Below are 1,153,433 nucleotides of genomic sequence, written 5' to 3'. Positions count from 1 at the left end.
TGTGTGCCTGGGCCTGTTTGTGTATTGACTGTCTGGTCTGAGAGTGACAGGGGCTGGGAAATTCCCCAGGAGGCTGGCTGAGTCAGCCCTAGGCTGAATGACTGCCTTTGCAACTGGAGTGGTGGGAGGAGTTAGCACTTGGGCTGAATAGGGCTGTTCCTGCCTTCCACAATGGTGGCTCCACCCCCTGCTGGGCGGCTGAGGACCCTGCCCCTCACTCTGAAAGGAAAGAAGCAGACAGCAAAACAAAGTACTCAGGAAACACCCAGAACTGGTTCAGACCGGGCTCAGGGCCCACATGCACAGAGAGAACAAAGACTTTAGGGGTGTAAGTACAGGACCCCTGACAACAGAAAATTAGATCATCCTGGAATCAAGAAGGAACCTCTGCCAAGGAGAAAGCTGAAACTGAAGAAGGAAGATTGTCCTGCTGTTGCTCTGCTGGACTGACCTGCTGTTGCTTTGCTGCCAAGGAGAGGGGAAGGACTTTGCTGTGTGCTGTGTCCCCTGTCTTGAAGGAATCTCCAAGGGCCTGAGAAGAGCTGGCTCCCTGTTTTGAAGTCCCAGGAACAAAAGGACTTCACCCCCAGCTTCCCTGAACTCTGCTGAGAGAGTTCTCTCCTTCCTAGAGTGCTTGATCCAGTTGTGGGGCCTCTGGAAGTTGTACCTGTGCTGGGAAGCTTGAAACTAAGCTTGAGAGACTTTTGAAACTGAAAAGTGTTGCATTGCTCGCTTGCGGAGCGCATCCCCCGACAGTGCGAGAAGTTTCCCGCCGCTACGAAGGTCGAGATCGTCGCAGCGCCTGACGCCGCTGCCAGAGCCGTCGCATCCTTCGTTTGCGGGACGCACCAGACCGGTGCGGGAAAATCGAACATCGCTGCGAGTGTCGTCGCAGAGCCTGTCGTCGCTGGGTGAGATCGCCGCACCGCTTGCTTGCAGACCGCATCACGTCGCTGCGAGCATCGTCGCAGAATGATCGCATCGAGGAGCTGCGAGAGAGAGGATCACCGCTGGACCGCGCATCGTCACCCCGGAGATCGTCACAGCCCCTACGAGATCGTCGCATCGTGCCTTTGCGAGAACAGACTTCCTATGGAACCTACGCACCGGAATCCATACAAGTGGCCTTCCTCCCCATACAGACCGGATTCGTCGCAACACGCCCACTGCTGCAGCGGGGCTGTTGCATCGCCTCCCCAGGGTCTCAGGAGCAACGCATCGCTTGTTTTCCACCGCACCAGCTTCTGCTTTTGGAACTTTGTTGCAACTAAAAGGTACTGTGAGTAAACGTGACGCAACTGTGAACTTTTCACGCATCAGTAGAGAATTCTATCGCAACGTAGAGAATTCTGTTGTAACCTAAAGAATTTTAACGCAACCTTAAGAACTCTTTTGAAATCATATTCTTGAACTGTGTATGTTGGATTTTTGTCGTTTTGGTCTTGTGTAGTTTAGATTAAAAATACCTTTATTTTTCTAAACTGTTGTGGAGTCATTTTGTGGTGTTTTCACTGTGTTACTGTGAGTGTTGGTACAAATACTTTACGCATTGCCTCTGGTTAGCCTAGACTGCTCGTGCCAAGCTACCTAGAGGGTGAGCAGGGGTTATCTCAGAGGGTTATCTCCTTGCCCTGACTAGAAGCAAGGGTCCCTATTTGGACAGTGGTACCTACCTCTGCCAACTAGAGACCCCCAGTTCTAAGATTGGGGATCCACAGAAGGCCCAGATATTCCTCTCTCAATGCTCGTTACACTTCATGTGCCGTCCTTCGATCTTCCCAGATGCGCAATCTAGAGTGGCTTTCATACTCTTATATCTAAGTGGGGATGCGGCTTCGTGGTCCATGCCCTTAGTCTCAGGAGATGACCCTTTGTTAAGGAATTCTGAAGATTTCAAACGAGAATTCTTACGGATCTTTGACCGACGGAGGATATCTCAAGTGGTGGATAATGAACTGCTTGATTTACGACAAGGAAATCGAGAATTGATCGCATATCTGGCTCAGTTCAATAAGTTGGTAGTGGAGACTGATTGGCCAGAAAGTAAGAGGGCTGCGGTGTTCTATCGTGGGTTGAGAGATGAATTAAAGGACACCTTAGCCCAAATTCCTAATCGGCCCACTGAGATTTCAGCACTCATAGATCTGGTGTTGGAGATAGATTTCCGCCAAGGAGAGAGGCGAGGAGAAAAGAAGAAAGACTTTAAGTTGATTCCTTCAAGATTTGACAGGGCTCGGTCAGATGGTGCTACAACTTCAGAGACTAACTCAGGAGCCGAACCAATGCAGATTGGAGCAATAAGAGGCCCTTTAACCAAAGAGAAGGATAAAAGAAGGGCAAATAACCAATGCATTTATTGTGGATCGGGGAGTCATTTTGTTCGAGATTGCCCAAAGAAACCAAAGGGGACCTTCAACCCGAAGGAAAACTAATGGCACCACCTGCGGGAGGAGTTGAGCAGGTGGGTGCGATTCAAAAAATAACTCCGCACGAACATCAAGTGGCGAATACACTACAGTCAGCGGCTCCGCACTTAGTTCTGACCATGGAAGTGAAATTCGGACAGACCACCCTAACGGAAGTATCTGTTATGATTGATTCGGGAGCCACCGGAAATTTCTGTGATTTAAGATTTGCCGCTACGGTTGGAATCCAGGCAATCCGAAAGGTAAAGAGCCAGCCTGTTCGTGCAGTGGATGGGACGAACCTATCTTCGGGACCAGTAGTGAGCCACACAGAAATAATCCAATTGACGGCCAATGACGGCCTTCAGGAGAAAATCCAGTTTAACTTAATAGATGCTCCCCAGTTCCAACTAATTCTTGGTCTTCCGTGGCTTATGGAACATAATCCTACGATTGATTGGAGCTCCAGAACTATAGTAATAGATTCAAGTTATTGTCATGAAAATTGTTTTAATCCGGAGACTGGACGAGCAAGGAACAACCCAGCCATGTCCTTGTGTTCCACTGGGCATTCCGTGTGTGTGATCAACATTCAGGAAATTCCCGAGGAATATAAAGAATTTGCGGATGTGTTTAATGAAGTGGAAGCAGAACATTTGCCACCACATCGAGCTTATGACTGCAAGATAGAATTGGAGCCTGGATCTAACCTGCCATGCAGTCGTGTCTATGCCTTGACCGAAAAGGAGCACCAACACCTCAAGGAGTACCTAGATAAATATCTTGCCAACGGGTTCATTCGGCCGTCCCAGTCGCCTGTCTCATCTCCCTTATTTTTCATGCCAAAAAAGGAAGGAGAATTGCGGACGTGCATCGACTATAGAGCCATCAACATAATAACCAAGAAAAACCGGTATCCCTTACCATTGATTTCGGTGCTCCTAGACCAAGTGAAAGGAGCTCAAATCTACACCAAGCTCGACCTGAGGGGGGCCTATCATCTATTTCGAATGCACGAAGGAGATGAGTGAAAGACGGTATCAGGTGATGCCTTATGGACTGTGCAATGCCCCAGCAGCCTTTCAGCATTTCATCAACGACATCCTGAAAGAATTTATTGATCAGTGTGCGATTGTGTACATTGACGATATTCTAATTTATTCTTCTGATGTGACAAAACATCATGAGCAAGTGAAAGGGGTGTTGCAGAAGCTACAGGAGAATAAGTTGTTTATGAAGTTAGAAAAATGCGCATTTGATGTATCACAGGTGGAGTTCTTGGGTTTTGTGCTGTCGCCTTCTGGAATCCTGATGGATCGACGCAAGGTGGAAGCGGTGACGAACTGGGAATCTCCGAGGAGTGTAAAATAAGTCCAAAGCTTCATTGGATTCGCTAACTTCTACCGGAGATTTATCAGCGAGTTCTCCAGAAAGATTCTTCCTCTCACTAAATTGCTGAGAAAAGGAACCAAGTTTGAGTGGTCAAAGGAGTCAGAGGAGGCCTTTCAATCTTTAAAAGACGGTTTCACCACTGTGCCAGTTCTGTTGCAAATTAGTCTGTCCCTGGCCCAGTGCATCATGGGAACAGGGCAGACCAAACTACCAAGCCAATTCTTCACCAGAAAGGAGACAAGCTACCGGGGACCGGTTTCTGGCATTTCAGCCTTGTCGGCCCGGCTTGCTTGAATCCTGATGGAGCAGTGAGACAGGAACAGACTAATTTGCATATAGCCAAGTTCTGAGCTGGGATGGTGCAGTGAGCTAAAAAACGGTGATGGATCAAGCCCTGATCTTTGGACTGGGTAAGAGTGGTCTGCTTAATTCAGGCACTCTGTTCATCACCACCCCCTTTTCTGAATCATTTTGTCCACCATAAGCGTGGAAGGGTATACTCAGATGTGAGTCCCTTGCTCATTGCACAATCAGGATTCAAGCAAGCCGGGCCGACGACGCCTGAAATGGCAGAAACCGGTCCCCGGAAGCTTGTTTCCTTCCCAGTACAAGAATTGGCTTGGTAGTTTGGTTTGCCCTGTTCCCATCATGCACTGGGACAGGAACAGACTAATTTGCATATAGCCAAGTTCTGAGCTGGGATGGTGCAGTGAGCTAAAAAACAGTGATGGATCAAGCCCTGATCTTTGGACTGGGTAAGAGTGGTCTGCTTAATTCAGGCACTCTGTTCATCACCACCCCCTTTTCTGAATCATTTTGTCCACCATAAGCGTGGAAGGGTATACTCAGATGTGAGTCCCTTGCTCATTGCACCATCAGAATTCAAGCAAGCCGGGCCGACGACGCCTGAAATGGCAGAAACCGGTCCCCGGAAGCTTGTTTCCTTCCCAGTACAAGAATTGGCTTGGTAGTTTGGTTTGCCCTGTTCCCATCATGCACTGGGACAGGAACAGACTAATTTGCATATAGCCAAGTTCTGAGCTGGGATGGTGCAGTGAGCTAAAAAACGGTGATGGATCAAGCCCTGATCTTTGGACTGGGTAAGAGTGGTCTGCTTAATTCAGGCACTCTGTTCATCACCACCCCCTTTTCTGAATCATTTTGTCCACCATAAGCGTGGAAGGGTATACTCAGATGTGAGTCCCTTGCTCATTGCACCATCAGGATTCAAGTAAGCTGGGCCGACGACGCCTGAAATGGCAGAAACCGGTCCCCGGAAGCTTGTTTCCTTCCCAGTACAAGAATTGGCTTGGTAGTTTGGTTTGCCCTGTTCCCATCATGCACTGGGACAGGAACAGACTAATTTGCATATAGCCAAGTTCTGAGCTGGGATGGTGCAGTGAGCTAAAAAACGGTGATGGATCAAGCCCTGATCTTTGGACTGGGTAAGAGTGGTCTGCTTAATTCAGGCACTCTGTTCATCACCACCCCCTTTTCTGAATCATTTTGTCCACCATAAGCGTGGAAGGGTATACTCAGATGTGAGTCCCTTGCTCATTGCACCATCAGGATTCAAGCAAGCCGGGCCGACGACGCCTGAAATGGCAGAAACCGGTCCCCGGAAGCTTGTTTCCTTCCCAGTACAAGAATTGGCTTGGTAGTTTGGTTTGCCCTGTTCCCATCATGCACTGGGACAGGAACAGACTAATTTGCATATAGCCAAGTTCTGAGCTGGGATGGTGCAGTGAGCTAAAAAACGGTGATGGATCAAGCCCTGATCTTTGGACTGGGTAAGAGTGGTCTGCTTAATTCAGGCACTCTGTTCATCACCACCCCCTTTTCTGAATCATTTTGTCCACCATAAGCGTGGAAGGGTATACTCAGATGTGAGTCCCTTGCTCATTGCACCATCAGGATTCAAGCAAGCCGGGCCGACGACGCCTGAAATGGCAGAAACCGGTCCCCGGAAGCTTGTTTCCTTCCCAGTACAAGAATTGGCTTGGTAGTTTGGTTTGCCCTGTTCCCATCATGCACTGGGACAGGAACAGACTAATTTGCATATAGCCAAGTTCTGAGCTGGGATGGTGCAGTGAGCTAAAAAAACGGTGATGGATCAAGCCCTGATCTTTGGACTGGGTAAGAGTGGTCTGCTTAATTCAGGCACTCTGTTCATCACCACCCCCTTTTCTGAATCATTTTGTCCACCATAAGCGTGGAAGGGTATACTCAGATGTGAGTCCCTTGCTCATTGCACCATCAGGATTCAAGCAAGCCGGGCCGAAGACGCCTGAAATGGCAGAAACCGGTCCCCGGAAGCTTGTTTCCTTCCCAGTACAAGAATTGGCTTGGTAGTTTGGTTTGCCCTGTTCCCATCATGCACTGGGACAGGAACAGACTAATTTGCATATAGCCAAGTTCTGAGCTGGGATGGTGCAGTGAGCTAAAAAACGGTGATGGATCAAGCCCTGATCTTTGGACTGGGTAAGAGTGGTCTGCTTAATTCAGGCACTCTGTTCATCACCACCCCCTTTTCTGAATCATTTTGTCCACCATAAGCGTGGAAGGGTATACTCAGATGTGAGTCCCTTGCTCATTGCACCATCAGGATTCAAGCAAGCCGGGCCGACGACGCCTGAAATGGCAGAAACCGGTCCCCGGAAGCTTGTTTCCTTCCCAGTACAAGAATTGGCTTGGTAGTTTGGTTTGCCCTGTTCCCATCATGCACTGGGACAGGAACAGACTAATTTGCATATAGCCAAGTTCTGAGCTGGGATGGTGCAGTGAGCTAAAAAAACGGTGATGGATCAAGCCCTGATCTTTGGACTGGGTAAGAGTGGTCTGCTTAATTCAGGCACTCTGTTCATCACCACCCCCTTTTCTGAATCATTTTGTCCACCATAAGCGTGGAAGGGTATACTCAGATGTGAGTCCCTTGCTCATTGCACCATCAGGATTCAAGCAAGCCGGGCCGAAGACGCCTGAAATGGCAGAAACCGGTCCCCGGAAGCTTGTTTCCTTCCCAGTACAAGAATTGGCTTGGTAGTTTGGTTTGCCCTGTTCCCATCATGCACTGGGACAGGAACAGACTAATTTGCATATAGCCAAGTTCTGAGCTGGGATGGTGCAGTGAGCTAAAAAACGGTGATGGATCAAGCCCTGATCTTTGGACTGGGTAAGAGTGGTCTGCTTAATTCAGGCACTCTGTTCATCACCACCCCCTTTTCTGAATCATTTTGTCCACCATAAGCGTGGAAGGGTATACTCAGATGTGAGTCCCTTGCTCATTGCACCATCAGGATTCAAGCAAGCCGGGCCGACGACGCCTGAAATGGCAGAAACCGGTCCCCGGAAGCTTGTTTCCTTCTCAGTATAAGAATTGGCTTGGTAGTTTGGTTTGCCCTGTTCCCATCATGCACTGGGACAGGAACAGACTAATTTGCATATAGCCAAGTTCTGAGCTGGGATGGTGCAGTGAGCTAAAAAACGGTGATGGATCAAGCCCTGATCTTTGGACTGGGTAAGAGTGGTCTGCTTAATTCAGGCACTCTGTTCATCACCACCCCCTTTTCTGAATCATTTTGTCCACCATAAGCGTGGAAGGGTATACTCAGATGTGAGTCCCTTGCTCATTGCACCATCAGGATTCAAGCAAGCCGGGCCGACGACGCCTGAAATGGCAGAAACCGGTCCCCGGAAGCTTGTTTCCTTCCCAGTACAAGAATTGGCTTGGTAGTTTGGTTTGCCCTGTTCCCATCATGCACTGGGACAGGAACAGACTAATTTGCATATAGCCAAGTTCTGAGCTGGGATGGCCCAGTGAGCTAAAAAACGGTGATGGATCAAGCCCTGATCTTTGGACTGGGTAAGAGTGGTCTGCTTAATTCAGGCACTCTGTTCATCACCACCCCCTTTTCTGAATCATTAGAACAATATCTGCGGCTGTTCCTTATAAAAGAAGAAGGAAATTGGTCAGATTATTTGTGGACAGCGGAATTCGCTCACAATAATGCTAAAAACAGCTCAACAGGGTATTCCCCCTTTTTCCTGAACTATGGCAGGCACCCAAATGCTACCATTCGACAAATGGAAACAGCAGTACCCGCAGTAAAGGAAGTCATCTCACACCTGCTTCAAATTCAGCAAAGGGCTGTAGACAATCTACGAGTAGCCAAAGAAAAGTATAAAAGATATGCTGATCGAAAGAGACGTGTGGGGCCGTCCTTGGCTAATGGAGATCAGGTTTGGTTGAGTACCAGGAATTTGAGGTTAAAAGGAAACAGGAAGTTTCAACCTCGATTTATCGGTTCATATCCTATCGAGGAACAAATCAACCAGGTTACTTATCGTCTAAGATTGCCACCCAAGTTAAAGATACACCCAGTTTTTCATGTATCATTGTTAAAAAAGGCTCCTGCAAATCTGAGAAGACAATCACCCCCAAAGCCAGTTCAATTAGAAACTGGTACTGAATATGAAGTAAAAGAAATTTTGGACTCCAAGAAATCTAGAGGAAAGTTGTACTATTTCATAGACTGGAAAGGCTATGGCCCAGAAGAGCGATCCTGGGAACAAGAGAAGGATGTTCATGCACCTAGATTAATTAGATCATTTCATCAACGATTCCCCACCAAGCCAAGAAAGAGAGGACCTGCTTTGTTGGGGGGTACTGTCAGGACCCAGATTCTGGGTTCCATTCATTGCTGCCCAAACGCGACACTGACGGGACGGGCTGCTGCTGGTGACATGTGGGCGAAGAGAGTGCGGATCTGGAGACACAAGATGGCCACCGCTGCTGCCAAGAGAGATGCCAGTGGGCTTTCTAGTCTCTCGAGTCACAGCGGCTGGGAACTCGATGTGTAGCGCGAGCATCCTGTGGAATGCGCACTTCACCAAGAAGAATCCGTCCGGTGAAGTTCGTTCTGTAAAATGCCAAGAATCCAGAGTTTAGTTTTAATAGTTTAGTAGTTGAGCCCATTAGGCGGAACACCTTGAGGACTGAATCCAGTTCGGAACTCGGCGCATTAAGTCAAGCGCGAGTTCCGAGTCCAGTGAAGCACATCAGTGAGAATTTTGCCACTTGTCGGAGAAGAAGGTTATCGAGTGGCAGCCTGAGGAGAGCAAATCCAGTTCGGAACTCGGCGCGTGAAGTCAAGCGCAGGTTCCGAGTCCAGTGGGAAACTTCAATGAGAAACTGCCGCTCGTCTGAGCAGAAGGTTATCGAGTGGCAGGCTGAAGAGAGTTAAACGCGCTGGAATTCAGAGGCATAAAAAGGAAAAGCTAAATGGAGAAATTATCAACTTGAGCAATTGTAAATTAACTGTATACTTACCTTGCTGACAAGAATTCCGTGTCTCAGCAAACCTGTGAAATAACAAGAAAAGAAAAAAGATTAAACTAGGACAGAATGAGTGATGCCAGAAGAATGTAAAAACTGTATATATATATATATATATATATATATATATATATATATATATATATATATATATATATATATATACTCACTCAGAGACTACGCAGCAGCAAAAGCCTGCAAACCTGAATAGGACATTTAAAAAGAAAAAGAGTGTTAGTTACACTGAAGAGCACAATCTGATTACAGAGAAATACAGAACCCCCATTAGAGAAAGACTCCGCTATTAGTGAAGTAAGTGTCTACTACAAGTAAAGATAATACCAGTTAAGATTCATTAGGGACAATAACTAATACATTGTGTCTTCTTTCTCACTAGTGACAACTAACTAGAGGAGAATAAAATCACAACCACTAATTAGAAGAGGAGCTAAGGTCCAGCAGTATAAGGGTGGGTGAGAGAAGGTTATAGAGCAGATTTAGTTAGATAGTTGGAGGTTAGGATTTTAATGATGTGATGTCGTTTTAGGTTTCCTTCAGAAGAAAATAACAGCACAGAAGGCAGCTGACTGAGGGAGCCTACGCAGGACCAGTCTCTTCTCTGTTTGTTATTTTATCCAATTTCCCCCTTCCCTTAAGGTAATGATGGAGGGTTCTGTGTAAGACCCACCAGAATTGCTAAAAGGGATTTGGGTCCTAGCATCTCTGTTCCTGTGCAATAATCGGTAAGCCAAGAGCTAAAGTATTTATTTGAGTTTCTGACACCAACCGAGAGCAGTTCCACCAAAAGTACCCTCCCCTATGGTCATTGAGCCAAAGGGTGGTGGGAGGGCTAATGGTCCGTTAGGTATTCCCAGGTCCAATGCTGACTCTGTGATCAAAAGCTTACCAACAGGGTCCATCCAGGGACGAGTTTCACCCATAAAAACCAAGCAATTAATGGCCCGTTCCACCCTAGATCCAAACTGGTTTCCACCTCCCTTAGGTGCACGCAGTTCCTTATCATCCCGCTCTGCGGTAAGACCAGTCGTGTACATGACCCATGTCCCCAAACCGGCCGCGGTAGGGGGTTATGAAAGCAACGAGTCATTACATAATAAATCAATCCATTGGCTAAGGCACGTCAGAGGGTGCAGATCTATCATTAGAGATGACATGACGAGAGTAAGGCGTATATCTAGGGCCGACTCAACAACAGATTGTGTGGAGATAGAATTTTTAGATCCAATCATAGCTGAGAACTTATTAACTTTGGACTATAGAACATCACCTCCTGAACACTTCTATCCAGATCCGCCGGCTCCCCCTCTGGACGCGGGCCCGAGCACCACAGGACTCCGGTTTATGCCAAAATGACTGACTAGCAAGCACACACATTCTCCCTTTGGGTTCTGATCTACACACACTAGGTGGTAATGATTGGAACCTGGGCCCTCCTGACAGAGCCACTGTTGTCTCACCGACCAGCTGGGAGCTGGTCTTGGACAAGGCTGATATAGAGGAAAGAGGGCCAGCTAGTAATGACAAGCCCAGTAAGGAAACATCAGGGGCAATCAACTTCATATCCTGGAATATTGCAGGCCTACAAAAAAACCTAGCAGACCAGGACTGGAATGATTTCATAGATACCTATGACATCATCTTGTTCCGGGAGACATGGAGTCTGTTCCCCCTCCATAAGCAAGGGTTTACTACATACTGTATCCCTGCAACTACATCAGGCAGGGGGCGCCCATCAGAGGGACTTATTATTTGGATGAAGCTACAAGTATCACAACACAACACCCCATCTCAGGACGCCCTCCATATTTCAGTCAAAGGGAAGGAGCTGAACACCCATCTAGAATTTTTAACATCTATGCTAGAGGGTCTTCGGGTGCACAGGCCAGCTACACCATATCAATTCTTGATATGGAACGGTCAGCTATTAATACCAATACAGGGATTATTGTCGCTGGTGATTTTAATAGCACCTTCGAGCCTTTGAGCAATGAAGACATTTTGGATGTTGGGGCCGTGGACTCCAAGTGGGCTATTCCCCAACTAACCCTGGCCCCTATTAAGAGATGGACCCAGAGAGCGGTCCAAATTAACGCCTTAACACTGGAGCATAATTTGCGAGCAGTGAATGGGAGAACTAGATCTGATCCACTAGGAGCTTTTACTTATAATAGCCCTAGGTCTCCATCTTGCATCGATTATATAATGCTGGACGTGGGCTCATGGGCCGACCTCATTGATATGGAGGTGGTCCCCAGGTGTAACAGCGACCACAACCCACTATGCATGCAGTTGTGGCGTGCACAGGATATCACTTCTATCGAATAGTCTGACCATCCGATGCAGCTGACTAGGGAGATAACTCCCTCGAACAGCAGTCGTCGCCTGAGATGGACCAAGGTTGCAAAGCAGGAAGCAACCCTGGAAAGTATCAAGGATGCTATAAATCTCAGCATCTCGGATCTAGATTAAATAGCGAGTCTTCACCCAGCTGCCCAGGAGTCACAGCTTACGATAGTTTACAATAGGGTTATGGAAAAGATAGGCAAATTCTTCCTGTTTAAAGAAAAAGACGGTCGCAAGGCCCAGCGTCCAAAGGCTGCAAATCCGTGGTATTCCGAGGCATGCAGGTTAAAGAGGCAGGAACTGACAAAGGCCTTAAAAACAAAAGATCAACCAAGCATAGCCACAGCACGTAAAACCTACTATCGGACGGTTGACATTGCCAAACGTCTATGGGAGGAAAACCACTGGCAAGAATTAAAATCTGCTGCCCAGCTGAAAGACTCCACTAGATTTTGGGATCTTATCAGTTTTTTTTTTTTTGTTGAGTTTTATATAGCGCGAACTAGAACCAAACCGAATCAGTTATCAGAGCGCTTTACACAGCACCAGTTACGTTACATGAGGACACATTTTTAGGCACGGGGAGATTAAGTGATTTGCCCAGAATCACAGGTTTTTTTTTTTTGGGCGTCGTTACCGAGACTCAAACCCAGTTCCCCAGGTCCGAGGTCGAGCGCCTTAGCCGTTAGGCCAACCCCTCTCCCCATTCCCCTCTCGTATTAACGCCAGAAAAGGGGTAGACCCGATGGCAAACCACACAGCGCTGGGCGCCAATGGTTTGAGCATTTTTATGGCCTTTATTCCAGTGAGGACGAGAGTGTACCCACGGAGCAAGCATCAGGGCCTTCCCTCCCCGAGCCATATACTCAAGGGGAATCATTTGGGTTAAGTGAGGTGCTATCGGCAATCGCAACAATGGCCCCGGGTAAAGCCGCTGGCCCTGACGGTCTTCCTGGTGACCTCATGTTGCATGATAAAAATCTCTGGGCTTGTTATATACTTCGGATCCTCAACCTTGTCGCGAGCAGACACCCAGTGCCCGACTCGTGGAAGGGGGCAGTGGTGGTGACCATCTATAAGAAGGGGGACCGGGAGGACCCTGCCAACTACAGACCAATCAGCTTGATTGATGTAGCCCAGAAAGTGGTTGGTATGGTCCTCCTGACTAGAATGAGGTCATGGATTGATGAAGAGGGCATCCTGTCACAATTCCAGGTGGGGTTCAGGCAGGGAGTTGGCACGATAGACCAGGTCTTCAGATTTCTTGCACTCTATTGGAAGTCTGTTACGATCAAGAAAGGCAGCCTCTATTTGGCTTTTATTGACTTAAGAACGGCCTTCGACCTGGTCCCTCGTGCCAAGCTGTGGCAGACAATGCAAGACCTCGGTACTCCCGCCCCAATTCTGGACCTCATCAAACGACTCCATGAGGGGAACTACGCGGGAGTGAGGTGGGGTAACCAGAGCCAACTGACGGAGAGGATAGCGGTCAACAGAGGGGTCCGCCAGGGTTGTGTTATGGCCCCGATCCTGTTCTCCCTTTTTGTCAATGGGGTGGTGGACCATTTGAGGGAGGACGGGGCCGATGCCCCAACCCTGGCAGGGGAAAAAATGCCCACGCTGCTTTTTGCGGACAACACCCTGCTGATTTCGAAAAGCCCTATGGGGCTACAAAAACTACTTGACCGCTCCACCCAGTTTTGTGATGCCAGAGGTCTAATCATAAACACATCTAAAACTAAATTAATGGCCCTGGCACCATCGAAAAATTTCAAAAATAACATCAGACTGAATGATGCCCCCCTGGAACTCGTTGGAGCCTTTGACTATCTAGGTGTGAGGCTTAATAGTCGAATGAACTGGTTCTCGCACCTGGCTAAGATGCTTCTCAATCACAAAAGAGTAGCGGGCACCATTGCCAAACAACAGCGCCTTTCCTATAGTCGACGAGTGGGACCTGCCATCAAGATCTACGAGGGAAAGGCCTTGCCTTCATCTTTATATGGAGCGGAGCTGTGGGGCTTCGAGAGAGTCACAGACATAGTCAAGTCAGAGAATAAGTTTTTTAGGGACTTGGTCTCGCTTCCTTCTTCGACCCCACTAGTTCCGCTCCGTTACGATCTTTGGAGACACCCTATTAACGAGGTGGCGAGATTGCGTCCCTTGCTGTTCTGGACGCGCCTCAGAAGGACACCGGAGTTGCACCACTATGCTGCTGCATTGTCCGAATTAATAGAACTCGATACAGGCCACAAATTAGCTTGGCTAACTAATTTAAAACAGCTAGTGGGGGACATTGGTTTGGGAGAAGCGTGGGCAATCCAGGACCTGCCGCCCAAACTAGTTGTGAAAAAGGCATATTGGGATTGGGTGGCGGCAGCCGCATCTAGAAGTCCGAATTGTGGCACCCTGATAGAATCCTTTTTGAGTGCCAAGCCCGCGCCCAAACTAGAATCCTTTTTGGATTTCATTGAGTCCCCGAAAGATAGGGCCTTGTATCTGAAGTTCCGGTTTGGTACCCTTCCAGTGAACGATTTTAAAGCAGGTTGGAGGCACATGAGGGGGACCGAGTTGGGGTGCCCATGCTGTGCTTCCCCTACGGAATCAGTTGCTCATTTCCTCTTTGCCTGCCCAGCGTATGGCCAGGCAAGGAGGAAATGACTGAAACCCGTCTGTTTTATCCTGGGTTGTAGAGATCATGGGGCAGCGATGCGCATCCTGGCATCCGAGACCTCTATCCCCAGTCTGGTATGTGGGTTGGCCAAATACTTGGGATGTGCCTGGTTGAAGAGGATGAAACTTTATGATAAGACCCAAACACTGGCTCTGGAACCGTAGACTGCTATCCTGTAATGATGTGTACCGTGTCTTCTATGATGTTTCATCAGTTTAAATTGATATATGATACAATTCGTATTTCAAATGTTTGTACTGCATACCATGGATAAGACTTTGTACACATTTTAGTTTTCTGTATATACTGTGCTGTTTTTTTTTTTAAACGTCATTTTTATGCTTTTTAAAAAAACTTTTATGATATTGTATATCGAGTAAAGTTATACAATATTCAATAAAGATCGTTATGATATTTTTGTCTGCCATTAAGCAACTAATATCATCCTTGCATTCTGTCATTTTTTATAATACTGCTAAAATTCTGGTTTACGTGGACGACATTGCAGTTGTTACAAGCTAGCCCTATTGCGCTGTTTGACTCATTAGCATCTGACTTTGGCATATGTTCTGATTACAAGCTTAATTGTTATGAAACTCAGATCTTACTCATCATTATTAATCCTGGAAAGAGATGTTGAATATTTAGGGACAACGATCCATTTCATATTATGATATCTTTACACATCCTCATCCACATTACACATACACTTACACATATTGGTTGCTAATTATGAACCGTTCCATTTAATGGTCAAGTGATTTTTAAATAAATGGCAAAACCTCAACCTGTCCTTAGTAAGTAGCACCAACTCAATGAAAATTCCTATGCTCCCAGGCTTCTTGAAGTTTTTTGAGCTTTGACCCGTGCAATCCTTTTCATTGTGAAACAAAAATATTGGGAATTTTTATGCTTTTATGTGACATTCTTGACATCAAAAAGAAACAAAGGGGGGGGGGGGAAGAGTAGAGGTTTATCTGATAGAATCTACCTCCTGTACAGATTTTTGTAATCAACAAGACTATCAAATTTTTTATAGGTTTTTAAATTCAATAAATTATGAAAAAATGGTGGTATGTGTTGCTAGACCGTGTTTGATGACAAGGAGAAGCACTATGTGTTTTTAAAATAACCCTCACACACTACGAATCCCATAGTGTCATGCTTCATCATGGGGGTCTTCCCGTCCCTCTACGGGGCGGGGCGTGCTACTACCTACGAACTACACAGGAGCACTTGTTGTTTGTGTAGTCAGGCTATGTGTGCTGTGAAAAGAGTGAGTGGTAGGGGTGAGGATATGTGAAAGAATTAAGATGTTAAAAATTCCCTGGCTAGTAGAAAAAACAATTTATTCACTTCTCTAGCTGAGAATGTTAAAATGGAGTTGTGGTAGGGATATTTACTATACCCTACTTGGTCGACATGTTTCGTAAGCAGTCCCCACTGCTTTACTCATCAGGACCTAAGTTGATCCCTACTACACTCAAAAAAATTCTAAATCTATATGTCATATGCCTAGTTTCCGCCGTGAGGGAAACGGCCAGCGGCAGAGGCAGCACGTCCAGGCTCCCGGGGAACCACAACTCCCAGGTGCCCCGGCGGCGGGTGTGACGACGGACGAGCGCCCGGAGGCGCCTAAAAGCACGGAGCGCCCAGAGCTCCTTGGGGGACATACCTTGAGCCGTGAGGTGAACGGCCAGTGGCAGGCTTCTGTTCCGCCGTGAGGGAAACGGCCAGCGGCAGAGGCAGCACGTCCAGGCTGCCGGGGAACCACAACTCCCAGGTGCCCCGGCGGCGGGTGTGACGACGGTCGAGCGCCCGGAGGCGCCTAAAAGCACGGAACGCCCCTCGCACCCGCGAGTCGCACGCGGGAGAAGCCCGGGACAAGGGCGGGACCGTCTGTGGCCGTCCGGGGCTGTCAGAGGCTGGGCTGGGCCACGACTCTTACATTCAGCACCGAGCACAGGTAGGCCGTGTGTGACACCCTAGGGTTTCACCCCCAACCATGTCTACCCGTTCTGGCAAACTGCTCAGGAGTGAGGGCGAAAGGGGAGTTGCGGGTGGGAACCCAGTGATCGGATCTATGGACCGTTTTATTACCAGAGTGACGGCTGTCATAGAAAAGGAGATTGCTATGTCCGAACGCCGTCTATCCGAGGTCTATCTCCCGTCCAGACGCTCATCCTTGGGGGCCGTTGCACAGGCCTTGACTCCGGCTTGTGAGCGGGACCAATCTGCCCCCCTTATTGGTGTCCCGGGCTGCTCTATAGACCCCCCCGAGCTGTTAGAAGTAGGGCACAACATAGACAGGTTGGAACATTTGGCCGCGTTTCTACCGAGTGGCATTGAGGAAGAGGGTGGCCCTAGCACTCCACCTCTACCTGCATTATGTACGCCCCTAAATAAAGCTAAAACCCAGCCACCATTGCCAACATTGCCCACTCCCATCACAGTAATCCCACTTGGGGTGCCTTCGGTAACTGACGCAAGTAGGCAGAATAAAAGGGCTAAAAGCAAAAAGGCAGGTAACCATAACAAGGGCAGGCTGGTGAGACAGGCCGCGCTCTATAAACGATCACGTAAGCCTTTTGGCCAAGGCGGGAAAGACGCAAAGGGCCTGGTCCTAGAGGATAAGGCTGAGGAGGAGGGGGACGCCGTGGTTTCACACATGGGTTCAAATAACTGCCCACCTTTTAGTAATGGTACTGACAATGTCCCCAAATTGATTGATCCCATGACTATTGATTCCATTTTGGAGAGGGTAAATAGTCTCTTGATGCCCTTGCTGACTCGGGTTGAGGGCCTGGGGGCTAGAATAGACAAACTAGAGCAATCAACCCTCTATGGGTTTTACTCACTTAAAACTATATTTAAACAGCAAAAAAGAGTGAGTGGCAATCAGGACATGGGACCAAAGGGGAGTGTGCCCCCAGTAGTTTCCTTACCACCACAGGTAGATTCTAATCCTCCAAACAGAACAAATAAGGCTGAAACCAGCAGAGTGCAAGCTCCAGCACCTAAAATTCCTTCCCCACCTATAGTAGGGCCAAAACCCAAGGGAATGTCAACACCCACAGAGGCTGTCAAGACTACATCTAAGCCACATCCGCAAGTGCAGCCCTTGGCAAGTAGTGGGAAAGCTAAAGCTAGCCAAACACCTGGCATACAAGATAAAGCAAAGGGAATAGGGACAGGAATGGTCGCCAAAACTGCTCCTCAATCTATAACCCCAGCTGCTACTACAGTGGCCCCTCAAAACTTCACACGGTGGATCCCCCCTGTAAACCTTCCACCAGATTGCCAACCTTTTGTCGCTGTTTTAGTAAATGTTCCTCTTCTGAAGGAAGGCCAGTTGGAAAACCACCAATCTCTTAAGAATAAGTGCATCCACTGGTTAAAGTCAAACAAGCCAATTCCGCCTGGTGTGGATGGGCTCATTCTAAGTGTTCGCAGAGTAGGGTGGGTAGGGCAAGGAAAAAAATCAAAGGAGGGGGACTGTATAATAATAAACTTCCAAGATCCCAGAGTAGTGAGCGCCATCTGTAGTTCGATAAAAAGTATGGATTCAGTAGGGGTTAAAGTAGTGGACTTAACCTATTTCTACCCTAGGCAAATTTCTATGTCACCAAGGGAGGGTCCTAGTACCCTTGGTTTTTGTCAAAACTGGGATACACGCTGGGTTGGGAACCTTGGGTGCAATGGGCTGAACCCCTCGTGGGTGCCGGGGAGTTGCTGACTGGACGAGGGCGACATGAGGGAAAATACAGCTGCAGATATGGCAGCTGTTAATAGAATATGCCCAATGGTAGCATCACCACCCCGAACAGTCTCACCCCCAACGGCAAGCGCTAGTGGGTTGGTAGCCTCCCTGCCCCTTTCTTTAGATTGTTGTTTGCATGTTCCTCCTGTGAGGCCTGCGGATAGTAGTGTTCTCGCGACCAGCGACACATCAGCTGTGACGGACCGAGTCTTTAAGGTTTGCAGCTGGAATGTCGCAGGGATCGCAAGAAAGCTGGCCCTCCCAGATTGGAATGCCTTGGTCGATGAGTACTCCTTGTGCATCTTCCAAGAGACCTGGAGTTTGGAGTCGGTACATAGGGTGGGATTCTCCTCCTACTCTGTGCCCGCGCTAACCTCGGAATCAGGGAGAGGACGCCCCTCGGGTGGCTTGCTTATATGGGTAGCAGCCTCCCTAGACTGCAGAATAGAGGAACCACAGACAGGTAGTCCGGACATTCAAAATATTATTTTAAGAGACCCTAGGGGGCGAATAATATTAAACGTCTACAATGTGTACGCCAGAGGGACTAAGGGCGGGAGGAAGTCTTCTGTATTATCTCTCCTAGAGACCCTTTTGAATATAACTCCGCACAAGTCATGTATCCTGGTCGCGGGGGACATGAATTGTACGTTCGAGCCCTTGGGCTCGGACGCTGCCCTAGACCAGGATGAGGAGGATACTAGGATAGGGATCCCTGTTTTAGAGATTCTACCCATTAGGAGATGGTCACAGGTGGCGTTACAGTTATACTCCCTGAGCCTTGAATTAAACCTAAGGGCAGTGAATGGAAGGACAACTTCAGATAGGGGGGGGGGGGCCCATACATATAATAGACCAGGACACACCTCTAGAATAGACTATATCTTACTAGATGTATGTCTCTGGAGCCAAGTGAGGGATATGGTTGTGGTCCCGACGATTGAAAGTGACCACAACCTACTTTCCTTAACCATGGCCCAGTGGTGGTGCCTTCCTAAAAAGGGTCCCATTAATCCTGTAGTATCTCCCCCCGATGAGTCTGTAGTCTCTCTCTGTGGTAGGCGCTTAAAATGGGCCAAATTGGTCCTCTCTGAGGAAAGGGTTGGAGAAATCTCAACCCTCTTAAATCAAGCAGTATCAAACCTGGGGTCTCTACCTGAAGGGGTGGGTAAGGCGAGTGGGGTCTTTGTCTCCCTAGTAGAGGCTCTGACAAAGGTGTTTACAATCCCCTCTAGTAAGTCAGGAAATAAAAGAGGTAAAAAGCAAGGCAATGGTTGGTACACTCAAACATGCAGGGTACACAAAACAAGTCTTGTAGAGGCAGTGAAGTGCAAATCCCACAGCGACATACTGGAAGCAAGGAAGGCTTACAATAGATCCCATAAAATTGCGAGGATGGAGTGGGAAGAGAAATTTTGTGAGGACCTACTCCTTGCTAGCAAAAGTAAAGATTCAAGGGGCTTTTGGAACCTTGTAGGCTCCCGGAACAGGCCTGAGGAAACTATGAGACCCTGTAATATTCCCCCACAAAGCTGGGTAAAACACTTTGGGGCTTTATACCTCCCGGCGGATGGGGAACTAAATGTCAGGGTGACCTCCCCACTGGTATCCGAACCCCATACCTGTAATCTCTTTACACCTCTTGAGATCGAAAAGGTAATTGGGTGGGTAGCCCCCTGCAAGGCAGCAGGCCCAGATGGTCTACCGGGGGATCTCATGCGGGCACATCCAGTGGTGTGGGGAAGGGTTATTGCAGCTCTCCTTAATGACATTATGAAGGGAGGGCCAGTGCCCGGTTCCTGGAAGGGGGCGGTGGTGGTCCCGATCTATAAAAAAGGATGCAGAGAAACCCCGGGGAACTACCGCCCCATAAGCCTGATAGACTCCACCCAAAAGATAGCAGGAAAAGCTATACTTGGCAGGATTCTCCATTGGGTGGAGGAAAATAAAATATTATCAGACTTCCAGGCAGGCTTTCGAGCAGGAATGGGGACGATAGAGCAGGTGTTTAGGTTGGCACTTCTTGGGTGGAAGGTGGTGGAGCTAGGCAAGGGCAGTCTATATCTGGCCTTTATAAACCTGAGGACTGCCTTTGACCTAGTTCCCCGGGAGGAGTTATGGAGGGTGCTTTATGGGTTGGGATTGCCTCCTTACATCTTGTCCCTCCTTATTAGCCTCCACGCCCACACCTTTGGCCAGGTCCGCTGGGGAAGAAATGGAGAGCTATCAGAGAAAATACCAGTGTCCAGGGGTGTGAGACAGGGATGCGTTCTGGCACCCACCCTTTTTTCATTATATGTAAATGGGGTGGTGGAATATCTCCAGCAAGAACCAGCCGACGCCCCCTGTCTCGGAGGAGTGCGGATCCCCACCCTGCTTTTTGCGGACGACACGCTCTTGATTTCTAAGACCCCGCAAGGCCTCCAGAAACTGGACAAAACTAAGTTTCTAGTCCTAAATCCTCCAAGGAAACTGGGCCGCCCCCCTATTCTTAATTCTGTCGCCTTGGAGAAAGTATCCGAATTTGACTACCTCGGAATTCGGATCACGGACAGCATGAACTGGTCGCACCACATTGCTAAAATGGCCCTGAATCACAAGAGAGTTGGAGGTGCCCTCTTGAGGGAATTCTGTGCATCATCGAGGAGGTCGCTCGCCCCAGTAATTGACATCTACAAGGCTAAGGTAGTAACATCAGCCTTGTATGGGGCTGAACTGTGGGGGCATTGCTGTCTGGACTCCCTGGTATCAGCAGAGAGCAAACTCCTGAAATCCTTAATTGCCATCCCTCCGAGCACTCCAACAGTTCCTGTGCTACTGGACACAGGATGTAAGAACATTAAAGACCAAGCCCGGCTCCGCCCACTCCTCTTATGGACACGTATCTGGAGGGGTGAAGAGTTAAAATCATATGCTGAAGGGTTGGCGGAGATAATGAGCTTGGGCGGTTGGGCAAAAATAAGGTGGCTGAGAGATACTAAAAAACTTTTGGAGGAAATTGGACTGGGGGACTGTTGGTTATCAAGATCGGCCCCACCAAAAGAGGTTCTGAAGAGACTATACTGGAACTGGGTTGCGGAACGGCTAGTTACACATTCCGAACATTGTAAATCTACAGCTGCCTTTTTAACAGTAAAAGATGCAGTAGTCTACGAGCCTTATTTGGACCTTATTACTCTTCCAGCTGATCGAGCTCTGTATTTTAAATTTAGAGTAGGCTCCCTTCCAGTTGTGGCTCTGGTGTCAAAATGGAAATCAGGTGCTCATATGTCCCCTTTTTGTGCATGTTGTCCCACCAGGATAGAGTCCATTACGCATATCCTATTTGAATGTCCCGACTATGCGAAGCCCAGGAGTTTTTGGCTTAAACCCATTTGCCGCAATATGGGCACACGTAGTTATTTAGTAGCCCTGCGTATTTTAATGACGGACACTTCCCCCCCTATTGTTTGTGGTATTGCCAAATTTTTAAAACAGTTTTGGTTGATTCGATGCAAGAGATTGTCAATAGCAGTTTAATCTCTTTTTAGCTAATTTATTCTGGCATTATATGTCCTTTTATCTTTTTTTAATGTGCATTAATATTGCTTCTTAAATAATGTCTTTTTTAGTTTTGTAAATGGCTGTATTCTGTGTACGCTTACAAGATATCTTGCATATCGAATAAAAGCTCAATCATCATCAGAATAACAAGGGGCATTGTTGTTTAACCTTGAACATCATGTGCAGACTAAACCTCAGAGCACAGCAAAGAACTTGCAAGGTAGACAGTTCACATGTGAAAGGAGCACAGACAGAGTCTTGCAAAATATATGCATGCAGTGTTGTGCGCAAAAGCAGCATCATGGCAGCGAAGTTCATGCTAACTTAACAAATGTCGACAATGCACCAATAAGCCTTACTACATTACTCCCTATGCTCCAGCCAGGAATCTGAATTTGACCACGACTAAATTGGCCTCCATTCCTAGATTTAAAATAGCCAGAATTTATGGATTTGCCTTCAGTCACCTTATTTCTAAAATCTCGAACTCATTAGCTGTGGAACTTCGGCTAGCCCCCTCTCAATTGATTTTCAGGAAAAAACTGAAAACCTGTCTTTTTGTTTCTAGCTAGGCTTTTCATGCTGTATGTAACTCTTCTTCCGTATTCAGCCTCCTAGCGCTGGGCCACCATGCGCTTTAGAAATGGCATTATTAATATTATTATTATTTAAATATTTAGTATCACACTCAGCTTCACACCTTCTTCACTCTTGTTCCGATCTATTAACCACCTCAATGGCTTCAAAAATGGAGATTTAAGGATTGTCAACTTTTGCTATATGCAGAGGACCTGAGATGGACTACTCCCACATCTTTGTTGTTTGCTAGGATCTATCAACATATTGGGAGATTGTTTTTCAAATAAATTATACCTTTCAATCTAGCTATCAGCAAATGCCGTCAATTTGATGGAGATTCTGAGGTTTTAATATTATCTAGTATTAAGTCTTTGATAGTTAATGTGATTGGAGTCACTTGGTTAATTCGGTGTGAGGACTGGCATGACTGAAGCCCTCCCATTTTTGCACAAAGTTAGGAGGAATTTGTTTCTACTGTGAATAGTCTATTGCTCATGGATCTTTAGCTTCACATGTTTGTTATTCAAATGGCATCTGTTTATACATTTTAACATTCCATACAACTACTAAAGGAAATGGGCTCTTAATTTTCGTTTTTTAATAACTGTTACAAAAATCTGTTATGTGGTGCCCACAGAATTACTTTACTGTAGTCTTATTTCTAATTAAAAAATAAAATATGCATTCAGGATTTGGCAAATTTGCACTAGTTACCAGGCATAACTAAAAACACTTTTAAGTTAAATGCGTTGACTAAGGGTTTGATAGTGGCTATGCCACAAAAATGAGAAGGCCTCGAAACCGAAATGTATAGATACCAAATTCACATAGTCATCATCTTCATCGTTCTCAGACAAGTTCAATTACAATCGTGTACCAAACACTATTACTAATGTCAAACACATTTTTACAAATAAAATAATACAGAACTTACTTGGCAATATGATAAATCCCATGTACTCTTATTACACATGGATATAATCAGGAGAACAACTTAAAACATCACAATACAATACTCAAATATATTGGAACTTCGATCCGACCACCATACCCTCCAAACAATGTTGTTAGAAATGGGATTCCTGGTTGGCTGAGGTATGTACACAGGTGAGACAGGAACAACTACTCTAGTCAGGGTAAGCTAGATACACAATAGGATAACCTGTGCTCACCCTCTGGTAGCTTGGCACAGAGCAGTCAGGCTTACCTACAAAGGGAATGTGTAAGGTATTTGTGCAACACACACACAGTAACACAATGAATGGACCACAAAAACACTCCAACAGGTTTAAAAACATAGATTTAATTTTTATGAATAGAACAAGCAAATAGAGCGTGGCTACTGATGGTCCTCCGGGCGTGTAGAGTGAACTGTGCTACAAGGACAACAGACGGCAGACGGAGTCTTATTGTTGCAGGCCCTGATGCTTGTTGTATGAGGACTTAATGCTGCAGCATTTTGCACTGATCCTTTGAGTGAGCGGCACAGTCCCAGTGCAAACGGCTCCTTTTGCGGTCGCAAAGAGCCAAAAAGCTTGATCTCAGGGGCCTAGTAGCTGTAGATGATGAACGCAGCTGCAAAACCAACTTCTGAGGGTCAGAGCTTAGAGGACGCACCTCAGGTAAGTGTATGATTCACAGAAGGTAGAGTTCAGCAGCACCAGTAGAATTGTACAAAGTCCTTTGTGTCCCTGAGACTTCAGAAAACAGGAGGTAAGCCTGCAAGCTCTTGGAGATCACTTAAAGGGAAGGGAGAGTCCAGCTCTCCTTCCAGCAGAGTAAGGAAGCAGCAGGTAGCAGGGCAACAAGCAGAAAACAGTCCTTCCAGAAAACACTCCAGATGTGTCCTTTCAGCAGCACAGCAGTCCTTCTGAAAGCGGTTCAGTTCAAGATCCTGAAGTGTCTAATTTTAGACGTTTGTAGAACCAGTTATTATTATTATTATTATTATTATTATTAATTTTATTAAGCGCACAGCTACCCAAAGGTTTCCCGGCGCTGACCAACAAGGAGTGAAAATTGCAACAATTACTGGTTGAATAGCCATGTCTTCAAATTCCTGCGGAACTTCAGATAGTTCGACTCAGTCCGGAGACCGAGAGGAAGAGAGTTCCACAGGGAGGGACCCAAGAAGGAAAATTAGCGGCCACCCATTCTTGCTCTCTTGATCCTAGGAATCAAAAGCTTAGATTGGGAGGATGATCTAAGAGTGCAGGAAGGGACATAAGAAGTTATGTTATGTTATGTTATATTTATTTTTTTATAGCGCACGGCTACTCAAAAAGAGTGTCCCGGCGCTTTAAGTAAGGAGAACTACAGCACAATAACATAACACAGTAAAAAAGGAGAAGAAAAGAACACAGAAAGAGCAAACAACTGGACAGCCTACTGGGTAAACAGCCAGGTCTTGAGGCCTTTCCTAAAAACAAGTAGACTGGTGGCTCCCCGGAGTGTGAGCGGCAGTGAGTTCCACATCTGTGGCGCCAGCAATCCGAAGGAGCGGCCTCCCAAGCGGGCTCTCTTCACTCGCGGGACAGCCGCCAGAAATAGAGATTCTGATCTCAGAGAACGAGCCGGGAGGTAAAAGGCAAGTCTCTTTTGGAGGTACTTCGCTCCCACCGCATGGAGAGCCTTATAGGCCAAAGTCAACGCCTTAAAAGCAATCCGTTTGCGGATGGGAAGCCAGTGCAACGTCTGCAACAAACCCGACGCACTGGCTCGTCTGTTCAGACCAAAAATGGCCCTCGCGGCAGCGTTCTGCACGACTTGAAGCCGCTGTAGCAGATACTCTGGTAGGCCCAGGTAAAGAACGTTCGAATAATCTAACCTAGAGCCGATCAAAGCCTGCACAGTCAGTATCCTATGCTCCTCAGACAAAAGGGGCAAAAACCTCCGCAGCATCTTTAGGAGGCCGAAGCACGTACCCGTCACACCAAGGATCTGGGCTTTCAGCGTTAGCCCCTTGTCCATCTTGACCCCCAATAGAAGTAATAAAAGATTTAAGGTATTGGGGGGCATTGCCCACAATAATTCTGTGTATAAAACACAGAGACTTAAACTTAACACGACTCTCAATACGGAGCCAATGAAGACTACGTAGAAAGGGGGAGATAGGAGACCTGCTAGGGAGTTTGCCAAGAAGGCGAGCTGCCATGTTTTGAACAGTCTGAAGTTTCCGGACCATCTCCTTGCCGGCACCCAGAAAGAGAACATTCCCATAGTCCAGGCGGGAGGTGATTAGTGCCTGGACTACCGTTTTCTGGGTGTCAGGAGGGAGCATCCAGATGATTTTCTTTAACCACTTGAGAATGACGGTACAAGTGGCGCAGACTTTCACCGCATGGTCCCTCATTGATAATTGGTCGTCAAAAATGATGCCCAAATTTCGAGCGGTTCTGGAGGGCGAGGGAATAGTGCTCATTTGGTCAGGCCAATGAGAGGGGCCCCATAAATCACATTTAGTACCAAACAGAAGAAGCTCAGTTTTCCCTCCATTCAGTTTTAATTTGTTCTCGTACATCCAAGCAGAGATTTTACTAAGCCCGAGACGTAAGGAGGAAGGGAGGGATGTGTGACTGGTAGATAATGAAAAGATTAGCTGAGTGTCATCAGCATACGAGTAAATAGAGAGCCCCGCTTGCTCTGCAATCGTAGCCAAAGGTCTTACGTACAGATTGAAGAGAAGGGGGCTCAAGATGGAACCCTGTGGAACCCCGTATGCTGATGTGTGAGTTTTGGATGCTGATGAGGCTGAAAAGACCTGGAACGTCCTATTACTCAGGAAACTAGTAAGCCATTCTAAGGCGCGGTGGGAGATGCCAATAGATCTGAGCGTGTTAATGAGGATAGAGTGGGACTTTCTTACCTTTGCCGCCACCGCCGAGAGTCAGTCGGAATTAGCAGCAGGGAGCACCTGGAAGCTCCAACAGCCACCGCCGCCACCGCCAAGAGTCCTAAGGCACCGGACTCCGCGCCGCCGCTCCGGGAGACCACAAATCCCGGCAGGCAACGCGGCGGCGCGTGCAGAGTGACGCGCCTCGCGCACAGAGAGCGCCAACGCGGGAATAAAGGCCGGCAGACCCGGCAGAGCGGGGGGACTTTCTTACCTTTGCCGCCACCGCCGAGAGTCAGTCGGAATTAGCAGCAGGGAGCACCTGGAAGCTCCAACAGCCACCGCCGCCACCGCCAAGAGTCCTAAGGCACCGGACTCCGCGCCGCCGCTCCGGGAGACCACAAATCCCGGCAGGCAACGCGGCGGCGCGTGCAGAGTGACGCGCCTCGCGCACAGAGAGCGCCAACGCGGGAATAAAGGCCGGCAGACCCCGCGTCGCGGGACGCGAGCGGGACGCCCGGGGCTAAGCCCGGGCAAAGGGCGGGCCCTCTGAGGCCCTCAGAGGTCTACAGTGGTCGGGCGGGCCACCCCACTAACACTACTGGAAAAGGTTAGTCCCTAAATAGGTTTCCCATAATGGCGGATTGTACTGCTACATGCATAAATGTTGACATCCTTACTCAAGATGCAGAGTCCCCTGTAACATTGCTAACGTCGTTTGAGGCATTGATAGACACTGCATTCAACGAGATTGTTGAGACTGAAAGGAGATTTTCTATGGGGCCATTGAGTACAAATCAACCACATGCCGTGAGCAGACTCAACGGCAACACCCATACCCATATAAATCCCGAAATAATTGTCGTAAAATCCTCACATCCTACTGTTGAAATACCTATTGTCTTAGACGATGAGGACACCGTTACGTATATAGCACCAGAAGTGACTCTTGGCCATGCCCCAGAAACAACATCTACTGAGGCCGCTAATAAGGCACCTGGTAAAGTTGCAGCAAAGAGAAAGAGGGGCCCTGCTAAAATTACCTATAATAAACGGAAGCAGTCACTAAGGACTGTCAACCAACCAACTCCACAAAGCATGTGGAATAAGGGGAAGAGACAGAAGTTGACCCAACACATAGCACCTATACAGGATCAACCGCATTTGGGTGATATGGTTGTTATAAATGATGAGGGGTCAAATCATATATCTATCTCCACCCAGACCGAGCCTCCCCGTGGAATTGACAAACCTAGTCATTATGCTAAATCAGAGGGGAACCTTATCGAGACTATTGCAGAGACAATTTTTAAAAATTTGGAAGGTCAAATGATCAAACAATTTAATAATATTTTTAAAAGACTTGATAAATTGGAGAATTTAATTAAAAACGAGGATGCAAAGAGAAAAGGCATAGCAAACCTGGACAAAATGAGAGTAGAACGTCTGTTAAAAGACCTTGAATCCACTACTCGTGCCACCACCACTGGTGACCACGGTAATATCAGGACAGTGGAACAACAAGTTATTTTTAACCCCACACAGTCTGCTACACCTAAGGCTTCTAACAATAAGGGTACAACTGGCCGTAATTTGCCTGATTGTCAAACCAACATTCCCTTATTACCATGTAACCCCATACATGGGAATGTTACTTCATCCAAACCTTCTGCCTCCACTAACGATACAAGCGGAGTATTTACTAATTCTATAAAAAAGGGTATTATAGTGAAGCAGACCTCACTAGTACAGAAGGGCCCTGTTAATTCCAGCCAGAACGTTAAAAAGATCACGCATGAGGACAATAGACCTAATAAACATCAAGGCCCGGCTCTACATCTTCCACCCGAGGCTTGTCCCTATGTCCTAGTTCTGGCTGGTATACCACCGCTTAAGGAAGACCAAGGAGAATCATGGGTTCAACTCCACAATAAGTGTATAGACTGGTTAACGAAGCACAAGGGAGTGGGGTATGATATCTCAAAAGAAATCATTAGCACAAGGCGTGTAACCTGGATCGGTCCCCTTTACAAAAATATTAATGGGGACTGTATTGTAATCAATTTTAGAAACCCGGGTACTGCAAAATTCCTGTTGAACCATAATCATGGTCGTTACGGCCCATCTACTGTGGTGACACCACTACCACTAAAATATTTCTATCGTCCTCCACACAAGATGATGCAACTCCCTCCAGTTTTCCCATTGCAGAACAGGTTTGGAATTTTCCAGGACTTGGATACATTGGACTGACTGCCCACTAAGAAGACCAAATTATTCTCGGTATGCCCTGAGGTAGCTCAGTTAAAGGAACCATCTCGAGAGGCGGAACCGTTAACACAGGAGATTTTTCCATCTAGTCCATTATGTGTTCAACAGGGTCATGTTGAATCTAAATCCGCCTCAAGTACTTTCCAGGGTCATAGTTCGAGGAACAATAAAGATAATAACTTAAGTATCCTCAGCTGGAATATTGCGGGCCTGAAGTCCAAGCTGGGAATTCCTTCATGGAGGGATTGTGCAAATTGCTATGATATATTGATGTTTCAAGAAACTTGGTGTGTGGAGGATCTATTGTTTGATGGGTATAGCTGCCATAACAGGACTGTCCCTGCCCCTTTGGTTGGTCGTGCTAGTGGTGGATTGTCCATTTGGATAAAAATATGTGCTGGAACTAAAATTGACGCGCTACAGACAAATTGTCCAAGTTTTATGGCACTCTCGTATACCGAGCGGATAAAACTGTGTTTAATCAATTTCTATAATAATGATTTTTCGTCCCAACATAACCAAAATTTTATTCTTTTATTTGATTTTATCAATGAAATCATGGATGGACAGGTATATGGGAAATTTGATGGCATTTGTTTAGGGGGGGATTTTAATGCACATGTACACCTCAGGAACCCCCCATGTAAAAGAGGAAAAGAACTGTTAGATCTCCTTGCTACTAGCGAACTTGTCAACTGCATGGAGCATGCAGGTATGGAAGACTATGCATCCCCATTCCCTACTTTTATTGGACATGGGGGTGGAACAACAATTGATTATGTTTTCGTTTCACATGCCATTGCAGATTCATTAATAAGGGCAGAGGTAGTGTGTGAAATTTATAGTGACCACTATCCAATTGCCATCCATTTATTATTGCCGAATGGCAAATGCCCAAGACGTGAAATAGGTGCAATGGGACTGGAAGTCTCTACAGATAAGTTAAGGGTAATCTGGAAGGGGGTGGACAATAAGGGAATCCTGGCAGGAGTTTGTAAAAAACATCCAAGTTTGATCAATGACTGTCTAAGCACTGAGGAATATGGGATTATTGTGGTTAAAGCGTTCTCTGAACTCTGCACCACAATTAGAGCGGAAATTTCCAGACCATCCTCAAATAAGGCTGCGGAATTACCTAGATGGTTTGATGCCCCATGCTCAAAAGCAAATAGGATGCTTAGAGCTGCCCTAAAAGCTGAACCGAGGGATATACCACGGGTAAGGTTGCTCAGAGCAGAGTACAAGCGTGCTTTACGCATTAGATCAAACGATTTACTGAAAACCCACTGGGATTCCCTGGCACGATCTGCTGACCTAAAAGATACCACTGGGTTCTGGAAGGAGGTAAAGGAAATAAGATCTATCGGTTCGACCCTGACCGAAATTAATTGTAATATTACTGGTCCTATCTGGGTTGCACACTTTGGTAAAATCTATGCAACACCAGACAACCCTCCTTTACTATTACCCCCCCCACACCCAATGTCCATCTCCATATCTGAGGTATTTGATGCCATTTTAGAAAGTGCCGGGAATAAAGCGCCCGGATCTGATGGGCTCTCTATAGACCAGTTAAAATGCGAGCCAGATTTTTGGGCCCCATTGCTGTGCAATGTTTTTAACAATTTAACGGAAGGGGAGATCCCGGAAACATGGTCACGTAGTATTATTGTTCCTATTTTTAAAAAGGGCGATAGGCTGGACCCTGGGTGTTACCGCCCAATTTCTTTAATAGACAATACTGTAAAGGTATTGGGGCGGATCTTATTTAAAAGGATAAGAGCATGGACTGATGAGAATAACATCCTCCACCCGAGCCAGTTTGGGTTCCGTAGCAGCATCGGAACGGTGGAGCAATGTCTGAATTTGAACCTGATCATGGCAAAATACAATATCGCGAAGAAATCCCCTTTATATTTTGGTTTTATGGATTTGAGCTCGGCTTTTGATTTTGTTAATCGCTCCCGGCTTTGGGCTACTCTTCTTGAATATGGTTTAGATGTCCATCTGGTACATTTTTTAGCTTTTTTACATCGTGATCTTAAAGCTTGTGTACGTGTGAATCAAACGGGTGAAGTTTCTGATGATATTAGCATTGGTAGGGGGGTCAGACAAGGGTGTGTGCTGGCCCCTCTCCTGTTTATTTTGTATATCAATAAGCTAAGCAGCACTTTGAGCACCCTAACTAGTGATGTGCCTTACATCAATGGAGTCTCCATACCCACACTTCTTTATGCGGATGACGCGGTCCTGATGGGCCGCACTCCTAAGGCACTCCGTATTTTAATTTCAGGTTTTGTCCTTTTTATGGCCGATTTAGGCCTAACAACTAATTTTAAAAAATCACTAATTATGAGCTGTGGTCCAAAAAATCACAAAATTCCCCAGATCATTTCAGGGTCAAATGTTTTAAAAAGCACCAGCACTTTTCCCTATTTAGGGCTGCTATTTTCAAACAGTGGTACGTGGCATGCACATGTTTCTTATGCCAGGAACAAGTTGGGCAAATCTATTAATTGTGTAACTTCTTTGAGACAGCCCAACCAAGCTGATGTAATACCTTCCCTGGCCAAGATATACCAAACCCAATGTATGCCAACCGGCACTTACGGCGCTGAGGTTTGGGGCTATACCAACTGCTCCCCTATTCAAACAGAAGAGAATAGATTTTGTCGTAAGGTATTGGGTGGGGTTATCTGTTCTTCAACCTATGTATGCCATAATGAATTAAATATCCCTTATATTGAAGATTTTGTGAAGTCCAGACCAGCCCTATTCTGGATAAAGATCTGGAATAACACGGCTGCTACATTAACCCGTGAAATCATTTTGGATTGTTTAAAGTGTGATAGGGGACACCATATACCATGGCTGAAAGCAGTGAAAGAGTGCCTTATAAGTGTGGGTTTGGTCTCTCTGTTTACATCACCAAACCTAATAAATCGCTCCCATAAAACCATCATTTCTAGGGCACTGTATGACTTATATAGAGAAGAGCGTGACAGAAAGAACCTGACTAAATGCACGGTTGTAAAATATTTGGCCAATTCTGAACCACACGTTAAAAAACCTGGCCCACCGTATAGATATTTGTGTTTGCATCTTGGTAGATGGGTAAGGGGTTTACTGTTTCGCTTCCGAGACGGGAGCATAGTCAATCTATTGAACTTCCCGATGGGATACAACAAACATCTCGAAACTTTAAATTGCCCCTGTAACCCTGACCTGAAGCAAAGTCTCATGCATTTCTTGTTCTTTTGTGGTTTCTATAAAAAATTCACCGTACATTTTCTTATGCCCTATTGTAAGAAAAACGGATTAACCAATTTTAAATTGGCACTTCGGTCCTTTTTGGTATTGGGATCAGATGAAGTCATTTTTAGGATGAGTTGTTTTCTGAAAGCTGCTGTTAGATCGAGAATCACCCTTAATATTGATGTTTAACCATCGCACACTGCACTTTCTATTTTTGATACCTTTTTTATAATGGTTTAATACTGGTTTTAATAATTTTAATAATGTTTTTATATAGTGTTTTTAAATAATACTGTAAGATATTTTCCTCTTGATTTATCACCACGGATGGATATATGTTGTATAGCTGGGACATTTTAAATGGATTCTGATTTTGCTCGTTTGTTCGGATAATTCTCCAATTGCAACTTTTGATGAATGTTTTTAAAAATGTATTGTGTTTTTTCTGTTTGTACTTTTATGGATGTTATTTTACTCCGAATAAAGATCTTTTGACTTTGACTTGAGTGGGAAAACGTGTCAAATGCGGCACTTAAATCCAGCAGGATAAGTGCCACGGTTTCCCCTCTATCTACCAGAAGCCTAATTGTTTCCGACACTCCCAATAGTGTAGATTCGGTGGAGAAGCCTGAACGAAAACCCGACTGAGAAGGGTGTAAGATAGTGTGGGCTTCGATATAATTAGTAAGTTGTTGATTAATGTGTTTCTCCAAGATTTTTGAGAAAACTGACAGAAGGGAGATAGGACGGAAATTAGTCAGATTATTCGGGTCAGCATTAGCTTTTTTTTAACAGTGGTACAACCATCGCATGTTTCCATGATTGGGGAACCTTAGCCTCCCTAAGTGAGGTGTTAAGTGGCTCCAGAATAAGATTAAGTGAAGGGGAATCAAGGATAGACAGAATTTGAGGGGGGATAGGATCTAGAGGAGAACCAGATTTGATGGTACTAATGATGTTGCGTAGAGTAAGTATGGTCAAGGAAGTCCAAGCGACAATTCCCGATTCTAATACTCCAAGATCCGGTTCTGGGGTTTGGGAATTAGACAAGGAGGGAAAGGTGGTAGGAACAACTGGAGTATTGGAGCCAAAATCAGAGTAAATGTTATCAATTTTAGAAACAAAGAAATCGGCTAAGGCATCACATTGCGTCTCATCTAAGCAGGGTGCCTTTGGTTGCTTAGTGGCGCCCGAGAGTTCTTGAACCACCTTAAACAAAGCTTTGGGGCGGTTCTGAGCATTAAGTATAGAGAGATTCACATATTCCGTTCTAGCATTTTTACAAAGGGCATGATAGCTGGATAGCGCAGCTTTATATTCTAATTTGACTAGAGGGTCATAGTTGGAGCGCCACTTCCGTTCAAGATGTTTGCAGCCGGATTTAGCTATTTTTAGCTGGTCATTAAACCAGGGGGCCGGGGGGTGATGTAAATTAAATTTTTGTTTGCGAAGAGGAAGACAGGAGTCAACAGCAGAGGTAAGCCAGTTATTAATAATGTCCGACTGCGCAAGACAACTGACCTCACTAAGTGGTGTAGAGACCAAGAGGGCAACATTCAGTTTGTTCGTATCTAAATTTTTCCAGTTTCTAGTCAATCTAGGTCGATCTGGAACAACTGGGGTGGTTCGTCCGGGTTCGGTACTGATAGAAAACTCCACAAGAAAGTGGTCAGACCAGGGAACCGGTAGAGCTGGCTTACACTCAATTGCCGCAAGATTGGATAAAGCAGGATCAAGTAGATTACCGGCTTTGTGAGTGGGGCCAGTATTATGCAGGCTAATATTGAGGGCAGCTAAGTCAGCTATCAGAGTAGGGCTACTGGGACAAGCTTTGTCATTAAAATGAATGTTAAAATCTCCAACGAGAACAAAGTTTGTTGAGTTCAGTAGTGGTGGAGCTATATACTCAGCAAGTGAAGACGCCCATGAACCAGCTGGGCCCGGGGGGCGAAAAATAAGGACACCAGACAGCGTGAAGTTGGCAGATAAAGATATTTTAAACAACCCAGCTTCACAGTTGGGAATGTCTAGGTCCTCCCATTTGCATGAGTAGTGTTTTTTAAAAACAATCGCAATCCCTCCAACCTCCTTTTTTACTCTATTCCTGGAAACATAGGTATAATTATCCGGAAGAGATGCAGCAATGTCAGGACCGGAATGGTCATTTAACCAGGTTTCCGTCAGAAACAGAGCGTCGGGTTGAGATGAAACCAGGAGATCAAAAATATTTCTACAATATTTTGGAAGAGATCTGCAGTTTAAGTTGATAAACTTCATTGTGTTAAAGGAGAGTTTCAGTTTGTTTTTACATGGAAACGTTGATGACGAAAAGTCTAACTGGGAGGGTAGTGCTAAGAGGCTGAAAGGACAGTCAGGACAGGAGCAGGGGGAGGATTGAGCATCCATGGGAGTAGTGTGCAAACATTGGGGAGAGTTAAGAGCCATAAGGATATCTCTGGAGTATGTCATAATAGAGGCTGTGTTTTTACTAACAAGGGATGTGGCCCATGGCCGCGACTGGTCGCGGACGGGCGCAGACGGGCTGGACTCTGGCGCGACTCCGGCGCGCCATCGTCGCGCCCGCTGCGCTCGTCCGCTGCGTGTCGACCAGCACATTGATTAATAGAGGGAGGCGGCGGTGTGCTGACTAGACCGCTCACCCCCGCTTCCGCCGGAAGTGGAAAGGGATAGAGAGACCTCCCTCCACCCACGAGCAAGGCTCGGGGAGGGAGGGGGAAGAGCAAAGTTCAAACAGTAAGTGTTTCTTCTGTATTTAAAAATGCAATGTGAATAAAAAGTTTACATAAACACACAATGCCTGCTGCCGGAGTCCCCCTGCCCTCTCACAGCAGAGTACACACCGGGGCCTCAATGTTAAGTATTTTCGTTAAAGAAATAAAACACAATGTGCGGAGCACCTCAATCGAGCCCCACACAAGTTAAAATAATCAGAGCAACACAATTCGGTGCAAGCACAAGTCGTTCCCCCCGCAGAAAAATGCTTCAAGAAAGATGCACAGTTGTCAGGCGGTCCGACACAAAAAATCGTGCCCCCCGCAGAAGATCTTAGGTCAGCAGTATTGCAGGCACGTACCCTTGTTCATAGGTCCAGAGCCTGCCTTTCACCTGCATTAAGTAGGGAGGCGGCGGTGTGCTGACTAGACCGCTCACCCCCGCTTCCGCCGGAAGTGGAAAGGGATAGAGAGACCCATACCTTCAATGTAGGCAGTAGGAAGTACCTTCAATGTAGGCAGTGACTTCAAAAGAACTCTCTGAAGGGCAAAATGATCCCTTTCAACATAGTCCTGCCTGTCAGGCTAACCCTGGGGTGTAAATCAGTGCTTTGTGTAAGGATAGGGCACAGTGTATTCAGATATGTGTGAGCCACCTCTCCCCCTTCCTGCCCAGTCAGAATATAGATGAGTGCTCAGTCACATTCCACCCTTCCTGCGCTTGCTGTCTAGAGGGAATACACAAAGTGTAGCAGGCACCCAACCCAGAGGTGTATTGGAGATGTGAGAAGCTGGCCTGGTATATGCTGTCCACTAAGTAAAGTGGGCACCCTGCACCAGTCCAAACAATCATTTTGGTGATTTAAGAGGTCAAAGATAACCTTAAAAAGCTATCCAAGTGGTAGCTGTGGGGAGCAACCTTCAGGTTTAGTCTTGAAGGAATGTTAAGCAGCTTGTTTTACCAGAATGCAACCTTATTGTATTGGTTAAATAAAAAGAGAACTACACTGTAGTTATAAAAATATGTATTTATTTATATGACACTATCTAGTATGACACAGTATCTCCTACAAGAGATAATCAGAAAGCACGCAATACTTAGGTACAGAAATTACAGTAAATAGCACTAATACACGGTGGGCCTCGGGGGGACCAAACCATATACTCAGAAAGTGGTATAAGAACCGCAACTCGAGTCAAGACAAAGGCGAGAGGATGTCGAATCGCTAGGACCCCAAGGAACCACCGAAGGTGAGTAGATGGGGACCCCACGCAGTGACCAGGGGCTCTGTAGACAAAAGCCCACCGATGTTGGGTGCTTCAGGTTGGTTGATGGAGCCCCTGACTCTGCAGCTGCGGGGATCAGGAGATGTCGAGGATGACTAGGAGCCAGATGCGAGCTGTCCCACCAAGGATGTCAAGTGCTTTGGGGTCAGTGTCCGGCGGGAGCACCAACAAGCCTTGGCAACGGCAACCCACGTAGAAGGTCAAGAAAGTGTACGGTTTGGACCAGCAAGGTCCAGGAGACTCACCACACAAAGGGGAGTCAGGGCAAGCCTGGAGCAACCAGGGGAGACCAAAAAAAGCAAAGTTGACCCTCAATTGGACCCACAGGCTGGAGGCACAGGAGTAGCAAGAGGACCTCCAGTGTTTTCACCAAACAACAGGACACGGAGCACTCATTATGAGGAGGTCAAAGATCATGGAAGGGAATGGTGCCAGAGGATGGGGCTACTCATTGCCCAATGCACCTATTCAGGAACTGCCAACAAGCACATGAACTTGCAAATATATGCAGTGCACAGGGGTACAGATATTGCAGCCCCCAAGCGGGATTCTGACCTCAAACTTGGTAAGAAGGCAGCTCGGGCCTTGAGGGACATAAAAACCTACCTCCTGTGTTGCTGTACCCTTCAGAGTTGATAGGAGCTTGGGATCAGCAGAGTAGACAGCAGTGTTGAGGTGCCTGCAAATGCAGGGGAGTGACTTCTTCACTCCAAGGGAGATTATCTTTAGTTGTCCTTGATGCTCCACAGGTCCTGCATGGATCCTGTATGGTGCATGGGCACAGAGGGTGCACAGCATAATATTGAGTTTTTTATCTCGACCTACATAAATATTGAGGTTTAAATATCATAGGGATAGAATATCAACATCAAGAATATCGGTGACCAGAACATCGACCTGAAGGTAAGAAATATAATTTTTGTTAATATCAAAGTTAGTAATATCAATAGTGTTAGACCCGGGATCCCTGGTTGGCTGAGGTAGGTACCTTAGGCCGAATAGGTACCCTCGTTTCCACATCATAGAAAGGAAAGACACCTTCTCAGATAGCCCCCGCTCACCACCTTGGTAGCTTGGAACGAGCAGCCAGGGTTATCTTCAAGGCAAATGTGTAAATTATTTGCAACCACGCTCACAGCAACCCCATGATGACACCACAAATGGACTCCACACGAGTTTCATAAAAACGAGTATAAATGTATATAAAAAGATATGCAATAAGACCACACAATATAAACCCAACATATGCATGTTTGTGATATTCCTCCTGGCCGGTTGTTAGGCCAGCCAGCCCTCGTAAGTTCTGGCGACATTAATGAGCACTTCTAAACGTTCCACTGTAGTCCTAATACAATGGTATGCAGTTCGTAATGCTAGAATCAGGCACTCTGCAATGTAAAAATAATGCACCGCGTAACATAACAATCAGGCACTCTGCAATGTAAGAATAATGCAATGCGTAACGCAACAATCGGGTATTTTTACCTTTCTGAAGCATGATGTAATGGGGGGGGTGTTATCTCTTTTGTCAAAAATCAGCCGTTTTTGCTTGAACATTAAATGCCTCCAAATGGTATTTAGTTCACTTACCGGGGTAAAGAAACACTTTTTGAGACCTCAGAGTGAGTAAATTGGCCATTTTCATGCACTTTTAACCATTCAGCAAAACTTGCGTTTAGGGCCCCTGGAAGCATGAAAATCACCTTAAACATACTCATTTTAGCTCTAAAAGTGATGATCCACCTACAAATGTGAACTGACGTTCAAAAAAGCAACATTTGAAAACGGACCATTGTTCACCTTTCTGAACCATGACGTAATGGGGGGGGGGGTGTTATCTCTTTTGTCAAAAATCATCCGTTTTTGCGTGAACATTAAATGCCTCCAACTGCCATTTAGTTCACTTCCTGGGGTGATGAAACACTTTTTGAGAGCTCAGAGTGAGTACATTCGCCATTTTCATGCACTTTTAACCATTCCACAAATCTTGCGTTTATGGTCCCTGGAAGCATGAAAATCACTTTAAACATGCTCATTTTAGCTCTAAAAGTGATGATCCACCTAAAAATGTGAACTGACTTTCAAAAATGCAACATTTGAAAACGGACCATTTTTCACCTTTCTGAAGCATGACGTAATAGTGGGAGGTGTTATCTCTTTTGTCAAACATCATCCGTTTTTGCTTGAACTTTAAATGCCTCCAAATGGTATTTAGTTCACTTCCTGGGGTGAAGAAACACTTTTTGAGACCTCAGAGTGAGTAAATTGGCCATTTTCATGCACTTTTAACTATTCCACAAATCGTGCGTTTAGGGTCGCTGGAAGCATGAAAATCACCTTAAACATGCTCATTTTAGCTCTAAAAGTGATGATCCACCTACAAATGTGAACTGACGTTCAAAAAGGCTAAATTCGAAAACGGACCATTTTTCAACTTTCTGAAGCATGAAGTAAGGGGGGTGTTATCTCTTTTGTCAAAATCATCCATTTGTGCTTGAACATTAAATGCCTCAAAATTTTATTTAGTACACTTCCCGGGGTGAAGAAACACTTTTTGAGACGTCAGAGTGAGTAAATTGGCCATTTTCATGCACTTTTAATCATCCCAAATATCTTGCATTTAGGGCTCCCCTGGAAGCATGGAAATCACCTTAAACATGCTCATTTTAGCTCTAAAAGTGACGATCCACCTCCAAATGTGAGATAAAGTAAAAAAATGCAACATTTGAAAAAGGACAATTTTTCACCTTTCTAAAGCATGACGTAATGGGGGGGGGGTTGTTATCTCTTTTGTCAAAAATCTGCAGCTTTTGCATAAACATTAAATGCATCCAAATGGTATTTAGTTAACTTCCCTGGATGCTGAAACAGTTTTTGAGAACTCAGAGTGAGTAAATTGGTCATTTTCATGCACTTTTAACCATTCCACAAATTTTGGGTTTATGGCCCATGGAAGCATGAAAATCACTTTAAACATGCTCATTTTAGCTCTAAAAGTGATGATCCACCTACAAATGTGAGATGACGTTCAAAAATGCAACATTTGAAAATGGACAATTTTTCACCTGTCTGAAGCATGACGTAATGGGAGGGCGTTATCTCTTTTGTCAAAAATCTGCAGTTTTTGCTTGAACATTAAATGCCTCCAAAAGGTATTTAGTTCACTTCCCGGGGTGAAGAAACACTTTTTGAGACCTCAGAGCGAGTAAATTGGCAATTTTCATGCACTTTTAACCATTCCACAAATCTTGCATTTAGGGCGCCTGGAAGCATGAAAATCACTTTAAACGTGCTCATTTTAGCTTTAAAAATGATGATCCACCTTTAAATCTGAGATGACATTCAAAAATCCAGCATTTGAAAACAGCCCATTTTTCACCTTTCTGAAGCATGACGTAATGGGGGGGGGGGGGGGGGGGGGTATCTCTTTTGGTAAAACATCTGCAGTTTTTCCTTGAACATTAAATGCATCCAAATGGTATTTTGTTCACTTCCCGGGGTGAAGAAACACTTTTTGAGACCTCAGAGTGAGTACATTGGCCATTTTCCTGCATTTTTAACCATTCCACATATCTTGCGTTTATGGCCCCTGGTAGCATGAAAATCACTTTAGACATGCTCTTTTAGCTCTAAAAGTGATGATCCACCTACAAATGTGAGATGACGTTCAAAAAAGCAACATTCGAAAATAAAAATTTTTCACCTTTCTGAAGCATGACGTAATGGGGGGGTATCTCTTTTGTCGAAAATCAGCCGTTTTTTCTTGAACATTAAATGCCTCCAAATGGTATTTAGTTCACTTCCGTGGGTGAAGAAACAGTTTTTGAGACCTCAGAGTGAGTAAATTGGCCATTTTCATGCACTTTTAACCATTCCACAAATCTTGCGTTTATGGCTTCTGGAAGCATGAAAATCACTTTAAACATGCTCATTTTAGCTCTAAAAGTGATAATCCACCTACAAATGTGAACTGACGTTCAAAAATGCAACATTTGAAAATGGACAATTTTTCACCTGTCTGAAGCATGACATAATGGGAGGGTGTTATCTCTTTTGTCAAAAATCAGCCTTTTTGCTTGAACATTAAATGCCTCCAAATGGTATTTAGTTCACTTCCCGGGGTGAAGAAACACTTTTTGAGACCTCAGAGTTTGTAAATTGGCCATTTTCATGCACTTTTAACCATTCCACAAATCCTGCGTTTTTGGCCCCTGGAAGCATGAAAATCACTTTAAACATGCTCATTTTAGCTCTGAAAGTGATAATCCACCTACAAATGTGAACTGACGTTCAAAAATGCAACATTTGAAAATGGCCAATTTTTCACCTGTCTGAAGCATGACGTAATGGGAGGGCGTTATCTCTTTTGTCAAAAATCAGCCGTTTTTGCTTGAACAATAAATGCCTCCAAATGGTATTTAGTTCACTTCCCGAAGTGAAGAAACACTTTTAAAGACCTCAGAATGAGTAAATTGGCCATTTTCATGCACTTTTAACCATCCCAAAAATCTTGCATTTTAGCCCCTGAAAGCATGACAATCACTTTAAACGTGCTCATTTTAGCTTTAAAAATGATGATCCACCTTTAAATTTGAGATGACATTCAAAAATCCAGCATTTGAAAACAGACCATTTTTCACCTTTCTGAAGCATGACGTAATGGGAGGGGGTGGTGTTATCTCTTTTGTCAAAAATCTGCAGTTTTTGCTTGAACATTAAATGCCTCCAAAAGGTATTTAGTTCACTTCCCGGGGTGAAGAAACACTTTTTGAGACCTCAGAGCGAGTAAATTGGCAATTTTCATGCACTTTTAACCATTCCACAAATCTTGCATTTAGGGCTCCTGGAAGCATGAAAATCACTTTAAACGTGCTCATTTTAGCTTTAAAAATGATGATCCACCTTTAAATCTGAGATGACATTAAAAAATCCAGCATTTGAAAACGGACCATTTTTCACCTTTCTGAAGCATGACGTAATGGGGGGGGGTATCTCTTTTGGTAAAACATCTGCAGTTTTTCCTTGAACATTAAATGCATCCAAATGGTATTTTGTTCCCTTCCCGGGGTGATGAAACACTTTTTGAGACCTCAGAGTGAGTACATTGGCCATTTGCCTGCATTTTTAACCATTCCACATATCTTGCGTTTATGGCCCCTGGTAGCATGAAAATCACTTTAAACATGCTCATTTTAGCTCTAAAAGTGATGATCCACCTACAAATGTGAGATGACGTTCAAAAAAGCAACATTCGAAAATAACCATTTTTCACCTTTTTGAAGCATGACATAATGGGGGGCTGTTATTTCTTTTGTCAAAAATCTTTTGTTTTTGCTTGAACATTAAATGCCTCCAAATGGTATTTAGTTCACTTCCCTGGGTGAAGAAACACTTTGAGACCTCAGAGTGAGTAAATAGGCCATTTTCATGCACTTCTAACCATTCCACAAATCATGCGTTCATGGCCCCTGGAAGCATGAAAATCACTTTAAACATGGTAATTTTAGGTCTAAAAGTGATGATCCACCTCCAAATGTGAGATGACGTTCAAAAATACAACATTTGAAAAAGGACAATTTTTCACCTTTGTGAAGCATGAGGTAATGGGGGGTGTTATCTCTTTTGTCAAAAATCTGCAGTTTTTGCTTGAACACTAAATGCATCCAACTGGTATTTAGTTCACTTCCCTGGATGAAGAAATAGTTTTTGAGACCTCTGAGTGAGTACATTGGCCATTTTCATGCACTTTTAACCAGTCCACAAATCTTGCGTTTAGGGAGCCTGGAAGCATGAAAATCACCTTAATCATGCTCATTTTAGCTCTAAAAGTGATGATCTACCTCCAAATGTGAACTGACGGTAAAAAATTTAACATTTGAAAAAGGACCATTTTTCACCTTTATGAAGCATGACGTAATGGGGGGGTTGTTATCTCTTTTGTCGAAAATCAGCCGTTTTTTCTTGAACATTAAATGCCTCCAAATGGTATTTAGTTCACTTCCGTGGGTGAAGAAATAGTTTTTGAGACCTCTGAGTGAGTAAATTGGCATTTCCATGCACTTTTAACCATTCCACAAATCTTGCGTTTATGGCCCCTGGAAGCATGAGAATCACTTTAAACATGCTCATTTTAGCTCTAAAAGTGAGAATCCACCTACAAATGTGAACTGACGTTCAAAAATGCAACATTTGAAAATTGACAATTTTTCACCTTTCTGAAGCATGACGTAATGGGGGGGGGGTGTTATCTCTTTTGTCAAAAATCTGCAGTTTTTACTTGAACATTAAATGCATCCAAATGGTATTTAGTTCACTTCCCAGGATGAAGAAATAGTTTTTGAGACCTCAGAGTGAGTAATTTGGCCATTTTCATGCACTTTTAACCATTCCACAAATCTTGCGTTTATGGCCCCTGGAAGCATGAAAATCACTTTAAACATGCTCATTTTAGCTCTAAAAGTGATAATCCACCTACAAATGTGAACTGACGTTCAAAAATGCAACATTTGAAAATGGACAATTTTTCACCTGTCTGAAGCATGACGTAATGGGAGGGTGTTATCTCTTTTGTCAAAAATCAGCCTTTTTGCTTGAACATTAAATGCCTCCAAATGGTATTTAGTTCACTTCCCGGGGTGAAGAAACACTTTTAAAGACCTCAGAATAAGTAAATTGGCCATTTTCATGCACTTTTAACCATCCCAAAAATCTTGTATTTTAGCCCCTGAAAGCATGAAAATCACTTTAAACGTGCTCATTTTAGCTTTAAAAATGATGATTCACCTTTAAATCTGAGATGACATTAAAAAATCCAGCATTTGAAAACGGACCATTTTTCACCTTTCTGAAGCATGACGTAATGGGGGGGTGGTGTTATCTCTTTTGTCAAAAATCTGCAGTTTTTGCTTGAACATTAAATGCCTCCAAAAGGTATTTAGTTCAAATGTCTGACAAAATATCGATATCACAAATATCGATATACAAAAATATCGGAACAAAATTATCGAAATCAAAAATATAGGAATCCTATCCCTAACAAGGTAAGTGCAAATATATCGAAAAAAAATATTGAATGACAAAAATATCGTTTTTTGTAAAATATGTTTTTTTTATTAAATAAAAATCTAATATAAACAAAATATTATTTATAAATGTAATAAACATATTTAAAAATGTACTATAATATTTCAAATTAATTCATAATGTAATACAAATTAATATTAAATATATAATACATCATATATTTTTTATTAATATTAACTCTAAATTAATTATTTTCATAACTTATAAAAAAATAAAAATATAATAAATTACTAATACATTTATATACATAAAATAATCACATAAATAACAATTAATAACAACATAATACTAATAAAAAAGCTAAATACATTTTAGATAGTGTATGAGTAAAAATTACTATTCCCACTCCAGAGAGTGCAACAGTAGGGAAAGTGTTGGATAGCGCAGGGGTAAAAATTACTATTCCCACTCCAGAGGGTGCAACAGTAGGGAAAGTGTTGGATAGCGTAGGGGTAACAATTACTATTCCAACTCCAGAGAGTGCAACAGTAGGGAAAGTGTTGGATAGCGTAGGGGTAACAATTACTATTCCCACTCCAGAGGGTGCAACAGTAGGGAAAGCGTTGGATAGCGTAGGGGTAAAAATTACTATTCCCACTCCAGAGAGTGCAACAGTAGGGAAAGCATTGGATAGCATAGGGGTAAAAATTACTATTCCCACTCCAGAGGGTGCAACAGTAGGGAAAGCGTTGGAAAGCGTAGGGGTTTAAATTACTATTCTCACTCCAGAGAGTGCAACAGTAGGGAAAACGTTGGATAGTGTAGGGGTAACAATTACTATTCCCACTCCAGAGGGTGCAACAGTAGGGAAAGTGTTGGATAGCGTAGGGGTAAAAATTACTATTCCCACTCCAGAGAGTGCAACAGTAGGGAAAGCGTTGGATAGCATAGGGGTAAAAATTACTATTCCCACTCCAGAGGGTGCAACAGTAGGGAAAGCGTTGGATAGCGTAGGGGTTTAAATTACTATTCCCACTCCAGAGAGTGCAACAGTAGGGAAAACGTTGGATAGCGTAGGGGTTTAAATTACTATTCCCACTCCAGAGAGTGCAACAGTAGGGAAAACGTTGTATAGCGTAGGGGTAACAATTACTATTCCCACTCCAGAGGGTGCAACAGTAGGGAAAGCTTTGGATAGCGTAGGGGTAAAAATTACTATTCCCACTCCAGAGAGTGCAACAGTAGGGAAAGCGTTAGATAGCGTAGGGGTAAAAATTACTATTCCCACTCCAGAGGGTGCAACAGTAGGGAAAGCGTTGGATAGCGTAGGGGTTTAAATTACTATTCCCACTCCAGAGAGTGCAACAGTAGGGAAAGCGTTAGATAGCGTAGGGTTAAAAATTACTATTCCTGCTCCAGAGGGTGCAACAGTAGGGAAAGCGTGGGATAGCGTAGGGGTCAAAATTACTATTCCCACTCCAGACGGTGCAACAGTAGGGAAAGCGTAGGATAGCGTAGGGGTAAAAATTACTATTCCCACTCCAGAGGGTGCAACAGTAGGGAAAGCGTTGGATAGCGTAGGGGTAAAAATTACTATTCCCACTCCAGAGGGTGCAACAGTAGGGAAAGCGTTGGATTGCGTAGGGTTTAAATTACTTCCCACACTACTCCCCCTGTAACACACAACACACTACACATTATAAAAAAACACAATTAATAAAAGTTTCAATTAATCAATTAATAACAATAAATATTATTAAATTAATGTAATTATAAATGAACTATTTAACACTTATTAATTACCAATTAATTAACAATAAATACCAATAAATAAATACAATCTCTTTAATTAATTACATGTAAATATATAACACCCTACTCCCCTATAAACACACAACCCACTACACATAAATAAATGAAATCATTTAATCACCTAATAATTATTAATTACCAATTAATTATTATTTAACAATATCAAAAATTAATAAATTAAACATATTAACACATTAACTCTAATTATTTCAATATACTACTTAATATTATTTAATTACAAATTAATTATTAATTAACAATTACACTAAATTAAATATATTAGCACAATAAATCTAATTAATGTAATTAACTAATTAACATTAATTAATTACTAATTAAATATTAATTAACAATAACAATAAATTATATATCTTAGCACATTAAATCTAATTAATTTAATTAACTAATTAATATTAATTAATTACCAATTAATTATTATTTAACAATAACACTAAATTAAATATATTACAACATTAAATCTAATTAATGTAATTAACTAATTAGTCTTAATTAATTACAAATTAATTATTAATTAAAAAAATATTTAAAAATATATATTAATTATTTAATTATGATTAAATTACTTCCCACCCTATTCCCCTATAAACCCACAACCCGCTCTAATACTAAAACGCAAAATGTTAACATAATTACTAATTTTCAAACATACATTTCTAAACATATTTAGCAAACATATAAACAACATAATAAAATACTTAACACTAAACAACAAAATTTTGATATTACTAACATACATACCTTAATCTCGATATTCTGTCTGTCGATATTATGGCACATCGATATACTATGTACCTCCTAACTTGAGTGGACTCACCAATCAACCTCTGTGCGCTGTTGCTTTTAGTGAAATATTCACAACAATCTCAGATATTAAACCATTATACACAAAATACATTGAGCTTAACATTGAATTTTTCTCAATCTTATTCCTGAACATATACTCAACTTTTGCTCTGCAAACATAATTTTAATTTGATTGTAGTCATCAATTCAGAAAAACATTAACATATTTCTATTAGTTTTACACATTTGTTAACAATGCAATTTTGCAATTCATGAAGGTGATGTTGCCCGATGCATTTCGAGTCCCAAAAGACTCTTCCTCAGGGGCCTGAAACTAAATGTATACATAACATGAGTTAAAACACTGTCCACTTTCAAAAAATTCTCTCAAAAGATTCTCAAAATTCTAAATGTAGTAGGCAATACAAGAATTTCCTTGTAGGTGAAAATAATAATGAATTGTGTTTAGATTCCACCACCTCACCACAAACTGTGGAAAACAATACATAAATGTACTCACATTCCAACAATGTGTTTTGACACCGCCTGTCAAAAGTATAAACAAAAACACCAGAATAAAACTACGTTCTATTTGTTAACTAAATCGACACTGGTTCTCAAAAGACGTCACCACGTCTTACCTTGATCTTTCCTGAGTCGCAATAAATCACCTCTGCCTTCAAAACGGCAAGCTTCTGTCACCTGAAAAAACGGAACACGCTATTCAGCCTCACTCCTCCCTCGCAATGTTGGTGTCTATCCTGCCCATGACCCTCCTACGTACCTTGTCTACACCGCATGGGTGCTCACTCTGGGTTCCCTTGACATCACGGCCGTTCGCCACAAAGCACTCACAAGCTCTCCCTACTTTATTGCTGTCTCCGCCATACTCACTCCGCTGTTACTTCCGGGTTCAAACATCGAAGACGGACTATTCCACCCGCCGTTTCGGCACATTCGCATACCTCCCGCCATCTTAACCTCGCTGAACACAAAGATCTATCTCTCTACAACGTGAGGCCGCCTCACCTATCCCTACCTATAATGAACCTGCCATTCAAAACACAACACCAAACTTTACTATCTTGACCCAATACCCTGTGCATGCAGATCGAAGACCTTTTACAACAACGGTGAAAAATAAATAAAATAAAATTAAAAAAGGACAAATAATCTAAAAAAATAAATAAAAAGAAGACAGATGGTGTGAGCTTAATAATAAACACAATATGAGATAGACATTATGCAAGATGCATGTTTGTACAACAGTATATACAGAACTCATTTGGTCAGTCAAAAACCTACAAATACACTCCAGGTGCATCCTTCTTACAGAAAACATGAATAATCAATTTTTTCATTGAGCCCTTTTGGCTCTTTTGTTCCTAATCTTTTTATCCAAAATATTTCTCTTTGAAGGAGGGATCTGGTCAGATCCCCTCCTTCTCGTGGCTTAATTTTTTCCAGGACTGAAAACTGTATCTGGGAGATGTTATGTTTGTTTTCCAGCCAATGTCTTGCAAGATTACTCTTGATGTTAGCATTCCTAATGGTACTCTTGTGTTCTGATATACGAAGTTTTAGTTTTCGTTCTGTTTTTCCCACGTAGAGTTTTCCACATGGGCATTTGATATAATATATCAAATTGTTGGAGTTGCAATCACAGTCATAGTATAGTGATAATATTTTACCCGTTTGTGGATGATGCAGATTTGCCCCAATAATGACATTATTACAATGTACACAGTTCATGCAGCGTTTCATCCCCTTCTGAACTCGCTCTTGTTGTATTGCTGGTGTGTTTAACAATTCTTTCAAGTTTTTTGATCTTGTATATGCAAGAATTGTTTTTTGCGAAAAAATCCCTTCGAAATCTGGTTCATTCTGTAAAAGTTCCCAATGCCGTGTGATGGTATTTTTGATTTTCACGGAACTGGTAGAGAATTTTGATACAAATACCTGCCTATTCTGGGTTTTCTTGGGCTTTTGTTTCAACAGTTTCTCTCTGGCGTATGCTTTAATCCGTTCTTCGATTTTTTCAAGGATTTTTTGGGGGTACCCCCTTTCCAGGTATTTGGAATGTTGTAAATTTAGGTGCTTTTCCAAAGTCTCTGGCTCTGAACAAATTCTTTTTATCCTCATATATTGAGACATTGGTAAATTGTCTTTCAGATTTTGCGAATGGAAACTTTGGTACAAAAGTGAGTTGTTCACATCTGTGTCTTTTCGAAATACTTCAGTGCAAATTCTTCCCTCCTTTAAACTTATGGCCACATCCAAAAATGAAATTTCACAATCACTGATGGTGTGAGTGAACTTGATTTGTTCAATGTGTGTATTAAGAAGATTGATTTTTTGTTCCAGGGTTTCTCTGCTGCCTGACCATAACACAAAAATGTCATCAATAAATCTTTGATACAAAATGCTGCTTTTTCGCCAATCATCATCTGTGTATATAAAATCTGATTCAAACTTTGCCATAAATGTATTGGCATATGCTGGAGCTCCAGCAAATCCCATCGAGGTTCCACTCTTTTGTAAAAAGAACTTGGAGTCCCATTCGAAATAACTGTGGTACAGGCAAAAATGTAACAGTTCCAAAATAAATGTTTTTTCTGCTCTGATGTCTGTTTGGTTCAACAAAGCCCATTCCACGGCTTCCAGTCCTGATTGGTGGGGAATAGATGTATATAAAGATTTGACATCTATAGTACAGAGTAACAGATTCTGGGTAGTTGGGATTTCCTTGAGTTTCAATAAGAAATGATTCGTATCTTTGATGTAAGAGGGCCAATTCTGCACGAATTGTTGCAAGAATGTATCAATGTATTGGCCCAATGGCTCGAAAATGGTACCACATCCTGTTACAATCGGTCTCATCGGTGGATTATATTTGTCCTTGTGGACCTTGGGGAGCATGTATAGGCGAGGACGCCTGGGATATTGTACTGTAAGGAATTGTTTCGTGGCATTTGAAATGTAACCTAATTCATAGGCTTGATCTAAGATTATTTTTATGGTTGCTTCCAATTCTTTAATAGGGTTCTTCATCTAGTAATTCTTTAATAGGGTCTTCAAATAGGTGATTTCATCAGAAACATGTTCATGAACTTTACGTAAATAAAATTATTTATCCATAATGATAATGGCTCCTCCTTTATCAGCTTTTTGAATGAAAATCTTTTCATTGTTTTGTAAACTTTTCAAGATGTTTCTGTCATGATCCGAAAGATTTTTGGTTTTGGATTTCCGAAAACTCAATTTGTCTAAATCATTACGAACTGATTTTTCAAATGCTTCCAGAATTTTATGTGAAACTGGGGATTGGTATTTAGACTTAGGTTTAAACTCCATAAGTTCTGCTGGTTCTTTGTCAGGTTGTTTTGGAACCACATTTGTGAAGAAATGTCTTAGTTTGAGGACTCTCATGAATTTGAAGAGAGATACTTCACATTCCAAAATGTTCGTGTCATAGGTGGGAACAAAGCCCATACCTCTGTTTAAAACTCTCAGTTCATCTGATGTTAATTCCGTTTTAGATATGTTTATTACTAGGTTTGTTTGGTGCTCCGTGTTCGTGCTCCTTCTTTTACCTCTCCGGGTTTTGTTTTGGTTTTTCCAGGTGGTTGGTTTAAATCCCCGACCTGGGGAAAAGAAGATTTGGATGTTCCAGAGGCTGAAGCACTTTCTTCAGTTACTACTGATCCAGATGTTCCTGGTATTTGGGTTTGTGCTGATGGTCTGTTTGCACTTAGGTCGGTATCTGACACTAAACTTTCTTCAGATGTTGTCGGTGCTTTCTTTTTGGTGTATGCTCTTCTTTGGGCGTATTCCTCGGCCCAAGTGTAAACTTCATTTAGCTTGTATTCAAGCGTATCTCTTTTGAATTTCCTTAGTTTACCCTCTTGGATTTCTTTAGAATATATATCTAGTTTTGTGTTGATGTCATTCAAAACTTTCTCCCAGTCTTCCTTATCCATCCTACTCTCCAAATTCTGCTTAATTTCATCAATTTCGTTGGTTAATTCCGTGATGACTCTGGCCAATTCCTCTATTAACAGTAAAATCAAATCTAATGAGCACTTATTCAGGATACAGTGCCACTTTTCCATAAACTCCTTATTCATGTGAAATCTGTATAGCATCAGTTTTATGGACATTCTCAACCCTCGTGGAATTCTCTTTACCCTGTGGTACTGCACCAGGGTTGATGCATGAAGTCTCTGACTGACTTGCCGTTTTGCCAAAAATTCTAATTGTTTCAACTGCTGCGCAACTGTGTTGCCTTGTACATTAGAAGATTGTACTTCTTGTATTAGAGAGTAAATATCAGTTGCTTCTTCTGATGTATAGGCTAAAGTTTTAGCCCTATTGTCTGTAAGACTGGAAATATGATCAAACGACATGTTTTACGGATGCGGGTGCTTAACTCCTTCGGATAATGTAACAAAATGAACTGATTTGAGTTGAGAAGCACACCTAATTATTTTCTATGTTTTTTAGAACCACTATCTATTGTGGATTTAATTGTTTATTTACAAGCGTGCTGCAGAGGTGGCACGTCTATCCGCACACCGTGCCATAAACAATGTACCTCCTAACTTGAGTGGACTCACCACTCAACCTCTGCGCGCTGTTGCTTTTAGTGAAATATTCACAACAATCTCAGATATTAAACCATTATACACAAAATACATTGAGCTTAACATTGAATTTTTCTCAATCTTATTCCTGAACATATACTCAACTTTTGCTCTGCAAACATAATTTTAATTTGATTGTAGTCATCAATTCAGAAAAACATTAACATATTTCTATTAGTTTTACACATTTGTTAACAATGCAATTTTGCAATTCATGAATGTGATGTTGCCCGATGCATTTCGAGTCCCAAAAGACTCTTCCTCAGGGGCCTGAAACTAAATGTATACATAACATGAGTTAAAACACTGTCCACTTTCAAAAAATTCTCTCAAAAGATTCTCAAAATTCTAAATGTAGTAGGCAATACAAGAATTTCCTTGCAGGTGAAAATAATAATGAATTGTGTTTAGATTCCACCACCTCACCACAAACTGTGGAAAACAATACATACATGTACTCACATTCCAACAATGTGTTTTGACAGCGCCTGTCAAAAGTATAAACAAAAACACCAGAATAAAACTACGTTCTATTTGTTAACTAAATCGACACTGGTTCTCAAAAGACGTCACCACGTCTTACCTTGATCTTTCCTGAGTCGCAATAAATCACCTCTACCTTCAAAACGGCAAGCTTCTGTCACCTGAAAAAACGGAACACGCTATTCAGCCTCACTCCTCCCTCGCAATGTTGGTGTCTATCCTGCCCATGACCCTCCTACGTACCTTGTCTACACCGCATGGGTGCTCACTCTGGGTTCCCTTCTACATCACGGCCGTTCGCCACAAAGCACTCACAAGCTCTCCCTACTTTATTGCTGTCTCCGCCGTACTCACTCCGCTGTTACTTCCGGGTTCAAACATCGAAGACGGACTATTCCACCCGCCGTTTCGGCACATTCGCATACCTCCCGCCATCTTAACCTCGCTGAACACAAAGATCTATCTCTCTACAACGTGAGGCCGCCTCACCTATCCCTACCTATAATGAACCTGCCATTCAAAACACAACACCAAACTTTACTATCTTGACCCAATACCATGTGCATGCAGATCGAAGACCTTTTACAACAACGGTGAAAAATAAATAAAATAAAATTAAAAAAGGACAAAAAAATCTAAAAAAATAAATAAAAAGAAGACAGATGGTGTGAGCTTAATAATAAACAAAATACGAGATAGACATTATGCAAGATGCATGTTTGTACAACAGTATATACAGAACTCATTTGGTCAGTCAAAAACCTACAAATACACTCCAGGTGAATCCTTCTTACAGAAAACATGAATAATCAATTTTTTCATTGAGCCCTTTTGGCTCTTGTGTTCAAGCTACATGAAGTTTACACTTGGGCCGAGGTATACGCCCAAAGAAGAGCATACACCAAAAAGAAAGCACCGACAACATCTGAAGAAAGTATAGTGTCAGATACCGTCCTAAGTGCAAACAGACCATCAGCACAAACACAAATACCAGGAACATCTGGATCAGTAGTAACTGAAGAAAGTGCTTCAGCCTCTGGAACATCCAAATCTTCTTTTCCCCAGGTCGGGGATTTAAACCAACCACCTGGAAAAACCAAAACAAAACCCGGAGAGGTAAAAGAAGGAGCACGAACACGGAGCACCAAACAAACCTAGTAATAAACATATCTAAAACGGAATTAACATCAGATGAACTGAGAGTTTTAAACAGAGGATTGGGCTTTGTTCCCACCTATGACACGAACATTTTGGAATGTGAAGTATCTCTCTTCAAATTCATGAGAGTCCTCAAACTAAGACATTTCTTCACGAATGTGGTTCCAAAACAACCTGACAAAGAACCAGCAGAACTTATGGAGTTTAAACCTAAGTCTAAATACCAATCCCCAGTTTCACATAAAATTCTGGAAGCATTTGAAAAATCAGTTCGTAATGATTTAGACAAATTGAGTTTTCGGAAATCCAAAACCAAAAATCTTTCGGATCATGACAGAAACATCTTGAAAAGTTTACAAAACAATGAAAAGATTTTCATTCAAAAAGCTGATAAAGGAGGAGCCATTATCATTATGGATAAAGAATTTTATTTACGTAAAGTTCATGAGCATGTTTCTGATGAAATCACCTATTTGAAGACCCTATTAAAGAATTACTAGATGAAGACCCTATTAAAGAATTGGAAGCAACCATAAAAATAATCTTAGATCAAGCCTATGAATTAGGTTACATTTCAAATGCCACGAAACAATTCCTTACAGTACAATATCCCAGGCGTCCTCGCCTATACATGCTCCCCAAGGTCCACAAGGACAAATATAATCCACCGATGAGACCGATTGTAACAGGATGTGGTACCATTTTCGAGCCATTGGGCCAATACATTGATACATTCTTGCAACAATTCGTGCAGAATTGGCCCTCTTACATCAAAGATACGAATCATTTCTTATTGAAACTCAAGGAAATCCCAACTACCCAGAATCTGTTACTCTGTACTATAGATGTCAAATCTTTATATACATCTATTCCCCACCAATCAGGACTGGAAGCCGTGGAATGGGCTTTGTTGAACCAAACAGACATCAGAGCAGAAAAAACATTTATTTTGGAACTGTTACATTTTTGCCTGTACCACAGTTATTTCGAATGGGACTCCAAGTTCTTTTTACAAAAGAGTGGAACCTCGATGGGATTTGCTGGAGCTCCAGCATATGCCAATACATTTATGGCAAAGTTTGAATCAGATTTTATATACACAGATGATGATTGGCGAAAAAGCAGCATTTTGTATCAAAGATTTATTGATGACATTTTTGTGTTATGGTCAGGCAGCAGAGAAACCCTGGAACAAAAAATCAATCTTCTTAATACACACATTGAACAAATCAAGTTCACTCACACCATCAGTGATTGTGAAATTTCATTTTTGGATGTGGCCATAAGTTTAAAGGAGGGAAGAATTTGCACTGAAGTATTTCGAAAAGACACAGATGTGAACAACTCACTTTTGTACCAAAGTTTCCATCCGCAAAATCTGAAAGACAATTTACCAATGTCTCAATATATGAGGATAAAAAGAATTTGTTCAGAGCCAGAGACTTTGGAAAAGTACCTAAATTTACAACATTCCAAATACCTGGAAAGGGGGTACCCCCAAAAAATCCTTGAAAAAATCGAAGAACGGATTAAAGCATACGACAGAGAGAAACTGTTGAAACAAAAGCCCAAGAAAACCCAGAATAGGCAGGTATTTGTATCAAAATTCTCTACCAGTTCCGTGAAAATCAAAAATACCATCACACGGCATTGGGAACTTTTACAGAATGAGCCAGATTTCGAAGGGATTTTTTCGCAAAAAACAATTTTTGCATATACAAGATCAAAAAACTTGAAAGAATTGTTAAACACACCAGCAATACAACAAGAGCGAGTTCAGAAGGGGATGAAACGCTGCATGAACTGTGTACATTGTAATAATGTCATTATTGGGGCAAATCTGCATCATCCACAAACGGGTAAAATATTATCACTATACTATGACTGTGATTGCAACTCCAACAATTTGATATATTATATCAAATGCCCATGTGGAAAACTCTACGTGGGAAAAACAGAACGAAAACTAAAACTTCGTATATCAGAACACAAGAGTACCATTAGGAATGCTAACATCAAGAGTAATCTTGCAAGACATTGGCTGGAAAACAAACATAACATATCCCAGATATAGTTTTCAGTCCTGGAAAATATTAAGCCACGAGAAGGAGAGGATCTGACCAGATCCCTCCTTCAAAGAGAAATATTTTGGATAAAAAGATTAGGAACACAAGAGCCAAAAGGGCTCAATGAAAAAATTGATTATTCATGTTTTCTGTAAGAAGGATGCACCTGGAGTGTATTTGTAGGTTTTTGACTGACCAAATGAGTTCTGTATATACTGTTGTACAAACATGCATCTTGCATAATGTCTATCTCGTATTTTGTTTATTATTAAGCTCACACCATCTGTCTTCTTTTTATTTATTTATTTAGATTTTTTGTCCTTTTTTAATTTAATTTTATTTATTTTTCACCGTTGTTGTAAAAGGTCTTCGATCTGCATGCACAGGGTATTGGGTCAAGATAGTAAAGTTTGGTGTTGTGTTTTGAATGGCAGGTTCATTATAGGTAGGGATAGGTGAGGCGGCCTCACGTTGTAGAGAGATAGATCTTTGTGTTCAGCGAGGTTAAGATGGCGGGAGGTATGCGAATGTGCCGAAACGGCGGGTGGAATAGTCCGTCTTCGATGTTTGAACCCGGAAGTAACAGCGGAGTGAGTACGGCGGAGACAGCAATAAAGTAGGGAGAGCTTGTGAGTGCTTTGTGGCGAACGGCCGTGATGTCAAGGGAACCCAGAGTGAGCACCCATGCGGTGTAGACAAGGTACGTAGGAGGGTCATGGGCAGGATAGACACCAACATTGCGAGGGAGGAGTGAGGCTGAATAGCGTGTTCCGTTTTTTCAGGTGACAGAAGCTTGCCGTTTTGAAGGTAGAGGTGATTTATTGCGACTCAGGAAAGATCAAGGTAAGACGTGGTGACGTCTTTTGAGAACCAGTGTCGATTTAGTTAACAAATAGAACGTAGTTTTATTCTGGTGTTTTTGTTTATACTTTTGACAGGCGGTGTCAAAACACATTGTTGGAATGTGAGTACATTTATGTATTGTTTTCCACAGTTTGTGGTGAGGAGGTGGAATCTAAACACAATTCATTATTAATTTCACCTACAAGGAAATTCTTGTATTGCCTACTACATTTAGAATTTTGAGAGAATCTTTTGAGAGAATTTTTTGAAAGTGGACAGTGTTTTAACTCATGTTATGTATACATTTAGTTTCAGGCCCCTGAGGAAGAGTCTTTTGGGACTCGAAATGCATCGGGCAACATCACCTTCATGAATTGCAAAATTGCATTGTTAACAAATGTGTAAAACTAATAGAAATATGTTAATGTTTTTCTGAATTGATGACTAAAATCTAATTAAAATTATGTTTGCAGAGCAAAAGTTGAGTATATGTTCAGGAATAAGATTGAGAAAAATTCAATGTTAAGCTCAATGTATTTTGTGTATAATGGTTTAATATCTGAGATTGTTGTGAATATTTCACTAAAAGCAACAGCGCGCAGAGATTGAGTGGTGAGTCCACTCAAGTTAGGAGGTACATTGTTTATGGCACGGTGTGCGGATAGACGTGCCACCTCTGCAGCACGCTTGTAAATAAACAATTAAATCCACAATAGATAGTGGTTCTAAAAAACATAGAAAATAATTAGGTGTGCTTCTCAACTCAAATCAGTACATCGATATACTATACCATCGATATTAAAACATCGATATTATTGTATATCGATATTTTAATTTCGATATTTTGTCTGACTACCATTTAGTTCACTTCCCGGGTGAAGAAACACTTTTTGAGACCTCCGAGCGAGTAAATTGGCAATTTTCATGCACTTTTAACCATTCCACAAATCTTGCATTTAGGGCTCCTGGAAGCATGAAAATCACTTTAAACGTGCTCATTTTAGCTTTAAAAATGATGATCCACCTTTAAATCTGAGATGACATTCAAAAATCCAGCATTTGAAAACGGACCATTTTTCACCTTTCTGAAGCATGACGTAATGGGGGGGGGGGGGTATTTCTTTTGGTAAAACATCTGCAGTTTTTCCTTGAACATTAAATGCATCCAAATGGTATTTTGTTCACTTCCCGGGGTGAAGAAACACTTTTTGAGACCTCAGAGTGAGTACATTGGCCATTTTCCTGCATTTTTAACCATTCCACATATCTTGCGTTTATGGCCCCTGGTAGCATGAAAATCACTTTAAACATGGTAATTTTAAGTCTAAAAGTGATGATCCACCTCCAAATGTGAGATGACGTTCAAAAATACAACATTTGAAAAAGGACCATTTTTCACCTTTGTGAAGCATGAGGTAATGGGGGGTGTTATCTCTTTTGTCAAAAATCTGCAGTTTTTGCTTGAACACTAAATGCATCCAACTGGTATTTAGTTCACTTCCCTGGATGAAGAATTAGTTTTTGAGACCTTAGAGTTAGTAAATTGGCCATTTTCATGCACTTTTAACTATTCCACAAATCTTGCGTTTATGGCCCCTGGAAGCATGAAAATCACTTTAAACATGCTAATTTTAGCTCTAAAAGTGATAATCCACCTAAAATGTGAACTAACGTTCAAAAATGAAACATTTGAAAATGGACAATTTTTCACCTGTCTGAAGCATGACGTAATGGGGGGGGTGTTATCTCTTTTTTTCAAAAATCATCCGTTTTTGCTTGAACATTAAATGCCTCCAAATGGTATTTAGTTCACTTCCCGGGGTGAAGAAACACTTTTTGAGACCTCAGAATGAGTAAATTGGCCATTTTCCTGCATTTTTAACAATTCTATAAATCTTGCGTTTGTGGCCCCTGGAAGCATGAAAATTACTTTGAACATGCTCATTTTAGCTCTAAAACTGATGATCCACCTACAAATGTGAGATGACGTTCCAAAATGCAACTTTTGAAAATAACCATTTTTCACTTTTCTGAAGCATGACGTTATGGGGGGTGTTATCTCTTTTGTAAAAAATCTGCCATTTTTCCTTGAACATTAAATGCCTCCAAATGGTATTTTGTTCACTTCCCGGGATGAAGAAACACTTTTTGAGACCTCAGAGTGAGTAAATTGGCCATTTTCCTGCATTTTTAAGTATTCCACAAATCTTGCGTTTATGGCCCCTGGAAGCATTAAAATTACTTTAAACATGCTCATTTTAGCTCTAAAAGTGATGATTCACCTACAAATTTGAGATGACGTTCAAAAATGCAACGTTTGAAAATAACCGTTTTTCACCTTTCTGAAGCATGACGTTATGGGGGGGGTGTTATCTCTTTTGTCAAAAATCAGCCGTTTTTGCTTGAACATTAAATGCCTCCAAATGGTATTTAGTTCACTTCCCGGGGTGAAGAAACACTTTTTGAGACCTCAGAATGAGTAAATTGGCCATTTTCCTGCATTTTTAACAATTCTATAAATCTTGCGTTTGTGGCCCCTGGAAGCATGAAAATTACTTTGAACATGCTCATTTTAGCTCTAAAACTGATGATCCACCTACAAATGTGAGATGACGTTCCAAAATGCAACTTTTGAAAATAACCATTTTTCACTTTTCTGAAGCATGACGTTATGGGGGGCGTTATCTCTTTTGTAAAAAATCTGCCATTTTTCCTTGAACATTAAATGCCTCCAAATGGTATTTAGTTCACTTCCCGGGATGAAGAAACACTTTTTGAGACCTCAGAGTGAGTAAATTGGCCATTTTCATGCACTTTTAACCATTCCACAAATCTTGCGTTTAGGGCCCATGGAAGCATGAAAATCACTTTAAACATGCTCATTTTAGCTCTAAAAGTGATGATCCACCTACAAATGTGAGATGACGTTCAAAAATGCAACATTTGAAAATAACCATTTTTCACCTCTCTGAAGCATGACGTTATGGAGGGGTGTTATCTCTTTTGTCAAAAATCTGCAGTTTTTACTTGAACATTAAATGCATACAAATGGTATTTAGTTCACTTCCCAGGATGAAGAAATAGTTTTTGAGACCTCAGAGTGAATAAATTGGCCATTTTCATGCACTTTTAACCATTCCACAAATCTTGCGTTTATGGCCCCTGGAAGCATGAAAATCACTTTAAACATGCTCATTTTAGCTCTAAAAGTGATAATCCACCTACAAATGTGAACTGACATTCAAAAATGCAACATTTGAAAATGGACAATTTTTCACCTGTCTGAAGCATGACGTAATGGGGGGGTGTTATCTCTTTTGTAAAAATTCTGCAGTTTTTGCTTGAACATTAAATGCCTCCAAATGTTATTTAGTTCACTTCCCGGGGTGAAGAAACACTTTTTGAGACCTCAGAATGAGTAAATTGGCCATTTTCCTGCATTTTTAACAATTCTATAAATCTTGCGTTTATGGCCCTTGGAAGCATGAAAATTACTTTAAACATGCTCATTTTAGTTCTAAAAGTGATATTCCACCTACAAATGTGAGATGACGTTAAAAAATGCAACATTTGAAAATAACCATTTTTCACCTTTCTGAAGCATGACGTTATGGGGGGGCGTTATCTCTTTTGTAAAAAATCTGCCATTTTTCCTTGAACATTAAATGCCTCCAAATGGTATTTAGTTCACTTCCCGGGATGAAGAAACACTTTTTGAGACCTCAGAGTGAGTAAATAGGCCATTTTCATGCACTTCTAACCATTCCACAAACCATGCGTTCATGGCCCCTGGAAGCATGAAAATCACTTTAAACATGGTAATTTTAGGTCTAAAAGTGATGATCCACCTCCAAATGTGAGATGACGTTCAAAAATACAACATTTGAAAAAGGACCATTTTTCACCTTTGTGAAGCATGAGGTAATGGGGGGTGTTATCTCTTTTGTCAAAAATCTGCAGTTTTTGCTTGAACACTAAATGCATCCAACTGGTATTTAGTTCACTTCCCAGGATGAAGAAACACTTTTTGAGACCTCAGAGTGAGTAAATTGGTTATTTTCATGCACTTTTAACTATTTCACAAATCTTGTGTTTATGGCCCCTGGAAGCATGAAAATCACTTTAAACATGCTAATTTTAGCTCTAAAAGTGATGATCCACCTACAAATGTGAAATGACTTTCAAAAATGCAACATTTGAAAATGGACCATTTTTCACCTTTCTGAAGCATGACATAATGGGGGGCTGTTATTTCTTTTGTCAAAAATCTTTTGTTTTTGCTTGATCATTAAATGCCTCCAAATGGTATTTAGTTCACTTCCCTGGGTGAAAAAACACTTTGAGACCTCAGAGTGAGTAAATAGGCCATTTTCATGCACTTCTAACCATTCCACAAACCATGCGTTCATGGCCCCTGGAAGCATGAAAATCACTTTAAACATGGTAATTTTAGGTCTAAAAGTGATGATCCACCTCCAAATGTGAGATGACGTTCAAAAATACAACATTTGAAAAAGGACCATTTTTCACCTTTGTGAAGCATGAGGTAATGGGGGGTGTTATCTCTTTTGTCAAAAATCTGCAGTTTTTGCTTGAACACTAAATGCATCCAACTGGTATTTAGTTCACTTCCCAGGATGAAGAAATAGTTTTTGAGACCTCAGAGTGAGTAAATTGGTTATTTTCATGCACTTTTAACTATTTCATAAATCTTGCGTTTATGGCCCCTGGAAGCATGAAAATCACTCTAAACATGCTAATTTTAGCTATAAAAGTGATAATCCACCTAAAATGTGAACTAACGTTCAAAAATGAAACATTTGAAAACAGACCATTTTTCACCTTTCTGAAGCATGATGTAATGGGGGGGGGGGGGGTTATCTCTTTTGTCAAAAATCATCTGTTTTTGCTTGAACATTAAATGCGCCCAAATGGTATTTAGTTCACTTCCCAGGATGAAGAAACAGTTTTTGAGACCTCAGAGTGAGTAAATAGGCAATTTTCATGCACTTTTAACCCTTCCACAAATCTTGCGTTTATGGCCCCTGGAAGCATCCAAATCACTTCAAACGTGACCCTTTTAGCTCTAAAAGTGATGATCCACCTACAAATGTGAAATGACGTTAAAAAATCCAGCATTTGAAAACGGACCATTTTTCACCTTTCTGAAGCATGACGTAATGGGGGTGGTGTTATCTCTTTTTTTGTCAAAAATCAGCCGTTTTTGCTTGAACATTAAATGCCTCCAAATGGTATTTAGTTCACTTCCCGGGGTGAAGAAACAGTTTTTGAGACCTCAGAGTGAGTAAATTTGCCATTTTCATGCACTTTTAACCATTCCACAAATCTTGCGTTTATGGTCCCTGGAAGCATGAAAATCACTTTAAACATGCTCATTTTAGCTCTAAAAGTGATAATCCACCTACAAATGTGAACTGACGTTCAGAAATGCAACATTTAAAAACAGACCATTTTTCACCTTTCTGAAGCATGACGTAATGGGGGGGGGTGTTATCTCTTGTCAAAAATCAGCTTTTTTTGCTTGAACATTAAATGCCCTCAAATGGTATTTAATTCACTTGCTGGGGTGAAGAAACACTTTTTGACACCTCAGAGTGAGTAAATTGGCACTTTTTATGCATTTTTGACCATTCCACAAATCTTGCGTTTAGGGCCCCTGGGTCTGGGGGGTTCATAATGGACCCCCAAATAAAAAACTTAGTGCCCCGGGGAGGTGGCAGTCCCTGGGGCGTGTGGGGGGGCTCAAGCCCCCCCACGCAGGTTCATTTAATTTAAAAAAAGCCCCAGGCGGCCATGTGCCCCCGCTACACAATTCATTTTAAGCCCCAGGGATGGCTGTCCCTGGGGCTGCGGGGGGCCATGAGCTCCCCGCATTTAATGTCATAAAACCCCGGGGGTGGTGGTGGTCCCGGGGCTTGGGGGACCTTTGAGCCCCCATCCATGTTTTGTAAAGCCCCGGGGGTGGCGGTCCCTGGGGCGGGGAGGCTGGGAGCCCCACACATATTCCACACAAGCCCCATGGGTGGTGGTTCCCGGGGCTTGGGGGCCTCTCTGGGCCCCCCATTACTATAATATATTGTCCAGGTATTTGGCCCCCCGGGGGCTAATTATCAATGAAGCACCGGAGCCGGTGTTTTGTTTTTTTCTTCAGCAGCGGGATGCGCGGATCCTACGCGCATCCCGTGATTTAAAAATATATATAATTGGGTGGCCTTGGGGGTCGTTGTGGGACCTCTGAGCAGGCCAAGGGGGTCAGGGTGTGTCTACCCTTCCCCCTTTGCGTGTTTTGCTCATTTGTTTTCTACTTTCTTGTGCCTCGGTTCTACCGAGGTACAAGATGGCTGCCAACACTTCCTACTTTGAAGTGTTAACAGCCAATTAGCATAAAGCTTGCGCTCGGGAGGATCCGAGGCCGTAGATATATATGTACTTTTAATTGTGATTTTCTCAGGAACTACTGAACGGATTTACACCATTTAAGCAAAAGGCACGAGTCTGAACTAAGGACTACCTCTTTGCCAAATTTGGTATAATTCCGTTCAGCAGTTCGGGCTGTAGCCACGATGAACGGTTTCTACGGAAAATTGGATGGGAAAAACACGTTTTGGGACCCCCATTTTTTCTCTTCCCCTGCTTGACGAATCATCCGAGACTTTCAGGATAGGAGTGGCCCGGAGCTGGCCATTAGGTTTGAAGATTCGTCAACCAGCGCCAAAGTTATTCCAAATAGAATGTTGCGGATTTCCTATGGAAAATAGGTCCTAACTATAAAATGTATGGGTATATATATATATATATATATTTATATATGTGTGTATGGGTGTAGATATATATATATTCACTGAAAAAACCATAGGTTTCAGGAGTTATATAGTTAGTAATTAGCTTTTAAAAAACCTTTGAAATTCACTCAAAAAACTATAAGTTTTAGTGGTGTTATAGTTAGCTGGACATTTTACTCCAACAAAACCATTGAAATTGCTCCTATATAGTTAGTTGTACTAACTATATTTCGCGCACCTGCAATTCACTGCTGATGTCACATCACTGATGACATCTCAAATGACATCACTGATGACATCATCCAGTGAATGTGGTTTGCTTCGTTATTTAAATATGCATTATATATATAGCAATTTGCATTGAAGAATAAGTGGATATATATAAATAAATATTTGGATGGAGGATTTAGTAGCAGTGTAACTGACTGTTTACTTGACCAATTTATAATGTCTCACTAAATATAGTGGATAGTGGCTAAACTGTGTGAATATCTGTATCACTTTGTCAGTTGTTGTGTAAACTGATTCTACAGTTGGTTACCAGCTATGTGAAAGTCTATATTAGTTATTGATTAGTTAACTGAGTATTTGTATGGGAGTGTGAAAGTGTGTGTGGTTCGGTGAGGGGGGTGTGACTGTCCAAAGATGTGTGAATAGTTGATTCAGTAGATATATGGAAGTTAAAACTACATGTTCTAGCAGTTGTTTGGGTGAGTGAATATCTTTATGGGTGTGGTGATGAGCAAATATATTTCTCAATGGAACAGGTCCAACAAACTAGAAAAATAAAAGGCAGTGTATGTGTCAGTTGTTGTATATAAATAAGTATACATAAGACACAATGATTGTGTGAGTGACTGTATGGATAACTGTATACTTGTAATAATGATTTTATAATTCACTAAGTATGACTTACTATCTAAATGAATAGAAGAAGTGGTGTTTGTATAAGTGTTTTGCTAAGTAAATATGTAAGTATGATCCATTGTTTGCATAAGTGAGTAGGATGACTTCATATGTGAATAGGATGCGTGCTGTTGTTTAATGTCGATATAGATGTATAAGTATTTTTGATAGTGTTCTATTGTTCATTGACAGCATGTATGAGTGAATCCATATGTAAGTGATTAGATGTGTGTATACATCTATGAATCACTGAGTGGATTTTTAGATACTTGTATTGCTGTGACAATGGATTTAAATATGATACTCTGTATTTTACAAAGAGTGATGAAAAATTGTAATAGTGTATGAAAAGGTGTATGTGATTGTCACGTGGATGATGTCATCAGTGATGTCATCAGTGATGTCATCAGTGATGTCACTGACCATGTCATGAATGATCTAATATGTGACATCATCAGCAGTGGATTGCGGGTGCGCAAAATATAGTTAGTACAACTAACTGTATAGGAGCCATTTCAATGGTTTTGTATGAGTAAAATGTCCAGCTAACTATAACACCACTAAAACTTATAGTTTTTTGAGTGAATTTCAAAGGTTTTTTAAAAGCTAATTCCTAACTATAAAACTCCTGAAACCTATGGTTTTTTCAGTGAATTTCAAAGGTTTTTTAAATGCTAATTCCTAACTATATAAGGCCTGAAACCTATGGTTTTTTCAGTGAATTTGCAAGGTTTTTTAAATGCTAATTCGTAACTATATAAGGCCTGAAACCTATGGTTTTTTCAGTGAATTTCAAAGGTTTTTTAAATGCTAATTCCTAACTATATAAGGCCTGAAACCTATGGTTTTTTCAGTGAATTTGCAAGGTTTTTTAAAATGCTAATTCCTAACTATATAAGGCCTGAAACCTATGGTTTTTTCAGTGAATTTCAAAGGTTTTTTAAATGCTAATTCCTAACTATATAAGGCCTGAAACCTATGGTTTTTTCATTGAATTCGCAAGGTTTTTTAAATGCTAATTCTATTAGCGGATAACGTTTTTATATATTAAAACGTTTTTTAAATCTCAAATGCCTGCTTTGCTAACAGAGTTTTTAAGCACAGGCTCTTTTGTCTCTGGTGGCCATCTTGGGAGACTGCATATCAGAATTTTTTTAATGAAATATAAGAGGATTTGAGAAGTCACTCAAAATGTGCCCTAATTTTTCTTTCTTCAGCACTAATCATAATTTCTATGGCAAAATGAACCCCCTCATTTTGTTCCTTTGCAAATTAAATGTTTTAAGTGTTAACACTTTATTCCAATCAAGATGACTTCAGGTGTGCCATACTTTTGTCATAAGTAAGACTGTTAGCGCTCTAGTTGTTCTTTAGAACACTCTGGGACATTCTGTCATTGTGCTATAGTTGGGCTACATCTGGCTGATATTTGGGCTACATTTGTTTTTTTTTGTCTCTGGTGGCCATCTTTGGGCTACATTGGGCTACATTTGGGCTCTAACATATATATAGCCCAATGTAGCCCAATATACAATTTTTCAAAGTAAATTTTCGTAAAAACCACTGGAGCACATATCTTGAGACATAGCAAAGGCACATCGGGCTACCAGTCCCTACAATTTTGCCAAGTTTGGTGGAAAACCATTCAGCCGTTCGGGCTAAAAGTGAGTCCAACCGCCCTATGGAAATTAAAATGTTTTGGGACCCCCCTTTTATCTCGGCCCCCGCTTGACGAATCCCCCCCAAACTTTCAGGGAAGGACCGGAGCGCCGCGAGGCAAAGTTAAGGAAAATTTCAGGAAGATTCCTCAGCTGGCGCCAAAGTTATTCCCAATAGAATGTTGCGATTTCCCTATGGAAAACAATCCTAACTATTTTTTAAATCTCAAATGCCTGCTTTGCTAACAGAGTTTTTAAGCACAGGCTCTTTTGTCTCTGGTGGCCATCTTGGGAGACTGCATATCAGAATTTTTTTAATGAAATATAAGAGGATTTGAGAAGTCACTCAAAATGTGCCCTAATTTTTCTTTCTTCAGCACTAATCATAATTTCTATGGCAAAATGAACCCCCTCATTTTGTTCCTTTGCAAATTAAATGTTTTAAGTGTTAACACTTTATTCCAATCAAGATGACTTCAGGTGTGCCATACTTTTGTCATAAGTAAGACTGTTAGCGCTCTAGTTGTTCTTTAGAACACTCTGGGACATTCTGTCATTGGGCTATAGTTGGGCTACATCTGGCTGATATTTGGGCTACATTTGTTTTTTTTTGTCTCTGGTGGCCATCTTTGGGCTACATTGGGCTACTTTGGGCTACATTGGGCTACATTTGGGCTCTAACATATATATAGCCCAATGTAGCCCAATATATATTTTTTTAAAGTTAATTTTCGTAAAAACCACTGGAGCACATATCTTGAGACATAGCAAAGGCACATCGGGCTACCAGTCCCTACAATTTTGCCAAGTTTGGTGAAAAACCATTCATCCGTTCGGTCTAAAAGTGAGTCCAACCGCCCTACGGAAATTAACATGGGGAAAACACGTTTTGGGACCCCCTTTTATCTCGGCCCCCGCTTGACGAATCCCCCCCAAACTTTCAGGGAAGGACCGGAGCGCCGCGAGGCAAAGTTAAGTAAAATTTCAGGAAGATTCCTCAACCGGCGCCAAGGTTATTCCCAATAGAATGTTGCGATTTCCCTATGGAAAACAACCCTAACTATATATACACCTACTGGCTATCGCCAGTAGGATATATATATATATATATATTCACTGAAAAAACCATAGGTTATAGACCATATATAGTTAGGAATTAGCATTTAAAAAACCTTATTTTACTCACACAAAACCATTGAAATTCCATATATAGTTAGTTGCACTAACTATATATTGCGCACCCGCAATCCACTGCTGATCATGTCACATATTACATCATTCATGACATGGTCAGTGACATCACTGATGACATCACTGATGACATCACTGATGACATCATCCAGTGACTGTGTGTTTCTGTAAAGTTTAAATATGTTTTAGATATTGAAGAATGAGTAGATGTATAACTGTCTGGACGAAGGATTTAGTAGGTGCATGACTGAATGTATGAGTGAGTGATTAAATGTGTCTCACTGAGTGCATGGGTTAGTGACTAAACTGTCTTAATTTGTGCATCATTATGTCTGTTGTTCTGTAAACTACTGCATGTGTTGATCAGTAGCTATATGATTAACTATATGGGTTATTGATTGATTGTCCAAGTATTTGTATGGGAGACTGAGTGTGTGTGTGGCTGGCTGGGAGGTGTGTGACTCTGTGCAGATCAATGTGTACTTGTATCAATGATTGTATAAGAAAGTAAGTATGTGTTACTATATGTTTGAAAATGTAAGGTGCTCTATGTTTAACTGTATAGACAAGAAAATGGAAGTGTGATTGATTCTTTACAGGACTGACTAGGTGTGTGAGTAACTCCATGGATGAGTGGCAGAGTGTGAGTGTCTGTATAGGTGTATGAGTGCATATGATAGTGTTGTAAAGATGAGTGATTGTATGTATGAATGATTGTATGGGTGAATGAGTGAATGTGTGTGTAGACGTAGGAATCAGTGAGTACGTATGTAGTAACTAGTATTGGTGTGTCAATGGTTTCAAAAATTATACTCTGTATTTAACACTGGGTGAAACAGAGGTTATATTAAAATGTGAGGAGATGCATTGTATTGTCACATGAATGATATCATCAGTGATGTGGTCATTGATGTCAAATGAGATGTCATCAGTGATGTCATCAGTGATGTCATTTGAGATGTCATCAGTGATGTCATCAGTGATGTCACTGACCATGTCATGAATGATGTAATATGTGACATGATCAGCAGTGGATTGCGGGTGCGCAATATATAGTTAGTGCAACTAACTATATATGGAATTTCAATGGTTTTGTGTGAGTAAAATAAGGTTTTTTAAATGCTAATTCCTAACTATATATGGTCTATAACCTATGGTTTTTTCAGTGAATTTTCAAGGTTTTGTAAATGCTAATTCCTAACTATATATGGTCTATAACCTATGGTTTTTTAAGTGAATTTCAATGGTTTTTTAATAGCAAATATCATAAGCTGTCGAATGTCAAGTACGTGGTAAGTGAAAACATTTTCGTGTTTATGCACACTGATCTGCTTTGAATGGTGCCCCCCCCCCTCATTTCTATTAGGAGTACTCTCTCTTTGCAGATAGTGAAAGGTAGTTAACGCAGGCCTTTGCCCCCGTTGTAATCCGTCGTGCCTGCTTCTCTCTCCATTTGATTGATTGTTATCCAAGTATTTACTGTTTTAGAATTAGTTCTCTTTGGTTCATTCTCTATTTACAAACAAACACAGAGTCGCAATACTCTGTTTAGTCTTTGCAGATAACGAAAAATCGTGTAAAAAAAAAGAAAAGGAATCGAGCAAAATCAGTAGGCCACTAATGGGATCTCTTTTTGACCTCGCTAAAATAGAAACATTAGGAACAACCCCTCATGACAAATACAAAACTAGTGAGATGAACTGAACTCCACACAATGATGGCTGCAAAACAGCTCGGCTCCGCCACCCACCCCGCCCAAAATAACGATAAAGAGCGGCTGCCATGATTGGTTGCGGAATGGCCACAACGGAGCTACGAAATGGTGCTGCTCTCATGCTAACCCCAGCTTCGGTCTGAAACATCCAGAAACACTGTAGACTACCAATTCGATCAGTTCCGGTAGCGCCCCAATGTAACCCGGTAGAGAAGAACTAGCCCTCCCCTCTTTGACTGATGGTTCTTGTTGCCTGTCCCTTCTGTTGTCATTTAACAGAACTATTTAGCCTGCTGAAAGGGGTTGTGTTTCGACCGCTGGTTGGTGGAGACATTTTGACTATATTCTGGACCTGCGTTGTCGCGTAATGCGTCATATGACGCGCCGCGTTAGCGCATCCGGAAGTCATCCGGGGCGCGCAGCGCGTAACGTAAGCATAACAAGTCATGTGACTTGTTAATAAAACTTTTCATTGGTTCATTTTACTTTTCTTATTCTAATGATGAAAGCCTTGGTCATATCACCTAAAAATTACGCTTTTAATTACTTCCGAACATTATTTTCTCTTAAATATATGTTATAATGTTCCAGGCTAATGTACTTTCCCGGAAATTTTACAACTGTCCTGCAAGTAAAATATATTCTTTTTTCGAGAAAAAGAGCGTTTCTTCGTCCCATGACGGAGCCGTTGAGCAAAAGAGGGTCGACCTGCTGTCTTAGTCGCCGATACGCCTGAATATGAGATTCTTATCGATCACTTTATGTTGCAGGAATAGAAAACACAACAGCCCTTGACCATTTATCTTTACTGCTTTCCTTCGTATTATACCTTTTACCCTTCATGTAATTGGTCTGCTTTATTTCACTTGCCTTTTACTGATTCTAAAACAGTGACTATTATTAAAAACTTTACCAATGTATACACTACTACCATGTTTTCTTTTAAAAACCTTTATTGTGAAAATTTCATTATACAAATACGAGCCTATAACCACGTGGGCCTGCCACGGAGCAAACTGTAATCGTATATGATGAATAGACATTTACACTGTAGAGGAACGTAACGGGCGGGCCATTAGGTTGCAAAAACTAAGGTGTCTAACAGCTACGGAATCGGTGGACGTACATTTTATAATTAAAATACGACAGGGCCAGTTACAATAAAATTATCTAGATATACATTTGCGGGCAAGTACCATGGGTGACGTTAATTCGAATTTTCAACAGTACAGTAATCAATAACACATCAGAACTTAATATCAATAGGGATGTCGAAATATTCAATCAATTCTCGTCCCCGCCCGCCATGTGCTTCAAAACTGCATACGTATCTCGTGATATCAAGGTTGTGCAACCAGTACACAACAAGGAGTTACGAGTCCCATTTATTCCGGCGCCATTTTGGGCGAGGACGGGCAGGTCCAGGATATAGTCAAAATGTCTCTACCAACCATCGACTATGATGATGTTCATATGCTGTATTTATTAGAGTAACACTCATCTGCCCACATGAAATTAATTTACCACAATCTAAACATGTCATTTTAATCTTTCCAAAGTTCTTCTAAATATTTGGGACCGTTTCCCTTGCCTCTGAAGCTCTCAGTGCCACTTCTTTAATGAATGTACTAGCAGGTCAGGGGTTCTCCTCCAAATCTCTCTTTTATGCAGCACTATAATTAATTGGTGCCACCTCTCCATATGACGATGCATGGTATAGTTACCACAACTATATATTTTTTCGGTTCCTCTGGAGAGTTCATCGTGGCAGATGAAGCGTGTAACATACCGGGCATTTACCTTTTTTTGCATGTACAGGAAAGGAAAAAAAAATCGAGCGTTCGAGTTCTTAGGTGTCCCAGGGCCATTTTAGTGGACCAGGCCCAAATCCAAAGAACAGCTATCTCACAGGCTAATGGGGCGACCCACGCCGAGTTTCAGCATTGTAGGATGACCACACAAGTACAGCAACTTGCTAGACATCACCTCGGTGCCATCCGGATCTCGGCGCCCCACTGCAGATGAAGTGCCTCTCAACTATGAAACCACCACGGTGACATCCGGATCTTGGCGCGTTGTGCTGCCTTCGGCCTATTCGCACATCGGTCCGCTACTGACGCCATCTCACAGGCTAATGGGGTGACCCACGCCGAGTTTCAGCATTGTAGGATGACCACACCAACTTGCTAGACATCACCTCGGTGCCATCCGAATCTTGGCATCTCAACGCCTAGTGGTATCTTCCATACAGAAAATATTGTTACGCTGCCTTTGGCCCCATTCGCACATCAGTCCGCAACTTAGACATCACCTCGATGCCATCCGGATCTTGGCATCTCAGCGCCTTGTGGTGTCAGTCAGAAAATATTGTTGCGCTGCCTTTGGCCCCATTCGCACATCAGTCCGCTACTGACACCATCTCACAGGCCAATAGGGCGCCCCACGCCGACTTTTACCATTGTACGATGGCCACACCAGTGGCACAACTTGCTAGACATCACCTCGGTGCCATCCGAATCTTGGCATCTCAACGCCTAGTGGTATCTTCCATACAGAAAATCTTGTTACGCTACCTTTGGCCCCATTCGCACATCGGTCCGCAACTTAGACATCACCTCGGTGCCATCCGGATCTTGGCATCTCAGCGCCTTGTGGTGTCTTCTACTCCGAAAATATAGTAGAAAATATTGTTGCGCTGCCTTTGGCCCCATTCACACATCAGTCCGCTACTGACACCATCTCACAGGCCAACAGGGCGCCCCACGCCGACTTTTACCATTGTACGATGGCCACACCAGTGCCACAACTTGCTAGACACCACCTCGGTGCCATCCGGATCTTGGCATCTCAGCGCCTTGTGGTGTCTTCTACTCCGGAAATATAGTAGAAAATATTGTTGCGCTGCCTTCGGCCCCATTCACACATCGGTCCGCTACTGACGCCATCTCACAGGCCAACGGGGCGCCCCACGCCGACTTTCAGCATTGTAGGATGGCCACACCAGTGCGGCAACTTACTAGACACCACCTCGGTGCCATCCGGATCTTGGCGCGTTGTGCTGCCTTCGGCCTATTCGCACATCGGTCCGCTACTGACGCAAACTCACAGGCCAACGGGGCGCCCCACGCCGACTTTCAGCATTGTTGGATGGCCACACCAGTGCGGCAACTTACTAGACACCACCTCGGTGCCATCCGGATCTTGGCGCGTTGTGCTGCCTTCGGCCTATTCGCACATCGGTCCGCTACTGACGCAAACTCACAGGCCAACGGGGCGCCCCACGCCGACTTTCAGCATTGTAGGATGGCCACACCAGTGCTGCAACTTGCTGGACACCACCTCGGTGCCATCCGGATCTTGGCGCGTTGTGTTGCCTTCGGCCTATTCGCACATCGGTCCGCTACTGACGCCGCCTCACGTGCCAACGTATTTTCTCCGCATTTTATACCCTATGCCGCATAACAGGTCATGTGACTTGTTTATAAAACTTTTCATTGGTTCATTTTACTTTTGGTTTCCTAATGATGGAAGGCATGATCATGTGACCTAAAAACAACACTTTTCATAGGATGAAAACTTTTTTTTTTTCCCAAACGATGAAAGCCCCACCTTGTTTCTGGATGTTTCAGACTGAAACTGGCGTCAGCATGAGAGCACCACCATCTCGTAGCTCCGTCGTGGTCATTCCGCGAGCAATCATGGCAGCCGCTCCCCACCAGAAGCCTGCAGGAGTCGGAGCCCCCAAAACTTTTGATGAATTCTCAAGGCGGAGGGGACGCTTTCGAGAATGGGGTCCAAGACCTAGCAGACAAGCGTCCGATTTCCAAGGTGTCCCAGGGCCATTTCAGTGGACCAGGCCCAAAAAGGAAACAGCCTGCCGCCATTTTGAGAGTCCTGTGACAGCCGCCTATCGCTGCACCGCAAGAGTGGGCGCAACTCAGCTGAATTGCGGCTTTTGACACAGTGGACCAAAAACGGACGGAATGGCAACTGAAACGGTAAAGGGGCGCCCCACTACAACAGATGACACTCCACCTGGAGAGGCCCGTTCACGCCGCCTCCCCCGGGGCGCTCCACGCCGTTATTCGGAGCAGCATTGTAGGATACCAAAACCAGTGCGGCAACTTACTGGACATCACCTTGGTGCCATCGTTCTGCTGCCTTGGAACTATTCGCGCAACAGTTTGCTACTGATGACCCACCCCCCGCGACGCCCCATGCCGTTATTTGCTGGGTGGCAACTTACTAGACATCACTTTCGTGTCATCTAGATTTCGGCGCGTTCTGCTGCCTTGGAACTATTCGCACAACAGTTTGCTACTGATGACCCACCCCCCGCGACGCCCCACGCCGGAAATCTGGACGTTGTGCTGCGTTGGGACTATTCGCACAGCCGACCGCTACTTCGTTGTTTTTCCCTAAAAATGTTTATATGTTATTACTATTTTTGTTTTCTTGTATATATTTATAAATTATTAAAGTTTTATAATCTTACTACTTTGTCGGAGTGCTATATATTTTTAATGTGACACATAATTGTAAAAACTTTGATGTACAAACAGTCATCCCTGGAATCTTCCGCTTCAGGCTCGGTCCCCTCCCCAATCACAATACAGGATGGTTTTCAGATAATAGCAACGCTTCTGCTGTGACGGATCTCATCGAGTGTGGGCCTTGATCTACTATAACTCCTTTGAAGAGGGGTGATTCTTTACAGCTGTGGCCATAAACTACATCTGCAGGGCTAGCTGATAGCCTAGGACCGGCCTGGACAATCGGACACAGAGGAAAAGGAGTGTCAGAGGGTGCGGTAGTGAATAGGGCGAAAGGGAGGTGTCGGGCGGGCACAGGGTGTGATTCTCAGGGAACAGCAGCGCAGATGGGGGAGGTTTATTACCCATGCATAAGACAGAGAGCGGGGGTGACCACTGCCTGGGGGAGATGCTTGCGAGGGTGGGGAGCCATGCTAAGGATCGACAGCGTGCACAGAGTGGGTCTGGTCAAGGCATCTAAAATGGCTGCCGTGCACGACAAAAGTGTGGCATTTGAAAAAAGACAAGATGGCGCAGACAATGTTTTTCAACACTTCCTGATTTCCTTCGAATCGAACGTTAACAGACGTTGGGGCATATTACCAAAGTTAAGCGATATTTATCCCTAACGATGCTTAGCAACGATTTTTTTACCGTCAGAAATTATCGCAGATAAACCTTGCTATTATCAAGGTTTATCGGAAATACGATAAAAAACGACCGCAATGCATTAATATCGCTGAAAACTCAGCGATATTCATGCATTACCGAGCTAATGCTCTTAGCCATGTTATCCACCTCCCATTGGATAACATGGCTAAGAACTGCTCAGGGCAGGTGGTAGCTTTTGGAGATATTCGCCCTTATCTCGAATATTTCCAAAAGTTGATAATAGGAGATAGCGATGTTAGCGACTGTTTCCAGTCGCTAACATCTTGGCATGCCCACTTTGCATGTCATTAGTGATAAATATCACTCACATGCAAAGTGGGGCCCAAGATGGTCGCTATCTTCTACTAGCCGTCGCTAACTGGTGTTAGCAACAGCTAGGTAATACACATATAATTTTATCTCCGCGAAGCGGAGCGCTGTTACAGATATATATCTTGTTTCTGAACGTTAATTTCTCAAAATGCACTGAAGCACATATATTGAGACCTAGCAAAGGCACATCGGGCTACCAGTCCCTACAATTTTGCCAAGTTTCGTGCAAATCCATTCAGCTGTTCGATCCTACCGAGAGACAAGATGGCGGCCGCTACGGACTGTTTGGAATGTTTACAGACACCGGAGAGCCAATCAGCTTCGCTTCGCAAAGCTCCGTAACGCGAAAAGTACGCGAAGCGGTGCGCTGTTACAGATATATACCTTTTTTTGAACGTTAATTTCTCAAAATCCACTGGAGCACATATATTGAGATCTAGCAAAGGCACATCGGGCTACCAGTCCCTACAATTTTGCCAAGTTTCGTGCAAATCCATTCAGCTGTTCGATTATTATTATGTTTATTTTTTTTTGCCCCGCGGGGCCCTTTTAAAACTTCCACATCAAACCTAGGGGGTGAGCGACAATGTACTATGCCCCCTTATGGTCATTTGCCCCTTCGCTTTGGCCTCCTCTTGTCTCTCGATCCTACCGAGAGACAAGATGGCGGCCGCTACGGACTGTTTGGAATGTTGACAGACGCCGGAGAACCAATCAGCTTCGCTTCACAAAGCTCCGTTGCGCGAAAAGTACGCGTAGCGGAGCGCTGCCCAGTCCGCTGCTACAGATATATATCTTTTTTTGAACATTAATTTCTCAAAATCCACTGAAGCACATATATTGAGACCTACAAAAGGCACATCGGGCTACCAGTCCCTACAATTTTGCCAAGTTTCGTGCAAATCCATTCAGCCATTCGGGCTAAAAGTGAGGCCAACCGCCCTATGGAAATTAACATGGGAAAAACGTGTTTTGGGACCCCCCTTTTTTCTCGGCCCCCCCTTGACGAACCCCCCCAAAATTTTCAAAGGCTGCTCAGAAACAAAATGTGCCATTTTCCTGAAAATTTCAGCCAATTCCGTCCACAAACGGCAAAGTTATTAGACATAGAATTTTCAAAAAACCCATAGAGAAAAAATCCTAACTATATATACCTACTGGCGACCGCCAGTAGGTAATATATATATATATATATATATATATATATATATATATATATATATATATATATATATATATATATATATATATATATATATATATATATATATATATATATATTCACTGAAAAAACCATAGGTTATAGACCATATATAGTTAGGAATTAGCATTTAAAAAACATTATTTTACTCACACAAAACCATTGAAATTCCATATATAGTTAGTTGTACTAACTATATATCGCGCACCCGCAATCCACTGCTGATCATGTCACATATTACATCATTCATGACATGGTCAGTGACATCACTGATGACATCACTGATGACATCTCAAATGACATCACTGATGACATCACTGATGACATCTCAAATGACATCACTGATGACATCACTGATGACATCTCAAATGACATCACTGATGACAACATCCAGTGACTGTATTTTTCTGTAAAGTTAAAATATGTCTTGAGTGGATGTATAAGTGTCTGGATGAAGGATTTAGTAGGTGCATGACTGACTGTATGAGTGAGTGATTAAATGTGTCTCACTGAGTGCATGGGTTAGTGGCTAAACTGTCTTAATTTGTGCATCATTATGTCTGTTGTTCTGAAAACTGCTGCATGTGTTGTTCAGTAGCTATATGAGTAACTATATGGGTTATTGATTGGTTGCCCAAGTATTTGTATGGGAGACTGAGTGTGTGTGTGGGTGGCTGGGAGGTGTATGACTCTGTGCATAGATGTGTGAGCAGTTGATTCACTAGATGTATGGGTTCAAAATTGCATGTGGAAACAGCTGTATGGGCGGTTGACTGTGTGCATCAGTGTATTGGTGAGTGAATGGATATCTCAGTGCTACATGTCAAAGTAAGTACATATGTAAAGCACAGTACATGTGAGACTTGACATATATAAATAACTGTGCATAAGAGCCAGTGAATGTGTGAGTGGCTGTATGCATCATTGTGAACTTGTATCCGGGATTGTATAAGAGAGTAAATATGTTTTAGTATATGTTTGAATAAGTAAGGTGTGTATAACTGTATAGTTGGGAAAATGGAGGTGTGATTGATTGTTTGCACGACTGACTAGGTGTGTGTGTAACTTCATGGATGAATGACAATCTGTGAGTCTGTGTTTACACTGAGTGTATCTAAGGTTATATTAGAGTCTGAAGAGGTTCATCGTATTATCACATGAATGATGTCATCAGTGATGCGATCAGTAATGTCAAATGAGATGTCATCAGTGATGTCATCAGTGATGTCATTTGAGATGTCATCAGTGATGTCATCAGTGATGTCATTTGAGATGTCATCAGTGATGTCATCAGTGATGTCATTTGAGATGTCATCAGTGATGTCATCAGTGATGTCACTGACCATGTCATGAATGATGTAATATGTGACATGATCAGCAGTGGATTGCGGGTGCGCGATATATAGTTAGTACAACTAACTATATATGGAATTTCAATGGTTTTGTGTGAGTAAAATAAGGTTTTTTAAATGCTAATTCCTAACTATATATGGTCTATAACCTATGGTTTTTTCAGTGAATTTTCAAGGTTTTGTAAATGCTAATTCCTAACTATATATGGTCTATAACCTATGGTTTTTTCAGTGAATTTCAATGGTTTTTTAATAGCAAATATCATAAGCTGTCGAATGTCAAGTACGTGGTAAGTAAAAACATTTTCGTGTTTATGCACACTGATCTGCTTTGAATGCTGCCCCCCCTCATTTCTATTAGGAGTACTCTCTCTTTGCAGATAGTGAAGGGTAGTTAACGCAGGCCTTTGCCCCCGTTGTAATCCGTCGTGCCTGCTTCTCTCTCCATTTCATTGATTGTTCTCTTTGGTTCATTCTCTATTTACAAACAAGCACAGAGTCGCAATACTCTGTTTAGTCTTTGCAGATAGCGAAAAATCGTGTAAAAAAACAAAAGGAATCGAGCAAAATCAGTAGGCCACTAATGGGATCTCTTTTTGACCTGGCTAAAATAGAAACATTAGGAACAACCTGTTGAAAATAGCAATGTGTATATACATAAGCGGCGTTCATTTGTGTTCACAGTACCCCTTGTTGATTGTTTGAATCGAGCATTGAATTGTTCGAAGTTGGTTCTCTTAAGGATCTTCTCTGACTGCAAACGAGGAAGAATAGGAATATTCTCTCTCCCTTTGCAGATAGTGAAAGGTAGGTAACGCAAACCTTTAACACGTCGTGCCTATTTCGATCCTCATTGATTGATTGTTTGCCCGAACATTGACTGTTTGGGAATTGGTTCTTTTTGAAGGTATTCCCTGTTTGCAAATAAACGTAGGAAAATCTTTGCAAGTAGTGAAAGGGTATGTAATGCGGACCTTTGTCCCCCGTTGTAATCTGTCATGCCTATCTACTCCCCACTGATTGATGCACCTGTTTCACCCGGACCATTTACTAGAGATAGGTCATCTGGCCCGACCAGAGAGCACCCCTAGTGAAAAGGACATATGCAATAATAACGAAGTGATCACTGTATCCTGTTAACAGAAACTTTAGCATGAAACAACCTGGAAAGAAAGGAATAGGAAAACGAAAATCAGTAGGCCACTGATGAACTTTTTATTAAATAACAAACAAAGAAACGACAACAATACGTAATGATAAAACCTATTATTGTCCTAGAAACAAGAAACGTTAGAAGTAAGCCCGTAATAAGAAACCTGAAAACAGTAAGAGAAACCAAGTGTGACATTGCAACGGCCACAAGGCAACGAGGCTTCATCGCCCCTCACTGCCCCAAAACGTGTCTGTCCCACCGCCTGCCACGCCCAAATAACGGCAAACTGGGAAAGATACAAGTCAGCAGACATCCGCCCCATTCTGGAAACTTTATCGGGATTGTACTTGATTGAGTGTGATGTCACAAACATTTGTGCGGATCTAGATTGTGTTAAGGAATACAATAGGTTAAGAAGAGAGTATGCGCCACATTTGCCTCAATATCCTTTGTTTGAGAAACAGGTTTCCGGCTACGCCCAGCCGGAAGCAACACATATAAGGCGGGTCCTGCTGCCAACCGTCGGCCAGGAGATCATCACGTAGGGTGTAGCCGGAGGAGAGGCCGAGGCCAGCGGGACCCGGCCAGGGGGATTGCTACGACCACTCTGGAGAGTTGCAGGGGGGGGAATGTCCGTGTCCTCGACCCTCCCCTCTCTCTCCCAGTCTGGCCACCATCAACCAGAGGCCGAGGCCGACGGGATCCGGCCGCGGTGGCGGTAACCCTGGAGAATTGCAGGTTAGACCCTCTCTCTCCCAGTCTGGGCCAGCATCCATGGAGGGCCTGGGAGTGGGGAGGCCACTGCACGAAAGGCCCAGGAGAGGCACCACACGCCAAGGCCTGCCCCACCGGATGAGCCAAGGAACCCGTTCATGGGGCCAGAGCAAAGGGCGTCCGGCCGCCATCCACCGGAGGTCCGGCCCAAAGACGGACGGGACATTTCTTCTTTCTTTTATAATGGCTGCGACAACACTGGGGGGGGATGTCTTGCACATGCCTCCGACCCCCCCCCCCCTCGTCCTCATCGCCTGGTCCGGCCATAACAAATGTCAAGCGAGACGCCGTGGGGTGCACTGGGTGGGAGAGACGGTGCGAACAGGCCTCTCCCGCCTCCCCAGGTGGAGGCTTCCCAGCTGCACCCTCAGCGCTCCAGGCGCCCGGAAAAGGGTTCTTCCACTGTGGCGATGCTGCAACGTCTCGCCCGGCAGGGTGGAGCCCGTCCGCTCATTTGACCCCACGATCGCCAGTAGCTACCGAACTCTCAAAATGGCAGTCGACCTGGCAAGAGCGGGCCCAGCATGAAGAAATGGCCCGGTCACTGGTTGACTCCACCACCATAGTCCTCCACGACCTTGAAGATTCTAGAGGAGCCGCGGGAGTCCCCGACCCCCGCAGACACCCCCGATGGGGAATGACTGCCATGATCGCCCGTGGAGTGCCGAAACTGTAGCCGCGGGACGTCGGCGCTCCCATGCTGGCGCCAGCCTCAGTTTGAATGACTAGAAACCTGCAGACCTCAGTTCCGGTGAAAGCACAGTGTGACCCGGTAGGAAAAATTGTTGCACCCCCTCCCCTTTTTGACTGATGGTTCAAACCACCGATCCTTTCCTTTGCCCTTTTAACGGAACTTTGGACTGCCTCCCCCCCCCCCCGCGGCGCCCCACGCCGTTATTTGCTGGGCGGCAACTTACTAGACATCACCTTCGTGCCATCCAGATTTCAGCGCGTTCTGCTGCCTTGGAACTATTCGCACAACAGACCGCTACTGACAACCCACCCCCCGGGACGCCCCACGCCGGATACCCAAATCAGTGCGGCACCCAGGCAACATCTTCTGAATTTTCATAATTTGAAAGAACTAGTAACATGTCCTCATCAGGAATTTCCTCTTCAATCATCTCATCAGGAATCTCCTCATGAAAAGTCTGCAATGATGATTCTTGTAACTCTATGGTCTCCAAACATTCGATAAATTCGCCATCAAGAGATTGATCAAAAAAATCATTCAAGTCATCTCCTCCTTGTGAGAATATTTCATTATTGGTGCTGTCAATTTCATTAAATGTAGTGGATAATTCAAAAGAAATTGCCACGGTCTCTTCATTGTTTAAATGTTTTTACTGTTTTTGTTTTGTTGTATATATTTATAAGTTATTAAAGTTTTATATTCCTACTACTTTGTTGGAGTGCTATATATTTTTAATGTGACACATAATTGTAAAAACTTTGATGTACAAAGAGTCATCCCTGGAATCTTCTGCTTCAGGCTCGGTCCCCTCCCCAATCACAATACAGGATGGTTTTCAGATAGTAGGAACGCGTGTGGTTTGACGGATCTCATCGGGTGTGGGCCTTGATCTACTATAACTCCTTTGAAGAGGGGTGATTCTTTACAGCTGGGGCCATAAACTACATCTGCAGGGCTAGCTGATAGCCTGGACAATCGGACACAGAGGAAGAGGAGTGTCAGAGGGTGCGGTAGTGAATAGGGCGAAAGGGAGGTGTCGGGCGGGCACAGAGTGTGATTCTCAGGGAAGAGCAGCGCAGATGGGGGGAGTTTTATTGCCGATGCATAAGACAGAGAGCGGGGGTGACCAGTGCCTGGGGAAGATGCTTGCGAGGGTGGGGAGCCATGCTACGGATCAACAGCGTGCAGAGAGTGGGTCTGGTCAAGGCATCTAAAATGGCTGCCGTGCACGACAAAAGTGTGGCATTTCAAAAAAGGCAAGATGGCGCAGACAATGTTTTTCAACACTTCCTCATTTCCTTCGAATCGAACGTTAACAGACGTTGGTGCATATTACCAAAGTTAAGCGATATTTATCGCTAACGATGCTTAGCAACGAATTTTTTACCGCTAAGCATCGTCAGAAATTATCGCAGATAAACCTTGCTATTATCAAGGTTTATCGCAAATGCGATAAACAACGGCCGCAAAGCATGAATATCGCTAAAAAGTCAGCGATATTCATGCATTACCGAGCTAATGCTCTTAGCCATGTTATCCACCTCCCATTGGATAACATGGCTAAGAACTGCTCAGGGCAGGTGTTAGTTTTTGGAGATATTCGCGCTTAGCGCGAATATCTCCAAAACTTGGTAATAGGAGATAGATATCTTGCATGTTGTAATGCAAGTTATTGTGGTATATGGAACTCATACCATAATCTCTCAGGAAAACAGAAACTGATCCTTTTGGGACCGCCTGAGAAGGCCTATGGGGTGAGGGGTACTCTACTTTGCCCCCTTTTCACGTTCCGAACTATTTTATTTTACTCTCTTCTGTAATTACACAAAATGGCAGCGATAAGATGCATCAGACACAGACAGTGAGAGAAAGGAGGCCGGAGATGAAGAAGAGATGTCAAATACACATTGGAGATAATATAGTGGGAGAAGGAAAGTAAATATGAGTAAACTTACCATGTAACATAAAATTGTTGCACTCTATACTATAAGTCTCATTTTATACTACAATCACTTCGCTACAACCTCATAAATTAAACATAAAAATGAATAATGTCTCAAACAATTTTTGATTTCTAAATATAAATTTATTCTTCTGAATTTTCAAAATTTGAAAGAACTAGTAACATGTCCTCATCAGGAATTTCCTCTTCAATCATCTCATCAGGAATATCCTCATGAAAAGTCTGCAATGATGATTCTTGTAACTCTATGGTCTCCAAACATTCGATAAATTCGCCATCAAGAGATTGATCAAAAAAATCAATCAAGTCATCTCCTCCTTGGGAGAATATTTCATTATTGGTGCTGTCAATTTCAATAAATGTAGTGGATAATTCAAAAGAAATTGCCACGGTCTCTTCATTGTGAGCCATTTTATTTTGAAATTGCTTGCTGTAAATTGCAGAAAAAAATAATCACTTTCATTTATCGTTTTTAGTAATACATAATATAAAACTAACTTTATCAAGTATTTAGTATAACAGAAGGACTGTAAATAAATAACAGAAAACATTTTTCAAATTATCTTAAAGTGTACAACATAGTTCCCCTTACAAATTAACAACTCACCTTTTTAAAAGTAGGAGAAGTGTTAGTACTGTGTAAATCAAACACCAGAAATTGAGCACCAAAAATTCCTCACAAATATACCTCAGACAGTAGTATCACAAAATGGCTGTGGTTTCCTCTCATTTTAGATATATACATAACCAATTAACTTTCATCACACACAAATACAAAACCAAAGTAACATTTTAATTGGTTCTAAATTTCAACACTTTCAAATGTGTTTTCCCCATGCAATTTTCCATAGGACATTTAGATACGTCTACAGCCTGAATGGCTGAACGGAATTACACCAAACTTGGCAAAATGGTACATCAAACCTAAGAGGTCAGGGAGGATCTACTATGCCCCCTTATGGTCATTTGCCCCTTCGCTTTGGCCTCCTCTTGTCTCTCGATCCTACCGAGAGACAAGATGGCGGCCGCTACGGACTGTTTGGAATGTTTACAGACGCCGGAGAACCAATCAGCTTCGCAAAGCTCCGTAACGCGAAAAGTACGCGAAGCGGAGCGCTGTTACAGATATATATCTTTTTTTGAACGTTAATTTCTCAAAATCCACTGGAGCACATATATTGAGACCTAGCAAAGGCACATCGGGCTACCAGTCCCTAATATTTTGCCAAGTTTCGTGCAAATCCATTCAGCCGTTCGATTATTATTATTATTTTTTTTTTTTGCCCCGCGGGGCCCTTTTAAAACCTCCACATCAAACCTAGGGGGTCAGGGAGGATCTACTATGCCCCCTTATGGTCATTTGCCCCTTCGCTTTGGCCTCCTCTTGTCTCTCGATCCTACCGAGAGACAAGATGGCGGCCGCTACGGACTGTTTGGAATGTTTACAGACGCCGGAGAACCAATCAGCTTCGCTTCACAAAGCTCCGTAACGCGAAAAGTACGCGAACTGGAGCGCTGCCCGGTCCGCTGTTACAGATATATATCTTTTTTTGAACGTTAATTTCTCAAAATCCACTGCAGCACATATATTGAGACCTAGCAAAGGCACATCGGGCTACCAGTCCCTACAATTTTGCCAAGTTTCGTGCAAATCCATTCAGCCGTTCGGGCTAAAAGTGAGGCCAACCGCCCTATGGAAAACTCAATGTTAAAAACACGTTTTGGGACCCCCCTTTTTTCTCAGCCCCCCCTTGACAAACCCCCCCCAAATTTTCAGTGGCTGCTCAGAAACAAAATGTTCCATTTTCCTGAATATTTCAGCCAATTCCGTCCACAAACGCCAAAGTTATTAGACATAGAATTGTCAAAAACCCCATAGAGAAAAAATCCTAACTATATATACCTACTGGCCACCGCCAGTAGGTAATATATATATATATATTCACTGAAAAAACCATAGGTTATAGACCATATATAGTTAGGAATTCGCATTTACAAAACCTTATTTTACTCACACAAAACCATTGAAATTCCATATATAGTTAGTTGCACTAACTATATATCGCGCACCCGCAATCCACTGCTGATGATGTCACATATTACATCATTCATGACATGGTCAGTGACATCACTGATGACATCACTGATGACATCTCAAATGACATCACTGATGACATCTCAAATGACATCACTGATGACATCACTGATGACATCTCATTTGACATTACTGATCACATCACTGATGATATCATTCATGTGATAATACGATGAACCTCTTCAGACTCTAATATAACCTTAGATACAATCAGTGTAAACAGACACTCACAGACTGTCACTCATCCATGGAGTTACTCACACACCTAGTCAGTCATGCAAAGAATCAATCACACCTCCATTTCCTCAACTATACAGTTATACAAACTTTACTTATTCAAACATATACTAACACATATTTACTCTCTTATACAATCCCTGATACAAGTTCACAATGATCCATACCGCCACTCACACATTCACTGGCTCTTATGCACAGTTATTTATATATGTCAACTCTCACATGTACTGTGTTTTACATATGTACTTACTTTGACATGTAGCACTGAGATATCCATTCACTCACCAATACACTCATGCACACAGTCAACCGCCCATACAGCTCTTTCCACATGCACTTTTGAAACCATACATCTAGTGAATCAACTGCTCACACATCTATGCACAGAGTCATACACCTCCCAGCCACCCACACACACACTCAGTCTCCCATACAAATACTTGGGCAACCAATCAATAACCCATATAGTTACTCATATAGCTACTTATCAACACATGCAACAGTTTACAGAACAACAGACATAATGATGCACAAATTAAGACAGTTTAGTCACTAACCCATGCACTCAGTGAGACACATTTAATCACTCACTCATACAGTCAGTCATGCACCTACTAAATCCTTCATCCAGACACTTATACATCCACTCATTCTTCAATATGTAAGACATATTTTAACTTTACAGAAACATACAGTCACTGGATGTTGTCATCAGTGATGTCATCAGTGATGTCATTTGAGATGTCATCAGTGATGTCATCAGTGATGTCACTGACCATGTCATGAATGATGTAATATGTGACATCATCAGCAGTGGATTGCGGGTGCGCGATATATAGTTAGTGCAACTAACTATATATGGAATTTCAATGGTTTTGTGTGAGTAAAATAAGGTTTTGTAAATGCGAATTCCTAACTATATATGGTCTATAACCTATGGTTTTTTCAGTGAATTTTCAAGGTTTTGTAAATGCTAATTCCTAACTATATATGGTCTATAACCTATGGTTTTTTCAGTGAATTTTCAAGGTTTTGTAAATGCTAATTCCTAACTATATATGGTCTATAACCTATGGTTTTTTCAGTGAATATATATATATATACATACATATATAAACATATATCATCTGTATATCTATATAAATACAAACATAAATGCATGCATACATATACTTATATGCATACAGATGCATGTTATGTACATGAAAGTTGAAAAAACACTAATAAAAGCAAAGCTAAAAAGCCACCTCATTACAAACAGAATGGCTTTAACTTAAACGAGGGCGAGATCTATTGCATTTTCAATGCTTGTTTACTTTGGTTCCATCAAGAAGGCATTCAGATGTGTCACACATTTTCCATAAATTCTGAATGTTAGCACTCTAGTTGCACATTAGATCACTGTAGTAAAGCTACTGCTCACCAGGGACGTCTGCTGCTGGTATTCAAAGTGCATGTTTCAGTCTGCATGTCAGAATTTTTTTAATGAAATTGAAGAGGGTTTGAGAAGTCACTCAAAATGTGCCCTAATTTTTCTTTCTGCAGCACTAATCATAATTCATATGGCAAAATATACCCCCTCATTTTGTTCCTTTTTAAATTAAATGTTTTAAGAGTTACCACTTTATTCCAATCAAGATGGCTTCAGGTGTGCCATACCTTTGTAATAAGTAGGACTGTTAGCGCTCTAGTTGTTCTTTAGAACACTCTGGGACATTCTGTCATTGGGCTATACTTGGGCTACATCTGGGTGATATTTGGGCTACATTTGGGCTCTTTTGTCTCTGGTGGCCATTTTGGGAGACTGCATGTCAGAATTTTTTAATGAAATAGAAGAGGATTTGAAAAGTCACTCAAAATGTGCCCTAATTTTTCTTTCTGCAGCACTAATAATACCTTCTATTGCATAATATACCCCCTCATTTTGTTCCTTTTTAAATTAAATGTTTTAAGAGTTACCACTTTATTCCCATCACGATGGCTCCAGGTGTGCTATACCTTTGTAATAAGTAGGACTGTTAGCGCTCTAGTTGTTCTTTAGAACACTCTGGGACATTCTGTCATTGGGCTATACTTGGGCTACATCTGGGTGATATTTGGGCTACATTTGGGCTCTTTTGTCTCTGGTGGCCATTTTGGGAGACTGCATGTCAGAATGTTTTAATGAAATAGAAAAGGATTTGAGAAGTCACTCAAAATGTGCCCTAATTTTTCATTCTGCAGCACTAATCATACTTTCTATGGCAAAATATACCCCCTCATGTTGTTTCTTTTTAAATTAAATGTTTTAAGAGTTACCACTTTATTCCAATCAAGATGGCTTCAGGTGTGCCATACCTTTGTAATAAGTAGGACTGTTAGCGCTCTAGTTGTTCTTTAGAACACTCTGGGACATTCTGTCATTGGGCTATACTTGGGCTACATCTGGGTGATATTTGGGCTACATTTGGGCTCTTTTGTCTCTGGTGGCCATTTTGGGAGACTGCATGTCAGAATGTTTTAATGAAATAGAAAAGGATTTGAGAAGTCACTCAAAATGTGCCCTAATTTTTCATTCTGCAGCACTAATCATACTTTCTATGGCAAAATATACCCCCTCATGTTGTTTCTTTTTAAATTAAATGTTTTAAGAGTTACCACTTTATTCCAATCAAGATGGCTTCAGGTGTGCCATACCTTTGTAATAAGTAGGACTGTTAGCGCTCTAGTTGTTCTTTAGAACACTCTAGGAGGCTGCAGTAGAACACAAAGGAATCAACTGACAGTCTCTGTCCTTGTTGGATGTACATGTTTTACTGAGAATGTCAGACTTCATTTTCACATGACTGAGAAAGATAATGTGAATTTACAGAAAATATGCTTTCAGTTTAGCTTATAGATCCCCTTCCAAACCACTGTGGGAAAATCATGAGATATTAGTTTTCTTTCAAACAATATTCATGATATCACAGCAGAAGGTTTTTTCACATGGTAAAATCACCTTAGAACCCACCACAATTCCTAAAACGAGTATGGTACCATCAACAAATGATTTATAATGTAACTAAAGTCCTAAAACCCTCTATTAACTACAATGCTTTTTAATGAGGTGCTATCATGTATATTGGTCCCAAGATGGCTGCCAACACTTCTTGGATGAAGTGCTGACAGCCAATCAGATCAGATGTGTGGTTAGGCTCCGCCCAGATATATATCTTTTTTTTAACCTAAATTACTCCAAATCCACTGGAGCACATATATTGAGACCTAGCAAAGGCACATCGGGCTAACAGTCCCTACAATTTTGCCAAGTTTCGTGCAAATCCATTCAGCCGTTCGAGCTAAAAGTGAGGCCAACCGCCCTATGGAAATTAACATGGGAAAAACGCGTTTTGGGACCCCCTTTTTTCTCGGCCCCCCCTTGATGAAACCCCCCCAAATTGTCAGGGGCTGCTCAGAAACAAAATGTTCCATTTTCCTGAAAATTTCAGCCAATTCCGTCCACAAACGCCAAAGTTATTAGACATAGAATTTTCAAAAATCCCATAGAGAAAAAATCCTAACTATATATACCTACTGGCGACCGCCAGTAGGTAATGGGTGTACATATATATTCACTAAAAAACACAGGTTTCAAAGACATTATAGTTAGTTGGACATTTCACTCGTACAAAACCATAGAAATTCCCCTGTCATAGTTAGTTCAGCTAACTATAACTCACACCCCGCAATGCACTGCGGATGACGTCACATATTACATCATTCATGACATGGTCGGTGACATCACTGATGAAATTCGACTGTTATAGTTAGTTGGGCTAACTAGAACTGCCACCCCCGCAATGCACTGCTGATGATGTCACATATTATATCACTCATGACATGGTCAGTGACATCACTGATGACATCACTGATGACATCATACATGTGATAATCTGATGCACCTCTTCACACTATAATATAACCTTTCATAGACCCACTCTAAAATACAGACTGCCATTCTTGAAACCATAGATACACCAATACCAGTTACTACATACCCACTCACTGATTCCTAGGACTACACACACATCCACTCATTCAGCCATACAGTCACTCATACATGCAGTCACTCATCAATACAGCCCTATCATATGTACTCATACACCTATACAGACACTCATACACCGTCATTCACCCATAGAGTTACTCACACACGTAGTCAGTCATGGAAAGAATCAATCACACTACCATGTACTCACCTACACAGTTACACACACAACATAATTTATTCATACAGATACTAACACATACTAACTCTCATACAATCACTGACACAAGCACATACTCATCCATACAGCCACTCTCACAATCACTCACTCTTGGTTTTACTGAATCACAAGATGGCTTCCAAAACTTCTTGGTTTGGAGTGTTGACAGCCAATCAAAATGAAGCTCGTGATCAGGAGGGTTCGCAAATCCTCCCCGGTTACCAGATATCAATATTTTTTTATTTTCATTTTCTCAGGAATAACTGAACGGATTTACACCATTTAAAAAAAAATACGCTTTGTCAACAAAGATCTACCTTTTTGCAAAAAGGGGTATAATTCCGTTCAGCAGTTCGGGCTGTAGCTTTGTCTAAAGTTTCCTATGGAAACTAACATGGAGAAACGTGTTTTGGGACCCCCTTTTTTCTTGGCACCCACTTGATGAATCACCCTGAAACTTTCAAAAGAGGAGCTAACCTGGGCGAACCATTAGTTTTGAAAATTTCGACAATATTCATCAAACAGGGCTAAAGATATTGGCAAAAGAAAAAAAGGTCCTAACTACAAACTGGTTACCGCCAGTAGGTAATATGTAGGGGGTGTGTGTGTGTATATGTGTGTATATATATATATATATATATATATATATATATATATATATATATATATCCAACGTAAAAGTTATCCCAACTTTCAAGGAGCCAGCAATCAGGTAGGTATAGATATTAGTTTTTTATTTGCAGGTTTGTCAGCGCAGAAAGGAATCAACAAAGTTCTGTTTAAATTTGTTAGCCTGACGCGTTTCACGCTCTCACGAGCGTTTCTTCAGAGGCTTGTTAGACATTTGAAAGGAGCCACAGAGTTTTATAATCATTAGTCCCTGCCCCAGTGGGCGTTGTCACTCGCAAAGCATAGTGGTGCTTGTAGTCATCCCTTCACGCAAATGTGCGCTGCTCCCCACATGTCAATAAATCAAACATTAAAACTCCAGTGAGCCAGCAAATTGTACATCTCTTGCCTGCGCCGTGATTATTCACCTGCACAACGACCTTCCTTCCAGTTTCACGCTGTTAACTATGTAGCTGCAGCTGGACCACTGCCATGTGGTAGGGCTCCTCACCGTCTGAGACCAGCCGGTAAACATATCCAACGTAAAAGTTATCCCAACTTTCAAGGAGCCAGCAATCAGGTAGGTATAGATATTCGTTTTTTATTTGCAGGTTTGTCAGCGCAGAAAGGAATCAACAAAGTTCTGTTTACGGGCTGATATCTGTCGCAATACAGCAAACCTGCCTACTGCTTTGAACTATTTGCAACAATGGTGCTTTCTGATACTACGGACTTTGCAGTGACCCACTAGGGTATACGGGACTCGAGCCTGGCTTAATATTGTTGGACTATCAGAACCACAAAGCCTTGGGGTAAATCGACAACGCCCATATGGGCGGGGCTTGTAAATCACAATAAAAATGACGTCCTGAAAGTATCTGCTGATTCCGTGCACTATTGCTGATAAATTGCCTGCCAGTGACCAAGGGTTTGTTAACTCGAAACGCGTTTGGCTTTCAAATACGCAGCGCGGCAGGAGCGCTGTGTTGCTACTGCCTGTGGCAGCTGTGTAGTCTACCCCCTCGTGTGCGACTGTTTCAGTGGGGCAACTCTTTTTGATGCATGCATGCATATATATATATATATATATATATATATATATATAAATATATATCCTACTCGCGGTCACCAGTAGGTAGTTATAGTTAGGACCTACTTTCCATAGGAAATCCACAACATTCTATTTGGAATAACTTTGGCGTCGGTGGACAAATCTTCGTGAATTTCTCCAAGAAAATGGCCTGCTCGGTTCTGCTCCTTCCCTGCAGGTTTGGGGGTGATTCGTCAAGTGGGGGCCAAGAAAAAAGGGGGTCTCAAAACGTGTTTTCCCCATGCAATTTTCCATAGGGACCTTTAGCCAGGGCTACAGCCCGAACGGCTGAACGGAATTATAGCAAATTTGGCAGAAAGGTAGAGTTTAGTTCGCAGATTGTGCTTTTTGTTAAATGGTGTAAATCCGTTCAGTAGTTTCCGAGAAAATTACAAGTAAAATCATAGCGATATCTAGAGACGGAGTCCGACACGCGTACCGAAATTCGTACAATTACGAGCACGAGCTGCATGCCGATTGGATGTCAGCTATCTGTGAACACTGCAAACCAGGAAGTGTTCGCAGCCATTTTGTTCGTCGCTAGAAGCGAGTCACAAGAAAACAATAAAACAAAGTTGAGAAATAAGGAAGGAGGGCAGGGTAGAAATATCCTGACTCTCTAGCCTTGCTCATGGGGTCGTACATGGATTTTTAGGGTCAATTTTTAAATAAAAAATCGCGGCGTACACGTATGATACTCGTACGCGGTGGAAAAGGGAAAAAAAACTAGGCGTCCATTTTATTCATTAGGTCTCGGGGGCAAATTCCGGGGGCAAATTTTAGAGCTATATTTCTATGACAGTATGTAAAACTTTCCGTTTTTTTCCCCTGCATCAGTTGTACTCTCTACGCATGCGCTGCCTTGTTTGCAAGTGTACTTTTTTTAACTTTTTCTTCAAGTTCGCCAAGCACACCTCTCCTGATTTTAGGTATTAAATTTGCCTCTTTCTTTTCCCGGGTCGTGTGTGTCATCCGGTGCTATACTTTTGTAATATATTAATAAACATATTGTATGTATATTTATTTGAAATGTAGTGTTGAGGCGCCAAAACATTGATTACATACTCCGTCCAACCGCCATTCTAGTAGTTTTCCTCCGTTATTTTTATTATACCGGTTACTTTTGTTTTACCCTGCGCAAATTTTCTCTGTGATCGATGAGATTTCCTGCCACAGACACCACGGTGTTAGTCCTTGGCCTCCGATCTTATCAGACTTGGTCACACATATACCTAGAAACTAATTTGAAGGACATAAGCCACAGCCATTACAACGCGTGTTCGTCAACAAAAAAACATTATTAAGATTATGCGTTTATCATGCGTGGTAAATGCATACTAGTTGTAAAAGCATGTGTGGTAAAGCGATATGCATGCTAATGGTTTTGTGGTGACGATCAAGCGTGCTTATGAACCGGGTCTGGGCTTGGTGGAGTCTAGGGCACCAGGCGGAGGGCCACGCAGCTGCACTCATAAAATATAGAAGTAATATAGGATTTTTAAAGGTTAAAACAAAATTATTTCATAATTATCCTAGATTAAGTATTCTGTTAGTATGTTCATTAAATACATGAATATATGTTTTTAAACAATTTAAAACATTCGAGTCCTTCACGTACGTGGCGACGTACATGATGTCACACGGAAGCTTTGATGCGACACGTAATGTCAAAGCTTATTTGTAGCGTATGCTGAGAATGATTAGTAGTACAAACTATGGTGCGATCACTCTCTCACTGTCAAATCAGAGCACAGGGCGCGCTATGAGAATGGTTAGAAGTGGTCACTCATTGGAGATCCAATTGAGGTGTGTGGCTTATCCACAGTATCATATCGTTATTTTCTAACCTGTTTAAGTTTGAGGTTTGCATGAAATACTATGCTATACGCAGATATGGATGTTTATGCAGCGCTTATCTCCATGACGCTTGGTTAATGCCATTTAAATATAGGTGCCTGAGGGAGGGAAAAGAAGTCTATGTGAATGGCGAGGATTGCACAATAGCACCAGATCACTCCTCAATTTGTAGACACATACAATTACATGGCTCTTGTAAACAAGATGCGCCTAATTTGGACTGAGTTTTGATAGGTAGTCCGACACCTGCTATCATAACAACGTTCAGTTTACTGGAAACGGGAGTTATCTACTTTGAAATAATGGAGATTGTTGTGCAATGTTAGCAGGCATCGCTTACATGATTACGGTAACTGAGCGTGTGGTTTGATTAAAAAAAAGTTGTAACTTCTCTGCATGGGAAGCTGGATGTTTCCATCTGGCTGTCGATTTCGACCTTGAAAGCAGAGTCAACCCAATGAGTCGTATAAGAGCGCTATTGTCTCAAAAAGAGGTCGCTCTTATATCTGCTACAGAAACATTTGTCCTTCATGTAGCACACACCCGCACAGAAGTGCATGCTTTATTAAATACAGACGTGCTCTTGAATTTTGGGGAGTTAATTTAGAGTATCTTTAATGTGTCCTTGACTACGGGGTTACCTTACTTTTTTAAAGTTAGAAGCAGTGGCCTTGTGAATTCTGTAGAAAGTATATTTGGTGTCTTTTCGGGATTTTTTCATTCTATTTTTTCCAGCATCTTTGGTGGATTCCGCTTAATACTCGCATTAGTTGCCGGTGTGCTTTTATTAATTTGTTTACATAAATATGGATGCACAGCCTGCAGCAGACGACAATATGTCCCTGCTGTTGATGTTTCGCAATCGAATGATTAGTTATTACGGAGCGCTGCCTCTGGCTACATTGAGTGCAGTTTATGGATTATCGTTTCGATTTTCCTTTTTCACATGCGTTCAACCGGTGTTCCATTGCCTGAGCTGCGATTTCAACTAGGCCCTGGATTTGTGTGTCTGCAGTATGGTGTCTCCCAACGCAGATTATGACCAGCTGATGAGCCCCTTAGTGGTTCATGACGTGCTCTGTTCTGGCAGCGGGATTATGGCCTTAGCAGCGATACATGGAATAATGGGACGTTGGAATGTTTTAGCAGCGGCGCTTGAGTTCTTGGCACGCAGTTACATTGAAGATGACCCGAGTTTTCCTCCGATGGTGATAGAGGCTCCGATCGTTGAGGAACATGTATGTTCATTCCCACTATTGAATTGGATGGCTGAAATGTTTTCAGATGAGAACAATGACTTCCTGTTGGAGGCTGTTGCTACATACTGTGCTTACACGCTGTTGGATTAAGACTCTTTGATTTTTCTACGTATTCTTTATTATTTAGCTACTGCTTTCTATCAAAGAGCGAATAACTTGTTTTTGGAAATGTGAACTTGACTCTGCTTGTTAGGCTTGGACTCTGCGTTCCTAATTCGCCCACGTTTATATCACGTGCTTCGATCAAGGAAGGGTGCCGTGGGGCTGAGCCTTGCACTCACACCCTGTTAAGTTAGCATGGGTTTATTAGAAGCCTACACGCTATTTTTGCTTTCCTGCTCTGCTTTGCACACGATACGTACTTGTGATATTGTTTAGAGAAGGCTGAGTATTTTGCTTCATATGAGAATAATTTGTTATGCTACATTTCTAGACTGCCTCGATAGTTTAGTGTGTATAGTGAGAACATGGAACATCAAGGTTATCTTGAATACTGTGTCTGTTATTCAGAATGATCCTCGCACGTTCGAGCTATAACACATATGCAGCTGTGGCCACCTCTGATACTTGCGCGTTTCATAATGCATTGTGGAGGCAAAGTTACACACAGTTGGAGAACATTCGTATCTTGACAGTTTGTGGAGAACTGAATGTGATCCACTACTGCTGATTACCAGAGGTATGGGTCTGCCCATGTAATCCTATGAGACTTCTGTAGTTATAAACTAATCTGCTATGTAGGAAGCGTGAAATGTAGGTATATTTTAAATTTGTTTACCTTTAACATTATAGGATGATTTTTCCGTTTGTATTTCATAGAATAGTAACAATGCTGACAACCTGGTTTCTGATAATATGTTTGGTTGTATTATCTAAGGTACTGTGCATGAGGTTATGGTGTTAGAAATAAACATTTCAAAGTTGCACGTGTCTTTATTTACATCTTGTTTTGGACTGGTGTAAGGCTATAACGAAAGAGTGCTCTTATTATCCACCTTACTTGAGGTAATCTAAGTCGCATGTTCTGGGTTGACTAGTCATTGGTGTTTTTGCTATAGGACAAAGAACCAATGAGTCACTGATTGCTAGTCTGGTACGGGGTTTGTGTACTAAGGTGGGTTTTGGTACATCATAATTCACTGAGGTCCTAAGTCTTTATGCACAGTTCTGTGTATGAGCAGAATTCCTGGAACAGTAGTTATAACAAAAAGGCTTGATAAAGGGCTTGCATTTTTAATATGAATATCAAATAGAAGAATAGTTGATAATCACAGCTAAGGAATGCAGCAATTAGATGTGTGTATGTGTGGATGATGTGTAGATTGAGTGGAAGATGAAAAACTTGAAAAATAAGAAAGGCTGGAGAGATGCAAACTACCCACTGCATTGTCAGTGAAGTGGATCTTTGAATTTCCAGGTCATTACACAGATAGGGTGTTGGATTCCGCAGTGGGAGCAAAAGAAACTAGTACCACATCTAAGGAAGAAAGCTAGTGCATAAAGTACACACAGTTGGGCAGATTTACAAGCTTGTGGGAAAAATGATGCAAAAGTGGCACAAGGGGCTTGTAAACCTACCCCAGTGTGTGGTAGAAAAGACGCAAGAAAGGACGGAAGTGTGCAAATTACCCACTGCTATTCACGGGTAGTAGTTACCAAGAAGACTGAATAAAGGGCCTGCACTTTGCATTTGAATTAAAGAAGAAGAATTGATAAGCTCAGCCAAGAATGGTAGCAAGTAGGTGTGTGTATTTGTGGTTGTTGTGTTGATTGAGCGGAAGATGACTAAGGTGAAAAATTAGAGAGGTTGGAGAGATGCAAACTTTCTATTTCTTTGTAAAGGAAGTGGGTGTTTAGTTTTCCAGTACATATATATATTCACTATAAAAACCATAGGTTTCAGCCACGTTATAGTTAGGAATTAGCATTTAAAAAACCTTGCAAATTCACTGAAAAAAACATAGGTTACACACACTTTATAGTTAGGAATTAGCATTTAAAGAACCTTGGAAATTCATTGAAAAAAGCATAGGTTTCACACATGATATAGTTAGCTGGACATTTCACTCATACAAAACCATTGAAATTTCCCCGTTATAGTTAGTTCAGCTAACTATAACTCGCTTGCCCGCAATGCACTGCTGATGACGTCACATATTACATCACTCATGACATGGTCAGTGACATCACTCATGACATCACTGATGTCATATCAAATGATATCACTGATGACATCATCCTTGTGATAGAGTGGCAGACCTCCTCTCACCATAATATATCCTTTGATACATACATTCAAAAATAGAAACTACAATTTTGAAAAGAATGGAGATACCAATACCAGTTACGACAACCTGTTCAGTAATTCTACCATCTACATACACATCCACTCATTCACCAACAGTTCTATATAGTCACTCATAAATGTACTCACTCATTACATGTAGTCATACACCTATACATCCTGTTACACACTGATACTCATCCATACAGTTACTGACACACATACTCACACATGCAAATCAACAATCAAACATCCATTTACTTGCATATACAGCTATACACACACCACTACACTTACTTTTACAGAAACGTACACATACTTACTCTCTTAAACAATCACTTATAGAAACACATACTTATTTATACAGGAACTCTTCCATTCTGTCACACTCTCACATATAATCACTTATATACATGAATACTCACATAGAGTAGATTAAAACATATGTAGTTACTCATAAGGATACTATTGAGACAGTCATTCACTCACTAACACACTCATGCACACATTCATCCACCCATACAGTCCTGCACACTGCTGTCTTCAAAACACATGCAAACAGTGAGTCACTCATTCATGCATCTATGCGCTAAGTAATACTCCTGACCGAACCATACAGACACTCATACTGATACTCAAAAAACCAACTAATAACTCTTACAGACACTCATGTAGCTACTCACCAACCCATCCAGCCACTTATAGACAAAGTGAGACACTGATACAGCTATTTACATATTTAAACATTAGTCGGTAATACATGTATTCACTAGGATACACTTAATAAGTCAGCTATGCAATCATTTTTACAAAACAAACATACATTTAGACATTTATTTACCCATTTATTTTTCTAACAACCTTTAGATATACATATATAAAAAATACTTATTTTTCATTAAGACACACATTCACTGGATGGTGTCATGAGTGAAGTCATCAGTGATATCATTTGAGATGTCATCAGTGATGTCATGAGTGATGTCACTGACCATGTCATGAGTGATGTAATATGTGACATCATCAGCAGTGCATTGCGGGCACGCGAGTTATAGTTAGCTGAATTAACTATAACGGGGGAATTTCAATGGTTTTGTATGAGTGAAAAAGCAGAGGGCCAGGCCCGATGGCGTCTCAGGGCACGTTTACACAGTGGTGAAGGGAGGGGAAGCGGCAGGAGGTGGCGTGTGCAAACACGCCCTGTGGCATGTTTTAAGTTGGGGAAATAATTCCGCTTCAATCCTGAGGGACCCTGGGGGCCAACGAGCCCACCAGGTGCTTCCAGTAAGTGCCACTGCACTGCGTTGCAGAGAGGTGGTGCAGGCCGTGCCCCTTTTTACACCTCTCTGCAACGGCGCTTACTGGACGTACCTAGTGGGCTCATTTGACCCTAGGGACCTTCAGTATTCAGGGGACTTATTCTCCCAACTTAAAATGGCCACAGGGCGCGTTTACACAGTGGTGAAGGGAGGGTATGGGGCCTGAGGTGATGTGTGAAAACACATCCTGAGGTGCGTTTTAAGTTGGGGAAATAATTCCCATTCAATCCTGAGAGCCCCAGGGGGCCAACTAGCCCACCATGTGCTTCCAGTAAGCGCCACTATGCTGTGTTTCAGAGAGGCGGCCCAGGCTGTGCCCCTTTTTACACCTTTATGCATCGCAGCTCTGTGGCGCTTACTGGAGGTACCTAGTGGGCTAGTTTGCTAGTTGGACCCAAAGGACAAGGGGACTTAATCTCCCAAATTAAATTGGACACAGGGCGTGTTTACACAGTGGTGAAGGGAGGGGATGGTGTAGGAAAGTGGCTGTATATATACTGGACCAAAGTAAGGTACAGTGTGTATAGAGTCCCCAGTCCCCAGAGGTTTGGCAGAGGTTAAAGTTAGATATAACCTTACTCTCTAAAGAGGTAGCTTGGTCGAGCAGTAAGGCAGTATCAGAGGACGGTGTAAAGCATTTGTTTTACACACTCAGTCAGCAAATGGTCTCACACACTCAAGAACTGAACTGTAGGCCAATTGTTTTGTATCAAAAGATATAGTTTTAATTTAGAACCAACAAGGTATCAAAATATACTTTCTCAGGATGAGTTACTTTAGTTAAATACTTTTCAAATAGACAATAGACCTTTTGACTGCAAAAGTTACAGTTTGTTGCAATAGGCAACACAATTTCAAACACAATGCAACATTGAGCTCAATGGGAATTTCTGGTTAAATGCGAGTAGTTACTTTGTAGATTACTTTTCTAACCACAGGACTGGATCCTAGATTCAATCCCGGGACATGAGCTGTAAACAGTTAAGTAAGAGTGTTTTGGTAACAGTAGTGATTTTTAAGGAATATTATTGTATTTTAAAAGTTGACAGAAACTTTTTCAGTTGGAATTACCAATGTTATCCTATGGAAGGAAATTCAATTTGCAGGTAAAGTATGTTCACGTTACTTTTGTTATCTAGTGCTGGACTTGAAGGTTCAGCACTGGGACCAGGTACCTCCAGTAAGCACCACAGGGCTGCGTTGCGGAGAGGTGGTCCCAGACCACGCCCCTTTTTACAACTCTCTGCAACACAGCTCTTTGGCGCTTACTGGAGGTACCTGGTGGGCTAGTTTGACCTCTGGGACCCTCAGGATTCAAGGGTAGGTAATAGCCCAACTTACAACGCACCAGAGGGACTGTTTGCACAGTAATGAAGGGAGAGGGTGGGACCAGATGTGACTAGTGTGCAAACGCGCCCTGTGGCGCATTTTACGTTGGGGGATTAAGTCCCTTTGAATCTGGAGGGTCCCTGGGGGACAACTAGTCAACCAGGTACCTCCAGTAAGCACTACAGAGCTGCATTGCAGAGAGGTGTAAAAAGGGGAGTGGCCTCGGACCACCTCTCTGCAACACAGCTCTGTGGTGTTTACTGGAGGTACCTGGTGGCCTAGTTGGCCACCAGGGACCCTCAGGATTGACGGGGAATTAATCCCCGAACTTAAAATGCGCCACAGGGCCTGTTTGCACACATGTCACATCAGGCCTCACCCCTCCCTTCACCACTGTGCAAACGCACCCTGTGGTGTGTTTTAAGTTGGGGGATTAAGTCCTGTTCAATATTGAGGGTCCCGGGGTCCAACTAGCCCACCAGGTACCTCTAGTAAGAGCCACACAGCTGCGTTGCAGAAAGGTGTAAAAAGGGGCGTGGCCTCGGACCACCTCTCTGCAGCGCAGCCCTGTGGCGCTTACTGGCAGTACCTGGTGGGCTAGTTGGCCCCCAGGGGCCATCAGGATTGAAGGGGAATTAATTCCCCAACTTAAAACGTGCCACAGGGTCTGTTTGCACACATGTCACATCAGGCCCTGGCCCCTACCTTCACCACTGTGCAAACTCACCCATGGCGTGTTTTAAGTTGGGGGATTAAGTGCCCTTCAATCTTGAGGGTCCCTGGGGTCCAAAAAGCCCACCATGTACCTCCAGTAAGCACCACAGAGCTGCGTTGCAGATGTGTAAAAAGAAGAGTGGCCTCAGACCACCTCTCTGATTGTATGGGAATTAATTCCCCAACTTAAAATGTGCCACAGGGCACGTTTGCATAGTGTTGCTGGGAGGGGGCAGGGCTTTTTACAGAGGTTGTCTTAACCTACTGATCTAGCTGAAGTCCAGCAACGGGCTGTATGAAAATGAAAAAGTACATGTTTTCTGAAGCATTTGATTAATCTTTACTCACTCCCGGAGCACTAAAGGGTTTTTAACAGCATCGCTTAAAACCGATTCACTTTATAATAACCTGCTGTAGTAGCTTCACACGAGTCTTTCATCTTTATGGGAGCAGAAATATCTCGCGCACCACGGGGCATCCACAGGATACAGACGCTGTGGAAATCAGCGGACAGATGTGGAAACTACGCATTTCTGAAATAGCATCTCAACATTTTTCCAATTATTTAAGGGAGCATCTGCCTTTTGCCTTTTTTATGAGCAAAATTTTCAAGCACGTCATATGCGCTCATTTGATCTCACAAGATCAGACGGCATGCAACACAGGCTGGCTGGTGCTGAGGTGATTACCGCCATTTACCTGCCCATTATCCGAACATCGGGACCGGTTACTAGAGGAACTTGCAGGGCATAAGCACATTCACTCTTTAAAGGCGGCAGGTCTCCAAGGATCTAATGAACTTGTCTAAAATGGAGTAGCTCGAAATGCTGTCCAGGTCTACTTCCGCTTACCACGTCCTGAGTTTAGACAAATGTATTTATTTATGTTGTGGTACATCACAGATACTGAAACCCTCTCGCAGCTTTGATGTTTTGTCGGCCCAATAACACTAATGGGATGTGAATGAGGTTAAGGGAAAGGTTTAAAACTTTTTATAATGGACAGTGATGCGTTGTATTTGAAGCTGTTGTCAGAAACTTGACTTTATAAGACAAAGTACTCAAAAGCAGCACAGCCTCATTTCTTTCCGAAGCTCTTTAATCGCACAATAATTTACAAGGCTGCACCCCTAGTGTTAAACTCTCTTAATACAAATTGCTATGTTGCCCTGTCACGTATCATCTGTTACTGTCTGGCTTTGAATGAATCACTTGTTGGCACGTAAAATGCAAATGGAAAGGGCGCTTTAATAGTGTTTACATTGCTGATAACTGTAAGGATTCGCACACTTCGATTGTTTGGTCACTTTGTAAGAAATGTAATTTGGGTTGTATAGATATTCTTCAGAAAAAGGCCACTTGAGTTATGGCTTCTTTCAATTAGATGGTGTAAAATGTAGTGCAGTAGAGTGAACAAAAGGAATATTCAACCAAAACATTGCAAAAAGCACTCAAGTGAAATGTGTTAATGTTGCCGAGTGCCCCAGGGACCTGGTCCACCATTTAAATTCAACAAAGCGGGGGAGCCCTCGCTTCATTTTTTTTTATTTTTGGCTGAAATTCACGCTGGTTGAGCAAATCTCACCATTCTTTTAAAAAGAAAAACATTTTTTATTGGCCTTGGGGGTCCCTGTGGGACCCCCTGAGCAGGCCTAGGGGGTCAGGGTGTTTCTACACTGCCCCCTTTTTTTGTATCACCATTTTCCCCTGTTTTCTTGTAACTCGGTAGTGTTGGCAGCCAATTAGCATAAAGCTTGTGGTCGGGAGGGTGCGCGGATCCAAAGCGCCTCTATATATATCGAAACTTTTATTTTTTTATTTTCTCAGCAACTACTGAACTGATTTACACCATTTAACAAAAAGGGCACTTTCTGAAGCAAGCACTACCTTTTGCCAAATTTGGTGTAATTCCGTTCAGCAGTTCCAGCTGTAGCCGTGTCTAAAGTTTCCTATGGGAAATGCATTTTTCAACCTCTGTTTTTTTTACTTTCTCAGGAACTACTGAACAGATTTACACCATTTAACAAAAAGAGTTCTTTCTGAAACAAGGGCTACCGCTTTGCCAAATTTGGTGTAATTCCGTTCAGCAGTTTGGGCTGTAGCCGCGTCTAAAGTTTCCTATGGTAAATAACATGGAAAAAACAGGTTTTGGGACCTCCCTTTTTTCTTGTCCCCCACTTGGCAAATCACCCCGAACCTTTCAGGATAGAAGCTGACTGGAGCGGGCCACAAGTTTTGAAAAATTTCCCAAAGAATCGTTAACCGGCACCAAAGTTATTGGGAAAACAAAAATTGCTTTTCCTATGGAAACTAGGTCCTAACATTAACTATCTACTGGCGACCGGCAGTAGATAATACACACATACATATATATATATATATATATATATAATGATCAAGCCAGTTGTTTGGCGGAACGCGTAGCGTTACCTAAGAATAAAATATTTGCGGCAAAGATTAACCACTGAGTGCGCGTTTGCTTGCAAGCAACTTGTGGATTTGGAATATGAATATATATATATATATTCACTGAAAAAACCATAGGTTTCACACCAGTTATAGTTAGCTGAAAGTTTTACTCGCATAAAACCATTGAAATTCCCACGTTATAGTTAGTTGGACTCACTATAACTTGCGCGTGCAATGCACTGCTGATGACGTCACATATTACATCACTCATGACATGGTCAGTGACATCACTCATGACATCACTGATGACACCATCCAGTGAATGTGTGTCTTTCTGAAAAATAAAGAAGTGTTATATATGTATATGTTATTAAATATCTTAGTGAATACATATATTAGTGAGTAATGTTTAAATATTTAAATATATGGATTAGTGTTTCACTTTGTATATAAGTGGCTGCATGGGTTGGTGAGTAGCTACATGTGTATGTATATGGGTTATTAGATGTTTTTCTTAGTATCAGTATGAGTGTTTGTATGGTTTGGTGGGGGTATTACTTAGCACATAGATGCATGAATGAGTGACTCTCTCTTTGTATGTCTTTTGAAGACAGCATATGTGCAGGACTGTATGGGTGGATGAGTGTGTATATGTGTGTGTTTGTGAGTGAATGACTGTTTCACTAGTGTCTTTATCAGTAACTACATATGTTTTAATCTAAGATATGTGAATATTGATGTATATAAGTGAGTACATGTAAGAGTAAGAGATTGTAAGAGTTCCTGTTTAAATAAGTATGTGTTTCTATAAGTTATTGTTTAAGAGAGTAAGTATGTGTAAGTTTCCTTAGAAGTAAGGTGGTAGTGTGTGTATAGCTGTATATCAAAATAAATGGATGTTCAATAGTTTATTTGTATGTGTGAGTATGTGTGTGAGTAACTTTTGGATGACTGGATGTGTAACAGGATGTATAGGTGTATCACTACATATGATGAGTGAGTATATGTATGAGTGACTATATAGAAATGTTTGTGAATGAGTGGATGTGTATATAGTTGATGGAATTACTGAATTGGTTGTTGTAACTGATATGGTATCTCCATTTTTTTGAAAATTTTAGTTTCTATTTTTCAATATGTGTTTCAAGGGTTACATTACAGTGAAAGGAGGTCAGTCACTCTGTCACAAGGATGGTGTCATCAGTGATGTCATGAGTGATGTCACTGACCATGTGATGAGTGATGTAATATGTGACGTCATCAGCAGTGCATTGCACGCGCAAGTTATAGTGAGTCCAACTAACTATAACGTGGGAATTTCAATGGTTTTATGCGAGTAAAACTTTCAGCTAACTATAACTGGTGTGAAACCTATGGTTTTTTCAGTGAATTTAATAGGTTTTTTAAATGCTAATTCCTAACTATAACTGGTGTGAAACCTATGGTTTTTTCAGTGAATTTCATAGTTTTTTTTAATGCTAATTCCTAACTATAACTGGTGTGAAACCTATGGTTTTTTCAGTGAATTTCAATGGTTTTTTAATAGCAAATCTTTATAGGTATAGAAAGTGAAAAATTTAAAAACGGATTTTATATTGTATAAATATGTTAATTAAAAAAAAAAATTTAACCCCGGGGCGCGTACCGGTGAACGCACGGGTAAGCGCAATATTACGGCGCGCCCCGGGGGTGTACCGGGGAGCGTCCCGGGAGCGCTATTCCCGCGAACGAATACTACATCGTGACGTATCGCGTAGACGCGTGATGCGTCATATGACGCACAGCGTAATCGCAACCGAAAGCACGCGATCGCATACGATCGCGGAACGTCCTGACGCGTTTACGCTACGCACCCCAGGGCGCGCCCCAGAGCGCGACTACGGGCGCGCCCCGGGGCGCGTAGCGTAAGCGCGTCGGGTCATGTGACCTGAAAATAACACTTTCTATTGGTGCAGAACAGTTTTGGTTTCCAAATGAGTAAATACTGGGTCTTGTGACCTGAAATAACACTTCTCATTGGTTCAGGACAGTTTTTTTTTCCAAATGATGAAAAACCCCACCTTTCTTCCTTATTCTGACTTTGTCCTTTGACTGAGGAAGACCTGTTTCACCTATAGAGATAATTCTTTTGTACTTTGAAATGGCTACTGTAGCAGCAACAGCTGGAGCATCTGCACCACCACCACCACCACCACCACCACCACCAAGAGGACCACCACAACAATACATTGGTGGTGAAGAAGAGGAGGAGGAAGAGGAGGAGGAGGAGGGAAGAACATGGCTGCCTGAACAAAATACCCCATACAAGCCAAGGCCACACATTGTATGGGAGTTTTTTTTACTTCTAGAGGGCAAGAAAAAAGTGAATGCGGCCAAGGTAACTTGTCGAATCTGTGGCGCAGAACTCTCAAGGGGCAATCCAAACAAAAAATATTCATTTGGTAATAATACCATGATTCGACATATGACCCGGAAGGATCCTAACAACTATTCTCGTGCAGAGATCAGGGAACTGGCCAGTAACCTCCCCCAGTGTTCAAGGACCACCTCCAAAAGAAAGCAAGCCACTCAATCGGGACCAGAAACAACGGAGATGATGCCTTGTATTCAACCACGATTTGCTGATTTTAGAATCACATGTATTGAATGTGGCAAGCTCATCGCCTATGGTGAAAAGAGCGTAAAGCTCGTCGTCCTTGCTGGTGACAATCACAATTGCCCCAAAAAAAAGTAATTTTTTCTGTTTTTTGTTTTTTGCTCCAGTTGAGCCATTTTCAATTCCCTTTTTTTTGTTTCTCCCCATAAAAAATACAAAAAAAATATAAAACTTTTGAAAAGCCTAAAAAAGTACAAAATGTTCTAAAAACATTAAAAAAAATATAAAACAACAAAAAGAAGAAAAAAAACAGTTCTTTTTAGAACTACCTTTCATTTATAAAATTAAACCTATATTTTTAAAGAATCTCAGTCAATTTTTTTTCCTTAGGGTACGCGTACTGGGGCGCGCCCCCCAAAAAAAGAAAAAAAAAATTAATGAAGCAGTTAGCATGAGGAAAGAACACAAAGAGAGTTATGTTAAGAGAAAAAGAGCTACACGGTGAACACAGAGGGATTGTTTATTACATAGTAAAAAATAGAGAAGGTGTAATTGGATGAAAGTGAGAAAAGTAAAATGACTAAAGGAGCGAAAGAAAGGAAGAGAGAGGAAGAACACTAAAGTAGAGATAGTGGGAGAATGTGAGTGGCTGTTAAAAGAAAAAGAATGGACAGTAAAAAATGGAGAATGAAGGGTAGTGGCGGAACCAGGATAAATGAAGAACGGTGAGGGAGGGTGAGAAAAGACCAGTTAGTATAAGTAAAGAGGGGTGAAAGAGGGGGAAAAATTTAATTAGGATAAGACATGGGGAGTGACAAAGAGAAAGGACAAAGAGAGTAAAGGAAACAATACCTGAATGGGTTTGAGTGAAACAGCAAAAAAAGATAAGTAATGCAGTGTGTGTGACTTATAGGGAGTCAGTGGGTGTAGGTCGGGGTGTGGGTGTGTAAGGTGTGTCTGTGGGTGTGGCTGTGTGGGGTGTTTCGGTGTGGGTGGAGGTGAGGGTGTGTGAAATATGTGTGAGGAGTGTATGAGTGTGGGGTGTATATGTGTTCGATGTATGTGTGTGTATGGAATGTGTGTGGGTGTGTGAGGAGTGTGTGTGGGAGGATTTTTTGTGTGTATGAGGTGTGTGTGTGGTGTGTGTGTGGGGTGTATTTTAGAGGTGTGTGTATGTGTTGGGAGGGGGATGAGGTGTGTGTGTAGGAGTAAGGTAAATAATTAAGAAAAAGAGAATGAGTGAAGAAGCAAAGGAAGGGAACAGAGGGTAGGTGAAGTAAAGAATAGGGATTGAAAGAAGTTGAATATGTGAGGGGAAATAGGGAAAGGGGAGTAAACATGTAGAATAAGAATAAGTGAGGGAAGCAGAGTAAAGACACAGGAGTGAGGTTGGATGAGAAAATGTTAGTGAGCTTAAAGCAAAGAGTAATGACAAAATACATTTTTTTTGTCATACTTACCATATAATAAGTGTAACTTTAATTACATTTTTTAACTACACTTTGTATCTGTGAAAGACAGAAGAACAAATAAGGTATAATCACTAAAATGCGTATTTTACATTAAAAGATACAAATGAAGAGGTCAAAAATCATAACAGTGTATTTAGAAATAAAGTAAGAGTGAAGGACACAAAAAGGGAAATAAAGTAAGGTAGAAGGATAAAAAGAGAAAAAAGAAATAGAAGGAGAGCAAATTACTAAGAGTAAGGCATATAGATTCACTGACAGAGAGGAAGAGAAGAACAGAGAAATGAACTGAAGGTAAGAAAGATACTAAAAGAATGTGAGTTAGCAAAACTAAGTCAGGAAACAGTAGTAAGTAAAAAGATAATGACAGAGATGGAAAAGAGTCTAATTAAGAATGCATTTAGAAGAATGAGGAATAGAAGATAACTAAGAGTAAGTGAAGAACAGTCATAGAGTGAAGGGATGAAGAGAGAGAGAATAATATACAATGATTGAGGGAAATGCAGTGAGGAAGTTAGTAAAGAGACACACTAAGAGAAATACTGAGTGAGGTGGAGTACAATGAGTGAGCAAAGGAAATGAGTAAGGGAGAAAAAAAAGAAAACAGAGGAGAAAACGACTAAAACAGTGGTAATGAGAGAAACTAATTTGGTGATGAAAGTAAAGAGAAGGACATTGAAAGACAGGAAATGAGGGATACTAATGGAACCAGAGTAAAAGAAATAGGATGAAGAACGATGACAGAGGAGCAGTGAAGTTGTTGTAAAAGAAATGATGGAAGGTAGATAAACACAATTGAACATAACACAAGGAGAGTGAGGCACTGAGGACATAGAGGTAGTGAACAAAAAATAGGGAGAAGAGGTCAAAAGAAAAGAGCAAACAAAGATAAGTGAGGGAGAGTGGGTGATTTATAGTGATAAAGTGCGACAATACTGCTGAGTGAGTAAAGAGGAATTAGTAAAAGAGCAAAGTAAGAAAATACGGAAAAGGGAAGTAAAGTAGAGAGACTGAAAGCTGAAAAGTTATGCAAGGGAGAGAAGGGATGCAGACAGTTGAAATGAGAATGAGGGGTTGTGAAAGAAGAGGAGAAAAAGAACGGGGTTCAAAGAGAGTGAAAGAAAGACATTATAAGTGAGTAAAAAGAGCTTAAAGAGGGTGGAAAAAGAAAAGTGAGTGTGAGATAATGAGAATATAATTTAAATTACAGAATAAAAACTATAGATTAACTTGTACAACATGTTACATAGTTTATTTTTGCTGTTCTCAGAATATATTGAATTTCACTTAAAAAAGTGAGTTCAAACTACTCATCATATTACAGCGGGGAAAAAAAAAACACAATCACAAAGATTGTGTTTTAAAAAAACCCATCCAAGGTTACAAATAACAAATATACACTAATCTTTGATTTACTTACTTTTCCTTTAGGCCAAATAGTATATCATGAAGGTCCGCTTCTCGTTGGAAAGTACTCTGCTGTTTACTAAAAATTCCATTTCATCGACTTTCTAGAAGAAAAGCTCCAAGAACATCTGAAATATTTTCATTATTTTCATATACTCTTTTTTTTCACTCATGACTCTTTGCTCATTCCTTAACATTTCCTTAAGGCCAAATAATGTTAGATGTATGAGCATGTTAATATATTTCTTCACTTCTTGATACATCAACTTTTTCAATTTGGCCAGCTGAACAATCACTGTCTTCATCTGCAGCTGTTTCTTCTGCCTCAACACACACATGTTTGTAGTACTCATTGTTTTTGACCAAATACAACATTGCCTTTTTGACTTTCCTAACATCCACTAAATCTTGCCAGATTTTCTTACTCTTTGTCGGAACCCCATTAACTAGAATAACCAGAGGTTCCTCTTCCACTTTCTCTACACCAATGGTATCAATATTTTTCTTGAAATCTAGAGGCAAATAAACAACTCTTCCCTTTAATCCTCTCTGTAAATCTGAAGGAGGCAATTTCCCTATCTTAGGCTCCATGCGAACAATAGCCTGAAAAGGATGGACACATTGTATCAAAATAGACTCATATGTATTTATATCCATCAATTCAGGAGGAATGTCTATCAACTCCAGATTATTATGAACAGCTCTAGCAGGCATTCTGTTTTGATTTAATTTATCATAACAATATTTACAAATATGCTGATCAGAACTCAAATCAAAACAATTCTCCACCCACAAATAAGTAACAAAATCCTTCCACTCATAATTATTTATCTTTTCACTTTTTACGTATAAATCAACTAATCTAGTTTGATGCTTATAATGAGTTCGTCGACAACACACACAAGTAAAATTCGGCCTTTCACTTGATTTCACCTTAAACCTGATAACTTCCTGGTCAAACTTTTCTGTACATTATCTTCCACAATACTTTGAATTTCTGTGTCAATTTCTACACTGTCCTCATTTTCACCAAAATAAGAAATCTCAATTTCTTCACAAATCTTCTTCACATCTAATTCAGTTCCATGCAAAAGAGCACTGTTTAATTGTTTAAGCTTAAGTGCTGGGCTTTTTGCATAATACAACATTCTCACTAATTTCCTCATTTTGGTATGATGCACTGCTAACATCCTAAAATGATGAAAAACACTTTGACAGACTGTTCTAGAAAGACAAGCCAGTGAATGGCCTTGCAAACCTGTCTTTTCTCTCACTCTGCAAGGATCTAAATCTTGCAACAACTTTATTTTCTGCTTCAGACTTTTCTTACAGTATGTATGTAAGAAATTACAAAACAAATCAATTGATTCCTGTCGCACACTACAAATACGACTACACTTCCAAGTGTACACTGGACCCTTAGTACGTCTCCCTAAAACTTCATCAGTTAACACCTCTTCTGGTTCTCTAGGCACAAGTTTCTCTTTTTCAATCGGACAACCGTCTTTCACCTCATATGCTCGACCACTGGTGTCAACTGCATGCACTAAATCATTCTCCTGGAAGTAACTCTCCTCATTAAAAAATGGCTCACAACTTGAACTCTGCATCCATTCTCCTGAAAAAACTTTACAAAAATTAGTCTGATTAATTACTCTTTTCCATCTACTGTTTGATTTAAAAACATCAATTGTCTTGTTAAGTGTCCTAATTCTATTGATTATTAAAATAAATAATTTTTTCTTAACTTCAAAAGCCTGATCAACAATCTTCTCTAAATTTTTCTTTTTTTATGAAAAGCAGCTCTCTGTTTGCCTTTCCTAATGTTTTTTAACAAATTTAAAACCACCCTATTGCGAAACATTCATTTACGAATGTCTCTAAACTGATTCAGCCTTCTATTCCGATACATATTATTCTCTCCTGCTCCAGTGTTATCATTTTTTGAGGGCCTCTCCTTCCTTTTCAAAATTACTCTCTCCTTCTCTTTTTCTACATGCTGTTCAACATTTATTTTTGTTCTACATACGTTCCGTAAAAAAGATTTGGTTATCTTACCAGGAGCTTCTTTCCTGTTTTTTGAAGTCTTTGTTGTGGAGGACTGCTGTAATTCCAATGCTGTTTTTGTTTTAAACCGTACTTCAATTTTTTTTGTTCTTTCCCTTGAGGGCATCGTTCCTTACTCTTGAAATCTTGTTTTCAATCTGTTTTAAAGAAAAAAATAGCACATTATAGACCACTACTATCAAACAATAAAGCAATGACAAAAAGCAAACAATCTATTCAGGGTTACAGATCAAGTGAGGATTCTTCAGGGGTGCAGAAGAAGTGAGACATGCATTGAAGAGTGTAGTGGAAGAGAGGTATGTCCACAAGTACAAAGAAAGTGAGACCTGTGTCTACGAGTGCAGTAGGAGATAAGCTTCATGAAGTCTAGTCCACTGGACTCTTACACACAGGCTTCACCACTTATGTTCTCCAGGAAAGGCCTCTCTCCCACTACAGTCTTGAACACAGGCCTCACCTCGTCTGTCCCTCTGGACAGGCCTCACCTCATCTACACAATCTACTTCCTAATCTAAGGTAACACAGGTGACATTTTTATGAAAGGATGACATATGTATTTAATCATGCAGACACTATTTATTCCTTCTCAAAAAACTAAAAGTCATTGTTTTTCACTAAAATCGTTTTTTAAATAACATTTTAGACACACAGTGCAGGTCCTATGTACAAGCATTCAGTGTCCATGACTACAGAGGAGAGGACTAACCTCCTCTCACCCTTGGACAAGCCTTACCTCATCTATGTCCTCTGAACAGGCCTCAATGTATTGAGTATAATTGATAGTAAGTAGGTGCAGATGAGGTGACGCATGTCCAAGGGTGTAAATAAGCTGAGGCCTATCTAAGCATGCCAATTAGTTGAAGTCTTTTCAGAGTTGCAGATGAGGTAAGGATTGTCTACGGGTGCACAAGAGGTATGGCCTCTATTGAAGAGTGTAGTATAAGAGAGATCTGTCCACGGGTGCAAATAATTTGAGACCTGTGTCTAAGAGTGCAGTGGGGGATAGGCTTCATGAAGCCTAGTCCACTGCACTCTTAGACACAGGTCTCACCACCTAGGCTCTCCAAGAAAACCCTCTCTCCCACCACAGTCTTGAACACAGGCCTCAGCTCCTCTGTCCCTCTGGACATTCCTCACCTCATCTGCACAATCTACTTCCTAATCTGAGGTAACACAGGTAACATGATTGTGAAAAGGTCAAATTTTTTTATCTAATCATTCACACACTATTTATTCTTTCTCAAAAATGTGAAAGACATTAATTTGGCCCAAAAATGTTTCAGTAGTGTAATGAAAAGCTTATACATATGACCTTTTCTCTGTTTTTCAAATCTTATTCTAAAAAAAGATTGAGGACTAAGCAGGAATGCAGATGTAATGAAGCCTGTACAGGGGAGCTCAAAAGGTGAGGCTTGTGTCCAAGAGTGCAGTGGACAGGACTAAACTGGAGTAGTGTACAAAAAAAAGATGAACCTCATTTATAAAGCCCTGCATCAGTTTTCCACTGCTGATGCGTCACTTTTTGTGACGCATCGGCGGCATAAAACATATGCCTTGTTGCGCCATATTTAAAAAGTGACGCATGTAGGTAGAAGCGTCACTTTTTAAACCTCTGCGCCACATTATACCTTTATCAGGTGTAATGTACACAGAGGGGTCATTTCTCAGCAGAAAGCCTCGTAATAGTGACGCAGTGAAATCAATAAGAATTCACTGCGTCACTTTTAGGACACTGTTACGTCAAAATCTTGCGCCTGCCTCACAGCAGACATAAGACTGAGGAAAACGCTTTCACATGGAGCTTTCCCCATGTCAAAGGATGCATTGCTGGACTACAAGCATTCCATTTCAGTACTGAAAACTCACTATTTTACAAAATACATTTCCTCTCTCTTGCAAACAATCCTACCGCATGTCCAAGGGTGTAAATAAACTGAGACTTGCCTAAACATGCCAATTAGTTGAAGTTTATTCAGGGTTGCAGATGAAGTAAGGATTGTCTAGGGGTGCACAAGAAATATGGCCTCTATTGAAGAGTGTAGTAGAAGAGAGATCTGTCCACGGGTGCAAAGAGCTTGAGACCTGTGTCTAAGAGTGCAGTGGGAGATAGGCTTCATGAAGCCTAGTCCACTGCACTTTTAGACACAGATCTCACCACCTACGCTCTCCAAGAAAAGCCTCTCTCCCACTGCAGTCTTGAACACAGGCCTCACCTCCTCTGTCCCTCTAGACATTCCTCACCTCATCTGCACAATTTACTTCCTAATCTAAGGTAACACATGTGACATGATTGTGAAAAGGTCAATTTTTTTTATCTAATCACTAATCATTCACACACTATATATTCTTTCTCAAAAATGTGAAAGACATTAATTTGGCCCAAAAATGTTTCAGTAGTGTAATGAAAAGCTTATACATATGACCTTTTCTCTGTTTTTCAAATGTTATTCTTAAAAAAGATTATGAAGCCTAAGCAGGAGTGCAGATGTAATGAAGCCTGTCCAGGGGAGCACAAAAAGTGAGTCTTGTATCCAAGAGTGCAGTGGGCAGGACTAAACTGGAGTAGTGTGCAAAAAAAAGATGAACCTCATTTATAAAGCCCTGCATCAGTTTTCCACTGCTGATGCGTCACTTTTTGTGACGCATCAGCGACATAAAACATGTGCCTTGTTGCGCCATATTTAAAAAGTCACGCATGTAGGTAGATGCATCACTTTTTAAACCTCTGCGCCACATTATACCTCTGTCAGGTGTAATGTACACAGAGGGGTAATTTCTCCGCAGAAAGCCTCATAATACTGGTGCACTGAAATCAATGAGATTTCACTGCGTCACTTGTACAACACTGTTACGTCAAAATCTTGCGTCTGCCTCACAGCAGACATAAGACTGAGGCAAACGCTTTCACATGGAGCTTTTCCCATGTCAAAGGATGCATTGCTGGAGTACAAGCATTCCATTTCAGTACTGAAAACTCACTATTTTACAAAATACATTTCCTCTCGCTTGCAAACAATCCTACCGCATGTCCAAGGGTGTAAATAAGCTGAGGCTTGTCTAAGCATGCCAGTTAGTTGAAGTCTATTCAGGGTTGCAGATGAGGTAAGGATTGTCTAGGGGTGCACAAGAGGTATGCCCTCTATTGAAGAGTGTAGTAGAAGAGAGATCTGTCCACGGGTGCAAATAATTTGAGACCTGTGTCTAAGAGTGCAGTGGGGAATAGGCTTCATGAAACCTAGTCCACTACACTCTTAGACACAGGTCTCACCACCTATGCTCTCCCTGAAAAGCCTCTCTCCCACTACAGTCTTGAACACAGACCTCACCTCCTCTGTCCCTCTGGACATTCCTCACCTCATCTGCACAATCTACTTCCTAATCTGAGGTAACACAGGTGACATGATTGTGAAAAGGTCAAATTTTTTTATGTAATCATTCACACACTATTTATTCTTTCTCAAAAATGTAAAAGACATTAATTTGCCCGAAAAATGTTTCAGTAGTGTAATAAAAAACTTATACATATAACCTTTTCTCTGTTTTTCAAATGTTATTCTAAAAAAAGATTATGAGGCCTAAGCAGTAGTGCAGATGTAATGAAGCCTGTCCAGGGGAGCACAAAAGGTGAGGCTTGTGTCCAACAGTGCAGTGGACAGGACTAAACTGGAGTAGTGTGCAAAAAAAAGATGAACCTCATTTATAAAACCCTGCATCCGTTTTCCACTGCTGATGCGTCACTTTTTGTGACGCATCGGCGGCATAAAACATGTGCCTTGTTGCGCCATATTTAAAAAGTGACGCATGTAGGTAGATGCGTCACTTTTTAAAACTCTGTGCCACATTATACCTCTATCAGCTGTAATGTACACAGAAGGGGCATTCCCCCACAAAAAGCCTCGTAATAGTGACGCAGTGAAATCTTTGAGATTTCACTGCGTCACTTTTAGGACATATATATGTCAAAATCTTGCACCTGCCTAACAGCAGGCATAAGACTGAGGCAAACGCTTTCACATGGGGCTTTCCTCATGTGAAAGTATGCATTGCTGGAGTTGCGTCATTTTTGTGACACACTCCAGCAATTCGTCACTTTTGCGCTTACAGATACATCACAAATACTGACTTATCTGTAAGTCCTAGAAACATGATGCGTCATACATTAAATGTAATGCATCATTGGTGTCACAAGGAATGCACAGTGAAAAGTGATGCATCACTGTTTTCATAAATAAAGCTCTCAGTGTGCTTCCTAATGTGAGGTAACACAGGTGACATGATTATGAAAGCTTCAAATTATTTTACTTAATCATGCACACATTATTTATTTTTTCTCAAAAATGTAAAAGCTATTAATTTGCCCCAAAATCGATTTTTCAATAACATTTTAGAAACACAGTGCAAGTCCTATGTACAATCATTCCATTTCAGTACTGAAAAGTCACTATTTTACAAAATACATTTACATTCCTACCAAGCATTACCCAAAAAATTAAGCAAACCAACAGCAAAGACACTCAATCTGCTTCCTAATCTGAGGTAAAACAGATAACATGTTTGTAAAAGATTCAAATATTTTTATGTAATTAAGCACACACTATGTATTCCTTCTTAAAAATGTTAAAGCCATGGATTTGCACTAAAATCGTTTTTCAATTACCATTTTAGGAACAGAACACAGGTCCTATGTACAAGCATTCATTTTCACTACTGAAAGCCATTAATTTGCCCTAAAACCGTTTTTTATTTAATATTTTATGAACCGAGCACAGATCCTATTTACTGGCATTCATTTTCACAAGTAAAAACCATTATTTTGCACTAAAAACCTTTTTCAATTAACATTTTAGAAACAGAGCACAGATCCTATATACAAGCATTCATTTTCACTACTGAAACCCATTGATTTGCACTAACATAGTTTTTCAGTTACCATTTTAGAAACAGAACACAGGTCCTATGTACAAGCATTCATTTTCACTACTGAAACCCATTGATTTACCCTAAAATTTATTTTTAAAATAACATTTTAGATACTGAGTGCAAGTCCTATGTACAACCATTCAACTTCACTACTGAAACATCACTATTTCACAAAATAAAAATCCTCTATTTTGCAAATATAGAAACCATGTATTTTTTAAAAGCATCACACAAACCAAAAGCAAAGAAAATCAATGTGCTTCTGAATATAAACTCTCTATCTAAATGAATCATAACTCACCTTTACAAATGCTTTGAGAGATTCAGAACAGTGTCAGATACACACACCAATATTTCTATAGCAGAGCAAAAGGTATGTTCTCCAGGCACTGCAACCATTAATGGCACAGAAAATCTCTAATTCTACACACATATTGCTCATGGTAACCAATCAAAACTCTTCCCTCTTTATTTTCAAACCAACACCCTTCCCCCCTCAGCCCTTTCTACCTGTTACCATAGCAACTCCCTCCTCACTGAGCTCCCAGGGTTAAAAGTTTATTCTACAATGTTGCAAATCACCTCAGCAAGGATGTTTGACCTGTGAATACACCAGCTTATCTGCTGCAATCTTTCTTTAAATGACTGTTTTTTAACCATTCAAATGACTTCTTTCACACAACAGAACCAAGCACCCTAACTTTCAGTTTTCAACTATCTGAATCCACCAATCATTGCTTGTGATTCAAGAGCACTGAAACTCCACAGGTTTTTTTGCAAACTCCTACTGTTCCAACTACCATTTCATTTCTACACTTCATCTGACTGCACCAGAACCTCCTCTCACCATGTACTCTGTCTGGATTATTGGACATAGCTACATTCACTGGGCTCAAAGGTATGCAGCTAACAGAAATTTTCACAACCTTGATTTACCAAATGTGCACATAAAATGGATTGGCCAAAGAGGATTGAGATGTCATCAATTGATACCATTGGTGAAAACCTTTTACCATCTGCCACACCCTAACCTCATAATTTTGTACTGTTGTGGAAATGACCTAGGCACTTTGACTGGGGTAGGTCTGGAGATGCTTTTAAAGGACACCTTTGGGCAATTGATGACACTTTTTCCACAAACTGCCATGGTATACTCCAATATATGCCAAAGACAGAAATGGAACTGGTCCAACCAATTTTGTCCACAATTTGAGAAAGCACGGAAACATGTGAATAAATCTGTTTCTGCTTACATGAGAGACTATGGAATGGGTTCAATATACAACAACAACTTGCGTTACAACATGCAAGATATCTACAGAGCAGATGGTGTGCACTTCTCAGATGAGGGGAATAGAATATTCCTCCTGAATTTAAGACTGAGCATTGGTACCTACTTGTAGGTACCTAAATCAGCCACAGAACCCAAAAGCTCTTTTCAGGGCTACCCTACCTCTGATCACTCCAAATGATTATCTTTTTCTAACTTTTTTCACTATTTTTCACCAAAGTACGCTCCCCGGTACGCTTCCCGGTGCGCGTACCGGGCGCTCCCCCCGCGAAAATTTTAAAATAAAATTTTTTTGGGGCCTATATGGGCCTCCTAAGACCCCCTCAGAAAACCTAGAGGGTCTGGGAGGGCCTACCGTGCCCCCTTATACCCATTCCCAACGTTGTTTTTCCTCCATTTTCTGTCTCAAATCTACCGAAACACAAAATGGAGGGCTCCCGTAGCGCTGCCGGTACGCGTACCGGGGCGCGCACCGGGAAGCGCTCCCAAGAAATGTTAAAAGTTAATTTACATAAAAACCACTGGAGACACTTTCACCAAATATAGAATAGCTCATACTACATACCAGTCCCTACCATTTTCCTAAATTTGGTGGAATTCCATTGAGCCATTTAGCCTGTAGACCTCTCTAAATATCCTGAGGTAAATTACTTCACAAAAACACATCTGAAGTGTTAGAATTTACAACCAATTAAAATGTTACTTTCATTTTCTACTATTATTTCATGACATTTGATTGGTTATGTACATGAATATATATAAACAAAGAGAGGGAAACACAGCCATTTTGACTACTACTTCCTGAAGTACATTTCAAAAGCATTTCCACTGAGAACTTAAACTTCTTTTTGAAAGGTAAGATGTTATTTTGAAAACTGAAGTATGTTGTGCACTTTAAGTTAATTTGGAAAACATTTTCTGATAGTTATATACTATCCCTCTGTAATAGTTATAGATTGAGATACGCTTCTCTGTTATAGTTATGGATGGAGTTAGGCTGGTCTTGTATAATTATGAATTTACTTAGGCTTCATGATATACACTTTTTTATATTTCTACTTCCAGCCTGATACCATACACTGCCCAAAGATAACTTCACTGTTAAAAAATCAAAACTACCTGTCTGAACTTAAACCCAACAGTGCCCTATCTCTACTGAGATATTTATTTTTTATGCAAATTACAGCAAGAAAATGGAAGGAGAGCAAAATATTTCCTTTGAAATTGTACTGGAGAGCAACAATGAACAAGTTATTGAACCCAATGAAGACTTAGAACTCATGGATGAATCACGGGACTATGAATTAGTTCAATGTGTGGAAGCGGTAGATTCGCTAATTCAAAATGAGGACATTTCCGACAATCTGTTATTAGAAGTTCTGTTAAATTTGGAAAAAGAATCTGAAAAATAAATGTATATTTAATAATTCTAAACTTGTTTGAGACATTATTCATTTTTATATGTAATTCATAAACTAGTACCAAATTGATTATAATGTAAAGTCAGATTTATAGTATACTGTGCAACTTTTTTATGTTACATAGTAATTTTGCCCATAGATACTTCCTTTCTCCCAATATATTATCTCCAATGTGTATTTGACATCTCTTTTTCATCTCCTGCCTCCATGTTGTTTCTGCTTTCCTGACAGACTATGATATGGATTCCATATAGCACAATAACTTCTGTAACAACATGCAAGATATCTACAGAGGAAACGGTGTACATTAAATTTAAGACTCAGCATTGGTACCTACATGTTGGTACTTAAAACACCCAAACAACACAACAACTCTATGCAGAGCTACCCTACCTCTAATCACTTTAAATTATTATTTTCCTGTTTCACTGGGTTTTCCCAGTGGTACGCTCCCCGGTGCGCGTACCGGGCGCTCCCCCCGCGAAAATCGAAAAAAAAATTAAAAAAAATTTGTCCCGCGGGACCCTTATATGGCCCCCACATCAAACCTATGGGGTCAGGGGGGGTGTACCCTGCCCCCTTTTGGTCATTTCCCCCTTTGTTTTTAGCCACCTCTTATGTCTTGATCCTACCGAGACACAAGATGGCGGCCGCTGCGGACTGTTTCGAATGTTTACAGACACCCGAGAGCCAATCTGCTGTCCGTGCGCAAGTCGCGTAGCGCGCCCGGTGCGCTCCCCGGTGTGCGTACCGGGGCGTGGCTATAGATATATATTTTTTTTTGAACCCAAATTACTCAAAATCCTCTGGAGCACATATCTTGAGACATAGCAAAGGCACATCGGGCTACCAGTCCCTAAAATTTTGCCAAATTTGGTGAAAATCCATTCAGCCGTTCGAGCTAAAAGTGAGTTCGACCGCCCTATGGAAATTGACATGGGGAAAACACGTTTTGGGACCCCCCTTTTATCTCAGCCCCCGATTGAAGAATCCCCCCCAAACTTTCAGGGAAGGAGCGGAGAGCCGCGAGGCAAAGTTGAGGAAAAATACACGCAGATTCCTCAACCGGCGCCAAGGTTATTCCCAATAGAATGTTGCGATTTCCCTATGGAAATCAATCCTAACTATAACTACCTACTGGCGACTGCCAGTAGGATATATATATATATACATATATATATATATATATATATATATATATATATATATATATATATATATATATATATATATATATATATATACACATATATATATATATATATATATATATATATATATATATATATATATATATATATATATTACCTACTGGCGGTCGCCAGTAGGTATATATAGTTAGGATTTTTTCCCTATGGGATTTTTGAAAATTCTATGTCTAATAACTTTGGCGTTTGTGGACAGAATTGGCTGAAACTTTCTGGAAAATGGAACATTTTGTTTCTGAGCAGCCCCTGGAAATTTGGGGGGGGTTCGTCAAGGGGGGGCCGAGAAAAAAGGGGGGTCCCAAAACGTGTTTTTAACATTGAGTTTTCCATAGGGCGGTTGGCCTCACTTTTAGCCCGAACGGCTGAATGGATTTGCACGAAACTTGGCAAAATTGTAGGGACTGGTAGCCCGATGTGCCTTTGCTAGGTCTCAATATATGTGCTTCAGTGGATTTTGAGAAATTAATGTTCAAAAAAAGATATATATCTGTAACAGCGGACCGGGCAGCGCTCCGGTTCGCGGACTTTACGCGTACCGGAACTTCGCGTAGCGAAGCTGATTGGCTCTCCGGTGTCTGTCAACATTCTAAACAGTCCGGAGCGGCCGCCATCTTGTCTCTCGGTAGGTTTGAGAGACAAGAGGAGGCCAAAACAAAGGGGGAAATGACCATAAGGGGGCATAGTATATCCTCCCTGACCCCCTAGGTTTAATGTGGAGGCTTTTTTTTTGTTTTTTTGCGTGGGTAGCGCCCGGTTCGCGAACCGGGAAGCGTTCTGGGCAGCGTACTATAATGAAAAATGAATGATAGACTTTTCAAATACTGTATGTTAATTGATTGTTGGTTTTGTTGATTATTTTCTAATTTTTTTGTTTTTTAAGCAATTATTTATTATTGTGATTGTGTTTCAAAATTTAATAACATTTCTAACATTTAACTAGTTTATGAATTACATATAAAAATGATTAAAGACTCAAACAATTTTTTAATATTACATACAATTTTATTTTTCAGATTGTTTTTCAAAATTTAATAGAACGTCTAGCATTTGACTGTCCGATATGTCCTCTTGTTGAGTGAACATAAGTTCCCACATTTGACCGTCATCATAATGGAGTAAATGATCGACAGATTCTACACATTGAAGTAATTCATAGTCCCGTGACTCATCCATGAATTCTAAGTCATCAATGGGTTCCATAACTTGTTCATTGTTGCTGTCCAGAACAATTTCGAAGGAAACATTCTGCTCACCTTCCATTTTATTGCTGTAATTTGCATAAAAAATAAATATATCAGTAGTGATAGGGCACTGTTGGGTTTAAGTTCAGACAGGTACTTGTGAGTTTATAACAGAGAAGTAATCTATGGGCACTGTATGGTTTCAGGCGTGAAGTAGTACTATTAAAAAGTGCCTGTGAAGAAGCCTAAGTAAATTCATAATTATACCACAGAAACCTAAATCAATCCATAATTATAATAAAGAAGCCTTTCTCAATGTCTAACTCTTACAGAGGGATAGTAGAAGAAGCCTAAGTAAATTCATAATTATACCACAGAAACCTAAATCAATCCATAATTATAATAAAGAAGCCTTTCTCAATGTCTAACTCTTACAGAGGGATAGCATATAACTATCTGAAAATGTTTTCAAATTTATAAAATAATATCTCACCTTCTAAAAACAAGTTTAAGTTGTGAGTGAAAATGATCTTGCAATGTAATTCAGGAAGTAGTAGTCAAAATGGCTGTGTTTCTCTCTCTTTCTTTATATATATTCAGGTACATAACCAATCAAATGTCAGGTAAAAAAAGTAGAAAATGAAAGTAACATTTTAATTGGTTGTCAATTCCAACACTTCAGATGTGTTTTGTGAAGTAATTTACCTCAGGGTATTTAGAGAGGTCTACAGGCTAAATGGTTAAATGGAATTTCAATCAAATTTGTGAAAATGGTAGACATTGGTATGTAGTATGAGGTAATCTATATTTGGTGAAATTGTCTCCAGTCGCTTTTCTGTAAACTACTTTCCCACCTTTTTTGATGGTGCGCTTCCCAGGGAGCGACCCGGTACGCGAACTGGTGAGCGCCCCGGTTCGCGAACCTTAAGCGTTACGGGAGTCCACCATTTTGTGTTTCGGTCGAATTAAGATACAAGATGGAGGGCAAATAATGTTCAGAATGGGTAGAAGGGGGCACGGTAGACTTATCTTGACCCCCTAGGTTTTCTGAGGGTGGCTGAGGAGGCCCATATGTGCGAAAAAAAAACATTTTTTTAAAAATTTAGCGAGGTTAGCTCCCGGTTCGCGTACCGGGTAGCGCCCCAGGGAGCGTACTTTGTTGAAAATTAGTGAAAAAAGTTAGAGTAAAATAATAATTGTGAGTGATCAGATGTAGGGTAGCTCTGAGAAGAGCTTTTGGGTTTATGGTACATTTAGGTACTTATAAGTAGGTACCAATGCACAGTCTTAAATTCAGAATGAAAACTCTGTTGCCCTCATCTGAGAAGTGAACTCCATCTCCTCTGTAGATATCTTGCATGTAGTAACGCAAGTTATTGTTGTACAGGGAGCCCATTCCATGGTCTCTCATGTAAGCTGAAACAGATTTGTTTACATGCTTCCTCGACTTCTCAATTTGTGGACAAAATTGGTTTGACCACCTCCATTTCTGTCTTTGGCATATATTTGAATATACCAAGGCAGTCTGAGGAAAAAGTGCCATCAATTGCTCAAAGGTGTCCTTTAAAAGCATTTCCAGACCTACCCCAGTCAAAGTGCCCAAATCATTACCTCCACAGTGCACAATTAACAGGTCAGGTTTTGGCAAATGCATAAAGGTTTTCACCAATGGTATCAATTGGTGACATTTTAATCCTCTGTGGCCAAACCACTTAATTTCCACATCTTGTAAATTGAGGTTAGGTAAATTCCTGTTCTCAGCATACCTCTGAGCCCAATAGATGTAACTATGTCCAACAATCCAGACAGAAAACATGGTGAGAGAAGGTTCTCCTGCAGTCAGATGAAGTGTGGCAATGAAATGGCAGTTGAAAAAATAAGAGTTTAAAATGAAAAAAACTGTGGAGTTTCTGTGTTAATGAAGCAGTAACAGTGATTGGTGGAATTTGATTGCTGAAAACAGAAAGTTAGGGTGCATGGATGAGTTGTTTGAAAGATGTATTTTGAGTGGTCAGGAAAAAATCATTAAATGAAAGAATGCACTGGATATGAGGTGCACTGAGAGTTCAGAGTTCAATTGCAACATTGTTGTGTGAACTTGCAAACACCAGAAGTCTTCCAAGAGGTGGTTGCCATGCAGAAAAGGCAGAAAGGGCAGAGGGGGGAAGGGTTTTCATTTGAAAAAAAGTGAGGGAAGAGTTTTGATTGGGTGACATGAGAGATATGTGTGAAGAATTACAGCATTTCTGTGCTTTTGATAGCTGCAGACTCTGGAGTGCATACCTTTTGCTCTGCTGAAGACAAATTGGTGTGTTTCTGAGACTGTTTTCAAACTCAAAGTATTTGCTAAGGTGAGAAAATATTTCTTTAATTTAGATAGAGAATAGTGTGCTTTAAGGAGAAAATTATGAAGAAAGTTGTGTTTTTCAAATGTTGCTTTGTCTCAAGTGTTTTACAAATAGATTTTGTTTCTTTGAGAAAATGTAATTGGAGAAAATGTGAAGTATTAGTACTGACAGGGTGTTTTTCTGCATAGGAGCTGTGGAGACTTTTCAAATTATGACTAGAAAATCGTTTTTGAGGAAAATTAATGGTTATAATATTTCTGACAAGGACATAATGGTGTATGCTTCTTTATAATGCAATTGACTGTCTCTGATGTTATTTTTCCCATTTTAATGTAAGACCTTTCTCTGTGGCGCAAATTGCTTGTAAATATGCTCCCACCTGTGCATGGCAAATTTAGATTTTGAATGTTTGTGTTACATAGCCATGTTAAAAGTGATACAAACATGCTGCAAAGGCAATCAAAAAACGCTTTTATGTGTCTTAAGGACATTTCAAGTAATTTTCCCATGTGCAGTGTTTTGAAATTATGATTTGAAAATCGTTTTTGGGGAAAAGGAATTGTTTTTAAATTTATGACAAGGACATAATGGTGTATGCTTCTTTATAAGGCAATTGACTGTCTCTGATGTTATTTTTCCCATTTCAATGTAAGACCTTTCTCTGTGGCGCAAATTGCTTGTAAATATGCTCCCACCTGTGCATGGCAAATTTAGATTTTGAATGTTTGTGTTACATAGCCATGTTAAAAGTGATACAAACATGCTGCAAAGGCAATCAAAAAACGCTTTTATGTGTCTTAAGGACATTTGATGTCATTTTTCCCATATTACATTAAAAGACCTTTCTCCGTGGGGCACATTCCTTGTAAATATGGTTACACTTGTGCATGGTAAATTTAGATTTTGACTGTTTGAGTTACATAACCATGTTAAAAGTGACCCAAAAAAATTGCAAAGGCTTTCAAAAAACACTTTCATGTGTCTTAAGGACATTTTAAGTCATTTCCCTGTGGGCAGTGTTTTCAAATTATGAGTTGAAAATCGTTTTTGAGGTAAAGGAATGTTGTTAATTTTTATGTGCGCCATATGCTCCAAATTTCTTTTTCAGGGGTGCAGCAGGGTGTTCTTGAGACACCCCTGCACCTTTGGAAAAATTCCTAATTTGCGATGAGCTAATTGCTAATCGCAAATTGCACCTTCATTCCTATGGGCATCCTGGCCCATGGAAATGAATGGGTAATTTGCAATTAGCAATTTGCTCATCGCAAATTAGGAATGGTAAAGAATCGCTATTTATTCTTTAAAATTCGCTATTTTGGAAATGCAAAATAGTTTGATGATACATATGGCGGTTGATCTCTAACAAGATAAGAAGCTTAGGGATACATTTATGATGACTGGCGCAATGAAGTGGACATCACTTACTTCATTGGTAGAGCTTTACATGTATTATCTCCTCTGTATTCTTCATCAAGCGTAACTTTAATCTGCAATCCTGAGTAGGCCTCACCTTAAACAAACCTCTGGATAGGCCACACCTTATCGTCATCATGAATTAATCATTTAAAATGCTAGGGACAGATTTATGATAGGTGTATGCCTCTTTTGCGCCACTTACAAAACACTGCCCATGGGGAAATGACTTAAAATGTCCTTAAGACACATGAAAGTGTTTTTTTAAAGCCTTTGCAATTTTTTGGGTCACTTTTAACATGGCTATGTGACTCAAACAGTCAAAATCTAAATTCACCATGCACAGGTGGGAGCATATTTACAAGGAATGTGCTCCATGGGGAAAGGTCTTATAATGTAATATGGGAAAAATGACACCAGAGACAGTGAAATGCCTTATAAAGAAGCATACACCATTATGTCCTTGTCATAAATTTACAAACCATTCCTTTTCCCTAAAAACGATTTTCAAATCAAAATTTGAAAACACTGCACATGTGGAAATGACTTAAAATGTCCTTAATTCAAAATTTGCTATTCCTTATTTTGCGATTGCACTGAAGGATTTGCAAATTTTGCGATTCCTTAAATGCAATGTATCAAACAAAAAAATGACATTAAGGATTTGGAAACTACCACCAACTTCTAGTTTGTGGTAATTTGCGAATTCTTTTCAAAAAGCTTTTTTTCCAAAAAACAAAAGGTGCCATATGACGCCAATACATGTCCTTAGGGCATGTATGTGCGCCATATGCCCCCAAATTTATTTTTCAGGGGTGCAGCAGGGTGTTCTTGAGACACCCCTGCACCCTTGAAAAAATTCCTAATTTGCGATGAGCTAATTGCTAATCACAAATTGCACCTTCATTCCTATGGGCCTACTGGCCCATGGAAATGAATGGGTAATTTGCAATTAGCAATTTGCTCATTGCAAATTAGTAATGGTAAAGAATTGCTATTTATTCCTTAAAATTCGCTATTTAGGAAATGCAAAATAGTTTGATGATACATATGGCGGTTCATCTGTAACAAGATAAGAAGCTTAGGGATACATTTATGATGACTGGCGCAATAAAGTGGACATTACTTACTTCATTGGTAGGCCTTTACATGTATTATCTCCTCTGTATTCTTCATCAAGCGTAACTTTAATCTGCAATCCTGAGTAGGCCTCACCTTAAACAAACCTCTGGATAGGCCACACCTTATCGTCATCCTGGATTAATCATTTAAAATGCTAGGGACAGATTTATGATAGGTGTATGCCTCTTTTGCGCCACTGTGCGTCACTTTTATGATGCAGCGGCGGTGCAAAAGATTTGCTATGAGGCGACAAAATTACAAATTGATGCATTTAGGCAGATGTGTCATGGTGTAAAAAAAACGTGCCACATGAAACTGATGCAGCAGTGATGCAAAAGATGCACCATGTTGCAAGACAGGCCTCACTTGGGACATATGTATCAAGCTAATTAGCATTCGCAAAGATCAAAATTCTGCAAATTTCGGCCTTTGCGAATGCTAATTAGACAAATGGTATGTATCAAACAAGTTTGATGCAAAATAAGGAATAGCAATATTTGCTATTCCTTATTTTGCGATTGCACTGAAGGATTTGCAAATTTTGCGATTCCTTAAATGCAATGTATCAAACAAAAAATATGTAAAAAATGACATTAAGGATTTGGAAACTACCACCAACTTCTAGTTTGTGGTAATTTGCGAATTCTTTTCAAAAAGCTTTTTTTCCAAAAAACAAAAGGTGCCATATGACGCCAATACATGCCATTAGGGCATGTATGTGCGCCATATGCCCCCAAATTTCTTTTTCAGGGGTGCAGCTGGGTGTTCTTGAGACACCCCTGCACCCTTGAAAAAATTCCTAATTTGCGATGAGCTAATTGCTAATCGCAAATTGCACCTTCATTCCTATGAGTCTCCTAGCCCATGGAAATGAATGGGTAATTTGCAATTAGCAATTTGCTCATTGCAAATTAGGAATGGTAAAGAATTGCTATTTATTCCTTAAAATTCGCTATTTAGGAAATGCAAAATAGTTTGATGATACATATGGCAGTTCATCTGTAACAAGATAAGAAGCTTAGGGATACATTTATGATGACTGGCGCAATAAAGTGGACATTACTTACTTCATTGGTAGGCCTTTACATGTATTATCTCCTCTGTATTCTTCATCAAGTGTAACTTTAATCTGCAATCCTGAGTAGGCCTCACCTTAAACAAACCTCTGGATAGGCCACACCTTATCGTCATCCTGGATTAATCATTTAAAATGCTAGGGACAGATTTATGATAGGTGTATGCCTCTTTTGCGCCACTGTGCGTCACTTTTATGATGCAGCGGCGGTGCAAAAGATTTGCTATGAGGCGACAAAATTACAAATTGATGCATTTAGGCAGATGTGTCATGGTGTAAAAAAAACGTGCCACATGAAACCGATGCAGCAGTGATGCAAAAGATGCACCATGTTGCAAGACAGGCCTCACTTGGGGCCATATGTATCAAGCTAATTAGCATTCGCAAAGATCAAAATTCTGCAAATTTCGGCCTTTGCGAATGCTAATTAGACAAATGGTATGTATCAAACAAGTTTGATGCAAAATAAGGAATAGCAATATTTGCTATTCCTTATTTTGCGATTGCACTGAAGGATTTGCAAATTTTGCGATTCCTTAAATGCAATGTATCAAACAAAAAATATGTAAAAAATGACATTAAGGATTTGGAAACTACCACCAACTTCTAGTTTGTGGTAATTTGCGAATTCTTTTCAAAAAGCTTTTTTTCCCAAAAAACTAAAGGTGCCATATGACGCCAATACATGCCCTTAGGGCATGTATGTGCGCCATATGCCCCCAAGTTTCTTTTTCACGGGTGCAGCAGGGTGTTCTTGAGACACCCCTGCACCCTTGAAAAAATTCCTAATTTGTGATGAGCTAATTGCTAATCACAAATTGCACCTTCATTCCTATGAGCCTCCTAGCCCATGGAAATGAATGGGTAATTTGCAATTAGCAATTTGCTCATTGCAAATTAGGAATGGTAAAGAATTGCTATTTATTCCTTAAAATTCGCTATTTAGGAAATGCAAAATAGTTTGATGATACATATGGCGGTTCATCTGTAACAAGATAAGAAGCTTAGGGATAGATTTATGATGACTGGCGCATCACCAGGGATGTGCCAGTCATCCTGCGCCGCTGTTCCGCCACCCATGGTGTGCTGCATTTACAATGCGGCGCAGCATGGGGCAAAAATGGCACAGATGCGTGACGTATCTGTGCTGTAAAGGTGGCGCATTGCTGGAGTTGTATTGCAAGTGTGATGCAGCTCCAGCAAGGCTCAGAGGTGCCCCATCTCCACAATGTTGCGTCAAGACCTATGCCTGCTTAAAGCAGGCGCAGGGTTTTGACGCAGCTTTCTCCTATCTGATTGTACATGCGGCACACCATGGGTGGCAGAGCAGCGGTGCACGTTAACTGGTGCATGCCTGGGGATGTGCCATTTAACATAAATCTGCCCCTTTACATTTAAGTATCTGCAGGGGACACAGAGTCGGTGAGGCTTATCCAAGGTTAAGAAGAGATGAGTCCTGTTCACTGAAAAATTAGACATAGGCTTCACCTGCTCAGCATCGCTGGGCATGGCTAAATAATAGCTGCAAAATGTTACTCTTGTTAAACAATTTTACTATTATAATCTCTGAGATTTGTCTCTTACTCTGCAACATCTCATTGTTGTTATCTTTCTTTAAAGATAAAGACAACATCAACATGAGCGATAATCTGCAATCAGTTGATTTTGACCTCATCATTGAACTTGTAATTGAAACATCAGTGGATGTTGATCCCTTGGATAATTTAAATCCTGAGGATGAAGAAGAACGTGATGAGGATGCAGATTTGTCCGAATTATATGACATAGGGTGGGAAGCTGACCTGCTTGAGCCTATGGAACTATAAACATTTATTTTAAAATGTTATAATAAAAAAAAAGTAAAAATGTAAACCGTTTAATTTAAAAATAAAGACACCTTCAAAAACAGGTTATGTGTAGTGTCTTCAATAAAATATTAAAATATGCTCATAAAATTAGATCAGATTCACATATAAGATAGCACAGGTAACATGATTATAAATTCCATTTCTTTTCTGCTATTTCTGTATTCTAAAATTGCCATGCACTAAAAAATCTTATATGTAAAAATGTAAAGTAGTGTTTTAAGTTTTTGATTACTGTTATTGATGTACTGTTGGGTAATAGTGGTTAATAACATTTTTTAATATATTTTACCACAGATTCAACTGCAGATCATTTCAACATTTCACCATGCCAACGAAAGAAAGACTGAGAAAGGCTGCAAAACGTCAAAGACAGCAGGTGATTGAAAAAAAGCAGCAGTCCTCTAACAAAAAGATTTGTCAAGTCAACAAGAAAGCACCGGGTAAGAGTACAAAAACATTCATAAGAAATATTTGCAGTAAAAAAAATATTACTACAGAAAATGTTTCAGTCCAGAAAAAGAGAACCAATTCAAATGGAAAGGAAAGGCCAATCAAAAATTTTACTGCTAGAGCAAGAGATAACTCTGTGCATGATAGTAGAAGGAAACAACAGTTTAGGGACATTCGTAAACGAATGTTCCGCAACAGGATAATTGGCAATTTGTTAAAAAATATTAAGAAAGGTCAACAGAAAGTGGTTTTTTATAAGAGAAAAAAAAAAGTTGAGAAAGTTATTGATCAGGCATTTGAAATTAAACGTAAGTTATTTATTTTGATAATCAATAGAATTAGGAAGCTAAACAAGGCAATTTATGATTTCAAAAGAAATAGTAGATGGAAGAGAATAGTTAATCGTAGTAATTTTTGTGAAGTTTTTTCTGGAGAATGGATGCATAGTTCAAGCTGTGAGGCATTTTTTAATGAGGAGAGTTATTTCCAGGATAATGATTTGGTGCATGCAGTTGACACCAGTGGTCGTGCTTATGAAGTGAAAGATGGTTGTCCAGTTGAAAAAGAAAAACTTGTGACAACAGAGGCAGAAGAGGTGTTAGGTAATGAGGTTTTAGGAAGACGTGCTAAGGGTCCTGTGTACACCTGGAAGTGTAGTAGTATTTGCAGTGTGCGACAGGATTCCATCAATTTGCTTTGTGATTTTGTACATTCATTTAATAAGAAAAGTTTGAAGCAGAAAATAAGGTTGTTGCAAGAATTAGATCCTTGCAGAGTGAGAGAAGTGACAGGTTTGCATGGTCATTCACTGGCTTGTCTTTCCAGGAGAGTATGCCAGAGTGTTTTTCATCATTTCAGGATGCTAGCAGTGCATCATAATAAAGTGAGGAAATTAGTTAGAATGTTGTATTATGCTAAGAGTCCAGCAATTATGCTTAAAAAATTATGTGCTGCTCTTTTGCATGGTTCTGAAATAGATGTGAAGAATATATGTAAAGAAATTGAGTTTTGTTACTTTGGAAGTAAAGAGGAGAATGTTGAAATTGACCAAGAAGAAGCGGGTAATGTGGAAGATAGTGTACAGGTTTCCAGTACAGATAATTTCCAGAGGGAAATTGCCACGTTTCAGGTCAAATCAAGTGAGAGGCCCAATTTCACTTGTGTGTGTTGTCGACGCACTTATTATAAGAATCAGACTAAGTTAGTGGATTTATATGCAAAAAGTGAAAGGGAAAATAATAGTGAATGGAAGGATTTCGCAACATACTTGTTGGTAGAAAATTGTTTTGATTTGGGATTGGATCAACGTGTGTGTACTTATTGTTGTTGCAAATTAAATCAAAACCAGATGCCTGCTAGAGCAGTTCATAATAATCTGGAATTGGTTGAGATTCCTTCTGAATTGAAGGATTTAAATACTTATGAATCTATTTTGATTCAAAGTATCCATCCCTTTCAGGCTATTGTAAGAATGGAGCCAAAGACAGGGAAATTGCCTCCATCAGATTTACAGAGAGGATTAAAGGGAAGAGTTGTTTATTTGCCTCTAGATTTGAAGAAAAACATTAACACAATTGGAGTAGAAAAAGTGGACGAGGAACCTCTGGTTATCTTAGTTAATGGGGTTCCGTCAAAGAATAAGAAAATATGGCAAGATTTAGTAGATGTTAGGAAAGTTAAAAAGGCAACATTGTATTTGAAAAAAAATAATAAATACTATAAGAATGTATATGTTGCAGAAGAGGAAGTAAGTGAGGAAGAGGATAGCGATTTGTGTGCTGGTCAAATTGAGAAAGTAGAAACTTCTACTAGTGAAGAAATATATGAACATTATAGTGTTCATCCTTTGCATTCCAAGGAAGTCATGGGGAATGCTATTGAGTTGTTTCAAATGAAACAAGCCAAAGGGAGTCCCATTAGTGTTTGGGAGGAAAGTTTGGAAGCTCGGTGTTTCCCACAGCTTTTTCCAACAGGTCAGGGAGGAAGATATGATGAGCGACCTCATCAAATTCCTGCTTCTGAATACCGGACTTTGCGATTGTATGCAGGAGATGCTAGGTTTCGACAATGCATTCCTTATTTGTTTTATCTCCTGTTTGAAAGCGATCTGTCTGGACTGTCATATGCAGTGAACCACATCTTGAAAAGTGGTATACACATGCAAAACATCTCGGCAAGTGACTTTATGGATAAAGTCAATGTCCAAGACAGTATTTTGGATTCTCACCTGATTAATCTCATGGCGTGTCAGCGTGGTACTAATGAGTACTGGTACCGTCGTCATGGTGATTTAAAATGTATGCTGAGGAACTTAGGTACTCCCACATGGTTCCTCACTCTGAGCTGTGCCGAGTATGGCTGGGAAGACTTACTTGAATTTCTACGAGAGGCAAATGCTAACGTAGAAAACATCGAATTCAAGACACCCGGAGAACTGTGCTCTTTGGATCCAGTCAATGTATGTAGGTACTTCAATCATAGATTTGAAGCTATGATGTCTTTCATCATGAATAAGAAGAATCCACCTCTTGGAGAGGTGTTGGATTTCTTCTGGAGAAAGGAGTACCAAGCAAGAGGTGCTCCTCATATACATATGTTGCTGTGGATCAAGGATGCACCTAAATTTGGAACGGATCCAGAAGACTCAGTGATGAGTTTTATACAACAGTATTCTACGTGTGCTGTTCCAAACGCAAAGGAGAAGAAAAGCCTAAGAGAAAAAGTTCTGCGTTTCCAAAGCCATCGATGTGGAAAGTACTGTCGTCGTAAATTCCGAAACAAGGACAAGTTCTACACCAAATGTCGTTTCGGTTTTCCACGACCGGTGATTTCTAAAGGAAGAGTAAACAGTTTGATGTCTTCGCTGCGACATAATGTGATGAAGACCTAAAAACACATACAATTTGAAGAGGAACGAAGAGTCCAAGTACATCAACGACTACAACCCGGTGATTTTGTCCATGTGGAATGCTAACATGGATATACAGTTTGTGGCTGATAACTGTATGGCTGTGGCTCGGTATGTGACGTCTTACATCACCAAAAAAGAGAAGACAGAATTGAAGGATATGTGGGAGGACATTTCCCATGAAAAGAGCCTCAGCAAGAAGTTGTACAGTTTCAGTCTGAAGATGTTGTCGCATCGAGAAATCGGAGCGTACGAATGTTCTGACCGGTTGTCTTCAGCAAGTCTCTATGCCAAGTCCAGGAGTATCATTTGGGCGAGTCTTGGTCTTGCTGCAACGCGTAATCGAGTTCTCAAACCTGTGCGGGAAATTGAGTATTTGGCGGAAAAGGAGCCAAACAGTACCGACATTTTGAAGACCAACATGTTGGATACATATTATCCAAATCGAAGCAGTCACCTCGAGAATGTTTGTCTGTATGAGGTTCTGCAAAATTACATATTCAAGAGGAACATCAAAGAAGATACTGAGAAAGGAGTGTATGCTGTAATAGGAAGTGAGGGATGTCTGGTCAAGCAAAGAAAATGCCACTTGGTAAACCATCGAAAATTGAGTGGCGAATCTCCTGAAAAAAAGGAGTTTTTCTATTTAGCACTTTTGCAACTTTTCAAGCCTTGACGTGCAGAAGAGGAACTGCTTGGAGATTTTCTCTGTTACGAAGACTCTTTCAATGCCGCCAAGGAGACCATAGAATGTCCTGCTTTTCCCAAATATGTAGAAATGTTGAATGCGGAAATTGAGCAGGAAGCAATGATTGCAGCCGAGATTGCCAGAGACAGTTCTCAGGACAGTCAGAGTTCTGCTTCATTGAGTCAGGATCCACTAGGAGGACCTGTTATCGAAAATGAAGCTGCCACTGCTATGAATGAAGTGGAAAGAGCCATGGCACATGCTCAGGAGGATGCAGTTAACTTAGAAGAGTTGGAAAGACAACTCAACGTTGAGCAGAGGAAAATATATGACGAAGTTACCATGCAAATTGATCATGGATTAAGTCATGACAAGAAAGAGTGCTCATGTACGTCGTTGAAGCCTGTCCGACTGTACGTGAGTGGAGAAGCGGGAACTGGAAAAAGTTTCCTCATTAAAGCAATTTCATGCTATTTGCAGGAAAGGACAGAGTCATCGCTGTCTTGTGTTGTCACCGCTCCAACTGGACTGGCAGCACATAACATTAAAGGGATTACTTTACATCGTTTACTGATGCTGCCAGTGGAGCATGACAACAAATTACAATATCACAAGCTATCTGGAGATGCTTGTTTTGAAGTTTCAAGAATCTTGAGGAAAATGAAACTTCTTATCATTGACGAAGTAAGCATGGTTTCCAATGTCATGCTTGCCTTTGTGCATTTGAGAATGCAAGAAGTTCTCAAAACAGAGTATGATGTGTTATTTGGTGGCAAACACATCATTGTTTTCGGAGATCTTCTGCAGCTGACACCAGTGAAAGGGCAACCTGTGTTCAAAATGCTCACGCATGAAGATACCAGGAAGTGCCTAGGCAGCATTGGCAACGTCAATATATGGTTAAACTTCAATTATGCTGAACTGCATGAAAATATGCGTCAGGCGAAGGATGAAGTTTACAAGACTATTCTACAAGATGTTAGAATTGGAAAAGTGACCGAGCATGGGAAAGAAGCTTTACATGCACGATTACTGTCAAATTTATATCCAGAACAAGATGTTGTGCCTGAGAATATTTTTCAGAAAATTACTGAGAAGAAATCTGGAATATGTTTGATGCCAACTCTTGCAGAATGTGCCAAATTCAACAACAAAATGTTGCATTTAGAAAAGCAAGAGATTGTGAAACTGGAAGCTATTGAGAGAGTAGAGCATATGGGATCAACAATTATTTTGTCTGAGAATCTGAAAACAAAATTGGATTCATTAGAGAAGAGTATATCTAAAACTGCAGGTTTTGAAAAGACTCTGAATGTGTGCTTGAACTGCCGTATAATTTTAAGAAAGAATTTACATGTTGAAAGAGGTCTGGTAAATGGATCAATGGGTAATGTTGTTGATTTTGTAAAATACAGAAATAGAGATGGAATTGAATTTTTAAAAATTAAATTTGATGGCATTGAGGAAGTACAGCTAATTGGTCGTTGCTCTGCTAGATTTTTGCTTGTAAAAGACTTATATGTTCGCCTTAAGCCGTTTCCTGTTTGCTTGGCATATGCGGTGACAATCCATAAATCGCAAGGTTTAAGTGTAGACAGTGCATTGGTGAATATTGGCAGTTCTGTGTTCAAGGAGGGTATGGCATATGTGGCATTGTCACGAGTTAGAACTTTATCGGGATTGTACTTGATTGAGTGTGATGTCACAAGCATTTGTGCGGATCTAGATTGTGTTAAGGAATACAATAGGTTAAGAAGAGAGTATGCGCCACATTTGCCTCAATATCCTTTGTTTGAGAAACGTGTGGTAGGCCGGAAACGAAGAAATGTAACCAATACTGGGGAGGTTGTAGCAAAAAGACGAAAAGTCGATGAACCTGAAATTATAAGCAGAAACAAAAAGAATTCTGTTGAAGATGTTGTTGGTTTTCAATTTGAAAACAGTTCTGGTGTCAACTGCTATGCTAATGTAGTGGTTAATGTTTTGTTTTCTCTAGAAAATGTAAAAGAAGAGATTGTGGTCAATTCTGATCAAAGATTTTGCAGTTTGTTAAATTCTGTGTTAGAGAAATGTAGCACTGATAGAACAAACATAGAAAGTGTGTCTGAAATTCGAAATCTGTTAGACAGATGTTCAGGCCAAACACAATTCTCTCAAAATATTCAGCAAGATTGTCAGGAGTTTTTAATGTATATGCTTGATGTATTGCATGCTGAAGGTGTAGATGTAGATCAGCTGTTTGGGCTTTCTTATCAATGGCAGCATGACTGCGAGAACTGTATGGTATCAAGTACTACTAGTGTAGACTCAGAAAGATTTATATATTTAACTTTGCCAGACAGTAAATCAGTCTCCTTTAATAAGCTAGTAAAAGCAGCTGATCACAACATGGAGTGTAGCCAATGTAAATCTGAAATGATGTCCACATTATTTATACGAACATATGGCCAGTATGTCATTTTAATGTTCCAACGATGTAGGCCTGATGGAACAGAATTGACAACTTTAATTAAAAATGTTGTGGCTTCGCAGTTGTCAATATCAGGAAGGACTTTTGTAACTGCAGCAATTATATATCATGACGGTCCTTCAATAACATCAGGACATTACACAGCTTATTTAAAGTCTAGAAATGGCTGGTCATTCTGCAATGATTCTGTTTTAATTTTCAAAAAGAAAATTGCCGTATGACCTTAAAAACTCTTACCTGGTGTTTTTAAAACCAACATTTTAGGGAAAGAATCTCGGGATGTGCTCTGTGGAATTTCAAGAAGTTCTAATGGCTCCTACACGATTTGGCCTTGAGGATAAGTGTAGTTCAGAGACATAACTTCTAACCATAAGACTGGACGTCATGGAGAAATAAGTGCACTTTGAATGAGTTCAGAAAAACTATTTCTTTTTATAAGCTAATTGAAGCAGCCAATCAAAACATAGAGTAGAGGGAATGTAAGTCTGCAATGCTGTCTACTGTTTTACATTGCTTTGTGATTAAAAGTGATGTAGAGAATTAAATAATTGTAGTAGTCATAGAGGTAGTGTAAGTCTGCTTCATAGTAAGCAGTATCAGTGTCATAGGAAATGTAGAACATGACTGAGCAAGAAGGGGAAGATATTACTATTCCAGGATTGTGAAAATGATCTTCAACATTTTAATTCTGAAAGTTGCAGAAATGCCAAATGACGGGATTGGCTTACAAGAAATCCAAGAGTTATAAATGGCTCTGACAAGATTTGGCTTTGTGGAAACTTGTGGTAGAGAGCAAGAAGTCATTTATTGCATGTAACATGTTTTTAAAAACGATGGAGGTTTTCTTTCAGAAAGTGGCGGGCTGAAAGTAATAACAGCACAACAGAGTGTAAGCTGTTCATAGGACATCCTTTGACGTCATGGAAAGTAAGTTAACTTTAAGGAGTTCTGAATTCTGATTTGTTATGTTGTATGGGTTTTTTAAACACAATCATTTTGATTGTGTTTTTTTTCCCCGCTGTTATATGATGAATACCTTCAAGTCACTGTTTTTAGTGAATTTTGATACATTCTGAGAACAGCAAAAATAAACCATTTAACATGTATAATTAATTCTGTACTGTTTGCATTTATGATGTATATGTAGAACTGTGTAGGAGGCATGGAGAAGGTGAGGCTTCTGTAAGTGTCAAAGTTGTTGCATGCAGTGCTGCACTTCTGCGTACTCTTTCATATGCTGGACTACATCTGCACAATGAGATACCTAAGCAAAGGAAACACAAGTGATGTGATTGTGAAATGAGCAAAAGAAATTGCATGTATTTCAATTACATCACCTGTGTTTCCTATCATTACGAATCACATTGTGCAGATCAAGTTTAGGTCTGTCCAGGGAAACATAGGAGGTTTGGACTTTGTTCAAGAGTGCAGTGGACATGACTCACTTCATTGGTAGACCTTCACATGTATTATGTCCTCTATTCTCTTCAACAACTCGAAATTTCATCTGCAACCCTGAGTAGGCCTCACCTCAAACAAACCTTTGGATAGGACACATCTTATTGGCATCCTGAAGCAATCATTTAAAATTTTAGTGTCTTGCGACACTTTTCTGAGACAACAGCAATGCAAAAGATGCACCATGTTTTAAGACAGGCCTCACTTCATCTGCATCAAGATACTGTTAGTTTAAAATGTATATCTTTAGGACTGTGTAGGGGGCCTGGAGAAGCAGAAGCTTCTGTAAGTGTCAAAGTTGTTGAAAAACTGTTTGTCCTTCAATCTTTTCCCTTGTCTTTTGTAATTTTTAAATACATGTTTTAATATTTTTCAAATGTTTGTTCTCTCTTTCACAGATTGAAAGTATAAAAACAAAAAGTGAGTAATTTAACGACAATTATAAGGTAAATGTTTTGTACTCTTTTCGTTACATTTCTATCACATTTAACTTCTATTAGTTCCACTGCTTCATTTCTTTAACCCTCAGTTTCCTGCCTTTGCTACTTCCCTCATTCCTTTCTCTATTACCTACTTACTCAACTCCTTCCACTCTTTTTCTCAGTCCCTCTCTTCTCATAGTTCCTCACTCTTGTTCACTCACTCCGTCTCTATTACTCTTAGTATCTTTGACTGATCACTCTATCACTATTTGTTCATAATGCTTTCTCTGTGTAGTTGAAGCACACTAAGGGGCATATTATGAACACAGCCAATAAAATTATTGCTGTTTTTATTGGCAGAAAACTGGTGCAAAAGTGGTTTTAGCGGCAGTTTTCTGCCGCAAAAGCGGCTTTAGCGACACATTTCTGCCAATAAAAGCTGCAAAACTTTTATTGCCTATGTTGATGATATGGCTCTATGTTACTTACATTTCTTTGCTGTTTCAATTAATCTTTTTCTGTTATTTTTTGTTTTCTGTTTTCTATTTTTTCTCTCTGTTATTCCCCATGTTTTAATCTTATTTTGAACATTCACTCACATTCTCCAAGAAACTCTTCTTTGTTAATGTTATACTCTCTTTTTTTTTCTTTCACTTCCTTATCTATTTTGTTTTTCACAATTATACCCTCTTCCGTCTTTTCTTCGGTAAATAGATCTATTAAACAGTATCTCTTCTTTACTCCCTATAGCTGTCTTTCTTTTAACATCACTCTCTGTTTACTTTCCTTATACTTACTCTTTTTTTTTTTTTTTTTTTTTTTGGTTAGCTCCCGGTCCGCGTACCGGGAAGCTAACCGGGAAGCGAACCAAAAGAAATAGAGCTTGCCAGAGTGCTAAACATTCTAGCAATTTTTTTTGAAAGGGGAGGTAGTTCTGAAAAGAACTTTTTTTAAAAATATTTTCGTTGTTTTATATATATATTTTTTTTGGGAACATTTTTTGTTTTTTTTGTATTTTTTGAACGATTTTATATTTTTTTTGTTTTTTTTGGGGGGGGGAAACAACAAAAAACAGGCATTGAAAAGGGCTCAACAGGAGCAAAAAAAAAATTACTGGGGGCGGTTAGGGCAATTGTGATGTTCATAAGCCAGGTTGATAGCATTTATACTCATATTGCCACATGCTATCAACGCACCACAGTGCATACAAGTATGTTTCATGTGGCCAAAATTCTCTTGTATGTTTGGCACAGTTTCCCGTGCCTCTGCTGGTGTCAATGAAATTGACGATCTTGATCTGGCCACAGGAGTTGATGTAGGATTTTCCTCCAAATCCCGTATTTCCGCCCAGCTGTAATTAAGTGGATGCTTCCTGGTCATGTGCCTGTGCATAGTATAGTTCCCATAACTATACTTCTTATCCGTCCCCCTTGATAATTTATCTTTGCAGATGAGGCAGGTGACATACCTCGCATTCACTTTTTTTTGGCCAGGAGGGATTGAATAAAACTGCCAGATGAAACTGGCTTTCTTATGGGAAACCCGGGGCACCTCTTCGAGGAACTGTGGTTCTTCTCCCTCCTCTTCCTCCATTTCTTCCTCTTCCTCCTCTGTGTTGGTCATGACCTGGGGAGGTGGTCCTCTCTTCCCATGAGGAGGTGGAGGTGGTGGTGGGGGTGCACCAGCTGAAGCAACTACTGAAGCCATTTCTGAAGTATTGAAGTACTAATAAAGGTCTTCCTCTCACAATGATGAAAGTCAGAGTGAGGAAAGAAGGAGGGGTTTTCATCATTTGGGAAAAACAATAGTTCTCAACCAATGAAAAGTGTTATTTTTAGGACACCTGACCTAGCCTTACATGATTATGAAACCAAAAGTGAAATGAACCAATGAAAAGTTTTATTAACAAGTCACATGACCTCTCACGCTCATGTTACGCGCTGCGGAACGCGCCCCGGTTAGCTTCCGGGTCGCTGCGCTTCGCGCCTCGGTCCACGCCCCGGAGAACTTCCGGGTGCGCTAACGCGGTACGTCACAAGACGCATTACGCGGCAACGCGATACGTCGCGCTTTCGCGACGTGCCGCGGATCGCTTCCGGGGAGCTGCGTTTCGCACCTAGGTCCGCGCCCCGGGGCACTTCCGGGTGCGCTAACGCGGTACGTCATAAGACGCATTACGCGGCAACGCGATACGTCGCGCTTTCGCGACGCGTCACGATGTTGATTTCTTACCGGTTCGCGGACCGGGTCGCGGCATCAATTTGAGCTAACGGAAAGCTTTCCGGTTCGCGGACCGGGAGCGAAACAAAAAAAATATTTAAAAAAAATTTATTAATAAACATATAAAATATATTTTTGGATTTAAAGAAGAATACATTTTACAGCTATAGATATTAGCTTTTAAAAAACCAATGAAATTCACTGAAAAAACCATAGGTTATAGACCATATATAGTTAGGAATTAGCATTTACAAAACCTTGAAAATTCACTGAAAAAACCATAGGTTATACACCATATATAGTTAGGAATTAGCATTTAAAAAACCTTATTTTACTCACACAAAACCATTGAAATTCCATATATAGTTAGTTGTACTAACTATATATCGCGCACCCGCAATCCACTGCTGATCATGTCACATATTACATCATTCATGACATGGTCAGTGACATCACTGATGACATCACTGATGACATCTCAAATGACATCACTGATGACATCACTGATGACATCTCAAATGACATCACTGATGACATCACTGATGACATCTCATTTGACATTACTGATCACATCACTGATGACATCATTCATGTGATAATACGATGAAGCTCTTCAGACTCTAATATAACCTTAGATACACTCAGTGTAAACAGACACTCACAGACTGTCACTCATCCATGGAGTTACTCACACACCTAGTCAGTCATGCAAAGAATCAATCACACCTCCATTTCCTCAACTATACAGTTATACACACCTTACTTATTCAAACATATACTAACACATATTTACTCTCTTATACAATCCCTGATACAAGTTCACAATGATCCATACAGCCACTCACACATTCACTGGCTCTTTTGCACAGTTATTTATATATGTCAACTCTCACATGTACTGTGTTTTACATATGTACTTACTTTGACATGTAGCACTGAGATATCCATTCACTCACCAATACACTCATGCACACAGTCAACCGCCCATACAGCTGTTTCCACATGCACTTTTGAACCCATACATCTAGTGAATCAACTGCTCACACATCTATGCACAGAGTCATACACCTCCCAGCCACCCATACACACTCTCAGTCTCCCATACAAATACTTGGGCAACCAATCAATAACCCATATAGTTAATCATATAGCTAATGATCAACACATGCAGCAGTTTATAGAACAACAGACATAATGATGCACAAATTGAGACAGTTTAGTCACTAACCCATGCACTCAGTGAGACACATTTAATCACTCATACAGTCAGTCATGCACCTACTAAATCCTTCATCCAGACATTTATACATCCACTCATTCTTAAATATGTAAGACATATTTTAACTTTACAGAAAAATACAGTCACTGGATGTTGTCATCAGTGATGTCATCAGCGATGTCATTTGAGATGTCATCAGTGATGTCATTTGAGATGTCATCAGTGATGTCATCAGTGATGTCACTGACCATGTCATGAATGATGTAATATGTGACATGATCAGCAGTGGATTGCGGGTGCGCGATATATAGTTAGTACAACTAACTATATATGGAATTTCAATGGTTTTGTGTGAGTAAAATAAGGTTTTTTAAATGCTAATTCCTAACTATATATGGTGTATAACCTATGGTTTTTTCAGTGAATTTTCAAGGTTTTGTAAATGCTAATTCCTAACTATATATGGTCTATAACCCTATGGTTTTTTCAGTGAATATATATATATATATATATATATATCTCAGAGGTTTTGCCTGGGGAGCTCCTGCAATCCCCCAATCATCCAGAGCCACACAGGAACAGACGAAGACCGACACAGTTAAAGGTGCAAGTGAGTAGTTTTATTTAAATCTCTGAATGCCTTCCTGCATGACGTGTTTCAGCCTACCAGAGGCCTTGATCACATGACACCTTGAGAGTTACAATGCCGCATTTAAAGTGCATAGTGCAAAGTACACAATGACACGATTGGTTGCCTGGCAAAGGAATAATGGACATAGACAAAATACATATTTGTTTGAAGTCACATTGAAACCGACATAATAAACATCGGAACACAGCTGGCAACATCATAAATAGCTTCAAATACTTTAAGAATATAAGAACACAGGATAAGTGTAATTAATCCTTATTAAAATTGTGAGCTATATAAAAGGAGAAATACAATTTTTTTTTTAATTAAATTCATCCCCCGCATGTGCAATATGAATGCTATTGTGCAAACTGCACATGTTAAGAATATAACCCTAGTGGGTAATGTCTCACTTAAACAACCTGGCCAGCTCTTGAATATCTGTCCGAATGGACACCAATGTGTCTATGTCCAGATAGACTTGTCAGAGCAAGGTAGCGTGCAAAAGTGCAAAAAGTGATCAAAAAACGGTGTAAAAATGTTTAAAATTACAGTGGATTCAGGAGGCATGGCCAAAAAATGGATATGTAAAATATACATGGGGACCAACCTACAGACATGTATAAAATAATTTGCTGGAGTTCAAGCCCTGCGGTGTCTTGGTGTCATGCTCCAGGATGTATTTGGTTTCCAGGGCACGCAAAAGGGACTCCCCGTTACCTCCCCGTCTGAGGGGGAGCACCTAGTCAATGACAAAGTACTTGAGAAGCTCACTCTTGTTGTCATGTCGTTCTTTAAAGTGACACGCGACCGGATAGGAGGCATCACTACCATTGATTGCCCTGATGTGCTGAAGTATCCGTTTGTGGACCTGCAACTTGGTACTGCCAACATATTGCAGGCCTCACGGACACTTCAGCATGTACACGGCAAAGTCAGTCTTACAGGTGAGCAGTCTAGTAATGATGCATCAGTGATGTCATTTGAGATATCATCAGTGATGTCAATGACCATGTCATGAGTGATGTAATATGTGACATCATCAGCAGTGCATTGCGGGGGCCAGGTTATAGTTAGCGGAACTAATTATAACGGTGGAATTTCTATGATTTTGTACGAGTGAAATTTCCAGCTAACTTTAACTTTCCCTAAAACCTATGTTTTTTCAGTGAATTTCTAAGGTTTTTTAAATGCTAATTTCTAACTATAATGTGCCTCAAACCTATGCTTTTTTTAGTGAATTTCAAAGGTTTTTTAAATGCTAATTTCTAACTAGAATGTACCTGAAACCTATGGGTTTTTAAGTGAATTTCAAAGGTTTTTTAAATGCTAGTTTCTAAATATGCCTACAGAGGTAGGACATGTGACAAAAGGAGAAAAAATGCACAGAAGCAAAAGAAATGCAGAAAGAAGCAACAGAAGTTCACAAAGACGAAGAAAAGTGCAGGAAGAGGCAAGACATGTGCAGAAAGAACCAACAGAGGAGCAGAAAGAGGCCTTGTTGCAAAATCATCCGGTGCCCACAACTTTTTCAGACGGGTACTGGTGGTAACTGACTTTGACTAACAAGGCCTAGAGCCAGTGGTATGCTGAAAGACACTTAGAAAACAGTTAAAACACCTTCATACACTAGGGAACACTATGTGTTGGGGTACCCCTGTGATTAGTATGACCTCCTATGTAAGGCCGTAGTACATACTAGGGTAGGGGAATTAAAAGTACCTCCAAGTCAGAGGTGCAGAAATATGTTACTTTAACTAGTAGTCGTGTTTGCAGAGTGGTGGAGAAAGGGTGCTGGGCGTCCAACCAATGCTCAGGAATTACGCTGCATTGGACTTCCAGGAGGTGCCAGCAGGGATTCTTGGTGCCCAAACTCCCTCAGGACTAAATTGGACTTCATCCCCCATCCCGTAGTCTGCCATGAGGCACATTTGCAGAGTTGTAGAGAAAGGGGGCCATGGCCTCCTTAGCAATCCCACTGTGTGAGACTGACTGGAGGCAACAAGAGGGATAGTTGGCCCTCAAGGACATCCTTGGGGGCCAACTTCCCAAACAATTACCTCCAGTCAGTCCACACAGCAGCATTGGTAAGTACTCGTACCAGGCCACGCCCACTTTGCCCACCACTCTACAAAGGCGCTCCCTGGAATGCTCTTGGTTAGGGAATGAAGTCCCGTTCACTGCTGGGGGTCCTTTAGGGTCCAACTAGCCTACCTTTCACCTCCAGTAAGCCCCATGCAGTGGGATTGGTGAGAGGTACACAAAGGCCATGCCCTCTTTCTCCACCACTCAGCAAACACGCCTCCTGGCGCATTGTAAGTTGGGGAATTAAGTCCCCTTGAATCCTGAGGGTCCCTGGGGTCGAACTAGCCCACCAGGTACCTCCAGTAAGCGTCATAGAGCTGCGTTGCAGAGAAGTGTAAAAAGGGGCATGACCTGGACCACCTCTCTGCAACTCAGCCCTGTGGTGCTTACTGGAGGTACATGATGGGGTTGTTGGCCCCCAGGGACCCTCAGGATTGAAGAGGAATTAATTCCTAAACTTAAAACACGCCACAAGGCGTGTTTGCACACATGTCACCTCAGGTCCCGCCTCCACCCTTCACCACTGTGCAAACTCGCCCCGTGGTGCGTTGTAAGTTGGGGGCTTAAGTCTCCTTGAAGCCAGAGGGTCCCTGGGGTCCAACCAGCTGACTAGGTACCGCCAGTAAGCACCACAGAGCTGCATTGCAGACAGGTGTAAAAAGGGGTGTGGCCTGGACCACCTCTCTGCAACGCAGCACAGTGGCGCTTAATGGAAGCACCTGGTCGGCTAGTTGGCCCCTCAGGATTGAAAGGGAATATTTCCCCACCTTTAAATGTGTACCCAGGGTGTGTTTGCACACATGTCACCCCAGGCCCCGCCCCCTCCCTTCACCACTGTGAAAACGCACCTGTGGCGTGTTTTAAGTTGGGGGAAAAGTCCCCTTGAATACTGAGGGTCCCTGGGGTCCAACTAGCCCACGAGGTACCTCCAGTAAGTGCCACAGAGCTGCGTTGCAGAGAGGTGTAAAAAGGGGCATCGCCTGGACACCTCTCTGCAACGCAGACCTGTGGCGCTTACTGGAGATACCTGGTGGGCTAGTTGGCCCCCCAGGGGCCCTCAGGATTTAAGGGGAATTAATTCCCCAACTTAAAATACACCACAGGGCGTGTTTGCACACATGCCACCTCAGGCCCCGTCCCTTCCCTTCATCACTGTGCAAACACACCCGTGGCGTGTTTCAAGTTGGGGGATAAAGTCCCTTTGAATCCTGAGGGTCCCTGGGGTCCACCTAGCCCACCAGGTACCTCCAGTAAGTGCCACAGAGCTGCGTTACAGAGAGGTCTAAAAAGGGGCGTCGCCTGGACACCTCTCTGCAACGCAACCCTGTGGCGCTTACTGGAGGTACCTGGTGGGCTAGTTGGCCCCCAGGGACCCCCAGTATTGAAAGGGAATTAATTCCCCAACTTAAAACACACAACAGGGCGCGTTTGCAGAGTGTTGCTGGGATGGGGCGCCTTGGCAATGCCGGTCTTTTTTCATTTTTAAGAAGGGGAGCTGTGTGGCCCCCTTACTTTTTTATTTTATGGGCCCTGGGGACCCCAGCCCCCAGGGCCTGACCTCTATTTTATTTTTTTTTTTATTAAAATGGCAGGGGGCCGCGAAGCCCCCTTCCGGAGGCCATATTCGGCCTCGGGGACTCCATTCCCTGGGACATGGCCAGTGTTTATTTTTATTTAAAATTTATTTGGAGGGGGGCTGCGTGGCCCCCCTCCTCAGGCCATTTATAGCCCTGGGAACTCCATCCCCCAGGGCCGGCCTTTGCATGTATTTTTTCAAATTATTTTTATTATGGAGGAGGGGGGCTGCGTGGCCACTTCTCTCTGGCCACTTCTGGCCCCGGGAACCCCATGCCCGGGGCCTGGCCTCTCGTTGGGGACCATAGGGGAGTCCCAATGCCCCCACGGTCCCTGCCGGCTCCCCGCGTTTTGCGGGAGCCGGCATTGCTTTTCCACATGGGAGAGTTGCTGACATGCAGCTCCCAGTGTGGAAAAGCAATCTTGTTTGGATTTTGGAAGAGAAAGCAGGCTCTCTCTTCCAAAATCCAAACCACAGTTTGCTATGGCAGGGCGGGAGCCGCACGGCTCCCGCCCTGCCATAGCAAACAGCAGGGTCCCGGGGTGGGCACCCCGGGACACTGCAGGAGCCGGCCCTGAGGGGTAGTGGTCCCCAGGGCCATAACTGGCTCCAGGAGGTAGGCCGCGCGGCCCCCTCCCATCCAAAGCACAGCCCCGGGGAGGTGGTGGTACCCGGGGCTCCGGGGTCAGTCACGGACCCCCAAATTTGAATATTGGTGCCCCATGGAGATGGTGGTCCCTGGGTCATGTGGGGGGGCTCGAGCCCCCCCACACAAGTGTATTTTCTTTTAAAGCCCATGGGGTGGCGGTCCCCGGGGCAGTGGGGGGGGTGCATGTTCCTGCTGATTCATTTATAAAAGCCCCGGGGGTGGCGGTCCCAGGTGCTTGGGGGGCCTCGAAGGCCCCCACAGATTAAAAAAGAAGCCCCGGGGGTGGCGGTCCCCAGGGCTGTGGGGGGCTGTGTGCCCCCCACAACTCAATGTTGCCCCGGGGAGGTGGAGGTCCCCGGGGCAGTGTTGGCCCCCCACATTTTTTTTCTCAGCCGTATTAGCTCACCCAGCACGAATTCGGTTGATTTGTTTTTTAAAAAAATGCTTTTTAGGGCCCTGGGGTCCATGTGGGACCCCCTCAACAAGCCGAGGGGGTCAGGGTGTTTCTACCCTGCCTCCTTTTCTTGTTTTTTGTGTTTCTTTTTATCTGTTCTTGTGCCTCGGTTATATATATATATATATATATATATATATATATATATATATATATATATATATATATATAGTATCACCAATTGCCACAAGCGCTCACTTACTTCCCAGCACCACCCGCACCAGAGTTGGACACGGACCCAGTTTAGTGCTTTAGAGTGGTTTGGTTACGTATATATATATATATATATTCACTGAAAAAACCATAGGTTATAGACCATATATAGTTAGGAATTAGCATTTACAAAACCTTATTTTACTCACACAAAACCATTGAAATTCCATATATAGTTAGTTGCACTAACTATATATCGCGCACCCGCAATCCACTGCTGATGATGTCACATATTACATCATTCATGACATGGTCAGTGACATCACTGATGACATCACTGATGACATCTCAAATGACATCACTGATGACATCATCTAGTGTCTGTGTGTTTTTGTAAAGTTTAAATACGTTTTACATATTGAAGAATGACTGGATGTATGGAAGACTGAGTGTGTGTGTGGCTGGCTGGGAGGTGTGTGACTCTGTGCATATCAATGTGTACTTGTATCAGTGATTGTATAAGAGAGTAAGTATGTGTTAGTATATGTGTGAAAAGTATGGTGTTCTGTGTTTAACTATAGATGAGGAAATCGAAGTGTGATTGATTCTTCACAGGACTGACTAGGTGTATGAGTGCATATGATAGTGTTCTAATAATAACTGACTGTATGTATGAGTAATTGTATGGGTGAATGAGTGAATGTGTGTGTAGACGTACGAATCAGTGAGTGCGTATGTAGTAACTGGTATTGGTGTGTCATGATGTCATCAGTGATGTCATTTGAGATGTCATCAGTGATGTCATTTCAGATGTCATTAGTGATGTCATCAGTGATGTCACTGAAGTATGGTGTTCTGTGTTTAACTGTATAGATGAAGAAATGGAAGTGTGATTGATTCTTTACAGGACTGACTTGGTGTGTGAGTAACTCCATGGATGAGTGGCAGTGTGTGACTGTCTGCATAGGTGTATGAGTGCATATGATAGTGTTGTAATAATAAGTGACTGTATGTATGAGTCATTGTATGGGTGAATGAGTGAATGTGTGTGTAGACGTAGGAATCAGTGAGTGCGTATGTAGTAACTGGTATTGGTGTGTCATGATGTCATCAGTGATGTCATTTGAGATGTCATCAGTGATGTCATCAGTGATGTCATTTGAGATGTCATCAGTGATGTCATCAGTGATGTCACTGACCATGTCATGAATGATGTAATATGTGACATCATCAGCAGTGGATTGCGGGTGCGCGATATATAGTTAGTGCAACTAACTATATATGGAATTTCAATGGTTTTGTGTGAGTAAAATAAGGTTTTGTAAATGCTAATTCCTAACTATATATGGTCTATAACCTATGGTTTTTTCAGTGAATTTTCAAGGTTTTGTAAATGCTAATTCCTAACTATATATGGTCTATAACCTATGGTTTTTTCAGTGAATTTCATTGGTTTTTTAACAGCTAATATCTGTAGCTGTAAAATGTATTCTTCTTTAAATCCCAAAATATATTTTATATGTTTATGAATAATTTTTTTTTAAAATATTTTTTTTTCTTCGTTCCCGCTTCGCGAATCGGGAAGCTTCCCGTTAGCTGACCTTGATGCCGCGAAATAGACCGCGAGCCGGTAAACGTTTCTTTACCGCAAGTGCCGCGTTAGAAAACAACATCGTGACGCCTCCCGTCCGCATGACGTTTCACGTTGTCGCGTGATACGTCATATGACGTGCTACGTTAGCGAACTGGTACGCGAAGCGAGTCGCAAAGCGCAGGTTTCTGGAAGCAAACCGGGAGGCCCTGCAAAGCGCTTAACGTAAACACAGCAAGTCATGTGACTTGGTAATAACACTTTTCATTGGTTCATTTCACTTTTGGTTTCCTAATGATGTAAGACTAGGTCATATAATCTAAAATGAACACTTTTGATTGGTTGAGAACTCTTGTTTTTCCCAAATGATGAAAATCCCTCCTTCTTTCCTCACTCTGACTTTCATCATTGTGAGAGAAAGACCCTTTGTGATCACTGAGCAATGGCTTCTTTAGTAGCTTCAGCTGGTGCTTCCCCACCACCTCCACCACATCCAAGGAAGAGTGGACCACCTGCTCAAGTTATAATTCAGCAAGAAGAAGAAGAAGAGGAACAGGAGGAAGAGCACGAAGAGAGGCAGTTTTTGCCCGAGGAACCCAAGACGTCTCACCGGAAAGAAAACTTCATTTGGCAATTTTTTAAAATTCCCAAAGGTCAGAAAAAAGTAAATGCAAGATACGTAACTTGCCTTATATGTCAAGATAGACTGTCCAGAGGAACCGAGAAAAAATACAGTTTCGGAAACTACACAATGCATCGCCATATGACTAGGTGGCATCCTAACAACTACAGTGCTGCACAGTTTCGGAACGACCTAGATAATCTCCCTATTATGGCCAGAAGATCTGTTGTACCGGAAGTAACGGGACCAGAGGGCAGGGAGATGGTGCCAAATATACAAATGAGATTTGGTGAAGTAAAACACATCTGCGTATTTTGCGATGGATTCATTTGCTACGGAGAAAGAAGCATCACTCTGATCAACAGAGCTATTGACTATCATATGCAAGTTTGTACGAAACGCCCAAAATAATAAATACTTTTTTTTTGTTTTGTTGCTCCTGTTGAGCCCTTTACAATGAATCGTTTTCATTGCCCCCTCCAAGAAAAACCCCAAAAAATATAAAACTGTTCAGAAAAATTCAAAAAAAGTAAAAAAATGTTCTGAAAAATAATAAAAAAAATATAAAACAACAAAAACAATTTAAAAAAAAGTTCTTTTCAGAACTACCTCCCCGTTATTAAAAAATTGGTACAATATTTGGAACTGTGCCAACCTCTATTTCTCTTAGTTCGCTTCCCAGTTCGCTCGCCGGTACGCGAACCGGAAGCGAACCAAAAACAGTAAGTATAAGGGAAGGAAACAGAGACTTATGTTAAAAGAAAGACAGCTATAGGGGAGTAAACTAGAGATACTATTACCCGTAATCCACTGCTGATGATGTCACATATTACATCATTCATGACATGCTCAGTGACATCATCAGCAGAGGATTGCGGGTTTTTTGACAACGTGCCTTATCCACGGTTTAATAACGCTGCCTTTTGCTTTATATAAGTTTTCAAATTGTATGAAATATATACCAATAGGTCGTTATGAACCTTTAGGTAGTGCTTTTCTTCATGAGGTCTGGTCGCTTCCATACACATACAGATGTTTCAAAGATGATCAAGAAGTTTATCTGAATGGAGAGGAATGCACTGAGACGCCAGATCATTCACTAATGTGTAGGCACATACAGTTACACGGTTCATGCAACAAACACCGACCAAATATGGCTTGCGTGTTGCAAGGCACGCCAGTTCCTGCTATCATCCCCACGTTCAAGTTGTTGGAAAATGGTAGTTATTTGATGCTCAATAATGAAGATTGTTCTGAGTTAATTAAAAGTATTCCTTTTATGGTAACAGTAAGTGAACGGGTTATTTGCTGCAGAAATGTTCTATTTCCTCCCACACATGAACATAGGGAGTTTTCAATCTGGCCACAAATACCAACCTTGGGAGAGATTTCAACGGCATGGCAAGAATAAGAGCTCTTTTGTCTCAGAGAGAGGTGGCCTTGAGTTCGGCCCGTGAAACTTTCGTGCTTCACATAGCGAACACCCGTACAGAGGTGCAGACCCTTCTCAATTCAGATTTGCCTTTCAATTTCAGCAAGATGGTTCGGACTATCTTTAACGCATCCTCCACAAAGGCCCTGGCGCACTTTTTTAAAGTTGTTACCAGTGGTCTCGTGACTTCATTTGAGAAAATCTTTGGAGTCATCCCTGCTTTCTTTCATTCTATTTTCTCCACTCTGCTTCGTGGATTGGCATTTTTACTTGCATTACCAGCGGACGCTCTTGTGCTTTTTTACATTTTTAAATATGGATGTCCCTCCTATGCAACCTCCCACCCTGCAGCTGCTGACACTGTTCCGCAATCGCATGCTAGAATATTATGGCACAATACCGTTGGCGATATTAAGCACGGCATATGGATTATCTTTTCGATTCTCCTACTTCACCTGTGTCCAGCCTGTATTTCACTGCCTGACCTGTGATTTCGATTGGGCCATTGATTTGTGTCCCTGCGGACCGGTTTCTCCTGACGTCGACTTTAATCAGCTGATGACTCCTATCATTACTCACGAGTTGGTTTGTCCTGGCGAAAGGATTATGGCTGTGGCATTGATGCATGGACTACTTGGTCCCTGGAATTTACTGGCGGCAGCACAGTCTTTCTTGGAACAGAGCTTTCTTGAAAACCCACCGAGCTGTCATCTGATGGTGATAGAGGATCCGGTGCTGGGAGAGCACGTATGTTCTTTTCCGCTTTTAAATTGGATGGCTGAACTGTTTTCGGATGAAGACGGTGACTTCCTATTGGAGGCTGTTGCAGCTTATCTTGCATACACAGTTATGTCATAGACCTTTTTCATGTTTGATATGCTGAGTACTAGCATTTCATTGACAATTCATTGACTTATTTGTCAAGTTTTTATTATTTACCTTGCCTATTGGCTTAAGACTCGATAAAGTACTTGGCTGTTTTATTTTTCTTTAGCATTAAATTTTCCTAGTTTTTAATGCTTTACCTCGCGGACCGTCCACATATAAACTTGCAATCTGCTCTCATGAGATGGCACTTCTATTATCTTATTCAGTTCGTTTCCGGATCATGGGGAGGTGTCATCTAGGTCCTGGATATCTTTACACCGTGTTAAGTTAGCATGGGCTCATTACCGGTTTAAACGCCATGTTTCCTTTTTTGCAACTTCTGCACACGACACTTAGTTGTTGCTTTAGCTTTCCACCTAGTAGTTCATCGTGGTTTACATGAGAATAATATGTTATTGCTCTACTATCTGCTTTGCTTGTTAAACTATATCTGTACAGCGAGTGCTAAAGTTTCAAGAACAACACGATACAGAATTGTTATGAGGTCTGATCTCCACGACTTCATACTCATAACATAAGTGCAACTTCTGCCAATTCTGGGCATGAGGCGGGTTTTATATTGCTTTGCCGAACACACATACACAACAGTTGATGCGGTTCACATGAAGAGAGAGCTGGTGTATGCTGATGTGATTCCTTCAAATCTAAGACACTAAAGTATGGGCACGCCCTAAACCAACACAAAGAGACCTTCTTAGCAAATAATATAATATGTGTATTAGGGAGGGTGAGATATAAGCAGCCGCGGGCCGTGGAGGGAGTTACGGTGAGGCAGGGAGGCGGGGAGGGGGAGAAGCAGGGTGGAGCCCTCTCTACCCTGCCCCTCCCCCTCCCCGCCTCCCTGCCCCACCGTAACTCCTTCCACGGCCCGCGGCTGCTTATAAGTGTTGCTAACTCTTATTCATTTACAGCATGTTAACATACTGTCACCATTCGCTTTTTATGTACTAGTAACTATGCTGGTAATTTTGCTACTGATAATATGTGTACTTGTATTCTCCACCCTGCTTCTCCCCCTCCCCGCCTCCCTGCCTCACCGTAACTCCCTCCACGGCCCGCGGCTGCTTATAAGTGTTGCTAACTCTTATTCATTTACAGCATGTTAACATACTATCACCATTCGCTTTTTATGTACTAGTAACTATGCTGGTAATTTTGCTACTGATAATATGTGTACTTGTATTATCTAAGATACTACGCCTGAGAAGACGGCATTAGTAAATAAACATTTCAAATACACATGTGTTCTTCTTAACTCCATGTTCTGGTTTCTAAGAAATATATAACGACCGACTGTTCATGAGTTCCACGTATCCTGAGGTACTATAAGTTCATATTCTGGATTGTCTAAACATTGAGAGTTTGTTATATCCAATGTGACACTGTACCTAGCTTGCTAAGGGGTTTTTGATTACTAACGTGAGTTTTGGGACACCCTAATTCGCCGAGGTTCCAATCCTCTGTCCACAGTTCTGTGTGAGAACAGAAACCCTGCGACAGGGGCACCCCCGACCCTTGCTGGAGCTTCATCACACTTGCGATACAACTCCAGCAATGCGCCACCTTTACGGCACAGATACATCACGCATCTGTGCTGTTTTTGCCCCATGATGCGCCGCATTGTAAATGCAGCACACCATAGATGACGGAACAGCGGCACAGAATGACTAACACATCCCTGGTGATGCGCCAGTCATCATAAATGTATCCCTATGCTTCTTATCTTGTTAGAGATGAACCGCCATATGTATCATCAAAGTTTTTTGCATTTCCTAAATAGCGAACTTTAAGGAATAAATAGCGATTCTTTACCATTCCTAGTTTGCGATTAGCTATTTGCTAATTACAAATTACCCATTCATTTCCTTCATTTCCATAGGGCGGTTGGACTCACTTTTAGCTCGAACGGCTGAATGGATTTCCACGAAACTTGGCAAAATTGTAGGGACTGGTAGCCCGATGTGCCTTTGCTATGTCTCAAGATATATGCTCCAGTGGTTTTTACGAAAATTAACTTTGAAAAATATATATTGGGCTACATTGGCCTATATATATGTTGGAGCCCAAATGTATCCCAATGTAGCCCAATGAAGCCCAATGTAGCCCAATGTAGCCCAAAGATGGCCGCCAGACACACAAAAAAACAAATGTAGCCCAAATATCAGCCAGATGTAGCCCAACTATAGCCCAGTGACAGAATGACCAATCAGCTTCGCAAACCTCCGTTACGCGAAGCGGAGCGCTGTTACAGATATATATCTTTTTTTGAACGTTAATTTCTCAAAATCCACTGGAGCACATATATTGAGACCTAGCAAAGGCACATCGGGCTACCAGTCCCTAATATTTTGCCAAGTTTCGTGCAAATCCATTCAGCCGTTCGATTATTATTATTATTATTTTTTTTGCCCCGCGGGGCCCTTTTAAAACCTCCACATCAAACCTAGGGGGTCAGCGAGGATCTACTATGCCCCCTTATGGTCATGTCCCCCTTCGTTTTGGCCTCCTCTTGTCTCTCGATCCTACCGAGAGACAAGATGGCGGCCGCTACGGACTTTTTGGAATGTTGACAGACGCCAGAGAACCAATCAGCTTCGCTTCACAAAGCTCCGTTGCGCGCAAAGTACGCGTCCTGGGACGCTGCCCGGTCCGCTGTTACAGATATATATCTTTTTTTAAACGTTAATTTCTCAAAATCCACTGGAGCACATATATTGAGACCTACAAAAGGCACATCGGGCTACCAGTCCCTACAATTTTGCCAAGTTTCGTGCAAATCCATTCAGCCGTTCGGGCTAAAAGTGAGGCCAACCGCCCTATGGAAAACTCAATGTTAAAAACACGTTTTGGACCCCCCTTTTTTCTCGGCCCCCCCTTGACGAACCCCCCCCAAATTTTCAAGGGCTGCTCAGAAACAAAATGTGCCATTTTCCTGAAAATTTCAGCCAATTCCGTCCACAAACGCCAAAGTTATTAGACATAGAATTTTTAAAAATCCCATAGAGAAAAAATCCTAACTATATATACCTACTGGCGACCGCCAGTAGGTAATATATATATATATATATATATATATATATATATATATATATATATATATATATATTCAAGTCCACAAGGTGCCTGCTGTGGAAGGACACACCAAACAGGTAAGACTTAGTGCTGAAAAATTTATTTTTGATGAAGGATGCTGAGCAAAAGGAAAAGCTGAGGCAAACACTCTGGATAACAGTCTTGTTCCCCGACACGTTTCGTGCTGGCGCACTTAATCATGGGCTGAAGGCTGAGTGTTTTGGAGAGACGGCATCACATGTTTTTGAAGCGCTGTACCTAATTGAAGTCCCGCCCCAGTGGGCGTCGCCACGGACCGTGGCATTGTGGTCTTCATGGTTCTTCGTTTCCCCATGTGGGTAGTGAGCCATATCCCCAAGATTAAACAAAGTTTTACCCAAGTGGGTCGTGCTGCATCACACTCCTGTTTGCACCAGCGTCTTGCTCCTTCCAAAACAGCTACCCGTTTCCATTACTGCAACGCCAGGTGACGCTGCGTCTGGCCTGCCGAGACAGTGGGGTCCTTCCGTGGTCCAGGCAGAACCGCTAAACATTCAAGTCCACAAGGTGCCTGCTGTGGAAGGACACACCAAACAGGTAAGACTTAGTGCTGAAAAATTATTTATTTTTTTGTTTTTGTTTTTTGTGTGATGCAGCACGACCCACTTGGGTAAAACTTTGTTTAATCTTGGGGATATGGCTCACTACCCACATGGGGAAACGAAGAACCATGAAGACCACAATGCCACGGTCCGTGGCGACGCCCACTGGGGCGGGACTTCAATTAGGTACAGCGCTTCAAAAACATGTGATGCCGTCTCTCCGATACACTCAGCCTTCAGCCCATGATTAAGTGCGCCAGCACGAAACGCGTCGGGGAACAAGACTGTTATCCAGAGTGTTTGTCTCAGCTTTTCCTTTTGCTCAGCATCCTTCATCAAAAATAAATTTTTCAGCACTAAGTCTTACCTGTTTGGTGTGTCCTTCCACAGCAGGCACCTTGTGGACTTGAATATATATATATATATATATATATATATATATATATATATATATATATATATATATATATATATATATATATATAAATAAAGTATCACCAATTGCCACAAGCCCTCGCTTTCTTCCCAGCGCCACCCGCAGCAGAGTTGGACACGGACCCAGTTTAGTGCTTTAGAGTGGTTTATTCATCTGGCAACGTCAAGACGCGTTTCCCAGCCTCAGCCGCTTGTTCACTCGACAAGTTAAACAGAAACGTGAGTTACATTTAAAGTGACAGACACGTAGTGAATTGAATCATGTGACTGCCCAATACAATGAAGCCAGAGGAAATACTATCGTGTTAATCACACTTCGACAGATAAATGTAAAATACACTTTTGTCAACACTGAGGTGAGTAATATCTTGTTACATATACAAATACTGTTTTATCAAAATAAAACCATTTTAAAATTTATGTTTGAAATCATTGTTCATGCAACATGATCTGTAAAATACAAATCTCCGAACAAGTGCTATCAGAAGGTATATGCATAGCACTTTGTCAACTTTATGTATATATATATATATATATATATATATATATATACACGCACACACATATATATATGCATATATGTATATATATGTATATATATATATATTCAAAAAGCAATGTTCGCCGATCCCCCAGCCTTCTTGTTGGCGGCGATCCTCAAAAATTCGTCACACCAACCTTTCGTTTTCAAAGAAGGAAACTCGAGCCTCGGATTCTTAAGCGTGATGATTTTTTAAGCAAAATGGTCACATACGCCCGACGCGTTTCAGTGCAGCCGCACCTTGGTCACGGGTGACTTCAGTTAGTTCATTTGTGCTTTTTAAAGTGATTAAAAAAAATTTGAAAACATAAAAGTAGGACTACCCGTTCTTAACACGTAAGTTCAGGACCTGACATGGCGGCTATCTTTGAGTGTCTAACAAAATCCACCAGTGTCAATTTCGTGCATTTTACATTGTGCCTTAGTGATGCAACAGTTTAAATGTACTGCGAATACAAATTATAAATATAACGCGATAGCATGAAAATATACAGGCAATGAACAACTTACATATAAGTCCATTAGAATTTCAAAGTGACTTTATGTTGAATTCATGTTAAGTTAGTTTCGCCCCAGTGGGCATGTTCAACGAACTTTTAAAGTCACTTTGAAATTCTAATGGACTTATATGTAAGGACGTTGTTCATTGCCTGTATATTTTCATGCTATCGTGTTATATTTATAATTTGTATTCACAGTACATTTAAACTGTTGCATCACTAAGGCACAATGTAAAATGCACGAAATTGACACTGGTGGATTTTGTTAGACACTCAAAGATGGTCGCCATGTCAGGTCCTGAACTTACGTGTTAAGAACGGGTAGTCCTACTTTTCTGTTTTCAAATTTTTTGGAATCACTTTAAAAAGCACAAATGAACTAACTGAAGTCACCCGTGACCAAAGTGCGGGTGTACCGAAACGCGTCGGGCGTTTGTGACCATTTTGCTTAAATAAAATCATCACGCTTAAGAATCCGAGGCACGAGTTTCCTTCTTTGAAAATGAAAGGTTGGTGCGACGTATATATATATATATATATATATATATATATATATATATATACACATATATATACACATATGTTCGTATATATATATATATATATAACAATGTAAATGTATTACATTATGATAACTTACACCCTCTGACGCGGGGCAGTTACCTATTTGTAGGTTAAATAAGTTTCATTGATACAAACTGTGTATTCAACACCATTATATGATGGCGCCCACAGTGTCTATGAGGGGTTAATGTCCTATGTTTATGTCCATGATATGCAGAGATGTAATGAAAAAACTTTATTATCATGCCTGACACTAAGTGCTTTACACACTGACGAAGGCAGCACGCCGAAACGCGTCTGTGTAGCTCCTGCACATGAAATAAAATGTGGTTACCCGTACCCTCCTGAGTGCTGCAACTTTTTCTGAGGATTTCAAAAAAAATTCTGAGCGTAATATATATATATATATATATATATATATATATATATATATATATATTCACTGGGGAAAAAAACATAGGTTTCAGGCAGGTTATAGTTAGGAATTGGCATTTAAAAAACCTTAGAAATTCACTGAAAAAAAACATAGGTTTTAGTGGTGTTATAGTTAGCTGGACATTTCACTCATACAAAACCATTGAAATTCGTCCGTTATAGTTAGTTGTACTAACTGCAACTCTCGCACCTGCAATCCACTGGTGATGATGTCACACATTACATCATTCATGACATGGTCAGTGACATCACTGATGACATCACTGATGCCATCTCAAATGACATCACTGATGACATCATCCAGTGAATGTGGTTTGGTTCGATATTTAAATAAGTATTATATATATAGCAATCTGCATTGAAGACTGAATGGATGTGTAAGTGTCTGGATGGAGGATTTAGTAGCAGTGTGATTGACAGTCTAAGTGACTAATTTAAAGTGTCTCACTAAATATATGGGATAGTGATTAAACTGTGTGAATACCTGTATCGTTCTATCTCTTGTTGTGTAAACTACTACATAAGTTGGTTACTAGCTATGTGAAAGTCTATATTAGTTATTAAGTACTTAAGTGAGTAATTGTATGGGATAGTGAATGTGTGTGTGATTGGGTGGGAGGTGTGTGACTGTCCAAAGATGTGTAAATAGTTGATTTAGTAGGTATATGAGGTTAAGACTGTATGTGGAAACATTTGTTTGGGTGAGTGAATCTCTTTATGGGTGTGGTGATGAGTAAATATTTTTCTCAATGATACATGTCCAACAAAGTAGAAATATAAAAGGCAGTGTATGTGACAGTTGGTATATATAAATAAGTATACATAAGACTCAGTGATTGTATGAGTGACTATCGAAAACTGTATACTTGTAAAAGTGATTTTATAACACACTAAGAATGGGTTACTATCTATATGAATAAATAAAGTGTTTTTGTATAAACATGTAGCTTAGTAAATATAAGTATGATATATTGTTTGCATAAGTGAGTAGGATGACTGCATCAGTGAATAGGATGTGTGCTGATATGTAATGTCGATGTATGTGTATAAGTACATTTAATAGTGTTCTATTGATCTTTCTTAGCATGTATGAGTGAATATATAGGTCAGTGTTTAGATGTGTATGTGTGTAGATGTAGGAATCACTGAGTGGGTTTTTAGAAACTTGTATTGGTGTGTCAATGGTTTCAAATATGGTACTCCATATGTTATAATGAGTATTGAAGGGTTACCCTAGTGTATGATGAGATGTATCAGATTGTCGCATTTATGATGTCATCAGTGATGTCATTGAGATGGCATCAGTGATGTCATCAGTGATGTCACTGACCATGTCATGAATGATGTAATATGTGACATCATCACCAGTGGATTTCGGGCGCGAGAGTTACAGTTAGTACAACTAACTATAACGGATGAATTTCAATGGTTTTGTATGAGTGAAATGTCAGCTAACTATAACACCCCTAAAACTTATAGTTTTTTCAGTGAATTGCTAAGGTTTTTTAAATGCCAATTCCTAACTATAACCTGCCTGAAACCTATGGTTCTTTCAGTGAATTCCGAAGGTTTTTTAAATGACAATTCCTACTTCTAATGTTGACCACTTCCCCATATTTTCAACAACTAATGCAATGCTACCTAAAAAATCAGGCAATAGATCCACTTACCACTAACAAATTAACATCAACATTTAAGTACTGTAAGAACGTCGAATATGTACTGCGTGAATTACATTCAACTCACACCCATGTTTAAAGAACAATATGTGATAGAGTTTCTAATTATACTTCACAAAATCACAAAACCCAGCACTATGATCACCACAACCATCCCCACGGACTCCCCCCTACTACCTCAGAGGCAGCGCAAAACAGTTCTACGGGCCTTTCCAAAATAATAGATCTCCTCAACAGTACACTACCTTGATCTACAGAGATGTGGCAACCAAGTGTGTATAAGGGAAAGAACTCGAACTTCAACAATAATGTATACAACGCTAAGACTACCTGTGAAATACTATACACAATTCACTACAGAAATCAAAAACTTTTCAGTGTGTACATATACCATTGATATGTGTAGTGTACTGAATAGTGGACGCAACCATATTATCTCAGACACTAGGGAATATTTCGCTCATGGAGCTGTGTTCACCCCTCCCCCCTTTGAAACAGAAGCGGAGTGGGCTACAACAAACATACACAACGTCACCGTAAGACTATAAATAATTAGGCTACGCCTTAGGCGTGGTTTACTTCTGCAAAGAGAAGAGACCCTGCCACAGCGAAGGTCGGCACCCTGCCACGTGGCTGCCGCCATGACCGCGTGACTCTTTGATACAGGCCCATTGCAAACTCCGCGCCACAGCACCGCAGACTTATGTCTGTATCGACTTCTGCCTTCGATCTCCATTGCGGACAGGAGGATTCACAACTTGAATTCAGATTTGCATCTGTACTACGGACAGCGTTGAATCCAGCCTTGCTTTATTTAAGGTAGAGACAAATGGATTGTATGTCTTCCGATTTTGTAAAAGAATGTGACAAAAAGCATTCACCTATAACTGTGCTCACTACAGTCTTCAATCTACACTGCGGACAGCAGGGTTCACAACTTGAATTCAGCTTTGCATCAACACTGCAGACAGCATTTAATCCAGCCTTGTTTTATTTAAGGCAGAGACAATTGTACTATGTCCTCAGATTCTGTTAACTGTGACAAAATACCATTCATCGATCTTTGTGTCGACTACTGCCTTCAATCTACACTGCGTACAACAGGGTTCAGAACTTGAATTCAGCTTTCTATCTACACTACGGACAGCATTCAAGTTAGCCTTAATTTATGTAAGGCAGAGACAACTTTTATTAATGGATGCCACAAAAACATTCCTCAATGTCTGCACAAAGTACTGCCTTCAAAGGTACACTGCGATCAACAGAGTTCACTACTTGATACCAGAAGCGGAGAAGCACTACAAACAACATTTAATTCAGTCTTGATGTATTTAAGGCAGAGACAATTGTACTGTGTCCTCAGATTCTGTTAACTGTGACAAAATAGCATTCATCGATCTTTGTGTCGACTGCTGCCTTAAATCTACACTACGTACAACAGGGTTCACACCTTGAATTCAGCTTCCCATCTACACTACGAACAGCATTCAAGATATCCTTGATTTATGTAAGGTAGAGACAATTTTGTTAATGAATGCCACAAAACCATCCCTCAATGTCTGTACTAAGTACTGAATTCAAATGTACACTGCGGACAGCAGGGTTCACAACTTGATACCAGAAGCAGTTAGGCTCTACAGACAACATTGAATTAATTCTCGATTTATTAAAGGCAGAGACAATTCTACTGTGTCATCAGATTTTGTTACATGTGTGACAAAAAAGCATTCATCGATGCTTCTGTGGACTACTGCCATAAATATACTCTGCGGACAGCAGGGTTCACAACTTGAATTCAGCTTTCCATCTACACTACGGACAGCATTCAAGATATCCTTGATTTATGTAAGGCAAAGACTATTTTGTAAAAGGATGCCACAAAAAACTGTGAGTTCTGTTTTCAAATGTACACTGCGATCAAAAGAGTTTACAGCTTCATACCAGTGGCGCATAAGCAATACAAACAACATATAATTCACTCTCGATTTATTTAAGGGAGAAAAATACTACTGTGTTGTTATATCAGCAATGAGGCATACTATCACTTTTAAGTGGAATTCATGCAGAATCCAAATCGACAAAACACATTACTTCAATTACTTTCCCTCCTCCCCCCAGACCACGCATCATCGCAGAATATGTACACGCTAAGCACCAAAGATACTAGTAACTCAGTGCACCAAAAATGATTATCACATGCCCTTACTGAGGCACCATTCACAACACAAAACATTACTATCAATACAGCCTGCTTGGACCACGCATCATCGCAGGCTCCACAGAACCTTCTTGTTTTACATATCACTAACTCAGTGTAAACCAAAGCAAGTATAACACCTATCAAACCCTACACAATATCCCTTTATTATGCTTCCTAGAAAAACGTATTTTATATCACTTATAAATTTAGTTCAATAATAAAATGCACAGGAGGAGGAGCCAAGATGGCGATCGGAACAGTCGCATAAACTCTCGGCTCCGAGGGCCCTTCCTCCCCGCACGTCTATCCTGAAGATAATCCTGAGCGGGGCTTGCTGATCTAAGTTGTTGAAGGGAAGCGATTACTTACCGTCTGTTTCTGGAGCTCCACCGTGCAGTAGATCCGAAGAACCGTCCCCGTCTGCTTGCCGGCCTTCGTGGCGCTGAAGCCGGGGCCTCGAGTGCAGACGTTGCCGGGCAGTGATCGTAGTGTTGGCGGCCCTGGTCGGAATGAGAAGCCGGTCAGTGGGAGCCTGAGAGCCGCGAGCCGGGAGAGTTGGTGCCAGCCCACTCCCCATAGTGGGCTGCCCCGTGAACTCGAGATATTGCCGAGCCGGAGAGAGCCCATGTTGCCCGGTTCCCCTTGGGTGAGACGCCCGGCCATGTTAATAGTCCCGTCCGGGAACCAGCGGGTGGCTCCCGGCGAGCTGCGGGGAGCACGTCCGGCCTTTTGGTGACTCTCCTTTCTGCAGCAAGTGCCGACTGTCGCGGTCCGGCCGTGGGACCTGCTGACTCTATTGGTCTAGACCGGACTCGGAGGTGGAGGGGAAGTGAAGGAGACCGAGATGGCTGAAATGGCGGATGGCGCCTCGGAGTGCACCCCTCCCAGGGACGGAGAAACCGCTGAACTTGAGACCCCCGGAGTTCGGCTACGTGGGGAAACGCTTCCGCGTAGCCACGTAATGGCTGCACTGACAACCTTGCGGACTTCTCTGCTCCAGGGAGCCAGGGACTTGGAGGGAAGGATCGCCGCCATTGCTGACCCGCCATTTTGTAGCGGAGTGGTTCGCTTCCGAGTCGGTGCCAATGCGTCTCCCTCTGCCGCAGTGTCATGTTCCCCGGATGAGTCTACAGTTTTGGAGGCGCGAATAGATTTGGTTCCTGAGCTTATTGTCGTCCCACCTGTTCCACAAGTGGTTGTCACATCGGGGCCTTTTTCTGACCAGCAAGTGGAGAAGCTACATCGATCCATGGTACATGAGGCCCGGACTGTGCTGCGGTGCTTCCCACATACTGTGCTTTCCTTTCCGTGCTTGGCGGACCTGTTCCTGGACTTGGAACTGTTGGTGGTCTGGGTATTGTTGCATTCCGGCCTCCGCCATGCATCGCCAGTTGTCTCTCGGTGGCTAGGGCCATGTTGGGTGGCGGCGCTACTGGGTTTGCCTGGAACGATTGAACCTTTTGCATCGAAGTGTTTCCTGACTACATGGCTGTTTAACATTGCTATCATTGACAGAAGTGGCCAGGGGTGACCTCGCTTGGGACTCGGAGGGACTTTTTGCTGGTTACTGGTGATTCAAGGGCACATTTTGTGGGGCTGTAATTGATTGCGTTTTATGTGCCTGCTGATATTTGTACTTTTCCATTGCTTCTGTTCATACGATTTTAGTGTGCGGGGATGGGAGGGACTGGGCAACCGAATCACAGGCCCTTCTCACTTTTTTCTTCTTTTTCTCTTTTCTTTTCTATATTTCGGGTTTCTTATTTAGGTCGACAGGCACGCTGCTGGGGGGGTAGGCCGTAGCCTTTTGCAGGGGTGCAGGGTGGGGGGTTGGGGGATGGGTTTGTATTCTGTCCTTTTTTTGTTTCTATGGCCCTTTGCCCTTTCCTTTTTCGATGTCGACGTCTTCATGTCTCCCATAGTACATTCCCTTTAGGGGTGGGGCTCGCATGCCGTGCTTGGCACGTTACTATTGCATTTATCCTGACTTTGGTACTCTTCTCCTTTCCCACTCAATCTATGTTCCTCATCGGAGTGATAATGTGTTTTAACTGCCTGTGTTGGGAGCCGGAATGACAATGCGATATTCGATTTTTTATTTTATTTTTGGTTATTTAAAAATGAACCGTTTCTAATCCTTGTTCTCACGTACTATTTTGATTCTTTGCTGTATCCTGTATGTGGCTTTGCTTTTAATCGCAGGATTGATGTGATACATTTTACTTACTTCTGCTCGATTTACATAGCGGCCGGCCACACTGGTTGTAGGCCCGTGTTTGTAATTTCATGCTAATGGAAATAAAGGTTCTTTAAAAAAAAAAAATAATAATAATAATAATAAAATGCACGCTGCATATTTATTCTATCTTCCACTTCAATCATAATTGCAGATGATGCACTCCACCCTAAGATGTACACTGTGGACAGCAGGGTTTACAACTTGAATTCACCTTAGCATATATACTACAGACAGTAGGAAATTCAACATTGATTTATTTAATGCAGAATCAATTATACTGTATGTATTCAGATGTTGTTTTAAAAAAAGTGAAAAAAGCATTGTTCTATAACTGTACTGACTACTAGCTTCCATGTACACTGTGCACAGTAGGGTTCACAACTTGAATTTACCTTTTCATCTACACTATAGACAGCATTAAATTCAGCCTCAATTTATTTAAAGCAGAGAAAAAAATAGTGCTGTTGCACTGCTAGTATGCGCAACCACCTTCAATCGTTGCATTCTGTGAACTATGATAACAAAGAATGTAGAAGATTGCGCCAAAATGTACCTCCACCACCGGCAATACCAAGTACCTCTGGGGTATCACCTTCAACATCGCCACCAGACATGCGTCCACAATTTGAGAAAGTTAGAATGCACAAAGTGAAGTGCAATTGTTTAATTTGTTATGGGGAGCAATCAGTAGACCCAGTTTACAGACCAATTGATAACCATCAATGCTACTTTTTTCCCCCTCAAAGTTCATATAGTCCAGTATACAACAGTGAATGATTTCAGTACAGCCCGCTCAGACCACGCATCATCACAGGGTGAGCACATGATAAACGCCAGACGTACCATTAACTCAGTACACCGTAAATAATCGCCACATGCCCTTGTTAAGGCAAAATTCAATAGTCAAAACACATTTTTACCAGTGCGGTCTGCCTGGACCACGCATCATCGCAGGCTGCACAAAAACCGCCCCTACCTCAGTGCACCACAACTCATGAATCCTTTACGATAGAATGTTCTGTGTATTATTTCACAAACAATGCTCCTACATTTGTATAACAGAAGTCATAAACCGTTTATGATTATATATCTGTGTATGATATCATGATTACTATTCTACTTGTTACCAACAACAACGTAATAAAATGGAGTTGAGCACACGTGCCCGTACCCACTTCAACTATCTATCTGTGTCTGTGTATTTATTATGTTTCTAAAATGCTTCCCCAGGGTCCTACCACATTATATTGTACTATAAATAGCGTATGCAATCATCTTACCTGTGACAGTCAGTGTGGGCTATTCCTCCTTTTTTTTTTTAAAGCATATTTATATACCTCAAAATCAACCCAAAAGTATATCAGCAATTTACATAAGCACCGTATTTACAGTACATTTCCAGGTACACTGCTCCATCTATAACTTTCTCTCTCTCACACTTTTAATGTCGTTTTTTTCTCTCTTTCTCTCGCTCACTTTCGCTCACATCGTTTCTCTTTCTCTTTTAAAGTTATGGACGCTGCTGTCCACTCTGACATGTAGAACCAAAGCTGAGTTCAAGTTGTGAACTCTGTTGCTCACAGTGTTTATACAAGGTAAGCAGAGTGGCCTACATATACAATCCCTCCGATTGAATGCATTAGAATGAAAAGACCTTATTTACAAGCCCCACTTTTGCGTCACTTTCAACATGAGAAAAGTAACACAAAAGTGGCGCAACAGTCTTGTAAATAAGCCCTAAAGAATATTGTCCTGCATAATGACTTGATCACTCACCTAATTCTGTCTCATCTCTGAATCATTTTAAAGGCCTGTTGAGCTGTAATGTAAATCTGACGCAGTAGGCACTTCCATACAGACACCGCTTGAACACGGGCCTATTAGACAAGTAAAATGTATCAGGCACACTGCACACGTACAAATAAGGAAATATCGTCAAGTGTTACTTTGAATTGTAATGTTTGACCTCATTTAGTCACATCTATCTAATTTTAAACACTGATTTTCTTTTTTGTTTTGCAGATTACCTATCGTACTTCTATTGGAGTCCATATCACATTTTGTTTATTATATATGTTATGTTTCTAGTTATTTATTATATTGTTATCTTTAAGTTACTTTTCCAGGTATTTATTGTTTTAATAAAAGTTAATTTAAAAAAGTGGATACGTCTTTTTTGGGGGGGTAGCGGTCCCCAATAGAAATGATATTTATATAATTTGAAGTATAATTCTGAGGCTAACCCTTTCCCAGCTCTTTACCAGAGTCTATAGCTACGACTAACGGTTCCTATGGAAAAGTTTTAAAACTCCAGCACAGTAACATTTTCCATTAGCAACATAGTGTGGTGAACTTCTAACCTCTATGCTCATGTAAGTGTTCCATGAACTGTTACTATGGTAACAGGCAGAAAGCTGTTTGGGTGTAGGCTTGAAAGGTACTGGCTGTACAAAAACCGTTATATTAACCCTGGATCTTCTACAAAACAAAAAGGAAAGCAAAGTAAAACAAAACACTGTGTACCAGGTTTACAACCCCCTTGCACCACTTTCGCGTCCAATGCACCCCCCAACAAAATTAGAAGTGTGTGGGCCTCAACGACACCCCTCAAGCCCCGGGAACCACCACCCCCCGGGGATTTGTGTATTGTGGGAGGCAGGCTACGTGGCCCTCCGCCTGGTGCCCTCGAGGGCCCAGGGGACCACCATTCCCGAGGGCCGGCTCCTACAGTGTCCCAGGGTGCCTACCCCCGGGACACTGCTGTTTGCTTTGACAGGGTGGGACTCTCACGGCTACCAGCTCTCCCATAGCAAACTTAGTTTGCATTTTGAAAGACAGAGCAGAAAAATCTGTTCTCACTTTCAAAATCCAAAGCAGATTGCTTTTCCACGTGCAAGTTAGCATATCCCCTTGCAGAAAAGCAATGCCGGCTCCCGAAGAACGCGGGAAGCCGGCAGGACCGTGGGGACATAGTGGTTGCCCTCACGGTCCCCAACTTTTTTTAAAACCCGGGGGATACGATCCACGGGAATCTTAAAAAGTACTGATAGGAGCTATTTTTTAACGGAAAAAGTAAAAGCTGCGCACCCAGCGCAGCGCTCAAAGCGTCCCCCTGTTGTGCACGCCCTGGATGCACGACTCATAATCTGTAGGGTGCGAGACTCCAGCACCTTTGATGCACAACTTCTACGCGTTTGGGAGCCGGCATTACTTTTCCACATTACGAGCTACTAACATGCAGCTCCCCATGTGGAAAAGCAATCTGATTTAGATTTTGAAAGAGAGAACAGATTTCTTTGCTATGAGAGGGTGAGATGGGCACCCCGAGACACTGCAAAAGCCGGCCCTCCCACAATACATAAAGCCCCCAGAGAGTGGTGGTCCCCAGGGCTTTGGAGACCTTACAGATTTTTTTGTAGCCCTGGGGAATAACGGGGCCTTCAAGTGCTCCAGGAGGGGGACCACGTAGTCCCCCTCCCACAATACATAAACCCCCGAGGGGTGATGATCCCTGTGACTTTGAGGACCTTTGACCCCTCACCCCACCATATTTTTCTTTTTAGCCCCAGGGGCTGACGATCCCCAAGGCTGGGTGGCCCCTCTGGGCTCCACATAGCATTTAATAATTTTGCCCCTGGTATTTAACCCCCCGGAGACGAATTATTTAAAAAAAATCTATTTTGTTTTATTTATTTTACGGCACAGTCCACGCACCCTACACGCACCTGCCGTTTAAAAAAAAATAATTAAATGTGGGCCCTGGGGGTCCTTCTGGGACCCCTAAGCCGGTCTAGAAGGTTAAATTATTTCTACCCTGCCCCCTTTCTCCGTTTTGAACAAATATTCCACTAACTTCCTCAGCCAAGCTTCTAACGAGGCACAAAATGGCTGCGAACAGTTCCTGGTTTTGAATGTTTACAACTGTTTGACAGCCAATTAGCATGGAGCACGTGATCGGGATGGTGCACTTATGATACGGTGACAATCCTCACACAATCCGCGGATCCCCCCCACCCATAGATATATAAATGACTTTAACCGTAATTTTCTCAGGAACTACACAAACCCCTTATTGTCCAAGCCGGTGCTGGCATTGCAATTATTCAAGGTCCCTGATGCGTTTTTGAGCTGCTGCTCCTTAATCATAGGGAAAAGGCTTGCAGTCACGGGAGACACCCAATTTGTATTTCCTCTTTTTTGCATGCACAGATTGATTGCCCTTCGGTGGGCCTCCCAAATATATTTCTGATGCACCTGTGTTTTTTTCAATGAATTTCTAAGGTATTTTAAATGCTAATACTAACTATAAAGTGCCTAAAACCTCTGGTTTTTCAGTGAATTTCTAATGTTTTTTTAAAATGCTAATTTCTAACTATGCTTACATAGGTAGGACATGTACGGAAAGAGGAAGAAAGGTGCAGAAAGAGGCAAGAGGAACACAGAAAAAGGCAACAGAAGTCCCAAAAGTGGAAGAACGTTGCAAAAAGAAGCAACAGAGGTGCAGAAAAAAGGCCTACTTTGACTGTACCTTATCACAGACTCATACACAGTAGCCTAATCACTGATCCTTCTCCCAAGATGTCTTAAACCTCACGTTTCAATTGAAGTTTCACTATTCATCGACTGCACAGAATGTTAGGCCTACCACATGTAATAGAGAAATCCTAACCATATCACTGTTGTAAGTCTGACCAAGGCATGCATGCGTGTGTCTCTGCTTTTACCTAGTGACATGTTACATAAAAATAAACATACAAATACTTGAGTACCTGTGTTTCAAACACCATACTCTGTAAATGTGTGTACAAAAAGGTATATCTATTTCTTTCTGCTCATAATACAGAGCACATGGGTATTCAATAGTATATTTTGAGGGGCTCTATAACACCTATATACATAAGATATGTCTGCCTGGGCAACCAAATGACAGAGCAGAACTGAGGACATTTAACCACCTAAAAGAGAACCTACCGGTTTTAAAAGCAACCATCTTCAGATGTGTAACAAATATGAGAATAAATATACAAGAAGATATATACCTCCGTCACAAGAGCACGCTGACCTTTAAACTTTACAGCTTGCACTTCCCATTTGAGTACAGAAAGAGGTGAGAGAAGTACAGAAAAAAGCTAGAGTAGTGCAGAAAGACTTAATCCCCCAACTCAGAGTGCGCCAGGAGGTATGCTTGTAGAGTGATACAGGGAGGGGCAGAGCCTTAGGTGAGTTACCGGTTTCTTTTTTTTGTATTTTAGGAAGGGGATCTGTATGGCCCATCTTCCCTTCACCCTTTTGGGCCCTGTAGACCCCATCCCCAGAACCATTTTATTTTTTAAAATAAAAAGTTATTGAAAAGGGAGGGGCCATGAAGCTCCCCTCAGGCCAATTTCACCCCGGGGACCGGCAACAACTATTTATGGAAGGGGGGCCACGTGGCCTCCCTTCACTGGGTACCCCAGGACATTGCTAGAGCCAGCCCTGGGGGATTGCGGTCCCCACGGCCAAGAAGGCTCTTGGAGGGGGCCAAGTGCCCCCCTCCCAACACGTTTAAAGCCCCGGGAAGGTGGTGGTCCCCAAGGCCAGGGCTCTGCTAAGTAACTCCGTATTTTAAATAATCCATGTCCCTGGGAGATGGTTGTACATGGGGTAGTGTGGGGGGCAGGAGCCACCCCATACTTGATTTAAAAAATGAAAGCCTCGGGGAGGTGGTGGTCCCTAGGGCTGCGGGGGGCACAAGGATCCCCCTGCATTTAAACATTAAAGTCCCAGAGAGGTGGCGGTCCCCGAGGCTTGGAGGGGCCTGTAAGGTACCCAACCATAATAAAGGAGTGCCCCGGGGAGGTGGTGGTCCCTAGGGCAGCGTGGGGAGCAGGAGCCCCCATGCTTTTTTCTATCAAAAAGCCCGGGGAAATGGCGATCACCGGGCTGTGAGGGCCCACAGTGGGGGCTTAATTAAAGGAAGTGAGGAGACCACTCTTCGTTTAAAAAACAAAAACGGTGGGATTCGTGCACCGTACGCGAATTCCACTGAAAAATGCTTTTTTGGCCATTGGGATCCCTTGAGCTGGCCTAGGTATTTAATACTTTTGTTTACCTTTTATCTTGTGACTCGGTTCAACCGAGTCACAAGATGGCTGCCAACTCTTCCTGATTTGAAGGGTTGGCAGCCAATCAGAATCAAGCTTGTGCTTGGGAGTGTTCGCAGATCCAACGCGGTTGCCAGATACTAATATTTTTATATATATGAATATCTCAGGAATTACTGAATGGATTTATAGCATTTAGAGCAAAGATTTCACCCCAGACCAAGAGCTACCTTTCTGCCAAATTTGTTGTAATTCCGTTCAGCAGTTCGGGCTGTAGCTGCGACAAAGGTTTCCTATGGAAATGAACATGAAGAAAACTCGTTATGGGACCCCCCATTTTTCTCTGCCCGTGCATGATTAATCATCCCACAACTTTCAAGACAGGAGCTGTCCGGAGCGCCCCATTAGATATGAAAATTCCACCAAGATTTGTCAAACAGCGCCAAAAAATTGTTCAAAGAAAAAACACTTTTTTAATAGAAACAAGGACCTAACTATAACTACCTACTGGCGACCGCCATTAAGTAATATGTATGGGTGTGTATGTATATATACTGCTAACTGCCAAACATCACAATTATCCCAGTGACACGAGCACTAACTCTGACACTAGTATCACTGGTACTGTTGACACTTGCCTTATAACTTACAGTAAGGAAGAACGTGCTATCAGATCTATAGTCAACAGGCGCATCAAGACTGACCCGGTTCTGGGTCCTCTTGTCACGGTCGGACCCACCATCACTTACCATCGGACATGCTCGATGAGAGATGCTCTAGTCAAGAGCAGACTGGAAGTCATGACTAAAAGCAATTAGCTTTCCGACATCAAGAAACACTACCCAGGTCACTGCTAAGTTTTGCACCAAACCTATCATACTAAGCACAGATACACATGCAGAACTGAATACGCAGTATATGTACTACAATGTAGTTGTGGCCTTAAATATGTGGGGAGCACAAAACTCCAAGTTCATTTGAGGATCCTACAACACCGAAAAGCAATAGATAACAATGATTCCTCATACACCATAGTGAGACACTTCAAAGAAGCACACAACAATAATCTTGAACACTTGAAATATTTTGTCATCGATAGTGTGCCGACACTGAAAAGGGGGCACAAGTGAAGAAGCTCAGACAGTTAGAAACATGCAACATCTTGGAGCTTGACACAAAGACACCATTAGTTCTCCATATTAGTGAGGATATAAACAACTATCTGTGATCCGTATTGTTGGCCCTCACATTGTCATTTATGCTTTCATGGATTCTGTCAACACCTTTTCTCTTCCATATTTGTATCTGCATGTACTTTCTCCTTTCTCTATCTACTGTAGACAGGTATCTAGAAACTTACTCCTTCTATTCCATTCTGCCTTGGACTGCCTAATCATATTTCCTATATGAGGCCCCACTGAGGCACTATGTTGTGCAACACCTTTCAGTCCCAGCAGGGAAAAATGGACACCTGAGTTTGATCCCTGGTATTCCCTACCAGAGATCATCTGTCAGTAATATTCTGTATTTCTACAGCAATTTTGGTTTTGCTTTCGACATTTTTTTTTGACAATTTTCAAAACAAAATATGTTCACTTGAGCACAACGTGTATATACAACATGTGCACTTCATTGTGTGTCATCCACTCTGGATATTGTACCCACTTTTAATCTATTTTTATATAGTCACATCACGTCCCGATCTGCATTTAGTCGCACAGAAATGCATCCTGAGCACTGCCTAGTTCCAGCTTTTAACAATGGTTATATAGTTTTACAACTTACATATGCTATGAGCTCCCTTCACCCTGGGGTTACTTCGCTCAATTAGTTCTGCACGCTGTCGGCCCCTTAGCCGTGATTCAATCTTTGTTTGGCCATCAGAGAGTATCTCGACACGTCTTCAACGAGTGTTCTGAGTAATATTATTTATCAGAGTTCTAATATTACTATTCCCGCTTTTGGTGTAGTCAGTGCTGTCATTTAGCATTTTGCAGTTATATTAGTACATTTGTATTGAATGTCAGCCCTAGTATTAGATACTCTGTCTCTACTATATTCTACTATTTCACGCACTCGCTGGCCACTCTATAGCCGTTTTTCCATTGTTATGTCTGTCGACCTACCTGCTTGTCATTTTCTCACATAAAGACTTGTTGCATTCATGTACGTCACTCTGTGATGTAACACTTGTGTAAATAAAGTAAAGCAAATTAATGTAAAACATGTAAAAAAAAATCGTAAAGCAATTCAACAAGTAAAGATAACGTAAAGCAACTCACCTGCCTTTATATGACACAACTTGCACGTACCTTGTTATGTGGTCAAGGCCACAGGTCGGCGGCTGAAATGCGTCATTTGGACCATGTAACAGAGGAATAATGTCTGTGCCCGTGTGATCTATCTCTTTTGCTAGCACTGCAGGATTTCCTGATGAGATATATATATATCTGATATATATCTGTGTGTGTGTGGAGATATATATATATATATATATATATATATATATATATATATTCACTGAAAAAAACCATAGGTTATACACCATATATAGTTAGGAATTAGCATTTAAAAATCCTTATTTTACTCACACAAAACCATTGAAATTCCATATATAGTTAGTTGCACTAACTATATATCGCGCACCCGCAATCCACTGCTGATGATGTCACATATTACATCATTCATGACATGGTCAGTGACATCACTGATGACATCACTGATGACAACATCCAGTGATTATGTGTTTCTGTAAAGTTTAAATATGTTTTACATATTGAAGAATGAGTGGATGTATAAGTGTCTGAATGAAGGTTTTAGTAGGTGCGTGATTGACTGTATGAGTGAGTGATTAAATGCGTCTTACTGAATGCACGGGTTAGTGACTAAACTGTCTGAAAGTGTGCATCAGTATGTCTGTTGTTGTGCAAGCTGCTGCATGTGTTGATCAGTAGCTATATAAGTAGCTATATGGGTTATTGATTGGTTGCACAAGTATTTGTATGGGAGACTGAGTGTGTGTATGGCTGGCTGGGAGGTGTGTGACTCTGTGCAGATCAATGTGTACTTGTATCAGTGATTCTATAAGAGAGTAAGTATGTGTTAGTATATGTTTCAAAAATGTAAGGTGTTCTGTGTTTAACTGTATAGATGAGAAAATGGAAGTGTGATTGATTCTTTTCAGGACTGACTAGGTGTGTGAGTAACTCCATGGATGAGTGGCAGAGTGTGAGTGTCTGTATAGGTGTATGAGTGCATATGATAGTGTTGTAAAGATGAGTGATTGTATGTATGAATGATTGTATGAGTGAATGTGTGTGTAGACATAGGAATCAGTGAGTGCGTATGTAGTAACTAGTATTGGTGTGTCAATGGTTTCAAAAATTATACTCTGTATTTAACACTGGGTGTAACGGAGGTTATATTAGAGTGTGAGGAGATACATTGTATTATCACATGAATGATATCATCAGTGATGTGATCATTGATGTCAAGTGAGATGTCATCAGTGATGTCATTTGAGATGTCATCAGTGATGTCATCAGTGATGTCACTGACCATGTCATGAATGATGTAATATGTGACATCATCAGCAGTGGATTGCGGGTGCGCGATATATAGTTAGTGCAACTAACTATATATGGAATTTCAATGGTTTTGTGTGAGTAAAATAAGGTTTTTTAAATGCTAATTCCTAACTATATATGGTCTATAACCTATGGTTTTTTCAGTGAATTTTCAAGGTTTTGTAAATGCTAATTCCTAACTATATATGGTCTATAACCTATGGTTTTTTCAGTGAATTTTCAAGGTTTTGTAAATGCTAATTCCTAACTATATATGGTCTATAACCTATGGTTTTTTCAGTGAATTTCAATGTTTTTTTAATAGCAAATATCATAAGCTGTCGAATGTCAAATACGTGGTAAGTAAAAACATTTTCGTGTTTATGCACACTGATCTGCTTTGAATGCTGCCCCCCCCCCCTCATTTCTATTAGGAGTACTCTCTCTTTGCAGATAGTGAAAGGTAGTTAACGCAGGCCTTTGCCCCCGTTGTAATACGTCGTGCCTGCTTCTCTCTCCATTTGATTGATTGTTATCCAAGCATTTACTGTTTTAGAATTGGTTCTCTTTGGTTCATTTTCTATTTACAAACAAACACAGAGTCGCAATACTCTGTTTAGTCTTTGCAGATAACGAAAAATCGTGTAAAAAAACATAAGGAATCGAGCAAAATCAGTAGGCCACTAATGGGATCTCTTTTTGACCTCGCTAAAATAGAAACATTAGGAACAACCCCTCATGACAAATACGAAACTAGTGAGATGAACTAAACTCCACACCATGATGGCTGCAATACAGCTCGACTCCGCCACCCACCCCGCCCAAAATAACGATAAAGAGCGGCTGCCATGATTGCTCGCGGAATGGCCACGACGGAGCTACGAAATGGTGGTGCTCTCATGCTAACCCCAGCTTCAGTCTGAAACATCCAGAAACACTGTAGACTACCAATTCGATCAGTTCCGGTAGCGCCCCAACGTAACCCGGTAGAGAAGAACTAGCCCTCCCCTCTTTGACTGATGGTTCTTGTTGCCTGTCCCTTCTGTTGTCATTTAACAGAACTATTTAGCCTGCTGAAAAGGGTTGTGTTCCGACCGCTGGTTGGTGGAGACATTTCGACTATATTCTGGACCTGCGTTGTCGCGTAATGCGTCATATGACGCGCCGCGTTAGCGCATCCGGAAGTGATCCGGGGCGCGACGCGCAGCGCGTAATGTAAGCATAACAGGTCATGTGACTTGTTAATAAAACTTTTCATTGGTTCATTTTACTTTTCTTATTCTAATGATGAAAGGCTTGGTCATATGACCTAAAAATTACGCTTTTTATTACTTCCGAACATTATTTTTTCTTAAACATATATGTTATAATGTTCCAGGCTAATGTACTTTCCCGGAAAATTTACAACTGTCCTGCAAGTAAAATATATTCTTTTTTCGAGAAAAAGGGCGTTTCTTCGTCCCATGACGGAGCCGTTGAGCAAAAGAGGGTCGACCTGCTGTCTTAGTCGCCGATACGCTTGAATATGAGATTCTTATCGATCACTTTATGTTGCAGGAGTAGAAAACACAACAGCCCTTGACCATTTATCTTTACTGCGTTCCTGCGTATTATACCTTTTACCCTTCATGTAATTGGTCTGCTTTATTTCACTTGCCTTTTACTGATTCTAAAACAGTGACTATTATTAAAAACTTTACCAATGTAAATACTACTACCATGTTTTCTTTTAAAAACCTTTATTGTGAAAATGTCAGTATACAAATACGGGCCTATAACCACGTGCGCCGGCCACGGAGCAAACTGTAATCGTATATGATGAGGAGACATTTACACTGTAGAGGAACGTTACGGGCGGGCCATTAGGTTGCAAGAACTAAGGTGTCTAACAGTTGCGGAATCGGTGGACGTACATTTTATAATTAAAATACGACAGGGCCAGTTACAATAAAATTATCTAGATATACATTTGCGGGCAAGGACCATGGGTGACGTTAATTCGAACTTTCAATAGTACAGTAATCAATAACACATCACAACTTAATATCAATAGAGATGTCGAAATATTCAATCTATTCTCGTCCCCGCCCGCCATGTGCTTCAAAACTGCATACGTATCTCGTGATATCAAAGTTTTACAACAAGTACACAACAAGGAGTTACGAGTCCCATTTATTCCGGCGCCATTTTGGGCGAGGACGGGCAGGTCCAGGATATAGTCAAAATGTCTCTACCAACCATCGACTATGATGATGTTCATATGCTGTATTTATTAGAGTAACACTCATCTGTCCACATGAAATTAATTTGCCACAATCTAAACATGTCATTTTAATCTTTCCAAACTTCTTCTAAATATTTTGGACCGTTTCCCTTGCCTCTGATGCTGTCAGTGCCACTTCTTTGATGAATGTACTGGCAGGTCGGGGGTTCTTCTCCAAATCTCTCTTTTATGCAGCACTATAATTAATCGGTGCCACCTCTCCATATGACGATGCATGGTATAGTTACCATAACTATATTTTTTTTCGGTTCCTCTGGAGAGTACATCGTGGCAGATGAAGCGTGTAACGTACCGGGCATTTACCTTTTTTTGCATGTAGAGGAAAGGAAAAAAAATTCAATTCTAAGGTGTCCCAGGGCCATTTTAGTGGACCAGGCCCAAATCCAAAGAACAGGCCGCCATTTTGAGAGTCCTGTTGCAGCCGCCTGTCGCTGTAGCATCAAGAGCGGCTGAAACTCAGCTGAATGGCAACTGAAACGGTAAAGGGGCGCCCCACTACAGCAGACGAGCCTCCACCTGGGAAGGCCCGTTCACGCCGCCTCCCCCCCCCCTTCGGGCACCCCACGCCGTTATTCGGAGCAGTATTGTAGGATGGCTACACCAGTGCAGCAACTTGCTAGACACCACCTCGGTGGTAACCGAATCTCAGCGCCTTGTGGTGTCTCCTATTCAGAAAACTTTGTTGTGCTGCCTTCGACCTATTCGCCGCAAGTGCGCACGCAACTCAGCTGCATAGCTTGCTAGACACCACCTCGGTGCTAACCGAATCTCAGCGCCTTGTGGTGTCTTCTATTCAGAAAATATTGTTGCGCTGCCTTTGGCCCCATTCGCACATCGGTCCGCTACTGACGCCACCTCACAGGCCAACGGGGTGCCCCACGCCGACTTTCAGCATTGTAGGATGGCCACACCAGTGCGGCAACTTGCTAGACACCACCTCGGTGCCATCCGGATCTTGGCATCTCAGAGCCTTGTGGTTTCTTCTATTCAGAAAATATTGTTGCGCTGCCTTTGGCCCCATTCGCACATCGGTCCGCTACTGACGCCATCTCACAGGCCAACGGGGCGCCCCACGCCGACTTTTACCATTGTAGGATGGCCACACCAGTGCGGCAACTTACTAGACACCACCTCGGTGCCATCCGGATCTTGGCATCTCAGCGCCTTGTGGTGTCTTCTATTCAGAAAATATTGTTGCGCTGCCTTTGGCCCCATTCGCACATCGGTCCGCTACTGACGCCATCTCACAGGCCAACGGGGCGCCCCACGCCGACTTTTACCATTGTAGAATGGCCACACCAGTGCAGCAACTTGCTAGACACCACCTCGGTGCCATCCGGATCTTGGCGCGTTGTGCTGCCTTCGGCCTATTCGCACATCGTTCCGCTACTGACGCCGCCTCACGTGCCAACGTATTTTCTCCGCATTTTATACCCTATGCCGCATAACAGGTCATGTGACTTGTTTATAAAACTTTTCATTGGTTCATTTTACTTTTGGTTTCCTAATGATGGAAGGCTTGATCATATGACCTAAAAACAACACTTTTCATTGGATGAAAACTTTTTTTTCCCCCAAACGATGAAAGCCCCACCTTGTTTCTGGATGTTTCAGACTGAAGCTGGCGTCAACATGAAAGCACCACCATCTCGTGGCTCCGTCGTGGTCATTCCGCGAGCAATCATGGCAGCCGCTCCCCACCAGAAGCCTGCAGGAGTCGGGGGCCCCCAAAACTTTTGTTGAATCCTCAAGGCGGAGGGGACGCTTTCGAGAATGGGGTCCAAGACCTAGCAGACAAGCGTGCGATTTCCAAGGTGTCCCAGGGCCATTTCAGTGGACCAGGCCCAAAAAGGAAAGAGCCTGCCGCCATTTTGAGAGTCCTGTGACAGCCGCCTATCGCTGCACCGCAAGAGTGGGCGCAACTCAGCTGAATTGCGGCTTTTGACACAGTGGACCAAAAGCGGACGGAATGGCAACTGAAACGGTAAAGGGGCGCCCCACTACAGCAGACGAAACTCCACCTGGAGAGGCCCGTTCACGCCGCCTCCCCCCCCCCCCCCCCGGGGCGCCCCACGCCGTTATTCGGAGGGCGGCAACTTACTGGACATCACCTTGGTGCCATCGTTCTGCTGCCTTGGAACTATTCGCACAACAGACCGCTACTGATGACCCACCCCCCGCGACGCCCCACGCCGGATACCGAAATCAGTGCGGCACCCAGGCAACATCACCTGGGTGCCGTCCAGAAATCTGAACGTTGTGCTACGTTGGGACTATTCGCACAGCCGACCGCTACTTCCTTCATTTTCCCTAAAAATGTTTAAATGTTTTTACTGTTTTTGTTTTGTTGTATATATTTATAAGTTATTAAAGTTTTATAATCTTACTACTTTGTTGGAGTGCTATATATTTTTAATGTGACACATAATTGTAAAAACTTTGATGTACAAAGAGTCATCCCTGGAATCTTCCGCTTCAGGCTCGGTCCCCTCCCCAATCACAATACAGGATGGTTTTCAGATAGTAGGAACGCGTGTGCTGTGACGGATCTCATCGGGTGTGGGCCTTGATCTACTATAACTCCTTTGAAGAGGGGTGATTCTTTACAGCTGGGGCCATAAACTACATCTGCAAGGCTAGCTGATAGCCTGGGACCGGCCTGGACAATCGGACACAGAGGAAGAGGAGTGTCAGAGGGTGCGGTAGTGAATAGGGCGAAAGGGAGGTGTCGGGCGGGCACAGGGTGTGATTCTCAGGGAAGAGCAGCGCAGATGGGGGGAGGTTTATTACCCATGCATAAGACAGAGAGCGGGGGTGACCAGTGCCTGGGGGAGATGCTTGCGAGGGTGGGGAGCCATGCTAAGGATCGACAGCGTACAGAGAGTGGGTCTGGTCAAGGCATCTAAAATGGCTGCCGTGCACGACAAAAGTGTGGCATTTGAAAAAAGGCAAGATGGCGCAGACAATGTTTTTCAACACTTCCTGATTTCCTTCGAATCGAACGTTAACAGACGTTCGGGCATATTACCAAAGTTAAGCGATATTTATCCCTAACGATGCTTAGCAACGAATTTTTTACCGCTAAGCATCGTCAGAAATTATCGCAGATAAACCTTGCTATTATCAAGGTTTATCGCAAATGCGATGAAAAACTACCGCAATGCATTAATATCGCTGAAAAGTCAGCGATATTCATGCATTACCGAGCTAATGCTCTTAGCCATGTTATCCACCTCCCATTGGATAACATGGCTAAGAACTGCTCAGGGCAGGTGTTACTTTTTGGAGATATTCGCGCTTAGCGCGAATATCTCCAAAAGTTGGTAATAGGAGATAGCGATGTTAGCGACTGTTTCCAGTCGCTAACATCTTGACATGCCCACTTTGCATGTCATTAGTGATAAATATCACTGACATGCAAAGTGGAGCCCAAGATGGTCGCTATCTCCTACTAGCGGTCGCTAACTGGTGTTAGCAACAGCTAGGTAATAGGGAGATAATTTTATCTCCGCGAAGCGGAGCGCTGTTACAGATATATATCTTTTTTTGAACGTTAATTTCTCAAAATCCACTGGAGGACATATATTGAGACCTAGCAAAGGCACATCGGGCTACCAGTCCCTACAATTTTGCCAAGTTTCGTGCAAATCCATTCAGCCGTTCGATTATTAGTATTTTTTTTTTTTTTGCCCCGCGGGGGGCCCTTTTAAAACCTCCACATCAAACCTAAGAGGTCAAGGAGGATCTACTATGCCCCCTTATGGTCATTTGCCCCTTCGCTTTGGCCCCCTCTTGACTCTCGATCCTACCGAGAGACAAGATGGCGACCGCTACGGACTGTTTGGAATGTTTACAGACGCCGGAGAACCAATCAGCTTCACAAAGCTCCGTAACGCGAAGAGTACGCGAAGCGGAGCGCTGTTACAGATATATATCTTTTTTTGAACGTTAATTTCTCAAAATCCACCGGAGCACATATATTGAGACCTAGCAAAGGCACATCGGGCTACCAGTCCCTACAATTTTGCCAAGTTTCGTGCAAATCCATTCAGCCGTTCGATTATTATTATTTATTTTTTTTTTGCCCCGAGGGGCCCTTTTAAAACCTCCACATCAAACCTAGGGGGTCAGGGAGGATCTACTATGCCCCCTTATGGTCATTTGCCCCTTCGCTTTGGCCTCCTCTTGTCTCTCGATCCTACCGAGAGACAAGATGGCGGCCGCTACGGACTGTTTGGAATGTTTACAGACGCCGGAGAACCAATCAGCTTCGCTTCACAAAGCTCCGTAACGCGAAAAGTACGCGAACTGGAGCGCTGCCCGGTCCGCTGTTACAGATATATATCTTTTTTTGAACGTTAATTTCTCAAAATCCACTGGAGCACATATATTGAGACCTAGCAAAGGCACATCGGGCTACCAGTCCCTACAATTTTGCCAAGTTTCGTGCAAATCCATTCAGCCGTTCGGGCTAAAAGTGAGGCCAACCGCCCTATGGAAAACTCAATGTTAAAAACACGTTTTGGGACCCCCCTTTTTTCTCGGCCCCCCCTTGACAAACCCCCCCCAAATTTTCAGGGGCTGCTCAGAAACAAAATGTTCCATTTTCCTGCAAATTTCAGCCAATTCCATCCACAAACGCCAAAGTTATTAGACATAGAATTTTCAAAAATCCCATAGAGAAAAAATCCTAACTATATATACCTACTGGCGACCGCCAGTAGGTAATATCTAACACACAAAGTTAGCCTGGAGAGAGGGAGCCCACGCAGACAGGTAAAGTATTTGCCTTTATTCTGTGGAGATTGCGGTGTAAGAACAGCAAGCCGCCTCATCATGATAATGTCCTTCCCTTACGCGTTTCATGCACAGCACTTCGTCAGAGGGTGACGGACTCGCAGAATTGAACAAGCTGTGTTTTCTCCATGCACCACTTTAAATAAAGTTCTTTCAGCCTCAGTGGGCGTGGCCATTTGCATGGCCCGATGGTTCATGTAGTGCTGAGGTTATACTCCTGTGAGTTGCCGGTTCAATCCTCGGTACTTAAAGTAAAATCCCAGGTGGGTCGTGTGGTCAGTTCTGCTGTTAAAAACACTTCCGTTAATTTCACCACAGGCACTATCTGCTCCTCGCTGCCTCGTCGTTTGGCGCTGCAGTGCTGACTGTTAACAACAGCTGGGCTCTCCTCGTGGCTCAGGCAAAAGCCGCTCAATATCTAACACACAAAGTTAGCCTGGAGAGAGGGAGCCCACGCAGACAGGTAAAGTATTTGCCTTTATTCTGTGGAGATTGCGGTGTAAGAACAGCAAGCCGCCTCATCATGATAATGTCCTTCCCTTAATGAATTATATTTCATCAAGATTCATAATCACAGCTGTAAAGTGAATCAAGTTAAAAAAATAAATCCAATATCAATATTAAAAATCATTAAAATTTTTCATCCGAAAAGACACGTTACGTGGGGCGATACAGAGAATAGATTATCTAGCAATCTCTGATCAACTAGGCAGAGAGTAGTTACTCTACTAGCAATCTCTGCCTAATTACCCACGCCCACCCCAGGTACTTTGCAATCGCAATTATGATCCAGGTCAAGGAGGTAGATTTGACAATGCGCAAAGCTACCATACTACTTTTAGTACCCAGGTTTCTGCACATAGGTGCCAACCAAACACGTCTTGGAGCAGAATATACATGGCAGGAGAACAAAAAATGACCAAGCGTTTCCTTTCCTTCCCCACATGCCGGGCAAGTAGCTGGTCCTCCGTCTCTCCACTTTGATGTTAAGTTGCGGAGAGGGAGCGAACCGGCCCTTAATTGGAAAAACAGCTTCCTGTCCATGGGTTTCGATATATAATTCCAATACAATTCATACATAGGAAACAGTTTAACCTCAAGGAAGGTGGTAGTCATGGACCCGTTATTAATGCTGAGCAAACACCTATTTTTAACCCGTTCCCAGAATAAGTTTTTTAGGGTTGCCTTAGAGGGGAAAGATGACCCAGCAGGATCGGACCATAATGCATTTAGTCCTAATTCACATAATGCTAATTTTAGTGATTTGAACCATCTAATTTTGTTAAATCGGTCCGCTTTAATAACATCAGCAAACCCTTCTGCGTAATGGGAGAGCTCAGGCGTAGTCCAAATCCTACGCCAATACAATATCGGTCGTAGTTTGCCCATTTCCGAGATTTCTTTCCTGCCAAGCTCATATCTCAGAGGCAGAAGCGGACTGCTCTGTGGGGTGCCTGTAAGTTTCCTTAGGAAATTATTCTCCGATGTTTGTAACTCCTGCAGGTTTTCTTGCCCCCACAACTCAGCCCCGTACAGTGCTGACCCTATTGCCTTGGCCTCGTATATGATCAAGGGTGGTTTGATCGGCTTGGTCAATGATTTCCTATGTTCCCTAACGATGGTGCCAGCCAATTGCTTATGTCTTAATACTGCAATATTTATGTGTTGGTTCCATCTATTGTCATTAGAGATAAGAATCCCCAGGTAAGTAAAGGAATTTACTAATTCAAGGTAGCGCCCACTCATGGATATTTTGGATTTAAAATTTTTATGAGGATTAAAAGCCATGAGTTTTGTTTTAGAAGCATTCACCTCCAGGCCGTGATCACCACAAAACTTGTCAAAAATTACCAGTGCTTTTTGCAGACCACTAGGGGATTTACATAAAATTAAGGTGTCATCGGCAAACATTAAAATAGGAACTTTTACACCTGCGAGAGAGGGAGCATCCACAGCCTGAGATTGCATGCGGGGAACAATGCCATTAATAAAAAGGGTAAACAATGTTGGTGCCATTGAGCATCCTTGTCGGACCCCACGCTCAACAGGAAATTCGACAGTGTCATTTCCATAGCCACCCCATTGGATTTTAGCGTAAGTGCCTTCGTGCAGTCTCATGATCATGGTCAGCAGGATCCCTGGAACCCCCAGAGCCGCCAGCACGTACCACAATTTTGCCCTTGGTACCAGGTCGAATGCAGCCCGCAGGTCAACAAATGCTGCGTACAGACTACCTCCACCCAGTACCACAGTCCTCCACTGAATTAATTGAAAACGGAAGACCTGGTCCACAGTGCTGGTTGCTCTGCGGAACCCAGCCTGAAAAGGGGATAAAATATTGTGGTCCTCCGCCCAGTCAAGCAAATTGTTAATAATCACTCGCCCCACAACCTTTTGAACAGTGTCAATTAAGCTGATTGGGCGGTAATTACAAGGTTCGGCACGGTCTCCCTTTTTGTATACAGGGATAATTACCGCACCCCGCCATGATACCGGGATTTCAGCGCCTTTGGCAATATAATTTACTAGTAAGTAAATATATTTGCTCCGCCTGTCGATGTCATTTAAAAAAACATCCGCAGGGACCCCATCAATGCCTGGAGCTCGGCCACTGTGTACGGATTTTAGGGCAGCCAGTACTTCACTCTGAGCAAAGATGTTGTCATCTGCAAACAAGTAAATAGGGCTAATACTATTTACAAGCTGATCCCTGGTAGAATATTGTTCACTAAAAAATTTAACCCATGCATCATGGGGGACATTGTTATTAATAGCTTCTGCAGACCTTTCATGACCCCATTTGACAATATGCCAAAATAGTCGTGAATGTTTGCGATCACTTGCACATTTCAACTTCTGCCACCCACGTTGTTGCTCTTGATAGCGACTCCTAGATTGGATCTTGCCACCTTACAATCGTGATTATACCACTTTGCAGCTCTGTATGCACATACCCTCTTTTTATTTACCGGTTTTAAAAAATAACCTTTGATTTCGTTAAAGAGAGTCACATGTGCTTTGGTTATGTCGTCATGGCCCAGAGGGGTCCCTGCGCCGCACTCCAGGGCCGCAATAGCCTTGTCTGTCGCTACTCCTATTTTTTCAAGGACCTGCTGGTCTGTCCTGACACCTGACCACCTTAACCTGCGCCTATCATTAGTTGGTACAATTACCGGAGGCAAAGGTTGATCACAGGGGGTCGGTACAATGTCTTCAGACAGCCACCATTTGTGAGAAACACATAAAGGGTCATGATCGCTTTCTGGCCTTACTGTTACCACCATGTCGCTAACAGATGGCCATAAAGATATGCTACAGATGACATAATCAATGCGGCTTTTGTTTCACCCATTATTAAAAGTCATGGCTGGAGCTCGATCTGACTTGGTTCGACCGTTCAAGGCTCTCAGCCCATACTCCAGGCACATTGCATTTAAGCCTAATATATCTGCCGTCCATCGAGTTATCGGAGAAGTATCTAATGTGGGAATACCCCATAGCTTGTCTTCCTCTTCCCCCAGAGAGGCCTCACCAATAATGAGAGGTTCAAATGTGCGATTTAAATCGCCTGCAATTAGTATATTTTTCCTTGCCGAATGTATCTCAAGGGAATTAAACAGGCTTGAGAGAACCTCAGATTTACCTTTGTTCCCACCTCTAGCATAGATGTTATAAATGTCAATGGAGATCGATAAATCACTAGAGAGTCTGATGAGCTGGATATCTCTTTGTTGAAGCTCCACGCATTTTACTACAATCTTTAAAGACTGCCTGACCCATATGGTAAGGCCCCCCATCGGACGCCCTTTGGGGCCCTTGGTAGCAGGAACATGAAAATGTATGTACCCCAATGCAAAAACAGGGTCACAGGCCCAAGTCTCTTGAAAGATGCAAAGATCGTACTTATTTATAAATCCAAACCAGTCTGCACAATCCAACTTGGAACACAGTCCAGCCACATTCCAAGACAAAAGATTCCCCATATTAGTTACCGTGACAGAACTGGGGCTTACAACAATCTCATTCATCACTTTGTCAGCAATATCATTACAATTAGCATTTTCATTGATTGAACCAGCTAGAGCCTCAGTGGGCGACCCCTTAGTTCTATCTTTAATTACATGACTGGTCTCCCCAATGGTGCTTACATCGCAGACAAGTTGCAGCTTAGAGTTGTAATTAGATGGTTGTCAATCACAACTATCCAGGTTTGAAAAAGCAGAGAATCTATTTTCCAGCCCCAGACCCCACACTGTAGAATCAATATCCTTCCTCCCTCTCTTGGTTACAATATTCCATTTTGTTCTTAGGATACTTGAGTTCGGACCACTTCCCGTCCTAGGATATAAGAAATCCAAAGTCAGTGGAACAATTGAAGTTGATCTATGCTGTGGTGGTAAGATGTTGGGCAAGATATTAGGCAAAACCCCAGGGTCTGAAAAATGAAGGACAACACACTCCCCCTTAAACTTTTTGACCCTGTCCCCAATCCACTGGACCCTTCTCGCATTTACAAGCTCTTCCGAGAGTTGCTGCTTTCCCCAGGGTGAAATTACCATGTTGTTGGTCAGCCATGATAAAGATTTCTTTATTAAAGAGGATGATGATTCATGTTCGCCTTGAGCCAATGGAGGGACATTGGCAAGGACAAGAACCAATGGGGAGGCTTCAACTACAAGCTCAAAAGTCCCTTTCCCAGCGTTAGAATCAGCAGCGACGGGAGCTGGTATGGTAGCATCCAAAACACCACCTGGAAAATTAATCTGAGCTGCCATCGGTGGATTTAGTGCAGGGATAGGGATAGATCCACTATTTACTACCGTGACTTGTTTGCTCAAAGTGGGCTCGATCCTTGATAGAACAGCTTCCGGGAGTTTGCCTACTTCCCCCAGAGTTTTTTCTAGTAAACCTTCTAATCGACTAACCTCAGAGGTTAGCTTGTCTATTTTACTGACCAGAGGTTTAACTATACCCTTAATTTTTGTATCCATCATGATCAGTAATTTATTGAATTGAGCATTTGAAAGACTAACGTAGGCCTCGCTGGTCAAATCATCCTCCTCCATCTCTATTAAGTTCCTCGGTGGGGTTACGACTTTATTCTTAGCTGACCTTAAACCCTCCCGTTTTGACTTAACCTTTTGGGTAACACCTATAATCCTCGGGGCTAGGATGGGTGCTACAGGGGGGATTGGGGACTCTTTACTAGTGGATATATCTATTAAAGCTTCATTAACACTAATATCTTCAATACCAGCGACAATACCACTAGGCTGGATGATGTTAGTATCATGGAGAGAATCATGTATTTCACCAGATAAGCTACTATTTTGCTGATGCTCAAAGGGATCGTCTGGCTCAATATCAACGAAGGGAGATTGGATAGGTGAATCTAATCCCAATGAGGATCTCCTATCACTGTTAATTCTTTCCACAACATGTACAAGATAGTTATCGAGAGTGTTATTAGGAGTAATTTGCTTTTTCGCAGGCATGATTCAATGGACAATTTACTCAAAGCACTCAAAGCAAGATATTTTCCCACCAGGGACTACAGATGAAATGTGTACACTGGATAATAATGTCCAAAACGAACAATGAACTGCAGCTAAATATATATAAAATCAAACAGAGTCCCAGGCCCAACCCAACCTTGACCAACCTCGGACGGCCTCAGACGGCCCGCCCTTTGCCCGGGCTTTCGCCTGGGCGCTCCCGCGCGCGACTCGCGGGGCGAGAGGCGTTCCTCTCTTTTCAGGCGCCTCCGGGCGCAGAGGTGGCGTCAGGGACGCGACTCAGCCGCCGGGGCACCTGGGAGGTGTAGTCCTGACCCCCGGTGGCTGCAGGCACAGTGACGGTGCAAGCGCGTCGGCCGTTCCCCTCACGGCGTCACACTCGCGCTGGGCAGCAGAGATGAAGGCGAGGGCAGAGGAATCAACAGCGGCCGTTCCCCTCACGGCAGGTAGGAATAGTTTATGGCGTCCCACAGAGCGCTCGGCGCTCCTCTCTTTTCAGGCGCCTCCGGGCGCAGAGGTGGCGTCAGGGACGCGACTCAGCCGCCGGGGCACCTGGGAGGTGTAGTCCTGACCCCCGGTGGCTGCAGGCACAGTGACGGTGCAAGCGCGTCGGCCGTTCCCCTCACGGCGTCACACTCGCGCTGGGCTGCAGAGATGAAGGCGAGGGCAGAAGAAGCAACAGCGGCCGTTCCCCTCACGGCAGGTAGGAATAGTTTATGGTGTCTCTTTAACACCAAAATTCGAGTTAGGATTATTTTTATCTTCAATGCAGACTGTTTATTTGAAAATTGGCTAAGTGCATTTTGTTGCTGCCACTTAATATTATTTGCACAGAGAACGGAATCTCCAGAAAGAGGAAAACCTCCCTCTTCACCCTTTCTCACCTGCGTAATTAATATTACCATGGAAGTCCTATGCTTGGGGCACAGGCAAGCAGGTCATGCCCCCTGGTTAGTATCCACAAAAAAGAAGTCCATTACCGGGGGCCTCCAACCCTGGAGGGCGGCTTCTGCCATCAGGAATGGAGAATCCTGTTGAAACATGCAATGCGAAGAAATTTGCAGAAGCCCAACTCCGATTTAAAACCATGCTGTTGCTTTATTCATCATAAAAGTGGCAGCCAGTTAGGTGATTCAATCCGGGCGCGTTTCGGCGATCGTGCCTTGTTCACAGGTGAGTTCAAAATGACGTAAAATGTCACTGCTTAAATCCATGTGGTCATGTGTCCTGAGGTTATCTCCTAAAGGCCCCAGAATGCACCCATATTGTTCATTCAAGTTTGTTCAGTGGTGCGCTTTTCAATCTGTGCTTAATAACACTAAAATTCGAGTTAGGATTAGGAGATATATATATATATATATATATATATATATATATATGATGGAAATGGCGACAGCAGGCTGCTACCAATGCGGGAGAATCCAAAAACCGGAGCACACTGAAGTGCTTGTAAATCACAGCGAATGAACATTAAATAGCGCTGTGAAAGTCTTTAATTCATTTGGACTAACAGGACCCACCGTGGGTTTCACTAATGGCAGCAATGACTACAAGTCCCATAAGTGTCTGGGGATCACGTGCTACAAAGCACCCAGGCTGCATTACTTAAATGTTAGCTTGAACTGCCTTCAACACTGTTTTGCCAATTGCCCCTGAGGAAAGTGCGAAGTGCACTGAAACGCGTTGGGCGGACTGCAAGGAATGACGGAGATTGGTATTCATCCTGGAATGCAATAAACAACAGTTTTTTAACTGACCTGCTGCCGAGTGATCCTTCGCAAGCTGAGCTTTTGAAGAAAAAAAAATATATATATATATAGATTGATATAGATATAGATATATATCTATATATATATATAGATATATATAGATATATATAGATATATATATATATGTGTGTATATTACCTACTGGCGGTCGCCAGTAGGTATATATAGTTAGGATTTTTTCCCTATGGGATTTTTGAAAATTCTATGTCTAATAACTTTGGCGTTTGTGGATGGAATTGGCTGAAATTTTCAGGAAAATGGAACATTTTGTTTCTAAGCAGCCACTGAAAATTTTGGGGGGGGGTTCGTCAAGGGGGGGGCAGAGAAAAAAGGGGGGTCCCAAAACGTGTTTTTCCCATGTTAATTTCCATAGGGCGGTTGGCCTCACTTTTAGGCCGAACGGCTGAATGGATTTGCACGAAACTTGGCAAAATTGTAGGGACTGTTAGCCCGATGTGCCTTTGCTAGGTCTCAATATATGTGCTCCAGTGGATTTTGAGAAATTAACGTTCAAAAAAAGATATATATCTGTAAGCGCGCTCTGGGCAGCGCTCCGGTTCGCGTACTTGAATTTATCTTTGGGCAGTGTATAGTATCAGAGTGGAAGTAGGAATATAAAAAAGTGTATGTGATTTAACGTAAGTAAATTCATAATTATACAAGAGAAACCTGACTCCATCCATAACTATAACAAAGAAGTCTATCTAAATCTATAACTACTACAGAGGGATAGTATATAACTATCAGAAAAAGTTTACCATATTAACTTATAGTGCACAATATACTTCAGTTTTTAAAATAACAACTTACCTTTACAAAGAAGTTGAAGTGATTAGTGAAAATCCTATTGAAATGTACAACAAGAAGTAGTAGTCAAAATGGCTGTGTTTCCTTCTCTTCCTTTATATATATTCAGGTATATAACCAATCAAATGTCAGGTAAAAAAAGTAGAAAATGAAAGTAACATTTTCATTGGTTGTCAATTCCAACACTTCAGATGTGTTTTGTGAAGTAATTTACCTCACGGTATTTAGAGAGGTCTACAGGCTAAATGGCTAAATGGAATCTCAATCAAATTTGTGAAAATGATAGGGATTGGTATGTAGTATGAGCTAATCTATATTTGGTGAAAGTGTCTCCAGTCGTTTTTCTGTAAATTACTTTCCCACCTTTTTTGATGGAGCGCTTCCCGGGGAGCGCCCCGGTACGCGAACTGGCGAGCGCCCCGGTACGCGAACCTGAAGCGTTACGGGAGTCCACCATTTTGTGTTTCGGTCGAATTAAGATACAAGATGGAGGGCAAATAATGTTCAGAATGGGTAGAAGGGGGCACGGTAGACTTATCTTGACCCCCTAGGTTTTCTGAGGGTGGCTGAGGAGGCCCATATGTGCGAAAAAAAACATTTTTTTAAAAAATTTCGCGAGGTTAGCTTCCGGTTCGCGTACCGGGTAGCGCCCCGGGGAGCGTACTTTGTTGAAAATTAGTGAAAAAAGTTAGAGTAAAATAATAATTGTGAGTGATCAGATGTAGGGTAGCTCTGAGAAGAGCTTTTGGGTTTATGGTACATTTAGGTACTTATAAGTAGGTACCAATGCACAGTCTTAAATTCAGAATGAAAATTCTGTTGCCCTCATCTGAGAAGTGAACTCCATCTCCTCTGTAGATATCTTGCATGTAGTAACGCAAGTTATTGTTGTACATGGAGCCCATTCCATGGTCTCTCATGTAAGCTGAAACAGATTTGTTTACATGCTTCCTCGATTTCTCAATTTGTGGACAAAATTGGTTCGACCACCTCCATTTCTGTCTTTGGCATATATTTGAATATACCAAGGCAGTTTGAGGAAAAAGTACCATCAATTGATCAAAGGTGTCCTTTAAAAGCATTTCCAGACCTACCCCAGTCAAAGTGCCCAAGTCATTACCTCCACAGTGCAAAATTAACAGGTCAGGTTTAGGCAAATGCATAAAGGTTTTCACCAATGGTATCAATTGGTGACATTTTAATCCTCTGTGGCCAAACCACTTAATTTCCACATCTTGTAAATTGAGGTTAGGTAAATTTCTGTTATCAGCATACCTCTGAGCCCAGTAGATGTAACTATGTCCAACAATCCAGACAGAAAACATGGTGAGAGAAGGTTCTGCTGCAGTCAGATGAAGTGTGGCAATGAAATGGCAGTTGAAAAAATAAGAGTTTAAAATGAAAAAAACTGTGGAGTTTCTGTGTTAATGAAGCAGTAACAGTGATTGGTGGATTTTGATTGCTGAAAACAGAAAGTTAGGGTGCATGGATGAGTTCTTTGAAAGATGTATTTTGAATGGTCAAGAAAAAATCATTAAATGAAAGAATGCACTGGATATGCAGGTGCACTGAGAGTTCAGAGTTCAATTGAAACATTGTTGTGTGAACTTGCAAACACCAGAGGTCTTCCAAGAGGTGGTTGCTATGCAAAAAAGGCAGAGAGGGCAGAGGGGGGAAGGGTTTTGATTTGAAAAAAGTGAGGGAAGAGTTTTGATCGGGTGACATGAGAGATATGTGTGAAGAATTACGGCATTTCTGTGCCATTGTTGGTTCCAGCCTCTGGTGTGCATACCTTTTGCTCTGCTAAAGACAAATTGGTGTGTTTCTGAGACTGTTTTGAAACTCATAAAGTATTTGCTAAGGTGAGAAAAGATTTATTTAATTTAGATAGAGAATAGTGTGCTTTAAGGAGAAAATTATGAAGAAAGTTGTGTTTTTAAAATGTTGCTTTGTCTCAAGTGTTTTACAAATAGATTTTGTTTCTTTGAAAAATTGTAATTGGAGAAAATGTGAAGTATTAGTACTGACAGGGTGTTTTTGTGCATAGGAGCTGTGCAGTGTTTTCAAATTATGACTTGAAAATCGTTTTTGAGGAAAAGGAATGCTTTTAAAATTTATGACAAGGACATAATGGTGTATGCTTCTTTATAAGGCATTTGAGTGTCTCTGATGTTATTTTTCCCATTTTAATGTAAGACCTTTCCCCGTGGTGCAAATTCCTTGTAAATATGCTCCCACCTGTGCTTGGCAAATTTAGATTTTGATTGTTTGAGTTACATAGCCATGTTAAAAGTGACTCAAAAATGCTGCAAAGGCAATCAAAAAACGATTTCATGTGTCTTAAGGACATTTTAAGTCATTTCCCCATGTGCAGTGTTTTCAAATTATGACTTGAAAATCGTTTTTGAGGTAAAGGAATGCTTTTAGAATTTATGACAAGGACATAATGGTGTCTGCTTCTTTATAAGGCATTTGTGTGTCTCTGATGTTATTTTTCCCATTTTAAATTAAAAGACCTTTCCCCGTGGTGCAAATTCCTTGTAAATATGCTCCCACCTGTGCTTGGCAAATTTAGATTTTGATTGTTTGAGTTACATAGCCATGTTAAAAGTGACCCAAAAATGCTGCAAAGGCTTTAAAAAAACGCTTTCATGTGTCTTAAGGACATTTTAAGTCATTTCCCCATGTGCAGTGTTTTCAAATTATGACTTGAAAATCGTTTTTGAGGTAAAGGAATGCTTTTAAAATTTATGACAAGGACATAATGGTGTATGCTTCTTTATAAGGCATTTGAGTGTCTCTGATGTTATTTTTCCCATTTTAAATTAAAAGACCTTTCCCCGTGGTGCAAATTCCTTGTAAATATGCTCCCACCTGTGCTTGGCAAATTTAGATTTTGATTGTTTGAGTTACATAGCCATGTTAAAAGTGATCCAAAAATGCTGCAAAGGCTTTAAAAAAACGCTTTCAAGTGTCTTAAGGACATTTTAAGTCATTTCCCCATGTGCAGTGTTTTCAAATTATGACTTGTAAATCGTTTTTGAGGTAAAGGAATGCTTTTAAAATTTATGACAAGGACATAATGGTGTATGCTTCTTTATAAGGCATTTGAGTGTCTCTGATGTTATTTTTCCCATTTTAATGTAAGACCTTTCCCCGTGGTGCAAATTCCTTGTAAATATGCTCCCACCTGTGCTTGGCAAATTTAGATTTTGATTGTTTGAGTTACATAGCCATGTTAAAAGTGACTCAAAAATGCTGCAAAGGCAATCAAAAAACGATTTCATGTGTCTTAAGGACATTTTAAGTCATTTCCCCATGTGCAGTGTTTTCAAATTATGACTTGAAAATCGTTTTTGAGGTAAAGGAATGCTTTTAGAATTTATGACAAGGACATAATGGTGTCTGCTTCTTTATAAGGCATTTGTGTGTCTCTGATGTTATTTTTCCCATTTTAAATTAAAAGACCTTTCCCCGTGGTGCAAATTCCTTGTAAATATGCTCCCACCTGTGCTTGGCAAATTTAGATTTTGAGTCTTTGAGTTACATAGCCATGTTAAAAGTGACCCAAAAATGCTGCAAAGGCAATCAAAAAACGCTTTCGTGTGTCTTAAGGACATTTTCAGTCATTTCCCCATGTGCAGTGTTTTCAAATTATGACTTGAAAATCGTTTTTGAGGAAAAGGAATGCTTTTAAAATTTATGACAAGGAAATAATGGTGTATGCTTCTTTATAAGGCATTTGAGTGTCTCTGATGGTATTTTTCCCATTTTAATTTAAGACCTTTCCCCGTGGTGCAAATTCCTTGTAAATATGCTCGCACCTGTGCTTGGCAAATTTAGATTTTGAGTCTTTGAGTTACATAGCCATGTTAAAAGTGACCCAAAAATGCTGCAAAGGCAATCAAAAAACGCTTTCGTGTGTCTTAAGGACATTTTCAGTCATTTCCCCATGTGCAGTGTTTTCAAATTATGACTTGAAAATCGTTTTTGAGGAAAAGGAATGCTTTTAAAATTTATGACAAGGAAATAATGGTGTCTGCTTCTTTATAAGGCATTTGAGTGTCTCTGATGTTATTTTTCCCATTTTAATTTAAGACCTTTCCCCGTGGTGCAAATTCCTTGTAAATATGCTCGCACCTGTGCTTGGCAAATTTAGATTTTGAGTCTTTGAGTTACATAGCCATGTTAAAAGTGACCCAAAAATGCTGAAGAGAAATGAAATGAAGAAGCAGACACCATTATTTCCTTGTCATAAATTTTAAAAGCATTCCTTTTCCTCACAAACGATTTTAATTTAATTTTAAGCCATTTCCCCATGAATGTAGGTATACAATTGATTTATATGTTGTGTTTAAAAACGTTTTTTGAAATCAATTACATTTCAGGATATGTACTGCTAGAGCTTTATGCACCTTAAACAAACCTCTGGATAGGCTACACCTTATCGTCATCCTGAATTAATCATTTAAAATGCTAGGGACAGATTTATGATAGGTGTATGTCTCTTTTGCGTCACTGTGCGTCACTTTTGTGATGCAGCGGCGGTGCAAAAGATTTGCTATGTGGCGACATATTTACAACTTGATGCATCTAGGCAGATGTGTCATGCTGTAAAGTCCTGTGCCACATGAAACCTGCGTCAGTTTTCATATAGGTGTTTTGTTGCAAGGTATGCATTAATTTGCAAGAAAGCCCTGTAAAACTAACACAGTGAAATTTAGAAGATTTCACTGAGTCAGCTTTATAGCATTGCTGAATGAAATCCTTATGCCTGTTTGAAACAGGCATAAGAAGTGATGCACCATGCAATGTGAGGGTTCCTCCTGTGCATTGCAGTAGACATGTCGCGCTTATGATGTGATTCCTGCAATGTGCTGCTTTTGTGGCACAGATGTGTGACGCATCTGTGCTGTTTTTGCTCAATGGTGCTCCACATTGTAAATTCGGCACACTATGGCTGGCAGAGCAGCGGTGCACATTAACTGGTGCATCCGTGGGGATGCGCCATTTAGCATAAATCTGCCCCTGTACATTTAAGTATGAGCAGGGGACACAGAGTCGGTGAGGCTTATCCAAGGTTAAGAAGAGATGAGTTATGTTCACTGAAAACTTGGACATAGGCTTCACTTCCTCAGCATCGCTGGACATGGCTAAATAATAGCTGCAAAATGTTACTCTTGTTAAACAATTTTACTATTATAATCGCTGAGATTTGTCTCTTACTCTGCAACATCTCATTGTTGTTCTCTTTCTTTAAAGATAACGACAACATCAACCATGAGTGACAATCAGCAATCAGTTGATTATGACATTATCATTGAACTTGTAATTGAAACATCAGTGGAAGTAGATCCCTTGGATGATTTAAATTCTGAGGATGATGAAGAAAATGATGAGGATGCCGATTTGTCAGAATTGTATGATATAGGCTGGGAAGCTGACGTGCTTGAGCCTATGGAACTATAAACATATAAAAATTTATAATAAATGAAAAGTAAAAATGTAAACCGTTTCATTTAAAAAGAAAGACACCTTCAAAAACAGGTTATGTGTAGTGTCTTCAATAAAATATTAAAATATGCTCATAAAATTAGATCAGATTCACATATAAAACAGCACAGGTAAAATGAATATGAATTCCATTTCTTTTCTGCTATTTCTGTATTCTAAATTTGCCAAGCACTAAAAAATATTCTATGTAAAAATGTGAAGTAGTGTGTTAAGTTTTTGATGACTGTTATTGATTTACTGTTTGGTAATAGTGGTTAATAAATTTTTTTATTATATTTTACCACAGATTCAACTGCATATCATTTCAAGATTTCACCATGCCAACCAAGGATAGACTTAGAAAGGCTGCAAAACGTCAAAGACAGCAGGTCCATGAAATAATGCAGCAGTCCTCTAACAAAAAAACTTGTCAAGTCACCAAGAAAGCACCGGGTAAGAGCACAAAAACATTTATCAGAAATATTTGTAGTAAAAAAAATATTACTACAGAAAATGTTTCAGTCCAGAAAAAGAGAAGCATTTTAAACGGAAAGGAAAGGCCAATCAAAAATGTTACTGCTAGAGCAAGAGATAACTCTGTGCATGATAGTAGAAGGAAACAACAGTTTAGGGACATTCGTAAACGAATGTTCCGCAACAGGATAATTGGCAATTTGTTAAAAAATATTAAGAAAGGTCAACAGAAAGTGGTTTTTTATAAGAGAAAAAAAAAAGTTGAGAAAGTTATTGATCAGGCATTTGAAATTAAACGTAAGTTATTTATTTTTGATAATCAATAGAATTAGGAAGCTAAACAAGGCAATTTATGATTTCAAAAGAAATAGTAGATGGAAGAGAATAGTTAATCGTAGTAATTTTTGTGAAGTTTTTTCCGGAGAATGGATGCATAGTTCAAGTTGTGAGGCATTTTTTAATGAGGAGAGTTATTTCCAGGATAATGATTTGGTGCATGCAGTTGACACCAGTGGTCGAGCTTATGAAGTGAAAGATGGTTGTCCAGTTGAAAAAGAAAAACTTGTGACAACAGAGACAGAAGAGGTGTTAGGTAATGAGGTTTTAGGAAGACGTCCTAAGGGTCCTGTGTACACCTGGAAGTGTAGTAGTATTTGCAGTGTGCGACAGGATTCCATCAATTTGCTTTGTGATTTTGTACGGACATTTAATAAGAAAAGTTTGAAGCAGAAAATGAAGTTGTTGCAAGAATTAGATCCTTGCAGAGTGAGAGAAGTGACAGGTTTGCATGGTCATTCACTGGCTTGTCTTTCCAGGAGAGTATGCCAGAGTGTTTTTCATCATTTCAGGATGCTAGCAGTGCATCATAATAAAGTGAGGAAATTAGTTAGAATGTTGTATTATGCTAAGAGTCCAGCAATTATGCTTAAACAATTATGCGCTGCTCTTTTGCATGGTTCTGAAATAGATGTGAAGAATATTTGTGAAGAAATTGAGTTTTGTTACTTTGGAAGTAAAGAGGAGAATGTTGAAATTGACCAAGAAGAAGAGGGTAATGTGGAAGATAGTGTACAGGTTTCCAGTACAGATAATTTTCAGAGGGAAATTGCGACGTTTCAGGTGAAATCAAGTGAGAGGCCTAATTTCACTTGTGTGTGTTGTCGACGCACTTATTATAAGAATCAGACTAAGGGGCCGATTAGGATGGAGGATTTTCCGCCTCCTCCGGGCCGGCGGAAGCCACCTCCGGCCCGGAGGAGGCGGAAAATTCTCTGCGGAGGCTCCAAAGACCCACCGCCAAATTAGGATGGCTGGTGGGTCTGGAATTCCGTCCGCCGCTTTTCCGCCGCGGTCGGCTTCCGACCGCGGCGGAAAAGCTATAACATGGCAGGCGGTGTCTATGAGACACCGTCCGCCATATTATGATGGTTGTGTAAAACTGCTTTTCCACGGCGGCTTTTCCGCCATGGAAAAGCATACGGACATTCACTTTGGGGGCCCGTTGCGGGCCCCCTGGGTGAATGGGGGGTGGGGGTGCACATGGGGGGTACCTATGGTACCCCCCTGCATTTGCGTGCACAAAGCAGCAGGCACCGTGCGGTGCCTGCCGCTTTGTGCATGTAAATGTAACACATGCTTTTTTAACATTGCGGCGGGTGCAGCTTGTAGCTGCACCCGCCGCAATGTTAAATATAGAGGATGTGACCGCCACCCTGGCGGTCACATCCTAATCAGCACGGAGGGAACGCCGCAGCCCTTGCGGACGTTCCCTCCTCCTCAAGGGTGGCGGACGGACGCAAGTCCGTCCGCCATCCTAATCGGCCCCTAAGTTAGTGGATTTATATGCAAAAAGTGAAAGGGAAAATAATAGTGAATGGAAGGATTTCGCAACATACTTGATGGTAGAAAATTTTTTGATTTGGGATCGGATCAACGTGTGTGTACTTATTGTTGTAGCAAATTAAATCAAAACCAGATGCCTGCTAGAGCAGTTCATAATAATCTGGAATTGGTTGAGATTCCTTCTGAATTGAAGGATTTAAATACTTATGAATCTATTTTGATTTAAAGTATCCATCCCTTTCAGGCTATTGTAAGAATGGAGCCAAAGACAGGGAAATTGCCTCCATCAGATTTACAGAGAGGATTAAAGGGAAGAGTTGTTTATTTGCCTCTAGATTTGAAGAAAAACATTAACACAATTGGAGTAGAAAAAGTGGAAGAGGACCCTCTGGTTATCTTAGTTAATGGGGTTCCGACAAAGAATAAGAAAATATGGCAAGATTTAGTGGATGTTAGGAAAGTCAAAAAGGCAACATTGTATTTGAAAAAAAATAATAAGTACTATAAGAATATATATGTTGCAGAAGAGGAAGTAAGTGAGGAAGAGGATAGCGATTTGTGTGCTGGTCAAATTGAGAAAGTAGAACCCTCTACTAGTGAAGAAATATACGAACATTATAGTGTTCATCCTTTGCATTCCAAGGAAGTCATGGGGAATGCTATTGAGTTGTTTCAAATGAAACAAGCCAAAGGGAGTCCCATTAGTGTTTGGGAGGAAAGTTTGGAAGCTCGGTGTTTCCCACAGCTTTTTCCAACAGGTCAGGGAGGAAGATATGATGAGCGACCTCATCAAATTCCTGCTTCTGAATACCGGACTTTGCGATTGTATGCAGGAGATGCTAGGTTTCGACAATGTATTCCCTATTTGTTTCATCTCCTGTTTGAAAGCGATCTGTCTGGACTGTCATATGCAGTGAACCACATCTTGAAAAGTGGTATACACATGCAAAACATCTCGGCAAGTGACTTTATGGATAAAGTCAATGTCCAAGACAGTATTTTAGATTCTCACCTGATTAATCTCATGGCGTGTCAGCGTGGTACTAATGAGTACTGGTACCGTCGTCATGGTGATTTAAAATGTATGCTGAGGAACTTAGGAACTCCCACATGGTTCCTCACTCTGAGCTGTGCCGAGTATGGCTGGGAAGACTTACTTGAATTTCTACGAGAGGCAAATGGAAACATTGAAAACATCGAATTCAAGACACCCGGAGAACTGTGCTCTTTGTATCCAGTCAATGTATGCCGGTACTTCAATCATGGATTTGAAGCTATGATGTCTTTCATCATGAATAAGAAGAATCCACCTCTTGGAGAGGTGTTGGATTTCTTCGAGAGAAAGGAGTACCAAGCAAGAGGTGCTCCTCATATACATATGCTGCTGTGGATCAAGGATGCACCTAAATTTGGAACGGATCCAGAAGACTCAGTGATGAGTTTCATACAACAGTATTCTACGTGTGCTGTTCCAAACGCAAAGGAGAAGAAAAGCCTAAGAGAAAAAGTTCTACGTTTCCAAAGCCATCGTTGTGGAAAGTACTGTCGTCGTAAATTCCGAAACAAGGACAAGTTCTACACCAAATGTCGTTTCGGCTTTCCACGACCGGTGATTTCTAAAGGAAGAGTAAACAGTTTGATGTCTTCGCTGCGACATAATGTGATGAAGAAATCACCTAAAAACACATACAATTTGAAGAGGAACGAAGAGTCCAAGTACATCAACGACTACAACCCGGTGATTTTGTCCATGTGGAATGCTAACATGGATATACAGTTTGTGGCTGATAACTGTATGGCTGTGGCTCGGTATGTGACATCTTACATCACCAAAAAAGAGAAGACAGAATTGAAGGATATGTGGGAGGACATTTCCCATGAAAAGAGCCTCAGTAAGAAGTTGTACAGTTTCAGTCTGAAGATGTTGTCGCATCGAGAAATCGGAGCTTACGAATGTTCTGACCGGTTGTCTTCAGCAAGTCTCTATGCCAAATCTAGGAGTATCGTTTGGGCGAGTCTTGGTCTTGCTGCAACGCGTAATCGAGTTCTGAAACCTGTGCGGGAAATTGAGTATTTGGCGGAAAAGGAGCCAAACAGTACCGACATTTTGAAGACCAACATGTTGGATACATATTATCCAAATCGAAGCAGTCACCTCGAGAATGTTTGTCTGTATGAGGTTCTTCAAAATTACATATTCAAGAGGAACATCAAAGAAGATACTGAGAAAGGAGTGTATGCTGTAATTGGAAGTGAGGGATGTCTGGTCAAGCAAAGAAAATGCCACTTGGTAAACCATCGAAAATTGAGTGGTGAATCTCCTGAAAAAAAGGAGTTTTTCTATTTAGCACTTTTGCAACTTTTCACGCCTTGGCGTGCAGAAGAGGAACTGCTTGGAGATTTCCTCTGTTATGAAGACTCTTTCACTGCCGCCAAGGAGACCATAGAATGTCCTGCTTTTCCTAAATATGTAGAAATGTTGAATGCGGAAATCGAGCAGGAAGCAACGATTGCAGCCGAGATTGCCAGAGACAGTTCTCAGGACAGTCAGAGTTCTGCTTCATTGAGTCAGGATCCACTAGGAGGACCTGTTATCGAAAATGAAGCTGCCACTGCCATGAATGAAGTGGAAAGAGCCATGGCACATGCTCAGGAGGATGCGGTTAACTTAGAAGACTTGGAAAGACAACTCAACGTTGAGCAGAGGAAAATATATGACGAAGTTACCAAGCAAATTGATCATGGATTAAGTCATGAGAAGAAAGAGTGCTCATGTACGTCGTTGAAGCCTGTCCGACTGTACGTGAGTGGAGAAGCGGGAACTGGAAAAAGTTTCCTCATTAAAGCAATTTCATGTTATTTGCAGGAAAGGACTGAGTCATCGCTGTCTTGTGTTGTCACCGCTCCAACTGGACTGGCAGCACATAACATTAAAGGGATTACTTTACATCGTTTACTGATGCTGCCAGTGGAGCATGACAACAAATTACAATATCACAAGCTATCTGGAGATGCTTGTTGTGAAGTTTCAAGAATCTTGAGGAAAATGAAACTTCTTATCATTGACGAAGTAAGCATGGTTTCCAATGTCATGCTTGCCTTTGTGCATTTGAGAATGCAAGAAGTTCTCAAAACAGAGTATGATGTGTTATTTGGTGGCAAACACATCATTGTTTTCGGAGATCTTCTGCAGCTGACACCAGTGAAAGGGCAACCTGTGTTCAAAATGCTCACGCATGAAGATACCAGGAAGTGCCTAGGGAGCATTGGCAACGTCAATATATGGTTAAACTTCAATTATGCTGAACTGCATGAAAATATGCGTCAGGCGAAGGATGAAGTTTACAAGAATATTCTAGAAGATGTTAGAATTGGAAAAGTGACCGAGCATGGGAAAGAAGCTTTACATGCACGATTACTGTCAAATTTATATCCAGAACAAGATGTTGTGCCTGAGAATATTTTTCAGAAAATTACTGAGAAGAAATCTGGAATATGTTTGATGCCAACTCTTGCAGAATGTGCCATCTTCAACAACAAAATGTTGCATTTAGAAAAGCAAGAGATTGTGAAACTGGAAGCTATTGACAGAGTAGAGCATATGGGATCAACAAATATTTTGTCTGAGAATTTGAAAACAAAATTGGATTCATTAGAGAAGACTATATCTAAAACTGCAGGTTTTGAAAAGACTCTGAATGTGTGCTTGAACTGCCGTATAATTTTAAGAAGGAATTTACATGTTGAAAGAGGTCTGGTAAATGGATCAATGGGTAATGTTGTTGATTTTGTGAAATACAGAAATAGAGATGGAATTGAATTTTTAAAATTAAATTTGATGGCATTGAGGAAGTACAGCTAATTGGTCGTTGTTCTGCTAGATTTTTGCTTGTAAAAGACTTATATGTTCGCCGTAAGCAGTTTCCTGTTTGCTTGGCATATGCGGTGACAATCCATAAATCGCAAGGTTTAAGTGTAGACAGTGCATTGGTGAATATTGGCAGTTCTGTGTTCAAGGAGGGTATGGCATATGTGGCATTGTCACGAGTTAGAACTTTATCGGGATTGTACTTGATTGAGTGTGATGTCACAAACATTTGTGCGGATCTAGATTGTGTTAAGGAATACAATAGGTTAAGAAGAGAGTATGCTCCACATTTGCCTCAATATCCTTTGTTTGAGAAACGTGTGGTAGGCCGGAAACGAAGAAATGTGACCAATACTAGGGAGGTTGTAGCAAAAAGACGAAAAGTCGATGAACCTGAAATTATAAGCAGAAACAAAAAGGATTCTGTTGAAGATGTTGTTGGTTTTCAATTTGAAAACAGTTCTGGTGTCAACTGCTATGCTAATGTAGTGGTTAATGTTTTGTTTTCTCTAGAAAATGTAAAAGAAGAGATTGTGGTCAATTCTGATCAAAGATTTTGCAGTTTGTTAAATTCTGTGTTAGAGAAATGTAGCACTGATAGAACAAAAATAGAAAGTGTGTCTGAAATTCGACATCTGTTAGACAGATGTTCAGGTCAAACACAATTCTCTCAAAATATTCAGCAAGATTGTCAGGAGTTTTTAATGTATATGCTTGATGTATTGCATGCTCAAGGTGTAGATGTAGATCACCTGTTTGGGCTTTCTTATCAATGGCAGCATGACTGCGAGAACTGTAGGGTATCAAGTACTACTAGTGTAGACTCAGAAAGATTTATATATTTAACTTTGCCAGACAGTAAATCAGTCTCTTTTAATAAGCTAGTAAAAGCAGCTGATCACAACATGGTGTAGCCAATGTAAATCTGAAATGATGTCAACATTATTTATACGAACATATGGCCAGTATGTCATTTTAATGTTCCAACGATGTAGGCCTGATGGAACAAAATTGACAACTTTAATTAAAAATGTTGTGGCTTCACAGTTGTCAATATCAGGAAGGACTTTTGTAACTGCAGCAATTATATATCATGACGGTCCTTCAATAACATCAGGACATTACACAGCTTATTTAAAGTCTAGAAACGGCTGGTCATTCTGCAACGATTCTGTTTTAATTTTCAAAAAAAAATTGCCGTATGACCTTAAAAATTCTTACCTGGTGTTTTTAAAACCAAAATTTTAGGGAAAGAATCTCAGGATGTGCTCTGAGGAATTTCAAGAAGTTCTAATGGCTCCTACACGATTTGGCCTTGAGGATAAGTGTAGTACAGAGACATAACTTCTTACCATAACACTGGACGTCATGGAAAAATAACTGCACTTTGAATGAGTTCAGAAAAACTATTTCTTTTTATAAGCTAATTCAAGCAGCCAATCAAAACATGGAGTAGAGGGAATGTAAGTCTGCAATGCTGTCTACTGTTTTATATTGCTTTGTGATTAAAAGTGATGTAGAGAATTAAATAATTGTAGTAGTCATAGAGGTAGTGTAAGTCTGCTTCATAGTAAGCAGTATCAGTGTCATAGGAAATGTAGAACATGAGTGAGCAAGAAGGGTAAGATATTAGTAGTCCAGGATTGTGAAAATGATCTTCAACATTTTAATTCTTAAAGTTGCGGAAATATAAAATGACGGGATTGGCTTACAAGAATTCCAAGAGTTATAAATGGCCTTACATGATTTGGCCTTGTGGAAACGTGTGGTAGAGAGCGAGAAGTCATTTATTGTATGTAACATATTTTTCAAAACGATGGAGGTTTTCTTTCAGAAATTGGCAGGCTAAAAGTAATAATAGCACAACAGAGTGTAAGCTGTTCATAGGACATCCTTCGACGTCATCGAAAGTAAGTTAATTTTAAGGAGTTCTGAATTCTGATTTGTTATGTTGTATGGGTTTTTTAAACACAATCATTTTGATTGTGTTTTTTTTTCCCCGCTGTTATATGATGAATACCTTCAAGTCACTGTTTTTAGTGAAATTTGATACATTCTGAGAACAGCAAAAATAAACCATTTAACATGTATAATTAATTCTGTACTGTTTGCATTTGTGATGTACATTTAGAACTGTGTAGGAGGCATGGAGAAGGAGAGGCTTCTGTAAGTGTCAAAGTTGTTGCATACAGTGCTCATATTCTACGTAGTCTTTCATATGATAGACTACATTTTCACAATGAGATACCTAAGCAAAGGAAACACAGGTGATATGATTGTGGAATGAGCAAAAAAAATTGCACGTTTTTCAATTATATTACCTGTGTTTCCAAACATTACACATCACATTGTGTAGATGAGGTTTAGGCCTGTTCCAGGAGACAGAGGAGGTCTGACATTTGTTCAAGAGTGCAGTGGACATGACTCACTTCGTTGGTAGGTCTGCACATGTATTATCTCCTCTGTATTCTTCAACAAACCTAAATTTCATCTGCAACCCTGAGTAGGACTTACCTGAAACAAATCTGTGGATAGGTTACACCTTATCAGCATCTTGAAACAATCATTTAAAATGTTAGGGTCAGATTTATGATGGCTGTGTGCCTCTTTTGTGCCGCTGTGGGTCACTTTTGTGTAAAAGATGCACCATGTTGCAAGATAGGTTTCAGTTCATCTCCAGCAAGATACCATCAGTTTAAAATGTATATAATTAGCACTGTGTAGGGGGCATGCAGAAGCTGAAGCTTTTGTAAATGTCAAAATTGTTGTATACACTGCTCAACTTCTGTGTACTCTTTGATATGCTAGACTCCATCTGCACTATGAGATACCTAAGCAAAGGCAACACAGGTGATGTGATTGTGAAATGAGGAAAATAAACTCCACATTTTTCAGTTACATCACCTGTGTTTCCTAAGTTTACGAATGACATTGTGCAGATGAAGTTTAGGTCTGTCCACGGACACAGAAGAGGTCTGGCCTTTGTTCAAGAGTGAAGTGGACATGACTTACTTCATTGGTAGGCCTTCACATGTATTATCTCCTCTGTATTCTTCAACAAGCGTAAATTTGATCTGCAACCCTGAGTAGGCCTCACCTTAAACAAACCTCTGGATAGGCCACACCTTATCGTCATCCTGAATCAATCATTTAACATGTTAGGGACAGATTTATGATAGGTGTATGCCTCTTTTGCGCCACTGTGCGTCACTTTTGTGACGCAGTGGCAGTGGAAAAGATTTGCTATGAGGCGACAAAATTACAAATTGATGCATCTAGGCAGATGTGTCATGCTGTAAAAAACCCATGCCACATGAAACCGATGCAGCAGTGATGCAAAAGATGCACCATGTTGCAAGATAGGACTCACTTCATCTGCATCAAGATACTGTTAGTTTAAAATGTATATTTTTAGGACTGTGTAGGGGCATGGAGAAGCAGAGGCTTCTGTAAGTGTCAAAGTTGTTGAAAAACTGTTCGTCCTTCAATCTTTTCCCTTGTCTTTTCTAATTTTTAAAAACATGTTTTAATATTTTTCAAATGTTTGTTCTCTTTTTCACAGATTGAAAGTATAAAAATAACAAATGACTAACTTAACGACAATTATAAGGTAAATGTTTTGTACTCTTTTCGTTATATTTCTATCACATTTAACTTCTATTAGTTCCACTGCTTCATTTCTTTAACCCTCACTTTCCTGCCTTTGCTACTTTCCTCATTCCTTTCTCTATTACTTAATTACTCTACTCCTTCCACTATTTTTCTCAGTCCCTCTCTTCTCATACTTCTTCACTCTTGTTCACTCACTCTGTCTCTATTACTGTCACTGTTTCTGACTGATCAACATTTTTTTTTAAAAAAGAACAGTAAGTATAAGGGAAGGAAACAGACAGTTATGTTAAAAGAAAGACAGCTATAGGGAGTAAACTAGGGATACTGTTAACCGCAATCCACTGCTGATGATGTCACTGACCATGTCATGAATGATGTAATATGTGACATCATCAGCAGTGGATTGCGGGTAACAGTATCTCTAGTTTACTCCGTATAGCTGTCTTTCTTTTAACATAACTGTCTGTTTCCTTCCCTTATACTTACTGTTCTTTTTTTAAAACACATTTTTTTGGTTCGCTCCCGGTTCGCGTACCGGCGAGCGAACCGGGAAGCGAACCAAGAGAAATAGAGGTTGGCAGAGTTCCAAATATTCTACCAATTTTTTTATAACGGGGAGGTAGTTCTGAAAAGAACTTTTTTTTAATTGTTTTTGTTGTTTTATATTTTTTTTATTATTTTTCTGAACATTTTTTTACTTTTTTTGTATTTTCTGAACGGTTTTATATTTTTTTGGGTTTTTTGGGGGGGAAACGAAAACGATTCATTGTAAAGGGCTCAACAGGAGCAACAAAAAAAAAAGAATTTATTGTCTGGGGCGTTTCGGACAAACATGATTGTCGATAGCTCTGTTGATTAGCGTGATGCTACTTTCTCTGTAGCAAATGAACTGATTACAATGCACGCACACTTGTTTCACTTCCCCGAATCTCATTTGTATATTTGGGACCATCTCCCTCCCCTCTGGTCCCGTCACTTCCGGTACAACTGATCTTCTGGCCATAGAAGGGGGATTATCTTGCTCGTCACGTAACTGCGCAGCACTGTAGTTGTTAGGATGCCACCTACTCATATGGCGATGCATTGTGTAATTGCCGTAACTGTACTTCTTCTCGGTCCCTCTGGACAGTCTATCTTTACATATAAGGCAAGTTACGTACCGTGCATTGACTTTTTTTTGGCCCAGGGAAATTAAAAAAATTGCCAAATAAAGTTCTTTCAGATGAGACCTCCTGGGCTCCTCAGGCAAAAACTGCCTCTCTTCCTGCTCTTCCTCCTCTTCCTCTTCTTCCTCTTCTTGCTGAATTATAACTTCAGCAGGTGGTCCTCTCTTCCTTGGATGTGGTGGAGGTGGTGGGGAAGCACCAGCTGAAGCTACTAATGAAGCCATTGCTCACTGATAACAAAGGGTCTTTCTCTCACAAAGATGAAAGTCAGAGTGAGGAAAGAAGGAGGGGTTTTCATCATTTGGGAAAAACAATAGTTCTAAACCAATGAAAAGTGTTAATTTTAGATCACATGACCTAGTCTTACATCATTAGGAAACCAAAAGTGAAATGAACCAATGAAAAGTGTTATTACCAAGTCACATGACCTGCTGTGTTTACGTTACGCGCTTTGCGCCGCGTCCCGGTTCGCTTCCGGGAAGCTGCGCTTCGCGCCTCGCTTCGCGTACCGGTTCGCTTCCGGGTACGCTAACGTGGCGCGTCATATGACGTATCACGCGACAACGCGAAACGTCATGCTGACGCGACGCGTCACGATGTTGTTTTCTAACGCGACAGTTGCGCAAACGGAACGTTTACCGGTTCGCGGACCGGGTCGCGGCTCCAAATTGAGCTAACGGGAAGCTAACCGGTTCGCGGACCGGGAGCGAAACAATAAAAATATTTTTTTAAAAATTGTATTAAAAACATGTAAAATATATTTTAAGATTTAAAGAAGAATACATTTTAAAGGTTTTGATATTTGCTATTAAAAAAACATTGAAATTCACTGAAAAAACCATAGGTTATAGACCATATATAGTTAGGAATTAGTATTTAAAAAACCTTTTTTTACTCACACAAAACCATTGAAATTCCATATATAGTTAGTTGTACTAACTATATATCGCGCACCCGCAATCCACTGCTGATCATGTCACATATTACATCATTCATGACATGGTCAGTGACATCACTGATGACATCACTGATGACATCTCAAATGAAATCACTGATGACATCACTGATGACTACATCCTGTGACTGTATGTTTCTGTAAAGTTAAAATATGTCTTACATATTGAAGAATGAGTGGATGTATAAGTGTCTGGATGAAGGATTTATTAGGTGCATGATTGACTGTATGAGTGAGTGAATAAATGTGTGTCACTGAGTGCATGAGTTAGTGACTAAACTGTCTTAATTTGTGCATCATTATGTCTGTTGTTCTGTAAACTGCTGCATGTGTTGATCAGTAGCTATATGAGTAAGTATATGGGTTATTGATTGGTTGCCCAAGTATTTGTATGGGAGACTGAGTGTGTGTGTGTGTGGGTGGCTGGGAGGTGTATGACTCTGTGCATAGATGTGTGAGCAGTTGATTCACTAGATGTATGGGTTCAAAAGTGCATGTGGAAACACCTGTATGGGCGGTTGACTGAGTGCATTGGTGAGTGAATGGATATCTCAGTGCTACATGTCAAAGTAAGTACATATGTAAAACACAGTACATGTGACAGTTGACATATATAAATAACTGTGCATAAGAGCCAGTGAATGTGTGAGTGGCTGTATGGATCATTGTGTACTTGTATCAGGCATTGTAAAAGAGAGTAAATATGTGTTAGTATATGTTTGAATAAGTAAGGTGTGTATAACTGTATAGTTGAGGAAATGGAGGTGTGATTGATTCTTTGCATGACTGAGTAGGTGTGTGAGTAACTCCATGGATGAGTGACAGTCTGTGAGTGTCTGTTTACACTGAGTGTATCTAAGGTTATTTTAGAGTCTGAAGAGGTTCATCGTATTATCACATGAATGATGTCATCAGTGATGTGATCAGTAATGTCAAATGAGATGTCATCAGTGATGTCATCAGTGATGTCATTTGAGATGTCATCAGTGATGTCACTGACCATGTCATGAATGATGTAATATGTGACATGATCAGCAGTGGATTGCGGGTGCGCGATATATAGTTAGTACAACTAACTATATATGGAATTTCAATGGTTTTGTGTGAGTAAAAAAAGGTTTTTTAAATGCTAATTCCTAACTATATATGGTCTATAACCTATGGTTTTTTCAGTGAATATATATATATATATATATATATATACTATCTACTGGCAGTCACCAGTAGATAGTTACAGTTAGGACCTAGTTTCCATAGGAAAAGCGGTTTTTATTTTCCCAATAACTTTCGCGCCTGTTGATGAATCTTCGCGAAATTTTCAAAACTAGTGGGGCGTTCCAGTCAGCTCCTATACTGAAAGTTTTGGGGTGATTCGGTAAGCTGGGGCCTAAAAAAAGGGGGTCCCAAAACATGTTTTCTCCATGTTATTTTCCATAGGAAACTTTAGACACGGCTACAGCCCGAACTGCTGAACAGAATTACACCAAATTTGGCAAAAATGTAGCCCTTGTTTCAGAAAGAACTCTTTTTGTTAAATGGTGTAAATCCGTTCAATAGTTCCTGAGAAATAAAAAAAAAAGGTCAGAAAATTAATTTCCCGTAGGAAACTTTAGACATGGCTACAGCTCGAACTGCTGAACGGAATTACACCAAATTTGGCAAAAAGGTTGTTCTTGGCTCAGAAAGCACAATTTTTTTAAATGGTGTAAATCTGTTCAGTAGTTGCTGAGAAAATGAAAAAATAAAAGTTTCGGTATCTAGAGGCGCGGTGGATCCACGGACCCTCCGGACCATGAGCTTTATTCTAATTGGCTGTCAACACTCCAAACCAGGAAGTGTTGGCAGCCATCTTTTGACTCAGTAGAACCGAGTCACAAGAAAACAGGGAACAAAGGGGGAAAAAAGAAAAAGGGGGCAGGGTAGAAACGCCCTGACCCCCTAGGCCTGCTCAGAGGGGCCCACAAGGACCCTTAGAGCCAAAAAAGCATTTTCATTAAAAAAAAAAAAAACAGTGAAATTCGCTCACCCAGTGCGAATTTCGCCCAAAATTTTTAAAAAATGAAGCGCGGGCTCCCACGCATTGTTATTATTTAGCCCCCGGGTGGGCCAAGTCCCGGGGGCATGCAATATTGTTATTGTGGGGGCCCAGGGAGGCCCCCGGGACCGCCACCCCCCTGGGGCTTTCCTTAAATACCCACTCAGCCTCAGGGACCACCACCCCCGGGGTTTTTGAAAAATATTTGTGGGGGCACATGGCCCCTCTGCAACACCGGTGACTGCCAACCCCAGGGCTTATCTTTTTTAAAAAATAAGAACCTGCGTGGGGGGCTTGAAACCTGCTCTCGCTTCAATGAAGCAAAGCAGAATTGCTTTTCCACAAGGGGAGCTGCATGTCAGCAGCTCCCCATGTGGAAAAGAAATGCCAGCTCCTGCAGGACGTGGGTAGCCGGTGGGACCATGGTGGCATTGGGGCTCCTCCCCACGGTCCCCAACAGATAGGGCCTGCCCCGGGGATGGGGTCCCCCGGGGCTAGAAGTGGTCTGAGATGGGGCACGCGGCCCACCCTCCCAAATAAATAAATAAATAAAGGCCGTCCCAGGGAGATGGGGTCCCCTGGGCCAATAGAGGCCTCAGGAGGGGGCCCACACAGCCCCCCTCCATAAAAATATATATATATATGGCCATGCCCCGGGGGATGGGGTACCCGGGGCCATGGAAGGGGGGCCCACGCAGCCCCCATCACATTCATACATATATATTTTTTTTTAATGGGGGTCAGGCCCTGGTATTGGGGTCCTGAGGGACCAAAAGAAGTTAAACGAAGGAGGCCACACAGCCCCCTTCTAGAAAAAATAATTTAAAAAAACACCACTACCGTGCCAGAGGCCTGCCCCCTACCAGCAACACTCTGCAAACATGCCCTGTGGTGTGTTTTAAATTGGGGAATTAATTCCCTTTCAATACTGGGGGTCCCTGGGGACCAACTAGCCCACCAAGTACCTCCAGTAAGCACCACAGGTCTGCATTGCTGAGAGGTGGTCCAGGCCACGCCCCTTTTTACACCTCTCTGCAATACTGCTCTGTGGAGCTTACTGGAGATACCTGGTGGGCTAGTTGGCCCCCAGGGACCCTCAGGATTCAAGGGGACTTAATCCCCCCAACTTAAAACGTGCCACGGGGCGTGTTTGCACAGTGGTAAAGGGAGGTGGCGGGGCCTGAGGTGACATGTATGCAAACACGCCCTATGGTGCGTTTGAAGTTGGGGAATTAATTCTCCTTCAGTCCTGAGGGCCAACTAGCCCACAAGGTACCTCCAGTAAGTGCCACAACCTGTGTTGCAGAGAGGTGGTCCAGGCCACACCCCTTTTTACACCTCTCTGCAACGCAGCTCTGTGGCGCTTACTGGAGGTACCTGGTGGGCTAATTGGACCCTAGGATTCAAGGGGACTTAATCCCCCAACTAAAATGTGCCATCGGTGTGTTTGCACAGTGGTGAAGGGAGATGGCGAGCCTGAGTTGGTGTGTGCAAACACGCCCTGTGGTGCATTTTAAGTTGGGGAATTAATTCCCCTTCAATCCTGGGGGCCAACTAGCCCTGCAGGTACCTCCAGCAAGCGCCACAGGTCTGCGTTGCAGATAGGTGGTCCAGTCCACGCCCCTTTTTACACCTCTCTGCAACTCCTGGTGGGCTAGTTGGACCCCAGGGACCCTCAGGATTCAAGAATCCCCTAAGTTACAACGTGCCAGGGGGCGCGTTTGCAGAGTGGCAGGGAAAGGTGCATGGCCATTATCTTCCTCTCACCAATCCCACTGCGTGGGGCTTACTGGAGGTAAATGGTAGGCTAGTTGGCACCTAAAAGACCCCCAGCAGTGAAGGGGACTTCAATCCCCATCGAATAGCATGCCAGGGAGCGCATTTGTAGAGTGGTGGGCAAAGTGGGCATGGCCTGGTATGAGTACTTAACAATGCTGCTGTGTGAGACTGACTGGAGGTAATAGTTTTGGAAGTTGGCCCCCAGGATGTCCTTGGGGGTCAACTACCACTCTTGTTACCTCCAGTAAGTCCCACACAGTGGGATTGCTAAGACATCTTCGGAGGCCATGGCCCCCTGTCTCTACCACTCTGCAATTTGCCTCGTGACAGACTACAGGATGGGGGATGAAGTCCAATTTAGTCCTGAGGGAGTTTGGGGGCCAAGAATCCCTGCTGGTAACTCCTGTAAGTCCGACGCAGCGCAATTCCTGAGCGTTGGCTGGACACCCAGCACCCTTTCTCCACCACTCTGCAAACACGACTACTAGTTAAAGTAGTATATTTCTGCACCTCTGACTTTAGTTTTAATTCCCCTGCCCTAATATATACTAGAGCCTTACAGAGGAGGTCATGCTAATCACAGGGGTACCCCAACTCATAGTGTTCCGTAGTGTATGTAGGTGATTTCACTGTATTTTAAGGGTCTTTTAGCATAGCACTGGCTCTAGACCTGCTTAGTCAGAGTCAGTTATCACCAGTGCCCGTCTGAAAAAGTTGTGGGCACAGGATGAATTTGCAACAAGGCCTCTTTCTGCTTCTCTTTTGGTTCTTTCTGCACATGTCTTGCTTCTTCCTGCACTTTTCTTCATCTTTGTGGACTTCCGTTGCTTCTTTCTGCAGTTCTTTTGCTTCTTTCTGTGCATTTTTACTTCTTTCGTCACATGTCCTACCTCTGTAGGCATAGTTAGAAATTAGCATTTTAAAAAAACCTTTGAAATTCACTGAAAAAACCACAGGTTTCTGGCATGTTATAGTTAGAAATTAGCATTTAAAAAACCTTAAAAATTCAATTAAAAAACCATAGGTTTCAGGGGCATTATAGTTAGTTGTGCATTTCACTCGTACAAAGCCAGTGAAATTCCCCCGTTATATTTAGTTCAGCTATCTATAGCTCGCGCCCCCGCAATGCACTGCTCATGACATCACATATTACATCACTCATGACATGGTAAGTGAATGAACATATATATATATATATATATATATATATATATATATATATATATATATATATGTGTGTGTGTGTGTGTGTGTGTGCGTGTAAACAGAACCATATAAAGATACATAAATATAAGGTACATATTGTCAGATATGGGGGGTTTGAACTTCATGACATCCATCATGTTTTAATGCATTTATGAAACAATGTTTTTTTTGCACACATAAGAGGAATATGTGATGTTATATTCCATGATATGCAAATAATTATAAGACATGATAAGAGTGACGCAACTTGGACATATTTTATGGTAATTCTATTTCAAACAATTTAGTGTTTGACAATAATCCATTATGTTGCACAAGCTGCCAAATTATTAAAGACGGGCATGTATTCCAAATATCATACCTGCCTAAATAATATGTGAACAAATACTGTTATGAGTTGCCTGATGTGATAAATTGTGATTATGGTTTCACTGTCTTGTGATAAATTTCACAACGCACCTGTCACTTTAAAAATGGAATCAAAATGAACTTGCCATGTCATGTGAACAAGGCTTGGATGAGCCGAAAAGCGTAATGGCAACGGAGCAATAAAATAATAGCAAGCACTCATTGTTGGGTCAGTGTTTGGAGAAATCCTGGAGGTGACGGAATGAAGTAATATATGGGTGTGTGTATATATATTCACTGAAAAAACCATAGGTTTCAGGGACGTTATAGTTAGTTGGACATTTCACTCCTACAAAACCATAGAAATTCCACTGTTATAGTTAGTTGAGCTAACTATAACTCGCGCCCCCGCAATGCACGGCTGATGACGTCACATATTACATCATTCATGACATGGTCAGTGACATGACATCACTGATGACATCATCCAGTGAATGTGTGTTTCTGTAAAGTTTAAATATGTTTTATATATATATATATATATATATCCCAAGATGTATTGAAGAATGAGTGGGTCCCGCATTGTCTTGGAGGACTTTGGTGGATCTAGTGGACTTTGCCGGGGTATTCACGGGCAAGGCAGGGCTGCGAGCTACAGCGCGGGGACTCCATCACCCAAGAGTCCCTGCTCGGCCAATTGAAGACACCTGGCCCGCTCTCCCTGCTAGCCCCGCCTCCCCGAGTGCCGGACATCTGTAAAACCCTCCTTTCATTTCCAACAGGCGGGATCTCTTGTGTAGAGCTGTGCTACCGACCGTCATACCGGGCTGTCCTGTGTCCTGCATTTACAGCTACAACTCGCGGTACGCGCTTCGCGGGTCCCGCATCGTCTTGGAGGACTTTGGTGGATCTAGTGGACTTTGCCGGGGTATTCACGGGCAAGGCAGGGCTGCGAGCTACAGCGCGGGGACTCCATCACCCAGGAGTCCCTGCTCGGCCAATTGGAGACACCTGGCCCGCTCTCCCTGCTAGCCCCGCCTCCCCGAGTGCCGGACATCTGTAAAACCCTCCTTTCATTTCCAATAGGCGGGATCTCTTGTGTAGAGCTGTGCTACCGACCATCATAACAGGCTGTCCTGTGTCCTGCATTTACAGCTACAACTCGCGGTACCCGCTTCGCGGGTCCCGCATCGTCTTGGCGGACTTTGGTGGATCTAGTGGACTTTGCCAGGGTATTCACGGGCAAGGCAGGGCTGCGAGCTACAGCGCGGGGACTCCATCACCCAGGAGTCCCTGCTCGGCCAATTGGAGACACCTGGCCTGCTCTCCCTGCTAGCCCCGCCTCCCCGAGTGCCGGACATCTGTAAAACCCTCCTTTCATTTCCAACAGGCGGGATCTCTTGTGTAGAGCTGTGCTACCGACCGTCATACCGGGCTGTCCTGTGTCTTGCATTTACAGCTACAACTCGCGGTACCCGCTTCGCGGGTCCCGCATCGTCTTGGAGGACTTTGGTGGATCTAGTGGACTTTGCCGGGGTATTCACGGGCATGGCAGGGCTGTGAGCTACAGCGCGGGGACTCCATCACCCAGGAGTCCCTGCTCGGCCAATTGGAGACACCTGGCCCGCTCTCCCTGCTAGCCCCGCCTCCCCGAGTGCCGGACATCTGTAAAACCCTCCTTTCATTTCCAACAGGCGGGATCTTTTGTGTAGAGCTGGGCTACCGACCGGGCTGTCCTGTGTCTTGCATTTACAGCTACAACTCGCGGTGCCCGCTTCGCGGGTCCCGCATCGTCTTGGAGGACTTTGGTGGATCTAGTGGACTTTGCCGGGGTATTCACGGGCAAGGCAGGGCTGCGAGCTACAGCGCGGGGACTCCATCACCCAGGAGTCCCTGCTCGGCCAATTGGAGACACCTGGCCCACTCTCCCTGCTAGCCCCGCCTCCCCAAGTGGACCAAACCTAACAATACTAAGCTCAATCACCGCTGCGCGGGAGCGTCCCGGGAGAAGCCCGGGACAAGGGCGGGACCGTCTGTGGCCGTCAGGGGCTGCAGGAGGCTGAGCTGGGCCTGGTCCCTAACATTTGTAATCTGTTCATTTCTGTTAAAGGTTTGTTGGTTTCGGGGGTACCTTAAGTATCAAGGATGTCTTCGGACATACCTAGTTCTTTACCCTCTAGTGTTGGGGTCTCCATCCTTGGCCCCCTTGATAAATACTTTGCAAAGACAAATAAAGAAATTGACAAAGAACTCCTGCTAGCGGAGAAACGTGCAGAGCGTTGCCGCTCTATAGAATCGCTAAAAAAGAAACCACTGATTACCTCCCAAAATTTAACTATCACCCAAGAACTGGGCAGTACTGGTAGGTTGGATGTAGATGCTGAATTATTCAGCACCGACCCTATACCTAGCATTTTTCAAGACCATAGTACAACTCCTGTTCATTTTGATAACATTAGTAATGGTAATATAATTAGCCCTCCTGTTGTTTCTAACAGTCTCATTGATCTAAACTCTTCAGCTCCCCCGATTCCTGTCACGCAACTTCATTCAACCTTTTCTAATCTTTCAATCGACATTGTCGAATCTCTTGAGATTATTTCATCACATACTGCTAGCAAGACCAAAATTAATCCTAAGAATCCACGGAGGGCACTTCATTCTCCGCCAAGGAAAAAAAGGCGGGGTAAAAAGAAAAGGGGAAAATGTATTGAGTACTACTCCTCTTCTATAAGGCCCAAAAACAAAACCAGCTGGCCCACTAGTGAGTGATGTTCTACCAGGTTCTCAACTATTACCACCCCGCCCAGGAGATTCATTAACTATGTCTAATAAAGACCCAATAGAATTATTTGAACAGCTTCTAAAATCTTATATGCTCCCACTTATGGAGAGTTAGAATTTTGGGGGGAAAAATGGATTGCCATTTGGCAGCTGCTCATCTGAGCACAACTCCTGATCTTGTGAAACCCAGAGACCAGCCCCGACCAAAATGCCAGCTAAGTACAATTACATCGAACCCAAATAGTACACACAAAATAAATGGAAACGTAACATCTAATAATAAAAGTGCCCCCCCAATTTCTACTAAGACGACGGCTGTACATAAGCAAGCCAAAGAGAAGAAATTGTTGGTCCCGAACAAACCGCCGCCCTCCTCCCCCCCCCCCAACGATTAAGCCTACTATGTTCCCGGGGGTAGCTAATACCCAAAGAACCACCTTAAACTGTAGGACTACAGTGGACTTACCCCCAGAGTCAGCTAACTTTGTGATCCTTTTAACAGGTCCCCCCCCCTATTCACAATGGAAATTTCGAACACAATGACAACCTGAAAAATAAAGTTATTTTTTGGTTGAGAACTAACAGACCCCTTCCCGCCCATTTAAACGGAGATATAATCTCTGTAAGAAGATGTAATTGGGTGGGTCCCCGACTGAAAGATATCGAAGGTGACGTTGTGATCGTTAACTTTAAGGATCACAGAGTCGTTACATTCATAAGCGACTGGTATCCAGGAAAAAATGAGGGTGGAGTCTCAACTAGAAACCTGAGCTATTTTTATCCAGAGGCCCTGTTTAGACCTCCTACTCATTTCAGAACTGATAGAAATTCAAACCCTCAGAATTTAGCTCACTGTACACCTCTTTTTCCTCGCCCCGCTAATAATTTAAATATTCCTTTTTCCCTCCCTTAACGTCAATATCCCCCCAGATGCATTCCCCTACCAAATAAGTATACCAATCACACTAATTACAATGAGTACTGGAACATCCCGCTGTATAATCTTTATGAACCCATCTCGGGGTTGGACTTAAATGAATGACTTGACCTGCCACCCATTGATCTAGAGTTCATTCAAGATTGTACGGGTATTTTTGCTACCCCAGTTTCAGCACCCTTTTCTGATGAAGTACAGAATGCAATGTCTTTTAATATAGGGAATGAGAAACTCGATCTTATTGGAGGGGATAGGGGCGAGAGTTTGGTAGTAGATGAGGTCGATGGCCAGGATGTGCTGGCATCAGAGGATGTAAATAAGGAGCTTAGCACATATAGAGGGATTCAAGATAGTACTCAGGAGGCTGAGATGGTTGTTTGTGGAGTGTATGAAAACGATAAAACCTGTTTCCAACTCAGGAGGAATGATGTACCTTTAAAGGATATCCAAAGTCCAAGGGGGGGAAACCCTTTATCATCTAGCATGAATATTTCCGCAGGGTCGGGCTCGGCCAACCACACAACATTATTGAGGCTTACTTCGTGGAACATAGCTGGCCTGCGAAGTAGGCTTCAAATTGAGGAGTGGGTGGAGCTGGTGAACAAACAGGACATTTTGATTTTCCAAGAGACTTGGGTAATTGATCCTATTTTCCAACCTGGGTTTTTAAACTTTTATAAACCTGCTTGTAGGACTAGAGTGGGTAAACCCTCAGGGGGTCTATGTGTCTGGTTAAGACAGTCATTGTGCTATCACATTACAGAGATGTCCACTACTAATCTTGATATTCTTTTGCTTAAGCTCTCAAATCCAGGCTCCCAAACAATAGTTATCATAAACGTCTATGCTAGGGGTATCCCAGGCGGACGTAGCCCAATTGGCATATTTAAGGATCTGGAGCTAATACTTAATCAAATCAAAAGGGAATCCTTTGTTATTCTGGCAGGTGATTTTAACTGCATTTTTGAGCCGTTTTCTGATAGAGAGATGGACTTCCAGGCAGAAGAGGACAAACTTTGGAAGATTCCGCCCCTAGAATTATCTCCTATCAAGAAGGGGACAGAAGCAGCCCACCATTGGCTGGGATTCTGCCTTGAATGGGGATTGAGAGCCGTGAATGGGCGAACCCCGTCAGATAAACAAGGGAAGCACACCTTTGATAATGGTCATAGGACGAGTAGGATCGACTACTTTCTTATCAAGGCGGAATACTGGTCCTCTCTGGTCGATATGATGGTGGAGGACCGCCCAGAGAGTGACCATAACCCCCTAGTACTCAGGTTAGCTCTAGACAGCAATTGCCGCTTGGGAGCACCCCATAATTGTGCTACAGCAGATGTGTTTCTGGAGAATGACAGCAGAAGGGTACAGTGGAGTAGAGTAGCTGAGGAACCCGCGACTTTAAGTTTAATTTCACGGAAAGTGGTGGAGGCTTCGACCGCCATGGAGACAACGACTGATTCAGTTGAAATCTGCAGGCTACACGATAACCTTTTCCTTTTCTTGAAATCGTTTTTTGCAAAAACAAATAAATATGGGGAAAAAACCCGAATACCATTGGGAGGGGGAAAGTGGTATAACCAATCTTGTCGCAAAGCCCATATCGACTTACTTGCAGCACTTAAATCGCGTGACAGTGTCGACAAACGAAAGTCCAGGCAGGAATATAAAAGGCGCCAGAAAGAGGCCAAATCGGCTTGGGATGACAAACATTGGCAGGATCTCTATGAGGCGAGTTTATCCTCTAATCAATCGAGGTTCTGGCATGTTCTTAAGTGGGGGAATTCTTATGAATCACAACTTCCCTCCAACCACGTAGCTGAAGATGGATGGGTTGTACATTTCGGGGCTCAATTTAGCAATCCTGGCCCTCTAGTAGTCCATGTTGCAAGCATATGGGAGGCCCCCTAAGATCCCTGAGTCATGATCCCCTTTTTGATCGTCTAGATGTAGAGTTGGCCTTAAACCAGACTAAAGGGGGGAAAGCTCCCGGCATAGATTGCATTCCTTCAGATATCTTTAAATCTGATCAGGCAGCCTGGGTCCCTTACATATTGAAGATAGCGAATGCGGTGGCAGACGGTGCCCCGATACCAGACTCTTGGCAGGCGGCAGAAATTATCCCAATTTTTAAAAAGGGGGATCGCTCCCTGCCTACTAATTACCGTCCAATTAGTCTCATAGACGCCATCCAAAAAATCATCTCTCGGATGGTGGTGTTTAAGATCACAGCATGGATGGACGAAAAGTCTATTTTATCACCCCTGCAGGACGGCTTTGGGCCTTGTGTAAGCACAATAGATCAGATCTTAAGATTCCTATTAATCTATTGAAAGGTGGTTTTAAGTGAAGGTGTGATTTATGCGGCCTTTGTGGACCTTAGGTCCGCCTTCGACTTGGTACCAAGAACCAAATTGTGGGAGGCTCTATCACAAATGGGTCTGCCATTGGACCTGTTGGATTTAATTATAAGACTCCATGAGAAGAATTATGCACAGGTTCGTTGGGGCATGCAGGGCCAAGTCACCAAAAAGTTCCCAGTGACTCGAGGGGTCCGCCAAGGATGTGTCCTTGCCCCCACCCTTTTTCTCCTTTTTATTAATAGAGTTGTTGATTATTTTTCGGACACTCCCACAGATGCTCCTAGCTTGGGTGGTATGAAGGTTCCGCTTTTAATTTTTGCGGACGATACGCTTTTACTTTCGAAAACCCAAAAGGGGCTACAATTGGCACTTAGCAAATTTGTCGATTTTTGTGATGTTAATGACTTACAGGTTAATACAAGCAAAACCAAGTTTATGGTTTTTACCAAAAATAGACCAAGATTGGGACATGTTAATCTTAATGGTGTAAATTTAGAACAGGTAAATGAGATGACTTACCTGGGGGTGGTTTTGGACCATAGATTAAGATGGTCTGCCCAGCTAGACGCATTGTCATTAAAATTTTCACAGTTAAGTGGGACACTGGTTAAGGAGCAGAGATCCTCTCTAACTAAGAGAGTGAGCCCAGCACTGAAAATATACAATATTAAGATTAGATCGGCAATTGTTTATGGAGCAGATCTATGGGGTTACGCTAACTTGTCCCAACTTGAGAAAATACAAAATAAATTTTTACGAAACTTGGTGGGTCTTCCTCAATCGACCCCCATGCTTCATCTAATGTTGGACCTGGGTTGTTATCCAATTGTGGAATTAGCCAAACTGAGAATTATCCTATTATGGAGGAGAATATGGGTAACTCCTGAAATGGCTTCCTTTGCTGTGGGTATAGAAGACCTCAGACGAATAGTGGGTAGTGGGGATCTTCCTTGGTTGAAAGCGGTCAAATCCACCCTGTCAGATATGGGCCTTATCCAGCTATGGTCCGACCCCAGGACCAGCGTGTTCCCCGGAAAAAAGGATCTTAAAGACCAGTTCTGGGCCGCATATAGAAATAGACTGATTATGGAACATAGCTCATCAACCCTCTCTGGTAGATTTTTGAGCCATAAAGTGGATACTAGTTTGGAGAACTACTGGGATGCCATAACAAAGAGTATTGACAGAAAACTCTTCCATCAATTTAGAGCAGGAACGCTACCCTTGAGGTCGTTCACACACAAATGGAGGGGGGGGTGTAGGGGATTCATGCCCATGGTGTCAAGACCAGAAGGAAACTTTGAGTCATTTCTTCTTTGTATGCCCTGCGTATGTTGGCCCACGAAAAAAATGGCTAAAACCGATTAGCCTGAAGCTCAAGACGAGAGGGGCAGACGAGGCTTTAAGGTTGTTTGGGATGGTAACATCTCTCCCGGTGGCCATATCAGTAGCCAAATTTCTAGGCTGGTCCTGGCTAATTAGAGTCAAATATATGCATAGCATTAGCTAGCCTGACAGTTTATTTTTATTATTATTATTATTATTATTATTTTTATTATTTAACAGTCAGTGATGAACCGCGCATTATGTAATTTATGTATTATGTTGGTTTTAATGTTATATTGTGTGTTTTATTCTGTGATGTCTTTTATGGTTAATTTTACCGAAATAAAGACTTATGAAACGGAAAACGGAGTGGGTGTATAAGTGTCTGGATGGAGGATTTAGTAGGTGGGTGACTGACTGTTCAAGTTAGTGATTAAATGTATCTTACTGAATGCATGGGTTAGTGACTAAACTGTGTGAATGTTTGTATAAGTCTATTTATTGCTGTGTAAGATGCTGCATTGGTTGGGGAGTAGCTACATGAGTGTCTATATGGATTATTGATTGGTTGCGTGGGTATTTGTATGGGTGCCTGCGTGTGTGTGTGTGTGTGGATGGATGGATGGATGAGAGGTGTATGACTGTGCATAGATGTGTGAGTGCCTCATTACCTGGGTGTATGGGTTTCAGAGTGCATGTGGAAACAGCTGTATGAGTGGGTGAGTGTGTGTAGGGGTGGGTGTGTTGGTGAGCGAATGCATATCTCAGTACTACATGTCCATAGTAACTACATATGTAAAACACAGTGCATGTGAGAGTTGGAGTATATAAATGACTATACATGAGAGCCAGTGATTGTGAGAGAGACTGTATTTGATCAGTGTGTACTTGTATCAGTGATTGTATAAGAGAATAAGTATATGTTAGTATCTGTATGAATAAGTGAGGTAGTGTGTGTATAACTGTATAGGTGAGTAAATAGAAGTGTGATTGATTCTTTGCATCACTGACTAGGTGTTTGAGTACTTCTGGATGAGTGGTGGTGTGTGAGTGTTTGCATAGGTGTATGAGTGCCTATTATAGTGTTGTATTGATGAGTCACTGCACCTGTGAGTATAAGGATGAATGAGCGGATGTGTGTGTAGACCTAGGAATCCGTGAGTGCGTACGTAGTAACTGGTATTGGTGTATTTTAGAGTGGGTGTATTAAAGGTTTATTAAGGTATAAGGAGGTGCATCAGATTTTCACGTGGATGATGTCATCAGTGATGTCATTTGAGATGTCATCATTGATGTCACTGACCAGGTCATGAATGATGTAATATGTAACGTCATCAGCAGCGCATTGTGGGGGTGCGAGTTATAGTTAGATCAACTAACTATAACGGCGAAATATCTATGGTTTTGTATGAGTGAAATGTCCAACTAACTATAACGTCCCTGAAACCTATGTTTTTTTGAGTGAATTTCTAAGGTTTTTTAAATGCTAATTTCATATTTTAATATTTATAAAACCTATATTTTTTCAAATTGTTTTAAATAGTTTGCAACTCTATCATCCTTTTTTTAAACTTTACAAATTATGTAATCTTTTATATCTACCCCACAAAATGTGTATTTTTTTTTTGTTTTGGAGAAAACAACAGTCCCGTACCGGTAGTCTACCAAGCTCAATGAATAAGCGAATCCTATCCACCACATTTAAATGATTCGCATTTCCTATCCGATGGGTTTGTGGCACCGCGCAACAACATATACGTATGAGGTCGCTCCAGCTGCTACTTTGGTACGCGACGGGGACGCACTACCAAGCCGCACGCTACCTCATGTACATATGGGGTCACGCCCACTGCGCGTTGCGAATGGGACGAATGCATGCTGCATTGCCCTGTGTTACGTCATAGACGTACTATGTCGCGCCGCATACGCCATTCCCTCATTTTTTTTGTTTCAAAACTATATCTATAAAACTTTAAAGTTTATATGAGAGCAAGCGCTAATTAAAAATATTTTAAACAAATATTTATTTCCAACTCTAATAAACTTATATTATAGTAAATATATTTTCTCAAAATCACATCGGGTGCGGTCTCATTGCGCACTGGCTGCGCGATTGCCATGTAACCATAAAAAAAGCATTTCATTAGTCTATAACATTTCCCATTGTAACAGTTCGAAAACGCCACACTTTTAGTCAATATCTGTACTGCATTTCATGAGACACACCTCTTCTGCTTAGAGAGCTTTGTTCAAAACTTTTTACAATATACACATATCTTATACTACACACAACATGCAACCATCATTATCTTCAATATTAATGCTCTGTAAAGTAGCCTTCCACCTATGATAGCCATACACCTAAAAGCTACATTACCGACTTTTTCTCCAATACCACAGGTAACATGGTTGCATACGCTGTCCACAACATAATGTAATATAGTATGGCCCAGAGACAGTATCATGCATAGATAATGAACACACGGACACAGATAGATAGTGGTAGTGGATACGGGCACGTACGCTTGACTCCTTTTTATTACCATGGTGACATATCCAGTGACATCTGTGCTGGATGTGTGTGTGGTAAGTATAAACCTGCCTTCAGGGAATGGTTGCTGCTAGCATCAACTACAACAGTAATCATTGGATCACACACAGAGATTCAATATTAAAAGAATCAATAATTTATGCTGCAGTAAGGTAGGGACAGTAGATGTGAAATATTACAGAAATAATTCCATCGTAAAAGAACAACTTGTGGTATACTGACACACAATCAATAGATCTGAATTAATACACAAAAAGATGTTATCATAAACGCTCCATCAGTTCTAGTGCACTCACATAACCACATCAAAAGCATTCAGCATGTGCACAGCCACCGATAATGGTTGCTGTGGACAGGCAGTACTAGGAGCAATATCTGTTGCCATCAACACTGCATCATCTGCAATAGCGACTCAATCTGAATTATGAACACTGCTGTCTGCAGTGTAGGCCACAGAGAGTGGTCACAAAGGACCCACAGATACATAAAGTGACTTCACCTACCCAGTTTGTCGTCAACGAAGCAACAAAAAATAGTGTGCAAAGCCTGCAATGATACATATGCATGGTGCAGACAGTACACACTGGAGCAATGTCTTTTCCTACAGGACTACCTCATCTACAATAGCGACTCAATCTCAATTGTGAACACTGCTGTCTGCAGTGAAGGCCAGAGTGAGTGGTCACAAGGGCCCAGAGCCACATGGCATTCACTTGAACTCTACAGTTTGCAATACACAAACTAAAAAAAAAGCGTTTGCAGAGCCTGTAATGATGCCAATGAGTGATGCAGACAGTACACACTGGAGAAATATCTTTTTCTACAGGACTACCTCATCTACAATAGCAACTCGATCTCAATTGTGAACATTGCTGTCTGCAGTGTGCGCCAGAGAGAGCGGTCAGCAAGAGCCCACAGCCACATGGCATTGGCTTGAGCTCTACAGTTTGCAATACGCAAAGCAAATAAAATGTGTGCAGAGCCTGCAATGATGCTTATGAATGACGCAAACAAAGCGCACTGGAGCGATGTCTTTTTCTACAGGACTGCATCATCCACAATACCGACTCAATGTCAAATGTGAACACTGAAGTCTGCAGTACAGGCCAGAGAGAGCGTTCAGCAAAGGCCCACAGCCACGTGGCATTGGCTTAAGCTCTACAGTTTGCAATACACAAAGCAAACAAATCGTGTGCACAGTCTGCAATGATACATATGAGTGATGCAGACAGTACGCACTGGAGGAATGTCTTTTCCTACAGGATTACTTCATCAACAATAGCGACTATCGCAATTGTGAACACTGCTGTCTGCAGTGTAGGCCAGAGAGAGCGGTCAGCCAGAGCCCACATCTACGTGGCATTCACTTGAGCTCTACAGTTTGCAATACACAAAACAAACAAAACATGTGCAGAGCCTGCAATGATGCATATGAGTGGAGCAGACAGAGCACACTGGAGCAATGTCTTTTACTACAGGACTGCATCATCTACAATACCGTCTCAATGTCAAATGTAGACACAGAAGTCGGTAGTATAGGCCAGAGAGAGCATTCAACAAGGTCCCAACGCCACGTGGCATTGACTTGAGTTCTACAGTTTGCAATACAAGAAGCAAAAAAAACGTGTACAAAGCCTTCAATGATGCGTATGAGTGGTGCAGACAGAGCACACTGAATCAATGTCTTTCCCTACAGAACTACCTAATCTACAATAGCGACTCCATCTGAATTGTGAACACTGCGGTCAGAGAGAGCAGTCAGCAAGAGTCCACAGCCACCTGGCATTCACTTGAACTCTACAGTTTGCAATACACAAAGCAAAACAACGTGTGCAGAGCCCGCAATGATGCGTATGAGTGGTGGTGACAGAGCACACTAGTGCAATGTCTTTTCCTACAGGACTGCATCATCTACAATACCGACTCAATGTAAAATGCGAATACTGAAGTCTGCAGTATAGGCCAGAGAGAGCGTTCAGCAAGGGCCCACAGTCACGTAGCATTGACTCGAGGTCTACAGTTCGCAATACGCGAAGCAAAGAAAATGTGTGCGGAGCCTGCAATAATGCGTATAAGTGGTGCAGACCGAGCACACTACAGCAATCTCTTCTCTTCCAGGACTGCATCATCTACAATAGCAACTCGATCTGAATCATGAACATTACTGTCTGCATTTTAAATTAAAAGCAGCACTCACACACACAACCATCAATACTTTTTCTCACTCCCTCTTTACAAAATAAAACAACATAAATTACAGAGAACTCTACAATAAATAAATTAAAACAATTCGAATTGGGATTTCATCTCTCCACAGTCTACACTATTCACTGTTCCTTTGGACTTGCAAGATGAATTTGGTCATATCACTAAACCTATAACTGATGTAAAAAAACTTCTTGAAGCAAGTATACTAACACAATATTGTGTATGTTTCAATAGACGTTCTAATTACTTAACGACTGGATTCTGTAATTAAACAATCACCATGCCAACGAAATTGTGATCCATACGAACCGCAGTCTAGACCAAATCCAGTGGTCATTCACAACTCACAACCACATACCGTTGGATTCGGAAGCACGGAGTTGGATGCACCTGATCAGAGGGGGTACACAGAAATCATCACAGACTTTAATTTACGACATCCTCAATCATAGAATCAAGACCTCATTTCACTGTTTGTATACTCCACCGACTACTGTCAACCAAGCCCAATAATCTTGTGCAGCTGTTACCTATAGAAACACAGACTGTGATGTACCTCAACACACGAACTTCTGAGAAAAGCCAGCAGAAGTTGATATCGGACATCGTCCATTGTGTGATTAAGACACCGTTCCACTGTTGGGACCTAGAGTTTCTTACACCTACTCGAAGAGAGTACCTTCATCTCCACTCACAGGTCCACTTCTAACATCGTCCATTGAGGGATCAATACACCATTCTACTGTTGGTACCTAGAGTTGGTTGTGCCTCATCAGAAGCTATACACAAAAATCATCACACACTTTACTTTCTAAGATCCTCAATCATAGACTTAAGACCTCGTTTCACTGTTAGAACATGCTATACCGCTGTGTACTCGAGCAACTGCAATAAACCATGCCTAATAATCATGTGCAGCAGTTAACTACAGAAGCACAGAGTCTAATCCACCTCAACGGAAGGAGTTCTGTAAAAATCAAGGAGAATGTAATATCGGACATCTTCCATTGTGGAATCAAGACACTGTTCCTCTGTTGGAACCTAGAGTTGGTTCCACCTGGTCAAAGGGAGTACCTTCATCTTCACTCTCATATGCAGTTCTAACATAGTCTACTGTGGGATCAATACACCATTCCTCTGTTCAGACCTAGATTCGGTGGCACCTGATCGGAGGAGGTACACCGAAATCATCACAGACTTTAACTTCTGACATCCTCAATCATAGAATCATGACCCCGTTTCATTGTTCGGACCTGCTGTACCGCTCTATAGCCCAGCAACTACAGTCAACAAAGCCAAATAATCCTGTACAGCAGTTAGCTACGGAAGCACAGAGTGTGATGCACCTCAAAGGAAGGAGTTCTGTGAAAAGCAACCAGCAGGTATTATCGGGCCTCATCCATTATGGGATCAAGATACCGTTCCACTGTTAGGACCCAGAGTAGGTTGCAGCTGGTCGAAGGAAGTACCTTCATCTCCACTCTCAGATACAGTTCTAGCATTGCCTACTACGGTATCAAAAACACTGTTCCACCGTTGGCACCTAGAGTTGGTTGCAGCTGGTAGAAGGGAGTACCTTCATCTCCACTCTCAGATGCAGTTCTAACATCGTCCATTGTGGGATCAAGACCCCGTTCCATGGTTGGGACCCAGAGTTGTTTCCACCTGCTTGAAAAGGAGTACCTTTATCCCCACTCTCAGATACAGTTCTAGCATCGCCCACTATGGTATCAAAAACACGGTTCCACAGTCGGACTACTGTGTTAATAGTATAGAGAGCACTCCGCACTCCTCGGCCTCAGGCTGGGCGTTGTGTGCCTGTGTCGCGTTAACCAGCGTTAATCTCAGGAGCCTTCCGAGCTCGCAGACCTCGGGCCAGGAGCTTCCGCCGGCACGTGGTGGGCTCTCTTTCACATACAGCAGTGTCGAAAGGTGAACTGTGGGGCATATATGAGTCACAGCGGCCATGACAGTTTCTGAGTACCAGCAGGCTGAGAGCATCATTCACGCACCCACCTTCCCTCACAGAGTCAGCCTCGTGGCGGTGTAAGCTGCGCAGACCTGACAGACACGTTCGCCAATCTGGAAGAGAACCACACCCAAAGAAACGTGCCTTTTTTCATACCCCTATGCTAGCCTTGCGTACGTTGAGCCAGCCCACTTTCCTAAACTTTGGGAGGGGGAGGTACGTACACACTACCATTCCGTAATCTTCCCTACCGACTGTACTATCATGGTTGCGTCTACTGTCCACTTCACTCAATAGTCTATCAGTGTATGTTGACATGTACATGTCTGTGCTCAGAAAACTCAAGTCTGTCCGGCACATCCCCTCATGACTTTCCATTGTATAGTTTTATAATCGAAAATTACTTGCCACCTTCGCACATACTTTGCTCACATCTCTCCCCGCATTCTGCATAGTGAGGCAGAGGTGCCATGCCATGTTTAGTTTGTATACATGGCTAGCCACAGTTCCCACAGTATGCAGTGTCATTGTGTCTGCTACGTGCACATGTTATTTGTCATGTTGAATGTCATTACATAAGTTAGCACGTTTATTCACGAGCAGTGGTTTATTCCAATTACATAGCGCTGTCTTAAAGAGCATACAAAAGTTTTTCTCACAGGTGAATAGAGCGACCACAATGGCAGTCATTCATTACTATCCAGGAATGTCCAACTACACGGCACTTCTAATCTTACAGCCAACAATCTTGCTTCCTTTCTTAAAAGGACGCCAATTCCAACAATAACACCACCATTGACACAGCTTTCTAACCACAGTTATCTGCTTCTAAATAACATACACTCCTACAGAATATGAGCTGGCATACCACATGTCCTTACTGTTTCAAACAAAGTAACTTCCTGTGGCAATATCTATTCCCAAACACACAAACTAACTCCCAAACTTCAACTTGGCCTTCAATTCCTAGTTTGAAAACACATTTCAAGAAACAAAACAAACTAATAGCACCTTTGTTCAGAACAGAAGTCTCCCTCACTTCTGCAAAAGAAATGTATCGACTGCAGATACCACAAACTTCAGATAAAATACACTCCCTTTTTAAATACAAACCACCAATTACACTTTGTGAATTGTTACACAATTTGCAACACATGTCACACTCAAGGTCTGGCACACGTTTTTAACACGGTCTCCTACAGCCTTCTAACACGCTTTCAAACTATTCTTCTTTTAATACCAGACTAAATTCAGACATTCTTTCGATCATCTCTGGAATACCAGGAGCAGTGACCATAATTCTCGCCCTCTTTGCGCCATCCTACTACTAATTCTACTTCTAGAAATGGCTACGCTCTCTTTGGTAACAACTATGTCTGACAGAATACGCATCTATGCCAAGCTACATCAATACTGTAAAAAAACGGAAACACTTTTCAGCTACCTGCCTCTATTATCGGAGCTAGCTACAACATAACATTTATCTACACATATGCAATATGCGTAAAACCATCGTTTGATTGCAAAACTTGCCCATTCGACTGGCGAATGGATGTATGCCTTTCCAACAACTCAACAATCGCTCCCGATATCCAGCAGGTAATGGAGTATCTTGAAAACCATGAACGGGATTGTTCTGGCAGCGGAGCAATGGCTAATGCAATGCAAAAAGGAATTGGAGCGGAATGGGATTTCTTCACAGCCGCGAAAGATCTCTTGCAACGTGCAACCTTTCACAACATCGCAGATTGCCTGCCCATTTAAATTACTGCTCCAACATTCGAGGAACATTACTGTCCCTTCAAGGATATGAATTGGATCACTTTGCTTTTTTCACACAATAGCAACAATAGCCTCTAGGAACATTATTCATCTCAAGCCGCTGAAGAACTCCTGGACTGCAATCTCCAAGACTTGTAAGAAACTCACTTTATCTGTACATGGAGCACCTCCCGCCCATGTAGCGGCTCCCTCCCTTTGGGAGAGTTTTGGAGATTGTATCTCCTTAATTGCCGGTCGCTACCTAAACACTCCACAGAGTTGCATCTGTTGATGGATGAGCTTAATCCTGACGCCCTATTTTTAACGGAAACTTGGCTTCAGATTGACAACGACCCGTCCTTAAATATGGGCCACTCCTCCAGGCTACACCCTTAAGCACCTCGACCGCCAATCGGGGAGAGGCCGGGGCTTAGCTATTATATATAGGGACACCTTTAAGTGTCGGGTCACTTCTAATTCCTTGCTGACCTGTGAGAGCTTACACTTTGCACTTGATCTCTCCTCTACCACCACTTTTTCTGGTATTCTACTCTATCGACCACCAGGCTCCCTCAACAATTTTATCACTCAAATTACTGATCTCACCGCTAACGCAGCCGTGACCTCATCTAACCTCACTCTGCTTGGGGATTTTAATATCCATTCAGATGACCCCCAGGATACGGCAGCTAATAACTTGCGGGCCAACATGCAAGCATTAGACCTCTGCCAGAGAGGCTATCAGGCGACCCATAAGAAGGGACATCTCCTCGATCACATATACAGTAATGTCAACCTTAATGTAGAGTCCCCGGTTCCTCTGCCTTGGACCGATCATTTTTTGATACCGTTCACCTGGCTTTCTAACTCTTGTCCCCCTCCTGAAGCCTCTACAAAGTACATGGGCAGGAAATGGTCCTCACTTCCCCTCACCGATTGGACAACGGCCCTTACTCAAGACCCCCTGAGAAAGGCCTTGAACCCTGCCTCTGCTTCTAGCAACTTTGATCACTGGATCTCCAGCACTTTAGACCAAGTTCTTCCCAAACGCCCCTGTAATCTCATCAGAAGACCTAAAGTTGCACCCTGGTACACTCCTGCTCTGAGGTTATTAAAGCTTGACTGCCGCAAACTAGAGAGCGTGGAGGAAGGACCATTCTCAGTCTAGGAAAGACGAATACATGTCCGCAATGAGGCTCTATAAATCAGAGATTAAAATGGCGCAAACCTCCTTCTATGAAGGTAAAATTAGTGCTGCAGCAAACGCGCCTAGAGAAATCTTTAGGATAGCTAAGTCCCTCATTTCAGCTCCGGCTGAGCGTCCTTCTGTTGAAGGGGCACAAGACCGCTGTAATGAGCTAGCTGCCTTTTTTCCAAGAAAATCTCGACCATATATTCTTCTTTTAGTAATCCTACGGTCAACACCCCCTCCGTCCCTCCTAGGCCAGCTGACTCCTCGGCTCCCTGCAAACTGGACACAATTCCGCTTCTTGATGCCGCCAGCCTGGATAGATTAATCTCCAAAGTTTCTTCTGGCTCTCCCAATGACCCGGCACCCCCCCGGATCCTTGTCAAGGCACTGGACGTTATTCGTCCTGTGATCCTGGAAGCTTTAAACACCTCCATTGTGTCCAGGTCGGTCCCACTCGCTTGGAAGTGTGCCATGGTGAGGGCGCTTCTCAAGAAACCCTCCCTGGACCAGAACAACCTGTCCAACTACCGCCCCATTTCGTTGCTTCCGTGGTTGAGTAAACTGCTGGAGAGGCACACCAACAATATCTTAACAGACTATCTGGAGTCCAACTGTCTGTTGCGTGCCTCCCAGACAGGTTTTCGCCCTCAACATGGCACAGAAACTGCCATGTTGGCGGTCACAGAGGAAGCAAGAACAACTTTGGATCGGGGAGGAAAGGTGGCCATTATCCTGTTAGACCTTAGTGCCTCGTTCGACACGGTGAACCATGCCACGCTAGTATACCGACTGGCGGGCATGGGCGTGTCGGGCGCGGCTCTGGACTGGCTCACCTCCTTTTTGAGTGAGCGCTTTTTCCGGGTCTTTGAGGGTGAGACAGTCTCTCCTAAACATCCTCTCAGGTGTGGGGTCCCTCAGGGCTCCTCCCTGAGCCCGACCCTCTTTAACGCCTACATGGAACCTCTGGACAGGATAGTCCATCCCTTTGGTGTGCGTATAGTCACCTACGCGGATGATACGCAGCTGGTGGTCTCGTCAGACCACGCAGATGGATCATCCAACACCTTAGGCCCCTGTCTAGAGGCTGTTGCCAGTTGGATGCAAGCCTCCTGTCTCAAGCTTAACGGGGAGAAGACAGACATCATTCTCGTTGGAAATCCCTCCCCGTCTGCTCTTGCACCCGTCTGGCCACCATGTCTTGGCGCTCCTCCTGCGCCCAAGTCCCAGATAAAGAGCCTCGGGATCTGGCTTGACACTGCCCTTGATTTCTCTGTCCAGGCTACTAAGACTGCTGCCACTTGCTTCGGACTAATGAGGATGCTCCGGCGGGTGCTCCCTTTGCTCCCTTTCCAGGCGAGGAGGATCATGGTCCAGGCCCTCATTCTCTCCCGCCTGGATTACGGGAACGCTCTCTACCTGGGAGCACCGGCTTCGGTTCTTCAGAGGCTTCAGGTCACACAAAACAGTGCGGCCTGCCTATTGTTCAATCTGTCCCGGCGGCAGTCGGCGAGGAAGGCTCTGAAAGACCTCCATTGGCTCCCAATGGCTGCCAGAGTGCAGTTCAAAGCTCTGTGCATCATGCACAAATCCTTCCACCGTGTAGGCCCAGCGATTCTGCACCCTCTGGTTACACCTTATGTCCCAACACGCCCCCTTCGGTCTGGTACCCTGCAGCTGGCCACCTCCTCTAAAATTAACAAAGCCCGTTGGGGTGGCCGCTCTTTTTCCCATTCGGCAACCAGACTCTGGAACGCCCTCCCCTTTGCCATCCGGGGTAACAGCAACCTCCTCTCGTTCAGAAAGGCCCTAAAAACGCATTTGTTTGCTAAATCTCGCTGAACTGCCCCGAGCCTGCGCTAAAACCATTTTATCTTCAAGCGCTGCGAGGCCCCAGGGCAGTTATGCGCTATACAAATGCAATTTTTCATTTCATTTCATTTCATCCTTGAATGGATTTTTTTCCATCTTTTTTACTTTTTCCTTTACATTTTTTATAATACACTTCAATCATACTACTTTGATATAATAACTTCCTAAGTATACTCAGACATTTGATCTCTATCTTCATTATTGCCCTTACGTCTCCAGTCTAACCAGGAATCGGTGAGGTATGGCCTATGCAAATACGATATTTACTTCCATAATTAACCTAAACCCGACACCGATTTAGAAACCACGTCTATTCTTTGTGCACACACCTCTCTGCCTGCCTGTTATTCACAAAGCCCTTTCACACAATTTTACTCAAAGTCAGCCTCTGCATAGAACCTCATGATAAAAATGTAAAAAGACGACTTTATTTAGGAACTGGTTGGCACAGTGTGGTAATCGTAAACTACCTCTATTTTCGTTATACAATTTATTTATTCATGTCTAATAGCTATTCTGTAGGTCACCTAGAACTGTAACATATAATGCGCAATTCGTGATGCAGGAGCTTCGATTTGATTACAGGAGAAGCGTTTGGAGTTTGTCTAAGCTTGATGCCTTATCTCTCCACACAAGAATGTTTTTTTGAAACAGCTGAAGACAATAATGTACGGTTTGACTACAAAGGTACTGAATGTGCTTCTCAGAAGCAAAATGCTTGTATTCATCCTCAAGGTTCCAATGTGGGTAGAACTAGTACCAATTCTGACACGCACCACAATGAATCTACTGTACAACAGATTGCTAACTATTCTACTGTTGTTAATTTTTCTGTTACAAAAAAAGCACTGCCGAGGTACATAAAAAGTTTTGCAATTTCTTTTTTATTTCTTTCTTCTCTTAAATGATACATGTGGTAATCGTATCCTACCTTTATTTTCCTTATATAATGTAGAGTCATTCAAGTGTAATAGCTATTGTTTATTTCACATGCAACTGTAACATATAATATACAATTCACCGATGCCGGAGCTTACGTTTGAATACAGCAGAAGTGGTTCAACTTTGCATCAGCTGGATACCCTAGTTCTTGCACCAGTGGGTCCAATTATGGCACTTAAATAAAGGCACTTTGTATATAATTTTCAAACTCCGTCCCTTTATTACACACAACCACTTTCTTAGACACAACTAATTTTACCATTTTCCTTCTCTGGCATTGCAAAATTCTGCATTATATTCTTCCTGATTATTCCTTTATTCCTGCTTCCTAAAACACTACATTAGTTTCTTCAGACCAATAGGGAGGAGTAGTTCATTTCACACTCCCTGTATAGGAAAATCGCACACTAACACTACTTACACAGGTATGCTACAGCGGCCAGTATCCTACAGCACCCACAGCAATAAACTCACGACTTACACTCACAGTTTCATCCCAGAGTCTTCATACCGGTACCACTAAGTACTTTGCTTCCCACTCCTGCTATACTCTAAACGCATACTAACACCACCTGCACAGATATGCTACAGTGCCCACTATGCTACAGCACCCAGAGCACATCACTTTACAGCACTCAGCGCACAGTTTAGATGCATGGTTTCATCCCAGAGTTTAGCAGTCCCTCACCTCTGCACCATCTCACTCTAGACAAAATAGCACTTTCACACCGGTAAGGGTAAATACTTCACTTCTGCCAGTATACTACAGAGCACTCAACTCACAGCTTAGGCACACACTTTTATCCCTGAGTGTACTACCGGCACCTCACCTCCGCACCATCTCACAGTGGGCAAAACAGCACTTTCACACTGGTAGGGGTAAATACTTCACTTCGGCCAGTATGCTACACCGCCCAGAGCACATCAGTTTACAGCACTCAGCTCACAGTTTAGGCGCACTGTTTCATCCCCGAGTTTAGCGGTACTTCACCTCTGCACCATCTCACTCCACACAAAACAGCACTTTCACACCGGTAAGGGTAAATACCACTCAGCTCACAGTTTAAGCACACGGTTTTATCCCAGCGTGTACCGGCACCTCACCTCAGCACCATCTCACAGTGGGCAAAACAGCACTTTCACACCAGTAGGGGTAAATGCTTCGCTTCACACTCCCTCTATAGCACACCCTACCCACCCTACAAACCTCACAGCGCTCCTACCCTCCTCTTTCCCACTTATTTCTCCTTTTTTCCCCTTACTTGCTTCAACGGAATCACAAAATAGCGGGCAACACTTCCTAGTTGCAACCACTTGCACCGCTCACAGCCAATCAGCAGCAAGCTCGTGCTCATAACGCCTCAGCCAATCAGATGGCAGAATTCCCAAATATCGATATCTGTAAATTTCAATATTTCTCAAAAACTACTGAACAGATTTACACCAAATAAACAAAAGAGTGCTTTCTAGACCAAGACCCTTCTGCCTGCCAAATTTAGGGTAATGCCGTTCAACCTGTAGCCTTGTCTAAAGTTTCCTATGGAAAGTAACATTGAAAAAACACGTTTTGTGACCCCTTTTTTCTCTGCCTCCCCCTTGACGAATCACCCCCAAACTTTCAATATAGGAGCTGATCTCAACAAATAATTCGTTTTTGAAATTTCACGAAGATTCGTCAATCGGCGCCAAAGTTCCAAAGTTATTGGGAATAGAATGTTGCCATTTTCCTATGGTAACTAGGTCCTAACTATAACCACCTATTGGCAACCGCCAGTAGGATATATATATATATATATATATATATATATATATATATATATATATATATATATATATATATATATATATATATATACCGGAAAAACGCACGAAATAAACAACGCTGCACCAAACAAGTGGAGTCCGTTCCGTTATTTCTTCCATTGATTCAGAAGAAAGGAGGTATTGAATATATATATATATATAAATATATATATTTATATATATATATTAATTGGAAAAAACATAGGTAGCTAGCTGAACATTTCACTCATGCAAAACCATTGAAATTTCTCCTTTATAGTTAGTTGTACTAACTGTAACTCTCGCGCCCGCAATCAACTGGTGATGATGTCATATATTACATCATTCATGACATGGTCAGTGAGATCACTGATGACATCACTGATGACATCATCGAGTGAATGTGGTTTGGTTTGTTATTTAAATATGTATTATATATATAAATCTGCATTTAAGAATCAGTGGATATATACCTATCTTGACGGAGGATTTAGTAGCAGTGTCATTGACTGTTTACTTGACTAATTTATAGTTTCTCACTAAATACATTGGATTGTGAATAAACAGTGTGAATATCTGTATTACTTTGTCAGTAGTTGTGTAAACTGCTACACCAGTTGGTTACTAGCTATGTGAAAGTCTATATTAGTTATTGATTAGTTAACTGAGTATTTGTATGGGAGAGTGAATGTGTGTGTGGTTCAGTGGGGGGGTGTGTGACTGCCCAAAGATGTGTGAATAGTTTATTTAGTAGGTATATGAGGTTGAGACTACATGTTATAATAGTTGTTCGGGTGAGTGAATATATTTATTGGTGTGGTGATGAGCAAATATCTCTCTCAATGGTACATGTCCAACAAAGTAGAAAAATAAAAAGCAGTGTATGTGACAGTTGTTGTATATAAATAAGTATACATAAGACTCATTGATTGCATGAGTGACTGTATGGATAACTGTATACTTGTAATAGTGATTTCATAACACACTAAGTATGAGTTACTATCTATATGAATAAATGAAGTGCTATTTTTATAAGTGTGTAGCTGAGTAAATGTAAATATGATACATTATTTGCAAAAGTGAGTAGGATGAGTTCATAAGTGAATAGGATGGGTGCTGGTGTGTAATGTCAATATAGGTGTATAATTATATTTGATAGTGTTCTATTGATCATTGACAGCATGTATGAGTGAATCTATAGGTAATTGATTAGATGTGTGTGTAGATCTAGAAATCACTGAGTGGGTTTTTAGATACTTGTATTGCTGTGTCAATGGTTTCAAATATGATACTCTGTATTTTACAGTGAGTGATGAATGGTTATACTAGTGTATGATGAGGTGTATCTGATTGTCACGTGGATGATGTCATCAGTGATGTCATCAGTGACCTCATTTGAGATGTCATCAGTGATGTCACTGACCATGTCATGAATTATGTAATATGTGACATCATCACCAGTGGATTGCGGGCGCGAGAGTTACAGTTAGTACAACTAACTATAACAGAGGAATTTCAAAGGTTTGTATGAATGAAATGTCCAGCTAACTATAACAACCCTGAAACCTATGTTTTTTTCGATGAATTTCTAAGGTTTTTTAAAGGATAATTCCTAACTATAACCTGCTTGAAACTTATGTTTTTTTCAGTGAATTTCAAAGGTTTTTTAAATGACAATTCCTAATTATAATGTTCACCACTTACCCATATTTTCCACTAGAAGCCAAATCTGCAATGCTACCTAAAAAAACAGGCAATAGTTCCACTTACCACTAAAAAATTAACATCAACATTTAACTAGTGTAAAAACGTTGACTATGTACTGTGTGAATTACATTCAACTCACACCCATATTTAAAGAGGAAAATGTGATAGAGGTACTAATTATACACATCCGACACCCAACAAAATCACAACACCCAGCGCCACCACCACTACAACCACCCCTCCTGACCCCTCCCCCTCTAATACCTCAGAGGCAGCGCAAAACAGGACAACGGACCTTCCCAAAATAATCTATCCCCTCAACAGTACACTAGCTCAATGTTCAGAGATGTGGCAACCAACTATGTATAAGGGAAGGAACACGCACATCGACAATAATGTACACAATGCTAACACTACCGGTGATATGCTATACACAACTCACTATAGAAACCAAAAACTTTTCCGTGCGTAGATATACTATTGATACGTGTAGTGTACTGCACATTGGACGCAAACATATTATCTCAGACACTGGGAAATATTTCAGTCATGTAGCTGTGTTGTCCCCCCCCTTGAAGCAGAAGCGGAGTGGTCTGGTCCAACGTACGCAACGTCAGCGTAAGAGCATAAATAATTAATCTACGCCTTGGGCGTGGTTCACTTCTGCGAAGAGAAGAGACCCTGCCACAGCGAAGGTCCTCACCCTGCCACGTGGCTGCCGCCATGAGCACGTGCCTCCTCGATACCACCCATTGCAAAGTCAGCGCCACAGCACCGCAGACTTATGTCTTTATCGACTACTGCCTTCGATCTACACTGCGGACAGCAGGGTTCACAACTTGAATTCAGCTTTGGATCTACACTGCAGACAGCATTGAAGTTAGCCTTGATTTATGTAAGGCAAAGACCATTGTACTCTAGGTCCTCAGACTTTGTTAAAATAAGTGACAAAAATTATTTGTCGATATCTGTGCTGACTACTGCCTTCGATCTACAGTGAGGTCAGTAGAGTTTACTACTTGATACCAGTTGCGCTTAAGCACTACAGACAACATTGAATTCAGTCTCAATTTATTTAAGGCAGAAACAATTATACTATGTACTCAGATTTTGTTAAAGTATGTGACAAAAAAGCATTCCTCGATGTCTGTGTCAACTACTGCCTTTGAGCTACACTGCGGACAGCAGGGTTCACAATTTGATTTCAGCTTTCCATCTACACTACGCACAGCATTCAAGTTAGCCTTGATTTATGTAAGGCAGAAAGGATGCCGCAAAAAACATTCCTCAATGTCTACACTGAGTACTGTCTTCAAATAGACACTGCGATCAACAGAGTTCACCATTGATACCAGAAGCGCATCAGCACTACAGAAAACATTAAATTCATTCTCAATTTATTTAAGGCAGAGACAATTGTACTGTGTCCTCAGATTTTGTGAACGTATGTGACAAAAAAGCATTCCTCGATGTTTGTGTCGACTACTGCCTTCAATGTACACTGCGGACAGCAGGGTTTTACAACTTGAATTCAACTTTGCATCTACACTATGGACAGCAGAGAATTCACCTTTGATTTATTTAATGCAGAGACAATTGTACTGTAGGTGTTCAGATTGTGTTAAAATAAGAGACAAAAATAATTTGTCCATATCTGTGCTGACTACTGCTTTTAATCTACAGTGCGGACAGCAGGGTTCACTACTTGAATTCTACTTTGGATCTACACTACGGACAGCATGAAATTAAGCCTTGATTTAGTTAAGGCTCATATAATTGTACTCTTTGTCCTCAGATTTTGTAAAAGGATATGACAAAAAGAATTTCTTGATGTTTGCGCTAACTACTGCCTTCGATCAACAGTGAGAACAACAGGGTTCAGAACTTGAATTCAGCTTTTAATCTATACTACGGACAGCATGAAATTCAGCCTTGATTTAGTTAAGGCTCATATAATTGTACTCTTTGTCCTCGGATTTTGTTAAAGGATACGACAAAAAGAATTTCTTGATGTCAGTGATGACTACTGCCTTCGATCTACATTGTGAGGGCTCACGATTCAGGTAGAATGGGGATTGCACATGATGCATTCCAGTAGGCAAGAGACATTATACCACTGCGAACCACCCCAACCACGAATCATAGTAGGATGGGCACAAGCTAAGTTCTTCAGGTACCACTATCTCACTGCACCACAAGTCATCTCCACATGGCCTTATTAAAGCAGAATTCACTAGGCAAAAAACATTGCTCCCAGTGTGGCCCACTGCACTAGGCATTATCGCAGGATACGTACAAGCTCAGCGCCAAAGATACTACTAACTCAGTGCACCATAAATCATCGCAAAGACGACTGAACAGTTTCATGTCACAGTGAGACATACTGTCCCTTTTAAATGGAATTCATACAGAATTCAATCAACAAAGCACATTAGTCCAATTACTGTACCCCCCGACCACGCATAATCGCAGGATACATACACGCTAAGCGCCAAAGGTACTAGTAACTCAGTGCACCAAAAATCATTGTCACATGGCGTTACTAACACAGAATTCACAAGACAAAAAACATTACTGTCAGTATGGCCTACCCGGACCACTCATCATCGCAGGCTCCACAGAACCTTGTAGTTTCAGGTGCCACTAACTCAGTGCAAACCCAACTAAGTATAACACCTATCAAACCTGCACAATATCCCTTAAGTATGCTTCCCTCTAAAACTTCTTTTATATCACTTATAAATGTAATTGAATAATAAAACTCACGTTGCACGTGCAAAGACACACTGAATGTCAGTCTGCACTGCGGACAGCACAGGTCACAATTTGAACTATAATTTCCCTGAAACATACATATTTCGACAATGCATTGCATACATGTTCTATCTTTCATTTCAATCATGATTACAGATGATGCAGTCTAACCTAAGATCTACACTGCGGACAGCAGGGTTTACAACTTGAATTCAGCTTTGCATCTACACTATAGACAGTAGGGAATTCAGCCTTGATTTACTTAATGCATTGACAATTATACTGTATGTTTTCAGATTTTGTTGAAATAAGTGAAAAAAGCATTCTTGTATAACTGTGCTGACTACTGGTTTGGATGTACACTGCGGACAGTAGGGTTCACAACTTGAATTCAGCTTTCGATCTACACTACAGACAGCATTAAATTCAGCCTCAATTTATTTAAAGCAGAGACAAAAAAATAGTGCTATTGCACTGCTAGTATGCGCAAGCACCTTCAATCGCTGCATCCTGTGAACTATGCTCACAAAGAATATAGAAGACTGTGCCAAAATGTACCTCCACCACCGTCAATACCAAGTACCTCTGGGGTATCACCTTCAACATCACCACCAGACATACGCCCCCAATTTGGGAAAGTTAGAATGCGCTGCGGGAAGTGCAAGTCATAAACTGTTTGCTATGAATATCTGTGTAAGATATCATGATTACTATTCTATTTGTTACGAACAGCAACGTAAACAAAAATGGAGTCGAGCACACGTGCCTGTACACACTTCAACTATCTCTCTGTGTATTTATTATGTTTGTAAAATGCTGCTCCTGCACCCTACCACATTATATTGTGCTATAAATAGCGTATACAACCATCTTACCACTGGCAGTAAGTGTGGGCTATTCCTCCTTTTAGCATATTTATATAGCGTGAAGTCAACCCAAAACTATATCAGCAATTTACATGAGTACTGTATTTACAATACGTTTTCAGACATGCGTAGATTACATCATTACTCTACAATAACAGGATGTGGACGCAACTCTGAGCCTCGAACACTGATTTCCAGCACCAAGTTCAACAGTATACCTGAATGACCACATACGTATATACATTATCTGCCCTTCATGTGCCAAAAAATGCAACCTAAACCTTTCACAGGCATGTATTACTACAGCTACAACACTCCACTGAATGTACAACAAACATTCATATTCGCAGAAATGCGTCATGTGCACCATCTTTTATGTGTACAACTATGGATGAATATAACGTCAATGATACTCCGTACCTTCCATGTTAGACATATTGTGGGACATAATGACACATTTAGGTGTAAGATCCGGGTGACGGCAGCACTACAACACGGACACCCGAATCAGTTGATTTCTCATATAGCTCATGACAGAACCACACCCATAGCGCCAGAGTCATCGTTCACAGCCTCGTGCAGCACTGGTATACGTCAGGCCAGCCCACTCCACTTAGGCTTCCAGGAAAACACAACGCTACAATGCCCAGATTTCCATTGTAGTGATTTCTTACTTCCAGGTCTAGTTGTTAGAACGGCATACACACACTCCCTCATGGCTGGTATACACCCACACCCATCCAGCACATACGTCACTACACAAGTGACCCTACCAATAAAAAAGACAGAGCGCACGTGCTCTACGCTATTTTAGAGTTGCTCCCACCGCAAGCGCTGAGATGGCCTGTCCTAGTGGTTCGGACACCTCATGTAGACCCAAACCACGGAGCAGGGGGACCCACTACTACATAAGTGGCATCTTTGGTCACTGAGTTAGTGGTACCACAAGGATTGAGTGGGTGAGCAACCTGCGCGGATGATAGGAGCACGAGTATGTCCTTAACCATAGCGATATCAAGACTCAGCACCATATGTGAGACTTCTTGGTGGCAGAGCGGGACTGCATGATGTAGAAGGTGCCCTGTCCACGAAAAGGTGAGCAGTGAGGCCTGGGTGCGCAGCGGAGGGAGTACATGGGGTGCACCAGACTGGATACAAAAAGGTGACGCAGCGATGTAGGCATACGTATCTTATTGTATTTTTTTTCCCAATAGCAGGAACGTTTTTATAGTCGGTCAAATGTCCATCGCTCGTGATGATTGAAACCCTGTGTATCACTGTACACCACTTGCTCTCACAACCGGATGGAAAATATTACTAGTTAATTAATTGTTCAGAAATCAAAGCCTATTAAACAAGTTGGAACTGTACAAATAGTTGTATTTTTAATGCAGGAGGGAAGGTGTGTGAAAGGGCAATGTAATTCTACTCCACATTAAGATAGTAACAATTACCAATCATAACAAATTTCTTTTACTATCTTTTAGATGTAGGACTTCAGGGTGCAACATGTCCCGGCACGTGGTGAAAGACACACCGGTGACAGAAAGGTGAGCTGCGAATATTCTTTTCAGTCACTCTCTCACTTCCTCTGTCCCTTGATAAAGAAATGATGCACAATGTTATCTTCCTTTTTATCTAACAGGTTGTGTTTCACAAATTGGCGTCCCCCCCAACACCTCCAAAGCTCAACGTCTGAGGATTCTGCGATGATGCATGGCCATCGTAACAATGCCTGAGAAGGTTGCTTCGACACGTGGTGGACCCTCTTTGAATACGCCAATGGCACAAGGTGAGCAAAGAAGCTTGTTTCCGAAGCAACGAGAAGTTACCTGTGGGCAGAGAGAGTGGGTACCGTGCAGCAGCTTGACTGCATACGAATGTACAATTACCTCCGGGCTGTGAGAATGTATAGGTTGGAACAGTCTGAGTGAGCAAGAAAAGGCACTCACCTCTGGAATCTGGGAGTCAATGGGGTGCAACAGTCTGGGTATGCAGTAATGAGAACTCACTGTTATGCAGTGGGAGTGCATGGGGTATAGTACTCTGGGAGAAAGAGAGCGCACAGACACCACCTTGCAGTATAAGTTGATGTAATACAGTATCCTGTATGTCCAAAGACATAAAGCAGAAATCTACTTGTGCAGTTGTATGTACTCTGCTATTACTAAATCTATACTCTATATCACCTACGGACCATTCTCCTGCCGAGAATGCAACTTCACCTGCCTCCGGACCTTCCCCCACCCTCAGCACCAGGCAACAACCACCACCTCAAATGCATCCTGCTCAACACCTGCTCCGTCCACAAGCACGCCGTCGAACTTTGGGACCTCCTCGACACTACAGCTCCGGACATCGCCTTCCTCACGGAGACCTCGATGAACGCCTCCTCAGCCCCCAACATCACCATAGCCATCCCGGACGGCTACAAGATCACCCGGAAAGACCGCACCAACAAAACCAGAGGAGGAATCGCCATCATACACAGGAACACCATCAGCGTCTCAACCAACACCGAGGAAACCCTCACCACTGCCGAACACCTACACTTCCAGATCCACACCGACCCAAAGACCACCCTCAGAGGAACCCTCATCTACAGACCCCCGGGCCCACGCACACAATTCAGCGAAGCCATCGCCGACTTCATCAGCCCACACGCCCTCGCCTCCGCAGACTATATCCTCCTAGGGGACCTGAACTTCCACCTGGAGAACTTCAACAATAACACCACCACCACCACCACCCTGCTCGACAAGCTAGTCAACCTCGGACTCAAACAGCTGGTGACCACCCCCACCCACTACGCCGGACACACGCTCGACCCCATCTTCTCCGCCAGCAACCACGTCACCTACAACCACACCACCTGCTTCTACTGGACCAACCACAGCTGCATCCAGTTCACCTTCAAGAAGACTACATTCCACCACCACCCGCAGCAGATCCCCCGCAGAAGCTGGAGAAAAATCACCACCGACCAGCTCACAACGTCACTAAGCCAGAACCTGCCATCTGACACCACTGACCCAAACGCCGCCACACGCAACCTCGCACAGTGGATCAGCAACTGCGCCAACACCCTCACACCACTGAAGAACCCTCCTGGCAAGCCTGGCAACAGAATAGCCACCTGGTTCATTGACGAACTCAAGGACTCTAAGAAATCCTGCCGAACCCTTGAGAAGACCTGGCGCAGCGAGCAGACAGCAGAAAACCATGCAGCTCTCAAGAACGCCACCCGCATACACCACCAACTGAGCCGCAGCACCAAGAGGACTTCTTTCAAGGAACACCTAGACAACAACGTACACAACAGCAAGGAGCTCTTCAGCATCGTGAAAGAACTCTCCAACCCCAGCACCAACTTCAATGACATCCCACCATCGCAAGACCTCTGTGACGCCCTCGCCACCTTCTTTCACCGTAAAATCACTGGCATACACGACAGCTTCGGCACCCAGACTCTACCATCAGCCACAGAACCATCACCCCCCACCGCCACCCTCAACACCTGGAACCCCATCAGCATTGAAAACACCACCCATGTCATGAATACCATCCACTCCGGCTCACCGTCTGACCCATGCCCCCACCACATCTTCAACAAAGCAGACGCCGTCATCGCACCCCACCTCCGGAACATCATCAACAACTCCTTCTCGACCGCCACCTTCCCAGAGAGCTGGAAACATGCAGAGATCAACGCTCTACTGAAGAAACCCACAGCGGACCCTAAGGACCTCAAGAACTTCCGGCCCATCTCCCTTCTTCCCTGCCCGGCGAAAGTCATCGAGAAGACTGTCAACAAACAGCTGACCGCCTTCCTCGAGGCAAATGGCTCCCTCGAACCATCCCAGTCCGGATTCCGTGCCAACCACTGCACCGAGGCCGCCCTCATCGCAGCCACCGATGACATCAGGAGCCTGCTTGACAACGGGGAAACAGCCGCTCTCATCCTCCTTGACCTTCTGCCGCCTTCGACACCGTCTGCCACCGTACCCTAAGATCTCGCCTCCACAACACAGGGATCCAAGGAAGAGCCCTGGACTGGATCACATCATTCCTCTCCGGCAGAACCCAGGGAGTCCGCCTCCCTCCCTTCCACTCTGCGTCCACCAAGATCATCTGCGGCGTACCCCAAGGCTCCTTGCTCAGCCTGACTCTCTTCAATGTCTACATGATCCCCCTTCGCCGCCATAGTCCACGCACACAACCTCAACATCATCTCCTACTCCGACGACACCCAGGTGATCCTCTCCCTCACCAAAGACGCAGCTACCGCCAAGACCAACCTCCAGGAAGGAATGAGGGATGTCGCAAACTGGATGAAGCTCAGGCGCCTGAAACTGAACTCGGACAAGACGGAAGTCCTCATCCTGGGACTATCTCCATCCGCCTGGAATGACTCCTGGTGGCCCACCGCGCTGGGCACCGCACCGATAATCACGGACCATGCACGCAACCTGGGATTTATCTTGGACTGCACGCTCACAATGTCCAAACAAGTCAACGCCATCTCATCTTCATGCTTCAACACCCTGCGCATGCACTGAAACATATTCAGATGGATCCCCACCGAAACAAGAAGAACCGTCACCCAAGACCTCGTCACCAGCCGGCTGGACTACGGGAACGCCCTCTACGCAGGAACCACAGAAAAACTCCAGAGAAGACTCCAGCACATAAAGAACGCCTCCGTTCGCCTCATCCTCGACATCCCTCACCACAGCCACATATCCGCCCACCTGAGAGACCTGCACTGGCTTGCAGTCAGCAAGAGAATCACATTCAGGCTCCTCACCCACGCACACAAGGCTCTCCACGACATAGGCCCCGACTACCTCAACAGACGCCTCAGGTTCTACACTTCGTCCCGCCAGCTCCGCTCCGCCAGCCTCGCCCTTGCCACCATCCCACGGATTCGCGGAACCAACACCGGAGGAAGATCGTTCTCCTACCTGGCCGCCAAGTCCTGAAACTCCCTCCCCGTCCAACTTCGACTGACCCAGGACCACCTCACCTTCAGGAGACACCTCAAGACCTGGCTGTTCGAGCAGTAACAGCACCTCCCTCCCCCCCCCCCCAGCGCCTTGAGACCCTCACGGGTGAATATGGTGCTTTACAAATGCAATGATTGATTGATACTATCTTTCAGGTCACTAAACTTGAGGGTGCACTATGAACTGGCACGTGCTTGGACACACAACGGAAGCAAAAAGGTGAGCTATGAAGATTTTCTCCAGTATTAACACTACCTCTCCTGCTCCAACTATTACTTTCTCTCTCTCACACTTTTAATGTCGTTTTTTTCTCTCTTTCTCTCTCACATTGTTTCTCTTTCTCTTTTCAAGTTATGGACGCTGCTGTTACACTCTGCCGATAAATAAATCAAGGCTGAATTTAATACAGTCTGCAGTGTAGAACCAAAGCAAAAATGAAGTTCTGAACTCTGTTCGTCACAGTGTTTACACAAAATGTCCTGCATAATGACGTGATCGCTCACCTAATTCTATCTCATGTCTGAATCATTTTAAAGACCTGTTGGTCCATACTGTAAATCTAACACAGTAGGCACTTCCCTACAGACACCTCTTCAATGCGGACCTATAAGAGAGGTGGAATGTATAAGGCACAATGCAGATGTGCAAATAACCAAATATTGCCAAGTATTACCTTAATTTGTGATCTTTGACCTTATTCAGTCACAACGATCTAATTTTAAACATTTTTGTTTTGCAGGTTACCTACCCTCCTTCCATTGGCGTCCATCTCACATTTTGTTTATTATATTGTTATGTTTCTAGTTATTTATTATATTATCTTAAAGTTACGTTTCTAGTTATTTATTGCTTTAATAAGTTAATAAAGTATATACATCTTTTTTCTGACAACATTTCACTATTATTTAGTGTGATAATCATGCTTAGAAAACATTAAACAATTAAAAATAGAAATGATGTTTATAATTAGAATTATAATACTGAGGCTAACTCTTTACCAGCTCTTTACCAGAGTCTGTAGCTGCGATTAACGGTTCCTATGGAAAATTTTAAAAACTCCGGCACAGTAAGTGTTTGGATTAGCAACATTGTGTGGTGAACTTGTAAACTGTGTGCTCACTTAAGTGTTCCATGAACTGTTACTATGGTAACAGGCACTAAGCAGTTTGGGGGTAGGGTTGAAAGGTACTGGCTGTACAGAAACCGTTATATTTAGCCAGGAGCCTCTACATGACAGAGAGGAAAGCAAACAAAGACAGAACACTGTGTAGCAGATTTACAAGCCCCTTGCGCCACTTTCGCGTCAATTTTTCCATGTTAAAAGTGATGCAATAGTGGTGCAAGAGACTTGTAAATCTGTCCCTATCTACATTACGAGCAGAAGAAGTACAGAACTCTTCAAATTATTTATCGATCACATTTAGACAGTGTTGCTTCACGATTCACAATGCACTTCAGTAAATACTTTGTGCCTATTTAAATGTGAAACGGGATTGTCGACATTACAAAATTTAGGGGCATATTTACATGGAAGGCATTAAAATTGTGGCCGCTTTAACGGCAGCAAACTACAACTAAAACTGCAATAATGGACTTCAAAATCCTTTATCTTAACAGAAGATGTTTTCAACATTGCTGTTTGCAATGAAAGAGTGAGGGCCAAGGCTCTCGTCCTGCCATAGCAAACTTGGGGACATATTATCAAGGACAGCTTTAGAATGTTCTGGTGTTCTGGTTCTGGCTCAGTGATACCACGTACCTTCCTATGTTGCCATGTTGTGGGACTTTACAGACATAATGAAACATTTGCGATTAAAACCAGGGTGACGGCAGCACTACAACATGGACACCCGAATCAGTTGATTACTCATATAGTTCACAACGGAACCACGCCCATAGCTCCAGAGTCATTGTTCACAGCCTCACACAGCACTGGTATAAGCCAGGCCAGCCCACTCCGCTTACACATCTTACACTTAATGTGCCTTTGCCCGAACCTGGAAGCGGAAAGAAAAAGTATACTTAAGAAACTGTTTAATGAACGAGGAGTAAGGACTTGTAGACAGGCTCTAATGGCAACCTTAGATCCAGATGACCTATCAATTAACTCCGCTTTCGTGAAATTTCTTATATTGGCCCAAAAAAAGGTGGAAGACTGTTTGAATTGACTATAATCAGTGTCACGATGATTCTACTAATTAATAATTTTAAAGGACAGAATATTTTATTGTATTATTAGTAGTATTTGAATATATGCATTGTGTTAGCATTTTATATTTGTATACGTTTTAGCTGTTATTTAAGATTTTAATTAATCAAACAAATAAAAACAAATTGAATATATACACTCTGCTTACGCTACCAGGAAAACACAACAACGCTACATGGCCCAGATTTCCATTGTAGTGATTTTGTAGTTCCAGGTCTAGTTGTAAGAATGGCACACACACTTTCTCATGGCTGGTATACACCCACACCACACCGATCCAGCACATGCGTCACAACACACATGACCCTACCAATAAAAAAGACGGGCGCACGTGCTCTATGTCATTTTAGAGTTGGTCCCATCGCAAGCGCTGTGATGGCCCGTCCTAGTGAATCGGACGCCTCATGTAGGCCTGAACTACCGAACAGGAGGGGCCACCACAACATACATGGCCTCTTTGTTCACTGAGTTAGTGGTACCGCAAGGACTGAATGGGTGAGGAACCTGCGATGAAGATAGGTGCACGAGTATGTCCTTTCCCATAGCGATATCAAGACTGAGCACCAAAGGTGAGACTTCTTGGTGGCAGAGCAGGTCTGCATGATGTAGAACGTACCCTGTCCGTGAAAAGGTGAGCAGTGAGACCTGGGTGCGCAGCGGACGGAGTAGATGGGGTGCAGCAGACTGGATACAAAAAGGCGAAGCAGCGATTTAGGCATACGCAGTCCTATATACCTTATCTTATTACATTTGTTTTTATTTCCTATAGCAGGAAAGTTTTTATAGTCGGTCAAAAGTCCGTCGCTTGTGATGATTGACACCACGTGTATCACTGCGCACAACTTGTTTGTACAACCGGATGGAAAACATTACTACTGTACTAATTGTTCATAAATCGAAGCCCATTAAACAAGTTGGAACTGCACAAATAGTTGTATTTTTAATGCGGAAGCGAAAGTGTGTGAAAGGGCAATGTCATTCTACTCCACATTAACATATATATCAGAAGAAGGGTAGGCGAGCCCGGTTCCAAAGCATAACACGTCCTTTATTTTCATTCAGCCACTCGAGTCCTAATGCATTTCGGCTTAATAAAGCCTTGATCACAGGTAGGAATCATTGTAATTAATTACGCAAGTGCTCAATTTAAAATGTCATGTGACCTTCATGCTGGCACTCCAAGTTCCAAGATGCACCGGTATTCACAGTGTAAACGTGGGCAATTTGGTATTAATGCTGCATAGCGTTCATAAGCCTACATTTGACACTATTTTCAAATTGCATCCAGGAATAAAGTGTCGAGTGCACAACTGCAATTTAATGAATTCCAATGTGGCAAAAATAGCTTTGCAAGGGCGAGTTATTTTTCAGAACTGTCCAAATGAGGTGTACCCTCACTTTTCTCCCTTTCTCACCTCTGCTGCCAGAAATACCACGGCAGTCCAACTGGTCTGGCGCAGGGCGAGCGGGTCATGCCCCCAAAGGTGTGAGCACCACCAAACAAACAGACTCCATGCTGGGGGCCCCCGACCCTGCAGGGCGGCTCCGGCGGCAACAGGAATGGAGAGTCCTGTCATTTAACATCAGAAGAAGGGTAGCCGAGCCCGGTTCCAAAGCATAACACGTCCTTTATTTTCATTCAGCCACTCGAGTCCTAATGCATTTCGGCTTAATAAAGCCTTGATCACAGGTAGGAATCATTGTAATTAATTACGCAAGTGCTCAATTTAAAATGTCATGTGACCTTCATGCTGGCACTCCAAGTTCCAAGATGCACCGGTATTCACAGTGTAAACGTGGGCAATTTGGTATTAATGCTGCATAGCGTTCATAAGCCTACATTTGACACTATTTTCAAATTGCATCCAGGAATAAAGTGTCGAGTGCACAACTGCAATTTAATGAATTCCAATGTGGCAAAAATAGCTTTGCAAGGGCGAGTTATGGTTTTTTCAATTAATTTCTAAGGTTTCTTAAAGGATAATTGCTAATATATATATATATATATATATATATATATATATATATATATATATATATCCAAACCTTGCAGGAAACCCCTTTGAAGAAGGCCACAAGAAGAGTTCAAAATCATCACTTGGATTATTGACAGCATGCAAGCAGGCGACATGGAGGAGCATGCATCACAGAATCCTTACGCCAGACGCGTTTCGAGAGTCTCTGCCTCTCTTCTTCAGTGGCGTGCTGTTTGCAGACAAATGAAAGCACTGTTTTACTGCGCACCCTTGATTAAACACCTGCCGATGTGGGCGTTGCCGACCCCACGGCCTTCTGGTTGTTGTGGTGCGCTGTGTCAAAACTCCAGTGAGCGCGCTGTTCAATGTCCCAATAACATAAATCAATTGTCCCAAGTGGGTTTGATGAAAGCACCAACAGTCGCATGCCCCGCTTTGTTGCTGTCAATGTGAAAGGACAGGCACCACCCTGCAAAGGTGCCTACCCGTCTTCCTCCTCGCAATTCAAGCACCGTGATGGGCACTTAACAAGACCCGCACAGCGGCGGTAGACCTTCTTTCACGACCGGGACCGGCCGTTGTAAATCCAAACCTCGCAGGAAACCCCTTTGAAGAAGGCCACAAGAAGAGTTCAAAATCATCACTTGGTTTATTGACAGCATGCAAGCAGGCGACATGGAGGAGCATGCATCACAGAATCCTTACGCCAGACGCGTTTCGAGAGTCTCTGCCTCTCTTCTTCAGTGGCGTGCTGTTTGCAGACAAATGAAAGCACTGTTCTACTGCGCACCCTTGATTAAACACCTGCCGAGGTGGGCGTTGCCGACCCCACGGCCTTCTGGTTGTTGTGGTGCGCTGTGTCAAAACTCCAGTGAGCGCGCTGTTCAATGTCCCAATAACATAAATCAATTGTCCCAAGTGGGTTTGATGAAAGCACCAACAGTCGCATGCCCCGCTTTGTTGCTGTCAATGTGAAAAGGACATGCACCACCTCGCAAAGGTGCCTACCCGTCTTCCTCCTCGCAATTCAAGCACCGTGATGGGCACTTGACAAGACCCGCACAGCGGCGGTGGACCTTCTTTCACGACCGGGAGTTGTAAATCCAAACCTCGCAGGAAACCCCTTTGAAGAAGGCCACAAGAAGAGTTCAAAATCATCACTTGGTTTATTGAACAGCATGCAAGCAGGCGACATGAAGGAGCATGCATCACAGAATCCTTACGCCAGATGCGTTTCGAGAGTCTCTGCCTCTCTTCTTCAGTGGCGTGCTGTTTGCAGACAAATGAAAGCACTGTTCTACTGCGCACTCTTGATTAAACACCTGCCGAGGTGGGCGTTGCCGAGTGTAGGCCAGAGGTAGTGGTGAGAAAGGGCCCACAGCCACGTGCATACGTTGGTGGCCCCACCGGCCTGCGTAGTACAGGTTCAGTGGCATCACATGTCACTGGCCTTCTATATGCAAATATTACTCACTGATTGAAAGGAGACTGGTGCTATGGTCGCTGCCACGAAGTTGGGGTTGCTGCCATTCAGGACTCGGGACACAGTTACACATGGGGGATCGGCTTGTGTTGAACAGGGTTAGTTGGCACCACGTATCGCCGGTCTTCTACAGTGTAGTCCGGAGGCAGCAGTCAGCAAAGGCCCACAGGTACGTGACGTTGACTTGAACTGCACAGATTAGGAGCATTTGGTCTTCTTAACCCATTATAGTCTCTTACACAATTTGCGTCGCTACTAATCTTGAATTGTTAACCGTGGTTCCCCAGTGTAGGCCGAGGCAGTGGTCAGGATGGGCGCACAGCCACGTGGCGTTGAGTTGAGCTGCGCAGTTAGTGACACCTGGAGCACTCAGCGTGTGCACACACTACGATGATACGTGGTCCCGGCGGGCCACACTGGGAGCAATATCTTTTGTCTAATGAACTCTGCCTTGATAAGGCCACGTGGCGATGACTTATGGTGCAGTGAGTTAGTAGCACCTGAAGCACACAGTGTGCGTGCAGCCTGCGATGATACGTGGTCCAGATGGGTCGCACTGGGAGCAATGTCTTTAGTCTAATGAATAAGGCCATGCGGCGATGACTTGTGTCCCAGTGAGTTAGTAGCACCTGATGCACACAGCGTGTGCGCAGCCTGCGATCATGTGTGGTCTGTGCGGCCCGCACTGGGAGCAACGTGTCTTGCGTACTGGAGTGCGTCATCTGCAATCGCCACTGCATCTGAATTGTGACCCCTGCTGTCCGCAGTGTAGATGGAAGGCAGTAGTTGGTACAGACATAAGTTTGCGGAGCTGTGCTACTGGGTTCGCAGGGGGCCTGTGTCGAGGAGGCCATGGCGGTCATGGTGGCAGCCACGTGCCAGGGTGAGGGCCACCACTTTGGCAGACTCGTTGGTCTTCCCACAAGTGAACTACGCCCAGGGCCTGGCCTATTTATCATACTGCTACGCTGGAGTGGCGTGTGTTGGACCAGCCCACTCCGCTTTCGTTTCTAGGAAGGGACAACACAGCTACATGACCGAGATCTTCCCCATTGCATGAGGTAACATGTTTGAATTCACTGTGCACTACACTACAAGTATCAATACTATATCTCCACATCTCCTCAGATAACGGACTCCTGAGGCGGAAAGCCGGGAGTTAGGGCTAAGATTTTAACTAAAGCAATCAGATTACTTGTTGCACTATTTTTAATCACTGCTGCATTCTGCACTTTCGATATTTTATTTACTTGGCCTTTTTGCACATCTTAAAACTCATTCTGTCCCCCCTCCTTGCCGTTTCTCCTTACCTGTGGGGGCTCATTTCCAGGGATTACCGGGGTCTCAGGGAGCCGATTTGGGGCTCTTGCTGACCTCCGCCCTCGATCCCTCTCGGCATAGACGACGGGCACCATCTTAGGTGAGCACCAGGACAGCGCTCTAGTGGTCGGCCGATTGGGGGCCCACTCACGATAAAAGAGCGTCTGATCCCTCATCAGATCACGGACTCCTGAGGCGGAAAGCCCACTCACGATAAAATGAATCCCTCTTCCCGTCCGCGCAGCGGGCGCGCCGATGGCGCGCCAGAGGCAAGCCCGTCTGTGCCCGTCCGGGCCTGTACTGGGACCAGGGCCACTCCCCCTGGCCCTCGGCTCATCGATATCCACAGCACTCCCCTGTGCTATTCCTCATCTCAGTTGCGGGAACTTAATACTGCCATCACTAATACGCGGTGTCGACACTTGCCCCCTCCTAGCTGCCTTGTATCCAATCCTGCCCCTTGTCCAGGCTGTAATTACACTCTCCCTTGTCCTATGCCCTCTGCCCATACTATCAGCCCCACACCTAAGCGTTATTTCCGTTTTGGCACTTATCAACGTCGCTCCCTCCCGAAACATAGTTTGGAACTCAGGGAATTTATTATAAGTCAGGAGCTGAACATCTTGTTTGTAACTGAATCTTGGGGAGATGCTGCCTCCGGCCCGGATTTCTGTTCGGCCACACGAGAGGGCTTTTGTGTGGTAAGACAGGACAGAACTACGGGGAGAGGAGGTGGCTTAGCCATTATCCATAAAGGGGTTTTCCACTCCAAGATCGAACCTATTCATCGACTGATTGTGAAGCCTGTACCTTCTCCATTTCACTCAATTACAATCAAGTTTTTAAGGGAATTCTCTTATACCGCCCCCCTGGCCCGCATACGAGTTTCCTTTCGGCTCTTGATGATTTCACTGAACTCTCCTTAGGCCACTCCGACTATACCATCTTGGGGGACTTCAACTTTCATCTGGAAGTTGCAGGTGACAAAGACACCATTCAACTCATCGCCGACCTACGCGCGGTATGATTACAGCAGTAAGTAGCAACCCCTACTCATCAAGCAGGTCACACGCTTGACGGTCTGTTTGTTCACTAACAACCCCAACATTTCACTGTCCACAGTTCTTCCTTTAGTATGGTCGGACCACCTTGCAGTCATTTTTTCCATCTTGGCTCACAACCCCAACCCCCCACAGTCTACATCTCGTACCCCCATTAGTACCAGAGCATGGAAAAATCTAGACTACCCTTTACTGTCCAATATCTTGGTTGGTTCGCCTTATGAGGCATCATCGCACCCCAGTCTTTTGTCCAGCAGATACCAGGAATGGATTCTGGATGCAATCAATCAAGTAGCCCCGGCCAAATCCATTATCTCTAACCGGGCCACGCCTTCTGCCCAATGGTTTACGGAGGATCTTCGACTACAACGGCAGTACTGTAGGAATTTAGAAAGGCGCTGGCGCAAGCACTACAATCCTCCGGAAAGGCAAACCTACAAAGATGCGCTAGCGCTATAGAAGAGATCTATCATTAAACAGAAAAGCACTTTTTTCTTGCCCAGATTGAGTCTGCTCAGAATTCCTCAAGAAAGCTATTCCAAAGGAGTCGACTCTCTTTCTAACCCTCCGACAGGACCTCCCATTGAGCCATCTCAAGATCTGTGTAATGCGGTAGCAACTTTCTTCTCCACCAAGGTCATGAATATCTATTGTTCTTTTTCCTCCCCCAAAGGCGTGGATTGTCCTGACCCTCTCCCTCGGTCCCCTTCACTTACACCTACCTTTCCCAACTTTCATATGGTCGCGCCAGGCCAGATCAGCAAGCTCATCACCTCTATTAAATCTGGGTCCCTGTTAGACCCTTGCCCCCCTTCCATACTGAGCGCTCTCACTGAGGTTATCACTTCCCTGCTCACGGACTTATGCAATCCCATCTTCCAGACAGGCATTTATCCTGAAATCTGGAAAAAGGCAGTCATCAAGCCCCTGTTAAAAAAACGTCCCTGGACCACGCTGACTCAGCTAATTACAGACCTATCGCCTGCCTCCCATTCCCGGCCAAAATGTTTGAAGCTACAATGAACAAACAGCTCTCGGACTACATCGATGCTCACCAACTCCTAGATGATACCCAGTTCGGGTTTAGGAAGGGCCATAGCACAGAAACCGCTTTGATAAAGGCCTCTGACGAGATCAGGACTATAATGGACCAGGGTGGGGCAGCGGTCCTTGTACTCCTAGATCTGTCCGCTGCCTTTGACACGGTCGATCACTCCATCTTGATCGACCGTGTCACATCCTTGGGGGTTACCCATCTTGCCAGGGACCTCATTGCTTCGTTTCTGGCCAACCGCTCGCAGGCAGTGAAACTGGGCACTTTCTATTCGCCCACCTTCACCCTTCCGGGCGGGGTACCCCAGGGCTCCTCGCGAAGACCCATATTTTTTAATATATATGTGGCGGATTTGGCGAGGGTCATAAAAGCACGCGGGCTGCGCTTAACCACCTATGCGGATGACACCCAATTGGTGTTGGCGGTACATAAGGATGGTCCAGCCGTTGCTGCAAGATTTCAGGAGGGGATGTCAGCCATTAGCTCTTGGATGTCGAATTACATGGTTGAAATTAAATTCGGACAAGACCGAGGTGATGACCTTTGGCAGCCTTTCACCAGGATGGTCCTCCATCTGGTGGCCCAGTGAAATGGGTTCACCTCCCACCCCGGTTGCCAAGGTCAGAAACCTTGGTGTCATGTTCGATGACAAGCTGTTGTTCAAGCACCATGTGAATGCAGTGGTCGCATCCTCCTACTTGCTGGGGAAGATTAAGAAGCTGCTGCCATACCTCCCTTCAGCGGCAGGAAAAACTTTGATCACCACACTCGTTTTTTCTAAGATGGATTATGGCAACACTCTCTTCCTCAGCGCGCAAGAACAGGTTTTAGCCAAACTGCAATCAGTGCAGAATGCTGCAGCCAGAATCCTGCTTGGCATCCCCGGTCGCCGCCCCACCTCTTCGGCCATACGTCATCTGCATTGGCTAAGAGTTAAGAGTCGGATAAAATTCAAAGCACTCTGTATCGCCTACAAGGCCATTCATGATACAGGACCTAGGTTCCTTAAGGATGCTTTTCGGATTTACGCTCCCAAAAGATCACTTTGCTCATCCTGCACCTACCTCCTCTCTGTCCCTCGTACCAGAACCACGAGCTGGGGAGACACACGTTTCTTAGTAGCAACCCCCAGGCTGTGGAACTCTCTCCCTTTGTCCATCAAAACCTGTCCCACTCTCATCATCTTCTGAAAACTTGGTTATTTAATCAATGATCCACTTGACCGTTTTCTGTCCCAGGAAGTCCGATATGCGCTGAGACACCCTTGGGTATTTGCGCGCAATAAAAAATTCCAAAAAAAACAAAAAAAACATGGAGAGGTTTGAAGTTTGGATAGTGAGGTCTGTGCAGCACATCACCTGTACACTTGGCATTGTGTGCATTATTATTGATGGGCGACTTGCCTCCTTCACACATACTTGGTTGCCACATCTCCTAACATTCACTATTGTGCGGCTGAGGGGCCATGGCATTTTGGGAAGGTCCGTTGTCCTGTAGTAGGGGTGTGGTTGGGGGGGGAGGTTCTGGTGGTGGTGGCACTGGGTGTTGTGGCCTTGCTGGGTGTCGGAGGTGCATGATCAGTAGCTCTATCACGTGTTGGTCTTTAGATGTGGCTGTGAGTTGGGTCCAATTCACGCAGTAGATAGTCGACCTCCTTACACCAGTTAAAGGTTGATGTTAATTTGTTACTGGTAACTCGGCTTATCGCCTGCTTTTTGGATCGCATTGCAGATTTGGCTGGTCGTTGAAAATATGGGGAAGTGGTGTTTTAGTTTTTAGTTTCCACGGGAACGCTTACTTTGCATATCATTAGCGTTAGGTGTGTCTCTCGTTTGTGGCGATTTTTTTTGGCGGAATGTATAGATGGAAAATTGGTGAGATTTGCAGTTTTCACCAGGTTGAGAATGGGATGATAATTTAAAAACACACAAAAACAATAGGTTTAATGAACATTATAATTAGAAATTAGCATTAGAAAACCTTTGAAATTCACTGAAAAAAACCATAGGATTCAGGGACGTCATAGTTATAAATTAGCATTTAAAAAAACATTGGTTTCAGGGGCGTTATAGTTAGTTGGACATTTCACCTATACTAAACGAAAGAAATTCCCATGTTATAGTTAGTTGAGCTAACTATAACTCACGCCCCCGCAATGCACTGCTGATGACATCACATATTACATAATTCATGACATGGTCAGTGACATCAATGATGACATCCGAAATGACATCACTGATGACATCATTCACATGAAAATCTGATGCACCTCATCAGACCCTAATATAACACTTGATACAGCCACTCTAAAATACAGACTATAATTTTCAAAATCATTAACACATCAATACCAGTTAGTACATATCCACTCACTAATTTGTACGTCTACACACACATCGACTCATTCATCCAGTCACTCATACATACAGTCAGACATTAATACAGCATCATCATATCCAGTAACATATCTTTACAGAAACACACACACCGCCTCTCATTCATAGAGTTATTCACACACCTAGTCAGTCATGAAAATAATCAATCACACTTTCATTTACTCGCCTGTACAGTTATACAAATACCACCTCACTTAAACATATACTAACACATACTTACACTCTAATACAATAACTAATACAAGCACACACTGATCCATACAGGCAGTCTCACAATCAGTCACTCTCACATGAAATCAATTCTACACTCCAAAATGCAGATATACTGCCTTTCACGTATGCAGTTACTTACACATGTACCACTGAGGCATCCATTCACTCATCAACACACCCATACACACACTCACGCAGCCATACAGCTCTTCACAGATACAGTCTTGAACACATATACCCAGTGAATTATCCACTCACACATCTATGCAGTCACACCCCCACCCACCTACACACACTCAAGCACCCAGATACTCAGACAACCAATCAATAGCCCATATAGATCCTTATTTAGCTGCTAACCAACCCATGCAACCGCTTACACACCAACTGACAACCTAAACTGTGTGAGTGTCTGTATCAGTCGCTAACGCATGCATTCAGTAAGACACAATTAATTACTCACTTATACAGTCAGTCACACACCTACTAAATCATCCATTCTGTCTCTTATACACCCATTCATTCCTCAATACACCTTGGCATATATATATATATATATATAAAACATATTTACGTTTTCTAGAAACACAGTCACTGGATGATCTCATCAGTGATGTAATTTGAGATGTCATCAGTGATGTCACTGACCATGTAATATGTGACGTCATCAGCAGTGCATTGCGGGGGCGCGAGTTATAGTTAGCTCAACTAACCATCACAAGGGAATTTCTATCGTTTTGTATGAGTGAAATGTCCAACTAACTATAACGTCCGTGAAACCTATGTTTTTTTTCAGTGAATATATATATATATCTATATATATATATATATATATATATATGTATATATATATATATACACACACACATATAAACACACACACACGTGCATACCTGCAGGCTATAGAGGATAAAAATTATCTGATTACATTGAGTTTTCAATTTAAAAAGCTTTCTAATCACAGAATATCATGCCATTAATAAAAAATTACTTCAGAAAATCTTTCACAAACCTTTATTAAAAGTAAATGGAAAGGGAATTTGAGACATGTTAGCCAATAGGTGGCCATTCGAAAATACTGAAGAAAACTGACACTGTGCCTTTAAGCACCCCCTATATTCCACCATGCCTCACAGGTAACTGGTCAGGTCATTTGTACGTAGACTAGGAATTCTGGGTTAAGTACTTCTTGAGAGCTGTGACGACTTCTTTCCGATAGGTGGGAAGGTTGCTCATGGCTTTGATGGGGAATCCTTCAGAAGAGAACTAAAATTACAGGTAAGCAACTTTTCTTTCTCTTCCAGGGGATCCTAATCAATAATCATAAGCCCTAAATAGAACAACAAGTCCATCCCAAAAGAAGCGGGCCTGAAGTAACAGCTCCAACAATTGCCCAAAAAGTCTCCTCAAAGAAACATGTCCTACTTGAGTATGTTTTAGAAGCTGAATCTAGACGATAATGTCTAGTAAATGTATATACATGCCGCCATGTAGCACCTTTGCATATTTCTGAAATAGGTACATTTCTTAAAAGAGCTGTAGTTGCAGCATTTCCATTTGTACAATGTGCCTTAGGTCTAACTAGGTAGATTTTCATGATTTTTTTGGGTTACTTGATATGAAAGGAGTACACAGGAAACTATCCACCTAGAGATAGTCTGTTTGGATGAAGAAAACCCTGCTCTCACTGGGCCATAATTAATAAAGAGGTGATTCCACCTCCTACTGTGATTGGGTTTATCTAGGTAGATCATAACTCTTAACTTAAAGAGAGTGTAAAGACCTATCAGCTGGAGTAGATGGATTAGGGAAAATAGTGGGTAATGAGATGTTTTGATTAAGGTGGAAGTCTGAAACCACCCTTGGAAGGAAGCTGGTATGAGTGCTCATCACCACTATATTGTTATGAAAAACTCTGTATGGTTCTTCAGAACATGAAGTCTGAATTTCACTAACCCAGTCTGCTGAAGTGATGGCCACGAGGAAAGCCACTTTCCATGATGCAAAGAGGTTTTATGTATACCTTCAAATGGGGAATCCATTAATTTGGAAGGAACAATATTAAATTCCGGGAGAGGTGATGGTGATGTAATTGGAGGGAGCACCTTCTTAAGGGCTTCCACAAAATCTTTGATCACTGAAATGTTAAAGAAAGATGTTTGTGAAGGGAATTTTCTTTATGCTGTAATGGCACAAGGGGTCTCTAACCCTCATGTAAGATGGCGTAAGCCTCAGATTTTTTATCTTCAGGTAGCATCTCAAATTATAGTGCCATACCAATCCACATTTCCCTATAGCAGCAAGCCAAAATTGCTGAGGCATTAAGATACTGTAGTAGTAGTGGCTGCCATTGTGGAGAACCTCTTGCCAATATTATCTAATGTTCTCTTCCCTGTCTGGAGAGGCAGAGCAAGGAGTCACTGGCAGGCAAGATTTTCTCTGTGCTGCTTGCATTATCATTAAATGTGTATGTGGGCGTCCAAAAAGGCATAACCAAGTATAATCAATGACTTTATATTTCTTATCCAGAGTTGGGAAAACAGCTGTAACTGTTGCCTGGATCTTTATTGTTTGAGGCCCTCTGACCATATGTGGTCTATTACTGGAATTGCTATGACCGTCTTCCTGGTTAGCTCTTTGAAACTATACAAGAGCATCCAGTTTCCTAAGCTGGGAGGGGAGGCGGGGTACTCTGGTAAGGGAAAGTCACATCTTTTGGATGCCTTATAGACTGTTGAAACCAGGTATATCATCTAGGGTTCATGTGATGGAGTTGGTGCTGTATCCCCTTCCATCAGAATCATAGTTATCCCAGTCAGGGGCAGTATCACCTGCAGAAAAAGATGGAAGCTCCCCTTCGTCCTGCGCATCATCTGTATAGCCATCATCTTTGTCAAGCTGCCCTGACTGAAGTACTTGTGATAGTATTGGTGAGTGCAGTGGTGCGGACAATTAAATTAGTACTCTTGTAGGTGTTCAAGGAGTGGTGGGTGGGTTTGCGGCAATGCAGATGGTGATGATCCAGGTGAAGGTACTTGCTTTCTTTGACACAGTGGTAATGGTTCAGAGAATCATGAAAAATTGCTGTAGTGCCATTCCTGTTCTTGATGCTGCTGGAAGGAACTCTGGATTCAAAGGTTTCTGCCCCTCTATTTTAGAAATATTGAGGTAGATTATCATCATAACAGCCATCATCCATGTCCTGGTATTTCACATAGAGCTGTGTAGGGTTATAAGTTGACTCAAACATACCACCTTCTTAAGAGACTTTGGACTTAAAAAGGTGGTCTGGAGAGTATGGCAACACCTTACTAGGAGAAGTATGCTCTGAAATTAGAGTAGTTGTAGTCCTTTTTCACTGAGATAAGCAGAATCGTAGGGTTACTTTGAGTCTTTAAAGATAACAGTTTTCTTGCCCTCGTCATGAGAAAGTTGAGGTTTTGTCATCGTCGATAAAGATGATATTTTAGTAACTATTGACACTACCACAGTAGTTGCCCCTTGTTAAGTTCCTTTCATGCCTTTTTGCTGAAAATGACTCCTTCAACTGTATTGTTGTTGATGGTTCGGATGAGGACAGTAGTTCAGATGCCAGTTTGTGATTTGACTTCCCAATGTGAATTGTCTCCTCAGAAATGGGACTTCAGTCTTTTTATTTCTTTTGAACCTTGATAGGATGATCTTAGAGGCAGATTGTAAAGACCTCAAAGATGTAGGATCTATCTCCTAAGAATGTACCTTCTTATGCTGTTTATGCTTTTTTTTTTTAATTATCATCAGACTTTTCTTCAGACCATGGAGCATTCTTAGATTTCTCCATCTGTAGCCAAATTAAGTTTTCCTTCTCTTATCTTTTAAGGTTTTAGGGGATAAGGTGCATCCGGGTTTGCACTCCCTGGTTTTATTAGGGAAGAGACAATCAAACGCTTTGTGAGGGTGTTCAGAGTGTAATCTTCTCGTTTCCTACAAGTCCCACAAAGGCTGAAAAGACCTGTTTCAGATGCGTCAGACATTGTCTGTTTTTAAACGGTAATCAAAGTGAAATTTGAAATCCTCTTTACTGAACAGGAAAAGCTTAAATTATCTGTGAGGAAACCAGCAGAGCTCAAAACTCCTTTCACACATGATGTACAGTAAAAATATGAGAATGGTGGTTCACTTTAACTCGGGTATCTGTGCATGCATGGTACATGAAGGCTTGTATGGGCAAAATATCTCTTACAGGCAACACAGGGTTTAAATCCTAGGACTTAGATGACGTCATAAAAAGATGTAGCAACGATTTTAAATTGGCCAAGGTAAGCCAACAAACCGCAACGACGAGCGTAGCAACAGGTCCTCTGGTTGCTACATCTTTTTATGACGTCATCTTGAACCATCAATACTCCATATACAAGAAAGGATTTTCCTTTGACATTTTATGAACTTTTTTAACGCGAAATAATGCAGCATCCGTGAATTTGAAAATTATACGTTTATTCAGCCCTGAAGAAGTCCGGTGACGGACGAAACACGTTGGCTTTTTGGCTATCAGCGATTATTTTAAGGAAAATGAAAAACTGAATAAAAGAAAGAAAATTGAAGATCCAAAGTCTCTTGTCTATATATTCATTGGGAAAACAAACATGACAATGTTATATGTGGCTTAACAAATACTGAGACATCGTTTATCATAAACTGTGTATTTAATCTCGAAGGGTGCTGTCCATTTTCTAAAAGTCGAGTTTGTCAAGGGAGTAGGGTTTCCTTATCTTCCTTGTTGGGTTTGTATAGGGATTACATTCCTGGCTCTAGCACCTTCGCTTTGGACTTAGTTGAGGTACTTAAATAGTGGTGCAAACGTCTTTGCCTTAATCCCTCAAATAAAATTCTCTTCCTACATCACAGTTTGATAGTAGAAGATGTGGCGGCAGAGTTGTAGTGCGAGGCAGACCAAGGCCAAAAGTTGGGAAATGCAATAAGTAACAGAGGTGAAGCTTACCTGAGGCAAAAGAGAAATAGTGGCAGAAGGGGTCTGTTAGATTTGGGGGTCTCTAGTTGGCACAGGTAGGTACTTGTGATGAATAGGGACCCTTGCCTCTAGTCAGGGTAAGGGGGTACACTCCTAAAATAACCCCTGCTCACCCCCTTGGTAGCTTGGCACAAGCAAACAGGCTTATCTCAGAGGCAGTGTGTAAAGCAAATGTGACCACATACAGTAATCAAGTGACAACACTACAGATGGACACCACACAGGTTTTATATCAAAAATAAGTATTCCTTATATACATTTAGCACAAGACCATAAACGACAACAATCCACAATACTGTACTTAAAATGGTAGTTTTAGCTTAGTTCTGTTCAGTTCTTAAAATGCGACACTTTGAGTCAATGTACCTTACGATGCGTTACGCTTCCACAACAAAAGTGTTGCAGAGATGGAAATGCGGCAAAGTTCCGGTGCAAAGAAATAAAGACGTGAAGAATACCAGATGCGGCACGGTTCTCCGATGATGAAAGAAGTTTCGACACAATGCGTCAGCTGCAGCACCCTTGTTCCGCGATACGACGACAACAGCTTCGGCTGCAACACTCTTCTCCGACGTTGCGAGGCGCTTCCGCACAATGCGACAACTACAGCAGCGACATTCAAGATGCGACTGCAGCAGCTCGACGGCGGCACGCTTCTCCGTGGATGCGAGGCGCTTTTCTTGATGCGGTGCAATACGACAGCTACAGCGGCGACATCCAAGATGCGACAGCAGCGACGACGACACGCTTACTCTTCGTTGCGAGACGCTTGTCTCGATACGGTGCTATACAACAGCTACAGCGGTGACATCCACAATGCGACGGCAGCAGCAGCGACACACTTCTTCCTCTTGAGTTGCCCTTCCAGCTCCTTGCGGCACACAGTCCCTCAGAAGGCCCAAAACAGCAGCAGGCACTTCCAAAGAACTCTGGGGAGCTGGGGGTTGAAGTCTGTTGTCCCTGAGAATTCAGCAGGAGGCAAGCTCTGTTCCAAGCCCTTGGAGATCCTTACAAGGTATTAAAGTACACAAAGTCCCTTTCTCCTCTCTTTGGCAGTCAGGCAACCACTGCAGGCCAATCCCCCAAGCAGCACTTCAGCTTAGGGATAGTCTCTCCTCAGTTTCTTCTGGTTCCACTCCTCCGCAAAGGTTTCTTCTTGTTTGTTCAAAAGTGCTCTAGTTTCTTGGGATCAGGGTCCCAATATTTATACCCCCAAATCCTTTGTCCTCTGAGAACAGAGGGGCCTTTGCCCAGTCCAAACCAGTTCTGGAGCACTCTGTTGACATGACTCCTTCTTTCCTTTCACAGTGCAGGGCAGAAACATCAGACACCCCACAGGAGATGGAGCCAGCATTGTGGAGGGAAAGCACAGCCCTGAAGCACTTTGTTGACATGATTCTTCCCTTCTTTCACAGTGCAGGGCAGAGAAATCAGACGCACCACAGGAGGTGGAGCCAGCATAGTGGAGGGAAGGCACAGCCCTATTCAGGTCCCAGGTGCAACTCCCCTCTCCCATCTAGATGCAGATCTCTCTATTCACCACAGGGCTTGCTCATCCTGTCTCTTGGAATACCCCAGCCCTGTCATTCAAATTCCAGACAAGGAATACACAACCTAGCAGAGGCAGGCTTGGTTAGTTAGACAAGAAAATACCTACTTTCTAAATGTGATATTTTCAAACACAGAATGTTAAAATCAACTTCACTAATAGATTGATTTTATCATTCTGAGTTCAAGCATACTAAACTCGAATTTCTACCATGTTCCCTGAGGCAGTTAGGATTATAAATTGTAATAACCTAACTGCCCATTCTGGCCTATGGAGAACAGATAGCCTTGCAATAGTGAAAAATGAAAATGGCTGTAATTCACTATTAGGACATGCCACACACACCAGGGCATGTCCTACCTTATACTTACAATTCACCCTGCCCTTGGGCCTACCACAGGGGTGTCTGATATGAAGAAAAGGGAAGGTTTGGGGAGAGGCAAGTGTGTGCACTTGCCCAGTCAGTTCATTTCAAAAGCTTTATTCGGTTTGTATGACACAACCATATAAGCTGAACAATAATATCAACTTAAAATACAAAATATAAAATGTTATTACTCCTCTTTCAAATGAATCGTCATAAGCACAAATATATCATGCTCCTATACTTATACAATTGTTGTAAGTTAAATTTCACTGATCAAACTTCATGCGGACCTATTATTAAACTCAAAACACAGTTAAAAAATTCAAAAGTAATAAATACTTCAAAAGGTAAACAGTTTTATACACTTAGTAATAATAACCAACACAACCATTATATTTAATACTTTATACTAAAGTGCATAGTGCTAATAATTATCATGTGCCAAGATCCCGATGTGCAAAAGTCGCTATATCTATTTCACTTATACAGTACTCGGAAAACTGTGCAAATTCGCTATAAAGTGGCATATGCATAAGTGCAAAGTTGCAGTTTGAAATAAAATTTCACAGTACTATCGATTATCTGGAAGCTCTGCATTTCGTTATAGCTTTCACAGCATACAAAACAGATATCTGGGCTTTAAAATTGATTGTACAGTACATAGAGTATTCCAGATCTGCTATAAAGTGACATATGCATAAATGCAAATTGGCAATAAAAAACAAAAATTCACAGTACTATCAATTTTCTAGCAGCTCTACATTTCAGTATAAAATTAGCAACATAGAAGCAGATATCTGGGCTCTCTAGTGAACATAATAATTTCATGGCATTTGAAGTTAGTCGGATGTTGTATTTTAAAGGGATAGGCTTTAGATAACATTTCCTAAGAAATACATAAAATGTACAGAATAATATAAAATGGCAGCAGCTCTGTTTTGAAATATTGTCACATGGGCACTTCTCATTAGAGCTTTTTCCCATTACAGGGAAGGCTACGAGGTGGTGGGCAATTCCCAACCTAAGGTGTGTTAGTACAAAGCGGTGTGAAAGTCTTGTCACATCTACCAAGTATGCCTGAAACTCACTTTTAAGTTCAAGCTGCCTATAAAACAAAAATGACTTTTGGTTCCTAATTAGTTTAACTCGTTCACCCCTCTTATATGACAGAAATGAGTCTTTTATCTCTTTTTTAGAAAATGGTATTGGGTATTCAGACTCCTCTAAAATATGAAAATCAAATAACAAGTTATACCAATGAATAATGTAACTTAACCATGGTATGCGGGAACAGTAATCTAATTTTAGACAGTCTTTAATTATGGACTGTGTGAACTCTGTTTTGCTCTTAGACCAGATAGAGCGCCATAAAAGTAGGGGACGTAAAGCAGCCAGGTCGGATATATAATTAAGACCGGTTTCTTGATGAATTAACTCAGAAGATGCTGAGGCTGGGGCACTCAACAACCGTTTGAGAAAACTGTTTATCTGTTTGGACTTGCCCAGTCAGCATGGCAGTACCAGACTGCACACAGGCTCTGCAATGGCAGGCCTTAGACACATTTTACAAGGTTGCTTCTGTGGGTGGCACAACCGGTGCTGCAAGCCCACCAGCAGCATTTGGATTTACAAGCCCTGGGCAGACTCAGTGCACTGTACTAGGGACTGGCAAGTAAACCAAACAAGCCAATCATGGAATCACTAATCCATACACCAATTTACAATAGGGAGCACTTGCACTGTGGCACTGGACAGCAGTGGCACAGTGCCCAAAGCATCTAACACCAGTAAAAAAACACGAGGCACCAGCAAAAATAGAAGGGAGACTCAGGCCAATGGTGCCAGGTCTAACAGGGTCAGGGAGACAATGACTAGGAGCAACATGAAGAGCTCTCACTCCCAGGGTGGATGGCAAACATACAGCAAACAGTGAGCTTTACTTCCTCACCATCAGACCAGTAAAATAATGCTTCCCTAGGACAATAATCATGAACATGACAGAACAAAAAAGATATTTTTTTCTGACGTTGCCTCCTGCTACTGCAGGGATCCTGCAGGGAGATAAAAGATCAGGCAAAAGCGTAAGGGGCCTACTTTACATGTGGAGAGGCTCAGATTAGGAAAATGTTGCGGGATCTACAGGAGTCTGCCAGGAGAATAGAACAGAGATGGTTTTCTCTGGAACACTAATTCAAGAGTATTTAAGGACTGGTGGCAATAACAGAAAAGGACTTGGAGGCTGTCCCGATGAGGACGAAGAACATGGTGCCGATATCAAGTAACTGGGAGATGTCTTTCAGAACACCCAGGCATTTTAAATACTGCACCTTCTGATCTATGGTTAATCTTGACAGTAATTTAGAAAATCTAGACATCAACGTTAAGGCACCAAACTTTTTGCCTGTTTCAGAGGGAAATGACTTGAATTTAGAGGCTCAGCACTTCCTACCGGAGGATGTCCAGAGAGACGTAGTTCATCATCTTTTGTCAGTGGTATAGGGCTGAGAGAGTAAACGGACAGATAATGGAACACACTAACAGAGTTTGGTGTCAAATCACAGAGGGAAACAGTGACAAAGTGACAGCAAGAAAGACATGGCGATTCGGGATCCACATTTTCCTCCGACTTCAGTTTAGTTACCTTGATATGTTGTCTGTCATAACGGCCTGTCAAAAAAAGCACTCGCATTTCAAGCTAAACTCTGACACCCACTGAGACCGAGGGAAAGGCTTTTGCATTTTCAGAACACTAAGCTGCCAGCACTTACCTTGCACATCTGCAAAGATACATTGTGATGGTGTGGATTAGGAGGATGGATGGCAGAGGGTTGAGTACAGATGCTGTACCTACAAATTACTCTGAGTACTTTGAGGTTTCTTCACATATTTAGTTTAGAATAGGACACTACAGTGGGAAAATATTGTATATTTGCAGTCTATATGCTCGGAGTTTTAAAACTATTATTATTGTGCATTGCTTCCTATATTCTATCAATAACTTAAAAGTAAACAAAAGAAAAAAAACAAGCACTGACAAAGCCAAGAAACTGCCAGCCAATGCTTGTCTTGTTGACACGCACCTGCAATGTTTATCTTTTATCAAACCTGAGGGAGTTCTTTCAGATGATGATTGTTTCTATGTCCAGTGTTTTTTCCATGCTGAAAAAAATTATTTAAACCTAAAAATGAACGCTTTTAATTTTAACAGCTAAAACTAAAGTAGAGATTGTACTGAGGGAAAATCTGATCCCAGCACCTAGGCTTCTACAGAACTCAGTAAGCGGCATTGCACACTTAGTAACCTACATGTAGTGCATCAAAAGAAAACAAATTACTTTAGGGAATTGGTCTTCATACTTAACACTAGTTTACTACGGTTAAATAATGATCATATTAAAGGTCAGTTGTTAATCAGTTAGCGTTCTAGGTTTTTATTTCGCTTATATTGTCAGAAAACTGCAACAAAATAAAGAAAAACATGGCATTTAACACTGGTCACTATTGTCATATACAGTCATAAAACTGATGTTCTGTAACTATAAAAATGATTAAAAATAGAAAAATTAAAAATCTCAAGAAATTATTTTTGGCATAATATATTTTAATGATTTCCAAGCCTAAAATAAATGTCATTTAAAGAGAGCAAAAATCCAATAACTGTCTTATTTTGTGAAAAACAGTTTCAGCAATATTATACTATTTACAGAGGTCAGAAGCAGTAGTTTACAAGAAAGGAATTATGCCAGATTTAGCTCTATACACGTTTTTTTTCTTGTTAAAGGAAATATCATATTTTATAAATAGAACAAATGTCTATATACATTATTTATACGGTCCATGTAGTAAAATACTTCTAGAAAAGCATGAATCAAAGTTATGTATAACCAATATGCAATTATAAAGTACCAGGTGCTTATTTATACTCCAAACACATACGGAACAAATTAAACTTTATTCATATATTTTAATGGCAATGTATGATACATGAGAATCCCCAAACAAATGTACATATGGTTTAGAACAAAAGAAGAATTATGTTCGAGCACAAACAGTAAACAGTTTAAACAGCAGATATTTAAATGTGTTTATTTTTCTCTAGAACTATGGGAATATGTTAAATATTTTTTTAAAGATGCCATATTATTTAGAATTTCATACATCTCTATAAACAACTGTGACAGGAAAAGATGAAACAGGAAAAACACAACAAATCAGAACTGAGGAAAAGTTTTCCCAACACCTTTTTGTACTCAAGAGGAAACCTTATTTACCTAGTCTTTCCAGCTAAGGCATTCCCTTCTCATCCAAAACATAGGCATTCATTGGAAAAAGTGCCAAGTTAGTCATGCAGCTCTTTTGTCAGAGCCATTCATAGCATATCACTTGCAACGTTATGGAAATATGTTTTACAAAACCACTGTCTGGACACAATACTGAAGACAAACAAGAGGATGTTGTTTTCCGAACCAGCACACACATAACTAAAGGTATTTATTGAGTGTCTATAAAAAATGTTATTACACATATAAATCACATATAGAAATGCAACATGGTTCCATGCACACAAACAAGTTACTTTGTGTATCAAAGTTATTATTATTCACTATGTTTCCCATTTAAAAATTTAGCTATACATATCAGATTAAAAAATATATAACTATGATTATATTAGGAGCTGAATAGGTGAAAATGAGGAAGCAATGTGCAAATATTCCAGAGCTAATGATTTAATGTCAAGGTAAAGATATGCACTCCGTACATTTGTTGGGTGACTATTGTTGCCTTCATCACTAAATGAGAATTAGTTAAAATATATAGTTCTCACTTGCACCAACAAACTTTACTCAATTGGGCAGCAAGGCATAGAGTAAGGAAAATATTTATCCATTTTAAACCTCCATCTCTGTGCCTCCAAACATGCAAAGAACCTAGTTTGCACTGTAAAAACCATAGATCAAACTTAGGTAAATGAATCTTTATTGATTAAACTGCTTTAGCATATTAGCAACACTGTAAAGTTCTTTCACAAATGATTATACAGAAAAGGATTTGGGTTAACCTAATCAGTCACCTGCATCACTAATGTTTATTTATGCAAGTATAGCTCACCACAGAGATTAAGAGCTTAATTTAATGGACATAGCCACGTTTCAACAATGGATGAAAGGTATAATAGTAAAGTCTTCCCTGAAAATCAATAAGGTTTACAATACCAGAGGGGGGGTAGATTGAGGCATAACCCAAGAACATGCTAGCAATAAGGTAGTGTGTAAATGCATAGGAATGTCTACCAATAGGGCTAGGGCAGACATTTATTTAGCTGGTAAATATGTAAGGGAAATTAAAGAATGTTTGTGTTGTTTTAGCTGGACAGGCATACAGGCCAACTGATAGTCATGAGTGCCACTCTCGGTTGACAAGAAAATTCAAGTTTTGCATAAAACATAACGTTCACTAAACGGGGGCATTTTTTTCAAAGACTTGCACTGCTCCCAAATATCGCACAAATAGAGCCAGAGGTCAAATAAATAGGTCTATATAATTTGTCATTGTATTGGCCTGCTCTTCATTATAAAATCATCACGTTGGATGGAACACTGAACTCTGTGAAGAGACACTGAACCACTATCATGTTAACTAGACGAAAAGGGTGCAACTTATTTTACATAAAACTGAGCATAAATGTATGTTGTACAAGCAAAAAAAATCAAACAAAATTTCCAGACAAAAAAATATTTTATGTTCCACTCGGCCCCACTTGACATCTTTTAGATATACTCGACAACAAACACAGACATGCTTCAGCACGGTTCAATTTCAAGAGAGTAAATTCAACTTTACAGGTGATAAACTGGGATTGATTGCCTACCTGAGAATTCCTGCTTCAAATAAAACGAAACCTCATTTGTTCTTTTGTCTATGTGCAATTCCCTGGATGCTATGCAGTGAAACTGGTAAGTCAGTGAGAAACTGACCAAAGAAGAACAGACTATTGAGCACGATGTAATAGATATTGCAAATTAGATCACAAGACAAGCGTGCACAAACATGGATTTCGTTATCGGATTGATTTTAGCTAAAATAAAAAAAAAAAGCAGCAGTGGAAATGATAAAAAACAAACACATAGAAAACCTATGAACATTATATTACCCAGAATTTTGAAAATTAAAAAAGAAAACCCCACTCACCCCCCAAAAAAGTCAGTCAGATTAGACAGCACTTCGCCACATTTAGTCCCTCATTACAAGCTGCATGAAGGGGTGTCCCCTAGTAGGATATTTCTCACAACAATTAAGAGTTTGCTGGCATCTCTAGGTCCAGATTTATCTGGTATGCAAATTCCGGACCTAATCAATTGCTTACCTGGTAATTCCAGGTGTGGAAACACCAGAGCCTTGTGTAGCGCTGTGGCAGCTGCTGATTCCCGCACATGTTAGCCCTCATAGCGCAGCACGGGAGAGAAGAAATCCTCCTGTGAAGGAAAAATTGCTCTGCCCTCCTGCCGCCGCAACCTACGGCCCACAGAAAAGACACCCAGCGCATTTACCAGCTGTCCAAGCATGTGGTAAATATGTGCAGATTTGGGCGTGGAGAATTGGGCGCAGTATTCCAGGGACCGGGTGTTAGTCCTCATTTCGAGGAAATAACTTAATCCCTTGTATCTTGCTGGAATCTGAGATTCCAAGTCTCGAGTTTATTTACAGCTTTTTCTAGGAACTTGTAATGAGTCTCTTAGTTGCACATTAGGACAGCAGCACTAAACTAGACCAAGATGACACTCAGACAAATTGAAACATACCAAAACCAACCAAACATTATATTGTTAGCCATGTTCTGGTGCTAATACTCTTCCTAAGAGTTCAGAATGTATGCTGTTCAATATCTTAAAGATTGCAATTGCATACAGACTTTCACCCTCACAATATATAATAACAGAAAACCTCCTACAATCCAACACTTACAACTTCACTAAAGGTAAGAAGTAACTTAGTATAGTTAAAATGTCAATAATTTTGAAGTAAGATTATGATAAAAGAAATGACTTGCAAATCATAGCCTAGTGGAGAGGAATCCGCCATTATGCATTTCTAAAAGTACTTTTCCTAAAGTATTTTTTTGTCATAAAGTGCTTTTTTTGGATGATGCAGAAATACATGTTTTAGTATGGAGAATAAATGTATGCACTAGGAATACAAGCAGATCCCACTATGGTAATAGCTGGAAGAGAAAAACCACTAAGTACAAAGACCTCCATCACAAGGAAAATAGCAGGGGTGAATGGAATGCTAATAAGTCACTGAGAAGCCTTAGGGATTGTAGTGGAAGCTAACAAGTCACAACTTTCATATTTTTGATTTCTATATGGCATATATAATGGACTTAATCTGATGAGCGCACACAGACCTTCAAATTCTCTATAGAGTTTCGATTTCCACCAGAAGTGATTTCTGAGCAAGAACCAACATCCCAGAGATGGGTAGTATAGCTTCTATGTAGACAGGAGTGGTGCCCTGTTCAAGCACAAAATTGCCACTTTAGTCATTTAAGATGGAAACAACCTTGGAAAGCTACAAGACAAATAATTAATAGCAAAAGATTTGCTTTGGCCTCTAGTATAACATAATGCAACATTTACTACTCAGGCCAAAAGAAGATAATGGTGAAAGTTACACAGCTAAATGTAGACCAACCTTTTCGAAACATTTTTTTCAAAAGACCGCAAGACAAGACTCCACTCTAATGCCCAGAATCTAGTTCACAAACTTGGAATACACTAATATCAAGATGCAACGTGATAAGGAGGGGGTGAAATAGAGCTCCCTTTGATTTACAGTTTACAAATAGAAAAATTAAAATGGAGAAATTAGGACCAAAAATGTATTGTAGCAACTGTTTCAATACGTTAATTATGGATCCTGATTAGTCTATTGTTATGGAGATGGGATCGTAACCTTACGAATGGGTACCACACCTGGTACCAGAATAACCTTTGAAAGGTCACTATGCCATCTCCATAACGATATCTAATGAGGACACATAAATAACATACATTGATTATACTACACTATAGCACATACTACAAACAACCTGAATGGATGAAATCTTGATCTACAGTCATTGCAAATAATTTCAAATATATTCAAACCTCTTTAGAGGTTAAAGGGATTTGTGTTACTAATTTGAATGCCTTCAAGAAGCAACAGTGTTCACATAAAATATGAAAAATGTATGCAGGATCAAAAACAGAATTAGTGCAAATGAAATCAAAAAGCACAGGATGACGAATTTGATCCAGTTATTGTTTGTGCGAGAAAGTAATATGTAACAATTTGACAGAAATAAAGATATTTAAACTCCTAAGAATCTGATACTACATTATGTATGTCGATTGTGAGCGTAAGACTAAATAATTATGGTGAACCTACATACTCTTGCATTAGAATACTTAGCTTTTAAAGAGACACTTTGCACTTAAAGGAATGTCAGGCAAGATTAAGTAAACACTTTGGTGCAGGTAAAAATGGATGAATTGTTAATGGTGGTCAAAGGAAGGCAAAAAGGCGACAAAATGTAAACGTATTATTCCAACAGAATGGAGAAAGCCATAAAATCTGTGCCATCATTTACACATGCAATCTTATTATTTGTGAGAGCATCTCCCTAAACCTATCCATGTCACATGGGAAAAATTGTATCAGTGTTGGGAAGTTGATAAATTAACTGATGATGCTGTTGATTATGCTAATCATATTAAACGGGGGGAGATGGAAGTTTGGGATATTACTTCTTCCATATATCATTATATTCTCAATCAAGAAGTGGGGAGGGAATCCTGCTGGTCTGGGAGGATTCAGGGGTAACCACTCTATTCCAGCAACGCTCAACCAAACTTTTCAGCCGTGAGTAGTGTGTGTTATTCACCACTATGTTATTGTTGCTTGGGCGTCATCATCATTGTGTTTCGCACATGGGTACTCGCTTCCCTAGGTGAGTACCACCTCCTCTTGAGGGAAAGTACTGGTGGAATCCATCTAGGAAGTTCTAAAATTACCTCCTCTATCTTCAAATAAAATACTGATGTTTTTAGGAAGTGTGGATAAACCGTGACATCAGTAAAAAATGATTATCGTAATATTAAAAAGTCCCATACTTTCAGTTTGACAAAAAATGTTGATCTCATTTTGGTCAGTCTTTTACTCACATATCCGTGGTTCGCAGTGTGTACATCAGACAAAGTTTCTCTGGCTTCTTGTAGCCTATACTCTTGTTCTTCTAAGGTGCATTGCCTCATGATAGTATACCAGAACAGGTGAGGAGAAAATGGTGGGGGTCCTCTCAATGACTAAGTGACTAAAAGAAGGAGCATCCAACCACAACTGATTCCTATTAGGCAATGCACCTTAAAAGAACAAGAGTATAGGCTACAAGAAGCCAGAGATATTTTGTCTGACGTATAAACTACGGACCACGGATACGTGAGTAAAAGACTGGCGTGCCTAACAGAAAGTATGGGACTCGCATAACCCAAAAAAGGTCCTGATGAAGGCATAGAACCAATAGGGCTTGGGAAGCCGAAACATATAGACCATTTTTAATATTACGATAATCATTTTTTATTTATGTTACGGTTTATTCACACTTCCAAAAAACATCACCCCCTTTTTTTTTTAATCTTACCCCAGTATCTTGCTCTTAAATTAAAGTAAGTTTTTGAAGATACAGGAGGTAATTTCAGATTTTCTTAGACTGATCCCACCGCTACCTTAACTCGAGAGAAGGCTGTTTGATTATGCCTCATTTGTGCTTTCTTTCTCCTGGCATCTGAAGAAAATAGGCCAGAACAATATTTCTGTGCAATGCAGCAGGTACCACCCAAGACTGTGGTTATGAACTGCAGGCAAAACAGATCTTACCATATAAAATGTGTGCTATCTTGAGGTGATAACTTCCCAGAGAGTAACACAAAATAATTACACAAGCAGTTCAATTTAAACAAGGGATGCCAAAAAATAAACTATTGTTTGTGGCTTGTGCAATTTTTGTAAGGTTTCTTACAGATGTGGGGCATCCATGATGAACCCCAGAGTCTGGGGAGAATTCACAGGGACAGAGCTATTATAACTGAAAATACTCGGATAATGAAGCCTCCTCATGTTTAACAATTTAAGAGCCTTTTGGAGTGAAGCAGAACAAATAAGTTCAAACTTCAACCCTCAAGCTTCAAAACTCAAACAGAAAATGATATGGCAGAGGTTGTGTTCACTGTGGAATTTCACCCAAGATCTGAATCTTAAAACTTAGGAGTAGCTGCATTATTTTAAGTATAGCATTTTTAAGTTGCTAATGCGAAGATGAAATAGTACGGCCATGCACTACAGCTGATCTAGCATTACCAACACCATTTGCAGTAGCGGGTGAAAGAAGTAAAAAAAAAGAAAAAGAAAAGCTAACAAAATTGTACACCAGTGCAGTACGAGCAAGGACCTTTAAATAACAGCAGCTAAGCAAAAGAGCCAGCCAATCTCTCATGGAAGAGAAAGACTGTCCCTCAGGGAGGAATCAAGAGGACTGAAAACAGGAAAGCTTGACAGAGAATTGGAGATGAATGAATGAATGCATGATGATGATTTCTAAAGCGCACAGATACCTCAGCTGAGGTGTCCCGGCGCTGACAACCCTAGGACTTCCACCTCTTGGTAGAAAAAGGCATCAGAAAGCCCCACATAAACAGGTGTCAGATTTATCATCTAGTGTGTTCCCGATCCTCAAACGATTCAGAAGCAGAGATTGCAAACATATGAGCTTACCTTTAAATACTAGATCAAATCTGTTGTTGGGGGAGAATACTTAAAGCAAACCAGCTAGTACCAGACTGAGAACAGCCTCTGGCAAAATCTGGTGGTATGAAAGAAACATAGGAAGGATAGGACAGGTCTGTATATTTTAATGACAAAAGCCAGATTAATAGTCCATAACACACCTCTTTCAAGCTGGGGGACGTCAATTGCACCTGAGACAGTGTATTTGAACTTCCTTGGAAGAATACTTTTACTCGAAAAAAGCAATGTAAAAGCATATCCTCTGGAAAAAGGTTTCTGTCTGTAGGATAGGCATTAGCATTACATTGCTCTAGAGAGAATTAAATCTTAAAAGCAGAGTAAAGAGGGTAGGAGCCCGACACCTACTTTGAGACTGATAATACTACAACTAGTTAGGTGCAAAGAAACCATAATGTTAAAAATGGGAGCAGAACAGCATGCAAACCACCTAGTTAGGTTTACACAGAAAAAAAAGCACCCGACCCCTTCTTCATATTTTAGTATAACCTACAGCGTGTAGTCAGACTAAGTCTTTGTATAATAGCTGTATATAAGTCTCAAAGAAAGTTATGTAGTATTACTGTAATACAAGATTATCATTGACACCTTTCTCCAGATCAGAGTATATAAAGATAGTATTCAGGGATACCCAATTATGACAGCAATGTATTGGTGCTGTAACAAGTAAATCACTAGCAACATTCAAATCTAATAAGACTTTAATTGAAGTTATTTAACATATAGTTGTGGACTAAAAATATGTATTATCTACTTGGAAATTGAAAAATCTTTGAAATCTTGTACTGTAAATGTCTAACTGAAGCTGCAATTAAAGCAGAAATCTCACTGAGTTATTCGCCTTCTTCGCCACAGATACAGGAGTACAATTCGTAATCAACCTTCACCTAACAAAAACATGGCTCTGCTGGCTTACAAACATTGACATTTCATGTCATAAGGCCCTTCGAAGAAATGATGCTTTATCTTGGAGGCAATTTCACCTGAAAATGTCCACTTCATAATGTGGTGTAATTGCGTTGATGGTCCTGGATAAACTTGCAAATTCTATCTCCGGCGCTATATTTCATAGGATAAGAAGCAAACATATTTTGAGAAGTTTGAATTTCAGAGGAGAGGCTGCTGATAGTAATTTGCAGGCTGTTGAGCCGAATGAGTAGTTACTGCCATGGGATAGCCTGTTACTTGTGGGAAGTTCGAAGTAGTGTTCTGATAATTAGGCATTTCCACTGCCATTCCCATGTGCTGTGTGTATGCTGGAGCACCCACTGTTGACTGAAGGCCTCCGTTCTGGTTCATATACGAGGTGTTGGAAATTGAATCATGCACAGTGCTGTTAAAGAAATAAAATAAAGTTTTACTATTATACATTTTAAAAGCAGCAGAAAACATTTTAAGAACAACAAGGAAGGAAAATGCTACTTACCAGTATGCTTATTATATCAAACAAAAGGCTCAGGGGAAGAAAAAATGTTAAAAAATTGGAAAGATATCCAATATATTATATAGAAAAGCCCTTCACCACAGCCTCATGGTATCAAAAATATATACGTTTATTTATTCTGACAATTCAAAAAGTTTTATTTAGACATATAAATAATCTCAAGCAAGAAAAACGCTGGTGTACAAAAAACAATACATATAAACCAGACAGGTGGCAACAACAATACATATCACATAGGAGAAAGGAACACCATAAACATAAATGCTGTGTCCTTATATTAATTTAAGCCACAGAGAAGCGTCGACGACGTTTCGACCGATACGTTATTTAACTGTCATCTTCAGGACTGAAAAGTGTTCTTGTGCAAGAGATCTTCAGTTTTAAAATCGGAAAGATAGATCAATATAAATTCGGGTCCTCCAGAATCAATGTTCAGAAACGCAAAAAGACAGATAAATGCACGATAAATTCTAGCTACTTAATAGCATGTAGTGGACATCATCAAGACATTCGCCTGGCCACCAAATGACCACATTGGTGATATAGGAATTTGTTCACCAATTCATCGTCTGCAGGCGCCTTTCGGATTCAAGAACGCCAACAGGTTTCGACGTGCATCAAGCCGATGGCTCACCATTGTGGTCATTTGGTGGCCAGGCGAATAAATAAACGTATATATTATTGATACCATGAGGCTGTGGTGAAGGGCTTTTCTATATAATATATTGGATATCTTTCCAATTTTTAAATTTTTTTTCTTTCCCTGAGCCTTTTGTTTGATATAATAATAATTTGTCCCGGGTTTCGGGTATGTGGACAGCCCCTGTGGTTGTTAATCACTTACCAGTATGCATGTAGAGCTGCAGATTTCTACACTTTGCATTAGATCGCTACCTTGGGCTCGGATGAGTGCATGTTGTCGTTGTCTTGGAAGAAGTAATTGTAGTCACGAGATAGGCGACTCCTCCCTATGACGATAGTGCGTGTGGGCATCGGCTCCATCCTTAGATTGTTTTTTCGCCATGTTGGGAAATGACGGAGTTAGTAGAAAGAAAGAAAGGATGTCCATGCGTGTATTTCTAATTAAGATAAAACTGGAACAGATACAGGTCCCGGGGAGGCGGGAGGGTGTGTAGAAATCTGCAGCTCTACATGCCAAGAACAGATGCATACTGGTCAGTAGCATTTTTCATTCGAGGCATATGAGCTGCAGATTGTACACTTTGCATCGATTGTGCAGTAGTGTCTCCCCTAGCGGTGGTCCCCTGTATCTGTTTCAATAGTTTGAAAGAGTTTTGAGGACAGCTAGGCCTACTGCAGCTTGCTGCTTGGCTTGCACATCAACACAATAGTGATTAGTGATGGTGTGTGTTGTAGACCATGTTGCTGCCTTGCAGATGCCTTCTAGGGGAATGTTCCCTAAGAAAGCCACGGAGGCTCCTAGTTTGCGTGTGGAGTGCTCTCTAGGAGGAACGGTTAATGTGCGTTTTGCCTTGTAATAGCATATTTCTATACATTTAACAATCCACCTGGCAATTCCCAATTTAGAAATGGGGTTGCCTTTATGTGGTAGAGAGAAAGCTACAAATAGTTGCTTTGGTTTGCGAAAGGATTTTGTCCTATCAATGTAATAGAGAAGAGCTCTTTTGACATCTAGTGTGTGTAGAGCTCTCTCTGCTACAGAGTCTGGGTTTTGAAAAAACACCGGTAACTCTACAGATTATTTTAGATGAAAAGGAGTAATTACTTTAGGAAGGAATTTAGGATTAGTCTTTAGAACCACTTTGTTACGGTGTAATTGTCAGAATGGTTCTTGTAAAGTGAAAGCTTGAATCTCACTAACTCTTCTAAGAGAGGTAATAGCAATGAGGAAAGCTGTTCTCCATGTGAGAAATTGCAGTTCACATTTGTGTAAAGGTTCAAAAGGGGGTCCCATGAGCCTGGTAAGAACAATGATTAGGTTCCACTCTGGAGAGGGTGGTAACCTAGGAGGAATAATTCTTTTTAATCCCTCCATAAAAGCTTTTATTGCTGGTACTCTAAACAACGACATATGTTTTCTGTTTTGTAGGTATGCCGCAATGGCTGCAAGATGTAATCATATAGATGAATATGCCAGATTACATCTCTGTAAATGGAGAAGGTAACTGATAATATTTTGGATGGTAGGATCCAAAGGATCAATTTGATTATTAGTGCAGTAAATGGCAAATCTTTTCCATTTAGCAGCATAGCAAGCTCTAGTAGTAGGTATTCTGGCTTCTTTAATGATATTCATACAGTCTGGTGGCAGGTGAAAGTAACCAAACTCTAAGACTTCAGGAGCCAGATCGCCAGATTCAGTTGACTTGGATCTGGATGCCTGATGTCTCCATGGTTCTGCGTTAGCATGGATGGTGTTAGAGACAGTTTTTGGTGTGGAACTAGAGAAAGTTCTAGCAGTGTGGTGAACCACGGATGGCGTGCCCATGTGGTAGCTACCAGGATCAGTTTGAGAGACTGTTGTCTGAGCTTGCGTACCACTAGTGGTATTAGTGGGATTGGCGGAAAAGTGTACGCAAATCTGCCTGACCAGTTCATCCATATCGCATTGCCTTTGGACAGCGGGTGTGGAAACCTGCCGGCGAAGGTTGGGCATTTTGCGTTTTTGTGTGTGGCAAACCGGTCTATGTCTGGATGACCCCACTTGTGAAAGAATGGTTGAAGAACTTGCTGATGTAGTTCCCATTTGTGAATCTGTTGTGTCTGTAGACTGAACAGATCGGCTATCTGATTATGAACTCCTGGAAGGTGTTCTGCAAGCAGATATAGCTTTTGTGGAATGGCCCATCTCCAAATGTTTTGTGCAAACTGGGACAGCTGCAGGGAATGCGTGCCTCCTTGTTTTTGTATGTAGTACATGGCTGTCGTGTTGTCCGTCCGGATTAAGACCGCTTTGTTCCGTATGTGCACTTGAAAGGACTTTAGTGCTAGAAAAATTGCCAGCAACTCTAGGTGATTGATGTGAAGCACCTTTTGTTGAGCGGTCCATCTTCCCGGAGTTGTGTGGTGGAGCAGATGTGCTCCCCTTCCTGTCAGGGATGCATCCGTTGTCAGTACTATCTGTGGAACTGGCTACAGGAACGGCTGCCCTGTGGACACATTTTTGGTGTTCCACCACTGCAGAGAGCGATGTGTGCAGCTGTCCACCAACACCAAGTCTGTTAGTTGTCCTTGTGCCTGATTCCACTGATGTGCTAGACATTGCTGCAATGGGCGCATTTGCAGTCTTGCAAATGGTACAATAAAAATGCAAGATGCCATCATGCCTATTAATTGCAGGAACACTCTGGCTGGAAGAGAGTGTTGGTTTTGAAACCTTGTAACTAAGGCTTGGATGCTCTGCATCCTTGCTGGACTGGGATAAGCTAGAGCTGTATTGGTGTTTATGGTAGCCCCTAGGTATTGATGTACATGAGAGGGCTGGAGATGTGACTTGGTGAAGTTGATTGTAAACCCCAAGTTGTGCAGTGTTTGAGATGTGTGTTGGACACACTGATTGAGTGACTTGGCTTTTATGAGCCAATCGTCTAAGTATGGGAAGACGTGGATATGTTGTCTTCTGAAAGGTGCTGCTACTACTGCTAGGCACTTTGTAAACATTCGTGGTGCAGTTGTGACCCCGAATGGAAGGACTTTGAACTGATAGTGTTGTCCTTGTAGTACAAATCTGAGCTACTTCCTGTGAGAAGGATGTATGGGAATGTAGAAGTAGGCGTCCTGGAGATCTAGTGTGGTTAGGAAATCACCTTGTTGCAACAATGGGAGCACTTGTTGTACAGTGATCATGTGAAAATGATCTGAGTGTTTATACAGATTGAGAGGCCTCAGGTCTAGAATTGGTTCTAGTGTTCTGTTCTTTTTGGGTATTAGGAAATAGAGTGAGTAAACCCCTGTTCCTTGATGTTTTAACGGAACTAGCTCTATTGCATCTTTTTGCAGCAATGAGAGAACGTCTTGTTGGAGCAGCCTTATATGTTCTGTGGACATTGGACGCTGACTGGGTGGTATATGTGGAGGGGTAACTGTAAGCTCTAGGCAGTAACCATAGTGGATAATTTGTCTTACCCACTTGTCTGTTGTGATGAAATTCCAGAAAGGTAGGAACTGTGTTAGTCTGCCGCCTAGAGGAGTGGAATGCTGTTGGGGGAGCAGAAGGAAGTCACTGTTTTGTGTAGGGAGAGGTTCAACTATTATTTCCTTGACCACTTCTCTTGTTGTTGTTGCCTCTGTAGCCTCCTCTAAAATATCCTTTATTAGAGGATGTTTGTGTATTTGTTTTAAAAGAAGCTCAATTGTCTGCTCCAGCTTGTTTGGAGCCTCCTCTGTAAAAGGAGCGACGAAAGGAGCCTCTTGCTTGGGTGGACTGCAGAGCTCCCATAGACTTGGCTTTGTCAGTGTCTCAAGTGCTGTGTCTACCTCTGGACCAAACAATTGTTGTTGGTTGAATGGTTGATTTAAGATAGTAGTTTGCACATCTTGCTTAAATCCTGAAATACGTAGCCACGCGTGACGTCTGAGGAGGACACTGGTGTTTATTGCTCTGGATGCATTATCTGCTACATCTAGTGCGTATTTAATAGAGGCATTTGATATAAGCTTACCCTCTTGTATGAGGTCAACTGCTTGTGCCTTATATTGGTCAGGTAGATGTTTGAAGAGCTTCTCTAGCTGATCATAGTGAGCCCTGTTGTACCTTGCGAGGAGGGCCTGTGTGTTAGCGATGCGCCATGTATTGCTAGCTTGGGCAGCTATTCTTTTCCCTGAAGCATCTATGATCTTTGAGTCCTTATCAGGTGATGGTGCTTCACCTGATGTTTGGGAATTCGCTCTTTTTCTAGCGCTTGAAACTACTAGGGAGTCTAAGGGTAGCTGTCCTTTAATGTAGGCAGGATCTGCAGGAGCTGCTCTGTACTTTCTCTATCCTTGGGTTTATAATTCTAGCTCTTACAGGATTTTTAAACACTTCTGGTGCATGTTTAATGAATCCTTTAATCATTGGCAGTATTTGCACAGATTTTTGGGATTGTTCAAAAGTGTCTAGTAAAAAATCTTCCTCTGCCTCATCTGAATGCATGGTGACATTGTGATAGATGGCAGCCCTATTAATCAAGTGTCCAAACCCAATATGGTCTTCTGTAGGAGAAGGTTTAGATGGATATACATGTGATTCAGGAATATCTGGTACATCCTGTGGGTTTGGATATTCCCAGTCTGGTGAACCTGTTGGGTAGGGAAAAGGGTCATCTGGGTGTCTCCCACCCCCCATGCTATACTCATCATCATTATCTTGATGAGGTGTATGTTGTGGAGAATGAGGATGAGAATTTTGAGGTGAAATGTTTAGAGGAAGAGCAGGAGAAGGAGATACAGGAGAAGAAGGGTGCATAGGAGATGTGGCAGAGTCCTTCTTCTTGACAGGCACTGGAAGTGTAGGTGCTGTATCCGACTTCCTCTTCCTGTGTGGTGTAGTGGAAACATGTCCTGTTTCTGGATCAATGTAGATCCTTTTTTGTAAAGGATATGGTTGGAAAAGCTCCTCTTCTTGAGGCACAGCCTTTGCCGCCGATTTTGTCGGTTCCAACCCTGTTTTTTGCTTGTCTTTAGACTTAGGAGCCGATGTTGAGTTCTTTGGCGTAGCTTTCGGCACCGGAAATATTGTCTTTGGAACCCGAAGCCTGTTTCGTGGACTTGGAAGGATCGGAAGCAGGATTTGTTTATTTCGGCATCGAGGGTATCGGCCTTGGAGTGGAAGCTGTTTTCGGGGCATCGGAAACATGCTTCATTGTTTTCTGAGCCGCTTTGTCTCTCGGAGTCAACGGTTTCGGAGTGTCTTTCGGAACCGGGACTTCCTTTTGTTTCGGTGCTGAGGGAGCAGGTGGTATCGGCACATGCGACTGCGCCCCGCAGACAGAGTGTTGACCTTTGCTTTTGATTTTGGTGTTTGGGCTGGGGTAGGGTCAGTGGTACTCACGCGTTGACCTGAAGGTATGGAGTCATCGGAGTCATCTGCCCCAGATACGATCTGGAGATCATCGGAATCTTCCTCCGGGACACATGGACCTTTGTCGAAGATATCCATTGGTTCCGGCGCTGATCTCTGCATGTCTTGTTGACGGGCCCTCCGATCCCGAATGGTCATTTTCGATCGAAAGGATGCACAGGCTGTGCACCTGGATTTGTCGCGTTCTGGCGATAAGCACAGGTTACAGACCTCATGATGGTCACTGTGTGGAAATTTTGCTCCACACTCGGGGCATTTTTTGAATGGCGTCCTTTCCATGAGGAGTAGGCCTCACGGCGTGGGTAGGTCCAACGGCCCGCGTCGACGACCGGAATCGAGCGGTTTAAGTCGAGTCGATGTTTATTGGTATAGAAAGTTGTTTGGTGAAGTTTGAATAAAATTTTACGCGTCGAAGTACTTGAAGGGTAGATTTCGAACCAGAGCGGAACAGTTTCATCCGAACCCAGTGGCGGAAAAAAATAATCTAAGGATGGAGCCGATGCCCATGAGCACTATCGTCCAAGGGAGGAGTCACCTATCTCGTGACTACAAAGACTTCTTCCAAGACGACAACAACATGCAATCATCCAAGCACCAGGTGGCGATCTAATGTAAAGTTTAGAATCTGCAGCTCATATGCCTCGAACATAAGTTTATTGTTATTTAAGCATTAGTGGTGCTTGGCCGAAAATGTACTAATCTTGCAACTGGGTTTAAATAAAAGGAATACTGAATGCTGTGTTTGCCAAAAAATCTTATCAACTGGATAGTAATGTGATTCAAATAATCATGGTGTTAAGTTAAGGAGGTAGCTGAAGAGCAAGTTATTTACCTTTGTTACTGCCTTTTCTGGAAGATACTTTCTAGCTGCAGATTCCTTACCTTAGATTATTTCCCAGGGTTGAGACTGAATCAAGAAAATCTTGAGCATTACCTCTGCGAGCCAGTAGGTGGTGTCCTTCGGCTCCGCATCATCATCTACTCTGGAAAGGACGTGCGCTGTGCCTAGAAAGGTGCCACCCCAACGTGCTGACATCAGTTTCTTTTCGTGACATTTCTGTGCCAGAAGCACTGCCATAACAGAATGGTAATGGACTAGTGTGGAGACTAAGGACTGACAAGGGTCACCCTATGTGGAGAAATCCATTCGCAGAGTGGGCAGGATGGGAGGGTTGATGAAGAATTTGCAGCTAGCTAGATCTCAACCAGATAAGACGTTACCCTAGGTAAGCAAATTGGTCATCCAGTAGAGACTTCTAATTGCAGATTCCTTACTTTAGAATAGATAACCATCAATACCTCCGCAGAGCTGAGTCTGCAAACAGAAATAAACCAGGACGTGCTGGAGGACCAAACTGGCAAAATGCCTGTCACGATGGAACTGACTGTCCAGGCAGTAGTGCTTGGTACACTTGTGCAGAGACGCAGACAGGAACTAACACAGTGGTCACAGCCTTGGCTGTGGGGGAATGAGCACATACGCCCAGTGAGGAAATGGAGTGTATTATATGGTGTGGTTGTGCAACCTCACCGTGCAATACATTTACCAACTCCTTTAGGGCCCTTAGGTTTAGTTTGTCAAGCCTGCAGCTCAACCCTGAGAAGCTGTGGCTTTGAAGAGCAAGGTTTGCACAGAGGAACAAGAGTAAAGCATTTAAACAGCCATAAAATAATGCAAATAGAAATATTTCAACTTACAATAAGCATTGACAAAGTCAATAGGTCTCGACTATGGGTGAATTATTTGCTTTGGCATTCGGGTTGAAGTCGTTAACAGGAGGGCGGGTGTGAGCCTTGAATTCGATCCGCTTGGCCATTGGTAACCAATGTAACCGCCGTATAGCACCAGCTGTTGATCAGCTACGCGGGAGCCCCAGCAGGGCTCTGACTGCTGCATTTTGGACTCGCTGCAAGCGCACTACCTCAGCCTGATTAGCCCCTAGGAGGAGCAAACTGGCATAATCCAGCCTAGATAAGGTGGCCGCTTGAACGATCAACTGACGGGTAGGGTGGATCAAAAAACCCCAGCAGGGGCCTAAGTCCCCGAAGAAGGCCGAAGCAAGTGCCGGCCACTTTCTTGGTGTGATCCTGGAAGCTGAGAATAGAATCCATCCATACCCTTAGGTTTTTTACCACCGTCTTAGGGGTGGGTGCACTACCAAGGGTGATGGGTCACCATTGCTCACTCCATAGTCCCCTGTCTCTCCCCACCAGTAACACCTCTGATTTATTGGTGTTAAGCTGGAAGTAGTTGGTGGTCATCCACTCCATGACCGTAGCCAGGCTGCTCCTAAAATTGGAGGCGTCCCGCGTGGTCTCGTCAGAGAGGGTCACCACCAACTGGGTGTCTTCAGCATATGGGACCATAGTAAGGCCTTTATTCCTAGCCACTGTAGCAAGAGGTTCAACATACAGATTAAATAGTACAGCACTCAGGGCAGAGCCCCGAGGCACACCCTGCCCGATGGACTGGAAACAGGGGGCAGTCACTTCGAATGTTCTCCCTGATAGGAAAGTTCTAAACCATTCTAATCTAGGCCAACGTCACCAGCTTCCTTCAGACGATGTAAAAGAATCTTACGGGAGACCGTGTCACTGAGATCAAGCATTATCAGTGCCGCAGTGTGCCCTGTATTGAGAATGGTCCGCAGATGTTCGGTCACAACCAAGAGAGCAGTCTCCATACTGTAACCAGGGCGGAAGCCATTCTGGGAGGGATCCAAGCGGCCGTTAATATTCAGGAACCCCGTTAAGATGTTATTTGCGTGAGCCTCCGCGATCTTGGCTACCCATGGTAGGAGGGATATAGGACGAACATTTTCCAACTTAGCCGGGTCCAGCGAAGGTTTTTTAAGTAGAGGAACCACCATAGCCTGCTTCAATAGCTCAGGGACAACAGCTGTGGAAAAAGATGTATTAACAACCTGGCACAAAGGAGCCAGGAGCGCAGATAGGAAGTCCCTAAACTGGGCAGGTTTCAAAGGGTCTACCGAAGAGCCAGATTTGACTTGAACACTCAGTAGTAAGAATTCTTCCTGCGAGATGGAAGGAATAACCTCCAAAGAATGAAAAGGAGGAGGTCCGTGAGGAGCAATGGGAGATGAAGGCACCAGAGGGTCAGACCTATAGATTGTTTCCACTTTATTAACAAAGAAAGTCGCAAGGTCCTCACAATGTTGCCCAGGCATAATTACGGAGGCAAAAGAGTTTTTCCTAACTCTGAGACCGTTAAGTATTCTGAAAATACACTTAGCCAGATTGAGGCTTCACTTGATTTTGTTGGCGAAGTAAGCCGCCTGGACAGGATGTATAGTCCTATGGTAGCTCTGAAAAGCGGCCTGGTAGCACATTTTTGCCACGGGGTCATAGTCCTTTCTCCAGGCACTCTCAAGCTTTTTACAAGGTTTACGTATTGCGGCCAGAGAATCGTTAAACCATGGGTTAGAGTCAGAGTTACTGCCTTTAGACCATTTGGCTGGAATGAGAGAATCAAGAGCATGAAGAATCCAATTACAGACTGATCTATAGGACAGGTCGGAGTCACTGTGCAGTTTAGGAGGGTGTACAGAAAAAAGGGCAAGAAAATCCTCAAGCTTCAATTTACGCCAAAGGCGTTTAAAAGAGGGCAGTTGAGAGGCTCCATACAGGGGCTTGAAGATCGGGAAAGACATAAAAACCAAAGAATGGTTAGACCAACATACTGGACTAGGTGTATTGACAGAAGCAAAGGGAATATTAGAGAAGACAGGGTCCAGCAAGTGACCGGTAGTATGGGTGGGGCATGAAACCAATTGAATTAATTGGCAAGCCGCCAGGTCTGCGAGCAAGCTGCCAATTCATTATCATGTTGGAGGTCAAAATGCAGGTTAAGGTCTCCCAAAATGCTGAAATTCGCTGTGCTCATTGGCAGAGTACTGGTGACATCAATAAGAGCAGATTTGAACACCTTAGCTGGCCCGGGGGGGGGGGGGGCGATAGACTAACAACCCTGACAATGTCGGATGAGGGCTAAAAGGGCTTTCAGATTGCTTTGAGTACTGGGGTGGTATGCCTAGATACCATACCGTATGTTTGTGCAATACAAGGCAAGTACAACTTTTTATACTTAGCAACTGAGCTCACTTTTCTCGATACATTAACAGTTCCACACACTGAAAATTTTTAGGCCCAAAGTAGTATTACATGGGTTTCTTTTCTATGGGAAAAAATGGTTATCTGTTTTGAAGGCAAGTACTCGGACTCACAAGGGTGAGTTTTGGGTGTTAGGACCAAGGTTATCCAAGGTCTAGAAGGACACTGAAGTTGCACCACCAGCGGCACTGAGGCGGTCGGGTGCAGAGTGCAGGGGCCCAATGTTAGTCAAAGAGGCTAAGGGGGCATTCGCTTAGGAACTGCTGACTAGCAGGCCACTTGGGTGTGGGAGCAGAGCTCCTGGGGTTAAGGTCAGCACTGCAGGGACCAACAACCAGCACAGAAGCTGTACCAACAGCGGCACTGGGGCTGCCGGGTGCAGGGTGAAAGTCAGATGTCCTGAAGGAGGACCGCAGGCTGGAGAGGTAAGTTGGAATCTTGGGGGATGCCTGGGCACTGACGGTTGGGTCATCCAAGGCCGTGGGGTGTCAGGTGCAGGGGTGTCTTCTGTCATTGGGTTTTCTTACCAGTTTCGGTCGCGGTCGGGGGACCCTTCAGGTGTAGGCTGCAGGCGTCATCTTGAGGCAGGTTGGGGTTCACCAGATCCCAGGTCAGGATCACTGGGGAGATCTCCTTGGGGTGTTGGGCAACTCGGACTTGGGCAGTGGGCGTCAGGTGTAGAGTGGTGCAGAATCACAGAGACACCAGTAAGTGGATTCTGGAGGTGAATCTTGGGTTGAGCAAATCCGGTGCCCATGATAGTCTGTGGGAAGGTTGTAGGGCAAGTCCTCTTGGCTCTGGGGGGGGGTCACTGGGTGCTGGACTCACTTGGGTTCTTGCTGAAGGCAGGTCGTAAACAGGACAGGCTGGTAGGGCTGGGGCCAACACAGTTTTGTGTCCTCTTCTCCTTCCTGGGTCAGCAAGGCTCTTCGATCCTTCTTTCTTCCTCAAATCTGAGAAGGCAAGGTTCAGGGCCGCCCTTAAAAACTAAAAATAGGGGCGTTAAAGAGGTGTGCAGGTTGGGACCTATGGGTCCCTTCCTTGGGGTGGGTACACCCCCTAATATGCCACCCTCCAGTGGAAGGGATCATGAGCCTCGCTTTAATTGGCCAAGTCCCCTCATCTTCAAGATGGAGGGGACTGAGATGTGTGCTTCACCTCGCCTCCCCACCTGAGGGTTGGGGTTGGCAAAGGTGGGGGAGGCGATTTCCCGCCAATTCTTCCACCCAAAGTGGGGACCAGAACCGGTGGGAGCCACTTGTTGGGGTAGCAAAAGGCAGAGACAGCTTTCAAAGGCGGCAGGCCTTTGAAGCTTCCCCTTTCATAGTCCCAGCCCATCCTGGAGGAGGAGGTATGACACCTCTGCCCAGGATGGGCTTTGTTTCTGGACCCAGAGAGCAGAGGCTCTCTACCCAGGGATCCAGAAAACTGTCTGGTGGTGGCAAATGGCAGGAACCACACCAGGGCTGGGCTATTTTCAGGGGGGGGGTAGGGGGGCATCTCTAAGATGCTCTCTAAGTGCATTTTACATTAAATCGCACACTGGAATCAGTGTGGGTTTAATGTGCTGAGAAGTTTTATATCAAACTTCCCAGTTTCTAATAAAGCCATTTGGGAGCGTGGAGTTCGTAATGACCAACTCCCAGACATATACTCTTTATAGCTTTACTACACTTGAAAGGTCTAAGAATTAACTTAGACACTGTATGGGTACAGGGCTCATGCCACTGTACCCTCACCTTAGGATGAGTACGCCCTGCTAAAAGGGTGACTTACCTAGGCCACAGGCAGTGTGATTCAGGCATGGCACACAGGAATGTGTGCCATGGCGACTCTTCACTTTTCTCCGCACCAAAACACAAAGCCTGCAGTGGAAGTGTGTGTGTTAAGGTGCAGTGCCTTTAAGAGTGGCACAATAAGTGCTGCAGCCCTTAGAGATCTTCCCTGGTCACGGTACCCATGGTACCTTTTATAAGAGGCTAACTGGTGGCCAGGGATGTGCCAATTGTGGATACAAATGTACAGTCTTGGGAAGGAACACAGGTGCTGGGAACCTAATTGGCAGGGACCCAGTCCACATCAAGCTACATTGCATCAGATGTCAGGAAAAAAATGGGGGGTAACCATGCAATGAGGGGCACTTTCCTACAACAAGCATTGGTTTTCTACTGAATTTTACACTTTGTAGGGCTTTTCTATGGAAGTGGTCCTAATGCAAGGGATGAAGGCTGCTTAAGATGCTCAAAGGATGCTGTGGATGTGATGCGATCGAAAAGGGTTTTTGCTGCGACTACTCCTCGATCCATAAAGGCGTTGAGATGGTCCTGGTTACAGGGTCAACGTCTCACTGAGTGTCCTTGGTGCTTTCAGAAGGCAATTTTCCAATGGACTACCGATCACTCAGTTATGCGGTCAAAGGCCAATACTTCCTTGGCCGATAACTCGTCCTCTAAGGATCCAAGATGCACTTCAATAACAATGCCGGGTTCACTGAAAATGGGTGCAACTTTGTGCATCTCCCACTGATCCCTGGTGCTGCAAGGCACGGGTTGAAGATTGTGGGCTACCAACTTGCCCCAGCAGGCTTCGCAGTTGCTGTATCTCTGTGCTGTTAACAGGAGTCCATCTAACTGACCCCTGCAGTCTCTTGGCTTTGACTGGGCTCTGGAGTGGACTTCTACTTGAGCAGGACAAAGCAGGTACAGTCCCTCTTCTTTGCTAGTTCCACGGTGCAACAGGGCAGTCCTCCTCGCAGTCCTCCTTCCAGTCCAGTCGAGATCAGAGTTTGAGGTGCCTGGGGTGCCCATCTCATGTTCAGAAACTAACCTCAGGGCAGGATGTGGCTGGTTGCCAATGAGCTACCAGGTTCCTTCCCACCTGATGACCACTTCAGACGGCGGAGAGGTCTAGGAGGATGAGTGCTGCAGCCTCCCCATTGTCTAGCAGGGTCCTGATGTCGTCGGTGGCGGCGATGAGGGCAGTCTCGGTGCTGTGGTTGCTGCGGAACCCTGACTGGGAAGGGTCCAGGATTCTGTTCTCTTCGAGGTATCGGGTTAGCTGTCTGTTAACGTTTTTCTCGATGACCTTGGCCGGGAAGGGGAGCAGAGAGATGGGTCGGAGGTTCTTGAGGTCTCTTGGGCCTGCCTTGGGTTTTTTGAGTAGGGCATTGATCTCAGCGTGTTTCCAGCTCTCTGGGAAGGTCGTGGTCTCAAGGGAGAGATTGATGACGTTGCGCAGGTGGGGTGCGATGGAGCTGCTTGCTTTGTTGAAGACGTGGTGTGGGAATGGGTCTGACGGACAGCCGGAGTGGATTGTGCTCATGGTCTTGATGGTGTCATCGACGCTCACGCTGGTCCAGGCTAGTAAGGGGACGTGGTCGATGGTGTGCGGAGGATCTGTTGTGTTGCTGTCTGTTGGGGCTATCTGGGTGTTGAAGCTGTCGTGGATGTATGCTATCTTGCGGTGGAAGAAGGTGGCGAGGGCGTCGCACAGGGCTTGCGACGGCGGGATGTCGGTGTTGGAGCTGGGGGTTAGAGTTCCTTCACGATGTTGAAGAGCTCCTTGCGGTCATGTGCGTTGTTGTCGAGGCGGTCTTTGAAGGAGATCTTCTTGGCAGCCCTGATGAGGTGGTGGTGGTGGTTGCGGACGGCGTCCTTGTGTGCTGCGTGGCTGTCCGGAGTTTGTTCACTGTGCCATTTCTTCTCTAGTTTCCGGCAGGCTTGGTTGGAATCTAGGAGTTCTGCTGTGAACCAGCTGGCCCTCTTGCTGTTGTCTCTGTGGGGGGTTTCTTCAGCGGGGCGAGGGTGTTGGCGCAGTCCTCGATCCAGCGCCTGAAGTTGTGGGCAGCGACGTCGGTGTTGGAGGGTTCGGTGGGTGGTCTGAGAGCGCGGTTTGCATGTAGTTGGTCTTCGGTGATTTTGCTCCAGCGGCGGCGAGGGATCTGTTGGGTGCCGTGGTGTGTGGTGTGTTTCTGGAAGGTGAAGTGTATGCAGCTGTGTTCGGTCCAGAGGAGTTCGGTGGTGTGGCTGACGGAGACGTGCGGGCTTGAGGAGAAGACTGGGTCGAGCGTGTGGCCGGCGGAGTGGGTGGGTGTTGTGACGAGGTTGGCGAGGTTATCGATCAGAGTTGTGAAGTTGTTGTTGTTGTTCTTCTCAAGGTATAAGTTCAGGTCTCCGAGGAGGATGTAGTCAGAGGAGGTCAGGGCGTGCGTGCTGATGAAGTCTGCGATGGAGTCGTTGAACTGGGGGCAGGGTCCGGGGGGTCGGTAGACGAGGGTGCCTCTGAGGGTGGAGCTGGGGTCTGTGTGGATCTGGAAATGCATGTGTTCGGCGGTGCTGAGGGCGTCGTCTGTGCTAGTCGAGACCCTGATGCTGTTCCTGTGGACGATGGCGATTCCTCCTCAGACTCCGTTGGTGCGGTCTCTGCGGGTGATCTTGTAGCCGTCTGGGATGGCTATGGCGATGTCGGGTGCGGAGGAGTTGTTCAACCAGGTCTCTGTCAGGAAGGCGACGTCCAGGGCGGTTGTGTTGAGCAGGTCCCAGAGCTCGACGGCGTGTTTGGGTGCAGAGCGGGTGTTCAGTAGTATGCATCGGAGGTGGTTGAGGTCTTTCTTGGCGGGTGGTTCGTCGGCTCTGTGGCTGATGTAGCTGCAGTTCCGGCAGGTGAAGGGACCGTGTGTGCGTTTAGGGGAGGCCTTAAAGCAGTTATGGGTCCTTCCGGGGTTGAGAGCGTGCAGAGTGCTGGCATCATAGTGGAGGCGGTCGTCATGGCAGGTGTGGGGGCCAGGGGTGCTAGCGCTGGGCGCGGTCCAGGCGCGGACGGGCACAGACTGGCTTGCCGCGCGCCAGCGGCGCGACCGCGTGGCAGCCGGCATGTATGGGGAGGTGGGAGTGAGGAGCATCTGGGAGGCAGGGGCAGATAATGGGCAGTCAGGGGGACGCAGCGGCAGGGGCGGTGAGGGGCGATGAAGGAAACAGCAGGCAAAGGGCACAACAATTGAGGGATAAACGAGTGGCACAGAGGGCAGAAAGGTCCCAAAAGGGCAAAAGGTCACAGAAAACGGAAGAAACGAGTGGCACAGAAGGCAGAAAGGTCACAGAAATGCTGGGGCATCTAAGCAACAGAAGGCAAAAACAGGCAGAAAGACACTGGGGCCGCGAGGGGAGCAGAGGAAAAACCGGGCAGAGAGACACGGGGGCAGCGAGGGGAACAGAGGGAGAGAACGGGCACAGACCACGTACAGGCAGCGGGGGAGAAGACAACAGCAGTCACAGACACAACAATGAAAATGCAGTCACCACAACGGGAGCAATGAAAGAAAATACAGGCAATACAATGGAGGATGAGCAAACCTATGGCTTACCCCTGGCCACCAGGGAAGAGGCGCAGGTTGTAGCCTGTGGGTGGAGGAGGACCTCGAACTTCCTCAGCAGCAGCAGCAGGGGCACACAGGCGGTGCTGTGCGGAGGGGGAGCGACCTACCTGGAAAGGCCAAGGGTCGCTCTCCTCACTGCGCAGCGGCCAGCCTATATGGGGAAGTGGGAGGGAGGAGCAGCTGGGAGGTGGGGGCAGCGAATGGGTAGTCAGGGGGCGGGGCCGCAGGGGATGCAGCGGTGAGGGGCGACGAAGGAAATAGAAGGCAAAAGGGCACGACAATTGAGGGGGAAACAAGTGGCACAGAAGGCAGAAAGGTCACAAAAAGGGCAAAAGATCACAAATATACAGGGGGAAACGAGTGGCACAGAGGCACAAAGGTCCCAAGAAAGGGTAGAAATGTCACAAAAAACAGGTGGAAACGAGTGGCCCAGAGGCACAAAGGTCCTAAGAAAGGGCAGAAAGAACAGGGGGAAATGAGTGGCACAGAGGCTGAAAGGTCCCAAGAAAGGGCAGAAAAGGTCATAAAAAACGGGGGAAACGAATGGCGCAGAGGGCAGAAAGGTCCCAAGAAAGGGCAGAAAGGTCACAAAAAACGGGGGGAAACGAGTGTCACAGAGGCACAAAGGTCCCAAGAAAGGGCAGAAAGGTCACAAAAAACAGGGGGGAAACGAGTGGCACAGAGGGCCGAAAGGTCCCAAGAAAGGGCAGAAAGGTCACAAAAAACGGGGGGAAACAAGTGGCACAGAGGCACAAAGGTCACAGGAAAGGGCAGAAGGTCAGAAAAAACAGGGGGAAACGAGTGGCACAGAGGGCAGAAAGGTCCCAAGAAAGGGCAGAAAGGGCAGAAAGGTCACAAAAAACGGGGGGAAACAGTGGCACAGAGGTACAAAGGTCACAGGAAAGGGCAGAAAGGTCACAGAAAACGGGGGGAAACGAGTGACACAGAAGGCAGAAAGGTCACAGAAATGCAGGGGCAGCTAAGCGACAGAAGGCAAAAACGGTCAGCGAGACACTGGGGCTGCGAGAGGAGCAGAAGGAAAAACCAGGCAGAGAGACACAGGGGCAGCGAGGGGAGCAGAAGGGAAACCGGGCAGAGAGACACGAGGGGAACAGAGGGAGAGAACGGGCACAGACCACGTAGAGGCAGCGGGGGAGACAGACAACAGCAGTCACAGACAACAATGAAAATGCAGTCACTACAACGGGAGCAATGAAAGAAAATACAGGCAATACAATGGAGGATGAGCAAACCTACGGCCTACCACTGGCCACCAGGGATGAGGCGCAGGTGGTAGCCTGCAGGTGGAGGAGGGCCTCGAACTTCCTCAGCAGCAGCAGCAGCTGGGGCAGGGACACACAGGCGGTGCTGTGCTGAGGGGGAGCGACCTACCTGGAAGGGTCAAGGGTCATTGACTTGAAGGCACTTTGACTTGATTCGCAGTGGGTCCCTGCCAATTAGGTTCCCAGGGCCTGTGTTATTTCACAAAACTGTACCTTGTAGCCCCAACTGGCACCTCTTTGGCCACATGCCAGTCCCTTGTAAAAGTTACCATGGGTACCAAGGGCACTGTGGCCAGGGAAGGTCTCTAAGGGCTGCAGCACTTGTTATGTTACCCTTAGAGGCCTTGTACCTTCACACACAGGTTGTGTGTTGTGGTGCAGAACAAAGTGAAGAGTCGACATGGCACACATCCCTGTGAGGTATGACTAAAACCCACTGCCCTGGCATAGGTCAGCTACCCCTCTAGCTGGGTGCACTATACCAGTGGTGAGGGTACAGGTGCATGAGCCCTGTACCCCCTTCAGTGTCTAAGTCAATTCTTAGACATTGTAAGTGCAGTAATGCCATTAAGAGTATATGGTACTGGGAGTTTGACATTAGGACTCCACAGCACCATAATGGCTTTACTGAAAACTGGGAAGTTAGGTATCAAACTTCTCAGCACATTAAACCCACACGGATGCCAGTCTGGGATTTAATGAAAAATGCTCTCAGAGGGCATCTTAGAGATGCCCACTGAAAAATGACCAGACTCTGGTTGGTTCCCTGACTGATACACACCAGAGAATTGTTTCTGGACTCCTGGGGTGGAAACCTTTGCTCCATGAGCCCAGAAACAAAGCCTTTCCTGGGCGGAGGTGGTCACACCTCCCCCAGGCCAGGAAGAGCCATCTGTGGCAGGGGAGCTTTAAAGACCTTGCAGCCTTTGTAATGCGATCCCCAGCCTCTCCATCAGGAGCAGGCCCCCTTCCTGTCTCCCATCCTTTTTGGTGGGAAGACAGGCGTAAAAAATTAGCCAGCCCAGAAAGTGTGCCCACCTCTGCCAACCCCACCCCTCAGGTGGGGGAGGTGAGATAAATCCCACTCTTCAGTGCCCGCCATCTTGCAGATTGCAGGCACTCCCCAATCAGAATTAGGGATTGTGCCCACTCCCCCACGTGGGGTGAGCACACTATTGGCTACTGACTTCAAGACCCTTAAAACGCCCCCTAAAAACAGTATTTTGGGGGCAGCCCTGAACCAAAAAGACAGATTACTGCAACCAAAGAAGAAGACGGATGAAAGAAGACGCCCAGCAGAGGAGACTGCAGAGAAGAAGGTTCTTTACCCTAGCCCTACTGGCCGGTTTGCAATCTCCCGAGAATCCTGCGCCAAAAGTCGGCCTGTCCTGCAGCCAATGGCCTCCAAGACCCCTGGGAAGACTGATGGTCTTCAACAAAGATCAGATCTCCTGTTAACAGCACCTTTGTTCAAAAGAAAACTCCCAAGACAGACCCTGAGCCAGCTGAGAACCAAGAAACCCGATGCCTGGAACCACCATTGCACCCATCGCCTGCGGCCCAAGTTTGAATAGCCCACTGGTCCCAGCGAGGTCCCCCAGCGCTCCAGAGTCCGAGCCTACCATGGGTTGACCCCTCCTGGACTGAGCCTGCAGCTAAAAAACAAAACCAAGAATCCCTATTTAAAACAACAGGGCACCTAACGCCAAAACAGCACCCTGCACCCAGCCGCCTCTGCGCTGCTGAGAGTGCACCTTGTGTGCCAACTCGGATCCCTCTTTGCCCTGAGCCTAACTCCAGGAGCATTGCTCCCACAACCTTGTGTCGTGCTCATGAGCAGCCACCAACCTGAGGCCCCATATATCCCATTGGATAACATTGGGCTCTCAGCACTCTGCACCCGGCTGCCTTAGTACCGCTGAGGGTGATTGAAGAGTGCATCCTTGACCCTGGGGGTACCCTGGTTCTAACCCCAGAATACCAACTCCCACAACAAAGTACTTACCTGTTAACCGATAACTTCATTTCTCTCCATAGGAATACATTGACAGTTTTTCCTTGTAAATGTGTGGAGTTGGTACTGTATGGAACTTTGAAAAACTGCGAATAACTAAGACATTGCTTACTTACCTTTTCTCTAGGAAATGTCCCAGTGTGATATCTAGGTATATCGCAGGGAGTAGAAAAAATTATCCAGAAAGTAATCTGTAAAGTAATCCAAAGTAATCTAACAGTAATTTCCACTGTATTGAAAGCATTTACAAACCTGTTACAAAGTCATTTTCATTTGGCTTGCTTGCATTGTTCAACCTGCCTTGAACATTATCATATACACTTACCTGTGCCAGGCTTGCTTGGTTCTAGGAAATAAATACAACTAAATAATATTTGTATACAAATCAAATTGGTCTGAGTTCAGTCTTTGATGTGTGACATAACTTGCTGATTGGGTGTACACAACAAATGCTTAACACTACCACTACCACAAACCGAGAGTAAGGTGCTATTTACTTTTACCTCTGCCTGCCTTTGAGGTTCCACTGGACTCTGTGCACACTATACCTCATTTTGGTATAGTGCTAGATTTGGGGGTCTCTAGTTGGCAGAGGTAGGTACCTTTAACCAAATAGGGGACCTTGTGTCTAGTCAGGGTAAGGGGTACAGTCCAAAAATAACCCCTGCTCACCCCCTCGGTAGCTTGGCACGAGCAGGCAGGCTGATCTCAGAGGCAGTGTGTAAAGCATTTGTTAACACATACAGTAACCCAGTGACAACACTACAGATGGACACCACACAAGTTGTAGTATAAAAAAAGAAGTATTTTTATATAGACTTAACAAGACCACAGACGCCAAAAATCCACAATACTGAACTCTAAAAATGGTAGAATAAGTTTAGTTCTCTTTAGATGGTAAATGCGACACTTTGAGTTCAATGTACCTTAGGATGCGTAACGCTATACAACGGAAGTGTTGCAGAGAAGGTGATGCGTCTGTTCCTTACACGCAAGAACGGTGATGTGTCGGGTCCCTACTGATACGTAGGGGATGCGTTGGTTCTTCTTGGCGCAGGGAGGTGATGCTGTGCAATGAAACAAAAATGGCGTCTTCTCCTTGATGCAGCACGATGCGTGCAGCGACTCAACGATTGTTCTGTGCCGCGACAGGCCCTGCAACACACTTCTCTGACTATGCGACGGCGTCTGATGCGACGGCGACACTCTTCTCCGGTGATGCGAGGCGCCTAAGCGATGCAATGGACAACTGCAGCGCGACACCCTTCTTCAGTGATGCAACGTCAGCGGCGGCGACACGCTTCCTGATGATGCGACGGCGACATACTTCTCCGGCGATGCGAGGTGCTTCTGCGAAGCGACACCCTTCTTCAGTGATGAGACAACAGTGGCTGCGGCGGCGACACGCTTTTCGCGAGTCAAGATTCCAGCTCCTTGAGACATGCAGTCCCTCAGTAAGCCCAACACAACTGCAGGCACTTCCAAAGAACTCATGGGGAGCTGGTGGGTGAAGTCTGTTGTCCCTGAGACAACAGCAGGAGGCAAGTTCTACCTCAAGCCCTTGGAGATCCTTCACAAGTTGAATAAAAGTAGCACAAAGTCTTTTCTCCTTTCTTTGGCAGTCCGGCAACCACTGCAGGTGAATCCCCCAGACAGCACTCAGCTTAGGGATAGTCTCTTCCTCAGTTCCTCTGGTTCCTCTCCTCAGCAAAGGTTTCTTCTTGTGTCCCAAAAGTGATCTAAAGTTCTCGGTTTTGGGTCCCCTCTTTTATACTCATTATCCCTTTGTTCTCTGAAGAACTAGGCCTTGTCACTCAAACTCCAGACAAGGAATACACAACCTAGCAGAGGCAGGCTTGGATGGTTAGACAAGAAAATACCTACTTTCTAAAAGTGGCATTTCCAAACACAGAATGTTAAAACAAACTTCACTAAAAGATACATTTTATCGTTCTGAGTTCAGGCATACTAAACTCTAATTTCTACCTAGTTCCCTGAGTCAGATAGGATTATAAGATGTAATAATCAAACGGCCCATTCTGGTCTATGGGGAACAGGTAGCCTTGCAATAGTGAAAAACAACAATGGCTGTAATTCACTATTAGGACATGCCACACATATCAGGGCATGTCCTACCTTGTACCTACAATGCACCCTGCCCTTGGGCCTACCATAGTGGTGATTAATATGGAGGGAAGGTTTAGGGACTGGCAAGTGGGTGCACTTGCACAGTCAGCATGGCAGCACCAGACTGCACACAGGCTCTGCAATGGCAGACTTGAGACACACTTTTACCGGCTGCTTCTGTGGGTGGCACAACCAGTGCTGCAAGCCCACCAGCAGCATTTGATTTGCAAGCCCTGGGCACATTCAGTACACTGTACTAGGGTCTGACAAGTAAACCAAACCAGCCAATCATGGAGTCACTAATCCATACATCAATTTACTGTAGGGAGAGAATATGCACTTTAGCACTGATCAGCAGTGGTAAAGTGCCCAGAGTCATAAAACTAACAAAAACAAGTCAGACAAAATACAGGAGGAAGGCAAAAAGTTCAGGGATGACCCTGCAAAAAGGGCCCAGTCCAACAGATAGTATACACAGAGCCAGCTTCCTACATGTGGGAGTTGCATTCGTTTGAAAAAGGGTACAGAGCACTGCCTGGCCTACATTAGCTTGGTGGCATACTAACCCATCTCCTCAGCAGTGTTTAGTAAATGTATGGGGGAAGACCATTCAGCTACTTTACAAATGTCAGCCATGGGGATATTTCCTAAAAAAGCCATAGTTGCTCCCTTTTTTCAAATAGTGTGTGCTCTGGGAGGTACTGGTAAAGGTCTTTGGGTTTTAATATAGCAAGTCTGAATGCATTTTACTATCCATCTGTATATGCCTTGGATATAGAGTTGCCTTTATGTAGTGGAGAAAAGTCTACAAAGAGTTGCGTAGTTTTTCTGAAGGTTTTAGTTCTATCCTAACAGAACATGAGCGCTCTTTTTACGTCTACGGTATGAAGAGCTCTTTTTGCTACAAAATCAGGGTCAGCGGAAAAAGACAAGTAGCTCAATGGATTGATTGAGATGAAACTGAGAGACTAATTTAGGTAGGAATTTAAGATTAGTCTGAAGAACCGGTCTGTCTTTATGTATTTGAAAGAAAGTCCTTCTCAGGTTAATGCCTGGAGCTCACTAACACTTTCAAGTGAGGTACTGGCACCAAAATGCCACCTTCAATGACAGAAATTGAAGGGGGCACAAATGCAGAGGCTCAAAAGGAGGGCCCATGAGCCTAGTAAGCACAGTGTTTAGGTTCCAAGAGGGTGATGGAGGTACACAAGGTGGAATGATTTGTTTTAGGAGTTCTTCCAAGAATGCTTTAATGAGTATAATTTTGAAGAGTAAAAGATACTGTCTATTTTGGAGATAGGCAGCAATTGCAGCAAGGTGCAACCTAATTCAAGTGTATGCTAAATTGGACTTTTGCAAATGAACCAAGTGACAAATAATGTCTTGCATAGTGGCTTCGATAGCATGAATTTATCTAGGTTGGCAGTAGCAAACAAACATAACGTTTCCATTTTGAAGAATAACAGGCTCTAGTTGTGGGTCTGCATGCTTGTTAAAGAATATCCATGCATTCTGATCTTAAGTTTAAATAACCAAACTCTAAGACCTCAGGAGCCAAATCTCTAGGTTGAGCATTTTGGGGTCCGGGTGTGTTATTTGTCCTTGAGTCTGAGTGAGAAGGTCCTGTCTTTTGTGGAGCTTCTCATGTGGGACTACTGCAAGATGTAGTAGTGTTGTGAACCATGGTTGATGTGCCCAGGTAGGAGCTACAAGGATCATGGTGAGAGATGTTTACACGAGTTTCCGAATCATAAATGGAATGAGATGGGGAGGAGGAAAAGTGTAGGCAAATATCCCTGACCAACTCTTCCATAGCGCGTTACTCTTGGATAGTGGGTGTGGGAACCTGGATGCGTAGCCTGGGCATTTTGCATATTCTGCTGTGGCAAACAAGTCTATGTGAGGAAACCCCCACTTTTGAAAGTAGGGAAGGAGGACTTGTGGGCTCAGTTCCCATTCGTGAGTTTGTTGGTGTGTCCTGCTTAGCAGGTTGACAAGATTGTTGTCCGTCCCAAGCAGATGTTCTGCCAACAAGTGAATGTGATGGTGAAAAAACCCCAGTTCTATAATGTCTGAGATAGGTGTAACAACTGAGAAGACCGTCCCCCCAAGTTTTTGTAAATAGTATATGGCTGTCATATTGTCCGCCAGGACTAGGACAACCTTGTGAGATAGATGAGGTACGAATACTTTCAAGTGCCAGATATACTGCCTGAAGTTACAAGCAGTTGATGTGAATAGACTGATGTTTGGCATCCCACAGACCTTGTCTTGTCAGCTGTGGTAGTTGTGCACCACAACCCATCTCTGAAGAATCGGTCATAATAATTTGAGGCACAGGGTCCAAGAAACACACTGTTGAGGTTCCACCACTGCAGAGAACGGGGAGTTTGGCGGTCTATCAACACTAGATCGTAGAGGGGACCCTGTGACTGAGACCACTGACAAGAAAGACATTGCTGTAGTGGGAGTATGTCTAGTCTTGTGTTAGGAACTATGGCAATACAAGATGCCAGAATACCCAGTAGACGCGTGACAGTCCGAACTGCGAGTGTTTTTTAAGTGGAATTGGGGTAAAAGTGTCTGAACGTTTGAATTTGAGCAGGATTGGGGTAAGCTATCCCCAACTGTGGGTTGAGGATTGCTCTAAGTATGGGTTGAAGTTGAAGAGGTTGAAGGTGAGATTTGGGAACACTGATGTTGAACCCTAACTTCTGGACTAGATCTACTGTCAACTGCAAGTGGTGCTGTCACTGGTGATGACTGCTGGCTTTGATAAGCCAATCGTCCAAGTATGGGAATATATGAATATTTTGTCTTCGCAGTTGTGCTGCAACTACTGCTAAGCACTTTGATAAGATGCTTGTTGTGGTAGTGACCCTGAACGGGAGAACTTTGAATTGGTAGTGTTTTCCTGCTATGACAAACCTGAAGTATTTGCAGTGAGCAGGATGAATGGGTGGAAGTAAGCATCCTTTAGGTCCAGAGTGGCCACAGTGTCACCCTTTTGTAGAAGTGGAATGACATCCTGAAGAGTGATCATGTGAAAATGTTCTGATAGGATGTAAGAGTTGAGAGGTCTGAAGTCTAAGACTGGTCTTAGGGACTGTCCTGTGTAGAATTAAGAAGTACAGGAAATATACTACTATGCTTTTCTGTTGAAAGGGGACTGGTTCTATAGCCCCTTTGACGAGAATGGCTTTGGCCTCTTGTTTTAGCAGTGTTAGGGGATCCTGTGAAAACCTGCAAGTGCGAGGTGGGATTTATTTATCTTTATTACATTTTTATTGAGTTATTTTAACAATGTACAACAACAGTGTACTTCACAGCTGAATCAATTTGCACCAGTCTTTGGCCTAATAGGCTCCATACCTCCCGTTCTGCGTGGTCACTGCTACATCATGTTATTTTCCCTGTTCTACCTAGATAGCGACTGCTGGCTCTGAGGTGGTGCTGTCCCTTAAACACTCTATTAACTGCCCCCAAATGTCTTTTGGCCTGAATGTTTCAAGAAGTTCCTCCGCATAAAGCGCCAGGTTTTCTTTCCAGTATACCATGTCCTTGATCCATTGTTCCAGTTTAGGGGATGACTTTTTCCCCAAGTGCATTGCCAATTGTCTTTTGGCCAACTGCAATGCCATTGCTGTAAACTTGCGTATACTTCCCCTCAATGTTGGAGTCAGGCCCAACAAACAGACCTGTGGGCTATATTGTATTGTGTCTGCGATCATTTTCTTTATACTTTGCACTACAGATTCCCATACATTTCTTATTTGTATACAGTCCCATGCCAAGTGCATGAAATCCACCCCTTCCCTAACGCATCTTTGGCACATATCAAGTCCATATCTGTGTAGTCTAATAGATGTATAGTACACTTGTTGTATGTATTTAAAGTGGATGATACGCCGATTGCAGTTAGATGTTAGTGCCTCTGTTTGACCACAACAGTACTGCCATTCTTCCTGCATGAGTTGATGTTGCAGTCTTTCATTCCAGCATTCTAGAGCATGGTTCGGGGTACTTTTTGGTTCTTCTAGTGCATTCTTGTATAATTTGGTAACTAGTTTACATCTTGTGGGGGTTGCTAGAAGCACTTGTAACGTGTCTAATGTTGGTGGCTCTTCTGGAAACGTGGGAAATAGTTCCTTCATAGCAATTCTGAGCCCTTGGTATATGAATGCGAATAGTGTTAACTTCTGTATGTAGTGTAAGTAGTCAGTTGTGTTCCGAGATGGCAGATTCCTCAAAACACTCTGTGGCTTTAACTTCTGGGTTAAGCTGGTGGTATAATGCAAATATGGTACGCAGGTTATGTGTGGTAGATCTAGGTGGTGTAAAACCCGACTAAACTGGAAGTATGGCTAATATGCGTGCATTTTAGCGTCCATGTTGATTACGGATAAGGGCCTATAGGACTCACAGCTCATCGAGGGTTTATCAGGCCTAAGCAGAGCTAATATTAAGGCTTTTCGTAGCATGGATGGTAGAATCCTCTTCTCAAATGCTTCCCTATAAATTTCTATTATGTGTGGGATTAGTAGATCCATGCATTCTTTGAAGAACTGACTGGAGAGAACGTCACACACCTTGGCTTCATCAATGGGCTGGCTTAAATATTCCCTCTGTCTGTTTGACAGCCAGGGGAGAGCTATGTCTGATAAATATTCGTCTAGTCCTTCCAGATTTACCAGCACACGAGAGGCATAGAGACTTCGTAGAAGCGCCTAAATTGTTCTAGTATTCCCATAGAATCACAATGTTCTTCCACATCATCAACCGTGATTTTTATAATGTGATGAAGACTCTTATCTGTCGTTATTCTAATGACTAGATTTATGTCCTGGTCTCCCACCCTTCTCCATACGCCCTAGCCTTATGTCTCTTAGCCAAGTTTTGCACTTCCCTTGATGCCAGATCATTATATAATGTTAATTACTCCCTTATGTTTGCTAAGGTATTAGGGTGTGATGCAACCTCGTATTCCTGCTCGAGCTGCTGTAAGGCCTCCTCTGTGCGCTGCAGCTACCTACAGATATCCTTTAATATTCCTGCACTTGTACTTACATATTCCCCTTATATTGGCCTTCAGACATCCACTAGTCCCATCTCATCCATCCCTTCTCTTATGGTTTGGGCCGCTCTGGTGTTATGGCCCCCCCTTGCGGGACCGATTTATCTTTGCTTGAGTCCTGGTGTGTATTCATATCTACCCCCCCATTTTATTTCAGAATTTGGAGTTGGGGGGGGGGGGGGGGGGTTCGGGGGGCAGGGGAGAGCATTCAGTATAGCTGCATAAAAATCTGGATCGTCTGTGTTTGGCCCATATACATTTACTATTGTGAAGAGCATGCCGTCCATACGGCCTTGGAGTATGGCACACCCCCACATCATCTATGACGGTGCGTGTAACCACAAACGGTGTGCCTTTTCTTATTAGCATCAGCACATCCCTTGCATATGCAAAGTATGAGGACGCCAGGTGGGTACCGGCCCATTGGGCACCTACCCTCGCCTCCGTGGTTTTTTTAGGTGCGTTACTTGAAGAAGCGCTATTTGAATATTGTGCCTGGTGAGGTAAGCCATTACTTGTCTTACTTCCTTGGGATTGTTTAGACCTCGTACATTCAATGTCAAGAACGGGTTCTTACATTTGCCAGATTCTCTATCTGCGGTCCTCTAAATGTCAGAGTCTAGTGCATCTACATGTCGGTTAACTACATATCTGTTCTGACCTTGTACCATTGAACCATTGATGATCTGTAATAGTTGCAACAACAAACATTTCTCCCTTCACCGCCCACTCTCTCCCACTTCAGCATCCTAAACATGCTTACGACACAGTTACCCAAAAACCTACTATCTAACGTCTAACTGTCTGATAGTATTAGTATACTTAAGAGTTCTAATGGGGTTCACCCGCATGAGGTGAGGGGGCCCCCGGACCTCGGTCTCCCTCCAGACCAGAGGTGGCTGGGCGAACCAGTTTATCAGCACTCCTGTCGTCCATGGATCGTAGTTAGGTTCCAGTTCTCCTTCCGTTTCTGCTTTCCCTGATGGCCTCTCTCATCTGGCGTACACATGTACTCCGGGCTGAATTACTGGTCTTCACCGCCATGTTGGCGCAGGCTTTATTTTTTCTGTGTAATGTATTTCAAAAAGTTCTCTGCAGCTTTTGGGGTTGTGTATATTGTTTGCTTGCCCCCATAGTCAATGCGCAATCTGGAAGGGTACAGCATAGCATGGTGTGTCTTCTTTCTGCAGTTGTTGTTTTATAGATTGATATTCTCTTCTTGCTCTGTTGCAGTGAAGTCTGGGTAGAAAGTGACTTGGACAGCAGCAGAGATGGCTGCCTGATCGTGCTGCTCCGAGAACAAAGGAGCGTGAAACCCCACCACAGGCTTCACAAAGGCTTGCCCAGGACCGCAAATGCAGTGACCCGTTTCATTTTGCTGCCTACAATGTTTGGGGCAATGCCTAGAGCCCATGGACACATCCTTTCGGGCCTTACCTGAACTTTTTCTGAAGCTCCGAGAAGACGCATGGAGCCCTAAGATGGCGGCGTGTACCCGATCATTCCCCTGGTGCGCCTGAACTCGCCTGCATCCCGGCGTCGGGTCTTCCCAATATGGTGCTGCGGCGTTTCTTGAATGCAGCGACTGCTTTGCGAGGTGGGTGCCCTTGCCCAAAGCGTCTTTCCCCCCAATGACCTGCCTGTTATCACAATCTGCCTGACCTCAAAATGGCGTCGATCGTGACATCTTCAGCAGACGCTGGTCATCGATCTCTATAATCCTGCCTTCTGCCATACCCCTTACCTTGCTGGACTGTATAACCACTTCATGCCACCAGTTCCATTGCCTCAGTGGTCATATGCCCTCGCCCTCCAACGATCCTCACCACAGCGCTGATAGATGCACCCTCAAAATGGCGCCGCACTGACAACCACAAGCAGACACATAGAGGAGAATCTCCCCGGCTGATCTCCCCGGCTGATCTCCCTGCTAAAGTCACAACTTATGCCTGCCTGGCACACTGCCGTTTGCTGAGGTGGCTCGTTGGTCACCCCCTTTGCGCCTGACTATCAACTTTAATGGGGAGAGGGGTTGGCCTAACGGCTAGGGCGCTCGACCTCGGACCTGGGGATCTGGGTTCGAGTCTCGGTAACGACGCCAAAAAACCTCCTGTGATTCTGGGCAAATCACTTAATTTCCCCGTGCCTAAAATGAATGCGTGTCCTCATGTAACGTAACTGGTGCTATGTAAAGCGCTCTGATACCTAATTCAATTCGGGTCTAGTTCGCGCTATATAAAACTGCAAAAAAAAAAAAAATAAATAAATAAATAAAATACTTCACCGGAGCCGGCAGATTACACTGGCGATAGACCGGAGGGTCTTACCCTGGCCGCTGCACCGGCCTCAGCCACTGCTGCACTTCCTGGCCAGCCACTAGTGTGGATAGTTGAATATGCTACTTACCAGTATGCATCTGTTCTTGGCATGTAGGGCTGCTAACATTCATATCTTAGCATTAGATCGCGGCCTAGTGTTGGGTCCGGATGATCGCACATTGTTATCCTGGAAGAGTCTTCGAAGTATCCTGAGATAGGTGGCTCCTCCCCTGGACTACAGTGCGCATGGGCATCGGCTCCATCCCCAGATTGTTTTTCGCCATTGTGGCAGGAGATGGAGTGAAAAGTGTAAAGGATGTCCATGCTAATGAATAAATACAATAGTATATCTGCAGCTGCGACAGGCACCGGGGAGGAGGGCGGGCGATATGAATGTTAGCAGCCCTACATGCCAAGAACAGATGCATACTGGTAAGTAGCATATTCAGTTCGAGGCATGTGGGCTGCTAAATTCATATCTTAGCATAGAATACATAGCAGTCCCTCCATCAGCGGCGGTTGCCCGTGCCAGCTGCAGAAACCTGAAAAAGTGTTTTGAGAACAGCCTGTCCTACAGCAGCCTGCTGCTTGGAATGCACATCAACACAGTAGTGTTTTGTAAAGGTGTGTGGTGTAACCCACGTGGCTGCTCTGCAAATATCCTCTAAAGGAATGTTCCCTAGGAAAGCCATGGATGCCCCCAGTTTGCGTGTGGAGTGCGCCCTTGGGGGTATTGTTAAAGTGCGCTTGGCCTTTTGATAACATATCTGGATGCACTTAACAATCCATCTGGCTATCCCTGCTTTGGAAATAGGGTTGCCTTTGTGTTGTGGTGCGAAGGCAACAAAAAGTTGTTTTGTCTTTCTAAAGGGTTGTGTTCTGTCTATGTAGTACATCAACGCCCTCCGTACATCTAAGGTATGGAGCATTCTTTCTGCCACCGTTTGCGGGTTTTGAAAGAATGCTGGCAAGTCAATAGTTTGGTTTAGATGAAACTGTGACACCACCTTCGGAAGGAATTTGGGGTTAGTGCGTAGCACTACCCTATTTGGATGAATTTGAATGAATGGCTCTTGGATTGTGAGCGCTTGCAGCTCACTGACACGCCTCAGAGACGTAATAGCTACCAGGAAAGCCACTTTCCACGTAAGGAACTGGAGTTCACACGAGTGCAGTGGCTCAAATGGCGGTCCCATCAGTCTGGTGAGAACGACATTGAGGTTCCACACCGGAGCTGGCGGTGTTCTTGGGGGAATGACTCGTTTCAGACCTTCAAGGAAGGCTTTAATGGCGGGCACTCTGAAGACAGAGAGATGCTGCCTGTTTTGAAGATAAGCCGCTATGGCGGATAGATGTATCCGAATGGAAGTGTACGCTAGATTGCACTTGTAAAGATGCAACAGATAGCAAATGATGTTGGGGATAGATGCATCTAGCGGGTTGATGTCATTGGCTGTACAGTAAATGACAAAACGCTTCCATTTCGCAGCATAGCATGCTCTGGTAGTTGGCTTCCTTGCCTCCTTGATGATGTTCATGCATTCTGGAGGTAGGTTAAGGTATCCAAACTCTAGGACTTCAGGAGCCAGATCGCCAGGTTGAGCTGTTGCGGATCTGGATGCTGAATTTCTCCATGGTTCTGCGTCAAAAGACTGGGCGTGAGGCGCAGTCTTTGATGCGGCACCACTGAGAGTTCGAGGAACGTGGTGTACCAAGCCTGGCGCGCCCACGTTGGAGCAACTAGGATGAGAGTCATCGCGTGTTGCCTTAGCTTTCTTGCGACCAGCGGTATCAGAGGGGCTGGCGGAAAAGCGTACGCAAATTTGCCTGACCAGTTCATCCATATCGCATTCCCCTGCGACTGTGGGTGAGGGAACCTGGCGGCAAAGTGTTGGCATTTTGCGTTTTCTTTTGTGGCAAACAGGTCTATCTCCGGATGACCCCACTGCTGGAAGTACGGGTGGAGGACAGATGGGTGTATCTCCCACTCGTGCATTTGATGGCTGTACCTGCTGAGCAGATCCGCCATCTGGTTGTCCTTCCCTGGGAGGTGTTCTGCCATGAGGAAAATGTTCCTCTGAATGGCCCACTTCCACATGCTCTGAGCCAGATGAGACAGCTGTGGCGAGTGGGTGCCTCCCTGCTTTTGAATGTAGTACATCGCAGTCATGTTGTCCGTCCGGACTAACACTACCTTGTTGCACAGATGTACAATGAAGGACTTGATCGCCATGAAGATTGCCATCAGTTCTAGATAGTTGATGTGCATCTTTTGCTGCCGCGTCGTCCATAGTCCCTGCACTGTGTAAGTGAGCAGATGAGCTCCCCATCCCTGGAGAGATGCGTCCGTTGTCAGGATAATCTGCGGCACAGGCTCTTGGAACAGTCGGCCCTTGCAAAGGTTGTGTGGAGTCCACCAATGCAGAGAGTCGTATGCCCGACTGGTAACCAACACTAGGTCTGTCAATTGCCCCTGAGCCTGTGTCCACTGATTCGCTAAGCACTCCTGGAGCGGGCGCATATGTAACCGTGCGTGAGGGACTATGAAGATGCAGGAGGCCATCATGCCTATCAACTGCATGAATACTCTCGCCGGAAGCGAGTGTTGTGGTCTGAACTTTTGGATCAGAGACTGCATGCTGTCTATCCTGACCTGGTTTGGCTGAGCCATGGCCGTCAGGGTGTTGATTGTCGCACCTAGGAACTGCCGGACATGTGCTGGTTGTAGATGCGACTTTGGGTAGTTCAGCGAGAAACCCAGATTGTGAAGAAGGTGAATTGTAGTTGACATGTCCGCGGCGCACTGTCGTTCCGACTTGGCTTGCACGAGCCAGTCGTCGAGGTAGGGGTAGACATGGATGTTCTGCCTCCTGAGGTGCGCTGCTACTGTCGCCAGACACTTGGTAAACACCCTTGGGGCTGTGGTGACTCCAAAGGGTAAGACCTTGAACTGGTAATGCTTGCCTTGAATAGTGAACCTGAGGTATTTCCTGTGGGACGGGTGTAGTGGAATGTGGAAATAAGCATCCTTGAGATCTAAGGTTGCTAAGAAGTCCCCTTGGTTTAGCAAGGGAAGAATCTGCTGCAGTGTGAGCATGTGGAAATGTTCTGACAGTATGTACAGGTTGAGGGGGCGTAGATCTAGAATGGGTCTGAGAGATCCGTCCTTCTTTGGAATAAGGAAGTACAGGGAGTACACCCCTGTGCCTTCCTCTCCCACCGGCACGAGCTCGATTGCTCCTTTTTGCAGCATCACCACCACTTCCTGCTGCAATAAGAGCAAGTGCTCTGCGGACATAGGCCTTTGCCTTGGCGGGATGTTGGGTGGAGTGGATTTCAACTCTAGGCAATAACCATACTGGACTAGTTGTCGCACCCACCTGTCTGTGGTGATGTTTCTCCAGACGGGCAGGAACTGCTGCAGTCTCCCCCCGACAGGTGTTAAGTGGTCGGGGGGCAGTGACGGAGAGTCACTGTTTGCTTGGGGTAGAGGAGCGGGAGCTGTTGTTTCCTCTGCCGCGACCTCTGTTGCTGTTATTTCTGTAACCTCCCTTGTTCTGTCTTGTGAACGAGGATTGAGCTCCACCTTTTGAGAACTGAGACTGTTGACCCATTTGTCCTCTGGTGACTCCACGTGCACCTGAGCGACGAAAATTGTTGCCACGAAACTGTTGCGACTGGAGGGCCCCCATGGACTTAGCAGTTTCTGTGTCTTTTTTTATTTTTTCTAGGGTGGTGTCAACATCTGGACCAAACAGACTATCAGGATTGACTGGCTGATTAAGAATGGTTGTCTGTATATCTGGTTTAAACCCCGAGATGCGGAGCCACGCCTGTCGTCTCAGCATAACGCTAGTGTTGATAGCTCTAGCAGCTGTGTCTGCGGCGTCAAGTGCACACTTGATGGCTGCGTTTGAGATTAGCTTCCCTTCCTCAATAAGCAGTTTGGTGCCTTCTTGGAACTTTGGAGGCAGGTGTTGTATAACCTGTTCTAGGGTGTCGTAATGCGCCCTATCGTAACGTGCTAAGAGTGCCTGTGTATTGGCAATGCGCCAAAAGTTTGCGGCCTGCGCAGCTACTCTTTTGCCCCCTGCCTCTAGCACTTTGGACTCCTTATCCGGGGGAGGAGCTTCACCCGTTGTCTGGGAGTTAGCACGTTTCCTGGCATTGGCGACCACAAGAGAGTCCAGTGGCAACTGTCCCCGAATATATGCGGGGTCTGCAGGTGCAGGTCTGTACTTCTTCTCAATGCGTGGATTGACCACTCGTGCCCTGGTAGGCTCCTTAAAGATATCCCCCGCATGCTTGAGGACTCCCTTAAGCATAGGCAGCGTTTTTACTGTCCTTTCAGAGACTGAGAATGTGTCGAAAAGGAAGTCTTCTTCTATCGGGTCAGCATGCATGTCCACATCATGATTGGCCGCTGCCCTCTCAAGTAGCGCATGAAAACCTGCTGAATCCTCAGTGGGGGATGCACGTGCATTAAAAAGCTGCGGGTCTTGCCCCACATTTTGGGTGCCCTGGTCACCAGTGTCATCATATGAATCCGGTTGTGCATCTGGTTCATTGACAGGGAAATTGTATTGTTCATCCTCATCATACCCCTCACCTGCAGAGTGTTCTGGTGAGGGAGTAGGGCTCCGTCTCGGAGGAGGCAGGATTGGTTCTGTGAGGCCTGAAGCATCAAGGGGCACCCTTTTCTTCTTCAGTGGGATGACATATGAGTCCACTGACTCTGAAGTTATTTTCCTCTTATAGAGGGTCAATTTGCCGGTGTCTGCGTCGATAAACTGCTCTGAATCATCCTCTGATTCGAGAACCCGACGTGGAAGTGGGCCAGCCGTTGAAGAAACCGTCTTCTTCGGTGCCGATTTGGTGGAAAAGGCTTTCGGCGCCTCCTTTGGCGGCAAAACAAAGAGAAGTTTACCAGAAGGCTTCGCTGGATTGTCTGTTTGTGCCTTCGGCGACGAAATCGGAGCCGACGGAGCAGAGGCCTTCTCCCTAATTCGCTGTAGTGATGCGGCGACGAGGGACGCCTCACTCTCAGTTGGTTTTGGAGCCGACGAGGATGTTTTGACCTTTCCTTCGGATCCGACGTCTTTGTGGGCCTTGTGGGCTTTCGACGCGGAACCCGCTGTCCCCAACGTGCCAGTCTTCGATCCGTGCGCCTGCGTAGACTCCGTGGAGCCGGCCTTTGCGGGCTTGGACGGCGGCGCCGATGCTGATCCGTGCCGACCATCTTTTTGAGAGGACCCCTCCTCAGGCGTCGATTTCGAATGAGCAGCAGCGGAATCGGCGGACTTCTTCGACTTCTGCGGACCGGAGGTCGACGGAGTCGATGGATTAGCGGGTACAGTCTTTTTCGCTGGCACGGCAGCCATCTTAGGGACGCTCGAGTCCTTAAGTTTCGGTTTCGTTTTCGGGTCGGCCATTTTAGATGGAGTCGATCCCGATGCTTTCGGTTTCGGTTTCGATACAGTCTGCTCAGCAAGTAAGTCCGTGGCCGGGCCAGAAGGCGGGGCTGTGGCTTGCGGCATGGGGTCGTGGGTAAGGCCTACAGGCGATCCCGTGACCCGGTCGGTATCCTCGAAACCTTCGGGGCAGAGCTCGTCCCCTGAGCTATCTGCCGCGGCCCCATAAATCTCCTCGTCGTCTCCTACCTCGTCGACGTATTCAAGGCCTTGACCCACGACACCGTCGTCGTCTACTGGATCCGCCTCGACCTCCGTCTCGGGTGGGGAGATCTGAAGATGATGACCCTGGTCCTCTTCATCTTGGTCGCCGAAGATGTTTTCCGGATCCGGGGCCGCTTGTCTAGCTTCCATGCGCACCGCGCGCCGAAGCTTGAGAGTCTTCTTAGACCGGAACTGTGCACAGGCCTTGCACTTGCCGTCGTCGTGGTCAGGCGAAAGGCATTTGTTACAAACGGGGTGTAGATCGATGTGTGGGTACTTGGACCCACAAAGCGGGCAGTATTTAAACGGGCTCCGCTCCATGTCTGAAAAGTTTTGCAGTCGAGTCGCGACGAGAAGGCCTCAAAGTTCGAAAAGCGAAACAAGACTCCGCTAATTCCGGCTCCAAGAGACGGAAGACTCGAGACCGTGCGCAGACAATACCGACGCAAAAAGCGAGGCCTTTTGGCCGCTAAAAGATAGTTTTTCTCGGTTTCGACAGAGAGACGTCGAGACCACATCCGAACCCAATGGCGGAAAAAAACAATCTGGGGATGGAGCCGATGCCCATGCGCACTGTAGTCCAGGGGAGGAGCCACCTATCTCAGGATACTTCGAAGACTCTTCCAGGACAACAATGTGCGATCATCCGGACCCAACACTAGGCGGCGATCTAATGCTAAGATATGAATTTAGCAGCCCACATGCCTCGAACACTCAGTTCATCTTCTGTATGCACCAACTGTCGCTTTGGCCATTCTTCTGCCTGCTCACATACACTTACCCACGGGGTACCGCACCCTCTATCGACTGCTGACCCAGGCTGCTAGATTTCTACCTGTCTTGCCCTGGTCACGACCAAGACACCGTGCGCTTTAAGTCTCCCGCCAGAGTGTAAGCCCAACGGAGTTCTGCTAGTCAATTGGCACGACTAACTGACGGACCGTGTTTGCCTCATCTGAAGTTGAGTGCTTCACCTACTAAGACTCTACCTGCAAGTCACTTACCTGCTTAACCTAGCGAAATGGTGGACAGGGAAGGTAGGAACAACTCTAAAAAAGTGAGACTGGAACCAACAACCTCAGACTCCCCCATCAAAGCGAGAGCTGACATGTCGGCCACCATGGACATGATCCTAAAGAAGCTTGCGGAAGTACATGATCTTGCTAAGTCTACCAAAAGCAATACAGACTCCATGCAGCTAGAAGCAGAGCAGCGCTTGAGTGATGTGGAAGATAAAGCCTCAACATTCTCAACTTTAATACAGCGTCTTCAAAATACTACCGCGGACCTTATATGCCAAAATGCCGAGTTGGAAGACCGCAATAGGAGGGGGAATATCCGTATCTTTGGCGTACCGGATAACTCTGAAACAGAAGCCGGTTCATGCGTGGCATTCCTGGAAGCATGGAGCCCAATGATCACAGGGATAAAATTCAAACATGGGTTCGAACTAGACAGGGCCCACAGAATCCCTACATTCCACAACCAAGCTAGGAAAGGTCCCCGCCTGCTAATTTGCAAGCCTCTCAGATATCAGCACGTGGAAGCCATTCTGCAATTCGCGAGGAAAAACCACCAGATCTCATGGGAAGGCCAGAAGATAATATTCACCCAGGACTTTTCCAAAGAAACAGTAGTCTACGGAAAGGATTTCTCCGACTCAGAGATAAACTAAGGGCGAAAAGTATCCTGTTCTCCTTTGCAGGTCCGTCTAAATTCAGAATCATCGACAACAGCAAGCAGCTGTTGTTTTCTGATCCACGTGAGCTAGCAAGCTACCTGGAAGGCAGTCCGACCCAGACCATGGACCTGACAAGCGGATCGTCCAATAAGCGTAAAACGGAATCTCATGACTCTTCAAACACCTGACATGGTACGAGGCTGCGCAATTGACTGCGACGTTTGCAAATGTTACCTGCTTCTTTTTCAGGTCAAATACCGTGTTTAAATGCCATTGATGTGCGACATTCAATGTGCTTTTTGTCCCCGCAAGGGCCTAGGGATGTATCCTTTATTACCTACGCTCGTATGTAATGCCATATACGGTAACAGAGTTTATTAGTTGAAAACCTGCCTCGTATGTTACTCGCACTTTTTAAGTGTCAACACCTGTACTCATATTTCATGTTATATGTTATCTGTTATTACATAGATAGTTCTCGATCACCACCTGTTAGATATGCTATTAAGGGCTTTCACATAGCCTGTCTAGCCTGTTACTCCATAGCCAGTTTTGAACCTCTGTTCTCCTGCAGACGGTGTTGCCGTCGCACACTCCATTTTCGTATCATGGGGAGGGTGGGAGGGGAGGGATGAGGGAAGGGTGGTTGGGAGGAGGGAGGGATGGGAGTGGGTGGGTTCAAAACTCAAGGTTTTTCACCTCACTGGCCGTTTCCGTTTCTTTTGCTTTTGGCTTTTACTCCTTTTTTTGCTTTTGTGAAGGTTATTTCTACTGTGACTGCTGAGACTACACACACTATGCACAAGACGAGCGTCCGTAAGCCCACATTCAGAAGTGATACCTGGTTGCACACACCTATCAGCCCTACTCTTACCAATCTTCATTTTATACGGGCTAACTCCCTCAGCAATACTGACTGGTTAGATGGCTGTGAATAACTCCATAACAGAGAATCTCACTGTAGTCTCCCTAAACGTTAAGGGACTTAATCACCCGGTGAAAAGACGTAAGGTCTTCGAATATCTCTCAAAGACAAAAGGGGATGTCATTTTGCTCCAAGAGACTAAACTGTCAGAGGAGGACACTCGCCTTATCAACCTCAACTGGATCTCGCACACTCTTTGCTCCTCGGCAGTCCATAAGAAGGGAGGAGTGCTAACCCTAATCTCAAAAAAAATCTAACCCAACAGTCACCTCACATACACATGACACGGAGGGTAGATTACTAGTTACCCATTTATTGAGAGACGATGACCCGATCCATGTGGTGAACATTTATGGTCCCAACACAGACCTACCTGACTTTTGGGAGTCAGTCTCCTGCACCATAGGAAACACCCCCCAAGATGAACTCATAGTGGTTGGAGGGGATTTCAACCTTCCCATGGACCCCTTGCTAGACCGCAAATCAAGATGCCCATTCCAAACCTCTAAATCCCACTATTCACTAATGCGGCTTTGCAATAAATCTTTGCTAAAAGACTCCTGGCGTCTCCAAAACCCTGACGGTAAGGACTACACCTTCTATTCAGCCCCCCATACCTCGTACTCCAGGATCGATTACATCCTGATATCTAGTCCCTTCACTCATCTCATTGAGCAAACTGATATTGCCCCAAAGCTGATCTCCGACCACGCTTGCATTAGCCTTAAACTCACTGGCTCACACTCCGTTATGACTCCAAAACGGTGGCGCTTCAATGACGAAATTCTCTCAGTCCCCGAACACAGGCAGTCCGTAGAAACTGATATCACTGAATACATTAATACGAATGACTCCCCGGACATTCCCACCTCCACAGTTTGGGATGCATCGAAAGCCACAATTAGAGGGGTGATCATTGAGATTAGAGCGAAAACAAACAAGGAGCTACACCGAGATCTAGAAACCCTAGAAAAAGAAATCAAATCCCTAGTAAATCTCCCACTCTGCCGATTTAGATAACAAGAGTGTTCTAGACCAACTTGTCAAGAAGAAGTATGAGTATAATTCCGTTGTCAGTAAACGCGCTGGCATCTGGGTTAATAAATTCAAGGCCCTGAAACTGTGCGACGAGAATAGAGCTGGGAAACTCCTCGCCTCCTATCTCAAACATAAACAGAGACTTTCCACCATAAACTTGATCAAAGACTCATCTAATGTCACCCATACCAGACAAAAGAAGATCATAGATACATTCAAATCATTCTACGAGGATCTCTACAAGAACAAGACGCCATTTGATTCAACCGCCTGCTCCGATTACCTAGAGGCCTTGAACTTACCCAAGATCTCTGACGAAGAGAGTACTATTTTAGGGTCCCCCATCAAAGTTAATGAGATCCTATCCTCTATCAAATCACTCAAAAGCAATAAAGCCCCGGGGCAAGATGGCTTCTCGGCGAATTTTTATAAGTCCTTCGACAAATCATTGTCCCCCATCCTCCTAAAACTCTTCAATTCGATAGCTCCCGCAGGTAGTGTCTCGAAATCCATGAGTGAGGCCACCATCATAGTCAAAAATTATCGTCCCAACTCCCTAATAAATTTGGACTGCAAAATGTATGCAAAGATTCTAGCAGGTAGACTGAATGCCATCCTTCCTAAAATAATAGGGGATTCCCAGGTAGGTTTCTTAAAGCATAGAATGTCCAATGACAACACGCGACTCCTTTGCCACATTATTGAGAATGCAAAACTATCGCCCGATCCACTAGTAGCCATAACCGTGGACGCTGAAAACGCGTTTACTCGGGTCTCCTGGCCACTGCATGTCCGCTTTCAACTTAGGTGAACCCTTCATCAACATGGTTATGGCCATGTATACTTCACCGTCTGCCAGATTAGCCGTCAATGGTACTCTCTCGGACTAATTCTCCCTCCAACAGGGCACCAGACACGGTTGCCCTCTCTAACCAGCCCTATTCTTGCTAGCCCTTGAATCCCTCCTACTAGACATAAAACAAAACAAGGATATTGCTGGAGTCCAATTTGGCGACACTCAGGTGAAGCTAGCAGCTTATGCTGACGACATTTTAATTGCCACGGAAAAACCAGAAACCGCCATAGAAGCACTTATGGTCACCATTGACAGATACTCCCTCCACTCGGGGTATAAATTAAATTGCGACAAATCGGAAGTAAAACCATTACACGTCCAAGGCACTAGGGACATGCTAGGCTCCTCCGGCCTTACCTGGCAAACTGGCTTAATCAAGTATCTGGGAATCTAATTTGGCAGCACCTTGCTAGAAACGCTCCACCACAACGAATCCATTACCCTAAACAAAATTAAATCTCAATTGGAAGGCTGGTCCTCCCGTTTCATAACCTGGTGGGGTAGGGCCGAAACCATTAAAATGATGACCGCTCCCCTGGTTAATTACCTCATCATCATGCTTCCTCTTACCCTATCCCAAGACTTCCACCATAAACTTGACAATCTTCTCTCTAACTTTCTGTGGAAAGGGAAGAAAGCAAGAATTAGCCTAAAAAAACTGCGCTTCGATAAAACCATGGGTGGAATCAATTTAGCGAACTTTAAACTATACCAGACGGCCTTCCTAGCGAAACAAGGCTCCTATTGGTTAGCCCCACCAGCCGACAACACTCCGGTATGGCTCAATATAGAGAGGACCCTTATAAAAAATCTTACCCCGGCGTCCCTTCTCACGTTCAAAACGAAAACACCGTGCTGCTCAATTCCAGTCTTTAAGCACACAAGACTTGCCCTGCTCAAAATTGATAAGTTGCTGCCAAACCGGATACGAGGCTCGGAGTGGGAATCACTGTGGCACAATCTCTCCATAAAATACAAAGGCGTACCCCTTCAGAATGAGACATGGATTAACAGTGGGATATTCTTCCGCCATCAACTGTTCCGCAACAACTATCCCCTTTCATTCAAGGAACTCCAAAATGCATTTGGCCTGGGATCTGCCGAATTTCATTATTTTTTAAATATTAAAACGGCAGTTACCAAAGCTAAACTTTCCAAACTTCCCCCCTCCCTCCCGAAGTATCTTGCCTCCCTTAATATTCTAGGTCACCAAGTCTCCAGACTTTATAAGTTACTGCGCCCTCAACATTCCAACCTCACTAGAGAACTCCAACAATACTGGGCAACTAGATCATCAACACCTATTTTTGGGGGGGAGTGGTCCAAAATCTGGGAATCTGCCACAAGACACAAAATAAGCCCTACACTGTCCCAGACAAACTTTTGGTTACTCCACAAAGCCTTCTGGACGCCCTCACTCCTTTTTACACACAGCATCAGAGAGGACGACAAGTGTTGGATTTGCAAGGATGGGGTTGGTGACCTTGAACACCTCATTCTAAGCTGTGCTTGAGTTAAGAAATTCTGGGACCAATTATTCACTTTCATCACAAAGGTCTTTTCCTATTCTCCACCCAGGGAGTTCTCTACTATAGTGTCAGGGTTCATCAAAGCCATCCCTCTCTCGGAGGATGACAGAGCCCTACTTGATCTCATGTTCACATCCAGCGTAAAAATCATCCTGAATAACTTGAAGGCACTAGCAAGGTTTCCTTTCAGTGCTGGCTTAACTGGCTTACTTACCTTACGTGTGCTGACAATATCTCTCTCCAGAACACCTCTTGGAGACCCACCCACCGACGTCTGTGGACGTCTCTGGACAACTACTTCAGTCTGCACAAACCCCCATGATTCCTAGACCTGTAACCCTGCCCAACACGCTTCTGGGCCCGACTCCAACCCTCTCCACTCTAGGTCGATAGCATCTCGCCAGGTCTCTTCCCGGATTTGTGGATCCGAGCGCGAGGGAAATGTTGCTATGTGCACCTCACTCAACACCCACAAGGTGCGTTCCAACACACACTTAAAGTCTGTTATCAGATAACCTTCGCTTTCTTGCTTGTTATTTGTTTTTTAGCACTTATTGCTTATTACATATGTTTTGCCTGTGATTATACCCCACTCCGCTTTGTATTATTTCACCCCTTCCCCATTTATGTAATCTTCTGCACCAGATATCACGATGATGACAATTGCACTTTCATTGCCCATCTCTTCGATTGTCAAGTTGTGTATGTCTTCATGATTTTCTGTTACTGTTTGCCTTGCTTTTGTATTTTGTTCCGGAAACTGTCAATAAAAAGTTGTGAAATCAAAGAAAGTGACTTGATTGCCTTGATAGCAGAGTTCATTCTTTTCCAGCACCAGATGTAGCACCGCATAATGGTAGCCATCAGTGTTCTGTGTGCCCGCTCCACCACCATTATATTTGACAAGTTTTCCTGGCCAAAATGATCATTAATCATCTGTTCTACATACAGTTCCATTCTTCCTGTGTTTGTTGTTTCAGGGGCACCCATTATGCGCAAGTTGTTGCGCCTTGAGTGCACTTCTAAATCTTAATTTTACGTTTGTATTCTGGTCAGAAGCTTCTCCATGTCTGTACACTTTTTGGTCATGTTCAATCTTCTGCCATTGAGATTCTTTGCTCCGCTTCTGTGAGTCTGGATGCCTGTTTGTCTAGTTTGACTGGTATGCTATTAATGTGCTGATTCAAGGAGTCCATTTTGCCATAGATGGATAGGAGGCTTTGCTGCATGGGCTGCGGTGTCAAATCCAGCGCTGATGCTCCCTGTGCCTCCGACTCATAATTCAAGTCTCACGGCATGGGCTTCGTAGCTTTTTTGTTCCAAAGGCGAGTAGCGATTGAGTTTACTCTGATTTCCCCATTTTTATATAATCCACCTGCTTTTCAGATCTAGGCACATTTCACAGGGTTGGTGTTGTCAGGTATTGCTTGTTTGATTCGTTACACCTGGGATGAGGGATTGCTCCTTTTTGATCATGTTATTGGACTTGTGCCTTCGCTTTACTCGTTCAGATCCAGTTTTTATGGATCACAAGTCTGTGTTAGACCCTACGCAATCTGCCCGCTTTCTGCTCGAGTTTCTGTGACTTAATAAAGTATGCCTTTCCTTCTTTTTTTCTGCTAGCTTCTCGGGCTGCGCAGACACGCCGCTCACTTTGCACTCTTCCCTGCCATCTTCTATTTCATGCTAGGCCCCACTGTTAACATCAGCAGAAGTATGGGGTTAGCCCATGGCTTGCCAGTGGCAGTGTTGCTCCTAATTGAACACATTTGCTGGGCTTGTGTCTTCACGTCACTCGTTCGACCCAAGTCGTAATGTATCACAAGTCTGTATTAGATCATACCTGATCGGCCAGATTTCTGCTGGAGTTTCTGTGGCTTAATAGATTGTGCCTTGTCGACTATTCTTGCTAGCTTCTCGTGTTACATTGACACTGCTCCTCGCCTTGCACTAGTACCTGCCGGCGTTCTATCTCTTGCACTGCGCTACTGTTAACATCAGCAGAGAAATGGTGTTGGCCCACAGCTTGCCGGTGGCAGCCTTGTTCAGTTCACTCTGGCCCGCCTCCAGCATTAGTGGTCTGCTACGGCCAGCCTTCACTAGATTTACCTGCCGTGTCTTGGCTACCTTTTGATTCACCGGTGTGTTTTTAAGGTGGGTTAGGATCTCGCACCAGTCTCTGCTAACTGGCCTTCCAACAGTGTCTTCTAGCATGGGGGGGGCGTGGCTTGGGCGCCGACTGGGATGGCGGCGTGAGCCTGTAGCTCCGTGTCGGATCCCGTATTTCTCCTGTGAATCCTCGCTTCTGGGTCGGCGGAAAACCTGACAGACAGCCTGCCGCATCGGTCCGACCTCGGTGCACTCCAGAGGGCGAGCGGATGGCCCGCGGATAAGCAGGGAGCAGACGCTGTGGTCCCGTGGAGCCGAGGACAAAGAGCTAAGATGGCGGCTGCCTGGACTGGTGGAGGCGGCTCGGAGGTGCGCGACGATGAGAAGCTGCGGTGAGAAAGGGACAGCTGCCTGACGGGACCCGCGGTTAACGAGCCGGATCCTTAGAAACGGCCGACGGCGGAGGAGGACGTGAGGGTTCTCAACCGTGCTGCGGATCGGAGACCGGGGAGCCCATCCCCCCCACCGCAGGAATCAGAGGCTCTCTGAGAGTGGGGCTGCCCGGCGGCTTCGCATGCGGGGTCGGAGGCGGTGCCTGGGCGCTGGTGGCCGCGACTACGCGGAGGCTCCTGGAAGAGCTGTGCTGGGGACTGGTGCGGACCTGTGTGGAGCCCCCGGGACCGATTTCCGCCCAGGAGGGCTTGGAGGCAGTGGTGCAGAGGGAGCCCCGGCGGGCGCCACCGGTTCCTACGGCAACCGGGGATTGAAGGCTGCTGCCGGAGCGGGGCTGCAATAGTGCTGCGCACAGGATGGGAAGACCTGGCTGGCACTAGCGACCGCAGCACTTGGTAATTGAGGGCCCCTGCGCTGCTTGGGGGATTGGTTGGAGGTGGCATCTCACCAGTCGCCGGGGGACCCTGAAAATATTCTCCCCGCTCCTTGCCCTACTACCGAACCCACACCGAGGCGGCGACGGTCCGGCGCCTGACACGGGGAGACGGACAGACCGACCCTGGGCCGGAGCGGTGCGGGACTCCAGGAGGGGCTCCCGGGACCGGGCAGGGCTGGGTGGGCCATTCCCGACGGGAGTGGACGGAGGTCGGCCATTTTGGACACTGGCGCAGAGCCCCCCAGACACGAGCAGACAGCATGCCGAAGAGAGGGGCTGCGGCCCGGGAAACACGTGTTGGGAATCCTAGGGGCTCGGGTGGTGTCTCTACCTGGCGATTGGGCACTAAAATTGAATAATATGCCCGGAGACCTACTAAGACGCCACGCAAGGTGCCCGAGATGGCCGCCATCGGTGGCGCAGCTGGAGCGGAGCGGCAGCAGGACCGGTCGACTATGCCGGATGTGGATGGCACACTCCAGGAGAGCCAAGATACATCAGCACAAGAACGTAGACTGAACACACGCCTGGACAGCATATTGGAAGCAATTACTGCGACCAAAGACACTCTGCATCAGGATATCGCTCAGGTGGCTACGGGACTGGGCCTCCTGAAGGCGGACCATGCCAAACTTTCTGATAGGGTAAAGGAGAACGAGCAGCTGCTCCAAGAGTTAAAACCGGCGGTGGTCACTGCGGAGCATAAGCTGTCCGATATACTCGCCCGACTGGCGACGCTGGAGAGACGGGCGGAGGACTCCGAAGGCCGAAACCGCCGGAACAACGTACGGGTCGTAGGCCTGCCGGAAAAAGTCGAGGGGGACGATGCAGTGGCGTATATGGAACACTGGTTCAAATCGGTAGTTTCCCCGGACGGGCTGTCTCAATTCTTTTCGATTGAGAGGGCACATAGGGTCCCTGCCCGCCCACCCATGCAGGGCCGACCCCCCAGACCGATGGTAGTTAGGCTCCTGCATTTCAAAGATCATGAACTACTGATACAAAGAGCGAGGGCTACGGGACCCTTCAAGGTGGATAATGGCTCGGTGACGGTTTTCCCGGATTACACCCAGGAAGTCCAAAGGAGCAGAGCAACCTTCCTGGCGGTGAAGAAGGAGCTCCGAGAGGAGGGGATACAATATTCACTGCTTTTTCCAGCTCGACTAAGGGTGATCATTGATGGAACAACCCAATTTTTCCACTCCCCGGATGAGGCATGGTCCTGGCTGGAGCTATACCGAGCGGGCACGGACCGCCAGACTAAGGGAGGAAAGGAGAAGCAGAGGCCAGTCCGGATTCGAAAGTCTCAGCGAATCCGAAAACGCAACCAAATGAAGAGGACACTGGAAGCAGACCTGATGGCTGCTGACCGCAAAGGAGCTCTGGCTGCAACAGCAATTATCACGGGGTCACAGCAGGAGACGTTGTCGGAGGAATCTGGCTCGGAGGATGGGGAGAAAAAATCTGGGGGAGAACTTTCGGAGGTTGACAGCTCTGCAGGGCCGACGGTCACACCACAGACAGCGGATGGCTTGTTCAATGAATAGTTTTGGGACGTCGTACTGGCTCTATATTGGGGCAGGCAATTCCTGATGCTTGGCGACTAGCAGGTACTCTGTTGTAACTGTTATGTGGGATCAAGGGCGTGGGGTGAGGGCTGGGCGTGCCCCAGGTCGGCTCTGAGACACACCCCCACTGCCCGTACGGCTTTCTGTGGTGACTACCACAGGTTAGTGCATAGTGTGATTAGTTACAGGTTTGGATGAGGGCTACAGCAGTGTTGTTAGGTCCTGTCCTGGGGAGTGGGGTTGGGATAGTTTGTTGGGGTGTTTTGGGGATGGGGTACTGTTGCACTGGTGTGGGGAGTCATTTTCTGCTATTGAAGTGGGGAGGGGATGGCTGCGATGGGGTCGTTACCTGATCTGAAGTGCCTCGCATGGAATGTTCGGTTCGTGGACTCAGGACAATGTCAAAGAGGTACAAGGTGCACGCTTATCTGGTGAGGAGGGGCATCCAAATAGCACTGTTGCAGGAGACTCATTTGACCAAACTGGAATGTGGTGCACTGCAAAGGAGATGGCGTGGACAAGTGTTTGGCACCTCCTATTCGGCGTTCGCGGGAGGGGTGCTGATATGGGTCAGAGCGGGGATCCCATTCCAGGTCACGAGTCAATTGGTGGACCCAGGGAGTAGGTTTGTGGTGGTAGGAGGGAGGCTCTATGGTAGGGAGGTGGTCCTGTGTAGTGTTTATGCCCCCAATGTTGATCAGGCCCGATATTTTGATGCTCTTACAGGCTCGCTGGCCCACTTCCCGACGGGCCCCATTGTACTGGGAGGGGATTTTAACTCGATCACTGATGTGACGTGGGATAGATCGCACCCGCCTTTGGCCGACTCCCCGGTGCGTAGGCTAGCAGCGCACAGGAAGGACTGGCAGGAGAGGTGGGGCCTGATAGATGTGTGGAGGGTACAGCATCCCAATGTTAGCGATTACTCCTTTATCTCAGCACTGCACGCACTGCACGTCAGAATTGACTCCTTCTTATGTAGTGGCCCCCTGGCTGCCATGGTATCGCGCACTGAATACCTTGCTAGGACCATCTCGGACCACAACCCCTTATTGATAGCGATGCGGTGGCAGGGGACGAGGTCGGCGGTCCCGACTTGGAGGCTCAGGCCTGATACGCTTGAAGACCCAGTGTTTAGTGACAGGGTCCACCAGGGAGTGACGCTTTACTTCGATGAGAATGGGGGATCAGCAGCCACGAGAACGGTAGAATGGGATGCGATAAAAGTGGTGGTGAGGGGGGTCTGTATGGGCAGCTTCTCGAATGTGAGGACGACTGTCCTGGCGGATCTGGAGAAGGCGGAATGTGTGCTGAGAGAGCTTGAACGACGTAGGCCTGAAAGGCCGGCTGCTGGAAGCGAAAGAACTGGTGGCGAGAGAAACGGAGCGTTTGAGATGCTATGATTACAAGTTGTACATCACTAAGGCGCACGCGGAGAGAGATAAAGTGGGCACACTGCTTGCGAAACTTGCTAACCCGGAACCTAGGGGGAACCCCATTATGGGTATCAGAACTGAGACGGGGGAGGTGGTCCACTCACAGGCGGCCATATTGACGCGCTTTCAGAGGTACTATGTGGGCCTTTATGATACCCAGTTGGAAACGGAGTCTACATTCATAGGCGAATATTTACGCACTGTGCAGCTACCGGTGCTAGATGAAGAAACGGCGAAGGCCTTGGGCGGTCCTGTCACTCTAACAGAGATTCGAGGGGCTATCAAGCAGATGGCTAGGAATAAGACGCCGGGGGTGGACGGCCTCCCCATTGAGTTTTATGTGAAATATGTGGATGTGTTGGCACCCAGGCTGTTGGCGGTGTATTCGGAAGCTGTGACTCTGGGGCGCCTCCCTAGCTCCATGAGGGAGGCTCTGATAGTGCCGCTGTTGAAGCCCGGTAAGGATGCGCTGGATGTGACGTCGTATAGACCCCTCTCAATGCTGACTGTCGATCTTGAGCCGCATCCTGGCTACCAGGCTGCTGCCACACATGACCATGCTGGTGCATGAAGATCAAGCAGGGTTCATTCCTACCAGGAACACGGCCATTAACACCCGCCTGGTCCGCATTCTGCACGGCGCCTTGAGTTCGGACCATGCATCGGCTGTAATCTCGGTAGATATTGAGAAAGCCTTTGACAGCCTTGAATGGTGTTATCTAGATGGGGTATTAGAGAGGTTCGGGCTAGGTGGAGGCTTTGGGCGCTGGACGAAAGTTCTGTACTCAGCTGCCACTGCTAGGGTAAGATTGGGGTCGGTCATATCACCCGCTTATCCGGTACGCAGAGGAACGAGGCAGGGATGCTCGCTGTCCCCTCTTCTGTTCGCTCTTGCGATGGAACCACTGGCGGCGCGGGCTAGAGCGGGAGCTTCATTTAAAGGAATTAGATATAATGAGGATATCCACCACATCTCGTTATATGCGGATGATCTGCTGTTGTATCTGGAGGACACAGGGGCAGCTCTTAGAGGAGCCATGGAGATGTTATCAGCCTTCGGTGGCCTGTCGGGACTTAAGGTGAACTGGGCTAAGACATGTGTTTTTCCGTTACGAACGGATATGCATTACCCTCCTCTGGCAGTAGACGTGGCCTGGGAAGAAAGGTGTTTCACGTACCTAGGAGTCAGAATCTATCACGATGCTGCGAGTCTCCTGGACGGTAACATAGGTCGATGCATCAGGGGATTGCGGGGATGCATGTCTTTTTGGGCCTCCCTCCCTCTATCGGTGCAGGGTCGAGTGGCCTTATTGAAAATGGTCGCTCTGCCGCGACTGCTATATTATTTTAGAACGTTGCCGATCTGGATCCCTCAGCGGACCTTTAAAGACCTGAGATCAATGATCATTGATTTTCTTTGGGGACATGGCAGACACAGGGTGGCGTTGCATAATATGACCAGGCCCAAACTCGAGGGTGGGATGGCGGTGCCCGACTTTGAATTGTATTACCTGGCGGCCCAGCTCCAGGTTCTGACTCAAAACGTCGCACGTGAATTCAGAGGCCCGGACCAGGACCGGGGGAGGGGTATCCGGAGACACGTCTTGTCATATATAATCATGCAACAAAAACTGGGCTTGCGAGAGCTCACCCTGGAGGAGAGAACCCTACGGATGTGCTGGCATAGGAGCCTGAAGAGGGCGCGGGTGACCCGGCCTTACGCTCCGGAGATCCCCCTGGGGATGCTGACGGCATTGCCTCATGGAGGCAACTGGTCACCGCTGTTGGAGTGGGAGGAGTTGGGTTTGCAGGTGGTAGGAGATCTCTATGCGGAAAGGCAGATGGCCCCATTTGGGGTGCTGCAGGAAAACTTTGGTCTCTCGGACGGGGGTTATCTCCTGCACGCGGCGATCTCTGCTGCAATGCAAAAACACTGGAAGGTTGGACTAACGGAGCCGGCCACGACTATGGCATGCCAGTATGTGGTGATGGCGGCGGGCACGATTAAGGCGGTCACTTGTCTCCAATCGCGGATGTTGAATGAGGAGCTAGAACCACTCTCGCTGCTGAAGGAAAAATGGGAGGACAGTATAGGCAAGCCCATTCCGGATGCGGACTGGGGCCACATACTGGAGCGGACGTGGAAGGGTAGTAGGAACGCCAGGTTCCAGCAGGTGCACTTTTTCATACTGCATAGAGCCTATCTGACCCCGGGGAAACTCCGACGACATTTTCAGGTGCAGGAGGCGGCATGCCCAAGGTGCTCGACGCCTGGAGTTGAGCTGGACCATATGTTGTGGGGTTGCTTGCGGCTGGGCGCATACTGGCCGGAGGTGGGTGAGCTTCTGAATGCGATCACAGACAGAGAAGTGGAGTTTGATATGGCGGCATGCCTGCTGCTTTGGTTTCCCCACACAGCGAAAACGAAAATCACGAGCAAGTTTATCGATCTGGGGCTCATGCTGGCCCAGAGAGAGATTACTTGGCGCTGGAAATCCAAGGAGGGCCCTTCTCTCAGGAGATGGACGAACGAGTTGTTGAAATGGTCTACGTGTGAAAGTGTGCTGAGAATGCGACAAGCCACCAGAACGGGTAATGAGAAGAGCCTGGAGAGTGCTAGAGCATGGGAGATGATTGTACAGGCGTTGCGTGACTGTTTGACGGACGATGAGGATGAAAGACTTCTTGCGCAAGGGGGTCCATGAACCCAGGAGCATGTAGGCATCATACCTACTGATAGCGGGCCATTCTGTCGGGAACCCACAGTTACGAACCACATCAGCAACAGCGGGGGGGGGACATAGGGGTGTTCTTACATCTCCCTGATAGGGATGGTCCAGGGCCCGATGACGAGGGACGTAGTTGGCATCCACAGGAGAGGGACGCGGATACTAAGTGGGGACTTCCAGGGGGAACTGGTTGGTGAGGGTTGATGGGTGGCCAGCCTGGGAAGATACTAGCGGAGACCTACTACATAGATTCATTGGATCAGAGTGTGGCCATCAGGGGAGGGACGATTCCTTTGGGGGATGGTTGGAGAGGAAATAGGGAGTTGTTGGGGGGGGGGGTGAAAAGAAAAGCAGATACTTCGTTGTACTGATGGCCGGAAACTCTTCTGTAACACTCTTGAAGATTTTGTGCATGACTTCGTTGCTGCGCCGCCCGGCCTCCGGGATGTGGGCTGAAGGGCTGTGTACGATCTGGAGACAGCAGAATGCCTTATACTGAGGGGGGATGGAGGCTGTACTGCCTTGATATGTTGTTCTTAATTCTGCAATAAAAACAAAATTTAAAAAAAAACTAATAAAAAAAAAAACAGTGTCTTCTAGCACGGCGGCCTAACCCTCAGGCGCAGCCACGGATCTCTATTTTACTGCGGGACGTTCGCCCTGTTTCGCCGCCTATTGCTGCCTCGACGATAGCCAGCGGCACACTGCCGTGCTCCGAATCCTGTGCTGCTCCTAGAGGGATGAACTCTCTTGATTCTGGGTGGAGCTCTTCGTGGCTGGGCCCGGCCTGCTTCACCTCGCTCCGCTAGGACAGATTGGGCTGTAAATGCCTTGAGCTTGTATTAGGCACTCCACAATCTGCCCGCTCTACGCCAGAGGTTCTGCTCCTGAATAGGACGTGCCTTATTCATTTTTGCCAATGTCCCGCGCTCCTATGACACCGTAGTCCATCTTGCTCTCAACTGTGCCCACCATCTACTCCAGTGCAGCGCTGCTTCTAGGCTTGGCAGAGCTATGGTGTCGGTCTGCTGGCCTTGCATCTTTCTGGTGTCAGCCTTGCCTAGTGTTGGACACCAGTAGCGTTTAGCTACCGCTCGGTTTGCATGCTTTGCTTTAGCTGTGGCTGCAATCACAGATGTGTCTTTATTTTCAGCATGGGAGGAACTAGCACTGATCTCCGCTATGCGTCCTTTCACTAAGCTTGCCGCGGTGTCTCCGCCGGACGCCGGCGCCCTCTCTCACAGCAGAGCGGCTCGCAGGTAAAATGCGGTTCTCGTGCCTTGGGCTGTCCCAAATCCCGGCGTCGTTTTGCAGGCCTTCTGCAGCACACTTCTCGGGCTTCTTGACCAGGTCTGCTCTTTAAGTTGTGCGCTCCATGGTTCTGGGTGGAGCTTCGCCCCACAGGGCCTTGTCTGCTTCACTTTGTTCTACAGTCGAGCACAAGTCTGACCCAATTAGTTGCTGATTTACTCCAAATCTTCGGGTTGTGTTACATGCTTTGTTTCTTCCTCTTTTTCCGTCCGTTCTGGAACTGCATTTTATATGTATATATGCTGAATTGACGGATTTTCGTCTGTTTATTTTCACTCGGCCAGCAGAGCTGCACGAATCTGCGGCAGTCTTGCGTCTGGCTCACTAGAGGTGGGATGTTAGGTGGTGTGGTCATGAGTTCCAGACAGTAGCCATATTGGATAATGGCTAGGACCCACTGGTCAGCTGTGATCGATTCCCAGAATGAGTGAAAAAACTGTAGCCTTCCTCAGAAAGGTGTTGAATGGTCGTATAGTCACCCTTTGGCACTGACACTGCACCAAATGTTGAAGCATCCCTGCCCCTCCCTGTGATATTATTACTTCTGAAGGAGTCTTTGTAAAACCCTTTAGTGTGGCTTGATTGGCCCTGCTTTTGTTGAGAAATGAAGGATTTGTATCCAAAGTGGCGTAGCAAGCCTCGAAGCGTAGGAGTTTGCAAAGCTCCCACAGCTTTAGCCGTATCCGTGTCTTTCTTCATCTTGTCTAGTGTAATGTCCACTTGGGGGCCAAATAGATGTTCCTTGTCAAAAGGCATGTTTAAATCTGTCAGTTGAACCTCCAGTTTGAAGTCAGAACATCTGAGCAAGGAATGTATCCCGAGAAGTATGCTAGTATTGATGCCACTAGGTGCTGTATCTGCTGAATCTAAGGCACATCTAATAGAGTTATTAGTGAGGACCTGACCCTCTGAAACAATTTGTTGACCCTTTTTTCTATGTTCCTCTGGGAGACGCTGTAGCAATTCTTCCATTTCATCGAAGTGGGCTCTATTGTAACGTGCAAGTAGTGACTGGGAATTGAATGAGCCTATGATTAGCTGCTTGAGCCGCAACTCGTTTCCCTGCAGCATTAATGCATGTACTTCCCTTTTAAGGAGGTGGTGTATCTCCAGTTGCCTGACTATTGGCCCATTTACGAGCTGTGTTAGCAACAATGGAGTCTAGTGGTACCAGACTAAGTTATGAAAAGGGGGTCCGAGGGGGCCGCTTTATATATTTTTTTCTACCCGTAGAATTATCACACATCAACGCACTGGCTCTTTATATAGGTCATCAGCATGATGCAACATGCCAGGGAGCATGGGCAGAAACTGTCTGTTTTTATGAGTGGTTGACAGTATCTAAGAGTAAGTCTTGATCTAATGACTATGTAGCTGATCTCCATGATAAGCACCTGTCGCACAAGTTACTTACCTTCGGTAACGATATATCTGTAAGAAACAGTAGTTAGTATTAGATTCCTTAGCTTAGAATATCCCCAGGCGTCAGACTGGATCAGGAAAATTTTGCGTAGCAGTACCTCTGCGCGTCGGTAGGCGTCATCTGCGGCTCCGAGTCCGTCGTCGGAGTACTTAGACGCCGCCCTCGCGCGCGGACAACAGTTCTTATACACAGCTTTTCCGTGCCAGAAAGGCAGAGCCATGATAAAAACCAACACTGGTGCCATAAAAACTAGGGCCCTGAAAGGGGATGACCTTAACCCTAGATATCGGTTCGCAGAACGGGGAGGATGGGTGGGGCGGTAAGGAATCGAATACTAACTACTGTTTCTCACAGATATATCGTTACCGGAGGTAAGTAACTTGTGCATCTGAAAGAAACAGGTTAGTATTAAATTCCTTACCTTAGAATAGATACTCCATCAATACCAACCCCGGTGGTGGGTCTGCGAACCAATGATCACACCAGAAAGTCCTGGAGAACGAAACAGCCGAAAAAGCCATCTCTCCGGACTTGGCTGTCCAGGCAGTAGTGTCTTGCGAACGTGTGCAGCGAGGCCCACGTAACTGCCTGACAGATGTCCTGCAAGGGGACACCCGACCCAGGGCAGTAGTAGGCGCCGCGGCCCGAGTGGAATGGTCATGTGGCCCCACAGGAGGCTCCTTTTTAGCCAGCGAGTAACCAGCCTTTATGCACAAGACGACCCATCGAGAAATGGTCCGTTTGTGCACCGCCCGTCTAAGCGCCCACATAACCAACAAAGAGTTGGTCATCCTCACGGAACTGGCGTGTGCGATCCAGATAATATGAGAGCGCACGTTTTGGGCGCAGACGGTGGAGCCTCTCTTTCTCTTTTGAGGGATGCAGAGGCGGAAAGTAGGTGGGCAAGGTGATGGACTGCCCGATGTGGAAGGCTGTGACTACCTTGGGCAGGAAAGAGGGTTGCGTCAGCAACACAACTTTGTCCGAATGGACAGAAAGGAAGGGAGGTTAAGAAGAAAAAGCCTGGAGCTCACTCACTCTCCTGGCAGAGATGATGGCAACCTGGAATGCAGTCTTAAGAGTAAGGAGACTAAGAGGACAGTTATGAAGTGGCTCGAAGGGTGCGCACATCAGATAACTCAGAACAAGGTTCAAGTCCCACTGAGGCATCACGAAAGGAACAGGAGGAAACATATGAGTGATGCCCTTCAAAAACCTATTTACCATCGGGGACTTGAACAAAGAGGGCTGTTCAGGGAGCCTTAAGAAGGCGGAAATGGCAGAGAGGTAGCCCTTTAGAGTGCCCAGAGCAGAGCCCTGCTGGGAAAGATAAAGAAGAAAGAGGAGTGGCAGAAAGGGGATCCACAGCCTTTGCTGTGCACCATGCCACAAATTTGTTCCACCTGCAGGCGTATACCGATTTTGTGGAGGGACACCTGCCTGCCAGAATCACATTACAGACTTCACAAGGCAAGTCAAATGGCCTAAACTGCCGCCGTTCAATCTCCACGCATGTAAGTGGAGACTGGTCAGGTTCGGGTGGAGGACTGTCTCCTGCTGCTGCGACAGAAGGTCCTCCTGAAGAGGCAGACGAATCGGGGGATCGACTGACATGCTGAGTAGCTCGGGATACCAGTATCTTCGTGCCCAGTCCGGAGCCACAAGGATGACTTGGGCCCGGTCGCGCCTGATCTTCTTCAGCACTCTGGGCAGAAGTGGTATAGGCGGAAAGGCGTACAACAGACTGCAACTCCACTCTTGACGAAAAGCGTCTCCGAGCGAGTGCCGCCTTGGAAATTCCATGGCGCAGAACTGATGACATTGCGCGTTCTCTTCTGTGGCGAATAGATCTAACCAAGGCTCTCCCCACTGCTGAAAGAGTCCTTGCGCCACGGCGCAGAGCCTCCTGGCAAAGGGTTCACGACCCCACCCCGCCCTGTTTGTTGCAGTACCACATGGCAGTGGTGTTGTCCGTGAACACCTGCACTACACTCCCCCGGACAGAGGGGAGGAATGCCTTCAGTGTAAGCCTGATCACCCGCAGCTCCAGAAGGTTGATGTGGAGCCGGGACTCCGCCGGAGACCAGAGGCCTCTGATCTCCGCCTCTCCCATGTGGCCCCCCCAGCCCTGAAGGGTTGCGTCCGTCACAACTACGTGCTCCGTTTGGGTTAGGGAGAGGGATCTGCGACTGAACCAATCGCGGTCCGTGAGCCACCACTACAACTGTCTTGCAGTGCCCTCCGAGATCAAGACATGGTCGGACAAGTTGCCCTGATGCTGGGCCCACTGAAACTTCAGGTCCCACTGCAGAGCCCGCATCCGCCACCTGGCGTGATGCACCAGAAGGATGCAGGAGGCCATCAGCCCCAAAAGCCGCAGAGTCAACCTAACCGAGACTCGGGATAAAGGCTGAAAGATCAGAATCAGAGCCTGAATACCGCGAACCCGCTGTTCGGGAGGATAACCCTGAAACTGCGCTGAGTTTAGAACTGCTCCGATGAAGAGGAGCTTCTGAAAGGACACAGGTGCGACTTCGGCACATTGATGGAGAACCCCAGCAGGTGCAGGAGATCGGCCGTAGTCTGGAGGTGACTGACGACTATCTGGGGCGAGCCCGCCTTCAAAAACCAGTCGTCGAGGTAGGGGAAGACTGAAACCCCTAACCTGCGCAGATGAGCTGCGACCACCGCCATCACTTTCGTGAACACCTGTGGGGCGCTGGTAAGGCCGAAGGGGAGCACGGTAAACTGAAAGTGCTCGTGGCCTACCGTGAACTGCAGGTAACGCCGGTGGGCCGGCAGGACGGGGATGTGGAAATAGGCGTCCTGCAAGTCCAACGTTACCATCCAGTCTCCTGGGTCTAGGGCAGCTAAGACCTGAGCCAAAGTCAGCATCTTGAACTTCTCCTTCCGGAGGAAGCCGTTGACGTTCCGGAGGTCCAAGATAGGGCGTAGGCCCCCTTTGCCCTTCTAGGGAACCAGAAAGTAGTGGGAGTAACAAGCACACCCTACTTCTGGCCCAGGAACGTGCTCGATGGCCCCCTTGGCCAAGAGGGCCGTAACTTCCTCTTGCAGAAGTTGCAAGTGATCCCCCGACACGCGGTGGTACTGCCAGGCATGGCGGCGAACCGCCAGAGACGTTGAAATTGCTCTTCCTAGCGAGTCCGTGGTATCCAGTCCACATCTGATAGAATACCGCGCTGCGTCCCTTCCCTCCGCAAGGACTTGGGCGAGTTTCGCCCGGGCTCCCTCCGGGCACTCAGGCAGCATGGCCGCAACCGTATCCCACAGAGAGTGCACGCGTTGTTGACTGACCGCAACCCCAAACTAAGGGAGGAGAACATCTTCTTTCCGAACTGTTTATACCTCTTGGATTCCCGATTTGGTGGTGCCGTCGGGAATGTGGATTGGGAGGTAGAGGCCTGGATAACCAGACTCTCGGGGGTGGGGAGGGTGGACAAGAAACTAGGGTCGCCCGGAGCTGCAAGGTGGCACCTAGCGACGTTCCTATCTACAGGAGGGCCTGTAGTGGGCCTGGACCAAGTGCCCAACAGGACGTCTGTGAGAGCCTCATTAAACGGCAGTAGAGGCTCTGGGGAGCTTACCTGCGGTTTAAGGACCTCTGTGAGGATGTTGGACCTCACTGTTGCGAAGGGGAGCTCAAAAGCCAAGGTCTTGGCTGCCCTCATCAGCACCACACTATAAGCTGCCCCCTCCTCCGTAGCCACGGTAGGAGGGTAGACAAAACCAGTGTCTGTCTGGGGGGTATACAGGCCACTGGCTTCCCTTAGTTCCTGTGTCCAGTCATCATATGACTGGCACTCACGTGCCAGGGGGTCCTCAGACCTCCCCCCAGTCTCCCTCGTCGTCCATGTCCTGAAATTCAGGGATAAAGGATGGACCCAGATCCTCAAAGAATTGCTCTTTGGCCGGCGGGGTCGTAAGGTCGACCGGCAGCGACCCGGATCCTGAACCAGATCCAGTGGGGCCTTGCGGCGTCGGGATCGAAGTCGCCGCCGGGGCCGAAGCACCCGGCCCGCTTGGGCTCCCAGTCGGGTCCGCTGGGCCCGAAGGCGCTGCAGAGCTAGACGGAGGAGAGAGCGGCCTCATGGCCATGAGGGAGGCATCGATCTCCTCCGGCGTTGCGTTCTGCCCAGGGACCGGCGGGTATGGAGCAGGCCGCGACGCCTGCGGCTCCGGCGGAGCCGTGTGGGCGGGGTCACCCAACCCCCGGCTGCGTCGCGCGAGCGTCGGGGTGAGTCAGAAGAGTGGTGTCGTCTCTTCGACTTCTTGTGCCTCTTACCTGAGGACTTGGAGCCCGACGAGTGGTGTCAACTCGCCGAGCTGTGATGACTCCGGCCCCGTGCCCGGTCCCTCGACCTCCTACCGGACCGGGACCTTGAGCGGTGCGGGGCCGACTGCCGGAGCTCGAGGCGCTTGCGGGACCGCTCCCACCTAGCCTTCGACTTCAAGGCCCGGCAGTCGGGGCACGACTTGTCATCGTGGTCGGGCCCCAGGCAATGTAGGCACCGGCGGTGGGGGGTCGGTAACCGACAGTCAGTTGCAGTCGACACAGGGCTTGAACCCGGCCATCCCTACCAGCACCGATGGGGTCGTAGACTCGAAACGGATCCAAAAAGGATCGAAATAGCTTAGTCAAAAAGTGACTAAAGAGTACCACTTTCTCCGTACTCCGACGACGTCATCCCGGCACCAACAACGCCGAGCCACAGACGACGCCTACCGACGCGCAGGGGTACTGCTATGCAAAATTTTCCGGATCCAGTCTGACGCCTGGGGATATTCTAAGGTTAGGAATTTAATACTAACCTGTTTCTTTCAGATCTATCAATTACTTGCAGGTAAGCACTAGCATCTTCAGGAGGGGAAAGGACCAGCTGGATAAAGATCTGGGTCCTCGGGAGATCTGTATCATAAGAGTCCAAAGGATCAGGGTTCCCTAATTGTTCTCCCATACCCCATGTGAGACCTAGGTGAACCTAGAGGTGTATTATCCAGAGGGTCATGAAGTGGAGATGAAAGAGAAGAGGGAGGGGATGGTGGAGGCGGTTATACTGGAAGAGGTGGAGGAGGTGATAGTGGAGGAAGATGATGTGTAGGGCCAGTAGCCCTGTCCTTTGTCCTCTTTTTGAGAGGTACAGGAGTGTCCAATTTCTCCTCAAACGTTAAATGTCTCCTCGGTGGAGGAGAGGTTATAATTCACCCTGTGCCTTCTTGAACGTGGCTTTTACTTTGTCTAAAGTCAATTTTTTCAACTATAAGCTTGACCCAGGATATGGAAACTGAGGGTTGATTTTAGAATCCAGACTTTGGGAGATGTTTTGCCCAGCATTAAGGAGATGGAATCTGTTGCCATGTCGGTCCCGAAGGCTTAGTGGAGACCAAGGTTTGTGATCGATCCAAGGAGGTCGAACCACAGGACTTAGCCTTGGAGGAGGTTTTTGGTGCCAGGCCCGAAGGCAGACATCCGAAGAATTTTTTCAGATCCGACCATGGTCAGATGACCGTGGTGGTCCAGCGACCTCTAAGAGTGGGAAGGGCAAGTGTTTTGAAGTCTTTTTGGGTGGAAGAGCAGGGTCTGGGGCGACAGTAGTCACATGTATTCAGATTCATCCTCCACCTCGGAGCCGGAGATCTCCTCGATAGAGAACGGCTCTCCTTCTACCTCGGCAGCAGACTCCTCCTGGGCACGCTCCCTACTGAAATTGTAGGGAGTATCATCTTTGCTGAGGCGAGACATCTCTAGTTGATTCGCCTTTTGATCACAAAGTGTCTTTTCCAATCTGAAAGACTTGTAGGCATTGCAGTCTGCCTCGTAGTGATTGGGCGACAGGCAAAGGTTGCACACCTGGTGTTGGTTGGTGTGTGGATATTTGGTCTGACAAGATAGGCAAAATCGAAAAGGTGTCCATTTCATCAGAAACACTTCTTCAGCACCAACAGTCAACATGGAAGGGTAGGCCAGAGACTGGCTGCGTCCTGAAGGGCGATCAGCTGATGTCCGAACCGAGGAAGGTTTTCGAGAGGCGCAGTAATGGAAAAGTCCATTCGAGACCAAAAACTTGTACCAAGCTGAGATGACCACGAAGAGAGGCACAAACGTCCAAACCTGACGGTGCAGAGAAAACAATCTAACAAAGGAGTCGATGTCTAAGCACAATATCAACAAGAGGAGTCACTCTACCTCGTGCCTCGAAAGACTTCTTGAAAGAAAAGCAAGTTGTACAACTCTGAACCAAACACTAGATGGTAGGAGTATGCAGAGCATGTGTATCTAGAGCCACACATGCCATCAAACTGGTTATTTTGATGGTCAAGAGACACTGGTCAGCTATGCATAGGCACAAATGATGAGCACATCAGAAAAATCAAAAACGAAGTACAGGTACCATTGGGGCACGATGAAGGGTTTAGGGGGAAGCATGTGCTGGAGACCTTTGAGAACATGGGTCATAACAGGTGACTTGAAGAGGGAGGGCTGATCCGGAATCCTCAAGAAAGCTGATATGGCCAAACAGTTGTCACAGGAATTGGAGTTGTGGATCGGCTACAGGTACCATAGACAAACCAGATGGAAGTCTATCACAGAGATCTGTGGCAGGAACCACAGGGTTTAAAGACCACTCATTTTTATGGGGACATTCCTAGTACACTTGAAGATAACGTCTCAAAAGAATTCGACAAAATGTCAAAAAAGTCATCCAAAACGTGGATAGTAGTAGCTATTTCCAAATCTGTGAAGATGGTGCAAAGAAAAGAACTGATGTCAGTGCGCTGGGATGGCGCCTACGTAGGCATCGCAGATGATGCAGACTTGGAGTTAAACGACATCACCTACTGGCACACAAAGGTACTGCTCAAGATTAAGTCTGATGGCTGCGGAAGATTCTAAGGTAAGGAATCTGTGACTAGATGTGTATCAGATAAGTAATGATGGTAACTTACCCAATACCATAATCCAAGAACAAAAACTCTGAGCAGCCCTAGCAGTTGTCCTTCACATTCTTCATTAAAGTGGGTATACGTTCAATCAGAGCTACTTTTAAAGGTTCACTAAGCTATGACCTATGCTTATACACCATGATATCAAAGAATATTTCGTTGGGTCAAAGCAAGGCACCTGACTACAAACAGTGAAGAACATAAAAGTACTTCTTTTCAAAGAGCCTACTGACATATTATGCATCTTTCAAAGCTGCCAAAATGTGATAAAACTATGCCACTCAAATCTCTGCATTAGCCTACATGTGCGAGGGGATGGATGGTAGACCTGAAACTGCTGGCAAAATTACAGACTTGAGAACCTTAAGAATTTTCAGCACAAGTTAAAAGTTCTTAGAGCTAGCTTAACCCAAACATTGTCTGAGCCCATGGCAAAATGGCCTGCTGAACTAGATTGATTTAATAAATGTGCCTATCTGCTCCATGAAGCAGATCACTAGTTAAGATGTTAATGTATGTATGTTGTATTCAATGATAATCCGATCAAATTAAGTTGTGAACTCTTGAAGCACTAAATGAGCAATTTCCTGAAATCATTTAAAGTGACAGTAAATCAAGAATGCTACTGCAATACAGAAAGAATCCCATAAAGAAAAGTATTCACACAATAAACGATGCACATGATTTGTGTGTATATATATATATATATATGTGTGTGTGTGTGTGTGTGTGTGTGTGTGTGTGTGTGTGTGTGTGTGCGTGTGCGTAAGAGTAAGTGCATTGGTGACGAATGCAGCTTTAAAGGGAATAATAAAGTAAAGAAAGACTCCAGTTAAACAAATAAATTTCATAAAAGCAATACCTTAAGTATGAAGTCTGAGCATTCTGTGTTGATACAGCAGAGTTTAGAGTTGGTGGCAATGATCTTAGTGGGCCAATCTGATCTGGTCCTAGGCTGTATCCTTGTGGAAGTGTAACTTGATGAACTCCATGTACCATATAGTTCCCCCCTTGCGGCTGGGTTGAATATGCCTGCTGTCATACAGATAAAAGAAGAGTCCTCAGCACAAAAAAATACACATGCACTAAAATACAAACTATTGACAAAATATGCTGTATAAAAAGCGTAATTATTTATATGTAAATTCAAAGAGCAATCCTACTTGAAAACCAACAAATCATACCTTGTCTTTTCTACCTATTATGTTGCGCCAAAGTGGAAACACTAAATCTCAATAGGTCTTCAACAGAGAAAATGGAGAGTGTACACTAGAGGAGCTCACATGTGTGAAGATAACAAACTTTTGGAACTGTGTGTACATTCCGTGGTGAATAGATTATGCTTTGAAACACGCAAGCACACTTGGAAAGCCCATGGCAGTATTACTGCTATATGTATGTTACAGATTGTTGATATAAAGGGTTATGCTACTAATTTTGTAGGTGATATTTTATCATCATGCTACGTGAAAGTCCTTCAAAAAACTCATCTGACCCACACTACATAAAAACCATGAAATCAAAAGGGACTATGTCAATTCAAGCCATTTCTGGGTTGGTAATAAAGCAGTTCCAACCACTATTTAATGCTTATGCTATGACCCGATTGTGACTCAGCAAAATCTAGTTATCAATCAAGAAACTAAGCAGTGTGTGTTTATAAAGTGACTTCACATTCAAAATGTAAAATTCCAGAAACCTTTCTATTTGTATTAAAAATTGCAATTTCGTTTTTATACCTGCTTAAAACACACTAAAGCCTTAGTATTACTGCCAATTTCTACGTATTTTAAATGCACTACCATTTTTTTTATCCCACGGGGCAAACAGCGCATTTAGACTAACTGCTCTAGAAAGCATAACCTCGCTTTGAGTTTGGCGCAACAAAGCAAGAACTGCAGAAATGAATGAAGTCTAGCTTACTATAACTTCTTATAGGTCTTCTTACAGTCTTTCTTAAGAAGTGCCAAGCACCTCTACATTACGAGTGTTCATCTACAGTTTAACTGTACAATAATTGTGAGAAAACCCTTCATGGATGTACCACTGAAATGTAAGGAATTTAGCATCACAAGCTCAAGCTGACTGGGGGTAAAACTCTGGTCCGTTGATATAGCAATCTACAAGTAACATCTTTTTTTGGATGCTTGCTGGCTATTTCATTTGCGCAACAAACATGCATTAAAACTTCCTTGAGCTTTCCTGAGTGCCTGTTTTCTCACAACACACATTAAGCCTAACACAGCTCACATCCCAAAGACAGAGCATCAATTACAAAAGACGAGCAATCCTCACATATGCCTGCTTTATTTCTATCAGTGCTATAAGCCTCTGACAGACTGCAATATTGTTATTCATATGAACAACTGCTTACAGAACCAAAGCATTGTGCGCTGGTATGCTTCTTGGCTCGATGAAGAGGGGGCAGGTGTTGGACTGGACTTCACATGACTACCCCAATCGCCAGAGGTATGGGAGAGGTGTTTACAGGCAGACTGAGGTGAAGCATGGACTAGAACTGAACTTAGTAACTCAGCAGGACATTGTAAGCAGGTTGAACGCAGGTGAAGTCTAATCACGTTTATCATACTGTTGCTTGCCTTGCATCTATTGTTTCGTACTGTCTGACATATGTTAAAGAGCACCGAAGAGGTCACCTCGGTAGGAGACAATGGGGAAAATGGAATGCTTGAGTAGATATAAATGGATAGAGATCAACAGAAAAGACGATGTCCATGCACTTGCTTTAAGCAAGCAGGCACTCGCAATAGCGGAATAGAGAAAACAGGCAGGAGCGCCCAGCCCTTTGAAGGATGATTGAATACAAGAAAAAGGCCCTCTGATCCAGCAGCCTTGGTTTCTTCGTTTGGAGAATGCACAACCAAATGTCACCCAAATGCAAAGGAATCTTTAGGTGTGAGTGAATGATACTGTTCGCTCCTCCCTCAATGATATCAGTTGAAAAGTAGTATGCGGAAAACAAGACCCCATATATTTAAATGCAGACTGGGCCAGGGTTGTATTTTGGCCCCATTTCTATTCCTTGAACACACAAATGGCTTAAAGGGGCATTTGTTGCAAAATAAATTGGATTATCCAAAGACAGGCGAAACATTTGTCCCAATCCTGCTCTACGCAGATGATGCTGTCCTTCTAGCAAGGACAGCTATGAGCCTGCAGAAATCTGTAGTCTCCTTTGTAGATTTCATGTGATCTTTGGACTTAAAAATTAATTATAAAAAAATCTTATGTTATGGTGTGTGGCCCCAAGACAAAAAAGTTGAAATAGTTTGTTGTGTCGGCTACCATGTTAGATAAGGTCCAAAGTTTCTCCTCTTTGGGATTCCTTTTAAACTCAGTTATCCTGGGACCCTTTACTGATCCTAGGGGCGCAGCATACTAATACAGCAGTGGAGGCACTCTTCCAGTTTGCAACCAAATTAAATAGAAGCCTGTTAAAGAGATGATTGCAATTTATAAAGCAAAATGACTCTCAATTGCCACCTATGGGGCTTGAGTGTGGGGCCATACTAACTGCACTAAGCTCAAACTTGTAGAGAAGAGCTTCATTGGGAGGCTCCTGGTAGTCCCTAAAAGTACATCAACCCAATTCTGTCATTCTAAACTCGGTCTGGAGTATATTAAAGACCGTATTGGTCTTGCCCCTTTGTTATTGTGGGCTAAAATTTGGCTCTCACCAAGTTAGACTTTTCAAGATCCATCATTATGGACCGTCTCACTATATACAACTGTGTGAAAATCCCCTTGTTTGGATACCTAAAACGTGCTTTTGGCAGCATCGGCTCTTTGATAATCCGGTTAATCTGCCATCTCAAGCAAAAACCTTAATTTGGTCTGCACATATAGCAAGGGTAAGCTCACATCATCAGCAGTTATTGACTCAGCAAAGATCTTTGAGCTCTGGCAATGTTAGCGTCCCTAGTAATCAACTGCAGTTTTATTTATCCTTTTTTTTTAAACCCGAAGTACAGATATTACCCGTCTAGTATTCCGTTTGGGCACTGTGAATTTTCTGGTAACTTTTCCGAAGCAAGGTGGATGGTATGATAACCCCCGCCATGTCCCTGTAATAACGAGCCAAAGTAATCTATCTTGCACTTTGTCCTTTTTTGTGCACTTTACAAAACTTTGAGATCCAAATTTCTGCTTCTAATTTTGAGGGCTCATCGTTTATAAGGAGGGTTTCAGTTATTTGTATTTGCTTGATTCCATGTATATTTGCTTATAATACGAAAGCACTATGGATAAATTAGCACATTCAGGGAACCACACGTAGTTACTATTTTCTCCTATTATAGCATTTTTATTTTTACCATATTCTGCACACACTCTTTCTACTGCCAGGGTTACATTTGAAGTATAAGGATTTTTGGGAAGGTTTATAAGAAATGATGGTTGGGTCAGATCAACTTTGGGGTGTTATCCTTTGTTTTTATTTATTGGTCAGGTTTTATTGTATTTGAGTAAAAGTTATTTACCTTCAGTAACGTAATATCTGGCAGACACACACAGTCTAGCAGCAGATTCAATAACTTTTGAATTCTCCCCAGGCGCTAGTCTAGATCCGATGACGCCAACTCCGGTCATGACGTCAGTGGAGCCATATACGTCCCCTCTGGCGCGCAGACATCAGTTTCTTCTGTGAAATCCTCCGCGCCAGAACACAGGGCCACTATAGAAACTCGTTGGGTAAATAGTATGCCAAAAAAATAAGAAAATCTTTGAAACATTAATAAATGGAGAAACACCAAATACCCAACAGGGACTGTTAAAGAAAACCCCCAATTAATCAAGGATGCACAGGGCTACATGAAACCCTGCACCCTGGTGAATAACCACCATGCAAGGGAAGAAAACCTTGAACTCTATAGAACATCATCAAAAATCTTTGAAGCCCGGTGACTTGGTAAATAGCCCTTGTGTAAGGGAGGAAAATATTACTCTCTACAGCCCTTTCATCAGTGGTAATGAATGGCATGATAATAGCAAAACAAACCCTATGAAAACAACAACAAGGTGTTTGTTGAATCACATTACGTGACATATTGATAGAGCCAATACAAAGTAAGATGATACCAAACAAGAACTTTCTAAGAAAGAACAAATAAATCAATACTGTCCACTGGTGTCCAATCCAGTGTGAAATAGAAAACATCCCCACCCTACCGACCACACAAATGTGAAACTGGAAGGTATGACAATATTTAACAAAACCTATGTGGCCAGGTCAAGTGGTCTGCTGAGTCCAACATAAGTTAAGATAGTGATCACCAGTAAATAAAACCAGAAGTGAAAAAGGGTATAACCCTTAACTCATAGGACATTCGCTGAGTGGGGAGCATGGGCAGGGAGTTAATGAATCTGCGGCTAGACTGTCTCTACCAGATATTACATTACCAAAGGTAAGTAACGTTTACAACTGATAGAGACATCTAGCTGCAGATTCCTTCACTTTTGAATTAAATACCATAGCTATACCCCCTGGAGGATGGTCTGCAAACTAATCCTATGAAAGTTCTCAAAGAAAACCAGCCAGTCAATAACCAATAACAGACCAAATGTATGTAGGAATACCAGTACAAAAGCTTTGCTCTTAATAGAATCCATGATCACTGTCACAGAACATATAAATAATAACCAAACAGGCCATAGAGAATCGGCCCTTAAAGGGAGAGGGGAAAACCCCTAAAGAACCATCTGTCCGTTATCAGACATTATCCTCTATCCCCCAAGGGGAAATAGAACTCATTGACCAAAAGGGCCAAATGCAAGACAAAAGCCATGTATTCCGTATTCTTCACAACAATAAAGAAATGTCTGAGAAAGAACTATCCAGATAAAATCCAAAAGAAGGACTCTCAGAACTAATTCCATTATACCAAGATGAATGAATACCAAAAGAAACACGAATAATAACTACATGGTATTGAGAATTTAGTTTGAACAAAATGACCACTTGAAGGTTAAATAATGCACTGTACAGAGACTAAAATAACACAAATAGGTTTAAATGTAATATTTATATTCATTAATTATGCCAGTTGTAATAATTTTTGCCACAAAGGTGTATCACCTGGACGTATACATAATATATATAAAATTGTGTCACAATAGACTCCAAGTGGTCTGACAACACTTAGAGCATCACCGACCCACATTTACTGCTGAACCACAGGTATCTACAAAGCGTGTGCCTGCATGGCTTCAATGCCATGGTCCGAAGGTCTGAACATGACTCCAAGCCGTGCGCACGCTCAAAATACCAAGGCAAGCGAAAGAAGAAAAGGGACACACCCATTAGCGCACAATCAAATATTAAATAAGGAAAAACGAAACATTAAACAATATATAAAATAAATCCTTGTTAGCAACAAGCGCATGCAACAACATGTGATACGAAACATTATTTGATCACTAGTCTGCCTCAAAAAGTAACAGCCATGATTTCCCAAGGACTTGTAAAACACAGATATAATACATAAATACCCAAAAAGACAGGTAATGTATAGCCTCCAGACAGATGCAAAAAAGCATTGAGGGAGAACAGCAAGAAGAGCCTCTTATAAAGCCCAAAAGAATCCAACCATAAATTGTATGACTGAAAACGGGTAAGGAAACTGCAGCTAGAATTCTCCTTCAGATAGTTTCTGGCACTACCCATCACACAGTGTAAGATACAGAGCTCATCCCATTTGTCCAAGGAATGAACACATAAATTACCTACCCCCTCCACATAGCAGAAGGCAACTAACTTGCGACTTCCAAATAATACACCATAAACTCGGAGGTTACTCTCACAATTTTCCAAAAAGTAAGCACATATAACAAAAATGTGGATATGCAGTCTGCTCAGAAGGAGAAAAACCTGCACCATAAAAACACGGTCCAAGAGGACTTTAATGAAGTATGAACCTTAACAACATGTATTCATAAGAATACAAAACATAGGCCCTGAATCCATCAGAATCATAAAAAATATGCACTTCACAAGAGTAGTAATGGAATACTACGCTGATTACTCCGAGTCACTACCCAGACTGGCAGAGTGAGGGGTAGGACATCTGCCGACCCGCTTTCCACGAAACTGACTTTACACCTTAGTGTCTACACCTGCCTGTACTGATGACGTGCGGTCTTGACCCTAATTGTGTTGTGTTGTAGATCTACAGGTACCACTTTTTAGGGTTCTGTATGGGTGGTCATTACCTCACTTCACTTAGTCATTGACCACCACCAAAAAGTGTAGGTAGATCTATTTTTTGGTCCTGAAAAATTGCTGTCTAATTGATATAAGGCAAGAAACATGTTGACCTATGTACCAAGTGTATAACCTCACGAACTTAGAGTAACGATACACGTCTGTTTGATTTTATCCAGGGTGGAGGCCATACTTCATTAATATTATTTTGAGTGGACCACCTGCACCTGTTTTAAACTTTACATCCCTACACATTATCACCACCTACACTATTCAAGGGCCCTCACACACACTGCACCCAACGGCATAAGGAATAAAGATTTCAGCCAAGAAGGCCCAATCTCGGGTGCCGATCGGGTATTGCTGCGCCGACCCAATAAGGTGCAGACCCGATGATGAAGCAAGACATTAGCTGGCTGGGAGTGTGAGGGTCTTTTTTCCGAAAGGAGGAGACTTCTCCTGACCATTGGCTCTTCGCCACCATGTGGAGCGCCTAATCACATACCTACCTGCTTTGCACATTAGGAACTGCATACCCTTACTTTAGAGGTCCCTATATACCAGACTTACCACTGGCATACCAACAAGTCCCTATGAGAATCTCGAATCCTCCCAAAACGGAAAAGCGTGTTCAATGGTGTGAAATCAAGTAATTTGCAATGTTTTTCATTAAGTCAATGGTTTAATTTGAACCAATCTTGAAAAGCTTCAAAAAGCTTCAAAAACTTAAATAAACGTGGGATAACTTCAAAATAAAGTTACTGCATTGTTGCAATTTCTTAAACAATTCAATATATACACATCATTCATAAATGCATCCCCTATGCATTTCGAGCGGTGCTCTTCATCAGGGGGAGTATCTGTGAAAAAATGGGAAAGATACAGAGGATGTAGCACGAGATGGGGGCTGGCAATGTCAAAAAAATATAAATATAAAATTGCATGCTGCTCTGAAAGGAGGGGAAACTATGCTGTGTTAATTATAGCGTACTGCTACATGAAAGGGTTAATAGCGTGCGTTTGATAGTGCAGTGAACATGCCAAATACTTGTGTTGCGTGCCAAAGAATGACGCATATTTACAGAGAAGAATGGGTGAATAAACTCACTCAATGAGTTTAAAAACGTTGAAGGTGACCGCAACCCCAAGTGCAAAACCGTGGAAAGCAGCGGGGCTGTGAAGCGGATTGAAATGCGTGTTAGAAAAGCGTGCATAAAATAGAGAAAAATAAAAAAAGAGAAAAGAAGGCTTAAATGAAACTAAACTAATCCAAAAGCCTGAAGGCTGTGCAAAGCGGGTAAAGCCTGATGAACCATGCGTGGTGCGGGAAGCTTACCGCAAGAATGAAGGTGACGTGCTCGTAATCGAGTCCCAAACGCGAGTGAAGCATCGGAGTCTGCCGTACGCGGAAGCGGCACTTGCAGGGTAATAAACATGAACGGCGGGTCAAAACAAATGGCATAGAAAGGGGACTGGATGGTGAACGTGAAACCCGGCGCAAGTGAATAAAGTTATAAAAAAGAAAAACGTGGGCATGAAAATGGAGATAGAACAACGAACAATAAAAATGCCAACGATGTATAAAATTATTTATACAGTGACAACCAAATTCTGGGGAATCTTAGAATGGAGAAAGAGCACCAAATGAGTGTAAACAATAAAATAAAATAAAATACAGTGACAGAATGTGTGTGGAAAGTACAATTCTATAACAATAAGTGTGTGTGGGTGAAATATATAAGCAAAAAGAGCTGAAGAGAACAAACAGTGTGTGTCAATAAACGTCAATGAGACATCAAAAAATGGAACAGAGAATGAAAGACAGTAGAACGTGTTAAAGTGACACTGAAAAAGGAAATAAAATGAATAAACGATGTGTATGCAAGTGACCATGACCAAAAGGAGTAAACAAAGAGTCAAGAGAACGGCGAGCATGTCCATGAAAGAAAGTAAAAACGTAATTCTCAGAGCTAAAGAGTAAGGCGAGTAAAGGTGAACTGGACATGGATAAGACGAAATACAATACAAACATGCAAGGGTAGACAATGGGTAGCAGAGGGGTCAAAACACAGTGGTCCCAACAAGTACATGATGGTATCTTATAAGTAGCAGCTGTATTAGAGTCTTTCATTGAGACCCTTCGGGTGAATGGAATTTAATTTGTGCATCCAATAGAGTTCGCTTTGTAGAAGGAATTTCTTATGGTCTCTGCCTGCGACTTGGTTCACGACTTCCAGAATAAGGAAACGTAACTGGCTGACATTATGGGAATGGTTTATGAAGTGTACTGCTACGCAGGACTTAACATTCTTAGTCCGGATATTACTGCGGTGTTCAGTGAGTCTAATCTTGATTTTCCTCTCTGTTTTCCCTACGTAGGGTAAGCCACACGGGCATTTAAGAAGATATACCACATTGGTGGTATCACATGTGGCATTCACTTTGAGTTGAATGGGAGTACCCTGTGTGGGATGTTGTATAACCGTTCCTTTAATGATACTGGTGCAATTTCCACAGTTATGGCACGGAATAGTGCCTTTGTAGTTAACATCTGTGGTCTGTTTTTTCGCTTTCAATAGTTGCTGGATTTTCTTCGTGCGTTGGTACGCAAAGATGGGTTGAGATTGAAAAATGTTATTAAAATCAGGTTCCAGTTGTAGTAGCTGCCAATGTTTTTTAATGGAAGCTTTGATTAGAGTACTGGTGGTAGAAAACTTTGACACAAAACAAGGACGCCTCTCCTTGTTTTCTGTACGTTGTTTATCAGTCAATAGTTCTGTTCTGGTTTTCTTAATACTCGTGATTCAGCCGATTTAATGATGTTCTCTGGATATCCTCTTTGATAGAATTTTTTGACTATAGTTGAACTGTCAGCCTTGAGTGAGTCCATGGTAGATACTATGCGTTTAGCTCCGAGGAGTTGAGAATAAGGTAAGTGTTTTTTAGGCTCATTTGGTGGAAACTGGTGAAATGTAAATAGTTGTTCCGATCTGTGGGCTTTGTGAAAATGGAAGTTAAGAGCTTGTTATTCTCAATCTGGATATTAACGTCCAAAAATTAAATTTGGGTACGGTTAATTGTGTAAGTAAACTGCAGGCTGGTGTCAATTTGGTTGAGGTTGTTGATGGCTGTTGTCAATTGAAGTTCAGAATCTTTCCACATCAAGAAGATGTCATCGATATATCGATAATAGCAAGTCAGATGGTTGCTCCATTCTTGGTTGGTTGTAATATGTTCTGATTCGAATTGGTGCATGAACAGGTTTGCATATGATGGCGCAGCGCAATTGCCCATGGCTACACCGGATAGTTGTATGAAAAATTTCTCCTGGCATGTGAAGTAACTGTGGTGCAAGGTAAACTGAATAAGTTCCAGAAGCAACACTTGAAGGCCCAGGGGCTTATCTGTGGCAAGTAATGCAGCTTCCATAGCCTGTAGTCCTAGGTTGTGGGGAATGGAAGTATATAGGGAACATACGCCAATGGTGCACAAGTAAATGGGTTCGTCTGAGTTTAGGGTGATGTTGTTGAGTTTATTTAAGAAGTCAGTAGTATCCTGAATGTAGCTGGGCATTTTTCTCACACTCAATTGAAGAGGTCTGTCAATGTACACTCCAATAGGTTCATGAATGGAGTTACGTGTGCAGACTTTGGGCCGGAATGGAGTTCTTATGGCATGTTTATAGACCTTAGGCACCATGTACAGATATGGCACTTGAGGATGATCCTTCGTCAGGAAGAGTTTGTCTCTTTCGGTAATTGTACCTGCCATGACGGCATTTTTGATGATGTTTTCTAACACCCGGTTGAAATCTGGGGTGGGATCCGACTGTATTTCCATGTAAATATTGTCACTGAGGTGTTGTGTGATATTATCGAGGTAAAAGCTGGTGTCTAGTATAACCAGAGCACCACCTTTGTCTGCTTTACAAATCGTAATATTCGCGTTGTTCGCCAATTATGTGATAACAAGACAATCATAGCGTGATAGATTAGAAGGATGTTTGGTGGGACCTTGATAGATCGTGTGGAGATCCTGTTGTACGAGCAATTCGAAAGTGTCTAGTATCTTATGGCTCACAGGTGCCTGAAAGTTGCTCTTAGGACGAAGGTCCAACAATGTTCCAATATCCTCTGGTGGCTGTGAATTGCAGACATTTTGAAAAAAGTGTTTTAGCCGTAAAGATCTGATAAACCTGTAAAAGCAAACAAGAGTCTTTAGTTCATTAGAATGGTAAGTGGGAACGAATGAGATTCCCTTCTCCAAGACTTGGGTTTGAGCAGCTGTAATCTGTGTACTGGAGATGTTAATGACTAGGTTCGATGACTTCTCGTTCCTTTCGCCACTGGTTGCTGGACGTTTTGTGTAACGGGACCTCATGGGTCGCCGATTGCGTCGGGGCCTGATACTAAAAAAGAAGAGGATGAAGAGGAAGAGGTGGAAACTGGTTGTTTGGAAGTGGAGGCAGTTTGTTCCTGAGGAAATGGTGCTTGATGTTGATGCCCTCTAGGGCCAGGTCTTCGTGATGAATCATCTGAAGAAGTATCCGCATCGGTTGATCTGTTTCCGTAAGGACGTTGTTGTCTCCGGGCTGCATAAATTTCGGCCCAATTATAAACCTCACCAAGTTTATAATCCATTGTGTCCCTCTTAAATTTACGTAATTTCCTTTCATTAATTTCTTTTGTATATTTTTCGACTTGGGTGTTAATGTCCTCTAATTTTAGCCAATTCATCTGTGGTAAGTTTGCTACTTAGTTCTTGTTTTAGTTGGGTAACTTCTCCGTCGAGTTCTTCCAGAAGTTTAGAAAGTTCTTCTACTATGAGAAGGATCAAGTCAAGTGAGCACTTATTTAAAATACGTACCATTTTTCTGTGAATCGCGGATTGTTCTTGCAGAGAGTTGATTTAAGTGGGATGCGCAGGCCTCTAGGTACACGCTGAACTTTATGGTATCTCATAAGTGTACTTGCGTGCAACCGCTGGTTAATTTCACTCTTTGCCGCGTACAGTAGTTGTCGAATGTTAGATTGCACTGATCCAGGGCTGGATGAAATGCATTCAGGATCCTGCACTAGCGCATAAATCCTATCTGTATCTTCTGTGGAAAATTGGAAAGTGTCTGCTTTGTTTGCTGTCAAATTTGCAATGTCCATGTAAGACATGTTGTGATCGTGGGTGCCTGTGGTGTAGTCAGGACGTGAAATAAATCAATGGAAGGGCCACAGCACTCCAGAGTAATGTGGATGTGATCAACGGATTAATGCGGGTTAATCCAGGTATGAGGATATCGAGATGTTCGCCTCCTGACTCTGGGGCTCTTTAATGTGCGAAATCTCAAGAAATCTTACGCAGTGTAAGATGAATCTCGAATCCTCCCAAAGCACAAGTTACTACTTGTGTAACGATATATCTGTAAGAGACATTAGTTAGTATTAGATTCCTTACCTTAGAATATCCCCAGGCGTCAGACTGGATACGGAAATTTTTGCGTAGCAGTACCCTTAGCGCGTCGGTAGGCGTCGTCTGCGGCCCCGCGTCCGTCGTGGGCGCCGTGATGATGTCCTCGGAGTACTTAGACACCGCCTCCGCGTGCTGACGTCAGTTCTTAGACACAGCTTTTCCGCGCCAGAAACGCAGAGCCATGTTAAAAACCAACACTGGTGCCATTGAAACTAGGGCCCTGAAAGGGGACAACCCTAACCCTAGATATTGGTTCGCAGAACGGGGAGGATGGGTGGGTCGGTAAGGAATCTAATACTAACTAATGTCTCTTACAGATATATCGTTACACAAGTAGTAACTTGTGCATCTGAAAGAGACACGTTAGTATTAGATTCCTTACCTTAGAATAGATACCCCAGCAATACCAACCCCGGTGGTGGGTCTGCGAACCAATAATCACACCAGAAGGTCCCGGAGGACGGAACAGCCAAAGAAGCCATCCCTCCGGACTTGGCTGTCCAGGCAGTAGTGTCTTGCAAACGTGTGCAGTGATGCCCACGTAGCTGCCTGACAGATGTCTTGTAAGGGCACACCCCTGCCCAGGGCAGTGGTAGCCGCCGTCGCTCGGGTAGAATGAGCCCGTAATCCAGCAGGAGGCTCCTTCCTAGCCAAGGAGTAGCATGCCTGGATACACAGGATGATCCACCGGGAGATGGTCCTCTTGTGCACCGCTTTCCCCTTCTTCGCGCCCACGTAACCAACAAAGAGTTGGTCATCCACCCGGAACTGGCGTGTGCGATCCAAGTAGAATGAGAGCGCACGTTTTGGGTCCAGACGGGGGAGCCGCTCTTCCTCTTTAGAGGGATGCGGTGGCGGGAAGAAGGTTGGCAAGGTGATAGACTGCCCGATGTGGAAGGCCGTGACAACCTTGGGCAGGAAAGAAGGTTTGGTACGCAGCACCACTTTGTCCGGATGGACAGAAAGGAAAGGTGGAGTACAAGAAAGGGCCTGGAGCTCACTCCTGGCAGAGGTGATGGCAACCAGGAAAGCAGTCTTCAAAGTCAGAAGGCGAAGAGGACAGTTGTGAAGTGGCTCAAAGGGAGCGCACATCAGAAATGTAAGAACCAGGTTCAAGTTCCACTGGGGCATCACAAACGGAACAGGAGGAAACGTGTGTGTGATGCCATTAGGAAATCTATTAACAATAGGGGACTTGAACAAAGAAGGTTGATCAGGCAGCCTGAGAAAGGCGGAAAGGGCAGAAAGGTAGCCCTTGATAGTGCCCAGAGCAGAGCCCTGCTGGGCAAGAGAAAGAAGGAAGAGAAGGACCTCAGAAAGAGGGGCATTGAGGGGATCCACAGCCTTTGCTGTGCACCATGCCACAAATCTGTTCCACCTGCAGGCGTATACCGACTTTGTGGAGGGACGCCTGGCTGCCAGAATGATGTTACAAACTTCAGGAGGCAAGTCAAATGGCCTCAACTGTCGCCGCTCAATCTCCAAGCATGGAGGTGGAGACTGGAGAGGTTCGGGTGGAGGACCGTCCCCTGCTGCTGCGACAGAAGGTCCTCTTGAAGAGGCAGACTAACCGGGGGATCGACTGACATACTGGGTAGCTCTGGATACCAGTACCTTCTCGCCCAGTCCGGAGCCACAAGGATGACTTTGGCCCGGTCGCGCTTGATCTTCTTCAGCACTCTGGGCAGAAGTGGTATAGGCGGAAAGGCGTACAACAGACCGCAACTCCACTCGCGACGAAAAGCGTCTCCGAGCGAGTGCCGCCTTGGAAATTCCAACGCGCAGAACTGATGACATTGCACGTTCTCGTCGGTGGTGAATAGATCTAACCAAGGCTCTCCCCATCGCTGAAAGAGGCCTTGCACCACGTCCAAGTTCAGACGCCATTCGTGATCCATCATGCACCGACGGCTGAGCTCGTCCGCCCTGGCGTTCAGAGAACCTGCCAGGTGTTGAGCCACCAGGGTCACGCCCTGGCGTTCCAGCCATTGCCAAAGGCGAAGAGCCTCTTGACAAAGGATCCACGACCCCACCCCGCCTTGTTTGACCACTTCAGTGCTAATGACAAGGTGAACTCGTCATGTAGAATGGCATTTCCCAAATCTAAATCAAATCACCAATCTCCCCGCGGACATTACCCGGAAAAGATGGTAACACAATATGTAGTGAATCCCATAAAGCAGGGGAATACCGCCCCAGCACACAAGATGTATTGGTGGTTCTCAAGGCTGAGCTTGCTGAAGCAAAAATGTGTTTACCACATGCATCATGAGTCCTAGACTCCTTACCCACTGGAGTTTTCGGAACAGACTCTATATTTCGTGGAGAAGTCGCAACCCGAGTCATCAAGCTACAGGTGGAAGGGAGTCTATGAAGACAAACTTGGTCCCCAGGTTCAGGTAGTTGTTTACTGAGACCCCGACTCAGGCTTGGCCCAAGCACATAATAAAACATCAAAAAGGGCATCTTCAAACGGTAGAACAGGTTCTTCCCCGGTCTGTCACTGAAAAAGGACCTTGATCAAAGGGTCTGTGGTCCTTTACACCGTAGGAAGTGACAAGTTTTAAACTGTAGCCACCTTCCTTAGCAAGCCTGCAACAGGGAAACTTGCCTCTGAAGCAAGGCCAGGGGGAGAAAGCAACATTGAAGCTGGAGGAGAATCCAGACCACTAGCCTCTCTCAAAGCAGACAAGCAGCTCTCCTTCATTTGAGGCCCTGCCTCAATCAGCACAGGCTATCCAGAGAAGGAATCAAAACCTGCATATTCCTCTTAGTCACCTCAGTCTGAATAGTTGACTTTGCATTTGACGTCGTACGACGCCTACATGAAGGAGAAGTGTCTACGACCGACACCGCTGAAATCAGAGCTGGATCCGGCTGATTAAAGACCGGTGTCATAGGTCGAGATCCTGAAGGACTGGGTACCTGCACCAAAGCGGCATCAGCCAACGTCGACCGGCGCCGACCCCTTGACTCCAACGGCTCAACGGTCACCGAGGGCAACCCTCCGGCAGCACCCAACTCACCCCCTTGGGGCCTATTAGGTGCAAGGAATTATAATATTCCTTCATCTGAGCCATCAATGCACGGTGAGGAGTCACGTATGCCCTCCACAACCGTCAAGAGGGAGGTGCCATTGGAGACGGAGTCTCCAAGCGTTGAGGTCCGAGAATGGCGCAACTTCAACCGCCCCTTACCTTTTGACTTCCCCGGAGAACGACGTCCTCCAGACCGGCTTCGGCTCCAAGATCGACCCTGCTTTGCCCGAGACAACGAAGATAGAGGATGGGAAACCTCAGCGGATCATGCCACACGGGCCATCATCAACTTCAAACATAGCTCCTTTATCGACTTCGGGTTTAGTTTCTGGCAGGAGCCACAATCTTCAGCTTTGTGGTGCTCACCTAAACAACACATACAAATTGAATGGAGGTCCGTCACCGACATAGGTCAGCTACAAGACCCACAATGTTTGAAACCTGTAGACATTAGACAAAGGCACACTGTTCCACCGACAGTGTCGAAGCAGGTAAAAAAAATCAACCTGAGAAACAACTTCTGCGGATCCGCGTTTCAGAGCGGAAAGAAGAAACTGACGTCTGCATGCCGGAGGGGACTTATAAGGCTCCACCGACGCCATGACCGGAGTCGACGTCATCGCGGAGCTGTAAGACGCCATCCCCTGTACTGCAAAACAATTTCCGGATCCAGACTAGTGCCTGGGCAGAATTCAAAGGTTAAGGAATCTGCGGCGAGAGGTCTATCAGATTGATGTATTTGTTAATGAAATCATTTTATTGTTTTTATTTTTTATCAAATAAAATTGTATTTATTGTGCTTTTATGATTTTGTTGCAAAATCGATTCTAAACTGAACACTACATATCAGAGTAGGATAACTGTATGATCAAGGAATTGGATATTAATAACTGTGAATCTGATACTTCTAATTTAAATGAAAACATGCTAATTATGAAACCCTGCAGATGTTCCAAAAGAATGAAATGCTTTGGCTATAACAAAAGCAATGTTTGTTCAGTCTACAATTAAGTTTGAAGATGGATTATGAATGAAGAAAAGATTTTTCTCCTACATCGGATATTAGTGTAATATATTCAGCTTGAAGAGACTGATGTCTTCATATATGATAGCTGTATAATCTAACTAAGGTTTTGGGCGGATTTATGTATCATGTTTTGAGAGCTCAGTTTCTCCCTAAATTTCTAAATTCAGCTGGAATATGTGGTCAGGAGGTCTCTCACTTATTTTGCAGCTTCTCATACCCCTCCAACACCACCACCACACTCCTTGGGAAGAGATGGAGGCACAAGGCCGGCAGACCCTGTCTTGTTTAGCGTGTAGGAATGAAGGAAATGTGATGGGGCAGTGAAATCCAAGCAAAGCGAGCCCCCAGTGAAAGGGGCTAGGTACACATGCCATGTCCCACCATTATGACAAAGCAATTTTCAGAAAAGGTGGTTGGACCCGCTAAAGAAGGTAAGAAGAAATCCTTTCTGAACATGGTACTTTAGATCTAAATCAATTTACAGAAAAAGTTAAAAGCTCCCAAAAATAACATAGAAGTTGAACAATGGCCAGCATTTTTACTTTGGCATGAAGAAACCAACTTGAGTTTGTGGTATGAGGCTGACCCAGGAGGAACAACTGGAATACCAAGTAAGCCATCTTGGTGACAGGATTAGCTCTTGTGCCCATACTGCTCTGCCTCCTCCCTATTACCCCACATCACTGAACCACAACACAAAAATAATAAAAGAAAAAAGGAGCGAGGAGGCTTTGATGGATATTTTCCCCAAGCCAGCGAAAGGGGTTCGGGATGCATATGGAAATGGAGCAGAGCCTACAGGACTGCTGCTGGATGAGCACAAGTGAGACCTTTAATGTGAGCACCTGATAAAAGAGCGATAGACAGAAGTGAGTGAATGACCAGACAGGATGCACGGTCCACTTATGTGGAGGGACTAGACAGACTGTGTTTAGCCCCAGCTAGGCAAAGAGCTCACAAAGATGCAGCCCCACAATTATCCGAGACAGTTTAAGGAGGGCTGCCTTCTGACTGGCTAGGAGCAGGATTCAAAAAGAGGGCAGAATCCACCCCTCATTCTAGCGATGTAGACAAAGACCCCACCAGTTGCCCTCCTTCCGTTAATGTACTATCCTGCCCTGGGGTAGTCAGTGGCCATATCCCCCGGACCTCTTCTAATTTAAGGAGCATAAAAAACAGTCCCTGCCATTAGGGAAATCCCCTCCAAGTTCTGTGAAGAAAAGCAAAATAGTTCAATCTAAAGTGATGTTTTTAAAATTGCAAAATATAAGACACACAAGGTAGGACATCGTGAAAGGTGGAGGGAGAATAAGGATGGGAAACAGGAGAAGCAGAGGGGAATCAATCAGTGCATGAATGTCATGTTTTGTCTGTAAGTAGTAGTGGCATTGCAGAAGGGATTGTTTTAATGCTGCTTCAAATGTGCCTGGTTGTACTGACCCACCCAAATTTAACCAGGTCACTTGGAACCCTAGATTAGAACGCCCATAAGGTGCTGACGGTACTCTGAATACCCCGATTCCCTCAGAACAGAAAGCTTCATATGATGATTATATGATAAATGGTAAACCCCACAATTGACATGTTGATAGTGGCACAAGGCGCTGTTGGTATTTCAAAACCAGCATGTTCCACACCACATTTATGGCCATGACTCAATCATCCTTGGTCCTTTCCCAAATTCACATGCGTTCAGTCCTCCTCACCAGCAAATCCTTTCGTTGGCATATCCTAGGTAAAGTCAGTTTCACTGAACTTCTTCCACCTGATGGGTCTAGCTCAATATACCTTAAAAACTGGGAGAATGAAGATATTGCTTTGCTAATTGAAGCAAGCTGTCAGCCTATTACTACAAACCTTGAATTGTCTAAAGAACTAGCTGATTTGTGGGAGGCTTGGCTAAGGCAGTGAAGATGATCGCCGCATTTTAGTGCTACTCCCGACTTTCTCGCTAATCCTTCGTCACTATCCCCAGCGAATTAATCCCCTCTCCGTTGAGCATACAAGCGGGGGTCCGAATGGATGTGAGGGGCTGTGCCCGAGATGCACGGAGATCCCTACCACCCAGGGAGCGCCGTGATAGAGATGCCGTCTGTCATGGCGGCCAGCGCTGTGGGTACAGGATGCTGTGAAGGCGGCCGGGGGGAAACGCTAATGACACAAGCCATCAGGGCCTTGGAGGTGCAGGCTCCTTGGAGGCTGTGAGGTGCAGGCTCCTTGGAGGCTGTGTGGTGTTGGGAGGATGGAAGCAGGCTGCCCAACAGCAGGCAGGTTTCTGCTGCACGCAGACCATGCCAGGTCTCCGAGAACGCTCTGGCCTGGCGGGATGCTGATGGGGAGGCCGGAGCGGGACCCGGTGAGTACCCCACAGAGGGAAATGGAAGCCCACTGATAGTGCTGGACATTGGGGGTTCCTGTGGCGGAGAGCGTGGATGGTTCCCAGCCAAAACACCAGCCTCGATACGGACACATCCTAGTTGTGCCATTCACTCCCTCCTAGGACTAGCTGCTGGTGCCCCGCTTACTGGCCCCCCACGGTCATGAGTTGGCACTCGAGAACAACCAGGAGCTCCCTCTACTCACCCCCTAGGTCCCAGTGGAGAAAACATACCAGAACGTACATGGCTGCCGCCTGGCCTCCACTGACTCAGAGGCAGGCCTGGGGTTGCCAGGTCACGGCAATAAGTTAACTCAACCAGCATACACACTAAAACTGACGGCCTGGCCGGGGAACCTGGTGCCCTGCCCCGCTGATCCAGATCACCAGGCGGTCTAGGGGCAGCCCACCCTTCCTTCAGGGGTGGCAAGAGGAGGTCCATACATCAGCTCACTACAGAAACAAACACTGGCTAAGAATTGTGAAAATGAGGCGGTCTCAACCTAGGTGATTTTTAGCCTCATACGGTTTCTTTTAACATGTTTTGTTCTAGGGCGAAAGATGCATCAGGGTCAGAAGTATGGGGAAGGGTGTCCATGGGGTGGTCATCCTTCTACACAAAAGCATCCACTTGCGGTGACCAACATGCATACTGCCCCCCAGGAGAGGAGAGGTCCGGGTTGAAGATTTACGGGGTGACAAGCAATATTACTTCTCATCGGTGTACATCCTGCATCCGCTCCTTTCCCCAACATTAGACATACTGGCCTCTCTCTTGCTGACATTCATATAATGCATTACAGGGGTGAGAGGTGACTAATGCAGACCCTCACTCAGACAGAGATTCGATGAGGCCCCCCACAGCCGGGATGAATCTCTCGCTACCGGAAGCTCGCTGACGGGGCAGACTCTGAGGCTCTGGGACATGTGGAGGACATGGCACCCGCAAGAACGTGCTTACATTCGCACATCAGCAGCTCACAACACCAGGTTCCCTGTACTAACCTTCTCTGGTTGCCGATCACAGATACTCTTCAGTTGAACAAAAATACAATAATACCACACTGCATCTCCGACCACGCACCACTTGTGGTGCGTGTGGGGTCTCCAAAATTGTGGCATTTAAATGCATGATACATGACAGATAGAGACTGATCAGCCCATGTGAGGTCCGAGATACAGACCTAACTTAAGGAAAATAAGGGTACCGTCCAGTCGGCCTGCACCCTATGGTCAGCCAGCAAATCTACGATCCATGGCCAAGCTTAAATATTTATCCATGGCCAGGAGAGGCAGAAAATTACACAAATAACAGCAATGGAGGCCCAAATCCTCTCTCTAGAACACCAGACCCAGTCAGAATGCTACCAAGACCTTTAGCAGCGACTGGCAGATGCCAGGGATTCGGAGAGCCAGATCTTGTTGGAGAAAGCCAGCCAATGCTGGAGGGCATCGACCTGGCGGGGTATGAATATGGCAAACAATCAGGTAAGCTTCTCTACTGGTTGTCCACCAGAGAAAATCTATTCCAGATTGATACCACAGGTTATGGGCATTTAAATGTTTGCAGATTACTACAAGGCCCACTACAGCCACAGACCCTGGCCTCATCAGGAATAGGCACACATAATGCTGGCAGATATTCAAATCCCCTTAATCCCACCGCCGCTTAGCTTGACAATTAGACCAAGTAAGTATGGCCAACAAAATAACAGAGGTGATATCAGACATGACCCGAGGTAAAATGCAAGGCTCCGGCGGTCTTCCAGTTGAGTACTATCTGAGGTTCTGAGAGCTTCTGATTCCTCACCTTTTGGCTATGTATACAGTGGTGGCGGAGGCAGGTGCCTTCCCCACTGATCTGACAGCCACGAATGTGGTGATACCCAAACTAGGCCAGCCTTCGGAGAATCATGCTGCTTACAGGCCGGTATCCCTTACAAACATGGATATTAAAATACTTGCCAAGGTGCCAGCTAATCCACTAAAATGAGCTTTGCTGTATTTGACCCATCCAGACCAATGCAGTTTCATGCCAGCTTGAGGCACTCGCACTGTCTTTGAAGGGGCCAAGTTACTCTCTCTCAGGAACACCAGCTGCAAAACCTGTCGTTCCTACTCTTGATTGACTTTGAGTAGGCCTTAGACTCGGTTGGCTTATCACTCCTGCACAATCCTGGAGAGAGCCGGACTAGGGCCCCATTTCCGAAAGCTCACTGATCTCTATACACGCACCCATCTGCGCAGGCTCAGATAAATTGGATGCTCTCCACCTCCTTCCCAATCTGCCCAGGTACCTAACAGGGCTGCCCTCGCTCCCCTTTCCTGTTTGCCCTTGCCGTAGAGCGCCCCTGGCACGCATTATAGACTGAGATGCACAGTAGACGTGGGCGGAGTTTGCGGAATTCCACAAACAAAAAAAACTCTGCTGCGCTACGTGGACTTTCGCAAGTGCCTAAGTGCGTTAGGTCGCGCCGTTTGCACGGATTGTCCTGTGTGGGAAAATCAACACAAACTTCACCATGCGCAGAGCAAGAGGGTGCTGCTTCTTTCTGCCACTCGAGTAGATGTTCTACTCGAGGGCAGCTTCCTCAACACGAATGTAAGGTTTCTCAACGCAAGCAGTAGCAGCAAACTACGAATGGACGCATTGAGAAATCTCGCCAGGAGGTGGTCTGAAGTAAGATTCTCCTTCCTTGCGCTTCCCCACGAGGAAAAACCTCAGTTATGCAGACAGTAGTTTTTCGGACCTCCGAACGCTATGCGGAGCAGGAAAAACTCCACGAGTGGAGCGGACTTTCATGCCCAAGCCTAAGGCTCAGATACAGGTCTGGGCATGGCACTTCCAGCCAGAGGAGTGCTTTGCGCTTTATGAGGATCATATATACCTCTTCCTAGCTAATCCGCAGTCCATTGGCCCTGCGATGCCTGGAAATACTTTATCTGAGGAGTCCTATGAGCTCTGTGTCAAGTCCATTGTGGTGCCAGACAAAGGCGACCAAACTACCTGCCAATGGAACACCCCCATCACTACATGTCGCCTTTCCTTCTGCTACCTAGTTATTCATGTTTCTATGCTCCTAGACTGACAAGGACCCTTAACCCCTTGTATGCTCATGACGAGCTGAGCTCGTCATGGCATACACCTCTCGGGTGCTCATGACGAGCCCCACCCACGGGGGGAGCGCTGGCGCTCCCCCCGTGGGTGCCCGATCTACCGCGTTTGTACGGGGAAGGCAGGGGAAGACCTTCCCCTGCCTCCCCCCACCCCCATCATCAATGACGTCAGCGCGCCTCTTTGGAGGTTCCCTTTCTCCTCCGACACACAGGGAAGCCATTTGCTTCCTGCGCGTCGGAGGAGAAACAAGGTAAGTTTGGGGGCTGGGGAGGGGGGTATGTAACTAAAGAGGCATCGGGGGAAAGGAAAGGGTTTTTCTTTCCCTCGATGCCTCTTTACAGCATTCCTGCTGTGCGATCTTGCAGCAGGAATGCCCACTAGACACCAGGGATTTATTTTGGGGGGGGGGGGGGGGGGGGTAATTGGCAGTGTTTGTGCGTTCGGGCAACGGTAGCTCTCCTTTTGGGGGCCATTTTGTGCAGCCCTATTGTTTTTTTTTGTTTTTGGGAGCGACCCCTTGGACAAGGGTCGATCCCCTTTCGGGGGCAGTAGCATTTAAATGTGTTATTATAAAAACCATGCACTGGGGCAAAGAGCAGGGGAGTGGCCCCTTGGGCAAGGGTCACTCTTCTTTTGGAGGCCATTTTGAGTAGCCCTAATGGTTTTTTTTGTTTTGGGGAGCAACCCCTTGGACAAGGGTTGCTCCCCTTTAGGGGGCAATTACTTTTGCTTTGTCCGCCCCACAGGGGTCAGAATTTTAATATTTTTTTTTACAGAAACCATGCACTGGGGCAAAGAGCAGGGGAGTGGCCCCTTGGGCATGGGTCACTTTCCTTTTGGGGGCCATTTTGAGTAGCTTTAATGTTTTTTGTTTTGTTTTGGGGGGAAACGCCTTGGACAAGGGTCGCTCCCCTTTAGGGGGCATGTTGTAAGCCTTTGGCTGGCCCCCGGAGGGGGGGGGGTCAAATTGTTTGAAAAACAACCATAATGGGACCGGTTACTGGCTAATCAGCCGTTATCAGCCAGGTTAGCTTGAGTCCAGTGGCAAAGTGAGCAAGGTACCCACGTCTGCCAACTTAGGGCAATCAAAGGGCTCAGGGTCAGTCTGATTTGCATATGGCCATGTCTGAACTGGGTTGGTGAAGTGAGCTAAACAATGATGATGGATTAAATCAAGATCAGCTGCATGGGGGTGTTAGGTTTGCTCATGAGCTCCGTCCATCATCCCCTTTGGTATCACCTGGAAGGGCAGTTCTGCTGTTTTTTTTTTTGTAGGGCCACTAGGGCACCAGGGTTTATTTTTATTTCAGGTATCTGCCCCTTGGTCATGGGTCGTTCCCCTTCCTTTATGGGAGGATGATTGTGGCCTTTTGTGCCCTCTTTGAGTGGCAGAGTAGCAGTATGTGTTTAGTCCCATCTGTCCCCAAGGGGGGCAGAAGCCAGTAGACACCAGCATTTTTTAAATTTTTGTCTTGGTGGGGGTGGCCTCAAGGGAAAGGGTTGCTCCCCTATTGATGTTATACTGTTATACCCACCTACCCCTTAACTTGAGAGGTTGGACTGGTGTATTTTTTGTATATGTGATTCTAATGTTTTTTTTTCTTCTTTTTAAATCTAGTCTAAAGCTTTTGATTTCTGTTTGCGGTTTCGACAGTGGCTGTTCTGCAGTTTTGTGTAGTTGCATTTTTGTAGGTAAGAAAAATATTTTTGTTGTATGTACTCCAAGTGAGTAATATTGCAATGTATGAATTATTTTTTGTAAGTGGTGTCTTAGTGGCATTTAGTTAGTGTTTTGAGCATGAACATTTTTGTGATGTGTTTTGCATTGTCTTATGTTTTTTTTTCTTTTTCTTTTTTAGTGGGATATTGTTGATCCATACTGTGTCTGTGCAGACTACGTGGTGGTGAGTTTAGTTGCTTCTGGCAAGTGAGTGGTATTGTTTTGCACGGTGTAGGTATTTTTGATAAATGTGAATTTTGTTCATTGCTTATTTTACATAGTGATTGTAGTTGTTGACTTGTGTGTCAAGTTACCTTTATTAGTAATCATTATGGCTTGCTGTAGAAAGACTGCTCAGCAGGTGGTAGGTATGCTTCTTGAATCTTCCTCTGAGCCGGATTATGACACTGACAGTGTGTCTGAGGGAGAGGAGGGAGGGGAAGATTCTGGAGTTTTCTCTCCACATGGAATCATCGGATGATGAAGGTTCTCTCAGTGCAGATGAAGGGCCTGTTTTAGAGGAGGATACTGCTGTGTCGATGGTGCAAGAGTCATCTGGATTACAGCCTGTGGCGGCTAGCCTTCCTACTGGATGTGTTGGACTCTGGGTTGATCCTAACGTGGTGCAGCCGGTGTTGCCTGCCTTTAGCGGTGATGCAGGGTGTAGAGTGGATTGTGAAATTTTTTTGCCCATACAGTATTTTCAGTTATTTATGGATGATGTATTTTTGGGTGAGATTGTTGAGCAGACCCATTTGTATGCTGAACAGTTTTTGAGGGACAAAAGTGACACACTTAGGCCCCACTCTAGAGCTACAAGGTGGAGTCCCACAAATCTGGAAGAGCTGAAGAAGTTTTTGGGTTTGACTTTTTTGATGGGTTTGGTAAGGAAGCCGAACCTGGCTTCATTTTGGTCTTCCAGTCCCTTGATGGCAACAGCCATATTTCCAGCAGTTATGACTCGTGATCGGTATTTACTTTTGCTACGCATGTTGCATTTTGTGGATAATTCTTTGGCGTTGCCACGTAGTCAGCCTGACTGTGACCGTCTTTTTAAGATTCGGCCTGTTCTTGATCACTTTGTTGATCGTTTTTCAGAGATTTACATTCCAGGGAAAGAAATTTCTATTGATGAGTGTTTGGTGTTGTTCAAGGGTCGTTTGGTGTTTAGGCAGTACATTTCTAGCAAGAGGGCACGCTATGGAATTAAACTGTATATGTTGTCTGAGAGTAAGACCGGATATGTTTTTAATTTTCGTGTGTACACTGGTAGAGATTCCACTATTGATCCCCCTGGTTGTCCGTCCACTTTTAGAGTGTCAGAGAAAATTGTGTTGGATCTTGCTACAAGACTGTTCAACAGAGGTCACCATTTGTACCTTGATAACTTCTACACTGCTGTGCAATTGTTTTAGGAGTTGTTTAAAGTGGACACATTTGCATGTGGCACAATCCGCTCTACCCGCAAAGGTTTTCCGAAAGAGCTTGTTTGCAAGAAACTTCAGAGGGGTCAGTGCAGTTCCTTGCGTAGTGAAGAACTACTAACAGTGAAATTTGTGGACAGGAGGGATGTGTACATGCTGACTACCATCCATGATGAGAGTTCTTCACCTGTGACTGTTTGGGGTCAGGCTGCTGATGTGTACAAACCGGTGTGCGTTGTGGAGTACAATAAGTACATTGGTGGTGTTGACAGAGTAGATCAGAGGTTTGGAACCTTACACAGCTTATGTTTGGTATAAGAAGTTGGCCATCCATTTTTTCAACTTAGCAACTTTCAATGCTTTCATTGTGTTCAAGGAGTGTTCTCCTGCGTCCAAGTTGACATTTCTTAAGTTTCAGCACTCTGTGATATCTAGCCTTGTTGTTGTGGAACAAGTAAGTGTTCCTAGATTCGGAGTGGTGGAGGATGTGGTTCGATTGAAAGATCGCCACTTTCCTGATTACATTCCTCCCACATCTACAAAAGACTTTCCCACTAGGAGATGTAGAGTCTGTTGGCGAAGAGGTTTGCGGAAGGAGACTCGTCTTTTCTGCCCTGGGTGTCCTTCTAACCCTGGACTGTGTGTGCCTGCTTGTTATAGAGCTTACCACACACAAAAGAAGTTTTGGGAGTATCCATGAGTGGTAAAATGAGCTGCCTGGTCTGGGTTTTTTGAAATTTGTATTCTGTTTTAAGGTTGGCATTTGTGCAATGTATTTAGTTACAGATTTTGTGTTACTAGATTTGTATCTATTTGCAATTTGTTTGTGTTTGTTTTGTAAAAAAAAAAATCAAAATGTGATGCCGGTGTGCGTAGGCTGGCGCTTGGCTGGTGGTGTGCGTGCAGTGGCGCTTGGTTGGCGGTGTGCGTGGAGTGGTGCTTGGCTGGCGGTGTGCGTGGACTGGCGCTTGGCTTGCGGTGTGCGTGGACTGGCGCTTGGCTGGTGGTGTGCGTGGACTGGCGCTTGGCAGGTGGTGTGCATGGACTGACACTTGGCTGGCGGTGTACGTGAATGGCACTTGGGTGGCGAAGTGCATGGATTGGTGCTTGGCTGGCGGTGTGTGTGGACTGGTGCTTGGCTGGTGGTGTGCATGGACTGACACTTGGCTGGCGGTGTGCGTGGAATGGCACTTGGGTGGCGAAGTGCATGGATTGGTGCTTGGCTTGCGGTGTGCGTGGTTTGGCGCTTGGCTGGCGGTGTGCGTGGACTGGCGCTTGGATGGTGGTGTGCGTGGATTGGTGCTCGGCTGGTGGTATGTGAGTAGAGACTTGCTGATGGTCACTACGCACATTGCTAGCTAAGTGCCACTCCACACAATCCATCAGTTTGTGTAGTTGCTGTGTCTGGAATGTGGGCGTGTGAAAGTGATGTGCCCTTGAATGGCGCTATCTGCTGGTGTGAGTGTTGTAATGTGATGGGCCCGCGGCTGGCGGTGTGAATGTTTTGTATGTGTCACACGTATGAAAGGTGTATGAATGGCCTGCAAAGAGGTTGGTGCCTTGTCGTGGCTTTACAGCTCCACGAGCTGTGAGTCAATGATTCAGTTTCTTGTCCTTTCAATTATTAACAGTGCATTTCACTTTTGTGAAATGACTTGCTAATACAATTGTATATACTGAATCATCACTCACCCTCGTGCCAAATCCAACCAGTATGTGTGCTTGAGGAGTAGATGGCTGTGCATTAATATTTGTCTTTTTTGTCTTTTTGAAGCAGGTTATACTTTGTCCCTTTTTGTAAATGATTTAATGTCTTGGTTTTGTGAACAGTCTTGTGTGTATCAGGAGTGAAAGGTGCGTGAATGGCCTGTAAAGCGGTTGGTGCCTTGTCGTGGCTTTACAGCTCACGAGCTGCGAGTCATTGGTTCCATTTTTTTGTCCATGTAATTGACAGTGCATTTCATTTTTGTGAAATCTCTTGTTAATTAAATTAAAGGTACTGAACCATCACTCGCCCTCGTGCCAAATCCAACCAGTATGTGTCTGTGTTTGAAAAAGTGATAGCTGTGTTGGAATCTTTGTCTTGAGTCTCTCTGTCAAGGTGTACATTCCATCTAAGAATAACCTCCTAATGTAGATATTATTGTTAACCCATGGGAGTACACAGTGATGTCTCTCTTGTGAATATCAAGTTATTTTTTCATCCACAATGTCCTGCAAACTTGACAATGTCTGTCACAATTTCCATGTAATATTGTGCCAAAACATCTCACGCTGTAGAACTGAAAACATAACTAGGTCAAAAAAAATTGGTGGTGCAAGGGGGGTCACCTAGGTGTTTGGCCTGTGCTCGATGGCCATCTAGGAAAACCTACCAAACCCATACTTTTCTGAAAAGTAGACACCCGAGGGCTTTCAAGGAGGTATGGCTTGTGTGGATCCCCCAACGTTCCATTACACAGAATCCCTTGCAAACGTCAATTTTAGCTGAATAAATTAGTGTTTTCACACATTTTTGTGTGGGAAAGTGTGGCATCACCGGGCTCACACAAATTTCCTACCACCCAGCGTTCATTTTACTTGGGAGAACAAGGGGAACGCTGGGTGGTAGGAAATTTGAGGATACACGCAGATTCCACAACTTTACCATGCAGAAATGTGAGAAAAAAGCAAATTTATTTGCGAAATTTGAGGTTTGCAGTGGATTCTGGTTAGGAGAATGATGAGGGACCCACGCAAGCCATACCTCGCTGGACTCCCCCGGGTGTCTAGTTTCCAGAAATGTGTGGGTTAGGTAGGTTTGCCTAGATGGCCGCCGAGCCCCGGGCCAAAAACTCATGGGAACCCCCTTGCAAAACTAGGTTGGTTTGTGATAGCTAATTTTGATGTCGCCTCATTAGGTTTTGGGCCCTTGCCTGTTGCGGGTCCTTGAGCCACCCACGCAAGTGAGGTACCATTTTTATCGGGAGACCTGGGGGAACGCTGGGTGGGTGGAAGTTTGTTGATCCACGCAGATTCCAGAACTTTCCACCACAGAAATGTGAGGAAAATGTGTTTTTTTGTCAATTTCTGGGGTTTGCAAGGGATTCTGGGTAACAGAACCTGGTGGGAGGCAGTCGAGTCACCCCATCCTGAATTCCCCTGGGTGTCTAGTTTTCAAAAATGCATAGGTCTTCTAGGTTTCCCTAGGTGCCGGCAGAGCTAGGGTTCAAAAACGACAGGTAGGCACTTTGCCAAAAAAGGCCCATTTTCACTGCGAAATTGAGATGCGACCACGTTGCGAGGGGGTCTCGCTGTGCTCTTCTCCGTATATAGTGGTGCCACTTCACCAATCCAATAATCAGTAGCACCCCCACCTTTTGGACGAATCCGCTGTGCACTATCCGCCCACTGGATACCTTGCAGGGCTATGTTCGCGGCGGCACGCCACACCGGTACAAAGGCAGGACGGGCCGCCGCCCCTCTCGCCACTCCGCTCTGCCCCAAACAGTTCCTTGTCACGGAGCAGTATCTGCGCACTGAGTGTGGGTGGCAACTGTGCGCCGCACCGCGGAGGACACTTGTCGACGTCCAAGAACTCCACAAGTCACTGCTGTCTTCACAAACCCACCAGGAGAGGTGTCCTTAATGTGGGGACTGCTGTCAGGGAAACAGAAGCGGGGGGCCTGTCTGCAGCCCTATTCACTATGGGCCTATCACTTCAAGGAATCTGCCAGCATTCCAGCAGCTCCGCCCCACTTCACACAGTGTCCCGGTTCACCCGGCCTCAGAAGAGCCGATGCCTCCGTTCCTTTGCGTGACTGATTCACTTTGGCGGGGGTAAGAGGAAGAGCGCACCAACCCCGCCCCCCCCCCCGACGAGTCTCTTACCCATCTTTTCCACTGGGGGTAAGCCACAGTCTGGTCTGCTCAGGATGCAGGACGTATTCCGCTACCAGAGAAGGTCCCCCCTCCTCTCAGACGCCGTGTGGCAGGCTCCGGCAGCCACACTTTACTGCCTGGGTCCCTCGAGGCAGACTGAGGGCCTCACTCTTCACTGCTGCTGGGAGAGGCGGGGACTCGACGCCACCCGTAGTCGCTGTGGCTGTCACTGCACTGTCACTGCACTGGGTGCACCACTCTCACACCCATAACTCACGACTCTGCGCCGGCCTCCACCGCCAGTCACTCCCGGCCGGCCGCCATCTTGCAGAGGCGCATATCGGATACCGCGCCAACAAAGCCTCCAATCCCGGCAGAGAGGCTCTCCACACACCTCCGTGGGTGCCCCCTCGGCTGCTGCTGTCTTCCGACAACGTTCACTTTAATTCAAGGCGTCGAGGATCAGGAGGAGTACAGGATTAGGTCTGGGGCCAGCGAAGCTCGCGAGGAGCGCAACTACCGGGCCATGTTCTCAACCATGCCCCGCACTGAACACATTTTTGATCGTCGATAGTCTTAACACGTGTTAGGACTTTTATGAGCTTTCCCGAGTGTCTGTTTTATTTTACAATATACATTATATCAAAAACAGCTCACTCCATTCTGAAGGCACAGTAAACCTCGAAAGATGCCTGCTTTATTTCCATCAGTGGTCTAAAGTCTTTGACAAGACTGCACTATCATTATTGTGCATTGTTATCTACTGTACCATAAACATGGCAATACCAGGATCGATGGAGGCTATAGGGAGATATGGGCCAGTGAAGCACAGGATCTTTGCATTGGAGGGGGAGGATGGGATGAAAAAAAGAGGTGTAATTGTTTGTAGACTGAGGGGAGGGGGTACTGCTGGGTAAGCTGGATGGTTTGGGTGGGGTGGCTGCAATGACGGATCAATATGGTGACCAAAGCAGTTGGAGCACACACAGAGAAGAATGACAGCTACCCTGAAGTAAAAATACTAACATTAAAAAAAACTGAAAATGATCAGTATCACCAAAAAAGAAGTGACCAGGTGCATGCAAGGGGGAAATAACAGGGACAATTGGATTAAAGAAGTTGAGGCTTAGTCATCACAAGGGTAAAGTTGCCTTCATGTTGATAGTTTCAATCTCTACCAAACTTCCAACGCCAAGAAAACTTTTTGATAAAAGGAAGTTTCATTAAGCTGTTAAAATTATACCGGTAGCAAGTCATAGTGCATATACATCGCACAGGGTACAATTCTATAGCCACAACAATAACACCCCTTCACCTCCACCCTACTTGAAGCAAGCTAATGTGAGGAAAACAACTGATGGTAAAGGGGCCAATCAAAGGTGCTGGGCATAAGTAAGTTCCCAGGAGAAATGGAGTGACCATCCAAGCCTCTTTAGCTTACCCAAGACATCATGTCTTGTTCATATCCAGAACTGTTAGGACAGATTCCCAACCAAAAGGAACAACTGAGGTGCAATAAGATTGCCCTGCTTAAGCTTGTAAAAGATCCCCATGAAACTATGAGGTCCAGGCAGAGGTCCAAAGCTACCAACCACTACAGTCTTTTAACGTGAGCAGATGGACTTAATATTCTAAAGGACCTTATATGATATGAATTGGATGCAGTAGCAAGCACTTGGTTATGGTAAAAAAAGCACGCAACTGAAAAATTTGATTACTTTTTTGCTATAGCTTTATTTGAAGGGAAAAGCTAAGGACCAAATGACAATGACAGCTTCGAAACACAAAGAGAATTCTGAGCAAGCATCACTGAGGCCCTTGACTCTGCCTGCACAAAAATTAAGAATGTGATGGTAAGAAACAACTGCTGAATGAAACTAGGCAAAATAAATGTAAGGATAAAAAAATTAATGTGGTTAATTCAAGATGATACACTGACTGCAGGCTAGTGTTTGGAGACAACAAAATTCATCAAGAAGAGTATATTTTTGGATATCTTTTCTATCTTTAAATAAAGTTGAAGACAATACGGCTATGTTTGTCATTATTCAGTGCCAGGATACTCCTTGCGGAGTGGCAGTTAGCGCTTTACAAATACCAATTTACATTACATTATTAAGAACATAATTTAAGTGAAAGGTGCAACAATTATGATCTTTCTGTTTTGATTTAAGAAACAAGGCACACTGACCTGCATTGAAACACCAGTCGATGTAGATGGGTAATGTGTTTGGGGTGCAGGCTTGGCATAAACTGAGTACATAGGTGTTTCATTCACTAGTTTGTTGTAGAGCTCCAGGGCTTCTAAAACCTTTACATTCAATTCAGATAACTCAGAGTGTTTCCTAATATAAAAAAAAATCACAAACATTGTAAAACACATACTACTTGACAAAACCGCACACAAGAAACACCATATGCTTCATAGCTAAATTAATTTGAATGGCTCGGAAATGATCAAACAGCTGTTTTCTTTCAATAAAATGGGGCATAACTAAATCAAAAATGACTTGGGGAACAAGCAAGGTCACGCATAAGCATAAACAAACAAGCTACAGAAATCATTACTGCAAGGAAGACTTAAAATAGACTTTAAGTGCCTAGGTACAAAAGGAACAAGTAAAGAACAAACTAGTACATTAGTTTGCCTCAAGATACATAAAACATTTTCCACACTTAGGCTATTGCTGCATTATTCTTGATGGCCTATGTTTATTTTATTTACAATACACTCTTTTCAAAAATGCTTTGCATATTGCATAACAATGCAGAGGTAGATATCCAATTAAAATAAACACAATAACCTTCATGAGGAAAGGTGTCAGCTACTACAAAGCCAGTGGTGTCTTCTCCTTTCTCGATTAAGAAATGTAAAAACATTTTACCCCTTTGCTGCACATCTCCCAAAGACTAAGTGTGGGCTGAAAATCCGTTCCGCTCGCGGAATTTGCGGATTTTTTGTAATTTCGCGGTCCGGGAATCGCGCGAATTTGCCCAAAAATCCGCAATTTGCAAGCTGACCAATTGTTTTGCTTGTTCGCGCTTCGAAAATACAATCACGCGCGCGCGGCGTTGACTTACTGTGATTCTGAGGTCGCAGAGTTGTTTTTCCTCCCGGTTTGCGTGCGCAGTGCCATTTTGGATCTAGCTGCGTGATCACGCAAGACTTTTCGTCCGCGAGTACTTCATAGCGGCTAGTCCTCTTGCACTGCAAGTTTGAGAACGCGACTACGTCATAAGGGCCCGAGATCACACATCGCTGGAGTAAACAATTGCAAACACGTAGATGCGACGCGCAGCTGACTTCTGGCGGGAGATTTGAACAGCTCGCTTTCCCGAACTTTGCAAAAATTGCAATTCTGCACAAGAAATCTACCGCAGGCAGCATAAACCTTCTGAAATTGATGATTTGGATCAGAATAACTCCTCACATTGACATTTGGCTGCACTTTTTTGTGCAAGGAGTCCATTTTGGGGGGTGGGGGGGGGGGGGGTGGTGGGAGGAAGGAAGTGCCCCAGAGTCACCAACTTCCTGTTCCTGTCCAGCAGGCTCCTCCCAGTGCTTTGTCCATGTCTGGTCACTTTTCATTTGGACCTGGAGCTGGAAAGATTACTTTTTGTGGCTGCTGCTGCTGGATATTTGTATTTGAGGACTTTTTGTTTGGATCACTTTTGGATTACTTTTGGATTTGAGATTTTACAAGTAAGTTGGTGTTGTTTGTTTGGGACATTGCAGTTGCTGCAACTACAATTTTTATACTTTTTCATAACTTAAAAAAATATATATTGTCTAGTAGGCCCAGGGTTAGTCATGGGTGCATGATACAACTGTTTGTGAGTTTTGTTGAACTTAAATATCATTTATGTCATTGAATTGAATAGCTCACTGTTATATGTGGAATTTTGTTTTAATGTTGGGGTGCGTGTAAAGCCACACTAGCCAGTAGGCCATTGGGTAGTCAGTGATGCATGGACCAAGTCTTTCTGTGGGGTGTCTTGAATTTAAACATAATTTAGGGCATGGATGGCATTGGATTGTGGTGATTTTTGTGTGTTTTTCGATTTTCTGGGGTGTTGCTGGGGCCTGGCCATGTGGGTGGGGGCTATTTTGAGGCCTGGTCCATGCAGGGCCTGGCCATGTGGGTGGGGGTCAAGGGGCCATTTTGAAGCCAGGCAGTGTGCTTTGTGCCATAGGCCTGCACCCAGTCTGCCCTGCTTTCATCCATTATGCCCAGGGGTACTCAGTGGTGCATGGACCAAGGCTTTCTGTGGGGTCTCTTGAATTTAAACATCATTTAGGGCATGGATGGCATTGGATTATGGTGATTTGTGTGTGTTTTTCGATTTTTTGGGGTGTTGTTGAGTCCTGGCCATGTGGGTGGGGGCCATTTTGAGGCCTGGTCCAGGCATGGCCTGGCCAGGTGGGTGGGGGTCAAGGAGCCATTTTGAAGCCAGGCAGTGTGCTTTGTGCCTGCACCCAGTCTGACCTGCTTTCACCCATTATACCCAGGGGTACTCAGTGGTGCATGGACCAAGGCTTTCTGTGGGGTCTCTTCTATTAATGTAAACATCCATTTTTCATTAGAAATAATTGCAATTTTTATTTTTGGTCTTTCCGTTTTTGGGTGTGTTGTAATAATAATAAATGCCTAGTTGCAAATATTAATTGAAGCACGACATATGCACCATTTATTTAACTGATGTTCCTCTGGCTTCCTTTGCTTTTAGGTGCACAAAGAGAACCACAAATCATCCTCATTGTTCATCATCAGTGCCAGGAAGAAGTCCTGCTGCGGTGTGTGTAGCACAACGTCACGTGACGTCACGTGTGGCCACAGACAACTCTGCAACTCGTGCAACTGCAGCCTGCTGTTCTGACATCTGAAGAAGATGGGCCCAAAGAAAGGTGGCCGTAGCTCCTCTACCAAGAAAGTTGCCAGTGCCACTGCCAGTAAGGAGCAGAAGAAGCAAGCGGCGCCACTTACCAAGGAGACTGGTGTGCCCACAGACACTTTTTTGGGGGAAAAAACTGCGCCTGCAGCAGCGGTGTCTGCCGGGGACCAAGCTGGGAGCAGCACCTCAGCTTCATTGGTCTCAGTGCCACCACGCCAAGTTAGGCCCCAGGCCATGAGTGCCGCAGAGGCAGCCACTTTAATTGCTCAATCACCATCGACCAGTGATGTTGGCGTTGACTCATCGCAAGAAAGTAGCATCCAATCAACGCAGGGTGTAACTCATCTAACGAGTGTTCAACCACAGCCGCAACGACAACCACAGGTGCAACAAGGAGAGGCGCAATGAGTGGCGCAAGTAGAGGCGCTAGTAGAGGCGCAAGAAGTGGCGCAAGGAGTGGCGCAAAGAGTGGCGCAAAGAGTGGCGCAAAGAGTGGCGCAAAGAGTGGCGCAAGGAGAGGAGCAAGGAGAGGAGCAAGGAGTGGCGCAAGGAGAGGCACAACTGCCCACAATGCTTGTTCCTCCAGACAGAAGATGGGGCACATCAGGAAATCGAGATTGAAGTGGAGGTATAATCCGAGCAACCCACTCCTCCTGATGATCCATTGCCTTCCAGATCCCCAGCAAGAAAAAGGTTAAGGAGGGCTAGTACAAATTCTTCTTCAAGCCCCCTTCCTTCTGATGATCTTGATCTTGATTGGAACCCACCAATGCAGTCTGAGAGGGAGGCACCACATGAGCCGACAAAAGTAGCTAAGCCTAAAAGGAAGGTTCCCGCAAGGCTTTCACTTATGGGTGATGACGAACAAGAAGTAGAAGTGGTGGATTCTGCTGCTGATGAACAATCTGACGATGACGACCCAGTCATCACAGTAGTCACTCCAGCCCCAGCGGGCATGCAGCAGACAGACATTTTTACCCTATCCTGAATTGCTGCTGAGCGGGATGTGGGCGGCGTGGCACTGGTACCACCAACAACACAGGTAACTACAACACCAACACGACATACAGCTTCCATATTTTCTCGTCAGAAGGACCTGCAGGGACCTCCATCCAGCTCGACCTCCATTACCTCAAGTAGTGGTGCTGTAAGTGCACAACAGAGTCACATTCAGCCACGCCCATCCTCCACTTCATCTGGCATTGAAAGTAGCACCTCCACCACCATCAGAAATCTCCAGTCCCCAGTTTGGGACTTCTTTAGTATTAGCAAAAAGGCGGAAAAAAGTAGTTAGCCGGGATAAGCTTGGTACCAACTATGGTACCGGAGCCCAGAGAGGTCATCTCAAAAAACACCACATTATCCAGTGGGAGGCGCACCTAAATAACATCCGGAAAGCCAAAAGTACAAATCCAAATGTAGACATTGATATTGCATCTGATGACGAAGAGGAGCTGATCATGCAGGGGTGAGGTGAACAACCGAGAGACATTTTTTCTGGTACACACAGAACCCCTGGCAGCAGCACTGCAGTGGTAGCACCCACACCCTCCTCTACCCCAACATCATCAAGGAGGCACAGTAGTCTGGTAATGACACCAATGCGAAAAAGTACATCAATGAGCCTAACTGGGTTGAAGAGGTCTGCATCCTCATCACATATGAAAACGGTCCAGACCACCATTAAAAGCATGTTATGGTCGGAGGCGCCATTTGAACGCAACCACCCAACGGCACGTCTGTATAATGCAATGCTGGCTAAAATGTTAGCGCTGGACCTTCTCCCTTTTTCTTTCATGGAAGGGGTTGGTTTTCGACAATTTGAGGCAACAGTCAGCTCTAAATGGAAGGTTCCTAGCCGGTCCTATTTTGCCAGAGTTGCGGTTCCAGCACTACATCAAGATGTGCTGGAGGCGATTGGGGCAGCTTTGCAGAAGAGTGCTGTTCACACTATCCACCTGACAACAGACATGTGGACCAGTTGTCAAGCCCTTGATTACATGTGCATCACTGCACAATGGGTCTCTTTTGCAGGGGTTAGAGAAAAGACGTCTGCAGGTGTGGACCCTGCCACAATTTTTCAAGCTAGTCGGAAACATGTAACAGTCGCCATGTTTGCCATGGAGAAATCTCATACTGCAGTAAACATTTTGGAGGAGTTTAACAGTAAGGTCTTTGAATGGCTGCATCCAAGAAAGCGCATGATTGGTTATGTTTCCACGGATAATGGCAGTAATATAGTTAGGGCCATGAATGATGGTGGCTATTTCAGAGTGCGGTGTTTGGCGCACAGTATTAACATTGTTGTTCAAGATTTTTTGAAAAAAGAAAACAGTCAGCAAGTTACTGATCACCTGCCGAAGAATCTGCACACATGTCAGCCATTCTTTTAAGGCCCGGAAGCAGCTGAGGAAACGTCAACATGACCGTAGAGTGCCAGTCAGAGGACTCATCCAGGAGGTGGCAACACATTGGAACTCAACCTTGTACATGCTTGAGCGTCTGTCTGAGCAGTGCTTGGTAATCAATGAGTATGTCTTTGCACTAGGTTCTTCTATGAAAGACATGAGACTAGAGTTGGAGGAATGGGACCTAGTTAAAAGCATGACAGACATGCTTCGTCCTTTTGAGGTCTTCACGCGTGAAGTCAGCATGGAGGACTGTACTTTGGGCAAAGCTATTTCATTGTTGCGCATGCTAGAGCACCAACTGAAGGCGGTGTCTTCAACGTTCAAAGGTGATACTGACAAGCAAGACGCATATCCGGTGGCGGAGAGCTTATTAACCCGCCTAGTTGACAATGAAAGGCTTAAAAAAATACATACAGAACAACATTACATTTGTGTGTGTGTGTGTGTGTGTGTGTGTGTGTGTGCGCCCAGAAGCTGTCTCACATAGGCAGGGTGAGATGAAGAGGGTGACAGAGGAAGGTAGAGGAGGGTGACAGAGGGAGGGAGGGAGGGAAAGGGAGACAGACAGAGGGAGAGTGAGGGAGGGAAAGGGAGACAGACAGAAGGAGACCGAGGGAGGGAAAGGGAGGCAGACAGAGGGAGAGCGAAGGAGGGAGAGAGAGCGAGAGAGAGGGAGGGAAAGGGAGGCAGATAGAGGAAGAGGGAGGGAGAGAAAGGGAGGCAGAGAGAGGGAGAGCAAGGGAGGGAGGGAAAGGGAGGCAGACAGAGGGAGAGGGAGGGAAAGGAGGGAGGCAGACAGAGGGCGAGAGAGGGAAAGGGAAGGAGACAGGGAGGAATGGAGAGCGAGGGAAAGGGAGGGAAAGGGAGGGAAAGCGAGGGAGAGCGAGGGAAAGCGAGGGAGAGCGAGGGAGAGCGAGGGAGAGCGAGGGAGAGCGAGGGAGAGCGAGGGAGAGCGAGGGAGAGCGAGGGAGAGCGAGGGAGAGCGAGGGAGAGCGAGGGAGAGCGAGGGAGAGCGAGGGAGAGCGAGGGAGAGCGAGGGAGAGCGAGGGAGAGCGAGGGAGAGCGAGGGAGAGCGAGGGAGAGCGAGGGAGAGCGAGGGAAAGGGAGGGAAAGGGAGGGAAAGGGAGGGAAAGGGAGGGAAAGGGAGGGAAAGAGAGGGAGGGAAAGGGAGTGGGAGGGAGAGCGAGGGAGGGAAAGGAAGGCAGACAGAGGGAGAGCGAGGGAGGGAAGGAAAGGAGGGAAGGAAAGGGAGGCAGACAGAGGGAGAGCGAGGGAGGGAGGGAAAAGGAGACAGAGAGGGATACAGAGAGAGAAGAGAGGGAGGGAGACAGACGGAAGGAGACAGAAGGAGACAGACAGAGGGAGGGAGACAGACAGAGGGAGGTAGACACAGAGGGAGGGAGACAGACAGAGGGAGACAGACAGAGGGAGGGAGACAGACAGAGAGGGAGGGAGACAGACAGAGGGAGGGAGACAGACAGAGGGAGGGAGACAGACAGAGGGAGGGAGACAGACAGAGGGAGGGAGACAGACAGAGGGAGGGAGGGAGACGGAGGGAGGGAGGGAGACAGACGGAGGGAGGGAGGGAGACAGACAGAGGGAGGGAGACAGACAGAGGGAGGGAGGGAGACGGAGGGAGGGAGGGAGGGAGGGAGACAGGGAGGGAGGGAGGGAGACAGGGAGAGAGAGGGATGGAGGGAGACAGGCGGAGGGAGACAGGCGGAGGGAGACAGGCGGAGGGAGACAGGCGGAGGGAGACAGGCGGAGGGAGACAGGCGGAGGGAGACAGGCGGAGGGAGACAGGCGGAGGGAGACAGGCGGAGGGAGACAGGCGGAGGGAGACAGGCGGAGGGAGACAGGCGGAGGGAGACAGGCGGAGGGAGACAGGCGGAGGGAGACAGGCGGAGGGAGGGAGACAGACAGAGAGGGAGGGAGACAGACAGAGGGAGGGAGACAGACAGAGGGAGGGAGACAGACAGAGGGAGGGAGACAGACAGAGGGAGGGAGACAGACAGAGGGAGGGAGGGAGACGGAGGGAGGGAGGGAGACAGACGGAGGGAGGGAGGGAGACAGACAGAGGGAGGGAGACAGACAGAGGGAGGGAGGGAGACGGAGGGAGGGAGGGAGGGAGACAGACAGAGGGAGGGAGGGAGACAGACAGAGGGAGGGAGGGAGACAGACAGAGGGAGGGAGGGAGACAGACAGAGGGAGGGAGGGAGACAGACGGAGGGAGGGAAGGAGACAGAGGGAGGGAGGGAGGGAGACGGAGGGAGGGAGGGAGACGGAGGGAGGGAGAGGGGGGAGGGAGACAGGGAGGGAGGGAGGGAGACAGGGAGAGAGAGGGATGGAGGGAGACAGGCGGAGGGAGACAGGCGGAGGGAGACAGGCGGAGGGAGACAGGCGGAGGGAGACAGGCGGAGGGAGACAGGCGGAGGGAGACAGGCGGAGGGAGACAGGCGGAGGGAGACAGGCGGAGGGAGACAGGCGGAGGGAGACAGGCGAAGGGAGACAGGCGAAGGGAGACAGGCGAAGGGAGACAGGCGAAGGGAGACAGGCGAAGGGAGACAGGCGAAGGGAGACAGGCGAAGGGAGACAGGCGAAGGGAGACAGGCGAAGGGAGACAGGCGAAGGGAGACAGGCGAAGGGAGACAGGCGAAGGGAGACAGGCGAAGGGAGACAGGCGAAGGGAGACAGGCGACGGGAGACAGGCGACGGGAGACAGGCGACGGGAGACAGGCGACGGGAGACAGGCGACGGGAGACAGGCGACGGGAGACAGGCGACGGGAGACAGGCGAAGGGAGACAGGCGAAGGGAGACAGGCGAAGGGAGACAGGCGAAGGGAGACAGGCGAAGGGAGACAGGCGAAGGGAGACAGGCGAAGGGAGACAGGCGAAGGGAGACAGGCGAAGGGAGACAGGCGAAGGGAGACAGGCGAAGGGAGACAGGCGAAGGGAGACAGGCGAAGGGAGACAGGCGAAGGGAGACAGGCGAAGGGAGACAGGCGAAGGGAGACAGGCGAAGGGAGACAGGCGAAGGGAGACAGGCGAAGGGAGACAGGCGAAGGGAGACAGGCGAAGGGAGACAGAGGAAGGGAGACAGGCGAAGGGAGACAGAGGAAGGGAGACAGAGGAAGGGAGACAGAGGAAGGGAGACAGAGGAAGGGAGACAGAGGAAGGGAGACAGAGGAAGGGAGACAGAGGAAGGGAGACAGAGGAAGGGAGACAGAGGAAGGGAGACAGAGGAAGGGAGACAGAGGAAGGGAGACAGAGGAAGGGAGACAGAGGAAGGGAGACAGAGGAAGGGAGACAGAGGAAGGGAGACAGAGGAAGGGAGACAGAGGAAGGGAGACAGAGGAAGGGAGACAGAGGAAGGGAGACAGAGGAAGGGAGACAGAGGAAGGGAGACAGAGGAAGGGAGACAGAGGAAGGGAGACAGAGGAAGGGAGACAGAGGAAGGGAGACAGAGGAAGGGAGACAGAGGAAGGGAGACAGAGGAAGGGAGACAGAGGAAGAGAGGGAGAGGAAGGGAGACAGAGGAAGAGAGGGAGACAGAGGGGGAGAGGAAGAGAGGGAGAGGGAGGGAGAGGAAGGGAGGGAGAGGAAGGGTGGGAGAGGAAGGGAGGGAGAGGAAGGGAGGGAGAGGAAGGGAGGGAGACAGAGGGAGGGAGACAGAGGGAGGGAGACAGAGGGAGGGAGACAGAGGGAGGGAGACAGAGGGAGGGAGACAGAGGGAGGGAGACAGAGGGAGGGAGACAGAGGGAGGGAGACAGAGGGAGGGAGACAGAGGGAGGGAGACAGAGGGAGGGAGACAGAGGGAGGGAGACAGAGGGAGGGAGACAGAGGGAGGGAGACAGAGGGAGGGAGACAGAGGGAGGGAGACAGAGGGAGGGAGACGGAGGGAGGGAGACAGAGGGAGAGGGAGGGAGAGGGAGGGAGACAAAGAGGGAGAGGGAGGGAGACAAAGAGAGGGAGAGGGAGGGAGACAAAGAGAGGGAGAGGGAGGGAGACAGAGAAAGGGAGAGGGAGAGAGACATAGAAAGGGAGAGGGAGAGAGACATAGAAAGGGAGAGGGAGAGAGACATAGAAAGGGAGAGGGAGAGAGACATAGAAAGGGAGAGGGAGAGAGACAGAGGGAGGGAGACAGAGGGAGGAGGGCGGCAGAGGGAGGAGGGCGGCAGAGGGAGGAGGGCGGCAGAGGGAGGAGGGCGGCGGCAGAGGGAGGAGGGCGGCAGAGGGAGGAGGGCGGCAGAGGGAGGAGGGCGGCAGAGGGAGGAGGGCGGCAGAGGGAGGAGGGCGGCAGAGCGAGGAGGGCGACAGAGGGAGGAGGGCGACAGAGGGAGGAGGGCGACAGAGGGAGGAGGGCGACAGAGGGAGGAGGGCGACAGAGGGAGGAGGGCGACAGAGGGAGGAGGGCGACAGAGGGAGGAGGGCGACAGAGGGAGGAGGGCGGCAGAGGGAGGAGGGCGGCAGAGGGAGGAGGGCGGCAGAGGGAGGAGGGTGACAGAGTGAGGAGGGGGAGGGGTAGAGGGAGAGGGAGAGGGATGTGTGTATGCCGGGTCTGGTGGCTCAGTGGACGAAGGCGTCCGCTGCAGGAACCGGTGTTCAACCTCATATTCACAGTTTTTTTGTTGCTCTAGCCCCTCCCCCTCCCCCACTGACCCCGCCCCACCGGTGCGGCCCTCGGACACAAACCACACTGTAAATTCAACCCCCGAGAGAAGGTTTGTGAGTACCCATTCTTTAAGCCATAATAGGTTTTAATTTTTGTGATAAAGTGCCACCGCCACCCAGCCTAACCTGAACCCAAGTATTGGTATACAACAGAATTATGGCCTCTATCAAGTTCCATGGAATGTCCCAGCCAACCACTTTTTTCCATAATAAATCATGCGGAACTGAATCAAAAGCTGCCTTTAAATCTATAAAGGCAATGTACAGATTTTGTTTTTTTATTACTGCCCGTTCTGCTAATAGAGTTAGGGCCAACAAGTTGGTAATAGTAGATTGATCCTTATGAAAACCTGTTCGATTGAGTGGAATTATACCTTGCTGTGATGCCCATTTTTCCAGGTCTATCAATAGAGGTGAGGCAAAGACCTTAGCGTCGACATCAGTTAAAGAAATCAACATGTAATTAGCAGGGTTGTCGACCGGTTCGCTTTCATAAATGGGCTGCAGAATACTACCTTGCCATGATACAGGCACAATTTCCAATTCCAATACCTCATTAAACAATAGGGTTAGTATTTTAGCATATATATCTATATATATATCTATATATCTATATATTTATGTATGTATATCTTTCTCTCTCTCTCTCTCTCTCTCTCTCTCTCTCTATATATATATATATATATATACATCCAAATTAAAGCGAAATTACAGCGCGCTCTCAGGACATCAAAAAAGACAGCATCCAAATGTAGGTTGTGTTGTTTAATTCAGAACGCGTTTCGCTATCAGCAATGGCTTGATCACGTGAAAGTGCCCACCATTCACCGTGTACAAATATGCCAAGGACAATGAACATAGAAAGGAGACTTGATGACGATCAAATACAAAATATAAAAGGATCGTGACAGTATTAGTAGGTAGACAAAAAATGTTGCATGTCATAACAGTCAAATACTGAAATGGATTGTGTGTAAAAAAATGATTAATAAATATATACAATCACAAAGTTGCATAAAATTACGTACATAATACACAATATTGCATAATCTCTGAACAATAACTGGATGCAACTGCAAAGTCCATGTACCTAATTTGCATTCGCGAACGCTATACATGTAGTGACAACGTATGGGCAAGCAGCCACTGTGATGTGAGCTCCTAAGTCAGATAATAAGCCACGCCTCCCGTCAGCAAATGTTACTGCTGCTGTTGAATAAAGTTAAAGCAAAAGAATAATGAAAAAAGTCTTCCTCAAAACCCATGCTGTAAACCTCCAGGCAGGTCAATTAAAAGGAGAACGTAACTCCCTGATTTGTAATGAACAACATGTAATGTTGAAATGATTCCTAACAACATACAGGAAATGTAAATATACAAGACGGCAAGTGCCCAAACTCATCTCACCCTAACAAACAATGTCAGTGAACAGTGCACGTCAGGGTTCATAATACAAAGACAACACTACTCATAATGACGGCAAGTGCCAGAGTGTTGCATAAAAAAAAAAAAAAAGGTGTTTAGGGAGGGGGAATGAGGTAGAGGATCAATATGAAAAAACAGAAAAAACGGAAGGAGGGCATCAAAGAATAGCTAGTAATAACTGTAAAGTTGCCATCCATACATATATATTTATATACATACATACATACACGTGGAACAAGGCATTGGGAAGACTATTAGGACCAGGAGCACCATTTGAACGAAGGCCTCATAAAAGAGTGGTTATTTCATTACAACTTATATGATCCAGATCATTCTTCAAGTCGGGACTACTGTCGCTAAATTTACCAATATTGTTCATAACCAGGCTCGTACCATCCTCTATTTCAGTTATTTGTTCATTCATTTTCTCATAGTTAAAACACAAATCTGCTTTTTTACAACTGGGTAAACTATGCCGTACAGATTGGTGATACAATCAACCCACTACATTTTCCGTGATGTTAATACAATGAGCCCTACTGCCTCCCCTTTCTAAACTGTTGATTATTTCCCAAAACTTTTCTACTTTATTTTGTTTGGAGGGAAGGAGTATACTATTCCAAAGCCAAGTTTGATAATATGATTCAGCCACCCAAACTTCTCGTCTATGAGATCTTCTTAGTGTCTTCATAATAGTAATAGTATTGCTGGTATCTGTGGGAGTAGGCATCTTGTACCGCTCCGTTAAGTGATTATTTTAGCTTGTATAGCTTATAAGTAAATCATTTATTCGGAGAACTTTATATAATATTACTATTCTTATGGTTTAGTTTTGAACATTTTCCCACCAGGGATGTTGTTATATAATTCCATTTATTAATCGTATAACCTACCCCCTACTAGCACTAGTCACTACCCATTATTATTGCTTTTGCAGCCTGTATTATTTCTTTGTGTGACTCCATTTGCCACATTAGTCTTTTCAGATTATTTTAAGAATGCATCATGTTTGGGAGCTCTCTAGATCTAATATTATAGTTTATTGGTATTTGTAGCTATAACTATCTGAGGGTTGTGATCACTCAAGTCGAGGGGTCACCTGGTATTCCATCAATTTAGGCTTAAACTGTCTGAAATAAAAGTATAGTCAATGACTGAACCATGTTTAGGTTGTTTAAAAGATGGCACAAATCTGGATTGGTCTTTTAGCAGCGCAAAACCTAGCTGGCACATTTAATCTCAAAACTCTTTTGCACTACAATTAATTGTTTCATTTACGGGATTTAAAGTGACCAAATGTAAATTAAACTCACAAGAAACTATAACTCCAGCTCCTGAATGCCGAATTATTAATGAGCTTATGATAACCCGTAAGGTATACAACTGGGAATTCTTATTTTTCATTGCACTTAAATATACATTAAGTATTATCAACCTTAGACCTTTATATCGGAATACAAAGCATTGTAACCAATCCAATTGAAAGTCAATTACATTCTCCAGTCCATTTAGTTCAGCCGCAATATAGCATGGGAACCTACACTTTACACGGCCTGATTTATTAGAGCGTACTGGCGGGAGATTGAACTCATTAAACCCAAGCAAAGGTGTTGGTTGTTCTCTTCACGTTTCTTGAAGAAGTAATATTGCAAACGAGTTTATAAATAGAATAGTATCTGGATCGGACAATAGATGGGCCAGCCCATGTACATTACATGAACATATCCTCAATTGCACATATATACCATTTACAACAGGCAGAATTCAATTCTCCTCTCTTCGATGCACATTTGCAAGGGTTGCTGGAAGCCAAGAGCAATCCTAGATTTGCATATTATTTCTAGATAGCAATTCGCAGATACACACTCTGTGAGAGTATTAGTAATTAACAAGCCTGAATTGCAAGATGATTTACGCAATGGGCCGGTAGCACCTCAAAGTAATGTATTTAACTTTTTACTTTCCACATTCAAATTTATTTTTTCACATTGGGTGCTAATACCTTTAGTATTGAGGAGTATTTTATAGGGGTACAATTCTCAAGCTTAATGGCACATTCCATAAAACACGCACTTAAGTTTAGGATTTTGTTCACTATTTCATTGGTAGTCCAAGTTGTTATAGTGAACTCACAAGATAAATTAGGCTGTATTTGTTTAAACTGCACAGACAGGAGATCAGTTTTTTTAATAAATGGTAAATCAGGAATACTTTTTTTATTTTTATTTATTAAAGTTTTCTAAAAACAACAAACAGAATGACAGATACATTACATAGGTAGACATATGCGAAGCAGCAATGTTCTAGTATCAAGATGAAATAGTAAAGTGTCCAGAAAGGCACAATTAACATGAGACAATTCATCAGCATTAACCGTATGCTACAACCCCACATGCGGTACATGAGAACAGATAGGAGTGAGCAAAGATATAGTTATGTAATCGAGTGTGAGGACATCATAAAGTAATGGTCAGCGGTCTATTATAGTGCACAATTGACAGATGTGTGAAGTGTTTATGGCATGTGCCAGATGTTCAAGGAGATCCATCTTAAGGGGGTCCCAAATATCTTGAGGGCGTGAAGTGAGGGGGCAGGAATTCTGCACATGCTTAGGTTTGCTCTTGCCAAAATAACATTCCGCTAATCCACTCCTTAAATTTGGGTGCCCTGCCGCGACCCCATCTACATGCTACCCTTCTTCTAGCTAGTAAAGACCAAATGTAACGGATTTCCGATGTGACACGGCAGTAGCTCAGTGTAGCCGAGTAGCGACAGCAGGGGAGATGGTTGAAGCTTCAAGGAGATCATCAGCTCTAGTGCAGCAACAACTTGTCGCCAATATGCCTGGATAGTGCTACATTGCCAAGCGAGGTGCAGGAAGTCCGCAGCCTCCATCCCGCATCTATCACACTTGTCAGTGTCACGTAGTTTATATTTGTGAAGTTTAGCCGGTGTATAATATATAGGATGCAAGAATTTATAATGTGTGATGTGTAGGCGGCTGTTGGAAGAGACCCGTTTGGTCGGAGTAGAGCAATACGATAATTGCTGGTCAGTAATATCCTGCCCAAGCTCAACTACCCATCCATCCCTAGCCTTAAAGGGGGCTGATGTTGCGCTGGTGTATAAGCTATGATATAGAGTAAAGTGTGAGGCGGTATCAGTACGTAGTATGAAGTGAAAGGGGGAAACCTCCTGGGGCTCCAGTGGGTATGCAGGCGTATATTCTTTAAGCTACTATACAAGTTTATGTTTATGTTTATGTTTAGCATTTATAAAGCGCAGCTTATACCCAAGGGCGTCTTGGCGCTGAGATGTGGAGAAGTGTGGCTCAGTGGTTAGAGGCGGCAGACCCGGAATCTGAGATCGACCGTGGACCAGGGTTCGATTCCCCGCCTCGGCGGGTCTCGGGCTCATAAATTCCACGGTCTCGACAATTCTCGCTCCGGTGCCTACTCGACTCACGGGGTCACACTCTGCGACTCTGGGCAATAGCTTGCTTAATCTCCACATCGGCCCCTCGCGGCGGGATGCCTGGCTTTCACCTTGTGGATACCCTGCCGGGGTTTCTCACAGGGGAATACCAGGACGGGTTCCCTAAGCAAGCGCGGAGATGCCCCAGGGTAAGTCCTGCGCTATATAAGTTTCATACATTTACATTTACATTTACATTTGCATGATTGTTGTTCAATACGGCTTGCGATGTCCAAAGTATTTTTTAGAAAACAGCTATTGGTTAAACAACCAGGTCTTTAGTTTCTTGCGGCACTGTAGGAGTGATGGGCTGAGTCTAATATCTTGTGGCAAGGTGTTCCATAGTTTAGGTGCCGCTGTCAAAAAACGACGGTCACCCCAAGAAGCTGTTTTGGACCGAGGGACCATTAGTTGGTTATGTTGGAAAACCTACTTGCTGGTGGGAGCACAATGTCCATTAAAACTAGAGTGTTATAAACCAATAATAATTCGCTTCTTCGAAAAATAATAATAAACCACTTATTTCCAAAATGAATCAAAGAGTTGGAAGATTAGTTTAGTCTTTAATGCATTAACCAACATGCATCTTCATTATTGACCATCCAAATAATACCTTCAAGGGTATGAAGAAATGTCACGTATGACATTATTGCAATGCACACAGTTCATACATTTCTGCATACCCTTCAAGGGTATGCAGAAATGTATGAACTGTGTGCATTGCAATAATGTCATAGTGGGAGACTGTTTAACTCATCCTACCAAAGGCAACATTATACAATTGAAACATTCCAGCACCTGTGACACCACCAACGTCATTTATGCACTTAAATGCCCTTGCAGGAAGATTTATGTGGGAGGGACTGAGAGAAAAACCAAAGTACGTATATGAGAACATAAAAGTAATATACATAACAGGAATGAGAAACCCACAGTCGCAATGCATTGGTTGTCAGCTAAACATAATAAAGAAGAACTACGTTTTCACGGTTTTAGAGGTGGTAAAACCAAGACAAGATCTAGACTCCCAAAAAGCGTTGGGCAGATCTGAATTTTACTGGACCAAAAAATTGCAATCATTACAACCAATTGGGATGAATGACAGAATTGAATATCCTTGTTTCTTGTGAAATCCGCCACTCATTTGCCTTATCATTGCCTTTATGACTGCATATATTTTGCTATATTCCAGGATGTTTGCAGCATTATTCTCCAGTTTATATTGTATTATTATTCAAGTCTGCAATGTGAAGTGTATACGTAAATCATTCATCACATGTAATTTTACAGCATGCAATTGAGGTACTCTCATTTCGTCATTATTTGTTCTTAAATGATTTGTGATTGTATTTTGCATCAGCATATAGTGTCTTATGGTTTCCTCAGAGCACACAACGTTTTTTATTCTTTATGTTGTCGTTTCGTTATGTGAAGACGATCACATGCATGGCACATCGAATCACAATTGGACACTATGCCTTTAAGACGTTACGACGCACTGCGTCACTTATTCACTGTGCAACAGGAGTTTCGTTACAGGAGTACCCTCGGTAAGTTTGCGTGTCTAATGCGCTGAACTAATTGGTATTTTTTACGCACTATTCTGTGCCCGCTTGTGTACAGTTTATTCACGTATAGTTTGTGGTACCTTTAAGCAGCTACCGAACGCAATGATGCACCGCCTTGCTCATTTAAACGCAGGCATGTTTATGCAAGGTCTTGTTTCCATTAAGCGTAACGCTTCACCATTTTTCACCATCTGAAGCCTTTATTCATTAAATTACATGGCAGAATTTGAACGAACGGGAATTTCTGCTGATGACATCACGTATTACATCACTCATGACATGGTCAGTGACATCACTGATTACATCACAAATGACATCACTGATGACTTCATCCATGTGATACATTGATGCATCTTCTCACACCCTAATACAACCTTTGATACACCCACTCTAAATTACAGACTGCCATTCTCAAAACCATAGACACTCCAACACCAATAACCAATTACCCACTCACTGATTCTTCGGTTTACACACACATCCACTCACTCACCCGTATAGTCACTCATACTTATGGTCACTCAGTACAGGACTATCATATGCACTCATACACCTATATAGAAACTCACATACCGCCACTCATCCATAGAGGTACTCACACACCTAGTCAGTCATGCAAATAATCAATCACACTGCCATTTACTCACCTATAGTTATAAACACACAAGCTCAATTAGTCATACAAATACTAGCTCATTCTTACGCTCTTATACAATTACTGATACAAGCACACACTCATCCATACAGCCACTCTCACAATCACACACTCTCCCTTATAGCCATTTATGTACTCCAACACACATATATACTGCTTTTCACAGATGTAGTTACACACACATGTACCACTGAGATATACATTCACTCACTAACACACCCACACACACTCACCCACCCATACAGTCCATGACCGATGCACTCTTAAAACCATACACCCAGTGAACCACCCACTCACACATATATGCACAGTCAGACACACCCCACTCACACAAACACTCAGGAACCCATAGATACTCAGACAACCAATAAATAACCCATATAGACACTGCTGTAGCTATTCGCAAACCCATGCAGTCACTTACACACCAACAGACAGACGGATACAGACATTCACACAGTTTAGTCACTAACCCATGCATTCAGTAAGATACGTTTAATCACTCAGTTATAGTCAGTCACGCACCTACTAAATCATCCATTCAGACACTTATACACTCACTCATTTCTTCAATACACCTTTCCCTATATATATATTAAACATATTTAAACTTTACAGAAACACACAGTCACTGGAGTATGTCATCAGTAATGTAATCAGTGATGTCACTGACCATGTGACCAACACATTTGTTCAGGTTGGCTTTTTAGCTGTCTTTTTTTTTTATAGTTTCTTTTTTTATTCGGTTTCTTCTTTTTCATCTTCGCGCCAGGATACTCCGGCAGTAATTGAGCGCGTAACAAAACAGCATAATAATAATGTCATGAGTGATGTAATATGCGACGTCATCAGAAGTGCATTGCGGGGGCGCAGGTTGTAGTTAGCTGAACTAACAATAACGTTCCTGAAATCTATGTTTTTTTCAGTGAATATATATATAAATTATCAGACACTGCGTGTTACACCAAAACTTGTGTCAAGCAATATGACCTAGCCAGGGAGAAATTAAGAAAACTCCTCCTTCAATGCAAAAGGGAGGGTTTAATTTCCACTCAAGAATTTAAATTCCTGCATGTTGAACTACCGGTCATGGCACGTTTTTATCTGATACCCAAAGTCCACAAGGAAATATTCCCCGTACCCGGAAGGCCAATCATCTCTGCCATCAATAGTATGGGTGAACATCTTGCTCAATACATAGATTACTTTCTACAACCGCTGGTGGTAAAGTTGCCCACCTATATCAAGGACACAGGACATTTCTGAACCAAAATCAACAATACCACTTGGATAGAAGACTCTCTTTTGATTACGCTGGACATTGAGGCTCTGTATACGAGCATAGAACATCAAATTGGATTAAGGGCTCTCAAATTCTTCCTGAGCACCAGACCTGTAGATTGCTATAACCACAGCAAAATGCTGGTTGCTTTAGCTGCATGGAGCCTTAATCACAATTTCTTCATGTTTGGCAAGGACATTTACTTACAAGAGAGGGGAGTGGCGATGGTGGACTGCTTTTCCCCTAGCTACGCGTGCTTGCACGTGGGCTATTGGGAAAGGCAGGTCCTCATGGGCACGCATCACGACATCTTTACAGAAAATGTGCAAATGTGGGTAAGATTTATTGACGATGTGTTTTTAATTTGGAGAGGGGATGAATTGAGGTCACTTGCTTTTATTGACAAACTTAACGCTAATGAGTACAACTTAAGGTTTACCCATCACATCAGTAACAAATCAGTTGATTTCTTAGACGTTAAAGTATTCCACAAGTCAGGCAAGCTGGCTACCACCCTTCATAGAAAGGCTACTGCGGGCAATTCTACTCTGCACGCTAGTAGTGCCCAGCCGCACCATACAATTGAAAATATCCCTTATGGGGAACTGCTCCTCCTTAAAAGCAGTGAAGAGGAATTGGAGAAGTGTACTATGGAAGCTCTGAGTAGGTTCAGAAGAAGAGGGTACCATGTTGACACTCTTAAAAAAGCAGTCAATCAAATGAATCAGAAGTCTAGAGACTGCCTCCTCCAACAGAAAGGACTGAGTTCAACAGACAGTGAAGACCCTGAAAAATCAGTGTTGAGATTTATTACACCATACAGTTGCCAAAATAGGAAAATAAGATCAATCCTTACAAAGAGTTGGCCAATTCCCCAAACAGATAGTGTTATCTCACCTGAACTCCCTGATAACCCTAAAATCACATTCAGGAGAGGACCTTCCTTACGCAACCATGTCACCAATCCATTCCCTGAAATTCTAAAACAGAAACCCTGGTTCCCGCAACGTTGAGGTTTTTTTAAATGCTCTAGTTGCCGAGCTTGCAAGTTTGGTGTAAACACCAGCACCTACATGACTCCATTCAGTCCAACACCATTACAGATCAAGGGCAATTACAATTGCAGGACGGAGTTTGCTGTTTATGTCCTGGCATGTACTTGCGGCCTGAGGTACGTTGGCAGTACTCGGCTTGCGGTGCATGCCAGGATATTACAGCATCTCCGAGCAATTGTCAATAATGACATTTCTTATCCAGTGGCGAGACACTTCAAGAGTGTGCACAACAACAATCTGGAGTGTCTGAGCTATTACGTTTTGGCATCTGTACCCCAACCCTGTCGGGGAGGGGACAGAGACAAAATGCTTCATCAACTTGAATCTAAAATGATATTAGAGCTGGATACGAAGGTCCCAAATGGTCTCAACACCACAGAAGACCTATATCATTTTCTTTAAGATTGTCTTTTCCATATATCCTTACCCTGGGTATGTAACCCGCTGAGACCCTACAATTTGTGTCAAATTTTTGGGAGTTTAAGTCCGCCTATTTGAAATCATACTGACATTTCTCAAAACCTAACAACAAGATTTTGTTGTTCCCTTCCTTTTTTAGTTTTTTTTTCTCATTTACCCTGTTTATATATTTTCTCATTCTTTGAACTTAGGAGTGAACTCAAATTACTAGTTTTTATTGGACTATATCATAAAAACAAAAAAACAGATCCATTTAGAAAAAAAAAATTTTCTTTTTTATTTGTTCATCTCATTTATTAGATGTTGGGCACACATTTCACTAAAATTTGGAGATTAACTGTCAGACGTAGGAAATGGATTTGGAAAAGGAGGGGTTGCCATCATGTTTAGATGTCCCCTCAATATCAGCACCAAGTTGGGGTTGCCATCAATATAAGATGTCCCCACAAGATTGTTAATATGGCTGATGGTTTTTTGTATATATGTATAGTATTTATTGGCGGTTTTTGCACATAATATATCATTTATATTGTATAGGTATATATTGTATTTTAGAACGTTTGTTCATAATAATACCTTTTAGTGATATAATGTGTGTGCTTAGCGATATTACCTTATGCTTACATGCTTTTTTCCGTATCAAGTTTTATGGAGTATGTATATATTATGCAGGCTGCTAATATATGTAATTGCCTATGAAGTATAAATATGCCAGTATTTTACCATCTTTTCTATATATTTTTCGAGCATTTATGCAGAAGCAATCTTGTTTTTACACATTAATGAATTTATTCAGATATTAATTGGTGTTTGGGAGACTCAAAATGTGCATATTGATTGTTTTCCTTCCTGCCCCAAACCCATGTCAGTGATACGTAGTGATAGTATTGCTTCCATTTCTATGGTTATCACATGGTGTGCACTAGCACTTTAAAAGTTCAGGCATGAGGGGTTAAGATTTGACTGTGATTAAGGGCATCCGCCCGAAACGCGTCAGTTTTTGCTTCTGCTCAGCTTTGCTCAATAAAATCAACTGCCTCAGATCGGATTCGTCTGTTCGGCCCTGGGGATCCGGGGCTGCAGTGTGGCTTTTTTGAGATATATATATATATATATATTCTTCTCCTCCTGCTTCTCCACGCTGCTCGCACGGCACGCAGAACACAAGGACCACCACACAGCTCGTCCAGTACAAAGGTTTAAGTTTACTATCCCCTTGTTTCTCACTGGCCTGACGTGTTTCGGGTATGGACTACCCTTGTTCACAGAATATATATATATATGAACTTGATCAAGGCTTAACCGCTGAAATGCATTGTTTGTTGCCGCAATAAATCGCTTTTTGCAGAAGGAAGGTGTCCGAGCATCTTTTGCTATACTAAAAGATTGTTTAAAGATGTATATATATATATGTATATATATATATGTGTATATATATATATATATATATATTACCTACTGGCGGTCGCCAGTAGGTATATATAGTTAGGATTTTTTCTCTATGGGTTTTTTGAAAATTCTATGTCTAATAACTTTGGCGTTTGTGGACGGAATTGGCTGAAATTTTCAGGAAAATGGCACATTTTGTTTCTGAGCAGCCCCTGAAAATTTTGGGGGGGTTCGTCAAGGGGGGGCCGAGAAAAAAGGGGGGTCCCAAAACGCGTTTTTCCCATGTTAATTTCCATAGGGCGGTTGGCCTCACTTTTAGCCCGAACGGCTGAATGGATTTGCACGAAACTTGGCAAAATTGTAGGGACTGGTAGCCCGATGTGCCTTTTGTAGGTCTCAATATATGTGCTGCAGTGGATTTTGAGAAATTAACGTTTAAAAAAAGATATATATCTGTAACAGCGGACTGGGCAGCGGCCCAGGACGCGGACTTTTCGCGCAACGGAGCTTTGTGAAGCGAAGCTGATTGGTTCTCCGGCGTCTGTCAACATTCCAAACAGTCCGTAGCGGCCGCCATCTTGTCTCTCGGTAGGATCGAGAGACAAGAGGAGGTCAAAACAAAGGGGGAAATAACTATAAGGGGGCATAGTAGATCCTCGCTGACCCCCTAGGTTTGATGTGGAGGTTTTAAAAGGGCCCCGCGGGGCAAAAAAAAATAATAATAATAATAATCGAACGGCTGAATGGATTTGCACGAAACTTGGCAAAATATTAGGGACTGGTAGCCCGATGTGCCTTTGCTAGGTCTCAATATATGTGCTCCAGTGGATTTTGAGAAATTAACGTTCAAAAAAAGATATATATCTGTAACAGCGCTCCGCTTCGCGTAACGGAGGTTTGCGAAGCTGATTGGTCATTCTGTCACTGGGCTATAGTTGGGCTACATCTGGCTGATATTTGGGCTACATTTGTTTTTTTGTGTGTCTGGCGGCCATCTTTGGGCTACATTGGGCTACATTGGGCTTCATTGGGCTACATTCGGCTAATTAGCAAATAGCTCATCGCAAACTAGGAATGGTAAAGAATCGCTATTTATTCCTTAAAGTTCGCTATTTAGGAAATGCAAAAAACTTTGATGATACATATGGCGGTTCATCTCTAACAAGATAAGAAGCATAGGGATACATTTATGATGACTGGCGCATCACCAGGGATGTGTTAGTCATTCTGTGCCGCTGTTCCGTCACCTATGGTGTGCTGCATTTACAATGCGGCGCATCATGGGGCAAAAACAGCACAGATGCGTGATGTATCTGTGCCGTAAAGGTGGCGCATTGCTGGAGTTGTATCGCAAGTGTGATGAAGCTCCAGCAAGGGTCGGGGGTGCCCCTGTCGCAGGGTTTCTGTTCTCACACAGAACTGTGGGCAGAGGATTGGAACCTCGGCGAATGCATTGCTGGAGTTGTATCGCAAGTGTGATGAAGCTCCAGCAAGGGTCGGGGGTGCCCCTGTCGCAGGGTTTCTGTTCTCACACAGAACTGTGGACAGAGGATTGGAACCTCGGCGAATTAGGGTGTCCCAAAACTCACGTTAGTAATCAAAAACTCCTTAGCAAGCTAGGTACAGTGTCACATTGGATATAACAAACTCTCAATGTTTAGACAATCCAGAATATGAACTTATAGTACCTCAGGATACGTGGAACTCATGAACAGTCGGTCGTTATAGATTTCTTAGAAACCAGAACATGGAGTTAAGAAGAACAGATGTGTATTTGAAATGTTTATTTACTAATGCCGTCTTCTCAGGCGTAGTACCTTAGATAATAAAAGTACACATATTATCAGTAGCAAAATTACCAGCATAGTTACTAGTACATAAAAAGCGAATGGTGACAGTATGTTAACATGCTGTAAATGAATAAGAGTTAGCAACACTTATAAGCAGCCGCGGGCCGTGGAGGGAGTTACGGTGGGGCAGGGAGGCGGGGAGGGGGAGGGGCAAGGTAGAGAGGGCTCCACCCTGCTTCTCCCCCTCCCCGCCTCCCTGCCCCATCGTAACTCCCTCCACGGCCCGCGGCTGCTTATATCTCACCCTCCCTAATACACATATTATATTATTTGCTAAGAAGGTCTCTTTGTGTTGGTTTAGGGCGTGCCCATACTTTAGTGTCTTAGATTTGAAGGAATCACATCAGCATACACCAGCTCTCTCTTCATGTGAACCGCATCAACTGTTGTGTATGTGTGTTCGGCAAAGCAATATAAAACCCGCCTCATGCCCAGAATTGGCAGAAGTTGCACTTATGTTATGAGTATGAAGTCGTGGAGATCAGACCTCATAACAATTCTGTATCGTGTTGTTCTTGAAACTTTAGCACTCGCTGTACAGATATAGTTTAACAAGTAAAGCAGATAGTAGACCAATAACATATTATTCTCATGTAAACCACGATGAACTACTAGGTGGAAAGCTAAAGCAACAACTAAATGTCTTGTGCAGAAGTTGCAAAAAGGGAAAAATGGCGTTTAAACCGGTAATGAGCCCATGCTAACTTAACACGGTGTAAAGATATCCAGGACCTAGATGACACCTCCCCATGATCCGGAAACGAACTGAATAAGATAATAGAAGTGCCATCTCATGAGAGCAGATTGCAAGTTTATATGTGGACGGTCCGCAAGGTAAAGCATTAAAAACTAGGAAAATGTAATGCTAAAGAAAAATAAAACAGCCAAGTACTTTATCGAGTCTTAAGCCAATAGGCAAGGTAAATAATAAAAACTTGACAAATAAGTCAATGAATTGTCAATGAAATGCTAGTACTCAGCATATCAAACATGAAAAAGGTCTATGACATAACTGTGTATGCAAAATAAGCTGCAACAGCCTCCAATAGGAAGTCACCGTCTTCATCCGAAAACAGTTCAGCCATCCAATTTAAAAGCGGAAAAGAACATACGTGCTCTCCCAGCACCGGATCCTCTATCACCATCAGAGGACAGCTCGGTGGGTTTTCAAGAAAGCTCTGTTCCAAGAAAGACTGTGCTGCCGCCAGTAAATTCCAGGGACCAAGTAGTCCATGCATCAATGCCACAGCCATAATCCTTTCGCCAGGACAAACCAACTCGTGAGTAATGATAGGAGTCATCAGCTGATTAAAGTCGACGTCAGGAGAAACCGGTCCGCAGAGACACAAATCAATGGCCCAATCGAAATCACAGGTCAGGCAGTGAAATACAGGCTGGACACAGGTGAAGTAGGAGAATCGAAAAGATAATCCATATGCCGTGCTTAATATCGCCAACGGCATTGTGCCATAATATTCTAGCATGCGATTGCGGAACAGTGTCAGCAGCTGCAGGGTGTGAGGTTGCATAGGAGGGACATCCATATTTAAAAATGTAAAAAAGCACAAGAGCGTCCGCTGGTAATGCAAGTAAAAATGCCAATCCACGAACCAGAGTGGAGAAAATGGAATGAAAGGAAGCAGGGATGACTCCAAAGATTTTCTCAAATGAAGTCACGAGACCACTGGTAACAACTTTAAAAAAGTGCGCCAGGGACTTTGTGGAGGATGCGTTAAAGATAGTCGGAAACATGTTGCTGAAATTGAAAGGCAAATCTTAATTGAAAAGGGTGTGCACCTCTGTACGGGTGTTCGCTATGTGAAGTACGAAAGTTTCACGGGCCGAACTCAAGGCCACCTCTCTCTGAGACAAAAGAGCTCTTATTCTTGCCATGCCGTTGAAACGTGTCCCAAGGTTGGTATTTGTTTCTATTTTAGCGAGGTCAAAAAGAGATCCCATTAGTGGCCTACTGATTTTACTCGATTCCTTTTCTTTTTTTTTTACACAATTTTTCGTTATCTGCAAAGACTAAACAGAGTATTGCGACTCTGTGTTTCTTTGTAAATAGAGAATGAACCAAAGAGAACTAATTCTAAAACAGTAAATACTTGGATAACAATCAATCAAATGGAGAGAGAAGCAGGCACGACGGATTACAACGGGGGCAAAGGCCTGCGTTAACTACCTTTCACTATCTGCAAAGAGAGAGTACTCGTAATAGAAATGAGGGGGGGGCACCATTCAAAGCAGATCAGTGTGCATAAACACGAAAATGTTTTCACTTACCACGTACTTGACATTCGACAGCTTATGATATTTGCTATTAAAAAACCATTGAAATTCACTGAAAAAACCATAGGTTATAGACCATATATAGTTAGGAATTAGCATTTACAAAACCTTGAAAATTCACTGAAAAAACCATAGGTTATAGACCATATATAGTTAGGAATTAGCATTTAAAAAACCTTATTTTACTCACACAAAACCATTGAAATTCCATATATAGTTAGTTGCACTAACTATATATTGCGCACCCGCAATCCACTGCTGATGATGTCACATATTACATCATTCATGACATGGTCAGTGACATCACTGATGACATCACTGATGACATCTCAAATGACATCACTGATGACATCACTGATGACATCTCATTTGACATCAATGACCACATCACTGATGATATCATTCATGTGACAATACAATGCATCTCCTCACATTTTAATATAACCTCTGTTTCACCCAGTGTTAAAAACAGAGTATAATTTTTGAAACCATTGACACACCAATACTAGTTACTACATACGTACTCACTGATTCCTACGTCTACACACACATTCACTCATTCACCCATACAATCATTCATACATAGAATCACTCATGTTTAGAACACTATCATATGCACTCATACACCTATACAGACACTCACACTCTGCCACTCATCCATGGAGTTACTCACACACCTAGTCAGTCCTGTAAAGAATCAATCACACTTCCATTTTCTACTCTATACAGTTAAACATAGAGCACCTTACGTTTTCAACCATATACTAACACATACTTACTCTCTTATACAATCATTGATACAAGTACACATTGATCTGTACAGAGTCACACACCTCCCAGCCAGCCACACACACACTCAGTCTCCCATGCAAATACTTGGGCAATCAATCAATAACCCATATAGTTACTCATATAGCTACTGATCAACACATGCAGCAGTTTACAGAACAACAGACATAATGATGCACAAATTAAGACAGTTTAGTCACTAACCCATGCACTCAGTGAGACACATTTAATCACTCACTCATACATTCAGTCATGCACCTACTAAATCCTTCGTCCAGACACTTATACATCCACTCATTCTTCAATATGTAAGACATATTTTAACTTTACAGAAACATAGTCACTGGATGTTGTCATCAGTGATGTCATCAGTGGTCATTTGAGATGTCATCAGTGATGTCATCAGTGATGTCACTGACCATGTCATGAATGATGTAATATGTGACATCATCAGCAGTGGATTGCGGGTGCGCAATATATAGTTAGTGCAACTAACTATATATGGAATTTCAATGGTTTTGTGTGAGTAAAATAAGGTTTTTTAAATGCTAATTCCTAACTATATATGGTCTATAACCTATGGTTTTTTCAGTGAATATATATATATATATATATATATATATATATATATATATATATATATATATATATATATATATATATATATATATATATATATGTATATATTCCTCACAAATTGCCCTCTGCATTAGAGGATCACACACGATGTCCTGCCCTCCGGCCTGTTCCTTGCCGCTAGACTTTCAAGTGTGCATTCTGTTTAAGTATTGCCTACGCGTTTCAGGGCCAACGCCCCTTCTTCCTGGGCATTCAATGATCACACCTGACACCTGCGCATTGTATTCACGGTCTTTATTACACATGCCTTGCTTTCATGGGCGTGTCGGTTTCACTCATTCCCAGAGGCATGATGGGGCATGTAGTCCTCAGTGCAGGAGATTTATTTCCCATTGCGAAGTTTCAGGTGCTCTCCTTCATTTTTCTTCGTTTTTATCTCTAAGTGAGTTTATCACGCTTGAACTGTCAGCTTTCGTGCATTTAAAAACATCGTACCGCTTTTAGTCCTGAGGGTTCAGTGCTCGCGGCTCCATTCTGCTGGGGTAGCGTTCTGTCCCAACTGATGGCGGTGCCTCCTCCCACGGCTGGGCCGCCGTGTAGTATATTCCTCACAAATTGCCCTCTACATTAGAGGATCACACACGATGTCCTGCCCTCCGGCCTGTTCCTTGCCGCTAGACTTTCAAGTGTGCATTCTGTTTAAGTATTACCTACGCGTTTCAGGGCCAACGCCCCTTCTTCCTGGGCATTCAATGATCACACCTGACACCTGCGCATTGTATTCACGGTCTTTATTACACATGCCTTGCTTTCATGGGCGTGTCGGTTTCACTCATTCCCAGAGGCATGATGGGGCATGTAGTCCTCAGTGCAGGTGATTTATTTCCCATTGCGAAGTTTCAGGTGCTCTCCTTCATTTTTCTTCGTTTTTATCTCTAAGTGAGTTTATCACGCTTGAACTGTCAGCTTTCGTGCATTTAAAAACATCGTACCGCTTTTAGTCCTGAGGGTTCAGTGCTCGCGGCTCCATTCTGCTGGGGTAGCGTTCTGTCCCAACTGATGGCGGTGCCTCCTCCCACGGCTGGGCCGCCGTGTAGTATATTCCTCACAAATTGCCCTCTGCATTAGAGGATCACACACGATGTCCTGCCCTCCGGCCTGTTCCTTGCCGCTAGACTTTCAAGTGTGCATTCTGTTTAAGTATTGCCTACGCGTTTCAGGGCCAACGCCCCTTCTTCCTGGGCATTCAATGATCACACCTGACACCTGCGCATTGTATTCACGGTCTTTATTACACATGCCTTGCTTTCATGGGCGTGTCGGTTTCACTCATTCCCAGAGGCATGATGGGGCATGTAGTCCTCAGTGCGAAGTTTCAGGTGCTCTCCTTCATTTTTCTTCGTTTTTATCTTTCTTGGAGCCGCGAGCACTGAACCCTCAGGACTAAAAGCGGTACGATGTTTTTAAATGCACGAAAGCTGACAGTTCAAGCGTGATAAACTCACTTAGAGATAAAAACGAAGAAAAATGAAGGAGAGCACCTAAAATTTCGCAATGGGAAATAAATCACCTGCACTGAGGACTACATGCCCCATCATGCCTCTGGGAATGAGTGAAACCGACACGCCCATGAAAGCAAGGCATGTGTAATAAAGACCGTGAATACAATGCGCAGGTGTCAGGTGTGATCATTGAATGCCCAGGAAGAAGGGGCGTTGGCCCTGAAACGCGTAGGCAATACTTAAACAGAATGCACACTTGAAAGTCTAGCGGCAAGGAACAGGCCGGAGGGCAGGACATCGTGTGTGATCCTCTAATGCAGAGGGCAATTTGTGAGGAATATATATATATATATATATATATGTATTTCAAAGGCTCTGCAGCGAAGAAAGCACACGGCAGCAGAGAGGTCGAAAAAAACCTTCATTTATTGCGTGAGAATGTCCCAGTTCCCGTCTTTCATTCTTGTAAGCCCGACGCGTTTCAGTGCTTCCTGCACTTTCCTCTGGGGCGATGACAGTGCGTTTGAATTATGAAAGGCTTTTGCAATTACCAGTCCCTGCTGGCTTAAGTAGTACAGCTTTGGGAGGCGCTATCGTAGCACGTGACTTTATTTGTTGTCTTCTGGGAATTGTAGTGATTATCGCCTTAATTTATTATCCGTCGTGGATTTCACACTGGCATTGTATTGTTCCAAGTTGTAATGGTTTTGTAACACTCCATTACAATGTGTAGGCATTTCAGTATGCCCCGGTCAACTCGAACATCCTCATTAGTGTTGCACTCTGCTGCGCCGATACTGTCAGGGCAGGTCCCCGCACAACGGCCCCTTTCTCCACGGCTCCTTCCTATGTGTCCAGGTGGTGCATCTCTTCCTCGATGAAGCTGTCGAGTTAAATGTATGTATTTCAAAGGCTCTGCAGCGAAGAAAGCACACGGCAGCAGAGAGGTCGAAAAAAACCTTCATTTATTGCGTGAGAATGTCCCAGTTCCCGTCTTTCATTCTTGTAAGCCCGACGCGTTTCAGTGCTTCCTGCACTTTCCTCTGGGGCGATGACAGTGCGTTTGAATTATGAAAGGCTTTTGCAATTACCAGTCCCTGCTGGCTTAAGTAGTACAGCTTTGGGAGGCGCTATCGTAGCACGTGACTTTATTTGTTGTCTTCTGGGAATTGTAGTGATTATCGCCTTAATTTATTATCCGTCGTGGATTTCACACTGGCATTGTATTGTTCCAAGTTGTAATGGTTTTGTAACACTCCATTACAATGTGTAGGCATTTCAGTATGCCCCGGTCAACTCGAACATCCTCATTAGTGTTGCACTCTGCTGCGCCGATACTGTCAGGGCAGGTCCCCGCACAACGGCCCCTTTCTCCACGGCTCCTTCCTATGTGTCCAGGTGGTGCATCTCTTCCTCGACGAAGCTGTCGAGTTAAATGTATGTATTTCAAAGGCTCTGCAGCGAAGAAAGCACACGGCAGCAGAGAGGTCGAAAAAAACCTTCATTTATTGCGTGAGAATGTCCCAGTTCCCGTCTTTCATTCTTGTAAGCCCGACGCGTTTCAGTGCTTCCTGCACTTTCCTCTGGGGCGATGACAGTGCGTTTGAATTATGAAAGGCTTTTGCAATTACCAGTCCCTGCTGGCTTAAGTAGTACAGCTTTGGGAGGCGCTATCGTAGCACGTGACTTTATTTGTTGTCTTCTGGGAATTGTAGTGATTATCGCCTTAATTTATTATCCGTCGTGGATTTCACACTGGCATTGTATTGTTCCAAGTTGTAATGGTTTTGTAACACTCCATTACAATGTGTAGGCATTTCAGTATGCCCCGGTCAACTCGAACATCCTCATTAGTTGACCGGGGCATACTGAAATGAACAAAGACAACAAATAAAGTCACGTGCTACGATAGCGCCTCCCAAAGCTGTACTACTTAAGCCAGCAGGGACTGGTAATTGCAAAAGCCTTTCATAATTCAAACGCACTGTCATCGCCCCAGAGGAAAGTGCAGGAAGCACTGAAACGAGTCGGGCTTACAAGAATGAAAGACGGGAACTGGGACATTCTCACGCAATAAATGAAGGTTTTTTCGACCTCTCTGCTGCCGTGTGCTTTCTTCGCTGCAGAGCCTTTGAAATACATACATTTAACTCGACAGCTTCGTCGAGGAAGAGATGCACCACCTGGACACATAGGAAGGAGCCGTGGAGAAAGGGGCCGTTGTGCGGGGACCTGCCCTGACAGTATCGGCGCAGCAGAGTGCAACACTAATGAGGATGTTCGAGTTGACCGGGGCATACTGAAATGCCTACACATTGTAATGGAGTGTTACAAAACCATTACAACTTGGAACAATACAATGCCAGTGTGAAATCCACGACGGATAATAAATTAAGGCGATAATCACTACAATTCCCAGAAGACAACAAATAAAGTCACGTGCTACGATAGCGCCTCCCAAAGCTGTACTACTTAAGCCAGCAGGGACTGGTAATTGCAAAAGCCTTTCATAATTCAAACGCACTGTCATCGCCCCAGAGGAAAGTGCAGGAAGCACTGAAACGCGTCGGGCTTACAAGAATGAAAGACGGGAACTGGGACATTCTCACGCAATAAATGAAGGTTTTTTCGACCTCTCTGCTGCCGTGTGCTTTCTTCGCTGCAGAGCCTTTGAAATACATACATTTAACTCGACAGCTTCGTCGAGGAAGAGATGCACCACCTGGACACATAGGAAGGAGCCGTGGAGAAAGGGGCCGTTGTGCGGGGACCTGCCTGACAGTATCGGCGCAGCAGAGTGCAACACTAATGAGGATGTTCGAGTTGACCGGGGCATACTGAAATGCCTACACATTGTAATGGAGTGTTACAAAACCATTACAACTTGGAACAATACAATGCCAGTGTGAAATCCACGACGGATAATAAATTAAGGCGATAATCACTACAATTCCCAGAAGACAACAAATAAAGTCACGTGCTACGATAGCGCCTCCCAAAGCTGTACTACTTAAGCCAGCAGGGACTGGTAATTGCAAAAGCCTTTCATAATTCAAACGCACTGTCATCGCCCCAGAGGAAAGTGCAGGAAGCACTGAAACGCGTCGGGCTTACAAGAATGAAAGACGGGAACTGGGACATTCTCACGCAATAAATGAAGGTTTTTTCGACCTCTCTGCTGCCGTGTGCTTTCTTCGCTGCAGAGCCTTTGAAATACATACATTTAACTCGACAGCTTCGTCGAGGAAGAGATGCACCACCTGGACACATAGGAAGGAGCCGTGGAGAAAGGGGCCGTTGTGCGGGGACCTGCCCTGACAGTATCGGCGCAGCAGAGTGCAACACTAATGAGGATGTTCGAGTTGACCGGGGCATACTGAAATGCCTACACATTGTAATGGAGTGTTACAAAACCATTACAACTTGGAACAATACAATGCCAGTGTGAAATCCACGACGGATAATAAATTAAGGCGATAATCACTACAATTCCCAGAAGACAACAAATAAAGTCACGTGCTACGATAGCGCCTCCCAAAGCTGTACTACTTAAGCCAGCAGGGACTGGTAATTGCAAAAGCCTTTCATAATTCAAACGCACTGTCATCGCCCCAGAGGAAAGTGCAGGAAGCACTGAAACGCGTCGGGCTTACAAGAATGAAAGACGGGAACTGGGACATTCTCACGCAATAAATGAAGGTTTTTTCGACCTCTCTGCTGCCGTGTGCTTTCTTCGCTGCAGAGCCTTTGAAATACATACATTTAACTCGACAGCTTCGTCGAGGAAGAGATGCACCACCTGGACACATAGGAAGGAGCCGTGGAGAAAGGGGCCGTTGTGCGGGGACCTGCCCTGACAGTATCGGCGCAGCAGAGTGCAACACTAATGAGGATGTTCGAGTTGACCGGGGCATACTGAAATGCCTACACATTGTAATGGAGTGTTACAAAACCATTACAACTTGGAACAATACAATGCCAGTGTGAAATCCACGACGGATAATAAATTAAGGCGATAATCACTACAATTCCCAGAAGACAACAAATAAAGTCACGTGCTACGATAGCGCCTCCCAAAGCTGTACTACTTAAGCCAGCAGGGACTGGTAATTGCAAAAGCCTTTCATAATTCAAACGCACTGTCATCGCCCCAGAGGAAAGTGCAGGAAGCACTGAAACGCGTCGGGCTTACAAGAATGAAAGACGGGAACTGGGACATTCTCACGCAATAAATGAAGGTTTTTTCGACCTCTCTGCTGCCGTGTGCTTTCTTCGCTGCAGAGCCTTTGAAATACATACATTTAACTCGACAGCTTCGTCGAGGAAGAGATGCACCACCTGGACACATAGGAAGGAGCCGTGGAGAAAGGGGCCGTTGTGCGGGGACCTGCCCTGACAGTATCGGCGCAGCAGAGTGCAACACTAATGAGGATGTTCGAGTTGACCGGGGCATACTGAAATGCCTACACATTGTAATGGAGTGTTACAAAACCATTACAACTTGGAACAATACAATGCCAGTGTGAAATCCACGACGGATAATAAATTAAGGCGATAATCACTACAATTCCCAGAAGACAACAAATAAAGTCACGTGCTACGATAGCGCCTCCCAAAGCTGTACTACTTAAGCCAGCAGGGACTGGTAATTGCAAAAGCCTTTCATAATTCAAACGCACTGTCATCGCCCCAGAGGAAAGTGCAGGAAGCACTGAAACGCGTCGGGCTTACAAGAATGAAAGACGGGAACTGGGACATTCTCACGCAATAAATGAAGGTTTTTTCGACCTCTCTGCTGCCGTGTGCTTTCTTCGCTGCAGAGCCTTTGAAATACATATATATATATATATATACACACACCAAATCACTCCATCCACACCAACAAACTCCCAGTTTCTCGGAGTCTACCGGTAATGCGAGAAAAAGGAGCCGACCCAAATTGCAAGTGAGCAATTAGTATTTTATTCTTCATGAAGCTCGCCCTGCCAGCATAACGTTTCAGCCTGCCCAGAGGCCTTGATCACATGACGCCAGTCTGGGAGGGGTTACTTTTTAAAGTTCAAATGCAAATAAAACATGGTTTACAATTGGATGATATGCAAAGGGTTTAGATACCACTGACAACAGACTATAAGTACGCATAAACAGATCGCAATCTTATGTTAAAAAAGATTTTTTCATAAAATCAATTTCACTATATATTACGATTTATAATAACAATCATATCAATGTTATTTGTATAAACAGTGCTTTTAAGGAATATGCATTAAAAAACACGAGCATAACAAAGATTAAAAAAACAGGTTATGTACAAATGTGCAAATATGCATTATCAAATGTTAAAACCATAATTCATAGGTCTAATGAGGTAGTTAACTGCATAATGCAGAAAACATAGCATCAACATATAATATGTCTACAGCTACTAACCCCTGTCAATAATTATTGCGATCCGCTATCGTGCATGATTAGCCCCTGTTGTTAAGTCTAAGACCAAGAGCTACCCAAGTGGGCGTTCTGTTTACGTGGATATATTGCTTATAAAAAACCTGTAAGTAAACCATGATTGTGCAGCTAGTGAGATGGGTGACTGTGAAAAGAATAAAAAATGAAAAAAAAAAACATTTTTTCTTTTTTTGTGTTGATTGAACTAATTACAATGGCAGATTGTCAAATAATGGAAAGCACCTTGAATGTTATCATCAGAAGTCAGCTATGTGTATGCAGAAAGATATCGATTGACTGGACTGCCTAGCATGTAGGCTAAGACGTGTTGCTTACATAAAGTCAAGTCAAAATGATATGAGTGGTAGCATATAGCAGCTTACAGGCACGTGTAGAAATCCTCTGAGGCATTGAGCCCAGTTGGAGTCTTGCTATCTAATTCAAGGATGTATCTAGTTTCTGCGCTCGCAAGATAGCCTCTCTGTTACCCCCTCTTCTAAGCGGACCAATGGCATCAATCACGTAATATTGCAATAAATCGCTTCTATTATCGTGATGATGTTTAAAATGCAGCGCAACCGGATATGCCGCGTCGCTGGTGTTGATGGCCCTAATGTGCTGGAGTATCCGTTTGTGGACCTGCAACTTGGTGCTACCAACGTAGGGCAGGCCACACGGACACTCCAGCACATATATTGCAAAATCGGTCTTACATGTAAGCTGCTTAGTAATTTTTAATGGAGTCTCGGAGTGGCGACTTCGGTCTTATTGACTCCATGCTTGCATGCCTTACAGCTTGCACACTTGCGGAAGCCTCTGCTAGTGTGAAGCCAAATGACAGGGGTGATAACTTCCGGGGTGGACTTAACCAGGGCATCACTCAATGAGCGTGCCTTTCTGAAAGTTATCAAAGGTCTAGGTGACATGAGCTCTCCTATAATTGGATCATTGCGAACAAGACTCCAATGTCTGTTGACAATTCTCCTAAGTGCTCCATGTTGTTTGTTGAAAGTCCAAATCAGCCTGGTAGGCTGTTTGGATTCTCTTTCGACCTTATTCCTTACTTTTTTGTGAGTTAGAACTTCCTGTCTAGGGAATGCATTTGCTTTTCTTATGGCATTGCTGATGTCGGTCTTCTTGTAGCCTCTAGCTAAAAACCTGATTTTGCTGGCCTGTTGGGCTACGAAGCACTCATGTTCTGTGCTGCAAATGCGCCTAATACGCAACATTTCCCCGTAGGGGATGCTGAGTATTAGATGGGCTGGGTGGTGGCTGGTAGCGTGCAACAGTGTTGCCAGCCGTTGGTTTTCTGAAAAACTTGGTTTCTATGTTGCCATTTATAATCATGATCTCTATGTCCAAAAAGTGTGCTACAGTTTGGCTGATGTTGGACGTTAACGTCAAATTGAAGGCATTGGAGTTAATGCGGTCTACAAAGGCTTCTGCTTGTGACAAGGATCCACGCCATATTAAAAATATATCATCGATATATCTGACCCACTGTATAATATGCTTACTACAGATCTCGTGGTAGTCACCATGGAGTACCTGCCTCTCCCAGTAGCCCATATGAAGACAGGCATAACTGGGAGAGAAGCAGGCACCCATAGCGACGCCTCTGATCTGTTGGTAATAATGTTGGTTGTTAAACATGAAATAGTTATTGTTCAAACAGTGGTTGATCATGGCTACTAGCATTCTGTTATGGTTTAACATTCCCGCTGGTCTGAAGTCCAGATAGTATTGGACTGCCCTGACACCATCCTGATGGTAAATACTGGTGTACAATAATGTTACATCTAGGGTTATCAGCCACCAATCGGGATCCCAAGTCAAGTTGTTAATTTTTCTTAGGAAATCTCCAGAGTCTTAAATAAAGGAGGGTAAATCACTCACAAACCCTTGTAAAAAAGAGTCAATGTAGATGGTGGTGTTCTCCAACAGTCCTCCACGAGCAGAAATAATGGGTCTGCCCGGGGGTGTGGTTGCATGTATGTGTACCTTCGGTATGAGGTAGAGAACCGGCGTAATTGGATGGTCATTTTTAAAAAATTTGAGCTCTTCTAGGCTCAAAAGTCCTGTGCTGCGCCATCCCATTAGCAGCAAATAAAATTCAGTCTGTGCCCTCCTTATTGCTGTAACATCACAACGTTGGTAACACATTGGATCGTTTAATTGTGAGTGAACTTACTGTAAATGTAATGAGCGAGGCCATAGGACGACATTGCCGCCCTTATCCGCTTGCCGAACAATGATGTTATTGTCTCCTTGAATCTTCTTGACCAAACTCATATATTGATTATTTTGCATGTAATGTTTTTTGGTTTGCAATGTTTTAACATTGAGATTTTTAATCTCTTTCGTGACCAATTCATGAAAAATATCAATATTGTCATGAAGGATCACAGGTGTGTAAGTTGCCTTGGGTTTAAATTTGGCAATGCCAGCAGTATTACAGGTCGTAAGTTCCTCTGAGCCTTGTGAGTTTGATTGTTCTGCTCTTAAAGACTCCAAATTTTACACTAAGCGATGATCATGAATGTAGTACAGGGAATAACGATGTACAGTGATGCTAATGTAGTACCTAGGGGTCTCCGCGTTCTCATTGCCCTCACATTTGAGATCCCTAACCCCGTCATGTTAAAGGAATGAGCGGACAATAATCTCCAGGCTTCAATGAATATGGTGCATATACCCATCAAGTATGCGGAGATTGATAAAGAAGATATTTTAATTGACATCAATCGTATCAATGGACTTTTAGATGCCACTGGGCAACATGACCAGATCACAAAACGACGTGCAGAAATAGATGTACGCATTAAAAAACACAAAGACACCATCAAAACCTGTAAAGTGTTCAAATTTGCACGTGATCAGAATGACTATGCAACAGGGAGACTTTTTACTTTGTCCAGGAAGTTTGATAACTACAAACGGCAGACATTCACAAGCAAGTCATCGGAGCCAGTGTTTGGTGCATCTGCGAGTAATCCTACCATTGATGCGGACTCTGACATCAACTCTCTCCCATCTAATAGTGACTCAGACGATAGTCGGCAGGGCACATCATGAACAGTTACAGTAAGTGCAAGTAACTTGACCCCAGCAGAGGAACTGAATTTTATCCGAGAGGACCGGAGGCAAACCTTGCACCCCAGGAATCCTTAACAGCAGCAAAGACAGCAAGGACAACAAGCAACTGATGCAGGAGGGAGAGGCGGTATATGAACCACAAACAATACCAACAGAGGGAACATAGCAAATAAATGGAGACAATGAAGAATTTTCCTAACAACTCAGACCTTAATCTAACTGAGGCAGTGTTGACAACAGCTGAAATCCAGATTTTATCATTAGGACTCGCATATTGTCCTGTCAACTGTTTCGCTTACAATCAAACAAGGATTGACGTCTTCAAGTTTATTAGGAAAATCAAGCTTATGAAATATTTTCAATTGAATAAATACTCTCCAGTTCGCTCCGATGTCACATCTGATTTAACTGTTCCTGGCACAAACTTACAGGTGAGAGATGTTCCATTGCTACAGACACTTCAAAATGTGTCTGATGTTGACAACACCATATTTGATTCTACACAGCAAGCCATGATCAATATAGGTATTAATACTAGTCAAGCAGCCATTAGCCCTTTCCGCCCTTCCTCAACTTCTTTTTACCACTTATGCCAAGAGATGCGGTGGACATTTTCAGCGAAAGGTTTGTGGAAGAACTCAAATGTCTCAATAATACTTTGCAGACACATCAATATTGTAGAACATTATCGTAAATAAGTCCGACAAGGGCGGTAATGTCTTATTGTGGCCGAAAGACCAATATTTGTCAGAAGCCCACCGTCATCTGTCAGATGCCCTCTGCTATAGGAAATCTTCTAAGCAGGAGATATGGCTGGTCCAGGAGAAAGTGGTAAAATGCCTCTCTCAATGGAAGAGACAGGGCCTTCTAACAAAGGATTAACTTAATTTTCTCAAAGTTGACCATCCAGTCATTCCTATCCTGTATTTCCTCCCTAAAGTGCACAAGAAAGTAGTCCTGATTCCACGAATGCCTATTATTTCAGCCCGGAAGAGCATGTTGGAGAAGATCTCGAAATATGTGGACTACTTTCTTCAGCCCTATGTCGTCACTTTGCCATCTTATGTGAAGGACACCTCTGATTTCTTGAGAAGGATCAAAGATGTAGTTTGGCAGCCAGAATATTTGCTTGTGGTCATGGACATAGAATCTCTGTACACTAGCATTAATCATTCAGATGGACTGGCTGCAGCCAAGTATTATCTGGAGAACAGAGATATTGGTATGAAAGATCATAACTGTATGCTGTTAGCTATGATACAGCTTTGCCTTTACAACAACTACTACTTATACAATCAGGAAGCTTATCATCAGCTCAGAGGTGTCGCTATAGGGGCATGCTTCTCCCCCAGATATTTATGTCTTCATGTTGGCTGGTGGGAGGAGCATGTCCTCAGGACCAAGCATATGGTCAAGTGGTCTAATCATGTCAAATTTTATTGGCGATATAATGATGACGTATGTTTAGTTTGGGATGGTAGCAGAGATGCAGCGACTGAATTTGTTAGATCTATCAACTCTAATGTACAAAATCTAAAATTCACAGTGAATATTGAGGATTCAAGTGTTGAGTTTTTAGATGTTCTTCTCTATGTCAGCGAGGGTAGGCTTGAAACTAAGTTGCACCGCAAACAATCTGCGGGAAATTCAATCTTACATACCAAGATCTTGCATCCCCGCCATACTATTCGGAGCATACCATACGGCGAATTCATGAGAATTCGCCGTATTTGTAGCCAGCAAACTGATTCATACAAATGGCAGCAAGCAGAATTGCATCGTTTTCTAAATGAGGTTACAAAAAATCTGTTAGTTCGGGCTTTGGATAAAGCCAATACACTCACTAGGGAGGAATTGCTAATTCCCAAAAATGACTGTCACAGCTTCGGTCCCCCTCACTGATGAGACTGATAGTGATAAACGTAATATCAGATTGATCACTTCTTACAGTCAACAGGAGGGCAACCTTTGCAAAATAATTTATTTCCAATGCCCAATAATGCTGACAGATAGAACACTAAAATCGATACTACCTTAGTTGCCAGCCATTACATTCAGTAGGTCACCCTCTATGAGGGAGGCCCTTGTTTAATCTTGTCCAGAAATAACACCAAAAAGTACATGCCTGGCTAAAAAAATGGATTTTTCAAGCGCATGTACTTTTGCGACCATTGCAAAAGAGTATGTGACGGCATTTGGTGATTAAAAACTCCCCATCAAAGAGCATTTAAGAGGTCGCACCGAGTTTGCAAATTATAAATTACTCTGTACCTGTGGCCTGGAATATATAATGAGCACTAAGCTCCCTGTACATAAGCGCTTTCTGCAGCATGTGAGGGCAATTGTCAACTTCAATTCAAATTATCCTGTGGCAGAAATTTCAAGTAGGTTCATAACAATAAATTGAGAGAGTTGGAGTACTCGGTGCTGGGGGCTGTTCCCATTTCCGGCCGGGGTGGGAGCCGAGAGAAAGGCCTTCGCCAACCAGAAGGAAAATGCTACTTACCAGTATGCATCTGTCCTTGGCATGTAGAGTTGCAGAGTAGTGAATTTTGCATAGATCGCCATCTGCTGTTGGGCTCGGATGCTTGCACCTTGCTGTTGTCTTGGAAGAAGTCTTTTGTGGTGACGAGATAGGTGACGCCTCCCTTGGACGAGAGTGCGCATGGGCATCTACTCCATCTTCAGATTGTTTTTCGCCATGAAAGGAAAAGTTGGAGTTTGCAAGAAATAGAATATATGTCCATGTAAGTGTATCTAATTAAGATAAAAAACTGGAACAAATACAGGGAGGCGGGTGGGCGTGTACTACTCTGCAGCTCTACATGCCAAGAACAGATGCATACTGGTAAGTAGCATTTTGCATTCGTGGCATATGAGCTGCAGATAGTACACTTTGCATAGACTGTACAGCAGTATCTACCCTATCGGTGGTCAACTGTATTTGTTGCAGTAGTTTGAAAAAGTGTTTTAAGAACAGCTTGGCCCACAGAAAGATTGTTGATTGGCCTGCACGTCAACACAATAGTGTTTGGTGATGGTGTGTTTAGTAAATGAAGTTGCTGCCTTACAAATGTCTTCTAGGGGAAAGTTCCCTAAGAAAGCCATGGAAGTCCCTAGTTTGCGTGTTGAATGTGCTCTAGGGGGAATTGTTAAGTGTGTTTTGCTTTTTGGTAGAAAATTTGAATACATTTGACTATCCGCCTGGCAATTCCTATTTTGGAGATGGGGTTACCTTTGTGAGGTGGTAAGAAAGCTACAAACAGTTGTTTTGTTTTCCTAAAGGGTTTAGTTCTCTCTATGTATCAAAGTAAAGATCTTTTGACGTCAAGTGTGTGAAGAGCTCCTTCTGCTACTGAATCAGGGTTTTTGAAAAAACACTGGTAACTCTATTGATTGATTAAGATGGAAAGCAGAAATTATTTTTGTAAGAAATTTTGGATTTGTTCTAAGAACCACTTTGTTTGGATCTATTTATAAAAATGGTTCTTGTTTGGTTAAAGCCTGGATCTCACTTACTCACCTAAGAGATGTGATTGCGACAAGGAAGGCTACTTTCCATGTAAGGAATTGTAATTCGCATTTATGAAAAGGCTCAAATGGGGGACCCATGAGTCTAGTAAGGACAATGTTCAGGTTCCACACCGGAGATGGTGGCAGTCTGGGTGGAATTATCCTTTTAAGGCCTTTCATGAAGGCTTTGATAGCAGGTACTCGAAACAATGACAAATGTTGCCTGTTTTGTGAGTACACGGTTAGGGCAGCTAGATGTAATTTAATTGATGAGTAAGCAAGATTGCATCTTTGTAGATGGAGCAAATAGCAAATAATGTTTTGTATTGAAGCATCTAATGGGTCAATTCTGTTGTTTTTGCAGTAAATAACAAATCTTTTCCATTTGGCTGCATAGCAAGCTCTAGTAGTGGGACGTCTGGCTTCTGTAATAATATTCATACATTCCGGTGGGAGGTTCCGGTAACCAAACTCTAAGACTTCAGGAGCCAGATCGCTAGATTCAGTTGAGTGCCTTATTTCTCCATGGTTCTGAGTCAGCAGCTTTGGGGAGAGCCGTCATTTTTGATGAGGGACTAGTGATAGTTCGAGTAGTGTTGGGAACCATGGTTGCCGTGCCCATGTGGGAGCAACTAGGATCATTTTTAGAGACTGTTGTTTGAGCTTGCGTACTACTAGTGGAATGAGTGGGAGTGGAAGAAAAGCGAACGCAAATCTGCCTGACTAGCTCATCCATATCTCCATTGTGGAGAAGTGTGGCTCAGGGGTTAGAGGCAGCAGACCCGGAAGCTGAGATCGGTCGTGGACCAGGGTTCAATTCCCCGCCTCGGCGGGGTCTTGGGCTAAAAAAAAAAATAAATAAATAAAAAAAAAAATTCCACGGACTCGATATTTCTCGCCCCGGTGCCTCCTCGACTCACGGGTTCACACTCTGCGACTCTGGGCAATAGCTTGCTTAATCTCCACAACGGCCCCTCGCGGCGGGATGCCTGACTTTCACCTTGTGGATACCCTGCTATCTCACAGGGGAATACCAGGAAGGGTTCCCTAAGCAAGCGCCGGGAAACCCACTGCGGGTAGCTGTGCGCTATATAAGCTCAACTACATTTACATTTATATCGCATTGCCCTTGGTCAGCGGGTGTCGGAACCTGGTGGCGAAGGTTGGGCATTTTGCGTTTGTGTGTGTGGCGAACAGATCTATGTCTGGTTGGCCTCACATTTGGAAGAAAGGTTGAAGAACTTGAGGATGAAGTTCGCATTCGTGTATTTGTTGAGTCTGATGACTTAACAGATCCGCTATCTGATTGCTTACTCCTGGGAGATGTTCCGCCAGAAGATATTTGTTTTGTGGAATGGCCCATCTCCATATGGTTTGCGATAAGCGAGAGAGATGCAGAGAATGTGTTCCTCCTTGCTTTTGTATGTAATACATTGCGGTCATATTGTCCGTCCGGACTAAGACAGTCATGTTAAGAAGATGTACTTGGAATGACTTTAAGGCTAGAAATATTGCTAGTAGTTCTAGGGGATTGATATGGAGAAGTTTTTGTTGGGTGGTCTACCTGTCCTGAATTATATGGTTTGGGAGATGGGCTCCCAGCCGATGTGTGCGGCTGTCCACCAACATCAGATCTGTAAGTTGTCCTTGAGCCTGGTTCCACTGATGTGCCAAACATTCTTGTAAAGGGCGTATCTCAAGATTTGCGTGAGGTACAATGAAAATGCAAGAGGTCGTCATTCCTATGAGCTGCATAAACACTCGTGCTGGGAGTGTGTGTTGGGACTGAAACCTGTTGAGGGTTTGCATACTGGCTATCCAGGCTGGATGGGGGTATGTTAGAGCTTTGCAAGTGTCTATTGTGGCTCCTAGATACTGATGTATGTGGGAGGGTTGAAGGTGTGACTTGGTGTAGTTCAGCGTAAACCCCAAGTTGTGTAACAATTGAATTGTTTGATAAGTGTGGTGAACACACTGGTTGTATGAGTTGGCTTTTATCAGCCAATCGTCCAGGTATGGAAATGCATGGATTTGCTGTCTTCTGAAGTGTGCTGCTACTACTGCAAGGCACTTTATGAACACCCTGGATGCTGTGGTCACCCCAAATGGAAGGACATTGAACTGATAGTGCTGGCCGTCCACTGTGTACCTCAGGTATTTCCTTCTGAGAGAGAGGACCTTTTCATTGCTGCTTCGCTTGATCGATGGCCTGGTAAGCGAACGCCTGCAGCTTAGCGCCGTACACCAGAATTTACGTGGACATATGCGGACCCCTCAGAGGCACCCCTTACACTGGAATAGTGGCCTGATACTGGCGGCCTGGCCTAGCCCACCGCCCACAATAGGAAAAGCTGCAGGGGTAACCCTGGGAGAGTTCCATCACCGAGAACTGCTGTGGCGGCGCCCAACCACCTGAGGGGTTTGCCACTCACCTGCGTCATCGGGGAGATTGCGGCAGGGCTGGCAGCGCCGTTGAAGCACATCAATCGCAGGGCCTCGCTGGCAGCTCGCTGAACTCACCACCCACCCCACAAGCAAGAACTACTCATACAGAGCTGCTACCGCGAGCAGAGGACACCGGCAGGCAGCGGAGAGGGGGTCTGCTGACCAACGGGGACACTCCCCCTCTGCTTCTCGCTGACATTTCAGTGGTGGGTGAGGTAAGTTCACAGACACCACCTTCGACGAGGCCTGAGCACGCACTGGGACTTTGCGAGGGCCTGCCTCACCCCTCTTGGCCTCCTCTTAACCTCGGCGCTGCGGCCCGGCGGTGGCCTCTACCAATTGAAGTTCATCTTGATCGCTAGACATAGCGGTAGCCCTCAGATCCTCCAGGCCCCCTCCACCCTCCAACACAGTTGGCCCGAGTGGCCGGGACAGTGCACCCCCATACAACAGCGAGTCATAGATCCTCAATCCCCTTACACAGCACCGGTGGCCCTTTCGGCGTCCCTTGTCTGCCCGTTCATTGGCACCAATGCAACCATCTAATGATGGCCTCCAACAAGACAAAAAAAGTGAAACCCCTAAAGGTTATTTTTGGCTGCTCGCAATCTATACCCAACATGGCAAGCGGTAACTCAAGAGGCTCTTCGCCGGTCCCAGCGACCCCCACAGGAGAGGAACCGATCACCAAGGCATTCTTAGAATCTCTGTTCTCAGCCTTCCGAGAAGCTCTTCAGACAGTAAAGAAGGATCTCACTGCCGAGATCAAGGATATCCGACAGGATGTGGACAGTATTCGAGAGCGAGTAACGACACTGGAGGACTATGGTGACAACACTGACTGAGCTCTACAACCTCCAACAGGAAGTAGTACGACTGCACGGTCAACACCTGGATATGCAACCACACTTGGAAGACTTAGAAAATCGCTCCCGCAGACATAACATCCGTATTCGGGGAGTTGGGAACACAGCAGCCACCAGCAAGCTATTCATGTTCACTAGGGAGCTTTTCAACTACATCTTGGGTAATCCGACCGACACCGAGATTAAATTAGATAGAGCACACAGAGTGGGCCCCCTTCGAGCGAACAACGCTCCACCGGAAGACATTCTTGTCTGCGTTCACAAATTTAAAACGAAGGAGGCCATTCTCACCAGATCTATGCACCCCATCCAATTCAAAGACCAAACGCCAGTGCTTTTCCAAAACGTCTCGTCAGTAACACTGCAGCGGCGCCGGCAGTTTCGCACAGTCACAGACCATCTCCATCAGATGGGGACATCCTACTCCTGGGGCCATCCCTTTAGACTTATTTTCCATCACAATGGCAAGCTGACACAATTACGTTCTCTCACTGATGCTTGTCGCCTTTTGGGAATATCCCCACAGAGTGAGGAGGATGATTATCACAGCACACATTCTGGGCCGGAGTCCACACCCTCGGGTTGCCAGTGGCAGGGCAGAAGGAGACAAGACAGAAATTGCCAGGGTACAACGAGCTGCTCTCAAAACCACACTGGAGGCTCTAGCGGGGACCCAACCCAGGGAGTTGTGAAGGGGCAGGAGTGCCCGGTTTTCCTACTATGCATCTTTAGGCGGGCGGGGATTATGCCTATATTCTTGGCCACAATATGGACCCCATTACGATGCTGTACAGGTCATCATGCGATGACTGACTAGTGTTCTCACTGTTGCTCATTTTATACCTTTATGTTCTACCTCATTGCTGTAGACGGTTTACTGGGGGTTTTCTTTTATTTTGGGTTTGGGTTTCCTCGTCCACCACGCCTACCTGTTCTCTGATTACCATAGAGGGCCTTCCCCTGGATCTTCACACATCTTACTCCGTCTACCTGCTGGCATTAGCGCTTTCCTTCATAGCTCTCTCCCGAGTCTCACTTCCCTGTTGCTTCCCAACACACTCAAAATTCTCACTCTGAATGTGAGAGGCCTGAACAACCCTATTAAGCGCAGGGCGGTCCTTTACTATCTGGAGCACACCAAAGCAGACATTTGCCTCCTGCAGGACACCCACCTCCTTCCCAAAGATTGTCACCAGCTGAAATCTTGCATATTTCCGATACAAAAGTTTTCATAAGGGCCCACTAAATCAGCGGGGGTAGCCATCCTTGTGTCACGGTCCTTTCAAGGCAAATTATTGCAGAAGGAAGCTGAGATCAGAGCTCGGCTTCTCACATATCAATTTATGGTGGGGGGCATGTCACTCATAGTGGGATCTATATATGCTCCAAACGACGGACAAGAAAGTTTCCTCCATGATGCCCTCACTGATGCCACGACCACCACAGAGCGTAGAATCATCCTGGGGGGTGACCTGAATTTAGCTTTTGATAATACTGCTGACCGCTCCTGCCAGGGTGCGGGACAGGCCGGAGCTCTCTCAATGGCCGGGATTACCCGGGTAGCAGACCTACACTTATCACTCAGGAGCACATAAAACCTATTCTAGACTTCAAATCAGGTGTTTGTTAAGAACGACTACTCACCAATAAGTGTCTCAAGGCGCTGGGGGTGTTGGGGGGGGGGGGGGGGGGTGTTTCGCAGGTTTCAGTCCATCAAGAAGGGGGTCTGTCAAAGAGCCAGGTTTTGAGGTTACTTGCAAAGATGGGGAGCGATGTTATCTATCTGAGGTGGAGCGGAAGTTCATACCAGGTACTGGCCACGCGGAAGGAGAAGGTGCGGCCTCCCGATCTGGTCGTAGGGTCCTTTGGGGTGCGTGGAATTTGAGTCGGCTGCTCAGGTATGCTGGTCCGGGGTCGTGGAGGGCCTTGTGAGCGTGGGTTAGCATCTTGAAGGTGACTCTAGCTTTGATGGGGAGCCAGTGGAGTGGGCGCAGGTGCTGGGTGATTTGGCAGTGGCTTGGCAGGTTGAGGACCAGTCTTGCGGCTGCGTTTTGGATGTTCTGTAGCTTGCGTATGAGGTTTTTGTTCATTCTGGCATAGAGTGCGTTGCCATAGTTGAGCCTGCTGGTGAACACGGCGTGAGTGACGGTCTTTCTGTAGTCGAGGGGATCTATTTGAAGGTCCTACATAGGAGGCGGAGGGTGTGGAAGCAGGAGGATGAGTCGGAGTTGATCTGGCGGTCCAATTTGAGCTATGAGTCCAGGATGAGTCCCAGGTTGTGTGCATGGTCGTGGGGGTGGGCGGGCTGCCACCAGGTGTCGTTCCAGGAGTCTGGATTTGGGCCCATGACGAGTACTTCCGTTTTGTTTGTGTTTAGTTGTAGGCAGCTGTTTTTCATCCATTTGGCGACAGCTTTTCTGCCTTCTTGAAAGTTTTGTCTGGAGGTGTTGGGTTCGTTGGATAGGGAGAGGATGGGTTGGGTGACGTCTGCTTTTGACCCAATGTTGAGTCCGTAGGTTCTGACGATGCGGGCCAGCGGAGCCATGTAGACATTGAAGAGCATAGGGCTGAGGGAGGACCCCTGGGGTACTCCGCAGGTGGTAGGTGAAGGGTTTGAGAGGAAAGAGGGGGTGGGGGAGTCTGACCCGCCGCGTTCTACCAGAGGAAGGAGCGGATCCAGTCGAGGGCTTGTCTTGGATCCCTGTATCGTGGAGTCTGCGTATTAGGGTGCGGTGAGACTGTGTCGAACGCCGCTGAGAGGTCGAGGAGGATGAGGGCTGATGTTTCTCCTTTGTCCAGTAAGGTACGGGTGTCGTCTGTTGCAGCAAGGAGGGTGGTTTCCGTACTGGGTTTTTTTCTGAAGCCGGATTGGGAGGAGTCGAAGATGTTGTGCTCTTCGATGAATGTGGCGAGTTGGCTGTTTATGGCTTTCTCAATGACATTCGCTGGGAACGGGAGCAGGGAGATGGGTCTGCAGTTTTTGTGGTCAGTGGGATCCGCCGAGGGTTTCTTTAGGAAGGGGTTGATTTCAGCGTGTTTCTAGTCGTCAAGGAACAAGGCGGTTGCCAGGTAGCAGTTGATGGTGTGGCAGAACATGGGTGCGATGGTGTGGCAGAGCATGGGTGCGATGGTGTTGGCGGCTCTGTTGAAAATGTGGTGGGGGCAGGGGTCCGTGGGGGCCCCGGAGTGGATTGACTTCATCGTCTTCAGTGTGTCTTCGGTGGTGAGGGCTGTCCAGTTGTCGATTGCTGGCTTCAGGCTGTCAGGGTGGTTGGTGAGGGTTCAGTGTGTTGGTTGTCTTTGTCGAAGTTGTCGTAGATGCTCTTGATTTTGTGGTGGAAAAAGGTGCAGAGTTTGTCGCAGAGGTCTTGTGAGGGAGGGATGTCAGTGGACTCGCTGGTAGGTTGGGCGAACTCCTTGATCATGTTGAAGACTTCTTTGCTGTTGTGTGCATGAGTGGAGATTCGGTCTTCAGTCGCTTTTTTCTCGCGGGGACAGCAGCAGCATGGAAAATCGGGCTTAAAAAAGGCAAAAGGCAAAAAGAGAGAGAAAAGTGCAAATAAGGCAGCAAAAGTGCAAGAAAGAGTGGAGGAAAGACACAGAGGACACAGTTTAGTGAAAGGGGGAGATTGAGATGAGGGTAAAAAACAAGTGAAAAACGGAGGAAAGACACAGGAGAGTGAAGGGGGGAGCTTGAAATGAGGGTAAAACGACAGAAAATGGAGGTTAAGACCCAGAAGGAGAGTGAAGGGGGAGAAAGAAGTGAGGGAAAAAACGAGTAAAAAGGAGAGAAAAAGCAGAGCAAGAGAATGGGACAGAGGTCCACTGGACCACCAGGGATGAGGCGCAGGTGAAACCTGCGGGTGGAGGAGGGCCTCGAACACCAACACTCGAGAGTGCAGGGGCTCGGGGGAAGGCCTCACTTAATGGTGGAGCTGCGAGGGAGGGAAAGTAATTTCACTGACAATAAGTCAGTGGTCTTGCTCAACTTCCTTGCATGCACTGGCGACGGAGGCTGAGATTATGACCGCCTCCTTAACAGACCACGCACCAGTCCTTGCAACGTTCAAGCTCCGACCCATGCACCAACCCACCCGCCAATGGCACTTGCGAGGTACACTTCTCCAGAAGGCCTCCCTATGTACAACAGCTCCAGAAGGTGATCAAAGAGTATCCCACACACAATGCTAACAATGACACTACTCTGTCAACGCAATGGATAGCTTTTAAGGCTGTCATACGAGGGGAATTTGTCGCCATTGCTACAGCGGAAAATGTTGAACGTAGTCGCAAGTGAGATGACCTCACCCAACAGGTACAAGAGCTCGAACAAATGGAGGCACATAGAAAATGGCACCAATTACGCACAGTGCGGCAACAGTTGGCAGCCCTAGATCAAGATAGATGCAAAAACAACAGTTGATGGACAGAATGCAAAACAATGTCATACATTCACCCTAGTACAGAGATCTGGGCTAAATCCATCATTATTTTGCTCAGCTCACCACACCACCCCAGTTCAGACGAACAAGTTACGTACCTTCGGTAACGCTTTTTCTGGTAGATACAGTATCTGCCTGTGGATTCCTCACCTTGTGAGTATCCCCTTGCGTAAGCAACATTAGCAAATTCTTTTTGTAGCTTCGCGCCGACGCCACAGAGGCACGGCATCGCGCGCGACTCCGATGACGTCACCGACACCATAATAGGCCCACGCCGGCGTGATGACGTCAGTTCCGCCCTTTTTTCCGTGCCTTCGAGGCACACGGATGGACCGACAACAGTAGATATATATACAGTATACAATAGTCAAGATAACACGCACGTGTAAGGACAATGCAGTAATTCAAGAAGAATAACATATATACATTAAAACATTGCCATTATCTTAGGTATAGAAGAGTGGACAACGGGGAGGCGGGTGGGCATGTGAGGAATCCACAGGCAGATACTGTATCTACCAGAAAAAGCGTTACCGAAGGTAAGTAACTTGTTCTTCTGATAGATACATCTGCCAGTGGATTCCTCACCTTGTGAATAGAGTCCCACAGCAGTCCCCACTCCCGGAAGAGGGTGTCCACTCGCCTATACCAGAAATTCCTGAAGGACACAGCGCACAAAATGGCCGTCCCTCCTCATCTCACTATCCAAGCAGTAATGCTTTGCAAAAGTGTGGAGGGAGGCCCATGTCGCTGCTCTACAAATGTCCTCTACAGGAACACCTCTAGACAAAGCAGATGTTGATGACTTTGCTCTAGTAGAATGAGCCCTTATACCCTCTGGAGGTTCCTTACCAGCCAGGGCGTAGCAGATCTTGATGCATTGTATGATCCATCTCGAGAGTGTGCGCTTGTGCACAGCTCGTCCTTTCTTGCATCCAGCAAATCCCACAAAGAGCTGGTCATCCACTCGATAGTCTTTAGTTCTATCAAGGTAAAAGCTCACCGCCCTCTTAGGGTCCAGACGGTGAAGACGCTCCTCCTCCTTAGAAAGGTGAGGGGGAGGATAGAAGGTAGGTAGGGTAATGGACTGTCCTCAATGGAAAGGAGTAACTACCTTAGGCAGAAAAGCAGCCCTGGTCCTAAGAACCATTCGTTCAGCATGAATGGTCCAGAATGGGGGCTTTGAACTAAGAGCTTGAAGCTCACTTACCCTCCTTGCCGAGGTAATTGCAACAAGTAAAACAGTCTTAAAAGACAAAAGTCTCAAAGGACACCTGTGTAAAGGCTCAAAAGGAGAACCCATTAAATATGTAAGGACTTGGTTCAAGTCCCATTGAGGCACAATAAATGGAGTAGGCGGAAACTTATTAGTTAAACCCTTTAAAAATCTCAGTACAACAGGAGATTTAAACAAAATGGTTGATCCGATAAACAGATAAAAGCTGATAAATAACCTTTTACCGTAGCTACAGCAAAACCCTGCTGTGCCAATGAAAGTGCAAACTGAAGTATTTCTGACAACCGAGCTCTCAAAGGATCAACAGAATTCTCTCCACACCAGGATACAAATGTAGACCACCTATATGAAAAGATGAACTTGGTGGAGTCACGCCTAGCCGATAAAATGACATCCACCACATCAGGTGGGAGAGAAAAGGAATTCAGGTTGCCCTGTTCAATCTCCAGGCATGAAGGTGTAAGGTCTGGAGGTGGGGGTGTAGAACCTGCCCCTCCATCTGAGAGAGGAGGTCTGCCCTGAAAGGGAGACGAAGCGGCGGGCACGAGGAGAGGTGGAGAAGATCTGTATACCACACCCTTCTTGGCCAATCCACGGCGACCAATATAACTTGGGCCGGTCTTGGCGAATCTTCCTCAGAGCCCGAGGAATCAAGGGTATGGGAGGAAACGCATAAAGGAGTTGCGAGTCCCAACTCAACTGAAAAGCGTCCCCCAAGGCTCCCTGCATCGGAAACTGGAGGCTGCAGAATGACGGGCAGTGAGCATTCTCTCGAGTGGTGAACAGGTCCACCTGAGGAGTTCCCCACATCCGAAAGACGTGACGAACTACCTCTGGATGAAGCCTCCACTCATGGTTGGCTGGGAACTGCCGACTGAGACTGTCTGCACGCACGTTCAGAACTCCGGCCAGATGATTTGCCATCAGACAAATCTGATGATCCTGAACCCAGGACCAGAGACGCAGAGCCTCTCTGCAGAGACACTGTGGCCCTACTCCTCCCTGCTTGTTGACATACCACATCGCGGTGGTGTTGTCCGTCAGGACCTGAACCGACCGACCGCAAAGGGAAGGGAGGAAGGCCTTGAGCGCCAGACGTATCGCCCGCAATTCCAGAAGGTTGATGTGAAGCAACCTTTCCTCTGGAGACCAAAGACCCTTGATCTCCAGATCCCCCAGATGAGCACCCCACCCTAGAGTGGACGCTTCCGTTATCACTGTGGCCACCGCTGGAGGAAGTTGGAAAGGCTTTCCTTGAGACAGGTTGCCTTCCACTCCCCACCAAGTCAAATCCGCTGCAGCTTCTCTGGAGATCCTCACAGACTCCCTGAGATCTCCGTTGTGTTGATACCACTGCCTTCTGAGGCACCACTGGAGTGCCCTCATGTGTCAGCGTGCATGTTTGACCAACAGAATGCAGGAAGCCATAGGACCGAGCAGGCGAAGGACCTTCAGGACTGGAACAACCGCTCCATTGAAAAATAAAGGAATCAACTCCTGTATGTCGCAAATCCTTTGAGGAGGAGAGAATGCACGACACTAAGTTGTGTCCAGTACCGCACCTATGAACAGGTTGCGCTGGGAGGGCACCAGGTGAGATTTGGGTACATTTATCAAAAACCCCAACCTGTGTAACAACTGAGTTGTATCTTGCAGATGATGGAGCACTATCTCTGGAGACTCTCCTTTGATTAGCCAGTCATCCAGATAAGGGAATACCGGAATCCCTGACCTTCTGAGATGTGCAGCCACCACAGCCATCACATTGGTGAAGACTCGAGGCGCAGTAGTAAGACCAAACGGAAGGACCGCAAACTGGTAGTGTTGCGACCCCACCGTAAAACGGAGATACTTCCTGTGCGACATCAGGATTGGGATGTGAAAATACGAATCCTGCAAGTCGATCGACACCATCCAGTCCTCTTCCAGCAGCGCCTGAAGAACCTATGCAAGGGTGAGCATCTTGAACTTCTCCTGCTTCAGGTAAAGGTTCAATATCCTGAGATCCAGGATTGAACGAAGCCTGCCATCCTTCTTGGGGATCAGGAAATACTGGGGAGTAGCACCCCTGACCCCTTTCCTGCTCTGGAACCACCTCTATCGCACCCTTTTTCAGTACCTGTACCTCTTCCTGAAGGAGCAAAAGATGGTCCTCCGAGCAAAAACCCTGGCAAGGTGGGTAATTGGGAGGGAATTCCCGAAAGGGAAGAGCATACCTATTCTCTACGAGATTGAGACCCCCAAAGATCTGATGTAACCGATTCCCAATCCCGTAGAAAATAAGTAAGCCGGCCCCCTACAGAACCCACATGATCCGGAATGGCGGATCTAGGGCTGCTTTGCTGTTGTAGGTGGGGGTGGGTATTAGAGGAGGAAGTAGAGGAGGAGGAGGCTTGACGTCCACGTGGACGACCCCTTTGTCTACCCCTGTTGGACTTGTACAAAGGATTTTGTTGCTGCTGCTGCTGTTGGTGGTTCTGCTTATAGGTACGAAAAGTAGACCTTCCAAAACCCTTGTACTTCTTGGTGAAAGAGCCTCTATTCTGCAGACCCAAAGATCTTGCTGTCGCTCTGCTATCTTTAAACCTTTCCAAGGCAGCATCAGTTTTCTTCCCGAAAAGGCCTGTGCCATCAATAGGCAAATCCACCAGAGCAGCCTGACCATCAGCTGAAAACTCGGAAGTCTTTAACCAAGCAGCCCTTCTAGAGGCAATCGAAGACCCCATGATCCTAGCCACTGAATCCGCCGTGTCCATACCACTTTGTATGACCTGACGAGCTGCAGCCTGTGTGTAAGATATCACTTCACTAAAGTTCTTCCTATCCTCCTCAGGAAGCTTAGATGTTAACTGCTTCACTGTGTCCATCAAAACATGAACATATCTGCCTAGCAGACAAGAAGCATTCGTGGATTTAAGGGCCATACTACTTGACGAAAACACCTTTTTCGCATTTTGATCTTGCTTTTTAGAGTCTTTATCTCCAGGAACCTGGGGAAAAGCACATGCCGATTTCTTTGAACAAGCAGCCTGGACCACCAAACTCTCTGGCAGAGGATGAATAGACAAGAATTCAGGATCTCCAGGTGCCACCCTATAGCGTCTTGCAACTGATTTTGACACCGCAGGAGCAGTAAGAGGCCTCTTCCAGACTTCCAATATAAGTTCAGTTAGAGCCTTAGTAAATGGTAGAGTTGGCTCAACCACAGAGGACGGAGAATGGAGAACCTCCGTAAGGATGTTAGACTTGTACTCCACAGACGGTAAAGTCAAATTTAAGAGTTCTGCAGCTTTCTTAATCACCACATGGTAAGGAGCCACATCCTTAGAAGGAGCATCAGATACAGCGGGCAACTCCCATTCCGGTGAAAGCTCCAAACCAATTGCATCCTGCAACTCTTCAAAGTAATCCTCCTGATCCTGAAGTTCGCCTTCTTCAACCTCAGGTTGCTCATAATTTCTCTCCTCCATAAGGTGCTGCGCTCTACGTCGTCTCGACCACTCTATACGAATCGACGTCGTCGGATCCGGTAACAACTCCGACGGAGTCGGAGCCGGCGTCGAATGAGGAGCCGGCGTCTAATGAGGAGCTGGAGCAGCCTTTGAATGAGAAGCTGGAACTGGTGTCGAACCTCGATTTTGATCCCGAGGTCGCTCTGGAGCCGGCGACGCCGTGTGCGGAGTCGATGACCTCGGTGGAGCAGAGCTATGCCACGGTGGAATCGGCGCCGGCACAAACGGCAAGAAAGGCGCCGAAGCATAAGCTTGAGGCACGCCCAGATTAAATGAAAATGGACCCATGGGACCAGCCGGTGCACCAGAGGGGTACATTGCTCTCGCATATACGCCATACATGGCATTAAGAAAATGCGAAGGGTCCTGACCTGGACCAGGAAACTGAGGGTACGAACCCACTGGTTGCCCCTGAAGAGGCTGTACCGGATTCGACTCCTCCTGTTCCACTTGTTCCTCGGGTTGGTGTACCGGAGCCGCCGAAACCTGAGGCGCCTCAACTTCCTCTTCATCATGCACCGAAGACTGGTACGGCTCCGGAGACGGATTCGATTCCGGATTCGGTGTTGGCTCCCGAGCCTGCAAAGGCGAGGCCTCACCTTCAGGCTTATGAGTCGAAGAGGGAGATATCATGCCCTTATGATGTCTTCGAGAAGATGACTTCTTTTTCGAGTCCGACTCCCTGCCGGAATGGTGTCTCGAACTGTGCTTCTTCCTCTTATGCTTCTTCTTCGAGGAACCCGAAGCATGCCCCGAAGCCGACCCCGAAGAGGACCTCGAAGCGGATCTCGAAGCGGACCTCGAAGCCGACTCCGACCTCGACCTCGTCTTCGACTTCGACCGTCTTGATCTTGACCTCGAAGTCCTCTTGGCATCCTTACCCATAATTTTGGCAAGAAGGAGTTTCGCCTCTCGTTCTCGAAGAGCCTTTGGGTTCATCTTCGAACAGGAACGACAACCCTTGACGTCGTGATCCGAGCCCAGACACCACAAACAGTCACCATGAGGATCAGTAATGGACATCATCCTGGCACAGGAGTCGCATGGCTTAAATCCTGTCTTCGGTGACATCTTCGACGGAAGACAGCACTCCAAACAGATACAGAACAAAAGTTCACAATAGTAACAAAGTTACTATCAGCACAATAGAAGATCCCAAGAAACCGTTAGCGTCGACGACGTGGAAAAAAGGAAACTGACGTCATCACGCCGGCGTGGGCCTATTATGGTGTCGGTGACTTCATCGGAGTTGCGAGTCATGCCATGCCTCTGTGACATCGTCCACGTCGGCGCGAAGCTACAAAAAGAATTTCCGAATGTTGCTGACGCAAGGGGATATTCACAAGGTGAGGAATCCACTGGCAGATGTATCTATCAGAAATGGCTATTTGCAAATCAGCCTTGACCCTGTGCCTCATAGGAACAGTCCAGCCCGAACTGCCAAGCCATGTCTTCCCTGGACTGGTATCAAGCATCCTAGGACCGGTTTCTGGCTATCAGCCGTCATCAGCGAGGATAGCTTGACTCCAGTGGCGTGGAGAGCACGGGACTCACGTCTGAGCATACCCGTCCCACTGGGGGTGACAAATGCAAAAACAACAGTTGATGGACAGAATGCAGAATAATGTCATACATTCACCCCAGTACAGAGATCTGGCCCTAAATCCATCGTTGTTTTGCACTCCACACCACCCCAGTTCAGACATGGCCATATGCAAATCAGCCTTGACCCTGTGCCTCATGGGAACAGTCCAACTCGAATTGCCAAGCCATGTCTTCCCGGGACAGGAATCAAGCATCCTAGGACCGGTTTCTCGCTATCAGTCGTCATCAGCCAGGATAGCTTGACTCCAGTGGCGTGGAGAGCACGGAACTCACGTCTGAGCATACCCGTCCCACTCGGGGTGACAAATGCAAAAACAACAGTTGATGGACAGAATGCAGAACAAAGTCATACATTCACCCCAGTACAGAGATCTGGGCCTAAATCCATTGTTATTTTGCTCACCACACCACCCCAGTTCAGACATGGACATCATAGATCAAGATAGAGCGGAATTCGCATCCCTTCGGCTGCGTCACTCGTTCTACACTGCAGAGGATAAATGTGGTTGCCTACTAGCACACAAATTTCGAGAGGCCAGGCAGAGTCAGAGCATCCGAACTATTCGCACGGAGGGCAGGGAGTTAACTACGGAGGATTCCAAAATAGCAGAGACCTTCCGTGATTTTTACGCACATCTTTATACTGGTGAACGCCTAGATCCCTCTTGTAGTGCTGAATATGTAGCAGCGGCAGGCATACCATCTCTCACGCCGGTACAGGGCAAACATTTAGCTAGGGACATCAGAAATGAGGAAGTTATCGCAGCCATCTCCCATCTCAAATTGGGCAAATCCACGAGGCCTGGCGGCTACTCAGCAGCTTTCTATAAGACATTCTGCCCCCTGTTATCCCCGCTATTGAGAAAACTATTCAACTTTTTCACGCAGGTAGGGGCAATAACAGACGACATGCTCGAAGCCTCCATAGTGGCCATTCCCAAACCCGGTACGGACAAAACATCTTGTGGAGCATAGAGGCCGATATCTCTTCTTAATATAGATTTTAAACTGTACACTAGCAAACTTGCTTCTTGTCTGGCACCATATATGTCCGCCTTGGTGGAGCCAGACCAGGCTGGATTTATCCCACATCGCCAAACAAGTGACAACACCAGAAGGGTTCTTCACTTGATTGAGAAGGCCTCCCGGACACAAGGAGAGTACATGTTGCTTACAATTGACTCCGAGAAGGCCTTCGACAGGGTCAATTGGCTATATTTGGAACAAGTTCTCATGCAGGCGGGAATGGGTGAGAAACTACGCACCCGGATCCTTAACTGCTATTGATTCCCTAAAGCCACAGTCAGGGTTAATGGGCCCACATCCTCACGGTTTCCTATTAGCAGAGGCATTAGGCAGGGATGTCCGCTCTCCCCCTCCTATTTGCCTTATATATGGAGCCCCTAGCCCTGCGGATTAAACGTAACCCTCTCATAACCGGTATCAAATTTGTTGGGGACATACATACCAGACCCAATCTCTGCCTTAAGATCCCTATGTACCGAGATGAATAGTGTTGCATCAGCTTTAGGGTTTAAAACTAACTTGGACAAATCGGAGGCGCTCAATCTCTCCCTATCTCCACCCACCTTAACCCGCCTTCAAGAAAAACACTACCTTCAATTGTCCTCAAAATCAGTCTCATAATTAGGGATACACTTAGGCCCTAATATCCCGTCCACAGTTGACACCAACTATGCTAAACTGCGCACACTTATATGTAAGGAACTGACTCGATGGAAACACCATCTACTTTCTTGGTAGGGATGGCAGGATAGCTGCTATTAAAATGCCTATCCTTCCCCAGATCCTATACTTATTCCAGACTTTGCCTCTCTCTCTCCACCCCTTGGTTGGATTAAACAGACTCAATCTGAGCTAGTACAATTCATCTGGCAAGGCCGAAAACCTTGGCTTAAGCACGCTATAGCGATCCTCCCGCCGGTGGAAGGAGGTTTGGGCTCCCAGACATCCAACTTTACTATTACGCCACCCCATTACGATACTTAGTAGAATGGTATCGCCCTAAATCTGAGAAACACTGACTATTTCAAGATCAAGCAGTGGCTGCCACACCCCTGCAGAGAATACCATTTCTCCCTAAACATCACAGACCACCCAATCTTTACGCATCCCATATCACCCACCCAAGACTGGAAGCCTGGGATCGCACTAACGTCAAATATAAGAACAAAAGTTACTTATCTGTAAACTGTGATTCTCCAGTATTGGTGTCTTTCATAGATTCACATGCTTGAATATTCTCCATCGTCGAAGTGGGAGTCCCACGGTACATAACATAGCATTGTAGCAAATAAAACACAAGCATAGTACAAGAAAGAAAAAAACACAGAGGTTTATAGACAGGAAAAAACTTGTCACTTCTATAACATATCACAGTCATTCTGATTAGTCCAAATTCCAATCAATCAGGCGCTAGCACCCTCTAGAAAGTTCTCCTCAGAGGCTCAGGCCCTCAGATTTTCGTAGCACAAGAGTGACAGAGTCAAGTAAAAGAGGAGAGCCTCTGAGGGGAGGAGGGTGGGTCGCATGTGACTCTATGAAAGACACCAATACTGGAGAACCACAGTTTACAGGTCAGTAACTTTTGTTCTTCTCCAGTATTGGGGTGTCTTTCATAGATTCACATGCTAGAATAAGAGTAGTAAGCAGTGGCATCAGAATAATACAAGGTATATATGAATCAATATAATAATACACAGTACGAAGAGACTGAAGTATGCAAACAAATGGTAACTTGTATACAGGAGGAGGGAAGCAACAGAGGTTCACTTTATTTAAAACGATTACCTAGGACTGCCTGCCCTACGGCTGAGTCAGCGTTGCCAGCAGCTTCCAAACAGTAGTGTCTTGTAAAGGTGTGCCTGCTGGACCATGTTGCAGCTCTGCGGGTGTGTTGAAGAGGCACACCAGCAAATAGCGCAGTAGAAGAGGAAAGTTTTCTGGTAGAGTGCGCTCAAACAGTTGTAGTAAGTGTGTTTTCCCGCTTGCTGATGGCAAAAAGCAATTGCCGTAGATATCCAGCGTGCAATAGTTTGTTTGGTGACTGGATGCCCCTTTCGCATCCGTCTGTAGGCCACAAAAAGGTGATCAGTTTTACAGATATTAGCCGTTCTTTGCAGATAACATTTGAGGCATTTTTTGATATCTAAAGAATGCAGTGCTCGCTCTGCTGATGTTTGAGGATTAGGAAAAAATGTTTTTAAAATGACAGGTTCATTAAGGTGGAAATCCGATGGAACCTTGTGGATAAAGGCGGGATTGGTGCGGAGCAAGACAGAGTCCTTGTTGAATTGGAGATAAGGCGGTTTAGTAGTAAATGCTTGAATGTCACTGACTCGACGTGAAGAAGTGAGAGCCAATAGCAGCGAATTCTTCCAAGTAATGAATTTGAGACCGACTTTATGGACTGGTTCAAAAGGGGGCTTCATGAGATGTGCCAATACAATGTTTAAACGCCACGGAGGAGGTGGCCGACAAATCGGTGGGAACAACCGAAAGAGACCACTGAAGAATTGCTGAATTACTCTAGAAGAGTAAAGAGAGCTGGAACCATCCTGACGAAACCTTGAGATTGCTGCCAGAAAAACTTTTAGAGTAGAATGCAAGAGGCCTGATTTTGCAAGATGTAAAAAGAAAGGCAAAAGTTGGTCATGCGTGGAATGAACAGGATGTACTTGAGCAGCGTCACACCATGAACAGAATCTTTTCCATTTGAGTTTGTATGTCTTCACAGTGGAGGCCGCCGTAGCCTTAGCAAGAAATGTAAATTTGCAAATTCATAGTGCTCAGGTTCCAAGCCGCTAAGCGAAGAGATGCTGGGTCAAGATGGCAAATCTGACCATGATCCATGGTCGGAAGATTCGGAAGCGGGCGAAGCATGATCGGGTCGCACTGCGACAGGAGCAGGAGTTACATGAATCAGACTTGTCGAGGCCACCTGGTAGCTATTAGAAGAATGTGACAGGGTTCCATCCTCATTTTGCGAATAACTCTGGGGACCATAGGAATCGGTGGAAAAGCGTAGGCATATATTTTTGACCAGTTCATCAAAAAGGCATTCCCGCACGACTCTGGTTGGGGAAGCCAACTTGCGTAGAATGGACATTTGCGGTTCAGATGGGTTGCTAACAGATCCAGATTCGGGGGACCCCATAATCAGAAAATGCGATCCAGTGTGGGTTGATGTAATTCCCATTCATGATTGGTCGAGGTTGACCTGCTCAGGGAATACGCAAGAATGTTGGACGCTCCTGGAACGTGCACTGCTGTGAGGGTGATTTGATGTTGGATTGCCCAATCCCACATTTGTTGACCTTGAAGGGATAGCAAGATGGACCGTGTGCCCCCTTGTTTGTTTATGTAGTGCATGCACGTTGTGTTGTCCGTCCAGATCAACACCGAGGTTCCCTGTATGATGTTGCGAAAAGCTTCCAGAGCCAGAAAAATGGCAAGTAACTCCAACAGGTTGATGTGCCAGGTCCTTTGGTGGATGTCCCACCTTCCTTTTACTGTAAGATCCTGAAGATGTGCACCCCAACCTTCGAGAGATGCGTCCGTTGTGAGAGTGAATGTCTACCAGAAATGGATGGCCTGAAGAGACGTTTTCCTCGAGAGTCCACCAAAGCAGAGCTGTTTTCATCCGAGATGTGACTCCGATCATATCGTTGAAGGATCCTGAGACTTGAGCGCATTGCTTGTCCAGTTCCTCCTGGATGGGCCTCATTTTTAGGCGGCCGTAAGGGACTAGGGGAATGCAAGAGGACAACATCCCTAGGAAAGATTTCAACTGCCCAACAGAAACTGGCTTTTTTTAACCGGAGGGAGGCCGCTAGGTTGCAAAGTCGTTGACGTCTTTCGTGTGATTCAAAGGCTTTTGCCAGTTTGGTGTCTAAGATGGCGCCCAAGAACAGTCTGTTTTGCGCGGGGAGAAAGTGGGACTCGTCCATGTTGAAAGTAAGGCCCAGACACTGGAAGAGGGACCTGCAAAATAGTGTGTGTCTGGATGCCTGCTTGAACAACCGTGCCTTCAAAAGGCAGCCATCGATATAAGGAAAATTTGCACTTCTTGTAGACGAAGATAAGCTGCCACCGGTGCGAGGACTTTGGTCAACACTTGGGGCGCAGAACAAAGGCCAAATGGAAGGACTTTGAATTGAAAATCTTTCCCAGCTACTCTGAATCTGAGGAATTTTCTGTGTCTTGGCAGAATGGGAAGATGAAAATAAGCATCTTGAAGGTCCAACGTTGTCATATACTCCCCTTAGGCTAGTAAAGGAAGCACCTCCCAAAGGGACAGCATGCGGAATGTTTGCTTTTTGATGTATTTGTTTAGGGCGCTTAGGTCCAGAATAGGGCGCCATTCTCCCAACTTTTCCTGTATAAGGAAGAACCTTGAATAGAATCCTCTGGATCTTTGTAGTTTGGAACCACTTCGGTCGCGCCTTTTCTTAGTAAAATTATGAGGAGGACCTTTTGGTGGAGAATTGGGAGGGATCTTTACAAACTCCAATGTGTGCCCTCAACGCACAATATCTAGAACCCATTGATCAGTAGTTATCAGTGACCATCCGGAGTAGAAGTAGGAGATTCAACCTCCAACCTTTGAAAAAACGGGAGGTGTCAGGGATGGCGGATGGAAAAAGTCATTGCTTCTTGGAGGAATCCTTTCCTCTGAAGGAGGATTTACCTCTGTATTGTCTGTAAGAAGTAGTTGGCTGTTGTCTGTACGATTGATGACTCTGGGAGGAGTAACGTTGTTAGCCTTGTCGATACTGATTGGAACTTCCCGAAAGGAAGATGTGGAGCAACGACCTCTCGCACCTTGAAAGGGCTGCTTTTTAAATTGAAGAGTGCCGAGAGCACGAGCAGTGTCGGTGTCCTTCTTGAACGTCTAAAGGGCATTATCGATGTGTTGGCCAAACAGTGATTCACCGTCATAAGGCATTTCCAATATTTTCGTCCGCACCTCTTGACGGAAAGAAGTGGCCTTTAACCAGCCCTGCCGCCTGAGGACTGCCGCACCCGCAAGTAAACGGAACCCAGGAGAAGACACATCAACAGCAGAATCAATCTCTAATGAAATCCTTTCCCCTTCTTGAAGAATTTTTAACGCTTCTGCTTTAGAAGGCTCTGGGATCAAATCTACAAGGGATGAAAGGTCTGACCACATTTGCCTATGGTAACAGCCGAGGATAGCTAGAGAATTGGCCGCTCGGACCGTAGTTGCCGCCATAGTGGAGAACTTCTTGCTAATAGCGTCAAGGCGTCTACCCTCTCGGTCCGGAGGTGCTGATAATGGAGACGATGGATTCCTTGCCCGACGTTGTGCTGCCTGAGTAATAATGGAATCAGGTTTCGGTTGTGCAATAAGACAAGCAGGCGAATTTGCAGGGGCTTTGTATTTTTTATCTAGTCGTGGTAGGAAAGCAGGAATGGAATTAGGATTTTGCATGAGTTTGAGACCTTCCTGTCAAATAAAAGGAGGTTGAGAAGTGCTTTGGATTGGCATAAAGGTATCCAAAGAGGAATGTTGCAGTTGAAGTAGAGAACTCGAAGACTTCAAAGGAACTAGATCCATGGATGCAGTCGTCGACGCCGTCACCGACAGACGTTGCTGAGCCACCTTCGACGAATCCAACGTCGACAAAGCCACCGCCGTCAAGGACAAGCGCGTCAACTAATGTTTCTTCCTTTGCTTGATGTACGCTGTCGACGAAGTCAAAGGCACCGTAGATGAAACAGGCCTAACCTAACAGCAACGTCGACGTTGATGTCGCCGACAACAGGATCATAGCCGGCTTCATGGATGCAGAAATTGACATTGTCGATGTAGAGAATCAGATCTCGGGGGCGTAGAAGGTGAAGATCGACCCTGAGGGGCAGAAATCACCCCTTTTGAAGTTGAAGGTCGGTCAGTGGACTTATCAATATGATGTTTCCTCACGACTTTAGTTTTAGAAGAAACCTTCCGAGACTCACTGGCTCTCTTCAAGGATGAAGTAGTCCTGACTGAGGATACACTCTCCACATCTGATAGAGGGTTCTCCGTAGTCTTCAACTTCAGCAGCCACAGAAGGAGACGCCCTTCTCTGTCCTTTAGAGTCTTTTGGAAGAAAGTCCTACAAATTTTACAATCCTTTACCTGATGTTCAGGGTAGAGGCAATAAATGCACTTTTTATGAGGGTCCACAGAAAAAAGTCGCTGTTTACCACAAGTCCCACAAGGTCTGAAGAGGGACTACTTGGCTGTAGACATGATAAAGATGTTATTTGAGAAGAGAAAAAACTGAGCAGAGCTCAAGGAGACTCCCTTCACACGACGTGCGGTAGAAAATCGGAGGGCCTGTGCCTCTGAGAACATTCTAGAGGGTGCCAGCGCCGGATTGGCCGGAATTTGGACTAATCATGACTGTGATATGTTCTAGAAGTGACAGGTTTTATCTCTCTATAAACGTCAGTTTTTTTCTTTCTTGTACTATGCTTGTGTTTTATTTGCTACATTGCTATGTTATGTACCGTGGGATTCCCACTTCGACGATGTGGAATATTCAAGCATGTGAATCTATGAATGACACCCCAATACAGGGTTTTTTAAGCTTTTTTTTGGTCACGACTGGGTCCAACAGGCAAAGTCTTGAACAGGGTCTTCTTTTTTGGAAGTGGGATTGGGGCAGGGGCAGTGGTACTCACTTGTTGACCTAGAGTGATGGGGTGGTCTAAGTCGGAGTCATCTGCTTCGGAAACGATTTGCAGGTCCTCAGAGGCCTCTTTCGTAACATCGGGCCTTCATCGAAGATGTCCACTGGTGCCGGAGCTGCTTGCTGTGCCATGATGTGTCGTTGTGCCCGGCGATCACGGATGGTCTTTTTGGATCTAAAGGAGGTGCAGGCCTGGCAGGCCTGAGCACGACGAGAACATTGTTCTCGTCGTGCTCAGGCGAGAGACACAGGTTACAGACCTTGTGGTGGTCACTGTGTGGCAATTTAGCTCCACACTGGGTGGATTTTGTAAATGGTGTCCTTTCCATGAGACGTAGGCCCGAACGGCGTGGATAGGCCCAGCGGTCCGCGTTGACGACCGGAATCGAGAATTTGAGGAGCGTGTCGAAGATCACGCGAACAAAAACAATACTGTTGAGACTAAGATGGTTCTCCGCGTCGAAAAGGTTTGGAGAATATGGTGCTGAACCGGAGCGGAGAAGTTACATCTGACCAGATGGCAGAAAAAAGCAATCTGACGATGGAGTCGATGTTCATGCGCACTCCAAGGGAGGAGTCACCTATCTCGTCACCACAAAAAACTTCTTCCAAGACAACAACAAGGTGCAAATATCCGAGCCCAACACCAGATGGCGATCTATGCAAAGTGTACTATCTGCAGCTCATATGCTTCGAACACTCATTTCATTCTGGCTCTCAATACAAAGATGCCCAATGGTCTTAACAGTGAGAACATGCACAACTTCCTTTAGTAGTAATTTTATCTCCGAATCAGGAAGTTCTTACCACGCACTGATTGTTAGCTGTGTTGTCATTTATGAAAGTATTCTTATTTTTATCTGTAATGAAAATGTTCTATTATCCATCTGTTTATTGGATACTGTTGGTACTTGCACTTTGTTTATGATGGGTTATGGTACCCACCTAATCGTGCACTGTTCACCTGGTGCTACGCACCTTATATTTTTGTTTGTTTTAACCACTTATCAAACAAGTAATTTACCATAGTTCTCAGTTTAACTTTTAATCATAATCTTTCACTTTTGCATTTCATCTTGTTATTCTTATTCATAACAATATTCATTCGCACATTTCATAGTACAATTATCATATTAATTTTCAAAGCATTTCAACATTGTACATAGCATATGTGTTTTTTTTGTCTCTTGAGGAGCCCAATGCATTTCGGCACCTTGTGGTGCCTTCATCAGGGGAAATTCTTATCACTCCTGTCATAGAATGATGTATCTGTGTATGTATCCTCCTCACCAGCCAATACTCTCGTGCTGTTCGTCAAAGAAATCTCTTATCTTCGCTATGCTTCTCGTGTCTGATATTCCTTGCTCATCTCCTGCGACAAAAATCCGCAGCCCTGTGTTCGGCCGAACAGTAAATTCTTAAGTTTTTCATGAGGTCTCGGTCAAGGCAGTAGTGCTCCGTGAACGTATACACCTACACCCACATCGCAGACTGGCAGATCTAGAGGACAGGCACTCCTGATGCCAACACAGCAGTTGCATCCTTGGCTCTGGTTGAATGGTTCTCAGAAGTTCTGGGGGCTGCTTCGTGGCCACTGCTTAGCAGATCTTAATGCAGAGGAGTGTTCACCTCAAAAACGTCTGCTTTTGCGCCATGCTCCCATTCTCTGATCTGGAGAACCTCACAAAAAGTGGATTGTCCACACAAAGATCCTTGGTACGGTCTATGTGAAAGCCTAGAGCTTTTTTGAGGGCCAACTAATGAAGCCTCTCCTTTTTGAGGGGGAAGCAGAAATCACTAGTAGCATGATTGATTTCCCATTGTGGAAGGGAGTCACGACTTTAGGTTTGAAAGCTTCTCGAGTCACTGTCAACAATTTGTCTGGAATAAAGGTGCAGGGTGGCTGCACTGAAAGTGCTTGTAGTTCACTCATACGATAAGCTAAAGCAATCGTTATGAGGAAGACCATATTCAAGGTTAGAAGACACTTTGAGAAACTATGCATTGGATTGAGGGTACACAAGAGAACTGTCAAAATAAAGTTAAGATACCACTGTGGCATTACAAACGGCATGGAAGGAAACGTGTCAGACCTTTTATGAACCTCATTATAACAGGTGATCTAAGCAAGGATGGCTGGTCTGCCAAATGTAGACAGGCTGAAAGGGCCAACACATAAACCTTTTATATTGTCCAATGGAAGGCCCTGCTGGACTAAATACAACATCAATATTCAGCAACTACAACATGTATCAAATTTGTTAAAGCACCTGGAATTAATGGATTTTTTGGATGGGCATCTGGCAGTGAGAATGACATCCAACTTATCAGGCCTCAAATCAAACATTGAGTGTGAATTGTGTAGGTGTGGGTGGAGGACCCTGCCATATTGCTAAGACAGAGGGCATAGAGGATTCCTTTGCCCCATTCCAGTTCAATGTATCCCTTAATGGGTGTACTTGTGGAAACTTCAACACAGAAAACAAGACCCTGGACCAGACCCAACCTAGCACAGGTGATAACCACATTCAGCAGTGATGAGTCCATCACCTCTGTCAGCTCTGGCTGGGGGAAGGAAGGCCTGCTGCAAGACAAACTGCAGTCTGTCAACCACTACCCACCTTGAGCTGCTTCCTCGAAGATTTGAATGCTGTCGGACATGCAACCTTGATGCAGAACCCACTGGGCCTTCAAGTTCTGCAGTAGGGCTCATGTGAATCACCTGCTCAGGTTGACAAGAGGATGCACAAGATTAAGAGCTCCAAAAGCTTCAGAAGCCTCAGAACCATCCTCACCTGGTCCAAGGAGGGACCCTGAAACATCTGGATCATAGCCTGAATGTGCTGGTCTAATTGCTGCAGAAGGAAAGCCTGGAACTCCACAGTACCCATGACTGACCCAATTAATAAAACCGCAGGGGGAATAAGGTGAGACTTTGACTAATTTATGGTGAAACACAACAATGTCAGGAGTTCCACCATCGTTTAACTGTGTCCTGTGTCAGCAACCAAGCGCTGAGGTACAGGAATACAGTTATTACAGACCTTTGAATATAAACAGCTACCACCACCATCACTACATGAACACCTGGGGGGTGGCTGGTGAAGCTGAGGGAGATCATGGCAAACTGAAAATGCTCCTAGCCCATCCTGAACTGCAGGATGTGTATATGTAGGTATTCTGAAATAGCTCTCTTGCACTGGTAGGGAGCTGGATCTGTCTCAGTCGCGGTGATTTAACTGGAGCCATAAAGCACTCATCCCCGTGCCCTAACATCGGTTATCTGTTTTTATACACGGAGTGTCTCGAGGCGGGGTTGAGAATAATGTCTATAATGAATAGGTGGCAGTAAACAAACTAACATGACATCTTATTAGAAGGCCTATGAATTTTCTTCAGGACAAGGAGGGATTGATGAGGAATCTTTAATTAGATTATGCACTAGAAAGATTGTTTCCAAAGGTAAGTAACTTCCTTCTTATGGCTACTTCTACCTGCAGATTGCTCACCTTTGAATATATTTCCAAGAGATACCTCCCTTGGCAGGTGGGCCTGAAAGAAATTAAAACAAGGAAATCTTGTGTGACCAAGCGAGCGAAATAGCCATACCTCCTCACAACCGAATCAAAACAACTATGCTAGAAAAGGGTGTGGAGCGATAATGTCAAGAAATGTCCAGCACCAGTTCCACCTCAGATGCAAATAAATAGAGCCAAGTACTACTGAGGTCTCAAATTTGCTTCAGATTTTTGCTGCCTTTTGTGGCATATAGTTCAGCAGTTACAGTGATACCATGATTCTACTTCTCATCTGCATCCCGGTTTCGGAATGCCACAAAACACTGTTATGGGCAGACAGTGGTACAGCCAGCTACAGGAATAGCATCAAAGCCCCTGGAGTCAAAATCACTCATTGTCGTTACTGTCACATACTTGCATTGTGCTCTTCTCTTTCTACCTGAAGATTCTTGTTTTAGGAGTGTGCAAATAAGAACACTGTTTTATTCAGTAGCATTCTACTGACAAACCTTTTACCTTTAACATCTACCCCGATGTACTCAGTCAATCAATCAATTAGAAGTTTGTAAAGCTCTATTTACTCACCCAGAACGGATTTCAAGGCGCTGAGGTAGGGGGAGGGCAATTGGGGGCGTCCGCAGATCCTAGAGGTTCATGGAGTTCCTTGTTAGAGCCAGGTCTTGAGATCCATTAGGAACTTGGACAGTGAAGCGGTCTGTCGGAGTTGGAGAGGGAGGGAGTTCCAAGTCTTGGCTGCGAGGAGGTATTAGGAGCGCCCCCCCTGTTCTGCCTTCCTTGATCCGAGGTACTGCTGCAAGGGAGAGCTGGGCCGAGGGGAGAGCGCGCTGGGGAGCGTGGAACACAGGGCAGTGGTTCAGGCTGGCGGGTCCGGTGGTGTGGAGGGTCTTCTGTGCGTGGATGAGCAGTTTGAAGTTGATTCTCTTTTCGACGGGGAGCCAGTGTAGGGTCCATAGATGCTGGCTGATGTGGCAGTGGCATGGTAGGTTGAGGACTAGTCTGGCGGTGGAGTTCTTGAGTTTAAGGGTGAGGTTCTTGCTGATCCCAGCGTAGAGTGTGTTGCCGTAGTCAAGTTTGCTACTGATGAGGGCATGTGTGACAGTTTTCCTATGTTCGGGAGGGATCCACTTGAAGGTCTTGTGCAGGAGGCGTAAGGTGTGGTAGCAGAAGGAGGTGATGGCGTTGACCTGACGGTCCATTTTGAGTTCGGGGTCCAGAATGATTCCAAGGTTGCGTGTGTGGTCCGTGGTGGCGCCCGAGGGTGGGGGGCCACCAGGCGTCGGGGTGAGGGCCCATGATGAGTATCTCGGTTTTGTCTGTGTGGAGTTGGAGGCAGCTGCTCTTCATCCATCTGGTGACGGCGTCTAACCCAGTCTTGAAAGTTGTGTTTGGTGATGTTGGGTTCGTTGGATAGGGAGAGGATGAGTTGGGTGTCGTCTGCGTATGATGTGGAGTCTGTGTGCTCTGACGATGGCTGCAAGCGGGCCATGTAGATGTTGCATAGGGTCGGGCTGATGGAGGATCCTTGTGGGACTCCGCAGGAGGTCGGAGTCGGTTCTGAGAGGAATGGGGGGAGTCTAACTTGTTGCGTTCTGCCGGAGAGGAAGGAGAGGGTCCAGTCAAGGGCCTTGTTACGGATTCCCGTATTGTTGAGCCTGCAGGCTAGGGTGCGGTGAGAGACTGTGTCGAAGGACGCACAGAGGTCAAGGAGGATGAGGGCTACAGTCTCTCCTCTGGGGAGGGCGCGGATATCGGCTGTTGCTGCGAGGAATGTACTTTCGGTGCTGTGGTTCTTCCAGCATCCTGACTGGGATGAATCGAGGATGCTGTGTTCTGCGGTGAAGGCGAGAGTTGGCTGTTGACTGCTTTTTCCATGACTTTGGCTGAATAAGGGAGAAGGGACATTGGTCTGAAATTCTTGAGGTCAGTGGGGTCCACTGAAGGTTTCATCAGGAGAGGGGTGATCTCGGCGTGTTTCCAGTCCTCGGGAAAGGAGATGGTCTTGAAGGAGCAGGTTGATGATACGTGGGAGTTCGGGGGCGATGATGTCTGCGACTCTGCGGTAGATGTGGTGGGGGCATGGGTGCGTGGGGGCCCCGGAGTGAGTGGTCTTCATTATCCTCAAGGCGTCTTCGAAGCTGAGGGCAGTCCAGCTGTCAAGTGTCGGTTGCGTACTGCTGGGGGTGAGGTTCCTTGCGGGGGTCGTTGTCGTGGTCGTCCAAGTTATCGTAGATGGTCTGGATTTTGTGTTGGAAGAAAACGTTGAGTCTGTCGCAGAGGTCCTGGGAGGGAGTGATGTCTGTGGACTCGCTGTTGGGTTGGGCAAACTCCTTGATGATGTCGAAGAGTTCCTTGCTGTTGTGAGTGTTGGTGGAGATTCTTTCCTGTAGAGCTTCCTTCCTGGAGAGTCTGATGAGCTAGTGGTGGGCTGCCATAGCTGTTTTTAAGTTGTCAAGGTCAGTTGGGGTTTTTGGGCTTCTCCACAATATTTCGAGTCGTCTGCAGGTGCGTCTGGACTCTCGGAGTTCGTTGGAAAACCAGCTGGCTTTCTTGGCGTGGGGTGGAGACTTTCTTGAGGGGGGCGATGGTGTTGGCACAGTTGGTGATCCAGTTGTGCAGAGTGCGGGCGGCAGTGGTGTCGTAGTTTGTGGCTGTGGGAGCGGATCTGCTGAGGGTGGCGGCGAGCTGGTCATTGGAGATTTTGTTTCAATTTCTGTGTTGGGTAATGCTACATTTGCAATTGCAACCAGGTGCCAATCACTGAAAATGTTTAATGCTGAAATATTAAGGAAGTGTGTTTCGCTTCACCCTAGTCTTCATGCCTGAGATTGGTAAATCTGTAGTGTAAATAACTTTCTCTTCCATTGCGAGCAGTGGCTTGTCCATTGTTCTTCTCCTTTGGTTCTCAAATGCCTCTGTCAGTACTGGCTAAGGCCAGTACTTTAACTTCTCTTTCAATGCTGACAAAAGCTTACCCACCTGTATTCTCGTTTTAAATGCTGGAAAAGGTCTCTTTCTCCCAAAGCTAGCTATGGTCTTTTCCTTCTATCACAATGACCATGAAAAATCAATAATTTCAAGGCCGGTGAAGACTATTCCTTTAAGCCTTCTTTCTATGCTGGCTAACGTCTGCCTTCACTTGTTTTTCTCTCTTAGCATTGGTAAAGTCTGTCCTTTCTATTCTTATGTTATATGGCCGAAAGGCTTGCTTTTTTTCCCCATTTTACTGCAAATGTGGTTTAGTCATGTTGTCTCCCCTCCATTTCAGAGCTGGCTAAAGCCTGAACATTTCTTACTTTTAGTGTTCCAAAAGGCACTTTCTCTTTTTATGGTCTGGCTTGACAGTGCCAGAAATTAGGTATCACAAGGCGCAGGGCTTTTGCACCACCGATATATTGGGAGCGAAGAGTACATATTTTGATTGGGCAGAAGGTGTGTGCTTCCACAAAAAAATGTGCTTGACCTCCATACAGCTGTGACCATTTTGTTAATTTATCCAGCTGTCTAAGCTTGAACGTTTAGGGGCACATACATGCCATTGCAATGTTATTAAAGCTTTTCTCTCTGTCAGAAGCGCAGATGGAGGAGGGAAGTTATTAACGTATATGGATTTCTAAGTCTGGCTTGACAGTGCATTCATAAGCCAGACCTATTGGAATTGCCAATGCTTGTTTTCCCGTTGGATTATATCGGTCTGTTTCTTGTTTTGTTCTGGTGATGTGTGTAACTTTCATTCTACATTCAGCACGACCAAATAATTTAACTTGCTTCCATTAAAACTTTTTTTCTTGTACTTTATCTTTCTGTCTATTGTTCTATTTCAACAATCTCCCAAGCAACAGAATGGATCGAGAAAATCCTGCATGCAAATCCCCCACTAAAAGCTATAAATGATGAGAGGACACAAGCCAATTCGGATTCTATACTACTAGAAGCAACTGCACCAGAATGTTAATTTAATCATTATGTTTAAATGTCTGACATTGATATTCAAAAATAGACCAGTCAAGTAAGGAAAACCAAGTTCATTAAGAGGTATGCTTTGGGCTGGTGTGACAAGGGGAGTGGGAGGATAAGTGGGGAACAGATGGGAATACCCATAAAAAAAAAAAAAAAGAAGGTAGTAGTTGGCTGTAATCATCTTGATCTCAAAATAAATTGCGACATCCCTGCACTCCCAAAGGAGTGTCCTACACCTTCAGGATTTAACCACAATCAAGACAAATGGTTAGTTAAGACAGAAGATTACAAGCAAAAACACATGGGGCAATTTATGATAAAACCAAATCTCTCTAAGGAGGACATATGGCATAATAGAAATAAACCATATGGCTCACCTATCAATTTCCTCAAGTTTTTCATCAATCATTGGACACATCTGTTGGCAGGCATCTAAAACAAAAGTAAATTCTTTAGTAACTTTGAATAAAAGCGAATTCAAATTTCTCCAGAATCAGCAAATCCTGCATGCACACAGTACATAAAAAGCTGTGGAATCCTGTGGGGTTTGGAAGCCAAGCAGTATATGACACACAGACATATTTCTTTAGCTTTACAAAGCCAAATGTATAAATGTCCTATTAATTAGGTTTAAAATCACTGTTGACAAGGACTGTGATCAATACAAAATAGGAGATGTGGGGAAAAACCTTTTTTATTGTCACCACCACCACTTTTTGCTAGGTTTTGTTGTTGGTGTGCTGACTGTCAACACAATGGAAGTCAATTCACCAAAATGACAGGAGGAGCAGAAATCCTCAAACGAACAAGGCGACCAGGTAGGTTGTTGTTATCAAGTTAAATAGAACCTTAGACAATCTGTGCTAAAGTCTATGTGCTTTATTTCACTTCCGCTTAAGACTTTCTTTAAGAGCAAATTAACCCAATCATTTCATGTCATGAGATGGCCAACACATCATTTGGATGCACTTTGAGAGTGTAAAACATTTGCATAAAAATACATAAACAGATTAAAACAACACTATTGTGATTGGACACAATGTGAAGAAATCAAAACCAAAAATAAACACAAAGAATATCCATGAACAGTACATATAATCAGTCCTTGTTCACAAACTAGCACTAGGCGGACACTAACATGTTTGACACTGAGGTTAACACCTGCTGTCCTGCCTGTGACATGAGTAATAGGGTTACACAATTACATTGTGCAATGTCTGAAGGCGGGGAAAACACAACAGTTCAAACGGATTACCTTGAGGCATGGTCTGTGTTGGTTAACCCATACTCTGGAGCCAACCCATTTTGAACCCCAGGTGGCTAGGAGGTTCTCCTCAGGATTAGGACTGGGTCGTGAGAACGGATTGTTGGCATTGGATGGGTCAATGATTGGATGTATATGAGGTGGTGTTCCTACTGTTGAAATGGTGAGGCTTCAAGGTACCGGGGGGGGGGGGGTTAGTCCCAGTGGAATTTCGGGGTACACTACGTTGTATTTGAGGAAAGATGTATATCACTGCCTGTACAACCTTCTCACGGCCTGCTGGTCCCAAAAGTATGAAGAGGACTTCCCGCTAATGTACCTCATTTTTATTACACCAATAGAGAATAATTTATTAACTATTTGTATAATTAAAAAATTGACAGAAACCAAGCAAGTGGAGCTCCAACTAGCATCCATTATGAAGTGCTGACCCCCTTTTCTGAATCGACCCTGTGTTCCAGGCAATGATTTTGCTACCTCTGAGGCCAGGGGTCGCAAAAGCAGGGCAAGGGGTAGCAAGGGGCAAGCCAGGGGTCGCAGCTGCACCCCTCTATATGACGTCCATGCTCAACTCTGTGGTGCTGCTGTCCAGTGTCCTGTGTCTGTGCTCTGACCCCCTATTCCCTGATTGGCCCAATTTTCTTACCTATAGGTCCCTAATGAACAAGTTACTTACCTTCGGTAGCGCTCTTTCTGGTGGATACAGTATCTGCCTGTGGATTCCTCACCTTATGAAAACCCCCTGCGCCAGCATTCCGCTGAATTTTTACTATCTCTCCACGCCAACGAGGACATCAGCTCCGCTCGTGACTCCGCATGATGTCACAGGAGCCATAAAGGAGCCTCGTCGGCGTGTTGACGTCAGTTCCACCCATTTTTTCCGTGCTGCCGTGGCGAAACAGGTGGACCAACAACAAAACCATAGCATATACAGGACACAACCTTTACATCATTATACATAGTATAACATCAAAAAGGAAAGCTAAAGAGCGTCAGCATTTCCCATGAATGTATTGGTTTGAAAGAAGATACAATATAACACAACAAGCCAAATAAGGCCTCCTTTAATGGTATATAAAGGTGGACAACGGGGAGGCGGATGGGAGAGTCAAAAAGTAGAGCCCAGTGAAACACAAGAATACCCTCAAGGGGACCCACAGGCTGAAGGCACAGGAGTTGCAAGAGGACCTCAAGCAGCTAATCAAGAAGGAAGGCCCACAGTGCAGAGAATGCAGTGAAGATGCTGTGCTTGGCAGGAAGAGATGCTGGAGGCTGGAGCTTCTTGTAGCCCGAAGATCTCTGGAGTGCAAAGCCACAAGCCCTGCCAGCGGAAATTCAACACTGTGCACAGGGGTTTGGTCCCAGCGGTTCTAACAAGGGATACTGGCCGAACAATTGCAGCGAGGACAGGTCAGGCCTCGAGGGAGTTGTTGAACCACCACCTGTGTTGCTGAGCCTTTCTAAGTCCATGGGACATCAGAAGCAGCAGATCAGTCAGCTTTGTTGTGGTACTTACAGATGCAGGGGAGTGACTCCTTCACTCAAAGGGAAATTACTTTGGGTGTCCTTGATGCCCACAGGTGCAACAGGAGTCTTCATTAATGCAGTCTTCCAGGCTAAGTCCAGCGAAGTCCATGTGTCCAGGCGGTCGGAGAGTGATGTGGTTTCAGGCTTGAGTCTTGTCCCACGACGAACCTGAAGAGCCACCCAAAGGTAAGCCTTTAAGTACTCTAAGGAAAGGGTTGGAACGACTCAGGGGTCCCTCCCAGAGGAGGGGCTGGACAGAGGGAAGGTTACTCCCATGTCCGTTGTCCAGTTCCATGCCAGAGCGGGAGCCAAGGGTTCTCTCAACTTGCTCAAAGTGAAGTATGCAAGGAGGGCACCAAATGTGTCCTTCAAAGCAGTCTGGAGGCGCTGACAAGTGCCTCAACCCAAGCCCAATACACTAAGAAAACAGCAATACTCTCGCACACAAACACAAGGTATAACATAGGTAACATAAATCGTAAGCAAAACAGTAATAGCCAATGAAAGCAGATGCAGATGTCCAAGTGTGTCTTGTAACGGGGGTGGTTTAATTGAGTCCACAATCAGCCGACACGTGTTTCGTCGTGTGGGTGTAATCAACACGACTCTTCAGGGCTGTGGCACAATCTACCAGATTCAGGGTCCAAAAGTGTTGAATCATAAGGCGTCAAAATTTCTCTTATGGTTTATAAGGTCAGTATATCTCCAGAATTAGGTGTAGAAATTCTCGAAGCAGAATAACCCGGGTATTCTAATAATAACGCTCAATACGTGTAAGTATCAAGATGGTACCGGGAGGGGATCCACAACCCGTTCGAGGTTCGCAGTCAGCTCTATGGTATCCCTCCTCCTGTGTTTCCCGGTCGCCGTGCTCCAAGTTACGGACTTCCGTAACTTGGAGCACGGCGACCGGGAAACATCTTGATACTTGTTACCTATGTTATACCTTGTGTTTGTGTGCGAGAGTATTGCTGTTTTCTATTGTGTGAGAGCCGGTTGACTCTCAATTTGGATGGTTAAGGGTTTCTCCGTCCACTCTTACGCACCATCCCGATCTTTGTATTTAACTACTTGAACGGTTACACAGGATTGCGCCTACCCTTTCTGAGATTCTCTGTAAAAACCTTGGTTGCAGTTATCCCAATACACTAAGTCCTGTTTGAGGAGGCAGTCCTTGAAACAGGAAACCTATTGTTCTACATTCTCCTGCTCGAGTTTGGCTCAACAGCAGGAGGGCAGAATCGGGTCTGTGGTCGGCAGCATCGCTAGGTTGCTGTCAGACCATGAAAGGCTGAAATTGGTAGTACACGGGGTACCCCAAGGGAGCATCCCAGTACATGGGGTCATACTTTCAACACTGAAATCAGTGTTGGGTATGATTCCAAGATGTTTGATATCAAACATGACTGGGTTCGGTGCAGCTACTATATATCTATAGTTAGACATCTCGTAATGAGTGATGTCCATATTATACATTAAAATGGCTGACCACACTTACAAAGCCTGTAGAATCGACTCTGGGGTTTGTAGGGGTGTCCTTCTCATGCAGGGGTACCCTCACACTTATATCCAGGACTGAAAGGTTTGCCATAGGGGTGACTTATAGGTTTTAACTGTAGTGATCTCAGATATTAGGAAATTAATATCAGTTGTGAGAGGTGCAAGCACCAACTCACACAGGCGTGCCATGGCAGGTCGTAGTCGCAGTTAGAGTGGTCTCTCATGGGTGGTACAATACATGCTGCAGCCTATGGGAGACCCCTGGTGTACCTAGGACCTGGATACCTTAGTATCATATACTAAGAACTTAAAGGGTACACCAGTAGCCAATTGTGGATGTACAGAAGTCCTTACCAAAGTCAAATTTCGGGCAAAAGCACAGTGACTGGGGTCCTGTTTAGCAGGATCACAGTCAGAGTAGTCAAAATTAGTCAAAATTACTCTGACAACAGGCAAAAAGTGGGGGTAACCATGCTCAAAGAAGAATCCTACCTTCCTACAACTATTATTTGCCATGCAGCTACGATCCTCTATATTATCCTTGCTCCTTACTTCCCTACGGCTCAGTTGGTCACAACTCTTAGTTTTCAAAAATCGACTGCCTGTGGGAGACTCATGGTAACTGCATATAAAGTAACAAATGCAGCGAGAGAGAAAGAGAATATGCCGCCACAGGCCTTTAACCAGATAATTAAATATACGCTGAGAATTTTATACAAACATGTACTCAAGGAGAAGAAAATTCTAAGTAACATGACTTACGGAGAAGAAAGGGAAAAAGAAACAAAATATTACCCAGATTAAAATACTGCACTGTATGCAGTGCTGAAAAATAAACCTATTTTTATAATTCTGCAAAAATAAAATCATGAGCAAGATGTTAAATCATGACATACCTTCTAAATCAAGAAGTTCGGTCATATCTGGCTTGGGATCTTTTGGATCTATACTTTGAAGCAACTGTAAGGCCTTATCCATTTTGTCCTACACAAACAAAAGTGTAGTATATCATTAAATAATCATTTATTTTTAAAAAACAAATAAAATGGATAAACAAATTCAACTGTGAAGTAATAATCAAATCTACAAATGCTTGCAACTTCTTTAATGAACAAGTATTCTAACTCTATTCAGGAAAATCATATATTACATACATACCTCATCTATGAACACTTGTGCAGGTTCTGCTTGCCTGCTATCCTCCAATATTTCTTCTGAAATACTATTTTTTTCTGAAGATGCTACAGGGGACGCTGAAATAAGCAAGCACACATTTTCATGTATTTTAAATACCCTGGATTTTGCAAAAAACACATTCAACTACAAACTAAAGCCAATCCAATGGTTAGATCAAATATGCAACAATCACAGAGTTTTACCATACAGAAAGGCTTCTTAAAAACCACAAACTTTAACTTCACAATTTTCCCAAAGAAACTTCCCACCATTCTAAGGATCCAAAAAGAGCATATAACAGAAACTATCTTTAGTTAGCTGGTCACCCTCGTGCTCCTTTTTGATGCCTTGGAAGAACTGCTTCTTACTTGAGGACCACCTCCTTAATAAGGGACAAACTAAATAGGTACAGAGAAAGATGGGAAAGTGAAAGTCAAAAAGGGTAACAGAGCATCAAACACCTCCCCGTCTTCTTTCTGAACTCCAGTTTTCATGAATAAGTAATCATTAACATAAATAATGACATATATCTTATATGACACGTGACATAACTTAATAAAGGCAAAACATATAGAGTTGTGAAGCATTAACATTTCAGATTTTCTGTGAGGACATTTGTAGGGGCAATCCTTGAATTTCAACTGTTACTTTTTGTATGTAGTTGTATGTAAATGGCGAATTGTAGCATGTAATTGACCTTTGGTAAAGCCCCCAACTGCAAAATAACTGTACATAGGAATATAAAGAATGCTAACACTAAAGGTATTTCACATGTTAAATCACAGCTTCAAACAATAGTGAGCTAAACAAATGGCAGAGATCATGAAAGGGGCTGTTAGCAAATCTCCTTTCTGGGATCTTCTTTATTGATCTTTTTCCTTGCTCATTTTTGCGGTTTTCGGTGTTCTTTACCCATACTCATTTAATTTTTCAGGATGATATTTAAAGACTACAGCAAACAAGTTTCACCCCTTTGCTAGCGCCCAGGTCTGGGGCTTCTTCATAGGGTGTGCCCTAACTGAGAACTACTTACTACTTTGAGTACCAGAAACAGCTGTTGCATCAGTCGCAAGGTTCCTTCATGGGAAGTACCTTCGCTCCGAGCGTGGCCTGCCTCTACATTGCCACGTTTGAAGAGAATACCATCAGGAACACCAATAACCCATATATCAATAACCTCACCTATGGGAACGATTTATTGATGACATCTTGGTCGTCTGGAAAGGTGACTGCTTTACCTGCGAGGAATTTTGCCAATGGGTGAATGCACAAAACCAATATCTCAGGTTCACCCACACCATTTCGGAGACGAACATACCCTTTTTAGACCTCAATTTACAACTGACACAAACAGGTCTCAGAACCAACCTGTACAAGAAATCCACTGACCGGAACTGCCTACTACTATACCAAAGCCTCCACCCTAGGGCCCTCAAAGATAATCTCCCCTTTGGGCAGTTCTTGCGCCTCAGACGGAATTGTAGCACCACCAGCGGTTACAAAGTAGAGGGCAAGACACTTGAAGACAATCTCAAACAGAGAGGCTACCCCGTCAAATTGGTCAAGGACTCTGCCAAGAGAGCACTGAACAACCTCAGAGAGGTCTTGTTACAGAACACACAAAGAACCCACAGACTCACTCAAGTGTGTCACATCATTCATACCAGACTCCACACACATTAAGGGGATCATCAAAAAACACTGGGGCATCCTTAACACGGGTGAAATAGAGTTCCCCGACCTAGATTTGCCTTCAAGAGAACTAGCAATCTGAAAGATGTGATTGTGCACACTAGGCCCCCCACCAAGCAGAATGAGACCCAACGAACACTCTGGGGCCTCCCCTCCGTCACTGGGCATTACCCACGTGGCGGATGCACGGTTTGTGCCCAGACAAGAGAGGTGAAAACATTCGCCCTAACAGACACCTACACATGGACCATGAGGAAACACACTAATTGTAACATCAAGATGCATCTATTTGGTCACCTGCCCCTGTAGGAAAATATATGTGGGGATGGCGATGAGACCAGTCAGGATCCGCATTACAGAACACAAGAGTAACATCAGATGCCAAAGGGTCACAACTAGAATGTACACACACACTACCGAGAACAGGGTCACAACCCCGACTCACTACAGTGGCTGGTATTAGAATGTCATCCCAAGATCTCCCAACAGGCACTCTTTAGGATTGAACAACAATGGATACACCGGTTATCCACATCCACTCATGGCCTGATTGATGAAATCCCGTGGAGGACCTTGAACAACAGATGAACATTGACGTATGTATACTAAAGCACCGACCAAGACAGATGCTCCATGATGTTAATGGCTCTGCTTCATTATCCAGCCGGGCAACCCAGACGCGCCACTATTGAGGGACCTCTTGCTATACATATGAATGCACATCCAGGAACTAAACTCGAGGATGACTATCACTTGGATATGTAACTAACAACAGATGGGGACACCCTACATACCTGATGGGTGTGTAACGATGTCCGCACCCACCTCTCACACTCCTTGTGCCACAGCTGGTACTGACGTCACCCACCATCGACTGCTTTTTGTCCCCGACCGATCATCGTGCTGGAGGGGCTGTTAAGCACCCCACTGTGACTAACTCTCCAATCACACTCGCCATGACACCCTGTGACCACAGGCATCAGTGGTTACTTTATCCCACAGTTACCACTTTAATAACTTACCCACAATCTACCCACCACCCGATGGTATTTAGCATTTCCACCCTATGTCCACACTAGGAATATGCTCCACATGTCCAGGAACAGAGCCATCTCCCATCGGTGCCTACTAGGGATTAGGCTACCTGACACACTCCAAGATGGATGCGATAGCGAGCCGAGATTGTGTCTCATTTCATCTCGAGTTGCAGTCTGTGGCGTAAACCGGACGCGACCTGCCAAATCAGCCCGCACGTGATCCGGAAACGAGATATTTACTCCCCCCGGAGACTATAATCCTCATACCGGTACTGGGGAAGAGGGTAGGTGAGCCGTTGCAGTCCTGCGCTGGACATGTGAGTACTGTTGAGACTTAGCTAGGGGCAATGGTCCAGAACCTACCAGTTGGCTATTACTGTTCGCAATCTGCAGGGCGCCGACAAGTTATTCCCTTGGACCTCGCTCCCCACTCCCAGTAAGCCTACTTAACGCACGCAATGGGGCTGACTCGGGGAAAGTGCATTGTGACCATTCGGTCTGCCATATACCTTCAACGAAGGAGGCGGCAACATACACGCACAGCGCCGGGCCATAACATTCGCTTGCGGGTAGGTTACAATGCAGTGGAGACGGTGCCTTCTCGTGGCAACTGTCCGCCTGCAATGAGAAGCGGACTGTTTTTATCACATGGGGTTCACCTTTTGCTCCAATAACCCGCATCCTGTGTACCTTTTACATTTGATCCCACAGGACACCATCCTCTGAGGTGTCTGAGTGACTCACCTTACCGGCAGAAGAGACATACCCGCAACAGGGAGGCGAGTTTGCCGCCTGACAATTGACTGTAGCTGTATGTACTTTATTCAATATAAAAATATCATAAAAGCATGAACAAACGTGATATAGCAATCAAAGAAAACCATTGTTACATACAACTAATGACAATAATAATTTATCTAAAAAGTCATAAAAAAATTAATACAGTATATACAATAAAAACACATATAACGGGCGCAATAATACAGATTTGGGACCCTGTAATCACTAACTCTTGTTGTGTTTTAGCAGCTTAGTACGTATCAACCAGGCACTGCCCAAGTATTTGGCTACCGCAAAGGTCATACTGAGAGAAGAAGGATCTGTTTTAAATGTGCGTAATGCTACCCTGTAATCCATAAACCCCAGATTTTTACAAGTGGGTTTAAGCCATTTCCGGGACAAGCAAAGAGGAAATGGGGGATAGATTCTGAGGGTGCCTGACAACCGGGGCATCTCACAGAAAATAAACTATTGCTTCTCCAGCCCGCTACCAACTCATTAACAGGGAGAATTCCTAACCTGAGCTTCATGTATAGCGTTCTATCTCGTGGAGATTGAATATAATCGAGATAGTATTCAAATCTAGCATCGGGCTTATGCTCCAGAAACTGTTCTGTGAGAGTCCCCCAGTTGGATTTTCACGTCTCCTCCCCTTTTACCCATTCCCAGTATGCCTTCTTGATTATTTGCTTCGCTGGTGGGGTCTGACTTGCCCATGAATCTCCATACCCTATCGCTGTTACCAACTGTTGTAATTTGCAGATCCATTTGATCTTGCTCCCTGTGTCTAAACTGATAATCTAGCTCAGTGACAATTGACAGTTGCCCTCCATTTCCCAGGTGCATGACCGAGCTGTTTGAACTAGCCTCTCCTTTGTTGCATTACATAACCAAGCTGTAAGAACTAGCCCTATTCCATCGCAGTGTTCGTTTAGCCTGTTATGCCTGATTTTAATGACTACTACTCACAGTTCCTAACTTTTAGACCAGTATATATATATATATATATATATATATATATATATATATATATATATATATATATATATATATATATATATATATATATATATATGTATATATATATATATATATATATATTGGATAGGTTCCAACTGTATATTTTTAACATGCACTGGGTCTTGCGAATCATGCCCCTTATTCACGATTAGATTTTGGTGTGTACAATCATGTTGTATAGTCCGTGCTTGGACTGCTGACGTATGTAAGGATAATACTAGGAGGTTGGATGAGAACACCATGTGTCCACTACAGGGATGGTTACATCGTTTTACAGGAGAACTTATACACACTTTTTTCATATTATTTTCTCTAGATCTTCGAACAGCACTACAGGAGACACGTGATATAGTGCTTTCCAGTGGTAGTTAGCAATTAGCTGCACTATTGAAGTGTAGATAGATTTTCACATTTAAGGTCCTGAAGAATTGCCACAGTATTTAGCGACTACAAGGCAAGAAACATGTTGACCCCGAAGAGATGACCATAGCTTCAACTGAACCCTCACGTCAGGGGAGCTGCCACTCTCCACATTTTTAATGAGGTAGATAACCAACCAGAATAAAGATATTATTTGGAATATCTAACCTTTTTTAACACACTCTGCACTTCACTGTATCTACACTTACACGGCCCACACACCCCCACTTCATCAAACGGCAAAGGAACAAAAGATCTCTGACAAAGAGCCCCTCCGCAGGTGCCTGTTGGGTATTGCAGCGCCGACCCAACGTGGAGCAGGTCCAGATGATGAAGCATGACACCTAGCTTGCGTGAGGACCCTAGTTCCGCAATAGCGGGAACCCCTGTGAATCCCCCTCCACCCTCCTAGTACCCCTCCACCACCACCACCTCCTGTCGGTGGATGGCACACAATTTTTCATTTTACTAGACTGCACTACTAGAGGAACAGCATTCACTTTTGATATTTATTGGCTTCCTCAAGGCCGTCATAATTATCAATGTTGCAATTGCAAATTAAAGGTTGACCATGTATGGGGGCGTGGCTTAGCCGGCAACGATGGCGGTCGTGTAGAGCGTGAGCTCCGACCCGCCGATCTGTATCCTGTGGATCTATCCTCGCCCTAAGCATCCAGAAGGGCGCTGCTTCTCCCCGCTGGGTCACTTGTCCCGAGGGAGTTACCCAGTGGTGGCTGAGGCGAAGATAACGGTTCCGGGGAGACGTGCGGAGACCCGGCGGGGCGGAGCGGCCTACGGGGAGCTGGCGGAGCATAAGGCCGGGACCTGGATTTTCACGCTTCCCGGCAAGACGCGCTCGGCTGTCGGCGAGTGCGGGGAGGTGAGGAGGACACGGAAATGGCACCGCTCGCTCCAGTGCACACAGGGCTGAGCGCGCCAGAGATCCTGGCTGATTCCAAGAGGAGGCAGTCGCTGGAGAGTGGGAGCAGGCACAGCAACACCCGTGAGTGCCGAGCAGAGGCATACCCTGGGGCGGCCCGGCGGGAGCAGCCGCCATTTTGAAGCGCACCATCTATCTTCAAGGGGGCCCTGAGACAGGGGGGGGGCCTGCTGCACCATTACGTGGAGGTTTGAGCCCCGTGGCTGTTGCGTGGTGCCGGTGACCTTCCCATGGACCAGTGGGTCTGGCGGTGCCTGTCTGGTGAGAGCTGCGAAGGCCTCGAAACGTGGTGAGCAGACGGGGCCTGTGTGGAGCGGTGGGCGGCGTTGGCCTCCCCTCCTCCCCCGCGTCGATCTTCCTGGGCGGCTGCTGTTTACTGCGGTGGTGAGGCTCGGGGCCAGATCGGGCCCCGGTGGCGTCGACGGGGATTGAGGAGCCCATGGGACCAGTGGTGAGGTTCCTGCACGGAGGTCCATTGGGGCTGCTCCTGGGGCCGGTTGGCTGTGGTCTCCTGGCTGTGGTCTCCTGGCGGGGAACCCCGGCGGCTTGGTCCATAGCCCACTCTGCTAGCCCAACACAGTGGAGACCTGGAGTCTGCTCCTGTGACTCAACGCACTGAGTCCGGGTCACCTGGAGGTTGTTGGAGTGTGCCAATTGACTTACCTGTCGTTCTATCGGACCTCTGACTAGCTGGTGGTGACGGGCATTGGGCTGGGGAGTCCAATTGCCTGGAATACCTTTCCCTGCCACGATGACGCGGGATCGCACTGGTGGCGGCCACGCCAAGCAAGGGACCCTTGACAAATTTACAGAGGCGGCCAGACGGCCGGGTCGCAGAATCAGGCACCTGATAATGTGGCGTTGTTGGCGGCCATAACCCAGTCCAGGGAAATGCTGGACGCTAAGATCGGGCCGTGGGCTCAGACGTTACGTTGCTCCGCCAGGACCTGAGGAATGCTGTGGAGCGCATCACTGGCACTGAGACCCGCATATCAGAGGTGGAAGACGATGTGTCCATTCTTAAGAAGAAGGTCGCGGCCATGGAAAAAATACAAAAGGGCCTGGCCATGCGGTACGAGGACGCTGAAGGGCGGGTTCAGCGGAACAACCTACGCTTCGTGGGATTTCCGGAGGGCTGCGAGGGTGACAGCGTGGAGCGCTTTCTTGCCCAATGGCTGGAGGGTTGGCTTCCCCCGGACGCTCTCTCTCACTGCTTTGTGGTGGAGCGGGCCCACAGGGCCCTGATGCAGACACCCCCTGTTGGGGCACGCCCGCGGCCGATCATCGCCAAATTCTTGAATTACTCTGATCGCAACACTATATTGCGACAGGCGAGGGTGAAGGCCTCCCTCACATGTGGCAATGTGACCATGCTGATCTTCCCGGACTATACATGTTTGGTGCAGCAGCAGCGACAATCCTTTCTTGAAGCAAAGGCCCGTCTTCGGGGCCTCAAGCTTCAGTACCCCTTGCTCTACCCGGAGCAACTGAGAGTTATATTTAACCGCTTCCGTGCGGCGCGTTAGCCGCGCCCTGTGCTGGACATTCCAGAACAGGGCGCGGTCGTGACGGAACCGTTCCGTCATCAGCACAGCTCAGCCGTAACTGATGACGGAACGGTTCCATCACCAGCATCGATGGGGTTAAGTCCCACACACTGTTTTTCGATTCCCCAGAGGAAGTATTCAAATGGACGGATAAAACGGTTAAAATTGGTGTCAACACACCTCAGGGTGGAGAATCGGACTCCTCCCCAAGCGGAATGGCCCGCGAGGCCCTCAGGAGTCAGCAGAGACGCCGCAGGAGATCTGGACGCATATCACGCTCTGGCTCCGCACCTCGTCAGAGAGATCCGACACCGGAGCAGCAATCGGAAGTGAAATGATGTCTGGGACTCCCGCACAGGACTGAATGTATGGTAATCATGGATGTTTAGGAGGGCGGTCTTTTTAGGGCTGGGAGCCTGGCCCTGCAGGGGTGGGTGGGTGGGAGTGAAGCCCCTTTGTTATGGGTTGTCACTTGGGGATCCATTGGAGGGGGTGGTTCTTGTTCCCCCGTTGGGGACTAGGCTACGATCCGACCGAGACAGGTGCTTCCATGTTAGGGAGGTTGGGGGTGGAGGGGGGGTTGGTGTTGGGTCTGGGGTTGGGGGGATTGTTTGCGTATGTTTTGAGGCTATATGTCTGCCATGTTATATGCATGCTGAGCCACGGAGACACCCGCAGCTTACACAGTAACATTCTCTTATGTCCACTGCTGATAAGGGAGGGCGGGTAGCCCCTTGTTCCCTGCGCATACTTAGTTGGAATGTGCGGGGAGTGTTGGACAAGGTGAAACGGGGGGCTGTTCTCCAATTTGCCAAAAGAGCCGGGGCGGATGTACTTCTGCTTCAGGAGACTCATTTACTCGGCACAAAGGCGCTATGCCTGCAATGGTTTGGGTTCAATCAGGTCTACCACTTGGGATTCACGAGGGGCTCTACGGGGGTCGCAATCCTTATACACCGCAGGGTCTCATATTTACAAGACAAACTTTGGACTGATACACAGGGCAGGTATGTGTTTGTACAGGGCAGGATGGGGGGTGATAGGGTGACCCTTGGCAGAGTGTATGCCCCACCACCGCTACAGTGGCCATTGATGGAGAAGCTCATGTCCCTTTGGAGCGCCATGCCGGATACCCCATCTGTTGTCGGGGGGATTGGAATGATGTGATGGAACTGGGTAGCGATAGATGGAGGAGTGGGGCGACTGACTGGGGAGGGGTGGCGGGCCCACCCACTAAACTGCATGCTTTAGCCACGGGACTTGACTGGACGGACGTCTGGAGGTATAAGCATGGCCCACATAGGGAATACACTTATTTCTACACGGTGCACGACTCATTCTCCAGATTGGACTACATATTTGTTCCTAGGAGACTGGCACATAGAATACTATCAGCGGATATTCTGCCGAGAGCCCTGTCCGATCATTCGCCGGTAGCCCTCACGTTCAGCATAGGCCCGGCCAGACAATCTTTTAGGTGGCGCATTTCGGGGTGGCACCTGCTGCGGGACGAATATAGGGAGCACATGACCAAAGAAATAGATCACTACCTGGTCACTAACGTGGGCTCCGTAGACTCCCCCAATCACCCTTTGGGAAGCTTTAAAACCCACATTGCGGGGGGTAGATATTTCCTGGTGTGCAGCTGCTCGCAGGGAGCGGCAGAGAGACTTAGTGCAACGTGAGGCGGATCTGGAAGTGCTGGAGCTTTGGAGTCAGGAGGCGGGCGGTGGACCCGCCAGGCGACAACTAGTGTTGGCCCAGCAGCAGTATACCGCGGTATTGATGGAGGAGGCACGGCAGGCCTGGTTGGCTACTGGTAGTCGAGTGTACCAGTGGGGGGATAAATCATGCAAGATGCTGCACCCCTTGTGTCAGGACAGACTTCATGCCCAACCGCTGCCCCAAATCTTAGACCCGGAACGGCAATCGCGGAGAGTTTTGCTGCGTACTATGAAGAGCTATACGCGCCTCAGGAATGCTTGACAGACGATGTCATCCAGCGATTCATAGACGATCTGATGAAGTGCGGGAACAACTGGATAGGCCTCTGTCTGATGACTAGTTGGGCACAGCCCTGGGTGAGCTGAATCCCGGTAAGGCTCCGGGCCCCAACGGTTTTCGTGCGAATTCTTCCGGCGGTTCTATGTACAGCTGGGTTCGCACCTCCGTCCGGTCGTGGAGGAGGCGTGTGAGGATGGTGTGCTCCCCCCGGATTGGCGACACGCGGAAGTGGTGGTCTTTTTGAAGCCGGGTAGACCCCCGGGTAACCACGCATCCTACCGCCCTATCTCGCTACTCAATACTGAGGCCAAGGTCCTGGCTAAGGCCCTAGCCAATAGACTCAAGCCCCACATAACAGATCTGGTCCACCCGGACCAGGTGGGTTTTATGCCTCAGAGGGCGACTCGACATAATATTCGGCGTGCCCACGTCGCAATATCGGCCTGGAGGAGTTTGGGGGAACAGGCAGCGTTGTTTTGAGCGGACCTGGACCGAGCTTTTGATTCCCTGAGCTGGATATATTTGTTTGCCCTACTGTGACGCCTCAATTTGGGCCCGCGCTTCCTGGCTTATGTACAGCTGCTGTACACTGACCTCACAGCATCGGTACAGGTTGGGGGCGCGGCCTCTTGATCCTTTCGGGTTCAGCGGGGTACGCGACAGGGCTGTCCCCTCTCCCCCTACTTATTCGCACGTCAATAGAGCCCCTGGCGGCGTGGGTGCGCATAGATGCCCAACTCAAAGGTTTTTGGTGGTCTTCGGGTCTTACGGATAAAATAGCACTATGCGGATGGCGTCTTGTTCTTTCTCACGGATCTGGATCGGTCGGGGCCGCGGGTATTGCAGATTTTCGGCAAATCCTCTGGCCTCTATATGAACCCGGGCAAGTCAACTTGTGGATACTGGGTGGACAGCGGCGGGTGGGATCATGGGCGTCTGGCCTTCAGTTGGCATCCGGAGGAATGAAATACCTGGGGGTGTACCTGACGGAGAAGGCAGCCGCCTCCCGGGAACACAACCTTAACCCTGTATGGGACCGCACGCGCGAGGCCTTGAAGGTGTGGTCCCGCATGCCATTAACAATATATGGCAGATCAGCCATCTTTAAGATGGTGGCGCTCCCTCATCTATTGTACCAACTGCAAAATCATCCGCATCGGATTCCGCCCTGTTGGTTTCACTGGGTCAACTCGGCGCTGGGTGGGTTTCTGTGGAAAGGGGGGATTGACTCCTCTCTGGCGTAATGGTCGCTTGCCCCGCATGGACGCGCTGCAGGGCTTCCGGGGATGGGACGCGATTGGAATCTCCTCCCTGGGTGATGTGATGTCGGGCTGCTCCCTGAAGTCCTTTCAGAATCTACAAGACAAATTCGGGATGCCCCGCTCCCAGTTTTTTAAATACCTCCAGTTTCGACACGCACTGACGCCATACTTGACAGACCTAGGGCCCCTTCCCGAGTTTAGTCCACTAGAGGCCAAGTTGTTCATGGGGGAATTACCGGATAAGAAAATCATACTTATTTATCAGACATTGGTCCACCACTGTTCCTCCGACTTACATAGACTTAGGACCGCGTGGAGAGGGATTTGGGGGAATTGGAGGAAGAGGATTGGGCAGAAGCCCTGGCGAGCCCGAGGGAGGCAGCAATTTCCACTCGCCTGCGACTGATACAATTTAAATACCTACATCGCACCTACTTCACCCGAGAGCGCTTATGGAGGGCGGGCATGATTGGCTCCCCCGACTGTCTCCGATGTGGATCAGAGGAGGGTACACTTCTACACACAGTCTGGGGGTGCTCAGTGCTACATAGATTCTGGAATGGGGTTTTCACGTGCTTATCGGAGGTGTTGGCTTGGGAGCTCCCCCGGGATCCGAAATTGGCCTTGCTGCATGTGATGGAGGGGATTGGGGGCAATAGGTACAAGCGTCACCTGTTATTGCTAGGCCTCACATTGGCCAAACAAGACATTGCCAAAGCTTGGAAGGCGCCTCACGCTCCGCCATTGACCGCCTGGAGGAATGGCATGGACTTTTTCATGGGGCTTGAGCAACCCATTTCGTGGCCAGGGGGTGCCCTCGTAAGCACTTTAAGATCTGGAAGAGGTGGGCTGACTACCGTGGGCTGGACTCGGACCCTCCACCTGAGAGGGCCGCCCCCCTGACGATGTGACAGATGGTTCACTGGCAATGACTGCGGAGTGTTTCGATGACCTTGGCATGTCCTTTTCAGATGTTATATTGTAAATCAGTGGTGGCAGTAGCGCAACGGGGGAGGGGAGGGGGGTGGGGGGGGGTGAGTGAGGGGGGGTGTTTGTTTTTCTGTAAAAGTCAGAGATGCTATTGTCATTCCATTAATGTCGGCAGCAGATTCCGGATTTCGGAGCTATGCATTATATGTGCGTTATGACAAATAACATTTGTGTAAAAAAAAAAAAAGATTGACCATGTGGCGGGCAGTAGGATTCAAAGTTGGTGTTGTCACTGCATACATGAGAAGTACAGAAAGTGAGAAGTGAAAACAAACATGAAGAATACGCATATTATAATTAGAACATAAATATCAAATTGTTTAGTTGAATCTAGGTACAATAAATTCATTTAGATAGGGTTTGTGTGGAATAAAAGAAACGTAAATAAAGAATATAATGAAGAGCCTGGTGATTTCTGAAAAAGACCACCACAATATTTAGTATTAATATAGATCATAAATGTATTTCATGTGAACGCACTTAAATATTACATATTACACTACGCAATAACCGCCTGTAGTAAATACTGTAGGAAGCCGGCTCTGTATATACTATACCAAAATGAGGTATAGTGTGCACAGAGTCCAGTGGAACCCCAAAGGTAGGCAAAGGTAAACGTAGATGGCACCTTACTCTCTATATGGGGTTGTGTGGAGATTACTTTCTGGATTATTTTATCTACTTAGTGTGATACACCTAGATATCACACTGGGACATTTCCTAGAGAAAAGTAAGCAATTACTAGTTCCTTCCAGTTTTTTAAAACATCAATACAAAAACCAACTCCACACTTGGAACATTATTCAAGAAAAAACAGTTTTGCTATGGAGAGAAATGAAATTATCGGTAAACAGGTAAGTGCTTTGTTGGGGAGTTGGTATTCTGGAGTTAGAACCAGGGTACCCAAATGGTCAAGGATGCACTTTCAAATCACCCTTAGCAGCACCAGGGCTGCCAGGAGCAGAGTGCTGAGGCCTAAAGTTATCCAACGGGGGATAGGGGGGCCTCTGGTTGTTGGTTGCTCACGAGCAGGCCACAAGGTTGTGGGAGCAAAGCTCCTGGGGTTTAGCTCAGGGCAAAGGAGTATCCGTTTTAGTACCCAAAGTACACCTGCAGCAGCTTGCAGGATGCTGGTTTGAGGTCGGGTGACCTGATGATTTCAATGGGGTTTCTCCTGTTTCAACAAAGACTGCAGGATCAGGTACAAAGATCTTCTGGAGGTGACCACCAGTTGGAGAGGTAAGTTGGGATGCCTCGGGATGCTGGGACACAGTCGGTTGGGCCACCAAAGGCTGTGGGGCTTCAGGTGCAGGTGTGTCTTTAGGCATCTGGCCCAGCTCTGTTTGTGACCGGGGGGATCCTCCAGAAAGAGGCTGCAATCCTCACTTGGAGATTCGAGGCAGGTCAGAGATCACCAGATCTCAGGTCAGAATCGCCGGGGAGACCGCCTAGTGGTGTTGGGCCACTCGAACTCGGGCAGTAGGCGAGTGGTGCAGACGTGCGGATTTGGCCGGAGCCAGTGTTTGTGGGTGAGCAAATCCGGTGCTCACGGGAGACAAAGTAATTTCTGTGGAAGGCAGGGCAGGTCCTCGGGGTTCTCGAGGTTGCTGGCTGCAGGACACACCGGAATTCCGATGGAGCAGGTTTGAGGTGGGGACAGGCCGGTAGGGCTGGGGCCAAGTCAGTGGGCGTCCTCCTCTTCTTAGTTTCAGCACGGCTCTTCACTCGTCCTTCTCTTCTTGGTAAGATTCTTGTCTGAGGAAGCAGGGTTGGAGATTGCCGCTAAATACTAGATTTAGGGGTGTTACGGGTAGGTGAAGGTTGGAACCAAGGGGTCCCTTCCTCGGTTTGGGTACACCCCTAGTATGCCACACTCCAGTGGGAGGCGGTCATATGCCTCACTCTGGTTGGCTGGGTCCCCCCATCTGCAAGATGGCGGGGACTGAGAGTTTTACTTCACCACATATCCCCCGCATGAGAGGTGGGGTTGGCAAAGGTGGGCACACTTCGCTTACTCACTTGGTTTTCCCGCCGATTCCCCCGCCCAAAGTGGGGGTCAGACCAGGTGGGGTCCAGTTGCAGGAAGCAGCAAAGGCCTGGGGATCCCCTTCGTGGACCCTGCCCATCCTGGAGTAGGAGGCTTGGCACCTAGTCCCAGGATTTGCATTATTTCAGACCCCCGAGAGGAGCAGGCTCTCGACCCAGGGGTCCAGACACTGGAGGTGGCCGCTGGCAAGCAGGTACTCCGCCTGGACACTAGTGTTAGGTCGTTTTTTCAGGGGGCATCTCTAAGATGCCCTCTGTGAGCATTTTTGATTAAATTCCACACTGGTATCAGTATACGTTTAATGTGCTGAGAAGCTCGGTACCAAACTTCCCAGTTTTCAGTAAAGCCATTATGGTACTGTGGAGTACTTAATGCCAAACTCCCAGCACCAAATACTCTTAATGGCATTACTGCACTTACAATGTGTATGAATTGACTTAGACACTGTAGGGGTACAGGGCTCATGCACTTGTATCCTCACCACTGGCAGAGTGCACCTAGCTAGAGGAGAGGCTGACCTAGGCCAGGGCAGTGGGTTGTAGGCTGTGTGCCATGTCGACTCTTCACTTTGTTCTGCAACAAAAAAGCAGCCTGCAAAGGCAGTGTGTGTGTTTGTGTAAAGGTATAGGTTCTCTAAAGGTGGTACTATAACTGCTGCATCCCTTAGAGACCTTCCCTGACCGCAGTGCCCTTGGTACCTGTGGTACCATTTACAAGGGACTGACCGGTAGCCAAAGAGTGCCAATTGGGTTTTCTTTTCAAGGCAGGTTTAGGGAAAGAACATAGGCCCTGTGTTAGAGCTGGGGGTCTCTAGTTGTCTGAGGCAGTTACCGTAGTCCAAATGGGGACCCTTGCTACTAGTCAGGGAAAGGTCAAACTACAATTCTGCAACCTCACTGGCTACTTGACTCCTCTGGGACATGTGTGGCTTAAAAGTCTCTCAAAAATAGAACCAAAAATCAAAAACACGATATGTGGTTGTGTCGTGGTCTGCGCTAAAACCAGTGATGTACACCACTCAATCACTGTGAGTGAATTGCAAATACATGTTCCAATCCCACCACTGCCAACAATGTTAGAACTGGGGGTCTCTAGTTGGCTGAGGCAGTTACCTTAGTCCAAGTAGGGACCTTTGCTTCTAGTCAGGGAAAGGAGGAACACCCTTGTTGATAACCCCTGCTCACCCCCTGGTAGCTTGGCATGAGCAGCCAGGCTTATCTTCAATTCAATAGACAGTAATCCTTGAGGAATCCTTTAGCAGACAAAATTCCTTATTACAAAAATCGTCAAAAACATGAACCAAAACTCAATATAACACAGGACAAGGTTATCTCAAAACAGTTTTCTTTTTATCAAAACTTTGTTTTATCAAGTATCTTATTTTTTATTTTGTATATTTTTTCAAGAAGATTTTAGTACAGGACATAGAAATATATACAATGAGGAATATATATATATATATATATATATATATATATATATATATATATATATATGTACAATTCATATATGGCAACCAAAACTGCTGTGAAAAACTATATATATTTACAACAGTATATTACACCTTCAGCGTATTGGTATGGCTTAAACACATATTGCCATACAGTATCATCAGAATACGTTATTCATAAATTTCTTCCGTTTTCTACAAAGATAAATTCACAACCAGAAGGTGTGGAAATGTCGACGTTACATCCTCAGGACCAAAAAGGCTGCACCAAATCTAATATAAAACACAACATATGCAATTCAATTTACGTAAGAGACCACCTTCTCACTATGTACAACAATGATCGTCTGCTTACACCAAAACAAACACCAGGTGAAACCAATATAACCCAAAGAAAAATCCAAGGAGTGATAACTACAACCACCACCAAATGTATTGAGCGTCTACACGAGAACGCCGTGTCGCTCTGACCTTTAACCCGATGCAACTACGTCAGAGCGTGTCTCTAGGCAACTACGTCTACCTCGGCGTCAGTAAGAACGCCGTGTCGCTCTGAGCCTGGTGCAACTACATCAGAGCGTTTCTCTAAGAAGTGCGGCGGCCATCTTGGAACCCCCTGAGTTATCACATGTATCTATGTGAATGGAATGAATCTCACACATAGTTCGTTATGACATCGATGTAAATCGATATATGGCCACAGCAAAACCTGGGTTGGAAAATTAATAATGTTATGTGTTGCTGCGCAACAAGATTAGCAAAATCCTAAAAATAGAAAAAATCGAAAGATGAAAAGATACTACCTATGCAAGCCAAATCCTCATACTCCCATAATTAGTGTCAAAAAGGTGTCAGCCATCTTACACCACCATCCATGTACTGGACTACAGTCAAAACAGTACAATCAACAGATACCTTCAGGAAAGCAGTGAACGATAAAAACAAGTTAAAAAGTCAATAACCTCTATGGACAACATAGCATAATGCCGCATGAGTGTGACATAGTCCACATTTTAACAAGGCAATGTGTAAAGTATTTGCAACCACACTACCAGTGACACAGTGATAATACCACAAATGGACACCACACTGACGTATTAAAAATAGCAGTATTTTTATCAAGAAGAAAAATACAGTAAGAACAAACGATAAAAATCCAACATATGAGTATTCATAATATTTAGCTTTGCTGGTTATTAGGTGAACAAAGGGCAGTTCTCGATGTTCAAATGCAGTTCTAGTGCAATGCTATGCAGTTGGTAATGCAGGAATAATGCAATCCTCAATGCAAGTAATCAGGCAGTTCGTAATGCAAGACTAATGCAATCCTCAATGCACATAATCATGCAGTTCGTAATGCAAGCATAATGAAATACTCAATGCACGTAATCAGGCAGTTCATAATGCGAGAATAATTCAATCCTCAATGCACATAGTAAGGCAGTTCGTAATGCGAGAATTAGTTAATTCTCAATGCATGTAATAAGGCAGTACGTAATGCAAGTATGACGCACTCCTTAATGCAAGTATGACGCACTCCTTAATGCTAGTATGATGCACTCCTTAATGCTAGTATGACGCACTCCTTAATGCTAGTATGACGCACTCCTTAATGCTAGTATGACGCACTCCTTAATGCTAGTATGACGCACTCCTTAATGCTAGTATGACGCACTCCTATAATGCAAGTAATATGCACTCCTATAATGCAAGTAATAAGGCAGTTCGTAATGCAGGAATAATACCAGGCCAATCGACGCAATTAGCACGGGCCCCATTAGGCCTCAACCACAGACAACAGTCCAAAACTTCTGAGGGCGGCCCCAGTACTGCCGGGCTGGTCCGGGCCGCTCGAGGACTCAGCGCGTCTAACGCGATGCAGCGGGAGAGAGACTGGAGCACTCCTGTACTCCTCCTGCGCCTCCCCAGGCCACACACACACTTGCCACTCCCGACCGGAGTCCAAGCCTTACCTGGGGGATGCCCTGCCTCGCTCTTTCTCTCCACGCACATCAGACATCCTGCTGGGCGCTACCGATGACTACGCAGCTCCGATGCAAGGCGACACGGTTGCCGGACAGGTTACAGCTCTACCTTCTCCGTTGCCGACGATCTTTGGCAGATTCCTCTTGCGAACAATGATCACGATTACCTCACGACTTCCTTAGCTTTAAGAAATTCTTCAGCATATTGCAGCTCGGGCAGGCGATCTTGATCCGCAGACTCTGTTACGATGACGGCTCGGGCCACAACAACTTCACAGCAGCATGGACAATGATTCACGCTGAGGGGGCACTGCAGTTACAGGGCACTTTCCAACAAGCACCACGTACCCAATCGGCAGTCTCCAGCTGCACACGCACAAAGTGTGGATGAGACTCGGTTGAGCTTAGGGCCACACAGTCCCGGGGCAATGCTTACGAAGGTCTCAGGCTGCAAAAGCAGATGCACACAGCGCCGCTGGGACACACTTGGAAACTTTGATGTTCTTGAGTTTCTACAACAGGGAGCCAGCTCTCCTCAGGCCCTTGGGGACAAGTTTCTTCTGGACACAGCAAAGTCCTTTCAAGCAGGGGGACACAGCACACAGCAAAGTCCCTTTAGCCTCTTGTTAGATAAATCAGCAAACTGCAGGCCAGCCCCAGAACACACAGCAAGGGTCAGTCCCTCTATTCAGTATCTTCAGCTGTTCTTCCTTGCCAGAGGTTCGTCTTGACCACAAAATAGTTTCAATCCTTATCAGTCCAATGTTCAGGGGTTTCAGCCCTCAATGTCATTGAAGTGTTTGTGTTCAGTGGGCACTGACCCCTGTCCAAACCAGTTCTGGGTGTCTCCATGCCAGTGACACCTTCTTCCTTTGACTAGTGGGGGTCTGGTTCCTCAATCACTCAGCAGGAGGTAGAGCCTTTCTTTTATGGCAGCAGCCCAGGCCTCTTCAACTCCAGGGGCTACCCCCCCCCCTACACTCCAGATGCAGGTCAACCTGTTGCGGTCTCACCTCCTCCCCTGGATCAAGACATTTCCCAGATCCAGAAAGCCAATCCACAACCAGGCAGAGACACACAGAATTGTTAGAACAAAGAAACCAGCAACTTCCAAAAGTGTGGTTTCTAAACACACAATGCAATAACCATCTTCACAAAAAGATGCGTTATTAAATTGTGAGTTCAGGCACACTAAACTTCACCTCTCCATCTTAAGCCTATGGGAAGATAGGCTGGAAACATATTACACAGCCTTCCCCATTCTGTCCTATGAGCATGATGGCCTTGCAACAGTGAAAAACGAAATGGAGAGTATTTCACTGTTAGGACATGGCACACACCTCAGTACATGTCCTACCTTTCTCAGACACTGCCCCTTGACCAGGGGGTACCTTGGACCTACCATAGGGGTGTCTGATGTGCATGGAAAAGGAAGGCAAGGCCTGGCAAGTGGGTGCACTTGTCAGGATAATATGGCAGTTAGTAACCTGCGCGCAGGCACTGCAGTGGCAGGCCTCAGTTCTCTCTTTAGGGCTACTTGGGTGGGTGGCACAATTAGTGCTGCGGACCACTAGTAGCATTTGCATTACCAGCCCTGGCACACATAGCACAAGTTACTGCTTGTGTAACGATATATCTGTAAGAGACATTAGTTAGTGATAGATTCCTTACCTTAGAATATCCCCAGGCGTCAGACTGGATCCGGAAATTTTTTGCGTAGCAGTACCCTTGCGCGTAGGCACCGTGATGACGTCGTCGGAGTACTTAGACGCCGCCTCCGCGTGCTGACGTCAGTTCTTAGACACAGCTTTTCCGCGCCAGAAGCGCTGAGCCATGTTAAAAACCAAACACTGGTGCCATTGAAACTAGGGCCCCGAAAGGGGATGACCTTAACCCTAGATATCGGTTCGCAGAACGGGGAGGATGGGTGGGTCGGTAAGGAATCTATCACTTAACTAATGTCTCTTACAGATATATCGTTACACAAGTAGTAACTTGTGCATCTGAAAGAGACACGTTAGTGATAGATTCCTTACCTTAGAATAGATACCACAGCAATACCAACCCAGATGGTGGGTCTGCGAACCAATATCACACCAGAAAGTCCTGGAGGACGGAACGGCCAAAGAAGCCATCCCTCCGGACTTGACTGTCCAGGCAGTAGTGTCTTGCAAACGTGTGCAGCGAGGTCCACGTAGCCGCCTGGCAAATGTCCTGCAAGGGCACTCCCTGGCCTAGGGCAGTTGTAGTTGCCGTGGCCCGGGTGGAATGAGCCCGCAATCCAACAGGGCGCTCCTTTTTAGCCAAGGAGTAACATGCCTGGATACACAAGATGATCCACCGAGAGATGGTCCGCTTGTGCACCGCTTTCCCCTTCTTAGCGCCCACGTAACCAACAAAGAGTTGGTCATCCACCCGGAACTGGCGTGTGCGATCCAAGTAGAATGAAAGCGCAGGTTTTGGGTCCAGACGGTGGAGCCGCTCTTCCTCTTTAGAGGGATGCGGTGGCGGAAAGAAGGTGGGCAAGGTGATAGACTGCCCGATATGGAAGGCCGTGACAACCTTGGGCAGGAAAGATGGCTTAGTACACAACACAACCTTGTCCGGATGGACAGAAAGGAAAGGGGTATACATGAAAGAGCCTGGAGCTCACTCACTCTCCTGGCAGAGGTGATGGCAACCAGGAAAGCAGTCTTCAAAGTAAGAAGACGGAGAGGACAGTTGTGAAGTGGCTCAAAGGGAGCGCACATCAGAAACGTAAGAACAAGGTTCAAGTCCCACTGAGGCATCACAAACGGAACAGGAGGGAATGTGTGTGTGATGCCCTTAAGAAAGCGATTTACAATAGGGGACTTGAACAAAGAAGGTTGATCAGCCAGCCTTAGAAAGGCTGAAAGAGCAGAAAGGTAGCCCTTGATAGTGCCCAGAGCAGAGCCCTGCTGGGCAAGAAAAAGAAGGAAGAGAAGAACCTCAGAAAGAGGGGAGGCAAGAGGATCCAAGCCTTTGCTGTGCACCATGCCACAAATCTGTTCCACCTGCAGGTGTATACCGACTTTGTGGAGGGACGCCTGGCTGTCAGAATGACATTACAGACTTCAGGAGGCAAGTCAAATGGCCTCAACTGTCGCCGCTCAATCTCCAAGCATGGAGGTGGAGACTGGACAGGTTCGGGTGGAGGACCGTCCCCTGCTGCTGCGATAGAAGGTCCTCCTGAAGAGGCAGACGAACCGGGGGATCGACTGACATACTGAGTAGCTCTGGATATCAGTACCTTCGTGCCCAGTCCGGAGCCACAAGGATGACTTTGGCCCGGTCGCGCTTGATCTTCTTCAGCACTCTGAGCAGAAGTGGTATAGGCGGAAAGGCGTACAACAGAACGCAACTCCACACGCGACGAAAAGCGTCGCCGAGCGAGTGCCGCCTTGGAAATTCCAACGCGCAGAACTGATGACATTGCGCGTTCTCTTCGGTGGCGAATAGATCTAATCAAGGCTCTACCCACTGCTGAAAGAGGCCTTGCGCCACGTCCGAGTTCAGACGCCATTCGTGATCCATCATGCACTGACGGCTGAGTTCGTCCGCCCTGGCATTCAGAGAACCTGCCAGGTGTTGAACCACCATGGTCACGCCCTGATGTTCCAGCCACTGCCAGAGGCGCAGAGCCTCCTGGCAAAGGGTCCACAACCCCACCCCGCCCTGTTTGTTGCAGTACCACATGGCGGTGGTGTTGTCCGTGAACACCTGCACTACACTCCCCCGGACCGAGGGGAGGAATGCCTTCAGTGCTAGACGAATCGCCTGCAGCTCCAAAAGGTTGATATGGAGCCGGGACTCCGCCGGAGACCAGAGGCCTCTGATCTCCGCCTCTCCCATGTGGCCTCCCCAGCCCTGGAGGGACGCGTCCGTCACAACTACGTGCTCCGGTTGGGGAAGGGAGACGGATCTGCCGCTGACCCAATCGCGGTCCGTGAGCCACCACTGCAGCTGTCTTGCAGTGACCTCCGAGATCAGGACATGGTCGGAAAGGTTGCCCTGATGCTGGGCCCACTGAAACTTCAGGTCGCACTGCAGAGCCCGCATCCGCCACCGGACGTGATGCACCAGAAGGATGCAGGAGGCCATCAACCCCAGAAGCTGCAGCGTCAACCTGACCAAGACCCGGGATAAAGGCCGAAACAGTGGAATCAGAGCCTGAATATCCCGGACCCGCTGTTCGGGAGGATAAACCCGAAACTGCGCCGAGTCGAGAACCGCTCAGATGAAGAGGAGCTTCTGAGAGGGGCACAGGTGTGACTTCCGCACATTGATGGAGAACCCCAGCTGATGCTGGAGGTCTGCCGTCGTCTGGAGGTGGCTGACGACTGTCTGGGGCAAGCCTGCCTTCAACAACCAGTCGTCGAGGTAGGGGAAGACTGAAACCCCTAACCTGCGCAGATGAGCTGCGACCACCGCCATCACCTTTGTGAATACCCGTGGGGCGCTGGTAAGGCCGAAGAGGAGCACGGTAAACTGAAAGTGCTCGTGGCCAACCGTGAACTGCAGGTAGCGCCGGTGGGCCGGCAGGACGGGGATGTGGAAATAAGCGTATTGCAAGTCCAACGCTAACATCCAGTCTTCTGGATCCAGGGCAGCTAGGACCTGAGCCAGTGTCAGCATTTTGAACTTCTCCTTCCGGAGGAAGCCGTTGACGTTCCGGAGGGCCGTAACTTCCTCCTGCAGAAGTCGCAAAGGATCCCCCGATACGCGGTGGTATTGCGGTGGCATGGCTGGAGGGGTCGTCTCGAAGGGGAGGGAGTAGCCCCTTCGGACGATTTGCAGCACCCACCTGTCCGAAGTGACAATGTGCCAGTGGAGGAGGTGATGGCGAACCCTGCCCTTCACTGGTGACACATGGGTCTGAAAGCACGGACTAGGAGGGTTTGGAGGCGGTGCTGCGGGGGGACACAGCACACAGAAAAGTCCCTTTAGCCTCTTGTTAGATAAATCAGCAAACTGCAGGCTAGCCCCAGAACACACAGCAAGGGTCAGTCCCTCTATTCAGTATCTTCAGCTGTTCTTCCTTGCCAGAGGTTCGTCTTGACCACAAAGTAGTTTCAATCCTTATCAGTCCAATGTTCAGGCGTTTCAACCCTCAATGTCATTGAAGTCTTTGTGTTCAGTGGGCACTGACCCCTGTCCAAACCAGTTCTGGGTGTCTCCATGCCAGTGACACCTTCTTCCTTTGACTAGTGGGGGTCTGGTTCCTCAATCACTCAGCAGGAGGTAGAGCCTTTCTTTTATGGCAGCAACCCAGGCCTCTTCAACTCCAGGGGCTACCCCCCCTCCCCCTACACTCCAGATGCAGGTCAACCTGTTGCTGTCTCACCTCCTCCCCTGGATCTAGACATTTCCCAGATCCAGACAGCCAATCCACAACCAGGCAGAGACACACAGAATTGTTACAACAAAGAAACCAGCAACCTCCAAAAGTGTGGTTTCTAAACACACAATGCAACAACCATCTTCACAAAAAGATGCGTTATTAAATTGTGAGTTCAGGCACACTAAACTTCACCTCTCCATCTTAAGCCTATGTGAAGATAGGCTGGAAACATATTACACAGCCTTCCCCATTCTGTCCTATGAGCATGATGGCCTTGCAACAGTGAAAAACGAAATGGAGAGTATTTCACTGTTAGGACATGGCACACACCTCAGTACATGTCCTACCTTTCTCAGACACTGCCCCTTGACCAGGGGGGTACCTTGGACCTACCATAGGGGTGTCTGATGTGCATGGAAAAGGAAGGCAAGGCCTGGCAAGTGGGTACACTTGTCAGGATAATATGGCAGTTAGTAACCTGCGCGCAGGCACTGCAGTGGCAGGCCTCAGTTCTCTCTTTAGGGCTACTTGGGTGGGCGGCACAATTAGTGCTGCGGACCACTAGTAGCATTTGCATTACCAGCCCTGGCACACATAGCACAAGTTACTGCTTGTGTAACGATATATCTGTAAGAGACATTAGTTAGTGATAGATTCCTTACCTTAGAATATCCCCAGGCGTCAGACTGGATCCGGAAATTTTTTGCGTAGCAGTACCCTTGCGCGTCGGTAGGCGTTGTCTGCGGCTCCGCATCCGTCGTCGGCGTCGTGGGCGCCGTGATGACGTTGTCGGAGTACTTAGACGCCGCCTCCGCGTGCTGACGTCAGTTCTTAGACACAGCTTTTCAGCGCCAGAAGCGCTGAGCCATGTTAAAAACCAAACACTGGTGCCATTGAAACTAGGGCCCTGAAACGGGATGACCTTAACCCTAGATATCGGTTCGCAAAACGGGGAGGATGGGTGGGTCGGTAAGGAATCTATCACTTAACTAATGTCTCTTACAGAAGGGGGCGCTAGGGGGCGCACAGCGGAATGGCTGTGTAATGCGGCAGCTCCGCCGGACGACCACTCTCGAAAGGCATGTAACCCGACCGGAGATGCACTAAACCGGGTCCAAAGCTGAAAAAAGTGAATCGGAAGGTGTCGTGCCTAACATGATTGCTGCGGCGACCGCCTAGAAGCTGCAGGGATATGCAAAATTGTCATTTTTTATCTGGGACCGAGCGAGGAGATTCAAGATGGCGGCCTTCACTCTGCCGATCAGACCGACAAAAACCATCGTACAGTAAGTGCTGCAGAACAAACAACGTGGGTCTCTGCTTCTGGGCCATGAGACATTGCTGCCCCCCCATGCGCTCCACAATAGCTAATATAGAACTTTGACATGCCAAGATCGGCCCTGTTATGTATTGCCGAGTGAACTCGGACGGAACCAAGATGGCGCCGCCCACCGAGTAACGATCGAGCAACTCAGTAAAAGTGGTCTAAAGCAGACGCCAAAGCGCTCATATCACACCACAATCCGAAATAAAAGGTACAAACTGCTTCCCCTACTACTTGGTCCACTTTTGCATGTCCCACAACATTGCGAATGATACTATGAGGCTGGCAGATATTGGCGCCAAACTTCATTACGAACTGCACGCACAGTCAAACAGTGTTTCCAGACATACCACTTCCAAATGACATAGCGCCCAGCACACGACCTCTGCAGCGCTGCACGGCGCCGGTGCCTAGATATCCCAATATACCGATTGACTGGTGTTTCATGTGATACACTACATCTTCATATGCCACGGCCGGGCTTTCGGGGCCGGTGTTAATGCCTGTTTACACACTGGCGCCCACAACTTCGTTGTAGGCCTGAGGACTGGTGATTACACGGAATACGCAGAGCTTGGGCACACGCATGCTAACAATTGATACCCTGACCAGCATACAAGTCTAAGACACGTCAGACAATAACTTGACTTGGTGATACTGATGTCATGTTCCCAAGACCGGAGTGACGCGCAGCTTGCATAGCTATCACAATATCACTCAGGAGTACAGCGGCCCACTTGCAATGTGCACAGTATATTGTATATGCAAATGACAGGCTACTTGCGTTCACCATTGTGCATCGCAGCGATTTCTGCCAGATGTTCCGCTGTAAGTAGAGGTATCCTATATGGTCAACGGCGCTGGTCTGCCTAATGCAGGAACCTACCGAAACAGATCAAGGTTCCCATTAGCGTAAGCGAATATTCACGGGGTGAGACACAACGGCAACCCCCAAGAGACAAACTAGGTCTTCATCGCAGGCATATATACCATCGCTCATACCAAAGGTGAGGATGGTGAGACCAGAGAAGCAACAGCAAAAAATCACTTTTGAAGCCAAAACGACCCCGAAGACCCCAGAATCAATGGCTGAAGGGGGGGGGGGGGGGGGTGCAGGACACAGCGCAGAGCAATAACATGGAGAAAATACTTCAGGCCATACAATCGAACCTACAAGATATCAACGGGAAGCTGGACCATCTCACATGCAGGATGGACGGCATGTCAGACAAAATCGAAAAACATGGCGAGCGCCTTGACGCAGCGGAGTCCAGGATTTCTGAGGTGGAAGATGAGTCGAGGATATCCTCCACTAAATGCACGGGTTTCGAGAAGGTCCTAGACGTCATTCGCGCTAAAGAGGAGGAATTGGAAGCGCGCTCAAGGCGCAATAACGTGCGCATCACAGGTGTTCCAGAAACTACAAACACGGGACGCATGGAACTGTATGTGGAACAACTTTGCACTGAACTGTTCGGCTCTGAGGCCCTATCCAACGTCTTCATAGTTGAAAGAGCGCACAGATCGTTAGCCCCACGTCCTCCACCAGGAGCCACACCAAGACCCATCGTAGCAAGGATATTAAATTACCGGGATAGAGACTCAATTCTTCGACTGGCACGCGAAAAAGGACCCATCACACATCAGGGTAACAAGCTAGAATTTTACCCGGATCACACATTCGCTGTTCAACAAGCTACAAGAGAATTCTCTGCGGTGAAGGCCAAACTAAGGGATCTCCATATTGAATACTCGATGCTTTAGCCGGCTCGTCTTCGGATCAACTGGGAGGGTAAAGTGGTTATATTAGCTACACCAAAGTCAGCGCAAGAGTTTGTAAAAAAAGTCACGAAACAAGCCAAGGCCCGAGAGAGAGCTGATCAGCACGCAGACTCGGACTGAGCGTTGCAGATAAACTTTTGTAACCAGACTTCTGAGCCAAGGTAAGGTAATGTAGTACTTCTTATGTCACAGACTGCAAATTTCTCCCACAATAGTTGCCGAAGTGCTTGTTATCTAAGGATACGGTGGTCATGCTACGCTTTGGAGCTGAACTGAATCACTGCCTTATCAAGACAAGGACGTTGCCACTTGGGCATCTTCTGATCCCCAGCACACATTTTGTGGCAAATGTACTTTTTGACACTGTAGTTGTGCCGGTGGGCAACTGACCAAACCCTCTGGCTCCAAGGCACGTAGTCCCATTGCACAATGCCAGCCACTAGTGAGTAGGGGCTCGTAGCCTCTACACTGGGAACCTATGGAACATTGCATGCACCCCAAACACTGGTATCTGGTCCTAAGGAGGATGCTCCCAGCTTCATAAAAGTGCGTTGGATTCTGATTTGTAGGCACTATCTTCAGTATAACTTGTTTCATATTCGAGGACCATACTTGAGTTATAGGCATGTGTCACATTATCTGATGCTTCATACTGTAGCTATGTACGATGTAAATGGTTTAGCACTGGATACCGCTCCTTTTCTATGTTAACTGTTTGCCATAACACACCGGATTAATCCATAAACGCACGGTGACCTTATTCAGGTAACAACTCTGGACTGGCATCAACAAGGCTGCAGAAGGAATCATGCGACAAAGTTGGTTTGTGTCACAGGTTGTGCTGAGTCGATTAGGGCACATGCGAACACTAAGTACTAATGATCCGACAAGCGTTCTCTAGAGTCGTCCACATCCATTAGGTTGGATGTTAGAGTTGTACCTCCAGCGGACCTCCACAAGGGTATTCCCCACATCAGTTTGGGTTTCTTCGTTTTTTTTCTCCGAATGAGGGTTAACAGAAGTTATGTTAAGGGTACATGGCTTCGGCAGGATTGGGTTGCTGGAGTGGGTGGGGGGAGGAGGGGGGTTGTTTTTTCATTGTTAAGAGACTGACGACACTGAAATATGTATACACTTCCAATGTGGAGCTGAGGATGGTAACCGTGCTGTGTAATCAAATATGTGTTTCTTATGACTATGTTCATGCCCAGGTTTGCACAGTAATAATGCTAATAATATATATGTATCACAAACGTCGCCAATGGAGATGCAATTCTCAGGCACTCACAGACACGGTATACGCTCACACCATCCATACGGCAATTAAAGAATACTTCCAAATAATCAAACCGGTAATACGAACACACCTCTCATATGGCACTTTGCTCGCTCTCTTCCCTGTGAGGGGCGGCGTTTTTTTAAATTTTTCTTGCTCTTACCGATGTTACCAGTGACTAATAATACGAACAGAACTCAAAGGCACCTTCTTACCTGGAATGTTAGGGGTTTCACGCAACCGAAGAAAACAAGGCAGATATTCTCTTATTTAAACAGATGGGAGGTGGATGTAGCCTTAATTCAGGAAACACACATCGCACCAAACTCGCATCACACCTTGGGTGCCCGTTGGGCTGAATCATCCTATACATCACACTACTCGTCCTATGCTAGAGGGGTGATAACTTTGATTCGGAAGGGCACACACTTCACACACCAGTCGACGACACAGGATCCAAGTGGCAGGTATGTCATTGTTACTGGCATGTTGCGTGGTCAACGGATTACGCTTCTCAATGTATACGGTCCAAACGTAGATGCACCCGAATTTATTCAAGAAATATGGGGTCACCTCCAATCTCTGAGAGACACGCACATTATATGCGGGGCGAGACTGGAATGTGGCGCTGGCTGACGATCTGGACAGGTCACCGCTCTCCTCCGAACCACACAAACAAGCCAAGCTGAAGCTCCACCATATGATTAACGATTTGTCATTAACTGATATTTGGAGACATAGACACCCGGATTCCCCAGGCGCGACACACATTTCGGCTATCCACAACAGCTGGTCCCACCTCGATTACTGGCTAGGTTCTGATAACATTGCACTCTGGGCTCATGATGTACGGGTACTACCCAGGACACTCTCGGATCATAATCCCGTTCTTCTCAAACTAACTGTCCCACACTACACTCCACCCCCATTTCAATGGAGATTTAACTCCCAAGCCCTAACAGACACAAACTACGCCCTCACCATTCACACAGCGATCAAAGAATATTTTCAGATAAACGAACCAATGGTAGATGACCCTTGCTTGCTATGGGAAGCATTCAAAGCGACGATTCGAGGCATATGCATGAGCACCACTGTGGGCATTTTACGAGACAGACAACAGATCAACCGTCGTGAAACACATATGAGGGAATTAGAGAGAGCTTTTGAGGCCACACAAGATAGCACCCTATTAGGAGAATTACGGCAGATACACACGGAACATCTTGCTTATGTGGAGGATGAAATTAAATTTCTAGATAAACGACACACCGCCAGAGCTTACGGTGAGAGTGGTAGACCTGGGAGGATTCTGGCGTCCAAAATCTGGGAGGGCAAAAAGCGCAACACTATACTACGGGTCAAATCGAAGGAGGGTGATTATAAGACACAGGCACATGACATCTTGAACTGTTTTATTGACACGTACGAGGCGTTATACAAATCACGTCCCATTGCACCAACAGATGAAATATTCAGCTATTTGGAGGACGTGGCCATTGCATGGCTATCGAATGGTCAGAGGGAATACTTGGCGTCTCCCATTACAGTTGAGGAGGTCACAGATATAATTTAGTCGCTACCGAACAACAAAGCGCCCGGCCCAGACGGTTACACTAACGAATTCTATAAAAAATCCGTAGATATCCTGTCCCCTCACATGGTGGCGATGTTTGGTGCCGATTTCGCACAGGAAGAACTGCCCCCCACGCTTAGAGAAGCTGTTATAATCACGTTACTGAAACCACACAAAGACCCTGATCTATGGGACTCCTACCGGCCACTGTCGCTCATCAACGCTGACTCCAAGATCCTGGCAAAAATCTTGGCGGTCAGGCTAACGCCCCTGATGACTAATCTGGTGCTCCCCGATCAATCGGGTTTCATCCCCACACGCTCCACAGCGCATATGGTGTTTGGTGTTATCTGACAGATTATCTAAACGCCAGGGTGGCGGGAGGGGATGAGCATTCTATGGCTGAGATGCAGCCTGCGTAAGTCATGACTACCGGTAAAATGTGCATCATAGCTTGGTTGCTCAGGAGGTTGTGTTCTGTATATTTCGGATTGCTTTATTTTGCTAATTTCAGAGTCTAATGGTCTAAGTTTCCTAGTTACAACTGTGTGTTATGTGTTATTTTATGTATATCACCACAATACGAAAAATATACAAGACCCAACTGTCTGTTCCACACCGCCGGATCACATACGGTCGACTACTGATATATGCTATTCACTTGATGCTATGTTCTTCATGTTGTCGCAGCCGGCCCCAGGGTTGTAGGCTCATGGCTGTGTATTTTTTCTTTGCCGCAATAAAGGTCTTGGAAAAAAAACCAAAAAACTAATGTCTCTTACAGATATATCGTTACACAAGTAGTAACTTGTGCATCTGAAAGAGACACATTCGTGATAGATTCCTTACCTTAGAATAGATACCCCAGCAATACCAACCCCGGTGGTGGGTCTGCGAACCAATATCACACCAGAAAGTCCTAGAGGACGGAACGGTCAAAGAAGCCATCCCTCCGGACTTGACTGTCCAGGCAGTAGTGTCTTGCAAACGTGTGCAGCGAAGCCCACGTAGACGCCTGGCAAATGTCCTGTAAGGGCACTCCCCGGCCCAGGGCAGTTATAGTTGCCGTGGCCCGGGTGGAATGAGCCCGCAATCCAACAGGGGGCTCCTTTTTAGCCAAGGAGTAACATGCCTGGATACACAAGATGATCCACCGAGAGATGGTCCGCTTGTGCACCGCTTTCCCCTTCTTAGCGCCCACCTAACCAACAAAGAGTTGGTCATCCACCCGGAACTGGCGTGTGCGATCCAAGTAGAATGAAAGCGCAGGTTTTGGGTCCAGACGGTGGAGCCGCTCTTCCTCTTTAGAGGGATGCCGTGGCGGAAAGAAGGTGGGCAAGGAGTTAGACTGCCCGATATGGAAGGCCGTGACAACCTTGGGCAGGAAAGATGGCTTAGTACGCAACACAACCTTGTCCGGATGGACAGAAAGGAAAGGGGGTGTACATGAAAGAGCCTGGAGCTCACTCACTCTCCTGGCAGAGGTGATGGCAACCAGGAAAGCAGTCTTCAAAGTAAGAAGACGGAGAGGACAGTTGTGAAGTGGCTCAAAGGGAGCGCACATCAGAAACGTAAGAACAAGGTTCAAGTCCCACTGAGGCACCACAAACGGAACAGGAGGGAATGTGTGTGTGATGCCCTTAAGAAAGCGATTTACAATAGGGGACTTGAACAAAGAAGGTTGATCAGGCAGCCTTAGAAAGGCTGAAAGGGCAGAAAGGTAGCCCTTGATAGTGCCCAGAGCAGAGCCCTGCTGGGCAAGAATAAGAAGGAAGAGAAGAACCTCAGAAAGAGGGGCGGCAAGAGGATCCACAGCCTTTGCTGTGCACCATGCCACAAATCTGTTCCACCTGCAGGCGTATACCGACTTTGTGGAGGGACGCCTGGCTGCCAGAATGACATTACAGACTTCAGGAGGCAAGTCAAATGGCCTCAACTGTCGCCGCTCAAACTGCAAGCATGGAGGTGGAGACTGGACAGGTTCGGGTGGAGGACCGTCCCCTGCTGCTGCGACAGAAGGTCCTCCTGAAGAGGCAGACGACCCGGGGATCGACTGACATACTGAGTAGCTCTGGATACCAGTACCTTCGTGCCTAGTCCGGAGCCACAAGGATGACTTTGGCCCAGTCGCGCTTGATCTTCTTCAGCACTCTGGGCAGAAGTGGAAAGGCGTACAACAGACCGCAACTCCACACGTGACGAAAAGCGTCGCCGAGCGAGTGCCGCCTTGGAAATTCCAACGCGCAGAACTGATGACATTGCGCGTTCTCTTCGGTGGCGAATAGATCTAACTAAGGCTCTCCCCACTGCTGAAAGAGGCCTTGCGCCACGTCCGAGTTCAGACGCCATTCGTGATCCATCATGCACCGACGGCTGAGTTAGTCAACCCTGGCGTTCCAAGAACCTGCCAGGTGTTGAACCACCAGGGTCACGCCCTGATGTTCCAGCCACTGCCAGAGGTGCAGAGCCTCCTGGCAAAGGGTCCACGGCCCCACCCCGCCCTGTTTGTTGCAGTACCACATGGCGGTGGTGTTGTCCGTGAACACCTGCACTACACTTCCCCGGACCGAGGGGAGGAATGCCTTCAGTGCTAGACGAATCGCCCGCAGCTCCAAAAGGTTGATATGGAGCCGGCACTCCGCCGGAGACCAGAGGCCTCTGATCTCCGCCTCTCCCATGTGGCCTCCCCAGCCCTGGAGGGACGCGTCCGTCACTACTACGTGCTCCGGTTGGGGAAGGGAGACGGATCTGCCGCTGACCCAATCGCGGTCCGTGAGCCACCACTGCAGCTGTCTTGCAGTGACCTCCGAGATCAGGACATGGTCGGAAAGGTTGCCCTGATGCTGGGCCCACTGAAACTTAAGGTCACACTGCAGAGCCCGCATCCGCCACCGGACGTGATGCACCAGAAGGATGCAGGAGGCCATCAACCCCAGAAGCCGCAGCTTCAACCTGACACCGAGACCCGGGATAAAGGCCGAAAGAGTGGAATCAGAGCCTGAATATCCCGGACCCGCTGTTCGGGAGGATAAACCCGAAACTGCGCCGAGTCGAGAACCGCTCCGATGAAGAGGAGCTTCTGAGAGGGGCACAGGTGTGACTTCGGCACATTGATGGAGAACCCCAGCTGATGCTGGAGGTCTGCCGTCGTCTGGAGGTGGCTGACTACTGTCTGGGGCGAGCCCGCCTTCAACAACCAGTCGTCGAGGTAGGGGAAGACTGAAACCCCTAACCTGCGCAGATGAGCTGCGACCACCGCCATCACCTTTGTGAACACCCGTGGGGTGCTGGTAAGGCCGAAGGGAGCACGGTAAACTGAAAGTGCTCGTGGCCAACCGTGAACTGCAGGTAGCGCCGGTGGGCCGGCAGGATGGGGATGTGGAAATAAGCGTCCTGCAAGTCCAACGCTAACATCCAGTCTTCTGGGTCCAGGGCAGCTAGGACCTGAGCCAGTGTCAGCATTTTGAACTTCTCCTTCCGGAGGAAGCTGTTGACGTTCCGGAGGTCCAAGATAGGGCGTAGGCCCCCTTTGCCCTTCTTGGGTACCAGAAAGTAGTGGGAGCAACAACCACACCCTACTTCTGGACCAGGAACGCGCTCGATGGCCCCCTTGGACAAGAGGGCCGTAACTTCCTCCTGCAGATGTCGCAAATGATCCCCCGATACGCGGTGGTATTGCGGTGGCATGGCTGGAGGGGTCGTCTCGAAGGGGAGGGAGTAGCCCCTTCGGACGATTTGCAGCACCCACCTGTCCGAAGTGACAACGTGCCAGTGGAGGAGGTGATGGCGAACCCTGGTGACACATGGGCCTGAAAGCACGGACTAGGAGGGTTTGGAGGCGGTGCTGCGGGGGAAGGTGTGGACTGACCTTGCTGTTGTCCCCGACCGCTGCCACGGCGGTTTCCATGGCCGCCACCGCGTTGGGTATTACCCTGCGGTGCGTGGCTGGCAGCACATGTGGGTACACCCCTTCCGTGGCCACGAAAGGAGTGAAAGGCAGCCGATTGCTGACGCGGGGCCGAGAGGCCCAAGCACTTGGCCGTAGCCCTGGAGTCCTTAAAGCGCTCAAGCGCATGGTCTGCCTTGTCGCCAAAAAGGCGACGGCCATCAAACGGCATGTCCATGAGTGTATTCTGGACATCAGCCGAGAAGTTGGCGGACCTCAACCAGGTGTGGCGACAAATCGCCACCGTCGTTGCCATCGCTCTGCCCAGTGAGTCGGTGGTATCCAGTCCACACCGGATAGAATAACGTGCCGCATCTCGACCTTCCACAAGGGCTTGGCCGAGTTTAGCCCGTACCTCCAACGGGCATTCTGGCAGCACGTCCGCGACCGTATCCCACAGAGAGTGGGTGTAGCGGCCCAAGAGGCATGCGGTGTTGGAAGACCGCAGTCCCAGACTCAGGGAGGAGAATACCCTTTTGCCGTATTGCTCATACCTCTTGGATTCCCTGTCAAGCGGAGCCGACGGGAATGCAGTCTGGGAATTGGAGGCCTGGATCACCAGGCTCTCAGGGGTGGGGTGGGTGGACAGGAAACAAGGGTCGCCCGGGGCCGGGCGGTGGCGTCTGGCCACGTTCCTATCTACAGGCGAACCTGTAGCGGGCTTGGACCAAGTGCCCACAAGAACGTCAGTCAAGGCCTCATTAAACGGCAGCAGAGGCTCAGCCGAGCTTGACTGCGGATTAAGGACCTCAGTTGGAGGTTAGTCCTCACGGCCGCGACGGGGAGTTCAAGGCCCAAGGCCTTGGCCGCCCGCGTCAGCACCACACTGTAGGTAGCCCCCCTCCTCCGTAGCCACGGTAGGAGGGGAGAGAAAACCAGTGACTGGCGAAGTATCCAGATCACTGGCATCCCCAAGTCCACCTGTCCAGTCCTCCTGGGACTGACACTCCTGTGTAAGAGGGTCCTCAGACCCCTCCCAATACTCCTCATCACCCATCTCCTGGTACTCAGGGGGATCAATTGATGGGGCCGGTTCATGTAAAGTGAACTCTCCGAACGGCGTCGAAAGCGGCGCCGTTCTGGCGCCGGTACCGGATAGTGGGAGGCATCGGGGACAGCGCCGCCCAAAGACGGCGCCGGGGGGTGACAGCTGAGGGACCGGCGCCGGGGAGGTCGTCAAGTCCACGGCGACGACCCGGATCCGGAACCGGATCCAGTGGGGGCCTGCGGCGCCAGGCCCGAAGGCGCCTATGGCGTCGGGGCCGAAGCACCCGACCCGCTAGGGCCCCCAGACGGGTCCGCTAGGCCCGAAGGCACCGCGGAGCCCGTCGGGGGTGTGAGGGACCTCATGGCCATGAGGAACCGCTCTATCTCCTCCGGCGTCGCGCGCGGCCCAGGGACCGGAGGGTATGGGGCCAGACGCGACGCCTGCGACTCCGACGGAGCCGCGTGGGCGGTGCCACCTGAACCCCCAGCCGCGTCGCGCGAGCGTCGGGAGGAATCGGAAGAGCGATGGCGTCTCTTCGACTTCTTGTGCTTACCTGACGACTTCGACCCTGAGGAGTGATGTTGACTCCCGGAGTTCCGATGGCTCCTCTCCCGCGACCGGTCCCTCGACCTCCGTCCGGATCGGTACCGTTCCTGGCGCGGGGCCGACTGCCGGAGTTCGAGTCGCTTGCGGGACCGCTCCCGCCTAGCTTTCGAAGTCAGGGCCCGGCAGTCCGAACAGGTCTTGTCGTCGTGGTCGACGCCGAGACAGTGGAGACACCGACGGTGAGGGTCGGTGACCGACATCAGTCGGTCGCAATCCTCACAGGGCTTAAAACCTGGCATCCCTACCGGCACCGTTCGGAGTCGAAGACTCGAAAAAGAATGACCAAAAGAGATCAAAAAAAAGTTTAGTCAAAAAAGACTAAGGTACCACTTTTTCCGGATCTGCGCAGCTGGCGCTGAAAAAAGAAGAACCGACGTCAGCACGCGGAGGCGGCGTCTAAGTACTCCAACGACGTCATCACGGCGCCCACGACGCCGACGACGGACGCGGAGCCGCAGACGACGCCTACCGACGCGCAAGGGTACTGCTACGCAAAAAATTTCCGGATCCAGTCTGACGCCTAGGGATATTCTAAGGTAAGGAATCTATCACTAACGTGTCTCTTTCAGATGTGCACTTTACTAGGGACTTTACTAGTAACATACCAATTATGGACAACTGATTACCATAACACGTTATACAGAGAGAATATGTACTTTAGCACTGATCAGCAGTAGTAAAGTGTCCAGAGTCCTAAAACCAACAAAAACAGGTCAGAAACAATACAGGAGGAAGGCAAAAAGTTCAACGATGACCCTGCAAAAAGGGCCAAGTCCAACACCCTGGGTAACTGTCTTGTGCAGGAACCCAGGACACACTCAGTTAAAGTACATCAGCAGTTAAAAAAGTAGGGGCAACCATGCAAAAAAGAGGGCGCTTTCTTACAAATACTTGTTCAGTTTACAACAATGGTGCAGGATTAACAAACAACTGCCATTTACGGTTTTACAAAATGTCAAACTATACAAGAGGAAGCACTACACAAATAAACGTTCTTCATGACTGAGAAGTGCCTTTGTTATTCTAACTAAATAAGGCCATAGTTGCAATTGGTTATTTTCTCTTGGGAGCTACACTAAAATGAGAAAAAAGCATCTTGTGAATCGTTCATTGTTGCAGCACAATCTGTGCTCACACAAAACTGCTCCAAACAGGTGATCTTTACTTCAACAAAATCTTTTGTTGGCAGTACTATACAGCTGTCCGAGGATGTGGAGAATTTTACATTTAAAATAGTAACAAATGATGATTAAAAAGAGCACAGTTTCATGGATAGTCAACATACACTCTACACCAAGCTCAAGGGCAATGTTTCTTTAATAGTGAATATAGTTTAGAGGATAAATGCTTTGGGTGCCTTTGAAGTTTTCTTCTGTGCCATTGAAAGCTGTACCTGCAATGGCTGCTGTGGTGTGGGTGATTGGAGCCAAGGAGACATGTTGCAAAGCCAGCCACCAGGCCGCGTTCAGCGCGGACCACATTTTGCTCAGTGCTAATTAAAGCAGCGCTCCCAGCTTGACAGCTGATAAGGCGCTATAATGCGTGACTTTGCATTTCAGTGCAGTGATGCGGGACACCGCACTGAAATATGAGTCTAACGCCTGATGCATGGTGCTTGGCAGGGCTGCTGCATTATTTACGTTTTAAACTTATTGTGGTTTCATTTTCAAGGTAATATCCAGGACTACTTTTAACATATACTTTTCACAATAAATAAACCATGTCTACTGCCTTTTTCCCCACAATATTTCATAACAAACAGATCAAGCTTAGAACCTTGGCCATTGGCTTGCCACCACAACTTGCTGTACTGAATATAACTTTTACCCAAGAAAAAAAGTGCAATCCAAGCATTCTTTATTGGAAGCACACAACTTCGTCCTCATCAAATCCTCTACTCAAAGAAAGCAACAAGTGGGTAGAGCCTGGATCACTCTCAGTAGTATTCTGAAAGCGATTTGTTATTCATCAAATACCACTGATAGTTGCATTGCCAAACCAGATGATTACAGTACCCCAAGGATTCTATACTGCTCTCAATCACAACTGCATTTTGAAGTCTAAAGGTATTGATGGAAAGAAAACAAGATCTGTGCTGCTGGCAGAAAACAAAATAAACACTGTAAATTATTGAATATGCTACTTACCAGTATGCATCTGTTCTTGGCATGTAGGGCTGCTAACATTCATATCTGTAGCATAGATCGCCGCCTAGTGTTGGGTCCGGATGATTGCACATTGTTGTCCTGGAAGAGTCTTCGAAGTATCACGAGATAGGTGGCTCCTCCCCTGGACTACAGTGCGCATGGGCATCGACTCCATCCCCAGATTGTTTTTAGCCATTGTGGCAAAGATGGAGTTTAACAGTGAAAGTGATGGCCATGCTAGAGATAAAATGTAAGAAAAGTCTGCATCCGCTACGGGCGCCGGGGAGGAGGGCGGGCGATATGAATGTTAGCAGCCCTACATGCCAAGAACAGATGCATACTGGTAAGTAGCATATTCAGTTCGAGGCATGTGGGCTGCTAAATTCATATCTGTAGCATAGAATACATAGCAGTCCCTCCATTAACGGCAGTCGCCCGTGCCAGCTGCAGAAGTCTGAAAAAGTGTTTTAAGAACAGCCTGTCCTACAGCTGCCTGCTGTTTGGAATGCACATCTACACAGTAATGTTTGGTAAACGTATGTGGTGTAGACCATGTGGCTGCCCTACAAATGTCTTCCAAAGGAATGTTACCCAGGAATGCCATGGAGGCCCCCAACTTTCGTGTGGAGTGTGCCCTGGGGGGGACCGTTAGAGTGCGCTTAGCCTTCTGATAGCAAATCTGAATACACTTAACGATCCACCTGGCTATTCCTGCTTTGGAAATGGGGTCGCCTTTGTGCTGGGCTGCGAAGGCAACAAAGAGTTGCTGTGTCTTTCTAAAAGGTTGTGTTCTGTCAATGTAGTACATAAGCGCTCTTTTGACATCAAGCGTATGGAGCATCCTTTCTGCTACCGTTTCTGGGTTTGGAAAGAATGCGGGCAGTTCGATAGTTTGATTGACATGAAACTGCGACACCACCTTAGGGAGAAATTTGGGGTTAGTGCGCAGCACCACCCTGTTGGAATGAATTTGTATAAATGGCTCTTGGATGGTGAGCGCCTGTAGCTCACTAACACGTCTTAGAGACGTTACGGCAATGAGAAAAGCCACTTTCCATGTGAGGAACTGAAGCTCACATGAATGCAGAGGTTCAAATGGGGGGCCCATCAATCTGGTGAGCACCACATTGAGGTTCCACACCGGAGCTGGCGGGGTCCTGGGAGGGATGACCCGCTTCAGCCCTTCTAGGAATGCTTTAATGGCAGGCACCCTGAAGACAGAGAGATGCTGCCTGTGTGGTACTTTAAATTCTGGACTCATGTAATAAACTTTGTCATAGCATGACGATTTTTATATCAAAGGACCGAGAATAGCCAGTACACTATGTACAAGCATTTTCGTTATGTTCCAGTAACAATTTCACCTCGAAATTGTCATTTTCGTTTTGAACCCTTGGCATCCATTTTGTGTACAGCAGCCATGTTGTGTGTTGCCCTTTACATAGGCTATAACACACAGCTAAATTCGATCCCAAAAAGCCACGTACACCTTGATTGACTTTTTCCTGACCTGGACCAGGTGAAACCATTGCCCCAGGCCGAGCCTGTTTGGTCAGTTCCTCTCCCAGTGGCCGAGCAAGATAGCATCAAGGCCCAACATGCCATAAACCTTTTCATCGCATACACACCCTGCCTATCTTACTTCCATCTGTCCCTGTTCCTGCCTCCACGAGCTATTTATGCCATGGGCTGTGATCTTACTGTTTTGGGGTTATCCGGCCTTGTCAGCTAAAGAATGTATTCATTATGTGGACATTGTTTATGGCCTGGACTTATCTTGAAAGTGGGTTTTGCATCTGTGTGCACATTCTGGGAATGTATTTCAAATATGTGCCTAAGGCATAACAATCTGTATAAAAGGACTGTGCGGAGTCCATGAAGGGAGGCTATCTCATTCAGTCGCTTTTAGGCGTGGCTGGGCGACGTAGCCTCACAGTTGTATGTAATAAAGATGTCTTTTCATATTTCAGATTCTCTGTCAATTCCTTTGCTGCTTTTGAATGGACTACCTATTGGTAAGACCCCTGAGAAGGAGTTTGAGGATTTCTAGAACCTCAAATGGCGCCCAACTCGTGGCTCGATCGTCCAGTGGCTATCTGAGGAGTAACTGTGTCAGAGGATGGAAAACTGCTGGGGAAGGCAAGACAGAAATCTACTAAAAAAGGTACTCTGTGCACAGAGGTTCTGGGGGATTCTCTGTCTTTGCGGCTCAGTATGTTTTTGATTTTTTCTGACTCAGAATCTCCAAAAGATGCCACTCTTGATTGAGAAACCCTTTCTTTTTGTGGCGTAAGTATTTTAAAAGAGACTGTTGGGACGGTTGGGAATTGGCAGTTAGAATTTGGACAACTATTTGTTTGCTATAGCTTTGATAGATTTGTATAGGTTTGGATATGCGAATTGCAATTTGTGTAGGCGGATATGAAGAGACTTTTCTCCATCTGCTCCAGTTGAAGTATTTGTGGGTCGCGCCCATTCCTTAGTTCTTTGGTATTGCGCTTAAGATTATTTGAACATTGCAATTTTCAATAACCGAGGGTCTTGTAAATTTACGAGTGTATCGATAGAGATAACCCCTTGAAGTTTAGAAGCTAGATTAGTGGGATATAGGATGCCTGATCTTAGCATATTTGGAGATTTGTGTTGGCCAACTTTGGTATACGTTTGGATTTGCCGGTTTCCCCTAAAGGGAATATCTAAATAGGTTTAGATATAAAAACATATTTCTTCCTTGGTGATTTTTGTATCCCCAGGGAATTAAAATATGACATAATGCAAAACAAGGATCCTTTGCTCTGGGCAATTTTACATGCAAAACGATTTTTGGTGTTCTGCCACCTAAAGCTAGTGTATTAAGTGTATTTTTGGTTTCCTGCACATACAGTGGTCTGTTGAGCTGTTTATGCAGTCTTTTTGAACACTATTGAGAAGTGTTTCTTGTAAATATGGTCACAGCTACAATGGTTGGGTTTTGAGTACAGTCTGGGCTGTCCTGTTTCCGTCCTATGTATTGACCTGTGGGTTCCATGTGTGTTTAAATGTGGTTTTTGCCGTTACTGTAACTTCTGTTGTGAATAGCGTTGGCGCGAATTTATGAAACAAAATGCCTAAAAGCGCTGTATTGTGTGTCCTGAATGTTTTGAACACTTTCTGTTTCTGTTTGAAATGAGCTCATGTGTGTATTAAGAGTTTTTGATGTTTTTCAGTTTGTTGAGTGAAATGTTGGATTAATTTATATGAGGTCGAAAATTACATGAACCTGTGTACCATGCGACATGCTAAAATCGCTATATGTTGCTATTTAATTTATACATTAAGCAAAACGCATATGTGCAAAATGTTAAAGGATTGAAATTAGATAAAGTTAAAATTCGCATTTACTAGGAATATGAAAGGCCTCAAAAATAAATTGTGTGTTTTATAGAAAAACGAATTTATAGCATTTTTCGTACCTACATGCATTAGTATATGCACGCATACAAAACTACCGTTACACGCTTAAAAAGGATAAAATTAGGAAAAACATTCAATGGATATAAATCAGGCCCCAAAAAGGAGAAAACGAAATTGTCTATTTTTTCAAAAATAAATAAATTTACTGCATTTTTCCTTAGATGCACTGTATCAGATGGTCACGGGAAAACATCTCAGCTAAAGTACATTTTTTTTCCTTGCCAGATTTAAATGCATCTTTTTGCACGTGCATTTTTAAAACTTAAAATGCCTGTTTTCAGTAAAACTAAAAGTGTGCTCAGGTTTCAGCATTTCTTTCAGGTTTTCAGCCTTTCCTGCCTTAAGGCAGCAGATGTTGTTTTTTGAGGGCCATAAATTGCATTGGAACGTTTTTAGCACAGTTGGATCTTTTTTAATTTTAGATTAGTGTTTTAGAGGGTTACAAAATACGGTTCTGTGTATCACTGGAAAACATCCAAATGTGGTTTTATTCTCTTTAAGCAAATTTTAAAAGTATATTTTTGGTTCTTATGCTAAATACTGATGGCCTTTTAAAATATGGCGCAGAAATGTGACGCAGGAAAAATGTCATGTTTAAAGTTAAGCTTTTGTGCTTCGGCGCATAAATGAACTCATCTAAAATTATAGGCAAGGGATGCAACTTACCTTTATATGTGGAATTCTCATAAAAAGATAATTGGTTTCTTTGAAAGAAAAATTATTCAATATGAAAAAAATTATCTGAAAAAAAATAAGTGCTTTTTAATATCGTTTTTTTGATATTTATAAAGCTTAGTACTCATGCTATGACTCCCTAGCATTATTAATTAAGTTATGTGTTACTGAATAATTAGGTAATTTACATGTTGGTTTTCGCTTGGCGCAGGCGTAAAAGATCTTTTTTCTAGGATTTACATGAGAGATGCCCAATGTTCAACTTCTGTCATGTGTAAAGGACATTCTGAGGATGATTAATATGTAAAGCAATCATAGGATATTAACTTTTAAGTTCCCTAAATGCCAAAGTCGAAAATGGGTAATTAGACTATTTAAAGAGGCATTCTTGCCATTAGAGTAACTTTCACAGTGTCTTAGGCTTTAGTAAATACATACATTTAGGTATCATATAAGTTTGCCAGTTATTCTTATTTGGGCTTGCTATGCTGCCTCAGTGAGCAAATGTGACTGGTGCACGGGTTTTGTTTAATATCAGGATTGAAGGTTCTAGCTTTGGCAGGGCCTACTTGGACATTCATGTTTAGGGTTGATGAAACAAGCAGTTGTTTTAAGCTGGTATGTTGTGTTGTTGTGCTCAGTAAATTCTTCACAGTGAATGTTTTAAAATTCTAAGAATAAATGACTTTTAACCCTTTAAAGAAGTCATTTATAACATGTGGTTTTTCAATAGGGTTGATTATTGGAGGGTTAAAAAGAGTGGGACAGTTTTTGCATTTGTCAGCTCCAGGGACGAATAGGAGGGTGGTCAAGGAACGCACGAAGTATGTCAGGCAGAGTTTGACCTGAAGGTCAGTGAGGTGGGGGTTAGGAGTAAGTGAAACCAGATGTTCTGCTGAGGGCCTTTCGGACCTCAGGGCATTTTGGCGCAGGGGATGTAGAGTGTCTGTGAATGAGTTCTGCTTTTTGAGAAGTTGGAATTAATATGTTTTTGGAAGATGGTTAATTACAGTTGGTATTTTGTAGGTTATGTGCAGTCAGCAGTATGTTGAAAAGAGATGGTTTTTTTATGACTTCTTTGCAAGGAAATGTTCGTGTTTTTTCATGATTTTGCATTTTCCCCTTTATGAATGGTTCCTACTGGTCGATACTGTAAGTTTTATTTGACAGTTCAATCTCCAGTGCTGGTGATGATCTGTCAAAAGGGTGGGAGTAAGTGAAAGTGCAAATTTTGCGATTCAATGAAAGTATAATTTTGGTGCAATTTTGATTTTTTGATTCTAAACCTGACAAATTAAGCAGGCCTGCATTGATGGGTTTTGGGCTGCATGAATACATGCGTCACTGCTTATGTTATTGTGATTTGTCCATGCCTTTTTGTGCTTGCTATACTGCATGTATATTTGATGGCTTGGTATATGTTGGCTGTGTTTTATGTTGCTACTTAAGAAATTATTACAAGTTTGCCTTTATTACAAGGAGGCATGTATGACGATATGTGTCACTTTTACAATAATTGGGTAAAATTTGTATTGATACTAAATTTCACAGACATGATGTTTGCATGCTGTTGACACGAATAGACAACACCTCACCAGTGTATGTCAAAATTTGGCCATAATAGTATTGAAGTAAAATAAAAGAAATAAACATGAGTCATGATATTGCCCTCTCCCTTATGGACCAGGTAATTCTAAATGTATGTATCCTTGATTGGACCTAAGGATGAAATTATAGATTTGTGGCTCTTGTTAAAGGTGACCTAAACTTTTCATTTTTTCCCCTGCAGAAGGAACTGGACCATTAACTGATTGGGGATTTTAGTTGTGTCCTATTTCCATTTCCCTTTTTCATATTCCTTTCACCAGTCAGCCCATTTATTACTATGGGTGTATTGTTTATGCGCACACTTTTAGACTAGAGTGATGTATCAGGGATCCCCCATGTTATGTAAAATGTTTTTTCAGACTGATTGTCGGGGTAGTGACAGGCTGGTTAACTGACCCAATGTTATAGTAAGACACGTTTTTCATCTCAATAGGAGATATCTTAAGTTTACCTTTTTAACATGACGAATTTTCAATGTCTATTTTAATTCCTCAGTTCTCTTTTATTCCTGCTGCTTTAATTTGTGGTGGGATCAGATGTGTTCTAATCATGCAAATAGCGGGACTCTCCAGTTCTGGTCTTGTTGTCTGCACATTTGATCATTAGCCTTTGTATTGCATAGTGCACTTAATGCACTTTTTTTTAAAGGAATTTTTTTTTCTTCATGTCCTTGATATTCTGTATTATGTCATTTCTCTATTTGAGATGTTCTAGATAAGGAATTTAGAACACCTAGGCTTAATCATTGAGGAATATATGTATTTGCACCATTAGACAATGCCACCATATGTAAAACCATCCATGTAGATAGAATTTTCATGTAGTTATTTACCCTTAGATGATGAAGGATATGCTCTGACACGGAAACCCAATTGAAAAGCCCAGAGACACCGTTTGCCTACTGCCTTTATGTTTGAAATTGCTTTTTGAAAATGACAGTGCATTCTAGACCAACATTGTCCCATGGCGTGTGGCCACTCCTTTGCAGATTGCAGGCCACTTGCTTTCAGTCCCCTTGTCAAAACCCATGAACTGTTTTTGTGCTTGATTTGAAGGAAACTAACAGTTGTCACATTTCCTATATCACTAGGTTCTGCGGGAATCTTCCAGAGTCAAAGGAAGAGTGATACCCTGCAGACCTGTGATCGAGACTAAGCACACTCTCCATCAGTGACAGATGAAAGACAGACTTCTTGGCTCTACAATTCCTGCAACCAGAAAGTAGTGTGACAGCAATCATCAGCGTGACAGCGATCATCAGCGTGCCCCCAATGGTACCTCCCAAGCAAGCCATTTTGTTTCATCAGAAGGCGTTCTACAAAGAAAAGGAAAGAGGAGCTGGTTTCAAAGATGCGAAGGATCCCTGTTGTTGATGGCAGGGCTGTCATCCAGTTTGTTCAGTTTGTTCAACGGTCATGTGCTTGAACCTCTGACAGCGCGCGGTCCCCTGATCCCCTTGGCCTAAGTTTTTGGCCCTCCACACACCTCTTTTCCTTTGCTCCAGCGGAAAGGCAGTGCACCCGAGGATAAAAAGGCACTACATTCTGGTGCCCATGAGGGAGCAGCTTGAGCGTCCTCTGACACTCAATGATGAGTGTTGGAGTCTGAGAGTGCTGCTGTTCTTGCTGGGTTGTTTCTCAGTAGTGCTTGGATCTGCATGAAATGCTTTGTGCCCTTGATCAATGAAGGGCGCATCATCTGTAGTATCTGCCACGAAGAAGAGACACTGGTGCACTGCCTTGAGACATTGAGACTTTGTAATTGAGCTATGAGTGTTTGCCAGGAGGGCACTCCAACGGATACTGAGTCATGAAGAGCCTGAATGAAGAGGCCCAACGCGAAGAAGACACTGGAAGCGGATTTGATGGACAATAGAAGCCTACCAGCAGAGGCTTTGACGGACTCTGGGTATTTTCTGTGAGCTTGTATAGAATTGGAGTTTGGAAACTAATTTTTGCAGCTTTGCTAGCATTATTTTAAAGTACTATTCCCTTGAGTAGAAGCAGAATAACGTCCATTTTCTGTGAAAGAGTATTCCCTTTTCACCTCAGAGCATTAATGAGAGTCACCTCTGTTTCACTTGAACATATAATGAATTACAGAAATGCATAAGAAGACCTAAAATGTACTAGATAATTTTAGGATGTACGTTTGCTTAGGGTTGTGGAAAATTATGATTCATTTGTAATAGCGGTCACTACTTTGTTCTTATGTTCCTAATGACGTGTTTTCTAGTGTGTTTTAAGCAGGCATTGTCTTTTATGGGTGGGATTGTTTTTGCTGCCCAAATCACATCTGCACCCACCTCCCAAACCTATGTCTTTTCCTACTTCTACTTCTTTTCATCTTTCCAGATGTTACCCGAACACGGATAGTTAGGAGATCAGAGTTTACTGATAAATCCCTTTTGTACCGTTTTCATCAACACCAGTTAGTAGTTGAACATCACTTATTGTTGGGTGTGTGGTCTTGTACCACATACTACAGATAGAGGCACTCCCTATTTTTGTCCTGCCATATATGGCCTTTGTGCTACTGCGTGTGTAGGGAGACCTGTCCCGAGAGAGACGCTAGGTAATAGGATTATGCTTCAGTAACATCTTGAGGATTTTTTATAAAATATAGATCTGGACTCAGACTAGCGCGAGTATAGGTTATTGCCTATGTAAGGGCAAAAGGTGCGTCTGTGGTACTTTAAATTCTGGACTCATGTAATAAACTTTGTCATAGCATGACGATTTTTATATCAAAGGACCGAGAATAGCCAGTACACTATGTACAAGCATTTTCGTTATGTTCCAGTAACAATTTCACCTCGAAATTGTCATTTTCGTTTTGAACCCTTGGCATCCATTTTGTGTACAGCAGCCATGTTGTGTGTTGCCCTTTACATAGGCTATAACACACAGCTAAATTCGATCCCAAAAAGCCACGTACACCTTGATTGACTTTTTCCTGACCTGGACCAGGTGAAACCATTGCCCCAGGCCGAGCCTGTTTGGTCAGTTCCTCTCCCAGTGGCCGAGCAAGATAGCATCAAGGCCCAACATGCCATAAACCTTTTCATCGCATACACACCCTGCCTATCCTACTTCCATCTGTCCCTGTTCCTGCCTCCACGAGCTATTTATGCCATGGGCTGTGATCTTACTGTTTTGGGGTTATCCGGCCTTGTCAGCTAAAGAATGTATTCATTATGTGGACATTGTTTATGGCCTGGACTTATCTTGAAAGTGGGTTTTGCATCTGTGTGCACGTTCTGGGAATGTATTTCAAATATGTGCCTAAGGCATAACAATCTGTATAAAAGGACTGTGCGGAGTCCATGAAGGGAGGCTATCTCATTCAGTCGCTTTTAGGCGTGGCTGGGCGACGTAGCCTCACAGTTGTATGTAATAAAGATGTCTTTTCATATTTCAGATTCTCTGTCAATTCCTCTGCTGCTTTTGAATGGACTACCTATTGGTAAGACCCCTGAGAAGGAGTTTGAGGATTTCTAGAACCTCACCTGTTTTGGAGATAAGCCGCTATGGCGGATAAGTGTATCCTAATGGAAGCGTATGCTAGATTGCATTTGTAAAGATGCAACAGATAGCAGATGATATTAGGAATGGAGGCATCGAGCGGGTTGATAGCGTGCTCGGTACAGTAGATGACAAACCGCTTCCATTTTGCTGCATAGCAAGCTCTGGTAGTGGGCTTCCTTGCCTCCCGGATGATGTCCATGCATTCAGGGGGCAAATCAAGGTAGCCAAACTCTAAGACCTCAGGAGCCAGATCGCCAGATTGAGCTGCTGCGGATCCGGGTGCTGAATGTCGCCACGGTTCTGCGTCAAGAGCCGGGGTGTGAGGTGCAGTCTTTGATGCGGTACCACGGAGAGTTCGAGGAACGTGGTGTACCACGGTTGTCGCGCCCACGTTGGAGCAACTAGGATGAGCGTCAGCGAGTGTTGCTTGAGCTTTCTTGCCACCAGCGGAATGAGAGGCGCTGGGGGAAAAGCGTACGCAAATCTGCCTGACCAGTTCATCCATATCGCATTGCCCTGCGATAGTGGGTGAGGGAACCTGGCGGCAAAGCTTTGGCATTTTGCCTTTTCCTCCGTGGCAAACAGGTCTATCTCTGGATGACCCCACTGCTGGAAGTACGGGCGGAGTACTGATGGATGTAACTCCCACTCGTGCATCTGGTGGCTGTACCTGCTGAGCAGATCCGCCATCTGATTGTCCGTGCCCGGGAGGTGTTCCGCCATGAGGAAGATGTTCCTCTGAATGGCCCACTTCCACATGCTCTGAGCCAGATAAGACAACTGTGGAGAGTGCGTACCTCCCTGCTTTTGAATGTAGTACATGGCTGTCATGTTGTCCGTCCGGATCAACACGACTTTGTTGCACAGATGTACTTTGAAGGACTTGAGTGCCATGAAGATTGCCATCAGCTCCAAGTAGTTGATGTGCATCTTCCTTTGTTGCGCTGTCCATAGTCCCTGCACCGTATAGTGGAGCACATGAGCCCCCCATCCCAGGAGAGACGCGTCCGTTGTTAGTGTAATCTGTGGCACAGGCTCCTGGAACGGTCGGCCCTTGCAAAGGTTGTGTGGATTCCACCAATGCAGAGAGCTGTATGCCCGACCCGTCACCAACACTAGGTCGTTTAGTTGTCCTTGAGCCTGAGTCCACTGATGCGCTAAGCATTCTTGGAGCGGACGCATATGGAGTCTCGCATGCGGGACTATGAAGATGCAGGAGGCCATCATGCCTATCAACTGCATGAACACTCTTGCTGGGAGTGAGTGTTGTGGTCTGAACTTTTGGATCCCGACTAATGGACGGCGGAGCTTTGTAACGAAGGCTGAATGTCTCTTTAAACTGCGTGTGACCTGGGGGATTTGTAGCAACAGAGGTAGTCCTGTTGACCTTTTTTGAGGGTGTGTGAATAGTCCAGGTGTGCGTTTTAATACACACCGACGAAATAATCTATCCCCTCCACCGAGAACTGATATTTGTGAAGGAGAGCTTGAACTGATTGACCCATAGGAAGAGGTCGTCTGTACCCCTCAGGGTGGTGCCTCTGCACTTCCTTCTGGGGGGGCCACTTGTACTTCATTTCGCAGTACCCTTGTCCTGATGAAGCCACAAGACACTACTGGCGGAAACGCGACCGCGACTGCGTCGACAGATAATTAATTGTGTTTTCTTTACCTCCTGTTTTTCTTTTTGTTTAGGGTACATAGTTGTATATTCTGTATATATTGTAATTACCTGTTTTTGATTACTCTATATAGTCTGGTCACCTCCCCCTTTTTTTGTGATTCAATATTTTGTCTTTCGTAAAAATCATATCATTCATTGTTGAAAAAAAGAGTGTAGAAAACAGGTTAATAAATTGTTTCCTGTTTTGAAGTAGCGTTTGCTTAATTTATCCCTTAGTACCTTTTTGTTCTACTTTTTCATCCATGTGATGTTCCTTGCCCAGGTATGGGAGGGTAATGTGGGCAGAACCCCTGTTCATTACGTAGTACTGAACTTTTGGATCAGCGTCTGGATGTTGTCGATCCACGCTGGGTTCGGCTGAGCTGTGGCAGCCAGAGTATTGATCGTCGCGCCTAAATACTGCCGCACATGGGCTGGCTGAAGGTGTGACTTCGGGTAGTTCAGTGTAAATCCTAGACTGTGAAGGAGGTGAATGGTGTGGGACATGTCTGCGGCGCACTGCTGGGCTGACTTTGCCTGCACGAGCCAGTCGTCCAGATAAGGGTAGACATGTATACTCTGTCTCCGAAGGTGTGCCGCCACTGTCGCCAGACATTTTGTGAACACTCTGGGAGCAGTGGTCACTCCGAAGGGGAGTACCTTGAACTGGTAATGCCTGTTTTGGATGGTGAACCTGAGGTACTTTCTGTGGGAGGGGTGGAGTGGTATGTGAAAGTAAGCATCTTTGAGGTCCAAGGTTGCGAGGAAGTCTCCCCGTTGTAACAAGGGAAGAACCTGCTGCAGTGTCAACATGTGGAACTGTTCTGAAAGAATGTACTGGTTTAAGGGGCGTAGGTCTAGAATCGGTCTGAGCGAGCAGTCCTTTTTGGGGATTAAGAAGTACAGGGAATAAACCCCTGTGCCTTCCTCCTCCACCGGCACGAGCTCTATTGCGCCTTTTTGCAGCATCACTAGAACCTCCTGCTGCAATAAGTGCAAGTGCTCTGCTGACATAGGACGGTGTTTTGGGGGCATGGGTGGTGGGGTAGATGTCAGTTCCAAACAATAGCCGAACTGGATAAGTTTCCTGACCCACCTGTCTGTGGTGATGGACGTCCAGACGGGCAGGAACTGTTGGAGTCTCCCCCCGACAGGTGTAGGATGGTCGGGGGCAGTGACAGGGAGTCACTGTTTGTTGGCGGCAGAGGAACGGGAACTGTTGTTGCCTCTGCCTCTACCCTTGGCACTGTTTCCTCTGTATCCACTTCTGCCCTGCTTGCTGTAGGAGGATTGCGCACCACTTTTATTGAATGGCGTCTGCTGCGACATGTGCCCTCTGTTAACACCTCGATTGCCTGAGCGACGAAAAGTGTTCCCTCTAAATTGTTGTGACTGGAGAGCTCCCATGGACTTGGCAGTCTCGGTATCTTTTTTGATCTTCTCTAGGGTGGTGCCCACCTCAGGGCCAAACAACCTGTCTGGATTAACGGGTTGGTTGAGGATAGTAGTTTGTATCTCCGGCTTGAATCCCGAGATGCGGAGCCATGCCTGACGTCTCAGCATCACACTAGTGTTGATTGCTCTCGCTGCTGTGTCCGCAACATCTAGTGCACACTTTATAGCAGCGTTGGAGATGAGCTTCCCCTCTTGAATAAGCATTTCAGCTCCCTCTTTAAACTGGTCTGGGAGGTGTTGTAACAGCTGCTCTAGGGTGTCGTAGTGCGCCCTATCGTATCTGGCCAACAGAGCTTGCGTGTTTGAGATGCGCCATATGTTGGCCGCCTGAGCTGCTACCCACTTCCCAGATGCCTCCAGCACTTTTGACTCTTTGTCCGGGGGAGGAGTTTCACCCGTTGTTTGGGAGTTTGCCCTCTTGCGGGCATTAGAGACCACCAAAGAGTCCAAAGGCAACTGGCCCCGTATGTAAGTGGGGTCGCCAGGTGCCGGTCTGTATTTCTTCTCAATGCGTGGGTTTACCACCCGGGATCTTGTGGGTTCCTTGAAAATGTCTGCCGCATGCTTAAGGACCCCTTTTAACATTGGGAGAGTCTTGACAGTTTTTTCAGCAGTAGAGAAAGTGTCAAAAAGGAAGTCCACTTCCACGGGGTCAGCATGCATCTCCACCTTATGGTTTGTAGCTGCCCTTTCGATTAAGGCATTAAATGCCGCAGAGTCCTCAGTGGGGGACGGCTTTACGTTATAGACCTGTGGATCCTGGACCGTCTGCTGGTCCCCTTGATCACCAGTATCCATCCATGAGTCCTGCTGCTCATCAGGCTCTGTATGAGCAGGGAAGTTGTACTCCTCATCTTGGTCCCCTCCATCCCCATCTGAGTATGTGGGTGAAGGTGTTGCACTCCGCCTATGCTGAGGAAGACTCTGCTCCACCAGAACTGGGGTGTCTGCTGCAGGCTTTTTACGTTTCAGAGGAATGGTAAAGGACTGCAAAGGTTGTGAAGTAATCTTCCTCTTGTATAGCGTGAGTTTGCCGGTGTCGGCATCGATGAAATGCTCCGACCGGTCTTCAGCCAAAGGTTGTCGAGGACCCACGGTCCCAGCCGGGGGAGTGGACGTCGACACGGTGTCCTTGGGCACCGACCGCGGTGCAAAGGCCTTCGGCGCCACCTTAGGCGGCAACGTGTAGATGAGCGGTGCCGATGTGGTCTTCGGTGCGTCTGGTAGCTTCGGTGCGGAAGGAGTCTTCGGTTCCGATGCCGAAGCCTTGTCCTTAAGGCGCTTGAGGGAGTCCGAGACCTGCTTCGTAAAGGAAGCGGACGGTTTCGTCGATCCGACTGACGTCCGTGGTCCGCCCCCTGGGGAAGACCCGAGCGTGGCCGACATGTGTTTGTCCGGTCGAGGAGCACTCGTGACTGGTGCGCTTCGATCACTGTCCACCACCTTAGACGTCGATGCCGATGGCTTCGGATCGATCGGTTTTCCTTTAGGGGTCACGGCCCCAGACCTCGGCTCTGCGGCCTTCACCGACTTCACGTCAACGGGCCCCTTGGTCTTCGGCGCGACAGACTTTCCCGATGCAGGCTCGGCAGTCTTCTTGGGCGTCGGCTTGTCTCCCTTGGCAGACTCCGACCCGATGGTCTTCGAGCTTGGCTCCTTAACCACCTTCGGCACCGTAGCCTGGTCGGCAGCTAGCGCCTGTCTGGGGGCCGATCGCTGGGCCTCAAGGCGCGCCACGCGCCGAAGCTTGATCGTCTTTTTCGATCGAAATCTGGAACAGGCCATACAGTTGGCCTCGTCGTGGTCCGGCGACAGGCACTTGTTGCACACAGGATGGACGTCGATGTGTGGGTACTTGGATCCACACACGGGACATTTCTTGAACGGACTCCGTTCCATGCCGTCGGAGTCTTGCTGCGTCGACCAGGCCCCGATCACCGAAGAGTCACACGACCCCCCGGATATCCGACTCCACGAGCTGGAAGATATACGGGACCGAACGCGAACAATACCGACGTTGCAAAGAAGGCCTTTTGGCCTTGAAAAAGTTCTATCACGATTCCGAACAGGAGACGTCGAAATCACATCCGAACCCAATGGCGGAAAAAAACAATCTGGGGATGGAGTCGATGCCCATGCGCACTGTAGTCCAGGGGAGGAGCCACCTATCTCGTGATACTTCGAAGACTCTTCCAGGGCAACAATGTGCAATCATCCGGACCCAACACTAGGCGGCGATCTATGCTCCAGATATGAATTTAGCAGCCCACATGCCTCAAACCTACCTATTTAACCCCTTCCATGCGTACGACCGCCGGGAGCCGTCGTGCGTATCAGTGCTCGTGTCCTACCCTACAGCGTTCCCCTCTGTCTCCCGAGTAAAATGATACCTCACTTGTATTGGTGTCCAATGTAGAATTGGCTTAAAACGTATTTTAAAAAGATTAGGCCGTTAGAATTCTCGGTGCTGTACTTTTAATCCCTATGTTTTTGGCTATTCCCAGTCACAGGCCCTTGCCCCACCCACACAAGTGAGGTATCATTTTACTCGGGAGAATGAGGGGAATGCTGTGGGGTAGGACATTTGTGCTGGCACGGTGATTCCACACAAAAATATGTGTCAGGAAAAGCGTTGGAGGATCCACGCAAGCCATACCTCGATGGACTCCCCTGGGTGTCTAGTTTTCAGAAATGTGTGGGGTTGGTAGTTTCCCAAGATGGCCGCTGAGCCAGGGGCCAAAAACCCAGGTTGTTGTGAGATAGATAATTTTGATGTCTCCTCAATACGCTTTGGGCCCTTGCCTGTCGCGGGTACTTTTATCGGGAGACCCGGGTGAATGCTGCAGGGTAGGAAATTTGTGGATCCATGTAGATTCCAGAACTTTCCCACAAACAAATTTGAGAATAATTTGATTCTTTTCAGCTAAATTTCAGGTTTGTAGGGGATTCTGGGTAGGAAAACGTTGGGGGGTCCACGCAAGCCATACCTCGCTAGACTCCCCCAGGTGTCTAGTTTTCAGAAATGTGTGTGTTTGGTAGGTTTCCCAAGATGACCGCCGAGCCTGGGCCAAAAACCCAGGTGCAAAACAAGGTTGTTTTGTGATGGGTAATTTTGACGTCTCCTACGTTTCAGGCTCTTGCCTGTCACGGGTACTTGACCCACCCACGCGAGTGAGGTGCCATTTTTATCGGGAGACCAAGGGGAACGCTATGTGGTAGGAAAATTGAGGATCAACGCAGATTCAAGAACTTTCTACCACAGAAATGTGAGGAAAATCTGGTTTTGTTTGCCAAAGTTTAAGGTTTGCAAGGGATTCTGGGTAACAGAACCTGGTGAGAGCCAGACAAGTCACCCCATCCTGTAATCCCCTGGGTGACTAGTTTGAAAAAATTATAGGTTTGCTAGGTTTTACTAGGTGCCGGCAGAGCTACGGTTCAAAATCTACAGCTAGGCACTTTGCAAAAAAATTGTCAATTTTCACTGTGATAATGTGGTGTGTCCATGTTGCGTTTTGGGCCGTTTCCTGTCGCGGACACTAGGCCTATCCACACAAGTGAGGTACCATTTATATCGGGTAACACAGAATTGTAAAGCAACTGTTATCAGATATTGACTTTCAATGCGTTTCTGCCTTTCAAATGAAAGACAATGTGTAAAAAAGATGTCACTTGAAAAATGTCCTCTAATTCTCATGCTAGTATGGGTTCTCACAATTTCAGAAATGGGCAAATAGCTTCTGTTTCTAAATTCTTTATTTTTGTTCCAATTTCAATAATACAAAGGTGTTTTTCATCCCGATTTTTCACTGTATATATATTTTCACAAATGAATTGCTACATACCCGGTACATAATAAAAAAAACATTGCAAGACGCTGCTCAGTTATTGGCTCTGGGTTGGTCGGGTTCTTGGTGAACCTACAAGTCCTATATATCCCCACAACTAAGAAGGTCCAGTCGATGTAATAGTATATTGTTTTCAAACATCGGTCACAATTAGAAGAAGTTACAGGTGAAAACGTTTGCAAAAATGGCTGTGTTTTTCAACTCATTTTCAATTTTTCCTTTTTTCAACTGTTAGTTTCTATACAGAAACTTGGAGTGCAAGTGAAAGGTGTCTACTTATCAGAGTAGTCACCAAACCACAGTAGTCTAGCAAAATTTAGGAAAACCTATAATGAAACTGAAGCAAATGATAAGCGATCGGAAAGCAAAAAGTCAAGTTAACATTTTTAGAACTGGCACTCGTTTTGGCCATAGGGCCATAACTATGAAATGGAAGTCTCCCAGACCTCCCACAGTGTATGTGTGGCAGGCGGATTTGGTGCAGTGGGGTCGGGCAGAAGGGGCGGCCCTCCGGAGAGGAGGAGGAGAGAGGGCTATGAAAACACCCTATAGCATTAGAGTGGGAAGCCATATTGATGAATTCAAGGCACTCGACCTCATCCCAACACTAACGGCTGGGTCCCAGTAAGGTACATTCGCCCCCAGACACCTTGGAGTTTACGACCCTTTAGGCTGATACTGATGAACTCTTTCTGTCCTATGAACACTATAGTTTGTGTAAAGCCCGACGTTACCCACTAGCAGTGTAAGGCCAGGAATGGGCAGACCAGGAATGAGTGGGGGGTGGGTTTGAATAGGTTGGGGTGGGTTAGGTTTATAGTAGTTCTGTTTACTGAAAACTAATGCACGTTATTACACCGATAGTTGGATTGTACCGAGAATGCTCCTGAATAGATCAGCTGGGGAATATCTACGATATACTGATTTTGATAAGGGGTATACTGAATTGTACATGCAACAATGATATGATTTTATGTACCCGATAGTCCAGAGACTGGGGGGAAAAATGAAAATGACTGTTTAATTTTTTCATCACTCTGTGTTTTATTTACCATGCCAAATTTGCAGTTAATAAAGTGTGTTAAAAAAAAGCTACATCCGACTGAAGAGCCCCAATGAGGGTGAAACCAGTCTTGGGTTGCTTGTATTCTGGTTTACAGAGGACCTGGATTGGCAGTTTGGGCTGAACTATTCCAATTAGAGCATGGTCAAAAATTATTTCCATATAGCTGGGCCTAATCGGAGGTGGCATGGTGGGCAAAAGAACAATGAGTCAGAGTGCTGCCCAGAGCAACTGCCAGAGGTTAGACTTAATGCAGGCATCCTTCCCATCATATTTTATGTGTTTGATGGATTTTCAGATTAACCCATTCCAAATGCTGTTCACAAAAAGCATTTACAATGCAATAGGTCTCTCATTTGCAAAGGTTTGAGCTATTGGCCTTTGAAAATGACACCACCTTTTATTTATGTGTTGTTTTAACTGATAAATAAAAGGCATTGTCATTTACAATGCCAATAGCCTAAAGTTTTGCAAATGCAAGACCGATTGCATTGTAAATGCTTGTTAATATATGGGAGCATTTTTACAACCATGCACGCAGCCCTTTATAAATGAATTCCTGAGAACCTTGTCAATCCTCCATGGTGGGATTTAGCTATGTTACATCCATGCACTGCAAGTGGTGCACTGTAGAACCACGGAACTAAGCACAAGCCCACACCGGCATTTCACTATTAGGTTACGCAGTTTTATGTAATTCACCAAACAGGCTCTGTGGTTTAGCACATACTTTACAAATGGTGGCGCTCCACTTCCCACCTACCCCCACTGTGCATGCCTACTCTCTTTAATGCTAGGCTTGTGGCTAACTGTAATGCAATTGGTGCTGATTTAAAGAGCTATGATACCTTTGTGTAAAGTTTGTGCTATATCAAAGTGCAAACAAATATATTAAAAAAAAGCCTACCTATACCACGTCCGATCTTATTCTGCGATGCCGCATGCCTTTGGGTCCCTGTACTGAATAACTGCACCCGGCTTTGGGAAACCTCCATTGCAGGAACGTATTGCGGTCCCCAGTTCCGGACTTGCTCCCCTGTTTTGTCATTGTTCCAAGTTCCCTTTCGCGGGTTGTGGGACATGCTCCCCAGTTCTGGACATGTTTGAGTTTAATGCAGGGGTCAGTGGACATGCTCCCTAATTCTGGACATTACCCTCTGTTGTGAACATGGGCCCCCGAATTGAGGACATATTGCTCACTTCTGGACATGCTCCCAGTTCCAGACATACACCCTCTGGACTCACATGTGCTTTAAGGTACACCCTGCCCACACCAGCTGTTCCGCGGCCCTCCCCTCATACCATCCTTCCCTGCTTCCTGCCTCCATTTGCTCCCTGTCCCAAAATAAGTTTAATTAACTCCCCGCTTTTATCCTTTCACTATCTCAGCTTGTAAAAACGTTCTTTAAACACAAATGTTGTGGTTGACATCTCACAATTAATTAACCCCCTCCCAAGGAAGAGAAGCCCCTGATTTATGAGCAAATAAAAAATATGTTTCATGTGACAGAGGAGAAATAAATTCCTCAAAAGTGGCATGAAAAGCTGCCAGTCAGAGGGATGATCGCTCATCCATCAGCACTGCAATGAAAGCACAAGGGGGCGGTCAGACACTCATCTGCGCCGTTGAGAGGTCACCAAACACGGGCCTTAGAAACGATCAAACTCCCTTTGTGTTCCTTCATCTCTACACTCCATTTTGTAGTGCATGTGGGTCTCGAGTTGTTTTTTTAGGAAATTCACAAAGATAACCCCGTGCACTCCTGTCTTTCTGCAGAGCCCGGTGTAAATAAACATCTGTGTGTGCTCTTCTAACCAGAACACACTTGGGTGTGACCCCTGTGACACAAAATGCCCCGCTGCACCTTGGTGGTAGATTTGCACCATAGATACCCACCAGTAATACGAAATGTGTCTAAGCGCGGGCATCCTAAACACAGGCGGTAGTCCTGTTAGAACGCACACGGTGTGAAGCAGATGGAGTGAATCAAAGTTGAATTAAACGCGGTACACAGGGAACTTTTCCATTACTTTGTAACAACAAGCACAAACCCACCGAGCTATCAACGCACTATTGCCCCCTCGACATTTTAAATCAGAACATCTGCAAGATAGAAGCTAATACTCTGGCACAGCTTAATAGAACAAGAACTAGCAATAGATCCAGATTTTACATGCCCACGGGGAATATGTGCTTTTTTACATCTGATAGACCGGATTCCACTCCCGTAAAATATAAATTGTTAGATGATGTGAAGAGATGGAAAACTGACTCCCTGGCAAATAGCATCCTTAATCAACAACACTGCACTCACTTTGAAAGAAGATGTCAGCGGTTCTTTCATTTAGTTTCTTCCCCTTGAAAAGGACCCAAAAAAACACAATCCCGCGAGTGGTGCGCACCACAGCGAGACATGTGGTTTCAATTATCGCACCCGTGTCTGGCCATTTTTATTGAAACCACATGACGGCCGGTGTGCGTAATAGACCCCAATAGGCCATGGGCCGAGCAATGCGCCCGCCTTTGGCCAATTGCGTGCAGTCTTTCATACACGCACGCAAACGCCAATAGCATGCCCCAAAAGGAAAAGCACATGCTCGTGCGATTCCTAGCTCAGTTTCTGAAACCCCCTACAAAATGTCTCACGCTGCGCGACGAGTGATGCACACTGCAACACTAGGCGCGAGTCCTAAAAATGAACAAAAAGGTGGTGGGAAGGGCACACCACAAAGTAAGTGTTAAACAACAAAGTCAAATTTCATTATGTATCCAGCAGATGAAATGTAAAATCCAATAGTTCAGACCTTGTGCGGTTCAAAAATATTCTTTACTTCATCTTATTAAAAATAAACTGCAGCAATCAAACCAATGTCCTTGTACTTCAAAAGCCCAGCTACTGCCACAGAAGATTCCCTTGGTGGGTCTTCAAACAAAAACAGCTTCAAATAGCGAAGAGAGTGTACATTGACATGCAGTTGAGAAGGGTTTGGAAAGGTCTTATAGTACATGAATTCCGTACCTGGATGATTAACTTTGTTCTAGATTTTTTAGATGGGAAAACATTCTGCATCTTGTGAGCTGTTCGTCAAACCCAGGAAAATAATTTTCAGAGTAGAAAGCAGAGACAGGATTTGTCACCATTCATTGAGAGATCCAACTGACACAAGAACAGTACTGCTATGGTTTGCTACATTCCCTCCCTAGACTGATGAGGGTCTGAGAAGCCATTTGTCATGGGATGGATAGAACTTAATTTCTAAGTGTGTTGCTGCTGGTGCAATGCATTTAGTAAATGTCTAATTTTAATTTCAGGAGCCATGGCCTAGTGGGATTAGAAATTCACCAACAAATGCATGTCTCAGCAGTGGTTAGGATGTATTGTAATGTAAAAAGTAAGTATCATGAAAATCAATGGAAGTGACAATGTCACCTTGCTGCAAGAATGGTAGAATTCCTGGTTATGTGACCATCTTCAAATTTTGCTATCAGCTATTTGCCTATTCTAAGGAGAATCAAGATAATTCACCAATCACCCAAGTTGTTCATTACAAGAAAGTATCTTTAGTAAAAACTTTGCATCTATTGGTTTTACGATCCTCTTTTACTTCTCTATTTACTCTCTTGAAGAGCTTGTAGATGCTGGTGAAGATTGATGTGGAGCACAGAATTTGCTGGAGACCAGCGGCCTCTGATCTCCACCTCTCACAGATGGCCGCCCTAGCTCAGGAGTGATGCATCTGTCAGATCTGGTTGGGGAAGGGAGAGGGGTCTGTCTCTGACACAATCACAGTTTGTTAGATCTTTTGCAGTGTCCGCCGAGACCTGGACCATGTCAGAGACATTTCCCTGATGCTGTGCCACTATAACTTCATGACCCACTGCAAAGCCGCATATGCCAGTGGGCAGGTGTCACAAACAGGATGCCATAGTCCCAGCAGCCTCACAGTCGGCCTCCCCTAAATTGAGTTTTTAGTCTGAAACATCGGTATCATAGCCTGAATATCCAGGACTAGCTGTTTGGGAGGGGAAGCCTGAAATTGCACCGTGTCTAGAAAAGCTCTGATGAAAGGGGGTGCCTGAGAAGGGGTCAGGTGTGACTTCGGTACGTGATAGTGAACCCCAGAGAGTCTAGAAGGTCAGCCGTAGTCTGGAGGTGCGGCGAGCCCACTATCAACAGCCAGTCATCGAGGTAGGGTAAACACCTGAGTAACACTGGTAAGGCTAAAAGGGAGCACAGTAAACTGATCATTTTCCCACCCACCATAAACCGCAGGTAACGTCTGTGGGCAGGCAGGGCGGGGATGTGGAAGTATGCGTCTTGCAAGTCCATCGCTACCATTTAGTCTCCCGGTTCCAGGGCAGACAGGACTTGAGCGAGTGTGAACATTTTGAATTTCTCTTTTTTCAAGAGGAAATTGAGAGGGTGCAGGTTTAGGATAGGACAAAGGCCCCCATTCTTCTTAGGCATTAGAAAGTAGCCGAAACAGCAACCACAACCTACTTCTGCTTCGGATACCCTCTCTATAGCTTCGTTGCCAAGAGAGTCGCCAATTCCTGGTGGAGTAAGGACATATGCTACTCTTTCAGCCTGTCGCAAATGGGTGGCACGGGTGGAGGGATAGTCACAAGGGGAGGTGAATAGCCCCTTTGGATAATCTGGAGAACCCAGTGGTCGGATGGTATCGGCCTCATGTTTTGCAGTTCATGCATATCCCCCCCCCACCCCCCTCCCCCCCCCCACCCCCTCGGAAGCCCATGATGGTCAGAGGGCAAAGAGGCTTGGAGGCCGCAGTTGCTGGGTGGGGGGGGGGGGGTGGGGGGGGGTGAAGTGGTCATGGCTGTAGCTCTGCTATTCTTGAAGCTCTCAAGCACTAAGTCCCCCTTGTCTCTGAAGAGACAGGAGTCATTAAAGGGCATGTCCATGACAGAGACCTGGAAAACACCCGAAAAGCCAGTGGTTCTCAAATACGTGTGGTGCCTAAGGGCTACCGACTATGAAACCGCTCTACCTAGTGAGTCAGACGTATCCAGCCCACACAGTATGGCAAACTTAGCAGTGTCCCTCCCGTCAGCAATAGCTATGGGGAGTATGGCTTGGGCCTCCTCCAGACCATAGGCAGCACTTATGCAACTCCATCCTGAAGCAAATGGGAGTATTGACCCAAAAAGGCACACACTGTTCACCGACTGCAGTGCCAGGCTGGCGGAATAAGACATCTTCTTTCCCAAGGTATCCAGCCTCTAGGATTCCCCGTCTGGTGTAGTGGTAAGGAATGCGCCAGGCTTTACTCTGGAAGTAGATGCTTGGACCACCAAGTTGGGGTACTGGGTGAGTAAGCTGGTGTCCCCTGGTGCAGTCCGATGGCAGCAGGCAATTGTGCAATTCATAGGAGCCCCTGTGCAGTGTTTGGCCCAGGCCCTGAGGAGGATGTCTGTGAGCGCATCATTAATTGGGCGACTCCTGGATGAAGCACCTTCGTTACGACGTTCGTCTTGACAGCAACAGAGGGCAGCTGAAGGCCAAGGTAATTGCTGCCCTCCTCACCACCATAGCAAATGAGTCTCCCTACTCCTTAGACACTGTAGGACACTGTAGGAGGAGAGACCAAGCCAGTATCTGGGGAGTTGTCCAGTCCATTGGCATCCGCCAAATCCTCACACCAGTTGTCCTCAATGACATCTAAGGGATGGTATTAGTTAGGGTACAATCCCCCTCTAATTCATCCCCAAGTCCTGGCCCCTAGGAAGAGAGCTTAGGCTTTCACCTGGATCGAATGTCTCCAGTCATCGCCGGACTTAGGCAATGACAATCTGGCTCTGTGTCGGGGATGAGTATGGGGGCTGTGCTGCCGGTGGGTGTCAGCAATGGGGGCGGTGCTGCCGGTGGGTGTCGACAATGGGGCCGGCACTGGGGAAGGTAGACTGGTGCCGGTGGTGAACCTGCCAGCGGAAGGCTAGAAGGGCCCCCTCCTGAGTCCGGGGGCCCAGAGGCGCTCCAGCGGGGACACACCACCCACATATAAGGTGAATGGCCTCATAATTCTCAGAGTTGGGCGGGGGTTGCTCCAGCTCCTGGAAACTGAGGGAGGAGCAGAGAGGGCCCACGCGCAGGCTCAACCACTCTTGAATGCCGATGCTCACTCGGTCAGATGACTTGTGAGACTTGCCGAGTGCCTGGATGACTTTGAGCGTGACAACAATTGTTTGGAGTGGTGTCAAGACAGATCACGGGACCTTCCTCTTAACCAGGATAGAGACCGGGTGCATGGGGTGACAATCACCTACTGTATTGGCACAGTAGTCTCGCTCGAGGCACCAGAGGCCGATGAGGTGTGGGTCAGTCACTAACATTTGCCAGTGACAGGCGCCATAGGGCATTAAACCAGCCTTACCCACGGACATCCCTGCCACACCAGGGGACAATGTATAAAAAAATCCTCGAAAAAAGGGTGGTATAAAAATCAGACAAAAATTGACTGGAGGTAGCTTATTTCCAGATCTGTACTGACTGGCGCGGAAAGAAAAGAACTGATGTCAGCACACGGGGGTGGGCCTATATAAGCATCACGCACATCACTTCCGGCACAGACGTCACACCGAGCCCAACTACGCCATCTATTGGCATGCAGGAGTACTGCTCACAAAAGAAAAATCTGGAACCTGGTCTGTCACCCGGGGATAATACTAAAGGTAAGGAATCTGCAGGTAGAAGTCTCTATCACATATAAAGATCAGATAAAGGGACTTTGCAGAGTTTGTTTGGTAAAATGATTCCCATGTTCTTGATAACTTTTACATTGTTGTGATCAAAATATTTGAACTATTTACTTTCTGTAACAAAATGTGCATGTTAAAACTAAGACAAGTATGTAACAGTCCAGGAGCATTAGAAAGGCAAAAATAACCATGAACCACTTAACCTATCTTAAAAGAATAAATATCTAAGTGGCAAACTGATCATACATAGCAAACACAAGGAGATGATGGACGGAGCACTGAAACTTTTCAGACACTCACCCATAGTCACAAATCTGGGTTGAATCCATCATCGTTCTTTAGATCACTTCACCACCCAAGTTCAGACACAGCCATATGCAAATCAGTCTTGACCATGTTCCTCATGGGAACAGTACAGTCCGAAGTGCCAAGCCAGGTAGGTCTTCCCTGGACCAGAAACAAGCAAACTGATCATACATGTCTGAGAGGCATCAAGGTCTCCAAAGCCACCTTGTCTATCATCAGGGTTTCTCTGGAAAACTTCCCTTACTCTCTGGGGCTCAAGATGAAGATATATGACTATGTAATCTACCTTTAGTAAGTATTGTAGGCGTCAAACTGCCAAAACAATCCCCACTCATCCTGGGCACTGAACACCGATGTCAAGTCCAAAGCCACATATAGGCATTGTTACACACACAAGCATTAGACTAAAAAATCTTCTGCGATTAAAAATAAGATTTATCAGAAACAAGGGAGTTACTGTTCTGATAACACTGAATGCCCTACATCAAGCAGCAAGAATGACACAGACGGTAGCAATGGCAAAACATCTGCTCTGAATGTGCTGCTACACTGTTCTATGTCTCTAGAAAGGATTTGAAACTGGAATTTCATTCTACTACCATCTGAACAATTAATGACCTCTTCACTTAAACCTGGGAGATTAGTATTCTGCAGCAGATGTATCCTGACTTAAAAATCAAATACAACTCCCTCCCTCCTTTGCAGGACGGATGCCCAATGTCACCTGACTTTCCTTTTGGAGTGGATGAACAGAGCAGATTAGAGTCAATGAACATTTAGAGTGACAGAAATGGTACCAAAAATTTGTTGATTCCATTTTTTGAGGTGCCAGTGAAGGATACTGGCAAAAAGCACTTACTTGTGTAACAATATATCTGTAAGAGACATTGGTTAGTGATAGATTCCTTACCTTAGAATATCGCCAGGCGTCAGACTGGATCCGGTAAGTTTTTGTCAGCAGTACCCCTGCGTATCGGTAGGCATCGTCGTACGGCTCCGCGTACGCCGTTGGCGCCTTTGTCGCTGAGATAACATCGCTGGAGCTACTTAAACGCGCCCACGGACGTCAGTTCTGTACACGTCTTTCCACGCCAGGAACGCAGAGCCATGCAAGATACTGACCACTGGTGCATTGAAACTAGGGCCCTAAAAGCGATGACCTTAACCCTAGAAATCAGTTCGCAGAACGGGGAGGATGCATGGGGCGGTAAGGAATCTATCACTAACTAATGTCTCTTACAGATATATCGTTACACAAGTAAGTAACTTGTGCATCTGAAAGAGACACATTAGTGATAGATTCCTTACCTTTGAATATATACCCCAGCAATACCAACCCCGGTGGTGGGTCTGCGAACAAAGATCACACAAGAAAGTCACAGAGAACAGAACGGCCAACAAAGCTGTCTCTCCGGATTTGACTGTCAAGGCAATGCTTAGTAAAAGTGTGCAGCGAGGCCCACATGGCTGCCTGAGAGATGTCTTGCAGGGGGACACCGCGTCCCAATGCAGTAGTAGCTGCTGTCGCCCTGGTAGAAAGGGCACGCAACCGCACCGAAGGATCCTTTTTAGCCAGAGAATAACATGCTTTGATACACAAGACGACCCAGTGGGAGATAACCCTCTTGTGTACAGCCCAGCCTTTCTTGGCACCCACGTAGCCAACAAAAAGTTGGTCATCCACACGGAACTGTTGTGTGAGATTCAAATAGAATGAAAGCGCACGTTTTGGGTCCAGACGGTGGAGCCTCTCTTCCTCTCTGGAAGGAGGCGAAAAGAAAGTGGGCAAGGTGATAGTTTACCCAATGTGGAAGGCAGTGACAACCTTTGGCAAGAAGGAAGAACGAGTGCGAAGCATAACCTTGTCCGGATGAACCGACAGAAAAAGAGGCTTACAGGAAAGAGCCTGGAGCTCACTCACGCGCCTAGCGGAGGTGTTGGCAACCAGGAAAGCAGTCTTCAAAGTCAATAAACGAAGAGGACAGTTGTGAAGCGGCTCAAAAGGAGCGCACATCAGAAAAGTAAGAAGCAGATTCAAGTACCACTGAGGCATCAGAAACGGAATAGGAGAGAAAAGGTGAGTAATGCCTTTGAGAAATCTATTAACAACAGGGGACTTGAAAAGAGAGGGCTGATCAGGGAGCCTGGGAAAGGCCGGGATTGCAGAAAGGTAGCCCTTAATAGTATCCAGAGCAGAGCCCTGCCGGGCCAGAGACAGAAGGAACAAAAGGACCTCTGAAAGGGGATCCACAGCCTTTGCTGTGCACCATGCCACAAATGTGTTCAACCTGCAGGCGTTTACCGACTTAGTGGAGGGACGCTTGGCTGCCAGAATGACATCACAGACTTCAGGAGGCAAGTCAAAAGGAATCAACTGGCGCCACTCAATCTCCACGCATGTAGGTGGAGACTGGACAGGTTCAGATGGAGGACCGTCCCCTGCTGCTGCGACAGAAGATCCTCCCGGAGAGGCTGTCGGATCGGGTGATCCATGTTCATACGGAGTAGCTCGGGATACCAAACTCTTCGAGCCCAGTCCGGAGCCACAAGAATGACTTGGGCCCAGTCGCGCCTGATCTTCTTCAGTACTCTGGGTAGAAGTGGTATAGGCTTAAAGGCGTACAATAGACCGCAGCTCCACTCGCAACGAAAAGTGTCGCCGAGTGAGTGCCGCCTTGGAAATTCAAACGAGCAGAACAGCTGACATTTCGAGTTCTCTTCGGTGGCGAATATATCTAACCAAGGCTCTCCCGACTGTCAAAAAAGACCTTGCGCCACCTTCAAGTGAAGATGCCATTCGTGATCCATCAGGCACCGGCGGCTGAGTTCAGTCTGACAGGTTCCCCTGATGCTGTGCCCACTGGAACTTCAGGTCCCACTGCAGAGCCCACATATGCCATCTGGCACGGTTGGTGAGCAGGATGCAGGAGGCCATGAGGTCCAGCAGCCTCAAAGTCGTCTTGACCCAAACCGAGGACAAGGACTGAAAGATCGGAATCATAGCCCGGATGTCCCGGACTCGCTGTTCGGGAGGATAAACCCAAAACTGCACCGTGTCCAGAACCGCCCGATGAAGAGGCGCTTCTGAGAGGGTACCAGGTGCCACTTCGGCATGTTGATGGAGAACCCCAGAAAATGCAGGAAGTCGGCAGTAGTCTGGAGGTGGGAGACGACTGTTTGGGGCGAGCCTGCCTTCAACAACCAGTCGTCGAGATAGGGGAAGACTGAAACACCTGATCTGCGCAGATGAGCTGCGACCACCGCCATCACTTTCGTGAACACCCGAGGGGCGCTTGTAAGGCCAAAGGGGAGCACAATGAACTAAAAATGCTCCTGCCCTACCATGAATCGCAGGTAACGCCGGTGGGCCGGCAGGACGTGAATATGAAAATAAGCGTCCTGCAGGTCCAACGCTACCATCCAGTTTTGCGGGTCGAGGGCAGACAAGACCTGAGCAAGCATGAGCATCTTGAACTTCTCCTTCCGGAGTAAGCGATTGACGTTCTGAAGGTCTAAGATAGGACGCAGGCCTTTGTCCTTCTTTGGAACCACAACCTACTTCTGGTGTCAGAACGCGCTCGATGGCCTCTTTGGCCAAGAGGGCCACAACTTCCTGCTGGAGAAGTGCCAAGTGATCCCCGACATGCGGTGATATTGAGATGGCATGGCTGGGGGTGTAGTCTCGAAGGGGAGGGAGTAGCCCCTTCGGACAATCTGCAAAACCCACCTGTCTGATGTGATGGTGCGCCAGTGGTGGAGGTGATGGCGAATCCTGCCACCCACTGGCGTCTGGTAAGCCTGAAACACTGGACTAGGAAGGTTTGGAGGCAGTGGCAGCAGGGGAGGTGGTGGACTGACCTGCACGCTGGCCCCGTGACCCACTCTGCAGGTCCCACATCCGCGGCTGTGCTTGGACTGTTGCTGCGCAGGCTTGTTGCTTTGAAACAAACGTGATTTGGCCCCCTTCCTTGGCAACGAAAGGAGCGAAAAGCAGAAGCGGAAGGAGTGCGTGTGGCCGAAAGGCCTAAGGACTTGGCTGTAGCCCGGGAGTCCTTAAAAAGTTCCAACACACAATCTGCCTTATCGCCGAACAGGCGAGTGCCATCAAAGGGCATGTCCATCAATGTATTCTGGACATCCCCAGAAAGGCCAGTGGTCCTCAGACACGTAACGCCACTGTCATGGAAATCGCCCTGCCCAGCAAGTCGGCAGTGTCAAGACCACAACGGATGGTTAACTTGGCTGCGTCTCTCACCTCAGCAATAGCTTGGGAGAGTATGGTCCGAGGCTCCACTGGACACTGAGGCAGCACTTGGGCATCTGTATCCCACACAGAATGGGAATAACTGCCCAAGAGGCATGCAGTGTTCACAGACCACAGTCCCGAACTGGCAGAAGAAAAAATCTTCTTCCCAAACTGCTCGAGTTTCTTGGATTACCTGTCCGGAGGTGCGGAAGGGAACGCACTCTGAGACGCAGAGTCTTGGACAACCAAGCTATCGGGGTAGGGTGTTGGGAGAGGAAAACGGGGTCCCCCGGGGCCAGGCAATGACATCCGGCCACGTTCTCGTCCACAGGAGCCCCTGTGTTAGGTCTGGACCAGGTGCCCAGAAGAACATCTGAGAGTGCATCATTAAAGGGCAGCAGCGGCTCCGTAGAAGAAGACGCGGGCTGAAGCACCTCTGTCAAGAGATTAGTCCTGACGGCCATGGTAGGGAGCTCGAGGTGGAAAGCCTCGGCTGCCCTACGCAACACCATAGAGTATGAACCACCCTCCTCCGTAGCCACGGTAGAAGGAGACAGTGCGCCAGGTTCTGGAGCATAATCCTGGTCACCTGCATCCCCCGGATCCTCATCCCAGTCCGGGTCTAGCTCGCATTGAGCTGCGAAAGGGTCCGCAGACCCCTCCCAGTCCTCCCCGCCCTCCATAGCCTGCCGAACAGGTGGAACATATGGAGGTGGGTGGACAAAGGGAAAGAAATTCCCAAACGGCGTCGTAATCAGCGAACGGACACCCTTCCAGCACCACATCGGGGAGGAGGCCGGGGAAGGCGTCGGCCAGGTCTGCGGCCGACGGCGGCGCCGTCGATGGAGGTCGTACAGGGCCAAACGACATGGACACGCATCCATGCATGGATCCATGGGGGTCTCTTGGGGTCGAGACCGGAATCGTCGACGACGTCGGGGCCGGAGCGGGCGATGTTAAAGACCGAGGTCCCCCAACCAGGCCCGCACGGCCCGGATGCGCACCAGCAGGGCCGGACGGTCCGAAGACATGTGACATGGTTGACAGGAACTCCTGCTGCTGAGCCGGAGACGCTGATGGACCCAGAAAGGGCGGGTAGGCCATCGGCAACTGCGGAGGCTCCACCGGAGCCGCAGGGGCGGTGCCACCTGCACCCTCAGGCGCGACCGGCTAGAGGAAGGCGAAGAGCGACGGCGCTTCGACTTCTTGTGTTTCGCATCACCTGATTCCGAATGGAAAGACTTTGAATGGTGGTGATGGCTCCACGGCCGAACCCTTGACCTCCCATGGGACCGGGAACGACGCGGAGCCGACTCCCAGTACTCTTGCCACTTTCAGGACCGCTCCCGCAAAGTTTTCGGAGCCATGGCCCGGCAGTGGGGGCACGACTCGGAGTCCTGTTCGCGCCCCAGACAGTAGAGACACTCACGGTGCGGGTCCGTAACTGACATCGTGAGGGGACAGGCCGCACAAGACTTAAAACTGAGCATCCCTATGGACCTGGAGTATAAGTACTCAAAAAAAAAAAAAGAGACAAAAGTCCCAAAAAACTCAGTCAAAAAGTGACTGGGGGTACGGCTCTCTCCGGATCTGCACATGCTGGCGCGGAAAAAGAAAGAACTGACATCCGTGCACATAGGCACGTCTAAGTGGCTCCAGCGACGTCATCTCGGCGACTACGACGCAAACGACGTACGTGGGCCGTACAACAACGCATACCGACGCGTAGGGGTACTGCTGACGAAAACTTTACGGATCCAGTCTGATGCCTGGGGATATTCTAAGGTAAAGAATCTATCACTAACGTGTCTCTTTCAGATAAGGCAGTTAGATTGGTAAATGTTCTAAACATTTAGGTGTCATCTGAGCAGGAGTCTGTACTGACAAAGACCAATGATAAACAAGCATATTTACCATTTTTACCAATTCCCCTATTTAATCAACTAATGAAGGAAAGTGAGAAATGCTGGGTTGTTTTGAAATTTCTCTCAGAATGATTCCAACACACAAATTAATTGCATAACAAGAAAGATAGTGGACTAGGCAATGCAGAAGGCAGCACTGAGAATGAACTAGATGACTAACCTGGTGCAGACTGTCCAGTAATCCATGAGCAGACACAAAGTAAGAGAACCCAACTTAATTGGAGATGAGAAATAGAAACTAAACATACTAAATCTCAAAATAAAGGTCAGATGCCCCAAATAATGAATTTTAAACTTCAGGCTCATAAGTGGAAAAGAATATTCAGAGTGCTTCCATCAGGCAAATAATACAGAGGACACACTTACGCATCAAACAGCAAGTCACAATAAAGCTGGCACAATGAGAGCAGAATGAGACTAAAAGGATCTTTTGCTCCTAGTCGTTCACACTATAAATGCAAAGGTGCTGCAAGTACCTTAGTTCAAGTACCTTGATAGCACATATTTAGGTCATGGAGGTTTGCCAATGTTGTGATCCTTTCCCACTTCTTATAATCTTTAAGACTGATGGGTTCAAAGCAGCATTTAGTAAAACCTATCAAAAATGCAATAGCTTAACAAAAAACGTATGAACTAATGGGACACATGCATCAAAGGAAATTGCATTCGCAAATGGTGCGAATCGCAAAATTCGGCCGTTTGCGAATGCAATTCCCATTTCTGGGATGCATTAACATTTTTGTAATTTTCGCAATTTAAGAAATAGCAAAATTGTGATTTCTTAAATTGCGATTGCATTTAAGGAATCTCAAATTGAGATTCCTTAAATGCAATGCATCAAACTCTAAAAATTTGCGAATTCACAAATAAGGGGAGCAAATTACCATGAAGTTGACCTTCATGGTAATTTGCGAAAACTTTGAAAAATGCACTTTAGTGCATTTTACAAAGTTCCATTTTACACACACACACATGCCCTTGGGGCATGTGAGTGTGCAAAATGTACTTCTAAGCAGATTTCAGGGGTGCAACAGGGTGTCCATTGGACACCCCTGCACCCTTGAAATTGCATTCTTAATTTGCGAATTTCTAATGGTGACTTGCAAATTAAGAATGTCTTTCCATTCATTCCTATGGGCCTCTAGGCCCATAGGAATGGATGGGGAGGTATTCCTTAATTGCGATTCTCAATTAGAGAATCGTAATTAAGGAATTTTAAGAAATCGCTATTTTTATAGCGATTTCTTGATGCACTGCAGTTCCTTAATTGCGATTCCTTATTTTTCGCAATTAAGGAATCGCAAAATGCAATATTGATGCATGTGCCCCTAAGATTCTAATGTCTCAAGTCTTTTAAAGCTCGGAATATGCATGAAGAGCTTAAGTTGATGCTACGTTTAGAGACAATCATATTTGATGCAGCCATCTTCAGAGTGTACAGAAGCAGATTGTATCCAATCTGGACTACTGAAACGTTCAGACTCCTGGCCTAAAATGTGTGCACAATTCAGGTTAAATGCTGGAAGAATATTTTATATCAATAGGTTACTGTTAGAGAATGACCAAAACCCTGTACACGGTTAAGATACAAAACAAGCACATAGTGACTAAATTATTAACAGCGGTGAACTTACCAGAGTCAAGCTCCACATTTAACATAGAAGACACAAAATTAGATGGAAACAATCCTATTCCCCTTTGATTTTCTCCCTTCCACCAATTGCTGTCACTAAGGAGAGGATAAATAAAAAAAATCTGCTTTAGAATAATGGCAGTCACAGTTCAATATTTAAATGATCAGCTGCTCTTAGTCAAAGGGCATTTACATAAAGAAGGTAACCCCCAAATGATTTGGCATCATGAAAAGCATTTTCAGGTTCCAACCAACAACTTATCAAGAGGTGAGTGATGAAAAGCTTAATTATTTAAATCTATTCAAACCATTACTAGGGTTAATTTTTTGATGAAAACGTTTAATATATCATAGCCACTATTTTTCTGCTCAATTACTTGGTTTAAATAGAATTGTCTACAAGTAGTGATGGGATACAAACGTGCCTGCCTGTATCAATTGTTCAGACCCCAAGTAATTCTTATTCAAATGGTGAGAATATCTAAATGATTCCCCCATTTCTAGGGCAGTTAACTTTTTTCCACCTTTTGGGGATTCGAGGATGCTGGGCAGGAATATATGTTAAGATCGGTTCTACATGGGCAGCAGAACTACATTTAAAAAAGTGGAAGTGAAGCAGAAAAACAAGTCAAACCAGTTTATATTGGAATACCAGATGAATTCTAAAAAACATTCATATGAAAATGGCAAATAAAATCAAAGAGGTTTGAGATTTGCAGCAGAAGTAAATGTTCTAATAAAGAGGGAACTCCAAGCAAAGCATACTTGTGAGAATGTAATTATGTCTATATGTAAACAGAGTGTAATTCAAATTTGGGTGGTCTTTCCAAGCCATCATGAAAAGAAGAATTCTAAAATACCAAGTTTGACCAGGCATCCAGATTAGAATAAATGGCTATCCTTCAAAACCAAAACCAGTGTCCAAGAATCTGGGCTCTTAATTAAGGGAAATATTAAGAGCATCCTCTGGTCTACCAAACTCCTTCATATCTTCAAACATTCAATAGGACAACCAGAAAGTAAAATGTGTTTCTTAGACACAGGAGATCACAACTAAAACTTTAAAACTTAGCTGCTTCTGTACAAGTAGGTGATTTCTGCTGCACACAGAGAATTAGCATCTTTGCTAGAAACATTCAGAGATATTGTTCAGTTGTAAAAAGGTTATCTGACCTTCTTGGTCTTTCCCCTCAAATCTCCCTGCTTCAAATACTAAGGCAAATGCTTCTTACCAGTATGCATCTGTTCTTGGCATGTAGGGCTGCTGACATTCATACCTTAGCATAGATCACCGCCTAGTGTTGGGTCCGGAAGTTTGCACCTTGTTGTCCTGGAAGAGTCTTCGAAGTATCACGAGATAGGGGACTCCTCCCCTAGACTACAGTGCGCATGGGCATCTTCTCCATCTTCAGATTGTTTTTCGCCATTGTGGCAAAGATGGAGTATAGGAAAGTAAGAGATGACCATGTAAATGTATGTAAGGCAGATAACCATGCAGCTGTGACAGGCACCGGGGAGGAGGGTGGGTATATGAATGTCAGCAGCCCTACATGCCAAGAACAGATGCATACTGGTAAGTAGCATTTGCCGTTCGAGGCATGTGGGCTGCTGAATTCATATCTTAGCACAGACTGTATAGCAGTTTCTCATCTAGCGGTGGTCGCCTGTATCAGCTGCAGTGGTTTGAAAAAGAGTTTTAAGGACAGCCTGGCCCACAGCAGCTTGTTGCTTAGCTTGCACGTCAACACAGTAGTGTTTGGTGAAAGTGTGTATGGTAGAACATGTAGCTGCCCTACATTTGTCTTCTAAGGGAATATTTCATAGGAAAGCCATGGATGTCCCCATTTTACGCGGAGTGTGCTTTTGGGGGAACTGTTAAAGTGCGCTTTGCCTTTGGATAGCATATTTGAAAGCATTTTACTATCCATCTGGCTATTCCAGCTTTGGGAATGGGATTACCCTTAGGTTGTGGTGAAAAAGCGACAAATAGTTGCTTTGTCTTTCTGAATGATTTTGTTCTGTCAACGTAATATAACAGAGCTCTTTTAACGTCTCGTGTGTGAAGAGCTCTTTCAGCCACGGATTGCGGGCTTTGAAAGAAAACTGGCAATTCTATGGACTGATTGATGTGGAAAGTGGATATAAATTTTGGCATAAATTTAGGGTTTGTACGAAGCACTACTTTATTGTGGTGTATTTGCAAGAAAGGTTCCTGAATGGTTAGTGCCTGTAGCTCACTCACTCGCCTGAGGGAGGTAATAGCAATTAAAAATGCAACCTTCCATGTTAAGAATTGTAGTTCACATGAATTAAGTGGTTCAAAGGGGGGTCCCATGAGTCTGGTAAGTACTATGTTTAAGTTCCAGACTGGAGAAGGTGGATACTTTGGAGGGATAATTCTTTTAAGTCCCTCCATAAAAGCTTTGATTGATGGGATTCTGAATAGGGACACATGTTGTCTGTTTTGAAGATATGCTGCTATAGCAGCAAGGTGTAGCCTTATGGATGAGTATGCTAGATTACATCTTTGAAGATGTAGCAGGTAACATATTAAGTTTTGGATGGAGGCATCCAATGGATTGATTTGGTTATTATTACAATAAATAACAAATCTTTTCCATTTAGCTGCGTAGCATGCTCTGGTAGTTAGGGACACCTTGCTTCCTTGATAATGTTCATACAGTCTGGAGGCAAGTTAAGATATCCGAACTCTAAGACTTAAGGAGCCAGATCGCTAGGTTCATCTGATTGGGATCTGGGTGCCTGATTTCTCCATGGTTCTGTGTTAGCAGTTGTGGCGAGAGGCGCAGTCTTTGATGAGGAACCACTGAGCGTTCTAGGAGCGTTGTGTACCATGGCTGTCTTGCCCATGTGGGAGCAACCAGGATCATTATGAGTGACTGTTGCCTTAGTTGGCGTGCCACTAATGGAATCATTGGTGTTGGTGGAAAAGCGTACGCAAATCTGCCTGACCGACCAGTTCATTCATATCGCATTGCCTTATGACAATGGGTGTGGGAACCTGGCGGCAAAGGACAGGCATTTTGAGTTTTCTTTTGTGGCAAACAGATCTATGTCTGGATGTCCCCACTTTTGGAAGAATGGTTGGAGAACTTGAGGATGAATCTCCCATTCGCGTACTTGCTGATTGTGTCAGCTTAGTAGGTCTGCTATCTGGTTGTCTATCCCTGGGAGGTGTTCTGCCTGGAGATAAATGTTTTGTGGAATTGCCCACTTCCATATGCTCTGTGCTAGGTGAGACAGTTGTAGAGAGTGTGTCCCCCTCCTGTTTTTGGATGTAGTACATGGCTGTCATGTTGTCCGTCCGGATTAACACAGCCTTGCTGCGTAAGTATTTCTGAAAGGCTCTCATTGCTAGGAATACTGCTAGTAACTCTAAGTGGTTTATAGGTAGTGTATTTTATTTGACTGTCCAGAGACCTTGGACTGTATATTCAAGGAGATGGGCTCCCCAACCTGTCAGTGATGCGTCCGCTGTTAGTACTACCTGTGGAACCGGCTCTTGGAACAGTCGCCCCTTGGAAAGGTTTTGTGGGTTCCACCACTGCAGAGAGCGGTAAGTGCGACTGTTTACCAACACTAGGTCTTTTAGTTGTCCTTGAGCTTGGTTCCACTGACGTGCTAGGCATTCCTGTAAGGGGCGCATTTGAAGCAGAGTATGAGGGACGATGAATATGAAGGAGGCCATCATGCCTATAAGCTGCATGAACACTCGAGCTGTTAGGGAGTGTTGTGGCTGAAATTTTTGAATGAGAGATTGTATGTTGGCTATCCTGGTTGGATTTGGATATGCTTTTGCTACGGAGGTGTCCATCCTTGCTCCCAGATATTGCTGTAGGTGGGAGGGTTGCAGATGAGATTTGGGTAATTTATTGAAAATCCTAGACTGTACAGTAGCTTGATTGTCTGTGAGGTATGGCTGGCACACTGTGCGTATGAGTTGGCTCTTATGAGCTAATCGTCGAAGTAGGGGAACACATGGATGTGTTGCCTTCTGAGGTGTGCTGCTACTACTGCTAGGCACTTTGTAAAAACCCTTGGTGCTGTAGTTACCCTGAAGGGGAGAACTTTGAATTGATAGTGCTGACCCTCTATTTAGAACCTGAGGTATCTCCTGTGATCTGGATGTATGCGGATGTGAAAGTATGCATCCTTGAGGTCTAATGTGGCGAGGAAGTCGCCTTGCTGGAGTGGTGGGAGTACCTGTTGTAGAGTGATCATATGGAAATGATCTGAGAGTATGTATTGGTTCAAAGGTCTGAGGTCTAATATTGGTCTGAGTGAGCAGTCTTTTTTGGGAATGAGGAAGTATAGAGAGCATACCCCTGTCTCTTGATGTTGTAATGGGACTGGCTCTGTGGAACCTTTTTCTAGCATAGATAGCACCTCCTGTTGTAACAGCATGATGTTTTCTTTGGACATTGGACGGTGTTTGGGTGGTATGTTGGGTGGAGTAGAAGTGAGTTCCAGGCAGTAACCATACTGGATCATTTGTCTCACCCACCTGTCTGTAGTGATAGCGTTCCAGACTGGTAGGAATTGTGTTATTCTGCCTCCGACTGGTGTTAAGTGGTCTGGAGGGAGTGTGAAAAAGTCACTGTTTGGTGGCGGTGGAGGCTCAGGTGTTATTATTACCACGTTCTCTGCCTTTGTTGTTGTTCCCTCTATAACCTCCTCTATTGGAGCATCTATTTTATTTATTTATTTATCGATTTGTTGAGCGTGGTTGCTGCCCAGGGGCGTCCAAGCGCTGAGTTTAAGCAGAGAAGTGACGGAGCAGGGAGGTAAGGATTAGAGGGGTTTGGCGAATAGTGCTGTTTTCAACTTTTTACGGAATGAGAGCAGGTCGGGTGTGGACCGAAGAGCGAGGGGGAGGGCATTCCAAAGCTTGGCGGCGTTCAGCGAGAACAGCCTACCCCCGGACCTGGCTCTCTTCACTCTGGGAACAACTGCCAGAAAAGCATCCATAGACCGGAGGTTCCTATTAGGGTGGTAGGGGGGTGACAAGGCTGTTGTTAATTGCTGATCCGGTCTTCCAAAAGGCCCGATGCGTAATGCACAGTGCCTTGAATGCCACTCTTTGCCTAACTGGCAACCAGTGCAGGCTTTTCAGTCCAAGTCTGGCTGACTGGGTTCGTGGAATCTGGAGTATGGTACGTGCAGCGCAGTTTTGTACCACCTGCAGCTTCCGAAGGGTCATCTCTGGTGCTCCTAGGTAGAGAGCATTGTTTGAGTCCAAACGGGACTGGATGAGGCCCTGTACCGCCACCTTTTTGGCGTCTAGGGGCAAAAGTGGAAGGACCTTCCTCAGCGTTCTAAGTAGGCCAAAACAAGTGGCGGACAGCTTGGTGGTCTGAGTGGAGAAAGAGAGCTTGTTGTCTAGCCATACTCCCAGGCTCTTAACACTGTCCTTGGGTGTAGGGGGTACACCTAGACCACCGGGCCACAGGGAGGTAAAGGGTACTGGTGAAGCTGGGCCAAGGAGCATGAGCTCTGTTTTTCCTCCGTTCAGTTTGAGGGAGGAATTGGTCATCCACTCCCTCACGTTCTCCAAACAATTCAACAGGCCGGTCGAGGATTGCCTGTTGTTCTCTTGGGCCAATGAAACCACTAGCTGGGTATCGTCGGCGTACGACACGATTTTAATGCCGTACGGTTCGACTACCCCAGCCAGAGGTTTCATGTATACGTTGAATAATACAGGGCTCAGAGACGAGCCCTGCGGTACTCCACAGCTGAGAGGCCTGCTGGTAGATGTTGTGTCGCCATCAAAGATCTGAAAAGATCTATCAGCTAGGAAGGAGCTGAACCACCTTAATGCATCTCCCGAGATTCCGATGTTCTGGAGACGGTTCAGCAGAGTGGCATGGCTGACCGTATCGAAGGCAGCACTTAGATCAAGGAGGATCACTGCCACTGATCCTCCCTGATCCAGTATCCTTCGAGATTCTTCGGTGACTGCTAATAAGGCGGTTTCAGTCCCATGTTTTGGCCTGAAGCCTGTTTGGGACGTATGTAATAGGGAGTGATTCTCCAGAAACTGGACCAACAGGGCATTTATGTATTTCTCCAGCACCTTGCCAGCCCACGGAAGGAGTGAGATGGGGCGATAGTTAGAGTGGTCATCAGGGTCTAGGTTGGTTTTTTTTAGGAGCGCCCGTACCATGGCTTGCTTCCAAGCAATGGGGACTGTGCATGTAGATAAGGACAGGTTTAGCAGTTCCAGGATTACAGGGAGGGTGGCTTCGCCTGCCTGCATCAAGATTTCCGGAGGAGCTGGGTCGCGTGGGGAGCCCGACTTGACTTGGCGTGCCACTTTGTCTAAGGTGTCAAGGTCTAGGAGGGGGAAATGATCAAGAGTAGGCTCAGGAGTAGGCTGGCCTGGGGGGGGGGGGGAAGTTTTCCAGGTGGAATGAGTCGGGTGCCTCATGGTTTGAGGCCGTGGCTGGAAAGGTGGAGTATATGTTTAACACCTTATTGTGGAAGAATTCCGCCAGTTCATTGCATTGCTCTTGAGTCTTGATCGGATGGGAAACAGTAACGACACTAGTGCATTGTTTTATTATGTTAAAAATTTCCTTGGGATTTGATTTGGCTTCCAAGATTTTGTCGGAGTAGTAGGTAGTCTGGGCTGCCCTGACCCCTTCTTTGTAAGCTTTGATCGCCTCTCTGTAGGATGCCTTTTTTTCTGGGAGAAAGTCTAAGCGCCAGGCTCTCTCTCGTTGCCTGCAAAGGCGTTTTAGCTCTCTTAGCGAGTCAGAGAACCAGGGAGCTGATTTCTGCACTCGCTTTGAGGACAATCTGCGAAGAGGGAGGAGTGAATCCAAGGATTTCGTGATCCAGCTTACATAGTTCCCATATGCCGCGTTGGGGTCTGGGCAGGGTGGCGGACGGGTGGAGTCTAGATCACGTCTCCAGGGTTCCACGGGGAGTTTTGACCAATTTCTCCTAATTGTAGTTTGAGGGGGTAGTTGGGGACCTTTATGGGTGACCCAGGTAAACGGGACCAGAAAATGGTCTGACCATGGAAGGGGGGTGGGTTGGTCAGCAATTAGATCCGAGCAATTGCTAAAGATAGGGTCCAGAAGGTTGCCTTTTTCATGGGTCGGGGCTGTGACCAACTGGACCAGTTGAAGGGCTCCAAGGTCGTCTGTTAACTCCTTAGCAGTGTTGTCTGACGGTGAATTGAAATGGAGATTGAGGTCTCCCAACACCGTGTAATTGGCCGCCGATAGAATTCTTTTTGCTATGATCTCTGGGAGAGATCTAAGGAATAGTTTTGCAGACTCGGGGGGACGATAAATCAACGTGCCGGAGAAGGAGTTGTTTGCGTTGAACTCTATGCAGAATTCCAGACTCTCGCAGCCAGGGATAGTATCTGCTGTAGTACGGCAGTGGTACTGGTCCTTTGTAATGATGGCCAAACCACCCCCTCTCCCTTCCGGTCTGTCGAGTCTGAGGATGTGGTAGCCAGCTGGTAAGGCTGCGACTATGTCAGGCTCCGATTGAGCCGTGAGCCACGTTTCTGTTAAGAAGAGCACATCTGGCTTGTGCTCCTCGAGCAGCATGGCAATTTGTGTGCAGTGCTTTGGCAGTGATCGGCAGTTTAGTGCGTACATGCTGTATTTCTGTGCTGGGGCCAATGGAGTGTTCCGAAAGGAATGTTTGCAGTCCGGGCAGCGGGGGGGAAGCTCTGTAGGAGCAAATGTATGTGTACACTGTGCAACAGCTGTTCTTCCAATGCTGTATAAGGCTGTCGAGCTATATGTCCTGCCCTGGGAAGTGGGAGAACCAGGGTTGATGGCCCCTGGTCCCGTCTGGTCGCGGACGGGCTCAGACGGGCTTGCCTTTGGCGCGCCTTCGGCGCACCGCCGGCGCACCCGCTGCGCCCGTCCGCTGCGCCTCCGGAACCAGCACATCCTATATGACGGTGTAAGGGGGCGTGGCCTATTTCAGTGGGCGTGGCCCTGGTGTCCCGGCGATTCGCCTGCCACCCGCTGCAGCGCCTGACTCGGCTGCGCGGGGAGGGAGTCACGTGGGGAGCCAAGAGGTAGACTGAATTCAATATTTAAAAACACAGTATCACAACAATTTTAAAAGTATTCTTTAAAATCCTGCTCTCGGCTTTCCGCCTCAAGAGCTCTACTTACAACAAGCGGCTGGCGGGAAGGGCGCGCTTTTGTAGTGGAAGGGGGCGTGGCCTATTTCAGTGGGCGTGGCCCTGGTGTCCCGGCGATTCGCCTGCCACCCGCTGCAGCGCCTGACTTGGCTGAGCGGGGATGGAGTTACGTGGGGAGCCAAGAGGTAGACTGAATTCAATATTTAAAAACACAGTATCACAACAATTTTAAAAGTATTCTTTAAAATCCTGCTCTCGGCTTTCCGCCTCAAGAGCTCTACTTACAACAAGCGGCTGGCGGGAAGGGCGCGCTTTTGTAGTGGAAGGGGGCGTGGCCTATTTCAGTGGGCGTGGCCCTGGTGTCCCGGCGATTCGTCTGCCACCCGCTGCAGCGCCTGACTCGGCTGCGCGGGGAGGGAGTCACGTGGGGAGCCAAGAGGTAGACTGAATTCAATATTTAAAAACACAGTATCACAACAATTTTAAAAGTATTCTTTAAAATCCTGCTCTCGGCTTTCCGCCTCAAGAGCTCTACTTACAACAAGCGGCTGGCGGGAAGGGCGCGCTCTTGAGGTGGAAGGGGGCGTGGCCTATTTCAGTGGGCGTGGCCCTGGTGTCCCGGCGATTCGCCTGCCACCCGCTGCAGCGCCTGACTCGGCTGCGCGGGGAGGGAGTCACGTGGGGAGCCAAGAGGTAGACTGAATTCAATATTTAAAACCACAGTATCACAACAATTTTAAAAGTATTCTTTAAAATCCTGCTCTCGGCTTTCCGCCTCAAGAGCTCTACTTACAACAAGCGGCTGGCGGGAAGGGCGCGCTTTTGTAGTGGAAGGGGGCGTGGCCTATTTCAGTGGGCGTGGCCCTGGTGTCCCGGCGATTCGCCTGCCACCCGCTGCAGCGCCTGACTCGGCTGCGCGGGGAGGGAGTCACGTGGGGAGCCAAGAGGTAGACTGAATTCAATATTTAAAAACACAGTATCACAACAATTTTAAAAGTATTCTTTAAAATCCTGCTCTCGGCTTTCCGCCTCAAGAGCTCTACTTACAACAAGCGGCTGGCGGGAAGGGCGCGCTTTTGTAGTGGAAGGGGGTGTGGCCTATTTCAGTGGGCGTGGCCCTGGTGTCCCGGCGATTCGCCTGCCACCCGCTGCAGCGCCTGACTCGGCTGCGCGGGGAGGGAGTCACGTGGGGAGCCAAGAGGTAGACTGAATTCAATATTTAAAAACACAGTATCACAACAATTTTAAAAGTATTCTTTAAAATCCTGCTCTCGGCTTTCCGCCTCAAGAGCTCTACTTACAACTATGAAAGGTGCCTTGTGTAGTGCTTTTGAATAATGAAGAAGCTTGGGATGTGTTGCCTCTGCCTGAGCCTCGAAAGGAGGAGCGACGAAAAGAGCTCCTAGATTGTTGAAATTGAAGTGCACCCATGGACTTAGTGGTGTCAGTATCTTTTTTCATCTTTTCTAACATGGTATCAACCGCAGGGCCAAATATGAAATCCTGATTAATAGGTTGATTGACTATGGTAGAATGCACTTCATTTTTAAATCCTGAAATGCGGAGCCAGGCATGCCGGCTTAGCAATAGACTAGTGTTGACAGACCTAGCGGCTGTATCAGCTACATCAAGGGCGCATTTTATGGATGCGTTAGTGATGAATTTCCCTTCTTGTATTAGGTCGTTTGCTTTTGATGTATAGGGTTCTGCTAGGTGTTGTAATAATCCCTCCAGTTGGTCATAGCGTGCTAGGAGAGCTTGGGTATTGGCAATCCTCCAGGTGTTTGCTGCCTGAGAGGCCACTCTTTTCCCTGATGCTTCCAAAATTTTTGACTCCTTGTCAGGAGGGGGGGCATCACCTGTTTGTGAATTAGCTCTTTTCCTAGCGTTAGATACAACTAGGGAGTCTAGTGGTAGGTGAGATCTGATATAAGATGGGTCTGTAGGGGCCGGTTTGGATTTTTTCTCAATTCTTGGATTGAGGACATGTGCTCTGGCTGGGTCTTTAAAGATGTCTGGTGCGTGCTTTAGTACTCCTTTTAGCATAGGTAGTACACGTACACTCTTCTCTGATGTTGGGAAGGTGTTAAATAGAAAGTCCTCCTCTATAGGGTCAGTGTGCATGTGTACGCCATGATACTGAGCTGCTCTGTCCACTAGTTGGTTAAAAGCGACAGTGTTGTCAGTAGGAGATGGCTTTGTGGGGTATGGAGAGGGATCGGGTATGGGTTGTGTATAATCTGTGTCATCAGGATCATTATGGTCACTCCATGTGTCATCTGGGTTTCCTTGATCGTCAGGTTCTATAAAATCATCCTGAGGATCTCACCCATGTCTTCTTCCTCATCATAATCTCTAGGTGGAGGAGAATATGGAACATAAGGCATGTTAGGAGTGAAAGGAGGAGGTGTGAAAGGTCTTGAAGGGGATTTGCCAAAGTCCTTTTTCTTAGGAGGAACTGGAGAAGGGGCTTCAGTGTCCAGTCTTCTTTTGTTTTTATTGTAGACTGTTATATGTCCTGTATCAGGGTCTATATACAGTCTTTGTTGTTCTGGGTACACTGGATTTGGATGAAAAAGGTCTTCCTCTAGTGTCCGTTGCTTCGACGCCCAAAATTTGTATGATGGGCAGCCTTCTTCGGCTCGGCGGCCTTCTTCGGCTCGACAGCCTTCTTCGGCTCGACAGCCTTCTTCGGCTCGACAGCCTTCTTCGGCTCGACAGCCTTCTTCGGCTCGACAGCCTTCTTCGGCTCGACAGCCTTCTTCGGGTCGACAGCCTTCTTCGGGTCGACAGCCTTCTTCGGGTCGACAGCCTTCTTCGGGTCGACAGCCTTCTTCGGGTCGACAGCCTTCTTCGGGTCGACAGCCTTCTTCGGGTCGACAGCCTTCTTCGGGTCGACAGCCTTCTTCGGGTCGACAGCCTTCTTCGGGTCGACAGCCTTCTTCGGGTCGACGGCCTTCTTCGGGTCGACGGCCTTCTTCGGGTCGACGGCCTTCTTCGGGTCGACGGCCTTCTTCGGGTCGACGGCCTTCTTCGGGTCGACGGCCTTCTTCGGGTCGACGGCCTTCTTGGGATCGACGGCAGTCTTTGGATAGACTGCCTTCTTGGGGTCGAAGCCCTTTTCCAGATAGACGACCTTCTTGGGATCGACGGTCTTTTTCGGATCTGTGACTTTCTTAGGGTCGACGGCCTTCTTCGGGTCGACGGCCTTCTTGGGATCGACGGCAGTCTTTGGATAGACTACCTTCTTGGGGTCGAAGCCCTTTTCCAGATAGACGACCTTCTTGGGATCTACGGTCTTTTTCGGATCTGTGACTTTCTTAGGGTCGACGGCCTTCTTCGGATCGACTTCGGATCGACGACCTTCTTGGTGTCAACGGGCGTTTATGGGTCCACAGCCTTTTTATGGTTGATGACTTTTTTGGGTTGAGCATCTTTGTTCGATGCTGAGGCCACTTTGGGAACAGTTTTGCTTGTTCCCGGGGTACCGGAAGGCTTGGGTGTTGGCTTCGAAGCCGTGCCGGAAGGCGGGGCTTCTGAAGCGGTGTTTCGGTTGTGGCTAAGGCTTTTAGGCGATGCTTTGACCGAAGCCTTGTGTGGAGGTGGAGGCGGGGTAGGGGCTTTGGTACTCACGGTTTGCCCCGGTGTGATCTGGTCATCGGAGTCCGATTGGTCTTCTAAGGTGACTATTTCCAGATCTTCTGAGCCCTCTGCCGCGGGGAGTTCATGGTCGTCGTCGAAAATGTTTTCAGGTTATGGTGCCTGCCGCTGCATCTCTTGTCAAGCAGCTCTTCGGTTCCAGATAGTTTTCTTTGACCGGAACAGAGCACAAGCTGAACAGTGTTCTTCGGTGTGCTCGGGAGATAGGCACCTGTTGCATACTCTATGCTGGTCACTGTGGAAATTTGGATGCACACTCTGGGCATTTTTTAAACGGGGTCCTTTCCATTAGCAGGAGGCCCACGTGGGTCGAAAAGGCCCAACGGCCCGCGTCGACGACCGGATATAAGTGGAAGTGTTGTGGAGTCGAGGGATACCGAGCGGAAACAATACCGTCGAATGTAGAAGATTTTGGCCTTAGAAAGTTGGAAAACTTCGGTCTCGAAGTTGAAGTTGTCGAAGTACATCCGAACCCAATGGCGGAAAAAAACAATCTGAAGATGGAGAAGATGCCCATGCGCACTGTAGTCCAGGGGAGGAGTCACCTATCTCGTGATACTTCGAAGACAATTCCAAGACAACAAGGTGCAAACATCCGGACCCAACACAAGGCGGCGATCTATGCTAAGATATGAATTCAGCAGCCCACATACCTCGAACACAACAATTTGATGAGTAGTTTACGGTTAAGACCATCCTTATCGAAAACTACATAGTACAAATCACCTCTGCATGTCACTGCATGAGCTCTGCCCTTTAGATTCTAAACCTAACCTCAGTAACCCCCCTATGTATACTCATCCCTAAGGCCCTTTCAACTGGATTACTCCTATACTTTGTGTTACTCATTGTCACTAAAAGATATTCAGCTGGTAACAAAAACTAAATGAGACTCACTGGCAGAAACCGTAAGATTTTTCATCTCAAAAGACTGAAATGTCTGAGGTTGAAGCAGGACATAATCCCAAAGTGTGATATGCAGAACTGAACTGTACAGGAGGACATGTTTTTTAAATGGTTTGACAGCTGGCATTTAATAAAGTGGGGCCTTTGCAGACAAACATAGGGAAGTAGGGCTGGAAGGAAAATGAGATTACCGCAATGGAGTCCCTTTCCAAATAATAGTTGACATAACTGAAGTAAAGAGTAGTTTAGACATCAGGTTAGAAGCATCCTCAACAATTTTGGAAAAAAGATAAGCATGGTGAAAGTTAACTGCTTACAATTACGCAAAATTAAATTGCCACTATATGCAGGGCAATAATTTAAACAATGAACATTTATGCAATATCTAAAACTAGGAAGCTATTAATACAATATAGGCACAATTGGTTTACAGATGAAAGGCTTAACGTGATTTCAATCTGCTTATTCGTAAAATACAACATTGAAGTAAATGACCCTGTCTCTTTTCTTTGACTAATGCACCCTGACATATTTGAAAGAATAAGTAAAATTTTGAAAAGTACACAACATACCTGTCATCTAGAACAATAATTATTTCTCCACTCTTAAATGTAAGTTCGTTGTCCTCAACTGCTTCAAAATCATACAAAGCACGGACTTTCCTTGGTACCTTCTGACTATCCTGCTGTGAATCTACAGATGGGTATAAGGGTTTAATTTCTGCTGGTTGTTGTTTCTGTTCTTGCAAGGACAGCTCAATTGCTGTGATAAAACAAATAGCAGCGGTTAAAGATATGGTTTCATATGTGTTTCTGTTCTTGCAAGGACAGCTCAATTGCTGTGATAAAACAAATAGCAGCGGTTAAAGATATGGTTTCATATGCAGGGTATTTAAAAAAGATTCTACACACTAGTTGTTGTCACTTCAACAGTACAAGTTATGAAACTCTAACAATGACATTTGAATGTATGATACAGACAATACATATATCTATGTATGCACATATAATCACTGAAAAAACCAAAGACTAAAGTGACATTATAGTGAGGTGAAAAGTTCTGTGACAATGTAATCTTTTAAACTCAAAAATCCCTGAAATTCATCAGTTATAGTTATATCTAGTTAGTATAACTCGTGCCATAAGGTATTTATAACTCATTGTAGGAAAGTAGGATCTACTTCTATGGTTACCCCCACATTTTGCTTGATGCAATGCTGTTTTTGACTAGTCTGACTGGGATCCTGCTAATCAGGGCCCCAGTCTGTCTGCTTTCTCCCTTAATTGTTGCGTTCAGTACTTGGGTACATCCCAGATTGGATACTGGAGTACCCATATAAGTCCCTAGTATACGGCACTAAGGTGCCCAGGGCATAGGTAGCCCAGAGGTCTCCCATGGGCTGAAGCATGTATTATACCACCCATGAGAGACTATTTAAAATGGAACTACAGGCATGCCATTGCAGCCTGTGTAAGTTGGTGCTTACACCACTTACTTAATATATAGATTTACTATATCTTGGGTCACTGCACTTAAAACCTATAAGACACCCATATAGCAGGCCTATGCAATCCTGAAGGCAGGGTGCTTGTTTCTAAGTGAGAGGGTGCCCCTGCATGAGAGGGTGCCCCTGCATGAGCAGGACCCCGCTGCAGCCTACGGAGTCCATTCTCCCGGGTTGTCAGTGAAGCAGCCATATACTATATAGAGGGGCATCGTGTATTTACGTGATGACCATCTCGAATACTGTTGCAATGAATCCCATCATGTTTGGTATCAAACATGTTGGAATCATACTCCCACACCGTAAAAAGGTGTGGAATGTAGGATTCCAAGCACTGGAAGAGCCCTCCTGGCTCTCCCTGTCCCCTGTAAAAGTTTTCCAGACCTGGACATCACAAAATGGTTGCTGCCGACCAGAGACACATTTCTGCCCTCCTGCTGCTGAGCCAAGCTCGAGCAGGGGAAGGCAGAACAATAGGCATCCTGTCACAGGGAGGTGTGACCACCTCGCAGACAGGATTTAGTGTATTGGGACTGGGTGGGTGTGCTTGCCAGCACCAGAAAGTCTGCATGAGGTGCACATTTGGTGCCCCTGCGCAGAGTCCAGTTCAAACCAGTTCTGGCAGCTGTTGGCTCCCACTCTGGCGCAAATCTGGACAAAGGACATGGGAGTAAACTCTACCCTGTCCCGACCCTCCCCAGGGAGGGTCCCCTGAATCTTCCCAACCCTTTCCCTAGGGTACCTAAGGGCTTACCTGGGTGTAGATACCTAGATTTGTCGCGGGATAAGATTCAGATCAGACCCCACTGCACTTCTACCGTCTGGGCACTCTGGACTTTGTTTGGGCCTAACTTAGTCTCCCTTCAAGTCTGCTGCATCGTCTGTGCCTGTGCATCATACAGGATCCATCCAGGACTTGTGAAGCTTCAAAGACACCTGAAAAAATCTCCCTTGGAGTGAAGGAGTTACTCCCCTGCATTCGCAGGCACCGCAACTAAGTCGACCGGTCTGCAGATCATTAGCTCCTCCGGACTCCGTGGGCTCCGCAACACAGGTGTTGGTTTTGCACAGCTCCAGAGGCCTGCCCCACCCTCTTACCAAGGTTGAGGTCATTATCCCTTGTGGGAGTTGCAATAACCGAACCCCTGAGCACTGCATCCAACTTGCAGTTGCAAAGGCCTGTTGGCTTCCTTCCAAGAAGATCTTCAGGCTCCAAGTAGCCCCATCCTGGAGCACCTCCTGTGACCAGAATTTTCAGCCACAACGCATCATGTGTATCGTGGCCTGCATCTTTTGGTGAGCTGCTTGGGGTCCTCTCGCGACTCCAGTGCCTCAGGCTTGTGGAGCCTCCTGAGTGTCAAGCTTGTTTCTTTTGGGCTCCCGTGATTGCTCGGGCCTGCCTGGACACACCTGTCTTTGGTGAGTCCCCTGGACCTTGCTGGTCCCAATGTTGCTCCTTGTTTGGTTCCTGCGTGGCTTGCCTTTGACCAAGGCTTGTTGGTGCTCCCGCCGGCCACCGACCTCTCAGTACTCGACATCCTTCTTTGCCACTGCTGATCAGTGTCAAAGTACAAGCGTTCCCTATGTAAAGTGCAATGGTAATTGGTTGGCCATGATTGGTATGTTTGCCTTACTAGTAAAGTCCCTAGTGATGTGCACGGTGTGTGCCAGGGCTATTAATGCAAAGGCACGCGGAGAAGGGAAATCAGGCCTGCAGTGTCGGGCCTGCGCGCAGCTTGCTAAGTTAGCATGTTGTCCTGACAAGTGCAACCACTTGTCAGGCCTTACTTTCCCTTTTGCATACACATTGGGCACCCCTGTGGTAGGTCCCGGGTAACCCCTGGGCAGGGTGCAGTGTAAGTAAAAGGCAGGACATATACTAAGGTGTGTGTTACGTCCTGGCAGTGAAAAACACTGTTGAAAGGTCATCCTGCCTATAGGACAGAATGGGGGAGGCTGGGTGTTGTGTTTGTTAGCCTAGTTAAAATGGAGAGGTGAAGTTTAGTATGTATGAACTCAGAGTGTCATAACACATCTTTCTGTGAAAGTGGTTTTGTCACTGTGTGTTCAGAAACCAATCTTTTAGAAAGTTGCAGAGTTTTGCGCTTTAAGCATTTCTGTGTGTCTCTATTGAATGTGGATTGACTGTCTGGATCTGAAAGGTGAGAGGAGCTGATAGAGGTCTGAGATGGCACCAGGCTGCCCTACATCTGGAGAGTAGGGGGAGGAGAAGCCCACGAGGTGAAAAGGCCTGGGCTGGAGCCATAAACCAATTGACCCATCTCCTGCTGAGTGATTAAGGATCCAGACCCCCAGTATCAAAGGGATAAAGGTGACACTGGGAGGGAGACACCCAAACTGATTTAGGGAGGGGTCAGGGACCCCTGAGCACAACAAACTTCAAAGACATTAAGGGGTATAACTATGAGAGCTGAAACCCCTGAACGTTGGAATGAAACAGAAATGGATTGAGACTGAAAAGGCTTGGACCCATTTCGTGGTCAAGAGGAACCTCTGCTAAGGAAGGAGCAACTGAACAGACTGCTGGGTAAAGACCAACTCTTGCTTTGTGATCTGGGGCTGGTCAGCGGTTTGCTGTTCTAACTAAGGAAGAAAACAAGTTACTTACCTGTAACTTTGGTTCCCCAGTATTGGTAACTTTCATAGATTCCCATGCTTTTGTATCATTCCCCGTCGACGGAATGGGAGTCTCGGTAACAAAAATACCATAGCTGTAGGTAAAAAAGATAAAGGAAAAAGGCCTAGACCTCATTCCCTTTTGTAGCATATCACCCTTTTTTGTAAAAGAGACCAAACTTAGACATCAGCCAATCAGAAGTGCCTCACCCCTTAGAACCTTCCTGAAGGAACCTCAGAGCCACAGATCTTCGTAGCCGTTGTGTACTTAGACACCATATCTGGTGTAGGCTGAGCTTTCCTCCGGGAGGTGGGTGGGCGCATGGGAATCTATGAAAGTTACCAATACTGGGGAACCAAAGTTACAGGTAAGTAACTTGTTTTCTTACCCCAGTATTGGAACTTTCATAGATTCCCATGCTTTTGTATCAGAGTAGCAAGCAGTTAGCAACCAAACCACATTTTTTGTCATAAAATTATAGCAATAGGCAACATGACAAAGATACAAAATGTGTAATACGGAAGGTGGGATAGAAAGGAAAGCTCATCCATTATTGGAAGAGGTTCCTCAGGACAGCCTGTCCTACTGCCGCATCATCTTGTTGTAAGGACTCCAAGCAGTAATGCTTGGTAAAGGTGTGGACACTGCTCCAGGTAGCAGCCCTGCAAATGTCTTTAATCTGCACCCCAGCGAAGAGGGCTGTTGAAGAAGCCACAGATCTTGTGGAATGTGCTCGAATCCTACCAGTCAGAGGTTTTCCTGATGCCGTGTGACAATGCAGAATGGCACTCGTGATCCATCTTGAAATGCCCTGTTTGGATAGCGGAAGGCCCTTGCTTGGACCCCCGAAGGCCACAAATAACTGTGAGGATTTCCGAAATCCCTTAGTACGTTCCAAATAGAATTTCAAGCACCGTTGTACATCTAATGAATGCAATGTTCTTTCTTCTGCTGGAGCCGGTTGAGGAAAGAAAACCTTCAGAATGACCAGCTCATTCAAGTGGAAGTCCGAGGGAACCGTAGGCATAAACCTAGGATTAGTCCTCATGATTACAGTGTTTCTTTTGAATTGAAGGAAAGGTTCTTGGATAGTCAAGGCCTGCAATTCTCCAACACGCCTAGCCGACGTGAGAGCGAGGAGGAGAGCCAATTCCATGAAAGGTATTTCATGTCAGAACGATGGATTGGTTCAAATGGGCCTTTCATGAGCTGAGAAAGGACTAGATTTAAATGCCATGTAGGAGGAGGCGGTCTCACTGGTGGATAGACTCTGAACAAGCCCTTAAGAAATTGCTTGACAATTCTGGAAGACCACAAGGGAGGACCAGACCCAGTCCTTCTGAACCTCGATATTGTCGCCAAATGGACTTTAATCGATGAATGGGCTAGTCCCGACTTAGCCAATGACAGCAGATAAGGTAGGAACTGATGAGGCTTGGAAGCAAAAGGATCAGTTTTTTCTCTCCTACACCAGCAACAAAATCTTTTCCACTTAAGGCGGTAAGTTCTGTTCGTTGAAGGAGCCCTTGCCTGGGAAAGGACCTCCTTAATCTCTCTTGATAGGGGTAGATTCATAAACTCTCGCTGCTCAGGAGCCATGCAGTCAGGTGTAATGACTGTGGATCTGGGTGCAAAACCTGTCCTTCAGACATTGTGAGGTGATCTGGTAGAACCCTCAAAGGAAGAGGAGGAGCTAGCGACAACAGATGGAGTTCCGTGTACCAGAACTGTCTCGGCCAAGCAGGGGCTATCAGGATCATCCTGCACGGCTCCACTTTGATCTTCCTGATGAGCCGTGGTATCAGAGGTATGGGGGGGGAAGGCGTAGACAAATGTTCTTGACCATGCTATCGAAAGCGCATTCCCCAGAGAACCTCGATGGTGAAGCCTGCTTGCATAAGTCCGGCATTTCTTGTTGGTCGGTGTGGCAAAAAGATCCACCTCCGGTCTGCCCCACTGGCTATAGACCTCCTCCAGAACTCGCCGATTCAATTCCCATTCGTGGCTGACTGAGGATGACCTGCTCAGTCTGTCAGCGTTTTCGTTTAGGACCCCTGGCAAGTGTTCTGCCTTCAGCGATATCCCCTGAAGGATCGCCCCTTCCCAGATCCGTTGAGCTTCTTGCGACAATGGACGAGATCTGGTTCCTCCTTCCTTGTTCACATAGTGCATGGCCGTGGTGTTGTCCGTCCTGATAAGCACTTGCGAGCCTTCCAGGCGAGGAAGAAAAGCTTGCAGAGCCAGTCTTATCGCCCTTAGCTCTAAAAGGTTGATGTGGAGACGTTTCTCCTTGGGCGACCAATGACCGCTGACATGCAGGTCTTGCATCACTGCTCCCCAACCCTCCAGTGACGCGTCCGTTGTTACCACTTGTGGAGACGGGTCGCTTACGAAGGATAGACCTTGGGACAAGTGGTTTTGATCCGTCCACCATAAGGCCGCTTCCATCATCATTGGAGTGATGGTCACTGTAGGAAGGTAGATCCCGGACTATGGTTGCCCCCAACTTTTTGCCTGGTGTTTTGCTGGTTTTCTGACTTAGTTGACCTGGGACCCTGCTATTCAGGACCCCAGGCCTACTGCTCTCTCTGTAAAATGGATTCCATGTACCTTAGGTACATATCTAATTGGATACTGAGCCACCTTATCAGTCCCTGTACAGTGTACCTTAGGTACCCAGGGCCTAGGTGTACCCAGGGCCTACCAGGGGCTGCAGCATGCATTGTGCCACCCCTGGCTGGCCATCCAAATCTGACACAACTGGCTGCACGACAGCTGGGGCAAGGTGGTGTAATCACCCTTTGCTTTAGATATAGTATTCCTATATCTAACCCTAAAATGGACACATATATTCCTATCAGTCACTCCTATGGCAGGCCTTATCAATCCTGAAGGCAGAGTGCTTGGAATAATGTGAAATGGTGCTCTGGCATGAGCTGAGCCCGTTTGCAGCTTGCGGAACCAAGTCCTAATAGCTGTTCCATGATAACGCATACCATATACTCTTAAGTGCATTATAATCCTCGCGGTTATATGCCAACTCTGGTATCGCTTTATCAAAACATGTCGAGTAAGGTGTCATACGAATTGGAATACTAACCCCTCGCCAATTCTGGCGACGGGGTTAGCATCCCACCCTTCTAGAGGGACACGACATGTATGTAACCTGTAACCCCGGTTAAAGTCAGACAGAGCCTTAGCTCCACAAAATGGATGCTGCCACCGAGACACAAGTCTGCCCTCCTGCTGCTGGGAGTCCTCCCAGCCCAGGAGGCAAGGACAAAGGGTTTCCTGCCCGGGGCGGTGCCAGCACCGTCCCAGACAGGATTTTGTGTATTCTAGGTAGGCAGGGCTTTAGAGGAAGGTGACTGCAAGTGGCACCCCGGTGCTCACTGTGCATAGGCCGGCTTGAACCAGTTCCAGGGGCACTCCAGCCCCTGATCTGGGGAAAGCCCGCCAAAGGAGAGGGGTGTAACCACCCCCCTCCTAGTCCCACCCATAGGGCAGGACTTAGTCACGTGCCAGCCCCTTTTTGCAGGATAAAGGTAGGAACTGGCCCCCTTACAAATTAGATCATCTTTGAATCCTGAACCAACTTTCCACGAAAGGAACTCAAGACTCTTCCTAAGATTTCTCCCTTGTGACTAAGGAGTAGTCACCCTGCAGCAGCAGGCACCAACCAAGCATCGCGGTCTGCTGTAAGTCTCCTCACCGGATCAAGACTGCCCAGCTCGACGAGAACCGGCTTCCCTGGCACCTCTGACCTCTACCTGCATCATCAGCCCAGCTGTGATTCGTGGGTGTGACGAGACCTCGAGGGACCGGCCATCTTCCAAGACTGCACGACGCTTGACCAGCACCACTCCCGAGTGACCCTCGACCGAGTGCTTTGGGGTAAGAGAAGCCCCGACCCTGAGCAGCTCCAGCACCGAAGTTCAGCCCCCCTGCATCCACGAGATCTGCGTGGGGCCCTTCTGCTTTCTGCTGCTCACCACGTTGTCCAGGTCACTTGCCCGTTGGCTAGTGACCCTCTGACGACGAACTCTAACGACAAACACCGCTGGTCTGGTTGCTCCAGACTGGCCCTTGCTTCCCTCCATCAGAGAAGCACCCTGGACCCTCCTGGTCCACTCCAGACGCCATTTTAGGTCCACCGCGTGGGCCTTGCATTTGCCAAGACTTGTTGCCCCAATCCTGGGTCCAGCGACGTCGACAGCAAGTACCTTCGTGGGACAGCTCGCACCTCCATCCTGGTCGCCGACAACGCCTCCTGGTCCGAGAGACTGCAGAGCCCAGCAGCGCCCACTCACCTGGCTGAGGTGACTTCGTCCGGTGCCATCTTGGTGCCCACCCAAATCACTGGCTAGTGATTCAGAACTTGGTCCCCTCTGCTTACAGGTTTTCTTCTTCCCTGATCCAGGCTTGGATCACCACGAACTTCTTCACTGGCCGCCTGCCAGCAACTTCTTTCTTCAGGCTCCTGGATCTTCAACAAGGGTTTCCGACGCAACTTGCACCCTATGCAGCCGCAGCCCCTGGGCTAGGTAAACTGAGTACTCCGGTGCTCCAGCATAGTCCAACACCCTAAGTGTTCGGATCCACCCTTGTTTTTGACCCACCTAGTCGGGTTCGCCCGAGAACAGTAACTTTGCAATTGCTAGTATCCATAGACTTGTTCCCGCATTACGCGTGAGAGTTCCCACTCTGCACACGGCGTCCCTAGGCCTCCTGCTTCTAATCTAAGGGTTCAGCATTGTAGGCCTAGCGTTTCTACAGTCTAGAAAAGTATTACTTACCTGCTAGTAACTTCGCATTCCACTTCTTGTGTATATGGTTTTTCGTGCCCCTCGGGCATTTGTGTAAATTGTGCGACTTTCAGTACTTCTTTAAGAGTTTTGTTGTGTGCTTAGCTCCCTGTCTCATAAAGAGCCAGGGTAGTCTTGTTATAAATAAATATACTTTATTTTTGATAACAACTTGTGTGGTGTCCTTTCACTTGGTGTTCAAGGGGTAATGTGATGGTAAAACAGCTGGCTTAACACGCCCTCTAGAGTCTTAGCCTTAGACTGCTCGTATCCATGCTACTAGGATAGCTGGTCTATCAGGTTGACTTACAACCAATCATCAATAAGGGTTGTCTGGACTGATACATAGTGATCACTAGAATAGTGAGCACTGCATATCAGGCCAACTTCTCACAGTCACCTTGTCCTCGAATGAACCGTGGACCTGCTTCCACTGGTTGTCTAGTTGCTCCTGCAGACGACACATTCTTAGTCTGCAATGAGGAATTAGGGGAATACATGATGAAATCACCCCCAGCAGAGACTTGTAGCGGCGTACTGAAAGACACCTTCTTTCTTGTAAGTCCCGAGCCAAGGTCTGTAATTTCTCCCTCCTTTCCGGAGTAGGGAAGGCTCTTGAGAGTTTGGAATTCAGGATGGCTCCCAGGAAACGAGCCTTTCTGGACGGGACCAGGGATGACTTTTCGTTGTTTAGAGTGAGTCCCAGATTTTGAAACAGACTTGTACAAGGCTGAACAGTGTCCAGCGCTGCCTCCCTGGACGGAGCTTTCAGCAACCAGTCGTCCAGGTAGGGGGAAGCCCTGGAAATGGTTCCTTTGCAGAAAAGCTGCTACTGGCGCCAGCACCTTTGTAAAAATCCTTGGGGCTGAGCGGAGTCCAAAGGGTAAAACCCTGAACTGAAAATGGCTCTTGGCTACTGTGAATCGCAGAAACCTTCTGTGTGCTGGGTGAATCGGAACATGGAAGTACGCATCCTCGAGATCGAGCGTGGCCATGAAATCCCCCGGGCTGATAAGCTTCAAGATGTCCTGGAGAGACACCATCCGGAATGACAGGGAGATGAGATAGGTGTTTAGCTCCCTGAGGTCTAAAATGGGGCGCCATTTCTCTAGCGTCTTCCTCACCAGGAAGAACCTGAAATAGAATCCTTGTCCCTTTTGATTTGAGGCGACCGGCTCTATCGCTCCCTTCCGGAGCATCTGTTGGACCTCGAGCAGCAGGAGACGCTGGTGTTTCGATGGAATGGCTGTCGGCGGTTTGGGTGGAGGGACTTGCGTAAATTCCAAGGTATGCCCTTTCCGAATGATGTTGAGCACCCAACGGTCCAATGTTATTTTGTACCAGTTTTGAAGGTATATGGTTACCCTGCCTCCAACCGCTGATCTCTTGGAGGAGGGTCCAGTAGGAAGAGCCAGGAGGCTGCTATTGGCGCTTGGACGAATCTCGTCCTCGTCCAGCCTGTTTCCCCTTATTGTAAGGCCTGGAGTAGTTTGTAGACTGGCCCTGCCTTTGCTGATAAGGATGACGGTATTGCTGGGTACCTGAGCCCCTGGAGGAATAGCGCTGCTGTTGATAGGATCCCCTGTAATTAGTACCTCTGCCTCTGGATCCCTTAAAAGGAGACTTGCGGTATTGAAGGGTCCCCAAGGACCTGGCAGTCTCCGTGTCCTTTTTTATTTCCTGAAGAGTGTCATCAATCAGTTTTCCGAACAATGCTTCACCATCAAAGGGAAGATCCAGGACCTTGTTTTAGATCTCAGGCCGAAACCAAGTAGCCTTCAGCCATCCTTGGCGATGGAGGACTGCTGCCCCAGCCAAGGAACGGAACACTGTCGTTGCAATGTCCATTGCACAGTCAATGATCTCCATTGACGTCGCTTCTCCCTCCTGCAAGATCTTTTTTGCCTCCGATGTGGACTCCGGGGTAGCTGGTCTAGGTACGGGGCGATATCACATCAAAGCTGGCGGTCGTATCTACCCAAGATCGCCAAGACATTCGCAGCTCGCACCAAAAGACTTGCCATCGATGAGAATCTCTTCCCCGCATTATCCAATCTCCGCCCTTCCTTGTCCGGAGGAGTTGTTAAGGGGGCAGAGGGGTTACGGGATTTCCTCTGCGCTGCCTGTGAGATCACTGAGTCTGGTCTTGGATGACCCGTCAAGGCCGTCGGTCCACCGTCGGGTGCCCTGTATTTCTTATCCAGACGCTGTAGCACAGGGACCACCATCGCTGGGTTCTTCATAGCCTTTAGGCCCTCCTTCCACAGATGATCTACAATAGGAATCAACCTAGTTGTTTTACTAAAGGGTTCTTTGAAATCATAAAGGAAACAATCCGTAGCCACTGCAGGCATGGCCAATTTGAACCTGCCAGCTGCTCTTTCCATCAGCTGATGGAAGCCCCCAATGTCCGCTGGCGGGGAATCAACTGGATACGGAACTGGTGATGAAGGATCCGGAATGATATATTCGTCATATTCATTAGTATATACAGAGTCATGATCCGACTGTTGATCCTCATCCGAGGAATCATTATGGGCATCTGCCAGCCTGAAGGAATCCTGTGGAAAGGATGTTTGAGGCTAAGGAGAAACCTGAGCCGGTAAACTTGGCATCACCGTTGAGGCAGAAATCACTGTAGGCGCCGCAGGCGCAGTCGGGACCAGAATTGGCCTATTCGCCTTAGATTTGTAGTCCTGAAGCATCTTATGCAGATCCTGAAGAAAAGAAGATGGCACTGTAACCATATCCTGCCCAGAAATGGTGTTGCTGCTGGGCCGTCTGATGATGACCAACTTCCTCCTGGTCGTATTCGCCCTCAGAGTCTGTCTCCTGGCATTTGACTAGAAGTTGGGAGGGACTATTGGCATAGCTGTACGAGTCCTGGTCATCCTCCTCTGACTCCCCTTCCTGAAAGAGCATGGTTGGTAGCAGGGGGGTCACTCTCCTCGGAGAAGTCATCTCCGGCGTGATTCTTGTTACAGAAATCGTAATTCTCTTTTCAGAGGACAATACCGTCGACAGTTCCGTCGTCGACGGTTGTACACACGTCGACGAGATCGGGGTCGTCAACGATGAAACTGTCGACGCTCCAGCTGTCGTCATTGTCAAAGTCGTCGTCGTCGATGCCCTCGTCGACGAGACCGTCGTCGTCAACGTCGTCACCATTTTCGTCGGCGACACTAATCTCCGTCGTCGGCGCCTTAGTCGTCGCCAAATCTCCCGTCGACGCTGATGAACCTGCCGTCGACGGTTCCTTCGACGAATCCCACGTCGACGGGCTCGTCGACGGTATTAATTTCAACTTTGATTTCTTCGTCGACGGAACCTCTGCAGTCGACATTTTCGTCGTCGAGGACTTATAACTCCTCTCAGAAGACTGGGATGAAGGTTTCTTGACAATCCTGAAGTGAATCTGAAAAGATTCTGAAGAAAAAATCCTGAAGAAATTCCTTGAAGAGTAGAAGTTGAGCAGAGCTCAAAGAAGACTCCCGAAGCACAACGTGCGGTAGAAAATCTGGGGCTCTGAGGTTCCTTCAGGAAGGTTCTAAGGGATGAGGCACTTCTGATTGGCGGATGTCTAAGTTTGGTCTCTTTTACAAAAAGAGGGTGATATGCTACAAAAGGGAATGAGGACTAGGCATTTTTCCTTTATCTTTTGTACCTACAGCTATGGTGTTACCGAGACTCCCATTCCGACGACGGGGAATGATACAAAAGCATGGGAATCTATGAAAGTTCCAATACTGGGGTAAGAGGCTGTTCAGACTGTGCCTGGAGGCGCTGGGTCCCCCTGCTTGATGAAGACTGTGCTTTGTGCTGTGTCTTGAACACCAGGGGCCCGAGGTGAGCTGGCTCATTGTTTGGAAACACACAAACATAACAGTTTCCAGAGAAGTCCCAAGCAAAGCTGTGTGTGCATGCTTTTGCAGCTTGAGACCCTCAGAGGTTGTGCCTTGTCATCGTGGGCACACAGGAGTAAGCCGAGTCTCGGACGCGCAGGGTGCTCATCGAGGTGCAAGCCGAGGCGTTGGTGAAGAGCGCCTGGTCATCTTGCGCACCAGAGAAGAGGCGGGTCTAGGACGTGCAAAAGGTGTGTTGAGGTGCAACCAGAGGCGCTGGTGAGGAGTGCCTGGGTAGTGTATGCACCAAAATCAATGTAAGTCTGCACAGTGCTGAGTGCGGGTCTCGGTATCCACCGAGACTGCCGGAAGGCGGGCCAGGTCATTGGGGCCCTTGGAGTGCAACAGTAGCGGCCGGGACCAGCAGCCCCGGAGAAGCTGAGACGCCGGTCAGAGCTTGCCATGCCCATTAACGGAGGTCTGGATCAAGGCCCAAGTCGCTGAAGGAGGAGAGGAGAGTGGGGTCGCACCCCCCCTAGGTAACGTGGATCACCACCTCATGACATCATCGGGTTGCTGTGAGTGTGGTTGCACATACTGTACACTCATGCCTTGGAGATAAGCCTGGCTGCTCATGCCAAGCTACGAAGGGGGTGAGCAGGGCTATCACAGACGGTGTCCTTACTTAGCCTAACATTCAAACGAGGGGTCCGGATCTCGCACCTGGCATCAGCGTTGTGGGACAGGGACTCCTGCTTCCAGCATTTGATGGCTGTGGTGAGGGATAGGGACCCCCCACTTCCAACAGAGGGCATTCGTCTTCCAAGTCTCCTGGTCACCCCTGAATGACATAAGACTCTATCCCCTCTGCTTGCAAGGACCTCTCATCGAGAATCCATCCTCGGATTCCACCGGACACTTCTTCCTTCCTCCACAGTGGCACTTTCCTGGGTTCGACGGCGGGTACCAACACCACTTCACACGAGTTGTGGTTCTTATACCACTTTCTTAATACATGGTTTGGTCCTCCCTAGGGTCCACTGTGTATGTTGTGCTATTTACTGTATTTCTTGCTGAAATATTGTGTACACTGCATTTATCTCCGTGTTGGAGATACTTAAACGTACTAGAGAGTATATAATGAATATATTTTTATAAATAATTTGGTGTAGTTCTTTTCACTTTATCTATACTATAAGATTGCATTCTGGTAAAACAAGCTGCTTTACACTCCTTCTGGACTAAGCCTGAAGACTGCTCGCCACAGCTACAACTTGGAGAGCTTTCTAATCCTCTTGAATCACCATAAAGGTTGTCTGGAGTGTTGCAAGGTGTCCACTTACATAAGTGTACATCATATACAAGGCACTCTTCTCACACTCATGCTCAAGCCATGCACAGTCTTGTCATCAAAGATGTCATTACAGATGTTGCAGTGATATTATAAACGATGACATTAAACAGAGATAATTAGCAGTGTATGGCGAGGGTGTGAGTTACAGTTACTAGAGGTAACTAAAACTGGTGAATTTCAGCATTTTGTTTTTTGTTGAAAATGCTAATCTGGCACTGAAATGTTCACCTAAATTTTCCATCACTTTAATCTTAGTTTTTTCAGTAAATTTCTATATTTTTTTTTTTTTTAAACGTAAAGAAATATTTTATTACCATACATAAATCCAACCCCACACCACGCAGCGGGGGCTGGTTGCAGGGCCTGGAGCTTATTATCTCCAAAACGTCTAAACGGAGATATATATATATAACTTTGACAAAGGTTCCGACCGAAACGCGTTAGTTTGCTGTGCTCAAATAAAATTTGAAAAAGTACCTCCGTGAGTGCTTTCCTTTCTTCTGCGGGAGACACGCTACTGGGAGGAGGAGGAGCAGTATTTGACTTGCGAGTGCACCCTCGCAACGGAAGCACCCGCCTGGGAGTGCGGCGCCTTGGTGTTTTCGAAGCTGAAATATATATATATATATATATATATATATATATATATATATATATATATATATATATATACATACACACATATACACACACGCGCGCACACACACACACACACACACACACAGGTTAAAGTTAGCGGACTACGTCAGTGTTGACATTAATGTTTTGAACGTAACAAAAACACAGAAATTAAACAGTTATAGTCAGCAGAGCCAACTATAACTTACACCCTCACCATGCCCTGGTTATGACCTCACATATTACATTAGTCCTCAAATGCTCTGTGACATCATTATGACATTACTGATGACATCTCAAACAGGGGGGGGTGGGGGATTGGGAGGAGAGCAGCCTCCAACCCGAGTCTTATTAGGCCCCTGTGACCCCATCTCCCGGAGCTGTTACTTAAAAAAAAAAAAAAAATTGCGTGTAGGGTGTTCCCCTTCATTGGTGAATTTTAGTCCCCCGGAGTGGGCTACTCGGGGTGTATAACAGCTCAGCGAGGATTGGGTGCGCAGCCCCCCTCCCTATTTTTAGAGGATTCCTGCCCCGGGGCTGGGCTCCATCCCCCAGAGCTGTTATTTATTTTTTTTAAGAGGGGTGGGGGGGACTCTTGCCCTCCTCCCCATATTAGATGCGGCACCGAGGGCGGGCTTCCCTAGGCCTATAATTGTTCAGGGGTGGCCACATGCCCCCCACCCCTTAATCTGAATCAGCCCCAGGCTCCGATTCCATGGGAGTCCTGCGTGATAAAAAAACGCCCAATTTTTGGAGGGATTTTGGCCCCAGCATGGGTTTTTTATTTCACGTCTCAATTAGCAGTCTTCAGACAATCAAGTAAATGAACACCACAAGGAAAGACAGGAAAATCTAATTTGTAACTTTCATACTATACAAAAGCAGCAGTCAGAGGTAAATACAGTTACATTCTCAGTAAGAAAACGAGTTCAGTTGTGCAACCTCAAAAAATACCTTTAGTAGAAATTCTGGTCTGCTCGCTTAACAGTATGCAATGCCCAACAGTCTATCACCATCAGCAACTCACACGAGAAGAGGTAGAAGAGTTCAAAACTGGTAAGGGTTAGGGAACAAATAGCAGGGGGAGCAAGAGAAACACTCAAAGAAAAGGAGTGAAATTACTGTTCCCCGTTATAGAAACAATGTCTTTTCTTTAACAATCATAACTCTATTTATGAAATGGACTGTTGAATTGATGGATAATAAGTCTAGGATACCTTACATTAACCCTTGGCCTTGTGCAGGGGAATCTTGTGCTGCCTTGCATGAATAATGCGTGATGCTCTGGCCACTGACAGTCACAACAAATTATTCGATCAAGTCCCACTTGACTGGACTCGCTCTTTCCATCGAATAACAATGTGACAGCACCTTTTTAGGTTTCGCCTCCCCGAAAGGCTGCGCAGCAGACTTTCCGCGCAAGGCGAAAGCTTATGTCTAGAGATGTGTACTCATGTCCCGCCCCTCTGTTCCATTGGCTAGCTCCATAAATGGAGGCTAGCCATTGGAACAGAGATCTGTCCGTCATGGCCGGAGCAGATTCGTGGGTGTTCCGACCATTTTTACTCATCCCGCCCCCTTGCGATCGTCATGCGGCGTTGGGCGGTGTTTATTTATTTATTTTTTACAGCTTTGTTTTCCACCATTTCGGAAGTGTCTTTTGCAGGGGTGGGTTGCGCGATGACCCGCTGTCCGTTCCCGCCCCCCTCCCGCTGTCCGTGTGCCCGTTCCTGCCCCCCCCTCCCGCTGTCCAGTGTGCCCGTTCCTGCCCCCCCTCCCGCTGTTCTTGTTAAAGCCCCCCCTCCCGCTGTCACGGCACCTCGGCTTGTTTTCAGTGTAAGAGGCTGCGTCTGACTATTCCCAATCTCCTCTACTACCAGCCTTTCCGATTTCAATGCCTCCTGCCGAGGACCTCAAGAGCGGATCCTGTGATACCATCTCCATATCTAGGGCCATTAACTAGGAAAGTTCACTGTAAACGAGGGGGGTGGCAAGGTCACCCTCGCCTGTTATTTTCCTTCCGGCATTCTATTAGCTCCGAGAGCTGATAATGGATTTTACAACAGCCAGTTGTTGCATGCCATCCCTCTTTGGAGGATTACACGTCGCGCACACATATCATGCAGGCGTGACAGCACAGATGGACACGGGAATCTGGATTGGGACATTCCTCGCGGGGTTTGTTGAACTCTGGCATTATCTTCCGGGCAGCAGCAGCGTGCAACCACCACCGCGTTTTCTCTCCAGAGACGCGGCGACCCTGTGCTGTGCCGCGGTCACTTTAACTAGGATGGAACACTTCAGATCAGGTGCCTCCAAGATACGTCCCCATCAAAGGTTGAAAGCTACAGTAAAAGCACAAGCTTAAATGCAAAGGCCATACAAACGCACACAGTCACCAGTCCAACATGGATACCAGAGCTCTAACTGTCCGTGTTATGCAATAATTAATGTGCTCTAAAGGAGAGCTGCGCGCGGCAGGACACACATTACTTTATGGCTAACATCTTATTTTAGCGTGAAGAGGGTTTGCCGCTTTCCTCCACTGGCTTATCTTCCCACGTGCAGCGCGTGGACAGACACCACTGCAGGTTGATGATGAAGAGGACGGAGGAGAAGGGGGGAAGAGTAGAAGGCTTTGCTGCAAAGCGGCCCTCCTGTCGGATTTAGAGGCATAGAAAAGGGATGATGAAGAGAATGCAGTCACTGGGGACGGGGGCCTGATGTACTAAGACAGGTTGCGAAAAAGTGGTCACCAACTGCGCGCTGAGTTTGTGCTACTTCTTCCCAATTCAGCGAACCTATATACTAATAATTGCGTCAAAAAGTGTCCAGTGTCCGGAGGTGGCAAGACAGCCTGCCTAACGAACATTAATTAGGCAGGTTGCTGTTTGCAGCCCCCTGTGATTGGCTACTACCACTGGGATGGTGGCCTGCAAGGCACAGAAGACCCTGCCTGGTGTTTTTATTAAGGAAAAGAAACGTTTCCGTTTGGGAAAATCCCAGGAGAAGGGAGGTGATGGGCAGCACAGAACCTTTAGAATGAGTGAAGGTCGTTCAAGGATGTCACATTGACCTTGCGCCTCAAAGGCTTTGCCGCTCCTATAAGTGGTAGACACAGTCGTTCAATGCTTAGAGCCCTCCCCACATTGGCCAGCACGTGCAGTGCTTCATTTTTAAGAAATTAATCGCTGGCCGGGCACCGTTTTTTGGAGCCTGCTGCTGGCTCTACCCATTGCTGAGGATGCCAAACTTCGGCTTCCTAGCCTTCATCCCACCTCATGCCTCTTTCTTTCACCACCCTGCACTTCCTGTCTCTCAATCTTACTCTTCTGGATTCTTTGCCATCTTTGCTTTTTCCTTTGAGACCTTTCTGCTGTCTTTCTTTCTTTCTTTTCTGCCTTTCTTTGTTGCTCGGGATCAATGTCTGATGACAAGTCAGCTCCAATTCACAACAATAAGAACCGGTGCTCACCGCCTACAACCACGGACACAAATTAAGCACAGAATATGCATTTGTACTGGAGTTAAATGCAGCAGTGCTAAGTTGCCGCAGTAACAGTAAACGTCATTTGTCACTGCATCACAACATGTTGTTTGCTTGATTCCCTGGGTTAACGTAGCAGGATGCTTCTCTCTGTATTAGTACCTTGGTCTGTGAAACACCACAGAGCTGGTGGTGCACTTCAGAAATAACAGTGTCTGGCTCGCAGCAAACGCACGGGGCTTCATAGCGCTTTCTATGTGGTATTTCACCAGTCCTTCTTGGTACCGGTCGTCTGGCAGCCCAGGAGCCACCACCTGGGCGTGTATCTTACATCTATCTTATCGCCCTCAAGAATATTTATGTAATGCAGTTGTGTATAGGGCAAAATTGGCCCAATGGCATTAGAGCACTTTACACGCGCACCAGATTACTTTGCACAAAATCAGATTAATATTTTAGACACAGATATGAAGGGACTTTGTAGAGACAAATGGGGAGGCTTGAGCAACGTCGGGGCTAGGGGCTAGGGGCTAGGGGCTGCCCCCCCCCCGGTCCAAGGTGGGGAGCTATGGCCGTACAATAGGTCTCACATTTGCGAGATATTAAGCTATTGGCAATGTAAATGACAATGCCATTTAGTTATCTGTTTTCAAAACCAACACATAAATACAAATTTTGTCATTTACAATGCCAATAGCTCTAACTTTTCCAAAGGCGAAACCGTTGCATTGTAAATGCTTGTTTTCTGTATGTGAGTCAGGCGTTTTTCCAGTACTTCCACATGCACGACTTGGGTGCGTTGCATCAGTTGGCCTCTTCCTGCTCTGGTGGTGTGAGTCTGGCAGGGCCCACCAGTAAGGATGCTTCATTAGTAGGCCCAAAAACAACCACCACTGGGTCTGGGCTCCCAACGGCACAGCTTGCCACAAGCTATAATAAACAACAGAAATGCACGTGCCGTAATCGACTTGACCTAGATTATTTGTCTTCAAAACATATCAACTAGAACATCATGTTTTGTGTGATTTATCACTTCTTTTTTATTGGTTTTTCAATTGTATTTGTATTTTACCCTTGTTTTGGTCTCTTAGTTTGCCAAATTCACATTTTTAAGACCTTATATATACAACGAAAATACATTCATATTTACAAAAACACAACAAGTTAGTTTCAATGTACACTTAAGAAAGTAGAAATCATTCAAGCCACCATTCATTCATCAGACATACCAACACAAACAACAATAACAATCTCTTTTTTTAAACAGATACCGGAATCAAAATATTCACAGTAAAGCCCTCAATAATTAATATTCTCTAAAGGAAATAAAAGTTCCACAATCCTTTGGAAACCTCTTTTGTAATTTGGGCTTATTGAAAGGTCTACGCGTTTCAAACTCGTGTTATTTAAGAGTTCTCATCAGGACCGTTGTCTGTAAAGAAAGAAAGGAACCTTTCTTAGGTAAGGAATAATTAATGGGGGAAGCTGCCTATTCCAGTATTCTGGATCCTCTGTTTCTTACCTTTTGTTATTCGGAGTGGGGAATACCTGGCCAAGGTTCCCGACGTGTACAAGTTGTCTACAAGGAGAAATGTCATATGTTGGAATGTCTTCCACACTTACTCTCATTGCTCGTTTATACACCTCACACTTTTTTTTACACACTTACTTGGTTAATGTGGTCCGTATTGATTTAATGCCACTCGGTCCCTACCTCACTGCACTCTACAATAAAAGAAGAGGGGAGGTTTTTTAGGGGACATGAAATCGCCGAATGGATATAATAGAGAGCGACACACGCACCATCACTCCCATGATCCTTCGCGGACCCGGAAGCAAACGCAAACGCGGTGATTCCAAGGAAAGAAGCTGGACGCTTCGTGCCCCGCAAATCGAAGGTATTACCTTGACACTCCAAAAAAACACAAGTTCTATGTGCATAAAGAGAATTTTTGGTTGTCTCTTCCCTCTTTTGGTCGTAACCGGCTCTTACCAATTCATTTCCAGGCGGAGGCACAAGAATCCCTCACACAGACTCCCGTGTCCTCCTGCCAGGTAAGACATGCCTGATTTTTGTATAGGTCTAGAAACCACCCCCAACTGCATCCGTACCCTAAAAAACCTCCCCTCTCCTTTTATTGTAGAGTGCAGTGAGGTAGGGACCGAGTGGCATTAAATCAACACGGACCACATTAACCAAGTAAGTGTGTAAAAAAGTGTGAGGTGTATAAACGAGCAATGAGAGTAAGTGTGGAAGACATTCCAACATATGACATTTCTCCTTGTAGACAACTTGTACACGTCGGGAACCTTGGCCAGGTATTCCCCACTCCGAATAACAAAAGGTAAGAAACAGAGGATCCAGAATACTGGAATAGGCAGCTTCCCCCATTAATTATTCCTTACCTAAGAAAGTTTCCTTTCTTTCTTTACAGACAACGGTCCTGATGAGAACTCTTAAATAACACGAGTTTGAAACGCGTAGACCTTTCAATAAGCCCAAATTACAAAAGAGGTTTCCAAAGGATTGTGGAACTTTATTTCCTTTAGAGAATATTAATTATTGAGGGCTTTACTGTGAATATTTTGATTCCGGTATCTGTTTAAAAAAATAGATTGTTATTGTTGTTTGTGTTGGTATGTCTGATGAATGAATGGTGGCTTGAATGATTTCTACTTTCTTAAGTGTACATTGAAACTAACTTGTTATTGTGTTTTTGTAAATATGAATGTATTTTCGTTGTATATATAAGGTCTTAAAAATGTGAATTTGGCAAACTAAGAGACCAAAACAAGGGTAAAATACAAATACAATTGAAAAACCAATAAAAAAGAAGTGATAAATCACACAAAACATGATGTTCTAGTTCATATGTTTTGAAGACAAATAATCTAGGTCAAGTCGATTACGGCACGTGCATTTCTGTTGTTTATTATATCATTAGTAAGCCCAACACAAACAATGGGGTTTGTGTTTCAAGTTGGCTGGTCACCCTTCACCTAAAGTAAGCTACAGCAGCACAAGCACAAGTCAGTCCAAGATGTGTGACTGGTGCAGACCTCACGATCTGGGATTTTTTCACTTGGGTCTTCCACGGACCCTATCTCGCTCCCTCGTACAAGCAGGTGCCCAACCTAGGTTGCAGCAGCGACACTCCTCTTACATCCATGGACTTCTTTTAAGGGCTTGAAAATCTCGTCAAAGTCAGGCAGTGTCTACAAATGTGGTTGTTACAGTTCTTCTGGCACCTCTATGTTCTAAACTTCACAGAGTAATTCTTTTTGGGTGAATTTCAGGACAACCTCAGCCACAGCTGTCAACGTCGACTCTACCATAGAGGTATGTCTGCGATGCTGCCAGACCGAACTCACAATCTTTACATGAAGACCTTTCCCTCTGTAATAGCGTTAACAGTGTTTTGCCTTGTCTGAGACCCTCAAAATCCCTGGTAAAAGGAATTTCCCGGTAGCCACTGCTGTGCAACACCAGGAATCTGGTTACAAAATCCAGGCAAACTGACGAAGTTACTGCCTCATCTTCACACCTCAGTTGCAGCCAGTTCTTGTCTAATCACCTGTTTAGTTTTGCGACCGGTTCTGGGCAATTCTGCCTTTTTGTGTATTTCAAGAAGACTTGTCCAGCCAAGAGATTTGTGACAACTGTGGGGAGCGGGGAGACACTTCAAAGGAGCAAACCCAAAACAACAACAAAAAGGCAAGAGACGCTGTTCCACTTAACTACCTGCTAATCCATGAGGGTATAATTTCCTAGTTAACAATGAATTGGGAGCACACCCTAGCTTTAAAGTAGCCCTTTGTCTTCTTTCAATTTTACCAACTTTCCAGTGTTTGACCTACTGAAAGAGATCCTTGGAAGATTCTGGGGTGGGAAGCCCTGCAACATGCATTTGCTTTCTGGGTTTTCTCTCCAAGCCTCCATCATAGGGACAATACAGAGTATGCCCGATACAAAATGGAACCCCCCCCTGTGGCTGCATTCTTCACACATAGGCCATGTGCGCGCATACAACATCTACATGCCTGTTGTGCAAGCAACATCCTCTTCTCTTATTGCCAGGCAGAATGCCTAGTTTTAGGAACTAGCAGAACAATTTCGAATGTGGGAGAAGCTGGTGGTCAACCACCTAACAAACAAAATGCCTCTATAGACTGTACTGGGGTCACCCCATTACTAAACCTTGAACATCCTACAAAGAAAAGTGTGTACTCTATTTACCTTAATGGTATACCCTCCTAAAGACTTTACATGGCCCGCAATTTTAAGTGGAAAGGTTGAAAGGTATGCATTTGTGACTGATAAGACACCTTCCACCAGGTACTAGGGACATCCCTCGGTAGTTTGGTAAAATACACTACACAGATTCCGGAGATGAGCACAATAACATACAACCTTAGAGCCATGCTTACAACCCCAGTGTGAGTTAAACCACCTCTAATTCTAAATCATTCAAACAGCTGCAATGCTTCAAAATTTGCAGTTACGTTATGGAAATAAACATCCACACCTTATCAATGTCCATTTGATTTGTCTATAGAAGAGTGTTAGACCTATTTAACATGGGCAGGTGCAGGAGAGCCATTGGTGGATAATCTATTGTCAATAGAAGCTTTGGCTTTTGCCACAGATTTTTTGCCACAGGCTTTGTCTTTAAGCCACAGTCCACTTTGAAACTAATCTCTGCAACCCATGTCAAGTGTGCTCAGTCTTTACCGTGTTTAACTTGGAGTATTACTTGCACCTTGTTTATCACAGTGCAGCATGCAACTTTCAATATGCAAACCACACCTGAATCAGGGCTTATGCTATTTCCATTCACTGCACCCACACGTATACACACACTAACTCTATGCTGTTTGTGACTGTGATGTCGTTTAACATGCCATAACTGGTTTTATATACAAGGTTATAGGAATAGATTGGCAGGGGCACAACTCAGTTAGCTCAGTAAAATATAATTGTGGATTTTTTGTATTTTGCTTAGTCCATAAAAATTTATTGTTAATCCTTTTTTCAAAACCTAACGATAACGTCACTTTAACCTTTGTGTTTTTTTTTAGTGATTATATAGATACACAAACACACAGAGTGAATTTATTTAATTAGTACTCTTTGCACTTTTATGTACAGAGAAGTATTTTGTAAGTCAAATGTAGATAACTCCTTTAGGGCAATCTAATCTTCCTGGCAGAATATAATTTGCCCTCTGACCTACTGTCTAATTAGTGTGTTTTATAGAATGGGTACTTTAGGACTCCACAATGAGAGTACTTGGGGAAGGCATGCACAAATGGCAGGCTACTCCAACTCCTACAAGACACGATTCTCTTTGGTCTGTTTCTTTTCATGCTTCGTGATTCTTTGTTAATTATGTTGGTTTGATACCTTTTAAATCTATATTATGCTTATTCTTTGTATTTAATGTTTCCTCCGTCAATCAAAAACATGCATGGCAAAGTCAATTTAGCATTTTAAAACCGCCATCAGCAACGTTGGAACTGGAACTTCAAAGTGACTGCTGGTAGATTACATAAACATAAGCAGTCATTGGCCACTTTGAATTGATGAAAAACTTTTTTCATTCAACGTTCCAAGAAAGACTATATCCACTACACACAGCAGAACATAAACTGAAAAACTATCTATGCATGAGTGCGCTAACACAAAAGGAGTTAGAAGCCCTGCAGCAGCGTACAGCTGTTAGGGCATCACAGACACACACACACAAACACAGTGGTACAGAAAGGGTCAGTAGTGGAGAAAAACAGACTGGGAGGCTTGAGGCCAAGCAGCAGTATGCAACTGCCAGGCCGTCTTACAAAAAAGAAAGTGTGGAGTGGGAAATGATAGGTCGGGGAGCAACACACTGAGAAACAAGCTGAAGCAAGTAGCCTGGCAGCAGTGTGAAGATGTCGCCCTCTCTCCGCCTCCCGTCCTCCCCCAAAAGCAACATTAGAAGAAACAAGCATTTACAATGCAACGGTCTCGCCTTTGCAAAAGTTAGAGCTATTGGCATTGTAAATGACAACATTTTTATTTATGTCTCGTTTTGAAAATAGATAAATGGCAGTCACTTACTTAAACAAATATATATGTTTATTGCAAATGTTTTCCCTTTTTTACCCTTGCAGGACACAACACAATAATAACCAAAAAATAAACATATAAGCAAACAAAACCTCAAATTATAGGTTTACATTTTGACATGTACAAAATATATTTGAGGCAAAACCATACAAAACCCTAGAACCCCTGTAAACGCAGTTCTTAACAAACTAATGTCACTAAGATTATAAAGGTACCCACCATATGATCATGGAAAAAATCGCAAACAGCCTGGGGGGGGGAATTATAGATATCGGATCAGTGGGGGAACATAAATGCGTGCTTGTAACTTATCTATCTTTCCAATTATTCAGAGGTTCCCATATTTGCAAACCTAATCTTCTTCCCCTTTTACCCTTCCTTGCACATATCCCCCTCTCAAGATTGTAAACAGAGACGAGTCTGGCCAGCCATTGATGAAATGTAGGGGGCATTGGATCCAGCCATGCTGAGGTGCCACAAAGACATAGCACTGCCATTGCCAAGAAAATAAAGTAACACTCTGGGTTAGCCATACCTTCCCCATCCACTCCCAGAATGATCCTTGATGTAGTAAGAGTGGTGTTAATTCCCAATGATCTTTCAAGGAAGGATTCTATTGCCTCGTCTTGCCGTGCGCCCATATAAATCTATTGGACATCTGCTCTAATATAGTATACCACCTTGCCTCAAATGTTAACGGGATTGTCCTAAATATGTATAAAAATTTTGGCAGCAGGATCATTTTTATAACATTGACCCGTCCTACTATAGAAAGGTGAAGGTTGTGGAGTCTATCGAGATCTTTTTTTGCCTTATCGCTTATTGGCTCTATGTTCCTAGCTACTACTTTATCCAAGTCTGCTGATATTTTAATCCCCAGATATGTTCCCGATTCCACTACCGACTATCAGAGCAGGCCACCTTATTGTTTTTAATTATTTGTGTTTTAGGGTCTTTAAGGGCATATCCAGAGACTCGGCCAAACTCCGCAGCCTCCCCTTCAATTTCCCTGATAGCCTCTGTAGGAGCTGGAGTAATGACTGCTACGTCATCAACGTATGCAAGTACTTTACACTCGCCACCCAAGGTCTTTACAGGCAAGGCGGTCCTATTCGCTTCGAGCCTCCGAAGCAGGGGGTCCATATACAGCGCAAAGAGCAGTGGTGAGCACGGACATCCCTGCCTCTCACCTCGCTATTGGCATTGTCATTTACAATGCCAATAGCTTAATCTCTCGCAAATGCGAGACCTATTGTATTTGCAATGCAATAGGTCGCGTATTTACGCGAGTTTGAGCTATTGACATTGCAAATAACAATGCGTTTTATTTATGTTTCAAAAACCAAAACATAAATAAAAGGTGTCACATACATATATATAAATGCATACGTGTATATATATATATATATATATATATATATATATATATATATATATATATATATACACACACACACACACACACACGGTATGTTGTCGTCCAAACTCAGCATACTCAGCCGAACAGAAGGGTGAAGCGAGACCCAATTGTTTGGTGTAGATTATTTATTTGCCCAACACCAGTCAGCCATGACGCGTTTCGGCTACCAAAAGCCTTGATCACATGACATATATATATATATGTGCATTATGTGTGCGCGTAGAGGTAGTGAGAGGTAGAGTAGTAGAGTGAGTAGTAGAGAGTGAGTAGTAGAGGGTGAGTAGTAGAGGGTGAGTAGTGGATTATAGAGAGTAGTAGACAGTAGTAGAGTAAGTAGAGCGTAGTTGAATAGTAGAGTGAGTAGAGAGTAGTAGAGAGAGAGTAGTAGCGAGTGAGTAGCAAAGAGAATTAGAGTAGTAGAGTGAGTAGAGAATAGTAGAGAGTGAGTAGAAAGTAGTAGAGTGAGTAGAAAGTAGTAGAGAGTGAGTAGTAGAGAGTGAGTAGTAGAGAGTGAGTAGTAGAGAGTGAGTAGTAGAGAGTGAGTAGTAGAGAGTGAGTAGTAGAGAGTGAGTAGTAGAGAGTGAGTAGTAGAGAGTGAGTAGTAGAGAGTGAGTAGTAGAGTAGTAGTGATTAGAGAGCGGATAGACAGATGAGTTAAAGCGTGTATGGATGAATGGATGAGTGAAAGAGTAAATGGATGGATGGATGAGTGAAAGAGTAAACGGATGGATGACTGGGCGGAAAGATGAGTTAAAGGGTGGATGGGTGAGTGCAAGGGTTATGGATAGATGGGTGGAGTAGTGGATGGATAGATGGATGGTGTGAACGAATTGATGGATGGATGACAAAGGAAGGATGACTCAATGAGTGAAATGGCGGACTTTCATTGTGATCGTTTCTGGGAAGGTTGGGGTGCATCTTGCTAAATATTCAACACTGACCTCGAACAGCCGTGAGCTTTTACCGTGCCTCCTCAACTGAAATAAACACGTCTCCTACATATAAATCACTCAGTTCCCAGTACTTAGTACCTTCTTGCAATCTACTTCGCTGTCTTTGCCGTCTCTTTCAGGTTTTGGAAGCCTGGGCAGTTTCATATTTCCAAGTGAGGCATAAAGGGGAGTCCCTGCACTACATGCATAGAGAAGCGCTCAAAGATCCGAGACATCAGTGCTATTAAATAAGGGGTTCCCGGCCACCCTCTCGTGCACCGTGCCCAGATCATTAAGGGATAATATCCTGCCAGGAGGTTCTTCGGAGGGCTCATGTGGAAAAGGGCAAGGGGGGACACTGTGTTTAGGCAGCCTGAGGAGGAGGCAGCGAGGATTTAAATTGTTAAGTTAGGGGGAGCGCTGGGAGGGCCGCATTTTTGCTGTTTTGGCCGCGGGAGATTCGTAGTCAGGATGGAGGAAAATGATTGGGGGTTGGGACGGAGAAGCGCAAGGGGGTGCGGTGGGGGAGGAGCGGTAAGTTGGACAGCTGGGGAGGAGGTAGCAAGGGGTCTGGTGGCAGGACGGATGGAGGAGCGAGGCCGTAGCCAGAGGGGACCGTTGCGGCTGGGGGGAATGGGGGGGAGGAGTAGTCATAATGCCAATGCCTTTCATCCTTTCGAGGCCGGTTGGGTAGTGTCTGCGGGCGCTCAGGAGACATGGCAGGCGCGGTTTGTGAGGGGTGAAGGGGGTTTTGTAAGGGAGGTTGCGGGGAGGGCCGAGGGTGATGGGTGCCGAGCAGATTGTCACCTTCAGAGGTTAATACCGGTGGTGGCGGTAGAAAACCGGCCAAGTGTCGAGCCCACGTTTAGCAAATCTCGACCACAGAAAGGGTCGACTTACCTGTAAAGGGTTTCAGGAATGTGATGACGACCACTCCCACTTATCATCCAATCAGCACGCGAGGCTTCAGGTGAGACCACCCAGGCACCCAACGCGGTAGAGGCTTCAGACACGGCTCGGTGAACAGCCCTGCACCGGCTCCAGTGCAAAGGAAGTGCTGCCAGTGCACAGTCCAGGGGGCGGCGAGAGGTGGAGGGCAGGCGCTATCGCCACTAACTCCGTGTACACCCACGTGCATTCTGCTTGCAGTGAAGAGCTCACTCTCAGAAGCACTGCAAAAAGTGAATGCACTGTGTAGGCAGCTAGGATGCTCTGGATGCTGCACTGCTTGGCTGCTCTCCAAGGCCCCACCACAAAGATGGAATGCTTGGCTGCACTGTAAAGAGCCACTTCCGGCACTGCACACCTGGATTCCTGGAAACTGCGCCCACTGGTTGCACGTCCCTGCCCCGTGTGATTCTCTGATTGCATAACACCTCTGCAACCCCGGGCCTGCAGTGCACACCTGGATTCTCGGCTGCACTGCTGGATGCATTGGCTAGGCTGGGCTCCCAGGTGAGAGCACTGCACGGACGGATCTCTGTGTTTTCAAGGCATGGCTGCGCCCCCACCTGCAATGTCTGAGTATTCTGGCTGCAGCGCACATCTGTATCCTTTGGCTGCACTGCACAGTCGGATTTCCTGCTACACTGTAAGGCTGGCTTCCCGAGATACACTGCAAAGCGCCTTCGCTTAATTACCTCCAGCAACTCAATTCCTGAGTCCTAGGTGATCGAACAGCACTGGGTCTCCTAACTGCACTGATCGGCTCTCTCGTTGCCCTGCAAACCTGTATGAATTACTTTGCACATCTGGATTGCCTCGCTCCAGAGATAATACAACCGTGCCCCCTATTTTCCTTGCCTGCATCAACAGCTGGATTCCCTCGCTACACCATAAATATCCCGGCTGCACTGGATTCCACTGTCACACTGGATTCCCTGACTGCATCGCGCAGCTGTATCCATCCCCTCGTGCTCTTATGCTTTAAAGATCCACTGACTGCTATTGAGTCCCGGTCTGCGCTGCACGGATAGATCACCACACTGCACTACGAAGATCACCCCGCTACGCACACTGGATTCACTCATTTTATAAAGATCTCCTGTTCACACTGTACAGTAAGATTCCCTCACTAGCTATACATATCCCTGACTGCACTGGATCTCACTGACACTAACACTGGATTCCATACTGCACAGCTGGATCCCTTCATTCTATGAAGCTCCCGGACTACCTTGGTTTCCCGTCTGAGTTGCAGATTTGGATTCCCCAAACAGGGTATACATATCCACTGACTGCACTGGATCCTACGGACACCAACACTGGATTCCCTGCTTGCACTGCACAGCTGTATCCCTTCAGTCTATAAAGAGCCACTGGCTGCTTGGGTTCCCTGTCTAAGTTGCACAATTAGATTCTCCCACAACACAATGTCCCTAGAGCGCACTGTAGTCCGTGCAGAACTGCTTCGAAGCCCTGTATTCCCTGGCTGCACTGCACAGTGGAATGCCTCGCTGCATTACAAAGTTGAAGTACATGGCTGCACCGCTGAAGATGCCTGGATGTGTACAGCTGGATCTGCCCATACACTACAAGGGTTGATTCCCTGGAAGCCCTGCGTGCCCGGCACCTCTCACGGACACAGCCATGCCTTCTCCCCCACTCACGCACCCACCGCCCCAGCCTCCTACTTACCCGAGATGAGGCTGGGCGGCACCATGCTGCGGCTGAAGCCTTTGCCCCCCAGCACCTGGCGGCTGTCGGCGCAGCTCCGGGCCTCCCAGAAACAAAGGCTCAGCACGGCGACAAAGAGGAGGCAGCAGCCTGGGCTGCAGGGGCCCATCACGACCAAGGGGGCAGCATGGGTCGGTGGAAGTCAGGCTGGAGCGGGGGAGCAGTGCTCGGGCAGCGGGGATGAGCAGACCCTGGGAAGGGCGAGGAGCAGCCCGGGTGAGCCCTGGAGCCACAGCTGGCGAGCAGAGGACAGAGAGGGAGTGCTGACAAAGGGGCGGAGGTAGCCCGTGGGGTCCAATCGCGCACCATGTACTGCCAGCCCTACCCATAGGAGATCACGGGGGAAAGGCAAGCCCGGCGCAGACAATGAGGCGGAGGGCGCCCGCGGGGTCCAGGTGCACACCCTGTATCCGCGCCGCCTCCCACAGGAGCGCATGGGACATGGGGAGGACCAGAAGAGACAAAGGGGCAGAAAGAGCCCGCGGGGTCCTTGTGCCAACCACGTTCACAGCCAGCCACCGATAGGGGTAACGTGGAAAGGGGCCAGGACAGGCGTGCTCATGTACAATGCCATTTGAACGAGTTTGTGCTACATAAAACTGCACAAATAAATAATAACAAGCGTCAACGGCACCAGACAAGTTTGGGACAAGTATGTGTGGCAGCTATTTGCGTAAGCGCGGTCATGGGTAGGGTGGAAGTGTTTACTTTGAATGCACGGTAGTGCATTTACTTGAACCGTATTCCATATATATATGTGAAACGGACCACTCTATGTAAATTAGGTGATAGGATCATCGTCGCTGCTGCATTCCCCAGATGGAAAGGAATGCTACTGGACGGTTGCGAACAACACAAGTATTTACGTCGCAGACGCCATGACGTACACTTTTCTCTTTTTACTTCCTGCTGGCGTAAAAGCTTTCTTATCTTCTTTATGGGGCCATCTGTTTGGAATGAACGGTGACGCCAGCCGATGGAAAAGAGGGGCGGGGCTTAACCTCGCTAGTGAAAATCCCTCTATGTCATTAAATCTCGCCAGCTGGACTGCGCATGTGCGCAGTCTTTCACAGGCCGAGACCTAAAAATATACAGGGGATGAGGAGGGACAGGTGAGCAAGGAATGAACAAGCGAATGGATGAGAGATTGTGGTAGTGAGTGAAAGAGCGAGAGTGATGCCCCTCCATGGAGTGCTAACTTGGAAACAAAAAAGATGTTAAAAAGTTATACTCCAGAGGTTGTACGAACACAAGAATAGGGAGCTACAGTAGATTGCAATTGAGACCTAAAAAAAAGGAGCATAATCCATGAACTTGCACTTTCGCTGTGTTAGCCTATGTGCCACTTAGCAAATGAGTTTTTGTTTTAATATATATATATGCTGCTCTGTGCATCAAATAAAATCCTGCTGATGCTGAAATACTGTGGTCCGTCTCCCTTTGTTTGCTGGCGTTTGTGCGAGGCCGTGCTGGGTCTGAGACGCCGAGAGATTCATATACATACATATATATATATATACATACATACATACATACATACATACATATACATACATATACATATATATAGAGCCAGAAACGCGTCTGCCCATCACTATAGCGTTTCACGGACTGTAAAGGACTGAGCTCTGTTTGTTTCAATAAATCCTCTGTCTGTCCCGGAGCATGTGTCCCGCTTGCTTTTCTTCAAGGTGAGCATTGGTGGCATATGGATTACCGGTTTTGCTGAGACTGGTTGGGGACACGCCCTCTCGTTCAGGAGCTCCGCATTTATCGGCAAAAAAACTTTGGAATTCGTACGAGGAGAACTAAATGCGGCGCCCCCCCAAGCGACGTTATTGCTATCTGGCGGTCATTTAGTAAGGGGAGAGAGGAGGCGGCATTGAGCCGCCTGACTAAGGGCACAGACGGAGGTCGGAACGGGATCAACTCACCTGGGTGCGCTGTGGATGCACATCGCTCACCGCCGATGATTAGGGGCATCTCTGGATGCTTGGTATTCCCATCACTGAATGTGGGACCACGATGAACTTTGTTGACCATCATGCAGTTCACCCAGCACTGAAAACAGTCAGCACACACCTGCAGTTGGGAGGAGGAGTTGTGGGACGGCTTCATAAGGGAGTGGTCTCCGCCTCAACCCCGGGAGACTTCCAGCAGCCTGTGTGACCGTCACTGAAGACGGCCAAACCGGCCAGAAACGCGTCTGCCCATCACTATAGCGTTTCACGGACTGTAAAGGACTGAGCTCTGTTTGTTTCAATAAATCCTCTGTCTGTCCCAGAGCATGTGTCCCGCTTGCTTTTCTTCAAGGTGAGCATTGGTGATATATATATATATATATATATATATATATATAACGATGAAATCTTTCAACAGAAAACTGTTTATTTCCCCGTATGTCACAGTTTCTTGTGAAATATGGCTTTTTATTTCACTGCATTTTCTGCTTCACAACACCCAAACATGTCATTATAATTACTATATACGCCATGACATTAGACATAACTGTCCCCCATTGGCCAAACAAAGCATGACATTTGGAGCAAATATAGATGAAAAAATATCGGTCATATTTATTACTACAGTGCAAAAATCTAATTCCTGGTTTCGGTTACCCACAATGAAGCTCCATATTCTGGATACTCTGGCCTTGGTGAAACTTGAGGTCATCTCAAATTCACACCATGGGCCTATACAATGAGACTGTGCCATGGTTCTGTACAAATGCCTGAACTGATAACTAACACACATGAAAGAACAGCATGGCATCTTTGTTGGGGGTTAGGAGGGGCTTAAGTATTAGTCCCTGCCTGCACTCAAGAATGGTAACAAACAGCATAATTACACTCCGCTTAGATAACAAAACTAATATGCTAATCTTATCTTATCTTATCTTAGGGGATACTTATATAGCGCACTGACACCGAGAGGTTTCCTGGCGCTGAATAATAAAAACCTAAGCCTTACCCTTAAAAAATACACAACTAAACGAATCTATGATTATCATTTTCAGTCAAAACACAACTGAAATATGCCACAAAATGATTACCACTCACAACTTTGCATGTGACGGAGTCAACATCTCCTTCGAAACAGCGACATTCCCTGAAAGCTGGAAACACGCCAAAATCAACGCCCTCCTCAAGAAGCCCAAGGCGGACCCCAAGGACCTCAAGAACTTCTGGCACATCTCCCTGCTCCCGGTTCCGGCGAAGGTCATCGAAAAAATCGTCAACATGCAACTGGCCCACCACCTGTAAGACAACAACATCTTGGACCTGTCCCAGTCCGGGTTCAGACGAAACCACAGCACTGAGACAGCCCTCATCGCCGCCACAGACGACATCAGGCGCCAACTAGACAACGGCGAAACATCAGCCCTCATCCTCCTGGACCTGTCAGCCGCCTTCGACACAGTCTGCCATCGCACTCTATAAAGACACGCCTCCTAGAAGGCGGAATCCAAGAGAAGGCCCTTGACTGGACCACGTCCTTCCTCTCCGGCAGAACCCAGAGCGTCCGCCTCCCGCCCTTCCGATCCGAGGCCACCAACATCTGCGGCGTCCCCCATGGCTCATCCCTCAGCCCGACGCTGTTCAACGTCTACATGGCCCCCCCTCACACAAGTGGCACGCCAACACAACCTCAACATCATCTCCTACGCCTATGACACCCAGCTCTTCCTCTCCCTCACCAAGGACCAGCACACCGCCAAAACCAACCTCCACTAGGGAATGAAGGCCGGCGCCGACTGGATGAGGAACAGCCGTCTGAAGCTGAACTCGGACAAGACGGAGGTACTCATCCTCGGACCCACCCCCTCAGCCTGGGACGACTCCTGGTGGCCGACCACACTGGCAACAGCACCGACACCCACCGACCATGCATGCAACCTAGGATTCATCCTCGAATCCTCCCTCTCCATGTCCAAACAGGTCAAAGCTGTCTCCTCCTCCTGCTACAACACCCTCCGCATGCTCCGCAGGATCTACAAGTGGATCCCGACCAAAACAAGAAGAACGGTGACACAGGCCCTCGTCTGAAGCAGACTGGACTACGACAATGCACTCTACGCAGGAATCCCAGGCAAACACCTACGACGAGTACAACGCATCCAAAACGCCTCCGCCCAACTGATCGTCAACGTCCCCAGCCGCAGCCACATCACCACCCACCTGAGAGACCTACACTGGCTCCCAATCGACAAGAGGATCACCTTCAAGCTCCTCACCCACGCACACAAAGCACTCCACAACGCCGGACCAGCCTACCTGAACAGCAGACTCAGCTTCTACACCCCCACCCGCCAGCTCCGCCCAGCCAGCCTCGCCCCTGTCCCGGGCATCCAACGAACAACCTCCGGTGGCAGATTCTTCTCCTGCCTCGCCGCCAAGACCTGGAACACCCTCCCTACCCACCTACGGCAGACCCAAGACCTACTCGCCTTCAGAAGACTCCTCAAGACCTGGCTCTTCAAGCAGTAGCGGCACCATCTCTCCTCAGCGCCTTGAGACCCTCACGGGTAAGTAGCGCGCTTTACAAGTACTCTGATTGATCGATTGATTGATTGATTACATCCAATATTGACGACATCACAGCAGCACTAATCTCAATGGCATCACAATGGGCAGCATAAAGAAGATGCTGCCTTCCTTGCAAGTGAATTGTTACTTTTTATTTCCTTCAAGCTGCTGTGTAGCAGATCAGTTTCCATGCTTTTCTTTCTTTTAAAAAGGAATTAAAATTGGGCTGAATCAGTCATTTCTTTTCATTTCCAATTTTCAACAGCCCGCATACAGGAAGAAACATATGTAATCTCAAACTAATGCATTTAACAGACAGCGAAGCAAAATCAATTTTTTGTTCCACCCACACACTGTCTTCCATCACCTCAAAATTTCAATCAAAGCACAAAAGTCTTTATCAGTGAATTTCAAGACTGTCAGGAACAAGTCTTACAACCGGGCAAATTACCTCAGAAACATCTACTCATGGCACCATATTGCTTAGAAAACGGTATATGCATCTTTGACATTCTCAAAAAACTGGAACTCCCCTGGCAAACCACTATTTTCATTCATAACAAATGCAGCTAGATCTAGACCTTTCATTTTTTTTTGTTTACACAGTTACAGTGTGCTAAGGTCCCTTTCCATTATTCCCATCTCAAGAATCAGTATTAGCATATAAAGCCAGAATATACAAATTATAATCTACAGTACCCATCAGTATTCAGTTGGGCATGGGCCAAGGAGAATGGAAAATGAAATCAAGAAAATAAATCAGTCCCCACTATCTAATATCATCCCTAGCCCTAATTACATTAGAACTTTACATCACTACCAAATTAATCAAACTAAACTCCCTACCCCCCCTTCTAGGCATGTCAATTCCATCTCTGCTCAATTCTTCTCATTAGTCATTATGCATAGGTCTCTCCAACTCATCTAGGCTAACAATGAAAGCGGCTGTGCGCCGCCATTATGTGCTCGTAGACCATGGCAGTGTTAGGGGTGACTGCACCGTTGTTCTTGGGGGCTAGCATTTAAATTTCCTACCTCTGGCACATCAATCTCACTATCCTCATCACTATCCTCTCCTGGGTCTTTTAACAATCCCTCCAACCGTTCCCATGCTTTGGCTGCTTCCAATGCCTTTTCACTAAACGTTCTCTTCGCCAGTTGCAATCGCACTATTCCATTACATTCCGCCCACTTGATGAATTCCTTCTTCCATCTAGCTACGTTGGGGCCCCTTTGTGCTTTCCAATACCTCGTAATTTCCCTTTTTGCCAGCAACAACCCCATATCCCAAAATGTACTAGTGATCTTGTTTTTAGCCATGTGCGGGAACCAATGCAGCACGCATGGGCCCATTGCCAATTCCAGCTTTCTGTCCGTTATAATGTTCAACAGGGCTACTACCTCAGTCCAATGCACAAGTTACTTACCTTCAGTAATGATATATCTGTAAGAAACAGAAGCTAGTGTTAGATTCCTTACCTTAGAATATCCCCAGGTGTCAGACTGGATCCGGAAAGTTTTTTTTCCCATCAGCAGTACCCTTGCGTGTCGTAGGCGTCGTCTGCGGCTCCGCGTCCGTCGTCAGCGTCGTGATCACCAGCGGAGTAGTTAGACGACGCCCTCGCGCGCTGACATCGGTTCTGTACACAGTTTTCCGCGCCAGGAACCGACACGGGTGCCATGAAACTAGGGCCCTCAAATGGAGATACCTTAACCCTAGATATCGGTTCGCAGAATGGGGAGGATGGGTGGGGCTGTAAGGAATCTAACACTAACTACTGTTTCTTGCAGATATATCGTTACCGAAGGTAAGTAACTTGTGCATTTGAAAGAAACAGGTTAGTGTTAGATTCCTTACCTTAGAATAGATATCCCAGCAATACCAACCCCGGTGGTGAGTCTACGAACCAAGATCACACGAGAAAGTCCTGGAGAACGGAACGGTCGAAAAAGCCTTCTTACCAGACTTGGCTGTCCAGGCAGTAGTGCGTAGCAAACGTGTGCAGCGAGGCCCACGTAGCTGCCTGACAGATGTCCTGCAAGGGGACTCCCCGACCCAGGGCAGTAGTAGCCGCAGTGGCCCGAGTGGAATGGGCGCGCAGCCCCACAAGAGGCTCCTTTTTCGCTGAGGAATAACAGACCTTGATGCACAAAACGACCCACCGAGAGATGGTCCGCTTGTGCACCGCCCATCCCTTCTTAGCGCCCACATAACCAACAAAGAGCTAGTCATCCACCCGGAACAGGCATGTGCGGTCCAGATAAAAGGAGAGCGCATGTTTTGGGTCCAGACGGTGAAGCCTCTCTTCTTCTTTTTATTTTAGGAGTTTTTTATAGCGCTGGCCAGACCCGAGGGTATCGGAGCGCTTCACAACAGGATATGTATAAGTCAGATAACAAGTACAATACACACAAAGATAAGCGTTCAGCAAGTCCACAGATAAAATACGCATAAAAGTAAGCGCTCAGATAGACCAGAGGCGATAAGGGCAAAGTAATATCCTGAGAGCTTCACGTAGCGGTGCCGACTCCATATGATGGGGAGGAAGGAGGGGGAGAGGTGCTTGCAGTCTGAAGGCTGACAAGTTAGAGCTTGAAAGTTACGTAATTAGTTTCGTGAAGGCACGGTTGAGGTAAAGGTCTTTTAGGTGGCGTTTAAACTTTAGAAAGGAGGGAATAGTTCTGATGTCCACAGGGATGGGTTTCCAGATTTTTGGAGCATTCCCTGTAAAGGAGCGATTTGCCGTTTTCTGTTTGCGTGTTTTTAGGGGGATGAGAAGGAGGGAGTTTGAACTTCTGAGACTTCTAGATTGACCGGCTTTCTTGAGTTTTGAGGCTAGGTATTCTGGTTTCCCTGTGTGCGGGTCAGGCAGGCCGTTCTGAAGCTGGCCCGCATTTCCACTGGGAGCCATTTTAGATCTCCGAGTGCGGGAGAAATTTGGTCACATTTTTTTACTCCTGAGACCATTCTGGCCGCTGCATTAAGGGTGGTTTTTAAGGGTACTAGGTGGAAGAGAGGGGTACCAGAGAGGATCGTGTTTCCGTAGTCCAGTCTGGATAACACAAGAGATTGGGTGGCTTGTTTGAGATCCGCAGGTGGTATGTAGGGTTTGACTTTGTTGAGTAGCTTCAGATTGAAGAAGGCGCTCTTAGCAGAGTTTTTGATGTGGTTCGTCATGGATAATTTGTGGTCCAGGGTGATTCCCAGTGATTTTACAGAGTTAGTCAGAGTGGGATTCGCGTTGAGAGGATCAATGGCTTTCAGACACTCTGTCAATTGCGGGTTTTCTTCCTTGTTGGAGATGAAGAGGATTTCTGTTTTACCTTGATTGAGTTTCAGGTGGTTCGATGATAACCACTCTTGGACTTCTTTGAGAGTATTATTGAGTCTTAGAATGTCGTTGAGGGAGGAGGATTCCAGGTATAACTGGGTGTCATCTGCGTATAGATGGAAGGGGATGTTGGCTTTATTCAGAATGGAAGCGAGGGGTAGCATGTAAATGTTGAACAGTTGCGGGGAGAGATGCGGCGGCGGAGAGAAGGTGGGCAAGAAAGAAAGACTAGTCCTCAGAACAACTTTGTCCGGATGGACAGAGAGGAAAGGAGGCTTAGAAGATAGAGCCTGGAGCTCACTTACTCTCCTGGCAGAGGTGATTGCAACCAGGAATGCAGTTTTAAGAGTTAGGAGACAAAGAGGACAGTTATGAAGTGGCTCAAAGTGAGCACACATTAAAAAAGTCAGTACAAGGTTCAAGTCCCACTGAGGCATCACAAAGGGAACAGGAGGAAACATGTGCGTGATGCCTTTCAAGAACCTATTTACAATCGGGGACTTGAAAAGAGAAGGCTGATCAGGAAGCCTTAAGAAGGATGAAATAGCAGAGAGATGGCCCTGCTGGGCAAGAGAAAGAAGGAAGAGGAGAGCTTCTGAAAGAGGGGCCAAAAGTGGATCCACAGCCTTTGCTGTGCACCATGCCACAAATTTGTTCCACCTGCAGGCGTATACCGTTTTTGTGGAGGGACGCCTGGCTGTCAGAATCACATCACAGACTTCAGGAGGCAAGTCAAATGGCCTCAACTGCCGCCGCTCAATCTCCACGCATGTAGGTGGAGACTGGACAGGTTAGGGTGGAGGACCGTCCTCTGCTGCTGCGACAGAAGGTCCTCCTGAAGAGGCAGATGAATCGGGGGATCGATTGACAAGCTGAGTAGCTCGGGATACCAGTATCTTTGTGCCCAGTCCGGAGCCACAAGGATGACTTGGGCCCGGTCTCGCCTGATCTTCTTCGGCACTATGAGCAGAGGTGGTATAGGCGGAAAGGCGTACGACCGACCGCAGCTCCACTCGTGACGAAAAGCGTCGCCGAGCGAGTGCCACCTTGGAAATTCCAACGTGCAGAACTGATGACATTGCGCGTTCTCTTCGGTGGCGAACAGATCTAACCAAGGCTCTCCCCACTGCTGAAAGAGGCCTTGTGCCACGTCCGTGTTTAGACACCCTTCGTGATCCATCATGCACCGGTGGCTGAGGTCGTCTGCCCTGGCATTCAGGGAACCTGCCAGGTGTTGAACCACCAGGGTGACACCCTGGTATTTCAGCCATGTCCAGAGGCGCAGAGCCTCCTGACAAAAAGGTCCACGACCCCACCCGCCCTGTTTGTTACAGTACCACATGGCGGTGGTGTTGTCCGTCAACACCTGCACTACGCTTCTGCGGACAGAGGGAAGGAATGCCTTCAGTGCAGGTGGGATCGCCCGCAGCTCCAGAAGGTTGATATGGAGCCGGGACTCCGCCGCAGACCAGAGGCCTCTGATCTCCGCCTCTCACATGTGGCCCTCCCATCGCAGGAGGGACGCATCCGTCACCACTACGTGCTCCGGTTGGGGAAGGGAGAGGGATCTGCCACTGACCCAATCGTGGTCCATGAGCCACCACTGCAACTGTCTCGCAGTGCCCTCCGAGATCAGGACGTGGTTGGACAGGTTGCTCTGATGCTGTGCCCACTGAAACTTCAGGTCCAACTGCAGAGCCTGCATCTGCCACCTGGCGTGATGCACCAGTAGGATGCAGGATGCAGGAGGCCATCAGCCCCAGGAGCTGCAGCGTCAACCTGACTCGGGATAAAGGCTGAAAGATCAGAATCAGAGCCTGAATATCCCGAACCCGCTGCTCAGGAGGATAAGCCAGAAACTGAGCAATAACCAGAACCGCTCGGATGAAAAGGAGCTTCTGAGAGGGGCACAGGTGGGACTTCTGCACATTGATGGAGAACCCCAGCAAGTGCAGGAGATCGGCCGTAGTCTGGAGGTGGGAGACCACTGTCTGGGGGGAGCCCGCCATCAATAACCAGTCGTCGAGATAGGGGACGACTGAGACCCCCGATCTGCGCAGATGAGCTGCGACCACCGCCATCACTTACGTGAACACCCGAGGAGCACTGTTGAGGCAGAAGGGTTAGCACGATAAACTGAAAGTGCTTGTGGCCTACCGTGAACCACAGGTAGCGCCGGTGGGCCGGCAGGACGGGGATGTGGAAATATGCGTCCTGCAAGTCCAACGCTACCATCCAGTCTCCAGGGTCTAGAGCAGCCAGGACCTGAGCCAAAGTCAGAATCTTGAACTTCTCTTTCCAGAGGAAGCCGTTGACGCTCCGAAGGTCCAAGATAGGGCATAGGTCTCCTTTGCCCTTCTTGGGTACCAGAAAGTAGTGGGAGTAGCAACCACATCCTACTTCCGGTCCAGGAACACGCTCGATTGCCCCCTTGGCCAAGAGGGCCATAACTTCCTCCTGCAGAAGTTGCAAATGATCCCCCAACATGCGGTGGTACTGCGGTGGCATGGCTGGAGGGGTCACTTCGAATGGGAGGGAGTAACCCACATGGCTGAGGTGATGGTATGCCAGTGGAGGAGGTGATGGGGAACCCTGCCCCCTACGGGCGCCGAATGGGCCTGAAAGCTTGGATTAGGAAGGCTTTGAGGTTGATGCTGTGGGAGTGGATGTGGACTGACCTTGCCCCCCCTGTATCACCACGGCGGTTACCACGTCCGCGACGGCGCTGAGGTTGGTTCTACGGCCTGTGGCTGAACGAACGTGTGGGGGCGCCCCTCCCTTGGCCACGAAAGGGGCGAAAGGCAGAAGTTTGCTGGGGCTGGCTCGACAGGCCCAAGGACTTGGCCGTAGCCCTTGAGTCCTTGAAACGCTCAAGCGCACTGTCTGCCTGGTCACCAAAAAGGAGAAGGCCATCGAAGTGCATGTCCATGAGCGTGGACTGGACATCCCCCAAAAAATTGGCGGACCTCAGCCAGGCGTGGTGACGAATTGCCACCATCGTGGAAATCGCTCTGCCCAGCGAGTCTGTGGTATCAAGTCCACACCGTATAGAGTAACGTGCTGCATCCCGCCCCTCAGCAAGTGCTTGGGCGAGCCGTGCCTGGGCTTCCTCCAGACACTGAGGCAGCACGTCCGCAACCGTGTCCCACAAGGAGTGGGTGTAACGGTTCAAAAGGAAAGCGGTGTTGATCGACCGCAACCCCAAACTTAGTGAGGAAAACAGTTTCTTTACAAACTGGTCAAACTTTTTGGATTCCCGAGCTGGGGGAGCAGACGGGAACGCGGTCTGGGAAAAAGAGGTCTGGATCACCAGGCTCTCGGGGTGGGGTGTACGGACAGAAAAATACACAAGATGATGGACGGAATGTTGCACAATGGCAAAAATGTGTACTGACAGAAAGCAGGGGTCGCCCGGAGCTGGGCGGTGGCGCGGGCCACGTTCCGCTCCACAGGGGGCACTGTGGAGGGCTTGGACCAAGTGCCATCAGAACGTACGTGAGGGCATCATTGAACGGCGGCAGAGGCTCCGAAGAGCTTACTGGCGGCTGAAGCACCTCGGTGAGGAGGTTAGTCATCACGGCCGCGGCAGGGTGCTCAAGAGACAAGGCCTTGGCTGCCCTGCGCAACACCACACCATAGGTAGCACCCTCCTCCGTAGCCAAGGAGGGAGGAGAGATGAATCCAGTGTCAGGCGATGCATCCGTAACTCCCCAGGCTCATCTGCCCAGTCCTGACTTAACTGGCACCGCTGTACCAGAGGGTCCTCAAACCCCTCCCAGCCCTCCCCCTCATCCGTGTCCTGATAAACAGGCAGAAATGACGGAGCCGGGTCATAGATGAATTCCTCACCAACCGACTCTGGGGACGGTGCCGAGCAGAGCCACTCCGACGTCGGACCCGGACCGGGGTTGAAACTGGGGACGGCGTCGTCCGAAGGCAGCGCCGGGAGCGACACCATCGGGGTCGGCGCCACGGGACGAGTCGTAAGGTCAACTGGCGTCGACCGGGATCCATTCCTGGATCCCCCGGGGCCCTGCGGCGTCGGGACCGAAGTAGACGACGGCGCCAAAGCCGCTGGCCCCTAGTCGGGTTTGCGGGGCCCGAAGGCACGCCGGCAGGCCTCGACGGAGGGAAGTGAGTCCTCATGGCCACGAGGAAGTATCTCCTCCGGCGTCGCATGCAGTCCAGGAACCGGAGAGTATGGGACCGGATGCGACGCCTGCGGCTCCGGTGGAGCCGCACGGGTGGTGTCACCCGAACCCTCAGCCGCGTCGTGCGACCGGCGACGGGGCATGACTTGTCATCGTGGTCGGCCCGGGGCAGTAGAGACACCGGCGGTGGGAGTCGGTCAACGACATCAGGCGGTGACCAGCGTCACACGGCTTGAATCCAGGCATTCGTACCGGCACCAGGAGTCGATATCGACTTGAAAAGAATAGCCAAAATAGCCAAAAAGTTAGTAAAAAAATGTATATGGTTCTGCGCTTGCTGGTGCGGAAAAAAGAAGAACTTACGTCAGCCTGCGAGGTTGGCGTCTAAGTACTCCGACAACATCATCCCGGCGATCACGACGCTGTCGACGGACGTGGAGCCGCAGACGACGCCTACTGACGCGCAAGGGTACTGCTGACGAAAAACACTTTCCGGATCCAGTCTGACGCCGGGGGATATTCTAAGGTAAGGAATCTGAAATGAAATGAAATGAAAGGGGTCTTATATCGCGCTACTAAGCCCACAGGCATCAAGGCGCCTAAAAAGAAATCAAAAATGACCAGTTAACCAGCACTACGGATACGCCTTGGAGAATAGCCATGTTTTTAGGGCTTTCTGAAAGTTCTGAACTGACGGTTGGGATTTAATTTCAAGAGGAAGGCTGTTCCACAGTTTGGGGGCTACTGTTGAGAACGCCTTCCCACCCCATTTGGTTCTACGGGCGCAAGGGACCACCAGCAGACGCTTGGTTGAGGAACGGAGAGCTCTCTCCGGTACATATGGATGCAGCAATTTCCTCACCCCCTCAGCCCCATTACCGGTAAGCGCCCCATAGGTCACACAGAGTGTCTTAAAAACAATCCTAGAATCAATAGGGAGCCAGTGTAATGTTTTCCTAGCCGCCGTGGCGGAGGATAGTCTAGGAACCTCCAGTACAAATTTGGCCGCTGCGTTCTGGACTGTCTGTAGACGCTGCATAAGGCCTTTATTAGCACCAGCATAAAGAGCATTACAGTAGTCAAGTCGCAAAGCAACCAGTGCAACAACGACCTGCTTGCGAGCCTGCGGGGACAAGTAATGCTTGATTTTGCGAAGAATTTTAATAATGCCCCAACAGGTAGCGACTGTTCTATTTACCTGCTGTACCAATGAGAGATCAAGGTCAATCTGTAGGTGTAGGGCAGACTCCCAACGAAGGAGGCCACCATTCGGCCGTCCAGATGTTCGTGTTTCCACTAAAGACCAGAACTTCGGTCTTCTCCCATTCAGTTTGAGTGAATTGTTAATCATCCACTCAGCAACCGCCTCCATACAACTTCTAAAATTATGAATGGGAGCGTGCACTGAGCGAGAGAGGGACACCAAGATCTGTGTATCATCGGCATAGGAGACTACCTCCATCCCATACGATCTCACCAACCTGGCAAGTGGGGCCACATAGATGTTGAACAGGGTCGGACTTAATGCCGACCCTTGTGGGACCCCACATTGCACAGGTGTGGGAGGAGATAGAAAGTCTCCCAGCTTAACCCTCTGTTCCCTCTGATTCAGGAAGGAGGCCAGCAAGCTCAAAGCCACGCCCTCTACCCCTATCTCCCTCAAACGAGATGTTAAAACCGAGGGAGACAGGGTATCGAAGGCGGCTGTCAGATCTAAAAAGATCAGCAGGGAAGTACGGCCCTGGTCGACCTCAGTACGGATGTTGTCAAGCACTATCGTCAGGGCCGTCTCCGTGCTGTGAGCTCTCCTGAAGCCGTGTTGGGACTGATCTAACTGACCAGAGGTATCCAAGAACGCCGCCAGATGCTTGTTTAGGTGAGTCTCCAGCATCTTGGCAGGGGCTGGGAGCAGGGAAATGGGGCGGAAGTTCTTGAGTACCTCCGGGTCAAGTGTGGGCTTCTTAAGGAGGGGCTTGACTACAGCTCTCTTCCACTGGTTGGGAAAAATACCATCCCTCATTGCTCTATTCATGATGTCCAAGAGCGGGGGCAGCAAGGTATCTCTGCACTCCTTATGAACTTTAAGAGGACAGGGATCTAAAGGAGACCCTGACCTGGTCTTGCTTAAAAGCAAGACAAGTTCCTGCAGAGAGAGCGGTGGGAACACAGATAGGGTCACAGTGATGGCCGGGACATCAGCTTCGAAGGGGTGGAGAGCGGGACCAGAAGAGGGAGGGGGCATTAAGGCCTTTTGTAAATCAAGGGCCGAATAGATGTCTGCTATTTTCGTATGAAAATATCCTGCGATATTATCACAGAGGTCTTGTGAACATACTATAGGATCAGGCATCTGTAGTGAACAGAGGGAATCAACTACCTTAAAGAGGTCTCTCGGGGAGGTGAGAGTAGTCGTTAGGTGGGCGAAATATTCTTGTTTCACCTTAATGACCTCCACCTTATACTCCCTAAGGAGGGATTTGTGTTTCTCCCTCTCTAGGGTGTTCCAGTTCGCCCGCCATAGCCTTTCCTGCCTCCTGCACCCCTGCTTCAGGAGTCTTAAGGGCTCCGAGAACCACGGGGCTGATAGTCTCTTCCGGGCAGAGTAACGCAAGGTTACCGGGGCTAAGACATTTACTGGTGTCATAACAGCATTTGTTAATTCAGAGGCCGCTGTATTGGCATCTTTAGCTGAGATAATGGCAGATGTCTGAATCAAAGGGGCGAGAGAGACATTGGTAATCTTCCTGAAATCTCTTCTAGGTTCCAGTTTACTAGAACCAATCCACCTAAGATTGCTAGAAAAAGCCTGACGTTCCAATGGGACCGCCAAGTGGTCGGACCAGCTCAGTGAAATAGGAAGACCTATCGTAAGCCCGGGATCGTTCGAAAAGACTCCATCCAGGGTGTGACCCGCCTGGTGAGTGGGAAATTTAACCAACTGCTGGAGACCATAGGCGGACAGGGAGTCCATGAGAGTATAAGAATCTCTGGACGTCACATTGTCCAGAGGAAGTTTAGGTCGCCCAAGAACGTCAGTTGGGCACAGCCAAAATAGGGTTCCAAGATGTTGAGCAGGGACTGGCTAAAATCAGTTCTAGGACCCGGAGGTCTATAGATCAATATGCCCACAAAAGGGGCGGCCCTGGGAAGACCAATTGAAAAATTAAGAGCTTGGAAAGAATCAGAAGGACCAGACAGTTCCAAGGTACGACACGTATGGGAAATCTTATAAAGAATCCCTAGTCCACCTCCTCTGCGCCCAACTCTATCCAGCCTAGCCAGCGCATATCCCTCCGGAATCGAGGCCACCAGATCAGGGCCTGAAGAGTCTGAGGCCCAGGTTTCAGTTATAAATACCCAGGTGGGCCTTCTCACCAAGACAAAAACATTAAAAGCGATATTTTTCACCAAAGATCTTGCATTGATGAGAAAGCCACTTTCCTTCGTAGGACTGGTGGTACAAGGTTGGGGAGCGGGAAGGGGAGATCTAAGGGGGTCACTTAACAACTTGCCCCGTCTGACAAAGCAGCCACAGCACGGAGAGATTCGTAGAGCCTCCGGAGAGCAAGAGAAGTGACAGGGTAGCCGAGATGGTTTATAGGCCCGCATATCCTGGATGGAATATTTGAAGGTTGCGCGAAAATCTGCCTCTGAACTGCATATCTCCCCCTGGAGCCCGTCCATTATCCCGTCCTTAGCGCGGACGGGCGCAGATGGGCTGGACTCTGGCGGAGACTCCGGCGCGCAACCGGCTCTCCCGCTGCGCCTAAACGCTGCACGTTTGCATGGCCACCTTAAGTAGATGGCTAGCGTGTCCAGGGACCACTAGCCCGCTGACCAAGATGGCGCCGCCGGGCGTCCCGTGTTACCCCCAAGATGGCCGCAGGTGTGGAGAACGCAAGGGAAAGGACCCGCCAAAAGCGGTGAGCAAACGATTAAAATGCTAGTAAGTGTGTATCGGACATCTAAAAACAGGGGAAAACAAATTAAGTTAAATCAAATGGAAAACAGGAATTATTAAAAAGGCAATCACACTGTCACCCAAAAATGAAGAGCTGAAGCGCGGGCTGTCTATGCTCTACCTAGCCGTAGCACACATTAACGAGTCAATCTAACACTAACGTGTTTCTGTCAGATAAATAGTTAGTTGTGGGCACACCCATATCATGTGAGAGAAGACCGCACCCTCCCCCTGGCAATGCGAATATTCATCCGAAGCAGTGCCAAAGTAGGTTTTGATCTTTGCTGGGGTGAGATAAGCTTTATGTAAGATATCAAAGTGCACTAGTTGAAAACGGGCATTCCTGGAGCTCTTCCATGCTCTCTCCACTACCTCGGCCCAGACCCTATCTGGTAGCGCTTTCCCCAAATCTTCCTCCCATTTACGCTTAAGGACACCTAGGGATCAATCGCTTGTACAGACATGTCGCAGCTTTAAACTTGCCCATTGCAACTACCATATATTGGCAGCCCTGGGAGGTGCGTGGTTCATTTAGGCCCTCCTTCCAGTGGGCATCGATAGCAGGGGTAAGCGCCACATGAAGCAAGAAATCCCCACATCTCAAGTCAAAGCGCTCCTGCAATTCTCGGAAAGGTGGTATAGGACCCCTATGGTAGTCAACTCTTTCCCAGCCCAGTCTGCCAAACCCTGCCAAGAGCCTCCATGGGGCAGTGCCTCACACATGGATAGCGGTATATCAGAAGCATATGGGACCGCACTGCCAGCTCGCCTCAGACTCCATTTCCAGCACTGCCATGCCATTTTAAGATCCTCTGGTAGAGTACCAACCAGTATTCGTGCAAGTAATCCCAATGTGGGGACTCTTTTTTTCGCCTCTTCTGGGCCACGCAGCCTTGCCGCTACCTATTGCAAAATCCATTGCAGCTGGACAGCTATATAATAGGTTTCAAAATCTGGAACTGCCCATCCCCCTTCTGACCTCGGGCGATCAAGACAGTCAAAGCCACCCTCCGTCTACCAGTGCCCCACAGGAAGCATGTCACCATGGATATGAGCGGTTTGAAAATCCGTGCAGGAATCCAAACCGCAGGGTCCCAAAGCAATACAATAGCCTGGGAAGGGCTACCATTTTAAGTAGTGCCACTCACCCAGCCACTGACAGCAGAAGTGTCCCCCAGAACTCAAAGCAACTCGCCAGGCCTCTCAGTGCTCTGCCAATGTTGCGCTTCAACATATTCGCTTGTGTGTGGTATATCTTGACCCTTAAGTACGGGAGGCACCTACATTCCCATTGCAACCCTGCTGTGGTCTGCGGACCGACTTTGTCTCCGACAGCAGGGAACAGCCCCGATTTTGCGCAATTCACTTTAAGTCCCGACACCACTCCCAGTTCGTGTAATAATGCCTTCGCCCCCAAAAGCGCCTACCATGTATCTTTCAAGAACATGAGCAAGTCATAGCATATAGGGCCATGTCGTGAACATTCTTGTGTGCCTGCAATACTTGGTAGTATCATCCCGTCCTGGCCTTCGCTACCAGTGGCTCCATGGCCAGCACAAATAGGACCGGGGACAGCGGGTATCCCTGCCAGGTACCTCTACCCCCATCCCAACCGTCAGAAATCGACCTACCCGTTCTACGCCGTGCCGTTGAGTAATGATAAAGTTAAGCCGTCCACTCTATAAACTTGTCCCCCAGCCCAAATGTTGCCATGACGTGGAGTAGATAGGGCCATTCTAGGCTGCTGAATGCTTTTTCGATATCAACCGCAAACACTCTGGCCGTGTCTTTCAAGTAGGTGTCTGCTTCTAGAATCTGCATGAAGCTCTGAATATTTAAGGCTGTGTTCCGAGCGGGAATAAATCCAGCCTGATCTTGGTGTATGATAGTCGGCATGAGCAGTAATAGTCGAGTGGCTAAAATGCAACTCAATATTTTTAATCAGTATTAAGCATGGAGAGCGGACGGTAAGCAGACCGGTCCCATGTCAGCTTACCAGGTGTAAGAAGAGGGCTGAAAACTGATTCCCTCATTGAGACTGGAAGCCTACCCAAAAGTTTTACATCCTTGTAGAGCGCCACCAGTCGCCGCGCAAACAATTCAGTATAGGTTAGATAAAATTCTATTGGAAGGCCGTCCGTCCCGGGAGTTTTATTCCGTGCCATAAGCTTAATAGCCGCCCGCACTTCCCAGATTTCAATGTCTGTGCCTAACAACTCCGCCTGTTCGGCACTCATCTGTGGGAGTGGGAGGTCCCTGGTAAACCCATTCAAGTCATCCTCTGTTTGGGTCGTCTTGCTCTCATACAAGTCCTCATTGTAATCGTAAAACAGCTAATTTATACCTTCTTGTGTATAGCAAGCACCCACCTGGGGGGTCTCAGATTTCCAGAATCGTCGAGCCTCTGCGCGATGGGTTAGCCAGCCAGGCCAGGAGTGCGCCAGATTTGTCTCCTTCGAAATGGGTGCGTGCAATATATGCTTTGTGATCGAAACATCGAAAGCGTTCCACTTGAGCCGCCACTGCCTCTCGTGCCTCCTCTGGTTCCCCCCGTTTGTCCGGCCTCCCAGGACTAGCTTTCTCCACCTCCCCTAAGTGATGTTCCATTGTCCCGAGTTCGGCTAGCAGTACCCTACGTACGCCCACCATCCCAGCAATACCACAACCCCGAATCACTGTTTTAAAGGCGTCCCACTCCACTAAAGAAGTTGAGGCTGAACCCTCATTGTCCCTAAAATATTGAGTTATGGACGTGCCCACATTATCACTAAACACTTGGTCCTCTAATATCTCTGGGCGTAATCTCCAAGTTGGTATCCTGGCTCGCACTTGCGACCATTGAATCCGGAGTAACAGAGGGTTGTGATCGGACAATGTCCTAGCAAGATACTCGCTGTTCTGTACTCCTGCATGTACTACCGGAGAGCATAGAAATGCATCCAAGCGCACATGAAGGTCATGTAATGCGGAATAAAAAGAGTAGTCGCGCTCCCCCGGGTGTTGTGCCCGCCATGGATCCACCAGGACCCGGCGATTCTGGCAATTTCACCTCGCCTCTGCTATCTTATGAAAGGGCGCACTGGGAAGCGGGGGGTGTGAGCGGTCCAAAAGCACATCCGAGATACAATTAAAGTCCCCACCAATCAAAATTGACCCAGTGATATAGGGTGCTAACTTCCCTGACAAGTGTGCAAAAAAATCAGGTTGTTCTGTGTTGGGAGCATATATGCTCCCCAAAGCTATATAGCGCCCATCCAATTTCCCAAGTACCACTACGTACCTCCCCCTCCGTGTCTATAATCCGTTCCCTGCACTGGAAGGGCACCCCCGCTTGCACCCAAATCAATGCTCCCCGCGCAAATGCGGAATAGGCTGTGTAGAACACCTGGCCTCGCCAGTGCCGTTGTAACGCTGCTCCTTCCTGCGCCTGCAAATGCGCTTCAAGCAGCAGTGCTATATGGAGCCCCCTATGTACTAAATAAGCATGTCGTTTATGCCGGTGCCACAGAGTACATACCCCGTCCAATCCATGATACACATTTCAAGTCTTTGGTGGTACAAATGTCAATGATCTTACAATGAAAACTGCACTAGTGACATGCCTGCCCCCCCTCCTCACTATCCAGTGCACATCAGTCCCATCCTGAACAGGACAGTCCAGAGCTTACTCCAGTTCTGAGCAGCATAAATGTTCTGCTAGTCATCCTGCTCACTTTTAACATACCACCCTCACTCAGATAATATTATCCGCCGTCTATGGTGTCACCTCAGGTAGCCGATCGCCGCTACCCCGTGGCGTGTCCAAGTCATTATCCACGGAGTCTCTTGTAGAGCCAGCTTCTTCGGCTGACAGAACAGTCCGAACCAGTGCCAGTGCCAGCACCACCACTACTTGTAGTGCCTCTACTTGTTCCCGAGCCATTTGGCAGGTCGTGGGTTTCTTCTGGGTTCTGTTATGGAGTCGACGGTGTGGACACAGCTGCCGGTTCACGGTTTGTTCCTGTGACTCCCCAGTGTTCTCTCCTCGCGGTGTTTCTTTTCTGTACCTCTCCAGCCAGTCCCATGCATTCTTAGAAGAGTCGACATAGTGCGTGGTCCCATCTAGTATAATGCGCAACCAGGCCGGCTACATCAGGGAATACTGGGGACCATCGTCCCTTAGCGCTTTCTTGACTGCCACATAGGAGGCTTGCCTCCTTTGCACCTCCAAGGTATAATCCAGGAACAGCGTAACCTTAGCAACATCTACAATGAAGGGGCCATCCGTTCTTGCTTTTTGCAGTAGCAGGTCCCTATCTCGAAAATGAAGCAGGCAGGCCACCACCGGTCTCAGTGGTCTCCCGGGGCAAACGGCCTAACTGAGACCCTATGCTCTCTCTCAAGGGTGTAAAAGGCAGTGAGGCCCTCCGGGGCTATTTAACTCCTGAACCAGTCCTCTGGGAAGGCCACCATATCACTCCCTTCCATCCCCTCCAGGAGCCCCACCACCCAGATGTTGTTTCTCTAACTGCTCCCCTTCTGCATCTTTGGCCCTACGCTCCAGGACAGTTACCCGATCTGTTATGGCCTTCATTTGTTGCGTCATGTCTTTCTGCACCGGTGCAAACTCTGCAATGGTGATTTCAGTCTTCTTGACCATTTCCGAAAGCTTTTTGTGTTCATCCCGTAGCAGGCCAAGACCCATTGCGACTGTGCTAATATCTTGGTGAAGGGTCGCTTTCGTGTCCGCTATTGCCTCTAGTATTTGTTTTAGCTGTTGCTGTACCGGATCTTCCTGAGCAGCCCACGGTTGATCCATAGGATCATCCTCCTGGTCTTGGGGGACTCCAGCCTGAAGCCCCTTTGGCTTACCCATAGTGTCAGAGGTCCACTCTGCGCTCCTCAACTGCTCCCTCCGTCTGGCGTCAAGCACTCCCAAGGGGTAGTGGTGCGAGTTACGAGGCTTACCGAGGGCTCGGCAGGGCCCAGTCTGGCCCACTTGGTCAATTCAATCCCAGGGTACAATGCCTAGTGTCCTCTCTTGAGCCCCAACCCACCAGCTGGCTTCAGGCTCGCTCACATTTGCCCCTCTGTTCATGCCGCCATCGAGGGAACTGGAGCTCCGGTCCAATCTCAACAGTCTCCTCCCAAGTGGGGGCCTCTATATATCAAGTCCCAGGTAGCCAGCTCCCCAATGGCGCATCAGCTCTCTAAGATCCAACACTATGCCATCGCTTCCAGTGCAGCCGCCACCTTACCAGTTTATGCTGCGTGTTTCCTCCCTGTGATACTCTGCTTTTACCAGGGTCTGCAACCGCTCCTATCAGCTTCCCGGTCCATCCGCCCGAAGCCCTTCCAAGGTCCAGCTCCAAACGCAGCAGGCAGTCCCTACATTGTTCGCGTTCCTCAGCTATGTATGTGCTCCCTGGGCAGTAGGCTGTGTCCTCCAGAGCAAGCCCCAGTCTCAGCACCAGTGTCAGCTCCACCAGGGGTTTCCGTACCCCAGAGGGCCGCTCCCGCCGATCACCTCCCCGGGAAAGCCTCGGATGGCATCCCCCTCGACCCCAACAACACTCCTCGTCAGCTGGCCAGCCTGGTAGCAAGGGCCCTCGGGTCAGCCGCCCAGCCAATCCTACATCACCGATCTCGTGCGATCCATTCGCTCCCCTCCCACCTCCAGATTGGGCATTGAACGCCCTACGGCAGTATGCAATTAGTGCTCTGCTCCCAGATCTTTAGGGGTCCGCCGACCTATAACAAATATGCCAGGGTGCCGCACCAGCTCGGCTGCCTAGACAGCACCAGATCCCTCTCCGAGGGATTTCCTCCGCCTGCAGGCAGGATTCTGCTCTGCCTCCGACCCAGCGTCTCAGGGCGCAGTCGCCTACACCTTCCAGGTGGCGCCGCCCACCGCAGATCCGCTAGCCTGAACTTCTCTTCGCTAGCAGTGGTAACGGAGCGCCATGATCAGCAACGGTGTCCCAGTTCCGCACAACAAATTGTCCCCACTGGTAGCACAGGGGTCAGTGCTCTGCATGTGTCTTAGCTGCTCCCGCCGCCATTTTGAGCCCTCTTGTCTTCTCAGCGCGGCTCCTCTGCTGCAGTCAAAATTCACTGTGAGCTGCGATGCATATCACAGGGACACTCCTCATGTGCGCAACCAACGGTGGGGGAGGGGGGGCACCTACGGTGCCTGGGCAGCTCCGGACTTCCAATAAAGCAGGATAACTACGAAGCTGATGCCAAGCTCTCTGCTTACTCGTCCGCCATCTGCTCCGGCCAAGCCACGCCCCATTCTAGACCTTTCATTACATCACTTTCCTCACTTACATACCAAACATGTAGAAATAAAGCTTGGTCACACCACTCCTTCACTGCTATTAGTTCAAGCCATTCAATACATTATCTCACTCCCTAACGAAGGACCCACTAGAAGCCATGAGTCAAGCCCTCTGTAGTCTGCACCTAAAGCAGTCTCAACTTCAGAGGATGCCCCACTAAACAATGCATCAGTCTAATTGCAAACAAACATATTACCAATTCCAGTGAAAACTATAAAGTCTACAAAAAGGTTTATTTTGAACAATTAACAAAATCATATTGAATCCAACACACATAGCAAAACCATGACATCTATCTGTCTGTCTGGAATTTTAAAACATTTGAAGTCCTTTATAAATCCCTGTCTCTTCTTCATGACATGCCTCAGAGGAATTAAACTCACACCCATTCTCATCATCGATATATCTCAGTCTCCCTTACCATTGCTGTCCCTGTACATATTATAGTCCTAGCTTTAGGAAGACAGGGACTTATCTCAGAGAACTAATTTTGGTATATCAAGGATATCCAGCTATTCACAAGCAAAAAAGGAATGGTGAAAAACACTGTCCAGAACCAACACACATAGCAAAACCAAGTGTCATTCAGGCCCATCATAAGTATCAGAACAAATATACAAGGAGGTCTTCTTCTCTGTCTTGAACAAACCTGAAATACAACCACTTTGGTGTTAACTTTGTTGATATCACCCCAGAACATGGCATCTACAAGAATCCCATTTTTTACATACAGATTACTGCAGCTCTCTCGTTATTACTCATTATCCCCATGGAACAGCTAATGAGTGTTATACATGCAGCCGCTTGCCTCAAAGGACAATAGAAATTCGATCACATTGCACCTACCTTGACTGACCTACACTGACTGCCCTGGATAGCCTGCGGCATCTTCAAGATCTGCTTAATCATCTACAAAGCTGTGATGGCAGCATTCCAATCAGAGAAAATGACATATCTTGCAGTCAATGCAATACCAGAAGATTGGATTCAAAACTGCAGGAAACAAAAAGCGCAGAAGCAAAACTCCTGAAACCATGGTCAAAGGCTAGAGGCAACCTTCCTCTCCTCCCGCATACTCAGACTTCAATTACTTTCTTGAAGTTCTGAAAGGAGTTAAGAACTATCATCTTAAACAACCACTGCCAAATCCGAGCTTTGCACGCTGTGAACAAGTCCAGTAGACCCCTAATTCACTGAAACCCACTCTGCTTGCACAGTACTCAATACTTACACCATTCCTCACCTCAACAGACTCTGCTTGTACAGCACTATTGTACTTTTATAGCTAGGTGTGTACCGGATCTATTGGATGTTCTTTATTGTATAAAGGTGCAGGAAAGCATGGTTGTGTGTAACTGTCCTTAATAGAAATGACAAGAGTTTACATTTCCAGTTATATCCATTTCGGTTTGGTTTCAAGTTTCTTTTAGATGTTTGGCATACCTTTTGCTATCTCCTCGTCTTCTTTGTTTTTAACAGGCAAACCCCCATTCTTTGATGCACCGGATACGACCTGCAAAAGTGATGGCAACCGCATTACAATAATATATACTCAAGGTGCCTTTCTAGAATATTAACAAATTTCACTAATGATCAACACAAACAAAATGTACCTCCATTTTCGTGGTGTGATTAAACTTCAAAGGAAAACAGATTATTTTAAACTAGTCAATCAAGCAGACATTGATGAGACAGTATGCTTGGAAGTTCATACTACTTATGTAGTGATACAACAGACATAAACAAAGATGCAACCCTTCCTTGATTGATCGCCTCTATTAATTCTTAACCCAAGATTCCCTCTCCTTCCCCTCCAAACTAGATGTCCTCTACATCTCCTGCAGTCATGTTCACCGAGTTGGGCATGAGACCAACAAAGCGTAACACTCTGCCTCGTCCTTGTGAATCTCAGCCTGAACCTTCTGAATTTACTGAGCTATTATTAAAATGGTAAGGCCTGTGCCCTAATGCCTGCCAGACTCCAACAATGTCCATCCCATCAAGCAGGAAACCTGGCACCTGTAGCCTGGCAAAGCATACTGTTTCAGAATAGATTCCAACTTCAGACCAAGGGTCAGTTATCTGGTACAAGATTCTGATTTGTGGTTTAACAGCTGAGCTACTGATGTGCACTCTTTTCCTGTAGAAATCACTGTAGGGAAGAGAATCAGCCAGCGTTTATACAAAGTTGCAGACACTTTTGGCTATGAAAAAAAGCACCTACGCTGCAGCAAACCTATGTAGTTAATATATATACATTTGTAAAAAGAAAAGTGCTTTGCAATCCCACACCAAGGTGAGAAAATTAATCGCTTATGACTAATAAAGAAACCCCTTCGGAGGAGAACCTGCGTAGCTTCCCTTTTGTAGCGGCCTACCAGTCCTTCAGGGAAAGAATTGCACTCTTTTTGAACAATAACTAAAAACAGTCTTTTCCACATTATGTTTGGCATAGTAGAAGACAAAGGATTTCTAAAGTCATTTTCTAACAATGGCTAACAGTCTACTAAATCAGAAAATTCGAAAATCACATTAGGAATTGCTGTAAAACATACCATCCGTTAGGAGAATAGAAACTATGAGTACCTTTACTCATTCTGAAACTCACTTTTTAATATATACATATTTCAAAGTAATTCTTTTTTGAGAGCAAGAGAAGATTGGTTTTTAATTTTTTCATGCCTGAATAGGTTTTTTTTTTTAAATAAATTGTATTTTTGAGGTTTCTTACAGGTTCACAGAAAGTTCACAAAATACATCTCACTGCATAGAATATCCAATTCATCATCAATTCAATCTATAAAGTGCAAGAGAGGAGTGCAAACAGGGTAAAATATAGAACATCACAAAACAGCAACTAAATCAATTGTGATATTAAAAAAATATATATATATATATAGATTTTTTTAGAAAGTTGAATATTAAACTTTCCTCCTCTAAAAGACCAAACTACACATCAAGATGCAGGTCTGCAAACTCAATTTCAGAAGCGTCATATGCTAATATGCTATTTCTTTAATGTGTCATTGTAGAAATCAAATTGCCAAGTGCTATATACATAAACATCCATATCTACAAACTAAAGTGCAAGTTAGCCCATTCTAAGGACAGTAAACAATTTCTGAGAATTCCTTCTTTAAAACAACAGAATACAAATCAAAGTAGTTATCAATGAGGCCTCACTACAGGTCTTGGAATTTAAATAATAAATGTTAAGTTACTCTTTGTATTATATTTGGATATATTTTTAGATTAATCTTATTACATTTTACTAATGGGATCTTTGATACATTGCTTAAATTCAATGTGCCAAAATAAACTTAACGAGAATATCCTACTGATCTCTTCACTAGAATACATTTCGACCTATTCCAGTACACCAGAAGACGTGCTTTTAGGTTCTTGATTACTGCTATATTTACTACTCGATAGGATCTTTCAGATGTCATCTTCATTATCCAAGCAATAAAGAGGCCTGGGATATCTATGGACACTGTTGACCATCACCATTTCTTTTATTTCCATTAATGCTACTAAGTTGGCTTAATAATAATTGATCTTTGAGAAGTGTTATTGATACACAATTTTGTATATTGTAGGTAAGTGATTATCGATAATTAATTGCAAGGATAGCCTCATGGGTGATAGTGCGCTTTATAAATACACATAACATGAATATATTTATACTGCTTTATGGACACAATGGTAGCCATACAAACAACAATTCCTCATGATTCAATCCTCTGGAAATCCGTTTTTTGTCCAACTGAGTAAGAGAATGGTTGGCATGAATATTTGGTACATCCTCAAGATTTTTATAAGCTTGCTGTTAAAAAAAAAAAAAAAAAAAAAGGTTTTGGGCAGAAACACACGAGAACTGTTTGGATCCAATTGATGTCTTATTACACTATGAAAGTACCACAGCAACCAATATCAAGACAAGCCAGATCAAGCATTCAAATTTCATTTCTGATATGTCTGTCCTTTGACTACTGTGAAGTACAAGTGCACTGACCATCGGCCTTTGTTCCGCTGACTCGGTTTATTGGACAATCTCCATACAGGGTTTACAAAGACACTACAACACAAGCACTTTTTTTTACCTGGGTTTAATAGCACCACAAGTATCAAACTATCATTCCCAAATGCCAATAAGGTGGAATTTCTGATTCTGTATTTGCCCACGGATGCAACATCCTAGTTTACACACATTTGGTTAAAGCTATCAACCCGATCCCCTATTGAGTGGATTTTGTTACAGAGTTCAGTTGAATTTACTAAAGATGCACCAAACAAGATAAACATGTGGATTTGAATAAGATAGTGTGGTATTCTAACATGCCTAACCCACTTCAATCACCACTTATTGAAGTGATTTGCCATGTACAGAAAAAGGACAAACTTTTTCCAGGGATTAAGGGAAGAGTTTAATGAAGCTCTTTCACATATCGAGACAAGAGCATGGCCAGACCTGCTCAAACTGGGATGAAGTCTAGACCATAGCATAATAGTAAAACGAATGAATGAGGAGGCACTTGCAGTTAGTTCCTCAGTCAGACAAAAGCAGATTTCCAGATGGCTGAATTATGAGTAATTCATGCCACCCATTCTCTTGGATACAAATTCGATAATGTGGCTTTCTTGATTGCAAGACTGTTTTCTAATATAGATGATTTTACAGATGAGCTTGACTGGTATAGAAAGGCAATGAAAAAGTTATAGCATGTGGCTTTTTTCCCTTCAAACCAGGAGGTGGGATCCAAAAAGACATAGATTCGGATATCAAAACATTCCTTCATATTAGTTGCGAATAACTAAAGTATATTAAGGAAACTGCAGTCTAGAGTAAAAGAGGTCCCTGCAGTCAAAACAAGGCTGACAAATTAAATTATGCAAAAGTTTTATAGACCTAATTGGCAGCTTCTCATAAACGTAACAAATTTAGGGGATTTGAGATTGCTTATTTGATACATGTCTATGGCTGTTGTCGGGTGATACTTGTAACGATCCACCCTCTATACCACATGCCAAAATACATTATTCACCTTAAATTCAATTTCAGCAGCTATTAATTTAATAAACGTGAGCAGTACTGCAGGACCTCCGGTCAGAGATTTTGAAATGGTGGGCCTAAAATGTACTCCCATCTTTTCTGTGTGTGTCCAAAACTGGGAATATTCCCCTATGTTGAAAGGGCTCAATCGTGAAGCCAATATTTTAAAAAGGTGATAAAAGTTTTCTGGTGAATTATTGTAGGAAAGTGGGTTTCTGTTGCAGTAACCCCCCACTTTTTGCCTGATAACTGATGCACTTTTCCTTGGTGTGCCCTGTGCCCCTGTCAGTCATTCCCCAGAATCAGTTCTTTCCCCAAAAACAAACACAATTAGCATCTCTGGCTACATGTCAGCCCCTGGTAAATGGTACCCTAGGTACCCAGGGCACTGTGACCACAGAAGACAGCAAAGGGCTGCAGCACTTCTTGTGCCCCCCTTAGAGGCCCTGTACCCTGACACACACACAAGTGTCTTGGTGCAGTACAAAACAAAGTCAACATGGCACACATCCCTGTGTACCATGCCCATAACACACTACCCTGGCATAGCTCAGTCACCCCTCTAGCTGGGTGCCCTATGCCAGTGGTGTGGGTACAGGTGCACGAGCCCTGTACCCCTACAGTACCCAGGTACATTCCTGGGCACTGAAAGTGCAGTGCTGCCATTAAGAGTATATGGCGCTGGGAGGTAGTCATCACGAACTCCACAGCACCATGATGGCTACACTGAAGACTGAGAAGTTTGGTATCAAACTTCTCAGCACATTAAATCCACACTGATGCCAGTGTGGGATTTAATGTAAAGTGCACGACCGAGGGCAACTTAGAGTTGCCCCCTGAAACTAACCCACAACCAGTGTCCTGACTGGGAGGCTGCCTAGGCTGCCACCCAGAAGACATGTTGCTGGACCCCTGGCTAGAGAGCCATCCGCTCTCATGGGCCTGCAACAATGCACATCCTGAGGCGAGGTGCTATGGCTCCTCCCCCAGGATGGGCAGGGGAAGCTTCAAAGGCATGCTGCCTTTGTGAGCTTCTCCAGGCCATTTGTTGTACTCAGCAACTGGCCCCCACTGGTTCTGCCCCCACTCTGGCGAGAAGACAGGCAGGAAGACCTAAGTGAGGAAAGGGGGTGTGCCAGCCTCTGCCAACCCGACCCCTCAGGTGGAGGAGGCGAGGTGAAGCACAACCCCGGGCTCTCGCCATCTTGAGGATGGGGAGCCCTACCCAATCAGAGACAGGCTCCTGCCCCCCTCCCACTGGAGAGTGGCAGGATAGGGGGTGTACTTACCCCAAGGAAGGGACTCATTGGTCACTGACCTTCCCCTACCTGTAACGTAAATTGAGTATTTAGGGGCACCCTGAACCTTCCTTCCTCAGATCCCGATTCCGAAACTACAAGAAGAACAAAAAGAAAGAAGACCTGCCGTGCAGCTGCTAACAAGAGGACGACACCAACTGACTTGGCCCCAGCCCTACAGGCCTGTCGACCCTCGAACCTGCTAAACCCCGGCGTCTCCTGTTGTCAGCAACCTCGAGAACCCCGGAGGACCGGACTGCCTTGCTCATCCAAAGACTGGGAATCCCACGAGCAGTGGTTCTGCTCAAACAGCAACAACCCCTGGTGCCAGCCAGGAACCGCGAATCCAGCACACTATGCACCCTCTGAGCCCGGCCTGTACCTGAGTGAACAAAGACCACCAGGACGTCCCCCCGGCGACTGTGACCACGAATCCAGCACCCAAGGACTCTCCTCGACGCTCCTGGCGACGCCTGCAGCCTCACAACCAGGGACCCCTCCAACCGCGACCAGCTGAGGGTAAGACTACCCGACACCAAAAGACACCCCTGCACCCAGAGCCCCACGGCCCCCTGTGCCCAACTCCTGGGTTGCTACCTAACCTACAGCTTCCCAACTTACCTCTCGCAAGTGGTGGTCGCACCTGAAGAATCTCCGTCCCAGAACTTGCAGCCTTTGTTCGTCTTGCAGCTTTCCCATTGAAATACATTGGGCACCCAAGTGCCACTGGAAGTGTAGCAACTATCCTATCTTACTTCCCCACTTGCCCTGTGTAAGTGACCAGGAGCTCAGCTCCCACAACCACGTGGTCCGCCTGCTAGCAGCCACCAACCGAAGGCCCCCCATCCTCCATAGGATAACATTGGGCCTACCCACTCTGCACCCGGCTGCCCCTGTGCCGCTGAGGGTGTAACTATTTTACTTACCTGACCCTGGGAGACCCCTGAGTCTACCTCCAGAACCTTAACTCTGCCAGCCGAGTACTTACCCAAAGACCGATAACTTGATTTTCTCCTTAGGGTAACATTGGCTGGGTTTCACTCAGAATTTCTTCGAAGTGTCAAGTTTTGCAACTTTCAAATACTTTTTAAAAATCGTCCTAACAGTAAAAACAAAATTACTCACCTGCTATCAGGAGAGACCCTAGTGCTGGATCTTTGTGCCCAGCACTGACCTTCAAAAGTAATTGTAACCGTGATTTACTGTTAACCCAATTTTGCTCCATAGGAATACATTGCCTGGTTTTTGACAGAATTTCTTCTAAGTGTCGATTTTCAAAACTTACAAATATTCCTTAAAAATCGCCTGTGTAACAAAAACGATTTCTTGTAATTGTTTACAGGAAATGCACCAGGGCTGAATCCAGGATCCAACCCTGAGTACGAAAAACATTTGTAAAGTGATTATTGCATTTACTTAAAACTTCCCATTGAGCTCAATGTTATTTTGTGTTTAACTTGTGTTGCGTATTGCAACAACTGTAACCCCACGAGGACGTCCCCCCCGGCGACTGTGATCACAAATCCAGCACCCAAGGACTCTCCTTGACGCTCCTGGCGACACCTGCAGCCTCACAACCAGGGACCCCTCCAACCACGACCAGCTGAGGGTAAGATTTCCCGACACCAAAAGACACCCCTGCACCCGGAGCCCCACGGTCCCCTGTGCCCAACTCCTGGGTTGCTACCTAACCTACAGCTTCCCAACTTACCTCTCGCAAGTGGTGGTCGCACCTGAAGAAACTCCGTCCCAGAGCTTGCAGCCTTTGTTCGTCTTGCAGCTTTCCCATTGAAATACATTGGGCTCCCAACAGCCCAAAAGCACCCTGCACCCAGCCGCCCGAGTACCACTGGAAGTGCAGCATCTGTCCTATCCTACTACCCCACTTGCCCTGTGTAATTGACCAGGGGCCAAGCTCCCAGAGCCGCGTGGCCTGCCAGCTAGCAGTCACCAACCAAAGGCACCCTGCCCGCCATAGGCTAACATTGGGCCTACTCAGTCTGCACCCAGCTGCCCCTGTGCCGATGAGGGTGTAACGACTGTACCTACCTGACCCTGGGAAACCCCTGAGTCTTACCCCAGAACCTTAACTCTGCCAGTCGAGTACTTACCCAGTGTCGAGTTTTGCAACTTTGAAATATTTCTTAAAAATCATCCGATCGGGAGGAGCTACGCGTCGAGCAAGATGGCCGCTTAGGACCTCTGCTCCGCGTAACTAGCCCTCCAGCTCTGTGACCCTGTAATTTATCCTGTCGTTGAAGCCTGCCGCCCTACGGAGGAGGTGACGCTGTGTCCCCGACTGTTGCTCCGGACCCGCCTCGATACCGGGGGCCGGAGATAGGCCGCCCGATATCTGCGGCCTGGGACGTGGCTGGGACCCGGGACTTGCGTGCACCCAGTGGCCGTGCCGGAGAGTATAAACAGTGGGCCGGACACCGGAAGTCGCCTGTCCGGCCCGCTGGAGAAGTGCGACGGAGTGGTGCCGCGGGGAAGCGCAGCCACGCGCAAGAGGAGCGGATTTGCCTGTGACACCGGCGGTACCCCCCTGTGCGCGCTGGAGGCTCTCTGCGCGAGGAACTGGTGGAGCAGGCGGCGGGGCATCTGAACAGGAAACAAAGCCCTCTCTGTACAGCAGGAAGTGAGAGCACAGGCAGCCGGGGTGTGGTGTGAGGGCCCCGGCCTGTGGGAGACGTGCTTCGATCGGCTTGGTTCTGGCCAGTCCTCTTGAAGATCCTGCTCTGGGGCCGTGGACGGTCGCATCTCCCAGGGGCGTCTTGCGGCTTTGGCCTGTCCTACAAGGTGGTGTCAGACGAAAGGAGAGAAGGCAGGTTAGCGGGTGTGGCTGAATCGGCCTGGGGCCCCGCACGAACACACAACGCTCGGGGTGGAAGTGGCAGTTGAGGAGCGTTGCTGATGGTGGCCAGACCCAGGTCTTCCAGAGGGTCTAAATAGGTTCAGACCAACAAGCTGGACCCTTACACTATGCCTAAAGGATCGCCTGTGGAGACGAAGCGGGCCCAGTCGGCGAGCGGTGCTGACGCTTCAGGATGTGATGGCGGCTATTGAGGGAGTCCAGGCGTCGTTGGGGCATAAAATGGAATCTTTTGATAACAAACTGGACACGGTCACGATAGAGGTCAACCTCATCCGGGCGGATCTCACGAAAGCAAGGGAGGTCAAATAGTTGGATATAAAGACCGCCAGTCTGATAGATGATATGGCATTGATCCAACAGGAGGTACGTGATCTTAAAGCCTCCCTAGCCCTGACAGACAAGAAGCTTGACGATTTTGAAGGGAGGGCCCGACAAAATAATATTCGCATCCTCGGGGTACCGGAGAAAGCAGAGAGCCCTGCCCCAGACTTGTTTGTCGAGGATATCATCCTCACCCACCTCAAGTCTAAGGGACTGAGTAACTTTTTCACGATTGAACGGGCGCACAGGGTGCCCGGGGGGCGACCCAGGCCTGGAGCGCCACCTCGCCCGATGATTGCGAGAGTCCTGAATTTCAGGGACATGGATATTAGTTTGCAGGCGGCCCGCCTGAGGGGGGCCCTTCGGAACAAGAACGCCACCCTCTCCTTCTTTCCAGGCATCACGCAGCTTGTGCAGAGACAGCGTCAAAGCTTTTTACCTGTGAAGAAGAAATTAAGAGACAAGGGTCTGAGGTATACAATGATGTTTCTGGCGAAACTGAGAGTGGAGGCCGAGGGGCGGACTTGGTTTTTTCGACAACCTGGATGTTGCAGCGGACTGGATCGATATTCATCCCCCGGCCGAATCAGAGGGACACAATTTAGATGGAAGAGGCGCACAACAGGGGCAGGAGTGAGGGAGGCGGACGAGACGGCGACTTATGGTTATTTACACGGTGGTGGGTCTCGACCCATCGGTGTGTGTTATTTGTTGGAGCAGTATTATTGAGAGTGTGTGGGTGATTCCGAAATAACGAACCAACGTCTGATGTGGGGCTGGGGGGAGAGGGCGGGTCCTCGAATCTCCTCCTCGTTACTACCTTTAGTTAGTTTGTAGAGTTAGATTGTGGGGTGACAGGCACACTGCGAGTTGGGGATGGGCGTAAGCCGTGAGCAGGGGTGCAGGGAGGGGGGAGGGGTTAGCGAGGCCCCGCGGGCCTGGGGTCACGCTGTTCATGGGTTTGTTTGGTAGGTGTTTGTTTTTTTGTCTTTTCTTTTTCTTTGCATCAGGTGACAACAGTGTGATTGTATTGTATCCATAATGGTTTAATGTCGAAGATTAGTCGGAGATCGGGGATAAAAGTGCTAAGCTGGAATGTGAACGGCCTGGGAGACAGGATTAAGTAAGGAATGGTCGGGCCAGTTGATTAGAAGACACTCCCCGGACGTAGTCTTATTACAGGAAACCCATCTTATTGATAATCGTTGCTTGGCCCTTCATAATGGAGGTTATAAGTTGGTTGCACATGTTGGGTTCACTACGGGGTCAAGAGGGGTTGGGATCCTGGTTAAAAACTCTTTTCCCCTAGACATTCAAGCTACTTGATCTGACCGGAGAGGCCGCTACATTGGTGTATCAGGGCAGTGGGAAGGGACGACAGTTACTTTCATGTCCATATATGTCCCGCCCGGCCTTCAATCTGATACTTTTCGGGACCTGGGCGCTATCTTCCTGACTTTACCTTTGGGTCTCCTGGTGATGGGAGGAGACTTCAATGAGGTGGTAGACGTGGAGCTGGACAGACACCCGGCCAGAGCTTTGAGACAGGCACAGATGTGGCTTCCGACTTCCTAAACATGACAGGACTGATGGACGGTTGGAGGGTGCGTAACCCAACAGCGCTATAATATACACACACGTGTCCGCTGCGCATCACAGTCTGTCTAGAATTGAATACATTCTGATATCGGCGGCCCTGGCTGCCGTGATCCAGGATGCGAGACACCTATGGGGGGGGTATCTCTGACCACTCTCCCATATGGCTTCAGCTTGAGATTGGTCAATTTGCAGTGGGAAGGGTGGTTCCTATTAATGCATGGCACCTGAAAGACTCAGACACCAAGAAAGAGGTCGTTAAGGTAACAGAGAGCTATTTCCAAGAAAACAGGGGCTCGGTGGAGTCACCACAGACCCTGTGGGAAGCTTATAAGACAGTTCGGGAGGAGGTACTATCCTTGGTGGCGGGGAAGAAAAAGAAGCACCTAGCGGACATGGAAAGGGCAGAGGCGGAAGTGATAAATTTGGACGAGGAGGTAGCTAGGGCAGCAATTCCGGAGAGTATGCACCTCCTAAAATTGCGACAAGATGATTATAGAGGCCTCGCAAGAGACAGGGCCATAGCTCAGAGCGGCGATACTCAGAGCAAGATATACGAACATGGGGACAAGGCCGGTAAATTGATAGCGTGGCTTGAGAAGGGAGATCGGGCATCGAGGCTGGTGCCAGAACTACAGGGAACGGGTTCCACAATAATCACCGACACAGGCAGTTGCGGATGAGTTCTCTGAATATTATGGCGGGTGTATTCCCTGGTCAGCGGGTACACAGAGGAAGACAATAATGCAATGATTAGAGATATCCAGATGCAGGTACTCTCGGACGAAAACCAAGAGTATTTAGATTCCTCCCTCACGGATGACGAAGTGGCGCATGCCATCAGGGGGGTGCTCCCGGGGAAAGCCACCGGCCCGAACGGAATCCCCATTGAATTGTACAAACTAAGTGCTAATAAACTCGTCCCGTTTATCCGGTCTATGTTCCTGGAGAGTAGAGAGAGGAGCCAGCTCCCATATGACCAGCGCTTGGCTAACATTGTGGTCATCCACAAGGCGGGTAAACCCAAGACGCTTTGTTCCTTGTATAGGCCAATCTCGATGCTGAAATCCGAGCCCAAAATCCTGTAGGTACAAAAGGGGGTGGAGCCCAAAATCCTGGCAAAGTTGCTGGCGACAAGATTGGTCAAGGTAATCACCACCCTCATACACCCGGACCAATCCGGGTTCATGCCCTGCCGTAACACAGCTCTGAACTTGTGCAGGCTCCATGGGATACTGGGTAGGTCCTCAACGATCCAGGAACCGGCAGTATTGGTGTCCTTGGACGCCATCATGGCTTTTGATAGAGTTGAGTGGCCCTACCTATTTGCAGTGTTGGGGAAGATGGGCTTCGGTTCGGAGTTTGTTACTCTATGCCAATCCACTGGCTAGAGTTGTTGTAAACAATCGCAGGTCTGCTGATTTTCCCCTCGGTAGAGGCACGAGGCAGGGATGTCCCTTGTCCCCGCTACTGGTCGCTCTCGCCCTTGAGCCCTTGGCTGCATGGGTCCGGTGGGCCCGCTCAATAAGAGGCCTGCAGGTTGACTTTGGACTGGGAGGATACATTTTCATTATATGCTGACTATATCCTGCTTTACCTCACCAACCCTAGGGGATCCCGGAGATGTTTTCTGGATGTGCTGGCTATATTCGGGAGGTATTCCGGTTTCACAATAAACTGGGCTAAATCGGTGCTTTTCGTCCTGAGGGGTGATCCACCGGTAATACCGCAGGACTGCCCAATACAGATTGAGCCATTGGGATTCAAATACCTCGGTATCTACATCACGCTCGACGCAAAGTTAAGGTATGCTAACAATTTAAATCACCCTTTGACCAGTCTTCAGAGAGATGTGGAGCGCTGGAAGGCTCTTCCACTTTCCCTCCTGTGCAGAGCGGTGCTTTTTAAGATGATGGCCCTTCCTCGAATCTTATATGCCCTCCAGAACACAATGGACCCGGTACCGGCATCCTATTTTAAGGAAATAGAGACCCTCCAGAGACGGCTTCTCTGGGACGGTAGATCCCGAATAGCATTCGCTAAGGTCACTCTTCCCTGGTATGACGGGGGGTAGGATTGCCGGGCTCTATATGCCAGGCCTTGACGATTTCCCCTGACGGGACTCACGGCGCACGCTGTGCACGTGTGGCACACGGCTAACAGACAGCTTGGGCGGGAGGGGAAATTCACACTTGGCACCCCCCCTATGGAGTTCAGAGAAGCTGGGAAGTTTGTGGAAATCCAAGGGATTCGATAAATGGGATCTTATTGGGATTACGCAGATTAAAGACGTGTGGGGGAAGGACACGGTGCACACATTTGACTCTTTCAAGCAGCAGTTTAGCCTTCATGAAAATGAAAACTACTGTTACCTCCAGGTTAGGCACGGTCTACTTACACATATCCCTGGAGGCACAACTCTTTCCGATGCTTCCCCTCTCGAAGACCGGGTACTGGACAGGCACCTCCCAGAGAAGACTACTTTTCTAATTTATAGAAAGCTCGTTAATAATATGGAGGACCCGTTGACGTCCCTTAGGGCACATTGGGGGGAAGAGGGGTTGGAGCTGGATGATGAGAATTGGAGGGAGGTTACAAGGGTGTCTGCGCTCCTGCGTCGCCAGCAAGCGGAGGTGGTGTTGATCACACCGCAGTGGAGGTCTCAAGTGTGGTTTCCAGTTCTACTGAACCTTTCCTGGGATTTTCCAATCCCACTCCCCCACTCTCCTCACATCCTTCTCGATCCAGATCTCGTTCCTCATCGTCTAGTCCAAGACGAAACGTTGAGACTAATGGCCTGGAGGATCTCCGGCGTCGCTGGACGCTCCCAGGTCTTTCGGGAAAGGCTGAGGACTTGCTCTCCAAGGCATGGTCGGATAGCACGACAAAGAGATATCAATCAGCCTGGCACCGATGGCGTCATTGGTGTTTGCGACGGGGTGTCGATTCCGTGGGGGCGGATGTAGTCCATGTCCTGAATTTCTTGGCGAGCTTGGCGGGGGATGGGTTGGCCTATTGATCAATTAATATCTTCCGATCCACAATCTCGGCTGGACATGTGATGGTTGCAGGGCTCACCTATTGGTGAACACCCCTTGGTGTGCAGTCTCCTTAGGGGAATACGTCTGTCGCTTCCCCCGGAGCTGCGATATTCTGTCCTATGGGACGTGAACAGGGTTTTGAACCTGCTCCTCTCTTGGCAACCAAATAGGTTCCTCTCCCGTAAGGAGTTAACGGCCAAGTTGGCGATGTTGTTGTGTCTAATGTCCTGCAGACGGGTCTTGGACGTAAGAGCCTTGGACGTTTCTGCCAGAGTTTTTCCCCCAGAAGTGGTATCCTTCACAGTGAGCAGAAGGACGAAGTCGAACACAAGGGTAATTTCTTACCCAGCTTTTCCTGACTCCCCGAAGCTGTGTGTGGTTCAGTGCCTCCGTGCCTACGAAAAAATTACTGATGAGGCAACTGCTCATTGCACTACGCAAGCCGTACAAGGCAGTTTCTTCCCCGACGATCGCCAGATGGGTGTGTTGGGTGATGCAGGAGGCTGGTAAGACACGAAGCAGTTTGGTGCTCATTCAGCAAGGGGTGCAATGGCTTCTAAAGCTTTTGCCTTAGGGGCACAGTTGGAAGATCTGATGCGTGCAGCCGATTGGTCCTAGGATTCTACTTTTAAGAGGTTCTATTTTAAGCCAGTAGTTGAGGTGGCAAGGATAGTTGTCGACTAGCTTTGAACGGGCATAATCTGAAGCCTCCGGTCCTGCCATAGAATGGGAATTTGCCTAGCAGAGGTGCTGGTAAGTTCCGATTCTATTAAGGACTAGGAGGCGAGGATTATCCCTCCCAATGACTTCAGTGAAGTGGACCCTCCCCGTATTGCTGTAAGTAATAGATTCATGGGGATTATTTGTTCTGATGACTTGTTAACTCTGGCTTGCAGTTGTTGTGCCTAGTGTTGTGTGACACCTTTTGGCCGAGCTCAGCCTCTGACACTGCCTCTTTTGCAGGAAATGATGGTTCCAAGCAAGATGCATGAAACTCCACCACAAGTGCATCGTGCAAAGAAAGAGGATGAGGAATGACCGAAGAAGGACTATCAGGACTGGCTGGGATGCAGTCACTGAAGAATGACTATTGTTGTTGGAGGACTTTCTTTTTCCTTTCCCAAGTGTTCATGGGAAATGTAGTTTGTTGTTATATCGCTGCTGTGAAAATAAAAGCGGAGAAAGAAGGCATAATCCTCGCCTCCGAGTCCTTAATAGAATCGGAACTTACCTGCACCTAGGCTAGGCAAATTCCCATTCATCCCCCATTTCTAGATCCCATTGAAACCCACCCCCCTTCCCTAACTTTACTGTGAATGTCTCCAAGTGGCTTTGGCCTGGTCATAAATTTAATGACAAAAGAGTGCCATGTGTGTGTGTCAGGGCATGGTGGGATCATGTGTAGTAATGGAAAAAATAGGTACTCACTTGCCCTCCCTAGATTAGATGAATTTCTGAAGTCTTGTTGTACTTGTTCTCCAGCTGCTGTCCACAGGCAGACACCACCGCAGTTTAGTATGCACTTGAACCAGACAAAGGAGACTTTTGTTTGCTTAGATGCTGAAAACTGATGCCACCTCATGCTACACGGTGGACAAAGGTGTGCATGTGTGTGATTACTTTCCCATTCCTCCAAGCTACTTTCCTGTTATTTCTCTACTTGTATGTAACCCAACATTCCCACTCTTCCCTATCTCCAACTTTCCCCATATTATCTACCATAGTACTCAACCTGCCACTCTTACTTATAGCCGCCTATGGTGTCTTACCCCTACAGTGTAAAGTGCCACGCTTCCGCCAAGTAACCCCTTCTCCATGTCGCATGAGATGACCTTCTGGGAAAAATGGCTAAAGCATGTTTGCACAGCTCAATTAAAAACAGATACTCAAGCCCCTGTATATGTTTGGTTTCTCCTATGCCCACCCTGCAACAAGGCAAGTAACATGCCCCAGCATCCGGTACATATCTCTCCAGCTGAGGATGCTTTGAGCATATTAAGGAGCTTGATCATGGTTTTTTCTTCATCAGACTATTTGTGCTTTTTTTTTCCCTTGGAGATTTCTTCTGCTAGTCACTTTCTGCATGCACTCTAGGTATCCTGCCTAAACCGTAGTGTACTTGATTTAAGAAATACCAGTCTTGAGGATCTATTTCTTAACCACTTACTGGTAAGCAAGCAGTATTTAGGCCAAACCATACTCTAGAACATAATAGGTAAAAATCTGATGTTCTGATAGAGAGGCCTCTTTGGTTTCTGTCTGATATAGAAGGTTCAGGTCACAGTCTGGGCAGTGATCTGCATTTTTTACAAAGCAGATAGTCCTCACCGAAGGAAGACTATTGTGGCAAATACTGGCCACTCAAGATAGATTCATTGTGTTAAATTTGCTGCTGAAGTCCAATTCTGTCATAGCACTGTGGTAAGTATTGGCAATGAAATCTCACGGCTTCAACCACAACCGTTTTGAATGCTCTGGCTTCTTTTCCCATGTCATGTTCATACTGATAACACAGGATTAATTTACTGGTGCATCATAAGCATATAAACAAATTTTCACAGACAGAGTTCCTTACAGTTTGTGCCAAGGAACATCAAAAGCCTGCTGGGGACTGACAAGATTAATAACAGGAGTTTCATTACCTTGGCCCTGATACCAGCTAGTCACATGAGTTTAGCCATTTCACATTTGAGCACTGCTACACAACCTGTTCTCAGGTCAGTTTTGCCTAGCTAGCACAGGCAAGGTAAATGGCTCTGGAACCTACTCAAGCCCTCCCATACTCTCAGTGAGCACTCTCATTTGGGAAGTTTTAAAGCCCCTTCTGTGCCCCTGTAAAAAAACATAATAATAATAGGTATTGTCCATTGACGATCCTATAAAGTTATCTCTAAGTATTATTGTAAACTCTGTTTGGGACTGCTGTTGGGACTGCAATATCTTACTCATAAATCTGCCTCCCCAAAACCCCACAGTGAGTCCAGGATGGTGTACACCAATGAGTTTTCTATATGGCCAGTATGTGTGCAATGTCACAGTCATTCAAATTAGAACCCCGCACACCTTGTGAGATGATGCTTTGCTGTAAGTTGAAAGGAAAACTGCAGAACTGTCTCCTAGAAAAGGAGTCCTCACACTCCTGCTCTTCTCGGACGAGATTGAAATGCTATCCTTCAGATTGCCTGAGAAAACAGAGCTCTACTTGAGATACACCCAAACACTCAGGTTTATTTCAGACGTAGGGCTTAATTATAGATGTTTTGTAAATACCAGCTTGGGTCCGAAATGCTAGTTACTGTATTTTATTTCTTTGCAATACCTTACGCAAAATGTACACTATGTACATATATAATACTGATTTACAGTGGACACCATGTAATTTTTATAAAAAAAACTTTTTCCCTCAAGCGAATGCTGAACTGTGTAAAGTCAATAGTGCCGTAGTCTGCGCTACACATAACAGGTACATGTTTTTGGAAGCCCATCTAATTGATTTATGGTTTAAATCTTTTTCATTAAAACACAGAGGTTAAACTTTACACCACAATTCTGGCCCAGCGGCTGAAGCCCCACCTGTCCCCACTGATTCACCCAGACCAATGCGGGTTCAAGCCCATGCGTGGTACTAGGCATTGTCTCCAGAGGCTAAACCTGGCCCTGGCTCATCGTCATTTGCTCAGCCCCTATTTGGCACTCCTCCTCGTAGATTTCGAAAAGACCATCGATTCGGTGGACTAGAGGTAACTTGATCATGATGGGTTTTGGCCCCCACTTCCATAGTCTGGTACACGTCCTCTATGCCCAGCACCAGGCGCGAGTCTTAGTCAATGGGATCTTATGGGAGGCCCTCCCAATTTAAAGGGGTACGAGACAAGACTGCCCCCTGCCGCCCCTTCTCTTCGCACTGTCGATGGAGCCCCTGGCGGTTCTGATGCGGTCCGAGGGCCACGTTCAAGTACGGGAATGGTTCGAGGACCGCGTTCAAGTATGAGAATGGTCCAACATGCAGGCGGACACGATCGCCCTCTACGAGGACGATGTTTTAATCTTTTTAGCTGACCCTGCTCAATTAGGCCCTCAATGCCTCCGGATCCTGCAATCCTTTGGCCAGGCCTCCGGCTGAATTCAGATACATTGGTCCTGGTCCCCCTACACTTGTCTAGAGACTGCTACGACTGCAATCTATGATACCGATTCAGTGACAGTCTTTCAAATACTTAAGAGATCTGGGTTGCCCTTCTCCCTGAGCTAGGCTGGTCCTTCAATGTTACCCCGTTGATAAATAAAGCCAAAGCAGAGCTTCAGAGTGGCAGATATTACCTTTGAATCCCCTGAAGAGAGTTGCCCTGTTTAAAATGATGATTCTCACTCGGTTCCTTTAGGTCCTCCAAAACACCCCCTTCTGTTTTTCGAGGGCCTGGTTTCGGGAACTGGACAGCATGGCCACCAAGTTCCTCTGGGGTGGAGGGAGGGCGCGTCTGGCCCTGACCGTACGTCAGATTTCTCCATTCGATGGGGGCTTGGGGATGACACACTTATACCTGTACTATGTGGCTACTCGCTTACTGACCATAGAGGACTGGTTTAATGGGGGCTGGTCCGACCCATCCTATAGGCTTGAACTGAGCGAACTAGGTTTGCCCAAACTCCAGTCGCTGTTATACGGAGAGTCCATTCGTTCCACCTTACCAGAGGTAACACGCTCTGCGCTGGTGGCCTGGCGGGCTGCTCTACGTCATACTCAATGGACACACAAGCTGACTCAGTGTACGCCTCTCTGGCATGGCACTTGGCTCCGAGAGGTCAGTGGTTTGCAAGGATTTAGGTCATGGGACCTTATAGGAATCTCGCAATTGGGGGATGTGTGGGCGAGTGGTTATATGCACTCCTTCCAAGACCTCAAGACCCGATATTCCCTGCACCCAACACAATTCTATAAATATTTACAACTGCGACACGCCCTCCACGTACACATAGTGGAAGACACACGGATCCCGGAGCACAGCCCTCCCAAAGCGCAGACTAAGTTGGGTGACCTGGGGAAGGTGGGTATCTCCCGCATTTACCGGACACTGGTAATAACACCCCGACCTCATTGGATCGGCTTAGAGGCCATTGGGAGGAGTGGGTGAGTACTCTAGATGAAGAAGATTGGCGTGATGCCCTCATGTCAACCAAGAAGGTTACTGCATCAGCTAAACTCCGCTTGATCCAACTATACAACTTGCACACCGCATACCTAACCCCAGTACGCCTCCACCTGGCGGGATTTTACCTGAGCGCTTCCTGCACCAGGTGCAGCCAAGACCCGGCTGAAATTTTCCATATGGTGTGGGCATGCCCTCACTTGGCACGGTTCTTGGGTGAAATGGAGGAGCTCACAGAAATCTTGGGGTATGAAGTTCCCTCATGATCCACGACACTCTCCTTGGGGTTACGAATGGGCTGGATGGGTCTAGAATTGTTTTTTAACATGGCAATGGTAGTGGCCAAGCGAGATATAGCTGCATCCTGGAAGTGCTAAGATCTTCCTTGCTCTGGAAGGTGGCGGAGGGGGGTGGATTGGTGTGCAGCACAAGAAAAAACTGTACTAAGCGCGAGGTTGTCCTTAGAAGTATCGCAGGGTATGGGGCCAATGGCTGGGTGCCATGGAGTAGTCCAGTCATGTGCATAATGTATATACCCATTTGTACTTTAGGGGGTCGGACGTTATGGAATGAACATGTATTTGGCTGTGGATGGTTATCCTCATTGTCCAATGCTTATTTGCTGGTGTTGTTTATTGTCAAAACAACAAAATTGCTTATAAAAAAAAACATTTTTCATTAGTTTTACACAAAGACTAAACAGTACATGGCCAGTGGCCCGATAATTATGGTATCTTATAAACTCTCTAACAATCCCCCTCCTCCCACCACCCAGACCGCCCGCATTAAACAAGAGAGAGACCAATCTCGTAGGAATGTATAGAAGGTGTCTGAATTCCCTCAGGGAGAGCCATGAGAGGGCTCTGTAAGATGTAGGATGCCTAAGTAATTAGGGCAGGTGAGTTCACAAAACCCAAAGGTCAGAAGCGACAGGAATGGACGCCAGAGGTCAGGAAAAGATGTCCCACTGTTCAATACAGAGAGGAACAAATGTTCCATGACAAGAACATACCATAGCTGGTGCAACCATCCATGATAAGTGGGAACATGCCCATACCCCAGTGCGACAAAATATTTTGCAGTGCTTCACCTAGTGCAAGACCAATCTGCCTGTCTATGCGAGACTTGAGCAGGAAGGTAAGTGCATTGGGTAAACCCAGGATAATATAGGCAGGGAAGCGGGGTAGATACATGTTAAAATGAGTGTCAATGTCATCGAGCAACTGTGTCCAATAAGATGTTGGTCTAGGGCAATTCCACAACAAATGCGACAATGTGCCCAAGGAGCCACAGTCGGGCCAACACTCAGGCCCACGAGAAGGGTTCCTTCTGTGTAACCAGGGAGGTGTAGGATACTATTGGGAAACTATTTTGGTCCCCCTTTCAATGCCAGTGACATTGCTGTCTCTCTCTCTTGCTCGGTAGTAGACATTCCCCCCCCCCTTTCATGCTGTGCTAATGTACAGTCTATTTCCGATTTCCAATATCTCTGACCCACAGATTTCAGTTGGGGAATGACAGAACTCAGGAGACCGTAAAGCTTTGTAAAGAGGCAAGTGTTAGGTGTTTCAGAAAGCATCCATTTTTTAAAAGGGGTGGGATACGATTGTGCATTAGGTCGTATTGAGCAGTGCATTACCCAATGCTTGAATTGACCATAGCGGAAGAGTTCAATTTGAGGCATGGTATGATCGGAGCGGAGTCCCTCGAAGGACAAAGGTCCTTCCTCGTCAAATAGATGATCAATGGATCTGCAGCCTTCCTGATTCCAATGGCGAAACACCAGTGTGTTTATGCCCAGGGTAAAGTCAGGGTTGCCCACAATAGGTGTTAGAGATGAGGGGAAGGAAGTGAGCCCACTCCTAATAGCCAATGTGTCCCACGCAGTTAGTAGGGATCTGGCGGTAGGAGATTAATACAACCTTTTGGGGCGCGTGGATCTACAAAGGAAGGGAATCCTCCATAAAGATTGTCCCGCCACCACTCTGTCATGAAAAGCCAATGCTTTTCGGATTAAATGTGGGACCATTCCAGAAGGGCCTTAATTTGTGTCGCCTGTTAGTAGCAATGCAGGTTCGGCATACCTAGACCTCCCTCCCCAGGGGGTCTGTAGCTTAAATCCTTGCTTACTTGGGCCGTTTATCAGCCCACACAAATCGACAGAGCTCTTGTTGGAGAATGCGATGCGTTCCAAGAGGAGGCTCCAGTGGTTAGTGCCTGAAGGCGAAATAATATCTTCAGGAGTATGGTCATTTTCAAAGCCACAATGCGGCCAAGCCAAGAAACATTATAGGGCCTCCAGAGGTGTGGGTCCGATCGGATCTGGTGGAGTAGGTCTGTATAATTAGGGGACAATGTCTTGTGGGTCCAGGAAGTGAGCTGGAGCCCCAAATAGAGAAAAGACACTGATGCCCACTGTATTAGATAAGAACTAAGTGTCCTGAGTAGAGGGAGGAGCCTAGCTCGCGGACGTAATGGCCGCCTTTTAGCTCGGCTCCGTCGACCCTCCGGCTAACTCCGACTATCCTGTCATATATCCTTCACTGCGACGCTATTTCCATACAGAATTCGAACTTTGAACACCCACTCTTACTCACCGTCTGATCCGGAGGTCCCTGGGTGCTGTGGATCCGCAGCTGTGCCCTCGGTGAGATTGGGGCCTCCGGGCGCTCGAGACCGGGACCTCGCCTGCGGGACCCGACCGGCGGAGAAGGGATTCCTGCGGGACCCGACCGGCGGAGAAGAGATTGCCGGCCCCGGCCGCGAAAGTGAGCCACTGGTGGGAACCGTTGTGCGTGTGCCCCGGAGATCCTGAACCGGCCCGATGACTGGGCCGTGCGGCTGGAGGGGGACGAGCTGTGTTGGGGGCTGACCGTGTGAAGGGGTCCCTTCGCCTTTGTCCTGTCCGGCGGTCCTGGACCCCGCGCCTGGATCTTGCCTGTGGGGCCTGCAGCTGTTCGGAGAGGATCCCCCCCCATCGGGCGCTCTCTCATCCTGTGCCGGTGAGGCCGTTGTTGGGAGCCTCCGGGGGTCTGTAAAGTCCTACATTTGGGAACTGTTTGGGGGCCCACGGTGAAGTGTGGGGCGGCGAAACTCACAAGATGGCTGCCGACAACGTGGGGGGTACTCCGCTCTGCACCAATGCTCCTTGCCGGCCGGATTGTGCAGAGGCCTGGGTGTGTACTCGGGCGCCCACGCCCGGAGATGTCCTGGACGCCTTGCTGTCATTGTACGCTGTCTTGGCCCCCGGTGCCTCTGCTGACCCCGTGCGGCTCGCCGCCATTTTGGGCCGCCGCTCTTTTATGCACCCCTGTCGTCCTGATGCCGCCATTGCTTCACCCCCTTCGGCTGCGCCAGGAGTTGCTGTTGTTGTTCTTCGGCCGCTTGATGGGCCGGTGACTTTTGACCCTCTGCTTCCTCGTCGCCTGGATTTCGAGGACTTCCACACGCCGCGGAGATCTGCTCCTTCCCGGGTACCTGGGACTCATGGTGGGCCGCTGTTTGCTCCCGCTTCGTTGGATTCGAACTTTTGTTCTGGAGGGTTACCTTTGTACTGTCGAACTGCGCACCTGGACTCCGGCTTGCCTTTGCTTGCCTTGTCGTTACTGCTACAATTGACTTGCTTAATTGAATTTTTGTATTCCCACCGTACGAAAGCTCTACCTGATTTATATCATTGTCGTGACTCTGGACTACGTTATGATTATTTTTTGCTGGGTGGTCCGCTCCACATTATCCTTTATTGGGTTGGTTTCGTGATCAGGAAGGGTTGGGGGTGAGTTACACGACATGATAGTTTGCTGGTCTACCTGCCCGTTGCATTGATGTTTGTATTCTCGACACGGTGAAACGTTACGATCTCTCCCTCCTCCCCCTCCCTGTGGTTCTTGCTGTATGTGAAGATGTAGTACTGATTTGATACTTATTCATTTGTTGGTCGGGGGAGGGTCGTGGCCGAAGTGTTTGATCATATCCTCTGGCTCCTCCCTCACAGTTATATTTTGGATCCTTATTTTCCTCTCTATTCTTTCTCCTCTTTCTTCTATATTTCGGGTTTAGTTACTGGGCGACAGGCACGCTGCTAGGGGGGTAGGCCGTAGCCATCTACAGGTGTGCGGGGTGGGGGGGTTGGGGGTTGGGGTTTATTATTTTTCTTTTTTGTGTTTCTATGGCCTTTTTCCTTCGCTCTTTTGGTTTTCCTTTTTCTTTCTTCCTTTCTTCGGATGTGGGATCGGTCTATTGGATAATTCCCTGAGTTTTCATTGATTTGTTGTGATTCATGTCTTAACTGTTGCTGCATTATTGGTGTACTTGGGCGGGCGTCTATTCGGTGCTCGTAATATTTGAATGCACGTATATCCTGATTCTCTGCTATGTGACCCATACCTTCTTTGTGGTCGTCTCAATATGCGGAACTTTTGGTTTGGTTCGTCCGATGTATGACTATATCTTACGGTTAGGCTCCCGACACCCACGTCTCTTTACGTTATATTGCAGCCTTTACGTTATTGATGTCATCCTGATTTAATGGTAAAATTGAACCTCACTTATCCGGAACTGTGAACGATGTATGCCATGATAATATGCCTTTCGATATGCTGCCGTGCCCCCGGGATGTTCGGCTAAATAGCGGTGTACACTTCTATATAAATAAAGGTTTTAAAAAAAAAAAAAAAATTAAGTGTCCTGAGTAGAGATCCAAAGCGATAAGTTAAGGGCTTGAGATTTACGTATTTTCACTTTAAAAGTCAACCGCCCTGGGTGAATGCCTCGAGCTTGGTTAGAAAAGTCAGCAAAGAAACTATGGGTTCCTCTAAGGTAGCTATTAAGTCATAGGCATATAGGCTAATGACATGTATCTCTTCCCTCCTAAGAGAATACCAGTTATACGGGGGTTATTCCGAGCTCTTTGGGCCATAGGCTCCATATATAGGGCAAATAACAAGGGAGAGAGTGGGCATCACTGTCTCGTGCCTCTATGAATGGAGAATGGGGCTGAGGAATACCCTGTTCACTCGGACCACCGCCGCTGGCGGAGTGTAGCTCCTGAAAATCCATTTACAGAAGTGGTCTCCAAAGCCAATGTGTTGGAGAATGGCTAGTGAACTCTGTCGAATGCATTTTCAGCATCTATCTCCAATAACATGCGTTCTGTGATTGTTGGGATTTGTCGATAAGGTGGAGCAGTCGTTTCGTGTTGTCACTACATTAGCAGTTCCGTACAAAACCTGTTTGGTCAAGATCTATAAGACCTGGTAATAGTTGGTTTCAGCGTGGGGCCATAATCACGGTGAAGAGTTTAAGGTCGACATTTAGAAGGTATGTTGGCCTATATGATGCGCAGTATCGTTTATCTGTACCCGCTTTGGAAACCACGATGAAAGCAAATAACATCAAGGGGGGGAACTGCGGAAAGGTCACCTATTGCATTAAACAATCTGGTAAGGATAGGGGCTATAACTGGACCATTTTATATAAAAGTGCTGGGAAACCATCTGGACCTGCAGATTTAAGTAGCTTCTTATGAGCAATGAGTAAGGTGACCTCCTCAATGCAAATTGGGCGGTCTAAGTCGCAAGCCTGATTGGGTGTTAATTTGGAAGTGGAAGCGTCTTGGAGGTACTGGGATGGAGCTTCAGTGGGCAGCTGTTGAGCTGTGTAGAGATCTTTATAAAAGTGTCTGAACGCCTCAACTATAGGGGAGTTGTCCTTGCACTCCGCGTCAGACTAGTCCAACGCCATCTGGATTCCCATTACCTGATGTTGTACTTGCAGTCTATTGCAAGAAGTCATCCACTTCTGTCGCAACCAACATAGTATGTTTGCCGCAAGCGCAATGCAGCATATTCCTCCGCCCTCTCCAATTTAATGCCTGCGAGCGTGCAGCTGTGAGTGGTCGTTAAACCCGTGGAGTTCCGTGAATCCAATTTGAGGACCTGAAGGGAAAGGTGATCTCGTTTCTCTTTACAGATCTTATTATCCACAGAGGAGATCTCGATGAATGCATCACCGACTACAGCTTTTAGGGTTTCCCAAAGAGAAGTGATAGAGACGCTGTGCTGTTGTTAAAGTCTGTTCTTAAAGTCTAGGAAATCCTCTAATGTTTTGGTGATTTGCTTCACAACTTCGAGGCGATGCAAAAGAGTTTTGGGCAGTCACCAGGTTTTTGGGGGCACACTAGCCAGAGGGATAACCAGAGTGATAGCGCGGCATGGTCTGAAAGCGAGCGGGTTTTATCTTCAAAGCAGTGGTCATGAAAGTAATCCGTGGTGAACCTAAGAAGTAATCTATTCTGGCATATTGTCTTGTGGGGAGAAAAAGCATAGTCTCTAGTGTGGGGATGAAGGGTCCTCCATATGTGTGCCAGACCTATAACTTGCAGCCACAGCGCCCAGTCTCGGAAAAAAGCCCCGTATTGTCCCTGGAGTTAGGCCGACCGGTCTAGCTCATTGTCAAAGGCCAGGTTGAGGGCCCTTACGCCCTCCCTCAAGCCCTCCTCCCCACCCCCCCACCCCATCTCCGCCACTGCCCATCAGATAAAAGGTTCTTGCTCATCATTTTGGGCATAAACTGTATCTGAGGTCAGGATTTAGGAACCCACTGTGACTGAATAAGCCAGGAGCCACCCTTTAATTTCAACCTGTTTAGGGCTAACCTTCCCACGAAAGGTGTTCGAGATAAGGATAGCTGCCTCTGCAGTTTTAGTAGAGAGGGATGAAATGTATAGTTGGGGAGACGCCCTAGAGCGAAGCCTGTGAGTATAACCCATAAGGAGATGCGTTTCCTGTATGAGACACATGAGTGTACCATGTATGAATGAATGGTGCGCTTCTTGATTGGATTATTCAGACCCTTCACATTAAGAGAATGTTAGGATTCGTTGCCATCAGGATGGGGGTATGCGAGAGCAATCGTAGTGTCCATGTGAAGTGCCCTGAGCAATGGACATGTAAGCTACCAAGTGTGTCAAGGGGGAGGACATCTCCAAGGTGTATTGTTTGCGAAAGAGATCTAAAATAAGAGGGTCCCAGGAATAAAAAAAAAAAAGACCAACCCATTAAAGAACAAACAAATACAGAAACATTACAAATATCGTCAATGACAAGGGCTCAGTGCCCTATGGGAAAAGGAGAAAAAGAGAGGGCCATAGTAGCCAGCGCTCCCCCCTACCCGCCCCAGACCGGGCCCCCCACCCAACATACAAAAAAGGAAAGGGGGAGAAAAGGAGAGCCGAGGCAAGTGTGTGTGGCTTGCTTCATGGCGATGGAGGGTCTGTGGGGTCTTCCGTAAGAAATCCCAGGACAGTTTGTCGTTCCTTAGCCATAGACTCTAGGTCTGGATGGAGCCTCATAGGTGAAGGCTTGACGGTTCTTCATATGCAAGCAACTCGGTTTCCACGATCCTGCCTGGCTGTCTGTGACTGTACCGGAGGGTCAGCCTTAATGTCCACAACCTGACACACCTCCTCCAGTGATCGGCGTTGATGGATTTTCCTATTGTGTCATCAGATCAGTTGAAACCGGTGTCCCCAGGAATAGGACACACAGTGGACCGGAGAAGAGAAGTAACCAGATGAAAAGCTCTACGCTTTTGGAGAGTAGATGAGACTTGCTCCTGGAAAAGGGTCGGCTTGTGTCCTTGGAATTGTATAGGGTGCTTTTCTCGGGCCATTTGAAGAATGCGTTCTTTCAAGGGAAATTTGTGGACACACGTCAAGATGTCAGCAGGGGGGGCTGGGCGAGGTCTCCTAAGGCTCTCTTTGTGTGTGTAGTCCAATTTAATTTCGGATTCCGGAGATGCTTTAAGAATTGTGCGAAAGAGGTCAGTCACAAAGGTCATGATATCTGAGCCTTCCACGCCAGATGTAACGCCTCAAATGTGGACATTATTATGGCGCAACCTAATTTTCAAGTCCTCTGCATGAGCTTGTAAATCCGGGTGTTGGCCGCGGAGGTGAAGAATCTCCTGCTGGAGTTGCTCAATCTCTTCCTTCCGGCTCAACTCATCCTCCAGCGTGGATACCCTATCACCAAGGGAGTCTAGATGTCTGTAAACCTCCCAAAGGTTGCTTGAAAGTTCTTTTCACATGGTCTGAACGTCTTCTCAAAGAGCTAAACAGGGTTCCGATAGAGGAGCGGTTGAACGGTGCCTCAGATCCGTCAGCGTCTGCTGCTTTCACAGGTGGCGAGGAACCCTCCGCATGAGAACTGGGGGATTTGAGTAACATATCCTTCACAAAACGGTCCTTCCTCTCCTTTCTTGTGGCCATGGCTTGCAAGCGCTTGTGGTCTTACAGTTATATTGGTGTAGGGTCCACTGTGTGACCGAGAGGGGCACCTTGAGGGCAGCCAGGAGACCGAAAGGTGCAACCCCTGGAGTGAATAATGATAGAGATGGAGCCTGCCACAATAGGAGGAAGTCCTCTCGGTTATGTAGATTATATTGATAGGAATCCTGTCAAAACAAGCTGTAGGACTAGTATCCCTTACACTTACAGTTCATTGAAGAGCAAGCAGGCAGGACCCAAGCCAGATGTCCCGTATTCCAGCACCTAACTGCAGTGCCCAATGGTAGATGATGTTGTGGGTCTGATATCCGCACTAGTCTTGCCAATGGCACGGCACAGGTTCCGAACCCCTCCAGTTCTAGCTACAGGCAGGTGAGGTGGCTTGCACTGATGGGGTCGCATCTAGAGTGCAAGCGGGGTGATGGAAGAAGGCTCCAAGCAGTGTTGTGCTGCACTAATGTTTTTATGTGAGGGGCACTAATCTGCGTTCCATATGTCGGTTCAGTGCCAGATGGCCACACAGCATCCTTGTTCCAAAGGGCCTTCCTGGTCAGCAAGCGCAAGGAGGGACACCCGTACCAGGAAGTGAGCTGGAGCCCCAAATAGGGTACGGGTGTGGCACAGCCGCTGCGGTGTCCGCAATGAAGGCCTCCCCTTGGCCTGTTCCAGCCCCGCGCCTGGCGCATCGCTTGATCACTCCACACATCCCTGTGTACTGCTTTTTGTCCTCATGACAAGGACATTTTGCACTGAAGAGAACAATCTGCACATACTGTCAGAAAACTGGAACAAGAACGAGAAATAAAAAAGCAAGGACATGTCAATAGAAGCACTTTCTTTAGTCCTAGAGCACAGTCAAACAAAACAAAATGCAAGGGTTTGTTTCCAGTGATAGCACCCTGACCCAAAAAGATAACAGGCCATGAAAGCCCAAGACCAAGCTGACCACAATGAAAAAAATGTAAAACATTCCTTGGCTGATGTACATTAAAACCAACTTGCTTTAATGGGAAATTGGAACTTTTTGAGAACCCACAGAGTATTAACCCCTTTACTAAAGTGTCTGTTAAATGCAGCTAATGCCTTTTTTTTAAAAAAGAAATAGGGTGGTGGCAGAGAGTACTAAGCAGAGAGCTTATAAATTACTCTCAACTAAAGACCAAATAGAACCCTAGCTCTATTTTGTTCCCACCTACTGCTATATATTTTATTTGGTAAGGTTCTGTTTTAACATAGCCCACTTTTTATACTCCTACCCTAAAGTAGAGACTCCGATTTAATACTTTGTCCTTGTGATTTAGTTACCTCTCAGTCAATTGTTCATTTCATGTTAGTTTGCAAAATTATGCACAGTGTCAAGGAAATAATTTTCTTTACCTTTCTTAAAGATTCTCAAAATTCAGAAATGGAGACCCACACTGTTGCACATATAACTTTTGCAAAAATGAATTGACATACAAGATGGTTCATAAGTACATCTTGGCTATAGTCAGGTAAAAAATATTGTTGGCATGTTGGCAACTGTAATTTTTGCTGCATTTCACTTTACATCCAGTTCTTTATACTATTGTATGGAAAATGTTATATTGTCCTTGGCAGATTATTCATCTAGTTATTTAAACGCACAGATTTGTAATCTGCTGTGATTTATTGTACTCATTTTTAGCTATGTATTTTATCTTCCAGATGTAGTTTTATGGCTTAAAATAGTCAAAGTAAATATGATTATGATCAATCTGCAAGAAACTATTTATCCTAACTCTGGGGTGCAGGAATGCCCATTCATGCATAAAGACTTTTGAATTATTAAGCTTGAAGGAGGAGGAAAAAGAAAGTGAGAACCACTAAAAAGAGGATGGCAGCGAATGGAGCAGATGGGCATCTGAGAGAGAGCCAGGGAGGTGTAGCCTATACTACTGGGCAGTCCCAGTTGTAGGTTGTGAAGAAATGGGTCTTTGCCTCCAAGCAGGCGCCGTCGATACTGGCAGCCAGAAGAGCCATGGGTTTAGGATGCTATTCACGTAGGCTTTACAGTAAAAGGAGTATCATCTGACAACCATTACTGATAGACTTAGAGGTTAAAATTTGGAGGAGAGCAAAGCAAAATCTAGGTGGGAGGGATGGAAGTGACACTGAAGACAGCTCTGTGGGAAGAAAACAAGTTACTTACGTGTAACTTTGGTTCTCCAGTACTGGTAACTTTCATAGATTCCCATTGCTTGTATCATTCCCCGTCGTCGAGATGGGAGTCACCGGTAAATAAAAAATACCAGAGAAACAGGTGCGAAAAAATAGAATAAGGCCTAGGCCTCCTTCCATTTTGTAGCATATCCACCTCTTTTTGCAAAAGAGATCAAGTAAAATGAACAGCCAATCAGAACAGACTCACCCCATAGAACCATCCTGAGAAAGTCTCAGATTTTCGTAGCCATTGTGTAACAGTATAACAGAAGTTGCTGAAGGCTGAGCTTTCCCAGGAGAGGAGGGTGGGCGCATGGTAAGTAACTTGCTTTCTTACTCCAGTATTGGAATTTTCATAGATTCCCATTGCATGTATCAGAATAGCTAGCAGTCAGAACACACATTTTGTGTACTAATACATAGTTATAAAATCTTGCAAGATGCATCACAGTCATTAGAGATACAAATTATCTATAAAAATAGAAAGTGAACATCAAGAATTACAAAATGTGCGAATAACCAGTAAAAGGAAAGAGGGTTATTAGGGAAAGCTCACCACTTATTGAAAGGGGTTCCTCAGGACTGCTTGTCCCACTGCAGCGTCACTACGCGTGGATGAGTCCAGGCAGTAATGCCTTGTGAAGGTATGGGCACTGCTCCATGTTGCTGCTCTGCAAATGTCCTTGATCAGCACTCCGGCGAAGAGAGCAACTGAAGAAGACCTGGCTCTCGTAGAGTGCGCCCGGACCCGCCCCTCTAAGGGTTTACTAGCCGCCTGGTGAGAGTATTGAACAGCGCTGGCAATCCATCGAGCAACACCCAGCTTTGAAAGAGGGAAACCCTTGCGAGGGGCACTGAAAGCAACAAAGAGCTGTGTTGATCTTCTCAAGTGTTTGGTACGTTGAAGATAAATTTCAGACACCTTTGAACATCCAGAGAGTGTAGAGCCCTCTCTGCTGGAGTAGTGGGTCGAGGAAAAAAGGATTTCAGAAACACTGGTTCGTTCAAATGAAAGTCTGAAGGCACCTTTGGGATAAATTTAGGATTCGTCCTCAGAATCAAAGTCTCTCTTTTAAACTGTAAGAACTGTTCTTTAATAGTGAGAGTGTGCAGTTCACCTACCCTCCTTGCCGATGTTAAGGTGAGAAGGAGGGCCACTTTCCAGGAGAGGAATGTAAGGCCAGCCCTATGAATTGGTTCAAAAGGTGGCCTCATGAGTTGAGTAAGGACTAAATTAAGCTGCCACAGAGGTGGTGAAGGCCTAACTGGTGGAAAAACTCTAAAAAGACCTTGAGGAAATTGCTTTACAATTCTTGCTGACCAGATGGAAGGTCCAGAAGAAGTCAGTCTGAATCTAGAAAGGGCCGCAAGGTGCACTTTGATAGAGGAATGAGCAAGACCTGATTTAGCCAATGCCAGAATGTATGGCAAAATCTGATGAAGAGCAGAAGAGTACGGATGAGTTTTCTCTTATTGGCACCACAGGCAGAAACGCTTCCATTTCAAGCGATGTGTCTTATTTGTACTCGGTGCTCGGGCTTGAGCAAGCACCTCCCTACATTCTGCCGAGATATTTAGATTCTGAAATTCTCTGTGCTCAGGAGCCACCCTGATAACTAAAGAGAGCTTGGATCCGGATGTACCTCTTGGCCCTGGGGCATCGTCAGCAGAGAAGGAATTGGGCACAGATGAACTGGATGATCCAGGGAGAGCAGGAGAAGCTCTGTAAACCAAAATTGGCGAGGCCACGCCGGGGCCACCAGAATCATCCTGAAGGGTTCCACCTTGAGCTTCCTGAGAAGTCTGGGAATTAGTGGAATCGGAGGAAAAGCGTAAACAAATGCGCCTGACCAGGCCACCGAAAGCGCATTCCCCAATAATCCCAGATGGCGTTCCTTGCTTGCGTAGAGTCAGCATTTCTTGTTCTCTGGAGTGGCAAAGAGATCTATGGGTGGAGTGCCCCAGAGACAGATTTTTTTTTCCAGTGTCTCTTGGTCTAATTCCCACTCATGGCTCACTGACTTAAGGCGATGGAGCGTGTCCGCTGTCTTGTTGAGGGCACCTGGAAGATGTTCAGCTGAGAGTGATATCTCCTTTTGGATTGCCCATTCCCAAATTTCCTGAACCTTTTTGGATAGTGGCCGAGACCTTGTACCTCCCTGCTTGTTTACATAATGCATGGCCCTCGCGTTGTCCGTACGGACCAGGACAGTGGATCGTCGAATCCGCGGAAGGAAGGCCTGTAAGGCTAGACGAATCGCCCTGAGTTCCAACAGATTAATGTGGAGAAGGAGATAATGGGGCAGCCAGCGGCCGCTTACCTGAAGGTCTTGTAAGACTGCTCCCCAGTCTTCTAGAGAGGCGTCCTTTGTTATTATTAGAGGAGCTGGGGTGACCCTGAAGGCAAGATCCTGAGAGATATTGTCTCTGACCATCCACCACCTGGCCACCTCTTTCATAGGCTGAGTTATTGTGATCTTGTCTTTGAAAGAGCCTTCTGCCTGGTGCCACTGCAAATCCAATTGTTCTTGGAGGTGGCGCATCCGTAACCTGCAATGTGGAATCAAGGGAATGAAGAACGAGATTGAACTCAGAAGGGACTTCTAGAGGTGAACTGAAAGTGACTGTCTTTGCAACAGACGAGCAGAGGTCATCAGTTATGGCTGCTGTTCATTTAACGGGAATGCTTTGCAGAAAGATGTGTCCAGAATGGCTCCAAAGAACTTGGCTGACTTGGACGGGCACAGGACTGACTTTTCCATGTTGAGCTGGAGCCCCAGGTGACGGAAGAGCTGAGTGCATGTTCCAACAGCCTCTTTCGCTGCTTGATGAGATGGAGCTTTCACCAGCCAGTCGCCAGGTAAGTAAAGACCTGGAGCTTCTGTTTCCTGAGAAACGCTGCAACCCGGGCTAGGACCTTTGTGAAAATCTGCGGAGCGGATCTGAGTCCGAAAGGCAGGACCATGAATTGAAAGAGGCTCTTGGCTACTGTAAAGCGTAAAAACTTCCTGTGGACAGGGTGGATGGGAACATGGAAGTATGCGTCCTCGAGGTCCAGGGTGGCCATGTAATCTCCTGAATTTAGTAGTCGTAAAAATGTCGTGTAAGGAGACCATCCGAAAAGAGAGTTTTATGAGAAAGATCCTGTTTCCAGTGACAGTGATGATGCTTCATCTGCTACTTCTTCGGCGAGGAGATCACCTTCTACTTTTTCAGACCCCCCTTCGAAAGCCTTACAAAAGACCTCTGATAAGTCTGACAGGCGTAGTCCCATCAAATCTCCTCATTGTGGTGTAAAGGAGAGGGAAGGACTTGCTGTAGATGTGGCACCTGTGAAGAACACAAGCTGTGTGCCTTCTGCTTCTTCTCCTCCTACATACAGATGAAATACAGACTCACTTCAAGATATGGCTGAAGAGACACCACTGGAATAACTACTAATGGCACCCCTATACAAATTTTCCAAATCTACAGAACACTTAATAATAGTTAGCCATCCCTAGAGGTACTGAAGGATAAGTGGGATGGAGACTAAAAGGTCCTAGAGGACAGGGTCTGGGGCAGAGTATGCCGTTACCCAAGGGAAGTTGCCATTAGGTAAAGGCACGGGATCTGGCTGGTAACTGGGAAGACCCTGGCTCTCAACCCTTCCCTGGTGATATTGGGAATATGGGAGGAGCAGATATTCAAACACATGTTATTACTCTGTTATGTGACACTAATAGTAGCCAAAGGACACATTGTCCAGTTGTGGGGTAGCTGTGAAATTAGAAGGCTGTATAGCTAATCTAGCTAAATGGATTGGTGCATGCAAGCAGATGAGACAGTATACACTGCCCCTGGTGGCCCACAGTATTTTGATAAGATATGGGTTCTGTGGAAAGAGTTCAGGACAACGGCTGAAGTCCTTACCAAAAAAAAAGAAAAAGGGCTAGTGTGGAAACTGACAGGAGTAATAATTTAGCCAGTTTGAACGAAATAAGGGACATGATGTTGTGAGGTGCAGGAGAGGTGAGGAAGGGGGGAGTTAAGGTGGGGTATGTGTTACTGGATTCTTGTTTTAAATGCCCTAGGGTGCTCCTGTGCCTGTCTTATACATCTATAATGCAATGAATGCTTACTCCACGTGCTCGAAAAGTAGAAGTAATTTTTTTCACAGTCAGTTTTGTAATGTTAATGAAAATTCAAAAGAAGTATAAAAAAAATAACGAGTAGCTTTTTTTGTTCCACAATGTTAATATCAATCTACAGTAAATTAAAGGAAAGAGCAGAACTAAAGAGACTGCTTGAAAGTTGGTTGGATGATGTGGATACAGGGAGCAAATACAATTCAGCACACAGTGCTCTTGCATCCAAGTCTCCTCTTATAAACAGCTCATTCTTTAACGGAAGCTTTTTAATGTATAAGGCAAGTCAAAAAAGATAGATCTCATTTTCTCTTATCACTTTAGTTTCTGCATCGCTCAATAGCACAAAATGGCACTGTCCTGTTTTAACTGTCAAACTCCGGTTTCCTGCATTTGTGTTAATAATTGCTGGCCCTTATGTACAATAGATGGGCACTGGTTTTATCATGTTGGTGCTTGTTGAATCTAGGCTAAATCAATGGGGATATCCATCTTAAAGAAGTGACTGTGTCTCGTTGGAAATTTGGTTTCAAATGCCACTTAAGGTCCCGGATGTGTGCTGTGTGACACCACCTGCCCCGAAGGCTCCAAGCATTTGAACCCTCTCCAATGCGGGTTATCCTTGAGGTGCTAGTGTGCAAGTTTGTTTCAGTTTAATGCCTGACAGAAAGAGAAAAACATACCAGCTTGTTCAGGACAGTATCTTATTAGAAGAGGTTGTAGGAGAGTAGGGTCTGCTTCCTATGGTCACCCCCACTTTTTGCTGCGATTTTCTGGTTTTTCGACTTTAGTGTGGCTGTGGGCCTGCCAATCAGACCCACAGCCCAGCTGTTCTCTCTCTAAATTAATACCATGTACTTTAGGTGCATACCAGATAGGTTGCTGAGTCACCTTTGTGAGTCCCTGTATAGTGTACCATAGGTACCCAGGGCATAGGTGCACCCAAGGCCTACCAGGGGCTGAAGCATGAATTATGCTTACCCTGGATGGCCCTCCAAATTGACACCACAGGTTTGTTCAAACAGCCTGGGTAAGATGGTGTAATCACCCCTTACTTAGATATAGTATACCTACATCTATATATACATAAAGACACATATACACCTATAAGTCACTTCTATGACAGGCCTTAACAATTCTGGAGGCAGAGTGCTTGGTTTTATGTGAGAGGGTGCCCTAGCATGAGCTGAGCCCCTCTGCAGCTTTCGGAACCATCTCCTTATAGCTGTTCTATGATATAGCCATACCATATACTCTTAAGTGCATTATAATCCTCGCGGTTAATGCTAACTTTGGTTTGACTTTATCAAAACATGTCGTGTAAGGTGTCAAATACTTTGGAATACTACCTCGCTACCTCTCTCCCCCCCCTTCCGCCAGTACTGGTGGCGAGGGTAGCATTCCACCCTTCTAGAGGGAGAAGACATGTAGTTACTGGTTTACCCGGTTAATGTTAAACAGAGCCTCAGCATCACAATATGGATGCTGCTACCACAGACACGAGTCTGACCTCGTGCTGCTGGATGAAACTCCGGCAGGGGAGGCCTGGACAATAGGTTTCCTGTCCAGGGAGGTGCCAGCACCTCCCCAGACAGGGTTTTGTGTATTGGGGCAGGGAGGGCTGCATCAGCAGATGCTTTTCCAGACACTGCCTGGGGCACACAAGGTGCTCCATGCATAGCCCGGTTCAAACCAGCTGCTGGGGCACTCAGCCCCAGCTCTGGCGCGAAACTGGACAAAGGGAAAGGGGTGTAACCACCCCCTTCTCGGGTCGACCCATAGGAGGGACCATAAAGATAGTCCAACCCCTAAACTTAGTATAAGTATAGGACCCCAGTCCCTAGGACTTCAGATACCCCTGGTCGAATCTTTGCAAGACATATCCTGGACATTCGACATTCCATTTCGACTGGAAGACGGAAGAAATTTCCTTTGTGGTCAAGGAGTGACCACCCTGTTCAAACAGGCACCAACAGCAACTTTGCCGGTCTGCATTTTCGAGGCTCCCGCCGGATCCCGAAGAATCTGCGACACAGGACACGGACTTCCAGACATCTCGGACTCCGACCCACAGCAAAGCTGAGACCCGTGGCGGACACAAGAGACATGGGACCGGAACTCCTGGACATGCTGCATTTTGCAAGCTGCACTCCTTTTTCGAGGTATCTTAAAGTTGTGCATTGGGGTGCTTGAAGCCCCAGACCCAAGCACCATTTGCACCGAAGCTCAGACCTCCACACTCCACGAGTGTCCTGCATTTCAGCTCGACGGGTCTTCCCGGTTCCTTGCCCGTTGGCTAGGGAGCACCCTAAAGACGCCATTTTTATTCTGACTCGCTTTCCTGGTTGCTCCAGGCTTAATCCAACTTCCCTACAAAGGAGAAGTTCCCCAGATTTTGCTGGTCTGCACCGAAGCCAATCTCGACATCCTGCGTGGGTTGCGCTTGCCAAGGCTTGTTGGGTCCAATCCGGATACCGACACCGCAGTCAACTAGATCCTTTGTGGGACAGCTCGAATCCAGCTCCTGGTTGTCGTCGACGCCTCCTGGTCCTCGTGGCTGAAGAGACAAACTTCACTTCTTCACCTGGAATCACCCGACATCGCCTGGTTCACTGGCTAGTGACCCAGACTCTGTCCCTTCTGCTTTCAGGTTCTTCAGATCTGCGATCCACCCTTGGATCCACCCGGACACTTTTCCGCTGGTCGCCTGCAGCACTTCTTTGCAGCTCTCCATTGAAAACGAAGACGAAACCCGACACGAAAAGACACCTATGCACCCGGCTTCCCTGTGTGAGGTACCACGAGTACTCCGGTGCTCCCGTGGGTCTTGACTCTCGAAGTGTCCTAGTTTAAAAGGGTTCCATCGTAGTCCATCCGGAAGTGTCCTTAAATTGTATATTTGTAACTCTTACGTTTCCGATAGAAAGTCAATGGTAACCCGCGTCTGTGTTTGAACACTGAACGCGTCTCCCGTGGGCCTCCTACTTCCTAACCTTTGGTTGTTTAGAGTAGCCCCAGCGATTCCACAGGCTCCAGGCCTGCTTTCTAATTCTCTCGTGGTTCTTACACCACTATTTTAGTATATGGTTTGTGAGGCCCCGAGGGCATAACGTATACTGTGCAACTTATCCTATATTAACTCAGTGACTTGTATTATATTTTTACCTCTGACCTCCTAAAGAGTGCAGAGGGGTTGGGTTCAGAATAAATAAATATTGATATATACCTTGTGTGGTGTGAGGGGTTGGGTTCAGAATAAATAAATATTGATATATACCTTGTGTGGTGTCCTTTCATTTGGTACTCAAGGGATTATAATATAGCCTTATAGCCTGCCGTAGAAGGCTATACCGGCTATTAAAGGCCCTCTCCAGCAAAAAAAGGTCCTGAGCCGAAGGCGAGGGCCTTTAACAAGGGAGAGGGACTTTAATAGCGGTATAGCCCATCTTTGAAGGGCTATAAGGCTATTAGAACATTCTGTCACTAGAGGACAGAATGTTCTAACAAAAAAAACAAAGCCTTTTGGGACCGTGAGGGGATTGGAATCCTCTCAGGTTCCCTGAAGCCTTTGTTCACAGCCAGAGCTGTGAACAAAGTAACTTTGGAATGTTGGAGCTCCAGGCTTATACCAGCCATTATAAGCCCTGAGCACTCCATTGTTTTCAATGGAGCTCTCAACATTCCAATGTTCTAATTGGTAAAACAACTAGCTTAACTCGCCTACTGAAGTCTTAGCCTGATGACTGCTGGTTCATGCTACCACTAGGATAGCTTTCTATAAGGTTGACTTCACAACCACCATCAATAAGGGTCGATTAGACTGGTGCAAGGTGCCCACTAGAACTAGTGGACATCATATGCCACGCTAACTTCTCACAGAGGTGGTCCAGTTGCTGTTTCTCTAGACAAGTGCCAGCCACAGTTACTTTGCTTCAACCTAGCTCAGAGGCTGGAATTTGAAAAGGAGGAGGATATGGGGGCATAAGGGCTAGAATAGTCATGCATAGAAGACGGTAAAAAACGTTTACAACGCAACTTTATTTCCGCATAGTTTCACTACGCATACCATAACAACTAAACTACCATTACTCCGCAATACTTTAATAACGCATACCATTACATCTTTTATGCTTTTACCACGCATGCTTTTACAACGAAATTCGTTGTAAAAGCATGAATGGTAAGAGTATATGTTTTTAATATTTAAAGTTAAGGTGAGTATATGTTTTTTTTGGGGGGTGTTGGGGTATATGTTTTAGGGGTTTAGGGGTATTTTAAGGGTGGGTTTGGGTTATGGGGTGCAGTCTATTTCTAGAGTATGGTATTTTTAAATTATAGGGTTGGTTTTGGGGTGCTTGGGTAGGTTTAGGTTTTGGGGTGTAGGGGGGTTTATTAGGATTCAGGGTGGGTTTTTGGTTATGGGGTTCAGGGGTATTTTTAGGGTTCAGGGCTAGGTTTGGGTTTTGGGGTGTAGGGGGTTTTATTAGGGTTCAGGGTGGGTTTTTGGTTATGGGGTTCAGGGGTATTTTTAGGGTTCAGGGCTAGGTTTGGGTTTTGGGGTACAGGGGTATTTTTAGGGTTCAGGCTAGGTTTGGGTTTTGGGGTACAGGGGTATTTTTAGGGTTTAGGGCTAGGTTTGGGCTATGGGGTACAGGGGTATTTTTAGGGTTCAGGGCTAGCTTTGGGTTTTGGGGTACAGGGGTATTTTAAGGGTTCAAGGCTAGGTCTGGGTTTTGGGGTACAGGGGTATTTTTAGGGTTCAAGGCTGAGTTTGGGTTTTAGGGTATTTTTAGGGCTCAGGACTAGGTTTGGGGTACAGGGGTATTTTTAGGGTTCGGGGCAAGGTTTGGGTGTACAGGGGCGTTTAGGGTTCCGGGCTAGGTTTGGGTTTTTGAGGTATAGGGTGTATTTTTAGGGTCAGGATGGGTTATTGTTTAAGGGTGCTGGGGTATTTTAAGGAGTAAGGGTGGGTTAAGATTATGGGGTGCAGGGGTATTTTAAGGGACCAGGGTGGGATAATTTTTTAGGGTGTACAGGGTAATTTTTAAATATATAAATATACATACATATATATACATACATATATATACATACATATACATACATACATATACATACATATACATACATACATATACATACATATATATACATACATATACATACATATATATATATACATATATATATACATATATACATACATATATACATACATATATACATATATACATACATACATACATACATACATACATATATATATATATATATATTTTTTTTTTTTTTTTATTCACCAAGTTGCTCCGTTACTGAAGGCACACCATTTAACAGCCGGTGCGAGTTCCAGGGACGGGCTTTCCCTGCTCGTCAATTTCTCACCAAAGAAATAATTACTCGCACTCCACCGGGAATACAATTCTTTTGCAGGTTTATTACGATGCCATTATAGCAACAGCTTCACCAACGCGTTTCACAGCATCCGCTGCTTGATCACGGTTACAAAAATATATATATATATATATATATATATATATATATATATATATATATATATATATATATATATATATATATATATATATATATATATTCACTGAAAAAACCATAGGTTAGAGACCATATATAGTTAGGAATTAGCATTTAAAAAACCTTGAAAATTCACTAAAAAAACCATAGGTTATAGACCATATATAGTTAGGAATTGGCATTTAAAAAACTATTTTACTCACACAAAACCATTGAAATTCCATATATAGTTAGTTGCACTAACTATATATCGCGCACCCGCAATCCACTGCTGATGATGTCACATATTACATCATTCATGACATGGTCAGTGACATCACTGATGACATCACTGATGACATCTCAAATGACATCACTGATGACAACATCCAGTGACTATGTTTCTGTAAAGTTAAAATATGTCTTACATATTGAAGAATGAGTGGATGTATAAGTGTCTGTATGAAGGATTTAGTAGGTGCATGACTGACTGTATAAGTGAGTGATTAAATGTGTCTCACTGAGTGCATGGGTTAGTGACTAAACTGTTTTAAATTGTGCATCATTGTGTCTGTTGTTCTGTAATCTGATGCATGTGTTGATCATTAGCTATATGACTAACTCTATGGGTTATTGATTGCTTGCCCAAGTATTTGTATGGGAGACTGAGTGTGTGTGTGTGGGTGGCAGGGAGGTGTATGACTCTGTGCATAGATGTGTGAGCAGTTGATTCACTAGATGTATGGGTTCAAAAGTGCATGTGGAAACAGCTGTATGGGCGGTTGACTGTGTGCATGAGTGTATTGGTGAGTGAATGGATATCTCAGTGCTACATGTCAAAGTAAGTACATATGTAAAACACAGTACATGTGAGAGTTGACATATATACATAACTGTGCATAAGAGCCAGTGAATGTGTGAGTGGCTGTATGGATCATTGTGAACTTGTATCTGGGATTGTATAACAGAGTAAATATGTGTTAGTATATGTTTTAATAAGTAAGGTGGGTATAACTATATAGTTGAGGAAATGGAGGTGTGATTGATTCTTTGCAAGACTGACTAGGTGTGTGAGTAACTCCATGGATGAGTGACAGTCTGTGAATGTCTGTTTACACTGAGTGTATCTAAGGTTATATTAGAGTCTGAAGAGGTTCATCGTATCATCACATGAATGATGTCATCAGTGATGTGATCAGTAATGTCAAATGAGATGTCATCAGTGATGTCATTTGAGATGTCATCAGTGATGTCACTGACCATGTCATGAATGATGTAATATGTGACATCATCAGCAGTGGATTGCGGGTGCGCGATATATAGTTAGTGCAACTAACTATATATGGAATTTCAATGGTTTTGTGTGAGTAAAATAAAGTTTTTTAAATGCTAATTCCTAACTATATATGGTCTCTAACCTATGGTTTTTTCAGTGAATTTCAATGGTTTTTTAATAGCAAATATCATAAGCTGTCGAATGTCAAGTACGTGGTAAGTAAAAACATTTTCGTGTTTATGCACACTGATCTGCTTTGAATGCTGCCCCCCCTCATTTCTATTAGGAGTACTCTCTCTTTGCAGATAGTGATGGGTAGTTAACGCAGGCCTTTGCCCCCGTTGTAATCCGTCGTGCCTGCTTCTCTCTCCATTTGATTGATTGTTATCCAAGCATTTACTGTTTTAGAATTGGTTCTCTTTGGTTCATTCTCTATTTACAAACAAGCACAGAGTCGCAATACTCTGTTTAGTCTTTGCAGATAGTGAAAAATCGTGTAAAAAAACAAAAGGGATCGAGCAAAATCAGTAGGCCACTAATGGGATCTCTTTTTGACCTCGCTAAAATAGAAACATTAGGAACAACCCCTCATGAGAAATACGAAACTAGTGAGATGAACTGAACTCCACACCATGATGGCTGCAAGACAGCTCGGCTCCGCCACCCACCCCGCCCAAAATAACGATAAACTCTATGCAAATATTACAAATATATACAACACACCAGCAAAGTAACAGGGTGAAACATTTTATTAAATAACTATTTACATAACTATTTCATACTTTTTGTTGCCCGATCCGGCTAGCTCAATCAATCGAGCATGAAACTCATGCACTCTGATAGTTCAAAGTTTTGAGGAGTGCTTGTTAGAATGTCTGAAGCTTATTTGCACCTGCTACACCTTCACTATTCTCAATGTAAGTGGGGGCTGTTTGAGGACGTGACTGCATTTGAAAACAATGTGATGCGGTGCCTCCCTGAAACGCTTGACGGAGGCCCCCGAGGGATGGTGTGATGGCGCGGACTCGGAGGGGGCGCTTGGCTCCGGCCCCCTCCCCAAGTCGTGTTGCCCTGGTGTGGCCTGAGATCGCCCCCGACATAGATGGCCGGCTCCCGGGGTTAAGCGGAACTTTTTGCCTTTTGTTGACTCTTCCATTCTGGACCTTGTCCCACAATCCGTTTGACCTGAAGACACGCTGTAGTGGGGCGCCCCTTTACCGTTTCAGTTGCCATTCCGCCCGCTTTTGCTACACTGTGCCTCTTCCGCTATTCAGCTGTTTACCGCCCGCTCTTGCGACTACAGCGTTTCGCTCACCATGTAGTTGAGTTGCTCCCGCTCTTGCGGTGCAGCGATAGGCAGCTGCCACAGGACTCTCAAAATGGCGGCCGGCTCTTCAGATTTGGGCGTGGTCCACTAAAATGGCCCTGCGACACCTTGGAACTCGGACGCTTGTCTGCTAGGGCTTGGGCTCCATTCTCGAAAGCGTCCCCTCAGCCTTGAAGATTCTACAAAAGTCTTGGGGGCCCCGACTCCCGCAGGCTTCTGGTGGGGAGCGGCTGCCATGATTGCTCGTGGAATGGCCACGACGGAGCTACGAGATGGTGGTGCTCTCATGCGGACGCCAGCTTCAGTCTGAAACATCCAGAAACACTGTAGACTACCAATTCGATCAGTTCCGGTAGCGCCCCAACGTGACCCGGTAGAGAAGAACTTGCCCTCCCCTCTTTGACTGATGGTTCTTGTTGCCTGTCCCTTCTGTTGTCATTTAACAGAACTATTTAGCCTGCTGAAAGGGGTTGTGTTCCGACCGCTGGTTGGTGGAGACATTTTGACTATATTCTGGACCTGCGTTGTCGCGTAATGCGTCATATGACGCGCCGCGTTAGCGCATCCGGAAGTGCTCCGATGCGCGAAGCGCAGCTTCCCGGAAGCGATCCGCGGCGCGCAGCGCGTAACGTAAGCATAACAGGTCATGTGACTTGTTAATAAAACTTTTCATTGGTTCATTTTACTTTTCTTATTCTAATGATGAAAGGCTTGGTCATATGACCTAAAAATTACACTTTTTATTACTTTCGAACATTATTTTTTCTTAAACATATATGTTATAATGTTCCAGGCTAATGTACTTTCCCGTAAAATTTACAACTGTCCTGCAAGTAAAATATATTCCTTTTTCGAGAAAAAGGACGTTTCTTCGTCCCATGACGGAGCCGTTGAGCAAAAGAGGCTCGGCCTGCTGTCTTAGTCGCCGATACGCCTGAATATCAGATTCTTATCGATCACTTTATGTTGCAGGAGTAGAAAACACAACAGCCCTTGACCATTTATCTTTACTGCGTACCTGCGTATTATACCTTTTACCCTTCATGTAATTGGACTGCTTTATTTCACTTGCCTTTTACTGATTCGAAAACAGTGACTATTATTAAAAACTTTACCAATGTAAATACTACTACCATGTTTTCTTTTAAAAACCTTTATTGTGAAAATGTCCGTATACAAATACGGGCCTATAACCACGTGGGCCGGCCACGGAGCAAACTGTAATCGTATATGATGAGGAGACATTTACACTGTAGAGGAACGTAACGGGCGGGCTATTAGGTTGCAAGAACTAAGGTGTCTAACAGTTGCGGAATCGGTGGACGTACAATATTATAATTAAAAAACGACAGGGCCAGTTACAATAAAATTATCTAGATATACATTTGCGGGCAAGTACCATGGGTGACGTTAATTCGAACTTTCAATAGTACAGTAATCAATAACACATCAGAACTTAATATCAATAGGGATGTCGAAATATTCAATCAATTCTCGTCCCCGCCCGCCATGTGCTTCAAAACTGCATACGTATCTCGTGATATCAAGGTTGTGCAACCAGTACACAACAAGGAGTTACGAGTCCCATTTATTCCGGCGCCATTTTGGGCGAGGATGGGCAGGTCCAGGATATAGTCAAAATGTCTCCACCAACCATCGACTATGATGATGTTCATATGCTGTATTTATTAGAGTAAAACTCATCTGTCCACATGAAATTAATTTGCCACAATCTAAACATGTCATTTTAATCTTTCCAAAGTTCTTCTGAATATTTGGGACCGTTTCCCTTGCCTCTGATGCTGTCAGTGCCACTTCTTTGGTGAATGTACTGGCAGGTCGGGGGTTGTCCTCCAAATCTCTCTTTTGTGCAGCACTATAATTAATCGGTGCCACCTCTCCATATGACGATGCATGGTATAATTACCATAACTATATTTTTTTCGGTTCCTCTGGAGAGTACATCGTGGCAGATGAGGCAGGTAACGTACCGGGCATTTACCTTTTTTGCATGTAGAGGAAAGGAAAAAATATTCGAGCGTCCGAGTTCTAAGGTGCCCCAGGGCCATTTTAGTGGACCAGGCCCAAATCCAAAAAACAGGCCGCCATTTTGAGAGTCCTGTTGCAGCCGCCTGTCGCTGTAGCAGCAAGAGCGGGCTAAACTCAGCTAGACGGCGCTCCACTGCAGATGAAGTGCCTGGAGAGGCGGGAGAGGCTCGTTTGCGCCGCCTCCCCCCCCCCTTCGGGCACCCCACGCCGTCTTTCGGCGCAGCATTGTAGGATGGCCACACCAGTGCGGCAACTTGCTAGACACCACCTCGGTGCCATCCGGATCTCGGCGCCCCACTGCAGATGAAGTGCCTCTCAACTATGAAACCACCACGGTGCCATCCGGATCTTGGCGCCTTGTGCTGGTTCCGGCCTATTCACACATCGGTCCGCTACTGACGCCACCTCACAGGCCAACGGGGCACCCCACGCCGACTTTCGGCGCAGCATTGTAGGATGGCCACACCAGTGCGGCAACTTGCTGGACACCACCTCGGTGCCATCCGGATCTTTGCGCGTTGTGCTGCCTTCGGCCTATTCGCACATCGGTCCGCTACTGACGCCGCCTCATCTTGGGGGCGACGCACAGCATCACATTGCTTTCCAATGCAGTCAGATCCTCAAACAGCCCCCACTGACTGACGCGAACTCACAGGCCAACGGGGCGCCCCACGCCGACTTTCGGCGCAGCATTGTAGGATGGCCACACCAGTGCGGCAACTTGCTGGACACCACCTCGGTGCCATCCGGATCTTGGCGCGTTGTGCTGCCTTCGGCCTATTCGCACATCGGTCCGCTACTGACGCCGCCTTATCTTGGGGGCGGCGCACAGCATCACATTGCTTTCCAATGCAGTCAGATCCTCAAACAGCCCCCACTGACTGACGCGAACTCACAGGCCAACGGGGCGCCCCACGCCGACTTTCGGCGCAGCATTGTAGGATGGCCACACCAGTGCGGCAACTTGCTGGACACCACCTCGGTGCCATCCGGATCTTGGCGCGTTGTGCTGCCTTCGGCCTATTCGCACATCGGTCCGCTACTGACGCCGCCTCACGTGCCAACGGATTTTCTACGCTTTTTATAGTAGTATGCCGCATAACAGGTCATGTGACTTGTTTATAAAACTTTTCATTGGTTCATTTTACTTTTGGTTTCCTAATGATGGAAGGCTTGATCATATGACCTAAAAATACACTTTTCATTGGATTAAAAAAATTTTTTTCCCAAACGATGAAAGCCCCACCTTGTTTCTGGATGTTTCAGACTGACGCTGGCGTCAGCATGAAAGCACCACCATCTCGTGGCTCCGTCGTGGTCATTCCGCGAGCAATCATGGCAGCCGCTCCCCACCGGAAGCCTGCAGGAGTCGGTGGCCCCCATGACTTTTGTAGAATCTTCAAGGCTGAGGGGACGCTTTCGAGAATGGGGTCCAAGACCTAGTAGACAAGCGTCCGAGTTCCAAAGTGTCCCAGGGCCATTTCAGTGGACCAGGCCCAAAAAGGAAAGAGCCTGCGGCCATTTTGAGAGTCCTGTGGCAGCCGCCTATCGCTGCACCGTAAGAGTGGGCGCAACTCAGCTGAATGGCGGATTTTGGCACAGTGTACCAAAAGCGGGCGGAATGGCAACTGAAACGGTAAAGGGGCGCCCCACTACAGCAGACGAGCCTCCACCTGAGGAGGCCCGTTCACGCCGCCTCACCCCCCCCCCCCCCCGGGGCGCCCCACGCCGTTATTCGGAGCAGCATTGTAGGATACCAAAATCAGTGCGGCAACTTACTGGACATCACCTGGGTGCCATCCACATCTCAGCGCGTTCTGCTGCCTTGGGACTATTCGCACAACAGACCGCTACTGACGAGGCCTCCCCCCGCACCCCCCGGGACGCCCCACGCCGTTTTTCGGAGGATACCAAAAACCAGTGCGGCACCCAGGTAACATCACCTGGGTGCCGTCCAGAACTCAGCACGTTGTGCTGCCTTGGGACTATTCGCACAAAACACAGCTACTGACCATTGTTGCTTCTTTTTTTTAAAAAATGTTTAAATGTATTTACTGTTTTTGTTGCGTTGTATATATTTATAAGTTATTAAAGTTTCATAATCCTACTACTTTGTTGGAGTGCTATATATTTTTAATGTGACACATAATTGTAAAAACTTTGATGTACAAAGAGGCATCCCTGGAATCTTCCGCTTCAGGCTCGGTCCCCTCCCCAGTCACAATACAGGATGGTTTTCAGATAGTAGGAACGCGTGTGGTGTGACGGATCTCATCGGGTGGGGGCCTTGATCTACTGTAACTCCTTTGAAGAGGGGTGATTCTTTACAGCTGGGGCCATAAACTACATCTGCATGGCTAGGTGATAGCCTGGGACTGGCCTGGACAATCGGACACAGAGGAAGAGGAGTGTCAGAGGGTGCGGTAGTGAATAGGGCGAAAGGGAGGTGTCGGGCGGGCACAGGGTGTGATTCTCAAGGAAGAGCAGCGCAGATGGGGGGAGGTTTATTGCCCATGCATAAGACAGAGAGCGGGGGTGACCAGTGCCTGGGGGAGATGCTTGCGAGGGTGGGGACCCATGCTAAGGATCGACAGCGTGCAGAGAGTGGGTCTGGTCAAGGCATCTAAAATGGCTGCCGTGCACGACAAAAGTGTGGCATTTGAAAAAAGGCAAGATGGCGCAGACAATGTTTATCAACACTTCCTGATTTCCTTCGAATCGAACGTTAACAGACGTTATCTCTCCCACACTACCGGTCCCCCTGGGCTTAAACGCCGAGATGGTAGGGACTGCATCCCGTGGAGATAGGCCGAGACGTCACTCAGCAAAAAAAAAAAAAAAAAAAAAAGTCTATAAAAATACAATAAGTTAAAAGTCAATCATTCTTGTTTCCTTGTAGTACGCTCCCCAGTCCGCTTTCCGTTATGCGTACCGGGCGCACCCCACGATAAAAAACGATTTTTTTTTTTGATTTTTTTTTGCCCCGCGGGGCCCTTTTAAAGCCTCCACATCAAACCTAGGGGGTCAGGGAGGATCTACTATGCCCCCTTATGGTCATTTGCCCCTTCGCTTTGGCCTCCTCTTGTCTCTCAATCCTACCGAGAGACAAGATGGCGGCCGCTACGGACTGTTTGGAATGTTTACAGACACCGGAGAGCCAATCAGCTTCGTTTCGCAAAGCTCCGTAACGCGAAAAGTACGCGAACCGGATCGCTGCCCGGAGCGCTGTTACAGATATATATCTTTTTTTGAACGTTAATTTCTCAAAATCCACTGGAGCACATATATTGAGACCTAGCAAAGGCACATCGGGCTAACAGTCCCTACAATTTTGCCAAGTTTCGTGCAAATCCATTCAGCCGTTCGGGCTAAAAGTGAGGCCAACCGCCCTATGGAAATTAACATGGGAAAAACGCGTTTTGGGACCCCCCTTTTTTCTCGGCCCCCCCTTGACAAACCCCCCCCAAATTTTCAGGGGCTGCTCAGAAACAAAATGTTCCATTTTCCTGAAAATTTCAGCCAATTCCGTCCACAAACGCCAAAGTTATTAGACATAGAATTTTCAAAAATCCCATAGAGAAAAAATCCTAACTATATATACCTACTGGCGACCGCCAGTAGGTAATTAATATATATATATATATATATATATATATATATATATATATATATATATATATATATATATATATATATATATATATATATATATATATATAAATTCAATGTTTTTTTCAATTAAGTAAAATATATTTGTGTGTGTATATATACATATATATATATTTGTGTGTATATATACATATATATTTGTGTGTGTATATATACATATATATTTGTGTGTGTATATATATATATATATATATATATATATATATATATATATATATATATATTTTATTTTACCACCAAAAGAAATACTCGCACTCCACCAGAAGTATTGTTATGCAGGTTTAATTATTCAGCTTTAACCAACGCGTTTCACAGCATCCGCTGCTTGATCACGGTTCCAAACATTGGTCCCTTTTCAGTTTCATCTTTTTATACCAGGTATTCACAATCGCCTGATTATGAGGCATTGTGGTCCTGGTAGTTTAATATTTACATTTTTATTTTTTAAACAAAACAAATGACGTTTTTTACTTGCATGTATTTACACATATTAGTACTAAGAATAGTTCTTTGGGTAATTTGTTACTGTTCATAAAGTCATAGTTTCAGCACTGTGTTCTTTGTAAAACACTAGAAAGCTCTTAGTATCCACCTCTCTGTAATTTTTGTATATATGTATAGGGACTTAGTGCCCTTCTTATATACAGATATAGGATCCATTGATTTGTCACTCTATCTTGATGAGTAAGTTTTTAAACTTTCATGTATTTTCAATTTGAGGGCTAAGTGCCCTATATTTACCCCGACATTGCATGTTGTTAATATCTATTTGTGTTTCTATCTTTTAGCCTTTCACAAATGTACATGAAGTTCCTCGTCTCCATTGAGGCCCCCGGGAGTCTTAGTTTTAAAGCGAATGATCAGCCTCGATTCCAAACGCCGCAGCATCATCAGTCTGTTTCCCCCTCTTTCCTTTATCGGAATTGTTGCCAACCCACTGTATGTCATGTCTCTCCAGTTCTTTTTTTCTTTTTCATGAGTTAGCATGTGTTTTGCCATAGCATAGCTCATATCACGGTTTTCTATGGCTCGGATATGTTCTAAAATCCGTTTCTGGAGGGGGCAGATGGTACTTCCAATGTATCTTTGACCACAAAAGCACTGTAGCAAATAAACCACATGAGTGGTTTTGCAGTTAATTTTGTTTTCTATTGAGAAAATTTTTTCTTTTGGGTCCATTAGTTTGGTAAGATTGCGTCCAATTTGGCAGGCTTTACATTGACTGCACTTGGTGAATCCATTTCGTTTTTTCTCTAGCCAATTTTTTGATTTGCTTGTTCTTTCAAAATGACTGTTGACTAGTTTGTCAGATAGAGATGGAGCATCTAATGAATATAGAATGGTCAGAGGGATACCGGCTGGTAACCATTGATGTAGTCTCTCTCTACACCTCAATCAATCACCAACTTGGACTGAAAGCAACTGAATATTTCCTGAAACAGAAACCTGTAGAACATCTGAAGCATTGCAAAATGATCTTGGAAATGGTGGAAATGTGCCTGAACAACAATGTCTTTCTTTTTGACAAGGTATATTACACCCAATCGTGTGGGACAGCCATGGGAGTTTCCTTCTCTCCAAGCTACGCCAACCTAGTGATGGGTTGGTGGGAGAAAATGGTAGCTTGGAGAGAGGAAAACGACCACTACACAGCCAGAGTAGTTCTCTGGCTGCGTTTTATAGATGACCTGTTCGTAATCTGGAACGGTTCAAATGAGGAATTTTTGGAATATCTAAAGATTCTAAATGAGAATGAAGAAGGGTTGACATTCACCCACAACATCAGCAAGAAAGAAATAATATTCCTGGACACCAGAGTATATGTTGAAAATGGTCATCTGGAGACAACAGTCCATAGAAAGGCAACAGCCACGAATAGTGTCCTACATGGGCAAAGCTTCCATCCAGCAACTCTGAAAAAGAACATTCCCTATGGGGAGTTTATAAGAATGAGGAGAAATTGCTCCAATCAGGAAGAAATGAACAAAAAATTCAAAGAAACTGCTATCAGATTCAAAAGAAGAGGATACAAACAGTGTGATATTGATCAAGGTGAAAAACGAGCTAGAGAAAAAAGTAGACTCGAAACATTAATTCCGAAAAGGGATCAAGAAAAAGGAAAAGAAACACAGAACACAATCAGGGAGCCAATTAGAATGATATTAACCTACTCAAAAGAAAGCCACAAAATACGCAAAGCTTTACAGAAATACTGGCACGTTTTGGAAAAGGATCCTGATATAGGGAAGGAGATGGGCAATTTCCCACAAATAACATACAGGAAAGCTCCATCTCTATCTGACAAACTAGTCAACAGTCATTTTGAAAGAACAAGCAAATCAAAAAATTGGCTAGAGAAAAAACGAAATGGATTCACCAAGTGCAGTCAATGTAAAGCCTGCCAAATTGGACGCAATCTTACCAAACTAATGGACCCAAAAGGAAAAATTTTCTCAATAGAAAACAAAATTAACTGCAAAACCACTCATGTGGTTTATTTGCTACAGTGCTTTTGTGGTCAAAGATACATTGGAAGTACCATCTGCCCCCTCCAGAAACGGATTTTAGAACATATCCGAGCCATAGAAAACCGTGATATGAGCTATGCTATGGCAAAACACATGCTAACTCATGAAAAAGAAAAAAAGAACTGGAGAGACATGACATACAGTGGGTTGGCAACAATTCCGATAAAGGAAAGAGGGGGAAACAGACTGATGATGCTGCGGCGTTTGGAATCGAGGCTGATCATTCGCTTTAAAACTAAGACTCCCAGGGGCCTCAATGGAGACGAGGAACTTCATGTACATTTGTGAAAGGCTAAAAGATAGAAACACAAATAGATATTAACAACATGCAATGTCTGGGTAAATATAGGGCACTTAGCCCTCAAATTGAAAATACATGAAAGTTTAAAAACTTACTCATCAAGATAGAGTGACAAATCAATGGATCCTATATCTGTATATAAGAAGGGCACTAAGTCCCTATACATATATACAAAAATTACAGAGAGGTGGATACTAAGAGCTTTCTAGTGTTTTACAAAGAACACAGTGCTGAAACTATGACTTTATGAACAGTAACAAATTACCCAAAGAACTATTCTTAGTACTTTACATTTGCAAATCACCTGTACATGTAAATATGTGTAAATACATGCAAGTAAAAAACGTCATTTGTTTTGTTTAAAAAATAAAAATGTAAATATTAAACTACCAGGACCACAATGCCTCATAATCAGGCGATTGTGAATACCTGGTATAAAAAGATGAAACTGAAAAGGGACCAATGTTTGGAACCGTGATCAAGCAGCGGATGCTGTGAAACGCGTTGGTTAAAGCTGAATAATTAAACCTGCATAACAATACTTCTGGTGGAGTGCGAGTATTTCTTTTGGTGGTAAATTGAATTTACAGGGAAAGCCCGTCCCTGGAACTTGCACCGGCTGATTAAGAGTGTGCCCCGGTAACGGAGCAGTTTGGTGGATAAATATATATATATATATATATATATATATATATATATATACACACACACACACACACACACACACACACACATACATATGTATATATATTTAAATAATGTACTTTTACAAAGTATATGCCTTCACCACGCATGCCTTTGCGTTGTGATGGCATGCGTGGTAAAGGCATTTGCGGAGTAAATGTTTGCGGGGTCAATGTATTTAGTTGTAAACGCACTTGCGTTATAAAAAATGCGGAATAATGGTATGCGGGATTTTATCCAGCGGAATAAGATCATATATTCATAGAAGACACTGTAGCATTTGAGGCTAAACAAAAGTATTCCCCAAGATAATGCAAACAAAGGACTTTGTAATCTTACTGAAATAGATCTAAAAGAAATAAGCATATGCCAACATTTCTAGCCTACTACAAAACCCAGGTATATCAAATATATTACACACATATGTAATCTTGTAGAAAAAAAGATTTAATTAAAAAACAGTAACTTCACAAAATATAAACTCATTACTAAAACAGCCATACAAATTAATTCTACCTGAGATCCAGTAGACGGGAATGTTATGCCATCGTCTTTCATTGATTTGATGGTGGCCGATATCAAACTAAACTGAGGATCCTTTTGAAATTCTTCAGACCACTCCACCATTAATGTTTTTAATTTATCACATACCTTTGGGTGAGCCTATAATTAAATATTGCACAAATACTTAGAATATATGCATCAAGCAATATGAAATGCACTTCAAATACTCATAAACAAGAACAGGAAGTAGTACTTCAAGAACGATTACTTGCTCACTATCTAACATTTTCACTTTTACGTTTTAAATAATAATTTACTCACCTGTGGTAGAACCTTTGGCACTCTGTGCCCTTTGACTCATAATTCACAACTGTAAACTGTAATTAGTTGTGAATTGAGAGGTAGGATAAAGTACATAATGCAGTAAACGTTACCTAGAATAGTTTATGTTGTCATTAAGTCCACGGAGCTGACCGGTTTTACATTTAACACAATTTTGGGCACAGATCAAGAAAGAGAAACTAAATAAAATCTTCCGTAATTTTTCCCACATTAGGCTAAATGCCAAAAACAGCATAACTGTACAATAATCCAATATCAGTGCTACATTTGTTTAGATGCATTAGATGTGGAGAAAGCAAAATCCTCAGCTTGCTCCCGGCTGTTTAAGGGTGATATGCTGGTTGGTTTCTCCAACTGTTTTTCATCATTTACTTGGATGATTTCTGATGCTGTTTCTCCCTCTCCAAACCATTCCAATTGCTCCTATGCAGCATTTTCAGGCAGGATCACAAGTTAGTCAGCCTTCTGCCACAGAATGGCAGCGATGCTGAACTACCACAAGGTGCTATGCCTTGGTTCTGTGGGGAAGGTGTCATGGTTCTGTGAGGAGACGAGACCAGCATGATGCCACAGAAGAATGAAAGAGAAAATTGCAGAGAGACTACAGTAAAGTTTAATTTCATCATGCTCAACCTGTGCACAAAAGTGGAAAGAGTAAAATGGTACTGTCTGCACACAGGAAGGGCAGCACTCCAGATTACCACTGTTTTGGGAACTATTGTGCTAAAAAAAGACTTCTGATTGTGTTATCCAGAAGACTCTGGAGTGCGCACTGAACTCCTTGATACATTTAAAAATGTTCTACTCAAAAGCAGGAGAAACAAATAAAGAAAGCCTTATATATGAGAATTTCTCTGAGCTGCTACATTGAGAATTTCGGTAATGGCAATGCAATACATGGATAATGGCTTGTATTTAAATATGTTGCCTCTACAGCATTAGCTTCGACTGATATTTTTGGCAGTTTGATGACACAAAAATGAGTTAGGGAGTTTAAAGAATCATTTTGAAGTAACACTTCGGCAGCCTTATATAATGAATTACCTTCAACTAACAACTCATTTAAAAATCATAATACATTTTGCTATCATGCAGTGAATTAGTGTTTGCACCAATGGCATAGTTTAAAAACACCAGCTGTGACATTACATTTAAAAACTGCAAAATCGCAGAGGCAAGCTAGTAAGTAAGTAGAGGCGGGTACAGCCAGTGAGTAGCCTGTCATGCAGAAAGAGACATGTGACTACTTCTACCCACCTCTAACTGCCTCTCAGTGACACCAGCCTGCTATGACATTTCTCTATCCGGCTGTCCACTTCAGTTAGTTTGTATTTATTTATTTGATAGTGTTATAGAGCGCTAGCTAGATGCCCAAGTTACTACTTGTGTAATGATCTATCTGTAAGAGACATTAGTTAGTGATAGATTCTTTACCTTAGAATATCCCCAGGTGTCTGACTGTATCCGGAAAGTTTTTCGTCAGCAGTACCCCTGCGCGCTGGCGTCGTAAGCGCCAAGATGACGTCACAGAGACTACGTAGGCACCACCCATGCGCGCTGACGTTAGTTCTGTACACAACTTTCCGCGCCAGGAACGCAGAGCCATGCAAGAAACTGACCACTGGTGCCATGAAACTAGCGCCCTGAAAGGGATGACCTTAACTCTAGAAATCAGTTCGCAGAACGGGGAGGATGGGTGGGGCGGTAAGAAATCTACCAATAACTAATGTCTCTTACAGATAGATCCTTACACAAGTAGTAACTTGTGCATCTGAAAGAGACACGTTAGTGATAGATTCCCTACCTTACAATAAATACCCCAGCAATACCAACTCCGGTGGTGGGTCTGCAAATAAGATTACACCAGAAAGTCACGGAGAACAGAAAGGTCAAAGAAGCAGTCTCTCCGGCCTTGGCTGTCAAGGCAATAATGCTTAGTAAACGTGTGCAGCGAGGCCCATGTAGCTGGCTGACTAATGTCCTGCAAGGGAAAGCCACGTCCCAAGGCAGTAGTGGCTGCCGTTGCCCTGGTAGAGAATTGGCAATTAGCCCCACAGGAGGCTCCTTTTTAGCCAAAGAGTAACATGCTTTGATGCACAGAACGACCCACAGAGAGATGGTTCGTTTGCGCACGGCCCGATCTTTTTTGGCGCCCACGAAGCCAACAAAGAGCTGGTCATCCACCCGGAACTGTTGTGTGTGCTTCAGATAGAACGAGAGCGCACGTTTTGGGCCCAGACGGTGGAGCCTCTCCTCCTCTTTTGAAGGATGCGGAAAGAAGGTGGGCAAAGTGATGGTCTGCCCGATGTGGAAGGGCGTGACAACCTTTGACAAGAAAGAAGGACGAGTCCTTAAAACCACCTTGTCCGGATGGACAGAAAGGAAAGGAGGTTTAGAAGAAAGAGCCTGCAGTTCACTCACTCGTCTGGCAGCGGTAATGGCTACCAGGAAAGCCGTCTTTAGAATGAGAAGACGTAAAGGACAGTTATGTAAGGGCTCAAAGGGAGCGCACATTAGATAGGTTGAGATAAGATTTAAGTCCCATTGAGGCAATATGAAAGGCACGGGAGGAAACGTGTGTGTAATGCCTTTCAGGAAACGGTTAACAACCGGGGACTTAAAGAGCAAAGACTGATCTGGAAGCCTTAGAAAGGTGGAGATGGCCGAAAGATAACCTTTGATAGTGCCCAGAGCAGAGCCCTGCTGGGCCAAGGAAAGTAGAAACAGAAGGACCTCAGAAAGGGAAACAGAAGGACCTCAGAAAGGGGAGCAGAAAGGGGATCCACAGCCTTTGCTGTGCACCATGCCACAAATGTGTTCCACCTGCAGACATATACCGTCTTAGTGGAGGGATGCCTGGCTGCCAGAATGACATCCCAGACTTCGGGAGGATCAAAAGCTGTCAACTGTCGCTGCTCAATCTCCACGCATGGAGGTGGAGGCTGGACAGGTTTAGGCGGAGGACCGTCCCCTGCACCTGCGACAGAAGAACCTCCCGAAAAGGCAGCCGGATCAGGGGATCAATCGCAATGCTGAGTAGCTCGGGATACCAGTATCTTTGTGCCGAATACGGACCCACAAGGAGGACTTGGGCCCGGTCGCGCCGAACTGTCTTCACCACTCAGGGCAGAAGTAGTATAAGCTGAAAGGCGTACAATAGACCGCAACTCCACTTGTGACATAAAGCGACGCCGAGCGAGTGCCGCCTTGGAAATTCCAACGCACAGAATTGATGACATTGCGCGTTCTCTTCGGTGGCGAATAGATCTAACCAAGGCTCTCCCCACTGCAGAAAGAGACCCTGCGCCCCCTCAGAGTTCAGACGCCATTTGTGATCCATCAAGCACCGGCAGCTGAGTTTGTCCGCCCTGGCGTTCAGAGAATCTGCCAAGTTTCGAACCACCAAGGTAATGCCCTGATGTTCCAGCCATGTCCAGAGGCGCAGAGCCTCCTGACATAGGGTCCATGACCTCACCCTGCCCTGTTTGTTGCAATATCACAAGGCGCTGGTGTCGTCCATGAACACCTACACTACACTTCCCCGGACAGAGGGAAGGAATGCCTTCAGTGCCAGACATATCGCCCGAAGCTCCAATTGGCTGATATGGAGCCGGAACTTCGCCGGAGACCAGAGGCCACTGATCTCCGCCTCTCCCAAGTGGCCGCCCCATCCCAGGAGGGACACATCTGTCACCACTGTGTGCTCCGGTTGGGGAAGGGAGAGGGATCTGCCATTGACCCAATCTCCAGGGTCTAGGGCAACCAAGACCTGAGCCAGAGTCAACATCTTGAACTTCTCCTTCCGGAGGAAGTGATTGACGTTCCTGAGGTCCAAGATGGGGCACAGGCCCCCTTTCTCCTTTTTGGGGACCAGAAATTAGTGGGAACAACCGCGTTCTATTTCTGGCCCAGGAACGCGATCGAGGGCCCCCTTGGCCAAAAGGGCCGTGACTTCCTGTTGGAGAAGCGCAAAGTGATCCCCCGACATGCGGTGGAACTGAGGTGGCATGGCTGGGGTGGGGGGAAGACTCAAAGGGGAGGGAATAGCCCCTTTGGACGATTTGTAGCACCCACCTGTCCGAAGTGACAGAGCACCAGTGGGGGATGTTATGTTGAATCCTGCCGCCCACCGGAGTGGGTTGCACCCCAAAGCTCGGACTAGAAAGGCTTTGAGGCGGATGCTGCGGGAGCGGAGGTGGACTGACCCGCATGCTAACCCCCTTTGCCGCCACAGCGGACACCACGCCCGCAACCGCGCTGATGTTAGTTCTGCACAGGCTTTTGGCTGAACGAACGTGTAGGGGCGCCCCTGTCGTGGTGACAAAAGGAACTAAAGGTAGACGTGGTCGGGCGTGTGGTGGAGAGACCCAAGGACTTAGCCGTAGCCAGAGAGTCCTTGAAACGCTCCAGCGCACTGTCTGCCTTATCGCCAAACAGGCGAGTACCATCAAAAGTGTGGAAAAGTAAATTTTGCCATGTTCTGTGTCCCTACGCGTCCTCCATCATATGTTATCTGTGCATGATTAATATGCATATGTATTCCCCATGTTCGATTAAAGACGCAATTACAGTTGTGTCCATCTCTAGTATGCCAGTTTCCAGTTCTCGTGAATACTACGAATATCAGGCCTATGTAAAGTCACGTTGCCACGTTTCTCAGTGTGCACGTTATTTCATTGTAAAGTCCCCGTTTCTAGGCCTCAAAAGGGCCCAGAAACCGGATTCTCAGCTCCTGTCTCCTGAGCCTCGCTGAGGAGCGATACAGCCCCCACCTGTGTATCCTCGACCCTTCACTTACTTCCTGCCTCACAGTGCCCGGCTCAGCCTGGCTCTGCCTACGAGTCTGCCAAGAGTATGTTATGATTCTAGTTATCAGTCCAGCCCTCCTTCTCTGCATTCCTAAGCTACTGAACTGCATCAATAGTTTCCGTCATTGTCTAGCCTTTACGTCTCCATGTAAGAGAAATATTGTATTAAATGGTCCTTTAATATTCTTCATCACGCACTACATGTAGAATAATGCATGCTCCAGTCTTAGAGTCTGTTAGCCTTTACCCCGATAACTTTTGGATTCTATCAACATGTTCTCTAAACATCAGATACTAGATACTGTTTAGGTACATGTCGCCCTGACTCTCCAGACTTCAGTCTCTGCTCCTAGCACAGAGTTCATAGCCCCCAGCTTCTCCTAGTAACACGTCATTGTCAGTTTGCGCGCACCATTAGGTTAGAGGTCCCGGCTCCTTAGGTAGCCCCCTCCATGTTTCCGCCCCATTTATGACACATTCTGTTACGTTTGCATCACATGTCTATGTATACGCCCCTGTTACACCCATTTCCACCCTTATCTTTCGCGACTGCTATTGACCACACCCACTGCTCCGCCTATCATATGTACTGTAATGCAACTGTTTTACTATATATGCTTGTGTATTGTTATTAAATGTTACGCCAGTCCTTTCCCCAGAGCGCGCTCATCCCAGATCCTGCCCGGCAGCTGTCGGGGCCCCCCTGTCGGGCTCTGCCATCCTATTCCTATGCAGGTTGTCCTGTTCCTGTCCTTTATGCTGTAATAAACCTGCAAACTCCTACTACCTCGAATCTTGACTCTTATTTATTGAGCTATCTGTTATTGCTATGCCTAGTCAAACCTAGATCCGGTATTATTTATTTATATACCACATAATGGCGCCCGAACAGGGACTTGCCCTTTCCCCACGCGCCGGTGAAGCCACGCCGGCCCCCTGACCCTCTGCAGCCGTGACGGAACCATACCGTGCACGTGCAGATATTTCTGCTTCAAGTATCCCTCAGGCCCACGGAGGAGACGGAGGAGGCGGTCCAGCATCCAGACGAGGCGGTGGAGGAACGCGGCGAGTCCCGACCAGAGCCCAAGCCGAGAGTCCAAGGTCCGAGGTATCCGGAGGCCCACCCGTAACAGAAGTCCGAAGTTCGTCCGTCCGGCGTCGAAGCAGTCCAGTCCAGTCCGAGGCCTTCCGTTCTTGCTGCCCGGTGAGTACCATTGCTGGGGTAGTATCTAGACAGGGTCAATCTAATTGACTCTGGTCCGTGGGTTGGTGGTACACAGACCCCCAAACGAAGTGTCCACTTCGGTGGATGCGGGTCCTGACGTGTCTCTTTATGAGACCGGTAAGTTTCGTACTGTTTCAGCAGTGCATCTAGTTTCTGTTCTAGTCAGTTCTGTTCTCGAGAAAATTCATGTATTCTGTTTTCAGTATTCCAGGTAGTATTCTGTTCGAACTGTTATTTTAAATATTCTTCATGTATTATGTCGTGGTATGAGTGTGAAGTATTTATCGTGTCCATTGTGTATTGTATTGTGTCTAGATTACAGTCCAGTCATGCCGTTATTTTCCAGACTACGCCAGTTAAGAACTAGAAAAGGTCTGCTAGAAGCAGCAGTTCCTGTCCCGCCTAGGGACAGTCCAGGTCATTTTATGTATCAGAAGCATGGCATAAGTGCCATATTATATCTAGATTTATGGGTAGAGTATACCAAACAGTTAGAAGAAAAGTATAGATGGCCCGTATCGGGTACATGGGATGCCGAGTGCATCATGCGAGTAGAAGAAGCATTATGGAAGAAGAAAGCCAGACAGTCACAGAAAGATGCCATCGAGTTATGGCGCAAAGAATCTCATAAAAGAACCGAAAAAGAAATCAGAAAGTCAGAATTAAGTAGAGAATCCTTAGAATGAGCCCAAGAAAGGGAACTAATCGAGATAGGTGAACGAGTTAAAACAGAACAGTCAGACAGACAGAGGCATGCCCTTATTAAGGGTATGTATCCTCTTCTTGCCGAGGGCTTGCCAAAAGCGACCCCGGAGGCATCCAGTAATTTTCCGCCACCACTAGTTCCGACTAAGCTACGTCACAAACCGACCGCAGCTGATATTTTCATCTCGTCCTATTTGGACGACACAGTCCCGGAATATGCAAATCCTGTTCCGCCGGTCCCTGTAAATCAGGCACTTCCCGCTCCTCCAGACACCGGAGTACCTGTTACGGTACCCCCGGTCCAACCCGCCATACAAGTCCAGCCTGCATTTCCATTTCCCACTCTGCCAGGACGAAGAGCATCAGTTGACGATTCTAGTTTAGGGGCCGCAGGGGGGGTCCTCCAGGAACCCCGCCGCCACACAAGCGTTTAACGTTAGTCGAATTACATGCACAAGCGTCACAGCGTACGCCCAGACATCAGTCTGTTGCAGAAATAAGAAAAGCCCTTACCGAATGTGGCTATGACCCAGTCCCAGGCGAGGATAATATGGTTTTATATTCATTACGCGTAAGAAAGGTGACCGAGTATCTAGTCACCCTACCAGATATGAAAGAAGATCTAGACAGAATATATCGTTTCATCCGTACAGGGAATGATCCAGAAAGTATTAGTGACGTCATGTGCCAAAGAAAAGTTGAAGTCCAGCTCATGCTATTAAAGTTTCTGATTAATTGTTTAATACGAGAACAAGATTATCCGACCAAAGATCGAGCCGAAATGAAAATCCTGACAAGGTGGAGTGATAATATAGCCGAGGGTAAGCATAAGAACATCAGTAGTATAGAGAGTATGTACAAGAAAATCCGTAAGGAAATAATAAGGTTACACGATCAACGTAAGGCAGCACAAGTAAGCGAGAAAGAAAATGACTCTTCTACAGAAGAGGTAGAGGATGAGAATTCCGCCAGAATAGCGTATGTAGGAAAATCTAGATTTCCAGATCGCCATTTACGCCTAGAACACAAGAAAATTTTTCACCATCCAGCACCAGAACAAGGTTCTCTAGAACAAGTATTTCAAGCTACCGATCACATTCTGAAATCACGAATCGGTTATAGCGAGTTAAGTACTATGCATGAACAAGAACTAGTCCGATCAGCAGTCCGATGGATTACTGATTCTACCACTTTTCCAGACGAAATAGTGGCACAAATGTTTCTGAAATTGCCCCCAGCCGAGCAGCGACTGGCGGGTATGTATATGATTCAGCACCTCATTACTTTGTATGAGGGTCAACATTCTGATCCAGGTCCGTTACACGATGTTCTGAACGAGTTACTCCAGTATAAATGGAAAGGTTTAGGTACCGATTTAATTAGTGTCATTCTAGAACAGCGCCACAAATATAGTATGTTTTTGAACCCGCATTTTGTTCGTGTCTCACCTCCAGAAAGTAAACCCTTTTACATAGACAGACAAAATCCGTTACGAGAAGTGCATCCAGTTAAGACAGAAGATGGTGAAATGCAACGAGTGTTTGTTTACACTCCGATTACAAAGATGGAACTCTTAGAGATGAAAAAGTTAATTCCCTGTCATGACAAAGATCCAGCAGGGTTCCACCGAGAATTAAAAGACATGCTCCGTATGGGAGAATACACGTATCCAGATATTATTAAAATGTTAAAGGTCCTGTTGCCCGCAGGGGTATACGAGAAACTCAAGGAAAAAGATTGGGAGGTGGGAGAGAAAAAGATCGATTGGACAGTCCTAGAAGCTGAAGACAAGGCACGAGTACCAGGTACCGGTCTAGGAGAGAAATGTAAAGAATTACCAGAACTGTTAATACAAGTTTTGCCCAGATTATTAGCAACTAAAAAGGAAGACTGGGATGCAATCTCAGCCTGTAAACAGAAACAAGACGAAGATATTAGTGATTATTATTCCAGATTTGAGAAATGTTTTACCATAAACAGTGGCCTCAAGACAAGTAGCGAGTCATACCCTCATCTTTTTGTTACTAAATTAGTCGAGAATTCAAGTCCACAAGTTAAGAATCGAGTTTTGAAAGTCGAAAGTACCTGGCAAGCTAATACCCCGTCCCAGATGTTACAGATGCTTCAATACCACCAGAATAGAATCAGAGAAGAGCAAGAACACGAAAGGAAACGTATGAAAGACACGAAAATGAAAGTACTAGTTGCACAATCTGTTCCTCAAGACAGTCAGAAGAGGGGTACGAATCAAGCCAGTCATCCTGCAGTTCCCGTTAAAGGAAACTGCAATTATTGCAAACAGCCAGGTCATTTTATAAACGAGTGTGCAGTTCTGAAACACAACATAGCTACCGGTAAGACTAAAGAAAGACCACGTCCGCCTAGACAAGAACAAGTTACACAGACTCCTCAGCCACAGAATGCACAACAGACAGTTACAGCACCGCAGCCTATTGCTGCAACACAGCATGTTACACAGCAGATTTACCAGTATGCTCAGTCAGAGTATCCAGAGTATCAACCGTATTCATGAAACAGCCTAGAGAGGGAGGTAGGCTTGCCTCTCATCGAGATTCCTGTAGATCAAGAAGGTCCCTATGTTCACAGTCAAGTATTAGGGAAAGACAGAAAGTTTTTGATTGATACAGGGGCAAGTAGGACCACTATAAGTCACGCCGAAGTTCCAGGGGCTCCGCTCTCAGGCTCTAGAAATGTTTCCCTTAGATTTTCAGGAAAACCTATTGTAAATGAAATATCAAAGCCAGTTACTCTAGAAGTAGGTCCATTGTCCCGCACTACTGATCTGTTACTTACTAAGTCATGTCCAGAAAATTTATTAGGCATTAAAACACTGAAAGAATTAGGTGCAGTTATTTGCTGTTCCCCAGAGGGAATACGACTGTTCCTACGTGACTTCAAGGGTCACTATGTATTACGAGATTTTGATCCGAGATTGTCTAATGTTCCGCAGCATCTATGGGCGCAAGGTCCAACTGATGTTGGTTTTATGCAAATCACACCCCATCGTGTGACTCTCAAGCCAGGTGTAGTCCTGCCACGAATCAGGCAGTACAGATTGCCACCTGAGGCTGTAGCAGCCTTATCCAAAATTATTGACGAGCTTATGGCTCAAGGAGTAGTTGTAGAAACTGACTCCAATGTATGTAACTCTCCGATCATTCCTGTCATGAAACGTACTGATCCGAATGCACCCCCAGTATATCGATTAGTGATTGACCTACGAGAACTCAATAAATGTATTATTCCCCAGTACCCAGTTGTCCCAGATATCTCTTCCCTATTGACAGCCATTGATTCCGAAGCCACATTTTTTTCAGTCATAGACCTCAAGAACGCATTTTTCAGTGTCCCCATTCATCCAGACAGCCAGTTTCTTTTCGGATTTTGTTTAAATGGAAGGAGCTATATGTTCACACGCGCTCCTCAAGGTTTCACAGAAAGTCCTAGTATTTACAGTCAAGCACTCAAGAGACAACTAGACAACATTCACATGCCAACTGACACTGCCCTACTCCAGTATGTCGATGATCTACTGATCACAGCCCGTTCTGAACGTGCTTGCGAGCGAGCATCCCTTACAGTCTTGTATTTCCTTGCCGAGATGGGGCACAAGGTGTCCCCTTCGAAGCTTCAATTCTGTGTCCAGCAAGTGATCTATTTAGGCCACTTACTGTCCAAGAGGGGTAGGCAGTTGACACCCGACCGTATCCAGTTAATAGCGAGTCTTCCTCAGCCCAAGACCCAGAAGGAGGTACGTGCTTTTATCGGCCTTACTTCTTACTGCAGACAATGGATTCCTCAGTATGCATTCCTAGCCAAACCACTGATACAGTTAACGACACAGGAGGCAGCCGTATCGACTGTCCTCCCTTGGACATCTGAACATACACTTAGTTTCAATGAGTTAAAGAAAGCTCTATGCCAAGCTCCAGTTCTAGCAACACCGAACTACAGTAAGCCTTTTACACTTTTCGTCACAGAACGCGAAGGTACAGCATTATCTGTCCTCACACAAGATCAAGCAGGACAATACAAGCCTTGTGCTTATTTTTCGAGCACATTAGATCCTGTAGCCCAGGCTCTGCCTGCGTGCCTTAAGTCAGTTGCAGCCACAGCACTTGCTATCAGACAAAGTGATTCCATAGTATTAGGACACTCCCTGACAGTACAAGTTCCACACTCCGTGGAAGTTCTTTTAAACCGAACACAAACTCAGCACTTGACAATTGCACGTTTAACAGGTTATGAACTGACACTGTTCCAGCCACACATAGAAATCAGACGCTGCAACGTTTTAAATCCTGCTACATTGTTACCATCAGTTACTTCGAATTCTGCCACACACGACTGTGTGGAAGTAGTCAACATTATGACAAAGCCAAGACAAGACCTGACAGATATTCCATTACCAGATCCCGACCTGACACTTTATGTGGATGGTTCATGTATGAGAACAAGTACAGGAGAACTAGTAGCCGCGTATGCAGTGACTACTGACACTGAAGTTATTGAAACACACCGTATTGACACCCTGTCTGCTCAAGCAGCAGAGCTAGTTGCTCTGACACAAGCCTGCATACACGCCAAGAACCTGAAAGTTAATGTTTATACAGATTCACGTTACGCATTTGGAGTTGTACACGACTTCGGAGTGCTCTGGCAAGAGAGAGGTTTCATGACTTCTCATGGAACCAAGATTCAGCATGGTCTCCTTATTCAGGCTCTGTTAGATGCTATACATTTACCGACATCTATTGCTATCATGAAGTGCAAAGCACATACGAAAGTTACTGACACTATTTCTCAAGGTAATGATCTAGCAGATCGCACAGCCAAGCTTACAGCTCAGACACCAGACATTCCAGTTAATAAGACACCGACACACACTCCAGATCCGACTACATGTATGACAGTTAAGGACCCTACTCAAGATGTCATAGATATCCAGTTACATGCTACTCCTGAAGAAATCAAGAAATGGTCCGAACAAGGAGGGGTCCAGACAGATCAGGGATGGGTAACGAAGGGTAAAGCCACATGGTTTCTCCCCGACTCCATGGTTCAAGTCATTATCAATACCGCACATAGTCCAGCACATTTAGGAGAAAAAGCTATGTTAGACAGTATCCAGAACATTTGGTTTAACAAGCATTTACGAGCTGCAGCCAAGCAGAAAGTCCGTACCTGTATGATATGTTGTCAGTTTAATCCAGGTAAAAGTGTTCCGGTGGAACAAGGTGGATTCCAGCCTCCTGACCACCCATTCGAGGTCCTCCAAATGGATTATATTCAGATGGAGCGATGTCGAGGTTTCAAGTATGTCCTTGTAGTTGTATGCGCTTTGTCCAGGTGGACAGAAGCATATCCAGTCCCAGATTACACAGCCGCGACCACTGCCAAGCAGTTGGTTCGTGAGTTCTTCCCCCGTTATGGACTCCCTAGAGTCGTATATTCTGATAACGGCCAGCCATTCTCATCTGAACTCATGAAGCACGTTTCCCTTTTGTTAGGGTACCAGTGGAAGTTCCATTGTGTACGCCATCCTGAAGCAGCTGGTCTCGTAGAGAGACATAATCAGACCCTGAAAATCCGAATTGCAAAAGTTTGTCAAGAGAAAGGTGTGGACTGGCTAGTAGCTCTGCCAGTTGCTCTGTTCTACATGCGCATGGTCGCACATTCCAGATCAGGTCTGTCCCCGTACGAGGTCGTATTCGGCCGCCCCCCTAACATGTGGGGTACACCTAGACCCCGAAGTATTACCGATGTTTCAAGTAATATGCTGACAGATTACCTAGCTTCCTTGATGTCTGCCCTCAACTCTTGTCGTTCACAGGTTGCCGCCGCATTTCCAGACAATACCGAGGTGGCACCGCATGAAATCGTTCCCGGATCCATGGTCTTAGTGAGAAATTTTGATCGCTCAAGTCCGCTGGAGCCTCGCTGGAAGGAGCCCCGACAGGTCCTCCTGGCCACCCGCACAGCCGTGAAGTTGGAGGGACGCAAAGGCTGGGTGCATCTTTCGCATATCAAAAGGTTTTATGGATTGAAACCAGTTTCAAAGAACATTTCCGAGGATTTAAAGGACTGCCAAAGTACTATTCTTAAGGACTGTCCCGCAAAAGACACTGTTACTACACCCTCCCTGTTAGAGACAACTCCGCAACAGGAGTATAAGAAAAAGTTAAGGTCTAGTAAAATAAGTCAGCCAGTTTGATTGTCTAAGTCCTCCCCTAGGTGAAACGGTTAGACCGGTTTCTGACATGTATAAAATAGACCCCCATAGTGAGAGAGTTAGTCAAAACTCAATCCGATGTATCGTTTTTCTATGTTTCATATTATTTCTCAGTATTATGATTTCCTGCACCAGTTATGCGTTTTATCTGTATTTTCCAGTTTCTCATGTAAATAAGTCTGCCAATGTTACAGTAGAGCACACGTTTAGTGATCTGCCTCCTCATGAACTCTCTTACCGCCTCGCTATGCGTAACAATTCTTTTATCCGCATGTTACATTATTCACACCAGACCAGCAATGCCACTAATTGTTGGGTGTGTGGTCGACTCCCCCCTTTCCAGACACCGAAGGGAGTTCTGCCACTCTTTCCTTATCCATTTTCTCATAATGGTTCGTGTGGAGCATGGTCCACGTTAACGTCATCCTCAACAGATATGTCTTTTCTTAACAGTACATGTTTCCCAGACAAGCAAGGTCTTCCCCACAGAACAGGGTTAGATCTCGAAAATGAAGTTTATAATTTGGGTAATTATTCTTCGAGTTTCATGGTCCTGAATGTTCAGTCTGATTCTACTCCAGACTTACCTGCTATTTCAGTACTACCAGTCAAAGGTGAATTATGTGTCCGAAATAATGGTTCCGTACATGTAGGACATAGTGATTGTACTACTATTGTCAAGTATAGTGACAGTGGGAAATCTATTTTCAAAGCTTCACGTCATTCTTATTTTATTTGTGGTCAAACCGCATATGTTCGTCTGCCCCTCGATTGGGAGGGAACCTGTTACATTGCCTTCCTACTGCCACCAGTTTTCCTAGCCCCATCTGATTATCATAGAAACACACATCTAGTACACGTTAGACATAGAAGGGAGTCCCCGATTGTCGATTATACTGAAACTGCTCTAGAACAATATACAGATTTCAATAGAGGTTTCTTCTTCTTTATAGGACCTATCCAGAACAGTAAGCTAATCCGTAGGTTAACCAGAACCCTTGAAGCAGTAGTGAATGAGACTGCCTCTGCCCTAGGTAACTTAACCGAAGAGCAATCTGCTATGAGATTTGTCGTGCTCCAGAATCGTCTCGTCCTTGACGTCATACTGGCCGATAGGGGCGGGGCTTGTAGAGTCATCGGATCTAGTTGCTGCATTTTCATTCCAAATAACGCGCCGTCTGTTTATTCAGCTATAACCAGACTCCATAAAATTGCCCATCTGTTACACCAAGATCCAGGCACCTGGACATGGTCCGGTTGGTTCTGGAATATAATTTCCGCCTGGGGATGGAAAGTCTTGTCCTTTCTAGGTATTGCAGTAGCAATCATATTCAGCTGCTGCCTCTGTATACAATGTGGCCCTGCGATTTGCGGCATTTGTGCTACCTCTTGTATTCCTAGTCCCAAGTCCCGTTCTAAATCCCGTTCCAAGAAAATTCGAGACGAGCAAATGATACTGTATGAAATGATAGATGGTATCATGAATATTGATGTTTCCTGATGGAAACGTAGTGACAAGGAGGGAATGTGGAAAAGTAAATTTTGCCATGTTCTGTGTCCCTACGCGTCCTCCATCATATGTTATCTGTGCATGATTAATATGCATATGTATTCCCCATGTTCGATTAAAGACGCAATTACAGTTGTGTCCATCTCTAGTATGCCAGTTTCCAGTTCTCGTGAATACTACGAATATCAGGCCTATGTAAAGTCACGTTGCCACGTTTCTCAGTGTGCACGTTATTTCATTGTAAAGTCCCCGTTTCTAGGCCTCAAAAGGGCCCAGAAACCGGATTCTCAGCTCCTGTCTCCTGAGCCTCGCTGAGGAGCGATACAGCCCCCACCTGTGTATCCTCGACCCTTCACTTACTTCCTGCCTCACAGTGCCCGGCTCAGCCTGGCTCTGCCTCTGAGTCTGCCAAGAGTATGTTATGATTCTAGTGATCAGTCCAGCCCTCCTTCTCTGCATTCCTAAGCTACTGAACTGCATCAATAGTTTCCGTCATTGTCTAGCCTTTACGTCTCCATGTAAGAGAAATATTGTATTAAATGGTCCTTTAATATTCTTCATCACGCACTACATGTAGAATAATGCATGCTCCAGTCTTAGAGTCTGTTAGCCTTTACCCCGATAACTTTTGGATTCTATCAACATGTTCTCTAAACATCAGATACTAGATACTGTTTAGGTACATGTCGCCCTGACTCTCCAGACTTCAGTCTCTGCTCCTAGCACAGAGTTCATAGCCCCCAGCTTCTCCTAGTAACACGTCATTGTCAGTTTGCGCGCACCATTAGGTTAGAGGTCCCGGCTCCTTAGGTAGCCCCCTCCATGTTTCCGCCCCATTTATGACACATTCTGTTACGTTTGCATCACATGTCTATGTATACGCCCCTGTTACACCCATTTCCACCCTTATCTTTCGCGACTGCTATTGACCACACCCACTGCTCCGCCTATCATATGTACTGTAATGCAACTGTTTTACTATATATGCTTGTGTATTGTTATTAAATGTTACGCCAGTCCTAACCCCAGAGCGCGCTCATCCCAGATCCTGCCCGGCAGCTGTCGGGCTCTGCCATCCTATTCCTATGCAGGTTGTCCTGTTCCTGTCCTTTATGCTGTAATAAACCTGCAAACTCCTACTACCTCGAATCTTGACTCTTATTTATTGAGCTATCTGTTATTGCTATGCCTAGTCAAACCTAGATCCGGTATTATTTATTTATATACCACAAAAGGCATGTCCATGAGGGAACTCTGGAAATCCCCTGAAAACCCCGTGGACTGCAGCCAGGCATGGCGACGCAAGGCCACCGTCATGGAGAGGTCTCTCCTCAAAGAGTCTGCGGTGTCCAGCCCACACCGAATGGCGAATTTCGCGGCATCCTTCCCCTCCGCAACAGCTTGGGAAAGTACAGCCCGAACCTCCTCTGGACACTGGGGCAGAGCTTGCGCCACCGTCCAGAGCCGAACGGAGACAGATACAGACGTCTGCTGTCCTTCTCCCAAGTGAACGCTATTGCGGGACTTTTTTCAAAGATTCTTCCACCGGCTGGTGAAGAAATCTTCATATATTCCCAAGAAACCCCCCTTGGAAAACACTTACAAGGGTGTCGGCTGATACCCCGCCCACAGAGGCTACGGAAGAAGCCTCCAAATCTTCAAAACTACCAGGTTGTCCTACACCTCCTTGTCCTGATGAAGACCCGATACGGTTGCTAAAAAGTCTGCACCACTTACTAGGGTCGAAATGTCGACGTTATACTACCAATCCGTCCACACGAAGTCTCATTAGATGAATTGAATAATCATGTTGTTTGAGACCACTGATGTAAAAGGATGGACTGATGATATTTTATGTGTTTCTACGTTATTGTGTCACTACATAGCCACATAACCACTTGTCACTACTGCTCACCTTAGCACTTCACACTATTTGTAATTCCAGTTATTACTGTTTTTGGACAACTTACCTCTTTAGAGTTGGATTAACTCGTGCAAGATAAAAAATAACATAATCCTTGCAACAACTAGAACTGTGGTGTGTGTTTTTCTTTCCTTTCCTTTTTTAACAAATGTCGTATACAGTATTTCCATGATTATTGATGTGCAATGCACCAGAAACATTTAGAATAGTATAATGTAACAAAGAAATTGCTTTGTGTTCCGACAGAACCATTTTGTATTAAAACCGTGTCCCACACAGCGTGAGAGTAGCGGCCCAAGAGGCATGCGGTGTTGACTGTCCGCAACCCCAGGCTTGCAGAGGAAAACAACTTCTTGCCAAATTGCTTCAGTTTCTTCGATTCCTTATCCGGCAGAGTGGTAGGGAATGCCCTTTGGGAAGTGGCTCTCCAGGGTCGGATGATTTGTTAAAAAGGCAGGGTCACCCGGTGGCAGGCGAGGACGCCTGGCCACATTTTTATCCACCGGAAACCCTGTGGCTGGTCTAGACCAGGTGCCCATCAAAACATCCGTCAAGGCCTCATTGAATGGAAGCAGAGGTTCCATAGAACTTGCCGCCGGCTGAAGCACTTCAGTAAGGAGGTTCGTTTTGAGGGTAACAGTAGGCAGATCAAGGTCAAGAGCTGCAGCTGCTCTACGGAGCACCACAGTGTATGTGATGCCTTTCTCCATGACAGCGGGAGGAGACACAAACCCAGGCTCAGATGAAAGGTCAAGGCCACCTGTATCCTCCGAGTCCTTTACCCACTCATGTTCGGACTCGCATTGCCGTGCAAGAGGGTCCTCCGACCCCTCCCAGTCATCCTCCTCCTCCATGGCCCGAGGCACAGGCGGCAGCGGCGCAGAAGGCACAGGGGAAAACAAATGCTTCAACGGCTCCATGTCCCAATTCGGGTCCCAAGCCGGAGCAAAATTTCCCGGAAACTCTGGCGAGGGCGAGGGTGGGACGAACGGAATCCATTGCGGCGCTGGGAAAGGAACCGCAGGGGGCGCCAGAGCCGCCAGCAGAGGACCCTGTGGCACCAGAGCTGCCGGCGGGGGACCTTGTGGCGCCGGGGCCAGCGTTGACGGCAAGCAAGGGCCCTCAATAGGGACCACGGACCCGAAGGCGCGCTGGTGGGAGCCATAGGCCTGAAAAGACGGTCCATGGCGGCAAGAAACTATTGCACCTGGGCCGGACTCACCGACGGACCCGAATAGGGCGGGTAGGCCGCAGGACTCCCAGGCTCCAACGGGGCCGCAGGGGAAGGACCCCTGGCTCCCTCGTCCGCGTCCGGAGACCGACGGGGGGACGTCGGAGAGCAAACAAGCTTCTTCGACTTTCTTGTGGCGTCTCTTACCAGATTCCTTGGGTGAAGACTTTGACCCCAAGGAGCGATGATGATGGCTCCTCGGACGGTCCCTCGAGCGACCCCTGGACCTCGAGTGGTGCGTAGACGACTGCCTGGCCTCCAGCAGCTTTCGGGACCGCTCCCGCAAAGCCTTCAGAGCCATGGCCAGGCAGTCGGAACATGACCTGGAGTCATCGTTGCGCTCCAGACAGTAGAGACAGACGTCGTGGGGATCGGCCACCGACATCGTAGGGCGACAGGGGCCGCAGGATTTAAACCCAGGCATCCCTACCTGGCACCAGGAGTCAAAGACTCAAAAGAAGTAGAGACAAAGTCCAAAAAAAAGTTAATCAAAAGGGGACTAAGGTATGTGCTCTTACCGGAGTTGCGCTTGCTGGCGCGGAAAAAGAAAGAACTGACGTCAGCACGCATGGTTGGCGCCTAAGTAGTCTTTGTGACGTCATCTCGGCGCTTACGACACCAGCGACGGACGCAGAACCACACAACGCAACCTACCAACGTGCAGGAGTACTGCTGACGAAAAACTTTCAGGATCCAATCTGGCGCCTGGGGATATTCTAAGGTAAGGAATCTATCACTAACGTGTCCCTTTCAGATCTGACAGTTTAAGGGACGTGTGAGCAGGTTCCACAGAACTAAAATAAAAGTATATCAGAGGGTAAAGAATAATACAACATAATAGAACGGTGGCGTTAGGGGCAGATTTAGATGCTGAGTGGGTCGAGCTGGAAGGCTGTTGTAGTATTTCTTCAGCAATAGAGATTTCAGGTTCCGTATGAAACAAGTACAGGAGAGATTACAGCGGAGATCCTTAGGAAGAGAGTTCCAAATCCTTGGAGAATTTCCTGAGAGCACTTTGGGGATTTTTTCTTTTTCTTCAGTTTTGGAGGGATGAGAAGAAAACGAGTTACTTACCTGTAACTTCAGTTATCCAATATTGGTATCTTTCATAAATTCACATGCTTAGAATCATCCCCGCCAACGAGGTGGAAGTCTCGCAGTACTATAAAAACATATACACTATAGTCATAATACCATTATACCATAGGCTACAGTGTATAGCAAAGTCACTACAATAGCCTATCTCAGTCTTTTTGTAAAAAGAACCAAACTTGGAAATCAGCCAATCAGGCAGTAGCATCCCCTAGAACCTTCCCCACAGAGAGGCAAACCCTCAGATTTGCGTAGCACTAGTGACAGTATTATAACATCATGGTAAGGTAAGCCTCTCCGGGGAGGAGGGTGGGTTGCATGTGAATCTATAAAAGATACCAATACTGGATAACTGAAGTTACAGGTACGTAACTCATTTTCTTATCCCGTATTGGGGTATCTTTCATAGATTCACATGCTTAGAATCAGAGTAGCTAGCAGTAAGTAACACTTATATACATAGTGGATGGTGGGTATCATAAGAAGTTCAAGAGATACCATGTCAAACCAATGCAATATACACAAACATATTTATATTGTCTGTAAAAATAAAACATACATATACAGAACAATGGCCATATGAAATAGAAAATCTTTACAATACCAGAAAACTAAATAATTTTGCCATCAGGCTTACCTTATCTAAAAAGGTTTCGTAGCACTGCTTGTCCAACTGCTGACTCCGCTTCTGTTGCCAGATCCAGGCAGTAATGCTGAGTGAAAGTATGTACACTTTTCCAAGTTGCAGCACTGCAAATCTTGTCCAAAGACACACCAGCAAACAATGCCGAGGATGAGGACATTGCCCTGGTAGAATGAGCTTTCGGCTTGTTTGACAAAGGACGGCCTGCCTTGCAATGGCAGAACTGAATCGCAGATGCAATCCACTTTGAGATAGTAGCTTTTGAGATTGCTGATCCTTTTTTAGGGCCCCCATATGAGAGAAATAACTGGTCAGATTTTCTGAAGGACAAACTCCGAGATATGTAGAATTTCAGGCATCTTTTGACATCCAAAGTATGCAGGACTTCTCCGCCGCAGAAGACGGATTGGGGAAGAATGTTCGCAATACTACAGGTTCATTGAGATGAAATGATGTTGGAACTTTAGATATGAATGAGGGATTAGTTCGCAAAAGGATGTAATCATTAGTGAATTTCAAATAAGGTTGTCGTATAGTGAACGCCTGTAACTCACTGACCTGTCGGGAAGAGGCGAGTGCCAACTGCAAAGCTGTCTTCCATGAGGAATATTTAACATCTGCTTTATGAATGGGTTCAAATGGATGTTTCATAAGCTGCTGTAGCACTACATTTAGCCTCCATTCTAGAGGAGGAGCTTTAATAGGAGGAAAAGTCCTAAAAAGTCCTTTCAGGAACTGTTTAATGAGACGATTGGAACAAAGTGACTCCAAACCTGAAGACCTTCTGTATGTAGAAATGGCGGCCAAATGCAATTTAACTGAAGCGAACCTTAGACCAGACTTCGAGAGTGACAACAAATAAGGCAGAACTTTATCAGGAGAAGATTCCAGTGGATGTAGATTATTATTAGAGCACCAGTTACAGAATCTTTTCCATTTTAAGGCATAAGTTCGAAATGTAGAAGGGGCTCTTGCTTTATCCAGAATGTCTCTGCATTCCTGTGGCAAGTTTACATCTTTGAAATCTGCGAGTCCAGGAACCAAGCATGGAGTTGCAGTTGAGCTCGGCAAGGGTGAAGAATCTGTCCCTCGCTCATCGATAGCATATTCTGTTGTATCGGAAGGCGAAATGGCTTGCACTTGGAGAGAAGAAGAATTTCTGTGAACCAGTACTGATATCGCCATTTCGGTGCAATTAGAATCATGCAACATGGTTCCTTCTTCATTTTGTGTAAGAGTCTTGGGACTAGAGGAACAGTGGGAATGCGTAAGCAAAGATTCCTGTCCACCTCATCATGAAGGTGTTCCCCCAGGAACCCTTCTCCGGTTCCCAACTTGCGAAGAAAAGGCACTTCTGGTTGGTCCTGGTGTCAAAGAGATCCAGATTTGGTTTGCCCCACCTCTGGAAGATGTTGTCCAGGACTGATTGTTCCAGTTCCCATTCGTGGCAGGATTTTGTTGTTCTGCTGAGAGAGTCTGCCCAGGTGTTCTGCGCCCCTGGGAGATGTTCTACCTTGATTGCTATTTTGTTCAAAAGAAGCCACTTCCATATCTTCTGAGCCTCTCGGGACAGCATTTGAGACCTTGTACCACCCTGCTTGTTTAGATAATGCATACAAGTGGTGTTGTCGGTTCTGATGAGTACTGTTGCAGTCAAGTTCAAGTTCAAGGATTTGTATAGCGCACTACTCACCCATAGGGTCTCAAGGCGCTTGTGGGAGGGGGTGCATCATTTATCGAATAGCCAGGTTTTAAGTTCCTTTCTGAAGGAAATGTGGTTCTGTGTGAGGCAGAGGTAAGTGGGGAGAGAGTTCCAGGTCTTGGCTGCCAGGTAGGAGAAGGATCTTCCTCCCATGGTGGATCTGTGGATGCGCGGAACTGTGGCAAGCGCTTGGTTGGAGGATCTTAGTTGGCGGGTGGGTGTGTAGAAGGACAGTCGTGTGTTGAGGCATTCGGGTCCTAGTTTGTAGAGGAGACGGAACGTTATTCTCTTGTTGACGGGAAGCCAGTGGAGGTCTTTCAGGTGGCCGGTAATGTGAGCTTGGCGTGGGATGTCCAATATGAGTCTGGCAGATGCGTTTTGGATGCGTTGGAGTTTTTTCTGTAGTTTGGCTGTGGTTCCGGCGTAGAGGGTGTTTCCATAGTCAAGTCGGCTAGTGACCAGTGCGTGGGTGACCGTCTTTCTTGTTTCGGTGGGGATCCAACGGAAGATTTTTTTGAGCATGCGGAGTACGTTGAAGCAAGAGGATGAGACGGCGTTAGCTTGTCTGGTCATCGAGAGGGAGGAGTCTAGGATGAAACCCAGGTTGCGTGCGTGGTCTGTGGGAATGGGTGCTGTGCCCAGGGCCGATGGCCACCAGGAGTCGTCCCAGGCAGAAGGTGAAGATCCTAGGATGAGAACTTCCGTTTTGTCTGAGTTAAGTTTTAGGCGGCTGTTTTTCATCCATTCGGCTACTTCTTTCATGCCTTCATGAAGATTGGTTTTGGCGGTGTTAGGGTCTTTGGTGAGGGAAAGGATCAGCTGGGTGTCGTCTGCATAGGAGATGATGTTGAGGTTGTGTTGTCGCGCGATGGATGCGAGGGGACTCATGTAAACGTTGAAGAGGGTGGGACTGAGTGATGATCCTTGTGGGACTCCGCAGATGACTTCGGTGGCTTCTGATTTGAATGGGGGGAGTCGGACTCCCTGGGTTCTCCCGGCGAGGAACGAGATGATCCAGTCCAAGGCTTTTCCTTGTATTCCGACGTTGCTGAGGCGTTGTATGAGGGTGCTATGACAGACTGTGTCGAAGGCGGCGGAGAGGTCAAGTAGGATGAGGGCAACTGTTTCTCCGTTGTCCAGAAGCGTTCGGATGTCATCTGTCGCTGCAATGAGGGCGGTTTTGGTGCTGTGTTTGGCTCGAAAGCCGGATTGTGAGGGGTCGAGGGAGTTGTTGGATTCAAGGAAGGTGGCGAGCTGGCTATTAACGGCTTTCTCAATGACTTTGGCAGGGAATGGGAGGAGGGAGATGGGGCGGTAGTTCTTAAGTTCAGAGGGGTCAGCTGTGGGTTTCTTCAGGAGGGCACTGAGTTCGGCGTGTTTCCAGCTTTCTGGGAAGGTAGCGGAGTTGAAGGAGCAGTTGATGACATCACGGAGATGGGGTGCGATGATGGAGTCTGCTTTGTTGAAGATGTGGTGGGGACAGGGGTCGGTTGGCGAACCTGAATGGATGGAGTTCATCAGGCGGATGGTGTCTTCAGTGGTGATTGGGTTCCAGGCACTAAGGTTGTTAGAGATCGGTTTGGGTTTGGAAGTGGGAGGGGTGGGCTGTTCTTTTGAAATGTTCTTAAAGCTGTTATTTATGTCGGCGATTTTGTTGTAGAAGAACGAGGATAAAGAGTCGCAGAGGTCTTGGGAGGGAGTAATGTCGTTAGAGGGTGGGGTTGGTAAATTCTTTGACGATGTTGAATAGTTCCTTGCTGTTGTGGGCGTTGTTGTCGAGTCGATCCTTGAGTGCTGATTTCTTGGTGGATCGGATCAATTGGTGGTGTTTGCGGGTGGCTGCCTTGAAGGTGGTCAGGTTTTCAGTGGTTGGGTTTTTTTCTCCATGTTTTTTCGAGAGTACGGCATAGTTTCTTGAAAATCTTAAGGTCATCGTTGAAACAGGGGGCCTTTTTGCTACCTTGTTTGATCTGGTGGTTTTTCAAGGGTGCTAATTCGTCAGCGCTGTGGGTGATCCATTGTTGGAGTTTGGTGGCAGATTCGTTTGGGTCCGGTGAGAGGGCTGAAGGGTTTTGGTTGAGTGATGTGAGGAGTTGGTCGGTGGTGATTTTGTTCCAGTTTCTTCGAGTAGCAGGTTGTGGGGGGGTTGTGAGTCGTGGTGGTTTTGTAGCTGAAGTGAACGCAGCTGTGGTCCGTCCAGTGGAGAGCTGTGGTATGATTGAAGAAGATGTGTTTGCTGGAGGTGAAGATAGGGTCGAGCGTGTGTCCAGCTAAGTGGGGGGGGGGGGTGTCAACAAGTTGTTTGAGTCCGAGAGTTGCCAGGTTGTCAAGAAGGGTGGTGGTGTTGCAGTCGTTTTTCTTTTCTAAGTGGAAGTTGAAGTCTCCCAGTAGAATGTAGTTCTCGGAGGGGAGGGGATGTGGGCTGATGAAGTCGGTGATGTCTTCGCTGAATTGTTTACGGGTTCCTGGTGGTCTGTAGATGAGGGTGCCTCTAAGTGTGGTCCTGGGGTCGGTGTGGATCTGGAAGTGGAGGTGTTCGGCGGTTGCAAGGTCATCGTCGGAGCTGGTCGTGATTCTGATGGTGTTCTTATGGACGATGGCGATGCCGCCTCCTGTTTGGTTGGAACGGTCTTTTCGGATGATCTTGGGATGGCTATGGCGATATCGGGTGCTGATGCTTTCATCCATGTTTCTGTGAGGAAGGCGATGTCCGGTGACGCAGTGTCGAGTAGGTCCCAGAGTTCTGTGGCGTGTTTGTGGATCGAGCGGGTGTTTAGTAGGATGCATTTCAAGTGGTTAGAGTCGGAACTGTGTTTGGAGTTCGTGGATTTGATGTGGGTATTGATGCAGGTGAATTTGCAGGAGTGGCAGGCGAAGGGACCGTGGGTGCGTCCTGGGGCAGCTTCGTAGCATCGAGGAGTGCGTCCGGGGTTAAGGGCTAAGAGGGTGGCGGCATCATACGTAATGCGGGAGGAGTGCGGTTTGTGGGGGCCAGGGGGTCTGGCGCTGGGCGCGGTCCAGGCGCGGACGGGCGTAGACGGGCTTACCTTTGGCGCACCTTCGGCGCGCATGGGGCGCGACCGCTGCGCGTGAACGCTGCGCGCAGAAGCATCTGTCATATGTGGATGGTGGAGGGGGAGGGGCGAGGGAGGGTTAGCTGGGAGGCGGGAGCGGGGAGGAGACACTGGCCAGGGATCACAACAACAAGATGGCAGAACGAAATGGAAAGCGAAAGAGGGGCACGGGATAGCGCTATGATCTGAGCACAGTCAGGCACAAATGCAGGCAGTGCGGGCAGTTTCAAATAAATAATACACGCTATTGAGCACAGTTCGATACTGCACTACACCAATATCCAGCAAATCAGCAATTCAGTAGAGAAGTAATAGCAAGCGCTACGATGCTAGGCGCTACGGGAGTCAAATAATGCAAAACAGGCTCAGCTACTATTTAGCACTGAGCGCAACGATACCAGGCTGCAGGAAGGAGTGTGGCGCTGTGGATTCAGGAGTCAGGGAGCGTGGGGAGCAACCGCTTCAGTGGGAGCTTCGACGGTCACAGAGCTGGTCTTGGAGGGGTCGGCCTTTAGAGTCAGTGGGAGGGAGGGTCAGTTGGGAGGCGGGAGCGGGGAGGAGACACTGGCCAGGGATCACAACAACAAGATGGCAGAACGAAATGGAAAGCGAAAGAGGGGCTCGGGATAGCGCTATGATCTGAGCACAGTCAGGCACAAATGCAGGCAGTGCGGGCAGTTTCAAATAAATAATACACGCTATTGAGCAAAGTACGATACTGCACTACACCAATATCCAGCAAATCAGCAATTCAGTAGAGAAGTAATAGCAAGCGCTACGATGCTAGGCACTACGGGAGTCAAATAATGCAAAACAGGCTCAGCTACTATTTAGCACTGAGCGCAACGATACCAGGCTGCAGGAAGGAGTGTGGCGCTGTGGATTCAGGAGTCAGGGAGCGTGGGGAGCAACCGCTTCAGTGGGAGCTTCGACGGTCACGACAGTCGAGCAAGAAAAGATTGCAGGGCCAGTGAAATTGCCCGAAGTTCCAGAAAATTGATGTGCATTTTAGCCATTGCTGAAGACCACTTTCCTCTTATGCTGAGGTCTTCAAGATGGGCCCCCCAACCTTCCAGGGAAGCATCTGTGGTGATGATAAAATCCGGAATTGGTGGTTGAAAAGTGAGCCCTACGGAGACATTCTTGGAACTCCCCCACCAAGAAAGCGTTTTTCATAACTGGGGTCACTTGCACTATGTCATCGAAAGAACCCGTGATCTGGAGGCACTGGTTGTCCAGCTGCTCTTGGAGTGGTCTCATTTTTAGCCTCGCCTGAGGCACTAGCAGGATTGCTGACGATAAGATCCCCAGAAAAGATTTGATCATTCTCACTGAAGCAAACTCTGATGCCAGAGAGAGAAGGTGGGACATCCTGTCTGCGGACAAGAATGCCTAGTCTTGAATAGTGCCCAATTTTGCTCCCAGAAATTGTATTACTTGAGACGGATAAAGGCTTGACTTCTGGGTATTTAGTGAGAGGCCCAGCGAGTGAAACACCTGTAGGCATTTTGTTGTTGCAAGAGAAGCCTGATGAAAGGATGGAGCCTTTATTAGCCAGTCGTCCAGGTATGGGAATAGTTGGACCCCTTGCAGCCTTAGATGCGTTGCTACCGGAGCTAAGAATTTGGTAAACACTTGTGGAGTCGAACTTAGGCCAAAGGGATTTACTCTGAATTGGAAGTGCGCACCTGCCACAGTGAATCTTAGAAATCTTCGATGCTTGGGATGAATTGGGATATGAAAATACGCATCTTGGAGATCCAGGGTTGTCATGAAATCCGCATGATCTAGAAGCTGAAGAATCCCCTGGAGTGTTACCATGCGAAAGGATTTCTTCTGAAGGTACTTGTTCAGCATCCGCAAATCTAAGATTGGCCTCCAATCTCCTGACTTTTTCTTTATCAGGAAAAAGCGAGAATAGAATCCCTTTCCTATTTGAGAATGAGGAACTCTCTCTATCTCCCCTTTTGAAAGCATAGCGTTCACCTCTTTCCTGAGAAGAGAAAGATGTGGTGGATTTTTCTTTAGAGGTGGATGAGGGGGGGGGGGTATTTGGTGAACTCCAGGGCGTGTCCAAATTTTATGATATCTAATACCCATTTGTCCTTGGTTATTTTCTTCCAATTGTCGAAATGCTGTGAAATTTTTGGGATTTTGAATTGTAGTGGCGAGTCTGGTGCAGGCGCAACAGGATTGTCACGGCCTTCTGGCAGAATCTCTGCCCTGAGATTGACGTCTCTTACCTTGTTGCCTATAGGCGGCTGCCGGAGGATTCCTGTAGTTTTGTTGTTGTTGTTGATAATTGTATCCATAACAACCCTGGTTACCTTGTTGCTGATACTTTTGGTAACCCCCACGAAAGGAGTAGGATCCCCTGCCCCTTGCTCCACGAAAGGGCGTTTTACGATACTGCAAAGAACCCTACGATCTGGCAGTATCTGTGTCCTTTTTTATATCTTGTAGAGCGTCATCTATATGTTTTCCAAACAAGAGGTCGCCATCAAAAGGCATATCAAGGATCTTAGTTTGGATTTTAGGGCGAAAATTCATGGATTTAAGCAAGCCCTGACGCCTTAACGTAGCTGCTCCGACGAGTTGACGAAAGCCAAGAGACGCTATATCCATTGAAATATCTATGATTTCAGAAGCCGATCTTTCTCCTTCCATAAAGATCTTCCTTGCCTTCATCCTTTTGTCCTCAGGCAAATATTCCATATATGGCGACATATCTGACCACAATTGTCGGTCATATCTACTCAAAATGGCCAAACAACGTGTAGCTCGGACCGTAACGCCTGCCATGGTTGTAAAACGTGTTCCTATGTTATCCAGGCACCTCCCATCCTTGTCAGGGGGAGCGGTTATAGGAATGGAAGGATTCCGAGATTTTCTTTGCGCTGCCTGAGAAATTACAGAGTCTGCTTTAGGGTGACCTGTAAGACAGGCAGGAGCATCATTCGGCGCCTTGTACTTTGTCAATCCGAGGCAGAATTGCAGGAATAGAGAATGGAGTTTTCATGATCTTTACTCCCTCTTCCCATATGTAATCAATTATGGGAATAGAATGTGTGGTCTTTCTGTTTAAGTCTTTAAAATCATACAAAAAACACTCAGTCTTTTGCACTAGCATAGTCAGGTGAAATCTTGTAGATGCTCTCTCCATAATGGCGTGAAACCCTCCTATGTCCTCAAGAGGACAATCTGCAGCCGGTGGAATCTGTGAAGCTGGATCTGGGATCAGATTTTCGTCCCATTCATCTTCGGTAGTGGCCGAATTAGGAATTTCTCCATCCTCTGCTACCGTTTTATCGACATCGTCTTGCAACGGCTGTGAAGGTATCGTCACCTGGGGCTGAGAAACTGGTGTTGCAGGTGTCACAGTTTGCATCTCTACAGGAGTAGGAACTTGTTGTGGAGGAGGAGGTGGAGGAAAACGACTGTTATAGTCCTTAAGCATTGCTGTAAGGCCTTGTAGCAATCCTGCTGGCATTTGAACCATTGGTTGGGAGGCAAAGGTGAAATGTGGGACACATCATGATAAAATTGTCTGTTAGACGACAATTTAGAACTCAGAATAGGCGTAAATTGCAAAGGTGAGGGGTTTTTTACTCCTTAGAGTAGCAGAAATATATGTTGAAGGTGACTCATATTCCGCTGAAATCGCTGCAACAGTTGGCATCGTCGACGTTGTTATCATGGTTGTCGTTGACGGAAAAGACATCGTCGACGATGTGGTCGTAGACGTCATGGTTGAAGTCGTCGTCGACGGTGGACTCGCCAACGAGGGAATAAGGATTATCGACGGTTGGCTCGTCAACAGTATCGTCGTCGACGGTGGGCTCGACGTCAATGGGACGCTAGTCGACGACGGTGGAAGCTTCGTCGCCGGGATCCTCGACGACGAAGCAGGCGTTGACGAGATGTGAATTATTGACGGCGTAGGGACTCTCGTCGACGGCGCCGTGAATGAAGACTTCGTCGACTGTGCAATTTTCTTCAATGCTGAAGAGCCTCTAACCTTTTGTGGTGATTTCCTCGTCGACGAAGATGATCTAGCTGTCGACGGAGGGTCCTGAAGAGATTTTGAGGTAGTTTTCTGAGAAACCTTCACCTTATCTCTAGATTTTTCCTCAGAAGAGAATTTCTCTTTTTTTGAGGAGGAGTGACCTGCTTCAGAAGATGAAGTTTTCAAGGTCTTACTCATTTTCTCAGGAGGATCTCCAGATCTATCTCTTTTCTTGGAGATGGGGGTGGACACTGGAGACGTAGCACTTCCTTCACCTTCAGAAATCCCTTCAGATGATTTCAACTTCTCCAACCAAACCAGCAAGCGTCCTTCACGATCTTTCAAAGTCTTTGCAGGAAAGGTTCTGCAGATCCTGCAGTCTTTGACTTTGTGTGCTGGGTAGAGGCAATAAATACACTCGTTATGTGGGTCCTCAAAGTGAAGTCTTTTCTTCCCACAGGAAGAACAGGCCAAAAATAAGCTCTTCTTAGAATCAGACATATTGTTTCCTCAGAAAGAAAGGTAAAAGGAAAAAACTGAGCAGAGCTCAGGGAGACTCCCTAACACACGAGGTGCGGTAGAAAATCTGAGGGTTTGCCTCTCTGTGGGGAAGGTTCTAGGGGATGCTACTGCCTGATTGGCTGATTTCCAAGTTTGGTTCTTTTTACAAAAAGACTGAGATAGGCTATTGTAGTGACTTTGCTATACACTGTAGCCTATGGTATAATGGTATTATGACTATAGTGTATATGTTTTTATGGTGCCGCGAGACTCCCACCTCGTCGGCAGGGATGATTCTAAGCATGTGAATCTATGAAAGATACCCCAATACTGGATAAGAACAAAGTTTGAGCGTCTCAGGGCTTGACTTCTTCCAGTTCTCAATAGTTTGGTTTCCAGATATTTTTGGTTTGCAGTGTGAAGGGCTCTTTGGGTGATACAAGCGGTCTTGAAGATGCATTCTCCTTCAATGGGAAGCCAATTAAGACTCTTGAGAGCAGGTGACGTGGTTAATTCTGTCATTCCAGGGAAGGGGGTGGGGGTGAAAGCAGAAGTAGATAGAGTGGATACAGTACAAGAGAACGGATGGGGGAAAGAAGATAAGGGTGAATGTCTGGATAAGCATTGGCAGAGTTGGTGGGGTCAAAATCAATAAGGGCGACAGGATCCAATAGAAGGAAAGAAGGTATGGTTAGTGGTCTGAGCACGAGGGATTGGCTATTAAATACAGACTTCACTGAGCAGAAAGAAAATAAATGCAACAGAAATGCACTTACATACTGGTTTCTGGTATTTGAAACATTGTTATGTTAATTTATGTTAATTTATTTCTTCTATAGCGCACGGCTACTCCGTGGAGCATCCCGGCGCTTTGGCGAAGAATATCGGCAGGTAAAAACAACCACACAACAGCAAAATGCAAACAGAAAAAGGAAAGGAGAACTATTTAGTATAGAGCCACGTTTTCAGGTCTTTCCTAAAAGCAAGAAGACTGGGAGCCTGTCTCAGGGATAATGGTAGATCGTTCCAAGCCTTTGGTGCTAGGTAGCGAAACGACCGACCTCCCATTCTTGTACGCCTAATTGCAGGAACTGTCATCATGGACAGGCAGGATGAGCTCAGGGTCCTGCTAGGTAGATACCGGGAAAGACGTTTTCCAATGTACTTGGGGCCAGTGCCGTGTAGAGCTTTAAAGGCCACAGTCAGGCTTTTGAAAAGAATTCTCTTTGAGATAGGTAACCAGTGTAGGGCGTTCAATAAAACAGTGGCACCTGCTCTTCTCGGGAGTCCATAGATGGCTCGAGCTGCCGAGTTCTGAACTACTTGCAAACGGGTTAAAAGATATTTCGGTAGACCCAAAAAAAGTACGTTTGCGTAGTCCAGTCGAGAACCAATCAAGGCCTGAACATTTATTTTCCTATGATTGAGTGATACTAAGGGAAGAAATTGCCTCAACATCCGCAAAATGCCAAAGCATTTCCCTGAGAGGCACGAGATGTGAGGCCCAAAGGACAGTTCACTGTCCACTATCACTCCCAAGTTTTTGGCCTTGAAAGACACATTGTCAGGGGGAAACATATCTTGTGGCCACCAGGATTTCCAATTAGATTCGGGAGCGCAGCCAAAAAAGAGCAGCTCCGACTTATCGGAGTTGCACTTTAAGCCATGGCACCTAAACTACTCAAAGACCGCACCAAGACAATCCCTAATCTGTGTGCCATCAAACAACCCGCCCCCATCACATGTGAATAGGAGCTGGGTGTCATCGGCGTATGATATGATCTGGGCGCCAAACGCCTCCGCGACTGCCGCCAGAGTGGCCATAAAGATGTTAAAAAGCATGGGGCTGAGAATGGAGCCCTGAGGGACTCCCACCTCTAGCGGAGCCATGTCAGCGGAGAAAGGGGGCGCCCAGATCGTTTGCCGGCGGTCGGCCAGAAAGGATTTGAACCAGTTCCACGAAGGCCACATTCCCAGAGTCTTACAAGGAGGCCATCGTGAGGAACGGTGTCGAAGGCCGCCGACAAATCAAGCATAACTAACATGGCCTTTCCCCCAGAATCGAGCACTTCCCTGATGGCATCAGTGACCTCGAGTAAAGCCGTCTCCGTGCTAAAATTAGCACGGAAACCGGATTGCGAAGCGTGCAACAGGTTGTTTCCTTCGATGAAACTGGAAATTGTCCTGTGCACGTATCTCTCGGTCACTTTCGCCAGAGCAGGGAGAAGGGAGATTGGCCTGTAGTTGGCATGGATGAGGGGGTCCAAGGTAGATTTCTTGAGCAGTGGTAGGATCATGGCGCGCTTCCATGCCTGTGGCACCACACCTGTAGACAAGGAGGAGTTCAAGAGAGGGTTTAACAAGGCATTTAAGGCAGGCGCCACTTTCCCCAAATGTTTGGCCGGGCATGGGTCTAGAGGGGAGCCAGATTTCAAACCTGACAGAAGATCCAGAGATGTATTAGGACCCATATGAGGAAATTCAGAGAGAAAAGGGCCTTGACCCTCCACAAGAGATGATGAAGATAAATGACTCGGATCCAGTCGTGGGCAAGAATAAGAAAGAGAGGCTTGAATAGTTGTAATCTTACTAACAAAGAAGGAGGCTAGTTGTTTATCCATGAATCAGCGTGAGTGTGACTAGGAGTACAAATGGCAGGAGAAGTAAAATCCTGAACCACTTTAAAAATTTCTTTACAGACATTTTCAGCCTCATCAATACGACGTTAAAAATAGGCCTTTTTTTCATCCCAGATTGACTGATGATAGGCTTTAATTACTGCTCGAAATTTCAATTTTTCAGTCGGATCATAGGCCCGCCTCCAGACTCTCTCAGCCCTTTTACAATCCTGCCTTTGCATCCTCAACTGGGGAGTGAACCACGGGGCCGACGCTCTTCGCTCACCTGATTTAGGCTTCTTTTCGGGGATTAAGGTCTCAAATCTGGCGATAAGCCATTTTTGAAAGAGAGCAAGGTTCTCTTCCAAATTGCCCAAAAAAGGACAAGGAAAGGTAATGAGGGCCTCCGATAGCATATCCACCGAGAGCAGATGGAAAGGGCGCGAAATCCGCGTGGCCTCTATTAATTAATTAATTTATACATTAATTTAGCTTTTAAGCATGACATTAACTTTTTTGTCTGTTCATCTCAAATTGATTGCAAAGTTTTCTCTCCTACTTGTACTCTTGCTTATTAAGCATGATTTCTCTGCCACTTTCCATTACCTTCATGGCTGCTTTACAGGAGGGAGGTTAATCCTAGAATGTGAGGGGCTGTGCCTCTATGACAGGTGTCAGTTACTTCAGAAAGTATTAATGTGAGGTTCTAGTCCTGGAGAAAGGAAGTAAGGCTGGAGGAATGAAAACTATCAAAGCAAGCCACATGACTGTTTCATGAACGTGTTGCCTTATTTCTGAGAATAAAAGAAGTTTTTTGGGTTATCTGAAGTATGGTTTGCAGTAAGCATACATTCCTCAGTTCCAGAGTAGAGTTTGTAGCTTTTTTTGGTGCCCATGGTATGGTAATAAGTGTACTGATGCCTTCAGTGGATATACCATGTTACCTGTAACTTCAATGACATGTGGGATCAGCCAAGGGTTTGAGTCCAAGGCCAACCTGAGATTCTTCACTTCTTTTGAAGGTGCTGGCAGGGCATCAAGTTCCCTAGGCCTTATACTTGTAGGTCAATATGCCTGCCACTATCTGCAGGTCATGGGTTAGTTTTTCACGGTATTGACTTTATGTAGTTTATCATACTCCAAATAACTAAAGGCACGGATACAGTCATCGAGTCTTGATGAGTGCAGGCAGTCTGGATTGTTACTTTTTAGGATGAGTGCAGGCAGTCTGGATTGTTACTTTTTAGGATGATTTCACAATCACCCACTTCATTGTAGTACATGAAGTTGAAGGGTTTGATCTGGTCAGGGTAACAGGATTAAGAAAAGGCTGAAGAGGAGAGATATGGGACACTGCAGTGCAGGTAGTGAGGGACCGAAAGAACACCAGCCTTTGTCTGGCTTTGAGCTTGAAAGTAATCCACTATAGCAGAGCTTTCCAAACTATGTCTCAACACTCCACTGTGTTGCTTGCCCTGTGTGGGTGTGTCGCGCTTGTGTCCATTCTTTTGTATTATTTAAAATTACGACGACGAGACTAATCATGCAGTACGGTACTGCGCCTCATGGTGTATGGAGGTCAGAGGCTAAACTAGAGTCAAATTTCGTGAGCGGGGGTGGGGGGCTGACTCTTGAAGCAAAAGGCAGAGTGGAGCTGCAGGCGACATCAATGCCTCATTAACAAGTAAAAGGTCTTTAAAAGACCTATGAAGTGCTCGAGTGCGGCTGTGTGTGTGCCCGGGATGTTGTCTCATCCCGGGCTGACACACACACGGAAGGGGCTGGAGCCCTTTGAGTCCAAGGGGCGTTGCACGCCTGATGGAGGTGTGGGCATGATCGTTCGGGAAAACGGAGTAGAGTGCCTTTCGCCTAAAACTTTAAAGACATCCTGTAATGCGCTGTGTTTATTGAAGAAATGAGCCGTGGACTGAAAAAAGCATTGCACACTATCAATAAAGTCGCCAACGAGGTTTTAGAAAGCTTCCAAAAAAATCAGCAACACCTTGGCGCAGCCCCCCCTTAGAATCCATGTTAGAGGGCACATGAAAAAGCGCTGGCCCTGCTGTAGAGATCCATGGCCTGGGCTGCAGGAGTGAGCCACAGAGCGGGAGCTATGGAAGAGCCCCCCCCTAAGTGCGGTACCTAATGTCTACACCACGGTGGGGCACCGTAGCTGCGACGAACTGCCAGCCTGACTTTTATAAAATTGCAGCTTGTTCAGTGCTGTGCATGGGGCGGCCCTGAACAGTGGAGATACAGGGGCGCTGCAGCCTAGCACACTCTGCACGTGAGTGACCAGCGCTCTGCCGAAGAGACTGATGAGGTAGTTTGTGAATATTGTCCATGCTGTGTGGAGTGGGAAAAAACTCAGCCCAAATGTGGGACTAACATGTAAGGGAGTAGTCAAGTGGTACATGAGTTTTGTTGTTTGCATGTTTCTGCCTCAGTAATGTTTCTGTGTTCGTTGGTGGTCATGTGTGTGCCCATGTTACTAGAACACTGCTGGCCTTTTAGTCCAAACTGCTGTGGTGCTGCTGACTGTAGGTTTACCAATATGGAGAATTGGCGAATGTACTTCAAAGAAAAGTAGGCTTTTCTTTAACACAACAAGTGGTACAAGTGGAGACATGGCGGCTGGATTCAAGTAGGTGTAGCAGAAATAGGTCTACTGTTAGCAACAGTAAACCCCCCTTACGCTGTCGGGCACATGGCTAGATGTTGAGCAGCCAGACTTCCTATAATTTGTGGGATAGTGGGAAGCGTTGGCAACATGGTTAGCTGAATAGACAACAAGAATCATTATCGTCACCACTTCTCTATCAACTCCCTTTTCACACATGTTGGTATTACTTTACCAACATTCAGTAGGTAACTTATGGGTAATTTACCAGGGCTGTCCCATTTTCGTGTGCTAATTCCAAGATTCTACACAGCTGAAAGGTAAAAATAAAGCCATTTTTGGCTGTAAATAGTGACAGGCTCCTGCTTAAAATGGGAGTATTTGCATAGCCATAGATGCAATACCCGTCTGCAAATTTAAATTACACTTATCCTAAACTTTGCATCTATCCCAAAAGAACTGTATGTCGATACAAAGAGCAAGATTACTATTCAGCTAATGGGGAGTAAAAGGACCAAAAAAGGAACACCAGATTTTCCAGATCGTGTACTGATTAAAGACATGCAAGCGGCTATTATGCTTCCTTGCTTGGTTCTTGCTGTTTCGGTTTTAACTTATAACACGAAAGCATAGCAAGAGCCTCCTGTCTTGTCATAAAATGTAAAGCAGGGTTCAACACTCCTACCCCCATCAAGTTAGTGACTCGCCATTCATCCTATTTATTGGCTTAGCATTGGCACAAAGAAATGGGTTTGCATACATATTCTTTATGACACAATGACCCAGCATAATGATGTATGCACGCATGCGAGTCACCATGCATTTGCCAATATATTGCATGATGTGGGCACTATTTTTTTTTATTTTTTATTACCATACATGCATGGCAGGTGCCAGTTGTGGAACAATAAATAAATTAATACAAATAATGTAAGCATTCAAAAGCACAATTTGAAGAAAGCTGTCTGGCAACAAATATAAGCTCTCCGGTCTGACCAAAAAAGAAACATTTAAAAAAAATCAACAACAAAAAAACGACCACAATAGTTGTAAATCTTTTACACCTACTTTCATTGAGACTCATTGCATCCCTATCTGTATCTACCCCTTTGCTTGCCAAATTTCTGTAAACCCAATGTATGTGTGTTCTTACAAATCATATATTTTAAAAAATACTAATGAAAGGTTTTCATGAGATATGTTGCGTCCCCATACATTTCATTATTTGCTAGTGAAACTGAATTACTGTGTCACAAACAGATGCATGTCTAAAAAGTGTGTCACCAACATGAAAAGTTTGGAAAGCTGTGCACTATAGAGTACTCTTGTGTAGACGAATATGTTGTTGTCCAAGTGATAATGTCTGTTGTGGACACTGTGGAAGGGTGATATTATGTCCAGAAGCTATAGTGAAAAAGCAATTTTTTTTCCACAGCGAGTTTTGGGTCATCTTACATGTGTATGAGAATGGACTCTGTGCTCCCACCTGGTCCAAGTACAGACTGTAGGTACGGGAATAAGTTATTTTTCTCACCAAACTTGGGTAAAAGGCGCACTTTTCTAACAATTTACCTAGGAGTGAGCCATTTGATCTAGAACTATAGTTTGTTGGGTTGGATTGGTCAAAGTTTTCTTTTAAAGTAGTGATCTCATGAAGGGAATCTTTAAATTACATGATACGGATTTATGTCCTAAGGATCAAATTAGTTTTCTCCTAGGAGCAGATCCAGCACAGGTTGTCGTGATGAGGTTTGAAAATTTCAGGTGGACTTGTCCTGTCTCAGGCACGATACCCAAGTAAGCACAATCTGGAGGAGTGTTGTAGCCAAAACAATGTTCAAACAAACCTGGAACAAAATTATAAATATTCAAAGGTTGAGCAGGAATGGAGAGTCCAGTGTTGAAATATATGCATCATTGAAATCACGCTTTTTATTATGCCACCCTGCAGCCACAAATTTGTTTATGAATCTTGAAGGATATTTTCTGGACACTGTGCTAGCTCATGTGCTGTAAACTTTAATTTGCTCTCACAAAAGTCGTAGAGTCTCCAGAGTCTATGAACCAGAGTAATGTAGAACAGGATCAGACAAGTATTATCACAAAAGGTAATTTAAGGCAACACATTATTTGAAATCAACATCAAAGAAGGGGGCGAAGGGTGATAATAAATGACATTCATCTTAAAAATGATATGAAAGAAACAAAACTGGTATTCACAACAACTGCATTCTTATTCAGCAATGTACTAAGATAAGAACTGCATAGGAAAGTATTAAAAAACAAACTGCTTACAACCATTCTTCAAAGTGTTACATTTAAGTACTCTGCATCTCTTACCTTATTAATAATGCTACGAACTTCAGTTGCAAAATCTCGTGAACATACTTCTAAATGGAAAAGCTTTCCGCAGTTTGACATGCAAGCACCTAAGAGCTGAAACAAAAATATTGCAAGTTTACAAATTGAGTGGCAGAGGCGAAATATTTTAACATAACACAAAATAGGCTTATGACATAAAGCAGGTACTTACTGTTAGGGCTTGCAAAGCAACATGTGGCACTTTGTGATTCACTCTTTTCATAATGGCTCGAAGGCCATCTTTTGACCTAGAAAATACAATTTTAGAAAGTTGTCAATAGATGTACAAATGAAATCAAAGCAAACTACTTTTGCGGTCTGAAAACAAAATCAAACAAATAAATATATTAACAAAATCGAACTATATATACATATATATATATATATATATATATATATATATATATATATATATACACACACACACACACACACACATATATATATACACACACATATGGAATGCACATGTCAGAACCTGGAGGTAATTAAATGAACCCATTGCAGTTGGGAGAGTAATAATGGTGAATGGCATGCTCTTAGTTTCGGGCATGGCGAGATTGTGCCAGCAACCAGCTGCTTGATGTGGGATTTCTTCTGCTAGTGGGGCAAAGACTTCTCCACCAGCAGCTGCTATCTTTGCATTCTGGTTGTGTTTCCAGGGTGGTCTATCAGATGAGCAGGAACAGATGTTGGACCTGGTGAATACCTGGGGGAAAACCTGACATGAGTGCATCCCCCTTTCACCCCACTCCAGTAGACATGCTGAGAGCTGCCCTGGACAGGTGGCTTGGTTTGCGGAGCTGGTGGACCAGGGGATGCAGGACATCAGTGGGTTCAAAGGCCTGTTAGAGACAGTGTGCCTGGGGTACAACGTGGGACGACTCTGCCAAAAGTATGGTGCATCAGCAGAGCACGCTCAGGGAGGACAAGACGCACTCCTGGGTCCAAACCAGTTACAGGGTGGATTACTGGAAAGTACCGGAAAAGGTTACTGTGTGTTGAAACCTCACACATGCATGTGAATTTGTGGCACAGCAAAAGTCACTTGGAAGGGGCTTATTGTTTTGCAGTCAAGCACTGCCTGTCTGTGATTAGGGACAACAGGGACATGACAACAATGGAAAAATGAAAAACCTTCCTATGTATACACAATTGGACCGGATCCTACCAAACTTAACAATTTGAATGTAGCTATGTTGTCAGCCATTGGAGACCCCTTCTACTCCCTTTAGAAAAGGAGTAGAGAAGTGGGAGTTGATGTAGCACCAACATCTATCTAATGCAGTGGACAGAGTGACCATGGATGAAGAAGTATTCCATCTTCCAAATGTCGCATTAACCTGCCTTTCATAATGGTTGTTAGGTCCACTGTTCTACACTGGCAACTGAGTCTAATTCTGAAGATACTGTTCCTGATCTTCTGAGAAGATTTGGATGCAAACAGATCTGTTGAAATGCTGATCAACTAGATTTGTGCAAAAGAGAAAATGTGCAAAACAATGGAACACGGTTGTACCTGCTATTGGCTGCAGGATAAGGGAATGCACAGTTGTAGGACAACAAGAGTGAAGATCTGGTTGTGCAAAACAATGGAACACGGTTGTGCCTGCTATTGGCTGCAGGATAAGGGAATGCACAGTTGTAGGACAACAAGAGTGAAGATCTGGTTGTGCAAAACAATGGAACACGGTTGTGCCTGCTATTGGCTGCAGGATAAGGGAATGCACAGTTGTAGGACAACAAGAGTGAAGATCTGGTTGTCTTTCATGTCCGATGTGCCTTGGAATTTTAGGGGGCTAGCGCCAGGATGCCTTTGAGGTCTCAATTGCACTTTATAAATGTTATTTCCTTTCATTTTATGTCAATCAGAACCCAGAGGTTAAAAACATCCCTGTTATTACCCATTTAAAATGGTATGGTATGTATTGCACAATCAAACAATTTGCCCCTGCTTTAAACAAGGGTACAGGAGTCAAGGGGGAGCCAAACTCAACATGTCCTTACCGGACTCAGCCACCTGACCAGAGTTACAGTTGGTGATGTGCTATCATCGCACAACCCCCACACCATCCCTGCACTAAAATATTAAAACAAAACATGCCTAGTGTCCTGCCAAACAGCCTCGCTACCCTCTTAAGTTACCATCACCTTCCTAAACAAATGTAAAAAAAATGACAGGTGTCCTGTACAGTACGTGCTCTTTTGACAACCACATTCCGTCCTTTCCATCTCATCATGAATTTGCTATCTCTCTTCACTATCAGAGCAGAGAGCTTTGAGAGCAGTGTCAACATGACTCGGAATTTTTTTATTATGAGACAACTGGGGGAATCAACTTTTATTTCCCACTGATGCTATGTCACAGCACCGGATTTACAATCTGGTATTCATGCTAGTGGCTCTCAGTGTGAGTCATACATATCAATGATATGTGTGTGAGGTTCCACTCTATGAATATGTGAAGAATAGACTGATCCAAACCCTTACTCACCAGTAATGTCTAGATTCCTGCCAAGTGCTTCTGTTACTATGTAATTTCCAGTCACATGCTAAGCAGATACAGGAATGCTTTGGATAGCCTACAGCACACTTATTTTTATGCAAAATGAGAAGGATAAATTGTTCTCATTTCCTGCTGCTTGGGACAGAAAGTCTGCCTGCATCTGAAAAGCATGCTTCCCTGCCCTATGCTGATCTCCTGGCAGGTCACTGAAATGTTGCTGTATGTTTACACACAGTCACTAATGAAAAATGGGCCTTAACAGAAAAGATCTTTAACAATAATTTGTGCCCATTGTCTCCTAGGGATGCCAGCTATCTTCTGTGGTAAGTCTTGCTTATAAGGGTTTCGAGTCATGTCATTCTAATGTCAAACGGGTTAATGGCAAATTGGTCTGGTGATTGTAGTTCTTCATGCCTGCCCTTTCCACACCACTTTAAAGAACTGGCAACTGTCATATGGACTACTTCTGAGATCTGAAGTTAGAGAAACAAAAACCAGAATGACTACTTACTCTTACAAAAAGGGCGGGGGAAACTATTACAGTTACCCTCACAATAGTCAATAAAAGAGGGCACAACAAAGTGTTTGACAACTTACACCTGCTAAAAAATGTCAATAGCTATAGATACAGTCTTACACCTCCGTATGATCTAGAACAATGTACCTTCCGCCTACCATGGTGATCTAGCTTACTTCCGAATTAATATACGTAATAAGAACAATCATTCTGCAGGTCCTTCCAAACCTATTACCAAGATCAGGAAGTGGTGTAAACTGGGCACCCCTGCCTTGAATTTACTGCTTTAAAGTTCCAAACCAGACCTAAAGCAGAAGGTCGAAGCAGATCAGCCTTTGATAGACCATTGGACCAGAAACTCCTTGGAGTCTGCTCTTCCATTGATAGTTAAGGCCACAGTGAGATCACACCCGCAGGCCCCATGGTTCAAGGATAAGCTTAATTTAGAGAAAAAATGTTGCAAGGGTCTCGAGAGACTCTGGAGGAAGAAATACATCCTGCAGGCTAAAACAGATTATAAAATGGCTATCAACACTTTTTCATGTGATCAAAGAATTGTCTGACCCTAGTAACTTGTCGTCTGCACCTCTCCGGTCCCACTCCCAATGCACAGAACAAGCTCACTTTTTTGTGGATAAGGTAGCTACTATTCAATTGCAATTGGCAATAAACCACAGGGCAGCGATGCAAGTTGAGGACTCCGATAGTGTTACTGGCCATTTCCTTTAATTGGTCCTATTCTTCTTCAGGATATGCCAGGTCTGGCCCAAAAAAAATGAGTCATGGCCTCAGTTGGACCTTTCAGCATTTCTGTCCATTCTGCAATCAATTAAATCAGGCTCTCTCTCATTTAACAACGGCTTGAGGGGATCAGACCATAGCCTCACTTCACTTTCGGTTTCGTTTCTCCAGCGCACTGTTTCCTATCTGCGGTGTGTCTGTTGATCGGAAGAGCTCCGATGCCAGCTCACTGAGATTCGAGCTAGCGGCTGTCTGGCTGTGGACTCAAATTGGCCCAACTTCGCCTCCTGTATTCTTGTGTGTGAATTTTAAGGAGCCATTTGGACCAGATCCCAAGCCTCCCTTCGGGGCACCCGGCTCGCCATGACAGGCAAGCCCGAGGGTGAAAAACGGAAAGTCAAGACCACTATCCGTGGAGGTTCAACCCAGACGAATGTCATGGATCGCTACACACTTTCTAAAGGATCCCCTGGTGGCGCACCTAAGGCCCGGGAGGAGGCTGTCAACGATCCTGCTGTATTGGCGGAATTAACGCTACAGGACGTGATGGGCGCCATTGCTGGTATTCAGTCTTCTATTGGCCAACAGTATGAAGCCCTGGCTCTGAAGTTGGACACGGTGGCTATTGATGTCAACCTCATTCAAACTGATTTGGCCAAGACGAACGAGAAGGTGAAGTCCTTGGACCTGAAGACATCCAGCCTTACCACGGATGTGTCCGACTTGCAAACAGAAGTGCGCAACCTTAGATCTGCTAATGACTTTTTTGCTCGTCGCTTGGAGGATTTTGAAGGCCATGCACGGCGCAACAACGTGCGCATTATTGGGGTCCCGGAAGATTCTAGTTCACTCGCCACTGATCTTCGAGTGGAGGACCTTATTCTTCATCATCTTGCACCCAAGGGCCTGAGTAAATTCTTTGCCATCGAACATGCGCACAGAGTGCCAGGGGGACAGGCGAAGCCTGGTTTTCCCCCCCCCCCGTCCGATTATTGCACGGATCTTCAACTTCAGAGATCGCGACGCCATTCTGCAGGCGGCACGGACAAGCGGCCCTACGCAGTTCGAGAACGCTGCTGTGAACTTTTATCCGGACTTTTCTCAATCGGTCCAGAAACAAAGAATGGGATTTCAAGGGGTGAAATGGCGACTAAGAGGCATGGAACTAAAATACGCTATGTTATTCCCGGCCCGACTGCATGTTGAATATGACAATCGAACATTCTTCTTTGACAGGCCTGAGGAAGCGAGTGATTGGTTGGACACTTTGCCGGCTCGCCGTACTGGCCAGGAACATGCTGGTGGTGCTGAGGGGGGACTGATGGACCAAGAATGATTATGATGACTGTGTCCGGAACACTATTCAACATGTACAGCTGAGGCTCACTGACTTCCTTGATCATTCCATTCGTATCCTAGGGGGTAGCGGGGATGGCGGGACCCCTTTCCTCCTCTGGGGTTTTCTTTGTGTAGATTAGTTCTTTGTTTGTAATTGTTAGGGCGACAGGCACACTGCAAATTAGGGTGGCTTTTGAGTCGGTGCAGGGTGGGGGGGTGGGGGGGGGGGGAGTTGTGATGGGAACCTTGGGGGGAGGGAGGGTCATGTTTTGGGATTGTTTGTTTTTTCTTTTTCAAGGCAAGGTACTTTCATTATCTTTGACATTGGTGTGATGCTCGTTTTGCGATGGGAGTTAATTGTGGATCTGGATGGGGGTAGAGGGTTGAGGGTATTATGCTGGAATGTGAATGGGTTGGGTGATCGGATAAAGAGAGGGGTGGTTATGCAGCTGTTGCGGCGCCTTTCGCCTGATGTCGTTTTGCTTCAAGAGACTCACTTGATAGGAAATACTTGTCACGCTCTTAATAGACGGGGTTATCGTCTTGCTGCCCATTCTGGATTTACATCTAGTTCTAGAGGAGTGGGTATTTTGCTTAGGGTTTCCCTCCCCCTCGAGGTTGACGATGTGATCCTTGATGCCAGGGGTCGATATGTTGCACTTGTTGGGCGGTGGGAGGGAAAATCAATTTCGTTGGTGTCGGTGTATGTCCCTCCGGGCTTACAATCCACGACATTCACAGACCTGGGGCGGATGGTTCTGGGTCTCCCGGAGGGTGTTTTGATACTGGGTGGTGATTTTAACTCCGTCATTTCTGGCAGAATAGACCGCTATCCGCCCCGAGATCTTCCTGCTGCACAATCCTGGTTGGGTGACTTCCTGGAAACATTGGGACTTATAGATTGTTGGAGACTAATGCATCCAGAGCAAACACAGTTTACTTTCCATTCGGGAGCTCATGGTAGTCTTTCTAGATTGGATTATATCCTGATACCGGCTGCCCTGTCCCCTTCGATTGGAGAGATTCGACACTTGGCCCGGGGTATATCAGACCATTCCCCTATTTGGTTTCATTTTAATCTTAGCATCGGCGCCGAAGGGAGGGTGGCCCCGATTAACCCCTGGTATCTTCTTAACCCTAAGACTCGCACTGAATTGATTAAATCATTTGATCTGTATTTTACTGAGAATGCTGGTTCTGTATCCTCGCCTGTTTCGTTATGGGAAGCTTTTAAGACTGGGATCAGGGGACAGGCATTGTCTTTGGTGGGGTGTGCTAAGAAATGTAAGAATGAGGCAATTGTTCAGCTCGAGACTGAAATCACAGACCTGGAGACTGCATTGGCACGAGAAGTGTCTCGAGAAGCATTACATGTCCTCCGCCTTAAACAATTAGAATATAAAACTTTGGTTACTGATGCGGCAAAGATGATGAGTAGGGAACAGCAGGGACGGCTATATGATGTGGGTGATAAAGCAGGAAAATTGATTGCCTGGCTGGACAGAAGGGAGAGAGCGAGTCGAGTGGTTCCGGTGGTTGAGACATGTGGTGGTGTGCGTGTAACGGACCCTGTTGAAATTGTTGAATGCGTTGCTGATTATTTTCGAGAGGTCTATACCTCGGTGTCCGACAGGCCTGAGGAGGATTCGCAGTTGTTGCTTCGAGATATAGCACTCCCATGTTTGTCGGAATCGGATCGGAACTGTTTGGATGCCACGCCCTCGGTGGATGAGGTGGCTCTCGCGCTACGATCCCTTCGTTCCGGCAAGGCTCTGGGTCCCAATGGCCTTCCTGTTGAACTGAATAAGTTACGCCCTGATACTCTAGCTCCCTATCTCCGTGATATGTTTTTGGCTGCGGGAGACAGTGGCTCCCTCCCCAGAGATCAGCGTCTTGCTACCATTGTGGTGATCCATAAGGAGGGTAAACCACGGGATCGCTGCTTGTCTTATAGACCCATTTCGCTCTTAAATGCGGAGCCTAAGATCCTCGCCAAACTGCTTGCTAATCGTCTGCTTACGGTTATTAGCAACCTGATTCATCCGGATCAATCGGGTTTTATCCCGCACCGTAACACGGCATTAAATTTGCGACGTTTGCATGGTGTTCTCGCGAGGGCCCAGACGCCGCGTGAACCGGCCATCTTGGCGTCCTTGGACGCCACGATGGCCTTTGATACAATCGTATGGTCTGATCTCTGGGCGGTACTCGCCAAATTTGGATTTGGCGCTGGTTTTATTGGTTGGGTCAAACTCCTGTATGAAACGCCACTGGCGCAGGTGGTGGTTAATGGCCGTGTCTCTGTGCCTTTTACTCTTGGGAGGGGCACGCGGCAGGGTTGTCAGTTGTCCCCGCTCCTCTTTGCTTTGGCGTTGGAGCCACTCGCCGCTTGGCTACGGTGGGAACCTTCGATGAACGGTATACGCTGGACGCCGGAATTTGAAGATCGCATTTCCTTCTACGCGGATGATATTTTATTGTACCTTACATCTCTCCAAAAATCGCTCAACGTATTGTTTGACGTACTTAACTCCTTCGGGAAGAACTCGGGCCTTATCATTAATTGGTCGAAATCCTACGTTTATGTACTTGCGGGTGATGTCCCTCGTTTGCCGCGGGGCTGTCCCATCCAGTTGTCGCAGTCTGGCTTTAAGTACTTGGTTGTGTTTATCTCCTTGGATCCGGCGGTTCGCTATGAACGCAATTTACTCCCCCCCCCACTCCAAAGGTTGCGCACCGATGTAGCGCGTTGGCGTAAATTACCGTTATCTGCCCTAGGGCGTGCGGCCCTTTTTAAAATGACGTCCTTACCGTGGTTCCTATACGCACTTCAGAATAGTTTTGATGTCATCCCGTCGAAATATTTTCGGGAAGTAGAATCGTTGCAGAGGCAATTAATATGGGACGGACGTTCACGCACCGCTCTTCCAAAATTGACACTTCCCTGGTATGATGGCGGTATAGCGCTACCGGATATTCGTAGGTATTACTGGGCCTCCCACCTTGCTGCCATCAACCACTGGATGTATGGCCCGGCGTTTAATCCAGCATTTGAAATGGATAAGTGGCTGCTCCCGGGTGGTGATTACTACAGGACGCTTTATTCGGGACCCTCGCGTTCACAACTCTCGTGACCTACCGCTATAGCCGTGCGGGTATGGCATAGCGCAACGGCGGCTATGGGCTCGAATGAAAAACTAACTGGGGCAACTCCGCTCTATGCCTCCGCGAAGTTGGGTGGCCTATGGAAGACGAAGGGATTTGATAAATGGGACACGATCGTTATTAGTAAAGTGCGTGATCTCTGGGTTAAAGGAGAGGTGAAGACCTTCTCGGATCTGCAAGTAGAGTATAAGCTGAGTGACAGGGAAAAATTTCGTTATGTCCAGGTACGCCATGCTCTGAACTCTGTGTTGCCAGTGGGTAGTGATATTCCGGACTCCTCCCCCCTCGAAGATCGTATACTAGACGGTTATGTGCCAGACAGTACTATCCGTTGTTCTATAAGAAAATGATTAATGACCGATCGAGTCTGCTTGATCGCCTTCGTGAAGCTTGGATTGCTGATGGTATTGAACTGGATGATGAGGACTGGCAGTCCGCGATCTCCTCTCCCAGGGAGGTAGTGATTCCGGCCCGCCTCCGTCTGGTCCAACTCAAGAATCTATGTCACCGGTCCCCGTCTGATCCATATGGGCTACTCCACGGATGGCATGTGTAGGCGTGGGTGTGGGTGTGGTCTCCTTGGCACCTATCTCCATATCATATGGGAATGCCCTGAGGTGGTGCGATTTTGGAAACGTGTACATGAGGTGATGGATGAAGTAACGGGTGTTGTGATGATGCCCGACAATGTTTATTGAATGTGTGGGGTCCGAATGATTATGACGTGTCGCAGCTTCGGTGGGTGACTCTTGCCAATATGGTTGCGAAGAGGGATATTGCACAGTTGTGGGGGTCCCGAGGCCGCCTACAGTGACTGCTTGGAAAGAGTCTGGACTGGTGCATGTTCAGGGAGAAGACAGTGTATATGGCAAGAGGTAGACCCCAAAAATGGGGGAAGATTTGGAACCAGTGGGACTCATACCGTGGAGATATCTGTACGCCCCCACTCACTGCGATTCCTAGTCCTTCCCAGTCGCCCTGACCTACATTCCTTCTAGCTGTGGTATATTGTGCTGTTCATATGCAATTCTACCTTTGGCACCCTCCCCTCATCTATATTCAAAAAATCTTCTCTCCTGTTGTCATATATCTCCCGTCCTCCTAGAGCGCAGGCCTAATGGCTGTATTATTGCTGTATTGCCTTGATTGTATGTTTAATGTGTTGTTTCCTTTCGTTTTCTATAATAAAAAGTTTTTTTTTTTTTTAAATCAGGCTCGCTCTTGGACCCTCTTCTCCAAGCTATTCTGGGGCTCCATGATCCTCACTTGTTTCAAGTGGTGGTGGACTTGCTCAATTCCCCACTTTATGAGGGCTGTGTTCCACAGTCCTGGAAACATGCTATGATCTTTCCACTTTTAAAGAATCCCAATATCAATCCAACTAATTGGGCACATTTTAGACCCATTTCCCTCCTGCCCGTCTTTTCCAAAAGTTCTTAAAACTCCTCCCAATTGGGTTTTAGATCTGGACACAGTACGGAGTCTGCCTGGATGACGGTGTAACAGCTGTGCTGATCCTATGTCAGCATGGACTTCAATACTGTGTCCCACTCTATCCTACTGGATAGACTGATGATATTGGGCTTTGATGGAACAACCCTTGCTTGGCTGACCTCCTTTTTGAAAGATAGGTTATTTCAAGTGTTTTCATCAAATGCAAGGTGAGGGATTTGCACCTTGACCTTGGAAGTACCCCAGGGTTCCACAGTAAGACCCATGCTGTTCAACCTGTATGTTCGCCCTCTTGCGGATGTGGTAGAGAGCTGCGGCTTGACACGGTTTTCTTACGCACACGACACACACAAAAAAAATCTTTGTCGTCTTCACAGGGGTACAACCCAGATGCCCTTAACCTCGGTCTACGACGTGCTGCTTCTTGGATGGAAAGTAACTCGCTTAAACTTAATGATAATGAAACCGAGGTTATGGTTTTAGGCAGGAAACCACATCTCTGGGGTCCACAACGTTGGCCGGAGTCTTTGAGGGTTCCTCCAACTCTATCCCCCAAAGTAAAAAGCTTGGGATTCTGGCTGAATGAAACTTTGTCAATGCGTTGCCGGGATAAAGTGGGTGAGGAAAATTATTTGGATCATTCTACACTCGGCACAAATAACACAATGATTCAGGCTCGATACTATCACGAGTGGATTATGGTAACATTCTCTACCTAGGAATTGACAAGACCTGTATTATTTCAGCAGCAAGATTTTTTTTTCTGCTCTTAAAGTATGCCTCGGCGTCTCCTATTCTTTGAAAACTTCCAATTGAAAACAGAGTGCTATTTAAAACTGGGTTTCATTTTTAAAGTTGGACTAGGCCCCCGCTATGTCCAGGATCTGCTCCCTCTCTATCAGCCCAGCCGGAGGGTCAGATCTGAGAATCAGAATTTTTGCTGCATGCCCAGGATATCTTGGCACACACACTAGGTCGCTTTGCTGCATACATGGGCCCTAAACTTTTGAATGCCCTAACGGAATTCCTTAAACACTGTCCTCTCTGCTGCTATTTCAGAAGCACCTTAAAACATGGTTATTTTAATCTTTCAGCTAGACATTTCTACCTATGCTTAGCGCCGGGAAACCCACCGGGTAGCCGTGTCCTCTATAAGCAGAAATAATAATAATTGAAATAATACTACAAAAAAAATGATATTGTACCTCATAAGCCTAAAACAGGGATCACTGCTATACATCACTGGGCAGTTTCCAATTGTTGTCATCACTGTAACCTTGCTAAGTAAACAAATATGTAAAAAATAATAAGGACAAATATGTACTGAAAACATTTATGTTGTTATGTTATGTTATAGCGGTATTTGTAGCGTGCACTGTTACTATTGAGTGTCCTGGCGCGGACCACCAACTAGCCTACACTGCCTCCTGGGACTGCTATCCCTAAACATCAACAGCATTTCTTCTTGGCAATGGGTGGTATAATATAATTAAAATGTTCTAAGGAAAAAAATATTGTTTATATGAAAGTATAGCTAATTCAGTAGTAAGGGCAGTGACCGAGTAATAAGAAGACCAAACAACTAGGACGTTTAATGTAACAAAGTGAATATATCCATCCGCTTATGTGCCCAGAAAGGGACTATGATAATGCATCTTTATTCAATCTATCGGAGATGCTGAACATGTTGTCTTTACAGACTAATTTATATAGCAAGATGGACGATAGAGAGGCAAGATTAGTTTCTATAGAATTATGATTGATCGGGCATTACAGCTAGAGTTCCATAATATGCTCTTTTGGGCATATTAAATAAAGTTTCACATTTTACAAGCTATTCCGCTAGTAAGAACAGGACACAATAGGAAATAAAATAGCTTGATTCAAACACTTTTGAATAGAGCAACTGGATACTTATAAGCCAGAGGGGCTTAAAAAAAATTGAAGACCAGGGGCAAAATAAATACATAGTGCCCAGAAGGCACAAATGCACCTGCCTTCTGCCCCCCCCGTGCATCACTATTATATCACAGAAGGGGCCACTGATGCTTGCTTGCCCCCTTCTGTTATACAAATTGCTCCAGTGCTACATGTGTGGCGGTGTGATTCCAAGTGGGCTTGCCCTCAACTGAATGTAGGCATGGAATCCTTTGCTTTTCGGCCCGCGCCATATTAGTCAACAGCAGCAGGTTTAAAAGAGTACACTGAGAACATTGATTTTAATAATCTCACACAAATCCTTGGTTATAGATTTGGAAACTGGGCTCAGAGTCAAGAGAATGGCTAAGCGAAACTGAGGCAAACTCAAAACAGTTGAGTAGGGCTTACTGTTATAGGCCCGTTGAATCAGGAACACAGCGGTACCTACTCCAGGCCACGAACACAAAACAGATTCTACCTTCCAAGATTGAGAATGGGGACCATCCACTTTTTAATAGCTTTTCCAACCATGCGAGGGTGGAACCGAAATCTTCCAAAGTGCCCCTGTGACGGAAAATCAGACCAGACAACTCTCCATTTTATCTTATTTTATGATTTTTATAGAGACATTAGGAAGAGCATTTTAAGCCTATTATTTTTAAAGGAAAAACTTTATTTCTAAAAAATTGCCTTTGATTTTATCTGCAATTTAGAAAATGAGAGTTTGTAATGCAGTGGTGGTCTATCCCCAAATGACAATCAAAGAAGAAAGCTCAACTCACACCTTGACGCCCTACTTTACGAAGAAAGCAGGATACATACCGATTAGTGATCTTTAGGGATGTTGAACAAATTACTTACCTTCGGTAACAAAATATCTGTGAGAGACATATATTAGTTATAGATTTCTTACCTTAGATTTCCCCCGGGGCGTCAGACTGGATCTGGAGAATTTTTTCTCAATCGTACCCCTGAGCGTCGGTAGGTGGCGTTGGTCGACTCAGCGTTCATCGTCGACATTGTGATCGCCAAGATGACGTCGTGGTATGCCCCTGCGCGCTGACGTCAGTTCTTTACACGACATTCCACACCAGAAGCGCAGAGGCATGCAAGAAACGGACCACTGGGGCACATAACAAGGCCCTGAAAGGGAGTCCTTTACTCTAGAAGTCAGCTAGCAGAACCGGGAGGATGGGTGGGGCGGTAAGGAATCTATCACGAATATATGTCTCTTACAGTTATATCATTACCGAAGGTAAGTAACTTGTTCATCTGAAAGAAACTATTAGTTAAAGATTCCTTACCTTAGAATAGATACCCCAGCAATACCAACCCCGGAGGTGGGTCTGCGAACTAAGTTCACACCAGAAAGTCCTGGAGAACTGACCTGCCAAAGAAGCCGTCTCTCCGGACTGGACTATTCAGGTAGTAATGCTTTGTGAACGTGCGCAGTGATATCAACGTGGCTGCATGTCAGATGTCACCGAGGGGGACTCCACGTCGCAAAGCAGTAGTGGCTACCGTCGCCCTGATGGAATGAGCGCGCATTCCTACTGGCGGCTGGAAGAAGGTGGGCAAATTGATGGTCTGTCCTATGTGGAAAGAGGTAACCACTTTGGGAAGAAAAGAAGGTCTAGTTCAAAGGACACCTTGTCCAGATGAACAGCAAGGACAAGAGGTTTAGAAGAAAGAGCCTGAAGCTCACTCACCCTGCAAGCAGAGGTGATGTCAACCAGAAAAGCAGTCTTTAAGGTCAAGAGCCTGAGAGGACAATTATGTAGCGGCTCAAAGAAGCACACATAATGTAAGTTAGAACCAGATTCAAGACCCACTGGGGCATTACGACAGGAATAAGAGGAAAGAGGTGAGTAATGCCCTTAAGAAATCTATTTATACAATAGGGGACCTGAAAAGAGAAGCTTGATCAGGAAGGCGAAGAGAGGCTGAAATGGCCGAAAGATAGTCTTTAAGAGTGCCCAGAGGAGAGCCCTGCTGGGCCAAAGAAAGAATGAAGAGGAGAACCTCTGAAAGAGGAGCAGAAAGGGGGGATCCACAGCCTTTACTCTGCACCATGCCACAAATGTGTTCCATCTACAGGCGTATATCGTTTTATTGGAGGGACGCCTGGCTGCCAAGATGACATTACAGACTTCGGGAGGAAGTTCAAAAGCGGTCAACTGTTGCAGCTCAATCTCAACGTAAGGGGGGTGGAGGCTGGATAGGTTCAGGTGGAGGACCGTCCCCTGTTGTTGCGACAGAAGATCCTCCAGAAGAGGCAGTCTGATCGGAGGATCGATGGCCATGATCAAGATCTCGGGATACCAGACTCATCATGTCAAATCCGGAGCCACAAGAATGACAAGGGCCCGTTCGCGCTTGATGTTCTTCAGTACTCTTGGCAAAAGTGGTAAAGGCGGAAAAGCGTATAGAAGATCGCAATTCCGCTTGCGACGAAAAGCGTCGCTGAGTGAGTGCCGCGTCGGAAATTCCAACGCGCAGCACTGCTGACATAGCGTGTTCTCTTCGGTGGCGAACAGATCTAACCAAGGTTCTCACCACTACTGAAAAAGACCTTGCACCGCTGAGTGAAGATGCCATTCGTGATCCATCATGCACCGACGGCTGAGTTTGTCTGCCCTGTCGTTCAGGGAACCTGCAAGTTGTTGAACCACCAGGGACAAGCCCTGATGTTCCAGCCATGCCCAGAGGAGAAGAGCCTCTTGACATAGGGTCCACGACCCCACCCCGCCCTATTTGTTGCAGTATCACATGGCAGTGGTGTTGTCCGTGAACACCTGCACTACTCTTCCTTTGACAGAAGGAAGGCGACCTTTCAGTGCAAGAAGAACTGACCGGAGTTCCACAAGGTTGATATGGACCCCGGACTCCGCAGGAGACCAGGGGCCTCTGATCTCCGCCTCTGCCATGTGGCCAACCCATCCCAGAAGTGATGCATCTGTCATCACTTTGAAGTCTGGTTGGGGAAGGGAGAGGGATCTGCCGTTGACCCAATCCTGGTTCGTTAGCCACCGGTGTGCAGTGCCCTCCAAGATCTAGACAACATCGGAAAGATTCCCCTGATGCCGCGCCCACTGGAACTTCAGGTTCCACTGAAGAGCCTGCATATGCCAGCGCGTTCCACCAGCCGGATGCAGGAGGCCATGAGGCCCAGCGGCCTCAAAGTCAATCTCAACAAAACCCGGGATAGAGACTGAAACATCGGTATCAAAGCCCGAATATCCCGGACTCGCTGCTCGGGAGGATAAGCCCGAAACTGAGCTATATCCAGAACTGCTCTGATGAAAAGGAGCTACTGAGAGGGAATCAGGTGCGACTTCGGCACATTGATAGTGAACCCCAGCGAATGCAGGTGGTCCGCTGTAGTCTGGAGGTAGGAGATGACTGCCTGGGGCGAGCTCGCCTTCAACAGCCAGTTGTCGAGATAGGGGAAGACTGGAACCCCTGATCTGCGCAGATGAGCTGCAACCACGCCATCACTTTCGTGAACACGCAAGGGGAGCTGGTAAGGCCAAATGGGAGCACGGTGGACTAAAAATGCTTGTGGCCTACCGTGAGCCGTAGGTAACGCTTGTGGGCTGCCAGGACGGAAATGTGGAAGTAAGCGTCCTGCAAATCCAACGCTACCATGCAGTCTCCATGGTTGAGGGCAGACAGGACATGAACTTATGTCAACATTTTGGACTTCTCCTTGAGATCTAAGATAGGACGCAGGCCTTTGTCCTTCTTGGGCACCAGGAAATAGTGGGATTAACAACCACAACCTACTTCTGGGACAGGGACTTCCTCCATAGCTCCCTTAGCCAAGAGAGCAATAACTTCCTGACGGATAAGGGCCAAGTGATCCTCTGACATGCGATGGAGTCTTGGTGGCATGGAGGGAGGGGTAGTCTCGAAGGGGAGGAGTAGTCTCGAAGGGGAGGGAGTAGCCCCTTCGGACTATCTGCAAAACCCACCTGTCCGACGTGTTGTTGTGTCAGTGATGGCAGATCCTGACGCCCACTGGCAACTGCTGGCCCTGAAAGGTCGGACTAGGAAGGCTTAGAGGCTGCTGCAGAAGGGGCTCTGGTAGACCTGGCCCCCCCGCTGGCCCCCACACCCACGGCGTTTGATCCCACATCCCCAGCAACACAGAGGCTGGGTAGCTTGCGCCTGCCTGTGGCCCTGGGTAGAATTTGGTGGGGCACCCCTTACGTAGCCACGAAAGGTAGACTGCACAGGATGAGAGGTAGTAGCGAAGCCCAAGGATCTGGCCGTAGCTCTAAAATCCTTGAAGCGCTCGAGCGCCTTGTCGCCAAACAGGTGACGGACAACAAAGTGCATGTCCAAAAGAGTTGATTGGACATCCACAGAAAAGCCAGTGGATCTCAGTCAAGCATAGCACCTCCGGGCTACTGACTTAAGAAATTGTTTTACCTAGCGAGTCGGCGGTGTCCAGCCGCATCGAATGGCAAACTTTGCTGCGTCTCTACCCTCTGCGACCCCATGGAGAGTGTGGCCCGGGCCTCTACGGGGCACCGTGGCAGAACTTACGCAACCGTGTCCCACACAGAGTGGGTGTAACGGACCAAGAGACATGTGGTGCTTACCGACCGCAGTCCTAAGCTGGTGGAAGAAAACATCTTCCCAAGAGGTTTCAGCTTCTTGGATTCCCTATCTGGGGAAGCAGTAGGAACCGCGCCTTTGGATGTTGAGGCTTGGACCACCAAGCTCTCGGGGGTAGGGTGTTGGGAGAGGAAAATTGGGTCGCCCGGGGCCGGGCGGTGGCATCGGGCAATCTGAAATGAAATTCTTTATTTGGTTTTTTACAATCATAAAATAGAACACTTTTTTAAAAACTTGCTAAAGTGCATGTTAAAAAACAATTTCACGATAAAATACATCATTATGTCTTAATATATACAAAAGAAGAAAATTGTTATACTCATTAAATAACAGTATTCACAATAAAGTGCATCATTATGTCTGGATAAACACAAGATTTTCCAACTCATTAATAACCATATTCCCAGATTCAATGTCTGCTTTTTTTAAGAGCGAGTCAATCATGGTTAAAAACTTTACCCCTCGACAGATTAAAATATTTGATGACCGCCCCCCCCCGCCCAGCGGGTAATAGTCTGCCTACAGGTACGTATATTGAGCTCTTTTAAGATTGATTTTAAAATCATTGTTCTCACTTTACTGACACACATCACGTGGCAAAGAGACTCCTTGTAATATCGACATAATCTGCAAGTTGTATTATCATATTTCCCTTTCCAACTTGGTGGCAAGTGCTTGGTTTTGTATACTCCACACCGATACAGCATATACTACTTTTTTAGAAACAATCTGAAGTGAGCTGCTAGATAGGCTTGAGGTTTTAATTTTTCATATGAATTTATCACTGTCCAGGAGTTTTGTCTTTTTACCATTGTGTTTTTGTCTTCTAGGAAACATAATTGTTTTGCGGAGCTACTGCATACTCTGTTAAACGCCACCCTCTACATCTTGCTGTCCCATGCCTCTTGAATGTCCAGTTCAACCAGAGCAGTTCTTCGGTATTCACCCCATGAACACAGGTTTTTTTTTTTATAAAACTGGGCCCTTATTACTGTCCAGCATAGGTTGTTCAGGGTGCCGGGTTCCGAAGAGCGAGGTTTCCAACATAATTTCACAAAAACAGATTGCCTATGGAATATATGATTTTGTGTGTCCAAATTCCAGGTGAATCTGTGCTAGTGACGCTGCTCTCGGAAGATGAAAAACAGCTTTATACACTTTTGTCTGTAAATCGTTTAAAATTCCGGATTCCCGACCATGCCATATTTCTAGTCCATAAGTCAATGCTGGCAGTAATTGTGCTGCCATTGTTTTTAAAAGATGACTGTAAGATGGGCAACTCAATTTTATTTGTAGCTGTTTGTAAGCAAAAATTAAAGTTTGTGCTTTTGCTCTTATTGCACTTTTTTGATCCTTAAATGACATACATCGCCCTAAAATGATACCCAAATACTTATAGCTGCCTACTTCCTCTATTTCCTTACCATCGGCGAACCACTTAAATTTTCTTTTGGATCTTGGGCCTACTAAACACACCACATTTGTTTTTTTCCTGTGTATCTCCAGCCCCTGTTGGTTGAAGTAATTAGTCAGGTGGTCAATGACTCTTTGTAATCCAATAGGAGTTTGGCTTAAGACCACTATGTCAGCTGCGTATTGCAGGTACTGTATGTGGTCTTCAGCCAATTTCGGGGGGTGACGATTTACTTTTGACAAATTGTTGTCTAGGTCTGCAAGGTACAAGTTAAAAAGGCTCGGGGTCAAGACCCACCGCTGTTTCAGGCCGTTTATTATATTGATCTTAGATGATGCTATGCTGCCATCTCCTAGCTTAACCCGGGCCCAGGTTTCGCTATGGAGGGATATTATGGAGTTAATTAGTTGTTGTGGTACTCCCCATCTTTTCCATTTTATCCATAGTCGTTCACGTGAAACTCTGTCAAAAGCCGATTTTAAATCTATATAGCATACAAATAGACCTGAATTATTTAAAATTGCTTTATCTGTAAGGAGTGCAATTGCTGCCAGGTTTGTGCTTGTACCCATTCCTTGCCTAAAACCAGTTTGATATTTGGGAATTATACCTTTCTCCTCCATCCAGTCCTGTAGATGTAGTAGTAGACAGGAGGCATAGAGTTTTTCATCAACATCCGTCAGGGCGATGAGCCTGTAATTACTAGGCTCATTGCGATTTCCGTTTTTATATATCGGATGAAATATGCTCCCTCTCCAGGAATTAATGATCTTATTTTGTGAATACAAATAATTAAAGAGCGGAGTAAGAAAATTTGCCCAAAATTCTGCATCGTGTTTGAAGATTGCGTTTGGAAGTCCATTAGGCCCTGTAGCGCCCTCCGTTTGATTTTTTTAATTACTTTTAGTCGATTGTTGTCAGTTAAGATGTTTGAGCCATTATGAATTGAATCCTGTGAACTATTTTCAAATTGAACCTTATTGTGATGGACTAGAATTTCTTCACATTGACCCCTCTTCAGGAAAAATAGTACAATGTCAATTTTTGTGTTTTTTCCTCCTGCAGGGTGTCTGGCCCAGGTTCCAATTTCTTAAACACTTTGTGGTTTATATTATAATATACATTTTGTATATGTAGTTCCCAACTTTTCTCACTTATTCCTGCTTTTTGCGACATTCCTGTTCCCTTAGTTAACTTGTTTATTATGCCCCAGAATTCACAACTGTTAAGCAATTTGCTGGCCTAGAGTAATTTTTCCCAGAGATTTTCCTTACGTTCCTTTTTTGCCACTCTACACCTCTCTCTAAAGTTCTTCCTCATGTCTAATATTGTTATTCATAGCCGGCTTTCCAGATCTTACGGCCATAAATACTTTTCTAGATTCCCTTGTAATTTCCTTTTTTAGGTTACGCAGCTGTATGTCGAACCATGGTTCATAAGTTCCAATTTGTGGACCTTGACGTCCCGGTCGAACAGGAAATTTATTTAGAAGAAATTGTCCCAGTTGTTCCCAAAATTCTTCTGGTGACTTGGTACACGGTGACCCACCATTGTTTATGAATTTTTGTACAGCGTCCATTATTTGTGAAACGTTCGTACCACGACCATTTTAATTTCTTCAGATTGTAAGTTACCGGGATTTCTGTTAAAGCAGTTATTTTCTCTATCAAAAACAGCTTCGCGTTGATGGTCAATATTTGAGGAAAATGGTCACTTTCGGGGCGGGATTGTATGTAAGATGAATCAACTGTGATGTAAAGTTAATTACTGACCATAGTATAGTCAATAGTTGATTGGTTCTTCCCACTTAAAAAAGTGATCCTAGCCGGTTGATCTCCCTTTATTTTCCCATTCAGAATGTATAATCCCAAGGTGTCTAAATCACTTTTTAGCTCGTTGGCCTCCATTTCCTTTTGACACAAACTCTTGTTTGACTTGCTCCCTATTAAGTTGGAATTCAAATCTCCTGTGATTAACAACTCACAATTTTGAGGACTTTTCTGCAAGACCTTGATTAGGTTAATCGGGCATACCAGTTTTTCCCTTTTCAACTTTTTGTTGGGGTGGATATATAAGTTTAAAATCAGCAGCTGCCAAGGAATTTTATTTCCAGTGTTCTTACTTTCAATTTTCAAAACCTGTATCCAGTTTTCACCCGTGTCGAGTTCTTCCGTTTGCCAAGCTAATTTTTCTGTTATGTAGGTGGACAACCCACCCCTTGGATGCCCATATTTATAAATTTGTTCTGCCAGCATATGAAATTCTACATATCCAATAATGGGTTTAGGAATCAAGTTCCAAGTTTCTTGTAACAGGATGACGTCAAAACTTTGTAAAAACGCTTGCATATCAGGATCTTGGCCAGTTTCATTGAACCCATGGATATTCCATGAGCAAATTCTTATTTTGTAGTCCTTCGGCGTACCTGGGCATATCACTAAAGGCTTTAACCTATGTGGATTATTAGATTCATCAGGATCGTTTATGGCTCAAGAAATGGGGCACCCACGACCATTCATGTACTTCTTCTGGGTGTTGGTTAGACTAACTCGATTCTGATTTGCTATCTCTAATATGTTATTTGCCGATTTGGTGTTTTTAGGAGTAGTGCTTTGAGCCCCCCTTAAGCAAGTTTTTGGGCAAATTTCCTTTCCAGATGTGATCGGGGTCACTATATCTGATAAAACCGGGTACGGGTATTTTAGTATAGAGAAATACCCCACGCATCAAGTTTAATCTTTCAGAGAAAATAAGGGTTTTTACTTCCTTTGAGGACCATGTTGTCAGAGTAACCTCTTTCACTGACAGGAGATCTAGTGTTGTGATATTACACAGCTTTGGTATCTCCTTAAATAATCTTATTAGGTTTCCCCTATTTAAAGAGTCCAATCTTCCCTTTGTTTGATATTCTGGCTCGAAGATCAGTTTATTTGATGACTCTCGTTGTTCTATCTGTGCATTATTGACGTTATTTCTAATTTGCACTATGTTGTCCGTAATCTCCCTTTCCTGCTGTAATACATTCACTTGTCCATCACTTATTATTGTACTTAATGTTTTATCAGTTTTGTGACCTACTTCCGTTCTTATAAGGTCTTGTGAGCTAGATGTAGTTTTTGGAAACTCGCAGACCCGTCCCTGTTTATCTAGATACATTTTCAAATTGTTCCGATTTTTGTATTCCGTATATTCGCTCAAAAGACCCATTGATTTTTCGGATTTTTTTTTAATAACCACCTGTCCGATTTTGGTTTGTTTTGATCTGCTTGTACTCTATTTTGAGTGGTAATCGTACAGTGGTCATTCGAAATTCCGTCGTGCTTTGTAGATATAATTTGGGAAGTTAGTGCGGTTCAATTTTGTACCGTCTTGTCTGTTAGTTACGCTTTTGTCATCAAGCTGTATTTTCAAATTTGTTATATCCTCACTGGCAAATGTTTGTTTATGTCCTTCTTTTGTTGGATCTTTGATTTTTCCTTGTTTTTGTTCCATATTGTTATCTCTCACAGGAGATTTAGAATTAACTGAAAAGCCCTGCTTTTTTACAATTGTAAAGCACTCTTGTCACTGTTGAATGGACATCTTCATATAAGTGAATATTGCTTTTTTGTGTATATAAAGATGAAGGGATTCATTAAAACTTACAATTGGATCTTGCAAATGAAACGTAGCTCCACCTGAGGTCAAAGGGGCTTTTATTACAAAGTTGATTGGTTTTATGACTGTACGTTTGTGAGAATATTGGATAGATTTGTTTCTTTTCTTGAACAATTTGCTTACTCACATTAAGCCTGGTCTTACGAGCCCTTTTTCGTGGTCTTTTTGTTAATCCACCATTTGATAAGACTAGGTATAGAAATTAATTCCTGGGCGGTTTGCACTTCCCCTGGACAAATAGATTCCTTGATTTTATTTTTTACAGCACGGCCTTCATGTTGGGGGCATTGTATAATTACTTCTGCGCCTACTTTGTCGTTCATCACATCTATTCTTTCAGTCATATCTGAGTGTGCCTTGTCAGCCTTTTTTTCTGTTGGCTTGACGACATGTAGGATTTCTGTTAATATTTCTGGTAGGGATGCCAATTTATCTATTACCTGGCTGCATCCACAATTTTGGTTTGTATCCGCTGCCGGGAGACTTACTCTGATTATCCTTGGTGATCAATACAGTTAATGTGACCAGTTTGGTGTTAATCCCTGCAATATAAGTTGATATCAAGTTCATTAAGTCAATCTGAACTTCAAGTTTTTCCGATTGGAAGTTTAAAACATCTATGGCTCGCTGTAAAGATCTCAATAAATTATCACTCCATTTTACTGAGTGGGAGGATTGCAACGGGAATTCTGAAATTAAATCAATTCCACTCACTGAAGAGATTGTAATTGGGGGTGACCGGGATGGTTGACTTCCCATAGGGCTAGAGTTTAGCGTGATGTTTTTCCCCTCCTGCTTATCTGTGCATACTAAGTGTTTTATTGGGGTGGAGGCTTCCCCCCCCTCCTCCCCAAATTGTTGATCCGGAGGTGTGCCTATAGCTGAACTCTTTACCCGGTCTTGAATGTATGCATCCTCATTTAGTTGTATGTTGAAGTCCAGTGCTTGAATGAGGTCCGCATCATCTGATATGGAAAAAGAACCGATCCATTCATCGGTTTGCACTTTGTTATATTCTTTATTTTTTGCTACCCCGAGGTCTCCTCTTTCCTTTAAATGTTCTCCAGGTTTCCCATCTTTGTTTGGAACAAGCTGGTCTTTAAGCTGTGCCTTCGGCAGATACACCTGCGCTATAGTCGTTATCAACACTTTATTTGGTGGAACATCAATTCTGGCCATCTCACTTTTTGCGTCCGTTTGCCTTGATTACGTCATCCTCACTTCTATTTGTTTCATGGCCTGTAGTATGTGCAGATCTATCCATTACAGGACTGGGTTGTATTCATTTAGCGTTGGTGCTTGGGCATCCCGACGGCAGTAAGCTGCTTTTGTCCTGTGTTTTTGGTGTTATTGGACTCAGCAGACCGTGAGCCCCATCTGTGGCATAAATTGCGGCCATTGGATCCTTAAGAAAATGGAATCTATGGTTCTCGTTTTTTCCTCCAAATTTAAAAAATTCACTTATTGGTGTTAAGACTGAAACCAACTTTTCCTTTCGAGAGGATGAATTTGCTTTCCTTCTCTTAATGTCTGCAGTAGAATTTAGATCTGTTTTTAACAGTCTCTTTTTAGGTTTTCTCTGTGGTGTTTGTCGCGTTTTTCCTGATCTGATAATCCTTGATTACTCACTCCGTCCCTCCATGGATCTAGGTTAGATTCCTGTTTTGACTGGGGCAAGATCAGCAGATATTCCAGTGTAACAAGACAAGGTGCGTTATTTTGCTTAGCTTATTACAACTGCAGCTCACGGCTTTTTAGCGGCTATTTGGCAGCTCCCCCTGTACCTTAGGTCCCATGGTACCAATGCTGCACTCTGCACGGCTCACACGCTGCCGCAGCTTCCTCCGTGCCCCGCCTTGGGCCGCGTTCTCTTCACGGCATGGCAGGCAGCGGCAGTCTGTGCTCGGCGGTCTGCGCTCTGCTCTCCGGGCGCAACGAAGTCGTGGACCAGGCCCTCTGCACTGCTCCCTGTACTCCGCTGCCAGCTCCTCACCGGTACCCCACTGCACTACCCCGCGCCGCACCGCTCAGCGCCACACAATGCACTCAGTGCACAATGCTGCACCTGCTCATTGCTGCTTAACTGCCACTTGGCTCCGAGTGTGATGGCCTCAAAGCTTCAGGTTCCCATATTTTGATTTGGTTTGCGGTTGATTGGGGCTGATGAGGTGCGCACAAACGTGCAGTGATCTCCCCCGTGATCTTGTTCTCATACAGGTAACCTGCTCAGTCTCACCTTTGGCTTCCCTTCACTTTCACATTTGGCCGGTTAGCAGTGAGCGTTGAACTGCCTTAGTCTCAGCTGACTTGGCTTACTCAGCTACTCAGCTTGCTCTCACTGCTTTGTCTCCCACTGTGAGGATAACCTGCCTCACCACTGTTCCCGTGGGGCCCCTGGGGGCTCCCACCGTGCCGTCTGCCGTGGTAGACTGAAATAGTCTGTAGTGGGGCTGTAGTGAGGCCGAAGTCTCAGGGCACAAGGGGTGCTAAGGTTAAGGCGTCAACTCAAGCCGGTGCAGCACCGATGCGGCACTGACTCGCCCCCCTGCCGCACGCCTTGCAGCCCGCTCTGCTCCACACGCTCCGCTCCTCTCAGTTTGCCATGAACCCCGGGCACAGCATGGCACAGAGCCTCAAGCAGCGCTGGGAGCCCGGGGACAGGGACCGGGAGCTAGGAGCTACTGGGGTACGAGACAGCAATCTCGGCGTCCTTCCTCCTTCCTTGGCAGTCGGCAGCGATCAGCGGTCAGTGCAAAAACCTGTGAAGGCGCCAAACACTGATTAGCATTGGGCAATCATCCTATCAACAGGAGCCCCTGTGCTGGAATTGGACCAAGTGCCCAGAAGGATGTCTCTGAGGGCCTTCAATGAACGGCAGCAGGGGCTCCGAAGAGGCTGCTGTGGCTGAAGCACCTCATTCAGGAGATTAGTCCGGACTGCCACCGTAGGAAGCTCAAGGCCTCAGCTGCCCACCACAGCATAGTAGGCTCCCTCCTCCAGGGCCACGGTAGGGGGAGAAAGCATGCCAAGATCTGGGGAGGTAGCCAGACCACTGGTCTCATCCACCTCCTCTCTCCAGTCAAGCTCTTCAAGCTTCTCTGGCTGCCACTCAGGGCAATAGGGAACGACATGATAGAACAGTGGTACAAAAGCACCGGTCGACGCCGGTCCGGCACTGTGTCCAAGTCGAGGGGGAGGCCGGGGTCGACGCCCGCCGGGGACACAACAGGCGTGGGTAGTGGCTGAGGCGTCGTCAGAGGTATCAGTGCCAGAGGAGGCATCGTGAGGTCGACCGGCATCGACCCGGTCCAGGTCAGGATCCCTGGGGGCCCTGCTCGCCGAGGTGAGAGCCGCCGGTATCGAAGGCCTAGAGCCCCCTGACGAGTCCCCTGAGCCCGAAGGCGTGCCAGCGGAGTCGAGCTGCCCAAAGATTGAGTGAAGGGCTTTGTTAAATGCTGGGCAGAGGGCGCTACGGCTCCCGGCAAGGGAGATAAGATCGAAGCTGTCCCAGTAGGCGCCATGGGAGGAGCCAAAGGACGACAACCTTCCACGTCCTGTGTCAAGTTGGCCAACGGACAGGGAGAAGGCAAAGAGCGACGGTGCTTCTTCTCCTTCCTGTGCTTAGACTTACCCAAAGACGAAGACTTCAATGAGGAGTGATGGTGGTGACTCCGCGACCTCCCTCTCGACCTGGACCTCGAGCGGCATAGAGCTGACTGCCGGGCCACCAGAAGCCTTCGGGACCACTCCCGCAAATACTTCTGGTTCATGGCCAGACAGTTGGAGCACGACTTTGGGTCGAGGTCGCGCTCCAGGCACCAAAGGCACACGAGGTGCAGGTCCGTGACGGACATCAACCTGTGAGTTACAAAGCTTGAAGCCGGTCTGCCGATGGGACATCCCTACGTGCACCAGGAGTCGAATGACTCGAAAAAGATGATGTTGACAAAAGTTGAAAAATCACTAGTCCAAAATGATGAAGGGTACCGCTCTCTCTGGATCAGCGCGGAAAAATAAAGAACTGACATCAGCGCACAGGGGCTTCGTCTAAGTAGAGGGGTACTGCTGAGAAAATATTCTCCGGATCTAGTTTGATGCCTGCGGGTAATTCTAAGGTAAAGAATCCATAACTAATAGTCTCTTTCAGATATGGTTCTTTATACTTCATAAATATTTGCACTCAAGCAATATGTACAAATCATTCTTTGTATTTATCCTGTCTGATGTAGATAAAATGTTATATTGTGTTTACTGTGTTTACCAACCTATGCATTGATCTTAAAGTTTTATGCGTGTTATTGTACCGATAATGATGAATTGTTTAGAGGATTACTCATTTTGGAATGCTTTAATGGTTCTACTTCTTTGTAACCGAATAAAGCTTAATTGACTTGACTTGTAACATCAGCAAAGGCTCACCTAGGTGTCCTTTCCAAAACCTCCTAAGCAATCAATATGGTAACAGAATATCCATTCATGGAACAAAAGCAGCTTAAAGCATCACAGCCATCATGAATGCTCAAATGAGTAGTTATGTTGCATAATGATATCAATTGTAAGTTAATGAGAACTGATCTGAATATTACCAAAGGTAGAGTAGGGGTAGAGAGGCCGTCAGAAGATGCAGTAGGTAGCACCCCCGAGGGCACTCCTTGTGGTGGTGGCTTGGGGATACTAGAGGCACCCCAACCAGCACTATGCAGGCAGGTTGAGTCACATAATGCACTGTTAGGCCAGATATGCCCCCTCAATTAAAAGCAGACCGGTGGCTTCAAAAAGCTGGGCTGCCTTTGTCTAATGCACTGTTGCCAGAGTAGGCGTCAGTTTGTGCTTGCAGCAAGAACAATGCATGGACTATAATAGTATGTACGGTCCTGTTCTGCCTCCGATGCAGCCAGTTAAAGGTGTACAGTGTTACAGACCGGGACCATGCACGCTATGGATAAAGCAACCAATAATGAGCTTTTTGTAAAAGACCACAAAAGAAACTAAGGTAAAACTGAAATAGGAAATACTTTGGAGTCACATGATTAAAATACCTACAATGGTTAGAGGAAATTAAATGGCCGCCATAGACGGAAGAGCGGCGAGATGTCAGGAGAGCACGATACATGCTGAAAGTTAATAAACAGACATTGTTGATGTAACCAGACAGGTTTGAATGAGGCTACCGGATTGGGCATGTATTGTAAGATTGAGATTAAAAGGGCCAATGCAAGACTGCTTTTAGAGAAATATGGGTTTGCATTGACATTTTTTATTTAACAGGTATTTGCCTAATTAAGGTGCAAACATGAGCTGAAATGCAATGAATTAAATCAGATTAATAGTGTTAAAAGTGAAGTAATTTAGACAAAAAACTGCATTAAATATATGAAGGACGATTAATTATTAGAAAAGATAAAGAAATGACAGAACAACATGAAACAGAATTTATTATCTATTTTTTTAATCAAGTTTAAAGATTAAAATGTCGTAAGGAAGTGTCTCTAGTTCCAGAGTACGAGGTACAAGAGAAAGAATTGTGTTTCTTTAGTCCATATAATGAAATTGTGCGAGAAGCTATACACACACAGACCTACTTTAATTCATTATGTAAATGCTTCTTGATGTATTAAAAATACATGTGTTGCATCCCCGGTGTAGTGAAGATGTGAGATCGTAACTATGGCCTTGACACGTTACAGGAAGTATAAACTGTGATACATCTTGTTGTGCCCATTCAGTTTTCTTGTCAAAAAAAGAGAAAGTAAAGGAGAAGAGAGGAAATTGTATGACAGAACTAAGCACAATAACTGAGGACAAGAGAAAGAAAATACGCAAAAGAAAGAACATGAGCAAGCACAGCATCCTAACAAAAGGCACATGGCCAGGGGAGGAGAAACTGGGGAGGGTGGGTGGGAGGGCAGGTGAGGAGAAACTGGGGTGGGTGGGTGGGCAGGGGAGGAGAAACTGGGAAGGAGAAACTGGGGTGGGTGGGCAGAGGAGGAGAAACTGGGAAGGAGAAACTGGGTTGGGGAGGAGAAACTGGGGTGGGGGTGGTTAGGGGAGGAGAAACTGGGGTGGGTGGGCAGGGGAGGAGAAACTGGGGTGGGTGGGCAGGGGAGGAGAAACTGGGGTGGGTGGGTGGGCAGGGGAGGAGAAACTGGGGTGGGTGGGTGGGCAGGGGAGGAGAAACTGGGGTGGGTGGGTGGGCAGGGGAGGAGAAACTGGGGTGGGTGGGTGGGCAGGGGAGGAGAAACTGGGGTGGGTGGGTGGGCAGGGGAGGAGAAACTGGGGTGGGTGGGTGGGCAGGGGAGGAGAAACTGGGGTGGGTGGGTGGGCAGGGGAGGAGAAACTGGGGTGGGTGGGTGGGTGGGCAGGGGAGGAGAAACTGGGGTGGGTGGGTGGGCAGGGGAGGAGAAACTGGGGTGGGTGGGTGGGCAGGGGAGGAGAAACTGGGGTGGGTGGGTGGGTGGGCAGGGGAGGAGAAACTGGGGTGGGTGGGTGGGTGGGCAGGGGAGGAGAAACTGGGGTGGGTGGGTGGGTGGGCAGGGGTGGAGAAACTGGGGTGGGTGGGTGGGCAGGGGAGGAGAAACTGGGGTGGGTGGGTGGGTGGGCAGGGGAGGAGAAACTGGGGTGGGTGGGTGGGTGGGCAGGGGAGGAGAAACTGGGGTGGGTGGGTGGGTGGGCAGGGGAGGAGAAACTGGGGTGGGTGGGTGGGCAGGGGAGGAGAAACTGGGGTGGGTGGGTGGGAGGGGAGGAGAAACTGGGGTGGGTGGGTGGGAGGGGAGGAGAAACTGGGGTGGGTGGGTGGGAGGGGAGGAGAAACTGGGGTGGGTGGGTGGGCAGGGGAGGAGAAACTGGGGTGGGTGGGTGGGTGGGCAGGGGAGGAGAAACTGGGGTGGGTGGGTGGGTGGGCAGGGGAGGAGAAACTGGGGTGGGTGGGTGGGCAGGGGAGGAGAAACTGGGGTGGGTGGGTGGGTGGGCAGGGGAGGAGAAACTGGGGTGGGTGGGGAGAAACTTTCAGGGGAGGAGAAACTGGGGTGGGTGGGGAGAAACTTTCAGGGGAGGAGAAACTGGGGTGGGTGGGTGGGCAGGGGAGGAGAAACTGGGGTGGGTGGGTGGGCAGGGGAGGAGAAACTACAGGGGAGGAGAAACTGGGTTGGGTGAGTGGGCAGGGGAGGGGAGGGGAAACCGGGGCGGACAAGGCTTCCCAATGACAATAGGTCAAGCTTATGAATGTACTGCAAAGCCAGACCTAAACATCCATGTAGGTTAATGACTACCCTCTTTCCACCTGTGCTGCTGCCAAAGAAAACACCATAAATTATCGAGTAATCTTAGACACTTTAATAGCATTACAGTATCATATGCGTGCCCCTGAAAGTTCAACCTCAGCAGCTGGATAAATAACCAAAATGATCATAGCTGTGAGGAGGGCAACCAGTTTTTTTGCAGGCACACAACTCCTGCCCCATCAAAATATGTACTCCTGGATCACAACTTGTAGGTGGAGCCAACGCTGCTTTCTAGTGAAGCTCAGAAAACTGTCTGGCGACAGCTGTGCTTCTCAAGTCAGACCATAAAAAAGGGTTTATGATGTGGGTGTAGGAGTCAAGTAAAAGAGGAAGCAAGAGAGAGAGAAAGCACATGCAAGAGAGAAGCTACTTTAAAGCCAAGTTGGCAAGCCTTTATAATGAGAATCAGGCACAGTACATACAGAGTTAATCAGATTGGGCACATCAATTGAATTGCAGTGTAAAAAAAACATTTGTATTATTATAGACACCCTTTTATAGAGTAAAAGACTAAAAATGATAAAAGGTGAGGTTACCACCAATAGGTATATGCTATATGCAATTTTCTATCAAAAGTCACAGCTACTGTATCCAAACAACTGCTTAATTCAAGTGAAAAAAGGATCTTAAAGAGAATAAAGGCATTTTTACCCATTGGGAGTATTTCCAATTTTGTCACATATGTCCATAATAAGGCCCCAATCTTCGCTAGTGTTGTATTCATTTGTGGCTTTTTCTAAAATAAAAAAACAGAACCATTTTTCTAAAAATAATAAAACAGAACATTGAAAAAACATCATAAATAAGACGAACACGTTATGCAACAAAATTTGAATTATGGGCAGAATTCACCAATCGTTAAGGAAAACTATAACCATTTAGAAATTTGAAAAACTTAAGTATGTGTACATGAAATATACTGAAAGTGCAATACTTGAAGGGGAGAAATAAACACAGATATATTCAGAAAACACTATATTTAAACCGTTACACGAAACTCACTTATAAACTCTCTACGGCCACATTTAAAAACCTGTTTGGAAGAGGGCTACTAAATTCATTAGGAGTGAGCATATTGCGATCAGATGTAGTAATGCAAGTGGCCTGGGCTGGATTACAAGGTATGCCCATTAGCTGGTGGAGCTACAAATTTAACTTTCCAACTTTGGTGGTATAATGGACTTTTAGATTGCTAATTTCCAAACTCCTAAGAGTTGCAGGAATTTCACAGGGGACAGAAACATCCAAATAAATTATAAATAAGATAGGAAAAGTTCTGAAAAACAAATTAAAATATTAGCCGTGACGTAGAACGCAGTATTTTTTTTTTTAAGTGATAAATCTCATTAATCGTTTGACTACGAATAATCATGGGATTTTTTGATTAACTAAAGAGTTAACGATCTCTGCATATGAAGAAGTACGTTTGCTACATTACAATACTTAGTAAACAGATTGAGCATGAGCACATTTTTGGGAGTTAGGTGTCAGTTTACTTTTTTTAAGTAGCAGTTTCCTCCATTTGTAATTTTTACTGCTCCATCAATGCAGTTGGGGCACATTGTGTTTTTTCCTCAACAATTAACCATTCATTATCTATATATTCACAGAAAAAAACATAGGTTTCACACTCGTTATATAGTTAAAAATTAGCATTTAAAAAACCTTAGAAATTCACTGAAAAAACTATAGGTTTCACATGTTATAGTTACTGGACATTTCACTCCATTGAAATTCCCCCGTTATAGTTAGTTCAGTTAACTATAACTCGCGCGCCCGCAATGCACTGCTGATGACGTCACATATTACATCACTCATGACATGGTCAGTGACATCACCCATGACATCACTGATGACATCTCAAATGACATCGCTGATGACCTCATCTAGTGAATGTGTGTCTTTCTGAAAAATATTTTTTTTTTATATATGTATATCTAAAGTTCGATGGAAGAATAAATGGGTAAATAAATGTCTAAATGGATTTTTTTTGTAAAATTGATTGTATAACTGACTTAAGTGTATCTTAGTGAATACATGTATTAACGAGTAATGTTTAAATATGTAAATATATGTATCAGTGTCTCACTCTGTGTAGAAGTGGCTACATGGGTTGGTGAGTAGCTACATGAATGTGTATATGGCTTATTAGTTGGTTTTTTGAGTATGAGTGTATGTATGGTTCGGTGGGGGATATTACTTAGCGTATAGATGCATGAATGACTGACTCACTGTTTGTGTTTTGAAGACAGCAGGTGTGCAAGACAGTATGGGTGGATGAGTTTGTGTATGGGTGTGTTAGTGAGTGAATGACTGTCCTAATAGTGTCTTTATGAGTAAGTACATATGTTTTAATCTAGTATATGTGAGTTTTGATGTATACAAGTGAGTATATATGAGAGTGAGAGATTGGAAGATTTCCTGTATAAATAAGTATGTGTTTCTATAAGTGATTGTTTAAGAGAGTAAGTATGTGTATGTTTCTGTAGAAGTAAGTGTAGTGGTGTGTGTATAGCTGTATATGCAAGTAAATGGATGTTTGATAGTTTATTTGCATGTGTGAGTATGTGTGTGAGTAACTATGTATGAGTGTCGGTATGCAACAGGATGTATAGGTGTATGAGTACATATGATGAGTGAGTACATGTACGAGTGACTGTATAGAAATGTTGGTGAATGAGTGGATGTGTATGTAGATGTTGGAATTACTGAATAGTTTGTTGTAACTGGTGTTGGTATCTCCATTTGTTTGAAAATGTTATTTTCTATTTTCGAATGTGTGTATCAAAGGTTATATTATGGTGAGAGGAGATCTGCCACTCTTTAACAAGGATGATGTCATGAGTGATGTCATTTGAGATGTCATCAGTGGTGTCATGAGTGATGTCACTGACCATGTCATGAGTGATGTAATATGTGACGTCATCAGCAGTGCATTGCGGGCGCGCGAGTTATAGTTAACTGAACTAACTATAACGGGGGAATTTCAATGGTTTTGTATAAGTGAAATGTCCAGCTAACTATAACGTGTGAAACCTATAGTTTTTTTCACTTAATTTCCAAGGTTTTTTAAATGCTAATTTTTAACTATAACGTGTGTGAAACCTATGGTATTTTCCCTGAATTCCAAGGTTTTTTAAATGCTAATTTTTAACTATAACGTGTGTGAAACCTATGGTTTTTTCAGTGAATTTCTAAGGTGTTTTAAATGCTGATTCCTAACTATAACGTGTGTGAAACCTATGGTTTTTTCAGTGAATTTCTAAGGTTTTTTAAATGCAAATTTTTAACTATAACGTGGCTGAAACCTATGGTTTTTTCAGTGAATTTCAAAGGTTTGGTAAATGATAATTTTTAAATGTATTAATTGTTATATTTTTTATACTGATTTACCACATTATTTTAAATTATTTATTTTTAGATATTTTATTTTTTAAATTACATATTTTTTATATTTGAAAAATAATTTTTTATTAAAATATTGAAATTGTAATATTTTTTTATTTAATAATTTTTTTAATTTATATATATTTTATATATCAGGCAATGATATTCTATGGAAGGAAATTCAAGTTACTGGTAAGTACAGTTAAATTTATTTTTCAGGAATAGTAGTGAGCTGAAAGATGCAGCACTGAGGTCTCTCCTGATAACAGGTGAGTAAATCGGAATTCGTAGTTCGGCTGATTTTAGAGGAATTCTTTTAAGTTCCAAAACTCCACACTTAGAAGAATTTCCAAGTGAAACCAGTTAATGTTAGCCTATGGAAGGATATTCAAGTTACTGTAAGTATGGATAGAATTACTTTTCAGGATCAGTAGTTCGGCAGAATTTACAGGAATATTTTGCTCAATAGTGAAGAAAGGGGGCGGGGCCTGAGGTAACATGTGTGCAAACACACCCTATGGTGCGTTTTAGATTGGGGAATTAATTTCTCTTCAACCCTGAGGTCCCCTGTGAGCCAACTAGCCCACCAGGTACCTCCAGTATGCGCCAGGCAGCTGTGTTGCAGAGAGGTGTTCAAAGGGTACGCCCCCTTTTTACAACACTCTGCAACACAGCTCCGTGGCGCTTACTGGAGATACCTGTTAGACTAGTTGCCCCCTAGGGGACCTCTGGATTGAATAGGAATTAATTCCCCAGCTTAAAACACGCATCAAGGCATGTTTGCACTCACATCAACTCAAGCCCCGCCCCCTAACTTCACCACTGTGCAAACGCACCCTGTAGAGTGTTCAGTTGGGGGATTAAGTTCCCTTGCATACTGGGGATCCCTGGGGGCCAACTAGCCCACCAGGAACCTCCAGTATGCATCAGGAGGCTGCGTTGCAGAGAGCTGTAATGAGGCCACGCCCCTTTTTACACCTCTCTGCAATGCAGCCCCCTGGCGCGTTTGCAGAGGGGGAACTAATTCCCCTTGCATACTGGGGGTCCCTGGGGGCCAACTAGCCCACCAGGAGCCTCCAGTATGCGCCAGAGAGGTGTAAAATAATTACTTTACCCCGGGCGGTGACGGTCCCCGGGCCAGTGTGGGGGGGATTGGGGTCGCCCACACTTTTTCACTATGCCCCCGGGATTTAGTCCCTCCCCCGGGGGGTAATTTGAAAAAAAGCAGACCGTTTTGTACCCCGCGATTTTTTGAAGAAGAAAAAGAAATTGGCCTTGGGGGTCCTTGTGGGACCCCCTGAGCACGCCTATGGGGTCAGGGTGTTTCTACCCTGCCCCCTTTTTGCATTCTAGACGTTTGGTTTTCTCCTTTCTTGTGCCTCGGTCTACCGAGCACAAGATGGCTGCCAACACTTCCTGGTTTGGAGTGTTCACAGCCAATGAGCATGCAGCTCGTGCTCGGCAGGTACGAGTACCGTACGAGTAACTTACGCGTACCCTGCAATTTTTGTCAAAAATAAATTGGCGGGGGGGGCTTGGGGGGTCCTTGTGGGACCCCCTGAGCAGGCCTAGGGGGTCAGGGTGTTTCTACCCTGCTCCCTTTTTACGTTCTACACGTTTGTTTTTCTGCATTCTTGTGCCTCAGTCTACCGAGGCAGAAGATAGCTGCCAACACTTTCTGGTTTGGAGTGTTGACGGACAGTTGACAGCCAATGAGCATGCAGCTCGTGCTCGGAAAGGTACGCGTACGTACGAGTACCGTAAGCTTCTATAGATATACTTATGATTTTACTTATGATTTTCTCAGGAACTACTGAACGGATTTACACTATTTAACAAAAAGCGTGATCTGCTAACCGAACTCTACCTCTCTGCCAAATTTGGTGTAATTCCGTTCAGACGTTCGGGCTGTAGCCCTGGCTAAAGGTCCTATGGAAAATTGCATGGGGAAAACACGTTTTGGGACCCCCCCCTTTTTTCTTAGCCCCTGCTTCACGAATCCCCCCCAAACTTTCAGGGAAGGAGAGGAGCAGGCCATTTTCTTGGAGAAATTCGCAAAGATTCGTCCACCAGCGCCAAAGTTATTTCAAATAGAATGTTGCGGATTTCCTATGGAAACTAGGTTTTAACTATAACTACCTACAGTAGGATATATATATATATATATATATATATATATATATATATATATATCTCTCAATACAGCAATCCTCATAACCTCCACACGGGCGAAATGAAGAAGCGGACCCAACGGCTTCAGGCAAGGAGATGTTTTTATTTATTCCAACCTTTCCAGTTGACGTGTTTCGAGCTTCAAGTGCTCTTGTTCACACAACGAGCACCGCTTCAGCTATTCTTTTTAAAGTATGCTATGTGTGTCACCTCCCTCTGTGAGTCACATGACCACACTCCTAGACATAGAAAAGATACTGTTTTATTACAGCGTTCAAGTGTGAATAGCAGCATTGAATTTCACCACTATTTTCACTGAGTTATTGTTGTACAAATGCCTATTTGAATTATAATTTACGATTTATAACTTATAAATAATAAAAATCTTAAACAGCTTGAATGCTGGAAGAATAAAGTCACAGTGGCTAGTGCAATCAATAATTGTAATGCGAAATAAATACATATTAAAATATATAAACCTAAAATGCATCCATATATTTTAAAATCAATGGTAGCGATATTACTGCTTAGTGCGATTTTGTAGGCTCTTCATTAAAATCATGTAAACATTATAAAGTGCAATTGCAATTTCTCAAATAGATTAAATCATCCATTGTGATATCTGCAACCTATTCTCACTTATGCAAATTTCAACAATATGGGCAAAATTATGCATTTATGTTTGCAAGTTTCAGAGCCAATACATTGAGTAACGCCAACCTTGAGTTTACATTAACACCAGACCACTTATTGACATTTCAAACTAATTTCAATAAAATAAAATATCAACAATCTATACTCCTAGTGTATCTAAGATTACTAGTGATCATATACAGTATATATCCATTAGTCTGTGTGATATGCGTTTTTCTATTGTTAAGTGTTTTCTTTGTGCCAAACAGAACCTTTTACCATAAAAGGACCGTCTTAAACTTATTAATATTTAAAAAAGAAAAAACCTTCAAACACAAACCCTCACAAAGAGTGTATATACTAACAATTCATAGTGGTTTAAAAATGTGTCTGTCTACCAGGGAATTCGTCAATTCATGGTTGCCCTATGTAAGAATAACATGAATTAATTCATCAGAATGCAATAATTTTTGTGTAGATCATCAGTCTCAGTAAAGCCTCGGTATTGTAATTCTAGTTGTTATGAGGTTATAAAAAGTTGTGCAAATCTTCTGTTGAATTCAACCCATTGGGATGTTTGCTGTCAAGTTCTATTATATAACCAGTTTCCTTTCTCCTCAGAAGTTTTTCTCTGTTGCCACCTCTTCTTAGGGGGGCAACAGCGTCGATCACAAATTATGAAAGGTATGCTAGATTATTATTGTGTGTGGTCCTAAAGTGCCGTGCAACCAGATAGGCATTGTCATTATTTACGATTGCCCTGAGATGCTGCAAGATCCTATCGTGCACCTGTAGCTTGGTGCTGCCCACATACCGCAAGCCCCAGGTGCACGCCAGGACATATACAGCAAACTCAGTGCGACAGCTGTAATTGCCTTTGATCGCAATTTGAAAATTAGAGAAAGGAGTGTCATAATGGGTTGTGTTTGTCCCAAATGTACATGCTCGACAGGATGAGCATTTGTAAATGCAGGTACTGCCACAACCTAATTCAGGACTTGCTCTCACCAATCTGTTGCGCATGGATTTTGCTCTCCTGTAAGTTATGATAGGTGTATCGGGCAATCTACTTCCCAACACTCCATAAGTCATTATGATGGGCCAGTTCTTTTTAATGATCGACTTGATTTTCCTCACCTGCTTACTGAATGTCATTATCAAGCGAGGAGTATCATTATCTTCTACATCATTAGGGCTTTTGGGTGTCAATAAAGATTCCCTAGACCGTTCTTGTGTCGTAGTTAGTGCCTTTGATAGAGTCAGATCACTGTATCCTCTTGCTTTTAGGCGTCCTGCCATTTCTTTAGCTCCTTTCTCAAAGTTTCAGGAGAGCTACAGATTCTCTTAAGTCGCAGAAGCTCCCCATAGGTGATGCTTTCATTCAGGTATCTCGGATGTCAGCTGCTAGCATGTAAAATACTGTTGCCAGCAGTGGCCTTACGAAATAAAGATGTTGCAATTGTATGATTTTTTACTTCAATTTGTACATCTAAGAATTCCGATTTATTCTTACTAAGATTAGATATAAAGATATGGGATATACCAATAGTGAAAAAAAATACTTTCACAGTCTTGTAGAGGATTCAAAGTAGTGCAGCAACTAAATGTATCTGTGAAGATAATAGGGAAATAGGGAGAGGAGGCAGAATAACTATCAAGCCTCTCTATTGCTTAGCCCGGGGGTAGTGCTTTAACAATAGCAGGACCAACATCTGCATTCAGCCAAGTCTCCGTCAAAAATAAGATAGCAGGGTTTTCTTCTCTAACAGTAGATGGATTTCGACTGCGTGTTTAGGTAATGCGCGGTCGCATCATCGGTTCCTTATGAAGCCGAGTGAACGTGACCAGGCAAGCAAGGCAGCGTCAAGACTAGAACGCTGACCTAAAGGTTAAGTAAGCCCTCATGGATAGCAGTTGCCAAGTTTAAATGTGCAAACACGCAATATGTGAAAATTAAAAAGCAGCAATATCAAGAACGATTAAAAAAAAAAAAAGAGGAGCATTGAACACAGCTCCTTCAAACCAAACAGTAGCGCAATGAAGATAAAACCTAATAACATCAAGTTCGACCTCAGAGGGTGCCGGTCTTGGATAGAACCAAACTTGTTAGAAGTGGAGATTAAATTATAATAGAAAGTTGGGCACTACGCAGCTGATCTTTGTAGGTTCTGAGTTGAATGGTGGAAATCTGGCACTCTGCGTTTGGCCGGTGAGGAAGGAGTGGATCCATTCTAGGGGGTTGTCGCAAATGCCGGCGTCGTGGAGTCTTGCGCAGAGGGTGTGTAGGAGACGGTGACGAAGGCAGCAGAGACTTCCAGGAGGATGAGGGCAGCAGCTTTGCCACGGTCGAGGGTGCGGATGTCACCTGTAGCAGCTAGTAGAGTGGTCTCTGTGCTGTGGTTGCTTCTGAGGCCCGATTGGGAGAGCTCCAGAATCTTGTTCTTTTCGATGTATTCGAAAAGTTGGGCGTAGATGGCTTCCTCGATGACCTTGGCTGAGAATTGGAGCAGAGAGAGGGTCTGTAGTCCTTGAGGTCCGTCGGGTTGTCATAAGGTTTCTTCAGCAGTGGCTTGATCTCTGCATGCTTCCAGTCTTCCGGGAAGTTTGCGGACTCGGTGGAGCAGTTGATGATGCGGCAGAGGTCGGGTGCGATTGAGTTGCTGGTTATGTTGAAGATGTGGTGAGGGCAAGGAACTATAGGGGCTCTGGAGTGGTTCTCTTCATGATCCGGAGGGTGTCGTCAGAGGTGAGGGTAGTCTGGTTGGTCAATGTCTGCTGGGGGCTGGAGCCATTGTGTACGGTGGTTGCGGGTGGGGTGTGAGAGTCTTTGGTTGCGAACCTGTCTTAGATCACCTTAATCTTGCATTGGAAGAAGGTGGCAAGTTTGTTGCAGAGGTCTAGAGACGAGTGGATGTCTGCTGTCTCTGTGCTGGGTATAGCACATTTTTTGACAACTGTGAAACATTATTTGCTGTTGTGCGCGCTGGCATTGATACTTTCCTCAATGGCTACTTTCTTTGTTGTTCTGATGAGGCAGTAGTATGCGGTGACGGCGGATTTGAAGGCTTTGTGGTCTGCAGTATTCAAGCTGCTCCTCCATCTTTTCTTGAACCGTCTGCAGGTGCTCCTGGACTCTTGGAGGGTGGGGGAGAATCAGCTTGTTTTCTTGGGGGGGCTGCTTGCCTGAGAATTTTCTGAGGGGGGCCAGTGTGACAGGGCAGTTGGAGATCCAGCGGTGGAGGTTTCAAGCTGATGTGTTGGCGTCTGTGGATGTATGTGGTGGGGTCTTGCTGAGGGAGGTGGTGAGTTGGTCGCAGTGGTGGTCGGTCCAGTGTGGCATGGAGGTGTGGCTGACGGAGATGTTGTTGCTTGCGGCGAAGATGGGGTCAAGCGTGTGTCCTGATGAGTGGGTTGGTGTTGTGACCAGTTGTTTGTGTCCGATGATGGGGAGGGTCTCCAGTAGGGATGAGGTGTTGTGGTCTTTGACGTTGTCCAGGTGAAAATGTAGTTCGCCGAGGAGGATGTAGTCGGTTGATGTGAGAGTGTGGTGAGCTATGAAATCAGTTATTGCTTCACTGAAAGGGGAGGCGGGGTCTTGGAGGTCTGTAGATGAGGGTGTTGAGAGGATGGCATTCAGGTTGGTTTGGATCTGGAAGTGGAGGTGCTCCATTTCGGGTGAGTGGTTGTCAGAGCTGGTTGTGAGGCGGAGGGTGTCTTTGTGTACAATGGCCATGCCTCCTCCTGGTCGGTTGATGCAGTCCTTGGGGATGATTATGTATCCATCAGGGATGGCCGTTGCAATGTCCTGGACTGAGCTGGAGTTGATCTAGGTTTCTGTGAAGAAAGTGACATCGAGGGAGATGGAGTCAAGCAGGTCCCAGACCTCAAATATGTGTCTTTTGAGGGAGGGGGTGTTGAGTAGGATGCGTTTGAGGTAGTCAGGTCAAGTTCTGGTCTAGTTCTTGAGGGCCGTACGGTCAGTGGGTCTGGTGTGGGTAGTCAGGCGAGTTGCAGGTGTGGCAGGTGAACAGGCCTTGGGTGTTCCATGGCGATGAGAGGTGGCAAGCGGAGTGCTCTCCTGTGTTGAGGGTGTGGAGAGTGCTGGTGTCGTAGTGGTTGATGGTGTGAGGACCAGGGTCTGTGGCGCTGTGCGGTGTCCAGGCACGGAGGGGCGCAATCTTTTGATGTGGTATTCCAATACCACATCAAAAGATTGTTGGCGTTAGTAAACTCAGTGTACCCTCAAAGAGAGTCTTTCCCGGTTAGAACTGGATTCTCAATAGGACCACCTGCCACAGATTAGATTCTAGGCTGTAGATGGCTCTTGATGAAATTAATTATTTGAAAAGTACTTGCAGTTTCCGCACTTAACCACACTTTCCTCAGTGCACATCTAAATTTAATTCAGCCAAACAAGCCTGTAAGAGGCTTTTGAACTCGTTTGGGTGAAAGAATGTGTTCCTGTTGAGGCCGACCTGCCAAGCCAGGTCTTTCCTGAATCTGAAACAAGCATCCTGGGACTGCTTTCGGGCTAACACCCCTCATCAGCCAGGTTAGCTGGAATCCAGTGGCAAAGTGAACAAGGGACCCATGTCTTGGCATACCCTGCCAAAGTAGGACGAACAAAGCAAAACTCAAGGAGATGATGGACAGAGCGCTAAAACTTTCCAGACACTCACCCCAAGTTGCTCACTTTGCCACTGGATTCAAGCAAGCCTTCCTTGCACTAAGTTTGGCACGTTAGCTTAGCTTGATGTTGTACATTATTAATTGCTCTCGAGTCTGACTAAAAGCTTTTTGTAGCTGTTTAAATGTAAACTAGGAGTCAGCTGCATAGAGATCACCAATTCACAACACACCTGTGTCACACCAGTTCACCTCGGAAGCTTTGTGGCCTATCAGCCTAAAGTGAGAGAGGTATCACAAGGGTGTTTTGGGAGCATATGCCTTTCCTGAGAACGACAGATCTCTTCCAGCAGCATTGTCATACGGACAAGTTTAGCAGATGCGCGGTCTGGAGTTACCCATTCCGTATGCAAAGGTCAACAAGTATGGCGCCAATGCCTGGCACAGAAATCCAGTTTCTCTACTTATTTCTTTTGCCAATCATGATGTTATCCATTACAATAGTACAGCTAGATGAGAATATAAAAAATTTGGGAACTGATTAAGTCATAAAATGTTAAAATTTAACTGTTGCCCTTTCTTTTCCATAACAATTCAACCTTTATCGTTGCAGCAGATGTTAGAATAAGAACGCAACAGTACTATCCTCTTCAGCAGTGGTATGCATCTCACCATCTATAAGGATAGGCACCTCCATTAGCATATGCATGTCTGCCGCACTGACAACTCTCACCAGATTGCCCTCATACTGCCCCTTAGTGATAAATACTGATTCCAAGGTTTTCAAATGTGTCTAGTGACCTGAATATGTGAGTGTTAGGGGGCATATATTGACTCTGTTTAATGCCTCTTCACAAAAGAAATAGACATGACTTATCTCAGTTGCTCCTTAAACCAGACATGGTAGTGAAATTGTTAAAGAAACTGTTCTTGTGCCCTGGGTGCACCACGTATAGAAGGTGATTGTCAGCATATAGGGAAATTACATGTGTGGCACCAAGCACTAGAACGGCCCCTTCTCACTGCACACGACATAGGCTCCATATCCAGTACTAAAAGCCATGGGAATAGATAGCAGTCCTGACGAACTCCATACGTTATTTGCCTGCTCTCTGAAATCACTCAACCCTGCAGACTCTCTCCAATGTACTACTATTGAATATATAGCATTATTTGCAGGCCATAAATCATGATCTTTGAAACATCATACTGATAATCCCAACTCAACATGACCAGTGCTTTCTCTAGATCAAGAGAGACAATAGTGGAAATTCAGCTCTTGTTCGGAAGGCCACTTACTTCATGGTATAGTTTTATAAATAGGGTGATGTGCTAAGTCCTAGTATAAACCCATTCTGGTCAGGATGGTCCAGAGATGGGAGTATGGCCAATAATCTACTTGCTGATATATTTACCATTATCAGTGTTTAGCATCAACAAGGGCCGATAAAAGGCCCTCTCCTACACCTCAAGTTCCAGCTTAGGAATCATCGCCAGCCGTGCGCATCTGGCTGAAGGCAGTAATTAGCCCATATTGGGTAAAACAATAAATCTATCAGAGGCAGGAAAATAACATTGTCAAAAGTGGTATGACATTTCGGAGAGGAGGCATCTGTTCCTGGTGTTGTCATGAAATATTAACTTAAGTTCTGGTAAGGTGTACTAAGCAGCGATTGGCACATACAAATCTTCTCTACACTCTGGTTTCCATGTCGGAAGCATGCTCTTCCCAACAAATATGTAAGATTTATAGAGCAAGTGGGCAGGTATAGAAAGAGATATAGCATTCATCAGAGATATCATTAATGCCTCCCTGCTTGCTGCATATCCCTACTTGAGTCGCTCAGTGCAGTCAGTGTGAGCGTGTTTGTTTCTGCTTTGACTACTCATTCATTTCATAAAGCTTTATTCGGAGCATAGAAAACATGTCCATAAAAGCACACACAGTTATAAATACAGTACATTTGATCAATTTAAAAAAAAGACACATTGTACTTTATTATACAGAAGGGGATGAAATAAATATTTAAAAGCACATACTTTTCCTGGCACCAATTGCTTTAAGCAGGAAAGTAGCAGTAAAGAAGCAGATGTCCGGGTGATGCAAATTAAAAAGCAGTTTCATAGAGTCATTAATTGTTCTTACTCCAAATCTTTTCAGCATAGGCTTTAGGAAAATTTTCCGCAGTTCACCATACAGTTGGCACAATAAAAGAAAGTGTACAGTGCTCTGCTCAGCATTATTATCACAAGCACAGGGTCCAGATGGACGCATTTTTACGATGGGGCACGCAACCAAGTAATGCACTGTCCCCATCCTCATCCTGGTCAGCACAAACTGATGCGAAACTCTAGTCACCTGAGTCAAGTACGGTTGGAGTCCAATAAAGTCATTCATACTGTTATACAGCATACAGGTATAGAGATTCGGTTCCTCCAATGCACGCCTCTCTGCACAATAATTCAAGAAGGTGACTTTCAAATTAGGCTTGGAAATGTCAGAGGCACAGTGTCGATCATTGGATACATTAAGCCCAAAAACCTTTTGAAAACTGTCAATCGTATATTTGATCCATGGGATCTTTAAATGATGATCCAAAGTGAGGCAATCATTGATAATGGCTCTATTCAGGGAGGTACCATCATTCTGCCATACCGAGCGCCACAATAATAGGGGTCTTAACATAATCATATCATTTAGAAATTGAATCCCAGTTCCTTGTGGACCAAGTTATTAGAGGTAGATTTGGGTAAACACAGAAGCCTTTTCAAAAAATTATTCTCCTCTACCTGCAGACTCCCGGCTGGTGACACACCCCATACTCCAGCCCCATAGAGGGCCGTGGAAAGACATCTGGATTGGAAAATATTTAACATGTCTTTAATCCGCCTATTCCCCAACTTCTTAACGAAAACAAATACCCCATTAGCACTCCTCGTCATCTTTGTTTTAACTGCCTTATGCTCTATATCCCAGCAGCCGTTTTTGGAAAATGTAATCCCCAGGTAGCAAAAATTATCAACTTTATGGACCGGTTCACCTTCTATGAAATAATGGGAATTAGATTTTGTTTTAGATCGCCCTGTCCCACACTCCATAACATAAGTTTTAGTTCTATTAATCACCAGTTTCCTGCTTTTGATGAACTGTACAAACCTGTCCATCAAACGTTGAAGGCCTAATGGGGTCCTAGACAGCAAAACGGCATCATCCGCATAGAGTAACACAGGGATGTTAAAGTTGTTAACTCTCGGGGCATCTGCCGTAACGGTCTGTAGAACAGAATCCACCTCGTTAATGAAGAGTGTGAAAAGCAGGGGTGCCAAAACACACCCCTGCCTTATTCCCCTCCCTTTCCTGAACTTGCTAGTACACGCCCAGTTAGGTCCATACCGGACACTGGTGCATAATTTTTCGTACAGGCGAGCCAGGAAATAGACTATACCTTCAGGTGCTCCCATTTCGATCAGTTTGGCCCAGAGTATAGCGTGGTCTACCATATCAAAAGCGCTGCTTAGGTCAGCGAAACATAAATATATAGACCCTTTTTTGGCCTGGGTATATTTCCCTACCAAAAGTTCTAAGTTTAAGCATTGCTCAATGGTGCCACGCCCTTTCCTAAACCCAAACTGACTGTTGGTTAAAATCCCGTTGGTCTCTGCCCATTCCTCTAATCTGACTAAAAGGACCCGGCTCATAACTTTTACAGACGAATCCAGTAAGGATATTGGCCGGTAATTTTTTGCGTCACCCCGATCACCTTTTTTTAAAGATAGGGACAATTATTGATTCTGCCCATGTTAACGGTATCTCACAACAAACTGCTGCGTTAAAAGTCTTAGCCAACAATGGGCCCCATATCTCCGGGGCCGTCTTGTACACATCTATAGGCACCCCATCTGGTCCCTGGGCCTTCCCTCCCTTACTAGCCCTGATGCTATCCATGACCTCAGGTGTGGTAATATTTAGGGCAACAATGGGCCAACCATCTCCAAAGGAGACCGGTCCATTACCAGAGTCAAAAATAATGGAGAAATGTTGGATCCACGATTCCATGCTCACATTTGATGTTAGCTCCGGTACCTTCTCATCCTTAAGAAATGGGCAGTTCACAGTGGCCCAAAACAGTGTACAATTTTTCAATTCAGCAGCTTGGCTAAGATTGTCCCAAGCTTCCTGCTGGAGTTCGGCCTTTCTGCGCTTAAGGGTCAAATTGTAATCCAGCCTAAGTTGGATCACCAGGCTCTTATCTCTGGGTTTAACTGCTAGGGCCTCTTTTAGACCTTTCCGGGCGATAGTGCAAGCATGGTCAAACCAGCCCCTTTGTAGTCTGCTCTTTTGCCCACCTATTCTGGTGAACTTTTTGTTGATGATTGCATTAATTCTAACAAAGTGATCAATACTTTCAGCCGTGATTGCTTCCTGCTCGAGGATCGCCGTAATTTCTGTCAAACAATTATTAATGATAGAATCAGATGTTATTTCTGCCTTATCCCCTTTCCACCTCAGCCTGAAACCATTGGGTCTATGGGATTCAATATTAACAACAGTACCCGAATGGGAAACAGGGGCAGATTTCCATATCATGGCTTCAATAGTTAAGCAATTATGGTCACTTAGCATAACATCAACCACCTTTGGTTCTGAGCACAAGGGGATTAGGTTAGAAGACATGCACATAAAATCAATGACAGTATTAGCCCCCCCTCCCTATGAAAGTCGGTAAACTTTCTCCCAAGTCATTCTTCCCATTTTCCAAAATTTCCATATCGTGGGCTACCAATAAACTGTTCAGAGATTCTCCATACAGATTATGGGGAAAATGGACATCGGCGTCCCCTAGACGATCGAAGACACCACATAAATTCTGATAGGATAAGGGGCAAACTGAAATGTTAAAATCCCCCGCAAAGATAAATTCATAAACAACATTAAAATTATTCACAATACTACTTAACGCATTTTCTAAGTCATTTATTACTGTGTGCCTGGTACCATCAAATATATTATTATAGAAATTAATCAAAAGGATATTTCTACCTGCTTCTTGTTCTAGCCATAAAATTTGGGAGTGAGCCCCCACTAATACATGCTTTTTCACCAAAATTGGTAACTTGACTGAAATCAAAACCAACAGCCCCCCTTTTGCCCTACCAGAGGGTGATGCCAAGGCGGGAAGTTCGTAGGATACAAAGCCATCATTACCCTTGAAATTTTTACACCAGGTTTCCTGCAGGCAAATAATGTCAAAAAGACCAATAAATTCTTTCCATCCTAAAATATCCTCTTTGGCCATCAAGCCTGCAACATTCCAACTGGCGATATAGCAAGTTCCACTTTTCCTACAATGGCTAGCATTTGGTGGGCCATCGCTAGATATGGACATGTTCTCATTTAAATTAAAAACCTGAGTGTTATGCCTAGAAGTCTCGTCATTTCCTCCAATGGACACACATTCTATAGTCACACTATTTACCAATTCATTTTCTGACATGGTTGACTCTCCATTACGATTTTGGGATGGCTGAGTAGTCTTTAGTCAGTCATTTGAGTATAAACCGCTCAGGGCTTGATATCGATTGAACGTTGGTACCTCCAAGCCCCTATGCCTAGAGTCCCCCCAGCCTCCTCTCCCCCCAGGACTTAGTTTAGGCTGAGCAAATAAATGCCTATAAAAATATCCCAGGGGTCTAAGTGTTATTCCTTGGTCGCTAGGTGGGCGTGAGGTAGCTCTGATCAGAGAGGTACAGGCTAGATGCGGGTCCTTAAAATTCACTATCACACAGTCACCACTAATATTTTTCTCCGATTTACCAATCCAATTAGTCCTGGTTGTAGCCAAGATCTGATCGGTTAAATCTAATGGAAAACCACATTCCTGGTTAAGCCAACTCACAGTTTTATTCTTTAATGACTCATGGGATTCCATGTCACCGTGAGCCCCTGACTCATTCACAGGTGGTACGTTGGTCAGAACTGCCACATACGGGGCGCAATCTGGCGGTAAATCCGGTTGGGAATACCCATATCGCCTAGGTTTCCCTGTCCCTGACTTTGGTTTAGCCCCTGGGGTGTTGGCAGTCACTATATTTGGGACTAACACAGGCCTGATATTAGGGGCAGCCTCTGTTACTATGGCTTTTTCAACAGGGGTGATCATCTGAATCACCGCTGGAGGTGAATCACTAAACTTCTTGCTAGCTTCAGGGGTAACATGGTCTGAGTTAGATTCCTTCAATAAACCCCCTAATCTCACCACCTCCCCTGTAATAAAATCCAGTTTATCCATTAATGGTTTGATTAATATCTCAACCTTGGCATCAATGATATTAATAAGCAAATGAAGCTGGTCAGAGTCTAATGTTATCTGGTGACTGTTGGCCATAATGGTAGGGTCACAGCTAGTGGTATCAGCTACAGGGGCTAATCTCTTCTTAGCCGGTTTACCTCCTCGTTTTTGTAAAATAGGCCTCCCAAAACTTCTGCCTGATCTTAATGTTCTCTGTATTCTGGGGGCAGGAGAATCAAGTACACTTAAATCAGAAACCGGGGAAGCAGGTACTATATCGTTGGGGGGACACTCAGAGCTAACTAGATTAGACTCATCCCCCGTTATTATATTAGTTACGCTAGCCAAATTTGACTCATCCCCAGTTATTGCATTAATTAGGAATGCTACAGGGGGGTCTGGATCACAAGTAACATCAACTAGAATAGTTGATACCGGCGTTGGTAAGGGGGATTTTAATAGAGGCACTGGTAAAGAGCCACGTCCCAGGGAGAGTCGCCGCTCTTTATTTATGTTATCCACTACCTTGATAAGATAATTATCAAGGGTATTTACACTGCTCTCTTTCGACATAATTACACACTAAATCACACAAATATATTAAAAACGAATATAAGCCTTAATGAATAATAGTGGAATATCCACACAATTTAAGATAGGTAGCCCAGCACGGGGGGGGATCAGTCACAATAGTTCTTTAGTCAGTTGTAGAAGTTCAGTACCTTTTAATTATCTCCTGTATCGTCCCGGATGCAGGGTCCGTGGCCCTGCCCTGTCTACTTCTGTCTCTGACTGTCTAGGACTGTCCCGCCCTGGTCCCGGGCTTCTCCCGGCCAGCTCCCGCACGCGACTTGCGGGTGCGAGGGGCGTTCCGTGCTTTAAAGCGCCTCCGGGCGCTCGTGTGGCGTCACTCCCGCCGCCGGGGCACCTGGGTAGTGTAGTCCTGCGGCGTCACCGGGAGTTCTGGAGCGCTGGCCGTTTCCCTCCCGGCAGTGCTGGAGCGCTAGCTGTAGACACGCTGGCCGTTCACCTCACAGCTGTTAGTGAGACCCCCAAGGAGCTCTGGGCGCTCCGTGCTTTAAAGCGCCTCCGGGCGCTCGTGTGGCGTCACTCCCGCCGCCGGGGCACCTGGGTAGTGTAGTCTTGCGGCGTCACCGGGAGTTCTGGAGCGCTGGCCGTTTCCCTCACGGCAGTGCTGGAGCGCTAGCTGTAGACACGCTGGCCGTTCACCTCACAGCTGTTAGTGAGACCCCCAAGGAGCTCTGGGCGCTCCGTGCTTTAAAGCGCCTCCGGGCGCTCGTGTGGCGTCACTCCCGCCGCCGGGGCACCTGGGTAGTGTAGTCCTGCGGCGTCACCGGGAGTTCTGGAGCGCTGGCCGTTTCCCTCACGGCAGTGCTGGAGCGCTAGCTGTAGACACGCTGGCCGTTCACCTCACAGCTGTTAGTGAGACCCCCAAGGAGCTCTGGGCGCTCCGTGCTTTAAAGCGCCTCCGGGCGCTCGTGTGGCGTCACTCCCGCCGCCGGGGCACCTGGGTAGTGTAGTCCTGCGGCGTCACCGGGAGTTCTGGAGCGCTGGCCGTTTCCCTCACGGCAGTGCTGGAGCGCTAGCTGTAGACACGCTGGCCGTTCACCTCACAGCTGTTAGTGAGACCCCCAGACTACTCATTCCAGCATGCAGTCCAACCTGTCCCTTCTTTCATTATGTATGCTCTCTGCGTATTCCCGGTAGTCCATACAATTCACCTTCTCCTAGAGTGTGGTATGCTTTTCTGTAGCTCCTGAAAGTTCCCCAATCAACGTGCTATCTTGATTGTCTCTTATCCACTTCCAGATCCAAACCAACCTGAACCTCTCAACACCCTCATCTACAGACCTCCAGGACCCTGCCTCCCCTTTCAGTGAAGCAATAACTGATTTCATAGCTCACCAAGCTCTCACGTCAACTGACTACATCCTCCTCGGTGAACTCAATTTTCACCTGAACAACATCAAAGACCACAACACCTCATGCCTACTGGAGAACCTCACCACCATCGGACACAAACAACTGGTCACAACACCAACCCACTCATCAGGACACACGCTTGACTGCATCTTCCCCGCAAGCACCAACATCTCCGACAGCCACACCTCAATGCCACACTGGACTGACCACCACTGTGTCCACTTCTTCACCAAACTCGCCGTAAGCCACCATGCCCACCGCAATCCTTGCAGAAGCTGGAACAAGTTCACCGAAGATCAACTCACCACCTCCCTCAGCAAGACCCCACCACATACATCCACAGACGCCAACACATCAGCTTGCAACCTCCACCGCTGGATCTCCAACTGCCCCGTCACACTGGACCCCCTCAGAAAATTCTCAGGCAAGCAGCCCCCCCCCCCCCAAGAAAGCAAGCTGGTTCTCCACCACCCTCCAAGACTCCAGGAGCACCTGCAGACGGTTCGAGAATAGATGGAGGAGCAGCATGAATACTGCAGACCACAAAGCCTTCAAATCCGCTGTCACCGTATACTACTGCCTCATCTGAACAACAAAGAAAGTAGCCATTGAGGAAAGTATCACCGCAAACAACAGCAAATAACTTTTCACAGTTGTCAAAAAATGTGCTATACCCATCACAGAGACAGCAGACATCCACTCGTCTCTAGACCTCCACAACAAACTTGCCACCTTCTTCCAATGCAAGATTAAAATGATCTAAGACAGGTTCGCAACCCCACCCGCAACCACCGTACCCAATGGCTCCAGCCCCCAGCAGACCTTGACCAACTAGACTACCCTCACCTCTGACGACACCCTCCGGATCATGAAGAGAACCACTCCAGAGCCCCTTCAGTTCCTTGCCCTCACCACATCTTCAACAGAGCCGCAACTCAATCGCAACCGAACTCTGCCGCATTATCAACTGCTCCACCGAGTCCGCAAACTTCCCGGAAGCATGCAGAGATCAAGCCACTGCTGAAGAAACCTTATGCCAACCCGACGGACCTCAAGTACACCAGACCCATCTCTCTGCTCCAATTCTCAACCAAGGTCATCGAGGAAGCCATCAATGCCCAACCCTTCGAATACATCGAAAAGAACAAGATTCTGCAGCTCTCCCAATCGGGCCTCAGAAGCAACCACAGCACAGAGACCACTCTACTAGCTGCTACAGATGACATCCGCACCCTCAACCGTGGCAAAGCTGCTGCCCTCATCCTCCTGGAAGTTTCTGCTGTCTTTGTCACCGTCTCTCACATACCCTCTGCGCAAGACTCCACGACGCCGGCATTTGCGACAACCCCCTAGAATGGATCCACTCCTTCCTCACCGGCCAAACGCAGTGTCAGATTTCCACCATTCAACTCAGAACCTACAAAGATCAGCTGCGTATTGCCGTTGGGATCCTCTCTGAGCCCCACCCCTTTCAACATGTACATGGCCCTGCTTGCAGCCATCGTCAGAAGGCACAGACTCAACGTAGTCCCCTCGCTGATGACACCCAGCTGATTCTCTCCCTCACATAAGAACCCACAGCAGCCAAGAGCAACTTTCATAAAGCGATGAAGACAGTCACCACCTGGATGAAGGACAGCTGCCTCAAACCTAACTCAGATAAGACCAAAGTCCTCATCCTGAGGTCCTCCCACGCCCCGCCTGGCACGTTTCTTGGTGGCCTGCAGTGCTCAGATTCACCCCCCCACCAAACCCACGGACCACACACGCAGCCTCTGCCTCATCCTGGATTCTCACTCTCAATGAACCACCAAACCAATGCCTTTCGTCCTCCTGCTTCCACACGCTCCGTCTCCTTCTCAAGGAATTGGTTCTAAAGCTTTTGATGGGGTCTATTCAGAGGAATAAGAAGTTGTTTTCGCTACAGAACTTGGTGACTCTGTAACTCCCCTCCATATAAGCTAGGCAGGTGAGGTTTAAATGGGTCATAATGTGAAATAGTGTTGGTGGATGGTTACATCTATAAGTTGTCTTATAGGGGCTTACCTGTTTTTGAAGTGAAGGGAAACTGGGAAATTACTGGCTCTTTGAGAGTGGCTGATCATAGATTAGCTTGCCTCAGTCACATCTTTAACACAGTCGCACCACCAGCAGACTTTGATGAGACCAGCACATTAGCTGAGCTCAGGTGGGTGGGGCATCGACCTGAGTGGCTGAAACAGTTTGATTCAACAAAGAAAATCACATTGGGGGCCACAGTAAAGAACAGACTGGAGCTCAGCAACGCCTATTGGCACGTGGTTGGTCTACCAGTGCTGCTTACTGAAGAACATTAAATAAGCTAAAAAAATGATCAAAAACAGAACTATTAATTAGAATACAAAGGCACTCCGTGGAAACCAAACTAACAAGACAACATTATGACAGGAGGCACAAGAACACCTCCAAATTGCACAGCAAGAAAAAGGGGGTGCAAATAAAGGTTAAAAAAAAGCAAATCTTGTACAAATATTTATAGAAATAAGCTTGTCACAACAAGGTTTTTATTTCACACTGTATTTAGTGCATATTGCATGCTAAGTGCAACAATACTGAACTATGTAACACATGATCAAATGCTTTATGTATACAACAATAAAAATGTTTTGTTTTTTAAACAGTACTTCTAATACACATATAAAGCAGCCTGCAGTGAGACCAGAAATCTGCTATGGCTACGCCACCAGCAGACTTAATAGACCAGCACATTAGCTGAATTTTTAACTGATGGCAACACAATGTTTTGGGACAAGTGCCACAAGGCCACAATCGCCCTGGTATGGGACTTGTAAACCAATAATCCACCCCCACCTTTGCGCAACGTAGAAATGGAAGACTTTTATAGGTTTTTGAACCTGAACACATCTATTACACATCTTAGTCGACTCTCACATCTGACTGCCACACCCAGCTATTTGAGTGATTATGCTAAAACTAGCTCACCAGGTTCATAAGGTCCCCAATCTAGATACATTTTTTACATTGATTAAGTCTATACTCAATCAAAAACGCAACAAAACAGATGCAAATATGGAGGAAATGTTTCGCAAAAGACTCTCCAGCTTCTGTTCCACACTAGATTTTCAGCTGTTCATGTGTTTTTTGGGCCCGTTCAGATTTACACAAGCTAGGGTTCTCCACACTGACACCTTCTGGCAAGTGCCAGGACTGGGTAAGGGAACCCCTGCATTCCGACCCTCAAGTACAAAAAGATAGGATTGTTTTGACCAAGATATCCAATATAATTAAAAAGTAACAACAACATTAATCTCATCTACACTATTGCTTATTAAGGAAAGCATGCCATCCATGATGCACTCGACCTGGACAGCAGGGGCAGTCTTGTCCTAGACGAATTCTTAGTCATGGGTCTAAAAACAATACATACTGTAAAGAAGTACAGGTTAGTACAAACTTCGTTTGCTTGCTAATGCAGCACACACAATGGTAACAGTATAGTGTTAAACCAGTCACATCCAATAAACAGAAAAACACCGGTTTGGAGGCCTTTACATGTATATCTAGCAAACCACTATCAGGCCTGCCCTTTAGTTACACACCTCTTAGTATACTTTTATTTAGAAGTACCCTCACCAATGTAGCATTGTTTATCTTTTATAGCCTATTACGTTTGTTAATCTCCTGCTACTGTAACAAATCATGCTACTTCTGAGATAAATTAATCATTTAACCGGCTTCACCATGCGACAGTCCATAAGTTAATGTTTTGGTCCCAGTAGTTCTCTCCCTATGTTCATTGAGGTTAACCACTTGAAGACAAAGATTATACCTTGTTTATCTTGCAAGCACCACCATATTCGGTCACTGTTAGAAGGTGGTTTTGACACTATGGGCTGCCCGGATTTTTCGCTTTTTGAGCACCTAATTGTTGAGCTTTTACGGTGGCGGAGCCTCATAAGTTGGGACGCCCACCCAGTGAACTCAGGATGGAAGGGACTGCATGGGGATCTTTCTGGTGTCCCCCTGGTTTGATCAGGCCACTGCGCAGCAGCTGGAATAAGGGACACCGGGCTGGTTACATGCAGACACAGGTGTACATGCATGTGGACACGTGTAGGGGCTGCGCAGGGGAGATTCTTAACGTGCGCAGTCCAGGAGCAGCTACAGAGTGAATGGTGTGGCAGGACTTTTGCAGAATTGGGTGGTGACATGGAATAGGCTTAATACACTGGGAAGGAACATGCCAGGGAAAGTCAGTGTGTTTTACTATTTTTTATTTCATTATTCCCCTAGGGGGATGTGGAGCCCATGGGCTAGAGTAACTTTCATAAGGCCAACAGCTTCCAGACATGCACTGAAGTCCACTGTAACGGATGTGGGAAAGAGTATTCTGCAGAGTCCAAAGTCATATTTGTACTGCTTTTGGGTCATACAGAACTGTCATATTTCTCTGAGCCAGCCATAACCAGAACCTGGCTGAGGGCAGACCTCAGCAGGATGGATTGATAATCTTTCTTCCACAAGCTAAGGCCTCCTCTCCAGAGACCCTGGACAACGCCATTTTGAACAAACCCAGAGGCTGGACAACAAGGAGGGAGCAGGGGCAGGGAAGTGATGTGTTGCTGTTTAATAGGACAAACAGAGACTTCCTGCCAGTCCCCCACTCAACTTTTAAAAAGTGCTTGCACAGGAAGAGAAGCTCTCTCTGGGGTGTGCTCTGCTGAGGCAGAGGGTACTGGAGCCTGGAAATGGGCAGTTGGAAGGAGGAACCCCCAGACTGCCCCACTGGGCTGTGAACAGCGCCAGGAGAAGAGTCCAGGACCAGTGAGCAGCAGCCTGGGCCTCTGCGCAAACAGAAGAGAGGTGCAGGGGAAGAGACAGGCGTAAGGCTGGCGCAGGCAGCCAGTGAAGATAACTCCCTGCTGAATACCCCCCCTGAGAGGCCCAGAGGACGAAGGAGAGTGCTCCCAGTGGCTGGGGGCGCCACCAGGAGCAAGAACATGTGCAAATGGAGAAGATCGGACCTCCAGGGGCTGAAATATGGCCCCCGGAAGGTAGGCGACCTTTAACCCCCTAAGAAGACTGGGGGGTTTCGCGGCCGGTCTCAGAGATGCCCCTGGGGTGGGTTAGGTCCCGGGGGCTGTGCCATCGCGCAGTGTGAACTTGCCCCCGCGGGGTGCCAGGATCCCATCCTGGCCCCAGCTGTAGCCGGGGAGCGCAGTTGTGCTTCCCGTGAAAAAGGGGGGAGTAGCCCGGGATTCCAACTCCGCCCCCCCTTCCCCCCCCCATCCCGGGCCCTGAAGAAGAAGACACGTGAAGAACCAGTTGGGCCAGGGACCAAATCTCCGGGCCCCGGAGTGCGGCAGAGGCGGGGTGAGTGCCGTTGCACTCCCAGAGGGCCAGCGGACCAGTACGGTGTTCCGGGTCTGAGCGGGCAGACCAGAAGAAAAGTCCCGGCTCCCACGGCAGCACGCGAGGGTGCTGGCCGGGCGGGGAGCCGGCGGGAACAGCCGGGGTGGGCTATCTGTACTGCCCTCCATCAAGGAAGGTGGGACCGGGACCCCCAAAACAAAAGGAAGAGGAGCCAGGGGCCCACAACCTGCTGCCGGAGCGGCCGAGGATGGGCTCCCCGAGCCGTATCCCTTACCTGGGTGTCCGGGTGGGATCGGGCCCCCCAACGAGGCCTGAAGATGCAGTGAAGCCGCTACCAGCTCAGCGCGGCTTTCCCCGGCACAGCGGGAGAGCGCTCATCAAATATTCATAAAAATGAGCACAATGCGCCCAACAATGCCTTGCAAGGCATACGGAAAATCGATTGTTTTTGTGCCTGGTGGCCCCAAGAGGAGGGGGGGGGGCACCCTTGTTTGTGAAAGGAGGGGCAGGGGGAGCTGCTGGAGCAACGCAGCCTCCCCCAGCCCAAAGAAGAAAAGTCCCACCCTCGGTGTCCAGGGAACTTGAAAGAATAACCGCCCAAGGGCTCAGCAAGCCTTTAAACACCTCCTGGGCTGGAACTGTTGTTCTACAGCTGGAGGTGCGTGAAGAAGCGCGCCAAGGGATGAAGTGCTGAGTGGGGGATGTCTAGAGGAGGGCATCCCCTGGAGGCGAACAGGTGCAATGGAAAGGGAAGTACATTGACCAAGGTTATTTCTTTTTAGGTGGGACTGAAAGTCACACATGCAATGTTAAATACATGTGTAATGTGAAGTACATGTGTATGGAGGAGTCATAAGCAAAGTGGGGTTATGGTGCCAGATATTCCTGCTAGGGCGTCTGGCTGTATATGCTTAATCCTGTGATTTCATCTGTGATGCCTTTAGGGGCTGTATTTGCAATGCATTCTAATGATCTACAAATGTGATGAGTACTGTCATTCAAAAGTGATGTTTAAACATGGATTCTTGCTGCTGCGCTTAGGTGAAGAACCCAGACTGCTAGCCCTTACAGATGTATGACCATACAAACAGATTCTAAGCCTAAAACACAGGTTGTAGGCTTAGAATCTGTTTGTATGGTCATACTTATGACTATAAGCGCTTATACTCGTTTTTTCACTAACATAGGACGGCAAATTGAGAGCACATTTCCAAAAATTAAAAAGGGAATAGAAATACTTCATTAAGGTAGGCGAAATGACTCCTGCCTTTTCTGGGATTTTAATAATACATGCACTATGCGAACATTGTAATCAACAGCCCCACCACTAAAACATTTTTCACTATTGTTTTAGGAGCCTACCTTCATGGTGGTCTACTACTTATAAGAACGCCGGTTGGTGGCAGTCGACAATAGCAAGGTATGCTTTATGTAGCATTGGGTGACGTTTTAGTAATGAAACCATGAGCTGGTTAGATTTACCAATGCACAAACATTTCTTAAAATTTCTTGTAGGTTGTCCTGCCTGGCCACGTTTAGAAATATTTGGTCTGAAATCCTTTACGCCCCAATGCCCTGCTCTACTTTCAACCAAGTTTGGTATGTAGCATTTCTTTTTCTCAGCCCATTGCTGTAAAAGAAGTTTGGTTTTGGGAGTGATGAGTAAAATAATTTCTTTGCATCTTGCAGATACAAAGAATAAAACAGCCCTGATGAGAGATCAGCGACATAGTGCCTGATCTCGAAACGCGTCGGCACTTTCATAGGGTGGAATAAAATGTCATCTCGACGATACTAGGACCGGCTGGTCCAGTATTGATTAGTTTAAGAGCCATTTATTTGCTTACAATTCCCCCTAGGATTGGTTTTTCCTATTTTTCTCATTTTTTGATTGTTATGTTTGTTCTAATGTTGTTTGTGATGTATTCTTAGTTTTTTGTAATGTTTGATGCAAGAGATTTCCTTTTTGTACTGTGTAAATAATTTGTTTTTCATGTATGTACAAAGTATATATAGGTGTGTAAATATTTAATGTATTGTTGTTTTCTGTCATATAGCTTGTCATAACTTGTAAAAGATAAAAAACATTGACACTAAGTAGGATGTCGAGGGTGATCACAATAAATTGATCTCTTGCCTCTTAATAAGCTTGTGGAGATTTTGTGGTGGGCAATTTGTGTTATACATTTCATAAAGGGTCTAGCCCCCACCACGTGTCTATGGACCTATCCACTTTTGTTCTTAGACACTTGTATGAAGTCATAGTAATTTACAACTATACCTGCACTAACATAACCTCAGATGTATATGTGCAATAATGGTTAAATTACACCAGTATCTACAGTGATAGTAACCTCACACCTATCTCAAATAATCAGGATTACATGCCTATATCGGCATGAATACTGATCTCACACCTATATGTGATGTAAGAATGATCCCACACTTATATCTGCAGTGATAATGGTCTCACAACTATCCAACAGTAATGGTTACATCACCCATATGGCTGCAGTGATAGTAATCTCACACATTTAACTTCAATAATAGTAATCACTATTATTGCAGACATGTTTTAGATTATTGTTACTGCAGATAGTGGTGTGATACTAGTACTGTAGGTGTAAGATCACTATTACTGCAGCTATAGGTGTGGATCAGTGTGTTTGCAGATTTATGTGTTATGACAATTCTGCATATATTGGTGTGATACTATTGTACTGCATATATTTGTGTGAGAGTAGCATCATGGCAGCTATAGGTATGAGATTATTATTAAAGGAGAAATAGGTGTGTGATTAATATCACTGCAGATATAGGTGTGACATTATTACTCAAGATCTAGTTTTGAGAAGACTCTAAGTGCATTATAGGTGTGTGATTACTATGACTTTAGATGTAGGTGCAAGATTATTATTACTGCAGATGTACTTGCGATTATTATTTTTGCAGATATAGTTGTATGAATATTAGTGCAGATATATCCAGAATACTTACATGTTTGGTGTATGAGAGTTGCAGCTATTAGCATTGGAAATGAGCATGCCTTTTATTTAGGTTTTAAAAGTGTAAACAAAAATAAAAGGCATTTTCATGTACAATATATAGCTGAAAGTGGTGTATATGCAGCATCTATTCCATTGTAATAATATACCCAATTAGTCTGTACTGATTCTAAGTTGATGTAATGGCTTCCCTGTGGGGGCCGTTGCTGGCATTGTTAGGATACTTGTGTTTATGTTGTATAAAATTATTTTAATAAAGGTGCACGTGCAAAAATTTATTTATTTATCTTTATTGCTTTTGAGCAAACCCCTAAAGCAATGGATAGAGACACCCAAAGCGATGTAGACCCCCCCAAAGCGAAGCAGAGCCTAAAACGATGGACCGGGATGCCCAAAGCGATGCAGAGCCCAAAGCAATGGACAGGCAAACGTACACAAAGTGATAGGCAGGCACCCCTCAAAATGATGCAGACCCCTAAGGGAACACAAGGGCCACATGCTTCCTGCCTATGCCCCCACACAGGAGCATGTGTTCAATAATTAATTTCTCGGCCTCCTACACATTTTCCACTCTCCCTGGAAAACGTCACTTAGACCCGGTTTACACCATCGCACTATTGTGCCAGCAGGAGCACTGCCTGAGACGTGTTGGGGCAAAGACACCTGCAGAGTGAGGTACTGAGGTACTTTACACAGGAACCAAAGGGTCATGTCACATGGGCCACCTGTATCCACTAGTCCCCAATAGAGAGACGCCCCTCGCTCTATAGCGCCTCACGCCATGGCAGCATTGTAGTGTCTCACGCTCTGTGAGAAGTGCTGCGGTATACACTGTCTCGCCCTGTATCACATTGAAAACGAGATGCAGTCAAACACCCCCTCCTGCACTGCAGGATGTCTACAGATGGCCTCCCTCCTTCTGGGCCTGCCATTTCCCGGCTGTGGGGGAGGGGGAGGTTTGATCCTTTCCTGGAATAAACCTTTCACCTCTGCGGATTGCCAAGACCCCGCCCACAGCCCCCTCCCCCGTCTAGGGACCCAGCGGAGTACACGGGTGAGCAGCAGCAGGCAGAGGGCCGGGACCTGTCTGAGATCAGAGGGGTGAACGGAGTGTGCGCCTTAAGCTAAATGTGTATGTATTGTATTGTAATTGCATTTATATAGCGCATAATACCCCTGAGGAGGGGTTGAAGCGCTTTTGTGAACAAGAAGACTGATGCTGTGTACTTTTATGCGTGTGATTGTGTACGTCTGTGTGTGTAATTGTATGTGTCTGCGTGAGGGCATCTGATTGTATGCCATACACACCACCATTTCAGAAGAGGGAAGTGGGAGTGTTAAAAAAAGTATCTGGAGAATGTATTTCCCAGATCGCCTTCCATTGGGCACTTCTAGGCCGGAAACAGCCGAAATAAAGCATTTATTTTGCTGTACAAACCGGGAGCCTCTCTCCTGAATCGGCTATTCGCATGTATGATATTTGTAGGTTTGTATATGTGGTCACATGTAACCCACACTATGGGGCGTGCCAGTTAACAGAGACCGAGGCAGACAGACACTGGAGAGAGCATCACAGTGCAATGGGGACCGCCCTCTCCCATTTACTTCAGTATTTTAGAGTGAGCTTTTTAAAAATATAAATGTGTAAAAATCTTTTATTTTAATTGTGTGTTTGCGTGTGTGTGTGTGTGTGTCTGTAGCGGTGGGCAAGCTACTGAAGGCTCAAGGCAGTCTCAAACCAGATCCCTGGCTGCAGCTCAGCACTCAGTCTTGGACTGTCAGGCCAAAAACGAGCCGAGCTTTCATGTGGCTTCTGCATGCCACAAGCCCTCTACGTCATGCACCAAACATTAACTAGAACAGGTCTCGAGTCTGATGAAAGGGAGTGTTTAATAAAAACAAGAAAACAGCAATGAGAGCAGCATGACGAGCTCCGAAGTATGGCCAGACTGATGCTGTCAAATATTCTTATTTTGTATTTTGACGCTCGGCGGTGGAGAGCCGCGTTGTGCATGGTAGTGCCTGCAGACTTTCTTATCTTTAGGGGGGGGCATCTGTTTCTAATTAGCATGGCCGCGCTAAGGCCATGCTAATTTGAAACGGATGACACACCATAAAGATAAGAAAGTGCTTCACGACAGTCGTGAAGCAGACGATCCTGTCCGGATAGGCCTAACGAAAAGGGTAAAGGGCGGTAAAAAAAAAAACTAATTTCCAATGGTAGGCCAGTGTTTAGCATAAACGGTGACGCCAGCCAATGAAAAAGAGGGGTGGGGCTTCAAGTCCCCTTCTGAAATCTCCTTGCTCACAAGAGGTCTCGCAGAGCGGGCAGCGCTGCAACGCTATGCGAGACCTAAAAAGGACTGTCTATGTTGAATTGTGGTGGCATGAAAGTACCACACTAATTCATGCAATGTTTAACACTAAACAAGAAAACCAAAAAAGAAGTTATAGGTGGCGTTATACTAGGTTCAAACTAATATGTTGAGAAATTGCAGTTGACAGTTCAACACTTATGAGGAGAATATACAGGACACTCATCAAAAAAGTGCAAAAATATTAATTAAATCCAAAAGTTTGATCCTTAAAAAGTGACTAACACAAGAAAAGATATCTAACAAAAGCCAATTCAACTCACATGGGGAACAAAGTCCTTCACAACAATCCCACATCAAACTTTCAGAACACAAAAAACTGTTAGAAACTATACTACCAAATTGTTAACCTCACGTTTAAAATAATTCTGAAGAATGACCTCAAAATCATCATGACAAAAGAAGGGAAACCACTTGCCTAGGTAGCAGATGGCTATTCCAAGTAAGAAAAGGCTATTCCGACCTCACAAAACATCTTCTCACATGCATTGTTAATGAGCCCTTCAGATGAGGTATCCATCCGGTTGTCCTCAAAATAAACTCCTGCACCACAAAAGCCAAATCTGAACCTAAATGTCGTCACAAACAGACTCTACAATATTAAAATTGCTGAAAAAATCCTTGAACGAGAGCCACTGCTTAACAACAGAAATAAATTGCATAAGGCCAATATGGAATGACTACAGCCCTATACAAGCCACAGCCATGGTACAAAGACCTTACTACTGGATTTATTTTTTAATACAATCAAGTTAACGAGCATATTCTCCATGACTCTGAACATCAACGATAATGTGAAATATTAAAGTAATTCAATTTTGAGTTTCACTCAAACACCAATGAAACACGGGTATGCATGTTGCCTACTGTAATAGACATTTTAACTCGTTGTTTACAGCACCTAACAACAAGAGATGAATGGAATCTAGATGAACCCACGTGTCAAAAATGGAACGCCAGAATTCATCTAATAAAATGCAAATAAACAGTCCACAAACTACACATTTTAAAATAAATAAAATATTCGTAAATGTACATTTAAATCTAAACATTTTGGATGGTATTAAAATAATGAAGCTGCAATGCAGAGATAAATAAACTAGGTAGCATGCTTGGGTGCATTCTAGGTAAGAATATTCAGGACATAAAATGAAACCTTTTCTTCTGGATGCATCCCTAGTCATATTCGGCAAACTATTTGGCTCCAAATTAGACTAAATAATGATACTTCACTCCCTTCCCAACAAACAGGAACTGCAGATATTGTTATCTTTGACGACTTCAATGGCTTACTACAGAAAACAAGCATTGGCAAAACCCACAGGTCTGGTGTTAGCCAGCAGCATTTTGACTTTGGCAATGCTTGTTTTGCTATTTATTAATTTTTTCGTAAAACCGTGTTTTTGAAAAGTTACTGGTCCCTCACCAATAGAAAACAAGCATTTGCAATGCAATAGGTCTCGCATTAGTGAAAGTTTGAGCTATTGGCGTTGCTAATATTAATGCAACGCCAATAGCTCAAACTTTCAGTAATGCCAGAGGTTCAAAACTAAAGCAAAAGATAAAGACATTTTATTTTCCTGTCTTATACTTTTGAAGCAATTGTGCACCCGTGCTTTAGCTTAAGGTATTTAAAGCTAAATGGTGGGTGCCGCGATTGTAGCAAAAGTAAATGAGACTGCTATGTGATGCAGTAGGTTATTATATAGGTTATGCACACACTACAATCTGTAACAAGCATTGAAAATGCAATAGGTCTCGCAATAGAAGAGTTTGACATTTTTCGTTTTGCATATGGATGAGTGGCGTTGCGTGGATGAGTAGCGTTGCGTGGATGAGTGGCGTTGCGTGGGTGAGTGGCGTTGCGTGGGTGAGTGGCGTTGCGTGGGTGAGTGGCGTTGCGTGGGTGAGTGGCGTTGCGTGGGTGAGTGGCGTTGCGTGGGTGAGCGGCGTTGCGTGGGTGAGCGGCGTTGCGTGGGTGAGCGGCGTTGCGTGGGTGAGCGGCGTTGCGTGGATGAGCGGCGTTGCGTGGCTGAGCGGCGTTGCGTGGCTGAGCGGCGTTGCGTGGCTGAGCGGCGTTGCGTGGGTGAGCGGCGTTGCGTGGGTGAGCGGCGTTGCGTGGGTGAGCGGCGTTGCGTGGGTGAGCGGCGTTGCGTGGGTGAGCGGCGTTGCGTGGGTGAGCGGCGTTGCGTGGGTGAGCGGCGTTGCGTGGGTGAGCGGCGTTGCGTGGGTGAGCGGCGTTGCGTCTGTGAGCGGCGTTGCGTCTGTGAGTGGCGTTGCGTCTGTGAGTGGCGTTGCGTCTGTGAGTGGCGTTGCGTCTGTGAGTGGCGTTGCGTCTGTGAGTGGCGTTGCGTCTGTGAGTGGCGTTGCGTCTGTGAGTGGCGTTGCGTGGGTGAGTGGCGTTGCGTGGGTGAGTGGCGTTGCGTGGGTGAGTGGCGTTGCGTGGGTGAGTGGCGTTGCGTGGGTGAGTGGCGTTGCGTGGGTGAGTGGCGTTGCGTGGGTGAGTGGCGTTGCGTGGGTGAGTGGCGTTGCGTGGGTGAGTGGCGTTGCGTGGGTGAGTGGCGTTGCGTGGGTGAGTGGCGTTGCGTGGGTGAGTGGCGTTGCGTGTGTGAGTGGCGTTGCGTGTGTGAGTGGCGTTGCATGTGTGAGTGGCGTTGCATGTGTGAGTGGCGTTGCATGTGTGTGTGGCGTTGCGTGTGTGTGTGGCGTTGCGTGTGTGTCGTTGCGTGGCTGAGTGGCGTTGCGTGGCTGAGTGGCGTTGCGTGGCTGAGTGGCGTTGCGTGGCTGAGTGGCGTTGCGTGGCTGAGTGGCGTTGCGTGGCTGAGTGGCGTTGCGTGGCTGAGTGGCGTTGCGTGGCTGAGTGGCGTTGCGTGGCTGAGTGGCGTTGCGTGGCTGAGTGGCGTTGCGTGGCTGAGTGGCGTTGCGTGGTTGAGTGGCGTTGCGTGTGTGAGTGGCGTTGCGTGTGTGAGTGGCGTTGCGTGTGTGAGTGGCGTTGCGTGTGTGAGTGGCGTTGCGTGGTTGAGTGGCGTTGCATGTGTGAGGCGTTGCGTGGGTGAGTGGCGTTGCGTGGGTGAGTGGCGTTGCGTGGGTGAGTGGCGTTGCGTGGGTGAGTGGCGTTGCGTGGGTGAGTGGCGTTGCGTGGGTGAGTGGCGTTGCGTGGGTGAGTGGCGTTGCGTGGGTGAGTGGCGTTGCGTGGGTGAGTGGCGTTGCGTGGGTGAGTGGCGTTGCGTGGGTGAGTGGCGTTGCGTGGGTGAGTGGCGTTGCGTGTGTGAGTGGCGTTGCATGTGTGAGTGGCGTTGCATGTGTGAGTGGCGTTGCATGTGTGAGTGGCGTTGCATGTGTGAGTGGCGTTGCGTGTGTGTGTGGCGTTGCGTGTGTGTGTGGCGTTGCGTGTGTGTCGTTGCGTGTGTGGCGTTGCGTGGCTGAGTGGCGTTGCGTGGCTGAGTGGCGTTGCGTGGCTGAGTGGCGTTGCGTGGCTGAGTGGCGTTGCGTGGTTGAGTGGCGTTGCGTGTGTGAGTGGCGTTGCGTGTGTGAGTGGCGTTGCGTGTGTGAGTGGCGTTGCGTGTGTGAGTGGCGTTGCGTGTGTGAGTGGCGTTGCATGTGTGAGTGGCGTTGCGTGTGTGAGTGGCGTTGCGTGTGTGAGTGGCGTTGCGTGTGTGAGTGGCGTTGCGTGTGTGTGTGGCGTTGCGTGTGTGTGTGGCGTTGCGTGTGTGTGTGGCGTTGCGTGTGTGTGTGGCGTTGCGTGTGTGTGTGGCGTTGCGTGTGTGTGTGGCGTTGCGTGTGTGTGTGGCGTTGCGTGGCTGAGTGGCGTTGCGTGGCTGAGTGGCGTTGCGTGGCTGAGTGGCGTTGCGTGGGTGAGTGGCGTTGCGTGTGTGAGTGGCGTTGCATGTGTGAGTGGCGTTGCGTGTGTGAGTGGCGTTGCGTGTGTGAGTGGCGTTGCGTGTGTGAGTGGCGTTGCATGTGTGAGTGGCGTTGCGTGTGTGAGTGGCGTTGCGTGTGTGAGTGGCGTTGCGTGTGTGAGTGGCGTTGCGTGTGTGAGTGGCGTTGCGTGTGTGAGTGGCGTTGCGTGTGTGAGTGGCGTTGCGTGTGTGAGTGGCGTTGCGTGTGTGAGTGGCGTTGCGTGTGTGTGTGGCGTTGCGTGTGTGTGTGGCGTTGCGTGTGTGTGTGGCGTTGCGTGTGTGTGTGGCGTTGCGTGTGTGTGTGGCGTTGCGTGTGTGTGTGGCGTTGCGTGTGTGTGTGGCGTTGCGTGTGTGTGTGGCGTTGCGTGTGTGAGTGGCGTTGCGTGGCTGAGTGGCGTTGCGTGTGTGAGTGGCGTTGCGTGTGTGAGTGGCGTTGCGTGTGTGAGTGGCGTTGCGTGTGTGAGTGGCGTTGCGTGTGTGAGTGGCGTTGCGTGTGTGAGTGGCGTTGCGTGTGTGAGTGGCGTTGCGTGTGTGAGTGGCGTTGCGTGTGTGAGTGGCGTTGCGTGTGTGAGTGGCGTTGCATGTGTGAGTGGCGTTGCGTGTGTGAGTGGCGTTGCGTGTGTGAGTGGCGTTGCGTGTGTGAGTGGCGTTGCGTGTGTGAGTGGCGTTGCGTGTGTGAGTGGCGTTGCGTGTGTGAGTGGCGTTGCGTGTGTGAGTGGCGTTGCGTGTGTGAGTGGCGTTGCGTGTGTGAGTGGCGTTGCGTGTGTGAGTGGCGTTGCGTGTGTGAGTGGCGTTGCGTGTGTGTGTGGCGTTGCGTGTGTGTGTGGCGTTGCGTGTGTGTGTGGCGTTGCGTGTGTGTGTGGCGTTGCGTGGGTGAGTGGCGTTGCGTGGGTGAGTGGCGTTGCGTGGGTGAGTGGCGTTGCGTGGGTGAGTGGCGTTGCGTGGGTGAGTGGCGTTGCGTGGGTGAGTGGCGTTGCGTGGGTGAGTGGCGTTGCGTGGGTGAGTGGCGTTGCGTGGGTGAGTGGCGTTGCGTGGGTGAGTGGCGTTGCGTGGGTGAGTGGCGTTGCGTGGGTGAGTGGCGTTGCGTGGGTGAGTGGCGTTGCGTGGGTGAGTGGCGTTGCGTGGGTGAGTGGCGTTGCGTGGGTGAGTGGCGTTGCGTGGGTGAGTGGCGTTGCGTGGGTGAGTGGCGTTGCGTGGGTGAGTGGCGTTGCGTGGGTGAGTGGCGTTGCGTGGTTGAGTGGCGTTGCATGTGTGAGTGGCGTTGCATGTGTGAGTGGCGTTGCATGTGTGAGTGGCGTTGCATGTGTGAGTGGCGTTGCATGTGTGAGTGGCGTTGCATGTGTGTGTGGCGTTGCATGTGTGTGTGGCGTTGCAAGTGTGTGTGGCGTTGCGTGTGTGTGTGGCGTTGCGTGTGTGAGTGGCGGTGCGTGTGTGAGTGGCGGTGCGTGTGTGAGTGGCGTTGCGTGTGTGAGTGGCGTTGCGTGTGTGAGTGGCGTTGCGTGGGTGAGTGGTGTTGCGTGGGTGAGTGGCGTTGCGTGGGTGAGTGGCGTTGCGTGGGTGAATGGCGTTGCATGGGTGAGTGGCGTTGCATGGGTGAGTGGCGTTGCATGGGTGAGTGGCGTTGCGTGGGTGAGTGAATGGTTAGCTGTTGCTTATGCGACGTATAGCACTTAATACTAAAGTAGGCAGACCTTCTTAGCCTTTGTGAGAATAATAGCAAAATAAAAATAAAAACCAGATCAAGTCAAGGACGCAAACGGCACCATGCTATTGTTTATTTACTCAGATGATATGCATAAAAATGTAACTTGTGAGCACGTTTCTCTAACTCTCCAATAATCCCATTACAACACTTTGTACAAATGAGATTGGGACTCATCCTTCCGAAGTCGAGAAAAATGTGCAACGCTGTGTTGAAGTTAATTTTTTTAATTAACAAAATGCAAATAATGTGGAGAGATTTCAAGTGATTCAGGAATGGGGGCCCTTGTAAAGAGAAAGTACGGCCGGCCTGGGCAGTGATAGGGGAGGAGGGAGGAGAAATGCGAGTCACGGCAGCAGCAGCCTTTGATGTGCCTGCTGGCCGGCCGTGAATAATTAGGGGGTGAGAAATGCGCTCGGAGGGCTGCCTTTGATGTGGTAATGCGAGGCAGGCAGGCAGGCGGCTGGTGGCATTGTGCACGCGCTTTTTAGGGCTTGCGCAAGCGCAATGACCTAAAAAGCACATGCACTTGAAGGAATCGCCAGTGGAATCGCCAGTGGATAAACACTGGATAAGCCCTATAGAGCTTCGCCAGCTATGCGCTGAAGCGCATCAGCAGGCGAGCCCTAAAAATGCAATAGGTCTCGCAATAGAAGAGTTTGAAATTTTTCGTTTTGCATATGGATGAGTGGCGTTGCGTGGGTGAGTGGCGTTGCGTGGGTGAGTGAGTGGCGTTGCGTGGGTGAGTGAGTGGCGTTGCGTGGGTGAGTGAGCGGCGTTGCGTGGGTGAGCGGCGTTGCGTGGGTGAGCGGCGTTGCGTGGGTGAGCGGCGTTGCGTGGGTGAGCGGCGTTGCGTGGGTGAGCGGCGTTGCGTGGGTGAGCGGCGTTGCGTGGGTGAGCGGCGTTGCGTGGGTGAGCGGCGTTGCGTGGGTGAGCGGCGTTGCGTGGGTGAGTGGCGTTGCGTGGGTGAGTGGCGTTGCGTGGGTGAGTGGCGTTGCGTGGGTGAGTGGCGTTGCGTGGGTGAGTGGCGTTGCGTGGTTGAGTGGCGTTGCGTGTGTGAGTGGCGTTGCATGTGTGAGTGGCGTTGCGTGTGTGAGTGGCGTTGCGTGTGTGAGTGGCGTTGCGTGTGTGAGTGGCGTTGCGTGTGTGAGTGGCGTTGCGTGTGTGTGTGGCGTTGCGTGTGTGTGTGGCGTTGCGTGTGTGAGTGGCGTTGCGTGGCTGAGTGGCGTTGCGTGGCTGAGTGGCGTTGCGTGGCTGAGTGGCGTTGCGTGGCTGAGTGGCGTTGCGTGGCTGAGTGGCGTTGCGTGGCTGAGTGGCGTTGCGTGGCTGAGTGGCGTTGCGTGGCTGAGTGGCGTTGCGTGGCTGAGTGGCGTTGCGTGGCTGAGTGGCGTTGCGTGGGTGAGTGGCGTTGCGTGGGTGAGTGGCGTTGCGTGGGTGAGTGGCGTTGCGTGGGTGAGTGGCGTTGCGTGGTTGAGTGGCGTTGCGTGGTTGAGTGGCGTTGCGTGTGTGAGTGGCGTTGCGTGTGTGAGTGGCGTTGCGTGTGTGAGTGGCGTTGCGTGTGTGAGTGGCGTTGCGTGTGTGAGTGGCGTTGCGTGTGTGAGTGGCGTTGCGTGTGTGAGTGGCGTTGCGTGTGTGAGTGGCGTTGCGTGTGTGAGTGGCGTTGCGTGTGTGAGTGGCGTTGCGTGTGTGAGTGGCGTTGCGTGTGTGTGTGGCGTTGCGTGTGTGTGTGGCGTTGCGTGTGTGTGTGGCGTTGCGTGTGTGTGTGGCGTTGCGTGGCTGAGTGGCGTTGCGTGGCTGAGTGGCGTTGCGTGGCTGAGTGGCGTTGCGTGGCTGAGTGGCGTTGCGTGGCTGAGTGGCGTTGCGTGGCTGAGTGGCGTTGCGTGGCTGAGTGGCGTTGCGTGGCTGAGTGGCGTTGCGTGGCTGAGTGGCGTTGCGTGGCTGAGTGGCGTTGCGTGGCTGAGTGGCGTTGCGTGGCTGAGTGGCGTTGCGTGGCTGAGTGGCGTTGCGTGGCTGAGTGGCGTTGCGTGGCTGAGTGGCGTTGCGTGGCTGAGTGGCGTTGCGTGGCTGAGTGGCGTTGCGTGGCTGAGTGGCGTTGCGTGGGTGAGTGGCGTTGCGTGGGTGAGTGGCGTTGCGTGGGTGAGTGGCGTTGCGTGGGTGAGTGGCGTTGCGTGGGTGAGTGGCGTTGCGTGGTTGAGTGGCGTTGCGTGTGTGAGTGGCGTTGCGTGTGTGAGTGGCGTTGCGTGTGTGAGTGGCGTTGCGTGTGTGAGTGGCGTTGCGTGTGTGAGTGGCGTTGCGTGTGTGAGTGGCGTTGCGTGTGTGAGTGGCGTTGCGTGTGTGAGTGGCGTTGCGTGTGTGAGTGGCGTTGCGTGTGTGAGTGGCGTTGCGTGTGTGAGTGGCGTTGCGTGTGTGAGTGGCGTTGCGTGTGTGAGTGGCGTTGCGTGTGTGAGTGGCGTTGCGTGTGTGTGTGGCGTTGCGTGTGTGTGTGGCGTTGCGTGTGTGTGTGGCGTTGCGTGTGTGTGTGGCGTTGCGTGGCTGAGTGGCGTTGCGTGGCTGAGTGGCGTTGCGTGGCTGAGTGGCGTTGCGTGGCTGAGTGGCGTTGCGTGGCTGAGTGGCGTTGCGTGGCTGAGTGGCGTTGCGTGGCTGAGTGGCGTTGCGTGGCTGAGTGGCGTTGCGTGGCTGAGTGGCGTTGCGTGGCTGAGTGGCGTTGCGTGGCTGAGTGGCGTTGCGTGGCTGAGTGGCGTTGCGTGGCTGAGTGGCGTTGCGTGGCTGAGTGGCGTTGCGTGGCTGAGTGGCGTTGCGTGGCTGAGTGGCGTTGCGTGGCTGAGTGGCGTTGCGTGGCTGAGTGGCGTTGCATGTGTGAGTGGCGTTGCATGTGTGAGTGGCGTTGCATGTGTGAGTGGCGTTGCATGTGTGAGTGGCGTTGCATGTGTGAGTGGCGTTGCATGTGTGAGTGGCGTTGCATGTGTGTGTGGCGTTGCATGTGTGTGTTGCGTGTGTGGCGTTGCGTGTGTGAGTGGCGTTGCGTGTGTGAGTGGCGTTGCGTGTGTGAGTGGCGTTGCGTGTGTGAGTGGCGTTGCGTGTGTGTGTGGCGTTGCGTGTGTGTGTGGCGTTGCGTGTGTGTGTGGCGTTGCGTGTGTGTGGCGTTGCGTGTGTGTGTGGCGTTGCGTGTGTGAGTGGCGTTGCGTGGCTGAGTGGCGTTGCGTGGCTGAGTGGCGTTGCGTGGCTGAGTGGCGTTGCGTGGCTGAGTGGCGTTGCGTGGCTGAGTGGCGTTGCGTGGCTGAGTGGCGTTGCGTGGCTGAGTGGCGTTGCGTGGGTGAGTGGCGTTGCGTGGGTGAGTGGCGTTGCGTGGTTGAGTGGCGTTGCGTGGTTGAGTGGCGTTGCGTGGTTGAGTGGCGTTGCGTGGTTGAGTGGCGTTGCGTGGTTGAGTGGCGTTGCATGTGTGAGTGGCGTTGCATGTGTGTGTGGCGTTGCATGTGTGTGTTGCGTGTGTGGCGTTGCGTGTGTGAGTGGCGTTGCGTGTGTGAGTGGCGTTGCGTGTGTGAGTGGCGTTGCGTGGGTGAGTGGTGTTGCGTGGGTGAGTGGCGTTGCGTGGGTGAGTGGCGTTGCGTGGGTGAGTGGCGTTGCGTGGGTGAGTGGCGTTGCGTGGGTGAGTGGCGTTGCGTGGGTGAGTGGCGTTGCGTGGGTGAGTGAATGGTTAGCTGTTGCTTATGCGACGTATAGCACTTAATACTAAAGTAGGCAGACCTTCTTAGCCTTTGTGAGAATAATAGCAAAATAAAAATAAAAACCAGATCAAGTCAAGGACGCAAACGGCACCATGCTATTGTTTATTTACTCAGATGATATGCATAAAAATGTAACTTGTGAGCACGTTTCTCTAACTCTCCAATAATCCCATTACAACACTTTGTACAAATGAGATTGGGACTCATCCTTCCGAAGTCGAGAAAAATGTGCAACGCTGTGTTGAAGTTAATTTTTTTAATTAACAAAATGCAAATAATGTGGAGAGATTTCAAGTGATTCAGGAATGGGGGCCCTTGTAAAGAGAAAGTACGGCCGGCCTGGGCAGTGATAGGGGAGGAGGGAGGAGAAATGCGAGTCACGGCAGCAGCAGCCTTTGATGTGCCTGCTGGCCGGCCGTGAATAATTAGGGGGTGAGAAATGCGCTCGGAGGGCTGCCTTTGATGTGGTAATGCGAGGCAGGCAGGCAGGCGGCTGGTGGCATTGTGCACGCGCTTTTTAGGGCTTGCGCAAGCGCAATGACCTAAAAAGCACATGCACTTGAAGGAATCGCCAGTGGAATCGCCAGTGGATAAACACTGGATAAGCCCCTATAGAGCTTCGCCAGCTATGCGCTGAAGCGCATCAGCAGGCGAGCCCTAAAAAGGGATTTATAGCATTAAAAATAACCTATCCGTTTTGTGCTTTAAATGCAATGCGTGCTTAGGGGCATGTAAGCTTGTCTGAGGCATCTGGCATCCCCCCACTTGTTTAAAAGTTTGAGAGCGAGGAAGCTTGAATCAAGACAGGGTTAGTCTGTAATACATAACGATAATAGCAGGGACTTGCCCCGGCACAAATAGGAAATGGCAAAAAGACTTCATTGTAGTTTTGCCACCATTGCTCCTTTAGTAAGTGATGAATCCGATTCTGCAAAACTAAAAGCTTCTACCCATTTTTGTTCCACATTTAAAGAACGGCCTTTTACCGGAAACGCCCACGCATCAGGACTGGCGAAACTATAGTAAACACTCCTCCGTGGAATATCTCTGCAGATGGCGTTCACCAACTCTGAGCATGAAGCTAAACTATTGAATACCGTGGAGACTCCCCAGGAACTTTCCCCCCGCCCCTCTGAAGTTGGCAAGTTTTCATCAGCAGTTCCAGGCAACTCTTCGGCATCTCTGTCCGAATTAAATATGGGTGAAGGTGCCCGACATCGACAGCATGTAGATCCCGTGCCAATATGTGAGGAAAATATAAATGCATTCTCTCTCGTCTCTTCCATCTTAGACGATATTCTGGCGAATGTGTAAACCGTCTAATCAAATTTGAAAAAAAAGTTGAGGAATCAAACAAGATATTGCCGTTTTAATTGCGTCACATCACTGATCAGACAATGAATGTATGTGAAGTTAAGTTGTGAACCGAACCGAACCGAACCTGGCAAGAAAGTACAACAAGTTTTTCATGTAGCGCTTTGGCTTAACTTTTCTTCTAGGCCTTCCTCTAAGCGCTACTGGTTGGCAGAGATGAAACTTCGGCATAGAAAAACGAAGCAGTTTGCCAAATTGTATCGCACTAAAATAACAAACTTCAACAGCTCACAAATGTGTATCGAGTTCAGATCAAGGTAAAAAAGAAACGAGAGATAACCGCGAGGCCCTGACATATTTACTTCTCGTATGCTTCACCGAGTCCAGGCGGAAACCCGCGAGTCTCCACTTCTCAGCACAAAGAACGCCAGTCCGTGACGGCTTCTTTGAAATTTGGCTTTTCCTGCCTAGCCACTGCCTTGAATCAATGAGGAGCTGCACATTTGTTGACCCACCGGAGCGGCTCGGGCTACTTCATTAAAAAAAAAAACGGAAGTCAGGCACTTTTGCCTGAGACGGGGGCGGGGCCTGCAATCCAGCAGGAAGTCCCGCCCGCCGCCACAGCCGCCGCCGCCGAGGAAGAAGTGGAGCGATGAGACACTGAACACGCCGAAAAGAGCCCGGTAAGTGGTGGGGATGGGGGTCACGCGCGTGTGTATGTGTCTGGAGTGCGTGTGTGTGACTGTGGGGGAGGGGGGTGTGTGTGAGCGAGTGTCTGTCGTGTGCCTGCGTGTGCATGCGCTCGCCTGTGTGTGCGCATGCAGAGGGGTGGGGGGTGGGGGCTGCCTATATGTGAAGCGCTCTGATACCTGATTCGGTTCGGGGCTGGGAAATAAAAAAAAAAAATAAAAAAAAAATGCTGAGTTACTCTGCGCATGCGCGGGTGAGACGCGCGCTCCCGCGGTCAAATCCGACACTGGGAAAGCTCGTGACACTTTGGTGTCCACTCTCCCAAATACGGATAGCATTAGTTGGCGAGCTGACAGCATTCATGCTTCGCATGAATGCTAACGTCAGCTCGCCCTAAAAAATAACCATTACAAGCAAAAATATTTTTGGCCTCACAAAGCACACTTTGCCATAGTAGCTCCTCAAATTGAAAGGAATTACTTTGTATGGATCGTTGTGAGAGCAAAATGCCAAAACTCGCAGTTAAGCTAGCCAATGGCTGGAGTGGGCTGACCCACTGCCCCAAGTTGCATGCTTTAGTGGATGGAAGAAAAATGAAAGTGGCACAATAACAGACCAGTTAGACGAAGAGCGCCAATTGAAAGCATAAAAATGTACATAAACATGTAACTTAAGTAAAATCAAAATGTCTTGACTAACACCACATTTTAAATGAATCGCAGATAGAGCTCAACTCAATTTGCCTTATGTATTCAGGAAAATCTAATATGATGAGGTTTGCAAATACCAACTTGATTAATATTTTGCCGAAAAATCAACAAAATCGATGATGGGACAAAACCCTATCCTACTCAGCTACCAATGTCTGGAAAGCTTGACCAGCACACATTTGCATACTGAAATTCCCCTTTAGTTAAACCAACTTCAACATGCATCTTATCCACAAGATATCTTCCACTGCTTTCTCCCCTGATTTCTAGAATGTGTATAGCCAAGATAATTAGCACTATATTAGAATTAACACAAACAAATGAAAATCAATTGCTATAAACACCCAAAATTAAACATCCGCTTCCATTTATTGCCAATTTTATTTCAATGACCATTCTACAATGGGCAATCTTATGTTGCCTGGTTATTAAAACAGTGGTACGAACAAGAGATGCAAATACCAATTAAAGAAATTGAATAGCTCATATTTCTTCTTTTACTTGTAAAACTGTTCAAGGTTTTGAATAGGGCCATCGCTACATTAGATTCCTAAATCGTATTTGAATATATTTTATACACACATCATTGTAAGTCTACACATATTTTTATGGGGTCTGGCTCAAAAATAAAACTATGTATTGGAATTTATGATATATGTTAGGATAATCTGTTAAGGAAAAAGACCTTGCAAATCAATGTCTCTCTTGAAGGGCTGCTGCTTGAATACCACTCTCTAGCAGGCCTTCGCTTACATACTATTTACAACCAGGGTTGCGGCTGCAGCTTCAATACTACTCATTAAGGTTGCCGTTTCAATTCTACCTGTTGGCAGGGCTTTCTCTTCAATACTACTTTCTAAACTGCCTGCTGCTTCTCACTGCTTACTCAATATGCCAATGCGTCAACAGCTCTCGCTGGCAGTGTTACTGAGCAACAATATCAACAAGCATTTGCAATGCAATAGGTCTCGCATTATTAAAGTTTGAGCTATTGGCATTAATAAATAATGCAACACCAATAGCTCAAACTTTAATAATGAGAGACCTATTGCATTGCAAATGCTTGTCTTTTTATATAAGGATATAAGAAAGAAAAGCCAGTTCCCGTTTTCCTTGTTTAACCTGTGGCCCTGTGCATTGCTCCTTAACCTACCCTTCACCCTGGCAGCTGGCTCTGGCAGCAGGAACTGTGACATCAGAACTCAACTGCAATAACTAATTACAGCTGAGCAGCTATGTCACAAGCCGCCTGTAAAAGGTAATTACAGACTGGCATTTATAGAGAGACTGCAGGCTCCTTTATATAATAATAAATTAATATCTATATCCGGCGCGAACCCTTATGTTCTACTATAATCTCTGTACAGCCTGTTAGCATACAACTATTGAAGAGATCCTGACAACGCTCGCCACAATCAAAAGTGGTTCCCCCAGCGACCCGGTGCCTATGCGCATCCTAAAAAAAGTGGCTACCACTATTGCCCCCCTCTAGCTGACCTTATCAATTCTTCACTACGTCAGGGAAAGGTCCCCCCCAGCTGGAAGGCGGCTGTTGTCAAGGCCCTACTTAAAAAAACCCTACTAGACCCGTTGGACCTGGCCAATTATAGGCCAATTTCCCTCCTCCCCGGTATTAGTAAAATCACTGAAAAAATTGTGAATAAAAAACTCTCCCATTTTCTGGAGTCTAACAACCTGCTCAGGAGCTCTCAGACGGGATTCCGCCCTGGTCAGGGCACGGACACCGCCCTCTTGGCTGCAGTGGAGGAGACCAGATGCATTCTGGACGCAGGAGGATCAGTGGCAGTGATCCTCCTGGACCTCAGTGCGGCCTTCAACACTGTCAACCACCAGGTATTAATCCAACGACTCAGAGACATCGGGATGGAGGGCACCGCCCTGGCATGGTTTTCGTCATTCATTAGCCACCGCTCCTCCCAGGTCTGGGAGAATGACACCCGCTCCCTAGCAGTCCCCCTCCAGTGCGGAGTGCCGCAGGGCTCTTCACTTAGCCCGACATTGTTTAATGTCTACATGTCTCCACTGGAGGAGGTAGTCATCCCGTTCGGAGTGAAAATCATTAGCTACGCTGACGACACCCAACTCGTGGTGTCCCTATCCCATCCCAACCAAGTACCATCCAATCTCCACAACTGCCTCTCCAAAATCCATGGATGGATGAATAAATCAGCGTTGAAACTCAATGGGTCCAAGACAGAAATCATGCTTCTTGGTCAAAAAGGGCTCACCCTTCCCCCTAACATCTGGCCCCCATGTCTGGGAGTACCCCCGGCCCCCAAAACTGAGATCAAGAGTTTGGGAATCTGGATAGAGAAAGACCTGTCCTTCAGAACCCAGGCAAAAAAACCGCTGGGATCTGTTTTGGGCTACTTAGATCAGTCAGGAAAATCCTGCCCCTGCTCCCATTTATCTCTCGGAAACTGCTTATCCAAGGCCTTATTCTATCTAGGCTGGATTACAGCAATGCCATCTACCTGGGAGCCCCCGAAGCCACCTTCAATAAATTACAAAGAATTCAGAACGCCGCTGCCCGGCTCCTCACTAACACACCGGCCAGATCCTCGGCCAAACCAGCTTTGAAGCATCTCCACTGGCTCCCAATAAGAAAAAGAGTTAAATTCAAGGCTCTTTGTCTGGCTCACAAACTCTTACAGGAGAAAGGCCCCCCCATTCTCAAAAAACGTTCACGCCCTATAAGGCCACAAGATCCCTCCGGTCGGATCATGAACAGGCCCGGACTGGCAATGCCGGGCACCGGGCAATCCCCCGGTCGGCTGCCAGGAGTTGGGGCCGTTTTTTTGGGCGGGGGCCGGAATTGGCGCTGGGGCCGATTTTTTTTTTGTACACTCACTAGTACAGTAGTCACTGACTTCACTACTGTACTCTGCTGCGCACGTGCGTTTGCGTGACTCTCACTCTCACCTAACGAAAACGTTATCAATCTCTGCTGCTAATGAAATAATGTATTGGATTGCGAGGGCCATTTTAGGGGGTGCGTCGTGCGTGCGGGCAGCGTGCAGATGCCTCCACCCTCCGCCGCGTCTGCGCAGGCTCTCAGTCTTCTTTAGTTCACCCACCTTAGGGGTGTGTGGATGAGGTGGGCGCGGCTGTTGGTGACATGCGCATTAGGGCTAGCGCGATAAAAAGTGCGTGTAACACGCATTCCAGAAAACTAACTTCATCTAGGTCAAACGACGAGAGAGGCCCTCTCTCGGTGGCACCGTCCGTTCCCATAATTTAATTATTTCTAGGCCCCCTGGCCCTGGCCCCTGCCTGTCCCAGTGTCCCTGCTGCCGACTGTCTGCCGCCCGCCGCCCGCCGCCCGCAGGTGAGTGTCATTTGCATTTTTGCAAATTGTTTGCATTTGCAATCACTTAATATCATGCAATACCACAGCTGAACGTGCAATAGGAGCGTGGGTTCAACGCGGGTAACTAACAGTAGGATCGAAGTACATGTAGGCAACCACGGGTGGCGCAGAGCTCAAGTCTTAAGACAAGAGGGCCACAGTGGGATAGGAAGTGAAAGGGCGAGATTTTGATCGATACCTTATATCTATTGATCTAAACCTCGATCTGGTCGACTGAACCTTTGTTGCCTGTCTTGGAGGAAAACAGTACACCCATCTGCAAGTTAGTTCACCCAATAAAGGACTCTGCTCCCAAAGATCACAAACAACTTCTAGCTTTCAAAGGTTTATTGTAAAGATATGATAAGCTGCAAATACAGGCATCTCAGAATGAGATTCACGAGATACACAGGTCCAATTACATACATGTGCTCTCGGAAAGCCCTCAGACGAGCAACAGAAATCACTAACACAAGTTCTAAGAATAATAAAGCTATCAGCATAGACGCATATCTCTCCTTCATTTAGGTTGGAGGAAAACGCAAAGGTTAGGCTGTCCCTACCCTGCTCTAGATGGTATCCCTACTTAACCAAACCCCAACCTAACAAAGGTGTCAGCAGTGAATGACCCCCAAGGGAAGTCACTCACTCTAAGTCTCTTGGTGAAAACCTATAGTTCTCCAGTCATGACCCCTCTCTGCCTACCCATCCGCTCTCTAAAGGGTCCTCAGGTATCTGCTCTAACTCCACCCAGGGGTGCTGTCCCTAATACAAAACAGTCAACAACATTTGAGACGCCCCTTGCGAGACGCCTCTCACGTGGTGTAGCTTCTGGCTTTTTCCATGATGCTTTGTATTGGGCCTCATACGTTAGAGTTGACCTTGCTTCTCAGACTCTTCTCCGGCCCGCTGATACCCCTCAAACATTCCGGAACCCTCCTCCATGTCTGGGCCGTCTACTGAACAGACCTCTATTCATTCATTTATAATTGGATCCCCCCTTATCCTTTGCAGACAGATATCTGCAGCCAAGAACCCAACTCTCATAGACTTCCAGAAAGGATTGCAACATTTCTCAGCCCAGACATGTACGTGTAAATCAATGTTAAAACATTTCAGGCCTACAATATTTCTCATTATGATTATAGCATTCAACTTCTATATTAATTAAAGCATGTTAATATTCTTATTCTATTATTCAGTAAACATTTCTATAAATCATGGCCCATTTAATGCGATGACCAAAACATTAATACAATCTGTGTCGTGAAAAGAACCACCTTCCCTTTCCCTCCAGCTCTGGCCCTGAGGCCTACCACATTCTGCGTTTAACCACCTACCATCTTACATTTTAAACAGCTACACGACATGGATTCAGGAATATTCATATCTAATAAAATCATATAGTGTCACACATTTCTGTATTAGTTCCACTTCTACTTAAATCTCTATATTAGCTATACATTTAGAATATAATTGCAGGTACTATTAGCACTCATGGCATTTCTCCTCATGATTTGTGCTTACTACAGGTAAGTGTGATGTACTCATACATTTAAGTCAGTTTGCGCTCTCTCAGTTCCCCCCTTTGATGACCTCTCGGGGTCATCACTAACATTTAAACTGAAGTTATTGCTGGCATTCTCTGCGCTTCCAGAGCCCTCAGGCTCCTGTACTGATTATCTTGTATGGCAGCCAATCTCTGCAGCTGCTCTCTTTGGGCCCTTTCTGACCTTCTTGCTCTGTACCATTTGAATACCCTCACCAATCCCCACAATATAATCCCACAGATCAATATTATGATGATAGGCTTTAGAATATACCAAACAAAGCTTTTGCCTAAGGTGGAAAACCACCCTCCAACTGTACTCATTCCGTGGCCCACCTTTTCCCAGACATTTTCTCTACTCAAGTCTTCGATCTCCTTGTGAATATTAGTTATGTTCCTAATAACTTTCTCAAGGGGCTTCGAATTGTCTGGAATGTAAGTGCAACATTCCTGGACCTTCAAAGCCTTACAGACTCCGCCCTCTTTTGCTAGTAGGACATCTAACGCAAGACGGTTTTGAAGAACCATAGCCCTTATCGATTGCATCTCTCCTTCTACCAGCATTAAGGACTGAGCAGTGCTGGCAGACAACCTGTCGACAACTGTTGCCAGTCGTCTAATTTTAACATCATTAAGGATTACTCCCAAAAGAGGGAACATAGCTCCAAAGACATCTCCAACCATTTCTGCATCGCCTACATCTCTCCTTCCCCTCGAAGATGTCTTGCCCTCAATGATCACTAAGTCTTGTGCATGATATATTTTGGGGAAGACAATTGCTAAATAACATGATCCATACCAGTTGTCAGGTAGTCTCACGTAGGCATTTCTTCCACATACAAAATACACATTTGGAATCACTTGCATTCCCTTCAGGAAATCTTTAGTATAGTACTCTAAATTGAAAGCATGTTCACAGTCAACTTCACCCACGTATACATTTTCATAATACGTTTTGGCTCGGTGAAGACATAGCTTTCCTCTCTGCGTTTTATCTAAAGCTATTGGACCACTACTACCCTTTCTCTTGTGTGTCTTTTCTTCCTCGGTCCAATCTGTTTTCCATTGTCCTGATTTTTTCAAAATCTTTTGTCTTCTGTAACGATCATCCACCTGCCCTATGAACTTCTTCTCGACTTCTGACACCTTGCATGTCAGGTTATTTCTACGGGCATGTGAAGTATCTAAGGTAATCCAAGGAATGAAGAACTTGGCCAATCTGTCTTCACTCTTCCAGTAATCCCATTTGTTCATCTGCTTATAATTTGGGACTTCTGGCAACACTGAATCATAATTAGAGAAATAGTATTCAAAACTATCTCTCTCATAAAATATACTAAGCAATAAGCTACATGTAATGCCATAAGTCAGCGGGAGGTGATGATATCGGATTCCTTCATCTACAGACGCAGGCAACTGCATGCAGACATAACAATCCTTAACCTCCATGGCATCCACGTATTCATATAAGAGTTTAGCATAAGCATTTGACCTAAAGTCTCCTTGGGACTCGTCTACGTGTAACCTGCGGGCTTCTGCAGCTAATAACGCTTTCTCTTGAGTGTTTTCCCTTTTCTCACCAGCAACAGTAGGTGTAAGCGTTTCTACAGAATTCACATCAGTTACCTTTACCTCTTCCTCATGTCCCTTTACATAAGAAATTGTTACCACTAAAGCTATTAATATTATCACTCCTACTATTAGTGTACCTATTATACATTTAGCTCTGCGGTTCGGGATGCCGGCCTCCATTTCGTCAGACAATATGGCTCTCTCTTATCTTAGCAAAAAGTTCTTTTCCTCTCGTTCCTTTACAGTCTCTTTTAATCCTTTTGTCTTTTGAATCCACACAACTGGAGGCTGACAGCCTTCTTCGCAAAAGTCCTTTAACAGTTCAAAAAAAGACAACCCTAGCCCTTCTCCATCAACTCAAGGGAAGTTCCCTAAAATTCTCTGCTTCCTGGGCGCTAGGTAATCTTCTTTTTCTGCTTGCTTTATTTACAAAGTCCTTTAACAGTCTACTATCAGATTTGTTGTTGCAGCTTCAATAGCATAGTTCAATATTTCCAAGCGAAGATTGTGCTCTTCATGTGCTGTTATCGTTGTACCAAAGTCGGGGAATTGCAATTCTGAAAGGAACATGTGTTTTAACTTGCTGAGGCGGGGAGGTCTGGGGAGCATGAATGTTAGTGACCCTTCTTGTTCGACACCGGGTACCAACAGTCGTATTTCCACGGTGATAATGGGCTCAGAACTGGACACCACCACCGCTCGGATCCTCCCTGTCTCCGGTTTCACAGACATTTGTCGCCAGATATGTCCACTCAGGTGTGGAGTATCTTCTGTTAGGCACACGCACTCTTCTTGACCTTCTTCGGTCCGGTGCTTCAGCGCCCTGAGCACCTTCTTCTGGGTCTGAGTCTTCTGATATCGGAGGAAGGGTTACCTCTGGAGTTGACCTCAAGCTCGAGCTCCTTCTTTGCGGCCAATTAGCTTCTCCACGTGCCCTTCTACTCCTTCTCCTTCTTGTCTGTTCTCGCTCTCTTTCAGACCTGTCAGGGTCAGACTCGTACTCCCAGCTGCTTTCTCCTTCTGTAGCGTCTTCTGTTTCGCTGTTGTACTGACCGTCCTCAGCTTGGTCAGACTCGTTCCCTGCTTCCGCTGGCACCTCTACAGCTTGGCTAGCCCCCTCTATGGCTTCTCGGTCCTCTGCTGGACGTCTATCCGAGAGAGGAGCTGTTTCTTCCAGAGGTGCTGGAACCCTTCGCGTATGTGACGCGTGGATCCAATTGGGCAGGCCTCCCACCTTCACAGCTGTATTCGTGATCAGGATGACCTGGAAGGGCCCACGCCAACGAATATCCAAGCAGCTTCTTCTCACATGTTTCTTCACCAGGACCCAGTCCCCAGGGTACAGGTCATGGCACGGGCCCTGGCACGCTGGAACCTCGGCAGCCTGCACCTGAAGGGACACAGAACGCATGGCGTCAGACAGCCCCTTACAATAGTCCAGGATCATATCATCTGTGATATTTAACAGTGCAGTAGCTGGAATAGATGGCAGCCTCATTGCTCTTCCCATTAACACCTCATGTGGTGACAACCCTGTTCTTCTGTCTGGGGTACTACGAAGGCTCATGAGAACCAATGGCAGGGCATCAGGCCAACTCAGGGTCGTTGAGGAGCACACCTTTGCTATCCTGCTCTTGATCGTGCCATTGATCTGCTCCACAATCCCTGAGGCTTCTGGTCGGTAACTGCAATGCAACTTCTGGTCAATATTTAGCGCAACACAAATCATCTTCACAAGCTCGCTGTTAAAATGTGTTCCCCTATCTGATTCCAAAAAGGCCGGCACCCCGAAGCGAGGAATGAGTTCCCTGAGCAGTAACTTGGCCACTGTGAGGGTGTCGCACCTACGTGTAGGGTATGCCTCAACCCATCTGGAGAACACACAAACCACCACCAGGACATAGCGGAGGCGGTTGCACCTTGGCATTTCAATGAAATCTATCTGCATTCGATTGAATGGACCTCCAGACCTTCCTATGTGACTTAGTGCAACTGGTGTTCTTTTTCCTACGTTCAGCTGCTGGCAGGTCACACAACGCTGGCACACTGCTTCTGCTGCTATTCTAAACTTAGGATTGTACCAAGTCTGTCTAAACACTCTCAGCATAGCATCTCTCCCTAAGTGTACGGGACCATGTATGAGTCTGGCCATTGGACTCACCATCTCATTGGGCAACACTGCTCTGCCGTCTGCTGAGACCCAAAAATGGGTCTCACCCATTACACATCCTGCCTTTTCCCATGTTTCCTTTTCAGAATCAGGAGCATTTTCTTGCATGGTTGACAGTTCATCCCAAGTATCAACAGTTTCCAGTATCATGGCTAATTCAGTTCTTACATTTATTCCACCCACTTCCACCTCTGTGAAAGAGTACCCTTGCTCTGCGCAATACCGCGCAACTTCATCAGCATATCTATTGCCTTTCGAAACAAAGTCCTCATTTCTGGTATGTGCGGTGCACTTTACAACTGCGATACTTGCTGGGCATTGCAATGCCTCTAACAACAGGCGCACAAACTCTCCATTGCGAATGGGAGAGCCTGAAGAGGTCATGAACCCTCTTTGAGACCATAACTGCCCGTAATCATGAACTACCCCATACCCATATTGGCTGTCGGTGTATATGGTGACTCGAATTTGATTGCTTGCCAAGCAAGCACGTGTCAGGGCAATAATCTCGGCTACCTGAGCGGAGTATACTCCTTCCAGGCACCCAGCTTCCACAACTCCAGTAATTGTACAAACTGCATAAGCTGCTCTCAACTGCCCAACTTCGTCTCTTACACATGAGCCATCGACAAAGAAAATTTCATCTGGGTCAGTCAGTGGCTCATCTACGATGTCGGGTCTGGGTTTGGTGCATAGTTCAGTCACATCAAGACAGTCATGGTCTGTATATTCATCATCATCTTCGATATCATTTGGAAGTGGCATCAAGGTAGCAGGGTTCAAAACAGAGCATCTCTTGAGGGTCACATTCTCTGCAGCAAGAATAACTTGCTCATAGCGCGTGAGCCTGCTGTTGGTCAGATGCTGTGTTTTGGTCCTGGTCATCAACAGTTCAACAGAATGTGGCACGCACACCTCTAACGGGTGCCCCATGACGATATTTTCACATCTCTCAATGCTGACACCCGTTGCAGCAACGGATTTGAGACATCCGGGCAACGCTGCGGCTACTGGGTCTAAAGTAGCCGAGAAATAAGCAACTGGTCTACGGGCATTCCCATGGATTTGGACCAACACAGACAACGCACAACCTTCTCTCTCACAACAGTAAAGAAAAAATTGTTTATTGTAATCAGGCATTCCCAATGCCGGAGCGCGACACAGGTCCTCTCGCAGCTGTAAGAATGCCATCAAACAGTCTTTGTCCCATGGTACCGGATCGCTCACCTCCTTGTGCGTCAGTTTTTGCAAGGGCTTTGCTTTCAGTGAAAAGTTCACGATCCACTGTCGGCAATAACCCACCATCCCTAGGAACATCCTGACCTCTCTCTGTGTCTTAGGCGCATTCATTTTCATGATCGCCTCTATCCTGTCTGGTGACACTTTTCGTTTGCCTTTCTCTATTCTGTGTCCCAAGTACTGCACCTCTGTCAGGCAGTACTGCAATTTTCCCGGGGACACCTTGTGCCCATTGGCAGCTAGGTGATTTAACAAAGCAATGGAGTCCTCCCTGCAAGCTTCTTCTGTTTCTGACGCCACGAGGAGGTCGTCTATGTACTGGACCAGAACTGACTTCTGGGGCAGCACTAGACTTTCAAGATTTTTCTTCAAAAGCTGGTTAAAGATCGATGGACTCTCTGTATACCCTTGAGGGATACGACACCATGTTAGGACGCGATTTTCCAGCTTAAATGCGAAAAGAAAATGGCTTTCTTCGTCCAGAGGGATCGAAAAGAAAGCCTGACAAAGATCGATCACTGTGAACCACTCTGCTTGGAATGGAATCTGAAACAGTATCACTGATGGATTCGGTACCACTGGACAACATGAAACGACTATGTTATTAATCTTTCGAAGGTCTTGTACTATCCGAAATTTCCCATTTGGTTTCTGCAGACCCATAATCGGGGAGTTACATGGACTACCCACGATTTCTTTCAGTATTCCCTGTTTAATCATGGACTCGATCACGGGTTTTATGCCTGCAATCGTTTCTGGAGTCAATTTATATTGGGGTGTTCTTGGGAACTCAGCATGCGGTTTCACTACAATTTTCACTGGGTCCACCCCTTTGACCAAACCTATCTCTTCCCCAGTGAAATCCCATACTTCTGGTGCCACTGTCTCTCTCAAGTCCCAGGGGAGCTCATCTACTGTCAAAGTAGGATACAGCTCCACGCATATTCTTGAGTTTGCAACTTTGAAATCTGCATCATCATCATTGGTCAATACCTCCACTCCCTGAGGTGTACAATATATTGTACAATTCAATTTACACAACAGGTCTCTTCCTAGCAGACACACAGGACTTGAATCGCAAACCACAAACTGGTGCTCATCACTGTACTTCCCTATTTTCACCTGTACCGGTTCTGTCAATTGGCTGGTTATTCTCCTGTTTGCGACCCCTACCACTTGTATGGTCTCTCCAGACATGGGCAGGTCTGGAACTGCAGCTGATCTGATCGTGGATCTAGTGGCTCCTGTGTCCACCAGAAATGTCGTAGGGCACCCTGCTACTTCTGCTTCAACATAGGGCCCCCTCTGATCCACCTCCAAGGCTGCCCCGAGGGTGCAGTCTTCTCTTTCCACTCTCTGTCCGGTTAATGGGTCCACATAATAGCACTCTTCCCCTTCTACAAACAGGGGCATTTGTCTATAGGTCTTACCCATACTCCCTACTCGAGGAGGTTGCGGGAACTGGGCTCGGGGAGGAGCCCCCCCCCCTTTGAGCACCTTTCCTTGGTATGGCGTTACCCCTCTTGTAGGCGCGCTCTGAACCTCTTCCTCCTCTATCTCTTGCTCTCCTATCTCTACATTGTAGGGGCACTCGCGTTTCCAATGCCCCAGCTCGTTACACTGGTGGCACCTAGTCGTTTTCTTCAAGGTAGCTATGTCTATTCTGGGTCTAAAGGTGGAACTCTCCTCATTACCCTTGTTCTGACTGTACTGCTTCTTTCCTCCTGTACCCGTCCCTTGCTGCTGTTGCTGTTGTCCCCCCTTTCCTGCTGCCTGCATCTGTACCACCATCAACTTTTCTTTTAGTTTCTTAGCCTTGGAGTCTATCTCATCACAGCAGTACCTGGCATATCTCAGTATTTCATCTAGGGGTTTAGTTTGCCAACAAATCGAGTGTTGCTGAATCATTAAACTAATATCCGGTCTCAGTCCCAGGACGAACTTGGACACAAATTGCCCTATGTCTTTTGGATCCATTACATCCAAGCCGCTATACTGTTTAAACGCCTTCAGCAATCTCTCGTAATATTCGTGAACTGTCTCTTTGGGTTCCTGTCTTGTTCGGTCTATTCTGACCCAATCTATGTCTTGCATTGGCACTTTCTCTTTCAGCCAAGTCATCACTCTCTCGAATTTTGCCATCACAATCTCGGACGGCCCATTAGTCTTGGCATCCCTCTCTGGCTCCGTTGTGGGCCACTCAGCGCTAACCTTGCATGCTGTCCACAGATCTCCTGGTACTACAATATCAAACAGCGTGTTCAGATCTATCCAAAGGACCTTTGAGATTTTTACAAATCTCTCCACTTGCTTGTACCACTCCACTGGGTTTTCTCGTAATTTGGGGAAAGAGGTGGTAAAAGCAGCTAAATCTCCCCTACTCCAAGGGACATGCACATAGTTCCCATTTGCGACTTCACGCAAAGGGTAAGCTTCTATTCCCTGCTGTCCTGGTGTCATACCAATCATGCTTCTCCTGCCGGTCCCTTTCTTGGACCACCTCTCTTCCCATTTATCTAGTGCCCTCCATGTCCTTATTCCAGTGATCAGTTCCCTTATGTGCGTTTTCAGCCCAATCGTTCTCCTCTCATCTAGGTCTCGATCTGTGTAATGTAGCCTGTGGTTACCCTGTAATGCTTTGGTTCTTGACAAGTCCACCATATATTTGCCTGCTAGTTCGACTAACTTCTCATGGACTGCTCTCGCTTTTCGAGTAATGTCCTTTGCCATATACAGTATTTCATCCTGCTCATACATTTCCATTCTTTCTAAAGGCAGGGTACCATCTACCATGTCATCCAGATCTGACCTTAAGCTGGCGACATCAAGTCTCTTGGCTTTTATCTCAGCTCGCAATATGTCTTTCGAAGGGGGCTCACTGGTCTCCCTACCATCCCAACTTCGAGCTCTACGTTTGGGCTCGGGAAAGTTAATGGGTGCCCTCCCTTGCTCCCATCTCTCCAGGTCCCATGCTCGGCCATCTGATCTTGGAAGGTGATGGAACACGGGCCTGTTACCCCTACTCTCTTCTTCTTCTCTCCTCTCACCGCACACCTCTCTGTTATTTTCCCTCTGGTCGCTACTCTCCCTTTGCCTCGTATCGCTCAGTATCCGATACGATCCTTCCTGGTTCCCCATATTCCCTGGGCTGCGCTCATTTCCGTCATCACAGGGTCTATGGTGCGACCTCTCACAACTCCCATTCAGTTCTCTGGTGCCAGGCACACAGTGTGGACACTTAAAGCTGTTTCTGTACTCTTGCGCTCTCCTCTCCTCTTCACTGATTATTGGGCGCGCCACCCTCCCATTCCCGGAGCCCCCGTTTTCTAGGTCTGTTCTACCTCCACTCCGGGCCCAATGGGTGACTCCCCTACTCTCTCTCTCCCTACAGTCCCACTCCGGGCTGCTCTCCCCAGCCCCGCAGTGAGTCCGAGCTCGGCTGTCCTGACTTTCCCTCTCAGCTTCCGCAGCTATGATGCACTTTTGAGCCTTCACTGCCTCATCCCACTGCTTCATGTACTCATTTAGCTCTTGAAAGGATTTTCGTCCAGATCCCCTCAGATCCATTGGCCATCTAGGGCCCCCAGGATCTCCTCCTGGGTCCCCTGCTGTGTGCATCGGGGTGCTCCACTCTCTGGGTATCGGCATCTGACTTGGGGAATTAGTGGTATCGTTCCTCCTTGCCTCCTCTGCTCTTTCTCTGTCTTTCCGTTTCCGTTCTTCCCCTCTTGCTCTTTCTTGGTCATATATCGATATTATAGGACCTATGGTAACAGGTACCTGTAGTGCATCTGGTAATGGGTAGGATGTGGCGCTTTCCGTTTCCGGCGCTCTTTGTACCACAAACCTCCCGACTACCTGTTGCACCTGACTAGGCTGGGACAGCTCTTTCTTTGCCTCAGGATCCCACTCTGAACTGGGAAGCGGTCTATGCTCTCCTGCATTGCCCCCCTTTTCTCCTTCAGTATGCTCGACCTCTCCCCCTGCTCTATTATACGGGGGTGGCCTGTCTGTCAATAATCTGTTTATCAGGCTGTCCTCTGTTTCGCTCTCATCATCTTCTTCTAGGGGACTTTTATTTACTGGCGCCTCTAACACTGGGTACAGTTTATTTACTTCCATGTTATGCACTCTCCATCTTTTAGCATCCGCATCCCACCTGGCATCCTGCACTGCCCTTACCGATCGTTTCACCCTTTCTTGTCGTCTGTTCATATTCTTTTCATGCGCTGCCCTAATCCATGCATCAAGAGCTTCAAACTGGGTTGGTCTAGGCAAGGGTCTCTTTGAGGTCATGACTGATTTCAATCGATGTAACACCTCTAATCTGAACGTCCCGTACTTCGGGAACGTCAGTTCCTCATTTCCTTCAGTAATCTTACTCCACTCTGATATCCAAAGGATCGTATGCAGCCCAACATTCACTGCCATATAACGAGCTGGCGTACCCTCCGGCGGGGCTTCTTCCCCTTCATACGATCCCCGCTTCTCTTTCTTAAACACCGCTTTCAGCCATTTAAAACACTTCATAATTATGCGCACAATATCCAGCCTCGCTACTCTGTTTACTTCCTGATGACAATCCACCAATCCTGTCGCGGCTTTGCTAGCTTGGCCTATCGCAGCGCGGTCTTTCTCCGGTCGGCCAATCACGTCGCGACCCTGTCTGACGTCTTTGCTAGCTGGCCTATCACAGCGCGGTCTTTCTCCGGTCGGCCAATCACTGCGCGACACTACCTGACGTCACTTTTCTCCGCTTCGCAGCAGCACCCCTCCTTTCTCAACTCGTCTCCCGGTTATGCATGCGTCCCATTCATACACCGAAAAATGACTACTTCCGACCAAGCGGTCACTTCTCTCGACTGTACGTCCACAGTCTATCTGTAATTGTCAACACAACTGACGAGATGTCTATCGTCCCTCTGATAGGTTGCTTACACACACAGTAACTTCCGACCAGCGTCCGTTACTCACGCACTCACTCTTACGTTCCCCCTATCTCGGTCTTTCGGGTGATCAATGGTACCTCATGACCCCCTTCACACTAGTTGACAATTACTCTGGGTGTCCGATACACCCGAACCACTTAAGCTCTCCTTGAACTTAAGATTTCCACCGGTTGCGCGCGCTCACAACCTGTTCCACAGTCACTCTACAGACATTCAACTCCGCCAGACATTACAACATGGATACAATACAAAACACCGCAATCTAACACGCATAACCCTTTATACTCACTCTCGACCGATACTGCTGCTTTTTCTGTCTCACGTCATCCGGATCTTCTTCGGCGGGCTGTTCTTCCGATCATCGATCTCTAGGGGCCTTGGGGTAAGCTAACCTGGCCTAGGTCACCGTCCTCAAGAAGGCAACCATCCTCTATAGCTACCAACTGAAAGGGCGAGATTTTGATCGATACCTTATATCTATTGATCTAAACCTCGATCTGGTCGACTGAACCTTTGTTGCCTGTCTTGGAGGAAAACAGTACACCCATCTGCAAGTTAGTTCACCCAATAAAGGACTCTGCTCCCAAAGATCACAAACAACTTCTAGCTTTCAAAGGTTTATTGTAAAGATATGATAAGCTGCAAATACAGGCATCTCAGAATGAGATTCACGAGATACACAGGTCCAATTACATACATGTGCTCTCGGAAAGCCCTCAGACGAGCAACAGAAATCACTAACACAAGTTCTAAGAATAATAAAGCTATCAGCATAGACGCATATCTCTCCTTCATTTAGGTTGGAGGAAAACGCAAAGGTTAGGCTGTCCCTACCCTGCTCTAGATGGTATCCCTACTTAACCAAACCCCAACCTAACAAAGGTGTCAGCAGTGAATGACCCCCAAGGGAAGTCACTCACTCTAAGTCTCTTGGTGAAAACCTATAGTTCTCCAGTCATGACCCCTCTCTGCCTACCCATCCGCTCTCTAAAGGGTCCTCAGGTATCTGCTCTAACTCCACCCAGGGGTGCTGTCCCTAATACAAAACAGTCAACAACATTTGAGACGCCCCTTGCGAGACGCCTCTCACGTGGTGTAGCTTCTGGCTTTTTCCATGATGCTTTGTATTGGGCCTCATACGTTAGAGTTGACCTTACTTCTCAGACTCTTCTCCGGCCCGCTGATACCCCTCAAACATTCCGGAACCCTCCTCCATGTCTGGGCCGTCTACTGAACAGACCTCTATTCATTCATTTATAATTGGATCCCCCCTTATCCTTTGCAGACAGATATCTGCAGCCAAGAACCCAACTCTCATAGACTTCCAGAAAGGATTGCAACATTTCTCAGCCCAGACATGTACGTGTAAATCAATGTTAAAACATTTCAGGCCTACAATATTTCTCATTATGATTATAGCATTCAACTTCTATATTAATTAAAGCATGTTAATATTCTTATTCTATTATTCAGTAAACATTTCTATAAATCATGGCCCATTTAATGCGATGACCAAAACATTAATACAATCTGTGTCGTGAAAAGAACCACCTTCCCTTTCCCTCCAGCTCTGGCCCTGAGGCCTACCACATTCTGCGTTTAACCACCTACCATCTTACATTTTAAACAGCTACACGACATGGATTCAGGAATATTCATATCTAATAAAATCATATAGTGTCACACATTTCTGTATTAGTTCCACTTCTACTTAAATCTCTATATTAGCTATACATTTAGAATATAATTGCAGGTACTATTAGCACTCATGGCATTTCTCCTCATGATTTGTGCTTACTACAGGTAAGTGTGATGTACTCATACATTTAAGTCAGTTTGCGCTCTCTCAGTTGCAAAGCGTGCACTCTTTGTATTAGCTCTATTGTCATTTATGGGGGGCAGCTTATTGAAGAGATCATTTCACATCGTGTGTGTGTCTGCGCGTTTTTATTGTTTGCCTTTGTAACATTAAGTTGCCATTTCATCGAGAATGCTGTTCAGGTTATGTGCAGAGTGAACATAGAGCTAAAACGACGAGGCCGGCCGGCGCAGCATCGCCCCATTTCTGTGTTCTCTTTTCTATGCGCTTTGCTGAGAGTGCCCCTGCACCCCGGTCTCTGGGGCTGCCCTGACCCTGGCAGGTAACCAGATCACATGAGCATTACCTTTACCTGTCTCCAGCAGGCAGATGACAAATGACAACACATGGTTTATAAGGGGTCGGAATCTGGAGGGTGTAGCGAAGGGGGGCCGAGGGGGGGGGGGTGGATATATTCATAATGGCACTATGGACGGGATTAAACTAAAGGAACTACTGCATGAGTTTCAGCTCCGAAATATTGAGCTGTGGTTACCACGTTTTTCCAAGTTTTTCTTCCTGCACCTAATCATGAGCGAACTGACAAATCTTGCATTTCTTGGAAATGTCGTACATTAGCTCAGGACGTGTCAAGTGTTGTTGAAAGTGTGATTACATTCAGACACAGATGCACAGCTCTGATCTGGGCCTGCACAGGCGTTCAAGTTAGGGCCGGTTGGGGGGGGGGGAGGGGCTTCATCATGAACAAGGTGCTGTGCACGAGAACTATGCCCGTTTTCAGTTAAACTGGAAGAGTTGTATATATTAGAACATGAGCTGAACGAGAGGATAGCTCGGAAGTAGGTATGATTGCTGCGGCGGTGTTTTTATTTTATTTTCTTTATTGCAGTTTTATATAGCGCGTACTCGACCCGAAGGTATGAAAGCGCTTTACATGGGGAGATTTAGTAATTTGCACAGAATCACAGGATGCTTGAACATGCATCCAAATTCAAAGCTGGTACCCCACCCACTGCCCCGATTACTTCCGAGCTGTGCTGTGCTACCTGCAGCTTATTTACTAATTCAGAGAGTTTCTGAGTCTGGTATGCTCCTTAAACAGGGCCAATACTTTCAATAATATGCACAGCGACTGAGCTACACAATAAGCGAGGCGGCCCTCTTTATCAGCTGCTGCACTTCATAAATGTAAAAAAAGGTTCGGATGTTACTGCAGAGAAACTATTCGGAATAAAACGTTTATGTCCTTTGCAAAACAGGTACACACAACAATCAAAGAATGACGTTCATCCACATGGCAGGCTCTCTAAAATGTATCATAACATCTAATTTGCTTGGCACGTATTGTTGACACGGTCAGCTTCTAAATGGTATCGTATATCCTTCTGCCTAAGAGGAATTCTTAGAAAGAGCAGGAAGTCATTTACTTGTTTAAAAAAAAAAAAATGCAACCCGAATGTATTGGAGCCCTTTACTTGAGCACCAGTCACATTACAAAAAAAACATTAATTTTTGGTACGGGGAGATGAAGTGATTTGCCCAGAATCACAGGATGTTGAGCTGACACCGAGGCTCGAACCGGTTCCACAGCTCTAAAGTCGGCAACTCTAGCTGTTACGCCACAACCTCTCATTTGACACAACAATGATTGACATCCCCTGGGAAACAGCAGACATAAAGGTGCTGGCCAGGAAATGATGTCAAGATAGGTCTCAGATTCCCATCAGACGTCAACAAAAAACAGCATTCTAAAATGGTTACATAAGGTTGGTGCGGTTTAGTGATGCGGACTGGATAAATAAAACCGTATTTTTTCCTCTTCCTTGGGTGGCCCATTAAAATAGGCAAAAAAGCAGAATGGGAGTAGACAAAATGAAATGAAAGCAGATAGTGATCTGTTAACAGAGATTTGAGGTGGAAATGCATGTTATCACTCAATTAAGGCCAAGCCTGGGCCTTGGCCTATACATTTTTCTTTAGTCCCTGGCCCTGTACTGCACAGGCGCACAGCGCACTAGTGCCCTGGAGCATACGTGTCGATTTATTTGTGAGCAGACCTGCCTGCTTTGGTTGCTCCTGGCTGCCACAGCCCACGGGCCGCCCGCTGCCCCCAGAAGTGCCGGTCGGGGGGCTGGTCTGCCAAAATTTGCCAGGGCTGCTTTCAATTCCCAGTCCGGCCCTGCTGGAGAGTGTAGGGAAGAGGTGGTGGTGGGGGGAGGGAGGGCGCGGGGTGAATAGATTCGGCTCTGGATTAAACAAAAGGTAAAGGCCGTCGCCCCCCTCCCCCGCCCCCCCATCTCTCAATGACCAGGTCCGTCGGCCACTAAAGCGTGCAAAAAACACACAGATTGAGGATAGACATGCACACGTCAAGTGTATCATGCGTTAAAAAGGAGAACAATTTAAGGTGCTGAATCCAGGGCCATGTCATCATGACCACAGCACACAGAGGCAGAATGGAGGTGTGCGCCTGTTATGATCAAAATCAGACTAGCGACGGAAACTAAAGAAACTGCTGCATGAGCTTCAGCTCGGAACTATTGAGCTGTGGATACCACTGTTTTTCCAAGTTTGCTTTCTGCACCTCATGAGCGAACTGACAAATCTTGCCTTTCTTGGAAATGTTGTACATTAGCTCATGACGTGTCAAGTGCTGTAGAAAGTTTGATTACATTGAGACATAGGTGCACAGCTCTGATCTGGGCCTGCGCAGGCGTTCAAGCGAAGGCCTGCGGGGCTTCATCATGAACAAGTTGCCGTGCACAAGAGCAGAAGAGAACTGTATTATGCCTGTTTTGAGTTAAACTGGAAGAGTTGTAAAAATTAGAACACGAGCTGAATGACAGCATAGCTCGGAAGTACGTAGGTATGATAGCTGCAGCAGTATTTTTTCTTTAAATACATTGTTGCTGTTTTATATAGCGACCTGAAGGTATGAAAGCACATTACATGGGGAGATTAAGTGATTTGCCCAGAATCACAGGATGCTTGAGCGTCCAGCCAAATTGAAAGCTGGTTCCCCACTGCCACGATTTCTTCTGAACTATGCTGTGCTACCTACAGCTCATTTACTAATTCAGTGTTTCAGCGAGTTTCTAAGTCTGGTATGCACCAGGGCAAATACTTCCAGTAACACGTACAGCGACACAATAAGTGAGCTGTCCCTCTTTATCAGCTGCTGCACTTCATAAATGTAAAAAAAAGGTTCGTATGTTACTGCAGAGAAACTATTCTGAATAACAAGAGCCCTTTATGTCCTTTGCAAAACAGGTACACAGAACAATCAAAGAATGACATTCATCCACTTGGCAGACTCTCTAAAATGTATCATAACATCTCATTTGCTTGGCATGTGTTGTTGACACAATCAGCTTCTAAATGGTATCGTATATCCTTCTGCCTAAGAGGAATTCTTCGAAAGAGCAGGAAGTTGGCTACTTGTTTTTTAAAACATTTTTTTGCAACTCGAATGTATTGGAGCCTTTTACTTGAGCACCAGTCACTTTACAAAAAAACACATTTATTTTTGGAAGGCACGGGGAGATGAAGTGATTTGCCCAGAATCACAGGATGTTGAGCTGACGCTAGACTCGAACCCGGTTCTCCAGCTCCAAAGTCGGCAACTCTGGCTGTTAGGCCACATCCTTTCCTATGACACAACAATGATTGATATCCACTGGGAAACAGCAGATTTAAAGGCGCTGTCCAGGAAATTATGTCACGATAGGTCTCAGATCTCCTTCAGATGTCAACAAACAAAACAGCATTCTAAAATGGCTACGTACAGTTGGTGCAGGTTAGTGATGTGGACTGGATAAATACAACCGTATTTTTTCCTCTTCCTTAGGCTAAAAAGCAGAATGGGAGTAGGCAAAATGAAATGAAAGCAGTTGGTGATCTGTTAACAGAGATTCGAGTCGGGAAATGCATGTTAACACTCAATTAAGACCTAGCCTGGGCCTTGCCTATACCTTTTTGCTTAATCCCCGGCCCTGCTCTGTGCAGGCAGCACAGGCGCACAACGCACTAGTGCTGAAACTTGGGGCTTGTGCTGAAAAATATATTTTAAGCAGACAACAGAGCTTTCTAGTGTTTTTTTTCTTTCTTTTTTACACAAGTGAGTCCTTCTGTTTTGTTTTCCAATGGCCACTGGTGTTGCCACTGGCACTTGCCGCTTAGGCTAACGTGTACATTTCTAGGACCCCTCGGTGCATTCCCTTGGCGCTGGCTCAGTTGGTTTGTGACCTACATTTTTTTAACATTGTTTGGATTTCAGTCCGGATTCCACAAGAAAGGAGTTTGCGCTGTTAAAATGCACACTTGTGTGTTCACTGTTCAGTGGATGGTTCACTTCTAAAAGATGCAATCGGGCCACAGTGACGGTAGCTGCAGTTCCCAGTGTGCAATCTGACAGAAGTTTTCCAAAGAGACTTGCTGTTTCCTAATACCCAATTCTTGTGTGTTCTATGATGTTTCTATTTCAGTGTTTAAGGAATAGAATATCCAGCTGAATAGTATTCGTGTTTTTGAGCCTCAGAAAGCTGAAAAGGCTGGGTCTGCCTTGCATTGATTCCAATCTGTAACAAATTAGCTGTACAGAGTTCTCTACAGAAGGCTCAGTGTTAGGCAAATGACATCACCAATCCTCTGATGACATCACAGAGTTGATCTCTGATATCAGCCTAAGTCCTTCAACAGCCTCCTACTTGCCCCTAAGGGCCCAGGGGCAGCAAGAGCAAGATCAGATGTGGAAGCTAGAACTGCGACCTCACACGGTGTGAGCGTATGTCACACTATTGGCTCCCTTCATATGGTCGCGAAGAGCTGTTATCATAGTGCTAGGCAAGGTGAGCCGGAAACCCTTGCACAGAGCAGCCTTCCAGCTTGTGTGTGGAGGCTCTCCTTTGCTGACATCCATAAAGGGGGTTGCAAGCAACCTCCCTAGGAAATTAGTGGTAGCCTCTAAAGCTCTTGCTAGAGTTTTAGGGGAGAGGGGTGTGTGGTTCTCAGGCAACTCGCTTGCCATCCCTCTCCTTGTTTATGCCCCCTCCTCTTCCTCCCCCTCTCTCTTATAGTGAAAAGTTTTTAAAGTTGTCAGGTATGGGGCACTTAACACTCTAATAGGCCCTTTAAAACCCTCCTTAGTTTCTTTTCTGCTCCTGCCTTCTTCATTACCCCTGGTGCAGGGGTAGAAACCAACAAGGGCAGTGCTACCACGAGTACCCATGGTCACTTTACCACCACTAACCAGTGCTAAAGTGCTTGCGCTCTTACCTTTCAAACATGGTAAAATTGGCTTACACTGAATTGGCAGTTTTGATTTACTTGTAAGTCCCTAGAAATGTGGTTCTACATGTACCCAGGGACTGTACATTAAATGCTACTAGTGGGCCTGCAACACTTATTGTGCCACCCACTTAAGTAGGCTATTTAACCCCTTCGACGCTCATGACGAGCTGGGCTCGTCATGCAGTAGCCTCCTGCTACGCTCATGACGAGCCCAGCTCGTCATGAATGTGCGAGGATCGCGAAATCCCAGCACAGCAGGGGAATTCCCATAGCATCCAAGAGGTTAAAGATGTGTCATGTCAAGGCCAGGGCCTTTATGTTAATTTGTTATGCTTTCTGGCCAGGGCGCCATGCCATTTGAGACATTTCCATGCCTTCTGTCAGCCTGGGTGGTTATGTGTGACGTTTCCATGCTTTCTGGTCTGGATGCTTAATTATGTGTGCTATTTCCATAGTTTCTGGCCTCAGTGACCTGGAGCTGAAGGCTCATGTGTGACATTTCCATGCTTACTGGCCTGGTTGCTTGCTCGCTACACACCATGTGGGGGGCTGGTCTCACTTTTACTTTGTTCTCTCCGATTCACTTCTTGTGTCTATTTTTGGTGCTCTCTGAAAAAATGTCTATTGGTACATATGACTGGGTGGGTAACCTGGTGCTCTTTAAGGTCATCATCTACCATTTACTGTGCTTTGAGAGTTGATACAATTGAATATGTAATGGAAAATGTGCTGTAAAATTCACCATTTTGATCTGTTGTTTTCCAAAATTTTCTTAGGGGGGAGAACCCCCCAAACCCCCCTAGTAGCGGTCGGGCTAGCTCGCTACGCACCGGACGGGGGCTGGTCTGCCAAAATTTGCCAGGGCTGCTTTCAGTTCCCAGTCCGGCCCTGATCATGAATGCCTTATTACAGTCCACAGAGTGAGAAAGGCACGTACAGGAGGACGGCGATTCTCAGTGAACACTGCCAGGTTGTGGAACACCCTCCCTCTTCAACTAAGGACGGAATCAGATCACCTCCGTTTTAGGAAATCACTGAAAACGCACCTCTTCCCCTGATCCCCCCCTTCCCCCTTCTCCTGGGCACTCCACTCCCACTCCCTCTACTGTCACGGTTTCAGCGCTGGGATGCTTCCGGGTTACTATGCGCTCTACAAAACCCAAATAATAATAATAATAATAATAATAATAATAATAATAATAATAATAACTTGTTGCAAAGCGCTCCGATACCCTGGGTCCAGCTAGCGCTATATAAAACTCATAAAATAAAATAAATAAATAAATCTGTAAATAAATTGTAATTGTCCAGATAAGGAGATCTATCCTTGGGGTGCACGGGGTAGATTCACCTCCTCTAGTTACTAAACTTTATGTTAAGCGTTCAATCGTCTCTGTGCGGTTAAGACACTTAAAACCAGTTTTCTTAGATATTTTTTAGTGCCTTCCTGACACAAGAGGTTTGATAACCTACCAACCCCAGTCTACTGGGGCGCTCTGTTCTTCAAATCTATGTTTAACTCTACTCTCGCCTACTAGCCAGCAGCTGCATTCTCCCTTCCCTCATTACTTTCTCTTCCACAGCCTGCTTGCTAAACACAACACCCCTCCCCTGGCAGGAGCTCACGTGCAAGGGACAGAAAAAACAGCTGACGGGCCTGCTATTAATAAATGAACAGAAGGTCACCACGAATTAAACTAAAACAATGTATAAGCAGACCTAATAGTATCGTCTAGAGAAACTTACTGCAGATGGATGAGTGGTAATAAAGGGGAAACATCTTTTAAAATATAAGATGCCGTTTCCTTATGTGGCTCGTGTGGTCAATGCAAGAGCTAAATGTGTATGGTGAGATGTGTCAATAAGTTATAAATGCACGGACCTAATGCGTACCATGAGAGGTGTCAAATACGTCATGAATGCAAGGTCCTAATGTGTACCATGAGACGTGTCAAATAAGTCATAAATGCAAGGTCCTAATGTGCACCATGAGACGTGTCAATAAGCCATGAATGGAAGGACCTCAGGAGTCGTGACAGCCGCAATAAGGTCAATAACACCAACGCTATTGTACGCTTGCGCCTCCTAGGCGGGCTGTTTCCGCTGTTTATCTTCCAAAATGTGGAAAACTGGGTTTTCCACAGGGCAACAGAGAGGGCCGTGCGGTGCGACGTAGTGATCACAGAGCAGAAGAAATACGTGCGTTGTCCCACGAGCGGCCAATCGAAAGCAAGTGTGCGCTGCTTCGACTTCAAAAACAAAGGATTTCTTAAAAAACAGACAAAGAGGAGGGAGCGAATTTGTGACATTAACGCTTGAGTAATCGAGGTAATAACATAGTATTATAAAATTACCGTCTTTAAATACCTCTTGGAGTGCCAGGTGTTCCGTTTCGTGAGTCCGTACAGACCACCAGGGGCGGCTGGTGACATTTGAAAGTGGTGAGGCGTAAACTAATTTGCATTTTGCACCGCAGCGATCGAGCGCAGCGAGCGAGCCCGAACCACCTTGCATCCATCCATACATCATTCATGCATCCACCCATCTATCCACCCACCCACCCTGCATCCATACATCATTCATTCATGCATCCACCCATCCATCCATCATGCATCCACCCATCATGCATGCATCCATCCATACATCATTAATACATCCACCCATCCATCCACCCACCCACCCACCCCGCATCCATACATCATTCATTCATGCACCCACCAATCCATCCATCCATCCACCCATCCATCCATCATGCATCCACCCATCATGCATGCATCCATGCATGCATGCATCCATACATCATTCATGCATCCATCCATCCATCCACCCATCCATCCATCATGCATGCATCCATCATGCATCCATCCATACATCCATACATCCATACATCATTCATGCATCCACCCATCCATCCACCCGTCCTGCATCCATACATCATTCATTCATGCATCCACCCATCCACCCACCCATCCATCCTGCATCCATCATTCATGCATCCATCCACCCATTATGCATGCATCATCCATGCACCCATCCACCCACCCATCCACCGAACAATCATTAATGCACCCACCCTGCATCCATCCATCATTCATGTATTTTTATGACCATATAAAAATAAATTATGGACTCTAACAAGCCTTTAGGATCGATGTTGAAGGATGTGCCAGTTTACATATTACATCACCCCTACCTTTTTATGCTGGAAACCTTCTACCGCCCATGTATTTGCCATCCTGTAAGCCCTAGGTATGTACTATACAAATTCACATACAAACATACACCAACATGCATGCAATAATAAATGCATATATCATGCAATTCCGCCTCTACCGTTTGTTAACATTTTGAAATTTTATAACCTTAGTTCAAAGAGTACATTATATTTGTGGTGACAAAGTTGTTAACTCATTTTCTGGAAAATGTTTATAAAATGAAATCTGTTGAAGGCTGTTGTTGCAACTATCAAAATAGAAATTCTGAGAATTTTTACATTTCCAAAACCCCATGCCGTGAAATAAACGGGTGACCTGGAATACACGCACACATTTCTGCCGCAGATGCTTTAACACACTGAACTATCTCAAGTCATTTGTGCAAGCTAGTTTACTGGAACACCGAAAAACACACACTCTTACCTTGCTGCCGGTCCCGGTCCGCGCCACCTCTGGGCTCTGCTCCCCACACGTCACATGCTCACAGCGCCCCTGGCCAATCCTGGCGCCAGGGGCACAGGTACCCTCTCGCCCGCAGCACTCCCATTAGGGCTCCTGATGGGCATGCGCAACGCCGCCAAAACACAAGTGCGCATGCGTGGGCACGGGTAAAAATTCACCCTCCGTCCCCACGCATGCGTACTTGTGTTGCCGCCTGTACAATCATGTCAATGAATCAACATGACGCCCGCCCGGCGGTCTGACGTCATGTTGATTCATTGACATGATTGTCATGAGGGAGCTGCGGGCGGCGTCGGGCAGGGGGGGCTACGCCCCCACGCCCCAATGGACGAACCGCGCTCGCAGACCACGCGTTATTTGTAACCCTTATTTGTATTAAGCGTATCGGCTCCAGAAAGATGAAATACCTACTCAGCCATGCTGTGATGTAGTTGCAGCTTCGACAGAGCACCATTCTCACCTAGCGGGCGGGGGAGTGGTGGAGGGGAATCGGGAACCTGTAGTGTTGTGAAACTAATGCAACACCAAAAATTCCTGGATTCAAATAATTTATTCCAGAAGGGCCTGGACCTTCACCAAAACAGCTCCTCTGCTTGCACCCATCCCCTCCTAGAGGTCAGACCCCTGCGACGTTCCGACTCGGGGAAGGATGACGTCTGCTGCATAGACTGATAACATTAGCACAGTACAACACATCTACCCTCTTAAACAAAAAATAGATAAATAAACCTCTGACCATCACTATATAAGCAGTAGAAGAAAAATATAACACAAAAATGGGTAACGGAGAAAATAAAAAATAAGTGTTAAAAATTCAACACTAGAATTAAACTTGGATAAAATAAACCTCAGTCACCTTCACATATAAGATTATTCAGTCACTTGAGAGGCCTTCTCGTTCTTCTATCCAAACACTGCTCGGACACTGTGTTCCATGCACCAATCAGCAGCCAGGAGGGCTTCCTGCACAGTGCCACCTTCCACAGAAGCATCTGACTCCCAACACACACACACCGCCGTCCACAGGTACAGGGACACACACCATCACCAAGACACCTGGTCAGCACACAGAGACAGCAAGAGATGGCACGTTTACTTCACAATCATTTTCACCATCAGTTAAAGGCAAACATCATCTGATTGTGACTTCCTGCGTCATCTGTACGTATCTTCGAGGTTAAAGCCATTCTCTTCAAACGTCACACCTTTCCATTGTCCAACCTAACCGCAGGACGAAGAATTTCAGTCACTTTGTGAGCCTCAAACACAGTCACTTTGTGAGCCTCAAACAATGGTCTCTCACTTCCGTGAGCCTCCCAAGGTTTCTTCAGTCTGGCCGCTGTCCAACAGCAAGGTCAGCCGGACTGCAGCCGCGTCCATCATGATGCCCCTTAGTCAGTGGTCGAAGTGGGGAATAAAAAGTAGGGGAACTGTGGGTGGAGAATCAGGGGGCGGGAATAACCGAAGATTGGATCAGTGGGCGGAGTCAGGGTTGTGGCTAGAAATCGCAAAACATACCAATTTTTAGTACATTTAGCCTTTTTTACTGACCAGTTACAGCTTATAACGTTATTTAATTCAAACAATGGATAAACATGTTTATTTGAGGTTTAATTCAGGAAAAAGCAAATACTCATAGGGAATATAGGTTTATGTAAAGCGTGCGAAATATAAGCAGGAACAATGCCATGGGCGCAAATTCTGGATGGTGAATGTAAAAATTCAGGACAATGGGGTCAATATTCAGCACACTAATTCGGGACAACAGGAATGCTTCGCAGACACATCAGTGAATGTCATGCAATAGTATCTAAATAAATAGGCAAGGAACATAAGTACAAGTCACTTCTACCCCGTCACCGCTCCTTCCCTGTCATTTCCCCTGCCCAGTCACCGCTCCTGTCCAGTCACCGCTCCTGTCCAGTCACCGCTCCTGCCCCATCACTTCTCCTGCCCCTCTCCGTTCGCTGCCCCTATCCGTTCACTGCTGCCCCTATCCGTTCACTGCCGCCCCTATCCGTTCACTGCCGCCCCTATCCCTTCACTGCCGCCCCTATCCCTTCACTGCCGCCCCTATCCCTTCACTGCCGCCCCTATCCCTTCACTGCCGCCCCTATCCCTTCACTGCCGCCCCTATCCCTTCACTGCCGCCCCTATCCCTTCACTGCCGCCCCTATCCCTTCACTGCCGCCCCTATCCCTTCACTGCCGCCCCTATCCCTTCACTGCCGCCCCTATCCCTTCACTGCCGCCCCTATCCCTTCACTGCCGCCCCTATCCCTTCACTGCCGCCCCTATCCCTTCACTGCCGCCCCTATCCCTTCACTGCCGCCCCTATCCCTTCACTGCCCCTATCCCTTCACTGCCCCTATCCCTTCACTGCCGCCCCTATCCCTTCACTGCCGCCCCTATCCCTTCACTGCTGCCCCTATCCCTTCACTGCTGCCCCTATCCCTTCACTGCTGCCCCTATCCCTTCACTGCTGCCCCTATCCCTTCACTGCCCCTATCCCTTCACTGCCCCTATCCCTTCACTGCCCCTATCCCTTCACTGCCCCTATCCCTTCACTGCCCCTATCCCTTCACTGCCCCTATCCCTTCACTGCCCCTATACATTTTATCCGTTCACTGCTGCCCCTATCCGTTCACTGCTGCCCCTATCCGTTCACTGCTGCCCCTATCCGTTCACTGCTGCCCCTATCCGTTCACTGCTGCCCCTATCCGTTCACTGCTGCCCCTATCCGTTCACTGCTGCCCCTATCCGTTCACTGCTGCCCCTATCCGTTCACTGCTGCCCCTATCCGTTCACTGCCCCTATCCATTCACTGCCCCTACCCATTCACTGCCCCTACCCATTCACTGCCCCTACCCATTCACTGCCCCTACCCATTCACTGCCCCTACCCATTCACTGCCCCTACCCATTCACTGCCCCTATTCATTCACCGCTCCTGCCCGGTTCCCGCTCCTGCACATGCCTAATCACCGCTCCTGCCCCGTCAACTCTCCTGCCCCGTCAACTCTCCTGCCCCGTCAACTCTCCTGCCCCGTCAACTCTCCTGCCCCGTCAACTCTCCTGCCCCGTCAACTCTCCTGCCCCGTCAACTCTCCTGCCCCGTCAACTCTCCTGCCCCGTCAACTCTCCTGCCCCGTCAACTCTCCTGCCCCGTCAACTCTCCTGCCCCGTCAACTCTCCTGCCCCGTTGCCTCTCCTGACCGGTCACCTCTCCCGCCCCATCACCTCTACTAACGGGACAGCAAGTAAACAACCTTCATGTATGCAAGTAACTTGGTCAGCGCGCAAATGATTCCCTTAGCACGAGTCTTTACAGGCAGGGGTTTCCACGAAAATTCATGTCTTTAGAGCACATTCACTCAAGAGAACATTCACGCAAAATCACAATTGCTACAAACCACCAAAACTTGCTGTAGAAAACTGGGAACCTCCGAGATACTCGGTCAAAACGAACTCTTGGTCGCCTTTTCTGGTTCAGAGCAATACATGTCCAGTTCATTGCAGACTAGAACATTCCCCAACACCCCAAACAATTTTGTCCTGCAAAATACGGGTATATCCACAAATGCCGCGTTCAGAGCTGTCTGTTAAAAATGACAGGCCCTGAATAAGCAAAAGTACACAAAGCATCCAAGTCGATAAGCAAGTATCACGACAAAACACCAAGAGACTAACATCACATTACAGAACAGGCCTGGAATGTTAAATTAGCCGCTGTGCAGGAAAACCCCGAATTATTGTCTGGAAAGAACTACGGAGTATGCTGAAGCCACGGTGTGGCTGTGGATCTACAGTTTCTGGCCCTGGTTGCTTCATGACATTCGCAGGAATGGACATCTTCAAGGAGCTGGACAAAAGAGTATCAAGTTTAAACTAGATCAGTTGGCACGGACATTAGGGCCTAAAAACACAAGTCACAATTTTTCATGCGTTTGTTTACCTCACAAACTTCTTACAAAGACATCTTACCACCTTAACCAAAAAATAATCATGCAGGTTTCGCAGAGTTGGTGGCAAGTTCCCGACAGTCCTCAGTCTAGGGAAAGCTCCTCTGTAATCACCAACTCAGCATGATATGCTAAAGGCAGAGGGCGGCGCATTGTCATTCGAAAGGGTTAATCAGCCTTAATAGGAATGACAATGGGCTGCCCTCGGTCTGTGTGAGCTCAAGGAGGGGCTGCTGCAGCCTCTGGAGTGAAGTGCGAGCAGCCCCTGGAAGATGAAAGAATAATCGTTTTGTAAGTTGGACTATTCTTGCTGTCCCGGGACCATTTTTTGAATGGCAGAAGTAGGGGAACGGACTGAAAGAATTTTTAAAAGTAGGGGCACGCCGTGCCCTCCCGATCCCGCCCACTTCTACCACTGCCCTTAGTCAGCTCTTGCTCCACAATATGCGCCCTGACGTCATCAACAGTATGTTTACTGCGCCCGCCTCAATTAACTAATCAGAATTACCCATCAGAACAATACAACATTATCTTTGGGGCAACCTTAAAAAAATAAAAATAGACTCGTAATTTGGCCACAGTGCGCAGGTTTTACGGCCATAAGATACAACGCTCACATATGACGGCCACCGGATATCGCGGGAGTGTAGTTTAGTAAACAATTGTAATAACATCGCCAGACACTTTTTTTTAAATATAGCAGAGGCACTAAACCACTAATCCCACAATTTCAAAATTACTGTGCAATTTCCAGCAGGACTCCGAGCTGCTCACATGTTTCTTCTTCCTTTTCAAGGGCAGCGTTAAACCCTCCATCACCCCCCACCGCCACCATGGGAGGAGGTCTGTATCTGGCTAGCTACAGACCCGGCCCTAGCCAGGAAAACAAGCACACGAGTGGTGCGCGCGCGCTGCAGTGAGCCATGTGTTTGGCATTATCGTGCACGCGCCTGCGCACGATAATGCAAACCACGTTACCCTTTGGTAACAGACACCAATAGGCCATGAAAGGAGCAACGCGCCCGCCTTTGGCCTATTGCGTGCCCGGTTTCTAAAATACAAGCAGGTACAAGCCAATCCCGTACCAAAAAATAAAAAGCACACGCACAAGCATATGCAATTTCTATGTACAGTTTTAAACCCCCAACAGAAGGGCTCTCACGCTGCACGAGCAGTGCTACGCACTGCAAAGCAGGTGCGAGCCCTAAAAAACGACAAGGTGAAGGATGGAATGCTTGAATTAATCCCAGCCACTGGCAATCCCTTGGGCTGCATCACAATCCATTGCTTTTTGTCCACCATGCCCCTTCAGTCTTGACCCTGCTCCTCATGGGAACAGTCCAGCACAAACTGGCAGGCCAGGTCCTCCCTGAACCGTAACACAAGTAACCCAGGACCGGTCTCACCCTTGTTCTTGGCTCTTCAGACAGGTATAGCTTGCTTCCAATGGTACAGCGAGCCTGGAACCCACGTCTGGGTATACCCACCGCACTTAAAGAGTCAAATGCAAATACAACACAGTGATTGGTGGAATGCTTGAATTAATCTCAGCCACTAGCAATCACTCGGACCACATTCCATTCCACCTTTTTTCACCCACCATGCTACCTCAGTGGCTAAAATTAATTGAAACCTTCCATCAATCACTTTTTGTATACTTTAGTGTGGCAACAACATCAGCAAGTGGGGCTGCTGTCTATCATTTCCTGGTGGGCTACGGGGCCAGCACTACTAACCAGTAGGACTGCCCATTTGAGACACCTCACAAGCAGAGCTAAGTCTTTAATACTAGTCAGCTGTAAAGTGTGTCACATTAATAATACTCAATTGTAGGGCTGCAGCTCTAACGCTGCTTGACAGCAGGGTTACCATCTCCATATTACTGCCATACCGAGTCATCACTTAGCTATTACTATCGAACACATAATAAATATAGGTACCACTGCATTTACTATGTTAATTTAATGTATTTTTGTCGCAATGATCCTCTTGCAGTAGCACCGTTTTAGAACTTTAACATTACAGCTGGAATAATACTTTATGGCTGTAATGGTGCTGTACTGATACCCGCTGGCAACACTGCTGCTTTAGTTGTACTCTATGGCAATGCTGGTATGGTAGTTGCACCAGCTGGAAGTTTTAGTGATGTTTCAGTGAGTGTCTATGCCAGCACTCCTGCTTGTTACTTTATTACTGCTGCTGTTGTAATACAACGGTGTGACGAAAGTGCTTCTTTAAGCTTTGTGTGAGTGTCTATCCTTCGATCCCACCTGAGACCTGTCACTTTAATACTTCCTGGTGGAGGCTATTCTCCAGCGCTGCAGCTGTTTCACTGGTTTTCTGACAGTGCTGTCACTTTAATGTTACTACTCTTCGGCAGCAGTGCACTTTTTACTCAACCGTCGAAACTTTGTGTTTCTTACTGTGTTCTGTGAATGGATTTTTACGGTGTACTTACTGGGGGTCTTAGGACATGTACATTTCCACCATGGGGGTATTTGTGAAGGAGTGGGCCAAGTCCAGAACAGCTGTAAACAAGGATGGACCTGTTGAGCTAATTACAGGGCCCTTCCTGGTACGAGGTGGGTCGCGGAGCTACTAATTCCTGGCTACTTGGGACTGTCACTTCCGGGAAACCGTGGACATCGGATAGTCATGTCAGGGATCCCCAGCCTCCCCCTGTCAGGTGTCCGGAGCCTGAGTCAGGCTGGAAGACCAATGTCCGCCGCACCCACTCACCGACATCCTGCTCGAAGGGGTTGGATCCGAAGAGCGGCATGGTGCCGACCTCCGCGCCGCTGGTCCAGGCACCGCTGTCCGCCCTCAGGCCTCTCTTAGCACCTCTTTGGGTTTAGGTTAGAAGAGCAACTAGGAAGCACAGCGACGTCGGAACTGGAGTCTCACGTGACCGTGCGTCAACGCACCTGCGTAGTTCCAGCCTCAAGCGCCGCCCTCCTGTGACTGATGCTAAGAGAGGCATTTCGAGGCCTTGGATTCTGATTGGCCAAGTGTGGTGACGTACGGCGTTGAGTGGAGCGATGGGAAAACAGTGTTACGGAACTGAGTCCAGTCGCAACCAGATGAGTGTTTGTCGTATTGGTGCGTGTTGTCACTGGCTGGAGAAGCTGCACGTGTTAGCGAAACTGTGACTGTTGTGCCTGATCCCGTTGCGGAATGAACCTTGATATTGCGTTGGAAGCAGAGGTCGAAGCGTGCTATACAAAAAAAGAATTGTGATCCTGAGGGTAATGGGGGCAAGAGCAATTAGTAGGTGTGTAAAATCGGGGGCACTAAGCACACATGCTATGAAAATAACAGCCACATGCTTACAGGGGCGTAGTAGAGTAGGGTCCCAGTTTTTGGATAAGTGTCTCGGTGTCCTGACACTTTCCCCCAAATTAAAAAAAAAATCCCGATTTTTGTGTAATGCCCAGGTGAAGCAGAGAAATGTTCCTTTTTGTTTAATGCCTGATTGAGCATACAATTGGAGCCCTTGTTGCAGAAGGAGAAGTTATGTCGTGACATCACTTCGGTGAGCGTTGTTGCGCGAAGGGAAATCCATTAAAGAGAGACTTTTTTCTCGGGATTTCCCTTCTCTTTCTACAAAGGCTAGCCGCCAGTGTGACCCTGCTCTGCCCTTTAAAGGGGGAGAGCTATGAATGTGACACGCATTTACAAGTCTACTGTATATAGGCACATATATACCAGGGTATGCAAAAACCATGACCAGCCACCAGGGCTTTAAGTGGGATAAAAAAACTAGGGGGTTTCTCAAAGGGGCGTGGCAGTGTAATTAGGGGCGTGGCTTTAACACGCTTATGCTAAAAATCTGTGTTTAGCATAGTGTGCCGCCCGACTTGTATTTTGCTGTTTCTGCCATTGCATCCAGGTATGTGATACAACAAGTAACATCGTACCTACAACAAGTTAGGACTATTTGCTTTCTCAATTGTTATTAGTTGCATAAGATAAATAAGCTGCAACTATGGCTTGTTACATATAATATGGAAAACGCTTCCAATTAAAGCCTTGGTGAACCTACCACAATGTTGCTGCTCTTGCGTTTCAGAAAGAGAAGGGAAATCCAGAAACAAAATGACTCTTTAAAAGGATTTCCCTTCCCCCACAACCCTCACCCGGCGTGACGTCATGCCGTAACTTCTCTGCTAGTGGGAAGTGAGCAGTTTGAGCAGCGCACATCGATGTGCCTGCTCTCTCGTAACGGGTCTCTATCGGGCTGTTTTGCGCCCTGGCTCTTTTTTCCGGACTGGAAACTGCTGTCACTGCAGTCTGGAAAAAAACGGACCGTCTGTGCCAGCGCACAAAACAGAGCCCGATAGAGACCCGTTTCGAGGCCCCTTTTAAAAAACTGCCAGTGCTCAGACCCCTGGAGACCCGGCCCACTTAAAGCCCTGCCGGCCACCTATAGAAGTAAGACTACACGCTTTAGTCCTACTTTTATTTGTGGCCTGTCCCGTTTTTTGGTCCTCAAAACCTGGTCACCCTAAACTAGAGCTAAATTTCGGTGGGGGGGGGGCAAATACTTCCAGCAATGTGTCCTTGTAGAATGTAGCAGGTGCACATGCACAGGGCCTCAGTACCTTCGAGTGGAATTCGAGCTATAGAAAACTGCAAAAAAACAAAGTCTAAGTGTTGAAATGATGTACTGGACGCAATTCTGAGGAAATCCTTTAATTGACTGAGGAGCACAGAAGGGCCCGACCAGCTTACCAGTGTCCTACATCCAACTGCACCTAGAAGCGGCCACTGTTTTGAACCCAAACAATTCAGGAATGCCTGCAACCAAACATTCCGGGTAACCAAGCAACACAACATTTCCACCCCTTTAACAAAACAAAAATGTAATACAAACAGGAAAAAACAAGAAACAAAAATTAAAAATTATAATAAATGGAAACCTAAATATACAGTGAACAAGTTAAACAATACAATGTAAAACATTACCAGTTGTTCACAACATAATCTTTTTACCAACCATGAGCCTTCCTCTCCCTAAGCAATCTTTGTTTTAAGCTCAGGTCATCACAAAGAACGGTCCCGGAGTCCTCCTCATTAGAAGACTGAAGGTGAACCTCTTCATCCCCCTCAAACATAGGTTTCCCCACATTTTTACTGGAAGTTGAGTCCCCAAGAAGGGGTGGAGAATTACCTTCAGGAATACAACTAGATTCATTAACTGCATCATCATCCATCCAATCAAAAGTATCATTGAAACTATTAGTATCCTTCACACAACCCCGTCTCTCTTTGGCCACCCTTTTAAGATTCCAAACTTCTCCATTCCTGATTATAACAGAATTCTGCACGACTTATACCACCTCTTCTGCATTAAACAAACACTCTCATCTTTACTTACAAAACCTGTTTATTTAACATGACCCCAATATCCTACCTCAATTTGAGTGGATTTCGTGCCATGTTTAAAATCAAGATATCCTTTGTTCCTGTCATGTATGCGTTCCATCCTAGGTCTGTGGCAGAGATATTGGCCGAAGGCGCCCCTCCGGAGACGACAAACTTCGCGTTTAATGGACATCAGAGCAGCACCAGCCACTCCCGGTGCCTGTCCGATATACCAATTCATGTAAATACCAAATACAGACACACTCCGTGGATCAAAATAACTCTGAATCAACATCTGCACAGAGATTCAGAACATATAATACCTACCCGTGTATACTTCCACGAAAGGAACAGGAATGCTAAAGATTATGAGAACCCCCTGGTTTTAATAGAATGCATGTATATGTTCCTTGTCCAGTTTTATGTTGGCCCTGAAGAAGGTGAGGCCGTACGCACCGTACACCCTCATACAAAATAGAATTAAATCCTGAAGTAATAAAGGAAAGGATTACAAAAGACTACAACCCTTGCAAATAAATAGAAAAAAGAAGATGCAAACCATGAGTTGTATTATACTTTGAGGAGTCTAATACAGGACACTATTGTTTCACTGTGTATGTTGTATTAGTTTTGTTAGTACACTAGATATGAAAGTCTGAGTTTGTATGAATGTATGAGTGACAGTTTTTGTATACAGATTGCTCAGGGGTTCCTGTTGAACAATGTCTTAGATCTGTATTTTATATAGTTGTATAAATGCTATTATGTTACTGTATCACAATCTTGACTATATATTCACCAAAAAAGAAAAAATATTTTTGATATAAAGAAGAATAAATGGAAAATAACAAACATTATGTCTAAGTGAATGATTTCATGTACCCTGTTGCATCCCTTATGAAATTACGAATAGACTTAAATGCTATTATGTTAAGATAGATAGGTCATAATAGAGGTTCCCCCCATCTCATTGCGTTCCATTCTGTTCCATGCATCATCCATGGACCATTGTTCCACACCAGATGAACACATCCAACCCGGATTAAACTTGTATCTCGGTTTACGGCCACGCATTATCACAAAGGGGGGTAATCCAGTAGCCTCTGTACATGTTACTCAGTAGGCCCAAACCATCATGCCAACTTGAGTGACCCAATCTTCACATCACTCATAGCTAATTGAATTATACCCTTCAAAACATGATTAAACCTTTCCACCATTCCGTTCCCACTAGGATTGTACAAGGACATGGTTCTATGCTTAGTGGCCAATCGCTCAAAGTAAGTTCTAGCTTTGTTTGGCATGAACTGGACTCCGTTATCACTTATCAAAGATGCAGGATTACCTTCAGACATGAACACTTCATCCAAAAATTCTAAAACTGCTTCAGTATCATCCCTGTCTACCATCTTAACAGGCCAACGAGAAAACAAACCCATGAGTACAACTACATACTTCTGGGAACCACAAAACTGATCACGTACAGGTCCTATGATTTCATTCGCCACAGTTTCCCATGGCTCCTTTGAAATAATCTTGTCACACATCAGAGGTCTTAAAGTTCTCAAGGATTTATCTGCCTTACAACACGCACTGCTCTCACGTACCGCTCTCTCAGCCTCTATGTCCAGACCAGGCTACCAGAATAAGCTCTTCAAAACAGATTTGGTTCTGGTGATTCCGGAATGCCCTTCATGGCATAATTCAACAATCGTTGAACGTAAGCTTTGCGGAGGAAAAATTTTCTCTCACCTTAACAAAAAAACATCATTCATGGGGAGCTCCGATCTTACTTTATGATCGTATCTCAAGGTACAAACCTTCCCCCATATGAAGGATTAAAATGGTCCAAACCCCAAGCACATGCTAATGCCTCCTTTTCTATGATGGGATACTTTTCCTCACAGGGAGATAAGGATCTGGAGGCCAGGGCTCGAAAAATCATAAAAAATGCACTAGACCTGCAGGTCTAGTAACCTACAAAATCTCCTCAACCTAAGTGAAATGCACTTAACCTCTGACTGACTATGAAAGCAGAGCAAATGTGACAAGTTAACAAGATTTAAAAGCATTTTATTGCTCATTTACTTTGTGAGCAATAAAGATGCCTTTAAATCTTGCTATCTTGTCACATTTCCTCTGCTTTCAGAGGCAGAGGTCAAATATCAGTTTGTCTTCCTACTCGCCAGAAAGGGCGAGTAAGACCTAAAAATAGCTTGTCCTGAATTAATCTAACTCGCAAATGCGAGCGGTCGAGTCAATTTTTCGAGCCCTAAGGCGTATGCAATAATATGTTCCTTACCTTTCTCATCCACCTGGGACAAAATGGCTCCCAAGCCCTTGTTGCTTGCATCAGTAGTGACAATGCTATGAGCTTCAGGGTCAAAACTACTTACAGTGGTTGTGGTCGCAATTGCTGTTTTTATAGTTTTAAAGTCCTTTTCACACTCTGAAGACCACTCAAAAATAGATTTTTTTTAAAGCAATTGATGAATATTGTAGCATTTATCAGCAAAATTCAGAATATATTTTGCGCAAAACTCTGCCATACCCAAGAAGGACCTAATGTCGTTCTTGTTTGTTGGTGCATTCTCAATAGCTGTTACAATAGGGGGTTTAGGTCTTACTCCATTCTTATCAATCACATGTCCCAAAGATGTAACACTCTTACTCGCAAAACTACATTTAGAGTGTTCAATGGTGAGACCCTTCTTTTCCAGAATCCTGAACACTTTGAGAAGCCTAGACTCATGTTCTGATTTACTTTTTCCAAAAATCAAAATATCGCCCTGAAAAAACGTAACACCTTCTTCTTTATTGAACAACTGAAACATGAGGGGCTGAAAAACAGCTGCAGCTGATGCTAAGCCAAAAGGAAAGCGACTAAATTGATAGCAGCCTAAAGGTGTAATAAAAGATGTATGTTTTTTAGATTCTGGAGATAATGAGATCTGGTGGTAAGTTGATGAAAGGTCAATAGTGGAAAACCACTTTGCTCCCTTCAAACAACTCACAATTTCATTAATCCCAGACAGAGGAAACCTGTCTACAATGATATTATTGTTTAAATGGCGTAAGTACACACATAGTCTGATTTTTCTTTGCTTCGCCTAGCGATAACCACCGGAGAAATCCACTCCGATGCTTCAATAGGTCAGATTACTTTTGATGCCATTAACTTTTCTACTTCCCTAGCAACTTCATCCTTAACTAACAAGGGTCCATTGCGACATTTATGAACTTTAGAAACTGCTTCTTCTTTTAGACTAATTAAATGTTCAAATCCTTGTAGATTACCTAACTCTCCACTAAAAACTGAGGAAAACTGAGCATCTTTTCTTCCAATGAATTCCCTTAATCGACAACTAACACTTGTTCCTTGCTATTTGGATCTAGAACAATGTGTAACATTTTCTAGTCAAACCAACCTAACACAGGCGGACCAGTTCTGGCAACATATAGCTTACCACAGTTCTTTACTGTTCTTGAGTTCAAAGGTTAACCATCTGCACCCAAGTAAATACATTTTTTCACCACTATAACCTTCTGGATGTACATCTGGTTCTAGTAAGTGCTCCCCCACTTTCCCTACTAAGGATTTACTCCACAACTCTTCGTTCATGATGGTATAAGGTGATCCAGATTCAGCAAATATTTTCAAACTGACCCCCCCCATCACCATCTTACATTTAGGTTTGGTACTACGCACAGAATCACTGATGTTGAGAAGCAGGGTACCTCTCCGATTCATAATCAAATCATTTATAGGAGTGTCCCCATCCAATTCAGCATGACTGTTATCAGATTTGTTTGCACTGTTTCCAAGTACTCCCACGCCTTTTATTCTCGTATTATTTTTTTTCCATACTTTAGTGAAATGTCCTAAAATCCCACAATTACTGCCTTTCTGTCTGGCAGCAGGACAATTCTTACTATAAGCCAAATGATCAAGGCTACCGCATCTATAGCATTTAGCCTGATCTCTGGTATTAGGCTTCTCGCTACTAAATTTAGAGGGTCCTGGTCTATCCTCACTAACATTTATCTTATCAACTAAGGATGAAACTTGTGCGACATTCTTTAAGACTACAGCACACCTGCTTGAAATTTCTGCCTTTTTTACAATTGCTAGAACCTCCACTAAGGGTGCGTCTCCATTGACCCAGAGTCTATCTTGTATAACTGTATTGCATGTGTGCATGACCACTTGATCTCTAAAGAGGTCATCATGACATACCCTAAATTTGTAATCTAAGGCTAACTTCTTCAACTCTGAAACATAGTCCTCAATAGGTTCTGACTTGCCTTGTTTCATCTGAAAGAACTTAAATCTTGTAACACCTATACAAACCTTTGGTGCAAAGTAATTATCAAGCAGTAATAATGCCAATTCATACACATTAACATCCCCAGAAACTGCACCTTTTGTCATTTGATTTTACACCTTTAACCCAACTGGTCCCAAAGAGTGTAGTAATAGTCTCTTCTTCTGTGCCGTTGCCATCTTTCCTGCTTCATCCACCGCCTCAATGTAGTTGGTGAAATAAGCTCTCCATTCCAACCATTTAAGCGATGGTTCAGAACTAGCTGCCCAAAATGCTTGAGGAGCACTAATATTAAAGCTCTCTGTGCTCATGATGAGTGGTCTTGTCCAATGTCAATTCTTCACGATCAATCAGTCATTTGTAAAGCGCACTACATACCCGCGAGGGTCTCAAGGCGCTGGGAGGGTGGAGGGGGGGCGCTACTGATCAAACAGCCAGGTCTTGAGTATCCTCCTGAAGGTCAGCAGGTCTTGGGTCTGTCGTAGACTCAGTGGGAGGGTGTTCCATGTCTTGGCGGCGAGGTGGGAGAAGGATCTCCCTCCAGGGGTTGTTCTTCGGATGGGCGGGACGGTGGCGAGTGAGAGGTCGGGGGAGCGTAGCTGACGGTTGGGGATGTAGAAGAAGAGCCGTCTGTTGAGGTAGGCTGGGCCGGTCTTGTGGAGTGCCTTGTGTGTGTGGGTGAGGAGCTTGAAGGATATCCTCTTGTTGACGGGGAACCAGTGCAGTTGACGGGGAGCTAGTGCAGTCCACAAGTGCTTAGTTCAAAGTCCTGATCTTCAGCACTTGAATAGGAGAGCACAGAGGCAGCCCTCTGAACAATGAAGCTGTATCTTGATTAATATTTCCCAACAAAACAAGGCAATACTGCTAAAAATGATCGATAAATAGGTAAAATGTCATTAAATACCTATTTTCTTCAAGTGACCTGAAGCGCGTTGATGCGGAATGAAAAAAAAAAACAGGAGCGCGTTGATCCGAAGATGCAGTCAGTAACTTGGATGCAGCCAGTAGTTTGTCAAATGAGGAATTCAAGCTGGCCACTTGCGAGGTCACGCAACGTGACCTCGTGTGATGACGTTGTTCCGGCATGTTTCCCAAGAGAGAACGCACTGTAAGCTCCGTTCGGAGAAGAATGGAAGCACCCCAACGATCCAGAGGCTGCACAACAATGGCTGGTGACTTACGTGACCAAAACTGACGTAAGTGTGCATGAGCTTCCCCCAATGGTTGTCACAGATCCAACACTCAAGCGAAGCCTCCAAGCACTGTAGAAACATTAAAAAAAACGTTTTAAGTTCCACTTACCTTCAGTAATTTCCGCACGCGATCTAGATAGTCCACTTAGCGTAATTCCCGCAAGATCACGAGAGTAAGTGATCGCATAAATATTCGATAATAATCTTCTCGATAAGTTGCTCGCGTAGGCTCGTGTAGCTTCTCAGTGATCGTCGCCAGTGTTGAAATGATGCACTGGACGCAATTCTGAGTAAATCCTTTAATGGACTGAGGAGCACGGTAGGACACGACCGCCTTACCAGTGTCCTACATCCAACTGCCCCTAGATGCAGCCGCTGTGTTGAACCCAACCATTCCAGGAATGCTTGAAACCAAGCATTCCTGGTAACCCAGCAACACAACACTAGGGTTACTTTCAGGAAATGCATTCTCACACTGTGGCAGGAAAAGTAGTTTGCAACTTTAACACCTTGCCTGCAGCAGTAATTCCAGCCCGGTGCTGGATATTCCAATCACGGGCGTGGTCGTGACAGAACCCAGTCGTCATGCACACAGGCCACCCGTGGCTCATGACGGCTGGGTTCCTTCATGAGCATCGAAGGGGTTAAGGAATAGGCAGAGTGGAGATGCAGGGGCTCTAGGAAGGGGTGAAAAAACAACAAAGCCTTGTTATCAAGTAAATGGTCTTTTAAAGACCTGTGAAATACACTGGTGCGGCTGCAATAAGACGCCAGACCATCCCGCCCACAGCAACTCAAGTACTGTCTGTGTGTGTGTCCGGGAACCTGTCGCAGCCCGGGCTGACACTCACAATGGGGGTGGCTAAAGCCCTATGAGCCCTACAGGCGTTGCACGCCTGCATGCCTACTTTATCTAGATCTGGCCACGAGCATGTGCGCTCGAACTCTTTTATTGGCAGGGTCACCTGACCGGTGACGCCTGTGTTGGATGGGTGTGGGTTGAATGTAAGGACCAGCCCTCAAGGGAGTGGCTAGTAAAGTGCTATATGTCTGAATACTAGAAATTGTCCATCCGGATACCACATTCCTCCCTAACTTTAAGGAAAACAAAACCAAGTCCAACCTGTGGGAAAGAATGACAAGCATTTTCACTGCAATAGGTCTCGCATTTGTGAGCGTTTAAGCTAATGGCATTGTAAATAACAATGCCTTTTATTTATGTGTTTAATAAAGTAACACATATTTAAAAGACATTATAGTTTTTAATGCCAATAGCTCAAACTCTCGCAAATGCGAGACCAGTCTAATGGTGGCTGCACCCCTTTCTTTAGGCGCTGCCCAAAGTATTCAGGTTACAGCGAGCTACATCTAAAGAAAGGGCGCCACCAACATTAAAGTAAAAGCGCGTATGGTACGCTTTCACACAAAGCGAAGACATTTTTTTTAATTTAAAAGGTTGTGTAGGGTGGCAGCTAAAGTGAAAGCGAGCCATGCTGTTAATTAAATCAGCTGGCCCGCTATAGTTAAACCGGGCCGTGCTGTAATTTAAATACAAATAGTATAAAATCAGGTGGTCTGCTGTGATGTTTTGGGTGTAATAGGTGAAGATCATTAAAGAAAATAGTGCCCACCAACTTATAAAACAGACCATGTAACAACACACGTAAAAGTCATTATGGGAGTTAAAAATTCAGACAAGGCGGTACCAAGGAGGGACTACTAAGCCTATTCACAAATGAAAAGTGTTAGACCTGGCGCTATTGGCGTGGGTCCCACTTCCATTTTTTGCTGTTGCCTCCTGTGTTTTTGCTATGTTTTTGCGGGTCTAGATGCTCTGGGCACTTTGCCACTGATGTTCAGTGCCAAAGTGCAAGTGCTCCCTATTGTAAATTGTTGTAATAGATTAGAGACCCCATGATTGGCTTATTTGATTTACTTGTCAGTCCCTAGTACAGTGCACCATGTGTTCCCAGGGCCTGTAAATCAAATGCTGCTGGTGGGCTTGCAGCACTGGTTGTGCCACCCACAGAAGCAGCTTGTAAAGTGTGACTCAGGCCTACCATTGCAGAGCCTGTGTGCAGTCTGGGACTGCCATGTCGCCTTGGCAAGTCCACCCACTTGCCAGTCCCTAAACCTTCCCTTTTCTACATGTTAGTCACCCCTATGGGCAGGGTGCATTGTATGTGAAAGGTAAGACATGCCCTGGTGTGTGTGGCATGTCCTGATAGTAAATTACAGCCAATTTCGTTTTTCACTATTGCAAAGCTACCTGTTCCCTTACTTTTAAAGCGCGGACTTTGCCCAAGGGCATCAAGGCGCTAGCACCAATAACATACAGGAGAGAACCGATTCCTACTCAAACCCGACTTTCAGGGAACAACCATGTCTTCAGAGCTTTACGAAAGATAGAGTGTACTTGTTGCCCCGAGAGAGAGTCCGGGAGAGAGTTCCAAACATTCGCAGCTGCGAATGAAAAGGCCCTTCCGCCCCATCTCATCTTTTTGACCCTAGGAACAACAAGTAGATTCTTTTTTGCTGACCTCAGGTTTCTGGAGGGCTGATGAGTCAGGGCTGGAATGAATAGGACCTGGGTTGAATATAGAGTAGGGGGAGGAGATTTTCTTCCACTTGCCTTAGCCTACATAGAATAGAGAGTAGGGGGAGGAGATTTCCTTTCAGCTACCTGGGCCAGGTCTGCTTTCAACAATGCTGTCTCCACCTCCTGCCAGGAAGCTGCACCAGGAAGGACAGAACTGATTTTGACTAGGTACAGACACTCTCTGCCTTCAGAGAACAAAGGATTTAGTAGTATAAATATTGGGGCCCAGACCCCAGAACTTTAGATCACTTTTGGGATTCAAGACAAACCTTTGCCTAGGAGAGAAACCAAGAACGCTGAAGGAGGGGACTTCCCCTGTGCTGTGTGCTGATTGGGGTTGACCTTCAGTGGTTACTTATTGCCTAGGAAAGGAGAAAAGGAACTTTGTGTGTACTTTATCATCTTAAGGAAGATCTCCAAGGGCTTAAAGCTGAGCTTTCCTCTTGTTCTGAAGTCTCAGGGACACAAAGACTTCGCCACCAGCTTCCCTGAATTTCCTTGCTGGGAATTCTACCTGCAGAGAGGTGCCTTCTGCTGTTTTTGGGACCTCTAGAGACTGGGTGTCGCTGGGAGCTGGAAGCGCGACACAACGAGGAAGAAGTGTGCTGTCGCATCGCCGAAGAAGCATGTCGTCGCCGCAGCTGTTTGCCGACGCACCGCCAAAGAAGCGTGTTGCATCACCAGAGAAGTGCTGCCGCAGAGGTTGCCGTCGCATCACCGGAGAACCGTGTCGCAGGGCCTGTCGCGGCTCAAGAGTTCACCGAGTTCGCTGCATGGCCATTGGGCGTGCACGGATCACATCCAAGTTATCGCATCGCCATCAAACACGCCCTTTTGTCGCATTGTACCAGATCATCGCATCGAGGCGCCATCTTGTCTCATCGTAACCAGAACGTAATAAGAAACAGACGCTTCGCCTCCTCTCTGGTAAAAAAACAGATGCATCGCCTCCCCTGCGCCGCAGTAAGGAACAGGTACGCCGCCTCCCCCGAAGCAAGGAACTGACTCATCGCCTTCCCTGCAACCCTTTTGTTTGTTTTGCGTGACACATCCAGGGTACTTTGAGAGTAAAGTGTCGCATTTACCATCTACATTGAACTAAGTTATTTCGACCATTTTTAAATCATATTCTTGATATTGTATTGTGGATTTTTGTCATTTGCTCTTGTGTTAAGTCTAGTAAAGATTACTTATTTTTCTAACCAGGTGTGGGATCCACTTGTAGCGTTTTCACTGTATTACTGTATGTGTTCACAAATACTTTACACACTGCCTCTGAGATAAGCTTGTCTGCTCGTGCCAAGCTACCAAGGGGGTGAGCAGGGGTTATTTTAGGAGTGTATCCCCCTTTCCCTGACTAGAAGCAAGGGTTCCTATTTGGACAAAGGTGCAAACCATTGCCAACTAGAGACCCCCATTTCTAACATTGGTGGTCAGCGGTGAGGATTTGGACTTGCATTTGTGATTCATATGTGGAAAAATACAAACTGGGGGGCACTACCAACCAGAATATAAGATCCTTAATTATTGCCCGGCGATGTCGCCTCTTGAACCCACAAAGAAGTTAAACTATTGAAGAGGCAGGCGCTGGAGACTGGAAGGCAGGAAACAAGGTTTTTATTCGCTCCGGAGGAGAACACAACGAAAACGGACAGAAGGTATCGTTCTGAGGTGCTCTAACTGCATCCCTGAGGCCTGGCCTCTTATACACAAGTTTATCTCTTTATTACATGTAACACATTCTCGTTGATACTTTGATGTACGGAAAGACATCCTCAGAATCCCCCCTTCCCAGCCCGTTCCCATGCAAGGCTACAGTGGAAGTCCCCGCCCCGTTCACAACAGGTGATGATCATCGCGCAGCTGGGTATTCCGCCGATTCACGGAGTGTGCGGGTTTCGATCGGATCTCGTGGGATGGGGGGGGGCTTTGATCATCTCGGGGGTCCTTTGAGGAGGGAAGCTTCCTATTGTATGGGGAGGGGCAAGAGATTGGTATCGGCAGAGCTAGGTGTCGGCCTGGGAACGGGGAAGACAAACGGGCACACGGGGAAAAGGGGTTTGCATCAAAAGGGCCGGAGGTCATGACGGGGAAGCAGGGAGGTGTCGCGCTGGGAACAGGATGAGGGCCTGGGACAGAGCAGCGCCGAAGAGGGGTTTATGACTCAAGGCAGGTGCAAGCAGGGGGGTTGCCAGCGAAGTTAGGAGAGAGAGAGAGACGCGCTGGCTCTCGGCGAGAGCAGGGAAGCCATGGTGTCCAAAATGGCGGCTGTTTTACGCGCACAAAAGGTTTAAGGAGAGCAAGAGGGCGCCGATAATGTTGACGGTTTTCAGCCTAACTTTTAACAGTCCTCCCTTTTCAACATATCTAGCCAACTTGCTTACTCAATGTCAATTTTCATCAAATTCCTAACTTCGGTATCATATAATGCCCTCATATGTTCGCTTCCAATGTCCACAGTTTTGGGAAAAATACAACTCGCACATAAAGAACACATAGGTGGCAAACATTGAATTCCTAAGCATAGGCCACATATTACAGCTACGGGAATCAGGATAATGGTGAGCAGTCTCCAGCCCCAGTTTTTGACGGTGTCCCAGAACCAACCACCAAGCGACCATTCTTCTTGCTCTTGGTGAACTTCCGAAGAGAGTCTGTGAAGATGTTCGATGGCTTTGTACACTGAGGGTGAGTTGTCCGGTATGTATGTACAACAGCTGGCCCCAATAATGCGGCATGCTCCTCCACGGTCCGCCAGAACTACATCTAGAACGAGGCGGTTCTGAAGAGCCACCAAACGGACCGCTTGGAGCTCGGCAGTGTTGTTGGCAAAGATGCCCGCTGTGATGTTCATGGTTGTCTCGACTGCCTGAGTCAAATGTCGGATGGCACGGCTGTTTGCCATCGGGCCCCAGAGGGGGACGAGTCCTTTCATAGCATCGAGGAACTGTGCCCCTGTTGAGTCGGCTTGCTCAACGTCTTTGGCTCGTTTTTGTCTGTGGTGATTCGCTGGAGCCACATAAGTTGGAGGAAGGACGAAGGAGATGTAGCAAGTGCCCCCCCAGCCTTTGGGGAGCCAGGTGTAGGCCTTCGTGCCACAGATGAAATACATGTTTGGGGATGACACAAAGGAAGGTGGATCCGTGGAGTCCAAAGTTCTGGTAAAGCGGCAAGCGCTGTGACCCACCAGCTGTGTCCCAAGTCCTTCTACACACATGTGGCCTGTGACGTTGATGACCGTCAGGGCTACAGTCAGAGTGGCAGCCGTTCGTTTCCGCAGATAGGAGAAGGTGGGTCTGGTTGGATTGTTGAACACCTGCATTTCGATTCGTTCTTTGGCCGGAATGTCCATTTGGATTGAGTCGCTGGGGGTCAGCGGGCAGAAGTGTGTCTTTGTCTTGTTTCGCCCGGCCCCATGAGAAGAATGTGCTGCAGCTCTGCTGGAGGTGGCATTTCCCGTATAGCTCTCTTGCAGGAGGATCAGCCAGGCAAGGCAGGAGCCGTGGACGGAGAAGGGTGAAGGGATGAATGGTATTGAATGTCCAGTGGCATGGGGTAGCAACCCACAGATCCAGCAGTTGGTGGTGTTGGTGGCAAGATTGTGCTGGTGAAGTAGCTGCACGAAAGAGTTGTTCCAAAACTCCTTTCGCCTCTCTCTTAGTTGAGGAGAGAGCGAAATTAGATAATGTTCCTTCATGGTGGTAGGCTGAGCAGTGGTTAGGAATGTTTCGTGAGCAGGTGCGTGTTCTTCCATAATCCAGAGCGTAGTCATGAGGAGAAAACAGAGGAGGATTACGATGAAGAGTGCAATTGTCTTTGAGCTATGGAGTCTGTCTGTTCTCGGATTTCTGTAGTGGGTATTTCCTGCTGTCTCCGTCGGCTTCTTGTTTGGCGCTTCCATCATCTTCTTATCTGGCGCTTCCATCATCTTCGTCTTCAAGGTGCTCGGTAGTGGGCAGGACCACAGACTTAGTTTTAGCTTCTCTCCAGGTAACCCTTGGTAGTTTGGGTCACCGTTCTGAGATTCTTTAACCTAGTCCGTGGCCTACTTAGCCGAAGCTCCCTCCTTTCGCCGCAGGAAATACCCTTCTCGAGATGGCACAGTGGGGTCAGGATGTTTTGAAAGTTCAAGTGTCTCTGTGTCAGGATAGCAGTTCAACGATGGTCGGTCCTGGTTCAGGAGCTCTTCTTGGGTGTTGACGGTGTCTGTCGTGGCCAGGGTTGGAGAGACCTTTTTGCAGTGATGGGCGTGCAGCCAATGTTTCTTCCCCTCCACTCGAAGTGCGGTCCGAGTGGTGATCAGCACTTGCCAGGGGCCCGTCCACCGGGGTTCCAAACTCTTTGATCGCTGAAAGTTTCGGATCAGCACGAAGTCCCCCGGCTGGATGGCGTGACCCGGACCCCTGGAAGCATTGGGGATGGCCTGCTGCACCTGCTGATGAAGGACAGACAAAGTTTCAGTCAATTTGTACAGATAATCAGACATTAGGACATCCGGAACGTCATGAATGGACGTTGGTTTCGGGGCAGACCAGACGCTCATGGGTCGACCGAAGACAACTTCATAAGGGGTTAAGTGATGTCGGGTGGGGGTAGAGCGCATCGATAGTAATGCCAATGGGAGGGCGTCTGGCCATTTCAGGCCCGTCGTAGCCACTATTTTGGCCAGTTTAAGCTTTAGTGTGGCGTTGTGTCGTTCGACAAGCCCAGCAGATTGAGGGTGGAAGACTGCGTGGAATTTCTGTTTGATACCCAGCCCATTTAGGATGAGCTGGATAACGTTGGCTACGAAGTGGGGGCCATTATCACTCCATAAAACACGACAGAGGCCATAACGGGGGAAAAACTCCTTTAACAGGACCTTTGCAGTGGCCATAGCGGTGTTGTCACAGGTTGGATATGCTTCCACCCATTTGCTAAATGCGCACACCACGACAAGTACATATTTCAGGCCTTGGCATCTGTCTAGCTGGATGTAGTCCATCTGCAGGACTTCAAATGGGTGGTTTGGGACCCCAAATCCCCCCCGGGGTACTACAGTTCCCTTCCCGGGGTTGTGTTGCAGGCATATTAAGCATTGTTGGACCAGGCGTTTGGCGGAATCTGGGATCTTGTCATTGTGCCAAACCCTGGAGACAAGTTCGATCATGGGGGCTGATCCTATGTGGGCTGGGGAGTGTGCCATGGATAATATGGGAATCAAGTATGAATCAGGTAGCAACCATCTGTTCGTGTCTTTTGTCCGCCAGCAGCCTTCATCGTCTTTCAATCCCACCCGTGCCCATTCAGTCAATTCGTGTTGTGTGCTAGCCGTTTGTATGTCTCTAATTGTGTCCTTGGCGTTAGTCCAGTTTTCTGCTTGTGACCTGGTCACGTACATACGTGTTGTCGTTCTATTTTCAGCTGTCGTTCGGGCGGTGATGTCGGCTAGTGCATTTCCCTGTCCAATAATGTCTGTCACCTTCTTGTGTGCCTGGCATTTGATAACGGCAAGTTTGTTGGGGAGGAGGACAGCTTCGATTAAGGCGGAGACTAAATCCCCGTGCAAAATGGGTGTGCCGTGTGAGGTCAAGTATCCTCTCTCCCTCCAGAGGAGCCCAAAATGGTGAACCACCCCGAAGGCATACTGGCTGTCGGTGTAAATGTTCGCCGTGGTTCCTGTTGCCAGGATGCAGGCTCTCGTCAAAGCAATCAGTTCCGCTGCCTGGGCAGATCGCTGGGTGATGCGGGCTGTTTCTACTACAGTTCGAGCCGTGGTGACTGCATAGGCAGCGGAAGTGGTACCATCGGAGAGTTTGATGCAAGAACCGTCCACCCACAACTCCCCGTCGGGGTCAGGGAAAGCTGTGTCTCTGAGATCGACCCTACTCCTGGTCTGTTCGTCCGTAAGAGTCACGCAGTCATGTACGGGGTGCACATTGGGGTCATTCTCTGGCAAGGGTAACAGAGTTGCTGGGTTCAGTGTGGTGCATCTTTTCAGGGTGATATGGGGGGCAAGCAAGGTTAGTTCGTATCCAGTCAGTCGTGCACTCGTCAGATGTTGCGTCTTGGTTTGGTTCAGGAGGGTGTCGACTGCATGGGGTACCAGTACCGTGAGGGAATTCGAGAGTACAATCCCCTCACTCTGTCGGATTGAGACTGCAGCAGCAGCTACAGCTCGAAGGCAGGCAGGCAAGGCTCTGGCGACAGGGTCAAGAGTGGCAGAGAAGTAAGCGCACGGTCGTTGCTTAGGACCGATGGCCTGGGTCAGGACAGATAAAGCGCACCCCTCCCTTTCGTGAGTGTAAAGGGAGAAGGGCTTTCCGTAATCAGGGGTACCCAGGACAGGGGCTGAGCAAAGGGCATCTCGTAGTTCTGTGAAGGAGGTTTGACACTCAGGAGTCCAAGGGAGTGGGAAAGGGACGTCTTTGTTTAGGAGAGAGAGCAGTGGTTTTACAACGAGGCTGAAGTTTGGCAACCATTGTCGGCAGAAGGAGGTGAGGCCTAATAGAGAGCGAACCTGCTTCTGGGTTTTAGGGACAGGGGTGTCTAGAATGGTCTGGATTCGATCAGGGGTGAGTTTCCTTCCATCTTTGGACAGAAGGTGGCCTAGGTAAGTGACCTGGGGTAGGCAGAATTGCAACTTCTTCTTGGAGACCTTGTGGCCATTTTCCGCAAGGAAGTGCAAGAGTTGAATGGTGGCGGTAACCGCTAGAGGGGTGGTGTCGGCTGCCAAAAGGATGTCATCGACATATTGTACCAACACCACCCCGTCGGGTAACGGGACTTGGTCTAGTTGCCTTTTGAGGGCCTGGCTGTAGATGCTAGGGCTCTCCGTGTAGCCTTGAGGGGCTCGGCAAAACCTATATGAGCGGGATTTTAGGGTAAAGCCGAAGAGATATCGGCTGTCTGGGTGGATGGGGATGGAGAAGAATGCGTTCTTGAGGTCGATGACGGAAAAGGTGGTGGCAGTGGATGGAATCAAGGTCAGGATGGTGGTGATGTCTGAGACCACAGGGTACTGGGGTACCACCACTTTGTTGATCTCTCGGAGGTCGATGATGAAACGGTATGCTTTCTCATCTCCCTCTCCCTGCTTCTTGATAATGGGCAAGATAGGGCTGTTGCAAACGTTGCTAACCACTTCCTCTACCACTCCTGCGTCTATCAGTGACTGGATAATCATTACCAATGCCTTCTCGCCCTCTGGCGATATCCGATATTGTGGGAGTTTTGGGAGTGTTGCGTCTGGTCGGACAGTAATGTGCACTGGGTCAATTAACATACGCCCTACGTCCGAATCCGCTTTGGCCCACAGATACGGAGGTAGGGTGTCAAGCAGGGACGCGTCGACGTCGGTGATGGAAAACATGTGTCGGGGGAACAATGTTTAAGCAGAACGGGGTTGTCGTAAAGAAACACTCGAACTCCATCTTGAGAACACCTAATCGTCGCTCGGAAGTGTTTCAGTAAGTCAAGTCCCATAATGGCGTCAGGGCTATTGGAGGAAAGCAAGAACGTGGTGTCGGTGGTGTTGTTTTCTACGTCAAAGAGAATCGGGGCAGACAAAGGGTTGGTGGAGGGCGTTCCATCGAAACCTGTCGATGTTATGAGTGAGCCAGACAAGGGTGCCCTTGGAATCAGTCGTTTAGATAACGCACTACGTGTTGCGCCAGTGTCTACCAGAAATGGAGACTTGGTACCCAGGACCTTAGCAGTGACATAAGGGCCCTGCTGGTCAACATAGAGCTCGACTGGATCCCTCCCTCGCCCTTGGCTGTCCTATGCAAAGGTGTGAGTGTCGTCATAGTCAGATTGTTGATATTGGTTCTGTCTGGGTCGATCGAACGTATTCGGTCTGCTTGATCTGTCATTAGTCGCGTCATTTGGGGGCCCTCGTTGTGGTCCCTTAGGTCTCGGTCCGTTTGCTACATCCCTGGGGTCTCTGTTCCTGATCATTTCCAGGAGAACTGGGCACTGGGATTTCCAATGGCCAGTCCCTTTGCAGAAAGCGCACTGGTCATCTCTAAGGTCTGTGCGTCCACTGTAGGGAGTCAGAGTGCGGTCCTGGGGAAATGCAGTCTTAGGGACGTTTGTCTGGTAGTTTCCCCGGTATTGGTCTCGTCCTATAGTCACCCCTTGCAGTTTGGCAATCATCACCCTCTCTTTTAAGTCTTTCTTCTTTTTCTCTGTCGCCCTATCGTTTTCATTTTTCTGATGCTCATAATATTGGGCCATTTGGAGAATCGCTGTAGGTTTGGAGGCTGCCCAACTACTCTCGCTGGCCTGTAGTTTCTGGGAGATGTCCAATGATAGGCCCTTAACATAATTCTGGACAAACAGATGGTGTCCGGTTGCAGTGGTCATGTCCTGGCCGCTGTAATCGGAGAACACCGTTTCAAACCGGGAGAAGTATTCCGATACATCCTCCTGGGGTTTTTGGCACAGGCTGTTACTATCGACCAGTCCACTTTCTTTTCTGGGATTAGGGTTTTTAATTTCTCTACAATTTTATCTGGGAGGTCTAGAATGGATTTCAACGGCTTTTGTCCTGGTCCCCGTTGTTTGTCCAAGTCATCGAGTTGTGACCAGGTATGTCCGAACAGCTCAAGGTGGTCGACTTTCCGGATTTGCTTCCACACATCAGCTGGTAGACATAACCCGAAGAACAAGTCGATGTCAGCCAGGGTCATGATAGTTGAACCCAGGGCTGTACCCAATTCAGTATAGAAGGCAGTGGGGTTTTTACGTAGGTCGGGTAGAGATTTCCGGAATGTCAGTATCTCTTGCCGGTCCCATGGCTGGTAGACCCAGTTGTATACTACCCTTCCCTTTGCATCTTGGTTGTTTGCATCATCGTGAGTCCCTGTACCTCGAGGGGGAACCCAGTAAGGGGCAGCCTCACGTATCGGCATCATGGTGTTAGATTGCTCGGTTGGTGGTTCGGTCACTACGGGGGCCGCGGATTTAGCTCCCGGCTTTCGTTCAGTGAGGTGGCGGAAAACCTCAAGCGTACGCGTAAGGAGGTCCGACACATCACACTCGCCCTCATCCCCGATATCGACCTTCCGGTACAGAGCCCTTAGGCTCTCGGGACCTTTGTCTCGATATCGGTCCTCGTATGTATTCAAGACATGATAACACAGTCGTACGGTAAAATGTCGTCTGTGACTCCCTGTATACGAGCTGAACATATCTGTGATGTACTCTTCATCATCCTTCCTTTCTACCAGTGTCCTTGCTATTTTGTCGATCCCCGCTCGCTCATCTTTGTCTAGCCTGTTTGTTCTTGCAAGGCCAGCCCCTCGAGTCTCATGCTCGTCTAACGTTGTCGTTGATGCGGGTTTTAATACAAGGGGTTCGGCTGGCACAGAGGCCATTGGGGCCGACGCTGCGGCGGTACCTTCGTTTGTACCTGGGGGTGGCGCGTGCTGCGCCAAGGGCCGAGAAGGGGCGTATGGAGGGGGCATGTAGATGATAGGAGGACCTAACAGCAGGTCCTCATTGGCTTGTCGTTTCGAGGGTAAATCAGGGTAGAGCATGGAGGGGGTTCTAACCGGACACTGGCTTGGCGTTTCCCTTTCTAGTTTCTGTTTAGCTTTCTCTCTTTCCTCTATCTCCTTTTTTAGTTTCTGAGCAGCTAGGTGGGCTGCTTTTTGCAGCTCTTTTTCCAACCTACTCTCAGTTTTCTTTTTACGCTGTTCAGTTTCTTTTCGCCACATGCCGAAGCTATCAAGCATAGTAGGTGTTGTCTTGTTTTTACCTAGGGCAGTTTCTAGCATTTTTATTTTATCATCATCGAAGGATCCTATCAGGGGCCATTGACTTTCTTGACCCTGTTTTGTATATTTATGCCATAGTTTACTATAGGCAATAGCGGTCAATCCATGCTTCATGAACATGTCCTTATTAGGGGTGCCTTCCAGTGGGGCTGGATGGTCCATCTCTAATAAGCGGTCCGGGCTAAACAGGCTACTAATCAGTGGGGAGAAGACAGACATGACGGCTCGTAACGAGGGACTAAAAAGTCAGCACTGCCTATCTTATCACTAGGTGCAAAGACTAGACAGAATATTTCTATTCTACGTTGTTTGCAGGCAGTGAATACCTCATGGATCACAATAACCAAAGACCAATAAATAACAATGGGGAGAATGAGTAGGTCCGCAAAGATCTGCGTTACCTACCTTTTTCACTATCTGCAAAAAGGGTGGTCTCTTCCCTGTTTGCAGACAGGGAATCTCCAGGAAACAATAATTTTGCGAACAACAGTTCAGTTTCAAGCAATTATAGGGTGGGGGAGAAAAAGATAAGCACGGCTGCTACCCTACCTATCCTCCACTGCTTGCAAAGAGAGAGACCTTTGTTTCTCCGTTTGCGGACAGTGAATCCCTCATAGATCAAGATAACAAAAGACCGACAAATAACAATGGGGAGAATGAGTAGGTCCGCAAAGATCTGCGTTACCTACCTTTTTCACTATCTGCAAAAAGGGTGGTCTCTTCCCTGTTTGCAGACAGGGAATCTCCAGGAAACAATAGTTTGTGAACAACAGCTCAGTTTCAGGTGATTATTGAGTGGGGGAGAAAAATAAGCACGGTTGTCTGCCCTACCTATCCTCCACTGCTTGCAAAGAGAGAGCCTGTTGTTTCTCCGTTTGCAGACAGTGAATCTCCAAATAAACAAAAAGAGCAATACTAGTATTTAACAATCAAGCAATTTTTTTTTTTTTTTTTTTCGCAATTTGTCGTGGTAACACGACCTTACCCGGACCGCATGGACAGTTTCCTGACTTCCGAATCCAGCGCCCGATCGTCCTCTCTTCTTCGTTATCCTCGCGGCACTCCTGATGGTTCCCAGTCAGGACCGTAGATCACTCGAGAGAGGTCTGTTCGGAACCAGTGAAGTTCGGATGATCGGCTGTCAGACGAGGGTCTATCGGACAGACGCGTTCCCGATCGTTGCAGTCGTTCACTTTGTCGTCAGGACCTCTCCCACTGGATCCATGGGTCGCTGATGGGCCCCACGCTTGGGACGCCAATTGTGGAAAAATACAAACTGGGGGGCACTACCAACCAGAATATAAGATCCTTAATTATTGCCCGGCGATGTCGCCTCTTGAACCCACAAAGAAGTTAAACTATTGAAGAGGCAGGCGCTGGAGACTGGAAGGCAGGAAACAAGGTTTTTATTCGCTCCGGAGGAGAACACAACGAAAACGGACAGAAGGTATCGTTCTGAGGTGCTCTAACTGCATCCCTGAGGCCTGGCCTCTTATACACAAGTTTATCTCTTTATTACATGTAACACATTCTCGTTGATACTTTGATGTACGGAAAGACATCCTCAGAATCCCCCCTTCCCAGCCCGTTCCCATGCAAGGCTACAGTGGAAGTCCCCGCCCCGTTCACAACAGGTGATGATCATCGCGCAGCTGGGTATTCCGCCGATTCACGGAGTGTGCGGGTTTCGATCGGATCTCGTGGGATGGGGGGGGGCTTTGATCATCTCGGGGGTCCTTTGAGGAGGGAAGCTTCCTATTGTATGGGGAGGGGCAAGAGATTGGTATCGGCAGAGCTAGGTGTCGGCCTGGGAACGGGGAAGACAAACGGGCACACGGGGAAAAGGGGTTTGCATCAAAAGGGCCGGAGGTCATGACGGGGAAGCAGGGAGGTGTCGCGCTGGGAACAGGATGAGGGCCTGGGACAGAGCAGCGCCGAAGAGGGGTTTATGACTCAAGGCAGGTGCAAGCAGGGGGGTTGCCAGCGAAGTTAGGAGAGAGAGAGAGACGCGCTGGCTCTCGGCGAGAGCAGGGAAGCCATGGTGTCCAAAATGGCGGCTGTTTTACGCGCACAAAAGGTTTAAGGAGAGCAAGAGGGCGCCGATAATGTTGACGGTTTTCAGCCTAACTTTTAACACATATACAGTGATTGGTGTACACTACTAGTGAGTGCAGACCATAACGCGACCACATACATTTTTATTAGAATTCTTTCCTTGGGACTTCTATTTTTGCTAAAAACTGCCAGTCCTTGTTACCATGAGCAAAGCAGCATCCAATGTATCTATGGATCTACTATTTGAAGAAGAGAGGATTGATATCTACACTATGCCACAGCTTAAAACCCTCTGTAAAAGATTTAAAATCTCTGTGAAAGGCCTCACCAAGCAAAAGGAGTTCCAAAAGACGCTGAGGGCCTGGTTGGAAGCTAGAAATGCTCCTGAGCATCCTGAAGAGCCTGGGGAGGAGGCTGAGAATACAGATGGGCAGCTAGATGCGCCATTGGGCCTGACCGGGTAGAAAGTACCTTCCAGGGCAGGCAGCAGTGTTTCTTCAAAGGACCTGTCCCCAGGAGAGCTGGAGGACAGGGAGAAGGATAGAATGCATACAATGGAGCTGGCCAAGTTCAAACTGGGTGGTCAGATGGAATTAGAAAAAAGAAGTTAGCCTGGAAAGAAAAGAGAATGCATTTAGAGCATGAGAGAATTTTGAGGGAGTTGGAGTTGAAAGCCAAGAGCTTAGAAATTACTCCCTCTGATGGCAGCAGGCCATCCGTGCCTGTAGAAGCAAGAGTATTTATCCGCAAAGATGTAATTAAGGAGTTCCACAAGCATGAAGATATTGGGCAGTGGTTTAAGACCTATGAAGTGGCCATGACCTCCCCCCGGGTCTCTGAGAAAGATTGGGGAGCGGGGTTGTAGGGCTGGGTTGTGGTGCGGTTCCTCAGTGATGGGCGGGACACCTTGTTAGACTTTCCCTCTGAGGACCAGAATTCCTATGTCCACATTAAGGAAGCCTTAATGACCAGGTATGGGTTGCCCCCAGAGCTTTAAAGACAAAGGTTTAGGAATTGTAAGAAGCTGGAGTCAAGTACTTGGGTGGAATATGTGTCTTTTTTTTGCAGAGCAATGGATGGTTGGGTGAAGCGTAGCAAAGTGAATGATTTTGAAGTGCTCTATGATTTGATTCCATGGGGGCACTTGTCCAGTAATTGTTTTCCAGAGCTACGCCAGCACCTGATTGATAGTAAGCTGACTAACCTTTTTAAGCTTGCTGAGGAGGCGGACTGCTGGGTTAGTACTCGGGTCCACAAGGGTCATGTGGTAGACTTCGCCAATGGTGGGAAGGGTCCCCAGCAGAAGAGTGGGAGGGACAAGGGTAAACAGAAGGAGTTCCAGAAAGGGCCCTAAAGTAATCCCCAAGGGAACCAAGGGAAGGGTTCCCAGCTTCACCCTGAGAAGAAGTCAGAGGCCCAACAGATAAGCCTGTTCAGAAGGGGCCCAGGACATGTTATAATTGTGGTCAGGTGGGCCACTGCTCCTGGGATCCTAAGTGTCCCCTGAAAGCGAATGCAGCACTCACTGGTGCAAAGCCCCGGCAGATGGCTAGTGTGGTCCTGGGGGAGGAGTTGGGTGCCCAAGGTGGGTGGGGTCCAACAGAGATGTCCCTAGTGTCTCTAGGAGACAGTGAGATTGTCCCCAGAACCCAGCTGCCTGACCATCAGTGGCCATAGGGTGGAGGCTCTGAGAGACACCGGAGCCAGTGTGACTGCTGTCAGTATTTGGCTGGTGTCTGAAGAGCAGGTGATCCCCAATGCATTTTACCCTGTAGTTTCCGCTGACAACTCAGAGAGCCACGGTAAGGTGGCCCAGGTTCCCTTTGAGTGGGGGGGGAGGGTTTCAGGTACCTTTCAAGTAGCTGTGAGGCCAGCCATGCCTGTTAACTGTCTGCTAGGCAATGATTTGGAAAGCTCCCATTGGGCTAAGGTAGAGAGAAGGTCTCATTTGGAGATGTTGGGTCTTCCTGAGTGGGCGTGTGTGACCACTCGGTCCATAGCAGCCGGTAATGGTATTCAAGAGGACCTGGAGCCTGAAAGAGTGGCCCAGGTGCCTATCTTAAAGAGAAGAGGTAAGGGGCGTGGGAAACCGGCCCCAAAAGTTCCCACGGTCCAGGAGGAGGCAGACCTTGAGAGGGATGCCCTGGAGCCTACAGGGGAATAAGTAGCTGAACTGAGGGACCTGCCTGAGCTGACCCATTGGCAGCAGGAAGGAGGTCCCTCCTGGAAGGAGTTCTGCGAGGAGCAGAAGAAGTGCCCTTCTCTTGTGGGTTTGCGGCAACAGGCCACAAACCAGGCAGTAGATGATCAATCTGGATCTACTGGGAGAATTGTCTCCTGTATAGTGAGCCTAAGGTTTTTGAGCCTGGGTCAGCCCGTGTGCTGGTGGTACCCCAGCGCTTCAGAGCCTTCCTACTGGGTCTGGCTCATGATATGCCTTTTACAAAAAGAAAATTGATGGACAGCATGCAGAACAATGTTATACATTCACCCCAGTACAGAGATCTGGGCCTAAATCCATCGTCTTTTTGCTCGCCATTCCAGTTTGGACCCAGCCATATGCAAATTAGTCTTGACCCTGCACCCAATGGGCGCAGTGCAGCACGAACTGCCAGGCCAGGTCCTCCCTTGTGAGAAAGTGCCATCTTTCTTGCATGGTATGCCCCCACTTTTTGCTGAACTGCTGATGTACTTTGACTGAGTGTGCCCTGGGTTCCTGCCAATCAGGTGCCCAGGGCTGTGTTCCTTCCCTAAAACTGCATTGAAGCATAACCCCAATTGGCATTTCTGGCCACAGGTCAGCCCCTGGTAAATGGTACCCTAGGTACCTAGGGCACTGTGACCAGAGAAGACACCTAAGGGCTGCAGCACTTATTGTGCCACCCTTAGAGACCCTGTACCCTGACAGAACTTGTCAGGGTACAGAACTAAACAAAGAGTCGACATGGCACACACCCCTGTGTGCCATGCCCACAAACGCACTGCCCTGGCATACCTCAGTCACTCCTCTAGCTGGGTACACTATGCCACCGACCCTTGATGCCACCAGGTAGGTCTCTCCCCCTCCACACAGCACCACCTGTGTCTCCCTGCCCCAGCTGCCGCTGCTGAGGAAGTTCGAGGCCCTCCACCACCCGCAGGCTACCACCTGCGTCTCATCCCTGGTGGCCAGTGGTAGGCCTCAGGTAGGTTTGTTCATCCTCCGCTTTATTGCTTTTATTGTATTGCCTTTATTTTCATTGTTGTGTCTGTGACTGCTGTTGTCTGTCTTCCCCCGCTGCCTGTACGTGGTCTGGGCCCCTTTTCCTTCCCTCTGTTTCCCTCGCTGTCCCCGTGCTCTCTCTGCCCAGTCTTTCCTTCTGTACTCCTCGCTGACCCCGTGTCTCTGCCCGGTTTTCCCTTCTGTTCCCCTTGCTGCCCCGTGTCTCTACCCGGTTTTCCCTTCTGTTCCCCTCGCTGCCCCCCTGCCTCTCTGCCCGTTCTGCCTTTTGTTCTTAGCTGCCCCTGTATTTCTGTGTTCTGTATTTTGCCTCTGTGTCACTCATTTTTCCGGTATTTCTGTGCCCTTTTGCCTTCTTTGCCACTCGTTTTTCCCTTGTTTTTGTGCCCCTTTTGCCTTCTGTTCCACTTGTTTTTTGTGCCCATCTGCCTTCTGTGCCACTCGTTTTTTCCCTCATTTTTGTGCCCCTTTTGCCTTCTTTTCCACTCGTTTTTTGTGCCCTTCTGCCCTCTGTGCCACTCGTTTTTCCCTAGTTTTTGTGCCCCTTGTACCTTCTGTTCCACTCGTTTTTTGTGCCCTTCTGCCCTCTTTGCCACTCATATTACCCTTGTTTTTGTGCCCCTTTTGCCTTCTTTTCCACACATTTTTTGTGCCTTTTTGCCTTCTGTGCCACTCGTTTTTCCCTCGATTTTATGCCTCTTTTTCCTTCTGTTACCTTCGTTGTCCCTCACCGCCCTCAATGCTGCGTCCCCTGCGGCCCGCCCCCCTGGCGGCCCACTGCCCATTCGCTGCCCCCGCCTCCCAGCTGCTCCTCCCTCCCACCTCCCCATATATGCCGGCCGCTGGGCGGCCGCGCCACTGGCGCGCCGAAGGCACCCCTAAGGCAGGCCCATCTGTGCCTGTCCGCACTTCGACAGCGCCCGGACCGCAGAGGCCGCACCAACGGAGTCGGAGGAGGAATCGCCATCGTCCACAAGAACAGCATTAGGGTCTCGACTGGCACCGGCGACGCGCTCAGCACCGCCGAACACATGCTTTTCCAGATCCACACAGACCCTAACTCCTCCCTCAGAGGCACCCTCGTCTACCGACCCCCCCCGGACCCCGACCCCAGTTCAGCGACTCCATCGCCGGCTTGATCAGGACGCACGCCCTGACCTCCACCGACTACATCCTCCTCAGAGACCTGGACTTTCACCTTGAGAACAACAACAACAACAACTCCACAACCCTGATCGATAACCTCGCCAACTCTCGACCCCGTCTTCTCCTCAAGCCCGCACATCTCCGTCAACCACACCACCGAACTCCTCTGGACCGACCACCGCTGCATCCACTTCTCCTTCCAGAAGCTCACCACACACCACCGCACCAAACAGATCACCCGCCACTGCTGGAGCAAAATCACAGAAGACCAACTACACGCAATCCTCGTTCGCAGCCCACCCACCAAAACCGACGACAACGCCCACAGCCTCAGACGCTGGATCGAGGACTGCGCCAACACCCTCGCCCGCTGAAGAAACCCCCCCACAGAGACACCAGCAAGAGGGGCAGCTGGTTCACCCCAGAACTCCTAGCCTCCAAGCAAGCCTGCCGAAAACTAGAGAAGAAATGGCACAGTGAACAAACTCCGGACAGCCACGCAGCACACAAGGACGCCATCTGCAACCACCACCACCTCATCAGGGCGACCAAAAGGACCTCCTTCAAAAACCGCCTAAACAACAACGCACACAATAGCAAGGAGCTCTTCAACACCGTGAAGGAACTCTCCAACCCCAGCTCCAACACCAGAGACATCCCGCCGTCGCAAGCCCTGTGCAACTCCCTCGCCACCTTCTTCCACCGCAAGATAGCAGACATCCACGACAGCTTCAACACCCAAACAGCCCCAACAGACAGCAAAACAACATACCCTCCGCACACCATCGACTATGACCTCCTGCTAGCCTGGGCAAGCGTGAGCATCGATGACACCATCAAGACCATGCGCACAATCCACTCCGGCTCTCCGTCAGACCCAGATCAACGCCCTACTCAAAAAACCTAAGGCAGGCCCAAGAGTCCTCAAGAACTTCCAGCCCATCTCTCTGCTCCCCTTCCCGGCCAAGGTCATCGAGAAAACCATCAACAGACAGCTAACCCGATACCTCGAAGAAAACAGAATCCTGGACCCTTCCCAGTCAGGGTTCCGCAGCAATCACAGCACCGAGACTGGCCTCATCGCCACCACCGATGACATCAGGACCCTGCTGAACAACGGCGAGACCGCATCCTCCTAGACCTCTCTGCTGCCTTCGACACCACCTGCCACCACACACTACGCGCACGCCTCAGGGATCCGAGACAAGGCTCTGGATTGGACCACCTCCTTCCTCTCCAGCAGAAGCCAGAGCGTCCACCTCCCCCCATTCCGTTTCAAAGCCTCCGAGATCATCTGCGGCATACCCCAGGCCCCAGGGATCCTTCCTCAGCCCGACGCTGTTCAACATTTACGGTGCCCCGCTCGCACACGTAGCCCAACAGCACAACCTCAACATAATCTCCTACGCCGACGACACTCAGCTGATCCTCTCCCTCACCAAGGACCCCATCACCGCCAAAGCCAACCTCCACGAAGGAATGAAGGCCGTCGCCGACTGGATGAAGACCACCCGTCTGAAGCTGAACTCAGACAAGACGGAGGTCCTCATCCTTGGCTTCAACCTTTCAGCCTGGGACGACTCCTGGTGGCCGACGGCACTGGGGGCAGCCCCGACACCCACCGACCACGCACGCAACCTGGGAATCATCCTCGACTCAACGCTCTCAATGACCAAGCAAGTCAACGCCGTCTCCTCCTCCTGCTTCAGCACCCTCCGCATGCTCCACAATATCTACAGATGGATCCCAACCGATACAAGAAAGACAGTCACCCAGGCCCTCGTCAGCAGCAGACTCGACTACGGAAACGCCCTCTACGCGGGAGCCCCGACCAAGCACATCAAACGACTACAACGCATCCAAAACGCCACATCACCCCACACCTGAGAAACCGGCACTGGCTCCCGGTCAACAAGAGCATATCCTTCAAGCTCCTCACCCACGCACACAAGGCATTCCACAAGACCGGTTCAGCCTACCTCATCAGACAGCTCTCCTTCTACATCCCCAACCACCAGCTACACTCCGCCGACCTCTCACTCGCCACCGTCCTGCGCATCCGAAGAACAACCACCGGTGGGAGATCCTTCTCCCACCTCGCCGCCAAGACATGGAACACCCTCCCACTGAGCCTACGACAGACCCAAGACCTGCTGACCTTCAGGAGGATACTCAAGACCTGGCTGTTCGATCAGTAGTGCCCCCCCCCCACAGCGCCTCCAGACCCTCGCGGGTATGTAGTGCGCTTTACAAATGATTGAGTGATGTGGACACAGGTGCATGAGCCCTGTGCCCCTACAGTACCCAGGACCATTCCTGGGCACTGTAAGTGCAGTGATGCCATTATGTTTATGTTTATAGAATGTTTTATAGCGCGCTCGATTACTCACAAGTATCCTGGCGCGTGTGGGGTCGTAAGATGAGCAGAGGCAGAGTGAGACAATCTTGATTAATTGTTAGTTATTTAAGAGTATATGATGCGGGGAGGTCGTCATTACGAACTCCACAGCACCATAATGGCTACACTGAAGACTGAGAAGTTTGGTATAAAAATTCTCAGCACATTAAACCCACACTCATGCCAGTGTGGGATTTAATGCCAAATGCACGACAGAGGACATCTTAGAGATACCCCCTGAAACCTAACCAACTCCCAGTGTCCTGACTGCATGGTTACCGAGGCTGCCACCACCAGATATGTTTCTGGACCCCTGGGTCGAGAGCCTGCCGCTCTCGGGGGCCTGAAACAATGCACATCCTGGGACGAGGTACCAAGCCTCCTCCCCCAGGATGGGCAGGGGAAGCTTCAAAGGCATGCCGCCTTTGTGAGCTTCTCCATGCCACTTGCTGTACTCAGCAACTGGTCCCCACCGGTTCTATTCCCCACTCTGGCGGGAAGAACGGTGGGAAAACCTAAGTGAGGAAAGGGGGTGTGCCAGCCTCTGCCAACCCTACCCCTCAGGTGGGGGAGGCGAGGTGAAGCACAACCCCGGGCTACCGCCATCTTGAGGATGGGGAGCCCTACCCAATCAGGACTAGGCTCCTTCCCCTCTCCCACTGGAGAGTGGCAGGACAGGGGATCTACTCACCCCAGGAAAGGGACCCATTGGTCCCTGACCTTTTCCCTACCTGTAACGCCCCTAAATTTAGTATTTTGGGGCACCTTGAACCTCCCTTCCTGAGTTCCCGATTTTGAAACAACAAGAAGAAGAACAAGAAGAAAGAAGACCTGCCGTGCAGCTACTAACAAGAGGATGACACCAACTGGCTTGGCCCCAGCCCTACAGGCCTGTCGATCCTCGAACCTGCTCCCGCTAAACCCCGGCGTCTCCAGTGGTCAGCAACCTCAAAAACCCCGGAGGACCTAATTGCCTTGCTCATCTAAAGACTGTGCCTCCCACGAGCAGTGGGTCTGCTCAAATAGCAACAACCCCTGGTGCCAGCCAGGAACCGCAAATCCAGCACACTCTGCACCCGCTGAGCCCGGCCTGTACTTGAGTGAACAAAGACCACGAGGACGTCCCCCTGGCGACTGTGTCCCAGAATCCAGCACCCAAGGACCCTCCTTGACGCTCCTGACGACGCCTGCAGCCTCACAAGGGACACCTCCAACTGCGACCAACTGAGGGTAAGATTTCCCGGCACTCAAAGACACCCCTGCACCCAGCGCCCCACGCCCCCCTGTGCCCAACTCCTGTGTGGCTACCTAATCTCTAGCTATCCAACTTACCTCTCGAAGTGGTGGTCGCACCTGAAGAATCTCCGTCCCCGGGTCTGCACCCTTTGTTCAACTTCCAGCTTTCCCATTGAAATACATTGGGCTCCCGAGGGCCCAAAAGCACCCTGCACCCAGCCACCCAAGTGCCACTGGAAGTGCAGCAACTATCCTATCTTACTTCCCCACTTGCCCTGTGTAAGTGACCAGGAGCTCAGCTCCCACAGCCACGTGGTCTGCCTGCTAGCAGCCACCAACCGAAGGCCCCCATCCTCCATAGGATAACATTGGGCCTACCCACTCTGCACCCAGCTGCCCCTGTGCTGCTGAGGGTGTAACAATTGTACTTACCTGACCCTGGGAGACCCCTGAGTCTACCCCCAGAACCTTAACTCTGCCAGCCGAGTACTTACCCAAAGACCGATAACTTGATTTTCTCCATAGGGTGACATTGGCTGGGTTTCACTCAGAATTTCTTCGAAGTGTCAAGGTTTGCAACTTTCAAATATTCTTTAAAAATCGTCTGAACAGCAAAAACAAAATTACTCACCTGCTATCAGGAGAGACCCTAGTGCTGGATCTTTGTGCCCAGCACTGACCTTCAAAAGTAATTATAACCGTGATTTACTGTTAACCCAATTTTGCTCCATAGGAATACATTGCCTGTTTTTTTTACAGAATTTCTTCTAAGTGTCGATTTTCAAAACTTACAAATATTCCTTAAAAATCGCCTGTGTTACAAAAACGATTTCTTGCAACTGTTTACAGGAAATGCACCAGGGCTGAATCCAGGATCCAACCCTACGTAAGAAAAACATTTGTAATGTGATTATTGCATTTACTTAAAACTTCCCATTGGGCTCAATGTTATTTTGTGTTTAACTTGTGTTGCATATTGCAACAACTGTAACTATTGCATTCTAAAGTCTATTGTTCCTTGAAAGTATTCAATTGCAACATCTCATTCTGAGAAGTTATTTATGATACCTACTTGTGGTTCTAAAATAAACAACTATATATTTTTCTATGCAAAACAATGGTCCTAGAGTTCAGTTCTTGAGTGTGTGAGACCATTTGCTGACTGAGTGTGTACAGCAAATGCTTTACACTGTCCTCTGATACTGCCTTACTGCTCGACCAAGCTACCACTTTAGAGAGTATGGTTATATCTAACTTTAGCCTCTGCCATACCTCTGGGGACTGGGGACTCTGTGCACACTGTACCTAACTTTGGTCTAGTATATACAGAGCCACTTTCTTACATCCCTGGACTGGAAACAAGCATCCTTGGACTGGTTTCGGGCTTTCAGCCCTCATCAGCCAGGATAGCTTGACTCCAGTGGTATGGAGAGCACAGGACCCACGTCTGAGCATACCTGTTCCACTCTGGGTGACAAATGCAAAAAGAACAATTGATGGACAGAATGCAGAACAAAGTCATACATTCACCCCAGTACAGATATCAGGGCCTAAATCCATTGGTTTTTTTGCTCACCATGCCATTCCAGTTTGGACCCAGCCATATGCAAATCAGTCTTGACCCTGCGCCCAATGGGAGCAGTCTAACCCGAACTGCCAGGCCAGGTCCTCCCTGGATTGGAAACAAGCATCCAAGGAGCGGTTTCAGGCTTTCAGCCCTCATCAGCCAGGATAGCTTGACTTCAGTGGCATGGAGAGCATGGGACCCACGTCTGAGCATTCTCGTCCCACTGTTTGCTGTAACACTTTTTGCTCTAAGTGGGATGGGTATGCCCAGACGTGGGTCCCTTGCTTACTGTGCCACTCGATTCAAGGTAGCCTGGCTGAAGAAGGGTGACATATCCTGAAACCGGTCCCAGGATATTTGTTTCCGGTCCAGGGAGGACCTTGCCTGGCAGTTCGGTCTGGACTGTTCCCATGGGGCACAGGGTCAAGACTGATTTGCATATGGCTGGGTCCTAACTGAGGTGGCATAGTGGGCAAATGAACGATGGATTTAAGCCAGATCATTTGACTGGGGGAGAATGTTTGCATTGTCAGCATTCCGTCCATCATTTGTTTGCTGTAACACTTTTTGCCCTGAGTGGGATGGGTATGCCAAGACGTGGGTCCCTTGCTCACAGTGCCACTGGATTCAAGCTAGCCTGGCTGAAGAAGGGTGACATACCCTGAAACCAGTCCCAGGATGCTTGTTTCCAGTCCATGGAGGACCTGGCCTGGCAGTTCGGTCTGGACTGTTCCCATGGGGCACAGGGTCAAGACTGATTTGCATATGGCTGGGTCCAAACTGGGGTGATGTGGTGGACAAATGATCGATGGATTTAACCCAGATCATTTGACTGGGGGAGAATGTTTGTATTGTCAGCATTCCGTCCATCATTTGTTTGCTGTAACACTTTTTGCCCTAAGTGGGATGGGTATGCGCAGACGTGGGTCCCTTGCTCACTGTGCCACTGGATTCAAGCTAACCTGGCTGAAGAAGGGTGACATACCCTGAAACCAGTCCCAGGATGCTAGTTTCCGGTCCAGGGAGGACCTGGCCTGGCAGTTCGGTCTGGACTGTTCCCATGGGGCACAGGGTCAAGACTGATCTGCATATGGATGGGTCCAAACTGGGGTGGCGTAGTGGGCAAAAGAACAATGGATTTAACCCAGATTATTTGACTGGGGGGAGGATGTTTTCATTGTCAGCATTCTGTCCATCATTTGTTTGCTGTAACACTCAAGATGTGCCTTTAGCAGGACATTTGGGGCAAGACAAGGCCTTTGAATGGCTTGAGACCCACTTTTATCGACCCCAAATGCGCAAGACTTCAGAAACTTATTGCAGGACCTGTCAGACTTGCCAGGCAAATGGTAAGAGTGGGAGGAAGCAAAAGGCTCCTCTCCAACCTTTCTCTGTGGTCAGCACCCCTTTTGAAAGGGTGGGCGGTGACATTGTGGAGCCACTGGATCGGCCCCCGTGGTGTGTCGTGAGTTGATGGAGATTTTCACCCGTGTGGGGTTCCCCAGAGAAGTGGTGTCAGACCATGGTACCAACTTCATATCCAAGTATATGAAGTCCCAGTGGCAGGAGGGTGGTGTAACTTACAAGTTCACCACTTCATACCACCCCTAAGGTAATGGGCTGATTGAGAGAATCAACCAGACCCTAAAAGGCATGATTATGGGTCTTGAGGAACCCATGAGGCCTAAGTGGGACGTCCTCTTACCATGCTTCCTGCTTCCTGTTTGCTTACCAAGAGGTGCCACAGAAGTCCTTAGGATTCAGTCCCTTTGAACTGCTGTATGGTCACCCTGTAAGAGGACCTCTGAGTTTGGTAAGGGAAGGCTCGGGGAAAGCTCCCAGTAAACCACCCCAGGATGTATATAGCTAAATGCTGGCCTTCAGACGTTTCAGACAACTCGCTCAGGCGAATCTGGAAGCCAGCCAGGAGGAGATGAAACTGTGGTATGATCAGAATGCCACTCTGATCGAGTTTCAGCCTGGACAGAAAGTGTGGGTAATGCCACTGTGGAGCCTTGTACACTCCTGGATAAGTGGGCCGTACCATTTGAGGTGGTGGAGTGCAAGAGTAATATCACGTATTTGGAGGACTTGCGATCTCCTAAGAACCCTTTGCAGGTCCTGCATATAAACCGTTTGAAGCCCCACTTGGAGAGGTCCGAAGTGGGCATGCTCCTAGTGACAGATGATGGAATAGAGGAGGAGACTGAGCCTCTCCCCGACCTGCTGTCTGGAACAGAGCAAGATAGGTCATTGGACGGTGTGAACCTCTCTCCCGCCCTGACCCCTGAGCAGCAAGATGACTGTCGCCAATGGTTGGGGCAGTTTCCTGATCTGTTCTCCCTGACTCCCGGTGTCACTGAGTGGTGCGTCCATGATGTGGACACTGGGGACCCTTCTCCTGTAAAACACAAAACTTACAGAGTGACTGACAGGGTGAGAGCTTGCACCAAGGTGGAGGTCTCCAAGATGTTTATGTTAGTGGTGATTGAGTCCTCAAACAGCCCTTGGGCCAGCCCATTGGTCTTGGTCCCAAAGGCTGCTGCACTGGGTGCCGCGCCAAAACTCCAGTTCTGTGTGGAATATCGAGGGCTCAATTTAGTCATCAGGACCGACGCGCATCCCATCCCCAGAGCTGAGGAGCTCATTGATCGGTTGGGGGCTGCAGGGTACCTCAGTATGTTTGATTTAACGTCTGGGTACTGGCAGATCGCCTTAACTGATGGGGCAAAGGAGAGGTCAGCATTCTCCACACCAGATGGGCACTACCAATTCTGAGATATGCCCTTAGGGGTGCAGAATGCCCCTGCCATCTTTCAGAGGTTGGTCAACCAGGTGTTGGCTGGACTGGAAGATTTCAGTGCCGCCTACCTAGATTATATAGCAGTGTTCAGCGTCAGTTGGGAAGAACATCTGCGCTACCTCTGGGAAGTGTTGATGGCGCTGCGGAGAGCAGGCCTCACGATCAAGGCGAGTAAGTGCCAGATCAGGCAGGGTTCCGTGGTGAACTTGGGACACCAGGTTGGGAACAGCCACGTGGCGGCCCTACTGCCCAAGATTGATAGCATCCTGGCTTGGGAAGACCCAGACAGAGGTGAGAGCCTTTTTAGGACTCGCAGGGTACTACAGGAGGTTTGTCAAGGGGTATGGCAGCATTGTTGCTCCCTGGAAGCAGCCCAAGAAAGTGAACTGGACTGACACCTGTCAGAAGGCTTTTGATGCCCTGAAGACTGCCATGTGCACGGCACCCGTGCTTCAGGAGCCCAACTTCTCAAAGGAATTCATTATGCAGACAGACGCTTCAAAGCATGGTGTGGGGACTGTACTTTGACAGATGAATGAGGAGGGCCTAGACCAACCTGTAGCCTTCATTAGTAGGAGGTTACTTCCATGGGAATAAAGGTGGAGTGCAATTCAGAGTGAGGCATTTGCTGTGGTCTGGGCACTGAAGAAGTTGAGACCACACTTGTTTGGGACTCACTTCCGTGTTCAGCCCGACCACAGGCCCCTCAGATGGTTGATGCAGATGAGGGGTGAGAAACCAAAGCTGTTGAGGTGGTCCATTTCCCTACAGGGGATAGACTTCACGGTGGAAGACTGCCCTGGTACAGAACACACCAATGCTGATGGTCTGTCCAGATTGTTCCGCCTTAGTGAAGAGAAGTCCCAAGAGGGTGGGTAGTTCTCCCCACATTTCAGCTGGAGGGGAGACGTGTTAGACCTTGCACCATTGGCGTGGGTCTCCCTTCCATTTTTTGCTGATGCTTCCTGTGTTTTTGCGGATCTGGATGCTTTGGGCACTTTGCCACTGCTGTTCAGTGCCAAAGTGCAAGTGCCCCCTATTTTAAATTGTTGTAATGGATTAGTGACCCCATGATTGGCTTATTTGATTTACTTGTCAGACCCTAGCACAGTGCACCATGTGTATCCAGGGCCTGTTAATCAAATGCTGCTGTTGGGATTGCAGCACTGGCTGTGCCACCCACAGAAGCAACTTGTAAAGTGTGGCTCAGGCCTGCCATTGCAGAGCCTGTGTGCAGTCTGGGACTGCCATGTCGACTTGGCAAGTGCACCCACTTGCCAGTCCCTAAACCTTCCCTTTTCCACATGTAAGTCACCCCTATGGGCAGGGTGCATTGTATGTGAAAGGTAAGACATACCCTGGTGTGTGTGGCATGTCCTGATAGTAAATTACAGCCAATTTCGTTTTTCACTATTGCAAGGCTACCTGTTCCCATAGGCCGGAATGGGAAGTTTGATTATAACATCTTATAATCTTAACTGACCCAGGTAACAAGGTAGAAAAACAAGTTTAGTATGCCTGAACTCAGAATGTTAAAATACATCTTTTAGTGTGGGTGATTTTAACATTCCGTATTTGAAAATACCACTTTTAGAAAGTAGGTATTTTCTTGCCTAACCATCCAGTATGCCTCTGCTAGGTTTGTGTATTCCATGTGTGGTTTGTGAGTGACAGGTGGCTGGAGAGGGCTTTGGCTTAGCAGTGTGATGAGTCAGGGGTGGGCTGAATAGGACCTGGGTTGAATAGAGAGTAGGTGGAGGAGATTTCCTTTCACTTGCCTGAGCCTACATAGAATAGAAAGTAGGGGGAGGAGATTTCCTTTCAGCTACGTGGGCCAGGTCTGCTTTCAACAATGCTGTCTCCACCTCCTGCCAAGAAGCTGCATCAGGAAGGACAGAACTGGTTTTGACAAGATACAGACACTCTCTGCCTTCAGAGAACAAAGGATTTAGTAGTATAAATATTGGGGCCCAGACCCAAGAACATTAGATCACTTCTGGGAATCAAGACAAACCTTTGCCAGGAGGAGACTGCACCTGGGCTGTGTGCTGTTTGGGGTTGCCAAGGAAAGGAGAAAAGGCGCTTTGTGTGTACTTTATCATCTTGAGGAAGATCTCTAAGGGCTTGAAGCTGAACTTGCCTCCTGTTCTGAAGTCTCAGGGATACAAAGACTTCACCACCAATTCCCCTGAATTTCCTTGCTTGGGATTCTACCTGCAGAGAGGTGCCTGCTGCTGTTTTTGGGAGCTCTAGAGACTGCGTGTTGCTGGGAGCTGGAAGCGGGGCGCAACGAGTAAGAAGCGTGTTGCCGCAGCAGCTGTTGCCGTCGCATAGCCGAAGAAGCGTGTCGCCGCCGCAGCTGTTTGCCGCCGCACCCCCGCAGAGGTTGCCGGCGAATCACCGGAGAAGCGTGTCATAGGGCCTGTCGCGGCTCAACAATTCACTGAGTTCACCGTGGGGCGTGCACACATCACATCCAAGTTGTTGCATCGCATCAAAGACGCCTTTTTGTTGCATCTCACCGGATCATCGCATCGCATCGAAGCGCCATCTTGTCTCATCGTAACCGGAACGCAGTAAGAAACAGACGCTTTGCCTTCTCTCCTGTAAGGAACAGACACACCTGCGCCGCAGTAAGGAACAGGTGCGCCACCTCCTCCAAAGCAAGGAACTGACGCATCGCCTTCCCTTCGACCCTTTTGTTTGTTTTGCGTGACGCATCCAAGGTACTTTGTGAGGAAAGTGTTACATTTATCATCTACATTGAACTAAGCTATTTCTATCATTTTAAAGTCATTTGTTGGAAGTTGGTGGGTCCTTATCCCTCACTGCCACCACCAAATGCTGGAGGCGGGAGTTCCTGTCCCACACTGCTGTCGCCAGGTGCGAGATCCGGAGCCCTCGTTTCAAAGTTAGGCTAAGTAAGGACACCGTCTGAGATAGCCCTGCTCACCCCCTTAGTAGCTTGGCACGAGCAGCCAGGCTTATCTCCAAGGCACGAATGTACAGTATGTGCAACCACACTCACAGCAACCCAATGATGTCACCACAAATAGACTCCACACAAGTTTTTATAAAACAAGTGTAATTTTTATATAAGAATATATATACGATATGACCACACAATACAAAACCAACATATAATAATGGGTAGTATTCCTTTCGGTGGATTGGTAGGTTCTACTCCCAATCACCGCTTCTAACCAACAGTTAAGCTTACTTCTAACAGTTTCCAAAAGGTTAGGCAGGTCGTATTGCTAGAATCACACATGTTGCAAAAGAAAAGAAATACTGCAATGCGTAATGATATACTCCTGTACTGTGTAATAGAGAAACAATGCCATTCGTACCTCCACAGTCATGTACTTTGCAATAGAAGGAATAATGCAATGCGTATCACTACCAGCATGCCCTGGGCAAGGAAGAAACAAAGTAATGCGTCACGCTACAATCATGTACTGTGCAATGAAGAAATAATGCAATGCGCCACGTTATAATCATGTACTGTGCGATGAAGAAATAATGCAATGCACCACGGTACAATCATATACTCTGCAAGGGAAAAATAACACAGTGCGTAGTGCACCAAGCATGTAGTTTGTCAAGCACAAATAAGGTCAGGCGCCATACGACAGTTTGATTGTTCGTTAGCAGCAATAATGCAAAGTGTAATACAACAGTTTAGGTGCTCCGTTAACAGTTGCCCACAACCTGGATCAATGATGACACAAAAGTACTGTCCCTCCTTGGGCCAGCACTGGCCTCGATCCGAGCCGAAGCAACAGGCTCGCGCAGCTGACAGAAGCGAGAGGCCGAGAGAGTGTCCCGCCGAGCCCGCACCCCACCCCACCCCAGGTGGTGATTCACGTTACCTTCGAGGGGCTCAACCCCACTCTCCTCTCCTCCTTCAGTGACTTGGGCCTTGATCAAGAACTCCATCAATGGGCACGTCGAGCTCGGGCCGGTGGCTCAGCTCCTCCGGGGCTGCCGGTCCGGGCCGCTACTGTTTCGCTCCAAGGGCCCAATGACCTGGCCCTCCTTCCGGCAGTCTCAGTGGACACCGAGACCCGCACTCAGCACTGTGGAGACTTACTTCGATTTCGGTGCAGGCACTCCTCAGCAGCTCATCTGGTTGCACCTCGACACGCACTCTGGGCTTCCGAGACTTTCCTCTTCTCTGGTGCACACGATGACCAGGTGCTCTTCACCAACGCCTCGGCTTGCACCACGACACGCACCCTGCGCGTCCGAGTCTCATCTCTTCTCCCGGTGCTCTTCACCAACGCCTTGGCTGCACCTCGACATGCACCCTGTGCGTTCTAGACTCACTTCTTCGCTCGATGCATACAACGACCAGGCGCTCTTCACCAACGCCTTGGCTTGCACCACGGCACGCACCCTGCCCGTCTGAGACTCAGTTTACTCTTGTGTGCCCACGATCACAATGCACAACTTCCGAGGGTCTCAAGCTGCAAAAGCACGTGCACACCACATTGCTTGGGACTTCTCTAGAAACTTTTATGTTCCTGTGTTTCCAAACAGGGAGCCAGCTCACCTCGGGCCCTTGGGGTTTAGGATACAGCACAAAGCACAGTCCTGTTCTAGAAGGGGGGTGACTCCACCCACTGCAATGTCCCTTCCGTCTCTTCCTTAGTAAAAGCTACAAGCTGCATGCCAGCCCCAGATCACGAAGCAAGGGTCAGTCCTATCCAGTAGTCTCTTCAGCTACTTCTTCCTTGGCAGAGATTCTTCTTGACCACGAAAGAGGTCAAAGCCTTTGCAGACTCGACCTGTCCTTTTCGCCATTCGATAGAACACCAAATTCTAGGGGTTTCAGTTCTCTTAGTTATACCCCTTCATGTCTTTGACATTCTTTGTGCTCAGCGGTCCCTGACCCCTGCCTAAATCAGTTCTGGGTGTCTCCCTCCCAGTGTCACCTTTTTCCCTTTGATACTGGGGGTCTGGATCCTTAATCACTCCTCAGGATATGGGTCAATTGGTTTATAAAACCAACCCAGGCCTTTTCACCTCCCGGGCTTCTCCTCCCTCCTACTCTCCAGATGCAGGGCAGCCTGGTGCCATCCCAGGCCCTCCCTGGGTCAAGACCTCTCCCAACTCCTCTCACCTCTCAGATCCAGACAGTCAATCCAGATTCAGCAGAGACACGCAGAAATGCTTAAAGCACAAAACTCAGCCACTTTCTAGAAGAGTGGTTTCTCAACACACAGAAAGATGTGTTATGACACTGTGAGTAAACTTCACCTGTCCATTTTAAACTCATAGTAAACTAGGCTAACAAACACAACACCCAGCTTCCCCCATTCTGTCTTATGGGCAGGATGGCCTTTCAGCAGTGAAAAACGAAATGGAGTGTTTTTCACTGTCAGGACATAACACACACCTTATTATATGTCCTGCCTTTTACTTATACTGCACCCTGCCCAGGGGTTACCCGCGACCTACCACAGGGGTGCCCAATGTGTATGAAAAAGGGAAAGTAAGGCCTGATAAGTGGTTGCACTTGTCAGGACAACATGCTAAGTTAGCAAACTGCGTGCAGGCCCTACACTGCAGGCCTGAGTTCCCTTCTCTGCGCGCCTTTGCATTACTATCCCTGGCTCACACAATGCACATCACTAGGGACTTTACTAGTAAGGCAAACATACCAATCATGGCCTACCAATTACCATGACACTTTACATAGGGAACACTTGTACTTTGACACTGATCATCAGTGGCAAAGTTCCCAAAGCATCTCAAATTGGCTACTCTATGTCAGGAAAACGGTCTAGGGGGAAAGCAAAACGTCTAGGGAACTTGAGCCAAAAAGGCCAAGTCCTTCAATATTGTATTGTGGATTTTTGGTCTTGTGTTAAGTCTAGTAAAGATTGCTTATTTTTCTAAACTTGTGTGGTGTCCATTTGTAGTGTTTTCACTGTATTACTGTATGTGTTCACAAATGTCTTTACACACTGCCTCTGAGATAAGCCTGTCCTCTTGTTCCAAGCTACCAAGGGGGTGAGCAGGGGTTACTTTAGGAGTGTATCCCCGTTTCCCTGACTAGAAGCAAGGTTCCCTATTTGGATAAAGGTGCAAACCAGTGCCAACTAGAGATCCCCCATTTCTAACAAAAGCAACGTTTTTGCAAGGACAGTAACAGGAGCCAATTGAAAAGATGGACTGGAAATGGGCAGAGCTTCCATGCTGTACCTCATGCGCTGCCCAGGCTTTACCTAAAAACCAACTAAACAACACTTTATCTCACAGATTCAAGAGGCAGCCCACAGGACAGTGGTGGACTGGTGCAGCTGGGAGTACTCGGGCATCTCGGCATACATCCATAATTTAACCAGAACATCTCTGGATACGAACACTGCTGACAAAAATATAGATCCCTCTGCTACACATCAGTTGGGTGACAGTCCACCTATGTGATGGTGATCAGTCCAACATGTTCTTGCTGTGATGCAATTGGTATTAAAAGCTCAAACTTGGGGCATTAGGAGCATCGGAGAATCCGCTGTGGAGCTTTCTCCTATGAGAGTCCTGACTTCGGGAAGGCGAGTCTTGTCAGGACTTGGAAGGCGTTGTTGGTGTTAGGGACAACTTCCTCTGAAGCCACCGGTGCCTCCTGGTACCTTGTCGTTGGAGCTGCTTTAAAACCATCTCTCATACCAGGATACCTTCGTGCAGGAATGTCTTTGTGCCCTTTTTGCTGGGTTGCCACAGGACCGCGTGGACTGTGCAGGGCTGTGTGTGGCCCACCTGGGAGCCCCTGCAGGATCACTGACTGAACCACGGCTGAGTCATTTGTGCAACCTGCAAGGTGGCTGACATGGTCAGGGTGCTTACCAACAGAACCCAGGTATGGTTGAGCTAGCAGATTGTCTCTGGTCCCTCATGATGCCAGGAGCGCCGTCTTCATGCCTTGGTGGTTTGCAAGGGTGAAGCTCCACTTGGCTAATGAGCTGCTTCATTGGTGATTATGGGGATGCCTTTGGCATGTGAGGTTGTGAGAAGGGATGCCATCTGTCTCAAGCAGCCAAATTTTCGGAAATGGTGGTCGCATTGGGAAGCGTAGGGGGAGAGACGCTTTCTGGCGGCTTACTTGTGGTTCTCCAATTGAGCAGTCTCCAGGGACGTTGCTCCGCCTCAGTGACTGGCTTGCATCTGCGGGTGTACTCACACCATGGTATGAGTCCTCATTCTTATTCCTTAGTTGATCTCTCCGGGGATGGTAGTGTTTGACGCACTTCACATGGGCTGGTGTGATGGGGTTGCCAAGCCGTGTGGTGAACATGGACAATATTTGATGGTTGCAGACAGTCACCAGGGGGCGCACGATACTCTTTCTGCCCGCCTAATCTTTTCTCTGGTCATCACTCAGTGCTCTTCTCTTGTCCTGCTTGGTTTGCACTCCTCCCGGCCTGCACTCCTGGCTGCTACCTGAGGGTTTGGTCTGGTACCTTATTTGCTGTGTGCAGGGTGTGGCACTTCCAGTGTTTGGCCCGCCTCTCTTCACTCACCGGCCAGCGACGGCCGGTGTTGCAACATTGCCACGGGAGGAAAACAGTCTTCTTCCCTTCCCGCAGTGGTGTCATCAGGGGGCACACAGCCCTCTCAGACCTTGTCCTGGCTTTTTCGTTTTTCCTGCCACAGACTTTGTTGCAGTGTTCGGAGACTGGGATCCAGTCCTCTGGCGCGCGCTGCTACACGTGGCCATGACAGTCACTCCTGAGCCTCAGACTACTCGGAGCTGGAGTTGCAAGTGCGGCGGTCATGCACATGCCAGTGCGGGCTTCCTCCAATGCTTTGGAGAGCAGCTACCTAGGGGCGCCGGTTATGTTGATGCTGGGGAAGTTTTGGTGTGGCCTCACAATCTCGGCTGGGCACCCAGTCTTGAGGGCGGTATACAGTATTCTACTTCCGGCATCTATTCCACACGTCCGGAATTTTCTCGCACATGCCGCTGCACTTCTTTGCCGGGACAGATAGTGGCATGCGGGCTGCTTACAAGCACCTCAGCAGGAAGGGGGCATAGTAATTCACAGGGCCTGCCAAACCTTGAGGATGTCCGGGGCACGCTCTGCTGTCGGCACTGGCACCTCATCACGCTACCTGCTGATTCATGCAGTCTCTTTGCAGGCTGGTGGTACCAGAGGCTTCGGACTGTAGATGAATAGTCTCTTTCTCCATTTTCATGGTGAGGACAAGGTTCCCCTGGGCTATCGTGCTAGCAGCAGGTGCAGGGTTGCTTCAGGCTCTGGCTGCACTTTCACCCACAAAAAAAGGCGTAGCTGGCAGCAGCAAACATGCAGGGTTAGACCCGCTCATCAGCATTGTAAAATTAGGGGTGCTCGGCCCGCATGCTATGAAAATAATGAACATGAATACATGCTTACTGTATCTAGAACTGGCCACAAGCCCTTGTTCTCTGACTCTTTTATTGGCAGGGTCACCTAATCGGTGACGCCTCTGTTGGGTGGGTATGGGGTGAGTGTAAGGACCAGACCCCAAAGGAGTGGCTGGTAAACTACCATATGCCTGAACACTAGACTGTGTCCAGCAGGACACTATAGGGTGATGGGTTAAAGACGTGGTTAGAAAGAGTGACATATTCTGCAACTATTTGCTTGCTCTTTCACTTTTAGGTAACTGTAAATAAATGCACACACACCTTAAATGACAATCATTTGCAAAGCAAATACGTCTTGCCTATGAAACAGCTATTGGCTTTGCCAATGTGTAAAGTTAGTGGCATAGAGGAATGTGGCATGAAGTAGAGTGGAGTTGCGTAGAATGGAGTAGAGTTGCTTAGAGTGTCGTGGAGTGGCATACAGTGAACTGGAGTGTGGTAGAGTGTTATAGAGTGGAGTGAAGTGATGTAGAGTAGCATAGAGTTGCGTAGAGTGGAGGGGTATGGAGTGGACAGTTCTAGAGTTGAAGGACGTGGAGTAGAGTGTTGTGGCATACAATGTTGTAGAGTGGAGGGGTGTAGAGTGGATCTGAGTGTGGTAGAGTGGAGTAGGGTGAAGTGGCATAGACTGGCCTAGAGTAGAGTGGCATAGAGTGTAGTAGAGCTGTGTGGCATAGAGCAAAGTGTTTTAGAGTGAAGTGATGTGTCGTAAAGTGGAGTGTTGTGGAATAGAGTGGAGTTACATAGAGGGGCAAAGCATAGAGGGAAGTAAAGTGTCATTGGGTGGAGTGCTGTACAGTGGAGTGGCATAACATAGAGTGGCGTAAAGTGTCAGTGGAGTGTCATAGAGTGGAGTATAGTGGCTTAGAGTATGGCAGATTGGAGTGGCGCAGAGTGGCATAGAGTGTGGTAGAGTTGCATTGAGTGTAGTAGAGTGGAGTGGCTTAAAGTGGAGTAGAATGCCTGGAGTGTCTTAGAGTGGAGTGATGTGTCATAGAGTAGAGTAGAATGGAGTGGAGTGTCATGGAGCTCATGGAGTAGATTGGAGTGTCGTAGAGTGAAGTGGCATGGAGTGACATAGAGTGGAGTGGATTGGCGTGGAGTAGAGTGTCATGGAGTTCTGTAGAGTGTTGTGGAGGTCCCTAGAGTGGTATAGAGCTGAGTGGTGTAGCATAGACAAGAGTAGAGTGTTGTAGAGGGGAGTATGGTGACATAGAGTGAAATCTTGTAGAGTGGCATCTGCATTCTGTGGTAACGTATATGCATTACAGGCAAAACATATTCAATTGAAACGGCCATTAAATTTTTGTGCACAGACATACAATTTTACTGATTAAGCTATACAGCGAGCAAACTATAATGTGTGTAAACATCATCACCTAGTGTACTGATTTGACCCTGGGAAAGTTCAGTCACTTTTTGCTGTAGTGCTTAGTGCTAGGAGCAGCTATTATTAAAGAGTCCCACTTGTGAGAATCTGGAATTGAGACTACATTCTATCTTTCACTTCTCACTGCACACTGTTGTGTCCTTCGATCACAAACGCACAATACAAGTACAAACTCCAAATAGAACAAACAATTGAAACATCCCCATTAGGATCTTTCCTGATCAGCCCAGTCAGTAACTGTTGGAAATGGCCCTTTTTGCAGAGTTATCCCCAAACTTTGTGCTTCTTTCTCCTATTTTTTCATGACCTGCTGTTGTTAGTTTTAGGGATCTGGGCACTTTATCACTGCTGATCAGTGCTAAAGTGTATATGCTCTTTGGGTAAATTGTGTTATGGATTGGTGTTTCCATGATTGGCATATCTGATTTACTTGTCAGTCCCTAGTAAGTGCACTGAGTGTGCCAGGTTCTGTAAATCAAATGCTACTAGTGGGCCTGCAGCACTGATTGTGCCACCCACATGAGTAGCCCTGAAAAGGTAACTCAGACCTGCTACTGCAGAGTCTGCGCGCAGTTTGTAACTGCCATGTCGACTTGACAAGTGCACCCACTTGCCAGGCCCTACCCTTGCCTTTTGTTACATGTAAGTCACCCCTAAGGTGGGCCCAAGGTACCCCTTTGGGCAGGGTGAAGTGGATGTGGAAGATAGGACATGCCCTGATGTGTGTGGCATGTCCTGATAGTGAAATACTGCCAATTTAGTTGTTTACGATTGAAAGGCTATCTGGCCCATAAGAAAGCATGGGAGTTAATTTAGAGCATCCAATTGGGACCAGATAGAAAAATAAAGTTTAGTATGCCTGAGCTCAGAATCTAATGATTCATCTTTTAGTAAAGGTGATTTTTACATTCTGTGTTTGAAAATACCACTTTTAGAAAATGGGTATTTTCTTGCTTAACCATCCTGTGTGCCTCTGCTAGGATGTGTATTGTCTATCTGGCTTTGGAGTGACAGGGGTTGGGGAGGTGCATTCTCTCAGTTGGCCACCAAGAGGTTAATGTGTGTCCTGCCTTTCCTGAATGAGTCAGGGCTGGGCTGAATAGACCTGGGCTGCATTCAGAGTAGTGGTATGAGTTTTCACTAGCACCTGAATAGGCCTGATCTACATTTAGAGCGGTGGAAGGAGATTTCCCTTGCACCTGAATGGGCCCTGTCTGCCTCTGACAATGTCTCCGCCTCCTGCTGGGAAGCTGCCCCAGAGAGGACTGGACTGGTTCTGGCTGGGTACAAACACTCTCTGCCTGAGAGGACACATGATTTGGGGCTATAAAAAGTGGGGCCCAAACCCCTGAACTTCAGAACTCTTTTGGACCAAGAAGGCTGCCAAGAAGAAGAGTTGGAGAAGCTACCACTTTGCTGTGTGCTTTGCTGTGTTGACCTGCAGTGGCTGCTTCTTTCTTGGGCAGTGAAAGGACTGGACTGGACTTACTGCAATCTATTCTTGTGAGTTTCTCCAAGGGCTTGAGGTAGAGCTTGCCCCCTGTTCAAGAAATCTCACGAACAGCAAAGACTTCAAGTTCTTCTGCCCTCAGCACTGGGGACTGTGTGCTGCAACAGAAGAAAAAGCAACCCAACGCCATCTACGACGCCACTGCCAACTCCGTGTCCTGAAGGCACCGCGAGGGCAAAGCCTCACTGCGACCCTGGTCTCACCGACGACTCCTGCTGCCACCGCCACCGAGCCGCTGCTCGCACTGCGACCTATGGGCACTGCACTCCGCATCACCTAGCTTCACGACGCTGCATTGGTATCCCCGACGACGGCGCTCCACGCCAAAATCAACACTGCTGCCTGCACTGTTGTTCGAGGGCACTGTTCTTAAAGCTACACAACGCATTGCCCTCATCCCGCACCGTAGCCTTGGCCTACCGATGCTGGCGCCATCGACTCTAGTTCGTCAGCCGACGACAGCGCATCAGCAACGGCGACGACGCTGCCTGCACCGCGACGAGAACTGCATCACTTTGCACCGCGACCCTGGTCTCACCGACTACGCCATCTGATGCTGCCGCCGAGCCGCTGCTTGCACTGTGACCTGAGGGCATCACACGCTGCACCGATGCACTTCGCACTGCAGCACCCAACGCCCACCGACGCAATCGCTCCTGACTTCAACCACGAGGAGTTTGATCTGCAACGCGTGTGACTTCAAGGGCCCAACAACTCCTGCACCGACCTCCGGAACCCCCGCCTGCGTACACCGTGCTTTCTGAAGCTAAAAGAGAGGTCGCTGACACCCTGCATTTCTAAAGGGACTGTTTTGCGGGTCTCCCCGACACTGTAACTGGCCCGCGACACCGCGGTCAGCCAGAACTGTTTGGGTTTATTTGTTCACAACACCATGATAGCCCCAGAGGGAGCTATCGGCTTCAAGGAACTGTTAGTCTTGTCTTGAGTATATACAAATATTGGATATTTTTCTAAACTGGTATGGTGTCCTTTTGTAGTGCTTACACTGTATTACTGTTGGTTATGTGCAAATGCTTTACACACTGCTTTTAAGATAAGCCTGACTGCTCATGCCAAGCTACCAAGGGGGTGAGCAGGGGTTATTTTAAGAGTGTAACTCCCTTATCCTGACTAGGAAAAAGGGTCCCTACTTGTACAAAGGTACCTACTTCTGCCAACTAAAGAGACCCCCATTTCTAACAGTAACAATCACAATCCAAGTTATAGAACTCAAAGGTCCCTTCCGCATAGCAGAAAGTAGCACTGGAAAAACCAGAGTGTCACCTGATGATGTGCAGAGATAGACATACACCTGTACTATGGATATGGAATGGGTGTGGCACTTGGGGTTGCATACCTCTGCACATTCACGGATTGGCTTTGCCCCTTGCTTCCCTGGTGGCCATCACAAATATATCATGCTTTACAAAAAGGGAGAGGAAGACATCCAAGGAACTGAAATTAAAAAAAACAAGAGAGAAGATATGAAAAGAGAAATAAAACCAGAGAAAAGTAGAGGTTAAGTAAATAAAAATGTGAAAGGAGTCTATAAAAGCAAAATTAAAGGAATAAATTAATGTACAATAAATTGGGAGACATAGAATGTCGGACCTCGCCCTTTTTGCAGGGTTATCCCCAAACCTTTTGCCTTCTTCCTCCTATTTTTTCTGACCTGTTTTTGTTAGCTCTGCTAACCAGTGCTAAAGTGTATATGCTCTCTTTCTAAATTATATTGGTGATTGGTTTATCCATGACTGGCATATTTGATTTTTATCCATGACTGGCATATTTGATTTTCCCACAAGTCCCCAGTAAAGTGCACCAGGTGTGCTCAGGGCCTGTAAATCAAATACTACTAGTGGGCCTGCATCACTAAGTGCGCCATCTACATGAGTAGTCCTGGAAACATGTCTCAGACGTGCCACTGCAGTTTTAAACTGCCATTTCAACCTAGTAAGTACACACACTAGCCAGGCCCAAACCTTCCTTTTACTACATGTAAGTCACACCTAATGTAGGCCCGATGCAGCCTTATGGGCAAGGTGCTGTGTATTTAAAAGGTAGGATATGTACTGGTGTGCTTTCTGTGTCCTGATAGTGAAATTTCTAATTACTTTTTTCACTATTGCAAGGACTATCTCTCTCTCCCATAGGGTAATAAGTGTAATTTCCCATTGGGAGCAGATAGAGATTTGGAGTTTGGGCTCCCTAAATGTACCATTTAATAAATTCATCTTTTGGTGAAGTTGGTTTTCAAATTGCGTGTTTGAAAATGGCACTTTTAGAAAGTAAAAGCAGAAGACACACAGATGATGGACGGAAATCAGAGCAAATTTAACATTCACCACCAGCCAAAAGATCTAGGTCAAATCCATTGTTCTTTTGCTCGCCATGCTATCCCAGTTTAGACCCAGCAATATGCAAATCAGTCTCGAACCTGTGCCTCATGGGAACAGTCCACCCTGAACTGCCAAGCCAGGTCCTCCCTGGAATGGAAACAAATATCCTGGGACCGGTTTCGGGGCATCACCCCTCATCAGCCAGGCTAGCTTGAATCCAGTAGCACGGTGATCCCGGGACTCACATCTGGGCATACCTGGCGCACTTAGGGCCAGAAAGCAAAAGACACACAGATGATGGACAGAATACAGAGCAAATTAAACATTCACCCCCAGTCAAGAGATCTAGGTTAAATCCATTGTTCTTTTGCTCATCATACCACCCCAACTTAGACCCTGCCATATGCAAATCAGACTTGACCCTGTGTCTCATAGGAACAGTTGAACCCGACTGCTGAGCCCTGGAACGGAAACCAGCATCCTGGGACCAGTTTCGGGGCATCACCCTTCATCAGCTAAGCTATCTTGAATCTAGTGGCACTGTGAGCCCGGGACCCACGTCTGAGCATACACTGCACACTTAGGGAGAGAAAGCAAAAGACACACAGATGCATTTGTCTCCCCAAGTGGGACGGGTATACCCATACGTGGGTCCCGTGCTCTTCATGCCACTAGAGTCAAGCTAGCCTGGCAGGCCCGGACTGGCAATGCCGGGCACCGGGCAATCCCCCGGTAGGCTGCCAGGGGTGGGGGCCGGTTTTTTGGCCGGGGGCCGGTTTTGTTGTTGGGCCGTTTTTTTTGCACACACTCCCTCACACTCACTAGTACCGTAGTCACTGACTCGTCAGTACTGTACTCTGCTGCGCAGCGAGCGTCTGCGTGACTCTCACTCTTTCCTCGCTCCGCGCAAAAACGTAATCAATCTTTGCTGCTATTAATCAAATAATGCATTGGAATAGCGCGAGTGCCATTTTAGGGGGTGGGTCGCACACACAGCCCGCAGTAGACTCCGCCCGGCGCCCGCCACCGCGTCTGCGCGGTCTCTTAGTCTTCTTCAATTCCTTAGGGGGGTGGGGGTAGCTCGGGCGCGGCTGTTGGTGACGAGCGCATTAGGGTTCGCGCAATAAAATGTGCGCATGACCCGAATTCCTGAGAACTAAGTCAGACGACGAGAGAGGGCCTCTCTCGCCACTGTCCCCATAATTTAATTATTTCTAGCCCTGGCCCTGGCTCCTGCCTGTCCCAGTGTCCCTGCTGCCGACTGGCTACCGCCCGCCGGTGAGTGTTATTTGCATTTTTGCAAATTGTTTGCATTCGCAGTCATATAATATATCAATATCATACATTACCACAGCAGAAGCTGCCGTAGGAGCGCGGGGTCAACGCGGGTAACTAATGGTAGGATCGAAGAACATATAGGATGTAGGCAACCGCGGGAGGGGCAGAGCTGAAGTCTTAAGACCAGAGGGCCACAGGGGGACGGACAGTAAGCGAAGCGTGCATTCTTTGTATTAGCTCCATTGTCATTTATGGGGGGACAGCTTATTGGAGAGATTATTACACATCGTGTGCGTGTCTGCGCGTTTTTATTGTTTGCCTTAACATTAAGTTAATCAAGAAGGTGTTTAGGTTATGTGCGGAGTGAACATAGCGCTAAAACGACGAGACCGGCGGCTTTTTCTGCACAGCCGTATTGCCCCATTTCGGTTTTCTCTTTTCTATGCACTTTGCTGAGAGTGCCTTCTGCGCCCCGGTCTCTGGGGCTGCCGTGCCCCTGGCAGGTAACCAGCTCACATGAGCTTTGCCTTTACCTGTCTCCAGCAGGCAGATGACAACACTTGGGCTATAAGGGGCTGGCATGGAGAGTGTAGGGAAGAGGTGGTGGTGGGGGGAGGGAGGGCGCGGGGTGAATAGATTCGGCTCTGGATTAAACAAAAGGTAAAGGCCGTCGCCCCCCTCCCCCGCCCCCCCATCTCTCAATGACCAGGTCCGTCGGCCACTAAAGCGTGCAAAAAACACACAGATTGAGGATAGACATGCACACGTCAAGTGTATCATGCGTTAAAAAGGAGAACAATTTAAGGTGCTGAATCCAGGGCCATGTCATCATGACCACAGCACACAGAGGCAGAATGGAGGTGTGCGCCTGTTATGATCAAAATCAGACTAGCGACGGAAACTAAAGAAACTGCTGCATGAGCTTCAGCTCGGAACTATTGAGCTGTGGATACCACTGTTTTTCCAAGTTTGCTTTCTGCACCTCATGAGCGAACTGACAAATCTTGCCTTTCTTGGAAATGTTGTACATTAGCTCATGACGTGTCAAGTGCTGTAGAAAGTTTGATTACATTGAGACATAGGTGCACAGCTCTGATCTGGGCCTGCGCAGGCGTTCAAGCGAAGGCCTGCGGGGCTTCATCATGAACAAGTTGCCGTGCACAAGAGCAGAAGAGAACTGTATTATGCCTGTTTTGAGTTAAACTGGAAGAGTTGTAAAAATTAGAACACGAGCTGAATGACAGCATAGCTCGGAAGTACGTAGGTATGATAGCTGCAGCAGTATTTTTTCTTTAAATACATTGTTGCTGTTTTATATAGCGACCTGAAGGTATGAAAGCACATTACATGGGGAGATTAAGTGATTTGCCCAGAATCACAGGATGCTTGAGCGTCCAGCCAAATTGAAAGCTGGTTCCCCACTGCCACGATTTCTTCTGAACTATGCTGTGCTACCTACAGCTCATTTACTAATTCAGTGTTTCAGCGAGTTTCTAAGTCTGGTATGCACCAGGGCAAATACTTCCAGTAACACGTACAGCGACACAATAAGTGAGCTGTCCCTCTTTATCAGCTGCTGCACTTCATAAATGTAAAAAAAAGGTTCGTATGTTACTGCAGAGAAACTATTCTGAATAACAAGAGCCCTTTATGTCCTTTGCAAAACAGGTACACAGAACAATCAAAGAATGACATTCATCCACTTGGCAGACTCTCTAAAATGTATCATAACATCTCATTTGCTTGGCATGTGTTGTTGACACAATCAGCTTCTAAATGGTATCGTATATCCTTCTGCCTAAGAGGAATTCTTCGAAAGAGCAGGAAGTTGGCTACTTGTTTTTTAAAACATTTTTTTGCAACTCGAATGTATTGGAGCCTTTTACTTGAGCACCAGTCACTTTACAAAAAAACACATTTATTTTTGGAAGGCACGGGGAGATGAAGTGATTTGCCCAGAATCACAGGATGTTGAGCTGACGCTAGACTCGAACCCGGTTCTCCAGCTCCAAAGTCGGCAACTCTGGCTGTTAGGCCACATCCTTTCCTATGACACAACAATGATTGATATCCACTGGGAAACAGCAGATTTAAAGGCGCTGTCCAGGAAATTATGTCACGATAGGTCTCAGATCTCCTTCAGATGTCAACAAACAAAACAGCATTCTAAAATGGCTACGTACAGTTGGTGCAGGTTAGTGATGTGGACTGGATAAATACAACCGTATTTTTTCCTCTTCCTTAGGCTAAAAAGCAGAATGGGAGTAGGCAAAATGAAATGAAAGCAGTTGGTGATCTGTTAACAGAGATTCGAGTCGGGAAATGCATGTTAACACTCAATTAAGACCTAGCCTGGGCCTTGCCTATACCTTTTTGCTTAATCCCCGGCCCTGCTCTGTGCAGGCAGCACAGGCGCACAACGCACTAGTGCTGAAACTTGGGGCTTGTGCTGAAAAATATATTTTAAGCAGACAACAGAGCTTTCTAGTGTTTTTTTTCTTTCTTTTTTACACAAGTGAGTCCTTCTGTTTTGTTTTCCAATGGCCACTGGTGTTGCCACTGGCACTTGCCGCTTAGGCTAACGTGTACATTTCTAGGACCCCTCGGTGCATTCCCTTGGCGCTGGCTCAGTTGGTTTGTGACCTACATTTTTTTAACATTGTTTGGATTTCAGTCCGGATTCCACAAGAAAGGAGTTTGCGCTGTTAAAATGCACACTTGTGTGTTCACTGTTCAGTGGATGGTTCACTTCTAAAAGATGCAATCGGGCCACAGTGACGGTAGCTGCAGTTCCCAGTGTGCAATCTGACAGAAGTTTTCCAAAGAGACTTGCTGTTTCCTAATACCCAATTCTTGTGTGTTCTATGATGTTTCTATTTCAGTGTTTAAGGAATAGAATATCCAGCTGAATAGTATTCGTGTTTTTGAGCCTCAGAAAGCTGAAAAGGCTGGGTCTGCCTTGCATTGATTCCAATCTGTAACAAATTAGCTGTACAGAGTTCTCTACAGAAGGCTCAGTGTTAGGCAAATGACATCACCAATCCTCTGATGACATCACAGAGTTGATCTCTGATATCAGCCTAAGTCCTTCAACAGCCTCCTACTTGCCCCTAAGGGCCCAGGGGCAGCAAGAGCAAGATCAGATGTGGAAGCTAGAACTGCGACCTCACACGGTGTGAGCGTATGTCACACTATTGGCTCCCTTCATATGGTCGCGAAGAGCTGTTATCATAGTGCTAGGCAAGGTGAGCCGGAAACCCTTGCACAGAGCAGCCTTCCAGCTTGTGTGTGGAGGCTCTCCTTTGCTGACATCCATAAAGGGGGTTGCAAGCAACCTCCCTAGGAAATTAGTGGTAGCCTCTAAAGCTCTTGCTAGAGTTTTAGGGGAGAGGGGTGTGTGGTTCTCAGGCAACTCGCTTGCCATCCCTCTCCTTGTTTATGCCCCCTCCTCTTCCTCCCCCTCTCTCTTATAGTGAAAAGTTTTTAAAGTTGTCAGGTATGGGGCACTTAACACTCTAATAGGCCCTTTAAAACCCTCCTTAGTTTCTTTTCTGCTCCTGCCTTCTTCATTACCCCTGGTGCAGGGGTAGAAACCAACAAGGGCAGTGCTACCACGAGTACCCATGGTCACTTTACCACCACTAACCAGTGCTAAAGTGCTTGCGCTCTTACCTTTCAAACATGGTAAAATTGGCTTACACTGAATTGGCAGTTTTGATTTACTTGTAAGTCCCTAGAAATGTGGTTCTACATGTACCCAGGGACTGTACATTAAATGCTACTAGTGGGCCTGCAACACTTATTGTGCCACCCACTTAAGTAGGCTATTTAAAGATGTGTCATGTCAAGGCCAGGGCCTTTATGTTAATTTGTTATGCTTTCTGGCCAGGGCGCCATGCCATTTGAGACATTTCCATGCCTTCTGTCAGCCTGGGTGGTTATGTGTGACGTTTCCATGCTTTCTGGTCTGGATGCTTAATTATGTGTGCTATTTCCATAGTTTCTGGCCTCAGTGACCTGGAGCTGAAGGCTCATGTGTGACATTTCCATGCTTACTGGCCTGGTTGCTTGCTCGCTACACACCATGTGGGGGGCTGGTCTCACTTTTACTTTGTTCTCTCTGATTCACTTCTTGTGTCTATTTTTGGTGCTCTCTGAAAAAATGTCTATTGGTACATATGACTGGGTGGGTAACCTGGTGCTCTTTAAGGTCATCATCTACCATTTACTGTGCTTTGAGAGTTGATACAATTGAATATGTAATGGAAAATGTGCTGTAAAATTCACCATTTTGATCTGTTGTTTTCCAAAATTTTCTTAGGGGGGAGAACCCCCCAAACCCCCCTAGTAGCGGTCGGGCTAGCTCGCTACGCACCGGACGGGGGCTGGTCTGCCAAAATTTGCCAGGGCTGCTTTCAGTTCCCAGTCCGGCCCTGTAGCCTGGATAATAAGGGGCGAAACCCCGAAACCGGAACTAGGATGCTGGTTATCCAGTCCAGGGAGAACCTGGTCTGGCAGTTCGGGCTTGACTCTTCCCATTGGGAACAGGCGCAAGACTAATTTGCATATGGCTGGGTTTAAACTAGAATGGCATGGGGACCAACACAACAATGGATTTAGGGCCAGATCTCTGTACTGGGGTGAATGTTTGACATTGTTCAACATTCTGTACATCAATTGTTCTTTTTGCAATTTTAGAAAGTGAGCATTTTCTTGCTTAACCATTCTGTTTCTCTACCTGTCTGTAGAGCACACGGCTGGGTTGGCTGACAGTTGGGCTCTTGTGCATTCACTCCAGACAGTAACACAAAAGGAGTTGTGGTGTGCCTTTCATATCCTGATGGTCCATCACCAGGCTGAATGCCCTCCTGAGCTAGAGTTTTGGGAGGAGTTGTCACTGACCCCTAAATAGGGCTGTGCCTGTCCTTACTTAAAGCTGTCTCCACCTCTCTGTATTATGTCTGGAGCCAGTTCAGGGAAAGGTAAGGTTTTGTGCACTACAAAGTCTTTCCTTTTAAGTCTGCGTACTTCAACGGCAGAAATGGGTATAAATACTGGACCTCTGACACCCTAAACTCAGAACACTTTGGACTGAAGACATTCTACTAGGAAGACGAGCTGGATGCTGTAGGAGGGACTGCCACTCTGCTTGTTGCTTTATTGTGCTGGCCAGCTGCTTGCTGCTTTTGTCCTGGGAGTAAAAGAACTGGACTTTGCTTTCTACATCCAGCTTCCCAGGTTCTCCAAGGGCTTGTACGTGCTTGCCTTTTGTTAAGAAGGCTCAGGGCCATCACATACTTTGCCTACCAGTGACTGGGATCTTCTGCTGAGAACCCTGACTAGCCAAGTGGTGACAAATCCAGTTCCTGGGCTCTTGGAAGTGTAACTTGGTGAGTAAACCGACGCATCGACTCTCAGTGCCTGTTTTCTTGACTCAGCACATGCAGTGCAGTTGAAAGATTGATGCAGTGTCTGCTTTGCAGCTGAAAAACCACCGCAGCACGAGTCCCGGGTACTGTGTCACCAATGTCCTTGGCACCCGCTCTGACTTCGACGCAGCACCTGCATCATGGCTGGAGAATCAACACAGCGCCTGTTTTGCAGCTGTGAAATCGACGCAGCACCTGCTTCGATGCAGCGAGTCTGGATTTTCGATGCATTGTCCTTCAACACCGCCTCTTCATGAAAGCCAGGCTGCAGTATGGAACTGAGGCCACGTGGCCAGAATTAGACGCATCACTACCCCTTCCAGTTCTGAACCATCGCCTGACTCCCTCTGCCTCGCAGAAAGGAACCAACACATTACTTCCCCTGTGGAGTAAGGAACCAACGCATCACTTTGTTTTCCAGCACCTCATCTCCCCAGTGCCCATTACATCTATGATTTTTGACACATCTAAGGTACTTTGTGCTAAAAAGAATGCATCCAATAATTTCTTATGGACTAAACTTATTTAACCTTTGAAAAGTGATATCTTGACTTGTGTATGTTGGATTTTTGTCTTTTTGGTCTTGTTTTATTCAAATAAATATTGGCTATTATTCTAAACTGGTGTGGACTCCTTTTGTAGTGTTTTCACTGTATTACCGTGTGTCTATGTACAAATGCTTTACACATTGCCTCTGATATAAGCCTGACTGCTTGTGTCAAACTACCAAGGGGATGACTAAGGGTTATCTTAGCTGTGTGACCCTCTTACCCTGACTAAAGTGAGGGCCCCTACTTGGACAGGTTGCCCACAACATTGCCAACTGGAGTCTCAATTTCCAATATAGAAGGCCTGTGGTTAGATTCCTATCACAGAGGACCATAAAAACAGTTTGTCTATATGTTACTATGGAAAATCACCAACTACCCCAAGATGTTAGCGCCCAATTGAATGGTACTTGCTTTATTTACCTTGAATGGCTCTAACCCATTCTTCCCCGCAAACCCGCACCATTCATGATTCAGGTTCAAAAACAAGTTTATTTATACAATTGTCCATAAAACATTCTAAAAAGTACACATTAATTAAAACCTTTAAATGAACCCCCCTCCTCACCACCCCATCCCCATTGCATTTCATTTTTAAAATTCTGTTTAACAGATTGTAAGAACCGAGCAATCCCAACTGCCACACTTAAATATCGCATCTCAGACAGTAACTCCACCGCTTTGTTCCTATGAAGAGTATCATATTTAAAAAACAAAGGTCTTAAAAACTTGATCCGATTTGCAAGATAAAAAGCGCAGTCCATAAGAATATGCGTAATAGTACATTTAGCAATCAAAGGGCAAGGACAAAGACCACTATTATTCTGCACCCCAGTCCTATGGGTGGGATGAATAGACTGGATTACATCCCACCCGAATCCTTAGGATTTGTTTTCTCAAACCTGGATCTGGTAACTGCAATAAATAAGGGAAAACACAATCCTGGCCAAATGAAGCAAACGAGAAGATAATAGATGATTTCTTCTTTCAATATAATAATTCACATTGTTGTGACACCATAACTGCAGATTCTCTCAATACTCGTTTGCCTGGGAAAGTGAGCCAGGAAGTGATTGAACCACTATTTAAGTGGAGGTTCTTCATTGCAGTTATTCTAGTTCTAACGGCCTTTGATCACATCCTTTCACTGCTTTGGCTCTCTTCCCAACACAATTTGTAGACTTTAACCACCTCTTCATTCTCCAGCAGGGTATTAAAGTATCTCGGAGCCCGAGTGGCAATCGCCATGTTCCAAGAGACCAGACTGAACTCTCTCCTTATAGCCTGACCATGGTACCTTGTGGGAGTGATAGAGGTTGGATCAAGAGAGAATACCTCTCCCCCATACAGGCCTATCGGTGGGATCTTCCCTTCATAGGCCTTTAAAAGTGGAATATGGGATAGCCCCCCGAATCTGCCATTGAATCCCGATAAACAGCTTGCCTGCAATAGGGCCTTCTGCCTTGTGGCATCCCAATGCGCACCCCAATTCAGATTTCTCCTAAAGGGTAAACCCAGGTATTTATACTGATCCACTTGTTCCACCACCTGATAATCTAGATACCATTCATGATTCAATGTTGTGGCTCTTTGGTTACACACATGAACAACTGCAGGAAGTACATTAACCAACAGTAGTTTCATAACTTAAAATTGTGCACCTCCCATTGATTAGTTTACCTTGCCTCAATTTTTCAGGTCACAGTCTACCAGACAGCGCAGCTGTGTACGTATGCAAAAGACATCATGGGGAGTTTCAGAATGTTGACCTGGGAATGCATTCTACCTGCTGCTTTCCTTTGGCTTTGTGGTTGTACCTCATGTTTTCTTGCTTTTCATTTGCTGACTTAGGGGCTCCAGGTTGACTTCTTACCCCATTCCGAAACCTTTTTACCAGTACCCTTCCCAGAGCTGCCTTTCTGTAAACAGGCCTGTAAATTGTGTTCTTATCTTGTCACATTTGCTGTGTATTCAAAGACAGAGGTCTAATGTCAAGCTGTGTCTTCCAGAGAGCTCATCACTTCAAAGTGGGAGCGTTTTATAGCAAAGAGGGAACGCAGAGCCCACTGTTGCCCCTCCTATGCTCCATTTACGGAGCTGTAATACAAACCTTAACTGGCACATCATGTAAAATTCGGATGACAGATTTTTTTTAGGCACTTAAAAATTAGTGACTTGCCCAGAATCGCTGTTCCGACTCCTGCTGCTGGGCGTCTTCATTTTCATCATGTGGAAGGTAAGTACTTATGTGATCTAAGCACTCAACACCAATAATAACAATGTCTCATATAACGCTTCCTGATGCACTTCGCTATTTCCAAGCACTGTATATACCAACAGTAAATATTAGTTAATATAGTTGTCCTCGGCTGTGCTTTTAGTGCCTGGCAGACTGTCATGAACTCTCTCTGTACCCTCCCCACTTTCAACCACACTCATTTAGCTCAGACTCCTGCATTGCATATACTTTTCGTCTTCCCAGTTCTAGTACAACTTCTTATTCACCAACTTTTCTAAATTTTTACATCACCTCCCCCCATTGAATCCACCCCTCTCCTTCTAAATATATAATGTAATTTTTTTCTCCACCTTTCCTTTTGTGAACACTTATATACAATGCCTGCATAAGCCAGCTTGGCAGTATGCATAAAATTGGCATCCAGCAAGATTGCAAATAATAATTACTAGTGTGCTGACAATGATTGAATATTATGCCTTAATGAAAGCAAGAGTTCCCTTTGTCATCTGGTCATCTAAGCCGCAGAACATTTATTAATGAATTTCTATTTTATCTGATTCTTTAAATATGTAGAGAAGTTGACATTACTTCAAGATGTAATATTCATTAAATAGCAGACTCTAGCGCCTTGACACCTTTGGGTAACTGGTTTGCACTTTATAAATCTCTTTTTCATTTCATTTCATTCAAAGCCAAGAAATTGCAAACTCCTCCCGCCGGAAGGAACTGACATCCTTTAACATCTAGGTGGGGAGGCGGTTGTTGGACACCGATGACGTCCGAGGGTCAGTGTGACAGGGCCCCTATCATGAAACTCTGGGGAAGAAAGCCTAAACTGTGCAACAGAGACTGCAGACCAGATGCTATGCGGCCGCGCACCATGAGTGGTAGCTTGCAATGGCGAGGATGGGCCAGGCCCGGCCTCCTGCTGGGGTCTGGAGGAAGATGAGGGCCGACTCTTCGACGTAGCAGTGAAAGGCTGCTGTGAGGCCGGAAGTGAAGCTGCACTGGGGCTCCCCCACGGGAAAGTTGCTCATGGCGGTGCAAGGCCGGTTCTAGTCCTGGGCTGGGATAGCAGCTTAGATACCTGGGGAAGACAGGGACAGCCGCATCAACGCAGGAGTGGCGAGATCGAGTTGAGGCCCGTGGCCTGGATTTGGGAATCGTTGAGGCCCCCATCTGCCTGAGAGACGATGCTGAGAGCAGGGGTGATGGACCTGGCCTACCACTCGGGCCCAGAGAACGATGGGGGCAGCCGCATAGACAATGCAGTGATGGTCTGCTGTGAGGTCTGAGGACAGAAGTGAAGCAGCACTGTGGGGCGCTCATGGGCAAGTCACTCACGGCGGTGTGAGACCGGATGTAGTACCGTGCCAGGATAACAGCTTGGAGCCCCAGGGAAGACAGAGTCAGAGGAGCAGTGAGATCGATGTGAGGCGCAGGGCCTGGATTGTGGAGACGCTGAGGGCCCTCACCCCCTGAGAGACAATGCTGGGGGGCGATGCTCCATTTGGGGGCCCGGGAGGCGGTACGACTGGTGCGAGGGCCCTCTTGTCCCTGCTGAGGGCACCTACACCCGCAGTTGCGACTGCTCAGCATATGGCAGGGATGACCTGTTGGAGACCATCTACCCTTCCTTTCTTTGTACGGGAGTACAGGGTGTATGCTTCCCATCTTGGGGACTCCCCATGGCTGGAACTGGTAATGAGTTGCTCGAGGACGGAGGACAACTGAGAGGGGGGCCCACACTGGACTGATACTTACAGTGCACAGGGGGCTTCTCGTGGCTCCCCGGGACCTTCAACCTTTATTGTGGTTCTGGGGAAATGGCCCTGCCTATAGTGGCCTTCAGTGTTTTTCTTCCTCTCCAACTACCTCACCCCCTCATTGGATTTATGACAACCTGAGAGCACTAGTATGTATGAGGTGGACTTACTGGGACTGCAGAGTGGAGGGCTAAATACTCCTTTGAAGGCTATCCCCTGATCCTGCCCAACTTGTTTATTCCGTGGGGACTGCACATGCCTCCCTGGCATTTAGGTTTGTGGGAATGGCAGGTCCTCTGCTTGGCCATCGACAGAACCCTTGACCTCTTGGGCTGCTGTGGCCTTAAAGACCGACTGTGACATGTGGTAGCAGTGAGTTGGCTGAATGGACAATGCCGGCAAATGAAAATCGCATTGCGGGTCAGGAGCCTGCCCTACCAGGGAGGCAGCTGCACCACTGCAACACCAAATGAATGTAAAGCTGTACAAGATTCTCACTGCCATCTCTGCCACTAGGACCGACCTAGGTGGAAGAGTGAATGAAGTGATGGTGGACATCGCCTCCTTTACAGATAACAGGAGCAAACAGTCAGACAGAGTCTCCTGAGCTGAGACATCCATACAGACTCTCCAGACGGCTGTCAAGGAACTTACCAGCCAAGTAGAGAAACTTACGTACACTTCCTGGAGGGCTGAGTGGAGGATGCAGAGGGGAGATCGCACCGCAGTAACTTTTGCATAGTTGGTTTTCCAGAAGGAGCGGAGGGAGTGGACTCAACTTGGTTATCCACCACTGTGACTCCTAAGGGGTTATCCCGCTACTTTTTGGTGGAGCATGCTCACCGGGTACCTGTACGACAGCCATCACCCAGGGCCCCACCGAGACCAGTGGTGGGACGGCTCCTCAACTTCAGAGACAAGGATGGGTTCCACTTGTCTTTGAAAATGCAAGGATCCTCCTGGTCCCAGACTACACGCTGTTGGTTCAATGATGTAGAGCTTCCTTTCTACACGTGAAGAGAAAGTTGTGTGATGCAAGCCTCACATATTCATTGCTTTTTCCTGCCAAATATAAAGTGATTGTGCATCAAACATTTACTTCTTCACAGAACCGGTGGATGCCTGGGATTGGGTGGAACAGGGGTGGTATGACTGCTGAGCACCCACTGCTATCCTGGAATATATGCAAAAGACCTAAACTGAGGAGGCGACTGAAACCAACTACCAGTGCCCCCACCGCAATACAGGGGCAACAGAAACAGAATCAGGCACTGGTTGCTGTGGCTGTAGTATGTGCCTGGGGCGAGACTCCTGTCTGATGAATGGAGGGAGGCCTTATCAGTGATGGTGTCAGACACAACGTGGTCTAGCATGGGAACCTCCAACCATTTTTTCTTTTGTCTGCCCTCAGGATGTGGGGGCACTATAAAACTGTGGTCACCCGACGCCTGCCTAGATGTTAAAGTTCTCCTTCCATGATCGCCGTCATTGGGTTTCCTCCCGGGGGTCCTTGTAACCTACCTCTACCCTGTGACTGAAGTGCTGAGCCATGACCCCATTCCGTTGATTGCATGAGGTGTTCTGGTACTGTTGTGAAGTATGCAGAGGTTCCACATTCGCATGATTTCAGGTTTACTGTTTGAGCAGCCAGATGTTACTCTGAGGCCATGGGGAAGGGAGTTGGTTTTTCTGGTTTGTTATTGTAATTGAGCTTTGCAGCATGTATTTACTGCAATCCCGGATGATAACTGTCTGGCAGCTTGGCCCATCCGAAATTGAGGCCTCCTTTGTTGCTGCTCCCCTCTAACACCGTACTGTAGGTAATTATAAAATGACTAGATTGTCCTTTTTGACATGGAATATCCAGGGAATGGGCACTGCAAAGAAACATCACTCCATTTACCAATACATAAAAATACAGGGACAATGTTGTTTTCTTACAAGAAACATGTGTAGCTAAGGGGGAGGAACTGAAGCTTCAGAGACGATGGAGGAGAAAATGCTTCACAACAGTATATTCATGCTGTGAAAGGGGGGCACTTATATGGATACGACCATCAGTCCCCTTTATGGGTGTGTCGATGAAGGTAGAACCAGAAGTCCGGTATGTATTGATGGAGGCCTGACTGGAGAGTGGGCTCATTTACCCTGGATTTGGAAGGAAATTTTTATTGCGTATTACATCCTGAGCTGGATAGGTTCCGGACACCGCTTCGTCATTCCGCTACTGGGCGCACTGCCTCCTAACTGTCACAGTGGGTCACTCATTGGTTATTGATTGATTGCTGGAGGTCGTTGTACCTGGAAGCCAATTAATATCCTTATTTCTCCCCTCGAATGACTTACATGCCCGACTTGATTGCTTCCTCTGCCACTCCACCATTCAGCTAATAGCAACAACAGCAAAATATCTAGGGAAGACCCTTCCCGATCATTGCTTCCTTTCACTGCACACAAAATGAGGGGAGCCTGCACCACTTGTTCCCAAATGCAACCTGCGGCCCTGGAGGATGCTATCTTCCAGATAACTATTCACGACACACTAGTCAACTATATAGCTGAAAATAGCAGGACAGCCACCACAAAGTCAGTAGAATGCGAGGCACTTAAGACTGTGGTAAGGGGCAACTGCATACATGCGATTTTGGGGTGTGGGGTGAGATCAATTGTGAACTTGCCCAGGTAGAGGCCTCCTTGGAAGGACGAGAGTGGGTTGCTTTGACCAGGGGCGCAAGTTGGGACAAATTGACTGAAGCCCGCCTTCTAGAATCTGTATAGCGTATGGTCTACAGGGAGAACCAGGCGAAGAGCCACGAAGAGGGAGACATATCGGGTTGCCTGTTGACATTGCTGTTACACAAAGCTGATAACTGCTATCCGTCTGTCCCACACTCGCCCAGGGGGCAATACATGAGGCTTTCTGCGTGCAATACCAGGTCATGTATAACCCAGAGCCAACTCAGTAGCAGTCAAGCATTCACAATTTTTGATCCTCCCTCACATTGTCACGGATCCCACTAGAGGGAAGAGAGGCAATGAACAGTCTAATCACAGAACAAGAGGTGCCATTTGAAACTCTCCTACCTGCAAAATTCCGGGGTTGGACGGCCTACTGGTTGAATTTTGAAAAACGTACTAGGCCCAATTAGCTCCCAAGCTAGTTGAGGAAGGGTGCCTGCCTCCTCTATGCAAGAAGCACTGCTGGTGTCGCTCCTGAAGACGGGAAGAGACTCATTCTTCCTGCAGACCACTATATCTGATGGGCAGTGATTACAAGATACTTAGCATAATACTTGCAACATGGTTGATGGGCTATATGCTGCTAATGGTCCATCTAGATCAAAATGGATTCTCACCAGGTAGCTCCTCGACCCTTAATATTCGCAGACTTACTACTGAAGGCCCGCTGTAGTGACCTCATGCAGTGTGCCTCATGTTAGAGTCGGAGAAGACCTTTGATACCTTACACTTAGAATATATGCTTATGGCCCTGCTACAAATGGGCATATAGGATAGGTTATCACGGATGATCAAATGACTCTATACAGCTCCAGTGGGGAGAGCCAGATGGGCCAGCATATTTCTGAGCCAATACCAAGAAGGGAGGCACATGTCAGGGCTGTCCCCTCTTCACGCTGCTATTTCCGACAGTAGTGGAGCTTTGCACCCAGCTACTACAGCAAGACTGGGGCATACCTATTGGCGGTATCATGCATGCAGTCTCACTGTATGCGGCTGACATAGTAGTTTACATTAGGGATATCCATAGAGGCTTTGGTGATATCACACACATACAGGATAAATTCTAGGCTACCTGGGGTTTCGGAGTGAACTCACAAAAGAAGACTTGACTTTTCCCACTCTGTGCAGACTGTCCCCTGTGGTCCATAGCAATTGGTGAACAAATTTTTTGGTAGGAACCCCACACCTTTCGTTACCTGGATATAAATATGTATCATACAACTCAAGAGGACATTTTGGAGGGTAATCTTGTGAGAGCAATCTCCACCCTGCAACCCCAGATAACCCTTTTGGTGCTCTCTCCATCTGATGGTGCAAGGCTGGGTTGCACTTTTGAAAATGGCTCTGGTACTATTTCATTCAATACTTTATTCGAAACAAATTTCATAAAAGTACAATTATACAGTATCCGAAATACATTGACATATTCCAACCCGTATACATTGAACAAAAAGAACTATACATATAAACATTTCAGACATCGTGTAAAAGTTTTGACCTGATGAACCAAGCATTCGCCACATATTTGGCCACCCCGCAAACCATATGCATTGAAATGACATTAGTTAGGATCATACGCATGGCTGTACTATGGTCCCTCACCCCTAAATTCCTACAAACAGGTTTCAACCATCTTTCTCTTGGTTGTTTGTAAGCTGCACATGCAAATAGGAAGTGGCCCAGTGATTCTTTCGGGCAGGAACAACCTGGACATTTTAGCTCTGTTCCTCTATATCCCTTCCAACCTACTTTGAATGAGTTAAGGGGTAAAATACCATATCTGAATTTCAAAAACAATGTTCTATCGCGGGGGACCTGGATGAAATCCATAAAAGGCTCTAACTTTCTAAGGGGCTTGTGGTCAAGGAAGGCGCTAGTTAAATGACCCCAGTTTGGATTCCTGAGTTCTTGTTCAACAACCCAATCCCAGTAAAGTTTTTTAACAATTGATTTCGAAGGTGGCATTTGTGAGATCCAACTCTCCTCCAGACCTATAGATATCACCAGCCTCTTTAAATTGTTGAGCCATTTAATTTTATTGCCTAAGTTGCCAATCTATGTCCCTAGCAGCACCTTTAAGACACTGAATGCTTTGCTGGGCGGACTAATGTGGAATGGGAGGAGATGTATGGTAGCACTGGACAAGCTGCAACTACCGAAGGAGAATGGAGGACTGGCAACTCTGGTGTTTGAACACTACTACCTGGTGGAACAACTCCAGGGGCTATTTTATTGTCTGGCTGGTCGCCATCTTGTGGATGTATGCTCAGGGACAGAGCAGAAGGTCTTGAGACTGGTACGGGAACTGTTTCTTCTGAGTTGAGTGCTGCTGGTGTCTTCGAACGACCGCATTAGAGTGGCATACAGTGTCACCAGAGGGCACTGAGGGTTGCTCCTGAATTGCCTTCATAGTACGATGCCTCTGGGCTGCATCCCTACATTTTGATCAAACCTAGGTAGGGAGGGATTGGCAATCTGGGGTGCGACAGGAGTGGACACGCTGAGTGCTTTGTTTCATGATGGCACTTTGATCCCCTTTGATAACCTGACCGAACAAACCAGTCTTCCAGATGACCAGATTGTGGCAGCACTGGAGTGCTTTTGTGGCATAGCTGCTATGAAACCTGCAACATATACCCTCATGCAGATCCTTTACACCATGGGTAATGGGAGGAGATTGGCACATATCTAAATAAATCCACCCCATATACCACTCAAGACCCGCTGGGTAAATTGCTACAGGCCTGGGAGAGGGATATCGGACATGCATTGACCCAAAAGGAATGAGGGTCCTGCTGTATGCTAAGAAAGGGTTGCATAATGCCCTGCTTTTAATATATACAGCTTAATGTGCTAAATAGAGTATACTAAACACCAGCTAAAAATTATAGGTTATACCCTGTCGTGTCTCCAGAATGCCCTAGTTGTCGGGCCCCTGTGGCAGATATGGCGCATATGTTTTGAAACTGTCCATCAGCCAGAACACTGGGGGTGGAGGTCTGTACCATACTCTAACGCAGAGTTCTTCAATCTGTGGGGCACGCCCCCCTGGGGGGCGCAATACCGTCCGGGGGGGGGGGGGGAGGGGGGGCGTCCACCACTCTCTAAAATGCTTCCTTTCTTTAACTTGTAATGTCCTATGATCGCAAGCTGTCACCCATTTAAAATGGGGGCTTTTGATAGGAATACTATGGAGCAGCAGCAGCTAATCAGCAGGTAGGAACGTCGCCACTGACGTTCCGCCAATGATGGGGCTGCAGCAGAGATTGCAGTAAGTGCCGTGAAATGTGCGTGCCTAAAGTTCCTGCATTCCGCTGCTTGCTGCCTTTTCTTCTTCGATTCCTGACGTCGCCTGGCTATGAAGCACTTTTCTGAAATAAAAACTACATAGAGCTTTTTGGTAGAGGGGTGATGGCAGGATGGCCAGGGGTTCGGCAGTAATGAAGGGTTGGAGGGAGGGGTGAGAGTTAATCGATGGGGCATGACGTGCTCCTTTTCTAATTCTAATCGTCCTAAAGCAGTGTAATCATCTTCTAGATCTTAGACTGGCAAAGTTAAGTAGTAAAACGTCAGAACATGTGGGCACAACCAAAGCAATTACGGCACTGAATGTACAACCATAATAATTTCAAACACCAGATATGTGTCACTGATATACATTTCGGTATATTGCCTTTGCATAGTAACCTGCAATGAGACACAAGCTTTAGAGATCTTTTTTTTCTGGAAAACATATAAAAACAGCAACAACTTATCACTGTCTGAGCACAGCAGAACAATTTGTCGAATATGTAGCGTACCAGAGTCCAGACATTTCTGTCAGGTGGTGGGGGGGCCCGACATCTAAACAAATTCAGCTGGGGGGGCTCAGCCTACAAAAGTTTGAAGACCTCTGCTCTAACGTCTTATGGGCCGGGGGCACTTAGGCAACTGCTTGCTGGGTCTTTCTGGGCGTTGTAAAAGGGGGGAAAACACTGTTCGCTTCATTAACCTGGCGCACATACTAACTAAGTGGACCATCGCTATGCACTGGAAAGCCTCAGAACTACCTAGTGTGGAGTGCTGGTGAAGGGTGACTGTCCAGTGGTGACTGGCAGAGGCAGCTGTGTTGCACCACGAAGAAGTTTAGGGCCTAAAAAGATGCCCCAATGTGGCAGAATGGGATGAATTGCTCACCGCACTTCAGAACCCCCCTGAGGATGATGAGCGGGCATCTTGATTGTATATGGCATGCATCTGCATGTCCTGTGTTTTACTCAAACAGCACTTCCCCTTTACCTTGGCATGTCCCTCCCCCCTCCCTTTCCCAATCATGCACGCATGGATAAGTCACAGATGGGACTGTATACCTCTACTCTGTTCATGTTCCGAGCAGGTGTTAAGGCTCATGTTTCGGTTCTTTAAGTATTACCAGTTACATATTTCTATACTATCAGTGGATCCAACTACTGTATAAAAAGTTTTGAATTGCAGTAAATAATGTGATTTGCTGATGTATCATAACTGTCAGTAATGATGATGATACTAGGTATAATATTATGGGTGTCTCACCGTTAGTAAAAGGGAAGGTTGGGGCCTGGCAAGTGGGTGCACTTGCCAGGTCGTTTTAGTTAAAACCTGCACTCACAGAGACTGCTATGGCAGGTCTGTGAAATGTTTACAAGGCTACTCATGTGGGTGGCACAATCAGTCCTGCAGGTCCACTAGTAGCAGTTGATGAGAATTACAATTTACACAGAGAGCTATTTACACAGAGCACTTTAGCACTGATCAGCAGTGGTAAAGTGCCTAGCATTCTAAAGCCCCAAAAAATGTCTGAAAAATAGGAGGCAGAAGTCAAAAAGTTTGGGGATAAACCTTCAAAAAGGGCCAGGTCCAACACCCTCCCTTTTCCTTTCAGCCTTTGATATTAACCGTTCCAGAAAGGCTGTTTTTTTTAGCAAATAGTATGGGAACTGTTTTTGTTAAATTAAAAAAGTATAGACACTGCTGTTCCCATTGATCCCTCCCACTTTGACCTCTGGCTGGAAGTGACTGAGAAAAGAGGAGAGAAGCAGAGGATGAAGATTGCAAAGAGTGGTCAAGAGGGTCTGGGGGACGTGAATTAACAGCTAAAGATGTGACATGAAGATATATTAGTGAATGTAGCAAACATCTGGGGCGTAGATACCCTTAGTACGCCGGGTGCAGTGCCACTATGGTCCAGCTGTGAAGGGTCAACTGCATCCCAATTATGGCAGACCTTTACTACCCAACTCAGGGGTCCATTTTTAGGTTTACATATTGACAAACTAAATGTCTCCCAGACCTTTTGTTGTATATACACAGAGTGGGTCTTGGCGTTGCTCAGAAGAGTATTTCTCCACACATTCATGCTTTTTGATGTTTTGTGTATTTTCCGCAATCTGTGGCTACCTTGCTTTGCAATGCATGAAGCACTATTTTACAACGAAAAAGTACACTCATCCTTCGAACTTTGGAATATTCAATTCTATTGCTCATACATACAACACAAGCAATATCAGAAGCACCAACTAGATAAATACAACCTATGCCACTACCAACAATCCCACCACCAGGAAACATACCTCTAATAATAGCACATGCCACCAATAACACTAATAATGACACTACCAGCCAGGGCCAGACTGGCTATTCTTTCACCTTGGCATTTTCCTGGTGGGCTGCAAGATAGGGAACTGCTTATAGACCTGGAGGAGTTGAGTGTGTCCTAATGCATTGCAAGATTGGCTTAAATGTTTTGGCAGGTTGAATTTTGGTTTACAGTATTGCCACCAGCACTCCCAATCCCATAACCACCAATAATACCACCAATAATATACCACCACCATTAACACCTATACTACCATGATTACCAATTTTAGTACCAATTACCCCTCCACAAATACCACAATAGTCCTACTTCTTCCACCAGAATAAGAAGTACCACTCACACTGCAACCACTACCAAGCATTAGCAAAGCCAATGCGTCTGGTTTTAATGGGCTATCAATAGCTTTGCTAGTGCTTGAACTTAATTGCATTAGAGGTTCATGGCCTGTCTGTTAGATCACTGGCAAAGATTATAAATAAATCCTCCAGTAAAGTATTTTAATTACATTTTTATATAGTTTCATATATATTAGCAGCTGCTGACGCACATTATCAGGTAGGTAGGTTACCACACTGCAAGATAATACTTATGTGAAAGAGTGCCAGACTCTAACCCGTGCTCAAGAACTCTATTACTAGAAACCCCAGTATTCAAGAAAAAACAAAATTAAACAGTCATTCTTAGGAAACTTACATAAGCTCTGGAATTCATTGCTACCCTCAATCTGAACTCTAAGCCCACTTGAAAGCTTAAAAACGAGTACTATCCTGTTGTTTCTGCTCCACTTCTCTTCTTAATTCCCCTGCTTCTCTGCTAGTCCAAATTAACATTTGTTAATTGTACAATTGTAAATATGTTACTGCTATCTCCTCCTTAACACGGCTTTGATTGTGTATTTGTCCTGCATAGTGGCCCTTGTAATCATTTCTTGATGTACCTTTAACTGACGATTTAATAACCGTCTAACATGCTATGACACCTAATTATGTCTGGTTTGTACTGTTTAGAACCGATATATATGTAGGAGTGTCATTATATATGAACACTCAGAGTTGTGCCTTTGTGTGTAATCTGCAGAAGAAGAGTGAGAGAGAATGCATGAACTCCCTGGTACAATACAGCTGTTATAAAGGGGACTCTTAACCTCATCCTAAGGTTCATGGAAATGTTTAATGTCTAACAAGCAAACTACTACCAGCCAACCTCCTGGTAGTCATCGACTGTCTCTCTTAAAATTCCCTACCACAATATTCCTAATTAAGACATTCCATTTGTTCAACCTGCAATGTCACCGATGTGACATACTCCCCTTTAAAAATCAGTCTGGAATAATTAATGTATTTTCCATAGACATAATTAACCTAGTTAATAGTTTTCTTCTGCACAGAGAAAAGTTACATTCCAAATTCTTTAATTTGTAGGAAACTCAGCACCCTACAAGTTCACTTCACCCGCTATGCAACACTCCTTTCATCAGCTTCATTACAGAGTGATCCTGTAGATCCAAAATTGTTACTCACCTAAGGTAGCCAATTCAGACCAGGCAACAGTGCTGTCTCTTTGTTTTCCTTGACCATTCTATTACATCTCTCTACCTGGCAATTTTGTTAGATTGATTTATAAATGAGAAGTAAGAAACTCAAAACTGTGATCTTCCATAAATTCTTTCCATACTCTTGCCATTTTTCTGCACTCGGTTTTCTGTCACAGTAGTCTCAGGAATGCCTTCGATCTTGAAAACTCTGTCCAAAAGCTCAAAAGTCCATTCATGTTGAACTTGCTCACTCTACATGCATCACTCCTGACGAAGCGTGATCCATAATCTTCCATGAGCCAACACTTTCCGAAATCTTTCCAACTGGCCCTTTATGTCAAAAGTAGCTGTTTTCTAATCTTCCTCCCACCACTCTACTGGCTCAATAATCCCAGGCTTAGGGCCTGATTTAGATCTTGGTGGATGGGTTACACCTTCACAACGGAGACAGATAGTTGATCCCCCGGAATATAAATCCCATTATATCCTCTGGGATTTATATTTTAATAGAAAGGAAATCCATCACCGTTATGACAGAGTAACCCATCCGCCAAGATCTAAATCAGGCCCTTTGTTCTCAAAGTGTGATCAGAAGCACATCATAGATCACTTCCTTACCAATCTAATCATGTGCACATCCACAGTGAGCCACCAGTAGTATACTCTTAACAATCTTTTTGTGCTGTACATTTGCAAATTACAATTGTGTGGTGGTTCATTAATTTCTATAGGAATTAATAGATTACCTCAAATAATAATTAACCATCTTCACATACCAGGTGTGCAACATGGGCAAACAAGTGAAACTCTTGACTAATTTTACTCAGTTTGCTCCACTATTGAACCACACATTGTTTAACCTTCTCTAGTACCTGGTCTTGATATTCAACCATTTTCCATGAGAGGAAAAATCTTCTATGCATAAAAAAACCTCCAAGTGGGCAATAGAGCCAATAAAAAGACGTAAAACAAAAATAAATAGGCTATAGATGATGTGGAAGGGCAGGCATAAATGGAGAAAAACTAAAGAAGAGCTGAGTGCTCATTCACTGTGATGGAGCAAGGTTTCACAAGTAAAGAGACTTGCTCAGATTCAATCCTCTCGAAATAACCTCTAATGTATTAATCAACATGTTTGTATTAAAAATAATTGCACCACACAACATTTCCAGTAAGCTGGGGAAGCTTGCATATGTGCTTTTACTAACAGTAACTCGAGTGCAATATCACAAGTTCTCCAATTTGTCCAATCTCGAAAAACAGGCCCTTAAGGAACTATCTGCAAAAAAGGAAATTATCATTAAGCCGGCGGACAAAGGTGGTGCCACAGTGATCCTGGACCTGACCACCTACCAGAATGCGTGCAGTCGTTTACTTTCCGACTCCAGAACTTACCACAGACTCATGGCTGACCCTACTGATTCTCTTACCAGGGAGATCACTATGCTGGTTGAGGAGGCTCGCACCAACGATTGGATTACGGGACATGAGGCTGATTTCATGATAAATAAACATCCTAAGATTCCTTATTTCTACGTACTTCCCAAGATTCATAAGGCGGTTAGACAACCTCCCGGGAGACCTATTGTCTCCGGGATGGGGTCACTACTCGAACCTCTATCACAATTCTGTGATTTTTTTCTAAAACCCCTGGTACAGAAACTCCCTGCGTATCTCAGGGGTACCCTAGATGTTCTGAACTTACTCAAAGACACCCCTTTTGATCTAGCAACAGAGTTCCTTATAGGCCTGGACATAGAGGCTTTATATACGAACATTCCTCAAAGAGAAACTCTTCGTATGTTGGAAACCATCTTATTCGAAGAGGATTGGCGATACCACACTCCCAGAGCCTTTATACTACATCTGGCAGAAATAGCCTTAACGAAAAACTTTTTTGAGTTTGAGGGCACGATGTATTTACAAACCCATGGTACTTCCATGGGTAGTGTCTTTGCCTCCAGCCTGGCTGGGTTGTATGTGGGGGCATTTGAACAACTTACCATCTTTGACACCACAAGCCCTTGGCATTCTCAACTGAGATTATGGCGTCGCTGCATTGACGATGTCTTGGTGATTTGGAGAGGAGATGAGATGTCGGTGGGTCTATTTCTCGAATGGCTGAATGAGAGAAACCCATTCCTCCACTTCACCTCGACAGTCACGAAGACCAGTCTTACTTTCTTGGATTTGTTGCTGGAACCTGATGGGGGTGTATTAAAAACCAAGGTTTTTCATAAACCCACAGATAAGAACGCCCTATTGGCATACGAAAGTTTCCATCCGAAGCCCCTCCGAGAGAATTTACTGGTGGGCCAATTCTTTCGTATTCGCCGCAATTGTTCAGATCGCGCTGATTTTGCTACGGAAGCCTCAGCTCTTTCATTGAGATTACAACACAGGGGTTACCCAGTTAACACCATCAAAAGAGCCAAGAAACGGGCATTGAATGCTAATAGGGATTCCCTTTTAGCCATATCCACCAGACCAAAGACTAACAAACCTGTATTTGTTTCAACCTTTAATACAGCATCACAGCAGATTAGGAGATTAGTGCTGCGCAACTGGAGAATCCTCAACACAGGGGGCCTACAGATAGAGAAGCCCCTTTTTTCGTTCAGACGAAGCCAGAACCTGAAGGACATGTTGGTCCACACGAGACCTAGAGTTCCGAATATGAACAGGGATATCGTGTCAGCAACTGGACTTCCTAAACTGATGGGCCATACAAGATGTGGGTATTGCAGTGTATGCACCTTGACTTCTAACACTAAACATATTGATCTGGGTCTCCGCACACCCTGGGAACAGAGATCTCGCACCAATTGTAATTCCCAGGGTGTGATCTATCTAATCACATGCCCTTGTAATACATTTTATGTGGAATGACAAGCAGAAAAGTACGTACAAGAATGATTGAACATCGAAGTACGATACGATGTGGCAGAACAAACACAAAGCTGACAACACACTTTGCTGAAATGGGACACCTAGCAGATGAATTAAGATGGACTGTCATAGAGAAATCAAACCTTGGTAGATCTATGACAGATGAACAACGCATCTTCACAGAGAACAAAAATGGGTGTACCGCTTGAGGAGCCACATTATAGGGCTTAATGATGATATACCTTGGCAATCACTGGGTAGACACTAATATGACTATTCTGGACGGGCAGACACAACAGAAGCATTTCCCTCTTGTATCTACATGTTCGTCCCGTTTGCAACTATCTAGCTGTTGCCCTTGAACATCATTGCCTTGTGGTATGCAAATGTTTTGCAAATTTGGCACCTTTGTATGAAACTCCTGTATGGGCCAGTTAAACTGTGTTTAGATGAATTCAATTATGTATTTCCAGTTCATGTGGCCGGCACATATCTTCATATGTTTTTCCCTTGATCATCCTCTATAGCGGCAGAGCCTATGGACTGCTAGCATAATATACAACCAGGTCCCTCTAATTACATCGTCCGACAGCTTATATTGACTATAGTGGTACACACTCATATATATATATATATATATATATATATAGATCTATGTATATGAAATCATATCCCCACTTTTCAGCTTTGTTGATATTATGCTAAATTCCTTCACTGACTGCAGGGTGGCTATTGTGCCTCCTTCTTCCCTTACTGTACATTTCCCTTTTCATTTCATCTTTTTATTTCAGTTTTTTAAAATTACTCATGTTACCGCGGGTATCACCCGTCTGGGGGTCGTTGTATGAGCATTTACGATAGTTCCGTGAGATATATGCGATTGGGAACTTCATTTCCCATGGTTCCGATATGGGACGCCCTGCCGTGAGAATGCCGGCTGGTATTTCAATGGAGTCCTGCTAGCCGCTACCACCTACGCGGCGATCCAGAAGCAGGACACCAGACGAGGCCGTTCCTCGTAACAGTAAGGAATGACTTGGGGGGCTATTAACTATTCTATTAGCAGATGTAGGCGACATTTAAGGGTTCATCATGAATGCTTCCCGCGGCGCTGTTTAGATCTACACGCCGCTGTTGATGCCTTCTTTTTTCATTTCATTTTACCTCTTGTCAGGAGTAAGTACTTTACCTGACGGAGTTCGTCTGGGTTACTACCTGCTTGTGCTTATTTCTCCCTTATACATACAGGTTGTGTTCTTGGGAGACGGACCTGCAGGACGCCATGTCGAGTTTACATTATTAATAAACTCAGTGAGTTTTTTTGATATGGTATTATTGCTATACAACGACCGATGATTTTTAACGTGGGGCTCCTTCCCGCGTAGATATTAGCTACATGGGTTATGTGGCCCGCATTCTTGGAGAGATGTATTTAATTTCTATGTTTGACTACAGCATTGCGCACATATATTTTATTTATTATTAGAGTTGGGTGATGATCATGATATGCCCACAGTTGAGCCAATGGACCAATATCGTGGTTCTTTTGTAGAATCCGGGTGATGTCATAATAGTGTATGTACATCCCTATTTACAACATATTCACTTTGGATTATTATATTCCAGCTTATTTTTCCCGTGTTGTCGGGATCCCCTCCACTCATGCTGATTCGACTAGAATCCAGGGTGATCAGTAGGAATTGGTACTTTGACCGAATTGCGGCTTGACCAATCGCAGGACTAATAGCAACACAGGTCCTGATGAAGACTGGGGTGACCTTCATGGCACAGTAAGTCTGTCGAAACATGTTGACAACAGCGGTATAAGGAGGGTTGTTTTGAGAACTTGATTTTCTCTTGCAAACATTACCCATCCTTTCTTCTCTTTTAATCCTGGTTGCGGAACCTGTCAATAAATTTCCTGTTTGGTATCCTCAAACCAGTTTTAACATTTCCTGTCTAACTGCACGTGTTGCACTTTAGTTTCAGTCACAGGGTGACACTCACTGATCACATATTTGTTTATGTATATATGTTGTGTATTGTTATATTGCGTCCAGTGGTCTTTTGATGTTCAACCCCCCTCCCTTATGCTCCGTCCAGAGTGTGGCTACACCTGGGCGTATTGTAAGCAGACCCGATGATGAAGCATGTCACACACTTCGGTGTGTGAGTGAGGGCAGTATTTTCAAAACAAACACTTTTGTTTTGTTGTACGGTCTGTTTGGGGTTTAACTTTGTTTTGATTCTCTCCATCCCTTTATGTGTGTAAAAATAGATATCAGGGTGTTCGGGTTGGTAGAGTTGTATGTGATTGACCTTCTCCCTTCCTTTCGTGTTTATTGAGAAGAATCGATAACCCAAACGGGGTCCGACTGTTAGCCGCAGAGAGGGGTGTGACGCTGGTGTTGCACTTCAGCTGAGGGTACCAGTCCTGACCTGCATCTGTCCTGCCTGACCCATTTTGGTTCGCACCTGTCTTGGTTCTGGTCTGCACCTGTTCTATCCTGTTGGCATCTGAACTATCGGGAGTCCTGTCTTTTATCCCAGCACGTGGCCAGGGTTGGTCTTCACACCATTCTAGGTAAATATAAATCTGTGTGGGTATGTCATCGTATGTTTCCTTTTCTCTCCCTTCCCTACATTTCAATGCCTAAAAGAAGTTTTGTGATATTTCTACATATCATTGCTTTGATCATTATTTTTCTAATTGAAAGGGCTTTAACTTCGCTTGTATGGACTGTGACATTTAAGACTTTGCATAGATAAAGAGTTTAAACTTTTCCCGAGTCATGTGGTTATTTTACAAAGGTAAAAGAAATGTTATTTTTCTACCTATTATGCTAACTCCCTTGATCCCTTAGGACTTAATGCAGGTGACAAGCATTGGTAAGTCAATGGGTATAGGTCCTAAGTAAAATAAAGTTCCTAATAGGCGAAATAATAGTAGAAAGGCGGATTTACCTGTTCAAACAAAGTGTGTATGTTTATGGGCCCAGGTGAGTATGGTAAATGAGCAGGTAACTCTGCGCGCCATCAACTGTGAAAGCAATGTAAATGAGAACCAAATGCAATAGGATAGCTGAAGATCCAGAACCAGGAATTCTCTAAGAAAGAACAAGGACAAAGATTACCAACCAACGGGCTAACCAAAGCACACCAAAAGTAACTTCCAGGAGTATTTGCTTTGCGAGATATAGATCATTCAAACTCTTTATAACAGGTCATATAGGAAGTTTGGTTTGGGAAGAAGGAAATGTCCAGGAGTAACTCTGTTTTGGCAGAGGTCCAGGGCACCTTGAAGTGACAGGTTGGTATAGCTACACTATCCCAAGGCCTATCTGCTAGGCTTTGCTCCACACCCTAAGGAAGAAAAGGCTGGACAAAATGTGTTAATTTATTTCTGATCATGGCAAAGCGGTCCATCACTACGCCTGGGAAGTCCTCATCAGGGCCACAAGTTATTCAATGGAAGGCAACAGCTAGAAAATGTGGTGCCTACAAAGTGTAGTTTTACACAGAGGAGAAGCGCTGGATCGCCGCAAATTCCTGACAGCCAGTTTGGGGGATGAGTTTTGTAAGACCCAAATACAATCTAGGAAAGACAAAACTACATGAAGGCCTAGGGATGATTCACCGTTATTGTAAGATACACTCAATATATCATAGAGGGTCCCCAACAATATGGAACTCTGTAACACTCCATGAATTAGATCTCATGCACAGTGCTACACTTCGCCTCCTTCACCCGCTCGCTTAATACTTAAGGTTTCCGGCCAAGCCACCTTCTCTGAGCAGGCTTTGGACTTGTGCTAAACTATGTGATTTTTGGCTTCACACACTAAAGCCTTTGGGACTGTACTATTGCTACTGTTTATCTATGTTCTATTCCACTTTTGATTTTCTGTGTATCTGAGTTCTATACATAAAAGCGTCTCGCCTCGAGGCTAATTAAATAAGATTAATTCAAAGTTTCAAATTCAAAACTATTGTTGGTGATAGCCTATAATATCCATCACAGACTGCTGTAGTTAGGAAGGGAAATCAATTACACATTTACATGTGTTAATATTTTGGAAAAGACGATTGGGTCTGCCTATTTGCTCTGTTGCTAATTTCTTTTGCAATGTCATTGGCAATAATACACCTAACCTTGCTGGATGTATTGAAAGAATTCAACTGTTCAAATACAACTGGATTCGGTGTAATTTAAAATAATCAATACTGTAATTAATTTTTGTTGGCAGACCTAGTACTCCTCAATTGGTGCATTTATTCTCCATTTGATTGAGTACTCCTTTGAATGAATGTGTCAGGTATGAGTGTGAAATGGCTGAACATTGATGAATGTAGGTATGTGTGATTTTTTTGTTCACTTTCGTGTCCATTTTCACTGTTGCTATATAATTTTGTTGAAAATGTTTCTGAATTTCAAATGATTTTCTATAAGTATTTCTAAATAAACAGCACCTGGATGCATTGAACAGTGGTCTATGCATTTTTGCTAGCTTTCATAAAAGAGCAACTAACAATTGGCACTGCTTGGAGTACGAATGGCTAGGTTTACCTTTCAAAAATAAATTGTTGATAAAACAGTGTACAAGGAGAGCCAGTGAATTCATGCGATTCTGTAGTATTTACCACAGAACTATGGATTTATCACATTTGCTGCATAATTTGCCACAAAAAAATGTGTTTGTAGCTCAAATGTATAAAATGATACCACTAGAATATATGGCCTATAATTTGTCTTTTAGTTTTTACATAATTTAGATAAGCTTGCTACATAACTTAGATACCTTGCACCATAATCCTAGTGGCCCTGATAGTGGTAAAGCTCTGCAACAGGTTTGGGGCTATCATTATGATGATAAAACCCGTCTTCACAGGAAATCGTGAAAAATGTGTTTGTGCGATAATATACCAACATATTTAATATAGTGCAATAAAAATACCAAAACGTAATTTAGTCAACCGTATCACATTTTTATTAATATGTATTTTTATAATATGTGATTTTGAGGTCCCATTATTTACCTTCCCTAGTGATCCTAAATCTATTTTCTAGTCATACTGCTCAAGTGGTTCACTCCCTCTTCTTTTTTTAGGACATCCTCCCGACCAGCCCTCCCTTCCATCTCACTCTCTTGCCCCAACTCTGCGGGCCTCTCTCTCTTTTCTCTTCATTCCTCCCAACCCCTCTCTCACACACATATTTCCCCATTCAATCTTTCTCCTCTCTCTCTCTCTCTCTCTCTCTCTCTCTCTCCTACTCCTCCCCCCTTCCACATTACTGCACAGGCTTAACTTCTAAGCACCAACAACCCCCCCCCCCCGCTGTGACCCTAAAACGAGCTGGCATGAAGCCCTACAGCTATAGATTTAGGATGGGGAGATCAATCACGAACCCCAAAACGGCAAGATGGGAAAAAGCACAAACACGGGTTTCTCAAAACGGATCCCTAGAAAAGCGTCAAGAATATATCATAAAATGATAGGACAGGCAGTAAAGGTGAAAGGGTGGAACGTAGCACTAAATAACACTGATAATGACTCACTTCACATTTAGCCGAGGTATAACTTCCTATATTGACCTCAGACGGATAAAGGGCTGAGTAAACTCAACCCTCTGACCTGCAGGTGCAGACACGTTTTAAGTTTGCTATCCAGCAGATGCATTATGATCTATGCTGCAGTAGGACCACTGGCGATATGCGGCAAGAGAGGAAGAGATTATGAGGCTATGAAAGGCAAATTCTGCAGCAAGAACATTTCTTTCAGAGGCATCAGCCTGGCGTAGAGATGTTTCACCAAGAACTACAGCCTGACATGGCCTTACATTGTCCATCCTGGCATGGCGCTGCCTGCCTCAGCAACACAAGCTTTTCAGGGGCCGCAGCCTGACGTGGCGCTGCCTGCCTAACCCTTTCAGGGCAGCAACCCAAGGTGGCGCTGACTTCTCAGCGATACATACATATCCTTTCAGTGCCACCTGCCTGGCAAGGGACTGGCTGACCACTGTGCGTAGCTCGAAACCTTTGGAAGGCCCCAGCCTAACATTAGACTGACTCCAACCCAGCTCTCCCGACCTTTCAGAAACAATGGATCTGCAGAGCTTTACCATCCCTTCGCCAGCCTGATACGAGACTGACTGTACCCCAGCACCAAACCCCTTTCAGAGGCACCGGCCTGAAGGGGCGCTGACACTTCTGTAGCCCTTATACCTTCCGAAGTACTGGCCTGCCATTATGCTGCTTTCTTCCACCACTGCAGGTCGTTCGGGTGCACGGGCCTGCAGAAGTGTCACATCTGTGTTATCACCCACATCAGTAGTGCTTGTTTTATACTTTTTAGCAGTGTGAACGGCCGAGTCGGCCACCCCAGGAGCGGTGCCAGCACCAGACGGCTGACTGGAAATGCTTCATTATCCGATTCCTACACTGTATTTCGTAATTATTGTGAAGGGGAGTGCTGGATGCGGAGGCAATTTGCCACTCTAGCAGCCAGCCCAGTGTGCTAATTCAATTGGCCTCAGAAGGATAAATGGCTGAATCCAGCAAGACACAGGACTGCAGGTGTCCCAACTGTACCTTGGTCTCGGATGTCATGTGCCCCAGTTAGTTATAAGCAGGGCCACTGAAAATATGGGATTTTGCGGCTGTGCTGTTTAGCCCAGCGAAGACACGGACAATGTCCTCTTCTTTTTTGTGCTGGCAGCTGCCCCCCCACCCTCTTCCTATTATTACCTCTCTTTCTGTCTTGCTCCTCACTTACTGAAACTGTCTTTCTCCTCACTTACTGAAAACCGTGACCTCTCTTTTCATCATTCATTTAGTTGCTTCCCTGTGAAATGGATCCAAAAAAGAACAAGCTGTCCCCGTGGAGACAATGTGGAATGGAAAGTGAAAGCATGCGATGCGCATGGTGGGAACCTGAGAGGAGACTCCATGGGGGGCGCGCTGGTGGGAGCTTGTGAAGCAGAGGAGGCGCCATGCGCGTGCACATCGAATGTCCGTGCGCGCACATGGTTTGTCTCCCTTCCTAGCAAAAGCAACAACAATAGAGTCTTGCCAAGGAGAAGCAGCGCACGCGCTGCGTTCGCTAGGCGAGACCTAAAAATCCTCCCAGTACTAACAGGGGTGTCTGGAAGCTGCAGGGAGAGAGCTCTGTGGTGGGCAGGACAGATCTTGTGAAAACAGAGCACTTGTGTGGAGTGCTCAAACACAAAGAAAAAAATAGCTCCTAAAAAGAGAGCAGTGGATGGACACAAGAACTTGGTTGATGCTTTGGGGAGGGCTAAACACAAGAAGAGGCATGACGAATGTATGTTGATACGTCGCACGATTTTGGTGCAATGTTTTTACTTAGCATAAACCGTTAATTCGAAAGTTTTAACTGTGCATGCATTTATAACGCAAATGGTTATAAATGTACTATGGTAAATGCTAATTAAAAACATCGCACTAAAATCATGCTTACACTACACTACCCTACACTACTTAAACACCGCTACACTACCCTAAACCCTAATACACTACCCCTTACACGACCTTTCCCCTTCCCCCTGCCTGGACCCAACACTCTAATACTACACTTCATGACCCCACAACACTACTCTAAACTACTACCCTACACTACACAAACACCACTACCCTAAAATACTACCCCCTGCCCCTACCCTCAGTCCGTTCCCTACACTGAAACACGACCTTGCACGGCCCCCCAACACTACCCTAAACCATAAAACACTACCCTACACTACACAACCACCACATTACTAACCTAAAACACTCCCCCCAGCACGACCCTACCCCAAGTCGGTCCCAACACTAAAACACTACCCTGCACAACCCCCACAACACTACCCTAAACCCTAAAACACTACCCTACACCACACAAACACCACAACACTACCCTAAACCCTAAAACACTACCCCTAGTACAACCCTGCCCCTACCCCCAAGCCGGTCCCTACTCCCAAACAATACCCCTGCATGACCCTACACACCTCTCTCTCCTCGTGGTTCCTCTGTTCTCCTTCCAGCGTGGTTCTTCTCTTCTCCGGCTTCCAGCGTCGTCAGAGGTGCACGTCGATGTGACGAAACGGAAGCGCGTCCGTTTCCTCACAACGAAGTAGATAGCCATTACAACGCATGTGTTGTAACAATGCAAGCGATGTAACAACTTTCGTAGTAAAGGCTACGTGTTGTTACATCGCATGCGTTGTAATGCTTGCGAAGTAATGCTATGCGGACTAACATCCGCGTACTAATGGCTGTTTACCAGCATGACACATGCATGCCATGGACAAATGGGGACAATGGATATGAGAGCATCGATTGAGCAAGCAAATGGTAAGCCTATGGGCGGGTTGAAGCCAACAGATTGCAAACAACATATCACTTTGAGACAGTGCATGTGCTGTCTAGCCGAGATCTAAAAAGCGCATCTTTGATGTGAGGGACACAACCTCAGAAAATTTTGAGTCAAATAAAAAACAGTTAATTGCTGCTAGCACTGTATTCTCAAGGTGCTCTAGGGTTAATTATCAGTGCTGAATATTGCACGTAGGCATTTAATTAAAATGACTAGGTTGCAAAGTGGACCAAGCTTGTGCTCTAGTAGGATGCAGGTTTTATAGCTAACCCCCGCTCCAAAAGCACAAACAAGAGACAACTTAACAATCGGATGGAAACACGCTTTATTTATAGTATGAGCAAACAAATACAATATTTGACTAGAACAATTCTGTTTAGAGGTATAATATTCCAACTGCACAATGGGGGATGAATGGCCCCATCGCCACAAATGCACATGCAATGCAAATGTATCCTGTACTGGGGCCTAGACCTAAATTACGTTAAAGATGGCGTGATTTTTGTTATGGCGTCAACAAAGAACCATATAAGACTTCACACAATTCATTTACTGATAATAGCACCCATAATACAATAGAGAACAGAGGTTAACAAATAAGTTGACATGAATGCTTTATTGTACTTCAGGGAAAATTGTTAAAAGGAGTATTTCATGAAATAGAATGAAGAGCTGAGATTAAAATAGGTAGATTGAGATACAAACTTTGCTTTGGAGGAAATGTGGATCCCATGTAATCTAATTTAGCTGTCAGAAATAAAATTTCAAAGCTTCATAAATTGAAGAGAGAGAGAAACTAGTTTGGTTATTTCATGCTAGGTGTCTTGGATCAGTGTCTTACTTGGAATCACTGGTGGCAGTATTCTCCCTCATAAGGGTTGATGACTTGTGCTAAGCAATCCGAGAGAGTCACAGAAGTTTCCAGCTACCTGCTGCTCTGATACAACCCCAGGAAATATTCTCCAAGCTCAAGAATAGAAACTGACCAACAAAGGCTTTTCCGGAGAGGTTTCCTTGATGAAAACAGAAGTACAGAACAAGCATTTGCAATGCAATAGGTCTCGCATTAGGAAAGTTTGAGTTATAGGTATTGTTAATGACAAATTTTGTATTTATGTGTTGGTTTTGAAAATAGCTAAATTAATAGCTTTGTCATTTACAATTCCAATAGTTTTAACTTTCGCAAATGTGACACCTATAGCATTTGTAATGCAATATGTGTTGTATTTACGTGACTTAGATGTATTGATATTACAAATAACAATGGCTTTTCATTTTTCTTAATAATTAATACTTAAATAAAAGTTCTTGTAATTTATAATGGCAATAGCTTAAACTTTTGTAAATAACTTTTGTGAAGATTATGTTCAGTGTATTTTATTCTGACGAAAATCCAAGAACAGAAGTTAAATATTAACATATTTTTGTGACATTTGAAATAAAGCTTGAAACATTGAGAGAACATATTTGAACCAGTTGTTGTTGAATGGTTGCACAGAATGATGCTGTGGTGGCGATGAGTGATGTTGTGGTGGCGACGAGTGATGCTGTGGCGTTCAGTGATGCTGTAGTAGCGCATAGTGATGTTGTTGTGCCCCTGAGTGATGCTGTGGTGGTGCTGAGTGATGCTGTGGTGATGTGATAGATAGAGTGAGTGCGATAGATAGATAGAGGGAGGGCGATAAATAGAGGCGATAGATAGAGGGAGGGCGATAGATAGAGGGAGGGCGATAGATAGAGGGAGTGCGACAGATAGATAGAGGGAGGGCGATAGATAGCTAGAGGTAGGGTGATAGATAGATATAGGTAGGGCAATAGAGGGAGTGCGATAGATAGAAGGAGGGCGATAGATAGAGGGAGGGAGGGCGATAGATAGAGGGAGGGAGGGCGATAGATGGAGTGAGGGAGGGCGAAAGATAGATAGAGGGAGGGCGATAGATAGAGGGAGGGCGATGGATAGAGTGAGGGCGATAGATAGAGTGAGGGCGATAGATAGAGTGAGGGCGATAGATAGATAGAGGGAGGGCGCTAGATAGAGTGAGTGTGATAGATAGATAGAGTGAGGGCGATAGATAGATAGAGGGAGGGCGATAGATAGAGGGAGGATGATAGATAGATAGAGGGAGGGCATTAAATAGATAGATAGAGTGAGGGAGGGCGATAGATAGATAGATAGATAGAGTGAGGGAGGGCGATAGATAGATAGAGTGAGGGAGGGCGATAGATAGATAGAGTGAGGGAGATAGATTGAGTGAGGACGATAGAGTGAGTGAGGGTGGTAGAGTGAGTGAGGGCGATAGATAGATAGATAGAGCGAGGGCGATAGAGTGAGTGAGGGCGATAGAGTGAGTGAGGGTGGTAGAGTGAGTGAGGGCAGTAGAGTGAGGGCGGTAGAGTAAGGTGGTAGTGTGAGGGCGGTAGAGTGAGGGCGGTAGAGTGAGGTGGTAGCGTGAGGGCGGTAGAGTGAGGGCGGTAGAGTGAGGGCGGTAGAGTGCTAGAGAGAGGGTGGTAGAGTGGTAGAGTGAGGGCGGTAGAGTGTGGGCGTGAGGCGATAGAGTGAGGGTTGTAGAGTGAGGGCAGTGGAGTGGTAGAGTGAGGGTTGTAGAGTGAGGGCGGTGGAGTGGTAGAGTGAGAGTGGTCGAGTGAGGGCGGTAGAGTGAGGGCAGGAAAGTGAGGGTGTGAGGGCGATAAATTGGTAGAGAGGGCGGTAGAGTGGTAGAGTGAGGGCGGTAGAGTGGTAGAGTGAGGGCGGTAGAGTGGTAGAGTGAGGGCGGTAGAGTGGTAGAGTGAGGGCGGTAGAGTGGTAGAGTGAGGGCGGTAGAGTGGTAGAGTGAGGGCGGTAGAGTGATGGCAGTAGAGTGAGGGCGGTAGAGCGTAGAGTGAGCACGGTAGAGTGAGGGAGGTCAAGTGGTAGAGTGAGGGCAGTAGAGTGGTAGAGTGAGGGCGGTAGAGTGGTAGAGTGAGGGCGGTAGAGTGATGGCAGTAGAGTGAGGGCGGTAGAGCGTAGAGTGAGCACGGTAGAGTGAGGGAGGTCAAGTGGTAGAGTGAGGGCAGTAGAGTGGTAGAGTGAGGGCGGTAGAGTGGTAGAGTGAGGGCGGTAGAGTGACGGCGGTAGAGTGGTAGAGCGAGGGTGGTAGAGTGGTAGAGGGAGGGTGGTAGAGTGGTAGAGGGAGGGTGGTAGAGCTGTAGAGTGGGGGCGGTAGAGTGAGGGCGGTAGAGTGAGGTGGTAGCGTGAGGGCGGTAGAGTGAGGGCAGTAGAGTGAGGGCGGTAGAGTGTTAGAGAGAGGGTGGTAGAATGAGGGCAGTAGAGTGAGGGCGTGAGGCGGTAGAGAGGAAGAGTGAGGGTTATAGAGTAAGGGCGGTGGAGTGGTAGAGTGAGAGTGGTAGAGTGAGGGCAGTAGAGTGAGGGCAGTAGAGTGAGGGTGTGATGGCGGTAAAGTGGTAGAGTGCTAAAAACTCAGTGGATAATAGCAGTTTTCCTGTATGTGTTAAAACTTAACAATGAATCTGCGAAGGACTACTATGCTAGCCCATCGAACCTGTGGGAATATCCCCACTTCTCAAACCAGAGACATACACCTCACCTCTATACCCTTTACTCAGGTGAAGCTGTTCTAATCACAAGAGGCGCTCAGTATGATGGCATTATCTAAAGGTACTGTCACTTTTTTTTTTTCTATAAACTTTTTTATTTTCATAACAACAATACAATCATGACAGCTTTACTTATAGTGGTTACATCACATAAGAGTATCTGTGCGGGCTCATCTTCATTGCAATCAGGTTCAAGTTACTAATTGAAAACAACATTTTAAAACACCTCATTACCCAATCTTTGAGTCTTGACCATGTCCCATTAGTCTGAGTCCTCCTCTTCCCCGGTGTCTTGTGGTGGTTCACAAATATTACCCCTAAATTTATTCCAAGCCCCCCAGATTGTATCCCATTTCTTCGGACACCCACGGTGAATGTAAACAGCCTTCTCTGCCACCATTGCCTCATCCATGTCGGTACTGTCACTTTTAATGTAACTTTGTCAGCTAAAGATTTTTTTTAACAAGTTGCAGACTATTTTAACAATTATCTGTGGTTGGTGGTCATCGTTGAAAGAAAGTTTTGATTTCTGGGTTTATTTGAGATTTATAAGGGCTCGTATTGGCAGGACATGGAACATTGCACTTGGGTCCAGTAGACCGGTACAAAGTTAGCAAAGCTGGTTCAGATAAGATGGAAATGAAGCAGGGCGATGGGGCAGGTAGGGCCAGTTTAGGAGTTTACAAAAAAGATGAGGCTACCTCATATAAACTGAGGGGGGTCTGCCACAAGGAGACAGAGTTGGTTAAAGTGTGAGAGGGGCTTGAGGGATTGGTAGCTTTGGAAGAAGATATTGGCTAGGATGGCAGTGCTCCTTTGGAAGAGCAGGGGCCTGGATAGAGGGCTGAATAGAGGATGTAGCCTGACGGGTACAGAAGGCAACCTCGAAGCCGGGGAACCGGATTCGAGTCTCGGCAACAACGCTCAACATCTTGTGATTCTGGGAAAATCACTTAATCTCCCTGTGCCTTACAAAAATGAATGTGTTCTTCTGTAACAAAACTGGTGCTCATGTTAAGCGCTCTGATACCCGATGTCTCGGGTCCAGTTCGCGCTAAAAACAAACTGGGGGTGGCTTGTATGTGTGTTTCGAAGGGTGTGTGTGTGTGTATTTTGGAGGGGGTGCATGTGTGTGTTTTGGAGGGGGTGCATGTGTGTGTTTTGGAGGGGGTGCAGGGCATAACTATGGCGAGGAGCCTCGGTATAAATCGAGGGACTTGGCATGGATGAGGTGTCCTGGCAAGGGCGAGTTGGCATGGGTGAGCAAAAGGTATGCTGAAGGTGATAGCAGTATGCTTTATTTAAACACTGCCTCAACTTGCTGCCTGGACCTGTGAGGACCGCTGCCATTCCTGGGCCCTCGCGCTTCACAAAGCCCCAGCTATTACCCCGACAGGCAGATTTTAATAAACTCACAAACACTGGCCTAGGTGGGAGGTGACTGGTGCAACCAGGAACCTGCATTAGCAGCAATATGCTGCGTGTACGTGTTAAAATGAAGATAGAATCTTCATCGGATTTCATAACTTGCCCATGATCACACAGTATGCTAAATGGCTAAGCCGGGACTCGAACTCACTAACACCGGAAAAACAGCGGAGCCTCTGACAGTGGATCATGATGCTGTGATTGCCGCCCTGTCCCTGACACAGTACACTGGCTTCGCACAACGCATCACCTGACACGAGAAAGGATGAAATACACAATAAACAAAACACTCCCTGTCCTGCAGATATAGTAATGCCCCTGCACTTGAAAGTGCATTTGCATGTGTTCCCCGTTTGTCTTCTCTAAGCATTTAAACAATTAGATTGAAGACACAGAGGCGTACAAGGTGTTATTTTTACAGCATTCTGCTGTTCTCTGTCCCACAGTTAACAGGAAGATACAAGCAATTAATGGTGCTGGAGCAATTCACTTCACACCACTAACTGGGCGACAAGAGGCTCACAGTAAACAGCATTGGTGGTGGGAAGGAAAGTAAAGTTGCAACCAAAGCTAATTAATTTTAAAAAGTAGTGCACGGAAAATAAACATATAGCCATAGAAAAAAAGAGAGAGGAAGAAGCAAGGGAGACGGAAAGAGGGAGGAAGAAGCAAGGGAGACGGGGAGAGGAAGGAAGAAGAGGGAACGTGGAGGGAACGGCCTGGCGGCCATGAAAGTGAGAGCAATTAGGGGGGAGGAGAAGTGAGGCCAGCGCGCACTGCGCACAATGGGGAAGCCTGTGGGAGGGAGGCTGATTGCTTTGATGTGGAGAGCATCAGGAAAGCTAAACCAGCAGGCGGATGGGAGCGCGTTCACGAGACCACATGCACTTGTGGAAATCCGCCGGCTTGTTTAGCTTTCCTGATGCAACCCTATAATTCTCGCTATTCATTCCTTGCGGAATGTAATAGCGAGACCTAAAAATGGTGTTAAAAATGGGGCCTTCACAGTGCAATGTTGTACTGACTTGTGCCTAGATTAGGAGCCTTCCAACATGGAGCTGCCTCTCCTTGACGTAGATGGAGAACCGTTGTTTTCGTTCTTCAGTTGCCTCTAAACTCAGACAATTAGTGATTCAGTTATAGGCAAGACTTATATTGTGGGTAATAGTTTCTTTTGGAGGTACCATTTCTGTTTTGCACCAGAGTCCTTTTTGTGCTTCAGATGGAAACAAGAACAAGATGACAAAGTTGTCAGAAGGGCTGTTGTTTTCCTGGGTCCCACACATATATGTTTTAATATTCCTTTTACATAGGACCCAGGTCCTTAATGGACTGGATATTTAGCATTTTTTGAGGGACTTCTAAACTTCACAATCCATAAACATTTTTATTTTTGATCATTACCTAAAAAGATTCATTGAACATCCTCCTTTTCTCCTAGGGCATTCAAGCTGACAGTCATTATTACCTTGAGCACTAAACATGCCATGGAGTACTAAGATAATATAATGGGAGCTGTGGTATTTGGATGATAATTTCCGAATGATTTGTAGTATATCTGTTCATTTACATTCTTCAAGTGACTTAGATTTGCACTTTAAAAATACATTCATTCTAGCTGTGCTTTGTAGTTATCAATTAGCTCACCTCGTTATTACACAGAGTGAGATCAGTTTCATGGCTAATGGACCCTTTGACCCCGCATCTGTTCAATTTTTCACACTTTATTTTAAAGTTTTAAAACAGTAATAACGCAGTACAAGTCTTCTGACATTGATGCATTGCAGTGGGGTTAAACAAAGAGAGAAAAATGAGGGTAGGACACATGAGAAATTGGGTAAGTCTTAAAAGTCTGTCACATTTGGGAAAAGCAAAGACGACATCTTCAGCTTAGGGAAGAAGGGGAGTTTGGGAACCGAGACTGACTTTACTTCGTGTTCGACCAAAGTTTTTCTAAGATTGTGGTGTCATGTTCCATGAGGGACAAACATTCTATGATGCCAGCTGTTTCTCAGCAAGTCAAACACATCTTGTGACATTCTCCAAACCCCAGTCTGAGTCTTTATATAGGTCCTGAATGGCTTCCAAGTCTTTTCATATTTGAGCATTTTATCTGGCAGTAATGCAGTCAACATCTCCATTGTACTAGATCTTCATCCACCATGTGCCTAGTGGAGGGTGAAGCTTTCTGCTTTCAGCAATGGGCTAATGTTGATCTATCCACCAAGAGAAACTGCTTAATGAGTATGCCCAAAGGGGACTGTATGGGATGCATCCTATCCTCCCTCGGATGGCCCAGCAGAATCATAGCTGGAATGAGTGGGAGAGCAACTACCGTAATATCTTTACGGTGATTCAACAAGGTTGCCCAATATGACTGGGTGCGTGGGCAAGACCAATAAATGTGAGCCATTGTGCCCCTTGATTGACGAATCTTCCAGTATATATCAGCCCAGAACATTACCTTAAGACAAACTTGGTAGGTACCACCTTGTGAGTGTCTTGAAGGCATTTTCCTTCTGATTAGTGCAAATGGAAGTCATCAACTTCGTTTGCTTTATATCCTACTTTTCTTCCTCATCTATGCCCCTCAACAGATCCTCCTCCCATTTTATCATATAATTATGTCATACATGATCTTGGCCTATATTTAAACTCTGATATGAGATGGAAATGCCCTTTTGGTTGAAGGTCTGATCGAATATAGATCCTACTGTGGTCATCTCAGGTCTACCTTGAGTTTGTCGTTCCCCTGTGGCCGCCCATTATACAGCCTGCGTTTAAACCTGTCTCATCTCTGGAATTCGGGCCTGGTTTTTAAGGTTCCAATATCGACAAAAATCACATAGTCCCCGGGGATCAGACCCTTCAGGGTTTAAGAAGAGTGGGTCATGCTGGCGTCGTGGAAAATCAGATTATGTGTCAGAGGAGATAGCTTGGATGGGAAGTGTGTAACCCTCGCCATATGGGATAAGCACTTCCAGTACTCTAGCAATACATGTATGATATACAGGAGTGGATCTTTGTGTGGTCTATGATGTGAAGAAAGCCAAAGAAAATGTAATGAGATAGGAGAAAGTGCTGTCTCAATTATTAGCCAAGGCTTTGTCTTCAGTGGTTGCATCCATTCTATGGGTGGTCAAATGTGAGCAGCCCTTGTGTATTGGGAAGCATCGGGTAACCGATAAATCCTTTCACCTGATTTTTAAAGAGGGGCTGGCTTTTGCCCTTCTAGGAGATTTACCCTCCCACACGATGAGCAAGTGACAAGATTGTATCTCTTTGGGGATCTGTCTGGGACTAGCTATGGATTTTGTTTGTGACACATATAATAAACGAGGGAGGAAGTTCATTTTGATGCTGTTGTGTCGACTAATTAGGACAGTTCGAGCCTGCCCCAGCAATACAGATCTTTGAAAAAATGCCCAACAAATGTGGTACATTGCAATTAAATAAGGTATTGCATCCATATCCCTTAGTAATGCAAGGGCCCCTCTACTTATGTGAAACCTTTACTTTGAAGGTAGAGCTGTACATACTTGGTTGGATTCGCCAATCCCAACACTGAGAATGTATATCTTTAATACGAAAGTCAGACCGCTCGCAGAGGTTGTTCTTGTTCCTGGACTTTGATCCTGACTTTGGTGCTTTATTGTATTTGCCGGTACAAAAGGGGGTGGTAATGGACGGAGCATCTGAATCAATCAAACACTCACACCCAGTCAAAAGATCTGGGTTTAATCCATGACCGTTCTTTAGCCCACTCTGCCACCCCAGTTCAGACATGGCTATATGCAAATCAGTCTGACCCTGTGCCTCATGGAAACAGTCCAGCCCGAACTGCCAAGCCATGCCTTCCCTGGACCGGAAAAAAGCTTCCGAGACCGGTTTCTGGCATTACAGCCGTCTTCAGCCCTGCTTGCTTGAATCCAGTGGCAAAGTGAGCAAGGGACTCACGTCTGAGCATACCCTCCACACTTATGGCGGCCAAAAGCGGTACAAAAGGGGGTGGTAATGGACGGAGCATCTGAATCAATCAAACACTCCACTCAGTCAAAAGATCTGGGTTTAATCCATCACCGTTCTTTAGCCCACTCTGCCACCCCAGTTCAGACATGGCTATATGCAAATCAGTCTGACCCTGTGCCTCATGGGAACAGTCCAGCCCAAACTGCCAAGCCATGTCTTCCTTGGACCGGAAACAAGCTTCCAAGGACCGGTTTCTGGCATTCCAGCCGTCTTCAGCCCGGCTTGCTTGAATCCAGTGGCAAAGTGAGCAAGGGACTCACGTCTGAGCATACCCGGCCACACTTATGGTGGCCAAAAGCGGTACAAAAGCGGGTGGTAATGGACGGAGCATCTGAATCAATCAAACACTCACACCCAGTCAAAAGATCTGGGTTTAATCCATCACCGTTCTTTAGCCCACTCTGCCACCCCAGTTCAGACATGGCTATATGCAAATCAGTCTGACCCTGTGCCTCATGGGAACAGTCCAGCCAAGGCAGTTCGGGCTGGACTGTTCCCATGAGGCACAGGGTCAGACTGATTTGCATATAGCCATGTCTGAACTGGGGTGGCAGAGTGGGCTAAAGAACGGTGATGGATTAAACCCAGATCTTTTGACTGAGTGTGAGTGTTTGATTGATTCAGATGCTCCGTCCATTACCACCCTCTTTTGTACCGCTTTTGGCCGCCATAAGTGTGGCAGGGTATGCTCAGACGTGAGTCCCTTGCTCACTTTGCCACTGGATTCAAGCAAGCCGGGCTGTAGACGGCTGGAATGCCAGAAACCGGTCCTTGGAAGCTTGTTTCCGGTCCAAGGAAGACATGGCTTGGCAGTTCGGGCTGGACTGTTCCCATGAGGCACAGGGTCAGACTGATTTGCATATAGCCATGTCTGAACTGGGGTGGCAGAGTGGGCTAAAGAACGGTGACGGATTAAACCCAGATCTTTTGACTGGGTGTGAGTGTTTGATTGATTCAGATGCTCCGTCCATTACCACCCCCTTTTGTACCGCTTTTGGCCGCCATAAGTGTGGCAGGGTATGCTCAGACGTGAGTCCCTTGCTCACTTTCCCACTGGATTCAAGCAAGCCGGGCTGAAGATGGCTGTAATGCCAGAAACCGGTCCTCGGAAGCTTTTTTCCGGTCCAGGGAAGGCATGGCTTGGCAGTGATCCAGCGGGCTATAGAAAATATATCATAAACTACGCTACCCAACTTCATAACCTATAAACAAAATTCTACACTAAATATGGACCCATTTATGAACCTGATATATTTTGGGCCTACTGAATCAGGTGGTCAGAATAAATCTATATACACATTATCTACACACAATATACATATTTATACATTTGCAGAAAGAATATTGTCATTATAATAAAACCCAACCATTTAAACGACCACCATAGGCGACGTGATCTAGCTAATGGTAACCTATACTTCTAAATAATCAAGACCAGCTTGTTTGTCAAAAGTAAGATTTTATTTTCTAAATTATGGTATATATGTTGTAAGTTTTATAAATGAAATTTATTTGCAATAAAGCAAGCATGATGGTAAGAAATATGAGAAAAATACAATTTAAGCATTTGAATCAAATTTAAAGAAATTATATAAAGTTTAGCATTTCTAAAACCTATTTCCCTAACTGAGCAAAATAGACAGAAATTAAAGTAAAGATCTTTGAGGATTCTTACGTGCTCCACGCAAAGTCCAGCAGCACATCACCCTCATCGGAAAGTCAGAAAGCAGCAGCCAGCCCAACCCTAAGGGCATGACTTTTTATACCTTTCTACGCTAACTAAACTAGCAAAGGAAAGTTTTCAGAAATCTACGACGTCCCATTGGTTGAGAGTGACAAGTGACATGTCACCCGATTCTTAAAAAGTTCCACAAAATCATGTCTTACAAAGACCATTGTCTCTTCCACGTGAAGCCAGAAGCTTCCTGCGATTGCAACTTTGTATTAAGTCATCCTCGCAGCTTCCATAGTCTTTCAGTACAACTTCCGCGGATGCCAAGTTAAGGACTGACAAAATGTTCACTTTCGACCTTGGCCATGTCCGACAGAATGATGTCAGCTCATCAGTTTTTGCTTTGTGAATGCAGCTTCAATAAACGTTTTAATTCAGAATGGGCGTCTCGTGACTTTCTGCAGAATTATAGATGAGCTCTTTTTCTGCGGCTCAAATAATTAGGCCCAAAAGCAGGCAACTTATGTTTTCTAGTATAAAACAAACACAAGAAAAGTATTAATGTAAGAAATAAAGTATATTCTGTATCCACCCCATGGTTTACTAATTAATTAACCCACCCAATTAATCAAAATGTTACCTAGCCATTGCAAACAAATAAAGCAGCGTTTATATTTACCAGTCTCCGTTTTTCAATGAGACCCATATGCACCTAGAATAGTAGAAATGACATCACACAGACAAGGAAAAGCAAAACAAGCACATGCTTCTTTTAAGTTTGCAGCAGTTAGTAATGACAAAAACGAAAACAATAAATTATTTTATTATTTTGCACGAACAAAAAGATGCAACAAATATGCACGTTTATGAGCACACATGTTAGTCCCCCCACGTGTAAAGTTTAATCTAGGTTGTATTAGCACGACATATCACAAATCATTAATATTATTATTCATGTTATGGAAATGTGACTTTGCGAGTTTAAACCAAATTTTGTTTTCTATCTCGCTCCATCAACTCCCTCATCTGGTGATTAACAAATCACCACACCAGCACTCAAAATTTTGGTAAATTAAATTTTTAAGAAATCGATTCAAATTCATTTGTATTAGTAAACCTAAAAATCTGTTTCAGCATAATCTTTGCAATTAACATGACGCTCTCTATGTAACTCCTGTAACTCGATCTCCCTTTCCTCTTCTTTTCTGAGTTTATAGATTCTCTTCTTTTCCTTCAAATGTTTCTTTCTTTTATGTAACAAACAACCTACTTTAGTCAAAATAAAAATGAATACTATTATAATCAAAGGTGCCAGAATCTTGCCAAGAATTGAACTTCCGATATTATGAAACCAGTTTTTAATTGCTTGAAACCTTTTTGAAAGTTTCCCTGTAAAATCTTCTTCTTCTAAAGGAATTATTTCTGAATGCATTTGTGTAATATTCTTAATATACATTTCAATATTCTTACTTTCATCAGGAATATATGTACAGCAATGTTGGACGTGTAAAATGCCACAGACTCCTCCCTCTTTTGCTAAGAGTATGTCTAAAGCAAGACGATCTTGAATTACCATTGATCTAATTGCAATAACTTCAACATTCACTAATTGAAACCCATCAGCAGTGTCGGTTGATAATCTATCAACTATAGTGGACAATTTTCTGATTCTCCCTGCATTTAGAGTTATACCAACAAAAGGTATTACAGCTTGAAAAATATCTCCCAGAACTTCAGTAAAAGTTTCTCTTTTAGCTCTATTTACATAATTATGAATTTTAAACAATCCTTCTGAATCTCTGTCAACATGAAACACTTTAGGAAAAACAATTCCCACATAACAAGTTCCATACCAATGGTCTGGAAGGTTGTAATAGGCTTTGTCACCACAAACAAAATAAATTCCAGGAAAGATAGGATCTTTTCCACCTTTAAATCCCCAACCTCCCATAATCTGATAAGTATCTTCACAGTTACTTGCACCTACGAAATAATTATCAAAAAGTGTATTATCTCTTCTAATGCAAAGCTTTCCACTAACAGGTTTGTCTATGTGAATTGCAATATTTTCAAGCATTTTGCCATTTAATTTCTCATCCTCTTTTTGCCAGAAGGATGACTTAGTCTGTTTGACTAATTCATTTCTCTTGTAAATTGCTCTTCTCTCTTCAACCATATTCAAAAATTTCTTTCCTTCAGCACTTAATTTACATGTTAGATTATTCTTATAAGCATACTCATAAGTGAGTTCGTTAGTAACAAGGAAATATTCTCTCAATTGTTTAGCTTTCTTATGCTTATTTAAAGCATTATCAATCTTAACATTAGCAAAAATTTCATCATAATTTGAATAGTAATATTCTAAACGACCAGTTTGATAAAATAAACTAGTTAATACACTACATGTAACAGCATAAGTGAGAGGAAGCATATTATATGTTACTCCCTCAGAAACAGAAGCAGGTAACTTAACACAGACATAACAGTCCTTTGCATCCATTACCTTTACATATTCACTCAAAAGCTTTGTGAATGTATTGCTTGAAAAATCACCTATTGATTTATCTTGATGAATGTTAGGCTGATGATCAATTACTTTTGCAGATGTACTATGTTTAGTTTGGCTAACCAGAGCTTTGCTTGATATGTTAACTTTGTGTAATTCTCTATTCATTTCTAAAGGGATAATCACAGCTAGTACCAACCAGAGCAGAACTAAAATGAGCAGACATACCAGAGTCATCTTACAGCATCTTTTAAAAACAGAACATTTTGAAGTGCTCTCCTTAATGTAAGGCATTTTTAGGTTAGTTTTAGCCTCAAAAATAAAAATAAATTTTAAAATTTATATACACCCCCCTTTTAAAATATATTTTTCTTTTATAACCCTAAACAAGATTTCTTCGACCTTATGTCATACATAAGTTTTCTTCTAATAAACAGTTTTTCTTCGACCTTGTGTCAACTAACAGGATTTCTTCAGCCTTTTGCCAAATTAATAATTTTGTACTTCAATCATTGTCACTAATTTCTTGGATTTCGTTTTCTTCTTCACTACTATCATATATGTCAATAACAGGTGGAATTACTAAGTAAGTCCACTCAGGAGACTTGTATTTCTGGTTTGGTCTAATTATTCTCTTCCCTTTTCTCGATATCACTTCAATTTTTCTTCCAACTCCAATTTCTTTTCCTGGACTCTTTTGACTACTTATTTCTTCAACTTGTTCTATTGGCTTTTTAATCAATCTGACTCTCAATCTTCCACCAGGCCAGTAGTCTGCTTTTCTCACGTACTTCTTCTTTGGTTCAGAATTATTTGATTCTGACTTCCAAGTCCTTTTCTTTCCGTTTTCACTTCCACCTTCCACGTCACTTTCTTCAGTTTCGTAGTCTGAAATTTCAATTGACTCAGGAACTTCTCTATTCGGCAATTTCACTCCTTCAGGAACTTCACTTTGTCTTCCATCACTGGTACTCGGTAATTCGTTCTCCTCTTCTTCTTCAATTACCTCTAGCTTCCCAGATTTCGGATTTTTGTTCCTTACTTCAGAGCTTGTTCTCTGCCTTTCGATACTCTCCTGGTCTAAAACTTCTTTTGGTTCAGCTTCTTTGTCTTCAATAGAGACAACTGAATCTTCAGTTATCTTTCCTTTTAACAGATTCTCTTCACCTTCAGAATCTATTTCAATTATTTCTAAGTCTTTTCTTGTCAGATTTCCATTTACTGGCACAGTTTCCAGATGTCGACTTTCTTGTCGATCTTCAGAATCTGGAATTACTTCACCTTCTGTTCTGTCTTCTGCTTCAGAATCAGAATCATCTGTGGTATCACTTTCAACATCAGAACTCTCAGGAGTTGGTATTGGAATAGTATGACTTGGATGAATCCAGCGCTTCAATCCTCTGCACTTTACAGCATTAGTAGTGATCAAGATTACCTGCCTAGGTTTCTGCCATCTAGGAGATAGACAATTCCTCCTCCGATGTACTTTCGTTCTGACCCAATCGCCAGGTCTCAGATCATGAGTCAAAACTTTTTCATTTGATTGAGCTTCAGTTCCCACCTGATTAGACACAGAAGTTACCATATCAGATAACCTTTTACAGTAATCCAAAATTGCACTGTCATTTATGCTCAACAGTTTACCTACAGGTACAAAAGCTTGTCTCATAACTCTTCCCATTAAAATTTCATGAGGACTCAGACCTGTCTTTTTATCTGGTGTACTTCTTAATGACATCAAAACAAGTGGAAGAGCATCAGTCCACTTAACACCTGTCTCTAGACACATTTTTCCAATTCTGTTTTTGATAGTTCCATTTATTTGTTCGACTACACCTGATGCCTCTGGTCTGTATGCACAGTGTATTTTCTGCTCAATGCTCAAAGCTTCACAAATTAACTTCAACAGTTTGTTATCAAAATGGCTTCCTCCATCACTCTCAATAGTGACTGGAAAACCGTACCTTGGGATGATTTCTCTGAGCATTAGTTTTGCTACTGTAATTGAATCACAATGTCGTGTAGGGAAAGCCTCTACCCATCTTGAGAATAAGCATACAATTACAAGTACATATTTCAAACAGTTGTGTAAGGGCATTTCAATGAAATCTATTTGTAATCTGGTAAAGGGACCACCTTCTCGACCAATTATTCCTGTCCCCACCACTGATTTTCTGTTTGGATTCATTTGTTGGCATGATAAACACCTTTGACAAAAAGATTCTGCAATGGTTCTAAATTTGGTATTGAACCATGTTTCTCTAAAAAGTCTGACCATAGAATCTCTTCCTAAATGTGCAGGACCATGATATAATCTGGCCATGTCAGCAATCATGCAATTTGGTAAGACTATTCTGCCATCTTTGTAAACCCACACTCCATCTTCTTCACGTGGTCTACAATCTGATCTTAACCATAGGTCTTTTTCTTCATCATCTGTTTCGTTTTGTAAATCTCTAATCTCATGCCATGTTTCTACAACAGTTGTTAGCATTAATGAATTTGAATCAGTTTCTTTACTCCTCTCCCGATTGTATGAATAATTTTTCCTTGCGCAGTACTTTGCTGTTTCGTCTGCGAAGGCATTTCCCTTGGAAATATAATCAGTTCCTCTTGTGTGCGCTGCACACTTGACTATGGCAATTTCTTTTGGCAATTGTATTGCTTCAATTAATCTTCTTATGAAAACTGCATTTTTAATTGGTGATCCTGTTGATGTCATGTATCCTCTCTGTGACCAGAGTTGTCCATAGTCATGCACAACTCCGTATCCATACTGACTATCAGTAATGATGGTAACTCTAATATCTTTTGATATTTCACATGCACGAATTAAAGCAATCAATTCAGCCACTTGTGCTGAACGAACTCCTTCAAGACATGATGCTTCTTCAACATCTACAACTGTACAAACTGAGTATGAAGCTTTCAAGACACCTCCTTCGGATCTTAAGCATGAGCCATCTACAAAGTAGACAAAATCCGATTCAGACAAAGGTCTGTCTTTGATGTCTTTTCTTGGTTTTGTGCAGAATTCCATGACATCTAAACATTCATGTTCTGTCTCAATGTCATCAACAATTTCAGAATCAGGCAGTAATGTAGAAGGATTCAGATTCAAACATCTTGAAATTGAAACATTATCTGCTCCCAGTATGATTTTCTCATACTTTGTCAATCTGCTACTTGTTAAATGTTGAGTCTTACCTCTTGTCAGTAATATTTCAACTGAATGAGGCACAAAAACTTTCACAGGAAATCCCATAATGATTCCTTCGCTTTGTTCGAGGCTGATACTTGTAGCTGCAACTGCTTTCAAACAACCTGGTAATGCTTTTGCAATTGGATCAAGAACTGCAGAGAAGTATGCAATAGGTTTCTTTAGATTTCCATGTCTCTGAATTAACACAGATAATGCACATCCTTCTCTCTCACTGCAATACAGTTCAAAATCTTTCTCATAATTTGGCATACCCAAAGCAGGAGCTTGGCATAAGCTCTTTTTCAGGTTCTCAAAAGATTCCATCTCAGCATCATTGAGAATAATTGGATCTTTTACATCTGATTTGGTCAGTCTTTGTAGTGGTTTTGCAATTACTGAAAATCCACTTATCCATTGTCGACAGTAACCTACCATTCCCAGGAACATTCTGACCTGTCTTTGTGTTTTTGGCGGTAACATTGCTTGAATCATTTTTATTCTCTCTATTGTTACTTGTCTTTTTCCTTTTGCAATTCTGTGACCAAGATATTTTACTTCTTGTTTGCAAAACTGTAGTTTTGCTGGGGACACTTTATGTCCTTCTTCTGCAAGGCGATTTAACAGAATTATTGTGTCTGTTACACAATTTTCTCTTGTTTTTGCAGCTATTAACAAATCATCAATATACTGCACCAATGTAGACCTACCTGGTAAGTCTAAATCTTCTATTGATCTTTTTAACAATTCATTAAAGATTGAAGGACTTTCTGTATAGCCCTGAGGGATTCTTGTCCATCCAAGGGTCTTACCTTGGAATCTGAAAGCAAAGATTTCATAACTGTCTGGGTGTAAGGGAACAGTAAAGAATGCATTGCAAAGGTCAATGACTGTGTACCACTCAGCATCATGTGGAATCTGAAATAGAATTACTGCTGGATTTGGAACCACAGGACAACATGGAATGACAATTTGATTAACCTTTCTCAAATCTTGTACGATCCTAAATGTTCCGTTAGACTTTTTAACTCCCATAATTGGTGAATTATAAGAGCTACTCTTCATTTCCTTTAATACACCTTGCTTGATTAACTTTTCAATTATAGGTGTAATACCTTCAATTGTCTCTGTTTTCATTTTATACTGTGGAGTGTTTGGAAATTCTATTCCCTGTTTCAATGCAATTTTAACAGGATCTACGTTTTTCATCAGACCCATCTCATTCCCAGTAAAATCCCATATTTCAGATTTCACTGTTTCCTTTAGCTCTTCAGGTAAATCCTTTTCCTCAAATGCAGGAAACAATTTTGTTTCTTCTGCTTCCATCATCATCATTGTCATTCTGTACAAACCATCTTCCTCCATTGTTTGTAATTCAACTCCTTCAGGAGAACAATATATTCTGCAATTCATTTTACATAGGATGTCTCTACCTAATAGATTTACTGGACTACTGTTACAAACCACAAATCTGTGTTTGTCTCTGTAATTTCCAATTTCAACTGGTACTGGATCAGTTAAGTCTGTTTTAATTTGCTGATTACTTACTCCCACAACTTGGATGGTATCCCCAGAGAGAGGTAGGTTTTCAATTTCCACTGATCTAACAGTAGAACGGGTAGCACCAGTGTCCACTAGAAAAGTGATGTCTACATCATTAACTTTCCCGTTTACATAAGGACCAGACTGGTCAACCTCAAGAGTGGCTCCAACAACACACTCTTCCTCCTCTCTCGGGCACCGTCAGCAATAATCATCAGAATCACTGTCTTGACTTTCTGTTAATAAAAATTGTTGTGAAGCATTTTGCATTTGAACCTTTTGCTGCTTTTGCTGTTTCTGTGGTTTTATTACCTGTTCACATCCCTGAAATCCCACGTTTGGATTATATTTTTGAACTCCCCCACAATTCGGAAAAGGTGGTTGTGGCAACTGGTCTTGACGATTATTCACCTGTTGTTGTTGCTGTTGTTGTAACTGTCGCTGAATATTAAATTCATTTAACCCCTGTTGCATCTGTAGCTGTTGCTGCAGGTTAACACCATTCTGCATCTGTGGATTCAATAAGGGATTCTTTGAGTTTCTAGGAGGATGAGGACACTCGTCCCTCCAATGTCCAATTTCGCCACAATTAAAACAAGGTAATCTTTGTTTCAGCTCTTCTATCTTTGGGCTAAATTTCTTTGGGAAATTATTACCTTTAAACTTTCCTTGTATCTGGTTTGTATTTCCAGTTTGAACAAAATTAGTGTTCTTATTTCCCATGCTGGCAATCTGTTGCTCAGCCACCTTTACCTGAGCCCACATGGCTTTCTCCTTCAGCTTCTTCTGTTTTACTTCTAATTCATCGCTACAATATTTTGCTTTTCTTAGAATATCATCTACAGATAGTGCTTGCCATCCGACAATACTAGTTCTGATCATTTCTCCAATTTCAGGTTTTAGTCCATAAACAAATCTATAGATAAAATGACTCATGTCTTTTTCATCTAATTTTTCATAACCACTGTATTGTTTAAAGATTAACAATAGTCTTTCATAAAAAGAATGAACTGATTCCTTTGTTTCCTGTTCTGTTCTTTCTATTTTAACCCAATCAACTTCTTTGGGTGGAATTTTGTTTTTCATCCAAACAATTACTTTCTCATAGAAATCCATTACAAGTGGATTTGGGGCACCTGTTTCTTTAATTCGCTCAGGTTCTGCTTTTGGCCAACTAATAGATATTTTACATTCTGTCCAAAGATCAGATGGAACTACAATGTCAAAAAATCCATCTAAATCAATCCACAGAACTTTTGACACTTTGATAAATCTATCGACTTGCCTGTACCACTCAACTGGTTTCTCTCTTAATTTTGGAAAGTCATTTGTGAATAACAGAATGTCTTGTCTTGACCATGGGACATGAACATATCCTCCACCTGCAACTTCTCTCATTGGAAATTGTTTTGACAATTTTTCCAATCTTTCATCTTCCTTCCTTTTGGTCCATTTCACTCTCCATTTGTTCAGTTCTCCTAGCTTTTTGATATAGACAATCAAATCTTTAATGTGAACTATTCTTCCCATTGAGTTCAAACTCTCAATGTCACTTTCTGAAAAGTCTAATCTGTAATGCTTTGCAAAATTCTTTTGTTTACTTACATCGATTTCGAGTTCTGCAGCTAGATCCTCTAATTGATCATATTTATTTTTCGTTTTCCACTGAATGCTTTTGCAAATGAATAGTAGTTCATCATCCCGATAGTAATTTAAACTATCTGGGCCAATTGTTCCAATTATTAATTCTTCTATATTCGCTTTTAATTTGGCCACATCAAGTTTTGGTGTGGTTACCCTGACTTCAGGACTTCCTACATCTGACATAGCACCCATTGGTGTTTTTGGAGATAAATCCTCATTAAAGGTTAAATCAGGCATTCTCGATCTAGAAGTGTTTAATTCAGTCAAGTCTGAATAAAATTTTTCAGCAGGCTTTTGAATTTCTGTATTTAAAGGAATAGTTAATCCATTTTTGTTTGTATCTCTTTGATCAAATACAGGCTGAACAGGACCTATTGTTACTGGAACTGTGACAGCTTCCATGCCTTTTGTCATTCTTTTAATTAATTCTTCTTTAGACCTTAAATATTCATTATAATCAACATCCTCAACATTTCTTGTCTCTCTTGCATAATCTTTTGGAGGTTCCCTTGCTCTTGGAGTCATTGAAAAATGTCTACCTTCATTTCGAGCATTCTCGAATTCTGATCTTCTAGGAGTTTCAGTGATTTCACAATTATTTGGATAAAGTTTAGGAGCTTCACTAATTGGAGGTGCACTCGGTGAAGTTTCAGTAGAAACCACCGGAGTAGACCATGATCTAGGAGGTCTCAAAGGCTGATTAGGCTGTTTCTTTCTAGCAGTTGTATATATTTCTTCCATAACTGCATCCTCAGATTCACTTTCCATAGATTTCCCTGTAGGAGAACCCATTACCATTTCATGAATTAAATACAATCCTTCACTCATGTTTCCCTGTCTCCACATACGCAATCTATCTTCATGAGTTTCTCTTTTCCAAGATGGATTTTTAGAAGGTCTTTTAATTCCACTAGCTTCTCTTTGTAACTGATACATCTCGTCTTCCCACTCAACTAAAGCTTCAAATTGAGTTGGTCTCGGTTTTGGAACAAGAGCATTCATTTTCTCTCGTAAATTTCTTAAAACTCTTACATTAAATGAACCATCATCAGGCCAAGCTAAAACACCGTCGTTTTTAGTATATCGTTTCCAACTGTCGAACCATAGGACAGTATGATATCCGTATTCACCTTCCATGTACGCTGCAGGTGTTTTATACTTATGAAGTAGTTTACCACCTCGCGTTTCGATTTTCTTGTCAGGTGAAAATAAATTTTTAAATTTCTGAAATAATGTTGTCTTTTTCTCAACATGTTTAAAATGATAACTCATTTTTAAAAGTTAAATTTAATTCACAAAATCGTTCGTAAAATATTTCCGGGATGTTCCGCAAAACAACCAATCCGTGCGCGAAACACACCAACAAGCCAATGGCAGTTGAGCTGCGTCACTTTTCAGCTCGACCAATAAATTTGGAGATTTTTCGAAGGACCAATCAGCTCACAGGCCGTCAGAGACTCAGGAGCCAATCAGAATACAGCTTGTGACGTAGGTCACCCAATCCCAGCGCGGCTCTGTGACGTACACAGCAGCTGCGGTTTCTCGCTTCTCACTCCTGGCGCTTACCCCTCCTTCACAAAATCTTTTCACAGCGCCATTTTAAGAGCACTTTTCAGTGTAAATTAATTCTTAACAATGACTATAAAGACAACATCTGTTCGTTTCACTAATTAGGATAGTTTACATACATTCAAGTATCCACACTTCGGAATAGACGGCGCTATTCACACTAAGGATAATATTCAATTGTCGGTAGAGTAACCTTACCCCACCCTTCTAACACGTATAATTATGAACTCGCTTTGCTCTGAACCCACCGCGAAGTGAAAGTTCTAAGAGTTCCACTTGAACATAAAATACAATTCAAATTCGCACTTTTACACGGAAAATTCCCTAAATTCAAACACACATGAAATCCGTACAGGACTCTCACCTGTTTATAGAATTCATACACCGTTAGCAAAATAACGACGTTATCCGTACAGGGCTCTCACCTGTTTATAGATATGAAACATGTACCCGTACAGGACTCTAACCTGTTTATAGATAATCATGCACCGACGTTAATTTTACCCTTCACTCAAGCTCGGATATAACTAATACTCTCATCACAGTGAGTTTTATGGAAGGCGCTTTGTCCCTATTCTCATGCTGCTTTGATTTCTTAGAAAATCCTCACTATACAAGATTCAGACCTAGCCCTAAAACTGTGCTGCTCGGCGACAACACTATGGTACACGGCGATACCTTTTGTGATACTCGGCGATATCACTACAAACTGAACAGATGGCTTGCGTGACTAATTTCTCGCCACACAATCTATACCGGTATAGCTTACAGATAGGCACGAAAAAACGAACTTAACAAGTGTTAAAACATCGATCCTATTTCCATACCATGACGTAACCCTTAGCAACCAACATATTACCTTGGTTACCTCTTAGCAACCATCAATTTCTGCTACCAGAGAATTGATCCAGCGGGCTATAGAAAATATATCATAAACTACGCTACCCAACTTCATAACCTATAAACAAAATTCTACACTAAATATGGACCCATTTATGAACCTGATATATTTTGGGCCTACTGAATCAGGTGGTCAGAATAAATCTATATACACATTATCTACACACAATATACATATTTATACATTTGCAGAAAGAATATTGTCATTATAATAAAACCCAACCATTTAAACGACCACCATAGGCGACGTGATCTAGCTAATGGTAACCTATACTTCTAAATAATCAAGACCAGCTTGTTTGTCAAAAGTAAGATTTTATTTTCTAAATTATGGTATATATGTTGTAAGTTTTATAAATGAAATTTATTTGCAATAAAGCAAGCATGATGGTAAGAAATATGAGAAAAATACAATTTAAGCATTTGAATCAAATTTAAAGAAATTATATAAAGTTTAGCATTTCTAAAACCTATTTCCCTAACTGAGCAAAATAGACAGAAATTAAAGTAAAGATCTTTGAGGATTCTTACGTGCTCCACGCAAAGTCCAGCAGCACATCACCCTCATCGGAAAGTCAGAAAGCAGCAGCCAGCCCAACCCTAAGGGCATGACTTTTTATACCTTTCTACGCTAACTAAACTAGCAAAGGAAAGTTTTCAGAAATCTACGACGTCCCATTGGTTGAGAGTGACAAGTGACATGTCACCCGATTCTTAAAAAGTTCCACAAAATCATGTCTTACAAAGACCATTGTCTCTTCCACGTGAAGCCAGAAGCTTCCTGCGATTGCAACTTTGTATTAAGTCATCCTCGCAGCTTCCATAGTCTTTCAGTACAACTTCCGCGGATGCCAAGTTAAGGACTGACAAAATGTTCACTTTCGACCTTGGCCATGTCCGACAGAATGATGTCAGCTCATCAGTTTTTGCTTTGTGAATGCAGCTTCAATAAACGTTTTAATTCAGAATGGGCGTCTCGTGACTTTCTGCAGAATTATAGATCAGCTCTTTTTCTGCGGCTCAAATAATTAGGCCCAAAAGCAGGCAACTTATGTTTTCTAGTATAAAACAAACACAAGAAAAGTATTAATGTAAGAAATAAAGTATATTCTGTATCCACCCCATGGTTTACTAATTAATTAACCCACCCAATTAATCAAAATGTTACCTAGCCATTGCAAACAAATAAAGCAGCGTTTATATTTACCAGTCTCCGTTTTTCAATGAGACCCATATGCACCTAGAATAGTAGAAATGACATCACACAGACAAGGAAAAGCAAAACAAGCACATGCTTCTTTTAAGTTTGCAGCAGTTAGTAATGACAAAAACGAAAACAATAAATTATTTTATTATTTTGCACGAACAAAAAGATGCAACAAATATGCACGTTTATGAGCACACATGTTAGTCCCCCCACGTGTAAAGTTTAATCTAGGTTGTATTAGCACGACATATCACAAATCATTAATATTATTATTCATGTTATGGAAATGTGACTTTGCGAGTTTAAACCAAATTTTGTTTTCTATCTCGCTCCATCAGCAGTTCGGGCTGGACTGTTCCCATGAGGCACAGGGTCAGACTGATTTGCATATAGCCATGTCTGAACTGGGGTTGCAGAGTGGGCTAAAGAACGGTGATGGATTAAACCCAGATCTTTTGACTGGGTGTGAGTGTTTGATTGATTCAGATGCTCCGTCCATTACCACCCCCTTTTGTACCGCTTTTGGCCGCCATAAGTGTGGCAGGGTATGCTCAGACGTGAGTCCCTTGCTCACTTTGCCACTGGATTCAAGCAAGCCGGGCTGAAGACGGCTGGAATGCCAGAAACCGGTCCTCGGAAGCTTGTTTCCGGTCCAGGGAAGACATGGCTTGGTAGTTCGGGCTGGACTGTTCCCATGAGGCACAGGGTCAGACTGATTTGCATATAGCCATGTCTGAACTGGGGTGGCAGAGTGGGCTAAAGAACGGTGACGGATTAAACCCAGATCTTTTGACTGGGTGTGAGTGTTTGATTCATTCAGATGCTGCGTCCATCACCACCCCCTTTTGTACCGCTTTTGGCCGCCATAAGTGTGGCAGGGTATGCTCAGACGTGAGTCCCTTGCTCACTTTGCCACTGGATTCAAGCAAGCCGGGCTGAAGACGGCTGGAATGCCAGAAACCGGTCCTCGGAAGCTTGTTTCCGGTCCAGGGAAGACATGGCTTGGTAGTTCGGGCTGGACTGTTCCCATGAGGCACAGGGTCAGACTGATTTGCATATAGCCATGTTTGAACTGGGGTGGCAGAGTGGGCTAAAGAACGGTGATGGATTAAACCCAGATCTTTTGACTGGGTGTGAGTGTTTGATTGATTCAGATGCTCCGTCCATCACCACCCCCTTTTGTACCGTTATTGTATTTGCCTGCACTTGTGTCCTGAAGGCTTGGGATCTGGGATTTCGCCGCAGTGAGAGGGTCGGGACTGCGAGGACCAGCAGCCCCGTAACCACGCACAGCTGAGTGCCTCTTCCCGGGCCCTGCCTGATTCAATATAACTAACCCAGATCTCCGCTGCGCGGGACGCCCGGGACAAGGGCGGGACAGTCTGAGGCCGTCCGAGGCAGTTTGTGGCTGGGCTGGGCCTCCTCCCTAAGCTCCAGATCTATTCTGTGAGACTCAATGTTTTAACGGTTTAATATTTTTATAAATTAATGATTTTAGGGTAATTACATGTTTTAAAATTAGATCTGGTTTATTAATATTTAATATTTACTTGGCTATTATTTCTTATACCTGCTCGTTTTTATTATCATTCTAATTCTTTGAGCACTTTAGCCAAATGGCGCTTCGCTCCGGGAAAGGAAGAAAGGCAGTGCCTAGTACTATTGGGGGGTCAGTGACTGGTACGCTCGATCAGTTTATTACCAGGGCGGCAGTTGTATTGGAACACGAGATTGCCTTAACCAAGAAACGACTATCTCTAGACCCCTTATTTTCCAAACGTTCATCCTTGGGCACCATTAGGTCTGCGGTTACACCGGAGCAGCACTTAGCTAAGCAGGACATGGGTGATGTGAGTCCCAGAACAAGTTTAATATCGGTAGGCTCTGAGGGATATGTTGCTTCCAATCCTCTGAATATATCTATAGAGAGTTTTCCTTCTATAGAAATTAGGCGAGGGAATACAACAGTGCCATCTTTAACTAGCCTCCCCAGTATAAACACAAATCTCACCGTTGAGCCAAAAGCGAGTAAAGGTATCAAGGCTCAGCAAACATTGGGGAAAAGAAAGCATGGAGGAGGCCCCCAAAAGGGAAGAACAGCGAAATTAACCAAAACCTCTAGGCAGACTCACTCCTTAACTAGTAATGAGTACCTCCCTAACCCCACTGTAGATATAAGTTCCCAAAAGTCTGATCAACCGTCTGTTCAACTAGTTGCTAAGCGACCAAATGATGGCCTTTTTGATCAAATAGAACAACTAGTGAAATCTTTGTTGTTACCACTTTTGGAGAGAATAAAGTTAATAAACGTGAATTTGGGAAAACTAGAAAAAGTTGTTCGAGCGAATTCTAGCATGCTTGAAAAGGTTGTGGAGAGTTTCCAGGGACCTAGTTCCATAACTTACCAAAACCAGGATCCCGGTCCCAGGATCAATGCTAAGGACTGCCCTCCTAACGTGGTTAGCGTTGTTGGTAACGATAAAAATAGGAAAACTGTTCTCAGTTCCGAGCGTCCCACTGAACTGAGTAATCATTCATACCCTATTAGGGTGGGCGACAAAGTGTTGGGTAGGGAGGAAAGTAACTACCGAGTAAACAGTGAACGGGCAGATGAGACGACGACAAAAAGGATTAATGCCCAAGGTAAAGAGGGTGGGAAAAAGCATCTCCCCCGTATCAACCTACCTCCTGAATCCGTCCCGTACACGGTAATTTTGGCGGGAGTCCCGGGGATCAATGAAGACAAGGTGGAATCTCATAGAGAGCTGAAAAACAAGGTTATACACTGGCTCAACAGGAATAGATCACTTCCAGCTTACACAAATGCAGAAATTGTACACGTAAGAAGGGTGAGCTGGGTGGGTTGTAGACCAAAAGATATAGAGGGAGATTGCATAATTGTAAATTTTAGAGATCCTAGGGTGTTTAGGTTTATTTGCCATGAAGCAGGGATAGGAGGGGTGGGGGAAATACAATCGATAGGTTTAAATTATTTTTATACGCGAGTATCCCCCTCCCAAATAAGTTACCCCAACTATAGTCAAGAAAAGAGACCATTTAGACAAAATCTTGAAGGTAGAACTGAGTTTTATCCCCCCCTGGCCAATCGCTATGAAATACTCTCTGGGTTGGAAGGGGTAGACTGACTTAAGATTCATACCAAAGGGTCTATAGAGGTCCAGCACCTGTGTAATAAAACATCTGGAGGAATAAAAAGTAGGGTGCTGGAAACTGATGCAGGATTGATGATTCCTGATAGTGATCCTCATATGGAGGACATGGGTCTAAGTTTGCCATCCGGACCCCCATTATCTCTAGGCGAAACCGGTTTAGTGGATGTAGTGGGAGTCCGATTGGATGAGCGAACCCCGGAAAGGAGGGTTCCAGGGTCCCCGGGTTATGGAGCATTATGTGGGGGAGGGATGGCTAACATAACCTCGACCCCGGTTAATATCCATAAAAAGTTTAATCCCACCGATGATAAACATATATTAAAAATTATCTCCAGGAATATTGCAGGCTTGCAGAGTAAAACTTCAATAGCAGAATGGTCGGAATTAGTGGACGATCATGATATCCTGATTTTCCAGGAGACTTGGGCTGTGGACTCTATCCACGGCCCTGGGTATTTAAAAAATTTCACAAACCGGCGGTAAGAGCTAAAAAAGGTAGACCCTCTGGAGGCCCATCTATTTGGGTTAGACAATCACTTAACTACAGACCAATTGAAGTATTGGTAGAAAGCCCTGATATTCTTGTTATTAAACTGAAACGGCCCAACCAATTAGATTTGCTTATTATTAATGTGTATATGAGAGGTCAACCTGGAGGGAGGGGTTCGGTAACCTTTCTGGAGTTTGACTCTGTTTACAATTCTGTGGGGTTGGACTGCCACGTGGTCGTAGCAGGGGACTTTAACTGTTCGTTTGAATCCCTAAACCATGAAGGCGAGTCTCTCCTGGCCGAGGAAGATGCTCTATGGAATATTCCCCACCTTGATTTGAAACCTATAAAGAAGTGGACAGAAGCAGCCCTACAGTGGATGGGCTTCTGCCTGGAGCGAGGCTTGAGAGCAGTAAATGGACGATCTATTTCGGACAGGATTGGTAGGGCCACCTTCGACAATGGTATTTGCTCAAGTCGAATTGATTATATTTTATTAAGGATAGAGCATTGGTCTATACTTGATGATATGACAATACTTGATCGACCAGAAAGCAACCACAACCCACTTTCATTGAGTCTTAAATTAGGTGGGGGGCCCAAGAGCAATAATCAAACTGAGATAGCCACTGCGGACGCCCTGCTTACAAATGATAGGCGCAGGGTACGGTGGGTCAAGGTCATTAGTGACCCCAAGATACTAGAAAAGATCACCCAGGAGGTATCACGTACTTTGGGTGCCCTGAGATCACTCCCCACTCAAGAAGATATAATAAGGAAGACAACAGCATTCCATGAGCAGCTTTTTATGGAATTGAAATCCCATTTTACTAAAATTTGTAAATCTACAAAATGTCCCACACAAAACTCTGGGAAATCGTAGTACAACAAACCATGCCGTGTAGCCCATGGCTCACTCGTGTCAGCAATCAGGTCCCGTAATATCGTAGATATTAGGAAGGCCAGGCTAAATTATCGTAAAGCCCAAAGTAAGGCCAAAAAAGACTGGGACGACCAGCACTGGCAAGAGCTTTTTGAGGCTAGCAGGTTGAAAAACCAGACATAGGGCCTGATTAGGATCGCGGTTTTCCCGCATCCTCCGGGCCGGCGGAAGCCACCGCCGGCCCGGAGGATGCGGGAAAACCGCTGCGGAGGCACAGAAGACCCACCGCCAAATTAGGATGGCGGTGGGTCTCAAAATCCGTCCGCTGCTTTTCCGCCACAGTCGCCTTTCGACCGCGGCGGAAAAGCCCTAACATGGCTGGCGGTGTCTGTCAGACACCGCCAGCCATATTAGGATAGCGGAAAACATATGCTTTTCCACGGCGGCTTTTCCGCCATGGAAAAGCATACAGAGATTGCCTTTGGGGGCCCGTTGCGGGCCCCCTTGGTGACGGGAGGCTGGGGGGTGCACATGGGGGGTACCTATGGTACCCCCCTGCATTTGCAAGGACAAAGCGGCGGGCACCGCGCGGTGCCTGCTGCTTTGTGCACGCAAATGCCGTGCATGCTTTTTTAACATTGCGGCGGGTGCAGCTTGAAGCTGCACCCGCCGCAATGTTAAAGATTGAGGGTGTGACCGCCACCCTGGCGGTCACATCCTAATCTGCACGGAGGGACCTCCGCAGCCCCTGCGGACGGTCCCTCCTACTCTATGGTGGCGGACGGACTCAGGTCCGTCCGCCATCATAATCGGCCCCTAAGTTTTGGCATATTGTAAAATGGGGAAATTCTGCGCATTTTGAAGTCCCAGAAAATCACATGTCACCTCATGACTGGGTAGAGCATTACCGGTCTCAGTTTAGGGGACTGGAACAGGAGAGTGACCCCACTCTTGGTGATATATCACCCTTGCCAATGTCATCTCCCCAAACTTTATTGTTTACTGAGAAAGAGGTAGAGGATGCATTGAGAAAGGTGCAAGGTGGTAAAGCCCCGGGAATGGACTGTATTCCTGCCGACCTCTTTAAATATGATCTAACAAACTGGGTGCCTTATATCTCTTTTCTTGCTAATGCAATTGTGAGGGGGGCATGTATTCCGGATTCCTGGCACGGGGCTGAGATCCTGCCTATATTTAAAAAGGGAGATCACTCAATACCAGGGAATTACCGTCCAATACGTGTGTTAGATGCCGTCCAGAAAATTATTGCAAGGATGGTGTTGGCAAGAAGTCCTGGATGGAACTAGAGGAAGTGCTGTCTTCCCTTCAAGCTGGTTTTAGATCTTGTATTAGTACGATCTAGCAGGTTTTTAGATTTACTTTGATTTACTGGAGGGTTGTTTGGCTAGGAGGTGGCACTATTTTTGCCGCTTTTGTAGACCTTAAGTCTGCTTTTGATTTAGTTCCCAGAGTCAAGTTGTGGGGGGGCCTAAGAAATATGGGGTTGCCACAGGAGCTTTTAAACTTGGTGATTAAGTTGTATGAAGCAAATTTTGCACAGGTTCGATGGGGTAAACAAGGACAGGTCACAGAGAGATTCCCCGTGTCTCATGGGGTACGTCAAGGGTGTGTACTAGCACCGACCCTGTTTTTGTTGTTTATTAACAGGGTCGTGCAGTACTTTGAAGATTGTCCAACTGATGCTCCCGCTTTGGGTGGCGTGAAGTTTCCGTTACTTATGTTTGCGGACGACACCCTAATCCTGCCAAAAACTCAGAAGGGCTTGCAGGTAGCATTAAACAAATTTGAGGAATTTTGTAAAGACAATGACCTACAGGTAAATATAACAAAAACTAAATTTTTGGTTTTAACAAAAAATAGACCGGTGAATGGGTATGTTACTATGAATGGATTACACCTAGAACAGGTAAATGTTATTACATACTTAGGGGTTGTCCTGGAGAGTAAGCTTAGATGGAAGCCTCAGGTGGACACCCTTTCTCTTAAATTTGCACAGTTTACGGGATGCCTAATCAAAAAACGGAGGTCCGCATTAACTAAAAGGATAGGCCCTGCCCTAAAAATTTATAACGCCAAAATAAGTTCAGCGATCCTGTATGGAGAGGACTTATGGGGTTTTGCAGACCTTTCCAAGTTAGTTAGACTTCAAAATAAATTTCTTAGGACTCTAGTAGGCCTCCCTAACTCGAGTCCCATAAAGCCTCTTTTATTGGATTTAGGGTGTCACGCAATTGATGACGTGGCACGCTTCAAGCCGGTGGCTTTATGGAGGAGACTTTGGACAACCCCTGAACTGGCACTTTTTGCCAAAGAAATCCTGGATGATAGATCTGTGGTGGGCTCAGGTAACATTCCATAGTTTAAAAGAGTAAGATTATTATTAGAAAACATGGGTCTGAGCAATTTGTGGACCGATCCGGCAAATACTCCGTTCCCATTGAAAAAAGCTTATAAGGAAATATATTGACTCACAGTCCGCCACCAATATATAGACCAGATTAATACCTATTCTCTGTCCGGCAAGTTTTTGGAACATAAACTAGATCCATCCTTAGAAGAATAGTGGGATACCATCACCAAGCGTAGTGATAGGAAGTTATACCACCAGTTGAGGATTGGCTCCCTTCTAATAAGATCGTTTACAAAAAAATGGAATGGGCAAGTGGACGAGTTCTGTCCTTGGTGTGCGGAACAGAGGGAGACAATTGGCCACATTTTCTTTGTATGTCCTGCCTATCTGACCCCTCGAAATAAATGGCTCAAACCTATGTGTAAAAACCTGGGTATGCGGGTGGGGCAAGAGGCCTTATGGATTATGAGGACAGATACAAGGGAACCTGTGGTAATTGCAGTAGCAAAAATCTTGGGCTGGATGTGGATTATTAGAGCCAAACTGTGATGATAAGGGTTGAATTTGGTATTTATCGGACTTGTCTAAAGAAAATTGAATCCGAGGAAAGCTTTTACTCATATTTAACTAATCTGCGTATTATGCTGATAGCTGCACCTTTTTTGCACTTTTGTATTTTAGTATCTTTGTATCTTTTTGTGTAAGCAAATTGTATTCTATGTATAAAATGCACCGTTCAAATGTTTTTTAAACTATTATGAAGTGTTTTAGAGAATGGTGATTATTTATTTTAAATGTTGTGTTTTATGATGAAATATTCGAAATAAAGACTCATGAACTGAACTGAACTGAAAGTCAGACACTCTAGAGAAAGCTTCCAGTTCTTCCTTAAGGGCCTAGATAGATTTGGCAGAGTTGATCAAAAGAACAAATTATCATCAGCCAAAAGCATGTTGTACCTTTTATATTTCTGCCATGTATCCCTCGATTTTGGTGATTCTCTGAATGAAGGGTTTCATGGCCAAGGCAAAGGTTAAAAGGGACAGAGGACTCCTCATGGGGCGAATACTAGCCAATAGTTCCCCATTGATTTTTATTTGAACTACTGGAATTACATAATTTGCCAAAATGAAAGAAGACATGACAGACCTACAGAAGTTATGGAAAGGTCCTTTTCAATATATTGTCAATCTACCTTTTCAAAGGCCTTCTCTGCATCAAGTGAGAGAAGGGACACTGGGGTTAGTTATTAGTAGTATGCTGATAAGATTTACTGCCAGCCTTGTATTATAATGAGAGTGACGTCCTCTGACCAATCCTGATTGAAACGGGAAGAGCAATTCCAATCAGACCTGGTTTAGCCCTGTGAAGGAATCCGAACTTGATTTCCGAATGGCTTCCGATGGGCTTGGAGAGCCCGTCTGCCATTCAGAAAGCCTCCAGCAATCCCAAGGGCGGCTCTTCCCAACCGAGGGATTACAATGTCGGATTCCGACAGACTTTCTGTGCCGGCCTTTCTGACACAGAAAGGCTGTCGGAAGTCGACTTTGGTGCCCCCCAGCAGGGCCCCAATGGGTGCACGACCTCCGATTGGAGGCCAAGGGTGCACCTATGCAGCCCCCCTCTTAATCCCTGCACTCCCTGGCAGGCACCTTAAGGTGCCTGCTACGGGGTGCAGGGATGAATCTACCTTGTCTCTTTACAATGAGAGCATGCATTCCGGCCGGAATGCATGCTCCCATTGTGAAGATTAGGAGTGCAGCCGAACAGTGTTCGGTCGCATCTTAATTGCTAGGTTGGGCCCGCCGACAGAAGGTCAGTCGGTCCCAGTACAGAATCGATGTCGAATGGACTCAGGTCCATCCGACATCGAAATTGGGCCCTATATGGTCCACAGCTCAAGTGATTTTTCCCTGGTTTCAAGAGACTGTGATTACTGCATCAAGCATAGTGTCCATAATCATTCAGTACGCCTCCAAGAAGTTAAACAACTTGGCTAAGGGTTCTTCTAAAATGTTGTGAAATGCTTTTTAAAATGGCACGAGGAAGCCTGCTGGGCCCAGAACATTACTCTGCAGCATCCCCTGGATGGTCAGCACGATCTCTGATGGTGTCATAGTTATTTCTAGGTCCTGAAGGGTTTCAGCATCTATGACTGGTGTACTATTTTTCGATAAATGTAGGTCCTGTGCATGGAGGTCCACTTTTTGCCAGTTACATAATTCTGTGTAGAATTTTGTGAATATCTTCAGCATCTTAGAGGTATGTGACACCACAGTACTATCAATGGTATTACATTGTTTTAATTAAAATTACATAAGGCCTTTTAGTTTGCATGCTAAATGCACTCTGTCTTTTTCACTTCTCATAGTGCTTATGACCAATATATGGCATTTTTTGACTATCTGACCGATAAAAAGCTGTTCTGGTTCCCACTGGGTTTTGCATAGGCCCCGAAAAGTGCAAGATAGAACATCAACCTTGTGTTGTTGTTCAAGTGCTCACACCCAAACTCCAGCTCACATTTCTTTTCTCTTGCCACTCTCTGAAAGGTGGCCATATGTAAAATCAGGCCACCCATCAGGACTGCCTTAGCAGTGTTCCATAGTCTGGTGATTGAGAGTTCCCCAGTATCGTTTAATTGAATGTAGTGATGGATGGAGTCTGCAATTGTTGGTTAAAGGGAAATGTGCCTAAAGGCTGTTTTGTTCACTCTCCAAGTTCTTATAGTTGGGGGTCTGGGTACTAAAAAGTGTAGGCACAGCATGATTGAAGAGTGATCTGATAGAATATAGACCATAATCTCTGTAGCTAGTACCAGTGAGGAAGAAATCTATTAAAGAATGAGTTTTATGTACTCAAAATTAAAAAGTAGGGGGGCGTGGCTTGAACGCCGCACAAGATGGCGGCTTAGCATCGGAGCTCCGTAGTCGGTCACCGGAGCCGGCGACTTTTCTCCGCACTCACCGGACCTTCGTGAGCGCAAATGTTCCTTTTGGGCATCGGAACGTGAGCTGAGCAAGAAGAACCGAGCAGCTCTTCTCTACTCCGACGGAATGCACATCTCCCGTAAGTGACGCTCTTCACCTCCTCGGCGTCCGCCATCTTCTGCACTTGTCGCGCGCTTCCTTCACAGCGAGCGCCGCTTCTATACTTCAACATGTGCAATGCGGTTGCCCTCTACACCGACCACTTGCCTTAAAAACGCCCTTTCATGCTTCAATTTCTTGCAGTCTGTGACCTCAATTACTGCTTCTTGGAAAATTACTATCGGTTTTCACTCACCATTTCTCGTCGTTGTTTCCTCATGTTTGACGATGATTATCTCCACATAATTTGACGGCGCGCTGCTTGCATAACGCTCATTGAACATTTCCAGTTGCATTCAGCGTCTCCTTGTCAAACTCTCTGACATGAGGTGATAGTTTATATCCACGGAACTTTTTTGGCTATACCTGAGGAAAGATTATATGTTTATTGATTACTCTAATTAACTATTTTGCTTGCATTTCATCATTTTTCGTGCAGCAAATACACGCTCTTTGGTGCTTTCCACTATCAAAAGCACCTTTTGCTATTTACAACATTTTTCTCATAAAATTTTGTGGTGACATTGTACTTACTCCCCCTGCCTTATATGGGGAAGCTCCGTACCCTCAAGCTTACAGCATCAAAAAACAAACCACAACTTTCCTCAGACTCTGATTCCACAACACCTAATATGGACGACCCCACTTCTCTCAAACCTAACGCTACACATGGCGCAATTCCTAAAAATACTTCAACCAGTAAGCTTTTACAACCTGGTGCAACGAAGCGTTTGAAAAAAGACCCTCCATCTCCAGGCTCTTCATCACAATCTGCTTCAATGGATCTTATTCTGGAGGAACTTCGGGCACTTAAACCCTTCATGGCCGAAACCACTAAAACTTTACAATTTCTCCATGACAAGTGGTCTACGTTGGAATCAAGGGTTCTTTTGGTAGAACAATCGACAGAGGCTCTTCACAACTCATGTGCAAAAATCTCGCTCTTGGAAAAAGATGTCTCTCTTCTGAAGCGACAGGCGGAAGAGTTGGAAAATCGCAACCGGAGGAACAACCTACGCCTTTATAATCTTCCGGAACTTACAGAGGGGTCTAATCCAACAGTCTTCTTTCAAACCTTTCTACCAAAAATCTTAGACCTTCCATCTTCCACCTCTCTAAATATTCAACGTGCGCACAGACTTGGCCCGAAAGTTTCTGATAAACCTCGCGGTGTCATCATGCTGTTCCTTCAATACACTGATCTCCTCCAAGTACTTTCTGCAGTAAAGGCTAAAAAACAAGTTATGTGGGAGGGCCGCAGGTTATACCTTTCTCAAGATGTTGCTAAGATCACAGCCGACCGTCGGAAGCAGTTCCTGGATTTGAGACCTCGTTTGAGGGCCCTTGGCGCCAGATATGGGCTACTACATCCTTGCCTCTTCAAGGTCACTTACAAAGAAACGACAACTACATTTGAAGATCCACTCATCCTTGAAGAGTTCCTGCGTCGCCATGAAGCCGAAAGCATGGACACTGCAAGACCCGTCTGACCATTTTGATCTGTTTTGTCTGTTTTCGCCATGTTTTCTCATTGTTTCTGATCCCTATGTCTGACTGAATGCCCTCCATCCCTGCCTATTTCATCCCCTTTGTCACATATTCTCATGTTACTTTTTATTACTTTTACCATGTGTATTTTAATGTTTTCTTCTCCTTTTTTACCTTCTTACAGATCCTTTTCCCGTGTTTCTTCATCCCGGTGTATTCGTATTTCCCTCCACTTCGTTCCTTCGCTGGTTCCTCAGGTGTTCGACGATGTGAGTCTCCGTTGTTGATGTCGTCCTCTTCTGGCGTCGTCATCCCTCAGTCCTTTTTTGATCTCTTTTTATCTGTTATGATATTACTTTTCTACACGTTTTGTTCTCTATTCTCTACTGTTCTCTTTCTCTATCCCCTTATTCAACTCTTTCTCTTCTATCTCTTTACTCCGCTTTCTTTACTCTCTGTTGCTCTCTTTCTCTTCCACCTCTTGTTTCTTACATGCCTAGTACTGTTCTTTTTCTTTTCATATTCACTTTTCAATATATCTTCTTTCACACCATTCTACTGAAGTTACCAATTCCGAGTAGTTACTTGGAATGTTAAGGGGTTAAATAACCCCATTAAACGTCAACGTGTCCTAACCCACTTGACACGCCTCAAAACGGATGTAGCTCTCCTCCAAGAATCTCACCTTTCTGACAAGGAGGCTAATAAACTTAAGCGTTGCTGGGTAGGACATGTCTTTCATTCTCCTGCTTTGGGTAAGAAAAATGGCACTGTTATTTTATGTCATAAAAAGTTAAATGTTTCAGTTGTTTCCCATGAAAATGATGACAATGGCCGTTGGGTTATTACTAACCTTCTTATTGATAAAATTCCTATTGTTATCTTCAATGTTTATGCTCCCACAGGTATTGATAAATTATTTTGGCCTGCTATTTCTGACAAATTAGTTACAATTAATGAGAAATATGTTATTTTTGGTGGTGACTGCAATCAAGTTCTGGACCCCTTTCTTGACAGGAATTCCAGGGTTAAGTTTATTCCCTCTAAGATGCATTCTCAGTTTATTGCCTCTATTCAGAATTATGCCTTAGTAGACATTTGGAGACTATGTAACCCTGACCTTAAAGAGTACACGTTCTATTCCCCCACCCATCACTCACAATCCCGTATTGATTACCTTTTCCTTAGCAAACCCCTAGCACAATTAGCCACACATTCGGACATCGGTTCCATTTTAATCTCAGACCATGCTCCCGTTTTTTAGGTCTCGCCTGTCGATGCGCATGCGCATCGAGCAAGCGAGACTATAGGGGCTCATCGACTCTTTATCTAACTTGCAAGGAATCGTGGCGATTCCTTGCAGTGCCCGTGACTTTTAAGCTCAATGCGCATGTGCATTGAGCTTAAAAGCGCGTGCACAGCCGCCCGCATTCCTCCGACACCTTTGAAGTGAAGCTTAGCTTCACTTCAAAGGCCCGGCTTCTTCACACCCACATGCCGCTCTGCCCCGCTCCGCCCCCTCCCCTGAGTCATCCTGCCTGCCCCTTCCCGCCGTGTCGCATTTCTCCTCCCCCCTCCCCTCTCTTCCCTCTGTCTTGTTTATTTTACCCGCTCTGGCCCCTCGCATTTCTCCTCCCCCCTCCCCTCTCTTCCCTCCGTCTTGTTTCGCATGTACCCCCTCCTTTATCCCAATCCCTCTCAGCAGTTTCCCTTTTAGCAGCTCTCGTCTTTACTCGCACCCGCCTCCCACACCGCGGACGCTTACATCTCGCGTGCACCTACTCCCTTCTTCCATTTCCTTTTAGCAGTTTTATTTCCACCAGCTCCCCTGTCTTTACTTGCACCCGCCTCCCACACAGCGGACGCTACCATCTCGCATGCACCTACTCCCTTCTTCCATTTCATTTTAGCAGTTTTATTTCCACCAGCTGCCCTGTCTTTACTTGCACCCGCCTCCCACACAGCGGACGCTTCCACCCGCCCACTGCCCCTGCGTCCATCCAGACAGAGGCCATTTACACCCGCTGCCACCGTTTTAGCACTGTCAAAGTTTAAATATTTTAAAGTCTTAAAATTATAAAGTCTTAAAATAAACATTTATTTAAAGACGCATTTTAGACGAGAGCGTGTGAGTGTATATGTGCGTGAGCATGCCTCAGTGCCTTTAGTTGCACCCACCTCCCACACATCTGACGCTTCCACCCGCCCACTGCCCCGTTTACTTTGTGTACTCCCCCACAGAGGACATGCCCACCCACTGCCACCGTCTTAGCAATGTAAAAGTTTGCATTTATTAAAGGGCTAAAATAAATTTTTAATTAAAGTCGCATGACAGACAAGAGAGTGTTTGTATATATGTGCGGGAGCATGTGTCCATGCCTTTATTTGAACCCGCCTCCCACACAGCGTACGCTTCACATGCCCACTAACCACGTTTAGTATGTGTACTCCCACACAGAGGGCATTCCCACATGCTGCCACCGTATTAGCACTTTAAAATGTTGCATTTTTTGAAGGATTAAAATAAATGTTTCATTAAAGTCGCTTCACAGACAAGAGCGTGTGCGTGTATATGTGCGGGAGCATGCCTCCATGCATGTGTGTTTGAGTGTGAATATGTGTAGGTATGTAGGAGTGCCTGCATATGTGTGCTTGTTTATGTGTGTGTAAATTGCTAATGCCCTATATGTTTGTGCATGCTTTTTTTGTGTGTATATTTATGTGCGTGTGTAAGTTTGTATGTGCTGGTCGCTGCATGCATGTGTAGTTGCATACATCAGTGTATACGGCTGCAAGTGGATGGGTTTCCAAAGGTGTGCCTGGTCTGTGTTTGCACGTTTTTTTTTCATCTGTGCTTGCGCGTTTGTATGTCTCTGTGCATCGGTGAATTTAGAAGTTTTATTTGATTGCAATTAAGTCTCTGGGGTGGATGAAATTTTTTTTTTTTTTACTAAAACCGAGAGGTGTGACAATAACTAACGGCGCATAATGAAGAACCCAATGCAGGGAAATCTCTACAAGCTTTAAAAGTTTACACTAAATTAATACATCTAATTATTTTGCTACGTATTTTGAGACAAATATAACATCTATCCCTTCTTACATGCAAACCACCAACATTTCACTTGGTAGCGAAACAAACGTACCGAAACAAACGTACAAGATTGAAGGGATTCAACCTATAACCTGTAAAGATCGCTTTTCAGGATACAGCCTGGAATTATTTCGCACTACTCCTTTACATTTGTGTACAAGTACACAAGGGAAGCACAGTTAATTTTCATACATGCCCAATTATATTACATGTGGTTTGAAAACTCAACAGGGCTTAGTATGCTTGTTCCACAATATATAGAGCGCGTGCATTAAGGAATTCTGTTTGCGAGGTGCAAGGTAATTTTCAAAAAACAAGCGCTTTTATTACATTAAGTATTTACTGAAGGGAAAAACATTTGCGTGGTTGTGCATTTTGTTACAGAAATACCGGTTCTACACTCTGTTGGTACACATCTGTGTCGTTTTTTTTCATTTTCTCTGCTACAATTATTAATTAGCAAGTGTTACTTTGGAACCGACAACTGGCGCCACTGGGGACAAGGCAGACAGAGCCATTCTTATGGGGGTACCCCCTCCCTTCTCCCTTAGCAGCATGTGCATCCGCCTTCTCCAGCTCTTCTGCTTGAAACAGACAACAGGCGCCAGTGGGCAACAACATAGACAGAGGCATCCTGCTTGACGATGGGTTTGTCAATTACGTGTTAACACTAAACCGACCCGAGGAGCCAGGAGAGCACAAGCTCTCTCTCTACACATCGCTCTCTCTAACTCTCTCTCCACACACCTCTCTCTCTCTCTTTCTCTACACACCTCTCTCTCTCTATATGCATCTCTCTCTCTCTATATGCATATCTTTCTCTCTCTACACACCTCGCGTACTCTTACTATCTCTCTCTCTCTCTACACACCTCTCTCGCACTCTCTCTCTCTACACAACTTTTATTTAAGTATTATTATTATTATTTTAAAAAAAGCCATTGTTATTTGTAATATCAATATATCCAAGTCTCACATAAATACAACACATATTGCATTACAAATACTATAGGTGTCACATTTGCTATTGGCATTGTGAATGACAAAGCTATTAATTTTGCTATTATTTTTATAATTGTATGGCTAGTGTTGACTAGACTTTGAAGCGCTAGAAGGCCTGCTTTGCACTACTTGGGAACCCAAGGCTCGAGTAACCAGACTTTTGTTGTTTTTCTTCCCGGGGATTGGGTTGCAGCGTGTGAGGTGGGACGCCAAAGAATGAGGAGCTTTCTCGTGTTCAACCACTCCGCTCTGCGATTTTTAACTGCATCAGTGACTGGAGAAGCCTCGCCCGCGGTCTGAGTCAAAATAAACATCGCCCTTTCACTTTCCTATATTATATTTTGTTAAAAAAGCGTCCATACACGGTTTGCAAACTTCTCACAATTTCCGGTCTCCTTCCCATGCCCCAAATAAAACACAGGGAAACTGTGCTGTTCGTCATTGCAGAACGTTTTATCAACAATAAGTTTTTATATGTATCCAACCAGAGACATTTTGGTATGTTGCATCTTTGACCAAGTCCATATGGAGCAATCGTCCTGGCAAGACTGACATCCCAGAGACCAGGGACCCAGGTCAGCTGTGAAACAGCATCCCCCACTCTGCCTCATTCCGCCTCACTCCACCTCACTGTTCCTTACGGTGCCTCATTCCACCTTATTGTGCCCCAGGCTCTGTACATGGGCTCAGCTGTGTAACAGCATTACCCATTCTGCCGCAGTGCCACATCATTATTTGCAACATAATTACACTGCACTCCATGCAACTTACACTCCAAATACCACTCAGTGCCACATAATTACAAGCCACATAATTACACTGCGCTCAATGCAACATAAATACACTCCACATAATACCACTCAGTACCACATAATTACACGCCACATACTTACTCTACTCAATGCAACATAAATACACTTGCCTACAGGAAACAAAAATGCTAAAGATTTTAAAAAAAACCCCATAAACAATTCTAAAAGCACAAACTCTAATGCTGCGAGACCTATTGCATTTCCAATGCTTGTGTTGATATTGACCTTATTCCCTTCTCTCCTCACTCAGGACGTTGGAGGTTTAATAACTCTTTACTCCTAGACCCCATTTTCTCCACTAAATTTACAGCTTTTACCTCTGAATTCTTTACACTCAATCATCTCCCTGAGTCTTCCTTTGTTACAGTGTGGGATTCCTTCAAAGCAGCTGCTAGAGGTTTTATCATTGATTTTGTCTCTCAAAAGAAAAAACAATCAATCACCAAATCAACTCAACTTTTGGATAAAATAAAAAAACTTGAATACACCTACTATAACTCTTCCTCTGACTCCTCACTTCGTGACCTTATCTCAGCTAAAATTGAATTCAATAAATTTACCACTAATGCGGCATCAAACTCTCTCCTTAAATGTAATTCCCGTTATTACGGAGGACAAAACAAAATGGGCAAACTGCTAGCTAATTACCTTAAAATACGCAAAGAAAAAACAAAGATTGAATCATTACAAGGTCCAGCCGGTATTTCCTTCTTCAAAGATAAGGACATATTAGCTCAATTTGTCTCCTTCTACCAGAACCTATATACTCCTGAATCTATCCCTGATCCTGACGATCTCCTTGCTTATTTTCGAGATATTCCTTCCCCACAGTCTTCACATGTTGATTTTCAAACACTAAATCTAGCCATCTCCCCCTCTGAAATCTCTCATGCTGTTTCAATCCTACGTAAAGGTAAAGCCCCGGGTCCGGATGGTTTCACCATTGAATTCTATAATCATTTCTCTTCCCTTCTCCTGCCTAAACTTTTCCTGTTATTTCAATCATTTGTTGACTCTGGTTCCTCTCGAGGTACTTTCCAAGAAGCCTTAATCTGTTTAATACCCAAACCGGACAAAGATCATACTCTATGTAAAAATTATCGCCCTATCTCCCTGGTCAATACAGATTATAAAATTTTTGCCAAAATTATAGCTCTTAGATTGGATCCTCTATTGCCAGAACTTATCGGTCCGGAACAATCTGGATTCGTTAAAGGTCGCTTGTCAACAGACAATTCTCGTGTTTTCTTTAACATCTTAAGTAGAGCCTCTTCCCTTACTTCCCCGTTGGCTGCCATTTCTCTTGATGCCGAGAAGGCTTTTGACAGAATCAACTGGGATTTTATGTTCCAAGCTCTTCGTTGGTTCGGTTTCCCACCTAAATTCATTTCCCTTATCTCTTTACTTTACTCTAGTCCCCATGCCTCCATCTTTGCCAACGGTATCGCTTCTGATTATTTTCCCCTCCGAAGAGGAGTTCGTCAAGGATGCCCTCTATCTCCTCTTTTGTTTATTCTAGCCTTAGAACCCTTTTTAACCAAAATTAGACGTGACAAGAGTATTTCCGGTTTTCAATATGGTCCCCAACAACAACAAGTTAAACTATCGGTGTACGCTGACGATATTTTATTTTACTGCTCAGACCCTCAAACAACCCTACCTTCCTTCCTGAATCAAGTCTCCGCTTTTTCCAATGTATCTGGATATAAACTTAACACGGACAAATGTGAAATACTACCCCTAAATACCTTATGTCTAAAACATCTATTTGATTCCTCCGGGTTCTCCTGGCAACCCTCTAAGATTAAATACCTAGGTGTTTGGTTCACCCCTCGTCTCTCTGATACCCTCAAATTTAATTTTGAATCCCTTTCTACTAAGCTCACTTCTTCCATCAATCATTGGAACCCTCTCTTTCTTTCCTGGTGGGGTCGCCTGGATTCCATAAAAATGATGCTAGCCCCTTTGGTCCTGTACACTATTTCTATGATTCCCATTCACATCCCCAATCACCATTTCAAATCAATAGATTCTATCTTATTGAAGTTTTTATAGAAAGACAAAAAATCCAGAATAGCCCTCTCTGCTTTAAAGAAAGACAAATCTTTAGGCGGAGTCAAATTCCCCAATTTTAAATCATATCATACTGCTTTCTCCTTGAAACAAGCCCTACATTGGATTTCTTCGGATCTTCCATATTATCCTCCGCTTTGGTTGACATTAGAATCATCTTTCCTTCACCCTTATGAATTCAATGAAGTTCTTTCCTTCTCCTCTGGCGTCACCTCTCTTCGTTCTCCCATCATTTCTCATACCCGTTCTCTTCTTCAGCCGTATTTAATATCCACCTACCCCTCCGCTTCTTCTACTTCTTCCCAACCTATTTGGCATAATAAACTTCTTAAAATTAAAAATCGTTCACTCTACTGGAAATCTTGGCACTCCCGTGGTTTAAAATGGATATCTCAACTCATCTCTGACTCCTCCCCTCTCTCCTTCCACTTACTTCAAACCCAATTTTCGTTACCTTCCTCATCTCGCAAACAATATCTATCTCTTCTTCCCTCCCTTACCCAATATCTTTCCTCTCTCCCTGCTACCACCACTATTCCTCAACTTCATTTTTCCATCTCAACTGCTCTCGACCAATCCCCTTCTGCATCTTTTCTTTATAAATCCCTTCAAACACCTACTGATCGCACTAAATCCAAAATTGAGTTGGCATGGGAGAATGATTTGTCTCAAAATTGGCCCCTTAGTCTTTGGGATAAAGTTTGGTCTAAAATTCACAGCACATCTAGAGCTGCCAATACTACCCAAACCTTATTTTTTATCTATAACCGTACATTATACACTCCCGTAATTTTGTCTTCTTTCTCTCCAGACACTTCTCCCACTTGTTGGTCTTGTCCCTGCCCTCTGGCTGATCTGAAACACATGCTCTTTGAATGCCCTCCCATTCTCCATTTCTGGCATCTAGTTTGGTCTCAAATACAAAAACTTTTTCAAATCACTATCCCCTATTCTGTCCTTCAGGTTTTCCTAGGCTCCCTTTCCCCTGACCTTTCTGGATCCCACCATAAACACAAATTACTTGATCTCCTGATAGCCATCGCTTTCCATCATATCACAACACATTGGAAACAAGCTAAGGATGTTTCTTTCTCTGCATGGTGGAACGCAGTTTGTTTCAATCACCGCCTAGATACCAATTTTGTCTCCCCTATTTCCTTAGCAATTAAACGTGACCTTTTATGGCTTCCCCTCACCGAATATTTATCCAGAATTGCCAGGCCTTCCCCCCTTCCTTCATCAAGTTCTGTTGAAGTTCAAAAACCACCGTGAATTGTTTTTATTTTAGTATATGTAAATTTATTAATGCATCCTAATTTCTTTTTCTTTTTTCTCACTTCTATGATGTATACCTCTCATGTTCTTATTTTTTCCCCCAACCCTCAATATTTCTGCAATTTTAAATTCCATTGTTTTTGTTTCACATCCTTTTTGTTCAAATATTATTCTGATGTAAGAGAGTTTTATTGTTTCTTATAACTTCTGATTGTCTCTTCATGCCCTGTTTTTTCCTCTTTATGCCTTAATAAACTTCAAACTTAAAAAAAAAATATATAAAAATAAAAAAAATAAAAAAATTTAAAAGTAGAATCAGTCTTGTGTGCATGCTGTAAAACGCCAGGCCTCTAAGAGTTGCAGAAATTCGAGGCCCTAGGAAAGTGCTTGGGATGTACCATAGGCACCATGTCTTGGGATCGACCTGTCCAGCGTTTCATGAAAAACAGCATTGAAGTCTCCCCCGACTATCAGCAAGATCTGTGAGGCAGCCTCGCTACAGGGTAATACCAACGAGTAAAAGGCGTTTTTATATCCTTGTTGGGGACATACATTGAGAAGACAGTGAGTTGTCTTTCTTGTATCCTATCTGTAATGCAAATCATTCTGCCTGCCTGGAGTTGTAAAAGTGTGTTATAGCATTTGCAAATAAACAAACTGGAGAGTAGACGTCAGTGTAGACAAATGTCAGTTTATTCACAATATTAAAGCTCCATCACTTAGCCAGCATAGCAGAGTGTAACAAACCTATGGAGTGTGCTAAAGTCTTTATTAAAAATAGAGTAAAATTCAAGTTCCAACCTTATTAAAGAATCTATCCTACATACCACACATCTCCCCGCCACCCCAGACAACACAAATATGAGAAAGGGTCAAGGAGAATAACTACAACACCTCAACACAATTATTTACAAAGAACAAAAACAGAAATTAGATTCAGAGCAAAGTGAACAAAACAAATGGAGAACAGAGGTCAGGCTCATCTCTTAACAACCAAGATACAATTGAAATTCAAAATATGACCATTTTGAAGTTTAACAGTGTTACAAAACAATTTAACTACTTTGAGTGGTTTACAAATATTGTAATACTGCTTTGATGTATTTGTGATTTTACCACCACTAAATTACCAGTGACAACCTTTACATCAGATGCTCCCTTAAGAATAGCATAGTTCACTTTTCTCTTCTTCTGTTTCATGTCTTCTCTTTCAAAACATGCACGCACAATCTTCTCATGGTATTCTCAATCGTTCTCGTTCTCACCATTGCAATCTCTCACCTGGGAAGGGCAAACTATGGTACTCTGTGTCCTTCTATGAAAAGGCATTGTCCTCATGGTAATGTGAGGTCTAAATCTATACGCTTCTATCCTGTCCCATATCTCTTTTTTTCCAGTCCTTTCCACAATTTCTCAATAGTTGTATGCCCTCCTTCAATGTCCTATTGAATCTCTCTATCATCCTATATGGGGATGGTAAAGAGAACATGTCATGTGTCGAGTCCCTCTGTTACAGAAAAAAGTCTCCATCACTTTTGAAGAGAGTTGCACACAATTGTCAGTTAAAATTATATTAAGATTGCTCTCCTAGCAAAATACCTCTTTTAAAAACGTGATTACTAAGGACGTTGTGGTCTCTAGTACAATAGCTACTTCTGCCATCTAAAGTACATGTGTATAAGCACCAACAAGTAGTTGAAAACCAAACCAAAGAATATTGACTCTAAAATGTCTAATGCTACTTCATCCCTGGGACTAGCCTGATTCCCTTTGCACACCGCCTGTGGAGTACTCACCTTCTCGACTGTGTCACTTTCACAACATTTCATATACTCTCTCACTTTACTCCCAAATCTTAATGTCCTTGCCTTCACCAGTAGTTGCTCCTTATTATTTCTGTGGATTTGCACATCCCCAAGTGTTCAACATGGGCTAAACCTATGAGACAACTCTTAAACTTTCTGAAGGTACTAACCATGCATCTCATATAAGTAATCATTTCTGCACTGTTAACTCACTGTGGATCTTACTAAACACTTTCTCGATTTCACTAATTCTTGTCCAACTTTTACCTTGTTGAACCTTGTCACAAATAACTGTAAGAATAACATCGTTGTCCAATTCCTCTAGCCACTCTAATTCCACAATACAGCCTTCAGTGACATTGCATACTCTGATTTCATCCAGTAGCCACCACTCATTGTTTTTTGTCTATCTTATTGTTCTGATCCACTTATCCAGAAAAATATAATCAGCTACTTTGTTGGAAGCTACAGGAATATATTTCACAGTGAACTGGAACTCTTCTAAGGCCACTGTCTACTTACATATGCTATCGGTAATCTAATCTAAACATTTTTTCCCCAAAATCTCCTGTAAGAATTTCTTATCAAAATATACTTCTAACGTCTCTACTTACAAATATTTCTTAGATTTCCTTATGGTCCAAAAAACAGCTTATGCCTCCTTCTCAATCGTCGAATACCAAGATTCAGCCGCCTGCCGTGCTCTTGAAGCAAACACAACAGTTACTGCTTGTCCAGCTGGATTTTTTTTCAATATTATATTGAATACTTGTCACTGACATCAGTGACACCACAGCAATCCTAGTGTAAAGCTACTGACACTTTGGGAAGTCCTGACCCATTAGTTAACATTATTGAACTCTCGCTCATATTCCTCACCCCATTTATATTCAACTCCTTTTTTCAACAATCCACTTACAGAATATATTCTATTGGCAATATTGGGTGTACAGCGACAATAGAATTCTGCCATGCCCAAAAACGTCTGAACTTCTTTTTTCTTTGTAGGTCTGGGCATCTCACATATGTTTTTGATCAAATCCTCCTTCGGTCTCACCCCTTCAGATAAAATTATTTGACCTAAATAATCTTTTTCTCCCTGAGCCAATGCACATTTTTTTCCATCAACATGATACCATTATCACTCAGAATCCTCAACACACATTTCACTGTGCATATATTGCTCAAGATTACTTCCATACACCAAGATGTCGCCATATAAAAATATTACTACTTTATTGTTATTTGAAATTCTGGCCATTACTCTCTAAAACACTGATGCCGATTAACAGAGTCCAAAAGGTATACCATTGAACCAAAATGTATCAACAGGTGTAATAAACTAGGTCAGGTTTTTAAAATCATCTATAAGTCTCACCTGATAGTAAGCCAATATAAGGCCCAGCAAGGTGAGATGCTTGACCCTAGCCAATGCACTTAGCATTTCAGATATATATATCTGGTAAGTGAAACATATACAGTTAATCTGAACTTCCTGAGTAGCACTGGGAACTGGAGAGAAATCCAAGAGTATCTGATGTGGCTAACTCAGGACAGTGTGCTCAACAACTGGAACATCAACTTTCCCTTCAGCCTTATTACCTCTGAAGTTTAAATGTTCCATAATATAACCAATCAATTACACTGGTTTGTCTCCATAAACATAAGGATTTACATCGAGTTCAATTAGTATCCAGGGGCGGCTCCTCCGCTTTAGCCGAGGAGCGTCACCCCACTCAAATTCCCACCAAAGCCCCAGAGATGCAAAATAAAATGGTAATTTATCACCATTTTATTTTTCATCCTTGTCCTGAGCCGAGCATCAGGAGGGGGTGGGGCAGCTGCTGAGTGACAGCAGCAGGAAGGAGGGTGGGCTGCCTTTTGCATTTGTTTAAAGTGCGCATGTCTTTTTGACCAGCTGACTTGAGACGGCTAGCCACTCATGCACACTTTAAACATCTCTAACCCACTTGTCTAATGACAGCTGGGTTAGAGTAAGCCAAAGCCTCCAGGGCGCTGTGGAGCACCGGGTTCTAGGACTGCTCTCGTGCTGGTCAGAGCAGGGCTAAGATTGGTGAAGAGAGTTGCAGCATCTTGTTGCTGTGGGCGTCTGTGAATGAAGAGCTCCAGAGCGGAGGACGTTGTGTTTGGTCATTTTTTTACTTTTTAATATAATTTTGTGGTCGCCTCCCCCCGCCTTTCCCCCTAGATGCCACTGTTAGTCTCACTTTTCATTACAATTGTTTCTCATAAACAACATCTGATATTAATGAAAAACATGCCCCAGAAGCTATCATCATTTCAACTACAATACAGTTGACTGAAACTAAATCAGGGGGAAGTTTGTTACTATTATTAGTGACTCCACGGACAGTATCAGTAACTTGTAATACAAATTGTTCACTCTCAGATGTAACCTCATTAATCCTATCATTCCCTTTCAAACTATCTATGCAACACTTTCCACAATGTCCTCTACTCCCACTTACTTCACATGTGCACTAGATAGCAGGACGCTCTCTGTGATTTTCCCAGTGTCCAAGATTTCCACGTCTAAAATGAGATCCCTTTAAGTTTTGAGCATTCTTATTCTTAGAACTACTTTTAAATGTATTATCTACAGGTTCAGTAGGTTCAACTGAAATATTGCCTGTCAGTTCTTCCACACATGCTGACGAATGTTTCATTTGTTTGGCAACAGCCAAGACTTCACTCAACTTGGGATCACTTCTCAGCCACAACCTCTTTCTAATTCTGTCATTCTTGCATTTTTTTTGTTTAAATCTGTTTTTATTTTCTAAAGAAAGAACAAAAGGATGGTCCAGGTGTACACAGCATCAGGCCCACAACCCTATACAGGGCCAGCTGCGTGGTTTGAAAGGGTCTCCAAGAGGTTCGGAGAGGCATTAGTTGAGCATTTTAAACACAGCATGTTGCCTACAACCCTTGTTGGGCCGGCCGCATGATGTACTATACATAACAGTATTTTACTATTCTGGGAATTCTCGTGACCCCGTATAAATAAAATAGTGCCGTGGCAGAGAGCGAAACTGAGAACTTGCGCGAGCGGCCCACAGAAAGTGAGTAGTGGTGAGCAGACAGAGAAGTGTCGAAGAAGAGAAGAAACAGTAGAAATAAGAGGGACAGCAGTGAAAAGGGCCGCGTGGGCGGACGGGGGAAGGGTTCAGTGGGACCATTGTTATATGTTACTTAGACCAAGAGTCTGAATACTTGTCAGGGGAGATTATGCGCAGGGTTGATTTGGGTGCGTGAGTAATCTGTTGAGGTCAGTCGGTACTATAGCCAGCCGCGGCCTGTGGAGGGAGTTGCGGTGGGGCAGGCAGGCGGGGCGGGGGAGCGGCAGGGTGGGGGGTGATAAACACCGGAAAATGGATGATTGCAGGTAAGTAAACAATTACATTAATAAAACGAATTTCGTTCCGTGCCCTGCATCGCCTTTTCCGATGCAGGGCCCGGAACGAAATCCAAGAGATAAGGCCCTTGGATTCGTCAAAGGAACAAACTAATCGCTCAAAGGGAGTGAATGGACGAGTGGCTGCCTGTTGCATCGCCGGCGAGGACACCCGATGTCGCAGCTGTGCGTACTGGATTCCTGCTCCTACTGGAAGGTGGAATTCCTCTCTGCATTGAGCAAACGTCTTGAGCGTTCCCCATTCGTACAGATCACTGATCACTCTGCATCCCCCTTGTAGCCATTTTGCGAATGTCTGTGGGTTAAGTGCCAGAGGAACTAACGGGTTGCCTGCAATGGTATTGTGGGGGGGAGGGAAAGGTTGTGAGTCCCTTACGCATGGCCACTTTGTCCCATATACCTAGTACCATCTTTGTGGGCACTGCAATATAGGCGCTACGAGAACGCGCAGTACGGTGGAAATTAAATGAAATTAAATGAAAATTGGGTTTATATAGCGCACTTCTACCCTGAGGCCTCGTGGCGCTCGGACCAGGCGGGCGGAGAACAGAGCCAGACAATGAGAGTTTAGTGGAAGAGAAAGGTTTTCAGTAGTCTGTGGAAAGTCTGAGGGTTAGGTTCGCTGCATTGAGTGGGCGGCAAAGAGTTCCAGAAAGTGGAGGCATTCCAGAAAAATGAACGTCCACCCCATCTGGCTCGGCGAACTTTCCTTGTGGTAGCCAGGAAGGCCGTACTAGAGCGCAGACTTCTCGAAGGCTGATAGGGGGTAACAACAGAGTGAATGATGGCAGGTCCTGATTTCCACATGGCTCTGTGAGCTAAGTACATAGCCTAGAATCGTTTCCTGGCTGGATTGGCAGCCTGTGCAGCTTATTCAAAGCAGATGATGCTGAATGACTCTGAGGAAGCTCCAGGAGTAAGCGGGCCGCACAGTTCTGGGTCACCTGCAGTTTTTTAATGGTGGCCACTGGTGCGCCCAAATACAGAGCATTCCTGTAATCTAGGCGGGTCAGGATGAGGGCTTGAACCATAATCCTACGAGCCTGAAAGGGGAGTAAAGGCAACATTTTCCTCAGCAACCTCATAAGTCCGAAGCAGGTAGCGGAGAGTTTGGTAGCTTGGTAGTTAAAACACAGGGCACTATCCAGCCACACACCAAGGCTCTTTATCTGATCTTCAGGGGCCGGTATGGTGCCGAGACAGGTAGGCAACACCAGAGCCAAGCTGGGTGAAGGAGACTTACCCAGGAACATCAGTTCTGTCTTGTCCCCTTTTAGCTTAAGGTGAGATAGTGCTATCCATTCGGCTACCGATTCTAGGCAAGTGCCCAAGGTGCTAGATGACCCCTCAGGATGGTTTAGTGCCAACACCAGTTGGGTGTCATGTGCATAGGTGATAATTTCGATAACGAAAGGAAGCACTATCCCAGCCAATGGCTCCATATAGGCATTAAAAAGCGTGGGGCTCAGGGAAGATCCCTGTGGAACCCCGCAGCTAAGAGGCCATCGGTTTGATGAGGTGACACCCTCGAGACCTGAAAAAAACGGTCTTTCAAAAAGGATTGAGGCCAGGTGATAGCCAGATCAGTCACAGATGTTTTAGTTGAGTGAACTAGATGTTATGATCCACAGTGTCAAAGGCGACACTGAGGTCAAGCAAAATAATTGCTGCTGTGCCGCCTTGATCCAGGAGCCTCTGTGCTTCCTCTGTCACCGCCAGGAGGGCTGTTTCTGTCCCGAGCTTGGGACGGAACCTGCCTGGGAGTCATGGAGTAGGTTGTTAGACTCAAGGTAATGAGCCAAGATGGTATTGACATGTCTCTCAAGCAGCTTACCTACCCAGGAAAGAAGGGAGATGGGGCGATAGTTGGCCATGTTGGAGGTGTCCAGGTTAGGTTTCTTCAGTAATGCTCTGACTTGGGCACATTTCCACGCCAGTGGCTCCTTTCCTGAGATGATGGAAGTGTTAAGGACGTTTAGGATTACTGGCCGGATGACATCCGTAACTAGAGTGAGGTAGCGCGGAGAGGCAGGATCGGTAGGAGAACCAGATGTTACTCTTGAGATCAGTGTTCAGTAATGCCTTATCAAGCAGGGGGAATTCTGTTAAGAAACACTGTGGATAGGAATAGGTGCTCTCAGTGCAAGAGATAACAGATTTATCCTGAGAAGGAGTGAAGGAGTGGGATATAAGCTGAATTTATTGGTGGAAATAATTAGCCTGCTTGTTACAGCGAGCTTGGGCATCTGTTGGGTTAGGGAGATTTTGTGGAATACTGATAAGGGGTTTAGCAATCCGGAAAATCACCTTAGCTGAATTGGCGGCCGCACTAATCCTGCACTCATAGAATACAGATTGCGCAGTTTTGAGTTCTGCCTTATAGTTTCTGATTGCCTCTCTGTAGACATTTCTCCTACCAACATCTGGGAGCTGTCTCCAGCTCCTTTCTAGTTTTCTACACGTTTGTTTGAGTTCCCGTAATTTAGGGGTAAACCATTGTGCCAATCTTTGTTTTGATTTTTTATATGATAGTTTCATTGGGAGAAGTGAGTCTAAAGATTTATGTATCCAAGAATTAAAATTACTGTTGGCCTTTTCAGGATCTGAGTCAAAAGTGGGAATAGTGGCAGTCAGTGAAGTGGACCACTGGCTGACGGAAAGATTGGACCATTTCCTTTCCAGCAGTGGAGCTGAGCTCTGCACACAAGAGGAAACTATTGGAAAGTGGAGCCACGTAAGATCCCAGATGGTCCGCCCAGTTACCATCCTGTCCATATGTAACCAGATCTTTTCACTTTCAGTGGTTGTCCATTCCGAAACAACGCAAAGATGTGAGGCCCTATAATATTCCAGGAGGTTGGGGCATGCCAGTCCTCCTCTGTCTCGCGGGAGCTTGTGTACCTTGTGGGAAAATCGTGGTCTACGCCCGCCCCATATGAAGCTGGTGAGATCTCGCTGAAAGCCCTGAATCTGGTGCTGCTGGATAGGGGTGGGGAGGCATTGAAATTAATACATGAGTTTGTGAAGTATCGACAATTTTATAGCGTTAAGATGGCCCAGCCAGGACTGGGTCAGAGAATTCCATCCCCTCAAATCCTCCAAAACAGTTCTCCTGCACTCCCGCCAGTTTACTTGGATCCACGTGTCAAGGGAGGGGGTTAGTTGAAGCCCTAGATATCGAATGTGGTCAGTGGCCCATTGATAAGGGGCAAGAGTTTTCAAGACTGGTATCTCCTCCTCAGGAATTGTAAGGTTCAGAGCCCAGGATTTTCCATGATTAATTTTAAGACCCGAGGCCCGCTCAAAAGACTGTAGTAGGGAGTGGAGCGCCGAAGGGATATATGTGGACTTGACAATGTGAGGATAAGGTTATCCGCGAAAAGCGCCACCTTATGCTGCCGACCCCCGAGAGAAAGACCATGTATGTCCGCAGGCTGTCTGATCATCTCCGCTAGAGGCTCTACCACGAGGGCAAACAGCAGATGGGACAGAGGGCAGCCCTGCTGTGTACCCCTGTGAATGGAGAAAGGGTCAGTGAGCTGTCCATTGACCCATACTCTAGCTTGTGGAGAGAGGTAAGGGGCCATGACCATAGAGATCATGTTCCGGCCCAGTCCGATTTTCTGCAACAACGCCCGGAGGAAGGTCCAATCCACCTGGTCAAACGCCTTCTCCACGTCGAGCGATAAAAGGCATGCTGGTATGTTCCAGTGTCGCGCTTTCCCCACCAGGTGCGCGATTCTATGCACATTATCTGCCCCTTGTCAGTTTCGGATGAAGCCAACCTGGTCCGGCTCCACACGGCCAGGCATGTGGGGGTCTAGACATTAAGCGAGTATTTTAGTGCAGACTTTAAGGTCCGTGTTCAACAGATCTATGGGGCGATAGGATGCACACCACGTGGAGTCTTTCCCCGGCTTGGGGATAAGGGCTATTTCTGCCATTCCCATGGAGGGGGTAGGTCCTTCCATGTCAGAAAAAGAATTCTTGCATTTTAACATAAATTGATCCCTAATACTTTCAGAAGTAGATTCTCCAAAGTTACATGAAGCCGCTAATTTTCATAAGGCTGTATATATAAACACTCACAGACAACCCTATTTGCCCCCCAGAACTGTAGTAGAACCAAACAATTGTCCTGTGGGACTCCTTCAAGCACCTCTTCCATCTATTTCCGAGATGTGTAAACTTTACTCATTATTTATATAATACTCAATAGTTTGGAAAAAGTACAAGCACTTTTTTTGTATAAAATTGCATTTGGAATAGGATCTCTAGATATTTGTTCAAACTTCATGTGCAACCCTGGAACCTGTTCAGTGTCTTGCTTTATGTTGCTGTATATATTCTTGTTCACAGTTTGAGCACCGCGTTGTCTGCCCTAAATTATGTGATTTATAAGCTATATACTGTTCCTATGTAACAAATCCAATTTTATACAAAAAAGGTCTGTCCTCTACCTTTTTCCAAAATATTGAGTGTTATAACAATAATGAATTGAGTTCCCACACCTTTGAAGTAGATGGGTGAGGTGCATGAATGAGTCCCATGTGACATTTGTTGGTTCTATTACAAGAGAGAATGTAAGCAGCTGCAAAGGTAAATGATTAAAACAAATATTTGGTGATGCAATATACAGAAAGTCACCAGTAGAGGGAATTTAAGTAATTATTGTATGTGTCCATAATCTTTTATGTTTTGTGTGTGTGTGTGAAATCACATGATGTGCCAGTGTGGCAGCATGCGTGAGGAAGACAAAGGTTTGTGACCTTCAAAGAACAGTTGAAGCTGCAAGTTATTGTTCGGGGTGGTAGGTGGTATGGGTTAACGGGCCGCATCCAGGCCACACAGCTATTGGGCCCCTGCCAGAGACCCAATTGGACACCACAATCTAGAGGGGCCATCTCAGTGTAGACATCTTATATAAACAGATATTTTTGGATGAAGGAGAAAAACTAACAGAACAAACCGAATCATCCCGATAGGCCAAGGTGTGCCTGCATACATTCACAAAATGAAAATACAGAGAGACAGTAGACAGAAGAAACTGAGATTATATTGTAGAAACCAGTGATTCAGTTGTCTTCCAAAGCTGCTGGGAGTGCATCCCTGTCCCTGTGCTGTCTTTGCCATCGCACTTCTCTTCAAGTTATGGGGGCTATGGGCCTCACACACAGTCGTTGATAGTTGCATTGGTCTGATCCACCATCTGAACCACCCTAGGTCATGGGTGTAGCAAGGAGGGCAGGGCCGGTCCTAGGCCTTCTGAGGCCCCGGGCGAAAGGGAAGATGCGAGGCCCCCCTAGTTGCATATTGCGTCACAAGAAGTGACATCACAGAAAGCGACATCGTAGTACTATTGATCTTATTTGGCATCACTGAAGCTAACTAATGTGGATATCACTAACATGGACAAAAAGTAGAGGGGATTGAAAACAGGTGAGCAAATATCAATTTATTATAAAAAGTAGATAAAATTAAATATTGCAATCAAACAAGGTTGAGAGAATGAACACAATGCTTGTTGCAAAATGCAGTGAGGTCACAAACTCCAAACCAGATCGCTTGTAACCACAAAAATGCTTTGAACATCTGGCCCATGGCTCTTCTAGCTGACAAGTTAAGACTTTTTGATTCTGCTGGTTTTAGTTTGAAAGTGAAAATTACATAATTGGTCCAAAGATCGCCGACCTTGCACCAGGAAGCCCAGCACCTACAACAGTGATTACTCAGGATCAGGCACATTGCCCATTGGGCTCAAAGGGCTTCAGCATCTTTTTAATTGAGATTTTTCAAACAAAAAGTACAGGCACAGTATAGAAGAAAGAGGAGCAATCGCATGGTGGGGTATGAGGACTGTGAGATGGAACAGCATGCTTTGCTATCAAGTTGTAGAGTCAAAGTACCATCATGACGTAACATAACATAGTAACATTTAATCTTAGTATCCTAGGTCATAGGTGCTTGAGATGAGTAAGGCGCTATAAGAGGACTGGCGAGTGTTGAAGCGCAGAGAATTCTAGAGGAGGCCACCTCACCTACCGGTAGTGAACAGCAATGTAGAGCAGACTTTTTGTGCAGTGGCGAGCGTTACTATTACGTAATCTTTAAGGGTGTGTAATATACCGACCTTGGAAGGTTAAAAGTGTTAGCTTGCCTAGGCACGATTTACGTGTAGGAACCGCAGGTCAGGAGTGAGCATCTGATTTACTGACACATCTTGCCAGTAACGCATAAAGAGCATCTTCTGGTCTATGCCGTACTTCAGGACTAAAGGATAAAATGTGTTTTGAAGCAATATGGTTGAGATGTGGTAGCATGGCCATCGAAATGATCACTGCAAGAAGTCACTCAGCACCACCACAGCACCACTCAGCACCACCACAGCATCACTCAGTGCCACCCCAGCATCACTCAGTGCCACCCCAGCATCACTCAGCACCACCACATTATCACTCAGCACCACCACATTATCACTCAGCACTACCACATCACCACTCAGAACCACCACAGCATCACTCAGCACCACCACAGCATCACTCAGCACCACCACAGCATCACTCAGCACCACCACAGCATCACTCAGCACCAACACAGCACCACTCAGCACCACCACAGCACCACTCAGCGCTACCACAGCATCACTCAGCGCCACCCCAGCATCACTCAGCGCCACCCCAGCATCACTCAGCACCACCACATTATCACTCAGCACCACCACATTATCACTCAGCACCACCACATTATCACTCAGCACCACCACATTATCACTCAGCACAACCACACCACTACCACAGCACCACTCAGCACCACCACATCACCACTCAGCACCACCACATCACCACTCAGCAGCACCACAGCACCACTCAGCACCACCACAGCATCACTCAGCACCACCACAGCATCACTCAGCACCACCACAGCATCACTCAGCATCACCACAGCATCACTCAGCACCACCACAGCATCACTCTGGAACACTAGGGCATCACTCTGGAACACTACAGCATCACTATGCGCTACAACAGCATCATTATGCGCCACCACAGCATCACTCAGGGCCTCCACAGCATCACTCAGGGCCTCCACAGGATCACTCAGGGCCTCCACAGCATCACTCAGCGCCTCCACAGCATCACTCACGACCTCCACAGCATCACTCAGCACCACCACAGCACCACTCAGTACCACCACAGCATCACTCAGCACCACCACAGCATCACTCAGCACCACCACAGCATCACTCAGTGCCACCCAAGCATCACTCAGCGCCACCCCAGCATCACTCAGCGCCACCCCAGCATCACTCAGCTCCACCACATTATCACTCAGCACCACCACAGCATCACTCAGCACCACCACAGCATCACTCAGCACCACCACAGCACCACCACAGCATCCCTCAGCACCACAACAGCATCACTCAGCACCACCACAGCATCACTCAGCACCACCACAGCATCACTCAGCACCACCACAGCATCACTCAGCACCACCACAGCATCACTCTGGAACACTACAGCATCACTTTGGAATACCACAGCATCACTATGCGCTACCACAGCATCATTATGCGCCCCCACAGCATCACTCAGGGCCTCCACAGCATCACTCAGGGCCTCCACAGCATCACTCAGGGCCTCCACAGCATCACTCAGGGCCTCCACAGCATCACTCAGCGCCTCCACAGCATCACTCAGCGCCTCCACAGCATCACTCAGCGCCTCCACAGCATCACTCAGCGTCTCCACAGCATCACTCACGGCCTCCACAGCATCACTCAGGGCCACCACAGCATCACTCAGGGGCACCACAACATCGCTATGCGCTACCATAGCATCACTGAAAGCCACAGCATCACTCGTCGCCACCACAACATCAATCCGCGCCATCACAGCATCAATCTGTGCAACCATTCAACAACAACTGGTTCAAATATATTCTCTCAATGTTTCAAGCTTTATTACAAATGTCACAAAACGATGTTAATATTTCTCTTCTGTTCTTGGATTTTCTTCACAATAAAATACACTGAACATAATCTTCACAAAAGTTATTTACAAAAGTTTAAGCTATTGCCATTATAAATTACAATCATTTTTATTTAAGTATTAATTAATTAAAAAATGAAAAGCCATTGTTATTTGTAATATCAATACATCTAAGTCACGTAAATACAAAACATGTTGCATTACAAATGCTATAGGTGTCACATTTGCGAAAGTTATAACTATTGGCATTGTAAATGACAAAGCTATTAATTTAGCTATTTTCAAAACCAACACATAAATAATAAAATTGTCATTTACAAGACCAATAGCTCAAACTTTCCTAATGCGAGACCTATTGCATTGCAAATGCTTGTTTAAAAGGTCCACTATACTTAAACGGCAAGGTGCTGTTCTACTAGTAATTTATGAACGTGGTTTCCACTGCAACTGATTTTGCTTCACTTACTTTTTCACCTCTCTGCTTCCTGCCCAATAGCCACCGATGGCTTCAATGCCCACATTACAAAGATGATAACAATTTTGTAGTCCAGGACAGGTTCATTGGAGGCATACTTGCCACCTTCACTGACTTGCAGAATGTATCACCAATATATGAATGAGTCCGGCTTAAAACTTACACTCTTTCTGCGCTTTCTGAAACAGACACCGAAGGCTACAAGGCCCAGGGAAGGGGGCCCCCACACCATGACCTTCCAGCTCGATCCAGTGCTATGAGGCCCTGGGAGGGGGCCCCCCTCCCCTGGGCCTTCAAACCGTAACAAGGCACTTCCCAAGACACTAGAGCTTATCAGAGAGCAAAAAAAAAAAAAAAAAACGTCAGCTGAAGGGGTGTGCTTCAATTGTAGCTGTACCTAGCTTAGATGGCAACAGTAAATATATTTTCGATTTCTATGTAATACTGCCCCCCTGTGTCAGATCAGTACAAGTCAAATACTGCTTCTGCATAAATGAAATGCGTTTAATTTATCGAGCTATTCAATTAAGATACGAGACACTGCCCTACCAAGATTCGAAGTATAACAAAAGCCAGTTGATCTGGCTGCTCCCTCCTCCCCTCACCCACCTTCTCTTACCTGTGTCCGGCTGGTGCTCGAAAGAAACAAAGGGGCCTCTGTTGCCTGGATACAAAATGCCCAAACAGAGCCGAGAATGGCCGGTACTTAACCGAGGCGCTGCCGGGGGCCCTGTAGTAAGCTGTGAAAGTGTGACCTTTCACAGGGGCGCGAGGCCCCCCTGTGTTTTGCTGAGCGCGAGGCCCTGGGCGGCTGCCCACACTGCCCATGCCTAGCGCCGGCCCTGAAGGAGGGGGTGGGGTGTGCGATGCCGGGCGGCACGAGTTTTGGGGGGGGCGGCCTCCCTCCCCCCTCTTACCTGCGGCATCGCCAGTACTCCCCCCACTCTTACACACGGCCGCCGCTGGGCGGCCACCACAGGTATCGCCAGGCCCCCGCTCTTACATAAGGCACGGGGCGCCGACGCTGGGACAGCCATGGGCCGAAACTCGTCTAACTACGCCACTGCCCTTGGTCGTGGACAAATCCTGAATTCCCAGTATCTCTCAGGTTTTTATGCTGTAGGAGAGAGTATGTTCTTTTCTCCGTAAGCAAATAACAATTTGAGTTGATTTCTGGTGCAATGTTGAAGTGATTTTGTTGAAAGTGTCAAGTCTTGCCAGAGTTGTTGAGGATAGGTTTTGAAAGAGGGAGATTGAGTCTCCTTTAAAGGAGAAGGAGCCCAGCATTCTTGATTCTGCCATTCTCTACTCTTTCAGTTTGTAGAAATGCATTCCAGTCAGTAGTGAGAAAGTACCTTTTGACAAGCTTAGTATGCAGAATAAACTCGGTGTGTGCTGTCAAGCACTATGTCTGAAGTCCAATTATCCATGAGGATGTGGCTGAAGAGGTCTCTAAATGTTGTTTGAATTCCATACTGGGGAGTTGTGGGTTGACACTCCTGGGACCATATTATAGAAGTGCCCCGGGGGCGCATAGTGGGCTGTTTGAGTTTCATATTGGGGAGTTTAAGGTTGCGACTCCTGGGGCCATATTAGAGAAATGCCCCGGGGGCGCAACAGGCATTAGTGCCCACTTTGTGTGCCCCCGGGTCACTTTGGTATTACAGATAGTGCTGGCGCACATACAGCGCCAGCGATTCCTCAAGAGGTCCTTTTTTCATTTCCATGGGGTCGTAGCCCCATGCAATGAGGGAATCCCTTTGCCTCTGCACCCACGCCGTTTTACAGACGTGTGCGCAGAGGCAAAGAAGCTTTCAGAAGGCACACAGAAAGTGTGCCACCTAAAAGGTGGGGCACTGTCAGTGCGCCCCCTGATTGCAGCCCTCTGGAGGGGGGTAAGGGTGTCCCATGGACTCCCCAGACATCCCCTGCTGGTGGGTGCAGGCACCTGCCTGCAATGGGATCTCTAATCCCCTTTAAATGTGCAGGCAGGTGCCGCCTGCACTGTGAAAACACAGAGCGGCTTCAAAGCAGCTGCTCAGTTTTTCACATGAATGTGCTGCCCTGGGGGCAGCGTGAGTTCATGGCTGCTCAGGGGGCAGTGCATTCACCCTAATTTGGTGCATTTTCCTTGATTGCCCCGGATGCACATTTTAAAAGGTACAGTAAGGAAATGTTTTATATAAGATCTGTTTTCTCCATCTTCAGGTTTCTCAAGGATCAGGGTGTCCTGGGCCTTCAATGCCTCTACTCACTCAGCAAGCACATTTTGCTGATTAGCCTACAACAGTTAGCCATTATACTATGCAAGGCCCAACACACAGCATATTCTGTGCACTTATTTTTAACATCTATTGCTTTTTTAACATCTATTGCTTCTTGGTGGAATATGGGACCTACAACATGCAGATTATGCAGATACACACATTCTTTCACCAAAGACATCATGGAAAATGCCATCTACACTACACTGCTCAAACCTCTTCCCATAGATGAGCTGTGGTATTTTTCCAAGATGGGTACTGGCCTGGACAGGGCTCCTAGTAGGGCCTATATTGTAAAAGATTAAATGGGGAGCTTTTATTCTAAAGAAATGTAACTATATATCTATATTTAACTCAGCTGACTTCACTCACTAGCTATCGGTTCCTTTTTGTTGAATTGCATAATATTTGCAACTACGGCTTTCATGTAGCTAAGTCACTTGCAGTAAATGGACCAGCCTTATTCACCCAGCAGACAGCTTCAATGGTCCAGAAATCCTGTTAGCCATCCCCGCCTAGTGCACAACTGTCTCTTAAATTTTGGAAAACAACAATGCCTATCTCTGCAATTTACTTTTTAACTGGCAGGTTTTTGGGGTGATGTGCAGCAAATTAATGTAGCCCTCCTGTGGATTTCTCCCGACAGGCTTGACAGTTGGTGCAACAGTTAGATCATGGCAGTAAAGTTGCAGTTTCTGACTTTGTAGAGGCTTTTCCAATCATACATCAGACTATACCTTGATGATTCAATGCATAACACCCATTGTCACACTCTGCATGTCAGTCTCTGTTTTTAGTTAAGAATGTATCCTTGGCTGACAGGATTCATTCAAACCAGTGTTAGATTTAAACACTCCCAGCTGATACCAGCACCCGGCTTGTTTTTTTTCCTTCCACTTGTTCCACATATTTCTTCAGCCATATTAGGAAGTCCTTGTTTCTGCACCTCTGCATTTTTTCATTAACCCATTCCAACATTATAAAATCTGGATCCGCAGAACAGCACTTGATCGTAAGCCATTTCTGATCCAGAAACCCAAGTATTGTTTTCACTTTCCCTGCCACCTATGCCTTCATTTGTGTCTTATTGCCCTTGAAAGAAATTTCCTCCATGCAACACCTATTTGTGTAATTAATTTCCCCAGCTAATGCTATTAATGTTATCAAAAGGATATCCTTTTTTGGATAAAGCTCCTCACCATGCCAATATTTGTTTATTATATTCATAGGCGATCCTAAATCCACCAATAATTCAGGATTTCCTTATTATACTCACAGTACTTATTGGCCTTTCTTCTCTTTGCACCGTTCACTACTAACTCTCTTACCTCTGACTTATCAATTTCCCTATTCCTGTTCTTTTTCATCCGTACCTTCATTTTGAACATTCACACCATTCCTACCACATTCTATGAAAACCTTACCATGTACAGAACAAAATCCAGGTGTCAACAAATGTGACTTTCTTCCCATCTGTAACACTCCAACTCTATAAACTTCTTTCAACTTTTTCTCCCTTCTCTATTTCTCTTTTCTTGACTTAGCACACATTCCTCTCTTCTCTTTCCCTTATCTTTTCTTAAGTCCCCTCTTTTACCCACAACAATGACCTCTCCATCGCATTCACAATTTCACCTCAGTTGTGTCGCCCATCACCCAAAGTGCCTCCTGTATCCTATATAATACACACCATCACTAGATCATAAATGCATACTCTTAGAATGCACTCAAATTATTTGCCATCAATCAAATACATTTTGAAGTCTGCATTTTCTTGCTATTTCAGATTCATTGTATATTACCTCATCTACATTCCTGGTGTAAGTTGCAATTTTCGTAAATCTACCATTGAATGGCACAGCTCTATTTCAATTTCTCCCTTTTCTCTTTTGATGACCACCTGACATCAAGTTGTCTATTCCAAGTAATTTTCATGATATTCCTTCTTTTATCTTCTCTCCTTAACTTTACTCCATTTTCTTTAACTGTGTGCGCTTGTGCTAACTCAGCTTGTCTTTGCTGCATCACTTAAAATATTATCGTTGACGTTCTTCTTGAAACCTGCGATGTAATGTGCTTGTTGTTGCAACAAGTATTAAGAATTTTGCGTTTTATCGTTTTCAAAGTGTCCTTTTCTTTCTTTTTTGATAACCACCTATGTTATGTTATCTCGCAGGAAACCATTTTCAATGTCCTGATGCACATCTCAGATCAGATGTGCATCAGCTGAGGAACGTCACAGCTTTTCTTTTCTCAGCTGTGTGATGCTATGCCTGACTGAGCCGAGCCTGCATCTTTACTTCTAAATGATCTTTCCTTTTCCAAGCGATGCACACTCTGCATCTCTTTAGCTGGCACACAACAACTTATGCCAGTTTAGGCACTCTGTTACCTAATATAAAAATATATAGTTGCATGTGCAGTGTGTCAGTGTAGAGTGCGCCTCCTGTCATTGCACAGCAGTAAAACACTAGTTCTGTTTATCCGTTATGCAGCAAAATGGCGCAGACAGCCACAGCAGCCAATTAATCCATATGTTTAAGTCACGTCCTTTCCAAGCGATCCATCTGGCGGAGCAGGACGAGAACGGATCATAAATAAATTAAATCCACAGCTTCATGTGCCTGCATACATTGTTAGCAGCAAGCCGACGGTGGCCTCAATACAGCACTGCCGGGCCTGCTTTAAATGTATTGTGTTGTCCCTGGGATGAAACCACTCGTGGCCCTTGTAGACGAGACACCTATAGTTCTCTTTAGGGTCACAGAAATGTTTAATGTCTGACACAAGCAAGCAGCTACAAGCTAACATCCAGGTAGACCTCAGCCGCCTCTCTCTTAGTCTCCCCAATCATAAGATTTATGGCTATAATATATCAGTTTTTCCAGTTAGAGTGTCACATTATGTGACCGTTGGGCCTGGTTGCAGGGGTCTCTCTGGAATTCCCCTACAAGCGACTAGGCTTGTCCTGCATGCAGGCAGTCTGTCTACAGCAGTTGCAGCTGGGTATGTCTACAATCTTTTTATTTCTTCCTTTCTTCATTCCTCTTCTATAATCAAACCGCCCCGTATCTCCCTCTACCAGGTTTTGTTTCTTTACTTCTGTGTTCTTTCTACACACTAGTACCTGTAGCCTTGAGTACCTACCTTTGACCATACCCTAGTCCTCCCTACGTCTGACCAGGTACCTCTATCCAAATCTGTGCCTTGTTTTCTCTACCCCTTACCTTTACTGGAGTACCTTTGCTCATCCATGAGCGTTAGTACCTCCACCCCTGCCTGTACACTATCTCAACTCAAAGTGTATACTCATATCTCCACCGACCACTTCTGCCTGGGCTTATACCCTAGTACCTCTACCCCTACCCCTACCCCTACCTACATCTTAGTACATCTATACCCATGTATAACATAGTACTTCAACCTCAAGTATACTCTAATACCTTTATTCCATACAAAACGGGTGTAATTGTATGCCTACCTACACTCATGTACCTTCCCCCTAACTTCTAGATCTACCTACACCCTTGCACAGCTACAGTTACCTGTGCTCTAGTATCTCTACCTCACCTGTATTATAGTACTTCTGAAATTCATTCTACCCCAGTCCATCTTTACTCTCACTAATCAGCTCCTTTTCCTCTTGAACTATTTTCCTCTGCTATTTTCTTGTCCCCTTTTCATTTTCTGGTTGAATATCATCACCTTTTTTAAGGAATTGGGTTTTCTTCATTTGGAAAATTCACCAAATATTGAGTTTACATGCACAAAGTAGCCCTGCACCCTGCAAATAATACCAACACAAGTATTCATCTCAATGTCAGATTTTGTACAAAGCTTATAGCAATATTCTTATTACAGGCAATTCACAAATATTCAGTTGTTTTCCCAAGAGAAGTCAATGAAGGTTCTTCAGGTTTAAAATGTGCTCTTTATTCAAAATTCTTTATAAAAGGAATAGCCAACGCGTTTAGTCCGTGACCGGACTTCTTCAGGGCTATAAGAATACAAAAAAACACAAAAATGCTATTTATAATAGTGTAGACACACATTTAAAAACATGTTAAAAAAAACAGATTTTTTAATAACAATGTCTGTCCACAATCCTTTTTGTACATTGCCCTCATTTCTTGGAAAACATTCTTGTCAAGCAATTTTATGAAAACACAATAGTTAGAATCAAACACTGGACCAAGAGTATTTTTTGAAAAATCTAAACAGTTATTTAGGAGTGCATATAAAGAGAAAGATAATAGCAATTATCAGCACTGTAACATTGGAGACAACTATTCTTTTTATACAATAGCAAAGCCTCTCTTATTTCCAAATGAAGTTATCTCTCTATATAAAAGAAAATACCTTTAATTTCTTTTTGGTAGTCCTAATTCAAAAATCTGTACACAATGAATTAAAAGCCAGTCAATCTGTAAAGAGAATTATACCCATAATTACACACTGATAAGAACTAGTATTTACAAAAAACAGCAAAAAGCAAAGGCATTGTTTATAAACCCTATGTTTCTAGGTCCCTGTATGACACTATCTTCAGCAAGATAACAACCTATGTGTATTATATGGCCGTTTCAAAACATTACTACATTATACTTCAGCTCATCTTAATTATTATTCTGCGTCATACCTTTAATTCAAACAACTTTTCTTAGTATTGAGGCATTAACACTTACTTCAAAAAACGCCTGTGTACTTCAGCAGCGGTCTAGGTTCAAAAGTAGTTTCACAATACCAATGGAGAGTGTATCCTAAATAAATTAGATAAGTGTAGCATGTATCAACATTTAAAACATCTAAAGTTTCTAATATATGTTATTCTAAAGTATCAACAGAAGCCATTGGAATAAGTGAAAAGATATCCATCTTCTACCACAATCGTCAGTTTACATAGTCCTCCGTCGACTGTTAGACTAACAACATGCATTACAGGGCAGTAATTTCGGAAGTCATCAATTTGATGTTAGCGTGAAGCATGACAGTGAAGCGTCATTTATAAAGAACAACACCTCACAGTATAGTAAAGAGTTTTAAGGCGGACATCTTTTACAAGGCACTTTTTCTTGTGCCACACTGTAGCCTATGTCAATTAGGTCAGTACCAGGAAAAAAGGTCTGAGCCAACGGCGAATATCTTTTACGAGAGCAAATTGTCCTGTGTTACGCTAACATCTATGTAAATATGGCCAATGCCAAAGGTATCATCATTTAGGACATCATTTATGTGGGTGCTTTCATCTGAAAACCTATTTGATTTTTATAAATGTCAATGGGTAAGGGTCTGGGCTGACTCCCTCTGTGATGTCTCTCAAATACAGCATACTCTGAAGGCAGCAATTTCACAAACCGAAACGCGATATCATACACTAGCCATAAATGCGGCGGCCGTCTTTTAAGAGGGCATGTCTCCCCAAGGAGACATTAGGGGAATTGTCTCCTTTTTCTCATTTATGGGACATAGGGGATTGTGTTCCAGGCTACTTGCACCTTCACTGTATCGAGCATCACTTTTGGGACTTTAGGACTAGTGCAGGCATCAAAGCTTTGATCCTCATCTTGGCTGAAATATTGAGTTTAGCCTGCCTGTGGTAGCCATGCCGGCATTTCTTTTCTTTTTGGATTTTCTTCTTTTTGAGGTGTAGCCAGTTCCACTGCGTGTAATCTTTGCCTAGAGTTGGTAGCAATAGCCTGAGTGAGAGGCAGTTGTCAGAGAAGAGGTGCATACCTGGATCAATATTACACACAGTGGTCAAAGTGGGCGGGATCTAATGAGTACGACATGCCCATGCTTTTTTAATTTAAGGAAAGCTGTTCCCTTACTTTTAGTGAAAAGCCAACCGTCTCGGGATAGTTCATTTTGACATTTAAAATGCTTCAGCTGAAGGGTAAGGTGGGGAGTCTCCTGTGCTGTGAAATGGAGCAAGGGGCAGACAGCTAAATAAGTCTTCCTGCCAAGGTGCCTAGTGGCCTGATAGAAATGCAAATATGCACAACTGGTCAATATGCAAATTCATAGGGTGCTTGGAAGCCGGTATTGGCTTTAATTGATGGAATTCCTTGAAGTTTCCTAATGAGACAGATTTATTATTTTTGAGTGGTATTGCAAGGCTGATCTGTGAAGTGTGTGCTTTAAAGGCCAGTTATTAAAAAAATGCACTGCATACAATTTAGGTATTAATAAAATCTACCTTATGGGAGCACGTTTTTTAATCTTGAACCATTTTTTAGCAGCCTATCTTATAATGTGTGTAATGCAAGTTTAAAATATTGACTTACATGTTCACAGTGCTTTCTGTCAGAGACTGGTATCTCGTAGCACTAAACATACACAAGTTACTATTCTCCACTGCACGAACCAGAATCCAATTCTGTGGCTCTCTGGTTACAGACACCGACCTCTACAGTGCATTAGTAATAGCGAATTCAAAATGTACAATGTGCATTTATTTTTCATTTAAGCGGTGCCTTATTTTATATGTAGTTACCTGAAGGTGAAAGACCGAAAAGAGTTACAGAATATTTTGGTTTTTAAGCCACTCCTTTGACCCCACCCCCATACTCACTCACCCCACCCCCATTGTGTGCAGCATCACACTTCCCCTACTATTTTTAATGCACTTCAACCCCTGATTACACATAGTGCATGGAGGCCTGCTTTTTGCACCTGTGGGACACTATGGAATTACAAAAGAGGTGCAGACTCTTGTGCTTCTCTACTGTATCACTCATAGTGCTAGCTAGCACACATGTAGTGCCAGCGTTATCCTGAAAGGGTGTTCCCTCATTTGCGTGTAAATGAGGGGATCAATTTGTGCCTTGTGTCCTATTACCGAACCGGAGGTGCCATGATAGTGTGTCATAAAAAAGTGGCACACTGCGAGGAGAGTCCTCTGGATGAGAGAAAGGGGGTACCATGGACCTCTCAGCCATCCCCCTGCAGGTGGTTGCAGTCACCCATGGCACTCACTTGGGGAGGTCTCTAACCCCTCTCTAAAGTGCACACGGGTTGTTGGCTGCACACAGGAACATGGAGCAGCTTTGAAGAAGCCCCGCTGTATTTCACTAAATGCAGTTCCCCCAGGGCAGGCATGAGTTATTTATTCTAATAGGGCTGACTGTCCCTGTTTGCTCCTGGCACACCTGATTAAAAGTGCGTTCTGGCGCAACTAGGTCAGTGTGCCCTATTTGTAATGCGTAAGCAAAAACAGTTCCCAACAGGTATTATGTAGAGACAATTTCAACAGTGTATGCAACAAGCATTACAGAAAGATCAGAGACAAGGAGTCAATTGATTTTTTCAGGAGGTAATATTATTTACCAAAAGGCAAGGAGGAGAAAAACTTTCATAGGCAAAATACAGTTTAAACAGCACTGTAAAGACCAGATCTTGTGACAACCCAGTGACACTTGGTGCAAAGTGCTATATACAGTGAGTGAAGTGAGTGTGCAAGTGCTTAAAAACAGCATTGGCGACGCATTGAGCAATTATATACATCAATTAGAGGCTCCGAAAAACAAGTTACAGTCACTTGGAAAAACAATTATTTCTACAGGAGCACAGGATGTGATATGCGTCGTATAATTCACGCTGTACAGTCGACGGCGTTTCGATCCCCTTTATTCGGGATCGTCATCAGGACGGGGTTGTCGATAAACACAGTGAGATTTGTCAATCAGGCCGGCGAGGCTAGGAGGGCTCAGCCAAGTCAATAAATGATCGGATGCTGATTTATTGTATAAATCTGATCAGCAGACGGGTTGACTGCGCCTGACTGGCGCAGGGAAGCAGGAGGCTATTTAAGGCTCTTCTGGCATACGGACTAACGGCAATGAATGCGGTAGCTGATCTGGCGTGTGTGATCGTCCTCAGTATATACTCAGGACGATCACACACAGTCATTTATTGACTTGGCTGAGCCCTCCTAGCCTCGCCGGCCTGATTGACAAATCTCACTGTGTTTATCGACAACCCCGTCCTGATGACGATCCCGAATAAAGGGGATCGAAACGCCGTCGACTGTACAGCGTGAATTATACGACGCATATCACATCCTGTGCTCCTGTAGAAATAATTGTTTTTCCAAGTGACTGTAACTTGTTTTTCGGAGCCTCTAATTGATGTATATAATTGCTCAATGCGTCGCCAATGCTGTTTTTAAGCACTTGCACACTCACTTCACTCACTGTATATAGCACTTTGCACCAAGTGTCACTGGGTTGTCACAAGATCTGGTCTTTACAGTGCTGTTTAAACTGTATTTTGCCTATGAAAGTTTTTCTCCTCCTTGCCTTTTGGTAAATAATATTACCTCCTGAAAAAATCAATTGACTCCTTGTCTCTGATCTTTCTGTAATGCTTGTTGCATACACTGTTGAAATTGTCTCTACATAATACCTGTTGGGAACTGTTTTTGCTTACACGATACACCCATCCCAACGTGGTCTATGGGTTTTCTCCTGTTATTCCTATAACTATTTGTAATGCGGCACTTCGAGTGAGTAACAACCAAACAACAATAACGCAAGCAATACATAACTTAAAATGTCCCCAACGCTTTTAAGATAATAACAAAATTCAGAGGAGAAAATATGTTTAGGTAATCAAAAATTCTGAGTCATAACAAGCTGCTATAGGACTATAGCGACACTTAGAGGAAAATTGGCCATATCTGGCCTAGTGGTTAAAACCACTAAAACCTTATGACCAAGCTTTGAATCCGGCCTCAACGTTTGATTTAGTATCCTTTGATGGTAGCAGATCACTTACATTTTCTGTACATAAAAATATGAAATAGAAATGTGTGTAATGTAATTGTATATTTAGCAAGTGATGTGTATGATCTAGATATTCTGTCAACACCCATAATGTACATCGATCACGCTCGTGCTATATAATACCAACCAATACGTACATGCCACTGAGAGTCATCGACAACAGAAAGTTTTGTATCTCTAGTGTCCACTGGAGGGCAGCATAATACCTAGCATTGTCAAAAGAGACTCTCATCCCAAGTGTGCTTCTGAAAGGGTGGAGGAAAGGAAAAAGTCAGATCTCTGGATGTGGCTGGCCCCCATCTAGGGATTATGTCGTCATTTTGCAGACTGCTGCTTGAAAGGTGTTCTCAGTCATACAGCTGTTGTTTTGGCTGATTAAATCCAGAGGGATGTCAGTAGGTGAAATCCTCTTCCAAGGCTTTTAAATGGAGTCAAAAGAAAAGTGGAACAGTTTCCTCCATAGTTTTTCAGCAGCACCCTGTTGGTCTGAAGTCCTGCATACTAGTTAGCATGCTTTTAACCTGGCCCCTGTCAGCACTTTACCGCGCCACCTTATTCAAATATCACGGATTATGCCAGCCTGACCCTGTCCCCAGCAGAGTACCTGGTCCACCAATCAGGAACGAGCTTCTTGTGAAGTCTGATGGAATATGGAATCTGTCTGCCGTAGAGGAGGGAAATGCGTTTCTTTCTCTTCATTTCCAGTCTGTCCTGAAGGGCAAAGGTTCAGCTGTGGCTTTTCACAGGCTCCCTACTATAATGTTGGATTAGCAGGTAGTCTGTTGTCGCCATTCTCTGCATAAAATGACAATTCTGTCCCAACAATGGTGGTGTCCAGTCTTCTTCCCCGGAGCCCTGCGCAAGAACCAAATCAAATATTAACACATCTTTATTTGTTGAGATGGTGCTACCTAACCTCCTTTCCCCATGGCCTTCCAGCTCTGGTAACTACAAAGACATTCCTGGTCCATCTGCATCTCTGCCCAATGGGTCATTCACAGGCAGAGGCACCTTGGCATCTACGAATTATGGACATGGTCATATTTCTTATAGTAAGATTCACTGCCATTGCTCACTTTCAGCTCCCATCTCCTGGGCCATATTCCAACTTAATACACTTAGGGGCATATTTACAAGCCCCTATCGCCACAGGAATTCACTTTGACCATCAGGGCCGGACTGGGAACCAAAACCGGCCCGGCAAAGTGCTCAGCTGGCCCCCCGGGGGGAAGGTTGGGGGTGCGACCGAGCTCTTTGCCAGGGCCGGTTTTCGGCCGATTTTGTTACAGGGCCGATTTTGCAGCTATGCTGCATAAACGACCCTGTAACAAAAAGGGCCCCAGAGGCCCAAACACGCCCCCAACCTTGCGGCGCACCGGGGGATTGCCCGGTGCCCGCAACGGCCAGTCCGGCCCTGTTTACCATCATTCTTGTGGCGATAGGTGCTTTGCCTTATTCACAAGGGACGTTAAGCCACTAAGCCTGGCTTAACGCTGCATTGATTGTTTATGTGCAGGAAGGTGTCCCTTCCTGCCCATTAACAATCATTAAAAAAATGACAAGTTGCAACTTCTATGTGTGCTGCATTCTGCATACCCCTTCGATGTAACTGACCCCCTCCCCACCCCCCTTCTGTAACCGCCTCCGTGCCCGCTTCGAATCAGGCGCCGCTCTTAAACCTCAACTCCCCCCACCCCCTACCATGAAATCGATTGCGTTTATGCCGGCAGACTCATCCCCTCTGCTTAACTCGGTTTTAAATACAAATCCAGCTTGTTAAGTATGGCAGCAATGGGGCAGAGCGCCAAGCACAAAAACCGAGAGCCTCTTGCCATATTTTCTCCTTTGTGCAGACAGTGGTTTACAAACTGTGACATTGCTCTGCTTCCCCGAGTAGCAGTTTGTTTATGACATGCAGCTCTCCCAGGCCGGCCGTACTTTCAGTTTCCCGGCCGCTCTGCATTTATCAGGTACGTGTTGTTGTTTTTTTCACTTTGTCTCCGTGCGTGCGTTCCCCCACCACTCGTGTTGTTCTCTCCCTTGTTATTTGACACCCTCTCTAGTTGCATAGCCCATCGTTGGTTACCCCACCCCCGTTCCCCTCTCCCCTTTCATTTTAAATGTCTAACCTTCAATCCAGTACTTTACCCCTTCGATGTAACTGACCCCCTCCCCACCCCCCTTCTGTAACCCCCTCCGTGCCCGCTTCGAATCAGGCGCCGCTCTTAAACCTCAACTCCCCCCACCCCCTACCATGAAATCGATTGCGTTTATGCCGGCAGACTCATCCCCTCTGCTTAACTCGGTTTTAAATACAAATCCAGCTTGTTAAGTATGGCAGCAATGGGGCAGAGCGCCAAGCACAAAAACCGAGAGCCTCTTGCCATATTTTCTCCTTTGTGCGGACAGTGGTTTACAAACTGTGACATTGCTCTGCTTCCCCGAGTAGCAGTTTGTTTATGACATGCAGCTCTCCTTGCTCTAATCAAGGAATGCGCTGTACTTCGCACTACACATTCAGACTGCTTTACATTTAATCAAGGCGACTGCGCGCCTTTCTTTCGTTTTGCCCGGTGCAGCATTCCTACAAGCGGAAAGGTAAAATGTCTGCCTTCTGTCCCACATTTCCTAATTGATGTACTTTAATTAGCAGTAGGAAAGTTGGAGCTATTGGTTTTGTAAATGACAAAGCCCTTTATGTTTTTAAAATGAAAACAAAAATAAAAGGCATTGTTATTTGCAATTGTAATAGCTCCAACTTTCCTATTGCGAGACCTATTGGCAACGCCACTGCTTGTTTAATAGGTCTCCCAGCGGTTCCAAGTAAAGATTGAAGAGGGTGGGCATGAGATATGGAGCCTTGAGGGATGCCTTGATCCACAGCCTTTGATTTAGAGGAACAGTTGGAAAGTTTAATCATCTGAGATTATTCCTAATTTTAGTATATATGGCCCTAAAGTCACAGATCTCCTTTTTCAGATTAGTTTAACTATGGAAAGAAATGCAGAAAAAGATGTTCACTAAATCACTGTTTGACTCAGTTAATTAAATTGTGGATGTTTTGTTGTTTTTCAAATGGTGGATATAATGTGGCAGATTTACTAGTTTCTCACGCAGCACAGAAGCCGCTAATGCTGAACTGCGCTGCATGAGGAGAGAGAGGACAGAAATATGGAACTCTCCTCCCCTCTCTTAGCGCTGGCGCAGAAAAATGCTGCATGTGCACCACGGACTCACCTTTGCACTCTAGTGCAAGGGTGCCTCCTTAAGTCTAGCATAGGTTTTGAACCGGAAGGGAACCCTTCCAGTACAAAATACCATGCTTAGACTAACTTGAAACCTAATGCCACTTTGTATGTGTGCTGTACAGTGCAGCACACAAACAAAGTTGAAAAAGAAAGGAAAAATTAAAGCATTTCTCCTTCATAGTGCCTATTTGAAATGGGCATTATTTTCTCATGCTAAACCTTGCCTACTTTTTTAGGTAAATAGGCTTAGGGTCAGACACTTTGGATGGTTCCATTGGGAACGCCCATGCTCCACCCATGGTACGCCCCCTTAGCGCTAAGTAATGCAAAGAAGTGCTATTTACTGCTTTTTGCGGTTTTCTTGTGTTTTAAAGAGCTAAACCAGTTTAGCGCTGGAAAGTAAATGGCACAAACAAATCTGAATGTGAATAGACCCCTTAGTGTGTTATTGTGTTTCGGGCTCCCTAAATGCTTACTTGACACTACTTGTGGAAGCTGGGTTCTCATGGCTGTAATGCAGTCCCTAGAATCCTCCTATGTTTCACCCAGGAAGTCAGGTCAAAACACCACTGTCTACTCAGTGCCTCTTCTGAGGTGGCTTGGTGTGTAACATAACGCTGGAGTAGGAGGCGGCCCGAGTAATTACCAGTGGCTGAGATTAATTCAAGTATTCCATCCAACACTTTTTGTGTACTTCAGTGAGATGTAGTGCCTCACACAGCATATTGTGCTGTCTGCTGCATCTGATGTGTTGGTTAACCAAGCAGTCAAAACAGAAACAGGCTGATCTTCATTGCCCTTTCTCCCGTGTCCCCACCACAATCAAAAATCTCGGTGTGGGGGATAAATCCTTTCCCTGCCACACGGTTCCTACGCCCATAGTAAGTGCAGGTCGAAATAAAAACTCAATATTTTGGTAGAAATGCACTTGCCACATCTTTTTACTTAAACAGGCTTCTATGACCGACTCCCCCTTCAATTTTATTTTGGCTCTCTTTGGAAATTATGATTACTCAATGACATCACTGCTTCAGAATGTGACTGCTGCGTCCCTCTGGGGATGTTCATGACAATTAATTTATGCTTCTGTTTTTCTTCCATGGGCTGTGTTTCTCAGCCGGATTTCTCCTTGTCCAGGCAAGTGCTCTACAGTAGAAATCACCAATGAAATATGGAGCCATTAGACAGCCTACAGAGTGCAGCTAAGTAACCTTAAGCCCAGGGAATGAATAATGGTGTGTTATAACAAAGAGGCTTTGTACAGTCTTCAAACCTTTCAAGGACCTTTTTTCAGCGATCCTTTAAAATCAATAGGAATGTAGACCTGTCATAGCGGGGACCAGTAGGGATGCAGTGAGGTAAGCAGTATAAACCAAGTCAACCTCCACATAGTCACCTCTGCACCTGCATCACTTTCAACTACTCAAACTGCTACACCACTCTAGAACCCTAACTGTGCTCCAAATCTTGGTGTATGTGTATTTGTTGTTTTATTTATTAGACCACGGAACAAATCACCCTAAATCTCCAAGGTACTACTAAAGGCTGAAAATAAGGGAAACACTGTTTTCCCCTTCATTGCGAGAGGCTGAACTCACAGCAAATGAACTAAGGAAGTATATTAACGAAAGCAGCCTCTGAAACCTCTGAAAATGCTCTACAACTCACGGCAGTTCTCTTGAAATTTGGAATCTGCGCCAAACATTGGTTAGAAAATCTGAGTTTGGAAGTTGGTGGACATCAGCTATATCATCCTGAGCCTTTTGTAACGTCTCTTGCAGGTGGTGGAGCAGCAAGGGTGCCAGGGGCCTGTAGCGTTGCTGGATAGGCCCCCACATGGCACCCCAGTAATAACTGCTCTGACACTACTTTGGATAGTGATTACTCTTTTTCTTAAGCACGCCCAGTTCCCCGGGCTATTTATTAGTTATGTCTGGCCGTGCGCCAGATGATACCACTTAGCACACGCACATGGGGGCTAACCACAAGTCACCCCTGTGCCTGTGGTGTCGCCTAGGTCATCGCAATACTACAGGGCCCTAGGAGCATGGGTCTCTCCCCCCACCCTAAAGTGGGTTGCAAAACATAATTATACCAAATTTGTTGTGGGCCCCTCAAATTCTTTGGTCCTCAAACTGTGACTCTCTCTGCGGGTCGAAGTACACAGGGTGGTGTCTGCGGACAGGAGAGTCTTCATCTGATGAAACGCCTCCTCCTATTCTAGCCCTTAAAGAAAAGGACTGGATGACTTGGTGAGCTCCCAGAGAGGGCCGGTGATGTCTGAGTGATTCTTCATGAAGCGCCCACAGTATGTCACCATTCTGAGGAAGCTGCAAACTCCTGACACTGAAGAGGGAGCAGGAGCAGCTTGTATGTCCTTTACCTTCTCTGGGTCAGGACCAATACCTTTGTCTGAAAAAACGGTATCCAAAGAAACTGATGTCTCTGGCAGAAAGTCACACTTTTCGCAGTGGAGAGCCAGGGTGCGGTTTGCCAATCTTGCAAACACAAGCGCCTGGTCTCGAGTTAAATGCTGCTTTTAATTTTCAACAAGCTTCGAGCTTCAAATTAATTGTAAAGCTCGTGTGTCAATTCCTGAAACATAAATAAAGAAATGAGTAGACAGGACTGAAATGCAACTGTTTCTGGTGTACCTATGTATAAAGTATTGTATTCAAAAACAGTAATGTAATGATTCTCTCAATTGAATGTAATTATGATTTGTTATGCACAATTAGTGCTTATAATTTATGTTGGGATGTGTTAGAACCTCTTATATGAAACGAAGAAAGTTGTGAAATCACAAAAATAAGTGAAATGACACACAAGCTTTACAATTGTGTGGCTCAATGGTTAGAGCGGCAGACCCTGATGCAGAGGTCTAGCCCGAGACCAGGGTTCAATTCCCCGCCTCGGCGGGTCTTGGGCTCAAAATTCCACGGACCTGATAATTCTCGCCTCGGTGCCTATTCCAATCATGGAGTCCCACTCTGCAACTCTGAACAATAGCTTGCTTAATCTCCACAACGGCCCCCACAACGCTAAGGATGCCTGGCCTCCACCTTGGGGGTGCCCAGGAGTGGACACCTCACAGGGAAAGCCAGGATGGGTTCCACAGCGGTATTCGTACAAGCGCCTTGAGACCCTTGCGGGTGAGTAGTGCGCTATACAAGTATCAATTTACATTTACATTTACAATTAATTTGAAGCTCAAAGCTTGCTGAAAATTAAAAGCAGCATTTAACTTGAGACCAGGCGCTTGTGTATTATTTCAATTTCTGTGTCCTGCCTGGTCCCGTAGGATAAAACCCCTTGAGTCTATATTGTTAATCTTGCAAACACGGCATGGAGGTGAGTCAGGTGTTCCCCTAAGGTGGCTGAGTGAACAAGAATGTCATCGCTTGCGTTCAGCACGCTGAGTAGACCTTGCAGGACTGTCTTCACAATGTGGGACACCTCGGCCATGCTGGAGATGCCAAAGTTCAGTTGGGTGTACCTCCACGGGAAACATCCTTTACAACGAAACTTTTTCCACGCAGTACCTTTACAACGCAGGTATTACAACGCAAGTCGTTACAACGACTTGCGCTGGAGGGCGCTGTAGGATAGGGAATAGTTTAATTTACTATCCAAAACCTTCCCTACTATCCACGGGGACTGGAGTTGGAATAGTAAATTAAACTATTCCCCTATCCACCGCCCCCCAACGCAAGTCGTTGTAACGACTTGCGTTGTAAAACCTACGTTGTAAAGGCATGCGTGGAAAAAGCATGCGTTGTAACGAAATACATCCACCTCCACAGGACAGTATGTGTTGAGGAGGTGGTGATAGGGCGAGAGTCCAGATGCAGCGGGGTTTGGTGGTAGCCTGACCTGAGGTCCATCTTCGAAAACCCTTTGGAGCTTGACAACTCCCCAATTATGTCATCTATGGTTGGCGTCAGATGTCTTTCTTGCTTGTTCGCCAGGTTTGGGATTCTCATATCCACGCAGATCCAGAATGCGTCTGGCTGCTTGGGCTTATTCACCACCATGATCAGGACACCCAAGAGGTAGGGCCTTTCACCTGCTCTATGATGCCTGCTTTTCCAAGAGTCTCAGCTCTGCTTCCACCTTCGGCAGGTGGTGAAAGGCTATGCGGAGGTGTCTGAGGGTTACGTGAGCCACAGATTCATTGATATAAAGGCGTATGGCTGGGCGAAAAAGGCAGACGATTCAGTCGTACAGTGGTGTGAAGTCTTGCAGAAAGCAGCCTTGTTCCTAGAGGCTAGATGCAAATTGTATGAGGTTGAGGTATTGGTTGATGCAGCAGCTGAGGAGAAATGTGGACCCCTCTCCTTTGACACGTATACTCTGACTCTCCGTTGAGTGTACTCGTGAGCAAGGTCTAAATGGAACATGCCATGCAGCTGTAGAGGGGAGTGGTTGCCGAACGCATACACCTGCACGCCGGTGCACCAGAGCGTTGGAGTATCTAGTAGACTGCAGTAGATGTCTTTGGCTCTAAGGTTGATCGACGCCTCTGTTAGGGCGGAGGCAATATAGTTCTACACCTCCACCTGGCACATAGGGGCAGATTGACGACTCGCTCAGATGGTGTCCAGTGTCCTGACTACTTAAACAATGGCTGTGTCATCTTCATCCATGTCTTCGTCAGACAGGGTGACCTGGAGTTGCTCCACTGTGCGGACCGCTTTCCATGGCGGCTTGGGCCGTCGCCCTTGTGAGGATCGGCAGACTTTGGCGAAGTGGTTAGGCTTCCCACATGCACTGCATGTCTTTCCATGTGCCTGGCAGGTGCCATTGTGAGGTTAAGGGCCACCATACTATCCACACAGGCAGGACATTGATCCTCATTTCATGAGGCCCGGTGGGTGCTTAGCGGGTTCACTCTCATCCATGAGCTCTTTCTTTTGAATGGTGTTGACTGAGACCGAAGAGGCCGGGTCCATATAGGCTGCTTTCCTTTTAGTTCCTTTTAGTGAACCAAAGTCAGTAGGTCTCTCATTGAAATGTTGGGTTCCTGAAGGATTCTTCCTCTAAGCTTGGAGGATGTGCACCCTTGGATGAATTGAGCTCGTATGTCGTCGTCATAGTCTGGGAGGGTACAAGTGGTGGCAAGCTCTCTCAGCCGAGCATGGAAGAAGTCTTCGGATTCCTCTGGAAGCTGCCGGCCCTGACGCATGAGGAAACGCTCGTTGGCAGGATTGGCATAAGGTTCGAAGTCGGCTGTGATGTAGTACCTTAGCATTGAGTAATTCCTTGGGGGGCCAGCTTACATGACTGTTTTGGATATCTTGTGGATATCAGTGCATCCCAGGTGCAAGAACTTTGGTCGCCTGGGACCTGCAGGCATTTCAACAGCTTTGAAGTAGTTCTCTAATTGCTACACCCACAACTTCCAGTGAGCGGCTTGGTAGGATGGGGGCCCGGTGATGGTGAGCGGTTTCAGTGCAGGAACAGATGTCATAAGTGCAGTGGTGTGGGGTGCTCTTTAGGTAGCTTAGGTGAATAGAGGCGTAGCTGGTAAGGAGTCTGGAGAGAAAAAGAGTGCACATGCAGGGACAGACTTTGGGCCTTTAATCTGGGTGCGTGTGATTAGTTTGTCCATGTACTGTCCCTAATTGTTTAATTATTTTTTTTCTTGTGATTCCTAAAGTCTGTGGATGCTGCCTGACAGCACTGGCACATCTGGTAGAGGAGTGATGGGAAGTGGCAGGGGACGCAGGATCGCAAATGCCTGCAGGCATGGCATCGGTGCTGAGCAAAGTGGCCCAAATAGCTGGGGCACTGACCTGAGCCCTCCTCTGGGCCTTGAGTAATGAGGCTGGGTTATGCCCAAATAATTACCAGTGGCTGAGATTAATTCAAGTATTCCATCCATCAATTTTTATATACTTCAGTGAGATATATTGCCTCGCACAGCATATTGTGCTGTCTGCGCCATCTGCTGTGTTTGTTGACAAAGCAGTCAAAACAGAAACAGGCTGATCTTCAGTGTCCTTTCTCCCTGTCCCCACCCCCAATCAAAAATCTGGGTGTAGGTGATAAATCCTTTCCTTGCCACCCGGTTCCTACGCCCATAGTAAGTGCAGGTCTATATAAAAACTCAAAATTTTAGTAGAAATGCACTTGCCACATCTTTTTACTTAAATAGGCTCCTATGACCAATTCCCCTTTCAATTTTATTTTGACTCTCTTTGGAAATTATAATTACTCAATGACATCATTGCTACAGAATGCCCATAAACAATCCTTCCCCACAATGCAGGCACCCTGGCACTATGGTGCCACCAGGGTGCCTGCATTGACGCTAGGCACATGAAATTAGGGATGTATGACATTACAACGCATGCTTTTACCACGCATGCCTTTACAACGCTGTTTTTTACAACGCATGCCATTACAACTCATAGCGCTTTGGGGTGCTGGATAGTGAATAGTTTAATTTACTATTCCAACTCCAGTCCCCGTGGATAGTAGGGAAGGTGTTGGATAGTAAATTAAATCTAGTCCCTATCCTAGAGCGCCCCCCAGCGCAATGCGTTGTAATGGTTTGCGTTGTAAAAGTTGTGATGTAAAAGCACTGCGTGGTAAAAGTTGCGTTGTAAAGGATGTTTCCCGAAATTAGTGCCAGTGCATGGGGAAACGCAGGGCTGCACCGTATTGTTGTAAATATGGTGCAGCCCTGCATTTTTGAAGTGGCGTAGCGTGGCGTTAAGCCAAGAAGGCTAACGCAACGCTCCATCACTTCTTTGTAAATACCCTTACATTGTAAATTAGCGTCAAATGCCTGCTGGTAATTAAAAAGACTTCCATCACTCTGTGGATCCAATCCTTTTTTCACCCAATTCAATAAATCAGTCTAATGTGTATGACGGGACCTGCGGAAGTGTCACTGAGGGAGCTGAATCACCAAGTAATTAGATAATAACAAATTGAATTATGCAGTGTGCATCGATGTACATTGAAAACTGTTACAAAAGGAAAGGTATATATTATTGCAAAGTGCAACTGAGTTGCACTAAGCTACAGGGCTAGAAGATGGCATGTTCAACAGCCACATTCAGATCTATGTTTTATCTTTTTATAACTTCATCTTTACTTTCATAATGCACAATTTGACAATCCCAATACCATCACCTTCATCTTGGCTCAATAAGGCCTGCTGGAATTATCCTCTTTAGATCATAGGTAAACCTCCAATCGAAATCACCTTGACTGATGATTGACAGGATGGTTGAAATGTGTATACTCACCGAGGTGGGGGTGAGGAGGCTTTGTGGCATTGTGTCACTTGTTGGGTTGACCAAATTGTCCCAGGTTGCTTTAGGGGTTGAAAAACATAACGAGATAGGTGGGACAGAAGTCGGAAGAGAAAGGGAGATAGCACAATGTTAGGCGGTCTAAAGAGTATTGCAGGAGATTTTAGGGTTGCATCGCTAGTAGTGTTGGGGAGAGAGGAGTGATGGAATTGTGGAGCAAGCCTAGTGGCATGGGAGGTGTGTGTGCCTCGTGAATTCCTCATGAATTCTAGACACGTAAGAAATGGTCTCTTCCTCTGGGGGTGGGTAATTAAGCAGAGAGACACTTGTAGGAGTGTTTCTTACGAAAGCATCCACTCACTGGGCTTCAAAGAATTCTACCTCTAGTGGTGCATTCTGCGCAGTTATATGTCACAAAGTAAGGGCCTTCCAGAGAGTCAAGCCACAATAAGGGAGATGGAATATGGCTATTTGAAGCACTCTCATGGCCCCATCTTGTCCTGGGGGGATCACTGACATAATATTGATTATACAAATATTGACATACACAAATATTGAAAATTAAATATCATGAACAAAAATGTAGACTCTGTATACATAACTATAAAAATAACTAATAATGAACACACAAATATCATTGACATAAAAAAGATTTTTACATATATCAATAGCAAAAATATTAGAAACACAAATATCATTGCCCATAAATAAACACGTAACATGTCAAAAATAGCAATTCATACAATATCGATTACAATATTATCTCCAACATAGCTAATAAATATTTAAAAAGTACACACAAAAACAAATTTTATAAGAAAACAATTATTTCAAATAAGCCCAAAACCTATACTAAACATCTATAATTAAATAAAAATATATTACATTAACCAAAAATTAAACATACAACCCGAAAAAATGTACACCCATAACAAATATAATTAAAAACACCAAAAGAAATATTAATAAATACAAACAAATAAACACAAACATTAATAAAATGAATATATATTACAAGTACATACGTCTGTAAATAAAAAAAACTATATATAATACTACAAAAATAAAACATAAATTAGCATTTACCAAACAAGGACTCCACTGTTGAAAATAATTCAAACTAAACCAACCTATAAAATAACATGATAAACAACTTAAACCAATAAAATCAAACAAACAATTAAACCAACAATATGAAGAGCTCACTAATTAAAACAACTAAATACTCCAAAAAGGATAAACACTGCAAGAGGAGGAAACTCTGCCATATTCTCACAACAATCAACAAAGAAATAATTCATCTCAACAACTACATATTCAAGTAAGTAATATTTATATTTAAAATAAACATTTACTGTTATTAAACTATAAAATATAATTTAACAAATACATTGTAATGCACTCTTTAACTTTTATCGTTTTAAATAGACTACATAAAAGAAAAGAAAACCAAGAAACTGCCAGAAAAGATCAACTATAACAAAGCATCAAGAATATATAATAAAGTATGCATAAATAATAAATTAAAAACTCTCCCAAACAAGGACCAAAAATAAAACTAACTCCCTAAACCTCGAAAAACTTGCAAATAAATACCATATTTTATTAATATAATTTTTTTTCCCTTTCAACAGTAAAGACAGCACCTGCTCCACATTAAAACAAACTAAAACAAAAAGCTGCAAAACCATGGAAAAAATCTCAACAAAACATACCAGTAAGTAAAAAAATAATAAGTGACTGCATTTTTAACATATTGATACCAAAGATGCAAAAGTTAGATTATAATATATATTCATACGGTGAAACTACTTGCAAATACGATGACCGAAGCCGCCCAATGTATCACTTCACAAAAAAAGAAAGCATATATTAAATCATGTGGGCTGCACTTAGAGCTAAGAAACTGCATCAACATGACTATAAACTGGAAATGTAATAAATATTATTCAAATGCATACTAAGGGTGGGCAAAAGATAATTTTGTAATTAATGTAAAATACCACATCCACTCTCAAATGTGACAGAAATAGGAGTTAGAGAAATTTTACAAGACATCAGAGAGGCAAGCACTATCTCCCAGAAACCTACAAGCAAAATCCTTAAGGACATACTACCCAAAATCCTCATACATTTAACAAGCCAACAGCCACCTGTCCCCACTTTAAAACACTTAGGGCACGACATCTGAGGCTGCGGTCCGACCGCCGCATAATGATGCGGTCGGTCAGAGCACAAAGGGTGGAGGAACCGACCGGCGCCTCCAACAGTCTCAAGGAGCCTATCGTAGCATCAGTTGGAGCATAATCCCTACAATGGGGAAGTTCCTCTGGAGGCAGTACCGTAGGGATTACTATGTCCCTTACCCTCTGCCTTTACATGGCAGTCTGACCACCATGTAAAGGTAGACAGAAAGGGACTTTGGGAACCCCTAGCAGGGACCCCGCCCCAATGAGCCTCTGCTCTGGGGCCAGGGAGGACAAGTGGTGCCCCCCGAACATCCATGCACTGTGTGCCAGCCACCACATGGTGCTTACACACAGTGCATGGATGTTTGCAACATGCATTTTTCCATTGCGGCTTGTGCTACGGCCCTTTTCCAGGCTGCAGCACAAGCCGCAATGGAAAAATGCGTTTTTTATACCACCTACATGGCAATCGCATCGTTATTAGGTGGGTAGAACTGCCGACTACCTGTCAGGCAGTTCCATTCCCACGGCGATAGTGGTTGGACGTTCGTCCAACTGCCATCATAATAAGGGCCATATTGAGAAACACTTCCTTTTACATGACTATCTAAATAGTGAAAATCGGATCATCATTTTATCTACAGCAAACAACTTAATGAAACGTACCCGATGGCAAAACTGGATGATGAATGGAACCTTCAAAATGTGTCTCAAACCATTCACTCAGATATACACCATACATGGTGAATATCAAAACACCAATATCCCTTTCATATATGCTTTACTACTAAACAAACAAAGCAACACCTACTATGAACTCCTAAATTATATAAAATAACAAACAAATAACTACTCCCCGAAAAATAATCACAGACTTTGAACAAGCCATGACTCAAACAGTTCAAAAAATATGCCAACACTCAGACATAAAAGCGCTATTACTATCACTCTAATCAAAGTTTATGGCAATAGAAACAACAACACCTGTCTACCTTTTCAATTCTGCTCTTGCTAATATATCTCACAGATATCTATACATATGTACAGCTCAGAACGGCTTTGTCTTCTTTTATAACCTTTATTTTTTAACAGATGATTGTGTGTTAATACTTCTAATATGTAAGACATTCATACATCTCCAAAATCAGGCAATCCATCCTGAATGTTTCAGACACAGGTCACATGAGAAACAGAAATATTGTTTTATTGAGGTTGGACATGCTAAAACAAAGTGTTGGACACTAAATGGGTGACATTTAGGGGTCCTTTAGGATGTCGGGCGGTGGTGGGGCGGAAAAACAGCTTTTTCCGCCCGCGAGCAGCGGAACTCACGTCCGCCACATTAGGATAGGTAAACACAGGTCATTTCCCGTCCGCCGCGGAGCGCTGCGCTCCGCCATCAAGGTGCGCCCGCCACCGCGGCGGCAGGAGCCTATCGAGACCTTCCGCCACGCCCGATGACGTCCGCCCCGCTCGACAAATTAGGATGGCCCAAACAAGCAGACGCACCGCAGCGGAGACACCGCACAGCTGAAGCAGGCGGAAAGTCGACAGCGGAGCACGAACGCCGAGACCCGACATGAACCCCATGGACCCAGCCCTCCACATGCATCCGGTCATGTACCTGCTGCAACACTATCGCCAGATGGGCAGCCGCGGACGCCGCCGCAGGTACGCCACTACACATATGCACCACACAACACGCATGCCGACACAGGGCCCAAGCACCACACTGGCATCCTGCTGGGGGGCACAACACATCCACATGGGCACCCACACATCACCCACCTCACAACAAGGCACCCCACAGCATCCGGAACACACAACGTCCGCTAACCAGCAGCAACGTTCCGGCCACGGTCACGTCACCACCGCGGTCAACACATGCGCACTATGCAGAAGGCAAGGCCACACCAAGGCATGGCCAGGGCACCAACATCACAGGGACACACCACCCCAAACCACACTGCACCCCACCCGAGCTAAACACAGGCCAGAGGCCTATCCCGTGCACCCCCATGCACACCAACAAGCACTGTAACAACAAGCACAATACACACACACTGCAACACACAACACACAACCAGGGACACAGGCACTGCAGGATTGGCTGACAAGGAACACACAACACCAGTGCACTCCCCACAGCCCACACAATTGCATACAATCATCCACACAGGGCAAGACAAAACAAACAACAGGCATACAACTCCTGGCTGACACATGTGTGTCTCACACCATACAGGGGCACACATACATACACTACAAACGTACACCCTTCACACTGCACACCTCTGCCACACCCAACACCAAACATGCCATGTAAGCCATGCCACCAGGACTAAGGGCCAACACAAGATGACCATACACATACACGCCTGGGCACACAGAAAGGAAAACACACACATACCTCATGACATCACAGACAGCTACAAAACCACTGAACAGCTGCACACCCTGTGCTGCCAGTGTCCCCCAAGGTGACCTGTGAACAGTGTATGCAGCAATAGCAAATCACCAACAAGAAAACTGCATGGCCTGTAAAAAAGCCAACACAGAGTACAACATCAGCAGGGCCAGAATGGACTGACGACCCTGTCACCCCTGTCTGAAAATCAGATGGCCACAAAGAGCCTTGCAATGGTGAACTGAAAAATAGAGCATGGTACATAGTCAAGCAAATGCAAACAAGAAAAGGACTTTAATCAGCAAGGAGACAGATAAAACACACATCAGAAGTAGCTGTATTTATTCATATATTGTACAGATGTAGCAATACAACATTAGTAGACAACAGCAAGCCACAAAATCATGTACAAATGGTAGAGACTATACACAGGTCAAACACAAACAGGAAGTGCAGAGTCCATGGCAGGGGAGATTACAGCACATCAGAGCAACAGGCCCAGATTCCTTGGCAGGGGAGATAGCAAGTACAAGAGAGGCTGCACAGGGGAGAGTACAGCACATCAGAGCCACAGGCCCAGATCCTTGGCAGGGGTGAGTACAGCACATCAGAGCAACAGGCCCAGAGTCCTTGGCAGGGCTGAGTACAGCACATCAGAGCAACAGGCCCAGAGTCCTTGGCAGGGGAGATAGCAAGTACATGAGAGGCTGCACAGGGGAGAGTACAGCACATCAGAGCAACAGGCCCAGAGTCCTTGGCAGGGGAGATAGCAAGTACATGAGAGGCTGCACAGGGGAGAGTACAGCACATCAGAGCAACATGCCCAGAGTCCTTGGCAGGGGAGATAGCAAGTACATGAGAGGCTGCACAGGGGAGAGTACAGCACATCAGAGCAATAGACCCAGAGTCCTTGGCAGGGGAGATAGCAAGTACATGAGAGGCTGCACAGGGGTGAGTACAGCACATCAGAGCAACAGGCCCAGAGTCCTTGGCAGGGGAGATAGCAAGTACATGAGAGGCTGCACAGGGGAGAGTACAGCACATCAGAGCAACAGGCCCAGAGTCCTTGGCAGGGGAGATAGCAAGTACATGAGAGGCTGCACAGGGGTGAGTACAGCACATCAGAGCAACAGGCCCAGAGTTCTTGGCAGGGGTGAGTACAGCACATCAGAGCAACAGGCCCAGAGCCCTTGGCAGGGGAGATAGCAAGTACATGAGAGGCTGCACAGGGGAGAGTACAGCACATCAGAGCAACAGGCCCAGAGTCCTTGGCAGGGGAGATAGCAAGTACATGAGAGGCTGCACAGGGGAGAGTACAGCACATCAGAGCAACAGGCCCAGAGTCCTTGGCAGGGGAGATAGCAAGTACATGAGAGGCTGCACAGGGGAGAGTACAGCACATCAGAGCAACAGGCCCAGAGTCCTTGGCAGGGGAGATAGCAAGTACATGAGAGGCTGCACAGGGGAGAGTAAAGCACATCAGAGCAATAGACCCAGAGTTCTTGGCAGGGGTGAGTACAGCACATCAGAGCAACAGGCCCAGAGCCCTTGGCAGGGGAGATAGCAAGTACATGAGAGGCTGCACAGGGGAGAGTACAGCACATCAGAGCAACAGGCCCAGAGTCCTTGGCAGGGGAGATAGCAAGTACATGAGAGGCTGCACAGGGGAGAGTACAGCACATCAGAGCAACAGGCCCAGAGTCCTTGGCAGGGGAGATAGCAAGTACATGAGAGGCTGCACAGGGGAGAGTACAGCACATCAGAGCAACAGGCCCAGAGTCCTTGGCAGGGGAGATAGCAAGTACATGAGAGGCTGCACAGGGGAGAGTAAAGCACATCAGAGCAATAGACCCAGAGTCCTTGGCAGGGGAGATAGCAAGTACATTAGAGGCTGCACAGGGGTGAGTACAGCACATCAGAGCAACAGGCCCAGAGTCCTTGGCAGGGGAGATAGCAAGTACATGAGAGGCTGCACAGGGGAGAGTACAGCACATCAGAGCAACAGGCCCAGAGTCCTTGGCAGGGGAGATAGCAAGTACATGAGAGGCTGCACAGGGGAGAGTACAGCACATCAGAGCAACAGGCCCAGAGTCCTTGGCAGGGGAGATAGCAAGTACATGAGAGGCTGCACAGGGGTGAGTACAGCACATCAGAGCAACAGGCCCAGAGTCCTTGGCAGGGGTGAGTACAGCACATCAGAGCAACAGGCCCAGAGCCCTTGGCAGGGGAGATAGCAAGTACATGAGAGGCTGCACAGGGGAGAGTACAGCACATCAGAGCAACAGGCCCAGAGTCCTTGGCAGGGGAGATAGCAAGTACATGAGAGGCTGCGCAGGGGAGAGTACAGCACATAGAGCAACAGGCCCAGAGTCCTTGGCAGGGGTGAGTACAGCACATCAGAGCAACAGGCCCAGAGTCCTTAGCAGGGGAGATAGCAAGTACATGAGAGGCTGCACAGGGGAGAGTAAAGCACATCAGAGCAATAGACCCAGAGTCCTTGGCAGGGGAGATAGCAAGTACATTAGAGGCTGCACAGGGGTGAGTACAGCACATCAGAGCAACAGGCCCAGAGTCCTTGGCAGGGGAGATAGCAAGTACATGAGAGGCTGCACAGGGGAGAGTACAGCACATCAGAGCAACAGGCCCAGAGTCCTTGGCAGGGGAGATAGCAAGTACATGAGAGGCTGCACAGGGGAGAGTACAGCACATCAGAGCAACAGGCCCAGAGTCCTTGGAAGGGGAGATAGCAAGTACATGAGAGGCTGCACAGGGGTGAGTACAGCACATCAGAGCAACAGGCCCAGAGTCCTTGGCAGGGGTGAGTATAGCACATCAGAGCAACAGGCCCAGAGCCCTTGGCAGGGGAGATAGCAAGTACATGAGAGGCTGCACAGGGGAGAGTACAGCACATCAGAGCAACAGGCCCAGAGTCCTTGGCAGGGGAGATAGCAAGTACATGAGAGGCTGCACAGGGGTGAGTACAGCACATCAGAGCAACAGGCCCAGAGTCCTTGGCAGGGGTGAGTACAGCACATCAGAGCAACAGGCCCAGAGTCCTTGGCATGGGAGATAGCAAGTACATGAGAGGCTGCGCAGGGGAGAGTACAGCACATAGAGCAACAGGCCCAGAGTCCTTGGCAGGGGTGAGTACAGCACATCAGAGCAACAGGCCCAGAGTCCTTGGCAGGGGTGAGTACAGCACATCAGAGCAACAGGCCCAGAGTCCTTAGCAGGGGAGATAGCAAGTACATGAGAGGCTGCACAGGGGAGAGTACAGCACATCAGAGCAACAGGCCCAGAGTCCTTGGCAGGGGAGATAGCAAGTACATGAGAGGCTGCACAGGGGTGAGTACAGCACATCAGAGCAACAGGCCCAGAGTCCTTGGCAGTGGTGAGTACAGCACATCAGAGCAACAGGGCCAGCAACACACCCAGGTCGCAAACAATGGTCTTGACTAGCACACCTGTGTGTGGCACAGGCGTATGAGGGCGTTGACAACTCACTCCTGGCTGTCATGTGGAGTGGGACCTGGCTGTGTGTCATGGACAGCAGGTCCACTTGACTGGTGTGACAGAGGGCCATGTGATGTGGTAATAAGAGAGGGCCTGCAAGGTGGAGGGCTGTGCGGACCAGGTGGCACCGTGGCACGTGGAGGTGGAGTCATGCTCACCCTTGACACAGTGTGGGTTGGAAGGGTGCCCTTCCACTTTTTTGGAATATGAAATTGCTTCCCTGTCATGAGGTTGATGGGAAGTGGCGTTGACACCACCGGCACACACCCCAACTGTCCCACATCAGGGGCAGACACTGGCACTCCCTCTGGAGAAGTGCTTGATCTTGCTGAACGCTTGGGCTGGCTACGCCTCCGGACCACCTTACCCTCTCTGGAAGGTGTACCCCCTACAGTGACCAACTTCCCACTTCCCCCAGGGGTGGTGTCTACAGTGCCCTCCTGTCCCTTCTTGCCAGGGCTGTTCACAACACTGCCCTCCTTTACCTGAGTCATTGGCCTGGACACAACACTGCCCTCTTTTTCCTGAATCAGTGGCCTGGACACAACACTGCCCTCCCTTGCCTTAATCACTGGGCTGGTCACAACAGGGCTCTCCTCTGCCCCAATGACTGGGCTTGTCACAACAGGGCTATCCTCTACCCCAATGACTGGGCTGGTCACAACAGGGCTCTCCTCTGCCACAATGACTGGGCTGGTCACAACAGGGCTCTCCTCCACCTGCCTCGATGTACTTAGTTCTGGGGTTGATGTGGTGGGTGGTTGTGTCCCTGTGCTCTCCCCAGGTGTAGCCATGACATGCCACACATCCTCTGTGGGCATAGCTGAGTCAATTTCTGGTGATGCCTCTGCAGCATGTGAGCCTGATGTCTGCCACAATGATCTTCTGGCCTTGCTCTTCTGTGACTTTACCTTGTCTGTGCATATTGGGGGGTCCCTGCTCTTCTTTGGGGATGGAGTCTGTGGACGGGATTGTTTGGTTTGGGTCTGACCTGTGCTCCTAGTGTTGTATCGTTTAGTTGATGTAGGTCCCAAGTGGTCACTGTCATCTGATGTGGCCACTGAATGGGTGGACGTCACAGGCACCTGAGCTGCAATGGGACCATGTGCCTGTTGGAGGGCTGACGTGACTGTTGCTGACAATGACTGGAGTGTACGATGTAGCCCACCCATGTCAGAGTGTATGCCCTCCATGAATGCCAGAACCTGGCCTAATTTGTGCTCGTGGGCACTGAAGGCATTGAGCAGGGCGGTCTGTCCCACGCAAAGTTGGCGCAGGAGCTCTACGCACTCTGCACTGAGGGCAGCAGGGGGGACAGGTGCAGGGGCAGCGGTGCCATGTATGAATGTTACACGTCCCCTCTTAGTGACACGGATACGGCCAGCCCCAGAGGAAGTGGATGGGAGGCTGGGCAGTGGCCGCTGGTTGTCAGATGCTGCAGCAGACTCCCCATCCCCTGTGGCTGCTAACAGGGACGCATCTCGCTGACATCAGATGAAGTGGTACTATGTGTCTCAGCCACAGATTCCTCATGCATACTCCTGTCTCCCTCAGTAGCGCTGGTGTGCTCAGTGTCACTTGGCTCAGTCTCACTTGCCTCCGCTGCCGCTGTCGTGCTGATCAAGCCAACACTTGTTTCAGGATCATGTTCCGCCGTGGTGTCTTGCGAATCTGCATTAGTGAGAGAAACAGGGTTGTGTAAGTGTCATCGTCTGGTCACACGATATCAGATCAATGCAGCACATGAGAGGCCTAGAGCTACATGGTAACCACCACACCCTCCAATCACTGGGCAGCTACACACTATATAGACCACAACAGTGCCTGTCATGCAGACAAACAGCCAGGAGTGGAGCAATGTCGATGCCACACAGCACTACACCCTGCCCATGGATGGTATTCCCCCAGCCCACATTGACCTGCCCCATGGACATGATGTAGCCACAACACACATCACCACTTACAGCCCAAAAGGGAACCAGAGGGGACCACACACACCTGTATTGACTACACATGCCACATAGGCCATTCCAATCACCATGTGCCAATCAGGGTTCACATTATCGTCAGATGTGTGGGCCTCTACCATCATGGTGCATGCAAAGTAGACAGACATGGTGTCACACTCATTAAGTGGACACTGCTGTACGGCAGAATATGGACTCCACACACCATCCCAAAGAAGAGTGACCATGTGGACACCAAAAATCTGTCATGGACTGAAAACTGCAGGCAGGAGCAGCACAGTAAGGCCATGGTGGCCCAATGCCTCATACAGACACACATCACAGTTGCCACTCACATCACATATCACAGCATGGCAGCACACGCACATCACATGTGTCACCGCTGCCACAGGCACTGTACACATACATCCACTCCCAGACAAACTCTCCCTCCCCGGATACTCACCATCTCTGTCTTGCTGCTGATGCCCCTTCAGACGTGCATCCAGGTCTGGATTGGTCACTGCCAGTATGCGTCCTATCAGCGGAGTCATGGTGCGCCGTGCCACATGCCCTGTGTGTGGTACCATCCCCAAGGTCATCTCTGCCACTTGCTTAGCCAGCCGGCTGATGGCTTCCCACCTTTTGTGACAGTGTGTGTGTCGTCTGTTTGATACCGCCAGGGCTCGCACCTTTGCTGCTATGGCCCTCCAGACAGCCTTACGTTAGTGTACCTTGAGCTGCAGGTATGAGAGTAAAGAAAGCCAAATGAACAATTACACAATGTCATATGTCAGCATCTATCAGTACAGCAGCCAGACACTGACTCGGCACTCACAGTAACCTCCCTCCCTCCAGAACTGGGGGTACCCTCACAAGGCCACTCTGCATGGCATAAACATTAGTGAATGCATGCACACATTGAGGATCCTAGTCTCCATGATAATCACACTAAAGCATGATGCATCAACACAAATGCATCGACAGCACTGTGTAATTCAGAAATTGTACAGGGCACTGATAGGGCATATCTACTAATCAGTGTGAAGCAACTGTAGCATGTAAGTTGGCTGATGTTCAACGTTTGGCTGTGCAGCCACTGAACCTACTCTGTGGGTCACACTGACTATGACTACAGGGGCACCCTGAAATGTCATCACAAGCGTACACTGTCCTGGCATCTACAAGGCTAACAATCGTTGGTTATGTCTGCCCGAAAAAGTAGCACAACCCACTCACACATACAAGTACAGGCCTAGGAAAGAGTCACAGTGCAACACACACACTCCCACGACCTGGAAACAGCTTGTCTGTCAGTGTTTGTCAGCACCCCACATCCCAAAGCATATACTGCAGCATCATGACTACAGGTCTGACACCACCCTGCCCTACTGCTCCCTTCATGGTGACTTACCACGACATTGGGGCCACCAAACAGGCGTGGGTACTGTGCCAGCACCTCGTTCACAAGGACATCCACTCGTGAATGGACTGGCACGGACCTTATCTGTTCTTGACATCCCTGTGGATATGGCAGACCTGTCGCTGAAGTGAGTTGTGAGGGGTCCCAGGCAGCAGGTTCTTGAAGCAGCAGCAGGACAGGGTCCCAGGCAGCAGGCTCTTGAAGCAACAGCAGGACAGGGCCCCAGGCTCTTGAAGCAGCAGCAGGACAGGGTCCCAGGCAGCAGGCTCTTGAAGCAGCAGCAGGACAGGGTCCCAGGCAGCAGGCTCTGTGAGCAGTGGAAATGTGAGGCTCACTCCCACAGATTTACAGCCCCCTAGGGCCGTCCAGAAGCTTAAAAGATGCTATAATTGGTTGTCCGGGTCTGCCTTATTCAAAAGCATCCAATGACCGCCTCCGCGGTAGCGGAGCACACCTTCCGCGATTTTCAAATCTGCATCATGCCACCGCGATCATCGATGCCATTGGCTGTATGCAATGCTCCACGGTGGTGACGCACCGCGGGTGCCCGGGGTGCGCTACCGCGATGGTGGATCATTCAAAAGCATCCAATGACCGCCTCCGCGGTAGCGGAGCACAGCTTCCGCGATTTTCAAATCTGCATCATACCACCGCGATCATCGATGCCATTCGCTGTATGCAATGCTCCACGGCGGTGACGCACCGCGGGTGCCCGGGGTGCGCTACCGCGATGGTGCATCATTCAAAAGCATCCAATGACCGCCTCCGCTGTAGAGGAGCACACCTTCCGCGATTTTCAAATCTGCATCATGCCACCGCGATCATCGATGCCATTGGCTGTATGCAATGCCCCATGGCGGTGATGCACCGCCGGGGCCCGGCGGTAGGTACCGCGACTCATGCGGCAGAGCATACCCACCGCCATATACACAAGTCCATATGCCAATGGCTACCTTGGCTGGGTAGATGGTGGTGCTGGGGTCACACCGCCGGGGACCGGCGGTAGGTACCGCGACTCATGCGGCGGAGCATACCCACCGCCATATACACAAGTCCATAAGCCAATGGCTACCTTGGCTGGGTAGATGTGGTGCTGGGGTCACACTGCCAGGGACTGGCGGTAGGTACCGCGACTCATGCGGCGGAGCATACCCACCGCCATATACACAAGTCCATATGCCAATGGCTACCTTGGCTGGGTAGATGGTGGTGCTGGGGTCACACCACCGGGGACCAGCAGTAGGTACCGCGACTCATGCGGCGAAGCATACCCACCGCCATATACACAAGTCCATATGCCTATGGCTACCTTGGCTGGGTAGATGGTGGTGCTGGGGTCACACCGCCGGGGACCGGCGGTAGGTACCGCGACTCATGCGGCGGAGCATACCCACCGCCATATACACAAGTCCATATGCCTATGGCTACCTTGGCTGGGTAGATGGTGGTGCTGGGGTCACACCGCAGGGGACCGGCGGTAGGTACTGCCATTTTCGTACACATTGCTGTATATGTCAATCCTGGACACTGTACCAGCACCCTGCAGCTACATGGTGTAGGGCACATCATTGTACACACGATGCCACACAGCCATGTCATCCACAGGAGGACGCACGTTCAGTGTGAGCCACTTTTGCCTGTGTTTCAGCCATTTTAGTAAGAGTTTTGATGGCTGATGATGATTGACAGACGTCAGGTGCTCTACATTGATGTCGTGACGTTTAATGTGTTGTTGGTCAGTGCAGACCTTGACCTGGCTGGTGTCACTGCATTGTATCGTACCTGACTTGTGCATTCACAACTGATCATGCACACATCCGGAAGTGTCCCTGCTACTGTGATCATTGTGTTAATGAATGTGTGCCGACTTTCCATGATGCATTGAGGTGTGGCAGGTACAGCAGATGGGTATGACAGACATGTTAAGTCACATTACATTGGTGGGTCTTGTTGCACCATGTCTGCACATGTCAAATGTTCAACCATTATATCCGCATTCACAGTCCCCGATGTGTTACTGTCACTTGGGTATTGTCACTGGAGAGGCCTGCCCTCTGTGTGTAGCTATTGGCCAGCCATGTAACCAGATGTGCCATGCATCTCTCTGGCCCTTGTTGTTTTCCCATTACATCATTGATGCTTTGTGCTATGGCCATCTCATGATGCTTGTCACTGACATATTCATTTTACTCCTCAACTAGGAGGAGGCCGAATCTCCTACGTCACCTGACTGTGCTTGAGGACATGGAGAATGAGGCAATCATCAGGAAATTCAGGCTGGACAGACCAACATTGAAGATCGTGTGTGATCTATTGTAGCCCCACCTGCAGCCTCGCCGTCACTATCCTACGGCATTCACACCCACCTACAAGGTGATGGCAGCACTCCACTTCTTTGCGACTGGTTCCTTCCAAGAGACCGTGGTTAACGCTGGGGGGATGTCACAGCCCATGTTCAGCATGGTGCTGAGGGATGTACTTGAGGCCATGATGATATATCGCAATCGCTACATACATTTCCCCAGGGGACGTGAATTGGCTGCCGTTAAGGGGAACTTCTATCCCCTTGGGCGCATCCCACATGAAGTCGGTGCCATAGATTGCACCCATGTAGCTCTGGTGGCACCGCATGCGACGGAGCACATTTATCGGAACCGCAAACACTACCACTCCATGAATGTGCAGGTGGTGTGCCTTGCGGACATGACAATATCACATGTGTGTGCAAAGTATCCCGGTTCGGCCCATGATTCGTACATTATGAGGAACAGCATGGTGCCACGGATGATGGAGAATCTGCATCCCGAACGTGCCTGAATTGTGGGTGAGTATCACTACTGCTATCACGTGCTGTGTGTCACTGGCTTTACTGTGGCCGTACAACATTGCAATGGGTGTTTATCATTCACAGGAGACTCTGCATATCCCAGTAGGCCATGGCTGTTGAGCCCACTCCGGAATCCCCGGACACCAGCAGACATCCGCTACAATGAGGCCCATGGCAGGACCCGACGGGTAATCGAACGGACTTTCGGCCTGCTGAAGTCAAAGTTCCGGTACCTTGACAGGACCGGAGGCGCACTCGCATACTCGCCTGGGAAGGTGTGCAAGATCGTTGTGGCATGCTGTATGCTGCACAACCTGGCCATCCACAAGGGGGTCCCCCTGCTCCTGGACGATGGTGCGGAACCAAGGCTACAACCTGCTCAGGGACCAGAATCCAGTGATGAGGACAGTGGAGAGGAGGAAGGAGTTGACCTACGCCAGCAGCTAATCCAACGCTACTTCACTTGAAGGTGGGTGACGAGGTACAACGTGTACATAGTCTGGTGTGGTTGCTTTTGTTGTGAATGGATATGCGCAGATGTTCCCGACAGGCACATGTTCTGTCACCTATGTATGGTATTGGTTGAATTGACGTTACGTACGGAGATGTATGCTGGACCGTATTTGTGCGTATCTGCTAGACATTGTGTAGTATGCCTGTGATATTTTGGATATTTTTGGAGCAGTGATCTGTGTGTGTTGCCACAATGAGACCAGTGACTGTAGTTCTGTTGTGTCTCCCTAGGTGCTACAGAGTGTTCCTGCCCTGCATACTGTACATCATGTTTACACATCATGGACATTATCAACAATGTTAATACTGCACTAAAGAATTCACTACACCAAATCAGGAGTGTCAGGTATTTTATTTTGTGAGTGCACATGTGAATTGTGCTGGAATATTTACATGAAGGTGGGGAATGAGCAGTGAGTTGACAGTCCTGTTCAATGAGATACAAGAGTAGACACCACATGGCTGTGGTGACCCAGTCCAACAGAGAGGTGCCATTGCCATGGCAATGTGGGGAAAGAAAGTCCTAACAGTGAATGCAGTTGGGAAGAGGGTTGTCTTCACGGCTGGCTCCGTGACTGGCGTGTGGCAGGTGCTTTGCCTCCAGAGACTCCCAGGCTCTTCTTTGGACGCCCCCTAGATCTTTTTGGCAGTGGGGGGCCTGCTGAATGGCCAGCGGCGTCAGAGGACTCGCCCCTCTCTGTTGGCGCAGGGGAGGATGGAGCACTGTCATCCTGCGGCACAACAGGAGGGGACGGAGGTGGTGGTTGGGACACAGGTGGTGGTAGTGGTGGTGTTGGTGGCAGTGGCGGTGGTGGCGGTGGTGGTTGCGGTGGAGGCAGAGGCCGGGACTGCAGGGGTCTGCTGCGTTGTTGTTGCAGCAGAGATGGTGTTGGCGAGGATGGGGGCCTGGGACCTCTGGGTCTGTGGCACACCAGATGGGCCGGGCTGGAGCTCATCATCCAAACTGTCCTGGAGTCCGCATCTGTGAGTCCATGCGCCGGAGGTGGAGACTGGCTCTGCTGGTTGTTGGTGTGGTCCTCCGCAGTGAGTTCTTCATCACCTGTGGAGTAGATGGGGAGTGGTCAGTGTTTCCGTCATCTGCGTATCATCATCTGTCTGTACACTAGTTATATATGCTGTCATCAGTTGTACAATTCATGGCAACACCGTGTAACATTTCTTGGTGCAGAGTGACATCATGGAGTCATACATGTTGAATGTCAGTGCATTGCGTCCAATAGTTATTTGTTTTCTACACACACACTTCATGAAGATTTACGGTTGGTACGTACCTGTAAGGTGAGTGTGCAGGGTGCAATGGCTGACACTTGCTCTTGGGTGGGGCAGGCCTCCATGCTGCTGGGCTGTGGGCCAGGGGGCATGCTGGGAGTAGTGGTACAGGCCTCCCACCCACAAACACCCTCCAAGTGAAGATGGCTACCTACCTGTAAGTGTGTTTGTTAAACAGTGCAATGGCTGACACTTGCTCCTGGGTGTGGGAGGCCTCCATGCTGCTGGGCTGTGGGCCAGGGGGAATGGTAGGTGCAGTGAGACAGACCTCCCTCCCTGCCTCCCATCACACACCTTCCCAGTGAAGATGGCTACCAACCTGTAGGTCTGTTTGTTAAACAGTGCAATGGCTGACACTTGCTCCTGGGTGGGGGTGGCCTCCATGCTGCTGGGCTGTGGGCCAGGGGGCATGCTGGGAGTAGTGGTACAGGCCTCCCACCCACAAACACCCTCCAAGTGAAGATGGCTACCTACCTGTAAGTTTGTTTGTTAAACAGTGCAATGGCTGACACTTGCTCCTAGGTGGGGGAGGCCTCCATGCTGCTGGGCTGTGGGCCAGGGGGCATGCTGGGAGTAGTGGCACAGGCCTCCCACCCACAAACACCCTCCAAGTGAAGATGGCTACCTACCTGTAAGTTTGTTTCTTAAACAGTGCAATGGCTGACACTTGCTCCTGGGTGGGGGAGGCCTCCATGCTGCTGGGCTGTGGGCCAGGTGCTATGGTGTGAGTTGTTGTACTGACCTTCCTCCCCCATACAGGCCTCCTCAGCAGAATGGCCGGCTACATTTTGGGTAGGGATGGACAGTGTATTGGTGGTTGGGTATTGCAAGGAGGTAAATCTCAATGTGGTGTTAAACATTTGTCTGTACTTACCAGCCTCCGCTCCCCCGGCTACTCCTGTGAGACTCTCAGGTAGCAGGATGGCAAGCACCTTCTCCTCCCATGGTGTGAATGTCTTTGGTGGGATAGGAGGGCCACTGCCAGTCGCGTTTGCCAGAGTCCAGTTCTTGATCCTCCTCTCCTTGACAACCCTCTTGAGATCATGCCACCGCTTCATGATCTCCTTCTTGGATCTTGGGGTGGCCCCAACTGCATTCACCCTTTGGACTATCCTTTCCCACATTTGTGTCCTGGTGGCTAATGGTGTCTGTTGGACCAGGTTACCAAATAGTTGTGGCTCTACTCTCACAATCTCGCTGACCATGACTGTCAACTCACTCTCGGTGAATTTTGGCATTTTTTGTGATGTCATGGTGTGTGGGGTTTGAGGTGTTTGTGGGTGCAGGGGTGTGTGGGTGCAGGGGTGTGGTGATGAGGTGTGTTGTGTGCTGGGGGTTTGTTTGTGATGGTGTGATGGTGGTGTTGATGGTGGTGGTGGGTGGCTGGGTGTGGTGTGCTATTTTGCCTCTCCTGTCAGATGTGGTGTATGGCCTTCTGTTCTGGAAAGAAGCAAAGGATTGTGGTGAGTGGAGGGGGTGGCTTTGTACTCAGCGGTGAGGGTGTGTCCAATTGGATTGTGGTTGTCAGGTGTGTTGTGGGTGTGGTTCTGTAGTTTAGTATATTTGTTTTAGTTATTTATGTATCTGTGTATGTGTGTTGTATATTTTGGGGGCAGGGCTACTTTGTTTATGCAATGTTAGGCATCACTGCGGTGCTTTCACATCGACCGCCATGTATTTCATGTTCGTCCGCTGCGGTGGCTTTGCTGCTGCTTGACCGCCATTTCTCCCATTCAATCCTGGCTGCGACCGCGGCGGTCGGTGTCGGCGGTTCCGCCCGCGACACCCTCGGGGATATCGTAATTTCCTGTGCGGTGTCTCCGCTTTCCCTGTGGACGGTTTTGTCTTTTCCGCTGCTTTTCCGACCGCCGCGGTCGGAGTTTTGGCATCACCGCACACGTCGGGCGGTTTAATTTCAACCGCTACCGCCGCGGTCGGTCTGTAGTGGCGGTTTATCCGCGGTCATGGCGGGCGGTTGTTTTCCGCCTCCATGGCGGGCGGGGTAGTTTTCCGCCCGCTATCCTAATGGGCCCCTTACTATTTTAACTCAGTCAATCAATTCAATCAAAAGTCTTTATTTCACAATGCTTCCAGAGCACATAAAGTACATAATGAAAAACATCTGTGATTGTGCTTGTGGTGTTCTTTAGGGCGCAGAGATACTCCTCCGGGAGTCGATTCAAGCGCGATATAAACCAGCAAATAAATAAATAAATAAATAAAATAACACATGGGTAACGAGAACATTTAATCAATGGTAATCAACAACACATACACATACATATACCACATGGATATAAATATATAAAGTGCATTGTACCTTCAAATGTGGGCACCACACCCATTTAAAGTGCTCTTAATCATCACAATAATATAAAGTGCATTGTGCCCTCAAAAGATGGTTTCAATCATTCCCGTTATGCATCGCTAATCCAGTCTATCATATCTGTCTGGTAGTTGGATATTGTCATCAAATATACATAGATATCATGTAGCAAATGTCATTAAAATATATTTAAAACTAAATATACAAACAAATGCTAAAAAGGGCAACCCCACATACATATCAAGTACATTATGCCATCAGTCTTAAAGTCCGACATTACCCTTTTCTCCATACCTATCCCACTCTGTCAAAGCCTTCCTATGTATCCACAAGGACCATAAGAATGATGCTGTGCTATAGCAGGTACAAGGATTAGATAGTTGTGCAGGACGGCATTGTTTAAAATGACATTTTCACAGATGGGGAGCATATACCTCTTTCTAGATGAGGTGTAAAAACCACAAAAGAATAATATATGCAAATCAGACTGTGCAGACCTTTTATCACAGGGACATGCTGGAAGATCATTTAGTGGTTCACCTTCAGAACGTGTCCCCCACTGATGTTGGAGCTGCAGGTATCCACAAAAGTTCAACAGGTATTCCCGCTGTAGAAGGTGACGGTGCTGCTTTTATGCACCTGGTCTCCTGGTCCGTTCGTTGCAGGGGGGAGGGAGCCGCAGTGCCCGTTGCCTTCTGGGCAATGTAGTTACTCCAAGCCCTCAGGTGCGAGCGTTTCCCGTGAAGCGGGAAACGCGAGAGGTGGCGTCTCAGCTGGGCGAGGAGAGGTGCGTGGTTCACCTCCAGAACGTGTCCCCCACTGAAGCTGGAGCTGCAGGTGGGAGGGAGGCGCTGTGCCCGTTGCCTTCTGGGAAATGTAGTTACTCCAAGCCCTCAGGTGAGACCGTTAGGTGGCGTCTCAGCTGGGCGAGGAGAGGTGCGTGGTTCAACTCCAGAACGTGGGTCCCACTGATGCTGGAGCTGCAGGTATCCACAAAAGTTCAACAGGTATTCCCGCTGTAGAAGGTGACGGTGCTGCTTCTATGCACCTGGTCACCTGGTCCGTTCGTTGCAGGGGGGAGGGAGGCGCTGTGCCCGTTGCCTTCTGGGCAATGTAGTTACTCCAAGCCCTCAGGTGCGAGCGTTTCCCACGAAGCGGGAAACGCGAGAGGTGGCGTCTCAGCTGGGCGAGGAGAGGTGCGTGGTTCACCTCCAGAACGTGTCCCCCACTGATGCTGGAGCTGCAGGTATCAACAAAAGTTCAACAGGTATTCCCGCTGAAAAGGTGACGGTGCTGCTTTTATGCACCTGGTCACCTGGTCCGTTCGTTGCATGGGGGAGGAAGGCGCTGTGCCCGTTGCCTTCTGGGCAATGTAGTTACTCCAAGCCCTCAGGTGCGAGTGAGAGGTGGCGTCTCAGCTGGGCGAGGAGAGGTGCGTGGTTCACCTCCAGAACGTGTCCCCCACTGATGCTGGAGCTGCAGGTATCCACAAAAGTTCAACAGGTACTGGAAACTCATCATTAACAGAATAAAATTCATACAAAATCTAGCTAAGATAAAATGGTGTGGGGTTTGAGTTTTTAGTGCGACTAGCTTCAGCTCAATCACTTGCCGATTGGTCCAAAAATGTTTGCTTAATTCTATCTACCCTGTGTACATTGTCTAGGGCCAAATAGTCCTTGATGATATTTTGGGTCACACTGACCGTATCTCTCTTCCAAATCGAAAACCATAACATAATCGGGGCAAGTTTCACTGCATATGAGATATATGGGTCCTTTAATTCAGTGTGGTAGATGTATTCTCACAATTTCTAGGAAGTGCTAACAGACTTTTATAGAAACTATCTTCTATTCTTTGGAGTTGATCAATTGTCGCCATCCCCCAGCCCCACATGATGCTGTAGTGACGGTTTTTGCGGCATACACCTTTTTTTATCAATCCTCTTAGCACCCAAATTCTTCGTAAAGGAAAAAATGGCCTTCACACTTTTCTCAATGGCTAGGGCCCTATTGCCGATCATGTTTGACTAATGACTTTTCTATCAAATACAACCCCCATGTAGGTAAAATTGTCAGTCACTGTCAATGTGCTGCTCTATACTAAACATTGAAAGTTATTTAGGGCAGTTACCTGCCAACAGCACGAAAGATTTGGCTGTGTTCACTCGAAGATCCAGACTGGACATACATTTTGAATAGGCCACTATCATCTACTGTAGGCCCAACCCAGTTCATGCGATCAACACCACATCATCTGCATAGAGCAGTATTGTGAGGGGTACTGCATTAAACTTGGGTACATTTTTTGTTGCTCCCCTCACAGCTTCCTGCACACCATTAGTGTATAGTGAAAATAGAAAAGGGGCAAGGACACAACCCTGCCTTACCCCCCGTTTTATTTTAAACAGTTTAATGCATTCCCCATTACTATCATACCGAACACAAGCAGTGCTAGTGCATACATTTGACAAATAAAAACAATTGCCGGAGGATCAATGCCTATTTCATCCATAATGGCACAGAGTTTTGTGTACAAAACACAATCAAATGCACCCGACAGATCCAAAAAGCCCATATAATTTTTGGGAGGTTCTGACCGCTGTATATTTTGCTACAGTTAGACTTAAATTGAGACATTGATTGATTGTCCCCTTACCTTTTTAGAAACCATATTGTACTGATAGTAAAATGTTCTTCTCTGTGCCCCACGCCTCCAATCTGTTCAGCAAAGGTCACCCCATCAGTTTTGCTGTGCTGTCTAAAAGGGAGGTGGGTCTGTAATTTTTTGGAATGGACCTATCCCCTTTTTAAATATGGGAACCATTACCGATGTATTCCAAGAAGCTGGGGGGCCACTTTTTACTTATAGTATTCAAAATTATTGTTAAAAAAGGAATCCAAATATCTTGGTAAGCTAGAAAGAAGTCTATAGGGACTCCGTTCGGACCTGGGGCTTTCAAGGGGGTACATTGTGCCAAGCCCAATCTCAGCTCTTCCATGTCAAATACCAGGGTCTCCCCAAGAAGTATCTGTGGGAAAGTATAAGGGGGCTCTGAGAACGTATCACCTGCTCTAAAGATTTGCTCATAATGAGCCACCCAGCTTTCCTTCACCACAAACAACTTAATGAAACTTACCCGATGGCAAACCTAGATGATGAATGGGACCTTCAAAATATGTCCCAAGCTATTCACTCAGATATACACCATACATGGTGAACATCAAAACACCAATATCCCTGAATTCTATGGGTGAGAGGGAAAAACTCCTACCGCACAGCAGGTTGAGATAAGATCTCAAGTTGTTCTCAGTCAAGTGTGAGAAGTCCCCATTGGATTCTGTAGAATATAATGGTACGACTCATTTACGTGTTTTTTTACATATCACAAGTTTGACCCAAAGGTGATGGAGGGTTTTACATGTACCATTTACATTACACATCTTCACGTTCATGTTTTTTAGGCATGGGGACATTAAGTGATTTGCCCAGAATCACATGATGGTGAGCCAATGCAGAGACTTGAACCTGGTATCCTAGTTCCAAAGTCAGCATTTATGGAAGTTAAGGTCACATTCACTCTCACTGAGAGGTTTTCCAGAGGAGTTCACATCACCTCCTCCAGAATGTCCCTTCACTGGCTGCCAGCACATCAAAGGATTCGAATTGAGCTATAGTATCTCCAGGTGCCTGAACATCCTCGGCCTCAAATTTCGATCAGTAAAAATCATACGTCTCTATGCCTCTAAAAGAAATCTTCACAGCAGTGGCTGTCATCTTCTGTTAATCCCTCATTCCCAGATTGAATGCGTTTTAGGCCACTCTGTTTACATAAAGCAAGGCCTAAGGGACGTCTGCCCCGCGAACAGTGCTTAAGTTGAGACGGTTGTTTCGGTGCTCGCACCGGTTCTTAATTGTCAGCACCGGCGCTGGTGCAGTCTGCCACAAGGTGGAGCTGTCTAGCTAATTTAGAGATGACCACAAAAGCAGCCAATTATTAATTCAATATACATTAAAAATGAGTATTACCTGCTGCCCAAGCTATTCTTATAGCTTTGGGGGCCTGGAATAGTATAAAATGCCACACTTGTAGGAGTGTGATGGTCAGTAGTTGTGTTGTTACTATCACTGGCAGCAATGTGTGCTGCAAGCTGCAGTGGCCTACTGACAAGAGCCCTGGCACTTATTTTTTTACAAATTAAGTACTGCCCGAGATAGTGTTCCCGTTGGAAGTGTAGTCAGCTCAATTCTTTGCACTCTGCGGTATTTGGTCCTGCATTTATTATGGGGAAACCAATACCACAAGTACTCAGTAGAAACGTCTAGTTGGCAATACTAGAGTTTTTTTAAGAAACATTTTTCATAACCACAGGAAAAACATTGTGCCCTGTAATATTTTTTGGGGGGGAATAAAGCCATAGTTAAACAATATATAGGAACCTCTAACTATATATACCCTTTGTTATAGAATCCACAGCTTTTTAATGTGTGTGCATGATTAAATTGCCACTCATTCAGTTTTTTCACAAATGCATTTTTAACATTTCCTTGCCTCTCATTGTTAACTGTTCTAGGCCTATTTCAATGAATGTGCACATTTGAATACAACATTATACTGATAGTTTCTTTACTCCAAGTGTGGTTCCGATTATTTAATCCTGTGATTTGTTCACATCTAACTAATGAATGTTTTTGTTGTGGTTTTTATTTCACTGTATTTACTATTTTCTTTTACACACATAAAAGAGAATATAAGATTATATATATATTTCTGTCTAATATTTCAATTTACAGTGCAGGCATGGAATCCAAACTCTTTCCACTAAACAGAAGTGAATTCTGTGGCATAGAATGCAATAAATCCCTCTATAAGGTAGCAAACACAACAGTGCATCCTAAATGCAGTTACATCACTCTTTTGTGCAACAACCACAAGCCAAATACCATCCAGATGGTAATGCCTTGCTCTCCTTCAAACAAACTGTAAAGTGCTGGCTACTTTTATACATCTGGGCAGTGGGCTGCCATATCCAACCCTGCTCTAAAACCCAAAATACATGCTATATGGCGCTACACCTAACATTTCTCAATACACATAAGTGCTTAATTATGAGTTTGGCGGTCCGAAGACCGCCAAACTCATGGTTGCGCAGCGGTAGCTGTCTGGCCACCGCTGCACCGGTGGACCACCATGGCACTATCGCAACTGCCAGGGATCTCTGCCAGGGATCAGAGATCCCTGGCAGTGGTGTGGTGGTCTCAGAGTCACAATATGCTTGGTGGTACCCTGCAGCACCGCCAAGCATATTACGATTTTCCTCACCGCCAGGGATCTCATGGAGGTTCTTACTCCATGAAACTGCTGGTGGTGAGGAAAGGAGGGGGGCCCTACAGTGCTCCCACTTGGCTCTGTGCCCCCCTGTGTGCATGCAACCCAGTTCCTGCACATCATGTACTGCACAGCCCATGCCGTGCAGGAACTGGCTTTGGCGCTCCCATTGTGGTGCCCAGTTTAAGTAGCATCGCCTTGGGACTACCAAAGAAACGCCTGCCAGACACAAGAAAACTCGTAATCTGGCGGGCGGTGCTTACACAGCTTTGGCAATGTGGCAGCATGATGGCGGCCCCGCTCCCACACCGCCACAGTCGTAATCGGGCCCTAAGTAGGCAAAGTGTTGATGTGGAGCTTTTGACGCGCAGACAAGTAATGAGGGATGAACCGAACACATGGTCAGACAGACTCAGTAGCTTTGGATGAATTGCCAGGTAGTGCTAGGAGTCTGCAGAACATAATGCATAGATTTTGAGGCATAGGGCCAAGCACCGTAAGGAATTTAGAGTGCGAGGACCTTGAGGTCTAAAGTCCACGCACTTAGGGCACACTCACAAACAGCATGAGGAACTCGGCACATGAACAGATGACATAGAAAATAATGGCTAGGAATCTAAATAATATTGTCTTTTATATATGAGATATTTGAGAAACCACACATTTTACCTCCTCACTCGAAGTGACTGAATAAGCAAACAGCTTGGCTCTCTGTGCAGTGCCAGAATGGCGTGAGTAAAAGCAACCTTGCACCATATAGCTTAACTACAAAAAAGGAGAAACAATCCAGTTATTGGTAAAGATGTGTCCTAAAAACTGATTTTAAAACTTCTTGTGTACAAGCAAGCTGTTACCACAGAAATTATTTGCATACTTTGCTTCATGGGTTGCAATGCAAAATGACGTCAGTAAGACAAAAAAGTGTTACTTCAAAAGTGAATTGATTCATCAAGCGACCACCAAATGAATCTTTTTGCCATAGTCAAAGCGCCAGCCCACTCCTCCCTCCAACATATTGAGAAGAGATTCTCACTATCTGCTAATTTCTTCGCAGACAAAAGTCACAGCACCAGACATGAAACTGTCATCTCCACTTGACATCAGCATTAGTGATCTGTCACAGAAATACAAATAAGTTGTGCGTGACTTCTGCCCCTGTCTCTGGCTGTCCTGATGCAAGCGGTTTATGTTCTGAGACCATGCAGTTGCCCCTCTGACACCATTCCTGTCCCCATTTTTGTGGCATCATTCGATGAACTACCAAACAGTCTGAAGATAAGTTAAATGACTCCCTTTTTTCTCAAATATTATTTACTTTTGTATTTATTTATTATTTCACACTTTTATATAGCACCACTAAAACTGGGGGTGTCAGTACAGTTTATAATATCAAATCAACATTGGAAAAGAAGTTTTGAATTAAATTAAAAAGGTATTCGAAAATCAGAACTAACACTATGTACAGAATTAATACTTACTAACTTATAAGTATAGAAGGTCAAAAGAAGGAGAGTTGGTGAGAGATGAGGAAGTGGACCTGGGTGGAGTAGTGGGCTAGATAGAAAGAGGTACAGTACAGGGTTGTGTAGAGAAATATTAGAGGGTAGATAAGAGAGGGGACTGTGTGAAGCAGAGATCAATATGCAGGAGAGATGATTTCAGTTTCAGGATGCCAGTCAGTTCAGATAGACATTACATATTGAGGTTTCTAGTTCCTTGTGGAAAGTTAAGAAGTCTCCATGGCATTTCTTTTCTCAAGAAAGAAAGAAAGATAAGGGTGGTAAGGAGCTGGAGCCAGACTTGTTTTTACACTTTTTATTGAGCTTTTTGGCATTTGATGTCTTAGATGTCCCACTTAAATATAACGGAGCATTTATTTGTCATAATATGTATACTCCCCACACCACTGCTTGGTTTTATAATTTTCATTACCTTACTGTTCTGTTAATTATATCTGCAGTGGCCATCCCCTGTGGAAGTTAGGCATGTCTATACTCAGTAAGCCACCTTGGCTGATATAACTTAACTTGGTCGTTATATAGTGTTTAACTGATATTATACATAAGAATAGAACACTGCAAATTAATACCATAACAAACAAAAGAGTACTGCTGGGTTAGGCGGCGTGCATACAGATAACATATTTCTGACTTTCTGGACCAAGATCTCATAGGATACGGTGACTAGAGCATCAGCCCTGGGAAAACCTTTTTAACTAAGTATGCAATGTTTCTAGTAGACAGCCCTTCAACTATAGTAGCCTTTCTGCCATCTATCACATTTTAATATTTGTTGCTTGGAGGGTGGGGGGGGGGTTTGGGGCGGGGGACGGCGGTGGGGGGTCACAATATCCGATCTTTGTATCCAGAAGTGGCAGATCACTGAAGAGGGCACTCCATGTCCGATAAATCTCCAGTCAACGGTTTTCTCTTCCGGCCTCCCTGGTCGGGGTACTTTCCTCACCTTCGGCCCAATTTGAATTTATCGCCACCATTTCTGAATAGGTAGACCCTTGGGGTTCTTCCAAGCCACAGAAATTTGACAACTAGCCTATATCAATGCCAGGTCCAAAATATAGTTGTTACTCTGGTGCCCTGGTCCTGGCGAATAAACCCAGCATATATGGTATAGTCCAGCAGTATCAGAGATATTCCATTTAGTAGTCCCGCCATCCACCTGTGGTACCTCCCTTCCAGTATGTGCGCAGCTCTTGGCAGCTTCAAATCATATGATAAAAGTCATCCACTATTTCTCTGTATGTAGGACATCCATCAGCTGCCGTAGGGAACATGCCATTCACATATTTGGATTGTTAAATATACCCTGGGCCTCATTTATGAGGCCCCTTGCGCCGCCGAAATGTCACTTTTGTGAGGTTCCATGGCGCAGGAGCCTGCTCCATATTTATGGGTCAGCACTAAGCCACTTTTTTTAGCTCGTAAATATTGCTCCCTTTAATGCAGTTTTCTGTGTTAAAGGGGCATGCAATTGATGTTGCTGGGGGCGTTCCCAGCAACATCCATTGCATTTTGACACTGCCCCAGATTTACGAGAAATCGTAACTTTGAGGCAGTGCCAAAAACTTACGCCGCACCAGGGGAAGAGTAAGGGAGGCAGAACGAGGAGACATATCTTTATTTCTCCTTGTTTTTCCTATTTTTATGTGTGCTGCAATCTCATGCGCTGTGACGCTTTCTCCAGCTCTATCTGTGTTGCTGGGGCTGGAGAAAGTAGGCACAGGTTCCCAGTCTTCTTGGGAGCACGAAGTCATAGCGCTCACGCCAATCCTGATGCTGCTTTCGTGCAGCGTCATGATTGGCCGCAGTGCAGTCTGGGAGATTGTCCCAGAAGCAGGAAGAGTGGGATGAAGCAGACTGCTGAGACGGCGATCAGGTAAGTTTCTTCTATTTTTTTATTTTGTACCCTGACCCCCCCCTCCCATCTCCCTCCTCCGGCCCGTACCGCCACTTTGGCAGGGGAAAGGCCGCTGCTGCCTTTTCTTTTGCCATAGGACAGTGCAACAGGATGGCCGGCAGCACTGCCTACGGAAAAACCTCATAAATGAGGCCCCCTGTGTTTATAGTAATGCCCCGGTTACTTACCGGTAATCTTCATTACTCCGAGTATAGTCTTCCTCGCCACATGACTAACAAAGTGAGCTTTAGCTCCACACTAGAACCCTCCAAAGCAAAAAGTCTGCCTCCCATGCCTCCCATCCCTTCCCAATATGGCCGACCCATTACACCCTGACCTCTATAAGAGGCGAGCCGGCCAACCCTTCAGCCTGAAACTACCAAGCACAAACATAAAGCTGATAGGCAGACAGGGAGGGAGGGATGGGAACTCATGTGGCGAGGAAGACTATACTCGGAGTAATGAAGATTACCGGTAAGTAACCAGGGCATTACCTCCTCGTTAGTCTTCCTCGCCACATGACTAACAAAGTGAGCATATACCAAAGACAATCGGCTTCACGGAAACTCACAAGCAACCAATGGAGCAGGATGGGACCCCCACGGAAGAGGGCAAACCCAACAGGCCATACTAGTGGAAGAACTACCCAAGAGAGAGGCAACCACGAGCAGGAAGAACCAGCCCGGGACAGAAAAAAACCGGAAGGGCCGAAAACCTGGACCCCCGAGACACGAAGGGCCTCCAGAAAATGTGAACTAACCAAATATCAATGGAGGACAGAGAAGGCATGGCATAAGACTGCACAGAGCCAAAAGCAACCGCAAACAGGCCCACAAACAGAAAGCAGCAAGCTGGGCTAAACACGCCAAGTAAATGTAAATGTATACTTGTAAAGCGCACTGTTACTCCATCTCGGAGTGTCCTGGCGCTGTATACCGCTGAGGAACCCGTCCTGGCTTTTCCCTGTGAGATGGTCCCTCCTGGGCACCCCCAAGGTGAAGCCAGGCATCCCCGGCGCTGATAGGGCCGTTGTGGAGATTAAGCAAGCTATTGCCCAGAGTTGCAGAGTGTGACCCATGGTTAGATTAGGCACCTAGGCGAGAATTATCGAGTCCGCGGACATTGACCCAAAACCCTGCAGCAACAGGAATTGAACCCTGGTCCCGGGCCGACCTCTGCTTCAGGGTCTGCCACTTCTAACCAGTGAGCCACACTTCTCCACGCCCATGGACAGCCCAAAGCGAAAGGGGAGCAAAAACCCAAACAGGTCTTGAGTCACCAGGGCTCCATAGGAACCAAAGAAACAGAGGGCAACCCCACCACAGTGACCCAACAAAAAAGCCACAGCAGCAAGAGACACAGTCCGACCAAAGCCCAGCCACACTGCACGGTGGACCACCAACAGCGAGAGAGTCGAACCACCCCCAAACCAAAGACCAGAGGGGAGAAGAAAACAAAATCCACCAAGTGCGGTGGGAAACAAGGGCAGAAGCAAAGGAACCAGACGGAACCAACCAAGACCGGCAGGAGCCGCAAGAACGGACGGAGGCGCAGGAAAGGAGCAAAAATGAGCCGCTGAGGCAAGCACCCAGGAGGCCAAATACACACCAGGACGAACCAGCCGAATAACGGAGAACCAACCGGAACCGGAGTGAACACAGGGGTAAGGCCACAGGCAGCAACCCACCAAAGGCGATAAAGACAGAAGAGCCGGGCGGAACGAGCCCGAGAAATGTCAACACCTCCAGGGACCAAACCCGAGCCGGTAGGACCCAGCACCCCAAAACCAGGGACAAAGAAGAAGAGGGTCCAAACCGCACAGGTGGCGCCGGCGATAAATAAAAAACCGTGGCAGGAAAAGAAACCCCAGACCCGAGTGAGCCAGGGCCCACAGAGGCACAACACGGGCCAGAGCCACCATCTGCAGGAGCAGAAATGGGAAGCACCCAGGCGAGCCCCACACACAGGCCAAAGATCCGGTCCAGGGAAACAAGCCCAGGCGCGAAGCTGTGATCCCGGATAAGAAGGCAGGAAAAGCCAGCACCGGGGACACAAACTGGAAGAGAGCGACCGAGGCAAGCCCGCAAAGCCCCCGGAGAATGAGGCAGTGTACAAAACTGCCCAGGAGAGCAACAAGAAGCCCCCGTGGGGCAGGGGCAAAAACAAGCCAAGAAACGGTCAACAGAAGGCACACGAGAAATCTTCCAAAAAGCGTACCAACCGACCCAGCACAGATCGGGAACCCATGCACGCCGCACAGGCCGAAGAGGCCGCACAACACCCGGGAAGGGGAGACCAGAACACAAAGACCACCCGCCGTACTGGCAGACAGGGCAGGAAGGGAGCCACAGGGGCAAGAGAAGGGACACCCACGGGAACAGGTGAAGTTGGGAAACCCCACAGAACACCGGGACCAACCAGACGGGGGACCCCCAACGGACAGACCGGGCAAGCACCACCAGACACCCAGGCCCAAGGAGCCGGAAACCCACCCTACGGAAGGACCTCATCAGGGTAGACAACCCAGACATGAACAGCCGTGGGTCACATAAAACCAAACGAAGGGGGACAGCCACCCAAGGGAGGAGACCAACCACAGAGCCACAGCACACGGGACTGGACCCATTCAGCCACGATTGCCTGAAACCAGTGGCAAGGAGAGCATGGGACACACAACAGGGCAAAACCGCCACACTCGGGGTGACAATGCAAATAAAAAACAAAAGATGGACAGAAAGCAGAACAATGTCATGCATTCACCCCAGTACAGAGAACTGGGACTAAATCCATTGTTTACCTTTGCACACCATGCCATTCCAGTTTAGACCCAGGAAAAATACCACCAGGCAATACTCGCCACAACATGTGCACGGGTGCGTGCGGTGAACACAACATAGTACACTACTGTATCACCAGAGCCCTCAGAAATGAGGCAGGAGAAGTGAACACGCACCACTTGCACCAGCTGAGATCCGTGACAACACGACGAGGAGGAGGGTGCAAGGGATGCCCGCCGAGCCATGGAGCAGGAGGAGGAGGGGACTCCACCGCCCGGGTCCACGGCAAGAAAAGCCAGACTGCAGGAACAGGAGCAGACGCCAAAGCCTACCCGGAGACTACAGAAGCAGCCCGAGAAGGAAAAACAGGAGCAAACAGAGGACCGCCCCCATCAGACATGTAGGCACCCACAGCCCCCGGAATCCCCGAAGGCCACACCAACCAGGACCAACCAGGACAGACCCTGCAAAACAGTGGAGAGCAGGAGGGGACAGGAGTACGCAGGAAGGAAGGACCGCTGGACCAAAACCCCGAAGTGAAGCCTGGGAAGGGGAAACACACACCCCTGCATGAACAACCAGCACATACATGGCAAAACACACAGCACAAAAAAAGGAACTGAAAACCACCCCATGGAACTCAGAGGAAAGATATATAGCCCGGAAGGGCCCAACCCAGTGTCAAGCAGTGCATGTAAAATGGCATCCAACCTGGTAACCTGACGAGCATGGACACTCAGAAGGAATCTGGGCACCCAAGAACAGAAGTCCACTGCTACCCAAAGGCCCACAAACACCCACAGACGAAAGAAACGTTGAGTGGCGCAAAGAGAAGAGCCTGAGACCCATGGACACAGGCCTCCACAGCAGAAAGCTGAGAGAGGATACCCTACCATACTGGGAGACTAAGTGAAGTGCACAGAGACACGGAACGTCGAGCGCCCGCACCGAGACTGGAACCCAGTAACCCAGCATCAAAGTCGTCCAACGCTGTCGTCACTTAACAAATGTGCGATGCCCCGTTAAAGTAAATATATGCAGTACCACTCCCATCTCCCATTCCCAGAGTCACAAATAGCATGAACTTGACCCGAAGGTATCAGAGCGCATTACATGAGCACCAGGGAGAATCAGAGAGTCACCCAGAACACATGACGTCGAGCGTCTCAGCTGAGACTCGAGCACAGTCCCCCAGCAGTGAGGTCGACCGCCCCAGTTGCAAGGATATTTATTTATTTATTTATTTATTACATTTATGTGGCGCAACAGCTACCCTGAGGGTTTCCCGGCGCCTTGCATCCGAGTGTTACCAAGTGTATAAGGAATCTGAGGTAGAATTTATTGGTTGAATAACCATGCTTTGATGCCTTTCCGGTATTTGATGTAACTCGGTTCGAGACGAAGTTTCAATGGGAGTGAGTTCCACAGAACCGGGGCCAGGTAAGTGAAAGAGCGTCCGCCCAGTCGTACCCGTTTAAACCTTGGGACAATAAACTTTGCCTGATGTAATGACCTGCGGCTGCGGGATGGTATGTATTTCTGCACCAGCTTACATACCTAGGCAGGAGCTACCCCTGCGTTTATCCTGAACATGTAGCATAATGCTTTAAATTTGACTCTGTTGCCTATTTTGAGCAAGTGTAGTTTCCTTAGGTGTTCGGCAACACTTGCTCGTCCAGGGAGGTGGAGAAGTATACTTACCGCCGTGTTTTGGACGACCTGGAGTCGATGAGTGACTTCTTTATCGGCACCTAGATATAGGATATTCCCATAATCTAGTCTTGAGCCAATCAGGACCTGTATTACTATTCTCTGTGCCCCTTCAGGGAGTTGCCACAGGATTTTTCTCAGCCATTTAAGAATGGCAAAGCAAGTTGAGGCAGTTTTGGCTCTTTGCGCTCGCATGGACAGTTTGTCGTCGATTATCACCCCTAGGTTGCGGGCGGATTGTACCGCGACCGGGGTTGGGCCCATTTCCGTGGGCCAGTGAGTTGATCCCCAGAGTTCCTTGTGATCTCCAAAGATGAGTAGCACGTTTTTTTCCCCATTTAGTTTTAATTTCTTGGTGTGCATCCAATTAGCCATTCTCAGTAACCCAGAGCGAAGGGAGGAGATGTTGGATTTGTCGGTAGTATATAGGGAGAATACTAATTGTGTGTCGTCCGCATAGGAATAAATTGTGAGGCCCATTTCCTCTGCAATTTTTGCTAAAGGGGTAACATAAATATTAAAAGTAGCGGACTTAATATGGAGCCCTGGGGCACTCCACAGAGGGAGTTCAGGACATCGGAGGCATTGTTTTTGGAGAAGACCGGGAATGTTCGATGAGAAAGGAATTGTTCTAGCCACTCCAGTGCTTTCCCTCTTACCCCAATGTCCCCAAGCGTCTGAATTAATGTTTTATGGGAAATGGTGTCAAAGGCAGCACTCAAATGTAAAAGGATGAGTGCCACCGTGCCACTATTGTCCAGTTCCTGACGAATAGCTTCAGTTACCCCTAATAGGGTGGACTCGGTAGAGTGACCAGCTCTAATAAAACCCGACTGGGAGGGATGTAGTATCTGATTAATATTGATGAAATCTGCTAGCTGTCTGTTTACATTTTTTTCCAAGATTTTGGAGAATATTGGCAGGAGCGATATAGGGCGAAAGTTAGAGAAGATCTCTGGATCTCCGTTTGCCTTTTTAAGTAGAGGTACTACCATTGCGCGCTTCCAGTCTTCAAGTATTACAGCTTCATTTAGAGATGCATTTAGCAGTTTTCTAACAACATCCAGAATGTAAGGATCAAGATGTTTAAGGATGTGGGCCGGCATGGGGTCCTGAGGTGAGCCTGATTTGATGCTGTTTAGTACTTCCATAAAAGTGTTGGGGTCTAATGGCTGCCAGGCAGTGAGCAGGTTTGCAGGAGTATTCTCCCACTCGTCAGACCCATTGGGGATTGGGGTTGACAACGCGATTGCCTTAGTTAAAGTTAGAGTATATGTTAGATATTTACACATTAAAATAATTTGCAATGAGATTACATTGTGTGGTTGACAAAATAGGGGGTTCTGGTTGGTGTGCAGCTCCGGCTAGGTCCTTTAAAACTTTAAAAAGAGTGGTGGGGTTGCTTTGTGCCTCTAAAACGGTATTCTTTGTGTATTCCCCCTTAGCTATTTTACAAGACAAATGATAAACAATTAGCGCTTGTTTATACACAGCCTTGCTTGCTACGTCATAGTTTCTTCTCCACTGCTTCTCTAGCTTCTTGCAGTAACTTTTTTCTTGCTTCAGTTTCTCAGAGAACCATGGGACCGGGGGGTTGCATGATTTCCGTTTACTCAGCATAAGTGGAATGGTGGTCTGTACTGCCGCAGATATCCAGGTGCTGATTTCATTGTGATCTAAGACTTTGAGCTCATTAAAAGTTATATTGGGTCTGGGCCGTATTATCTGGGAGTTAAGATCATCTATGTTAATTTTTTTCCAATTTCTGACCCACACCTCAGTTCGATTCAGGTCTTTTGTAGTAGGTACCCAGATTTTAAAATTGATTAGGAAATGGTCAGACCAGGGTATGGGAAGTGCAGGTTCACAGCTTAGGTTATTAAAGTTAGCAAAAACAGAGTCTAATAAGTGCCCTGCTATGTGCGTAGGACCTTTATTCCATAATTGGACATTGAGTGCTTCTAAGTCGGAAAGAAGGTTGAGGATCATAGGGCAATTGTGGTCCTCTAAGTGCAAGTTAAGGTCGCCAAAGATAAAAAAACATGGAGGCCTCCAGCAGGAGTGGGGTAATAAACTCTGACAGAGCCGCCGCCCATTCCCCTGCTGTGCCTGGTGGTCGATAGATTAGAATTCCAGTAAACGTAATTTGAGGTGACAGGGTAAGTTTAAAAAGTCCAGCTTCACAGTTGTCCATTTTAAGATCTGCCCATTTACATTTAAGATTTTTTTTTAAATGATCCCTATAAAAATCCAGCCGGGAGGGAATGGAGACCTAGCACAGTCACAAGCGGCAGAGACCCCTAGGAAACGTAAAATTTTTTACCAAGAAACGAACATAGAACACTCACCAGAGGAAGTGATATGTCGTCCAGCACAGGGCCACTATGAACCCAAAACAACGTAAACGTGGAGCCCCTGCACACCACCACTGCAGCCGCTAATAAGGCAGTCAGGCCTGCTGGATCCGCTGCACCTGAATGACACAACCTGAGCGAAGTCGGGGGAGGTAGGCCCCATCCCTCGGAGGGCGACCAGCGAGGAACGCCCACCGCCAATGGCCGAACCAGGAGGAGAAGCCAACAGCCCGGCCCCATCCCACTGAGGCTTTGGGAAAAACACGCGGGAAGAAAAGCGGGAAGAAAAACGGCAACCGCCGCGTCGCCAACCCCCGCAAAACACCCGAGCGTCTGCTACAGGTGAAGAAAGCATGGAGCTCATACGTGCGGGGCCTAGATGCACTGATACTGGTCCACAAACTCCTGTAAAGCCACCAGGAAAACAGCATGAGGCTCGCAAGCACAGGCACACAAGTCGGACTGCCAGCCAGGTCAAGCCGACTAGGGGCCCTGATCCGTGCCAAACTCACCAGACGCTCGCTGGCAGGAGGAACGAGCTAGCACGGTACCACCCGGACCAGGGAACGCCGAGGCCAAAGCAGCAGAATGTGACCACAGGCGGCCTGGAGCTGCGCGCGGCTCCCGGCAGCGAGGGCGGATATCCGCCCAGGAGAGCTAGCAGTTAAAAGATACAGCTAAGGTCGGGTGACAGCAGCGGGCCCCACACGCACATGGGCTACAGCCGCGGGACCTGCACGCACTTGGGTCACAGCCGCGGGCTTACGCCCCTAGCCCCGGTCGTGCACTGCAGCATGCCTCTATCCATGCTGCATTTAGCCGCGACGAAGCGCTGTAAACAACAAGCGGACATATGACCCAATGCGGTAGATGACACACTGGCTATGCCGCTAAAGGTGACTGTCACACGAAGCAGCCCAAATGACACTGCGATGGGCAAAAAGAGATGGCCAGTGCAGCCAGGCAACGCCCAAACACGGGAAGCCCATCAGGAGAGGCGCCACCTCAGGAGAAAAACTCCACAACCTCAGCCAACCAGTACCCCCACACCCGGACCCCGTATTTAACAAAGTTGGGGGTGGGGATGGATGTTGAGGCCAGCAACACCCTGGAGCAGTCAGGCCAGGGTAGACCCAACAAGGAGAGCCCGCTAGAGCAGGGCTGTCAAACACCCAGAGCCTCCAACCTCAGAGCTCGCTAGAGCAGAGCAGGAGAAACCAAGGGGGCAAGGTGAGGGTACAAGGTGGGGAAACCAGAGCAGGAGCCCGCTAGAGCAGGGCCTCATCCCCCGGGCCGTAAGACCTGCTAGAGCAGGCCCTGGCCCCAACTTACCTGTTAAAACACGCTCTGGAGAATCTGCAGCGCAGAACGAAAAAAACAGGCTGATGGGTTGGGCCGGCTCGCCTCTTATAGAGGTCAGGGTGTAATGGGTCGACCATATTGGGAAGGGATGGGAGGCATGGGAGGCTGACTTTTTGCTTTGAAGGGTTCTGGTGTGGAGCTAAAGCTCATTTTGTTAGTCATATGGCGAGGAAGACTAACGAGGAGGTAATATTGTATGATGTTAAACCACGCATTGTGGGAAACTCTAGAAGCGGTATGAAATATATTAGCCTATCGCCCTCCCTCACCGGAGTGTCAATGTCATCCATCCATTTATCCCGCAGTGCACTCAGTTCAACTTTGAATTGCGATAACACTGTTTTGTAAAGCAAGGTCGCCGCTTTATGCTTGCCATATGCAAAGTATAGTGGACAGCCCTAGTGTTCAACCAGTTATCCCTGGCCCTAAGCAAACCCCTGCGTTCCAGGAAATGACAATCCGGTACTACATAATCTCTCCAAAGATCCAACTGTAGTGTCTCCCGCATAAATGACTCCTACTTCTGTGAGTCCCTTCCATTCCCATATCCCAAAGGCCTGCCAGTTACTACTGCGAGGTTGTATACTAGGTGAGAACAGTGGAATTGCTCGTGCATATGGGCTTCGAGTATGTGTTATAAGAGTCTGTCCACAGAAATGAATTAACACAAAGATATTATATGTATGATACCCCTTCCATAAACATTGTTTTCCCGCTTGAAGCATATTCACCATTTACCAAGAAAATCAGCATGCAGGGGTGTACCCGCGGATCCGAGCTCTTTGATAGGGAAGGAGACAGACAGCTATAAGCAAAACGGATTTGACACTGTGCTAATGACATACTTTTGGGTGTTCCTTTCTCCCTAATACATTGCAAATCACTCCAACATCCCTAAATTTGCAGTCTGAATTATCCAAGTCACACAGGTATTACGTCATCTAATCTCCACCTATTCAAACCGTCCACTCCTGCATAGCAATGCCCGACAGCAGCCTAACAACATCAACTCCCACGGAGGTCAGAAACAGGATGAGGACAGATGCACACGAACGCACCGGAAGTACTCTCAGGCAAAAGCATTTCGATTGCAGTCAAGTAAAACTAGCGGTGTCGTTACTTCAGTCACAGTCCCTCAACCCAGGGGAAAGGATTGCATCGTAAAACCTTTTCACAGGCTCCTTAAGATCTTAATGAAATGTCTCTCAGACTTAGACATTAAACGCTGGAAGCCCTTCGCGCCTCTATTCAACATTCATGGTCTGGGCTTTGCATTGTCCCTAGGCCCACGCCAAACAAGTAGATGTGTTATTGTTGCACGCATCTGGCGTAAAGTTTGTCGTTCTTGGAACAAACGGAGACGTACGTATCAACACAAGTAGCAGCATGTACTGTAGATACTCCTTATTCACAATTACCCGTGAAGGTCTGCCTTCTTTTGTAATTTCGTTTAATTTCTGAGATATAGAGTGCCAATCGGATTTCAAAAATGTCCGTTAACAGTTAATTGAGTAGTCGCACCCGGAAGCGCACTGCTTGTTATTGTTTTAGTGCGTCATGGGGCCGGCTGCTTTGAAACGTGAAGAGGCAGTCAGTCAGCGATTAGCTTGACCCGGGCCTGTTACTGGCTATCTCTGTAATCGTGTTATCATCAGCAGCAGTCTTTGTTTCTCGAATGTAATAATCATGTTTCTGGATCCTGTCTTGCTGCTGTCCTTTCTGCTGTCCCTTTACATAATCTAATAATCCAATTGCCTAGCTGCAGCTGGTGACCCGAGAAGCACCTGCAGACCTGGGCGGCCTGCTGTATCTCTAAACGTCTTCACATCATGGACTCTTTCCATCCTATTTCAAAGCGAATATCTATGTTTATATTATTTTATATATATTTTGCTTTTTTGTTTTAATGTGTTTATGTTGGTCGACATTGTCGTAGATTTTCTATGAATGTAAAAAATATTCGATGAAGGTACCTAGAGGTGATTCCGTCCACAGTGTGTTCGTGGGATTTTTTTTCAGGGCCTCTCTCTCCTGCTGCAAATGTATAGGTTTTAGAACAAATTAGCAATATTTATTCATGTACCGAATATGGCTTGAACCACTAGGGGCGCCAGATACAGGTTCATCAATAGCATATTCTCCGACACCCTGAACCAGTATCTTGTGGTTTAATTGGACGATATTCTGACCTTCTTTGCGTCCGTACCTTCTGGAGCATCAAGTCCTTTCTCGTTCAGTTCCTCTTCGTCTCAAGGAAAGCCAGCTATCCTGTATGGCAGACAAGTGTGAATCTGAGGCAACAGAAGTGCAGTTTCTGTGATACCGCCTCTCAGAGGGTGGATTATCTCTGGACTGTGAGAAGTTGGCCTGGTATATGCTGCTCACTAGTTCTAGTGATCACCTTGTACCATGCCAAGCAACCCTTATGATGATTGGTTGTAAGTCAACCTTATAGACCAGCTATCCTAGTGGTAGCATGGGCAAAGCAGTCTTAGGCTAAACTCTGTAAAGGCATGTGAAGCAAGCTTTTTTACCATACACAATCCCCTTGAATACCAAATGAAAGGACACCACACAGATATATATTGAATATATATATATATTTATTTACTACAAATATCCCCTATACTCTTTATGAGCACAGAAGCAAATGCGTTAAAACAAAACACAGTTTAAATACACAAAAGTTTCACAATATGGATGAGCCCTAGGGGCCACCTAAACCATATACTAAAATAGTGGTATAAGAACCACCAATGGGAAAGGAAAGAGGCCTAGGGCCTGGGGAATCGCTGGAGCTGTTCGGGACTAACAGTGATGAAGTCGGGAAAGGCCCGCGGGACTCGGGTGCAGCGCTTAAAGTGCACGCATGCTCCAATGTTAAGTCAATGGTGCGTAAAAGTTACAAAGTTAGTGTTTAAGGAACCTTCCGATGGACCTAGAAGGACAAAACTTTAGACCTAGGCACTAGAGGTGTGTACCAGTGTGGGAACACCGGAATTGCTGAGTTACCTCACCCACAGGAAGCGGGTGCATAGGTGCCAAGTAGTGTCGGGTTTCGTCATGCAGGTCGATGGTGCCTGGAGATGAAGATGCTGCAGGCGGGTCGTCGAGGAGAGTTCCGGTGGATCCAAGGATGGATCTGAAGAGGTGAAGACCTGAAAGCAGAGGGGACAATGTTCAAAGTCACTAGCCAGTGACTACCGTGGAACCAGGATGGAACCAGGCGATCTCGGGTGCAAACAGGTGAAAAGGCCAAGATTGTCTCTGCAGCCACGTGGACACGAAGAGGTCAAGGACGTCCAGGCGTTGGTCACGAGCTGTCCCACAAAGGCTCTAGCTGATGGTGGTGTCGACTTCTTGATCGGAGCAAACAGGCCTTGGCTAATGCAAGCCACGCAGAAATCGATGCAAGCTTCTCACTCGGACCAGCAAGGTCAGAGCGGGTGCTCCTTTTTAGGGGAGCGAGGGCCAGTCTGGAGCAACCAGACCAGCGGTGTTGTTTGTCGTTTTCGTCGCCAAGATGGCCGCTAGCCACGTGGCAAGTGGCCGGGATGGCGCGTCGAGTGGCAAAGTGCAAAAGGGCCCCACGCAGATCGTGGAGATGCTGGGGGGCTGATCTTCAGTGCAAATGCTGCTCGGTGGTGGGGCTTCTCAAACCCCAAAGCACAGCGTTGAGGGTGCCTCGGGTGCAGCGCAGTCAGCTTCTCGGGGGTCTTTCAAGGGGTCCGGTCCCACGTCTCTCGGTGCCTCCACGGGTCTCTTCTTTTCAGGGACTGTGGATCGGGCTCTGAGATGTCTGGGAGTCTGGGTCTTGTCAGGCTCTGGGCTCGGGCTCGCGGGAGGCGGCGGCAAAGCAGACGTCGAGTTGCTGGTTGGTGCCTGTATTCACAGGGTGGTCACTCCTTGGCCACAAGGGAGATTCTCTTCAGTCTTCTGTGCAGCAGAATGTCGAAGTCCAGTTTTTTTCTTAGTTTCAAGTCGAGTTCAGGATGATCTGAAGTCTTGGGACACAGCTCCTACTCTTATTCCAAATCTAGGGGCCGGATTACCTGCTAGGTCCCTTCTCTGGGTGGGACCAGGAAGGGGGGTGGTTACACCCCCTTTCCTTTGTCCAGCTTCGCGCCAAGACTGGGGCTGGAGAGCCCCAGCACCGGTTTGAACTGGCATATGCACAGGGACACCTTGTGTGCCCCAGGCATGTCTCATTCTATTCAGCCCTGTCCTACCCAATACACAAAATCCTGTCTGGGGTGGTGCTAGCACCTCCCAAGGCAGGAAACCCTTTGTCCAAGCCTCCCTCGCTGGAAGGACTCCCAGCAGCAGGAGGTCAGACTTGTGTCTGTGGTGGAAGCATCCATTTTGTGATGCTAAGGCTCACGTTTAACTTTAACCGGGGTTCAGGTTAGGTACATGTCGTGTCCCTCTAGAAGGGTGGAATGCTACCCCCGTCGCCAGAACTGGCGAGGGGGTAGTATTCCAATTCGTATGACACCTTACTCGACATGTTTTGATAAAGCCAAACCAAAGATAGCATTTAACCGCGAGGTTCATAATGCACTTAAGAGTATATGGTATGGCAGTATCATGGAACAGCTAAAGGACGTGGTTCCGAAAGCTGCGGACAGGCTCAGCTCATGCCAGAGCACCATCTCACATATTTCCAAGCACTCTGCCTCCAGGATTGATGAGGCCTTCCATAGGAGTGGCTGATAGGAACATATGTGTCCATTTTAGGTTAGATATAGGCATACTATACCTAAGTAAGGGGTGATTACACTGACTTACCCCAGCTGAGTGATCAGCCAGTTGTGTCAAATATGGAGGCCAGGCCAGGGGTGGCACAATACGTGCTGCAGCCCCTGGTAGGCCTTGGAAGCACCTATGCCCTGGGTACCTGGGGTACACTGTTACAGGGGCCAATAAGGTGAACCAGTTCCAATTTTGTAGTGCACCTAATGTGCATTGGCATTCATTTAGAGAGAGAACAGCAGGCTGTGGGTCTGATTAGCAGGCCCACAGCCACATTAAGTCATAAACCAGTGAAGCAAAAAGCACAAATGTGGGGTGACCATAGGATAGCAGACCCTACTCTCCTACATGGATCCTTTTAAGATCTCTGTCAGTTTGAACTGGCCTCCTTTCAAGGAGACTCAGAGTTTTTTTTTTTTTGTGACTGGCTAACTTTTATTGAGCATTTATTAAAACCTTTGCTGAAATATCCATTCACATTTCTGCCACTATGAAACAGGAGAACCTAACAACAGTTTTTACATGGACTCCATTCGCTTATAAGTTCTTTATCAAGCTCAAGAAAGCTTTCACCTAGGCCTCTTTTTTAAGGCACTTCGATTCGTCCAAGAAATGTATTGTGGTAACTGATGCCTCTAATTTTCCAGTGGGAGCAGTTCTGCTTGGGCTCCAGCAGGAGGACAATATGGAGCATGCCATATTTTATTTCTCCCATGTCTTTAACTCTGGTGAACAAAGGTATTCCGTTCCGGAATGCAAGCTCTTGGTCCTTTAACATGCCTGAATGGAGTTGGGGCATGTTTGAATGGCAGCAGTTGAATCTTGTAAGGCTTGGACATGGTATTGAAATCTCCAATTTATGCAGAGCATGCAGTGTAGAAGTAGATAAACTAGCAGAGCCAATTTCTTTTTGCAAAATATGACTTTTTTTGTAACTCATATCTCCAGCACCCAGGACATTCTTGCTGATGCATTATCTAGATGGGACATTGTGGTTAAGGATTTTAGGACAGCTGTCCATTTGATCTCTGACAAAGCTGTCTGTCTGGCAAGATCCTTCTTACAGCATCGGTGGGCCGCTCATGCCGAGATCTCTCTGGAAGACTTTGATGCTCTGCGGAGTCAAGTGCCCTTGGCCTACCACCAGTTTTCAAACCAAGGTTCTGGAAATGGGACATGACTCTGCAGTAGCAGGGTATCGTAGAGTTAAAGCAGCCTTAAAATTTGATTTGCTTTCCTTCTGATGGCCTTCTGTCTGCCGACATGTAGTGCTCTATGTCAAGTTCTGTCCTATCTGCACACAGATGCAGGTAGTCCATGAGAAGCCGTTTGATTTTCTTCAGCCTTTGCCCATCCTTCTCATTCATGGAACACAATTTTCACTGACTTTATTGTGGACTTACCCTCATGTGGTGGAAACCGAGTGAGAATGATCACTTTAGGTCATTTTTACAAGATAGATCAATTTTCCTTATTTTGGAGGCTTCCGACTGCTAGCATGATGGCAAAAAAATTCTTGACTGATATTTTCGCCCGCATAGGCTCCCTGAAACCTTCATCTCTGAAAAGGGCTCTCAACAAATTTCTAGGTTCTGGTGCTCAATCTACCCACCCTTGGCATCCATCAAGTTTTGTCCTCAGGTTACCATCGACAGTCAAATGATCAAACGGAAAACGTCAATCAGAGTCTAGAGCATTATCTGAGGTGCTTTTGTAATTCCACTCTTAACAGCTGGGAAGAATACCTGTCTTTAGCAGAGTTCTTGTTTAACAATTCTGTTCACTTGACAACTAAAATCTCCCCATTCTATTCTATCCAGGGCTTTTATCCTAGTTCCTTTTCCTCTTCTCCACTGTGTATTCCTCTTGTGTCTACTGCCGTGGATTTCTACATTAACCTGACTCTGAAAAGAGAACGATTGCTCAGAATCTTTAGAATTCTTAAAATGGATATGAAGTCTAGGACTTATAAATTAAGATGACTGGTTCCAAACTTAAAGGTGGAAAGAAGATTTGCTTGCTTTCCAGGTTCTTGCCCACTCGAAATTTGTCATTCAAGTTTCGTCCTCAATACTTTGAGCCCTTTGTTATAACCAAACAAATCAACCCATTCACCTTTATGCTCTGTTTTCCTAAGTCTTGCAAGATTCATGTTACCTTTCATGTCTCCCAGTTAAAGCCTTTTGTACCTTATCCCTTTCATCAGATCTCTCCCCAATTCTTGTATTAATATGTGATGTGGGGAACGCCAATAACGATGCAGGATCTCCAGAGGGTAGGATAACTTAATATTTATTGTAAGTTATTGATAATCTTTCCTTCTCCTCTGCAACTGTCCCACTCTGTTGGAAGCAAGCCAAACTGTTGCCGCTTTAAAAAAAGACTGGGCTAGACCCAGCTGTGCCTTTGAATTATCGACCACCCATCTCATTACTGCCTGCTTTAGCAAAGGTCTGTGAGAAGATCGCTTTTAAACAGCTGAACAATTTCATTGAATCTTCCCAGGCACTTCCTCCAGCTCAGTCTGGGTTTCGGGCTGCCTATAGCACCGAAACAAGGCAACGGAGAAGGTTAGGGTCCTGTCACTGACTAGCTTGGACCACTCCAATATTCTAAACAAAAAGATAGCTGGTCAGGTTTTACTTGTTTTTTTATTTATTTTAACACACCCAGCCTGGAAGTACTGAGCGGTCAGTGTTTTGTTTTTGATTTATTTTCTTTGATTTCAAAAAAACTTTTTTTGGATTTCTTTTTTGCATGTCATGAAAACAGACAGTGATCAAACAATAAAGAATGCATTCAGAAAACAATGTGCGCAATATATATACAAGTGGTCAATATATACATCATCAATACAAAACATTTTCTAAAAAAAGGGAAGGATCACACCAAAAATTACATAGCAATAAGCACATTAAATGTATATGATGCCTAGATAGAATTTTTTCAAAAAGATAGGCACCAGTCCTTCAGATTTTGTAACAGAAGACGAGCGGACAACACATTTCATGGAAAATGCCTGCTAGTCTTACTGAGCCAGTGATTAGATATTGTTATGGTTGCACAACTAGGGACAGACAGTGTGATTTAATTTTAGTCTCTAGTGGCACCCTTCTTCTTTATCCCTGGCTCGGGGTCAACGCGTTTCGAACCACAGAACGATTTAGGGTTCTCCTCAGGACACGGACTTGATGTGGCCGTAGCTGTAAATAATCATAATGAGATCTGGTGTGAGTATTGGTTGCAAGCACGTTCTAGTGGACTCAGAGACTCGAAAACCGGTATATGTAACTACCTGAATGTAGTGTTCATAGTCAAGATGTGTGTGGGCAGCAGCCTCACGAGGTACTCCTTATCTGCAAAGAGAATGATGGAAAATGGCCTGTCACTAACGAGAACCATTGGCGTCATGGCGAGCCATGGCTGGCTTGTTAGAAAGCATACCTGGTTCATTCTGTGGCATCCGTGATATTGATCTGGATTGGAGGGGTCACGTCGTGCAGAGAGCAGAGTGTCTGCAAGTAAATAAGTACAGTAACGTGTGAATCTGTATTCCCATCACACTGTGTGGATTGTACATGACACTGCTGGAAGGCAGGGGGACATACCTGTCTTTCGTACGAGTGGTTACGATGAGGGGCACTGGGGTCGGTAGGTCCGGCGATGTTTTCAGTAGCGCTATTAAAAAATTGAAGGAGAGGGATTTTAGTCAAGCGCAGAAACGCACGGGCGCCCACCTATAGTCATCCAGATGGAGCGCGGTTCGGCGCGAGTGCACCAGCGAGGTGGCGTGCTGGGGGACTTGTACTTACTCGAAAAGCGAGCGTTCTCCTCCACAACGGACCCTCCGGCGTCTTGCTTGCAAGTGACCGGGGCCGGTCCGGGTAGTTTAGAAGCGATGGGCGGCCATATTGACTGGGCGTGGCTAAGTGCTATGAATGCTGGTATACGTAGTTCTATCTCATCTCATGTACGCTAGAGGAGTGGTACGGTTGAAAAGAGGGCTGCCCTGCGGGGGCCAAACGGAGAAACAGTCACAGACAAACTTAATTTAATGGACAGATGGATTCAAAGAGGGATTCATTGTTGCAGATTGCTTACTTCAGACAGTTCATTGAGCCCTGAGGTGGTTGTATCAAATTTCAATATTAGGTAAGCTTCTATTTGGGACAGTCGTATCTCGGGGTCACCATTTCCGCCTTTGATTACTGACAGCACTGTCCATTTCAGATCATTTGCAGAATGCTTGTATTGTAGGAAGTGCGACACTAATGGTGCAGTGAGGACTTTGTTGTTGATCCGTGAGCGGTGTTGTATGAGGATCATACAACACCGCTCACGGATCAACAACAAAGTCCACCGCTCACGGATCAACAACAAAGTCCTCACTGCACCATTAGTGTCGCACTTCCTACAATACAAGCATTCTGCAAATGATCTGAAATGGACAGTGCTGTCAGTAATCAAAGGCGGAAATGGTGACCCCGAGATACGACTGTCCCAAAAAGAAGCTTACCTAATATTGAAATTTGATACAACCACCTCAGGGCTCAATGAACTGTCTCAAGTAAGCAATCTGCAACAATGAATCCCTCTTTGAATCCATCTGTCCATTATATTAAGTTTGTCTGTGACTGTTTCTCCGTTTGGCCCCTGCAGGGCAGCCCTCTTTTTAACCGTACCACTCCTCTAGCGTACATGAGATGAGATAGAACTACGTATACCAGCATTCATAGCACTTAGCCACGCCCAGTCAATATGGCCGCCCATCGCTTCTAAACTACCTGAACCGGCCCGGTCACTTGCAAGCAAGACGCCGGAGGGTCCGTTGTGGAGGAGAACGCTCGCTTTTCGAGTAAGTACAAGCCCCCCAGCACGCCACCTCGCTGGTGCACTCGCGCCGAACCGCGCTCCATCCGGATGACTATGGATGGGCGCCCGTGCGTTTCTGCGCTTGACTAAAATCGCTCTCCTTTAATTTATTAATAGCGCTTCTGAAAACATCGCCGGACCTACCGACCCCAGTGCCCCTCATCGCGACCACTCGTACGAAAGACAGGTATGTCCCCCTGCCTTCCAGCAGTGTCATGTACAATCCACACAGTGTGATGGGAATACAGATTCACACGCTGCTGTACTTATTTACTTGCAGACACTCTGCTCTCTGCACGACGTGACCCCTCCAATCCAGATCAATATCACGGATGCCACAGAATGAACCAGGTATGCTTTCTAACAAACCAGCCATGGCTCGCCATGATGCCAATGGTTCTCGTTAGTGACAGGCCATTTTCCATCATTCTCTTTGCAGATAAGGAGTACCTCATGAGGCTGCTGCCCACACACATCTTGACTATGAACACTACATTCAGGTAGTTACATATACCGGTTTTCGAGTCTCTGAGTCCACTAGAACGTGCTTGCAACCAATACTCACACCAGATCTCATTATGATTATTTACAGCTACGGCCACATCCAGTCCGTGTCCTGAGGAGAACCCTAAATCGTTTTGTGGTTCGAAACGCGTTGACCCCGAGCCAGGGATAAAGAAGAAGGGTGCCACTAGAGACTAAAATTAAACCACACTGTCTGTCCCCAGTTGTGCAACCATAACAATATCTAATCACTGGCTCAGTAAGACTAGCAGGCATTTTCTATGAAATGTGTTGTCCGCTTGTCTTCTGTTACAAAATCTGAAGGACTGGTGCCTATCTTTTTGAAAAAATTCTATCTAGGCATCATATACATTTAATGTGCTTATTGCTATGTAATTTTTGGTGTGTTCCTTCCCTTTTTTTAGAAAAATGTTTGTATTGATGATGTATATATTGACCACTTGTATATATTGCGCACATTGTTTTCTGAATGCATTCTTTATTGTTTGATCACTGTCTGTTTTCATGACATACAAAAAAGAAATCCCCAAAAAGTTTTTTTGAAATCAAAGAAAATAAATCAAAAACAAAACACTGACCGCTCAGTACTTCCAGGCTGGGTGTGTTAAAATAAATAAATAAACAAGTAAAACCTGACCAGCTATCTTTTGTATAGCACCAAAACGGCGCTAGTCGAAGTGTCGGAGGCTATTCGGGAGTGCCTTGACGGAGGCGGTAGAGCAGCTCTGATTCTATTGGACCTCTCTGCCGCCTTCGACACGGTGCCCCTCTCTTTACTCCTCACTAGACTGGCGGCCGTCGGCATTACTGGCCCTGTACTAGACTGGCTGACGTCCTTTCTGGACAATAGGACGCAACAGGTCTGGATGCCTCCCTATGCCTCCCTTCCAAAAAAACTCACTACAGGTGTCCCTCAGGGGTCTACTTTGAGCCCCCTGCTTTTTAATGTTTATTTAACCCCCCTGATCTATCTAGCGGAACAGCAGGGGGCCAAAATAATGGCTTACGCCGACGATACCCAACTTTTGTTCACTTGGCCAAAGGACAATTCGGATTCGTCGGCGGTCCAAATCTACCTTTCATCCGTCTTCCGCTGGCTGGCGCTTGCCCAGCTCAAGTGTAATGAAGACAAGTCAGAGGTTCTTTTTTATGGCTCCTTCCCTGATAAATTTAGTGACCTTTTATGGCCTTGTGACCTGCCCTGTCCTAAATCCATCGGTGGCCCAGCAAAAAACCTTGGAGTTTGGTTTGGGAATGACCCTAAGTTTGAAGACCATATTAAAAAACTTACGGGGGTTTGTTTTGCCACTCTCAAAGCCCTATGCAGGTTTTTTCCCCTCCTTCCGAGGGAGGCTAAAGAGACGGTTTCGCGAGCCCTAATACTTTCTAGGCTAGATTACGCGAACGGTCTGTTTTGTGGTCTACCAGCCTATTTGATCCAATGCCTTCAGGTCATCCAAAATGCGGCCGTAAGGCTCCTGTTCAATCTGATCAAGAGGCCTAGTGTTCGCTCTTGCCTCCGTAACCTCCATTGGCTCCCGGTTGCCCACCGGATTATGTTTGAAACTCTTGTGCTTGCTTTCCGTGCGGTCCATCTGACCGGTCCTGCCTACTTGAGGAAAAGATTTGCCCTGTACATCCCTAATCGATGCCTTCGTTCGGCCAACCAGTGTCAATTGACAGTGCCTAGATTCAAGCACTCTCGATTAGGTGGCCAGTCCATTTCGGTCAGGGCCTCTAGGGCCTGGAATGCTCTCCCTTTTCATCTCAGGGCTGCTCCGTCCATTACGGCCTTTAAAAAAGGGCTGAAAACTCACCTGTTTAGCTCCATTCTCTAATTATGTCTTTTTATTCTGTCCTCCGAATCTGCCTCACCTCCCGCGCCAGGATACTATTTTTAGTACCAGAGCGCGTTACAAAACTCTTTATATCATATCATATCATAAAGCAGGAGCCCACATAAGGAGCTGATAGATGAACAGAGGCTAAGGAACAACTGCCTCACACAAGATTCCAGAGACAAGACATTCTAATGACATATGTCAATTCTAATAGAACATACTAAACTTTAAAGAGACATACATCTCAAATACACATATTACATACCCCCCCTTGAAACAAAAAAATAAATAAAAAAATAATATTAATAAATTTCAATATAAGACATAATCCTTGTACTTAACAGGGATTTTACATATGCGATGTTCACGCATAGGTGCTATGGAATGTGAAGAAACACCACAATTAGGAGTGTTGTTAACATTGTTTTCCGGGATATCATTGACCTGAGAAGAATTAGTAGGGTTGGACAATTCAAAACCAGTTCCAAAAGTAAAATCTGTGTCATTCCCATCAAGTTTGTTGGCATAAACCTTATTAAAGATGTTTACTTGATTATTATTGATTTTTACAACATTATTCCTGTTCCACTAACCTTTATTGTGTAAAAACACTGAAGACTTAGTGACCTTAATGACTCGAAGAGGAAAGTGAACTTTGATTGGCCTTTACAAACCTTATATGGTTTTTTTATGAGAACCCAATCATTGGCATTAATGTTGGGGGTACCTGAACCAGAATACCTATCATAACTCTTTTTCTGTAAAGTTTGTTGGTAAGCAACTCTGTCTTTGACAATTTTTTAGTTTATCATAGTATTTCTTTTGTGAAGCAATTTAGAGCCAGAAGTCAAGTTAGAGAACCAATTAGGCATAAGTTTAGATCTCGCTTCCCTGCCCCTGAGAGCTTTAAAAGGCGTAATACCAGTGGTAGAATGAGGTGTTGTTGAATAAGCCCAGATTTGTTCTTGTAAGAACACATTCACATCTACATTAGTGGCTAATGCCGTTTGCACTCCTTCTTTAATAAAGCGATTGGCCCTTTCCACAAGTCCATTTGAAGAAGGACTGTAAAGGGCAACTTGACAGTATTTAATTTCATGACTGTTTATGAAATTAGTAACTAATTCTGAGATGAAATGTTGGCCGTTGTAAGTAATGATGCAATTCGGGGTCCCTTCAATTTTAAACAACCTTTGTAGGAATGAAATGACCGTGGATGAATTGGCTGTGCTTACAAAAGAATAATATATCAATTTGGAATAATAATCAATAACAACTAAACAATATATTTTTTTCTACAGGTAATAGATTGAATGGTCCCGAAAAATCTAGGGCAATTTTCCAATGTTTGTCAGAAACTACACAACTGGGGCATTTTCCTACAAACATAGCAACTTGCTTATCTATTCCTGGCCACCAATACATTTCTTTAATTTTTTTACATGTCGCAGATATGCCTAGATGACCTTCATGACTGATGTTAATGATTTTATCTCTTAGGGAAATAGGAGGTACAAATAATCCATTTCTGACACAAACACCATCTTCAAAGGACAATTCTTCACGGATTTGAGCAAATTGTTTAACATCATTACTTAATCCCTGTCAGCCAGAAAGGCCAGAAACCGAAAAGACATTAGATAAGTTGGAACCCATGCAAATTGGGACAGTAAGAGGACCTTTGAGTTCAGAAGAAAGGCAACGGAGAAGAGACAATAAATTGTGTCTCTATTGTGGTAAATCTGGTCATTTTCTGGGAACCTGCCCAACCAAACCCTCTCAGTCTAAAAAGTCGGAAAACTAGAGAGCCCGAGGCCCTGTGAGACTGGGGTTTCGGGTAACTCAGGTTTGATAGTCTCTTCCCTTGAAACTAAGACGGACCATCCCAGTCATTTTTCTGTGCCTGCTCGTTTAATATGTGATAATAGAATAGTGGAGGTCCACATCATGCTAGACTCAGGGGCCACAGGGAATTTCATGGACAAGGTCTGGGCACATCAACATCACATAGATCAGAAGCCTAAGGAGGTGTGGGAAAAGGTCACTACAATAGATGGCAGCGTGTTAAGATTAGGACCTATCACCCATCATACCGTTACCTTACAGTTAGAGTTACTTCAAGGACACCAAGAACATTTAGAATCCGATCTGATTCAATCTCCACAGTTTCCAGTTTTACTTGGGTTACCCTGGCTCCACACTCACAACCCCCGCGTAGATTGGATTAATTCCACCTTAGACTTTAGACCGGAGGTTTGCAGAGAACATTTGGTAGGGGTTGTGCATGAGAGGAAGTCTGAAGAAACGCTACTCCCTTCTGAAGTCCCTTCCTTGCCCTCAGAATATTATGATTTTCAAGTTATTTTTGATGAGGAGCAAGCAACGAATCTCCCCTCGCATAGACCATACGATTGTCATATAGATCTCCAGGCGGGTGCTAAAATACCTTGCAGTAGAGTGTATTCGCTCACTGAGAAAGAAAACCTGTATCTATGTGACTATCTAGATAATATGCTTAAGATAGGATTTATTCGGCCCTCTCGGTCCCCTGCCTCTTCGTCTCTCTTTTTCATTCCTAAGAGAGAGGCAGGCTTGAGGTGTTACATCGACTACAGAGCTTTAAATGGCATAACCATTAAGAACAGGTACCATCTTCCCTTGATTTCCTCCCTCCTTGGCAAAGTGAAGAACGCCACCATCTTCACTGAATTAGACTTAAGGGGAGCTTACCATCTTGTGCACGTCAAGGAGGTGGATGAATGGAAGACGGCCTTCTGCACTAAATACGGTTTGTACGAGTACCTCGTGATGCCATTTGGGCTCTGTAATGCCCCTGCGGCATTCCAATTCTTCATAAATGAGGTGTTGAGTGACTTGCTGGATGAATGTGTTATATCATACATTGATGACCTGCTCATCTTTTCTTCCTCCATTGTGGAACATAAGAGTCATGTGCGAAAGGTATTGAGGCGGCTGAAGGATAATAATCTCTATTGCAAACTAGAGAAATGTTTATTCCACATGCAGGAAGTAGCCTTTCTAGGTTTCATTGTATCATCTAGTGGACTAGGCATGGACCCTCAAAAGGTGGAAGCGATCCATAAGTGGCCTACTCCACGGTGTGTTAAGGAAGTTCAGAGCCTTCTAGGATTTGCTCATTTCTACCGCCGTTTTATTGAAGGCTTTTCCAGTGTAGTGGTACCTATCACGACTTTATTAAAGAAAGGGGTACCTTTTCCAATGGTCTATAGCAGCCAATACCGCATTTGAAAAATTGAAAGCAGCTTTTACTCAAGCCCCTATATTGCGCCATCCCAATCCAGCTTACCCTTTCTTGGTAGAAGCAGATGCTTCCCAAGTGGCAGTAGGAGGGATACTCTCTCAAGCAGATCCAGAAACAGGAATTTATCATCCAGTGGCGTTTTTTTCACGCAAACTTACTCCTGCTGAAATTAATTACAGTACCGGAGACAAGGAACTTTTGGCTATTAAGAAGGTATTCGAAGAGTGGAGGCAATATTTGTTGGGAGCCAACCATATGGTGACAGTGTTAACTGATCACCGTAATCTCCAGTTCTTGAAATCTGCCAGAGCTCTCTCTATGAGATAACTACGGTGGACTCAGTTTTTTTAGCGAATATGACTTCACTATTATGTATCGGGCAGGACACAAGAACGGCAAGGCAGATGCCTTATCCAGATTGGGTTATGACCCCGTTGAAGAGAGAATAGAACCACCTCCCATAATTGCCCAAGACCGATTCATAGGAGGGGTTTGTTCAGAACAAGAGTTCCTAGCTAAGGTGAAGACTGAACAGGAGTCAGAAAACATGAAACAGATACACAAACACACAATGTAATCAATGTGGGAGACTACTACTATGTTGACTGCGGACTGTTTCTCCCGTCCCCAGAACTACAGGGTCAAGCACTAGAATGGTGCTATTCTCATCAGCTAGCGGGACATCCTGGATATAAAAAAAACATAGAAACCCTGAAGAGATATTTTCGGTGGCCAGGGATGGGAAAAGACACCAAACAGTACATACTGACCTGTTACATTTGTGCCCAAAGTAAGGTTTCACATCAAAACTCTGTAGGACTTTTACATCCGTTACCCACACCTCCGAGCCCTTGGCATACGGTTTCTTTAGACTTTATCATAGAATTACCTCGCACAGTCAAGGGACATAACACATTATTAGTTGTGGTAGACACATTCACCAAGATGGCTCATTTTATACCATTGACAGGACTCCCCACTGCAAAAACATTGGCATCAGTGTTTCTACAACAAGTGGTTAGGCTGCATGGACTCCCATCTGTATTAATTACAGATAGGAGTACCCAATTTGTATCAAGGTGGTTCTGGCAAGGCCTGTGTGCACTCTTATCAGTAGATGTGAGGCTTTCATCCAGTCACCACCCACAGACAGACGGGCAAAGAGAGAGGGCAACCAGTCTTTTGAACAATACATCAGATGTTAAGCACTACAATCTCTGAAGGAGTGGGATGAGTTGGTTTGGATAGCAGAGATAGCGTACAACAACAGTCATCACTCATCCACTGACTTTACGCCTTTCTTTAGTACCTATGGATACCACCCCAGAATTCTACCTAGCCCCTCTTCCTCTTCTTCTTTTCTTTGTTCTACACCTGCAGCCACTGAATTAATACAAAACATACAACGGATTCATAAGTTCACACAAGACAATCTAGAACAGGCTAAGACTAGATACAAGAAGGGAGCTGATCTCCACAGACGTCAGGAGCCACCCTATACACAAGGAGACGAAGTCTGGCTATCATCCAGGAACATTAATATGAAAGGAGCCTGTAAGTTCAAACCTAAGTATATAGGCCCCTATAAGATTATAAAGGTTGTAAACCCTGTAGCCATGAAACTCGACCTCCCTGCCTCTTTTAAAATACATCCGGTATTCCATGTGTCACTACTGAAACCAGTTGAGCCAGGTACGAGATTAACAGTATCCCCTCCTCCTGTAGTCTTGGATGATGATCTGGAATTCGAAGTAGAAGCTATCATTAACTCCAGAAGAGTCAGGCGTAGACTACAGTACCTCATTCATTGGCGAGGGTATGGAATAGAAGAGCGTACTTGGGAACCAGCTAGTCAGGTACACGCACCCAGGCTTGTGAAGAAGTTCCACAGACAACACCCCAACAAGCCTAAACCTGTAGGGGGGACTGTCACGCCTGCCAGCTCGCCGGCCAGTTCACATCATCTGGCAAAGATGGCCGCCCTGCGATGCGCATGTGCGAGGGGGTCAGGCAAGAGTCAAAAGCCTGACTCCCCCAATGGATCGGTGCTTTGCGCTCTAGTGGTTCGTGCCCCAAGCGTCACGTCACATCCGCCGAGCCGATTCTCCGGTGCACTTTCTGCTGTTTGCTTCGTCCAGTCTCTCGTGGCTGGAGCTGTTTTCTGCATTGTTTAAGGATCCACTGGACACCTTAGTGGTTGAATTGCTCTTTGCTGAGAGCCCTGTGAACCCCCCTCTTCGCCTCTGTCTTTGTTCATTAGGCGGACTCGAGGTTCCCCTTTTTACTCCCTGGTGCCGACTATCCTCTCCACTACCTCCTGGGGCTCCAGCTGGCGACTCCCGGTTCCGCCCTCTGACCGGACTTATGTTCCGTTGGTTGGCCGGACTTGGGTAGGGCTTGTGTGTGTTAGCTCCCAGGGCATTGTGGTAGTTGTGGTCCGCCTAGAGGAATCCTCTCCTTTTCATTCCTCCTCCCTGGTTTTTGTTTGGACTCCCACTGGTATATCGGAAGCTGGCATTCGTCACAGTCTTGAAGAAGGAAGATCTGGTAAGGCGCTTTTGCGCACCTTTTCTTATTACCTCTAAAGGGAGCTATATACACATTCATGCTTGTATTGTTGTTTACAGATATTGCAGACCTGAGAAGCCGTTTATAGGACAGGTTCACCTCCCCTGATTTACCCATTTCACGATAGGGTAAGAAACAACTAAGCATAGAACATTATAGCACGGAGTGTATACACTGGAAATATCTCTACCTTTCATTTTGAATAGGCTTATGCAGTCATTCCGATGGTGATTTGGTCCTATGATACTCCTGGGAGCAATCTGGTCAATAACGTTATATGAAACTTCAAGACACCAATTAGGTAAACACACATAGAAAATACAAGATTTTGTTATATGTTTTCTGTTGTTGCTTGTTGACACTAATCCTTTATTTTAGCACCTGTTTCCGACCTGTTGAATAGTCCAGTCTACGGAGTCTTTTTCCCCTTCCTTTCCTTGTTTTGTTCCCTCCTTTCCCTCCATTCCACCATTGTGCTCTAGTGTTTGATAGACACAAGAGGTGCAGGAGGGACGGGTTGGGCTGATCTTCAGTTCCTGGCACTCCTGCGGAAACAGCTTTTGGATCCTTTCAAACCCTTTGCATTAGGCCATTTGCTTTTAGTGAAAGTTTCCACCTTTTTGATTTCACACATTTTTTATTGGTAGTTTCCAAAACAAAACAAAAAAATACAAAAACATACATTAAGAAAGCATAGGCGACAGAGGTAAGCACAGGTGATTTGGCAGCGAATACAATAAATAAATAAATAGAAAACTATCTGTAGAGAGAGTGTCAATCACAATAAAATCTGAGTAGATTAAATAAATTAGGTACATTAGGTAAATTAAGACTAATACAAAGAAAAATATACAGCAATAAGTGTAGGCGGCATAATAACAGTCATTAACTTCATATATAGCATCTACACAGGAGTGGTGGACATTGGTACACAGATAGCGACCCTCCCCGGTAAGGTTATCTAGAGCAGACGAATAGGTTACTGAATAGACTTGTTAGTGGGCACACACGGTCCCGTGGGTGTAACGGACAGAAGGTGTGACAAGGAATCAGAGGGGTTTATGTAAGCTGAAGTAATTAGTCTGCGAGATGGGCGCCATGGGGTGTTTTGGAGTGAGATATTGTCAGATACCTCTCAGGTTTGTGATCCAATTTAGCCAACATTTAAAGGAGGCCTTGCGGGTGTCTTTCCAGTTTCCACCTTTTTAAGAGTTTCGTCCATTTGCATGGCTGATAACCATTCCTCTTGAGATATGCTGCCATTGGACATAGAAATGGCATCAACAATGCCAACCACACAATCTTTGTGTACATCTTTTTCACCCTCACTAAAGTCAGCTAAAGGTATGCGAGAAAGACAATCAGCACAAATGTTTTTTGCTCCTTGAATATATTTCATGGTAAGATTATATTCTTGTAATTTGGACAACAATCTGACTAATCTTGCTGAAGATTTACCTAACCCATTGCCAGAAAGTAGGGATACCAGTGGTTTGTAGTCAGTATAGCTGTCACATTGACTAGCCCAAATATAAGTCTTACATTTTTGAAAGACCCAGACAATAGCAAGGGCTTCTCGCTCAATCGTACTGTAATTACTCTCAGTAGGTGTTAGAGTACGTGAAGTGAAAGCGATAGTGTTTTCTTTATTATCAACCCATTGACCAAATACAGCTCCAAGGCCTTTTTGACTAGCATCAACAGATATGAATGACTTAGCATTAGAGACGTATGGTTGGAGAGCTGGAGCATTGATAACAAGTAATTTGACATTTTCAAAAACTTCATTCAAAGTGTCATTCCATGCAAATGTTATGCCTTTTTTCAACAAATTCCTTAATGGTTGTATGGATTGCGCATACCCTGGTACAAATCTAGCATAATATTCACAGAGTCAAAGGAATGATCGTAGGGAATCTTCGTCATAAGGATGAGGAGCTTTTTGAATTGCTTCCAAATTGGAAAATTTAGGTTTGATGCCTTCATCAGATATGGTGTGACCTAAATATTCCACTTCATTGACTAGTAGTTTGCATTTGTTAGCTTTTACCGTCATACCTTTCTGTTGTAAGATTCCCAAGACACTGTTCAGTACCTGTAGGTGTTCTTCTTTCGTTTCTGTGTGGATTAGAATGTCATCCTGCAATGCTTGGACTTGAGAGAAATTACCAAAAAGATTGTCCATTAGTTTTTGGAAAAAGCTTGCAGCAGATGCAAGCCCAAAAGGCAGTTTGAGATATGTAAACACACCAAAAGGTGTTACAAATGTAGTAAGGGCTTGACAGTCAGGTGAGAGGGGAATCTGATGGTAGGCAGAATAAGGGTCAATAGTCGAAAACAATTTAGATTTCCCAATTTTAGCAAGCATTTCTTGTATGAGGGGTAGAGGGTGGCAGTCAACAAGGATGCATTGGTTAAGAGATCTTAAATCAACACAACCTGAGATCTCTGTTGCTTTTTTTCCATAAAACCACTGGAGAAACCCATTGAGACGAGTCTATTGGAGCAATAATACATTCTTTCTGTAGATTATCGAGTAATGATTTAAGATCATCTCTAATACTGAGTGGTACTGGTCTGACCATGTGAATTATGAGAAGAGCATTTTCTTTTAAAATGATATTGTGTTCATAGCCTTTGTCTGTGCCAACCATGTCTTTAAATATATTAGGAAAAGATTTAATTAAAATATCAACTGTGAGACTGGACTGATCAATGGCTAAGATAGAAGATGGTAACTCACCTAAAACTATAGGAGGATCTTGTCCAAGCCGTAGATGAATACCTAAAAGAGCAAGATCTTTCCAGCCAATAATGTCTCTATCTTTAATGGCTATGTAAATCTTAGTTCTGATGGATCTGCCAAGAAATTCTAATATGTCCCAAAAGTAGCCAATGAGATCAATATCTTGTTCTCCAAATGCCTTAGGATTTATATCAGGAGCGATTAACGTCATGGTTTTAGGCCAGTGTTTAAAAAATGTTTTGTCAGCTAATATGGTCACAGGAGCTCCCGAATCTGCCACGGTTAAGATAGTTATGCCATTGATAGAAATATCGACAAAAGGTCCTTTAATGGGCTTGTCGAAGTTTTCAGGAACTTCAATGGTAACTATTAAGTTGGAGAATTGAGAAGTGTAATCTTGAGTTTCTGGATTTCCTAATGCAATATTGGAAATATTAATTCTATTGGATGGGGATGAACCAACTGGACTTCTCATAAGGCTTGAAAGTGTCCAAATGTTTGACATTTTGAACATTTTTTTCCTAACGCAGGACAAATGGGATTGTTTCCTATATGATTTTTTGAACCACACCTGAAACAAATCAATTGAGTTCTTTGAGAATTCGTATACGGTTTCTTGTTAAATGGTTGTCTATTGTTAATATTGCCAGACCCTTGTTTATTGTTAATGGCACATACAGAATTGTCGTTAGAAACTAAACTTACATCAGCTGAAATAGAAGGTTGGTTAGAAATAGCAGTACTTTGTGTAACATGGGTGGAACGTACTTTAGAAGTCACAATTGATCTTTCAATACTTTTTGCAATGTCTATAGTTTCTGCTAAAGTAGGGTTGATAGAAGTCAAAAGACGTTCTTGAATTGTTTTTGTATGACAGTAGAAAACAAATTTATCTCTTATATAAATGTCAACATTAGCCCCGAAATCACATTTTTCTGCTAGCACTCTGAGAGACGCTATGTAATCTTCTACTGATTCATCTTGCGTTTGTTTACACATAGCGAAATTACATCTTTCTAATAGTACACTTGTAGAATCAGAGTACCGTTTACCCATCCGTAACTTGGCTTCAATGAAAACATTCCATGTACCATTTTCATCAATATGAGGTGGATAATGTGGTAAGTTCTCAAATACTCTACGACCAGCTGTGCCAAGATGGTTTAATAATAAAGCCACTTTTCTGGAAGGTGAGTAACCATCTGCATCGATGGCAGTGAGATAATTTTCAAAATCTCTTAGCCATTCTGCCCATTTAATTTCATGTTTTCCAGATTTTTGTAAGAAAGGTAAAGGTTGGATAACTCCTTGACTGGAAGCCATAATGTGCAGAGAAAATAAATTTAAGTTATAGTTGTTGTAATATAAATGAATGAGTAAATCAAAATTTTAAGGTTCAGTTTTCCTTCTTTTCTCAATTCCTCTAAACTTTAAGACATAAATACATCAAATGTATATTAAAATGCTGAATAAACTGACTTTAGAAATGTCTCTGAATATAATATGAACTTGGTAAATGCATGAATTACCAATGATAAGTTGAAAGTGGTGTGCGAATCATGGATGAGAAATCCGCACCACGATGACAAAAACTTAATTTGTTATGCAAATGGTGTGCGAATCACCGATAAAAAGGCTCCACACTATGATATTAAGAATCAGCTGTTAGGGGGGAGGAGCCAAGATGGCGATCGGAACGGTCGCATAACCGCCTCGCTCCGTGATCTCTTCCTCCCCGCCACCTATCCTGTATTTCATCCTGTTCGGGGTGTTCCGAATTTGGTCACTGAGGAAGAGCCGTCACTTACCATCCTTCTCCGGGGCTCTGGCGTGCAGTGATTTCGGCGTTCTGCCCTGGTCACCTTGTTGGCCTTCCCGGCCCTGACGCCGGGGCCTCGAGTGCTGTGCCTGCCCGGAGATGTTCGGAGTGCCGGCGGTCCGGAACCGGTGGAGAGACCCGATGGTGGGAGCCTGAGAGCCGCGGGCCGGGACCCCCGGGGCGGACCCGCCCCCGCTGGTGGGCCACCCCGCATGTCCGTTCGCCTACCGGCCCGAAGAAGAGAAGCCGCGCTGTCCGGCACCCCTCAAGTGAGAAACCCACTCCTGTTGTTAATCCCGACCGGGATCCGGTGCTGGGCTCCCCCCGAGTGCTGTGGGGAGCACGCCCGTTCTTCTGGTGACTCTCCTTTCTCCGCCGAGCGCCTTCCGCCGCGGTTTGGCGGTGAGCCCTGGGGCCGCCGGTGCTCCTGGTGGACTTGGAAGAACCTGTGGCGATGGCGGAGGGTGCTGTACTTAAGATGGCGGATGGCCCCTCGGGGTGTCTTTCTCCTGGAGACAGGGAGGCTGCCGCATTTGCTTTCTCCAGCCCTCGCGTGGTTTGGGCGGCCCCTACTCGGAGTGCTATCTTGTTTGCCCTGTCTGCTCTGCGGATCGACCTGTCCTTGAAATGTCGAGCCATGGAATTGCGGATAGCTGCCATGGTGGCTCCGCCATTTTGTGACGAAGTGTCGTCTCCCCGAATTGTACTGCCTGGAACTTCGCCGGCGGCTGTGCTGGGATCTCCGGCTGGGTGCTCGATTCTATGGGATCTAGCGGACCCGGTGCCGATGCTGCAGTGCTTTCTACATCCTGTTTTCTTTGCTTCGTGCTGGACGGCTCAGATACTGTGCTTGGTCACATGGATCCTTGAGGAACTTTTGCATTCTGACTGCTGCCGAGTTCTCCTGGTTGCTTCTGGTTTGCCGGGACGATGTTTTGCGGAGATCCCACCGGCTTTTCCTGACTGGTGTGGACCCACTGTGTTCTGCTGTTTTTTGGCTGTGGCGGGGTTGGGAAGCTCGACTCTTCATAAAAGTGGACAGGGGTGATCGTGCCCGGATGCCTGTGGGACCCTTTTTACATGGCATCTCCGGGCCTCGTTATTCTGGATTGTTCCTGTTTACATCCCGGTGTAGGCTTTTCTTGACTCTCCTTTTCGACCTCGATTAGTGCATTATTGTTGCGGGGGGGTAGTGTTTTATGTCTCGGTCGCTGGCTCCTCTCCTCTCTCTTTCTTCCTTATCCTCTGTTTCCTTTTCCTATTCCCCTCTCTTTCTTCGTTATAATTCCCTTTCTCTTTTTCTATATTTCGGGTGACTCTGGGCGACAGGCACGCTGTTTAGTGGGGTAGGCCGTAGCCATTACAGTGATGTAGGGTGGGGGGGGGGTGTTTGTTATTTTAGTTTGTTTTATTCTATGGTCCCTTTATTGCCTTTTTCTAGGGGGTGGGCTATGTCCCTTGGTGTTTACTCCTCTGTTTCGCTAGCGTCTGCACTTTCTCCTTTTTCGGGGCGGGTGGGCTGTACGTGTGGCGTCCACTTTATTTGTTTGCTGGTATTCTTCCTCTATTCTGCACCTGGTATGGGCGTGTGAGGTCTTTGGGCTTTGCCCTACTGTGGTCGTCTGCTTGCGTGGGGGGCTATTTCCCTCCCGCCCCCCCCCCCTTCTTTTCTGTATATGTTGCATGACGCGCTGGTAGATATGGTTGCTGCCTCCTTTATATAATGTAAAATGAAACCTCTTTTATCCTGGCGCTGGCGATGTAACGACTTTATTTGCATCCATCCTGTATTCTCCCTATCGTATACATTGCTTTGTTATTTTGATTCTCCTGACTTTGCGGCCGGCCCCTGTGGTTGTAGGCCAGCGCTTGTACTTATACGTGTCTTTCAATAAAGGTTTAAAAAAAAAAAAAAAAAAGAATCAGCTGTTAGAAATACGTAGAAGTAAATGTTCCGATCTTCGTGAAGAAAGTATTGAATGCCCAATTCAAAATGCTCGCTGTAGCGTCGTGACGTCACAACGTTTTCCCAGCAATCATCGGGGCAAGTACGTAGTGCTGTAAAGATATTCACGTCATAGACATGGACGTTCCAGGATGCCAAGACGAGCTGAATAGCTGGTAAGCTACTATTTTTAAATGTCGCTCTCGTGCTAATAGCAGACGACAAAGGCGAAGTAACAGAGAAAAAAAATCATTTTCTTTTGACCGACCTTAGAATCAACGAAGACAGTTTTGTTGAGAGACGGCTAAATACGAGGATCGGTCTTGTGGGCTCCTGAAAAAAAATCCTGGCGGAATTCCTTCTCCGTGTAGAAAACAGATAGGCGATTTTTAACCCCACTCCTGGTACCAACTTGTGATGTGGGGAATGCCAATAACGATGCAGGATCTCTAGAGGATAGGATAACTTAATATTTATTGTAAGTTATAGATAAAGCAGGAGTCCCCATAAGGAGCTGATGGATGAACAGAGGCTAACACAAGATTCCAGAGACAAGACATTCTAATGACATATGTCAATTCTAATAGAACATACTAAACTTTAAAGAGACATACATCTCAAATACACATATTACATGGTAGAGGGAGACCCATCAATTTTCAGAGTTCGGCTGCAGTTCTTCATACACTGGAAAGGCTATCCTGTCAATGAGTATTATTGGTTTCTTACTTCTTCAGTCCGAGTATCAAGATGGTACATTAATTTTCTCTGGCCTTTCCTGGCAATCCTAGAGCCACCTGGGCATTCAAGAACTGTGGTACTTTGCTGGGTCCCACGGTTCTCAGGTCACAGAAGAAGCTGTTAAAGACCACAGCTGTGGGCTGGTAGAGTCGTTTGCTAGTTTTGTTTCTCTCTGGGCTCCCAGGCTTCTGGCTACTACTCCTTCTCTTTTCAACTCCAAAATAGCACTCTCTTAAACTCCACATTTTCAATCACCTGCCTGAGTGTTTCCAGATGCCTTTTAAAGCAACCTCCCAGCTAGTCCAATTCAGATTTGTGTTATCTTTTCTTTTCCCTTTACATCATAGCTGTTCATCCCTTGGTTTCTTCTTGACTTTCTAAATCTATTTTTTTCATGTCATGTGGTGTTTATATCATTTCCCTTTCGTTTTCATTTAGTATTTAAAGGCCTCACACTAGTTGGAGGGTCTGTCACAAGAAATCCACCTTCCTTCACTTGATTCCTTGTTCCTGCCACTTGCTGATCCTGGCTCATCGCTCCTGAAGAATTAAACTATTAGAGTCTGGATTCCTGGTGCTGTACAGTCTTTTGAAATCTATATCTAGTGTGCTATGGATGTGTTTTTCCTTTAGGTATCATTTACCTTTAAGTTTTCCTTTCATTTGAAATACTTCTGTTCTGTTTAAGAATGTTCCTTGTTGACTGGGGGGCATTGGAATCTTTCTGGTTTACTCTTGAATCTGTGCTGTTGGAGCTGGCTGCTTTCCTGCTAACTCCTTTCCATGTAGCCTGGAATAAACTACTTCAAGACCCAGCGCGTTTATTGGATTTTTACTACATCTAGCAAGGACATTTTCTACTCCTTTGGCGTTTTACTTCTGAGGAGGAGACATCTTTTTGAGGGCACTTGATTACCACATATTCCATTATGTGGTGGCATCATGGCTACCTGAAACTGTCATCCATACATTAGGCAGTGGAAGACCTGGACTGGATTATAGGTAAGCCTCCAGACCTGAACTATCCCTTACAGAGTGGAGGCTTGACTGGCAGTCCCCAAGAAAGATAATGGGATGTGACATTAAGGAAACATTTAAAAGCAAATACTCTGGATAATGAAGGAGCTGAGGCAGGCAAACAGTTCCATTACCTCATATACAGCATGGCATAAAATAATTGATATTGGTAGAAAATAGATCAGCTGCTTTTGGATACAAATTAAGGTTAATTTAATATTGGATGGTCACCAAAGTACCCTTCCTCCAAGGCTTACTCTTGGAGATAATCAGAATGGTACAGAGAGACAATAAAATGGTGCTTCTAGCATCAAATCAAGGACTTGGCACAATTCACAAAGCAAATATAGGACACTGGTATCAAATGAATTAGCTGATTTTGGGTCATTTAAATAATGAAAGAATTTAAAGAATTAATACTGGATCAAATCCAGGCTGTCTGTGGAGGGAAATCAAAGAGCAGATAATCGACCCTTTGAACTTACTGTTAGTATGGCAAATTAATTTGATGATACTGTGACAAAAATCGGGACTGCATGTAAGGAAATGTTTTTTTTTTGCATATTCAGCCCCACATTTTTGTACTGATGCTGCTGGATTAAAAAATTATATTAAATTGGATACAGCCAACTGGCAAGTACTGACTTACTTATAAGTCACTAGTATACGGTAGAGGGTTGCAGCACTGTTTGTTCCACCATGCATGCAACAGAGACAAAATCGGCCCCAGCCTGCCACTGCAGACTGACAGGGCAGTGTGTCACACTGCTAGTTCGACTTTGCCTTTACGCCAAATGCTAATGCCACCACTTCCCTTAAGAACATATTGAAGTCTGCCCTAAGGAAGGCCCATGGAATGTTATGAAAAGGAGATATGTATTATTAAGTAAGACAAAATTGTAATTATGTCTTAGCAGCAGCAGTTCCAAATTGTCATTTTGCTGTGGAAAGGTTAGTAGCCCTAATGGTCAGATTTAAAGTCACTATTAAAGTTAATCAACTTTTAGAACGTTGCCACCCTGCCCTCCAGCTAGTCCGGCTATTCGACTACTGCAGAGTGGAGGACTTCGAAGGACCCCGATCTCCAAGTCACCCCACATCACCCGTGGGCCACGTACCAATCATTGAGACACCCCCATCGACCGCACCACAACTGGATCATCCTTTTGAGCATTTTTGCCTGCATCCATCAGCATCAAGATCACTCCATTGATGTCTATGGCAGTCAACCTGTAAAGCTTGGAACTTGCTACAAAAATTCTCTGGTGGCCAGGTAACTGTCCAAAGTATTCTTTCTGTCTCCCTAGACTTTGTCCCTTCTGGATCTGGTCACCCAAACCAGGCCGTAGTACTCGCAGTAACTCTTTCAAACTTTTTAAAAGTTTCCAAACTTTTTGTTGAACATTGCTTGTTTGTAGTTGCATTTAAAAGTGATAAAAGGTTCTAAAATGTGTATATCCGGAACTTTTCGTGGATTATGATTATCATGGTCTCTAAAAATTCATAAAAATACGCTCTAGTTTTTATAAACTGTTGTTGAGTCTTTTTATTGGTGTGCGATTTTCTAATTCTTATCCTTGGTGCTTTTAAATGCTTTACGCTAAGTTCCTTTGCCAAGTCTTACTGCTTGCAACCATATCTACCCAAGGTTGAGCTAAGGTTAAGTAAACAATAGTAACTGGACCCAGGATGATATCTGTGAGTGTACTCCACGATAAGGCCCCATAGCCCTATAGTACATCTAGTTACTCACATTTGTGCCTAGCGATCGGATCCAGAACTTGTGTTCCAAAGGTATCTTTTTGTAAAGGAACACACTGCAACTATTAATTGTAGTTACTTTATTGCAGCTAAGGAGCACAGGTAAACACGTCCATATCCTAACGTGTCCACCTACCAACTCCCCTCTCAACAGTTATATGCTTAAACATACACATTTCAAAATGTAATAGGAATACATTCCAAGAATGTCCTACTTAGTTACATTCCATGTTACTAAGCAACATGACAACATAAAACACCTGATCTCTAAAGAAAATTTCAAGTTGCAAAAAGTTTTTTTCCTACAAAGTCTTTAAAGAGGGGGGGGATTGACTTGACTGCCCTGCCAACACTTAACATTAACATCATGAGGTCCCTGTGCAGGGAGAGAAAAATGTTCCCAGTAAATACTGCCTTTAAGGAGGATCTGGAGAAAGCCCTCAAAGCTTGGGAGGAGTCCAGGACAGCCCAGCTTCAGCTGGAAGAGGAGATCACCCCCACTGGCAGCAGAGGAGAGGGAGATGAGGCCGAATTTGATTACCTAGATGGGGATGACAATGAGAGAGTAGTCCCCACAATTTATTCAAGAGCCAGCTCCCTTTCTGGGAGTGAAAGCAGTTTCTTATCAGTGAGGAGACCACAGAACCTGTCAGCCCAGCTCACTCGTCTGGAGATCCAGGAGAGGAAGCTGGCCTTAGAGGAGAAGAAATTGACCCTAGAAGAGAGAAGGGTCAAGCTGGGGATGAAATCTCCAGAGAATGGTGGCAATAGAGAAGTAGAGATAGTCACAGGTGGCGTCTTTGAACCCAGGTTGCCCAAGGGTATTGTTCCTAAATGCACTGAGGTGGTTGACATAGACAAGTGGCTAACTCCTAGCATGAGGAGGGAGAGTGCATAACATTGGGGGTCCTTGCTATGGAAAACGATACCTACAGTAGGGAAAGATAGACTGATTTCTTGAGGATGAGGTGGCAGAGTCTTACACCCACATGAGGGAGGCACTCATTGAGCTATTTGGTCTTATCCCTGAGGAGTACAGACACAAGTTTAGAAGTATACATAAGGGAACAATACTGACATGGGTGGACTTAGTGGGTGTCTCTGGGAAGTCACTGGAGGGCTGGATTCAAGTTAACAAGGTAGATACCTATGAGGGCCTATACAAATAGTGGTAAAATAACACATACTTACTAGCTGTACCTCAGAAAAGAACACCAGCATCTGGTAGACTCTAAGCTATCTAGACCTAGAGTGCTGAGGAAGATAGCTGATGAGTGTGTAAGTGCTAGGGTGCCCAAGAAGTCCTAAGGTGGTGAACACAAATAGGTGGGACAGGGCCCCCTTTAGGGTAAAGATGAGGGCACATTTAAAAAAACGGAGAAATCTAAAGCGCCCCCAAAAGATGCCCAAGGTGGGATCCCAGAACCACATCCTAGTTCCAAAAGGGAAGGGGGTATGAGGAAGAGAATTTTGACCCATCAAAGGCTGGGGAGTGCTAGGACTGTAGACAGGCAGGGTACAAGAAAGGAGATCCTGCATGCACAAAGAAATCACTCACTGGTGATAGTTCCAAGGTAATTGCCAGTGTAGGGATTGGGTTGGAAGTTGGCCCTGGGGATTGCAGGGGTTACACTTAAGCCACATTAGTTTCCCTGAGTGCTGAGGAAATTAAATTGTTGGCCCACTGACCTGCCAGTATGATAATGTACAGGCAATGGCCAGGAATCAATGCAGTAGAAGTTCAGGTGTTGAGGGACAAAGGGGCTAGCATAACCATGGTTATGGCCAAGCAGATCTTACCAGATAAGGTGCTTGAGATTGTCAACTCTGATAATGTAACTAAGTCACATCCCCTAGCTGTGGCCGACTTTGAGTGTGGGGGGGCTGGCACTAAGAAAGTAGCTGTGTCCCCTCCCATCCCAGTGGACTGTCTATTGGGCAATGCCCTTGAAACTTCTGCTTGGGCAAAGGTGGAGAGAGGACTCATGCAGCAATACTGGGTCTCCCTGAGTGGGTTTGTGTCTCCACCAGAGTACATAAGGCCCTAAGGGAAAGTCAAGAGACTGTGGATCACAAAAGAGTGGCCCCAGCAACAAGAAGAGAGGGAGGAAGCCTAGGGAGGACAGAAGTCTTGTCCCACTCTTGAAGGTCTGAGACAGTTACTGGCAGACAGGAGGAAGGATACGTTAGTGGCGCCCATAAGGTAAACTTGGAGGAGGGAATCCTGTACAGTGAGGAAAGGGACCCAAAACTACAGGCAAACAGGAGAGTGGTGGTCCCTCAAGAGTACAGAGAGTTCCTCCTTAACCTAGCCCATGATACCCCCTTAGCTGGACATCTGGGGCGGAACAAAACCTGGGACAGGTTGGTCAACCACTTTTATTGGCCTCAGATGTCAGAGAAGGATAATGAGTTTTGTCACTCCTGTGTCACTTGTAAGGCCAGTGGCAAGACAGACACCAATCCAAAGGTTCCCATCATACCACTTCCATAGGTGGGGATTACCTTTAAGAGGGTGGGGATTGATATAGTTGGTCCCCTAAACCCATTCCTGGGCATAGGTTTATTCTGGTGGTTGCGGACCATGCTACTAGATATCCAGAAGCCATTCCCCCTAGGACAGTCACTGCTCCTGCAGTAGCTAGAGCCTTACTTGGTATTTTTACCAGAGTTGGGTTTCCTAAGGAGTTGATTTCTGATCGAGTCACAACCTTCATGTCTGCCTATCGGAAACCTATGTGGTTTCCAATAGGCAAAAGGTAATGGCTGGGTTGAAAGATTTAACAAGACCATGAAAGGCATGATTATGGGTTTAACTGATAAACTCAGGACATCAAATCACCCAACACCTGCGTAACCTCCACTGGCTCCCCGTCGAAAAGAGAGTCACTTTCAAAATGATCACCCGCACCTACAAATGCCTCCACAACACCGGCCCCTGATACCTCAATGACAGAATCTCATTCCACGTACCCAAGAGAAACCTCCGATCCGACAACCTCGCCCTCGCTGACACCCCACACATCTGCAGGGCCAGAACAGGTAGAAGAGCCTTCTCCTACATCACGGCCAAGACCTGGAACGAGCTCTCGATTGACATCAGACGCGCCCCCTCCGTGAACATCTTCAGGAAGACACTCAAACCCTGGCTTTTCGACTGAGCGGAGCTACTCCCCCCCAGCGCCTTGAGACCCTCACAGGTGAGTAGACGCTTACCATTCCCTTGATTGATTGAGATGGGGTATTTATTCTTCTCCCATGCCTGTTTTTTGCCTATAAAGGAGTGGGATTCAGTCTCTTTAAACTGCTCTTTGGACACCCTGTCAGGGGTTGCTTAACTTTGGTCAGAGAAGGCTAAGAGAGACATCTCAAGGAGCCCAAACAGGACATTCTAGATTATGTACTAGGCCTTCTGTTAGAAATGGGGTAGCATGGTGCAGAGCGGGCGGGCTAAACTCCAGAGGACATGTGTGAAGCATCCACTCAGTACACACAGGCTACACACAAGGCACACCACAAAAAGAGGCCACACCAGATTAGATGGAAAGAATAACTTTTGTATTGTATAAAACATACAAGAGTAACCACGTAGATAACCACAGTAGTCTCTAGACTGTGCCAACTGGTGCCAGGGCAATATATACAGGGGGATTATTTACAGGGCAGGGCCAATCGGGCCGCTACCAGAACCATTACGCAAGGAGAAATAATAAATGAAAAAGGTAAGTCCATCCGTGTCAAGAATGTAATAAAGAAACAAAGCATTATCATTTGGCATAAAATATTAGGCAGGAACATCTGCAATAAAACCTCTTAGCCGGACATTCACCATAGGCCTGGGGTATACACCAGCCGGGGACATTATTCTCAGGGTAGGAGCATTAGGCGTAAAACGCAGATATCCTGGTATGGTATTTGGCCCCCCCAGGCATATAATTTCTCAGGGTATAGGGCCTTAACCATGAGCCTCGCATAGGGTGTCAGGCCAGCCCATGAACACAATAGACACAAGCCTGAAAGGAACACATTATGAACCACACGCCCACGGCATAACAACCTTTGCATAAATCACATTTGCCTGCAACATAAGCAGTAGGGGCAACCAGCATATCCTGTACTAGGCATGGATCATGAAGCATGACATTAGCAGAAGGCTCATTGGGCATAACCACAAAATAAGCAGGGTGAACCTGGGGCACCTAGAACCTCGTGCCTTAACATTAGGCACAATCTGGGGCGTAAGTCACCTCCTGCATTTGCATATCAAAACACAACAGCATGAACCCATAGGGCATTCCACATGAAGCGTGACGGCTTGTAACACATTCAGCATGGGGCAGGAACCATACTCCATAGGTAACATTGGCTTACAACCTTCTCAGTATAGGTGCATTCGGCATAAAAGCACATTCTGCACAGAACCGTCCATGCAGGCATCTCAGAACGTGTCAGTTAGGGGAAACCACAAGGGCATAGGTGCCATACCTCCCACCCTAGCTTACATTATGCCTACCCTTCATCGCACAGGGCCTAGAATATGACGTGGAGGCCTCCCCCGCGGGGTGGAAACACATCACAGAACCAATGTGGGGCAGAGTCCTATGGTAATGGTGCCTCAACCGTTGCCACTGTCCAGCGGGACAGGGATGTAAAGTCAGTCCTGGCCTGACACCGTCCCATGGGGAGCCCCTTTTCTGGGACTTAAGAGTCACGAATGCCCCCTTGTTGCAGCTACCCCCCTTCAGGTGGGGCAGCTGTGCATGGAACCAATGAGGCACCCCTGGTGCTCCACCCAGCACCCGCGATGCTCTCAGAAGCCCATCCAAAGTATCCTGACACCGGGGGCGGGCACAGGCAATGTGCCCCGACACACCCCCCAACTCCGCAACATGCCGCCCCACTCACGAGCTCCTCCTTTGGCCTTTGCGTCCTCCAGGCAGGCGGTAGGTGGGGGCAGCTAGGCTGGAGCCTTCACCGCTCTCGCTCCTTGGGTGGCTGCCGGTCTCTCACACCACTTGGAGCCCTCCACGCATCGCGCTGCCTCTGCCCTGGCCTCAGGGCGTTCTCCCACTGCAGTCCCTGGGGCAGACGAGGCTTCCTCTTGACCTCGCTCTTCACCCAGGTCCCTCTCCTGGGGGCCCGGGACTTTGACCTGGAGCCGACGGGCTCCGGACTCCCCTCCTCAATACCGCGGAGCTCTCACATTGCACGGGAGTCCCGCGTGGCCACATGGCCGCTTACTGCCCCAGCCCCACCCACGCCAGGCAGTCCGTACTCCTTCGGGGACGCCGGGTCGGGCGAGCGGAGGCTCACAGTGAATCCCTGGGTCACGGCGGTGATTCCGGCTCATGTTAAAGATCGGCCATATGCGGGGTAGGCACCCGCTTAGTTTTAAGGCGGCAGTTATTCGGTGGCTCGGCCGCAGCGGTGAATCCAGGCGGCAATTATGCGGGGTGGGCACCCGCTTACAACTTATTCATAAAGCGGGGTAGACTCTCGCTGGTTCTCAAAATCGGCAAAAGGGCGCAGCAATCACGCGCGAGGGCAGCAATGACGTGGGGTAGGCACTCGACAGTGTTAATTAGCCAAAAGCGTGCCAAAACGTGGGGTAGGCTCCCGCGGCGCTTCACAATATAACAGTTCTCCTTGGCCCCACAGCACTTAGGGGATTACAGCGCTTTGGTAGCACAAAGCAAGAGGTCTCAGTCCACAATCCAGCGCTGTAGGCCTCAGCTCCTCTTCCTCTGGCATATCAAAGGCAGCACTCATCCAGGGCTACCCAGCCCAGCGTCGCAGATTGGGGTGGAAGCACTCCCCACCTCTGGTGCTGGGAATATAGCGCTGCACCCTCCAAGCGCTAGTCAGCGGGCAGATAACGTGCTCTTCTCTTCCAGGCGCTTGCCAGTACTCATGAGGCGCTAGGCATGAGAGCAGCAAGCACTCCTGGGCCAGGTCAGCAGTCAGTGGGCACTCATCAGGACAGGGCGGTAGGCTTTAAAAACCATCCTCCACTGTAGCGTGGCACTCCTCCTGTACAGCAGCCTTGACTCCTGCATTGGGGCTTTCATTAGCCCCGTGGGCAACAGAGGGTTTTCATTTGGGTGCAGGGTCCAGCACACACGCCCAAGTGGCGGTACCCCTGGGCAGCAGGTCCCCTCACGTTCATGTCCCTGCTCTGTCTGAGCACACGGTGGCACAGCCCCCTATTTATGCGCCCCTCGCCCCACCTACCAGGCAGTGCCAGAAGCTTCAAGAAGCCCCTGGGGAACCAGTTCTAACCCGCTCAGGGGGAGGAGTAGAGCACCCTGGGTGCCAGGTTTTCCCTCTAAAAGCTGGGATGGCGGGGAAGCGAACATCTAGACTGCTAACCCACCACAGTCATATGGCACAACACACAGCCATGGCATCCATTTTAAACTCAGCATGTTACCAGGTTACATTCTTACAATGGGGGGTTAACAAGTGCGCACACCATTGCAGTACATTTCACATGGCATCTCACACCACACATGGCATAGGCAGTTCTCTACCATGGGGGAGACATCCTCAAACAGGGGGGTGAAAAGCGAACATTTTTGGGAAAATGGTCCAAGTCCAACACCTTTGCTCAAGAATGGCTGAATACATGAAAAAGGCAAACAAAAACTTGGAGGCCAGCCAGGAGCTTGTGAAGCACTAGTGTGACTAAGAGGCTTTCTTGTTGGAATACCAGGCTGGACAATTGGCTTGCGTGTTGGAGCCTGGAGCACCCAGAGCACTTCAAGACAAATGGACTGGGCCTTACTCTATCTTGGAAAAGAAGGGAGAAGTCACACAGTTGGTGGACATAGGTACTCCAAAGGAGCCTCACAGGAGGATTCATGTGAATGAGCTCAAATTACATCATGACAGAGCTAACACTACTATGCTCATGGTGACACATGGAGGAGAAGAGGAAGAATGTGAACCTCTACCAGAGCTGATGTCAACCAATGTCAAAGATGGTTCAGTGGAGGGAGCAGTTCTCTCAACCACTTTGAGTAACCAGCAGCAGAGAGACAAAAGTCCCCACCAAAGATTTTGACTCCAATCGCATTGCACCGAGACCAGTAGTGCAGCATCTGCTGTTCGACTACTGCAACATAGAGGACTGGGAGGGACCACGATATCTGTGGCTGAAGTCGCCCCATATCACCTGTGTACTGAGTACCAACCACAGAGACACCCCTGTTGACCGCACCACAATCGGAGCATCCTCTGGAGCATCTTTGCCTGCATCCCTCAGCATCAGGACCACTCCATTGTAGTCCATAGTGGTCGGCCTGTAAAGTTTGGAACTTGCTTCAAAAATACCCTGGTGGCCAGGTAACTCTTCAAAGTATCCTTTCTGGACCCTACACCTTTTCCCTGCTGAATTTGGCTTCCAAACCCACGCCACATTACTCGCACTAACTCTTTCAAGCTTTTGAAAAGTTTACAAACTTTTTGTTGACCAGTGCTTGTTTGCAGTTACATTTAAAAGTGATAAAAGCTTCTAAAATCTGTATCTCTGGAACACTCTGGTGAAGTGTGATGATCAAAGTCTCTAACAATACATAAAAATACGCTCTATTTTTATAAATTGTTGTTGCGTCTTTTTATTTCTGTGTGATTTTCTTATTCTGTTGTTTGGTGCTGTTAAATGCTTTATACTAAGTTGCTTTGCCAAGCCTTACTCTTTGCAGCCACAGCTACTCAAGGTTGAGCGAAGGTTAAGTAAACTATGCTGACTGGACCCAGGATGGTTTCTGTGAGTGTACTTCACTGTAAGGCCCCACTGCCCTATCATATAGAATACACACAGATCCTCACATTCTGAGGTTAGATCAATGAAGTTACTTTTGAAATAGTTTGATGAACTCATATTGAAAGCACACCAGAAACTGAAAGTAGGCTAAATCAGCTGATATTGGGATAAAACCCAATAACTGGCCAACAGGATAAACAAATAATCTAATACTGGATGTATACCAAGGGCTGGTGCTGGGGTAATTATCGAAATACTGATAAACATGGTAAATCAAAGAGATGATAAGGGGGATACAAATTAACAATACTAAAGCTAAATCAATCAATCAATAAGGATATATTGCGGTATCCAAAACAACTAAACCTGAAGCAGCTGCTGGAGTGATAGCCTCTGTTTAAAATAGACCGCCTTTCCTGAACCCCAGACCCCTGCTCTACTGGGGAACGCTGTCCCCTGATGTCCTTGATTGCCATGGTAAACTCTGAGCCTAGCTTAGCTACACATTTCTTTGTGCATCAATTCCCACTATGCATTGTTAAAGTTCTGCTCAAATGTACCTCTTCAGCACTGGTTTTCCTCACTACTAGTCATTTGTGACTGGACAACTGACTTGGATCTAGCTTTCAGAAACAGTGGCGTTCCTAGATGCACTTTATTGTAAATTACTGCAAAAAATATTGCCCTTTCTACAGGACTTCTTTAAATTTGGAAGGAGAAGATATTCTTAACATGATTATGTTGAGGCTGTTCTAATGTTCTTCCTTTTTCCATTTTCCAGGAGCTTATGTGTCCCCTTTCTTCCTTAAATGACATTGCCTTTCCTTTTGATATTTACTGATTTTTTCTATTTTTAGATACTTGCCTGAAATGGTGATGACATTACATAGGCTGCTTTCAAGCAACCTGCCCTGACACTTGTACTGCCTAGGTGAGATGGGGGAAAATTATGGCTAGCATCTCTTAACGTGTATGTATTCTGTGTGTGCACAAAGTTTGAATTGCATTGAAAAAGCACTGTTGGGCCACGAAACCTGCCACAAATGGCTGATTGGCCAATAATATGAACCCTTTTGGTATTTTATTAATTCATGGACTGTTTCCTTCACTTTAGCATCATTTACTTTTGCTAATTACAATTCAGCTTGCAAGAGACAGAAATTTCGCTGTCTACAGCTCATGTTTAATGCATCTTTTTGCACAGAAAACGAATCGGAGTATTCGAAGCAATGCACCATTGTTGTCATTTGTCCTTTTTCGTTGTCTCGATGGCAAGCATGCCTTCTGGGCCATGTAGTCAAGCTCTGACAAAAATAAATGTTTGTGCAGTATTTAATTTAAGCCGGTGTTTGCAGGTGGTGGGCATCTGCACTCATTGTGGAGCAGAAGGTATATTTCATTATCAGAATTTGCCATGAGAAAGAGAGAGAAAGTTATAAATGGGAGAAGTAAGCAGTGCTTAATTTGTAAAATAATAAGTGACATGGCCTTGACCAGGAAGCCACTGCAGCCTGCACCACTCATTGCCCCGTCATTGTTGCCAATGACGGTACCAAATCAACTACTAACCAGCTAAAGGAATGGATGGGGAGGCAGGTATTAGTTATTTTTAATGTATAGTGCATTCATATATAACCGTTGTTCTGCTTATCTCTAAATTAGATGAGGAGCACCATCATGTAGCAGACTGTCATGAGTGTGGTAATGACAATTAAGTGCTGGTGCCGAGCACAGGAAACCAATTAGGTGCCTGTGCTGAGCACCGGAAACCACCGGCTCAAATTAAGCACCGAGATATGAGGAATGAAAAAGAACCTACTAGACTTAGAAAAAGAGACAAGGAGTGTAGGACAGTGGAAGAAAGAGGAATGATGTGTACTTAAACCGAGGAAGCTTTGGTACTTGGCAAACCCTACATTCAGCAGTGCTTACAACCAGTCATGGCTGGCAAGTACACCTATTGGAGGGATGGACAAATGGGTGTGGGAATGAAATAAATAGAAAACATAAGCACATCAAATAGATTTTTTTTAAAACACATACCTGCTTGCACAGACATGTCCTCCTTGCTCCAGTACTTATTTTCCGACGTTAGGTCCAGGGTCCCAGCTAACCTACTTAACCCATACTGGCGCTGCTCTCAGCATGGGAGAAGTGCACAGTTTGGAGGGAGGGGTGTCTCTCGGCGTTCCCGAGGACAGTAGAGGCCTGTTCAGGCTCTCAACCCAGCTGTCTAAGACAGCTGGATTGACAGGTTTATAGTGCGCATGTTAGACTGGCCGTCGCAAGACGGCTAGCTAAGGAGGCAGGCGCACTATAATCTAGTGCACTGGCAGTGCACTAGATTCAGCAGGGCCTGCCCCTTCCTGAGTCAGGATGAGTTAACTAAAAATAAAATGGTAGTGAATTAACTTAGTTGCCATTTCATTTTTCGTCTCTGGGGCTTTTCTGGGCGCATTTAAGTGGGGCGACGCTCCTCCGCTGCAATGGAGGAACCGCCCCTGCTGACGATAGGCAGAAACACTTTGACCCCCTGCACTTTTCCCAAATCAAGCACTGGATATATGTGGAAGTGTTCACCGTCCATTGCCTTAAACCCAGTCAATGACCCCTTCCATTTTGTAGGCTCTCTTCTGATAGGCTCGTTCAGCAAGGAGCGTGCAGTAATGAACTTTTAACTGTTAACTCCCTTTGGTGGTGAGTCCACAGTGCCAGTTTTTATTACCTGTTGTCTCAAATTCAAATTTTAAGCCATTTTCCATTACAATTCTGTCATTTTTTGTGGTAAAAATATTCTTGCGTACCTATTCTGTAAATAGAAGCTGGATGTCGAAATGATGAATAGTGGAAAGCTTTTACCGAGTTGGTAAGTTAAAAATCTTTCTGAAATATAAATCTAGTAAAGAAAAAAACCAGTAGAACCTGCCAGATTCCGTTTTCAGTAAGTGAAAAATGAGCTTATAAAATAGTTCATAAAATAGACAAAATGGCGAGCATCGGAGCCAATTTTAAATAGGTCATAATGCTGCAATATATCAGGCAAAGGCTGATGATGCAGACAAATCCCTATAGCATTTTTTATCTAAGAATAACTTCGACAGAATACTTCACCTTTTTGACTCTTGGCCAGGTTCTTGGTTCCTGCTACTGTTTAATATAATACAGTAGCAACACCAGCATGACCCGGGAACAGAAGGAGGACAAATAAAAAAAAAAGCATTGGCAAAGCCAGTAGGTCTGGATTTGACCGCAAGCATTTTGGCAATTCTTTTTTTGTCATGGTTTTTGCAAAATATTATTGCTCGGAAGCTGCCGGGTCATCAATTTCTGAAAAAAAACATTGGCTAAAGTAAAAAATGTTGTTCTGGTCTAAAAAAGCACACCTTGCCATAGTTGTCTCTGGCACTGATAGAAACTACTTTGTGTGGTGTTGTGCTCCTTGTGAAAAGGCAGCAAGCCTTAACTCATGGTGAAGTCAACCAATGGCCGAAGCGGACTGACACATTGCCTCTTGATGCATGCTGGAGTGGGTGGATGAAAAATGTGAATAGCAGACTAATTGATGAAGTCTGGCTGAAAAACCTTATATAATATGTGTATAATATGTGCATAATTTTAGTAAAATCAAAAGGCCTGGGCTGACATGGCCTTTTGCCTTTGGAAAAGAATGAATGGAAGATAAAAAAGCAACAAACAAACACACAAACAAAGAGGAGGGCAAGAAAGAATGAAAGCATGAAAGCATGAAAGAAAGAAGCAGAGAAAGAAAAAAGAGGAAGGCTGCAGTGCGTTCCTTTTATGAGAATAAATACTTCATTTTGGAACTATCAAACTGCCTGGACGACACTCAATTCAAGAAGATTCAGTACACTTTTAGGGGCTTAGTGCTGGAAGCGTGCTGGAAGGAAAGAAGGAAGGGAAAAAAGAGGAAAGAGAGAAAAAGAAAGAGGAAAAAGGAAAGAAGTAGAGAAAGATGCAAGAAGGGAAAGAAAAGGGAGTGAAAGAAAGAACGATAACAGAAGAAAGGAAGAAGGAAATGGCAAGGAAAGAGGAAAAAAGAAAAACAAAATAAAAAAGGGAAGAAAGAATGAAAGAAATAAAGAATGACAGACAAAGAGTTAGGGTTGTAAGATAAAGTACCGTCAAGAGCTTATGTTCAGATTTTTTTGAGCTGCTGGTATGAAAAAGCAGCAGGCCATTTCTAAGGGAAGTAACAACAGTATTGTCAGGAGATAGGAAATGATAAAGATCGAATGTGCTCTGTGCTCTCATCTGGTAGAAAGTGTCCTACTATCACATCAGGCTATACAAATGAAAGCAACATTAAAGTAGTAAAATAAAAACAAAAAAACAGTGGCAGTGAAGGGAACTAGCTTATGTCTGGATGCGCTCCTTGAGAAAGGGCTAAATGCAGTCACTAAAAGTGAGGTTCGCCAGTGTCTGAAGTAGGCTAACCCATTGCCCCATGATTTATGCTTTATTGAGCAGAATCAAAATGTGACAGACAAAAGAACAAACCAATAGATGAAGAGAGGTGGCTACAAGTCCCTTTGTGTAAGTATATTGTAAAGCAGCCAAAGAGCCGTAAGATGGACTACAGCCCTACAAATTTCTTCAGCTGCCACTGGTATTGGCCAGACGTAGAGTTGCCATCACCTGGATGGGCCAGTGTACACCTGAACTCGAACATTGGTATTGGGAAATAAAGGAGTGGTCGCTAGTAGAGGAGATGTACATAAAAATGAGTAGGCAGGACGAAAAAGTGGAGGACGATCTCCAGGACTGGCGGGACTTATGTAATTGATTTCATGAACTGCGTGCAGACACCAACTGAACTCCACTGATAGTGACACCACAGGTGGGAGTGTGGGTGATGACTCAAATTCAGGGAGGGATGGGACCAAGTCTTAACAGAACTAAGGAGATGTGTTCACGAGCTTGGAGTGATGGATCATGCCATAGAGTGCACCTGACAAGTCACCTGAGTTTTCGATGGTAGAAAGAATGCCTTCTCCTGTACAACCTGTCATATATTGTACACCATGCTCCACAAACCGCTGTATTACGTATTCTAATACTGAAAAATAAAGGTTTAGAAAAAATTAAGTATATAGATATAATTTTAGTAAAATCAAAAAGTCTCGACTAATTCCAGACCTAAAAAGAGGGGCTTATCTTGGTGATATGTAGGGTAGAGGGTAAGGGAAGGGAAGCATTTACTAAAGCACTGCCCACATTGACTCAATTCCCATAATAGTTGCCCTTATAATTGCGGTATAGCACATAAGTTAGATGATGCAAATAAGTAAAAAAAATGACTAATCAATTTTGTTGTTAATGTATCATGTATAGCCCTGAATGTACGCATATGTCTATCACCAACAGTTATAATATGGGCAGCGTTATCAAATAGTTTTTTATTTACAATATGTAGACTTGCTGCACTGAAGCATTGAATTATCTATTTGTCGCAATTCGTTTTTTGTTTCTGCATTTCGTCAATTCATTTTATTTTTTATTAGCCCATTTTATAGAGCTTTTTTTCAAACAAGCTTTACAAAACCACCTAAAATGTCACATAGAAGTGAATTTATCTTTGTTAATGGTAGAAATCATAGCATTGTTTAAACGCAGTGTAAAAGTTAAGGTGACATTTTAATCTTGTAGAAGTAGCTTGATCAATCTATTTGTAAAGAACAAAATAATTTCAAATTTCAGAATCTTTGTTTTTTTTCTTACTGCACTACCAACAAAGGGAAAAAAAGTAATCAACAGCCATTCTTAGTAGGTGGATTTGTCAATGTATTTTCCAGACTTTTACACAGGAATGGTTAGCCATGCCCGGGAACCCTCAAGACCGATATAGTAGTGGAATAGTACGTCATCTGCAGATGAAAATAATATTTAAGGCTCATAGTTTTCTGTTTTTACTGATTTTTACAGATAAACACAGACAGAAAACCATCTATTTTCCTGTCTGTATTTATTTTTAAATGCAAATAAATATGGAAAATAGGTTTTCTTTTTTTCCCATACTCGCTACTGTCAATCATGATTGGTCAGTCAATAACTGTTCAGATGAAAGGGGGGCGAATTAAAAAAAATAACTGATTCCAAATGAAGCCTAATTTTCTATTTTTTTATTTTTCAGTTTTCAAAGTAATACGGTAATTAACACATACAGGTCACTTTATAGCCGCAACAGGGTTGAGTAGTAAAGACGGGCGGACACATACGCCTACTGCAATAGGCGTCAGTACATGACATCTTGAGGTATAAAAGAAAACATTTGACAGTGAACCTAATGAAGCCTAATTAACTGCAGCAGCACAGCTGTTTATGCTGTTCCACATTGCAGGTGGCTTCAAATGACTAGAGTGTACTGTGATTGGCTAAAATCCATTGGACATTCAAACATGAGCAAACATTTGTTGCTAAATAAATGCGGAAGTATACCAATTGCAGCTACATTTATTACACTAAGCACTAAATAAACATGGATAAATACTGATAAAATCATCAAAAAATAAATATGGGTAAATACACACAGTATGTGAGAAAAATAAATACCATAAACCGGGAGCCTTAATTATATTCCATTGGAGAAAAATGTAGACCTGCCAAATAGTCAAAATGTAATATCTTTTTATAAACATCAATTAGATGTCAGTAACAGTAACCACATTGCTATTGGTTCTGGTGTTCTGAAATCTATCTATAATGGAACAATGAGGATAAATACGCTATAAAAGTTTGGATTATCAGTAACTAATAGAAACATTCTCCTTAAGTGGCTGGCTCAACACCCCAAGGCCATAGGGACATTCTGGTCCCGTGAATGGGAGCATGACAATCCTTGCACTAACCATTTTAGGTTTACGATAAAGGTGGTTATATGAGTTTTGTACTGCAGTAGTATTAGAAGGAAATGATGTCATATATTATATTCCTAATTAATTGCAAGGTTGTATCTTAAGAAATAACGGTGTGGATCTGTGATGCTATTCAGCGTGTGGGGCTGGGTGGGGTGTGGGCTGTGGGTTGTTATTTATTAATGTATACGTTGAAAATGTTCCGTAAAAATATTTAAATTAAAAAAAGAATTAAACAGTCTGGTTGGCTAACAATTCAACTTCCTTTAATGTACACACTCTGAAGCTCCACCAAGCAGCACAGTGGCTTGCCTCAGCTAGTTTTTTTTACAGATGTGAAGGGCAGTCCTAGTATTGTAGACTCCAAGAAATGGCCTGCCCAGTTTAGCAAAATTGTACATATATTTTTACAAATAGTTTTCAAAGCCTTCACTGTTGCATAAGCATACCTTGGATTTTCTGTACCATGCATTATAACTTATTATTGTCTGAAACATCTCCTATGCCCCCATTTTATTTCTCTTGTACTGAGACTAATTAGTACAAAACATACTTTCTTTCTGATTCATGCCTCCTGCATTAGTCGTTAATATTTTCATAGTTTGACCCAGTGCAGGTGGTGGGCACCAGCGTTCATATTTGGAGAGTGAGACTTATTTTTCACCATAAAACTTTGATCCAGACCAACAGGGAGAAAGTCAGTCATGCCAGGAAGATGAAGGCAGGGGATGATTAGGGAAATCAGTGACAAGGAGAGAAAGCAGGGAAGAAAAAGAAACTGCAAGAGTGAGATAAAGAAGCAAGAAATGCAGGGTGGTGGAAGAAAGAGGCATGAGGGGGCATTATGATTGGTCATCCTTGCAACTCGGCAACCCTGTCATTTGGCAGATCTAGGAAAATCTTTGGAACCCTGCTCATATGAATGGGTTCAAAATAGGGTGTGAAAGGTTAATAAAACAGTCTTGTAATGTTGTAATGCCAGCATTATAAGATGTAAAATTAAATAAAATATTGTTACAAATAGTTTAAAAAAATATTTCATTAGTCTTCTGAGTTGCCAATGAATTCTAAAAAGGTGTACCAATTTTAGCATATTTTTCTGCTGGTACCAGAATACACATTTTTATGTTTGCTAATGGCAGAAATCATAGCATTGTTTATTTTGGTTGGTCTTAATTTCATTCGCAGGCTACGACTGCCTGTGGATTTTCTGTATTTCTGTATCTTCTGTATTTCTATAGCAGGCGTGTTTCTTAACTTGATTCTGAATTTGTAATTACCCTTCTTAGCCCATAGCAACCGATTCCTGGACCTCATTGTGTATCCAAATGGGCATCACTGTTAATTGAATTTGATTGATGTCAATGTTAACTCCCATCACCTCTCAGTTGGAGAATAAAGGTCTATTGGAGGACCAATGGTAAGCAAGTGGGCCTAGAAAACAGTGTATCAAATCTGGTTGCATGTAAATGGTTTTCCATTGACATGAGGGATTTAGGGTGTCCTATGTAGACATTGCCCAAGCCCAGTCCAAACCGCAAAAAGCCCATAGCTCGGTCGAAGGAAGATGGAGTTGCCCCAGTTTGGATATGACTGGTAGCAGCGGAGGAATGTGGGTGTTAATAGAGTTGCGCATTGCAATTGCTTATGCTTAGATTGCGGTATTGTGCAGTGATTGTGTGGTGTTCTGCAGAGATGATATAAGTTGGTGTGTGAATGTGGCGCCCAATGCAGGGAAGTTGAAGTGATTATAGGGTATGTCATGGCCTGGGATAAAATAAAAAAAGTAAAGTTTCAGTGCAGAAGACACCAGGGGCCCAATTATGACTCTAGCGATCCACAGGCTACCGTCGCATTCTGGCGGTTCGGCCACCAAATTTCAATGTATGTTGTGAGACCGCCTCACGACGAATTCCAGGCCACCTCCAAGATAAGAGCTCCCACGATGGCGGCGGTGAGGATGGTGACAGTGTGGACATCGGTGGTCAATGGTGGCGGTGCCGGCATGGGCACCGCTGTGGGTAACATGACCTGCCTTTCCGCTGACCTTTTCATGGTGGGGACCCCACCATGAAGTGGTTGGCAGAAAGGCAGGTAGAGCACCACAAAAAGGGCCCAATGGGGATTGTGATTGGGGGCGCATGTTGTGCCTCCCTATGCCAGCACTGTTGTGTGCGCACTGTGTGCCATACACGACATGGTGCACAGTAACAGTGCACCCGACTTGCTGGAGGCGCAGCAGTGTGGCTGGTATTGCCTTCAGGCTCTCTTAGGTGCCGAAGAATGCTATCACCGTGGCAGCGCCACCAACACACCGCCAGCCCCTGTCACGATTGCTAGTTCCAGTTCCACATCAAAGATGGCCGCCACGCACAGCGCATGTGCGAGGAGGTCAGGCAGCGTTAAAAAGCCTGACTTCCCCTGTTTGATGCGCTTCGCCTTCTAGTGCTCGACTCTTCGTCGTGTCACTTCCGCCTCGCCGCGTCACCCTCTGCTCTGTCTTCGTCGGATTACCTTCGTACCTGAGAGACCCTGGGACTTTTGTCTTTTTCGCGTCTCCTAGTGTTTCCCTGGCGGCCCTTGGCCTTCCCCCGGAGACACAACCTCTGCATCTGTGAAACGCCTTAGAAGCATTGCCGCTTTTCCTCCCATCGCGGCAGCTTTGAACTTCACCCTTTTTTCCCCCCTTGAGCCGGCTCTCTTCTCCTCTGTCCCGCAGGCTGACCGGACGGTTTTTGCTGAGTTCCGCCCGTCGGCCGTACTTGTTGTTCCATCGACCGGCTGGATTTAGTCAGTTCAGTTCCGTTGGCCTTACCAGGGCATTGTGGTCGTTGAAGTCCGCTTTACATTATTTTCATATTGCCCCTATTTTTTGCCCTCCTTGGATTCCATTTAAGTCTTGGCACCAGGCTCCCTTCACCGCAGTGAACTCCTAAAAAACTAGTAACGGCACACTGCTCTACTTTATTATTACTTACACCAGATTGTTATGTACCTGTATGATTACAAACACCTTGTATATTTCAGAACACATATGGTAAACTGATAGATTCTATGATTCCTCAAGACCTACGCCCAATGCCGATCAGCCAGATAGGGTGAGCCTCTTTTAGACACTGGTGTAACACTGTATATATTGAGCATGTTCACACATACTTACATATCTTTTCTTTTTATTATTAGGCTGCTTAGAGTAGTGGTAGTCTCTGGTCCAATCTATTGTGGGATCCTGTGAGAAAACTTTAGTAACCTGTGTTCTGGGAACCTGCAAGAAGATCTTAGGTAAACTTATGGAGGAATAGCCAGTTTGTGTTTCTCTCTCTGTTGTTGTCTATTGATCGCTATCATTCTTTTTTCAGTAACCTGTGTCCTACACGCCTGTTTGAAGACTCAACCATTCCAAGGAATCTCTTCCCTTTTCCTTTCCTTGTTTTGTTCCCTCCTTTCTCACCATATCACCATTGTGGTCTAGAGTTTGATAGACGCAATAGGTGTAGGTGGGAGTGGTTGGGTCTGACTTCGGTTCCGGGACACTCCTGCAGAAACAACGGTTGGATCCTTACAGAACGCGAAGCCCTCGCTGTTTTTCTGCCCGAGTGTCATGGAGCTGAATCAAGTAACGTTGGCTGATTTAGCTAATATGATTGGGAAACTACAGTTGGAAACTCAAGCTTTAGCAACCAGAGTAGATGCATTACAAAGAGATAGAAGAACTGACCCTGATCCTGGTAGAGCTGGTCCCAGTGCTTCTCCTCCAGTCATACATGTTTCTACTCCCCAGACCATTCCTTTAGCCTCACCAGAACGTTTTTTGGGCGACACAGCTAGGTTTGCTGCTTTCATTAGTCAGTGTCAACTACATTTTATGTGCAAGGCTAGTTGTTTTCCTACCGACCAAGCTAAGGTCGCTTTTGTTATTTCATATTTAGGAGGACCAGCGGCTAATTGGGAGAAATGATCCTTTGTTACAAGATTATACGGCCATTAGAAGGGAGTTAAGGAAATTATTTGATAAACACACATTCACACATTCTGCTGACACAGAATTGTTATCTTTGAAGCAGGGAACTAAGGCCCTCGCCACATATATTACCACCTTTCATAGGTTAGTGGCAGAGGTAAATTGGCCAGAAGAAAAGCGTAGTGCCTTGTTTTATAAAGGTTTACGAGACAACCTCAAAGACGCTTTAGCACAGGTGGTAGATCCTCCAGAAATGTGTCCAGAACTTATTGATCTAGTGGTTAAATTAGACCATAGAATACAAGAACGTAAAAGGGAAAGAGGAAGGTTTGACACCAAGGGCTATAACTTTCGAGAAAGAAAGGCTGAGACTAAAAAGGCAGCTGAAGAAGTAGAACCCATGCAGATAGGACCTATAAGAGGTCCTTTGAGTCCAGAAGAGAGACAACGCAGAAGAGACAATAAGTTGTGACTATACTTGAAAACGTGCCCTACTAAACCTACTCAGATTAAGAAATCGGAAAACTAGAGAGCCCGAGGCCCTGTGAGGCTGGGACCTCGGGTAATTCAGGTTTGATTGTCTCATCAATAGAAGCCATGATGAATCATACCAGTCATTTTTTTTGCCAGCTCGACTAACTTGGGAACACCGGGAGTTGGAGGTTCAAATAATGGTAGACTCAGGGGCCACCGGGAACTTCATGGACAGGGATTGGGCTCAAAGACACAATATAGATCGTAGGCCTAAAGAAGTCTGGGAAGAGGTGACCACCATAGATAGCAGTGTGTTAAAATCAGGACTGTATAACTCATCAAACAGTGAAAAAGCAATTGGATTTAACTCAAGGTCATCGAGAATATTCAGAGTTTGATCTTATCCAATCCCCTCAGTTTCCTGTATTACTAGGGCTACCATGGCTACGTACTCATAACCTCGGTATAGAATGGGTACATTTAACTCTGAAATGTAGGCAAGAGGTTTGTGATAAACACTTTGTATGTGCCTCGCACACCATTGAGTCTACAGAGACTACAATTTCTTCTGAAGACAATTTTTTGCCCTTAGAATACCAAGATTTCAATGTTATATTCGATGCGGAACAGGCTATGAGTCTCCCCCCACATCGACCGTACGATTGTCGAATTGATCTACAAGCTGTTGCAAAAATACCTTGTAGTAGGATGTATTCCCTTACTAAAAAGGAAAACTTGTATCTAAGAGAATACCTGGATAATATGCTCAAAATAGGTTTTATACGTCCCTCTCGGTCCCCAGCCTCTTCGTCTCTTATTTTTATTCTGAAGAGAGAAGGAGGCCTAAGGTGTTGTATTGATTATAGGGCATTGAATGGCTTTACAATAAAGAATCGGTATCCTCTTCCTTTGATTTCCTCCCTCCCTGACAGAGTAAAGAACGCCACCGTATTTACAAAACTGGACCTACGTGGGGCATATCATCTGGTGCGTGTCAAGGAGGGGGACGAGTGGAAGGCGGCCTTCTGTACTAAATGCGGGTTATTTGAATACCTCGTGATGCCCTTTGGGCTTTGCAATGCCCCTTTGGGTTTTCAGTTTTTTATCAATGAGGTATTGAAGGAATTGCTAGACTAATTCGTCCTAGCATATATTGATGATCTACTCATTTTTTCCTCCTCTTTGCAGGAACATGTGTGTCATGTAAAGAAGGTTCTGGGACGTTTGAAGGACAACAATCTGTATTGTAAACTGGAATTTGTTTTATTTCATGTGCAGGAAGTAGCCTTTTTGGGCTTTATTGTATCACCCCAAGGTCTAAGTATGGATCCTCAAAAGGTTGAGGCACTTCACAGATGGCCTGCTCCACGGAGCATCAAAGAAACACAGAGCTTTCTAGGTTTCGCTAATTTTTATAGAAGGTTAATTTGCGGTTTCTCTAGCTTAGTGGCTCCCATTACTAAATTACTGAAGAAAGGAGTGTCCTTTCAATGGACAGCAGAAACTAATACAGCCTTTGATACATTAAAATCAGCCTTCACTCAAGCTCCTATACTACGCCATCCCAATCCTGCATACCCATTTGTGGTTGAGGCAGACGCATCCCAAGTGGCAGTTCGGAGAGTTCTCTCTCAAGCAGACCCAGACACAGGTATTTTTCATCCAGTGGCATTTTGTTCGCGCAAGCTCACTCCTGCTGAAAATAAATATTCCATAGGAGACAAAGAACTCCTGGCAATAAAGAGAGTATTTGAGGAATGGAGACAATATTTATTAGGAGCTAACCATACTGTGACAGTACTAACAGATCACCGTAATCTTCAGTTCTTAAAGTCAGCTACAGCACTTTCTATGAGACAGTTACGGTGGACTCAGTTTTTTAGTGAATACAACTTCACCATTATGTACAGGGCAGGCAGAAAGAACGGTAAGGCGGATGCCTTATCTCGTTTAGGCTATGATTCCATAGAAGAGCAGGCAGATCCACCTCACATAATTGCCCAAGACAGATTTATCGGAGGGGTTTACTCTGAAGAAGAGTTCTTAGCCAGAGTAAAAACTGAACAAAACACGGTTGAGATGAAACAAATTATAAATTCCAAGGAGGTAACTACTAAAGACGATTGTATCTATGTTCAAGGTGGTCTAGTTCTTCCGACTACAGAGATACAGATTCAAGCTTTGGAGTGGTGCCATTCCCACCCGTTAGCTGGGCACCCGGGATACAAAAAGACTATAGAAACCCTACGGAGACATTTCTGGTGGCCGGGGATGGGGAAAGATACCAAACATTTCTTACAAACATGTCATATATGTGCCCAAAGTAAAGCCTCACATCAGAACCCTGAAGGGCTATTACAACCACTAACCACACCTCCACTTCCGTGGCATACTGTTTCCCTAGATATTATCGTGGAATTGCCTCGCACAGTAAGGGGACATAACACCTTATTAGTGGTGGTAGATACATTCACCAAGATGGCCCGATTTATCCCTTTGACAGGTCTTCCCACTGCTAAATCTTTGGTGTCTGTGTTTTTACAGCAGGTGGTCCGTCTGCATGGTCTCCCTTCAGTTTTGATCTCTGATAGGGGCGCCCAGTTTGTATCTAAGTTATGGAAAGACCTGTGTGCTCTATTATTGATAGATGTGAGACTATCATCCAGTCATCACCCACAAACAGATGGGCAGACAGAAAGGGTTAACCGATGTTTTGAGCAATACATCAGAAGTCAGGCACTACAATCTCTTACTGAGTGGGATGAATTGGTTTGGTTAGCAGAGATCTCTTATAATAATAGTCATCACTCTTCCACTAATTTCTCTCCCTTTTTCTGTTCCTATCGATATCATCCCAGAACTCTACCCAGTCCCTCTTATTCTTCTTGCTCTATGCCTGCAGCTGCTGGGCTGATACAAGAAATACAAAGGATACACAAGGCCACACAAGAAAATTTAGAGCAGGCTAAAACAAGATATAAGAAGGGAGCTGATCTACATAGACGTCAGGAGCCACCATACACACAGGGAGATGAAGTGTGGTTATCATCCAAGAACATGAGTTTGAAGGGAGCATGTAAATTCAAACCTAGGTACATAGGCCCCTATTATTCTTAAGGTCGTGAATCCAGTAGCTATGAAACTCGACCTCCCTGCCTCTTTCAAGATACATCCTGTATTTCATGTTTCCCTTCTAAAACCAGTAGAGCCAGGTACCAGACTGCCTTTGTCCCCTCCTCCTGTATTACTCAATGATGATCCAGAATATGAAGTCGAGGCTATCATAGACGCCCGAAGAATCAGGCGTCGACTACAATACCTCATTCATTGGAAAGGGTATGGGGTTGATGAACGCACTTGGGAACCGGCTAGTCAGGTGCACGCACCACGATTGGTGAGACTATTTCATAGAAGGCATCCTTACAAACCCAAGCTGGTGGGGGGGACTGTGGGGAGGGGGGTGTACTGTCACCATTGCCAGTTCCAGTTCCACATCAAAGATGGTCGCCACACACAGCGCATATGCAAGGAGGTCAGACAGCCTTAAAAGCCTGACTTCCCCTGTTTGATGCGCTTCGCATTCTAGTGCTCGACTCTTCGTCGCATCACTTCCGCCTCGCCGTGTCACCCTCTGTTCAGTCTTCGTCAGATTACCTTCGTACCTGAGAGACCCTGGGACTTTTGTCTTTTCTGCGTCTCCTAGTGTTTCCCTGGCGGCCCTTGGCCTTCCCCGGAGACACAACCTCTGCATCTGTGAAATGCCCTAGAAGCATTGTCGATTTTCCTCCCATCGCGGCAGCTTTGAACTTCACCCTTTTTTTTCCCTTGAGCCGGCTCTCTTCTCCTCTGTCCCACAGGCTGACCGGACGATTTTTGCTGAGTTCCACCCGTCGGCCGGACTTGTTGTTCCGTCGACCGGCTGGATTTAGTTAGTTCAGTTCCGTTGGCCTTACCGGGGCATTGTGGTCGTTGAAGTCCGCTTTACATTATTTTCATATCTCCCCTATTTTTTACCCTCCTTGGATTCCATTAAGTCTTGGCACCAGGCTCCCTTCACGGCAGTGAACTCCTAAAAAACTGGTAACGGCGCACTGCGCTACTTTATTATTACTTACACCAGATTGTTATGTACCTGTATGCTTACAAACGCCTTGTATATTTCAGAACACATATGGTAAACTGATAGATTATATGATTCCTCAAGACCTACGCCCAATGCCGATCAGCCAGATAGGGTGTGCCTCTTTTAGACACTGGTGTAACACTGTATATATTGAGCAGGTTCACACATACTTACATATCTTTTCTTTTCATTATTAGGCTGCTTAGAGTAGTGGTAGTCTCTGATCCAATCAATTGTGGGATCCTGTGAGAAAACTTTAGTAACCTGGTGTGGTGATCTGCTTTGCCTACTGCATGTTGTGATTCCATTACTGAACTCTGTGATGTCACCTGTGGGGTTTCTATGCTCAGGGCATTCTACTCCTGGATTCCCTGCGCGGCAGTTGCAGCTGCTCTTGTCTCCTTCAAGCTGGACGGCCCTCTTTCCTACAATAAACCTTTGACCATCATATCCTGTCTGCGCCTCGTCTTTACATTGGCGACAGAGGATGGTCAGCTGTTTTACAGCTGTTATCTCAACTTCTACGACGAATACCATTGTGTAAAGCGCTGTGAAAGTGAGGACACTTAGCGCTGGGAAACTGACGACATTCCCTTCCTTCACGATCAACATCAATGTGAGTACTTTTTCAAATTATTGCTTTGCCTGCCGTACTCATTGAGAGCCGTCACAGCTGCAGGATTTTCCCTGCTATTTTTCTGCTAATTAAACTTGATCTACGTTCAGTCAAGCAGCGAACGATCTTTCCCGTGCCAACGCACATCATTCCTGCCAGCTTGTTTCGCCGGGGTTTTTCCCTCGCAATTTTAGACTCTTTTTGTCATTTATTTGGCTTTTCCCGTATTGCACGCATCTCCTTTGCCTGCTCCTTCTCCTCCGAGCTGCGCTTTGTTCTGATGACGTCTTAACATCTCCAACGAACATCAACCCAACGTCATCGCGCCTCACATTTGCTGGTTGCCATAGACGCTGCTGCTTGTCATTCGGCCACGTCACAACCACGCTCTTGCTGCACGACGTTTCTACTATTTCTCAGATATTAAACGTCACAAAGCCTTCACTCATCAACGAAAGCCTTGTTTACAGCTTCCAAGCCTTCATTGTCTCTGTCGTCACAAAGGCTCCATCTGCTGTCTTCAAGTCTTTATTGTTCCTTTCGTGCACAGCCAACCAGCCAGAAATTCTACATCTTCGCTGATGCACACAGCAATTCTCCATTCACACGCTGATGTACACAGCTCTGTTGTACATATTGATGCATATATGTACAATTCTTTCCTGCTGAAAAGAGCCTTATCACGCTGATGTGCACAGCTTGCGCACACAGCAAATAATTTTCTTTTGTGGTTCCTATTCTGATACGCTGATGTGCACAGCCATATATATATACATTTATATATCATCATAAAAAAAAACAAAAAAAAAAAAGTGACATCTACTTACTGAATTGCACACAGCCTTCACCTTTCTAAAGTGATACCTTCACGCTGGTGTGCACAGTTTTTTTTACACGTTAAAACTTTTACATATTTTTCTCGTTTTATTTAATAAGAGAAAATAGAAGATTTTACAATGCAAAACGTTACAGCTCCAGCTCCATTTCTCCAGACTCCTGGCGATCCCCCCCTTGTGAGGAAAATTGAATTTTGCCCTGTTATGTGTCCCTACGTATTCCCCAACATGTAATATATGTGCATGATTAATATGCATTTTCCTTCCATGGTCGAGAATAAAGACGCATTTACAGTTGCGTCCAACGTTAGTATGTCAGTTATTCAGTCATCCTGAAAGCAACATGAATTAGGCTTTTAGGCCTATGTTGCCAATGTCTTTTAATGGTGCACGTTAAATCATCGAGTTGCACCCGTTTCTAGGGCTCTGCAGGGCCCGGACACGAGATCCAGGCCTCAAGCCTCCTGAACCACTCCGAGAGATGCAGCCCCGCCCGCATCCCTGACCCTTCACTTACTTCCTGCCAAGCAGCGCGGTGCCCGGCTCGGCCTGGCCTGCCTGCCAAGAATATGTTATGCCCACAGTTATCTGTTCAGCTCCCCGGCTTCACATTCCTAGCTAACGAACTGCATAAACATATCCATCTACAGTCTAGTCTTCCTGTCTCCATGCAAGTGATTTCCTGAATTAGTATCCATAGAAGATCCATAGTTCCCGTAATACATGAAGAATTATATGCATGCACTAGCCTTTAGTGACAAGTAGCCTTTGCCCTGATGACTTTTAGAATCAAGCAACATGTACTTTAAACACAAGATATCAGATACGCTATAGGTACAGGTCGTTCTGACATCCCAGACTTCAGTCTCCTCTACAGTCTCCTCTTCTAGTGCTAGAAGTCAGCGCCCCCAGCTCTCCCCAGTTACACGTCATGACCCGTTTGCGCGCACCAGTAGGTTAAAGGTTCCAGCTGCCCATGAAGCCCCCTCCATGTGTCCACCCACTTATGACACTTCTGTGACGTCTACATCACACACCTCCGTGTACGCCCTGTGCACGCCTTCTTTTCACACCCATATGTTCTTATCTTTCGTTTGTCACTTGTTACGCCTACTGTATTCAATGCAACTGTACTGTTTTACTATATATACTGTATGACGTTAATAAGAGATTGTCTGTCCCTTCCTGAACCTTAGCAGGTGATGGAACCCGATGTCCATTGGCTCGAGCCACTTAATTAAAGCCCGTATGACTCAGATACCACGGACTCTGCCTCTCATTTATTGAGCTATCCTTTTTCCGTTAATGCATAGAAAAATAGTACCGGTAATTTATTTATTTACCACATAATGGCGCCCGAATAGGTACCAGCCCCTTCCCCACGCGCCGGCGATGTAACGCAGGCCCCCTGACCCCTTCTACAGCCGTGACGGACCCCTACTGTGCACCTGCAGGTTTTCCTGCTAAAAACTCCCTCAGGCCCACGGAGGAGACGGAGACTGCGGTCCAGCATCCAGACGAGGCGGTGAGGAAGGCGGAGAGTCACGACCAGAGCCCAAGCCGAGAGAGCAAGGTCCGAGGTATCCGGAGGCCCACCTGTTTCCGAAGCCCGAGGCGCATGCGTAGTGCGTAGCAGTAACCAGACGTCGTAGCAGTCCAGTCCAGTCCAGTCCGAGGCCTTCAGTTTTGCTTCCCGGTGAGTACCGTTGCTGGGGACGCATCTAGACGGGTTCATTAATTTGTGCCCGGTCCAGACGGGTTTGGGTACACAGATCCGGTCCGACGTATTCACCTAGGTGGATACGGTATGACGTGTCTCTTTATGAGACCGGTATGTTCTGTACTGTTTTAGCAGTGCATCCAGTAATTCTGTTTTCTAGTATAGTCTCTCGAGATTTCCAGTATTATGTTTTCGATGTATTATGTTTTCGATGTACTAGGTAGTATCTGTTCGAACTGTTTTAATATGTTTTGATGTCGTGGTATGAGTGATTTGTTTGCTATTTCATTACTGTGTTTACTGTGTTCATTGTGTTCAAGTTCAAGTACGTTCAAATATGCCGCTGTTTTCAAAGTTACGTCAGATAAAAACCAGAAAAGGGCTACTCGAAGAATCAGTTCCTGTCCCACCTAGGGACAGTCCCGGACATTTCATGTATCATAAACATGGCTTAGATGCCATACTGTACTTAGATTTATGGGTAGACTATACCAAGGATCTGGAAGAGAAATATAGATGGCCTGTTTCAGGAACTTGGGATGCTGAGTGCATCATGAGAGTAGAGGAAGCATTATGGAAAAAGAAAGCCAGACAATCCCAGAAAGATGCCATAGAATTGTGGCGCAAAGAATCGCATAAAAGAACGGAAAAAAAAAGCAGAAAAGCAGAACTAAGTAGGGAATCATCAGAAAAAGCCCAAGAAAGGGAATTACTAGAAGAAGGTGAACGAGTTAGAACCGAACAGTCAGACAGACAAAGAAATGCCCTTATTAAAGGCATGTATCCCCTTCTCGCCGAGGGCCTGCCTAAGGCGACCCCGGAAGCACCCTGTAATTTACCGCCACCATTGGTCCCGACTAAGCTACGTCATAAACCGACCGCAGCTGAAATTTTTCTTTCTTCCTATTTAGACGACACTGTTCCAGAATATACAAATCCGCGCCCGCCTGGTCAACCTCAAAACCCTGTTGATAACGCAATTACTGTTCCTCCAGCCACTGGTCCCGGGAATCCTTTTAATCTACCAGTAACCCAGGACCAACCCACATTACGCTTGCCTATTTTACCAGTCACACTACCAACGACCGCACATCCAGTATTAGTTGACGATTCTAGTTCAGGAGGAGCAGGGGGAGGTATCCCTATCACCCCGCCTCAAACAAAACGAATGACGCTAAGAGACATAGCATTACAGCGCACGCCAAAAGTGGCTACTTATGCAGCCCTCAAAAAGTATCTTACTGATTGTAGATATGATCCAGTGCCAGGCGAAGATCACATGATATTATATTCCGTGCGTCTACGACGAGTTGCAAGCTATTTGACTATCATACCAGAAATGGGGGAACATCTAGACAGAATATATCATTTCATCCGAACAGGGGAAGGACCAGAAAGTATTCACGAGGCTATGTCACACAGGAAAGTCGAGACTCAAAATATGCTCTTGCAGTTTTTGATAAATTGTTTAATAAGAGAACAAGACCAGCCTGGTAAAGACAAAGACGAGATGAAAGTCCTGACAAGATGGAGTGACAATATAGCAGACGGAAAACACAGTAAACAAAGTTGTATAGAAACCATGTATAGAAAGATTCGTAAAGAAATCTTAGGCATACACGAAAGGGAGAAAGCAACAAGACAACCCGAGAAAGAGAATGACACTTCAGACGAAGATGCAGACACAGACAGCCCAGATAGAATAGCGTACGTAGGTAGGACAAGACCTTTTGACAGACACACCCGCCTAGAATGTAAGAAAACTTTTCTTCCTCCCGTACCAGAACAGTGTTCTCTTGAGCATTTATTCCAAGCTACCGATAGAATCCTGAGACAACGTATAGGTTACAGTGAGCTTAGTACCATGCATGAACAAGAACTAGCCCGATCAGCAGTCCAATGGACTAGTGATTCTAGCGCATTTAGAGACGAAGTAGTGGCTCATACGTTTCTGAATCTTTCACCAGACGAACAGCGACTGGTGGGTATGTACATGATCCAGCACCTCATTACACTGTACGAAAATCAGCATTCTGATCCAGGTCCCCTATATAATGTATTGGACGAGTTAACCCTAAACCGATGGAAAGGCCTAGGTACCGATTTGATTAATGTCATTTTAGAACAACGTCACAAATACAGAACGTTCCTGACTCCACATTTTGTTCCTGTTCCACCCCCAGTAAGGAAGACATTTTACATAGACAGACAGAATCCTTTGCGAGAAGTGCATCCTGTTAAGGGAACGGGGGGTGAGCTTGAACGAGTATTTGTTTACACCCCTTTAGCGAAAATGGAACTACTGGAAATGAAAAAGTTAGTGCCCTGTCACGATAAAGATCCAGCAGGGTTCCACCGTGAATTAAAAGACATGCTCCGTATGGGAGAATACACGTATCCTGATATCATTAAAATGTTAAAGGTCCTGTTGCCTGCGGGTATATATGAAAAACTTAAAGAAAAAGAATGGGAGGTGGGAGAGAAAAAGATTGACTGGGCAGCATTAGAGAATGAAGATAACACACGAGTTCCTGGTACCGGTCTCGGGGAAAAAGCCAAAGCATTGCCCGAGTTGTTAATACAAGTCTTGCCAAGATTACTAGCCACGAAAAAGGAAGACTGGGATGCCATCTCAGCCTGTAAACAGAAACAAGACGAAGACACTAGTGATTTTTATTCCAGATTTGAAAAGTGTTTGATTATTAATAGCAGCTTGAAAACAAGTAGTGAGTCGTATCCACATCTTTTTGTTACCAAATTAGTAGAAAATTCTTTACCACAAGTCAAAAATCGAGTACTGAAAGTCGAGAGTACCTGGCAAGCTAATACCCCGTCCCAAATGTTACAAATGTTACAGTACCACCAGAACCGAATCAGGGAAGAGCAAGAACACGAAAGGAGACGTATGAAAGACACGAAAATGAAAGTACTAGTTGCACAGTCTGTTCCGATAGATAGTCAGAAGAGGGGTACGACTCAGACTAGTCATTCTGCAGCTCCCGTTAAAGGGACATGCAATTACTGTAAACAGCCAGGTCACTATATAAACGAATGTGCAGTTCTGAAACACAACATAGCTACTGGTAAGACGAAAGAGAGACCGCGTCCTCCTAGACAGGAACATGTTCCACAAAACACGCAACCACCGCAGAACGCACAACAGACAGTTACAGTACCGCAGCCTATAGCTGCCACACAACACGTTACACAGCAGATGTACCAGTACGCACAGTCAGATTATCCAGAATATCAGCAGTATTCATGAAACAGCCTAGAGAGGGAGGTTGGCTTGCCTCTCATCGAGGTTCCTGTAGATCAAGAGGGTCCCTATGTACACAGCCAAGTATTAGGGAAAGACAGAAAATTTCTGATTGATACAGGGGCAAGTAGGACTACCATCAGTCATGACGAGGTTCCAGGGGCTCCTCTCTCAGGCTCTAGAAATGTTTCCCTGGGATTTTCAGGAAAGCCTATTGTTAATGAAATATCGAAACCAGTTTCCCTAGAAGTTGGTCCATTGTCCCTAACTACAGACTTGTTACTTACGAAATCATGTCCAGAAAACTTACTTGGTATTAAAACATTGAAAGAATTAGGTGCAGTGATTTGTTGTTCTCCGGAAGGAGTGAGATTGTTTTTACGTGATTTTTAAGGACATTATGTTTAAGAGATTTTGATCCAAGATTACTGAATGTACCACAGCATTTATGGGCGCAAGGTCCAACTGATGTAGGTTGTATGCACATTACACCATATCGTGTCACTCTGAAACAAGGAGTTGTACTACCACGAATCCGACAATACAAGCTGCCACCTGAGGCTGTAGCAGCCTTATCGAAAATCATTGACGAGCTCATTGCTCAAGGAGTGGTTGTAGAAACTGACTCCAATGTATGTAATTCTCCGATCATTCCGATTCTTAAACGTACTGACCCAAATGCACCTCCAGTTTATCGACTAGTGATTGACCTTCGAGAACTTAATAAATGTATCATACCCCAGTACCCAGTGGTTCCAGATATCTCTTCCCTATTGACTGCCATTGATTCCGAAGCAGCGTTCTTTACTGTTATCGATCTCAAGAACGCCTTCTTTAGTGTCCCCATCCATCCAGACAGCCAGTTCCTTTTCGGATTCTGTTTAAATGGAAGAAGCTATAAATTCACACGTGCACCTCAAGGGTTCACAGAAAGTCCCAGTATTTACTGTCAAGCACTAAAACGACAACTAGACAGTATTCACATGCCAACTGACACTGCCCTGCTCCAGTACGTGGATGACCTATTGATCACAGCCCGTACAGAACGTGACTGCGAACGTGCATCACTGACAGTCTTGTATTTTCTGGCAGAAATGGGGCACAAGGTGTCCCCTTCGAAACTGCAATTCTGTGTCCAGCAAGTGGTATACCTTGGACACTTGCTGTCCAAGAGGGGTAGACAGTTGACACCTGATCGTATCCAGTTAATTGCACATCTTCCACAGCCCAAGACACAGAAGAAGGTACGAGCTTTTATCGGCCTCACTTCTTACTGCAGACAATGGATCCCTCAGTACGCATATCTAGCCAAGCCACTGATACAATTGACAACACAGGAGGCAGCGACATCGACTGTCCTCCCTTGGACCCAGGAACATACACTTGTTTTCAATGAATTAAAGAAAGCTTTATGTCAAGCACCTGTTTTAGCGACACCAAACTACAGTAAACCTTTTACACTTTTTGTCACTGAACGTGATGGTACAGCATTATCAGTTCTCACACAAGATCAAGCAGGACAACACAAGCCTTGTGCTTATTTTTCTAGCACACTAGATCCAGTAGCCCAGGCTTTGCCTGCATGCCTCAAATCAGTTGCAGCCACAGCTTTAGCTATCAGACAAAGCGATTCCATAGTGTTAGGACACCCCCTGACAGTACAAGTTCCACACTCCGTGGAAGTTCTTTTAAACCGTACACAGACTCAGCACTTGACTATAGCACGATTGACAGGATATGAACTGACACTGTTTCAGCCACACATAGAAATCAGACGCTGCAACATTTTAAATCCTGCTACACTACTACCCTCGATTACCTCAAATCCTGCAACACATGACTGTGTGGAAGTTATTAACACCATGACGAAGCCAAGACAAGACTTGACGGACATTGCATTACCTGATCCCGACCTGACACTTTATGTGGATGGTTCATGTATGAGAACAAGTACTGGAGAGTTAGTGGCCGCATATGCAGTGACTACTGAAACTGAAGTTATAGAAACACATCGTATTGACACCCTGTCTGCTCAAGCAGCAGAGCTCATCGCTTTGACCCAAGCCTGCATACGAGCCAAGAACCTGAAAGTAAACATATATACAGATTCACGTTATGCATTCGGAGTCGTACACGACTTTGGAGTCCTCTGGCAAGAAAGAGGTTTCATGACCTCTCATGGAGCCAAGATTCAGTATGGCCCCCTCATTCAAGCTCTGTTAGCAGCAATACATTTACCTACAGCTATAGCCATTATGAAGTGCAAGGCACATACGAAAGTCACTGACACCATTTCCCAGGGTAACGACCTGGCAGATCGAACAGCCAAGCTTACAGCTCAGACTCCAGACATTCCAGTTGACACGACAAAGACAGACGTCCCAGTCAAGACGACTTGTATGACAGTTAAGGACACTACACAAGACGTACTAGACATACAGACACATGCTACTCCAGACGAAATAAAGAAATGGTCTGAACAAGGAGGGGTCCAGACAGATCAGGGATGGTTGACGAAGGGAAAAGCCACATGGTTTCTCCCCGACTCTATGGTTCAAGTCATTATTAACACAGCACATAGTCCAGCACATTTAGGAGAAAAAGCCATGTTAGACAGCATCCAGAACCTCTGGTTTAACAAGCATTTACGAACAGCAGCGAAGCAGAAAGTGCGTACCTGCATGATCTGTTGTCAGTTCAATCCAGGTAAAGGTGTTCCCGTGGAACAAGGTGGATTCCATCCTCCTGACCACCCTTTTGAAGTCCTTCAGATGGATTATATCCAGATGGATCGATGTCGAGGTTTCAAGTATGTCCTCGTAGTTGTGTGCGCGTTGTCCAGATGGACAGAAGCATATCCAGTCCCAGATTATACTGCCGCGACCACTGCCAAGCAGCTGGTTCGTGAGTTCTTCCCTCGCTATGGTTTGCCCCGGGTCGTATATTCAGACAACGGACAGCCATTCTCATCCGAACTTATGAAACAGGTATCACTTCTGTTAGGGTACCAGTGGAAATTCCATTGCGTACGACATCCCGAGGCAGCTGGCCTCGTCGAGAGACACAATCAAACTCTGAAAATACGAATAGCGAAGGTCTGTGCAGAAAAAGGTGTAGATTGGATGGTAGCCCTGCCGGTTGCCCTCTTCTATATGAGAATGGTCGCTCACTCCCGATCTGGTTTGTCACCCTACGAAGTAGTGTTCGGTCGTCCCCCAAACATGTGGGGCACACCTATGCCTCGTAAAATCACCGATGTTGACAGTAATATGCTGACAGATTACCTAGCTTCCTTGATGTCTGCACTACTCTCTTGTCGTTCACAGGTCGCGGCTGCTTTTCCAGATAACACCCAGGTGAAACCGCACGAGGTCGTTCCAGGTGATCTCGTTCTGGTTAGAAATTTTGATCGTTCAAGCCCTCTGGAGCCCCGCTGGAAGGAGCCAAAACTCGTTCTGATGACCACAAGGACCGCCGTAAAGCTGGAAGGAAGAAAAGGCTGGCTCCACTCCAGTCACATCAAGCGTTTCCATGGACTGCGTCCAAAGACTTTTTTCAAGGACTGCCCCGATACTGACTCTAAACTTCCCCTGTTAGAGAAAACTCCGCAGCAGGAGTATAAACTAAAGTTGAGGTCTAGTAAGTCAGACAGCGTTTAATTGTTTAAGTCCCCCTCGGGTGAAGCGGTTAGACAGGTTCCTGACATGTATAAGATAGACCCACATAGTGAGAGAGATAGACGAAACTTCAAGAAAATGAAATACTGTAAAACTCTCCGAAGCAGATGCATTGTTACGTTATTGTTTATGTTATTTCTGAGTCTTACGATCACATGTATAAGTTATATGCTACATGTATTTTTTCCTCCTCTTGATTCGCATTCACACCTTTCCTCTAATGATACTGTAGAGCACACATTTAGTGAACTACCCCCTCACGAGTTATCCTATCGACTTGCAATGCGCAACAATACTTTTATTCGTATGTTACATTATTCACACCAGACCAGCAATGCCACTAACTGCTGGGTATGTGGTCGACTTCCCCCTTATCAGACAGCGAAGGGAGTCCTGCCACTCTTTCCCTATCCGTTTTCACACAATGGCTCGTGTGGAGCATGGTTTACATTAACGTCATCTTTAGACGATAAGTCCACAGCTTCCCATCTGAATACAGTTATGAATGAAACATGTTTCCCAGACAAGGAAGGTCTTTCCCATAGGACAGGGTTAGATCTAGAAAAGGAAGTATATGATCTAGGTAATTTTTCCTCTAACCTCATGGTTTTGAATGTTCAGTCCGAGACCACTCCAGACTTGCCTTCGATAACAGTTCTACCAGTGAAAGGCGAATTATGTGTTAGAAAGAATGGTTCAGTACACCTAGGACACAGTGATTGTACTACTGTGGTCGAGTACAGTGACAGTGGGAAGTCTACTTTCAAAGCCTCACGTCATTCTTATTTTATATGTGGTCAGACCGCTTATATACGTTTGCCCCTAGATTGGGATGGAACATGTTACATTGCATTCCTACTGCCACCAGTTTTCCTAGCCCCATCCGATTATCACCGAAATACATATCTAGTACACGTCAGACATAGAAGGGAGATCGAGTCCCCAATTGTCGATCAGACTGAAACTGCATTGGAACAGTATACGGATTTCAATAAAGGTTTCTTTTTCTTCATAGGTCCTGTCCAGAATAGTAAACTAATACGCAGGTTAACCAGAACCCTTGAAGCAGTAGTGAATGAGACTACTTCTGCTCTAGGTAACTTAACAGAAGAACAGTCTGCTATGAGATTTGTTGTTCTTCAGAACCGCCTTGTTCTTGACGTCATACTGGCCGATAGGGGCGGAGCTTGTAGAGTCATCGGATCTAGTTGTTGCGTTTTCATTCCTAATAACGCACCGTCCGTGTATTCAGCAATAACTAGACTTCATAAAATAGCCCATCAGCTACACCAGAATCCAGGCACCTGGACTTGGTCCGGCTGGCTCTGGAGTGTAATATCTGCCTGGGGATGGAAAGTACTGTCCTTCCTGGGAGTAGTAGTAATGATCATATTCAGTTGTTGTCTCTGTTTACAATGTGGCCCAGCGATTTGCGGCTTGTGCGCTACATCTTGTATTCCAAGTCCCATTCCCAAAAGATAAAAGACGAGCAAATGATGCTGTATGAACAGATAGATGGTATCATGAATATTGATGTTTCCTGAAGGGAACGTAGGGAACAAGGAGGGAATGAGGAAAATTGAATTTTGCCCTGTTATGTGTCCCTACGTATTCCCCAACATGTAATATATGTGCATGATTAATATGCATTTTCCTTCCATGGTCGAGAATAAAGACGCATTTACAGTTGCGTCCAACGTTAGTATGTCAGTTATTCAGTCATCCTGAAAGCAACATGAATTAGGCTTTTAGGCCTATGTTGCCAATGTCTTTTAATGGTGCACGTTAAATCATCGAGTTGCACCCGTTTCTAGGGCTCTGCAGGGCCCGGACACGAGATCCAGGCCTCAAGCCTCCTGAACCACTCCGAGAGATACAGCCCCGCCCGCATCCCTGACCCTTCACTTACTTCCTGCCAAGCAGCGCGGTGCCCGGCTCGGCCTGGCCTGCCTGCCAAGAATATGTTATGCCCACAGTTATCTGTTCAGCTCCCCGGCTTCACATTCCTAGCTAACGAACTGCATAAACATATCCATCTACAGTCTAGTCTTCCTGTCTCCATGCAAGTGATTTCCTGAATTAGTATCCATAGAAGATCCATAGTTCACGTAATACATGAAGAATTATATGCATGCACTAGCCTTTAGTGACAAGTAGCCTTTGCCCTGATGACTTTTAGAATCAAGCAACATGTACTTTAAACACAAGATATCAGATACGCTATAGGTACAGGTCGTTCTGACATCCCAGACTTCAGTCTCCTCTACAGTCTCCTCTTCTAGTGCTAGAAGTCAGCGCCCCCAGCTCTCCCCAGTTACACGTCATGACCCGTTTGCGCGCACCAGTAGGTTAAAGGTTCCAGCTGCCCATGAAGCCCCCTCCATGTGTCCACCCACTTATGACACTTCTGTGACGTCTACATCACACACCTCCGTGTACGCCCTGTGCACGCCTTCTTTTCACGCCCATATGTTCTTATCTTTCGTTTGTCACTTGTTACGCCTACTGTATTCAATGCAACTGTACTGTTTTACTATATATACTGTATGACGTTAATAAGAGATTGTCTGTCCCTTCCTGAACCTTAGCAGGTGATGGAACCCGATGTCCATTGGCTCGAGCCACTTAATTAAAGCCTGTATGACTCAGATACCACGGACTCTGCCTCTCATTTATTGAGCTATCCTTTTTCCGTTAATGCATAGAAAAATAGTACCGGTAATTTATTTATTTACCACACTTGAATGGAAACTCTGGTTAAGATCTTTCATGGCTTATTTAGGGGCTATTGATGGCCTTAGATATCGTGCAGAAAGAAAAAAAAATCTTATGTATTATCATCTTGGCGTAGAAGGCCAAAATGTTTTTGACCATTTACCCCCTTATACTCCACCTCCTGGTGAAGCTCCAGATGAATTCGATATAGCTATAGCCAAATTAGACAAATATTTTGTCAAAACTAAAAACATGGTTGTACACCGTTATAAATTTTTCACCAGGGCTCAAAAACCTGAAGAAAGCATTGACACCTTCGTTACTGCCTTGAAAATCCTCGCTTCCAAGTGTGAATTTGATAATTTCACCTCACAACTCATTAGGGATCAACTAATTGCCCGTTGCTCTTGCAAACAAATTCAAGGGAAATTATTATCTTGCAAAGACCCTTCTCTGGATAAAGCTATTGACATAGCTAAAAGTATAGAGACATCTTTGGAGGATTCTAAACAATTAGAAGTTTCTCTTTCTAACACTTCTATTTCAGGTGCAGTCTCCACCAAAATGCCTGTTTCTATCAAGACACCTAACTTCATTCCTCGTGACTCACGTGGTTATTTCAGAAGAATGGGAACTACTAGTACCAGAAGACCTTTTATGCCTAATAGACAATTTAGTCAAAGTACTTTTTGTTTCAGATGTGGTTCTTCTTACCATGTTTCTAATTTAAAAAGTTGTCCTGCTGTTAACCAACAATGCAGCCAATGTGGCAAAAATGGTCATTTCTCAAAGGTTTGCATGAGAGGTAGAAGAGGCAATGTGCGATGTGTCATGAATGAGAATGATTCTTTTTCCGATTTAAATTCTCCAATGCTTTCCACTGATTATCCTGAATGTGATGTAACTACTCAAGAGTATGTTGTTGTGGTAAAAGATAGTGATGACTTCAGCCATACACTTCATGTTCCTGATCCCGAAGTCGATACCATCATTGATAATTATCATGTTCAATTACTTGTAGACACTGGAGCTCGCATCACTATCGTTTCTCATGACAAATACTCTCATTTTTGGCGAGACAAATGTTTACTTCCTCCTGATGTTCTGACTGTAGCTTTTGAAGGGAGCAGAATTAATCTCTTAGGATACTTCTGGGCTGAAATCTCAATTTTTAATAAACATATTAAAGGGAAGGTTTATGTTGCCAAGCGAGGCATTAATGTCCTTGGTCTCCTACATCAGGCTGAATTCGGTATTACCATCAAACCTGGATTACCTAATCCTGTATTTATTGAAGGGTGTAATTCTCCTTATTCCACACCTTCACTTTCTGTTCCTGTATGCAACATTTTAAATGGTAAATGGTGGGAAAGTAAATATGAGAACATTTTTGAAGATCGCCTTGGTAAAATCACCAATTTTCAGCATTTCATTAAGGTCAAAGACAACATTACTCCTATCAAACACAAACTCAGAAATGTTCCACTTAGCATTAGAAAGGATTTATCCAAACATCTTAAGTCACTATGTGAACAAGGAATCATTGAGAAAGTAGAATCCACGTTATGGCTTTCTCCCATTGTTCTGGCCAGGAAGAGGTCTGGTGACCTTAGGATGTGTGTGGATTTACGCAGTCTTAATGAGGCCATCTGGGTCGATGGTTTTCCCCTTCCCCGTATTGAAGATTTGATAGCTAAGGTGGGCTCTTCTACTTGGTTTTCCAAACTTGATCTTAAAGCAGCTTACCACCAAATTGAATTGCATCCCCTCTCACGGCATCTCACTGCTTTTGTAACGCCTGATGGTGTTTTCCAATTTCGCCATCTCCCTTTTGGCCTAGCTTCTGCCGCTGCTGTTTTTCAGCGAATTATGTCTGAAATGTTTGAGGAACTCTCTAATGTAGTCGTTTTCCAAGATGACATTCTCCTTTTTACTCAAACTGAGACTGAACATGAGAAAGCCATTGACCAAGTTTTCAATATTCTAGAACAAAGAGGTGTAACTTTACAGAAGAGTAAATGTGTATTCAAAACCAGAGAGGTAGAATATCTTGGTCATATCATTTCCGAAAGTGGCATCAAACCCAGACCAGGTTTAGTCAAAAGCATTATTGAAGCTCCCCCTCCCTCTAACAAAGAACAACTTTTGTCCTTTCTTGGTCTTTGTGAGTTTTACTCGAAATTCATGAAAGACTATGCCAAGACTACTGAATGTTTTAGACTTCTACTTAAAAAAGGCGCTACCTTCAGCTGGTCTGATGAATGTGAAAAAGGCTTTCTGCTTATTAAAGAGCACATTACTAAAGCCCCTGCTCTTCAGCCTTTCAATGGTGATAGAGAAACTGTGGTCACTGTTGACACCTGTGAATATGGCTTAGGAGCTGTTCTTTCACAATTGGCTTATGGAAAAGAATTTACAGTGGGGTTTGCCTCCAGGACCCTTCGTCCTGTTGAGAGAAAATATTCAGTTATAGAAAAAGAGCTCCTAGCATGCGCTTGGAGTGTTGAGAAATTCAAGTCTTACTTATGGGGCAGACCGTTTGTTCTTCAGACCGATCATCGACCCCTTGTCGATATTTTGTCAGGCAGAAATATCAAACGTACTACTGCACGATTGGCTAGGCTTTCTACTAAATTGTTAGGTGGAAACTTTTAGCCATCCAAAAAGGGAAAGCTTGGGAGCAAGCTTTCCTTCCTCTCATGAGTTCGAAGGGAGAAAAGCCAATGGCAACATGAGGGGAAATGCGATAAGACCAAATAAGATCTCTTACAGCTTGAAAAATACAATTGCCTGACCTGAAAGCAGCTTGCACACATTCAACAATGACTCTATTGAATCTTTCGGTCTTGCCGTTGCTCTGGGGATGATACAAGGGAGTTCTGGTATGTTTAATACAGCAATTTTTTAAGAAAACACCCATTTCCTTGGAAATAAACTGTACACCGTTGTCGGTGAGAATTTCTTCCGGACAACCCTCCCTCAAAAATATTTTACTCAAACAATCAATGACACTTTTAGAGTTGGGAACATTGATGTTGATCGTGAAGGAAGGGAATGTCGTCAGTTTCCCAGCGCTAAGTGTGTCATTGATTGTTTGAGTAAAATATTTTTGAGGGAGGGTTGTCCGGAAGAAATTCTCACCGACAACGGTGTACAGTTTATTTCCAAGGAAATGGATGTTTTCTTAAAAAATTGCTGTATTAAACATACCAGAACTCCCTTGTATCATCCCCAGAGCAACGGCAAGACCGAAAGATTCAATAGAGTCATTGTTGAATGTGTGCAAGCTGCTTTCAGGTCAGGCAATTGTATTTTTCAAGCTGTAAGAGATCTTATTTGGTCTTATCGCATTTCCCCTCATGTTGCCACTGGCTTTTCTCCCTTCGAACTCATGAGAGGAAGGAAAGCTTGCTCCCAAGCTTTCCCTTTTTGGATGGCTAAAAGTTTCCACCGGGGCTGTGATTTGGAAGAGGTTTGGCAATGTGCTAACAAAAAATCTTCGAGTTCTCTGCCCAATAATGAACAATTATGCAAAAAGTCTTTTCCCAGTATTCGTGCAGGTGATTGGGTTAGAATTAAGAATCCTGTCACTGTCAAAAAAGGTTTCTCGAAATTTCTTGACTCTCAACAGGTTGTGGAAGTTCGCAAAAATGCTGTCAAATTGTCTAATGGTAATTGGTGGAGCACTTCTCGTGTTGCTAAAGATCCTTCCCGTGCAACTGCTCTTTCTCCTAAAATTGTCAATGTTGGGCATAGTTTAAGGAAAAGTTCCAGAGCAACTGTTAGACCTAACAAGTTTCGTGATTACATCTAATCTGTTTTTTTTTTATTGTTATTTTGCTCTCAGGATTGTTTTTTTTTTCTTCTTCTTTTGTTTTTCTTCAAAAAGGGGGAGGTGTGTGGTGATCTGCTTTGCCTACTGCATGTTGTGATTCCATTACTGAACTCTGTGATGTCACCTGTGGGGTTTCTATGCTCAGGGCATTCTACTCCTGGATTCCCTGCGCGGCAGTTGCAGCTGCTCTTGTCTCCTTCAAGCTGGACGGCTCTCTTTCCTACAATAAACCTTTGACCATCATATCCTGTCTGCGCCTCGTCTTTACACCTGTGTTCTGGGAACCTGCAAGAAGACCTTAGGTAAACTTATGGAGGAATAGCCATTTGTGTTTCTCTCTCTGTTGTTGTCTATTGATCGCTATCCTTCTTTTTTCAGTAACCTGTGTCTTACACGCCTGTTTGAAGACTCAACCATTCCAAGGAATCTCTTCCCTCTTCCTTTCCTTGTTTTGTTCCCTCCTTTCCCACCATATCACCATTGTGGTCTAGAGTTTGATAGATGCAATAGGTGTAGGTGGGAGTGGTTGGGTCTGACTTCGGTTCCGGGACACTCCTGCAGAAACAACGGTTGGATCCTTACAGCCCGCAGTAAACTCGTGATGCGACGGTCGGCATGCCACCGGATTGGTGGCTTTCTCACGACCCGCGCGGGCTACTGATGTTTGTACCTTTGAATGAGACCTTTGATGTGCCTACGGATTTCATCAGAGATCACCACCCTTTTTCATGACCAACACAAATGTACCTCTGAATGTGAACTACAGGGCTTCTAGGGCAGATGTGCCTACGGGAACGCCAACTTCTGGCTCTTGAACTCACCACCTGGTGTAAGTAGTGGTACATATAACGGAAAAATAATTCTTTATATCCCAGTAGAACAACCAGGTCTTACTGCCCAACAAGTTTATGAGTGGTTCAAAGGTATAGGCATCCTGACAAGTAGTTGAAATTTGGGAATGAGTGAAATGAATGCTCAGGTTCCAGAGAGAGAAAAGGCAATGAATGTGGCTAGATTGAAAGTAGAATTAGAGGAAATGATAATTGGAGCTCTTGATTTGGCACAATTGAATGCCTATCATGATGAATAATTTGTGTTCCTGTGTAATGATATTACTAGACACGCAGACAGGCTCATGAAAGATTATCTGAATTGACTCAAAGACATGAAATTGATTTGAAGAAATCCAAAGCCTTACAAAGAAGTTACAGGTTGAGCTTTAGTGACAGAGATCTTGCAAATGTCGCCGGAACAACTAACCTGAGTTAGACTCAAGGCTCAATCCACGGGAGCGACGAGAATTCTCCCACACTCCCTGGAACAGTCTACGGGTGAGAATATAAGTTACACTCACACGCCCACAATGTCCCTGAGAGATGTGGGGATTAGAAGTCAGGGTGGAAAGTCTTCTACTCCCCCAGCTGGTTTCCCTCAAGAAGAACAGGAAGGATTAACCTATAGGGAGGCACAAAAGAAATACATATATAAGGAAAGGCTCTTCCTCCCTCCCAATAGTGTAAACAAATTATTAAGTCAGTGCAAGCTCCACAAACAAAACCACCGTATCTTACCGGCTGGACATCTCTAGATGTCTTCGGAAGGATCCAATTCTGTAGACAATAATTGGAGGTAAATACTTTTTTACCTTCTAGTGAAATCAAGGTACTCCTACAGTGCAAAATGGAATCAGGGGGTAATAAATCCACGTGCTCAAAGGAAAGGAATTTCTTGTAGGAGTAGCTGCATCAAAACATTAGATAAGCAGCCTACAACTATTCTCTATACCACACACAAGACCCTCTAGAATATCAAACAAGGGAGAGTCAATCGCGTTCTTCTGCACAAAAAAAAGGAAGCTAACTGGATAGGGTTCAGGAGCCTAGGCTAGAAGTGTGCCAGGTAAGCCTCAGGCGCAGCGGGAGTACAGGATTCTGCAGGAAGAAACACGACCTTGGAAAACGCGACTTTGGGATACGCTAATAAAGTCGCGTCAGCCAAAATAATAATGAATAACGGAGGCAAAGATCAATGGACGCCTCCCAGGAGAAAATTCAATGGGCAGAATCAACAGGGCAGCCCCAGCAGAAAAAAGAGTAGTCGGGGACGCGGTCACTGGGGGAACAACTGCGGGAAGGAAGCAGGAGCCACGGCCACAAAAATAAATGCGGCGGGAAGTTTTTGAAAGTTGCCGCAGTTGCCGGGTGAACTACTGCGGGCAGGAGACATAAAACAACCTAGGCAGTCATAATTTAGAGTAGTTTACAATAAAATGTTAAACGAAAAAGAAGCTACCAATCGGATGAATTTCCAATATTTAATCACATATATATATATAAAAAAACAACACATCAGTTACAGACATATAAAAAATTATCTGTGAGTAAATCAAATGGTCACAATACTTAAAAAACAAAGAAATACAACACAACAAATTCCAAATTGCAGCAGATAAATTGTTTTAAAAAAGCATATTAAAAGTGGCACAAATAATTCTCGACGCGCGTTTCGGCGACCAGCGCCTTCTTCTGGAGGAGCCACGTGTTTTAGATTTTGTTCATTAATCCCTGACCTAGGAATCAAAATATCTATGTATTCAGGGGGTCCTTTATAATTATACGTCATCACTACTGCGGGCAGGAGACAGGAGCAGTGGTCACAGGGATAAATGCGGCAAATGCGGCGGGAAGTTGAAAGTTGCCCCAAAAACAAAATTTCTCACCCCCAACTGGAGATTAATCGGAGGGCAGGCCAGGAAAGGGAGGAAACCAAGGAAGTCCGCATCCAAGGAATGCAGCACGGTGCTAACAAGAACGCCAGGAAAGTTCTACTAGTGAGCAAACGGAAGCCGGAACACAGGAAGGGGCGTGGTTGCAGGACGAGATCCAAAGCCAAGCAACAACGCTTCCGTCTCTCGTGTTTTTAAGGCAAGGGAGCATTAGCAAACTCCACCTTCTGATAGTACGGTAAGGGATCATCTCCAAAACGTGTGTTTTCTCTCTAAAGCGCAAGCACTGAGTTTTACTCCCTATCTCCATTAATCGAGCAACGGGCTTGACGCCTAACAGTAAACATGCGACTGCCAGGATTGAAATTACAGATCAAGGAATCAATTGCATATTTTTGAAAGCGGAGTGAATAATATAAATGGCAAGGTAGATTGTCAAAGAAAAAGCAACTGAAGAAAGTCAGGGTGCAAATGCCTCTGTCTGGAACAGAGGAGGAAGATGAGGATCTACACATGCTTCCTATGAAAGGAGTGTCTGGTAGAAGATATATCACATATACCATGGAGCAGGACTGATTTTGCATCATTCACAAATGATTTTATGGAAAGATTTGGATACATTATTTGATATAATGGTTCTTGATGATCCTTGGGTTGCATGCAAAGTTTCTGTGGATTGGCCCAAGGTGAAGCCTATGAGACATCTTCAAACACATGCTCCATCATCACTGGTAATGAAAAAGTATAATCAGGTGATTACATTTTTTAAATTGAAAATATCTCCTAAGGAGAATGACTGGGCCAAGATTGACAGAACGGCCCAAGAATCCAAAGAGTTAATACTTGCTTACAATGACAGATTACTGCAGGCAGTTAAACAGTTTAGTCTGACACAGAATATTAAGGCAAAAGACATGGGACATTTTGTTTACATATTTGTGTATGGATTGAAGCCTAAGGTTAGTTCTATGATTCAACAGCATTTGATTTTCTTGACAGAGAAAGCCCATTGATCAGATATTAACCACTTGGATGCTAATGACAAGGGTAACTCGTCATGGAGTGCCCATTCATTTCAATGGAAATTACAGTAAATTGTTGCAGATACTGTCACGATCAGTCTCCACAGGATCAGGGCGATGCTCTAAGGGGTCCACCTCCTGACTGCCCGAAACTCTGACAGTAAGTACACAGAGCCTCTAGGAAATCAGGCGAGGGAAAGGTAAGGGAAGGGGCTGGAACGGAAGGGACCACTGAAACGAGAAAGAAAAGAATACACACGTTATAATACAAATCACTGACTACTCTCAGTAAATTCTCGCTAGTGGGACACCTACCCCAGTTACTCCACTGGATGCCACCCCTTCTCTGGACCGTTACCGATAGATACTTCTCTATCTTGATACCTGATAGTCAGAAAGACACAAACTCTATTATACCTGATTGAGGCACACGTAGTCAAAAATGTACCCAAAACACACCATACATACCATCCCCTTCTCTTTGTGCACAACAGAAAACAATTCCTTCTCCAGTAACCGGTTATCGAAGGAAGCAGTGAAAGGCAAACCCAATGTCAATAAGTAACCAAGGATATGAAACAACACAGGAAGTTCCAAAGGAAAACGCAGCAGGAAATTAGACTTCCAGCAACAGAACAGCAATGTTCCAAGCACAAGTTCCAAATGCATGTAAGTTAAGTAGCAAAACAAAGCAGCAAGGGTACTTATCTCCCCCACGGGGTTTTGATGACAGCGAAAGCCACCCGCTTCTGAAGGGCTGAAGCAAGCAACTCAACCGCCACCTCAATGCGGCCAAGGCCGCCAAATCCGTATGTCTCAAAGAATACTGGAAGAAAGGCAGCCGCCCTTCTCACAAGGAAGAGAAATGAGCGTCTCAGCCGAGAACGCTCTCCGATGGGCTCCGCCGCAGCCGCAGACGGACTCAGCAACACAGGAATGTGCTGAAATGAAGAGAGACAGCCGTCCCTCCTCCGAGCTCCGATACCGAGCGTCTCAGCCGAGAACGCTCGCAAGTCAGTACCGTCGCAGCCGCAGACGGACTCAGCACACAGGATTGTGCCAAAATGAAGAGAGACAGCCGTCCCTCCTCCGAGCTCCAATACCGAGCGTCTCAGCCGAGAACGCTCGCAGGCCAGATCCGCCGCAGCCGCAGACGGAGAGAATTCCGGATCAGTCTAAGGCCTGACAGAGAGCAGCCGCCCTCTGTGATCAAATGTCCAGCGCCTCCGCCGAGAACGCCAAACCAGGAGACAAAGTCACAACTTGATACACTGGAACCAAAACAAGATAGGATTCACGTACAACCAAAGCCTGTCTCCCAAAGGCCTTTATACCCATGACTCCTCCTACTTCCCGGCATTCTGGGAGATGTAGTTTGTAGGCGCAACCTGGCAAACCGTGACAGATACCTTAGCATCCAAGTGGCCAAGATATGCTAAGTACTGCAGTGAGGAATTGGAGATGAAATACAAGAACTGAAAGGAAGTATTAATGATAGCACAGATGAAAGCTGCACAGAGATGTCATAATCAACAGTTTCTGGGAAATGCTGGTCCCATGCAGAGAGTTTATCAGCAGGGAGCTACGATGATGCAAGATGGTAATGGGTTTCAAAGGCAAGGGTTTTAACCACAGGGTAGAGGACGAGGTGTCCCGATTGATCCGAGTACAGGTGTTGTTGTGACGACTTGTAAGACAGATACATGCCACATCTACAGCAGGTTAGGGCATTGGAATTGCAAATGTCAGTTTAATACTGGTAACATGTTTAATGGAAATCAGGATCAGAATTGTGGATTTGTCAACGACAGTAAAAAATATGGTTCAGACAAAGCAAGTACAGCGATGGAAAATTCCCTATCCCAATGTGCCCCAAGCTCAGGGGATGCTGGTTCCACAAGTCCCAATGCTACAACAAAATGTAAATGTCCAGAGATACAATGCAAATCAAATCCCCATGTTAATACCAATCCCTTTGTGAATCGAGGTGTGTCTTAACAGTACTTAATGATTCAAGCAGATGATGATTTTAGCTAAGCCTGCCACGACGACGGGGCCTGAGAGGGGAGAAGGATTGCGTACTTGGCGCAACCTTAGAGGTAGACTAGAGTGGACCATGCGTGGATGGTGAGGTGAATGGAAATCTCATTTCATTCCTCATTGACACTGGTGCTACCCGCTCTACTGTGAGAGCAAAGAATCCAAGTTGTGGGAGTTGCGAATATACAAATGATTAATCCTGTTTTAGAAGCGGTACCTCTCAAGCTAGGGCCCTTTGAGGAAAATCATCAATTTGTGGTGTGTGATTCAAGTCCTGTAAATTTGCTTAGATTGAAGCCCACAATATAACCTGACTGCTGACACCATTGCTGGGATTACTTCTGTGATTGACTTAATGACTGAGCAAGGCATTCTGAAAGAGATTATGAGGAGTCCATGTAACTTACCCATTATGTTTTTGCAAATACCCAACAGCAAGTACCACATAGTGCAGAATTTGAGAATGGGTAATTCGATTGTCATTCCATGTTGTCCGATGGTACCGATTCCAGCTGTGATTTTGTTTCCGATTCCATGTGAGGCTGAGTGATTCTGTTACTGATTTGTGTCAAGCCTTATTTTCTATACCATTGCATGAAGATAGCCAGTTTCTCTTTGCTTTCCATTTCGGCAGCCAGGTTTTTGGCATGGTGCCAAGTCCCACAAGGGTATATGGAGAGTCCCTCAATCTTTAACCAGATACTCAAAAAGAATTTGGAGCCTTTGGTGATGCCCTGTGACTCAGTTCCAGTATGATACATTGACCACCTACTGGTGGCGTCAAATACGCAGGAGGCTTTCAAACAAGACACAATTCCTCTCTTGAACCACTTAGCTGAGAAAGGGCATAAGGTGTCTGTTATACCTGCTGCTCAGCCACTATGAGTGTGCTGGGTAGAATGTTGGTGCTTGGTGATGCATTGGAATGTTGGGTGCGTATCACAAGAATTTCTTAATAAAAAATGTTAAATACTAAGGTGTACCTTAAGAAAAGATGGTTTAATAAGTAGCTTCAATGAAGAGCCCCACTAGGAGCAGCCTCCCTGCTGCTCAGCCCATACTCCAATTGACACTCACAGGCACCTAACATTCCAACGCATCACCATGCACCACCATTCCACACAGTACACTCATACTGGTGAGCTATTTGTTGCAAGTGCCTTGCTTTTTGTTTTTGAGCAGGCCCTTGCCTGCACCACTGCGCGGCATTCGAGTGGGCTGAGTGACTGCTTTTACTGGCGTGCAACATTTGAATGGGTCGTGAGATGGTGTTATGATGGCTCGCGCACCCCTTACCTTGCACAAGCGGTCGCCTGAAGGCGCTGTGGAGAGCATGGTTCGCGCCCTCCTTACCGTTCCCATGGCGATGTGAAAAGTTGTGGCAAGAGGAATGTCTCCATGTTACATTTCCGCTGTGTGTGCTGTGCTACAAAGTGTGGTGCATGCACACGCCTAGAGCCACATCCCGCATCCCGCATCCCTACATTCCGCTATCTCTCTTGGTGTCTAGATTTACAGTGGGAACATTATGGTTTTGCTTACAGTAATGCTCGGGCTGCGATTTAGGCCACACGTTCCAGGCAGGCAGGTGGACAGTGAACCGGAGGACGTCACAGTGGATTCTACCTGGAATTCAGGTATCAATGTGTCACAGCCGTGGCGGTGGATCAGATTACACGGAAATAGGTGGTAGCCGGCGTTGTACCAGCCACTTAATTTACAGTTAAGCATTTCAGAAGAAGATTATTGTGAAACAGCCTCGAGTTCATTTTGTTTGCACTTAACTTTTCGTGAGAGATAATGGAAATGCCTCATGTCAACCGCTGCGTTACTCTGCCCTAGGGAGGCGTTCAATGGATGGACCGTGTGTGTTCACACACATCCAGCCATGGATGTCGGTGTATTCCCAGATTTACCATCAGTGGTAGACCCAGAAATGTGTAAAATGCTGCACCTCCCCAGGTGAGGTGTAACAAGGAGAAATATTTAAATTCTAGTTGTTACTTACCTCTTTCTATGTGTACTGCATTCTGTGGCACACATATAATGAGGAAAATGCCACAGGGGATAGTTTTTATGCAGGAACGCGTCCCTTCCTGCACTAAAACAATCCTGCTTACAACGCAGGCATCCTTGTACCATGGTGCAAGTGTGCATTTATTGGCACTTGGCAGCACATTGTGCGCCAGCGTGGGAATGAGAGGAATTCAGAATATATTGTTAAGTACTGCGCATACCTGCCCTTTCCTCATCACACAGCACACCGCAGCAAGGTGACTAGCTGCGCCGCCTCATGATTATTTGTTAAATATGCCCCTAAAGGTGTAGAAGAACTGAGGAAGAATATAGCGTGAAACATATAAGTGTTTCAGATCTGAGAATAGGGGGTTGATTAGGATGGTGTCCAACAGGCTGTCGGCGGTCCAGCCAGAGGCATTAGGATGCAACCGCCATGATGGCGGTCGCAATGCCTATGTTTTGCATTGTGGTGGGTGCTGCTGGCTGCAGCACAAACCATAATGCAAAAAGAGGACACTTTACATACCCATGTCCTACATGGCAGGCACCATGCGGTGCCTGTCACGTGGTGTAGGGATATGTAAAGGAGCAACATAGGTGCACCCCAAAACCCACAGCTTAGGGCCAGGGTGAAAGGGAGGCCTTCTACGAGCCCCCAAAGTTCCTTCCCGCCTGCCTTTTCATGGTGGGTGTACTGCCATGAAAAGGCGGGCAGAAAGGGACATTGTAATCCCTATGGCAGAGCCTGGCAGGCACCGCCACCATTGTAGGGAATACAACCCCCTCCGCAACACTGGCGGGCTTATGCAGCCCGTCGGATATGTGGCAGTCGGTCTTTCCAACCGCCAACCATTCACCCGGCATTTTAATATGGTGGTCAGATAACATGGTTACGGTGGTGGTGGGACCGCCAGCGACGGGCTTTGGGTGACGTTTCCACCGACGTCGTAATCAGCACCTAGGTGTGTGAGAACAGAGCGTGGAAATACACGTTTTTGTGCTATTAAATACTGAAGCCATTAATATTGTGGTGCAAAAATACAAAAGATCAAAATATCAAAAGGTAAGTGCATATAAAGATAGTATAGATTTACTATTCCTAAATCCACATCTATGTACCTTGATTGTATATATATATATATATATATGTAGCTACAAACATAACAGCCGTATTTCTCTGGTTTTGTATGAGTGAAGTGTCCAACTAACTATAACGTCCCTGAAGCCTATAGTTTTTTCTGTGAATTTCTATGGTTTTTTAAACTGCTAATTTCTAACTATAACATCCTTGAAACCCATGTTTTTTTTCAGTGAATTTCTAAGGTTTTTTAAATGTTAATTTCTAACTATAGCGTCGCTGAAACCTGTGGTTTTTTCAGTGAAGTTCAAAGATTTTTTAAATTATATTTCTAACTATAACGTCCCTGAAACCTAAGGTTTTTTCAGTGAATTTCAAAGGTTTTTTAAATAATATTTTGTAAGTATAATGCCTAAAAAAAGCCTTTAGATTTTAATATCTTATAGAAATATTATGTTTTCTCTTTTTTAAATTACAAATATAAATTTTTATAAGTGAATTTGCGCACCTATCGTGTATCTATCACGATGGATGCGCGAATCTAAGTATTTCGCATCCATATTGTTTAAGTTGTGTAGAATGCACACTTTGTCGTTCTGGCCCCACGTGTCATCACGTACATTGCTCCAACGGTCGCGCCGGCTGCACGAATCCATAACAAATCTTTAACTTTTAAAACTATATCTATATACCATTATAATATATATAATACAAAGACATGATTTAAGATAATTGTATATAGCATGTAACTCGAACTGAAATAAAGCAATATTATTGTTAAATGTATTTTTCGGAAATCGCACTGGGCTCGCTTACGTTGCGAGCCTGGTGAGCGAATCCTATGTGACTTCAAAAGAAACACTTTCATTGGTTTAGAGCCTTTTGATTCTAGAACTTGAAGGACCCCACCCATTTTTTTCATTCTTTCTGGAGCATCTAAGGAGACAGACCTGTTTTTATTAGAGCTTTGTTTTACATCTCTTTGGTGGGGTTTTTTGCACTTTGCAGGAATGGCAGTTGGACCACAACCACAGCAGCTTCCACCAGAGGATGAGGAAGATCTTGAAGAGTCCAGGAAGAAAATATTTGAGAGTGTTGTCTGGGCGTTTTTTACCTTCCCACCTGGTTAGAAAAAAGTTAATTATCTCGGGGAGGTTTGAAACAGAAACTGTTAGGACCTAACTAAGAGCACAGCGAATTACGACCTAATCAATCTGTTCTTGTTTGTTGTGCTGTATGTCTATCAAAATTAACTGCTTAATCACTTTAAACTATGACAATAATCGAATCATGAGTCTCCTTCAATTGAAACATTTGTTTTGTGTATTTGTATTTGTCAATATGTACAATGTTGTCATTAATTCACGACTCAATATTCAGTTCATATACATTTTCATACATTAACATTCTGTATCATGTTTTTGTACATCATAATTGGTACACATCATTAACAGCAATCAATAAAGAATTGGCCCGATGCATTTCGGGACAATGGGTCCCTTCCTCGGGGGCCACTGTAAAAGAAACAGCACATAAAAAAATCACAGTTAAATGCTGCATTCAATCTGACAATGTAATCATAATTAACACAAAAGTTGAGGTGAGCCCACTGCTAACGAATGAGACTTTCAAGGTGGCATGTGGTGGTGAAAGTAATCACTCCAAAAAAATTTGAATAGTGAAATGAAATAAAAATGAAAATAAAAAGTGCTGGGAAAAAAGTTAATGCCAGGAAGGTTAACTGCACGATCTGCGAAACTGTATTATCACGTGGATCGGATAAAAAATACTCTTTTGGAACGTCGTCGATGCTAAAGCATCTGCAGACCATTCACCCTCAACGGCTTGCAAGAGAGCAACTACGACGCCAGCCGGAAAAGGATGCTGCTGACAATATAAGTGGTGGACCCAGTACCTCTTCTGGTGGAACAACAACTTCTCTCATCAATGTACATCCACTTTTGTCTCGTGTGAAGCAGTGCTGCTTGAAGTGTGATCAACCATTGTGTGTGGGAGAGCAGTCAGTTAATGCAATCCTCATTGCAATTGAGAACCACAAGTGTTAGGTTTTTAGGTCTCGTGGCATTAACCGCGCGAAAGCGCGGTCTCGCCAGAGACCTATTGTTACTGATGCAGCTTTCCAGGAGACAGGACCTGGCCACGCGCATGGCGATCGGAGCGTGCCACGTGCTCGCGAACGCGCTCGCTGTGTCCATCTCCTGTCTCCTGGGAAGCTCCAACACACACGCATGCACACACACAGAGACACACACACGAGCGCCCATGCACGCACGCATACATACAGAGACACACACCCACTGCACACATACACACACGAGTGCATCGAGCCCCCCCTGCCGTCGCACACATACACACACACACACAAGTGCACCGAGCCCCCCCGTCGCACACATACACACACGCGCGCACACACACAAGTGCACCAACACCCCCTCCCCCTCCTACCTCCTACAACTAAGGCCCACTTACCGCCACTCCGGATTTCAGCCGCCACCGCGGGGCTCTCCCTCAGGCATGGGAGCCCCGCGTCACCACAGCTCCTCTCCTGGCTAGCCACTCTGTGGGTGCGAGCTTCCAGCACGAAACGGAAGTCCCGCCCCACGATAGTTTTCGTCATGCGCAGTTCTTCATTTTTTTTTTATCTTGCACTTGTTAGGGCTCACTGCGATGGCGTCTCGTTTCACTTTCAGGCAAAAAAGAACTGCTTTAAAACTCCTTCAGCCACTATGGAAAGAGAACAGCAGTCGCAGGGGCAGTTTACCGATGTTGTTATTACCAGCGCAAGAAACGCGTTTGGAAGACTCCTTCTGTAAGGAAGCTGTATGAGAAAATGATTTCTTCTTTTGAAATAGAGATGTAATCACAACATTGTTGCCGATACTCCGCTTGTTTTTTTCTGCTGCTGGCATCGGCTGAAGTAGGACACTTGTGTTTAATGTCTTTTTAATACCTCCGTCGTGAGAGTCATTCTAATAAGCACATGTTCTACTCTCTGCAGCGGAGAAAATCGAAAGCATTACCTTGAAGTACCATCGACGGCCTGTGTTTCGAGCGGATCCCTAATGCGCCTTTTGTTTCTGCCCTGATCACTTCTTCTCTCCCCCTGGCTTGTTTTTCCTGTGCACGCGCTCACCCCTTTGCACTCATATTTGTGCGCAGGGGCTCGGCGCCTGCCTGTGTCACATGTGTGCAGAAGTGACCTCTTGCAGAGACGGCTTATGGGAAAGGGTTAGTTCGTGTCTCTGGTCACACACAACATTTCAGGCACGCTTTATTGTGCGTTGCTTTATCGTACTCTGGGTTTGGAGAGAGGGTGGACTGTGCCGATCTGTTAGTGACCCTGGTAGGGCTCACCGAGCCACACATACCTAGTTTGGGGTGGGGATTTCTATCAGGTATACGGGGCACGCACACCTCCTCTCCATATGCGCAGAGAGAGGCCGCTGCTTCTTTTAGACCACAGGTATACTGGCGGCACAGGCTGGCTCCGGCTGGTGCCAGGCGCTGGCAGTACTCACCTATGGCTATGGCAGACATGGCTCGCAGCCCGCTGGTGCTGCACTGCTCCCCGCAGCCGGTGAGCGCTGCGTCCCCTCTCTCGGGCCCGGGGGGAGCGAGGAATGGGCAGGAGGCGGGTTTTTGTCAGAGAGGGCTTTATTGAAGCATACAAATAGTCCGTACAGGTCTTCCTAGGGAACAGGGTCCGTCTGGGGGATCGGCTTCGGCTCCTCCGATGGGCTTTCGGCTTCAATGGATCCGTTCGGCGTAGCCCCTCGGGTCTCCTCCTCGCTAGGGGCTGATCCTCGTCAGTGGCACCTCGCAAAGGAAAACACAGAGAAGGAAGGGGGTCAATGTAGGGTCCGGTACTCGTGCGGTTGAGGGGAAAAGGAGTGAGGAAGTTCCCGAAGTGCAACACTCAGATGCTCTTGTGCAGTGAGGGGTGTAGTGCTCAGGGGAAAGGGTACACCGGGACGGGAGGATCCCAATCACTCGGCGGCACCGCCCTTCCTCCCGACCCAACCCGCCACTCGTCTCCGTACCTGGGTTAGCCACACGCCTCCCCTGGGCGTGTGGCAGGGCGGTTCATGGGAACGTTAGCCTCCTGGCGTCTCCTCCGTTGCTGTTACGGCTTCCGCTCTCGTCGGTTCTTTCTCCGGTCTTTTCCTCCTCTCTTCACCACGCTCTTCGTCCGACTCTACTCTCTAACTCTCGCCTCTCCCGGTGTACAAGCACACCTTCTCCCTTCCGGCTTCCTCATTTAACGCTGCCTCCTCCGCAGGTAGCACCGCCCACTCTTCTCCGGATCTCCAGTCAAAGGACCATGGTTCCTCCTGTTCTCTGGAGGTGACGACATCGAATTCAACAGAAGGAAGTTCATTCTGTAACAAGGAACAAAGAGGGTGGAGATGGTAAGAGCCCCCGGGGGGAGTCCCGATGTCCTTGTCCAGTGTAGAGGGTTTCACCGCCCCGTTACAGTGTCATTACAATGTGTCCATCCTTTGTTGCATCTTAACCCGTTTGCTGCTTCGAACGTTCCGCGCCAGTGCAGAACGTTCTATTAAGTGGGGGGGCCGCGTCGGCCAACGGACCTGCGCAGCACTACTGAGGTAGTGCTCGTGACGGCCGATGGCCGACAGAAGCAGCAAACAGGTTAAATACACAGTATAGTGTCCAGATGTTGTACTAGGTCCATCATGGAAAATAATAGCCACAGCTTTAAAAGTTCTTCCTGAAATTGACACTTGACTTGCCACAACAATTTTAATTCTTGTTTCCAATTTTGTTTCATCTGCTCTACAACGTTGTAGCATTAAAATTACATATTGTCCAAATCTTTCTATAAATAATATTGACAACATTTCTGATTTGCAGTGAGTACATTTCATATATTGATTAGCTGTTTTTACTAATTTGTTAAAAGACGCTCTTTTGCAATCTGGTATTGTCAAATATATGAATCGTTCAGTGTCTATTTCAGTGATAGAAGAAAAAGAACAGCCATCACATTTATGATCCCATCTGTAAAATAGTCCAAACAGATTTTCAATTTGTATTCCTTCATCTTCTAGTACTGCAAGCATAAACATAAGAAATTCTTGAGCATCTTGTTGTACATTAAGTGTAAATTGTGAAGAACCAGAACATATGTCCAAAAGATGCCGAATGCCAAAAGCAGTTTGGATTTTAATTTTATCAGTTGTCAACTTTTCAAAAATGTTATGCAACAAAGAAGAAAATCTTTTTTCTCGATTCTCCATAATTTGATGATGTAGATTTTCTAGAAAAAACATGACATTCACAATTACATTAGCATAGCAGTTGATACCTGAACTATTTTCTAACTGGTTTCCTACAATATCATCAACAGTGTCCATTTTCATTTTCTTTGGAGCCTCACCATTCTCTTGATTATTTTTCTTCTTTCCAACCTCACTACAGTGTTTCTCATATGTTCATTTTGGACATACGACACGTTTTTCATAAACAGGATATTCACCTAAATTGGGAGCATATAGTCTTCTTAACTGATAATACTCTCTTCCACAATTTGTATCTGCACTAATCTTTCTCTCATCAAAATCATTCAAATACAATCCAGATAAGGTTTTTACCTGAGACAATGCAACATATGCCATTCCCTCTTTAAACACTGTACTTCCAATTTTTACGCTACACTTAAACCTTGAGATCTACACTTAAACCTTGAGATTTATGAATGGTCCCCGCATATGCCAAAGAAAGAGGAAACTGTTTCCTACGAACATACAAGTTTTTAACAAGCAAAAAACGAACAGCACAACATCCAATCAGTTTTACCTCTTCAATCTGATCAAATTTATTCTTCAAAAAATCAATTCCATCTCTATTTGGATAACTAACAAAATCAACAACTTTCCCCATTGCTCCATTTACTAAACATTTTTCTACATCCAAATTACGCCGTAAAATTACCTGACAGTTTTTCACATACATATAAATTATTTTCTAAACCAGCTGTCTTAGATATAGACTTCTCCAAAGAATGCAATTTTGATTTAAATTTTTCTGACAATATAATATTAATTCCTTCGTGTTCTACTTTATCAATGGCTTCCATTTTTATTATTTGTTATTTTTCTAGCTTAAAAGTTCTCCATTGAATGTAGAACACTCTTGCAGGGTTGGCATTAGGCAAATTATAGAATTCTTTTCCCCAATTTCTTATATATTATTTCATGAGCAACATTTTTATTTGGAAACAAGTTTCTAAGTAGTTGACTTTGCCAAGCTTCTTTACCATGTTTCGACAAAAGACCAATTCTTGTATGTTGAAGAATGCTTCCATAATGTTCATCACTTGCTTGTCTCATATTCCTAGTAAGTTCTTGATATTCAAAATAATTCCAAATGTTGACATTTCCAATACTTCCCAAATTTTTCCTGGTGTCTTCATGCACAAGTGTTTTAAAAACTGGTTGTCCTTTTACAGGAGTAAGTTGTAGTAGATTGGCGAATACAATTACATGTTTTCCTCCAAATAAAACACCATAATCTGTTTTTAAAATCTGTTGCATTCTTAAATGTACACAGTCAAGCATTAAGTTTGAGACCATGCTCACCACATCAATGATCTGAAGTTTCATTTTCTTTAGTACTCTTGAAACTTCATAACAAGCTTCTCCAGATAGCTTGTGATGTTCCAACTTGTTTTCATGTTCAACGGGTAGCATCAGTAAACAATGTAATGTAATCCCTTTAATGTTGTATGCTGCTAACCCAGTCGGAGCAGTTACAACACAAGATAAATGTAATTCACTGGTTTTCTTCAGATAACTGGTCAAAACTTTAGCTGAGAAGCTTTTTCCTGTACCAGCTTGCCCACTGATATACATTCGAATAGATTTAAATGATGTGCAGTTGCATTCTTTTTTTCATGAAGTAAACCATGGTCTATCTGTTGTGTAACTTGCTGATATATTTGTTTCTGTTCAATATTTAGTTGTTCTTTCAAGTTTCCCAACTCCATAATATCCTGTTGAGCTTGATGCATTGCCTTTCTACTTCACTCATGACGATTCCTGCTTCATTTTCAAGAATTGGTTCTCCTAATGGATCTTGACTCAGTGGAGCAGAACTTTGACTATCTTTAACAATTTCAGCTGCAATAGTAGCTTCTTGTTGAATCTCTTCATTCAACATTTGTAGTTAATTTGGAAAAACTGTGCATTCAATGCAATCATTAAAAGAATCTTCATAGCACTAAAAATCTCCAAGTAATTCCATTTCAGTACGCCAATGCATAAACAGTTGCAGAAGTGCTAAATATTCCCTTTTATCTAGAGTTTCGCAACTGAGTTTCCTGTAATTATTGAGATTTCCTTTGGTATGTTTCACTAAACATCCATCACAGCCAATGACTTCATATTTTTCTTCATTTATGTTCTCTGTAATATTTCTCCTAAAGTTGTAATATTGTAGTATATCATAGAGACATATGTTTTCAAGATGCAGACTTCTTTTAGGATAGTACGTATCCAACATATTTGTTTTAACAATATCAGTACTTTCCCGTTCATTCAGTGCTAAGTATTCAATTGCTTGTACAGATTTCAATACTCGATTTCGTGTTGCAGCAAGACCTAGACTTACCCAAATTATTCCTCTTGACTTTGAATATAAACTTGTAGCTGTCAACTGATCCAAACATTTGTAGGATCCAATCTCTCGATGGGAATGCATCTTCAATCTAAAGCTGTACAATTTGTTACTAAGAGTCTTCTCTTGTGAAATTTCTTACCACATTTATTTCAACTCCGTCTTTTCAGATTTTGTTATGTATGACGTAACATAGCGAGCAACAGCAATGCAATTATCTGCAACATACTGGATATCCATGTTTGCATTCCACATCATCAAAATCACTGGATTGTTATCATTAATATACTTTGAATCTTCACTTCTTTTTATATTGTAAGTGTTCTTTGGAGATTTTTAAGTTATAGTATTCCTCACTGCTGACATGAAACGGTTGACTCATCCTTTACAAATTACTTGACGTGAGAATCCAAAACGACATTTTGTATAAAATGTTTCCTTTGACTTGTATTTCCATTGACAATATTTCCCACATCGATGTGTTTGAAACAGTAAAACTTGTTCTCTTAAGGTATTGCCCTCTCCTGTTTTTGGAATTCCACATGTAACATAGACTCTGAAAAACACCCGTGCAGCCGAGCTGATCGCTGCCACGGGGAAGAAAAGTCTCCTTACCGCCACTAGCGAGCGAGCCTGATCACAGGCCACGCCCACTTTTTTGGCCACGCCCCCTGACTACTTAAAGCGCCGACGCCCAGTCGCTCTCAGAACCTGTACTCCTGAGGCACAGCCGGGAGCTCTGCTTAATATTTGTGTGTTTTAAATTGTGTGTAAATTGATTTTAGAATTTGTACACCTCCCACCAGCCTGTTAGGGGCACTCACCTAGACTCTGAAAAACACACGTGCAGCCAAGCTGATCGCTGCCACGGGGAAGAAAAGTCTCCTTACCGCCATTAGCGAGCGAGCCTGATCACAGGCCACGTCCACTTTTTTTGGCCACGCCCCCCCTGACTACTTAAAGCGCCGACGCCCAGTCGCTCTCAGAACCTGTACTCCTGAGGCACAGCCGGGAGCTCTGCTGAAAAGTTGTGTGTTTTAAATTGTGTGTAAATTGATTTTAGAATTTGTACACCTCCCACCAGCCTGTTAGGGGCACTCACCTAGACTCTGAAAAACACCCGTGCAGCCGAGCTGATCGCTGCCACGGGGAAGAAAAGTCTCCTTACCGCCATTAGCGAGCGAGCCTGATCACAGGCCACGCCCACTTTTTTGGCCACGCCCCCCCTGACTACTTAAAGCGCCGACGCCCAGTCGCTCTCAGAACCTGTACTCCTGAGGCACAGCCGGGAGCTCTGCTGAAAATGTGTGTGTTTTAAATTGTGTGTAAATTGATTTTAGAATTTGTACACCTCCCACCAGCCTGTTAGGGGCACTCACCTAGACTCTGAAAAACACCCGTGCAGCCGAGCTGATCGCTGCCACGGGGAAGAAAAGTCTCCTTACCGCCATTAGCGAGCGAGCCTGATCACAGGCCACGCCCACTTCTTTTGGCCACGCCCCCCTGCCGATATAAAAACATGTGCTGCATTCGGCCGCGCAGCGGGCGCGCCATCAGCGCGCCGAAGGCGCGCCAAAGGCAAGCCCGTCTGGGCCCGTCCGGGCCCAGCCGGACCCGGGCCCAGTCACTCTGCCCATTTCTGTCTCGAAATGCCCGACCTACACCCGGGACAGGCTTCTGGCCCTAAACACTAAAAAACACCCCCTCTGCAATTACACCTATACGGGCGACAATCCTTTTACCGGCTGCAGTTTCTGCAACCCTCCTGGCACAGACTCTGCACTTGGTGGACTTCAACTAGGCCTCCTTAACTGCAGGTCGCTCGTTAAACATGCGCATGAAATTAACCTCCTGATCCTAAACCACGCTATGGACATTCTGTTTCTCACTGAAACATGGCTTACTCACAACAATGGCCCTGACGTAGTCCTAGCACTCCCTCCGGGCTATCAAATCTGCTCTTTGAATAGACCAGTTGGTAGAGGAGGCGGCCTAGCCATAATATCTAAGGACGTTTTCACCTGCAGAATCTCTGATGGCAACATCAAAGGTTGTGAAAGCTGCCACTTCTCAATCCAAATCTCCCCAGTAACATCTCTGTCGGGACTGCTTGTATATCGCCCCCCTGGCCAACTCGCCGAATTCCCTAGCAAACTCACTGACCACATCACCATGGAATGCACGACTTCCTCCAACTATCTCCTACTGGGGGACCTCAATATCCACTTCCTGGACCCGGTCGACAAGCTGGCTGTAGAACTCCTACAAGATTTCGCCTCTACGGGCCTTGGCCTAAAAAACCCACAGGCGACTCACGACAAAGGACAGCTACTCGATCCCATATTCACAAACGTCCAAGATCTGATCACTCGCCCCCACGTCCCCCTCCCTTGGACCGACCATTTCCTGGTCCCCTTCGAATGGCACATCAACATCCCTCCACCTCAACCTCCCAAATTCAGAACCCTTATCAGACGCTGGCATAAACTGGTCCCAGAGGAATGGGCAGCTAAACTAAGTGAAGATACCCCTTCCCCCTCTCAAGACACTATCATTGCCGACACCAAATTCAATACATGGATCTCCCAATCTCTGGACGACATCCTCCTGAAATCCAGCACCCTCAAACGTACCAAGAGAGTCAACCCCTCCCCTTGGTACACCCCCGAATTAAACTTACTACGGAAGGAATGCAAGAGGAACGAACGCTTATGGAGGAAAGATAAAACGGCAGACAAGAAAGACATATTTCGGGCCTCTTTAAAATCTTATAAAACGGAACTCCTCAATACTAAAAGCGCCTTCTATGAAGATAGAATCAAAAACGCCTCCTGCTCGGCGCATGAAACCTTTGCCGTCCTGAAGGAACTCCTCCAGGCCCCAGACCCCCCAGTAAAACCTTTGGACCCCAAAGCAGCGGAAAGCAAATGTATTAAACTTGCCACCTTCTTCGACGAGAAAATTAAAAAAATTCTCACGGACCTACCCCCAATCGCTCCCGACAACCTGGGCGGGGATCCTTCTAAATCCCCCCTCCACTGCTCTCACTCCCCTGATGGCACCCTACCCTTTCTGGACACCTTTGGCCCAGTGTCTACGGAAGAGGTAGCCGCGACGTTGGCTACAATTAAAAGTGGCTCTCCTCGTGATCCCGCCCCTCTCCGCTTTCTGAAAAAGTGTCCAGCACCATCATCCCCCCCCTCACGTCCCTCATCAATTCCTCCCTTTCGCAGGGCCTAGTCCCTCCTAGCTGGAAAACGGCAGTGGTCAAAGGCCTTTTAAAGAAACCCTCTCTAGACCCCCTGGACCTAGCCTATTACAGACCTATCTCCCTCCTCCCAGGAAATAGTAAGATCACGGAGAAGCTAGTGAATAGAAAACTATCACTATTCCTTGAGAGCAACAACCTACTCGCGACCTCCCAGACAGGGTTTCGTCCAGGCCAGGGCACTGACACCGCCCTCCTGGCAGCAGTGGAGAAGGCCAGAAGCATTCTGGACATGGGAGGATCAGTGGCAGTGATCCTCCTGGACCTCAGTGCGGCCTTCGACACTGTGAGCCACCACACCCTAATCCAATGACTGGGAGACATCGGAGTAAGGGGCACGGCCTTGGAGTGGCTAAAATCTTTCCTAGACGGACGCTCCTTTCAAGTCTGGGAGAACGACAGCCACTCCCCCGCAATCCCCCTCCGTTGTGGAGTACCGCAGGGCTCATCTCTTAGCCCCACGTTATTTAACGTGTATATGTCCCCGCTGGAGAAATTGGTCAACCCGTTCGGCGTCTCGATTATCAACTACGCCGACGATACCCAGCTGGTGGTTACCCTGTCACACCCGCACCAATCCCCCTCCGACCTTCATGGCTGTCTCACGGAAATTCATAACTGGATGAACTCCTCGGCACTGAAACTGAATGGGTCCAAGACCGAGATCCTGCTGCTCGGACATAAAGGGCCCTCCCTGCCGCCTGACATCTGGCCCGTCTGTCTAGGTGACCCCCCTACACCGAAGGAGGAGGTCAAGAGCCTGGGCGTATGGCTCGAAAAGGACCTGAGCTTCAGATCACAGGCCAAAAAAACGGCAGGAATCTGCTTCGGACTCCTCAGGTCCTGCAGAAAGGTCTTCCCCCTGCTTCCCGCTACCTCCAAGAAACTTCTGATTCAGGGCCTCATTATGGCGAGGCTCGACTACTGCAAAGCAATCTACCTGGGTGCCCCCGAAGCCACCCTCAATACCCTGCAGAAAATTCAAAACGCCGCGGCCCGCCTACTTACAGACACCCCCGCCAGATCCTCTGCAAAGCCAGCCCTGAAGCTCCTGCATTGGCTCCCAGTCAGAGAAAGGGTTGCCTTCAAGGCCCTTTGTCTGGCCCATAAGACGCTCCATGACAAAGGCCCACCCCTCCTCAAAGACCTCATCATCCCTTACAATGCGAGTAGGGCCCTCCGTTCAGGCGGAGAGAACTTCATCATTGTCCCCAGAGTCAAAAAAGCCCGGTCCGGAGGACGCCGCTTCTCGGTCCACACAGCCAAACACTGGAACAACCGTCCCCGGAGACTGAGAACTGAACCTAATCTTCTCCAATTCAGGAAGGCCTTGAAAACCTTTCTCTTTCCTTAAATCCCTAACCCCCTCCATTCTGACCTCTCCTGAGTTCTGGTTCTAGCGCTGGGATGCTCGAGGGTTACTACGCGCTCTACAAAACCTTAAAATAAATAAAAATAAATAGTCTTCAATGAAAGATAAAACAGTGTCATAAGAATCAGCTGCACATTTAGGTGAATCCTTGATCCATAAAAGCATATGTATATGAGGAGCACCTCTTGCTTGGTACTCCTTTCTCCAAAAGAAATCAATAACTTCTCCAAGAGGTGGGTTGTTTTTATTGCAGATAAAATACATCATAGCTTGAAGCCTATGAATAAAATATCTGCACACATTTACAGGATCCAAAGAACACAGTTCTCCAGCTGTCTTGAATTCAATGTTTTAATATTTGAATTTGCTTCTCGTAGAAATTCAAGTAAATCGTCCCATGCGTATTCAGCACAGCTTAGTGTAACAAACCATGTAGGGGTTCCTAAATTCCTTAACATACATTTAAGTTCTCCATGACGATGATACCAATACTTATTATTATCACATTGACACACCATCAAATTAATCAATTGAAATTCTAAATGATCGTCTCCCTGTTGTACTTTGACCATTAATTCCTTTGCAGAAATATGTTGAAGAGAAACTCCTGTTTTTAATATATGGTTTATTGCATATGAAAGTCCAGACAAGTCACTTTCAAACAAGAGATGAAATATATTTGGAATAAATTGACGAAATCTTGGATCTTCTGAGTAGAATCTTGTAGTACGATATTCCGAAGCAGGAATCTGCACGGGTCGTTCATCATATCGTCCACTTGTTCCAGTTGGGAAGAGCTGTGGAAAACAACGGGCCTCTAAACTTCTTTCCCAAACACTCATAGGGGTTCCCTTTGCTTTCTTCATTTGGAATAATTCAATAGTATTTCCATTCACTTCCTTTGAATGTAAAGGATGTACACTATAATGTTCATAAATATCTTCACTCCTGGATGTGTCCACTTTTTTGATTTGTCCACTTATTTTTATTAAAACATATAGTTTTTTATGAGATATAACGTAGCCTTTTGAACTTTGCTAACATCTACTAACTCTTGCCATGTTTTCCGACTCTTTGTTGGAACACCATTAACTAGAATAACTACAGGATCAGTTTCCTCTCTCTCTGCACCAATAGTTTCAATATTTTTCTTTAGATCTAAAGGTAAATACACAACTTTTCCTTTTAAGCCTCTTTGTAAATCTGATGGAGGCAGCTTACCTGTTTCAGGCTTCATACGAACAATAGCCTGAAACTGGTGCACAGATTGAATCAGAATGGACTCATAAGTATTTAAATCTACCTGTTCTACAAGAATAGCTACCAACTCTAGTTTATGATGTACAGCTCTAGCTAGCATTTTATTCTCTTCTAGTTTGCTGGAACAATATTCACAATTATATTGATCACTACTGAACTCAAAACGACCTTCCACTAACAAATGGTCACTAAATTCCTGTTACTTATAATTGTTTTCCTTTTCACTTTTTAAATACAGATCAACATTCCTAGTTTGATTTCTATAGTGAGTATGTCGACAACAAATATAAACATAGTTTGGTTTTTCAGAACAAATTAACTTAAACTTTGTAATTTCTTCTACAAACTTTTCAGTGGTACTATCTTCTACCTCCTCTTCAACACCTACACTTATTAAACTCCCACTTTGTGTACACTCTTCTCCAGTACTGAAGAAACAAAACTCAATGTCATCACAAACTTTTTTTACATCCCATACTGTTCCATGCAAAAGAGCACTGTGTATTTCACTTAAACATAATGCAAGACTCTTTACAAAGTACAATCTTATTACAAACTTCCGCATTGCAGAGTGATGTACCGCTAACATTCTCAAATTATGAAAAATACTTTGAGACACTTTTCTAGACAGACAAGCTAGAGAATGACCTTGCAAGCCAGTATTTTTTCTCCCTTTACATGGATCAAGTCCTTGCAACATCTTAATGTTTTGTTTAATACTTTTTTAGTATATTGTCCTAAGAAATTTCGTAAAATATCAATACACTCCTGTCGTATACTACAAATACTACTACAATCTCACGTATAAACTGGAGGCGTGTACGTCTGCCTTGAACTTCTTCAGCTATCACTTCTTTCACATTTCTGGGAATCATCTTTTGTTTTTCAATGCACAACCGTTCTTCACTTCATAAGCACAACCACTGGAATCTACTGCGTGAAATAATGTATTGTTTTGAAAGTAGCTCTCTTCATTAAAAAAGGTTCTAAACTAGAAGTATGCTTCCATTCACCCAAAACATTTTTATAAAAGTTAGTTCTGCTGATTACTCTCTTCCTTTTACTTTTGTTCTCAATAGAATGCTTTGGTTTATGTAATGTTCGCATACTCTTTAAAACTAAAATGAAAAATCTTCTTTTCAATTCAAAACCCTGTTCGAATATACTTTCAATCTCTTTTTTCTTTTCATAAAATGCAGATCTTCTTTTATATTTCTTGCCATTCTTCTTTAAATGTTGTACAACTCTACTTTTATACATATTTTTCCTAATATCATGATAGTGTTTCATCCTTCTTTCAACATAGATTGATTTTTCATTTCCTGAATTTCCATTAATTTGTCCTTTTTTCATTTCATTCTTCTTCATTCTACAAGTATTCTTTCTATTTTCACTATTTACAAAATCCTTTGTAGTCCTTGAAATTCTTTCAATAACATTTTTTTTTCTCTTGCCACAAGACTTTTTCTTTTTTGCCACATGTTGTGGTTCATGTAATTCCTGCTTTTCTTTCTTCTTTAAATAGTACTGTTTTTTTCTTGTTTTTTTCTTTTGCGCCTTTTTTGTCACGGTAAATCTTTCTTAATAAGAATGCAGAATATCTGGAAAAAAGAATTTTGAAAATAAGTTAATATTATTTAAATAATTATATACAAATTTTCTTATCTATAACTCAAGAAATACTTTATATTTAAAAGCTACAAACAAATGCATATATGGTTTTCAGAATATGGTAACAATTACACCTGAGCTGCACAATAAGTGAAGAGTGGGCAGACCAAAAAAATGCAGTAGTGATATCTGAATGATTACAGTACTACATATCTAGTGCTTCCATCATTCTAAGTCTGCATGGCGACTACTTCGATGTTTTTATAACTGCATGAGAGGGCTGCAGAAATTTGCAAAAGAGGTGCAGAAAGAAGCAAAAGCAGTGCAACAAAGTGAGGTACAGAAGGAAGCAACAGAACTGCAGAAAGACACAAGAGAGTTGCAGAAACAGGAAAAATGTATACAGAGAGAGGGAACAGGTGGACAGAGTGAGGCAAGAAAGGAGCAGAAAGAGGGAAGAGGGGTGCAGAAAAAGGCAAAAGGGGTGAAGAAAAAAGCAACAGAGGTACAAAAAGAGGCAAAAGTGGTGCAGAAACAGGGAAGAGAGGTATAGAAAGAAGCAACAGACTTCCACAAAAAGGGAACAGGGCTGCAAAAACAACAGTTAAAAGGGGTGCAGAAAGAAGCAAGTGAGGTCCAGAAAGAGGCAAGAGAGGTACAGAAAGAGGCAAAAGAGTTACAGAAAGACGCAAGTGAAGTGCACAAGGAGACAAGACAACAGCAGAAAGTGGTAATTTAGGTACCAAAGAGGCGAGTGAGGTGCAGAAAAAAGCAAGATAAGTGCAGAAAGAAGCAACACAAGTGCACAAAGAATAAAGAGGGATGGAGAAAAAGACAAATGGGATGCAGAAAGAAGCAAGAAACCTGCAGAAAAAAAAAACAAGTGCAGAAAGAAGGTATAAAGGTGCAGAACTACACAAAAAGAATCTACCAGTTCTACAGGAATAGCTACCAACTCTACGTTATCACGTCATCATGATATGCAAAAGAAATATCTATACAATATTTCAGAATCTTGTTGAAACCTACACATTGAGACACGTAATAGATCTCACTAAGTAATCCCAACATTCAATGGGTACTCCTTGGGGGATGTATGATGGGACAACGCGTGGTAATTGTATTGCCACGCGTACCGTTACAACGCGTCTTTTACAACGCAAGTCGTTACCACGACTTGCGCTGTAGGGGTGCGTACTTAGGAATAGTTAAATTTACTATTCCAACACCAGCCTACGTACAGTAGGGAAGGTGTTGGAATAGTAAATCTACTATTCCTTATCCTTGAGCGCCCTCCAGCGCAAGTCGTGGTTACGACTTGCGTTGTAAAAGACACGTTGTAACGGTACTGCGGAGTAACATCCGCGTTGTAAAGGATGTTCCCCCTCCTTGGGTAATTGTATGAGGGCAAGAGTACTAACTGGGTAAGTACAAGACAAGATGAAAAGTTACTGGCTAATTTCATGAGTGCAAACATACACATTGAGTGCATGGATAAGTGTATAAATAACACCTGAAGGCATTGATGAGTCATTGAGTGCTGCCTAGGTGAATACATGAATGCAACAGAAACGCATGAGTGATTCAACTGCTGCAAGGGTAGTGTGTAGGTAATTATGTGACTGCACAGCAACAGCTTCCATGATTGGATAGTGGTAGTACATAACTAGACCCTGAGTGATTCCTTGCCTGTAAGGGTATTATCTGGGGGATTACTGAAGTAGATAGCAAGTGAGTGTGTGATTTTATAAGTTCATGACTACTGGCTGAGTGATTACATAAGTACCAGAAAAGTGTGTATCTGATTAAAAGAGAGCAAGGGGATTAAAGGACTACATAGATAACATCTCACCGATTGCATGACAACAGGAAGAATATCTAGGAATTGACATTACTACATACCAAGTGACTGGGTGATTTTATAAGTGCATGGGTACTCCTTGGGTGATTGTAGGACTACTGAGGTGGAGCCTGAGTAATTAAAAGGGTGCAAAAGTAGTGCCTGGGTGACTTCATAATAGCATGACTAATGGCTGAGTGATTTCATGAGTCCAAAGTACTGCCTCCTTAATTCAAGGAGTACAGCAGTAGTGCCTGGGTGATTACATAAGTACATGGGTAATACAAAAAAAGTATTTATCTGATTCAAAGAGTACAAGGGGATTAAAGGACTACATACATATCACCTCACTGATTGCATGACTACAGGGAGAATGTCTAGGAATTGACATTACTACATACCAAGTGACTGGGTGATTTTACAAGTGCATGGGTACTCCTTGGGTGATTGCAGGACTACTGAGGTGGAACCTGAGTAAATACAAGAGTGAGAAAGTAGTGCCTGGGTGATTTCATAACAGCATGACAACTGGCTGATCAATTACATGAGTACAAAAGTACTGCCTCCTTGTTTCAAGGAGTGCAGCATGTAGTGCCTGGCTGATTACATAAGTACATGAGTAATACCTTAGTGATTGCATAACTACATAGATACTGCATAAATGATTGCATCACTACAACAGTAACACCTGAGTGATTACAGCACTGCATATGTAACACCTACATCATTCTAAAACTGCATGGGGAGTACTTGGGTGTTTTTACAACTGCATCAGAGTTGGGCCTAGTCAAATATAAAGCAGCACACTATTACATAACTCAACTATAAGTGTCTCCATATTGTTAAAAGCACGCATACATATCTCTCTGCATTATCAAATCATCATGATATGCAAAAGAAATATCTACACAATGTTTTTGAATCTTGTTGAAACCTACAAATTGAGACACGTAATAGATCTCACTAAGTAATTCCAACATTCAATGAGTACTCCTTGGGTAATTGTATGAGTGCAAGGGTACTCACTGGGTAAATACAGGACAAGATGAAAAGTGACTGGCTAAATTCATGAGTGCAAACATACACATTGAGTGCATGGATAAGTGTATAAATAGCAACTGTATGCATAGATGACTCATTGGGTACTCCCTTGGTGACTACATGAATGCAACAGAACCGCATGAGTGATTCAACAACTGCAAGGGTAGTGTGCAGGTAATTATGTGACTGCACAGCAACAACTTCCATGATTACATAACTGTAGTGGTAGTACATAACTAGACCCTGAGTGATTCCTTGCCAGCAAGGGTAATATCTGGGGGATTACTGAAGTAGATAGCAATTGAGTGGGTGATTTTATAAGTACATGACTACTGGCTGAGTGATTACATAAGTACAAGAAAAGTGTGCATCTGATTGGAAGAGTACACGGGGATTAAAGGACTACATAGATAACATCTCACTGATTGCATGACAACATGGAGAATGTCTAGGGATTGACATGACTACATACCAAGTGACTGGGTGATTTTATAAGTGCATGGGTACTCCTTGGGTGATTGCAGGACTACTCAGGTGGAGCCTGAGTAAATAAAAGAGTGCAAAAGTAGTGCCTGGGTGATTTCATTACAGCATGACTACTGGCTGAGTGATTACATGAGTGCAAAGGTACTGCCTCCTTGATTTAAGGAGTGCAGCAGTAGTGCCTAGGTGATTATATAAGTACATGAGTAATACCTTAGTGATTACATAACTACGTAGATACTGCGTAAATGATTGCATTAGTGCAACAGTAATGCCTGAGTGATTCCAGCACTGCATAAGTAACACCTGCATCATTGTAAGACCGCATGGCGAGTACTTGGGTGTTTTTATAAGTGCATGAGAGTTGGGCCTAGTCAAATATAAAGCAGCACACTATTACATGACTCAATTATAAGACCGTTCATATTCTTAAAAGCATGCATACATATGTCTCTACCTTTTCAAATCATTAAGATTTCTAAAAGAAATGTGTATACAATATTTCTGTAACATGGTGAAACCAAGAAAGTGAGACATGTACTACATCTGCTTCAGTGACTCCAAAGCTCCATGGTTAGGGCTTGGGTGATAGTATGAGTGCACGGGTAGTCACTGGATATTTGCAGGAGAAGATGGATAGTGAGTATCTAATTGCATGAGTGCAAACATACACATTGACTGCATGGATAAGTGTATAAATAGCACCTGAAGAGATCGATGTGTCATTGAGTACTGCCTAGGTAAATAGATGACTGCAACAAAAGGGCATGGGTGATTCTACGACTGCAAGGGTAGTGTGTAGCTTATTACATGACTGCATAGATACAGCCTGCATGATTGCCTGACTGTAGGGAAAGTTCATAACTAGAACTTGGATGATTACATGCCTGCAAGGGTAATATCTTGTGGATTATTGAAGTATATAACAAGTAACTTGCTGATTAATATAAGTTCATGAGTACCGCCTGGGAAATTACTGAACTACTAAGATACTGCCTGAGTGATTACAGGTGTAGAAAGGTAGTGACTGGGTGATTTTAAAAGTACATGACTACTGGCTGAGTGATTACATCAGTACAAGAACAGTGTGTATCTGATTGAAAGAGTACAAAGGGATTAAAGGACTACATAAATAATATCTCATTGATTGCATGGCTACAGGAAGAATGTCTAGGGATTGACATGACTACATACCAAATGACTGGGTGATTTTATAAGTGCATGGGTAGTCTTTGTGTGATTTTAGGACTACTGAGGTGGAGCCTGAGTAAATAAAAGCATGCAAAAGTAGTGCCTGGGTGATTTCATAACAGCATGACTACTGGCTGAGTGATTACATGAGTACAAAGCTAGTGCCTCCTTGATTCAAGGAGTGCAGCAGTAGTGTCTGGGTGATTACAAAAGTACATGAGTAATACCTTAGTGATTGCATAACTACATAGATACTGCGTACATCATTGCATCAGTGCAGCAGTAATGCCTGGGTGATTACAGCACAGCATATGTAACGCCTGTATCATTGTAAGACTCCTGGCGAGTACTTGGGTGTTTTTTAAACTGCAAAAGAGTTAGGCCTAGTCAAATATAAACCAGCACATTATTCTATAACTCAACTATAAGTGTCTCCATATTGTTAAAAGCATGTATACATATCTCTCTACGTTATCAAATCATCATGATATGCAAAACAAATATGTATACAATATTTTTTTATCTTATTGAGACACGTAATAGATCTCACTAAGTAATCCCTACACTCAGTGGGTACTCCTTGGGTAATTGTATGAGTGCAAGGGTACTCATTGGGTAAGTACAGGACAAGATAAAAAGTGCCTGGCTAATTTTATGACTGCAAACATACTCTTTGATTGCATGGATATGTGTATAAATAGCGCTTGAAAGGATTTATGAGTCATTGAGTACTACCTAAATGAATAGATGAGTGCAACAGACGGGCATGGGTAATTCTACAACTGCAAGGCTAGTATATAAGTTATATTATGACTATACACATACAGCCTGCATAATTGCCGTGGGCTAGCCGCCATCTTGGGGAAGAGGTAGTCTAGTCCTTCGCTCTCAGGATAGCCTGCCAAGTCAAAAGGAGGCTATGGCGCAGAAGCACAGCGGACGCACGCAGTGGGCGCGCCAGCGGGGCGCCAAAGGCAAGCCCATCTGTGCCCGTCCGTGCCTGGACCGGACCCGGATGGTGACGAGTTGCAGCAGTACTTTTGACTGCGGACCCTTTGTAACCTCAGTGCACACAGGCGTTTTGTGAACCCTGCGATTGACCCCCTTTTTTGACTAGAAGATAAGACCACGTAAGAAATTATCAACGTCTGTCGACTCAATAGGTGGTTTTCCACCTTGTAGTCCAAGTTTGTTCCCCTTTTCTGTCGCCCTGTCCTGAGGAGGCCTAAATCTTTGGAAGGCCGAAACGCGACCTCGTCGACACTTTCCCTTTGGAGGAGTCCTGTTATTTTGAATTTATTTTGTGAAAGTTTTCACTGGACACATATGAGGAGTGGGGTTCCACAAGACTTTCAGTTGGAACCGGTGTGTTCGACTACCTCCCAGTGTACCACCTAGATTTCATAGGAGGACACTTTTTGTAGTTCTGATCTATAGGGTGTTAGATAGGAAGTACTGAATAGAGATATATATTCAAATTAGACCCTTCCCCCCTTTGTTTTATGTCATAAAGTTTTTTTATGTCATACATTGTTTGTGTTATATGGGTGTTGTATAAAGTGTATATGTTGCTTTATTGTGTATAATTGTTGTATATAAGTATGTACATAGGTAGGTTTATTTGTTGTTCTTAATGTATATATCTTTGAGAATATTATGTGTTAGTACTTTGTGACATATATATATAAAAGAAACGAAAAAAGTATATATTTGAACAGATTACAAAAATTAAAAAGCGTAATCGTATCCTCTCGTGAGTGTGGCGATATTAAACCTTTGAATAATTCCGCAGTGGACGTTTGTCACAGGACCAATAGGAGAATTTGCCGTCACCTATTGTGAAAATTTGTTCATATTTGTCCCTCCTTGCGCCAGTTTTTCTTTCTTTTGGACCGTGCCCAGGGCCAGTCCCACTGGTCCCCCTCCTCAAAATAAGTCAGGTAACATCTGCTATTCTCGAGAATCACTATTAGCACTGAGACCTACAATTACTGCTAGCTTGGCAAACTCCTGTCATCATGGCATTAATAATGAATAGCTCACACCTCAATCAGATAACTGGCGAAAGCAATTAGGAAAATCTGGCCAAACGCAAGAAAAAAGTCCTGGTCCTAACAGCTCCTACGTCTGCTGCATGTTTTTAAACACGAGATCCCTAATAAAACACCAGTTAGACTTCTATGACCTTGTCCAAACGCAAGACATTGATGTGACATTTGTAACAGAAACTTGGGCAGATGAGAGTTCTGGCCCAGATATCGTTGCTGCCACACCACCTGGATACACTGTATCCAGACTGGACAGACAGAAAAAAAAGGGCGGTGGATTGGCGATTTTTATCGCAACCATTTTAAAACAAAATTAAAATCACTAAATACGACAGGCTTTGAGGCCTTAACCTTTTGAGTCCAGCCGCCAGAGGCATCAGCTATTAGGGGAATGCTGATTTATTGCCCGTCTGGATTAAGGAGTAGCTTCACCAATAATTTGAGCATGGTGATTGAGTCTCTAATTATTAATGATAAATTCACAGTACTAGGGGATTTTAACTTTCATTTGGAAAAATCTACTGACCCTGATTCTCAAAAACTGATTGATACTATGGACTTCTTCGGACACACGCTAATTATTAAGGGCCCAACACATAAGGCTGGACATATGTTGGATGGCATCTTTTCTACTGATGATACCATCACACTCCCTCCACCATTTCCAGGGACATGGTCTGACCACTGGGTGATTAAAGGGCTAATAAAGATAGAGAAAAACACCTAACACAGGTCCCCCATTCAACAAGTAAAAGGTAGAGCCTGAAATAAAATAAGCCCGGCAGAACTAGGAGAAGCCACTACCTCAAACCCCTGTCAACTAGGAGACAACCTAGAGGAGAATGCAGAGAATGTTTTGCTCTTGTTAAATACTGCTTTAGATAGCATAGCACCTACCACCAATACAAATCCAAATGGGAGAAAAAAGTCACAGCCAAGGTATAATGAGAAGCTCAGTCATCCAGACAGGATTGTCGCAGGCAGAAGAAAGGATCATTTATAAAGCTAAACTGGCAAAGCATAAAGAGAGCATTCTGACAGCAAAGACCATCTATTTCACAGAGCATATTAAAGTCGCCTGTGATTCTAATATAACGCTATTTTCCATGATAAAGAAACTGGTTACACCTACCAGTGCAAGTCACGTTGGGATAAACCAAGATTTTTGCAACATGTCAGCCAGCTTCTTTCAGGAGAAGGTTGTAAACAATTACAATAAATTTGCTGCACTCAAAAGAGTTAATCATCAAGCTGAACAGATGATAAACAATCTAGAGGACAGAAAGAGTTTCTCCACTTTTATGGCCTCTTACGGAGGAACAACTTAGAGACCTAATTCTGTCAATCAAATCTGGCTCACCATATGATCTGTGCCCGCCCAGTATAATGCATATGGTGCCTGCCCAAGTGGCAAAAAATGTAGGAATCATCAATCAGATGTTCACAAACGGGACCTTCCCCGATCAGTGGAAACTTGCCTCTAGTTTCCCACTTCTTAAGAAAGACAATCTGGACTCCGCAGACCCGAGCAATTACCGGCCCATTTCGAGGCTCCCTTTCACTGTCAAATTGGCTGAGAAGATCATGAACCAACAAATGTCAAAATATATAGAAGAAATCTCATTGTTAGATGATACGCAACACGGATTTAGGAAACACCAAAGCACTGAATCAGCACTAATTGTGGCAACGGAAGACATACTTGAAATTCTAGATGGAGGGGGGACGGCAGCATTGGTGCTGCTAGACCTCTCTGCAGCCTTTGATACAGTTGGCCATGAGATCATGGTCGACCAGCTCCAGGATCTGGGGCTAAAAGGTACGGCTATGGATCTCCTAAAATCATTTTTAACAAACCAACAGCAAAACGTGCTATAGGCAACTGTGTCTCCAGGCAATTTTCCCTGCCATGCAGAGTACCACAGGGATCAGCATTGAGCCCTACACTTTTTAATCTATACGACACACCACTGGCATTATCAAAAACGCAGGCTTTACCCTGGCCTCATATGCTGATGACACCCAAATGGTGGTGTCTCTAACTAACAGGGAAAAGAACTCTAATGGGGCATTTAGCTCACGCATGAGGAAGGTGAGAATCTGGATGGATTGTAATTGTCTAAAGTTCAATGCCTCAAAAACTGACGTTATCATCTTCGGCAACAAGCCCTCTCTCTGGACACTTGACTGGTGGCCGCCGGAGTTAGACACACTGCCCAAACACTCGACTGCGGTAAAAAACCTCAGAGTAGTACTGGACAATGTGTTAAAACTTAAAGAGCAAGTTAATAAAATAACATCTGCTTCTTTTTGCTACATTAGGATGTTAAAAAAATATATCTATCTACCCCTGATATCTTAAAAACAGTGACCATGGCTTTGGTCCTCTCACGGAAAGACTACTGCAATAGTCTCTATCTCACCCTGACATCAGGCCTTCTGAAAAGACTCCAGATTCTGCAGAACACAGCAGCTTGATTCATTTTCAAAATATCCAAATACGAATCAGCAAGAGAAGCCATAAAAAAACTACACTGGTTGCCAGTCAGACGACGGTGCAAATTCAAAGCCCTCTGCATGGCATATAAATCCTTGCATGGACTAGGGCCTGACCGGTTTATGGGGAGATTTAGATGGTATGTACCGGCAAGAACATTGCGCTCAAGCTCTCCCGGGAACATGGTGGTCCCCACATTTAAAAAGGCCACATGGGGGGGAGCATTTATAGGACAACAGCAATGCTTTGGAATGACCTGCCACTTTCCTTAAAAACAGTTGAGAAAAAGGTGTAAACCTGTGTCCCTCAGAACCTGGGTATTTGCGGTTTAAATGAAAAGCGGTTCTGTTGGGTCGGACCAATTACTTTTGGGAACACTCATTAATGAGAACACAAACTCTCTGATACAAGTCCAACAATTTGAGAAATAAATGCTCAAAAGCTTTAAGTCATGTAATCAATCAATTGTATTAAAAGATTTTCAAACATTTGGTATCTGAATTGTAATCATTCTTAGATAACATTCAATGCTTGTAGTGACTGTCAAATATAAAGTGACTTTCAGTGAAGGGTGCTCAGTAAATGACGAAATATAAAGTGCAATTTATGTACAAGTATATACAGATATCTTCATTGGCCAGATAGCGTTTTTAAACCAAGGATTCCTAGAGTTCCTATCCGGATCCTGGTCTTTCTGGGCCTATGATGTTCGTCGACGTTTCGACCTTGATGCGCCCCGATTGGTGGTCGCGGCGGGTCTTTATCAAGACAGAAGGAGGACAGTTTAGGGGTCAGATCGGGCAACCTCAGCCTGAGACCGATGTGGCACAAATGCCAATCAACTCTTGTGGAGAAAGATTTCTTTTCAAGACAAACGGAGTTGCTTAGTTGTTGGACTTGTATCAGAGAGTTTGTGTTCTCATTAATGAGTGTTCCCAAAAGTAATTGGTCTGACCCAACAGAACCGCTTTTCTTTCCTTAAAAACAGCCACCTCTCTTCTCAGTTTCAGTAAGACACTAAAGACTTGACTTTTCACACAGGCTAGGTAAAGTCTTCTCGCTCCGGTTCACTACAGTGCTCTGCTCAACTGCTCTTTTTGATTAGTAAACCATAGAGCCAAGACGCCTCTGGGCATGAGCTGCGCTTTATAAATTAAGTTTACATTACATCACATTACATATAAGGAAAGTACATAACTGGACCCTGGATGATTACGTGTCTTCAAGGGTAATATCTGCTGCATTATTTTTGTGCTACATCTTTACCATTCTATCTAAAATTATGATGTGGCATCATTAAACTATACCTTTCTATAGTCTACGGAAAAAAAATTAACAACACCTTATATGAGCATGCTTAAAAGCACACATTTTTGCTGTATCTTCACCATTCTATCTAAAATTATGTGGCATCATTAAACTATGCTTTTCTACAGACTAGAAAAAAGAAGCCTAATTAACAACACCTTCTATGAGCATGTTTAAAAGCACACTTTAGTACTGTAGCTTCACCTTTCTATCTAAGATTATGCAGCATCATTCAACTATACCTTTATACAGACTAGAAAAAAGAAGCCTAATTAATAACACCTTATATGAGCATCTTTGAAAGCACACTTTTGTGCTGCATCTTCACCTTTGTATCTACAATTATGCAGCCTAATTCAACTATACGTTTGTACAGACTACAAAAACAAAAGCCTGATTAATAATACTTTATATGAGATTTTTTGAAACCACATATTTGTGCTGCATCTTCACCTTTCTATCTAAAATTATGCGGCATCATTCAACTATACCTTTGTACAGACTAGATGAAAGAAGCCTATTTAATAACACCTTATGTGAGCATCTTTCAAACCACACTTTTATGCTCATCTTCACCATTCTACTAGTACTCACACTCTTGACCCTACCACATAAAAAGCAACAACAGCTCTTTCTTATACATCATGCACCATAAAATGTATAAGACATATGAAAATACATATACAAGTAGAAACATACATGAGACAGAACTCAATGCACACCTTAATATTTGACAGAGTCCACCTCTAATCTTAAAGGAACAGCAAAAAGTATGCGGTATACTAAAAATATACATCTCCACACACTAAAACGAACTACCATAATCAGTAATCCATATTCCAATATACACATAATACTATACAAAATCTATTTCAAACAACATTTAACTACATTACAACAAACTATAATAAACATCTCTACTTTTAATAATATATTTTAAACATCAAAGTTCATGAATAATATTTTACCTTTAAAAATAAAGGTAACACATAATACACCTCACAAATTTATAACTCACCTTCCAAATTGATTTATAGAGTATGAAATATCAAAAACTCAGAATGGATTTTCTTATGCACACAATCAATGTAATGCACTGCTCTCACCAAAGCAAAACCAGTAATGGCAAAGTTTATCTATCTTTCTCCACACATATACATGTACGTAACAAATCACATTGCTTCCCAGATTATTTCAAATTCTAAAACACATTTCTATTGGTTAGACATATCACCCTTGCCAACGGACTTTTAAAAGTACCCTACCTGCTTCTGGAATTTTTTGGAGTCACGATTCCACCGTTCAGCAAAGCGATGGAACCGCAAATCTATACGGGAGTTCAAAAATATATTACAAATAAATTGACCACTATTTTTTAATAATACACCACTTTTAAAGACGGCACTGACTTGGGAAATGTCACTGTAATAACATATTACTTTTATAAAAATTACAAATTCACATTTTAATGCCACGATTAACTTTTAACCCTACCCCATTCTGCTTAATCCCAGTTTCCATAGTAAAAGTTCATGGAACACTCAACTGAACTGACAGGTCACAAGTTCACCATATTTTCAAGTTCACAATACAATGTTGCAAATGCAAACAGCAGGTGTGGTTGACCTTTGCAATATATGAGCTATTCCTATCTACTGTACCTTTCCAAACTTTTTTACTAACCAATAAGAAATATACTTTTAAAAAAAAGTTATATGCACCCTATTTGTAAATGTATAATGTTCTTAAACACCCAATCAATTCTGTACTTTTTTTTAAATCAGCATCTTGTCCACCATTTTAGATACCTCTCATTCTACCAACTGACTACCTCAGCTACAGACATCTTTTCATTACTTCCAGACATCCCTTCAAAATGCTTACAGTGTGGATTGTTGGGCACAGCTAAAAGGTATGCTGAACACAGAGGTATTGACAAAGACCTAGCTTTGCAAAATGTGACATTAAATGGATTGCACAGAGAGGATTAAAGTGGCACCAATGTATGCCTTTGGTTAAAACCTCTTTGCAACTCCAACCTCCTGACCTCATGACCTCATGATTGTGCACTGTGGTGGCAATGACCTGGGCACATTCACTGGGGTAGGTCTGGAAATGCTAATGAAGGACACATTTGCAGAATTGATGTTGCTTTTACATCAAACTGTCTTTGTATACTCTAACATATATATATATATAAATCTTTATTCGGCTTATTCACAGTGGAAAAACCATAAAAGCACACAAAATTTCATACACTGTAAAAGTACACATGTTACAAATGTTTCAGATAAAATTCATTTCATAGTTAAGAAAAAGAGCATAATCAAAATGTGCAAAAAGGCCGCTTATAATAAGTCTGACGAGGTTTTTAGAGGTTCTTTCTATGTTTCATGATGCACTTTAGGAAACTACTAACGAAATAACAGACATTTACCGTTTCCAGCATTTGCAATCTTAAAAGGGCTGGTCTGCACTGTCTCAACCCCCAAGATCTTAATATCGGTAAAAGCCAGATCTTTCTGTGGGCTTGGTGGTATTTGCAAAGCAGGATCACGTGTAGGTTCGACTGCGTTGATAAACCATCACATGGGCACGGCGGGAGTATGGGATTCCAGCAGTTTTGTGACGGAAAAGTGACCATTCTAAAAAAGGTATTTAGCCTGAATCTTGTGATTAACATTCTCTCGTAAGTTGATGTTTGGTATACCAAATACGGGTGAATGTCAAAGGCTACTTGGATCATGTTTGCGTGGATCACTGCCGTTTTTAAGGAGTTGGATGTGAGTCTTAACAATTCCAGATGACTTAGTGCTTTCTGTTTAAGGTCTTTTTTTGATATGTCCGTTATAGATGCCGGGTCCAAATAATAGTTCTCAAAGCCTAAATCGTTGAAAAAGTTCCTAACATATAAGAGCCACTTTATTTTTGCAGAGTTATCCATGTTCATTGAGTCTGCGATAATGGCTTGTGTCAGAGCATTTTTTTTTGACTTCCAGATGCGACGCCACAACATCAGAGGTTCTATTTTAATTAGATCCTCTAAGTAGGGTATAGCTAATTCTAGGTGCATTGCATAGGTTGAGGTGCCTTTGGGGGTGGCTAACAAGAATCTTAGAAAGATATTTTCTACCTTCTGGATGGCACTAATGTCAGCGTACCCCCAGACTCCCGCACCATAAGTTGCGATTGCCTGGCATTTGGCCTTATAAATCTTGAGGAGCTCTACTGGTGGTTTTTTACCTAATCTCTGAGAGAAAGTTATTAAAGCGGCAATTGATCTCCTAAACAAAAGTGCCCTTGTGTTCACTGCTTGCTTCCAGCTGAGTTGGTCATCTATCATGACCCCCAAATAGGGATAGTGGGGGGTGACTTCAAGCTTTTGATTGTTAAGCAGTGTGGGATATGTTCTTTTTTGGCCTCTGCCGACTGTCATTACGAACGTTTTTTTTACATCCACCATTAAGTCTAAATTGCCCATGAAGGACGTGTACCTGCCTACTGCTTTCTGGAGCTCCCTGGGGGTTCGCGCTAGGATAACGGCGTCGTCCGCATAGAGCAGGGCCGGGATCAGGCGGCGATTTATGCGTGGGAGGTCCTGAGCCCCCCTCAACATCTCCTCCTCCAAGCCATTAGTGTAGAGTGAGAAGAGGAAGGGGGCCAGGACACATCCCTGCCTGACCCCGCGCCCTACACTAAACGGAGACGTCAGTTCGCCATTTACGCCAAAGCGTACTCTAGCTGTTGCTCCAGTATAGAGCTCTCTTAGGAAATCCAGAAGGGGTGGATCTACTCCCAGTTGGGCTAAGACCTTCCACAGCTTTGTGTGCGACACGCAGTCAAAAGCTGCGGAAAGGTCGACAAAGACCATATATATCTTGGTAGGGATGGCCTGTGTATATTTCCCCATTATTAGGGTAAGGTTGAGGACCTGCTCTAGGGTACCAAAACCCTCTCGGAAGCCGAATTGGATATCGGAGATTATGCCCCGGTCCTCAGTCCACTGCTGAAGACGCTCTAGAATCACTCTCCCCACTACTTTCCCGAGCGAATCCAGCAGTGATATGGGCCGGTAGCATTTTACATCTTGCCGGTCCCCCTTTTTAAAAATGGGGACCATTATTGATTTTGTCCAGGAAGTTAGGATCCCCTCACTCGCTGCCGCTATACAGACTCTAGTTAACACAGGTGCCCAGAGGTCTTGGTTACTTTTAAAAAGGTCCACTGGGACCCCATCAGGTCCTGGTGCCTTGCCTGATTTGCTACTCTGCAGAGCATCTATGAGATCTGGTATATCAAAGGGTACCAAGATGGGATAATTAACTTTGGGGGGAGGGGATTCTGTTGGTGAGGAACTTTTAAAAATTTCCTCGAAGTGGGAAACCCATGTTTTTTCGTCGATGGCGACTTCTATTTTCGGGGTATCCTTTTCGCTAAGATACGGGGTTCTGACTGTGCGCCAGAAAAGCTCAGTATTTTTTGAGACTGCACCTTGGTGTAGATCGTCCCATAATTTTTGTTTAAGGTGGGCAGTTCTTAGCTTTCTTTCCCCTGTATATTGGCGCCTTAAGAGCTGGATCTGGGCTGTATCTCGTGGATTGTTTTTGAGTGCAGATTTTAATTTTGATAGGGCCACTGTGCAGTTATGATTAAACCACTTTGGATTTGTAACGTGGTTTGGCTTAGGTTTTGTGGTAAGTAGGTCCTTTATGGTCTCTAATATTAGGTTAAAATTTCTTAGGACTTCCTTATGGCTAGTTGCAAGATCCAGGCATTTCACTATATTTGGGTAGGACCGAGTTATTAATTTTTTCGTTATGTCAGATGGGTTAATTTTAGCCCATTTGATTGTGAGTCCATTATGTTTACCAACCTGGATTTTATTCTGCATGAGGGTAGTCGCCATCTCCAATTTATGAGAAAAATTGGATGGCATAGACAGTGTTACTATTAAGGCTGCGTGGTCGCTAAAGGGAGTGACAATAACCTTAAAATCTTTAAGTTTAGTCATAAGACTTTGGGAAAGAAATATAAAGTCTACTGTGGTTTGATGCCCTCTGCCCACATAGGTCGGGATACATTTATTTGAATCTGCTTTTGGATGGTTAGCAATGTAAAGATCGAGATCTGAAAGGGCGGTGTTTATTATATTTCCCAATTTGGTATGAGCGAGGTGCGCTAATGGGACATTGAATTCGTCCACTATCCCGCAGCACAGTGGGTTAGATGCTGTGCAGGGGTGAAGATTAAAATCACCTCCCCAAATTAAATGGGTTGCCTTGTTTACAGAACTTCGATGGTGAACCTGTTTCAGTTTGTCGGTTAAAGTAGTGAGAAGAATTATGAAATTTTCTTCCGATAGGTTATTGTATGTATTGACTAAAATAATCGTATCTTTATTGGGGAGGGTAAGTGAAAGAATTTGATGGTTAGCATCCTGGGAGAGTGTAACCAGTTTGTTGAGAGGTAGGGAATTTGAGATATAAATTGTTAGCCCACCTTTTGGTCTACCCATTGTGCTGGTTAGTGCTGGAACATTATAGGTTTTATAGCCTTGTAGATGTAATTCTTCTACAGACCATGTCTCCTGGAGACAAATTATTTGGTATGGGGTTAGGAACTTCTGCGCGGAGCCATCCTCGATTTTATTTCGGAGGCCCGCGATGTTCCAATAAGAAACTATGATGGATGAAGAATCTTCACCACCTTCTACTTTTGAGGCTATGGGAACCTTGTTAGAAGTGACTGGAGGGGTAATAATGGGCTGTGAAGGGAAGAATACTTGAAGGTCGGTTGGAGAAGCTTCTATTGATGGTCAGTCGACCAATTCTAGGCCACTATACCTATTGTTTAGCGGGATGTTATGCCATGGGTCCCATCGGGGTTGATCTCTGTGTTGGGGCCAATGTGTGTAAGATCTTCTGTCGTCCCACCTTCCTCCCTGGTGGCGCTGTCTCACTGTGTGCCAGGAGTAATCTGGCTCGTAGAGGTTAGGAGGGCCATGATATCTGGGGTTTAATAGGTCATCCTGCCTGGGGAATGGAAGCGACCAAGGAGGCTCCTGCTCCTGTATGTAGCCGTCCGCTTGCCTAAAGGGGTAAAAGAAGGAGAGTGACTTGATCTTAATTCCTCCATTAGGGGTAATGTCTTCCCAGTAACAACTGCCGTCGGGGGAGTCAAAATAATTGTCTGTTGTGAGTTATTAATGGTGCTTGAGGCTGGAGCGGTTTTTAGTGTTTTGATCGGATTTGCAGTGTTTTTGTTAACAGGCAGATTTGAAGTAGATATCCGGAGGGTCTTTTGTTGTGGAGTGGGCAAGGATGGATTAACATTAGGTGCACTAGTATTAGTGGGTTTTTTAATATTGTTTCTTCCTGATTTTTGAGGGCATGGTGGAAGAGTTGGCTGTTGGCTTTTTAGAAGTTTAGAAATTTGTGACTCAAGTGTTGCTAACCGATGTTCTAAGGGTTTTAAAGCGTGTTTGACCACGCTGGCTATGCTAGAGAGAGTTAGTTCCTGATCCTCGACGACATTCAAATCCATCTGGACTTGTTTGGTGAGATGAATGTCCAAAACTGTCGGAGGGGACGGTTCCTTCTCTACTTGATGGTCTGACCCTAGAAACTCAATATGTGTCACCCTTTCATCTTGATTTTGTAAGATGATTGGTGGTATTGCCGGGTTTTCTGGAGTAATGGGGTTTCTAGGGGCCCTTTTCTTACTAACTGCTCCCTCCCTCCTACCCCTTTCTATTCTTTTATCTGAAGAGGAAATTTGTACTGGTGTTATTGGGAGCAATTCTGGAGTTTTTTCTAAGTCAAAGCTGAGTTGGGAATCCGCCAGTTGAGAAACAGACAGGTCCACTATATTTGGTAGGCTGCGTCTCTCTCTGGCTGGCAGCAACTCTCCGTTCGGGGTTCCTAATGCTGGAGATCTGGCTTCCGCCTAAGTGCCTAGTGAAGATCTTTTTTTGGCGAATGCCAGATCTAGGGAGACCCTTTCTTCGATCATTGAAATACTTTCATCTATGAATGTGTTGGCCTTCGCTAGGAAATCATCCATGGGGCCAAGCAGTTTACCCACTGCGCTGGGGGCTTTGGTTTTGGTTTTATTCCCCCTCGTGAGGACCATTACTATTCTTGTTGGATTGTGGAGCTGGAGAAGTTCGTAAAAAGGCACGAAAGAAAAAAGTCAGATGTGAATATCAGGGGAGTGGCCCAGTCCAGTCTCTAACAGCCTCTAACGGCCTAAAACGGCCCGGTCTTTGCCCGGTCTTCGCCCCGGGCTCCGACCCGCGCGCGTCCCGCTTCGCGGAGGAAGTGATGGCAGTGAAATACGTGAAGGCGATGGGCGCGGCCGCCGGGGGAAGAGGCACCAGCTGGGCTGACTCTGGAATGCTGGTCCTCGCAGTCCCCCGGTCGGTGCGCTCGGCGGTAGAGATTGCCTCTAAGCCTCAACCCACCGGACTCCAGCTGGGAGCGATGACCAGTCTTGCCGAATGCAAGACGCGCTCACACCAGCGAGTCTGCTGCAGTGGGGAGGCTCGGTTCTCAGAGCTGTTGCAGGCGGAGTAGAGTATGTCCGTGACAGGCAGGGAGCAGAAACAAATCGCTGTGAGCGGCACCCGCGGAGCGGGTGTCGCGAAAGGTAATGAGGCAGAAAGCGGTAGGCGCGGCCGCCGGGGGAAGAGGCACCAGCTGGGCTGACTCTGGAATGCTGGTCCTCGCAGTCCCCTGGTCGGTGCGCTCGGCGGTAGAGATTGCCTCTAAGCCTCAACCCACCGGACTCCAGCTGGGAGCGATGACCAGTCTTGCCGAATGCAAGACGCGCTCACACCAGCGAGTCTGCTGCAGTGGGGAGGCTCGGTTCTCAGAGCTGTTGCAGGCGGAGTAGAGTATGTCCGTGACAGGCAGGGAGCAGAAACAAATCGCTGTGAGCGGCACCCGCGGAGCGGGTGTCGCGAAAGGTAATGAGGCAGAAAGCGGTAGGCGCGGCCGCCGGGGGAAGAGGCACCAGCTGGGCTGACTCTGGAATGCTGGTCCTCGCAGTCCCCCGGTCGGTGCGCTCGGCGGTAGAGATTGCCTCTAAGCCTCAACCCACCGGACTCCAGCTGGGAGCGATGACCAGTCTTGCCGAATGCAAGACGCGCTCACACCAGCGAGTCTGCTGCAGTGGGGAGGCTCGGTTCTCAGAGCTGTTGCAGGCGGAGTAGAGTATGTCCGTGACAGGCAGGGAGCAGAAACAAATCGCTGTGAGCGGCACCCGCGGAGCGGGTGTCGCGAAAGGTAATGAGGCAGAAAGCGGTAGGCGCGGCCGCCGGGGGAAGAGGCACCAGCTGGGCTGACTCTGGAATGCTGGTCCTCGCAGTCCCCCGGTCGGTGCGCTCGGCGGTAGAGATTGCCTCTAAGCCTCAACCCACCGGACTCCAGCTGGGAGCGATGACCAGTCTTGCCGAATGCAAGACGCGCTCACACCAGCGAGTCTGCTGCAGTGGGGAGGCTCGGTTCTCAGAACTGTTGCAGGCGGAGTAGAGTATGTCCGTGACAGGCAGGGAGCAGAAACAAATCGCTGTGAGCGGCACCCGCGGAGCGGGTGTCGCGAAAGGTAATGAGGCAGAAAGCGGTAGGCGCGGCCGCCGGGGGAAGAGGCACCAGCTGGGCTGACTCTGGAATGCTGGTCCTCGCAGTCCCCCGGTCGGTGCGCTCGGCGGTAGAGATTGCCTCTAAGCCTCAACCCACCGGACTCCAGCTGGGAGCGATGACCAGTCTTGCCGAATGCAAGACGCGCTCACACCAGCGAGTCTGCTGCAGTGGGGAGGCTCGGTTCTCAGAGCTGTTGCAGGCGGAGTAGAGTATGTCCGTGACAGGCAGGGAGCAGAAACAAATCGCTGTGAGCGGCACCCGCGGAGCGGGTGTCGCGAAAGGTAATGAGGCAGAAAGCGGTAGGCGCGGCCACCGGGGGAAGAGGCACCAGCTGGGCTGACTCTGGAATGCTGGTCCTCGCAGTCCCCCGGTCGGTGCGCTCGGCGGTAGAGATTGCCTCTAAGCCTCAACCCACCGGACTCCAGCTGGGAGCGATGACCAGTCTTGCCGAATGCAAGACGCGCTCACACCAGCGAGTCTGCTGCAGTGGGGAGGCTTGGTTCTCAGAGCTGTTGCAGGCGGAGTAGAGTATGTCCGTGACAGGCAGGGAGCAGAAACAAATCGCTGTGAGCGGCACCCGCGGAGCGGGTGTCGCGAAAGGTAATGAGGCAGAAAGCGGTAGGCGCGGCCGCCGGGGGAAGAGGCACCAGCTGGGCTGACTCTGGAATGCTGGTCCTCGCAGTCCCCCGGTCGGTGCGCTCGGCGGTAGAGATTGCCTCTAAGCCTCAACCCACCGGATTCCAGCTGGGAGCGATGACCAGTCTTGCCGAATGCAAGACGCGCTCACACCAGCGAGTCTGCTGCAGTGGGGAGGCTCGGTTCTCAGAGCTGTTGCAGGCGGAGTAGAGTATGTCCGTGACAGGCAGGGAGCAGAAACAAATCGCTGTGAGCGGCACCCGCGGAGCGGGTGTCGCGAAAGGTAATGAGGCAGAAAGCGGTAGGCGCGGCCGCCGGGGGAAGAGGCACCAGCTGGGCTGACTCTGGAATGCTGGTCCTCGCAGTCCCCCGGTCGGTGCGCTCGGCGGTAGAGATTGCCTCTAAGCCTCAACCCACCGGACTCCAGCTGGGAGCGATGACCAGTCTTGCCGAATGCAAGACGCGCTCACACCAGCGAGTCTGCTGCAGTGGGGAGGCTCGGTTCTCGGAGCTGTTGCAGGCGGAGTAGAGTATGTCCGTGACAGGCAGGGAGCAGAAACAAATCGCTGTGAGCTCTAACATATGCCAAAGACAAAAAAGGAAGTGGTCAAAGAATTCTGTCCACAGATTGAGAAAGCTAGAAAAAATGTAAATAAAGCTGTTTCTGCTTATCTTAGAGACAATAGGATGGGCTCCATATTTAACAACAATCTACGTTTTGATATGGAGGGCATCTACAGGAGTGATGGAGTGCACTTTACAGATCAGGAAACAGAGTCTTTCTCAACAACCTAAAGCTCTTACACGTAGCTACAACAAACTCATAATGAACTCAAGGGCTCATTGTAGGTTTCCTGCTCTCGCTTCCAAGAACCAAAGCAGTGTTTGCAAAGTCCCATTGGTCATTGCAGGTGCCAACCCTGGGGGGTAGTGGTCCCCAGGGCCATCGAGGGCTCCACGAGGGGTACCACGTGGCCCCCTCGCTTCATCTGCATAGCCCCGTGGAGATGGTGGTCCCGGGGCTTGGGGGGCTCGAGAGCCCCCCTCTTTATTTAATGAAGCCCCAGATAGGTGGTGGTTCCCGGGGCTTGGGGGGCTAGCGAGGCCCCCCCTTACAATTAGAAATGCCCCGGGGAAGTGGTGGTCCCCAGGGCAGCATGGGGGGAGTTACAACCCCCCCACGCATTCAATCAAAAAGCCCCGGGGAGGTGGTGGTCCCCGGGGCTGCAGGGCCCCCGCAAATTAAACACTGTTTGACCCCGGGACCTGGCTCACCCGGGGGCTTATAAAAAATGAAGCGCTTCCTTTTTTAATATCTTCTCATCTGGGTTCATGCACCCAGCGCCACTTTGGATGTTTCGAAAAAAAATAACAAATTTGGGCCTGGGGTCCTTCTGGGACCCCCTGAGCAGACCTAAGGGGTCAGGGTCTTTCTACACTGCCCCCTTTTCTTCTTACTAAGCTTTTATTTTCACTCTTTTCTTCTAACTTACATGTTGCTACAACAAACTCATAATGAACACAAGGGTTCTTTTTAGAGCCACTCTACAACCCAATAGTGAATCTTACCTATTAAAAACATACATATTATTTTTTCCTACAATTTTGCTTGGAGTCGCACACCCATCGCTTTTACACCGGGGGAGTGCTGGAAGCGATGGAATCGCGACTCCAAGTCCACAAAAGAAAAAAATAAATGCCCCCTATTTTAAATTGTTTAATCCTGCCTCGGGGACCCCATCCCCAAGGCATACCCTTGGGGACCGTAGGGGGTTACGACCCCCATGCATTCAATAAAAAACCCAGGGAGGTGGCGGTCCCCGGGCCCCCGCAAATTAAAAACTGATTACCCTCGGGACCGGGCCCACCCAGGGGCTTATAAAAAACAAAGCGCTTCGTTTGATTTAATTTTCTCGTCTGGATTTGAGCACGCAGTTCAACTTTGAATGTTTTCAAAAATATATATATATTTTGGCCCTGGGGTCCTTCTGGGACCCTCTGACCAGGTCTAAGGGGTCAGGGTTTTTCTACCCTTCCCCCTTTTCTTCTTTTTCAGCCTTTTATCCACCCCTTTTCTTGTCACTCGATAACTAAGTCACAAAATAGCTGCCAACGCTTCCTGGTTCAGAGTGTTGGCATCCAATCAGAAGTCAGCTCGTGCTCGGGAGGAGTCGGGACCCCTCCACGGAGCTCAGATATCAATATTTTTATTTTTTTTATTTCTCAGGAACCACGGAACGGATTTACACCATTTAAAAAATAAAAGGTCGCTTTCTGGACCAAAGCTTAACTTTTTGCCAAATTTGGTATAATTCCATTCAGCAGTTCGGGCTGTAGCTTGGTCTAAAACTCAATCCATATGGCAAACAATGCCGACGCATTTCGGAGCAGCCGCTCCTTTCTCACGGGTCCCCGTGAGAGGGGTTCTGGCAGGTGGCAAGCATACAGGGAGTGAAAAAGTATCAGAATGGAGGCAGCACTGAGGCAGCAAAATATAGGTGGTGTAGGTGTGACGAAAATGTGACAGTACATGTATAGCAGAACAGAGGCCTTGTAAGTGTATCCTAACTGGCGGCATTCAAGAGTGTCAAAACAGAAGCGGTGTAGGTGTGGCACAGTCTCAACATTGTAGTTGTGCCAGAGTGCATTTTGATGAAACACATCATTCTGACCTTTGTAGAATAAGCAAACCAACATTGACCAATACACAGTACCTTTCTATACTACGGGATGCATTGTATACGTTAAAACAAAATGGAGGAACAATCCAGTGCAAAAAGAAGCCGATGTGCAGACAATTTTAGTATTTGAAATAGATTTTTAATAAGTTATATGTCTTTTTAAGTGGCTACGTGGCTGTTCGCCTAACACGCTGTAATACTTAAATGATTTGTTTTCATGTTCGTCCCTTCTGGGATCCTTTGCTGAGTGAGTTCACAAGTGTGGAGTACGGATTTGGCACACTATGCAACCTTTATATTTTGATTTATTGGTTGATTTCATTAGCTTGACACCAGATTCTATATGTAGCTCCCAAAAGTGAAAAGGAATGTAGCGCTGGTCATTTTAGGAAGGGGGTTGCTTCCCTTCTACAGAATTAGAAGGCAACGTAGGTTCTTTTTCATCATACGTGAAGCAGAAAAACAACGTACGGCCTTTTTTTCCATTACAAAGATATTTGTGAGTCTCGAGTCATTAAATATGAGGTAAGTGGTGATTCACAAATATTGGTGTATTTGCTGGAATGTGGAGCATTTTTTGGAAATTGTAGAAATCCCTGATTTTCCGTCAACATTTTCAGGACTATCCCATAGCGAGCTTTATAGAATTTGTAAAAGTGCCATAAACTTGATCTGCTGTTATACCAGAAGCCAGGGAGGCTGAGCCCCAAGAGGTGGCCCCAATCCCAGCTCCTGGCATTCTTTGACAGTATTATGAAGCATCAGGACCTAGGCAAATCTCAGATAGAGGGCATTACTTGCTGGTGCAATGGGGAACATACAGGGATTGGAAAATACAGGGATGGATGTGCAACTGGAAATCGCACGATTTCACTGTAGAGCTAATTTGTGAAACAAACATGAAAGTGAGATCAAGACGAATGCCTAAATTATCTTGTCACCGGGGATGGTCGAGGGCATGTCCACAGTTTTTCTCGTGAGAAGTCTGGGATCTAGGCATCTTTTTTTTTTTTTACCAAAAATAAAGACTGGTTATTAGCATTCAACTTTAAAACATTTTAGTTCCTCCAGTTTGCAGCATCCTCGACACAGGAATGATCTAATTCTGCTGTATTCCGCCAGGACTGATCATTGAAGTACCTACCAGCTGTCATCATGGAACGAATCTGAAAATTGATGAGGAATTAAGGTGCTGATTACGATGGCGGAGGGATTGCCACTGCCAGCCGTGCTGTGGAAGTCCCTTTGCCATCTGCATGCTCATTTCCCATGCCTTATCAGGATGGTGGGGGGAATCGTACAGCAAGCGTGGCGAGCGCTCACGCTTCCACCACAGGCAATTGTTGCGATTGCCTGGCGGAGCCGATCAGACCGGGGATATGGTGGCAGTGCCTAGCAGACACCACCCACCCAATCACAATGCTGGCGTCAGCCAGCCTTTCCATGGTGATGGAACGCCATGGAACGGCTGGCGGAGGCTGGCTTTGGGAGGGCCTGTTACATGCCCCCTCAGTGGTGAGGAGGCCAGTTGTGCACTGGGGGGGTACATTTCCATGCACAAGATGGCAGGCACCGCGCGGTGCCTGCCACGTTGTGCAGGCAAATGCACAACATGGCCATTTAACACTGCGGCGGGTGCTGCAGCCAGCAGCACCCACCGCAATATTAAATTGGCAGATGTGACCGCCGCGGTGGCGATGGCATCATAATTAGGGGTGCGGGACCGCCGCGTTACAGTTAAGTTAATTATAAGTAATTTAATATTTCATTTTTAAATAATAATAATTATTTGATTGATAATTAAGTGTGGGTTGTGGATTTTGTAGGGGTATAGTGTGGTAGGTAAAATGATTCAAATTAAATAATAATTCCTTTTTTATTGATATTAATTATGTTAATTGTGTAATTCATTTTTTGTTAATTTAAATTTTAGGAGCGCGTTGTGTGTTTTGTAGTTGTATATAGTGAGAAGAAAATTAATAATAATTCAGTAATAATGTGTAATTAATGTTAATTAGTAAATTGATATAAATTTATGTTAATAGTGTAAAACATTTCTTTTTAAAGTTTAGTTTTAGGTGCTGGTTGTGAGTTTTGGAGGGGTTTAGAGTGGGAAGTAACTACATTAGTATTATTTTTATAACTATATTTTGGATAATTAATAATTTCAAAATGATATTTCTTTAAATGAAACATATTTGTGTAAATTGTGTAATATATTAAATATTTTATGTTTGGGATGTTTGTAGAAGGTTCTGTATATGTAAAGGCTGTATAGGAAATTATTTATACTAAATAATAAATAAAGTGAATTGATATTAATTATAGAAATGAAAAATATTCATATAAACTATGTGCATAAAATATGTGTTATTTTATATATAAGTGTGAGTTGTAGAAGTTGTAGGAGTAAATGGTGGGAAGTTGATTAAATATTATTAATTTATTATTATTTAATAGTTAATAATAAATGTTTAATTAACATTTAGGGCGTCATTACGATGGCGGTGGCGCCATCGTGAGGCTGTCAATGGCAGTCCCACCGCCAACGGACCCTGAATGACTGCCCGCCGCATTATGATTGTGGGTGAGCTTGCGGGACGAAGTCCACTTTAGTTCTGAGGCCCACAATAGGATGCAAGGGAACCTCATCGCCCTACCAGCACTGCGCCGAGAGGCGCTCTTGTTGAGTGGTGGAAAAAGGGGCATGGCCTCTGACCACCTCTCAGCAATCCCACTCTGTGGGGCTCACTGGAGGTACTGGAGGTAACAGGTGGGCTAGTTGGCCCCTAAGGGCCCTTACCAGCAAAGGGGACTTCATCCTCCAACCAAGAGTGCACCAGGAGGTGCATTTGCAGAGTAGTGGAGAAAGGGGCCAGGGCCTCCGGGGATTTCCGGCTTAATTTTATTTTTATTTTAGGAAGGGGGACTCTGATCCTTTTGGGCCCCGGGGGCCTGACCCATTTTAATTTTTTTTTATAAAATAAGAAAGTGAAGGGGCTGCGTGGCCCCCCTCCCAAGGCCGAATTTGGCCCTGGGGACCACATCCCCGGGGCTAGGCCTTTGTTCTTATTTTGATTATTAAAGGGGAGGGTGGCCTTGAGGCCCTCCTCCTCAGGAGGATTTGGCCCCAAGGACACCATCCCTCTGGGCCTGACTATTTTTCTTTTTTTTTCAAGGAACGGGGGCCCAGCGCCCCACCTCCCGGCCCATTTTCATCGGGGACCCCAACCCCCGGGGAAAAGACTTTTTTTTTTTAAGGGAGGGTGGCCACGCAGCCCTTTCCCCAGGCTGATTTTGTTTGGCCCCGGGAGTGACCATCTCCTTAGGGACCCCCCGTGGTCCCAGCTAGCTCCTTGCTTCTGAGAGCTGGCATTGCTTTTTACCCCCAGGGAGCTGCTAAGATGCAGCTCCCTGGGGGTAAAAAGCAAAGTACTCCACTTTGAGCAAGCGAGATGAAAAATGCTCTTGCTTGTTCGAACCGGAGTACTTGTTTGCTATGGGAGGGTGGGAGTAGTGTAATGTCCCAGGGGTGGGCCTCGTGGCCCCCTTGCCCATTTTTAAAATAGCCCTGGGGAGGTGGCGGTCCCTGGGGCTACGGGGGCCACGTGGCCCCCAGCATGTCACACTATCAGCCCTGGAGGGGTGGCGGTCTTTGGGCCTGCGTGGGGGGCAGGAGCCCCCCTACACATTGTAATAAAAAATAGCCCTGGGGAGGTGGCAGTCCCCGGGGCTGCTGGGGGGCCCCCGAGAGCCCCCGCATCTTTATGTCGAAGTACCCCCATGGCCTGGCTGTGGAATTCCCTGAACAGGCCAAGGGGGTCAGGGCATTTATTCCCTGCCCCCTTTTCTTTTTTAACCTTTTTCCTTGTGACTCGGCCCAACTGAGTCACAGAATGGCTGCCAAAACACTTCCTGGTTTGAAGTTTTGGCAGCTAATCAGATCTCAGGCACGAGATCGGGAGGGTTTGCGGATCCATCGCGGCCACAGTTGTATATCTGAGATATCCTTACATTTCTCAGGAACTACTGAACTTATTTTTACCATTTAAGAAAAAGAGTGCTCTCTGGACCAAGACTACTAGTCTGGTAGTTACCATCCTGCAATGATCACCATTGTAACCAGGCCCTAAGTTACAATCTAAAATGCATTCAATTCCAATGGTGAGACTACAACATCTTTGTCAAGTATTGTTGATGTGAAAAATCACAAAATCAGGGAACAGACTCAACAGGAAAAGTAGTCAAATGATCATGATGAGCTGATTGGGTAGGATCTGCTCGAATGAGGCTAAGTCAAGTATTATAAACAAGCATCAAACTCCTGATCAGTATTAAGCCCATTTGGAACTTCGAATCGAGATTAAGGATGCATTTGGTCTCAAGCTGCCATAGTGCTTTACAACGATCTCCCCTCCCCCTGCCTGTTCCTAGGGATGTGTAAATAGGGGGTCCCCGCAAGAAGGGTGTGTTGTACTCGCTACACACACTAACAATGCTTCAATGGCTAACAAAAAACAAGTCAAAACAGAAAATCAAAAATGTCACAAATTTCAAAAGTATTGCAATTTATTTACAACACCAAACAACTACAATAATAGAATTACTTCATATTACTTCATATTAGATGAATAGCCCCAGAGGGGGAGGAAGGAAGGAAGGGGGGTGCTCAAGGGTGTGAAAGTTGAAGGAATAGGCACAGTTAATCAAGGAAACACAATTATTGATACCACAATCAATGGGGAATCAAACATTTCAAATACAAAAGCCGAAATGTATGGCCTCCATTGATAAATTAATACAAAAAGACATTCTACGGTCACAAACTGTGAAGGAAACTGTCAGGGGCATGTGCCGGATGTCCAAAAGAAAAGAGCCGTCGACGTTTCGACCCCTATCTGTAGGTTAAGTTAGATCCTTAGGCGGGGTCTTCATCAGGACATACAAGGGGGGGTGTGGGGCAATTGTATCTGAAAAATTAAAACAGAATATCAAAATATTGAAGTGGCGAAACTCAATTAAAACTGTCGTGTAACGACGGAATGGATCAATTCAGTCAAAATTACCATGGAAATTAGGCCAGGAAAGCTCTAATGCAGGAACTAGAATAGATCGCTCAAAGTAGTGGTCAATCTCAACGATACAGATTCGCAACTACAGAGGAGAAATAAAATCAGAATAGCATTCAAATGTCAAAGGGATTTTGTGCCAGATGTAATTAGACCAAAAATTCAATCTCAAGGACAAACTTACAAAAAACTCCACTCATTCATCCGAATGGTGAGTTTATATCAGATCGCGGTTTTCACTCGCCGTCTGAAGGGTGTGTCACCCAGCATGATGGATAAGGAACGGGCGCAATCTCAATAGTTATGCTGTAGATGAAAGTTAAAACAATATCAAAGTCTAGAGGTTGACTGATGAGTCACACTAGAGTAAGGCCAGTACTGAATAGTTGTACTTACATCTTTAGTCACAAAAGTACACCAAATTACTTGAAAGGAAATTCGGCCACCACCTGCAAAAAAATATGCCGGCTATCACTATGCTGAATCAGTGTAATATCCAAACACAAAGAGAATGATCGTTGTAAGTCAAGGGAAATGTTACTTACAATCCTCGACTTCCAATTGTGAATAGAGGAAGGGCAGCTAGTTCCTAAAGCGTCAATGCAGTAGGGCGCTGTGAACAAGGGAAATTGAAACCATGGTTTTCTTTCAGCCGCAAAAATATACATACTTAGTCCATACCATCCACAACAACCCAAACATAGCAAAGGGGCCGAGGGACGAGTTACTCACATCACTCCAAATTGGAAACACGGCACAGCACGGCAGACACTCCGCAGCCGGCACGGTTTAAAGAGGCAAATCTAAGGTCAGGCAAAAGCTCAGTGATGGTAACGCTGTGTGGAAAAACAAAAACAAAACACGGGGCAACCCGTCATTTTCTAATCAAAAGTGGCCTCTCGTAAAGAGCTTCTATCTAATAATAGCCGGCAAACGTGCACAATGCTACTTACATTCAATCCAATTGTCGAGGCACCGCTCACGGCACACCAAGTGAACTCCGCCGCCGATACTACACGGAGTTTAAAATGTGTAATCCCGTGGCCTATCCCGTGCTCGAAAGTGAAGAGTTACTTCACAGACATTCGAGGAAAAAATTGGAAGAGGTGTAAATATCAGAAAAGGTATTGTATGCATTCTAAATCACTCAAGCCAATTCTTGTACGCTTCCTAAGTTAAGGTGCATAGTCAGAGTATGGTTATTTTTATGATGCCATGACCGGGACCACCTATTAATATAAATAAATAATCACGATACCAGCCTTGTATAATCTGAGTCTGCCAATAGTAATCAGAAGGGTATTGTGGGGTGAGAAGACGCGCTTGCTAACGGCAACTAGGTTGGACCGTTACAATCCATTACTACCCAGAATGCGGTGGGATGTGGTCAAATTCAACAGAGAGCATAAAGTCAAAAGGGTCAACTAATGGATCGATACGATGATAAATTGTCACAAATTGTCGAATAATGAGTCAAATGATCAGTCCCTTGGGGTACATAAGTACACACACAATTAGCCCACCACAAATAGGTAATCGTGCAACTCTCTAACATGAGGTTGTAGACGATTTACATAGGACAAGGCATTTATGACATCCAAGATTATCAAATGGAATTATCAATTCTAAATGTCAGTTGCATGGCGATACTAGAATTCTGGAGAAACACTCTATTGACACAGGCAGAATTATATATCGGGCACTTCTCTAGCATGAGAGTGTAACCGGATTGCATTGTCTTAACCATATTATGTATCAAGCATTGCTACAACATGAACGATCAGTCATCATCCTTGATTTGGAACACCATCATACTAGCCAAGTGCTGCCATTTGTGATAAACTGCTATCCTGTTCGTTGAGGCCATTTTTTATCGAATCCAATAGGGTCATCCATTTGGATTCACGTGTGTTTAACACTGTCGTTACATTACCCCCTCTTCTACCCAGGGTTACCTTTTCAACGACCAGCCACCTCAAGTCAGTTACTGCGTGGCCTGCTTTTTGCCAGTGGTCTACCAGTGGAGCTCCTACCACATTACATCTTAGCCTACTACTATGGGATGAGATCCTCGACTTAACCTTTTGTTGAGTTTGCCCAACATACACCTGATTGCATGGGCATTGAATGATATAAATTACACAGGCCGAATTGCAATTTGTGTAGTGTTTCAGGTTGAATGTGCGTCCTCCATGGTCAAAAGTCTTGGTCTGAATTGTGGTGTCGCAGGCAATACATGTGCCACATCTATGATGTCCTAACAGAGGGGGCAAGTTCCACAAAGTAGTGATGGTTGGTTGACTAACTGGTTCCAAATAAGAATGAACCACCATGTCCTGTATGTTTTTCGCCCTCTTAAAGGAATGAAGAGGGGGATTGATTTGGTCAATTTCCTCTGCCACTAAGGACCAATTTTTGTTAATAATTTGTTTGATCTCCTTACTTCGTGTCGAGAAAGTTGTGACACAAATTATGCGGTCTGTCTCCCCTTTGTTGTTTTCTTCTGGGTTCAACAAATTGTCCCGTGGATTATACCATGCACGTTTCCTAGCTCGTTTCACCATCCGTCCGGGGTACCCGCGAGTTATTAAACGCTCACACAGGACCTCAGATTCCTGAATGTAGTTGGTTCTGGTTTAACAATTTCTCCTAATCCTGAGAAATTGGCCGATCTGTAAATTGTCTTTGAGGCCCCTGGGGTGGTGGCTTCCGTATTGTTGCAGGGAATTTTGCTCGGTAGGTTTCCTATACAAGGTGGTCTGTAGGCGATCTTCATCAACATAGATGGAAATATCCAAAAAGGGGATACTCACATTACTTGATTCCATTGTAAATTGAATGTGTGGGTTTCTTAAATTCAGCCATTCATGGAACTCACGCAATTGCTCTTTTGTCCCATCCCAGATGCACAAAACGTCATCAATATATCTGACCCATAGGGTCAGATTGATCTGGAACGGATTATCGTTTGCAAAGATATATTGCTGCTCGAAGTAGTCCATGAATATAATCTCCAGGTTTGGGGCAAAGGTGGCCCCCATAGCCACCCCCTTGGTCTGAAAATAGAATTCATCTTGAAAGATGAAAAAATTCTTCATCATGGCGATACTGAGGAGCTCAACTATGAAATCCGTAGGCACCGGAACCGGAGCTGGATATTTCCATCTATGTTGATGAAGATCGCCTACAGACCACCTTGTATAGGAAACCTACCGAGCGAAATTCCCTGCGAAATTCCCTGCTACAATACGGAAGCCACCACCCCAGGGGCCTCAAAGACAATTTACCGATCGGCCAATTTCTCAGGATTAGGAGAAATTGTTCAACCAGAACCAACTACATTCAGGAATCTGAGGTCCTGTGTGAGCGTTTAATAACTCGCAGGTACCCCGGACGGATGGTGAAACGAGCTAGGAAACGTGCGTGGTATAATCCACGGGACAATTTGTTGAACCCAGAAGAAAACAAGAAAGGGGAGACAGACTGCATAATTTGTGTCACAACTTTCTCGACACGAAGTCATGAGATCAAACAAATTATTAACAAAAATTGGTCCTTAGTGGCAGAGGAAATTGACTAAATCAATCCCCCTCTTCATTCCTTTAAGAGGGCGAAAAACATACGGGACCTGGTGGTTCATTCTTATTTGGAACCAGTTAGTCAACCAACCATCACTACTTTGTGGAACTTGCCCCCTCTGTTAGGACATCATAGATGTGGCACATGTATTGCCTGCGACACCACAATTCAGACCAAGACTTTTGACCATGGAGGACGCACATTCAACCTGAAACACTACACAAATTGCAATTCGGCCTGTGTAATTTATATCATTCAGTGCCCATGCAATCAGGTGTATGTTGGGCAAACTCAACAAAAGGTTAAGTCAAGGATCTCATCCCATAGTAGTAGGCTACGATGCAATGTGGTAGGAGCTCCACTGGTAGACCACTGGCAAAAAGCAGGCCACGCAGTAACTGTCATGCCTCGGGACTCCCCTACGCTGTCCCTTTAAGACTCATGGTATTTAATGAACCAGGAAACAGGGAACGACGCTTCACGTTCCTGCGTCAAGCTTCCCTTGTTTCCGGTTCCGTCTGATTCCTGTTGCCTGACCCCGTAGTTCCTGTTTGGACATTCCTGTTTGTTTGTTGACTTAGCGTATGCGTCCCCTGCGCTATCCTAGTGCTGGCCTCGCTTTACGCTTTTGCTCCGCAGCGTTTCGCTGCATTAGGCGTACCTTGCAAACGCCTAGTCTTCTCTCCCTTTTCCTTGTGCCTCGCCCGGCGGCCGGGCTTCGCTCCGCCATCCGGCTGGGCACAGCCTTGCTCTCCGCATGGGGAGCTCGTTCACGGCACTCTTGTGAACTTCTTCTTTCCCGCTGGTTAAGAGTCCCGCCCGGCGGCCGGGCTTCGCTCCGCCATCCGGTGGGACTTGTCATACCTTTTGTTACCCAAGTTCTTGAGTGTTACATCTGACAGCCGGGTTTGTGCTCCGCTGTCCGGTGTCGGTGCTTTCCCCAAATCACATTTACTTAGTTAGTTAGTTAGGCTGCTCCCTAGCTCTTTCCTGTCCCTGTCCTGTTGCCACGCTTCCTTCACGTTCCCTGTTTCCAGGATATTCGTCATTTACCTACCTTATATACTGGATTCCCCCTTCCTTGGTATTTGGTGGCACTCTTGCGTGGATCAGGGTGGGTGCTTATGTTCTACACTACAGGGAATCACGGTAAGAGCGCTCAAGCGCTACCAATCTTTTTTCATCACTATTGATTCATGTGTGTAGATTATATATATTCCGTTTTGGTTCTCATAGATGGTTATAAAACTCGTAAACATCTGCAGAAGAAGTGGGCGGAAGGTTCTTTGTGTGCCAGACAGTAGTGAAAGTGTCTTCAAAGGCTGTTCCACGACAGTTGAAGTAAGAAGGGGTCTAAATAGACCATTATTGTTACGTATAGTATCTAGCCTGCAAGTGCTCATTTTCCTATCGTGTCATCCCTATCCCAGCTTCAGACGCTGTACCTTATTTCCACCTTCACCTGTTACATCAGCGACATATTAAGAACCTGGGGTACGTGATAGGTTTGTGTGTTTGTACGTTAGTATATTCCAGTTATAGGGTTAGAGCTAGAGTGTTTTACTTCCTCTTTTCATTACAGCCTACCTGTTATCCGGTTTCCTTCATTGAAGCACCCCGCATTCACTACTGGAGATCACCATCGACCATCATTGTCTTCCCCCATCTTTCCTTGTTTTGTTTCCCTGTTTTCCCCTGGCGTGTCTCTCGTACTCTAGTGCTTGATAGAGTCGGAAGACCGTATGGGAAGGCTGCGGATTACTCTTCGGATTCCTGATGCTCCTGTGGAACCAGCCTGCAATCCTTACAGTAACTGACTTGATGTGGCTGGTCGTTGAAAAGGTAACCCTGGGTAGAAGAGGGGGTAATATAACGACAGTGTTAAACACACGTGAATCCAAATGGATGACCCTATTGGATTCGATAAAAAATGGCCTCAACGAACAGGATAGCAGTTTATCACAAATGGCAGCACTTGGCTAGTATGATGGTGTTCCAAATCAAGGATGATGACTGATCGTTCATGTTGTAGCAATGCTTGATACATAATATGGTTAAGACAATGCAATCGGGTTACACTCTCATGCTAGAGAAGTGCCGGATATATAATTCTGCCTGTGTCAATAGAGTGTTTCTCCAGAATTCTAGTATCGACATGCAACTGACATTTAGAATTGATAATTCCAATTGATAATCTTGGATGTCATAAATGCCTTGCCCTATGTAAATCGTCTACAACCTCATGTTAGAGAGTTGCACGATTACCTATTTGTGGTGGGCTAATTGTGTGTGTACTTATGTACCCCAAGGGACTGATCACGGGATAGGCCACGTGATTACACATTTTAAACTCCGCGTAGTATCGGTGGCGGAGTTCACTTGGTGTGCCGTGAGCGGTGCCTCGACAATTGGATTGAATGTAAGTAGCATTGTGCACGTTTGCCGGCTATTATTAGATAGAAGCTCTTTACGAGAGGCCACTTTTGATTTGAAAATGACGGGTTGCCCCGTGTTTTGTTTTTGTTTTTCCACACAGCGTTACCATCACGGAGCTTTTGCCTGACCTTAGATATGCCTCTTTAAACCGTGCCGGCTGCGGAGTGTCTGCCGTGCTGTGCCGTGTTTCCAATTTGGAGTGATGTGAGTAACTCGTCCCTCGACCCCTTTGCTATGTTTGGGTTGTTGTGGATGGTATGGACTAAGTATGTATATTTTTGCGGCTGAAAGAAAAACATGGTTTCAAGTTCCCTTGTTCACAGCGCCCTACTGCATTGACGCTTTAGGAACTAGCTGCCCTTCCTCTATTCACAATTGGAAGTCGAGGATTGTAAGTAACATTTCCCTTGACTTACAACGATCATTCTCTTTGTGTTTGGATATTACACTGATTCAGCATAGTGATAGCCGGCATATTTTTTTGCAGGTGGTGGCCGAATTTCCTTTCAAGTAATTTGGTGTACTTTTGTGACTAAAGATGTAAGTACAACTATTCAGTACTGGCCTTACTCTAGTGTGACTCATCAGTCAACCTCTAGACTTTGATATTGTTTTAACTTTCATCTACAGCATAACTATTGAGATTGCGCCCGTTCCTTATCCATCATGCTGGGTGACACACCCTTCAGACGGCGAGTGAAAACCGCGATCTGATATAAACTCACCATTCGGATGAATGAGTGGAGTTTTTTGTAAGTTTGCCCTTGAGATTGAATTTTTGGTCTAATTACATCTGGCACAAAATCCCTTTGACATTTGATTGCTATTCTGATTTTATTTCTCCTCTGTAGTTGCGAATCTGTATCGTTGAGATTGACCACTACTTTGAGCGGTCTATTCTAGTTCCTGCATTAGAGCTTTCCAGGCCTAATTTCCATGGTAATTTTGACTGAATTGATCCATTCCGTCGTTACACGACGGTTTTAATTGAGTTTCGCCACTTCAATATTTTGATATTCTGTTTTAATTTTTCAGATACAATTGCCCCACACCCCCCCTTGTATGTCCTGATGAAGAACCCGCCTAAGGATCTAACTTAACCTACAGATAGGGGTCGAAACGTTGACGGCTCTTTTCTTTTGGACATCCGGCACATGCCCCTGACAGTTTCCTTCACAGTTTGTGACCGTAGAATGTCTTTTTGTATTAATTTATCAATGGAGGCCATACATTTCGGCTTTTGTATTTGAAATGTTTGATTCCCTATTGATTGTGGTATCAATAATTGTGTTTCCTTGATTAACTGTGCCTATTCCTTCAACTTTCACACCCTTGAGCACCCCCCTTCCTTCCTTCCTCCCCCTCTGGGGCTATTCATCTAATATGAAGTAATATGAAGTAATTCTATTATTGTAGTTGTCTGGTGTTGTAAATAAATTGCAATACTTTTGAAATTTTTGAAATTTTTGATTTTCTGTTTTGACTTGTTTTTTGTTAGCCATTGAAGCATTGTTAGTGTGTGTAGCGAGTACAACACACCCTTCTTGCGGGGACCCCCTATTTACATGTATCACATAGTACCCAGGTCCCCGTGACTGCATGGGTAAAACCCCCCCTTTTTGTAATGTGTTCCTAGGGATAGCATTGCTCTCAAAATACTGTATCTGCATCACATTGCAGTCATGGAATTCTGCAAAGTGTCTTGCCACTGGATATGTCTGATCAACATGCAGTATTTGCTTGTGGGCCTGCAGCACTGTGCTGCCTACATACCGCAGATTGCAGTTGCAATTTTTTGTGAATGGCAATTGTCTTACTCCTATGTGAGTGTATTTGGTATTAGCATATTCCTTCCTAAGCCCTTTCTTAAATTACCCCCCACCCCATTTTTTGTAATTATTCCCCATTTTCCCACCACTATTCCTTGGCCCTCCTACTTTTACTATTAAATTCTATATTTAAGTGTGTGGAGACCTCTTCCACCAGTGTGGAGATTGCTCTACAGAAAATACAGGAGAGGCATAGGTGGAGATCTCTGGCCATACGTTTGTGAAAATCATTGTGTATTATGTGAAGTAGAACCACTGGAGTGCTATTTTAAGTACTCCATAAAGCTTTTTGTGAATCGGGCCTCATCTTGTTATGAAGTCTCATTGTAACTTTTCTCAAATTTGATCAATCATTGACAAACTTGACAGAAAGTCTAAATTTTGGATGTTGTTTTCTAAAATTCATTCCAAATTGTTCATGGGCAACGTTTTTATAGGTACACTAGGGAATGTTTCCACCTTAACTATATTAAGCGTATGCCTTAACTACATTACCTATTTTAACTACATGTGATTTACCAATATTTGTGAATGGCGAAGGCACTAATTTTTGCGTGTAATTACATGCTGTGCAAGAGCAGAATGCTGACACAGAGAAATGAGCCAATTGAAGAACTACACTGACCCTGTGCCCCATGATATATGCTGTGGTAGGCGGAGCAAAAATGTGAATCATACACTGACAGACCAATGAATAAAGAGAGTTGGCTGAAATACCTTACAAGTATAAGGGTTGAACTGGGATAAAAAATCGGCCCTGGAACACCAAACAAAAGAGGCCCACATTTGCGTTTTGCCTTTCCGCAAAGTTTTATGAAAAGAAAGGGGTGGGCATATTTTATTACATTCACTTAAATAAAAAAAATTGCACACATTAGTTCACACTGCTGAGCCACACACGAATACAAGTGAGGCCACTTTTTCTCAGGCCCCCTGCCCCAGCTCAATCAGCGAGAGAAAGGGAGTGATACCTCCACCCATCTGCCGCTAGAAAGGCCATTCAGGCATCCACTGGGCTGCTGGCGGTATCCTAACAGCACAGCCAGCCCCCAGGCTGCCCGAATAAGAAGCCCACAGCTGGAACTCGGCTACCGACTCTTCGGACATTTCCTGAGTGCCCGCGTTACCAATTCGACCCTGATAAGATTATATATATATATATATATATATATATTCAACAAGACAGGATGCCCCTGTGAGGATGCCCACTCGAAAAGTTGGAGCACTTATCAAGGTGTTTCTCATCAATGCCAGCCATTTCCTGGTATCGCCCATGATCAAGGACACAAGTTGTTTGAAACGCGTTGGGCATTGTACTTTTGCAGATGGAGTTTTTTAACTGTCGTGTTGTACCACTTCAAATTAAAGGCACCTAACCTTCCGCAATGGCTTCTTCATGTGGGGCAATCTTATGGATTTATATATATATATATATATATATATATATATATATATATATATATATATATATATATATATATATATATATGTATATATATTACCTACTGGCGGTCGACAGTAGGTATATATAGTTAGGATTTTTTCTCTATGGGATTTTTGAAAATTCTATGTCTAATAACTTTGGCGTTTGTGGACGGAATTGGCTGAAATTTTCAGGAAAATGGAACATTTTGTTTCTGAGCAGCCCCTGAAAATTTGGGGGGGTTTTGTCAAGGGGGGGCCGAGAAAAAAGGGGGTCCCAAAACCGCGTTTTTCCCATGCATTTTTCCATAGGGCGGTTGGCCTCACTTGTAGCCCGAACGGCTGAATGGATTTGCACGAAACTTGGCAAAATTGTAGGGACTGGTAGCCCGATGTACCTTTGCTAGGTCTCAATATATGTGCTACAGTGGATTTTGATAAATTAACGTTCAAAAAAATATATATATCTGAAACAGCGCTCCGGGTAGCGCTCCGGTTCGCGTACTTGACGCGTAACGGAACTTCGCGAAGCGAAGCTGATTGGTTCTCTGGTGTCTGTCAACATTCTAAACAGTCCGGAGCGGCCGCCATCTTGTCTCTCGGTAGGATCGAGAGACAAGAGGAGGCCAAAACAAAGGGGGAAATGACCATAAGGGGGCATAGTAGATCCTCCCTGACCCCCTAGGTTTGATGTGGAGGCTTTAAAAGGGCCCCGCGGGGCAAAAAAAAAAAAAATCTTTTTTTGCATGGGGAGCTTCCGGTACGCTTTTGTGCAATGGGCGGTGGTAATCTAAATGATGAGGGCGGGGGGAGCGTTCAAAGCACATCAGCGTGCATAAACACGAAAATGTTTTTATCTACCACGTACTTGACTTATCTCTCTGAGATGCAGTCCCTTGTGTTTCGGCAATGGTAGTCTGTTCATTACATAGATCGCCCGTGGGCGGTAGTACAGACCGCGCGTAGGAAAGGGTCAAAAGCCAGGGGTATAGGAGTATGTAACAAGCGAGCCATTTAATTGAAAAAACTAAACGTGACATACGGTTGCAGGATCAGTGAAGGTTGATTTTATAATTGAAAGTATATAGGGTTGTCCGTATTCCTAGTCAGTACCCTTTCCCGCCCGCCATGTGCACAAAGACCGCATACATCCCCCATAACGTCATGGCTAAGTAACTAGAACGTCATAAGGAGTTGCAAGTCGCTCCCATGCTGGCGCCATTTTGGTCTAGGCCAGGCAGGTCCAGAGTATAGTTCAATGTCTCCAATAAGTAGCTGCAGGACCAGAATCCCTTTCGGCAGTTCTGGCTTCGTCATTACGAGCACTAGAAAACAAGACATTCTGGGCAATACCATCCTTGACGCAGCCCTTTATTCTACAAGATGGTGTCTTTCAAAAGCCAGGGGTATAGGAGTATGTAACAAGCGAGCCATTTAATTGAAAAAAATAAACGTGACAAACGGTTGCAGGATCAGTGAAGGTTGATTTTTTAATTGAAAGTATAACAGGATCAGTTACAATAAAATCGTCAATACGCATACCATGGGTGAGTATCATGGGTAACATTACTTCGAAGCTTTATTAATACAATAATCAATAATGAAAAATCGACATCAATAGGGTTGTCCGTATTCCCAGTCAGTACCCTTCCCCGCCCGCAATGTGCATAAAGACCGCATACATCCCCCATAACGTCAAGGCTAAGTAACTAGAACGTCATAAGGAGTTGCAATTCGCTCCCATACTGGCGCCATTTTGGTCGAGGTCAGGCAGGTCCAGAGTATAGTTCAATGTGTCCAATAAGTAGCGGTAGGACCAGAATCCCTTTCGGCAGTTCTGGCTTCGTCATTACGAGCACTAGAAAACAAGACATTCTGGGCAATACCACCCTTGACGCAGTCCTTTATGCTACAAGATGGTGTCTTCCATTCAGAAAATATTGTTGGCAGTATTTTGAAAGGAAAGATAAACGGGCGTTCTCCTAGTGAGTCTCACATTGTTACATTTATGAAGAATGTTGAAGAGTAGTATGTTGAAAATATGAAGCCATTGTTCTACAAACTCTCAACCAGCCTTGGATGGAAAAATCCTGAAGAATGTACAAACTGAAAACCAGTTTTTGTCGGCATAGCATCAGCAGCAACACTTGAGTCAGCTTTGTGTGAAGCCGCCATCTTGATTCAATCAATACCGTCCCCCTGCACACATTCAGGGACCAGGCCGCATTGCGAGGGCACCGCAGGACGTGTCTTCAGGTCAAACGGATTGTGGGACAAGGTCCAGAAGACAAGAGTCACCAAAAGGCTAAAAGTCCCGCCGGACCCTGGGAGCCGGCCGCCTATGTCGGGGGCGATCTCAGGCCACACCAGGGCAACAAGACTTGGGGAGGGGGCAGGAGCCAAGCGCCCCCTCCCAGTCCGCGCCACCACACCGCCCCTCGGGGGCCTCCGTCTAGCGGCTTATGGAGGCACCGCAGGCAGCGGTTCTTCAGATCAGTGGCTCTCACCGGCAAGGCTCCCCTCCGTCAGCAGCGATCGTTGGCGCTGTGGTTGCGGCTGGAGGCCCGCCTAGTCAACGCCCCGGCCTCTCCATGTCGTAGGCCGCAAGAGTGGGCGCAACTCAGCTGGCCGAGCGAGACTTGGGGAGGGGGCAGGAGCCAAGCGCCCCCTCCCAGTCCGCGCCACCACACCGCCCCTCGGGGGCCTCCGTCAAGCGGTTCTGGGAGGCACCGCAGGCAGCGGTTCTTCAGATCAGTGGCTCTCACTGGCAAGGCTCCCCTCCGTCAGCAGCGATCGTTGGCGCTGTGGTTGCGGCCGCAGGCCCCGCCTAGTCAACGCCCCGGCCTCTCCATGTCGTAGGCCGCAAGAGTGGGCGCAACTCAGCTGGCCGAGCGAGACTTGGGGAGGGGGCAGGAGCCAAGCGACCCCTCCCAGTCCGCGCCACCACACCGCCCCTCGGGGGCCTCCGTCAAGCGGCTCAGGGAGGCACCGCAGGCAGCGGTTCTTCAGATCAGTGGCTCTCACCGGCAAGGCTCCCCTCCGTCAGCAGCGATCGTTGGCGCTGTGGTTGCGGCCGGAGGCCCCGCCTAGTCAACGCCTCGGCCTCTCCATGTCGTAGGCCGCAAGAGCGGGCGCAACTCAGCTGGCCGAGCGAGACTTGGGGAGGGGGCAGGAGCCAAGCGCCCCCTCCCAGTCCGCGCCACCACACCGCCCCTCGGGGGCCTCCGTCAAGCGGTTCTGTGAGGCACCGCAGGCAGCGGTTCTTCAGATCACAACAGAGTCTCATGCTCGATCGATTGAGCTGGCCGAATCAGGCAACATGAAGGTGGGGGGGGGGCACCTCTTGCTCAACCACCACCTGAGGAGGTGGTACTCTCTTCCTAGGAGGTGGTGGTGGTGGTGGGGATGCACCAGCTGAAGCTACAACACTTGCCATTGCTAAGTGATGAAAAAAGGTCTTCCTCTCACAAAGATGAAAGTCTGAGTGAGGAAACAAGGAGGGGTTTTCATCATTTGGGACAAAAAATAGTTCTAAACCAATGAAAAGTGTTATTTTTAGGTCAGATGACCTAGCCTTACATCATTAGGAAACCAAAAGTGAAATGAACCAATGAAAAGTTTTATTAACAAGTCACGTGACCTGTTATGCTTACGTTACGCGCTTCGCGCCGCGCCCCGGATCGTTTCCGGGGAGCTGCGCTTCGCACCTCGCTTCGCGCACCGGGTGCGCTAACGCGGCGCGTCATATGACGCGTTACGCGACAACGCGATACTACAGTGTTTCTGGATGTTTCAGACTGAAGCTGGCGTCAGCATGAGAGCACCCCGTGGCTACGTCGTGGCCATTCCGAGAGCAATCATGGCAGTCGCTCCCCACCGGAAGTCTGCGGGAGTCGGGGGCCCCGGTGACTCTTGTAGAATCTTCAAGGCTGAGGGGACGCTTTTGGGAATGGGGCCTATGCCCTAGCAGTCAAGCGTCCGAGTTCCAGGGTTGCCCAGAGCCATCCTTGCAGGCCAGGCCCAAGTCTATGGAGCCGACCGCCATTTCGTGAGCTCCGTGGCAGCCGCCTGTCGCTGTACCGCAAGAGCGGGCGCAATTCAGCTGGCCGAGTGAAACGCTGGGGTGCAGCTGAGAAACCTCCACCTGGGGAGGTGGGGGAGGCTCGTTCGCGCTGCCTCTCCCTTCCAGTGCACCCCACGCCATCTCCTGGCGCAGGTATATGTGATGGTCGGACCAGGGCACCGCAGGACGTGTCTTCAGGTCAAACGGATTGTGGGACAAAGTCCAGAATGGAAGAGTCACCAAAAGGCTAAAAGTTCCGCCGGACCCCGGGAGCCGGCCGCCTATGTCGGGGGCGATCTCAGGCCACACCAGGGCAACAAGACTTGGGGAGGGGGCAGGAGCCAAGCGCCCCCTCCGAGTCCGCGCCACCACACCGCCCCTCGGGGGCCTCCGTCAAGCGGCTCAGGGAGGCACCGCAGGCAGCGGTTCTTCAGATCAGTGGTCTCACCGGCAAGGCTCCCCTCCGTCAGCAGCGATCGTTGGCGCTGTGGTTGCGGCCGGAGGCCCCGCCTAGTCAACGCCCCGGCCTCTCCATCTCGTAGGCCGCAGAGTAGTCGGGGAGAAATCCCGGGAACGGCGGCATGCATTTGGATCGATGTTGCAGCAGTCTGCCATGTAAATAGTTATTTATTAAAACGTTTTACCCTGTTACTTTGCTGGTGTGTTGTATATATTTATAATATTTGCATAGGGTTTGTCGTTATTTTGGGCGGGGTGGGCAGCGGAGCCGAGCTGTCTTGCAGCCATCATGGCGTCGAGCTCGGTTCCTCTCACTAGTTTCATATTTCTCATGAGGGGTTGTTCCTAATGTTTCTATTTTAGCGAGGTCAAAAAGAGATCCCATTAGCGGCCTACTGATTTTGCTTGATTCCTTTTGTTTTTTCTAATGATTTTTCACTATCTGCAAAGACTAAACAGAGTATTGCGACTCTGTGCTTGTTTGTAAATAGAGAATGAACCAAAGAGAACCAATTCCAAAACAGTAAATGCTTGGATAACAATCAATCAAATGGAGAGGGAAGCAGGCACGACGGATTACAACGGGGGCAAAGGCCTGCGTTACCTACCCTTCACTATCTGCAAAGAGAGAATACTCCTAAAAGAAAAGAGGGGGGGGCAGCGTTCAAAGCATATCAGCGTGCATAAACACGGAAATGTTTTTACCTACCACGTACTTGACATTTTAAAGCTTTTGATATTTGCTAATAAAAAACCATTGAAATTCACTGAAAAAACCATAGGTTATAGACCATATATAGTTAGGAATTAGCATTTACAAAACCTTGAAAATTCACTGAAAAAACCATGGGTTATAGACCATATATAGTTAGGAATTAGCATTTACAAAACCTTATTTTACTCACACAAAACCATTGAAATTCCATATATAGTTAGTTGCACTAACTATATATCGCGCACCCGCAATCCACTGCTGATGATGTCACATATTACATCATTCATGACATGGTCAGTGACATCACTGATGACATCACTGATGACATCTCAAATGACATCTCAAATGACATCACTGATGACATCACTGATGACATCTCAAATGACATCACTGATAACATCTCAAATGACATCAATGGTCACATCACTGATGATATCATTCATGTGACAATACAATGCATCTCCTCACACTTTAATATAACCTCTGTTACACCCAGTGTTAAATACAGAATATAATTTTTTAAACCATTGACACACCAATACTAGTTACTACATACGCACTCACTGATTCCTACGTCTACACACACATTCACTCATTCACCCATACAATCATTCATACATACAATCACTCATCTTTACAACACTATCATATGCACTCATACACCTATACAGACACTCACACTCTGCCACTCATCCATGGAGTTATTCACACACCTAGTCAGTCCTGTAAAGAATCAATCACAATTCCATTTTCTAATCTATACAGTTAAACATAGAGTACCTTAAATTTTCAAACATATACTAACACATTCTTACTCTCTTATACAATCATTGATACAAGAACACATTGATCTGCACAGAGTCACACATCTCCCAGCCAGCCACACACACACTCAGTCTCCCATACAAATACTTGGACAATCAATCAATAACCCATATAGTTACTCATATAGCTACTGATCAACACATGCAGCAGTTTACAGAACAACAGACATAATGATGCACAAATTAAGACAGTTTAGTCACTAACCCATGCACTCAGTGAGACACATTTAATCACTCACTCATACAGTCAGTCACGCACCTACTAAATCCTTCATCCAGACACTTCTACATCTACTCATTCTTCAATATGTAAAACATATTTAAACTTTACAGAAACACACAGTCACTGGATGATGTCATCAGTGATGTCATCAGTGATGTCATTTGAGATGTCATCAGTGATGTCATCAGTGATGTCACTGACCATGTCATGAATGATGTAATATGTGACATCATCAGCAGTGGATTGCGGGTGCGCGATATATAGTTAGTGCAACTAACTATATATGGAATTTCAATGGTTTTGTGTGAGTAAAATAAGGTTTTGTAAATGCTAATTCCTAACTATATATGGTCTATAACCTATGGTTTTTTCAGTGAATTTTCAAGGTTTTGTAAATGCTAATTCCTAACTATATATGGTCTATAACCTATGGTTTTTTCAGTGAATATATATATATATATATATATTCAGTGAATATATATATATATATATATATTCACTGAAAAAACCATAGGTTATAGACCATATATAGTTAGGAATTAGCATTTACAAAACCTTGAAAATTCACTGAAAAAACCATGGGTTATAGACCATATATAGTTAGGAATTAGCATTTACAAAACCTTGAAAATTCACTGAAAAAACCATAGGTTATAGACCATATATCGTTAGGAATTAGCATTTAAAAAACCTTATTTTACCCACACAAAACCATTGAAATTCCATATATAGTTAGTTGCACTAACTATATATCGCGCACCCGCAATCCACTGCTGATGATGTCACATATTACATCATTCATGACATGGTCAGTGACATCACTGATGACATCACTGATGACATCTCAAATGACATCACTGATGACATGACTGATAACAACATCCAGTGATTTTTTGTTTCTGTAAAGTTTAAATATGTCTTACATATTGAAGAATGAGTGGATGTGTAAGTGTCTGGACGAAGGATTTAGTAGGTGCATGACTGACTGTATGACTGAGTGATTAAATGTGTCTCACTGAGTGCATGGGTTAGTGACTAAACTGTCTTAATTTGTGCATCATTATGTCTGTTGTTCTGTAAACTGCTGCATGTGTTGATCAGTAGCTATATGAGTAACTATATGGGTTATTGATTCATTGCCCAAGTATTTGTATGGGAGACTGAGTGTGTGTGTGGCTGGCTGGGAGGTGTGTGTCTCTGTGCAGATCAATGTGTACTTGTATCAATGATTGTATAAGAAGGTAAGTATTATTATTATTATTATTTATGGATTTTATAAAGCGCACGGCTACCCCCCACGGGGGTGTCCCGGCGCTAAAATTATCTGCTAGAAGGGAAGAGCAATCTAGATAGAAGCAAATAGCCAAGTTTTCAGGCCTCTACGGAACAGAGCTTCAGATGGAGCGAATCTCAGGTCGATCGGTAAGCTGTTCCAGTGTTTGGCAGCTAAGACAGCGAAGGCTCTGCCACCCATTCTTGAGCGCCGGAATCTAGGCACAAGCATGAGACGTAGATTGTTAGAGCGAAGGTCTCTGACTGAGTAAGACAGTCTCAATCTTTTTCTTAAGTATTCTGGGCCGGCGCCGTTCAGAGCACGATAGGCCAGAACAAGCGTTTTGAATTTGATACGGCTGGCTATAGGGAGCCAGTGGAGTTCTTTACGAAACGCAGAGATAGAGTGTCTATATGGGATGTTACCAATCAGTCTTGCCGCAGCATTCTGTATCACCTGCAGGCGTTCAATTTGATACAGAGGGGCCCCCGCATATAGACTGTTGGCGTAATCCAGATGGGCAATGATTAAAGCCTGAGTAACGGTTCTGCGAGCCTCCATTGGCAGAAAAGGGAAGATCTTTCTCATCATTTTTAGTTTGCCAAAGCAGGTCGCCGTTACCTTATTGATTTGAGGGCTACAGGAAAGGGTATCATCAAATGTGAACCCCAGATTGCGGGCAGAGTGGACCGGGACTGGAGGGGGGTTAAGTACCGTAGGCCACCAGAGAGGGGGTGGGATGGTCATTTTTTGATTAAAAAACAGGACCTCAGTCTTGTCAGTGTTAAGCCGTAGGTGATTTGAGGACATCCACGCACAAATTTCGCCCAGACAATGGCGGAAGCTGGAGAGGCTGGAGTCAGAGTGATCTCTAAATGAGAATATCAGCTGAGTATCATCAGCATATGAGATCACTCTGACTCCACATGCCTCCACCACTCTGGCCAGTGGGGCTAGGTAGACATTAAAAAACAGAGGGCTTAGCGCTGAGCCTTGTGGGACTCCGCGTTCGAGTGGTTTGCATCCAGATTTAAAGGGTCTGAGAAGAACCCTCTGTGAACGTTCCAGAAGAAAAGAACTGACCCATGCTAAGGCAGTGCCGCTCAGTCCAATCTGCTCTAGTCGGCCTAGGAGAATTTGATGGGACACAGTATCGAAAGCGGCGGATAGGTCGAGGAGAACCAACATGGCCTCCTCGCCCTTATCCACACACTCTCGCACCGTCTCCGAAACCTCTAGTAGAGCGGTCTCTGTACTGAAACCCGCACGAAAACCGGACTGGGAGTCATGTAGCAGAGAGTGGGTCTCTAAGTACTCTGCCAGTTGTAGTTGGACTGCCTTCTCCAAAACCTTCGAGGGTTTCGGGAGAAGGGAAATGGGCCGGTAGTTAGTGAATTGCGTAGGGTCAGCATCAGCCTTCTTCAGGATGGGCACAAGGAGAGCCTCCTTCCACGCGGAAGGGAATTGTCCTAATCGAAGGGAGGCATTCCAGATGGTGGTGAGTGGCTCCAGCAATAGGGTAGACAGTTCACTCATGATTTTAGGGGGGACAGGATCTACCGGGGAACCCGATTTGCACTGTACAAATAGTTTAAGTGCAAGATCCGGCGTAAGAGCCTTAAAGGAGTCTAGGGTAGGAACCGTATCCTGGGTGGTAGAGGCCAAGGGAAGGGGAGTGGCAGGTGGAGGAAAGGAGGATGCAATTTTTTCGATTTTTTCTTGAAAAAAATCAGATAGTCCGCTGCAAAGAGACTGGTTGGCTAAGTTGTTGGGGGTCATAGCAGGAGGTTTTACAAAGTCTTTGACAATTTTAAACAGAGTCTTAGCTGAATTGCCAGCGGCTTTTATTTGAGTGGCAAAGAACTCTGTCATAGCAGATTTTTTTAGTTTAATAAATTTCTTAAGGGCAGCTTTGTAGATAATTTTAGCCTCAGCATCATATGTCCGTCTCCAGCAGCGTTCTAATCTTTTACAGTGACTTTTCTCTGTCCGTAAAAAATCTGAGAACCAAGGAGCAGAGGGGCGAGATCTTGCCGAGGATACCGGTAGGAGTGGAGCAATTTCGTCCACCGCAGCCGATAAGATCGTGTTGAATGTATTAACACAGTCATCAATGTTTACCACTTGAGACTCTAGAGGTATGTGTTAGTATATGTTTGAAAATGTAAGGTGCTCTATGTTTAACTGTATAGACAAGAAAATGGAAGTGTCATTGATTCTTTACAGGACTGACTAGGTGTGTGAGTAACTCCATGGATGAGTGGCAGACTGTGAGTGTCTGTATAGGTGTATGAGTGCATATGATAGTGTTGTAAAGATGAGTGATTGTATGTATGAATGATTGTATGGGTGAATGAGTGAAGATGTGTGTAGACGTAGGAATCAGTGAGTGCGTATGTAGTAACTAGTATTGGTGTGTCAATGGTTTCAAAAATTATACTCTGTATTTAACACTGGGTGAAACAGAGGTTATATTAAAATGTGAGGAGATGCATTGTATTGTCACATGAATGATATCATCAGTGATGTGGTCATTGATATCAAATGAGATGTCATCAGTGATGTCATCAGTGATGTCATTTGAGATGTCATCAGTGATGTCATCAGTGATGTCACTGACCATGTCATGAATGATGTAATATGTGACATCATCAGCAGTGGATTGCGGGTGCGCGATATATAGTTAGTGCAACTAACTATATATGGAATTTCAATGGTTTTGTGTGGGTAAAATAAGGTTTTTTAAATGCTAATTCCTAACGATATATGGTCTATAACCTATGGTTTTTTCAGTGAATTTTCAAGGTTTTGTAAATGCTAATTCCTAACTATATATGGTCTATAACCTATGGTTTTTTCAGTGAATTTTCAAGGTTTTGTAAATGCTAATTCCTAACTATATATGGTCTATAACCTATGGTTTTTTCAGTGAATTTCAATGGTTTTTTAATAGCAAATATCATAAGCTGTCGAATGTCAAGTACGTGGTAAGTAAAAACATTTTCGTGTTTATGCACACTGATCTGCTTTGAATGCTGCCCCCCCCCCCTCATTTCTATTAGGAGTACTCTCTCTTTGCAGATAGTGAAAGGTAGTTAACGCAGGCCTTTGCCCCCGTTGTAATACGTCGTGCCTGCTTCTCTCTCCATTTGATTGATTGTTATCCAAGCATTTACTGTTTTAGAATTGGTTCTCTTTGGTTCATTCTCTATTTACAAACAAACACAGAGTCGCAATACTCTGTTTAGTCTTTGCAGATAACGAAAAATCGTGTAAAAAAACAAAAGGAATCGAGCAAAATCAGTAGGCCACTAATGGGATCTCTTTTTGACCTCGCTAAAATAGAAACATTAGGAACAACCCCTCATGACAAATACGAAACTAGTGAGATGAACTGAACTCCACACCATGATGGCTGCAATACAGCTCGGCTCCGCCACCCACCCCGCCCAAAATAACGATAAAGAGCGGCTGCCATGATTGCTCGCGGAATGGCCACGACGGAGCTACGAAATGGTGGTGCTCTCATGCTAACCCCAGCTTCAGTCTGAAACATCCAGAAACACTGTAGACTACCAATTCGATCAGTTCCGGTAGCGCCCCAATGTAACCCGGTAGAGAAGAACTAGCCCTCCCCTCTTTGACTGATGGTTCTTGTTGCCTGTCCCTTCTGTTGTCATTTAACAGAACTATTTAGCCTGCTGAAAGGGGTTGTGTTCCGACCGCTGGTTGGTGGAGACATTTTGACTATATTCTGGACCTGCGTTGTCGCGTAATGCGTCATATGACGCGCCGCGTTAGCGCATCCGGAAGTCATCCGGGGCGCGACGCGCAGCGCGTAACGTAAGCATAACAGGTCATGTGACTTGTTAATAAAACTTTTCATTGGTTCATTTTACTTTTCTTATTCTAATGATGAAAGGCTTGGTCATATGACCTAAAAATTACGCTTTTTATTACTTCCGAACATTATTTTTTCTTAAATATATGTTATAATGTTCCAGGCTAATGTACTTTCCCGGAAAATTTACAACTGTCCTGCAAGTAAAATATATTCTTTTTTCGAGAAAAAGGGCGTTTCTTCGTCCCATGACGGAGCCGTTGAGCAAAAGAGGGTCGACCTGCTGTCTTAGTCGCCAATACGCCTGAATATGAGATTCTTATCGATCACTTTATGTTGCAGGAGTAGAAAACACAACAGCCCTTGACCATTTATCTTTACTGCGTTCCTGCGTATTATACCTTTTACCCTTCATGTAATTGGTCTGCTTTATTTCACTTGCCTTTTAATGATTCTAAAACAGTGACTATTATTAAAAACTTTACCAATGTATATACTACTACCATGTTTTCTTTTAAAAACCTTTATTGTGAAAATTTCATTATACAAATACGAGCCTATAACCACGTGGGCCGGCCACGGAGCAAACTGTAATCGTATATGATGAGTAGACATTTACACTGTAGAGGAACGTAACGGGCGGGCCATTAGGTTGCAAGAACTAAGGTGTCTAACAGTTGCGGAATCGGTGGACGTACATTTTATAATTAAAATACGACAGGGCCAGTTACAATAAAATTATCTAGATATACATTTGCGGGCAAGTACCATGGGTGACGTTAATTCGAACTTTCAATAGTACAGTAATCAATAACACATCAGAACTTAATATCAATAGGGATGTCGAAATATTCAATCAATTCTCGTCCCCGCCCGCCATGTGCTTCAAAACTGCATACGTATCTCGTGATTTCAAGGTTCTGCAACCAGTACACAACAAGGAGTTACGAGTCCCATTTATTCCGGCGCCATTTTGGGCGAGGACGGGCAGGTCCAGGATATAGTCAAAATGTCTCTACCAACCATCGACTATGATGATGTTCATATCCTGTATTTATTAGAGTAACACTCATCTGTCCACATGAAATTAATTTGCCACAATCTAAACATGTCATTTTAATCTTTCCAAAGTTCTTCTAAATATTTGGGACCGTTTCCCTTGCCTCTGATGCTGTCAGTGCCACTTCTATGATGAATGTACTGGCAGGTCGGGGGTTCTCCTCCAAATCTCTCTTTTATGCAGCACTATAATTAATTGGTGCCACCTCTCCATATGACGATGCATGGTATAGTTACCATAACTATATATTTTTTTCGGTTCCTCTGGAGAGTACATCGTGGCAGATGAAGCGTGTAACGTACCGGGCATTTACCTTTTTTTGCATGTAGAGGAAAGGAAAAAAAAATCGAGCGTCCGAGTTCTAAGGTGTCCCAGGGCCATTTTAGTGGACCAGGCCCAAATCCAAAGAACAGGCCGCCATTTTGAGAGTCCTGTTGCAGCCGCCTGTCGCTGTAGCATCAAGAGCGGCCGAAACTCAGCTGAATGGCAACTGAAACGGAAAGGGGCGCCCCACTACAGTAGACGAGCCTCCACCTAGGAAGGCCCGTTCACGCCGCCTCCCCCCCCCCTTCGGGCACCCCACGCCGTTATTCGGAGCAGTATTGTAGGATGGCCACACCAGTGCGGCAACTTGCTAGACATCACCTCGGTGGTAACCGAATCTCAGCGCCTTGTGGTGTCTTCTATTCAGAAAATATTGTTGCGCTGCCTTTGGCCCCATTCGCACATCGGTCCGCTACTGACGCCATCTCACAGGCTAATGGGGCGCCCCACGCCGAGTTTCAGCATTGTAGGATGGCCACACCAGTACAGCAACTTGCTAGACATCACCTCGGTGCCATCCGGATCTTGGCATCTCAGCGCCTTGTGGTGTCTTCTAGTCAGAAAATATTGTTGCGCTGCCTTTCGCCCCATTCGCACATCGGTCCGCTACTGACACCATCTCACAGGCCAACAGGGCGCCCCACGCCGACTTTTACCATTGTAGGATGGCCACACCAGTGCCACAACTTGCTAGACACCACCTCGGTGCCATCCGGATCTTGGCATCTCAGCGCCTTGTGGTGTCTTCTATTCAGAAAATATTGTTGCGCTGCCTTTGGCCCCATTCGCACATCGGTCCGCTACTGACGCCATCTCACAGGCCAACGGGGCGCCCCATGCCGACTTTCAACATTGTAGGATGGCCACACCAGTGCGGCAACTTACTAGACACCACCTCGGTGCCATCCGGATCTTGGCGCGTTGTGCTGCCTTCGGCCTATTCGCACATCGGTCCGCTACTGACGCGAACTCCCAGGCCAACGGGGCGCCCCAAGCCGACTTTCAGCATTGTAGGATGGCCACACCTGTGCTGCAACTTGCTGGACACCACCTCGGTGCCATCCGGATCTTGGCGCGTTGTGTTGCCTTTGGCCTATTCGCACATCGGTCCGCTACTGACGCCGCATCACGTGCCAACGTATTTTCTCCGCATTTTATACCCTATGCCGCATAACAGGTCATGTGACTTGTTTATAAAACTTTTCATTGGTTCATTTTACTTTTGGTTTCCTAATGATGGAAGGCTTGATCATATGACCTAAAAATAACACTTTTCATTGGATGAAAACTTTTTTTTTTTCCCAAACGATGAAAGCCCCACCTTGTTTCTGGATGTTTCAGACTGAAGCTGGCGTCACCATGAAAGCACCACCATCTCGTGGCTCCGTCGTGGTCATTCCGCGAGCAATCATGGCAGCCGCTCCCCACCAGAAGCCTGCAGGAGTCGGGGGCCCCCAAAACTTTTGTTGAATCCTCAAGGCGGAGGGGACGCTTTCGAGAATGGGGTCCAAGACCTAGCAGACAAGCGTCCGATTTCCAAGGTGTCCCAGGGCCATTTCAGTGGACCAGGCCCAAAAAGGAAAGAGCCTGCCGCCATTTTGAGAGTCCTGTGACAGCCGCCTATCGCTGCACCGCAAGAGTGGGCGCAACTCAGCTGAATTGCGGCTTTTGACACAGTGGACCAAAAGCGGACGGAATGGCAACTGAAACGGTAAAGGGGCGCCCCACTACAACAGACGAGACTCCACCTGGAGAGGCCTGTTCACGCCGCCTCCCCCCCCCCCCGGGGCGCCCCACGCCGTTATTCGGAGCAGCATTGTAGGATACCAAAACCAGTGCGGCAACTTACTGGACATCACCTTGGTGCCATCGTTCTGCTGCCTTGGAACTATTCGCACAACAGTTTGCTACTGATGACCCACCCCCCGCGACGCCCCACGCCGGATGCCGAAATCAGTGCGGCACCCAGGCAACATCACCTGGGTACCGTCCAGAAATCTGGACGTTGTGCGGCATTGGGACTATTCGCACAGCCGACCGCTACTTCGTTGTTTTTCCCTAAAAATGTTTAAATGTTTTTACTGTTTTTGTTTTGTTGTATATATTTATAAGTTATTAAAGTTTTATAATCTTACTACTTTGTTGGAGTGCTATATGTTTTTAATGTGACACATAATTGTAAAAACTTTGATGTACAAAGAGTCATCCCTGGAATCTTCCGCTTCAGGCTCGGTCCCCTCCCCAATCACAATACAGGATGGTTTTCAGATAGTAGGAACGCGTGTGCTGTGACGGATCTCATCGAGTGTGGGCCTTGATCTACTATAACTCCTTTGAAGAGGGGTGATTCTTTACAGCTGGGGCCATAAACTACATCTGCAGGGCTAGCTGATAGCCTAGGACCGGCCTGGACAATCGGACACAGAGGAAAAGGAGTGTCAGAGGGTGCGGTAGTGAATACGGCGAAAGGGAGGTGTCGGGCGGGCACAGGGTGTGATTCTCAGGGAAGAGCAGCGCAGATGGGGGGAGGTTTATTACCCATGCATAAGACAGAGAGCGGGGGTGACCAGTGCCTGGGGGAGATGCTTGCGAGGGTGGGGAGCCATGCTAAGGATCGACAGCGTGCAGAGAGTGGGTCTGGTCAAGGCATCTAAAATGACTGCCGTGCACGACAAAAGTGTGGCATTTGAAAAAAGGCAAGATGGCGCAGACAATGTTTTTCAACACTTCCTGATTTCCTTCGAATCGAACGTTAACAGACGTTGGGGCATATTACCAAAGTTAAGCGATATTTATCCCTAACGATGCTTAGCAACGAATTTTTTACCGCTAAGCATCGTCAGAAATTATCGCAGATAAACCTTGCTATTATCAAGGTTTATCGCAAATGCGATAAAAAACGACCGCAATGCATTAATATCGCTGAAAACTCAGCGATATTCATGCATTACCGAGCTAATGCTCTTAGCCATGTTATCCACCTCCCATTGGATAACATGGCTAAGAACTGCTCAGGGCAGGTGGTAGCTTTTGGAGATATTCGCGCTTAGCGCGAATATCTCCAAAAGTTGGTAATAGGAGATAGCGATGTTAGCGACTGTTTCCAGTCGCTAACATCTTGGCATGCCCACTTTGCATGTCATTAGTGATAAATATCACTGACATGCAAAGTGGGGCCCAAGATGGTCGCTATCTCCTACTAGCGGTCGCTAACTGGTGTTAGCAACAGCTAGGTAATACAGAGATAATTTTATCTCCGCGAAGCGGAGCGCTGTTACAGATATATATCTTTTTTTGAACGTTAATTTCTCAAAATCCACTGAAGCACATATATTGAGACCTAGCAAAGGCACATCGAGCTACCAGTCCCTACAATTTTGCCAAGTTTCGTGCAAATCCATTCAGCCGTTCGATTATTATTATTATTATTTTTTTTGCCCCGCGGGGCCCTTTTAAAACCTCCACATCAAACCTAGGGGGTCAGGGAGGATCTACTATGCCCCCTTATGGTCATTTGCCCCTTCGCTTTGGCCTCCTCTTGTCTCTCGATCCTACCGAGAGACAAGATGGCGGCCGCTACGAACTGTTTGAATGTTTACAGACGCCGGAGAACCAATCAGCTTCGCAAAGCTCCGTTACGCGAAAAGTACGCGAAGCGGAGCGCTGTTACAGATATATATCTTTTTTTGAACGTTAATTTCTCAAAATCCACTGGAGCACATATATTGAGACCTAGCAAAGGCACATCGGGCTACCAGTCCCTACAATTTTGCCAAGTTTCGTGCAAATCCATTCAGCCGTTCGGGCTAAAAGTGAGGCCAACCGCCCTATGGAAAACTCAATGTTAAAAACACGTTTTGGGACCCCCCTTTTTTCTCGGCCCCCCCTTGACGAACCCCCCCCAAATTTTTAGGGGCTACTCAGAAACAAAATGTTCCATTTTCCTGAAAATTTCAGCCAATTCCGTCCACAAACGCCAAAGTTATTAGACATAGAATTTTCAAAAATCCCATAGAGAAAAAATCCTGACTATATATACCTACTGGCGACCGCCAGTAGGTAATATATATATGTATGTATGTATATATATATATATATATATATATATATATATATATATATACATACATATATATATATAAATCCATAAGATTGCCCCACATGAATATATATATATATATGTATTACCTACTGGCGGTCGCCAGTAGGTATATATAGTTAGGATTTTTTCTCTATGGGTTTTTTGAAAATTCTATGTCTAATAACTTTGGCGTTTGTGGACGGAATTGGCTGAAACTTTCAGGAAAATGGAACATTTTGTTTCTGAGCAGCCCTTGAAAATTTGGGGGGGGTTCGTCAAGGGGGGGCTGAGAAAAAAGGGGGGTCCCAAAACGTGTTTTTAACATTGAGTTTTCCATAGGGCGGTTGGCCTCACTTTTAGCCCGAACGGGTGAATGGATTTGCACGAAACTTGGCAAAATTGTAGGGACTGGTAGCCCGATGTGCCTTTTGTAGGTCTCAATATATGTGCTACAGTGGATTTTGAGAAATTAACGTTTAAAAAAAGATATATATCTGTAAGCGCGGACCGGGCAGCGGCCTAGGACGCGTACTTTTCGCGCAACGGAGCTTTGTGAAGCGAAGCTGATTGGTTCTCCGGCGTCTGTCAACATTCCAAACAGTCCGTAGCGGCCGCCATCTTGTCTCTCGGTAGGATCGAGAGACAAGAGGAGGCCAAAGCGAAGGGGCAAATGACCATAAGGGGGAATAGTAGATCCTCGCTGACCCCCTACGTTTGATGTGGAGGTTTTAAAAGGGCTCCGCGGGGCAAAAAAAAAATAAAATAATAATAATCGAACGGCTGAATGGATTTGCACGAAACTTGGCAAAATTGTAGGGACTGGTAGCCCGATGTGCCTTTGCTAGGTCTCAATATATGTGCTCCAGTGGATTTTGAGAAATTAACGTTCAAAAAAAGATATATATCTGTAACAGCGCACCGCTTCGCGTACTTTTCGCGTTACGGAGCTTTGCGAAGCGAAGCTGATTGGCTCTCCGGTGTCTGTAAACATTCCAAACAGTACGTAGCGGCCGCCATCTTGTCTCTCGGTAGGATCGAGAGACAAGAGGAGGCCAAAGCGAAGGGGCAAATGACCATAAGGGGGCATAGTAGATCCTCGCTGACCCCCTAGGTTTGATGTGGAGGTTTTAAAAGGGCCCCGCGGGGCAAAAAAAAAAATAATAATAATAATCGAACGGCTGATGACCATACGGGGGCATAGTAGATCCTCGCTGACCCCCTAGGTTTGATGTGGAGGTTTTAAAAGGGCCCCGCGGGGCAAAAAAAAATAATAATAATAATAATCGAACGGCTGAATGGATTTGCACGAAACTTGGTAAAATATTAGGGACTGGTAGCCCGATGTGCCTTTGCTATGTCTCAATATATGTGCTTCAGTGCATTTTGAGAAATTAACGTTCAAAAACAAGATATATATCTGTAACAGCGCTCCGCTTCGCGGAGATAAAATTATATGTGTATTACCTAGCTGTTGCTAACACCAGTTAGCGACGGCTAGTAGGAGATAGCGACCATCTTGGGTCCCACTTTGCATGTGAGTGATATTTATCACTAATGACATGCAAAGTGGGCATGCCAAGATGTTAGCGACTGGAAACAGTCGCTAACATCGCTATCTCCTATTATCAACTTTTGGAAATATTCGAGATAAGCGCGAATATCTCCAAAAAGTAACAGCTGCCCTGAGCAGTTCTTAGCCATGTTATCCAATGGGAGGTGGATAACATGGCTAAGAGCATTAGCTCGGTAATGCATGAATATCGCGGAGTTTTCAGCGACATTAATGCATTGCGCTCGTTTTTTATCGTATTTGCGATAAACCTTGATAATAGCAAGGTTTATCTGCGATAATTTCTGACGGTAAAAAAATCTTTGCAATGCATCGTTAGGGATAAATATCGCTTAACTTTGGTAATATGCCCCAACGTCTGTTAACGTTCGATTCGAAGGAAATCAGGAATTGTTGAAAAACATTGTGTGCGCCATCTTGTCTTTTTTCAAATGCCACACTTTTGTCGTGCACGGCAGCCATTTTAGATGCCTTGACCAGATCCACTCTGTGAACGCTGTCGATCCTTAGCATGGCTCCCCACCCTCGCAAGCATCTCCCCCAGGCAGTGGTCACCCCCGCTCTCTGTTTTATGCATGGGTAATAAACCTCCCCCCATCTGCGCTGTTCTTCCCTGAGAATCACACCCTGTGCCCGCCCGACACCTCCCTTTCGCCCTATTCACTACCGCACCCTCTGACACTCCTTTTCCTCTGTGTCCGATTGTCCAGGCCGGTCCTAGGCTATCAGCTAGCCCTGCAGATGTAGTTTATGGCCACAGCTGTAAAGAATCACCCGTCTTCAAAGGAGTTATAGTAGATCAAGGCCCACACTCGATGAGATCCGTCACAGCAGAAGCGTTGCTATTATCTGAAAACCATTCTGTATTGTGATTGGGGAGGGGACCGAGCGTGAAGCGGAAGATTCCAGGGATGACTCTTTGTACATCAAAGTTTTTACAATTATGTGTCACATTAAAAATATATAGCACTCCGACAAAGTAGTAAGATTATAAAACTTTAATAATTTATAAATATATACAAGAAAACAAAAATAGTAATAACATATAAACATTTTTAGAGAAAAACAACGAAGTAGCGGTCGGCTGTGCGAATAGTCCCAACGCAGCACAACGTCCAGATTTCCGGCGTGGGGCGTCGCGGGGGGTGGGTGATCAGTAGCAAACTGTTGTGCGAATAGTTCCAAGGCAGCAGAACGCGCCGAAATCTAGATGACACAAAAGTGATGTCTAGTAAGTTGCCACCCAGCAAATAACGGCGTGGGGCGTCGCGGGGGGTGGGTCATCAGTAGCAAACTGTTGTGCGAATAGTTCCAAGGCAGCAGAACGATGGCACCAAGGTGATGTCCAGTAAGTTGCCGCACTGGTTTTGGTATCCTACAATGCTGCTCCGAATAACGGCGTGGAGCGCCCCGGGGGAGGCGGCGTGAACGGGCCTCTCCAGGTGGAGTCTCGTCTGTTGTAGTGGGGCGCCCCTTTACCGTTTCAGTTGCCATTCCGTCCGCTTTTGGTCCACTGTGTCAAAATCCGCCATTCAGCTGAGTTGCGCCCACTCTTGCGGTGCAGCGATAGGCGGCTGTCACAGGACTCTCAAAATGGCGGCAGGCTGTTTCCTTTTTGGGCCTGGTCCACTGAAATGGCCCTGGGACACCTTGGAAATCGGACGCTTGTCTGCTAGGTCTTGGACCCCATTCTCGAAAGCGTCCCCTCCGCCTTGAGAATTCATCAAAAGTTTTGGGGGCCCCGACTCCTGCAGGCTTCTGGTGGGGAGCGGCTGCCATGATTGCTCGCGGAATGACCACGACGGAGCTACGAGATGGTGGTGCTCTCATGGTGACGCCAGCTTCAGTCTGAAACATCCAGAAACAAGGTGGGGCTTTCATCGTTTGGGGGAAAAAAAAAGTTTTCATCCAATGAAAAGTGTTGTTTTTAGGTCACATGATCATGCCTTCCATCATTAGGAAACCAAAAGTAAAATGAACCAATGAAAAGTTTTATAAACAAGTCACATGACCTGTTATGCGGCATAGGGTGTAAAATGCGGAGAAAATACGTTGGCACGTGAGGCGGCGTCAATGTGGAGGCTTTAAAAGGGCCCCGCGGGGCAAAAAAACAAAAACAAATTTTTGTTTTTTTTGCGTGGGTAGCGCCCGGTACGCGTACCGGGAAGCGGTCGGAGGAGCGTACTATGAGGAGAAAAGAAAGACAGGGTATAAACATTTTGGCAATTTTGTTATAAATGGAAGGTAGTTCTGAAAAGAACTGTTTTTTTATTCTTTTTCTTTTTTTTCTTTTTTTTAATGAATTTTCTGAACAATTTTTTGATTTTTTTTTGGATTTTTGAAAACTATTTTGTGTTTTTTTTGTGTTTTGTAAGGGGGAAATAACAAAAAAGCAGGGTTAGAACATGTCTCAACAGGAGCAAAAAAAAAATAAAAAGGATTCATTGTTTTCTCATCTTGTAGCATTTATGATTTTCTCCAGCTCGGTTAATCAAAGTAATACTCTTCTCTCCATAAGCAATAGTTCCTCCACAATATATACAAACTATTTTGTAGTGTGCAAAAGGAGCTTGAATATTGGGGATTATTTCTCGGCCTTCTGGTCCGGCGAATGAGCTTTGACCCCTGTTGGTGCTGGGGATGACATCTGGGGGGTTGGCAGCAAGATCCCTTACTTGTGCTTGGGAAAGATTATTAGGATGCCATCGCTCCATGTGGCGAATCATTGTATGATTGCCAAAGCTGTATTTCTTGTTGGGGTTGCCACGAGAAAGTATATTTTTGCAAATCAAACAAGACACCTGGGGTGCATTGACCTTCTTTTGTCCAGGTGGAATTTTAAAGAATTGCCATATGTAGTGGTCTTTAATATGGCTCTGCCTTGGTGTTTCTGGCAGGAACTGCCTTACTTGCTCTTCCTCCTCCTCCTCCTCTTCGTCCTCATTATCTTCCTCTCCACCAAAGTCCAGTGTTGGTGGTGGTCCTTTTGGTGGTGGTGGTGGTGGTGGTTGCTGAGAAGCACCAGCTGCAGCTATTACAGAAGCCATTGTGAAAAATAGGTCTTGCTCTCTGGAAATAGAAAGTAAGAATGAGGTAAAAAGAAGGAGGGGTTTTCATCATTTGAGAAAAAAAATAGTTCTAAACCAATGAAAAGTGTTATTTTTAGGTCACATGACCAAGCCTAACAACATTATGAAACCAAAAGTGAAATGAACCAATGAAAAGTGTTATTAACAAGTCACATGACCTCTCACGCTTATGTTACGCGCTGCGGAACGCGCCCCGGATAGCTTCCGGGTCGCTGCGCTTCGCGCCTTGGTCCGCGCCCCGGAGCACTTCCGGGTGCGCTAACGCGGTACGTCATAAGACGCATTACGCGGTAACGCGATACGTCGCGCTTACGCAACGCGCCGCGGATCGCTTCCGGGGAGCTGCGTTTCGCGCCTCGGTCCGCGCCCAGGAGCACTTCCGGGTGCGCTAACGCGGCGCGTCATAAGACGCATTACACGACAACGTGATACGTCACGCTTCCGCGACGCGTCACGATAATGATTTCTAACGTGGCAGTTGCGCTAACGGAACGTTTACCGGTTCGCGGACCGGGTCGCGGCATCAAATTGAGCTAACGGGAAGCTTCTTACATCATTAGGAAACCAAAAGTGAAATGAACCAATGAAAAGTGTTATTACCAAGTCACATGACCTGCTGTGTTTACGTTACGCGCTTTGCAGGGCCTCCCGGTTTGCTTCCAGAAACCTGTGCTTTGCGACTCGGTAAGCGTACCAGTTCGCTAACGTAGCACGTCATATGACGTATCACACGACAACGCGAAACGTCATGCGGACGGGAGGCGTGATGATGTTGTTTTCTAACGCGGCAGTTGCGGTAAAGAAACGTTTATATGCTCGCGGTCTATTTCGCGGCATCAAGGTCAGCTAACGGGAAGCTTCCCGATTCGCGAAGCGGGAACGAAGAAAAAAATATATAAAAAAAAAAAGTTATTAATAAACATATAAAATATATTTTTGGATTTAAAGAAGAATACATTTTACAGGTATAGATATTAGCTTTTAAAAAACCAATGAAATTCACTGAAAAAACCATAGGTTATAGACCATATATAGTTAGGAATTAGCATTTACAAAACCTTGAAAATTCACTGAAAAAACCATAGGTTATACACCATATATAGTTAGGAATTAGCATTTAAAAAACCTTATTTTACTCACACAAAACCATTGAAATTCCATATATAGTTAGTTGCACTAACTATATATCGCGCACCCGCAATCCACTGCTGATGATGTCACATATTACATCATTCATGACATGGTCAGTGACATCACTGATGACATCACTGATGACATCTGAAATGACATCACTGATGACATCTCATTTGACATCAATGACCACATCACTGATGATATCATTCATGTGACAATACAATGCATCTCCTCACATTTTAATATAACCTCTGTTTCACCCAGTGTTAAAAAGAGTATAATTTTTGAAACCATTGACACACCAATACTAGTTACTACATACGCACTCACTGATTGCTACGTCTACACACACCTTCACTCATTCACCCATACAATCATTCATACATACAATCACTCATCTTTACAACACTATCATATGCACTCATACACCTATACAGACACTCACAGTCTGCCACTCATCCATGGAGTTACTCACACACCTAGTCAGTCCTGTAAAGAATCAATCACACTTCCATTTTCTTGTCTATACAGTTAAACATAGAGCACCTTACATTTTCAAACATATACTAACACATACTTACTTTCTTATACAATCATTGATACAAGTACACATTGATCTGCACAGAGTCACACACCTCCCAGCCAGCCACACACACACTCAGTCTCCCATACAAATACTTGGACAATCAATCAATAACCCATATAGTTAATCATATAGCTACTGATCAACACATGCAGCAGTTTACAGAACAACAGACATAATGATGCACAAATTAAGACAGTTTAGTCACTAACCCATGCACTCAGTGAGACACATTTAATCACTCACTCATACATTCAGTCATGCACCTACTAAATCCTTCGTCCAGACACTTATACATCTACTCATTCTTCAATATGTAAAACATATTTAAACTTTACAAAAACACACAGTCACTGGATGATGTCATCAGTGATCTCATCAGTGATGTCATTTGAGATGTCATCAGTGATGTCACTGACCATGTCATGAATGATGTAATATGTGACATCATCAGCAGTGGATTGCGGGTGCGCGATATATAGTTAGTGCAACTAACTATATATGGAATTTCAATGGTTTTGTGTGAGTAAAATAAGGTTTTTTAAATGCTAATTCCTAACTATATATGGTGTATAACCTATGGTTTTTTCAGTGAATTTTCAAGGTTTTGTAAATGCTAATTCCTAACTATATATGGTCTATAACCTATGGTTTTTTCAGTGAATATATATATATATATATATAATTTTATTAAAACCAACAGGTCATTGCAAATGCCAGCCCTAAAAAGGACAAAGGTGATTTTAACGGTATTTTTAAAAGGGAAAAGAACTGTCTCTGAATACATCCTCTCATTAGTTAGGACTGTTGTTTTAAAGAGTAATGAAACTTACTGGTAAATTATCGCAATAGCATCGGCTTGCCGAAACAAGTGGAGCAGAATAGCAGACTGTGAATATAGAAAAGTTTCATGAAGGGCACTTTGATCCAAATCAGCAACATGGATTTGGCTGAAATTTGAAACACGGAAGCTGCCTTTGAGCCCACTGGAGGGCAATGAACTTTAATCAGACTGGGGTCAGTAAGAATTAGGCTGCAAACTCGGACCCTATTGGAAGGTCAAAATTAGGTACTTCAGATCCCAGCATACAGTTTACTGGAAAACTGTGAAAACATTGCATCATGGGAAAAGCGCATATTTAAAGCAGTCTGAAATACAAAACCGGACTTTGCATGTCTCCCCCACCCTATGAAGAAGTTGCATGTTGCAACGAAACGCGTCAGGGTTTGTTTTAATAACTGGGGCTGTGACTGTGTTTATGCCATTAAAGGGATTGCATCCATCCTCGTGGAGTAGCGTTCTTATGATCTGGGGCACCTTTTGGATATATATATATATATATATAATTTTATTAAAACCAACAGGTTATTGCAAATGCCAGCCCTAAAAAGGACAAAGGTGATTTTAACGGTGTTTTTAAAAGGGAAAAGAACTGTCTCTGAATACATCCTCTCATTAGTTAGGACTGTGGTTTTAAAGAGTAATGAAACTTACTGGTAAATTATCGCAATAGCATCGGCTTGCCGAAACAAGTGGAGCAGAATAGCAGACTGTGAATATAGAAAAGTTTCATGAAGGGCACTTTGATCCAAATCAGCAACATAGGGTCATTCTACATAAATCCACACTTTATTCCTTCACATATTAATGATTTGCTATTTTGTATCAGTCGATATTCTTTCATTTTATTAACATGATTTAAGAAAGGTGACGGTAACTTGTTTTTACAGTTTCATGTATAAATGCACTACAGACATTGCTTTTCTTCTCACAAGGCGTCCACACACAAACCATTGTTTCTTCCGTTCTTTTATTCTGCCCTGATGGATTTTGCCCTCTCACTGCGCACGGATCATTCTGTGCACAGCTGCACAAAGAAAGGCTTGACGTGCAGTTTTTTAATATGCTGTGCCTGCCCTGCAAGGCCGAACGTCTTATGAAAAGACTTGACAGAATGTTGAAAGTAATGTAATTGCCAGCGTCTTAAAAATAATACGGTAAGCTATATGTATGAAATGTTAATGGTACTTGTATTTAGACGTTTTTGAAGATCCAGAGAGATAAATATAAATGCATTCCAAAATGAAGGACTCAGACTGGAGGTTGCCTAAACATTGGCCTTCTTGAATTATCGCACCGTAAAGTATAAATAATCATGATCTATAAGACATTATGAAAATCTGACAAATAATTTTACCACGGCGGCCACCCAGCTCCAAACACTGGGGGTCCTTCTGAGCCTCTGGGATATATATTAAACAGAAGGTTCAATGGCAGGTACTCGGGTTAACGCAGCATTATAAACGTTTGTGGTAATTTCAGGGAGGCGTGCCGGAAATACCAACCCTTGATTTCATTAAATGTCTCTGGTATCCCAGCAGCCTTCTGCGGCATTAACTGGTAGGTTCCTCAAGGTGTTACACCAAGGGGCAGATTCACTAAGACTTTTTGAGGTTACAAAGGGTCGAATTTGTAGACTGCAAAATGGCTTTTTTGTATATACCAAATCCAAGTTGTGATTCAGTAAGACGATAGCGATTCACGAGCTCCATGTATGAAGAGTGCCTTCCGAAAAAAGGGGTCGCTATTTGTGCACTGACTATTACTAAACTAATTCTTATTTTGCGAACCGACCTATATACTGAAAGGTCAGTTTGCAAATACTCAATCGTAGTGGATTGCAATTCGACCTGCCTCATAAATTTTCAGTCTAAATTGCGACCACATGCCATTGGCTACAATCACAGGCATGATGGCCTGTTGTGGTCCGCAGACCACTATGTCTATGATTGCTTTTAAATAAAACAATATTTTAGTTGTCAATGCAGCCCATTCCTAAAAGGAAAACGAGATGTGTTAAAAAAAATATATATATTTACAGTCTTTTTTTAAGATCCTCTTAACAAATGTCAAAGTCAAAAAGTCAAAAAGGTTTATTGCATAATTAATTAAAATCATTACAATTTCCACATGTTAGTATTATAGTACAAAAGTGCTTAATAAAAGATTAGACTCTTCATTTGTTAAAAAGATATAACATAATTATAAAAAGGGTTTCTTCCGGGGAAACTCCCACCGGCGTTAGGAGGTCAAAATGTTATAACATGTTTCTGCAAGGATTACCAGTCATTGGGATCAAGGCAGCGTTAGTTAACCCGCTTCTTTCACCCTGTCCTTGTTCCACAAGACTCAGGCGTTTTTTCACTTCTTCCACGAATTTTGTTCCCCGGCATGCCAAAATAATTGAGCTCCCTCCCAGCCAACAAGTTACCGCTTGCCTGCAGGTGCGAATTTTTTTTTAAAATTTTTTTTTAAAAACCTTTATTGTACAGAGAAGGCTCACAAATACGGGCCTACAACCCAACGGGCCGGCCACCACACGTAAGGAGCATAGTCAACAATACAGAAACGCATACAGAATATCACTAACAAATCATACAGGAAATAAAGGCTAAAAGCCATAGAGCAACCAGCAAGGGCAGGATACGAGAAGGTTGATTTTCTAATATAGGAACGGGAATAACAGGATAATAACAGGCAATAAGTCTCGGAGGGCCGTGGTGGGCCGCGAACCAGCCGCGGTACAATATACAGGATAAATCAATAATGACAAACACATATCGATAAAGGCAGAATAGGAGTCCCGCCGTAAAAAGCATTGGCATCCGCCGTTCAGCGCCCACCAACCACAGCCAGAATATATCATATCAAACTGAATTGAAAAAAGGCGTGTCAGACAAAGCCCCCCGTCACACAACCCAGGGAAAAAGGAAAAAAAAAAACCACGAAAGGGGGGAGGAAGGGAGGAAAAAGAGGGAGAAGGGGACAAAAGGTGAAAGGAAGAACGTCACCTCTAGCATGCGCCCCATGGCAAACTAAGCAGGAAACCACAAATCAATATACAGAACCAGTAGCCACCGGAGCAAAACTACGTAGTGAGCCAAAGGCACAGTAAGACCAAGCGGCCAGTGCATCAAAAATAACCCACCCCGGGGGACACATGCTGAGACCGCGTCCCGAAAAAGAGGACACATAAGAGCCATAGAACCAAAAAAGTAAGAAACAATGAGGGGGAAAAACCCCAAAAAAAGGACAGACCCCCCCCCCCACCCCACAAGCCCACCCTGCACCCCTGCAGAAGGCTATGGCCTACCCCCCAGCAGCGTGCCTGTCGCCCTAATCGGAACCCGAAATATAGAAGAACTAAAGCAAGATAGAACTATAAAGACAAAAAGGGGGAGCAGAAGGAATAAGGGAGGAAAGAACACGGGAGAGGGCCATAAAACAGAATCAACGGCTCCCACCCTCCCGTCCGAAACATCAATGTCCACGGGAAGACAAAAATTCTAAGGACACATTACAGGAATACGACAAAAATCCGACATGGTCATACCGTTACAAGCAGATCATCCAACCATTACAAGACAACAGTCCACAAAGGCAAGATCGTCTCATCCCTGTCCTTGTTTTTCCAAATCTGTGACAGCCCGCCTCGCGAAGAACCAGACCACAAGGAACAGGAGGCAGATAACAGGGAGGTCAAACTTCAATCCGCATAAGATGTTTCGTGTACAACTCGGATGATCCGGAACAGTCAAAAACCATTGTACACCATGCAGGCACAGTTCCGAAGACAATCTGAGGAAAGCCGACCCAACGGAGTCAGCACAGGATCTACGCTCGGCCATTCGAGGCGATGAAGGACAGGACAAACCACCAAGACCGGTCCGGACAGGACCCGGCCCACCGACCCACAGCACAGGCGAGGACACATCACGATGGAGGGCAGCGGAACCCCGCACATCCGCAGAAACGGCAGCCACCGGGCCCATAAATTCCAGGACAGTTCCAGCCGCACCCAGCAGCGACGTAGCCGCACACTCCAGGGGGGGCTCAAACGGCCCAGCGAAACGAGCCTCCTCCAGGTGAATTGCGGGTGCGGCCGCAGGAGCACACCAGGAGCGCAGGGCGGCGAGGATGTCGGCAAGTGTAGGAACACCTTTACAGTATCCGGTTTCCGTGCCACATCGCGGACCACCGCCGCTCATCTTGGCCCGGCTGAGATATACAAGGTCGGCCGCCATCTTGGAAGCCCGGCGGGGTCGCAGCGACCCTCGACCCCCGTCCGGGCCGCAGCAAGGCAAACGGAATCCAGCCAGCCACCAGCAGAGGCACGTCCAGAGCAGGAAGGGGGGCCACCAGAAGAAGGAGGATCGCCGGCCCCCCAATGCCACCGGCCCCGTTCTCCGAGTCTGGGCGGAGGGACTCAAAATGGCCGGACCGGAGAACAAAGGGGGGGACAAGCCACATATACGGTCAGCCCCGTCAACGGAAGGCAGCGCCTCCACCCAAGCCGCGGGACCGCCGGACCAGGCCAGAAAGCCGCGACCGGCCTATCTGCACAGCCGCCCCGTCGGCCGAGCCCACTGCGCCATCAAGGGCCGGCCATAGCGTAGCGCCCCGTCCGGGCGCCGCCGAAGAGACTCAGGCCAGTCCGCTCCGGAGGCCCCGAAGCGAGCGAAGGCACAGTTCCGGAACCACGGCACCCAGAGACAACCGGAGCAGACGGTAAGTGCCTATAAATCGCCGTTGATCCACAGCGTAGCAAAAGTTGTCTTCCCGGGGCAGGATAAAAGCAGGATTTATGTTTCAAACAGGAAAGTAAGCGGAGCCGAGCTAAAGCGCGGCCATCTCGGACGCGAGCTTGGCTCCTCCCCAGGTGCGAATTTTTAAATCATTGCAGATCTGTTTTAGTAATCGACGACGTTGTACCAGGAGAGCCGGGCAGACACACAAAAAGTGAGCTAGTGATTCTGTTTTGTAACCACAAAGTCTACAACTCTCGGTCTGGTGGTTACCTTTCCAGGATGGTACTAAGTCCTTCGAAATATGCATACCCATCCTATAGGCTGTAAAGGCTCCTTTCATGTGCACATTGAAGTGAGAGGTTAAGTATGCATGCGGTCGTCCAGCTTTGAAGGAGTTGATTATGGTCCAACCATGTCGCCGCTTGAGAAGTAACGCTTTGTCATCTTGGAAAGATTTCATCCTTGCTGCCTTGTTGGCTAATCTACTTATGGTTGCTTTATCCGTCACAGACTCCCATGCTCCTTCCAGTCCCAGCTCTGTTACGCAGCTTTTCAAATGTTTTCCCCAAGAGCACGGGGTTCCCTTCACTCCTTGATTTTTTATGGCTTCCCAGTTTAACCAATCCATTGAATCCGGATCTGCAGATCTTAACTTGTGACACAGTTTTATGAAGCCGCTCATGCTCCTATATTTCTGGTTTTGCAGTCCGAATTCCAGCCTTACTTGCGGGGCTGAAGCACTCTTTGGAAGATTAAAAACTGCTTTATAGATTTTGGTTTGGAGCTCATTTAGTAGGTCTATTTCCTTGCCACACCAGGTGACGAGACCATAAGACAGTGATGGTAAGATTTGTGCCGACATGACCTTCAAGAGGTGATTGTAGTTCGGGCAATTCATTTTTGTTTTTAGCAACCGATAAGCAAAGATTAGACTTTGGGCTTTTGCGCGTATTGAAGTTATATGCTCCGTTTGTTTTGCTCCCTGGGATATTGTTACTCCGAGGTATTTATACGAACCTTGTTCGTTCACCTTCGTCCCGTTGAACGTCCATGTGTAACTAAGTTTTTTTGGGTCTACTAAACGGACCACTTTGGTTTTTTCTTTGTTTAAGTCCAGACCTTCTTATCTTAAGTACACTGATAAGATGTTTAAAGCTCTTTGTAGACCAACTGGGGTTTTGCTCAGCAGGACTATGTCATCTGCGTATTGCAGACAGGGAATTCGCCGGTTTGCCAATGAAGGAGGGTGCAGTTCATCTGTATCCAGCACAGTTGCGAGATCAGAAAGGAAAAGGTTAAAAAGGGTGGGCGCTAAAACACAGCCTTGTTTTAGGCCCTGGTAGGTTGGTATGTTCCTTGTTGTGTAAGCTCCATTTCCCAATTTAACCTTTGCCCATGTATCTTCATGCAAAACTTTTATTGCCTGTATTAATTTTGATGGCGTCCCCCAAAGCTGCAATTTACCCCATAGACGCTCTCGGTTAACTCTGTCGAAGGCAGATTTGATGTCAACAAAACAGGCATATAATCGTGCGCCCTTTGCTGCTGTTCTATCCATTAATAGTGACAGGCAAGTTAAGTTGGTAATTGTCCCCATATTCCGCCTAAATCCTGTCTGGAACCAGGGGATTCTGTGAGATTCTTCGATCCAGTCTTGCAGCTTTAGGAGAATACAAGAGGCGTAGAGCTTAGCTTCAACGTCTATCAGCAATATGAGTCTGTAATTTGTTGGGTTGCCATGGTCGCCCTGTTTAAATATTGGATGTATCACGTTTCCCTTCCATGATGCAGGTACCTGTGTGTCATGGTAGATTTGGTTAAACAGTGGCATTAGGATTTCTGCCCAGAATTCCGGGTCATGTTTAAAGAAGGCGTTGGGCAGACCATTTGGGCCTGGTGCTCCTTCAGCCTTTAGCCTTGAGATGATTTTACAGAGTTCCCCTCTAGTTGTTAATTCTGGGACTGTCATCTCCTCTTTTGAGCAATCCTTTATCACCGGTCCTACTGTACCAGTGTTGTAAATTCCCAACTGGCCATTCTCTGCTGTATTTGTTGCCCGTGTGTTGTTTGGGAGGCCTGCTGTTGTTGTACTGTAAAGGGATTGCACGTGTTGAGACCAAGAGTCGGCTCCTACTCCTGCTTCCTGGTAGAGTTTTCGTCCTTTATTTAGGTTGTTAATGATGCCCCAAAAGTCTCGACTATTGGGGTGTTTTCCTGCACTTAGCAATCTATACCATAGCTTCTCATTGTAGGCAGATTTTGCGATGTTTAGAGACTTCCTATAGGCGCTTCTGGCTTCTGTCAAATCCCCTTTGTTGGTTTGTAACCCCAGTTTTTTTTGCCGAGCTAAAAGTCGGACCGCATTTGCTACCCTCCTTTTTTTTGTTCTTAATTCGTTGGAAAACCAGGGCTCCTTTTTAAGGGTAGACTTACTTGGTACACCTGAAGTTGCTGGAAATTTGTAAAGAAGGTCCAGGGCCAATAGCTCCCAATTTTTTACCAGATCCTCCTTTTTTTGCAGCCCTAACTCGGATTTTCGAGCAGTTGCGGCGAGCTGGATCTTTTCCAGCATTTCTCCTCGCCATTTTAGTTTCTTTGAATTGAATTTAGTGGCTTGGTGGAGCAGACTTGATATTTTCGGTGCCATGTTGGGCGCGGTGTTTAGAGAAGTTATTTGGGGGAAGTGGTCGCTTTCTGGCCGTTGGATGATTTTGAAGGTCTCAATGTCTGGAATTAAGTCGTCACTTACTATTGTATAGTCTATTGTTGAGTGGACCCTTCCACTCAGGTACGTAATACCGGCCGGCCTATCCCCCATCGTATTGCCGTTTAAAATCGTCAGACCCAGGACTTTTGGATCGAAGGCTAACCTGAGGCCTCCATTGGGCTGTCGCATGCTTCCTTTTGCCCTATGTTTACCGATAAGATCACAGTTGAAGTCCCCTGAGATTAGTAGTGGAGATCCTAGGTAGGTTTTTTGCATCGTTTTAATCAGCGACATCAGGCACATTTGTTTTTCTTGTTGTAACTTCCGATCCGGGTGGATATAGACATTGAGGATTATGATTTGCCACTGTTTGGGCCCAGCTGACGTGGATTCTGTGATTCTGGTCACTTGTACCCAGTTGAGGCCTACATCCAGTGTTTCTGATAACCAGTTGAATTTTTTTTTTTTTTTTTTTTTTTATTGTTGCTGTTACAGATTAATCAGTCACTGTTAAACATTGGTCAGTGCAGCTTCAACATTCAGCTGCATCAAACCATTCAAGCAACTTTTCAATTTTATCTGTTTACTATATTATAACTTACAAACAAAGGGTCATGACACGTTTCCGTTGGCAGAATTAAATTGTACCATTTGCGTGAGTAGAAGCAGCACAAGGCATTATACATGGTTTATAGCAATCACAAACTTATCATCATGTCAATTCGTAAGGCTCGTGCATCCCGTTGTACCTAACGCCTCTCCCCCTCCCACCACTCCTCCCGCTCATTCTGTCTCCTCATCCTCCCCCGCGCTATCAATATCGTCATCCTCAGGCAGTGGTTCACAGATCTCCCCCCTATACACGTTCCATGGTGACCATGTCTTATTCCACTTACGTGGGTTGAGCCTCTGTTGGTATACCGCTCTTTCCGTCATCATTAACATATCCATATTTCTGCACCATTGAGCCAGGGTCGGGGTGTTGTGCGCCCCCCAGTTCATTGCTATGTCACGTTTTGCCAACATCATACCAATGATTACCCATCTCCTCCCATGCAGTGTCAGGTCGGTCTGGTCCCACATATTCAGTAGGCAAACCCTGGGGTCAGGTGTAAATGATGTGTGCAGAGTCTGGCCTACCGTGCGTGCTACACGCCTCCAATAGTCTTGTATACTGGGGCAGGCCCACAACGTATGGAACAGCGTACCCTCCTCCCCACAGTTTCTTAGACAATATGGGTGATCTGCCCTGTGAATTCTGTGCAGTGTTGTGCGGGTGTAGTAGACCCTATGTAGTATCTTAAATTGTACCAATCTAAAGCGTGCGGATATACCCGCCTCCCTGGGCGATGCCAATGCTGCATTCCAGTTTGCCTCGTCCATTTCCCCAAGCTCGTCCTCCCAGTGTTCCTTCAGTTTCACCAGCGGATCCGGTAGGTTGTTTAACAGTTTACGGTAGGTGAGTGAGGTAGCACTTGCCTCCATGTAGTCCGTAAGCAATCTGTCCTCTAACGGGGCCGATTCCGGGACCGTCGTACCTGGCTCTAGCACAGATAGGAGTGCGTGCCTAATTTGTACATATCTGTAAGTTTCATTTATTCCCATGTCGTACTGTTCCCTCAGGGCTGCGAATGAGATCACACCATCCCTTGTCCACAAATCTCCTACTGTAGAGATCCCGATGTCGTCCCACTGGTCAAACCCCTTACTGCGCCGCAGAGTACCTAGGACCTTGGCATCCCATAGTGGTGTGAGCTTGGTAATCACCCCCTCCCAGGCTAGTCGTCTTTGAGCTTTATGCCATATAGACACCGTGTGTTTGGTTGGGCCTCTCAATTTTGTCAACAGTCCCTTATTATAAAGCGGGGCCAGCAGGGTGTTTAAGCCTAGTTGACTCCTATCAGCCAGGAATGCTGGGTCATCCTGTGCAACATGGATCCATTGGTTGATCACCTTAAGGTGGGCTGCCCAGTAATACAGTTCAAGGTTTGGGAGCGCTATCCCCCCGCTATACCAGTCTCTAACCAGTTTCAATTGTGCGACCCTGGCCGGCTTATCTCCCCACAGTAGGCCTGACAACTGTGCAGATACCTGGCGGAAAAACGATGGTGGAACCATCGCCAGCGTGTTTTCCAGGACATACAAGAAGCGCGGCAGTGCCATCATTTTGAAGAGCGCCGCCCTACCTAGCAGAGTTAAAGGGAGGGTCTTCCAATGGCGCACGTCTGCCTTTAACCTGTCTAGCAGTGGCTTACGGTTCAGGTCCCGAAAGGTCGCCTGTTCTCGTGTGATTCGGATCCCTAGGTATTTAAAGGAGAAGGATTCTACCAGCAACGGGCAGTCCGCGTTCAGGGGCGGTGGAGTGCCACTTATCAAGTAGAGTACCGATTTTGACCAGTTAATTTTATACCCCGACGCCGTGCCATGTTTCTCACATAGGGCCAACAGGACCGGTATACCATTTGCGAGGTCCGTGAGGTAGATTAACATGTCATCGGCGTACAGGGAAACTCTATCTCCCCAGTCGCCTCCCCATTGGATGCCCTTCAGCAGCCGTGTGGTTCTGATAACTGTCGCCAAGGGTTCAAACACTAAGGCGAATAGCAGCGGTGAGAGCGGGCATCCTTGCCTCGTGCCTCTCGCCAGCGGGAACTCCCTCGAGATGTGACCATTGGCCGTCACCCGTGCTACGGGGTCGGTGTACAGTAGCCTGACCCATGATATGAATTTCGCACCAATACCCAAATGTTCCAGAACCGCGAAGAGATATCGCCATTCTACCATGTCGAACGCCATTTTGGCATCCAACGATAGCACCGCCGCCTGTTCCTCCAGTAGTGGAGCGCGTGCCAGCACGCCGTGCAGCCGTCGAAGGTTCATCGCCGTGCTCCGGTGTGGCATAAAGCCCGACTGGTCCGGATGAATTAGGTGCGCCAGATGAGGCAGCAGTCTAGTGGCCAATAGTTTCGCCAAAATTTTACTTTCGGCGTTAAGGAGGGAGATTGGGCGGTACGATCCGCATTCTTCAGGGGGTTTTCCGGGCTTTGGTATTGCGATTATAGTGGCCGTGCGCTGGTCGGGCGGCAGCTGCCCCCGCTCCCGGCATTCCTTGTACATGTGGAGTAAAGGCGTCGACAGCGTCTCCGCCATGGTCTTGTACCATTCAATCGGCACACCGTTAGGGCCAAGCGCCTTCCCCGGGTGTAACGCCGCGATAGCTACCCGTATCTCCTCGGCTGTCAGGTCCGAGTCCAGCTCGTCCCGGTCATCCTGCGGTAGAGTACGGGTGGGCACTCCAGCGAATGACCCCTCCGCCATCTCCCGGGAGACCTCGAATTCAGGGGAATATACTAAATGGAAATGGTCCGCCAGTATTTCCACTATTTGAGACGGCCTGGTCTGCACCACGCCCTCTGGGTCTTTCAATTGCAATATGACCCTCTGCCCTCCCCGTTTTTTTTCTAGCCAGGCCAACAGTTTACCCGCCTTGTCGCCGACGTCGTATACCCTGTGTGTTGTCGTTGCCACATTATCCAACACCCTGCGGCGCACATGTGCCGTATGACGCTGCTGACACAGCCGGAGCGCGTGTTGTGTTTCCCCGGTCGGGTCCCTCTCGTGGTCTCGTGTGGCCCTTTCGAGTTGTCCCTCTAAATCTAACAGCTCCTGACGCAGCGTGTGCTTATGGTGGGCTATAGCGGAGATGGCCTGCCCGCGCAGAACCGTCTTGTAGGCTTCCCACAAGGTTGTAGTGTAGTGTAGCTCCTATTTTCCCAATAGGCTCTGCGCATTGGAATAGTACCTACAGCAGTAAAGGCCTAGGCCAGACGTTAACTAGGTCTACTACTGTCGATACTAGACTTAATTTTTGGGTTTGCCAGCTAAGCTCAGAGTTCGCTAGAAACTTTCTCGAATGTTCAAGGAAGGATGAACTCCCCTGATTAGACAAGAAGGGATTTAGTTTCTGACAACCATAGAACATGACAACTTTGCTCTCCCCTAATCAAGAGTCAATCTCGAGAGTCGTGTGAGCACAAGGCAATTATTTTACTCAGTCAGTACGTGCATTCTTAGTCTCATCAGAATGTAGAGAAAAGGAAGAGACGGGCGTGTTCAATAAAAGATGTTATTTATTGATCAGTCTCTTTTCTCGTACAAGAGAAATGGATCGATATTATTGCAATACTTATAGTTAAGTAAAGTGCATACATTAGAAGCAATAGTATAAAATAATACTGTAAAAACATTGATATGGTTTCTGAGCCATATGATGTTTAAAATGATTAAAATATATTTACATACACATATACATTTGACTAAACGTACTCAACTGGTGTTTCTAAATACGCCTACCCCGTGTACCTGACCTAAGTCTAATGCGTGGGCGGGAATAGAAAGTTACAGTTTAGTTTAAGTTTGTTTTTGCCAAGTGAATAACTAAAGAATTCTCTAGGAGGGGTTATTCAGTTCTGTACCTGGAATTTAGGATGAATGAGGAATGGTATCTCTTTCTCTGCTCTCGATATTCCAGGCTGCCTGCGAGGGCTGCCCAGAAGCGCCGGTGCTGGGTCTCTCGGCTTGAGATAGCAGCGCGTCTCTCAGCGCGTCAGGAAGGCGGGGCTGCTGCCTGCGGGGTCTGCTTCTGCTCTCGGCTTCGGCAAGTATGGCTGCTCCGTCTTGTCACCACGCGTGTGTTTGCATAGGGCAAGGTCGGCAATATTTATACCTTAAAGGTGCCGGGATTGACGTAAGGATGGACATAGGTACGTCAATAAAGATGTCATACGACTTGCTCGTTAGCACATTCTTTACTAAAGTTCTCTGTGAAATCAAAACAATGGCCGCACGGATTATCCAGGTTGTCATAGGTTTGATTTGTTATGAGAACGTCGTATGCCTTATCAGGGGCTGGAGGAATATCGCTTGTCTAATTAGATCTCAAGCGTTATGACCTAATCAGATAACACGTTCCTGTGCCGTAGTGTGACTGCGTCAGATAACGGTATCTGCATCATGGGGGTTTTCTTGCCTCATGGGCTGACTGTTAGTTAACTAGCTAGTAAGTTTAACCAGAATAGGGTCAGGAATAGGGGGATCGAATCAGAACCTATAGAAATACACGACACCCACTCCACGCTAACTATGGTCATATCTACTAATCTATGCATAGTATAACATAGTACAACATACTATAGAGTATAGTGTATACCTTACCACCCCAAAATACATAAATGCATTTCGAAATTTTCAAATATACTGAAAAATTGCAGTCATATATATTGTATGCACTTAAGCTATGAATTAAATGCAAAAGTGAACACGCATTGTTATGCATTATCGATTGTTGGTATATGAGAAATACACATGAAATGGCTCTTAATATGGCTATACAGAAAAAAAGTCGAAACCATTTCATCACATAAAATCTATTGCGAACATACCAGCGGGCAGCTAAAGTCTATAAAGTCTATAAAGTATCTAAAATAGAAATCTTAGTTCTCTAGGAATAGTCTCTTACTTTAAGCAGAAAATCAGTGTCCCGGGAAAAAATATATAGAAAAATATTTTAGGGGCTTGCTGAAAAAAGTTGCTGTCCGTGAACTGGATTGTAATTGTTCATGTGACTTTATTTTTAAAGTTGAAGGCCGAATTCAGGGAACGCCGTGTGCGAGTTTACTCAAAAGTCTCTATTTCTGTTCCGGAGAGAACATCATATCATTCAGGCTTTCGAAAAAACTGTCAACAGTTTCATGGGAAAGTTCCTCTAAGTCGGAAATAGGGGTAACCATGCATTCATGCGCATGATTGTCTCCATTGACATTCTGATTTGCATTGCTGACAGAAGGCCGTACCTGTTCGATGCTGCTTTCATCTTGAACTTCACTACTCTTCAATCGCAGTGGTGAAGATTCCAGGAATGCCGTCATCAGAATTGGCAGCCTTTGAGGGCAGCACAGTGCGTGAACCTTGGTAGGAACCAACAGTGTATCTGCATCCACCGGCGCATCCGATTGTAGCGTCAGACAGGTGTCTAACACGCATTCTTCTCCGCATAGCAGACACCTTAGTACAGGTAAAACACACCTCTGCCACATTGGTCGAAATGATAGAAACCAAGTCATGTTTAGGTCTCTAAGCCGGGATAGTCCCAGGATTTTTGATATCCGGTCCCGGTATCCAATGGCTAGGATCGTATCTTCCATTGTCGCGAGAGTTTGATCTGTGACATGGGTTGCCATAACGAAAAATAAGGACTAGGAATAGGATTCCTGCAATTAGTCCCAGGATCAAGGGAAGTCCGCCAAAAATCGAATGGACGAAGTCTGGAAAAATACCCAGTATGGCTTTGAATGGTGTTAATGCCATCGAAAATACTGTCTTAAATACCTTTGAGACCCCTGTGGTATCAGAAATATTTAAGATTTCGCTCAGGATTTCCGCGAAATGTACGGGGGAATTAGTTGATAATAATGTATGTATCTCTGCAGTCGTCCTTGCGACTTGTAGATCATACGTTTCTTTAGATGACGTGAGCCTTGTAGGCGTCTGAAGAAGCACTGTTTTCATTCTGCTTAAAGTGTCTATTCGAATAGAAGTAATTTTCAAACTGGGCCATGCCCTCGCCTCCCTGTCTGGAACGGAGCTGGGGAACAAAGAACGTCCACAGCACTTGACCTTCGCCGTCGTAGTGACGAGATAAGGAGTCCCGGGCATAAGACTACAGCATCTGCGGTCTACAATAAGAATGTAACTCCCATTATAGAGTCTTTGAAAGAATGGTTCTATTTCAGTTGCAGGTGCGCCTTGCTGGTGACATGAAAGGTTGTATGAATTCCCTTCACAGGCTCCGTGCAAACTAATACCGTTACACAGAAGCGTGCCGCTTAGTGACATAGCACAATTGTTGCCACTAAGAAACACTTTCTGTCCTTTGTTACTGACACATGCATGTGAATAGGGCAGGTTCCATGTTGTTTTAAGGTACCCCTTTCCCAATTTCTCGTACATGCCAGCCTGTATATATTTTTGGCAGTATTGAAACCTGAAGGTTGAGATTGGAATATTTATGATTCCGTGGATTATCCATTCACTGACAGGTCGTTCTGACATTGTCAACGGTAATCTTTCTAGTTTTTCAATGCTCAAGATTGTATAATCAGCACCCGTCTGCGCCATACCGATTTGTCTATCAGTAAGGTTAAAGATTTGAAATAGTGACGTTGTGTTGATTAAACGCCAAGGCACATAGCCTGAACGCAGATTTTGTAACGTCCAGCCAAGCTGTACAATAGAACGCAATTGTGACTGACCATGTTGTAATAACAGTAAGTCTTGCGATAATATATCGATTGCTGAAGACACAATGCTGTCCAATGAAAAAATTCTGGAGGACAGAGTCATTAACCCATTGTCCACTACAGAAAGTGATTTTTCCAAATTAATACGGTCAATTTCCCGTATTCTTTCTGCTGTCTCAATTTGAGTAACCTTCCAGGCCTCATTGTATGCTGCATATACAGAGGCTGCTATGAAACGCTTTTGACGCTGTTTGCGTGGTCCCATTATGAAATCACGCAAGTCAGCACCATCAGTAAGTAAAGTTAGGTGTTGCTTAATTTCAGGCAGTGTGGAAGTTTGTAGCCATTGAAGGCATAATTTGCCCACACTGTAGGTTGTTATTATCCCTGGGTGATGTCTTTGGGGATATCTAGGGTCTGGCCTGTTCATTTTGAAACCCTGTGTTTTATTCAGGAATCTATCTTGACAGTTATTTGTATCTGTGGGCCAGATCAACCATTGTTTCCAATCAGGATGTGTTCTGTTTTGGTTAAGTATATGGTTTATGTCTATTTCTTCATCTGTTTCAGAGTTATTGCTAAACATTGTTGGCTTTGGAATAGACAGGTTATTTAAATCTTTGATTTTGGCTAAGCCAAGACAGGTGGTTTGTTGAACGGTGTCATTTAAAAATATCATTTGTTCTGGGATCATGCAGGCTCTAAACAAAGCTTCTATACCCTGTACTTGCCATTCTTTTGTGCCCCAAACACTTTTCAAATCAACATTTTTGTCCCAATAATCGAATTCAAAAGTATTCATTTTTTCAAAGAATGAATCAGAATAAATCAATTTTGTGTTGGTTATCATGGTTTTCATCCCTGTCTTGTTTGACAATTTGTAATAAAATGTTTCAGCATTAGTTATGTTAAAACCTGAAAAATATGAATATTTGCCATACACGGTTCTAGAGCTCCCTTTTGGAGGTGTAGCACAATGTTCCCATTGATTAAAATTTAAAACATTTCTAGGTTGTGCAGATTTATGCAAGAAATGGTTACCATAGTGGTTATAGCAATACATACTATCATAATTTGTAGAACCTTGCAAATAATCATGTTTTGTAAATTTAGCAGACATTACTAAGTCAGACATCATATTGTTTATACTTTCAAAGTCCCAATCATCAGCAAATGAGTTCGGTTTCGCAAAGTCACTCAAAGAGATCTTAATTTGGTGTGGATATTTCAGGATCTCGACCGGACCGTGAATTTCATAGTCAGTGTTGTCCCAGGCTACCCCACCAGGTATTGGAATTGCTGTGAAATTGGCTGAAGAAAGTTCTGAAGAAAGTTCTCGTTTCTCGACGTGTGAAGATGTGTGTGGTTTGAGGACCAAGTTGATGTTCTGACTTGCTGTGTCCATTTTAGCATATTTTCCCTCAATGAAGCGTCCCAAGGTAAATACCATGATGAGCCAAAGTATGAGGATAAATGCACCAAAACCCACCCAAAATTCAATCCATGGAGAAACCAGATATGTTTCTTTCAGTTGTTTCAAAAGTTCCTTAGCTTTGTCTTTAAAGGATTTTGATGATGGCTGTGTCTTTTGTTCGCTGAAGCCTTCAGAGGAATCATCGAAGTTGATGAAGTAACCGGATGCAGTTCTGTCAATTGTTCCAATTGGTTCAGGATTTCTGTTTCTTGCATTTTCACTTGGTACTTCTGTATAGATTGGTGTGTCTCTGCTAAATGTCTTTATTTGGGTTTTCAGAGGTCTAAGTTCTATTGCATTGTTGCATAGTCCTTGTTGTTCTTCTGTAGGCGTTTCGAATGTGATGAGCCTCTTTGATAGGACCTCTGTACTGGTAGCAAACCTTGGTGTTCTGCTACTTATTGGGAGTCCACTTGGCCTACTGTTGGTTATCGGCCACATGTTGTGGTTTTACCAGGTCGATGGATACAACTCGGTTCTCCTTTTTTCCAGCAAGTGGCGGTAGTACAACTGATCTTGTCCCGTTGACAGACAAGACAGGAACTGCTTTTCTGTAAGAAGGCCCAAATTCCTTCTTTACCGCGATCTTCTCCCTGACTAGATCCCCGATTTTTGGAATCCAGACAGGTCTTGCTGGGACAGGTGGTGATTCTTCAGTGGTCGTTGGCTGTTCTTTCAACTGTATGTTGCTCAGGTCTTTTCTTGTTTTGTTTAAGTCCTGCAAAATAGCCAAACGGTCTTTGACATCAAAGCTTTTTTCTGTTACCACTGAAGTCTGACTATCAAGGTCAGAGATCAACATCCTAGTTCCGAATAATAATTCGTACGGACTGAATCCCTTCAGAGAATTTCTTGGCAAGTTATTTAGACTACGTTGGACACTTATTAGATGTTTGACCCACCCAGCTCCCGAACCTAATATCCTTTCTATTATAGATTGCTTTCTGTCTTGGTTTTTTCTTTACACCATCCCATACCCTCAGGAAGGAAGTGAGAAGATTCCCGCTGGGCTGTGCTCATTTGGCCATTCTTTCCCCCCCCAGGCTGGATTGCCTGAGTGAAAACAATGGTCAAACGTAACATGCTCTTAGCGTATATGCCATTTAGACTCGCAAATCTTGTATAACAGTCCGGACGTCAGCCGAGTGCTGTGGATCTACATTATAAGTGGGAACTAGCCTGTATATGTTAATCGCAAGCCATTCTTTTTAGTGGTGATGTTATCTGCCTTGATACGACGAGGTATTAAACTGCTTCTCTCCCCACTGCGATCTCTGTTGCAGTTTGGGCAGTTTTTTACAAACATGGTGTAGTGCAGGCTCATGCCTGGCCACCAGTACCGTGATTGTAATTCTTCCAGAGAATCCTTTAATTTAAGGTGTCTGAGACCCTCGCCCATGTGTGCGTCTGCGATTAACAAGTTTCTCCTGTCCATGTTTGGAATCACTCTATCCCCCACTCCAGGGATTCGAGCAAAAGGAATGGAGTTTGCATCTATGATGTATGTGTAATTGAGTGGATAGTTGATCGGTAACGCCGAGCAGTCGCCTTTTGATGACGTTTTTACTGCCAGCAATGTTTCGCCGTCAATGTATTTTAATGTACGCTTTTTTCGATCTACGGGAGCCGGTTTACTGGCTGCCGCTGCGGCTGTTTCAGCCAATGAATTCCCTACAACGTGAACGCCATCACGCTGATGACTCAGTGAGTGTGTCACGTGAGTCTTTGGTAGTTCTTTTTTCAAAAGAGCTACCTGTTCCCAGAGCAGTCTCTGCTTTATTGGTGCATCCGTGTCATCTTTGTAATCGTTCTGAATCCAGGTCTGCAAATCCTTGTTATATGTTTTGACGCAGTAATATGAATCTGACACTATAAGTGTCGGGAATTCGCGATCCGCATTATCTAGCGCCATTTTCAAAGCTAATATTTCAGTTTGTAGTTCTGAATTAGTTTCTACTGAGTGTGATTTTGTTAATAGAGGTCTTAGTTTACCTCCGTGCCATACTTCTTTTGTAATCTCACATGTGGGATTGTATGCATGTTCTCCCCAAACGGAGGGTTGAGCATGTCCGTCTGTATATATTACACAGGCGTAATGTCGTAGAGGCAGAATGTCGATTGGCAGAGGATACGTTTTTTCATATTTTAGATTTTTTAATTCTTCTAGTTCTGGATCAAAGAAGTAATATACTTTGTCCGTTGTGATTGAATTTACCCATTGTAACCATTCTGGATCCAATGTTGTTGTTGGTAAATTACACGGTGTTGTTAATGCCTCAAAGGCTGATTCTGCTGTTCTGACTGTGATATGTCTACCGTCAGCTATGTCTTTTTCTCTAGCTATTGCGGTTTGAACTGCTTGAACAATTTTTCCTTTGTTGTTGAATCTCTGTTCAGCTTTTGTGTACAAATGTGATTTGAATGCAATTGGTACCTTATCTCCCTCATTAGAGGTTAGGTATGTGAATCCGCATCTCCCTGGGATGACTCGGATCACAAGGTTGCGTGTATTATCACGGGTTTCTAATTTTGTTTTAATTAGCATGTCTGTTTGTAAGGATCTCAAAATTTCTGTGTGTGCTTGAGTCCAACTGGATCTTTTAAAGTCTGGTTTAATTAGATCATAAAGGGGTTTGACCCTTTCTGCGTAATTCGCAATATATGTTCTTCCGAAATTTAGGAAGCCTAGAATTGACTGTAGGTTTTTTAGTGTTTTAGGAGCTTGGATTACGGCACATTTCTCTAGGAAATTGTCTGCCAGGCTTTTGCCTTCACTTGATAACTCATATCCTAAGAATAGGACCGTCAGATGGGCAATTCTGGACTTTTTGAAGTTGAATTTGTAACCCTCTGCAGCGAAACCAAGTATTATGGTGTTCACTCTTTTCAAGTGAGTTTCCAAGTCATCATCTGTTAAGTAAATGTCATCGACATAAGATAATGCTTCATCATCATATAGTTGTAGTAATTCTGTTACTCTCGCTGAGAATACCCCCGGGCTGTTCTTGTACCCCTGGGCTAACCGACAGAATTGTTTTTGAGTGCCATTTACTGAAAATGCAGTTAAATATCTGCTCTCTGGTGCTATGTTTTGACAAAAGAATCCGTTGGAGATGTCCAAGGTTGTTTTGTATTTTTTGCGCACTATGTTATTCATTAGTGCAGCACTGTGTGAGTTTTGCACTGCAAAAGTTTTGCAACATGTGTTAAGGTGTCGGTAATCCAAAACTAGACGGTACGAATTGTCTGGTTTGGAGACCGGAAATAAAGGATTGTTCATTTGTGAGGTGCAAGTTTCAATCACCCCCTGGTATTCTAGCTGATCTAGTATTTCATTTACTTGTTTTTTAGCTTCTTGCTTAATTGGGTACTGCCTTTGTGCAGTAGGTTGTGATTTTAACTGGATTTTGTGAGGAGGAGAATCCTCATCCCATCCTACATGATTTTTATATAAAGCAGGTGCTAAGGCCACTGCCCACTTTCTAGCAAGTGTATATTTTTTATGAATCGGTATTTGATTCGAGAAGGCAGGCATAATTACTTCTTCGCCATGAGGGCACTCCCTGACAAACTCTGGTGGCCAGTCTTTTTCAGCTAGAAGGATGTCATAGCCTTTGGAGAGGTTATCCCAAAATAGTCCCCTAATTTTCCTAGTCTTATCTCCCTCTATACGTAATGTTATCTCGTATATTTTGTGGGGCTTGCTAACTCTGGTATCTGCAGTTTCCACTTGAAGGTATTCATTCGTGTCCACTGTCTCCAGATGATCCATAAGGACTTTGCGAGCTATGCTCACCTCTGCTGCGCTGTCTAGCATTGTCTGAGCCCATTCTCCGTTTTTCAGTTGTGTCCTCAGTATTCTCGGCATTGTTAACTACCTTGATACTGGCTACCTTCTTTTTTGGAAATTGTGATTTCTTTTTCAGTTGAGCAGGTTCCTTGTCTTTGGACTTGGCGTGCTCTTCTGATCGTCCTCTTCTTTCCGATTTCTGCGAGGAATTCTGAAAAGATTGAGAGGGACGTGTATCAATGTCTTGATATCTATCAGGTTTTTTAATATTATCCCTATTTCTAAGGTTATATCTATTCCCAGAGGGTTCACTCTGAGGTGACCTTTGTCTCGGGTTTGGAGATTTCTCTCTTCGCCTAGGAGACCTTCCTCTGGACTGGAATTTCTTTTCTTTAGGATTGGATTGTTTATTTCCATCCCAGTTCTTTTTTGGTGAATTATTATTAGAAAATATTTTTTCTGGACTTGTAGTCAGTTGCGGTTTTACTGGTATTCCACCTAGACTATCTCTGCCTAGTTCTTCATTTTTTTTCCTTTTTTTTTTTATTGAGTTGGAATAGAATAGTACTACATAATACAAAGAGAAGTAGATACATTCATACATATGATAAGATATCGAATGGATAAGATGGCAGGTACAAAAAATACAAAAGAGTTTAAAAAAGCCACAAATCTACTGTATATAATAATACAAATCTCCGTCTAAAAAAATAATTTGCAAACAGATAAAGACTCAATCAATTCCTCCTCTTGTTTCCCTCCATTTACTAAGGGGTGCCCAGATTTTTTCACCGAATAATTTCTTCTTCTGACCCTTAAATTTATATAGGCATTCTTCAATATTATGAATTCCTAGCAATCTTGTCAACCAACCCTGGAATGAGGGAGCAACTGAGTCTTTCCAAGCTGCCGCTATTAAGATTCTTAACACTGCAACACAAAGAAAGACAAGGGCTTCCGCTTCATGTGTGATTTTCAGATTTTCATCCCTGCCAATTAGCACAATCGTTGGGGATAGAGAAATTTGACCCTCTAGCAGCCCCGATAAAAATTTCTCCATTTCAGTTAAAACAGGTTTCAAGTTTGGGCAAGAATAAAACATATGAATTAGATCTGCCTGGCTTTGATCGCATCTCGGGCACTTATCTGTATCCCTTTTCCCCCATTGGAACAGCTTGGATGGAGTGTAGTATAAATTAAAAATCGTTTTATAATGTTGTGTTTTTAAGTTGGTTGCTCTTAATATTTTCTTGTTCAGTGCTAAAGCATAGTCTACATCAACATTTGGATCCCCAATTCTAAGAGCCCACGCGTTTTCTACTTGCACCATGTCATCTTCCAAGCTCTGCAACAGGAGACCATAGCCTATTTTGATCTTACGACCACCATTCCTTATATATTGAACAATTGGGTGCATCTCTTGAATGGAAACCCTGGGTCTTATAGATTTCACTGTTTGTTCTAATTGATTATACAACATCCAGTGATTTACTGAAATATCATATTTTTGTTGCAAAGTCTCGAACCCCACCAACTCCTCATTGCTCATTACATCTCCCAGATATCGGATACCCAATATTTTCCAAAGGGCGCTGTTTCTGTTCTGTCCAAGATGTTTAAAAGGGTTTGAATCCCAGAGATCTAGACTACCATTAATCTTCGGGATCTTGAGAAATTTCAACAATCGTTTCCATACTCCCCATACATCTAGCATCAGTTTGCTTTTACTCTTCTTATAAAATTGTGCATTTATTTCCCGTATCAAAATCCCCTTGGCTTTTTCTCCAATCACTAATTCGTAAATTGTGGGAATTCTTGATAAGCCAGACTGACCTGCCGGGATGTTACAGCATAATAATTGTTTCATATGTAACGCTAAGCAAACCCAGTGGTATAATCTGAGGTTGGGGGCTGTTAATCCTCCCCTCTCTAAGGGTAGTGACATTTTGGCTAACGACCTTCTTACTTTACCATATTGCCAGATAAACTGTGAGAAGACTGATTCCATTCTTTTTATCAGAGATTCCTCAATTAATAAGGGGATAGCACGAAATAAATACAGCAGTTTCGGGAACATTGTCATTTTAAGAACATTGACTCGCCCTATCAGAGATAAGTGTAAAACATCAATTCTCTTCAGTTCTTTATCTATCGCAGCCAACACTGGTAAATAATTTTCCTGGATTATCTTACCCACATCTGCATTAATTTTAACTCCTAAATAGATAGCAGCATCAACATACCTTTGATCTCTTTTCTGGGTATTCTTTGTTCCAATTATTAAGGTTTTTTCCGTATTAAGTTTATACCCTGAATATGCCCCGAACTGATGAGCCAGATTATTTAATTCCTGTATTGCTATTTCCGGATTGTTAGTAACAATTGCCAGGTCGTCCGCATATGCTAGTATCTTAGTGGTATGACCATGCGAAATAACAGGGGATATTCTATCTGAAGCCAGGATTTTCCTAATCAAAGGATCTATATATAGCGCAAATAGTATAGGTGAGCAGGGACAGCCCTGGCGAGTGCCTCTTTTGATTGTTACCTCCTCTGATTGAAGCCCCATAGCTGTGATTCTGGCGACTGGATCCGCGTACATGGCTTTAATGCCTTTCCTACAATTTACACCAAAGCCTCTTTTCTCCAGCACATCCCACATAAAATCCCATACAACACGGTCAAACGCCTTCTCGGCATCTAATAAAATCATAGCCATATCACTCCCTGTCATATTTGCGGCATCAAATAGAGAGATAGCCCTTGCAGTGTGTTCAGTAGTACCCCGTCCGGGAACAAACCCATGTTGCCATGGCGATACCAATTTACCTATAATCCCTCCTAATCTATTAGCCCAAATTTTTGAATATAGTTTCGCATCTGCGTTGATTAGGGAGATCGGTCTATATGAGCCCGGGTTTTCTTCCGGTTTACCCTTTTTATGGAATACCACAATGTTAGTTTGCTTCCAACTATCTGGAATAGCACCTGAACATATGACTCCATTAAAGAGATCTTCCAGTATTGGCAAAATTTCCTCCCTCAGAGCCCTATAAACCTCGATCGGGATCCCATCTGGTCCTGCCGCTTTACCTAATGCTAATTCAATCAAAGCGTTTTCTATCTCCTCCTTTGTTATACCCACTTCCAACCGATCTCTATCTTCCTCCTCCACCCTGGGTGTTATAAACGATTGGTCTTGTATAGGAAATACAGCCACTGGATCCTGATCATATAGTTTTTGGTAAAATTCATGAAATACCTGCAGTATAGAGTTCGGGTCATTATATTCTCTCCCATTATAGCTTAGCTTACTAATGTTATTTCTATTCATATCTTGCCTTATACGCAATGCTAAAGCTCTGCCTGCCTGCTCCCCAGTCTCATAACGCCTTGCTCTTTGTGTTTGGTATGCGCAGATCTCCTTCTGAGTGATTATTTTTAAAAGGTCACCCTTGGTCCTAGCCATATTTCTGGTAGTCTCACTACTATCTTTGCCAGTTATTATTTCTTCAATATGATGTCTCTCTATTTCAGCCAGGGTTGCTATCAAATTATCTGTCTTGCATTTATCTTCCTTCCTGATTCTTGATGCGCAACTAATCGTCTCCCCTCTTAGTGCCGCTTTATACGATTCCCAGACACCATTTCTGGATGCACTGTATCTATTAAAATCAAAAAATTCTCTTGACCACATTTTCATGTGATTTAAAAATCTTTCGTCATTTAATAATTTCCTGTCGAAAGTCCATCTAGAGGTTTTCCTTGATACGCTGGGAGCTTTATAAGTAAGCACCAGAGGATTATGATCAGAAATTATTCTTGGTAATTTCTGAATGTTTACTTTCCCGATCTCTCCCCTAGAGATGAAAAAGTAATCTAGCTTAGAGTATTTTTGTACTGGATGGGAGAAATATGTATAGCCACTATCCCCTGGCATCTTATCTCCCCAGACGTCTACCAGGCCGTAAGACTGTATCATGGAGCTTATTGCTGCTTTAACCTTTCGTTTCCGGCCTGTATATAAGCTCCCCTGACACCAATCAGCCGAAATATTCATATCCCCACATACTATCAACGGAACATCCCAATTAGCCAATTCCTCTTCCAGCTTATCAAACACCACAGAATCGTCTTCATTTGGGCCATATATTACGCATAATGTGAACCCAATATTCATTTCCACCAGCAGCCATCTACCTGAGCCATCTGTTTTAATACGTTTCGCTCCACCGAGATGGTTTTTAGCTAACACTGCCACTCCTCTTATCATTGATGACTGGGTGGAACAACCAATCAGAGTAAACCCATACATTTCCAGAATCTTCCTTTTATTCCAGGGAATATGGGTTTCCTGAACGCATACTATATCGATGTTATTTAATCTAATTAAATGGGCCAGTCTCTGCCTCTTCCTCCAATCGTTTAAACCCCCTGTATTGATACTACAAATTCTAATGTCTGACATGTTTTAGATATTTGCCTTTCCTACCTTGAATCTTATCCAGATACCTGAAATTAACTTGCAGCCTATTCCTTTCCAACTCCTGTTTTTCACATTTTTTTTTCCCCCACCTTTCCCCCCCCTCCCCCACCCCAACCCTCTCCTCCCACTGCACTTCTTCCCTCCCCCTATCAAGCTCCAGAATAGAGCTCGCCCTCAAGCCTCCCACTAGATTTGAGGCGCTCAGACCACTGGTCTGTGCATGTGATGGTTACAGCTCAGCGTGAGGAGAAGCATCAGCAAAAGTAACTTTTTGTGCACCTTACTTTACCCTCCACCATATTTACATTCTCCGAGCAGAACTCCCCCTCCCTTATACCAACCACTCCACCCTATGTGTTTAACTACCAGTTAGAATCCGCCAGATTTCCTCTTTGGGCTCCTTCAATGGTACATCAGTATTACACGGGGGGTACCCCCCTACTCTTTTAATTACCCGGATGCTACGTTGCTCCCTTTTTAATTCCCTTTCCCATTTGTGTCAACGTCAGATCTTTCTTTAGTACACCAATTACATCATCAAAAACTCTTTGGCTTTGATCTCTGACGAGAAATAAAATGTTTTTCCATCCCGTATTATTTTCAGCTGGGCGGGATTAATCAGGTAGGCCTGCATACCCTTGTCTTGAAAGGGTTTAATCATCTGCCGCAGTCTCCAACGTCTCTCGACTGTAATATGGCAGAAGTCCGGACGAACAAAAAAGGTATATTCATCAACTGTTTTTTTTTTGTCAGGTCTTGCCATCTCAGAAATTGCTTGTCTCAGATTGAAATTGCCCAGAAAGATCAGGATTGCTCTAGGCTTGGCTCCTTCTTTTGCTTTTTGATAGTTGTTTGCTGGGGTGCGATGTGCTCTCTGGATCTCCCTCTCAAAATCCCAATCTTTCAACTCTTTAAAGGCGGTCACAAAGAGCCTGACGATGAATGCTTTCATATCCGTCCCCTCGGCCCCCTCGGGAATTCCGAGGACACGAAGGTTGTTCTGCCGTGACCTATTTTCTAACGATTCCAGTTTCCACTGAACGTCGGTGAGCTGTTTTGCTTGCATGTCTACTTTCTTAACTGCGGCAGCAGAGTCCGCTTCAGTGGATACTACTCTCTCCTCCAGATTGGTCACTCGCTCCCCCAGGTTTACACAGGCCTTTGTCAGCTTTCTCACTTCACCTTGTATTTTCCTCACTGCCGCCTGGGATTTCCGACTGTCTTGCCTTGCTTCCTCTCTGTGAGCCAGTATCTCCTGATGGATAATCTCTAGGAGCGACATTTGTGCCGAGGCCCCCTCAGGGCTGTCTAGGGGCGGATTCGAAAGCAGTGGCTCTCCATTTTGGTTAAGTAGTTGTGCTCTCACCACCGTTTTCACCGCTGTAGTCGGTGGTGTATTTTCCTCAGGTTCTGAGTCACTGCCAGTCTCTATATCGCTGACTTCTTGTTCCAAGCTATCGTCTCCTTCCTCGGACCATTCGCCACCCTCTGACACCGAAAAAAATGCATCACTTTGAGCTTCTTTTTTGCTACCACTGCTTTCCCCTGTGTTATCCTGCAGGATCACTTCCATACCGTGCTGTGAAGATTTAGCCGCGCCCAGCTGATCTGCCTCTTGCAGGTCCCTTTCCTCAACCAATACTACATGATCCAACTGCTCTGCTATATCTGCTATACCACTAGTTGCATTACTTGGTAATACCTCTTCATTGCCATTGCCATTGCCATTATCCTTATCCGGGGGAGCCTGTATGACAGACTCCTTCTGGTCTTTTTTATCTTTAATGTCTTTACCTTTATTCACCTTCAGGAAAATGTCTGAGATAGAGGCAGTACCCTGATTGTCCAAATTCCCCTTGCTAGCGCTCTGCTGGATAAGTTTTTTTGTCTGAGGGGAGCCTTGTCTCTTCCTCTTAGTACCATCAATGTCAGCCATAGATTCTGCAAGCGCCGCTGCAGCTTTCCTTCTAGCTGCTGCTTTAGCGCTAGCACTCATTTTTGGAGCCATAATCGCCCTCCGCCTCTCTTCTGGCCCAAATGTCTCCTTACCGCCAGACAGATCCTCGGTTTCCACAGTCTCCGCTTGTGAAGCTCCAATGCCCTCCAGGTTGCTGACTCTCCACTTCTCCCCGTCTTTTGGAAGGTGATTATCCTGTTTCAGTCGCTTCTTGGCTCGAAACCTCTTTCCCTGCTGGGATTGCCGATGTTGGAAACGGCTCCGCAGGGCTTCGACTCTGTAGATTGACTCCGTAAGCTCCGCTACCTCCGCCTGCAATCTGGAAGCAGCTCCGCCTCTGACCCGCCGCGTCAGCTGGAACACCTCCTGTAGCAGCCGCTGCAGCGGCTGACAGCGCGTAAGTCTCATGCGCGTCAGTTACACCAGCCGCGATTCTTTGCCAATTGCCGCTTACTCGAGCACTTCTTGCCCCTGTGTCAGAGACCCTCGCAGATACCGCCCAGCATCCGTGCCACCGCCGCTGTTAGGGAGAAAGCAGGGTCATTTCTCAACTACGCTCCTCCTCACGCGAGCCGCCTCCCGACCGTCTTACACGGTCGCCATCTTGCCTCATGGGTCTCTGCCTAGTTCTTCATAGGATTTTTCTATGATTCTGGCAATTTCAGCTGGTTGGTCTGCTATATCTGTCTCTTTTAACCTCTGGCGGATCGCCACGTTTGCTGCTTCACCTTTTATGTTGGCTAATAATATAGCCGAGACCTGCTTGAAGTCTTTCAGTAATTTCATACCAAGAGTTAAAGCAGGTTCTGGACCGTATTCATCTTGAATTTGTTTTAGCACATCTGGTATTACCGAAATGGATGGAACACCGTGCGTTTTTGTATAGATGGAAGCAAAGACTGTACCCCAAGTGTCACAGTCCTCAATGTGTGGTGCGATTCCCATTGGGAGACATATAGTCAGAATCCTGTGTTTTTCCAGCGGGGTGGTGTCAGGAAACACCGCCTCTATTTGGGTAATTTTCTGTGCCAACCAGAATGGTATTTGTTCCCGTTTAGCTGGAACTTTACCTAGGCAGGATTGGATGTTCTGTGGTGTAATTTTATTTGTGTTCCCCTGGTGAGGGGTCAGCTGTGGAAGTTTAATCGCTGGCTGAATTGTTGAAGTCCGCATTACATACTGAACTAATTGTCTGTGAATTTTTAGTAGTTGTTTTAGCTGTATTAACAGCTCTGCTGCAGGCATTCTTTCGATGTCTGGATGTGGTGTGTATCCGGCTAGGACCGGCCACGTTGCTCCTGGTCTTCCTAAAGGACCGAGCCTTGTAATGTGATTGTTATGTATTAGGGCGCCATCAAATAAGAGCAAATGCTCTTGGAATTTGAGTGGTACTTCCACCTCCTCGAAAGGAGTGTACGTTTCAGGAGGTTCCTCTACTTTGTAATAGTGGAAGTACTTTGTTACAGCATTTGCTGCTGGAAAATGTATCCATGTATAGTATACCTCTGTCTGCCGATATTCGTGTGCCTCAATTACGAATATGACTGTGCCACCTCTAGGTGTCAGTCCATTTTCTATAAGTTTTAAGGTTATAGATCTCCTTTTAATGACCGGAATAAGTATTATATCCGCGTCTGCTGCTTGCATGGTAGCATCAGCATCTGATATTTCAGTAGCTAATCTAATTGCCTCTCTTTCTCCATCACTGTCTCCCATTTTACTGACAGGATGGTATTATTTTTGTTTGCAGATCAGGTTTCTTTATGGAAACAGAGATTAGATGCACAATATTCTGGAACTGTTTTATCCTTCAACGTTGACTAGACCAAGAACCATCCATAGGAGTTCCCTCCTGCGAGGTTTTGGAGGATATTATAACCTTTCACCCACTCCAGACGTCTTTGGAGTATTTGGGAAAAGGGGTCTGAGTGAGAAAGCACGACTGAGTTACTCTAAATGTCTTACGTTAGTTTTATCGCCCTTTTCAAACACGTTGGGCGCCATGTAGTGTAGCTCCTATTTTCCCAATAGGCTCTGCGCATTGGAATAGTACCTACAGCAGTAAAGGCCTAGGCCAGACGTTAACTAGGTCTACTACTGTCGATACTAGACTTAATTTTTGGGTTTGCCAGCTAAGCTCAGAGTTCGCTAGAAACTTTCTCGAATGTTCAAGGAAGGATGAACTCCCCTGATTAGACAAGAAGGGATTTAGTTTCTGACAACCATAGAACATGACAACTTTGCTCTCCCCTAATCAAGAGTCAATCTCGAGAGTCGTGTGAGCACAAGGCAATTATTTTACTCAGTCAGTACGTGCATTCTTAGTCTCATCAGAATGTAGAGAAAAGGAAGAGACGGGCGTGTTCAATAAAAGATGTTATTTATTGATCAGTCTCTTTTCTCGTACAAGAGAAATGGATCGATATTATTGCAATACTTATAGTTAAGTAAAGTGCATACATTAGAAGCAATAGTATAAAATAATACTGTAAAAACATTGATATGGTTTCTGAGCCATATGATGTTTAAAATGATTAAAATATATTTACATACACATATACATTTGACTAAACGTACTCAACTGGTGTTTCTAAATACGCCTACCCCGTGTACCTGACCTAAGTCTAATGCGTGGGCGGGAATAGAAAGTTACAGTTTAGTTTAAGTTTGTTTTTGCCAAGTGAATAACTAAAGAATTCTCTAGGAGGGGTTATTCAGTTCTGTACCTGGAATTTAGGATGAATGAGGAATGGTATCTCTTTCTCTGCTCTCGATATTCCAGGCTGCCTGCGAGGGCTGCCCAGAAGCGCCGGTGCTGGGTCTCTCGGCTTGAGATAGCAGCGCGTCTCTCAGCGCGTCAGGAAGGCGGGGCTGCTGCCTGCGGGGTCTGCTTCTGCTCTCGGCTTCGGCAAGTATGGCTGCTCCGTCTTGTCACCACGCGTGTGTTTGCATAGGGCAAGGTCGGCAATATTTATACCTTAAAGGTGCCGGGATTGACGTAAGGATGGACATAGGTACGTCAATAAAGATGTCATACGACTTGCTCGTTAGCACATTCTTTACTAAAGTTCTCTGTGAAATCAAAACAATGGCCGCACGGATTATCCAGGTTGTCATAGGTTTGATTTGTTATGAGAACGTCGTATGCCTTATCAGGGGCTGGAGGAATATCGCTTGTCTAATTAGATCTCAAGCGTTATGACCTAATCAGATAACACGTTCCTGTGCCGTAGTGTGACTGCGTCAGATAACGGTATCTGCATCATGGGGGTTTTCTTGCCTCATGGGCTGACTGTTAGTTAACTAGCTAGTAAGTTTAACCAGAATAGGGTCAGGAATAGGGGGATCGAATCAGAACCTATAGAAATACACGACAGTAGGGGAATCCACTGACCCTATATTTTCGGTGAAATAAGACCTCGTGCCCCTTTTTAATGCCTTGGCTACCGTCGGTTCTCTAAGGTATCCTGGGTAGATAGGGTAGATGCGTTTGCGTGTCTGTGCATGATTGGAGAGAGTCAGTGTCAGCGGGGAATGATCTGAGACCCCTCGTGGACGGATTCGAGCTTCGGCAACAGTGAGGAGGCCCCCCCCAGTGTGAGGAGGTAGTCAATTCTCGATAGGCTGTCATGGACCGCCGAATAATATGTGTATTGTCGGTCGTCCGGGTGGGACCGCCTCCATATGTCTACCAACCCCTGTGCTTCCATGAAGTCATGCAGTCGGGAGGGCCCTGGTGTTTGTGTGCGCACAGGGAAGCGATCCATAGAGTTATGTGCCACTGCATTGAAGTCACCCCCTATAATGAGATCCCCTTCCGGTAGGTCTAGTAAGAATTTCCCCAGCTCTGGGAGAGCAGTGGCGTGCAGTGCCGGCGGAATATACACCGAGACTACGTAAGTGGTCTTCCCTCCCACTGCCCATGTGTCGCCGCGAAGCGCCCCTGTGTGTCGATTCTAGTGGATTGGGTTATGAATCTAGATGATCGGTGCATTAGTATCCCCGTGCCACGGGATCCCTTCGTAAATTCAGAGTGAACAATCATACTGTACCCCTTCCTATCTAGGGCCCGTGTCGCTGCGCCTGTTAGATGCGTTTCCTGCAGTAGGACCAGAGCGGGGTTCAGTCTCTTTATGCCTTGTAACACTAGCCCTCTTTTTATTTTGTCTCCCAGACCCCTCACATTCCAGGACATGAGGTGCAACGGGGTCGCCTGCCCTATACTATCGTCCCCTCCCACCATGCTTGAAAGAGTGGATTGTGCGGCCGGGATCGTGAGGCACCAAGCCTCCTATGAAGTGAGCATGAGTGCTATGCCATGGTTCCGCTACTCTACGCGCTTGTGTCCTAAGGCTCCTGTCCAGACCCTGAAAACTAACTAAAAACCCCAAACCTGCCTTACCCCCAACTCCCCCCCTCCCTGCCCCCCTGCTCAACGGACTTAAAACTGCCCGCCCCCCCAACTCAGCAGAGTGCCTGATCCTAGCCCAAAACATAGTACTTGCACGCTGGGGTGAAGGACACTCCGGAGTCGGCGGCCCCCTCCTTTGGCCGCGGAGGCCCTCAGTCCAGTGTCCAAGGCGGCATCGTCGGACAGCGTTACATTCAGTTCAATTTAACATTATCTGGGGATCACTGTTCTCCATCATCGCCCCCTTCTCGAATATCGGGCAGAGGCGAGAGTGGCTCCGCTTCCTCGCCGGTTGATTGTAAATCCTGCTGGGATCCACCATTGCGGTTTTTGGTCTGTCTGTTGGAGCGACGAGGGCGGCTTGTCGTCCGCCAACCCTCCAGCCAGTCCTGTGCCGCCTCCGGGTTGTCGAAAAACCAAGTCTTATTGTCGGCCACAATCCGGAGTTTGGCCGGAAAAAGCATTGAATAAGGGATCTCCCTGGCTCTTAGTTCTTTCTTTACCTCGAAGAAAGTTCTCCTTCTCCGTGCGACCTCCGCCGTGTAGTCCGGAAAAAAGGCTAGCGTGGAGTTTTGAATCCTAATAGGGGGTGAGGTTCTTGCCGCCTGTAGAATGACATCTCGATCCCTGAAATTAAAGAGCCGTGCTATGATCGGCCTGGGGTGCGCTCCCGCTTGCCGGCGCCCTCCCGGGACTCTGTGTGCCCTCTCCACTGTGAAAAAATTTGAGAGTCCCTTAGGCTGCAGGTGCTGTTTGATTAGATTCTCCACATACAAGTCCATCGTCCTCGTGTCTTCCGATTCCGGCACACCTATTATACGGATGTTGTTCCGTCTCGAGCGCCCTTCTTGGTCATCGAGCTTGTCACGCAGTTCCTTATTTTCTTTCGTGACACGTTCCATACTAATCTGCAGTTCCGACACATCTTCCACCAAGGCCTTGGTCACAAGTTCCATCGTATTCACTTTCTCCGTCATCTTGTGGAAATCTGCCCGAATCAGTGTAATTTCGGCTGAGATCGACCCCACCGTGGCCTGCACCTGTGTGAGGGCCCGCATGACATCATCCAGGGTCGCCTTCTTGCCCCCCGTCGCTTCCACTGTCTTGCCCGTCTGTGATCTTGCGTCCGGCGGGGAGGTAGCGGGTTTCTCATATGTGAATCGGTCAAGGCGGGACTGCGCCGCATGTTTTTCGGCCCCTTGCCGGCCATCTTGGACGGGGAGCCGAGCACTCAGACCCCCGGTCGGTTCCACCCAGACTTCTGCACTTCTTCGGGGCAGTCCTTCGCCTCTCAAGTCTCTCCGATGTACACGGGGTCACAGTCCACCCGCAGTCGTGGCCCTCGGTGGTCTGGCGTGGTCCCTCAGACTCGCCTCCGGTCAATTACAGTGGCGGCGTGTGGGTCTCTTTTGTAGCCACAAGTGAGGCCAGGGGGGTGAGTGTTTCCACGGATGACTAGTTCCAGCCGTGGGGTGTCGATGAATCTCTGGCTATGGGGATGTTATCGTTGCGCCCCACCCGCGTCGTGCGGGCCGTCCCGCGGTGTGTTCCTAGAGTCTTCCGCCCCACACCCTTGTATCCGCTGCAGGGTCTATGGCGCTACTGGGCACGTCGGCCCGTGTCCTGGGAGAAGGATCCACTTAGGCGGGTTTGTGTTGCACAATAAGCTCCCGCGCACATTCGCGCCTTCTTTACTCACAGCGCGCCCCCACCCAGCGGAGGGGGGTCCGGGAGCGATGCCTCGTCGTACCGGGTGGTGCTCTACTGCCTGATGACAGCACCTGTGTTTCACCGGCGTTGCCTGATCCGCCTCGGCTGGTACGGGACCCCCGCCGGGTCTGCAAGATGGCGGCCCCGCTCCGGATTCAGCAGCGCCGAGCGCTTTCACTCGTCCCCTCAGGTCGTCCGGGCAGGACCCCTCCACTCAGCGAGGGGGCGCCCGGGGTCCCGCACGGGGCTCACAAGGTCCGGTTGTGGCTGCAGGACGCAGGGGGGGCCTCCCCCTCCGTGGTCGTTGCGGACGGGCGCTTCCGGCGGCACTCTGCCCAGGACGGCACACTTCCTGTCGGCTCACCAGCCCAGGCCAGTCCCCGGCTCAGAATCTCCACAGGGGCCCACTCGGGGTCATCTACAACTGGCCTCCTCGACCTCGGATTTTCTCCCCGCTTGTCCGTACCTATGCCGCCCGGTCCTGGGCATCAGTACCTTCCCGCATGGGACATATATGTAGCGGATCAATGATCAGATGTCGTAGGAGGCCGCTTCAGCCGCGGAGCTCTCTTCCTAAGCTGCCGCCATCACCGGCTACTGGCCACGCCCCCACCAGTTGAATTTTTGAGAGATGTGAGTTGATAGACCACCCCGGGGGTGCCCAAAGTTTGAGTGTCTTTCTGCCGGGATTAACAAATGTTTTTTCACCATTCACAAAGGAGAATGATACCTTTGGGACCCCTTACTGTTCGTGCATGACTTACCACCTGTTTTATGTTGGAGGTAAAATATTAATGTTTTGTGACCACATGCCTTAAGGAATCAGTATTGTGAAGGAACGATCTTAAAACACTCTTTCCAAATACTGGTTCCTTATTGTTTCTTAAACTCATTTAACAATTTGGAAAACTCTTTAGAATGATTAAATGGGTTTAGTACATTTAAAAAAGTGTCAGTAGTTCTCCCACCTCTCAGATTTACTGGATTTGAGGATTTGCAACAGTTAAAAAACATTCAGCCTGATTCATGAAACGAAAATCGGCTCGCAAAGGGCCAGATTCTGAGAATCTGGCCCTTTGCGAGCGCAATTATTGCATTTGGGATTCATCATCCCAAATGCAATAATCGCTATTACAGAATTCGCTATTGTGCGAGGAATTGCATTTAAGGAATCTCTATTAGAGATTCCTTAAATGCAATTCATCAACCAATTTTAAATTGCTAATTCGCAATTTCGGGCCGCTATTTACCGAGAGGTCAGACCTCTCGGTAAATAGCAAAAACTTAGAAAAATGCTTTTAAAAGCATTTTTCTAAGTTGCATGTTGCACACACACATGTCCTTTGGACATGTGTGTGCGCAACACCTGTTCAAATGTGCATTTAAGGGGTGCTACAGGGTGTCCTTTGGACACCCCTGGCACCCTTAAAATCGCTATCTTATTTGCGAGTAGCAAATTGCTACTCGCAAATAAGGGATACTCCCCATTCATTCCTATGGGCCTTTTGGCCCATAGGAATGAATGGGGAGTTATTCCTTATTTGCGAGTAACAAATTGTTACTCGCAAATAAGGAATGTGTAGGAATCGCTATTTATTTAGCAATTCCTACATGAATACCGTTTTGCGAGTCCTCAATAGCGATTCGCTATGAATCGCTATTAGGGGCTCGCAAAACGGCCCGTTGATGAATCAGGCTGATTGTACTTGAGGTCACGCTATTTGCGTTTGTCACTACATACCTAATCAGTATTTGAAAGGGTCGTGTTTAGGGTGCCCCTTCCAAATAGCTATTGTGAATGACATAAACTCATGTTTTGCAACAAATCCTTTAAGGAAAACAGGCTGCATTAAAAAAAAAGTGCTTTATTTAAAAGCAATGACAGCTATGGTGATCTGCTGACCCCAGAAGGCCACCATCCCTGTAATGGCAGCGAATCATAGTGTGTCTCAGTTTGCAACCTACCTAATTAAAATTCATAAAGTAGGTCAAATTTCGATGCACTAAGTTAGGTCATTTTGCGGACCGACCTATTAGTGCATAGGTAATTTCGTAAAATATCACACTGGTTGCAAGTTGCAACAAATATTTTGCAAGCAGTTCTTAGTACGTCTGGCCCCAAATCTTTTCCAGCAGCAAAAGGCTGCTTATCATGTCAATGACATTAACAAAAATCAACAGATGTTCCTGAAAGCAATCAGAAATGTAAAAAAGATAGCAATTGTACCAAAATATCAAGGCTGTCACTTCTGTAATATTATATGCTTCATCAAAGTCTCTGGAAACAACAAGAATCTCCTTTGATTTTTGGCATAATTCACAAGCCCATCAATGAGGAGCAGCGATTGACTTGAGCACACGATTTGTTTTAGTTTTATACATATATATATATATATAGATACAGATATATACATATATATGTATATGTATAGATAGATAGATAGATAGATAGATATCTATCACTAACACGACCGAAGGGTACCAGAGCTCTTTACATGACCACCAGTTGCATTACCGAATGACGCATTCATTTTTGCCAGGCATGGGGAGATTGAGTGATTTGCCCAAAACCGCATGATGTTGAACGTACCCGCAGAGACTTGAACCCGGTTCCCCAGCTTTCGAGGTTGGCTGCTCTAGCCATTAGGCCACATGCTCTCCCTCCCCTTGACCAATACAATGCACTGTCAGTTAGTGGGAGGAGACTAGAGCCCCGAAGCTCATGCAGAAACATTACTCTGGAGGAACCACTTCCAGCAGAAGAGGATGACGAAGTAGTAGTCAAGGCATGGTCACTTTAAAACATGTCGGTGCAGGGTGATATGAGAGAATCAACCTCCCCCAGAGGGAGAAAACGAGTGTACATAGTGTGTCTTTAGGTATATAAGAACTAGCAGGTACAAAGCAAACGTCTCCACTTCTTTTATTCAATTGCCTGCTGGGTATTCGTCCAATATAGTACAGACCCTATATACCGCCCAGGCCGTGCCTCCTCAGATTTGCACTTGCAGCACAAGAGCATACTTTAAGCCAAGCACTAGGGGTATTATTCAAGTGCATCTAATGGGGGAAGAGGTCAACGCTCAAACGTTGTACCTTCACTCTACTTGGATATGCACTGAAAGTCCCCACCACCCCAACACAAGCTTTGGCGTTTAATTTTGATCCGCAGAACTGCATTCTATTAAGTCATTGTCAATAAAAAAAATATCTAAACAAAGAATTCAGAACTGAGACTCCCACAAAGCATTTAATATGTATCCATCGCCCGTCAAATTTATACGAGGACTCAAACTCAAAAAACATTTCTTTGGTCGTCCAGGAGTATCAAATAATATCCCAGGCGCAACTGACAATGAACTCCCGAATGCCCAGACCATCAATGATGTACAGGCCACTCATTTATTACTCTCCCTGACAGACTTTGACGATCCACCAAATTCGTTTGAAAATCTCCTGAACGATCTGGAGCTAGAAACCAACCAAACAATAGGTAGTGGCCTCAAAAAGAAGTCCAAATGGACTCCAACTTTACCAGGAGGTAACCCGGTTGACATATTCTACAATCGAGTCCTCAGTGACATTGAGAAACATGAGAAAGCCCAGACAACTAAGAAATCCAGATACACTGATAATTTGTCTAGGGAAGAAAGAATCGCTCTAAAGTCTCTTAGTAACAACCACAATCTTATTATCAGAGAAGCGGACAAAGGGGGAAATGTAGTGGTCATGGATAAAATTGACTATCACAATGAAATCCTCTCCCAATTAACTGACACCAGTTGTTACTCAACTATTGACCATAACCCCATGGGTCCTCTCACCATTCTCATCAACAAACACCTCTCCGAATGGCACATGCAAGGGCTAATCAATGAAGAAGAATACTTATACATGAAGGTAATAAGACCCACCTATCCTTGGTTATACACTCTTCCCAAAATTTATAAAGCAGGTGCATTTCCCCCCGGAAGGCCCATTGTATCGGGCATCGGAGGGCCAACAGAAAAACTTTCACAATATGTTGATGTGTTTCTAAACCCAATGGTCAGCAATTTACCATCTTATATACAAGATACCAAACACATCCTTGGCATCTTGACTGACATGGAGTGGCAACCAGACTTGATCTTGGCCACCCTAGACGTGGTCTCACTGTACACCTCAATTAATCCCAGCATGGGATTGACAGCAGTGAACAAAATTCTGAGAAACAGACCGATCACTCTATGGGAACACACCAAAATGCTCAGTGCCATGATGAACATCATATTGACGAACAACTATTTCCTTTATGAGAAACAGTGGTACAGGCAAACCAAGGGAGTAGCTATGGGGTCCAGATTCTCCCCATCTTTTGCTAATCTTTACATGGGATCACTGGAAGCTGAATTTATCTGGGGCAACAAAGGTCGACCATGGGTAGACTACATAGTCTACTGGGGCAGATATATTGACGACTGCCTATTGATCTGGTGTGGGACACAAGAAAAACTAGAAGATTTCTGTGAATATCTGAACAACAACGACATGGAGATGAAATTCACAAGTCACATCAGCACCACAAACGTTACCTTTCTAGATGTCGAACTATACATCAGAGACAATGCCCTACAAAGCCGCCTTTTCCGAAAAGAGACCTCTTGCAATGCGGTTTTACATGCAGGCAGCTCACATCCTCTCCATCAGCTTAACACCATCCCTTATGGAGAGTTCATACGTGCCAGAAGAAATTGTAGTGACAACAGTGAATTTGACCTATGCATACAAGACATGATGAAAAGATTCTCCAATAGAGGATACAATGCAGGGATTATACACAAAGCAAAGAAGAGAATCAAACGAATCAACAGAGAAGCCACGCTCATCAGAAAAAAGACAATAGATGCGGCACTTCAACCTGTGAGATTGATCATGGACTACAATGAAATCAGTTCAACAGTAAAAAAGAGTGTTACCAAACACTGGGGCATCCTACTAGCAGACAGAACTTTAAAGGATTCAATCACCACCAGACCCCAGATTACATATCGACGCGGTAGAAACCTGAGAAACAGACTATGCCCTACAGTGCCACATGGCACCAAGACAATTACATGGCTAACAAAGAAATCCAAGGGATTCTACAAATGCGGCTATTGTGGAATGTGCAGATGGGCCAACCATGCCACCAAGACTTTCAATGGCTTCCACAAAGAACAATACTTCATCAACACCAACATAAACTGTGATTCCAGATATGTGGTTTACATCATCCAATGCATGTGCCAGAGCATATATGTGGGCAGTACCATCTGACCATTGAGAGAACGCATCAGAGAACATGCACGGGCCATTCTACAACAAGATGCACGCTATCCGATGGCAATACACATGGCCACCTGTCCCTCTCAAGGTACCACAAAGGATTTCAAGTTTTTTGGTATAGACATAGTAGAAGCGAATGTGAGAGGTGTCAATCGAGAATTGAGACTCAGACGCCAAGAAGCAATCTGGATCATGCGTCTTCATTCTGTGAAGTACGGACAAAACACTGATGATGAGCTTCATTTCTTTCTGGGACCATGAACCGTGATACCACTACATACACGTGCCTCTCAGTCTAATGACAATTATCCTTTACTTTTTCAAACAGACTTCTGAAAATGAGTGATATTATTATTTTCACATGTATATTATATGACTACATGTATATTATATCACCATATGTATAATTTTCCCTCTATTGAACTATACTTATTCTATTTACTCGACCTTAAGAATGTTCTACATTCTGTACAATTTCTCACATTTCTTGGCATACATTTCTTTGCCCATTCTTTATTGTTTTCCTTTGACTAATACATCCTGTGTGTTCTTATTCACACATTTCCCACTTGTCATTCTCTGACTGTGTTTTTCATTTCCAAATTGCTTTTCCTATTTGCAGTTTCCATTTATTGGTTAAGCATTTTTCCATTTGCCGTCTTTCACTATATTCCCACTTTAATTACGTTTTTTTCTTGGTCCTTCCCATTGCTTTGCCCTGTTTCTGCTGATTTTTCATTAACTGAGTCCTTCTTTCATTTCGCAACGGGCCATCGCCTCCACGCGGCGAGTAGCGTTCTAGTCTTTCTTCATACACGCGGTTTTCTGGTCTATATAAGACCTTTCAGCCTCGGGCCAGGGTGTTTCCCGTATCCGGTGAATACCCTTCACTTCCACGTAACGGCTTAAGCGGTAAGATACTTGGAGCCCCTTTTCCTTGCATTTCACTTCCTTGCTGCCCAATTTTCATTGTCCTCGCTCCTCACTTCATACTTCCCTTTTTATTTATTTTTTCTCTCCCATGTAGCCGTTATAATATTGACAACAGGCATTACCCGCCTTTGTCGACCTACACCTTTGGTCCATCATCCTTTCCTTGTGCAGACCCATGCACACTACGACCTTGTAACCCGAACAGGAGCGGTTTGGAATTATCACCGTTCCCCCGGTGAGTGACACACTACTTTTTTGTTTCCCGTATGTTTTGGCATAGCACGCACATACATGTCGTTCTGCCCATACTAACCCCTCCCTTCATTTCTCCCTTCTCCAACAGAGAACATAACCATATATACTAGTGCAGGTATTTTCCTTCTCTTATTCTTTCCTTTCAATGTACTTTTCTCCCCCTCCCCCCTTTTAGGTCACCATTCTTTTTACCAGTTTTTTTTCACTAGTTTAAAAACATTTTTTCAAAAGACCACTGTACTGCTCGGTCCGCTCGCTAGATCAGAGACTGCATGCATCTCATTCTTGTTTAATACAATCAAATCTGCATAGCGTATTTAAAATTGGTGAGTACAGACTCATATAAACCGTGTATTAAGACACTCTATAGTAAAAGAATTTTTTTTAGGCCTATACAGTGCAGGCATGTTAAAGTTGGCAACACGTGAATAACGACTTGAATTGGGAATGATGGGGATATGTAAAGAATGAACAGCATTTACAAGTGTCCTGTTGTAATGATATGGTATACATGCATAGCCTTTTTATAATTTTTTTGCACATGGTCTGACTCATTAGCGATTATGACCGGGGAGGGTACAATTGTGAAATAATTTATTTTAAAAAATCTTTTTACTTAAAGTGGCATGGCATGAATAACAGGGTCGTTATGCGGTAATCTGTTGCTTATTGAGATTTATAGATCACGGCACTGGTTTCACTTCACCGCACTCATGCTTATTCCGCTCCTATTTATTATATTTCATTCCGTTCTGAGTTGTTTTTCTTACAGGTACTCGGCCCTTAACAATTTTCTGTACCCAATCTTATTTTAGGCTAATGTGTTTTCCTCTGCGCTCTCATCTTTTTTTCTGTTACCAGAATTTGAATTTCGAATGTCAATATACACATCACTTGGTTAGATCACTTCTACATATGTTTTCACTTTAGGTGTACCTTTTAGATGTGCCAGTCACTACCATTGTTCTTTTACACAACTCCCCTCCCTTGGTTTCCACGGACACAGGTCTTTCCTATCTTCATTATCTTCACACCTTGAATGTTTGCATTATTGTTAACATTCCCACACTGTCCTTTGTATCACTTCCAGCCCTGAAGAGTCATTGGGTTAACACCCTTACTGACGAAACACGTGTCGGCTGGTTTCTTTTTATATGGATCTCCTCTGAACAGGAGAAACATCCATACACCAATTAAAAACAAGAATGAAAATGGACACTAGTGTGTGATCTTATCCTTGGAGAACTTTTAGTTTGATTACCCATATCATTGAAATTGTTGTGGGCGCTTGATTTGACATTTATTTCACATAAGGGTTAGCTTTCTCACCCTTTGGTTTCAGAGTTATAGGGTTTTCTCTGAACAAGCTGCACCAAACAACCTTACCCCATCGTAACTACCCTACCACTACATGTTGTGCGCCATCCCGTCTGAACATTGATAACCCTTCGCGGATTTGTAACCAATTACTCTGGAGGAACCACTTCCAGCAGAAGAGGATGACGAAGTAGTAGTCAAGGCATGGTCACTTTAAAACATGTCGGTGCAGGGTGATATGAGAGAATCAACCTCCCCCAGAGGGAGAAAACGAGTGTACATAGTGTGTCTTTAGGTATATAAGAACTAGCAGGTACAAAGCAAACGTCTCCACTTCTTTTATTCAATTGCCTGCTGGGTATTCGTCCAATATAGTACAGACCTTATATACCGCCCAGGCCGTGCCTCCTCAGATTTGCACTTGCAGCACAAGAGCATACTTCAAGCCAAGCACTAGGGGTATTATTCAAGTGCATCTAATGGGGGAAGAGGTCAACGCTCAAACGTTGTACCTTCACTCTACTTGGATATGCACTGAAAGTCCCAACCACCCCAACACAAGCTTTGGCGTTTAATTTTGATCCGCAGAACTGCATTCTATTAAGTCATTGTCAATAAAAAAAATATCTAAACAAAGAATTCAGAACTGAGACTCCCACAAAGCATTTAATATGTATCCATCGCCCGCCACTTACCTGTCCTAAATATCTTGCTCTGTGCAGCGGCTTCAGCATCAGGACAGCTGCCAAAAAAGGACATGATACTAAATAAGAAACAAAAACCTATGAAAAACATTGTATGGGCCATGGTTATAGGGATATATAAATAAGCGTTATGTAGCAAGCGGTTTACGTTGTTTTGGATCATAGAGCAAATTTAAACCCCGCATGGGGCTCCATCCAAATGCAAATGTGATACTTTACCCATTTTTCCTAATAATAAGATTTGGGATTTATCTGTTCATTGCTCCCTAGAGAGACATGAGTAAAAATACCCTGGATGTAAGGAATGGGAAAAAGAGATTTACAAAAATGTCACCTCTTTCCTTTTCTTTTCAGAAGGTTGGTTATGCTGGGTGGCAACCCCTCCACTGGACCATTAAGGGAGGAAAATCCAGTTGACCAGGCCACCAATTACAAATTGTTTCACTGGATCCAGCTGCCGTCATGCAGGATATTAGGCATGGCTTCACTGGCCATACAGGGCCTCGAACGTTTCAATGGAAGGAGGTAGGGAGGGGGTTTAGTTCTGGGGGCGGGTTTTGTTACACAGCGGCGTTTTTGCAGCAGTGTGCAATGTTGGTCACCAGTAACTATCAGCAGGCCAGCATAATCCGCACAGCGCTCACTTTCGTTCCCAGCCTCCCTGTGTTTTGAAATATGGCATCATTTAAAGCACCCGCTGCAGATTTCTTTGTATATCAAGCACTTTTCAGCCACATTAAGAGTGTCACAGTCCCCCAGATTCATCATTGTCCCGTTTTGCGAGTCCTTAATAGCGATTATTAAGGAATCGCTATTAAGGACTTGCAAAACGGGATTCATGTAGAAATCGCAATTTTATTTGCGATTCCTACAGCTTCCTTATTTGCGATTAGCAAATTGCTAATCGCAAATAAGGAATGACTCCCCATTCATTCCTATGGGCCTAAAGGCTTTTCGGTTGATGAATCTGCTTGAGTATCTCTTGGGATTAATCTTCCTGCTGGATTGAATGAATGAATGAATGAATGAATGAATGAATGAATGAATGAATGAATTCTTTATTGTTTGGTTACTTAAAACCATTACATTAAAAACATATTACGAGGTTATAAAATTACAAAAGTTAAAACCAAAGGAATTTGTGCGGCCCAGGGGGCGGGATTGCAGAGCATAAGGATCATGTTGAGGCATAGGTCAACAAGGTCTCTATGAACAAAGGCCCTCCGTGGCCTTCAGTAGAGTTCGTGTCTGGTAAATGAACTTTCCAAAGGAGGCCACATGCTTTACCGTTGTCAAGGTATAGAGGTAGATGGTCGCCTCCTTTGCAGTGCGGATTCCTGAATGTCTTAGAATTGTCCTAAGGTAGAGGCTGCGGGCCATGCGCAGGGCTGGGCAGCAGAAAAGTAGGTGAGCCAAAGACTCACGTTTGTACCTGCAGAGCCTGCATTCCCGGGCACCTGGGCCGGACGTGCCAAAGGCGTATAGTTCTTTAAGTGGCAGCGGGTGTAGTCTGTATGCTAAGATCTTGTGAAGGGCTGCGCGGCCCACGGCCTGCTTAAAATGTATTTGGGATTATGCAGGATATGTGGAAAGGACAAGGACTCGTGTAGATCTTTTTTCCTGCTGGAGTGAGGTGGAGTTCTGTCTAGTGGCAGTTTTGACGCGTGTAAGGTAGCACAGAGGGTAATATGCCTGCTGCAAATAATGTGTACCACGTAGATCACATAAGTTTATTTTATGTGCATAGCTCTGTGGATTACTGCTTTTGTCATAGAGATCCTTTTATTACTGTGCAGTTCATAAGTTACAATAGTAATTTAGCTCAGTGAGCTATGAACTGCCATCAAAGAGCTGCAGGCAAAGTGCAGGGTATACTTTAGAAAGTTATATTTTTTCCTGTTTTTCATTATCCTAATGTTGCTAAAAAGGGTCTGTTTGGGTAGAAGAAATTCTTATTAGTAAATGTAACCCTAACCACTGTGTTACGTTTTGAATCCTGTGTTTATGCTTCTCTATTCCAACCAGTCTTAAAAAAGCCTGCACCTCATACGGCCCTTTGTCTGAAGGTAACATTTTCTATACACTGACTTACACACGACTTACACACATATTTTTCATTGTCTCTATGTGTGTTTGATGTAATGTGCTCCGACACCTTAATCTGGTATGAGAGGCGCTACAAAACAAATGGAATACATGTGAGAGAGGGGCTATGGAGAGATATGGGGCACTGTTGGAGGGCGATAGTGAGGGAACTATTGTAGGGCCCCAATAAAGATTGTTTCCTGGTGCACTGTCACCCCATCATTTATGATGCTTTAAAAGCTAATATAATTGAATATATGTATTCAATGTGTTGAAAAATGCATCCTTTTTGCCACTTTTCCCCAAATGGTCTTGTAGTGGTCAGGCGTGCTCCCTCCGCTCGCCACGCAACGTATAGGGCTGGTCTGACAAAAGTTGCCTGGGCTGCTTTGGATTTCCAGTCCAGCCCTGATGCTAGACATCAATTGAAGTGTCACAGTCAAAATTCCAGTTGATACCAATTCTATCCAGCAACTGGTTATTTGGGTCTAATTATTTGTATTAGTTCAGTTGGTAGAAACATAATATGAACAGAATTTACCTTGTCTTTTATCTCTTGGCTGCATGTAGTCCAATGTTCAAAAAAACCTCACGCTGCAACCAACTGAACTGAATAGGACGCATTTGTAATGGGAGAAGTATAACTTCCACTAATGATATAGCAGCTACTTTTATAATTCTATTCCAGCTGTGGTGTGGAGTATCAAGCAGGGAATATTGTCCTGCCTTAATAATGCAGACAAAATATTGAGAACACAAATATTTAAAGGTAAGTGCATGTAGCAAAGTATATATCTACTATTCTTAATTCCAAATCAAGGAACATAGGAGCATAAATGTGGAGTTAGGTATAGAAAATCAACACATACTTACTTACCTGTCATCATTTTTTACCTCAATATCTTGTCTTTTCTATTAGGACATAACGATATTTCCTACTCAATAGTTAGGACTCACATCTTCTATTCCTGCTTTATTTATAGAATAATAAGCTGAACTTGCTTGGGATGTACGACATTACAACGCATGCTTTTACATCGCATGCTTTTACAACGCGGTTTTTACAATGCATACCATTACAACGCATAGTGCTTTTGGGCGCTGGATAGTGAATAGTTTAATTTACTATTCCAACTCCAGTCCCCGTAGATAGTAGGGAAGGTTATTGGATAGTAAATTAACCTATTCCCTATCCTAGAGCGCCCCAGAGCGCAATGCGTTGTAATGGTTTGCGTTGTAAAAGCTGCAATGTAAAAGCACTGCGTGGTAAAAGTTGCGTTGTAAGTGATGTTTCCCACTTGCTTGATGTTTCACTACTGTTTTCTGACTCATTTATTTGGCAGCATAAGGTTAGTCTTAAAGCCGTGACTGACTCTCCAACAAATTGTGGACTAGATTAGCAAATTTTGTAGTACCAAAGATGGAGATTTTCACTCCCTCTGAACGACAGTGGCCTCCATGTTAGCAGCAGCCACCAACGTGGCTGTCACAGGCTCCAGTAGACATGCCAAAGTATATGCTATGTAGGAGGGACAGCCTGTATTGATGCCAGAAGCCCCCTCTACCTTCACTCTTTCAGACATGGGCAGACATGCCAACGGAGCAATTTAGGGAGGCCTGTCAGAGAAGAGGCCTGGACATCTACACACACCTCCCTTCCATGGGAGGTTTTTAATTTATTTCATTTAAGAATTATTGCAATGCATTTGACTATATGTAGCATTGTTCAGTAGTCACACACCATATGTAGTCTTCATTCAATGATTGGTCTCTGGGCTAGGTTTTCTAAGTTAAATCAATGGTGTTTTGCCTTACAGCTTAATACTGTTAAACCGCCACATATAAAGAGCATTTGTTATAATGGTTAATCCTAGCCTCTGTTATTTACTGCACTTAGAAACAAGCACTACATAAAAAATATATTATTTTTTACAAAAACAATTGCTTTTCAGGCTTTGTCTTCTTTATTGGAAATATCTTTATGGGCATGTCTGTGCACAACTAATGGGTGTCAGGTAGGGTGGGTGGACCTCTCAGAGTTTCACTCAGCGGATTCCGTAAAGTTACATAAAATCTTAGCGAGATTCCGTGGAGCTAAGCGAGCAGGTAAAATTCGGCAAGTCGTGCTGCTCACATTGATTTTTAGCGCCGGGAGCTTGTTCCGTGTTGTAAAATCAGCATGAACAGCAGCACACAGTGCACCAGAGCGTGTTGCTTCTTTCTTCTACTCGAGTAGGTTTTCCGCTCGAGTAGCAGCTTTCTCAACGCCAACGGTCACAACCTGCTGCTACCGTACATGTTGAGAAATCTCACCAGGAGATGTTTTGGTGCCTGAAAATCACGCTAGGGGATGCAACTTCTCGCTTGCACTTGCCAACTTAAGTTCTTCGCGCTGTGCTCGAGAAAAAACTCTGTCATGCAACAGTGGTGGAGTTTTGCCAGAACTCCATGTTCCAAGCTGAATGCGGAGTGGCCAAAACTCTGTGAACTCCGCAGGTGGAGTGGAATTATTTGCCCATCCCTTATGTTAAGGTTGCACAAATACATTCCTTCCATGTTTCATTGGTGTATGGATATGATTAGTAGGAAAAGGTGTGATTTTGTAATTTGATAGATTCTAGGATGTAATATTTATCGATCTGTGATAGAACTTGTGTCAGAAATTGTGTTTGTTTTAATGTATTATGAAAAATATGCCCTGCAGAGTGTTACCTAATCTAAGTGAATGCTGGTCCTGAAGAAGTTGGTAGAAGGGGAGCTGAAACCAACGAAACGTAGGTCGACCAATTATTTTAGGCTCACAAGACTAGAACCAGAAATTTGCTATAAATTGAAATGAAATGCTACACACTGATCTTTGGAGAGTGCAGAGGTTATTCTGGATACTATGGTTAATCAAATATTATGAAAATGTGAATTAATGTATTGGGGGGGCAGTGGTATGATCTAGTAAATTACATTTGGAAATGTATTTTATAAGTATTTATCACATGTATTTTGCTAATTACTTTTGATAAGGATGAAACCATACTATAAAGTCCACATTTGTAAAGCGCACAATCACCCGTAAGGGTCTCTAGGCGCTGGGGGCCGTCGGGAAGATTAAGTGAGCTATTGCCCAGAGTCACATGGTGCTGGGCTAACCTGCCGCCGGAGCCGGGGATCGAACCGTGGTCCCCAGATTCCAGCGTCAGTCGCCCTGGCCGCGGCGCCACACCTCTCCCTGTTATGAACGATTCCTAAAAAGAATAAATTAGAGAAATGAAATTACAAGGTGTATTATGTGTCATAGATTGTATTGATGATTAACATAATAGAAGAAACAGAGGTTGAGCTACAGTTTTTTCGGTGCTTTGATTTTCTTATTATCCCTCTCCCAAATCTGAAAATACATATTGGGGTTCCCGTGGTTATGTTCATAGTGCCTGTTCATTTGCAGGAGAGGTCTCCAAAGAAGTTCCGGAAGGGCCACACCCCTAGCAATTCTTCAGTATTAGAGGTCCATTTAGATTCATTCTCTGTAACTTTTTCTTATGTGGGTATACTTAAAATCCAGCTGGGATCCTAGAATAACATTGGACAAATCTGGTTTAAAACCTTCCTTTAGCTTCTATGACGCCAGATGACTATCTGAATATTACCTCTTTACAACCTTTCTTAATAGGATGGCTAACAACAGCATCAACTGGCAAACAATGCTCTCCTTCAAATCTCCTCACCAATGACAGCGCAGCCCAGCCACAGTGATATGCAAACTATGGTGTAATTCTCCTTAGCCTTTCCAGTGAGTGGTGGTCCTGGTGTAAGAGAGTATTTTCAATTGATTTAATAAATTGGACCCCATGTGTATGAAACTCGATAAAGATTTAAGACTTCATTTTGCATATTATCTGAAAGAATTAAGTAGATATGTAGCATTTTCCCTAGTAATTAATATGCGGTTTTGGCTTGAAGGATGAGTTGTCTAATTTCCCAACTCTTTGCTGCCCAGGTATATTATCTGAAATGTCAGAGCACTAATCCTCCTAAGCGTTCGGCGTCGCCTTCTTCACAGAAACCTGGACCAATGCCAGCTTTGCCCGACATCTAAACCGCCCTCCCCGACGGATGCAAGATCCTGAGGAAAGACCGACCCAACCGCCCCGGGGGAGGCCTCGCCATCGTCCACAAAGCTTCCTCCGACTGACAACCTCCGACTTGAACTACACCTCGCCCCTCCCCATGGAACACATCCATTTCCAGATCCAGTCCAACCCCAGAATGACACTCTGTCGAACAGTCACCTACAGACCACCCGAACCCCGCTCTCAGTTCACCAACACAATCACAGACTGCATCGCCCCCCACACCCTCGCCTCCACGGACTCTGCACTGCTCGGAGACCTGAATTTCCACCTAAACAACCGAAGCGACCCCAACACCACCGCCCTCCTAGAGAACCTCACCAACATTAAACTGAAGCAACTCGTCTCCACCCCCACCCACACGGCAGGACACACCCTCGACCCCATCTTGGCCAGAGGAAACAACATCCACTTCAGTAACACCACAGAACCTCCCTGCGTCTTTTCTCCTTCTTGAAACCCACTGCACATAAGCCAACGCCACACCTCCCATGCAGAAACTGGAGGAAGATCACTGAAAAACACCTCACCTCTGCCATCAGCAGCACTCCTCCCCCAACCATTACAGAAACCAACACTGCAGCCAAAATCCTTCACCAATGGATCGCCAACTGCGCCAACACTCTCGCCCCTTTCAGAACTCTGACAGACGACACAACACGAAAGCCACCTGGTTCACCATGGACCTCCAAGAATCCAAGCACTCATGCCAATGACTGGAGAAAGCCTGAAGAAACAGCAAAACCCCAGAAGCACGCACAGCCTACAGGGCCACCACCACGGCCCACCACCAGCTCATTTTGACAATGCAGAGAAACCTCATTCAGGACAAAATTCCTCTCCAACTCCCACAACTCGAAGAAACTCTTCACCCTCATACAAGAATTTACCAAACCCCACAGCGAAACCACTGACGTCCCTGCCTCCCAGGACCTCTGCAACAAACTCAGCTCCTTTTTTCTCCACAAGCTCAGGTCGCTCTACGACAACTTTGATGACCAATACCACAGCACTGACCATACACCCTTCACACGGCGCCACCCAGCCAACCCTCCTCACCTGGTCCCCTGTCACCACAGAAGACACCACAAAGACTATGAAAAGCATCCACACCAGAGCACCCACTGACCCCTGCCCGCCAGACATCTTCCACAGCGCCACCTCTGCCATCACACCAGAACTATGACGGACAATAAACTGTGCCCTCAAAACAGCCACGTTCCCCGACTGGAAACGGGCAGGAGTAAAACCCCTCCTCAAGAAGCCCTTCGCAGACCAGACTGACCTCAAGAACTACAGGCCCATCTCTCTTCTCACCTTCGCCGCCAAAGTCATTGAGAAAGCCATCAACACCCAGCTAACGCACTTAATAGAAACCAACAACATCCTCGACTCAACTCAATCTGGATTCCGCAGCAACCACAGCACTTAGACCGCCCTCATAGCTGTAATAGTTGGCATCCGCACCCTCCTCGATCAAGGCC

General features: G+C 45.4%; 1 protein-coding gene across 3 annotated transcripts; it reads right to left on the bottom strand.

Moving 5' to 3' along the window:
- Positions 1 to 267,945: 267,945 nt before the first annotated feature.
- Positions 267,946 to 757,606, bottom strand: STAM2 (signal transducing adaptor molecule 2). 3 transcript variants are annotated; one of them, XM_078681742.1, is made up of 14 exons: positions 757,404 to 757,606; positions 683,877 to 683,961; positions 654,785 to 654,860; positions 654,592 to 654,687; positions 618,010 to 618,156; positions 567,669 to 567,738; positions 515,126 to 515,315; positions 501,849 to 501,943; positions 433,532 to 433,626; positions 433,270 to 433,357; positions 428,460 to 428,514; positions 358,641 to 358,794; positions 328,065 to 328,237; positions 267,946 to 268,595 (listed from the first exon to the last, which is right to left on the bottom strand). In XM_078681742.1, the coding sequence occupies exons 1-14, from the start codon at positions 757,441 to 757,443 to the stop codon at positions 268,370 to 268,372; spliced, it is 1,590 nt and encodes a 529-aa protein (XP_078537868.1). In that variant the 5' UTR covers positions 757,444 to 757,606; the 3' UTR covers positions 267,946 to 268,369. The 3 variants fall into 3 exon arrangements, with proteins under 3 accessions (XP_078537868.1, XP_078537869.1, XP_078537870.1); XM_078681743.1 differs by having other exon boundaries at positions 328,065 to 328,234; positions 757,404 to 757,604; XM_078681744.1 differs by having other exon boundaries at positions 515,126 to 515,246; positions 757,404 to 757,584.
- Positions 757,607 to 1,153,433: the final 395,827 nt, after the last annotated feature.

Source organism: Lissotriton helveticus, chromosome 3_1 (assembly GCF_964261635.1).
Source record: "Lissotriton helveticus chromosome 3_1, aLisHel1.1, whole genome shotgun sequence".
In the NCBI taxonomy this organism is placed as follows: Eukaryota; Metazoa; Chordata; class Amphibia; order Caudata; family Salamandridae; genus Lissotriton; species Lissotriton helveticus.
This window is presented reverse-complemented; position numbering and strand designations above follow the sequence as displayed.

Bases quoted from the DNA above. Each gene is read 5' to 3' on its own strand.
- STAM2 (XM_078681742.1), bottom strand. From the start codon at position 757,443: ATGCCGCTCTTCGGATCCAACCCCTTCGAGCAGGATGTCG. The intron at 654,861-683,876 runs GTAAAAATGCCT...TGTATTTTCTAG, and splicing joins ATTGGAAATACTCCCAATGG to GTCAAAAGATGGCCTTCGAG. The intron at 358,795-428,459 runs GTGAGCCATATG...TTTTTATATTAG, and splicing joins AAACTTGAGGAAATTGATAG to GAAACACTCTGAGTTATCTG.